The sequence below is a fragment of the Bactrocera dorsalis genome, chromosome 1 (assembly GCF_023373825.1).
Source record: "Bactrocera dorsalis isolate Fly_Bdor chromosome 1, ASM2337382v1, whole genome shotgun sequence".
Classification (NCBI taxonomy): Eukaryota; Metazoa; Arthropoda; class Insecta; order Diptera; family Tephritidae; genus Bactrocera; species Bactrocera dorsalis.
This window is the reverse complement of record NC_064303.1, coordinates 17,854,456-19,007,888: the sequence shown is the minus strand read 5'-3', so window position 1 is coordinate 19,007,888 and position 1,153,433 is coordinate 17,854,456. Positions and strand designations below refer to the sequence as shown.

The 1,153,433-nt window shown below is 36.7% G+C and overlaps 15 protein-coding genes and 3 non-coding genes across 52 annotated transcripts in view; 7 read left to right on the top strand and 11 right to left on the bottom strand.

Moving 5' to 3' along the window:
• The window catches only part of LOC105233378 (WD repeat domain phosphoinositide-interacting protein 2), a 194,669-nt gene extending 48,271 nt beyond the window's left edge, over window positions 1-146,398 (bottom strand). Inside the window, exon 1 of one of the 2 annotated variants that reach the window (XM_011215455.4) lies at window positions 145,849-146,398. In XM_011215455.4, coding sequence (XP_011213757.2) covers window positions 145,849-145,892 — 44 coding nt within the window. In that variant the 5' untranslated portion in view covers window positions 145,893-146,398. The remainder of the gene's footprint in view (window positions 1-145,848) is intronic. The other variant, XM_011215456.4, reaches the window with a different exon arrangement.
• LOC115066702 (small nucleolar RNA U3) lies at window positions 44,476-44,689 on the bottom strand. The gene has a single exon (XR_003846209.1). It is a non-coding gene; the product is annotated as a small nucleolar RNA U3 (small nucleolar RNA).
• LOC125775313 (rap guanine nucleotide exchange factor 2-like) lies at window positions 63,297-87,423 on the top strand. Of its 15 annotated transcripts, none has more exons than XM_049457447.1 (8): window positions 63,297-63,665; window positions 73,644-74,342; window positions 75,387-75,584; window positions 75,652-79,453; window positions 79,604-79,663; window positions 83,493-83,885; window positions 84,176-84,301; window positions 87,081-87,423. In XM_049457447.1, the coding sequence occupies exons 2-7, from the start codon at window positions 74,313-74,315 to the stop codon at window positions 84,256-84,258; spliced, it is 4,566 nt and encodes a 1,521-aa protein (XP_049313404.1). In that variant the 5' UTR covers window positions 63,297-63,665; window positions 73,644-74,312; the 3' UTR covers window positions 84,259-84,301; window positions 87,081-87,423. The 15 variants fall into 15 exon arrangements, 14 of the variants coding, with proteins under 14 accessions (XP_049313404.1, XP_049313375.1, XP_049313429.1 ...); XM_049457418.1 differs by having other exon boundaries at window positions 79,520-79,663; XM_049457440.1 differs by lacking the exon at window positions 63,297-63,665 and adding an exon at window positions 63,674-63,811 and having other exon boundaries at window positions 79,520-79,663.
• On the bottom strand, window positions 100,654-124,870 carry LOC105233377 (tyrosine-protein phosphatase non-receptor type 14). The gene is made up of 8 exons (XM_049457494.1): window positions 123,900-124,870; window positions 108,308-108,748; window positions 107,412-108,244; window positions 104,328-106,673; window positions 102,898-103,116; window positions 102,563-102,739; window positions 102,175-102,498; window positions 100,654-102,098 (listed from the first exon to the last, which is right to left on the bottom strand). The coding sequence occupies exons 1-8, from the start codon at window positions 123,988-123,990 to the stop codon at window positions 101,970-101,972; spliced, it is 4,560 nt and encodes a 1,519-aa protein (XP_049313451.1). The 5' UTR covers window positions 123,991-124,870; the 3' UTR covers window positions 100,654-101,969.
• LOC125776038 (small nucleolar RNA U3) lies at window positions 141,257-141,470 on the top strand. Its single transcript, XR_007421463.1, has one exon. It is a non-coding gene; the product is annotated as a small nucleolar RNA U3 (small nucleolar RNA).
• A 609-nt stretch (window positions 146,399-147,007) lies between the features above and the next one.
• LOC125775336 (tyrosine-protein phosphatase non-receptor type 14-like) lies at window positions 147,008-168,295 on the top strand. The gene is made up of 8 exons (XM_049457489.1): window positions 147,008-147,970; window positions 160,544-160,984; window positions 161,052-161,884; window positions 162,597-164,948; window positions 166,368-166,586; window positions 166,797-166,973; window positions 167,038-167,361; window positions 167,445-168,295. Exons 1-8 carry the CDS (start codon window positions 147,880-147,882, stop codon window positions 167,571-167,573), a joined length of 4,566 nt encoding a protein of 1,521 aa, XP_049313446.1. The 5' UTR covers window positions 147,008-147,879; the 3' UTR covers window positions 167,574-168,295.
• Window positions 168,296-178,677: 10,382 nt separating this feature from the next.
• LOC105233376 (rap guanine nucleotide exchange factor 2) lies at window positions 178,678-205,293 on the bottom strand. Of its 18 annotated transcripts, none has more exons than XM_029553449.2 (8): window positions 204,923-205,293; window positions 192,734-193,430; window positions 191,487-191,684; window positions 187,618-191,419; window positions 187,408-187,467; window positions 183,654-184,049; window positions 183,239-183,364; window positions 178,678-180,521 (listed from the first exon to the last, which is right to left on the bottom strand). In XM_029553449.2, the coding sequence occupies exons 2-7, from the start codon at window positions 192,761-192,763 to the stop codon at window positions 183,282-183,284; spliced, it is 4,569 nt and encodes a 1,522-aa protein (XP_029409309.2). In that variant the 5' UTR covers window positions 192,764-193,430; window positions 204,923-205,293; the 3' UTR covers window positions 178,678-180,521; window positions 183,239-183,281. The 18 variants fall into 18 exon arrangements, 17 of the variants coding, with proteins under 17 accessions (XP_029409309.2, XP_029409313.2, XP_019848429.2 ...); XM_019992870.3 differs by having other exon boundaries at window positions 178,679-180,521; window positions 187,408-187,551; XM_029553448.2 differs by lacking the exon at window positions 204,923-205,293 and adding an exon at window positions 204,777-204,907 and having other exon boundaries at window positions 178,679-180,521; window positions 187,408-187,551.
• A 13,575-nt stretch (window positions 205,294-218,868) lies between these two features.
• LOC125776039 (small nucleolar RNA U3) lies at window positions 218,869-219,082 on the top strand. Its single transcript, XR_007421464.1, has one exon. It is a non-coding gene; the product is annotated as a small nucleolar RNA U3 (small nucleolar RNA).
• Window positions 219,083-250,632: 31,550 nt separating this feature from the next.
• Window positions 250,633-736,841, bottom strand: LOC105233382 (discoidin domain-containing receptor 2). 3 transcript variants are annotated; one of them, XM_049457497.1, is made up of 18 exons: window positions 735,740-736,841; window positions 665,920-665,961; window positions 625,334-626,327; window positions 596,222-596,327; window positions 528,117-528,348; window positions 524,710-524,857; window positions 519,055-519,234; window positions 518,734-518,873; window positions 513,028-513,235; window positions 489,415-489,576; window positions 486,461-486,687; window positions 486,193-486,337; window positions 463,682-464,462; window positions 446,868-447,131; window positions 443,708-443,800; window positions 270,342-270,504; window positions 251,254-251,403; window positions 250,633-251,125 (listed from the first exon to the last, which is right to left on the bottom strand). In XM_049457497.1, exons 3-18 carry the CDS (start codon window positions 625,623-625,625, stop codon window positions 250,964-250,966), a joined length of 3,453 nt encoding a protein of 1,150 aa, XP_049313454.1. In that variant the 5' UTR covers window positions 625,626-626,327; window positions 665,920-665,961; window positions 735,740-736,841; the 3' UTR covers window positions 250,633-250,963. The 3 variants fall into 3 exon arrangements, with proteins under 3 accessions (XP_049313454.1, XP_049313469.1, XP_049313459.1); XM_049457512.1 differs by having other exon boundaries at window positions 486,461-486,666; XM_049457502.1 differs by lacking the exon at window positions 665,920-665,961.
• Window positions 499,831-500,989, top strand: LOC105224430 (fibrinogen alpha chain). The gene is made up of 2 exons (XM_011202509.2): window positions 499,831-500,739; window positions 500,825-500,989. The coding sequence occupies exons 1-2, from the start codon at window positions 499,850-499,852 to the stop codon at window positions 500,907-500,909; spliced, it is 975 nt and encodes a 324-aa protein (XP_011200811.2). The 5' UTR covers window positions 499,831-499,849; the 3' UTR covers window positions 500,910-500,989.
• Window positions 503,251-504,493, bottom strand: LOC105224420 (angiopoietin-1). Its single transcript, XM_011202498.2, has 4 exons — window positions 504,270-504,493; window positions 504,141-504,203; window positions 503,492-504,076; window positions 503,251-503,435 (listed from the first exon to the last, which is right to left on the bottom strand). The coding sequence occupies exons 1-4, from the start codon at window positions 504,452-504,454 to the stop codon at window positions 503,348-503,350; spliced, it is 921 nt and encodes a 306-aa protein (XP_011200800.2). The 5' UTR covers window positions 504,455-504,493; the 3' UTR covers window positions 503,251-503,347.
• Window positions 505,335-512,945, top strand: LOC125778660 (angiopoietin-related protein 3-like). Its single transcript, XM_049457537.1, has 8 exons — window positions 505,335-506,002; window positions 506,068-506,193; window positions 506,272-506,340; window positions 506,415-506,567; window positions 508,957-509,052; window positions 509,118-509,287; window positions 509,663-510,281; window positions 512,583-512,945. Exons 1-8 carry the CDS (start codon window positions 505,860-505,862, stop codon window positions 512,662-512,664), a joined length of 1,458 nt encoding a protein of 485 aa, XP_049313494.1. The 5' UTR covers window positions 505,335-505,859; the 3' UTR covers window positions 512,665-512,945.
• Window positions 736,842-835,107: 98,266 nt separating the features above from the next.
• Window positions 835,108-973,850, bottom strand: LOC125775854 (protein toll-like). Its single transcript, XM_049446887.1, has 2 exons — window positions 971,553-973,850; window positions 835,108-835,317 (listed from the first exon to the last, which is right to left on the bottom strand). Exon 1 carries the CDS (start codon window positions 973,848-973,850, stop codon window positions 971,571-971,573), a length of 2,280 nt encoding a protein of 759 aa, XP_049302844.1. The 3' UTR covers window positions 835,108-835,317; window positions 971,553-971,570.
• Window positions 835,406-838,299, bottom strand: LOC105232942 (protein toll). Its single transcript, XM_011214852.4, has 2 exons — window positions 838,193-838,299; window positions 835,406-838,133 (listed from the first exon to the last, which is right to left on the bottom strand). Exon 2 carries the CDS (start codon window positions 838,091-838,093, stop codon window positions 835,406-835,408), a length of 2,688 nt encoding a protein of 895 aa, XP_011213154.3. The 5' UTR covers window positions 838,094-838,133; window positions 838,193-838,299.
• On the top strand, window positions 962,909-965,239 carry LOC125775855 (protein toll-like). The gene has a single exon (XM_049446889.1). It carries the CDS (start codon window positions 962,909-962,911, stop codon window positions 965,237-965,239), a length of 2,331 nt encoding a protein of 776 aa, XP_049302846.1.
• A 4,726-nt stretch (window positions 973,851-978,576) lies between the features above and the next one.
• LOC125775846 (protein toll-like) lies at window positions 978,577-980,592 on the bottom strand. The gene is made up of 2 exons (XM_049446853.1): window positions 979,939-980,592; window positions 978,577-979,882 (listed from the first exon to the last, which is right to left on the bottom strand). The coding sequence occupies exons 1-2, from the start codon at window positions 980,590-980,592 to the stop codon at window positions 978,608-978,610; spliced, it is 1,929 nt and encodes a 642-aa protein (XP_049302810.1). The 3' UTR covers window positions 978,577-978,607.
• Window positions 980,593-1,066,761: 86,169 nt separating this feature from the next.
• LOC105233291 (myb-like protein AA) lies at window positions 1,066,762-1,073,947 on the bottom strand (the record flags this gene model as incomplete). Its single annotated transcript, XM_011215330.4, has 2 exons — window positions 1,066,762-1,071,245; window positions 1,072,796-1,073,947. A coding segment is annotated over one exon (1,131 nt), but the record flags the coding sequence as incomplete, so codon positions are not given.
• LOC105233292 (uncharacterized) overlaps window positions 1,073,809-1,153,433 on the bottom strand; it is a 152,847-nt gene continuing 73,222 nt past the window's right edge. Inside the window, exons 3-12 of the mRNA XM_049446292.1 lie at window positions 1,153,382-1,153,433; window positions 1,128,455-1,128,686; window positions 1,126,918-1,127,065; window positions 1,109,713-1,109,892; window positions 1,100,885-1,101,024; window positions 1,100,383-1,100,590; window positions 1,082,401-1,082,619; window positions 1,081,648-1,081,880; window positions 1,077,736-1,077,874; window positions 1,073,809-1,074,468 (exon numbers count right to left, since the gene is read on the bottom strand). The exon at window positions 1,153,382-1,153,433 is cut by the window's right edge and continues 54 nt beyond it. Coding sequence (XP_049302249.1) covers window positions 1,073,948-1,074,468; window positions 1,077,736-1,077,874; window positions 1,081,648-1,081,880; window positions 1,082,401-1,082,619; window positions 1,100,383-1,100,590; window positions 1,100,885-1,101,024; window positions 1,109,713-1,109,892; window positions 1,126,918-1,127,065; window positions 1,128,455-1,128,686; window positions 1,153,382-1,153,433 — 2,072 coding nt within the window. The 3' untranslated portion in view covers window positions 1,073,809-1,073,947. The remainder of the gene's footprint in view (window positions 1,074,469-1,077,735; window positions 1,077,875-1,081,647; window positions 1,081,881-1,082,400; window positions 1,082,620-1,100,382; window positions 1,100,591-1,100,884; window positions 1,101,025-1,109,712; window positions 1,109,893-1,126,917; window positions 1,127,066-1,128,454; window positions 1,128,687-1,153,381) is intronic.

Below are 1,153,433 nucleotides of genomic sequence, written 5' to 3'. Positions count from 1 at the left end.
TGTCAGCGCTTTTATGTGGCTGTCTACGCGTCGCCGTTTTTTGATAATAATTTTCTGTGAAAAGTACAAATTGGCCGTAAAAGTGCGGTTTAGGGGCCACAGTTTTTTTGCCACTCGCCTGCTCACTTTTTTATTATATTCCATTTCTCTGGCAAATATTTGTTCCTTTTTACCTTTTTACTCCTTTTGATGAGCTTTAGTGCAGCTCCAGCGCCGTCGCGGTGAGGGTAGCATAGCGCGTCTACTGTGGCTGACAGCAAACACTCATATCTCTTTCGTATAGCAAACTGATTGTGTGGCGCAAACTAAAATAGTAGAAGACTAAATAGACAAAAACAAAAACAATCAAAAAAGGCGGCAAGCCAAAAAAGCACGGGAGCAATGACTGAAATGAATGGAAAGCAATGACTGCGTGAATGGGCGCATGAATGAATGACTAACTAAATGGCTTGACTGTATGAGTCTGGCCGAAAGCGTCGGTTGGATTAAGTTGCCACAAACACACACACACACAACCAAACTCACCAAATGGCAATGAAATGACTCTGAAGTTTAGTTTAGAAATCCGAAAATTAAAATGGCATGTTGTAAGTCGGTAGAGACAAAATTATTTTCGGCCGCCACCCCAAGCCAAGCGAACGCTTTAAACTATGAATATTTTGATTGAGTGGGTAGTGTAATTAATTATGTGAATAAATAAATTACGACTTAAATATTCAGCCTTGATTTAGCTGCCTTTTACGATTTTATATGAATTAATCGTGCACTCGGTTTTATAATAGAGATAGCAAGATGTTAATGGAGCAAATTTGAAAATAAAAAAAAGGTATAGATTAGGTTCTTCTTCTTCTTTATTGACATAGACACCGGTTGAGCGGTTATAGCCGAGTTTACAACGGCAGATACTGCGTTGAATACTCTTAGAGCTGGAGGGTTTTCATTCATTCGGACGACATTATCTAGAGTCTCAAGAAGCACTTCTCTTGTGCAAACGGTACCTGCTCTCCGATTACGTAGCGACCTACAGATCCTGGATGTTAAATATATATACTTATGTATATACATGCGAATAGAAAATACATCTCCTCAACAACAAAATGCTGGAATTCATCAGATTATTGGACCTATGTGAGTTCGTTGGCAGAGGGCAGAGCCAAATTGATCTTAGGGCGCTTGCACACCACCAATAGTCTAAGAAGATTTTTCGTCCTTTATCATTCTTAATACCTTTCGCAGGTGTGTGCATCATCGTAACCTTATTTCATGCGCCAGCAGATTGTTTCTATGATCTCTATTGAAACAGCCCCTAAAAGAGATTTACGCCAATGGACTTAGCTATCTTAGAATGCTGTCATAAGATACGTTCCAGCCTCCTATATATTTACTATACGTAACTGTACGATGAAAACAGGCTTCCCCTAAACATTTGCAACGACGATGGTAAAATTTCGACATACTACATACAATAACTCAAAAATGTTGAGCGTTACGTTTGATCTTTAACAGGATACCCCAAATGGCTAGCCTCTCAGTAGCACCTGGTGCAAAAACGTAGTTGAAGAAGATCCCTAAAGTCGGAACAACGTACTCCGGACTACTAAAGAATGTCTTTAAGTCGCCTGTCGATCTTCCGCATAGTGAGGACCGCATTCTTCTTTCGGCTAAGAAACATCACCCACTCCTGTTGAAGCTGTTTCTGCTAGGGTGCTTTCAAAAACACTCTTTCTGTCATATGCTTGGAGCGAAACGAACCCTTAGCACATTAAGAGAACGTTGTTACAATACTACTATGAGAACAAAATAGTAAGACTTTGTCCATTATTTTATAATTCTTATTTTTTTCTTTATAACCCGTCAAAGTAATATTCCTTGGTCCCAATCCACGAAACAGTTGTTCGGAGAATTTTCGGAATAGCCTTCACGTACCGATTCACGTTTAATGTCTGTGATTAATTCAAAACCTTTTCCCCGGAGCTGGACAGCCAGAAGTCCCACGGAGCTAGAACAAGCGAATACGATGATTGCGGCACAATGTTGCTTGAAAACTTGGCCAAAAACTCACGAAAAATCTATGCAATATGTGTCGGTGCAATATCGTACGAGGGCTGCTATATATATTTCTGGCCTAATAATGAAAATAGGAATATTTATCAACGAAAATGGTTTTATTGTTTTTCAAAATATTCTCCATCAAGATTTATACACTTTTGCATGCGCTCAAACCAATTTTCGAAGCACTTTTTCCACTTCGATTGAGACACCTCCAAAACATGGTTTTTGAATGCTTCAACAGCATCTTCTGGCGACGAAAATCGTTTACCACGCATTATTTTCTTGATGTGTGGGAATAAAAAGAACTCATTGGGTGCCAAGTCAGGGCTGTACGGCGGATGACCCATCAATTCGACATTTCGGCCGGTCAAAAAGGCGCTGGTTTGAGCCGATGTGTGAGAGCTCGCATTGTCATGGTGCACAATGATTCGTCTTCTTTTGTTCGTTTTTCGAATTCCTCCGAAGACTTCAGGCAAACAAATGGTGGTGTACCACTCAGAATTGACCGTCCTACATTGCTCAAGCGGAACAGTCGCCACAAGTTTTGCCGAAGAAACAACGAACAACTTTCGTTGGATTTGGCTGGTCATGGAAGACCCACACGGTCGATTGCTGTTCTGTTTTGTTTCGGGCTCATAGGCATAGATCCATGATTCGTCACCTGTGACGATCTTATAAACGTCTTTTGAAGCACCGCGATCGTATTTTTTCAGCTTTTCTTTACACCAATCCACACGAGCCTTTTTTGAGCGATTGTGAAATTGAGCGGGATCCAACGGGAACAAACTTTTTTTTCGGCCAGGTGTTCACGCAATATGGAATGTATGCTGGTGGGAGAAATGCATGCAATGCCTCTATCTGAAGGTATGTTACATGACGGTCTTGCATTATCAGTTCACGTACGGCATCGATGTTTTCTGGCACAACGGCTGTTTTTGGACGACCTTCACGGAATTCGTCTTTGAGCGAGCGTCGGCCACGATTGAATTCGTTGTAACAGTTTTTCACAGTGCTATAGGATGGTGCTTCATAGCCATACAAAGATTTTAGTTCATCGATGCACTCTTGTCGTGATAATTCACGTCGAAAGTTGTGAAAAATGATCGCACGAAAATGTTCACGAGTTAATCCCATTTCTTGGCCGAGATGAATTTTTAGTTCCCTGTAAATAAAACAATTCACGATTAAATGACAAAACATTCTGAGTGTTGTTATGCTAAAAAATGTCAAACTTTCCAATGGAAATGTCAGATTGCACCTGGCAACACTTAGTGTTGCCTAGACTAGAAATATATATAGCCCCCTCGTAATACGTTTCATGATATCTAAGTACTCAGAAAGCATTGTTTCACAGAGATTAACCCAATGCTGTTTTTCGAAAAAATTTAATGATTTTGGAATCAACCGTGCTTTAACTTCCCTTAGCCCCAAATGATCTTTCAAAATGATTTTCACTGATCCTTCCGACAATCTAACGATGCCAGTAAGATTCTTGACTGTTAATCGTCGTTTCTCAACTCCAATTCGTTTTTTTTATTGAAGTATTGATCATCGGTAGATGACGGACGGCCATCGTCCTGGACGTGATTCCTCGTCAACGCGTTCTTGACCCTCTTTGAATAATTTATACCAATCGACAAGAAAGTTTTAATTGACTCCTTTCCAGTCAATGCCGTCTATGGAATCGAAATCATCGAAGATTCGAATTATTTTACCCAGAATAGGCCCCTCATGATACTAAGAATTTGAAATTTGCAATAGTACAGCAAAATTGCATATCTAAATAGTGTCATATCTTTATAAACACTTGAGTTATGAATAAAAGGATTTAAAAATCTTTACGTCCTTATTCCATGGAAAGTATTTAATGCTTAACATCAAAATGCTCCGCAACTCATGACTTATAAGTATCAAAATTATTCTCTAAAATATACCAAGCACCTATAGCGTTCTGAAATTACTTTTCTAGCGAAATTTGGAGCATTTTAAAAGAATTTGGACAATTAATAAATATTTTGTGGAGTGTATAGTAATTGACAGAAATTTCTATAAAGAATAAGAGAATATGGTTTCAACAAAACACTCAGCAATAACATCAACCTTTCAAAGCATCGTCAACAACTTTCACCAAACTCTCCCCTAGTGAAATCTTGAGCAGATCTGTGTGATTTGTCATTGACAAGTGTCAAGTCAATACGAAACACAACTGTGCGAAAATTTGTGCATTCGTGCGTTTAAGTGAAATTGCAGATGTTGTGGTTGTTAATGAAATTATATTAAATGAAAAATTATTTTCATTGAGAAAACTCGGTTAAAATATTTAGTTTTAATAATTGAACATGTTTCTTTTTATAGAAGTAGTAGAGGTACTTTTTTTGACGGTGATGCGGCTCATTGGGTATATTAACAAGCCAAATTTCCGCATTTGGGTCGAAGAGCAACCTTAAGAGCTTCAAGAGCTGCCATTTTGTCCAGAAAAATAATTGTTTGGTGAAATAATCGGTTCATATTACTTCAAAAATGATGCCACAGAAAAGGTAACCGTCAATGGCGACCGTTGTCGCACCGACTATTTGATGCTCGTGATCTCGGCGACATTTGGTTTCAACAAGACGGCGCCACTTCCCACACATCGCGTCAATCAATAGCTTTAATAAGAGACTACTTCGGTGAACAGGTAATTTCTCGTTTTGAGTCGTTCGCTTGGCCACAAATATCATGTGATATCACATCATTAGACTTTTTCCTGTGGGGAGTCTAAAGCCTATGCAAACAATCCCGCCTCGATTCAGGCCTTGGTGCAAAACATCACGTGTGGCATTCGCTAGCTACCAGTCGAAATGCTTGAGCGAGTCATCGAAAATTGGACTCAACGGATGTATTACCTTAGACGTAGCTGCGGCCAACATTTGAAAGAGATTATCCTGAAAAAAATAACTGTGAAAGAATGTACTTTCGAATGATAATAAACATTCCCCAACAGATATGAGGTTTATGTGTTTTTTCTTTAAAAAAGTAGGGATCATTTTTTATTAATTTTATTAAAATTGTAATCGATTTTCAAACCTATTATTTAAATTTTCTTCTCTTTATCTATTTTCAGGGCAAATTCACATCGAAATCGGATGTTTGGTCCTTTGCGGTAACGCTTTGGGAGATATTAACTTTTGCACGCGAACAACCCTACGAACATTTATCGGATGAGAAGGTGATCGAGAATATCGGACATATCTATGCGGATGATAAGCTGCATGTGAGTCATTAACAACTAACAATTATTATAAATATTATCTAAAGAACTAAATCTACCGCTATAAATATATCTATACTATTACAAATATATAATAAGTATATACCACTTCTCCCTCCTCTCACCACTAGGAGCTACTGCCGATGCCACTAAATTGTCCGCGTGAAATTTACGATTTAATGTGCGAGTGCTGGCAGCGTAACGAATCGAGTCGACCGAATTTCCGTGAGATTCATCTATTTCTACAGCGTAAAAATTTGGGCTTCAAGCCCAACAACACAATGCATTACTAAAGTGTTGTTGTGTTACAAAAAAAAAAAAATACAAAAACCAACGATTTATAAAACTGCTAGTGAACTTTCTAAAGTAAAAACGAAAAATACATGTAAAAAATTGTCTGCATAAAATCACAATGATTGGCGCCGCCTGCATGGCCGTAAATACTTAGTATTTAAATTAAAGATTATAAATTTAATTTATAAATAAAGCAAAACTCGGCGAATTTAACACTTAAAGGCATAGTTGTATGTAGCAAGAGCTACAGTGTGTGTGAAGAAACACAAAACTTTGGTTTAATAAGTAGATAAGTAACTAAATAATTAGGCGCATAGGGTATGCTGTCATTACAGAAATATAATTTATAAACAAACTTGTATTTATAGTTATGTAATTAATTATTTTACGCTCAACGGCGAATATTCATCGAAGAGACGAATAATGATTACGTGGTTATGTAATTTTATTGAAGATTTTATTATTTTTTTTTTTTTTTGCACAGTTTCATGGAAAATTAAGGTAACTTTATTTCATCGAATCGATGAAAATTAATTCCGCCTCTAAAGTGTTCATATTTTCTTTTCAGAAAACTAAAAAGTGTGCCATATTTTCATTCAAAGAAACTTTCTTTGGCTCTGGAATAAATATTTACTTCAATTCAAAAAGCTATACGTTTTAAGTACAGAAAATAAAAAAAAAAAACTAATTTCACATTCTACTAGGTTTCTAAAAAATCTATCCAAAGGGAGCGCATTCCGAAGAACCATTTGACAGGAGCGCAACATGCTTACTTTAAAGGCAAGTCAGTGGATCCTGCCCTGCATACTATCGTGTCATGTTTTGAGGAAGCCATTAAGGTTAAGGAATTCGCTGTTCAATAACTTTCTGTCAGAAGCAGTCGTCACTGCTCTGGACGGTCTTGGGGTTGAATCAAACCGCATCCACCTCATTTAAGGTGTTCTGTATAGCATAATGATTGAAACGGGAAACGCACGTGGTCGACGAAATATGAGTAGGGGAACCCCGTAAGGTGGAGTATTCTCTCCTCTTCTTTGGATCCTGATCGTTGACGACCTTCTTAAACGAATTAACGATAGTGAGTGCAGAGTGAATGCCATGCAGACAATGTAACACTTATGATCAAAGGAAAGTTCCTGTACCGTTTACGAATTGGCACAGGGGTATCTCAGCGTCATAACAAAGATGAATCGTAAACGGTCTCGCCATCAACCCAAATAAAACCAAGATGATTTTTTTTCACTAGAAGATATAAGATCCCGGCGACACCGCTGCCAGATATGGGAGACATCCGTCTGCAACTAGCGGCTACAGACTCATCCTGGATAGGAAGTTTTCATGGAAGCCGAATACCAAATAGAGAGCAAAAAAGACATCGGTTGCTTTGTACTGCTGTAGGGGAGCCATTTACCAAAGGTGGGATCTCTCACCAGAAGTGGTCCTCTGACGTTACGACACCATAGTCAAGTCCATTATGTTCTATGAAGCCTTTATGTGGTGGATGCCATGGCATTTAACGACCTATTGCACATATTGTCCGTGGAAGGTGTATGTCCGCGAAAGTTGCCATCAGACTCAGAGAGTCTGGGTTTCCAAAAGAAACATGCCTGAACGCTCGGAAATTCTCCTACACTCATAGAATCGCCAAACCGAGCTCTGGTGGCTCCTTCTCTACCCATATTCTGGCGAGGGAGTTGTGGGTGGGAAAAAGCAATGAGCTTCTTCACGGATGGGTCAAAGCTTGGGGGAAAGGTTGGTGGAGGTGTTTATTGCCAGAAGCTTTTCATCAACTCCAGTTTCAGACTTTCTGACTATTGCAGTGTCATTAACAGTGCGTTCAAGGCTTGTTAAAGAATTCCCAACCTCGCTATCAACAGCATCGAGTGCCATAGTGATAAGACTGGTATGGGCACCGGGCCACAGCGGAATCGCAGTAAAATGTAAAGCTTATGAGCTAACATAAAAAGGTACCCAAGAACCGCTATCTGAAGAATGGGAGCGGACTAGTGCTCCCGTATCCTCTTGTGTTCTTGTGTGTTCAGCGCTTGGCCAGCGCTGGGCCACCATCGGTATATGCGCTGCCGCAAAAGCCTTTTGGCCCAAGATCCATCGCAAGAGATTTGTGATCTTTTTGCCTTCATTAGGGCTAGCTTCTCCTTTGAACATACGTGATGACAGATACCGCAGACGATGGAACAATGAGCTGTACGAATTCTATGACGGTATTTCAGCGATTAAAAAGACACCAGCTATGCTGGCAAGGTCATGTCGTCCAAATGGACGAAAGCACTCCAGGTTTGAAGGTATTTTTAGTGAGTCAGTAAAAATTAAATTTTTATTATTCCAAATGACTATTACATACCTGTAATATATCAATGTATACTGCTGCATATAGATGAAATATTATTTTTGTTGGTTCGCTGAATATTAGTTTTAGCGTAAAAAAATAATATACTCTTACCAGTATAATAATGCTGGTTGGCAAGTTGATAGGTGTAAGCCAATATCTGCAAGTAATTTTAATTGAAGACAGAGTTAGGAACTTGTAAATTTCTCTCAAATGGCCATTTTGAGGCCTCAAAGCGAATACACATCACTAGCATTTCTAGCATATAGATTTAGGGGCTAAGATTAATATTAATTAATACTAAAATGTTTATGTATATACCGAAAACTGATACTAAAGCGATGTAATCTTAGCTGTAAGTTGGAATTTCTGTAGGTATAGGAAAAATAAGACATATTTTTTACGAAGGCTTTAGTTCAAAAAATTTGTAGGGCGCTAAAAATTATTAAAAATACAGACATTGATTTTTTTTAAGTAGATAAAATTGGCGTTTAAATATCTTTGTGTAACTTTTCTTAAAAATATTAATAATTTTTTTTCATAAAAATTGGTGTTTAAATGTTTTTGAGAAATTTTTGTTAAAAAAAAATAATTTTTTCATAAAAAAAATTTTTTCGGAAGAAAAATAAAGCAAATATATCTCAACGAAATTTTTTTCATAATAATGAATTTTTTAATAAAATTTTTCATAAAAAAAATTCGTTTAAATATTTTTTAGTCATTTTTCTTCTGAAAAAAAAGTTATTGATTAAAAAAGGTTTTAATTATTTTTTTTTAACAAATGATAATGATAAATTTTTAATGAAAAAAAGTTAAAAAAATATTTTTTTTATTAATAAAAAAAAATTTAAAAATCATTTTTAGTTTTTTTTATTATTTTAATAAATTTTAATGAAAAATAAAATTATTAAAAAACGTTTTATAAAAAGAAATTTATTAAAACAATTTTAATAAAAAAAAAACTTATTAGAAAAATTAAGAGAAAAAAACATTTTTTTTTTTACTTTTTTCATTTAAAATTTATTATTTTATATTTAAGAAAAAAATATTTTTTTATTAATTTTTTTATTAAATTTTTTATTCACTAAAATCGTTTTAATAATTTTTCTTCCATAATAATTTTTAGTTTTTTTTTTTTTAAAAAAAGTATTATATTTTAAAAATTTTTTTATGAAAAATAAAATTATTAAAAAAAATTTATAAAAAAATTTATTAAAACAGTTTTATGAAAAAAAATTTTATTAGAAAAATTAATAAAAAAAAACATACTTTTTTCATTAAAAATTTATTATTTTTTCATTTCAAAACTTGATTTTTATTTTTTCTCAAACTCATAAATAAATGAATAAATATGCATATGCTAGTAATAAGCTTACTAAATTCTAAGCTCACAAATACAAAAAAAATATACAATTTAAAGCATTGAAATGCAATAAGAAATAAGTTAGACGTATGTGTACCTATCTCCGCCGCCTGACCTGTCTACAAAGAATCCAATTCTCAGCAAAACAAATACGAAAATACTCTAAATGCTTCTATGAAATACGAGAAAACTATTTAACTGAAAAAATAATAATATTAACTACATATGTAGACACCAACACTATATCTTTTATGCATGTACACTGGTTACCAAAACTATACATATAATATACATTTAGCAAAGCAAACACAGCATAAAAATACTTGTTTTCAATCCGAAATTCTATATTAATACAAACTAAAAATGCTGTTAATTAATGAGAAAAATAAAATTTCTGAAAAAATAAAGTAACAGTAGGTTGAAAAACTATGTAGAACCTGCAGATATGTAAATGTTTTTGACAATAAGAAAAAACAAAAAAAATTAAAAAATATTTAATGATTTATTAGCAATCGGAAAGCTAAGACAATTAAGTTCAAAAAATTTGATTTATATTATTTTTGTAAATTTTTTAATTTTTTTTTTTTTGAACAATTAATAACAAATTACACATATGTATAATTAAACAAATTTTAGGTTGTTTTTATTTTAACTACTCGTATAAACATTTCTATAAATAAAAAAACATATACAATTATTTTCAATAAAAATTTATTATTAAAAAATTATATATAATATTGTACATATTTTTTTTTATTTTTCATAATTTTTTTTTTGTTAAAAATTTAAATATTTTTTTTAGAAAATTTTTTTATAGAAAAAAAGTATATACATATGTATGTACTTATATATTATTTTTATTTTTTTCTTATTATTAAAAAAATAACTTATTTTTTCTATTTACAGAAATATTTTTTTATAGTATACATTTTTAATTTTTCTTTAAAAAAAAATTTTATGATTAAAAAAGTATTTTAAAAAAATTATATAAAATGGTAAAACAATTTTTATTATTTATAATTTTTTTAGAATTATAGAGATTTTGTGTCAATTAATTGCATATCAATTAAACATTTAAGCTACTTTGCAATTTTGAGTTGTCTTCCCAACAGATTCGATGAGCTTAAAATTTATAAATATGATATCTTAATACTCTAAATCAATATTATTTATAATTCATATATCACTTTTGAAAATATTTTGCTGCATAATCACACATATTTGCCATATGTATGTATATATATTACATGAAATACTATTGGAAATATAATTCTAGAACAATACTATCTCAAGCAGAAAGAAACTAGACATCATACACATCAAATTTCCCTTGTGCCTTCTCTTGCTATAACTTTTGACTTTCATATTTAAAATTTATATTTTATATTTTATTTATTTTTTTTACCAACGAAATATACCATTTGTAGGCCGAAAGTAATATAATTACTAGTTATCCATATCGATTATCTTAATTAACGAAATGAGTTCCAATTCGACGAATGATACATAATGTTAGCTGTCTTCCTTACGTTCGAATTTAAGAGTTTACTAACATGGTATGTTTGGCGGAAAGAAGAATTTCTCCATGAAAGAAAGTACATCAGAAGATATCGCTCATTTGCTGCAAGACCGGCATAAGTCAAAAAAATCGATTCGCCAGAAAACGCGTTTAAAGTTTTCAACTTACTCCAACCTTACACGGAAAACAGGAAATATAGTCTCTTCTCAAGCGGAGCATACAAGAGGTATTCATATGAATTTTTCACTCAACATGAAGTATGATATAACGAACAATTCTGCAGCATTAACTCAAAAATCACGTTTTTTGATTTATGCCGGTCTTGCAGCAAATGAGCGATATGTTAGTGCAGAGTTGCAACACCAATGATGTCAGTTTGTTTGAACAATTGGTATAATTTATCCGATTTACTACTCTCAAACGCTTGACGGCAGATATTAGTTATAATTTTTCTGGGACCAGTTGATGCATCGTCTTTTAACTGAAAAATATGATATAAATATTATAAAGATTCTACTCTTTTATATCGACTTGAATAAGAGGATAAGCTTTTTATTTCTTTTGTTTTTGAGAGTTAAATTCTATTTACACGATTCTTCAATTCGCTTTCTAAATCAATGATTTCGGAGTAAAAAAATCTCAATAAACGAATTCTCTCACTATTTCGTAAGAGGTCGCAATAGAGAGAATAAAGACAAGAGGAAAATTCTCCACTTTCTAAGTTCAACAGAGGGCTTAAGAATGCACCAGAGAGAGTGAAAGAGGAAGAGAGGGGCAGCAGAAAAATTCTCACCTTTCTAAGCATCAGCATTAATTTGCTGACATCAAACTACTAAGCATTATAAAAAAATACTTCAGTAACACAGGCTTCTCCGCTTTAACAACAAAGTTAGAATGGCTTTTGTTTGTCCCGAAAACTTCTGTACACAAACGTAATGGATTTTTAGGCCTATACAAGTATTTCTTTCTTATAATCGGGCACTTTACTTAATAAATAAATAAAACTAACGTACTTTTTCAGAATTTAATGTACATTAAAAATCAGTGATATATTTTAAAAAATTGAGGATTGATTCTTAATTCCGTAGCCGATCTAGAGGAAGTTCTCCAAAAAAAGATGACTGGCGGTGAGGAATATTTTCAGCTTACAATTATCTCAAGTCTGAAATTCATAACAAAAAATATTATTTCATACAAGTAAGGACCTTAGACATAGTTAATATTTTAATTTTTCACAAAATTGCTGCTTACCACAAAAGACGATTCTATTTACATTTCAGGGTGACTTAAAACATCGAAATTATTTCAAAAAATCTTATTCTTTCGACTATTATCTCACAAATATATATGTGCGAAAGTCGCATGAGTATTTGAAGTCGTTTCTCCACCGATTTTGAAAACAGTGTTTCGAAAAAAGCTTTTACAGATTTGGGTTTCTTACTAATACGCTCAGATCTCCGAAACTATTCGCCGTCTCAACTTCAAATTTTCGAAGAATATTCTCAAATATATATACATTCGAGAAGTATATAACCTGTCATCAGAAAGTAGGTTTTTTTTATAAATTTTAACTAATTTAGTTTTTGTTCAAATCAATTTCATCCCTTTCAATGTAATCCCCACCCAATCAAATGCAGTTTCGCCACCTATTTTTCCCGTCCTCGAAACAATTGGAAAAGTATTTTCAGAATATAGCTTGCAAGCCCATCTTCTATTCTTTTTTTATCTCAATCGAGTTTTGAGCAAAAAAAGTCGCAAAGGACAAATGCAGTATTACATAGTTCATTATCGTGATAAAGAAACCAAGAGTTGTTCGCCAATAATTCCGGCCGTTTCAGACGAATAACTTGACACAAACGACATATTTCAAAAATGTCTTCGACTTCATCATGGAAGCTCTCATAGCTTATCAACTGATCAAATATGACACGGACTGATGATACAATTATGAGACAATACAAACTTGCCAATGCTTCACCAATTTTCAATGCACTTCCTTCAGTATAAATATCGGCTGGTATGGTCTTTAGTGCCTTTGGCGAATTTGGTTTTTTTGTTTCAGCGGATTTTGGAAGTGGAATTGTTGAACTATTTCGACGTCAAATTCATGTCTCTTGATATGAGCCCACTATTTTCACGTTTTATAATCAAAACAATAACTCAAATGGTTCGGTCAATCCAAAAGAGCTATTGATATCCTCCGCTATTTAGATGACGCCCACTTGACGATTTTTAAGCACTGTTTCATTAAGTTTTTCGATGTTACCGTCATTATCAGAGATCCTTCCACCATGAATCAAGTTATCGATGACTTCACGACCTTTACTGAATGCCTTGCGCTATCCGAATAGTTGTATTCGTGATATGTGGACTCATCAAAACACTTCTGTTTCTTTATGTACCAATCCGTTTCAAATGGCATATAACTGATGAATGGTCGAATTAGTATGGTAGCTCCGATTGAAAAGTCCATGATGCTACTTGCAATATCTTTCTTTCCTTTTAAAGGTATAAAAAATTGCTCTGATTTGAGGTTAGTTTACAATCGTGAATTTTACCTTAAACTAAAGTAAATGTATTACTATATTCGCCGGTTCCATATACGCATTTCTTCAATAGTCCAAAATAAGTATTTTAGAACCATTAAAAACAAGTGATATGTATCCATAGCTTCATAAAATATTTCAAGATTTGGAACTCATACTATACAACTCTGAAAAAGCTGCTTTAATAAAAGAAAACTTCTTTCATCAAAAAGCTATGGCATAAAAGCCGAGCTAATATTGAACAGCCCAAACAAGTGTATATTTCACGTATTTATTTTCATTATAATTTCTTAATTAATTTTAATACTATTTTCATCCACTATTGTACATATTTGACAACTATTTTCTCACACCTAAACCATCGAGCTTCTTCTCCCCTCTGTAGTGCGTATCTTCTGTTGCTTCCAAAAAGCTTTAAATATTAAAAAATAAAAGGTTTCGCTACAAATTACAAGTATTCAAAGGAAAATAATCATGATTTGTGCAATTTTTTAATAATAAGCATGTATTATATAAGTATATATATGTATGTCACGGAATTATAAATGTAGTTTTAATTAAGTGAAACTTCAATAATAATGAAAAATGGCGATTATGAATTAATGAAAACAAAAAGCTATTGTACGAAATTAGGTAAATGTGTAATTACAAAATACGCTTCAATGAAGTAGAAAGCAAACTCGATATGTATGTATGTGTGTAATTAACTATTTATATATGCAACAATGAATTCATAGCGTACGTAAGTTTGTATGTGTGTTTTTTTAAATAAAGCTTGCGCCAACTTTTTTGATGAGCAACACACAAAAAACACTTATTTGCTGAAATATTGTGCGCATTTAATGGAAAGAATTAAGAAAAAAGTAAAAAAAAAAATTAATAAAATTAAATATTGTAAATTTAATTAGGGGGTTTTGAAGAAAAAAATTGCATTTATTGTGTATTTCAAGGAATTGGTAAAGTAAATAAATGAATTGAGAGGGAACTAAGTAAATTTTAATAATTGAAAATTGTATTTAATTTCCGCTCAAGCCATATATGTGTATAAGTATATGTAAAACACACACACACACATGCAAAGCGTGTGCATACAGTTGACTAAAAACGGGTTTGATGCCATATTTTGGTGTAATTATGTATGTGTAATTAATTTTTTAATGGCACTAACACTTTTTTGCAAACTCAAAAGCTTAATTACTAATGAATTTAAAAAAAATTTAATTATTTATTTAAAAATTATTAATTATAAGTAAAAGACATGAAATGTTATTGTTTCGCTAACAACGAATAAACGCAAAAGCATGTGAGGTAGCTGAAGTGTACTACTGTAATACATAGTAGAGCTAAGGAATAAGTGAAGAAAACTCAATTAAATTTAAAAAAACATTAATTATGTATATATACGTGCAATCAGTGTGCAAATTTAGTAAGCACTCATCTTTTAAATTAAAGCGAATAAATATTTTTCACAATTTTTCAGAACTTTTAAGTGTGCAAATATGACTTTAATAAAAATTATAATTAATTAATTTCGTTTGATAATTGTTAATTAATTAAAAAAAAAACAAATTAATTAAAAAAAATTAAATAAAATGCGTATTAAAATGTAAATATTTAATTAATTTATTTTTTAATAAAATAATTTAAATTTAATTTAAAAACTAATTAATTAAAAGATTTAATTAACTAATTAATTATAATTAGTAAATGTAAAGTAAAGAAATGCATTCTTTAATTAAAAAAACTTAAATTTTATTGTATAAATTTTAAATGAATTTATTAAAAATTACAATTAATTAATTTTGTTTGATAATTAAAAAATTAAATTAATTTAAAAAATTAAATAAAATGCGTATTAAAAATGTAAATATTTAATTAATTTATGTTTTAATAAAATAATTTAAATTTAATTTAAAAATTGAATTAATTAATGAATTATAATTGGTTAACCTATATATTATTTTTTTAATTAAAAAACTTAAATTTTATTCTGTGAATATTAAATGGATTTATTAAAAATTATAATTAATTAGTTTCGTTTGTTAGTTGTTAACTAACTAAAAAAAAAAATTAAAGTAATTTAAAAAAATTAAAGAAAATGCGTTTTAAAAATGTAACTATTTAATTAATTTATATTTTAATAAATTAATTTAAAATTACTTTATGTTTTAATAAATTAATTTAAATTTAATTTAAAAACTAATTAATTAAAAAATTTAATTAATTATAATTGGTTAACAAATAAATTAATTTTTTAATTAAAAAACTTAATTAAAAAGCTTTATGTTTTAATAAATTAATTTAAATTTAATTTAAAAACTAATTAATTAAAAAATTTAATTAATTATAATTGGTTAATAAATAAATTAATTTTTTAAATAAAAAACTTAAATTTTATTCTATGAATATTAAATGGATTTATTGAAAATTACAATTAATTAAGTTCGTCGGATAATTGTTATTTAATTAACAAAAATTACATTAATTAATAAAACTAAAAAGTTAATAAAAGTATTAAAAATTTAATTGGTAAATCAATTTTTTTTTTTAAATAAATGATTTAAATTTTATTTGCAAAAATTAATAAAAATATTATATTAGGTCAATTGTTTAACAAATTCGTTAATGAACAAATTAATTTCTTAATTAAACCATTCAAAGTTGAACTTAAATGATTAAAAATTTGATTGTTGATTGTTAATTAATTTAATTTAAAAAAAATTTATATAATTTCTTTAATTAATTTATTTAAAAATTTAATTCATAAATAAAACAATTTTCGAACGGCATTGAATTTAGTTGGAAAACAAAATTAATTAATTTATCTAATTGTTTAAACAATAAATTATTTTTTTTATTATGTGAAAAATAAATGGATTTATTAAAAATTACAATTAATAAAATAAATAATTTAACTAATTGATTAATCTATAAATTTCTTTTTTAATGTAAATTGTAAATAATAATTTTTTTTTAATTAATAATTTATAAAATTAAATTATTGAATTAATTTATCTAATTGGTTAATCGACAAATTTCTTATTGAATGTAAATGTCATTCAAAAATTAAATGATCTAAAACTTAATAAATTTAAAATTTTATATAATTTATTTAATTTTTTAATTAATGAATTAATTATTTTTAAAATTGGTACTTAATTAAAACTATTTTCGAACGGAATTGAAGAATTAAAATAAAAATTATTTAAAAAAAATAATAATTTTAAAAACTATCAAACGGTATTGAATAATTAAAATTAATTTACTTAGTTTCATAATTAAAATAAATTATATAATCATAAAATTTAAAATATTCAAATTGTGTAAGGCGTTAATTAATTTAGAAACTATTTAAATTAATTATATTAATTAATTACAAAATAAACATTGCGTAAAGTATTAATTAATTTAAAAAATTATTTATATAATTTATAGATTAAAATAACATAATTAAAATTTTATTTATTTTTTTTGTATTATTGTTGAATTATTTTTTTACTTACTTAACAATTATCAAACGGAATTGAATAGTTGGATAATTGTAAATTACTTAAAATAATTTAAACTAATAAATAAAAAATTAAAAGTGTATGTACTTGTATGTATTAATTAATAAAAAAAAATTAGTTAGTTTAAATCCCTTAATTTAATATTTTTTTAATTATTGAACAATTTTCAAACGAAATTAATTGATCTTAATTAAATTAATGAATTAACATGTACAATAAAGTGTTAAATTATTAATTAAGAAAGGAAATTTAAAATAAACAATTCATATGTAAACTTCTTTAAACATATAATGTATTAATTGTTAATTAATTAAAAAAATTAAATTAATCGATTAAATAATTAAATTAAATAACAAACATGTAATATTTTTTTAAATAAAATAAAGTTAATAATTTTATCTAAATTAAATTTCTAAGATCACGTGTAAATTAAGAAAATATTAATTAATTAAAATTGTATATTTTTAAATGTAGTATTATTTAAAAAGGAATATTTTAATATTTTGGTAAAATTAAATTTACTTTTTAATTTAAAAAATGTAATTATTTAATTTATAACTAATATTAAAAAATAAAAATAATTTTATGTAAAAATATTTGAATAAAGAATTATACACATAAAAACATATTTTATAAACATATTGTAATTCTTTGCCATAAAAAATAAATACTTTTGTGAAATCTAAATTAATTAATCGAATTTTAAAATTTTTTTCGCCATAAAAAATTAATTAATTTCACGAAATATTTCAATTAATTAAATAAAAATATTAATATGTATAATATTTTTTGCATATATGTGTTTAAATAAATAATTCCATACAACAAAAAACACATTTCATAAATATATTAACAGAATTCGCCATAAAAATATTAAAAAAAAAAAGATTAATCACATTTTTTTCGCCACGAAAACATGCTTATAATACACTACAGAACCAAAAAATGCAGCAAATATTGAGCATGAACTAAACCCACACTTGAGATCACAAAAAACATTACTACGCAACCCGAGTATATGAGAATAAAATAAACGAAAAAATTAAAAACGCAAATGCGAAGGCAACTGAAATACAAAAATGTTGAGCACAATCATGTTTCAATCGACAACAAGTACAGTAAATACTATAAACAAGTTATAAACGAAGAAGTAAACACTACTTATTACTTAATGCAAATGAAAGTAAATAAATTTAATGAGTAAAGAATTCAAATAAAATATAAATTGACACACATTAGATTGTATTAAGCAAAGCATAGCTGTAAGTAAGTACTTAGAACTCTTTGGAGATGCAGGTGAATTACGAAAAATATGAATTGTCATTATGAAATGAAAAAAGAAAAAGAAAATTATATAAAAAATTGTGAGTAAAACTTATATACTATATATATATATATATTAAATAAAGAAACAAACAATTCAACTAATAATTAAATGGCAGTGCGTCTGATTTCAATAGTATTACACTAATTTACCAGAAATATAATGGAATTACTCTTTCAAATATATCTCTTAACGACTTAATGATTTCATAAGAGCTGAAATTATATAGTCGCACTAAAAAATTATATACTACGTTTTCCCCATAAAAATACAAAAAGTCTTCATTCTCTCACTTACCTGTAGTCTAAGAACGTAGTAAAGCATTTAACAAAACGAAGATAAACGATAGGAACAAAGAGTGATTAAGAGTATGCTGATATGTACCATATTTGAAAATTTTCACACAAAAATATCTACCAGAATCCACGCATCCGAGTCGAATCTATGCCAAATGTCACATCAAAATAATTATTAATGTTTACAGGGTCCGGCACTCAAAGTGTAACCAATTAAAATAGCCTTAATTTCGGTTTGGAAAATTATTTTTATTTATTTTAAAGTGCATAATGTGTGAAAATAATCGTAAATTCAGGGCCAATTCACTTTTGCTCGATATGATCATTTGCCTTAACTATGTCCTTGAGACGGTCAAAAAAACGAAACGCAAGCAGCCCAAATGTGGCTTGTCGGTATTTTGGCCCACTCACGGACAATGGCTTTCTTCACCATCTTGAGACTGGTGTATTTTTTACCTCGGACCTTGCTCTCCAAAATGGCCCAGAGAGAATAATCCATTGCATTCGCATCTGGTGAATTCGAACGCCATTGTGTGGTCATAATAAAGTTCGAAACGTTGTTTTTCAGCCATTCTTGGTTCACTCGCGCTTTGTGAGACGCTACTGAGTCTCGTTGAAACGGCCGTGGTTTGTGACCGAAATGTTTGTTTGCCCACGGCTTCAAAGCAGCATCCACAACACTTTCCCGATAATATGTCACATTTAATTTGACGCCAGGCTCGATGAAAACAATTGAAGAGCGCCCGTCTGCGGTGACAGCAGCCCAAGCCATTATTTGTGGCGGGTGCTGCCTCCTGGTGGTCAGCTGATGACTTAGATTCTCGTATGAACGGTCGGTCAAGTAAAACCTATCGTTTTGAGAATTTGGTTACCCTGTACTAGTATACGCTTGTATTTTTGAACTACATAAAATGCATTCGATTTTTACGATGAGTGAAATTACTTAGCAAACGTTCCATAAAATTTTGTGGGCGGAATTAAATAGAAAAGACCTTCGGCGATAACTATTTGTCACCAGCAGGTGTTTTTGATTGGTACCAATTGTTCAAAGAGGGTCGAGAATACGTTGACGACGAGCTTTACTGAGATCGTTTCGTATTGACAGTTTTCTTCGTAAAAAGAGGCCGCTAAGCAAAAGAGATCGCTACGCTCATTCTGGAAATTGTCTTTAACCACAGTTTCGAGGGAAAAACGTTGGCACAAGTTTATTGGAGGTAGTCGGAAAAGGTTATGTGTACGGGGAACAGTCGCTAAAGAAAAGACGCAGTTAAGCATAGTTTTAGGCAACCGGACTGTAGCGTTTTAAAGCAGAGCTGGCTACCATTAAGCACAGCAGAGGCGCAAATAACTTTGAGCTCGCAATTTTGGACTCAAAGTTAGTCAAAAATTGTCTATCCTCGCTATGAAAAGCGTTAAGCTACTTAATTATCAGACTCGTTTGGGTGCTTGATTATAGCGGAATCGTCAAAAACTGAAAGGTTGATAAGCCATAATCCCATTACATTAGAGTATGAATGAACTGAGTCCCATTGTCCTTCTGAATTCTATCACTCCGAGCAGGATTCATCGTAAGAGATTTTACTGAGCATTATCCAATAAGCATTTATGAAAATGAAATATCTTATCGAAAAGAACTTGTTGAAGTTGTGTGGAGAAAGGTGAGAGACATCCAAACACTTAATCTTCTATTATTTAATAAACGCTTTGCCGCATTATGAGGGCCTCATTAATCTCCTCATTAATCATTATCTGGGAGTTTTAGGTATATAACGGGTGATTTTTTTGAGGTTAGGATTTTCATGCATTAGTATTTGACAGATCACGTGGGATTTCAGACATGGTGTCAAAGAGAAAGATGCTCAGTATGCTTTGACATTTCATCATGAATAGACTTACCAACGAGCAACGCTTGCAAATCATTGAATTTTATTACCAAAATCAGTGTTCGGTTCGAAATGTTTTTTATCGACAAATTTTGTTCAGCGATGAGGCTCATTTCTGGTTGAATGGCTACGTAAATAAGCAAAATTGCCGCATTTGGGGTGAAGAGCAACCAGAAGCCGTTCAAGAACTGCCCATGCATCCCGAAAAATGCACTGTTTGGTGTGGTTTGTACGCTGGTGGAATCATTGGACCGTATTTTTTCAAAGATGCTGTTGGACGCAACGTTACGGTGAATGGCGATCGCTATCGTTCGATGCTAACAAACTTTTTGTTGCCAAAAATGGAAGAACTGAACTTGGTTGACATGTGGTTTCAACAAGATGGCGCTACATGCCACACAGCTCGCGATTCTATGGCCATTTTGAGGGAAAACTTCGGACAACAATTCATCTCAAGAAATGGACCCGTAAGTTGGCCACAAAGATCATGCGATTTAACGCCTTTAGACTATTTTTTGTGGGGCTACGTCAAGTCTAAAGTCTACAGAAATAAGCCAGCAACTATTCCAGCTTTGGAAGACAACATTTCCGAAGAAATTCGGGCTATTCCGGCCGAAATGCTCGAAAAAGTTGCCCAAAATTGGACTTTCCGAATGGACCACCTAAGACGCAGCCGCGGTCAACATTTAAATGAAATTATCTTCAAAAAGTAAATGTCATGAACCAATCTAACGTTTCAAATAAAGAACCGATGAGATTTTGCAAATTTTATGCGTTTTTTTTTTTAAAAAGTTATCAAGCTCTTAAAAAATCACTCTTACTTGTATTAACATCTGTATTAACATCTGTACATTGTTATTAGGTAACATAAGCTATAATATAATGTAAAAAAGTCGCAATATGTTTTACATTCGACTACTTCACTAAATTACCCAATTTACAGGTCGGTGCTCCCGTCTCATCACGGGTTCTACTACTAGATGGCTGGGTTTCGCGGGAACTTGGTCAGTGATGTGGCACCATCGGTAAAAGCACTGTCGCAAAATATTTTTGGCCCAAATTCGATCACTAGAGTTCTAATGCGCCCTTTGTCCTTAGCATAGTTGTGAGGTTCTAAAAGTTCATTGCTCTATCGGCATACATGCTCTAAAGTTAAGAATTTTACCGGTCGTCAGTTGGAGACGTTGTATGTGAGAAGATCAGGAAAATCTCAACACTTTTTTCTTGATTGTGCTGCATTTGGTAAATCAAGTGTGTACACGAAGACCGCGGAGAGTCGATTCGGCGTCGTTCCCAGCAACTCAAAATAACGTATGGCATATTTTACGTAGAGATCTTAAATTTAAAGACAGATTGTGCAGGACCTGAAGCCGCTCAATCTTCCCAAGCAACATCGCTTCCAAGAAGATCACACGTTCCCGAACCAAATTTTGTTCAGTGGTGAGGTCATTTTCTGTCTCAATTAGTATGTAAACAAGCATAATTGAGACGAAGAGCAACCTGAGCAGATTCAAGGGCTAACATTTCATCCAGAAAAACGACGGTTTGTGGTGGTTTGTGGGCCAATGGAATCATCTGTCCAAATTTCTTCAAAAATGATACCGCTAAGAACGTAACCGTCAATGACGACCTTTACCGCTCGCTGAGACTTGTGATCTTGGCCACAATTGATCTCAACAAGACAGCATTGCTTCCCACAAATCGCAGCAATCAATGGATTTATTGAGAGGTTATTTTAGGTGAACAGATAATTTAAAGTTTTGAGCCGTTCGATTGGCTACCAAGATCGTACGATATCACACCGGTAGACTTTTTCCCGTGAGGCTATGTAAAGTCTAAAGTCTATGCAGACAATCCCGCTTCGATTCAGACCCTGGAGCAAAACAGCCCGCATGTCATTCACCAGTTACGACTCAAAATGTTCGAACGAGTCCATTTTTAAGACCCAACGGATGGACCATTCTTTCCGCAGCCCTGCAGATGTTACTTTATACGGTCTTCGACGTTTCCTTATGGGTGTTACAAACTTTGTGACAAACTTGACAAGCTTTGTTCAGTGTAGAAAAGTGCTCCCATCCTGATGAACAAGGCTTGATGAAGTGTCCTTCAGATATCAAGAAAAGCGCTCAATTAAATAAAGTTAAATTTGTTTACGAATACGCTTATCCAAACCAACATTGAAGTCCAGCCATTTCATTAAATATTCCGTTTTGTATTTAAGTTGAGCAAAGAAATTTTAAATGCCTAAAATGTAATTACACACATTTAAGTACACAGCTCAGTGTTGAGTAATAATTTAAGCCACCAGCTGGGCCGTGGTGCTGATTGACCCTCTTTTATAGCCATAAAAACGACTCGTTGAACTACTTTGACAAATGTAAATATTTTGAAACTAATTTTATTTCCCTGCCGCCGCCACCGCCACTACCTCACCATCCACAGTACTGTTGACCATAATTACATTATGCAGTTCATAAAAGAAAATCCAAACCGGAATGAAATATGCATTTTATATCCAATTCATTACATAATTCATTATGGAAAGCTCGCTCTTACGACCGGCATCATAAAATTTTCCAATTCAAAAACAAACAAATGAAAAATTCAGAATTTTACCGAAGAATAAATGAGAAAAAAGTATATGTGAATTAAGGAGCTGAGTTTTATGGTGGCTAACAGAGCCACAGAGAGACTGCGTGATGAGTACAATCGCGTATGGCATGAGTGCGACAATGTTGCAGGTAGTTTCTGAGTGTATGTATGTATGTATGTGTGCTCAAAGGTAGTTATGTTTAGTAAATTCTAATTTCGTTACACACCAGCGCTGTGTGTGTGTGTGTGTGCTGGTAAGCCAAGCAAAGGAGCGCAAACAATGGCGAAATGAAGAAGGGAAAATGGAAAATGCGTTCGGTACACAGGTGAGGGAAAATATGTTGTACACAAAGCAGGCAGAGGAGGAAACCAACGCAGATAGCGCGTGAAATGGCAAATGAATGAAAATGCAGAGAGTCATAACAACGCGTACACACGCACCTATTGGCAACAACAAGAGATGGCAGGCAGCAGCCGGCAGACTTATCTTGGCGTGTTGCTTTGGCTGCAATTTCCAACGCCAACTCCGCCACCATTGCCACCACCAAGCGCAGCTGGGTACCATTTGATTAATTTTCAAATCCCTCGCATTCACAAAATATGCCTCGCGACAACAACACCAAAGGTAGCTACTGCAACAAAACCAAAAACAGCAACAACAATACAAACAGCCCCACAAACCAAGCAGTAATGGCAATAACAATGGCATAACTTACAAGAACCGTAGCTACGCACTCAGGGTACACATCTGCCTGACATAGTGCTTAAAGCAGACTTAAATTCTCGAGCAAGATTCCTGTGTCGCCTTGTAATTGTTGTGCTACTGTAGGACAAACGCCCTGCCAAAGGAATCAGGTGCGTCTTTTGAATTTTCTGGGTTAGTTCTAAGTGCAGCAGAGGAGGGTTATGAAGAGCATACGGTGATGCAATAGCAAGTAATGTTTAATAGAATATTAAAAATATTTTTTTGCAAACTTTTTTTCTAAATGTGGTTTTCACAAAGCCATCGTGCTGTCGAAGTATGAATGAATGGTTTTACCATAGTCCAAATTTTAATTTTATATGTACATATGTATGGATATGTATATATTGTGGAGATTCCAATACAGATCAATTCACAAATTGTATACCCTAACCTGAATTCCCTCTCTATATATATCTCTACGAACTCTACTTCTTTTTTTTATTAGCGTAGGTACCGCTTGCTCGGTTATAGCTGAGTTTACACAAGTTTGCCGTGGCCGTCATAAAAAGGGGGGTCTCTCATTGGAGACTGTTTTGATCCTTTCATTGGGGGTATTTTTACGTGGCGGGTACCAAACCCTGTGCGTAACCCTGGAAAGGGACGATTCATTTTCTCACACGGATGTTTTTCGGCTACCCAGAGGATACTTGGTCTGAATGGCGTTCAAAGAACTTTCCTCACTTTCGTGAACTTCTACACATAGCTCTATCCCCCTACTCTCCTTATTTTGCATTTATTTTAGAAACACGTTCGTGATAGTTAAAATTTAAAAGAAGAGAGAAAAAGAAAAAAATCTCTCTTTGTTACATAAGTCATTCTACGAACTGATCAAATTTGACTCGTCCATTTACACTTCACGAAAATCCGAATCTCAAAATATAGCTTTCCTCTATTGATACAACCTTTGTTTATATTCGTGTGAAGTTTGAGTATAAAGAAACTCTGCTTGAATATAATCTCATGTCAGCATCTTAGAAATAGCAGAGGGTCTCAACTTCCCTTAGGGATCTACTCAGCACATTTTAGTTAGTGTTTTGGGTATAGAGCGAGTCAATACTATACTCGTACCAAAAAACCAGAAGTCTACTTCATCAAACGCACCATTACTGGTCTAGCGAGTGGCGCTCCAAAATTAATGATATATGAATCCATTAAAAGTAATTTGTTGAAGGCTCTGAATTATTTCATAGCAGTGATGGATCCAGGGGGGGCGGCTGTTTGGCTTTTTGGTGTTAAAACACCCCCTAAACTCAGAGAAAAATATTTGTTTGTTGATATGGATTTGGAATGAGGTTATTGATCAAAAAAAATTACATCAAATTATAAGCAATTATAATAAGTTACAAGATTTTTGTTGTTATTCATATAATTCGAACTTTTTCTACATTTGTACAAGCAGTACCGCTGAAGCTCAGTGAATAATTGAGGATTACACGGGATCTCACATTCCATGTTATATTTTCCTTGGTTTTTGAAAGAATTGTTCTAGTAACGGGTGATTTTTTTGAGGTTAGGATTTTCATGCATTAGTATTTGACAGATCACGTGGGATTTCAGACATGGTGTCAAAGAGAAAGATGCTCAGTATGCTTTGACATTTCATCATGAATAGACTTACTAACGAGCAACGCTTGCAAATCATTGAATTTTATTGCCAAAATCAGTGTTCGGTTCGAAATGTGTTTTATCGACAAATTTTGTTCAGCGATGAGGCTCATTTCTGGTTGAATGGCTACGTAAATAAGCAAAATTGCCGCATTTGGGGTGAATAGCAACCAGAAGCCGTTCAAGAACTGCCCATGCATCCCGAAAAATGCACTGTTTGGTGTGGTTTGTACGCTGGTGGAATCATTGGACCGTATTTTTTCAAAGATGCTGTTGGACGCAACGTTACGGTGAATGGCGATCGCTATCGTTCGATGCTAACAAACTTTTTGTTGCCAAAAATGGAAGAACTGAACTTGGTTGACATGTGGTTTCAACAAGATGGCGCTACATGCCACACAGCTCGCGATTCTATGGCCATTTTGAGGGAAAACTTCGGACAACAATTCATCTCAAGAAATGGACCCGTAAGTTGGCCACCAAGATCATGCGATTTAACGCCTTTAGACTATTTTTTGTGGGGCTACGTCAAGTCTAAAGTCTACAGAAATAAGCCAGCAACTATTCCAGCTTTGGAAGACAACATTTCCGAAGAAATTCGGGCTATTCCGGCCGAAATGCTCGAAAAAGTTGCCCAAAATTGGACTTTCCGAATGGACCACCTAAGACGCAGCCGCGGTCAACATTTAAATGAAATTATCTTCAAAAAGTAAATGTCATGAACCAATCTAACGTTTCAAATAAAGAACCGATGAGATTTTGCAAATTTTATGCGTTTTTTTTTTTTTTAAAGTTATCAAGCTCTTAAAAAATCACCCTTTATTTCATTAACTGACCGATTAATATCGCTATGAATATTCATTGATGCTAGACCATTAAGCCTATCTTGACCTGTCGTATTTCGTAAATAGGTTTTAATTCTCCTTAAACTTGAAAAACTTCTTTCCGGTGATGCTATTGAAACAGGCAATAACGCCAATATGCGTAAAATCTTGAAAACATTCCCAAAAGACGTTTTGTTCACTGCTTCTAAAGCTTCGAGAGCATTCCGAAAATGATTGCCTGAAGTTCGCTGTTTCCACATTTTCAACTCCGCAAGAAAGTTTTGTTCTGAACAGTTGATCACCCTTTCATAAAAAGAAAATATTTCTCGAGCTTTTTTAGCGTCAAATTCGTACTTTGGGAAAAATACACAAACATTTTCTAACACTGATCTGTGGTCAAGAAAGCGGCTTTTCAAATGAGCAATGTAAGTATCAAGAGAGGGAATATAAAAAGCAATGCGATAGTATGCCTCAGCGTCGTTCGTTTTCAAATTGAAGCGATTCATTTGGCGACTACTGTAGCGTGGTACCTTTAGTTCTCTACCTAGCTCGGTGCATACTTCTTCAACGTTATTAAAAATCAAAAAAAAAAGTTTTTTTCGGCATTTGGTCGCATTTCTGTGAACGCTTTTAAAGCGTCGTCCGCTAATCTAATGGCTTCTGCAAGATCTTCATCAGGCGATTGTATTTTCGCCTGGGAACTGCTATATTAAAAATACGTTGAGTAATAAAACTTTTCGTAAACCAAAATCAAAATCAATCATCATCGGAATGGAGGAAAAAATGAGCGGAGACCAAAAAACCCACACAAAATCTGCTCAAAAATCAAAGCGATGCTCATTGTTTTATTCGATATTCGCGGTTAGGGGCATCATAAATTTATTTCGGAAACGGAGAGAGGGTCAGTAAAGAGTTATATTTGGCCACATTGAGGTGTTTACGGAGAACATCCGTCGAAAATGGCCGTGATTATAGAAGAGCAATTCATAGATTTTACACCATGATAATGAACCATCGCATCGAGCTACAATTATGACCGAATTTAAAGCCAAAAACGCATTACATATCATCGGTCAACCACTATATTCACCAGATTCCGTGTGACTTTTTCTTGTTCCCCAAACTGAAATTGTCGCTCCGTGGAACTCGTTTTCAGTCGATCGAAGAGACAAAACAAATTTCGCTGAAGGCCATCCCGAAAAGCTTATGGAAAGTGTTTCGAGGGCTGTAAAAATCGTTGGTATAAGTGTAATACATCTGGTGGGGAATACTTTGAAGACTACAAAATAAATATCGATGAATAATTAAATATTTTGCTTAAATTTTCGGGTATTTTTTTATCACAATTCCTTTTTGAAGTGTTCCAGATACTCCATTTGAGAGTGTTAATTCATTAAGATTGTAAACTAAAACTAATAGTTAACAGTTTGATCAAACCATTCTAGAAATAAATTGGAATCTGCCAATCATCTAAGTGGTTAATACATACCTAATTGCCGTATGATGAACAAGTTGGTTTTACGTACGAATTAAAGAGTATTTGATTGTTCGATGAATTTTTGAGGCAAACTCTGTGTTTGTTAAGTGTTTAAGGCTGAAAACTGTAATGATCAATAAACTGTTGTTTAAGCTGAGGTAAATAAATTTTTATTTTGGTAGACTCGCTGTTTAGGAGAAGTCTTTAATACTGAAACCTGAATTGTTCAAAAAGCTATTTTTAAGCTGAGTTTTTTTTACTTTTTTATTTTAGTAAAAGTTTAGTAAATATTTAAGGTGGTGTTTAAGTTGAGTTTAAGAAAAAATATTTTTGGTTAACTTCTTTAAGAAGTTTTTAGTGTTGTTTAATGCTCGTAGAATTTTTGTTTAAGCTGAGTTGAAAATTTATTTTAGTAAACTCCATGTCGGTAAAAAGACATTCCCTTAGCATCAGAACGCATGGCAGGTTCAATAAAAATATGGAGGGTCATAGAAGACTACAGCGATCGTCAGTATATACCCTCCATGTTCGACTATGGAACAAACGCCACACAGAAAAGGAAAAATACAGGAACACGAAAATGGAATAGGAAAAAACAGCAGTTTACTGGAGGAGAGAAAATATCACTCAACTTAAACGCGCCTGTCTTCATTCTCACAGAGCATACACTACATCTAGGTGCAGAAGAGCAGCACCCGAGAAGCCGTGCAATATCAAGTGGCGAAAAAGGAGCTTAAGCATTCCATCGAGGCAAGCAAAAAGGAAAAATGGGAGCAACCACGCGAAGATGTTAACAAAAATCCCGGGGAGTCGGGTAATAGTTATGAAGAAGGTCGGAGCTCGAACCAAGCCACCTGACTTAAACGCACTATTTTTCACGCACGAGAAAAGAATCTATGACCAAGAACAGGCAATAAGATTTTCGGTAATCCCTCCATTTACCCTCGAGGAACTGTAACTGACCGCTGGCAAGCTTAAAATTAACAAATCTCCCGGCCCGGAAGAGTTCTCATCCCACGATCGCCGCAGAACGAGCCTCAGTACTCTTAAACATGTACAACGCCTGAAATTTGTAGAAAACTCCGACTTGTCCTTGCTGCTTAGGAAAAGAGGATCCCAACTTGCCATCAGCATACCGCCCACTATGCATGCTCAATACAGCGAGAAAGATATATGAAAAACTATTTAAATCTAGACTGGAAGCGGCTATCAATGAAGCTGGCGGATTCTCTTCAAAATAGCACGGTTTTAGAACCGGGAAGTCAACTCTAGGCGCTATCCGAAGCGACATTGAGAGTGTAAAAGTCGCACAGCGTAGATGCCCTAAATACAAGTGAATAATTCTGTTTACTACGTTCGAAATCCTTACAATAACGCGAGTTGAGGGAACATGTTCCACGCTTTAGAAAAAAATTTTAGAATTCCCGATTAACCCATTGCTGTGATGAGGAGCTATTTTAGTAACAGAGAACTGCTGTACCAGACTGGAGAGGTATCACGATAAATAGAAGTTACGTCAGGAACTACACAAGGGTCCATTTTAGGTCCAGACCTGTGTAACATTATCTATGACGGAATACTAAAACTTGAAATGCCAGACGAATCATATTTGATCGGCTATGCGGACGACGTAGCAGCAGTAATCACAGCCAGAGATACAACAGAGGTCCGAAGAAAGCTGAATCAGGTCCTGATTCGGACGCAAATATGGCTTGACTCACATACCCTCCAGCTAGCTACAGAAAAACAGAGCTGCTACTGTTGACGAACAAACTCTCATAATAAGCATACAAACTACTATCCTTAGTCGTTATAAGGACACAAAAAGCTGTAAATTACCTAGGCGTAAGATTGGACCCAGATTAACCCCTACTGGGCACAGTGATTTAAGGTAAGCCTGTACAAAGCACTTTCTTTGCCCGATACCACTTTTTACTCAAAAACGTCACACTGTGTGGCAGCTACTGAGTTAGTTCCTCTATAAGACTACGGTTTCTGTTTTTGCCGTAAAAGTACAATTGTACTTATGTAATTACGTATGCGAGTAGGTGCAGTCGCAATAAAACCAACGTCAAATGAGCGAAATGAAATGTAAGTAATTTAGAAATAATAATGAGACTCATTCGCACAAACAAATACACGCACGCTACGGTACAATATGGTATATGGCAGATGAATGCAAAGCGACGCAGGCACGCATAGCGAGAATACAACACCGGAGGAGCAATGTATGCGCAGAGGTAAAAATAAAAGCTGTCGTTCGCACATGCAACAGTAGCAGGTGCCGGGCGGCATTTCCGCAGCAGACGACGCACTCGAGAAAAAGAAGAGTAATCTCACACACACACACACACAGAGACGCATGTACAAGCATATTACGCTTGAAAAAACACAAGGCAGCTACCACAGCAGCACTTTAACTACAGAGGTACAAAAACACATATATTTCTACACACACATACACATTTGCTCACACACATACACATTTACGCACACTTATAAACATTCATTGACACACACATAAAGCAACAGTCTCCAGCTACACAGTGACAGTGTCAGACTATTATACATTACGCTTTTGTAGCATACATTAAGGCGCACAACGCAAGCATATCCACAACCAAGCCGGCAGCCGGCAGCAAAGTGAACCTCATCTGTTTTGACAAACATTGCGGATATAAAAAGGATCAAATACTCATTTTGGTGTGTTAGCGCAAGCTCCAATTGCTTGGCATTTACCATTCGCACGCAGCCAACACTCCGCACCGCACCGCAGCACACCACACCCCACCTTATGGCTTCTACTCTAAGTGGCGCGTACACAGCTGTTTGATAAGGGAAGGACGCACGCAAGTGTAGCAAAAATCTGCTGCATGCCAGCAACAATACGCATACATGCTTATGTAATCTCCGGTTTGCTGTTTCGCTAGAAAGTTTTTAGCATGGGGTGTTGCCTGATAACTGTTGCATATTTGAATTGTTGCCAAGCATTTTGAGTTCACGATTACTTTCTCGTGATGCGTTTTAAAATTCTAAGAAATTGAATTTAATTTACCCAGTTTTTCCCCCACGGCGGCAAAACAATTTATTTCATGCAATTTTAAAGCAATGGAAAGACATTTATTCTGAAATGAAAGTGAACCATTGCAAAACGGAAACACCTACACATGCGGATGACTGAGAAAATGAAATTAAAGCTTTTCGCAGCAGAAACAGGAACAGAAACAGACATTTTAATCTGTTAAATACTACCTTTAATGTTGTAATTAAAAAAATATATTCCTTACAAGGACTTTAATCCTTTCGTTAAGTTTGTAATGCAGCTTTTTGCTTTAGTTGTCCGATGTATACAATTTCTTCGGAGGTTATGTCGTTGGAAAATAATCCGTCGTAAATTTCGAGAAGATATCTCATCATACAAAAAAGTTTCCCATACAAGGACGGAAAACGGTCGATCCAAAACTCACTTGAACAACTGAGAACACCGATCCAATGTGATACCTAAACATCCCAAAGTATTGATCGATAAGACTCTCAAAAATTTAAACACTTTTGAGCCTGCCACAAATTTGGAGCAGAAATTGCCTAGATGTTTTCACCTTACATCTAAATTGTCCTAAATATTGTCTTTAACATAAGCTGGACAATCTAAAAGGAAGCATTTAGACGTTTTCACCTCATCTTCCTTCATACAACTTTGACAGTTAACGTCCGACAAAGTTTTCACTTATGCACCACTATTTGGTAATAACCATTAAGTGGTCATACGGCAAACTGAACCTTACTGTGTGCAAGTAACTCTCTCATGCGTTGCACGCTAGATTAAAGGTATCTCGCAGTCGTAAAGTAAGTAATTGTTGACCAGTGCCTTCTAAGCTCAAACGAAGTCCAGAGATCCAACGCTAAAGCGCAGGAGAACAACGAGGACCCAACTTTTTCCCAATCCGATATAATAATAGGGTCCGTCGACCTCGCCTGAACTTTTGTTGTTGAACGGCTGAATCATCTGCCAGTTCATTTTCGGCTTTACCTCTGTTTAGCGGTAGATTGATAGTAACCTAAGATTAGAATTAGCCGGAGTGATACCGGTATAGCGTATCGGTTCCGGGCCGGCTACATTAAAAATAAGTACCAACATATATCTTGTCTGAAGTTGCGACGTTAAGACTTTATGAACAATAGTTACCCGTCGATCAAATTGAAAGGTGAATTTTGTCCATTTTATCATCCTCAAAGTAATCTCCTCCTGCTGCAATACACTTATGCCAAGAAATTTTTCAGTCATCATAGCACTTAGAAAAATTCTCCTTCGGGATAGCCATCAGAGCCTTCTTCGATTCAGCTTTTATATTCTCAGTTGAGTCAAATCGGTGTCCTCGGAGTGGTCATGTAAATATGCTGAATAGCCAGAAGTTACACGAAGATAAATCATTTGAATGTGGTGGTTGCGGTACGATATTAGTTGAAATAGTGGCAAAATGATAACCAATAACCAATGCGGTACGAGTTGGTGCATTATCGCACTTCTTAGTTCAATAAATTTAGACATAGTAAAAATCGAAAAATTCACTTTTAGAGCCTCAAAAACGAGGGGTTGGTATGGTGGAGTTGGTCTGTATTTTAAACGAGTGCATTTTTCTTTCCGGAGCTCTTCTTTAGTTTAGCTACCAATTCTGTAATTTTCTGAATAACAATTTGATCTCTGACGTTAGTGTGCTGACCACGCATTAATTAGAGGGGCAATTCCACTTTACGCTAGGTTTTATGGAAGGATCTTGGTTTGTGGACATACAAAATTAAACCATCCATGGTCACTGGGGAACGAAATTGAACCATAATTAATTACTCGAGCCTGAATTGAAGGATATTTATGTGGACGACCATTGGTTCCAACAAACGGCATAACATGTCATACATCCACAAAGCAATAAATTTGTTAGTAAGAGCATTATTTGGGGCGTCGGTCTGTAAAGGGAGCTCCAAGATTCGACTTTTTGTTTACTTTTTTTTCGTTTAGTTTTTATAGTGTCTAAATCACCCCCAAACCTTCCAATGGCCGACCATAAAGAAGTTCTAAAAGCAATTACCCGTCGATGCGCCTATGTCTGAGTTTGGTAACCCCGTAAAACTAATACGACGGTGTAAACTGACGTTGAGCCATACCAAAAGCTTCGACAGAATCGGGAAGGTCTTCTCCGAGCCGATCGGTACCAAACGAGGTTTTAGGAAAAGCGACTCCCTTTCGTTCGAATTCTTGAATCTACTCTTGTAGAAAATACTTCGAGCTGCAGAGCTAAATAGAGAAGGTACAATCTTATATAAGAGTGTACGGCTGCTGGTGCACGCCAATGACATTGATATCAGTGGCCTCAACAACCGCATCGTTAGTTCTGCTTTCTTCAGACTGGATTAAGAAGCGAAATAAATGGGTCTGTCATCAAACAAACAGTCGTCGCACTCGCGACTTGGCTCTCACGTCACTGTTGACGATCATACCGTAGGTAATTTCGTTTATCTTGGACCCAGTATTAACAGCAATAACAATGTCAGCTTCGAAATCCAACGCAGGGCAAGAGTTATAACTGGTACTACTTCGGACTGAGTAGAGAATCGAGAAAAAAAGTCCTCTCTCGAAGAACAAAAACCAAATTCTACAAGTCGTGGTATATGGTGCAGAGGCATGGACGATGACAATAACTGATGAGTCGACGTTGCGAATTTTCGAGAGAAAGCTACTGCGAAAGATTCATGGTTCTTTGCGTTTTGCCCACAGGGAATATCGTATTCGATGGAACGATGAGCTGTATGAGATATACGACGACATTGACATAGTTCAGCGCATTAAAAGACAGCGTCTACGTTGGCTAGGTCATGTCGTCCGAAGCAGTGCCCACTGGCGGGAGCAGAGGGAGAGGAAGACCTCCACTCAGTTGGAAAAACCAGGTGAGAAAGGACCTGGATTCGCTTGAAATCTCCAATTCGCGAAACATTGCGAAAAGGAGAAATGCCTGCCGTGTTGTTGTTAGCTCGGCTATAGCGGTGTGTACGCCAAAAAAAAAAAACAAAGGAATCAATCTCTTACCTGAAAGATTGTAGAAAGTACTGGATCAAAACGGATAATATATAATTTCATTAAATGTTTTACACAATAAAAAACTGGCACATGCAGCATATACTCCGTAACAAATTAACTAACCGCAAGACCCCATATTTCATACAAAAATAACTACGCGAACAAAGTGTAGCTTAGCAAATAAAAATCCTATCAAATTAGGTGAATTACAAAATTCAAGCCAACAAAACAAATTCGGTGTGCACGAATTGCAGTCTTCAGTGACTTTTACAAATCCCACAGTACATTGTTACACTGATCCGGTTGGGCTCGTAAATTGTAGCAATTCGGATTCTTGTAGAACAGCTACCACAGCTACTCTTTTGTGTCTTCCATTTCTCTTCTTCCTTTTTTTTTTTGTTGCCATCTTTCTACTCAACATCCGGTTGAATGTTATTGCAGTTGTTGCTTTTTTTCAATTAGCATCAATTCACAATTCTAATACTCGGAACACATTTAGCAAGTGAATGACACTAACCGCACCATAATTACGCATCTTCGCAAGAAATGTGAGCGCCCAGCACAGTTGGACGCCAACACAATGCCTGCCTTCGTTAATGCCAACGCCCAAGTAGTCAGTACAACTATTTACTTGCAAGTAGATAGCAGCAGCAACAACCACAGCAGCTGGCGCTGGAGCTAGAGCAAAGTTGCTGAGCTGTCTGGGGAGCCAGCTGACTGGTCGCTTGGCTGGCAGGAGACGGCTGGTTGGTACTTGGTAGTTGGCAGCGGCATTTGGCAGGCAACGCACAGTCAGTCTGTGGGGCTGTGACAGCAAATGTGGAATTTCCGTTGGGATTAAGCGCAAAGCGCGCAACAGCAGCGTGGTGTGAGGCGTGATGTGGCGTGGCGTGACGTGAGAGTAGCAACAAATTGACATACAAAACGCACCAGACGCAAATGACGACAGTGGGTGGCATTCACCCAATAGTTGGTTGTATGTAACGGGTGATTTTTTTGAGGTTAGGATTTTCATGCATTAGTATTTGACAGATCACGTGGGATTTCAGACATGGTGTCAAAGAGAAAGATGCTCAGTATGCTTTGACATTTCATCATGAATAGACTTACTAACGAGCAACGCTTGCAAATCATTGAATTTTATTACCAAAATCAGTGTTCGGTTCGAAATGTGAAAATCCGCTTTTTTATCGACAAATTTTGTTCAGCGATGAGGCTCATTTCTGGTTGAATGGCTACGTAAATAAGCAAAATTGCCGCATTTGGGGTGAAGAGCAACCAGAAGCCGTTCAAGAACTGCCCATGCATCCCGAAAAATGCACTGTTTGGTGTGGTTTGTACGCTGGTGGAATCATTGGACCGTATTTTTTCAAAGATGCTGTTGGACGCAACGTTACGGTGAATGGCGATCGCTATCGTTCGATGCTAACAAACTTTTTGTTGCCAAAAATGGAAGAACTGAACTTGGTTGACATGTGGTTTCAACAAGATGGCGCTACATGCCACACAGCTCGCGATTCTATGGCCATTTTGAGGGAAAACTTCGGACAACAATTCATCTCAAGAAATGGACCCGTAAGTTGGCCACCAAGATCATGCGATTTAACGCCTTTAGACTATTTTTTGTGGGGCTACGTCAAGTCTAAAGTCTACAGAAATAAGCCAGCAACTATTCCAGCTTTGGAAGACAACATTTCCGAATAAATTCGGGCTATTCCGGCCGAAATGCTCGAAAAAGTTGCCCAAAATTGGACTTTCCGAATGGACCACCTAAGACGCAGCCGCGGTCAACATTTAAATGAAATTATCTTCAAAAAGTAAATGTCATGAACCAATCTAACGTTTCAAATAAAGAACCGATGAGATTTTGCAAATTTTATGCGTTTTTTTTTAAAAAAAGTTATCAAGCTCTTAAAAAATCACCCTTTATGATAATGGCGTTGGTACGGGTAGCGCTGAGCGTTAAATACCCATAAGTACCGGCTCGGACAGTGGCGCAATGCTCATTGCGCTTTGTACACAGCTGTTTAAGGATTTAACGATGCGCCAAAGCCGCTCCTCGGGGACATCTTGCGTGCGACACGCGTTGTCATACGCTTGCATGCTAAATCCACAATTGTTGTTGCTGTTCTTGGTTGCATGTATTTTAATTTTTTGCTGCTTAATGTTTGTCTAATACAATCAAAAACAAGAAAAAAACTTAACTTAGATTGCAAGGAAGCTATAATACCCTTCACAAAAAAGGTTCCATTCAAAAACTCGATTTTGATCGGAGTTTGTATAACAACTATATCTTGATTAGATATCTGCAGCTCCAGCAAATGAACAGTTTTTAGGGAGAAAAATGGGGGGACAATTTCCAAATCGAAATTTTAAAGATAATATACTTTGTAAGGGGCGAGGTTGATAACCAAGCGGGAGGTAGTGTTGTGTGTTCAACAAAATTAGTTATCCAAACCGCCTTCCCAGATGCCAGCAGCTAAAGAAAGCCTTCTTGATTTAACAAGCAGTGTGCCCACAACAAAGAATATACCTACATACGCCAGCAGCTCTTATGAAAGATTGTGTCTTCTCGATTCAGCTCTGAAGCTCGAAATATTTTCCGTAGATTGAAGAAGTCGCACGTTAGGAATTCGCCTTGTCTGAAATCTCGATCCTCTTTTGACAAGTCCTCTCCAAGATTTGGCGCATGGTAAATATCTGAACAGTTGTTTATTTTCCAGGTTTAAAGCCACACTGATAATGCCAAATCCGTTTGATAACGGTGGGCTTTAATATTTCACACAATAATCTTAATATAACCTTATACATCCATGATGGTGAAGAGGCTTATCGCACGGTAGTTGGCGCAGATTGTGGGATCTCATATTTTGTGGATTGGACAGAACACACTTAAATTAAAATCGTCGACATGCTTTCGTCCGACCTTATTCTACAAAGAATCCGATACAAGCTCCTTATCAGTTCTTCGCAGCCGTATTTGTATAGCTCGACCGGCAATCCATTGGACCCCGCGGCTTTGTTGTTTTTCAGACGGGTAATCGGGTTCACCGTCTCCTGGTGTACTGCTTTCACTGTCATTCAGCAGACGGGAGACACTTCTTCCTCCATAATTTTAGTATGCTCTAGTCATCAGTCACTAGATCCTATATCTACAAGAGTATACTCCGTTCTTGAAAACGTCTGTTAGTTAGCGCATTTTTTCGTAGAATTTTCGAGTATTACCCCTGCCGGCCAGCTTGTCACGCATTTCGGCCTCTCTCTTTTTTTGTCTGCAAATGCGTCTCGCTCTCTGATTTCTCTTCACTGCTTCACGGCACTCCTCATCGTACCAGCTGTTGTTTTGTATTTTCCGAAAACCAATGGTTTCGTTTGCAACTGTAAGTAGAGAGCTTGAAATGCCGTCTCGCAGTTCCCTTATACCGAGTTGCTGACGAGTACTTTCAAAGAGCAGGAGTGCAAGTCGAGTAGAATATCGTTCGACAACCAGTGTAACCAGGAATCTAGTACTACAGATAACCAGAGGATACTTGGTCTAATACCGGAAATCGTGAGCTGCTTGAGACAAATTTAAAATAATCGTTTCTGGCCACTCCCAAGTGAATAACGCTCAGAGAACTTTCCTCACTTACGTGAACTTCTACAAATGACTCCGTCCTCTCTATGACTACTTATAAATATTTAATTGATAAGCATGTTATAAATATAGCAGAGTCTCGGTGAGTTAATCCCTAACCTGCTCAACAAGCAAACAAACGTGGCATAAATGGATTATTGGAGACGATCATACGGACTATTAAAATTTAAACGGTATTACAGAAGAACTCAAGTTGAAGTGCTAAAACATCACAACATTATTGGCAGACTTGCCAGTAGACTAGGAACGCCAATATAACGACTACTATAGAAGCTATCAGGAGGTAAAAGAGGAGGAGAGCATTACACATCTTCTATGCGACTGTAAAATTTCGGAAGTTACAGATAAAACTTTTTGTGCTGATAACCCCCTCGTGATCAAAAGAAAAGAAAATAGAGTGAGAGGACTTTACTCTCGGTGATTTCAAAATAGCCCTTTTTACGGCCTAGATATGTCGTCAGATAGTTATTTTACCAACTTACATATTTACTTTATGCGATATTCGTGATATCCTTCTGGATACCAGAAACTTCGTGACAAACTTAATATACTCTGTTGAGGGTATAAAAATGCAGCAGACTCTTCAAATATTAAATGTACTTTCTTCCTTGCCGCTATTACTAGTACGCATACTAATTATTTATAATAGTCTATGTTTATTGTGGTTGTTGTTGCAATTGTTTTTGTTTTATGCATCCCTTAATGCTGTCTACGAATTTTTGTATTGACATGCAACTCCACTTTTTCTCCCATTTGTTTTGTGTTTGCCGAGCATGCTTCACTTTCTGATTTCCTTTGTGTCTGTTGTCTATTTAGTTGTTGCCTTTGTTGGGTTTCATTCATTTACGACAGTTTTATGGCACTTTTTTGCTCATTAGTTGAAGTTAAAATAGTTTTTATTTGATAGCAATGCCAATATGAATTCAGAAAGGTAACTAGCGTTTCAATGTAGCTCCCAAAGGAACACAACACAAAACTAAAAAGAGAGGTAAGAAACTTCAGCTACATACATATCTTCAAATCTAAATATATGTAGGGAAATATATTATAATAGTTTTTAATATTAGTTATTATATTTAATCGAATATGGTGATCCCACTGGCATCCTTTTTTATTTCGATCCTCTAAGCTCCTCGGCTATAATCGCGTAAGCGGTGTCTACGCCAGTAAAGAAGAAGATTATTGGATAAAAAAATTAGATTCATGCCGAGTAAGAGTAACTTGAAGCTCTTGTAATGTCTACGTACCTCAACGCAATTTATCTTAAGATGAGACGACTCTGTTCTCTAGTAAAGTAATGAGAATTCGTTCGGCATATTGGATAAAGCTTAGAGATCAACACATGTATCCCCAGACATTCGAAGAAAAAATATTCCATTCAGGCTTGAAATATGTTGCCCTCTATGGCAGGGAGAAGTGGAACATTACAGCGAGTGTTTTACAAGCGCTACAATCTTTTCTTAACCGATGTCCTTGAAAGTTTATGCGTTTAGTCTGACCAAGCGTTATTAGCAATACTAAACTCTGAACGCCTTAAATTCAAATGTATCGACCATACTTTGCAAAATTTATATGACGACATTACCAGAACAGCGCTGGAGTGGATTACTCAAGGAAGTTTAAGAAACGAAAACGGTCCTTGTGATAGATTATAAATTTCGCTTTCACAGCTCAGCCTCCACTATCCGAAACCGACATCCTTTAAGGGGACTTTACGACATGGCTCACCTTTCGATACATGTTACAGCCTTGCATATCCATAAACTTTTTCACCCTACCTAGAAGACTTAAGGCGAAGCGACAAATATTGTCGACCAACATGGAAATATGAGAATTCACTTCTATTGAGTTTTTAAGATAACTCAGGTGACTCAAGAAACACATTTTAATCAATCTTCAGGCTGACACAAAAAGCTGGAACCAAATATTGATAAAATTGTGTAGTTCGAAATATCTCAACAAACTTTAGAAATCTTTGAATACGTTTAGATAGAGTAGATAATTCAACTGTAGCGACATATCGACATAGTAAAATTTCGACCGTTTCTTGATCCGCAAGAAGTTTTAAGGCTTCAGTAACACAACTGCTCCCACCCAGGTACAGTCAAAAGAGCAGACAAAAAATATATAACCTGGACCCTCAAATACCGCAAAAAATAGTAGTTTCACTTTTGCTCATCAAGACTCAGGACAAAAATTTGCAGAATCTTCAAAAAGTAACACCGATTGGAGAATGTGCCAAATTTCTCGCTATGGATACTAAATACGTGCTATTTCCGAAATCAAAAAATAAGGACTATAATTGCTTAGCCATATCGCATAGCTACAAGAACCGCATGACCAAATACTCGTATCGTAAATCTCACAAAAATTCAACCCTCGACCTGAATCCACTCCGGAAGGCTTAAGAGTCATTAGTTCGACCGCTGAAAATGCTTCAAGTACTCGGCCTTACAATGGTTCAGGTAGAACATAATGGCCAGCGATATTCTGCAAGAGCCCTCATTGATTCAGCAACGAGAGTCACATTTATAGCTCAAAGGCTTCAATGAAGTTTGGATGTGACTGCGCGCCCCGATAACACGACGATCTGTGCCTTGCTGTTTACTTATTATAGGTTGGAGTTTTCCAGAACTTGAAGTCGAAGTAATATGTCGAGACGCTACGAAGGCTGTATCGGTTTAATCAGCTTAATCGGCGCTAAATTCTGTTGCTTTGTGATCCGCAATTTAGACCTCTAATGAGGAATCTATATGGGGTATTCACAATTACGTACTAATAGGCAGTTATTCAAAATCCATAAAGGGTTTAATAAAAAAGTAATACTGCTTGACTATCACTAAGTGTGACGATGAGTTACTTATGAATATCAGATTACCGTATAAGACCTATGTCTATAATTCAGGCTGGAAAGAAATTTGCCGAGTGTGAAGCCTACTTGAAGGATAACACTACTGTGGGCAAAAAATAGTAAGGCCTTTTAATTTAAATTTGGCGTCAAAACCCATTTGTTGACGACCCACGTCCAGGACGGCAATCAACATCAACTGTTGACCGACACTTCAATAAAATAAAGGAATTGGTATTTTGGAATCGCTGATTAACTGTCAGAGATCTTACTGTCATCGTCGCAATAGCGGAAGGAACAGTAAAAAACATTTCGAAAAAGCATTTGGGACTAAGAAAAGTGAAAGCACGATTGGTAACAAAATAACTCATTTTTTCGTAAAACAGTGTCGCGCTAACGTCTGTGAAGCAATGCTTTCCGACTACCAAGATGTCATGAAAAATATTATTACTGACGATGGGTTTGGATCTATGTTTACGAACCGGAAACAGACGATCAGTCGGCCGAATATCGTGCCAAAGGTGAGCCGAAGACGAAAATACCACGTCAAAGTTCAAAAATCAAGGTTATGTTGACAGTTTTCTGCGATTATCGAAGTGTGGTGCACTCCTAATTCCTTCCTACCGACCAAACTGACAACAAGGAATATTATTAGAACTCATTAAAGTAGAGTCTTTAAGTTGAGTAACAAAATTGATTTTTCCAGAATTTTATTTTATGCTTTGCGTTACGAATTTTTCAGCCAAACTCCTTTTTAAATCTATTTGAAATCAAATATTCAAACACCCGTAAGCCACTTAACCCCAGCACGTGTAAGTAGTTGCCACATCAATTTATGCACCAAATTTATTAATAAGCTGAGCGACTGACAACTTTTGACTGACAGCGAGCCATTAAAAGTATCAAATTTACAATGCGGTTTCTTCAATAAAATATGCACAAAAGCTTATTGCACGCGGCTCATCTGCATTTCTAACGACATGTTATGCTTTTAAGCATCTTTCCTTTAGCCCATACGCAGATATCCCTTTCAGCTGGCATATAGCCCACATCAAACGCCGAAGCCAATAAGTAAGCAATAGTAAATTTCTGACATTTAATTGACATTTCGTGAAAGTGAAAAACCACCACGCACCCTAACGCATTGCTAATATACATACAAACATATACAAAAAGTCTGATTTTTTAAATTCCTTAATCCGATTTTGTGGTTTCACATACAATCTACCCGACGCCGAGCATATCCGGTGCATAAATTCAAATTCCGCTTCGAGCATGCCGACCAGAGTCACTTTAAGAAAATTGAATTTCGCCGTAGTGTTGACTTACACACCGTCAGCACGGAATCAGCGTCAGCTTTAAAGAAGATGCTGTGGTAAAAAAAGAGACCAAACTCCCCAAGACATGCACTTTCACCCTCATTTCCCTTTTTTTTGCTCGCTTATATTTGTATCTACTTAGCTTGTGTACGCAACTGCCTCTTTTTTGGACACAACCCCACGCAACCTCTCGCTCTCCCAATGGCTTTATTAACTCACCGCTGCGCAAACGGGCAACCAATATAGCCTAGTTATCAATTTCGACCATTAACCCCATTTCATGGGTGTATAATACGTATATGTGTGCGTGTGCTGCCAACTTAAAAGCAATCAAAATCATCGATATTGGACTTTGATAAGACGTCAGTGCGCACACAAGCACACGGGACACAAGACGAAGGCATTGATCTCGGACTTAAGCGACCGAGCTCATACCCAACTTACTTTCCCTTCTCATGCTCATGCGGGGTTATGCCGCCTTAATGCCGGTTAAAACCGCAAGTAGTTTGGATGTGCTGAACGAGATGCGAGAAACAGAGAGAGCGAGGTGCCTACGGCTATTGGGTACTGCCACTAAATCCCAGCACAATCTTTGATTTAGAAAAACTGCCAGACAGGAAAGAAAACAATTTCAATCCCACAGGATGTGAGACCGCTGTGTGCTTCATCGCAATATAGCAATCTCCAATAAATAGAATCAAATAGGAAAATAAAAACAAAAGCTAGTGAAATTAAAGAAGACAAAAACAAATGCACAGAAAACGATTGGTTTGCAAAAACAAAAGGAAACAGCAAAGAGCGACAAGCAAGAAAAGCGAAATGCACAGAAAGTCGGAAAAGTGCTTACTACAAAGACGTATCTATGAGTAGAAAAAGTCAATCCCCAAACGGCCTAGAAACGTACAATAAATGCAAACGGATGAGTTGTCTTAGAGCAATGTTGCCATCTGTCATCTGGCGTTGGATGAGTGAACGCTTTGGTTGACTGACTGTTCGGTTCGGTTTGGGTTGAGTTAAAGTCGCAATATGCAGTCAGTGTGGCATTGCATGTTTGTTACGGTAAACGGGGGAATATGGAGAAATCTTTAACACACATGAAAGACACAAAAAATGTCATTATCTGCAAAGCTTTAAGTGATTTGGTGAGACCTCGAACAGATTGCCATAAAAATTGGTGATTATGCTCAAATGAAATGAATGAATGAATGAAAGGTTGAAAATGGTGCCACAGTAGTTAATGCGTACGTAATGGGAATAAAAGTTGGGTTAAAAGAGGTAACTGAAGTTTCGTTTTGTTTTGATTTTATTGTCATTTCATATTGAGTCTATCCGTTGCTAGCCAGTTTATCCAAGTGAATTAAGTGCGTAACAATTATTCGACAGGCTATGGGTTCAAACTTTTTCCTTTATTGGCGTAGACATCGCTTACGTGGTTATAACCGAGTGTACAATAGTCACCCGTAGTCAGTCGTTCATCTTTATCGCTGTTTGGCGCCAATTAGATAGGTTCTTCTCCAGTTGGTCTTTCCAACGGAGTTGAGGTCTTCCTCTTCCTCTGCTTCCTCAACGGATACTTATCCAAAGTAGCACTGGTTGGCAAGAGATATTTTGCGTTCGATTTTGAGGCTGACTTTGTTGTTGGAGGTGATACTGGTTCCAACATAAAAGAGATTATCTGCGACTTCTGTTCAAAAGTTATGACTGTCAACAGTGACGTGCGAGCCAAATCGGAATTGCGATCATTGTTTGTTTGATAACAGGAAATATTTCGTCAGACCCATACGCTTCCTTTCTTATTGTACCTTCTCTACTCAGATCAGCTGCTTGAATTATTTTCTTTGTTTTTCACCAATCTTTTCCAAGATTTGGGGCATGTTGAATATCTAGTCAGTTGTTGATTTTTCAGGCCTAAAGACACACTGATAAAGTCCAATCAGTAGTTGTAGTTGTAGTTGGCGCAGATTGTCGGATGTCCCTTTTTGTGAATTGTCCAGTGTACCCTTAAATTCCAATGATGGTGTATGCTTTCGTCCGACCATAATGTACAAAGAATCTGATGTATGTTCCTTATCAGTTCTTAGCCACCGTGTTTGAATAGCTCACCTAGCAATCCATTGGCTCCTACCGCTTTGTTGTTCATCCAGCAGGTAAATGCTTTTCGAACTTCTTCGTGGTCGGGTAATGGAACGTCTGCTCCATCGTCATCAATTGGGGAATCGGATTCGCTTTATACTTTCACTGCCATTCAGCAGGCTGGAAAAGTGTTCCCACCATAATTTCAGTATACTCTGGGCATCGGTCACTAGATCACCTCTAGGTGTTCTACAAGAGTATGCTCCGGTCTTGAAACCTTCTGTTAGTCGCCACATTTTTTCATAAAATTTTCGAGCAATACCCCTGTCGGCCAGTTTGCCAAGCTCTTCATACTTACCCACTTCGGCCTCTTTGTTTTTATGTCTGCAAATGTGTCTCGCTTGCCTCTTCAACTCTCGGTATCTATCCCATCCCGCACGTGTTGGGGTCGATTGTAGCGTTCCGAGGTAGGCAGTCTGTTTTATCTCCGCTGCGACACGGCACTCCTCGTCGTACCATCTATTCTTTTGCATTTTCCGAAAACCAATGGTTTCAGCTGTAGGTGTGTTTTCGAGAGAAAGGTACTGCGGAAGATTGCGTATTGACGACGGAGAATATATCATTCGATGGAACAATGAGCTGTATGAGATATAGAACGGCATTGACATAGTTCAGCGATGTTTTTATTAAACCTAACCGCCGATCCAGTCAACTGTCAAAGGAGATTTGCTCTCTGATCTTAAATGACAGAAGTAGAGTTGGGTATCTTTTCATCTCCGTCTACGCTTGCATACATTTTCCCTGGGAAACAAATTACCACTAAATACCAGACCAAAACAATCTATGCCTTCATATAGTTTCCCAACACTCATGTATTTATTAGTTTAAAATTGGTTTAGACCACTCAGAAGTCGTTTTATCCGTTAAAACCGAGCGATCATCGAAGAAACATCATCTCAAACTTGTCAGAAGACAAATTTAGTGATGAAATTCATAAACCTCACGCTGTCAGATAAAACGATTTACCTCCTCATCGCGGGTGCTAATACTTTCGATTTGCAAAGAAAGTAAATGAAGACTGACTACAGAAATGATCCTGTGAAGTATAGTCTTAATTTCAACACACCAAACGGCAGATTCTTAACATGAACTGGTGATAAAATGGTTGAGAACTAAGGCAAGTGTTCTGAAAGCAAGAAAACATCTAAAATGTTGATAAACGAAAAAGGTCCTTTATGTTTAAATGAAACAACAACGAAACCTATGAGAGAACTATACACAAGCAGTTTACTAACGCTTCATTAAATTTAGTGGTGGCTGACGCACAACAGCTGAGTAAAACAATAGCGTATGTATGTTTGTACGTATGAATGTACCTACAGTGCCAAGGTGAGGTATGGATTCCAGGTAGGTAAGAAAGTAAGGCTGATACGTACTCGCTCCGTGATGAAATGAGGAATTTCTGTTTTCTAGCAAAGACGAAATTATTGTAAATTTTCAAAAATTAAAAAAAAAACTTCTTTAATGTTATAAATGTAAATATTAGACTGATGCTTTTGTTATTTAACGGTCGTAATCCATATTCCATATATGCATACATTTAGACGAGTGTTTAAAGACCTTTACACGAACATACAGATATGGTAACTGGCTTTTGGATTCAGTCTTAGTAAACGATACGAAACGAAAACCATATACTCGTATGTATCTAAATTAAGGGCGAAGTACAATCTTTCATTTTTCGATTTTAATTTATTTATTTATAATTTTGTGTCTAAATTTCAAGCCGATCCCATAAAAATTTATGAAGTTACGCGTATTTATTAACTGTCTTATGAGCGTTTTACATCTACTAATATCAAAACATGTTCCCAACAACTCACGTTGCGAAAGTCAAAGTCTCTTATGACTTCAAAACTACTGCACTGATGATCCACACCCGAGTTATGAGTAGGGTCACCATATCCCTGATTTGTCAGGGAATTCGCTGATTTTGACCTTCAGCACTGATTCCCTGGATTTTCGTGAAAAAAACAACTTTTACATAACTCTAGTTATGAGGGACACCATAAAGCGCATCAACACCAGAAATCATAGCCAAAATACAAGATATGGTTTTTGAAGATCGTCGATTGACTAAGATAGATTTAGTAAAAGTTCTACATCTTATTAGACAGTGTAAGCTATATTTTAAGTGAAATTTTGGGTTTTAGAAAGCTGTGTGCACAATGGGTGCCGCAAAAACACATTCGAATGCGACTTTCTCAGCAACATTTGGAGCGTTTTAAAAAGGATAAAGTGGATTTTATGCTTCAATTGATCAGTATGGATGAGACTTGGCTCTATCACCATGATCCTGAATCAAAACAAGAGACTAAAGAGTGGTGTGAACCTGTTTGTTCAGCTTCGTAACGAGTTCGTGTTATAAAATCGGCCAAAAAGTTTATGGTATCAGTTTTTTGGGATGCGAGAGAAATTTAGTTTGTGGAGTACTTCTAAACTGGTAAAAGAATTAATTTTTAATATTATTGAAACCTTTTGGACCAGTGGAAGGAAAAAAGACCCAGTTTGCAGAAGAAAGAAATCCTTTTTCATCAGGACAATGCATCGTGTCACAAGAGCGTTTTGACATTGGCTAAAATCCATGAATTAAAATTCGAATTGTTGGAGCATCCACTGTATTCGCCAGATTTGACTCCCAGCGACTTTCATTTGTTTTCAGAACTAAAAAAAATGTATGCGTGACAAACGTTTTTCATCAAATTAAAAGGTCATAACGGCTGTTGAAACGTATTTGCAGACCTTCCGGATTCGCATTTGAGGTAATGGATCCACAGATTGCTACAATAGCCGTATTTTTTAATATTTCTCCATGAAAGCTTTGCTAAATATTCAGTTTCTTGGGTATCAATTATAGCTGGTTGTATACAAGGACCTATCTTAGGCTGTCGTTGTATAAACTGACATATGATATATTCTAGTACATACAATTATATAATATCTAGTCTTGACCTAATTCTAAAAGGCATTTTTGCCCGACAAAAAAAGTTTTGTGCAGGAAGTAAAAAACCATTAACGGATTTTGTTCCAACATTGCATTACTTTTAATACTATCAAAGCTCCCTCAAAGTCCCGATATAAACCTTATAGACCATCTATGGGCTTATTTCGAAGATTAGTTGCGGAAAATATGAAGTATCACTGAAGTTCACCTACAGTTTTTCAAGGAAAAAGGAGGCAAAAAAATGTTGAAAATTTCTGAAATAAAGTGCTTGGTGTTTGAATATAGAAACGAGTTCTGTGCAGAAATATTAAAAGGTCTGTACATAAATTTAGAAAACACTAATTGTCAAACGCAAGATAATTTTAGAAGCAATAAATACCATATTTTCTCATGTTTTGTTATTATACCCTGAACAGGGTGCATAACGTTTGTCACGAAATTTGTACATATAATCCTGAAGGAATAGTCGGTGTCTTTATAACGAATTAGCATAAGAAGGTGAGTCGATTTAGCCAACCGTCTGTCTGTCCATTTTGCATACGTTCTTTTCTCCCTAAGAAACTACGGATTTCCGCAAGCACCGAAATCTAAATACTATAAATTGGGACAGCAAAAGCTCCCTGAAATTATAATTTAAATTCCTCGTGTAAATAGTACTTGTATTTCACAAAAATGTATTTTGCTCAGTTGGCAGGACTGTCCTTAATTACTATGCCGAATATGAGAGCGATCTGTCAAACAGTTTGCTTACAGCAGCTGCTCGGTACACCTCAATGGTGCGGTGTGTTTTTTAGAATGAATAAAAATATCGAAGAAAGAATTTGTCTCAAATTTTGTATTACTAAACAAATTTCGTGAGCGGAATCGATGCGAATGTTAGAGGCTTACGGTGATTCAGTTTCATCAAAAACACAAGTTTACGAGTACAAAGCCTTCAAACACGGTCGAGAGATCGTTGAAGACACTCCTCGTTCTGGAAGACCTTCGACCGCTTGAACTGATAAAAATGCTAAAAAAAATGAAGAATATCGTGCTAGAAAATCGTGTTAGAGAGATTGCAAAAGACATCGACATCTCTGGCGAGTTCGTTCGAATGCTTTTGGTGAATATTTTGGGTTTGAATTTTTTTTTTCAAAAACAGTACCGTGTACAGGTCTCTTTGGACATGTTTGATCGTACGTATTCCGAACCCAAACTCTTGGAGAGCATTATTACTGCAGATGAGATATGGGTTTATGAGTTTGACATGCAAATAAGTCAATAATCATCGGAATGGGGGGAAAAACAAGCCGAAATCAAAAAAAGCACTCCAAATTCGCTAAAAAATCATGGTGTAGCCCATTGTTTTTTCGATAGTCGTGGTTTGGTGCATCATATATTTGTTCCAGAGGTACAGATAGTCAATTGGGAGTGCTATTTGGCCGTATTGTGGCGTTTGCGTGAGAACATCCGTCGAAAACGGCCGGAATTATTGAAGAACAATTCGTAGATTTTACACCATGATAATACACCATCACATCGAGCCACGATTATGATCGAATTCAAAGCCAACAACGCAATGAATACCACCTATGATTATGAAAAGTGTTTCGAGGACTGGAAAAATCGTTGACATAAGTATATTGCAAGTGGGGATTTCTTTGAAGGCGACGAAATAAATATTGACTTCAATACTATTTCCGGGTACTCTTTTGTCAAAATGTAGTAACGACGAAAGTTTAATTTTAAATATCAATTATTTTATTTTTTCCATTGCCAAAAATACTCGAAATTCGGACTTCTAGACTATAATATCCCTTTAAAATAAACTCACAGTGTTTTTAGAGTCTTGAGCTCAAAGGTTATTAACATAAAGACTGCTTTAGCAATTGGTAATCCCAAAAACGTTTTTTTTTTTTTACCAGGGAAACACATTACTATATTCATATATCAAAAAAGTACTCGATCAAGTCTGACTAGTATTATTATAAATGATTTCAATTCTCTAAAATAATTTTTTATTTATGATTTTTCTTCTTTTTTCGGCACTACAAAGAGAATGAAAAATGATGATGGAAGCGGAAAGAAGAAAGAAAAGATTAATTGTTGCTTAAACGAAATAAGTCATTAGAAGCCCGAGCAAGCATTTCTCTTAAATAATTATTATATAAGTTTTCATTGCAGGCACATTTCAAAAAATATATTAACTAATCCCTTGCGCCACACCTGTAATCCGCACGCGTCCGCCTAACGCTCGCCACATGGGTACACCTGGCTTTTGGCTTTCGACGAGGCACACACACCTCTCACACTGCTCCTTGCATTATGCGCGCAACCCTCAAAGCAACTTGTCGCATTACGAACGCCCGGAGGTCATATTTCTTTTAACAACTACCAAATGCATTTCAATTTAATTCAATGTGCACACTGCACGACCCCCTTTTTTGCAACCACTTGCGCATATTGTTTGCATGTGTGTATGCATGGCTGCTTGGTTGTGGATATTACAGCAGTCAACCCACATTTGCACTCTTCAAACGACATCCGACAAGCTATGATTTTTTATGCCTTGTAAAAGAAACATTAACAAAACCAAACAACTGACAAAAAATCAACCAAAGACAACACCAAAATAATCGCAATGGTGTGGATGCGGAGGGGAAAATGAAATGTAAGTGAAATAAAGAAAGCTGAAGACGGTAGCATAAGTCGGTGAGGACGATAGCAGGCGGCAAGTAAAGCCTATCTTAAGGCTATGGGTGTAAGCGTGTAAAAAATCGGGTGCCGACGCAACTAAGCACAGTGGGCTGGTGTCGTAAGAAAATTAAATGAAATGTGTGTACCGATAGGACAGCAAACGACGTCATATTTTTGCCGCTCTTTTGACATTCATCTTTAGTAAGGTTTGCCATTTTATCATGGAAAGACTTACGATCCAAAAACGATTTGAAATTATTAAAATTTACTACCGAAATTCGGTGTCAGTTGCCTCAACTTTAAGTGTGCTACGTCCAATTTATGGTCGTCATAATCGTCCTGTCAGATCAACAATTGAGCGTGTAGTGGAAAAATTTTAATCCACAGGCACAGTAAAAAATGTGCCAGTGAGACAAAGAAGTGCCCGTAGTGTCGAGAATATTGCTGCCGCTAGCGCATCAATTGAGGAAGACCCAAATCAGTCTCTCACACGTCGTTCTCAAGCGTTGGACTATGACGTCGTTGTGGCGAATTTTGCCTTTCTTTCTTGGCCTACATCCCTGCATGATCAAATTGACGCATGAACTGAAGTTGCTTGATCACCAGAATCCTCGTATGTATATTCGTGACTTGTGCTTGAAAGTGGTCCGGATTTTCATCGAAAAATCATCTTCAGCGATGAGGCTCATTTCTGGATGAATGGCTTCGGCAGTAACCAAAATATGCGCCATTAGTCAGGCAGCAATCCACACATCCTCCATAAGTCACCATTGTATGCCGAAAAACCGATACGGTTTGGTGCGGTTTAAGGACCGGCTGCGTCATTGGGCCGTACTTCTTTCGTGATGGTCAAAACAAGCACCTTATTGCGAACGAGAATCGCTACCTCTCAATGATAACCGAATATTTTGAGCCCGAATTGGTTAATATGGACTTGGACAATATGTGATTCCAACCTGACGGCACTACAAGCCACACAGCAAATGTCACTATCGATTTATTGAAAACTAAGTTTGGTGAACGTGTAATCTCACTAAATGACCCAGTCAATTGGCCGGCGAACGTGCGATTTGACGCCATTAGACTATTTCTAGTGGGGCTCGGTCAAGTCTATGGTCTACGCCAACAAGTAATCGATAATTGATGAACTTCGTACGAATATCTAACGTGAAATTGCAGCAGTATCGGCCGATTTATACTTTCACAGGTCCAACTATTTACAATACAAACACCTGTTTCAGTATCTTAATCATAAACTATATTCTCATTTTAAGCTGCCTGGCTTACATTTTCGCTTGTACCGAATAAAAAATTAGATAAGACTGTAAGATACACTGGAATTTTCATTATAAAATCGTTCAAAAATTTCTGTAAAACTACTCTGAGGTCAAAAGATCTTTGAGTACTAATATCGTGCGAGTCATCCAAAGATATCTAGTATCGAAGATGACAGGACTTCCTGCTTCCAATTTAACAGGTGTTTTTGAAGCAACGCTATGAATTTTAGGTTAGGTTGGGTTGGTATACTGTAAATATTCTTGGGGAACATCCCACATGAACGGCTAGACTGTCCGTTGTGATGTTCAGAGCTCCAAAATATAGAACAATGAGTACATCGCATAGCGGACAAGCAGCTTGTGCCTGCCACAAATTCAGTATAGTTGGTTCAATGAGAAGTGTTAGGTTAGAAATCCTATCAATGCAGAGAGAGGAACTTTGTTAAGAGCAAGTAATTCAATAGACCTCATAGTTTTCACTCTAAGCCAGATATATTTCACAAACGCACTTGCTTTGATTGCAGACCAACGATTGCAAAGCTTGCGAAAGGTCATAGAGCCAACGCCAGAACGCAAGAGCACAATGGGATACTGGCTCGTTTTCATTCTGAATGTTCTTACAGCGGGTTTTGGATATGAGTTTCTTGTAGACTCTTCGACTTTACAGTTTGTACCGATTTCGCTGTAGCCAGGTACCCAACCGCGTCTAATATCGAAGGATTTTGATGATTATACGAGGTCATGCTCTCCTTACTAGCTATGAGCGCATTGCCAACGAGCTTTTATTAACACTATAACTGCCTAAGAGGGCTTAGAATTATCATCTTAGATAGACACCAGATTCTTGGCTAGTCGGCGTATCTTTAAAACCACACACGAGTCAAGACACTGGTCTAATCTCTTGGTGTTGCCCATATATGGAAGGAATATTTATACTGGAGTCCAAAATATTTGGTACCTAGATGCTTGAACAGTTTTGGTCGAATTTAAACAAGTTTTTGGTCATAAGGTGGAAAACCCTTAAGGCAAAATTTGTGCAAAGTTTTCTTCTTGATTTGTACACTGGAAAGGAAAGAGTGCGATGGCATTTAAAATTCAGTTATATGGAAAGTGGGCGTGCTTGCAGTCCAATGAAAGTGTTCCCACTGAATTTGGTTGAAATCGGTCGAGCAGGTCCTGAGATATGTGATTTTTCATCAAAATGGGCGGTTCCACCCACATCATTAAATTTTTATCTCAGCTTCATTAAAAACCACAATATTTACAGGGTTTGTCCGGAAATTAATAGAACTGAGTCGATTTAAAAAAATTTATTGGACCAATCGTTACAATTCTTTAAAACCTTTCAAAATAAGATCCTTCTGCGTATATGCAGTGCTGCCAGAGCGATTTCCAAGCATCGAAGGCGTCACGGAACGCATTCTCCGGAATAGCCTTGAGAGCCGAGGTGCATGCTGCTTGGATCCCCTTCCATCGGCCTTTTCAAGCAAGGAAACAAAAAAGTCGGAGGGACCACATCTGGGCTCTAGGGCGCTTGCGGAAGCGTTGGGATGCCGTCCTTAGTTAGGTAGCTGCTTAAGAAAGGCAATCGTGGGTCAACTGCCAATCGGCTGCGATGTCTTGTCGGACCCGGTTGACCTTTCTTTTGAGTCTCTTGGGGACTTCCACGTAAAACTTGGCGTTGACGGCTTATCCAGGAAGAACAAACGATACCTTTGAAGACAATGAGCATAGTTTTCACTTTGGATTTGCTCCGTCCTGGTGCTACCGACACACATCATTTCTTGCTAAGCAATATCTGAGTAAGCCTGTTTGAATTGTCTCTGATATTAATAGCGTACCTCTGCGAAAATGTTTGTCCACGAGCTCGGAGACAACTGAGCAGCCTCTACTGAATCCAGTCGGTGCGCGCATGTTCCGAAGGACAGTCGCGGCGGAAGAAAATCAGTCCGCACAAACCCTGTACGCTAGTAGAATTTAGTTGTTGTAGCTTTAGTGGAGTAGAAGATATATAATATTGAACCTATTAGAGAAGAACATCAAACCTAGAAGAGGGTACGAACAGACAGAAAGTCAAACGGATTTCAACTGATCTCTTCATTCTGATCATTAATATATAACGGGTGATTTTTTTGAGGTTAGGATTTTCATGCATTAGTATTTGACAGATCACGTGGGATTTCAGACATGGTGTCAAAGAGAAAGATGCTCAGTATGCTTTGACATTTCATCATGAATAGACTTACTAACGAGCAACGCTTGCAAATCATTGAATTTTATTACCAAAATCAGTGTTCGGTTTTTTTTTTTTTTTTCGGACAAATTTTGTTCAGCGATGAGGCTCATTTCTGGTTGAATGGCTACGTAAATAAGCAAAATTGCCGCATTTGGGGTGAAGAGCAACCAGAAGCCGTTCAAGAACTGCCCATGCATCCCGAAAAATGCACTGTTTGGTGTGGTTTGTACGCTGGTGGAATCATTGGACCGTATTTTTTCAAAGATGCTGTTGGACGCAACGTTACGGTGAATGGCGATCGCTATCGTTCGATGCTAACAAACTTTTTGTTGCCAAAAATGGAAGAACTGAACTTGGTTGACATGTGGTTTCAACAAGATGGCGCTACATGCCACACAGCTCGCGATTCTATGGCCATTTTGAGGGAAAACTTCGGACAACAATTCATCTCAAGAAATGGACCCGTAAGTTGGCCACCAAGATCATGCGATTTAACGCCTTTAGACTATTTTTTGTGGGGCTACGTCAAGTCTAAAGTCTACAGAAATAAGCCAGCAACTATTCCAGCTTTGGAAGACAACATTTCCGAAGAAATTCGGGCTATTCCGGCCGAAATGCTCGAAAAAGTTGCCCAAAATTGGACTTTCCGAATGGACCACCTAAGACGCAGCCGCGGTCAACATTTAAATGAAATTATCTTCAAAAAGTAAATGTCATGAATTTTATGCGTTTTTTTTTTTTAAAAAGTTATCAAGCTCTTAAAAAATCACCCTATATATAACCCGATATCAATCTCTTTTAGTTTAAGGTGGTACGTAGATAGTAGTTTTCGTGTTGTAGTCAAGGAGTGTTGGAGTTAAACCACCACCAGTACTAAAATGACAAAAATAGATGGACGTGACCCTCAAATACCCCACAGATCTCCTAGCACATTAGTCACAAAATTTTCCTTTAGTTTTGTTGTGAAATGTTATTAAAATAAACTTCATGAACGACTTCTTAAGTTTATTTTGCGGTAACTTTAATTCTTATGAGCTTTTTATACTCATTATTTAAAAAATATTTAGTATCTAACTCATTTCCCATTGAAGTCTCTCTTTTGGATTGAAAATCAGTAGTGTTCCTTGAAACCTCGTGTGCAATTCCACACTCCTAAAAGTATACACCTGAACAGTTCAGCCCCAACTGAACGTACTTTGTACTCCACCATTCCTTAAAAGAACCCATTAGCTTATTCACCACTTCACTTGCCGCACTCACCACACTGTGCCATTGTACCGCACAAACTCTGCGAGTTATTAAAGCTCGACCGCTTGGTCGTGCTTGTGGTGTATGCCATGCCATCTACATTTCAAGCTCACTCTGTCTGATTAAGACGCGGTGTCGAAACAAACCAGCCGTCATAAGCCAATGCAACAGCGTCGTAATACTATTTTAACACCTATGGGAATTTTACTACCCCCAAATGGTAATGGAAATGAAAGAAGAGATGCTGACTTGTGCCCTTCTTATGAACCATACATACATATGTGCAAATATAGAAGTGTAGATATGTGTGTAAGTGCCTCGCCTTTTGGCAGACGCTGGGGTACATTTGCACTTGGCCATGCCTGCATGCTTGTCGTGGTTTTGGCTTTCGTACACAACGAGGCTAAAGGTTAAATTTCACCTAAGTAGCGTATATCGACACACATTTACGAGTATTTAAGGTTATGTGGTGATGCCTTCAAATGGCATAGTCTTCGCATATGTTAAGTGCATAGTAAAAAGAATTGGATATGGTAGTTTTACACATGTCACATACACACAAACGCACGCAGTGGCATCCTCGCATAAGCACAGCCTTTAAGCTTAACGAGGCAGCACAGGACATGCAACAACCCCTGCTGCGCTGTGTCGCAGTGTGAACCACCCACACTCCCACATCTATTTGCACCACATGCTCGTTCCTTTTGCTATTACCCTCCCCATTACATGTTAGCCCAACGTAAAGCCTCATCAATAACACCCGCATATGCAGAGCTTAAAGTCAACGCCCTTCCTTCAGCAGCCTTCTTCCTCGACTACCTTCTTCCAACAACCGCTCCGAAATGCACTATTTGACCAGCAAAGCACTCCAGCGCCCTAACATTTTATTCAACTTTATTTTTGTTTGTTGTCTTGTTAGCTGCCATATTTGGAATTGGAACATATTTTTATCCTTTTGCTCTCTGGGGACTCACTATTTTCAATAAAAAATTTGTTTTCTTACCCCCAAATGCATTTCTTTTATTCGTTTGTTGCATTACATTGTTTTATTTTTATTTGAATGCTTATTTGTGTTTGCTACACAAATACATGCATGCATACAAATAGACTACCGGCTTTGGTGGCAGCTAGTAAAGCAGCCTTTTAGGCTTTGCGGCTGATTGGCAGCGTGTACCCTTGTTTGTATTTTGTTGTTGTTTATTTTTCTATTGAATGCAAACAAGTATTTATGTATTTCCATACTTAATGTGACTGCGGTTGCCATTTTGCTTTAACATCTTTAGCATCAAAAGCCTTGAAGTTGACAAGCTTCTATTGGATTAAGGGTATCACAATTGAAGGTGGCGCACTTCTCTAGACTCCTTAAAATATTTGAGAAGGGATGTGCCTTAAATTTTGGTTTTTCAGTTTCTTTAAGACTTCTTTTCCAATAAGAAAACTCAGAAAAACAGCAATAACCACTAAACTACTATATCGCCTAAAATTATGCAACAGTCAGATTTTTATCTGCATGTTTTACCATTTCTTGATCGCTTGATAGGTAAGAAATCTCGATGTCTCAAGCAAAATAAACAAAAACAAGTAAGGCTGAGCTTAGTTCGGGTATAACCTAATATTTCATACTCTCAAATTATGAAAAAAGGCGGGTAAAAAACAAGTGATTCAAGTAAAGAAACTTTTTTCAATAGCTCTTTTTTGACAGAACACGCGTAGGTCGTGTCTTGCAATTGGTTGGCACGTATCTTTGGGAATTGGATAGGGCTGGGTTACATCCCGGAGGCCTGGAGACGAGTCAGAGTCATGTTTATCCCGAAGGACTTCAGGCACATCAGCCTCTCCCCCTTCTTACTAAAAACTCTGGAGAGACTGATTGACTGGTATATATTGAGGCACATTCCGAGGGACTATTTATCCGGAGCGCAACATGCTTATTGTAAAGGCAAGATACTACTGGATACTGTCCTGAAAACTATCCTGTAATGGTATGAGGAAGCCATTAGGCTTAAGGAATTCGCTGTTGGACTTTCCTTGATATAGAGGGAGTTTTCAATAATGTCTTGCCAGAAGCAGTCTTAACTGCTATGTACGGTTTTGGGGTTGAATAAAACCTCAAACACTTCATTTTGCGACAGAGCGATCGAAACGGAGCATTAGTACGGCACCGTTGCCACGAATGGGAGACATCCGTCTGCAACCAGCGGACAGAGTGAAAGATCTAGTTCTCATCCTTGGATAGAAACCTTTTATGGAAGTTAAATATCCAAGAGAAAGCAAAAAAAGGCATCGATTGCCTTGTACTGCTATAGAGAAGCAATTGGCAAAAGGTGGGATCTCTTACCGAAAGTAGTCCTCTGGCTCTACGACACCATTGTTAAGACCATTATGTTCTATGGAGTCTTTATGTGGTGGAAGGTTTTAGAAAATACCACACTTACCTCACATTTGTTTGGAACGACTTACGCGTGAAGAACGTTTAGAAGTCGTTCAACTTAATTACGAACATTCACGTTCTGTATAGAATGTGTTTCGCGCGCATCGCTCTACTTAGGGTCAATATAATCGACCTACTGGGCGTACTATTCGTAACACTACTCCCCATCTTGAGACCCATCATTCTTTATTGGATAATATTCGATCGTCCAGAACGTAGTAAAGAAAACATAGCAGCCGTAGCTAAGTGTATACATACATGAACTTTTTATGACGAGATCTTAAATTGAAAGCGTACAAAATACAGCTTGTGCAAGAACTGAAACCGCTCGACCTTCCTAAGCGGCATAGCTTCGCTCTATGAGCTCTTGAAAAGTTCCAAAAAGATCTGACGTTTTCGACCCAAATTTTGTTCAGCAATGAAATCCATTTCTGGCTGGTAGGCAAACAAGCAAAATGTCGCATTTGGGACGAAGAGTATCATTAAGAGATTCAAGAGCTGCTATTTCCTTCAGAAAAAACAACGGTTTGGTGTAGATTGTGAGCCTGCGAAATCATCGGTCTATATTTCTTCAAAGATGGTGCCGCTGAGAAGGTAACCGTCAATGGCGACCGTTGCCGCGCCATGATAACCGATTTTTTGATACCTGAAATTGAAACACGTGATCTCTTCCCACATATTTCAACAATCAATGGATTTATTGAGAGAACACTTCGGTAAACAGATAGTTTCATGTTTTGGGCCAGCCGATTGGCTACCAAGATCATGTAATATCACACCTTTAGGTTTTTTCTATGGGAATGTGTAAAGTCTAAAGTCTATGCGGACAACCCCGCTTCGATTCAGGCCTTGAAACAAAACATAACGCGTGTTAACGTCAGTTACCTGTCGAAATGCTCAAAGGGGTCATCAAAATTAGACTCAACAGATGGACCAAATGAGACGTAGCCACGACCAACATTTGAAAGAGATAATCTTCAAGAAATAAAAGCCAAGAATGTTCTTTTTAATGTTAATAAACATTCCCATTAAATTTGAAGTTTCTGTGTTTTTTCTTTTAAAAAATTTGGTATCTTAGTAATTTATAGTATATTATGGGTCAACGACTCACTTATTTTCAATAATACATATTGCATGTCCAAATTTTTAAAATTAAGATCAACCTAATTAACTCAAATGAGGTATACCAGGTCAATTGAAATGTCCCTGGCCTACCATTGTAAAGCACATTCTTTTCTCAAAATTCGTTGGTTTTTTATTCAACATATGATCACAGCGACCCTTCAACTTTCCAATACCATTTCTGTAGTACGATTTGTCCATTGCTTCAAAATAGGTTTAGTTTCTGCGATCATCTCTTCATTCGATGAAAATTTCTTCCCCGCGAGAGTTCGATTGAGATCTGAGTACAGGAAATAGTCCCTGGGGCCAGATGTAGAGCAGATCGTCGAATTCAAGGATTTTCGCCAACGTTTTCACTGACTTGTGTCACGTTGTCTTGGTGATAGTAGCACTTCCTTCTACTTCAAAATTAGTTGTTTTTCTACGATTTCGTCTTTCAAACAGTCCAATAACGGTATATTGTAGTCGCCGCTTATAGTCCGTACACTTAATACACGTAGTCAATAAAAATTATTCCAAGCGCATCCGAAAATACAGAACTTCTTGGTTTTGGCTTACTTCTAAATACAACGTAAACACCTTATTGTTACAAAAAGTAGTATTAAGTTGTATTTGTATTACTATATGCATCCCTGATTATGAACAATAGCTGTAGGTATATGGAATAGCATTTGTCTTGTTGTAGACATCTGGCGCCACACTGTCTGCTCGTCTAGTTAAACAATTGCTGAGTCTGGCGCCGCGACTGTCTGTTTGCGTCTGGCGCCGTATAGCCGTATGTTCTGGTAATTTCCAGACGCGATATTCTAGAAGGACACGTCGGCATCAGCGAGAAGTGCGTGGCTATATAAGCCGTGGCAGCGCCAACGTAATCAGTCAGTGCTAAGAGTAAACTGCTATAGTGTAGACGAGTTGTGAAATAAAGAGTTGTTGAATTAAATTAAACAGTGTTGATTTTATTTGTCAATCCAGAGATACGAACCTAGCAAAGTAAACTAGCAAGAGTAAATTCGTAACAATTGGTGTCAGAAGTGGGATTGTCAAATAATCCAAAATCAAGATGGTTAAATTCGGAGAATTGAGAATTCAGCAATTAAAAAAGGAACTGGAGGAGCGTAATTTGCCGATAAGCGGGCAAAAGGCGGATCTGCAGGCACGATTGCGTGAAGCAATGGAAGCGGATGGAATTAATGTGGACGAGTTCGAATTTGTTGGGCCAGAAACTTCTACAAAGGTAGAAGAAAAAGTAGAAGAACAACGAACATCATCGAGTGTGGACATGAACATGCTGTTAGTGGCTATACAGAAAATAGCTGAAAATACAGAAAATGCAGTGCAAACAGGAAATCGTCTGGCACAGCAAATAGCTGAAAATGCAGAAAAGGCAGTGCAAACAGAAAATCGTCTGGCACAGCAAATAGCTGAAAATACATCACAAATAGCAGACAATGCAGTGCAAACCGAAAATCGTCTGGCACAGCAAATAGCTGAAAATACATCACAGTTAGAGTCTCGCCTTACACAACAACATCGTTTGGTACAACAGATTACGGAAAATACTACACAACTACAAAAAACAAGTGCAAGAGAAATTTTCAAAATTTGAAGACGAATTAAGCACTTTAAAAAATGACGAAGAAAATTTAAAAGCAGAAGTTCTTCAATTAAGTAATCGTGTGCGAGAACTGGAAGTGCATGGCCCTGCACCATCAACAAATAATCAAAGATTGAAGGCACCCACATTCGATGGAAGTATTCCATTTCAAATTTTCAAACTTCAGTTTGAAAAGACAGCAATGGCCAATAACTGGAATGCAGCGGACAAAGTAGCGTCCTTGTTTTTATCATTGAAAGGACCTGCGGCAGAAATCCTTCAGACTATTCCAGACTGTGAACGGGACAACTATGAGGCATTGATGAGTGCGATAGAAAGACGATATGGTAGTGAGCACCGGAAACAAATATACCAGATCGAACTGCAAAATAGGGGTCAGAAGATGAACGAGTCATTGCAAGAGTTCGCAACTGAAATAGAACGACTGGCTCATTTGGCAAATGCAGATGCACCTGTGGATTACATTGAGAGGGTAAAAATTCAAAGCTTCATAAATGGAATTCGTGATGTGGACACCAAACGCGCCACATATGCATTGCCAAAAAGAACGTTTGCTGAAACGGTTTCGCACGCCCTCACACAGGAAACAGCTTCCCTACTAAGTAAACCAGCACACAAAGAACAAAGAGTCGAAATGGAACAACCGGCGCTGATGGAAGAAATATTGAAGACTCTGAAGACAATTGCTGCACAGCGAGTAAATACAACAGGCAGATGTTTCAACTGTAGAAAAGCGGGTCACTTTGCCCGAAATTGCAAGATAAAAGTAAACCCATCAAAATGGAAACAACCAACAGAACACCGAAAGAGGATTCACCACAAAAATGCGGATGCATTATCACATCGCCCTTGTCCACTGGAATTTAAACATTGCTCCAAATCAGAAGGAAAAGAAGGTATAATCGACGTGCGATCACTGAATATAGAACCTGAAGATGATTGGACTCCTCACCGCATCAGAATCAATCAGCTGGAGGACCCTGATCTTGCAAAGCTGGTAATGGCCAAAGAAAATGGGGTACGACCACCAAAGGAACAAATAAGTAGCGAGAGTCCAACTGCAAAAGCATATTGGGCCCAATGGAACAGCATAAACCTCGTTAATGGATACCTTCATCGTACCTGGGAAAGCGAAGATGGCAAACATTCTCGTCTGCTGATCATAGTACCGAAGTCCATGATCCCAAAAGTATTGAAAGAATATCACAATGGACCTAGTGGAGGGCACCTTGGAATAACAAAAACTATAGAGAAGATTAAACAACGGTTCTACTGGATCGGTTGTCGAGATTCCATAGCAGAATGGATAAGTAATTGCGTAGAGTGCATGGCAGCTAAAGGTCCTAAAGCCAAAAGTCGCGGTAGGCTACAACAGTACAACGTGGGATCACCATTTGAACGAGTCGCAATGGATATTGCAGGTCCGTTCCCAACCAGTACGGCCGGAAACAAATTACCAAACCAGGAAGCGAAGACAGTAGCCGAAGCGTTTGTAGAAAATTGGATAACAAGGTTCGGAGTGCCCGTCGAATTACACTCAGATCAAGGCAGGAATTTCGAATCTTCCATTTTCCAAGAAGTCTGTACATTATTGGGCATCCACAAGACACGGACAACAGCGTTACACCCACAATCAGATGGGATGGTAGAGAGATTCAATCGAACGCTCGAAGAACATCTGCGGAAAATCGTCGATAAAGATCAACGGAATTGGGACAAGTGCATCCAGATGTTCCTGCTGGCGTATCGTTCAGCGAAGCACGAGACAACTGGTTACACGCCAGCAAAGATTATTTTCGGATCTGATCTGCGACTCCCTGCTGATCTTAAGTTTGGAACGAATCCTACAGCTGTAAGAAATGATGGAGATTATTGTTCTGCCTTAAAGGAAGAAATGAATGAATTGCATCTAATGGTAAGACAGCATACGCATCTGATGAGCAATAAGATGAAGGACCGGTTCGATCAAGCGGCAAATTCAAAAGGTTTTGAAGAAGGTGATCTGGTCCTGTTGTACAATCCACTTCGAAAGAAAGGCTTGTCCCCGAAATTGCAGACAGCCTGGGAAGGACCCTATATGGTGATGAAACGACTTAATGACGTGGTATACCGCATACAAAGAAATGGGAAAGCACGATGTAAAATGAAAGTAGTACATTTGGAGAGGCTTGCCCCATTTGGTTCAAGAGGATTTGTGCCTAATCGGGACGATTAGGCTTTAGTGGAGGGCAGTGTTACAAAAAGTAGTATTAAGTTGTATTTGTATTACTATATGCATCCCTGATTATGAACAATAGCTGTAGGTATATGGAATAGCATTTTGTCTTGTTGTAGACATCTGGCGCCACACTGTCTGCTCGTCTAGTTAAACAATTGCTGAGTCTGGCGCCGCGACTGTCTGTTTGCGTCTGGCGCCGTATAGCCGTATGTTCTGGTAATTTCCAGACGCGATATTCTAGAAGGACACGTCGGCATCAGCGAGAAGTGCGTGGCTATATAAGCCGTGGCAGCGCCAACGTAATCAGTCAGTGCTAAGAGTAAACTGCTATAGTGTAGACGAGTTGTGAAATAAAGAGTTGTTGAATTAAATTAAACAGTGTTGATTTTATTTGTCAATCCAGAGATACGAACCTAGCAAAGTAAACTAGCAAGAGTAAATTCGTAACATTATTAAAGAGAAATATTCCGCACCGTTTATTATATTGCAAAGAGTATATTGACTGAGGTAACGAATTGTGTGATTCTATAACTTTTACAGAAAGAAATCTTATAAAGAAGGTCTACTAAGCTAAGCTCAATTTAAATAGTGGAGTTTTGGCATTTTGCTTTAATAGTTAAAGAATGGTTGCTGTGAAACGTGAAACTTCAACTTCAATGGTGAATGTTTATTATCATTCGAAATAACATTCTTTGGCATTTATTTTTCGAAGATTATCTCATTCAAAGGTTTACCGCGGCTATGTCACAGAAGATCCATCCGTAGAGTCCAAATTTCGATGCCTCGAATGATACGCCTAATACTTTGCTCCAAGGCCTGAATCGAGCGGGTTGTCTGCATTAGACTCACAGGAAAAAGTCTAATACTGTGATATCAAACGATCTTGGTGGCCAATCGACCTACCCAAAACGTGAAATTATCTGCTGAACGAAGTGCTCTATCAAGAAATCCATTGATTGATGCGATGTGTGGAAACCAAATGTCGCTGAGATCACGAGCTTCATTTTAGGCATTTCCGGATAATTGGATGATGTCGACAACAACTAGCTAATCATTACCATCCTAACGGGGCTTAGGTACCCATTACATCAACAGTACAAGCAGAAAGTACAGGAAAGTATACATGAGAATACTAGAACACCTTCTATCCTTGTGTTCTGTCTTATCTAGAACTCGCCTTAGGAGTATTCCCAATTCAAGGGATCAGATGAGTAAGATATCACATCGCCTTAAAGTTCGCAAAAAGCATTGACGTCCTATATGACGAATATTTCAGCACGAATTAAATTGAAACACCATCTGGTATTACTAAGGATCAGTAGATCTCTCTTTGGCCTAACAGGTGGACAGTTTAATCTCACCTAACTACCGAGAAGTTTCAAACCCAGCCATTAATTCTAATTTAGGAAAAATACAGAAGAGCAATCTAAAGTATAATCTTAAAAAAACATAATCAGAAAAAAATTATAAAATATATATTTTAATTAGCAAGTATGACCTTAGTTTTTGTCAAATTGGAAGTTAACTACAATTTTATTTATTAACTTCAATTAACTTCAAAATTTGCTCTCACTTAATACTGGCAATACTCTCTGTTGTTTCACTTCTCAATTGAAAAGAGGGCGCCACTCGCGGTTTATCTTTAAACAACAATTAGTGCTGCCATACTTTTAAGCAACAACAGTCGTACTTAATTCAATTTGTATTTCAGACATTGCATTACTAAAAGTAAACTGATGGTTTTTATTTAAAATTATTTATTAATAATTATTCATTAATAATTTATTTTATGCTCATAGCATTGCATTTTTACAATTTGACACAATCAGATTGTTTCGCAAATTCGGTGCGTTCCTTACTACCAGTCGTTTTCTGGCAACACCACCAGTGCAGACAGCAGCAGTGAAAAGAAAACGAAAACGAAAACGTCGACGCGTACGGAAAGAATTTAGCTGCTCTTTTCGTTTTTTATTTATTTATTTGCTTTAAATGCATTTTAAAATAAACAAATTGGATGAGCATTGATGCATTTCGGCATAATGCAATACAATAAATTGTAGTGAAATTGTGCAAAATTGAGTGTATATATTTTAAAGTAAATTTTTACTTGCGTTTCCTTGCTCATTGTCTCGTCGCGTAGTCCGTCTCGTTCGGTTGATTGCAGTGGCAGCGAAGTAGCAGCGCAGCAGAGATAGAAACAAATTGTGCTCCGAAAATTGTAACTCCGCGTAGATATCAAATAAAATATGCAATTGAACAACGGTACGAGGAAACTCAAATAATAAATAGTTAAAATTATAAAATTTGTTTTAAAAAATGTATTAAATTTGCGCTTTGTATTATGTGCTGGCAAAGTTTTCGTTGCTTATTGGAGTGGGTACGACCAACAACAACAGCAACAACATAGGGTACATCTACCTGCGTACGGTGAAGTTTTCCGATTTTATTCGCTGCATGCCTTCGTCATTATTAACCCATTGTGCGTGAAACAAACTGTCACAAACACATTGCATTGCATAGACAAATATAGAGAAAACTCAAAATGTTTTAATAATTGTTTGGTGCTTTTGGTTTTCATTATTCGCATAAAGTTTAGTTATTTGTTGCTGTATTAGCTGCCTTATCTTTTGTGTACAATTAACAAAAAGACTATGAAAACAAAAACATGTGTTGTTGAAATTTACATTTGAATGGTAATTAATTTATGCACAGAGAAACTTAATTACTTCCGTTTTCTCTTCAAAAAAGTAAAAAGGTGCCTATTCACAAATCGTAAATTTTGTACGTATAAAGTAATTTCCTTTGGTGAGTTTATGTTTTGAGTTTCAAATGTTTTCGGAATTTTACGCCCATGCAGTTAAAGAAAAACACAAAAATAATTCAGTTAAAGCGGATGCAGTGACGCTATGGTTATAAAATCAGTTCTCAAACTTAACGCGGTCAATTGCAAAACGTGCAAAATTTTGTGTGAAAATGACAAACGTGCAAAAAAGTATTATCGTGATCTACTTAAACTTTATACCCTCTACAAATCTGTATATTTCATACTTATATTTAACTTAACATTATATCTAAATTTTATTTCACACGCACCCAGATACCCACTAAAATTGACACATTTATTATTATTTAACATTTATTATTATGTATCATACCTCTAAGTATGACATATGACATTTAAGCAATATAACATACACATATGGGGTACTCACAACCTGTCGTAAAGCATCGTAAAATCGTAAAAATCATAAATTTTTACACTTGGTATATAAACAAATTGTTACGGAATATAGTTTAAAGTAAATGTCAGTAGTTCGCCCACTTGTTTTCCCCGTCAAATAACGATATACATATGTACATACATAAATACTTACAACAGCACACGAGAGCATACAAACAACGCCCTCGTTCTGTTCCCCTTTGTACTTGTACAAGATTTTATAGCTATAGTGTTTGGATCCGCCGCCCGTACCGCACCGCATATCGTTCACATGTTGCGCAGTGCGCAAGCCAGTCATCCAAACAACCAACCATCGCCCCATTCCATTCATTCATACATTCGGTAGCGCAGCACCAACGCCAGTGTTGCTGCTGTACAATTTAACTCCCACTTCATCTCACACGCTACAAGTTGTTTCTGCTGCCGAGCAGCAGCTGTAACGAATTGCCTGTTGAAACTTTTTTTTTGTTCAATTGTGCTCATATTGTTCTCTGTTAGCAATAACGACGAAATAGTGCCACAAAAAAATTTCAAATGCATTAAATTGAAACCAAAACTTAATTGCACCAAAAGAAATATTTTATTGCGCGCACAATGTGACGTAGTCAGTAAATTGAAGTTGTGTAAGCAAAACAAGTCAACACATACATACATACATGCATATTTAAAAGTTTGGTCGAGTTGCCAATTTGGTAGTGGGTGTAATGACAAAGGTCAAATTTGTTAAATGCCAGCGTATTAATTTTTGAATGAAAATAATATGAGTATGTAAAAATATTTTTTTTTATAATAAAAAATCTTCATAAAATAGTAACTGTGAAATAGCGCGCCTTTATACCTATAATTTTCCCACAGCAAAAATGATTTTGAACTTTTTATAATAAACGACAATAAAATGACGATTATTACACAAACCTCTTCCTGATTTTTTGCGATTTCTATTAAAAAGTTGTACTATGTAAACTACTTAATAGGAAAACCAATAAGGAAGAAGGAAAAACTACAAAAGCTGGATTTCCTGGGAAAATTAAAGTGATAGTGAGGGGAAATGTAAAACGAATGTTTTTTGTTTTAGAAGATTTGTGTTTCTGATTAATTTTTTTTTGTTTTTTAAAAACCTTGATAGTAGCTACAATACATAAGTATATGGTAAAAGCAAACAAAAAATAAATTAGTAAACTCAATGGCAACACGAAAAAAATTTACTATAACAAACGCATATACTAAGTAAAATACAACACGAAATTGCAAATAAAAAACAACAAAGAAATATCACTTTCGCACTTAATATAACTAAAAAAAAATAGAAAGTATGTGTAATAATGGTTGTCAACTTATGACGTATATTGCTGGTACCATAGCTGTTTTTATAAGTATATGTATGTGACTGCCTACAATAATTAACGCTACCATCACCCCTTCCACATCAGGTGTGCTCTGGACGTCCTACTGTTGTCATTGCCACCACACTGGTACCACTTGATTATATTGCTTATTTGGTGTGGCATGCAGTCTCACTCTGCGCGCTAAGAGCGTTCAACTGGTACAACCTAGTGGAGGGTACCACCAATCGAACAGGCTAAACTTGAAAAAATATAGTGATTTTTTTTTTCTAATTTTCTCCGCTGCTTTACACTTACTCTGTTGTAGTTATGAGTTTGGTTAACTATTTGCCTATTTGGGCGGCAAGTCAAGTGGAATGCCTTGGAATATTGTTGATAAAAATGCAGTTTTTATAGCTCTAACGGAGAGAAAGATAGGGGCACTCATTTTTTGAGGCAATTGCAGTGTATGCTTTCAATAACTGCACTTTGAATATCCGATTCTTATTAATACACTATTAAAACTTATATGTGAAAATGCATATACAAACTATATAGATTTAATGTTATAAATGTATCATACGCATAATACGAGTATAATGTTACAGCAGCAATTTGAGTTACAAAATTGCGTTATATTTTAAAAACAATACTTGAAACTATTGCCTGAATACATTTCGTTTGTAATTGACTTAAATTTCATTTGGGAATTGATATCTCAAACGGTTTCCCGATTAAGCCGGCTTCGAATTTATTAATGTTATATAAAATGTTTTTGATACGATAATTTGCGGGTTAAACATAGCAATAATAAAGATAAGGTCTTCAGAATTTTTGCTGTGAAAAACATTTGAAGAGTAAATGTGCCATATTTGAAAAATGTCGATGTCGAAGGTTTGCAAATTCCACGATGACATTCATTATATTTTGTTAATGTGATATCTTGAACATAATTAATGCTTATTTTCTGGGAAATAAATATGTGTAATAAAGTCATATATTGAATTCCCTATTTAAAAGGGTTCCTATTATGATTTATATGACAAGAAAACACGTTAAACTATAATACCCTTTACAATTAATTTAAAAAAAAGTCTATATAGAAAAATTTAATTTATAATCCGGCAGCTTGTACAGCTAATCGCATACATATGTACACTTACATATGTATGTATGTTTACGATGTTGGTTATTTTAGTCTAAAAAATTTGTTCGGAGATTGTAATGCCTTGGAATATTGTTGATAAAAGTGCAGTTTGTATAGCTCTAACGGAGAGAAAGATAGGGGCACTCATTTTTTGAGGCAATTGCAGTGTATGCTTGAATAACTGCACTTTGAAAATCTGATTCTTGTTAATACATACACTATTAAAACTCACATGTGAAAATGCATATACAAACTATATAGATTTAATGTTATAAATGTATCATACGCATAATACGAGTATAATGTTACAGCAGCAATTTGAGTTACAAAATTGCGTTATATTTTAAAAACAATACTTGAAACTATTGCCTGAATACATTTCGTTTGTAATTGACTTAAATTTCATTTGGGAATTGATATCTCAAACGGTTTCCCGATTAAGCCGGCTTCGAATTTATTAATGTTATATAAAATGTTTTTGATACGTTAATTGCGGGTTAAACAGAGCAGTAATAAAGATAAGGTCTTCAGAATTTTTGCTGTGAAAATATTTGAAAAGTAACTTTCCCATATTTAAAAAATGTAGATGTGGAAGGGTTGCAAATTCCACGATGACGTTCCTCATATTTACTAATGTGATATATTCACCATAATAAATGTTTATTTCTCGGAAATAAATATGTGTAATAAGTCATACATTGAATTCCCTTAATTTAAAAGGGTTCCTATTATGATTTATATGACAAGAAAACACTTTAAATATAATACGCACTTTACAATTAAATAGAAAACAATTGTATAGACAGAAATTTAATTTAGATTCCGTCAGCTTGTATAGCAACCGCAATACATATATGTATACATAATTATGTTATGTCCATCGCATGATTGTTATGTTAGTCTAAACAATTTGTTCGGAGACTTGTAGCCTGGGACAACAAGGTAGCCCATTTTTTTGCGATCAGCTTCTTTGGGCAAAAGTAACCTAAGCAAAAGTTCAAGATCGGATCTCACTGATGGATCTAGTTTAAGTATATACAGACGGAACGAATCATGGTTTACTCAGCTTGTGCATGCCTAACCCATTTCGTAGTAACATACATATGCATGTGTATCATATACTAAGTAATACCTTTTAAGGGTAGCCAACGTTTCACTTTGAGGCTAGTTGTCAAGGAACTCTCGCTGATGTAACAATAATCATATACCTCTGTTCTCAGGGTATAAAAAGCTTAAATATACGTCAATGTGTTTATGACAAAATATTTAAAACTCATCACGTCGAAAAAATAAATCTTGTTATAACTGCGATCACCCAATCAGTTGTTTTATGCCAGTTAATCTATGTACGGAAATAACAATGAAAAACAAAATATTTAAATTGCTTGCCTATTGCTGGCTTGTTGAACTTCCCAAAATGTTTCATCCACATTTAATACATTATAATGTGCATACAAACACATTTTTTATATGACTAAGGGAACATTTCTAAACAGATTTTTATTTTTTTATATATTTTTTTCAATTCCATATTTTATCTCCCCCTTATTTTCCATACTAGTCCGACTAAATCGCCTTGCTTGTCAGTCTGTCAATGTAGTATAAAACTCAGTTGTACAAAGAATCCGATTGAATACAAGCGCGCGCGGTTATTTTTCGCGTGCTGATACATGTGATCCGATATAATATTGTACTAGTTAGTACTAGCGTAATATAAAGTGATTACTTTAAGTACATGCACATGTTGATAACCGTATATGAATGTATGTATAAACGATTATATATATATATAATTTTTGTATGTATGAATATAAAATAGTATTGCACAAGCTATCTAATAAGCTATGAAGCGCTCAAAGTTGAAGCTGGCTGTCAGTCAATGTACAATGACCGTTTTTAACATCTATAAGATATACTTATGTATATGAAAATACAAATGAATGTATGTGTATCAAATAATTTGTGTATCGCAATTTAGTCGTTGTGCTTAAAAATTCAAAAAGGAAAGAAAGAAAGCTGTCTAAATGTCTGTTGTTCGCAATTTTTTTATTTGGCGCTGCCTGTCCAAATATACAAAGTCCAGCTTATTAGCGCCCACTCGTATGTCATAATAAATAAAATGCGAAGAGTTGCGCTGTCGGATAGTCTTATTACATATTTTTTCATGTGATATGTTTAAAATTTTAAAACTTTTGTTATTATTTGTATGTTTGTATACACTCTTAAATTTATATTATATACATACATAATTATATAATTATAGATGTGCATACTCTAATAGAAATGTGTTTATGGGCGTTTTCATTGTGAAAATGAAGGTTAAATAGTGATTTGTGGGCAACAATTAAATGTTTAAGGAAGTTGAGGTTAGGCCAAATTTGTGTGGTTTATTTAATTGTGAAGTTTGTAACACTTTTTCTAATATGAACTTGCATTTTATTTAATAAAAAAAGAAATTAATTCAATTTTTTACACATTTTGTATTGAATTTTTCGGTCAAAGGGAGCTAGCGAGTATGGTGGCTGCCGCTATAGCCCGTTCGCACGACTGTCGAGTCTACGTAATCGGAGCGGTACCGGATTTTTTGTCCGGCTAAAGACTGTCAACTCGACATAATTCTTCCGCTACAACAACAACAATTGTTGCTATAACTTTTCTTATTTTTCGTTAACCAAATTTTCTTTTGCTACCTCTACTCGACCTTCTTTCTTTTAAAAGACTCTGTGATGCCGCGCTTTAAGCAGTAAACATGAATAAATAAAATTTTTTTCAATCTATAAAGGATCTGATCGTATGAAATCTTTCTAATGGTAACATGGTAGCTTACCATAATATAGCTTACCGATCCACAGCAAGGTCTTGTGTGTACCGTTCTCACGACAGTCGGATCTAAGTAACCGGAACGGACCCGGATTATTATCCGGCCAATAATTGTCAACTCGGCACCAATCCACGAAATTTCTTCGGAAATGTTTTCTGCCGCTACAACAACAACAACAACAACAAACTCTTATTTGTGAAGATATAATAGTTTCGGTGCAAACGAACTTGACATTTTTCTTGTTTTACATAATATTTATTAAAGTGCCAGTTTATTTCCAAGTTATGTTTAAATTTGGCACAGTTACGTATTAGTTTGCAGAAAATGTTACCTAAATCATTTGAACAGTTGAATCACTTCAAACTCAGACCACAAAACCGCAGCAAGAAATATACAAATATTTTTTTATCATCATTTTAATGTTTCTCATTTTTAAAATACTTATTCTTATGCACATATGTATGTATGTTTGTAAATATTTGCCTTATCAACGTTTGCATTTCTTACTAATAATTGCAAAATTGAATTTCCCACATATTACAATTATAATTATCAATACAAATGCATAACAACAATTAAAGGTAATTAATGCAACAATTATTTTACCAATATCTTATGTATTCTCTTTCTTGGCGGTTCCCACAAACGCGTTGCGCAATTTGAAGTTCAATAATCACGTGCGAATGATTACTTATTATAATTTAAAATTGTGCTCAATTGGATAATTAATTGGGCAATTCAAATTTCGATTTTTGTGAAGAATAAAATTTTATCGGTTTTTGTAAAGTAATAAAATTAGAATAAAATTTTATTGTGGTAAATTTTTAAACAAATTAAATAATTTCTTTTTTTTTAAATTAATATGCAATTTTTAGTATTTTGACACCGGAGACACTTTGAACCAAGCTTGCCACTTCTTCAGATGAGTTTAAAGAATACACTGCGAATTATGGCCTATTTTGCTCTCTACCATCATCACATTTTTTATTTAAACCCATTGCATCCAACAGACGTAGTAATGCTCCTGAGTTAATGGATGTGTTATGCTCGCTTATTGGATTCATTGTCCCAACAGCCTGACTGCTTGCGATTGAGTGGCATTCAAGGAATATATGTTTTGGTGTCTTTGCGGCATGTCCGCAGAACCGACACAGGTTTGCAGTACATGATCTGAAATTATTCATTTTATTATAATGTTGTTGTTGTTGCAGCGACAGAATTTTGCCGAATTGACAGTCCTTGGCCTGCCTAATAAACCGGGTCCGTTCCGGTTACCTAAACCCGACTCTTTGTTATATCCGTTATCAAGTCTCTGTTAGGGTGCTAAGGTTCAGATAAGTTGTCATCGAAGTGATCCAACTGTTGGTCCAGAAGACGTGTTGTTTCGACGCGGTCTGACCATAGGGTGAGAGGTGTCAGATGTATAGGGTTAGCTGGGCCATGCAATAGGTGGTTAGAGTCATGCGGGGACTCGTTGCAGTGCTGGACATATATTATTAAGATGTTTTGGGGGTCTATTCTGGATGAATAGGAGTTTAGTCTGCTACTGTATCCTAGAATGAAGCTGCGCAAGCTATCTATTTTTAGAACCGGACTGTCGTGGGAACGGGTGCATATTTTATCTAGTCTACAGTGACCTGCATAAAACCTAACTAGCTGTCTTAACTTTTCGCTGTACAGAACAATCAATTGCTTGTACCTTTTGTAGTGAACCCTCCCAAGCTAAATTTACTATCACTAGGAATGAATACGTTCACCATAATAATTTTTCCCTAAAATAATCTTTGCACACCTACTGATGGTTGTAGGACAGCAGTTTTGATCCGTTCTCACGACAGTCAGGTCTACGGGAGCGAGTTCAGATTTTTTATCCGGTCAAGGACTGTAAACTCGGTAGGATTTTGCGTGGTCCTAATATCCTAGGCCCATACTTCTTTATCACCAAAAATGCAGATCCGCGAACTCAAATCGTCAGCAGATTTTGTGAGAGAGCCGAAAATTTGTTTTTGACAATGGACAACCCAATCAGGTTGATCATGGATATCAGCAGAGGATCATCTACCACAAAAATATCTGAAGAAACATAGCAAACTTCTTTGAAACAGCATCGCCAATCAGGAACATTAACTTCCATTTATTACCTCCACAAGAAACCGGCAAACTTTCAAGAGCTGGTTAATATAATCCACCATTTTAGCCCAATCCCTTTAAAGCAGCTAGTTTCTGAGCATACCTTCTATTGCATGTGATGACAACTCATCGGGTTTCGTATATCATTATAACAACAACAACAACATTGAAGTAGATGTGATTCAATATTCAATTGAATTGACTCTGAGAAGCATTTTCAAAACTTCACAGTTCGTAAAGTTGTTGTTCGCCGCTATTTTGCTATGCCCTAATTGTCACTGACCGACTACAATACACACTTGGCAGCGTCGAGCTTCCTGTGATCTTATGCTCCAGTCAACTGCGTCTCATGCGGCGCATTTACATACTCATCTATGGATATGGTGCACTATATAGATATAAGTACATATTTAAATTTATACCCTGAAATATGCCATGTATTAAGTATGCCATGAAGTTTGTAACACCCGGACGATAACGTTGGAGACCCTGTAAAATATATAGTATATAATTGATTTACAGGATGAGTTGAGTAATTTTAGCCATGTCCCTCTGTCTAATCCGTCTGTCAGTCTGTAAATGCTTGAACTAGCCCCTCAGTTTATGAGATATCCATCTGATAGTTGACATACGTCCTCTTTTCTCTAACAAGTTGTTTATTTGTCGAAACCGTTGAACTGGGACCACTTTAGCTTACAACTGTCACGCAAACTGACAGATCCAACTCAAGTCCTTAACAATCTGAAACAATCTCCGAAGAAACTGTTATTGTTATTGCAAAAATCTGCCGATTTGACAGTCCTTGGCGGAATAAAAATCCGTTCCGTTTACCTAGACGCGAATGTCGTGTTCAGATCGGGTTTCTATATCATATAGTTGTCATATAAACTAACTGACCAAAAGTTCTTTTAAAGACAACTTATTTTTATTCGTGAAGGGTATTATAACTTCGTTCCAACCGCAATTAACGTTTTCTACTTGGTTTCTATTTTTTTTGCTCTTCGGTATTACAAGAATGTTGCTTTTGTGATAAAACGGAAAAATGCAAATCAATGTTGACGCTCAATGGAAGGTGGCCTCCTGATGTGTTGGAAGGGGAGATGAGTACATTCATTGCATGGCAACGCTGTGCAGGCAGTCAAGTGGCACCAGACAAATAAGCAATATAGGGCCTGACAAATTTGTGTTTGTATGTATGTGTATGTGTATGTAGTGATATGCTAAGCGTGTGTATCACAATGGAAACACCAGCTAGGCACTCACTATAGCACGCAAGTATGTATTTATGTCCTATAAACTTGAGTGTGGGTGGTACGGTTACGGCTGCAGCCACAAGTGGGCACACAATATTGGTTTATTTAAGCGCTCTATTATGATATTGCTCATCCCTATCGCACTGCTGCCTCAATGGTATTGTAAATTACGCCTCCCATCCACACGCTGCAATTTGTCGGTACTGTCTGTATCATGCGCCCAAATAAGTTTATTATACAATAATCATATTATATATTTATTTAGCTACTTAATGTGTTAATATGCAGTGTATGTATGTTTGTATGTGTTTATTAATTGAAAGCACTTTATTTCGTATTTTTCGCAGAGCTTCAAATCAACAGTCGACGGTCAGACTGATTGCTGACTGACTGCTGAATGCCGCCCTAGAAAGTAAACATTATAAACTAACAACAACTACAAAATAATAACAAAAACGGACTAAAGCAAAGCTATAAGTGGAAATTAAAACCGACAATGATGGCCATAACAGCAGCGGCAGCAGCGACAGCTTAGTATTCAACATATACACAAACATACATACTGGAAGAAGTGCAAAAATTGCTGAAGAAAGTCTCGAGTCTCCAATGCAGCCAAAGTCATCTGCATATTAACTGCAACCAACAAACACACATATAACGCATTCGCATACATACAAACATATGTACAAATATACATATGTATTAGTGTGTGTGAAAAGTGCGACGAAAGCGCTGTGCAAAGAATTTTCAAGCTTAACGCACTTGCAGCACAACTAGCCGTAGGTGTGTGATAAAGTGAAATACATATCAGACACAGTTTTAATGCATTCACGTTATCAACGTGGCCAACAACAACAGCGACAAGCACATCAGCAAAACATAATCATAATATATTTAACTGCATTAGAAAACTCATAAATTTAGAAGAAAAAAACAGTAAATATTTACATTAGTGGCACCGTAAGTGCCAAGTTTGCGACAATATTAACAGCTAAAGTGATATTTGTTGGCAACTAATGGATCCATATCATCATATTAGACATCATGTAAGTAGTTTTATTGACTATAAAGTAGAAGAAAAGTTAACTTTGGTTGCACCGAAGCTTTAAAAACCTACAAAAATAGTTATATTGTAAAATGAAAAAAAAAAATTCTATAAAAATCTGTTTTTTAACGTTCAGTTTGTACGGCAGCTGTATGCTATAGTGTTTCGATCTTAAGAATTTTTTCGAAAATTGTATCATTGCCTTAGATAATGTTCCATGCAAAATTTCGTATAAATATCTTTTCAAATAAAAAAGTGTTCCATACAAGATCGTGCTTTTAAGCGTTTAGTTTATATAGCAGCTATATGCTATAGTGATCCGATCTTAACAATTTTTTCGGAGTTTATAACCTTCCCTGAGACAATAATTCCTGCAAAGTTTCCTGTAAATATCTCGTCATGCAAAAAAGGGTTCCATACAAGACCTTACTTTTGATCAAACAGTTTGTCGGGCAGCTATATGCTATAGTGGTCCGATCTTAAAATTTTTTTCAAAACAGTATCATTGCCTTACACAATAATTCCTGCAAAATTTCGTGTAAATAGCTCGTCATACAAAAAAGTTTCCCATACAAGGACTTAATTTTGATCAAACAGTTTGTCCGGCAGCTTTATGCTATAGTGGTCCCATCTAAAATTTTTTTCGAAAATTGTATCATTGCCTTAGACAATACTCCCTGCCAAATTTCATGTAGATAACTCGTCAACTAAAGAAGTACTCCATATAAGAACATGATTTCGATCGTTCAGTTTGTATGGCAGCTATATGCTATGGAGGTCCAAAGTCAGTGGCTCCGACAAATAAGCAGCTTCTTTTGCAGAAAAGCAAGTATGCAAAATTTCAAAACGTTATCTCCAAAATTAAGGCACTAGCTCGCGCATAAATCGACAGTCTTGGCTAAACCGACTTAGCTCATCATGCTGATTATTTACATATACATACATTTATTTTATAGTGTCTCTGACGTTTTCTTCTAGGTATTATAAATTTTATAGCAAACTTAAACCTTTTCATAATTTTAACCTTACTTTTTCTCTACCGCAGTATCCACCCACGCGTCCTGAATTGCAACAAAAATGCAATCGCGGCTCACATTCGAGTGACACGAGCTCAGCGTACAGTGGCAGCGATACAATGGCGTCTGTGTACGGCTCCTCAATGGATGCGGAGGAGATCGATCTCTCCGGTTTGGTGGAGTCGGTGGTGGACTCCGATGAGGAGGACTTGGCGGAGAGTATGGATGTGAGTTGCATGTATTTATATACTACTTCACACTTACTTATAAATGCAAATCTTCATAATTTTTTAGAGTCTAAATGTACGCGATGCGGTGCGTGATTGCCTGGAGAAAGATCCCTCCGAACGCACAGAGGAAGATGTCGAAATACTGCTGGAATTCACACAAGGTTTGAAGGCCTTCACCAATATCACGTTAGCGGTGCGACGCGCACTCTGCGCCGTCATGGTGTTTGCTGTAGTCGACAAAGCCGGCACCGTGGTGATGTCCGATGGTGAAGAGCTCGATTCGTGGTCGGTGCTTATAAATGGCGCCGTAGAGATTGAGCATGCGAATGGCACGCGTGAAGAACTGCAAATGGGTGATTCCTTTGGCATACTACCCACCATGGATAAGCTATATCATCGTGGTGTAATGCGCACCAAATGTGACGACTGTCAGTTCGTTTGCATAACACAAACCGATTACTATCGCATACAGCATCAAGGTGAGGAGAATACACGACGACACGAAGATGAGGATGGACGCATAGTGATGGTCACTGAATTGCGGCAAATCGGCAGCAATGAACATGGTACAACGGGTAGTAATGCGAGCGCCGCCAGCGCCGCGGGCATGAAACGTGGTCATGTGGTGATACGCGGCACACCCGAACGTTTGTTGCAACAGTTGGTGGAGGAGAATTCAATGACTGATCCGACATATGTGGAGGATTTTTTGCTAACACAACGTATTTTCATCAAAAACCCACAAGAGGTAACGCAAAAGCTGCTCGCTTGGTTCGAGTGTGATGCCGAGCCGCCAAAGGGCAGTACAGCGTCACCACAAGAGATACGCGACCGTGTGACACGCGTCGTCTTGTTGTGGGTGAACAATCATTTTACCGATTTTGAGGCTGATCATGAAATGATGGAGTTCCTGGAGGTATTCGAGGCTGGTTTGGAGCACACGCGACTGCTGAGTCAGCTGCGTTTGTTGCATATAGCGTGTGCGGCCAAAGCGCGCATGCGTAGTTGTACATTGACACGTTCATCGCGTGATGAACCTTTAAACTTCAATATTATTGGCGGTTATGAGATGCGCGGCATTACCGCAGCAACTGGCGGTGGCGGTTGTGGCATATACATAGCACATGTAGTGCCCGGTTCGAAGGCGCAAGATGTGGGTCTCAAGCGTGGCGATCAAATACACGAGGTGAACGGTCAGTCCTTCGAACATGTGACGAGTAAACGTGCAATGGAAATACTAATGGGTAGCACACATCTGAGCATAACGGTAAAAAGCAATCTGCTCGGCTTCAAAGAGATGATGTTGGCAATTGAACAAGGTGGTAATGGTAGCAGTGGCAGCAATGGTGCCGGCACGCCTATCGGTAGTGGCAGCGGCAGCAGTGGCGGCTCACTAGGCAGCAAATCATTGCGTAGTCCACGTCGTATATGTGCCAATGACATTGCCAAGTTACATGGCCGCTGTATGTTGGACGATATGACCACCACAAATCGTTCGCATATGCTGCGACTCAGCTCAGTCGATATGTTATTGCCCACGGACCAAACAGACAGTTGTCCGCCAGCCACACCGCCACCGGTTATGCCGCAACAGCCGAGCAGCGGCGGTGGTAATATGGCCAGTAATTTTATGTCGAATCTTTTGCAAAGTGTTAGTAATGCATCAGCGCGCAAGGACTCGCAAGCCAATTGCAATGACGGCGGTGGCGGTTCCAAAGGTGGCGGTTTTATGACGCTTGCGCCGAGACGTCGCATACAAAAAGCGCTGGCGAAAATGAATTTGTTGCAGCACAAAAGCATCGGTGGCGCCGGTTTGAATGATTCTGTCGATATACCCACGCCCACGGAGACGATGTCACAAAAAGCCGGCAAACTGACCACTTCCTCTTCCAGTTCCTCATCTACCTGCGGCGGTGTTGGCGGCGGTAATCGCCTATACCAATCGCAATCCAATCCGGATTTGAGTTCATCACTGCTGTATGAAGACGCCACTTCTTTAACAACCAGCACTGCTACAGCGCCGACGCCAACACCCAACTATCTGACTGCCTCCATGCATCGGCCATCGGCAGTTTCCACAACAAGCTCCGCTATGCTGCCCGATTATCCCGAGCATGTGTTGAAAGTCTTCAAAGCCGATCAGTCCTGCAAGTATTTGCTCATCAATAAGGAGACGACGGCGCACGAAGTTGTTATGTTGGCGCTGCAAGAGTTCGGCATACATGACCCTAGCTCGAATTATTCGCTTTGTGAGGTTAGCGTCGGTGAGGGTGGCATGGTGAAACAACGTCGCTTGCCCGATCAACTACAGAACTTAGCCGAACGTATTGGTTTTGCAGCGCGCTACTATTTGAAAACAAACGGCAGTACCGAGACACTGGTGCCCGACGAATTGGCGCTCGAGTTGGTGCGTGAGTCGAGTGTGCATTTTCTGCAGCTGAACGCCTACGAGTTGGCCATACAATTGACACTGCAAGACTTCGCCATCTTTCGGCAAATCGAATCGACTGAGTATATCGATGATCTGTTCAATCTGAAGACGAAATACGGTGTGCCAATGTTAACGAAATTCGCCGAACTCGTTAATCGTGAAATGTTTTGGGTCGTCACCGAGATCTGCAGTGAACATAATATTGTGCGTCGCATGAAAATTGTCAAGCAATTCATAAAGATAGCGCGTCACTGCAAAGAGTGTCGCAACTTCAATTCCATGTTCGCCATCATATCCGGACTCGGACATGCGGCTGTGTCACGCTTGCGTCTTACCTGGGAAAAACTGCCGTCTAAATATCAACGGCTCTTCTCCGATTTGCAGGATCTCATGGACCCCTCACGCAACATGTCAAAATATCGCCAACTTGTCTCATCCGAGCTGCTCGCACAACACCCCATCATACCGTTCTATCCGATTGTGAAGAAGGATCTCACCTTCATTCACCTAGGCAATGACACGCGTATCGAAGGTCTCATTAACTTTGAAAAATTACGTATGCTCGCCAAAGAGGTGCGTCTACTAACGCATATGTGCTCATCGCCCTACGATCTGCTCGCCATACTCGAACTTAAAGGTCAATCACCCTCGAATGCGCTCTTCTCGCTCAATCAGCTCTCCACTTCACAAAATGCCGGTGGCACACACAGCACCGTTATCGCCGCTAATGCCGGCCAATCGACTATTAAGCGTCGCAAAAAGTCTACAGCGGCACCGAATCCAAAGAAAATGTTCGAAGAGGCACAAATGGTGCGTCGCGTCAAGGCATACCTGAATAATTTGAAAATCATCAGCGATGAGGATGCACTGCACAAATTCTCGCTTGAATGCGAACCGGCATCCAATTCACAAACACACGGCAGCAGCGGCGGTAGTACGCGTGGTGAAAGCGGTTTGGGTCGCGATGGCACCGGCAACTCATCGACACGCAGCGGTGATCAGCTGAGCATCTATTCGCACACGTCATCCTCATCGGCACCGAATTCATCGTTGTCGCTGCGCAAACGTCATCCCTCATCGCCCACACTCTCTACCACCAGCTCCACGTCGTCGACCAGCGATCATCATAATCGTCGCAATATGGCGCACAATAATAACTCAAAATTTGGCATCGCCTCACCGCAAGCCGTCAAAAAGATACTGGCGCTATCCGATCCGACGAAAGTGCGTCCACATCAGCCGTTTACAGCGCGTCATTCCGGCATGCCACCACCACCGCCACCACTGCTAGTTAATACGCCGCACCACATACTTGCGCATGCGTACAGCAACACCACAGCGGGCATGCCTTTAACTGCCGCTACTGGCACTTCCACAACGCCAAGTCCGTGTACGCATCGACGTCTGGCATCCGGCAGCAATTCAATGCCAACAGGTGAGTCTGCAATAATTCTCATTTCTTTTAACTTTTTATACTAATGTATGCGCAATTCACACACAGGTAATATGGTACCCGTGCGGGCCATACATGAACGTTCAAATTCGGACACGCCAACGCCACCATTACCATCTGTTGATCTCTCAGTTGAAAGCAGCAGCGTTACCACATTTCGAGACTTGCCTTTGCGCAAATCTGTGACTTCCGGTAAGCTACAGTTCTTTTGCTTTTTATTTATACAATATTTTCAATATTTTTTTGGTTTACCGGAATTTTATTATCACAACTCGTATTGCTTAACTTCCCCTCTTGCTTACTAACAACAATCTAGTATAGAAAGATATTAGTGATTTGAAATTTAAGTTGTCAGCAGTAGCTTGCTTGCATTGAGGTAAAGGGTCTGTTTCAGTGAAAGTAGTAAAAGTAATTACTTTTTTATACATAATATATTTAAAAAAATATTTATACAATACTTCATAATAATTTTGAAATGGGTTTATTTATGAGAAGGTTTAGTTTTTACATAAAAAGGTATATAAAATCCTCAAGAAATTTAAGCAACTTCTTTGATTTGCATGTTCTGGTGTTGGTACCTAATGAGCAATCAGTATTGCTGCGAGATATTCCCTTACAGATTCATAATTTTTGTTTTTTTAGTTTTCGAAATTCATGACAGCTGAACAGCTATTCAAAAATGACAGCTCTAATACTACTATGAGCAAAAAATAGTAAGACTTTATTCAATAAAAAATTAAAATTCTTAATTTATACTTCAAAATCTAGGTCGTCCCCCGCTCAAAGTAATCTCGCTTGGCCCCAATACATTTCTTCCAACTTTTCTTCAATTGACAATTTTCCCGGCGCGGACGTTTGAGTTTGATGATTGGCCAGAAGTCTCACTTTCTGCACGATATTGGTTGAAAATTTGGCGCAAAACTCACGAAGAATCAACGCACTATGCGACGGTGCATTCTCGTGATGCAAAAACCAAGAGTTGTCGACTCATAATTCCGGTTTAGGTAAAGCTTCGCGCAAACGATAGTATTCCTAGTTGACAGTTTGATCGATAATCGGATAAAACTGTCAACATTACCTTGATTTTTACTCTGCTTTGACGTGATTTTTCGACTTCGGCTCTCCGTCGCTACGATGCGAAAAAGTTGAGAGATTTTGAAACCAATGAAGCTTACACTTTTTTTATACCATGTTCAGACCGACACTTAATCACACGATTTCGGCTGTTGAGTGGTTTGTCCCACTAATCTTATAAATTTATTAAGATTTCGCCATACAAAAATGACTGTTTTCTAAATCACTTCATTGAAATGATTTGATACTGATCCACTCTAAATCTCTCTGTGCGTTTCTGAATTTGCGCCATCTACTTGTCAGCATTGGAAATCTGTTACATTATCACAGCTGATTTAGACACTACAAAGGGAAAAAATGTAAACAAACAAATTTTTTTTAAATCAATGAATCTAATTTCACCTGAAAATCGACTTAACAAATGAAAAAATTAATCCATTAATTCTATTATATGGAGAATATTTAAAAAAAGACAGCTTTTATTTCAAAATACTATATGACAATCTTTTCTTTTGATAAATTTAAGGGATGTGAATTCTTGAATGAAAATAACAGCTGTTTTTGATTCTTCTAATGCCAGTGAGAATGGACTGATTAGTCCCCTTTTATCCCTTTAAATTTTCGGTGTGAATATGGTATTACCTAAATGATCTCTCAAAATGGGTTTCATTGTTCCTTCCGATATTTCAACGATGTCAGTAAGATCTATCGCTGTTCATTGTCGATTCTCAAGCACTAATTCCTTTAGTTTATTGACGTGTTGATCATCAGTTGATGTTGATGAACGTCCTGGACGTGGTTCGTCTATTAGCAGGTGTTCTGGAGATTTTAGGCTCCTTGTCGCAGAACCGGCAATTTACGCAAGGAGCTTTTCGGCTTGCAGTGGCCGGTGGAGAATGCGACAAGTAATCTGAATTTGTCCCAAGGATGTTAATTACATATTAAAACCTAATAAAGTTGTAACCCCCATTAGCAACTTGTAGTAGATATGTACGTTACAACCAGCCAGATGCATTGGTTCAAAATTTTAATGAAGAAAATCTAAAATTATAGCTATAAATTTAATTTAAATTTATGCCACGCCCATCGTGCAATTTTGATCCCAGCTCCATTAAAGGCCTCCCATACCAACTCGGAGGCAAAATTTAATGTCTCTCACGTAATTAGTTATAGATTTATATGTTAACAGTACCCTTATATGTGGAGTATGCGGTGTTATCTTCCAATTTCATCCGTTGTGTCCAATATACGATGACTCGTTCGAGCATTTCATCGGGTAACTGGCGAATGACACGCCTGATAATTTGTTTCAAGGCGTGAATAGAAGCGGGGTTGTCCGTATAGACATTAGACATTACATATCCCCTCAGGAAAAAGGCTAAGGGTATGATATCACACGATCTTGATGGCCCAAAACGTGAAGTTATCTTTGCTCCGAAGTCTTATCTCAATAAATCTATTGATTGATTGGAAAGTAGTGCCGTGCCATCTTGTTGAAACTAAGTGTCGTTGAGATCACAAGCTTCAATTTCAGACATCCAAGCGTCGTCATTGTCAGTTACGTGCTTAGCGGCATCATTTTTGAAGAAATATTGAGCTATGATTCCACCGGCTCACAAACCACACCAAACCGTTGTTTTTTCTGGATGAGATGGCAGCTCTTGAACCACTTCAGTTTGCTCTTCGTCCCAAATGCGGCAATTTTGCTTATTTACATAACCATTGAGTCAGAAATGAGCTCATCTCATCGTTGAATACATTTTTTGCTCGAAAACGTCGGATCTTCTTAGAACTTATCAAGAGCCCATAGAGCAAAGCAATCTCTTTTGGGAAGGTCGAGCGGCTTCAGTTCTTGCACAAACTCTACACTTTTATTTTCAAATCTCGACAGAAAATGACGTTCCATACGTCAGTCCGAGTTGCTGCAAACGGCGTCGAATCGACTCTTTACGGTCTTCGTTTACACTCTCAGCTACGGCTGCTATATTTTCTTCACTGCGTGCTGGACGTGTTCTATTCGGTCGAATACTAACCAATAATGAGTGCGAATTTTTCAGGCATAAGTCTTTCCACGTTGAAATGCCAAACAAAACTGAACAAAAATAGCATGAAAGCTAGACACAACTCACGCGTGGCTATTGATAAAAGTACCTCCACTTGGATCACGCGTTAAATATGAAATATTGAAGATTCTTCAATTAGAAAATTATGTGCATATTTCAGATTTAAAATATTATATTAAATTTATCACAAATACTACTATTTAAGAGAGTTAGGTTAGGTCCGATGGCTGATTACTCATAAAAACGTGAAATCACAGTCAAATATTTAAGAAAGTTGCTTTAATATCTTAATTAATATGCTACTGTCGAATTTTGCATACTAACAACGCTACATACATACATACATATATATTTTACTACTTTAGGTGTGTGATTATAATTTGCTCTTATTTTTTATGATTTACTATTCTTTTGTTTATTTTGGCTTTTTCCCCCCTTCCATACCCGAAACGTATGTAGACGCTGATCATCTAATTTAATATGTATAACAGCGTGTCGGCTTACAAACACACAACCACTACGTAGATACGTAGACACGTAAACACGTTTACATACATTCATACACTGTAGTTTTGCAAAAATTGAGACGCAACTGTAGTTGGGTATTTGAACAATTTTTAACTTTTTTTAGTTTACAATACATAATTTTCTGTTGTCTCATCATTATTTCACACCGATCACACCAAAAAAAAAATCCAACCAAACGACGAAAAAACACCAAAAAAAACCATAACAAAAACAAATGCAACAAAAAATTGGATAAAATAACACGCTACAATTAAACACAATGCCGCTGACGTGCCAACAATGATAACAACAACAACACTACACATACACTGCACTTGCACATACATACATTATCACATCAACATCATCCATCATAGGCTCGGTGTCATCCAGCGACAGCGGACACGGCTCATATGCGCAACAACATGACACCAGTAGCTCGGTTTACACCGCCGCCGATTGCCGACTGCTCCAGCAAATCTCCAATACGGCGGCACGCAATTTGAGCGGAAGCGGCGTCGCTGGCAACAGCAGCAGCAGTAATAGTAGTAGCGGCAGCAATGGCAGCGCACCAACTACACCGGTACCACCACCGCCACCATATCACATGTTGCGCAGCGCTGCACACAATGCCGCCAATAGCTTGTATCACGCGAATGCAACAAGTGCGGCACCGTTGCCGCCACCGCCCTACACGCGCTTGCATTGTGGTGAGACCATGGTTGCGCCGCTGATGCATCCAGCACACACACGACATTCCAATATGCATGGTAAGTCGACACAAGTACGCGGGTGGGAGTGGGCATAAAGTGAAAGGAAAACCCGTAAAAAAAGTGCAATACATTTATGTGGGGGCAAGCAATGGCTAATGTAAACTATTACTAAAACAATACAACAACAAAATGTTAGTAAGCAAGTGCGCAAGTCAAGTCAATAGCAGTGAAGAAATTTATTTTTTTCTTTAAGAAACTTTGTTTTACTTCACATTACTTTGATTTATTTTCATTTGTGCTTTTTGTACTGTATTTATTAATGCATTTTTTTTTTCTTAATCTTGCAGGTGGCACTCCGAGTTTCGTTGATGGCAACAACAAATGCCCAATGTGTCCGACAATGTCGCCACCATCAAATATGAATCAGTAAAGTGTTTGAAAAACATGTCTTGAGATTATGTGTAATTTTTAGAGTAAGTACTGCGATCATAAATCAATATATTTATGTAATAATAACATAGCTCAGCTAATAATTTTGTATAGAGACATTCTCTAGGCTTAAGGAACAGAAGTATTTCTAGAAATCATTATTAACCGGGATTGCCAGTTTTCTATTAAAGAATCCGTATTTGGGATTACAAAATAATAAATAAGCAAGTAAGGAAGAGCTAAATTCGGGTGCAACCGAACATTTAATACTCTTGCAACTTGTAAGAATCTAAGCCAGGAGACAACTGTAAGGTGCAAACCGTCAATCGGAGGATAGAAATCAAAACAATTTTATATACACTTGAACTCGCCTCACAACCGCACTTTCGTTAACTTTGACAAAGCTAACTGGGTCGGCATCACAGAATTTACCGAGAGCACTTTCATCGCTTTACCCAATTCCGCAAGATGATCGCAGACATTACCGTTCGCTTCATCCCGGCTGGAATAATCGCGAAACTCCGCTCTAATTTCCAAGCCGAAGCAGCTGATTTAGGTAATGAGCGCGACACCTGCCGATCCTTGTGATCACCGAATAAGGGATCTCAATTTGGAGATTCGGCAAATGGTAAGCCAACACAAACGGACAAAATAGATAGAGCACCTGAAATTCTGCAACCTCTCCACCGGTGTGAGTAAGCTTTGGACTACTCTGTAGAGGCTTTGTCTAATCCGAAGAGACTTGATGACCGAATTGAAGAAGTGCGCGAACTATTTTAGCCGGCAATTTTCACTGCACTTCCAAGGGATGTTACCCGGCGGCTGCGCAAAATTCCAAAAGACTGCACACCACTCACTTTCACCCATGAGGAGATTCAAAGTATCATCAACAAGGCGAAATCATCCAAATCCATTGGCTGTGATGAAATTAACCTGCTGATGCTAGATGATAAAGCACTTAGGCTCGAGCTACCTCCCCATGGTCCTTAACCTGTCGCTGAGCTCTCTTCAAATCCCACCACTGAAACCTGAGAAACACGCCAGCAAAGTGGAGTCCTATAGCCCGATAACTCTCCTCTCCCCAGTAGTGAAGACACTTGAGACCATGCTACTACCGACCTTCACGCATCACCTGAGCCTGGCAAACCACCAGCATTGCTTCCGAAAAGTGCATAGTACCACCACGCATCACCTGAGCCTGGCAAACCACCAGCATTGCTTCCGAAAAGTGCATAGTACCACCACAACACTTAACGTCATAAACCCCCAGATAGTTCATGGCCTTAACCTAAAACTGGCCTCCGAAAGGACGAAGAGGATCGCCTTTGCCACAGTCAATTACAAAACGCTACTTGAGGACATCAAAAAATTTACGTTCCCTCTAGGGCTGAAGAGGTGGAGCATAAAGAGAGGAGCTTTCGTCAATCCTCCGTACTATTTCGAGATAAAAACTTCAAATTGAGAAGAATTAAACAGGGAATTCTGCGGGGTGGTGTCCTCTCCCAGGTTAGGATTCAACTTCTAAATCTCGAAACTCGTGCAACCACCAAAAGAAACTTCTGTCATCTCGTCGATGACATGTGTTCAGACGTAAACGGCTATCTTTTCGACCTTTCTCGTTTCCTCGCTGCACGGAATATAACACTCTTTTCCACTAAAACCATAGCTACCATATTCGCAAACTAGACGAAGGAGTACAGCCTTGACCTTGAAATTTCAGTCGATGGCGTTAAGATTCCGACTGTTAATAACCTTAAGATTTTAGGTGTGACTTTCGACACACTCCTCACACGACGAAGATTATTGTCAAAGTACAAGGTCGCAACAAAATCCTCAAGTCGCTAGCCGGCAGCACATGTGGAAAAGAAACGTTTTTGGCAACATATAAGGCGATCGGCCGGCCGGTCTTTAAATACGCCGCACCAATATGATCGCCTGGATGCAGTGAAACGTGGACTGGGAAGCTACAAATATGTCAGAACACTGCACTTCGGACTACGACAGGATGACTCTTGATGTCTCCCATCGAACACCTGTACAGTGAGCCCTTATACTCTTAGTTAAGGAGCATAATGACATCCTCTCCAAGCAGTTTCTGCTGGGGTGCTTTCGGAGAAATCATATATGGGAAGTAGGCGTGGATGCCACGCCCATCGTTCAATTTTTATACCGGCTCCTTTAAAGCCGTCTTATACCATCTCGGGAATAAAATTTAATACCTCTGACGTAGTTGGTCATAGATTTATCGTGCTTTAAGTAGTTTTTAACAGTACCGTTATAAGGAAAGTGGGCGGAGTTATCATCCGATTTCATCCATTTTGGTTTTCCTAAGAGAATTTGGCTATTGTAGTTGTAGTGGTCTAGGAGATATGTATATTTATCTTATTAGAGGTTATGGCCACGCCCACTGTTTTTAAATCTTCAGCCCACAGGCTATTCTTGCTACTGCAAACCTCTGTGCTAAATTACGGTTATATATCTTATTTTAGTGCTTAGTTATGGTACCTTATAATTTCCCTTTGTTGGCGTGGAAGTGGACCGATTACGCCCACTTTTTTTTTGCCAAGGAACCAGTGTATCAAGTTTCATTAAAATCTCATTTTTATAAATATTTTAATAAAATAAAATTTTGGTAGAAAATGCTTTTATAAAAAAATCGTTTTACAATAAAAGTTTTTTTATGTAGTAAAAAAAAACGTTCTAAAAAAACAATTAATTTTTTAACAATTTTTTTTGTGATATACATACATACATACATATGTACATATATTAAAAATGATTTTGAAATATTTTTACTCAATTACTTATTTCTTTTCTTTTCAGTTTAGTATAAAAAAAAAACCAAAAATGCCAAAACTACTTTTTGGTTGTGTTTGGAAATGCAAATAAGTGACAACCAAACTATTTTAGAACAACAACAAACAAAAACACACTGAAAACCAAATTGACTGCAAATTATTTATACCCACAAAATAAGCCAATCTGTTCTTCCTATTCGGTAATGAGATGCTAAATGAAACTTTGTCGTCCATTGAAAGTGAAAAATGCAAACAAAAAAGCCTACTCCGCAAGATGCCACCACCGTTTTTGAACGTAATATACACAAATATTTATTTTCGTATATATTTAACTGAGACTAAAGCAAAGTAGCCAAATGAGAGAAAGTAATACATACATACCTACACATATGTATATGCTGACAGCAAGAAGTGCAAAAAAAATTTAAAAAGTTAAAGAAAGCAAACTAAATGTTTTAAAATTAAAGAATTGCTTGTTAAAGTATATAAGACATGCGTATATATGTACATAAGTATATAGCTAAAGTAAGAAAATTTATTGAAAGGAAAGAAATTACTAAAAACTACACTGATACACACTTACACACTTACCTTTACAGACACACCCACATAATCAATGGCATTTGTGCGATCTTTTATATAATGTATACATAATATATTTACAAAAACAACTATTTTTTTCTTTTAAGTTTTATTGCTATGAAAAGTAATATATTTATACAATACTTTCTATTATAACTTTTTACCTTTTTGAAAGTAAATCCCAAAAAACACATAAAAAATATTTAATTAAAATAATAATAATTCCAAAATTATTTTAATGCTAATAAAAAATAGTTAGTTGTAAGTTAAGGTTTAATAAATCAAAGTGATTTTAATTTTTTGTTTCTTTTTTAGTTTTTGCTTATAATTAAAATGAAATACTGCGCTTTTAGCACGCTACTTTTAATATAATTAATCAACATTGTCTTTTTGTCGCATTGTATTTTAGGTATGTAAAGAAACAAAAAAATACAAAATAAATATAAATATTTAAAGTTGCTAAAAAACAAGTGCACATTGTGAAAAATATTAAATTATTAAAGTAAAAAATGATAAATATTAAATGTAGGCGAGTATTTACCGCCAAATCAAGCGCCAGTGCTACCGATGTGTGTGTGCGAAAAGCGCCATTGTAAGCGAGCACGCTGTTGATAGCTAATGCAGCAGCCTTTGAAAATAGTAAAACTGAAAAAAATTCATAGTAGTATAAAACCCATTGGAAATGAAAATTAGAGTAACAAAAATGTAAGAAACAATAATTTACGGGCGATTTGAGTTCGGGCCGAGGAAGAAAGCGTAGAAATTTGAACGATTTAAACTGGTTTATGCCGATTTCCGACAAAATTGCGACTTCTATAGAAAAACTTTATATGGCAAAGTTGCAGGTAATGAAAAGTTCTAAATTTTTTTACCTACAACTTTTTCACATAACCTCAAAATGTATGTAAAAAATTCAATTAACCATTCAAATCCAAATTTTCAACCTTTTATGCATTTTATTTGCGAAAAATTACCGCAGTTTTTATACTATCTCAAGACAGAGATTTCATTTAACCTAAAATTACTTTTGTACTAAGACATTTTTCACATAACCTCAAAAATTAATTGAAAAATTCGAATAAGCAATGTTGGCAAAATTCTATAGAAAAACTTTATATGGCAAAGTGTAGTTAATACAAGTTTCTAAATTTTTTTTACTAACACCTTTTTCACATAACCTCAAAATTGGTAGGAAAAATTCAAATAACCATTAAAATCCAAATTTTGCACACTTTATGAATTTTTTTGCTAAAGAATAGCGCAGTTTTTAAAACCGTCTCAAAATATATTTTCTAAAAGAAATCTGATATTTTGAAATGCCAATTTTAATGGATTTTTTTTTTTGTTATTTTTGATAGAAAATTTTTTTATTTGTATTTTTTTTTTAGTTATTAAGTCAAAGTAAAGATAAACATAAATATTTGAAATAAAAATTATTTTTATGAGACATAAGAAGGATGGCTTTATGCAAAGTTTTGTAAAAGTTGGTAATTCCAAGATTTCATACACGTTTCGTGATGAGTGAAAAAGGTGTGATATAAAGTTATATAAACTTTTTTCACGACCACTACTACTTTCTAAAAAATCTGATACTGTTAAGTGTAAATTTTTTTTTTTTTTTTTAGAAAATTTGCCTTTTTTTGGGGTTATTAAGTCAAAGTAAAGATAAAAATGAATATAAATTATTTTTTTGGGGCATAAGATGGGAAGCTTATACCAAATTTTGTAAAAAAAATTATTTTTGTTAAAGATCAAAGATCTTGGTAATTTCAAAATTTCACAAAAAATTTGAGGTTATGTAAAAAAGATGTGTTTTCAAAAGTTGTTGGCCTTTTTACTACCTCTAACTTTGCTTTATAAGTTTTTTCTACGAAGCTCTTTATTATTCTGTAAATCATGATAAATCGTTTTAACCTTTAAAAACTCCACCACGTCTCCCCCCTTCATCTTCCTGAACAAAGATCGACCGTAAATATTTATTCCTTTAATTTTCGTTATTTCTTTTATATTTCTTTTCCAATGTGTTTTATACTATCATTATTTTTTCGCTTTCAAAAATTATCTACGCTGGTCTCCTAAGCGAGTAATATACTTCCTTTGGACGCAGCTGCGTTTAAATAAAGTCACATAATGCCTAAATGTTGTTTAGCCCTCGAAACTCAATAATTAATCATGCTTTTATTTACGCAAAAGACAAAAAGTTGTCATTTTGCAACTAAGCTGACTGACAATTTACAACTATTTATAATCCCAAGCAAATAAGTAATCTCTGACGCGCACATTTTCATGTCGTAAACCATAAAACCGGCAACAAAAACCTTCATAGCATTTACAAATTTTCATCAATAATTTTATTACAAAATATATATTATATATTGCTAACTGACTAGCAGCGTTAAATGCAAACATTCAATATTTATAAAAAACAAAAACAAGAAATCATATATTTTATTAGCATTTAAGCATGCCAACATAAATGTGTCTCTGTGTGTGTGGATGAGCAAAAGCGAAAAGTAAACTGCCTACATATAGGCTATAAAGTACAAGTGTATAGCTTAATATTTAAGTGAAGTCAATCAAGCGAGGGCCAGGCCAGTAGTTGAGCGCATAGCACGCATGTGCGTTGCTAATTTTCGAAATGTAATCAAAATTGTAACTTTATTTTCTGCACTGCTTTTTAATATCAAAAAAATAAAGTAATGTTGAATTATCTTACTAAGCAGTTGTTGGCAGGCAGTTGGTTACACTACATAAATTAGCAGGGCACATGCCAGCTGGCGCTCTCATATCAAGCAAGCAAGGAAGAAGCTCTCAATAATACATACATATAATTTGCTACCTAGTATAATTGAATGTAAAGCCTGGAGAAGGAACATTGTTATTAAGTTTATTTTTCTTTTTAATATTTCATTTTAATTTATTTAAAAAAAAGGTTTTCGAATTTATTTTTGTTTTTCAAAACAGATTTCTTTTTTTTTGGTGCGTTTTTTTGCATTGTATGCAAAGTTTTGCACTTAAAATTAATATTTATTTTTCAAAAACCGTTTTCGAAATTTTGTTTTTTAATTTTTTGTTTCAAAAACGTTTTCAAATCAATTTTTTTTTTGTGTGTAAGAATTTTTGCTTTTATGTTTTAGAAAAGTTTTGCATTAAAAATTAATATTTATTTTTCAAAAACGTTTTCGAAATTTTGTTTTGAGTGAGTAAGAATTTTTGTTTTTTTTTTTTGCAAAATTTTGCACTAAAAATTATTATTTTTTTTTTTTCAAAAACGTTTTCAAATCAATTTTTTTTGTGTGTGAGTAAGAGTTTTTGCTTCTATTTTTTGAAAAGTTCTGCATTAAAAATTAATATTTAGTTTTTTAAAAAGGTTTTCGAATTTCGTTCTTGAATGAGTATGAGTTTTTGCTTTTATTTTTTGCAAAGTTTTGCATTAAAAATTAATATTTTTTTTTGCCACCGAAAAAAAATGCGAAATGCGAAAATGAAATTTCAAAAATGTTTTCGAAAAAAAAAAATGTTTACAATAATTTAATGTAAATAGTAAGAGTTTTTGCTTTTATTTTTTGCAAAGCTTTGCACTAAAAAATAATATTTTTTGCCATCAAATTGCCAAAATTTTCAAAATGTTTCGAAAAAAAATTTACAATTGTTTAATGAAGATTCTGCTTGATTTTTCATCACTGATGTTTAATTTTTTTTTAATTTCGTCGTCAAAAAACTTTTAGAAGTGTTTTGAAAAAACTTTGGGGAAAATATTTAATGCTCTTATTACTGCACAAGTTACTTTTGTATTTTGCATCATTGAAGAACATTAAAAAATATATATATTTTTTTTATTAATTTATTCTAATTTATATTTTTTAAATTATTATATAATATAAATTAATTTTTGCAAAGTTTTGAACTAAAAATTAATATTTATTTTTATTTTTCGAAAACGTTTTCGAATTTTTTTGAGTGAGTAAGAGTTTTCTTATAAATGTTTAAAGTAAGTTTTGCATTTCCTTGTATTTTCGATTAAAAATACATAGTCTAAAACTTTATCGTCAAAAAATGTACTATTTTATTTTTATTTCTGTTTTTATTCCATTCAATTCCTTAATTTCTTCAAAGCTATAAATAAATGATAAATAAAGCTTTACTTCATATATTACTGTAAGACTGTGTGAGAAGTTATTTTGACATAAAAAAACATTATATTTTTTAATCAAATAGTTCGCTTACAATATTTTCGAAATCTTCAAAACTATTGCATACCAGCATAAAACATAAAACTTTTTTTTATTATTATTATTTTTTTTTTTTTTGTTTTTACTCCGAAAATTGTAAGGATTTATTGTTTCAATTGTGCTTTCTGACTCAAGAAATTGAATTTAATGCGTATATTTGTTACTATAGTTTTCAAGTCGTAAAAATTTAATTAAATTTTTTTTTATTTAAATTAAAATTTAAAAAATTTTAAATAAAATTTGAAAAATATACTTTTTGGAATCGTAATTACAATTTTTAAAAATATATGTTTTTGGAATTTGGAAATTTATTTTAAAATTTTAAATTTTTGAAATTTTTTTTTTTGTAATTATTACATCATATTTTTTTATTTTTTTCCGAATCACAGTAATATTTTTTTCTCACAACTCCAAATATTCTAAAATTTAATTTTACATTTTTAATTTTATATATTTTTATTTTTCAAAAAAGATTTAGTTTTTTTTTGCATTGTAACTTGTGTTAACTAATGTTTAGATTCAAAAAAAAAAGCATTTATATATTTTATCAAAATTATTTATGTAAACAAGCCAAATTTATTTAAAAAAAATTCCGAATTTTTACTCAACAAATGAAATTTCTAAAATATTTAATACCCAAAATTTCAAAATCTTCTCATTTTTTAACAAATTTAGACATTTTAGAAGTTTTTCTTGACAAAAGAAATTCCTAAAATATGTTTGCTATCAAAAAATTATGAATTAAAAAATATTTAATAAAAATTTTGTTTTGGAATCATAAAAATATATTTTTTAGTATGATTTTTTTCTGTTAAACAAACAAATTTTTCTTTGATATAAAATTTTTTCAATGTGTTTTTTTATATTTTTTTTTTTAATTTTTATAATCTTTATAAAATTTTTTTTAATTTTTATAATTTTTTTTTTTTGATTTTTTTTTTTCGGCTTACAGAAATTTATGCTTATAATTATTATTTTTTTCTCATATTAATTTGTAAAACCGAGGATATGTGGATTCTTCTCGCTGGCTTTACATCCAATGTATACAAAAAAAAAAATATTAAAAAAAAAAATCATATTTAAATATGTTTAAAAAATCATCTTTAAGCATAAGCGTTAATATAAAACAAGCAGAAAAAAATGAAAAGTTATTGTGTCGTTCGAATTAAAAAAATGAAAATATTTAAGGAGTTTATTGAAATTCAATTTTCTTTCGAACAAATTTATACTTGTAAATATTTAAATGTAATGAATTTATTGTTCAGTTAGTTAAATGTCGCACAGCAAATACAAATAACGGAGCATAAAAAAATCAAATACATATACATATAATAATGTTGAAAAACGTTAAATCATGACTCAAATATTAGCAAGAATCTATATTTTACACATTTATGAAACTCTTAAAAAAATAAAATTTATTGAAAAAAAATAAAAAAAATGTAATTTAAAAAAAATAAAAAACAAGAAACAAACAAACAATTTAAAAATGAATGAAACATATTATTATGTTATATTATATATACTATATACATAAATATATTTATGAAGGTACATATGTAATTTATTAATATTAGTCGCATTTGCTGCACACATTTTTTGCCTTTCGCCACTACTATCACTACTTAAAAAATATTTTTCTTTGATAATTTTATTTTTATTTTTTTTTGTTTTAATAAAAAAAAAATATTTTTTTAAATTCTCTTTTTTAATATTATATTTTTTTTGTAATTTTATTTTTTATATTTTTTTGTTTTAATAAAAAAAAATTTATTTTTTTTATTCTCCTTTTAATATTATATTTTTTGTAATTTTATTTTTTATATTTTTTATTTATTTTGTTTTAATAAAAAATAAATTCTTTTTATTACAAAATTTATTATTATTATGATTTTTTTTAATATTATGTTTTTTTATAAAAGATGTTTTAAAAAAAAATATATGAGCATTTCCACAGAATCCTGAAACCTGAAAACTTAATTGTTTTTATTTTGAGCCATTCTAGAGGTATTTTTTCTCTTGAGTTATTTTATATGAATAACTTATGTTATGGTTATACTTTTCCACAAAATCTCTTTATGAATACCAAATAAGAAGAGAAAAATGCAAAGAGGCCAAACAAAAAACGAATAACGGTAAATTTTTATTTTGCTTATTATCTACGATCAAATCGTACGTTCGCGACTAAAAACGTCATTTATTGCTCTTACTTCACATTGAGTGCAAACAAGTGCCTAAAAAAACACGACTAAAGCAAGTTAAGCATCCGTAATCAGAAAACAAAATTACTTTAGGTAAACAGTGCATGAAACTTTTTATTTCGATTTTCAAAATTTCGTACGTTCGCGACCGTAAGTATTGATTTGTTTCTAAAAAAAAAATTACAGTAGACAAGGAGAAGAACATATTACTTATACTTGCAAACAAACATTAGGGAAAGCCCTAAAGAAAGCTGAAAATGCATTGCCAAGAGATTTGGCAAAGAAAGTAGAAGTCATTGCTGCACTGCATAAAAAGTATATCGAACCAACAAATTGTAAAGAAAATAATACTCGTACATTTGAAAGTGACTTAGAATTGGAGACAAAATTAAAATTGGCCAAAGAAATTTTTTGCGGGAAGATATGTATCAGCGTTCAGGCTGCAGGAAAAAGGGATACACTCATTGTTGATGGGAAAATGTCGCCCAAGAAAGGTTAAACTTTCGAGCAAAATGCCATACAACATGTGTGTATGCATGAATCACGCCAATTTCAGTTTTTTGTTAATTGGATGTGCGACAGTTATTGAATGTTTTTCCGAAGGCTTCGAAAGTTTCTTAAAATTAGTTTGTTGCAATATCGAAAATGAAAATTGTATGACAAACGATTGCGAAAAGTGTACAAAAGATGTAAAAGATATTGTGCCGCTAAAATACTTGTCAAAAATGGACGCAAATGTTAAATGACAGTACTGGAGGAAAGTGGGCGATCGTGTAATTTTGACTTGCACTGTTGCTGCGTAATCGGCCTTGCTCCATGAACTACAAGTTCAACTGCCAATTTTCAAGCAAAATTTCATTGAAAAGCAAGCACAACAAAATTATTTTGAAAACGTAAGGAAAAATATCATGCCTGGGGTACTTGTCCTACAAATAGATTTTGCGGAAAATTATAGGCTGGTGTGCCAAAATGAAATTCAAAGCGCACATTTCAACTATAAGCAAGTTGTTGAATGAAACTAAGTCGTTTGCAGTATTAGTGATAAGTTTATTGCTTGTAGTGGAACTATTTTGCAAAGTCACATGGTAAAGGTGCAGTCGATGGCGTTGGAGCAGTTGTGAAAAGAAAAATCTGGCAAATTACGAGAACAAAAAATGTCGTTTTAAACGATGCATTCTCTTTTCACAATTATGCACAAGAGCACATTACTGGAATTAAAATTTTATATATTGGAGCTGATACAATTTCCGAGATATCTCCAACTTTATATCGAAAATGGAAGGATATACCGAATTTTGTAGGTATCAGTTTGCTTTATTTATGAAAAGGTTTCCAAAATCCAAATAAAAACTTGATGGAAAAATCGTACGTTCGCGACCCGTACGTTCGCGACCGGTACTCAACCTTATAAATAAAAAACCAATGGAAAAATTTCAGCGTGCAATTAGTTAGGAGGAAGTTACTTTATTCCAATTTAATATAAATTAATCCTTTTAGAATATTTTGCTCCATTTCGCTATTTTTTGCGTTTTTCTAGTTGCACCCAAAAGCAACTTCCATTATTCGTACGTTCGCGACCGCATGTTTATCGCTAACATATTAAAAAATAAAAATCGAAAGATCCTACCTTTTGCACCAACGAAAGACCTAGCAAAATGCTATCGAAACATAAAAAAAAAATTAAGACAAATTTATGTTATCCTTGTTTTTTGAACTATAAATGCGTGCGAACGTACGGTTCGCGACCGTTGGAAATGCCCATATATATAATAATAATTTTTTACAACAAATTTTGTTTGTTTTAATAAAAATTATATTACATATATTGTGTTTAAATAAGAAATATATATTTTTTAATTCCTTTTTTTAATATAATTTTTTTTGTAAATTTTTTTTTTATTAAACATATTTTTTTTTAAAAAACTTTTACAATATGCGAATTTATTAAAAAAAATATTTTTATTTATTTTTCTTCCAATATTATTATTTTTTATTTTTTTTATTATTTTTTTTTTATTTTTTTTTAAATAATATTTTTTTAATTATATTATGTATTTTTTTACTTTTTTTTGTTTATATTTTTTTAACTAGACATTTTTACAATTTCCGAATTTATTTCATATTATTTGATTTAATATTATTTTCGTAGCCCTTCTTGGTTCCATGCATTATAGTCATTTTCTTTTCATGTGAAAATTCATTTTAAATTAGCTAATTTGTTTAAAGCAATTAATTACAATTTTTAATTATCTTAGTTTAATTTAATTTAGTGCTTTTAAGCATAAGTATAATAAAAAAAGACCTAATTATATGTACGTCGCCTGTAATATTTTGCTAAACGCGCTCTCTCGCCTTCAATCGCTAACCATTTCGTTTGTAGTAGTAATAAGTAAGTTAATCTTTTAAAATTGCTCTCGCTATTTAATTAATTATAACATTGAATAAATCAATAAAAACAATCAATATACAAATATCATAAATGTATTGGAATTGTGTTTTCCTTTTTATTATAATACTTCGTCTACTTCTTTACTGGCGTAGAAAACGCTTACGATGTTATAGCCGAGTTAACAACAGCGCGCCAGTTGTTTATTCTTTTCACAAGGTGACGCCAATTGGAGATTCCAAGTGTGGCCAGGTTCTTCTCCGCCTGATCTCTCCAACGAAGTGGAGATCTTCCTCTGTTTTCCTCTGAGGTTACAGCGGCGAAAACTCTCAGAGCTGGAGTGTTTTCATCTATTCGGACGATATAGCCTATCGTTCCATCGAATGCGGTATACGTCGTGGCCAACGGCCAAAAAATCATAAATATTTCGCAGAACTTTTCTCTCGAAGGCCGACTCATCAGAATCAGTTCCAAAATAGACGAAATTGTCTACGACAACGAAGCTTTGACTTTCAACAGTGTCGTGGAAGCCTAGTCGTTTGATGACAAGAGATATTTCGTCTTGTCCTAGTTCAGTACCAGACCCATTTGCTTCGCTTCCTTATTCATTCTGGGGAAAGCAGAACTAAGAGCGCATTTGTTGAGGCCAATGATAACAATATCATCGGCGTACGCCAGTAGCTGTACACTTTTATATCAAATTGCTCCTTCTCTATTTAGATCCGCAGCTCAATATATTTTCTCCAGGAGTAGATTTTCTGAAACCTCGTTTGGTGTCAAACGTTTTAGACAGCTCCTTCCCGATCCTGACGGAGCTTTTGGTATTGCTCAACGTCGGGGGGCCTATTCTGTATATTGATTCGAAAGTAAATTCTATTCGAATTTGATATTCGACTCGAATGTGTTTTAGCATTTTACAGTTTAGCAGTTTACACAGCCTTCTTAGTTTTGCGAGAATACCAAATTCAGACGTAGCGGATCCTTTTTGTGCTGTCGAAGGTGGCTTAAAAATAGACGAATAGAGGGTGTGTATCGATATTCTTTTCACGGGTGTTTTCCAAGATTTGGCGTATGGTGTATATGTGGTCAGAGGATTTTCCACGCCTGAAGCTGGAGGTGGGCTTCAGTCGTCCACACACTACGCTTGATAGAACCTTATCCGCGATGTTGAGGAAGCTTATCCCACTATAACTGACGCAGATTGTGGGGACTTCCATTTTGTGGATTGGGACCACACTTAAATTCCAATCATCGGGCATGCTTTCAACCGACCTTATCTTGGAAATAAGCTGATGTATGCACCTTGTCAGTTCTTCGCCGCCATATTGGAACAGCTCGGGCCGTAATACATCGTCCCCTGCCGCTTTGTTGTTCTTCTGGAGGTAATTGCTATTCAAATCTATTAATAGTCGGGCTATGGAAAATCTATTCCATCGTCATTGACTAGGGAATCGAGTTCACCATCGTCTGGTGTTACGCTTTCACTGCTATTCAACAGGCTGGATTGTTCCCTCCAAAGTTTCAGTATTTTCTGGGCATCAGTCACCAGATCAACTTTGGGCGTTCTACAAGGCTTTTAGCTCACTGTCGAGTCAACTTCACTTGCCCTTTTGGGTTTCTCAACCACTGAAGTACTGTCGGTAACGAAAACACAAACCAGGGGGTCTATTCTGTAACTCGATTCGAAAAAAAAAATTTACTCGAATTCGGATTTTGTATATTCTGTAACTCGATTTTCGGATTTCCAAGCCAATTTTCGGATAAAATATTCGAAAGCTTTTGAGTTGTAGAAAGCAAGAACGAAAATTGTACACATTTATTCTGGCACAGGGTAGTACAACTTTCGCATAATTATAAATTAGATCCGAATTTCGAATAAAATACATTTTCGAATCGAGTTACAGAATAGGCCCCCAGTTGTACAAACTACAAGCCTCTTTAGATGAATACGAAGCATGAGTTAATACATGTTCGCTGTGAATGATCAAAAGAGAGGTCTACGTAACCAGAACGGATCCGGACTTTTTATCTGGCCAAGGATTGTCAACTCGGCAGAATATTGCCGCTACAACAACAACATCAAAAGAGACTTTTATACTCACTTTGAATAAATAGCTGAGTACAAATGGAAATCAATAACCAAATGCAAGGTAACGAAGCAGATATGGCCCAAGTATGATAAGACTAGAAATAATTGTTTATTACGTACATAAGTCCGAGAATAGTATTTTCAGACTTACAGCAACTTTAACGGGGCTATATTCTTTTGGAGAGCAAGCGCTAAAGCTGCAAGCTAAAAGGCAGTAATCAATCACAAGGCCGACAGCGGACTATTGGAATTCATCAAGTGCCAAATCTTTAATAGCCAACTCTAAAAATCCTGCTGATCGATTAACGTCACTAAAAAGCCAGTATTTTCTGCTATTACAAATTTTATTTATATATATGTATGTATGTATGACGTATATGCAACACAATATTGCTTTCAATTACAAATACACTGACTGACTATAATGATATGTAACTTTAAAGTTAAAAAAACAAAAAAAAACAAAATTTTTCTAATCAGCTACGCCGAATTAGACAAAAAACGCCTTACTTAATAATAATAATAATTTTAAATTTCTTGTCTACGGATTTGTGCCGCCAATGCGGCTACAGGCACTTAATGCACTTAAACTAAACGCTAACTAAATACATGCATACGTGCATACATACATACACAGAATACGTCAATACGTCATACATAGAAAACTTCATAACTTTAACAATTACATAAATCATACAATTAAGTTAATTTTATGTTGATAAATGGGCTTTTTAAAAGCGCACAAGTAAACAGGCTATTAAATACATAACTTATGTTTATGTGTGTTTTGTGTTCAATAATGCAATGACATAATGGCTATAAAATGGTATGCCAATTTTCGTATAATTCTCGTATAATTTTGTATAATGTGTAAAGTGATTGCGTTTAATGCTATATAAATTTGTTTATCGATATAATTAGTGGTAAAATGGTGTGAAACTTGTATGAAAGGTCAGCAGTACAATAACAATAAGCTATAAATTCCAATTTAATTGATTTAGGACAGTGAAGGAGTTTTCGAAAATGCTAAAAGTGTAAAATAAATTTAAAAAAAATTAAAGTAGGTTGACATAAATTGGAAAAGGAAGATAAAACAACAAAAATGAAAGCAAAAATAATTTACGGCAGATATAAGTTCGTGAAGAGAGAGCTTAGAGGCGTGGTTGAATTTGGTTAAAAATGGTTTTTTCTATTGAAGACACCACTATGGGTCCTATAGAATAAAGTTACATGAAAATGTCGTTGGCAATGTTGAAATTTACTTTTGTCACATAACCTCAAAATCTTGAAAAATTCGAAAAGGCTTGGAATTTCTATTTTTGACAACACAACGGGTCCTATAGAATAAAGTTACATGAAAATGTCGTTGGCAATGTTGAAATTTACTTTTGTCACATAACCTCAAAATCTTGAAAAATTCGAAAAGGCTTGGAATTTCTATTTTTGACAACACTATGGGTTCTATAGCATAAAGTTACATGAAAATGTTGTTGGCAATGTTGAGATTTACTTTTGTCACATAACCTCAAAATACTGAAAAATTCGAAAAGGTTTGGAATTTATATTTTTAACTTAAACTTAAACATTTTTTTACTGAAAATAGTTTCGAAATTTTTATTTTTAACTTGAAATTTTAAATTTATTTTTTTAATTAAAATAATTTTTTTAATTAAATTTTTTTTTGGTTTTTTTTTACTTTCACTTTGTGTAAACTTCTTGTGTAACCTTTTTATTTATGTATTTTGACTTCATATCGGAAAAAAACGCCAAATTTCAATCAAGTGAAAAATTAAAAAAGTTTTAGGATTTCTATTTTTTACTTAAACTTTAAAAAATTATTTTTTAAACTAAAATAATTTTCAATTTTTTTATTTTTAACTTTATTTTGTGCAAACTTCTTGTAAAACCTTTTCATGTCTTTTATGTGTTTTGATATCGGAAAATACCGGAAGAAACCCTAAATTTTAATCAAAATATCTCACATCAAAAATTTGCTTTTTCAGAAACATCGTCTTTGAAATTTTTACTTCCTAACAGCATAAAAAATATTTGCACTACTAAGGTAAGTTTTCTCAAAAAAAGGAAAAAAATATCATATACCTACTTCATTGTGTTTTAAAATTTTCGCATAAATTTTGAGGTTATGTGTGAAAGTTGTTAATACAAAAGTCGTAGAGCTTCTCATTGACTACAACTTTGTCATATAACTTTTTGCTCTAGATCTCAGAGATTTGTACAAATTGGAGATAAACCGTTTTTAACCCTTAACGTTGGCTGACAGTGTATTACCGATGATCACGACAAAAATCTACTCTGTTCAACCATCCCTTTCTTTCCATTTCCGGACCTCAAATCGTACGTAAATTTTTTTTATTTTATTTTGCTTTTCAATGGAAAAAAATAGTTTTGGAGGTTATGTGAGCAAGGTGTTAATACAAAAGTCGTAGATCTCTTCATTAACTACCACTTTTGCATACAACTTTTTTCTATAGGACTCATAGTTCTGTCCGAAACCAAGATAAATCGTTTTTGAACCTTAAAAATTCAACCACGCCCCTCTTCTTCTACTTCCAGACCACAGATCATTCGTAATTTTTTTCCTTATTTTTGTTATTTTATCTTGCTTTTCCAATGGGTTTCATCCGACCAATTTTTTTACCATAATTTGTGTTGTTTTATCTTGCTTTCCAATAGGTTTTATTCTGCTATAAATTTGTTTTCCTATATTTTTTGTTATTTTATCTTGTTTTTTCAACTAATTTTTCCCCCCTACTAATTTTTTCCAATCCTTTTTGTTATTTTATCTTGCTTTCCAATGACTTTCATCATACTATAATTTTTTTCCACTTTTTAGCATTTTCAAAAGTATTTGGCCTAATAATTGATTTTCAAAATTGTCGATATTTTCCACAAAGGTTCGTTACCAACAGATTTTTACGTATTTTACAGGTGTATAGTGTCTTATCTACAAATTTTTTATGTGTTTTAGGGGTGTAGGGGTGTACAGTGTGTTATCGGTCAGTCACTTTTTCGATGGAAGCACCATATATATCATGTATGTAGGTTATAAAAAACTGTATTGTATACAATGTTGCTTAATCAATAGTTTATCGCATATTTTGAATTGTTCGTTCACATTGTGTTCTAAATTATTATTGTTTTTGTTTCGTTTCTCTTTTTTGCTTACTCATTTTGTTTTGTATAAATATAAATATCGTCACTTAAGCTAACTGTAAATTAAAATAAAAAAAACTGCGATACGCATATTATTTCGTTAGCGCGCTGTTTTAAAACTAATGCAATTTAGAATTGCTTAAATTTCGTAATAATGGCCACAAGTGTGGGGAGTGGGGAGTGAGGAGTTTGGGTTTTGGAGGGCTTGTTGTTTTTTTTTTTTTTTTGTTTATAAGGCACATTTTGGCGCTCAAATTAAACGCGTACGCTTTAAATATGTTATGAGTAGACTATAAATAAATTTATACTGCGCTAAGGACGGTATGATGCTATCGCGTTGATCACGTAGTTGACCTATAACGCGTGGTATATCCAAATCCTGAAAACACACACAGGAAAATTTTGCATTAAATTAATTGTCAAGTACCGTGTACTACAAACAAACAGCAACCCACCTCATTATGATCCAGCGTGTAGAGTAACAAATCAGCGGTCAACGTTACGCCCGAGCGTCCACCACCCTCGAGACAATGTATCAACACTGGCGGATTGGTATTATGTCCCGGTGGCACTTCGTTTGCCGACGCCATGCGCACGGAATTCAGTTCTTCGAGAAAGTCCAAAAAGTGATTCACCTCCAATGGACAATTCTGTTCACCCCAATTGGTGTAGTTCAAATGCCAAACGGAGCGATAACGACGCGATGGTATGTGAAAGAGACGCAGCTTGCTGGTAATGCAACGATCTGTGGTTTGTGAGAATTCCTGATACACTTGGAACTGTAATTAAGTGAATGTGGTGAGTAAATGAAAAGCAGTCGGAAAGTATTTAGGGCAAACTCACTTGATCAAACTCGAGCCGCTGGTTGCTATTCGGTGGCATGTAATTCAGGCCCTCCGATAGCTTTACAATCAAATAAACGTCTGCCTCCCAGACACACTGCCAGAAAATATTTGTGGTCAGCTTGTCCTGTGGCGATTGAGCAATTATGTAGAAGCGTTGATTTGTGCCAACTGTGGCCTGTAAGAAGACAATTAGTGAAATTGTTAAAGGACGGAGATCATAAAATGTGTATATAAAGATATTAATATTTTGTAAAAATGAACAAAAATTACTTATACTGAATATAACCGTATTTTATTTAAATTTTCAATATCACAATATTATTAGTTTCTTACCGAAATGCGCGACGCATTAACATAGCCCGTTTTATTCTCCCACGTCGGCGTTATGCTAACACGATTATAATCGTATGGCAAAAAGTTAGGATCGGAATTTTTCTTCGCGTTTTCTTCCATTAGCGCCCAGTCATAGCTGGCATTTTCGCAACGCTTCGGTATACTTTCAAATTCCATGAACAGTTGCGGATCATTCAGTTTCTCAGTGAGTATTGGGCACTGAAATTATGTGGATAACAGTTTTACATAAAATTCTTTATAGAGAAAGAGAATAGAGAAATATATTACAACGAGAATAAACGTTAACTTCGATTACACCGAAGCTATAATACCCTTCACCAATAACGGAGTCCCCATGCAAGAACATTATTTTAAACATTCAGTTTGTATGACAGCTATATGCTATAGTCGCCCGATCTGAACAATTTTTTCGGAGATTTTAATGTTGCCTTGGAAAATAAACTGTGTTAAATTTCGTGAAAATATTTCATCAAATAAAGAACTTTTCCATACAAGTACTTAATTTTCAATGTTCAGTTTGTATGGCAGCTATATGGTATAGTCGTCCGATCTGAACTATTTTTGCGAAGATTGTAGCGTTCTCTTGAACAATAAGCCAGGCCGATTTCGTGAAGATATCTGGTAAAATAAAAAAGTTTTCTCTAAAAAGGCTTGATTATGAACGTTCCATTTGTATGGCAGCTATATGTTATAGTGGTCCGATCTGGAAATTTTTTTCAAGTTTTGTAGCTTTATATTGGAAAATAAGCCATGTCAAATTTCGTGAAAATATTTCATCAAATAAAGAACTTTTCCATACAAGTACTTAATTTTCAATGTTCAGTTTGTATGGCAGCTATATGGTATAGTCGTCCGATCTGAACTATTTTTGCGAAGATTGTAGCGTTCTCTTGAACATTAATCGAATGCCGAATTTCGTGAAGATATCTTGAAAAATAAAAAAGTTTTCCCTACAAAAACTTGATTTTGTACGTTCGATTTGTATGGCAGCTATATGCTATAGTGGTCCGATCTGAAAAATTTCTTTAAGTTTTGTAGCTTTACAACGGAAAATAAGACAGACCGAATTTCGTGAAGATATCTTGTCAAAGGAAAAAGTTTTCCCTGCAAGGACTTGAGTTTGAGCGTTCAGTTTGTATGGCAGATATATGCTATAGTAGCCCGATATTGGCGGTTCCGACAAATAAGCGACGTATTGGAGATAAAACGAGGTGTGCAAAGTTTTAGATCGATATCTCAAGAAATAGTTCCTCAGTTCGTAAATATGTATATATAGACCGTCTGGCTGTCTATATGAACTAGTTTTTGGGATATCGATCAAAATCGACACAACTCGTCAATATAGAGTCTCTGAAGTTTTAATACTGTTCTGGGTATAATACTAGTTATACATACATAGAATTACTCACCAATTTGTCCTTTGAGTACTGTCCGGAAATGGGCTGTAGCCGCGACACACCGGTCGACCAGCGATGCATCAAGTTCAGATCGTCCTGTGCGAGTTTAACTTTCGCTGCTGTCTTGGCCGCATTCGATGACGACGCCTTCTCCCGTCCGAGCGTAGCGGATTTCTGTTTGTCCGGCGTCTTGCTACGCCCCAAAATATTCCAAATTTTCTTACGTTTACCCTCCTTGCCGGTGGTGTTTGACGAATTCGTTGTGTTCGAGCTGTGTGTTGTGTTGCTAGAGTTGGCAGTGCTGTCGAGTAGCGATGAGTTGTGTGAGCGATGATGATGATGATGCGACGCAGAGTGCTGCATGGTGGCGGCGGCCGAAACCGAGACATTAGATGAAATCGATGAGATATTCATGGCACTGAATTGTTGCTGCGCTGCATGCAGCATTGAGTCTGTGGAGTCGTCGTGCAGTGACGACGTTGTATGAGCGCGTGCGCCCACATTATTTGGCGATGTTGCAGCTGCAGCATCTGTGACGGAGGGGGAGCCGGATGCGGCGTTCTGCATTAGCTGCTGTGTCTTATGCGCGTGATGATGTTGCCTTGGCGGCGGTGTTTGCATCATTGATTGTTGTTGATGATTGCTGCCGCTATTATGCCCAACGGCCGGTGCTGCGGAGGCGGCACGCACAGCACGTTGCGGTGGCGTTGGCTCTAAGAATTGGAGTTCAGTACTAGCCGCGCGCTCAGCATACTTATGCATGTTGAGTGCCGCCGCGGCAGCTGCTTCCGCTTCGGCTTGTTGCTGCTGCGCTTGTGCTTGCGCGTGCGCCTGCGCCTGCTGCTGCTGCAGAAGCGCTTGTTGCTGTTGTTGAAGCGCTTGTTGTTGTTGCTGTTGCTGCTGTTGGTGTTGATGATGATGATGATGTCGCACTGCAGGCACTGGTGGCATTTGTTGCTGCGGCTGCGGCTGCGTATGCGTGCCACCCGGCGCCGATTGTATTGACGCTGTGCGATTACGCATCGCTTCGCTGGTTGCCGAAGAGCCCGAAGAGCGTTGCTCCATATTCCGCTGCACTACCGGCTCTGCAGCCACATAACGCGCATGTGGCACATTCTCATAAATCGGTTCGATAGAACCGTTTAAAGTGTTGCGTTGCAACGAAGCATTGGAGGCGTTCACTTGCAACTGCTGTTGTTGATGTGTTTGTGACTGCGGCACCTGTGGCAGTGGCTGCGCCTGCACGGATGGCGATGTTTGCCGGTAAATATTGTTGCTGTTGCTGGTGGCTGTGTTTGGTTCTGCATAGCTGGGTGGCAAAAAGAGATAGTCCTGCCGCAGCTGCGACAATATGGATGGTTGTTCCTCAATCATGTTTAAGTTTTCGAAAGTGCCATGCGGCAAATATGGCTGTGAATGACCGATATGCCCGGCGCCCATGTACGAGGAATGCGGTTGTATCAAGGCATGGTTGGTAGCAGTCACGCTTCCAACTGCTTGAGCTGCGCCGACGCTATTGCTATGCACATAGGGATACTGTGCATTGGGTAAATTACGATTTGACACCAGATCCGGCGAGGAGCCCGACACATATGAACGGTAACCCATTAGCGGTCGATGTGATGCGACCGCCAAGTCGGGTGTGGACGAAGAATTCAAACGGTTGACCGGATACGGTGGCGGCGGTTTGCTGCGCACCATTTGCAAGCGATGTCCCAAATCAATGTAAGCGCCACCACCACTCACACTATTACTATGACCACCAGGCGCCATTGTAACGCCCGCCGCTGTTAGATGATGATGCTGCGCATGCATAGCGGCTGCAGGTTGCGCCACATCAGGATAGCGGTGCGGCGCTAATTGACTTAGTAGCACACCATCACCGTAAATTGCGGCCGCATTGTGTACATCAGGCTGTGAGCCGGCGTAATAGATGGCGCCACTAGCGGCCGGCGTGCCAGCCATAGCGACGGCTGAGGCGCTTGACGCCAATTGCGGTTGATAGTTGGCGTAACTGTTCATTTGCGGATGATGCAATTCACTGGCGGGTGTATGATACTTCAGCTGTACTGCAGTTTCATAGTCGGGCGCTGGCCGATATGTAGGCAGCATGGCTTTCAGCCGCTCGCGCTCGTGTGCGTCCACGCCGTGCAATGCGACATTGCTGCCGTTGTTCGTTACGCTGCCACCCAAATGTCCGTGTACTATATTATTGCTACTACTGTGAAAAGCGGCAACGCCGCCGATATTATTGGCATTGTTATTGCTTAGATCCAAACAGGAGCTGCTTTGCTGCAAGCGTGTGTCCAACATGCTATTCGATAAATGCTGCGTCGAAGCGTACTCGTGGCCATATTCCTACAAAGAGAGTTAACAAATAAATAAATATTTATTTAACAAGAAAAAATGTCCACTTCGGTTGCGCTGAGGTTATAAATACCCTTTACAAATACAAACGATTTCATACAAAAAATTTGATTTTGAGCGGTTAGCTTCTACGACAGCTATAAGCCATAGTAATCCCATCGGTACTGTTTCTTCGAATGTTGTACCGTCGCCTAGGCCGATAATCTATAGAAAATTGAAGATATCTCGTGAACTGAAAGAGTTCTCCACACAAGGACTAGATTTTGATCGATCAGTTTGTATGACAGCTATATTCTATAGTGGTTCGATCTGAATGATTTTTTTCGAAGATTGTACAGTTATCTTGTACAATAATTCATGACAAATTTTGCGAAGATATTTCGTCAACTAAAAAAAATCTCCATACAAGGACTGGATTTTGATCGATCAGTTTGTATGACAGCTATATGCTATAGTGGTCCAATATCGGCTGTTCCGACAAACGGACAGTTTCTTGGAGAGAAAAGAGCGTGTGCGAAATTTCAGATCGATATTTCAAAACTGAGCGACCAGTTTGATTATATTACCAACAGACGGACAGGGTTAAATCGACTACGCTCGTCATGCTGATCATTTACCTACAGATATATTTTATAGAGTCTCCAACGTTTTCTTCTAACCGTTACAAACTTCGTGTTCAGGGCATAAAAAATACCCAGTTATATATACTCGTATTAATGTATGACTCACCTTTGCCAGCCAACTCGGCGCTATAGCACCCACACTATGTGAATGCATAGCGCCATTTGGACCGCCACCGCCGCCGCCAGACTGATGACTGGCCGCTAACGATATATTCGATGACATTAACGCATTGGACGCGTGTGTGGAAGCGAGCAAACCATGATGTAAAGCCGGCGCTGACATGAATTCTGGATTAACCGCTGACAGCGCGCCAACACCACCACCGCCAACGCCACCACTCGTTATCGCATTGGGATTGTAAATGGCACGTTGTTGTTGCTCAAGTAGCAAATCTTCACGTGAATCATTAAAGTCGCCATAAGCGTAAGCATCCATACCGCCCGCTAACACGCCACCACCACCACCAGTTACGCTCATCGAATTGCCATTCGCGCTCTCCGCATCACCCACCGACGACGCTGATTCTTCGTCTATGTAGCGTTTAAAGAATTTATGCTGTGTTACGCACAATTTCCAAAAGTAACGCGCCGTTTCGGCATCTGGAAATATGAATGAGCCCACAATCGAGCCATCCGTTTTGTTTTGTTCGATTTTAATGGTACGTTTGTCGATTGACACCGTTTGTGACTCTTTCCAGGGGAAATATTGACGCCCATTATCAGCCATCACAACCATGCCATTAATAGCTAGACCGAGCAACAGATCGTTGCCCAGAGTGTCTTTTGCAGGGAAGCGCTCCTCACCATAACCATCCAATTGCTGGCAACATTGTATGTACATTTCTTCGGCCTTGGATTGCTGCAGATGCTGAATGCCGGCGTTCTGCTGTAACACCTCCATAATGAGACTGTCGAGCAGATTGTCATCGTTGGCGAGACCTGCAAAGAAATCATATATGTATTTTCCAAAAAGTATGGACCAGTTTGTTTAATTCCTCCTACCTTGTAAATTCTTCGGCAACACCAGCGACTTCTTCAGATTATCCTTTGTCTGTTTGTCATTTTGATGACTATCATATTCGGCTTGTCGGCAGTAGAGCGCTAACAGTATGGCAGTGCGTATATCGCAAATAATTTTACCCTCATAAATATCACTTTTCAATTGCAGAAAATAATAGCAACGTGTCAAGTCATCACTGCGCAATGGATCGACATAATGACGCACGCGTAAATATATTTTCGTACTTGCTGCATATTTCTCTAGCTGTCTGCTTAAGGAGCGTTCCAAATCAACCCATTTCAATTCGTCCTCTTTACCCTTCACCACATAGCGTAGACCGAAAAATTCGGGTTTTTGTAGATTTAGTCGCTGACAGACATTGTCTAAACACTCTTGTCCCTTGCTTTCCGAACTAATTGTACAATCAACGGTCGTGGAGGTTTCTGTAAAGTGAAATTAAATGTTTTGTATTTAAATAAATTTTTAAAAGTAGTATTTTATGGATTCATATAAGAAAAAAAATAGACTGGTCAAGCCTGAGCTGGATCAAGTCAAGCCCATTAATGACTCCAATATAATATCCTACGACAGCCGGTTCTACGTCAGCGGAATCGACCCGGATGATCAAATTTGACCCGGACTGACAAAGAAAAAACAATAACATTGTTACGTATTTTAATACATATCTTTATTATCGACTTCAAAATAGGTTAATTTTGCACCAACACAAGCATGTCAATATTTAATCCATATTTTCATACTCTTGTTATAAGCCTCGGATGGGATGGCTTTCAGTGAATTTTAAGTTTTTCGGTCACTTTTCGAAAGCCATTTGCTAGATTGTTGGACAGATTCGAAGTCATCTTCAGAAACTCAAGACTCGTTGTTGCTGTTGTTGTAACGGTTATCTAGTCAACGTTGGGATCTTAAGGTTCAGATAAGTTGTCATTGAGGTCATCCAACGGTAGGCCCAGGATGTGTAGGGTTAGCTGGCCATACAAAGAGGTGGTTAGTGTCATGCGGGGACTCGTTGCATGCTGGACATATATTTGATATATCAGTGTCGATTCTGGATAAGTAGAAACCCAATTCCCACAACAGCCATTATCGGAATCGACCCAGATTTTATCCGCCAATGGCTATATTTTCGGAGATCTAACCTCGTTTGGATCAGTAAAAGCGTTGTCAAGCAACTATTTTGCCACCTCATTAACAGTAGAATCAAACTACTTACATAGTAAATTTGTCCGGCTGCCTGGCCATAGCGGAATCGTCTGTGACTGTAAAGTCGATGAGCTTGAAAGAAGTAATAACCTTACCCAATTCCATTACAATGGGAACTGGCTCGGAGAGAAACCTAAAAGTTGAATTACTAGCACTAAGCTTAATCAAATGTGTTGCTGGCTCTAGGCCCTTTGTTGATATGTGACCAACACGACAGATTTAGAGGATCCGACCTTTTCGAGCCAAATTTTGTTCAGCGATGAAGCCAATTGCTGGCTCAATTGGTAGGTAAACAAGGAAAATTGCCGCAATTGCTACGAAGAGCAACCTGAAGAGATGTAAGAGCTGCCATTTCATCAAGAAAAAATAACGATTTGGTGTGGTTTGTAGACCGGTGGAATCATCGGTCCACAATCACCAACCAACTATTTATTTGATACCTGAAATTGAAGCTCGTGATCTCGGCGACATTTGGTTTCAACAAGACGGTGCTACTATCCACACATCGCATCAATCAATGGATTTATTCAAATAACATTTAAGTTAGCAGATAATTTCACGTTTTGGGCTGGTCGATTGGCTACCAAGATCGTGTGATATCACACCGTTAGACTTTTTTCTGGGGGATTATGGGGAATGCCGCTTCGATTCGGGCCTTGGAGCAAAATCTGACGCTTGTCATTCGCCAGTTACCAGTCAAAATGCTCGAACGAGTCATCGAAAATTGAACTCAACGGATGGACCATCTGAGACGTAGCAGCGGCCAACATTTGAAAGAGATAATTAGATGATTTTTGACCTGGTAAGATTACATTTTTAATACGTAGCATGATACATTTCACACACAGATGGATTGATGAAAGTAATTTCGATTAACTTCCAGCTGACAACAACAACTATAGATTGCATTCTCAAGTAAAATAACGAATTTCGAGTTAGGAATTTTCAATAAGCCAATTAATTAGCCGCATATGATATACATATACATACATATTTTCAAATAAACTATATATATGGTTATATCGAGCGAAGTAGAAACATAGCTGACATTAACTTTAATGGCATATAATAAAAATTAAATTCAATTAAAAAAACAGTAGCACAAAAAAGTTTTCTTTTAACTGGAGTTGAAGATTGCAAGTAACCACAGTCATAGATGCACAGATATGTAATACTTTTATAGGTCGACCAAAGCACGACAGCTGTTGCGTGAATCCGTCTGTTATTCCCCGCTGTAGCTGCGGCACTGCCAATGTCACGCGTTTTGTTTATAATAATAATTGGCATAACCAAAATCGAAATAAAAAACCAACAAATGTTATTAGTATTTCATAATTATTATTAGCGGCAATATCACCTAGAGTTTCTATGCATATAAACAAACGTTTATACTGGTTGTAGACAAATGAATTTTTATATAAAAGAATGTTTGGGCAATAAAAAGTTGACGGCGAAATCATCTTTGCATACCAATGAGCAAAGTGCAGACGTAAAGAGGAATAATTTTAAACAAATTAAAAAAAAAAAATTATATATGAGCTCAATTTATTGAATGATCTATGACAAATTTAGAATTACATATAATTTATTTTTTATTGTATTTACTTCTAATATATTGCCAATTTAAGTAGAATAATAATGTTTAAATGGAGTATATCGTGGTGTTGCCAACACTAGTTCGATTAAGTGACAACAGCTCCATCTTTGACAATTGGGATCCCTAACCTTTTCTTGTCAAAAATAAACTTTTGGTTAATTATTCATAATTTTTCCTATACTTTCTCAACTTATCTGATCTACAGTGATCTTGTTGCCCTATATATAAGATCGCGTTTGGATATAACGGGTTTTTCAATAGGGACACTACAAAAGTAGACCGATAGGGGCAGCAAACGACGCCATAATTTTCCCCGCTCCTTTGGCATTTCTCTACAGTAAGGTTACCATTTCATCATGGAAAGATATGCGATCCAGCAACGAGTCGAAATTATTAAAATTTACAACGGAGTCAGTGCTCTCAACTTTAAGAGCGCAACGTTTAAGTTTTGGTCATCATATTCGTGCTGTCAGGTTAACAATTGAGCGCCTATTGGAAAAATTTGAATCCAAAGGCACAGTACAACATGTTTCCGTGCCCGTGAGACAAGAAAGTGGTGTCGAGAATATTACTGGCGGTAGCGCATCAATTGAGGAATACCCAAATCAGTCTCTCACACGTCGTTCTTAAGCGTTGGGCATCTCTGTGACGTCGTTGTGGCGAATGTTAGAAAAAGATCTTGGCCTACATCCTTAAAAGATCAAATTGACACAAGAACTGAAGCCACTTGACCACCAGAATCGTCGCACGTTCGTGTATTGGGCTGAGCAATAACTTGAAAATTTTATCAAAAAATCATCTTCAGTGATGAGGCTCATTTCTGGCTGAATGGCTTCATCAATAAGCAAAATATGTGTTATTGGTCAGGCAGCAATCCACACGTATTCCATGATGACCATTGCATACTGAAAAGATTACGGTTTGGTGCGGTTTATGGGTCGGCGGCGTCATTCTTCCGTGATGATCAAGACCGACACGTTACTGCGAATGAGAATCGCCACCGCTCAATGATATTCGAATATCTTTGGTCCGAATTGGATGATATGGACTTAGAAAATATTTGGTTCCAAAAGGACGGCACTACAAGCCACACGGCGAATATCATAATCGATTTATTGAAAACGAAGTTTGGTTAATGTGTTACCTCACGAAAACGCCGTCAATTGGCCGCCTCGGTCGTGCGATTTGACGCCGTTAGACTATTTCCTGTGGAGCTACATAAAGTCTACAGTCTACGCCATTGGCATTGGCAACTCAGTTGCGGTGACTAAGGCCTATTTTGAAGCAAAATATAAATCTAATTAAAATTTACAGGTTGACAGTTCTTAACTATATGTTGTAAATCGGGTATATTCTGGATATGATATATAATTCACCCGAGAACTGAGTTACTTTACTTATACTAATATGAAAAAAGCACAAAACACTCTAATGAATGAATAAGAAAAAAATAATAATATTAATAACTAATCGCCATTAAACTGTTGAACTGCGGTCTTTAAGAGCATAGCATCATAAAATAACGGTAATTTAGATTATAAGATAAAAATTATTAATCACGAAATTTAAACAGGACAAGAATAAACAAAATAAAAAACAAATCTGATGATAAAAAATGTGTGGCAGAATGAAAGAGATAAATTATGCATGCAAATAAACGTTAATAACACTCAACAACAAAAATATGGCAACGGGAAATGAGCACCAACTATGGCAATATAATTTGATGTCGATAAAAACACGTCAGAATACCTTTTTTGCAGTGAGAAATGATCATATAAAATTCTTAATATTTAATAGACAATTTGGGTAATTTTTGTCAGGAATGAGAATGCTTCTGTACATCCTAATCTTTCTATCAAAAAATCTGTAATTTAAATTATGCTCAAGAATTATAAAAATTGCTAGTTAGAAGGTAAGATAGCAGTTGCGATGCGACATAGTATATCACATTAGCGAGTTATAACCTTGACAGACGGCAGTATTAATCCGGATTAACTGCGGATTAACCGGAATAAATCAGGAGTTAGTGAAGTTAACTCCGTTGCATCGGTTAACTGCAAAATCCGAGTAATAGTTTTGGAGATACAGCCTTGAAAACTTGTGCGCTAGCGGCTAACTCGGCAAAGTCCATCGTCTTTAAGCGTGTTTTCCTCGAAACTGTGTTTTTGAAGTCGGATAGGAAGATTTCACGAGAACTATTCAACCGATCTTCATGAAATTTTACACAGGTCTTTGAGATACAATTCATAAATACTAGAGCTTTTTCTCGATTACAACTTTAAAAAAAAATGTCGCGAAATTTTCATTTTTTTTTTTTTGTAATAGATAATGTCTGCCAAAAATCCATTTTCAGTCTTTTTTTCTTTCATCCAAGTCGTAAGTTAAGATTTTAACCAAAACGCGTATTTTTTCACTTTATGAGCACCGATTTCTTCATCCGCTGTGATGAGATTACCTCACCTCTGCCACACCCTTCTGCTGTCATTTTGAGCAGTGTGCGTTTCGCTACCTGAGCGATAACTAAGTGAAGTGGTGAGAGCTCAAGCATGACTTCAAGTGCCGCCGTCGGGCGTGTGCGCAGTTGCATGTAAGTCCTTGCAGCCTCGTTAGTTGGAGCGCTGCCGAAGTCTTTGCGATGCTTTTGAGACCCAAGCCACGGCCTCATAGTGATTATCGGTCACACGATCATGGTGTACAACCACCTGACAATCGATTGCACACCATTACTGCTTTAGTCGCTTTGACCATGGTCAGGGCAACATGCTGCTTTCACCGAAAAGTTGAATACAGCGTTAGACCAAGATATTGGACCATGTAAGTCATCTCTACCTGTCTGCCAAAAGGGTGAGGTTCCTGAAGCCAGGCAGGGACCGAGAAGATCCAGCCCTTAGGAAGAAAACTTTTTTATTTGACGAGGTTTCTTCCTGAAGTTCGGCATGTATTACTGTCAAAGACCATGTTAAAATCTCTGAACATAACATAAAGGTATAGCTGGGAATGAACTGACTGATTGGCTCGCCCGCTCCGCAGCATCCAGAAACATGGTAGGAACTGAACGCTTCATCGTGGTTGGTCCTCATACCACGAAGGAACTGCTGCGCAAAGAAGAAGGAGTATGCAGAGACAGGTATTGGCAACAACTCCAAGGCCTGAAACAAGTTAAGTTGCTAATGGGTATAGGAATTTACCAATATACTGGGGGTAGATGGCTCTTTGTGACTTAGGAGAGAGCACAATAGACCTAAGGTCGCGGAGCAGTCCTAATCTATTCATCTTATGGCAAATACATCCTATATAGTGGTCCGACACCGACGGTTACAGAAAATTTGCAACTTCTTAGAGAGAAATTTTCAGATCGACATCATGAAACTGAGCTCCTCTTGTTCACGTATATACAGACAGGCGGACAATCAACTCTGCATATATATATTTTTTTATTGGGTTTCCGACCTTTCCTTTTGGCTGTTACAAAATTTAATAAACACTGTTCAGTAAGCTCAAAAACATCTAATGTTTTTTTCACTTAGCCTACTTTTGACGCACAGTGTAAGATAATTAAAATCAAAAAATAATTTCCAAGAGAATATCAACTGGAAACGCAAGATTTACAAATACATATATTTATGCATAAATAATGGCAAAACGCATTGCCAAAAGTGGCGACCAATGAATAAATTAAATTAGAAGCTAATAAGCCATAAATATTGGAATTTTTAATTGGACATATATAGTGATTTCCCAATGGTGCACAAAAATGTAGATTAGGAGAAAAATATTTTGCAAGATAAGAGCGTAAATTCTTAAGATAAGTTGAGGCACTTGTTTGCTTAAAAGGAAAAAGAATATAATAAACAACAGACTTAAGCACGGACCGGAAATGGCGGAAGGTAATCATAAAGTTAGGAAACAATAAACGATAAAGTTATTTGATTTTGTTTTTGTTATTAAATTGGTTACAAATATTGCTTAGAGATATTTAGCTTAGTCAACTATCAATATGCACACGCAAAAAGTTTTATATCTTTCTTATCAAGTGCTTTAAGCGAATGCCAAGTGTTTGCCAGATAACTAAAATATGCGTTAGAAAAGTTTAAAATAATTTCGCTTTAGTGAAAAAATTTGGAAAACAAGATATTTTACTTTGCAAAATAAAGTGTAAAGAAATTCAAAAAATTATTATTATTATTTTTTTTATTAAGGGGTTTCTTGAGTTTCTTCGCGTAATAAACAGTCTCTCTTTAACAGTATAAAAAATTAAATATTTTATTAGAATTTTTTTATTGTTAAAAACATATACTATTAACAAAGAAATTCTGAAATTTTTGGAAAAAAAATATTTTAAACTCAGTCATTGCGACGCCATTTCTAGTGACACCTCGTAAAAAAGATGCGCCCGCGTTGGCAGGATAACTAAAGGGTGATTTTTTAAGAGCTTGATAACTTTTTTTAAAAAAAAAAACGCATAAAATTTGCAAAATCTCATCGGTTCTTTATTTGAAACGTTAGATTGGTTCATGACATTTACTTTTTGAAGATAATTTCATTTAAATGTTGACCGCGGCTGCGTCTTAGGTGGTCCATTCGGAAAGTCCAATTTTGGGCAACTTTTTCGAGCATTTCGGCCGGAATAGCCCGAATTTCTTCGGAAATGTTGTCTTCCAAAGCTGGAATAGTTGCTGGTTTATTTCTGTAGACTTTAGACTTGACGTAGCCCCACAAAAAATAGTCTAAAGGCGTTAAATCGCATGATCTTGGTGGCCAACTTACGGGTCCATTTCTTGAGATGAATTGTTGTCCGAAGTTTTCCCTCAAAATGGCCATAGAATCGCGAGCTGTGTGGCATGTAGCGCCATCTTGTTGAAACCACATGTCAACCAAGTTCAGTTCTTCATTTTTTGGCAACAAAAAGTTTGTTAGCATCGAACGATAGCGATCGCCATTCACCGTAACGTTGCGTCCAACAGCATCTTTGAAAAAATACGGTCCCAATGATTCCACCAGCGTACAAATCACACCAAACAGTGCATTTTTCGGGATGCATGGGCAGTTCTTGAACGGCTTCTGGTTGCTCTTCACCCCAAATGCGGCAATTTTGCTTATTTACGTAGCCATTCAACCAGAAATGAGCCTCATCGCTGAACAAAATTTGTCGATAAAAAATTTTCGAACCGAACACTGATTTTGGTAATAAAATTTAATGATTTGCAAGCGTTGCTCGTTAGTAAGTCTATTCATGATGAAATGTCAAAGCATACTGAGCATCTTTCTCTTTGACACCATGTCTGAAATCCCACGTGATCTGTCAAATACTAATGCATGAAAATCCTAACCTCAAAAAAATCACCCGTTATTTAAAGGATCATCTAAAGTGTTTTAGTTGAAACCTTAACTTGGACGAAGGAAAAAAACTGAAAATTGGATTTTTGGCAGACTTTAAAAAAAATGAAAATTTCGCGATATTTTTTCTCAAACAGGTGGAATCGAAAAAAATCCTTCGTTCCAGGTTTTTTAAAGTTGTATCTCAAAGACCCGTGTAATATTTCATGAAGACCGGTTGAGTAGTTCTGTAAAAATCTTACCAACCGACTTCGAGAAAAACGCGTTTACAGACGGCGCACTTAGTCTAGCCTCGAGCGCACAAATTCTCATAGCTGTATCTACGAAACTGTTACTCGGATCAACTTGAAAATTTAAGGGGGTATTCTGATCTGGGATTTAGGCTTTCAAAAATATGACCTTGGAAGGATTTTTCAAAATCCGACATATTTTCGAATACCCCCTTAAGACAATATTCTAGAGGTGTTGTAGAATTTAAAAAGACAAATTCAATTTTCTGAAGTCCGTAAACCCATGTAACCCCTTGAAGCACACTAAATTCCAGAGTGGCAAACAATATATTAAAAACAAATAAAATTAACATTTCAAAAAAGAAATCCTAAAACAAAAAATTCAAAATTTTAAATAAAATTTATTAACTTAAAATACTTTGGAAAAATAAATTCAACCCCAATAACGGAATTAAAAATTTTTTAACCCCAAAAATCGCATTAAAGTTTTAATTTTTTTTATAAAATTAAAGCAATTTTTAAATAAGGCAATTTTAGTGGCCAATGTAGAATTTGTTAAATTTTATAATTTAAATATTGAAACGTTTTGTTCGTAAGAATCGTTTATTCTGAACTAAAAAGAATTTTCTTGAAAAACGTAATTTTACGAGCTGGTCCACTTGGCTGGTAGATCTCTTGTAATTTCCTCCAGGCCTCTAGTGAAGTAGTGCAGTGTCTAATATGATTTAACTGCGATGGCTTGACACAGAGCGTAATGCTCGCAAGCGCCTTCTCATCTTTTGCGTCGAACGCGGCTGATTCTTCTAGCGTTGCATTTTCGTTCTTCACATGCTTACCAGATACGATTCCCCATAAATCGGCATGAATAAGGACACTTTTCATGTGGACTGACCACGACGAATAATTTGCATCATCGAGCTTATCAATGGAAAACAACCCAGAAGTAGCCATTGTTAGTTGCAATAAAATAACGGATTTAATCGTGTAAAAATTTGTTTCGCTAAACGTTTGAATAGTTACGTATGTTGATTGTGCCTTTCTTAAGTCTCATAATCTGTTAAATTTTATCATTTAAATATTGAAACGTTTTGTTCGTAAGAATCGTTTATTCTGAACTAAAAAGAAATTTTTTTTTTAAGACAAATCACAAGAAGAATACAATGATTAGAATATAATAATTACAACAAGTAGATTGTGTTGCAAGTACTTTCAACAGAATTTTCAAATTAAATTTATCTATTTATATTTTTTTTTAATTAAAGCACACGTTAATGTCCTAAAAACATTATTCTATTCCAAATTTGCAAGTATTAAAAAAGTAAAAATTTTTTTTTGAAAAAAAATTTTTAAAGCAAATTAAAAATTCTTAAATAAACTTTTTTAACTAAAAAAAATTGTTGAATTTTTAATCTCTAATACCAAATGGAAAAAATAAATTTAACTCCATTATCGGAATTAAAAACTTTTAATCCCAAAAAATAAAAATTACAAAAAAAAATCTATTTTCAATCCCAAATATATAAGTTTGAAAATGTTTAATTAAAATATTCGCAATCTTGTTCAATCCTAATAAACTATGAACGATTTAATATTTTTCATTCCAGTTTCTTCTTTTTTGTAAACCCTTAAGCATAAAATTTGTCCTCACCATTTTATTCAAGCCACGTTTTGTAAAGATAGTTCGTTAAACAAAAAAATTTCCGCCCAAGGGCATGACGATCGTTCGGTTTGTATGGCAGCTACATACATATATGTCAAAGGGTCCGATATCGGTGGTTCCGACAAATGAACAGCCTCTTGGATAGAAAGGATGAGTATAAATTTTATAATGATATCTCCAAATCTAGACCAAGAGATATCGCATGTGCTTAGCAGACGATGGTCGACCGCCAGTTCCTGTGTGGCAGATCATGTATACACTTAATAGGTTCTCCGACGTTTCCTAATTTGTAATTTCTTTTTGTAAACCCTTTAAGCAGAAAAATTGTCCTGACCACCAAATACATTTTTTCGGAGATACTCCTGGAGATCCACTACAAAACCAAATGAGACCAAAATTTCTAAATATGTAGCACGTATAATTAAAGTACATTAAATTTTGTATATATACATATTTTTTATTTATTTGTGATATAAAAGGCCTCTTCAAAAAAACTCGAAAAAACGCGGATTTTCATACTTGCGAGTGGATATAACCCTTTAAGTGGCTAGTTCTAACGAGAATTTAAAAAAATATATAAATTATTAAAAACATTATATTACTCAATAATAACTAATAAACTACGAATGACATGCTCTTTTCAGCCAAAAAAGTAAACTCTTTCACTCTACGCAGACTGTCATTTTACTAAAAAATTCATTAACTTATTAACGTTTCAGACACTATTTTTCTTAGTTTGCTCTAATAATACAAATTCCTAGGACCAGCGTCACTTCCACTGCCTTTTTGAAAATGGTGCTTCCGAAGGCCCGCCCAATCGCCGATATTTTGTATAGAAATATCACCTTTGTATACTCTTAATACATACTAAGCCTGAAAGAAAAAATTGCTGTTATCTTTTCCTCCATAGTAAGATACCGAGAATATTTCAGTTATGTATGCAAAGCATATAAATTATTAGGGACTCGAATGCTAAAGAAAACATTAGAATCATAAACTTACTTAAAGAAACAACAATAATAATAAAACTCGAAACCTATAAAATCAGCAACGCAAAAAACATAACGTCAATTGCCAAACAAGCGGCGCTACGCACTAACGCGCTCATATAGTAACCGCATTCTTGCATAGATACAAACATATGTCCATACATATGTACGCACTTAACCACATACATAACAATTAAAACGATAAAGGAATTTTAGTTGCCTTATCAAAAATTATTAATGGAAAAAAAAAGCTTGTTATTAGCTAAGCACACTACAACCTCAATAACTGAATTAACCGTGTTCAAAAGTAAACTGTTAATAACTGAATATCAATTGCGTGCAGCCAACCTAAACGACGAATGTCAGCGTCACAGTTGACGTCAACATCCGCCGTTGACGGCGCCTACAATGGCGTTAATAATGAAGACAGAACACCTCAAGAATGAATAACGCTAATAATAAAACTCAACCGAAAGAGGGAGAATAAAACAATTTTTATCTTAAAATAATTAGCAAATAAAATGCATACAGCGTTAAATTAAACGTGCAAAACACAATCACAAAAACATGAATAGCAAAGTCAACTCATATAAATACAATTTCTATGGTGTATGAGTGTTATAAAGTAAATAGTATGGTATAAGATGCTAGGTTTATTATTCAAGCGTATATGGGTATGCTTAACTAGATGTGACGTTAAAATTATAAAACAAAGAATGGTTGGAGTGGAATGCGGTAGAAGAAATGTTGTTATAAAAAATTGGCGCACTAAGAGAGTAGAGAGCGTAGATCTTATAGTTGGAGAAACAATGTGGGTGGAGATAGAATAAAAACAAGAAAAGAATATAACTTCGGTTGCACTGAAGCTAGAATAGCCATCACAAATAAAAATAATTCCGTATTATGACAGTTCAGTTTATATGGCAGCTATATGCATAGCGGTTCGATCTGAATAATTTATTTGTAGATTGAACCGTTGTCTTTAACAAGCACGCAGTCACCGGCGAATCGTTGCATCTTCGATAGGTCAAGTCCTACCGATGTCTGCGATGATTTAGGGGCCCAAGCCACCGATCCATATGTAATAATCTGTTACACGATCATGGTGTACAACCATGTGACAATCCTTGACTTGAAGCCCTAGGATCTACCAGCTAGTCGATTGCTCATCATAAGTGCTTTCGTAGGTTTGACTAGTCAGATCATCATGCTGCTTCCACCGCAGAGTGGAATCCAGCGTGAGGCCAAGATATTTGACCATATTAATCATCTCTATCTTTCTGCCCCCGAGAGTTGAGTTCCTGAGGCCAGGTAGAGATCTGCGTCTCGAAAACGGGACGATGGCCAGGCCTAGTGCCCTTTGTACGACATCGCAAAGAGTGTCCCCAAATTTCTCTCTGGCTATAATAACAATGCCGTCCGCATACCATTGACAGCGAATTCCATTGTTAGTTAGCAACACGAGGAGTTCGCCCACGGCAGGGCTCTATAACAGGGAGATATGATCAAGTATTTGGCAGTTTCTACGTACCAAAAATGGACCGATGTTCTAAGCTGTCTAAGTGAGATCCTTCCTAAGACACTCGGACCTAGCTAAATCGATTCCGCTTCTCACGCTGTTCATATATATATGGATCATGTAAATACTTAATAGGTTCTCCGATATTCCCAAATGGGCAAATTTAATAAACCATTAGGATATAATCAATCATATTACTAATATAAAGAGAGAGAGCTAGAATCCAACGCAGAATAACTATTGCCAACAGATGCTACTTTGGACTAAGTAAGCAATTGAGAAGTAAGGTCCTCTCTCGACGAACAAAAACCACACTTTATAAATCACTCATTATTCCAGTCCTGCTATATACTTGTAGCGCAGAGGCATGGACGATAACAACATCTGATGAGTCGACGTTACGAGTTTTCGAAAGAAAAGTCCTGCGAAAGACTTATGGTCCTTTGCGCGTTAGCCACGGCCAATATGGCATCCGATGGAACAATGAGTTGTGTGAGATATACGACAGCATTGACATAGTTCAGCGAATTAAAAGACAGCGGCTACTCTGGATAGAACACGTCGTCCGAATGGACGAAAACACTCCAGCTTTGAAAGTACTCGACGCAGTACCCGCCAGGGGAAACACAGGATGACGAAGACCTTCACTCTGTTGGAATGAACCTGGTTTCGCTTGGAATCTTCAATTGGCGTCATATTGCGAAAAGAAGAAACGGCTGGCTCGCTGTTAAACCATTTTTATAGTAATCCAAAAGAAACGATAAGCCATTAACACGATAATTGGGGCATTGTCACCGGACTTGTGCAAACTGCCGATATGGAAATTCCCGAGCACCTCATTACTGCACAGCAGTTTGTAGAATCAAGGCTCTTGAATCTTTGTATATCTGAATAGGGATCTCATAACCACAATAACACCTAGCAAGATGGTGAAATTTATGAGAGTGCTGAGCTTAAATAATTATGAGCATATTGTTGAAATTTTACTGGGAAATGGCGCTGTATAATTTCCAATGTGTTTGTATGATATTATGTCTCACATTTTTCGTTAGGAGACAGATACAAGTACATACATACATATATATATCTATTCCGAAGTGTCCATTCCCGCGACAGTGGGCTCTACGTAACCAGAACGGACCCCCATTTTTATCCGTCCAAGGACTGTCACACGGACAGCATTCACCCAATATATTTCAAAAACTTTTTTGTCGTTACGGCAGAATTCTGTCGAGTTGACAGTCCTTGACCCGAAAAAATCGGGTCCGTTCCAATTACATAAAAATAATTGCTCTGAGCTTTTAAAAAACGAAATACAGGAATAATATGAACCAGTATTGCAGCTTGCATAATTCAAATAAATTAATTAAGAGGAGTATGACTAATGAGTTTAAGTTAATTTTATGGAAATGCATATAAAAAACGAATATACTTTTATTCCAAAGTATGTTGACGTTTAACGTTTTTAATTTTGAGGATTTTTGAGAAATCGACGTAAATAACTCAGAGTTTAATACATACCCGGTATTAAATTTAATGCTCATAATTACAAGGTTTTATATAATTACAGAGTTTTGACTTCTGGGTTAGTTGAGTTGTAATAGCTATTTAAAGGGTGATTTTTAAGAGCTTGATAACTTTTTAAAAAAAAAAAACGCATAAAATTTGCAAAATCTCATCGGTTCTTTATTTGAAACGTTAGATTGGTTCATGACATTTACTTTTTGAAGATAATTTCATTTAAATGTTGACCGCGGCTGCGTCTTAGGTGGTCCATTCGGAAAGTCCAATTTTGGGCAACTTTTTCGAGCATTTCGGCCGGAATAGCCCGAATTTCTTCGGAAATGTTGTCTTCCAAAGCTGGAATAGTTGCTGGCTTATTTCTGTAGACTTTAGACTTGACGTAGCCCCACAAAAAATAGTCTAAAGGCGTTAAATCGCATGATCTTGGTGGCCAACTTACGGGTCCATTTCTTGAGATGAATTGTTGTCCGAAGTTTTCCCTCAAAATGGCCATAGAATCGCGAGCTGTGTGGCATGTAGCGCCATCTTGTTGAAACCACATGTCAACCAAGTTCAGTTCTTCCATTTTTGGCAACAAAAAGTTTGTTAGCATCGAACGATAGCGATCGCCATTCACCGTAACGTTGCGTCCAACAGCATCTTTGAAAAAATACGGTCCAATGATTCCACCAGCGTACAAACCACACCAAACAGTGCATTTTTCGGGATGCATGGGCAGTTCTTGAACGGCTTCTGCTCTTCACCCCAAATGCGGCAATTTTGCTTATTTACGTAGCCATTCAACCAGAAATGAGCCTCATCGCTGAACAAAATTTGTCGATAAAACACATTTCGAACCGAACACTGATTTTGGTAATAAAATTCAGATTTGCAAGCGTGCTCGTTAGTAAATCTAATGTCATAATGTCAAGGTCTTTCTCTTTGACACCATTCTGAATTCTGGGTCAAATACTAATGCATGAAAATCCTAACCTCAAAAAATCACCCGTTATTATATGCACTCTAATCCATTCATTCCGTTTGCACACATTAGTTTGTATTTACTTTCCGTCAAGTGTCAATATTATGCACCGGCAGAATCAATACGTTACGTTGACAAAGCACTGACGTTAAACTACAAAAGGGGCGTATAGGTATTTATCATCCAATTGGAATATACGTACATACATATTGACGCATGCACACACAAATATACATTTTTATCGCACACCTTTCAATCAATTGTCAACACTTAAGCCACTTGCTTTCGCCAAATAAAGGCAAAGAATTTTTATATGATTATTACAAATTACGTGAAAATGTGTGTTTATCAGCAGTGAAATAACAAGAAAAAATCATTTATTCAAGCAAATCGCAACTTACACAACAGCTAATACATTTGTACATATGTATACACAGTAAAAATTATTTTTGAAACATTTATATGCTTGTTTAACACCCCCACAAAGTTTTATTGTGTAGCATTTACGTACGAGAACACAACAAACTATTGTTCAAAAATAAAAACTCACCTAATAAATGATGCACTGAGATGACAAACAAGCTCTTCGATGTCACGTTATATTGACGATACTTTTTCAAAAATTTCAGCGGCATTATCATCTACTAATTAGTATTGCTTTGCACGGGCACTTTGCTCAATGTTACTTCGCTGCGTCGAACGCGCAGTCACAGTCGCAGCTGGAGTTTGTTTATTGTCGCGTTGCTTTTACACACTGTAACGCAGTTGACGTTTTTCGTTTGCTATCGGTCGCCTTTCACGTTAGGCTACTAGGCACATTCAACCCACAATTGGACTTGTTGCGCTCTCGCACTCAGTCACCAACTAAGGTATAACGTTTCTGCCCGTTTGGAGCAGCATTAGCGCATACAATCACACGCACTTTTTTGTCGTTTCGTTAGCCATTTGCATATAAATTACACAATTTGTATTTTTTTCTTCGCTTGGTATTTCTATTGTCGTTGAATAGGTAGAATTTTACGTGGATAGAACTTAATATTAATAGGTGTACACGTACACTTATTAGACGCCTCACAAGAACTCAAAAGCCACAATTATTAATGCTTGCTTAATGGGCTTATTAGACACAGTATTACACTTTTTTATTTTATTTAAAAGATACAAACCAATTTAATAAGGTTGTATCTATAACCACATGCAATAAATTTAACGAAATCTTTACGCACTAATTAAAGCGGCTAACAAATATTTGTAAGCAACTATATTATAAGAAACTTTCGCAAATTTTCCACGCTTTCGCAGTTGCCCGTCTGTTCTCGTTTAGATGTTTATCGACTTTCACGTATTTTTTCGTAACAATATATATGCGGTTTCGTTAATTGAAAAATAAATAGACACATATAAAAAATATTAACAAGAAACTTAAATTAATTTTAAGAAAAGAAGAAAGAATTTCGTTGCGTGTTGTGTCGATGACTGTAACTTTGATAATTTTGACAGTCCACAAATTTTTTAAACGAACGTTTTTCATATCTACTTTATCACAAAGTTGCTTTTACTCGGTATTTCTATGTCCAATTGGATTGGTTGGCAAATCTAACTCGATAAACTGTTCCCAGTTGGAGAAGAAATTAAGCTGTACATCCATAGCATGCGAATTGTTTAACGAAAAACGCTTCTGCATATCTGCGTACTTAATTAACATTTAAATTTAATTAATTTCTTTTTATTATCTTTTCTATTAAAATTAAAGTTTAAACTGGAACGAAAGTTGCTCCAGTTATTTCATGAACAATGTTGAAATCAAGTTATATTTTGCGAGATATCAAATTGGAATCTTTAATTAAATTTATACATAACTATGTACCATTGCATATCAAAATAAAATTAATTTGTATATAATTTTTAATTTATTTAATAATCATTTATTAATAATATTAATTTATTTATTTATTAATTTATAAACATACAATTATTTATTGGGTCATGCAAAATAATACCAATATTTGGCAACGCGTACGCTGACATATTGTTGCCAACCACGTCTAAAATGTTTACATTTGCAAATACGTTTTCCAATAAGAATCAACAAAAAAACAACAACGAATTAGACCAAGAAGCAAGTGCAAAATATAAAAATATAAAATGTACACAAAAAGAAACGACGAATAATCGAACGCCAAACCAAAAGGGGATCTTCAGAAACAAAAGCGTTTGAATGCAAAGCGTTTTGTACATTCGCTGAGCAAAGTAGTAACTAATATTTCGTTGTATAAAACGCAATAGTGCAAAATAAAAACAAAACTAGCCAGACATTCCAAATAGCAATAACAAAGCAGCAACGAACTAAGACGAAATAGAAATACGATAGAAGTGAGCGAAGAAGCAGTAGCTGCAGAACACTCAAATACAGAAAAAAATTTATCTGTGCAAAGCATAAACAAATAGAGAATTACTAAAAAGGTCAATTGCATTCAATTCGCCAATATAAAAATAACTGTGTTACAAAGTGAAAGTGTATAATAATAATAATTTTATAAAACTAACGAAAACAACTGTATAACAGTAATTTTGTGGATTGTTACAGTTTTAAAGGAAGTGCCAGAAAAAGAATAATTATGGCTACCTCAGGATATCAACTAAATTTCAATCAGGATTTTACGTAAGTGCACGCAATATTCCAAAAATAAAAGTTACATTAATTTTCTAATTCCAAATCTACATTAAAATGCCTCAAAAAGTATTTGAATATGAACAGTTGACGCTTGCAAACGAAACCTTGAAAAAAGTAAATAATAAAAAAAAATTGCAAATAACAAGGTAAATAAGTTGTATAAAGAGCTTTAGAAATGAAATAGAAGCCTCGTAAGCTTCAGCAATGGTTTACTGAAAGTTTCTGCTTTATGGAGCTCTGTGCTGAAAACAAAATGCAGTGGTTCATTCTTGTTATATACACGGGCATTTAAGCAAAGAAGACCAAACATAAACTCCATGGTTTAACCTATACTATTCTAAAATACGATTGTTGTTAATTTGAAAGAAAAGTTTTCATCTGTTGTGCTTTGTGTGGTTATTTTTTATTTAAGTAATTATTCTTGTTATGCATCTTGTACGAGCAACAATTTCCAGCTCCCAAGTGTTTACGTCAAAGAAGCACACAACCAACCACACACCCTTATTTTGAAAGCATTTGCAAAATTGTATTGTTGTTGTTTCACAGCAGATGTCTTGCTTTGCTTGACTTATGTACATGGTATATGTATGTAAAACAAAAACTAATTGAGTCACCTTCGATCAAACAAATCGATGTAATTGTTGTACAGCTGATCATTAATTCCATCACATATGCATGTCTATATATTTGTGCTGATGTGTTGACAACTTATTAGGATTTGACCTTGATAAAAATTATCTGCAGCGGAAGGCGTGATGTTGAAAGGATTCACTTTTAATGAAGCAAAGTACGAAAGAATAGTAATAAATAGGAAAATTGTTAATGATTTTCATATAAAGTCGGCAAAGATGTTACCAATAATTGTGAAATTGTGCGAAAAAATATATTGAAACAAGAAAAAACGTTAACTTGAGTTGCACCAAAGCTATAATACCCTTCATAAACAGAAAAACATTTTACACAAAAACTTAATTTAGTCAGTCAGTTTGTATGGCAGCTACATACATATGTATATGTATGTATGGTATACTATAATGGTCCGATCTAAAGAATCTGTTGTGAAATTGTACCGTTGCCTTGGAAAATAGTTTATGACAAATTTCGTGAAGATATGTATGTTGTCAAATGAAAGAGTTTTCCATTCGTCTCCGATGAATTCGTGGCAAACTTAATACACACTGTCCGGGGTATAAAAAGCAGACGCGAAAAAAGTACAGTAATTAAAGTTGATTTAAATGTTTGCTGGAACAAGAAAGATTACTAATTTTGCATCAAAAAGAACAAACATTTTGTGTTTCATGTGAATATGTATATATGTATGTATATTTTATATTTGTATATACATACATACATATATTTGTTAATGTTAATAGGTTATTAACTAGGCAGTGTCATAAATAAAAAAAATCTAAAATTTGCCGTTCAGCTGACTGGCAGGCAAGCAATCACCTTTCTAAGGCGAATGCACTTCTGTAAATAGCATTGGAAAGTTCAAGGCTTGCTTTATCTCAAACATACCACAACCTGTTATTATTATTATTTTTTGGCTAAAAGTACACCTTTCTTGCTTTTTAGACTTCAGTATTTATCACTATTCTCCTTATCATTTGTTTGTTGTTAGATGACGGCATTTGAAATTAGAAATTAGTATAAAATTGCACCCAAAAAATAGATATAATATAATTTTGGAAGATATTCGTTTCTACATATGTAGTATATGTGCCGACAGGTGTTTTTTGGTTTCTGTTACTAAAGTGGATATGAAATCATTCTCAGAAAATTACGTTCCCATTCATTCAACGAATGACTTTTAACCACATTTGTATTCTATCGCATTTTTAGCATGATTGTATATTTTACATAATACATACATATTTACATATAATAATACATATTTAGTTTAAAAGTGCAATGTTCATTACGATCAGCATAATTTCTTTAGAAAAAATATTAATTATAATCAATTGCACGTGATTACCAACATGTTCTCTCCTGCGTTTTTCAAACGGGTAGGATTCATAGTGACCATAGTGACACATCTATTGCAAAATATCGCCTCAGCAGTTCTAAAAATTATACATATGTAAGTACATATATTTTCGTAGCACTCCACAGTTCTATATACATATGTATATAACTTTAATATTGGGATCAACGTCCTTTTACCTGCCAATGATTAACTTTTTGCGTATGTACAATCATAAATGTAATATGTTTAAATGTTTACGAACATATGTACATATGTATGTATGTATTTACGTATATGGATTTAATTAAAGCATGCATATGCAATTTTTCACTCGCAGCGCACTTTCTACAATCTTGATTTATTGCATTGAGTATTTTATTAAATGTTTATAAATACGATTTCATTTAATTGATAAAGCAGCTCCTATGAGTACTTGTTGTCACTTGGCACAGGGTGTCACTACCAAGATTTCGAATCTTTTAATTACATAAAAAAATTCAAACGTAATATCGGTATTAATAATTGGAAATTTAATACATTAAATTATTAAAAATTGGAAATTTGATTGTTGATAAACATTTTATTTATAAACTTGGTAATTAACATTTTTTTTCAATCCGGTATTTAGCATTATATGAAATTGGAAATTTGAGTTTTTATAATATTTTTAGTTATAAACTTGTAAATTAACATTTTTTTAAATTCTTAATACGATATTTAGAATTACAGGAAATTTAAAATTTAGTTTTTAGTAATATTTTTAATTAACATATTTCTTAAGTCCGGCATTTAGGATTAAAGTTTTTATTTTAATTTTTTTTTATGCGATTCCTGAATAAAAAAGTTGTAAATAAAATGGATTTGAAAGTAAGAATACATATAAAAATTGTAAATGGCAATTAAAAAAAAATATTTTAAATTAAGATTTCGGTGTAAAAAAAAAATAAATTAGAAGAAATAGATGTGATTTAGAAGTGAGAACATAAAAAATGTATTTAGAAATTGGAAAATTATTTTTAATAATCTTCAAGCTTAAAAATTTGAATTAGATATTTGAAAATTATTTTTAATTACGATTTTCGTCATAACAAAATAAAAAAAATTATTAAAAAATTAATTCAATTATACATATGTATGTATGTATGTATTTATGCATTATTTGCAATCCTGGTCACTCATTTCTTCTGGAGTTTGAAAAAGTTGAATTTTTTGCAAAACCAAAGTAACTAACTCATTCGTATTATGCTATTACGCACTTATTAAATAAATAAATAAATAAATTCAGAAATTAAAGTAATGGAAATTAAAACATGACAATTTTCTTAAAACAAATTACATAATAAGGAATATTAAAATACACAGTTTTCAACATTTTGTATGTATGTATGTATGTATGTAATACGAATTAGTTTATTTCCATTTCTTATTAGAACCTTTAGATTTTGGTTTTGTAGCTATTTTTGACCCTTCTCCGGGTCTTATAAATACGAAATTCATATGGGCACCGAAGCTGTAATACCCTTCACAGATACATTTCTTATAGCATAAAAGGTAAATAGACATATTTATATTCTTTTATGATCCGGTTTGAACAATTTCTTCGGAGATTGTACGCTTGCCTTTTAAAATAATTTTGGACGAAATATGTAAATATTTGTCCCATTGCTTTAGTAAGTCCATAAAATTTCATCCGAACTGGCGCCTACATGTCTCATTCCTACTGATAATCAAATATAAATAATGCTAAATTTCTTTTCACTGCACTCAATTGCATCACCTCCCTGCTTCACCTAAAGCTTTAAGCGTTTACCTGGTTATTCGTGGGCAAGTCATCACTCCAGCTGTATTTCGCTCTTTGTAGTTAAATTAATTGTATGTCATATTTAAAAATATATGTATGTATGTATGTATGTATGTGAGTTCACACTTATATTAGAAGAGACTGTGCAAACTTGGTAAATATTGCGAAATTAAATATTTGTCTGTATGTCTAGCTGTTTAACTTGTCTAACCACAATACTATTTCATTAGCTCTTGCAATCAGCTGATTGCTCGAGAACAAAAACTCGTATTGCATAAGATAAAGAATGCATGTGTACGCGTTCACACCTATCTACATACATATGTTTGTGTTAAAATGTATTTACGTATGTAAATAATGTTTTTTGTTTTTAAGATAATACAATATTTGTTTATTTTTCGCTTTTATTTTGTTATTTCTTTTAGCGACTGTATAATTTCAATTTCTTACTTCATCAGCAACATTTATTTTCTCATTACTGTTCTTATACCCTGTATAGAGTATACAAGCTATGAAGCTTTTAATACCCAGAAGGTAACGTCATAGACACTATATGCATAGTGCGAACTAGCCTTCAATTTTTGAGATATCAATCTGGAATTCTTCAATTGTACTTGTTTACTCAATAAGCTGCTCATTTGTCGAAATCGTTGATATCGGACCATTATATAATGTACCTGCCATACAAAATGACCGAATAAAATCAAGTTCTTATATGGAAAACTTTTTTAGTTTATTAGGTATCTTTACGAAATTTGGTATGGATTATTTTTCAAGGCAACGGCATAATTTCTGAAGAAATTGTTCCGATCGGACCACTATATAGTTGCCGTACAAACTGACCGAACAAAATCAAGTTCTTATATGAAAAACTTTTTTATTTGACAAGATATCTTCACGAAATTTGGCATGGATTATTGTTCAAGGAAACGGCATAATCTCTGAAGAAATTGTTCCGATCGGACCACTATAGCATATAGCTGCCATACAAAATGAACGTTCAAAACCAAAAGAATGATCTCTGTGTACCATTTTAGGATATAAGAAAGGCACCGGTAAAGCGTATTAGAGTTTTGGCGCAGGCGAAGTTAACTTTTTTCTTGTTTTTTGTTTGTTATTTTTCATTATTTGTTACCTACATTCGTATGTAGGCATATTTTATTATTATATTTTGCTCAAACTTTCTGTTATACGTAAACATATTTATATTTATTCGCGCTTCACTGTTTTTCTTTTTGTTGCATTTTCTATCTCTATGACACGCTGTTTTGATGTACTTTCTGATTATTTCAAGCATATTTGTTTTATTTTATCACACTATTTACTATTTATTTGGTCTATTTACAAATTTCTTTTCCATATACTTTAGTGCAGCCGAATAACGAACTGCGAAATTGATTAAACAATCAAAATACATATGTAAATGTACGTACATACATATGTACATATATTTGCACTTGTATATGTATGTTTGTATGTATGTATATAATTGTTGATGATTTCATTGCGTCTAGCAATAAAAGGGAGAGATCCACTTAATTAATACGGCGAGTGCCAAGTATTATTTGACTCTGGGAAGAGTCGGGTTATTATTAAAGCCCAGCGGGCCTTTCTTTTCCAACAAATAATCTGATCAAGCATATAATTGGGATTAAAATTAGTTATAAAGAATTATAATTATAAATACTTAAATCTAGCAATTACATTTTATGGAAAGCTCTCACAATATTTCACAAACTAAACAATATAAACTTTGAGCGCCACTGTTGTAAACTATTTATTTAAAACGTAGTCTGCTTTTATTTATTTTAAATTGTTGGGAAAACATATTTTGTCTTTCTCTAATGTAATTGTCGTCGTAGTAAACAATACGTTGCTGACTTACATTGAAAATTAGCTAAGTTTATTTTTAACAATTCTGAGATTTTGTTGTAAAACAAGAAAAAACGCTAATTTCGAGTTTACTGAAGCTATAATACCCTTTATAGATGCATTTCTTACAGCAAAAAAGGGTATACAGAGATCATTATCTCAGTTCTGAATGCCCAGTTTGTATGGCAGCTATATGCTATAGTGGTCCGATCTAAACAGTTTGTTTGGAGATTATACAGCTGCATTGGGCAATAATCTATGCCAAATTTCGTGAAGATATTTTGTCAAATAAAAAAATTTCCATATAAAAACTTGGGTTTGTTCGTTCAGTTTGTATGGCAGCTATATGCTATAGTAAGCTGATCTCAACAATTTGGCTCGAGATTGTAGTACTGCTTTGATCACTAATCCATACCAAATTTCGTAAAGATATCTTTTCAAATAAAAAAGTTTTCCATATAAGAACTTGATTTTCATCGTTCGGTTTATATGACAACTTTATGCAATAGTGGGCCGATCTGAACAATTTTATCAAAGATTGTAGCATTGCCATAGATAATAATCTTTGTCCAATTTTGTCAAGATATCTCGTCAAATAAAAATTTTTTCCATACAAAGGCTTAATTTTGATATATTTTTACAAAAAATGTACTTATAACACACTGTGTATGTATGTACATATACTTATGTGTATACATATGTACATACATATGTATGTATATGAATATGTAGTATGTATACCTATACATATTGTATGCTGATATGTACAGTAAATGAAAACAAGTCATAAATAGGTTATTGCATGCACGACTTTCCAAGCACGCAATAAAAAAAAACTATCACATTCATGAAAACATTCCATTGGAATTATCTCTAGCGCATTTTGAACCACAGTAAAGCAGCTAAAATGTGTGCTAATAACATTTTTCGAAAAAATATAATTATGTATGAATTTGTCATAACAGATAATAACGAAAGCTAGAATTATAAACCAATGGCAACTCTAATACTCCACAATAATCGAAAATGTCAATTTGGTCGCGCGTATAGCAGACACCTTTAATAGTTGCGTAAATGCATGAGGTCATTTCAAAAAATTAAAAAAAAAATTAAACAAAAATAAAAAATAAAATAAAAAACTATTTTGCCAAAAACACCACTTGTTTACCTCTATTGTTTATTTCTTTGCATATGTTTTTATCGTCTGTTTCTATCAGAAGCGCTTTTTTGCGAATAACAACTCGTATGAAATAGTAAATATAAACAAAGCGCAAAGGCCATTTCAAATGACACTATTATATACCCAATGGGCATATCAAAGCGACGAATATTAGTTGAGTCATGTCGGAGAAAAAAAAACATAAATAAATTAGTTGTTAATGGGCGTTGTAGTTAGCACTGGTTGAGGGCCAAGTGGTGAGTGCCGCAGTTGTGGGGCCACGCGTAAGCATTTGTGGATTTGAGCGGGGATATGGCGCATATCGTACATAGTATATGGAAAAAGCTTTTTGTGCGAAACTATAAAATTATATACTGCGAAAATACTTATTAGGGTGAACCCAAAAAGTTACGCTAAATTTTAATATTTTTTTTATAACTTGAATAGGGTATATGAGTTAGTTCAAAACATCCAGGAGGAAAGGTCGGACTTCCTATGAAAAGCTGAATAGATTATACGAGAACTTGTCCCACAGTTTCTATTCTACACAAGAAACTATTAATTTGTTAAAACCGCGGTTTTTAGAACCACTATAATATGCAGACTTCTTATCTTTACTGGCGTAGACACTGCTTACGCGGTTATAGCCGAGTTAACAACAGCGCGCCAGTCGTTTCTTCCTTTCACAATTTGGCGCCAATTTGAGAGACCAAGTGCAGCCGGTCCTCTCCACCTGACCTCTTTCCTTGATGGAGTGGAGGTCTTCCTCTGCTTCCTCGGCGGGTACTGCGTCGAATACTTTCAGAGCTGGAGTGTTTTCATCCATACGGACGACATAACCTACATAATATGATTGTTTTTGGAAATCACTAAATGTGAACCAATTAATCCCTAAATTTTTAAAAATTCACGTGATAAATTTCGTTACAAAAATCAAAAAAAAAAAAATCCGTATATTTTAGGCGATCACATTAGGTGTGCCACTTAACCCTTACGAACCAGATTGGATGCAGATTGTCACCATAAAAATTCACCTAAACGGCTTAAAATTATTTTTTGCTGCACTTTAAGTACCACCCTAATACACATACACTCATATGTACATACATATATACCTAAATCCCTATTTAGTATGGAAATTTTAACCAGTCTGCCAGCCATAATCTGTTTGCACTGCTAATATACTTTTTAAATATGCACAATTGTACAGCTGACGATTGGACTTGATCGAAACAGGGTCACGTGAGTTTAACATGCCCGCGCATTTTTAACTCACACGTTAAACACGTTTGACTTTGCCAGTTTTACAGGGTCAGTCGGTGCAAATTCTAAATACAATATTTAGCAGCTGGCTTATATAAATACATACATATTTATGTATATATGTACATACAATTGCATACACACCTATATGTACATATGTATGTATGTATGTAGTATAATATGGAAAACAAAACTAATACAGGGTTATTTGACACATAATATTGCACATGAAATCGATAGACAGCTGTGCTTATGTGCATATGTATGTACCGTGTTATCGCGTTCAAGTGCTGTGCTTTTTGGCTGGTTTCAGCTTTTTTAAATACTTGTACGTTTTGAGATGTGAAGCTATCATGCACAGCAGGAAGTAATATAATTATTTATATTCCGCTATATACATACATACATATGTACATAATTATATAAATGGGGGTACTCAAATTTCTCTGCCCTTCATGTCTCAACTTCTTTGTTGTGTCACTTGTACACTAATATGCAAAATAAATGCAGTACACAAAAATTTATTAACATTTAAGTTAAAATAAATTATTGAATTAACGCTAAAAATTAAATTAACTCATAATTAAATTTACAAATTAAGTTCGTTTATATACAGATGCGTGCAACTAATTAACATTACTTTTTTTTGAAAAATGCTTTTAATTCGATTTTAAAGTTAACATTTGGCTGCAAACCCAATACTGGCAATCATACTGGCTTGACATCTACGAGGCATTGACTCCACAAAATTTTGGAGATGTACTTTGGCTATGATTCCATTCTTGTTTAATCTTTTCGTATAATTCCTGAAAATTTCCAATTTTATGGGAACGAACTCTTTACTTCAAATGTGTCCAAAGATTTTCGATTGATTTTATGTCCGGGCCGCTTGAAGGCCAGTCTAATAGAGTTATCATGTTTTCCTGAAACCATTATTTTATACCACGCATAGTATGTTTCGGGTCGTTATCTTGCTGGTAAATCCATTTTACGGGCATACATACATATGTATACATATATTGTCATAGCATATGGTAACATTGCGTTGTCCATGATTGACATGTATTTGAACTGGTTCATGCTCTCATCGATTTTACACCTCGCAACGACTTCGCACCTTAAATCATTATACAGCGATCACCATGTTTTAAAGTCGGTCTAGTGTATTTGGGGTCCAACTTCTGGCATCCAGGCCCACGAACATAAGTTTTTCCTCATCTAAAGAAACCGTGTTTTTCTTGCGTTCATCAGAAAATAATACGCTTTTCCACTATTTTGCTGTCCAATTGAAGTTGTTCACACAATTAGTTTCGGTATGTGAGCTCATTTGTAAGAATTTTTTAATGTGATTTGTAATCGGCTTCTTAAACTTTAAAAGCATTTTACTCGAAACGCTATTTTCTCAGTTGGTGCCAAAAAACAGTTGGAACATTCGACTTGAAATTTCCACATGACCTTCTTAAATATCTTTGTCAGCTATTTATCGAAGGAATAAAACTTTTTACAATATTATAATTTTTAAGCTACTCCGAAGTGTAATTTTATAAAAAAATAAATTTTGGTTGGCATACCGCCATTTTGTAACAAATCAATCTAGTCCTGCGATCATCTAAAATAACATAGAAAACAATACTTTTTTGTTTGGTTTTTATTTGAGATAATTTTAAGCAGAAAAATCTTTCAAACTACCAAATAGACCCTTCGGATATCGGCTGTGGGATCAAGGGAAAGTTTCAAAAGAATCGCCAAATAATAAAGAACATAAAATTCTGTAAATCTACATTTTTTATTGACTTATTAGAAAAGAATGTCTCTTGGAAAAAACAAAAAAAATATTCTTTTCTGACTTACCAGTGGATAACCACTTAATTTATTACCAACGTTATAACCTCTTCGCACAGGAGTCAATTGATCAATTAACAGACCTTTGCTCGAATAGAGCGTTAATTTAGATCGATTTACAAGATACAACTTTTATTTTACTACATTAATTCTTCATCGAATTAAAATCGAGTCATAAATGGTATACAACTCTGCGGGTTGTTGTCCAGGTTGTAAATTTGGTTGTGTGCTTTGATAAAATACCAACTGTTGAATTTTTATCATCAGAAAAAGTACAAAATAAAGAACACAAGCAAATATAACAGCTAATCATTAATCGAGCCTTTCGTTGATCGAGTAGCCTGCTGTAAGAAAGGCAAAAAAATTAATCAATTATAGTCTAAATGTAATAAATTAATTTGGCTATGCCTAAAGGCTATTATTTTTGTTTTGCCCTTAACTGTATCTACTCCATATTTTTATGCAAATAATTCACTGTGCTCGTTCTACTTTATTGTTTGTTTACAATTTCGCTCACGTTTTGTTCACGATTTGATATAGGTGATGTACATCCATACATACAGACGTACATATGTATGTACACACTTATATATTTACATGCATACTAGGCATGAGTATAGATACATACATATATATGTATGTAGTTATGTATTCTAAGAAACGCGCCTTCAATGTTATTGCAATGAATTATTTTATTCTAAATTAGTTTAGCTAATTACTTGCAATCACGCTATGAGCATTTAATTATGTCTACCTTTGTGTGTATTATATAAGTATATGTACATATATGTATATACTTGTATGTAATGTATAAAAAAAATTGCTAATATAAAGGGTGATTTTTTAAGAGCTTGATAACTTTTTTTAAAAAAAAAAACGCATAAAATTTGCAAAATCTCATCGGTTCTTTATTTGAAACGTTAGATTGGTTCATGACATTTACTTTTTGAAGATAATTTCATTTAAATGTTGACCGCGGCTGCGTCTTAGGTGGTCCATTCGGAAAGTCCAATTTTTGGGCAACTTTTTTCGAGCATTTCGGCCGGAATAGCCCGAATTTCTTCGGAAATGTTGCCTTCCAAAGCTGGAATAGTTGCTGGCTTATTTCTGTAGACTTTAGACTTGACGTAGCCCCACAAAAAATAGTCTAAAGGCGTTAAATCGCATGATCTTGTGGCCAACTTACGGGTCCATTTCTTGAGATGAATTGTTGTCCGAAGTTTTCCCTCAAAATGGCCATAGAATCGCGAGCTGTGTGAAACCACATGTCAACCAAGTTCAGTTCTTCCATTTTTGGCAACAAAAAGTTTGTTAGCATCGAACGATAGCGATCGCCATTCACCGTAACGTTGCGTCCAACAGCATCTTTGAAAAAATACGGTCCAATGATTCCACCAGCGTACAAACCACACCAAACAGTGCATTTTTTCGGGATGCATGGGCAGTTCTTGAACGGCTTCTGGTTGCTCTTCACCCCAAATGCGGCAATTTTGCTTATTTACGTAGCCATTCAACCAGAAATGAGCCTCATCGCTGAACAAAAATTTGTCGATAAAAAAGCGGATTTTCACATTTCGAACCGAACACTGATTTTGGGTAATAAAATTCAATGATTTGCAAGCGTTGCTCGTTAGTAAGTCTATTCATGATGAAATGTCAAAGCATACTGAGCATCTTTCTCTCTTTGACACCATGTCTGAAATCCCACGTGATCTGTCAAATACTAATGCATGAAAATCCTAACCTCAAAAAAATCACCCGTTACTTGCATACTTACATATGTATATATGTATGTTAGTATATCTGTGGGCACACCGTCATATTGATGTATGTATGTATGTACAATTGTCAAAGGAAGTTATTTATAACGGGTGGGCCATATAAAATTTTAAATTTAAAAAGTCAATAAAAAAGCGGCTTGATATTTTTCAAAGGTCTAACATTTATTTAAAAGGTTGTTTTATGAAATTCATTTGTGGAAAACAATTTCGGACAAATGACCAACTCGGCTGAGTTTACTTTACTCGGAGTACTTTCTCGATGGTTTCAGGCCTTATGGCAGCTACAGCAGCTTGAATCTCGTACTTTAAATCTTGAATTGTTTCTGGATGGTTGGCGTAACATTTATCTTTAACAGCTCCCCACAGAAAATAGTCCAACGGAGTTAAATCGCAGCTTCTGGGAGGCCAATTCACATCACCTCTTTTGCTGAATATGCGATTTTCGAAGGTAGGGACTAAAAGATTGAGTGTAGCGTTTGCTGTATGGCATGTATTGTTGACTTAACCATCGAGGTGAAAATGAGCCTCGTCCGAAAAGATGATTTTCCGGTAAAATTGACCATTCTCGATCAAACGATCTTTTACCCAATATTTCCCAGTTTTCTTCTAGTGAATAGCGACCCATTTCATAAATTTTAGACTTTTTACTAAATATCTGTCCCTTTCCGAATGGTATTTGACGTTTGCAATGTCGAAATATAGATAATTCAAATTTAAAACGTTAGATGGCCCACCCTGTATAAATACATACGAGTATAAGCAAATATTCACATATATACAAGTATGTACATATTTTAAATTAGGTCAATAAATTTTAGATTAGCAGCGAAACATTAGCAGCCATACATATGTATGTATGTATGTAAGTAAGTAAGCTCAAATATTTTCAAATTTAGCACAGTTTATTTTGGAACGAACCATGTCTATATTCGCTCATGAAAATTTTCTCACATACAGTAGCTCACAAAAGTATACGGCCCAGTAAAAAATTCCATTATAAATAATTTTCGATGACTCAATAAATACTGGCAACTGTCGTATGACACGCGTGATTTTCTCCAAGGCCTGAATCGAAGCAGGACTGAATTTAGATTTTACATATGTACATATTCCTACAAGAAAAAGTCTTAACGGTGTGATATCCCACGATGGTCAGTCGATCGGCCCAAAACAAGAGGGTTTTGTCAATAAATCCATTGATTGATGCGATGTGCGGGAAGTGGGGCAGTCTTTTGAAACCAAATATCGCTGAGATCACGAGCTTCAATTTCAGGCTTTAAAAAGTCGGTTATCAGCGCGATAACGGTCACCATTGACGGTTATGTTCCCACTGGCGTCATTTTTGAAGAAATATGGACCAATGACTTCACCGTCGCACAAACCACACCAAACCGTTATTTTTGCTGAATGAAATGGCAGCTCTTGAATATCTTCAGGTTGCTCTTCGTCCCAAATGCAGCAATTTGCCTTGTTTACATACCCGCCCGAGCCAGAAATAGACCTCATGGCTGAACAAAATTTGGATCGAAACGTGGGGTCTTGTTGAAACAGTTCGAGATCCCCTAAAGCGAAGCGATGTCGCTTAAGATCTCGACGTAAAATGCGCCAAGTCGTTTCATACGTCAGTCCGAGGTGCTGCAAATGGCGCCGAATCGACTCTCTACTATCTAACAAACAAAAATAACATGATAGCTTGACACGGCTGAAGCGTGATCTGTCAAAGAAAGGATATTGAAAAAAGTACCTGTACTTGGATCATGCATTATTTCCAATAGATGGCTTCAGTATGGTGAAATTTTGCATTAAAAAAAAAGCTTAACTTCGTCTGCACCCTTCGTATTGTATAATGACCTTCACATGTGCATTTTTATAGCATAAAAGGATATACCATAAAGGATCTTTATGTTGACTTTATGAAGTCAATTTATATGCCTATATTCGTATGCTGTAGTGGGCCCATTTGAACAATAAGTTCGGAGATTGTAGTGTGGACTTCGAAAGTAATCTAATTTGGAGAAGATATCTTGTCAAATAAAAAAGTTTTTCGTACAAAAAATTTATTTTGATTTGTCATAGATCCGACAAATACGTAGTTTCTTAGGGAGAAAAGAATGTATGCAAAAAGGACAGACAGACGGTTGACTTAATCGACTCAGTTCTTTAAACTTATTAGTTATAGAGTTTCCGACGTTTCCTTTTGCAAAATACAAACTTCGTGACTCACGTTATGATATTGTTCAGGACGTAATAACAAAGTCTGAGAAAATATGATATTTACACAAATCTACTTACTATATACATATTTTTGTACATACCTTTTAATATTTCAGTACAGTATTCCTTTCGATATTTAAACACTATGTACTTTATTAAAAACAATTTAGAACTTATTTGCATCCATTCCTCTTGAAAAACTGTGGGTGAACTTCAGTCTTACTTCATATTTCCGCATCTAGAAAGCCCATATGATTGTCTGTGGGGTTTATATCGGAATTTTGCAAAAGCTTTGGCAGTATTGAAAACAATTCAAATTCTCTTGTTGAATAGTTTTTTATTTACTTATTTCACAAAACTTTTTTTTTAAGCAAGAATGCGCCCTTTAGAATTAGGTCAAGACCAGAATTCCTACAGCTGTCAAAAAGCATTGGGTTAAGCTGCAAATATGCCCAAGAAACTGTTTCCTCCAATATCAGATACTTCAATTATTTACCAAAGCTCCTTATTTTATATTCCACGTTTTTGAGAACTTCTTGGCTTCTTGTTTCAGTAGCGAAATGTTCTTTTTACCAAAGAGATATATAGTATTTAGTCTCCTCGGATCTTCTTTTGATAAGTTCAAACTCCGAGCCTGTAACATTTTGTAACTATAAAAAACCGGGCAATCGGAAAAGCATTATTTTCTTTGACTTTCAGAGGCGTGTAGTCGCGCGTCTTTAATTTAAGAGGGGAGTAGGGTTAATTCTTGTGAAACAAATTCGGTTTTTTATGAAACAAATGGAATATATTTCTTAAAAAACAATGGTATCTTATAGTTTGACATTTGAAGAATGTTCTGTTAAGCTTTCATGGAGAAATATTAAGAAATACGGATCCAAAAACCATTTACCATACATACATGTTTGTTCGTGTAAAGAAGTTTCTCAAAATTTACAATAATTTCGTCTTTGCAAGAAAACAGAAATTCCTCATTTCATCACGGACCGGGTACGTACCTACCTACCTTCCTGTCTACCTGGGTGCCATACCTCACCATGCCACTGTAGGTACATTCATACGTACAAACATACATACATACGCCTTTGTTTCGCTCAGCTGTTGTGGGTCAGCCAACACAAAATTTAATGAAGCGTTAGTAGAATGCTTGTATGTAGTTCCCTTTGTGGTTGACTTTCTCATAGGTTTTGTTGTTGTTTGATTCATTCATTTAGAACCTCTTTCGTTTATAAACGTTTTGCATATTTTCTTGCTTTCCGAACGCTTGTCTTAGTTCTCAACCAATTTATCACTAGTTCATGTTAAGAATTTGCCGTTTGGTGTGTTAAAGTTAAGACTATACTTCACAGGATCATTTCTGTAGTCAGTCTTCATTTACTTTCTTTGCAAATCGAAAGTATTAGCACCCGCGATGAGGAGGTACATCGTTTTATCCGACAGCGTGAGGTTTATGAACTTCATCACTAATTTTGTCATATGACATATTTGAGATGATGTTTCTTCGATGATCGCTCGGTTTTAACGGATAAAACGACTTCTGAGTGGTCTAAAAAAATTTTAAATGAATAAATTCAAAAGTGTTAAGAAAATGTATGGAGAAAGCATAGCGAATTTTGTTGTCAACCTCAACTTTTCAACATGTTTGTTTTTGTTGTTGACTAGATTGGAAAATATATCGCACTTGTTAAGTTAAGTAGTAGGCGCAGGTCAAAGGCCCTCGGATCCATGTTTCCGGATAGGGATCACACGGCCTCGCTAGCACCCAGTAGAATATTGGACTTCATCAATATACTGGGGCTAAGCGAGTCCCTGTGAGTTAGGTGAGGGCACAATAGACCATGGTCGCAGTGCATGCCTCTATTAATAATCTATCTATCTATCTAAAGTAAAATAACAACTCAAAATTTCCAAAGATACTACATAGATAGTATATACATGTGTACTTGCATAGGAGCTGTGGGTAGTACCGATTCATTTTTATCTACTTCATACATATCTATAATGATTTTCGATTTAAAGTGCCGAATATGTCGGTCAGTGCACGAGATATACATACATTTATATATACAGTGACTCACACGTCTAACCGGACGCGCGCATTTCCAATGATGGCACCCTCCAATCATATAGTGAACATCTTAAAAATGATACATATGATACATCAAATTAAAGGAAAAATCTTCTATTTTATTTTAAGAAACTTAAAAATGGTAATAAATTTATTCACTGCAAAAAATTTAGAGAAATAGCTCGCAACATATAAAATTCGTTCCACACAACTAACCGGATTTTTTAAAAAGCTAATGATTACTTATATTTCGTAGCATATCCTTTTGCAGATAAAACTGCTTCTAGTCGCCTTGGTATAGAGGCGACAAGTTTTTGACAAAATTCTGGTGGTATTGCGTTCCAAGCCTCCAAATTAGCCCTTTTGAGCCCAGGAACATTGGAATACTGTCTTTAGTACACTTTTCGACTGACTTCTTGTCATACGTGCTCAATAACGTTCAGATCTGGGGATTGGGCAGGTGTCCCCAGTACATGAGGGCAATTGTATATTAACCAAATACGAGCAATCTCCGATTTGTGCTTCGGATCGTTGTCTTGGTAAAATGTAAAATTGTCTTTAATTCCCAATGTGACACATGACTGCTTTAAAATTTCCTTTAAAATGTTGAAATATTGGAAACCATACATAATACCTTGCACAAAATGCAGGTTAACCCTTCCTTTAGCCGATATACATCCTAAAACCATTACTGACCCACCACCCTGCTTAAGTGTTGTCCTAGTATGTTTTGGCAAGTAAGCTTCGTTTCGACGCCGCCATACAAAACTTCAGCCATCAGATCCCTGCAAGTAAAACTTACTTTCGTGTGTGAAAAGAACCTTGAAAAAGAAGTAATAATACTGTTTTATGATTACTAAATCAAAATTATGCCATTTGCCCTTTGTCAAAACTCATCAAGCCTTTTTAAATGCAATTTCGCAAATTCTAGCCTATTCATTCTATTTTTTTTGTGTATGTACGGCTTTTTTACAACTGCTGTACCATGTAAATCGAAGCTTCTAAGTGTGCGGCGAATTGTTTCAGCTGAAACCTTCTTCCCTTTTTCATTATCCAATATGTTTCTTACATTTTCCGCCGAGGAAAATGGATTTTTTTCAACAATTTTCAGTGTAAACTCTTCTTCGGCTTGTGTTAGCTTCTTTCCTTGACCAATTCTACTAATATTATTGATCCTATTTTCCTTCTCAAATATTTTTATAATATCGAAGACAGTTGAATTAATTCTTTTCACAATCTCCGAAATATCTTTAATGGTTTTTCTTTCTTCCCGTAACTGAATAATTAGCTTCAGAATTTCGATACGTGGGGGTGTCATATTGTTGTGTGGCTAACTCACAGACTTACCGGTAACTCCTAATATGCAGAAAAGAATATTCAGTGTTTATTCCAGCGGAATTCCACAACGATCAGAAGTATCGTTACTTGTAGAAGGTTACTTCTTGTAATTTTCCGGTTAGTTGTGTGGAACATATTTTATATGTTGCGAGCTATTTCTCCAAATTTTACGCAGTGAATAAATTTATTACTATTTTTAAGTTTCTAAAAATAAAATAGAAGAGTTTTCCTTTAATTTGATGTATCATATGTATCATTTTTAAAATGTTCACTACATGATTGGAGGGTGCCATCATTGGCAATACACGCGTCCGGTTAGACGTGTGAGTCACTGTATGTACATATGTTCGTAAACATTTAAATATAATACATTTATGATTGTACATACGCAAAAAGTTAATCATTGGCAGGTAAAAGGACGTTGCTCCCAATATTAAAGTTATATACATATGTATGTATGTAGAACTGTGGAGTGCTACGAAAATATATGTACATATGTATGTATAATTTTTAGAACTGCTGCGGTGATAATTTGCAATTGATGTGTCACTATGGCCACTATGAATCCTATTCTTTTGAAAAACGCAGGAGACAACACGTTGGTAATCACGTGCAATTGATTAATTTGTGTAAACAAATTATGCTGATCGTAATGAACATTGCACTTTTAAACTAAATATGTATGTATTAACGTGAGTATTAACATACGATAATGCAAAAAAATACAAATATTTTAAAAATCATTCGTTGAATGAATGGGAACGTCACTTTTTGAGTATGATTTCATATCCACTTTAGTAACAGAAACCAAAAAACACCTGTCGGCACATATAGAAACGAATATCTTCCAAAAATATACTATATATCTATTTTTTTGGGTGCAATTTTATACTAATTTCTAATTTCAAATGCCGTCATCTAACAACAAACAAATGATAAGGAGAATAGTGATAAATACTGAAGTCTAAAAAGCAAGAAAGGTGTACATTTAGCCAAAAAATAATAATAATAACAGGTTGTGGTACGTTTGAGATAAAGCAAGCCTTGAACTTTCCAATGCTATTTACAGAAGTGCATTCGCCTTAGAAAGGTGATTGCTTGCCAGTCAGCTGAACGGCAAATTTTAGATTTTTTTTTATTTATGACACTGCCTAGTTATTAGCCTATTAACATTAACAAATATATGTATATACATACATATATACATATTCACATGAAACACAAAATGTTTGTTCTTTTCGATGCAAAATTAGTAATCTTTCTTGTTTCAGTAAACATTTAAATAAACTTTAATTACTGTACTTTTTTCGCGTCTGCTTTTTATATCCCAGGACAGGGTGTATTAAGTTTGCCGCGAATTTGTCGGAGACGAATGGAAAACTCTTTTATTTGACAACATACATATCTTCACGAAATTTGTCATAAACTATTTTCCAAGACAACGGTATAATTTCACAACTTATTCTTTAGATCGGATCACTATAGTACTTATACCATACATACATATACATATGTACATACAAACTGACTGGCTAAATCAAGCCTTTGTGTAAAATGTTTTTCTGTTTATGAAGGGTATTATAGCTTCGGTGCAATTGAAGTTAACGTTTTTTCTTGTTTCAATATATTTTTTCGCACAATTTCACAATTATTGGTAACATCTTCGCCGAAAGTTGAAAATCATTAACAATTTTCCTATTTATTGCTATTCTATTATACTTTTGTTTCACTAAAAGTGAATCCTTTCAATATCACGCCTTCCGCTGGAGATAATTTTTATCAAGGTCAAACCCTAATAAGTTGTCAACACATCAGCACAAATATATAGACATACTTATGTGATGGAATTAGTGATCAGCTGTACAACAATTACATCGATTTGTTTGATCGAAGGTGACTCAATTAGTTTTTGTTTTACATACATATACCATGTACATAAGTCAAGCAAAGCAAGACATCTGCTGTGAAACAACAACAATACAATTTTGCAAATGCTTTCAAAATAAGGGTGTGTGGTTGGTTGTGTGCTTCTTTGACGTAAACACTTGTGAGCTGGAAATTGTTGCTCGTACAAGATGCATAACAAGAATAATTACTTAAATAAAAAATAACCACACAAAGCACAACAGATGAAAACTTGTTCTTTCAAATTAACAACAATCGTTTTTTAGAATAGTATAGGTTAAACCATGGAGTTTCTGTTTGGTCTTCTTTGCTTAAATGCCCGTGTATATAACAAGAATGAACCACTGCATTTTGTTTTCAGCACAGAGCTCCATAAAGCAGCAACTTTAAGTAAACCATTGCTGAAGCTTACGAGGCTTCTATTTCATTTCTAAAGCTCTTTATACAACTTATTTACCTTGTTACTTGCAATTTTTTTATTATTTACGTTTTTCAAGGTTTCGTTTGCAAGCGTCAACTGTTCATATCCAAATACTTTTTGACGCATTTGAATGTAGATTTGGAATTAGAAAATTGATGTAACTTTTATTTTTGGAATAATGCGTGCACTTACGTAAAATCCTGATTGAAATTTAGTTGATATCCTGAGGTAGCCATAATTATTCTTTTTCTGGCACTTCCTTTAAAACTGTAACAATCCACAAAATTACTGTTATACAGTTGTTTTCGTTAGTTTTATAAAATTATTATTATTATACACTTTCACTTTGTAACACAGTTATTTTTATATTGGCGAATTGAATGCAATTGACCTTTTTAGTAATTCTCTATTTGTTTATGCTTTGCACAGATAAATTTTTTTCTGTATTTGAGTGTTCTGCAGCTACTGCTTCTTCGCCCACTTCTATCGTATTTCTATTTCGTCTTAGTTCGTTGCTGCTTTGTTATTGCTATTTGGAATGTCTGGCTAGTTTTGTTTTTATTTTGCACTATTGCGTTTTATACAACGAAATATTAGTTACTACTTTGCTCAGCGAATGTACAAAACGCTTTGCATTCAAACGCTTTTGTTTCTGAAGATCCCCTTTTGGTTTGGCGTTCGATTATTCGTCGTTTCTTTTTGTGTACATTTTATATTTTTATATTTTGCACTTGCTTCTTGGTCTAATTCGTTGTTGTTTTTTTGTTGATTCTTATTGGAAAACGTATTTGCAAATGTAAACATTTTAGACGTGGTTGGCAACAATATGTCAGCGTACGCGTTGCCAAATACTGGTACTATTTTGCATGACCCAATAAATAATTGTATGTTTATAAATTAATAAATAAATAAATTAATATTATTAATAAATGATTATTATATAAATTAAAAATTATATACAAATTAATTTTATTTTGATATGCAATGGTACATAGTTATGATGAGCAAGGCATAAATTTAATTAAAGATTCGAATTTGATATCTCGCAAAATATAACTTGATTTCAACATTGTTCATGAAATAACTGGAGCAACTTTCGTTCCAGTTTAAACTTTAATTTTAATAGAAAAGATAATAAAAAGAAATTAATTAAATTTAAATGTTAATTAAGTACGCAGATATGCAGAAGCGTTTTTCGTTAAACAATTCGCATGCTATGGATGTACAGCTTAATTTCTTCTCCAACTGGGAACAGTTTATCGAGTTAGATTTGCCAACCAATCCAATTGGACATAGAAATACCGAGTCAAAGCAACTTTGTGATAAAGTAGATATGAAAAACGTTCGTTTAAAAAATTTGTGGACTGTCAAAATTATCAAAGTTACAGTCATCGACACAACACGCAACGAAATTCTTTCTTCTTTTCTTAAAATTAATTTAAGTTTCTTGTTAATATTTTTTATATGTGTCTATTTATTTTTCAATTAACGAAACCGCATATATATTGTTACGAAAAAATACGTGAAAGTCGATAAACATCTAAACGAGAACAGACGGGCAACTGCGAAAGCGTGGAAAATTTGCGAAAGTTTCTTATAATATAGTTGCTTACAAATATTTGTTAGCCGCTTTAATTAGTGCGTAAAGATTTCGTTAAATTTATTGCATGTGGTTATAGATACAACCTTATTAAATTGGTTTGTATCTTTTAAATAAAATAAAAAAGTGTAATACTGTGTCTAATAAGCCCATTAAGCAAGCATTAATAATTGTGGCTTTTGAGTTCTTGTGAGGCGTCTAATAAGTGTACGTGTACACCTATTAATATTAAGTTCTATCCACGTAAAATTCTACCTATTCAACGACAATAGAAATACCAAGCGAAGAAAAAAATACAAATTGTGTAATTTATATGCAAATGGCTAACGAAACGACAAAAAAGTGCGTGTGATTGTATGCGCTAATGCTGCTCCAAACGGGCAGAAACGTTATACCTTAGTTGGTGACTGAGTGCGAGAGCGCAACAAGTCCAATTGTGGGTTGAATGTGCCTAGTAGCCTAACGTGAAAGGCGACCGATAGCAAACGAAAAACGTCAACTGCGTTACAGTGTGTAAAAGCAACGCGACAATAAACAAACTCCAGCTGCGACTGTGACTGCGCGTTCGACGCAGCGAAGTAACATTGAGCAAAGTGCCCGTGCAAAGCAATACTAATTAGTATATGATAATGCCGCTGAAATTTTTGAAAAAGTATCGTCAATATAACGTGACATCGAAGAGCTTGTTTGTCATCTCAGTGCATCATTTATTAGGTGAGTTTTTATTTTTGAACAATAGTTTGTTGTGTTCTCGTACGTAAATGCTACACAATAAATCTTTGTGGGGGTGTTAAACAAACATATAAATGTTTCAAAAATAATTTTTACTGTGTATACATATGTACAAATGTATTAGCTGTTGTGTAAGTTGCGATTTGCTTGAATAAATGACTTTTTCTTGTTATTTCACTGCTGATAAAACACATTTTCACATAACTTGTAAAAATCATATAAAAATTCTTTGCCTTTATTTGGCGAAAGCAAGTGGCTTAAGTGTTGACAATTGATTGAAAGGTGCGCGATAAAAATGTATATTTGTGTGTGCATGCGTCAATATGTATGTACGTATATTCCAATTGGATGATAAATACCTATACGCCCCTTTTGTAGTTTAACGTCAGTGCTTTGTCAACGTAACGTATTGATTCTGCCGGTGCATAATATTGACACTTGACGGAAAGTAAATACAAACTAATGTGTGCAAACGCGTGTATGGATTGAATGGATTAGAGTGCATATAATAAAAAGCTATTACAACTCAACTAACCCAGAAGTCAAAACTCTGTAATTATATAAAACCTTGTAATTATGAGCATTAAATTTAATACCGGGTATGTATTAAACTCTGAGTTATTTACGTCGATTTCTCAAAAATCCTCAAAATTAAAAACGTTAACTTTCTTAGGGAAAAGAGTATATTCGTTTTTTATATGCATTTCCATAAAATTAACTTAAATTCATTAGTCATACTCCTCTTAATTAATTTATTTGAATTATGCAAGCTGCAATACTGGTTCATATTATTCCTGTATTTCGTTTTTTAAAAGCTTAGAGCAATTATTTTTAGATTTCAGGCGTAATATTTACCATAATGCTTTTCCGTTCCCACGAAAGTCGGGTCTAAGTAACCGGAACGGACACGTTTTTTATCCGGCCAAGGCATGTCAACTCGACAGGAGATCGGACTCGGTCCCGTTCCGATGTGAGCAGGGTGATATCAATATAGAATTTGTAGGATAACCGCAGGGAGGAGTAGTATCCCCTTGTTATAGAGCCTTCTCGTGAACGAATTGCTCCTGTTGCTAATAAACAATGGAATTCGCTGTCAATGGTATGCGGACGGCATTGTTATTATAGCCAGAGGGTATTTGGGCACACTCTTTGTCGTGCAAAGGGGACTAGACCTGGCCAGCGTCCCGTTTTTGAGACGCAGATATCTACCTGGACTTAGGAACTTAACTCTCGGGGGCAGAAAGATAGAGATGATTAATATGGTCAAATATCTTGGCCTCACGCTGGATTCCACTCTGTGATGGAAGCAGCATATTGATTTGACTGGTCAAACCTACAAAAGCACTTATGATGTGCAATCGACTAGCTGGTAGATCCTAGGGCTTCAAGTCAAGGATGGTCAGATGGTTGTACACCATAATTGTGCCACAGATAATTACATATGGATCGGTGGCTTGGGCCTCTAAATCATTACAGACCACGGTAGGACTTGAGCTATCGAAGATGCAATGATTCGCCCGTGTCTGCGTGCTTGTTAAAGACAACGGTTCAATCTACAAATAAATTATTCAGATCGAACCGCTATGCATATAGCTGCCATATAAACTGAACTGTCATAATACGGAATTATTTTTATTTGTGATGGCTATTCTAGCTTCAGTGCAACCGAAGTTATATTTTTTTCTTGTTTTTATTCTATCTCCACCCACATTGTTTCTCCGGTCATAAAATCTACGCTCTCTGCTCTCTTAGTGCGCCAATTTTTTATAACATTTCTTCTACCGCATTCCACTCCAACCATTCTTTGTTTTATAACTTTAACGTCACATCTAGTTAAGCATACCCATATACGCATGAATAATAAACCTAGCATCTTATACCATACTACCTACTTTATAACACTCATACACCATAGAAATTGTATTTATTTGAGTTGACTTTGCTATTCGTGTTTTTGTGATTGTGTTTTGCACGTCTATTTAACGCTGTATGCATTTTATTTGCTAATTATTTTAAGATAAAAATTGTTTTATTCTCCCTCTTTCGGTTGAGTTTTATTGTTAGCGTTATTCATTCTTGAGGTGTTCTGCCTTCATTATTAACGCCATTGTAGGCGCCGTCAACGGCGGATGTTGACGTCAACTGTGACGCTGACATTCGTCGTTTAGGTCGGCTGCACGCAATTGATATTCAGTTATTAACAGTTCAGTTTACTTATGAGCACGGTTAATTCAGTTATTGAGGTGTGTAGTACGCTTAGCTAATAACAATGTTTGTATCTATGCAAGCATGCGGTTACTATATGAGTGCGTTAGTGCGTAGCGCCACTTGTTTGGCAATTGACGTTAGGTTTTTTGCCTTGCTGATTTTATAGGTTTCGAGTTTTATTATTATTGTTGTTTCTTTAAGTAAGTTTATGATTCTAATGTTTTCTTTAGCATTCGAGTCCCTAATAATTTATATGCTTTGCATACATAACTGAAATATTCTCGGATTTTTATGCCCTAGAGCCCTCAAATCTTACTATGGAGGAAAAGATAACAGCAATTTTTTCTTTCAGGCTTAGCATGTATTTAAGAGTATACAAAGGCTAAAATTGATATTTCTATACAAAATATCGGCAATTGGGCGGGCCTTCGGAAGCACCATTTTCAAGAAGGCAGTGGAAGTGACGCTGGTCCTAGGAATTTGTATTATTAGAGCAAACTAAGAAAAATAGTGTCTGAAACGTTAATACGATAATGCAAGAGTTTGAAATGAGCATGTCATTCGTAGTATATTAGATATTATTGAGTAATATATTAGGTCTACAACTTTGCTTCAGCCGTTTTCCAATAGATGTCTCTATGGTCAAGCACTAGTCGATTAAATCGTGTTTTTTTGAAGAGGCCTTTTATATCACAAATAAATAAAAAATATGTATATTTACAAAATGTAATGTACTTTAATTATACGTGATGCAATATTGAGAAATTTTGGTCTCACTTGGTTCTGTAGTCGGTCTCCAGGAGTATCTCCGAAAAAATTTGGTGGTCAGGACAATTTTTTTGCGTTTACAAAAAGAAATTACAAATTAGGAAACGTCGGAGAACCTATTAAGTGTATACATGATCTGCCACACAGGAACTGGCGGTCGACCATCGTCTGCTAAGCACATGCGAGATCCCTTGGTCCAGATTTGGAGATATCAATATAAAATTTATACTCATCCTTTCTTCCAAGAGGCTGTTTATTTGTCGGAAGCACCGATATCGGACCCTTTGGCATATACATACATACATATCTATGTAGATGCCATACAAACCGAACGATCGTCATGCTCTTGGATGGAAACTTTTTTGTTTAACGAGATATCTTTACGAAATTTGGCTCGAATAAAATGGTGAGGACAAATTTTAAGCTCAAAGGGTTTACAAAAAAAAAAAAAAACTGGAATGAAAAAAATTAAATCGTTCATAGTTTATTAGGATTGAACAAGATTGCGAATATTTTAATTAAAAATTTCAAAATATTTGCGATTGAAAATTAATTTTTTTTTTTAATTTTTAATTTTTGGGATTAAAAGTTTTTAATTCCGATAATGGAGTTAAATTTATTTTTTCAATTCGGTATTAGAGATTAAAAATTAAAAAATTATTTTTAGTTAAAAAAGTTTATTTAAGAATTTTTAATTTGTTCTTTTAAGAATTTTTTTTTTTAAATGTTAATTGAATTTTTACTTTTTTTAATACTTGCAAATTTGGAATGGAATAATGTTTTTAGGACATTAGTGTGCTTTAACTCTTTCAGTCGTGGTGGTTAGTGTCAATAACCACCTCTTTCCGATTTTTTATATTTAAATCCACGCCAACTACCGACAATCGCGTGAATTATCATGTATATTTGTACCTTTTTTGACAAGGTGCGATCGGTTAGCGGCATATTCGATGAGTAACAGTTCATTTGTTTTCATTTGAAAATTGCGCTAACGTACATTTTTTCTTGTGTTTGATAAAAAATATCTGTGAGGCGGGTAAGCAACGTTTTTTCTTTAATGTTTTGTATTCAACTTATTCTCCTATATCTATTTCCTATGTATGTGTATGAAACTATCATTAATTTTTTTATTTTCAATGTGTATTAACGACGAAAATATAGTGGTTAGTAAACTAACCACCGTGACTGTTGCAGGTTTATAGGTTTATTCTACATATGAGTTAGGCATGTAAGTATTCATGTATTTTTATATTTATTTCAGTATATCGCGCAAGCTAAATAATAGACAAATCGAGGAATACTTATTTGAAGATATTCCTTCAGATAGCGAGAGTATTTGTAGCAATGAGGATACAGAAGATCAGCCAAATCCGCTGGTGTTAGGCGATTCGATTGGAGAAGTTCAAATGACTGATTATGACAACTTTGATTCCGATGATGGCATCCCTCTGTCTAACTTAGTACTTCGGAATCCTCAATCTACAGAGTCTAACAATGTAAACTCAAACAGACCGGCTACAATGGCTCCAAAATGGAAGAATAATTATAGAATGGACATATCTGGTGAATTTACTGAAAGTGTGGGAATAACCGATCAAATTCTTAGCATGGAGAATGTGCAACCTCTTCTACTATTTCGCCTTTTTTGTACAGAGCATTTACAACATATTTTATGCTTTCAAACTAATCTTTACGCTACTCAATCAGGAAAGCTTTATACACCCACCACTACAGAAGAGCTTATTGATAGAAAATCCTACAAGTGGTGGCACAGGATTTTCTTTCATTTTTTTGATTGTAGTATTGTCAATGCTTTTTTTAATTTATAAAAAACTACAGTCCTCTTCACGCAGGGATCTATGCCCTTTGACTTTGAAAGCATTCAGACGAAGCGTATACCAGGGTCTACTGGCCCCAGCATATGTCAGAGACAAAAGAAGGCCCGAATCAGTGAACAACAACCGCAATTCTACTGCTTCTTCTACAGGCCCTGCATTTATAAAACGTCACAAGCCAACAGTCCCTTCAGAAATTCGTCTTGAATCCAGTCGCCATCAACCTGAAAGAAGCACATCAAGAAGATGCTGTCTAGCAGCACTAAAATATTTCCAGTCCGTACTGTATGGCAGTGTAGTACATGCAAAGTGCCTCTTTGTCTACGCAAGGGAAAAGTTTGTTTTCAGATTTTCATAAAAAAAAAATTTACCTTAGTTTTGTTCCGGAGAATTACATTATATCATATAATATTAATAAACAATATAAGTAACTCATAATGGTTTTGTTTCTATCAATAGTCACGGTGGTTAGTGCCACTAACCACCTCATACCTCGAAAACCTTGATACGTAGATTTTTTTTTCATACTTTCAGTGATATTTCAGCTGTAGATAATGCCAAAACAATAATCGAAACATTCAATATATTCTTAATCTAAAAGCGTGACTGAAAGAGTTAATAAAAAACATAAAAAAAATTTCTATTTGAAAATCCTACATTGGCCACTAAAATTATAAAAAAAAAATTTAATTTATTTATTATAATATTATTTATTTAATATATACATATTGCTTTAATTTTTTATTTTTAAATTAAAACTTTAATGCGATTTTTGGGGTTAAAAAATTTTTAATTCGGTTATTGGAGTTAAATTTATTTTTCCAATCCGGTATTTGGGATTAGAAATTCAAAAAGTATTTTTAGTTAAGAAATTTTATTTAAAATTTTGAATTTTTTGTTTTAAGATTTCTTTTTTGAAATGTTAATTTTATTTGTTTTTAATATATTGTTTGCCACTCTGGAATTTAGTGTGCTTCAAGGGGTTACATGGGTTTTACGGACTCCAGAAAATTGAATTTGTCTTATTAAATTCTACAACACCTCTAAAATATTGTCTTAAGGGGGTGTTCTGGTCAAGACGCATGAATTTTAGTCATTTTTTAAACTAAGTTAAAAAAAAATTTAAACATTTTTACTATCCATTTTTTCATATGTTTTTTATAGACATATTAATAATATAAAAAAATTGCAAGAAAAAAAACCAAAATTCGTCAAGATATGAGCCGGTGGAAAGGAGGCTTCAAAAAAAAAACGGTACGTCCTGGTTGAGGTGATTTCAACCCTTGTAGAGATCTAAAACACAAAAAAGAAGAAGATTATTCATTAGTAAGGATGTTGTTATCGGGTTGACCATTTTCAAAACAAAAAAAATAATCACCAAATGGCGTCGACTTAAAAAAAAATTTTTTTTTGCCCGATCTTTTCGACCTTTTCGAATATTTTAAAAATATTAAAAAATAAAAAAATTCCAAGGCGGACACGATAGAGCATTGTATAAAGAAGACATGTACCAAATTTCAAAGGAATCGGTTCAGTAGTACTTGAGATATCATGTCAAAAACGCGTTTAAAGTTTAGGAAACAATTCTAGTGAACACGGACGCCACGTCACAAAATCGGCTGTATCTCCGAAAATAAGTCGAATTTTGAAAAATCCTTCCAAGGTCATATTTTTGAAAGTCTAAATCCCAGACCAGAATACCCCCTTAAATTTTCAAGTTGATCCGAGTAACAGTTTCGGAGATACAGCTTTGGGAATTTGTGCGCTCGAGGCTAGACTAAGTGCGCCGTCTGTAAACGCGTTTTTCTCGAAGTCGGTTGGTAAGATTTTTACAGAACTACTCAACCGGTCTTCATGAAATATTACACGGGTCTTTGAGATACAACTTTAAAAAACCTGGAACGAAGGATTTTTTTCGATTCCACCTGTTTGAGAAAAAATATCGCGAAATTTTCATTTTTTTTTTCCTTCGTCCAAGTTAAGGTTTCAACTAAAACACTTATTTTTTCACTTTAGATGATCCTTTAAAGAGTTATCCTGCCAACGCGGGCTCATCTGTTTTCCGAGGTGTCACTGGAAATGGCGTCACAATGACTGAGTTTAAAATATTTTTTTCCAAAAATTTCAGAATTTCTTTGTTAACTGTGCAGCATGTTTGTAACAATAAAAAAAAATTCTAATAAAATATTTAATTTTTTATACTGTTAGAGACGAGACTGTTTATTAGGCGAAGAAAGCATGTAACCCTTAATAAAAAAAATAATAATAATAATTTTTTGAATTTCTTTACACTTTATTTTGCAAAGTAAAATATCTTGTTTTCCAAATTTTTTCACTAAAGCGAAATTATTTTCAACTTTTCTAACGCATATTTTAGTTATCTGGCAAACACTTGGCATTCGCGTAAAGCACTTGATAAGAAAGATATAAAACTTTTTGCGTGTGTATATTGATAGTTGACTAAGCTAAATATCTCTAAGCAATATTTGTAACCAATTTAATAACAAAAACAAAATCATCATCACTCGACTTTATCGTTTATTGTTTCCTAACTTTATGATTACCTTCCGCCATTTCCGGTCCGTGCTTAAGTCTGTTGTTTATTATGTTCTTTTTCCTTTTAAGCAAACAAGTGCCTTAACTTATCTTAAGAATTTACGCTCTTATCTTGCAAAATATTTTTCTTCTAATCTACATTTTTGTGCACCATTAGGAAATCACTATATATGTCCAATTAAAAATTCTAATATTTATGGCTTATTAGCTTCTAATTTAATTTATTCATTGTTCGCCACATTTGGCAATGCGTTTTGCCATCATTTATGCATAATTTTATGTATTTGTAAATCTTTCGTTTCCAGTTGATATTATCTTGGAAATTGTTGTTTTATTTTAATTATCTTACACTATGCGTCAAAAGTAGGCTAAGTGAAAAAAACATTAGAAGCCAAAAGGAAAGGTCGGCAACCCAATAAAAAAAATATATATATGCAGAGTTGATTGTCCGCCTGTCTGTATATACGTTAACAAGAGGAGCTCAGTTTTAAGATATCGATCTGAAAATTTCTCTCTAAAAAGTTGAAAATTTTCCGGAACCGCTGATATCGGACCACTATATAGGATATATCTGCCATAAGATAAATAGATGAGGACTGAATCGCAACCTTAGGTCTATTGTGTACTCTCCTAAGACACAACGACCCATCTAGCCCCAGCATATTGGTAAATTCCTATACCCATTAGCAACTTAGCTTGTTGCAGGCTTGTTGAGTTGTTGCCAAAACCTCTCTCTGCATACTCCTTCTTCCTTGCGGAGCAGCTCTTTTATGATATGAGGACCAACCGCAATGAATGGCTCAGGTCCTACCATGTTAGTGGATGCTGCGGAACGGACGAGCTCATCAACCAGTTCATTCCTCGCTATACCTTTGTGGTATGTTCAGATATTTTAATATGGTCTTCGACAGTAATACATCCCGAATTTCAGGAGGAAACCTAGTCAAATAAAAGAGTTTTCTTCCTAAGGGCTGGATCTTCTCGGTCCTTGCCCGGCTTCAGTAACCTAACCCTTGTTGCAGAGAGGTAGAGATGACTTACATGGTCCAATATCTTGGTCTAACGCTGAATTCCACACTGCGGTGGAAACAGTATGTTGACCTGACCATGGTCAAAGCGACTAAAGCAGTAATGATGTGCAATTCATTGTCAGGTGGTTGTGGACCACGATCGTGTGACCGATAATCACTATGAGGCCGTGGCTTGGGTCTCAAAAGCATCGCAAAGACTTCGGTAGCGCTCCAACTAACGAGGCTGCAAGGACTTACATGCAACTGCGCACATGCGCGACGGCGGCACTTGAAGTCATGCTTGAGCTCTCATGACTTCACCTAGTAATCGGTCAGGTAGCAAAACACACACTGCTCCAAATGACAGCAGAAAGGTGTGGCGGAGGTAAGGTAATCTCATCACAGCGGATGAAGAAATCGGTGCTCATAAAGTGAAAAATGCGTGTTTTAGTTAAAACCTTAACTTAGAACTTGGATGAAAGAAAAAAAACTGAAAATTTGATTTTTGGCAGACATTATCTATTACAAAAAATGAAAATTACTCGACATTTTTTTCAAGTAGTTGTAATCGAGAAAAAGTCCTAGTCTTTGTGAATTGTATCTCAAAGACCTGTGTAAAATTTCATGAAGATCGGTTGAATAGTTCTCGAGAAATCTTGCCAACCGACTTCAAAAACACAGTTTCGAAGAAAACGCGTTTAAAGACGGCGCACTTAGCCTAGCTAGCCTCTAGCGCACAAGTTCTCAAGGCTGTATCTCCAAAACTATTACTCGGATTTTGCAGTTAACCGGAGCAACGGAGTTAACTTCACTAACTCCTGAATTAATCCGGATAATCCGCAGTTAATCCGGATTAATACTGCCGCCTATCAAGGCTATAACTCCTTAATGTGATATACTATGTCGCATCGCAACTGCTATCTTACCTTCTAGCTAGCAATTTTTATAATTCTTGAGCATAATTTAAATTACAGATTTTTTGATAGAAAGATTAGGATATAGAGAAGCATTCTCATTCCTGATAAAAATTGCCCAAATTGTCTATCAAATATTAAGAATTTTATATGATCATTTCTCACTGCAAAAAAGGTATTCTGACGTGTTTTTATCGACATCAAATTATATTGCCATAGTTGGTGCTCATTTCCCGTTGCCATATTTTTGTTGTTGAGTGTTATTAACGTTTATTTGCATGCATAATTTATCTCTTTCATTCTGCCACACATTTTTTATCATCAGATTTGTTTTTTATTTTGTTTATTCTTGTCCTGTTTAAATTTCGTGATTAATAATTTTTATCTTATAATCTAAATTACCGTTATTTTATGGTGCTATGCTCTTAAAGACCGCAGTTTAATGGCGATTAGTTATTAATATTATTATTTTTTCATATTCAATCATTAGAGTGTTTTGTGCTTTTTTCATATTAGTATAAGTAAAGTAACTCAGTTCTCGGGTAAACTGAATCCGAATTTCGGTAGTCAATTTTAATAATTTCGACTCGTTGCTGGATCGCATATCTTTCCATGATGAAATGGTAACCTTACTGTAGAGAAATGTCAAAAGAGCGGGCAAAATTATGGCGTCATTTGCTGTCCTATCGGTCTACTTTTGTAGTGTCCCTATTGAAAAACTCGTTATATCCAAAAGCGATCTTATATCTAGGGCAACAAGAGAGTAGATCAGATAAGTTGAGAAAGTATAGGAAAAATTATGAATAATTAACCAAAAAATTTTTTTGACAAGAAAAGGTTAGGGATCCCAATGGTCAAAGATGGAGCTGTTGCCACTTAATCGAACTAGCGATGACAACACTACGATATCCTCCATATAAACATTATTATCCTACTGAAATAATAATATATTAGAAGTAAATAATATAAAAAATAAATTATACATAATTCTCAATTTGTCATAGATCATTCAGAAAATTGCGCTCATATATAATTTTTTTTTTTAACTTTGTTTAAAGTTATTTGTCTTTGCGTCGGCACTTTGCTCATTGGTATGCAAAGAGAATTTCGCCGTCAACTTTTTATTGCCCTAACATTATTTTATAAAAAAACTCTCATGTCTACATTCAGTATAAACGTTTGTTTATGTGCATAGAAACTCTAGGTGATATTGCCGCTAATAATAATTATGAAATACTAATAACATTTGTTGGTTTTTATTTTGATTTTGGTTATGCCAATTATTATTATAAACAAAACGCGTGACATTGGCAGTGCCGCAGCTACAGCGGGGAATAACAGACAGATTCACGCAACAGCTGTCGTGCTTTGGTCGACCTATAAAAGTATTACATATCTGTGCATCTATGACTGTGGTTACTTGCAATCTTCAACTCCAGTTAAAAGAAAAACTTTTTTGTACTGTTCCCTTTTAATTGAATTTAATTTTTATTATATGTCATTAAAATTAATGTTAGCTATGTTTCTACTTCGCTCGATATAACCATATCTATAGTTTATTTGAAAATATGTATGTATATGTCATATGCGGCTAATTAATTGGCTTATTGAAAATTCCTAACTCGAATTTCGTTATTTTACTTGAAAATGCAATCTACAGTTGTTGTTGTCAGCTGGAAGTTAATCGAAATTACCTTCATCAATCCATCTGTGTGTGAAATGTATCATCAGCTATTAGGCGTTTGTGATGCGTTGCGTTCAATTGTATTAAAAATATAAACTTAGCAGGTCAAAAATCATCTAAATGTTGGCCGCTGCTACCGTTGAGTCCAATTTTCGATGACTCGTTCGAGCATTTTGATTGGTAACTGGTGAATGACAAGCGTGAGATTTTGCTCCAAGGTTCGAATCGAAGCGGCATTCCCCATATCCCTATATCCCCACAGAAAAAAGTGAGAAAGTGGTGTGTATCATACGATCTTGGTAGCCAATCGACCAGCCCAAAACGTGAAATTATCTGCTAACTTAAATGTTATTTGAATAAATCCATTGATTGATGCGATGTGTAGATAGTAGCACCGTCTTGTTGAAACCAAATGTCTCCGAGATCACGAGCTTCAATTTCAGGTATCAAATAGTTGGTTGGTGGTTGTGGACCGATGATTCCACCGGTCTACAAACCACACCAAATCGTTGTTTTTTCTTGATGAAATGGCAGCTCTTACATCTCTTCAGGTTGCTCTTCGTAGCAATTGCGGCAATTTTCCTTGTTTACCTACCAATTGAGCCAGCAATTGGCTTCATCGCTGAACAAAATTTGGCTCGAAAAGGTCGGATCCTCTAAATCTGTCGTGTTGGTCACATATCAACAAAGGGCCTAGAGCCAGCAACACATTTGATTAAGCTTAGTGCTAGTAATTCAACTTTTAGGTTTCTCTCCGAGCCAGTTCCCATTGTAATGGAATTGGGTAAGGTTATTACTTCTTTCAAGCTCATCGACTTTACAGTCACAGACGATTCCGCTATGGCCAGGCAGCCGGACAAATTTACTATGTAAGTAGTTTGATATTACTGCTAGTGAGGTGGCAAAATAGTTGCTTGACAACGCTTTACTGATCCAAACGAGGTTAGATCTCCGAAAATATAGCGGATAAAATTCGGGTCAATTACGATAACAACAGCCGGTGTTGGAATTGGGTTTCTTATACAGAATCGACACTGATATATCAAATATATATGTGTCATGCAACGAGTCCCCGCATGACCCTAACCACCTCTTTGTATGCCCAGCTAACCCTACACATCCTGGGCCTACCGTTGGATGACCTTGATGACAACTTAACTGAACCTAAAGATCGCAACGGGGAATAGATAACAGTTACAACAACAATAGAAAACCTTGGGTTTCTGAAGATGACTTCGAAACTGTCCAACCATCTAGCAAATGGCGCTCGAAAATTGACCGAAAAACTTAAAATATATGGTGTAAAATTAACCTATTTTGAAATCGATAATAAAGATATGTATTAAAATACGTAAAAATGTTATTGTTTTTTTTTTGTCAGTCCGGGTCAAATTTGATCATACGGGCCAATTCCGGTAACGTAGAACCGGCTGTCGTGGGAATTGATATTGCAGTAATCAATGGGCTTGGCTTTATCTAACTCACTCTTGACCAGTCTATTTATTTTTTATTCTAAGAATCCATAAAATACTACTTTTAAAAATTTAATTAAATACAGAACATTTAATTTCACTTTACAGAAACCTCCACAACCGTTGATTGTACAATTAGTTCGGAAAGCAAGGGACAAGAGTGTTTAGACAATGTCTGCCAGCGATTAAATCTACAAAAACCCGAATTTTTCGGTCTACGCTATGTGGTGAAGGGAAAGGAGGACGAATTGAAATGGGTTGATTTGGAACGCTCCTTAAGCAGACAGCTAGAAAAATATGCAGCGAGTACGAAAATATATTTACGCGTGCGCCATTATGTCGATCCATTGCGCAGTGATGACTTGACACGTTGTTATTATTTTCTGCAATTGAAAAGTGATATTTATGAGGGTAAAATTATTTGCGATATACGCACTGCCATACTGTTAGCGCTCTACTGCCGACAAGCCGAATATGATAGTCATCAAAATGACAAACAGACAAAGGATAATCTGAAGAAGTCGCTCGTATTGCCGAAGAACTTACAAGGTAGGAGGAATTAAAAAAACTGGTCCATACTTTTTGGAAAATACATACATATATGATTTCTTTACAGGTCTCGCCAACGATGACAATCTGCTCGACAGTCTCATTATGGAGGTGTTACAGCAGAACGCCGGCATTCAGCATCTGCAGCAATCCAAGGCTGAAGAAATGTACATACAATGTTGCCAGCAATTGGATGGTTATGGTGAGGAGCGCTTCCCCGCAAAAGACACACTGGGCAACGATCTGTTGCTCGGTCTAGCTATTAACGGCATGGTTGTGATGGCTGACAATGGGCGTCAATATTTCCCCTGGAAAGAGTCACAAACGGTGTCGATCGACAAACGTACCATTAAAATCGAACAAAACAAAACGGATGGCTCGATTGTGGGCTCATTCATATTTCCAGATGCCGAAACGGCGCGTTACTTTTGGAAATTGTGCGTAACACAGCATAAATTCTTTAAACGCTACATAGACGAAGAATCAGCGTCGTCGGTGGGTGATGCGGAGAGCGCGAATGGCAATTCGATGAGCGTTACTGGTGGTGGTGGTGGCGTGTTAGCGGGCGGTATGGATGCTTACGCTTATGGCGATTTCAATGATTCACGTGAAGATTTGCTACTTGAGCAACAACAACGTGCCATTTACAATCCCAATGCGATTACGAGTGGTGGCGTTGGCGGTGGCGGTGTTGGCGCTCTGTCAGCGGTTAATCCAGAATTCATGTCAGCGCCGGCCTTACATCATGGTTTGCTCGCTTCCACACACGCGTCCAATGCGTTAATGTCATCGAATATATCGTTAGCGGCCAGTCATCAGTCTGGCGGCGGCGGTGGCGGTCCAAATGGCGCTATGCATTCACATAGTGTGGGTGCTATAGCGCCGAGTTGGCTGGCAAAGGTGAGTCATACATTAATATATAAAACTGGGTATTTTTATAGCCTGAACACGAAGTTTGTTACATTCGGTGGAAAACGTCGAAGACCCTAAGAAATTAGGTAAATGATAAGCATGACGAGGGTAGTCGATTTAACCCTGTCCGTCTGTTGGTAATATAATCAAACTGGTACCTCAGTTTTGAAATATCGATCTGAAATTTTGCACACGCTCTTTTCTCTTCAAGAAACTGCCCGTTTGTCGGAACAGCCGACATACAACAGCTGTCATACAAACTCATCGATCAAAATCTAGTCCTTGTATAGAGATTTTTTTTAGTTGACGAAATATCTTCGCGAAATGTGTCATGAATTATTGTACAAGATAACGGTACAATCTTCGAAAAAAAAACATTCAGATCGAACCACTATAGAATGTAGCTGACATACAAACTGATCGATCAAAATCTGGTCCTTTTATGGAAAACTCTTTTAGTTCACGAGATATCTTCAATTTGCTATGGATTATTGGCCTAGGCGACGGTACAATGTCCGAAGAAACAGTACCGATGGGATTACTATGGCTTATAGCTGTCGTAGAAGCTAACCACTCAAAATCAAATTTTTTGTATGAAATCGTTTGTATTTGTAAAGGGTATTTATAACCTCAGCGCAACCGAAGTTGACATTTTTTCTTGTTAAATAAATATATATTTATTTGTTAACTCTCTTTGTAGGAATATGGCCACGAGTACGCTTCGACGCAGCATTTATCGAATAGCATGTTGGATACACGCTTGCAGCAAAGTAGCTCCTGTTTGGATCTAAGCAATAACAATGCCAATAATATCGGCGGCGTCGCCGCTTTCCACAGTAGCAGCAATAATATAGTACACGGACATTTGGGTGGCAGCGTAACGAACAACGGCAGCAATGTCGCATTGCACGGCGTGGACGCACACGAACGCGAGCGGCTGAAAGCCATGCTGCCTACATATCGGCCAGCGCCCGACTATGAAACTGCAGTACAGCTGAAGTATCATACACCCGCCAGCGAATTGCATCATCCGCAAATGAACAGTTACGCCAACTATCAACCGCAATTGGCGTCAAGCGCCTCTGCCGTCGCTATGGCTGGCACGCCGGCTGCTAGTGGCGCCATCTATTATGCCGGCTCACAGCCCGATGTACACAATGCGGCCGCAATTTACGGTGATGGTGTGCTACTAAGTCAATTAGCGCCGCACCGCTACCCTGACGTAGCGCAACCCGCAGCCGCTATGCATGCGCAGCATCATCATCTAACAGCGGCGGGCGTTACAATGGCGCCTGGTGGCCATAGTAATAGTGTGAGTGGTGGTGGCGCTTACATTGATTTGGGACATCGCTTGCAAATGGTGCGCAGCAAACCGCCGCCACCATATCCGGTCAACCGTTTGAATTCTTCGTCCACACCCGACTTGGCGGTCGCGTCACATCGGCCGCTCATGGGTTACCGTTCATATGTGTCGGGTTCATCGCCGGATCTGGTGTCAAATCGTAATTTACCCAATGCACAGTATCCCTATGTGCACAGCAGTAGCGTCGGCGCAGCACAAGCAGTTGGTAGTGTGGCTGCTACCAACCATGCCTTGATGCAACCGCATTCCTCGTACATGGGCGCCGGGCATATCGGTCATTCACAGCCATATTTGCCGCATGGCACTTTCGAAAACTTAAATATGATTGAGGAACAACCATCCATATTGTCGCAACTGCGGCAGGACTATCTATTTTTGCCACCCAGCTATGCAGAACCAAACACAGCCACCAGCAACAGCAACAATATTTACCGGCAAACATCGCCATCCGTGCAGGCGCAGCCACTGCCACAGGTGCCGCAGTCACAAACACATCAACAACAGCAGTTGCAAGTGAACGCCTCCAATGCTTCGTTGCAACGCAACACTTTAAACGGTTCTATCGAACCGATTTATGAGAATGTGCCACATGCGCGTTATGTGGCTGCAGAGCCAGTAGTGCAGCGAAATATGGAGCAACGCTCGTCGGGCTCTTCGGCAACCAGCGAAGCGATGCGTAATCGCACAGCTTCAATACAATCGGCGCCGGGTGGCACGCATACGCAGCCGCAGCCGCAGCAACAAATGCCACCAGTGCCTGCAGTGCGACATCATCATCATCATCAACACCAACAGCAGCAACAGCAACAACAACAAGCGCTTCAACAACAGCAACAAGCGCTTCTGCAGCAGCAGCAGGCGCAGGCGCACGCGCAAGCACAAGCGCAGCAGCAACAAGCCGAAGCGGAAGCAGCTGCCGCGGCCGCACTCAACATGCATAAGTATGCTGAGCGCGCGGCTAGTACTGAACTCCAATTCTTAGAGCCAACGCCACCGCAACGTGCTGTGCGCGCCGCCTCCGCAGCACCGACCGTTGGTCATAATAGCGGCAGCAATCATCAACAACAATCAATGATGCAAACACCGCCGCCAAGGCAACATCATCACGCGCATAAGACACAGCAGTTAATGCAGAACGCCGCATCCGGTTCCCCCTCCGTCGTAGATGCTGCAGCTGCAACATCGCCGAATAATGTGGGTGCACGCGCTCATACAACTTCGTCGCTGCACGACGACTCCACAGACTCAATGCTGCATGCAGCGCAGCAACAATTCAGTGCCATGAACATCTCATCGATTTCATCTAATGTCTCGGTTTCGGCCGCCGCCACCATGCAACACTCTGCGTCGCATCATCAACATCATCATCATCGCTCACACAACTCATCGCTACTCGACAGCACTGCCAACTCTAGCAACACAACACACAGCTCGAACACAACGAATTCGTCAAACACCACCGGCAAGGAGGGTAAACGTAAGAAAATTTGGAATATTTTGGGGCGTAGCAAGACGCCGGACAAACAGAAATCCGCTACGCTCGGACGGGAGAAGGCGTCGTCATCGAATGCGGCCAAGACAGCGGCGAAAGTAAAACTCGCACAGGACGATCTGAATTTGATGCATCGCTGGTCGACCGGTGTGTCACGGCTACAGCCTATTTCCGGACAGTACTCAAAAGACAAATTGGTGAGTAATTCTATGTATGTATAACTAGTATTATACCCTGAATAGTGAAACGTCAGGAATCCTATAAAAATATTAATAAATGATCAATTTGAGAAGTTGTGTCGATTTAGAGCGATTAATAGATGAGAATTGCACTGCTAACTTCTATTGTGCCCTAGTCCATATAGACAGCCAGGCGTTCTATGCATACATATACATATATACGAACTGTGGTACTAGTTTTTGAGACATCAATCTAAAATGTTGCACACGTCGTTTTTTCTCCAAGTCTTCGCTTATTTGTCGGAACAGCCCATATCGGACTACTATAACATATAGCTGCCATACAAACTGAACGCTCAAACTCAAGTCCTTGTAGGAAATTTTTTTCTGTTGACAAGATATTTACACGAAATTTGGCATGGCTTTTCTTTTTCAAGGTAAAGCTACAATACTTGAAGAAATTTTTGAGATCAGACGACTATAGCATATAGCTGCCATACAAACTGAACGCTCAAACTCAAGTCCTTGTAGGAAAATTTTTTGTTTTGAGAAGATATTTACACGAAATTTGACATGGCTTATTTTCCAATATAAAGCTACAAAACTTGAAAAAAATTTCCAGATCGGACCACTATAACATATAGCTGCCATACAAATGGAACGTTCATAATCAACCTTTCGTAGGGTAAACTTTTTTATTTTACAAGATATCTTCACGAAATTCATCATGGATTAATGTTCAAGAGAACGCTACAATCTCCGCAAAAATTGTTCAGATCGGACGACTATAACATATAGCTGCCATACAAACTGAACAATGAAAATTAAGTACTTGTATGAAAAACTTTTTGTTTTGAGAAGATATTTACACGAAATTTGACATGGCTTATTTTCCAATATAAAGCTACAAAACTTGAAAAAAATTTCCAGATCGGACCACTATAACATATAGCTGCCATACAAATGGAACGTTCATAATCAAGCCTTTTTAGAGAAAACTTTTTTATTTTACAAGATATCTTCACGAAATTCATCATGGATTAATGTTCAAGAGAACGCTACAATCTCCGCAAAAATTGTTCAGATCGGACGACTATAACATATAGCTGCCATACAAACTGAACAATGAAAATTAAGTACTTGTATGGAAAAGTTCTTTATTTGATGAGATATTTTCACGAAATTTAACACAGTTTATTTTCCAAGGCAACATTAAAATCTCCGAAAAAATTGTTCAGATCGGACGACTATAGCATATAGCTGTCATACAAACTGAATGTTTAAAATAATGTTCTTGCATGGGAGCTGCTTTATTTGTGTAGGGTATTATAGCTTCGGTGTAATCGAAGTTAACGGTTTTTTCTTGTTTTAATGTATTTCTCTATTCTCTTTTTCTATAAAAAATTTTCTGTAAAACTGTTATCCACATAATTTCAGTGCCCAATACTCACTGAGAAACTGAATGATCCGCAACTGTTCATGGAATTTGAAAGTATACCGAAGCGTTGCGAAAATGCCAGCTATGACTGGGCGCTGATGGAAGAAAACGCGAAGAAAAATTCCGATCCAAACTTTTTGCCATACGATTATAATCGTGTTAGCATAACGCCGACGTGGGAGAATAAAACGGGCTATGTTAATGCGTCGCGCATTTCGGTAAGAAACTAATAGTATTGTGATATTAAAAATTTAAATAAAATACGGTTATATTTAATATAAATAATTTTTGTTCATTTTTACAAAATATTAATATCTTTATATATAAATAAAACAAAGTCCCCTTAGTATCAGCATTTTTAACTCAATAACAACTGGACACATTTTATGATCTCCGTCCTTTTAATTTCACTAATTGTCTTCGTACAGGCCACAGTTGGCACAAATCAACGCTTCTACATAATTGCTCAATCGCCACAGGACAAGCTGACCACAAATATTTTCTGGCAGTGTGTCTGGGAGGCAGACGTCTATTTGATTGTAAAGCTATCGGAGGGCCTGAATTACATGCCACCGAATAGCAACCAGCGGCTCGAGTTTGATCAAGTGAGTTTGAACAAAATACTTTCGGACAGCTTTTCATTTACTCACCACATTCACTTAATTACAGTTCCAAGTGTATCAGGAATTCTCACAAACCACAGATCGTTGCATTACCAGCAAGCTGCGTCTCTTTCACATACCATCGCGTCGCTATCGCTCCGTTTGGCATTTGAACTACACCAATTGGGGTGAACAGAATTGTCCATTGGAGGTGAATCACTTTTTGGACTTTCTCGAAGAACTGAATTCCGTGCGCATGGCTTCGGCCAACGAAGTGCCACCGGGACATAATACCAATCCGCCAGTGTTGATACATTGTCTTGAGGGTGGTGGACGCTCGGGCGTAACGTTGACCGCTGATTTGTTACTCTACACGCTGGATCATAATGAGGTGGGTTGCAGTGTATTTGCGGTACTTTGCAATTATTCTACTTAGCAATTATTTTAATACAAAATTTTCGTGTGTGTTTTCAGGATTTGGATATACCACGCGTTATAGGTCAACTACGTGATCAGCGCGATAGCATCATACCGTCCTTAGCGCAGTATAAATTTATTTATAGTCTACTCATAACATATTTAAAGCGTACGCGTTTAATTTGAGCGCCAAAATGTGCCTTAAAAACAAAAACAAAAAAAAAACAACAAGCCCTCCAACTCCCAAACTCCTCACTCCCCACTCCCCACACTTGTGGCCATTATTACGAAATTTAAGCAATTCTAAATTGCATTAGTTTTAAAACAGCGCGCTAACGAGATAATATGCGTATCGCAGTTTTTTTTATTTTAATTTACAGTTAGCTTAAGTGACGATATTTATATTTATACAAAACAAAATGAGTAAGCAAAAAAGAGAAACGAAACAAAAACAATAATAATTTAGAACACAATGTGAACGAACAATTCAAAATATGCGATAAACTATTGATTAAGCAACATTGTATACAATACATTTTTTTTATAACCTACATACATGATATATATGGTGCTTCCATCAAAAAAGTGACTGACCGATAACCCCCTAACACACATAAAAAATCTGTAGATAAGACACTATACACCCGTAAAATACGTAAAAATCTGTTGATAACGAACCTTTGTGGAAAATATCGACAATTTTGAAAATCAATTATTAGGCCAAATATTTTTGAAAATGCTAAAAAGTGGAAATGTTATAGTACGATGAAACCCATTGGAAAAGCAAAATAAAATAACAAAAATGATAGGAAAAAATTAGTAGGGGGGAAAAATTAGTTGAAAAAACAAGAAAAAATAACAAAAATTATAGGAAAACAAATTTATAGCAGAATGAAACCTATTGGAAAGCAAGATAAAACAACACAAATTATGGTAAAAACATTAGTCGGATGAAACCCATGGAAAAAAAGATAAAATAACAAAAATGAGGCAAAAAATTAACAATGATCTGTGGTCTGGAAGTAGAAGAAGAGGGCGTGATTGAATTTGTAAGGTTTAAAACGTTTAATCTCGATTTCGGACAGAACCCTATATCCTATAAAGAAAAGTTATATACAAAAGTTGTAGTTAATGAAGAGATCTACGACTTATGTATTAACAACTTTCACACATAACCTCAAAAATTATTTTTTTCAATTGGAAAAAGTAACAAAAAAATTTACGGACGATTCGAGGTCCGGAAATGGAAAGAAAGGGGCATGGTTGAGTTTTTTTTTTTTTTTTGCTTTTTTTGAGAAAACTTAGCATAGTAGTGCATATATGTTTCATGCCGTTAGGAAGTAAAAATTTCAAAGACGATGGTTTTGAAAGCAAGATTTTTTGCCGTGAGAATTTTTGTTTGAAAATTATGGCTTCTATCGATATCAAAATACATAAAAGACATGAAAAGGTTTTACAAGAAGCTTACACATAGTAAAGTCAAAAATAAAAAAATGCAAAATTATTTTAATTTAAAAAATAATTTTTTAAAGTTTAAGTTAAAATCAGAAATTCCAAAACTTTTCTAATTTTTCAATGATTGAAATTTGGGTTTTTTTCCGATATGAAGTCAAAGTACATAAAAAGATTACACAAAGTGAAGTTAAAAAAAAACCCAAAAAAATTTAATTAAAAAAATTATTTTAATTAAAAAAATAAATTTTAAAATTAAAGTTAAAAATAAAAATTTCAAAACAATTTTAATATGTTAAAAATAGAAATTTCAAACCTTTTCGAATTTTTCAGTATTTTGAGGTTATGTGACAAAAGTAAATCTCCACATTGCCAACAAAATTTTAATGTTACTTTATTCTATAGGACCCGTTGTATTGTCAAAAATATAAATTTCAAGCCTTTTCGAATTTTGAGTATTTTGAGGTTATGTGACAAAAGTAAATCTCAACTTTGCCAACAACATTTTCATGTAACTTTATTCTATAGAACCCATAGTGGTGTCTTCAATAGAAAAAACCATTTTTAACCAAATTCAAATACTCCCCTCAGCTCTCTCTTCACGACCTTAGGTCTGCCGTAAATTATTTTTGCTTTCATTTTTGTTGTTTTATCTTCCTTTTCCAATGGATGTCAACCTACTTTAATTTTTTTTAAATTTCTTTTACACTTTTTAGCATTTTCAGAAACGAATTCACTGTAATAAATCAAATAAATTGGAATTTATAGCTTGTTATTATTGTACTGCTGACCTTTCATACAAGTTTCACACCATTTTACCACTAATTATAACAATAAACAAATTTATATAGCATTAAACGCAATCACTTTACACATTATACAAAATTATACGAGAATTATACGAAAATTGGCATACCATTTTATAGCCATATTGTCATTGCATTATTGAACACAAAACACACATAAACATAAGTTATGTATTTAATAGCCTGTTTACTTGTGCGCTTTTAAAAAGCCCATTTATCAACATAAAATTAACTTAATTGTATGATTTATGTAATTGTTAAAGTTATGAAGTTTTCCATGTATGACGTATTGACGTATTCTATGTATGTATGTATGTACGTTTGCATGTATTTAGTTAGCGTTTAGTTTAAGTGCATTAAGTGCCTGTAGCCGCATTGGCGGCACAAATCCGTAGACAAGAAATTTAAAATTATTATTATTAAGTAAGGTGTTTTTTTTTTGCATCGTCATGCTAATTCGGCGTAGCTGATTAGAGAAATTTTGTTTTTTTTTGTTTTTTTAACTTTAAAGTTACATATTATTATAGTCAGTCAGTATCGTATTTGTAATTGAAAGCAATATTGTGTTGCATATACGTCATACATACATACATATATATAAATAAAAATTTGTAATAGCAGAAGATACTGGTTTTTTAGTGACGTTAATCGATCAGCAGAATTTTTAGAGTTGGCCATTAAAGATTTGGTAGCTGATGAATTCCAATAGTTCTCTGTCGGCCTTGTGATAGTGCCGTTTCGTTACTCTCTTCTAGTTTCCAACTTTAGCGCTTGTTCTCCAAGAGAATATAGCCCCGTTAAAGTTGCTGTAAGTCTGAAAATATTCCACTTATGTATGTAATAAGCCGTTGTTTCTAGTCTTATCATACTTGGGCCATATTTGCTTCGTTACCTTGCAGTTGGTTATTGATTTCCATTTGTACTCAGCTATTTATTCAAAGTGAGTATAAAAGTCTCTTTTGATGATGTTGTTGTTGTTGTAGCGGTAGTATTCTGCTGAATTGACAATCCTTGACCGGATAAAAAATCCGGATCCGTTCTGGTTACGTAGACCTCTCTTTTGATCATTCACAGCGAACATGTATTAACTCATGCTTCGTATTCATCTAAAGAGGCTTGTAGTTTGTACAACTGGTTTGTGTTTTCGTTACCGACAGTACTTCAGTGGTTGAGAAACCCAAAAGGGCAAGTGGAGTTGACTCTCCAGTGAAGCTTAAAGACTTGTAGAACCCCCGGAGGCGATCTAGTGCCTGATGCCTAGAGCATATTGAAATTATGGAGGGCTTCTCCAGGCTGCTGAATGGCAGTGAAAGCATAACATCAGGGGGTGGCGAATCCGATTCCCCAATCGATGACGATGGAATAGATGTTCCATTGCTCGACTATGATGAGGTTCGAATAGCAATTAACCGCCTGAAGAACAACAAATTGGCAGACGCCGACCTATTCAAACACGGCGGCGAAGAATTGATAAGGAGCATGCATCAGTTTCTTTGTAGAATATGATCGGACGAAAGCATGCCCGATAATTGGAATTTAAGTGTGGTCTGGCCAATTCACAAAAAGGAAGACCCCACAATCTGGGTCAATTACAGTGGGATAAGCCTCCTTAATATCGCATATAAAGTCTTATCGAGCGTAGTGAGAAGACTGAAGCCCACTGCCAGCTGCAGGCGTAGAAAATCTGACCAGATATTCACCATACGCTAAATCTTGGAACAGACCCTTATAAAGAGAATCGACACACCACCTCTTCGTCGATTTTAAAGCCGCATTCGACAGCACAAAGAGGAGTCGGATCTAGGAGGAGCTGTCTAAAACGTTTGACACCAAACGAGGTTTCAGAAAATCTACTCCTGGAGAAAATAATTCAAGATGCAGAATTAAATCGAGAAGGTACAATCTACAAGAGTGTACAGCTACTGGCGTACGCCGATGATATTGTTATCATTGGCCTCAACTCCAGACTGGATAAGGACGCGAAGCAAATGGCTCTGGTAGTGAACGAGGGCAAGACGAAATATCTCTTGCCATTAAACAAAGATTCGTCGCACTCGCGTCTTGGTTCCCACGTCACTGTTGACAGTCATAACTTCGAAGTCGTAGATAATTTCGTCTATTTTGGAACTGATTCTGATGAGTCGGCCTTTGAGAGAAAAGTTATGCGAAAGACTTATGGTCTTTTGGCCATTGACTACGACGAATACCGCATTCGATGGAACGATAAGTTATATGAGATATACGACGACATTGACATAGTTCAGCGAATTAAAAGACGGCGGACACGCATTGCTAGGTCATGTATTCCGAATAGACGAAAACACTCCAGCTCTGATAGTATTCCCTCCAGCTCTGAGAGTATTCGACGCAGCACCCCCCCGGGGAAAACAGAGGAAAATCTCCACTCTGTTGGAGAGATCAGGTAGAGAAGGACCTGGTTGCACTTAGAATCTTCAATCGACGCCAAATAGCGAAAAGAAGAAACGACTGGCGCGCTGTTGTTAACTCGGCAAAAACATCGTAAGCGATGTCTACGCCAGTAAAGAAGTAGAAGAAGTATTATAATAAAAAGGAAACACAATTCCAATACATTTATGATATTTGTATATTGATTGTTTTTATTGATTTATTCAATGTTATAATTAATTAAATAGCGAGAGCAAATTTATAAGATTAACTTACTTATTACTACTACAAACGAAATGGTTAGCGATTGAAGGCGAGAGAGCGCGTTTAGCAAAATATTACAGGCGACGTACATATAATTAGGTCTTTTTTTTATTATACTTATGCTTAAAAACACTAAATTAAATTAAACTAAGATAATTAAAAATTGTAATTAATTGCTTTAAACAAATTAGCTAATTTAAAATGAATTTTCACATGAAAAGAAAATGACTATAATGCATGGAACCAAGAAGGGCTACGAAAATAAAATTAAATCTAATAATAACAAATAAATTCGGAAATTGTAAAAATTTCTAATTAAAAAACTAGATTTTTTTAAACAAAAAAAAAGTAAAAAAAAAACATGATATAATTAAAAATTTTTTATTATTAAAAAAAAAATAAAAAATAATTAAAAAAAAATAAAAAATAATAATATTGGAAGAAAAAAAAGTAAAAATATTTTTTTTAAATAAATACGCATATTGTAAAAGTTTTTTGTAAAAAAATATGTTTAATAAAAAAAAAAATAATTTTACAAAAAAAAAATTATATTAAAAAAAGAAAAAAAAGGAATTAAAAAATATATATTTCTGATTTAAACACAATATATGTAATATAATTTTTATTAAAACAAACAAAATTTGTTGTAAAAAATTATTATTATATATATATTTTTTTTTAAAACATCTTTTATAAAAAAACATAATATTAAAAAAAATTATAATAATAATAAATTTTGTATTAAAAATAATTTATTTTTTATTAAAACAAAAAAAAATAAAAAATATAAAAAATAAAATTACAAAAAATATAATATTAAAAGGAGAATAAAAAAAATATATTTGTTTTATTAAAACAAAAAAATATAAAAAATAAAATTACAAAAAAAATATAATATTAAAAAGAGAATTAAAAAAAATATTTTTTAAGTAGCGATAGTAGTGGCGAAAGGCAAAAAATGTGTGCAGCAAATGCGACTAATATTAATAAATTACATATGTACCTTCATAAATATATTTATATAGTATATATAATATAACATAATAATATGTTTCATTCATTTTTAAATTGTTTGTTTGTTTCTTGTTTTTTAATTTTTCTTTTTTTTAATTAAATTTTTTTAATTTTTTTTCAATAATTTTTTTTTTTAATTTTTTTAAGAGTTTCATAAATGTGTAAAATATAGATTCTTGCTAATATTTGAGTCATGATTTAACGTTTTTCAACATTATTATATGTATATGTATTTGATTATTTTTATGCTGCGTTATTTGTATTTGCTGTGCGACAATTAACTAACTGAACAATAAATTCATTACATTTAAATATTTACAAGTATAAATTTGTTCGAAAGAAAATTGAATTTCAATACACTTTTTAAATATTTTCATTTTTTTAATTCGAACGACACAATAACTTTTCATTTTTTTGCTTGTTTTATATTAACGCTTATGCTTAAAGTTGATTTTTTAAACATGGTTAAATGGTTTTTTAAAAAATATTTTATTTTTTTGTATACATTGGATGTAAAGCCAGCGAGAAGAATCCACATATCCTCGGTTTTACAAATTAATATGAGAAAAAATAATAATTATAGGAATTAAATTTCTGTAAGATAAAAAAAAATCCAAAAAAAAAAAATATTAAACAAAATAATATTGAAATTTTCTATCAAAGAAAAATTAGTTTTCGAGTGTTTTTGTTTAGCAATAAGAATGAAACTTCATACATACATATATTTATATTTTTTTCGAACAATTATAATGAATTTTCTTTTTTTTTTTTTTGCATATTTTGCACAATTTTCTGTTTCCATTTGCTTTTAAAATAGTATGAGCGGAAAACTATAAATTTTTCAAAAATTTCATAACATTTTATATAGAGCTGCAAATTATTATTAAAATGTTAGTTTTGTTCGATTCGGTGATTCTCTACTCGTTAAATTTAAGTTTGGCTCTCTAATGCGAAATAATGGGAAACTAGAAATTAATTCAGTTGGATTTAATGAAATGGTGTAACCAGTTTCTTGACCTTTATTCCTAACGCTTGTTCGTTTCGCCCCTCTACGGGTTCGGTAAATCGAATAGTATTTTTAACCCCGCTTTTTAATTTTTTGGCAGCAAATATATTTTAGGAACTAATTTGTCGAGAAAAAACTCTAATTTCTAAACTGCTAAAAGGTTTAAACTTTTCTACTTTGTTTGGTGGGCCGGTAAATCGAATACTGCTAAAAAGATATTACTTTTGAATTTTTGGTAATAAATATTGTAGGAATTTAACTTGGTGAGTAAAAATTCAGAATTTTTTGTTAAACTTTGTTTAGTTACATATATAATTAATTCTGATATATTATATACATATATATAATTTTTTTTTTTTGGAATGTAAACATAAGTTAAATTAAAATTTAGCAGCGTTTTCGCAGAATTAACTTGTGGAATATTTGAGGTTATGAGAAAAAAAAAAAAATTGTCATTTGAAAAATTAAATTTTTATGATTCCAAAATAAAATATTTATTTTTTAATTCAATTTTTTGATAGCAAACATATTTTAGGAATTTCTTTTGTCGAGAAAAACTTCTAAAATGTCTAAATTTGTTAAAAAATGAGAAGATTTTGAAATTTTGGGTATTAAATATTTTAAAAATTTAATTTGTTGAGTAAAAATTCGGAATTTTTTTAAAATTCATTTGGCTAGTTTATATAAATAATTTTGATAAAATATATAAATGCTTTTTTTGAATATAAACATTAGTTAAAATAATATGTAGCATTAAATTAAGACTGTAAAATTAAATTTTAGAATGTTAAGGTTGTGAGAAAACAAAAAATATTACTGTGATTCGGAAAAAAATAAAAAAAAATATGTTTTAATAATTACAAAAAAAAATATTTTCAAAAATTTCCAAAAGAATTTTACAATAATTTAATGTAAATAGTAAGAGTTTTTGCTTTTATTTTTTGCAAAGTTTTGCACTAAAAATTAATATTTCCAAATATCAAAAACATATATTTTTAAAAATTGTAATAGGATTCCAAAAAATATTATTAATTTTTAAAATTTTATTTTAAATAAAAAAAAATATTATTTAATTAAATTTTTATGACTTGAAAACAATAGTATCAAATATACGCATTAAATTCAATTTCCTGAGTCAAGAAGCATAATTGAGGCAAAAAAATCCTTGCAATTTTCGGAGTAAAAATTTAATATACGCAAAACAAAAAAAAAATAATAATAATAATAAAATGGGTTATGTTTATGCTGGTATGCTATAGTTTTGAAGATTTCGAAAATATTGTAAGCTAACTATTTGATTAAAAAATATAATATTTTTTTAAGTATCTTCTCACACAGTTTTACAATAAATATATGTATGAAGTAACGCTTTATTTATCATTTATTTATAGCTTTGAAGAAATTAAGGAATTGAATGGAATAAAAACAGAAATAAAAATAAAATAGTACATTTTTTGACCATTAAATTTTAGACTGTGTATTTCTAATCGAAAATAGAACGAAATGCCAAAACTTACTTTAAACATTTATAAGGAAACTCTTACTCATTCAAAAAAAAATTCGAAAACGTTTTTGAAATATAAAATAAATATTAAGTTTTAGTTCAAAACTTTGCAAAATTAATTTATATTATATAATAATTTAAAAAATATAAATTAGAATAAATTAATCAAAAAATACATATATTTTTTAATGTTCTTCAATGATGCAAAACACAAAAGTAAATTGTGCAAGTAATAAGAGCATTAAATAATTTCCCCAAAGTTTTTTTGAAAACACTTTTAAAAGTTTTTTGACGACAAAATTAAAAAAAAATTAAACTTCAGTGATGAAAAATTAAACAGAAGCTTCATTAAACAATTCTAAATTTTTTTTTCGAAAACATTTTTGAAAATTTTTTCGATGGCAAAAAAAATATTAATTTTTAGCGCAAAGCTTTGCAAAAAATAAAAGCAAAAACTCTTACTCACTCAAAAATAAAATTTCGAAAACGTTTTTGAAAAATAAAAACAACAACTCTTACTCAAACAGAAAAAATTGATTTGAAAACCTTAACCTTAACCTTTTTAGTGCAAAGCTTTTCTAAATATAAAACCAAAAACTCTTACTCTAAAAAAAAAATTTCGAATACGTTTTTGGAAAATAAATTTTATTTTTTAGTGCAAAACTTTGCAAAAAATAAAAGCAAAAATTCTTACTCACTCAAAAACAAAATTTCGAAAACGAAATATTAATTTTTAGTGCAAAACTTTGCAAAAAAATAAGACCAAAAACTCTTACTCACACAAAAAAAAAATATTATTTGAAAACCTTTTTGAAAAATAAATATTAATTTTTAATGCAAAACTTTTCTAAAACATAAAAGAAAAAACTCTACTTTCTAAAAAAAAAAAATTTTGAAAACTTTTTTTGAAGAAATAAATATTAATTTTTAGTGCAAAACTTTGCAAAAAATATAAAATTTTGTATTTGTACATATTTGAAAACGTTTTTGAAAAAAAAAAAATAATAATAATAATTTTTAGAGCAAAACTTTGCAAAAAAATGCAAGCAAAAATTCTTACTCACTCAAAAACAAAATTTCGAAAACGGTTTTTGAAAAATAAATATTAATTTTAAGTGCAAAAAAACTCACTCAAAAAAAACGTAATCTTTTTTGAAAAACAAAAATAAATTCGAAAACTTTTTTTTTTAATAAATTAAAATGAAGTAGTAAAAAGAAAAATAAATTTAATTACAATGTTCCTCCTCCAGGATTTACATCCAATTATACTAGGTAGCAAATTATATGTATGTATTATTGAGAGCTTCTTCCTTGCTTGCTTGATATGAGAGCGCCAGCTGGCATGTGCCCTGCTAATTTATGTAGTGTAACCAACTGCCTGCCAACAACTGCTTAGTAAGATAATTCAACATTACTTTATTTTTTTGATATTAAAAAGCAGTGCAGAAAATAAAATCACAAATTTGATTACATTTCGAAAATTAGCAACGCAGATGCGTGCTATGCGCTCAACTACTGGCCTGGCCCTCGCTTGATTGACTTCACTTAAATATTAAGCTATACACTTGTACTTTATAGCCTATATGTAGGCAGTTTACTTTTCGCTTTTGCTCATCCACACACATACAGATACATTTATGTTGGCATGCTTAAATGCTAATAAAATATATGATTTCTTGTTTTTGTTTTTTATAAATATTGAATGTTTGCATTTAACGCTGCTAGTCAGTTAGCAATTTTGTGAAATATGTATATATAATATATATTTTGCAATAAAATTATTGATGAAAATTTGTAAATGCTATGAAGGTTTTTGTTGCCGGTTTTATGGTTTACGACGTGAAAATGTGCGCGTCAGAGATTACTTATTTGCTTGGGATTATAAATAGTTGTAAATTGTCAGTCAGCTTAGTTGCAAAATGACAACTTTTTGTCTTTTGCGTAAATAAAAGCATGATTAATTATTGAGTTTCGAGGGCTAAACAACATTTAGGCATTATGTGACTTTATTTAAACGCAGCTGCGTCCAAAGAAAGTATATTACTCGCTTACGAGACCAGCGTAGATAATTTTTGAAAGCGAAAAAATGATGATAGAATAAAATCCATTGGAAAAGAAATATAAAAGAAATTACGAAAATTAAAGGAATAAAAATTTACGTTCGATTTTTGTTCAGGAAGATGAAGGGGGGAGACGTGGTGGAGTTTTTAAAGGTTAAAACGATTTATCATGATTTACAGAATAATAAAGAGCTTCGTAGAAAAAACTTATAAAGCAAAGTTAGAGGTATTAAAAAGGCCTACAACTTTTGAAAACACATCTTTTTTACATAACCTCAAATTTTTTGTGAAATTTTGAATTTACAAATTTTCAGTGTTTTTATTTTGATCTTGAACAAAAACAATTATTTTTACAAAATTTGGTATAAGCTTCTCATCTTATGCCCCAAAAATCTAATTTATATTCATTTTTATCTTTACTTTGACTTAATAACCCCAAAAAAAGGCAAATTTTCTAAAAAAAAAAAAAAAAATTTACACTTAACAGTATCAGATTTTTTAGAAAGTAGTAGTGGTCGTGAAAAAAAGGTATATAACTTTGGAAAGCACGCCCTTTTCACTAACCACAAAATTTGTGTGAAATCTTGGAATTACCAACTTTTACAAAACTTTGCATAAAGCCATCCTTCTTATGTCTCATAAAAATAATTTTTATTTCAAATATTTATTTTTATCTTTTTTTGGACTTAATAACAAAAAAAAAAATACAAATAAAAAAATTTTCTATCAAAAATAACAAAAAAAAAAAATCCATTAAAATTAGCATTTCAAAATATCCGATTTTTTTTTTAGAAAATATATTTTGAGACGGTTTTAAAAAACTGCGCTAATTTTTCGCCAAAAAATTCATAAAATGTACAAAATTTTGGATTTTAATGGTTATTTGAATTTTTCATACCAATTTTGAGGTTATGTGAAAAAGCTGTTAGTAAAAAAGATTTAGAAATTTTTATTAACTGCACTTTGCCATATAAAGTTTTTCTATAGAATTTAGCCGAAATTGCTTATTCGAATTTTTCACTTAATTTTTGAGGTTATGTGAAAAATGTCTCAGTACAAAAGTAATTTTAGGTTAAATGAAATCTCTGTCTTGAGATAGTATAAAAAACTGCGGCAATTTTTCGCAAAAAAAATGCATAAAAGGTTGAAAATTTGGATTTTAATGGTTAATTGAATTTTTTACACACATTTTGAGGTTATGTGAAAAAGTTTTTAGTACAAAAAATTTAGAACTTTTCATTACCTGCAACTTTTCCATATAAATTTTTTCTATAGAACTCGCTGTTATGCCGGAAATCGGCATAAACCAGTTTAAACCGTTCAAATTTCTACGCTTTCTTCCTCGGCCTGACCTCAAATCGCCCGTAAATTATTGTTTCTTACATTTTTGTTACACTAACTTTCATTTCCAATGGGTTTTATACTACTATGAATTTTTTTCAGTTTTACCATTTTCAAAGGCTTCTCATTAGCCTAACAAAAGTGTGTTTGTTTTTCGCACAGAGCCATCGGTGGTACTGGCTCTTGATTTGGCGGTAAATACTTGCGTACATTTAATATTTGTCATTTTTTACTTTAATTATTTAATATTTTTCACAATGTGCACTTGTTTTTTAGCAACTTTAAATATTTATATTTATTTTTTATTTGTGTTTTCTTTACATACCTAAAATACAATGCGACAAAAAGACAATATTGATTAATTATATTAAAAGTAGCGTGCTAAAAGCGCAGTATTTCATTTTAATTATAAGCAAAAACTAAAAAATAAACAAAAAATTAAAATCACTTTGATTTATTAAACCTTAACTTACAACTAACTATTTTTTATTAGCAATAAAATAATTTTGGAATCATTATTATTTTAATTAAATATTTTTTGTGTTTTTTGGGATTTACTTTCAAAAAGGTAAAAAGTTATAGTAGAAAGTATAAATATATTACTTTTCATAGCAATAAAACTTAAAAGAAAAAAATAGTTGTTTTTGTAAATATATTATGTATACATTATATAAAAGATCGCACAAATGCCATTGATTATGTGGGTGTGTCTATAAAGGTAAGTGTGTAAGTGTGTATCAGTGTAGTTTTTAGTAATTTCTTTCCTTTCAATAAATTTTCTTACTTTAGCTATATACTTATGTACATATATACGCATGTCTTATATACTTTAACAAGCAATTCTTTAATTTTAAAACACTTAGTTTGCTTTCATCAACTTTTTAATTTTTTTTGCACTTCTTACTGTCAGCATATACATATGTGTATAGGTATGTTTTACTTTCTCTCATTTGGCTACTTTGCTTTAGTCTCAGTTAAATATATACGAAAATAAATATTTGTGTATATTACGTTCAAAAACGGTGGTGGCATCTTGCGGAGTAGGCTTTTTTGTTTGCATTTTTCACTTTCAATGGACGACAAAGTTTCATTTAGCATCTCATTACCGAATAGGAAGAACAGATTGGCTTATTTTGTGGGTATAAATAATTTGCAGTCAATTTGGTTTTCAGTGTGTTTTTGTTTGTTGTTGTTCTAAAATAGTTTGGTTGTCATTTATTTGTATTTTCAACACAACCAAAAAGTAGTTTTGGCATTTTTGTTTTTTTTTTTAATCCTAAACTGAAAAGAAAAGAAATAAGTAATTGAGTAAAAATGTTTCAAAAATATTTTTAATATACATATTTATGTATATCACAAAACAAAAATTTAAAAAAAATTAATTGTTTTTTTAGAACGTTTTTTTTTACTAAAAAAACTTTTTTGTAAAACGATTTTTTTTATAAAAGCATTTTCTACCAAAATTTTATTTTATTACAATATTTATAAAAAATGAGATCTTAATGAAATTTGATACACTGGTTCCTTGGCAAAAAAAAAGTGGGCGTAATCGGTCCACTTCCACGCCAACAAAGGAAAACTTATAAGGTACCATAACTAAACACTAAAATAAGATATAGAACTGTAATTTAGCACAGAGGATTGCAGTCGCAAGAGGAGCCTCTGGGATGAAAACCTCTAATAAGATAAATATACATATCTCCTAGACCACTACAACTACAATAGCCAAATTCTCTTAGGAAAACCAAAATTAATGAAATCGGATGATAACTCCGCCCACTTTCCTTATAACGGTACTGTTAAAAACTACTTAAAGCGCGATAAATCAATGACCAACTACGTCAGAGGTATTAAATTTTATCCCCGAGATGGTATAAGAGGGCTTTAAAGGATCCGGTATAAAAATTGAACGATGGGCGTGGCATCCACGACTACTTCCAATATATGATTTCTCCGAAAGCACCCCAGCAGAAACTGCTCAGAGTGTATTTCATTATGCTCCTTAATTGAGAGCATATGGGCTTCACTGTACAGGTGTTCGATCCCGTCGTAGTCTAGAGTGCAGCGTTCTGACATATTTGTAGCTTCCTCCTCTGCGTTTCACTGCATCCAGGTGACCATATTGGTGCAGCGTAGTTAAGGACCCACCAACCGATCGCCTTGTATGTTGCCAAAAACGTTTCTTTTTCTTTTCCCCATGTGCTGCCGGCTAGCGATTGGAGGATTTTGTGGCGACTCTGTACTTTGGCAATAATCGCCGTCGTGTGAGGAGTGAAGGAGCACAGGCTGTTGAAAGTCACACCTAAAATCTTAAGGTTCAACAGTAGGAATCTTAACGCCATCGACTGAAATTTCAACGTCAAGGCTGTACTCCTTCGTCTAGTTTGCGAATATGGTAGCTATGGATTTAGTGGGAAAGAGTGTTATATTCCGTGCAGCGAGGAAGCGAGAAAGGTCGGAAAGATAGCCATTTACGGTCATCGACGAGATGATAGAAGTTTCTTTTGGTGGTTGCCCTAGTTTCGAGATGTAGAAGTTAAACCGTAACGGGAGAGGACACCATCCTGCGGAACCCCCTGTTTATTTCTTATCAATTTGAAGTTTTTATCTCGAAATAGTACGGATGATTGACGAAAGCTCTGGTAGTTCATAGTCCACCTCTTTAGTCCTTGAGGGAGCGTAAATTTTTCGATGTCCTCAAGTAGCTTTGTGTGATTGACTGTGTCAAGGCGTAGTCTAACGCTACGAGGATCGTCCTCTCGCAGGGTAGTTTTTGGTTAAGGCTATGAACCATCTGGGGGTTTATGACGTTAAGTGCTGTGGTGGTACTGTGGACTTTTCGGAAGCCATGCTGGTGTTTTGCCAGGCTCAGGTGGTGCGTGGTGGTACTATGCACTTTTCGAAAGCCATGCTAGTGGATTGCCAGGCTCAGGTGGTGCGTGAAGGTCGGTAGTAGCATTGCCTCAAGTGTCTTCACTCCTGGGGAGAGGAGAGTTACCGAACGATAGGACTCCCGTTTGTTGGCGGGTTTCCCAGGTTTCAGTGGTGGGATTTGAAGAGTGATCAGCGACAGGTTAAGGACCATGGGGAGGTAGCTCGAGCCTAAGTGCTTTATCATCTAGCATCAGCATGTTAATTTCATCAGGGCCAATGGATTTGATTGATTTTGCCTTCTTGATTATATTATTTTGAACCTCCTCATCGGTGAAACTTAGTGGTGCGCAGTCTTTTGGCATTTTGCGCAGCCGCCGGGTAACATCCCTTGGAAGTGCAGTGAAAATTGCCGGCTAAAATAGTTCGCGCACTTCTTCAATTCGGTCACCAAGTCTCTACGGATTATACAAAACCCCTACACAGTAGTGAAAAGTTTACTCACACTGGAAGAGAGGTTGTCTGCTTGTGTTGGTTTACCATTTGCCGAATCTCCAAATTGAGATCCCTTATTCGGTAATCACAAGGATCGGCAGGTGTCGCGCTCATTACCTAAATGAGCTGCTTCGGCTTGGAAATTAGAGCGGAGTTCCGCGATTATTCCAGCCGGGATGAAGCGAACGGTAATGTCTGCGATAACCTTGCGGAATTGAGTAAAGCGATGAAAGTGCTCTCGGTAAATTCTGTGAAGCCGACCCAGTTAGCTTTTTCAAAGTTAACGAAAGTGCGGTTGTGAGGCGAGTTCAAGTGTATATAAAATTGTTTTGATTTCTATCCTCCGATTGACGGTTTGCACCTTACAGTTGTCTCCTGGCTTAGATTCTTACAAGTTGCAAGAGTATTAAATGTTCGGTTGCACTCGAATTTAGCCCTTCCTTACTGTTTTTTTTATCATTTTATAGCTCCAAATATGGAATTTTTATTAACTAGAAAACTCGTAATCTGGCTAATAATGATTTCTAGAAATACTTTTGTTCCTTAAGCCTAGAGAATGTTTCTATAATAGATTATTAGCTGAGCTATGTTATTATTACATAAATATATTGATTTATGATCGCAGTACTTACTCTAAAAATTACACATAATCTCAAAACATGTTTTTCAAACACTTTACTGATTCATATTTGATGGTGGCGACATTGTCGGACACATTGGGCATTTGTTGTTGCCATCAACGAAACTCGGAGTGCCACCTGTAAGATTAAGAAAAAAAATGCATTAATAAATACTGTATAAAAAGCACAAATGAGAATAAATCAAAGTAATGTGAAGTAAAACAAAGTTTCTTAAAGAAAAAAAGTAAATTTCTTCGCTGCCATTGACTTGACTTGCGCACTTGCTTACTAACATTTTGTTGTTGTATTGTTTTAGTAATAGTTTACATTAGCCATTGCTTGCCCCCACATAAATTTATTGCACTTTTTTTACGGGTTTTCCTTTCACTTTATGCCCACTCCCACCCGCGTACGTGTGTCGACTTACCATGCATATTGGAATGTCGTGTGTGTGCTGGATGCATCGGCGCAACCATGGTCTCACCACAATGCAAGCGCGTGTAGGGCGGTGGCGGCAACGGTGCCGCACTTGTTGCATTCGCGTGATACATGCTATTGGCGGCATTGTGTGCAGCGCTGCGCAACATGTGATACGGTGGCGGTGGTGGTACCGGTGTAGTTGGTGCGCTGCCATTGCTGCCGCTACTACTATTACTGCTGCTGCTGCTGCTGTTGCCAGCGACGCCGCTTCCGCTCAAATTGCGTGCCGCCGTATTGGAGATTTGCTGGAGCAGTCGGCAATCGGCGGCGGTGTAAACCGAGCTACTGGTGTCATGTTGTTGTGCATATGAGCCGTGTCCGCTGTCGCTGGATGACACCGAGCCTATGATGGATGATGTTGATGTGATAATGTATGTATGTGCAAGTGCAGTGTACGTGTAGTGTTGTTGTTGTTATCATTGTTGGCACGTCAGCGGCATTGTGTTTAATTGTAGCGTGTTATTTTATCCAATTTTTTGTTACATTTGATTTTGTTATGGTTTTTTTGGTGTTTTTTCGTCGTTTGGTTGGTTGGTTTTTTTGGTGTGATCGGTGTGAAATAATGATGAGACAACAGAAAATTATGTATTGTAAACTAAAAAAAGTTAAAAATTGTTCAAATACCCAACTACAGTTGCGTCTCAATTTTTGCAAAACTACAGTGTATGAATGTATGTAAACGTGTTTACGTGTCTACGTATCTACGTAGTGGTTGTGTGTTTGTAAGCCGACACGCTGTTATACATATTAAATTAGATGATCAGCGTCTACATACGTTTCGGGTATGGAAGGGGGAAAAAAGCCAAAATAAACAAAAGAATAGTAAATCATAAAAAATAAGAGCAAATTATAATCACACACCTATAGTAGTAAAATATATGTATGTATGTATGTAGCGTTTGTTAGTATGCAAAATTCGATAGTAGCATATTAATTAAGATGGGGTATTGAAATTTTATTAAAGCAACTTTCTTAAATGTTTGACTGTGATTCCACGTTTTTTGAGTAATCAACCATCTAACCTAACCTAACTCTCTTAAATAGTAGTATTTGTGATAAATTTAATATAATTTTTTAAATCTGAAATATGCACATAATTTTCTAATTGAAGAATCGCTGGAGAAATTTGTATCACAATTTCATATTTAACGGGTGATCCAAGTGGAGGTACTTTTATCAATAGCCACGCGTGAGTTGGGTCTAGCTTTCATGTTGTATTTGTTCAGTTTTGTTTGGCATTTCAACGTGGAAAGACTTATGCCTGAAAAATTCGCACTCATTATTGGTTAGTATTCGGCCGAATAGACCACGTTCAGCACACAGTGAAGAAAAAATAGCAGCCGTAGCTGAGAGTGTAAACGAAGACCGTGAAGAGTCGATTCGACGCCGTTTGCAGCAACTCGGACAGACTTATGTAAAGGCATGGCGCATTTTCCGTCGAGATTTTAAAATAAAAGTGTAGAGTTTGTGCAAGAACTGAAGCCGCTCGACCTTTCCAAATGAGATTGCTTCGCTCTATGGGCTCTTGAAAAGTTCTCAGAAGATCCAACGTTTTCGACCAAAAATTGTATTCAACGTTGAGGCCCATTTCTGGCACAATGGTTATGTAAACAAGCAAAATTACCGCATTTGGGACGAAGAGCAACCTGAAGAGGTTCAAGAGCTGCCATTTCATCCAGAAAAAACAACGGTTTGGTGTGGTTTGTGGGTCGGCATAGCTCAATATTTCTTCAAAAATTTGCACCTGGCTGGTTGTAACGTACATATCTACTACAAGTTGCTAATGGGGGTTACAACCTCAGGAAGTTTAAATATGCAATCAACATCCTTGGGGACAAATTCAGATTACTTGTCGCATTCTCCACCGGCCACTGCAAGCCGAAAAGCTCCTTGCGTAAATTGCCGGTTCTGCGACAAGGAGCCTAAAATCTCCAGAACACCTGCTAATAGACGAACCACGTCCAGGACGTCCACCAGCATCAACTGATGATCTACACGTCAATAAACTAAAGGAAAAGGAAAGGCTTAAGAATAAAAGAGAGAGATCGTTGAAATAACAGAAAGAACAATGCAAACCATTTTGAGAGATCATTTAGGTCTAATACCATATTCACACCGAAAATTTAAAGGGATAAAAGGAGACTAATCAGTCCGTTTTCACTGGCGTTAGAAGGATCAGCTATTATTGTCTTTCAAGAATTCACATCCCTTAATATTTATCAAAAGAAAAGATTGTCATATAGTATTTTGAAATAAAAGCCGTCTTTTTTTAAATATTCTCCATAAATTTGAAATAATGGATGCATTTTTTCATTTGTTAAGTCGATTTTCAGGTGAAATTAGATTCATTGCTTTAAACAAATTTGTTTACATTTTTTCCCTTTGTAGTGTCTAAATCAGCTGTGATAATGTAACAGATTTCCAATGCTGACAAGTAGATGGCGCAAATTCATTCAGAATCGCACAGAGAGATTTAGAGTGGAAATGATTCAATGAAATGATTTGGAAAACAGTCATTTTTGTATGACGAAATCTTGATAAATTTTGAAGATTAGTGGGATAAACCACTCAACAGCCGAAATCGTGTGATTAAGTGTCGGTCTGAACATGGTATAAGTGTAAGCATGATTGGTTTCAAAATCTCTCAACTTTTTCGCATCGTAGCGACGGAGATTCGATCCGAAAAAACACGTCAAAGCAGTGTAAAAATCAAGGTTATGTTGACAGTTTTATGTGATTATCGATCAAACTGTCAACTAGGAATACTATGCGTCGCTTTCGCGAAGCTATGCGTTAACCGGAATTATGAGCCGACAACTCTTGGTTTTTGCATCACGATAATGCACCGTCGCATAGTGCATTGATTCTTCGTGAGTTTTGCGTCAAATTTTCAACCAATATCGTGCAGAAAGTGTGACTTCTGGCTAATCATCAAACTCAAACGTCCGCGCCGGGAAAATTGTCAATTGAAGAAAAATTGGAAGAAATATATTGGGGCCAAGAGGGACTTTGAGGGGGACGACCTAGATTTTGAAGAATAAATTAAGAATTTTAAAATATGAATAAAGTCTTACTATTTTTTACTCATAGTAGTATTAGAGCAGCCATTTTTTTATCTTGGAATAGCTGTTCAGCTGTCATGAATTTCGAAAACTAAAAAACGAAAATTATAAATCTGTAAGGGGATATCTCGCAGCAATAGTGACTGCTCATTAGGTACCAACACCAGAACATGCAAATCAAAGAAGTTGATTAAATTTCTTGAGCATTTTATATAACTTTTTATGTAAAAGTTAAAAAACAAAACATAAAAAATTATAAGAAATATATTAATATTAAATAATTAGTTCAATACGTTGCTATTTTTGTAAAAACTAAACCTTCTCCTAAATAAACCCATTTCAAAATTACTATGAAGCTTTGTATACACTTTCTTTAAATATATTATAAAAAAAGTAACTACTTTTACTACTTTCACTAAAACAGTTATTACCTTAACCGGAGCTCAACCCTTTACCTCAATGCAAGCAAGCTACTGCTGACAACTTAAATTTCAAATCACTAATATCTTTCTATACTAGATTGTTGTTAGTAAGCAAGAAGGGAAGTTAAGCAATACGAGTTGTGATAATAAAATTCCGCTCAACCAAAAAAATATTGAAAATATTGTATAAATGAAAAGCCAAGGAACTGTTGCTTACCCGAAGTCACAGATTTGCGCAAAGGCAAGTCTCGAAATGTGGTAACGCTGCTGCTTTCAACTGAGAGATCAACAGATGGTAATGGTGGCGTTGGCGTATCCGAATTTGAACGTTCATGTATGGCCCGCACGGGTACCATATTACCTGTGTGTGAATTGCGCATACATTAGTATAAAAAGTTAAAAGAAATGAGAATTATTGCAGACTCACCTGTTGGCATTGAATTGCTGCCGGATGCCAGACGTCGATGCGTACACGGACTTGGCGTTGTGGAAGTGCCAGTAGCGGCAGTTAAAGGCATGCCCGCTGGGGTGTTGCTGTACGCATGCGCAAGCATATGATGCGGCGTATTAACTAGCAATGGTGGCGGTGGTGGTGGCATGCCGGAATGACGCGCTGTAAACGGCTGATGTGGACGCACTTTCGTCGGATCGGATAGCGCCAGTATCTTTTTGACGGCTTGCGGTGAGGCGATGCCAAATTTTGAGTTGTTATTGTGCGCCATATTGCGACGATTATGATGATCGCTGGTCGACGATGTGGAGCTGGTGGTGGAGAGTGTGGGCGATGAGGGATGACGTTTGCGCAGCGACAACGATGAATTCGGTGCCGATGAGGATGACGTGTGCGAATAGATGCTCAGCTGATCACCGCTACGTGTCGATGAGTTGCCGGTGCCATCGCGACCCAAACCGCTCTCACCACGCGTACTACCGCCGCTGCTGCCGTGTGTTTGTGAATTGGATGCCGGTTCGCATTCAAGCGAGAATTTGTGCAGTGCATCCTCATCGCTGATGATTTTCAAATTATTCAGGTATGCCTTGACGCGACGCACCATTTGTGCCTCTTCGAACATTTTCTTTGGATTCGGTGCCGCTGTAGACTTTTTGCGACGCTTTATAGTCGATTGGCCGGCATTAGCGGCGATAACGGTGCTGTGTGTGCCGCCGGCATTTTGTGAAGTGGACAGCTGATTGAGCGAGAAGAGCGCATTCGAGGGTGATTGACCTTTAAGTTCGAGTATGGCGAGCAGATCGTAGGGCGATGAGCACATATGCGTTAGTAGACGCACCTCTTTGGCGAGCATACGTAATTTTTCAAAGTTAATGAGACCTTCGATACGCGTGTCATTGCCTAGGTGAATGAAGGTGAGATCCTTCTTCACAATCGGATAGAACGGTATGATGGGGTGTTGTGCGAGCAGCTCGGAAGAGACAAGTTGGCGATATTTTGACATGTTGCGTGAGGGGTCCATGAGATCCTGCAAGTCGGAGAAGAGCCGTTGATATTTAGACGGCAGTTTTTCCCAGGTAAGACGCAAGCGTGACACAGCCGCATGTCCGAGTCCCGATATGATGGCGAACATGGAATTGAAGTTGCGACACTCTTTGCAGTGACGCGCAATCTTTATGAATTGCTTGACAATTTTCATGCGACGCACAATATTATGTTCACTGCAGATCTCGGTGACGACCCAAAACATTTCACGATTAACGAGTTCGGCGAATTTCGTTAACATTGGTACACCGTATTTCGTCTTCAGATTGAACAGATCATCGATATACTCAGTCGATTCGATTTGCCGAAAGATGGCGAAGTCTTGCAGTGTCAATTGTATGGCCAACTCGTAGGCGTTCAGCTGCAGAAAATGCACACTCGACTCACGCACCAACTCGAGCGCCAATTCGTCGGGCACCAGTGTCTCGGTACTGCCGTTTGTTTTCAAATAGTAGCGCGCTGCAAAACCAATACGCTCGGCTAAGTTCTGCAGTTGATCGGGTAGGCGACGTTGTTTCACCATGCCACCCTCACCGACGCTAACCTCACAAAGCGAATAATTCGAGCTGGGGTCATGTATGCCGAACTCTTGCAGCGCCAACATAACAACTTCGTGCGCCGTCGTCTCCTTATTGATGAGCAAATACTTGCATGACTGATCGGCTTTGAAGACTTTCAACACATGCTCGGGGTAATCGGGCAGCATAGCGGAGCTTGTTGTGGAAACGGCCGATGGCCGATGCATGGAGGCAGTCAGATAGTTGGGTGTTGGCGTCGGCGCTGTAGCAGTGCTGGTTGTTAAAGAAGTGGCGTCTTCATACAGCAGTGATGAACTCAAATCCGGATTGGATTGCGATTGGTATAGGCGATTACCGCCGCCAACACCGCCGCAGGTAGATGAGGAACTGGAAGAGGAAGTGGTCAGTTTGCCGGCTTTTTGTGACATCGTCTCCGTGGGCGTGGCTATATCGACAGAATCATTCAAACCGGCGCCACCGATGCTTTTGTGCTGCAACAAATTCATTTTCGCCAGCGCTTTTTGTATGCGACGTCTCGGCGCAAGCGTCATAAAACCGCCACCTTTGGAGCCGCCACCGCCGTCATTGCAATTGGCTTGCGAGTCCTTGCGCGCCGATGCATTACTAACACTTTGCAAAAGATTCGACATAAAATTACTGGCCATATTACCACCGCCGCTGCTCGGCTGTTGCGGCATAACCGGTGGCGGTGTGGCTGGCGGACAACAGTCTGTTTGGTCCGTGGGCAATAACATATCGACTGAGCTGAGTCGCAGCATATGCGAACGATTTGTGGTGGTCATATCGTCCAACATACAGCGGCCATGTAACTTGGCAATGTCGTTGGCGCATATACGACGTGGACTACGCAGGGATTTGCTGCCAAGTGAGCCGCCACTGCTGCCGCTGCCACTACCGATAGGCGTGCCGGCACCATTGCTGCCACTGCTACCATTACCACCTTGTTCAATTGCCAACATCATCTCTTTGAAGCCGAGCAGATTGCTTTTTACCGTTATGCTCAGATGTGTGCTACCCATTAGTATTTCCATTGCACGTTTACTCGTCACATGTTCGAAGGACTGACCGTTCACCTCGTGTATTTGATCGCCACGCTTGAGACCCACATCTTGCGCCTTCGAACCGGGCACTACATGTGCTATGTATATGCCACAACCGCCACCGCCAGTTGCTGCGGTAATACCGCGCATCTCATAACCGCCAATAATATTGAAGTTTAAAGGTTCATCACGTGACGAACGTGTCAATGTACAGCTGCGCATGCGCGCTTTGGCCGCACACGCTATATGCAGCAAACGCAGCTGACTCAGCAGTCGGGTGTGCTCCAAACCAGCCTCGAATACCTCCAGGAACTCCATCATTTCATGATCAGCCTCAAAATCGGTAAAATGATTGTTCACCCACAACAAGACGACGCGTGTGACACGGTCGCGTATCTCTTGTGGTGACGCTGTACTGCCCTTTGGCGGCTCGGCATCACTCTCGAACCAGGCGAGCAGCTTTTGCGTTACCTCTTGTGGGTTTTTGATGAAAATACGTTGTGTGAGCAAAAAATCCTCCACATATGTCGGATCAGTCATTGAATTCTCCTCCACCAACTGTTGCAGCAAACGTTCGGGTGTGCCGCGTATCACCACATGACCACGTTTCATGCCCGCGGCGCTAGCAGCGCTCGCATTACTACCCGTTGCACCATGTTCATTGCTGCCGATTTGACGCAATTCGGTGACCATTACTATGCGCCCATCCTCATCTTCGTGTCGTCGCGTATTCTCCTCACCCTGATGCTGTATGCGATAGTAATCGGTTTGTGTTATGCAAACGAACTGACAATCGTCACATTTGGTACGCATTACACCACGATGATATAGCTTATCCATGGTGGGTAGTATGCCAAAGGAATCACCCATTTGCAGTTCTTCACGCGTGCCATTCGCATGCTCAATCTCTACGGCGCCATTTATAAGCACCGACCACGAATCGAGCTCTTCACCATCGGACATCACCACGGTGCCTGCTTTGTCGACTACAGCAAACACCATGACGGCGCAGAGTGCGCGTCGCACCGCCAACGTTATATTGGTGAAGGCCTTCAAGCCTTGTGTGAATTCCAGCAGTATTTCGACATCTTCCTCTGTGCGTTCGGAGGGATCTTTCTCCAGGCAATCACGCACCGCATCGCGCACATTTAGACTCTAAAAAATTATGAAGATTTGCATTTATAAGTAAGTGTGAAGTAGTACATAAATACATGCAACTCACATCCATACTCTCCGCCAAGTCCTCCTCATCGGAGTCCACCACCGACTCCACCAAACCGGAGAGATCGATCTCCTCCGCATCCATTGAGGAGCCGTACACAGACGCCATTGTATCGCTGCCACTGTACGCTGAGCTCGTGTCACTCGAATGTGAGCCGCGATTGCATTTTTGTTGCAATTCGGGACGCGTGGGTGGATACTGCGGTATAGAAAAAGTAAGGTTAAAATTATGAAAAGGTTTAAGGTTGCTATAAAATTTATAATACCTAGAAGAAAACGTCAGAGACACTATAAAATATATGTATGTATATGTAAATTATTAGTCTGACGAGCCAAGTCGATTTAGCCAAGACTGCCGATTTATGCGCGAGCTAGTGCCTTAATTTTGGAGATATCGTTCTGAAATTTTGCATACTTCCTTTTCTCCAAAAGAAACTGCTCATTTGTCGGAGGGACTGCCTTTGGATCTCAATAGCATATAGATGCCATACAAACTGAACGATCGGAAGCATGTTCTTATATGAAGTACTTTTTTAGTTGGCGAGATATCTACATGAAATTTAGCAGGGAGTATTGCCTAAGGCAATGTTACTAATTTCGAAAAAAATTGTATGATCGGACCACTATAGCATATAGCTGCCGGACAAACTGTTTGATGAAAATTATGTCCTTGTATGGGAAACTTTTTTGTATGACGAGCTATTTACACGAAATTTTGCAGGAATTATTGTGTAAGGCAACGTAACAAATTTTGAAAAAAATTTTAAGATCGGACCACTTTAGCATATAGCTGCCATATAAACTGAACGTTCAAAAGCACGGTCTTGTATGGAACCCTTTTTTATTTGAGAAAATATTTATACGAAATTTTGCATGAAGCATTATCTAAGGCAATGATACAATTTCCGAAAAAATTGTTAAGATCGGATCACTATAGCATATAGCTGCTATATAAACTAAACGCTTAAAAGCACGGTCTTGTATGAAAAACTTTTTTATTTGAGAAAATATTTGCACGAAATATTGCATGGATCATTATCTAAGGCAATGATACAATTTTCGAAAAAATTCTTAAGATCGAAACACTATAGCATACAGCTGCCGTACAAACTGAACGTTAAAAAAAACAGATTTTTATAGAATTTTTTTTTTTCATTTTACAATATAACTATTTTTGTAGGTTTTTAAAGCTTCGGGTGCAACCAAAGTTAACATTTCTTCTACTTTATAGTCAATAAAACTACTTACATGATGTCTGATATGATGATATGGATCCATTAGTTGCCAACAAATATCACTTTAGCTGTTAATATTGTCGCAAACTTGGCACTTACGGTGCCACTAATGTAAATATTTACTGTTTTTTTCTTCTAAATTTATGAGTTTTCTAATGCAGTTAAATATATTATGATTATGTTTTGCTGATGTGCTTGTCGCTGTTGTTGTTGGCCACGTTGATAACGTGAATGCATTAAAACTGTGTCTGATATGTATTTCACTTTATCACACACCTACGGCTAGTTGTGCTGCAAGTGCGTTAAGCTTGAAAATTCTCTGCACAGCGCTTTCGTCGCACTTTTCACACACACTAATATGTATATTTGTACATATGTCTGTATGTATGCGAATGCGCTATATGTGTGTGTGTGTTTGTTGCAGTTAATATGCAGATGACTTTGGCTGCATTGGAGACTCGAGACTTTCTTCAACAGTACTTGCACTTCTTCCAGTACGTATGTTTGTGTATATGCTGAATACTAAGCTGTCGCTGCTGCCGCTGCTGTTATGGCCATCATTGTCGGTTTTAATTTCCACTTATAGCTTTGCTTTAGTCCGTTTTTGTTATTATTTTGTAGTTGTTGTTAGTTTATAATGTTTACTTTCTAGGGCGGCATTCAGCAGTCAGTCAGCAATCAGTCTGACCGTCGACTGTTGATTTGAAGCTCTGCGAAAAATACGAAATAAAGTGCTTTCAATTAATAAACACATACAAACATACATACACTGCATATTAACACATTAAGTAGCTAAATAAATATATAATATGATTATTGTATAATAAACTTATTTGGGCACATGATACAGACAGTACCGACAAATTGCAGCGTGTGGATGGGAGGCGTAATTTACAATGCCATTGAGGCAGCAGTACGATAGGGATGAGCAATATCATAATAGAGCGCTTAAATAAACCAATATTGTGTGCCCACTTGTGGCTGCAGCCGTAACCGTACCACCCACACTCAAGTTTATAGGACATAAATACATACTTGCGTGCTATAGTCAGTGCCTAGCTGGTGTTTCCACTGTGGTACACACGCTTAGCATATCACTACACAAACACAAATTTGTCAGGCCCTATATTGCTTATTTGTCTGGTGCCACTTGACTGCCTGCACAGCGTTGCCATGCAATGAATGTACTCATCTCCCCTTCCAACACATCAGGAGGCCACCTTCCATTGAGCGTCAACATTGATTTGCATTTTTCCGTTTTATCACAAAAGCAACATTCTTGTAATACCGAAGAGCAAAAAAATAGAAACCAAGTAGAAAACGTTAATTGCGGTTGGAACGAAGTTATAATACCCTTCACGAATAAAAATAAGTTGTCTTTAAAAGAACTTTTGGTCAGTTAGTTTATATGACAGCTATATGATATAGAAACCCGATCTGAACACGACAGTCGGGTTCGTGTCAGGTTCTAGGTAGAGTGAGTTCTTTGCTAGGATACATGGAGCCAAAGGCCTTGTTCCTGCGTCTACAGATTGCTACGAACTTTAAAAGCAGATGCTTCAGAGTTTCATGCTCTATTTTACAGAATCTATACATTGCAGCTTAGACTATGGTGTATTTTGAGACAAGGACAGTCAGGTCTACGTGATCGGAACGGATTTTTATCCGACCAAGGACTGTCAAATCGTCAGACTTCTGTCGGTACAAAAAAAAAACATTGTTTTCGGAGATTGTTTCAGATTCTTACAATGACTTGAGTTGGAACTGTCAGTTTGCATGACAGCTGTCCGAGTTCAACGGTTTCGACAAATAAGCTGCTTTTAGATCGATATTTCATAAACTATGGAACTGAGTTCGAGTATAAACAGACAGACAGATGGACAAAGCTAAACTCCTACAGAAAGAAGGACATATGTCAACTTTCAAATCGATATCTCATAAACTGAGGGACTAGTTCGAACATATACAGACTGACAGACGGATCAGACAGAGGGACATGGCTAAAATTACTCAACTCATCCTGTAAATCAATTATATACTATATATTTTAGAGGGTTTCCAACGTTTTCTTCCGGGTGTTACATACTTCATAGTAAACTTAATACATGGCATATTTCAGGGTATAAATTTAAATATGTACTTATATCTATATAGTGCACTATATCCATAGATGAGTATGTATATGCGCCGCATGAGACGCAGTTGACTGGAGCATAAGATCACAGGAAGCTCGACGCTGCCAAGTGTGTATTGTTGTCGGTCAGTGACAATTAGGGCATAGCAAAATAGCGGCGAACAACAACTTTACGAACTGTAAAGTTTTGAAAATGCTTCTCAGAGTCAATTCAATTGAATATTGAATCACATCTACTTCAATGTTGTTGTTGTTGTTGTTGTTGTTGTTATAATGATATACGAAACCCGATGAGTTGTCATCACATGCAATAGAAGGTATGCTCAGAAACTAGCTGCTTTAAAGGGATTGGGCTAAAATGGTGGATTATATTAACCAGCTCTTGAAAGTTTGCCGGTTTCTTGTGGAGGTAATAAATGGAATTTAATGTTCCTGATTGGCGATGCTGTTTCAAAGAAGTTCTGGAGTTTGCTATGTTTTCACAGGTATTTTTATGATGGCTGATTCTCTGCTGATATTCATTATCAACCTGATTGGGTTGTCCATTGTGAAAAACAAATTTTCGGCTCTCTCACAAAAGCTGCTGACGATTTGAGTTCGCGGATCTGCATTTTGGTAATAAAGAAATTGGGCTGAGTTTACAGTCCTTGACCGGATAAAAAATCCGGGTCCGCTCCCGTAGACCTGACTGTCGTGGGAACGGATCAAACTGCTGTTGTTGTTGTTGTTAACGGTTTGCTAATCCGGTTTGCATCCCGTCGTGGTCCGGAGTGCTGTATTCTGGAAGTTTCCTCATCTGCGTACCACTGCATCCAGGTGACTATATTGGTGCTGCGTAGTTGAGGACCGGCCGGCCGATTGCCTTGTAAGTTGCCAGCAACTTTTCTTTGTCTTTTCCCCATGTGCTGCCGGCTAAGGACTTGAGGATTTTGTTGCGGCTTTGTACCTTGGCGATAATCGCGGTCGTATGAGGAGAGAAGGAGCATAGACTATCGAAGGGTTACGCCTAAAATCTTAGGGTTATTGACAGTCGGAATTTTGACGCCATCGACTGCAATATTAAGTTCATGTCTATACTCCTTCGTCCAGTTTGTAAATATCGTCGCTGTGGATTTGGTGGGTGAAAGTTGGAGGTTTCGTGCAGTGAGGAAACGAGAAAGGTCGGAGAGGTAGCTGTTTACTTTCGAACACATGCCATCGATTCCATTGCCCGACGTCAATATCGTGCAGTCATCTGCGTACGAGGTTAAGGAAACCCCCTCTGGTCGTTGATGAAGTTTCGAGATATAGAAGTTAAACCCCCTGCGGAACCCCCTGTTTAATTCTTCTCAGTTTAGATGTTTCACCTCGAAATATTACGGATGACTGACTACCGTTCAGATAGTTCATGGTCCACCTCTTTAGCCCTGGAGGGAGAGTGGTTTTTTCGATGTCCTTCAGTAGCGTTGTGTGACTGACCGTGTCAAAAGCTTTTGACAGGTCCAACGCTACGAGGATCGTTCTTTCGCAGGGTGGTTTCTGGTTGAGGCCACGAACTACCTGGGCGTTTATGACGCTAAGTGCTGTGGTGGTGCTGTGCACTTTGCGGAATTCATGCTGGTGGCTGGCTAGGCTCAGGTGGTGAGTGAAGGTCGGGAGTAACAAGGCCTCAAGTGTCTTCACTACTCGGGAAAGGAGAGTTATCGGACGATAAGATTCCCCTTTGTTGGCGGGTTTCCCAGGTTTCAGTAGTGGGACCACTCTTCCGACTTTCCACACTGCTGTCTACATCATCAGTAGGTGTGCAAAGATTATTTTAGGGCAAAATTATTATGGTGAACGTATTGATTCCTAGTGATAGTAAATTTAGTTTGGGAGGGTTCACTACAAAAGGTACAAGCAATTGAGTTTTTATGCAGGCCACTGTAGACTTAGATAACATATGCACCCGTTCCCACGACAGTCGGGTCTAAAAATAGATAGCTTCATTCCAGATACAGTAGCAGACTAAACTCCTATTCATCCAGAACCGACCGCCAACATATTAAATATATCGCTCATTTGCTGCAAGACCGGCATAAGTCAAAAAAATCGATTTTCCAGAAAACGCGTTTAAAGTTTTCAACTGACTACAACCTTACACGGTGAGTCCAACCTTACACCTCTTCTCAAGCGGAGCATATAAGAGGTATTCATATGAATTTTTCACTCAACATGAAGTATGATATAACGAACAATTCTGCAGCATTAACTCAAAAATCACGTTTTCTGATTTATGCCGGTCTTGCAGCAAATGAGCGATATGTCCAGCATGCAGCGAGTCCCCGCATGACTCTAACCACCTATTGCATGCCCAGCTAACTCTACAGATCTGACACCCTTGTCCCTCTGGTCTGACCTCGTCGAAACAGCACGTTTTCTGAGCCTACCGTTGGATGACCTCGATGACGATCTGAACCTTAGCACCCTAACAGGGACTAGATAACGGATAATAACAAGAGTCGGGTTTAGGTAACCGGAACGGACCCGGTTTATTAGCAGGCCAAGGGCTGACAATTCGGCAGAATTCTGTCGCTGCAACAACAACAACATTATAATAAATGAATAATTTCAGATCATGTACTCCAAAACTATGCAGGTTCTGCCACCATGCCGCAAAGATACCAAAACATGTATTCCTTGAATGCCCCTCAATCGCGAGCAGGTAGGCTGCTGGGACAATGAATCCAATGAGCGAGCATAACACATCCATTAATCCAGGAGCATTACTACGTCTGTTGGATGCAATGGGTTTAAATAAAAATTGCGATGATGTTAGAGAGCAAAATCGGCCATAATTCGCAGTGTATTCTTTAAACTCATCTGAAGAAGTGGCAAATGTAAGACTGTTTTCAGCTTAATCACGATTGACCGTGCAATTGGTTCAAAATGTTTCATTGTCTTCAGTGGGTTAATCGTTATTTTACTTGAAGCAAACTGTGTCAAAGTATAGGGTGATTTTTTAAGAGCTTGATAACTTTAAAAAAAAAAAAAACGCATAAAATTTGCAAAATCTCATCGGTTCTTTATTTGAAACGTTAGATTGGTTCATGACATTTACTTTTTGAAGATAATTTCATTTAAATGTTGACCGCGGCTGCGTCTTAGGTGGTCCATTCGGAAAGTCCAATTTTGGGCAACTTTTTCGAGCATTTCGGCCGGAATAGCCCGAATTTCTTCGGAAATGTTGTCTTCCAAAGCTGGAATAGTTGCTGGCTTATTTCTGTAGACTTTAGACTTGACGTAGCCCCACAAAAAATAGTCTAAAGGCGTTAAATCGCATGATCTTGGTGGCCAACTTACGGGTCCATTTCTTGAGATGAATTGTTGTCCGAAGTTTTCCCTCAAAATGGCCATAGAATCGCGAGCTGTGTGGCATGTAGCGCCATCTTGTTGAAACCACATGTCAACCAAGTTCAGTTCTTCCATTTTTGGCAACAAAAAGTTTGTTAGCATCGAACGATAGCGATCGCCATTCACCGTAACGTTGCGTCCAACAGCATCTTTGAAAAAATACGGTCCAATGATTCCACCAGCGTACAAACCACACCAAACAGTGCATTTTTCGGGATGCATGGGCAGTTCTTGAACGGCTTCTGGTTGCTCTTCACCCCAAATGCGGCAATTTTGCTTATTTACGTAGCCATTCAACCAGAAATGAGCCTCATCGCTGAACAAAATTTGTCGATAAAAAAGCGGATTTTCACATTTCGAACCGAACACTGATTTTGGTAATAAAATTCAATGATTTGCAAGCGTTGCTCGTTAGTAAGTCTATTCATGATGAAATGTCAAAGCATACTGAGCATCTTTCTCTTTGACACCATGTCTGAAATCCCACGTGATCTGTCAAATACTAATGCATGAAAATCCTAACCTCAAAAAAATCACCCGTTACAAAAAATTGCAAATTAATAAAAAAAATTATTCCTAGTGTTTAAAAATTTACCACAATAAAATTTTATTCTAATTTTAAAAATAAATAAAATATTATTTTTCACAAAAATCGAAATTTGAATTGCCCAATTAATTATCCAATTGAGCACAATTTTAAATTATAATAAGTAATCATTCGCACGTGATTATTGAACTTCAAATTGCGCAACGCGTTTGTGGGAACCGCCAAGAAAGAGAATACATAAGATATTGAGTAAAATAATTGTTGCATTAATTACCTTTAATTGTTGTTATGCATTTGTATTGATAATTATAATTGTGATATGTGGGAAATTCAATTTTGCAATTATTAGTAAGAAATGCAAACGTTGATAAGGCAAATATTTACAAACATACATATGTGCATAAGAATAAGTATTTTAAAAATGAGAAACATTAAAATGACGATAAATATTATTAAATATTTGTATATTTCTTGCGGTTTTGTGGTTTGAGTTTAAAGCAATGCAACTGTTCAAATGATTTACATAACATTTTTGCAAACTAATACATCACTGTTCCAAATTTAAACATAAATTGGAAATAAACTGGCACTTTAATAAATATTATGTAAAACAAGAAAAATGTCAACTTCATCTGCACTGAAGCTATTATATCTTCACAAATAAAAGTTTCGTGTTGTTGTTGTAGCGGCAGAAAACATTTCTGAAGAAATTTCGTGGATTGGTGCCGAGTTGACAATCCTTGGCCGGATAATAATCCGGGTCCGTTCCGGTTACTTAGATCCGACTGTCGTGAGAACGGTACACACAAGACCTTGCTGTGGATCGGTAAGCTATTATGGTATGCTGCAATGCCAATGGTTGTCATGTTACCATTAGAAAGATTTCATATGATCTCAGATTCTTTATAGACTAAAAAAAATTATATTTCTTCATGTTTACTGCTTTAAGCGCGGCATCACATATCCTTTTGAAAGAAAGAAGGTTGAGTAGCGGTAGCAAAAGAGAATTTGGTTAACGAAAAATAAGAAAAGCTATAGAAACAGTTCTTGTTGTTGTAACGGCAGAATTCTGTCGAGTTAACAGTCCTTGGACAAAAAATCCGGTACCTTTCCGATTACGTAGACTCAACAGTCGTGGGAACGGGCTAGAGAGGCAGCCACCTTACTCGCTAGCTCCCTTTTATCACAAATTCAATATAACATATGTAAAAATTGGATTAATTTCATTTTTATTAATAATTACATATTAGAACGTGTTACAGACTTTACACTTAAATAAACGACAAAAATTTGGCCTAACTTCAACTTCCTTAAACATTTAATTATTGCCCACAAATCACTATTTAACCTTCATTTTCACAATGAAAACGCCCATAAACATATTTATATCAGAGTATGCACATCTATAATTATATAATTATGTATGTATATAATATAAATTTAAGAGTATATACAAACATACAAATAGTAACAAAAGTTTAAAATTTTAAACATATCACATGAAAAAATATGTAATAAGACTATCCGACAGCGCAACTCTTCGCATTTTATTTATTATGACATACGAGTGGGCGCTAATAAGCTGGACTTTGTATATTTGGACAGGCAGCGCCAAATAAAAAAATTGCGAACAACAGACATTTAGACAGCTTTCTTTCTTTCCTTTTTGAATTTTTAAGCACAATGACTAAATTGCGATATACAAATTATTTGATACACATACATTCATTTGTATTTTCATATACATAAGTATATCTTATAGATGTTAAAAACGGTCATTGTACATTGACTGACAGCCAGCTTCAACTTTGAGCGCTTCATAGCTTATTAGATAGCTTGTGCAATACATACAAAAAGTATATATATAATCGTTTATACATACATTCATATATGGTTATCAACATGTGCATGTACTTAAAGTAATCACTTTATATTACGCTAGTACTAACTAGTACAATATTATATCGGATCACATGTATCAGCACGCGAAAAATAACCGCGCGCGCTTGTATTCAATCGGATTCTTTGTACAACTGAGTTTTATACTACATTGACAGACTGACAAGCAAGGCGATTTAGTCGGACTAGTATGGAAAATAAGGGGGAGATAAAATATGGAATTGAAAAAAATATATACATAGTACATATAAAATAAAAATCTGTTTAGAAAAGTTCCCTTAGTCATATAAAAAATGTGTTTGTATGCACGTTATATGTATTAAATGTATAACATTTTGTAGTTCAACAAGCCAGCAATAGGCAAGCAATTTAAATATTTTGTTTTCCTTGTTATTCCGTACTGATAACGCACAACAACTGATTGGGTGTCGCAGTATAACAAGATTTTTTTTTTCGACGTGATGAGTTTAAATATTTTGCATAACCCATTGACGTATATTTACTTTTTATACCCTGAATAGGGTATATTATTTTTGTTACGAAGTTTGCAACAGCCTAAAGGAAACGTTGGATACCCTTAAAAGTATTACTTAGTAAATGATACATACATACATATGTATGACTACGAATGGTTAGCATGACAAGCTGAGTGGACTAAACCATGACTGTTCGTCTGTATATACGTAAACTAGTCCATCAGTGAGATATCGATTTGAAAATTTGCTCAGGTCACTTTTTCCTAAAGAGGCTGCTCGCAAAAATTGGAATACCTTGTTGTCCAAGGCTACAATCTCCGAACAAATTTTTTAGACTAAAATACAACATCGTAAACATACATACATATGTATGTACATATGTATGCGGTTGCTATACAAGCTGCCGGATCTAAATTAAATTTTCGTATATAGAACTTTTTTTTATTTAATTGTAAAGGGTATTATATTTAAAGTGTTTTCTTGTCATATAAATCATAATAGGAACCCTTTTAAATTAAGGGAATTCAATGTATGACTTATTACACATATTTATTTCCGAGAAATAAACATTTATTATGGTGAATATATCACATTAGTAAATATGAGGAACGTCATCGTGGAATTTGCAACCCTTCCACATCTACATTTTTAAAATATGGGAAAGTTACTTTTCAAATATTTTCACAGCAAAAATTCTGAAGACCTTATCTTTATTATTGCTATGTTTAACCCGCAATTATCGAATAAAAAACATTTTATATATGTAGCATTAATAAATTCGAAGCCGGCTTAATGGGAAAACCGTTTGAAATATGCATTCCCAAATGAAATCTAAGTCAATTACAAACGAAATATATTCAGCCAATAGTTTCAAGTATTGTTTTTAGAATATAATGCAATTTTGTAACTCAAATTGCTGCTGTAACTTTATATTATGCGTATGATACATTTATAATATTAAATCTATACAGTTTGTAAATGCATTTTCACATGTGAGTTTTAATAGTGTATGTATTAACAAGAATCAGATTTTCAAAGTGCAGTTATTCAAGCATACACTGCAATTGCCTCAAAAAATGAGTGCCCCTATCTTTCTCTCCGTTAGAGCTATACAAACTGCACTTTTATCAACAATATTCCAAGGCATTCCACTTGACTTGCCGCCCAAATAGGCAAATAGTTAACCAAACTCATAACTACAACAGAGTAAGTGTAAAGCAGCGGAGAAAATTAGAAAAAAAAAATCACTATATTTTTTCAAGTTTAGCCTGTTCGATTGGTGGTACCCTCCACTAGGTTGTACCAGTTGAACGCTCTTAGCGCGCAGTGTGAGACTGCATGCCACACCAAATAAGCAATATAATCAAGTGGTACCAGTGTGGTGGCAATGACAACAGTAGGACGTCCAGAGCACACCTGATGTTTAAAGCAAGCACAGATATGTGGAAGGGGTGATGGTAGCGTTAATTATTGTAGGCAGTCACATATACTTATAAAAACAGCTATGGTACCAGCAATATACGTCATAAGTTGACAACCATTATTACACATACTTTCTATTTTTTTTTAGTTATATTAAGTGCGAAAGTGATATTTCTTTGTTGTTTTTTATTTGCAATTTCGTGTTGTATTTTACTTAGTATATGCGTTTGTTATAGTAAATTTTTTTCGTGTTGCCATTGAGTTTACTTATTTCTTTTTTGTTTGCTTCTACCATATACTTATGTATTGTAGCTACTATCAAGGTTTTTGAAAAACAAAAAAAAAATTAATCAGAAACACAAATCTTCTAAAACAAAAAACATTGTTTTACATTTCCCATTAACTCGCTGTCACTTTCATTTCCCCAGGAAATCCAGCTTTTGTAGTTTTTCATTCTTCCTTATTGGTTTTCCTATTAAGTAGTTTACATAGTACAACTTTTTAATAGAAATCGCAAAAAATCTGGAAGAGGTTTGTGTAACAATCGTCATTTTATTGTCGTTTATTATAAAAAGTTCAAAATCATTTTTGCTGTGGGAAAATTATAGGTATGAAGGCGCCCTATTTCACAGTTGCTATTTTATGAAAGTTTTATATTATAAAAAAAAAAATATTTTAACAACTTATATCATTTTCATTCAAAAATTAATACGCTGGCATTTAACAAATTTGACCTTTGTCATTACACCCACTACCAAATTGGCAACTCGACCAAACTTTTAAATACGTATGTATGTATGTGTGTTTCTTGTTTTGCTTACACAACTTCAATTTACTGACTACGTCACATTGTGCGCGCAATAAAATATTTCTTTTGGTGCAATTAAGTTTTGGTTTCAATTTAATGCATTTGAAATTTTTTTGTGGCACTATTTCGTCGTTATTGCTAACAGAGAACAATATGAGCACAATGGAACAAAAAAAAGTTTCAACAGGCAATTCGTTACAGCTGCTGCTCGGCAGCAGAAACAACTTGTAGCGTGTGAGATGAAGTGGGAGTTAAATTGTACAGCAGCAACACTGGCGTTGGTGCTGCGCTACCGAATGTATGAATGAATGGAATGGGGCGATGGTTGGTTGTTTGGATGACTGGCTTGCGCACTGCGCAACATGTGAACGATATGCGGTGCGGTACGGGCGGCGGATCCAAACACTATAGCTATAAAATCTTGTACAAGTACAAAGGGGAACAGAACGAGGGCGTTGTTTGTATGCTCTCGTGTGCTGTTGTAAGTATTTATGTATGTACATATGTATATCGTTATTTGACGGGGAAAACAAGTGGGCGAACTACTGACATTTACTTTAAACTATATTCCGTAACAATTTGTTTATATACCTTTAAAATATTATGTGTATGTTATATTGCTTAAATGTCATATGTCATACTTAGAGGTATGATACATAATAATAAATGTTAAATAATAATAAATGTGTCAATTTTAGTGGGTATCTGGGTGCGTGGGAAATAAAATTTAAATATAATGTTACGTTAAATATAAGAATGACATATACAGATTTGTAGAGGGTATAAAGTTTAATTAGATCACGGTAGTACTTTTTTTGCACGTTTGTCATTTTCACACAAAAATTTTGCACGTTTTGCAATTGACCGCGTTAAGTTTGAGAACTGATTTTATAACCATAGCGTCACTGCATCCGCTTTAACTGAATTATTTTTGTGTTTTTCTTTAACTGCATGGGCGTAAAATTCCGAAAACATTTGAAACTCAAAACATAAACTCACCAAAGGAAATTACTTTATACGTACAAAATTTACGATTTGTGAATAGGCACCTTTTTACTTTTTTGAAGAGAAAACGGAAGTAATTAAGTTTCTCTGTGCATAAATTAATTACCATTCAAATGTAAATTTCAACAACACACATGTTTTTGTTTTCATAGTCTTTTTGTTAATTGTACACAAAAGATAAGGCAGCTAATACAGCAACAAATAACTAAACTTTATGCGAATAATGAAAACCAAAAGCACCAAACAATTATTAAAACATTTTGAGTTTTCTCTATATTTGTCTATGCAATGCAATGTGTTTGTGACAATTTGTTTCACGCACAATGGGTTAATAATGACGAAGGCATGCAGCGAATAAAATCGGAAAACTTCACCGTACGCAGGTAGATGTACCCTATGTTGTTGCTGTTGTTGTTGGTCGTACCCACTCCAATAAGCAACGAAAACTTTGCCAGCACACAATACAAAGCGCAAATTTAATACATTTTTTAAAACAAATTTTATAATTTTAACTATTTATTATTTGAGTTTCCTCGTACCGTTATTCAATTGCATATTTTATTTGATATCTACGCGGAGTTACAATTTTCGGAGCACAATTTGTGGCTATCTCTGCTGCGCTGCTACTTCGCTGCCACTGCAATCAACCGAACGAGACGGACTACGCGACGAGACAATGAGCAAGGAAACGCAAGTAAAAATTTACTTTAAAATATATACACTCAATTTTGCACAATTTCACTACAATTTATTGTATTGCATTATGCCGAAATGCATCAATGCTCATCCAATTTGTTTATTTTAAAATGCATTTAAAGCAAATAAATAAATAAAAAACGAAAAGAGCAGCTAAATTCTTTCCGTACGCGTCGACGTTTTCGTTTTCGTTTTCTTTTCACTGCTGCTGTCTGCACTGGTGGTGTTGCCAGAAAACGACTGGTAGTAAGGAACGCGCCGAATTTGCGAAACAATCTGATTGTGTCAAATTGTAAAAATGCAATGCTATGAGCATAAAATAGTGTAAAATATTGATAAATAATTTTAAATAAAACCCATCAGTTTACTTTTAGTATATGAAAGAAATGCAATGTCTGAAATACAAATTGAATTAAGTACGACTGTTGTTTCTTAAAAGTATGGCAGCACTAATTGTTGTTCAAAGATAAACCGCGAGTGGCGCCCTCTTTTCAATTGAGAAGTGAAACGAGATAGAGTATTGCCAGTATTAAGTGAGAGCAAATATTGAAGTTAATTGAAGTTAATGAATAAAAACAAAATAAAATTACAGTTAACTTGCAATTTGACAAAAACTAAGGTCATATTTGCTAATTAAAATATATATTTTTTAATTTTTTCTGATTATGTTTTTTTAAGATTATACTTTAGATTGCTCTTCTGTATTTTTCCTAAATTAGAATTAATGGCTGGGTTTGAAACTTCTGGGTAGTTAGGTGAGATTAAACTGTCCGCCTGTTAGGCCATAGAGAGATCTACTGAACCTTAGTAATACCAGATGGTGTTTCAATTTAATTCGTGCTGAAATATTCATCATACAGGACGTTAATGCTTTTTGCGCACTTTAAGAGCGATGTGATATCTTACTCATCTGATTCCTTGAATTGGAAATACTCCTAAGGCGAGTTCTAGATAAGACAGAACACAAGGATAGAAGGTGTTCTAGTACCCTCTCATGCATACTTTCCTGTACTTTCTGCTTGTACTGTTGATGTAACGGGTACCTAAGCCCCGTTAGGATGGTAATGATTAGCTAAGTTGTTGTCGACATCATCCAATTATCCGGAAATGCCTAAAATGAAGCTCGTGATCTCAGCGACATTTGGTTTCAACAAGACGGCGACTCTATCCACACATCGCATCAATCAATGGATTTCTTGATAGAGCACTTCGTTCAGCAGATAATTTCACGTTTTGGGCCGGTCGATTGGCCACCAAGATCGTTTGATATCACACTATTAGACTTTTTCCTGTGAGGATATACATATAAAGTCTACTGCAGACAAACCCGCTCGATTCAGGCCTTGGAGCAAAGCATCACGCGTATCATTCGAGGCATCGAAATTTGGACTCTACGGATGGATTTTCTGCGACATAGCCGCGGCAAACCTTTGAATGAGATAATCTTCAAAAAATAAATGCCAAAGAATGTTATTTCGAATGATAATAAACATTCACCATTGGAGTTGAAGTTTCACGTTTCACAGCAACCATTCCTTAACTACTAAAGCAAATTGCTTCGAGTCGTTATGCTGAATAAAGCTACTACTCCACTATTTAAATTGAGCTTAGCTTAGTATACCTTATAATTAAGCGATACCAAGAAGATCCGAATAGATTGAGAATGGACCTTTGCAATGTCCGATTCCTCCATCTCCTTGGCGTTAACGACAGCGAATATTTTGGGTGTTCCTAGACAATCCAAGTAACTTTACTTTCATTCTGGGGCGTACAATTTTTTATGTAGGACATTCCATTTAAGAGTGTCTAGGTAGGTTTTCACAAGTTTCCCAACGTGAGGCCAAGCTTTGTCATGCAGCAGAATCACTTTTTCGTGCCTCTGCTGGTAATGAACTCAAGTTCTTTGTTTCCGAATCATTTCCAGCATACATACATACCTGTGTCACACGCTGAAGCCAAGATTTGGCTTGATAACGAATTTCCGGATACTGTCTCAAGAAAATCAACCATCATGGATTGGTATGCTTAGTTCAAACGTGATGAAATGAGCACCCCCAAAAACGTGGAAAAACAGTCGGCTGGCAAAGTAATGGCGTCCGTATTTTGGGATGTGCTTGGAATAATTTTTATTGACTGCCTTGAAAGTGTAAGGACCATAAACGGTGATTACAATATACCGTTATTGGACTGTTTGAAAGACGAAATCGTAGAAAAACAACTGATTTTGAAGTAGAATTAAGTGCTACTATATATCACTAAGTCACTGTGTCTGAAGCCAGTGAAAACGTTGGCAGAAATCCTTGAATTGTGCTTCAAGGATCTGCTCTAGATCTGGCCCCAGCGACTATTTCAATTCTCAAATCTCAAAAGAATGTTCGCGGGGAAGAAATTTTCATCGAATGAAGAGGTGATCGCCGAAACTAAGACTTATTTTGAAGCAATGGATAAATCGCACTACAAAAATGGTATCGAAAAAGAGCTGGAGAGTCGCTATAATCAGCGTATCACCCTTGAGGAGAACTATGCTGAATAAAAAAACAAACGAATTTTGACAAAACAATGTGCTTTACAATGGTAGGCCAGGGACATTTCAATTGACCTGTTCTACCTCATTTGAGTAAATTAGGTTGATCTTAATTTTAAAAATTTGGACATGCAATATGTATTACTCGTATTGAAAATAAGTAAGTCGTTGACCCATACTATACTATAAATTACTAAGATACCAAATTTTTTAAAAGAAAAAACACAGAAACTTCAAATTTAAGTGGGAATGTATATTATCATTAAAAAGAACATTCTTGGCTTTTATTTCTTGAAGATTATCTCTTTCAAATGTTGGTCGTGGCTACGTCTCATTTGGTCCATCCGTTGAGTCTAATTTTGATGACCCCTTTGAGCATTTCGACAGGTAACTGACGAACGACACGCGTTATGTTTTGTTTCAAGGCCTGAATCGAAGCGGGGTTGTCCGCATAGACTTTAGACTTTACACATTCCCATAGAAAAAACCTAAAGGTGTGATATTACATGATCTTGGTAGCCAATCGGCTGGCCCAAAACATGAAAATATCTGTTTACCGAAGAGTTCTCTCAATAAATCCATTGATTGTTGAAATATGTGGGAAGAGATTACGTGTTTCAATTTTAGGTATCGAATAGCCAGATATCAGGGTGCGATAACGTCCATCATTCACGGTTACCTTCTCATCGGCATCATCTTTGAAGAAATATAGACCGATGATTTCGCAGGCTCACAATCTACACCAAACCGTTGTTTTTTTTTTGAAGGAAATGGTAGCTCTTGAACCTCTTAATGATACTCTTCGTCCCAAATGCGACATTTTGCTTGTTTGCCAGCCAGAAATGGACTTCATTGTTAAACAAAATTTGGCTCGAAAACGGCAGATCTTCTTGGAAGTTTTTAAGAGCCCATAGAGCAAAGCTATGCCGCTTGGGAAGGTCAAGCGGTTTCAGTTCTTGCACAGGCTGTATTTTGTACGCTTTCAATTTAAGATCTCGACATAAAAAGTTCATGTATACACTCAGCTACGGCTGCTATGTTTTCTTTACTACGTTCTGGACGTGGTCTATTCGGTCGAATATTATCCAATAAAGAATGATGGGTCTCAAGATGGGGAGTGGTGTTGTGAATAGTACGCCCAGCAGGTCGATTAAGTTGACTATAAGTAGAGCGAAGCGCGCGAAACACATTCTTTACAGAACATGAATTTTCGTAATAAAGTTGAACGATTTCTAAACGTTCTTCAGGCGTAAGTCCTTCCAAACAAATGTGAGGTAAGTGTGGTATTTTCTAAAACCTTCCACCACATAAAGACTCCATAGAACATAATGGGTTTAACAATGGTGTCGTAGAGCCAGAGGACTACTTTCGGTAAGAGATCCCACCTTTTGCCAATTGCTTCTCTATAGCAGTACAAGGCAATCGATGCCTTTTTTTGCTTTCTCTTGGATATGTAACTTCCATAAAAAGTTTCTATCCAAGGATGAGAACTAGATCTTTCACTCTGTCCGCTGGTTGCAGACGGATGTCTCTCATTCGTGGCAGCGGTGCCGCACTAACATTCTGTTTCGATCACTCTGTCGCAAAATGAAGTGTTTGAGGTTTTATTCAACCCCAAAACCGTCCATAGCAGTTAAGACTGCTTCTGGCAGGACATTATTGAAAACTCCCTCTATATCAAGGAAAGTCCAACAGCGAATTCCTTAAGCCTAATGGCTTCCTCATACCATTACAGGATAGTTTGCAGGGCAATATCCACTGACTTGCCTTTACAATAAGCATGTTGCGCTCCGAATAAAAAGTCCCTCGGAATGTGCCCCAATATATACCAGTCAATCAGTCTCTCCAGAGTTTTTAGTAAGAAGGAGGAGAGGCTGATGTGCCTGAAGTGCTTCTAGATAAACGTGACTCCGACTCGTCTCCAGGCCTCCGGGATGTAACCCAGTCTTGTCCAGTTCCCATAGATACGTGCCAACCAGTTGCATGACACGACTGACGCGTGATCTGTCAAAAAAAGGCCATTGAAAAAAGTTTCTTTACTTGAATCACCTGTTTTTTACCCGCCTTTTTTCATAATTTGGGAGTATGAAATATTAGGTTATACCCGAACTAAGCTCAGCCTTACTTGTTTTTGCTTATTTTGCTTATTTTGCTTGAGACATCGAGATTTCATACCTATCAAGCAATCAAGTAATGGTAAAACAAGCAGTTAAAAATCTGACTGTTGCATAATTTTAGGCGACATAGTTGTTTAGTGGTTATTACTGTTTTACTTACTTTATCTAGTAAATATTTTTATTGGAAAACAAGCTTTAAAGAAGCCGAAAATACAAAATTTAAGGCACATACCTTTACAAATATTTAATGGAGTCTAAAGAAGTGTGCCACCTTCAATTGTGATAACCTTAATCCAATAGAAGCTTGTCAACTTCAAGGCTTTTGATGCTCAAGATGTTAAAGCAAAATGGCAACCGCAGTCACATTAAGTATGGAAATACATAAATACTTGTTTGCATTCAATAGAAAAATAAACAACAACAAAATACAAACAAGGGTACACGCTGCCAATCAGCCGCAAAGCCTAAAAGGCTGCTTTACTAGCTGCCACCAAAGCCGGTAGTCTATTTGTATGCATGCATGTATTTGTGTAGCAAACACAAATAAGCATTCAAATAAAAATAAAACAATGTAATGCAACAAACGAATAAAAGAAATGCATTTGGGGGTAAGAAAACAAATTTTTTATTGAAAATAGTGAGTCCCCAGAGAGCAAAAGGATAAAAATATGTTCCAATTCCAAATATGGCAGCTAACAAGACAACAAACAAAAATAAAGTTGAATAAAATGTTAGGGCGCTGGAGTGCTTTGCTGGTCAAATAGTGCATTTCGGAGCGGTTGTTGGATGGAGGTAGTCGAGAAAGAAGGCTGCTGAAGGAAGGGCGTTGACTTTAAGCTCTGCATATGCGGGTGTTATTGATGAGGCTTTACGTTGGGCTAACATGTAATGGGGAGGGTAATAGCAAAAGGAACGAGCATGTGGTGCAAATAGATGTGGGAGTGTGGGTGGTTAACACTGCGACACAGCGCAGCAGGGGTGGTTGCATATCCTGTGCTGCCTCGTTAAGCTTAAAGGCTATGCTTATGCGACGATGCCACTGCGTGCGTTTGTGTGTATGTGCCATGTGTAAAACTACCATATCCAATTCTTTTTACTATGCACTCAACATATGCGAAGACTATGCCATTTGAAGACATCGCCACATAACCTTAAATACTCGTAAATGTGTGTCGATATACGCTACTTAGGTGAAATTTAACCTTTAGCCTCGTTGTGTACGAAAGCCAAAACCACGACAAGCATGCAGGCATGGCCAAGTGCAAATGTACCCCAGCGTCTGCCAAAAGGCGAGGCACTTACTCACATATCTACACTTCTACATTTGCACATTTGTATGTATGGTTCATAAGAAGGGCACAAGTCAGCATCTCTTCTTTCATTTCCATTACCATTTGGGGGTAGTAAAATTCCCATAGGTGTTAAAATAGTATTACGACGCTGTTGCATTGGCTTATGACGGCTGGTCTGTTTCGACACCGTGTCTTAATCAGACAGAGTGAGCTTGAAATGTAGATGGCATGGCATACACCACAAACATGGCCAAACGGTCGAGCTTTAATAACTCGCAGAGTTTGTGCGGTATAATGGCACAGTGTGGTGAGTGCGGCAAGTGAAGTGGTGAATAAAATAATGGGTTCTTTTATGAAATGGTGGAATACAAAGTACGTTCAGTAGGGGCTGAACGATTTTATACTTTTAGGAGTGTGGAATTGCACACGAGGTTTCAAAGAACACTACTGATTTTCAATCCAAAATAGAAGGTGCAATGATAAATCAGGTTAAGATAAAATATTTTCTAAATGAAGAGCATAAGAAGCTCATAAGAATTAAAGTTACCTCAAATTAAACTTAAGAAGCCTTTCATGAAGTTTATTTTAATAACATTACACAAATCTAAAAAAAAAATCTGTGACTAATATGCTAAGAGATCTGTGGGGTATTTGAGGGTCACGTCCATCTATTTTTGTGCTTTTAGTAAATGGTGGCGGTTTAACCCCAACACTCCTTGAATACAACACGAAAACTACTATCTACGTACCACCTTAAACTAAACGAGATAGATATGTTCTGTCAGTTCGTACCCTCTTCTCTATGTTTGATGTTCTTCTCTAATAGGTTCTATGTATATATCTCCTACTCCACTAAAGATACAACAACTAAATTCTACTTGCGCACAGGGTTTGTCGAGAAAGTATTAGGACTGACTTTCTTCCGCCACGACTGTACTTCGGAGCGCGTTTATAGCTAACCAACAAGAGGCTGGTCAGTTGCCTCCGAGCTCGTGGAGAGATAGAGCAAACATTTTCGCACGACGTGTTTCTGTGAGTGGTGCAAGCCGAAAATTCAGCGTTCGTTAGAGCAGAGATACGCGATTAAATTCAGAGACGTTTGATATGATTAAATAGGCTTACAAAAATGTTGCTTTAGCAATAAGTGATGTGTTTCGGTAGCACCAGGACTTTGTGGGGGTCCGGGAAGAGGTCGCTGATGAAGACCGAAGAAGGAGCAAATCCAAAGTGAAAAGGATGCTCATTGTCTTCAGAGGCATCGTCCATCATGAATTTGTTCTTCCTGGACAAGCCGTCAACGCCAAGTTTTACGTGGAAGTCCACAAGAGACTCAAACGAAGGGTCAGTCGGGTTCGACATGACATCGCAGCCGATTGGTAGTTGACCCACGATCGCCTTTCTTGAACAGCTACCTAACCACGGACGGCATCCCAACGCTTCCGCAGGCGCCCTACAGCCCAGATGTGGTCCCTCCGACTTTTTTGTTTCCTTGCTTGAAAAGGCCGATGGAAGGGGATCGAAGCAGCATGCACCTCGGATATTAAGGCTATCCCGGAGTATCCATCCGTGACGCCTTCAATGCATGGATATCGCGCTGGCATCGCTGCATCGACGCAGAAGGGACCTATTTTGAAAGTTTTTAAAGAATTGTAACGATTGCTTCAATAAATTTTTTAAATCGACTCAGTCCTATCAGTTTACAAACCCAGTAAATATTGTGGTTTTTAATGGACCTGGGGTCAAAAATGAAATTCCTTCCATATTAGACTCGGCTGGGTACCTGGCTACAGCGAAATCGGTACAAACTGTAAAGTCGAAGAGTCTACAAGAAACTCATATCCAAAACCCGCTGTAAGAACATTCTATCAGAATGAAAACGAGCCAGTATCCCATTGTGCTCTTGCGTTCTGGCGTTGGCTCTATGATCTTGCGCAAGCATAGCAAGTGTTGGTCAGCAATCATTTAGGAAATCGTTTAGGAAATCTTTCTGGCTAAGACTGAAAACTCTGAGATCTATAGAACTACTTGTTCTTAACAAAGTTCATCTCTCTGCATTGTTAGGATTTCTAACCTGACACCTCTTATTGAACCAACTATACTCAATTTGTGGCAAGCTCAAGATGCTTGTCCGCTATGCGACGGTCTCATTGATCTCTATTGGACCTCTAAACATCATAACGCACAGGCGTCTGTAGTCGTCCAAGTGGAATATTCCCCACGCATATTTACAGTTTCCCAACCCAACCTTACCTAAAGTTCAGATCATTTCTTCAAAAACATCTATTAAATTGGAAGCAGGAAGTCCTGTGATTTTCGATACTAGATTTTTTTGATTGACTCTTATGATATTAGTTCTCAAAGATCTCTTGACATCAGAATAGTTTTACAAAAATTGTTGAACGATATTATAATGAATATTCCAGTGTATCTTACAGTCTTCTTCCAATTTTTTATTCGGTACAAGCGAAAACGTAAGCCAGGCAGCTTAAAATGAGAATATAGTTTATGATCATGATACTGAAACAGGTGTTTGTATTGCAAATAGTTGGACCTGTGAAAGTATAAATCGGCCGATACTGCTGCAATTTCACGTTCGATATTCGTACGAAGTTCATCAATCATCGATTACTAGTTGGCATAGACCATAGACTTGACCGAGCCCCACTAGAAATAGTCTAACGGCGTCAAATCGCACGACTGGCGGCCAATTGACTGAGTCACTTGGTAAGATAACAGGTTCACCAAACTTGGTATTCAATATATCGATAGTGACATTTGCTGTGTGGCTTGTAGCGCCATCCGGTTGGAATCACATATTGTCCAAGTCCATATTATACAATTCGGGCTAAAAATATTCGGTTATTATTGAGAGGTAGCGATTCTCGTTCGCAATAAGGTGCTTGTTTTGACCATCACGAAAGAAGTACGGCCCATAAATCGCACCAAACCATATTTTTTTCGGAATTCGGAGGATGGAGTCATGTGTAGAAGTTCACGCAAGCGAGGAAAATTCTCTGATCGCCATTCACTTGGGAGTGGACAGAAACGATTCTTTGACATATGACTCAAACAGTTCACGACTTCCGATCTTTGACCAAGTATCCTCTGGGTAGCCTAAGAACATCCGTTTGAAGGCGAGCTAAAGTGAGAAGGTGAAACATCCCCTGCATAGGGCTGTGCGCTGGGTTTGGGACCCGCCACGTAAAAAAACACCCCCAATGAAAAATGAATAACAGCCTCGGATGAAAAGAAGAACCGACTGGCGCGCGGTTGTTAACTCGGCTATAATCGCGTTAGCGGTGTCTACGCCAATTAAGAAGAGAAGAATGATGACTCATGGACTACGTAGTGATGGCTTCCTGACCAATAACGCATATCTTGCTTCTTGACGAAGCCATTCATCCAGAAATGAGCCTCATCGCTGAAGATGATTTTTCGATGAAAATCCGGACCACTTTCAAGCACAATTCACGAATATACGAGGATTCTGGTGATCAAGCAACTTCAGTTCATGCGTCAATTTGATCATGCAAGGATGTAGGCTAAGATATTTTCGCAAAATTCGACACAACGACGTCATAGCCCAACGCTTGAGAACGAGGTGTAAGAGATATTGATCTGGGTCTTCCTGAATTGATGCGCTAGCGGCAGCAATATTCTCGACACTACGGGCACTTCCTTGTCTCACTGGCACGGAAACATTTTTTACTGTGCCTGTGAATTCAAATTTTTCCAATAGACTATAAATTTTTGGTCTGACAGGACGATTATGACGAGCATAAATTGGACGTAAAAGTTGAGGCCACTGACTCCGAATTTCGGTAGTAAATTTCAATAATTTCGACTCGTTGTTGAATCGTATATCTTACCATGATGAAATGGCAAACCTTACTAAAGATGAATGTCAAAAGAGCGGCAAAAATATGACGTCGTTTGCTGTCCTATCGGTACACACATTTCATTTAATTTTCTTATGACATCAGCCCACTGTGCTTAGTTGCGTCGGCACCCGATTTTTTACACGCTTACACCCGTAGCCTTAAGATATGTAGGCTTTACTTGCCGCCTGCTATCGTCCTCACCGACTTATGCAACCGTCTTCAGCTTTCTTTATTTCACTTACATTTCATTTCCTCCTCCTCCTTCACTTCCATACCATTGCGATTATTTTGGTGTTGTCTTTGGTTGATTTTTTGTCAGTTGTTTGGTTTTGTTAATGTTTCTTTTACAAGGCAGCATAAAAAATCATAGCTTGTCGGATGTCGTTTGAAGAGTGCAAATGTGGGTTGACTGCTGTAATATCCACAACCAAGCAGCCGCGCATACACACGTGCAAACAATATGCGCAAGTGGTTGCAAAAAAGGGGGTCGTGCAGTGTGCACATTGAATTAAATTGAAATGCATTTGGTAGTTGTTAAAAGAAATATGACCGTCGGGCGTTCGTAATGCGACAAGTTGCTTTGAGGGTTGCGCGCATAATGCAAGGAGCAGTGTGAGAGGTGTGTGTGCCTTGTCGAAAGCCAAAAGCCAGGTATACCCATGTGGCGAGCGTTAGGCGGACGCGTGCGGATTACAGGTGTGGCGCAAGGGATTAGTTAATATATTTTTTGAAATGTGCCTGCAATGAAAACTTATATAATAATTATTTAAGAGAAATGCTTGCTCGGGCTTCTAATGACTTATTTCGTTTAAGCAACAATTAATCTTTTCTTTTTTCTTTCCGTTTCCATCATCATTTTTCATTCCCTTTGTAGTGCCGCAAATTAAGAAAAATCATAAATAAAAAATTATTTTAGAGAATTGAAATCATTTATAATAATACTAGTCAGACTTGATCGAGTACTTTTTTGATATATGAATATAGTAATGTGTTTCCCTGGTAAAAAATAACGTTTTTGGGATTACCAATTGCTAAAGCAGTCTTTATGTTAATTAACTTTGAGCTCAAGACTCTAACAACACTGTGAGTATACTGTATTTTAAAGGGATATTATAGTCTAGAAGTCCGAATTTCGAGTATTTTTGGCAATGGAAAAAATAAAATAATTGATATTTAAAATTAAACTTTCGTCGTTACTACATTGTGGCAAAAGAGTACCCTGAAATGGTATTGAAATAGTATCAATATTTATTTTGTCGTCTTCAAAGAAATCCCCACTTGCAATACACTTATGTCAACGATTTTTTCAGTCCTCGAAACACTTTTCATAATCATAGGTGGTATTCAATGCCTTGTTGGCTTTGAATGCGGTCATAATCGTGGCTCGATGTGATGGTGCATTATCATCGTGAAGTGTTCTTCAACAATTTCGGCCGTTTTCGACGGATGTTCTCACGCAAACACCACAATACGGCCAAATAGCACTCCTAATTGACTATCTGTACCTCTGGAACAAATATATGATGCACCAAACCACGACGTTCGAAAAAAAAACAATGAGCATCACCATGATTTTTTAGCGACTTTGTAATGTTTTTTTGGTTTGAGCTTCTTTTTCCCCCTATTCAGATGATTATTGACTTATTTGCATGTCAAACTCATAAACCCATGTCTCATAGGTAGTTATAATGCTCTCCATGAATGCGGGATCAGAATTCGCAAATCAACCATGTCCAAAGAATCTGTACACGGTACTCTTTGAAAAAAAATTAGCTTAATCGAGAGGAGTCGAGTCGAACAAGATCTCCTTTCGAACCCAAAATATCCACCAAAAGCATTCGAATGGACTCGCCAGAGATGTCGAGCTCTCTTGTCATCTCTCTAACCTTTGCCTGACGATTTACAATCCTTATCCTTCACTTTTTTAGTATTTTTATCAGTTGAATAGGTGGAAGGTCGCCCAAAAATAAGGATTGTCTTCAACGATCTTTAACATTTGAAAAATATTTCGCAAAGCTTTCATGGAGAAATATTAAAAGATACGGCTTTGGCAGCAATTACCAGATTGTTTCAATAAGTTTTGTTGTTTTATAAGAAAGACATATCTTTATGATTCAAAGTACACTTTATTTTACAGTAGAATCTCCCTGAACATTAATACACTTGCTCCAACGATCATCCAATCTGTGGATCCATTACCTCAAATGAAAATCCGGAAGGTCTGCAAATACGTTTCAACAGCCGTTATGACCTCTTAATTTGATGAAAAACGTTTGCCACGCATACATTTTTTTTAGTTCTGGAAACAAATGGAGGCCAAATCTAGTGAATATAGTGGATGCTCCAACAATTCGAACTTTAATTCATGGATTTTAGCCATTGTCAAAACGCTCTTGTGACACGATGCATTGTCCTGATGAAAAAGGATTTCTTTCTTCTGCAAACTGGGTCTTTTTCACGATTTTTTTCCTTCAACTGGTCCAAAAGGTTGCAATAATATTCAGAATTAATTGTTTTACCAGTTTGGAACTATTCCACAAACAAAATTTCTCTCGCATCCCAAAAAACTGATACCATAGCCTTTTTGGCCGATTTCCGGACAAGAACTCGTTACGAAGCCGAACAACCAGGTTTACACCACTTTTTAGCCTCTTGTTTTCATTCAGGATCATGGTGATAGACCCAAGTCTCACCCATAGTGATGAATCGACGCGTAAAATCCACTTTATCCTTTTTAAAACGCTCTAATTGATGAGAGAAAGTCGCATTCGAATGTGTTTTTGTGCCATTGTTAGCGACTACGGCACCCATTGTGCACACACCTTTCTAAAACCCAAAATTTCACTTAAAATATGGCTTACCTACCTAATGAGATGTGTAGAGTCTCTACTAAATCGCTATCAGTCAATCGATGATCTTTCAAAACCATATCCTGTAATTTGGCTTTGGTTTCTAGTGTTGATGTGCTTTATGGTGTCCCTCATAACTAGAGTTATGCATCAGTGCTTTTTTCACGAAAATCCAGGGAATCAGTGTTGAAGGTCAAAGTCAGGGAATTACCTGACAAATCAGGGAATATGGTAACCCTTCTCATAACTCGGGTGTGGATCATCAGTGCAGTAGTTTTAAAGTCATAAGAGTCTTTGACTTTCAGAACATGAGTTGTAGGGAACATGTTTTGATATTAATAGATGTAAAACGTTCATAAGACAGTTAATTAAATACGCGTAACTTCATAACTTTTTATGGGATCGGCTTGAAATTTAGACACAAAATTATAAATAAATAAATTAAAATCGAAAAATGAAAGCTTGTACTTCTCCCTTAATTTAGATACATATGTATATGGTTTTCGTTTCGTATAGTTTACTAAGACTGAATCCAAAAGTCAGTTACCATATCTGTATGTTCGTGTAAAGATCTTTAAACCCTCGAATAAGTTGATCATTTCGTTATCACAGGACATATGAGCTGTAAAAGGACCCTTTAGAAAACAATGTATGTAAATGTATGCATGTATGGAATATGAATTACGACTATTAAATAAAAAAAGCATTAGCCTAATATTTACATTTATAACACGAAACAAGTTTTTTTTTTAATTTCTAAAATTTACAATAATTTCGTAAGAAAACAGAAATTCCTCATTTCATCACGGAGCGAGTACGTACTTCAGCTTTACCTTCCTGCCTACCTGGAATCGTGAGGTATGGAGTACTGTAGGTACATTCATACATACATACGCTTTTGTTCCGCTCGGCTGTGCGTCAGCCACCACTAAATTTAATGAAGCGTTAGTAAAATGCTTGTGTATAGTTCTCTCATAGGTTTTGTTGTTGTTTCATTTAAACATAAAGGACCTTTTTCGTTCATCAAGATTTTATATGTTTTCTTGCTTTCAGAACACTTGCCATAGTTCTCAACCAATTTATCACCAATTCATCTTAAGAATCTGCCGTTTGGTTTGATAAAGTTAAGACTATACTTCACAGGATCATTTCTGTAGTCAGTCTTCATTTACTTTCTTTGCAAATCGAAAGTATTAGCACCCGCGATGAGGAGGTATATCGTTTTATCTGACAGCGTGAGGTTTATGAACTTCATCACTAATTTTGTCTTATGACATATTTGAGATGATGTTTCTTCGATGATCGCTCGGTTTTAACGGATAAAATGACTTCTGAGTGGTCTAAACCAATTTTAAACTAATAAATACATGAGTGTTGGGAAATGTATGAAGGCATAGATTGTTTTGGTCTGGTAATTAGTGGTAATTTGTTTCCCATGGAAAATGTATGAAAGCGTAAACGGGGATGAAAAGATACCCAACTCTCCTTCTGTCATTTAAGATCAGAGAGCAAATCTCCTTTGACAGTTGACTGGATCGGCGATTAGGTTTAATAAAAACATCGCTGAACTATGTCAATGCCGTTCTATATCTCACACAGCTCATTGTTCCATCGAATGATATATTCGCCGTGGTCAATACGCAAAAGACCATAAATCTTCCGCTGTACCTTTCTCTCGAAAGCTGAAACCATTGGTTTTCGGAAAGTGTAAAAGAACAGCTGGTACGACGGGGAGTGCCGTGTCGCAGCGGAGATAAAACAGACTGCCTAGCTCGCAACGTTCCAATCGACCACAACACGTGCGGGATGGGATAGATACCGAGAGTTGAAGAGGCAAGCGAGACACATTTGCAGACAGAAAAAGAAAGATGCCGAAATGGGTAAGTATGAAGAGCTTGACAAACTAGCCGACAGGGGTATTGCTCGAAAATTCTATGAAAATATGAGGCGACTAAAAGAAGGTTTTAAGACCGGAGCATACTTTTTAGGTTATCTAATGACCGATGCCCAGAGCATACTGAAATTATGGTGGGAACACTTCTCCAGCCTGCTGAATGGCAGTGAAAGTATAAAGCGAACCCGATTCCCCAATTGATGACGATGAAGCAGACGTTCCATTACCCGACCACGAAGAAGTTCGAAAAGCATTTACCTGCTGGATGAACAACAAAGCGGTAGGAGCCAATAAATTGCCGGGCGAGCTATTCAAATACGGCGGCGAAGAACTGATAAGGAACATACATCAGCTTCTTTGTAGAATATGGTCGGACGAAAACATACACCATCATTGGAATTTAAGGGTACACTGGACAATTCACAAAAAGGGATATCCCACAATCTGCGCCAACTACAACTACAACTACTGATTGGACCTTATCAGTGTGTCTTTAGGCCTGAAAAATCAACAACTGACTAGATATTCAACATGCCCCAAATCTTGGAAACGATTCATGAAAAGCAAAGAAAATAATTCAAACAGCAGATCTGAGTAGAGAAGGTACAATCTTACCATTATACCGTTAGTTCTGCTTTCTCCATACTGGATAAGAAAAGGAAGCGTATGGGTCTGACGAAATATTTCCTGTTATCAAACAAACAATGATCGCAATTCCGATTTGGCTCGCACGTCATTGTTGGCAGTCATAACTTTAGAACAGAAGTCGTAGATAATCTCTTCTGTCTTGGAACCAGTATTACCCCCAACAACTAAGTCAGCCTCGAGATCGAACGCAAAATAACTCTTGTTAACCGGTGCTACTTTGGATAAGTATGCGTCGGGGAAGCAAAGGAAGAGGAAGACCTCAACTCCGTTGGAAATACCAGCTGGAGAAGAACCTGGCTACACTTATAATAACTAATTGGCGCCAAACAGCGAAAAAGATGAACGACTGACTCGCTATTGTACACTCGGTTATAACCACGTAAGCGATGTCTACGACAATAAAGGAGAAAGTTTGAACCCATAGCCTGTCGAATAATTGTTACGCTCTTAATTCACTTGAATAAACTGGCTAGCAACGGATAGACTCAATATGAAATGACAATAAAATCAAAACAAAACGAAACTTCAGTTACCTCTTTTAACCCAACTTTTATTCCCATTACGTACGCATTAACTACTGTGGCACCATTTTCAACCTTTCATTCATTCATTCATTCATTTCATTTGAGCATAATCACCAATTTTTATGGCAATCTGTTCGAGGTCTCACCAAATCACTTAAAGCTTTGCAGATAATGACATTTTTTGTGTCTTTCATGTGTGTTAAAGATTTCTCCATATTCCCCCGTTTACCGTAACAAACATGCAATGCCACACTGACTGCACATTGCGACTTTAACTCAACCCAAACCGAACCGAACAGTCAGTCAACCCAACCGTTCACTCATCCAACGCCAGATGACAGATGGCAACAACGCTCTAAGACAACTCATCCGTTTGCATTTATTGTACGTTTCTAGGCCGTTTGGGGATTGACTTTTTCTACTCATAGATAGGTCTTTGTAGTAAGCACTTTTCCGACTTTCTGTGCATTTCGCTTTTCTTGCCTTAAGTCTTCTAGTTAGGGTGAAAAAGTTTTTCAACATTACTTGGGTTATGGATATGGAAGGCTGTAACATGCACCGAAAGATGGGTCATGGAGTAAAGCCCCCTTAAAGGATGTCAATTTCGGATAGTGGAAGCTGAGCTGTGAAAGCGAAATTTATAATCTATCCTTGAGGATTCCACTCCAGCGCTATGTATGGTCGATACATTTAAATTTAAGGCGTTCAGAGTTTAATATTGCTAATACCGCTTTGTCATACTAAACGCATAATCTTTCAAGGACATCGGTTAAGAAAAGATTGCAGCATTGGCAAAACACTCGCTGTAATGTTCCACTTCTCCCTGCCATAGAGGGAAACATATTTCATGCCTGAGTGGAATATTTTTCATTCGAATGTCTGGGGATACATGTGTTGAACTCTAAGCTTTATCCAATATGTCGAACGAATTCTCATTACTTTACTAGAGAACAGAGTCGTCTCATCTTAAGATAAATTGCGTTGAGGTATTTAAACATTAAAAGAGCTTCAAGTTACTCTTTCTATGCAAGAATCTACATTTTTTATGCAATAATCTTAGAGAATCGAAATAAAAAAGGATGCCAGTGAATTTCACTACTTGCAGTGGGATCACCATATTCGATTAAATATAATAACTATTATTAATTTCTAATAAATAAGTAGCTGTATTTTCCTAAATATATTTAGTTTTGGAGATATGTAGGTAGCTGAAGTTTCTTAGCTCTCTTTTTAGTTTTGTGTTGTGTTCTCTTGTGAGTTACAGTTGAAACGTTAGTTACCTTTCTGAATTCTCTGGCATTGCTATCAAATAAAAACTATTTTAACTTCAACTAATGAGCAAAAAAGTGCCATAAAACTGTCGTAAATGAATAAAAACCAACAAAGGCAGCAACTAAATAGACAGCAGACACAAAGGAAATCAGAAAGTGAAGCATGCTCGGCAAACACAAAACAAATGGGAGAAAAAGTGGAATTGCATGTCAATACAAAAATTCGTAGACAGCATTAAGGAATGCATAAAACAAAAACAATTGCAACAACAAAAACAATAAACATAGACTATTATAAATAATTAGTATGCGTACTAGTAATAGCGGCAAGGAAGAAAGTACATTTAATATTTGAAGAGTTTGCTGCATTTTTATACCCTCAACAGAGTATGTTATGTACACGAAGTTTGTGGCACCAAGAAGGAAATTTCGGAAGTCCTATAAAGTAAATATGTAAATGGGTAAAGTAGCTATCTGACGACACACTTAGGGAGTCAAGTGTGTACCACCAAAACTTAAGTCCCCTCAGTCTATTGTCTCTTCTTCGAACTAATTATTAATCGCATAGAAGATCATTTTACCTCCTGATAGCTTCTACAGTAGTCGTTATATGACATTCCTAGTCTATGGGCAAATCTAACAATTAAATCGTGATGTGTCAGCACTTCTACTTGAGTTCATGTCATATTTTTTAAATTTTAATTGAGCCTGTTAAGGATTTACTCCAGCTTAAAATACATGCAACCAAGAACAGCAACAACAATTGTGGATTTAGCATGCAAGCGTATGACAACGCGTGCCGCACGCAAGATGTCCCCGAGGAGCGGCTTTGGCGCATCGTTAAATCCTTAAACAGCTGTGTACAAAGCGCAATGAGCATTGCGCCACTGTCCGAGCCGGTACTTATGGGTATTTAACGCTCAGCGCTACCCGTACCAACGCCATTATCATACAACCAACTATTGGGTGAATGCCACCCACTGTCGTCATTTGCGTCTGGTGCGTTTTGTATGTCAATTTGTTGCTACTCTCACGTCACGCCACGCCATGTCACGCCTCACACCACGCTGCTGTTGCGCGCTTTGCGCTTAATCCCAACGGAAATTCCACATTTGCTGTCACAGCCCCACAGACTGACTGTGCGTTGCCTGCCAAATGCCGCTGCCAACTACCAAGTACCAAACAGCCGTCTCCTGCCAGCCAAGCGACCAGTCAGCTGGCTCCCCAGACAGCTCAGCAACTTTGCTCTAGCTCCAGCGCCAGCTGCTGTGGTTGTTGCTGCTGCTATCTACTTGCAAGTAAATAGTTGTACTGACTACTTGGGCGTTGGCATTAACGAAGGCAGGCATTGTGTTGGCGTCCAACTGTGCTGGGCGCTCACATTTCTTGCGAAGATGCGTAATTATGGTGCGGTTAGTGTCATTCACTTGCTAAATGTGTTCCGAGTATTAGAATTGTGAATTGATGCTAATTGAAAAAAAGCAACAACTGCAATAACATTCAACCGGATGTTGAGTAGAAAGATGGCAACAAAAAAAAAGGAAGAAGAGAAATGGAAGACACAAAAGCGTAGCTGTGGTAGCTATTCTACAACAATCCGAATTGCTACAATTTACGAGCGCAACCGGATCAGTGTAACAATGTACTGTGGGATTTGTAAAAGTCACTGAAGACTGCAATTCGTGCACACCGAATTTGTTTTGTGGCTTGAATTTTGTAATTCACCTAATTTGATAGGATTTTTATTTGCTAAGCTACACTTTGTTCGCATAGTTATTTTTGTATGAAATATGGGGTCTTGCGGTTAGTTAATTTGACACGAAGTTTATGCAGCTTATGCTGCATTTAATGAAATTATATGTATACTATCTATTTCGATCCAATACCTTCTGCAATCTTTCGGCTCGACAAAATTTTTGACCGAAGTTATTTTTGAAGTCCTGATTTGAGGTGACCCCGGGTTAATGCGCTGGGTTTGGGATCCACCACGTTAAAAACACCTCTAATGAAAAGAAAATCTAAGGATGACGATTCAGGGGCATACCCTGGAATGTCCGGTCCCTTAATTGGGGCGGTCCAACTGGTTGAAGTTCTCGTATTATTAAAGGTTGACATCACCGCCGTCCAAGAAGTGGAATGGACGAGACAAGGACTGAGACGAGTAGCTCCTTGTGGAATTTACTACAATGGCCATATAAAGAAGAGGGATGCATGATGGGAGAGAGATTCCTCGCCGAGTCCTGACATTCACTTCTATGGACGAACGTCTAGCCACAATCCGCGTTGAGGCGAAGTTCTTCAACATATCGCTGATTTGTGAGATGGGATAGATACCGAGAGTTGAAGAAGAAGCGAAACGCATTTAGCCGATAGCTAGCCAATCGGGGTAATGTTCAAAAATTCTACGAAAAGATGCCGCGACAGAAGGTTTCAAAACGAAGATTAATCTTGCAAAACCACCAGAAGTGATCTAGTGACTGATGACCAGTGCATACTGCTATTATAGAGAGAACACTTCCTTATCCAGCTGAATGGGAGTGAAAGCATAACACCAGGAGATGGTGAACCCGATTCCCAAATCGATGACGATGGAGCGGCTGTCCCATTACAGGACTATGAAGAAATATAGATAGCAATTGCCCGTCTAAAGTAGCGGGGGCCGATGGATTGCCAGAACATGCATCACTTTCTTTGTGGAATTTAAGTGTGCTCTGCCCAATCTACAAAAGGGAGATCCCACAATCTGCGTCAGCTACTATGAGATAAGTCTCCTCAACATCATATATAAGGTTCTATCGAGCGTATTGTGTGAAAGAGTAATGCCCACCAACAAACAAACTGATTGAACCTTATCAGTGTGGCTTTAGGACTGGAGAATCAACAGCAGACCAGATATTGCCCATGCGTCCAATCATGGAAAAGAGGTTCGACTAACCACCTCTTCGTCTCTTCTTTTATTCTGCTATGTATGAATTTGGTATCCCCGCAAAATTAATATGCACAGCCGTATTAGAAGAAAGAAGAAGATTTGAGGTGAAGGTTCTCCCATCCAAAAAAATTTGCAGAGATCGCAACAAGTAATAATCCGAAGGTACCAAGACTAGAGAATATGATTGTTGTGTGGTGTGCACATCACATTCAAGCTGTAAAAACTTTTGTGGTGTCATCAAATTTTGATGAGTTCAGTCGGCATCCTGTAATATGGATGAAAAACTTCGGATAATCTGTTTCTTGGTTTCGTAGCATTAATAGAAGTAGCAATAAAATTCTCGGATACGTGAACCCCAACGATCCAGGACTGGCACCAAGTGAAATTCTTCAATTTATTAGATTAATGAGGCTGACGATGGAACAATAGAGCAATAGATCACAAGTCAAAGTCTTATTATTACATTCCTAAACAAGGTACCCAAAAAGGCACGTCGCAGACCCCGTTAATATACATATGTGTACTATATGATCGGCTAGACGAGCTAAGCCGATGTAGACATGTTCGTCTATCTATATATTTGCTCGTCTGTATACTAACTAAGTCTATCGGTTTTTGAAATATTGGTAAGTCTTTTCTCCTCAAGAAGCTATTAAATTGTCGAAAACGCCATTATTGGACTACTATACCATATGGCCATACATCTGATCGATAAAATCCAGTCTTTGTATGGGGAAACTTATTTGTGTGACAAGATATCTTAACGAAATTTAGCATCGATTGTTTTTCAAAGCAACGGTACAATTTCCAAAGAAATTGTTCAGATCAGCATAAAGCTGCCATACAAACTTAACGAAATGAATGATGTCCTTGTATGGAATTTTTTTAGATGCACTCGATTCTTCTTTTTAAACAATTTTTAATTACAACATTAAAGGTGGTATTTAACAGATTTAAATTTCTGTCTCTTTTCCTGCTTCTGCTGCTAAAAGCTTTAATTTCATTTTCTCAATCATCCGCATATGGAGGTATTTCCGTTTTGCAATGGTTCACTTTCATTTCAGAATAAATGTCTTTCCATTGCTTTAAAATTGCATGAAATAAATTGTTTTGCCGCCGTGGGGGAAAAACTGGGTAAATTAAATTCAATTTCTTAGAATTTTAAAACGCATCACGAGAAAGTAATCGTGAACTCAAAATGCTTGGCAACAATTCAAATATGCAACAGTTATCAGGCAACACCCCATGCTAAAAACTTTCCAGCGAAACAGCAAACCGGAGATTACATAAGCATGTATGCGTATTGTTGCTGGCATGCAGCAGATTTTTGCTACACTTGTGAGCGTCCTTCCCTTATCAAACAGCTGTGTACGCGCCACTTAGAGTAGAAGCCATAAGGTGGGGTGTGGTGTGCTGCGGTGCGGAGTGTTGGCTGCGTGCGAATGGTAAATGCCAAGCAATTGGAGCTTGCGCTAACACACCAAAATGAGTATTTGATCCTTTTTATATCCGCAATGTTTGTCAAAACAGATGAGGTTCACTTTGCTGCCGGCTGCCGGCTTGGTTGTGGATATGCTTGCGTTGTGCGCCTTAATGTATGCTACAAAAGCGTAATGTATAATAGTCTGACACTGGCTGGAGACTGTTGCTTTATGTGTGTGTGAATAAAAGTTTATATGTGTGCGTAAATGTATATTTAGGTGAGAAAATGTGTATGTGTGTGTGTAGAAATATATGTGTTTTTGTACCTCTGTAGTTAAAGTGCTGCTGTGGTAGCTGCCTTGTGTTTTTTCAAGCGTAATATGCTTGTACATGCGTCTCTGTGTGTGTGTGTGCGAGATTACTCTTCTTTTTCTCGAGTGCGTCGTCTGCTGCGGAAATGCCGCCCGGCACCTGCTACTGTTGCATGTGCGAACGACAGCTTTTATTTTTACCTTTGCGCATACATTGCTCCTCCGGTGTTGTATTCTCGCTTTGCGTGCCTGCGTCGCTTTGCATTCATCTGCCATATACCATATTGTACCGTAGCGTGCGTGTATTTGTTTGTGCGAATGAGTCTCATTATTATTTCTAAATTACTTACATTTCATTTCGCTCATTTGACGTTGGTTTTATTGCGACTGCACCTACTCGCATACATAATTACATAAGTACAATTGTACTTTTACGGCAAAAACAGCAAACGTAGTCTTATAGAAGAACTAACGCAGCAGCTGCCACACAGTGTGACGTTATTAAAGAAAAAGTGGCGTAGAGAAAATAAAGTGCTTTGTACAGGCTTACTTTAAATTACTGTACCCAGTAAGGGTTAATCTGGGTCCAATCTTACGCCTAGGTAATTTACAGCTTTTTGTGTCCTAAGGACGACTAAGGATAGTAGTTTGTATGCTTATTACGAGAATTACAGCGTTTTTTCTGTAGCGAGCTGGAGGTTATGTGAGTTAAGCCATATTTGCGTCCGAATCATGACCTGATTCAGCTTTCTTCGGACTTCCGCTGTATCTCTGGCTGTGATTACTGCTGCTACGTCATCCGCGCAAATATGGTTCGTCTGGCATTTTAAGTTTTAGTATTCCGTCATAGATACTTTTACACAGGTCTGGAACTAAAATCAACCCTTGTGTAGTTCCTGATGTAACTTCTATTTGTTGTGATACCTCTCTAGTCTGGTACAGCAGTTCTCTGTTACTAAAAAGCTCCTCATCACAGCAATGGGTTAATCGGGAATTCTAAAATTTTTTTCTAAAGCGTGGAACGTGTTCGCTCAACTCGCTTTATTGTAAGGATTTCGAACGTAGTAAACAGAATTATTCACTTGTATTTAGGGCATCTACACTGTGCGACTTTTACACTTTCAATGACATTTCGGATAGGGTCTAAAGTTGACTTTCCGGTTCTAAAACTGTGCTGTTTTGAAGAGAGTCCGCCAGCTTCATTGGTAGCCGCTTCCAGTCTAGGTTTAAATAGTCTTTCATATATCTTTCCCGCTGTATTGAGCATGCATATTGGGCGATATGTTGAAGGCAAGTCGGGATCACCTTTTCCTAAGCAGCAAGGACAAGTCGGAGTTTTCTACAAATTTCAGGCGTTGTACATGTTTAAGAGTACTGAGGCTCGTTCTGCGGCGATCGTGGGATGAGAACTCTTCCGGGCCGGGAGATTTGTTAATTTTAAGCTTGCCAGCGGTCAGTTACAGTTCCTCGAGGGTAAATGGAGGGATTACCGAAAATCTTATTGCCTGTTCTTGGTCATAGATTCTTTTCTCGTGCGTGAAAAATAGTGCGTTTAAGTCAGGTGGCTTGGTTTGAGCTCCGAGCTTCTTCATAACTATTTTCCATCCGACTCCCCGGGATTTTAGTTAACATCTTTGGGTAGTTGCGTTCATTTTTCCTTTTTGCTTGCCTCGATGTCATGCTAAGCTGCTTTTTCGCCACTTGATATTGCTCGGCTTCTTCGGGTGCTGCTCTTCTGCACCTAGATGTAGTGTATGCTCTGTGAGAATGAAGACAGGCGCGTTTAAGTTGAGTGATATTTTCTCTCCTCCAGTAAACTGCTGTTTTTTTCTATTCCATTTTCATATTCCTGTTTTTTCCTTTTCTGTGTGGCATTTGTTCCCTTGTCGATCATAAAGGATATATACTGATGATCGCTGCCATTATAGTGTTCTAGGACCCTTCATCTCTTTATTGAACTTGCCATGCATTCTGATGCTAAGTTAATGCCTTTTCCACCGACATGGAGTTTACTAAAATAAATTTTCAACTCAGCTTAAACAAAAATTCTACGAGCATTAAACAACACTAAAAACTTCTTAAAGAAGTTAACCAAAAATATTTTTTCTTAAACTCAACTTAAACACCACCTTAAATATTTACTAAACTTTTACTAAAATAAAAAAGTAAAAAAAACTCAGCTTAAAAATAGCTTTTTGAACAATTCAGGTTTCAGTATTAAAGACTTCTCCTAAACAGCGAGTCTACCAAAATAAAAATTTATTTACCTCAGCTTAAACAACAGTTTATTGATCATTACAGTTTTCAGCCTTAAACACTTATCAAAATCAGAGTTTGCCTCAAAAATTAATCGAACAATCAAATTCTCTTTAATTCGTACGTAAAACCAACTTGTTCATCATACGGCAATTAGGTATGTATTAACCACTTAGATGATTGGCAGATTCCAATTTATTTCTAGAATGGTTTGATCAAACTGTTAACTATTAGTTTTAGTTTACAATCTTAATGAATTAACACTCTCAAATGGAGTATCTGGAACACTTCAAAAAGGAATTGTGATAAAAAAATACCCGAAAATTTAAGCAAAATATTTAATTATTCATCGATATTTATTTTGTAGTCTTCAAAGTATTCCCCACCAGATGTATTACACTTATACCAACGATTTTTACAGCCCTCGAAACACTTTCCATAAGCTTTTCGGGATGGCCTTCAGCGAAATTTGTTTTGTCTCTTCGATCGACTGAAAACGAGTTGCACGGAGCGACAATTTCAGTTTGGGGAACAAGAAAAAGTCACACGGAATCTGGTGAATATAGTGGTTGACCGATGATATGTAATGCGTTTTTGGCTTTAAATTCGGTCATAATTGTAGCTCGATGGTGCTTTATCATCGTGCAAAATCCATGAATTCCTCTTCCACAATGACCGCCATTTTCGACGAATGTTCTCCGCAAATGCCTCAAGGCAGGCAAATATAACTCTTTACTGACCCTCTCTCCGTTTCCGAAATAAATTTATGATGCCCCAAACTACGAATCTCGAAAAAATAATGAGCATCACTTTGATTTTTGAGCAGATTTTGTGTGGGTTTTTTGGTCTCGGTTCATTTTTTTCCTCCATTCCGATGATGATTGATTTTGATTTTGGTTTACGAAAAGTTTTATTACTCAACGTATTTTTAATATAGCAGTTCCCAGGCGAAAATACAATCGCCTGATGAAGATCTTGCAGAAGCCATTAGATTAGCGGACGACGCTTTAAAAGCGTTCACAGAAATGCGACCAAATGCCGAAAAAAACTTTTTTTTTTGATTTTTAATAACGTTGAAGAAGTATGCACCGAGCTAGGTAGAGAACTAAAGGTACCACGCTACAGTAGTCGCCAAATGAATCGCTTCAATTTGAAAACGAACGACGCTGAGGCATACTATCGCATTGCTTTTTATATTCCCTCTCTTGATACTTACATTGCTCATTCGAAAAGCCGCTTTCTTGACAACAGTTCAGTGTTAGAAAAATTTTGTGTATTTTTCCCAAAGTACGAATTTGACGCTAAAAAGCTTGAGAAATATTTTCTTTCTATGAAAGGGTGATCAAGTGTTCAGAACGAAACTTTCTTGCGGAGATGAAAATGTGGAAACAGCGAACTTCAGGCAAGCATTTACGGAATGCTCTCGAAGCTTTAGAAGCAGTGAACAAAACGTCTTTTGGGAATGTTTTCAAGATTTTACGCATATTGGCGTTATTGCCTGTTTCAATAGCATCACCGGAAAGAAGTTTTTCAAGTTTAAGGAGAATTAAAACCTATTTACGAAATACGACAGGTCAAGATAGGCTTAATGGTCTAGCATCAATGAATATTCATAGCGATATTAATCGGTCAGTTAATGAAATACTAGAACAATTCTTTCAAAAACCAAGGAAAATATAACATGGAATGTGAGATCCCGTGTAATCCTCAATTATTCACTGAGCTTCAGCGGTACTGCTTGTACAAATGTAGAAAAAGTTCGAATTATATGAATAACAACAAAAATCTTGTAACTTATTATAATTGCTTATAATTTGATGTAATTTTTTTTGATCAATAACCTCATTCCAAATCCATATCAACAAACAAATATTTTTCTCTGAGTTTAGGGGGTGTTTTAACACCAAAAAGCCAAACAGCCGCCCCCCCTGGATCCATCACTGCTATGAAATAATTCAGAGCCTTCAACAAATGACTTTTAATGGATTCATATATCATTAATTTTGGAGCGCCACTCGCTAGATCAGTAATGGTGCGTCTGCTAAAAGGTTCAGGTTTTTTTTGGTACGAGTATAGTATTGACTCGCTTTATACCCAAAACACTAACTAAAATGTGCTGAGTAGCTCCCTAAGAGAAGTTGAGACCCTCTGCTATTTATAAGATGCTGACATGAGATTATATTCAAGCAGAGTTTCTTTATACTCAAACTTCACACGAATATAAACAAAGGTTGTATCAATAGAGGAAAGCTATATTTTGCGATTCGGATTTGCGTGAAGTGTAAATGGACGAGTCCGAGTCAAATTTGATCAGTTCGTAGAACGACTTATGTAACAAAGAGAGATTTTTTTTTCTTTTTCTCTCTTCTTTTAAATTTTAACTATCACGAACGTGTTTCTAAAATAAATGCAAAATAAGGAGAGTAGGGGGATAGAGCTATGTGTAGAAGTTCACGAAAGTGAGGAAAGTTCTTTGAACGCCATTCAGACCAAGTATCCTTTGGGTAGCCGAAAAATGTCCGTGTGAGAAGATGAATAGTCCCTCTCCAGGGTTGTGGGCTGGGTTTGGGACCCGCCACGTAAAAAACACCCTCAATGAAAGGATCAAAACAGTCTCCAATGAGAGACCCCCCTTTTTATGACGGCCACGGCAAACTTGTGTAAACTCAGCTATAACCGCGTGGACAGTGTCTACGCCTGTAAAAAAAGAAGAAGTAGATTTCGGAGAGATATAGAGAGAGGGAATTGGAATCTCCACAATATATACATATACATACATACATGATATAACCATTCATTCATACTTCGACAGCACGATGGCTTTGTGAAAACCACATTTAGAGAAAAAGCTTGCAAAAAAATATTTTTAATATTCTATTAAACATTACTTGCTTTTGCATCACCGTATGCTCTTCATAACCCTCCTCTGCTGCACTTAGAACTAACCCACAAAATTCAAGAGACGCACCTGACGCCTTTGGCATGGCGTTTGCCCTACAGTAGCACAACAATTACAAGGCGACACAGGAATCTTGCTCGAGAATTTAAGTCTGCTTTAAGCACTATGTCGGGCAGATGTGTACCCTGAGTGCGTAGCTACGGTTCTTGTAAGTTATGCCATTGTTATTGCCATTACTGCTTCGTTTGTGGGGCTGTTTGTATTGTTGTTGCTGTTTTTGGTTTTGTTGTAGTTGCTGATGTTGTTGTTGTTGTCGCGAGGCATATTTTGTGAATGCGAGGGATTTGAAAATTAATCAAATGGTGCCCAGCTGCGCTTGGTGGTGGCAATGGTGGCGGAGTTGGCGTTGGAAATTGCAGCCGAGGCAACACGCTAAGATAAGTCTGCCGGCTGCTGCCTGCCATCTCTCTTGTTGTTGCCAATAGGTGCGTGTGTACGCGTTGTTATGACTCTCTGCATTTTCATTCATTTGCCATTTCACGCGCTATCTGCGTTGGTCTCATCCTCTGCCTGCTTTGTGTACGACATATTTTCCCTCACCTGTGTACTGAACGCATTTTCCATTTTCCCTTCTTCATTCCGCCATTGTTTGCGCTCCTTTGCTTGGCTTACCAGCACACACACACACAGCGCTGGTGTGTAACGAAATTAGAATTTACTAAACATAACTACCTTTGAGCACACATACATACATACACTCAGAAACTACCTGCAACATTGTCGCACTCACGCCACACGCCATTGTACTCATCACGCAGTCTCTCTGTGTGGCTCCGTTAGCCACCATAAAACTCAGCTCCTTAATTCACATATACTTTTTTCTCATTTATTCTTCGGTAAAATTCTGAATTTTTCATTTGTTTGTTTTTGAATTGGAAAATTTTATGATGCCGGTCGTAAGAGCGAGCTTTCCATAATGAATTATGTAATGAATTGGATATAAAATGCATATTTCATTCCGGTTTGGATTTTCTTTTATGAACTGCATAATGTAATTATGGTCAGCAGCACTGTGGATGGTGAGGTGGTGGCGGCGGCAGGAAAAGTTGAAATAAAATTAGTTTCAAAATATTTACATTTGTCAAAGTAGTTCAACGAGTCGTTTTTATGGCTATAAAAGAGGGTCAATCAGGACCACGGCCCAGCTGGTGGCTTAAATTATTACTCAACACTGAGCTGTATACTTAAATGTGCGTAATTACATTTTAGGCATTTAAAATTTCTTTGCTAAACTTAAATACAAAATGGAATATTTAATGAAATAGCTGGGCTTCAATGTTGGTTTGGGGAAGCGTATTCGTAAACAAATTTAACTTTATTTAATAGAGCTTTTTTCTTGATAACTGAAGGACACTTCATCAAGCCTTGTTCATCAGGATGTGAGCACTTTTCTACACTGAACAAAGGTTGTCAAGTTTGTCACAAAGTTTGTAACACCCATAAGGAAACGTCGAAGACCGTATAAAGTACCATCTGCAGGGCTGCGGAAAGAATGGTCCATCCGTGGACTCGTTCGAACATTTTGAGTCGTAACTGGTGAATGACATGCGTGCTGTTTTGCTCCAAGGTCTGAATCGAAGCGGGATTGTCTACATAGACTTTAGACTTTACATAGCCTCACAGGAAAAAGTCTACCGGTGTGATATCGTACGATCTTGGTAGCCAATCGACCGGCCCAAAGCGTTTAATTATCTTTTCACCGAAAATAGTCTCTCAATAAATCCATTGATTGCTGCGATTTATGGGAAGCAATGCTGTCTTGTTGAAACCAAATGTCAGCGAGATCACCAGGCCCAGCGATCGCCATTGACTGTTACGTTCTTAGCGGCATCATTTTTGAAGAAATTTGTACAGATGATTCCATTGGCCCACAAACCACCAAAAACCGTCGTTTTTCTGGATGAAATGTTAGCTCTTGAATCTGCTCAGGTTGCTCTTCGTCTCAACTCTGATTGTTTACATACTAATTGAGACAGATAATGACCTCACCACTGAACAAAATTTGGTTCGGGAACGTCTGATCTTCTTGGAAGCGATGTTGCTTGGGAAGACTGAGCAGCTTCAGGTCCTGCACAATCTGTCTTTAAATTTAAGATCTCTACGTAAAATGTGCCATACGTTATTTCGAGTTGCTGGGAACGACGCCGAATCGACTCTCCGCGGCCTTCGTGTACACACTTGATTTACCAAACGCAGCACAATCAAGAAAAAAGTGTTGAGATTTTCCTGGTCTTCTCACATACAACGTCTCCACCTGACGACCGGTAAAATTCTTAACTTTAGAGCATGTATGCCGATAGGGCAATGAACTTTTAGAACCCCACAACTATGGAGAGACTAGCCCTGCTAAGGACAAAGGGCGCATTAGAACTCTAGTGATCGAACTTGGGCCAAAATTATTTTGCGACAGTGCTTTTACCGATGGTTGCACATCACTGACCAAGTTCCCGCGAAGCCCAGCCATCTAGTAGTAGAACCCGTGATGAGACGAGAGTACCGACCCGTAAATTGGGCAATTTAGTGAAGTAGTCGTATGTAAAACGTACTGCGGCTTTTTTACATTACATTATAGCTTATGTTATCTAATAACAATGTACAGATGTTAATACAAGTATATACCTAAAACTCCCAGATAATGATCATAGAGGCCCTCATAATGCGGCAAAGCGTTTATTAAATAATAGAAGATAAAGTGTTTGGATGTTTCTCACCTTTCTCCACACAACTTCAACAAGTTGTTTTTGACAAGATATTTTATTTGCATGGATGCTTATTGGATAATGCTCAGTAAAATCTTTTACAATGAATCCTGCTCGAAGTGCTAGAATTTAGAAGAACAATGGGACTCAGTTCACTCCTACCCTAATGTAATGGGATTAAGGTGGCACCTATTACGAGCTTATCAACCTTGCAGCTTTTGACGATTCCGCTATAACCAAGCACCCAAACGAGTCTGATAATTAAGTAGCTTAACGCTTTTCATAGCGAGGATAGACAATTTTTGACTAACTTTGAGTCCAAAATTGCGAGCTCAAAGTTATTTGCGCCTCTGCTGTGCTTAATGGTAGCCAGCTCTGCTTTAAAACGCTACAGTCCGGTTGCCTAAAACTATGCTTAACTGCGTCTTTTCTTTAGCGACTGTTCCCCGTACACATAACCCTTTCCGGCGTATCTAAGCAGTGAAGAGGTTGACTCATAGGGTAAAATATGTTATAGCAGCTTCTAGAACATTGAGAGTACTGCCTGATTCTTAAATCTGGAGCTTTGGTATTCCAAAGACATATATTATTTGAAATCGCAATTACTTGGAATTAGTTTCAATCCATAACTATGAGCAAAAAATAGTAGGACTTTGTTCATAATTTTAAATTTCTTAATTTATTCTTCTACCTCGAAGTAGTCTCCTTGGCTCCACTAAACTTGTGTCAGCGTTTTTCCAATCCTCGAAACAGTTGTTAAAGACAATTTCCAGAATGAGCGTAGCGCTCTCTTTTGCTTAGCGGCCTCTTATTACGAAGAAAACTGTCAATATGACCTTGATTTTTGGATTGCTGGCAACAAACAGTTCCGGGGTCCGGCACTCGAACCTGTAACCAAATTCTCAAAACGATAGGGTTTACTTGACCGACCGTTCATACGAGAATCTAAGTCATCGGTTGGCCACCAGGAGGCAGCACCCGCCACAAGTAATGGCTTGGGCCGCTGTCCCCGCAGATGGGCGCTCTTCAATTGTTTTCATCGAGCCTGGCGTCAAAGTAAATGCGACATATTATCGGGAAAGTGTTCTGGAGGCTGCTTTGAAGCCGTGGGCAAACAAACATTTCGGTCGCAAACCATGGAAGTTGAAAAACAACGTTCCGAACTTCATTACGACCACACAATGGCTCTCGAATTCACCAGATGCGAATCCAATGGATTATTCTCTCTGGGCCATTTTGGAGACCTAGGTCCGAAGTAAAAAATAAACCAGTCTCGAGATGCTGAAAAAAGCCATTGTCCGTGAGTGGGCCAAAATATCGGCAAGTCACATTCGGGCAGCTAGCAATTCGTTGTTTGACCGTCTCAAGGCCATAGTTAAGGCAAAAGGTGGTCATATCGAGCAAAAGTGAATTGGTCCTGAATTTATGATTATTTTCACACATTTTGGACTTTAAGACAAATAAAAATAATTTTCCAAATCGAAATTAAGGCTATTTTAATTGGTTACACTTCAAGTGCCAAACCCTGTAAACATTAATAATTATTTTGATGTGACATTTGGCATAACTTGGACTCGGATTCATGGATTCCGGTAGATATTTTTGTGTGAAAATTTTCAAATATGGTACAATTGTGATTCGTGCAGTTTGTTGCTTTGAACTTCGTTACAGCATACTCTTAATCACTCTTTGTTCCTATCGTTTATCTTCGTTTTGTTAAATGCTTTACTACGTTCTTAGACTACAGGTAAGTAAGAGAATGAAGACTTTTTGTATTCTTGTATATGGGGAAAACGTAATATATAATTTTTTAGTGCGAATTTATAATTTCAGCTCTTATTAAATCATACAGCCGTTGGGAGAAATTTTTGGAAGAGTAGTTCCATTCGATTTCTAGTAAATTAGTGTAATACCATTGAAATCAGACGCACTGCCATTTAATTATTAGTTGAATTGTTTGTTTCTTTATTTAATATATATATATAGTATATAAGTTTTACTCACAATTTTTATATAATTTTGTTTTACTTTTTTCATTTCTTAATGACAATTCATATTTTTTGTAATTCACCTGCATCTCCAAAGTGTTCTATGTACTTACTTACAGCTATGCTTTGCTTAATACAATCTAATGTGTGTCAATTTATATTATCTTTGAAATCTTTACTCATTAAATTTATTTACTTTCATTTGCATTTAGTTAATAAGTAGTGTTTACTTCTTCGTTTATAACTTGTTTATAGTATTTACTGTACTTGTTGTCGATTGAAACATGATTGTGCTCAACATTTTTGTATTTCAGTTGCCTTCGCATTTGCGTTTTTAATTTTTTCGTTTATTTTATTCTCATATACTCGGGTTGCGTAGTAATGTTTTTTGTGATCTCAAGTGTGGGTTTAGTTCATGCTCAATATTTGCTGCATTTTTTGGTTCTGTAGTGTATTATAAGCATGTTTTCGTGGCGAAAAAAAATGTGATTAATCTTTTTTTTAAATATTTTTATGGCGAATTCTGTTACTATATTTATGAAATGTGTTTTTTGTTGTATGGAATTTTTTATTTAAACACATATATGCAAAAAATATTATACATATTAATATTTTTATTTTTATTTATATAATTGAAATATTTCGTGAAATTAATTAATTTTTTATGGCGAAAAAAAATTTAAAATTCGATTAATTAATTTAGATTTCAAAAAAGTATTTATTTTTTATGGCAAAGAATTACAATATTTTTATAAAATGTTCTTTATTCAAATATTTTTACATAAAATTATTTTTATTTTTTAATATTAGTTATAAATTAAATAATTACATTTTTTAAATGAAAAAGTAAATTTAACCAAATACTAATACATTCTTTTTTAAATAATGTTACATTGAAAAATATAAAATTTTAATTAATTAATATTTTCTTAATTAACCCGTGATCTCACAAATTTAGATTAAATTATTAATTTTATTTTATTTAAAAAAATATTAAATGTTTGTTAATTAATTTAATTATTTAATCGATTAATTTAATTTTTTTAATTAATTAGCAATTAATAAATTATAAGTAGGTTTAAAGAAGTTTACATATGAATTGTTTAATTTAAGTGTGTTTTTTTAATTAATAATTTAACACTTTATTGTACATGTTAATTCATTAATTTAATTAAGATCAATTAATTTCGTTTGAAAATTGTTTAATAATTAAAAAAATATTTGATTAAAAGATTTAAACTAACTAATCTTTTTATTAATTAACACATATATACACTTTTTTATTTTTAATTTAATAATTTAAATAATTTTAAGTAATTTACAATTATTCAATTCCGTTTGATAATTGTTAAATAAGTAAAAAAATAATTAAACAATAATTCAAAAAAATGAAATAAAATTTAAATTATGTTTTTTAAATATATAAAATATATAAATAATTTTTTAATTTAATTAATACTTTACGCAATGTTTATTTTATAATTAATTGATATAATTTATTAAAATAATTTTTAAATTAAATTAAATTTTTTAATTAATTAACACTTTACACAATTTGAATATTTTAAATTTTATAATTATGTAATTTATTTTAATTATCAAACTAAGTAAATTAATTTTAATTATTCAATACCGTTTGATAGTTTTTAAAATTATTATTTTTAAATAATTTTTATTTTAATTTTTCAATTCCGTTCGAAAATAGTTTTAATTAAGTACCAATTTTAAAAATAATTAATTCATTAACTAAAAAATTAAATAAATTATATAAAATTTTAAATTTATTAAGTTTTAAATCATTTAATTTTTGAATAACATTTACATTAAATAAGAAATTTGACGATTAACCAATTAGATAAATTAATTAAATAATTTAATTTTATAAATTGTTAATTAAAAAAAATTAATTAATTTGAAATTAGTACATAATTAAAACAATTTTCGAACGGCATTGAATTTAGTTGGATAATTAAAACAACAAAAATTTATCTAATTGGTTAGTCAATAATTTTTTTTTGTTATATGAAGAATAAATGGATCTATTAAAAATTGCAATTAATAAAAAAATGAAATATAAAAAAAAATTATTGATTAACCAATTAGATAAATTAATTAATTTTGTTGTTTTAATTATCCAACAAAATTCAATGCCGTTTGAAAATTGTTTTAATTATGTACTAATTTTTAAATTAATTAATTAAAGAATTTATGTAAAATTTTATTTTTTTAAATTTAATTAATTAATTAAAGAAATTATATAAATTTTTTTTAAATTAAATTAATTAACAATCAACAATCAAATTTTTAATCATTTAATATTTTTTATTAATTTTTGCAAATAAAATTTAAATCATTTATTTAAAAAAAAAAATTGATTTACCAATTAAATTTTTAATACTTTTATTAACTTTTTAGTTTTATTAATTAATGTAATTTTTGTTAATTAAATAACAATTATCCGACGAACTTAATTAATTGTAATTTCAATAAATCCATTTATATTCAGTAGAATAAATTTAAGTTTTTTTTAAAAAATTAATTTATTTATTAACCAATTATAATTAATAAAATTTTTGAATTAATTAGTTTTAAATTAAATTTAAATTAATTTATTAAAACATAAAGCTTTTTAATTAAGTTTTTTAATTAAAAAATTTGTTAACCAATTATAATTAATTAATTAGTTTTTAAATTAAATTTAAATTAATTTATTAAAACATAAAGTAATTTTAAATTAATTTATTAAAATATAAATTAATTAAATGGTTACATTTTTAATACGCATTCTATTTAATTTTTTTTAATTACTTTAATTTTTTTTTAATTAGTTAACAACTAACAAACGAAACTAATTAATTATAATTTTTAATAAATCCATTTAATATTCACAGAATAAAATTTAAGTTTTTTAATTGATTAAAATAAGTCATTAATTAATTAATTTTTAATTAAATTAATTTTTAATTATTTAAATTATTTTATTAAACATAAATTAATTAAATATTTACATTTTTAATACGCATTTTATTTAATTTTTTAAATTAATTTAATTTTTTTTTATTTATCAAACAAAAATTAATTGTATTTTTTAATAAATCCATTTAATATTCATACAATAAAATTTAAGTTTTTTTAATTAAAAAGATGCATTTAACTAATTATAATTAATTAGTTAATTAAATCTTTTAATTAATTAGTTTTTAAATTAAATTTAAATTATTTTACTAAAACATAAATTAATCGTGTAATTACATTTTTAATACGCATTTTATTTTAGTTTTTTAATTAGTTAACAATTATCAAACGAAGTTAATTATTTATAATTTTTAATAAATTATTCATCAAATAAAATTTAAGTTTTTTAATTAAAAATGAATTTATTGGTGAAAGAATTACAATTAATTAATTTATTAAATCTTTTAATTAATTTGTTTTTAAATTAAATTTAAATTATTTTATTAAAACATAAATTAATTAAGTATTTACATTTTTAATACGCATTTTATTTAATTTTTTAATTTGTTTTAAATTAATTTAATTTTTTAATAAGTTAACAGTTGTCAAGCGAAATTAATTAATTATAATTTTTAATAAAGTCATATTTGCACACTTAAAAGTTTTTAAAAATTGTGAAAAATATTTAATCGATTTAATTTAAAAGATGAGTGCTTACTAAATTTGCACACTGATTGCACGTATATATACATAATTAATGTTTTTTTTTAATTTAATTGAGTTTTCTTCACTTATTCCTTAGCTCTACTATGTATTACAGTAGTATACTTCAGCTACATTCACATGCTTTTGCGTTTATTCGTTGTTAGCGAAACAATAACATTTCATGTCTTTTACTTATAATTATTATTTTTTAAATACATAATTAAATTTTTTTTTAAATTCATTAGTAATTAAGCATTTGAGTTTGCAAAAAAGTGTTAGTGCCATTAAAAAATTAATTACACATACATAATTACACCAAAATATGGCATCAAAACCGTTTTTAGTCAACTGTATGCACACGCTTTGCATGTGTGTGTGTGTGTTTTACATATACTTATACACATATATGGCTTGAGCGGAAATTAAATACAATTTTCAATTATTAAAATTTACTTAGTTCCCTTTCAATTCATTTATTTACTTTACCAATTCCTTGAAATACACAATAAATGCAATTTTTTTCTTCAAAAACCTCTAATTAAATTTACAATATTTAATTTTATTAATTTTTTTTACTTTTTTCTTAATTCTTTCCATTAAATGCGCACAATATTTCAGCAAATAAGTGTTTTTGTGTGTTGCTCATCAAAAAAGTTGGCGCAAGCTTTATTTAAAAAAACACACATACAAACATACATACGCTATGAATTCATTGTCGCATATATAAATAGTTAATTACACACATACATACATATCGAGTTTGCTTTCTACTTCATTGAAGCGTATTTTGTAATTACACATTTACCTAATTTCATACAATAGCTTTTTGTTTTCATTAATTCATAATCGCCATTTTTCATTATTATTGAAGTTTCACTTAATTAAAACTACATTTATAATTCCGTGACATATATATATATGCTTATATAATACATGCTTATTATTAAAAAATTGCACAAATCATGATTATTTTCCTTTGAATACTTGTAATTTGTAGCGAAACCTTTTATTTTTTAATATTTAAAGCTTTTTGGAAGCAACAGAAGATACGCACTACAGAGGGGAGAAGAAGCTCGATGGTTTAGGTATGGGAAAATAGTTGTCAAATATGTACAATAGTGGAAGAAAATAGTATTAAAATGAATTAAGAAATTAAAATACAAATAAATACGTGAAATATACACTTGTTTGGGCTGTTCAATATTAGTTCGGCCTTTATACCATAGCGTTTTGATGAAAGATGTTTTTTGTTAAATCCAGTTTTTTCTATTCACGATATGAGTTGTATATGAGTTCCAAATCTTGAAATATTTCATGAAGCTATGGATACATATTACTTGTTTTTAATGGTTCTAAAATACTTATTTTGGACTATTGAAGAAATGCGTATATGGAACCGGCGAATATAGTAATACATTTACTTTAGTTTAAGGTAAAATTCACGTTTGTAAACTAACCTCAAATCAGTGCAATTTTTTATACCTTTAAAAGGAAAGAAAGATATTGCAAGTAGCATCATGGAGTTTTCAATCGGAGCTACCATACTAATTCGACCATTCATCAGTTATATGCCATTTGAAACGGATTGGTACATAAAGAAACAGAAGTGTTTTGATGAGTCCACATATCACGAATACAACTATTCGGATAGCGCAAGGCATTCAGTAAAGGTCGTGAAGTCATCGATAACTTGATTCATGGTGGAAGGATCTCTGATAATGACGGTAACATCGAAAAACTTAATGAAACAGTGCTTAAAAATCGTCAAGTGGGCGTCATCTAAATAGCGGAGGATATCAATAGCTCTTTTGGATTTGGATTTTTGGAACGTGAAAATAGTGGGCTCATATCAAGAGACATGAATTTGACGTCGAAATAGTTCAACAATTCCACTTCCAAAATCCGCTGAAACAAAAAAACCAAATTCGCCAAAGGCACTAAAGACCATACCAGCCGATATTTATACTGAAGGAAGTGCATTGAAAATTGGTGAAGCATTGGCAAGTTTGTATTGTCTCATAATTGTATCATCAGTCCGTGTCATATTTGATCAGTTGATAAGCTATGAGAGCTTCCATGATGAAGTCGAAGACATTTTTGAAATATGTCGTTTGTGTCAAGTTATTCGTCTGAAACGGCCGGAATTATTGGCGAACAACTCTTGGTTTCTTTATCACGATAATGAACTATGTAATACTGCATTTGTCCTTTGCGACTTTTTTTTGCTCAAAACTCGATTGAGATCGTTTCGCAACCACCATGTTTACCTGGTTTGACACCGTGCAACTTCAGCAAAATGCGGCGAAATGTTTCGTCACGATTGAAGAGATAAAAAAAGAATAGTAGATGGTCTTGCAAGCTATATTCGGAAAATACTTTTCCAATTGTTTCGAGGACGGGAAAAATAGGTGGCGAAACTGCATTTGATTGGGTGGGGATTACATAGAAAGGGATGAAATTGATTTGAACAAAAACTAAATTAGTTAAAATTTATAAAAAAAACCTACTTTCTGATGACAGGTTATATACTTCTCGAATGTATATATATTTGAGAATATTCTTCGAAAATTTGAAGTTGAGACGGCGAATAGTTTCGGAGATCTGAGCGTATTAGTAAGAAACCCAAATCTGTAAAAGCTTTTTTCGAAACACTGTTTTCAAAATCGGTGGAGAAACGACTTCAAATACTCATGCGACTTTCGCACATATATATTTGTGAGATAATAGTCGAAAGAATAAGATTTTTTGAAATAATTTCGATGTTTTAAGTCACCCTGAAATGTAAATAGAATCGTCTTTTGTGGTAAGCAGCAATTTTGTGAAAAATTAAAATATTAACTATGTCTAAGGTCCTTACTTTGTATGAAATAATATTTTTTGTTATGAATTTCAGACTTGAGATAATTGTAAGCTGAAAATATTCCTCACCGCCAGTCATCTTTTTTTGGAGAACTTCCTCTAGATCGGCTACGGAATTAAGAATCAATCCTCAATTTTTTAAAATATATCACTGATTTTTAATGTACATTAAATTCTGAAAAAGTAACGTTAGTTTTATTTATTTATTAGTAAAGTGCCCGATTATAAGAAAGAAATACTTGTATAGGCCTAAAAATCCATTACGTTTGTGTACAGAAGTTTTCGGGACAAACAAAAGCCATTCTAACTTTGTTGTTAAAGCGGAGAAGCCTGTGTTACTGAAGTATTTTTTTTATAATGCTTAGTAGTTTGATGTCAGCAAATTAATGCTGATGCTTAGAAAGGTGAGAATTTTTCTGCTGCCCCTCTCTTCCTCTTTCACTCTCTCTGGTGCATTCTTAAGCCCTCTGTTGAACTTAGAAAGTGGAGAATTTTCCTCTTGTCTTTATTCTCTCTATTGCGACCTCTTACGAAATAGTGAGAGAATTCGTTTATTGAGATTTTTTTACTCCGAAATCATTGATTTAGAAAGCGAATTGAAGAATCGTGTAAATAGAATTTAACTCTCAAAAACAAAAGAAATAAAAAGCTTATCCTCTTATTCAAGTCGATATAAAAGAGTAGAATCTTTATAATATTTATATCATATTTTTCAGTAAAAAGCCGAGGCATCAACTGGTTCCAGAAAAATAACAACTAATATCTGCCGTCAAGCGTTTGAGAGTAGTAAATCGGATAAATTATACCAGTTGTTCAAACAAACTGACATCATTGGTGTTGCAACTCTGCACTAACATATCTTCTGATGTACTTTCTTTCATGGAGAAATTCTTCTTTCCGCCAAACATACCATATTAGTAAACTCTTAAATTCGAACGTAAGGAAAACAGCTAACATTATGTATCATTCGTTGAATTGGAACTCATTTCGTCAATTAAGATAATCGATATGGATAACTAGTAATTATATTACTTTCGGCCTACATATGGTATATTTCGTTTGTGAATAAAAAAAATAAATAAAATATAAATTTTAAATATGAAAGTCAAAAGTTATAGCAAGAGAAGGCACAAGGGAAATTTGATGTGTATGATGTCTAGTTTCTTTTTGCTTGAGATAGTATTGTTATAGAATTATATTTCCAATAGTATTTCATGTAATATATATACATACATATGGCAAATATGTGTGATTATGCAGCAAAATATTTTCAAAAGTGATATACATATATACGAATTATAAATGATATTGATTTTGCGTGTTGAGATATCAGAATAATAAATTTTAAGCTCAGCGAATATTTCTGGGAAGACAACTCAAAGTTGCAAAGTAGCTTAAATGTTTAATTGATATGCAATTAATTGACTCAAAATCTCTATAATTCTACTAATTACTAAAAATTTAAATATTTCTTTATTTTATAATATAAAATTAAAACATTATTTTATAATATAAAATAAAAACATTTCTATAAATAAAAAACATATGTAAAGTTTTATCTATATTTTTTTAGATAATATAAAAAAAGTAAAAAGAGGATATAAAAAACAAATACATTAGGGGTATTCAAAAAAAATATATTTTTTTTTCGTTTGGTACTCGAAAAAATAGTTTCCTAGGCACCTCTAAGAAAGCCTCTCCAAGCATGAGTTCTTAATTGTACCGGGAAGGTCCTCCTTCTTACAGTTTTCTATTTTTTCTTATTATCAGATAGAAAAATTTATATCTCGCTTCCAACTATTTGAAAAAATGTCTTGTTCCTTTGATTTTGTAGGAAATTGAATGCTCTACAAAAAAGGTTTCCAATGATTTTTTCGTAAACCCAACCGTTTAAAAGATATTAACAGTTAAAGTTTGATTATTTTTGGGAAATTTTTTTTATTTCTTATGAATTTTATAACTCAAAAAAAAAATTTGAATGATGAAACTCATAGGTTTTTGGAGAGGCTTTCTTAGAGGTGTTTAGGAACCTATTTTTCAGAGTACCAAACGGAAAAAAAATATTTTATATAAATATATAAAACATTTATTTCTATAAATAAAATGTCTAAAAAATTAAAAAATATTTAAGGTAAGGTGGGGATCCAACGTCAAGACGACATTTGACTTTGTGGTTTTTTCGACGAACATAACCTTAAATTTAAAAAATATCAAGTGTGAACATAGCCTCATTTGAGTTAGCGAAACGAAAGTGCGAAACAGCAACATCAGCCGCGGTTAGATATGGAATAAAGCGAAATATGTTATTGATGCGTTTGAAGAAGTTGAACCCAATTGTAGTATTGCCTCACTCCGGATATGAGGACAGCAGTGGCAATTAAACAATTTGCCAGTCCAAATATAAGAGCCAGCAAATATGTATATATAGAGAAGGAGGAAGAACAGCTTTTTGAATATTAAAAAAAATGTGCATTTTATTCCTACGGCATTTTCTGTGAAACACTTAAAAATTTTGCGTTCAAATTTGTTAAGAAGAAGCTAATAAGAAGCAATGCCCACCTAGCTGAGAATGCTAGGACAGCTGGAGAAGATTGGCTTTACGGTTTTTTGAAACGAAAATAAGTTCAGCTCGGCTTAGCGGCTTTACAAAAGAAGCCTTGAAGGTTTTTGTTTTTAAAACGTTAATGAGTTATATTCAAAACACTTCTTTGAGTCTAAGAACTTTTATGATCTAGATGGATCAGGCATAACAATTGTTATGGAAATAAGCTACCACCAGCATATGTGCTTCCTCGAAAACCACTAACGGATAGGATTTCTTACGGGTGTTATGCTGGATCACTTATTTTGAATTTCAAATCTGGCTGGAAGATATGTGAAACAGTAGTGTTTATATTGGAGAAATCTTAGCGTCTTTCCAGATTCAAAATAATTCGAAATACAAAGTAAGTATATGTACTATCTCTATAACCCTAATTTATTAATGTCATGAATTTTTTTTATTAAGTTTTGCACTTTATGAGTTAATCTTGAATATAAGTTTTATCAAAGTAATGTATTGTCTAAAAAAATACAAATGCCCTATCGGTCTTTGGAAAGTAAGTGTTAAATGTCAAAATTCAAGCAAGCGAAATTCTCTTTGGAAAGCTCAAAAGTCCATGAAACCACCAATCAACTTCAAAATGTCTATACGAGACTTGGGTGGAAATTGGGCACGAAGTAACTAGGAAAAGGTTAATTGTTTTGCAAATCTCCTAGAAAAAGTATTTCAATCTAATTGCCCAAAGAACAACTGTCAATCTTACTCAACACAGCTAGCGTGTCGCTCGAGTTTTTTAAGATTTCACCTTCTGATATTATTGGAATCATAAAAGAACTTAATCCAAAAAAGTCGGCAGGACAGTATAATATTCCCTCAAAACTGCTAATTGAGTTATCAAATATTGCTGTAGAGGTGCTCTCTTTGCTCTTCAATGCAGTTCTAAGTTTCGGATACTATTCAATTTCATGGAAAAAGTCGCAGATTATTTTGTTAGATAAACCCTGGAAAGACTTAACACAGCCGTCGTCATACAGATCAATGAGTCTTCTATCAAAGATGACTCCTTTTCTTCACGAAAATAATGTAATACCAATGTAAAATGTAGCACGATAGAGCACTTGAGCCCAGAGAGTACTGTTCAGCAATATTTTTGGACGTGGCTCAGGGGTTTGATAAGGTGCGACATGAAAGCCTTTTATACAATATAAGATTACAAAAAAATCCACCCTTAGAACTGTATACGAGTAAAACATTTCAGTCTTATTTAAAAAATAGACAATTTATGGTGAAAGTGGGAGATTTCATATCTGATGAACGACAGGTAAGAGCTGGTGTACCACAGGGTATATTTTAGGGCAAACTCGTAACATTATATATACAGCAGATCTTCCAACTGCTAATAATGTACCCCGCCTTACCCTACATCTTTAATAATATAGTAAAATAAAAATTATAAAAAATAATAAAAAATGTGTACAGTTTTATGAAAAAAAATTAAATAATTTTATATATTTTATATACATTTTTTATTTATACATTTTTTTAGTTTAAAGAAAAGCAATTTTAAATTTTTTCATTATACATGTAAATACATAATTTGTTAGTAATATGTATACTACTAAATTTTCATAAAAAATATTAAAAATTTTGCAAAAATAATGTAGATAAAATTTGTTATATTCTAACTCAATTGTCTTAGCTTTCAGATTGCTAATAAACCATTAAATATTTATAAATTTTTTTGTTTCTTCTTATTGTCAAAACCATTTATATATCTGCAGATTCTACATAGTTTTTTAACGTACTGTTCCTTTATTTTTTTCAGTAACTACATTTTTCTCAATAATTAACAGTATTTTTAGTTTGTATTAATATAGAATTTCGGATTGAAAACGAGTGTTTCATACGTTGTGTTTGCTCTGATAAATTTATATTGTATGTATAGTTTTGGTAACCAGTGTACATGCATAAAAGATATAGTGTTGGTGTCTACATACATATGTAGTTAATATTATTATTTTTTCTGTTAAATAGTTTTCTCGTATTTTATAGAAGCATTTAGAGTATTTTCGTATTTGTTTTGCTGAGAATTGGATTCTTTGTAGACAGGTCAGGCGGCGGAGATAGGTACACATACGTCTAACTTATTTCTTATTGCATTTCAATGCTTTAAATTGTATATTTTTTTGTATTTGTGAGCTTAGAATTTAGTAAGCTTATTACTAGCATATGCATTTTTTTTAAATATTTATTCATGAATTTACTGAGAAAAAATAAAAATAAATTTTTGAAATGATAAAATAATAAATTTTTAATGACAAAAAAAGTTAAAAAAAATGTTTTTTTTTTTTGATTTTTCTAATAAAATTTTTTTTCATAAAACTTTTTTTAATAAATTTTTTTTTTAATAATTTTATTTTTCATAAAAAATTTTTAAAATATAATATTTTTTTAATAAAAAAATTAAAAATTATTTTAATAAAAAAATTTGTATGGAAGAAAAATTATTAAAACAATTATGGCAAAAAAAAAAATTATTAAAAAAATATTTTTTTTTTAAATATAAAATAATAAATTTTAAATGAAAAAAAGTAAAAAAAAATATTATTTTTTCTTAATTTTTCTAATAAATTTTTTTTTCATTAAAATTGTTTTAATACATTTTTTTTCATAAAACTTTTTTTAATAATTTTATTTTTCATTAAAATGTATTAAAATAATAAAAAAACTAAAATATATATTTTTTTAACTTTTTTTCATTAAAAATTTATCATTATCATTTGTTAAAAAAAATAATTAAAAACTTTTTTAATCAATAATTTTCAGAAGAAAAATGACTAAAAAATATTTAAACGAATTTTTTTTATGAAAAATTTTATTAAAAAATTCATTATTATGAAAAAATTTCGTTTAAATATATTTGCTTAATTTTTCTTCCGAAAAAATTTTTTTTATGAAAAAATTATTTTTTTTTAACAAAAATTTCTCAAAAACATTTAAACACCAATTTTTATGAAAAAAATATTAATTTTTTTTAAGAAAAATTACACAAAAATATTTAAACGCCAATTTTATCTACTTAAAAAATCAATATCAAACTTTTAATAATTTTTAGCAGCCTACAAATTTTTTGAACTAAAGCCTTCGTAAAAAATATGTCTTATTTTTCCTATACCTAGAGAAATTCCAACTTACAGCTAAAATTACATCGCTTTAGTATCAGTTTTCGGTATATACATAAACACTTTAGTATTAATTAATATTAATCTTAGCCCCTAAATCTATATGCTAGAAATGCTAGTGATGTGTATTCGCTTTGAGGCCTCAAAATGGCCATTTGAGAGAAATTTACAAGTTCCTAATTCTATTTTCATTTAAAATTAGTTTCAGATATTGGCTAACACCTATCAACTTGCCAACCAACGTTATTATACTTGTACATTAAGGTTTTTTACGCTAAAACTAATACTCATCGAACCAACGAAAATAATATTTCACCTACATATATGCAGCAGTATACATTAGGGTGGGTCGATTCCGGACTTTTTTCGATTCGGTATTTCTAATAGTGCGGAAAAGTTGCCTTAGTACTTCCTGATTCCAATGCAACTTTTTGTTTTGAGATCGGATTGCATCTTCAACCCGAACCTCGGCCTTGAAATTTCGGAAATTCGCCTAAAATCGTGAAATTGTCTACCTAGCACCTGAAATACGCATCTCATGGCAAAATGTATAAAACAAAAGTTATTTGTCACGTCATTTGCTACCGAAATGGTATATGTGATCATGGCCGTAGGACGAACCGTTCCCGAGATACGAGCGAAAATGCGGCGCGCCACAGCGCAAGGTGAAAATTGGCTTGCCGCCACACTTCTTGACGTTGATTTCGCCGAGCGCTATCACTCACATTCATTCACCTACGCCAAAGGACACGTTCGGATAGGTCTCCACCCAAATATTTTTTCATCGAGTTCCTTCACTCTTGTCGTCCAGGAGTGAACGTTAGTGAACCACACATGCTGATGAGCGCGGCCCGTTTACACTCTCGTGTTTCTTGGCAAATGTAGTATTTTTTAGAACCATCCACCACATAAAGACACCATGGAACATAATGAGCTTGACTGTGGTGTTGTAGAGCCAAAGGACCACTTTTGGTGAGAGACCCCACCTTTTGCCAATGGTTCCTCTACAGAAGTACAAGTCATTCGATGCCTTTTTCGCTCTCTCTTCGATATTCGGCTTCCATGAAAGTTTCCTATCCAGGATGACCCCAGATATTTCACTGTATCCGCTAGTTGCAGACGGATGCCTCCCATTTCTGGCATCGATGCCGGGATCTAATATCTTCTAGTGAAAAAAAAACATCTTGGTTTTATTTGGGTTGATGGTGAGACCGTTTACCACCTGGCAACCAAGATCTTCAAGTTTTTTAAGCAGGTTGTTAACGATCAGGATCTATAGAAGAGGAGAGAGGTTTTCCTACTCACATTTCGTCGAGCGCGTGCGTTTCCCTATTCCGTTTCAATACTCTGTCGCATAGAAGATTGAAAATGAGGTGTTTGAGGTTTCATTCAATCCCAAGATGGTCCAGTGCAGTTAAGACCACCTGCGGTAGGACGTTAGAGGAGAGCTTCCTCAATTTCAAGGAAGGTGTAGCTATTCAATTTTTATGAAAATATGGCACACTTTTTAGTTTTCTGAAAAGAAAATATGAACACTTTAGAGGCGAAATTAATTTTCATCGATTCGACGAAGTGAAGTTACCTTAATTTTGTATGAAACTGTGGCAAAAAAAAAATAAAATCTTCAATAAAATTACATAACCTCGTTATCATTATTCGTCTTTTCGATGAATATTCGCCGTTGAGCGTAAAATAATTAATTACATAACTATAAATACATACAAGTTTGTTTATAAATTATATTTCTGTAATGACAGCATACCTTATGCGCCTACTTATTTAGTTACTTATCTACTGATTAAACCAAAGTTTTGTGTTTCTTCACACACACTGTAGCTCTTGCTACATACTACTATGCCTTTAAGTGTTAAATTCGCCGAGTTTTGCTTTACTTATAAATTAAATTTATAATCTTTAATTTAAATACTAAGTATTCACGGCCCTGCAGGCGACGCCAATCATTGTGATTTTATGCAGACAATTTTTTACATGTATTCTTCGTTTTTACTTTAGAAAGTTCACTAGCAGTTTTATAAATCGTTGGTTTTTGTTTTTTTTTTTGTAACACATCAACACTTTAGTAATGCATTGTGTTGTTGGGCTTGAAGCCCAAATTTTTACGCTGTAGAAATAGATGAATCTCACGGAAATTCGGTCGACTCGATTCGTTGCGCTGCCAGCACTCGCACATTAAATCGTAAATTTCACGCGGACAATTTAGTGGCATCGGCAGTAGTTCCTGGTGGTGAGAGAAGGGAGAATTGATGTATACTTATTATATATTCGAAATAGTATATATATATTTATAGCGCTAAATGTTGTTCTTTAGATAATATTTATAATAATTGTTAGTTGTTAATGACTCACATGCAGCTTATCATCCGCATAGATATGTCCGATATTCTCGATCACCTTCTCATCCGATAAATGTTCGTAGGGTTGTTCGCGTGCAAAAGTTAATATCTCCCAAAGCGTTACCGCAAAGGACCAAACATCCGATTTCGATGTGAATTTGCCCTGAAAATAGATAAAGAGAAGAAAATTTTAATAATCGGTTTAAAAATCGATTACAATTTTAATAAAACTAATAAAGAGTTATCCATTTCGAGGTATCTACTTAAAAAAAAAACACATAAACCTCAAATTTAATGGGGAATGTTTATTGTCATTCGAAAAATCATTCTTTGGCATTTATTTTTTCAGGATAATCTCTTTCAAATGTTGGCCGCGGTTACGTTTCATATAATCTATCCGTTGAGTCCAATTTTCGATGACTCGTTCGATTATTTCTAGTGGTAACTAGCGAATGGTCGTCATCAAAAGGGGGGTCACTCATCCGAGGCTTGTTGTTCCTTTTCATTGGGGGTGTTTTTTTACGTGGCGGGTCCCAAACCCAGCGCACAAACCCTATGCAGGGGATGTTTCGCCTTCTCACTTTAGCTCGCCTTCAAACGGATGTTCTTAGGCTACCCAGAGGATACTTGGCCAAAGACCGGAAGCCGTGAGCGGCTTGAGTCATATGTAAAAGAATCGTTTCTGGCCACTCCCAAGTGAATGACGATCATAAAACTTTCCTCACTTGCGTGAACTTCTACACATGACTCCATCCTCCGCATCGCATATAAGGTTCTATCGAGCGTATTGTGTGAAAGATTAAAGCCCACCGTCAACGAACTGATTGGACCTTATCAGTGTGGCTTTAGACCTGGCAAATCAACAACCGACCAGATATTCACCATGCGCCAAATCTTGGAAAAGACCCGTGAAAGGAGAATCGATACACACCACCTCTTCGTCGATTTCAAAGCTGCTTTCGACAGCACGAAAAGGAGCTGCCTTTATGCCGCGATGTCTGAATTTGGTATCCCCGCAAAACTGATACGGCTGTGTAAACTGACGTTGAGCGGCACCAAAAGCTCCGTCAGGATCGGGAAGAACCTCTCCGAGCCGTTCGATACCAAACGAGGTTTCAGACAAGGCGACTCCTATCGTGCGACTTTTTCAATCTGCTGCTGGAGAAAATAGTTCGAGCTGCAGAACTTAATCGAGCAGGTACAATCTTTTATAAGAGTGTACAGCTGCTGGCGTATGCCGATGATATTGATATCATCGGCCTCAACACCCGCGCCGTTAGTTCTGCTTTCTCCAGGCTGGACAAGGAAGCAAAACGAATGGGTCTGGCAGTGAACGAGGGCAAGACGAAATATCTCCTGTCATCAAACAAACAGTCGTCGCACTCGCGACTTGGCACTCACGTCACTGTTGACAGTCATAACTTTGAAGTTGTAGATAATTTCGTCTATCTTGGAACCAGCGTAAACACCACCAACAATGTCAGCCTAGAAATCCAACGCAGGATAACTCTTGCCAACAGGTGCTACTTCGGACTGAGTAGGCAATTGAGAAGCAAAGTCCTCTCTCGACAGACAAAAACCAAACTCTATAAGTCTCTCATAATTCCCGTCCTGCTATATGGTGCAGAGGCTTGGACGATGTCAACAGCGGCTGAGTCGACGTTGCGAGTTTTCGAGAGAAAAATTCTGCGAAAGATTTATGGTCCTTTGCGCACGATGAGCTGTACGAGATATATGACGACATTGACATAGTTCAGCGAATTAAAAGACAGCGGCTACGCTGGCTAGGTCATATTGTCCGGATGGATGAAAACACTCCAGCTCTGAAAGTATTCGACGCAGTACCCGCCGCGGTAAGCAGAGGAAGAGGAAAACCTCCACTCCGTTGGAAGGACCAAGTAGAGAAAGACCTGGCTTCGCTTGGAATGTCCAATTGGCGCCACGTAGCGAAAAAAAGCAACGACTGGCGCGCTGTTGTTAACTCGGCTATAATCTCGTAAGCGATGCCTACGCCAGTAAAGAAGAAGAACTAGCGAATGACAGACGTGATGTTTTTCTCCAAGGTCTAATTCGAAGCGGGATTGCTCGCATAGACTTAAGAATTTACATATTTCCTCAGAAAAAAGTCTAACGATGTGATACTCGTATGACATGATCTTAGTGGCCAATCGACCGACTCAAAATGTGAAATTATCTGCACACCGAAGTGTTCTCTCAACAAAGCCTTTGATTGATGCGATGTGTGGGAAGTGGCGCCGTCTTTTTGAAACCAAGTGTCGCTGAGATGACGAGCCTCAAATAGTCGGTGCGATAACGGTCACCATTGACGGTTATCTTTTCTCCGGCATCATTTTTGAAGAAATATGGATCGATTATTTCACCAAACAATTCTTTTTCTGGATAAAATGGCAGTTCTTGAAGCTCTTAAGGTTGCTCTTCGACCCAAATGCGGAAATTTGGCTTGTTAATATACCCAATGAGCCTCATCACCGTCAAAGAAAGTACCTCTACTACTTCTATAAAAAGAAATATTTTCGATTATTAAAACTATTCAATGTGTTAATAAATATTTTAAGTGAACTTTCTCAATGAAAATCATTTTTAATTTAATATAATTTCATTAACAACCACAACATCTGCATTTTCACTTATACGCACGAATGCACTAATTTTCGCACAGCTGTGTTTCGTATTGACTTGACACTTGTCAATGACAAATCACACAGGTCTGCTCAAGTTTTCACTAGGGGAGAGTTTGGTGAAAGTTGTTGACGACGCTTTGAAAAGTATTGTGTTGATGTTACTGCTGAGTGTGTTGTTGAAACCATATTCACTTATTCTTTATAGAAATTTCTGACATTTACTAAACACTCTACAAAATATTTATTAATTGTCGAGATTCTTTTAAAATGTTCCAAATTTCGCTAGAAAAGTAATTTCAGAACGCTATAGGTGCTTAGTATATTTTAGAGAATAATTTTGATACTTATAGGCAATGAGTTGCGGAAATTTTGCTGTTAAGAGTTTAAAACTGTTCATGAATAATAATATCACGTAAAGATTTTTAAATCCTTTTATTCATAACTCAAGTGTTTATAAAGATATGACACTATTTAGATATGCAATTTTGCTGTACTATTGCAAATTTCAATGGTAAAGTGGTTCTTAGTATCATGAGGGCCTATTCTGGGTAAAATAATTCGAATCTTCGATGATTTCGATTCCATAGACGGCATTGACTGGAAAGGAGTCAATTAAAACCTTCTTGTCGATTGATATAAGTTATTCAAAGAGGGTCAAGAACGCGTTGACGACGAACCACGTCCAGGACGATGGCCATCCGTCATCTACCGATGATCAATACTTCAATAAAATAAAGGAATTGGAGTTGGGAAACGACGATTAACAGTCAAGGATCTTACTGGCATTGTTAGAATATCGAAAGGATCAGCGAAAATCATTTTGAAAGATCATTTGGGCCTGATGGAAGTTAAAGCACGGTTGATTCCAAAATCATTAAATTTTTTCGAAAAACAGCATCGCGTTAACATCTGTGAAACAATGCTTTCCGACTACTGGGATGTTATGAAACGTATTGTTACTGGCGATGAATCCTGAGTCTATGTTTACGACCTGAAGACAGACGAATATCGTGTTAAAGGTGAGCCGAAAACGAAAATACCACGTCAAAGCAGGTCAAAAATCAAACTTATGTTGACAAACTTCGATTAACGAAGTGTAGTGCACTACGAATTCTTTACGCCTGACCAAACTGTCAACAAGGAATACTATTTGAGTGTCATGCGTCGTTTGCGCGAAGCAATTCATAAAAAGATACCGGAATTCTGAGCCCAAGACTCTTGGTTTTTGCACTATGATATTGCACCGTCACATACTGCTTTGATTTTTTGTGAGTTTTCGCCAAATTTTCAAGAATTATCGTGCCGAAATCACCGTATTCGCTTGTTTTAGCTCCGTGGAACTTCTGGCTGTCCAGCAAACTCAAACGACCACTCCGGGGAAACGGTTTTGAATCAATTAAAGACATTAAACGTGAATTGAAGGCTATTCCGGAAATTCTCGGAACAACTGCTTCGAGGATTGGAAAAAACGTTGGCACAAATGTATTGGGGCCAAGGAACATTACTTGACGGGTTATAAAAAATAAATTAAGTATTAAAAAATAATGGACAAAGCCTTACTATTTTGTTCTCATAGTAGTATTGTAACAACGTTCCCTTCATGTGCCAAGGGTCCGTTTCGCTTCAAGCATATGACAAAAAGGGGGTTTTCGAAAGCACCCTAGCAGAAACAGCTTCAACAGGAGTGCGTGATGTTTCTTAGCCGAAAGAAGAATGCGGTCCTCACTATGCGGAAGATCGACAGCCGATATAAAGACATTTTTTAATAGTCCGGAGTACGCTGTTCCGACTTTAGGGATCTTCTTCAACTACGTTTTTGCACCAGGTGCTACTGAGAGGCTAGCCATTTGGGGTATCCTGTTAAAGATCAAACGTAACGCTCAACATTTTTGAGTTATTGTATGTAGTATGTCGAAATTTTATCATCGTCGTTGCAAATGTTTAGGGGAAGCATGTTTCCATCGTCCGGTTACGTATAGTAAATATATAGCAGGATGGAACGTATCTTATGACAATATTCTAGGGTAGCTAAGTTCATTGGTGTAAATCTCTTTTAGGGGCTGTTTCAATAGAGATCATAGAAACAATCTGCTGGCGCATGAAATAAGGTTACGATGATGCACACACCTTCTGCGAAAGGTATTAAGAATGATAAAGGACGAAAAATCTTCTTAGACTATTGGTGGTGTGCAAGCGTCCTAAGATCAATTTGGCTCTGCCCTCTGCACACGAACTCACATAGGTCCAATAATCTGATGAATTCCAGCATTTTGTTGTTGAGGAGATGTATTTTCTATTCGCATGTATATACATAAGTATATATATTTAACATCCAGGATCTGTAGGTCGCTACGTAATCGGAGAGCAGGTACCGTTTGCACAAGAGAAGTGCTTCTTGAGACTCTAGATAATGTCGTCCGAATGAATGAAAACACTACAGCTCTGAGAGTATTCAACGCAGTATTTGCCGTTGTAAACTCGGCTATAACCGCTCAACCGGTGTCTATGTCAATAAAGAAGAAGAAGAACCTAATCTATACCTTTTTTTATTTTCAAATTTATAAAACCCAGTACACGATTAATTCATATAAATTCGTAAAAGGCAGCTAAATCAAGGCTGAATATTTAAGTCATAATTTATTTATTCACATAATTAATTACACTACCCACTCAATCAAAATATTCATAGTTTAAAGCGTTCGCTTGGCTTGGGGTGGCGGCCGAAAATAATTTGAATACTTTGCCTGCCATTAAGGATTCATTTCAATGACTCTCTACCGACTTACAACATGCCATTTTAATTTTCGGATTTCTAAACTAAACTTCAGAGTCATTTCATTGCCATTTGGTGAGTTAGGTTGTGTATGTGTGCTTGTGGCAACTTAATCCAACCGACGCTTTCGGCCAGACTCATACAGTCAAGCCATTTAGTTAGTCATTCATTCATGCGCCCATTCACGCAGTCATTGCTTTCTATTCATTTCAGTCATTGCTCCCGTGCTTTTTTGGCTTGCCGCCTTTTTTGATTGTTTTTGTTTTTGTCTATTTAGTCTATTTAGTCTTCTACTATTTTAGTTTGCGCCACACAATCAGTTTGCTATACGAAAGAGATATGAGTGTTTGCTGTCAGCCACAGTAGACGCTATGCTACCCTCACCGCGACAGCGCTGCAGCTGCACTAAAGCTCATCAAAAGGAGTAAAAAGGTAAAAAGGAACAAATATTTGCCAGAGAAATGGAATATAATAAAAAAGTGAGCAGGCGAGTGGCAAAAAAACTGTGGCCCCTAAACCGCACTTTTACGGCCAATTTGTACTTTTCACAGAAAATTATTATCAAAAAACGGCGACGCGTAGACAGCCACATAAAAGCGCTGACACACAAACCTGTTTGAGGACGGTTCGATAAGCACTTGGAACGACCAGCCGAAGGCGGCATTATCGCAAGAGAATTTCTCTATCGTGTAGTAGACGGTTTCCGTAAATGGTTTTTGTTAAAATTTCAGTCTAATTAGACTCAAGGTAAAGAAAGTGGGATTTCAGTGAAATCGAATAAAAGGAACATCGGTCGATGATTCGAATCTTTGACTCGGACGATATATAACAAAAGTCCTCAATCTATTCATGGTACACCGCCAATTGAAGTTGTACAGCTGGGGACAGTAGGCATCCCAAAAGACAGTGTGGTTCATGATCTAAGTATGTACATAAATTACATCCCAATACATGCATATTGTGGAATTTTATGGAATTCGAAAGAGATTATATTTTATATTGTAATTATCGCCATATCAGAACCAAACAACAATGGAAACCGTAGACTATGTATATATGGCGTACCTACTCCAGTGAAAGGAAAAATTGTCATACCAGCCGGAAAGGTGATGAACTTACTTTTGCTAGGATTCACGAAGTGTGAACTTCATCGAAGACGCACAACCATGATATCGAGCATAGTTTCAGGTCTTCCGAAAAAGATTATTTCTGACCAAGCCACATCAAAGACTAAAAAACAGACGAAACCGTGAACTTAACTTGATGAACTATGTAGCTCCGACTAAGGGTAAGACGATAATACCAGCCGAAAAGGTGATATCCTTTATCTGGAATTAACAAGATGTGATTGTGGTCGAAGAATATCAACTGTGAACTAAGTATGAAATCGAAGGAGATTCTGCTTTGGTTCGTGACCATCGCAGCATCAAAGGCCTATGAACAGTGGAAACAGTGGAATCCATCCGGCGTACCTGCTCAGAAGATGAAGAGGGATGGGATTCACAAAGTGGAATCTTTATCAAAGATTCGCAACTGAGATATCATCATACGGTTCTGCTTTGGCTCGTGATCATCGGCGCAACAAAGACCAAGGAACAATCGAAACAGTGGATTCCATTCGACGAACTTGCACCGAAGAGGACCGGCTTATCGGCCGAGAAGGTGATGGTCACCCTTATTTTGGGATTCACAAAGTGGAATCTTTATCAAAGATTCGCAACTGAGATATCATCATCAGGTTCTGCTTTGGCTCATGATCATCGGCGCAACAAAGACCAAGGAACAATCGAAACAGTGGATTCCATTCGACGAACTTGCACCGAAAAGGACCGGCTTATCGGCCGAGAAGGTGATGGTCACCCTTATTTTGGGATTCACAAATTGGGATCTTCATCAAAGATGCGAAACCGAGAGACCACTTCTCAGCAGACTTTCGAGCAGTCACATTGGCTGAAATTTGAGCGTCAACACTTTCTCGATTCAGAAAGTGAGATCTACATCGACTAGCTTTATGGCAAAAATGGCCGCAGGGTTTTTATGCCGAATTACAGAAAACCACCACTATTTTGGTGACTTTTTTTTGGAAACCAGAAGCCATCTTTTAAAAAGTCACTCGTCGAACAGAAAATTGTTAAGAAAATATAGCAGCCGTTGCTGAGAGTATACAAGAAGACCGTGGAGAGTCGATTCGGCGCCGTTCGCAGCAACTCAGAGTTACGTATGGAATAACTTGGTGCAATTTACGTCGAGATCTTAAATTGAAAGCGTAAAAAATACATTTTGTTCAAGAACTGAAGCCGCTCGACCTTCCCAAGCAATATCGCTTTGCTCTATGGGCTATTGAATAGTTCCAAGAAGATCCAACGTTTTCGAGCCAAATTTTGTTAAGCGATGAGGTCCATTTCTGGCTCAATGGGTATGTAAAGACACAAAGTTGCCGCATTTGGGACCAAGAACAAGCTGAAGATATTTAAGAGCTACGATTTCATACAGAAAAAAATCGTTTTGGTGGGGTTTGTGAGCCGGTGGAAGCTTCAAAAATTAGTGAGAACGTAACCATCAATGACGACCGTTATTCCGTCATGATAATTGACTATTTGATGCCCGATATTGAAGCTCATGATCTCGGCGGCATTTGGTTTCAACAAGTTGGCGACACTTTCCACACGTGGCAGCAATCAGTGGATTTATTGAGAGAACACTTTGGTGAAGAGATAATTTCACGTTTTGGTTCGGTCGATTGGCCATCAAGATCGTGAGATATCACACTGTAAGACTTTTTTCTGAGGGGATAAGTCTAAAGTCTATGCGGACAATCCCTTTTCGACTCAGGCCTTGGTGCAAAACATCAAGCGTGTTATTCGCCAGTCAACAGTCGAAATGCTGGAACGGGTCATCGAAAATTGGACTCAATGGAAAGACCATTTGATACGTAGCTGCGGTCAACATTTGAAAGAGGTAAGTTTCAAAAAATAAATGTCAAAGAATATGCTTTTTAATGAAAATAAACATTCCCCATTAAATATGAAATTTCTGTGTTTTTTCTTTAAAAAAGTGGGGAACCTCGAATTGTATTTTTTAGATGGACAGACCATGGATCAACTTAAAATGAACTGTGTCGCGAAATAATGGACATTTTTTCGAAAATCTACATTTTCTTTTTGAGACTACGTACTTATTGGACCGCCTTCGTACATACGCTGGCACAGCGTCACTGTCGGTAAGGCAGCTGCAAATTAAATGCCAACAGAATTGACTGGAAAAAGTACTTAAAAGCTTCACACAAAACTAACTGAAAATTTGCGCACAAAAGTATGGGCGAAATTAAAATGATAGTTGGCGGCAACAAACCCCAAAAAATAAAAAGCAAAAAAAAAAAACAATAATAAAAACTACAAATAAGACATCTGCAAAATTTTTACTGTACATAAAAAACGCTTGCAACACCAAAAAAATATACTGTCTGAGTGCAACACCGAAAATTTTCTAAATCCCATCCGTACGATTTCGTGTGGAAAATACGCGCTAAATGAAAATTTATACGCCTGGTGCGCGGATTACGCGCAAATGTGAAAATACGAGCTAGTGCGACTACAGCGCTTGCCTAGCCCCCGCACTAACCGCGCTCAAGGTGGCCAGAGCGCTCACACTTGCACTCAACGTTAGATACGTCTGTTGTTGTTGTTGTTGCTGTTGTAGTGGTAGTAAATTCACGCTAAAGTAATTCTCCTTAGCGCGGGTGGCTTACAGCAAGCTCTGCTCAACTCATTGCCACTCAGCCCGGCATAGCTCAGCTCTGCTCTGTGGCTGCTGTTCGGCTAGTTATTTGCACTTTTTATTCATTCGCGCTCATCTGCCTTTGGGCAAACATTTTATATAAGCGCAGCTTTCGCAAAAAAAAAGAAAGAAAGAGAAAAAACAGTAAAAACACATTTATCTGTCATTTTATTTGCTTTAGTTATTTCGTATACTTTATTTCGTGCTTTTGTTGTGCGGCATTGTGCGCCAACGCTCATAATGCTCGTATTCATAGTAGTTTTGCTTGTTATTAAAATTGGCGAAAAGGGTTAAGGCTTTAAGTGCTGTTGGCCTGGAGGCGTTTTGTGCCAGCGCACGAGCATTACTTGCATTATAAATGTGAGTTGGTTGGTTAATTGCGTAGCTTTCTATGCTTTGCCAACCGAGGTGAAAAGCTTTTCCAAAGTCACATTGCAGTGGGTAGTCGTAATCTTGGGAAGATTTGTGCATAATTGTTAAATTTTCTGCGAAAAGATGAGTAGAGTGGAGAAACATTTTTTGTTTGAAAAAATATCTAACTTCTCATAGTAGTAGTAAATAGCCAGACATTTGGTTTGAAAATTTAATGAAATAACACCAATTTATAATTGAACCATGGGATTAAGCATACGCTATGGCATCTCGACATAAAACTAAAATTGTTTTAAAACTTTATTTTTATTGAGATAGTTATAGATATATTTGTCAACCGATTTACTTCATATTTGGCTTACGACTTAACTTTGTGTAATAAATTATTTGGACCCAAAAGATATCTAAAACCATATACAAGGTGTGTTCCAAAGTAAACAGGACTTAAAAAAAACGGAAGAAATGCTTCTTTCGGCAAAATCAATTTATTTTAATCAAAATAGTTTCTTTCTGCTTCAATACAGCTTTTTGCACGGTCCAAAAGCATGTCGAAAGAGTGTTCTAGCTCGTTGGCCGGTATCGCCGCCAGTATTCCGGTGCAAGCCTTTTGAATGAGGCCTCTACGTCCTTTCATGGTCAAATGCATTTTCTCGAAAAGGAAGAAGTCGCACGGTGCCATATCAGGCGAATGCGGGGAGTGGTTAATGGTTAAAATGTGATTTTTGGTCAAATAATCGGTCACAAGCATCGAATTGAATGTTGGATTCTGAGCAATTTTTGGTCGTCAGTCAATTTGTGCGGAACAAACCGTGCACACACCTTTCGTAAAAAAAAAAATTTCCACAGGTGCCACTTGCTACAGCGATCCTTTGTGCCAAATATGAGTTTTGTATCTTAATTTAGTGCTTAGTTATGGCACTTTATAGGTTTTCGGTTAATGGCGGTTTGTGGGCGTGGCAGCGGTTTGATTACGCCCATTTACGAACTCGAAATACTAAGGAACGTATACTGTGCCCAAAAAATATGGTGACATTTGAATTTAAACTGCGCGCGTCGAAGGATTTGGAGAATTATTTTTTTTTTATGCCAAAAAATTTTCATGTCAAAATATTCATTCGTGTTTGAGATCGTTTTTTGCGATGTCGAAATTTGTTGAGCAAAGAATTTGCATTAAATTTGGTTTACGCAATCAATTTTCTGCGGCGGATACGTTGAGGATGGTGCAGAAAGCCTTTGGTGATGAGGCTATGTCTAAAAAAAATGTTTACAAGTGGTATAGTGAGTGCCAAGCCGGCCGTGAACGTGTCCAAGATGAAGAGCGTCCAGGTCGACCATCAACCTCAACCGACGAAGCTCACGTTCAACAAATCAAAGATTTGGTGTTGAAAAACCGTCGATTAACAATTAGAGACCTTGCTGATGAAGTTGGCATATCGAAAGGCTCAGCCAATACCATTTTGAAGGATGTTTTGGGCCTCAAGCGCGTCAAATCTCGACTGGTACCGAAAACATTGAATTTTTTGGAAAAAAAGCGTCGCGTTGAAGTGTGTGAAACGATGTTTTCCGACTACCAGGGTGTCATGAAATGCATTATAACTGGCGAGGAGAATTGGATCTATGCTTACGACCCCGAAACAACCGATCAATCGGGCGAATATCGTGCCAAAAGAGAGCCAAGATCAAAAAAATCGCGCCAAAGTCGCTCAAAAATCAAGGTCATGTTGACTGTTTTCTTCGATTATCGTGGTGTTGTACATAATGAATTCCTTCCAACCGGTCAAACAGTCAACAAGGAATATTATTTGAACGTTATGCGTCGTTTGCGTAACGCTATCCGCCTAAAAAGGCCGGAATTGTGGAAAGACAATTCTTGGTTTTTACACCACGATAATGCACCATCCCATACTGCCCTCCTAATTCGTGATCATTTCGCCAGAAACTCAACCTATGTCGTTCCGCAACCACCGTATTCACCTGATCTGGCGCCGTGTGACTTCTGGCTGTTCACCAAGCTCAAAAGACCGCTCCGGGGACATCGTTTTTATACGATAGAGGAGATTCAAGCCGCAGCGAAGACGGAACTGAAGGCCATCCCGGAAAGTGACTACATCCAGTGTTTCGAAGATTGAAAAATCCGTTGGTATAAGTGCATTGCATCGGGAGGGGATTACTTTGAAGGGGATGAAATTGATTTGGAAGAATAAATAAAAAATTTTCAAAATAAATACAATGTCACCTTATTTTTTGGGACACACAGACAGTCAACCTGATTTCAACTTTTCTCGTCACCCTGATCATTTATAGATATATATAACACTATATCTATCTCGATTAGTTTTAGGTGATGAGTACAACCGCTAGGTGAACAAATCTATAATACCATGTAGCAACTGGTTGCAAGAGTGTAAAAATTAACCAGAACGATCGCTTGGAGTGTTGTAGTAGAATTGAGACTAGGAGGTAGACACCTCAGCAATGGTGTTATCCATAGAATATCTTTAAAGGATCGCTATAAAACCTCTAAAGAGATAAGATGGGACTTAGAGAAGCCATATAATGTGACAATAAGTGCGAAAACAGTACAGAGGAGGTTGCAGTAGTATGGTTTGGAATGGGCGAAAACGCACCGTAGTTGGTCCTTGGAACAGTGAAAAACAATAATATGGTCGGATGAGAGCAGATTTAATTTGCACTGCAACGAGTATTTCCGTATGTTTGTCGATTTCCGGGGGAACGTTTCGCCGAAAATTGTGTGACGAGAACGGTTAAGCATCCTGCTTTTCTTTTTATATCCGCGATCCTTTACTGATGGGATGATTAATGCCCAGAAATATGGAGAAGTTGTAACCCATTTTATCGTGTTCGTCGTAGAAGAACAATATGGGCTTACTTCTGGCAGGGCCCAGGCCGACTCCGCACTGTGTCATCGGGGTAAATGGGTAAGTTGTATATGCTATTTATCACCGATATATCTCATGTTTACGCTTAAGAAAAATATCATCTGTTTACATTTGCTGTTTACAAAGCTTGATGTTTGAGTGCCACATAATTTGACGCAAAAAAACCTTCTGGACCGAATCAACGTCTGCGATATGCTGCTGAAACGGAACGAATTCGACCCATTTTTGAAGCGAATGGTGACTGGCGACGTAAAATGGATCACATACGATAATATCATGCAACAAGTAAGGAAGGGCTAAATTTAGTGTTTCTGACGTTTTTTGTTAGTCGGTTAACGCACTTTTAGTGATTTTCAACATAACCTTTGTATGGGAGGTGGGAGTGAATTTTATCCGATTTCTTCCATTTTTGAACTGTATATGGAAATACCTGAAGGAAACGACTCTATAGAGTTTAGTTGACATAGCTATAGTAGTTTCCGAGATATGTACAAAAAACCACGCCGGGGCCACGCCCACTTTTCCAAAAAAAAAAACATCCAAATATGCCCCTCCCTAATGCGATCCTTTGTGCCATATTTCACTTTAATATCTTTATTTATGGCTTAGTTATGATACTTTATAGGTTTTCAGTTTTCGCCATTTTGTGGGCGTGGCAGTTGGCCGATTTTGCCCATCTTCGAACTTAACATTCTTATGGAGCCAAGAAATACGTGTACCAAGTTTCATGATAGCTCAATTTTTACTCAAGTTACAGCTTGCACGGACGGACGGACAGACGGACGAACAGACAGACATCCGGATTTCAACTCTACTCGTCACCCTGATCACTTTGGTATATATAACCCTATATCTGACTCTTTTAGTTTTAGGACTTACAAACAACCGTTATGTGAACAAAACTATAATACTCTCCTTAGCAACTTTGTTGCGAGAGTGTAAAAACGGTCGTGGTCGAAGGCCGGTGAATCGCCCCAAACAGTGGTCAAGCCGGGATTGACGGCCAGAAAGGTTTTGCTGTGTGTTTGGTGGGATTGGAAAGGAATAATCCACTATGAACTGCTCCTATATGGCCAAACGCTTAATTCTACCATCTACTTCGAACAACTGGACCGCTTGAAGTAGGCAATCGACCAGAAGCGTCCAGCATTGGCCAATAGGAAGGGTGTAGTGTTCCACCAGGACAACGCCAGACACCTAATAATTCGTTTAAGACTCGTCAGAAGCTATGCGAGCTCGGATGGGAGGTTTTATCAGATCCACCATATAGCCCGGACATAGCGACAAGTGATTACCACCTGTTCCTGTCCATGGCGAACGCCCTTGTTGTTGTAAAGATGAACTCAACAGAGGCTTGTGAAAAGTGGTTGTCCGAGTTCTTCGCAAATAAGGAGGGGGTATTACGAAGTTACCGTCTAGATGGAAACAGATTATCGAACGAAACGGCGCATATTTGAACTAAATCCGATCACTGTAATCATATAAAACATTGAATAAAGAGCAAAAAAGCGGAAGGGAGATATTTTCCAACCGAATGCAAGTAACACTAAAAATTTTGTATTTTTAAATTTTCATATGTTTAAATTGCTTATTAAATAAATTGGAAATTGGGTATTATAAATCATATTTGTGCAATTCACAATGTATCGCTTCTATAATATTTCGAAAGCATCCAAACAAACTAACTGTCACTACACTGACTCGGATCCCTACAACGATTACTGCTATTACACAAAAATTATCAAACCATTAGCAGGAGCAGCGCATACATTTCAATTTAAAAATTAAAACTTTTACTAAAACTAGCTTGCCACATTTTCATTATTCGCTTAAAATTTATTTTTTAATGTGAAAGTTATGTGCTTTTTTAATCCCATGAAATTTATCGATATAAAATGTACGTAATGGAAAGTAATTAAAAAACATTAGCTTCACTGCTGTTGTTGCTGCTGTAAGTGTAGTTGGCAGCAGTGTTGTTGCTATCTTTCGCACTTGCTACAGTACGCACACGCATATACAAACCATACATATAATATTGTATACTATATACAGTATGTACAGTAATGTATATAGGTACGAACGAACTTCAGCAAACTGCTGTCATTACGAGCCAGCGATGGCAGAGATAGCTGAGTGCTGAGCGTATGCCACCAACAACAACATCATAACCATGGCAGTGTTGCGTTGTACTTATAGTGCAACACCGCCGCATATTGACAATTTCCTTCCTGCAGCCATAGCTGTGGCAGCCAATTATTTTTGTCCCAGTTTCGAAAATTATAAATTTCTTCATTAATTTTTAATTATGAACGAAATGAAAGTATGAAACTTTTTCACGTTTACGTTGTTGTCACAGCGCACGGAAGTGAGCTGCTAAGGAGCAGCGTGCCGTTATTCGCAGTGCGGGCATGTAATGCTTGGTAAGACGTCGGAGAGTCGGTGTTTGAACCAAAAATTAAAATTATTTTTTATTTTTGTGTGACTCTCACGAAGCGTCGTTTTGACAGAGGATTTTGGTTGGTTAAAAGGCATTAGGATTTTTGATGTTTGTTATCAAATATTAATAGAAAAATATTGTTAAAAGGATTAAGAAGTATAACGAAAGGGTTTGATCACGTTACCGGTTCACTTATGCATTGAGACTGTGTTTGACAGTGAAGAAAATATATATAAATATATATAGTGTACACGAAGTCCGAGGATAGTCGATTTGTTCGCAGCAACTCGGACCGACGAATGGAAAGACTTGCCGCATTTTACGTCGAAATCTTAATTTTAAAGCTTACAAAATACAACTTGTGCAAAGGCAATGCGCTCGGCCTTCCCAACCGAAATCGCTTCGCTCTATGGGCTCTTAAATAGTTCCAAGAAGATCCAACGTTTTCGAGCCAAATTTTGTTCAGCTATGAAGCCCATTTCTGTCTCAATGAGTATGTAAACAAACAAAAATGCCGCATTTGTGGCAAAGAGCAACCTGAAGAGATTCAAGAGCTGTCATTTTATTCAGAGAAAACAATGGTTTGGTGTGGTTTGTAGGCCGGTGAAATCATTGGTCCATAACCGTCATCAGGCGACGTCATGACGCTATATACATACTTTACGGGATCTTCGGACCCCCCAAGAACTTCGTACCCATGAGGAATATTTCCTAAACTTCCCCCCTTTTTCCACTTTAATGTGATATATGTAGTATAGTTCTGTGCTCGTATTTCTCTTCTCCAGTTAGTCAAGGCCCAAGGTTTTGACTGTTCCTGGGGTGTAACACTGCATCCAAGCTTCGTCGTCAATACATATCAACGTCGTCGTCAATACAGAAACTCTGTCGTAAAGTGGTTTCACGGCACTCATGGTAACGACAACTTTTTCATGACTAATATTTCATGGAATATATAACTCTCGTATATTTTTGAACGTAAGCAGTTCAAAACATAGTCTTCTTCTTGATACACTTGATCCAGCGGTGCCAAACCTTCTTAAACCTTAATTTTCAGTAGTTCCTGATCCATTGGATAAATCTGTCGTGGAGACGGCAAACATGTGAGTCGGTTATCATGTTCAAGAGCATTATTTTCTTCGCCAAATAAGACGGTTTTGTAATTCGACATCAAATCGGGCCAGAGTTTCTCTGAAGTTCTCTGAACATTTTGTACTTTTCGAGGTAGGTAGGTAGGTAGGAGTGCAGCCCTATCGGGCTCAATTAGCACTGATGTGCCATTTTGATACACTATTCGTAGAACCTCCTGTATCTGCTGTTACGTTCCACCCTCTCTCTCCAACCATTTTGAGGTTTCGATGAAACTACTTATGTCCGATATGCTTTTGGTGGAAATCCATTCAAGGTTTGGTGCTTGGTGGATTCCGAGTGTTTTGTGTCGTATCTGTGCCAGAGCCGGGCATTCGCAGAGAAAGTGGAGGATTGTTTCCTTGTTCCCTGCTACTCCGCAGCTTCGGCAGATGTCGTTGTAGGGCATACCCATTTTGGACGCATGTACCCCAAATGGCCAGTGCCCTGTTGTGGTAGCTGTTATTCTGTAAATACGTTTTCTTGACCTATTTAATAGGTCGTTGGTTCTTTTCCTATCGTATGTTAGCCATAATTGTTTAGTTATGACGCATTTTGTACTGTTTTTCCACCTGTTGTTTGCAATTTGTTGAAATTGTTTATTGATCTCTCCTTTGATCGATCCTAGCGGGCTCGGTATGAGCTCCGCCTCGGATTCATTGAGGAAAGCTCCTGCCTTTGCCAACTCATCTGCTTTTTCGTTACCGAAAATGTTCCTGTGGCCGGGAACCCAGATCAAGTTTAGCTGGAGCTTGTCTTTTATTGTGCTTAGTGATCTCTTGCAGTTGTGAACTATACTGGAATTTGTCATGGGTGAAGACAATGCCAGGAGGGCCGCCTGGCTATCCGTAAATATAGTTGCTTTATGTATATTCCCGTGATTTTCTAATAGAACTTCGCAGGCTTTTTCTATGCCTAGTACTTCTGCTTGGAAGATGCTAGCCGAGTTCGGTAGACGTATAGAGAGAGATATGCCCAGATCAGCGGAGAATACCCCCGTGCCCACTCCGCAGTCCATTTTGGACCCGTCGGTATAGACTGAGGTGGTACCCTCCTCTGCAATTGAGCCTCTTCTCTATTCTCGTCTAGATGGTATCCTCACCTGGAAGTGTCTATTGAAATCCAGCTTTGGGAGAATGTAGTCTGATTTATTAATAGTGAGCTTGTTCAGGATTACACTATGTCCGTAGTTCTGCTGATTCCAACCTCCCAATTCTTTTATTCTTATCGCCGCAATAGCTGCTGTTTTTTGAATAAAAATGTCCATTGGTAGTTGATGCAGGATCACATTGAGCGCATCAGTCGGACATGACCTGATTGCGCCCGTAACACCCGCACATGCTGCTCTTTGTATTCCATTTAATTTTCTAATGTTGTACTGTTTATTTAGCGCTGGCCACCATACCAGAGCTCCATATGTGAGTATGGGTCTTATGACCGCCGTGTACATCCACATGATTATACTTGGTTTGAGGCCCCAATTCCTGTTGACGATTTTCTTACAAGTATAGTAGGCCATGTATGCTTTGTTTATTCTTTTTTCTATATTTATTTTCCAGGACAGTTTGGCGTCAATCTCCACCCCCAAATACTTAGCTGTTGGGGATAGAGTGAGTGTTGTGCCGTTTAGTACCGGAAGTTGAAACTGAGGTATTTTGGTTCTGCTAGTGAATAGCATCAGTTCTGTTTTATTCGGGTTAACTCCTAGACCATTGCTTTTAGCCCATAGGTTTAACCTACGAAGTGCTCTTTCCATAATCTCGCTGACTGTTGAAGGAAACATTCCTGATACCAACAACACTATATCGTCTGCATATGCTACTGCTTTCACTCCTCCACCGTTTAATTGGAGGAGTATTTCGTTCAGCGCTACAACCCATAGAAGCGGAGAGAGGACCCCCTCTTGAGGCGTCCCTCTACTCACATAACTTGTTTGTGTTGCAGCGCCGTTTGAAGCTATAATCTTCCTATTCTCAAGCATCGATAGTATCCATCTGCACACAGTGTCATCTATGCCCCCATGCGCCAGAGAATTAATTATCGAATTTACTTCTATGTTATTGAAGGCGCCCTCTATGTCTAGAAAGGCAGCCATGGTGTATTGTTTGTGGTGTAGTGATTTTTCAATCACACTTATCACCTCGTGAAGGGCGGTTTCGGTTGATCGGCCCTTTATGTACGCATGTTGGGACTTCGATAACTTCTCCGCCATTATTGTTCTTACGTGTATATCTATTAGCCTTTCTAGTACCTTCAGCATAAATGAGGTAAGGCTAATAGTTCTAAAATCCTTGGCATTCTCGTGTGTGAGGTAGTCAATATGGATCACACTTTTCAAATCCCATAAAACACCGGCGATGGCGGATTCCACTTATAAGACAGTCGTAAGTCCAATGTTCCAAGAGTTCCTCCGGTTTGCAATACGAAATCCAAGTTTCGTGAACCATTACAAACCGATCCTGAAATCCCCACAGACTGCTTTTAAACAGAGTTAAAGACTGCCGTGGAGTGGTCTCACGGTTGCGCTTATTGTCCGTAGTGAGCTAATGTAGTGAGATCAAAGCATCGACAACTTTTTTATGACAAATATTTCTCGGAGTATGTTACCCACGATTTTTTTTGAGCTGTCCACAGCCTCATATATTTCGCGAGCCTTCAATCGGCGGCCAGAAATCAAAGATCATCAATTTTTCTCCATCGCGGTCCCTTTCGGAGCACCAGGTCTATTTTTACGGTGCAATATTTCGCTTAAAAATAAAAATCGAAACACCGATCGGTATTGTGTTCTTTAAGCAGCGACTTTCACGGAGTATATAACATAGGAGGTTTTTTGAGCTGTTTACAGTGTCATTTATTTCGCAAATCTTCAATCTACGATCTGTAAATATGCGAACGTGGGTTGTTTTCTTCCATGGTAGTCCTTTACAGGGTTGAGGTTCATAGAGCGAAATCGGCCTCAGTTTCGGCGAATCGGTGAAAATTTCTTTTTAGCGAGCATTATTAGCAAATAATCGAATATCGAATACAAAAAACATCGCAAAATTTATGTGAAGTACAGACATATGGTAGACTCACCAGCAGTACACTCTCCCAGGCCATCCAACGTATGGGCATCGGTTGCGTTTGACGTCCGGAAGTACCCTCCAGCTGACAGTAGTCGGCCGCGTAAGCGATGCGATTTATCACAGTGCCAATGGAGCAGACTTTTATCGTCAATTCCGGGCCAATAATGCAACTTCTGTAAATAAACAGAGCAAAGCAAAACAAATTGTAAATGAATATGCATGGCACTCGAAACCGCACTCGAAAAATTGAAAATTCAATTAAAAATTGACGATGAACGCCACAAACAACGTGAAACAACAAACAGTTATAATACAATTGAAAATAAAAGAATTATCAAAATCGAAAAATTAAGTAAACAATTAAACAACAAACGTCAAACAGCTGAGCGAAAGTGGTGGTTTACCGTTTGCTGCACTGACACATCCCTGCCTCTAGGCAATCAGCGTTTTTAACCCTCATTTGGTATGTCAGTCAGCTCACCGCCCTCCCACATAAACACAAGTTCTCCGTACAACATGTTCAGGGAGTTTCGCAGTTATGCCGGCAGTGATGTTGGTATTAGCACATCAAAGCATCGACTGTTCGTTGCAGCAGCCGGCTTTACGGTTGACAGCCGCAGCGACGGACTGCGTTGACAGACGTCGAGTTGAAGTGATGAAATAAGAAAACAACTCTGAGCAATCAACGCAAACATTTCAACAAACAGGCGCTTTATTACCATTGAACTCGTTGCATTCGGTTGTTTGTCTCGGTCTCGTCAAACACGCACACAGCCAAGTGGTCAGCGGGGTCGTTCGTTTGCACTGGGGAATGCTTGTAAATATACAATATATTCCCCACACAACACACAGAAGTTTGCTTCCTGCATACATACTACTTATCTGCTTATTAACCCACGGGCAATGTAGTAGCAAACCGAGAAATGGAAGCATTAAATCCTCCATGCAATCAACAACTCACAAATCAAACCAGTGAAGAGTAAATAAATGAAAGTGCTGGGGGGTGATGGCGTGTGCTGTGGACCAATGGGTTGAGGTTGACATGTGCTGCCAAAGTGTTGAGTGGGTGGGCAACGCAACGATTTTTGGTGTGGGGGGAATGGTCTTTTAAGTTCGGTTTGTCTTGGAGTTGTCGGAAATTGGAAATGACTTTTAAAGTGTTTCTAAAAATCTTAATAATTGAAGGAAATTTAAATTTCAGAAAAGGTATGAAAGATAAAACAACAATGAAGTTGTTCTGAAAGGTAATTTCTTATTTTCAATAATTGGTTCGTGGTTAAGATTCTTCTTCTTTACTGCCGTAGACTTCACTTACACGGTTATAGCCGAGTTAACAGCAGCGCGAGAGGTGCCAAGTGTAGCCAGGTCCTTCTCCACCTGATCTCTCTCTCTCCACATCTCTTCCCCTGCTTTAATCGGCGCGTACTGAATGGGATAGTTTCAAAGTTGAAGTGTTCTCTTCCTTCCGGACAACCTGACTTAGCCAGCTTAATCTCTGTCTCTTAATTCACTGAACTACTATATGTCAATGTCATCGTATATCTCGTTTAATCGACTGCGGTATTTTCCGTTGAATGATGAGGGACTTGTAGAGTTGGTCTTTGAACGTCGTACTTTTCAATAGCCTACTCAGTCCACGGTGGCTACTGTTGGCAAGAGCGATTCTGTGTTGGATTTCCAAGCTAACATTGTTGTTGTTCTTGAAGTTGGTTCCAAAATAGACGAAATTAACTAAGACTTCAAAGTTAAGACTGTCAACAGTGTCAAGTGAGCCAAGTCGCGAACGCGATGACTGTTTGTTTTATGACTCACAGTTCCCTTATACCGAGTTGCTGATGAGTGCTCTCAGAGAGCAGGAGTGCAAGGCGAGTAGAAAATCGTTTCGTTGCCGGTTGTGATGGTAGCGTCTCGATGTCGAACATTCCTTGTGTTTGTTGATGTGCGCACAGAGGCGGGTGCGTATCTTGGCTGCAACAAGATGGATCCGAGTCGATGATAGGACCTCGTAGTGTACGCACGTTAAGGACACTGGAGACGTGTCGTCCAACTATCACAACTTGATCGTTCTCGCTACGAACTTTCGAACCGGAGACAGCCCAGTAGCTTGATACATTTTTTGTGCTGGAATTTGGTACTACAGAAAACCATCTTCAATCCTTTGGAGAGGTTTAGCCATGGATGCTGTTGTAGCGAAGATGTCTTCCTGGCGTTAAAATCGTCAAGCACAATTTTTTTACCGTGGCAGGGACAGTTGTTATAAGTGCGCTTCAGCCGCTCAAAAAAGGAATATTTGGTCATACCGTCCCTTTCTTCCGTCAAGGCCTGTACATAAATCTGTGAAAAATGTTGAAAAATTTTTCTCTGATGGGATTGTTGCTAGACGATCATTTACCGGAATGGATGACTGACCAGGGCTTGATGACTGAGTCTCTTTCTCACCATGAATCCCACACCGCTCTTTAATATGGTCGCTGTGTAATATGTTACAAAGACCTACTCGTTTCTGCCCTTGTCCCGTCCATCGCATTTCTTGAACGGCGGTGATGTCAGCCTTTACTTTTACGGACATCAATCAGCTAGGCATCGGCATCGGCCCAATATAAGGATCGGGAATTCCAGGTACATATCCTTACTCATAGTCGTTATTACGTTTGCCATGGTCGTCATCAAAAGGGGGGTATTTTATACAAAGCTGTTGTTTCCTTTGCATTTCAACATCGCTAGGCGAGTAGTAAAAGTTTTATACACATGTATATAGCGCGCCGCCTGCGGACATAGCTCGGTGGGTAATGGCATTTGGGCTAACACGACTACATGACTCCACTTTTTAACTGGTAAAGAAGGTTCAAAGTAAACATAGGGAAAGGTGGCTGGCATACGCGCAACACTCTAATCATCTATATTGATGGCTCGAAAAAGGACGATGGAGTTGGTGCGGGAATATACTGTCCATAGGTAAGCAAAAGCAACTTTTTAAGTTGCCGGACCACTGCAGTATATTTCAAGCTGAGGTCTTTGTTATTACGAAAGCAACGGAGCTGGCCCCTAATGCATCTGCAGACAATTCCAAAGTCAACATTTACATAGACATCCAAGCAGCAGTCAAGGCAGTAACCTTGTATCGTAAATCTCCCATAAGTGTAGGGTTACCATATTCCCATATTCTTCGGCACTGATATGCAACGGGACTGTTTTGACTGAGACCGATATGGTAACCCTACCCTTCCTGGGGAAGCATCCCAGCAGTGGAACGTGTTGCTAGAAGTAAGCAACTTCACTTCTACTGGGTACCAGGCTACAAAGGCATTGAGAGAAATGAAATAATGGACGAGATTGCCAAGAATGGTGTACGACTAACATCCGAAAAGGTGATCAACATGGGAAATCCATGCATTGTCGATACGACGCTCTCGACAGAAGCATGGTAAAGAAAACCAAAATCTCGATAGAACGAACTACCTGGATACAAAACTGCAAAAGTGATGTGCAAAATGGTAGATCGGAAGTACACAAAATTTCCATTGGCACTCGGTAGGAAAGACTGTAGGAGCATGATGGGAATACTATCTCATGCCTGCAGGGTTGGGGACTAACAGATCGAGAAGACTAGAGTAAATGGCTAGAGCAGAGCACCAGGGAAACAATTACATAGGCTGCTATATATATTTCCGGCCTAGGCAACACTTCTGTTGCCAGGTGCAATCTGACATTTCATTGGAAAGTTTGACATTTTTTAGCATAACATCACTCAGAACATTTTGTCATTTAATCGTGAATTGTTTTATTTACAGTCAATTAAAAAATTCATCTCGGCCAAAAAATGGAATTAACTCGTAAACATTTTCGTGCGATCATTTTTCACAACTTTCGACGTGGATTATCACGACATCCTATAGCACTGTAAAAAAACTGGTACAACGAAGTCAATCGTGGCCGACGCTCGCTCAAAGACGAATTCCGTGAAGGTCGTCCAAAAACAGCTGTTGTGCCAGAAAACATCATTTGCCCTACGTGAACTGATAATGTAAGACCGTCATGTAACATAGCTTCAGATAGAGGCATGCCTATGCATTTCTCCCACCAGTATACATTCGATATTGCATGAACAGCTGGCCGTAAAAAAGGTTTGTTCTCGTTGGATCCCGCACAATTTGACAATCGCTCAAAAAAAGGCTCGTGTGGATTGGTGTAAAGAAATGCTGAAAAAATACGATCGCGGTGCTTCAAAAGACGTTTATAAGACCGTCACAGGTGACGAATCATGGATCTATGCGTATGAGCCCGAAACAAAACAGCAATCGACCGTGTGGGTCTTCCAAGACGAGCCAAATCCAACGAAAGTTTTTCGTGGAAGAAGCACTTCGAAGCAAATGGTCGCCTGTTTCTTCGGCAAAACTGGTCATGTGGCGACTGTTCCGCTTGAGCAACGTAGGATGGTCAATTCTGAGTGGTACACCACCATTTGTTTGCCTGAAGTCTTCGGAGAAATTCGAAAAACGAACAAGAGAAGACGAATCATTGTGCACCATGACAATGCGAGCTCTCACACATCGGCTCAAATCAGCGCCTTTTTGACCGGCCAAAACGTCGAATTGATGGGTCATCCGCCGTACAGCCCTGACTTGGCACCCAATGACTTTTTTTTATTCCCACACATCAAGAAAATAATGCGTGGTCAACGATTTTCGTCGCCAGAAGATGCAGTTGAAGCATTCAAAAGCCATGTTTTGGAGGTGTCTCAATCGGAGTGGAAAAAGTGCTTCGAAAATTGGTTTGAGCGCATGCAAAAGTGTATAAATCTTGATGGAGAATATTTTGAAAAACAATAAAACCATTTTCGTTGATAAATATTCATATTCCTATTTCATTATTAGGCCAGAGATATATATAGCAGCCGTACTCTACTTTGGTATAGTTAGTTTTTGAACACTTAAACGCTCTCAATTTCCTGCACGGTGCGTATTTCACGACTTTTCAATATTACGAGCGCTCGAGTGCCAAATTTCTGCGCATTTAATATTTTTCGCCTTCTCTGACAAGCATTGACAATGGCGCTGGCACGTGTCTTTTATATTATAACACGGGCATATCCCCCAAAATTTATGTCTCATGCACATATTGTATGTGTGTAAGGTGATATGTGCGAGCGCATTTTCACTTTCACTTTCACTCGAATCTTTGAATGGTTAAAGTGAGTGTGCTTTATATTTTTTGACATCACCATTTTGCACATACATACTTTATGAAACCTTTTACGAGAAATATCAAGTATAAAGTATATGGGTGTGAGCATTAAGTCGGCAGTGTGATTTGACATTCCCTTGTAATGGAGAATCATTGGCTTCACTTGAAATGGATTAACAGCACTAAAGTAATTCGGCTGACAGACAGCACATCACTTGACGTTACGATTATTGCCATATTTATTGATTTCTTTTATAAACTCAGCGCCATTGCGGCTTTAAGCCAATTGCTGTGAACAGCGGGTTATCCGATATGGTCGGCTGGCGTGCGCTTAAGCTGCTCAAATTTAATGCTTTGCCGTTTGAAGGCCAATGACTGAGATTAGAAATGTCTCACAGAGGGTTAATACACATAAAGCTTTGTTCAACTTTAATGAATTAATTTAGGAAAAGGAAAGAGTTTTTTCTATCAGAAATCTTCTACTCTTAGGGCTTATAAATTACATATCTTAAGTAATTAAATTTTGGATAATAATAGCTAATTTAAATTTTGAAAATATGTATGTAAGTATCTCAACATTAAATAAAAACAAACCAAAATTTCGACTGCACTGGTATCTTTCACAAAAAAGTATCCACACTACACCTTGGAGGGAAAATAATATGTGGATAATTTCATATTGTTATTTTACGAGCTGAGGGACCAGTTTGGATGATGGAGTCATGTGTGAAGGTCAGGCAAGTGAGAAAAGTTTTCCGAGTCATTCAGTTGGGAGTGGCCAGAAACGATCCCTTTAGCTCAAGTAGCTCAAGCAGCTCATGACTTCCGATATTAGATGATGTATCCTCTGGGCAGCCAAAGAACATCCGTTTGAAGGAGAGCTAAAATGAGAAGGCGAACAATCCCTACCCAGAGTTATGCGCTGGGCTCGGAACCCGCCACTTAAAACACGCCTCCAATGAAAAGAACACAACAGCCTCGGACAAGAGGCCCCTCTTTTGGTAATGACGACTGTAAACTCAAGGATTAAGGACCTGGAAAATCCGGTTCCATAATTGAAAAGGTGCCGCTGCCCAGCCGGTTGGCTAATAATCGACCATAATACGTGCGGAATGAGATAAATACTGAGAGTTCAAGAGAGAAGTGAGACGTATTTGCCGATAAAAAAAGAGACATCGTGGCCGACAGGTAATACTCGAAAAATCTACGAAAAAATGCGGCGACTAACAGAAGGTTTCAAGACCGAAGCATACTCTTCTAGAAGTGATTAATTCCCCAGTCTGCTGAATGGCAGTGAAAGCATAACATCTGGAAAAAGTAAACCCGATGGAGCGGGTACGACCATGAAGAAGTTCGAATAGTAATTACTCATCTGAAGAACAAAGCAGGGAGGGGACCAATAAGCTGTCGGTCGAGCTATTCAAATACGGCGGCGAAGATAAACCTCCTCAAAATGTCATTAGGTGTATTGTGTGAAAGAAAAGATCACTGCTGACAGTCAGACCTTCGAAGTCTAAGATAATTTCATCTATCTTGGAACCAGCGTTAACAACAATAACAATGTCAGCCTTGAAATCTAACGCTGAATATCTCTTGCCAATAGGTGTTACTTCTGACTGAGTAGGCAATTGAGAAGTAAAGTCCTCTCTCTACGAACAAAGACCAAAATCTACAACTCTCTCATTATTCTCGCCCTGCTATATAGTGCAGAGGCATGGACGATAATAATATCTGATTAGTCGGAGTTACGAGTTTTTGAGAGAAAGGTGAATACCACATGCGATGGAACGATAAGCTGTACCAGATAGACGACGAAAGTGTCATAGTTTAGCGGATTAAGAGACAGCGTCTTCGCTGGCTAGGTCATGTCGTGCGAATGGATGAAAACACTCCATCTCTGAAAATATTCGGCGCAGTAACCCCGGGACGAAGCAGAGGAAGAGGAACCCCTCCACTCTATTGGAGAGATCATGTGGAGAAGAGCTTGTTTGAACTTGGTATCACGAATTGGCCGCCCAAAAAGCATATTTTTGACAGCTGAGATAGTACCAGTGTTGATCAACGCTGTGAAAAAAGTTTATCCGAGTAGAGCGTTTTTTTGCCCGTCGTTTGTATTAAATAATGTATATTTTTAAATACTAGAAGTAATTTATTGCCATTTTCCTTTAAAATTTCCTCGCTATTTGCTTAAAAGCTGCTGTCCTTGTAGCACCCCACATTTCATTACGTTTTCCCACTAACTACATCAGTTTTATTGTACACAATTATGAGCGTATTAGCGTTATTTAAATACATGCGCTGGAAGTAATACACATTCTTATCTATTTATTATAACCCTTATTACATATACACAATAGTATAAAACCCCGAAGACATAAAGCATATATCCTTAGCTAACAACAAAAGCGAAAGTCCTTGTACTTGTTTAATATTCTTACATTTCCCACATTTTCTGTTATTATGTAGACTCTAGTGCAATATGAATATAAATATATATGTATATTAGGGTGGGTAAAAAAAAATAAATTATGGCTTAAAATTACCCTAGATACAGAGGAAAAATATTACAAGGCAAGATCGCTTAATTTTAAAGAATGGCGGTGAGCATTGATATTTTTTATTTTTGAAATCATTTTAATTTTCGATTAATTGATTTAAATAAAAATACCTCAGGGTATTTTTTTTTTATTCCAGGGTAATTTTTTTTTGATTTCATTTTTTTTTTTACTTTTTCAAGGATATAAGGTCTAAGAATAATTGAGTTGAAAAAAATCCCCAGAGGAATTTCATTTTGTGAGAAATTTTATACTCTACATTAAATGAGCATTCAAAAAATTGTAATTTTGATATTTGTTAGTTTTCAAATACTTTTAGTTGTCTTTTGATTTGATTAAAAAAATCCACAGGGGATATTTTTTATTTCAGGGTAATTTTTTTTTTGTTTTCGATTTAATTTTTTCTTTTGAACTTTTTCAAGGTTATTAGGCCTAATAATTATTGAAAAATAATTATTGAAAAAATCCCCAGAGGAATTTCATTTTGTGGGAAATTTTATATTCTTATTAAATAAGCATTAAAAATAGTAATTTTGATATTTGTTACTTTTCAAAGGTTGTTAGGCCTAATAATTATTGAGTTGAAAAAAAAAAAACCTGCAGAGGAATTTCATTTTGTGGGAAATTTTATATTCTTATGGTATTTATGAAAAATAGATATTTTTTACGTTTTAAAAGAATGCTCAACAACACCTTTCACAATCAAGTTAAAAATCTTAATTTTGGTGGGGATATTTTTTTCCATGCATTACTAAGTTAAAATTAACTTATTTTAACCCATAAATTCGAATTAATTTTTGTAAGGCTCACATTGATGTATACATAATTATATGGGAATAAAATCGTGTCTTGTCAGGATATTTGTTTTGTATTTAGATTAATTTTCCCCCTAAACTTCTAAACTCGAAAAAGTAAGTTTAAAATCATAATTTTGGGGGGATATTTTTTCCATGTGCATAATTTAATTTGAACCCTCAAATTCGAATTTAAATTTTAGGGCCCACCCTAATGTATACATATATTACACATACTCAAAATCGTGTAATTTTTCTATAAAAGTTAATTTTAATCTCTAAAACTCGATATAATTTTTTTTTGCCCACCCTAATGTGTATACTTCTTTTTTAAATTCTTTTAAAATTACTCAACAAACAATCTTAATTATAGGAAAACTTTTTTCATAGATATTGCTTAATGTTATACCTAAATTTGTATTAGTTTTAGGCACGCCCTAATACGTATATATTCATATATATGATAAGTACACATAAGCTCACAATCGTGCATTTTTTACGCGCGCCGTTTCTCTGTTTATTCTTAACCTCGCGTGCAAATACTGAATTCTAACTAATTTCGCCATTTTATTATGTAAGAACATGGCAGGCTTACACACACACACACACACACCAATACATGAACGAAATTAAATTTCTACATTTGTTTGCATTTTCATGCGCGAATACTAGCGTAAAAGCGAGAGCTTAAATAAAATTCTGCGCCAGTGCTGCTTTTAATTGGCGATAAGAAAGAGATTATTGCGGGATTTGTAAAGAGCGTAGACTGTGTGAAAGAGCTTAGTACTCATATGTCTGTATGCGTTAATTTTCCCAACGATTAAACACAAGTGACTTGAATTTTGCTGAAATTTATTGTGGGATATATGATTTAAATTAATATGAAAATTTGTTAAATATGTCTGGACGTAGCTAAGTCGCATAATGAGCTGTTTTATAGCGCACTTAAAGAGAACTAAAACAAAAATATTAAGTAATACAAATAAATATACTAAAAGCAATGAGAAATCAACACGATGGAATTATTATTTTCTTTTCATATAGTACAGTACATACTGTATATGATAGATTTGATCTAGAACTAAAAGAACCAAGCAAAACTGAAAAGGTAACTTAAAGATCGTTTTTGGGCTCAGCAGTAGGGGAGAATAGTATCCCAGTCTGCTAAATTTCAAACAGACCCTTTGAGCACTGAAGACATTGAACGATCTGATCTGAATAATTTGTTCGAAGTTTTCGTGATTTATAATCCATGCCAAGTTATGAGAAGATATACTATCAAAAGATAAAGCACTAGGTTCTGATTGTACAGTTTATACTCGTATGGCTGCTACATGCTATAGTAATCGGATATTGTTTCGAGAGAAACGAGGTCGTGCCAAATTATAGAACGATATCTCAACCGAGGTACTACAGAGTTCGCAGGCAGTCAGATGAACAGGCGGACATGACTAAATCGAGACTCAGCTCTGCACCATGATCATTTAGAAGTATATATATCGATTTTATAGAGTTTTCGATCCTTCTAAGCCTTGCGAATTGCGTGGCAAACATAATAAGTATATCCTGTTTTGGGTATATTGATGTTTAAATAGTATGAATTCGGCTTTGAATTGCTTACGCATTTACCAAATTCTATAGATATGATACCCTCTTTTTCTGCTACTCCGATCGAAGAAAATGCTCACTGGAAAGAAATTCGGCAACAATGTAAAAATAATCGCCGAGAATGACGCGAATTTTTTGCCTGCCTGCTACTTCAAGTAAAAGAAGAACTTCTCCTTAAGTTTTTCTCAACTTAAATTCTTCAAATATTGTTTCTATTAGTATCGCTCAGCCGACATTCTTGTGATAAAATTTCTATTGATACCATTATTTCATGATTACACATTAAGCTTGATTATCACGATGTGAACAACCAGGCCTTTGGCCGTCTCTTGAGTTCTCACGATAATTTTTAAATCGTGTAAACTATGCATAAACTTAAATACGAATCATACATGCAGTTAGATGCGACTTCTTTTCGCTATTTGGCGCCAACTCGAGATACCAACTGCAGCTAGGTCTTTCTCCACCTGATTTCTCCAACGGAGTGGAAGTCTTCCTTTTCCTCTGCTGCCATCGGCGGGTACTGAATCGAAAACCTTCAAAGCTAGAGTGTTCTCTTCTATCTTCTAGTCGCTGTCTCTTGATTCACTGAACTATGTCAATGTCTTTCCATATCTCGTACAGCTTTTCGTTCCATCGATTGCGGTATCGCCGCTGACAATTCGCTAAGGACCATAAATCTTCCGCCAAACTTTTCTCTCGAATACTCCTAAGGCCAACTCAACTGATGATGTATCGTCCCTGCCTTCGCACCATTTAGCAGGACGGGAATGATAGTGGACTTGTAGAACTTAGCCTATCTTCGTCGGGAGACGACCTTACTTCTCAATTGCTTATTCAGTCCAAAGTGGCACCTGTTGGCAAGAGTGATTCTGCGTTGGATTTCAAGGCTGATATTTTTGTTCAAAGTTATGACTGCCAACAGTGACGAACGAGCCAAGTCTCAAAGACGATAACTGTTTGTTTGATGAAGGTAGATATTTAATTTTGTTCATTTTAGACCCATACGCTTCGCTTCTTTACCTAGTCTGGAGAAAACTGAACTAACGGCGCGGATGTTGAGGCCAATGATATCAATATCATCGGCGTACGGCAGCAGCTGTACATTCTTGTAGAATATTGTACCTTCTCTATTTAGCTCTCTTATTTTTTCACACACACACGATAGGGAGTCTCCTTGTTTGAAACCTTGCTAGTTACCGAACGGCTCTGAGAGGCTCTTCCCAATTCTGACAGAGCTTTTGAAATTGCTCAACGTCAGTTTACACAGCCGTATTAACTTTGCGGGGATACCAAGTTCAGTCATAGCAGCTTAGAGTTAGTTCCTTTTAGTACTGTTGTAGTCGTCTTTAAAATGGACGAAGAGGTGGTGCATGCCGATCTTCCTTCCACGGGTCTTTTCTTAGATTTGGCGCTTAGTAAAAACCTGGTTGATAGTAGATTTCCAGGTCTAAAGCCACACTGATAAGGTCCAATCAGTTCGTTGACGGTAGGCCTTAACCTTTCACACAATACGCTCGTTAGAACCTTATATGTGATGTCGAGGAAGTGGATAACTGGCGCAGATTGTTGGGTCCTCCTTGGATTGGAACGAGCACACTTAGGTTCCAATTGTAGGGCATGCTTTCAGCCGACCATATTTTGAAAAGAAGCTGATGCACGTGTCAATTCTTTGTCGCCGTATTTGAATAGCTTGGCCGGTAGTCCATCAGTCCCCGCTTTATTATTCTTATTAGAATATTGGCTAAGGAGACTTAGTCGGGTAATGGAACATCAATTCCATCGTCATCAACTGCGGAATCAGGTTCGCCATTTCCAGATGTTACACTTTCACTGCCATTTAACAGGCTGGTGAAATGTTTCCTCCATAACTTCAGTATGCTCTGAACATCAACTAATAGATCACCACTTTGGGTCCTAACATACAAGAGTAGAGAGAGCCAATAGTCTCTAATATAATATACAAATGACTAAAATCGCCAATAAAATTACACCATCTCTGAAAAACTTTCATTTTCAACTACCGTTAGCAGCCAGCGTTGCATTTGGGATAATGCACGCTCGCTCTCCATAAATTTGAATATCGCACCCACCAATCCTTTTTTACTGTTCTCAATTGCTTTGACGTTAATTTATGTGCATTTTACTTTTGAATTTATTCTTTTTTACTAGCTTCAACACACTTTCGCTGTTTTTTATTGCTGTTACCGTTCCCTTTCTAGTTATTTTGTTTGCAGTTCGAAATATAAGGAAGCTATTGCAGTACATAATATAAGGGTGGTACTTAAAAAAATTAAAAGGAGATTTTACTGTGGTTCTGGCGGGCATTTGGTTCTGGTTGGAGATTTTTCAGTCTTCTCCAGCGGCGCTGAAATTTCAGGTTACCCTCCAAAAGCCTAAAACGTATTATATTCGTATTTTCTGATATGCAAAATATTTACGATCAGATCATTGCTCCATATGTACTTGTATATTACCATATATGGCTAACAATGGTAGTACCGATATAAGCAGTCGGTTTATCTTATGCAAAACCTTTCATGGTATATTTTAGTACCACTCTATTAACTAAGGAGAGGGTTGATAGTTCCATATAACATATGATTTCTTCAATAATGCTAGTATCGATTGGGTTGATGCAATGCAAAATCTTTCCTTCCACATTTTATAACCACCCTAGTGTTGATATTTACATATTTACTATTCCAATATACTTTCGTGCATTCATGCAGTGGTCGTCGTTGCTTGTCCAGTGAAAGCGAGCGAATTCGCGTTAAATTGCGCATTTAAATGACTTTCACTTTTTCCATATCCGGCTCTGGCCATGCACAAATACTTGCATACATACAGACATTACCAAGGACGCCCTGGGTTCACGACGTGAATAGTTTTGTGTTATATGTATGTATGTGCCAGTATATAAAGTACTTGTTGTTAGTCAGTTAGTCTTACATGTATTTGTTATGCGGTACTATACCGGAAGCTGTCGACTTACGGTGTTGTTAATTTTTTTAGTGATTATGAATGGCAATTAAAAGTAATTAAAAAGTTATAGCTCACAGTTTCGGCCGATTTACTTGAGTTTCATGGGAAAGTAAGGGTTATCGTAATATATTCACATTTGTAGTGCTAGGAGCTAGCGGATCAATCCCCGTTTATTCATCTCTGTCAGATACCTGTTGAAGCTTCTTCTCAAATTGGTGGTTTGTATCTAAACATTGTCCGAAACATGGTCCGAAACATGGTTTTAAAGCAATCCATTGATCGGAAGAGAAATAACATCTGGATAGTTTCGAGTGTAGGTGCGGCCACTATGTTTTCAGGGAGGATTGGATTTCTCTAAGTTAATAATAGAACTCGGAAGTTTAGAAGCCTGGGTGATGACAGATTTTAAAATGCTTTCTGACTTTCGGAATGCGCATCCATGACTATCTTCCCCCCAGGAATGTCTTCTCAATGGCACGTATGTATTGTTGATGAAACATCTCCGAGAAGTTCATCGAACAAAGCAGGGGTTGCTTTAGGGAGATTAGATATCTATAAATAAATAATATAATATAACTCGGAAGTTTAGAAGCCTGGATAATGACAGATTTTAAAATGCTTTCTGACTTTTGGAACGCGTATTCATGACTATCTTCTCTCCTGGAATGTCCAAGTGACCTATCAACGAGGTAATCGAATCCATTACTGCCTTAACCTCAGGAAGGTTCAAACGACATGTCTACTTTGATTAACTATTGGCTGATTTGATATCTGATATGATAAAGACCTTTATAATAAGAGGGGTTAAGTATTGGTAATCATGTTTTCGAAGAGGACTTATGAGTAAAAGGGGTATCTATATGCTCTATTACACCGATTCTACAGAAATGTTTTAACATTGTTAAATTCCGTTTAGTTTCCGGAGGAATGCTGGGATGCTGGGTTCTTATGCCCTTATGTCAGGTTGTTATTAACTGTTAAACGTTTGTTATTAACACATCTTGAGCTCAAGAGATCGATCACTTTATACCGTAACAGATCTAGAATATGATATTCGCAAAAAGTTTCCGCGGTGCTCTGCTCAAATTTATCTAAAATCCAAAATCCAAACGTAAATATTATCACAGTGATTCAGTTTTATCAAAACACATGCCTACGACTGGTACAAATCCTGCAAAGACAGTCTAAAGATCATTGAAGACATGCCTCGCTCAGGACGACGTACGACCTCTTTAACTGATGAAAATAATAATAAAAAAGTGAAGGAAATGGTGCTTGAAAATCATCAAGCAAGTGTTAGAGAGATGACAAGACAGCTCGACATCTCTGACGAGTCCGTTCGTATCCGCTCGTCCCGATAAAGCTGTCTTTTTTTTTCAAAAGGAGTACAGTATACACGCCTCTTTGGACCCTGATTCCACATTCATGAAAAACATTATTACATAGGACATGGGTTTGTGAGTTTGACATGTAAGCAAGTCAATTATCAGAATGGAGAGAAAAAAACGAGCGGAAACCAAAAAACCATAGCAACGTCACTCAAAAATCAAGGTGTTGCTTCGTAGTTTGATGCATGACGAATTCGTTCCGGAGAGACAGTCAGTCGATAAGGAGTTCTATTTGGCCGTGTTGAGACGTTTGCGTAAGAGCATCCGTCGAAAACGGCCGGAATTGTGGGAGAACAATTCATTGATTTTATACGATAAAAATGCACCATCACATCGAGCAACAATTAGTTAGGACCGATTTTGAAGCCAAAAACGTAATGAATACCATCGATCAACTACCATATTCACCAGGTTTAGTTTCGTGCGGTTTTTTATTTGTTCCAGGAAACATCCTGAAAGGTGATTACTCTTCATGGATTGCGAAATGGGACCGCACCTTGTATCGATAAAGACCAATACTAGACGAACCCTACCTAACCTTAGATGAGTAAGTCAATTGAAAGATCAATAATGGCCCAACGTATTAGTGGATAGAACCACCTTTAAGAGCCTTTAACCTTTAAGAACTAGAAATTCACAAAATTTTTAAAACTTGAGCTACCGTCAGCATTGCACCCAAAAAAAACTGCTGACGTAGTTGAGGACGTAATAAAATTTGAATATGCAAATAAATTATTGCGCGCCATCCTTCGCACTCAAGTGGGTCGGGAAGCGGTGCAGACGCACATAAATGCGCATAAAATACTCAGGCATGCGGTTAAATTAAATGCAAAATAGCATGAATTCTACGCAGAGCAAATAACTGTGAGTGCCAAAAAATAACGGTTACGAAATAAATTAATGGGCGTTAGCGGTTGGGCGGTCACATTAATTGCGCCAAGGCAGACAGCAGCAAGTTGCAAGTAGCAAGCGGCAAGTGGCAAGTGTCTGCGTGCAAAAGAAAGTGAAAGAAAAGTGCAAGCAACTTGCATAATGCGCCATTTTATCTTGCAACAAAAGGCGAAATTAAAAAGCTAAGGAATAAACGCTTGCAAAGTCAAATATTTAATTGAAATTAACAACGAAGAATGTGCTTAAGTGCACTAAAGTGGCAAATTATAGGGACGCTGAGTAAACTGGCATATTAAATTTGTAAGCCGGCGCAGCTCATTGCATTGGACCGTTGCAGCAGCTTGGTGCCACAGCCATTGCTGCTACTGCTGCTGCTGACATTTCCGTCCCGCCAGCAGCTAAGGGTCTCTTTGACCACTGCCATTAGTTCGATCTAATCGAATGTCAGCAGCAAATTCGATTGCTTCGCTGAGCAGACTTACACAGCATCACATTCGCGCGCTTACAATGACCGTCCTTTGCAAGTTGGCTCACTGCAGTACGCGCTCTTCGGCTGATGGTATTGCTGCCCAAACTGCGTACACTTTGATTCATTCATTATTGATCTCTTCATTGCATTTGTCTCGCTTGTTGCGCACGCCCCCTCCCATCATGTGGACATGTGTGTCCTTAGCCATTGTCCTTTCGTGCCCATTTGCTGTCATGTGCTGGCTCCAACTCCAACTTAATCGCTGCCAATATGTTTGTGTGTGCGTGCGTGTAGTGTTGCCGTGTTGACACGAACTCCTGCTGTTAGCGGCCACGCTGTGCTTTGCTTTGTGCCGTTTTGGCCTTTTGTGGTCGGTCTTTTAATGTTAGAATGCACGCTGTGCTGGACGCGCTCTGCTGTCATGTTGATATGGCCAACGGGTTATGTGTGTGCGGGCCAAGGCTGTGCTGGTGGTTTTAGTGCGTCCTTAAAGGAAGTGCGGCGAGCTTTGCTGATGTGGATTTAGATTTTCTGATTACCTCAAAAGTCGATATGAAGGAAAGGGTGAAAGATTTTTGAGTAGCTATTGGATTTTAAGCTCTTTAACTAAAGTCGGTAGATGAAGGTCTTAAGGCGTTATATCACCTTTTCTTTGAGGATACATTTTTTATGCGCGATCGAATAGATACCGAGTTCTGAAGAGAGAAGCGAGCGCATTTGCAGACAAAAACAGGGAGAGAGCGGCCGAAATGCGTGAGTATGAAGACGACTAACAGCAGGTTTTTAGATCGCATCATATTCATGAAGAAACCTCAGAGCTGAACTAGTGACTGATGCCCAGAGCTGAAATTATGGAGGGAACACTTTTTCAGTCTGCTGAATGGCAGTGAAAGCATAACCAGGAGATAGTGAACCCGATTCTCCAATTGATGACGAAAGTGCAGGGGTTCCTTTGCCCGACTAAGGAGAAGTTCCAATAGCAACTACCCGTCTGAAGAACAACAAAACGACAGGGGCCGATTCGTTATCGACGAAGCTATATAAGTACAGACTGTCCCTATGCGGTTATATCAGAGCTTGGTATTTCAACAAAAGCTCCATCAGAATCGGGAAGGACCTCTCCGAGTCGTTCGATATCTAGATTTCAGACAAGGAGACTCCCTATCATATGGCACCTTCAATCTATTGCTGGAGAAAATGATACGAGCAGCAGAGCTAAATAGAGTCTTAACACCCACGCCGTTAGTTCTGCTTTTTTCAAAATGGATAAGGAAGCGAAGCAATTGAGTCTGATAGTGAACAAGGGAAATACGGCATATCTCCTGTTATCAAACATACAGTTATCGCACTCGCGGCATAGATTCCACGTCACTGTTCGAATTCGTAGACAATTTCGTTTAGCTTGGAACCAGTAGTAACACTAACAAAAATGTCAGCCTCGGAATCAAACACAGAATAACTCTTGCCAACAGGTGCTAACTACTTCGGACTGAGTAAGTAAAGTCTTTTCTCAACGAACAAAGGCCAAACTCCATAATTTTCGTCTAAACTCAATATTTCCGTCCTGATAATTTGACATAATTCAGCGATTTAAGAGACAGCGGCTACGCATATAAATTGAAAAAGGTAGATATATTTTAACAACATCTCAGTCGTCTTATTCCCGATGTGTTGTTCTTTTTGTTTCGGAGGAGGAATCTTCCAAAGATACTGCCGAAAGGTAGCATGTTCGATATATATTACCGGCTAAGGATGTACTTCTTTCGGGATCACGCTCAGTTAGTATTATTTAAATTCATAGGACCTACGGAACAGTACGCCTACGTAGGAAACCCTTAACTGCGGTTTCTTTGGCATGGAGTTATTTGTAACTGCGGAACCGCCGTTAGGCCTTACTTCGCAATACCAAGGAGGTTCATGAAACAACCAAGGCCATCCAGTCAGGCACGTTCTTATTGGGTCTACTGTCCATCTTACTTTTTCTGCCGCATCCCATTGTCTTTGACACTCTTCGTGGCTCACCTTATTTCCTTTTTTCGCTCATCAGCCGTAAGACGCCTTTTCATAGCTTTTCATTTTTGATAGACTCTACTTAGCTCTGTGGCCATTAAGTCCGGCGGCATAAAACCATATATGATATTGGAGACTTTATGTGAGACCGTTCTATACACACAGGTCACTCTTATGGCGCACGTGCTGTCAATATCGCTCCAATTGTCGTGCTCTAACCCTACACATTATTTTTTCGGACGATTGCTGCCAAAACCGATTGCAGGAAGGCTTGATATAACCACTTTCTCCTCTACTACTCTGTGTTTTGACAGAATGACATGGTAAACACAGCTTCGTCGAACCCAGGGAAGTGTTGGGAATGCTATTTATTTCCGCCTTAACGAATTTGTGATAAACTCCAGACAATTATTCGATCAATGAAGTGATCCATTTTTAATAGTTTTTGGGTATCACAAAGAAAAACATTTTACAACTATTCAAGGCTCTTACTGTTGATTCGCTCTACCAAAATGAGATGCTAAATCAATATTCGAAGGTTCCAACCTTATTTCCAATCATTTTATATATTTTATTCCTCCATTATATTAATATCCTTAATCTATTTTATATAACGCCGTGTATAAAAAATCACATGCTGCAATTGCTCCACCATCACTCTACGACATTTCCTTTACTACTTTGATCTACGAACGACAATTTCCCACCTTTGGCCCTTACAGTGCAGGCCAAATAGTTCTATTAAGTTGTTAGCTTTTGATGACCGCTGGATGCAGCAGCAACACTCCCAGACTACATTATGCAAGCTTTTGCTCCTTTACTCCACTCACGGTGGCACACATAATTTTATACGAGCATAAAAAATATATATTAATTTTTATAACTTTGACAGCCTGACCGGCACTTGAAAACACATTACATATTTACGCACACACTCACAGACACACACACACACACACACACACATCGTTTGGCCATTCAAGTGCATATGTCCATGCCTATAACACACATAAATAAATTCAACTGACTGCCAAGGCAGTCAAAGGACACTCGAAGATATGCATCTACGACTATATTAGTATATTATGTCATTATATAAATTTGTATGCGTCCATTTTAGACACTTTGCCGCCGGAACGACCATAGCGACTAGTGTGTATATGTAAGTTGATAAAAATAATAAAAATCATGACTATAAAAAACTACTGCCAACGGCCAAAAGGCGTGAACTACACACTTACTCTGTACACATGAGTGAATGTACTTATATAGTACTCATGCGAGAGTGAGTGTGGAGCAGTGAGGTGAGTAGATAAGTGTGCGAGCATATACGAGTATACAGTGTTGGAAAAAGTAGTAGACACAACAGCCACTCTTGGTAAGAAATTATATCCATGCAACCGATATCACAAAGAGCACTAATAACGGTACTTAATAGTCGATCTGACCTATTTCTTTGGATTTCGAGAAAATATCTATATGCTATTTCAATCCGATATCGGCCATTCCGACAAATTAGCGGCTTTCTTGGGATAAAATGATGCATGAAAAATTTCAGATCGATATCTCAAACACTGAGGGACTAGTTCGCGTATACACAGACATATGGACAACGTCCGGTGTGTTTAACGTGGGTTCCTGCTGACGATAGTCTTTCCCCACGGCGCTCTGAAGCACAGCGGATCAAATCAATGCGTTGATCAGCGGCCTCAAAATGTCAGGCTAATCACTACCAATTGGCAGTGTGTGTTGGGGACACTAACCACTTTGGTAGAGTCAGTTCTTTCCGCATTCGGGTTTTAGCGACAACCATCACGATACTCCCCAAGGGGCCAGTCCGCATGAGCAGGTTTGAGCGAACTTTAGAACTCCTGTTATCCGTGGTACCACAATTAAGTCTTTAGTCAGACCTCGTAGCCGAAACTACTACCAGTTGAGTTTCCATACTACTCTGGACTGGTGGAACCTCATACGCATACACTATTCACACAGCAGCTAACTCTACTTCTCAGTTAAACACCTTCGCCGTCTAAACAATTCACGCGAAAACAACCATAACTGTTCGGCATTCCGACTAGTGGAGAACATCAATGCTAACATCATTGCTAAATGTCCATCATTCCAGCTAATTTACCACTCAGATCTCTAATGTATCGAGTACATCTGGACATTCTGTAATTACATGCACCCAGTCTTAGACTATACTCGGTCTTGCCACAAAAAAAACACGAATCCTATTAGATGATAACCTTCTTGATGCAAATGACTCAGACAGAATCTGGGTCCTTCAATATAGGAAATCCTTCCATGTTCTAAATGTACTCATAAGTTACTCGACCTGCTTAGAACTTACAGATGGCCAACAGATCTTGCTAGCTACATTGACATTATCTTCTAGAAGCCTTCTGCTCCCTAGATATCTTTCCCTCTCCACATTATCATCAGAAATCGTAGACATTCAAGCGTCACATACCTGATGCTGCTGGACAGACAGACGGACATCGAATACTTTTAGAACTGGAGAGTTTTCATGACATGACGATATAAGCTAGCCAGCGTCTCTTAATTCGCTGAACTATGTCATCGTATATCTCGTACGACTCATCGTTCCATCGACTGCGGTAATCGCAGTAGTCAATGCGTAAAGGGTAAAGAAAAAATATGTGCTCCAGATGCCATCAATACCCTGGAGAAAGTAATACTACCTTATGTCTATATATGTATATAGTTAGGTCTTCCCACAAATCATAACTTGTTAAAAAATGATTCTGGGTCCAATTGCTTGACCTTAATTCGTTCTTAATAATTGTGGGTTATAATAAAAAAAATTGTTACTTGACTGTATAGTCTGTACCACTAGATATTAAATAGCTATAACTGCTGCAACCAACTTGCTGCTATTATTTGTTCCAACACTGTATATATTTAGTTGTGCTTAGTAGTTCTTGCTTGACCGTAAAATCGTCAACCGGCACAGTTATGTTGTGGCTCTCAATGGTTGTTGTTGGCTTGCTATTTCCCTTGTTCTTGTGACCAGTTTCTTTTAGTGAATTTTGTGCTCACACTCGTAAGCTTTTCACGCCTTTCAATTGAGTGGAAAGTTGCTTCATTTTCCACAACATTCATTGTATGCTTCGCTCACTCTCTCTTTGCGTATACGAGGTGCGCTTTTTATGTTCGTGGTTCGAGTTAATGGAGCAAGTGAAAGTTTTGTAGACAGCTTTGTTAATTTTGGGAGCGAACTCTAGTATGCAGACAAGAGTCTAAAACTGAATTCACACACGAAGACTATTGTTGCTCAAACTAGTAGTCTGGCAGCGATGGGGCGACCACGTAAAGCGAAGGTCCCCAAGCTATTGAACGACAGAAGCATACTCTTGTTGGACCCAAAGTGGTGATCTAATGGCTGATGCGCAGAGCATACTGAAGCTATGGAGGGACACTTATCTATCCTGTTCAACGTATGGAACTTATGCAGGGAAAGTGTAACATCAACATTGATGACGATGGAATAGATGTTTCATTGTCCGACTATGATGAGGTTCCAAAAGCAATTACCGGCCGGAAGAACAACAGTTGCCGATGGACTACTGACCGAGCTTTTCAAATACGGCACTTTGTCATTCCATTCTTCAGCTTCTTTCCAAAGTATGAAATAGATGAAAGCATGCTCGACGATTGGAACCTAAGTGTGCTGTGTTATAAAAAGGAAGACCCCGAAATCCGCGAAAACTACCGTAGGATAAGCCTCCTCAACGTCGCATATACGGTTCTATCGAGCGTATTGGGTGAAAGATTAAAGTCCCCCGTCAACAAACTGATTGGACCTTATTATTGTAGCTTCAGGCCTGGAATATGAAGAACTGATCTGATATTCACCATGTGCCAAATATTGGAAAGGACCCGAGAAAAAAGAATCGACACACACCCCCTCTTCGTCGACTTCTTCCGACCTTTCCGAGCCGTTTGATACCAACCGAGGTTTCAGACAAGGTAACTCCCTATCGTGCGACTTCTTCAATCTACTGCTGGGACAAATAGTTGGAGCTGCAGAGCTTAACCGAGAAGGCACAATATTTTATAAGGGTGCACGGCTGTTGGCATATGCCGATGATATTGATATCATTGGCATCAACATCCGCGTTGTTACTTCTGCTTTCTCCAGACTGGGTAGGTAGGAAGCGAAGCAAATGGGTCTGGTAGTGAATGAGGGCAAAACAAAATATCTCCTGTCATCAAACAAACAGTCTTCGCACTCACGATTTGGCTCCCAAGTCACTGTTGACGGTCATAACACCAGTAACAATGTCAGCCTCGAAATCCAACACAGAATAACTCTTCCCTACAGGTGCTATTTCGAACTAAGTAAGTAAAGTCTTCTTTCGATGAATAAACACCAAATTCTTTTCCTATTATTCCCCTCCTGTTGTATGGTGCAGAGACATGGGTGAGGATAACATCTGTTCAGTCGACACCACAAGCTTACGAGAGAAAGGTTCTGCGGAAGATTTATGGTTTACGCATTAGCAACGGTGAGTACCACAGTCGATGGAACGATGAGCTGTATGAGATATACGACGACAATGTCATAGTTTAGCGAATTACAAGACAGCGGCCACGCTGGCTAGGTCATGTTGACCGATTGGACGAAAGCACTCCAGCTCTGAAAGTATTCGACGCAGTGCCCGCCGGGGGAAGCAAAGAAAGACCTCCACTCCATTGGAAGGAGCAAGTGGAGAAGGACCTGGCTTCGCCTGGAATCTCCAATTGGCGTTTAAGCTCAGAAACTTTTGTTTTTGGATGGCGTCAATTGACTGACTGAATTCTCTTAGCATTTTTCTTAGCCGGCGTACTTCACTGTTCTACCTCGTATAAATGTGCGAGCGCAACCAGCAGTTCATTTATACTTTATTTTAATTTTTTGTCTGCATATTTGTCCTTTTGCCTCTTACTCACATTTATTTGGCATACTCTTCCTTTCAGCCACCATGCGCGTTTTGCGTTTACTTTTCTAATTTCAACATCTTCAGATAGAAGTTTTCGGTTTGACCCAACTGCCGTTGCGTGGCATACGGTCGTGTTGGCCATCGTCGTGTTTATTATACTGTTGACGCAGCGGTGATGATGTCCTTTGACAATATGCTGGTAGTACATTCATTTTCACTGATGGCCAGCGCGCATACAAACACATACACAAAGTTCAGCTGCTGGTTGGTATTTTGTTGCCAATGTTTGGGTCATTTACTGTCCGACCGTAGACATTCTTTATTCATGCTTGCAAAGAACAGAAGAAGCGCACACACACAGATGTATGTATGTATATAAATGCATACAGGCTCCTTGCGCTCCTTGGGTCTTTGGTTGGGGTATACTTGTAGATTTGCCCATTCATACGCTGTGTTGATCTCTTGCAAATGATATGGTGAAAGTAATTTACGGGGATGTGTGCGTAAGACAAACACACATACAAACATACTCATATGCCGCTACTCACACTTTCACGCATTCATTCACTTTTCATTGACTCCGCCAGCGGCATGCGCTGCGACAAAGCAAAATGACAAAGGAGACACGAAAAAATTCTTACGACACACACACAAGCATACACTCATACCCAAACACACATACTTGCCTTTGCGTTGACATTACTTTTGTCCTTCAGGTCCTTTTGTGCCCTCTCTCACTTTCCCTTAACATACTTGCCTTCACATACACTCACTGTGTGTCTTCACATCCTTTCTATGTGTTCGTGTGCACATGTGTGTGTTTGTGTTTTGTTAAAATTACTTGTTTTGCCTTTGTTTAAATTTAATTTTAAAGTCAAATGCTTTTAAGCATATAAAAGTCATAAAAGGGTCTCTGAATGAAGGTCAGCGTGAAAGGGTATTTTCGCCTTTCTTAGTTCGAGATAATAAAGCCGGTTTTGTTGTTGTATTTTCCACTACTCGTAACTGTTGTGTGAATGAAATCGCTTGTAATAATGTTTTTGTTGTTGACATTAGCACAATATTTGCTTTGTTGTTGTTGGCTTCGCAGTGAATCAGTGGCGAATTTTATGGTTAAGAAATGGCGCTGTGATTGTCGGAACTAGTTACACACAACAAATGTGCGTGAATAGAGTGAAAAGTAATGAATTAAGATGAGCAAACTGAATAACGGTATTAACTGGTTTTGTATACAAGAAAAACAAGAAAAGAAGTTATAAAACACTTCCAAAAAAAAGTCTTCATACAAGTACTAGAGATATAGTTGTCGGCTACTGGCGGTTTCAACAAATGAGAAGCTTTCTGAAGAGCAAAGGACTAGTATAAAATTTCAGATCGATATCTTAAAGACTGAGAACCGAGCTCCCGTATGGACAAATAGAAGGACAATTGTTGTTATTTACGTGAGAACCGGCCGGCGGCGTCCTTACTTTACGGTGCTTTCTAGAAGCACATACATAAATCAATACAAGGCGTTGATCAGCGCTCCAAAGTATTTTTGGTTCCAATTTGTCTAGGTGGAAGGGACATCTTTTCCACCTTGGTTGGGTTCGATGCCCATCTAAACCATTTGCCGTACTTTGGGTCGGCTACCCGGCCACAGTGCGACTCCACACTGAATTTATTATTTCAACTTTGCCAGCCTTTAGGTTTCAACCACAGCTACCACGAATCTCCACAAAGGACCAAACCCAATGGACAGATTGGAGAAAACTCCAAGAGCTAACTGCTCCCTGTGGTACCAGGTTAAAGTCTCTGGTAAGACTTTGTAGCTTTTGCTACTACTAGTTGAACGCCCACAGCTCAATGACTGTTGACATTTGTCGCTTGAAATTCAAATGTCTTTTCATTGGAAGGAATCAGTCAAAGTCTATAATATTATTTCAAGTAGAGTATTATAGCACTATTTCTGACATAGACAATGCTGACATTTCAAGGCAAGCCAAAAATTAAGACACAGTGCATATAGATTTTAGTCGCCTCTTACGACAGGCATACCTTACCGTGGGCAAATTCGACCCCCTGCCTGCTGGGGAAGAACAGACAGCTAGATGGACATGACTTAACGAAAAAGCGATCCTGAGAGATAAGATAAATACAGTAGAATAGGTGTTAAAGTTTACCGTTTGGAGCGCTCACCTGAGGCACAACCAACCAATAGTGAACTTGAAGCAGCCAGCAGAGCTCTTGCTTCCCATTTCTCTATTCTCATTCTTTAGCTAGTGGAAATGAAGTACCTGACTTGGCAAGGTCATCAGTCTCATTATGAATGCTCCGGATGAGTGGATCTATTGCTACCTTCAAAGGAGTATCGACACACACCACCCTTCATCGATTTCAAAGCTTCTTTTGACAGCACGAAAAGGAGCTACCTTTAAGCCACTATGTCTGAATTTGGTATCCCCGTAAAACTAATCCGGCTGTCTAAACTGATGTTAAGCAATACCAAAAGGTCAGTCAGAGAAGGACCTCTCTGAGCCGTTCGAAACTAAACGAGGTTTCAGATAAAGCGACTCCCTATAGTGCGACTTCTTCAATCTACTGCTGGAGAAAAAATTCAAGCTGCATATATGAATCGAGAAGGAATAATCTTTTATAAGACAGTAGAGCTACAGTCTTACGTCGATGATAATGACATCATTGGCCTCAACAACTGGGCCGTTAGTTCTGCTTTCTCCAGACTGGATAAGGAAGCGAACAAATGGGTCTGGTAGTCAAGAAGGGCAAGGCGAAATATCTCCTGTTATCAAACAAACAGTCGTCGCACTCTCGACTTGGCCCCCACGTTGAGAGTCATAACTTCGAGATCGTAGGTAATTTCGTCTATCTGAGAACCAGCATTAACACCAATAACAACGACAGTCTCGAAGTTCAACGCAGAATAACTCTTGGCAACAGGTGCTACTCCGGATTGAGTAGGTAATTGAGAAGTAAAGTCCTCTCTAGAAGAACAAAGACTGAATTCTACAAGTCATTTATCCTCCTCGTCCTACTATATATGTTGTAGAGGTATGGACGATGGCAACATCTGATGAGTCAGCGTTACGTATTATTCTTATTAGAAAATCCTATTTTTCCGAGTATCTAGTTGAGATTCACATCAAGATTGGAGAGTTAGGAACCACAAGTTGATTGAAATTTATGTAATCTTTCACTTGCAAATCTCTAAATTTGCTTTAACTTCGAATACTACACTGGAGATACCCTCATTTCCCATACATTCTCGGCAGACTGTGCAACAACACTACAAATTACATATAAGAAATTCAGCTGCTTAAATTGGTTAATCTTCTTCCCTCAAAGGAAGTTAATTTAAGCGGATTTAAAGTGCCACATTAGATCAACACAAACAAATGCCCGAAACTGTAACTGGAGACTACAAGCAAGCAATAATGTCCGACGCATGTACAGTTAAGTGTCCAAAGACAAAAAACTTATGGAGAGAGAAAATCACTTACACAAGCCAAATCCACAGGCTTGATATGCGTGTGTGTCCATATGTGGCTCTAATTAGACGCTTGCAGAGGCTTAAACGACAGTGTATCTGTGTGAGTGTATATATTTCGTTGTATATGTCCGTCTGTTTGGCATGAAATTATTTACAAAGTAATTACCATTAATGCCACAAATGGCCAAGTTGCCAAAGCGTATGTATTGCTTGAGTGCTTATGGTTGGCTGTTGTTGTTGTTGTTGTTCATGGAAATCACACACAATTTAGACTTTCCGTGTGGATACAAATGCAAAAACACAAACAAAAACAAATGCCAACAAACATGCCACCAAATCGGTGCAATCATTGACTATGCAACAGCGCCGGCTGATGATAAAGATAAACACACACACATACATACATATGCATATATGTATATGTATTTATAGTATCTCCGCATGTATCACGCATTATTGGGACATACGCATAACGGTGAAACGGAGGAGAGGCGCAAACTTGCCGGCCAGTCAGTAGTTGGAGCGGCAAAAGCGCAGGATAATTACTTTCAAAATTGTGATCAATCACACAATTTAATGGCGTTGACGGCATTTACCGCAGTCCAACCGTTCGGCGGGGGTGGGTGTAATCAAGCGTAGACGCGTCAGGGCCGCACAGTATGGGGGCAAAGTTATTGAATTTCCTGTCGCATTTGGCGGTTGGTGGGAATAAATGCATTACGAAATCACTTTGTCAGCCGTTAGGGGGGAGGTGGTGTCCAGCAGTTCGAAATTTACACTGAAATAGTTAGTGGAGTGCAACGCGATGGGCGTAAAGCATTTGTCTATCAGGAAACATGCTGTTTCGACGTTCATACTTGCACAACTCGGAAGATCTGAGCGGCCGTTTAACTTGGTTTCTTGGACCGCAGGTATCGATACGCGTTCCCTGGAGTCCATTGCAGTTGAATTGTAGAATCCGAGTTTGTCGCGGGTGTTCGTGAGTGATCCTAGGGGTGAGGGAGTGGCATCTAGGTGGTGGTTGTTGCAGCTGTAGAACCCGCAGGGGCACTGTGATGTTGGTTGGCGACGCCACTGTTGAGTGTTGCGGGGCATACACCTGCAGCATAAGGCAACGTACGACTCACTCTACTTACGAGTGGTACCCGGCCCGAACACGTCGGGAAGTGAAACCGGTGTAATAATTGCATTTGACTGGTGTAACGTTCCGAAGTAAGATGGTCTGACACAAGAAGCAGACTGTGCAAGGAACTAGGAGTTGCTGAGTGGTTCTCCCACCAGGATTGGATCAGGATGAAGGTTTTGTATGATCTCCAACGTTTTCTTTTGATTGTTGGCAACTTTGTGCCAAACTTAATATACCCGGTTCAAGGTATAAATGGATAACTGTAAATCGTACCCCATTATAATGCAGATCTACGTAATTCGGTAACACCAGAGTTGGAGCAAATTTTTCAGTTTACTAACTCGCTTAACCAATGGGCTGGGTTAGGTTAGATTAAGCCACACATCCTTTGAAACGACTAATATTAACTCAGACTATTTCACCAAGATATGACGGCCGAAAAGTTTTAACGGTAGCCGTAAACTATGTTTGACTAAGAGTTTCTTACAGAAAACTTTCTCGCCATTCTTCCCTCTAAGCTCGGCTCATCCGTAAATAAATCTAACTGCGCCTCTTTTTCAGCCATTTCGCCCCATCAACATGTTCCTCAGTCAGTATAGTACAGAGAAAAGAAGACTCGTCGACGAAGGGATCTTAGTTTTCAGGGGTGCAGTCGAGGAAGGAATGCGCTAAAAGGTACATTGGAAGATGACGTGTGAGGTTTCGAGGCCTCAGTGTGAGCTCCTATCCATAGAGCGTCTAAAGAAATCAATCCATAGAAGTAGATACGTATATTCATTTCCACAACAGCCGGTACTACGTTATTGGGATTGACCTTTATTTTATCCGACCAAGGGCTGTACTTCCGCAGATGCAACCCCGCTTGGATCGGTAAGTTGTAGATTAAAATTGTCAACACTGGAGAAACGCCTTACAGCAGGGTTCCTCCGTGCTCTCCTGACACAGAGTAGAATTTAGTCCAACCCAGTCCCGGAGGAATTTTTCTGCTGCGTCTGCGCCAAAAGGTTTCAACCAAACTCCACCTTGGTTAGGAATAATACATGCAATCAATGGAGCTATCTTAAGACCTGTTCAAAACTTAAAACACACCGGGAGTAGACCACAAGTTACGTGGCCGATGCTACCTACGCACTCTGTGGCTTTAGCCTCTATGGCTGTGCAATCTGCAACAAGTTCTCGCACTGTGCCGCCACTCCAGCCGAGTGGCCAACAAGGGACCTCTACGGTCCATAGGAGCTCAAGCAAACAGCATGACTCCCATTCTTTTCAGTAATCCCGATGATGATCTGAGTCGATTTAGCCACGTCTGTCTGTTTGAGTGCGAGTTTGTCCCTCAGCTTTTGAGGTATCACTCTGGAATTATGCACATGTTCTTTTAACCAAGAATTTGATCATTTGTCGGAACCGATATTATCGAACTACTTTAAGATAAAGCTACTATCCAAGATGAAGGATAAACATTTTTGGCATAATTAATACTACTCAAGACAAAACTATTCAGATCGGACTACTATAACATAGTATAGCTGCCTTAAGAGTTGACCGATAAAAGATAAAGGATATTCAAAAAAAAAAAGATCTTTTTCTTTTTTAAGTAACTTAAAATGGTAATTATAATGGTTATATTTTGGTTATAAAATGGTAATTATAATGGTTACATTTTGGTTATAAAATGTTATTATAATGGTTATATTTTGGTTATAAATTGGTTATTATGATGGTTATATTTTGGTTATATATACCTACTAGCGAAAGCATAAAATTTTATGATATAGTGAACCGAAAATAATAAAAACTCAATTCTGATTACTTAATGATACATTGTTTTTGCATTTTAGGCGAGGATATAAACAAGTATAGTATACTATATGTAACCGGTTGCTTGAATATCCATAAATTACAACCAGCTGGGCGCTGTATGGCTACGCGCATGCAGTTTAAGATTTTTGAACACATACACACGCATAAGTATGTATGTATATTGATATGTTTGTATATGTAAGCTGTGTGCGTTACATTTTCCTTTGTTTCTCTATATTTGCAGATATCCTCCTGTAATATATTTAATCATATTGCTCGTTGCCATGACTGAGTTACTACTGCTACTTTGCCATGATTAGTCTGATTATTTGTAGTTTTTAGTTGTTATAATTACAAATCAATGAGCCACAATAATAACAGCAACTCGAAGCGTAGTGATTATAAATATATGTATACCATACATATATGTGTATGTGTGTTAAGGTGAGCGAAAACACTGACTTTATCGACAGGTTACAGGTACTCTCAAGTTTTCACTATTAAAAGCTTTTAAATATACGAATTTTTGAAAAAGAAATCTTATGAAGTAAAATTTTTAGGAAATTTTATGCTCTATATATAAAAAATATTACTCTAAACGCTACAAAAGTTATAGCATTTTCAATGAGAACCAATTTTTTTGCGTAATTTTTATGGGCAATTTTGTATGGTCACCGATAACTTTCAAAATAAAGCTAAAAATGCTACCGCAAAGGGATTTTTTTTTTATTTTTATATCTACATTTTAATACATAAATCCAATAGTTACGTTTTTTGGCTCGCCCTAATTTGTGTGTGTATAATTCGGCTTTTAAACTCAGTGTGTGTTCTATATTAGCGCTAAGTATCAAATTAAATGTTAGCAGGAGTTGTAGTCAGCGTTTGCCAAAGGTATTTATAGTATATATAAAAGCATCATATTGCATACCTATTATACTAAATTATACACATTTACATGGTATATTATATAGCTAAGCTTTAAATTTCATAAACAAATAAGGCTTAGAAGCTTTGCTGAAATAAGTATAACGAACTAATTTTGCCTGTAATTTGTATGAACGGCAAAATATCTCTGTGGCTTCAGCTTTGTGAAAAGGGGAACGATATTCAAGTATGATAATATATGACTCATCTTTGATATTATTATCTGAGCTTATAAAAAGCAAAAACAAAAGTAGTAAATTTCAGGTTATACTTGTAACTTGTATGGTATGTGCATATGTCTTATATATAAGTAAATAGTAAGATGTGAGGTTATTGCCGCCAAGTAATGGGCTTTTCAAAAGCAAACGACGTAATATTTTTTCCCGCTATTTTGACATTTCTCTTCAGTAAGGTTTGTCATTTAAACATGGAAAGATATACGATCCAACAACGAGTCGAAATTATTAAAATTTACTACTGAAATTCAGAGTCAGTTGCGAAAAATCTTGGCTTACATCTTTACAAGATCAAATTGACGCAAGAACTGAAGCCGCTTGACCACCAGAATCGTCGTATGTTCGTGAATTGGGCTCAGCAACAACTTGAAAGCTCAAAATTAGCTACGGCAATGAGGCTTATTTCTGGCTGAATGGCTTTGTTAATAAGCAAAATATACGTTATTGGTCAGACAGCAATCCATATACTCAATGAGTCACCATTCCGAAAAAATTACGGTTTGCTGCGGTTTATGGGCCGGTGGCGTCATTGGGTCGTACTTCTTCCGTGTTGATTAAGACCACGTTGTTGTGAGTGGGAATATCACTACCACTCAACGATAACCGAATATTTTTCGCCCGAATTGGATGATTTGGACTTGGAAAATATGTGGTTCCATCAGGATAGCGCCACAAACCACACAGCGAATCTCACAATCGATTTATTATTAACAAAATTTGGAGGACGCGTTATCTCACGGAATGTCATTAGATTTTTTTTCTGTGGGGCTACATCAAGTCTGTGGTTTATGCCAACAAGCCAGCGACGTTTGATGAACTTTGTGGTGGATATGCAAAAGAAATCGAGTTCCAACATAATGTCATTAAATATACTACCTTCACAGAAATGAAGAATTTCATTAATATCCCGCTATTTTGGAAAAGCCCGCTATTAGATTGGAAAATAAAACAAGTGGAAGCATTAATTTCGGTTGCTAACAGATTAATTGAAAAGTCCCCTACAGGCAATCATTTTGCTTAAAACAACTTTTATCAGTTTAAAAAAGATGTTCAAAAGGAATTTCATGCCTTAGTGAAGCATTGCCTTTTGGGGGAAAAAACTGTCAAACCAGCCAGAGTTTGAAGTGATCAATATTCTGTGAACTCTGCACCAGGAAAATCCACCGTTGAGAAGTGCTTTGCTAAGGTTAAGCGGGGCGAAATGCGCAGACAGGACGAAGAAAGTAGTGAATGCCCTAAAGAGGCTGTTAGCGACGGCAACATCAAGAAAGTTCGTAAAATAGTTTTGGATGACCGTAAAGTGCAGTTGTTCAAGATAGCAGGCTCTCCAAAGATATCAACTGAACGTGTTTATCATATCACTCACGAATACTTGAGTATTAAAAAGCTTTGTGCAAAGTGATTACCGCCAAAACCAACCAAAAAGAATTAATGATTCGGGGTAGTGTTTGGAGATGTTCAAATATGACAAACCCAAGCTTTACATCGATATGTGACAATGGATGAAACATAGCTCCATCAGTTCGAAGTACAATCGACGGTCATCCCAGTGGACTGCACTCGATGAGCACACTCCAAAGCGTGGAAAACGTAACAGTCGGTTAGAAAGGTTATAGCATCTGTATTTTGGGAGACACATGGAATAATTTGTATTAACTATCGTAAAAAAGAAAGGACCTTCAACAGACTATTACACATCGTTATTGGACCGTTTGAAGGACGAAATCGCCGATCACATTTGAAGCAAAAGAAAGTGCTGTTTCATCAAGACAATGCAGCGTGCCACAAGTCATGTAAAACGACCGAGGGTATCCTCCAGATCTGGTCCCCAGCGGATATTTCTTGCTCTCAGATCTCAAAAGAATGCTCGCTGGGAAGAAACGTTTGTCGAATGAAGAGGTGATTGCCAAAACTATAGCCTATTTCGAAGCAAAGGACAAATCAGACTACAAAAATTTTATGTAAAAGTTGGAGGGTCCCCATAATCAGCGTATCCAAGGTTGACTATGTTGAATTAAAAAAACGTATTCTGCGAAAAAACGGGATTTACTATGACAGGCCGAGGACTTTTCAATTCACCTGTTATAAATTATGGTGTATATGTAAATGGAAGATATATGTACAGTTTTCTGATTTTCTTGATTTTCTCTCTCATCTCATTTGTTGGAGATAAATTCAGCAGAGTTACTTGCCTTTAGCTTTTTTATTAAAGGCAGGATACCGGAAAGTATAAAACTATGAGTAGCCGGTTGTATTGGGGATATACGTTATAGTCGCTCGTTCCGGCCCATTCCAACAAATATTTCATTCGCATATCTCAAAAACTGCCGAAAAAAATTTTAATCCATAAAAGAAAAACTTTGCCTTAGAAAATCGCTGCCTCGAAACCGGTTTTAGAACCATATTCTCTCAGGCAAAGCTGTTCAAAATGTTTCGTAGAAAATTTTCGGTATAAGCGATTATTTTGGCTCCCTGTAAAGTAACCCGCTCTAATGTACATACATTCTTGTGCAGAAATAGTTCGCTTCACATCAGCACATATAGTCAATTTAAGGTGCAATTGACCATTTAATAATTCAAATTATTGAATACAAACATACTGACACACGTACATACATGTATATTTGTATAAACCAAGCTATAATCATCCACATTCTATGTATAATAGCGGATATATCAACATGCAAACTTCCACTTTGCGTAAATTATGCTTTGTTTGAATGAATAGGGTAGTGTAATCCGGTATATTTCAGTGAGTGTGTATGTATAGTATATGTATGTATATCGCTGTGTATGTGTTCAAAGCGCTTGCTGTAGAAAATCATTTAGAAAATTTTTAATTGATTGAATTCATAATAGATGACAAAGATTAATTTGGTCTGCTGCTAACGCCACCGCTGGCACCGCAACTGCCACCACCAATAAAGCTAACGCGCTCCTACAGCCGTTCGTTCATACCACTGGACTCTGCCGCCTTTGTTAGGCGAGTGCGCGAATATTAAATTGCCATGCAACTGTCAAATAGTGCAAGCGCGTTGGTCGAGGGGTGTCATCGTTTACCTTCGCATTTTCGCTTAGTTTGCCCGTCATTATGTGTGCTGCCGGGCAGGTGTCGGCGCCTCATGCATTTTCTATGAACCATACGCGGTACGTTGGCTTTGGGCGGTAGGCGTTTGTTAATTTGTTTACAATTTTCCGTGCAAATTACGCGCAGCTTAATGCATTGTCAATAGATTTTTTTGTTTTTTGCTTTGCCAGTGGCGCGTATTTATTTATTTATGCCTTGATGGGTGCGTGTGTGTCTGTGTGTGCGTTAGGCTTTTGTGTGGATATTAGCTGTACGCTAACTAGTCTGCAGTGTTTTTGTTGAGCCAAAGCTGGTTTATTAGCCAAAACTTTTGGAATTTGCAGAGACAAGTACTATTCTGTATATATGTGCATATATGTGTATTTGTGCTTATATATACATATGTGTATGTGTTCATATATATATATATGTTTGTGCATATATGTGTATGTGTTTATGTAGTAAAATTTCTGACATATTAGCGATTAATTTTGCAAATTGATAAATGATTTTTAAAAAGTATACAAAATCGAAATGGGCAATGCAAACTCTGTTCGGCGCTTACAACTAATTAGCTCTTTTAATGTGCAATTTTGTAATTTCGTTGCTCATTAAAAATTCATATTGAACAATCAATTAAGAAATATGTGTTTAATAAATTCTTCTTCTATTATGCAGGAATTATTTATTCGCGCCGTTTCATTAATCATTATTGTTTCAAACTTTCGGGTAACTAATGAATAAATAACAACAGTTATTTTATAAACTAAATAAATAATTGACGTATATTCTGACAAAAAGTACACGGAAATTGTAAATAAAACGCAAAATATTTAATCATTCATCAATATTTAATTTGTCGCCTTTAAAGTAATCCCCAACAGATGTAATACTTACTCTTATGCCAACGACTTTCCAGTCCTCGAAACACTTTTCATAAGCACTATTTGGGATGACCTTCAGCTCGTTCAGCGAATTTTGTTTCATCTCTTCGGTCGACCGAAAACAGCAAGAAAAAACGTTAACTTCAGTTGCACCGAAGCTAAATACCCTTCATAGGTGCATTTCTGTTAGTAACTATGTGTTCAGTTTGTATGGCAGCTATATGTTATAGTTAACCGATCTGAACAGTTTCTTCGGAGATTACATTGTTGTCTTAGAAAATAATCTATACCAAATTTCGTGAAGATACCACGTAAAATGCGAAAGTTTTCCATACAAAGCCTTGATTCCGATCGTTCGGTTTGTATGGCAGCTATATGCTATAGTGAGCCGATCTAAACAATTTCTTCGGAGATTACATTGCTGGCTTAGAAAATAATTTATACCAAATTTCGTGAATATATCTTGTCAAATGTGAAAGTTTTTCATACAAAAACTTTATTCCGATCGTTCAGTTTGTATGGCATCTACATGTTACAGTTGTCCGATATCGGCAGTTCCGACAAATAAGCAGCCTGTCGAAGAGAAAATGACGTTTGAAAAATTTCAACCCGATTTCTTAAAAACTGAGGGACTAGTTCGTATATATACAGACAGACGGACGGACGGACAGACGGACAGACAGACGGACATGGCCAAAATGACTCAGCTCGACATACTGAGCATTTATATATACACTTTATAGGGACCCTTCCTTCTGGGTGTTACAAACTTCGTGACAAACTTAATATACTCTGTTCAGGGTATAACAATACACGGATTAAACTCCATACTGATTTGGCTCCTTGTAAAGCATGATGCACTAAACTAAATATGAATATTGAATAAAACAATGAGCATCTCATTAATTTTTGAGCGGCTTTGGCTTGGTTTTTTTGGTTTCGTATCTTTTTTCCCCTCCATTCCGATCATTGTTGACTTGTTTCAAACTCATAAACCCATATCTTATCAACAGTTATAATGCTCTCCATTTATGCGGAATCGGAATTCGCATGATCGAGCATGGTTAAAGATACCTGTTCAGAGAACGCTTTTCGAAAAAAATTGAACTTTATCGGGGCGCGTCGAAAATATCCACTAAATATCATTCAAACGGACAAGCGGGAGATATCGAGCTCTCTTGCCATCTCTCTATCATTTGCTTAACGATTTTCAAGCACCATATCCTTCTTTTTTTAATATCTTCATCAAAAGTCGTCAGGAACCAGGCATGTTTTCAACGATCTCTCTACCGTCTGTAAAGGTTTTGAACTACTCATAAACTTAAATTTATTGATAAAACTGAATCCCCATAAGCCTCTTCCAGCATTTGCTTCGTTTTCGGTACGAAATTTGGATATAAATGCAAAATTTGAGATAAATTCTTTGTTCGATATTTTTATACATTGTGAAAATCGCAATGCACTACTGAGATGTACCGACTCAAGCAGCTCTTGTAAATAAACTGGTTGGCAGATCGGGCTCATATTTTGCATAGTAACTAAGGACAGCCCTATCAATTTAGCAAAACACATTTTTTTTTAAACATCATTTACCCGGGGAATTTATTTCCAATTTCCGAGTGCTTTTTTGTCACAATGTAGTTTACATACACCTTTCATTTTGAGGACTTTTTAATAAGGGACTATTTGGATGCAATCGATGGCGAAAGAATAAATCTTCCATTGTCCGACTGTTATGAGATTCGAATAATAATAACCCGCCTGATGAACAACAAAGCGGCATGGGTGCATGTGTTACAACCGAGCTATTCAAATACTGCGCGAAGAACTTATACGGAGCATGCATCAACTTCTTTGTAGAATATGATCGGACGAAAGCATGCCCAACGATTGGAACCGAAGTGTGCTCTGCCCAATCCACAAAACGGGGGACTATGCAATCTGTGCCAATTATCGTGCATAAGCCTCCCTACGGACTTCTGCGAGCCATTCGATAACAATTGAGGTTTTAGACAAGGCGACTCCCTATCGTGTGACTTCTTCATTCTACTGCTGGAGAAAATAGTTCGAGCTGAATAGAGAAGACACAATCTTCTACCAGAGTATGCAATTGCTGGCGTATATACCGATGATATTGATATAATTGGCCTCAACAATTGCGTCGTTGGTTCGCTTTTTTCAGACTGGATAACAAATTGAAACGTATGGGACTGGTTATGAACGAGGACAAGACAAAATAGCTCCTGCCAGCAAACAATCAGTCGTCGCACTCGCGATTAGGCTCCCACGTCACTGTTGACAGTCATACCTTCGAAGTCGTGGATATTTTCCTCTATCTCGGAATAAAGTCCTTTCCCGACGAACAACGACCAAACCCGTTCTACTATATGGTGCAGAGGGATGCACGATGACAATATCTGATGACTTGACGTTACGAGTTTTCGATAGAAAGGTTCTGCGGAAGATTTATGATCCTTTGCACATTGGCAACGGCGAATACAGCAGTCGATGGAACAATGAGCTGTACGAGATATACGACGATAATAAATCAACGAATTAAGAGACAGCGAGGTTTTGTTCTCCGAATGGATGCAAACACTCCAGCTCTGAGAGTATTTGACGCAGTACACGCTGTTAGAAAAAGAGGAAGAAAAAGACTTCCACTCAGTTGGAAATACCAGGTGGAGAAGGACCTTACTACACTTAGAATAATCAAGAAGAAGAATATATTCCAGATTGACGGAAACAATTTTCTGTACATTCTGCTACAAAAGTCAGCTAACCGAACTGGATTAAGTCTGCCAGGTAAAAAACATGATAATAAGTTTGTTGTGATGAGTATTACCACGGTCTCTTCAAATTAGATCAGTTAAGCTGTTCACGATATAAAAAGTTACGTTAAGTTTGGTTTATATAAAACTGACTATAATAATTGTCACAAGAGTAAGAGAGACAGAGAGTTATATATGTATGTAGGAGTGAAAGTTTATCCCACATATTTATGTGCTTTATGAAGCCGCTTGGTGACTATTCCGCCCAAAGTTCCGAAATATCAAGTCTTGTTGAAAGAAATTAATATTTTTCCCTACAGATTTCTCTAGTAGTCTCAAACCATAAGGATAAGTACATACATATGTAAGTATTATATGGCGCTGGTAAGACAAGATTATACCATACTAAAACAACTTCTTAGAAACTTTTGTGATTTCTAGACTAAGAATTGTTAGACCACGCGTCGAAGATTGACGTCAGCTAACAGGCAGACGATTCGCCTCGTAGTAAGGTATTGCAAATCGACAGTTCCATTCTATTTTTAAATGGAGACGAGCGGAGGGTTTGCTAGCTAAGAGTTTAGAACTATTGCTATTGCTATTTTTCTTTAATACAATCTTTATTTAGCTTTAAAATGTATAGCAGTATCGATTAGAGTTCAATTAACGGCTTACATGCCATATTTAATTAATGTGCTGAACACGTGATATATATAATGAAAATCAATTAAAGAATTTGTGGAAAATTTGTTCATAAATATAAAACTCATAACAATGATTAAACGATGATAATTTATCACAATAATAATTTTCAGCAAACAAAAGTCTAAACACAACACAATATTTTCATAAAATAAATTACAAAACATAAATATTAATAATGAAAATTTCAGCTTTTATTTAGAACAATCGAATATGGATCAGAAGAAATTTAATAAAATTTAAGTATAAAGGAGTGCAGTAAATCTTTCAAAACTCATTACTTTTAACAAAGACATTAGCACCGCAATTTAATTAAATTTCCAAGTCAAATGCAACCCATAAACGGCACACGTGCAACCCCTGTGGAGTATGTAGCCACAGCAACAACTACACACATAACAAAACCAACAACATAACAACAGCATGAGTAGCAATGCACTGAGTTAAATCAAATTTCGAAAAAAAGCAATCATCAACATATCAATCGTCGAAACTTGTCAACTTAACACCCTAAAATGCAAGCGGGGGACACAGCTAACTGTTTGAGTCCTGAATATAGAATATACATATGTATGTATGTTTGGGTAGCCCCCTGTAGGCAAGCGCACTGTCGTAGGCAATAAAATTTTAGTTATGCTTGATATTTGAGCAGTTGTCTGCGTGTGCTTAAGTGCAGCAGGATGCTGAGCCTGGATACAATAAGTAAATTGCAAGGATAACATAAAGGATATGCAGGCCAACAGGATATGGCTTATAATTGCCAATAAGCAAGAACAACAAACAAAATGTGAGTTGAAGGCAAATAAATGTGTTGATAAGGCAGCAGTAGCTACGGTGGGTAGGGGTGCAGTGAGTAACGCACTTAGCGGGAGAAGGTGGCAGGCTGCTATACACAGATGTGACTTTGTGTGTGTGTGTGTATATATGTATTTGTCGCAAGAAGTGCGTGTAATGTGATATGCGGTTGCTGATGATTGAGCGATTGCATCAACACACATACCTTTGTATTACATACATACACACATATGTACATTTGTATATGCATTGCTTGAAAAGCAGGGCGGCGCGCAACAGCTGGGGTGAGTTTCGACATGCCACATGATGCCTTCCTATAAGTTTATTTATTTTGCAAAATTAGAAAATTTTTCTTTCCTGGACAATCAACATATGGATTTGAAATTAGTGGGTTGTCTTCAGTGTAGGCAGACATACTGCACTTGCATACATATTCATTAGGGTAGGCCTCAAAACTGAAATTAGAGACAAAAGGAGTTCGACAGGGGCGTTTTTGAAAGCGTCTGGAATGCAGCAAGGGCATCAGACAAGGCGCCGTCCACTTAGTAAACGCGGTGCAGAAAGAACTAGTTGCAGCATGCGATGCAACTATGCGCAGAACGTGATATCTCAACAAGCGAAACCCCGTATACTAGTGGAACGAAGAAATTGCACCCTGAGAAAGCTCTGTCACTCAGTTAGATGTCGCCTACAGCGCAATTGGTATGGCGAGAACGAAGTCCGCCTTAGAGAAACTCTTAAACCCCAAAAAAGATCCTGAAAACAGTCATTGGTCGTAGCAAACGATCCTGCTTCGAAAAACTCTGTGAAGAAGCGAACATAGACCATTGGGGAACCGCTTACAAACATATTTCAATAATAAGTCTCCGCAGCCAAATTACTTATCGTTTATGAAGAAAGTCGTCGAAGCTTTATTTCTGACCCCTGAGCCCAATTCTGATGCTGAGCGAAATGAAATTTTTATAAATGCGAAATAAATCAAAAACAACAAGACGCCTGGAATTGATGGTATGCCAAATAGAGTACTCCAAGAAGCAGTGACTCTAAGACCTAGCTTATTCCCCTATCCGTGGAAGGTACAGCGTTGGGCTCTACTTCTAAAACCAAAAAAGCCACCTGAATAACCTTCATCTCATCGACCTTGGTGTATTATCAACACGATTGGTAAAGTGTACGAAAGCATAGTAAGAAACCGCTTGGAGTTATCGATCCAAAAATCTGGCGGAGCCGTTAAATAGGTAACGAATACGAACGGATATACAAGTTATCAGAGCTGTCAAAGGACGGTGGACCCACAGACTGATCAATTCGTGAAGAGGGAGACTAAATGGGAACCTGGCTTTCCACCTTTACCTAAGCCAAATACTAAGTGGACATGTGTGCTTTAGAAGCTACCTGTGCAGATTCCATCACGACATTAATCCGAATTGTCCGACGTGTTCAAGCTGCTTTGAAAACTCTGAGCTTGTAGTATTTTATTGCCCTCACTTTTTAATTACGAGGAAAAAACTTAAAACTACAATCGGTGGTAATTTTACGGTGGAAAATTTTACGACACTCAGTTCAGTTCAGTTGCCAGTTCCCTGGAAGCCTGGAGCACGACAAAAATGAGACATATAGAGCAGATTCTTTTCAAAACGATTTTTTAAACTTTAAAAACAATTTTCAAATATTTTTTTTTTTGTTTTTTTCAAAACTTTTATTTCAAAAATTTTATTTAAAAAATTGTATTTAAAAAATTTTTTTCGAAACTTTTTAAATTTTTTTTTTCAAAATTTTAATTTCTAAACTTTTTAAAAACAGTTTTCAAAACTTTTTAAAAAACAGTTTTTCAAAACTTTTTTTAAAAACAGTTTTCAATTTTTTTTTTGTTTTTTTTTCAAAACTTTTATTTGAAAACTTTTTTTCGAAATCCATCAGTCCGTGCCATTGAGGAGACTTAAATGTCTTATCATAAACTAATACTTAATCAGGGGGTTCCGTGGGAGAGTCTGTGAAGCGGTAGCTCAATCTTGAGAAAACTGAGACATACATACATATGTATAAAGAAGATTTTTTTGAAAACTTTTATTTACATTTTTTTTTTAAAGTTTTTGGAACTTTTATTTAAAAATAATTTTTTAAAACTTTTATTTAAAAAAATATTTCGAAATATTTTTTTAATTTTTTTTTCAAAACTTTAATTTCAAAACTATAAAAAAAAACACTTTTCAAAACTTTTTTAAAAACTTTTTTTAAACTGTTTTCAAAACTTTCTTTTCAAAACGTTTTTTTCAAATCTTGTTTTCAAAACTTATATTTCAAAACTTTTTTAAAATCCATCTGTCAGTGCCATAGAAGAGACTTAAATGCATTATCACTCCCACGAAGTAATACTCGTACTTAAAGGTGGTTGGCAGAGTCTGGAGTTAGGAGTAGGTTAAGCTTAATAGATTGAAATTCCGCACTCAGACCTTTGATGTTTCCACCTACTTTAAAAAAGGCCATAAAAACAAAACTTAAGTTTTTAATTTTTATTTAAGTTTTTAAATTTTTTTTTAAGTTTTTTAAAACTTTGTTCCTCAGCTGTCATGCAAATGGTTCAATATTACGAGTACAAAAAAGTTAACTTTGGTTGCGGTGAAGCTATAATACTCCTCACAGATGTAGTATATCCCACATCACAAATGGTTAAAAATAGCCGATATTTTATTGGTTAATTTATATGGCAGCTATATGTTATAGCTAACCGATTTGAACCTTTTGTTATAAGATTGTACCTTTATATTGGGCAATAATCCTTGCCAAATTTCGTGAAGATCCGATTTTGCAGTTTGTATGGCTACTATCTGCTATCGTAGTCCGATCTGAACAATTTTTTCAAAGATTATACAGTTGCATTGGACATTAATGCCAAATTTCGTGAAGATATCTCATCAAATGAATAAGTTTTCCATACAAGCACTTGATTCCGAACGTTCCGTTTCTATGGCAGCTATATGCTATAGTTATCCGATATCGACGTTTTAAACAAATGAACAGCTTCTTGGGAAGAAAAGGACGTTTGCTAAATTCCAGCTCGATATCTCAAAAACTGAGGGACTAGTTTGCGTGTATTTTTATTGTGATCCACCCTAATATACCTACTTACTCATTTTTCTTTATGCACAATGTAGTTATTTTACTCAAACGCTTGCAGGGTGGCTGACATTACTGTTAATCCAATTGTCAAGCGCTTGTCATGCTGTATCAACACTGAAAGGAGTAGAATGTCCTCAGCATGCCAACAAAAATGTCATAGCAATTCCAACTGCATCTCGAACACCTTCAATGTGACCACTAAGAAAACAATATTCCACCACCATCATCATCAACAGAGTCACTAAAGCAAGCACACATATGTATCTACGTGCAGTTTTATGAGCGTCTCACTTACATACACTGTATATATATATGTGTGTGTGCTGCAACAATTTCACACGTGTCCATGTCGAATGCCATTTGTTTTCGGTAATTTCGCTTTTCGTTTGGACATTTTTATTTGTTTCTCTTATTGTTGATTGCTCTCACATGCAATATACGCAATGTTCGCTCTAAGAGCACAATGCAATTACAGACAAAGAGTGAAATAAATCAAGTGTTTTTATACTGTTAGTTTAAAAATACCGCAATCAGGGTTGCTTTGGTGCAATAATTGTTGCTTTGATAATTATTTTTAACACAGTAGTGGTGGTTTTCTTCAGAAAATTTAAGTGAAACGATGTTTACTTAAATTATGGTCACTTGAAAGAAATCTGGGCGAGAGTACAGAACCTTCCTATAACAATCTCCCTTGGAGGACGACCAACGTAACTTTTTCATATTTTTATCCGCAAGATTATCGATTTGTATAGGAAAGCTCTAAACCAGGACCCCGGCTAAGCAGCAGTGATATCTTATGATTAAGGACAATGAGCCACACTGTCGACCAGTAATATAGGTAACACTAGAGCTTGTTGGCCAGAAATGAACTTTGTTTTACCTAATTTCAGCAACGAAAATGTCATCATGTTTGGCTAGAAGATAGTGTCGGTACGGTTTTGCCTTCGGATCTACTGAAGAGAGCTCAGGCAAAGGCCAGGCGAAGGAGAGCCGGCGTTTTAATGGACAACCAGTCAACTTTACTTGTAGGTACATCATCTGGGGAAGCCCGAACACACCTGTGATAGGTGAGTCACTTTTTGATTTTATATGCAGCGAAAACCTTTCTATTTACAATAGGGGAACTTCCACACTTTTGTGACTGCTAGCAAAGCGGAGGTCTTTAACTTTATTCTCTTAACTTCGAAATGGACAGTTCCAGATGGTTATTTTTTCTCTGATTCTAGATACATTAGTTTCAGTTTTGACGCTTTGTTTTTATAAAAGTTTCAAGAATACTAATTCGAAACCATATTGTAGAAACCTTCCATCAGCGCTTCCAACCGCGCCTGTCAGGGACTTGATCCAGACCGATCGATGAGCTCGTCGAAGTCTTCAGATCTGTGTAAAGGATTACTCTTGTAAGCTCCTATCCTCTGAAAACTCCGAAAGGTAAATACAATTGTTTTTGGAGGACAACGGATTTAACGGAGACCAAATCTTCGAACAGAAAGCCCAGTGAACCTCGTGCTAAGCCTTCCGCAGAAGTGTGGAAGATATGTCCTCATGGTTTTGGCAGATTCTCGCGGAAAATCCATTGGGTGAACTAAGAAATGTTGATGGTGGATGGACCAAGAGAAGAGAGGAATCCGTTCTCACGACAGTCGGGTATACGTAACCGGATCGGACCCGAATATTTACCCGGTCAAGAACTGTTAACTCGGCAGATTTCAACAATAGGAATTATTGAAGCTACTTTTTTATGTTCACTTTCCTTTAAATCTTCTGTTGATGTAGTAGCTTCGAGAGGATTTTACAGTCCTTCGGCAGATGAACGCGACCTCACTTGGGTGCTGAATTCATTAAAATCTTTCAAGTGGCTGGGTTGCTAGCTTCTTACCGGAACTGCAGCGAAAGATCAAGATACCATGCAGCTGACTGCTCCCTATCGCTCGAACTGCGTTATGTTAAGCCATATTCTTTATGTCTGGAGATTGGTTACAGTGGCAGTTTTACGGAAGGCCGACAAAAGGCTTTACGTCCATGCCAAAGATTCTCTTGGAAATGTTCGAGAGGCTCATGGACTTGTACATAAGGAGCAGAATACCGAGAGGTAAACTATTGAGGGTCCAGCATGCCTACATCAAAGACAGATTGGATACTGTTTTGAAAACTTTTTTATTTCACAAGACATCTTTACGAAACTTGATGTATGTATGTATATTACTATCCAAGGTTAAAATGTTCAGTTCGCACCACTATAACAAATAGCTTCCTGACCGACAAAAATAAAATAATATAAAACTCTTAAAGTAATCACTATTAAATTTTTAACTAATAAAACAAAAAAAAAATGATATCCAACCCACAAACGTAACTGCACGTCCGAAGCCCACAAACACGAAAGTTTTCAAAGTGAAATTTCTAAAAGTGAAAAAAGGTGCACCAACTGTGCACAGCTGGGTGCCGAAGCAGCAAAAGAAAAAAAACTATATTTGTTCTGTGTATACAAAGTATGCATATGTGTGCTTATACATACACACACACATCGTTGGCACGCGATGGCGCTGCAACAATGCAGCAACACGGTCGCTGTCTCAGCTGGATGAGCGTTTCAAATTGAGCGGATTAAATGAAATTACAATTTCTGACAAAAGTCCACAAAAGTGTGTGCGCACAAGCACAACTGAGCCGATGCATATGTGGAACACATACACACTCGTACATAAACACAAGCTAGCGAGCATATGCAGTAACAAAAGCATATGCATAGGCGCTTAAGCGCAATGTTACACAATAAAACGCGCTGGGCAAGGTGACACACGCACAAAAGCAAGCTAGCGGGCATGTGTGTATGTGTATGTATTATATATTACTGTTAGAGTCACAGATGTATGTGTGCATTTACAATATCAGCAGTGTGCTTGGCGTGGCCTTTACATTGAAAATGAAAATGCAACCGTGCCATGCGTTCCATGCTGTTGTCTGCAGTTTTTCTAGGCTTACCCAACGTGGGCTTGCCCGGCGGGCGGGCAACGTGTCGCTAAAGCCGCCGAACCATATGTTGTTTTCGCGTCAAAGCAAAAAGCAGCAACGCAGGCAGCTATTTGTGTGCTTCCTTTTGGCATAAAGCTTCAACGCTGTGGGTTTGTTTCTGTGTGTACTCTTTTTACGGCATATACATATATATATATATATATGTACATTGGTATTTGAATGGAAAACCACCATATATGAATTCGAATGTTAAAATTAGTTTAGTTATGGATTTTTTAAAATGGTCATACTTATATGAAACTTTTTGAGATTAATATGTAAACGGTGGTCAAACCAGCATTGTCGGTCAGGAAGATTTTACTATAAACTTGACGGGATTGTAGAAAATCACTAACTATGAGATGCTCCCATACAGCCAAACTCTTAATTCGGACCTACAATGTGACTAATTGCGCAATTTGAGGAAAACAATCGCCTAGAAGTGGAAAGCTTTGGTCAATAGGAGAGGAATTGTATACCATCCGGATCACCTTAGACCTTACACATTGATAGAGAGACCTCAGATGTTCCAGTAGTTTGGTTGGAAGACGCGTCCGGGCCTTGCAACAAGTGATTACTATTTGTTTCTGTATGGTTAAAAAATTCGACTCAAGAGAAGGTTGTGATAGTCGACCCAGTTGTTTATCTATAGAGGCAAGGGTTTCTATGAAAATGTCATTATGAAATTAATTAGAAGATTATACGAATTTATCAAACGAATATGTACCGTCTATTTGGCTTGAATAGGATGGTTCTAAGATTAACTGCATTCCTGGAAACTTGGATGACTGCGTCGCAGATACTACTCGAGGTGGCACACATGTCGAAGAGCGAGGTATGGATGGGGAGAAGTCGCTAGAGAAGAAGCGTAGTGAGCTTTTTCACGCATGTTTCAAAGCTAGGAGGAAAGGTTATATATTCAACAAATTCGTGACCGGATTAAAGCGCTTTGTCAATAAAGGGTTTTATGACCCAGTTTTTAGGAGTTAATATGTAACACAACAGACCAGCGCTCTAAGCTGTGCTAGTGAGATCCTTCTTCGACCTTTTAATCTAACCTAACCTAAGAAAGTTTTTATTTCTTAATCCAAAATAATACAATATTTTTACAAAACCTTTATGAGGTATTCTAATGAAATGAGGTAGAGAAAATTAAATAAGTAGGCGGTGTCAAGGCAAAAAATAGAAGAAGTGTCATAAAACCGATATCTGCGTACCGTGTAAAACTTTTGAGAGAAGTAAGTGTCAGGAATGGACTATGAATCTTGTGGTAATACTAATTTTCATATAAACCGCAGACAATTGTCAGAAAAAGACCTTAAACCAGTATTTAAATACTCTCTATATTTTGATCTTTCAGAACCCATTTGCACCGAAGTTGAAATCATCGTACCAGAATATTCATGAGTGAATTTTACTAATTGTTGTCGAAGAGCATGTTGTCTAAAGGTAAAGAAATAAGCAGCTCTAAAAAAGGAATAACAGTTGAACTCCATGAAGAAGGAAAACATACCCTGAAATCGGTCGGATTGCTGGAAGAACACATTCTTCCATACAAGGTGATTAAAAAGTACAAAGATACTAGCCGAGCGTAGAACACGTAACGTTTTGCAGAGTGTGAAGCAAAACCCCCAACTTACTGCATCCACAATAGTTGAAAGTTTAAAGAAAACTTTAAAAAGATCCTCTGCACTGACGCAATTCGTAAGATTTTAAATCATAGCCACGTCGCACGCAAGGCTAATGAATAGCCAAAATAGTATTGCTTTCGCAAAAGAGCGCCTGAGCAAGCCCCGTGAGTTGGCAGAACGTTATTTTTTTCAGATTAGAGCAAGTTTTGCGTCTTTGGAATCAAGAGGCGTTAGATTGTCTGGCGAAAAACGGGCACAGCATTGATAAAGAAACATTGATGCCTACTGTGAAGCATGGTGGTGGTCGAGCATTGATATTCAATATTTAAAAATAAATTTGAAGTTAAGAGCGAAAGAACTTGGTCTAGGAAGTGATTAATATTTCCAACAAGATAACGACCCGAAGCATAGTTAAGCTTTGGTTACGTCTACAACGTTCCCAAGCAGCTTCGAACGCCACCGCAATCGCCAGATTTAAATCCCATAGGGCATCTATGTGATTCACTTGAACGAAAAATCCGCCAACTCACAATTATCTCAAAAGCTATGGTCAAAGACGTATTGCAAGAAGAATGTGTTCAAATCTCTTCAACAGAAATCTCAAAGCTTGTTGATCCAATGCCAAAACAGTTAGTAGAAATATTAAAGTGTAGGGGATATTCAAATTTCTATTAAATTTTGAGAGCAACTCCGAAGAAGCATATCTTTAGTCGACTTTTCTGTGCATAACTAGACCTACTCTACAATTTTCACTGAATATTATTCCTTAAACTTACAGTATATACATAAATCAAGCATTAATGAACCATATCTTTTCAAGGCCGCATATATCATACAAGTGGAAACCACTGTATAGGTATAACCTTTTACCGAAAATTTCGGTCATCTTTAACATTTTTTAATTATTGAAATACAGAGAAAGTATTTTCCCTATGGAAAGTGTCTTTGCGTAAAAAATGGGTAAAATTGGGTCAATACTTTCCTTATCTCTCACATACTTAAACTAATGATTTTGGAATGAATCGAATCGGAAAACTGTTGACTTTATAACATATATATCTGTCAATATGTTAGTTATCTGAATGAGACAAGGTGACATATACCTTGTCAGTTACTGTACCTTGTAAGTTACTGTATGGCGTAGTGTTTGGTGATAAAATGGCTACCCATAGGCCTTATCTTGAAGAAGAATTTCAAACTTTGCTTTATTTCGTATACTATATATCGGCCAATATCAGATATGTCTTAGTAATATAAAGTGAATGTATAATACTGTTACTCTGTTTTGCTTCGCTGTCAACATATTTTCTATAATTAGAATTTTTTTAAGTTTATCTGAAACATAGTTTGTTGGTAGGAGTTGTGAACCAGAAATCAAACGAAAGCATTGTGTCAGAAAGTTTATGAAAAACTTCACAAAAATCGAAAAAAGTGCAGCATTCTTGTTTGGATCCAAAGAAATTCTTTCATTCGAAAAGTTGATTATTTATTAAACCATGTTCCGATTCTAGTTCTAGTATGTAGTTCTAGCAACATGGAACTTTTTAGAACAGTTCATTAAGCGGTAACCCCTGGGTTTACGCGTTTCAAAAATTCAATTTTTGATTATCTTATTAAACAACACCAACACCTCTAGAATCCTGTCCTTAATTTTCAAGTTAATCCGAGTAATAGTTTTGGAGATACAGCCTTGAGAACTTGTGAGCTCGAGGTAGCCAGGCTAATTGTGCCGTCTTTAAAAGCGTTTTTCTCGATACCGTGTTTTTGAAGTCGGTTGGCAAGATTTGTCGAGAATTACTAAACCGATCTTCATGAAATTTTACGTCGGTCTTTGAGATACAGTTCATAAATATTAGGTTGTATCTCACTTCCGCTTTTGTCTTTTGATTTTCACGGTTATGTATAAAGCTCTACGGCTTGTATCTGGCAATACTATACCTCTTTGAAAGGTGTATAGACGTGTAAACATAGAGTTCACTAACGCCGAAATTCGCGCTATTTTAAAGTTTTCCTTCGTTAAAGGCAAATTCACTAAAGAAACGTTCTGTGAGATTAATGGTGTTTTGGGGGATGGTACTCTATCACTTCGAACTGCGGAGGAATGGTTTCGACGATTCAAAGTGGGTGAAAACGACACCATGGATAACACAGCCAGCGGAAGACCTGTGACGACGAATACCGATAAAATCATGGAAAACATCGAGTTATACCGGTATGTGGCATCTCATGACATCGCCCAGAAAATGGTAGTTTGTTTCAAACAGTGGCCAAGCCGGGCTTGACGGCTAGGAAGGTTTTGCTGTGGGTTTGGCGGGACTGGGGAATCATTCACTATGAGCTGCTCCCAGATGGCCAGACGATTAGTTCTACCATCTACTTCGAACAACTGGACCGCTTGTAGTAGGCGATCGACCAGAAGTGTCCAAAATTTGGCGAACAGGAAGGGTGTAGTGTTCCACTAGGACAACGCCAGACCACACACTTCGTTGATGGCTCGTCAGAAATTACGGGAGCTCGGATGGGACGTTTTATTGCATCCACTATATAGTCCGGACATAGCGCCAAGTGATTACCACCTGTTCCTGTCTATGGCGAACGCCCTTGTTCGTGTAAAGTTGAAGTCAAAAGAGGCTTGTGAAAAGTGGCCGTCCGAGTTCTTCGCAAATAAGGAGGGGGCTTCTACGAGGGGGCTTCTACGAGGGGGGTATTACGAAGTTGTCGTCTAGATGGAAACAGATTTTCGAACGAAACGGCGCATATTTGAACTAAATCCGATCACTGCAACACTTTTTATAAAGCATTGAATAAACAGCAAAAAAGCGAAGGGGATATACGAGGGCTGTCCGATAAATAACCGACCTAACCATGATGCACGCGACTTTTTCAAAATTTTTTTTTTTTTGTTTTTCTACATAGTCTCCTTGTAACTCCACACACTTCTCCCAGCGATGCTCCCATCTCTGCAACCCTTCCAAATAGTACTTGGCGTCTTTGTCTGCAAAATACGAGTTCACGAAAGAAATTGCCTCCTCATTTGACGAAAATCTCTGGCCGCCGAGCGCAGTTTTAAGTTGAGGAAACAAAAAAAAGTCGCTTGGTGCTAGATCCGGTGAATAAGGTGGATGGTCAAGCAGTTCGAACCGCAATTCGTGGATTTTCGCCATGGCGACTGTTGAGGTGTGAGATGGTGCGTTGTCTTGGTGGAACAAGACTTTCTTTTTTTGCAAATGTGGCCGATTTTTCGAAATTTCTTCCTTTAGCTTGTCCAATAATGATGCGTAGTATGTTCCTGTTATAGTTTTTCCTTTTTCAAGATAGTCGATAAAAATAATTCCATGGCTGTCCCAAAAAACACTCGCCATCACTTTCCCAGCCGAATACACAGCTTTGGGTTTTTTTGGGGCTGGTTTCCCCTTTTCAATCCACTGTTTAGATTAGTTTTTTGTTTCGGGCGTATAATGATGAATCCAAGTTTCGTCTACAGTTATCAGACCGCCAAAACTCGGTCTTATTGCCTCTTGCGTAAGCAGCGTTTGTGGTCTAGCGTAAGCAAACGCGGCACCCAACGCGCGGACAGCTTTCTCATGCCCAAATCTTGGTTTAATATGTGACAAACAGTTTCTTTTGACATCTTCATAATCTCAGCTATTTCCCTAAATTTAATCCGGCGGTCGTCTAGTACCAATTGATGAACTTTAGCGATGTTATCGTTAGTGGTTACAGTTTTTGGACGCCCAGGACGTTCATCATCTTCCAAGCTCCTGCGACCACGTTTAAATTCAGCTGCCCAAAATTTTACGGTGGTAAACGATGGTGCAGAGTCACCATACACAGAGTCCAACTCATCTTTGATTTGTGAAGGCGTATTGCCTTTCAAAAATAAAAATTTAATTACAGCTCGATATTCAATTTTTTTCATTTTGGGGAAATCACCGAAATAGACTCACAAAAACGACTGTCAACAGATAATTGCGCAAGATAAATTTCTGAAATTTTGGCGAGTAGCTATTATAATATGCACAATTTGAAGTAGAAACTTTTTTTTCAGATGTGCCACTAGCTTCACGTTGAGGTCGGTTATTTATCGGACAGCCCTCGTATTTGACAGCCTAATATATTGATTAGACAGAGAGAGCTCAAGTACCGCTAAAACGAGATATTGGTTAAAACAGCTACAATGGCTATGGCACATAATATAATATTTTGTAGTTTCGAGAAAAAGGGTTGACCTATGAATGGTATTGTAAGGGTTAAATGGCATAAATGTATTTATTCATTTTTTTACGCAATGCAAAATACCGAATGTTTCAGTTACCATTAGCTACCCTTCACCGCGACTTTAAACACTTTTTGTTGTTTTCGATTAAAACAAAAAATTGTTGTTGCTTCATACAAATATTTTATTTATTTAGGCATTTTCTACACTTTGAGTTTGTATATAAATAGCAAGCGCTATATTTTCAATGTTATTGTAGTTTTTGTTGCAGCAATTAGCTTTATGCATTTTAATAAGGATTTGTTGTAAATTTTGCGCGCAACAAAAAAGGGGTCTGCCAGCAAATCGGTGATTTATGCGTAAAAAAGTTAATGAAGTGATTAAAAACCGCGCCCTTTGTTGTTGTTGTTTTTGGTGTTGCGCCACCCTTGACTGTTAAAAGTTATATGTATATTTGTGTGCTTTGTTGGTGACATTCGGTGCAAAGGGTGCTATCGCTCATTTGAATTTCAGCGTTTTATTGAATTTATAATTGCGTTTATTAATTTGGCGAAGCCATATTGGCGCTGAGAGTACACCCAAAAGCTTTAAGCTTTAGCTGCATAATATATTGGCTTATGAGGTATTTGTGTGTTGAACATATTGTACGCTTCGCGTTGGAAGGATTGGCGGATTTTTTTTATATTTGTTAATATTTGGTTGATAGTAAGATATAATACACTCGCATTAAGACAAAATTAATAATGAAAACGTAAATTTGTAGATTTTAACCGTTTTTTAAAAAGTCGATTTATTTCTAATTTTAAAAATCCATGATCCTGATCTCCTAGATGAGTAAATGACAGTTTATTTACAACTGAAAAAATTGGCATGGTGGACGTGTGGGTCGAAGTCTTTAGCTCGACGTGTAAAACTGCACTGGAGATCTCTTGTCCACTGCAGCCATCGAAGGGTAGAAGGAAGCCCTCTGGTGGATTATAGAACTCTCGGAAATCACAACGTCCTACAGACGTATATTCAACAAGGCGCGTAGGAGGAGGTCATCTGACGACTGGGCGTTGTGTAAAACGGGCCTTGCAATGTGCAAGTCTGAGTTAAGAAAGCAAAAAGGATCTCGTGGAAAAGCCTCTGCGAAAAAGTGGAGGGCTGTCATGAGTCCTCTATGTTCTGTCGTATTCTCACAAAGAACCCCATTCCATTGGGTTATCTTAAGGACGCAATTGGGAAGTGAGTCCAAAGCAGTGGAGGTACACTCCTGATGTTCCATGATGCTCATTTCCCGAGCAACACGTTCTCTAAGAGGATATCTCTCGGATGCTGCAAGAAGATTGCGCGAACTTTGACGACCTTCTGGATGAACGACACTTGATTTGGGACAAAGGCTGGTAGGGGCTCCAAAACTTTAGGCCAATCAGCCTCTCCTCCTACTTACTAAAAACTGTGGAGAGATTGATGGACTGGGATATAAAGAGCCGCATTCGGAGGGATTATCTATCAGGAGCGCTACGATACTGTCCATACTATCGTGTCATGACTTTAGAAAGCCATTACGGTTAAGGATTTCACTATTGGAACCTTCCTTGATATTGAGGGAGCTTTCAATAACGTTCTACCGGAAGCAGCCGTTACTACTTTGGACGGTCTAGGGCTTGACTAAAACCTCAAAAAGGGGCACTTCCTCCATGGATCTTGCTCGTTAATGACCTGATTAAAAAACTTGATGCAGACTATGTAGCACATATGGTCAAAGAAAAGTTCCTGAGTACCGTGAAGGAGCTGACACAAAGGTATCTCAGCGTTACAAGAAATTGGGCGGTCGGAAGTGGTCTCGCCATCAAACCTAGTAAAACCGAGGTGGTTTTATTTACTAGAAGGTATAAAATCTCATCGGTCTGCAACCGGCGAATACAGTGAAATTTGTAAGGATCATTCTGGATAGGAAGCTGTCATGACCGAATATCGAAGAGAGAGTATTCAGGGTTCGTCGATGATTACCTAACTTCGCTATCAATTCGTTTTCCTGATTATCTGAAAGACCACTAATGCCTCTAGTTGTCTTAATGCCACGATAGCTCACATGACGATCTGGCAATATCAGTTTGCGCACATCATCAGTAGTTTCTGGTAAAACAACTAATTTTGAGCGACCTTCACGAAATTCGTCTTCGATAAAGACTGACTATAATGTTCTCGATTTGATCCCATTTTTTGATCGAGGTGAATATTTTAACATACTGTAAATAATACAAATAGCTCGTAGGTATAACATCAAAAAAGTCAGTGCTTACGACAAAATTGTAAGATCCAAGATTACAGCATTTTGGTTGCCAAATTACGAAATATAGAAAACAACCTGCGAAAAAAGTTTTGATTCACTTTGATTTTAAAATATACTACTCAACACGGAAGTTAAATGTTGACTTCGAAACCACAGCTTTCAATTAATGAGTTAGTGGCAAAGAAGAAACAAAGAAGAAGGAAGAAAGTTAAGTAGGCTTCATAATGAGCGTGCGAGTTCCTACTAAGTTATTAGATGGCTGAAAGTTCAGTGCTCTCTTTTGAAAAGAACCTACTAAATACTAGCATACATTTAGGGGCGATAAATATACTTGAAAGCGTATTCGTATATATTCATGCCGGTAGGCATTATTGGGGTGAAAATTGCAACAATTGTATTCGAAGTAAGTAAGCAAATGCATATGAGTAAATGTAAAGATCCCATACGTCTGGTACATATATATGGTATATATTGATATATGTGCCGCGCCTAAGTGTATGCACATCATTACATGCATTTCAATACATATTAGACACACACCCATCACTATAAAATAATGCTTCAGGAATCTATATACATACATATATGCATACATAGGTCTCATGCGGTTACTCGGCTGAGGTGCTGACTTGAGTGTTGCTCGGTAGATAAAGGTGAGGACGTTTGAATTCACAGTAAATGCAGTGTTGCTTTGCTTTCAAGCGCTCCAATGAAGCACAAAACCTTAATGAATGCACCGTTAATACGTACTGAATAGAATATTATTTCCCTCGGCTGCTGTAAGCTTCAATAACCGAGTAACGCATACCTCGCTGTTTGGTATAGTAGCCTTTAGGAGGCCTAGCTGTGACTCTTACAATTTATGTGTAGCGGAATTATACATACATATACGTACAAGGTCTGTCGCAAAAGAAACAGGACTGTTAAAAAAAAACAACAAAAAATTAATATTTTTCAAAAGTTATATTTTTTTATTCAAAGTAGTTTCCTTGTGCTTCGATACAGCGCTTAGCGCGGTCAATTAACATTTCAAATGAGTGTTTATGGTCATTTTTCGGAATGCTCTTGAGAATATCGGTCGTCGCCTTTTGGATCGCTGAAATGTCCTGAAACCAGTGCCTTTTCAAGGCCAAATGAAGTTTTCCAAGGAAGGTAAAAATCCCAGGGTGCCAGATCAGGTGAGTAGGGTGAGTGATTAATGGTTAATATGGAGTTTTTTGTCAAAAAATCAGTGAGAAGCGTCGACCGATGACACGGCGCATAATCGTGCAACAGGCGCCAGGACCCTGCTTCACGGTATTGTGGTCGAGCACGACGAATGCGTGACAAAAGACGCTTCATAGCACCAAGGTAAAACACAGCATTATTCGTTTGGCCAGGTGGGACGAACTCCCGGTGTACAATACCCTCGGAATCGTAAAAACAAATCAGCATTGTCTTTATTTTTGACTTCTGAAGACGACTTTTTTTCGATGATGGCTCCTCACGACCTTTTTGGAATCGCTTAAACCACTCATGCACATTACTACGGGATAGGCACTGATCACCATAAACTTGTTTCTGTAAACGTTTTCCCAAGTTTAAAACAAAATTTAATATTTGCTCTTTGTTCAAAATGCATTTTACGACCGATGACCAAAAGCTGCTGTCACTGCTGATCGATAGCATCGATTGTAGTTATCCAATTGTCTTAAAATTTTTACGAAGTGTCAACAAGAGATCAAACATTTTACTTCATATACCCACCAATAGGTGGAGTATATACATATATATATACTATAATATACAAGGTTTGTCGTAAAAGAAACAGAACTTTTTAAATATAACTGTTTCTGGGGGCGCCACCTATTGGTATACTATAGTATATAACTACATATGTATATATGTGACCTGGTCTACGGAAAGGGGGCTTAGGTGTCAAAAAAATCAATTTTCACTTTTTAGTTGATTCGGATGGTTGTTGGATGTTGTTTATTTTTAACAGCCGTTTCCCAGAAAACTAGTTTTCGCACGTTAGCTCCCTTTTCGTAGACCAGGTCACATATATATAATTTTTCACATAGTGCATAGGTGGCATATAAGGCCTCATTTAAAGAAGTGATTTTGGTTCGACCCTAAATGAAACTTTAAAAAAATTTTCTCGAAACTGTTGTTTTTTTAAACGATACCCATAATTTCCTAGGTTTTTTTGTGAAAAAATCCCAACTTTTCCGTAGAACTAGATTGTAGATTAATAACTTTTTCTTAGGTTGTATATACAGTCTGTCAAGTAAGAGCGTGGTCGACTTTACCGACAGTTAATGAAAGATTTCGCTCTAATTACTTTGGGAGCCGATAGAGGGAAGCATTCTCCTTGATGCATTGTCAATAAAGGTTCAGTTGTCGTTGATATTTTGAAAGAGAATCACGTTAAACGCCAATTTAAATTGAGAGCTTACAGTATACAGTTTGTGAAAGAACTGAAACCGCTTGACCTTCCCACTCCACATCGCTTCGCTGTATGGGCTCTTGAAAAGTTTCAAGAAGATCAAATGTTTTCAGGCTAAATTTTCTTCAGCAATGAGTCCCATTTCTGGCTCAATGGATATGTGTACAAGTGAAATTGCCGCATTTGAGCAACAGTTTGGTTTAATTTATTGGCCGGTGGAATCGAAAGTCGAAGTGTCGAACCAATTGTTGAAAGATGGACCTTCTGAGATGTAGACTCGGCCAACAATTGAAAGAGTTAATCTTCAAAAAATTAATGCAAAGAGAGTTCCTTTCAATGATATTAAACTTTCACCATTAAATGTGAAGTTTCTGTGTTTTTTCTTTAAGAAAGTAGGGCACCTCGAAATGGATCACGCTTAATAATGCTCTTTTATAGTATATATTTTAAATTTTTGGTCATCTGAAAGCATTTTGATATTCGGACCAGAGCATATCAAGTTTATGACGAAGTTGTTAATACCCAGGAGAAAGCATCGATGTCCTATAAGATATGTATATGAATGATAAGTGGACGAGCTGAGTCGATTTAGCCAAACTAATGCTCTGTAAGTCACTTATAATACCCGCTCTGCTGTATGGTGTTGAGGTATAGACATTGACCAACAGCAATGTGTAGTATTTAGAAATGCTCGAGAGAAAAGTTCTGCGAAAAATATTTGGCCATCTACGCGAAGAAGAATACCGGATTCGATGGAATGATGAGCTGTATGAATTCCTACAGTGACTCCGCTGGCTTGGTCATGTTTTGATGGAAAATATTTCAGCACACAAAATGTACGATTCGGCGCCTCAAACTCAGATGAACGGATCAATTGGACAGACCTGGCGAAACTGAAAAACTCCAACTGGAGCCGTCGGTCGCAATGCAGATACGACTAGCGAAATAATATTGATATCTGTGAAGGAAATTATATATTAATGCAGACGAAGTTATCTCTTACTTTAATAATGGAAGAGGTTATATTATATAATAATATATATAATTATGTATAAAGAAAAGAATCGTTTGAATTAATTTCAGATATTTTGTGAATTTTCTGAGACTACTATGTATGTAAAAATTAAAACTCGAATACTGAAATAAATTTACAGACCTAAAAGAAGATTATCATTCAAAAGGTCTCTAACTTATCAAACTATCTTCCTATTCAGGGTTCAATCTCTAATGTCTATATTTCCTGACTTGCAATGTGATGAAATATCAATTAATTCCCTTCGCAGCTACCACGATTTGCCACTCACAGACTATGAAATCTCTTCAGTACCAAGCGGATGGCTTACAAACTGCATACAACAGCTGAGGTCTGCTTGACGAAGGTATGCTGAAAGACCGCATTTGCTGTGTGAAATTAAGTGTATATGATACTACTTATGTACATACGCACACATAGACCTATATAAATGCATATGCATATACGAGTATGTGTATTGAGAATCAGAGTTGCATTCACGTTTGAGTGTTTACTATGTGCAAGGTAGATAGCTAGTCAAGCCGTATACTAGTGAAGATCTCTGAATAATAAGTGAAAACAACAACATCAACAACTATTTAAAGGTGTTAGTAATAGTAGCAACAACAGTCATTGTGATTACACAGCCCACAATTGAAATCTATCAATGTATTGTAGCGCTTACTTATTGCATTGATGCTTGGTAAGTGCAGTTACCCTAGAAAAGGCATCTGTTTGGAATCGTTCATTGAAATTGTAAGTATATATGTAGTAATGATCCGATTAGAAGTATAGTATATACTATATACATATGTAATCAAGGTGGTGTAGGTTATTGTAGCCGTTTTCCTGAACTCATCCATAAAATGAGATTGGAGATGAGAATGATGGCTGGACACACACTTCTAAAATGGTCTAAGTATTTTCAATTAGTTATACCAAGGGAATAGGTTTGTACTCGTTATACAAAAGATATGATATCAGACATTTATAAACAACAAAATTAAATTTTTCGAAATCAATTCAATATGCCGCCTTTAATGGTTTATAAATATCTAACAATCTAGTGAACTGTGCTCCAAACACTGAAATCGAAAAAAAACCTTATCAAAGTCGGTCGAACCTAAACGTACTGATGTTTTATGTGTTCTATATTACCGTAATGTGTAGTTCACTGTGACTTCCTTCGACAGGGCTTCAAATGATAAATAATGAATACTTAGGTGGCCATTTAACGTTTTAAATTTGAATTATCTACTGAATAAATACCATTCGGAAAGTGACTGTAATCAGTAAAAAGTGACTGAATTTACGATAATGGGTAAAATTCGGTCTAGCTATTTTCAGTTCGCATATTGGGCAAAGAACGATCGTTTGAACCGAGGATGGTAATTTTACCGAAAAATCATCTTTTCGGAAGAGGCTCATTTCCACCTCGATGGTTACGTTAACAAGCAGAATTGCCGCATTTGGGGCACAGAATACCCACACGTAATCGTCGAGAAGCCAATGCACCCAGCTCGAATCACTGTATGGTGCGGATTTTGGTCTAGTGCAATCATCGGCCATTTTTCTTCGAAAATAAAGAAGGAACCACCGTAACCATCAATGGTGAGCGAAATCGCGAACCAAACCGAATTTTTCTTCAAGCAAATTGAAGAGAAAGACTTGGACAACATTTAGTTCCGGCAGGACGGCGCTACGTGCCATACACCAAACGCTACACTCAATCTGTTACGCCCTATCTTCGAAAATCGCATAATCAGCAAAAGAGGTGATGTGAATTTGCCTTCAAGAAGCTGTGATTAAACTCCGTTGGACTATTTTTAGTGGGGAGCTGTTAAAGATAAATGCTACGCCAACCATTCAGAAACAATTCAAGATCTAAAGTACGAGATTCAAGCTGCTGTAGCTGCCATAAAGCCTGAAACCATCGAGAAAGTACTCCAAAATTGGGTGGATCGGATAAGCTGCTGTAAACTCAGCCGTGGTAATCATTTGTCCGAAATTGTTTTTCTACAAATAAATAAATGTTAGACCTTTGAAAAATATCATGCCGTTTTTTTTATTGACTTTTTAAATTTAAAATTGTATATGGCCCACCGTTACCAGTTTCTTAAATAAATTTTATTTAAAATTATAAACCATAGTTGACGCGAGTAATAACACATCTAAAACAGATATAATCACAGGAGTTATCCTCCTTTCTTTAATTATGGATCAAAAGCGAAAAAAACAGATATTGGCGAAAGAAAATCCTTGTTGGTTTGTGGCGAAATGGCAAATACCTCTCTGGCCAAGTTAGAAATCGAGAAAACGTCAAAACTGTTGGGAGACAATACTTCTCAGTTCAGAGAGTAATAAACAATTAAAAGCGAACAAAATCTTATAAATACAAGGCATATTCTGGACGTCCAGAGAAATCAACTGTAAGAAAAGAGCGCAACATAATCAACAAATTACAGAAGATATAGAATTTAAATTCCAAAAGAAGTTATGTCCAAACACAGTACGAAAAATTCCAGAAAGTGCTGGATTTTGCGGCAAAGAAAGTTCTTCATATCGAGAGTAAATCAACTTAAGAGGATCGCTTTTACAAAATAATATTTAAACAAGCCTCCAAAGTCTTGGAAAAGCGTTATCTTTGCAGATGCGAGTAAGTTCTGCATCTTTGGTATAAAAGGTCGTAAGATTTTATAGGAGGAAAAAGTGGCTCAGCACTGGAAAAGAAAAATCTTGTACCTACGATAAAGCATGGTGTTGGTGGTGCTATGATGTGGGGATGTATGGTAAGTTCGGGCGTTGGAAATTTTCAATTTATAGATAATGAAACAATTGTAATTATATGGATGATTTAAAAACAAATTTAAAGGAAATGCAGTGAAGTTGGGACTAGGTGGACGATCCGAAGCACACAGCAAGCTGCGGTTGCTGTATAATATTTCAAAACAACTTCGTACATCCGCCTGACCACAACCCGATTGAATTTTTATGGCAGCTAGTACTAGAGAGAAAAATTAGTCAAACCAGTACCAGCAAGAAAATTCTTAAGGACGCGCTTAAAGAAGAATATGAAACTATAAGTCCAGAAACAACAGCCAAATTAGTTGGATCAATGCAAACCCTCCTATTAGAAAAAATCACTTTGAAATACCAACCGATTAACCAATAACGTGAAGTTTCTAATTTTGTATAACAGTTACTTTTTATTCAACTAAATAATATACTTTAAAAAATTGTAATGATATATTTTTTTAAATTTTTGATAGTGTAAAGAAAATTGGTACTTCTTCAACGTTCTCTTTGTTGTTGAGACTTTAGTGAATCTATTAGAAATGCTTATAAATTAAAAAATTTGTGCTATTCAGATTTCTATTTTTATTCATAGAAGATTCAAATACAGTAAAATGTTTTTTTAGAGAAGTTTTTCATACCCGAATATTTTAAAATCTTTGATCTAAGTATTAAGTTACAGTATGACAACCCATTTCGTCAACCCTACATTGTTTTATCAAAAAAATGTTCATCTGCGTTTAGAGCTCACTGTTAATAGCTATATATTTATACATATACACATACATATATCTCTCAGGAATGCCACTCCCTTACATCTCGCTTCATGACACCCACAGTTCGTCGTTCAAATTTCCAAACTCACCTCACTTTATTTATTAATTTATGCAGAGGCGTCTGCATGCAGCCACTGGCAACGCGCAACCGAAACGCCACACTTTCTTATCCCCAGGGTTGATTTTGTGCACGGAAAGTGTTAGCAACGCACGTCTAAAATTAATTTGCGATAATTCATCAATTCGATTTGGTAAATGGCAATGAAAGCTGGCGCTGCGGTAAAGGATGGCAAAAAGACGCAGCGTCGGTGGTGTGAGTGCGATATAAAAAGGGTTATTTTGCATAAAAAGCTCATCTTTATTCGTATATCGATCGATAATTTATTATAAGTACTTCAGCTGAGTAGGTTTCAATGAGTTTTAGTCTCACACACACAGACACACAGAGACACACTTAAGTGGTTTTATTGGCATGTGTATTTATGTATAAGTATCAGTTTGTATGCAGAGCAGACGCTGAACAATTTATTGACTCGTTGACTGACAAGTCAAACGACAGTTTGTAACTGTCATTTAAAAGTCGATAATATGCAAATCATGATGTAATTTACACCATTTCATTTCATTTCATTTCATTTACAATATGCTGCATTTTAAAGGTAACTGATTAAATTTTATCGCTTGTACAACGAAGTTAGGTTAGGTATTTGGCTGAGCCTATAAATGGTTTAAAATGATCTTTTCTGTGCTATATATGTACATTAATTTTTGTCTTTCATTAATAATTCCTGACAGCTCTCACTTCTCTGGGCAGCAAACTCTGAGCTCAAGCACCTTAATGTGAACAAAAACTTTGTTTATCGCACCATCACTCGTTACAATGATACTGGTAGCATCGCAAACCCCATGGAGGTGGTCATCAAAAGACTGCAACGTCACGTGGGATGGTTCGGAAAATTAAGAACGCAAGGTCAAGCCTTACAAGTTCTAAAAGGCCCATGATCTCACACTGAAGCAGCAACAAGTAAGACTAGAGAGAGCGAAGCAGTTGCTTCGCTTGGCCGAAAGCGGTCAAACTCCGAACATTCTCTCAAAACGATAGGGTTTACTTGAACGACCATTCATACAAGAATCTAAGTCGTCGCTGGGCCACCAGGAGGCAACAGCCGCCACAAATTATGGTTTGGGCCGCTGTCACCGCAGATGGGCGCTCTCCAATTGTTTTCATCGAGCCTGGCGTCAAAGTAAATGCGACATATTGTCGGGAAAGTATTCTGGAGGCTGCTTTGAAGCCGTGGGCAAACAAACATTTCGGTCGCAAGCCATGGACGTTTCAACGAGACTCAGCACCGTCTCACAAGGCGCGAGTGAACCAAGCATAGCTGAAAAACAACATTTCGAACTTCATTAAGACCACACAATGGTTCTCGAATTCACCAGATGCGAATCCAGTGGATTATTCCCTCTGGGCCATTTTGGAGAACAAGGTCTGAAGTAAAAAATAAACCAGTCTCGAGATGTCATTGATCTATGTGAAATAGAGACAAGTCATGAATGGGATCAGAATCAATTCAATATTCATGAACAATTGACTGTACAAAAAAAAATTGTTCATCTTGGACAACAATTTGTCAATCGCCCAAGAAAGGATGCTGTTTGTTGTTGTAGTGCAGAGTTCTGCCGAGTTGACAGTCTTCGGCAGAATAAAAAATCCGGGTCCGTTCTGGTTACGTAGACCCGACTGGCGTGGAAACGGTGGTTGATTGGTCGAGAAATGTTTAAAAAAAATACATTTTGTGCTTCGAAATACGTCTATGACGGCACGAAAGGTGATAAGACCTGGATTTATGCGTACGAGCTTGAAAGTAAATAGCAATTGACTGTATGAGTGTTTCCAGATGAGTCGAATCCAACAAAAGTTCTTTGCGCACGAAACAGTTCCAAGCAAATGGCTGCCTGTTTTTCGGAAAAATTGAACATGTCACCACCAAAACACTGGAACAACGTAGAAAGAAAGAATTCTGAGTGATACACAACCACCTGTTTGCGAGTTGTCTTTCAAGAAATCTGGAAAATCGGCCGCCGAAGACGGATTTCTCTTCAACCATGACAATTTGATCTCTCACACAGTGATAATGGATGAAACGTTATATAATCATTTTCATTTCGAATACCAATCGACAGTCATTTGAATGGATGCACATGATGAACACTCTCCAATGCGTGGAAAAACGCAACAGTCGATGTCAAGGTTATGGCGTCTGTAGAATGGGATGATGGAATAATTTTGGCTACCTTGAAAAAGGGAGGATCATTAAGAGCGACTCCATACATGGCGTTATTGGACCGTTTGAGGGACGTAATCACCAAAAAAGGATCGCTTTTGAGGAAAAAGAAGGTGCTTTTTCAACAAGATAATGCACCGTGTCGCAGGCCTGTGAAAATTATAGCAAAAATTCATGAATAGCGCTTTCCGTATCCATGTGGTTTCTCTAGCCGGCCTCCAGCGCCTATTTTCTGTTCTTAGATTCCAAAAGAATGCTCGCTGGGAAGAAATCTTTAACGAATGAAGAGATGATGGCCGAAATTGAAGTCTACTCGTATTTTGGGGCGAAGGACAGATTGTACTACAAAGATGGGACCGAAAAGTTGAAGGGTCGTAATAATCAGTGTATACCGATTCAGAGGAACTGTGTTGTAAAATAAATGAATTTTGGCAAAAAAGTGTTTTACTATGGCGGCTCGGAGAATTTTCACAAATATTAAAACGGCTGAAGAAATTATCTCAAAATATTTGAACAAAGGAATTTTAATATTATTTAATATTATATCATTTGTTTTTGAACCCAGTTCGAAAAAATCTATCTGATATTTAAATAAAATTAACTATTATTAAATAATGCTTTCCATATCCTTTCATTATCATTGCTCTATCTTCGCTTTCCATAACTCATTTAAAGTTCCTTTGAAAACGCTTTACAAACTGTATAAATATAATTTCTACTGACATTCATTGACATCTGAGTAACACCACGCGCTCAGACGTCAGCGAACTCTGTCAGCGGTTAAACAGTACTTTAAGCATTTCCCTAAAAACGTTGTCAACGCCTCTCACTCGCATCCAGCTAATATGGCTGAGTCAATAATTTATGTATTTCAATAACCTTCACGTAAACTCAACTTTTTCATACTTAATAGACGAAAAGCGAAAAACGACGTGACAGCGTGACCCGATCTCGGGGTGAAGAGGTGAGCAAAGCGACAACAAGTTTTGCTGGCGTTCAATACCCGCTAAATTGCCAACGTTTTGCTGCTTCCGCAAAAAGAGCATGCATAAATACGGGCAAACTCTCAAAGCGCATAAACACACACGCACAACTGCCTGCCCGTACTCACACAAATACGCAAAAACAAATAAATACGAAACAGTAACCCTTGCTGAGCACAGCAATTCAGCGGAAATAGAAAAAAAATGCCGCTGGCGGGCATGCGGCACAAAAAACCAAATGAAAAATGTGGCAATGTGCTCTGCTGGCGTTCGTGGGTGCAAAAAGTTGTTGGCTGCTGCGGGAGTAGTGCGAGTGTTAGCCAAAAAACGTGAAACTGTAGCAAATGCAAAAGCCGTTAGTTGAAAATGGAAGAAAAATCGTTAACTTCGACTGCAGCCATACTATAATACCCTTCACAAGTGCATTTTTATAGCATAAATTGGTATAGCATAAATTTTTATTTATTTTGATCGGTTAGTTTGTATGGCAGCTATATGCTATAGTTGACCGATCTCAAAGATTTCTTCAGAGATTGAAGCGATGTTTTGAATACTTATCTTATCCGATTTTCGTGAAGAATTTTTGGACAAATAAAGAAGTTTTCCATACGAGGACTTGAGTTTGATCGGTCAGTTTGTATGGCAGCTATATGCTATAGGTATCCGATATAAAAAATTTTATCAGATATAGTGGCATTGCTTTAGAAAATTTTCTATAACAAATTTCGTGAATATACCTACTCAAATAAAAAAGTTTTCTTTAGAAGGACATGATTTCGACAGGTTAGTTTGTATGGTAGCTAACGGGTGATTTTTTTGGAGGTTAGGATTTTCATGCATTAGTATTTGACAGATCACGTGGGATTTCAGACTTGGTGTCAAAGAGAAAGATGCTCAGTATGCTTTGACATTCATCATGAATATACTTACTAACGAGCAACGCTTGCAAATCATTGAATTTTATTACCAAAATCAGTGTTCGGTTCGAAATGTGTGTTTCGCTTTTTTATCGACAAATTTTGTTCAGCGATGAGGCTCATTTCTGGTTGAATGGCTACGTAATTAAGCAAAATTGCCGCATTTGGGGTGAAGAGCAACCAGAAGCCGTTCAAGAACTGCCCATGCATCCCGAAAAATGCACTGTTTGGTGTGGTTTGTACGCTGGTGGAATCATTGGACCGTATTTTTTCAAAGATGCTGTTGGACGCAACGTTACGGTGAATGGCGATCGCTATCGTTCGATGCTAACAAACTTTTTGTTGCCAAAAATGGAAGAACTGAACTTGGTTGACATGTGGTTTCAACAAGATGGCGCTACATGCCACACAGCTCGCGATTCTATGGCCATTTTGAGGGAAAACTTCGGACAACAATTCATCTCAAGAAATGGACCCGTAAGTTGGCCACCAAGATCATGCGATTTAACGCCTTTAGACTATTTTTTGTGGGGCTACGTCAAGTCTAAAGTCTACAGAAATAAGCCAGCAACTATTCCAGCTTTGGAAGACAACATTTCCGAAGAAATTCGGGCTATTTCCGGCCGAAATGCTCGAAAAAGTTGCCCAAAATTGGACTTTCGAATGGACCACCTAAGACGCAGCCGCGGTCAACATTTAAATGAAATTATCTTCAAAAAGTAAATGTCATGAACCAATCTAACGTTTCAAATAAAGAACCGATGAGATTTTGCAAATTTTATGCGTTTTTTAAAAAAAATTTATCAAGCCCTTAAAAAATCATATATATATGATTTAGTTGTCCGATCTGAAAGATTTTGTGGAAGATTGTAGCTGTATCTTGAACAATAACTTTTGCCGGATTTCATAAAGATATCTCGTCAAATAAAAAAGTTTTCCATACAAAAACTTGAGTTTGATCGGTCAGTTTACATGACAGTTATATTTTACAGCAGCCCGATATCGGCTGTTTCGGCGAGCGAGAAGTATCTTGAGAAGAAAAATACGTATACGAAATTTTGGATTGATATCCTGAAAACTGAGGAAACTAAGATATATACACGTTATATACTTTTCAGGATTTTTCACGTTTCCTTTAGGTGTAACAGATATCCTGACAAACTTAATATACCCTATTCGGGGTATAAAACAACAGTACTAACAACAACAGCAACAACAACTATGCCGTGTAGCCATAGTTTATTTATTTTGCTGCACAGGGCCGAGCCGTGTGGCTGCGCGTTGTCAGCGGAAAAGCTTTTTTGCCATACTTCTTTTCATTGTTGTTGTTGGCGTTTTGTTGCTTCTCGTTTTCGTTACGTTTTCCGCTCGTTCGTTGGCTATCATTTTCACACGCGCACACAAAATTATAGTGAATAATTAACAGTTATTAATAATGACAAAAGCAGCTGCTACCGAATGTGCGCGAAGGCAAAGTAGTACATTGGGGAACTCGCTCTCTTCGCCGCAAGCAATGAGCCTGGATCCGTAGTGAGGTACTGCCTTGAGCTTTATTCCTCATGCAAGTATGTGAAGGAGTACGAAATGCTAACGCGGGCGGAGGTGTGGGGCGTGGAAAAATTATGAAACAAAAATACAAAATAGCGACAAGCTGTGAGCAATGAGCGGCGAGCAGCGAGAGACTTTGGCGTTGAGCAAAACTTTACGATGCTTAAAAGGCGAATGACACAGAGGTGATGTAGTTGGTGGCTCAGCAGCGGCTGACGGGTTGCGTGAGCGTGGCAAATGGTTGCCGCGTCGGCAAAAACGCTTAAAACGGTAACAAATCACTGAAATACACTGACTTAAGTGAGGCGCCTTTGTAAATGAAACTTTTAGCACACGACTACATGAAATAATACTTAGTATGAATGCTGTTTTGCCGCGAGTTCGCTTGGTTCGTGAAGTTTGTGTATGAGCTGCTTTCCGATGAATGCCGTTGGTAATGGTATAATAATTATTTGACCCTTTAAGTGGTTGAGTGCGTAGGCAGAGTTAGTTGTTAGCATTCATTAAGGGTTCCTAAAATGTTTAGATATGGCATACTATATCCGTTTTTTGGTGTCTAAATTATTGACGAAGTATTTTTAGTATTTTAGTTATTAAAAAAATTAAAATTTTAATACTAATATTTTTCCCCAAAAAGATTTGCTAAATTCAAATTATTTTTAAAGTTATAGCCGTGTCAGTGTCGGATCAACTATTTTGCTTTCGGTCTTTATGGCTCATACGATATTGACATTTACAGTAATAAGGAATCCGTCATAGTTTTATTTTTGTTATGATCTCAAAAATAGGTATCGGGAAGACAAAAAGCGTGCCTGATTTTCCACTAGTACGGCTTCCAGCCAACCCTCTACACCCAATCACGACAGAAGTGTGATTTGACTCGAGAGAATCGATGATACTCTTTGTCAACCGCTGATACTCTCAAATAAGAAGTCCATCGGTCCTTATAGGAACACAAAAGTGGTTATTAGCTTCAGCTTCGATCGCTTTAAGATCCTCCAAAGGGCCTCTAAGCAAAATTCGTCATTAAGGCTTCGAAAAGGTAATTTTTAGGATCCTCCATCAGCCCTCCCAACAACGCTAAAGTGATCATTAGCTATGGCTTCAAAAAGTTGGTTACCAAAGCCAACACGGATGTCGCACAGCCTGCAGGAGTAATGGGAGAAAAGTACATTGAAGTCTAGACGGGCATGAAGGTCGATGTAGTGAGTGTCAGAGTGCGGATGCGACTAGCATCGAGTCGGTAATGTTGCTGATGCGGAACCCGCATTAGTTTGTGGTAAGAACTGACAACGGTCCTGAAGTACAATTGAATCGGACATACGAGTAGCTGCTACTGGGTAATTAACGTATGTATATTTCTACACTTTAGGGAAGGAACTGAGAAATTTAGACCATAAATTTTGCAGACGAAATATGCGTCAAATCAACATGAAGTAAGCGTATATTATATTTAGGATCGCAGAGCTTGTTTTATATCGACAAACAAAATTTTATTGATAAACATGATACTAAAGCCTAGAAGTGTGTGTTAAGTAAACTGAGAGATTAGTTATCCAAGTGATTTCTGAATAGACTTAACAGACTCTTGAAAGTTGGTTTAGAAACCCTGTCTTAAAGTGGAATGGTTGGTTTTCGAAAGCTTATCTGGAGTTCAATTTTACACAAGCCAAATCATTTGTTATAGACCGAAACAGGTGACAATCACTTGGATCAAGCTTCGGACAACTTCTTTATCGGCGTCAACAGCGCTTACGCGGTTATAGCTCCGGACAATATAATAGATATAACTATAAGAGTCTCCCAAAGAAGCTCACGGAGTCTCTGGCGTGTCACTATCGATGTGTGTGTAACCTTGCATTGTTCTGAGGGAGCTTTATTTCTCTTATATTGGCTAAACCTGCATGCTTTTGAGCGATTGCTTTTTTCATACGCTCCACTAGTTATAGTAGATGATTCCCGACTATTTCCTGACCCATATCTTATCGGCTTTATAGGCATTATTTTGTCCCTTCTTCCCACGTACTCTAAAATTATATCCTTGGAACAGTTTACATTTACATTTGCGGTTCCAAAACCTCGCATCAATTATAATTACGTATAATCAACGCAAATCAAAATGGCAAACAAAGTATAAAATATGCGGAGGTGAGGCCGTACGCCACTTGCCATTACCAACCTGGCCGATTTGTGGCACAGACAGACGAGAAATTGCGACTTAAAATATTTTGGCCACTTCAAATTGTCAAATTGTGGAATTTCGTTGCTGTTGGGCGAATGAAAAGAACCCGCTACGAGGGAGGGACGCAAGGCAGTTGAAATGAATGCTTTGTATTATTAAATCGGCTGTTGAAAAGGTGCAAAAATATGTACGCACAAAAGGGTTGGGTTGTTGCCTTGGAAGAGAAGGCGTATGAAAAGCAGAGAGTGACAATTAGTCAGTGGACGGAGAGGAGAAGCAAAGTGAGCGAGGAAGAGAGAGAGAAGAACGAGTAAATAGTGGGAAAGCAAAGCGTGGAAGAAAGAGAGAGAGGTAGCAGTAAATAGGCGAGTGAATAACGGTGATTTAGTGTATGCGTAGTTGCTGTTGTTGGCGGCTCGTTTGCCAATTGTTGCTTCTCTTGGCTCAAGCGCTGCCATTTGTTGTAACTTTTTTGTGCGTGTGCTCTCACTTTGTTGGATTTGTAATTTAATTATAAGAAATTTTCAACAATTTAAAATTTCTGTTATTCCGCCTGAAGTGGCGTGTCGAGGGGCTGTGTGGGCCAAAAATGCCGGTTCGGTTCGGTTGGCTTTGTTCGGTCGCTTATGTAGTGAAAGGTTTTGAATGCGTAATTAGTTTTAATGAAAAAGTGGCTAACAATTTAATTTGTTTGTTTGTGACAGATGATGCTGCCAGGCCAATCTGTGTGTTTTACTGCCACTTTTCCTATCGTACTCCTCCTTCCCCACCTGAAAATCAAAGTTATTGCGCGCATATTTAGTTTTTCAGACAACAACAAAAGGCTGTAAAATGAGCCTCGTTGGCTTTCACAAATGTCGGTTTTGTTGTTGTTGCTTTGTATAGCATTTAGTGAGTGTCTTCGGTGCGTTGGCATTTATTTGTCAGACTGTGAGTGACAGCGGTCGTTTTTGCTAAGTGAATTTCATAGATTTCGAATTTAATTTTTGTTTTCGTTTTCTTCGTTTAATGCCAGATCAACACGTGGCAAGTCCTTTCGCTACGAAATCATAAACCTTGAATTTGAAAAATATATAGAGCAACTTCCTCACCACATCTTGCCGTTATTTGCTAATTTCTTTGATTGCCATAAGACCTTGATGGGTCACTAGGCGTGCAGATAACCGCTTCAGTGTGGTCAACATCAAAAGGGAAAAGATGAGGAAGGAAAATAAGCGACCGAAAACTAAGAAGAAGAAAAAGTAGAAGATAGATAAGTTAGGTTAATGCTTACGCACATTTATCAGTCACTTAGTATCTTACTTTCATTTAGAGCGCTGTCAATTAAAGCTGCTGCATGAACCCACATCAATTTCGTTGCCACAAATGGTGGTGGTAGTGGTGTTGGCAGGATGAAATGAAATGTGGAATTCATAAACTTTCACTTGACTTACTTTCTAAACGCAATCAGCGGGCGTAAAAAGCGCAAGAAAGTGATTTAATTTCGAAAAATGTAAAAAGAGATTAATATTTGTAGCAAATTTATCGCCTTCGCACTTAGTAAGCATTAAAACAAACAATAGAAAATGAAATTCATACAGCTAAAATGTGGAGCGGATTATAAATCGCGGCTTAAAAGGGTAAGCAGTGAGATTATTGTGTTAAGAAACGTTTTAGTAGGGAAAATATTTATTCATTAACTTCAGAGAATTAATATTAATCATATTTTTAAATCAGGAGCAAGCAAAAGGAAAGGGCAGATAAGCAAAAAATTTGGGAAAAACTTTTTGGTATGATAACTGAGTTTGTCATCAGTCAGGAGGATTTAGTTTACAAATGAATAAAATGAAGAAAGTGTCTCAGTTTCAAACAAACTAGAAAAACCGTTAACTTTGGTTGCATTGAAGCTAGAATATGCCTCAAAAATAAAAAAAACATCCATAAAATATCTTGATTTTCATCTGTCTGTTTGTATGTCTTATCTCATCTCATCTCACCTCATTTCATTTCATCTCATCTCATTTCATTTCATCTCATTTCATTTCATCTCACCTCATTTCACCTCATCTCTTCTGATCTAATTTCATCTTATCTTATCTCATCTCATTTCATCTTATCTCATTTTATCTCATTTCATTTCATCTCATCTCATTTCATCTCATCTCATTTCATCTCATCTCATCTGATCTCATTTCATCTTATCTCATCTCATCTCATCTCATTTCATCTTATCTCATCTCATCTCATCTCATTTTATCTCATTTCATCTCATCTCATTTCATCTCATCTCATTTCATCTCATTTTATTTCATTTCATTTCATCTCATCTCATCTCATCTTATTACATCTCATTTCATCTCATCTCATCTCATCTCATTTCATCTCATCTCATCTCCCACCACCTCATCTTAACTCTGCTTATCTAAAACCTTCTGATCTCATCTCAATTCATCTCATCAATCTCATTCGATCTCTGAATCAAAACATAAACCGAAATAGTTGAATCACATATACATATACCAGATATTTGAGGCCCCCACGTAGATTGGGGAAACTATAGAATTTCCATGCCGGAATTCATTCATTTCAATTTGACAAACTTTGAAACTATTATTCATGGTGGATCGACTAAAACATGCCTGCCTTTGTCTGGTTTTCAAATTAGGTATCTAAGGACTCAAGAACAGCTGATTCAAACGGTTCATCTACGTGTCCGAAATAAACTTGATTTTAACAGAATTGAAGGACTTCTTTAATCAGATATGATATTTTTATCAAAGTGATACGTTTCTGGTTGATGACATTTAGTACCGACTGTAGTGCGGTCATTTAGCGGGTTGTTGCTCTCAAAACTTCATAAGTTCTAGTCAAAAGATATCCATTATTTTTCCGATACATAATTTTCCGTATCTCGTATTGTATAACTGCTTTCGATTTACGCTATATGACGTTAGAGAGATAAGATCAGGCTACAAAAAAACTTCTCGGACAGTTTTGTGATGCTTGATTGTATATCGTTGGAGCACACATCGAAGATGTCGAAAACACAAGCTAAGCGGTTAAAAATGTCAATAGAGTTCATGGTCCTGAACTCCAAGCTCCAACTAGATTTGAGCTGGGTTCCCGGTCACAGTAATATTTTTGGTAACGAAAAAGCTGACGAGTAGGCAAAGGCTCCTGCCTTAACGAATTCGAGGCAGAGCTAATACCAAGTCCGCTAGGATCGATAAATAGAGAGATCAATAGACAATTTCAACAAGTTGCAAATAACAGATGAAAAAACATTACAAAATGTATCATAACTAAACAATTATGGTCAACATGTGATAGGAAAAGAACCAACGACTTACTAAATAGGTCAAGGAAAAGTATTTATAGAGTAACAGCTACTACGACAGAGCACTGACCATTTGGGGTACATGCGTCCAAAATGGGTATGCCCTACAACAACATCTGCCGAGGCTGCGGAATGGCAGGGTACAATGAAATAATTTTCCACTTTATCAGTGAATGCTCAGTCGTAGCACAGATACGACACAAAACACTTGGAATCCATCAAGCACCAAACCTTGAATGGATTTCTACTGAAAGCATATCAGACATAAGTAGCTTCATCGAAATCTCAAAATGGTTTGATAGAGAAGATGAATCGTGATAGCAGATAGAAAAGGTTCTACGAATAGAGTATCAAAATGGCACATCCAATGCTAAATGAGCCCGATAGACAACAGGGCTGCACTCCTACCTACCTACCTACCTACCTACCTTATGGTCCTGATACTGTAACATTCAGTCATGACTAATTTTGGTTTGATGGATTCCGTTTTCTAACTTTGGAAGACCTATTGAAAAGGAAATCATTGATAAAATCACCGAAATTATTTCGAACTAAATATTTAAACAAGGCTCGAAACAAACTGAAGATCGATGAATGCCACACAAGTTAATGTGGACAAAAAATTCCATCGGCGGTTCGCTGAATACCTATGGCGAACTAAGACTGACGATCAAGAAGGTTTCGTTAGGTGCTTGGTGGGATTGGCAATAAATTACCTACTATTACCAGCTTCCGTATGGTTAAACCCTTAATGTGGACTTGTACTGTCAAGAATGGGACTATTTGATCGTCTGGAGAAAGAAATCGTCCCGAAGCGGCTAGATTTGGCTAATAGTAGAGGACTTGTATATCAGAGCGACCACAGACACATTGATAATGACCTGCCAGAAGCTATAGGAGCTTGGTTGGTAGGTGCCCTTGCTTTCAACTTTTATTATCCGGTCCTAGCACCAAGTGATTACTAACTGTACCTGACTGAAGCTCTGGCAATTTGATTGGGTGGTTCTCATGACCTGGAATCTAGGTGGTACCTTTCTAGTTAAGGTGAATGATTTTCAAATAAAAGAGCTATTCTTGCTTCCACAGAATGCCAAGTTCCCTTTTTTTTTATCAAATTTCGTATTTGTATATATACAATTGCTAACTGCCATTATAGAAAGCTCAAATATTTTTCATGCTTCGTTGCACATTTTTGACATTTTACAATGACGCCTACATTCGCTTAAAGCAAATAATGAAATATTGTAACCGAGTACAATTCAAAGAACCGCTTAAAAGTAATGCGCAACAGAAGTGGGAGAGTGCCGCCACACAGGTGGCGCGTTCGCGTTTATAGCTCGTTAAGTAGGCAGGAAAAACTTTGACAGCATTGCTGGGCATTTCAAAAACACGTTCGTCAAACAAAAGGCTCATTGTCAGTGCGAAGCGGACCGACCAACACCGAGCCCACACCACCGCCCAACAGCTAACTGCCAGCACACGCCGTTAAGCGACTCGGTGACAGTTGGCAGCCACTTGACGTGCGACGCGCATTTACGCTTCACGCTTTGCTGAATTTGAGAATTCGAAATTAGCAAACAAAAAGAGGTGAAAATGCGCATTCGATATGCAAAGAATTTCTGCGCCAACACAATAAATCAACTTTGTGTGTCTAAGAGTTATTTGGTCACAAAGCGTTTGGGAGAGTTCGGTATATATAATATAATATAATATATGTACATACATATATATGTATTTGAGTAATGGCTTTGCGTAGTTTTGTTTTCATTTGCAAATATTACAAATACTTTAAGTAATGCTTTTCGAAGTCATCTCTATGCCGCAGGTAACCTCAATAACTCTCAATGGTCTCCGTTTGGGTATCTGTCAAAAACGTGCACTGTCAAGTGTCACACTCAATGCTTCGGGGAATATCGAACAAAGCATTCTTGTAGTTTGTCTGTATATGTGTTTGAACTTTCGCTTAATTATAGTGGCTGTCGTAAATAACTGTGAAGGTTATGAGACATGAGGTTAGTTGGATAAGTTAGAGACTCTTCCGCGAACTTTCTATTTAATGCACTATAGAGGTATACATTTATACCACTGGTATCAAACTTGACAACTTCTTATTCCAACTGTGGTCCATAAATATACTATTGCGATCCAATGTGACTACGAAACTCATTCAAAATCAGAGAGACATTTTTATTTGGAACAGGAATCAATCATTCGGATTAACGACCTGCGTAAGATTGATAGTCAAATGCCTAGTTGCGATTAGTCTTAATTCAACCTGGTATATTTTTCTTCAATACTGTTACTAATTCTTCAAGGACATGGATTCTACTGTTGGGAGCTCTCTATCATCTCTAGTTTCAGGCTACCAGACCACTGTATGGTCTTTCAAGCGGAGTTGGCTGGCTGCAATCAAGATATACTGCTCCGAAGTTCAATCTCTTTCAGAGAGGTGTATACTCACTCCGATAGCCAAGATGTTATACTAGCTTTGAGCTTCCTGACTGTAAGCTTAGAACTAAGCTCAGAACCTGTGCGACTGTGAATTATTTCTGGGTCAAAGGGAATCGGTGGCCAAGAGATTATACTAGCTTTGAGCTTCCTGACTGTAAGCTTGGGTTCTGAGTTTAGGCCTGTGCGACTGTGAGATCTTTCTGGGGCAATGTAACCCACATACAAACTTTGAGCTTCCTGACTATAAGCTTAGAATTGAACTCAGAACCTGTGCGACTACGAGATCCTTCTGGAGCAAAATTAATCGATTTTTGATTAACACTACGACCTATTCTAACTTAACCTAATGTCGAATCGGATTCCTGTTGATCTCTTGGCTTCTGGCAGGGAACGCTGTCCAGCAACGCCTTTGACTACATACAGTTGTAGTGTTATCGATATATGAGAGTCCTTCAATCAATGGTGCAGTTTCTTTGGCATTAAAGGATCCCGTGTCTTCACTCCGATAGCCGAGAGGTTATACTAGCTTTGAGCTTACCACTGTAAGCTTACTTATTGCATCTTGATCTTAATAATTACCACGCTCTCTTGAAAGCCAAAAAAGTTTTAAACACATTCGGATTTCTACGCCCAATATATCTATTGGCATATGCAAGCTTTGGAGAATGATCAAGCTTGTCTATTCCTGGGATCACACATGCAAAATAAAGTGATTGTTTATGACTATTTGGTCTTTGCCTCTGCTTAATCCAGTCTGTCACATAGCCTCCACGGCATCTTTTGGCATTCAATAAGTAAAGAGCTAGACATGTGTACAGCGCCGTTCAATCCCCTGGACAATAAATTTGGTTTGTGGTAGGATCCTTGAAAAGCAAGCTTCAATAAAAGTTAGATTAAGTTTGATAGAGTGGTTGTCTTAAGGCACAGCTAGGCCTTTAGGAGAGGTATTGTGTTACCTCCGGGACTAGAGTCCTCTAACTCTATTGTTTCCTCTCTGAACCAGGTCGTATGTACTTCTGATAAATTTTATCAAATTCATTAGTTAAATGAGTAATCTTCGAGACGTCGTCGAAAAACCATCGACCTCGAGAAACCCTCGACCGATAGTTGCGATTATTTTGCTATATAGAGCCTTAAGTCGCATAGAATACGTTTAATGTATGTTGTTGTTTTATTAGGTCCAGACATTTCGACGGGTCGAACCATAGGTAGAGGGGTGTCAGATGTGTAGGGATAGTTGGACATGCAAAAACGTGGTTAGAGTTATGCGGAAACTCCTTGCATGCTGAACATATATTTGGTATGTTTGGTCGATTCTTGATAAGTAGGAGTTTAACGTGTTACACTATTCCGAACGTAGCTCCAAGAGGGTTACTCTCGATTCTCGTGGCTCCAAGTACGCCATTCACTGAGAGGGAGTCGGTGAGGGTGCTTATAGCTCTACAGTGAATGACAGTAAGTGCATGTCTGAAGTTAGTTGCATCCGAAGTCTGATCGGCTCATTGTCTGATAAGGTCGGCGTAGTTGAGGAAGGACCTCTTGATGTTCCTAGAAGTCCGTTCGGCTTCAAGCAGATGATGATTTTGACGAAAACACGCCTGCAGAAACTGCGTGTAGAGGAGTTCAGTATGCTCCTTAACTGGGAGCATGCAGGCTTCACTGTGCAGATGTTAGATAGGAGACATCAAGAGGCATCCTGTTATAGACCGGAGTGTTCTGACTTGTCTGAAGCTTCCTCATCTTTGCTTCACTGTATTCCGGCGATCATATTGGTGCGGCGTAGACCATCTGACCTCTTTAGTGAAGGTTTCCAATAATAGTAATGCTGACTTTGATGGGGACGGCATATTATGTTATAACTAGCAACTTAGTAAGTGGTTTAGTGAACCTTCAACAGTATTTCTTGACAGTTCATATGAAAGTGATATTTTTAATTTAAAATTATTTTTTTTTTTTTAACATTCACTGTTCAAACTCACCTCGTATATGTGACGATACCTTGGTGGGCGCCTTACCTCAGCATTCTATTAGCTAAATGAACTTCCCAAGAATCAAATACATACATTTTTCTTCCATTTTCTTTCATTTAAATGTAGCAAAGTGACAACTTTTCTAACTTGTGTTGGTATCTTTTGATCTAAATTGTCACTTTAATAATTTCACTTTTTGACATTTGCTCCATTAACATGATTATCTTTTCGGTCGCCTTTTTTTGCTTTTGTTTCGAAGGACAGCCAAGCTTACTTTTGTTAAGTAATTTAATTTTATGCTTTGACATTGAGTCGAAATGAAATTATTTGCTTAATCCGTGTACATAAATATAGGTATGTGTATATATCGCAGTATGAGTGTGTATGCGTGTATGTACCGTTAAGGCTAAGCTCTAGCTAATTAATGCTTTTTCACAATTATACCACTTACACGAGTGGTAATTGTGTTATCCTCAAAGCTGTCATATTCTTAAGTGAAATACATTAGCTTTTCATAGAAATGAAAATTTGATTAGCTGCAAAAATATAGATTTCTCAGAAAGTGTACGAAATTCTTAATTTCTAAGCTAGGAATTTCAAGAAATAAGTGCGTAATTAGAGAAGCGTAAATGATTTAAATGTGGGAGGTGTATATACATACATAGATGTGTATATAATAGATGTACTAAGAGCAATTAAAAGTGGAAGTTGTACCAAAGACTTTACAGCATATGAAAGTAAAAGTATAGGCTCCATTTAGCTTTTGGTATTAAAAGATTTTCAATATTTATGTCATGTTAAGGTTCGCTAAAAATATATCCATTATTATACTCTTGCAACCGGTTGTATGTATCACATAAAACAAAACGAAATAGATGTAGGGTTATATTTATTAGGTTGTCAAATATCTCCCTTCCGCCATGAAGTTCACTAACGCCGAAATTCGCGCTATTTTAAAGTTTTCCTTCGTTAAAGGCGAATCCGCCACAGAAATGTTCTGTGGGATTAATTGTTTTCGGGGGATGGTACTATATCACTTCGAACTGCGGACGAATGTTTTCGTCGATTCAATGCGGGTGAAAACGACACTATGGATAAGCCAGCCGGCGGAAGACCTGTGACGACGAATACCGATCAAATCATGGAAAACATCGAGTTAGACCGGCATGTGGCATCTCATGACATCGCCCAGAAGATGGGAGTTAGTCACCAAACCATTTTAAACCTTCTGCAGAAGGCTAAATACACAAAAAAGCTTGTTGTTTGGGTGCCGCACGACGTTTGACGCAAACAAGCCTTCTGGACCGAATCAACGCATGCGATATGCTGCTGAAATGAAACAAACTCGACCTATTTTTGAAGCGTGTAGTGACTGGTGACGGAAAATGGATCACATACGACAATATCAAGTGAAAACGGTCGTGGTCGAAGGCCGCTGAATCGTTCAAAACAGTGGCCAAGCCGGGATTGACGGCCAGGAAGGTTTTTCTGTGATTTTGGCGGGATTGGAAAGGAATCATGAACTATGAGCTGCTCCCATATGCTGAGACGCTTAATTCTACCATCTACTGCAAACAACTCAATCTCTTGATGCAGGCGATCGACCAGAAGCGTCCAGAATTGGCGAACAGGAAGGGTGTAGTGTTCCACCAGGACAACGCCAGACCACACACTTTGTTGATGACTTGTCAGAAGCTACGGGAGCTCAGATGGGAGGCTTTATCGCATCCACCATATAGCCCGGACATAGCGCCAAGTGATTACCACCTGTTCCTGTCATGGCGATCACCCTTCTTGAAGTAAAGTTGAACTCAAAAGAGTCTTGTGAAAAGTGGCTGTCCGAGTTCTTCACAAATAAGGAGAGCGGCTTCTACGAGGGGGATATTATGAAGTTGCCATCTAGATGGAAACAGATTATCGAACGAAAAGGCTCATATTTGAACTAAATTTGATCATTGTAACACTTCTTATAAAGCCTTGAATAAAGAGCAAAAAGACGGAAGGGAGATATTTGACAACCTAATATTTAGCGGTTCTGTGAAAGTATACTGAACATTAATGTCATACCCATATACTAATTCTGACAGCTGGTTTCACAGCTATCCCTGTTGGAAATTCTTCACCTCAAAGACCTTGTATTAGTCATATCTGCTTATATCGTACTATTTTATTAGCAAACCATATTCCCTTCCAAACTTTTTTCTCTAATTTCGATTAAACGCAGAGACTCATTGTAAGGTATTACAGTCTTGTCTATCTGTATCTTTTTGGAATGACAATTCTTAAGGGGTCAAATGGACTTACAAGTTTAAAAAAATCGATTTTATATTGTCTGATTAAATTCTACAACACCTAGTCCTGTATTTTTGAAGTCGGTTGACAAGATTTCTTGAGAACTGCTCAACCGATTTTCATAAAATTTTACACAGGTCTTTGAGATGCAATTCCTAAAAACTTGAACGAAGGATTTTTTTTTTGATTGCAACTACTTGGAAAAATATGTCGCGAAATTTTTCCGAAATTTTATTATACCCTGAACAGGGTATATTAGGTTTGTCACGAAGTTTGTAACACCCAGAAGGAAGCGTCGGAGACCCTATAAAGTGTATATATAAATGATGAGTATGTTGAGCTGAGTCGATTTAGTCATGACTGTTTGTCTGTCTATAGCATATATATACAAACTGAACTGAAGTTCTTGTATGGAAAACTTTTGCATTTGAAATATCTTCACAACGTTGGCACATTTTTTCTTCAAGAATCTGCTCATTTGTCGGATCGAAGAATCTGCAAACTGAACGATCGGAATCAAGTTCTTGTATGGAAAACTTTTGCATTTGACAAGATATATTCACGAAATTTGGTATAGATTATTTTCTAAGGCAACAATGTAATCTCCGAAGAAATTGTTCAGATCGGCTCATTATAGCATATAGCTGTCATACAAACCGAACGATCGGAATCAAGTTCTTGTATGGAAAACTTTCGCATTTGACGTGATATCTTCACGAAATTTGACATGGATTACTGCTTAAGGTAATAATATAATCTCCGAAATAATTGTTCAGATCGGATTACTATATTTTTTTCTATTTTTTATTGTTAATAATTTCTTTCGTTAAGAGTTTTTTTATTTTTTTTTATTAATAAAAAGTTTAATAAATAGAAAACTCATACATTTTATTTTATTTATTTGTACATTTATATAGTTTTACTTTGACTCCCATTTACCATTACGACTGTTTTCAGTCTGCTAAAATGTTACGTATACGCCATGTGGGCCAAATAGTACTAATAAACGCGCTGTGATTAATTGCTCTACATTTCATTGCTCAAATCAATTGCGATATATTTCAATAAAACGTTAATGTTAAAAACACATTTCACTTAAAGTAGCAAAACATAAAGCGCGCATTATTTAATAAAACTTAGTTGAAAAGCGCGTGTGCCAGCGAATGACAAATGACCGCACGCACACAAGCGAATATCAAACTCAAATTAAAGTACGCCTTCAACAGTGATCAATAATCGCTAATAGCAAATAAACTTTATTTGTAATTTTTCGCGCTGCCGCAGCAAACTTTATCGCGCCAACTACAACTACAACAGCAACAAATGTGTGTAACAACAACACTACACAATCTTTACTAATTTCTTGTGCTTCCTGCGCATTTGTTGTTTTCTTTCGTTAGAAAACTTCACTACTTTGCCGTTATAATCCCCACAGAATATTTTTAATCTCTACAAACACGGTCGAGGCATTCACATAGCGCTTACACGTTAGCGCGCTATCACGCCAACCCGCTGTCCCTCTTCCCCTAATCACAAATTATAACAACGAAGGCAACAACAGAAAAATTGAAGCTCTTAGCGCATTTCATACTTCTCATTTGTTGTTGTTGTAATATAATCTAGGAAATTTTTCAACTTAGTCCAGCACTCGCACACACACACATCTGGATCACATATAAAAATTATTACTTTGTGCCCGCTTTGCTGTGCTTTATGTGCTAGTAATTGTCTATGTATGTATGTGTGTGTGTGTGTGTGCTGGGCCCATTCATGTATTTATTAGTCCGTCGCTTACAAAGACAGCAAATCCCTAAAGTTTTCGCCTACTTTGCTGTTAATCCTGAAAGTGTCTCAAAACTTTTCTGCTCGTTTACTTACTTATTTCACTTATTTGTCGAGTTTCGGGCGAAGAGCATGTGAGTTGTGGTGCGGGGGAGGGATGCGGACATTAAATGATGATGTACGGAAAGATAGTGGAAAAGGTAAGTGTAGATAGAGATCTAAGGAAAGTATGTTTTTTTGTATTACAGTTATGTGTTGTAGAAATATAGAAAACTTTGTACTTGTAATAGTTATAGGAACAAAAAACAAAGAAGAAACGAAAAATCGACATTCGTATAAAGCTCCATGAGCAAACATATTTTTACTTATCAATTACGGCAAATAGATAATTAATGTAGAGAAATCCAACTGAAGTATGAGGCAATACTAACGGCCAGTCGGTTTTAGGCCATTGGAGCTAGGCGCAGAGACATTGCGGGCATGGTAGTATACACCAACTTGTTACTGAATTCACACTGGATTGGTAAGTAATGCGTCCGAAAAGAAGAAGATACAGTGGAAGGAAGGAACACAAGATATTTGTTTTCATAATAAAGAAAAATTAGGCAATGGTTCTGTGATTAACACTTCTGGTGATAACTATGTATTCATAGATAGATCAAAGGCTGAATTAAGAACGGAAGAATAGATCAATGGTTCTGTTATGAACAGCTCCAAATGCTAATAATATTTACTGACCCACGAATCAAGGTATGGTTGAGGAATTTTTCTTCAAACTATATACAGAAGATAGCTTCAAAGTAAATTACTACAATACAGTCTTTCAGGCATTACAGAAGGCGATAAGTGGGCTTCTATTCCAACCAACAAGTCCCTTAACTTTCTATTGGATAGCGGATAGCCAAGTCATAAGTAAGGCTATTCAAAACGCTTACACTAAACTTCATTGCGTTAGCTCATGCAAGGAGCAAAAACTAGATTTTTAGTGGAAAAATCATCTAAGGTTAGAAAGCAATGGAAACACAGACGAGTTGGCTCAGGGGAGGATGAAACAGTCGGCAATACAGTTCCGTCAACATGTTCTAAATATTGAACGAAAAACGTATACTCTTAGCTAAGAGGACAAAGAAACATTGTAGACGTCATTACAAGATAGCAGAGCAGGCTTGTAGAATAATGTCGGAGTCCACTTTATAAACTAAAATAAAAAAAAACAAAGGCAAATGATTAAGATAGACCATGCAGCTTTAAGGAGTCGTAAGAATTATGGCGACTTGATTTTAAGCTCAAGTCATCTGATGGCATGAAGAAACCCATTATAAAGAAGCGAAGAAGTTCAACCCAAGCAGTGTTCCGCGTGGCGGTGTGGGGTACATAGTACATATGAAATGGAGATCTAAAAACTAAGAGGAAAATAAGAAAATATATATAAATGCCTCTTTCCGAAGTTCTAAAAACAAGTTTTCGAACGATTAAAGACAGCAAACCAAGGTATATCTAAAATTAAAAAATTAAAAGAACCCCCTTAAATTTTTTTTTCTAAAAAGGAAAACCCTTTCGTGAATACTTTAGATATTCAGTACAGGAATTTGAGACTTAAATATAAAGAAGAGTCTTCATTTATAACTCAAAAAGAGAGCTGAACTTAAATGGTATGTTTTTTGATAGGAAATGTCAATAGATAGAGTTCATAAAATAATATTGAAGCGCGCTGATCTTTGAGCAAATATACTTACGCTATTGAATGCGGTGACTGCACAACTACTGTCCTGTCTTGGCCAAGGGAAACAGTTCACCCCCTTTGGTAGGTGTGGTGTAAGATCTTCAGCCAAGGCCTGATTATGTAGTCTGGTGTTCGTTCCTCCTCAATAACACAGAATTCAAGTACTAAGATACAAAAAGGTTTGGATCAAATTGTTATCCTAGCTGTGCTGACGATAAATCTGGCTGGGTGCTTTTTAACTAGTCCAGTTTCGAATGGAGTTTACGGTAACTTGGAGCCCTTCGTAATAAGATATCTTTTTTTACTGGGCGGCGAGTATGCATGATTTCCCGTACAGAGATATGAGGCAAATCAGAAATAACAAAACACCAGACTAGTCAGGTTCTCTTGAAAGAAAGTCGGAAAGAACTATTTTTCCCGTAAAGAAGGCAGCGTTGTCAACGAGATCTAACACAGCCGGTACAAAGAAATGAGCTAAGCTTGGTCTAGGTGCAAAAGCTAGCACTATCACTGAACTCAGTGAAAGACGGAATATATTTGGTTGTGACATTATCTGCAATTATGGAGATATTTATTCGACAAACATGTTGTAGATACAGGGTCTTGGTGGAAAAAAATCTTTGACTTGTCGCACAAGCAAAAAAACGTGGCATGAATGGAAAATTGGCCGCAAATGCCGATTATGAGGAATGACATACTAACTAACTATATTAGGAGTGCTAACTGGTAACTGTCTTATTGGAAGGTATGACAACAGACTTCTTCTATACTGATGCAACCAACGTTAAGAGTTTTCTTGACAATGCTTTGAAGTTGCTCATATAAAACTTTTCGAACTTATGAACTTCATAAGAAATACAGAATGGTTCAGAGAAGATATAATACAGTGAAGAGGATTTAGTCTCGGTGGTTTTACAAAGAGTCTGTTATGGTGCTTAGAGCGCCGTCAGACTACCTACCAAACTAGCTTTAGAAAGATCATATTTAAGTAAAATATGCAGCGTTTAATTCGGTAATCATCTGTCGTTTTAAAGGTAATTTCACTATGCGACTTTCATAGAAACCCACGTCCATAATGGCAAAAAGTTATACAGTCGATTTTCATAAGCTTCTCTTGACTTTTATTTTTTTTTCCAAGCAGAGTCATTCACAGTAGGAATAAAACAAATTTTTACTTGGTCCGGATGTGGATGCCTGAGAGTTTCTCAACTAAACTTTTGGAGCTTCATCAAATCGAATTACTCTCAGTTAAACTTTTTCCCGAACTAATGTCATTGCATTAAATTCATAGTTATGTATCAGAGTGCTGCAACGAGTATGATTAAATCAGTTAAAATACTCGTGCCGAAAACACAATCACATCAACTGCTTAGCTGATCATACACAACATTGTTGGCGGAAAATGGTCGCAAAGTCAGGAATGACGCCTCAAAAGGTTATACTGAGTGCTTGGTGGGGTTGGAATGAAATTATCTACTACGAGCTGCTCCAGCCTGGTCGAACGATTGTTTCTACATTTTACTCTCAATAACTGGTGATATGGAATCAACAGAAAGAGCTTCGTCTTCCATCAGGACACACTCATCTTTGATGACTTGAAAAAACTGGGAGAGCTTGGCTGGGAAGTTTTGATGCATCCACCATATAGCCTTGATCTTGCACCATCGGACTACCATTTGTTTCGGTCAATGTAGAACCCTCTTAATGGAGTAAAGTTGGCTTCAAGAGATATTTGGTTCATTATAAATATAAAAAAATAAATTGAAGTTTGGCTAGAAATACGAAAAGACTTTTTCGACTACCCTATAGATATCTTAATAGAGGTTAGATAGACAGTTTAGATTTAATTTCCACATTTTTTTAATCATCTATGTAAGTAAAGTGACAAAAAAAAAATATTTAAAAAACTGTTGCACTTAATTTTTTCTTAATTAAACATAATTAAACACCCTCAAGTGGTGATGGGATTAAATGCGCCACTTTTTCCCCCTACACTTTCTTTTATTTGTCTTCATATTTCTTCAACACTGTTTTGCACCGCAAATTTATTTACATAAAATGAAAGCATACTTAATAATTATAAAGACAAAATATAACTTTTGTTTTTGACTAATGAAAGCCTTCTGCAGACAATGTACTTATGAAAGTCCACCTTTTTTGGTAGAAAGTAAAGCAGTCTGCGGCATCATCCATCTTACAAGCAACGCGCTACACTTGACGATTCATTTGTCTGTTGCTATTGCGCTTTGTCGTCCACAACAAGCGCGGCAACTTCGTCATTACTCAAAATAAAAGTTGAAGATTTTGTGAACAAAAGGCAACTGCAAAGCTGCTGCTTGAGAGTGGATATAAAACGACTATAAAATAGAAAACGTTAATAGTCTGCTGCATGGATGGCATTAGTTCAAATAGCAAGCCAACAACACAGGTGAATGGTGGGGTATAGAAACAAAGCGGTGCTTACATATATTTTTGGTCATACAGTTTGCGCTATGCAATTTATATAAAGTCTTCTTCAAGCAGCATATCTACACACACCCTGTAGAGCCGTTTCATACCTGTCTCTATATCTAGTTGCCACCTCTCTATTGAGTTTTGACGCGCCCACCTGGCTACTTTAACGCCAAAGTACATAATTGTCAAGTTATGTCACTTTTGTATTCTATCAGCCGCCATCTTTTTCACTTGGCCCGTCATTGTGCCACAACTGAAAGGGTTCTTAATGATGTGCCTGATGAGACAGCATTATTTGTGGCGCTTCAGCGTCAGCGCTGTCGAGTGTTTTGGGCCTTTCGTTTATCATACTTTTTCCCCCACACTTTGTCTACACTTTCCAACGCTTCTACACTTATCTGCCTTCTGTTCCTTCATATATTCTCATTATAAGCGCAGTTTGGTCTACTGTGTTTTTAATTTCTTTGCTTTGCTGTGCGATTTTTGATAATAGTATTATCAGTCATTCGTTTGGCCAAAGGCCGCAAAGTAGTCATCAACGGTTTGCTTGTTTGTTTGGCTATTTTTTTATTTGTTTGTCAGCCCCAGCGTTGCATTAAGTAAATGTTATTAATTTTGTTGCCTTTCTTGTTGTCATTGCTGCTGTTGTTGTTGTCGTTAATTATATTTGCGAATTGTGCGCCCGAATATCTTTTTCGCTTACACATCTTCTTCCTGGGCTGTGTAAATTCAGTTGTGGCTGTCATTTTGGTGCGGTCATCAGTGACAGTTTAAAATGTCACTGTCAGAAATGTAGTTTGTACTCGTGGCAGATAAGCGTGATGTGACAGTTTTGCACTCAAAGTGTATGCTGGTCGCGCTCAAAAGTGACAAAGGTGTTTATTGGGTGCTCAAATTAATGAGATTTTTCAATGAAATTGAAAAGTCTTGTTTTTCTTCAATTGCGCTTTTGTTGTTGTTTCTCATTATGCTGTACTTAATAATTAATCACTTAAAAATTATGGCTCTATAAAGATACGTTATTTTATTGAGAATAAGCTGTGAAGTCTAATAGAAATAGATAAAGGATTATATACTATATATAGTATATAAATAGAGCGATGGAGCCATGCGTAGAAGTTCACGCAAGTATAGAGGCTGCCGGGGTAGAGAGCTGCACTAGATGTTAAAATCGTGCTTGGCGTTTCTTTAATCTAAATAAAATAAGGTATCTTTGGTACAACGGTCGGTAAATTCAGGCTCCATCCCTGAAACATAATCAAATGGATTGAGGCTGAGCGACTTCGCCGAAGTCCGAAATATGGTTATTGTAGTACTAGATCCCAGCATAGGAAAATTCATCAAGTTGCCAGATCGATCATGTTATTATAGATGGAAGACTCGTCCCCTTTGTTTTAGACGTGCTTTACGATTCGCACCCACCTCTGCGCAATAAAAAATCCTCGTCAACAAACACAAGGAAGGTTCGAGAAACTGTAAACAATAAATACACCCGAACGGTTTTCTACTCGACTTGCACTCCTACCCTCTGAGAGCACTCATTAACAATTTGGTATATGGTAAACGAAACCACTGACTTTCGAAGAAGGCAACAGAACAGCTGGTACGATGAGGAGTGCCAGATTGCTTACCTCGCAACGTTAAAATCGACCAAAATACGTGCGAGGTGGGATAGATACCGAGAGCTGAAGAAGGAAGCGAGACGAGCGGGATAAGAAGATCTTGAGAAGCTGGCTGACAGAAGTAGTGCTTGAAAATTTTACGAAAAGATGGGGCGACTAATGAAAGGTTTCAAGACTGAAGCATATTTCGTAGGACCCAAAGTGGTGATCTAGAGACTGATGTTTAGGGCATACATATTCTTCCACACGACAGTGAAGGTATAACATCTTTAGATAACGAACCCGATTCAAACGATGGTGATGAAAGTTCCACTGATTCTTGGTTCTAATAGAATATACCCGTCTTAAGGACAACAAAGCGGAGAGACTCCACAATCTGTGTGAACTATTGTGGGATAAGCCTCCTGAACATCGCATATAAGGTTCTATCGAGTGTACAGTGTGAAGGATTAAAGCCCACCACTAACAAACCGATTGCATTGGAAAATCCATTGCAGAATGGATGAAAACGCTCCAGCTCTGAAAATATTCTGCGCAGTATCCGCCAGGGGAAGCAGAGGAAGAGGAAAACCTCCACTCCGTAGGAGGGACTAGGTGGAGAAGAACCTGTACATTGTTGCTTTTCCACATTTTTGCAGAGCAACATTTCTTTGCAATTTACCTAAAAGCTCAATCAATCAATTTGGTCACCATGACATACTGAAATGGACACATACAGGTATACATACGCATATAACCAAATGTAGCGTTGTTGCAAAGGTATCGATAACGCCGCATGCTCATTCGATTCATTCGTCAAATGTTGCAGGTGGCTTTGCCAGCAGCACGAATACTGTGCGTGGTAATCATGATGAAACTTATGTGATAATAATGATGATTATGATAATAATGATGATATATGATAATAATGATGCATATGATAATAATGATGATTATGATAACGATGATTATGAGGTATAAGCTGGAGTGTTGTACTTAAAACATAATCGCAATGAAGTGCGAGAAGATGATTGAATCGCAATAATGGTGACATTAATGATGTCGTTGGCAAGAACTACTGTTAGCTGACAATGTAGTTGTTGTTGCAGACATTACAACGATCCCCTCCAGCTGCGCGCGACAATCTTTGCACACTAAGCGCTTTATCTGTCTATTGGTTGCCACATTGTGTGCGGTTGCGTAGTTAAGCATCGTAATGAGCTTATTTCATTGTCCGGCGACTTTACCACAACACAACACACACACACATATACACACTTATACCGTTACATAGCGACATATACTACAAATAAAGACAGTTGCTGGCAAATTGTTGCAACATTTGCTTACTGCTACTTGTTACTCTTGCCGTTTGGTTTTAAACTCTGATGCTGGCATTGGCACTATGTTTGTAAGTATTAAGACGTCAGCGTTTTGGCAAGTGCTTACTAGCAAGTACATATTTCTGTATGTGTATAGGTTTTGCTAACTTCATTTAACCGTAAATGTGTCTCTGTTCGGTGAAATTTGTAACTGTGTATGTGTGGTTAGATGTGTTTGAATTTGGCAAAAGTAGTCCTAAGCGGTTTATATGCGTCTTAAGCGACAGCAAATGTTGTAGATTATAACGGTAGTCATAATATTTTCTTCTTGGAATGAGTTTAAATGCCTTCGAATACATACATACTCAGGTATGTGAGGATTACAGTTTGGTAAAGTTATTTCAATGTGAATATCTTAAATTTTATTTTTAGATTTTTAGTTTTGATTTGAGTTGCAGGTTTAATTTTAGTCTGATTTTGATTTTAATTTAATCTAAAATTTAATTTTAATTCTAATTTTAATTTAAATTTGCATATTAATTCTAATTTTAATTTCTATTTTAATTTCAATTTTAATTTGGTTTTGATTTAATTTAATTTTGTTTTAATTATTTTAATTTTAATTTAATTTTGATTTTAATTTTAATTAATTTTGATTTTATTTAATTTTAATTTAATTTGTTTTTAATTTGAATTTATTAATTTTAGTTTTAATTTGAATTTTAATTTTTAATTTTAATTTAATTTTTAATTTTAATTTAATTTTAATTTAATTTTTAATTTTAATTTAATTTTGATTATTAATTTTAATTTAATTTTGATTTTGATTTTAATTTTAATTTTATTTTAATTTTAATTTTAATTTTAATTTAATTTTGTTTTTAATTTTAATTTTATTTTATTTTAATTTTGATTATTAATTTTAATTTAATTTTGATTTTGATTTTAATTTTAATTTAAATTTAATTTTTATTTTAATTTTAATTATTAATTTTATTTTAATTTTAATTTCAATTTTAATTCTAAATTTAATTTCAATTTTAATTTTAATTTCAATTCTATTTTAATATTAATTTTAGCATAAATTTTAACTGTCATTAATTTTAATTTTAATTGAGTTTTAATTTAAGTTAAAATTTTAGGTTGCAATTTAAATAAATTTGATTTTGATATTAATTAATATGATTAATAATTAAATTTTATTTTACTTCTATAGTTGATTTTAATTAAGAAAAATTAATTTTATTTTTTCGAAATTTTAATTTAAATTGTAATTGTGTGTTAATTTTAATTTTAATTAATTTAAATTCTAATGTAACTTTATTCTCAATTATATGTTTAATTATAATTTTAATTTCAAAATTAATTTTAATTTTAATTAGATTTTTACTTTTTTTATTTAAATATTAATTTAATTTTAATTTAACTATTAATCAATATTTTAAATATAATTAAATTTTTATTTATTTCTTGCAATTTTAATTAATTTCAAGTGCAATTTGGACTTTGATATTAATTAAAATGTTATTTTATTATTCTTTTTAATCATAATTTAATTCTATTTTACTTTGACATTTTTTTAATTAAGAGTAATTCATTTTAATATTGATCGAAATTTTATTTTAAATTGTAATTGTAAGTTAATTTTAATTTTTTTAATATAAATTCTAATTTTAATTTTTCTCAATTTAAGTTTTAAGTTTAAGTATGTTGATATTTGTTTTAAGTTAAGTTTTAATTTAAGTTTTAAGTTTTAAGTTTTAAGTTTTAATTTTTAAGTTTTAAGTTTAAGTTTTAAGTTTTAAGTTTTAAGTTTAAGTTTAAGTTTTAAGTTTTAAGTTTTAAGTTTTAAGTTTAAGTTTTAAGTTTTAAGTTTTAAGTTTTAAGTTTTAAGTTTTAAGTTTAAGTTTTAAGTTTAAGTTTTAAGTTTTAAGTTTAAGTTTTAAGTTTTAAGTTTTAAGTTTTAAGTTTTAAGTCTTAAGTTTTAAGTTTTAAGTTTTAAGTTTTAAGGTTTAAGTTTTAAGTTTTAAGTTTTAAGTTTTAAGTTTTAAGTTTTAAGTTTTAAGTTTTAAGTTTTAAGTTTTAAGTTTTAAGTTTTAAGTTTTAAGTTTTAAGTTTTAAGTTTTAAGTTTTAAGTTTTAAGTTTAATGTTTTAAGTTTTAAGTTTTAAGTTTTTAGTTTTATGTTTTAAGTTTAAGTTTTAAGTTTTAAGTTTTAAGTTTTAAGTTTTAAATTTTAAGTTTTAAGTTTTAAGTTTTAAGTTTTAAGTTTTAAGTTTTAAGTTTTAAGTTTTAAGTTTTAAGTTTTAAGTTTTAAGTTTTAAGTTTTAAGTTTTAAGTTTTAAGTTTTAAGTTTTAAGTTTTAAGTTTTAAGTTTTAAGTTTTAAGTTTCAAGTTTCAAGTTTTAAGTTGTAAGTTTTAAGTTTTAAGTAAAATTTTAATTTTAATTTCTTTTAAATTATTATTTTTGGATACTTACTTACCGACTTTCTTGGTTACTAATTAGAATATTACACAATTTGAAAATCAAGTATTACGCACCTGCAAAGAAAAAATATGTATGTACACTTACTAAAACACATTTACTAAGTAAATAAAGTACACGATATTTTATGTAGATACGGTCATTGAATATAGTCCCGGTAAGTAATAAGAATAATGACAGCTTGACACGACTCACGCGTGATCTTTCAAAAAAGGGCTATTGAGAAAAGTACCTCTATTTGGATCGCCGTTATTTATCAAAGAACCCCCACCAAGTTCCACCACTTACATATAACTTAAGTTCTTACAGCATAAATTAAAAATAAATCTTTAGAAGAAAATTAGTTTCGTCCCTATTGGAAAACCCCGTAAAATCCTCATGTCATCATATTTTTCATCTTCACACAATAAAATTTAAACTGTATTTTTTCACACCCGCCACCGAATTGCGCAGCCGTGCGCTGAGATTTTTATAACTTCATTCTTCTACAAATGAGCGAGCATTTCTGTTGCCACTTCAACGGCGACAATGTTGCATTTATGATACTTTTGCTGCTTAGATGTTGCAAACGCTTTGTTCTTTGCTTGCATTTTACGAGTATCGCTGTATTGGCAAAGGAGTTGAGAGCGTTGCTGTTATTCACACAACTGCTTCTGTTACTGACGATATTTTTAAAGTGCGCGCATAACGGTAATAAGTGCTAAGCAAGCGAAAATCAATATAAATGTTGGCAATTTAAGAAAGTCGTCATGTGTTGTGGTGCAAACTTTGTGATTTTTGTTTTTAGTAGGAAATGTAGTTTTCGAAGCTACTGTGAGAACAGAACTGTAGTCTGATTGAGTCTTATTTGTAATTCTTTGGTATCTTAAGCCAGTTTTTGGCATCAGGTTAACTAACACTTATGCAAGTTTGTAGACGTTTTGTCCTTTTATGAGATTCAACTGCAGAAGTTTCCTGGCTTCCTGACCGTCTTCAGTGACAGTGTTGAAAGATCGTCGAAATTTTCCGGAATGTATGGATTTTCCGAACTGGTCCTGAATTTATATCCAAGTTTTATGATTTACATAGAATCTATTGTTTTTATTCCTAATCATCCCATTATGTTGGACTGCTTTATACGCGTCCTCATAAGTAGGTAAGTGGGTAATACAACGGCCATTGCTAATGAGGTACCCGGAGGCAGGTATAAAACGTTAAGTGTGGAGACCTCCGAATCAAAACCTTAAAATGGAGGACAATAAAGGAACGAAGCAGACTGGGATATCAGTCTAAACTTCGACGGGTGACCAGGCTGCTACCACCGGCGAGCACAGCAATCGTATGATCGCCAGCGGCCACACCTCCACTGCAACGAGAGCAGGTTGAGGTGATTGTAGTACTACCACAAAACCAGTTTTACAGTGCCTAGGATCCCACAGTTCATGAAGTCTCGGACCAAGAAAGCGCTGTAAGCATAAGCGCGGAAAAGGAAGAAAACTTCTCCGCTCTCCTGTGCAGGCGACCGAGGGTTCCAACTCTGGCGGTAAGAGAGGTCCCGAAAGAAGCCAAACAGGAAGGGATTGAAAGCAAAAGCCTTGTACCTCACTTTTGCCATGAAATTTGCAACCGCCTCGAATGCAAGTCCATCCAGAAGAAAGAAGAGGTGAAACCGCTGGCTTCGACTGGAGAGGAGGTGAAGAATAGCCGAGCACACTCCGCCACTTCAAATTGATGAATGCCTTGGAACAAATGTCACATGAAAGGTGAAAAATAGTGGAATAGAAGCTATTGGAAGCCCTCTTTTAGAGAATGGACACCAAACCGAGCGCACGCATGCCGTTATTTCAAAGAGCATGATGGTTTAGCGGAGTCAAAATCTTGAAATACAACGACGATACGACGCTATCATGGTTAAGGGAAGCGGCAAGAAAACTTTTAAACCTGTGGGAAGGAGCGAAGTGGTGGACCGCAGCAGCATTACATCGGTGACCAAAATAAAGTTAAACATACTTTGCATGGAGGACCGGAATATGCTCTGCGGCTGCTACAAAGACAGAATCCGGGCGCTCCAAAGTAACGAATAGAGGGTGTTAAGCGTGGCGAAATCCATCAACAAAGGTGGTGGCGAAAGCTACATTCTCTGTACGCGAGGTTCGGGAAGATGGAGTGGGGCTTGAGAAGCGTGTTCCTTCGCCTCAAGAAGCGTAGAAAAGGATCTCAGCATAGAAAATATCATGGCTATTTCACTTGCCCTAAAAAAGGACAATTAGTTCCTGAGTTCAGCATGTATTCAATAGGAACGTTGCAATGTATTGAGAGATGGCGTATTAGTATGTTCGTGGTTGCTGTATTCTAAGGACTTACATTGGCTTGTTGTTAACCACTCTTCTAATAGAACTGCTTAACTCCCAATGTGAATCCCATTCGTGAGCTCCTTTCGCAAATCATCCATAAAGTAGAATCTTCCACAGCGCCATTTGTTTCCCGCGTTGGCGGATGGATTCATTCGGGTCTTCTTCGATACTCTGCTTTACAGCCGCCATAGCGTCTTCGGTGTATTGAGCTGGATTTGAAGAATGCGTTCAACTCCGTAAAGTAGGCAAATGTTATAAAAGCTTTATACGAAAAGGAGATTGTTATTAGATACGGCCGAGGGCACTCAGAGCTCCACTAAGTATCTCCGGTGGAGTACTGTAAGGATCGGTTTTAGGTCTACTGTATGATTTGGTGCTAAAAATACATCAACCAAAAACTTTGAAAACAATCGCATATATGGATAGCTTTATAGTGGTAGCAGTGGATAAACATCTATATGACCTCCGGACCAAATGCAATGACTGCAAAAATGGTTTGTGCCAATGGGTTGCAACCACGAGCCTATAGCTGGCTGAGCAGAAAATAGTAGTCTTTCTCATAAGCTCTTGGAAAATTGTAGAAAAGATATCGCTCACCATTGGAGGTGATAAGATCAGTTATACAGTATGGGGTTCCATAATAGATAAAGGTGCTAGATATAAAATCATATGCTATTTAGACCAATTATCGCATTTCTGCAATACGAGTGATAAGTACTTTCCGAACCATAACAAAGGACGGTGGCTAAATTCACTCACTCCGTAAAGAGTCAACTGAAAAAATGGGATTGTCTCATTGAAAACCTTACGTCGAAAACATAACAGCCGTTACCGCTAAGGACTACCAGTCACGTCAATATATTGCGAGATGGCCGTATGCTGAAAAGTTTATGGAAGGACCCTTACACTAAAAATCACAGTCTGTCAAGTAAGAGCGTGGTCGTGACGGCCAATCCAATGTAACGATGCTAGTTGTAGTTTTCCACTGAGTACAGAGCTTGCTGAGCCGTTTAGGATCGTTGTCCTCCTGCAGAATAAAATCTTCATTTTTTCTGATAAACCATCGTTTGGCAGGTAGCAGAAAAGGCTTTTTGTAGATTTTTATCATTTTCTCGGCATTTAGATTGTCAGTAAAGAGGTACAAAGTGCCAAATCCCTGCTTTGAGAAGCAGCCCCAAAGATGCACCTCTATTCCATGTTTTACGGTCCGCTGAACAAGCCTATTGGTGGAAGTTGACCAGGCTCGCGTGAGGATAAAACGTGCCCATATAGAACATTCACCGGTAAAAATGACATTTTCAAAATCTCTATCAATATTCTCATGCGCCCAAGCGAGACGCTTTGTCACAAGTTTTTCAGTCAACAGAGGCTTCTTCATTGTGTTGCGCCATTTCAGATCATGAGTATGAAGAAGGGCTCGGATAGTTTCGTAGGATATATGTAAACCTTTTGCCATTCATTTTGCTTGTCCTTGCTACAGTATATACAGCAGTATTGCGCGAAAACAGATTCACTATTATTTTTTCATCTTTTTTGTTCACTTTTCCTATCGAAACACGTTCTGGTAAAACATCAACATTTTTGCCATTTTATATAGCTGTATCCACTTCTGTACAAATGCCTTGGACTTTCTCATCTATTTAGCAGCCGCTGATTGCGACATTTTGGGACCTTTCGGGTGGATGCAAAGAAACACAGCCTCGTAGCGCGACGCGTACTTAGCACTCATGGCGTTTAATGTGATTCTCTTTCAAAAGATCAACGACAACTGAACCTTTGTTGACAATGCATCAAGAACAAAGTTTCGTTCTATCGACTCGCGAAGGGGTTAGAGTGAAATCTTTCATTAACTGTCGTTAAAGTTGACCACGTTCTTACTTGACAGACTGTAAATAGATTTTCACTAAACGGCGTTGAGAGTGACTGTAATTCTTATCAAATAATTTGAGCTTAAGATTATAAAGAACTGTACCTCATATTTAGAGATATGCTGAGCTACCTAAATATATTGGTAGTTTCTCCTTGATGTTGAGGATAGTGTTACATGATCCGAAGCTGCTAATAAAAGAAACATTATAGCTAGGCTCTACTGATTGATTAAAGCTCGGTGCTTACCTTTTGGTATAACTTTAAAAATTCGGCGATCTTTAAATTAATATATTCATAAGGCATGTATGAGTTATTGAAATAATTTGACAATGTTTACTGCATATGAACCACTCTACGCAAGCTTTATTCCTTAAACCAAGGCAGGTGTGTTGTGAAAGAACTACTCATTTATATTGCCAACCATTTTTATGGCATATTTAAATTCTTGCCGACGGTGAAAGTAAAACACAGGCTAAAGGAAAACGCAATTCACGGCAAAATGAAATAACACGCCGCACACATATCGTCATAAGCACACATATACTTTAACAAGTACATATACAGCTACGTATACTCATGTATAATATTTAGTATACACATACATGCATCGTACATCGTCTAAAAACTGTAACACGACCTTCGAAATTGATGGAAATTTTTAATAAAGTCGCTTGCGGATATTTTTACAACCCACGCCCCAAAAACAGCGGCACACATGAAAAAAATGTTGCTAAAAAACGAGCGAAATATTTTTTTGCCGCGTTTATATGGCGCCCATGAAGAAAGGTGAATCAGCGCAGTGGCAAATTGAATACATTGCGGTTTATTAAATATTACATGCCGTTGGCAAGATGGCTGAAACGAAGAACAAAAACCGAAAAACAAAAAACAAGGGCAGCTATAGCAATTTTTTGAGTAACGCTGGCAGGGAAATGCGGCAGATTAAATTTATTACGTGGAGGTCAGTCAATATGAGGTGAGTGAGAAGAAGTAAAGTGACGGAAGGGCATAAGCAAAGTGACTGGGCGGAAGCACCACCGAGCAAGTGCGAGAGGGAAGAAGCAAGTCAAAGTGTATGCGGTAGCGCGAAATGAAGTTGTGTGTTGCGAAAAGGTGGCAGCACTGTTACATTATCGCTGACACTTAAATGCGTTGCATGCAGCAAGTAGTTGGTGGAGATTTCAGGGTGAAGTGCATGCATGTGACTATGTGTGTGTATTCATATGTGTTCGTTATGAGGGTGAGAAATAAAGTTAACGGTTGTTGCGACAGGTGAAAATACGCGGTGTTTGCTGCAACTTTGTGAGCGTATGTAATACATTTTGCGACACACACATACAAGCAGAGTCATATAAGTATGAGTATATGTACATGTAGGCACCCATGCATTAAGCATAACCAGCAAAATCGAGCGCAAATGGCAGCGGCAACACGTGCAACTGACTGCTGCTGTGGCGCGAGACTTATGAGTGCCACATGAAGCGCTGGCAGCGCGGTATTAAGTAAAATAAAGAAGTTACATTGAAATTAAAAGGTATTGATTTACTTGAGTTGAAGGCTTTGGGGTTGCCGTCAAACGTTTGGTGTGGCTTATGCACGGCAGCTACCTTTTTAAGTACCGTTAATCCGACTATGGGCTACAGCGGTGCGTCAAGATTTTTAAGTCGCTTAAGATGTCGACCACTAAAAGGCACTCGAGACGCTTTTAATGTGATTTTTTTTTTGGAGTATGAGCGGTAGGTAGACAATTTCATGTAAGTGAAAAAATTACGTATACGCCAAGTAGGCGGCAAAAGCGCATCAAGTGGAGTCATAGATGAGTTGTTGATTGCTCGCTACAGCGTAAAATATGTAAAAATAATGCAGAAAAAATAGAAAATAAAATAAAAAAATATTAAAAATTAATATCGAAGACAATAAAAAAAGGTCACCGCTGCATGGAAGAGAGTGCAAAAGATATAAACTGAACTTTATTTTGATTTTTATATACCAGTCTGTATGCTATACTGGTCAGATCTGAAATACTGGTCCGAACTGAAATATTTGTTCGAAGAATGTAACGTTAACTTGGACAATAATTCTTGTCAAATTTTGTGAAGGTTATTTGACAAATACAAAAGTTTTCCGTATAAGAAATTGATATTGAGCGGTTAGTTTGTATGGCAGCTATATGATATAGTGAACCGATTTGAAAACTATTTTCCGGGGTTATAGCGTTGGCTCGAAAAATAATTTCTGCAAAATTTTGTGAAGATATCTTGTAAAATAAGAAAGCTTTCCATACAAGAACTGAATTTTTATCCGTCAGTTTATATGACAGCCATATGCTATAGTCGTGCGATGCAAACAATACATCACCATATTATAGCGTTACCTTGTGGAATAACGTACACCAAATTTCGTGAGAATTCTTAGGCAAATACAAAACTTTGCCATATAAGGACTTGATTTTTACCGATTAGTTTGTATGGCAGCTATATGTTATAGTGAGCCGATCTGAAAATATTATTTGTGGAATATAGCATTGCCTTGGGCAATAACTCTTGCAAAATTTCGTGCAGATATCTCGTAAAATAAGAAAGCTTTCCATTTGAGAACTGGTTTTTGAACGATCAGTTTATATGCCAGCTATGTGCTATAGACGTCCGATGCAAGGAATATATGAGCACGTTATTGCGTTACCTTGATTTACAATGTGTACCAAATATCATGAAGATTCTTTGAAAAATACAATAGTTTTACATACAACGACTTGAGTTTGATCGAGCAGTTTGTATGGCAGCTATATTATATATTGGTTCGATCTGAACAATTTATTCAGAGGTTATTGCAATGCTTGTGGAAATAAACCGTGTGAAGTTTAAAGAAGATTCTTTGACAAATACAAAAGTTGTCCACACAACAGCTTGAGTTTGATCGTTCAGTTTGTATGGCAGCTATATGCTATAATGATGTTATCTGAAATTTTTTTACAAATATATATGGCAATGCTTTGGATTATAAACCGTGCTGAATTTTGGGAGGATTCTTAGACAAATAAAAAAGTTTTCAGTACAAGGACACTGTAGCTAACCAATATCGGCTGTTTCACCAAATGTGCATTCACTTGAAGAGAAAAGAATACGTGCAAATTTTGAGGACGATTTCTCCAAAACTTAGGTAGTAATTCCTATATAAAAAGATATAGAGATTGATAGGGTTAAATCGACTCCGCTCTTGCTGCTCATTTATGAAGGAACTATACACACTTTATGGGATCTCTGACGTTTCCTGGGCTTGGAGCAAACTTAATATACTCTGTTCAATGTAAAAATATTAAAATTAAAAAACTTAAAATATGAAGCCCCAACAAATGCCACTCACAATACATTACAATACCCCCCAAAACTACTTTTGCCTGCCACAAAATAGTCGCTGAGCGCATTACCTTGTATTGCCATTGTATACTTTCCACCACTTATGTATGTTCGTATATTTTCACGCCATTAACAAAATTTACTTGCCACTTCATTTTAATTTTATTTTTTTGCTTCCTTCGTGCGTACTTACGCGCTCTAAATACTCCACAAAATAGCTGCTGTGAGAAAATCAAGCGCAAATACTACTTAATTTGTACAGAAAATTTTCCTATTTTGGGTTCAGCGTACAGCGCCTGTCCGGCAACCCATTTCAAACCCTATTAGCAGCCTAATTTCATAAAATAAAATCAAATAAGAAATTTACAATACCCAAATGTACAACATTATGCTATTTTGAAGTATGAGTTGTGAGCACGGAGAGTGTGTGAGGTGGCAATGATGCCAATAGGAAATCAATTTTGTTAAAAAAGGAATAAGGCTGCAAAGTAATATAAAAAATAAATATAAATATAAAGTTTGCGCCATTTTGGCTTTAATATTGTCTTTTCAATTCTCTAGAATATTGTCCTAAATTTTCAAGTTGATCGGAAATACAGCCTTGAGAATTTGTGCGCTCGAGGCTAGCTAGGCTAAGTCCGCCGTCTTTAAACTCATTTTTCTCAAAACTGTGTTTTTGAAGTCGGTTGGCAAGATTTCTGGAGAACTACAGAACTGATCTGCATGAAATTTTACAAAGGTCTTTGAACAACAATTTGAGACAAACTGTCAGCAGAAGCTTGATTGAGTTTATGCAGACAAGAAACCAGACTTCCATAGCAGGTTTTAGAAGTCATTTTTTTTTAAATCAAGTAGTACTTTAAATTCCTTAGAACCACCTGAAAAATGGAATTTAACTATCTTTTGAGGTATTTTGGCATTTAAATCTGCTTTAGGCTAATGCCAGAGTGGAAGAGAGAAGCTTATATTATAAGATGGTGCTCCTTCTAATTATACTATAAGTCACGGCATGAGTTTTCTAATGTAAATCGCATACAGTTGTCAGAGTGAGAACGATCACCAAACTGACTTTGGCGACTTCAAGAGGGCAAAGCGACAAAGCTGGTTGTATAATGGTTTCTCGTTTGAACCATTTTTGGAATTATTAGTGTTTGTATTTTTGTCTTAACGGCATTGTATTTTTTTGTTATTTTTACTTTATCACACAGTGCATTTAATAAGGAATATGGTCGAATTCTATTCTTGTGTAGTTATAAAGTTTTTTTGTATATTGGCGCAGTTAAAAAGTTAAGATGTTCAATTTATTATTCCTTTATTCAATAATTGGATGTATTCCAAGACCACAAGACAAGACAGATTAACCGCACATTTCGAAATATAGTACTCTTAATCTCAAAATGCCATGCAATATCCTAAGCACGGTATTCGCATGAACTAGTATCGCTTCCGTTTCCGAATCGCTTCTAGCTTGCAATCTGATATCAACCTTAGACCGGTACCATGTTCATATAAATTATATATACATATGAAAATATGCACTCGAAGTGTAACCAATTAATAAAACCATAAATTCGGTTTGGAAAATTATTTTTATTTACTTGAAAGCACAAAATGTGTGAAAATAATCATAAATTTAGAACCAATTCCCTTTTGCTCGATATGACCACCTTTTGCCTTAACTATGGGACAGTCAAAAAACGAATCCCAAGCTGCCCGAATATGACTTGCCGGTATTTTGGCCCACTCACCAATGGCTTTCTTCAGCATCTCGAGACTGGTGTATTTTTTACTTCGGACCTAGCTCTCCATCTCCGATGGAGAATAATCCATTGGATTCGAATCTGGTGAATTCGAGAGCCACTGTGTGGTCGTAATGAAGTTCGGAAGTTTAGTTCTTTATCACTAATACAAGTATTTGAGTGGCACAAAGGAGTCAGTCGTGAAGGTCGTGAAGTCGTCGAAAGCTTACCTCATGCGAGTCATCCAATAAATTCTGTTAATGATGATAATGTCGAAAAACTTAAATAAACAGTGCCTGAAAAGTTTTGCTTTAGCTTCAGAGATTAAGTATTTGATCTCAAGATCTCTTAAAGATCGACTCAACATATTGTGGTTAATACTTCGAGTTAGAAACGACTTGAATCTGCATTCAGAAAACAGGACGTCAAGTAGAGGTCTAAAAGAGTTGCATGAAAACAAATCTGGAACAAATCGTGCCTTCACTGTTCTTAGGCCCAAATGATCTATCGAAATGGTTTTCACTGATCCTTTCGATAAGCCAAGGATGACAGTAAGATATCAGGTTGTTAAGAGCCGATGCTCAAGTACCAATTTCTTTACGTTATTGACATATTATTGATCGTCGTCAACGCCTTCTCTACCTTCTTTGAATGATTAGTACCAGTCAAAAAACTTGCTGCCGACAAATAATGAATTTATCATTTTCCAATAGTATTAACGCTTCGGCGTCGGAAATTTGATTACGCACAACAAAATTGAATGGAACTGTTTTGTTGAATCGCGGGTGCACAGAAAGACAATCATATACTAAACACTAATGCTTATTTTGAAAAGATATTTGGCACAGATGTTACTAACAGTTATAGTAACCTAACAGGTGGGCCATCTAACGTTTTAAATTTGAATTATCTATATTTCGACATTATAGAAAAAAATATTTCGACGAATGGGTTTTCGTGCGAAATTTAACTTAAGTTAAGGTTCAGTAGGGTAATCTTTAATAAAATATTTTTTTTTTGCATTTTCTGTTCCCTTATACCCTTAGAATTAATGTAGAAACTCACACTTTACCATTGGCAGGTTTCGAAAAAGGCTCACAAATAATAATACCGCTCGACGTTCGGAGCGCTCGGAGTGCACACCTCAAAATTTAAAGGCGTTTTTCTCGAATCACACTTTTTTTAAACTAACGGACATGATTCCGGTGTAACTACTTAACCGATTTGCTTCATTTTTGTAAATGTTCACAAAACGCCTTGTTATGGTCCCTACTAAATTTATAATTTTTTATAATTTATTGACAATGTTATGACAAAATTTATGTAAAAAACATCGGGAACTATTAAAAAAAACGTTAATTATTTTTTATTTACAAACATTTTTTCATGATTCTAGCGTTTTTGTGTTTCAGATGATCCAAATATGAGAAATTGTGTCCGCCAGTGAAAAAACGCATCTCATTCACCCAGCCATTCTCCGACAGATGTTATAAAAAAATTCCGAATAAATTTGTTTATACACTCCGCGTATACCTCATGATATGTGGGAAAAGTTCTATTGTATAATAGAATAAAAATTTCTATGAAAAAAAAATGTCAAAAAACAGGCCAGATTACTCTACTAACCCCTAAAAAAGTCCTACTATTTTTAGCCCACAGTTTATTAGTTATGGAGCTCTTTTTTAAGGCATTGATCTCTCAAGTGAATCCACTTCGAATATACTACATTTATTTAAAATGGTTCGAACACTTGTATAAAAATTATAATTCTCTACTTTTCGAGTTCTTATATCTTTAGAGCGCTAACTTGTTGACTTGCCTTTATAGCAATGAGGAGCAATGCGGCCACCTAATACCATAAATAAATGCCATAAATATAAAATATATATAATTTAGTAGGCATTTTATTTCCTCGTTTAAAAAAATTTTCAAGACGATAAATTCCTGCAAGGCTCTCCTTGCAACGTAACCACCAATTGTGCCGCATACTCATTCAACTGCTGCCGATTGTCATCTCCTTGTAGCGCAAAGCTAGAAATGCGCAGAAATCCTTTCTTTTCGCACACTATTATTGTTGAAAATTAAATTTGAAAGTACATGAGAATCTTAGAAAAATACGCCGAAAAGCATGCTAAACAAGTTTGCAGCTGAAACTTTGCCAAAGCAACAATAAAATAACATCCCGCAGACAAGAGTGCGTACAGTGCTTTAAGAGCAACAAAAACACACAAAAAATACAATAATTTGAAAGCAAAGAAAAGAAAAAAGAAAAAATAAAGAAAAAGAAAGAATGAAAGCAAGCAAAGTATGTAAATGAAAGAATGAAAATTGAAAATTAGTTTAACGAGCATGCAAAACATCCATGCAGCTGACAATAAAGGCAAAAAAAGGGTAAAGAAAGCGGTGGACGATGGTGTGGTGTAATAAGCGGTGTGTGGTTATGTAAAGGACCGTGTAGGGGTACACCACAAATTTGCTACCTTCAAGAGTTGTTCACTACTGCGCAGCTAACAGGTAAACCGCCGGCAGTGGTAGCATACACCATTCTTGGAATATAAATATCCACATAATTGTGTGCCTAACAATAGCTTTTCGCAGGCTTGTTACTCCTTTACAATTGGTTTACCTAATTTCAGCCGCATTCTATGCCCAAAATAACTGCATTCCTTAGCAACTGTAAGAACCTTACAGTGTATAGTGTAGCTTATGCGTAGCATACCTTTTGGCGCATAGCAGCTTAATGTGGTTTCAGCTAAGGCAACAATGCCATTGCAGATATTAAAGCAAGCCATTATAACAATAACAATTGTGTGGCAGTCAGTAGCCGGTCGTTGTCTCGCCTACAACATAATCTTATAAATATGCTTTCTTTTGTGTAGCAACTCGGCAAGCAACTATTTCAAATTGTTTGACTTTTGTTAGCAGCTGGCACATTTTGCCATTGAAAGCAGTAAGCAAAGCGTTTTATGCTCTTTCGATTTAATTCTATTTTCTATTTTTAAGATTTTGTGCCTGGCAGGGCTGCCACTAATTCAATGGCTTTGTTGTTCAATAAAGTTGGCAGCCAAGCGCTTGGTGGACGGAGAAAGCATGGTGGACAGCTGCTGCAGTAAAATCACAAAGGATAAGGCTTGAATTTCAGTAGATTTTTATTAAATTTGTAATATTATATAAATTTGTAATATTTTACTTCACTCTTGACTTTTGCATATTCAAATTTCTAAATCTGCAAATGCTTCTGTTAGAAGTGGCATTGATTATTTGTAAACTGAGTGGAGACAAAAGTAATTTTTTTTAAATACTTTCTTCCACAAATAAACCAAATTTCTGTAGCCATATTTCTATTATAAAAAAAATCATATTTTTTAAAACATATTTTCCTCAAAAGCGAACGAAATTTCTGTAGGCACATTTCAATTACACAGAAGTAATCGGATAGTTTCAAATAAAATCAGAAATGTCAAAATGTGCCACTTGTTTCAAAACTTTGGCACAAGACGATAGATTACATAAACTGAACATTTTCTGTAATTAAAATATTTTTATTGTTAAAAATGTCTTTTGAGGCAATTTAACAAGTTTACAAATTTCACAAACACAAAACTGTTTTAAGATAAACGAATAATTGGATATCAAATTTAAGTTGTTTAGAAGGTTTGTAGTTGAAATTAATTGAGTGCATGGTTATCAGAGGAATTTTTGCACATCTAACGATTGTTTGTGGCATCTAAAACTCAAGCAGATTGAGTTACATAAAATACTAATAAAACTAAATCCCTCCGAATTTTTCAATACAATTTTTGTACAGGGTGGGCCATATAAAATTTTAAATTTAAAAAGTCAATAAAAAAACGGCTTGATATTTTTCAAAGGTCTAACATTTATTTAAAAGGTTGTTTTATGAAATTTATTTGTGGAAAACAATTTCGGACAAATGACCACCACGGCTGAGTTTACAGTAGCTTATCCGATCCACCCAATTTTGGAGTACTTTCTCGATGGTTTCAGGCCTTATGGCAGCTACAGCAGCTTGAATCTCGTACTTTAGATCTTGAATTGTTTCTGGATGGTTGGCGTAACATTTATCTTTAACAGCTCCCCACAGAAAATAGTCCAACGGAGTTAAATCGCAGCTTCTGGGAGGCCAATTCACCCCACCTCTTTTGCTGATTATGCGATTTTCGAAGATAGGGCGTAAAAGATTGAGTGTAGCGTTTGGTGTATGGTACGTAGCGCCGTCCTGTGCCCCAAATGCGACAATTCTGCTTGTTAACGTAACCATCGAGGTGGAAATGAGCCTCGTCCGAAAAGATGATTTTTCGGTAAAATTGAGCATCCTCGGTCAAACGATCTTCTGCCCAATCTGCGAACTGTAGAATAATGAATAGCGACCCATTTCGTAAATTTTACTGAATATCTGTCACCTTCCGAATGGTATTTGACGTTTCCAAGGTCGAAATATAGATAATTCAAATTTAAAACATTAGATGGCCCACCCGTTAGTATGTTAGTGATTTGTTTCAAAGTAGGCCTCAGTTTCGACGATCATCTCTTCATTCAACGAAACTTTCTTAACTGCGAGCATTCTTTTGTGATTTAAGAACAGAAAATAGTCGGCTAACGTCAGAACTGTAGAATACAGTGGATGCGAAAGCAATTCGAAGCCCATTTGATGGATTTTTGCCATCGTTTTCACAAAATTGTGACACGCTGCATTGTCTTGGTAAAACAACATCTTTTTTTTCTTAAAATGTGACTTTTTTTTTGGCGAATTCGACTTTCAAGCGCTCCACTATGATATCAAAGATTCAATTTTTTGATCAAAAGTCTTTTTTTTCGTTTCAAAGAAAAAAGTCCTTTTTATATAGCTATACTCCATATACGCCATACTCCAAAGTATAATAACCTTCATATGGATATATAAAGAAGAAGGTAAGCTTCGCAATTATTCCACGAAAAACAGCATGAATCGTCGTTCATGGTTCAAGCTGCCAGCATGGCTGCACGGCAACAAGGAAAGCATGATTTGGCAGTCGTGTTGATAGAAATAAATAAAAGTCCAACTCAACCAGCTAAAGTAAGAAAGTTGCTGTTAGATCCGAAGGAAGCTACTTTAAAGTGTACGCTTGACCAAGCCTTGGTGCTGATTTCAGATTCTGATTTTAGTAATTTTAACATAATGTAGTCAAATAATAGAAAATACAACACTGCCCCTGGAATATTTCGAGGAAGAAGGATCTTAAACAAGAAATAAACTGCATAAATATGATCTACTATTTCACGCAAGGAAAAGCAGCCGAAAAAATAAACTGGAAGACGTTTTTTAAGAGCTTTAAACACCTAAGATCCCGTAACCAACCGACCTTATATACTAATATCGGTATTCTGCTTGTTACGATTGCCTCATGTCTCTAATTGTCACAATCGTAATTTAGTGACTCTGTTAGTCAGGATGGCAGATACAGTATAGTATAATAGTATACTGCATATTAGTATAGATATAAGTCTTCTACCTGAAGTTACAAAAATGCTCTTAGACGAAGAGACTGTTTTTGAAGAAATGCTGCCTCAACATTGCGACATGATTAAATTATATACAAAAATATATTTTTTTTTAAATAATAAATATATTTTGTAATAAAACGCTTTTTTTTATTTATCATATCTTTTTAAATGGCTCCAGGCTGTTTTAAAATGTTAATATACTTAATAAACAACAGTTGGCCATAAGTCATAGTTAAAAAAATGTTATAGTGACTTTTGGCCAAACAATTGGGTTCTAGAAACCGTAATGCGGTCCAATAACGCTATGTAATAGTCACTGTTGATTATCCTACATTTTTCAAGGTAGTCATTAACACCGGATATTATACCATGCGCATCGCAAAATACAGACGCTATAATCTTACCAGCCGACTTTTGCCTTTTTCTTTGAAGCGGCTTGATCGTTCATCGTAGTCCACTCAGATGACTGTCGATTGAAATTCGCAATGAAATGATGGAGCCATATTTCAATCATTGTCACATATTTATGAAAAAACTAAGGTTTATTATGCTTCAGCATCTCCAAACACTACTCCGAATCATCAACTAGGCGCTCAAAAATTAGTTCGCACGGCACCCACTTTCCACAGAGCTTTATCAAATAAAACTATTCGTGAATGATATGATGTACACGTTCAGTCTTTAGAGTATCTGTCATTCAAAATTATTTTGTGAACCTTTTTGATGTTTTGGTCGCTATTATTTACCACCAAGGCGCCAAATTTAGTACATAAAATTCCTCTGACATTTTTGTGTTATTGTGTGAAAATGGGCGGGACTACATTCACGCCTATTTCCCATATAGCACAATTTTAAATGACATCTGATTAATTTCTTTCGAGTGAATAAATCAAGAGTCAACAAAAGTCTGCATCTTTGAGGTGTGTCACCTTATGACTAAACATTGTTCAATCCCCTTGGTACCGAATATGTGGACTCCAGAGCCTATAGTAGACTTTTTACCGAAAATACCGCTCAATGTGTGAGATATACAAGATGTATAATGAAATTCAGGGATAAACTTCCCCTGACTATGGTATGTCAGTATTTCTAAAATGGTTTGAATAGGGCTAATATTTTCCTTAGAGTGTAAAGATTTTCGAACTTCCGGGTAACTTTATACCGCACATGTCGGCAATATGTGAGTTATCTTAATAACATTGAGAGATAGTATTTTTTGTGTAACAGTGCACATTTGTGCTTAGAAAGAATAAAATCGGGTGAAGACTCGCCCTAGACCCCTTATAACTAACATGCCTTATGTACCTGAGGGTACTTCCCTCTCTTTATTCCTTGCAAGCTACAAGTGTATGAAATCTTCCTTATTTCGGTTTTAGTGCGATGTTTAGCTTTTAAAAAGAGATGACAAAAGAGTTTGATATCTCTTGTGAGTCCATTCGAATGATTTTGGTGGATATTTTGGGTATGAAACGTGTTCTTGCTTGACTCGTCCCGATAAAGCTGAATTTTCTTCAAAAATAGTGCCAAAAACAGGTCTCTTTGGATATACTTGAACGTACGAATTCCGATCCCCCATTCAAGGAGAGCATTATAAGTGCCGATGAAACATGAGTTTATGAGTTTGAAATGCAAACAAATCGACAATTCTCGGTATGGAAAAGGAAAAAAGGAGCCGATACTAGAAAAACCATGCCAATGCCGCTAAAAAGTCAAGGCGATGGTCATTGTTATGAACGACATTCGTGGATTGATGCATCACGACTTTGTTTTGGAGGGGATAGACGGTCAATAAGGAGTTTTATTTGGATGTATTGAGGCATTTGTGTAGGAACATCCGTCGAAAACCATCAGAATTATGGAAGAAAAATTCATGAATTTTATAAGATGACAATGTATCATCGCATTGAGCCACGATTGTGACAGAATTTAATGCAAAAACCGTAATAAATACCGTCTATCAGCCACCGTATTCACCTTCTTCGTCAAAGTGGACTTGCCGTTTCATGGAATCCGTTTCCAATCGTTAGAAGAGATAAACGAAATACGCTGAAGGGCTGCAGGACAACCCAAAAAGTGCTTATGAAAAGTTTTTCGAGGACTGTAAAATCGTTGGCATAAGTGTAATACATCTGGTGAGGATTACTTTGAAGGCAACAAAATAAATATTCATGATTTTTTTTATCGCAATGTATAGCATAGAAAGTTCAGGCTTTGCACTGCGACCTATACGAGCTCGTAAAGTATTGTGTTCCATAGCGTGTAGCAACTTCACCTTTGAGTGTTATTATAGCTCTGGTGTAGCCGAAGTGATGGTTATTTTCTTAGTTTTAAGCGCTTTCTACAACTCTAACATCTTACTAAAGCATTCTTTTGGCTACTTCGATCTTTATTCATAAATCCTCACTATAAATGCACTGTGAAAACTGCTTGCAATATTCAAATCCATTTTTATATACGTATATGTGTAACCATGCAGCGCTGCATATTTAATATTTTTCACTTTCTCACTACTTGCCTGTCCCAGCTTATTTATTACGCGCCAACACCCACCAGCTAGCGAAGTGTGCGCACAACTTCTTCGCAAACGCCTGCCATTTGCCTACTTTCAGGCTAATGTGCTCATTTACAAGAAAAGACAAAGGCCAACAACAGTAAACTGCGAGGAAGACAAGCACAAAAAAGCGAAGAAAGCAAAATCTGTTGTAAGAAAATTTGCCATTATTGTTGTCGCCGTTCGCTTGTAGCACGTAGTTGTTGCTTTGGCGCTTGTTGCAACCTGCCAGCTTGCAGAAAGCTATTTGTTTACGCACACACAGACACACACACAGAGCCAAGCATGCGGCTGTTTGCCTTCTTACATTTTTCAACGTCGCTGCTGTGCTTTTTCCAACGCTGTGTTACTTATTAAGCTCTTTGTCATTGTTTGCATTGTTTTTTGTTGTTTTTGCTGTATTTTATTTATTCATTCAACATTTGCACAACTGCAACAGCTTGTCTTTATAATGGAAATAATTGTAAAGCAGACATAATTATGTATGTATGCCATATAATCAGGCTGTGAGGCAGGCGGGCAGTCAAATAGCTGTGCCACATATACATATATATAGGAATAGGTATATAATATACATATGTATATGTATATATATATTTATATACATATATACATTTTCTATATATTACACAGGCACCTAACAGCCAACACTTACGGCAAAACCAACAACAGCGCAAGCATAAGTTGCAGCTACGGCGGCTAGCTTTAACTACTTAACAGCATACGCCTTTTATGGCTTACGTTGAATAACGGTGGTTTTTGCGCACTTTTGGCTTTGTAATTTCTATATATATATAAACTGTTTTGCTCTCTCTCTGCACAGCCAAAGTAATTTTGTACATACTTTTAGGCGTCCAGCACATGTTTGCTGCTCGATGAGTTGGGCGTGTGCCACGCTCATGCTTATGGCCGCCTTTATGCTTAGCAATATCATTATAATTTCTTGCTTTTCTCATCGTGCGCACAGCTTGATGAAGTTGACCCGTTGTGTGACTTTAAAGTGCACATGAAATTATAGAAATTATTGTTGCCGGAGATTTGCGTGGCAGATTTTTAGGCGCAAAAAGTGGAAAATTAAATTTTCGCTTGACTTTTGGGCCGGCAAGCGGCAAAGGATAATGCGGCGCATTTTGAAAGTTGCTATCTGTTGAGAAAGCATATAAATAATTGTTGGCGTTGAAATTTTGTAGCATACCTCAAGGGGTTAAGTTCATTTCAATAAATTAAAAGTGCAAACTTATATGAAATGTGTGGAAAACTTTGGGGTTTCTTTACATCTTGTGTCACCGTGTTAGGTTTATTCTTTAATATGAATATTAAGTCGTACGAGGCCCGTAAATAGCTGTGGAATTTTGTTGGGTTAGTAGTTTCTTTATGATTTTAGCTTTTGCTATTGGTATCTAGCCGTTAGTTTGGTCAAACGAATGCGAAAGTCGTGATTCTTGTGAAGCCATTGAAAAGAAGAACTTCTGTGTTCGATCTTATAAATTAGCAAAACGCTTAGTAGCCAATACAAATTTGCGCAGGCGTTTAATCAGTGGCGTAGCTAGGGGGGTAAAGGGGGCCGTCGCCCCGTTTGCAACGTCTTGGGGCGGCAAAACGGTCTTCGCGTTGTCACTTTCACAGTTACCCTATGTTTTGAATGTAACAAATACTTTTATTTCTCCAAATTTTCAAAAATGGTATTTAAAAACTCCAATTCGGGCAAAAATTCCTGCAAATTGTGTCAAAAGTGTACAAGATATAGGACGAAAATGGGTTTTTTTTATGGCTTTTAATAAGATGTCTTGTAAATTTACTATCAATTTCTTCAAAAACCGTATTGTGAGAATTTTGGAATTTCAGAATTTGCGTGGTACTTAATATCGAAGATATTTTGTAAAAATTCACTTTAGTTCGAACCACCTCATGAAACTTGTAGGTAGGTAGATAAAGGGGGGCGGCAGAACAACCTTGACCCCGGGCACTCGAAGTTGTAGCTACGCCACTGCGTTCAATTTCCATTCACGCCAGTTCGGTGGGATGTCTGAAGGTATGCTTTCTTAAGTGCTTAAGTCTTGACCTTCCAAACGCGGGACAGTCAAGAAGTAAGTGATAAGTTGTTTCCACTTTGCCTTCTACTGGTCTGCTATTCGAGTGGATGGTCACTTCTCTGAAGGGGCTGCATTGCGGAGCAGGAAATCTACTGCTACCTTAATGGCTGCAATCTCGGCTTGGGAAACCCTGCAATAGTAGGGAAGACTAAAGATGGAGTTTATGGAGAGCTTCTGATAGAATTCCCCTCCCCAACCTTTCCCCAAACTTTGGTTCATCCTTAAAGCAACTCACTTTCCCTTTCCTTCAACGGCTTCTTCCTACTCATAACTCCCATGTCGATATATGGGCAGAGAAGGGTCCGCCAGTGTTCGGATTGGCGACTCCATGATTCAAGGGATTCGGTATGAAGGCAAAGTGTGTGAGAATTTCCGAGTGTTCTCCGAGTCTGATAGCAACTTTCCCAGCCATACATCTTTCTACGATGCCTACGGACACCTACTATATGCAAAATGGCGTTAAGTGTCATTGTTGGAGTGGACCTTAGTGCACCACATATGCTGATGACCGCCATCCGTTGAACGCTCTCGAGTTTCTTCGCAAGTATGATCTTTTCTAGAGCTCTCCACCAAATTAAGACTCCATAGAACATAATTAGTTTGAATACGATGTCGTATAGCCAGCAGACCACTTTCGGTGAGGGCCCCACCTTTTGCCAATGGTCCTCTATAGCAGGACAAAGCAATCGATGCCGTTTTTATTTGGGTTAATGGCGACACCACTTCCGACTGTCTAATTTGTTAAGATGCTGAGATACCCTTAAGTCAACTCGTATACGGTACCAAGGAACTTTCCTTTGCCCATAAGTGCTACATCGTCTGTTCCGGCAGTCACCCGGCACCCATGATCGTCAAGTTTTTTAAGAGAGCCGTTAATGATCTACTACTACTACACACATTTCGTGAAAAACGTGCGTTGCCTCATTCCGTTTCAATCACTCTGTCATACAGAGACATATGACACGATAGTATGCATGGCAGTATCAACTAAACTAACTTTACAATAAGCATCTTCTGATAAATGGGCTTCCGTAATACGCCTTCTGATGTACTAGTCCAGAGTTTTTAAAAAGAAAGAGAAAAGGCTGATGGACCTGAAATCTTTGGCCGTAACGTGGGAGGTTTTTTCAGCATTCGAGATGAACGTAACTCTTATTCGCCTCCAGCCCTGGTGTTTTAAATGAGTTACACGTCCACCCCCTCTACTCGGTAAGACTGGCGCATCCTAATGTAACAGCACAACTCACCACACTTCTACATCCATCAACCTACTCAACAAAAAGGATGGGAAAAAGGATAGCGGGCTCAATTCGTTAAAAACAAATCGTGCTAAACATTCGAACCAACACATTCGTTTACCACACAGCGCCGCGTCGACACCGTTCGCCAGCACCTCCCACTCAATTCGATCTACATGTACGGCCGCACATTTACATTCGCTTGGATACTGCGCCGCGTCAACACTTCTACTTGACTCCGATCGACAGCCTTCCGCCCGCACCGATTTGCGGCGATCCTTTGGACATTAAAGCGCTTCGTTGCACACGGTTTATCAAACACAGTGGAACATTAAATTTGTTAAAACATTTAATTTATAATTTAACCTTAAAATAACATTGTAGTAGGTTGGATACTTTAACAATAAATTGCGTGGTCATTATAAACTTGAGTGAAAACGGATGTTTTTATTACGTGTGTTATGCCCATCTGAACTAAGTATCTTACATGTGCATAGTGCTACGAAGCTAAAGATAAAGATATAGTGGTTACAAAAACTTAACACCTGGGATGTATCTCAATCTTATGCAGTTTGCGTAGATGGGTGCTAACCACTTTAACAGGTTGCTGCAGACCCACTGGAATGGTGTCATCTGGTCACAAGGACTTAAAAAGTTTGAACGAATATCGCCCAAGTTAACACCCGTTCATTCAGAAGAGCGACAAAAGCTCGGCAAGTGGCATCAAGGACCATCCGAAGTGTGCCTTCACTGCTTAGGGCCCTTTTTCCATTTGCATCTTTAAGATAACCCACGCGGATATGTCTGAGCCTAGAGGACACACTACAGTCCTTCACTCTTTCAAAATGTCTTAGCCTTGTCAGCCAACTGTTGCGTTTTGACGCCCAATGTTGCATCCATTGTCACACATCAAGGGAAAAGGTCGCGCAGGACACACCTTGCACAGAGCATTCCCATACCAAAATCTAAATTCGCAAATGATGTGGTGAAAATGTTTAGTTGCCTTCTTTAGAGCACCTGCTATGTGGAAAAACTTCAGGTTATGATCATCCAAAACTATTTTTTGGACTTTTTTGATATTTTTTCGGTATAAACCTCTTCTGAGCGTCCACTGCGATCACCATCTTCGGTGCTCATTTCCCTTCTTCTAAACTTAGCATACCAATCCTTGATGGTTCATTTTTCTAGACAAATGTCCGTAAACTCGTCATCAAGCCACAAACTACACTTGGATGTAGTCTCACGGTGGAAAATTTGACTGCTTTTATTTGCGAGTGCTCTGTAAAATGAAAAGCTGTCAGCGACCGAATACATGAAAAAAAAGAAAAAAGTCTGAGAAAAAATTAAAATAAATTTCCAATTGTGGCCAGCAAAAGAAGAATAGCAAATAAAATTCAAGGCATTCTTTTTTACTTTTACTACTTTCCTGGCATCACCTTGCCCGTTAAAATGTGAGAAAGTGGTCAGGAAAAAAACTGCATACAGTTATTTGCCCAAAAAATTAAGTGAAGACTTCAGCACGAATTCACTTAAGTGGCATTTGTTACATTATAGTGTTTACATGGGCACTCATACATGGGTAAATAACCAAACACACACACATTCATATATATAAGTACATAAGTACAACTCAGCTGAAATGAACTAGCAAAGGCACAAGGCTGTATGTATGTGAGCATAAGCATACATATACATATGTGTGAATTAGTAATCACTGTTAGGTTCTCAGTCCACACACTTACATTTCGAATGTTTGACTTGGCACTCATCTGTGTTCTGCTGGTGTTGGTGTAGTGCATCTTTGACACATTATCCTGCTCGAGTAGAGAAAGTGCCTGATATGTGGGCGACAGGTTTAAAACTACTTACATACATACTATTATATACTATGTGTATATGTATAAGTGGACGTATCGGAAACCACAGAGAAATATCCTCTCGGCCTAGCAGAGTGAAAAGCTTTTCACATTTCGTTTGTCGGCAACCACAAAACTGGTTGAGTGTTTTGCGGCCGAAACTGGTTGCCTAAGTTCCATAGAAAATTCTATTTCGGTGCTAGCTGCCTCAACATACCATACAAGCTTATGTTGGTGATTGGAATATTAAAAATGTTGCAGCAAATTTTTGTGGAAAACCTATTTTTCATTTCTTCATTTCGTTGCAAGCTGAGTAGAGGTAGCATAAGGTGTAGTTAGTATAAGGAACGTAACACAATTGCCAAAGAATAATTATGCAAAATTTGTTACTTAGTGACATAGATATAAGCGGAAACGGATGTGAAATGGGAAATATTGGGATGCTGGAAGCCTTAAGAACCATTCACTAGTGTATAGGAAGTATGAGATAGTTTTTAGTTTTTTTTTTCTTGGCAAATTTCCCTGACTGTTCGATAATTGATCTAGAGAAACGTGGACTGTAGTCCTTCGTGAAATTCTAGATATGAAGACGAGGGTTCGAATTTATAATTTAGCAAAACGGTAAGTGGACAATACAGATTTGCACAGGCGTTTAATTTCCATTGGCGCTGGTTCGGTGGGATGCCCTAAGGTATGCGCTCCCCAGTGTTTAAGTTTTGATCTCCCTAAATGCGGAACAGTCAAGAAGGAGTAGTGAGTTGTTTCCATCTCATCTTCTTCTAGTCAGCTTCTACAGATGGCGTCTGGTAGGATTTCCAGCCTTACAGCAAGACGCCAGCATGGCAAGGGCCGGTTTAAAGCCGCACAACTAGGGAGAGACAAACCTAGCTGAGGGACCTTGACACTAAATAATTTTACTTTTTCTGAGCTAAGAGCTTTTTAATGAAAACTCTTCCTCTAACCTTCTCTCCTAATACCTTATCAACATATTGACGCCCTGACTTTTTAAAAGAAATTTTCCTTTAACCTTACAACAACGTCATCAGCGTAGGCTGACACCCGGTTTTCTTTCTTGAGCGCTTTAAGTACATAGGTCGTTAACCACTAAAATCCAAACATCCCACCCTTTTGCGTAGTGTCTGTGTTAACCTTTCGGGATACCTTTGCGCTACCCCACTTTGCTACGCTCCGTTCTGTCCCGATATATTATATTAATAATTTGAAACTTATGAGTAAATGTCCAAAATCGGTCGAGGCTTAAAAGAAAAGCTGGACACTTGGGACAAATGCTACGACAATGAGCGCGGTTTATTAATTATGGGCGATTATAATCTTTCCAGATGCTTTGTCTTAATTTCAAGTGGTGACTAATTGATTTCTATGGAGTGTTTTTTATATTGGAAGCTTTTAATGAGTTAAGCGAACGTGGTTTCTGAGTAGTTCCTCGACACTTTTACAGTAATCTGTTCAGGAAAAATATATTTTGATTTCACTTCAAGTGGCAGCCGAGAAAAGGTTAGAAATCTTTACAGTAAAATCAAGTTTTGTGAAAAGTGAAATTGCTTTATAGGTCTAAGCTCACTGAAAGTGCCATGGATATTGTTGTGCCTGGCACCACTTCGCTGGTATTGGCAATTTCATGATAAGCTTGTATATACGATGGATAGCAGAATCAATGCTTGTAAAGCTGTTGAGTAGAGAAATGAAAATTTTGTCAAGGAAGAAAACAAGTACGAGTTCCACTGTCTTCTTGTCATGGGCGGGCGACACAACTGTCAGCGTAGTCTTGAAGCCAAAGAGGTTGGTTGTAGTGAACGAAAGCAAGCAAAGTATCTGGAAGCTACACAAAGATTTCTTACACTATTTCTGGAAGCAGCATAAAAACCGTTACCAAATTCTGGAAAGCAATTAAAGATCTGGATGATTTTTTAAGACTCTTAACATTCTCGTCTTATTACACGGCAAAGAAACGTGGACTATGACGAACCTGGATGAGAAAGTACTTGAAGATTTAGACAGAACTATTGTCCGAAAGGTCTTTGGAGCCAGCTACGTGAGCGATGAGTTTGGATCAAGGTGAAACTACAAATTGTATGAGCTCTGCGGCGGCAGTGATATAGTTATGACGATGCTCCAGTGGAAGACTCCTTTATTTAAGACCATGAGTAAGAATGGAACGGAAGGTTGTTTAGGATGTCCTCGCAGAGAATAGAGGCAATTGGCGAAGTTTCATGTAGTGCCAAAGAAGACAAAGAAAAGGACGCTGTATTCTACGAGAGCTTTGAAAGCCCACAACATTTGAACTATGTCAATGTCCGAGTTCTAGCATAAGCTAAACTGAAAGAAGTCCTTGCCGTCAGCAAAAATCCAATGCAGAATAACTCTTACCAAGAGTGACTACTTCGGGCTGAATAGGAAATTGGGAAGTAAAGTTCTCTCTCGATGAACAAAAATCAAACTCTATAAGTCACTCATCATCTCCGTTCTGATATGGTGCAGAAGCATGAACGACGAAAACATCTGATGAGTTGGTGTTACGAGTTTTCAAGAGAAAAGATCTGCGAAAGATCTACGGTTATTTGCGCATTGGCCACGGTGAATACCGCGTTCGATAGAAAGATGGGCTGTAGGAGATATACGACGACATTACATACTTCAGCGGATTAAGAGACAGAGCGTCATGTTGTCCGAATTTATAAAATCACTCGAGCTCTGAGATTTTTCTAAGCAGTACTCGCCGGTGGAAGTAGCCGTAGGAAGAGGAAGACCTTCACTCCGTTGGAAAGACTAGATGGAGAAAGACCTGGCTACACTTGGAACCTCCAATTGGCGTTAAACAGCAAAAAGGAAGAACAACTGGCGGGCTACTAGATTAAAGAAGAAGAAGATCTTCCTCCACCAAATCGAAATAGAAGGACTAAGCAGATTGGATATGTTATTAAGTCATATTGTGGATACAAAAAGTCTGTTACAAGAAATTTCTTGCACCACAAGACACTCACCTCCAAATATTCGAATGTGGTTTCGGCCTCAATAATTAGTCTTCGAACTTAACCTAATTTTATTAGAAAAAAGTTAGGTTAGTTTGATTTCGCTATGACCTATAGGGCCGTAGAACTAACTTCGAATCTCCATTGATGATTTTGAAGGACATATTTGGAGAGTTCTAGAATTCAGAATCTTTTCGCAATCCAACGAAAGATCTTCGGCTTTAGTTGTGATGAACTTCATTAGTTGTGCTGGCTACGGTAAGAGCCTTTCTGCAATCAGCCTTCTACCAACCTAATTTCTTTACTACTCTTAGTGGCACCGCAAGTTTATTGATTCAAAAAATTGTGTATTTCATGTCAAGGCCCATGTATGGCTATTTACCAACAACTTTACAGCTTAAATTGAAACCGCAACAGTACAAAGCTTGCTAAAAGTTCAGAACTAAACTTTCGTACGCTATGCACACATGTACAAATGTACAGTTACTGGGTGAAAAGTGTATGCACACAACTACACAAAACCATAAAACAGCTTATCCCACGCACAAACACACACACACATACAAACAAAAGCATAGTAGTTGCCACACATGCCAACTTGCCAACTGCCAGTTAGTGGATACTTTGTGTGCTACAGTTCCTTCTACAAATTGCATTGTTTTGTGCCCGCCAGCATTTTGGTTATTTACATGTTAAGTTGTGCACACACACACAAAAATGTCCAAAAACAGAGGACATGAAAAATGTACGAAAAATGCAACTCAGTTGGTAAGTGTGTCCTGTGCATGTATTGTAGTTGCGTGTGTGCGCTTGTGTGCTTCACTTTGTTTGGCTAAACTCTTCTTAGTTGTCTGCTTTGTTCCTTGATTGTGCATATTTGCTTGCCCGCATTGCTCACCGCTTAAGGCTGATTTACTTGTAAATTCGTTTATGCCAAGCACTGTTGCCAGTTTATACTCGTATTTACTCGCATTTGTGCTGTGTCGGTTGCTGCAATGTAACCTTGTTTGAAAGCATTGAATGCTAGTTCGAATCTGTTTCTGAGGTTAAGTGAAATAAACAATTAGGAAAAATTAAAATTTGTCAACCTAATTGCACTTGTTTATCTGCCGGAATAATTCAGGTTTATACATGTTTCAAAAAAATATGTTATTTCATTTTAGTAAACGAAACTTTTATGGGAGGATGGAGTCATGTGTAGAAGTTCACGCAAGTTAGGAAAGTTCTCTGATCGCCATTCACTTGGGAGTTGCCAGAAACGATTCTTTTACATATGACTCAAGCAGCTCACGACTTCCGGTCTTCGACCAAGTATCCTCTGGGTAGCCTAAGAACATCCGTTTGAAGGCGAGCTAAAGTGAAAAGGCGAAATATCCCCTACAAAGGGTTGTACGCTGGGTTTAGGACCCGCTACGTAGAAAAACACCCCCAATGAAAATTAACAACCAGCCTCGAGTGAGAGACCCCCCTTTTGATGACGACCATGAAAAATGAAATAAGGACTGTGATTTGAAGGCATGCACCTGGAATGTCCGCTCCCTTAATTGGGAAGGTGCCGCTGCCCAGCTGGTTGATGTCCTCGTGAAAACAAAGGCAGACATCACCGCCGTCCAAGAAATGCGATGGACGGGGCAAAGACAGAGACGAGTAGGTTCTTGTAGCATATACTCGTACTACAGTGGCCATATAAAGGAGCACAAGTTTGTTGTGGGATTCGTGGTGGGAGAGAGACTCCACCGCCGAGCACTATCGTTCACTCCGGTGAATGAACGTCTAGCCACAATCCGCATCAAAGCGAGGTTCTTCAACATATCGCTGATTTACGCCCACGCCCCGACGGAAGAGAAGAACGATGTGACCAAAGCTGCCTTCTATGAGCGCTTGGAGCGCATCTATGAGACCTGGCCCCGCCACGTTGTTAAAATCGTGCTTGTCGACTTTGATGCCAGGGTGGGCAAAGAAGGTCTTTGGTACAACAGTCGGTAAATTCAACCTGACTGATAAAACACCTCCAAATGGGTTGAGGCTAATCGACTTCATCGGCGTCCGAAATATAGTTATCTGTAGTACTAGATTCCAGCCCATGAAAATTCATCAAGCTACTTGGCTGTCTCCGAATCGGAAAACCACCAACCAGATTGATCATGTTGTGATAGATGGAAGGCAAGCCATGCGTACGTTTCGAAGTCCTAAAATCTTGTTCCAGCCAAGATACGCACCCGCTTTTGAGCAGAAAACACATGTCAATAAACATAAGAAAAGTTTGACGTCGAGAAGCTGCAATCACAACAGACAGCCGAATGATTTTTTACTCGAGTTGTACTGCTGCTCTCTGAGAGCACTCATCAGCAACTCGGTATAAGGGAACTCTGAGACGGTATTTCAAGCTCCTTACAGCGGCAAACGAAATCATTGGTTTTCGGAAAGTGCAAAAGAATAGCTGGTACGATGAGAAGTGCCATGTCGCAGCGGAGAATAAGCAGACTGCCTACCTCGCAACGTTACAATCGACCACAACACGTGCGGGATGGGATAGATACCGAGAGTTGAAGAGGGAAGCGAGACGCATTTGCAGACAGAAAAAGAAAGAGGCCGAAATGCGTGAGTATGAAGAGCTTGACAAGCTGGCCGACAGGGGTAATGCTCGAAAATTCTACGAAAAAATGCGACGACTAATAGAAGGTTTAAAGACCGGAGCATACTGATGTAGAACCCAAAGTGGTGATCTAGTAGCCGATGCCCAGAGCATACTGAAATAATGGAGGGAACACTTCTCTAGCCTGCTGAATGGCAGTGAACGTACAACGCCAGGAGAAGGCGAATACTATTCCCCAATCGATAATTGAATCAATGGAGCAGACGTTACATTGCCCGACCATGAAGAAGTTCGAATAGCAATCACCCGTCTGAACATCAACAAAGCGGCGGGGGCCGATGGATTGCCGGCCGAGAAATTCAAACACGGCGGCGAAGTACTGATAATGGCAAGCATCTGCTTCTTTGTAAAATATGGTCGGATAAAAGCATGTCCAACGATTGGAATTTTGGTGTACTCTGCCCAATCCACAAAAAGGGAGACCCCACAATCTGCGCAAATTAAAGCACACCGTCAACAAACTGATATAACCTTATCAGTGTGACTTGAGACTCTTGCCAACAGGTGCTACACCAGACTGAGTAGGCAGTTGAAGTAAAGTCCTCTCTGGATGAAAAACCAAACTCTATAAGTCGATGGATCGTCTGATGAGTCGACGTTACGAGTTTCGAGAAAAAGGTTTTATGGAAGATATATGCAGCTTTGTTTCTTAAATCACTAAATTTTTTCGAAAAACAGCATCGCGTTAACGTCTCTAATACAATGCTTTCCGACTACCGGGATGTAAGGAAACGTATTATTACTGGTGATGACTTTTAGATCTGTGATTGCGGTCTGGAAACCGATGACTAATGGCGGAATGTCGTCGTAGAGGTGAACCTAAGCCGAAAAAATCACTTAAAAGGAGGTCAAAAATCAAGGCTATGTTGACAGTTTTCTCCGATTCTCGAGCTGTGATGGCAAAATAAAAAGAATTAAGTGTAAATTTTTACTATTTTTTGTTCATAATAGTATTTGGCAACAAATTTCTGCTAAATATTTAGTCGGCTTCTTTTTATCATTTGTGGTGTAGTCCAGATGTTGTTAAACAGATGGAGACTCTGGATATAGACACCTTTGAACGACTACTGAGTTTTATAGGTAGCTCTTTAATGCCACTAAATATGTTTTTTGATAAACAAGGGCCATTCGGATTTAGGTAACAAGTATTCTTTCTATTGATTGGAGTGTGAACGAAGCCTTTGTGTATTTTGTCCCTCATTGTTATACAGTGGTGACCAGGTTATGTCTATGAGCATAAAATACTTTTGTCGACTGTTAAGCCGATGACTTACACTTACACTGTTCTGTTGAAAAACGATGTAATAAGGATAAGGTTTTGCAATTGTGAACTTGACTAAAAACTCCTTCCGTGGTTAGAAACTAGTAGAAGAAAGGTCTTTGGTGTCTAGAGTCTTACTAAATAAGCTTCAGTCACTTGACAGATTCCATTATAAGATTGTTAAAAATTAAATTCTTAGATGAATTTTTTTTTTAATCCGTATATTAACGAAATTTAGCTAGGATTATTGTGCTAAGCAACGCTACAATCTCCGAAAAAAAAATTGACTTAGGTTGAACCACTAAAACAATTAGCTGTCATACAAAGTAATGCATCACAATCAAGATAATAATACTTTTATACATTTTTATGCTATCTAAGAAAAAATGAGCGCTTCGCTGAAGCTGAAATTGACATTTTGTTATTATTTTGAATTTATTTATTAATAAGATAAAACTTCCCATAATACTAAATTTATTTATGAACGGTTTTCGAAAATAAGTCGCAAACATTTAGCAACATAATCTTCTCGCTAAATTCCCATTTGCTTAGAAAAAATATGCTCACCTTTAACATTTTAGCTTTTTTTATTACAAAATGCCATGAAAAAGTTTCCTCTGTACTTTTTGGCGTAAATATGTGTTAAGTGTCGCATTTAAATCGCAGTTGCCTTTTATGATCAACTTAGCTTTTACGACCGTCATTAGGAATGAGATGCAGATGATCATATTAGTTTGACACTATATTAAATAGCACTTTAGCAGCATATTAAAAGCACACATGCAGTTGAGAGGGAGCAAAAATACACACACACACACACACTCACAAAGAAGGCGCCTAAAACCATACTGCGCTCTTTGGAAAAAAAGCACTAAACTCAACGCGCAGCTTAGAGCAATCTAATGGCGGTAACGGCAAATGCCAAATTGTCGCTGTTAGCGCTTATTTGTAACGGGATTTCAAGCTAAAATATGCAGAGGGCAAAAAACCGAAAATAAATCGTTGCTGTGGGCAAAACAGTAAAACACTTTAGTGAACTGTGTGCAAAAGGTGCAACTTTTTGCTAAACTCCGCCACACACACATACAGAAATATGGTGGAGTAGTGTAATATTCTCGCCCCTTCAGCTAAACTGCCTGCAAACGCCATTAACACACATGCAACACGCTGTTGCACTTGCCACACACTATTCATGCGAATTTGTTGCCACTAAAAAGGCTGCCGGCGCGCTAAAGGGTGTTGCGCGCGGGAGCGTGTCACGAATATATTATGTGACAACATAGTAAAAGTGAAATATGCAGCCGAAAATTACATGTGCCACACAGAGCGTTATTTTTTTTGTGCCGTTGCCTGGCTTGAGTTGACAAAAATGTTAATGCTGCAAGTGCAAAAAAGCGCAGCAACACACACACACGCACATATATACAAACATATTTATGAGTGTAAAGAAATAAACGCTCACTACCCACTACTCGTAAAGTGGCAAGTTGGCAACACTGGCAGGCGATGATAAAGCAAATAGCGCCACTGTGTCATACACATTGTGCCACAATGTGCACAAACTCACTTAGGTTTATGCGCATGTGTATGTGTGTGTGCTTAGAGTCGTTTGAGCATTTTTGCGCACTTAGTCACGTTTCTAATCATTTTTGTTTGAAAATTGTGGCTCGTTAAAAAAATATTTGCAAAGTGTAAAATTTTGTTTGCATCTCCTTTTGCCACTACACACACACATACATACGTATTTTTGGGTGTATTCCCGTGGCGCTCAGCATTTAGCGCTACCTTGGTATTTTTATACCCTGAACAAGGTATATTGAGTTTGTCACGAAGCTTATAGTATATATTTATATATAAATGAACAGTCCGACAGTTCAAAAAGTCTTTTTCACCACAAGAAGCTGTTTATTTGTCAGAAGCGCCGACATAAAACCACCATATCATATAGCTGCCATACAAACTGGCGATCAAACTTAAGTCTTTGTATGGAGAAAAAGTTAACTTGACATGGTATCTTCTCCAAATTTAGCACAGATCGTTCTTTAAAGATTTTCTCTAATCTCCCAAGAAATTATTTACATCGGACTACTATAGCATATAGCTGTCATATAAACTGATTAATAAAAATTCAGTCCTTGTATGGAAAACTTTTTTTCTCGGCAAGATATATTCACAAAATTAGACGCATATATTTCTTTGACTTATTTCTATAATTTCCGAAGAAATTAATTAGATTGGACGACTTTAACATATGGCTGCCATACAAACTGAACGATAATACTCAAGCCTTTGTATGGAGAACTTCCTAATTTGACATGTTATCTTCACAAGATTTGGCATACATCTTTTCTTGACGCATTGCCATAATCTCTGAAGAAATTGTTTAGATCGAACTACTATAGCATATAGCTGCCATACAAACTGAACGATCAAAATCTAGTCCTTGTATAGAAAACTTTTTAATTTGACAAGATATCTTCCCGAAATTTGGCACATTTTATAAAGCATTGCTATAATCTCCGAAAAAATTGTTCAGATCGAGCAGCTATAGCCTATAGCTGCCATACAAATTGACATCTCAAACCTAAGAAAAACACCTTTTCATACCCCTTTCTGCTTTAAGAAGTACACCTGTAAAGGACATTATAGCTTTGGTGCAGTCGAAGTTAATGTTTGTTCTTGCTTTTGCCTGTGTGCACCCAAAACATGTGAGTAGCAAAATATGAGCAGCACACCGCTTTTTGTCTCATTTATTTTCTTTGCTCGTGCAAATGTGTCCTCTCAGCAGCATTACACTTACAAAAATGTGAACTCTTACCTACTTTCATATATACGATTATTTATATATGAAATTGCTCTGCTCGACGCTGTATCTCATTTACCTACAGCTCGTTTACGTTTGTTTACATTTGGTTATGGCAATTTTCTTTCTTACAATCACTTCAATGTGTTGGAGAGGCAAGCAAAATATGCAAAGTAAGGCATACCTGGCGTTTTTTTTTTGTATTATATGTAAGTGTATATATTAGGGTGGGTAAAAGAAATCTTTTGATATTTTACACTTCATGTTCCCAAAAATTTGCTGGTGGACAACTGAAAAATTTTTCCTTAAAGTATATAATTTTTTTAATTTTTTCGGAAGCAAAGAATCATACCTTAGTATCTAATAAATGAAAAAAAAGCAATTATAATTATTGGAATTTAATTTTTTTACAAAAACTTATGTAATACAACTTTTTCATAAGCCTCATGAAATTCAAAAAAATTTAAGACTTGGTTATTATTATTCGGGTCGAATAATCGCTTTTTTTTCTTACTAATAACTTTTTAAAAAACATTTATAATTTTTGCAAATTGAATTCTGTAAAAAAATGGCCTAATATAATTTTTTCATAAACCAGATTTTTCGTTGAAAACATTGGTTCAAGACTTGGCTATTATTATTCGGTTGAATAGTCGCATTTTTTGCTCTTCATATTCTGCAAAATTGGTCGGTAGGCTCTCTAAAAAATTCTCTGCAAGTAAATGCTCTTAGTAGTAATAAGAAAATCTTCCACTTTTCTGTTTCCCACTTTTGCCTTATTCTTGAGAAGAAAAATTCATAACTTAGTATCTGATGATTGAAAAAAATATATTTTCCCTTTTATTTGTAGGAAATTTAATTTGCTACCAAACCCAACCTTTCAAAATTACGAACTTTTGAACAGTGAGGCTTATGAAAAAATTGCATAAGACATTTGTTTAGAGAATTCAATTTCCTACAAACGTAGGAGACGAGAAATCTTTTTCAAGTAGAAGACACTGATCTATGAATATTCTTTTTAATAATAACGAAAAAATATTATAATATTATATCTTGATATTAAGAGCTCATAATTGGAGAGATTTTTTAGGTGTCTACAAATCAAGTTTACATGCATTGGCTTCTCGACGATTACGTGCGGGTTTTCTGTGCCCCAAATGCGATAATTCTGCTTGTTAACTTAACCATCGTGGTGGAAATGAGCCTCGTCCGAAAAGATGATTTTTCGGTAAAATTGACCATCCTCGGTCAAACGATCTTCTGCCCAATCTGCGAATTGTAGAATAGTGATTAGCGACCCATTTCGTAAATTTTAGACTTTTTACTGAATATCTGTCACTTTCCGAATGGTATTTGACGTTTCCAATGTCGAAATATAGATAATTCAAATTTAAAACGTTAGATGGCCCACCAAAAAAAAATTAAAAATTTTTTTCACCCACCCTAGTATGTTAAACATTATGCATATATGTATATTTATATCTATACAGTTATCTGTATTAATATAATAACACACATCATTTATTTGAAGTATTTCTAGAATAAATATTGAGTTTTAGCACTTATTTTCAAATTAAGCAGGTTTTCTCTGGGTTGGTTTAAGACAAATTCTTAAGACAATAACGAAATAATATTTTCGTTATAATAAAAAAAATGAATTGGATGTCGAAAGAAATGTAAATTCAGTTAGTATTTTGGTGCGCTTGTGCCACTTTATGGTCTTAATAATAGTCCAACTGCTCGCTTTTCGTCGAGTCGTTGGACATTTTAAGCTAGTTAAAGAGCCTATAACTCATTATATTATCTCAAAAATTATTAAAAGCAAATTAGCGTACATTTTCTTCACATAATCTTCAAGTGCCAATAAGATAAATAATCGCTCGAAGTAATGAAAATATTGCTGGCGCTCAGGCAAGTGTGGCTGAAGATCGCAATTTGTCGTTTCCAAGATGCTCTCAAGAATTGGGGATGTCTCAAACCACAACCTGGCATATATTGAGAAAAGATTTTGGCTTGCATTCATATAACTTTGTTCCCACTCAAGAACTGAAGCCATTGGATCACCGTTAACGTCGTGAATTTGCTGATTTTGCCTTGCAACAACTTGAAGGCTATAACGATTTTTTAAGAAAATCATCTTCTCCGATGAGGCTTACTTTCATTTGAGTGTTGCGGCAAATAAACAAAACTGTCGATTCTGCTGTGAAGAAAATCCACAATTTATTCATGAACAACAAGTCATTGCATTCACCTAAATTGATAGTTTGGTGTAGGTTTTGATCTAGTGGAATCATCGGTCTGTACTTTTTTCGAAATGAAGCTGGTGGCACCAGTTATTGTCAATGGAAAGGGGTATAGACTGATGATAACCAAGTTTTTATGGTCGTAAGTGGAATAAGTTGATCCTAACAATATCTGGTTCCAACAAGACGGGGATACCTGCCACACAGCACGTACTATAACCGAATTATCGCGAAACAAGTTAGAAAATTTGATTATTTCAGGAAATTGTGACACTGAATGGCCTCCAAGAAGTTGTGATTTAACACTATTAGATAACTTCCTGTGAAGCTATTTGAAGTCATTTGTCTTTTGAAATAAACCAGGCTCTCTTCAAGACTAAGAAGTCAATAATGAATGTGCTATTCATGTCATACGACTTAGTTTAGTGAAAAAGTACGCGAAATTTCGTTCCTGCAAAAGATGTAAGGGAGCCATTTGAATCATGTTATGTTCAGAGCTTAATAGTGTCGATTGTGATTTAGGTTGAATAAAAAAAACATTAGAATTTCCTTAACAATTTGTTATTTTTTTAAATTTTTTTAAAGAAATCATACTCGTATTACTCTTAATGAAAACCCTTTAGTTGCTATAGGGAATACACTTGTGAAAGGTATTTTAGCTTCGCTGCAACAGAAATTAACGTTCCTTCTTCTTTTATTAATTCACTAGAGGTCTCTTTCACGCTTTACTGTGGCTGACACATATGTAGATAATACTTTTACTACCATCCTAACGATTTCCCTTAGTTAGATTATAACTATTAGTTAATCAGATATTGCATTTTTGCGAAGCAACTTGTGTTAGTTTACAAAAAATGGATCACAAAGCATTTGGTGTGTTAATAGAATATTGCTTTTTGGGCTCAGCACCAGGGAAATTCACCGAATTTTTGCTTCGGTGTATGATTATAGAAACATGGCTCCATCATTTCACACTGGAGTGCAAACGGCTGTGATTCTTGTGGACTTCAGATGATGAACCGGTTCTCAAGTGTGGAAAGATGAAAAAGTCGGTTGGCAAGTATATGATATCAGTCTTTTGGGTTGTACGTGATATAATGTTTATCGACTGATTACTGAGCTAGTTCTAACTCATTGCTCTGCGTATTTGGTTGCAGTTCTATTCTTCCATTCCAAATATCTAGCAATTATATTATAATTTATAATTATAATTTGAGGAAGGATCAGTTTGAAATTGTACGCAAATACTTCATCGTTTTCGTTTAAATATTTCACGCTAGAGAGCTCCGATAATAAACGCGTCTGATCGCTGTTAAATTCTTCTTCTTCTATCAGCCTTTCTGTTATCAAAAAGCTTTTTGAGACAGCAACTTGTCCCTTGATCTTACAGCTAGATTTTAAGAGTAATGACTATACTTGTCACCAAGGGAGCTACCTATTTTAAAAGGTTATTATGATAGTAGCCTTATAGCTCTGCACAAGCTTAAAACCAGTCTAGAGAAAAACATATATATGGGCAATGAAAAGAGAACGGCTTGAGTAAAAAGCGTCACATATAATATAACTCTGTTATTTTTTAAAGGCAAAGACCCCACAAACCATTAATAATTTCAGCTCCTAAAAAGACAAAGACATTATATTAAAAATTTCCACCAGATCGGAGATCATCTACTCGCCTGAAATCTCACGGAAAAATTATTATAGCAAAATTTAAAAGGAGGCATTCTCTTTCACTTTCTTAAAGTGGAAAGAAACCATTTTTAGCCAGCGCCCGTATTTTTAATGGCTCTCCACACAAACTTCCCGATTACCAGCATTTATTGCGTTTTTGTTGTTTTAGACATGCTATTTTTCAACACCGAAGTGGCTTGTTAAACACTTGAAAATCTGAAGAAATGTTAGAACACGAAATTTGCCATAACCAGATGTGGGTGAAAGCGCATGCAATGGCAAAGAGGACAACAAGAAAAAACATACGCAAACAAAAACAATGCAACAACAACAAAGAGAGTGTGTGTTGCCGCAAAGTCATAGAAAATATCGCATTGTTATTGCTATTGTTGCTATACACATGTTTTTTTTGGTTTTATTTGTTATTGCTTGTGACTTTCTATTGTTGTTGTTGTGAGCAACTGAAAGTGAAGAAAAATGTAAAAATGCTTGTAAACTGCATTAAGTGTTGCAGGAGACTTAGCAACAAAAGCAACAACAAATAGCAGAAAAACGCATTGCAGTCGAAGCAGTTCAAAATAGAAGACAAAAAGACAAAAAAAAAAATTACAACAACAATAGAAAAGTCAAGTAGAAAAACAACAACAACAATAATAACAGCGAACCGCATCAGTTGCGATAGCGGCGGCCAGTAGAAAACGCTAAAAATTAGAAACAACAACAACAACTAAAAACAAGCAGAAAAACAACATCAATAATAATGCTGCAAGTCGCAGAAGTTCCATGTGCGGCTGCAAGTAGAAAAACAAAAAAAAAAATTAGAAAGAAAAAAAATGCAAAAACAACAACAACAACAGCAGCAACAGCAAAGTGGCCTCAGGCAATTTCGTGCGTCTGCCATTTTCTTTGACTTTCCGCACGCATTGTTGCTGTTGTTGTTGCCGCTGCACGCTAGTTGAGTTGTTGCTTTCAAGTGCTTGAATTGCTGCTGCTAAGTTCTTTGTCGAGTTGTGCCGAGTGAGTTTCACATGCCTTATGCATCCCTACCAACTATGTTTGTTTGTGTGTGTGTGCGTGTGGGCTGTTTTCCTTTTGCGGATCTGGCGAAGGATAAGTGAACTGCAACAGCGCGCTGAAGCACGCATGTAATAAGAACAAGAACAATGCCAACAACAAGAAACAAGCAGCTCAAGCCAAGCTGGGGGAAATATGCGCCATAAAAATGTGGCAGCGCGACCAACTTTAAGTCAAATAACGGTGAAAATGATGACAACTAAAAATAACAACTGGCTCAAAAACGCAACAATAATAAAAACAACATGTAAGATATTGTGAAAGTTTCTGTTGCCACAGCAGAAATGTTGTCAACGTCACTGGCGCCCAGTAAAAAGTGGGTGAAGGAAATTTTACTTGACATTTTGAGTATTTATATATTGTATATGTATGTTTGTAGGAGCGAAAATATAGAAACCCAAGTTATTTGGTACAACTTGAGAGTAACAAAAATAAGCGCATATATAAATTTCTGTTTTGAAACTGATTTGTACGTGCCTCAACTTGATCGCCAATGGGAAGGTAAACACTTGCCCTCAATAACTGGTTATGCAAAGTGTTGTTGTCACAAAATATATTTCTTGGTGTTTACTAAGATTTGGTGGACTGGCATTCAATGGGAAAAATTTTAGTCCTGCGTCTATGTAGAAAGGCAAGTCATTTCATTCGGTCACTTTATAACATATTTTCTTAAACATTTGAATAATTTCAGGGTTTTGTTTTTCGACATCTCTAAAGATAACCCTTTAGGGTTTTGAAACTTTGAATGTTTGAAATTTTTTTGAATTATTTTTAGTGTCTCAAATAGTCACTGAAGAATACGTTTTAAATGAGAACACATATCTATATTCAGCATTCACTTTGGAACTTAATATCCAATTGAGCGCCACAAGGATGTCCTTTCTCTTTGATTTGCAAAACATTAATGGGATATTATCTTCAACTGAAGATATGATGCACACATTCAAATTTAAGGCAAAGCATGTCTTAGATTTACCTTTCACATTTTAAATTTAATGTCAATCTTAATTATGGCCCTTGGAATATGAAATCTCTTCTCACTGGAGTTCAGCTATTTCTGTTAAAATATTAAAAATTTTAACAATTTGCTCACTTTCGTACTGTTAGTTTGCAAATATGTAAAAAACAAACAAAAAAATAACAAAAAACGCATTCCAAAGCTTTATTTTACTCTTAACTTTACTGCACCGGTTTCTCACATAAAGGACTACATGACGTATACGTAATATTTTACCTATTCATCTCAGTCATATTTTTGGAAAAATTTAACTTTTTCTCATAGTTATTTCGATAGTCAAGATATTCAGAGCTAGAAAAACTTTAACTTCGATTGCACCGAAACCAAAATACCCTTCACGCATAATAAATTTCCCATACAAGGACTTGATTTTGATGGGTCGCTTTATATGGCAGCTATATACAACAGTAATGCAATCTGAACAATTTGCTCAGATATTGTAGTATTGCCTCGGACAATTATGCAATCAAAATTTGGCGAAAATAATAATTTTTAGTATTTTTCAATACAAGCACTTGATTTTGAATGGTCGCTTTATATGGCAGCTTTATGATATTGTGATCTGATCTGAATAATTTTTTCGGATATTGCAATGCTGCTTTGGGCGATAACTCATGCCATATTTCGTCATAATATCTCGTAAAATGGAGAAACTTTCCATACAAGCACTTGATTACGATCATTCAGTTTGTATGGTAGCTATATGCTATAGTGGTCCGATATTTCCTGTTCTAAGTAAAGAGCAGCTTCTTGGGGAGAAAAGGATGTGTGCCTAATTTCAGATCGATAACTGAACAGCTTTAATAAAATTTTTTTTAGCAATTAGTTTTGAGTACTCTTGAAATATAAATACGCAAACAATTAAATATAATTTGTTGTTGCCCTTCTATTGCCAAAAAATTATTCAAAACTTTTGACTCTATGCTATACTGCATATTAAACCGTTAGTTTTCTTTAATTTTTAATATATTTTCAATACCTTGAATTCAAATTCTCCATTTGAATACCTCATACATTCTAAAAACTTCTCACAATATCACTTAAATTTATCGTTACAAAGCCTCAAAGAATCTCAGCGTTTTATCATATATCTTAAATTAGTAATGGTTACAAAATGTTCATCTCATAAGATCTATAGTAAGCTTTAAAACTAGCAGCCATGTTTACTCCAACACCAATTATCACAATCCTCCGTAATGGACTTGGTCTACAACTTTGTTTCCACCGTTTTTTGTAAATTTAAGGCTTTATTGTATAAAAACCTCAGTAAAGCATAGTCGGGTTCTCAGCCGCACTTTTCTTGGTATTAAAAGAGAAAAGCAAAATTTCCCGCAAATGTCGAGAATTCGGCTCAAAAAGTGACATTTTCAGTTGAGAATAAGTTTGGGTTGCAAACAGATCTCTACAAAGACTTTGTTGGGTTAATGTTGACACAAATGACCAAGATCGATATAAAACGATTTAATCGACCAGTGCTTGACCCTAGAGACATCTATTGGAAAACGGCGGAAGCAAAGTTGAAATACATGTATGCTCCATGACGTATACGCAACATTTCAAATATTGAATTTTCCGGCAATATAACAAAAAATACCTACTATAATAATAGTTACAAATTGACAGCTTCGCTGGTTGTTTGCTAGATCTTTCCTTTATATTTTCCGTTAAAAATCTTCGATTTCTAGCTTTTCGAAAAACGCTTTCATCATAAGGTAATTGGTTAATGGGGTAATATTTGTTTACAAATTTTCAAGGGTTCTTTTTATTCAATATTACTAATATAAACTATATTCACAATATCCAACCAAAAATTGAATCTTTTTTATCTAAAACTCTTTATAGCTTTAATTTTTAATATTACGGCAGCTCATTTATGGTTAAGTGAACCATGTCGTATACGTAATATTATTCCTATATTATTACTCCTACATCCTAAATGCTTTTAAAGATTGGAAAAATACTTTGTAGCCATTGTATACTATATAGTACAAATTTATAAGTATGAAAGTAGGTTTTATATATCGAAATGTAGCAACACCAATATTGTGGAAATTCGCAATTATATCGTAAATTTGTTTGACATTTTTGATGGTATGTATACACAGATGGTTTTGACACACGAGTTTTTTCCGGTTACTTAAAATATTCATCTCAGCCAAAAAAATGGCGTTAAACGAAAATAATTTTCTTACGATTTCAACGTGGATTAGCTAATAAAAAGTGCATAGATGAAGGTAATCAAATTTTGACGACGAAGCTCATTCGAGGACCAGTAGTAGGAAGAATTCAATAGATGTAGCAGATAACTCCTAGACGAATTTTGTGAAGGTCGTCCGAAATCAGTTATTGTTCCGGAAACTGGCGGCGCTAACTGATATTGCCAGAACATTATGTGACCATGTGAGGTTGAGACATGAGGTATGAGTGGTAAAAAAATTTAGTGTAAAAATTATTTTCACTTTGGATCCCACACAAGTTGTTAATTGCTCAAAAATAGGATTGTGTTGATTGGTCAAGATAAATGTAAAAAAAAGTGCGATGACGGTGCCTCAAAACACGTCTATGACATCCTGGCAGGCGATGAATCATGAATTTACACGTTTGAGCCCGAAAGTAAACAGCAGTCGACTGTATGAGTGTTTCCCGATGAGCCAAATCCAAAAAAGTTGTTCGCTTACTAAGCACTTCCAAGTAAATAATTGCCTGTGTTTTTGAAAAACCTGGACATGTAGCAACCATACAACTGGAACAAAGCAGAACTGTAAATTCTGAGAGGTAAGCAACCATTTGTTTTTCAATTGTCTCTCAAGATCGATCAGAACGGCTTTTCTTACTCCACCCTCAAAATAATAAGGGCAGCGCGAAAAGTTCATTATACGCCATGGACACTATTTTGAGACTTTCATACCAACAAAAGCTGATTGAAATGATTTTGCTATGAATTCTATTAATCCTAACGCAGGAATATAAAATTGGTCATAAGGTAACTCATACGCCATGGGGACTTTTTTGTGCTTTGAATGATAGCAAAGATTTATTTAAAGCACTTTGCACTGAATAATAATTAATAGCTTAGAAGAAACAAATGGACCTTTAAATATTAAACTAGAGACTTTGTAAATTTTTATCATTTTGCATATTCCGCAATGGTATTTATCATCATGTCAAAGTGTTCCACAAGTTCAGTGAACTCTCGCATAAGCGCACATTAATAATAGACTTACATGGCTTTACTAAACACCGCATTAATTCGTATTTTTGTTTTTTGAAAAAAAAAATATATAACAATTTGCAATTTAAAACCATTTATTATCGTCATCGACAACGTCAACAACGTTCATGTCAATAGCAAGAATTATGAACATGAACTATGCCATGACAAAGAGTCATTATGTTTAGAAATAACAAATTTAGTTGACTTTCTTAATTTTATTTTTATTTTACCTGTCGTTGACTGCCCCTAACGATTTGTTAGTTATTATTATTGCTATTTTTTCTTCGTTTTTTTTTTAGCCAGCAAATTGCTTTGCATGCAACCGCAAATGTAAATTGTTGTGCACACCGACACTAACACATAGTTCCTTGGCGTTTGTGTTGTGCATGTTGAACTGAAGTTGACTTGGAATTCGTGCGCTTGAACTGCCCCCAAGGGACTCATAGACTTGTGTGCAGCAGAAATGTCATTTGTTCTTGATGACAACTAAGCTAAGTTAGCTTAGTTTGCTTTGCTAAATTATTCGTTATATTTACTGTGTCATCACGAATTGAGTGACTGTGTGTATGTGTGCTGCGCATATGTGTTGGATGAATTGTTAAGTTGTCTGCTAAATTACTTATTTTGTTGGATCGAAGGCAGGTGAAAAAGTTAAAGGATTAGGCAAGGTAAATGAAGGATGAAGATATTTTAGTCACTTAACCCGCTTTTTTTGTCTCCTCCTACAATATGTTTTTACAATGAATATATGTATATTTAGCAGCGAAAGGCCTTGCTCGGTATTCTTAATGGAATTTAGGTATTTTCGAATTGGCTAACCGACACTTTTGAGATATTTCTGAAATCCATTAAATTCACGTAGTGACTAACCATTAACTAATTAATACATTTTTTGATATTCCTAAAGCCCATTTGCGATTTTGTATTATGTAGCCTCTTAAATGATTGATGACTGATTTTTAAAAGTTTTTATTGAATTGGAATGATGTGTGGAAATTAGTGAAAGTATTTATAGAATTTTCACATATTTTTGTACGTAAAAGGGAACGAAAGTAATCTTTGTTTTTGTTGATAGTATACCAAAATTTGAACTTTTTACTGCCGCCCTGCTTCCCAAGACACTTCTGCCTTTATTGCGGATCGGCTGTCTACATAGATGTTGACTCTGGAATTCCAGAAGCTGAATGCCTGCAGGTGCATTAGAGGTCAGCTGCGGGGCTTTCGAAATAGCAAAGATCTCGGTTTGAAATATATTGCAGTGGTCCGGCATATAAAAAATTGCCTTATGCCTAACTCTGGACAGTACATTCCCGCACCAACTTCATCGGCCATATTTGAGCCATCCGTATAGATGATTGGAGTGTTGCGTTTAGCTAAAAAATGTATATACCTTTACGCCAGTCAACTGGTTTTATATTTATTTGGAACTGTTTTTCCCAGCTGAAAAGTGGGAACATGTAGTCGATGTTTGCCATTACCCACCGAGCTAATCCCGAAGGTTTTACATACATATATGTAAATTTTCCAGCGAAGAGGTCTATAGGTGGCACGTTTAGTACCAGTTCAAGGCCGCCGTTGGAGTTGTTCATAACGCTCTCGTTATGCACAGTACTACGAGCCTCTGAACCCTTTCCATTGGCTTTCGGTAGGTGGATTTACGTATGCCTGTTCACCATACTACTGCACCGTAGAGGGAGAGAGCCCCCAGATTGTGCCGAGCTTAATGACCAACGCCTTTCGAAAACGACGATTATTGTCTTTTTTGATAGCCATGGAATCGTCCAAAAAGAATTCGTTCCACCGGGGAAAACTGTGAATCAAGTCTACTATTGCCAAGTACTTGAAAGATTGCGAAAACGACTCAACAAGGTGCGCCCAGACATCGCTCGTAACTGGATCCTTCATCACGACAACGCGCCGTGCCACACCGCCCTCAGCGTGTCCCAGTATTTGGCCTCTAAAGGGATCGCCGTGTTGCAACAGACGCCTTATTCGCCCGACATGTCACCCGGTGACGTTTTTTTGTTTCCTAAAACAAAATCGGTGGTCAAAGGAACACATTTTGAGCCGATTACGGACATCCAGGCGGCCGTGACGAGGGTACTCGCGGACATCCCAGTCGAAGCGTTCCAGAAATGTTACGAAGCATGGAAAACGCGCTGGAATCGCTGTATAGCTGCCCAAGGGGACTACTTTGAAGGGGATGACAGAGTTGTAGAATAATTTTGAAATATACGGTTTTTATGGAATCAGTCTCATTACTTAATTGTCACACCTCGTATATTTAAAGTAAGAGATCAACTACTTTCGAAGGTTTCACCAGAAGGTATAATATTTTCTACACAGTTCTTTTTTGATGTAGATTTTTTATCGGCTGATTTATTAGACCACATACATTTTTAGGACATTTAATAACTATTTCAATAAACTTTTTCCAGCTAAGAGATAATGATTTTGGTTTCGATGTCACCAGGCCCACTAAAACGATAGACTCCCTTTGTGAGAGGAATTGCGGTGAAAGCTGCTATTAGACTTAGAGAAGCTGAGTACATGAGGGGTTCCAAGCGGGAACATACTGAAATTTTCCGCTGCATCGAATGAATTCTTGAAAATCTAAACCACTACATTGCGGTTCCTTCTGCTGGTAATTTCTTCTTGTCTTACATACTTGAGCGGAGTTAGCAGGCGGAGCGAAACCGCTGGAGGAAAGATGTAGACTTTTCACGAATTGTTCGAATGTTAGAAGAAAAGAGGGGGACAGAGTCCTAAGCTCTCCATCAACTATAGCTTCAGACGGTCAGACTATCGTATATCCTTTCCAGCGGAGATGGTTATCGGCAAGTTATGACTATCTGTACTGCTCCGAAGTGAGTTTTCTTCCGAAAGAGAAGGATATATCTATTATATTGGTTTTGAGCTCGCCCACTATATGCTCAAAGCTAGTTAAGGAGTGGATGACCTCATTGGCAATAGTAGTAGGCTTCTTCCGTATTAGATCTGTTTAGATGACCGGTCCCAGCGCAATCAATGGAAACTGTAAAGCCGATGATTTTGGTAGAGATGGTATCCAACTTCATTAGATCTTAAACAAATAGGTACTCCACTTCATGTGTTCTATTGCTGGATCTATGGACCTCCCATGTGCTCGGCAAGGGCTGATCAACAATCATAAATTATGTGGCTACGATCCCCTTATGATTTACTTGCTCTTAGTAAAGTCTATCTCTCGGCATTTGTAGGTGTCCTGCGGGGAAACTGTTCAATAAGCTTACTCGTGGTGCGACAAAATATTTCGTCGGACACTTTTTGCCAATGCTGTATGGAAAAAGGCGAGATGAAATCATCGTGGTACTTTTTCCTATACTGACCAGCTGTGCTGACAGACTAAGATTCAAATATCTAAGTAGACAGATTTTTGCCGAACGTAGCGACGTAGCTGGGATTAACCTCCTTAACAAACAAACTCAAAATACTTCATCGTTATATGTGGATCTAGTAGGCAGTATTTATTGTTGTAGATATCACAAATGACCAATGTTCACAGCTATCGAAGAGCGATCCAGCGGTACCTCACCGGAACAGACCTAGAAAGCTCCTTTTCAGTGTGTCGCTTAAGGTAGTCGATATATACTCGTACTAAGAATATTTAAACTAAACCAATCATATCTCTAACTCAATTAAATCTTTTCATGGACCTTGAAATAGAGGAAAGAGAAAATATTTCGTTCAAACCCCGGATAAAGCCTTTTACCATAACCAAAAATAAATTCCACAAGATTCTAATTAACAGCTAACCAAAAATATTACATATTGTCATTTAATTTGTTAACGAAGAAAAGTAATAAAACGACTAAATATATGTAAATAGAGGGAAACTAGCAACAGGCGTATAATTACCAAAAATTTAGCATGCCAAAAAATACAAAAAAAATTTTAATACTTTCAAATCTAATCTAAATAAACACTTGATGTACATATATGTAGACGAGTGAATCAAACACGGCTTGATGAGTAACTCGGCAGCTTATCAGCAAAATGCAGACTGACAAGCTAACGGCTCAGGCACAAATACTAAGCCGAAAGCTATTAAACGTCAACCAACAGTACTTGCCGCACATTACTACTCCACTCTGATATGCAGTGCTACTATATATGTATATATGCTGTATGTATCTATGTATGCTTTGAGTATCTGTGTATGTGTGCAAATTGGTGTGTGCGTGTGCGTTGAAGTTTTGGAAATGCAGTGACAGCTTTAGCTCGTCACTTTGTTAGTTCGTCAGCTCATCAGTGCTGTGGTGTCTGAGCTGCGCCTGCAAAGCTAGTTAGTTTAGTGGGCGTGTAGGTAGTGAGTTTTTGTTGTTGTATTTTATAAAACGTATTAACAGCCAACGAGCTCAGTGCTTAAGTACTCAATGTGCCTAAGCGGTGGGTTTTCGAGCGCCATAAAATGGCGTAGACAGGTTACTATTTGCTAGCCGCCCAGTAGGAGCTGGATCACTGTAGTGAAAGGTATTAGGTTTTAGTTATATAAGCTTGTCCGTCAGAAATAGTATCTCAATGTTTGAGGTATCGATTTGAATTATTTGAAACAATCTTCGCTCCGCAAATTACTGCCTATTTGTGGGCATTGTCGATATCGAACCACTTTAGCATGAAATTATCATACAAACCGAAACACCATAATCAACTTGCTGTATGGAAAACTTTTTTATTTGGTGAGTTATCTTCACGAAATTTGACACGACCTATTGACCAAACAACGGAATAATCTGCGAACAAAATGTTTTAAACAGATCTTTCTGAAGATCCACCAATCAACTTGAAATGATGATTTAATTGCTCGCTCGTCTGAACATATCATAACGTGGACAGGTTATGCGGTGCGTATGAGTAACTTCCTGCAGCAGAATGCGTTTTTAAAATTCACCAAAGCACTAGCGATTCGCATGAGGTTCGAAGAAGTCTAGGTAACCAAAAAATATTTATTTAATATTCGTTAAATTCGTTGGAGTTATGTGTCGTGCAAATATAAGATGCCTACTTAGTTCGCGTTCATGTTTCAACAAAGTTTAGCTTATCTTTTGCCATTAGTGTTCGAATTTTTCGAGAATGATTATGAAATTGTCTGATGTTGCAAGCCATAGATGATCATAAAAATGTTATCCCTTTTTAAATATGACTCTGCTCAAGCACACCAAGAATCATTTTCTCGTTTCTTTAGGAATTTGTGTTCGTGAAGTAATTGTATTATGACAAATTCTGTTCTAGAGCAAGCTTGAAAAGCCGTAGTAACTGTTTTATTTTCAACTGAGAGGTTTCTTTAAAATATAAAAAAAAATGAAATTACTGAAGCAAAGCAGAAGAGAAAGTATGAATCAGTACTATTTAGTTAGAAATTTCAATCTTTAGTCTGAATAAAGCAAGACTGGTGTCTTAGATCACCATGTGGAATGAAAAGCTCAGTGATTCGAACCATGATTTAAGCAAACACGTCTCTGAATGTTTATATCATGAACAGAGTATATTAAGTTTGCCATGAAGCTTGTAAGACCCAAAGAGAAAGATCTAAAACCTTGTAATTTGTATTATAACCGATCAGTGTGATAAGTTGAGTCGATAAAATGATTTGAATTTGCTACGTTCTATCTTTTTACCTTCAAATTAGTGTCTCATTTTAAGAAATATCGATTTGAAACTTTCCATACGAGCTTTGCTCCTCAAGAAACCACTTTTTCGTCGGAACGGCAGACATCGAACAACTGTATATAGCACACAGCTGCCATACAAACTTGGCGATAAAATTTAGTTCTCGTACGAAAAACTTTTTTATTTTACGAGGTATTTTCACGAAATGTGACAAGAATTATATGTACTTAAGAACAACACTACAATCTCCGAATTTGTTTTTACATCGGGTCACTGTAGCATATAGCTGCTATAAAAATTGCTATGCCAACTAAGTGTACCATAGCGTTAAAAGGCTATGCGGTGCGTATGAGTAATGTTCAGCAACAGTCCGTGTTTTCAAACTACATTAAAGTACCGGCGATTTGAAGTTGGACAGAAGAAGTCTAGGTGACTGAAAAATATTTATTAAATATTAATTGGTTAGACTTGTGTGTTGCACAAATATTAGTTGTCTACAGAGTTGTCGCGTTTTGGTTTCGAGTTTCTAGTGCATCAGTTGTAATTTGTGTCCGAATTTATCGTGAATGATTATGAAATCGTTTGATGTTGCAAGTCATAAATGATAACAAAAATTGGATTCTAGGTCAAATACGACTTCGTTAATGCCCACGAAGAACCATTTTCTCTTTTCTTTTGCTATTTTTGTTAGCATAATGATTTTTTTTTGTGAGAACCTCAGTTCTACAACAAGCCCGCAAAGCTGTTGTGTACTAAGATTGTGGCTTTCAAACCGATGCTGACTTTTTACCTTTGCGAGAGGTCTTCTCACCTTGCTTTAACAGATTTGGCTTTAAGAGAGCTCGTTTTGGGAGAAAGTACTTCTTTTGAAGGAACTTTATGTTGATTGTTTTTAGATTGGTTGTCTTATTGCCTGAAAATTCTTGTTTGTTTTCTAGCGTATTCTGCTAGGTTGGGAGAAAGTACTTCTAGAAGGAATCCTATATCGTTTGTTTTTAAATTGTTTGTCTTAAGGTGTGTTCTCTTAGCTTGAGGGAAAATTCTTTTTTTTTTAAGATTTTTCTGTAATTGTTTCTATATGGTATTTTCTGACCTTCGCTAAGGATTCGTCAAGCGATCTCGTTTTAATTAGTTTGTTTCCTTAACGTTTTTATTTATATTACAGTAGGTAGGTAATGATACATAGATGTAAGATACATTGGATCATCAGCCTCATTCCAATGACAGTCGGTTCTAAGTAACGGGAAGGGACCCGGATTTTTATCCTCCTTGAAACTCCTCAGGATGTTTTCTGCCGCTACAGCAACAACAACAATAACCAGGTTTATCTGTCGATCATTTTTAATTTGTTCTTCATGTCTTCGGTCAACGTTGACTGGATCATTAACAGCTACTCTCTATCGGGTTTGGAACTCTGCTCTCGTTAGCAACAAATTTCGAAAAAAATATTAAAATTAAATATATAAAAATTCATGCATATCATTCACCATTTATTTATTGTACGAGTATTATTCGCAAAAGATCTGCAAAATTTTTTCCTTTAAATATCATCTCTGTTGCAAAAGTTTAAAATTTCTCCGCAGGACATTATTAAGTATATGTATGAAAGCAACGGGATTTTGTTACCATTTTTGTTGTTTGAATTTTTGTTTGTTGCTATCCGAGCTGTGGTTATAACATGCATGTTGGTGTTGTTGTTTTCAACTTGTTGGTGTTGTCATTACTTTTAATGCTGCTGCTGTGGCATTTGTGTAGGCCAACGTTGATGAGTTAAAAGTGCATGTTTGCAAGAGTATACACCTACGCACACACACATACACCGATAAATGAGTGTAGTGGCAAAGTAAACCCAGTACCCAACCAGCAAGGTTTATAAATTCAGCTGTCACTATGTTTTGACAAAAGCAACAAATATTAGGATATATAGGAATTTTTCAAAATTTCCAGCTAAGCAAGCAAAGGCAGAAGCATACACATGCATGTTAGCACAACACCAACAGAAATTTTGTAATTTTTGGCTTTTGCCATATTTTCGCCTATGCGCTCCTGTAGATCCTGCACTCACACTCTAGCACAAGTGGTCGTCGTAGTTAGTGTCAGTATGACTCAAGTGTCAACATGTCACTCACAATGAAAATTAATAATCATAAATATGTGAGCATGTGTGGTCGAGCCACACAAACACATATAGATAGATATGTATATAGCTACCTACAGCTCATAACAGTTAGTTGTGGTTGAGTGTTATGAGTGGAGTTGTTGTTGCGCGTCACTGCATGAGGTGTCCTGTCCTGGTATGGTAGAGCGTTAGAGCAAAGTAAATAATGTGGCTTAGCAGGAGCAGCTTTGAAAGCGCATAGATTTAGCTGGGATAACTTCACAAGGCTTAGGTTACTTAGGTGGCTTCTTCAGAAGAGTAGCGATTAGCTTAGTAGTTAAATTGAGTGAATTTTTGTAAACCAATTTGTAATTTTTGTAAGGACAGAGCACAATGTAGGCATATATGAAAAGTGATAACTGAAAAGTAAATCTTTTCGGGACATTTTTCGTACTATAAATATTCTTGTAATACATAGTACTTTAGGTTTTTAAATCCTTCGATTAGCACAAAAAAAGAACCTGAAAATTTAATTTGCCTCAAATTTCGTATTTCTAACCAAATTTCGTATGCGGAATCGTAGCAAATGTTGAAAAAGGCATACTGTGATTCAGTTTTATCAAAACCGGAAATCTACGTGTGGTACAAAGCCTTCAAAGACGGTCGAGAGATCATTGTTCTGAATCTTCGTCCTCCTTAACTCACGAAAATATTAAAAAAGTGAAAGATACGGTGCTTAAAAATTGTCAGGCATGGGTTAGAGAAATGGTAAGAGAACTCGCTATTACTCGCGAGTCCGTTCGAATGATTTTGGTAGATATTTTGGGTAAGAAACGCGTTTTTGTCGACTCGTCCCGATAAAGCTGAATTTTTTTTCGAAAACAGTACCGTAAAAAACCCCCTCTAGGCATACTTGATTGTGTGATTTCCGATCCCGATTCATGGAGAGTATTATAACAGCCGATGAGACATGGATTTATGAGTTTGACACGCAAACAAATCAAAAATCATCAGTATGGAGGGAATAAAAGGGAAACGTTTTCTGAGTATTCAAAGTTTGACCTAAAGCATATTCAAACTATTTTATATTTTCGAATACTCAGCAGTTACTTTTCTTGTAATCTAACTTTTTGAAACATTTTGATAACATTATTTTTATAAATCGGCCATAGCTATTGTAGAGTAGTTAATGTCATAGGTACACCAGTGCGTATGTGTGCTGTGGGCACGACCAATGCAGAATATATTTAAAAATTCTTAATATTTGTAGTTTAATGTATACAATACATGCACTCAGTTTATTGTACACATTTTAAGTGTCTATTGAAATATACTTGAACGATTTCTGGATATTATTGTTCAAACACTCAATATGTTCTACGTGGCGTATGAGCCACTTCGACGGCAACAATTGCATAAGAGTTTGATTTTGAAAACAAAAACTTGTTTTTAATAGAGAAGACATTCTAGTCACCTCTTCCAGAAGAGGTCACAGAATTAGGGGGCTGTTGAAATTTTTAGTTTTTAATCAGTTTTTGCAAAGAGACCTAATTCAGCAGGCAAAGGCTACTCATATTAACCGAATTCGCTTTAGTTTTTATCTAAGAGAAGATATTTTTACCTTTAAAAAATCTAATATTGGCCTCCAGTTCTACTAAAATTGCTCTATTTTCCCACAAATATTTTAAATACAAAAAATTTTGTATCTCTTTCTTTAGATTGAGGGGTTATAACCAATTGCAAGTCATTACAGTTTTGGGAACCGAATACACTAAGAAGAAAAAAACTATACAAACACTCTATTTATTCAAAAATATGGACCAGTCATGCGCTTTGCACATACAGCACACCAAACAAGTGTTTTGAGGATAAAAAAGACGTCTCAAGATGTCTTATGGATTATTATCACTCTGAATGCGACCATTGTTTTATTAACATACCAAATTAAAAGTAAATTTTTTCGCTGAGCAAAATTGTATTTTGAAAGTTGGAACCGATGATATCTCGTTTTGGACCCATTCTCCGAGTGTTCGTCACGCTTGTTGGTTGTACGGCTTCAATTTTGCCACGAGTTGGAATTTTTAAGCTCACAAACTAAGATCTCATCGGAAAATCTACCACCAAATTTCATCTCACCATTTATTGTACTAGCAATGACTCGAATTCACCAAACAGGTTAAAATAACTCCATCGAACTAAATTTTAATATTAATAAAAATCCATTCTACCCATATTTTTTATGTAAGGATATTATTTTGACAGCTGTTACGCGCAATGGCGAATGGACTCTTTCGGGGTTTATTCGATACTTTGCTTCATAGCGGTAATAATGTTTCCGGCGCGCACTGTATGGCGTCTCGGGGGACGCATTTTTCCACTTGAGTGAATCTGATGCGAAACCGATCCGCTGTTGTTGGAATTACAGACTCTGCTGGGCAATTATAGCGATCAAATATTGTTTTCAATTCCCACGATAGCGGGTTCTACGCACCGAAATGGATTTTATCTGCCCAAGAGCTGTTTTTTGGTGATCTAATCCCACATGATAATGATCTCGATTTTCATCGAAAAGTCATCTTCAACGATGAGGCTCATGTCTGACTGAATGGATTTTGGAAAATTTTGGTTTGGGGTCAGTCTGTCTGTATATATGTATACGACCTAGTCCCTCAGTTTTCAAGATATTGTTTTGAAATTTTTTAAACGTCAGTTTTTCTTCAAGAAGCTGCTCATTTTTCATAACTGCCGATATCGGACCACTATAACATATAGCTGCCATACAAACCGAACGATCGGAGTCAAGGGCTTGTATGGAAAACTTTCACATTTGCCAATATATCTTCACAAAAGCTGGCACAGATTATTTTTTAAGGCAACAATGTAATCTCCGAAAAAATTGTTCAGATCGGTTAACTATAGCATATAGTTGTCATACAAACTGAATGGACGGAATCTGCTGTTGGTATGAAAACTTTCGCATTTGACAAGATATATTCACGAAATTTGGTACATATTATTTTCTAAGCCAACAACGTAATCTCCAACAAAATTGTTCAGATCGGCTAACTATAGCGTATAGCTGCCATACAAATTTAACGATCGGAATTTAGTGCTTGTATCGAAAACTTTTGCGTTTGACAAGATATATTAACGAACTTTGGTATAGAATATTTTCTAAGGCAACAATTTAATCTGCGAAAAAATTATTCAGATCGGACTATTATAACATATAGCTGCCATACAAATTGAACGATCGGAATCAAGTTTTTGTATGGAAAACTTTCGCATTTGACGTGTTATCTTCACGAAATTGGACAAGCTTGCTAAGGTCTTCAACAAATCTAAGTCATAGTTTAGTACTATATAAAGAAAATATTCCAAGCATTGCAATACACAGACATTACAATTTATACATGAACCTCTAAATTAATATATGTGAATTGGTAAAGTTTGGCTGCATACGAAAGAAGTCTCGGAATTTATTTTGATAACGCAAATGCATTCAACACATGATATATGTACGTATGTTTAGTATATACAAAACCAGTTAATATTTTCACATTAACACAACTTGAACGTAGCTGCACGCTTTCGACACCAAAGCTAGATTTACATAGCGTTGCGCAAATTTGATGGTTGAGCTTAATTTTTGCCGGTAAAGCAACAAATATTACGAAAAACGCACATAAACAGCAACAACAAGTGTATGTGTGCAAGTTTACATGAAATATTGCACTTGTGTGTATGTGCCAAATTTGTCGACTGTTGACATGCAACTAATGTCGTTACATAATTCTGGGCGATAACAGTCGTGTGTGGGTTGGCAAAAATATGCGCGCTTGTATATGTATGTGTATATATACTTGTTTATGTACATATCGACCATAACATACCTCTGTTGCATGTGTATGCACTGAACCGTTATTTTTGGCACACTTGCTGTCACTGCCTTGCCTCTGGAACTATTTTATTTCGGCTATAAACTCCAATGTTGCATACTTGCAGGCGCACGAGTAAATATTTACTAGCACGCACATACACCACACCAGCTCCGCATAAAATGCCGTTAAATATTGTTTGCGCCTCGCAAAGTGTTAAATGTCAATGAACGCCCTTTTCATTTGCCCTCACGTCTCAATGCGAAAATTAACTTGCCGCCTTGCAGTCGCTCCTAGTTTGATTTGCCGGCAGTAGTTGTGGTGCTGACGCCTGCTGCTGCTGTTGTTTCCTGTTATTGTTGTTGTAGTTGCATTTGTTATTTCCTGTCAGGCTAATTTCCTTTGGGGCGTCAAACACCTATGAACCCTCGCCAATGAAAGATTTTCAATGCATATGCCTGTCAGTTAGCAACTCTTGACTGAAGGTAGACACAACAACAACAAAAACCAGAGAAACAAAAACAAGACCCGCAACAACAACATAGACAATCATCAGTCCCCAGCCTCAATCACTTCAGCGCCAACGCGCCAGACAAGTTGTCGTTGATTGAGGTTCCTCTCTGCATGTTACGTAAGTGTGTGTGCCCACATATGCATATGTATGTGTGTATGTGCATTTGCTTAGCATGTTTATTTACTGTACGACCATTGTGTAATATGCAAAATATGCAATCATTGCATATTTCATAGTATATTGACTGCAGTCAGTCAGTGGTTCCCTGGAAATGCGCTGTGTGCGCCTGCAAGTATGCAACATTGAAGTTGATTCTGTATGCCCTTTGGCTAGTGATGACGTGTGGTTTGAGAATATTTGTTAGTTGCGTCGCACTTTATGTACATTTGTCTCAAGGGTCGCTGCTGCTAGCAGTGTGTGATTAGTTCATTGGGAACGAGGTAATAGAGCAGAGATTATAAAAATTCTGTAAAGGGATGTGTGCTTGCATTTAAAGTGGTTTGTTGGTACGGAAAGTTCAACTTTTACTTACAGATAGACAACAACAATGTAGAAATGTCTAAAGAAAGTTTCAGTAAGAAATATTAAAGGGACTTTTTCAAGTGTTTTCTAGAAGTTAGATCATGTTTGTTGCAAGCTATGAGACCAAGCACCTTGAAATCAAAGAAATTATTAATTTTTTTAAAGAAAAATATCAAGCAGACTATAGTACTTAAATGCCACATAGACAAAGTAAGCTTTGTTAATTAGGAAACACAGAGGTCTAGTAGTTATAAAGATATGTTGGTAATACTAAGTGGTACCAAATTATCAATAGGAGAGTAGCAATTACTTTTTAGACAAGAAGTATTCATGGAAACTAGACTAATGTCGGTATTCTGCGTGAGACGATTGTCTCATGTCTCTAATAGTGACTATAGTAATTTAGTGATTCTGTTAGTCAGGAGTCTCATTTTGGTATTCTGACAGTTACAGTATAGTAGTATACTGTAAAGTAGTATACTCTATTTGCCAGAATACCAAAATGAGACTCCTGACTAACAGAATCGCTAAATTACTATAGTCACTATTAGAGACATGAGACAATCGTCTCACGCAGAATACCGATATAAGACTTCAGGGAAAAGAAACTAGCTCGACGGAAGTTCTCACGCAAACGGCAAATAACGGCCAAATTTAACTCCTTATTGACCGTCCGTTCATTAGGGAACAAATTCATGATGCACCAAACCCTGAATCGTCACCTTGTTTTTTGTGCGGCTTTGGTGTATATTTTTTTAATTTCGACTTTTTCCGTGTTGAACTCATAAACCCATGTCTCATCAGCAGTTAGATTACTATCCATGTACGTATGCGTTTCATACCCAAAATTTCCACCAAAATCATTCGAACGGACTCGCTAGAGATGTCGAGCTCTCTTGTCATCTTTATATTTATAACCAATATAAATTTGGTTCCCAATATTTCCTTCCCTTTCAAAACGGAGTGGGATAGGAGTAGAGTAGACTGGAACACAGAGAAAAGTAACAATATAGATGGATTCGAATTAGATAATGGAGTGGAACCACCATAGGTACCAGAATCGCCTTGTGTTTACCAGACCACCACAGTGTCTTTGAAGCGGATATTACAGCAATCAAAGTAAGTCTTCTTGTTCTGACAAGGAGTGTGTTCACAACAAGGAATATACAAGGTGCGTTGCAAAGTAAACAGGACTTTTTGAATCTGGCGCCTCCTGGTGGCGTCATTTATTTGTCGACTGTTGCGTTAGAATCTGCTTTCTTTATCGATTGTCTAGTAAGACATTTCATCTATTGAAAGTGAAGTTATTGCGTTTTAAGTGCCAGTATGTTTGTGTTATCGGTGCGATAATGAGCTTCGAACAAAGAGCCAACAATAAATTTTGTTTTAAAATTTGTGAAACTTTTACCGAAACGTTTCAATTGATGAAATAAGTTAATAGCGATGAGTGCCTATCCCGTGGCAGCGAGCACGAGTGGTTTCAATGTTTTCAAAGTGACGTTGAGGACATAATTGACGATCAACATGTGGGCCAATCATAATCCGTGATCACCAAAAATTCCATCAAAACTGTGCGTGAATTCATTAAAACTCAGCCGAAATCATCATTGAAATTTATGGAAATGGAATTTAAAATCTCCAAAATATCAATTTATCGCATTTTGACCAAACATTAGGGCTTACGAAAAGTGTGTGCATGATTTGTTCCGCACAAATTAACTGACGAGCCAAAATTGATCTCATCGATCGACACTTGTGACCGATTATTTAACCGAAAATCACATTTTAACCATTAATCACCCCCTGTATTCACCTGGTATAGCACCGTGCGACTTCTTCCTTTTCGGAAATATGCATTTGCCCATGATAGAAAAGCGTTATGCAGATGTAGAGTCCATTATAAAGGCTTGCACCGGCATACTGGCGCCCATACTGGCCAACGAGCCAAAACACTCGTTATACATGCTTTTGGACTAGGAAAAAAGCTGTATTGAAGCAGAAAGAGACTATTTTGAATAAAATGAATTTATTTCGCCGAAAAACCATTTATTTGTTTTTTGTTCTGTTTACTTTGGAACGCACCTTGTATTCAGTATTTTAGACATTATTTCCTCTACCAAAATCAGATTATTGCTTCTGGAGACTATTTGAAGACTTTTAGTGCTTTAAATGTTCAATTATGCATTGATTTTTCTTCGTTCAGGATGGAAAAAACATACGCCGCGTAATTATTGTAGGAACACATTACCCGGTTCTTCATACAGCACCCCAAATACCGTTTATGTGATCTTTCATAAGCTTTAAAGACTAAACTGATATTTGTCACTTCTTTCTGAATTTTTTTTTTAACTATTAAAAGTCATAGCGGGTGAGTAACGCAGACTGACACCATTTATGCCAATAAGTCAAGTGACTGTCAATAGGTATTATATTGAAGCACTACACATTCATATTTATAAGCACAAAACCTGCTCAGTTTCATGTAGCAAACGACATATTCGCAAACACTGTTGGACTGTTTGAACTTTTAAAATCAAAAATCATCGTTTGTCATGCGAAATGAAATGAAAAGAGGAGTAGATACCGCCATGCAGCATAGAAAATTGGTACAAACTTGCATAACTGTGATTTGCCATATTGTGGCAGTTATATTTATTTACATACATATGTATGTGTGAGTATATTATATAGTTGCTTGCACGGCAACTAAATATATGCTCATGAAGGCTTGGTGGCAATAGAAAATAAAACAAAAGTGGCAAAACAAAATAAAAATGCATGTATGTGTGTATTAGGGTGGCCGATCTTTCCCTAGATGATTTTTATATCTTAACAAAGTATATAAAGTTTGCCACAAAGTTTGAAACACGTCGAAAGGAAATGTTGAAGGCGCTTTAAAATATATATACATACATATATGAATGATTATTACGATGTGCTGATTCGATTTAGCCATTATTCGTTTGCTTGTTCCTATGTCTGTATATACGCGATTAGCTCCTCAGTTTTTGACTTTTATAAACTTGACAGTTTGCTTATGTGCTATTCTCTAAATGAAGCTACTCATTGGTCGTAACCGCCGATATCGGCCTCTTATGTCATATAGCTGCCACAGAAACTAGGCGATCAAAATCAAATATTTATATGGAAAACTCTTTTATTTGCCGAGATATCTTTACGAAATTCAGTTCGAATTATTACATAAGTCAACAGTACAATTTTCCAAGAAATTGTTCAAATCGGATCATTTTTACATATAGCTGCCATACAAACTGATCGATCAAACTAAAGTTCTTGTGCAGAAAACTTTTGTATCGGACTGGATATCTTCACGAAGTTTGGCAGCGATAATTTTTCAAAGCAACTCTATAATCTGCGAAGAAATTATTTCGATCAATTCAATAAAGCATATAGCTGTCATACAAACTGAGCGAGCAAAATCAAGTGCTTGTATGGAAAACTCTTTTATTTGATATCGTATCTTCACGAAATTGTGCGTATGTAATTTTTCAAAGTATATATATAATCCCCAATCTAATTGTTCAGATCGGATTGCTGTAGCATATAGCTGCCATACAAACAGTTCCAGCCTTTGTATTTGTATTTGAGGAGATATCTTCATAAAATTCCAAACGAATTATTATTTAAGGTAACGGAGCAATCTCCGAAGAAATTGTTCAGATCGGACTACTATAGCATATAGCTGTCATACAAAGTGACCGATCGAAATCATTATAAAGGTCTATTTATGCTATAAGTAATACACCTATGAAGGGTATTGGAGCTTCAATGTAGTAAAAGTTAACGTTATTTCATGATTTTTTTGGTTTTTATGTTTTTACGGGGGGGTTTGCAAAAAAGCTTCAGTGTTTGTCTTAAAACATTATCCAATGCTCTTTATTTTGAATTTAACCCGCTTTTCCTAAGTATTCCACATCAGATTATTTGATCTTTTACAAAAATATTTCCATATCCAAATTAAATAAACCTACAACCTTTAAAAAATTATATTTTAATACAAAATATCTCCTACTGAGTACTGAGTACGAGTATAAGTACCTCACAAATTCTGTATTGCTCATACGACATGGTGTATTCTATGAAGATTGTACAGTACATTTGATGTTTAAGTGGGTCTAACTTTTAAAGGAGTGGCTTTCTGCAAAAATTTATTAAGATTTTTTTGTAATGTAATGATTGATATTGGAATAAATTTTTTTCGAAATTGTACGTTTAGTTGTTTAGTACAAAGTATTACGAAACTTCTTGTTATATAGTATACATGGGAAAGGAAATATGACTTGAGGCACGATTTAAATTGAAAATAAAGAACTTGCTTCCATTAAATAATTTTAAAGGGTTAAACCTGAAACTTAAAGGAAGCGATTGCAAAAGAAAAATCACCAACTTGGAGAAAAAGGAACACCCTTATACATACTTACTTATACTTATATAAAACCATGCAGATATTTATTCATTTATATTTTATATAGTATATAATATGTAAGCACTTCTCAGCGCACTTTGCCAAAGCGCTGTCCCTACATAAGCTTAGAAAATAAAAAAAAACAAAATTATAAGGAACACAGAAAACGTATTAGCAAATACTTATTTCTTTATTTGTAGGTATGATATATGGCACATTTATATGCACTTCTATTGATTATCAATGCAACACAAATACAAATACATTTCGAGAGACCGTTGCAGGTGTTTAGAATATATTTTTAATAGTTGCTTTATTTTTATTTCCTGTAATTCTTATTTTTATTCTGGATTTCGGTCCCTGGTGTACACATTGCCATGAGCAACTAAATGCATGCTTATACGTAAGTACATATATCGCTTGTTCCCTGAGTGCGTTGCGTTTTCCGCTTTGCTGCAAGCACGCTATTCTCGTTGAGACTCACAATAATATACTTAAATAAATATTCTGTGTGAAGGTTTTTATGAACCGAATATCTATATAAATGTAGTTTAACAGAGATAAATATTGAAAATTAAATCATTTTGTAGCTGAAGATAAAGATATAAATATAACATGTTATAACAGAGGCAAAACTGTTGGATAATATTTTTGACTTCTGTTTGTTGGGCAAGATTATGAAGCTGATCCAAAAAGGAGGTCGTACTTGCACTGATTATGATTATAATAAATAAATAATAAAATAAATAAATAAATAAATAATTATTTTTGTTGGGAAGCCAAAAGAACACTACTCGTATTGTCGGCGTCTTATATCCATTAAAATCTGTGAAGGCATTTAATGTCTAGTGACGTTAGCTCAGCTAATAAGTGTAATGATCTGAGACCCGAAATGTTCTAGCTTTACTCTCATTTATCTAAAAGCGATTGCAACTTTGTTGCCCAACAGATGTCAAGCGAACGCGAGGAAGCAAATGACAGCAACGAAAAGAGCACAGTGAGTAAACGATCGTCAACAAGACAATGCACCTCCGCATTTTCCTTCAAAAAGCGGACAAAAGTGAGAATTAAAAACTACAGCGATGCTACTCAAAATTGATTTTTTTTGGAACGAAGTTCCTTACGGCAGGCTTGCAGAAGATAGGATTTTGCTGCGGGAGCTAATTGAAAAAAAAGTGATAGTAAAAACCGTAAGAAATAACCCGTAAGAAATATCCGTAAGAAATAACCTGTAAGATCGCTAGTTATAGCCTACTTTTAGGTCTTGCAAAATAATTAGGCATGAAAATCTGTAACATTATTGTGTATGCAAATTATGCATAGAGCGCAACAGACTGCAAACTACATCTGCCAAATATTAAAATACAGACGTTCTTATGGACACTGTTATTTTGACAGCTACACGACTACACGACTGCAGGCCGACAGTTGTCGTTCCCGCTAACTTGAATATTTCCTATATTTGCCAACGGCAGTAGGACGACAGTAGAGTTGATAGTAGAATGGAAGAAAGAAAAAGAAGGTAGAGTGGTGATGCCACTAATACATATGTAAAATTATTCACAGCTCTAACAAACTTGACGTTATTTTACAAATAAAAGCATAAAATAGCTCTATTATAGCTCTATTACGGGTATATCATTTGTAATAACAATTGATAATTTAAAACAAAAAAAATATTTACCAATTTTTACTAATTTTTTGCATAAAAAAATTTCACTTTGAACAAAATATTAAAATTTCATTGAAGTGAAAGGTATTAGTATGGCCACAACGATATTGTGTACATGCAAAATGGACAGCTGTGTTGTCTTGTGTACATGCCGGCCATTGTTATGTTGCTGCCTTCTTACGAATGTTCATGTATTATCATGTGGTATTTTTTTTGCAAATTAAATCGATTCTACATTATCCGAAGGAACTTCGTTCCTGCCTGGTGTCCCACGACAGCGCATTTCTTGTTTAATATCTAAGTAACAGTACTACAATAAACCGATTAAATGATTGACCTTCAGCCCTCTATATTGCCAAACAAATAGTCTATTATTCCCGAAATTACAACTGGTGTTTTGTGCTGCGTGAAGTGAGTTCTGGAAAATATTTATTATGGATTCTGAGCAACATAGCATATATTTAATTTAAAAATATAAAGATAAATTTAACCGTAGCTCCGGTTAAAATACGTTTACATATATTATTTTTAATATATTAATTTGAATACAATATTTCTAATAAAGTTTTTATATACATACTTGTATAAAATATCGAAAATTGTATACGAGTTCACATATGCCAACCAATCAAGAAGAAAGTGTTGACATGTTTCTGTCCTGTATTTTTCCAAGCAGCGGAAAGCCTGAGCTTTACATTTCTACGACAGTGAAGCTGAGGTGCCTTTCCTTGCCAACTCATAAGCTTTACAAGTGCCTTCGTATTTGATTTGGCCTGATGACAAACCTAATCGTATTCAGAAATAACCCGATGACGTTGCTGTACACCTTAACTATACGGTCCGTGAGTTCAAGGCTAGTATTAGAATTACCGCTATCTTTTGAAGTGCATAATCACTTCCCTGAAAGAGGCTGGGCATCGAAGCAGTGGATCGAATTTATTATTGGTGCATAGTTCTCATTAATATAATTATCTGCTAACTTTCCTATCAAGATGTATATATAAAGAAAATCACTGCCTTTCTCTTCTAACGGCTTTTTCCTACCCACATCTGCTTCGATCACATACAGACAGAAGCAGGAAAATAACTCCAAAAAAATAGTTTTTTTTGTAGAAATTAATATAACGTGTGATCCAAGCAGGTTTCTATAGTCCTTTTTTTTGACAGATCACACGTGCTACCGATCAAGTTGCCATGTTATTCTTGTTCAGTATTGTTTGGCATTTCATGATGGAAAATTTAGGTTCTTTAAAAAACTCGGTCTGACTTATGGAACGACTTGACGCATTTAACGTCGATATCTTATATTAAAAACGTCCAAAATTTATCCTGTACAAGAACAGAAGTCACTCAACCTAACCAAGCGACATAGCTTCACTATAAGGGCTCTTGAAAAGTTCCAAGAAGATCCGATATTTTCGAGCAAAATTTTGGTCAGCGATGAGGCCTATTTCTGGCTCCAAGGGTATCTAAACAAGCGAAATTCCCACATTTAGGGCGAAAAACAACCTGAAGAGATTCAAAAGCTGCCATTTCATCCAGAAAAAATAACGGTTTGGCGTGTCTTGTGGGCCGGTGGAATCATCCGTCCATATTGAGAACGCAACCGTCAATGGCGACCGTTATCGCGCCTTGATAATCGGCTTTTTGCTGCCTGGATTCAACAAGACAGAAGCTTCACTTCGGTGAAAAAATAATTTCATGTTTTTGGCGGGTCGATTGGATATCGCACCGTTAGACATTTTCCTGAGGGCTTATGGAAAATTTAAAGTTTGTGCGGACAATCCTGTTTCGATTCAGCCCTTGGAGCAAAACATCTCGTTTGTCATTCGTCAGTTACCAGTCTAAATGCTCGAACGAGTCATCAAAAATTGAACGCAATGTACGGACAATCTGAGACGTAGACGCAGCCAACATTTGAAAGAGATAATCTTCAAAAAATAAATGCCAAAGAATATTATCTCATATGATAATTACCCATTCCACTTGAAGCTTCTATAATTTTCCTCAAAAAAGTAGGGAATCTCGAAATGGATCACAATTCATTACATGTTAACAATTGGAAGTCAGGCATTTCACTACGTACCTTCTTCAGAATATCATACCTTGCAAGTTTATCTGAAAAACAGCTATCAGAACATATACCTATTGCCCGGAAATCTGCGGTCTTTCGAATTCGGTCGGATTTTCCGGAAGTCTAAGGGAGGCTGTGGTTTAACTCCTGCATATGGGATAGGGTTGGCCTTTAGTCACTCGCTGTAGAGTCGCGTGTAATACCTAGAGTATAGCTGAAACCAGATGGTCTTCAATGAAGATGGAAGAGGCATCTATTTCTCCTTACCCGTTGGTAAAAATCTTCATCTTCATGAAATTTGGCGTCCGTTATTTTCTAAACAAACGAACAAGGTCTACAGAACGGGTCACAATGGCATATAGCTGCCTGACAAATTGACCCATTAAGGTAAGGATTTTTAATCTGATAATCTTTAAGGCTATAGAAAATAAAACTATTAATTATATCTAGCTTCGATGTAGTCGGAGTTAACGTTTTTCTTGTTTTTTTTTAACATTAATCAACATTTGTTGCAAAGCACCCACACCCAACTAAAATTCTTTAATATCTTCCCATTCCTTCCATTAAACAAGTAAATGCATACTTGTGTGTAATATCTCATCTACCGTTCAACCGCATTCGCAACTAACGCGAAAATATTCATAAAGTTTTTATATTTATTTCTTCAATTGAAGTTTGCAAATTTTTATTGCATATTTATAGGAGTGGCGACGTCGTGCATGTGCATGATTTGTTTCGAAGTATTTATTTGCGATTTATTGCATGGCACTGAGCACTTACACACATAAATACAAGAGCACATGCATAGATACGGTTATGTATAGAAACTCGCATACATATACACACATATACATAAGCAAATGTTCGCTTCAGCAAGCAACAAGATTGCACGGCGTTACGGTGATAGCATGCTATAAGGTGCTCCTACATTTTCGCATTCCGCTTTATTTGCTTTTTTTTGTATTTTTTTCGCTTTTGGCAAAATATAGAAACAGTTGAAGTAATCAAAGTTGTGCTCATCGTAGCGTAACGGTATTCAGTTGAAGTGTCCTACGTAGTAGTAGCGCTCCGTATTGATGAGTGCATTGACAAGCGAATTGCTGCAATCACATGCACACTCACACATACATACATGCAAATAAATAAATACATCTAAATATGTGTGTGAAAATGTTTCTGCAATTCCTTGCTGTGGAACTTTTTAATGCTATGTTTGTATATGTGTGTGTGCAAATAAAGATAGTTTGCTTGCAAGGGGTCTCTATAGAAATCATCTGCGTACATGTATATGTGTATATGCAGCGTTACTGCATTTCTCCCTGATTTGTTTTATGTTGCAAATCTTGATTTTGATTTGTTACAGATTTTGATTTCGTTGTCATTGGGAAAATATTTCTGCGCTCACATGTTTTATAACTGCAATTTACATATAGATTTAGCGCAAATTGTTATTGAATTTGTATGCAGTTGTCGCACCCATACACCCGCATATACACACATACATAAGTGCATTTAAAATTGTCTTCGTAATGCGCATAATGCCTGATTTGATTTATTGCACAGCAGCTCTATGCATATTCACTTCATTTGATCGCCTAATTAATTGAGTTAGCGCTGATATTAAGTAGTGCAAATACAAATATGAATGTGTTGGAAGCACGTTGATTTCTTGCCTTGTTAAAGGTAGTAAGTGTGTGAACATCATTAAAAATAATTTGTGGAAGCTACGAATGGATAAATATACTTTAGTTTTCAACTGTGCATAGAATACATTCGGGAAATCTTAAAAAAAATTATCACACTTAGTTTGTTTACTATGAGATTTTATGGTTTTATGCTGGAATTTTGCCTAAAAAGGCGGTTAGGAACGCTTCCATAAGTAGTTGTCATATCTTAGAAGATATAGACATATTTCTTGCTACTTGTTTATCCCGAATATGCAGCTCATAGAAAAGGTCTGAAGAATTTAGTAGAAGTTAGAAGCAGTTTGATTAGATGTGAGTCCTGGCGGGCAACAAAAAGTAATACTTTTATTTAAGTTTCGAAATATTTGTTTTCTAGGTTGGTATGACTGACATCTGTGCCAAATATCACAGCGAAATAACCATAAATGTTATGTGTACGCTTGACTTTCTGAGGTACATAAAGTGCATTCGGCGATTTTTACGATGAGTGAAATTATTCAACAAAGAAGTTCCATTCAATTTTGTGTGTGGCATCAAATTTCCGGCGTTAAAACGTTCAGAATGCTGAAAAAAGCTTTTAGTGATTACTTTCCGACTCTCAGGATGTCATGAAACGTTGCTACTGGCGATGAGTCTTGAATCTATGAAAGAAACGATCAACTGACCGAATATTGTTGCAAAGATAAGCCGAAGCCCAAAAACCAACGCCCAAAGCAGGTCAAAATTCAGGGCTGACAATTATTGTTCTTTCTACCACGATAATGCACCGTAGCATACTGTATTGATTCTTCCTGATTTTTCGCCAAATTTTTAACGAATAACTAGCCGTGTCCAAAGTATTTGCTCATATGACCGCTCCAAGGATACGTTTTGAGTCAACTGAAGACATTAAACGTTGAAGGTTTTCCGGAAATTTACTTTAAGAACTGTTTCGAGGATTAAAAAAATGTTGGCACAAGCGTGTTGGGGCTAAAAGGTATCAGTTTGAGGGGAAAATCGGAGATTTTGAATAAATTAAGGACTTTAAAATTATAAAGAAAGATTTATGCACAGTTTCCGTTGTAGCTAAGAAAGCAGGAATAATGCTCTTAAGTCATTGCTGGGTCGTTATTGCCCTGTGAGACTAAGCAGAATCTTACTTGAAGATACAATATATTCCACTGTGCCACTTTTGCCCCAGTTTTAACTCTTTTTTCACCGAAATGAAGAGCTGTAACAGGAGACTCCCCACCAAACTATTACAGCTGCTATGTTTGGAATACAATTTTTTGTATTTTCCAAGGTTTTGCATCGATTTGGCGTTTTAAAAACTGCTAAATAGTGACAATTTTTTTCATCTCTAAAAAAGATACCTACCCATCCGTTGGCCGACTGCGGATAAAAATGCTTCTCGGTTCAACCTAATTTGGGTGTTGCGAGAAGTTGACCGACGGTAGATTTACATGTGTAGATCATCTCGAATAAGTCTTGACATTGATATATCTTATTTCCGAAATAATGTGAAGAATGAGAAATCAGACGAGGAAAGTTCCGTGACATCTGGTTTGATAAATACACGACGCTGTTAAATTGAAAACTCAATGGTGAGAACATTCTTATTTCTAGCATTCCGATTCCAACCGCTTTGCCGTTTAAATGAAACGAATTTGGTTGAGTCTATATTTAGAAACTGTCTAAGCGATACTAAATTTTCCGGTGCATGTAGTTTATAAGTAATTATGAACTTATTTATTTATCGTAAACGCTCTTCTACTTTTCAATCAACCAGTCCACTAGATAATATTGATCGAATATTGAACGCCATCATGGCGCGAAATAAACGAAGAGAAAGTAGTTCAGCGGGCATCTTACATTCCATTTTGAGCTAGAAGGACCAGCGCCAAAGTTCATAGAAGGTTAATCAATCCAGCTCTATAGCGCAAGCAGACAGCGGAGCACCGAATTGTTGACAATCGGATGGAATAAGGATAGCATGTACTTTCTGGCAAGCTGATCGGTTTTACAGTTTCCGCCGACTCCGCTTTAACCTGGCACCCAAAGAAGTCTGACTAGTTTTACTTAACTGCCAGTGAGCTCAAGACCTGGTTAGCGACTTTGCCATCAAAGTGAATGCAGCTTATTCAGAGGCAAAATCTACTGCGAATCAGTACATCCACTACTACAGTGGCTCACAGTGAAAATGGTCCACATGTAAACAAGTGCTTTTAACTGCAAGCAAATATGAAAAATCATTATAAATACAAAAAATTTTGCTGAATTTGATAAATTCAATTTATTCCAATTATAAATATAACAAAACATTTTTTAATTCAATTACATTTTTCATAAAAATAAGAATTTAACAAAATTGGAGAAAAATTCATGTCACAGTGAAAATGGTCCATTACAACAACTATTAAATAAAGTGCTATTAAACTTATTACTAATATTTTGTTGGATATCCTTTTTGACGAATAATAGACTTCAAACGATTTGGGATAGATTCCACTAGCTTTTTCGTATATTCCGGACTTATTTTATCCCATTCTTCTAAAAGGGCTTTTTTTAAATCATTTTTGCTCGATATACTGTGTTTCCTTATTTCAATTTCCAATTTATGCCACAAATTTTCGATTATGTTTATATCTGGTGATTGTGGAGGCGTTTTGAACACTCTGGGGCAATGATATAATAGCCATTCTTTAACGATTCCAGCCGTATGTTTGGGATCATTGTCTTGGTAGAAATGATATGTGTCCTTTATACCAAGTTTTTCGGCACTTTGTACAAGATTATTTTTCAAAATATTTAAATATTGATATTTGTCCATATTCCCTTCGACAAAATGCAGTTTACCAACACCAGAAGCTGAACAAGCACCCCATACCATCACATGGCCGCCACCGTGCTTAACCGTCGGCCGCAAATATCTAGGATCCATCTCTTGATTTGGTTTTCTCCACACGTTCACTCTGCCATCTGATCCAAAAATGTTGTATTTGCTTTCATCCGTGAAAATGACGTTCTTCCAGAATGAAAAATCTTTCCCAATGTAATTGTGAGCAAACTGCAATCGCAAGTTTTTATTTTTCTTACTAACAAAGGGTTTATTTCGTGCAATTCTGCCATTTCTACCATCCCTTCGAAGGACTCTTCTAATAGTCTCGGCGTTACAATTTATTTTAAATTGTTTCTCTACCATGTCACGCAATTTTGGTGCACTCAGCCGAGGATCAATCTGGCTTTGTTTGACAATCCACCTCTCTTGACGGTCGCTAAATAACTTTCTTGGGTTAACTTTCGGCTTATTTATCACACGATTTTCCTTTTTAAACCGAAAAATGATGTTTTCAACTGTTGTTCGGGGTTTTTTAACAATTTTGGCAATTTCTCTTTGAGACTTTCCATTCTTATAATGTTCAATAATTAATTTTCGCAACTCAATTGTAGTTTGGCGGCCCATCTTGAATTTAAGAGCTAAATAACTTTATTAATATACTAAGCACGTGTTCATTTCACCGCAAGAATGTAAATGAAGTAAACAGACCAAAATAACATAAGATAAAGAAAAAGTTCCGTTATTTATCGCAGCTCTGCTAGGGTGGACCATTTTCACTGTGACATGAATTTTTATCCTATTTTGTTAAAAGCTTATTTTAATAAAAATAGTTATTGAAATAACAAAATGTTTTTTTGAATTTGTAATTTGAATAAACTGAACTGATCCAATTCGCAAGAACTTTTGGTATATGTATTAATTTGTTAGATTTGTTTACAGTTAAAGGGGTTTTGTTACAGGTGGACCATTTTCACTGTGAGCCACTGTACCTTGAAAGCAGCCACAGTATAAAAGATAAGCTATTGAAACAAATTTTTCTAGTAATAGCCGCAGATCATACAATATCAATCCCTATTATAATACGTAATAGGTTCCATTAGGAGAACTCATATGAGAAAAAGGTTCACTGAAAAAGGTTCTTAAATTGGCAGTCTTAGCTTGTCGGGCAATATTAAGATCTATTAGGCAATGAGAAATTCATTTATAAGAGTCCTACCGCAGAGGTGGCTTAAGGAATTCAGGAACTATCATTAGTCGATTTGAAAGAGTTATCTATAAAAGTCCTACCTCAGTGCTGATTTTCGTGTCAAGCTGTCATATTATTTTTCTTCATTATTGTTTAGCATTTCATCATGGAATGACTTACGCTGGGGCAACATTTACAAATCGGATTACTTTATTACGAAAATTCAAGTTCTGTAAAGAATGTGTTTCGCGTGCTTCGTTAAATTTATAATCAACATAATCGGCCTACTGAGCGTACTTTTCCCAACATCATTTTCCATTTTCAGACCGAGCATTCATTAATGGATAATGTTTGGCCGAATAGACCACATGCATAGCATGCAGTGATGAAAATTCAGCAGACGTAACTGAAAGTGTACACGAAAGACTATGGAGAGTTGATTCTACGCAACTCGGACTGACGTACGGAACGACATGGCGCTTTTTACGTCGAGATCTTAAATGTAATGATGTGTACAAAATACACCATCCCAAGCGACATCGCTTCGAATAGTGGGGTTTGGAAAAGTACCAAAAAAATCCAATGTTTTCGAGCCAAATTTTGTTCAGCGATGAGGTAGATTCCTGACCCAATGGGTATGTAAAGAAGCAAAACGGCCGCGAGAGATTCAAGAGCTGTCATTTCATCCAGAAAAAATAGCGGTTTGGTGTGGTTTGTGTGCCTGTATGTGTGGAATTATCGGTCCGTATTTCTTCAGATATGATGCCGGTAAGAACGTTGCCTTCAAGGGTGGCCGTTATCGTGACATGACAACCGACTATTTGATGTATGAAATGTAGGTCGTGATCTCAGCGATATTTGGTTTCAACAAGATTGCGCCACTTCCCACACATCGCATCAAACAATGGATTTATTGAGAGAACACTTCATTGAGAATTAATTTCACGTTTTGGGCGGTCCATTGATCACCAAGATCATGTTATATCACATCGTTAGACTTTTTCCTGTGGGGTTATGTAAAGTCTATAATCTATGCAACAATCCCGCTTCGATTCAGTCCATGGATCAAAACATCACGCGTGTCATTCGCCAGTTACTAGTCGAAATGCTCGAACGAGTCATCGAAAATTGCACTCAACGGATGAACAATCTGAGACGTATCCGCGGCCAACATTTGAAAGAGATAATCTTCAAAAAATAAATGTCAAAGAATGCTCTTTCGAATGATAATAAACATTTCCCAGTAAATTTGAAGTTTTTGTGTTTTTTCTTCAAAAAAGTAGGGAACCACGAAGTGGATCTCTCTTTATGTTATTAAGTTTGGTAAAGACCAATCACCATACTAGCGATCGAGAGACCGTTATAAAATCAATAATGTAATAGTAGTCAGTGAAGGATTTATCATTCAAATCCCAGCAGTCAGCAGTTGATAGATCTCGCCGTAGACGAACCAACACCAAAAATAGTTGTGAGTATTGATACAAAATTCGTTCAATATTGGTTTTAATATTGCCTGTTTTCTAGCTATTTATAAAAATCAATAAATTTAAACTGCTTTCGTTTTAAATTCCTGCTCAACAGCAATATTTTACACTTTAACTGCTCATGTGCATAAGCCAGCTAATAGCGTCAAGTTAAAGGTTAATGTCTATAAGTTATGGCGTTCGACACGAAACCAGTAGACGCCGGATGGCAGCGCTCCAACCGCGTAGGATAACCTTGTAATAATGGCAAATACTTTAAAACGAAGTTAGACTCAACCGAAAAATGAAAGAAGCAGCTATTGCAATGTTTTAATTTCCCTAAGGGCCAAAAGGCGAACGCACACGAGGCGTCTGACGCGGCTGAAACGGCAACTAAAACTACTTACCACGAGAAACTATGAAGAAGAAACTAAAATAAATTCACCCAAAGGACACAATTTTGCCAACGAAATGCTGAAGACCAGCAGTAGAAAGCGCACGCGGTGGATTGAGCATTGCGAAAGCGCGCAGTCTAGTCGCGTTCTCTAGTGAGCGTGGGTGTGTGTTGGTGACTACCGCATAGTTTATTAGTTGGCGCGGTGCTACTGTGAGTTGTGGTGCTAGGAATTGCGTGTGTAGAACAAAATGTAGAATTCAAAAAGTAAAATTGTAGAAGTAGAATTAGAAGTAGAAGAAGACCGTGGACCAAAGCGTTGACTGTGGCAAGCAAAGCGCTTACTTCGCTGCTTTTGAGCGCTGCCTTTAGCGGGTGTGTGTGTGTTGCGTGCGCGCGTAATGGCATTGAAGCAGCAACGAAGCGCTTGCGGCGGTACAATTTAGAAGTCTATAAACAAAACAGCTATATTACACATACATACATACATACTGTGAAATAGCTATATATATTTGTATATGTGTATATATGTCTAAGTACTATATGAAGTCTATTCGCATTGTCAGCGCGTTTGCTTTCATTTTATTTTATTGCTGTCTTTTTTGCAGACTTTGCCATCAGAGTTTGTCAGCCAGCTGGGAAAAGCAAAACCAGCAAGTAAGGTAGTGCTAAGTCTTAGTGCAACCGAAATTTTTAATTTATATGATGAAAAATCTGAGGCTGCTGTTTCCTTTTCATTCGTTTTTACGTGGCGGGTCACAATTCCAGCGTACAGCTCTGGGGTGGTATGGCTCGCCTTCAAATGGATAATCTTTGGCTACGCAGAGTATATCTGGTCTAAGACCGTAAGTGGTGAGCTTCTTGAGCCATATGCAAAATTATCATTTCTGGCCACTCCCAACATGATTCCATCCTCTTCCGAGAGCCAAAGAGGGAAGCCAGACGTATTGAAGACAAACAAAGAGTGAGGCCGCTTGAGCTGGCTTACATGAGTAATGCTCGAAATTTCTACGAAAAGATGCGGCGACTAACAGAAGGTTTCACATCCGGAGCATTCTCTTGAATAACCCCCAGAGGCTTATAAGCTTCTATCGAGCGTACCGTGTGAAAGACTGAAGCCCACCGTCCACAAACTAATTGGATCATATAAGTGTGACCACAGGCCTGGCAAATCGACAACTGACTAGATATTCACCACGCGTGAATTTTTAGAATAGACCCGTGAAAAGAGGATCGCCACACATCACCTCTTCGCCGCTTTTAAAGCTGCTTTTGACAGCACGGAAAGGAGCTGCTCCTATACCTCCACGTCAGAACTTGGTATTTTTAGACTTGAGACAGAAGACTTAAAAGGAATACTTAATTGTATTCCGACATTGATACCCGATTTTTATACAGGAGAGTGGAAGAATCAGATAAAAGTTAATGTTGTTTTATATGGGGAGTAGTCCAATTTCGCGTTTTTCGCTTTGTACAATCGTTGGGTTAGGATAATGTTATCTACTTCGTTGAAATTGACTAAGTTCGGAGATATGTGATTTCACCTAAATATTGGCGGCCGCATAAATCCCTCTTATACCATCTCGGAGAAAGTGCTGGACATCACCTTGAGTAACGAACTCATGATGGAACTGATTTCACACTGGATGTTGTCAGGAACCTTTTAATATTGGATTATAGGATCATGAGATTCGGGCTAAGGCTAGAAGTCATGTAACTCCCCTAAAACGTATTCCTAAAAACACCAATTGGGCCAAATATCGAGACAGGTTAGAGAGAAATGTTTGAGGGGGTTCGGGGTAAACTAGACAGAGGTGCAAACGGCGCTGGGTCTGAAGAAGAGGCTGCCTGCTCTTAACCAGGACATCATACGCGCATTTCACTGCAGCGACCCTCTAAAGGCGTTCAGGACGCAATTGCCCTTGGTGGTCAAGTAGACTCTCAGTTTTCAAGTCAAAGTTAAACTCTCTAACAAGGGAAAATGTGCTGGAAACTGGGAGGAGTATAGATACAGCTCGAATGCCTTTAGTAAGGAGATTGGTTCTGCAAAGCAGACAAATTTCAGGAATCTCTGTGAAAATGTCTCCTCGATAACAGAGGCAGCAAGGCTGCACATGGCTCTGGCTAAGGGAAAGACTGAAACAGTATTAGCCATTAAAATATCTTATGGGCCCTATACAACCAGTGAGTACGGCACTTCTGCGTAAGCATTTCCCGGAGATAATTAAGGATGCTAATGGGTGGTTACAACCTTAAAAGGTTTACATTTGCATCAACTTCCCAAAGTAAAAACTCAGGCTAGTTGTCGCCTTGGCCAGTGTGGATCATTGTAAGCTCAAGAAGCACTTACTTAACATGAGCCTAGCTTCATGTGCGAACTCTCTTAGTTATCGATTAAAGGCCGAATTCATCTTCAGTGCCAACCAAGGAACATGTGTACCAAACTTTCCCACGATATCTTAATATTATTCGAGTTATCGACGAAAGCTGGACAGACAAACACACACGAAATTCAGCTCCTCCCGTCTGGCTAGTTTTAGATCTTATAAACATTAAATAAACAAAACTCTTATACTCTATAGCAACATGTTGCGTGGGCATAAAAATAGCAACAACTCTACCCACACACGAACAATACCGGCAGCGAGAGCAACCAACGAAGTGAAATTGGTAGCAAAAATAAATTTTATTTTCTTACAAAATTGCGTGACAAAACGGCAATAGCGAAAATGCGACGACAACGCAACAATAACAATAACAATAAAAAACGCAAGAAATAAATGGCTTGAAATAAATATCAGCGCGTTTGGTAGAAGTGTTGCGGTGGCAAAAACAATGTCAAGTGTTGAGAGTAAAGCGCGTGTTGTGCAGAAACGTTAGAATTGTATGAAAATTGTTGTTGTAGTAGTAATTGTAGTTGTTTTAGCAGTAGTGGCAGCACTGTTTGCTTCTAAAGCGCCACGGTGCGCAAGTTGCTGCGCTCCACTGGCAGCTGATGCACTGTTGCCGCCGCGTCATAGCCGCAAGACAAATGAAGTAAAATACATTTTGAAAATGCATTTGCAGCGCATTTCGCGACGTCTATTTCATTTCAAACAAAAACTAATAATAATAAATAATGTAACGTGAAAAGCGTGCAAAAATATGTGATATATTGTGTACAGGCTTGTGGCTATTTTGGAAAGTTAAGTTGTGTGAGGAAGGGTGGCGAGAAAGTTATATTTTGTCAACTCGCGGGCATGTTGAACTTTAAGGGGTATTCTAGTCTAAAATTTCGGAAACGTTGATTTCGCTAAACATTAGCTTAAACATATTGCGAAAGTACCCGAAAATTGTCATTAAATTTCTCGACTAAATTATATTAAAAGGGAATGTATTTTGCTAAGATCCTTAGTTGTTAAGCCAAATATGACCCTTCAAAGACCGTCGAGAGATTGTTGAAGGCATGCTTCGTTCTGGACGACTTTCGACCTCTTCTACTGATGAAAATTTAAAAAAAGTGAAGAAAATGGTGCTTGAAAATCATTATCGGAGGCACAGACGGTCAATAAGGAGTTCTACATATTTGTATTGCGGAAGAAAAATTGATGGATTTTACACGATGATAATCGAGCCACAAATTTAAAACCAAGAACGCTATGAGTATCATCAATCAACCATCGTATTCACCAAATTTGGCTCCGTGTGATTTTTTCTTGTTCCTCAAACTGAAATTGTCGCTCCATGAAACTCTTTTTCAGCCGATCGAAGATCTACTTTCGACCAGGAATTGCAGAAGCATTTGATATGGGGGATGTTCGAGCAAGCAAATAACTGCAGCAATATTGCGACAGTGTTGTTTTTCTGCAGATACTCAGCTGATACTTATATTGCAACATTTTTGTGCGAATATGATGCATTGCAATACTGCCGCAGTGATTGAGACTCGAACATTCCCATGATTTGATGATTGAGATATTTTTTTCATTTTCTTAGAGTACATTGTACATGAATACATGAAAAAAGATATATTTCTTCTAAAATTCTGCTCTTGATGTGTTCTTTAATGCAGCACTGCTGGCGCGAATAAGTCGACTTCTTTTTGGTCTATTTCTGCTTCAGAACCCTAAAACCAAGCACAACTTTTTTAAGAATATAAATAGTACCAGTTGTGACTAGACACAAGCTTTTGTGAATACTTGAAGATTGGACAAAATAGGTAAGAGAAGAATATCAATCAAATCATGCTGGAAAAATTAAGCAGGATATATGAATGGATATAAGTGGGGCATTTGCGAGATGTAAGGAACCATTTCATCATTCAAATTTAGCAAACCTTAATCCATAAGGTATCGGTAAAAATGCGCAACCTAGATGTGGTAACAACGAAAGAAAGTTTAGTAAATGCAATTCGATCACAAATTAATGAGCTAAGCTCCCTCAGCGAAAGTTCGATTAAAAGCATAAGACATGCATACGCATGTACGCAGACGGCGGTGATCAGAATTCCGGCCATGGACGCAAGAAGACTGATTGCTGTACACAAGATCAAGATTGGATGGATGATTTTCAGAATGAGAGAAAAGCCGAATTTTAGGAAGTGTTTCAGTTGCTTGAAATATGGGCATCTGGCGAGGGCGTATACCAGCGAGAATGATAGAAGCAAATATTGTGCAAAATGTGGTGAAAATAGGTACTTCGCAAAAGAATGCGACGAAAAATCATCCTGTGCGGCATGCAAAGCCAACTGAAAAAGAGATATGGATCTTAGAATCGGAAGTTGAAAGTGCCTCCTCTATCAAGTGGCATGTAAAATGGCGAAATGAGAATTGTACAGATCAAACTATATCACTGCGAAGCTGCTCAATAATAACTGAAACAGACAATATACCAGCAGAAGATAGATGTGATAAAAACATAAGTGCTGGTAACTGGATTTCCAACAAAGAAATCAAAGCTGCCAAATAGGCCTATGGGGAAAACGCTTTCCAGAACAAGCCACTATACGCCGGCTCAAAGTAGGCGAATCTGTTTCTACAGCTGCTACCTCCCCGTAAGTGTACTTCAAATGATTATGAACGGAACGTCGATGAATTAGTCCATGATGCGCTTACCCCAAATGTGGTGACTTCTATGCGCGTCAATTCATGGGCGAGGTAATGTTCTAGTCAAAGCGTTCGTTTTACTATTCGCTATCGCTATTTCTAAACATCTATTATATTTTCCATAAATTTCAAATTTTATTAGTTTTTAATTGATTGTGACTACACTTCTTCACAAGAATACTTTGTCTTGGAGTATAAGGACTCAACTTTTAGTTCATGAAAGGTTGTTTCTTTTTATACCCTGAAGCTTCGGAGACCCTATAAAGTATATATGTACGTATATATACAAGTATAAATGATCGGTATGTTGAGTTGAGTCGATTTAGCCATGTCCGTCTGTCTGTATATATACGAACTAGTCACTCAGTTTTTAAGATATCGTTTTCAAATTTTGTAACATCATTTTCTATTCAAGAAGCTGCTCATTTGTTGGAACTGTCGATGTCGACTGTAACATATAGCTGCCATACAAACTGAACGGTCGGAATTAAGTTCTTGTATGGAAAACTTTTGCATTTGACAAGATCTATTAACGAAATTTGGTTTAGATTATTTTCTCAAGCAACAATATAATCTCCGAAGAAATTGTTCAGATCGCCTCACTATAACATATAGCTGCCATACTTGTATGGAAAACTTTCGCATTTGACGCGGTATCCTCACGAAATTTGACATGGATTACTTCTAAAGGTAATAACATCATATCCGAAAAAATTGTTCAGATCGGATTACTATAGCATATAGCTTCCATACAAACTGGACACATAGTTACTAAAAGAAATACACCTGGTATATTAGCTTCGGTGCAGGCGAAGTTAACGTTTTTTCTTGTTTTAACTGTGACGTTATTTCTAATGTAAAAATAATTTCTTCCATATGAATTAAATGATAAACTTAAATAAAAATAGCGATCAGTCTGAGCTGATACTGCGAAAGGACTCATGTATGCTGAGGATTCTTTTTAAGCAAATATTAACGTTTGAGCGGGTAATGGTTGGAAAAATTAAAAAGTTTTTGAGTTTCCTAATATATTTCTATATCAATGTGCTTTCAAAAGTCATAGAAAATTTAACGTTTATTAATTTTCCTTTATATTTTTCTAAAAAGTTGCTTTGTTTTGCCTGTGACATCTGTCCCGCGCTTTCACTTAAACTTTTTACTTATAATTTTAATTTGGGTATAACCAAATTTGTCTACTCATATGTACACATTAAATTTGCGTGAAATTCATTGTGGCAACAGTTTGCTAACACAGCCGCTACACGCAGCTGCACCAATGTATAACTTAATATGTTTTTCTTTCGAATTTTGCGCCCACGCTCTTTGCTATTGCAACTTATTATTTTATTGTTTTTACTTTTGCTTGCCTTTTGTTATACTCGGTTTGCCGCAGATTGTTATTTTTTCCGCCAACTTTTCTACTCATTCAACCCAAAAGCACGCAGCTTGCGTAAAAAACCAAATACTTCGGGCGAAGTGTGCTTGTGCGCCTAAAAGACGGCTGCGTTAAATTTACAGTTCATTGATTTTTGCGCAAATTTGCAGAGCTTTTTTATTTTACACCGAAGGGTGGCAATGAGAAATCAAAAAAAAAACAAATCAACGCAGACATGCAAATGAAGTGTATGAAATTGAACTTATGTGGTTTTTGTTGTGAATTGCCTTTGAGCAGTTGGGCGTTGTTATGCCTTTTTAGAGTTTTATTTTTTGTTCTTGGAGTTTTATTTTTTGTTTTTGAATTGTTTTTTTTTATTTGCAATTTTTTTTTATTTAATTTTCTTCTGAAGTGGGTTATGAACTTTTGAGGCGGAAATAATTTGTGTAGAAATATATAGTTGCATGTGAATGTGTTTGGTTTTGTGCTTATATGCATACTTTGGCAGAGAAATATGAGTGATGTGTTTTGTGAAATAATGATGCTGCTATAAATTGATTTTCATCTCCATTGATGCGTATATACATATAAATATATATGTATATATATATGTGCTGGTATATAAGCGTAACTCAAATTGGGTTTATTTGAGTTTTATCAGCAACATTTTGTTTATTTTTTTGTATAATATTTTTATACGCATTAAAATGTTATAATGAAGGAAGTTCTTGGACTTTATGGAAAAATTCAATATTAGAAAAGTCTTAATTGGGATATGCGCATAGCAAAATTAATTAGAATTAAAGCTTATATGCAGAAATCAGCTACCCTTACGCTGTGAAATAGCAGCGAACGCAGAGATATTTTTTCTCCGAAATTTCTGGGTCATTGTGAGACTCTGTTATGCACATACATACATACGATTTTGACTAGAAAATTTACGGAAAATAGTCAGAGAATGAAAGCTATTAATTGAAACAGATTTGGCAACTTGTTAGAACTCTTAATTCCATCCTAACATCAGCTTGATATTACTTGAGCAATTGATTTACCATATACTGGTAGAGAAATGTTGTAGTCGTATATGTCCCGTCAAAGTGACTAAAAATATATTGTGTATTATGTGAATCGGCTTAGTTGAGACCTACTGAGGGACTTTTTAAGTTCTATAAGTATGAATATAGTAGATAGTAATATATATATATGTATATCGTATTACAGCAGACTGAGGTACTGGAATCTAGTGCTACCAGTAATAGTTGATTTAAGCACAAGAATACTAGATTCCAGCATAAACAAAATCCATAAATATACTAGGTGGCCTCCGGACCGAAAAGTTCGATAATGTTTTTGGTAGATGGACGACATGTCTTTCAGTGTACTGGACGTGTGTACGCTCCGAGGACCTCACCTAACATCGACTGGGACCATTATCTTGTATAGCAGCGAACATACGCGCCCACATTTGCAAAACATAACATGGCCGTCAACAAACACATGAAAGGTTTTTGGATAGATACCGAGAGTTGAGAGGGAAGCGACATGCATAAGCAGACAAAAACAGAAATGATTCGGAAATGCGTGAGTATCAACAGCTTGAGAAGCCGGCTGACAGTGATAATGCCTGAGCTGATGTGATTGATGTTCAGAAACATACTGAAGTTGTAAAGAGTAACAGTACTTTGCAGTCTACTGATCGCCAGTGAATGTGTACTACCTGAAGATGCCAAGGCGGTTCCCCAATCGATGACTATGGAGTTTCCAACTGCCCAAATATGATGAGTTCTAATAGCAAATACCTGCCTGAAGAACAATAAAGTGGCAAGGATCGATGGATTACCGGCTGAGCTATTGCAATACGGTAGCGAAGAACTGGCAAAGCGCATGCATCAACAACTGTTTGGACATTATCAGTGGGGCTTAAATCCTGGAAAATTAACAATGACTGACCAGATATTCACCATGCGCAAATCTTGGAAAAACCCGTGAAAAGAGGATCGCGAACCCACCCCCTCTTTATAACATTTAATGCCGCCTTCGACAGCATGAAAGAAATTGCCTCTAGGCCGCTATCGGAAGAAACCTCTCCGCCAAGCGAGGTTTCAGACAAGGGCTACTCCCTGAAGTGCGACTTCCTTAATGAGCGATGGTATGTACGAGATGTACGACGACGTTGACAATAGTTCAACGATTCGAGAGAAAAGGGCTATGCTGGCTAAAGTCATTTCGACCGGATGAAAGAGAACACTCCCAGCGGTGAGGTTTTTACATTCAATACTCACTGGTGGAAGCAAAAAAAAGATGATGACCTACACTCCGCTGGAGAAATCAGGTGGTGAAAGACCCTCGCTTCACTTGGTATCTCTGAATTGGCACCAATAGCGAAGAGAAGAAACGTTTGGTCGCGCTGTTGTTAACTCGGCTATAACCACGTAAGTCGTGTCTACGCCAGTAGAGAAAAATGCATGAGACTAATTTTTCAAATAACGTTGCAGCGGAATATAATGTGTAGATAGCTACACTTTTATAAAAGGAGCATAATTATTATTAGAAAAAATGTTAAGTCAGCATATCATCTAAGTTAGTGTTCAGAAAAAAAGGTCAAAATTTTAGTTACCTAAAGAACTCTTGTGCTGGTATGGAAAAATCGTTACGGGTATGGAACTTCAGAAAACCCAAAAATTGCTGCTAGGCTAATAATGAATGTTTATGAAACTTTGAAGGAATATCATTCAAATAAAAACCATCTTATTTTGATATTGGAAAAATAAGATTCTTTCAATATTTAATTACATCGATTACTCTTGGGTAAAATCGTAATTGTTTGTTACCAGTTTAAACCACTACATTTTCGAAATATGTAATCCTTAAATTGACATCCATTATTTAGTAGTACCAGATGGTAGAGAGCAGGTATTCAATGTATGTATTGTAAAGTACTAAAGCTAATTATATTTTTGAAATATTTTTTTTATTAAAAATATACTTATTTTAATTAATAATGACTATCTTACAGCAAGAAAAGAATAAATCTTCGAGCCAGTGAGAGTCTAAAAAAACTACAACTAAGCCACTACATGAGAACTACATAAAATATTTTTGAATAACAGATTGGCGCGATGAACGTTCTATCGGTTTTAGAACTGATCACAATCATAATTGTTTAATCAAGCCAAGGCAGTATATAGCCCAATAATAATTAGCACACACCAAAAGTCTTAAGCAGAATGCTTTCAAAGTTATATTTTTTCAATCAGTAAACATTTTTTTTTTGATTACTTTTCAACAATTTCTAAAAGTGAAATAGAAAAATTTAAAACTACGAAATTTCATGTGAAATCATTGGGAAAGGAAAAGATAATGTAACAATGAATCACATGCAATTTTGGCTTCGTTAATTCCGGTTTCGGTAATTTTGATTTTTTTTAAAGGAAAAATATTTTTCGTAAAAGTAAAAATTTAAAATCCTCAACTTGGTTATTTGAATTTTTTTTATTACAGAACATTTCAGGTTATATGAGAAAAACATGTCACAATAATTAAATTAAAAAAAAAAAAGCGCTTGAAACGTTTTTATATAAACCGTTTGTATTTAAGAAGAGAATTTGTTGTATGGGTGCGGGTTATAGGTAAAAAAGTCATATCCCGAATTTCTATCTATGACTTTTTATTGAATCGCAATAACATTGATTCATTGCTGAAGCGGATGGACCTGATAATGAAGAGTGTGACATTTACGATAATGTCTAACCAAAATGGTGGTGTTCGAATAACCAGTAAGGTTGCTAAACAATTTTCGGGAGGATTCGTAGAAAATATGTAAAAGGAGCTGGTGCGTCAGGGCTAAACTCTTGATTCAGGCCTGTATTGTTAGTATTTGCAATTTTTTAGAAAAAATCGGCAGGAAAGCCGTCACTGGATCTTGGTTTAAGAGGTACCGAAGCATTTAAGTTTCTTGCTGTACCTAAACCGATCTATGTAGCTATTTTTTTGCCAGCTCCTAGCTTACAACTAGCGAGCCAAAACTTTTTATAATATTCTTTTAAATATAAACCACAGCAACATTTACCTACTTTTAATCAAAATTATCTTCATATTTTTTTAAAAGTTCGCTGAGACCACAAAACTAATATATTTATATATATTGTGTACAAGTTTCCTGTATTCTTAAAGTTTTGCGAAACCTTCAAAAATTCATTCGAAAATTTTAGCAATAATTTTTGAAAAGAAAAACAACAACAACAAAAAGTTAAATGACACGAAACAAAAAAGAAGCACATTTGCTGCATCATCTCGGTTATCAGCGCTTTTAGTACGAATTTAATTTCCGCACAAACACCGGTGAGCACACAGCCTCACTCACCTATATACATATATGTATATAGTGGCAGCTTAGCGATTGAGATTCACAAAGTGCAAATACTTTGCTTGTAGTTCGCTCCAAACGATTTTACACCACAAAAATTAAGTTTTCACACAAAGTTTCTGGAAGCCGTCGACGCCGCCACTGATGACAGCATTTCCTCTGTCTCTATTTTAAAGTCATGCGCTTGTAAGTGGGTGTACGTGTATGTATGTGTACGTGTGTTAGTGTTGCTGTTTTACTTTTTTTGTGAAATTGCAAATTTGAAAAGTTTTCAATGTAAGTGCGATTTTGAAATGTCGAAACTCAAAACATTCAACCACAAAATGGTTTTTGCTGAATGGAATCGAGTTGCCAACTTCAACATTTTCCTTTCGGCTTCATTGGCTTGGAGATTGGGCGAAAAGATTTCGGCGCGCTTGTTTTTAGGGTGAGCGCACACTTCTGCTAGAAAAGGGCGTTGGGTGAATATGTAGGTATATGTTTATATGTATATTAGGGAGAGTCAAAAAGGCATTATTTTGTGAAAAAATATAAAAAATTGTAAAAAATAGCGTTTACGATTATAGTCTGGGCTTTGACCTGGAATGATTTTGGAAAATCAAATTCGAACTTTTTTGGAGCCCTTTAATTCTGTATAAAATTGGGTTAATTATTCTTGTATATAGGAATTATAAAATCAGATGCGCCAGCTGTTAATATCAATATTAAGAGTACACTATACCAGAATCCAGTCGCACTAAACGATGATAGATGGCGCATGAGTATGCGACTTACCAGAGGAACTTACATCCAATATCAGACGAATGAAAAATATAGAATGGAGTGGGCGCTGGCATCTATTGCTCGGATCTCAGGCAATTCGTCAATCTTTTAGAATACAGCAGCATCTTCCAAGTAGAAGTCCTTGTGGTCAGAAACGTGGCAGAGATAACTAACAACGCAGGAAACAACAAAAGAAGATGAATACATACGACAATAGCCAAGCGACAAATAAGACAATAATTTCCCATAACACTACGTCAGTGAATATTCCTAGAAGCAGGGAGACAGTCGATGGCTGCTGGAAAGCGATTGCCTATTTAATGTGTTCCAAGTCGCAAAAAAATTCCGTGAAAAGAAATATCTGAGAAGGTTGCTAAAGTACCACTCGTCTGACCACCCAACCAGTGGAAGCAATACTTAAGACACTAAAAACGATACATGAGGAAATTTCCGAAAGGACTGACAAACGGATCAGGATGAGATGAAATGCTTTAAGAGCTTTAAGGGCATGTAGGATCGCCAAGATAATGTGCAAAAGTATAGAAGAAAAAAACTCATTCTTTTTCCTACACGGTACCGAAAAGATTGCTGTGTGGTTGTTGATCTAATGATAGGGCACAACTTACTGGCATCACCTGAGAGCCGTATGTGCATTAGTAAGGACGATAGAAGCAGAACATGTAGGACAGTAGGCGTAAGAGGGACGCTTGTTTGAAACTCGTCTTAGTTATCTAGGAGCTTAACTGTTCAAATGACTAGATAACGTATCAAACTTATATTGATGAAGTTACTCTTAAAGTACGCAAGAATACTTCAGCTCAAATTGAAATGAACCTTTATATGAATTCACTTACTAAAGACCAGTAGGCTTATGTATGGTGTAACAGCCGGTTAGTATAATCTAACCTCAGAAAAAATCAATGGATGGATCAGTAAGAATCTGCAATATTACAGAGCAGATATGTCCCTTGGGCTACTTGATGACAGGAATAGAACCAAGGACGTATTAAATATGTCCAGAAATAGTAGACGCAGTCGTACAGCTACTATAAAGGGACGCTGGCCTTTTGAAGAGTAAATAGTGTACTAAAGTGGGTCTGCTCTGTAACAATATTTGCCGCAGCTTCAAGCTTGAAGTGAATTCGGAAACTATTTTCCACTTTCTCTGTGAGCGCACAGCTCTATCATAAACCCAACATATAATATATCGAACCCATAAGGCATCACAGCTTGAATAGTTGGCCAAAAATAGCATAACCAGTATAAGTAGTCTCATTGAGAGCACCAATGGTTTGAGCGTAATGGGGAGGTTAGATCTCCTCACCGCATGGCATGTGTTCAAAAATAAGCGGCTATTTCTCTGACCTTTCTCGCTTCCTCGCTGCACGGAACCTAACACTCTCCTCCATTAAATCCACAGCGACAATATTCACTAACTGAACGAAGGAGTACAGACTTGACCTTAATACTCGTATTTCAGACGATAGTGTTAAAATACCGATTGTCAACTAAGATTTAAAGTTGACACTCGACAGCTTGTGCTACTTCATTCTACACACGACTGCGATTATTTCCAAAGTACAGGGTCGCAAAAAAAACCTAGTCGGTAGCCAGCAGCATATGGAAAAAGACAAAGAAACGTTGTTGATAAAGTACAAGACAATCAGCCGGCCGGTCCGTAACTATGCCGCACCAATATGGTTGCATGGGTGCAGTGAATCACAGACGAGTAAGCTACCGGCAGTAATAGCACTACACTCTGGACTACAGCGGAATGCCTCTTAAAGTCTACCATCGAACATTGACACAGTGAGGCCCGCATTCCCCCTGTTAAGAAGCATAACAAACTTCTCTTCAAGCAGTTTCTGTTGAGGTGTTTACGTAGAAATCATCCCTGCAGTCACCCACTTGAAGCGGAACCGCCTCCTACGAGTATCAAAATATCTTTTCCTCAACTACGTCGACGACATTAATGGCCCACCAGACTTCGAACGCAACAAACTTCAGTCATGCACTGACCACCATTCACAGTGGAGCCATAAACACCGATTCTAGTTCAGTGAATGGCGTACTTGGAGTCAAACCACCACCTATTGCAGACGAAGAGCTTGAGTTGCGGTAAGAATCGAGAATGAACCTTGCTCAGCTTCGTTTTGGATACTACAGTATCCAAGTTAAACTCCTACTGATCCAGAATCGATCTCGACGTATCAAACATATGCCTAGCGTCCAACGAGTCATCGCGTGCCACTAAATACCTTTTTGCATGCCCAGTTAACCCTATACATCTGCCATCACTCTCCTTACAATCCGACCCCGTTGAAACAGCACGTTTCCTGGGCGTACCATTGGATGACCTCGTTGACAAGTCATCTGAACCTTACCAACCTAACGGCGCCCCGATAACCGTTACAACAACAATAGTGCAACAGTCAAATGAGATAGGAAAATTATGAGGTGCCGCGATAGTAATTATATCAAAATGGTGCATTCAGCGCTTATTGATCCATGAAGGCCGCACTCCTACTTACCTATATCTCAACCTAACCAATTGTCTAAGTCAACAGTATAATCTCGGAATACATTTCTTGCACTTTAAGGTTTTTTCTTGTTCATATTTTAACTCGAGCTACAGTTTCACGGCATCTAAAGAAAAAAATTGAAAGGCCCACCCTATATATTGAAATATAAACATGTATATACATATATATATCCATGTGTATAATTGTTGCCACTTACCTTGTTGCCAGATCGCGATGCACGAAATTCATTTGCTCCAAATGCTTCATGCCCGATGCAATTTGCGTAGCTATGTACACCAAGCTGCCATAACTGTATATACATATACATATAACATATACATAAATATCCGTTTGTATGTGTTGCAATAATCAACGGTATTATTATCCCCCAATTTTTAGTTGGATTTCACCATGCCACGCATAGCCAGGTGGGCAGTGGGGAGACATACAAGTTGTGTATGTGTGTATTTATGTTTTTATTCGAGCATGGAAAAAGTTTGGCGCCATCAATCCAACACACACACACGCACATATAAAAAGCAGATAAGACCATGCAACACCAACAACATAAACGTACGTTGTCCAACAAAGCAACAACAAAGTTGAGACGAAGAAAAATGCCGGCAAACGGTGGCGGCGGTGGAGTTTAAGATGATGATGATGTTGTTGTTGGTATGATGTTGTGACATTGTTGTGGGTCGTTTTGTTGTATGTTATGGCGCATGCATTTGTTTGGTGAAAATTATCGACACGAGACCGGAAGCGTGGCAGGACAAGTCAGGAAAATTAATAATAATGTGAATGATCATTATTGCGTTTGCCGACGTTTGTTGGTAGTTATGGTGTTTGTTGTTTGAGGGTTTTTTCGGCGAGCAGTGGCGGTGGTGACCAAAAATGTTTTCAACATTTGTTGTGTTATTTATGGTGTTGTTGTTGTTGTTATATTTGTAGACGCCGCACGGTGTTTAAGTCGTTGTCGTATACGCAAGTATTGTTTTTGTTGTAGTCGTTGTTGTTGGTGTCGTCATCATCAGCCAAACGGAAGTCGGAAACAAGATAAAGCGCAAAGGATGTGAAAAGAGAAATGAAATGAAAAGTTTGTTAAATATTTTGTTGAGGTTATGTTGGTTATGTTTAAATTGCCTGCGTGTGGAGACATTTACAGTGAGTTTGGTGGGTTTACAGCTTAAGATTTTTTTGATGCTACAGTTTTGAGTTGTTGTTTGATATATTTCACATGTTAACCTGGGACATATTCGGTAATGTTTCCTTTATTTATACTCTGAACAGGTTTACCACGAAATAGTCCCTCAGTTGTGGAGGTACCAATCTGAAATATTTAATAACCGATTTTTCTGGAAACCTAACAACGAGCAAAGAGCAAGGCAGCCAATGGTTGACCTGTACTGCTGCTGTGGAGCACTTGATAAAAGGTGGGAACTCTTACCAAAGTTTGTTCTTTGGTTCTATGAAAGCATTGTCAAGCCCATAATCTCGCTAAAGGTGATCTATAGAGGATGCTTGAAGTTAAGTTATGTGCCCATGTGCTCATGGAGAGAGGCTAGGGTAGTTTTCATACCGAAGACAAACTCAAAAGAGTTTAAGCCAATAAGCTTAACTTCCTTCTTGCTGAAAACACTAGAGAAAATCTTGTACGCGCACATTAGGGCCGCAGCGCCTCTTAGAAACTCGTCCAAGACGCAGCACGCATATGCGAAGGGCAGATAAGTAAAGACTGTACTTCATGCACTGGTACTTAATATCGAAATAGCTCTTGAATGTAAAGAATATGCTCTTGGAGCATTCCTGGACATTTTTGAAGCGTTCAACAACGTTTCTACGGAATCTGTTCTGAGCAATATCCAGTCAATAATTGTTGATCTTGCAATACTATTTTGTTTTGTATGGTGGAAGACGCTAGAAAAGACCGTATTCGCCAATAAATTAGCGAGTGTTCAACGGACGGCTCTCCTCAGTACGTGCGGTGGTCTACTTACTTCGACTACAGCGCTCATTTATTTGCTGCATTTATTACCGATGGATATACATACATAGCCGAAAGCTGTATGGCCGCGAAAGCTGCTGCCAGACTCAGAGAAGCTGGATACTTAGATAAGATAAAGACTCTCTGGAGGAGAAGGGCGGTGATCGTTTTTACGTATGGACGCACATAGTGGGAAACCAACTATCAGCTTAAGTTTTGGACTTCCTGGCCACTACAGCAGATGTTCACGCAAGTGAGGAAAATTCTCTGAGCGCCATTCACTTATGGTGTGCCGAGAAACGATTCTGGTACATATGGCTCAAGCAACTCACGACTTCCTGCCTTATACCAAGCATCCTCTGGGTATCCAAAAAACATCCGTTTGAAGATGTACTACAGTGAGAAGATAACATCCCTCTCCAGGGTTTTGCGCTGGGTTTCGGACCAGTCACGTAAAAAAAACCCAATGAAGAGAACAAAACAGCCTCTGATGAAAGACCCCTCCGCTGCCTACGCTAATAAAGAAGAAGAAAACCACTACAGCAACTTCCAATTGGAAATGTGTAATAAAAGTAGCAGTACATCTACTGTCCGGACCGCAGACTACTTCAGAGTGGTAAATATTCATGCTGTTAGACTCTTTCTCCCTAGCATCGAGTTACTACAAGTTTAGACTGGTTTCGGTGCCTGGTCACAGCGGTATTGCAGGAAACTGTAAGGCTGATGAACTTGGACATATATTTGAGGATCACTAACAGCAGAACGGGAACAGGTAAGAGCTCCGTTGGCTCCAGTTCGCTACTGGTTTATTTAACCTCAGGCCAGTTCAGCAGGTGTTGGTCAACTACTAGACATAAGGTCCCTCGGGACCATGGTAAATCGTAAGAAGTTAAGGGAGCACTACGCTATTAGCAATGACCATCTTTCCATGGTTGTATGAACGGTAACCATACACTGTCCGTTCGGGATTCATGCGGTAAGATTGAACATTTTACCGGATCGAGGCCAAACCTTTTCGGTTCGCACTCTTTTAGACTTTGTGATAGGTATAGGACGCTTTACCTCTAGCTCAACTCTCATTATTGCACAGTAAAGGTTAAGCATTCTTGAACACTTTCAGCCTCTGCGGCGAATAAAGTGCAACTGAAATTGGCTTTGGTGAATTCGTAATGGATTCAATACATTTCGTTGTATTATGAGAGTTTAATCTATCTATAAAATCTCTTGAAATTTATGAATTTTTTTCTTTAACTTTATACCAAATCAGTATTATTATGTAATCTATCTTACGCATTCGTCATTCGTCAGCAGATATGTTAACATACAATCTTAAACTCGTGTTTCTGTCATTCCATTGACTCACTTAATACCACTTCATAGTAGACTCACTCACCTTAAGCTCTTGTTCGTCATAATACCCGCTTGCAGACTATGCGTCGTTTCGGCTACATGCTCCTGCAGAAATTGATTTAAGTCACCCAGACATTCCGAGTAATCGAACACCATGCAAATGGGCTCGTCTCGCAGACAGGCGCCAAGTAAATGCGCCACATTCGGATCGTTGAGGCGGGCGAGCTGTTTCGCCTTGTTGCGAAACTCTTTACGCATATGATCAGGCGCGCCGGGTCGGAGTGTGGCGACTGCTACCAAATTGGCGCTGTGGAAGAAAAATAAGGTAAGGAAAATTTGAGAAAAATATATATAAAATATTTTAACGATAAGTAATATGGCGTATAATATAGCTATATATGGCATCAATCTATTACTTCTATTGTCAAATAACTGTCAAGTAATCACAATATAAAATTAGTTTTATAATAAGAATTGCACATTTATTGGTTTTAATAACTTAAAGCCTTCATTCAGAATAATTTTATATAGACGACTGGTTGTTAAAAATGTTATTTGGAGCGGAAAGATTTCTGTACCAAAGACGCTGAGATCTTAGCGCAAGGTTACCATAAGCACTGCTACTTTTTTGTTTGCCGTATCGAATTAAACTTTTATATTCTACGGATTTATTATAAATTATTGATTATACGGGGCTTAGTATCGTTACTTCCATATTAAATCCTCAAAGTATAGGAAACTCAAGAAATGCAGAGTTTCAGGTATTTTTAGCTTCGGTGCAAATGAATATACATCTTCTTTCTGCTTGTATTATTTCAGTGGCTTAAAACATTCTACAAATTGTTTTGGAGTATACTGCCGAGTTCATAGTTCTTGACAGTACTACTATTACTAATGCGTGTCGATCATGAACGAGCGACAGTTACGAGAATGAAAATATTATTCGGTCTATAATATCAGTAGCGGATTCAGAGGAGGAAAATGGTGGAAATTGTAGCTTTCGACTTATATAATTCGTAGTTTCCTTCGCATATTCTGCACACGTCCTGTGACAAATGGGAGATCTGAACTCTTTTTCGACACTTTGTCGCATGAAAATGTGGCTGAGGACGAACATGTTTCATGGTATTGAAGTCACTTCAGATGAAGTTATCGAAACATTCTCAAAGCTTGGACAAATTGTTTTGTTTTATGTTGGTTCTTACCAAATAAAAAAAGAGCTCATCGAAACATTCAAGCAACCATTTCAAGAATTTTCACAGCAAGCGGATACACTGAAAAGCAAAGAAATTGGATGCCACACGAATTGATAACAAGAGACGATTTTTCATGTCAAAAATACTGCATGAGCGCTACAAAAATAAGTTGTTTTAGCATCGGATTGCGACTGAACATAAAAAAATAGATATATTAAGGCAACACATAACGCCAAAAATAATTTGCGAAATCCGGCCAAACAAACTACGGACATGTGTAATCCTAAACAAGCTCACCATTAATAAATCAGACAACATTCTCCCAAAGCAGGATTTCAATAGACACTTCCAGATGAGGATACCATCTCGACGAGAATGGAGAAAAGGTTCAATAATAGGAGAATACCATCTCACTCTATACCGCCGGATCTCTCTCTATACGTCTGCAGAACTCGGCTAGCATCTTCCAAGCAGAAGTACTAGGCACAGAAAAAGCCTGCGAAATTCTATTAGAAAACCACGAGAATGTTCATAAAGCAACTAGCTTTACAGATAGCCAGGCAGCGCTCCTGGTCTTGTCTTCACCCATGACAAATTCCAGCATAGTTCACAACTACAAGAAAGCACTAAACTCAATAAAAGACAAGCTCGAACTAAACTTCATCTGGGTTTCCAGCCACAGGAACATTTTCGGTAACGAAAAAGCAGACGAGTTGGCAAAGGCTGCAGCTTTCCTCAACCAATCTGCGGTGGAGCTAATAACAAGCCCGCTAGGATCGATCAAAGGAGAGATCAATAGACAATTTCGACAAGTTGTAAATAACAGGTCGAAAAACATTACAAAATGCGTCATAACTAAACAATTATGGCCAACATATGACAGGAAAAGAACCAACGACTTATTAAATAGGTCAAGAAAAAGTATCTACAGAGAAACAGCTAGCACAGGGCACTGGCCATTTGAGGAACATGCATCCAAAACGGGTATGCCCTACAACGACATCTGCCGAGGCTGCAGAGTAGCAGGGAACAAGGAAACAATTTTCCATTTTCTCTGCGAATACCCAGCTCTAGCACAGATCTGACACAAAACACTTGAAATCCATCAAGCACCAAACCTTGAATGGATTTCCACTAAAAACATATCAGACATAAGTAGTTTCATCGAAACTTCAAAATGGTTTGAGAGAGAAGGTGAAACGTAATAGCAGATACAGGAGGTTCTACGAATAGTGTATCAAAATGGCACATCAAGTGCTAATTGAGCCCGATAAATAATAGGGCTGCACTCCTACCTACCTTCCTACCTACAGAAGGGCGTGCTGTATTATGAGTTTTTAAAACCGGCTGAAACTTTTTCTGGGAATGCTACCGCAAATAACCCATCAAGTTGAAGTGAGCGATTGCTAAAAAATGTTCAGAGTTTCAGACAAGAAAAAATTAAAAAAATTCTGTTGTGACAACGATCGGTTTCCCATTGCAAGACTTATAGCCCAGAGGTTGTCCCTTTTAATTGCTGTTTGTTTCGGTCGACACAGAACGCTCTCACTGGAATATTGTTTACATCTCTGACGTTTTCTTTTGTGTGTTACCCACTTCAAGGCAAATTGAATACACCCTGATTCAGGGTATAGCTATTTAAGTCAAAAGCCCTCAATACTAAAATTAAGATCAAAACTAAGACTAACATCACAGCAAAGCAGAAAAGCTTGCGCAACCCGTCCGCTAATAATTTTTATAATTTAATACTCATTTAAAGCCACTTCACTTAACTACTTTTCTGCTGAAATAAAATATTTATATTATTTGCAGTTTTTATGAGCACAGATTTGTCAACTGTCCGCTGCATTAAAATGATTAAATTGTCAAGTATTTTTGTAATTTTTCTACAAATTTCATAACAATAATGAAAATGCATTTCACAAAATTTTTGTGATGATGATTTAATACCAAATGTTGTATATATGAAACCGACATGTCATAATGTGAAATAAAATATGAACGCACACATACCCAAGCACACAAATACATACACACACATACATGAAAGCAATCAGAAATGCAATACCGACAAGTGAGAGATAGAGAGCGAGTGGTAGTGTTGGAAGAGACAGCGGTTCGATGTATGTGTGTAAAGGACATTTGTGGAATGATAGCAATTTTCCAGCTGCCAAATGACCTGCAATATCATAGGTACACAAGCAGCAGCAGCAGCCGACTTGGCTTAATACGTATATCTTTATATATGTGAGTGTGTGTACATTGAAATCGCCTAACTACTGCTGGCCTGGTCGGTAGGTCGCACGCTCGTATGCAAGTTCGTCTGTTGCTGCGCTGCCTATGGTCGTTGTGTGTCACATTGCGGCAGCATATAAAATTGTGTTGCGGTCATAAAACCTCAAAGTGCATTATGAACGTTATCCTTGTTGCGACAAAACAGGATATGTGAAATAATTAACATGCTCATAGTTGCACTAAAATGACCAGAACACATACACACATGCATTTATATACATATATGAGGATGTTTGGTATATATATGCACGCCAACTTATTACACGAGCAATATGTCGGACTGTCAGCTATATATAAGCAACTAGCTACACATATACATGCGAGTATTGAGTTGCATTTGCATTCCATTTTCAGTTATGTTTTTTTTTTGGTTCGTTTTGGCTCTCTGTTTTGTCACATCCTGTGCGCTTCAAATACAAAATCGAGTTGAGTCGGTTGCGGTTAGCCGGCTGCATATTGCATATATGGTTGAGTGCGGTGTGTGTGGCATGTTGCTGTCGTCCTTATCGAGGCTCTTGAGTGGCTTTATTGAAATTGTAATATTTGACAGAAGTCAAATGTGTGGTTCAAATACATTGCCAAGCACTCGCACCAGCGCCTAACTACACATACATTCATATAGCAGTACTGCACAGCGCTATATTAAGAGAGGCCTCCACAAAGCCACCGCAAAATGTTATGAGTGAGCAACGTAATTTAAATATATTAATTTTGGTGCCTATTGCACATATGTTTTAGCTTATTGAATTATGTTCGTTAAAGTTAGGTTAGGTGTATGGCAAATCAATTATTGAATTTCCTTATGATTCTTATGCGAACCAGTTAGGAGGTTTTGTTAAGGTTTTATAGCAATAATAACATAGCGAGTGCGGAGCCTTTCTTTGAAATACTTATCTAGTGAAGCGAAGAGAGGGCTGTTCGGGATATATTCCTACCGGGCCCGGAGTTATCACGGTGATCCAGGTTGTTTATCCCACACCACCTCAGTTGAGTCAGTCAGTGAGTTAAACAAATTTTTTCAGCTTATGTGGAACCTATTTCTTTTTTATGTAATATAACAGCTCATTTAAAAAGCGGCTGCGCTGGGTAGGTTATGTTATATGGATGGAAGAGAGCACTTCAGCTTTGAAGCTGTTCAATTCAGTACCCGCTGGTGAAAGCAGAGGAAGAAGAAGACTCCGCTCCATTGGAGAGATCAGGTGGAGAAAGCTGACTGGTATCTTGAATTGGTGCCAAGTAGAGAAAAAAAAAGAACGACTGGCGGGTTGTTGTTAACTCCGCTATAACCGTGTGGGTGGTGATCTATGCCAGTAAAGAGGAAGAATAATTAATAATTCCCCGGATTTGGCCCCCAGCAAAGTAAAGTACCAATTTTTGGCAAAATTCGTTCTTTTATTCAACATAGTTCAAGGGTGATAGATTGAATATAGCGACTCTCCTAGTTTTTAATACCATATTTGCCTCATAAAAAATATTAGTTTCGGCGGTCTGCTTTTATTCGACGAAAACTTCTTCCCAGCTAGCTTGATAACAAGAAATAGTCAATAAAAATTGTTTCATGCACATCCCAAAACATAGACTCCATAACCCTGTCAGGTAACTAGTGCATTTTTCAACGATTTTGAGTCTGTTCATTGTGAGCAGTCCATTCGGATACTGTGGATTGCACTTCGGAATTGAAATTATGGAGCCCTTTTTCATCCCTTATCACATATCGCAAAAACTTGGGTTTGTTTTTGGTCAATAGTGAACACGCGCGGTATTCACTTTACACAGAGATTTCCCATACCCAAATATTGGTGAATGATACGATCTATACGTTCAGTTGATATCTTTAAAGTGCCTGCTTTTTCAAACAACTTCACTTTACGGTCATTTTGAAATATTATGTGGGCGTTTTTGGATGTTTTCTTCGGTAAAATTCTGTTTTGTGTGTCCATTACGTTCACCTTTTTCGGTGCTCATTTCACCTTGCCTAAACTTAGCTTACCAATTCTTGATGGCTGATTTTCCTGAAGTAGTGTTCGGAAACTCGTCATTAAGCCAAGTTTCCAAGTTCAACTGTAGTATTCTTCTTTTAAAAAGCAATATTTTATCAACACGCGAAATTTCTTTTTATCCATTTCTTCACAATAACAAAGTTTCCTTCATTCGAAATTCTGTAATTCACAAACTAATGATCCAATAGCAGCGAAATTTACGAAAACAACTAACGCAGCAGAAAAAGTCATTGCGTATTAGCAGAAGCAATTAATGAATGGACTTGATGTCGAACTGCAGCAGAAATGTAAACTGTATGTAATATTGGGCAAGAGGAAGCCGTTCAAAGGAGTTTCGCCGCCAGTTTGTGAACGTAGATGAAAAAGATTTCACTACTGCACACCGGAGACCAAGATATAGTCAAAAGAGAGGACTTCTCTTGGGGAACTCGCTTTGACAGATCACCCGGAACCTACTTATCGACAGAACATAGTTGTCCAGTGTTTTCTCGGATGCACATAGAGTGTTCTAAATTCCTAAAGGATTACCTGGAGAAAAACACAACCGTTACAGGGCACTACTACCATATGACGAATTATTGAGCTTAGGCCTCCGCCAACCGTCATGACCAACTTAAGCGAGCTATCTTATGAACTGCTGTCCAGCATTTCTTTTTGCTTACAAATGTCAAAAATCACTTGCCGGTAGAAATTATAGTCGAATGTGGAATCACGCCATTGCAGTCTACTTTGAAAACCTTCAGAAAACGTATTTTAGAGACTGGTCAAATAAATTAAAAAGTCGCTGGATCCAGAGTCTTTAGCTAAAAAAAGAACACAATTTTTATTTTGGCTAAAAACTATAATATCACCGCCGTGTAGGTTCTTTTTCTTTATTGGCGAAGACACGTAGGTTTTTGTTCATGCTCACAAACTTGTATGAAGTTCCTCTCCTCATGAATCACGTCGTCTTAACAAGTTTCATCTCGCCGCAAAGATGGGAGCTCTAATTGGACATTGTATTATTGGCACTCATGAGGTTAGAGAAACGATTTTTGAGAACGGAATTTGTCAAAGTGCAGCAGGAAAAGCTGAAATAGCTAGATACCTACTTCTTCACTGTAAAACTTTCTTCAGACTAAGGTTGAAGCATTTCGGTTGTCATACTTCCAACGAGTCGGCTGGTTTTTATGTATATTAGCCGGCTCTATAAATTCGAGGTATGCTCAAAGTTTTATGTCAATAAGCGAAGGGTTCTGGGTACTACAATGAACAGGAGTTGAGTTCAAATTATATGGCATTATTCATGACTTCGAGATTATCAGCTTGCATAAATAACCTAACCTAAAATTCTCTGTGCTTATCGACTTCATTCGAAGAAAATAGAGCGTAAGGAAGTTACTGGTTATATCTTCTTGCAGATAGTGATAGTTTCTTTGATTTACGTGGGTTAAAAATACATTTTTCAGTATTCGAGAGCAATACTAGCATAATTCTACAATCTAGGTCACGTGAGAGACGAATTCCACGTCAAGTGAAATGGTCTCCTGCCTAAAATTGGTCATTTTCCAAACAAAACATTTCAACAATACCATGAGTTTTATTGCAAATTAATTTCCCCCACCAAAATATACTTAATTGAATGCTGAAATTTAATTAAAGTCACCAGTTTGCCTGTCGTCCAACCATTTCGAGCTGTGCGTCCTCGCTGATTAATTCATTTCATATCCATAAGAATATTAACAACCACAAGGTAAAGAGTAAATTAAAATATGCCAATTCACATTGCTGCTGTTGTTGGGCGCTGTTGTTGTACCGTACAGGTAAAATTGAATATGAGCAAATACCGACATTTGTGGTTATGAAGCCACAAAATTCGTAATAACACCATCATACGAAGCAGCTCATACTGATACTCTTAGCACACCAACAATAACAACAACAAAAACTGTGTTTGTGTGTGTGTGTGTGTCGTAGGTAAAAAGAGCAAAAAGTCAGTTATGATGTGTGGCAGACTGATAAAATATTGATGGACATTCGGATAGACAGTTAGCAGACATACAATGGACACAAACGATGGACAAAATAAGGTGTAGAGCATAAAGCAATTCACTTGCATGCTAACGGTATATATGGATGTATGTATGTGTAAGATTAGGGTGAGCTAAATATAACTTACTATTGAATTTATTAATTATTAAAAATTAGCCTATATATGAAGAATAAAAATATCCCTCAAAAGAAAAAAATTCTAACTAGATTTTAAATGATTTTGATGAGCAGTCAAGGTTTTCATTCAAAGTTTCGTATAAAAATACGTAAAATTTTATGCAAAATACTAAAAAGCGCAAAATTTCCCAAAAAAATAACCTTTATTTGATGAAAAAAATATCCCTAAAAAGAAAAATGTTTATCTTGATTTTCAATAGTTTCGATAAGCATTCGAAGTTTCCTATTTTATGAGTTTTCGATGAGCAGTCAAGGTTTTCTATAAAAACATGTAAAATTTATAAAAAATACCAAAAAGCGCAAAACTTCCCAAAAAATTAACCTTTATATGATGAAAAATATCCCTCAAAAGAAAAATGTTTATCTTGATTTTAAGTGGTTTGGATGAGCAACGAAGTTTCCTAAAAAAAATTTAAAATTTTATAAAAAATACCAAAAAGCGCAAAAATTCCTAAAAAAATTAACCTTTATATGAAGAAAAATATATCCCTCAAAAGGAAAATGTTTACCTTAATTTTAAATGATTTTGATGAGCAATCAAGTTTCCTATAAAACATATAAAATTTTATGAGAAATACTAAAAACGCAAATTTCCCAAAAAATTAACCTTTGTATGAAGAAAAAAATATTCCTCAAAAGGAAAATTTTTAGCTTGATTTTAAATAGTTTCGAACAGCATTAAAAAATTCGTAAACAATTTATTTTTATTAGATATACCCAAAAGCATAACGTTTCCTAAAAAAAATTACCCCAGGGAGATTTTTTCATTTGAAGAATTTATTGAATTAAATATTAAAAAATCACTAAATCTGCATATTTCGACTTGTTACTTTTGAAAGCTTTTTAATATACGAATTTTTAATGAAAAAATACCCTTGAAGTAGATTTGTTAAGAAATTTCATGCTCTAAAAGAATCCGCATTACACAAGTTTTGTCCCAAACAGTTCAAACGTTAGGGTAGTTTTAATGACAACAGAATTTTACGTGTCATATGTGTGGAAAATTTTGAAAGCTCACCGGTAGCTTTGAAGAAAATAACCTAATATTTTTCCTTCCAAGAATATTTTTTGCTCTGCGTATATATGTAGTTACATTTAAACCCACAAATTCTTAAACTTACTTTGTGGCTCACCCTAATAAGTATGTACCGATACAGTGTGTGCTTATTGGAAAGCTGTTTGGAGAAGGCAGGCACAGATGGTGACTTTATTATTGTTGCCCAGATGAATGATAAAAATGGAAAATTAACATAGACACATTGCAGAGACACGTAAATATGAATGGACAAGTTGGAGTGCGAGTCAAGCTCTATGGATAGATAGGCTAGTACACTGCGTAGGATACAGTACGACAGGATAAGACTGGTGAGAATATAAGTGAATGGCATATAACTTGACAGGTTAGGATGTGCGATAGAGTGTTGTCATAATGCTAGGTGGATTGAGTTAGAAGCAGGATATACACATTTAGGTGTGTCAGGTGGGTAGTAAATTTTTATAGTCAGGATATCACAGGTGATATGAGAATAGGCAGTTAAGGGCTCAGTAGTAGCTGAGCTGAAAATTCATTTGACTAAAGTAGTATGGTTGGTAGTTATCTGTTACTGTTTGTGGCATGTTGCAAGTGTTGGAGTTTTAATAAAAAACTGGAAATGCTTCATGTGTTGGTTCGTTGGTTAAGACAGATAAGGTGACTTGATTATTATATAGGTTAGAGATTAGTGTTGAAGTTCAGTCATAGTTTGAGGAATGTAATTTCCTGAATTGAGACTTAGAACTGAAACTCTAGCATAAAAAATAGTCAAACATCTTTCAAAGTTTGCTTCCGTTCTGGAAATTTTGATACATGGTCCAAGCGCGGTGAAGCTCAACAAATGGTCGAAAAGCAAGGATTGACGCCTCGAAAGGTTATGCTGAGAATGCTGGAATCATCCCCTATGAGCTACGAACGATTGATTCTACATTTTACTGACAACAACTGATGAGGTTGAAGCAAGCAATCGAATAAAAATGGCCAAAACTGATCAACAGAAAGGGCTTCGTGTTCCATCAGAGCAACGCTAGATAACACACATCTTTGATGACTCGGGAAATCTGTCGACAAATCTATTCTTCTCCTTCCAATATGATTTTAGCAGATATTCCTTGAGATAAAAATGTATCCTTTAAAACAAATCAATACTGCTGTTAAGCTGTCTCAAAAATATTGGGGTCTTGAAGTGCCATAAGACTCTACTCTTAGGTACCAAGTGCATTTTTACATTATATATACTATATGTTTACATATAAAAATCATTAAGAGGCCAAGAAAAATACAGGTAGGCAGTTTCCAGTTTTATCCAATAAATATTTCAAGAAATCATAAATTTTTCATTATTTCCTTTTTGTATTTCACATCTTTGCAAAAACTCCAACAAAACTAAGTTCTGTGCTCTCCGAAAATGTGCACATGTCACAAGTATAATAATGCATATAAAACATCCTTTATCCTGCACGTCAGTTGCATTGTCGTGCATTGCACAAATTTGTTACTCATACTATGCTTGCAGCTATTATTGTTGTTGTTTTTGGAGCTATACTCAACAATGTCATAATAAAAGCTTCAATTAAAACTTGCACGAAATCAAAGGTAGACAAATGGCGTTGCGGTCGCCCGAACAGACGACGAAACAATAAAGGCGCACACGCTTGCATGAGAGGAAGCAATCGCAGACGAAGGAAGGAACTGCATATCGAAGGTTGTGAGTGTACAAGTATGAAAGTGTGTGTGCGTATTTGCAGCTGTATAACGGTTTTATTAACTGTCGTTGGTGATGGCATAGTGCCAATGGCTTTGCGGACGCAACTATAATGGAATTTGTGATGAGCTTACGCTGTTGGCAGTTGAGAGATGGAGGCTTAAGAATGCCGAGTATGTGGGGACAAGAGCGGAAATAAAATAAAGAGAAATACTGAATGAAAGGTTATGATGGGAATACAACAAAGTGGAATTAAATAACATAGAATAAAGTGAAATGAAATAAAATGAAATAAAATAAAACCAAATTGATTAAAGTAAAATAAATTAAATTAATTAAAATAAAAATAAATTAAATTAAATCAAATAAAATAAAATAAAATAAAATAAAATGAAATAAAATAAAATAAAATAAAATAAAATAAAATAAAATAAAATAAAATAAAATAAAATAAAATAAAATAAAATAAAATAAAATAAAATAAAATAAAATAAAAAAAAATAAAATAAAATAAAATAAAAAAATAAAAATAAAATAAAATAAAAAATAAATAAAATAAAATAAAACAAATAAAAATAAAATAAAATAAAAAAAATAAAAAATAAATAAAAATAAATAAAAATTAAATTAAATTAAATTAAATAATAGAAAATAAAATAAAATAAAATAAAATAAATTAAAATAAAATAAAACAAAATCAAATAAAAAAATGAAATAAAATAAAATTAATTAAAATAAAATAAAATAAAATAAAATAAAATAAAATAAAATAAAATAAAATAAAATAAAATAAAATAAATTAAATAAAATAAAATAAAATAAAATAAAATAAAATAAAATAAAATAAAATAAAATAAAATAAAATAAAATAAAATAAAATAAAATAAAATAAAATAAAATAAAATAAATTAAAATAAAGTAAAATTAAATAAAATGAAATAAAATAGCATAAAAAAATAATAAAAAAATTAAATAAAATTTAAAAAAAATAAAAATAAAACAAAACAAAATTAAATTAAAATAAATAAAGTAAAATAAAATAAAATAAAATAAAATAAAATTAAATAAAATTAAATTAAATTAAATAAATTAAATTAGAATAAATTAAATTAAATATACTATGAAAATTGAAATTAAAATTAAAACAAAACTTAAAACTAAAATTTAAATTTAAGTAAAACTTAGAAATTTGAATTTAAATAAAAATTAAAAATAAGTTTAAACTAAGGTTAAAATTTAAATTAAAGTTAAAACTAAAATTAATATTAAAATTAAAATTAAAGCTAAAATTAAAATAAAATTTAAATTAAAATTAAAACTAAAACAAAAATTTAAAATAAAATTAGACTGAGGTTAATGTTTAAATAAAAATTAAATCTAATATGAAATATAAAAAAGATTAAGATTAAAATCAAATTCAAAATTAATATTTAAATCAAACTAAATAAACTACTAAAAAAAACTAAAATTAAAAATAAAATTGAAATTTAATTATTATTTCAATTTAGTTTACTTATATTTATTAATAATTAATTAATTAATTAATTAGAAATCAAAATAAATTAAATTAAAATTAAATTAAAATAAAATTAAAATTAAATATAATAAATTAAATTAAGTTTAAATCATAGTTAAATAAAGGAAAAAATATATGTAAATATAAATTAGCTAATCTTAAATAGAAAAAAAAATTAACTTAGAATAACATAAAATAAATTAAATAAAATTCAAACTGAAACGAAAAGAAAAATTTAAATTTATTATATTAAAATGGGATGAAAAATTAAATTGAATTTTTCCGCCTAATAAATTAATTAACACATATTAAATTAAAGTAATCTGAATTTTATCAAATTTGCATTTCCTAAGAAGAATTTATTTTTTGATATATTGACACTAAAAGGCAAAACCACTCTTCATAATCCAGTCAACTTTAATGGATTGTGGTTAATCACCAAATTTCTAACGAATTTTCCAAACAAAAAATGCAAAAATTAGTTTATGTAATTTATGGAAATGAATTTCTAACCAAGTCAAATGAAAATCAATAAACAAAAATGGCAAAATAGTTAAGTGCGTGCTCTTTATTCTTCCCATTGGCCTTTTTTGCAGTAAAAATACTTTAATTTTTATTTTTGAACTCACTACGTTTGCCATATTCATTTTGAAAACTTTGCGGTTTTACGGTGTATTTCTCTATATTGGCATTCCGATTGTGCTGCTTTTTTTGTATGTGGCAATGTAATCACAACTTTTGCACCTTTTTTCTAACTACACTCTCAATATTATGCAATATTTTACATTTTCCTCGTTTTTAATGCTACTCTATTGGTTTTGTGTTTGAAATTTTTCGGTTTAGTTCTATTTAATTTGTTGCTTTGTGGTCAATGTGGTTGGAATTTGCAATTTTATCGATCACTCATTTACATACATATGTATATGTATATATATGTATATATATAGATGTGTGTGTGTTCATTCTAATACATTTTTATATTACAACCACAGTTAGGAGCACATATGTATATTTACATTAGGGTGTCGGTTATTTTTAAGTTGATTTTGTTTTACAAATAATTGCTGAAGTTCCAGTTTTGACCCTAAAAATGAGGAGTCAATGTAAATGAGCTCTTTATTTTCAGTTTAAACAGATAATAAATTATATATCACTTGTCATGTATATAATGTGACAGTTTTTAATATTTTTCATAAAGCTAGTAAATCCACAACTTTGAGAAAGTGATCTTTCATAAAAATTTTTCGCTCTAAAAAAAGGTTTCAAATATATTTTTCATAGAAATATTCCTTTAAAAGTTATAAGCAGTTAAATTTATATATCGTCACCTAAAATGCAAGTCAGCGTATCATAAAAAACAAATCGAAAATCGCTGTCAGATAAAATAACCAATATATAACCATTTTATAACTCTAATTTTGTATTAATATGAGCGTGTGATAACCAATATATAACCATTTTGTAACCACAACTCTAATTTTTTTTCGATATGGGTGGTTTTTATTATATCGGTTTTACGTTACGTTATTTTGCATTTTAGGCGACGATTTGAAATAACCTGAGCATTCATACAAGTGATTTAAGCATTCTGTGTTACTCATACGACATGGTGTACTATATGAATACAGTACATGTGATGCATCATTTTAACTGCGTATAACTTTTAAATTGATCATTTTAAGAAAAAAAGTATTAAGACCTTTTTTGTAGACTGGAAAATTTTGTATTAAATTATCACTTCGCAAAAATTATAAACTGCTCTCTTTTGAAGAAAAATTTTTTTTACAAAATATTAAAAAATCGCAAGTAAATTCTATGGGGAAAGTAAACATAAGACACAGTTTCAATTGAAAATAAAGAGCTTGCTTACGTTGGATACCTGAAACTTCATTAACCGCTTATAAAAAAACTTACTTTAACAATAACGCACACCTTAATACATACACATACACAAATGAATATATATGTTAACGTATTTATGTGCTTTTACATGAAATATTTTATCTGTGAGTAGTTTTTATTTTGTTTGGCAATGCAACTGAGCAGAAAACATATCCGAATATATTCGAAATGAAATTAATTTAATTGCTGTTGGTATTTATTTCCATGAGCTTGTTGTTTAGATTTTGTGAGGATTTAAAATCGATTTAGTTTAAAAATTAAAAAAAAAAATTTTAAATATTAAGATCCAAAATTTTTGGTGATTAATTCGTTTACATAGTCTTGCATTCCAAAACAGCTGCAAGATAAACCATAATGAGCAGCAGTTTTCTGGTGGATAGAAAATATTGCTCAACTTAGACGCACATGTCTTCGTTTGCGCAGATCATACACGAAATCTAGGCGCGGAGGAGTACTATCCAGAGAAGACGAGTAATATTAAACTGCAAAAAAGAGGCATAAACATGCCACAGTGACAAACAAAAGGGAAAAATGGGAGCAACTACGCGACGAAGTTAACAAAAACCTCTGGGGACTCAGGTATAATATAGTTGTGAAGAAACTCGGACCTCGAACCAAGCCACCTGTTTTAAACGCTGCCAAAATGGATAGCATGTTTAACGCAGTCTTTTTCACGCCCGAAAAAAAGAGTCAGTGAACCAGAACAGGCTATAAGAATTTCGGAAATCTCCCAGTTCACCTTCGACGAACTACAACTGACCACTGGCAAGCTCAAAACTAACAAACCACCCGGCCCGGATGGAATCCCAGTAGAAATACTCAAAACAATCGCCGAAGAACGGCCCGTAGTACTTTTTAATATGTAAAACGCCTGCCACAAAGCTGGAATATTTCCTGAAATTTGGGGCAAACAACGATTTTCTAATTAGTAAGGGAAAAGAGGATCCCAGTTTGCCATCAGCATACCATTCCTCTATGAAAAACTACTTCAACTTAGACTGGAAGCGACTATAAATGAGCTCTACTGTAGATGGTACGGTTTTAGACTCGTAGGGTCAGCTCTAGGCTCCGAAACATCATTGAAAGCGTATAAGTCGCGAAGAAAATACCCCGAATGCAAACGATTAGTTTTGTTTGATACTTTAGATATTTGAAACGCCTTCAATAGCGCGAGATGGGCGGACACCATTGACGACGCATAAAAAAATTAGAATCCTATCCTATTTTAGCTATTTTAGTAACAGAAAACAGCTTTACCAGACTAGAGAGAAACCGTGACAAATGGAAGTTACATCAAGAGCAGCACAAGGGTCCATTTTAGGCTCAGACCTGTGGAACATTAGTTATGAGGATATACCAAAGTTTGAAATGCCAGACAAATCATATTTTATTGGCTACGGTGGCAGAAGTAATGACAGCCTGATGCATAGAGGAAGCGGGAAGAAAGCTGAATCAGGTCATAATTCCGACGCAAGCATGTCTTGCCTCACATAACCTTCAGCTCGTTACATAAAAAACAGAGTTACTACTGATGACGAACTATCAAATTTCTCTCGTAATAACCATTCAACCGACTAAGGATATTCTTTTTGACCGAATATAGAAAGACACAATACTCGCATGGCAACAAAGACGGGAGAATGAGAGTCACGGCAGATGGACGCCCAGATTTATATGAGATTTGTACTTATGGACAAGTCGCAAATTTGGAGAGGTCGACTATTACATTGTTTTAAGCTGGGAAGAGAGCCAGGCCAGTGGTTTTATAATAGTTTCATGGAGGCAAAATATTGAGAAGAGAGCAAGGACGGCATCCTATATGTATTCGTCGGCTTTTTCTCTGTTCACATACCGACGAGGAGAAAATCGTTGGAAAAAAGTCGTGGTTTTCACGTATGTTTGGAGGCTAAGAACGACGACGAGTTTTCTGTAAAGAGCTCTTCGTCAATCTTAACTTTAGGTTACCGTATCAGTGTAGTGTTTTTTTTTCAGAAAAAAATGGCTGCATTCAAGGTGGCCGTAGGCGTACAGCAACGAAGCGCAGCTTCTTTCAAGAAAGTGAGCATTCATTCTGACAGCCGAGCAGCTATACTAGCTTACTATTTAGCTCACAGCTAATAAAGTAGTGTCTGTCATCTTTGGAAATAGCATCAAACTACTTTATCATCTGACTAGTTTGGGTGCCTGGTCACAGCGGAATCGCTGGCAACTGCAAAGCCGAGGAACTAGCCGGAGAGGACACGCTTGCCCCGCTCACATCGGAATGAGAATGAGTTGGATCTCCAATGGTATCTTGCGTTCTACCACTGAACCAGTAGACCATGCATGCGCTTAGCAGGCGCTGGTTGCCTACACGACGGCGAGATTCTGGTTTGGCGTAGAGCAGAATGGTAGAGATCTACTGAACCACTTGAATCGAGCAAAGTTAATCTTACCGAAATCGTAAAAGTTCTTACTGGACACTGTCCAACAGGAATCTGTTGTAAGATTAAAAATCTTGTCTAGCGCAAGTTGCCAAAGTTGTATGGACATGGGTGAGGTGGAAACATCTAGGCACTTTCTCCTCCATCGTCTAGTCTTTGCACGACTGATGCTGAAACACCTCGGAAGTCTAACCTTCGGCAAACCAGAAGTCGAAACTGACTTTAGCTATCTCAACAAACTTTGTGGGAGGCTCATACAAGCGCTTTATCGATTGGTCTTATGATCCATTATATATGATTTCTTAGCGGATCGGCGTTCTTAGCTGTCCAAGTGAGATCTTTATTAGGATTGACCTCTCAACCAAATCTAATTTAATGATTTCCTGAATAATAAAGCATTTTGCAGATTTCGAATCTGACTATACGGATCATCATATCAAACTAGGAGTGTCGATAATTTTTTGTTTTTTCCTAAGATTTTAAAGCAGTATTTATCAACTGCTCATATCAACTTGTGTCTTAGTCTAATTATTGTCACATTTCATCTTTAAGAGTCGATTTAATTTCATTCTCACTCACCTCATCCCCTTCGTTTCGCACAAGTGTAGCTCGCCGAAAACGCCACAGCCCAATTTCTCCACTATCACCAAGGATTGTCGCGGAAACTCTTGCACTTGAAAATTAGCCAACTCTTCGTTAACATCGACGATGGTGTGGCCACCCAGGCCATTTCCACTCATGTCCAGATTGTAATGATGCGGTTTAACAGCAGCCAAAGTAGCGGCAGAGCTCGCATAACCATAACCGCCGCCCGTTGGCGTTGTCGAGCTCGATGCCAGACTGGCCGTTGTAGAGGCGAGACTGCCGCTACCGCCACCAATGCTGCCATTGGGTAATGTATTGCAAGCACCAGCATTTGTGCCCACACCACCGACCGCACCACCGCCAATGCCATGCGAGGCATTTGTGGCGGCATTTGCTTTGCAAATCGCTGTGGTTGCATAGTATTTCTCATTACTGCTGGCGTTGCCCAATAATGGCGGTAGGGGCGGTATTGGTGGCGGGCAGTGTGTGCTGGCTGTGGCCGTGGTGGGTGCCGGCGGCGGTGGTGGTGGTGGCGTCAGTTGTGACTGATATGAATGTTGATGTTGTAGTTGTTGTAATTTTTGACTAGCGGTCGACAGTTTCGACTGAAACATGCTGTTGAGTGTGTTGCGTGCGCTGGTGCTATAGTTGCTGCTACTGCCACCACCAGCGCCCATGCTGGCGCCGTACAAGGAATTGGATTTCTGTGTACTCGTGGGCAGTAGGTCCTGCATATGTGGTACGGCGTACTCCTGGCAGACAATGTCGGGGACGTCTGGAAGTACAGAAAAAGTTATGCAAATAAGAAAGGTTAATTACAAAAGGGTGTGCTGAAAGAGACGTTGGAGAAGAATAGTTTTCCCATTAAGCTAAGTTCAATGAAGGTATTGTGATTGAGATGAAAAATCCAACGAATAATATTATTGAAAGGAATGGCCTCAAATAGTTCGCGTCAATATTTTAAGTATGTAGTAAAGTTGAGTCATATAGTTTGATATGTCTTTAGTTTATTCAATCTATGACAATAACAGGTCAATTGACAAGCCCCTGGCCTAACATAGTTAAATACATTTTTTCGCAAAATTCGTTTTTTTTTACCTATAGCTAGGGAAAATTCCATGGATTGGGCCTGGAATTGCTTTCGCACCTACCGTATTTTCCAGATCAGGTCCCCAATTAGAATTATAAGAAAGCATTAGCAAGCTTACACCGATAATAAACGCTTGCTTTAACTGCAGATACCTCCAGTTGTCATGGAAGGTATCTGAAATCATTATAGTACAACAATCTGGGAAAAGCGCACATGAGATCCCGTCGTATCATCCACTCTTACTGTTGCTAATTTCGTCAAAGCTACTTGAAATTTTAGTTATAAGAAGGCGCCCGAACATAATTGAAGAAAAATCATTTCATCAATTTGGATTTAAATCTCAACATTCCACAATCGTTCAAATTCAACGTATAACAAGCAGAATAGAAAATACAATGGAAGAAAAGTACATTTTCATAGCTGTTTTTCGATAGAGTATGGCACCATGGCTTCCTTAATAAATTAAGACTTCTTTTTCCACAGCATCTAACAAATCTAGTTATCTCTTACCTGACCAACCGCTACTTCAGAATAAAGCAGGGACAATCGTATAGTCAGTTACAGCCAGTAAAAACAGGTGTATGCCAAGAAAGTGTTCTGGGACCACTATGACGACCAAAAATTGCTCAGAATCCAACATTCGATCGACGATTATTTGACCAAAAATCACATTTTAACCATTAACCACTACACGTATTCACCTAATATGGCACCGTGCGACTTCTTCCTTTTCGAAAAAATGCATTTGTCTAAGAAAGAAAAGCATTATGCAGCCGTAGAGGCCATTGAAAAGACTTGCACCGGCTTACTGGCAGCCGTACCGGCCAACGAGCTAAAACACTCGTTCGACATGTTTTTGGACCGTGCTGAAAGCTATATTGAAGCAGAAGGAGACTATTTTGAATAAAATAAATTGATTTTGCTGAAGAAAACATTTGTTCTTTATTTTTTTTAAAGTCCTGTTTACTTTGAAAGGCACCTTGTATATACAATTTATGAGTCGCCAAATATTCCTCTCAGCTGTATCCTCCGTGGGTGGGTCCACTAGGCAATGGGTCTTAAAAGCTGGTTCCTATCAGAGTCATTACATTGCCAGCAGGCGACTCCTAGCGAAGGCTAGGTATTTTCTCAATCGTCCCCTTATGTTAGACTGCTTTGTACGCATCCTTAGTAGATGAATGGATAAAACAACGACCATTACGAATACGATACCTGGCGGTAGATGTAAAAAGCCAGAGATAGAGACCCCCGAATTTAAAACTCAACATGAAGTACTATAAAGGAACGAAGCGAAACTGGGATATCAGTCCAAACGAAGCTGTTACACCTCCACTGCAACGGCAGCACGTTGCGATGGTTATAGCCGAGCAAGCAAGCGGTTCTGGGGGTTGAATCCGGAAAAACGGATCTGCTTAAGTTCACAAGAAAGCAAACAATTTTTCTATGGATGTTCCGTTCAATAAATCGAATCAAGCTCTCTCTGAAAGACCGCACCAAGTTCCTTAGAGTAGTCTTCGTCTGAAAATTGCTATGGAAACACAAAATGGAAGAAAGAGCTCTGTGCATAACGGGAGCTTTGAGGACAACTCCAATGGCGGCTCTGGAATTGGTACTAAGCCTACCACCTATAGAACCTTTCGCTGAAAACTGCGCAACAAAATCGGGGGGGGCGATTACTGGCTGTAGGAGAATTTACATATAGAATCTGCGGACATAGCTTGGTGGGTAATGGCGGTTGAGCAAACTCCACTTTTCAACTGGGAAAAAAGGTTCAAAGTAAACATAGGAAAAGGTGGTTGGCGTAAAGTAATGCTGACGCGCAACACTATAAACATCGATATTGATGTTGGTGCAGGAACATACTGTCCAGAGTTAATGGGGTATTCTGGTCTAGACGCATGAATTTTAGGCATTTTTTAAACTAAGATAAAAAAATGAAAAACATTCTTACTATCCATTTTTTTATATGTTTTTTATTAACATTTTAATAATAAAAAAATTGCAAAAAAAAAACCAAAATTCGGGGCGGCTTCCAAAAAAAATGGTGCGTCCTGATTGACGTGATTTCAACCCTTGTACAGATCTAGAACGCAAAAAAAATTATATTCTTCATTAGTAAGGATGTCGTTATCGGGTTGACCATTTTCAAAAAAAAAAAAACATTTTCGAATTTTTTAAAAATACTTCAAATCAAAATTTTTGAAGATCCAAGGCAGACACGATAGAGCATTGTATGAAGAAGATATATCTTCTTCTTTTTTACTGGCGTATACACCGCTTACGCGATTAGAGCTGAGTCAATAACAGCGCGCCCGTCGTTTCTTCTCTTCGCTACGTGGCGCCAATTAGATATTCCAAGCGAAGCCAGGTCCTTCTCCACTTGGTCCTTCCAATGGAGTGGAGGTCTTCCTCTTCCTCTGCTTCCCGCGGCGGGTACTGCGTTGAATACTTTCAGAGCTGGAGTGTTTTCATCCATCCGGTCGCGTAGCCGCTGTCTTTCAATGTCGTACAGCTCATCGTTCCATCGAATGCGATATTCGCCGTGGCCAAGCCAACGCGCAAAGGACCATAAATCTTTCGCAAAACCTTTCTCATCCGCTGTTGACATCGTCCAAGCCTCTGCACCATATAGCAGGACGGGAATTATGAGCAACTTATAGAGTTTGGCGAAGAAGATATATAGCAAGTTTTAAAGGAATCGGTTCAGTAGAACTTGAGATATGTCAATCACCTCAAAAAAAAAGTAGTTAGGAGACAATTCTAGTGAACATGGACGCCACGTCACAAAATCGGCTGTATCTCCGAAAATAGGTTGAATTTTGAAAAATCCCTCCAAGGTCATATTTTTGAAAATCTAAGCCTTTCAAAATCCTAGACCAGAATACCCCCTTAAGCATAATGCAACATTTTAAGTTGACGAACCATTGTAGTTTATTCAAACTGAGGTTTTTGCTATTGTGAAAGTCGTGGAGCTGGCCTCTAATGCACCTGCAGGTATTTCTATTCTATTCAACATCTACGTAGACAGCCAAGCCAAGCAGCAATCAAAGATCAAAGCTGTAACCTCCCATCGCATATTGATCAGAATTGCCTTGGAAAGCAGGGTGAAGGTGGAAAGTGTTGCCAGAAGTAAGCAACTTAGCTTCTATTGGGTACCAGGCCAAACAGGCAATGAAATAGTGGCCAAGAATGATGGAGGGCTAAAATACGAATACGTGATTAACATGCGGAAACCTATACATTGTCATTGACAGAAGCATACTAAAGCTATCTCGGTGCAAAACTGCAAAAATCACGAGCAAAACGGTAGATCGGAACAAAAAATTCTTCTTGGTATCCACGTAATAATAAACTATAGGAGGTATCGATAGTGAGAGAGTTTGTTGAAATTTGCGTCAAGCCCAGGAATCCTGAAGGATGATTATTATTTTTGGACTTTGGAACTGAACTCCAACTGGTATCGCAAGGAATCAAAACTAGTGTATGCGTGGCTTATTGGTAGGCCAATGGTAGATAGGTTTAACCTAACCGAACCTACATAAAATTGATCCTAAACATCGTCATATAGTGCAGTCAAAAGTTTTTATATCACCAGAGTGCATAATAATATGGCAGAAATAAAAATCTTTGAATTATATTTAATTCCTTAAATAAATTTATTTGTTTATTATTTACTTACATCCAAAACTTCGTTTTGTCTTTTGGATTTACCAAGAAAACAAAAATGCTTTGGTAAATTTATGGAAAATCTATTATATATAAACATGAATTTATGCATTAGCTTTGAAAAAATAAACGACTTCAATTTTTTGCGTACGAAAGCGTTTGCCACACTATCCATTTTAAATTTTCATTTTCAGCTAAGCCGCCGAAATCTATTTTGCACGCGTATTTTTTGAAAAAAAAAGCAAATAGTTTATGTATATTTATATAGAGAAAATATGTAAACTACTCAAAACAAGTTGCATGTAAGCTATGAAAATATATCCCTGCCACATGTTGTTGGCCAATAGAGTTTAGAGTGCAATTTAAATTCCATTTCAGCTGACATTTTCAGGATTTGCATGTGTGCACGCGAACGTAAACAAGCAATCGCACGAATATAAGCAAGCATAAATGCGAAGAGAAAGATGTCGAAGCATGTACACACTTGTGTGCATATATTTGTTTGCATATAAATTCATGCCACACACGCACGCACGTGCGCACTTCGAAAACAAATCAACACGCAAACATAAAAATCAAAACTTTCCACAACAACAGGCATTCGCTTGCATTTACAAGCGCCTTACTGCATGCATCAGACGTGTTTGTGTGTCTGTGTGTGTGTTGTGTATCTGGTACACATATCAATACACGCTGTTTGTGTATCTGCATGTAGTGTGGGAAAATTTTGGGCGCGTGAGCGCTACAAAATCCTTAAATTCAATTACCATTCAAAACTTGGCGCCACAAAAACATGCATTGGTGCAAAATAAAATCGCTTGCATTTATATGGAGCACGTTGGCAAGAACAACAACCGGCAAACTGCAATAATCACAGGCAACAACAACAACAATAACAACAGCAATAATTTTCTCACTTTCTGTGAAAATGCAATTTCTTGGTGGAGCGACACAAACCCCACTAACAGACTGCTTCAGCTTGTTTTCGCACTATCCCATATACATAACATATACACATGTGCCTTGGAGTACTTGTTTGTTGCTCATACGACATGGCGCACCACTGCATACAGAGTGGAAGGTGGTATTGAAACTTGACTGGTGCTGTTGTAGGGTTTTTAAACAGAAATGTGGTCCCATTTCTGGCTAGAGGTAATGATGATATGTGTATACAGTATACATATATACATTTTTAAAATATTTTTTTTTTTAATAAAAAGTCCGAATTTTTGGTCAAAAATCGATTTTTTTTGGAAACCGCCATTTTTTTTTCAAGAAAAAGATTATTGTGCTTATACTTCCAAATAATTACCAGACCATTATTTTAACAAAATCTGTTTCTTTTTTTGAACTTCAGTTCAGTTCAGTGATATAGTGGTCATCGCAAAATATCTTTTTTGAGCGGAGTTTAGGGGGATCAGCTGTAGTTCCTTTCCAAATAAATATTTTTGATATAACTAAAATTTAAAATATAGTTAGACGGCATTATAATGTGTATGCAAATTTTTGTATCAATAAATTTAAAAGTTTTCTGAGAAAAAATCTGGAAAATTTGCTTTTTTCGGCATTTTGACTGTATAAAACCTCTTAAGAGGTGAAGTACTCAGAAATTCCGGAAAAAAATTTTATTTTGGCGATTTACTTTTGGGAAAATGAAAATGTTGCATATAACACATATAATGCAGATATTGAGAAAAATTGTTGAAAAAAATATATATATTCTTATGAAAAATAAACACAGCTGACACTAAGTTTGATTAGCTCTCATCTTCCTTATTTAGCTATATAATTAGTAAAAGTCATGTCTTATCTCGGCAACGTCGGACCAGTTACAAAACGTCCATTTGAAGTCACAAGTACGCACGTCAAGAAGTTTCACTCTTCTTATACCCAACATTCTATTCTAATTCAATACTCGCTAAAGGCAAAAAACAACGGTTAAATCAGCTGTTAGCTGTTGACCGCCAATCACGTCTAACATACGCTCAAGCCATCCTTAACCAGCACCAAGAGAAAGATGATTTTTCATCAAAAATAAACATTAGTGGTGATTTACGCTTTTGGGGCACTAAAGATTCTAATGTAACCCGTGAAGAGCCATTACACCCGCTCAAAGTCATTGTATGGTGTGCTGTTTTCGCTGGAGGAGTCATGGGACCTTGTTTTTGAAAGACGTCTCTCGTTTGGGCGTTTTGCACTGGCCAGCAAGATCGCCTGATTTGACCGCTCCAGACTTCTTTTTGTGAGATTTTTTGAAGCCGCGGGCTTATGTCAACAAGCCTCAGATTCTTGCAGCTTTTAAAAACAATATCCGTCAAGAATGTGAGGACTTATCGCCGGAAGTTCTGGCCAAAGAGATGGAAAATGCCATAAAAAGAGCTCAAATGACAATCAACTGTGGCGGCGGCCATTTACATGATATCATATTCTCGCCTTGGTGTAAAAAAATTTAAAAGACCAAATAAAAATAATCCACAAGCAGAATCAAAGTTTTTCATTTTTTCATTACAGCCAAAAAACTTGGAAAGGCTAGTTTTTCGCCACCTTGTGTAACTAGGTGGGTCGTACGAACTATGTAATTGATTTACTGAGCCATTTCAAAGAAATTAGTATCACCAACATTGTAAACAGTGTTTCTACAAAAAAGAAAAAAAGGCTAAGTTCAAGATTATCACAAATATGATTATCCTATATTTCAAACTAGCGAATGAACTTAGGCTTTCAGAGAATGTTCTTAATATATGCATATGTATATATTCGATATACTACTGTGATCAAATTGAAAGGTGAATTTTGTCCATGTCATTTCCTTCAAAGTAATCCCCTCTCGCTGCAATATACTTATGCCAACGAATTGTCGAGTCATCATAGCACTTGGAAAAATCCGTTGTGATAGCCATCAGAGTCTTCTTCGATTCAGCTTCTTCATCCTGAATTGAGTAAAAACGGTGTCCTCGGAGTAAAAAAAATCGAATTTTTGAATTTCACTAAAACTAATATAACTTAATAAGAATTTCCTAATATGCGACTAATATTTTCATTTGCGAAATTTGCTATAACTACTCCAAAGAGCTTTTTCTGAATAATTGGTTAAAATACACCTGCAAAAATTTTGTTATGTAAATGAAAGGATAGTTACTGAAAGCTCAAACGAGAAGATAATGAATGAAAATGTGCATAAAGCAAGAAAATATGTTAACTGCGGTTGAACCAAGTTTTTAATAATCTCACAAGTAAAAAGAAATATTTCCGTACAAGAACTTTGATTTTGAACGGTCAGTTTGTAGGACTGCTATAGGAAAGAGTGGTTCGACCTGAACAATTTCTTCGAAGTTTGTGTGCTGCCTCAGACAATGAGCTGAAGTAGCCAAATTCCGCGAAAATCACCTTTCAAATAAAGCTAATTTCCATACATGAGCTTGGTTTTGATCGTTCAGTTTGTATGGCAGCTATATGCTGTAATGGTTTGATCTATAAAATTTCTTCAGCAATTGCACTGTTATCTTGATCATCATCCTTGCTAAATATTGTTAAGATATCTTGACAAATAAACAAGTTTTCCATTCAATGATTAATTTTTTTCCTTCACTTTGCACGACAAAAACAATATAATGAAAGAAAGTAGGTTTGCAATGAATAATGCTTCGCAACAAATTTCATGAGGATATATTTTCATATGAAAGAGTTTTCTATACAAGAATTTTATTTTTATTGGTCTGCTTGTATTGCAGCTATATGCTATAGTGGTTCGAGTTCGGCGGTTCCATTTCGGATTGATATTTCAAAGTCTAAGGCTGCGACTTCCCTGCTTATGTACAGACAGATAGACGAATAACGTCAGAATGGTCAGTTATGTATATACAAGAGGGTGTGGTAGAGTCTCCGACGTTTCTTTGTTGGTGTTAAAAACTTCGTAGAAAACTTAATATATTCTGAAGTTATTATTTTACAGAAAAAGTTCTCCGAAAAAAATGAAGTCTTACACAGGCTTTCAAGGGTTGAAAATTACAAATGTGGAAACGTTTTGCAACTTTCGATCCTCCTTTACTTCAACCCGTTTAATGAGGTATCAGTAGTTATATGGAAAAAAAAATAGTGAATTCTGATCGTCAATCCAAAACGACGTTAATTTGGATCCTGGGATACTGAAGAGGAGAGTATGTTAACAAAAGAGTAAAAAAATTGAAGATGTTTCTCTGAATCCAATACTTGGAGTTGTGGTTCTACAGCGCTACATCCCAGTGGTGCTAAAGAAAAGGAGGCCTACTCAACCTACATATGATCGAAGGGACAAATTGAGTTGAATGCACTTTGTGATTCGAATATGCGAGCCCTTCGGGGGGAAAGTAGAACATATGCGTGCTCCGTTGTGAGATCGGCTCAATTAAATTAGTTAACTATAGAGCAAATGAAAGAGTACTAAAATTTCTATGATTTTTTTTTTTTAAATGTCTCCTTTAACTTTATTTCTTTATATGACCGATCTCAAAAATTCGTTTTCATTGTGACTTTAAATATAATCTTTCATTTTATTTAGTTCTTGCAGACTTTTCTATTATACCTTCTCGTTAAACAAATTTGTTCCATATTACACCTACTGGGTTCATGGGTCATCATAGCTGTATTAGTTTGCATGCACATATTGGTGCTAAAAATTTGCATACATTTGTTCGACAGTAACAGGAAAACTCCAAGTTATACGTTGCTTTTCTCTTTAATACTCTCGTTTTTCTCCAACTTCTCTTATTATTCTTCTAGCTGGTGTTGTGAGCTTTTGCTGACGGAAAAACTTTTCCCATTTACTTAGTTTTCGCAACTAAAAGAAATGAAATTAATTGCAGCGCAGAAACCTAAATGCATACAAACACACTTACACACATATGCATACACACATATACATACACATACATAGCTATGTAACTGCGACTGTTGTCTTCACAAATATGTTCGCTCACCTTTGCAATGACTTTATAAGCATAGCTGTTTACACACACAAGCACACATACATATATGCATATATAGCTGTATATGTGTCAACGGTTATGTTTTCCGATTTGCGCGTCGGTAAGTGTCTGCTTTCATTGCATTAAATTCGCCCAAAACACAATCTGCATTTTCTTATGCCGTTTCAGCTGCCGCCTCGCATTCGCCAACTGCAGTCGCTTCGGTTTTTGGTCAGGAAGTGGTGAAAAGTTTTCGCTGCTTACAAATTTGGTTTTAAGCCTTTAAACTTTTTAATTTTCAGCTGAAACTTATGCCGCGTCGCTCAAGATTGTTACTCTGGCTTCTCACGTATTTTGCGTCAAAGTTATTTCTTTGCACTTTTTGGTGTTGCTGCGTAGAGTCTTCGTCTTCTCGTTGAGATTGTCAGATGGTATAAAATCTCTTCTTCTTCTTCTTTGTTGCGCATTGGGGGTGTTTTCTACGTAGCGGGTCCGAAAATACGCGCACAACTCTGGGGAGGGATGGTTCGGCTTCTCACTTTAGCACGCCTTCAAACGGATATTTTTTGCCTACCAAGAGAATACTTGCTCTAAAACTTGAAGCCGTGAGCTGATTAAGCCAAATGTAAAACAATCGTTTCTGCCCAATCCCAAGTGAATGGTGTCAGAGACTTTTTCTGAACTAGTATGGAGGTAGTACGAGTACTGATGGAAAAAACTTCATACAGTAGTTGCCGTTCCACGCAATCATTCTAATCTGTTTTTATTTAGCAGCTGACAACTTCTGGGCGATTACTTTATTAAAACGGTACACTTACAGATAGTAAAAGAGTTTGCTGATATATTTTAGAGCGGCTCATAGCAGATGACTTATTGTCAAGTCCATAAAACTTCATATGTGTTATGTATGTTCATATATGACTTAGCTGACCAACAATCCTGACTTAAACGTTTCTGTTGATCTCTTTTGGCTCGGCGCGATTGTATTCGTTTTCTTAAAATACAGTATCTTTGAAATATATTCTGATAGTTTGAAGTAAGTTCGATAAATACTTTAAGAATTATGCGATAATGAGTAAATGGTTCTCGATCAAACTGATACGTTCCAAAACAAGTGGGTAGAAGCAGCTATAACCTTAAATGAATACTTCTCAAAACTATCTTCTTTGAAATGAAAAACCAATCTTGAAATCAGCTCCATAGATTTCAAGAATCAAAGCTAGGGAAATACTTTAAGGTGTAGAACCAATCATATAGAGTAAAGTCAACCGGATGTTCGAAAATTCTGATATAAGTTATATAGAAGCTAGGCTAAATTTTCGCTCAAATTGATCTATTTTAGGCACAAAGATAAACTGTTATGAGTGAAACACTCTCTCTTATTATTATTGCAATAACTCACATATTTGTTGAAATATCCGGGTACAAAGTCCCGCCGATATTCGAAAATCTTTCTACGTAGGCTGCTATATATATTTCTGGCCTAAGCAACACTAAGTATTGCCAGGTGCAATCTGACATTTCCAATGGAAAGTTTGACATTTTTTAGCATAACATCACTCAGAACGTTTTGTCATTTAATCGTGAATTGTTTTATTTACAGGGAATTAAAAAATTCATCTCGGCAAAAAATGGAATGAATCATTTTCGTGCCATCATTTTTCACAACTTTCGACGTGGATTATCACGACAAGAGTGCATCGATGAACTAAATCTTTGTATGGCTATGAAGCACCATCCTATAGCACTGTGAAAAACTGGTACAACGAATTCAATCGTGGCCGACGCTCGCTCAAAGACGAATTCCGTGAAGGTCGTCCAAAAAAAGCCGTTGTGCCAGAAAACATCAATGCCGTACGTGAACTGATAATGCAAGACCGTCATGTAACATACCTTCAGATAGAGGCATGCCTAAGCATTTCTCCCACCAGCATCCATTCGATATTGCATGAACACCTGGCCGTAAAAAGGGTTTATTCTCGTTGGATCCCGCACAATTTGACAATCGCTCAAAAAAAGGCTCGTGTGGATTGGTGTAAAGAAATGCTGAAAAAATACGATCGCGGTGCTTCAAAAGACGTTTATAAGATCGTCACAGGTGACGAATCATGGATCTATGCGTATGAGCCCGAAACAAAACAGCAATCGACCGTGTGGGTCTTCCAAGACGAGCCAAATCCAAATTAAAAAAAAAACCATTATCGTTGATAAATATGCCTATTTTCATTATTAGGCCAGAAATATATATAGCAGACCTCGTATTAAGTAAGTAGGGGCTAAGGAAAGTATTAGTCACACCGGCTCCCATATAGCTCTCTCATACTATCTCCTGAGGAGAAATGCAGACTAATCTAATCTGGTTGCTGGTGGGGTGAAGTAAGGCAAATTTGAGCCAAATTTAAGAGTTGATGAAAGTTGATGAATTTTTCGGAGAAAATCTTAAGCAAAATATCGAGGCATTGATCGGTGGTAGTTTCGTAAGCATATGCCTCATAAGGTTCAGTTTGCTTTCAGGGTTTTTAGAACGACAACTATATATGCAAAATCTAATGACCGTATTAATGGTTGAGACATACCATACATCCAGCAGACTTTTATTTGCTTGCTTGGTTGCTTTAAATCGTCAAAATAATATTATTTATTATCTATTGATCAATTTCTGATTTAATTTTCTTTTCACATTAAAAGCCCCCAAATTATTTTTCTGTGCCTTAAGTTACTGTTCGACCAAGTTTAAGAGAATTATAGCTGCAAGCCGTCTTAGGTGGAAAGTAAATCAGTGTCATTTTAATCTTGCTTTATTCTACACTCGGTTTTGCCCTTACAATCTGCCATTAATACGAGCAGTGTAATGAACGATAATGACAAAACTTTGACATTCGCTAAGCATTCAATTTGTATTTGTCACAAGTTTTGGGCCGAACGTACGCATATACTCGGCTTTCTAAATGCATACATATGTAGGCAAATTCTTAGAAGAAAGTTCACATTGACGAGCGAGAGTGCTATTCATTTTCATTCATACACATACATACAATCGCATTTGTGTGTGCATATAAATTTCTAACTGCAACTCAGTCTTAGTGTAGTTGCATTGTAATATTGCAACTTATTTGTCATAAAAGAGAACCAGAGTCTTGTGCGCCTAAAACTAGGCAATGCTTTGTATATATGTGAGGATGTGAAAAAGATTTGTGATGGAATTAGTGTTTGGCAGTGTGTGTAAATGCGGCTATTCAATAACTTTAAGAAGTTATTGGCATATATATACATACACACATATATGTATATGTATGTACATGTATGGAATTATATGTAGTAGAGAAATATATATATAAAAGCCAGGCAGGCTTTACTATATACTTCATGGCATGTGTGAGTAAATACATATTTCTCCAAACTTAATTTAGCACTTTCTTTGAATTTATTGTTTAAATTAATTGTTCACTCATTTTGAAGGATAATATTTTTTTTGTTTTTCGATTGGATTTGACAAAAAATAAATATGGATTTTGATAAGAATTATTAATACATTTACTTTTATAGTATAAGATAATCAAGTTAGCTTATGAAAATGCATAAACTAGTGCATTGTGATTTATTTTCTTGAGATAAGTGAGTACTTATATACTCGAGCTAGCAGTTAGCTTAAATACCTACTCTATTATTGCATTTTCCCAAGCGTTAAAACTGGTTATATTAGAAGTTTGGACATAAGGCAGTTATAATATGTAAAGTCCGTAAGTTGAGGTTCTGTTATTATAAATAAGACGAAATGTGTTCCTTACCAAACTGACATATCTTTTATGCCTTTTATATCAATGGACTAGACTTTAGGGAGACGCAAAGGCAGCGTAGGCTTGATTGAAGTAGCTTTCTTCACTGACACTGATTTGGATCGGTCAGCTTGTATGACAACTATATGTTATAAAAGCTCGATCTAAACAACTTTCTCGGAAATTTTGACGTGGCCTTGGAAAATAATAGAAATTAACTTTCGTGTTGATATCTTCTCAAATGCGAGTGTTTTTCATATAACGACATGATTTTCATTGTTCGGTTTATAAGGCAGCTTTGTGCTTTAGCCTTCAAATAATGGCGGTTCCGACAAATAAAGGTCGGTACTTTTAAGTGTGGACACTTAGTACAGCTTGTTTACGCTATGGAGCCTAGTATTAGATGAGCTCCTTGAGTTGGCCACTAAGAATGGGATTCGGTGACAGGGGTACGCCGGTGACATTGTCATAACGACACGAGGTAAATTTGAGAATATTCTCTACGACACAGTCCAAGGACGCTTAAGTCTAGCAAATGGATGGTGCAATACGGTAGCTGTAAATATAAGCCCGTCAAAAACAGCCGCTGTCTCTTTTACAAAGCGAAGACCTATTCTGGCTTTGAGGCCCCTAACAATCGATGGCAGGAAGTTGAAGGTGTCTAAAGAGGTCAAATTACTTATCCTCACATTAGACACAACATTACTGTGGAATAGGCACGTGGAATTAACACTGTCCAAAACCAACAAGGCCCACACGATATGCAGACGCCTAGACAGTAGATCCTGGGGCCAGGTATCATTAGATGGCTGTACACCATGTTTGTACGGCCTATTGTCACTTATGGTTTCTTGGGAGTCAAAGGAGTCTTCGGTATGCTTTCAACTATCGAAGATTCCAAATCTAAACACTTGCATTCATGCTGGAGCTCACACCGCTGCATCTAGTGATCAAACAGGTAGCAAAAACATACTCATGGCAGCCCAAAATGGAGCTAATGTCGTCTCAACAATAAGGGCCCTAGGCGAGACACACCACTGTTTTCTTCCAAGGCAATCAATGAGGGTAACCTTTACCAAAGATAATGTCGTCTTCGACCTACTAAATAACGGCACTATCCAGTGATACACTAACGGCTCGAAAACCCCGGAAGGTATTGAAGCAGACATTGCGAAACCGCATATCAAACTATCCATACCAATGGGATATTTCCCGAACATATTTCAAGCAAATGTTGTTGCTATAAGTCAGTGTGCAGAAATCAATCTCCACCACAACTATCGCAACCAGCGTATCGCTATACTTAGCGGCACTAAAGGCGATCTCAGTCTATGAAGTTCAAACGCTTTTAGTGGTGGAGGAGTGTATAGAAAGGCTGAACCGGTTATCAATTTGGAACTGTGCACACCGAGACACACTGGAGGCTCAGGAAGTATTTGTCCAACATGAGCATAGTCTCTTGCCTAAACTGTCAGTTTTGCGACATGGAACAGGAAACTTCAGAACACCTGAGGCTATACGAGTATACATTGATCTAAGAAAGTATCAATCATGAAAGGTATAAAACTGTATTTAAATGAAAGAACAATCGCTGCATGATGACTTCGGTCCAAAATGTTTAGAAAGTTCTTAAAATTTTGTATTGGTCCTTTGTTTCCCAGAGAGTACACATTGAAGCTACTGATTAATAGTAGAGTAGTACTCAGTGGTATACCTGCGTCTCGGAAATGTTAAAAGTCATTTGGCGGGAATACTGGGTTAATGCATTAGGTACTCCGTACACATTAACAGTTACTGAGCGTCTTTCAATCAGAATTTTTTGCAATAAGTTGTAAGTGTTAAAGTTGAATGGCGAATTAGTTCGTGATCGGTTTCCTCTAAACAAGGCTGAAACCGAGAATGAATGACTGCCGCTCATATCAGAACTCTACTTGGCAATGGGATACCATACCATAAAGGTGGCATTCCAGAATGGGAAAAGAGTGAACAGAAGCGGATACTGACGCGAAGCTAAATCGTTGTTAGGATAATATAATCTCCAAAGGTTGAAATTCAAGCGACAAATGTCGTATTGAGTTGTTCGATAGGCAACTGGCGGTAGCCGAACCTACAAGACGACCGGAGACTTTAATCTAAAATCTCGGGCAGCAGTTAGAACTTGGAGTTACCACCAATCTGCTCATTGGGATTGGCCCTTTGTGAAGATTCGTGGTGGCTGTGGTTTAAACCTAAATGCTGTAAAAATTCAATCCAGTGTGGAGTCGCACTGTGGCCGGATGCCGGACCTTCAGCACGGCAGAGAACTTAGATCGGCCTCGAACCCGACCAAGGTGAAGAAGGCGTCCCTTCCACCTAGAATTGGAATAGAATTGGAACCAAAATACGTGCAAAAAGCATTGAAGTGAGGCCGTCACCGGCAGGTACTCACGTAAACCACAACGATTGTTGTGCGCTCAAGTCTAGGGAAATGATGTCTATTTAGACATCTTCTCGTTTGCATCGGGTTATTTTATTTATCAGACTGATTTGGGCTGGCTACAGGATCATTGCAGGAAACTTTAAGGCTGATGAGCTTGTCAGCACAAGTAATTCAGCCTCAAAAACTGCAGAGGGGACGGGTAGAAGCTTCGTTGACTTCTTGTCGTTTCTTACTAGAACTGTTGACGCTCAGCAAGCTTTGATCGACTACCTGCAGCAGTGAAGTTCCAAGGACCTTCGGGCCTAGTGGAAATTGGTTTAATGAGCTCTTCGCTCCCGGTTATGTCCACCTTTCGATTATTGTATGAGTTCTAACTGGACACTATCCGATCAGGATTCATGAGGTAAATTCGAACATTTGCCCGACGCAGGCTTTATTAGCTATTTGAAAGAATATGAGGCCGAATCAGCTCCACACTTTTTCCTCGAATGCTCCGCTTTTGATAGATCAAAACAAAAACATCTTGGAGATCATACTTTTAGGCATCCAAGTAAAATAGTAGAAATATAAATAAAATACTTAAGCAGATTTGTGGTAGATGCCCGCGTGCATATGATTTTTGTATGGGCGAGGACGGTACATAACAGTTTTAGTGTAATCCCAAGTCTTGCTGAGGCATTAGAAATCCAACCGTAATTTAACGAAAATTAAAAGATGAATTTATTTTAGGGTGGCCTTGCTATTAAGTACCACGAACCAGTTGCTCAACCCACATTTCGGTAAGACTAGTTTCCTATTTGTGATAAAGAAATTTTCGAAATTCCGCTTTTGCATAGTGCCAGCATACATAGTATATCCGTTGAAAATTAAGAAAATTAAATAATAACAAAGCCACTGTGAACAAAACCAAATAAAACGAAAAAGAGAGTCTTCCATTATCACTGGCGCCAACAACAATCAGTCACTGGAGACCGCATACAAGTGAATAAAACGGTTAATTGAGCAGAACATGAACATGTCCAGTTGGGTACTGCCAGCGCATGCATACATGCGCGCTTAATGAATGAAAAACTGCAACAAACACAACAACAATAGGCGAATGCAGCAACTTTTATGCAAACGGACAACAATGCATTCAAAAGCGACTGCCAAAGCCATTTTCGGAATATGATTTTTGTGCGCATTTCAGCTGTCACACACAAACAGCATGAGAGGGGGGGTTTATGGCATGCGCCCCAAGAGAAATGCTGAAGCGAACGAGCAGGCAAACAACGGTTAGCAGGATAGCAGGTTACAAAAGGAAGACGGAAAATGTGGCCACTGCGATAAGAGTTCGAACATTAGAATTCATTAACGCCAGCAAGGTAAGTGACAATGCGAATAAAAACGCGGAGATAGTGAGAGAGAGAGAGCGAGAGGCAATGTTGATATTCGCGGAAAATTACTGCGGGCGCGCTGTAGTGCGGAGGCCATGGAATTGGTTTACGGGATGGAGATGGAGTATGGGTTGGAGCTTCAGTTCGAGTTTGAGCTCGCAATGCGAGCTTTCAATGGAATTATGACGGAAAGGTGAAGGCGAGCGCAAAAAAAAAAACATTGCAATAATGGCTGTTGTTGGGCAAGCGACGCTAACGCGCAGTTGACAGTAGCAAGTTGTTCAATTAAGCGCGTACATGTTGCATGTCGCATGTCGTATGTTGTTGCAAATGCAAACTGCAAACTACATACAACTACAATAAAAGTGTCAACAACCTGCTGAATTTTTTCCCCCCCGACCGCACGCGCTTGTTTGCTAGTTTAGCACACATTGCTGTGGCGCTCGCTGGTTTTTGCTCCCTTACGCGCGCTTTGCTCACCTGCTGTTTAGCGTCGGTTATGCCCTGCGCTTTCGATGATGTTAACCGTTGATGACGGAAATGACAGCGCTAATGTTTTTGGATGATATTCTTTTTGTTGGTTTTCAGCTGTTGTTGTTGTTGTTTTACTGTTGTTGTTGTTTTCAAGTTGTTGTTGTTGTTTTACTGTGACAATGTTGTTTTTACTGTTGTTGCTATGCTGCTTTTTGTGGCATATGTATGTTTGTATGCTTGTGAAAATGCAAAAATGTCCCAAATGTAGCGCTGACCGAAGGGGGGCAGCAGCACGTTGCATGTTGCCTCAAATTACAACGTACATAAAATTGCTCCCGTGTGACCGCCACTACAGGCTGTTCGCTGGCAATAAGTGAATATGTTTGCAAGTATGTGTGATTGTATTTGTTTGTGTGTTCATGCCTTACATGTCCTGTCAGCGGCACTGGTGTCATGTGATGACAGATGAAATTCACCGAAAAACTACATGCAATGATGATGACAATAAAAACAACAAAAACAATTATAACATCGACACTTTTTCGGCAAATTTTAGTAACTCTATCGGTTTTTAGCTTTTAGTTGTTGACGTCATATTACGTTTGTATAGCTACTATATAGGCAACACTCACACATAAGAATATACACTAATTGTATGCTTCTTCTTCTTAACTGGCGTAGTCACCGCTTATGCGATTATAGCCGAGTCAACAACAGCGCGCCAGTCGTTTCTTCTTCGCTACGTGGCGCCATTGGATATTCAAGCGAAGCCAGATCCTTCTCCACTTGGTCCTTCCAACGGAGTGGAGGTCTTCCTCTTCCTCTGCTTCCGCGGCGGGTACTGCGTCGAATACTTTCAGAGCCTAGCCAACGTAGCCGCTGTCTTTTAATTCGCTGAACTATGTCAATGTCGTCGTATATCTCGTACAGCTCATCGGCCCATCGAATGCGATATTCGCCGTGGCCAACGCGCAAAGGACCATAAATCTTTCGCAGAACTTTTCTCTCGAAAACTCGCAACGTCGACTCATCTGTTGTTGACATCATCCAGGCCTCTGCACCATATAGCAGACGGGAATTATGAGTGACTATAGAGTTTAGTTTTTGTTTGTCGAGAGAGGACTTTGCTTCTCAATTGCCTACTTAGTCCCGAAGTAGCACCTGTTGGCAAGAGTTATCCTGCGTGGATTTCTAGGACTGACGTTGTTGGTGGTGTTTACGCTGGTTCCAAGATAGACGAATCTGTATGCACACATACTAATATATACACTTATACCAATTTATATATACACATACTAATGCATACATATTCACCTATACAAAGAAACACTCACAAATTCATACACAGAAACTATCAACACATGTTGAGCTCTCCACTCGGCCACATATGCACCTGGCTTACATGTTGCAAATTGAAAAGCTAGTTTGTCCTAACAACAAAAATGCGCATTATGAAATAATATTTTATTCCTATTTGTTCTATTATTTATTGTCTATGCTGACAAATGACTTGTCAGTTGTTGAATTTCTAATGCATTGCATTTGAATATGGCTTTCAGTCAATTGATTAGTTGCCCACTGCTCCATAATGTCTTTGATGGTGTTCTTTCTAAGTCATGTGACCTCAATAACTGCGGTTTTTGTATAACTACCTATTTTTCTTTTTATGAGTTGGAAAGGAAAGAACCTCTGATTTCAAGCTAAAACAAGACAAAATATTTACTTTGAACCGAAGCTTTAGTACCTTTGAAGGTTGGAAACACGGACAATATTCCAGTAGTAATTACAGCAAGAGGCACAGAAGTAGCGCGAAGAAAGCTTAATCAGGTCATGATACGGACTCAAGCATGGCTCGACACACATAACCTCCAGCTCGCTACGGAAAAAACAGAGGCTACTAACTACTGTTAACAAATAAGCACATACACCTCAAAGTAAGTGCGCAAACGATCACGGATATGCTTAGGACTCAAAAAGCAGCAAACACTAAGGCATAAGGCTGGATCCCAGACTAACCTTTTGGGTACAAACCCAGCACGCCGCAGGAAAGGCTGCGAAAATCACCTCCCAAGTTAGCAGACCAACATAGGGGGCTCCAGCCAAGGAAAGAGAAAGCACCTAATGTCGACAACAATCAGCGTTCTATTATACGGAGCTGAGATCAAGGCAGACGTGGTTAAAAAGTAAAACTGACGTAACATAGTGGCCAGAGTGCGCCACACTACAGAACTCAAAGTTACATTAGCCTACCGAAAGGAGGAAAAAGAAAAAGCTGTGGGAGCTGAAGAAAACATCCGAAAACAAGGAGAGCGCTAATTACCGAATAAAGAAAGACACCATACTCGCATGGCAATGAATATTGCAGAATGAGAGACGCGACAGATGGACAGCCAGACTAGTAAAAGACTACCCACCCAACTATGGATAAGCAGTAAATTCGAAGAAGTCAACTTTATACAACTCAGCTGTTATCTAGTCACTTCTTACTTCACTTCATACTTCAAAAAGTACCTCAACAGTGTGGGAAAAGACGAAGAGCCGACGAGCCGACGAGCACTTGTTACTGATATTGATCCGATATGGGCGGTTCCGACAAATGTTATCTAATAAACTGAAAAGTTTCCTATACAAACAGTTAATTCTGATCATTCAGTTTGCTACACAGCTAAAAGCTATAGAGGTCCGATATAAACTTGATATCTTCGAAGATTACATGATTGCGTTAGGCAATATTCTTTGGCGACTCTTGTGAAAACATTTCTTCAAATAAAAAGGTTTTCCTTAGAAGAACTTTACTCCGATCGAACACTTTGTATGACAGCTATAAGTTATAGCAGTCAGATATCGATGGCTTCTACACATGAGTAACGACTAGTGACTTGTTCAGAATTTCAGATCGATATCTCAAAAATCAGTCTAACAATTTGGCATAAACAGACGGACAGATGAAGAGATGGACAGATGGTCTGACGAACATGACTAAATTGGCTTCACTCATCACATTGATCCTGATAGTAGGTGTTAGTTTTAAGACAGATATATTTCATAAACATAAATACTACTTCTAGATCTACCTTTAGAAAATGCTTTTGACTCGTTCGAAGTTTGACAAAGACCAGGTACGACATAATGTCTTATATGTAATTTTCTTTCTTAGCCTATTTTGTTGATTGAGAAGAAAACAATTTCACGTTTGTTTCAGTATGCTATTGGAACCCTAACAGAGGTTATTTGTCATATGGACTCAAGCATAGAAATTAATGATGAAAGCATTTTTAATACTTATTAGAAGTTAATACTTGTACCCAAGTTAGACAGGACTCAGTTGGTTTTCAGCGATAATGTTTAACTGCAACACTCAGCTAAAACCAAAGAACGGTAGAAAGTCTTAAACACTTAGGAATTTATATTGAAAAAAATTACGTTTAAATTATTAAAAAAAACTTTGAGCAGACTCTTTTTTCGAAACGGCAAATAAACTTTGTCTTGAAGACAGTTTTTCTATTGGAAGAATACCAACTTTCTGATTCTTAATTTCTTAATATCACTACGCTAAGTTAAAAATATATATATACTCGTAATGGGGAAAAAATTGTAAGATATTTTTCATAATTCGAAAATTCTTACTTCATTCTTAAAAATTTATGACCTCTCTCCGAAAGTAATCGCCTTGGCCAACGTTTCCGGATAAGCCTTCAAGGCGCATAGCGATTTACGTTTGATGTATCAATTGACTCAAAACGGTTCCCCCGAAGCGTTTGAGTTTGCTGAATAGCCGAAAGTCGTAAGGGCTAAATCAGGTGAATATGGTGCCTGCGGCGCGATACTGGTTGAATAAATCATGGAAAACTCCCGAAGAAACAATGCAGTGTGCGAGGATGGTGGTGCAAAAATAAACAGTTGTTGGCCCATAATTACCGCCACTTTTAACGAACAGCTTCGCGAAAATGACGCATAACACTTAAATAGTATTCCTAGTCGACAGTTTCATCGATCGGAAGGAATTCGGAGTGCACCACACCTCGATAATCGAAGAAAACTGTCAACGTAGCTTTGATTTTTGATAGGCTTTGACGCAGTTTTTTCTGTTTCAGCTCACTTTTGACACGATATTCGACCGATTGATCGTCTGTTTCCGAGTCGTAAGCATATATGCAAGCCTCATCGCCAATAATAACATGTTTTATGACATCCCGGTAGTCGAAAAGCATTGTTTCAGGGACGTGTTTACACTTTTTTTAGGCCCAAATGCCGTCTTGTCTATGGATGCCTTTATTTACTTTACATTTTTTTATTAAAATATTATAACTTTATTTTAAAAAATCGTCCTTCACTGCGGCAGTAATAACAGACTTCTCAGTGGATATAACCTAACCAAAATTCTCGACTAGTATACATCCGTAGGTCTTTGTACTTGAGCTGATGAATTTTGAAATTTAAATTTTTTATGCGGTTTAATAGTAAAATTTAGAAGGATGTGAAGCCAAAACGACCGTCGTCCTTCCATAAGTACCTCTATAAAATAGATTCGTGGTTTTGCAGATCGAAAGAAAGACATTAATTTGACCTAACAGAAAAGCCAACTTGTCATAAGCTTTTAGAAAAATATATTTAATACTTTTTGCCTTGACGACCCAACCAATTACATTCACCGAAAAACTTGTTCATCAACGTTTTAACCATTTCTTTTAACATGCCCATAGACATTTGCCAATATGTAGTATGGGCATAACATAAAAACATAATAAGCAATTTGCATACCTGTGTAGTCCGGTGTGACATGTTGCCGTTGCATGTCATTCATGGAGCAACCGCTCGCTGCACTCGTGTACATATTCACATTGAACGGTTCATGGTAGAGGCTGCTCTTGTCAATCGACTCCGTGTCATTGTCCATAGTGACGGCCTGCGAAAGCATAATAAATACGTTGAGGGAATGTGTTGGTCATGTAAAAATTGTTTTAAAAATAACACCAAAAACAAAGAGAATATGCAAAAATATTTGCTGAAAATTACAACAGCAACTCACCTTCATGCCATTGCAATTGAGCCGCTTGTCGGCGCCGCCAAGCGTATCCGGGTTGAAGTTGTGTTGGAATGCATCGAGCACATTGCCGCCACGACCGCGTTTATTACGTATGACGATCAAGAGTATGACCACAACGAGCACCAATATGATGGCCACCAATACGGCGAAAATGAAGCCAATCAAACTGTTCTCCGGTTCGGGATGGTCTATGGGTTTGGGTGAAATCACTAATGAGTAAAGGCAAATATGGAAAACCGACTATTAGATAGTAAAGAATTTGGAAAATAAAGTGAAATTTTGTAAAATAAAAATTGTTGAGCTGCATTTGGTAACAAACTACAAAAATTTGTACTGTGTTTATAGCAAAAATTATAACTGTCGTTTGAAATTATTACTCTCTCGGTCTGTGGCAAGCCACAACTTCAGCGTATTTTATTTTTAAACCCTAAAAATTATTTTTTATATTCGAAAATCTTTTCGCCTGCTTGCAAACTATTTTTCCTCTAACTTCACATTTCCAAAAGCATATCAACTATACTTAACATTTCCATATAGTTCTCAAGCAAAGTGTGAAATGCTCATAATATTTCTTCCGTATAATCCTTGTATCCTTAGCAGCGTAGCTATGTTAAATATGTAGCGGCATGTTTCCGGTCTTCAGTTGTAGTGCCCGCTAGTTGTAAATGCAATTTAATATGAATGAAAATGGATATGACGCGGCGGAAAAGTGTGAAGTAGGGATTCGAAAAGAAACGCTAAGCTCACAGAATGATTTGTACATTTTTAATATGCCAGTGGTTTATATAAAAATGTTGATTTCGTTTGGCTTAAAGAAGTCAAGAATTTATTATAATATGTATAAATGCAATGCAGGCGCTTGGAGGGTTTGTTAGAAGTTGAGATTTCTGTGGACACTACAAGTAGTCATTAGTTTGGAGTTTTTGGTTTAATAAAAACACTGCTTTCGCACTAAACAGATATTTAACTCGAGTTTATTGATTTTTAGCCTAAACTCTACTTTCAAACACAGAGTTAAAAATTTAAAAACTAAAATTTGTCAGTTAATATAGGAAAATTTTTCCCTAAAAAATCTTTTTTTCCTAAAAAAAATGTTTAACTCGAGTTTATTAGATATTTTGGTGTTTAGCATAAATTCTACTCCCAAACATAGGGTTTATGATTTCCAATTAACATTTGTTTTTACTAAGAGGGTTTTCCTGAAAAATTCTCTAACTCGAGTTAACTGGTCATTCTGATGTTAAGCATTAAACCCTACTATCAAATGCTGTTTATCATTTAATAAGTAAAATTAGTTCGTTATTGATACAAACGTCTTCTCCCCAAAAAGTTCTTTAACTTGACTTTATTTGTAACTTTGGTGTTTAGCATTAAACTCTACTCTCAAACAAAGGGTTTATCATTTTATTTAATAATAAACAAATAATAAATAAGTAAAATTAGTTCTAAAAAAATCGTTAACTCGAGTTTATTAGACATTTTGGTGTTTAGCTTAAACTCTACCCTCAAACATAGAGTTTATCATTTTACATGTAAAATTTGATTCGTAATAAACAAAGACTTCTCCCTCAAAAATTCTTTAACTCGAGTTATTTTGGTGTTTAGCAGTAAACACCACTCTCAAACATAGAACTTATTCTTTTGCAAGTAAAATGCGTTATTTGTTAACCACAACCATCACGATACTCCCCGGGGGACAGTTCGCATGAGCAGGTCGATATGAACTCCAAGGGTTCCTGCTTCTCGCAGGTCTAGAATTGAGTCTTTGGTCAGACCTCGTAGCCGAAACTACTGCCAGTTCAGCTTCTATACTGCTCTGGACTGGTAAACATACGCACAAACCATTCACACAAGATGCTAACCCTAATTCACAATTAAATGCCTTCGCCGCCTAAAAAATTCACGCGCAAACGACCCTAACTGTTCGGCATTCGGACTAGTGGAGATCACAATGCTAACATCTAAACGTCCATCAGTCCAGCTAATCCCCATATCACCCAGATCCGTAATGTCCGAGTACATCGGGTATTGTTATCAAAAAGTCAGGTTATTTGACTAACTTGATGTGGTGCACCATTTCCGTCGGACCAAACTGTCAAGAAAGAATATTATTTGAGTGTCTTGAGCTGTTTGCGTTAAGCGCCGGAAACCGCCGTTATTATGAGCGAACAACTGTTGGGTACTTCAACACGAATATTCACTATGTTATACTGGATTGCTTCTTCCCGACCTTCATGACAAAAATTCGATTAATGTCATTTCGCAACCGTCGTATTCACCTGATTTTACTCCGTGTGGGTAATGGAGTTAGAGAGCAGATCTTTGAAAAATCTAGTCTCTCACAGAGAAATCATTTGCGAGTATATGAAAAATAAAATATAGGACTTGGAAAAGGGAGAAGATAATGAAGGATAAAAAAAGTAGTATTTTCAGGGAAAATTTAATCTCTTGAAGATCGAGTCAAATATTAAGTTCACGAATGAAAGTCCAGTCTTTAGCTGAGTGGGTCTAGTAAAGGGAAAGTTTCTACCTCTGCCAAAGTCTGCCAGCCATTCCTTTTCGGTTTAAAGGTGTTAAAAACCCCTAAATTCCAATAGTCGTACGATGCCTATGACCAACGCAAATCCTCTCATCGCTGCTGGAAAATTTTATTTAATATACGTGCACATTTTATGTGCCACAAGAATAGAAATGTCTATTGCTGCCACACGCAAAATAAGAGAGAGATTTCAAAACTGCAAGTGCTCGCTTAAGTGTAATTCACATCAAAACGTCTAAATGTGGCAGTGATTTTCATTTCGAAATCATTTTTATGCGCACAAAATGTTCCACTGAATGAAGTTGCATTTTCTGACAGCCAGCTAGTTCTAAGTGTTAGCGTGTTGTGTTAAGAAAAAATAAATTTAAGTAACGGAGTTTGAAGAAAAATCACTTACCCAATGGTGTTTGCGGTTGACTGCGCTCACCAAATTTTCCGTTAATGACGCGCTCCACTTCATCACGCTGAAACGGATACTCGGCATTATCTTGCGGGGTTGCACCCGCAGCTAACGTGCCACCAGCGAAATCTTCGTCTGTGAAATTGCCAACAATAGGTGCTGGAAGTAGAAGAGAAATACGAATGAAAGGAAAGGAAAAATGTTAAAAAAGGAAGACGAAATGTGGCGGATTCGCCGAAGAAGAGAGAGATTGTTTTGAGCGTTATATTATTTTTTTCCATATACATATATGTATTTATTTTCACTGTAAAACAGGATGCTTTTTTTGCTCAATGTGCTTTTTCGATAATTAGTCTTTCTCGTCAATATTTCGAAGACTCCATGAATTTCAGGCTGATTATCTAACTTAACCCAAAAAAATAAGGTTTTTTATAAGCACTGATGATTTGATGAAATAATAACTGTTATATAAAGGTATCAATGACACTATAGTTAAGTTCATTATATTCTACAGAGACTTTGTGTGGTGAAAAACATTGGAAAATATTCACACTTGCCAAAAAACTTGAAAGTGTTCCACGAGCCGTGCTTATTAGTATGTGTCGTGCAGTAAAGATCGCAAAAGTTGCTATTCGACTCAGAAAGCTTGGTATCTGCATGTTTCTGAACACTCTAAAATCCTCTTACATTTTAATTTCATACCAGAATATTTGCACCATAGAGTCAACGAACCAGTGTTCGTAATTATGGCTGCTTGTGCCGTCAAAAAATTCTTCTCAGCCTAAGATAAAGGTAAGATAACCAGCAAGCTTCTTGACCACATCAAAGTTACTCTTTCCCTAATTGTAAGTGTTACAACTAATCATTGTTCTATTGGTGTGGTAAAAATCTCTAAGTTAGTTGTAGAAGCTGCCTGGAGGCAGACGAGGTAAAAACATCTCGCCACTTTCTTTTACAAAAAGTGCTTATCTTTAACTTAAAGCGTTTATCTAGGATCAAGAGAGCCTGAAGAGTTTCCACCGTGCCTTCAACCACTGTTTGGATTTCCCAGGAGCTCAACATAATACTAAAATTATGGAGAAGCTACCTTGAATAAAAGCAACGTTTATGGATGGTACAAAATGTGCTCGGAGTGTCGAGAAGGTGCCGCACGCTCGAGAACGTCAAGCAAGGACGAAAACATTAATAAGGTGAGGAAAATAGAATGGGCTAATGGTCGAATCACCGTTAGAGAAATTACTGTGGAACTAAACTTATTGATTACTCAGGAGACATTGGATTCCTTCTGCGATGACCCCTATCTACACCAGAGTGTCACAAATGGGACGGATGATGGGTTTATGGTTTTGATGTGGAAAGCAAAGCTCAATCCTTCCAATGGAAGCTGCCATGAAGCAAGACCGAAAAAATTACGCCTCTGACTTTTTTGTTCCCAAAGCTAAAAGGGCCCCTGAAAGTACGACGCTACGCTACGATTGAGGAGATAAAAACTGCAGCGAAGGATAAGCTAAACAAGATCACAAAGAAAAAATACTTTTTTAAGTGATATCTGGTGGTGATTACTTTGCAGGGGATAAAATAAATATTCATGAATACGTAAACACTTTCTTATGGGCTTAGACTTTTTTATGGGTTTATTGCCCTAAATCTTCAAGTTGATCCGAGTAATATTTTTCGAATACTACAGTCTGTCAAGTAAGAGGGTGGTCGACTTTACCGACAGTTAATGAAAGGTTTCGCTCTAATTCCTTTGTCCTTGATGCGTTGTCAACAAAGTTTCAGTTGTCGTCTTTTGAAAGAGAACTACGTTAAACGCCATGAGTGCTAAGTACGCGTCGTGCTACAAAGCTGTGTTCCTTTGCATCCACCCGAAAGGTCCCAAAATTTCGCAATCAGAGGCTGCTGAATGTATTGGAAAGTCGAAGGCATTTGTACAGAAGTGGATACAGCGATATATAGTGGCTAAAAATTTCGATGATTTTCCAGAACGTGGTTCGATAGGAAAAGTGAACAAAAAAGATGAAACAACGATAGTGAATCTTCCTTCGCGGAATCCTGCTTTGACACTGCGGCAAGGGCAAGCAAAATTAATGGCAAAAGATCTAGATATACCCTACGAAATTATCCGAACCCTTCTTCATAATCATGATCTGAAATGGCGCAACGCAATGAAGAAGGCTCTGTTGACTGAAAAACTTGTGATAAATGCTTGGGCGCATGAGAATATTGATAGAGATACATTGGATTGGCCGTCGAAGTCGTCCGATGCAAACCCTATTAAAAATGTGGAGGCATATATTAAACAGAAGCTTCGTGGAAGACGCAATACATTTTGAAGCAGTTATCTTAGGAAATTCGTCGGATCTGGAGATCCTTGCCACTAGAATACGCCGTAAAATTAGTAGAAAGCATGCCTCGGAGATGTCAGGTGCAAAACTTTTCGAGAACTACTCAACCGATCTTCATGCAATTTAACAAAGATCTTTGAGATAAAATTTTTAAAGATTTGGATAAAGGATTTTTTTACGTTTACAACTAGTTAATTGAAAAAAAGTGGCGATATTTTCACTGAAATTTTATTTTTTTTGTAAAAATATTTGCTAAAAATTAAATTTTTTGTTTTTTTTTCTTCGTCCAAGTTTTAAGATAAGGTAACACGTATTTTTTAACTTTAGGTGATCCTATAAGGTGCCAACGTGGGCACCTCTATGTTCCGAGAGGTCACCGGAAATGGTGTCGCAATGGCCGCGTTTACAATATTTTTTTCCAAAAATTTCAGAATTTCTCTGTTAATAGTATATGTTTGCAACAATAAAAAAATCCTAATAAAATATTTAATTTTTTTTTTATGAGAATAAAATAGTTGAAAAAAGGCTGTTTTTCATCATGTAACCCCTTAAGACATACAAAAATTCGCGATACTTCTTGAAGAAACCTCATGTGTGTTTGGTGAGTATGGCAGGAAATCCTCTTTTATGAATTGTAACGTTAATTTGTATAGTTAATTTGGTCGGAGGAATTCTGTCTATGTCCAAAAATTTTGCTGAAGAAAAATTAGTCTTAGAAGAGCTTGTGAAATATGAATATGGAAATATTGCTTTCTACCATTAAAAAGTGGCACGATGAGATTACCATCAAAGTGGCAACAGCTTACTGAATGAGTCTGTGCTTTTCTGATTCAAATCAAATAATTTTAACTATGCTAAATAAAACCTTTAGTTTAATACAATAATAATGAACCTTTTTTACTGGTGTACTAAAACTTATACCCTCATAAAATAAGCAGGCTTATCATATTTCAAATCAACATGGACAAATTCATATGTTGACCCATTATTATGACATCATTGTAACCTGTGAAAATTTTCATATATGAACAAATAATATATTCGGTGTATGTGTTATAAAATTATTTGATATCCAAAATCAATTTTAATCGAGCTAACCACAACTCCTGACGCTACCAAACAACACAGACTAAAGATGAAATTTCTGAAAATGGAAAGCAATAGGAAGTTTCGTTTCATTGTATCGGAGTAAAAACTAGCACGAAGAATTTCCTAGCCAACTATTCAGCAAAATGCTCTTTCGAGATTGAATTCCTATTATTTGTTGATTTTTCATATTTTGTGCAGTACTTTGCATTCTGCAGTGAATTCGGCATTTGTAAAACTTTCTATTCGACTCGGTGTATACATATGTATGTATGTATGTATGTATGTGCGCAAATACAATGCACATTCGCTTTTAAGCCTCACTTAATCCCTTCTAATTGAAATGCAGTCTTTCTTCGCTGTGTACTAACACACACATACACAACTGCAAGCATATTCAATTTCGTTTTATTAACAAAAATCTTTGCTTTCCTCTTTTTGCTGTACTTTCGCTCACTTTATTACAGATTTCATTACTTTCTATGCTAGCAATTGCATGCCGTGCGCATACTAAATACAACTGTTTATGTGTGTGTGTATAATATTTGTAAGTATTATATATGTATATTTATGATTACATATATGGTTTATTAGGGCGAGACAAAAAAATTGTATAAAATTTATATGCTAAACTGAACTTATGTACATAGAAAAAAATGTATATCCCTTCAGAGGCAGGATCTCTTCGATTTTTGTAGAATATTACATTTTCCAAAGTTTTCCTAAGGGGAATTTTTCTTTCAACTCCAGCATTCTTATAACGGTAGTTCTTGACGTGTGCTTTTTAAGAAGAGATAAAAGATGCATAATTGAATGCTATGGCCAAGAATTTGGTTTTATTATAAAAACAATTATTCGTCATTACGTTTTTAAACCTATTTCGGGCTGGCTCGGATAAATTCAAGCCGAGTGGCCCAAATTTCAAACACTCTTTACAGCAATTAAGGCCGTGGCAGTAATGCGCCGAATACTTGCTTCCAAGACGTCATTCGTCCCGGAAATATATGCGTAGACAAGCGACTACACATATCGCCACAACAAACCGTCCAACGGTGTTAAAGCGCTCGAATTTAAAGGCCAGACCACAGGCACATGACGCGAGATAATGCAAGACCCGAAAGTTGCCATCAATAAATTTATTGTTCTGTTATCTGTATGACATGCGGCGCCATGCTGTTGGAACCATAGGCCGTCCACATCAATATCTTCCGATACAGGTACCAAGAAATCATTAGTCTGGGTTCTACAGCGATCCGCCATTGACTGTGACATTAAGACCGGCACGAACTTTGAAAAAATATGCAACAATGATTCTTTCCATGCCCATCGACCAAACCATACAGTAACATTTCGCGGATTTAGCTGGAGCTCAATAATGACTTTTGATGATTACCATCACTCCGAATACAAATTTTGTTTGTTAACGTACCCATTCAACCAAAAGTGAGTCTCATCGCTGCACAAAAGTTTTTTGGTGAAAATCGCGATTTTTTAATTTTTGCACGAGTTGGATCTTTCAAGCTCGGAAACCAAGATAGCTCCGACAAATCTTCCAACAAGTGAATGGGAACAGCTCCAATTATTACTCGCGATAGCGGATGGCGTACTCAGTGTTGATGCGTAATGTACGGCATGTCTGAGTATGCGCAGTATCCACAGGAGTAATTGTGGTGCGGAATCGATCCACAGTTGCTCGAATTATCGACTCTGCTGGGTGATTATGTCAACTGAATACTATTATTCAAACGGAATGTAAAGAACTCTTAAGAAGACCAACTGCGTCAAAAGTATCTTCTTCTGTTTTAATGGTGTAGAAAACGCTTAATCGGTTACCGAGTTTAAAACAGTGCGCCAGTCGTTTTTCCTTTTCCCTGTTTGATACGAACTGGAGGTTATATGTGCAGCCAGGTCCTTCTCCATCTGGTCTTTTCGACGAAGTGGTGATATTCTTTTCCTCTGCTGCCCCCGGCGGGTACTGCGTCAAATATTCTTAGAGCTGGAAAGTTTTCATCTGACATGACTTAGCCAGCATACCTCGTACAGCTCGTTGTTTCATCGATTCGGGTATTCGCCGTTGCAAATGCGAAAAGGAACATAAATCTTCCGCAGAATCTTTCTCTCGAAAACTCGTAACGACAACTCATCAGATGTAGTCCGAAAAAAATATTAACTCACTGAGGGCCTTACGTATTATAAAGTAATTTTTGTTTTTGGCACACCCTAATAATATATATACATATACGCCAGACATTGGTACGTCTTTGTGAGAGGCGTAAATTTTGCAATTAAAATCAGATCAATCGAAATGAGCACAATGCTATGCAACAATAACAAAAACATGAAGGAGTAATAAAAAAAAGCAGAAAACACAATTCCAAATAGCACATAATGCAGGAGGTGCTTGCGCAAATAGAGAAAGTGCATAAAAAGAGAAAACGGTTTTTGTATGCGCTCTTTGTACAGAGTTGTATTCGCATTGCATATTGGCAGCCTTGAGCTTTTAATGCCCAACGAAGCACTTTCGCATTGTGTTGTAATTTAATGCCAATGTGCACTTGCAGAATTGCTAAATTTTGCACTCGTCAGTAAAGTGGTGCATTACAATTGCAATTCAACTCATTAACCCGTTATAAAGGTACACTTACAACAACAAAGAGTGTTAGGGTTGTTAGAGCGATAAATTTATTGTGACTGTTGAATGTTTATAAGAGAATAGGGTTGAAATTTTTATATTTTTATATAAATACTAACTATGTACTTTCTGACAAAAGGGAACCCGAAAATTGTGAATAAACCGCAAAATAATTAAATATTCATCCATTTTTATTTTGTCGCCTTCAAATTAATTCCCACCAAGTGATATACACATATGCTAACGACTTTCCCAGTCCTCAAAATACTTTCCATAAGCACTTTTTGAGTTGGCCTTCAGCTTCTTCAGCGAATTTTGTTTTATTTCTTCGAACGACTGAAAACGGATTCCATGGAGCGTCGATTTCAGTTTGAAGAACAAGAAAAAATTACACGTAGTCAAATCTGGTGAATACGGTGGTTGATCAATGGTACTACTGCGTTTTTGGCTTTTAATTCAGTCACAATTGTGGCTCGATGCGATGGTGGATTACTATCGTGTAAAATCCGTTTTCGATGGATGTTCTCACGCAAACGTCTCAATACGGCCAAATAGAATTTCTTATTGGCTGTTTATATATGTATATAATAAAATAAGTTTCTCTTTCTAGCATTTCCTTAGTCAGAATTTCGATTAAATTTAATTAGGAGTTAATAACTAATATTGCCTTTCCCTCCAGAAAGGAGTTAGTTGAACAAAGACACAGAGACAAATATCTTTACTAACGGGTTCAAAATGTATAAACGATTGGGAGATGGCGCCTCTTCAGCAAAACCAGATACCAGAATCGACTACCAGATTACTGCAGTGTCTTCCAGGCAAAGATCACAGCAACTAAAGAAAGCCTTCTTGTTCTGACCGAAAGCGTGCATACAAAAAATAAATATATTTATATTCACAAATAGCTAGATTTTGAAATCACTAAAACCTCTTAGGGATTCATCAAAGATAGTGAACTAATGTCTTGATCCAGTAGTGGATCCAACATGCTCTTTCGAGTGCTCTTTCGCGATACACCTGCCATGATTTCGAGTGCTCCGTGATACCATATTGGTACATGTAAGGTAAATAAACTGATCTACAATCAGCCTGCGATAAAAAGAGAATATATCTCTGGGTACTTATATACATATATGTTGAATCCACAAATATGTTATAGATATCGTTGGAAAAATATTTCACTTCTTCCACAAGCCGACAAATAACATGAAAGGAAAGGAAGATGTGCCACAAATGCCGACTATTAAAATTCAAAAGCAATGACAGAAGAATTCTAATGCAAATGATAACAGGCCGCTGTCTAGTGGCAGACATGCCAACAGACTTGGAAAGGCATGCATTGACTATTCTAAAAGCTGTAAGAGGTACAAGAAGAGATGATCATACGAGTAGAATATCTTCAAGATTTTGCATAGGAAAAGAATTACGACTAAGGGTTGCGGGTTTCTTGGCGATGTCTCGGAAGTAAAACTGATAAAATGATTGGAATAAATGTTTCAAACATGTAAATGTGTGGCTCAAAGAGGAGATGAAAGAGTGAGGTGTGTTTTGTTCTGGTGGTTTCATAACCAATCCTAAAGGTCTAGGTTCACCCCACCCTTGGTATCTCACTTTCATTTTGGAACTATGTTTGTACCTGTATTATTTCCTAAATACTTCATAGCCGATCTCATCGTTAAAAACTATATTATAATTCTTTCGATTCTCCTATTCCGTCTTTTCCTCATTTTTATACTGCTTTTGGTTTATGTCAGGAAAGCAAGATACGTTTGGCTAACTTTTTTTTAGCTTTAATATCTCTTAGGTTTTAGGTTTTTAGAGTCCCCAAGCTAGTAAGCAGAATAACCTCCACCTCGGCGAACCTAACTACTATACTTCGGCCTCTGGTTTCTCATGGAGGATAATTGCAAATAAATTCTACAAATAGGTCATTTAAGCGCTCATAGCAGAGAACTTGCCAAGCTCATGCTTTTCCATTCTACAAATACCGTTACCGCACAGCATTCCGTCCGATTAATATGTAATGTAATTTGAGATTACGTTTTCATTTAATGAATCACAGCAATCACTTACAAGTGTAATCGACTTTTTTACAATTTCCAGAATATGGAATTAAAACACTATGTAACAGGTTTTCGAAATCAGTCAGAACCCGAGAAAGTATGTAAAGAAACACATGATTTCTCAGTAGACGAGACATTCTTATACGGCAGTAAACAACTTCTATTTGTATTACTTACATTACATAATTTCCTGGTATATATTGACTCAAAATATTTTACTAGTTATGTGTGTATGATAACCTAAGCTTGTAATTGGAGATCGACATCATTAGGAAATATATTTCAAAAAGTTACTATACAATTATCTTAGAATGCATTTTCATTTGACTTCGGCTGCTGAAGAAAACGAACTTTGTAGAATAAACTTCATTTAGAGCTCAATTTTGTTCAGCAATGAGGATTTTAGAGCTGCCATTTCTTATAGAAAAAACAACAGTTTGGTGTGGTTTGTGGGCTGGTAGAATCATCGGTCCATATTTCTTCAAACATGATGTCGGTGATAACCGTCAATGCCAACCGCTATCACGCCTCATAACAGACCGTTTGATGTCACTTTCCTTAAATCGCATCAATCAATGGATTTATTGAAAGAACATATCGCTGAGCAGATAATTTCACGATTTCGCCCAGTCGATCGGCTACCAAGATCGTGTGATATCACAGTGTGAAACTTTTTTCTGTGGGATTATCTAAAGTTTGTAGTCTATGTGGACATTCCCGCTTCGATTCAGGCCGTGGAGTTCGCCAGTTATCAGTCCAAATGCTCGAACGAGTCATCGAAAATTAAACTCAACGGGTGGACCATATGAGACGTGGTCACGGACAATATTTGAAAGAGATAATCTCCAAATAATGTTCTTTCGAGTGATTGGCTTAAATATTACACAGCTTCGCGAGCTTTGGGATATTTCGAATAAAATAGGTGTGCCGTGAAACTTTTTCTACACCGAATATGGGGAATATCAAAATTGTTTTGCAGATCTTAAGTTCTATTTCAGAGTAACCAAATTTCGATTTTGACCTAAGCACAGTTGGAGCAGCGCATATGCGCAAGTGGACCTGTTTTGCTCTACACTCGTTGGTCCAAAATATGAACCAGGGTAATGAAAATGAAAAAGGGGGCAGCGTTTCCCACAAGCTCGAATGTAGCAACGACAAAAAGAAGGGCTGAGCTTTGTTTAGGTGCAAGAACTGGCACTAATTTCGGAGCTAAGCCTGGTTCCGGTAAGGCAACAAAACCAGCGGCAAGCGGAACCAAATCTTGTAACCAAAGTATGGCTATACAGCAGGGAGGGAAAGGATATCTCAAAAATTAGGTTGCTAGTAGTACCTCTGCCAGAGAAATGACCTATACATTTTAAGGTCTGTGATCCAGTTAAAGCAAGGTATGCTTGCTCAGAAAGCTACAATCGTAACCACTAATCAATGAGGAGATTACAAAGGAACTCCAGGAGTTCATTGATTGTGTGTGAACGATTCAACTCAATTTCCAGTTTGACTGCTAGCAGCGGCCGCTAGAAAACATAGCTCAACTGAAGCGGCCAAGCCGTCAGCCAAAAGGCCGAAGAAAAAGGGTGTGGCACCCGCCAAATCGTCTGCTGTTGTGGCCAGGAACCGCATTATCATTGTCGAGTTGGATGCGAGTAATCCCGAATTAAAAATTCCCAAAGCTCAATGGAAGTGAGAGGAATTGGAAGGGCAATTAAAGATTTCAACCTCATGTACCGTTCTGGTCAGAGCTTGTGGACCGAATGTCAAAAATATATATTTAGAGAGAGAAAGAGAGAGAACCTCTAATCACGACGATGTATGTCTTGCTGATTTAAGAAACGAATTCAACGAACTGCTGGCGAAGGGTGGCGGGAAGATCAATTATGGAAGCGCAAAGGTCAAGATCATGATCTACAAGTATGACGCCAATGCCATCTGATAACGAAATGGAAGAAATTGAGGAAGATGTCATGCAAGTTTTGACATTCAAAGGGTGTTGGCAAAGTAATTAATATTAGGTTGTTTTTTTTAACTAATCTGTGTTATAGCAAATTAGCTTCTTTAGCTCTAATTGACGGCATGAAAACGGAACAGCCTGACTCCTTTCTCATTCAATAAATAAGTCAAGAAGTTTGAAATTGTAGCAGAGTGTAATTTATCGAACTGAAAACTCCGAAACAGCTGGGAATTCTTTTCATATATTATAAACTCTTATCATGAGTAACCGTTAAAGTTTTCCGGCATCTACTATATACATATATTCGTTTTCGTTCGCCAACTTTTCACAAACTCTTCTGAGACGTGCGAACGAAATGTCTACGCGTGGTCATCGACTGCCGATCGCCTTAGCAATTTTAATATTTTACAACTATATTTTTGGTTGTGAAACACAAAATATGAGGCAATTCACTAACATAACTAACGTGACCGTGGAAAAGACAACAAATGATGGCAAAACTATAACAATTACCAGTACCGTGGAAGAATCACACAGCGGAGATACAATTGGTGAAAAAAGTTTACAAAATAGATTTAGAGATACACTCAAAAAGCATAGGGGTTCAGTTGAACCCGCTGTCATTGAGAGTAGTCAAACGGAGGTACGAAGCTCTAATGTAGAAGAAGTACATACAGACACGGATTCATACATACCAATAATTTTACCAAAAACAACTCGCAGAACCTTTGATACAGAAAGGAATCATTGTCAAAGGACGATAAGTGACACAGTACAGACGCTAACGTTACGCGGTGGGCCATCATTTAATGTACGGTGCTTAGTTGATGAGAATGGTAAATGTCCGTGGGCAGTTATTTTGGAGCGTAAATCTCAAAGAGATAATTTCGATTTGGGCTGGCTGAATTATCGTACAGGTTTCGGTGATCCAGCCGAAGGGAATGGCTACTTTGTGGGTCTCCAGAACTTGTACGCACTTACACAGCATCAAATGCAAGAATTATATATTTCCAAGCGCTTCGAAGGCGAAGACTTAGTTAAGGAAGTCTATGGGAATTTTCGTATTGGCGATGAGAGCGTCGATTATGCGGTGTTAAGCTTGAGCGTGAATACCAACAACACGATGATTAGACACCTGCAAATCGCTTCGAAATTCATCACAAAAGATCGACACTTCGATGAGCGATTAGCCGTATGTGCGACGACTTTGGGCATGGGTTGGTGGTATTCGGAGAAATGTTTGCAGTAAGCTTATTTAATTTGTATAATTTAAATTTGTTCATATATATAATTTTTTTTATATATAAACATTTATTTTAAATCTTCTTAGGTCTATGATGCTGCGTAGCGTACGGGCATATGTAAAAGCTCCAACCGTTATTGCTGTGAGACCAATTAATTGCGAATTTTTTTAGTGAAAGCATGGTAGAAAAATAAAACATGTTAATATAAAAGTTAGAAAATAAATATTTATTTATATCCTTTTCACCTCAGTTGTTATGGTTTATCAAATTGTAATCTTGAATATATACTAGAAGTATGCACCTTACCAGAATGCAGCTGTATTATACTGGTTTCAGGCCTCCGTAATATATAGAGCAGAGTAGTAAACGAGGCTAGAATCTCGGAGGAGAATGGAGTCATGTGTAGAAGTTCATGCAAGTGAGGAAAGTTCTCTGATTTCCATTCACTTGGAAGTGGCCGACGTTCACGACTTCCAGTCTTAGACCAAGTATCCTCTGGGATAGCCAAAAACGTCCGCTTGAAGGCAAGTTAAAGTGAAAAGGAAACAACAGCCTCGGATGACAAACCTCCCTTTTGATGACGGCCAGAATCTCGATTGAAGAAAAATCTGACATATCAGTAAACTTTTTGACAATAGTGACCTCAGTATACGTTGTGTATGAAAAAGGGTGGTCGAAAAATTCATAGAACTTATAAGAACCCAGTCGCTTGTTCGGATTTGGTAGAGTTTGGGAGTCAAAAGTCAGAGGAAGGGTTAAAGTAGAACCACTCATAAAGTATTATTTTCTAACTGAACATTTATAAAATTTATGGGTGTTTTTTAGACGTGTGGTTTTCAATGAGGCATTAGCCCTTTGACAGCTATTACTTGACTAACATGCAGTTTGGTCTGCAATTTCGTAATGTACACGATGCATCGCGCGCTGCGCCGAACATTCGGTTGCCATAATTTCCTAGCAGAGTCGGTAATTGGAGCCACAATAGATCGGTTTCACATCAAGTTTACTTTAGTGGTTAATGTGCAATTTCAGAGATATCGTATAGTGTACATAAAAGACGCTATTGTTGCTGAGGAGTAGGGTATCGAGGAAAATTCGAATGAGTCCACTCACCGTTTCGAGCGCGCCAGCTTTTTATTTGAGCCAGCTTAGGCAGTCGCAAATCACTTTCCATCTGTCAATGACTTTAATCGTAATTCAGAGTACATCTACTAAAAAGCTTAGACAAAATGAAAGAAAGAGCGCAAACTCATTATCCTGCGCTATACTATACGAAAGTTTCTCTTTTTATATTTTTTAAATGAGGCCAAAAAAAGGTTCCTTTGAGAACAACCAAGAAGGCATAGCTTATTCTGAATTTACAAAGATTACTCAATCAAGACAAGCCACAGCGACATTATAGGTAACTGAAAAGCTGACGAGCTGGTAAGAAAATTCATCCCAACTTAGCTATCAGTAGCATGGGAATGGGTAGGGTTCCGTCCTTCTCGTGTGCCCAACTACTGGGTAGCAGGGAGCTTCGTACAAGTTTCGCAAGCACTGACTGCCATTGATTTTGTGCTAATAAGATCCTTTCACCAAAAGATGATCGCAAGAGATCTGGCAGTAAGGCCAGCTTCCCCTAACTGTGTGAATATTAACAGGTAATTGCTCTATCGGCATCCACGAAGTAAAGTCGAGAATCTTATCGGATGCTAGCTGCAGAAACTGTATGTAAGAAGACGGGATGGAAACATCTGAAGACTACGACTACTGTATATGGCGAATACAGCGTTGCCAATGCGCAAAGAACCATAAGTTTTCCGCGAAACTTTTCTCTCGAACACTAATAAGGCCGACTAATCAGATGATGTTATTGTAAATGCCTCCACACCATATAAAATGATGAGGGACTTGTCGAACTTCGTCTTTGTTCATTGAGACTTCTTACTTGCCTACTCAGACCGAAAGAGCACCTACTGGTAAGAGTGAACCTCAGTATTGGTATTAAGTGGTTTGAAGCTTTTGGTGTGGCTCAACAACAGCCGTATTAGTTTTGAGGGGATACCAAGTTTAGACATAGCGGCATAGAGGCAGTTCCGTTTCGTGCTGTCGAAGGCGGATTTAAAATCGACGAAGATATGGTGTGTGCTGAACTTCCTTTTGTCCTCTTTTCACTATTTAGGAACTTAAAAATAGGTTCATGAAATAGGTTCATGAATAGAATAAAGAAAGCGGTATGAAAAATGCTTTCTAAGGCCTGAACAATTTAGTTTAGATGTCGGACAACTAGAGCCTGAGTAGCTTTAATCAAAAGCTCAACGATCGGAATCAAATGCTTGTATGGAAAATTTTATTATACAAAACATCGCTACAATCTCCGAACAAATCGTGCATTGCGTTGAGCTGTCATGCAAACTGAACGAATGAAATGAAATTTGGCATATCTTATTACCAAAAACGTTGCAATAATTTCTATATTGTCCAGAACGAGAAACTATTGTTTATATAATTACAATTTCTAGGTGTTTTTTTATTAAAATTTATATCTGCCATTCAAACTAAAGACTTTTCTTGTTTCTAATTATTCATTATTATTAATTTGTAGTATTTTATTTATTCTGCGTACGTCAGCCTTTATTATCACAGCTTTTCGGACGAATAACCATATAAGTCGGCGAATTTATATACATGTAATAAGGACGAGACTTCAAATAACTAAAAAGAGTTCAAATATTGTCAATGGAAATTCAAACGAAAGTGTTGTTGCTTACGTTTTGCAGTCATCGCTGTACCACCAACCCACACCCATTACTTTTGCACACTCCTCATTCCCCCAAGAGCTTTCCAAATCTTTAGTAAAGAAACGGGCACGCCTGCCCAAACGTTGAAAAATGCTGCTTTTGTTGTTTCCACTCTTGACGAACACCTCGTATTGTGTACGTACACTGCCGATTGCGAATTCTTCAAAAATTTCAAACTCCCAATTATTCTCACCGTATTTAGTGCCGATGCGTAACTGCTGTGCCTCGGCATTGGTCAACACGTATAACTTGTCCAAGCCAATAAAAAAATTATCCGTTAATGCACCGAAACCGTTTTGGTATTCCTCCCATGTGCGATTGAATTCAGTGTTCATTGCATTACGTCGCCAAACAAGCGTCCAACCACAACCACCGAGGGGATCCGCTAGACAGTACACCTCGAATGGGGTCACATTCAGCGGCGTTATACTGTAGATGCCGTCATCGCCGGAAAATCTATCCGGTAAAATATCCGCACAACTGCGTGACGGTACATAACTATCGCTGATTTCGTCGTTTGTAAGGAGACTAGGTTTTCCGGTGGTTGAAGCATGTCTACGGTGAATAAATATATAAGTTATGGTTTTGTATACGTAACATTAAGAGTAACTGTTCTCACTCATTTATTTTTCGTTCCAATTCAGCCTGCTTTTGGAGCACTAGATTTATTCTTTGCTCATTCCTACAGACAATAGATTTTTTATAGTGAAAATTAAAGGTCAAAAAATAAAAATTAAATATATATTACTTCGTGATACGTGTATTCACTTCCGTCCTGCGATTCAGCACATATTCCGTGAGCACGCTGAGCAAAATATTTAGCGTATCGGTCTGACTATCGGCAGTTCGCTTGTTGTCGACGAAAAACGCGTTGGTGAAAATAAAAATTGAGAACAACACAGCTGTCACGAAAGCGCGTTGCAGTTTGACCATTTTGAGATGATGGCTTTAGGAATACTGATAGAAGAAGGCTGAAGTAATGGACTTATATCACAAAAAAACGTAGGTCGGACTCACAAATCAGCTGTACATACCATATTTGCATATAATTATGGATTTTTAATGACTAATTAATATAAGAGTATTATATTACAGAGAATATTAATAAAAGTAGCAATAGTATTTTATATTGTATTGTTCGACTAATTGCTAAACTGGCTATATAATATACTGTACTAATGATCCTAGTCAAACTTTCATAAGCTCACACAGAACATAATGAATAGTATGATTGATTCCGAGAAAAATTCATGACAAGGTCACTATAAAAGATTCTCTATAAAAGAATTCTTAGAAAGACCGCTGCGCCTAAGCACGATCGCTGAAAAAATTACTTTTGCTCAAGAATTGAAAAAAAGAAGAATGTTAAGTTCACTTTTAGATTTTGAAGTTACAGATATGTTCTGAAATTGATGGCAATAGCTTCGAAGTTTTTTCATGAGAGTTTTATTCTATGTTAAAAGAAATTCGTCAACATAGTCTTTTAGGCAGGGACGACACTTTTTCGCTAGCGTGTCCAAGAATTTATATCGAGAATATGTTTCTTAATAATATTGGTCCCTAAGGCATCACTAAAAAACATTAAACATTCCTCTGCAACCTGAAGATACAGTGGAGTATTTAAGGCTCGTCGTAGATAAGAAGCTTTCATGGCAGCATAATATCGGGGAGAGATCAATGAAGGGATTGATTGCCTTGTACTATTATAGAAGAGCCATTGACAAAAGGGGGAGTCTCTCACCGAAAGTTGTCCTCGGGCTCTATGACACTATGGTCAAGCCCACATTGAGCATGTTCTACGAGCGGTGCTGTGGCATGTGCGGTGTAGGCCCACTCGAACTATGACATTTAATATGATTCTGTATATAATGACCATGAGTATGTATAAGACATTCGGAAATTCCTGTACACTATGACTTCATACCGAATCTTTTGGTCCATAGAGTGAACAAACCAAGCTCTGAAGGCTATTAAGGTTGTTGAAAAAGAGCGGCATTAAGCTTCTTTGTGGACGGGTCATAGCTATGGGGAGGGCTGGTAGAGAAGTATATTGTCAAGAACCCTCCATGAATTTCAGACTTCCTGACATTGCAATGGTCCAAGGAGTGACTTTATATCGTAATTTTTGATTAGAAGTAATTTGTATAGCTCTCTGTACATATGTAAGTATTGTATGTGTGCACGGAGAGCTTGTAAAAACAGTTGTATGGTATGTCGATTATAATTGATGGATTGATCTTGAAATCGATGTGAAATCAGAAAACACTTGCGAATATATTTTTTGCATTTAAATTTGACTGCCGCGTTTCAGTTGAGCTTTAGGAGCCACACTGAAAGCATGAAGCCTTCTGCAACTGTCAAAAACTTGGTTCTACATATCGTATTGTATATGCTTATGAACGCGGCGACGGCAAAAAGAACTAATACTAGTAATAATTCAACAGATAATCGGAGCGTCTTGAAGAACAGACTTTTAACGAGGTACCACTCAGCATTATATTTTTTTTTATTTCTTGTTACTCAAATATATTATTTCATACTTTTAGGAAGAATCCAAAATATGTTGCGAGATTGGACACACAGTCCCTTAATGAAGCAAGTCTAGTGCCTAATATAGACAGCAATAAGACAGATGATATTTTGGACAATTTCGTACAAAAAGTTTCGGCAAGGTAATTGCTTTAGCGAAATTGAACTGAAAGCTATTTTATTAAATGAAAATTAAGTAACTTTTTGTCAAACCTTAATAGCACAAAAACGATTTCAAATTTGACCAAATTAATCGATAATTCAACTGAATTCGAGGATGAAAGCGAAGAGTAAGTTTCAATAAATGCTTCATGAAAAATTATAAATTAAACGAACACTAACATTTTGTCCTTAAAACGTTTAGATCATCGGTAACTGAAGGTGATATACTTGTAGATCGCATGGAAGACGACGCTAGTATTGAGAAAAGCGAAATCGAAAACAAAACCGAAGATGATGATGGAAGTAATCGAATGGGCGAGTTGAAGAACAAATTTACACGTAGACCATCAACCGGGTAATTATTTATAAGTGATTTTTTTTTCTTTAAGACGTATGGTTCTCAATGAGACAAAACTATTTTCGGAGCTGGTCTTTTTGACAGCTGTTACTAAAAGTAGATTTAAACGCAATTTGGTTCACCATTTCATCATGAACAGACTTACTGCGAAACAACGCTTGAAAAAAGTAAAAATTTATAACCAAAATAATGGTTTGTGACTTATCACGCGCTTCGTTCAATATTTGGGCGACATAAACGTCCCCGATAAGGAAGCGAAGCAAATGGTTTTGGTAGTGAACGAGGGCAAGACGAAATATCCATGTCAATAGTCGTCGCACTCGCTTCCACTTAACTGTTGACAGTCAGAACTTTGATGTCGTAGATATTTTCGTCCATCTTGGAACCACCTTTAACGCCAATATCAAAATCAGCCTCGAAGTCCAACGCAGCATAACTTTTGTCAACAGATATTACTTCGGATTGAGTAGGCAACTGAAGAGTAAAGTTCCTCCCGACGAACAAAGACCAAATTCTATACGTCACTTATCATTTCCGTCCTTCTATATGGTGCAGATGCATGGACGATGACAACAGCTGATGGGTAAGGGTTACAAGTTTCCGAAGAAAAAATTTGCTTTGCGCATTGTCAACGGCGCATTGTCAACGGCGAATATCGCATTCGATGGAACGATGAGCTATACGACGACATTGACATATTTCAGCGAATTAAGAGGCAGCGGCTGCGCCTGCCAGGTCATGTCGTAACTATGGACGAAAACACTCCAGCTCTGAGAATATTCGACGCAAAATCAGCCGGGGGAAACAGAGGAAGTGGAAGACCTCCATTCTGCAAAAACCAGGTGGAGAAGAACTTGGCTGCATTTGGAATCTTGCTTCACTGTTGTTAACTCGACTAAAACCGCGTAAGATGTGTCTACGCCAATAAAGAAGGGGAAGAATCATAAAGCAAAGTCGGCAGTACGAGCCACGATGGATAAGGCACATGCTCACAGGTGCTGTACAGTGCACACCGAAGGTGCTATTACGGCTGTGGAGCAAAGAAACAAAGAAGATCGTACGCAACTATTGAAGCTATGTCCATCCACTTTATTGAAGATTTTGTGAAAGAATTTTGGTGCGCGGGCTTACAAAATCCAACACGTTATGAAGTGGAAGCCGAACGAAAGCAGGTTCGACGGCCGGACCCAAAACGTGATGGATATCGATCTCAATTTAACAGACAAAACTGGGTTCAAGGATGAAGATCCTTTTCGTTGACAGCATACGTTAATAAACAAAATTGTGGCATTTGCAGTGACGATAATTCATTAGCCGTTGTTGGAGGACACTATTTGGTTTGCACTAAGAGCAAAGGGAATCATTCTTCCATATATCTTCCCAATAATACAGGTCATAATGTTACAATAAATGAGGAACGCTATAGAGCCATGATTAATAACTCTTTCGTGCCCGAATTGGAAAATGTTGATGCGGATGACCTCAGGTTCCAACATGACGGCACTGTATGCTGCGCTCCACAGGGCTCTAGTCAGGCCAGACTGATATAGTACTAGCCATTAAAAGATGTGACGGGACCTGTGCGAAAAGTAAGAGAAAGAGCTACGGCACTTCTGCCGGCGCATTTCCCTGATTTTCCCTGAGACAATTCTGGAAGACCAGTGTCAACCTGCGGTCGAACATAAGCTATCTCGCTCGGATTGGGTAGTCACAAAGTAGCTGCTGTTTACTGCGGACTCAATAAAGTAAGCTATGGCTTCGTTCGGAAAATTCAAATCTCCGAGAGCGGAAGTTATCTTTCCAGCTCTTTTGCAACAGGGAGATTAACTTTTACTTCCCTATCTTGTCGTACTGAAAGGAGGAGGAGGTGAGGTGGGTATAAACCCAAGAAAGGAAATACTATTCAGTGGCTGAATCTTTTAGGCTAATTAGTCCAATTTTTTTTATTAAAGAATATGGAAAAGATCTTTGATTATGAAATAAGGTCGAAGGCGCTGAAGGCGAGTGGATCAAACGCATGATCTCGCGACGTGGCCGTCATGATCGTGCGATTGAACACCGCTGGACTGTTTTTTGTGGAGTTATGTAAAATCGCTTTTCTACTCAGATGAGCCTGGGGCGATTGACAATACTGGTAGAGAATATTCGGTGCTTTATTATTGACATGTGACCCCAATCGTTTTGAAAAGTGATTGAAAAGTGGACCTCTCGGCCGAAATTACAACCCTTTATCGTTATGATTAATCAAAATTCTTGACCATTAAATATTAAAGCATTAAATTTTATTATTTTTATTTCTCTTTGAAAACCATTTGACCAGAAAAAATACGCTTAACTTTTTCCAAGAATTTGTGCAATCAAACTAACATTTTTTGTACATTTAAAGAAAACCAATTAACACGAATTCATCTAATGATACAACAATTGTCATTGGGGCTAATGAGCTTGGCGACTTTAAGAGAAATTTCAACAAATTATTACGGTAAATTTGCTTAGAATTAACTTCATTTAATATTAACTTATATTATCTTTTTTTCGCGCCAAAAGTGGGTCACTCGCTGAACCCGTATTGACAACGGTAATAAAAACCAAATCTGTATTGAAAGACGATAAGTGGATAACAGTTACAGAGAAGAGCTTCCTATATTATCGTGATCAAACAAAGCAACCGGAAATTTCAAAAACTACCACCGATAGCCAACAAGTTAGAAGTGAAGGTATGCAAATAAGATAAATCTATATGGGACTAAATTCTAATGAATTAAGGTAGTAGTCTGGTAACTTATGCCTATTTTCATGACTTCTTTGGAGGGTGGTTTTTTATAGGAAAATAAAAGGAATTATCTTGAATATTAAGAGTATTTGAAAAATTTTAATACTACGCGTTTAAAGTTCAACAACTCCGAGAGAGAGGACTCCGAGGCGCTCTAGGAAACTCGTTATAACTCCCGAAATATTTCGAATTTCTGTCTGAAATTTTCACAGTATATTCTCAAGACATTGTACTTTCAAATTAAGCAAAAAAAATTTTCGATTTTTTGAACCCAAGTTACCAGACTACTAAATACTTAATCTACTTAATCTATTCACAGAAGGCCCAGAGAAAACGTTCAACATATACCCCGATCCACATAAATTAGATTATGTACAAGTAAATCCCGGTATGCGTAGTGTTGACGATGACACTTTACCCAGTAGCTGTGCTGAGGTTATGAAGCAAAATATTGGCGCCCTTAATGGAGTACATACAATAAACGTTTTTGGTTATGGACCGACCGAAGTTTACTGCTTTGCCGATCCTGTGGATACGGGTTGTGCATGGACTGTCTTTATGCGTCGCGTAAATACTGGTGATTCATTTGATCGAAATTTTGAGGAATACAAATTTGGTTTCGGCGAGCCACATGAAAGTTTCTTCCTCGGCCTGGAACATATTTATGCGCTAACAACCGAAATAAAACAGGAATTGGGTATATTTACGAAATTTGAAACAAACGATGTCGAAGTGGAAAAGTATACATACTTTGTATTGGGCGATGAAGAAACCGACTATAGAGTGGAAGAGTTGGGCGCATTTTCGAGAACATCTGCAATAAGTCGTCTAACGCGATTTGCGAAATTCTCTACACGTGATAGGGATAGTGGCGTTCAGTATAATAAATGTGCACAGGTGCTCGGTATGGGCTGGTGGTATTCGGAAAAATGTAAGAGGTGAGTAGATAAAAACAAAGAAGAAAAAAATTAAAAAAGTAAATAAGTAATGGTGGATATAACTGAAAATTTAATGCTCTCGAAATTTTCGAAGGTCAAAGCTTCAGATATTGACTAAACTTTATATTAGAAAATGTTTCGAAAAAGTTCAACATTCAATGTTTCATGAAATTTTTGAGGGGTATGACCATTGCAGAGTTTTAAAAAAAATCTTATATAACCATATAATCCCATATACTGATATTAAGTAATATACACTTTAAAATCTACTGGAAGATTGAAAACGACTATATTTTTTGGGAGGTTGTAGAACTATTTACACGATTATAATCATTTTTAGCACATGTAGATAACTGTCATAAAGGGATGGTGCCTAAATTCACATATTGACGGATAAATGCAGTAGAAATAAATGGAAAATCGATTATGCAGGAAAGCTTCTATGGATCATTTTGTTCAGAATAATCCAGAAAACATTTGCAGCATACAAAAAAATCGACCCGCCTTAATGTAGAATCGAAAGTCAACCTGAAGTTTCGAAAATTCTTCTATTAGATATAAATCAGGTAGAGGATTGATCGTTTTCATCCATATTTGACACAATATGCTCCCTTAACTTCAGTTATATATTTCAAAGATTGTCCCAGAATCTTTGTATGAAATCAAATTTAGTCATAGGGGTATGTATATTCGAAACTGGCGGACTGAAAAGTTATGGCTCCTGCAAACCTATCAGATAGCAATGTCAAAATAATAATATACACCAAATTTCGGTCAAATCGTTTGTCTAGTTCCCGAGATTTAGTATTTCATCTAAAGGCAGGCGGTGACACGCCCATTTTTACCGGTTCCTACGAGACTTTTTGTGTCATGTACGATTTAATATTTATTGAATTACTTGGTGAGTTAGTGTGATTTTAGTAGTCTCGAACATAATCTTTTTATGGGAAGTAGACGAGGTTATTAACCGATTTCCCCCGTTCTGACACAGTCTGACAAGAAGACAAGAATATTTACCCGGAGAAAATTGAGTTGATCTAGCTTTAGTAGCTTATAAAATACAAGGTTGTTCAATAAGTTTTGTCGTTTGATAAGAAAACACACAATTTTAAGATCAAAATACACTTTGTTATTCAGTGTAATCTCCCTGAACATTAATACACTCGCTCCAACGATCCGCCATCTATGGATCCCATCCCTGATGTTAGAAACCGAAAGGTCTGTAAAATACGCTTCAACAGTCCTTAGGACCTCTTCATTTGATGTAAAACGCTTACCACGCATAATTTTTTGAGGTCTGGAAACAACTGGAAGTCGCTGGGATCAATAATTCGAACTTGAATTCAAGGATTTTAGCCATTGTCAAAATGCTCTTGTGAAACAGTGAAACCTGATAAAAACGATTTTTTCTTCTGCAAACCGGGACCTTTTTTACGAATTTTTTCCTTCAACTGGTTTAAAAGGTTGCAATAATATTCAGAATTAATTGTTTTATCAGTTTGCAAGTAATTCACAAACAAAATTCCTCTCGCATCCCAAAAAACTGATACCATAACCTTTTTGGCCGATTTCCGGACACGAACTCGTTACGAAGCCGAACAACCAGGTTTACGCCACGCTTTAGCCTTTTGTTTTAATTCAGGATCATGGTGATAGACCCAAGTCTCATCCAAAGTAATGAATCAATGCTCAAAATCCACCTTGTCCTTTTTAAAATGCTCCAAATCTTGCTGAGAAAGTCGCATCCGAAAGTGTTTTTGTTCCATTGTTAGCGAAGGCGACACCCATTGTACATACGCCTTTCAAAAACTCAACATTTCACTTAAACTATGGCTCACACTGCCTAATGAGATGTGTAAAGCCTGTACTAAATCCCTCTCAGTCAATTAACGATCTTCCAAACCCATATCCTGTATTTTGGCTAAGATTTTTGGTGTTGATGCGCCTTTTGGACTTTCTTCATGTGGATCGTCTTCAAGGTTTGTACGACCACGTTTACATTCAGCAACCCATCTTTATACTGTTCTAATTGTAGGTGAACAATCATTACATATTTTTAACAATCGTTCGTGATTTTCTGTTGGTGCTATACCTTGCAAAAATAAGAATTTTATCACTGCTCGATATTTAAATTTTTCCATTGTAAAAAAATACTGTCACACACAGTGTATATATATATATTTTCAAGATATTAAAGATTTTTAGATTATATATTTCGATTCAATTTTGTATAAATTTTATATGGCATTAAATAAAAATTTACTGTTTAAATATTTTTTCTTTCCATTGATCCAATTACAGCGCTATTAAACTAAGTGGAGCACGTGCGTACCTAAATGCCCCTACTATAATGGGCCTACGACCAATAAACTGTCGCATTTAGTAAGAGTGTGAGCGATTCTATCAACGTATAATGATATTATTTGTCGGTGATAGTTAAGAAAATATAACAATACTGTAATACAAGAAAAATCTATATAAAACTAAGTTCTAGAAAGTAAGTGATGAGAGAATCATTTTAATTAAAACTTTTTCGCAATCAAGAAACAATTTGTAGTTTTTTATAAAGGTTTTCCAACTTATTGCAGAAATCAATATTGTATATTGGTTAATCTGAATATTCGTTAATCTAACGGTGGATTGCTTTCAAACTTCGTTGCTGTTATCTTTAGTCATAAATAAACTTCGAAATTTCGAATGTCGTATAATTTACATTGGCCACTTCGGAAAAAAGGCTTATACTTACTGGAGATAAATGTGATTTCACTTAGCATTATCCAACGTGCCGCGAAGTACAAATGCAATTGTAAATATTTGCCAAGGCGATGATGAAGTTTGATTGTCACATCACGTGCATGATCCAGAATGGTATCAGGCATGTAAGAGAATTGTACAGGTTCACCGGCATATTGGCGACCGCCAATGCTGAAGAAGACTTTTGCGTGGACAAAAACCTGGAAACGATAAAAGGAAGGAAGAAAGATTTTATTATTGAGTTACATTATTATTTGCAAGCCTTGTTGTGTAATTAATATTTTAACGGTATTTATAAACCATCTATCAGGGTTGTAAGGTAATCTTATTATAAAGATATTCACCGTGTGATATTACTGATATCAATTTTTATATTACTTGCAAGCATATATCGACTTTACCAAGATTACTCGGATTAATAGTTCACAAAAAATTTGGTTATGGTTATCAACCTTTTAGAAACTATATAAATGAAGCTAAGTCCTGTTAGAAACTACCAACATAACTCTGAAATATTGATTGAATTTTTAGATCTCTGATTTATTCAAGTCGGCTCTGCTTCCATTAGTAATTAACATCAAAAAATTCACCTATTAACATAAGTGAAATATTGGGAAAATATCAGAATCCATATGTATTAGATACACAAAAAATAGTAAATTGAAAACAAAAAATTGCAAATTCAGTATTAGGTTAAGTAAGGACGCAGATTTGATCCACCAAAGCTTAAAACTATATTTGACGAAGAGTTTTTTTTACAGACAACTTTACCCCCATGCTTCTGTCTAGGTTTGACTCAAAAAACCGTAAAAAAAATTTAATCTTGTCCAGCAATTTCGTCCCATCCACATATACCGCATCGGTATGGAACAGAAAAAATTACTCTTCGACGCAGTGATCTTAGTTTTCAGTGGTGCACTAGTACATATAGACTAAAAGTAACAATGGGAGTCAAAGTATACCACATGAGCTTCAGATTGACCTCCTCTGTTCTAGAGGGTGATCACAGGTACTGTTTTCAATATCCTTTTTTTTTTGACAGATCACGCCTGAGTAGAGTCAAGCTGTCATGTTATTTTTGTGCAGTATTTTTTGGGATTTCATCATGGAACGATTTACGCCTGAGCAACGTTTATAAATCATTCAACTTTATTACGAAAATTCACGTTTTGTGAAGAATGGGTTCATTACATGCGGTCTACTAAGCGTACTATTTGCACCATCATCACCCATCTTGAGGCTCATCATTAATATTCGATCGAATAGACCACATCCAGCGGACAGTGAAGAAACTAAAGTAACCATATTGCGTCAATCAATGTGAACAGACGTTTTTGGCTTGTCGATTGGTCACCTAAATCATTTGATATCACATCGTTAGAATTTTTCCTGTAGGGATATGTAAAGTCTAAGGTCTATGAGTACAATCCGCCTTCGAGTCAGGCCTTGGAGCAAACCATCAAGCAAGTCATTCACCAGTTACTAGTCGAAATATTCGAACGAGTCACAAAAAATTGGATTCAACGGATGAACAATCTAAAACGTAACCGCGGCCAACATTTCAAAGAGATAATCTTCAAAAAATAAATGTCAAAAATGTTTTTTTCGATGGTATAAAAATTCCCATTAAATTTGAAGTTTCTCTGCTTTTCTTTTAAAAGGTACATAAACCTCCCAACGGGATCACCGTTGCTCATGAGCAAGTTAAGAACGATGCATCCACTTTGATTTAACGAATAGCAATAAGTTTTAAGTTTGTTGTACCAAAATCTTAAGAAACCGAAATTTATGTTCCAAAATTTTAATGACCTATTGACAAGTAATACATATTATACTCTTTAAATAGCTTTATTTGCAGAAAATTGCTGTGAACTTTGCTGTCCCATCTTATGTGGAAACTATGTTATAAGGAGTAGAAGAAGTTCCCAATATGATTAGATTGATGGGTCGTGAATAAAATTGTAGGTATGAAGTGATTAGCACATTTTCGATAGGAAAAATATTTCTCAGAATTTGTTTTAGTTGTTTGCAAGCAAATTGAGTCACGTGAGACCATAATTTTTACTATGTGATTTATAAATTTCCTTTATTAATTAAAAGCGATTAATATATTATAATTTATTTATATACCATAAATATATTTAATACGTAGTGTACATTATGTCACCTCCAAACGATATTTATAGTTTTCAAAAAACGTGAAAATAACGTGTTAAACAGCAATTGGACACCCTATTGGACTTAAGCATTTATCGCTTATTATTCGATATTTACTTTACTGAAGTGCGTATAAATAACGATGCAACGTCGAGTCGTATATCAATTAGGTAGACACGAGCAGGGCGACAGTTGATCGTCACAAATCAATCAGTGCTCTTGTGGGTTATAGCTTGCTACTGTATACATATAGCGGCTATCCGTAGATTGGGGTTGTGGCATGAGCACTTCAAATTAAAACGGTGAGAGAGAAGTGAGGAGGTTGATAATAAATAACTGCACTTTGATTTATAACGGGTGATTTTTTTGAGGTTAGGATTTCATTGCAAATTAGTATTTGACAGATCACCTGGATTTCAGACCATGGTGTCAAAGAGAAACGATGCTATGCTTTTACATTTCATCAAATAGACTTACTAACAGCAACGCTTGCAAACAGCAATTGAATTTTACTTACCAAAATCAGTGTTCGGTTCGAAATGTGTTTACGACAAATTTTGTTCAACGATGAGGCTCATTTCTGGTTGAATGGCTACGTAATAAGCAAAATGCTGCATTTGGGGTGAAGAGCAACCAGAAGCCGTTCAAGAACTGCCCATGCATCCCGAAAAATGCACTGTTTTGTGTGGTTTTGAGCTACAAGCTGGTGAATCATGGACCGTATTTTTTCAAAGATGCTGTTGGACGCAACGCTTACGGTGAATGAGCGATCGCTATCGTCGATGCTAACAACTTTTTGTTAAACAAAATGGAAGAACTGAACTGTAAATGTGGTTTCAACAAGATGGCGCTACATGCCACACAGCTCGCGATTCTATGGCCAAGTTTCAAAAAACTTCGGACAACAATTTCATCCAAGAAATGGACCCGTAGTTGGCCACCAAGCTCATGCGATTTAACGCCTTTAACTATTTTTTTGTGGGCTACGTCAAGTCTAAGTCTAATAAATAAGCCAGCAACTATTATCCAGCTTTGGAAGAAACATTTCCGAAGAAATTCGGGCTATTCCGGCCGAAATGCTGAAAAAGTTGCCCCAAAATTGGACTTTTGAATGGAACACCTAAGACGCAGCCGCGTCAACATTTAGATGAAATTAATCGTTCAAAGTATGTCATGAACCATCTACGTTTTCAAATAAAGAACCGATGAGAATTTTTGCAATTTTATGCGTTTTTTTTGAAAAAAAAGTTATCAAGCTCTTAAAATAATCACCACTATACATATGTGATTGTTATCAAGGTATACTGAAGCGACTTACTTACTATCTATAGATTCTAGGACAGTTTGATTGCTTATAAATAATATAAACTACTTATAAATACAATGCTTACTATGTGTAATAATATACTAATGTAGGAGTATACCGTATATGTACATTTATTTAACTTTGCATAGATTCCCCTATTTCCTCACATACTTTTCCTTATTGACATTTCACAAAAAAAAAACAACTGTAATGAATATTGAAATTGTTCAAAGTAGAAAAAAATAACAAATAATTGCTTTGAGATTCAACTTGATAAGCATACAAGTGCAACATGCGTTTGTTTATGGAATTTAGGTCGCGCTCATACAAATACCGTTAAGTGCAAAGCGGTCGGAAAAAATCAATATGCGCTCACTGTTTGGCTGTTTGTTATAGCTTGCTGACAACAGAACTTGTTGGATTAAGGTATGTGCTTATGCTTATATGTTTGCCTGTGCACTTGCTTTTGCACCTTTATTTTTTCGAATTTTGTTCTTTTCATTTATTGCTTTACCTGCAGAGTGAGTAAATATACTATAAGAGAATTATTTCGGAAAGAACTAAACTGTTACTAGAAAGATCCCCCTCAATAAGTTCAAATAAAAAATTAACCAAACTCGAGATAAGTTTAGGCTTCCCTCCTGTGGAGTCTTAAAAGATACCTATTTAATATTGTCATAGTCTGAAGAAGAGCTTTAGGCTTTGGTTAGTACGAATCATCGTCACCACTGATTTAAGATTGAATTTGAGGTTTAAGGTAGAGGTTTTGAGGCTGCAGAGGTTTTTCAAATATAACATAACTGATCAAAATTAACTCTGACTGCGCCATTTAAACTGCGTGCGCAAACTGATTCAAAAAAATTTGTATGGTTTATTTTGGTTTTGGTATAATCCTTTTTATATTCTCATGAAGTTAATCTTCATATGTGAATTAGTGTGGGTTTACCAGTCATTTATTTCAGGCGCGAAATGTTTGTCTGGCGATTTTTTCAATGGCTAAAATTTAACAACGAGTTTGCTTGAAATTTTGTGTTTGCAATGTAGTCACAGCAACAAAATAGTTGAAAATGTTGTAGAAGTGTTTTGATGAGTCTACTTTGTCAGCAACCCTAGTGCTTGAGAGACAAAAAGGATTCAATAAAGGTCGTGAAGTCAGCACAAACTCGGAGGATTTCAACATTTGCTGTATCTATACTGATCGACTAAACACAATTTGGTTAAATATTTGGGTAGAAAACGAGTCAATGTTAGACTCGTGTCAAAAGATTTGAATCTGTTGCAAAAAAGCGTAGACTAGAGATCCCAAAAGAGTTGCTTGAGAACGTAGCTGAGGACCATACATTCGCCAAAGGCATATTCGACTGTTGTTGTGAAAAGACGTCGATACTGCACACTTAGTGATGCGATTCAAAGCGAACAGACATGGAAAAAATCCTGAATGCTGAGTGCATTGCCCTCCCAGCCGAGGCTTCAATAACAAAGTTTGGAAAATCTAAGTAATCGTTTTCATTCATCTATGTATCAGGTAGCCGAATTTGAAGGCAGTAATTTATTGCGATACTTATGATATGTAAAAATGTTGGAGTTTTTGTCAGTCCGTGTAAAATGCAGTAGATCACCCAGATTAAAAAACGCACCAGAACTTTTTTTGAATTTATTACATGAAATCCAAGGTTATTTGAAGCCCAAAGACCTGTATGTATGAAAGAAGTTCGGTATGGCTTTTCATTTCCTACGACTTTGCCGTATAACATTTTTTCTATAGGACAAAGTAGTTTTGCCGGTATCGACATAACATGTTTTAACCTTTCGAAATTCAACCACACGCTTCAGCTTCCCCTACTCGACCTCAGTTCGCACGTAGATTATTTTTTCTTTCATTTTTGTTGTATTATCTTTCGTTTTCAAACAGTTTCAATCTACTATGAATTATTAATAATGAACGATTGTAATGTTTGCAAAGACGTGCTTCTGCACTGATCTGTTCGCTTTTAGAGAATATTCAAAGACTTTAGAGAGTAGACAACTGCGGTCTTGACCTTATCCCATAATAACTTGTATCCCATTCCAACACAATTAAGTTGCAGCTCAATATTAGATGGTGGATTTAAATCGTAAAGCAGTGAATACATAAATAAGTCTGAGTAAAATTAAATACCTTGAGTGAATGAGTAGAGTGTGATAAGAGAGAATTCCATATATTTGTATAACGTTATTTAACCAATTAAGTCTTACCTGCACATCTTTGGAGAACATATTATTTGTATGCAATATAACTGCACTAAAATTGCGTACGCTTTCGAACTCAAACGTAATCTCGACTGGATGACCCAATAAATTTGGTGTGTCATTACGCCAGCCAATCCATTCATAGCCTGAGAATTATAAAAAAAATATTTATAATAATATATGGATTAAAGAAAGGATCGAGATATGCATACATATATGTAAAATATTAAATATTGTAACTTAATTGTCAATATTTTTGAGTTCCTTTTTTTGATCTATAATACACTATATTATATATATTTTATAATTAAGTATTACACAACTTACCTTTTCCAAAGCCATGAATATCAGTGCGAAAGTTATCCTTGCCCTTTTGGCCATCGACTAATTGCCCCAACCCATTTACATATCGATCGCCTTCTTCATGCCCGTCATAAGTCTTATCTGATAGATCGATTTCCATACCACGTTGTACGCCTTTGGGTATGCTATATGAAACGATGCCGTCTGTTGGAAGTGTAAATGAAAAGGAAATGTAAAATTAGTTATATTTTCTTATATTATTTGACATATACTATATTATTTATAGTCAGCAATAATAATATTATATTCTAACTAAAATTTTTTGTTATTTGCAAACTACAAAGCTGTGAACAACATACACTGACATATGGAGTTCAAACTGCACAAAATCGCAGGAAGGGTTGTGCCAATCTAGAAAAAAATATTTCACTGAATATCGGCTACACGCGAAAGTTAGTCCTTGCCCTTATTTGGCCAGTCTGGGTCAATTGATCCCCCCCAGAAGTTTACATACTAGCTGTGTTCGTTACGCAACGTTGGAGAGTATCTCAATATCTGATACCAGTTTTCCTGCATACTTGCATTGCAACCCTGCGCTACCATGTGGTCTGATGTATGTGAAATAGTCTGCCGGTCTCCTGTTGAATATTTGTATTCTCATTTTTAAAGTCATTTGTTTCATGAGTTGATTTAAAATGTAATCAACTAGGGGCTGCAAGCCAAAGATTGTCAGGTGGTTGTGCACCATAACGTGCGATCGATAACCACGTATGGGACGGTGGCTTGGGCCTCAAAAGCATCGTAGACTTCGGTAGGGCTCCAACTATCGCAAATGCAACGACTTGCATGTAACTGAATGATGGGTGCCATGCGCACATACCCGACGACGGGACTTGAAATCATGCTTGAGCTCACACCATTTCAACTAGTAATCGGTTAGGTAGCCAAACTCTTACTAATCCAAATGTCAGCAAAAGGGTGTGGCAGAGGTAAGGGAATCTCATCCCAACAGATGAAGGAATGAAGAGGTGTAATAACATTGGTTCTTCTCCAGAGGGATAGCATTACTAAAATGATAAACTTCACTTAGAACTTCAAACACTCCATACTTATATAAATGAGTCTAGCTTCTTGCGCAAATTATCTGTTTTGGGACAGGGAGCCTGAAACTCCAGAACACTTGTCAAGTTAATTGACTGCATAGCTGTCTGCAACCGCAGGATAAAGACCCTAGGATCAATTTTTCCAAACAGGGACCCCATCGCCTCACTGGAACCTAGCAGTATGTTGGATTCATAAAGTAAAGTATACTGGGCCTGGGTAAGTCTTTGTGATCTAGTAGGGGGCTCAATAGACTTAAGGTCGCAGTACAATACTTGTATATTTATCTTGTCTTATCTTATCTGGTCTAATACATAAAAAAAATAATCTGGTGGAACTGAAGATAGCGGTGGTACAACTTTAATGATACTTGTATATCCGCATACTCTCTTGCATCAATTCAATTTGAGCACGCGAGTATATCGAGCAGCGAAATCACAAATCTAAAGCCACTACTATTTAAAACTCTACACAACTAATCTTATTTTATAATTAGCTTCAGAAATAATAAGCTTCTTACACTGATATTATTTCCATTTTACTTCTCTCACTTTCTATCAAAAAAGTCTCCAAAGATCCAAAGAGTGCTCCCTTGCAGCAGTGCTGTCTATATATTCTCAAAACAGCGTTTCTTTTAATCACAACTAATAGATAAGAATTGGATATTCACACTCACATAAGAAAAAATTTACATAGACATACAGACATAACATACTCTCACAAGCAAACAAACTGCCGGAATCGCACACTTAGGACGCTAATCAATAATTCATTTATTCAAAAGTCAAATGTGTGACAGCGTAAGCGATTCAGTGCCAAGCGAGTGGTACTCTTCATTGCTCCCCAGTCACCATTTGCCATTTACATCAAATATGTATTGACAGCAAAATGTTGCATTTGCATGCGATTGCTTTGACAAGGTTGAAAGCAAAATAGATTTTTGTTTTTGTTGTTGCTTTTGGTTTCCATGCTGCAGAAGTGTTGTTTTATGCACCGATTGATTTACAGTTGCAAAATTCATGTGTCAAAATGGATAACAAACTACCTGCATGTTTTTGTGCATGTGTGAGTAAATGGTTGCATGTGTTGCAAGTTTAAGATATTTCGTTTCGAATGCGCAGAACGACAAGTTGATGTGTTTTTATGGAAATCGTGCGATTGCACAACTGAACACACATATTAAGGTTATTTGCTTATATTTGTCAGCTTTGGAGATTTGAATAGATAATTTGTTGGAAGTAGTATGTGGCTAGAGGATGGAGCCATATGTAGAAGTTCACGTAAGTGAGGAAAGTTCCCTGAGCGCCTTGCACTTGGGAATGGCCAGAAACGATTCTCAAGCAGCTGACGAGTTCCGGTCTTAAGACTTGAGTGAGAAATCCCTCCCCTGGGTTGTAACTGAAAAATAACTTCGTGAACACAAGTACGTTGGTTGCCTTTTATATTTCGGGATTTTACAACTCTAGAATTGCAAGTTCATTGTTCAACTTCTCTTAGCTGTATCTTTCACTCAGGTATCGACTGGAAAATGGCTGTAGCTGCTTAAAATGTCATGATTCCACGCAGGTTCCTGTCAGAGTCATTACATTGTAGGCAGGATGTGCTGACTAGCGATTGGGGGATCTAAGACTAAGCGTGGCGAATTCGGTCAACGAAGATGGAGGCTAAAGCTACTTCCTCCAGATCAATAAGGCGGCAGAGTCTGTACGCGAGGTTCGGGGAGATGGCGTAAGGCGTTGGTAGCGTGTTCCTTCGCCTCAAGAAGCGCCACCCCACGGACGGCAACAAAAACACTTTGGCGAAGCGTGAAGGGAAAAAGGATCTCAGCATGGAAGACATCATAGCGACTTCACTTGTCCTACAGAAGGTGGTCTATATTTCCATATTGGCATCAGTCTGTCCACAGTTTACAGTTTACCTAACGGTTGTGGCAGTAAAGGATGCCAAGGAATGCGTTTTTACTCATTTCATCCTGCTTTGTGCCATACGATTGCCAAGTGCCAACGGCCGAGCTCTTAAGGATGGCGGCTACATCCAGCAGGAGGATGTTGATGATGGATGGTAACGCTAACGCCTATTATACGATGTGAGGCAGCACCGACATCAATCAGCGAACTGAATCCCTACTCAATTATATTTTACAAAGTAGACTAGTAGTGGCTAATCGCGGTGAGGAACATATCTGCATAGGATCCACTTCCAGAAAAGTACTCGACATAATACTATACACAAGTACCGGTTGATGCTGTACAAGAGGTAAATGTGGTTAAAACCCAAATCGCGGGAAGAACTGACTTTGTCAGTTCGAATGTGGAGTTGCATTGCAACCTGGTGCCGTGCACATAGTACGGTAGAGGTTTAAGATGGGCCTCGAACCCTACCAAGGTGTTTAGTGTGTCCAAGCCACACTGCCAACTGGTACTGAAAATGTTTACCCAGTTTTCAGGGCGCTGATCAACGCATTGTATTGATCCGTTCTGCTTCTGAGCACTGTAGATTTAAGCTGTTCGACAGTAGGAACCTACTTTAAACACAGTTGTACAAGAGGCTGTTGCTGCATTCTGAACACATGTTTTGGAGATAGTTGAGAGATCTTGTTGGATACAGTGTATAGACCTTAATGAAGAATATTTTGAAGAACAATACTCGTAAATCGATTTTTAATTATTAAAATTAGTTTTTGTTTCTTGATCCCGAAATGTAATAGGCAATTTTCGTATTACTCATTTTCTAGTTTCTGTGTTTCTGTAAATGGCTGGGATGACGAAAATCTGATGGCAATTCCCTCCTTATCATTCTTTAAAGTATAAAGCGTGTCAAAGCAGGATTCATAGAAAGGACCAGAATCATTTGCAAAACTGACGTAAAGTAGAAGTCGCAAAAGTGATGCAAGGAGTCTATGAATGCGACGTCAAAAATGCTCCAACAAACTAGCAGGTGATACCCCCAATATGAGTTAAAATCACACTACCACGTTATCGGTGTCTAACCTAAGCATCTAACATCAGCATTTTATCTGGATTTATTGCTATTTCTATTTTTTCACGGACTATCGATATGGAGGAAACACTTCTCCAGGCTGCTGAAAGGTAGTGAAAGTATAACATGCGCCCGAGGTTTTATGGCGGCGAAGAACTGGTGCTCTGCCCAATCTACAAAAAGGGGACCGCACGTTCTGCGACCCTAAGCCTTCTTAATATCGGACACATGGTCTTATCGAGCGTAGTGTGTGAAAGACTGAAGCCCACCGTCAACAAATTGATTGGACCATATCAGTGTGTCCTTGGACCTGGAAAATCTGCAATCGACCAAATTTTCAGCATGCAACAAATCTTGAAAAAGATACATAAAAAGAAGATCAACACATAACACCTCTTCACTGATTTTAAAGGTATTTTTGACAGCCCAACAAGGAGCTGCCTTTTTGCAGCCGGCTGTGTAAGCTGACGTTGAGCAACACCAAAAGCTCCATCAGGATCGGGACCCGTTCAATACCGGGCGAGGTTTCAGCCAAGGAGACTCCCTATTGTGTGCCTTCTTCAACCAAATGCTGCAGAAAATAATAAGATCTGCTGAGGAAGTACAATCTTTTATAAGAGTATACATCTTTTGGCGCACGCCGATGATATGGTTATCATTAGCCTCAATAACTGCGACGTTTGTTCTGCTTTCTCCGGACTGGTTAAAGACGCGTAGGGTATGCGTCTGGTTGTGAACGCGGACAAGACGAAAGGTCTCTTGTCATTAAACAAACAGTCATCGCATACGCGACTTGGCTGGCAAGTCACTGTTGACAGTCATAAATCTGAAGTCGTAAGAACCAGTATCAACATAAACATCAATGCCAGTTTCGAAATCCAACGCGGAATAACTCTTGCCATTGCCAACAGGACTTTAGACTAAGTAGGCAATTTAAAAGTAAAGTCATCTTCCTCATCATTCCCGTTTTGCCATACGGTGAGGAGGCATAGATAATGACAACTTCTGATGAGTCAGCCTTAGTAGTATATAGTTTTCTGCGCATTGGCAACGGCGAGTACCACAGTCGATGGAACGGTGAGCTATACGAGATATTGAAGGTTTTCGATTCAGCATCCGCCAGAGGAACAGTTTCAAAATTTATATTGGTATCAAACTCAAGGATTTCGTAAAATTGATCTGTAACTTCGAGATCTCTACGGTATGATTGACGTGTCTAGCGAAGTTTGGATTGCTGTCTTTGATTAAAGAAAGTTCAAAAAAGAAAACACTTTCCTACACAATTCACAGGCGAATTGCTTATACTATAACGATACAAAAAGACGTTTATCTTGATTTTGATGCGCCATTTTCAATTGGAAATTTACGCTATAGTAGTTTGGACTGAATAATTTGTTTGGAAATTGTATCTCTGAATTGGATAGCTTCTTAGCAAGTAAAGAACAGGTACCAAATTTCGAACGGTATCTTGAAAGCGGTAGGTCCAGTTCACTTATGTATACACGAACATACGGACTTGACAAAAATGATATACTCTGATCAGTGCCTATACACTGTATAGGTTGGATGTATTCGAAAAAATGTTATAATTTTACTCACCTTCCCATAGACAACCGACCACTTCAGCGCGCAAGCAGACAGTACGATCATATTGGCTATATGGATAGATCCGCACCTTCGAGGCGAAAATGATCGGCTGTAAAATGTTTTCCACTTCACTATAAGTGTTAATGTTGCCTGTTAGTATCTGAAAGGGCAAAAATAAAAATAGCAATTATTAGTCGGGGGCGTTACTGGTAGATAATTACAAAGGTTGAAATATATTGTATATTTACTTATATATAAAACAATTATATTAATAAGTAAATATTTATGCAAGAATGAATATACGAGTGCTTAAAGCATATTTGGACGTTAAAAATATAATTAAAATCTCCGCATTCTTTTTGGTTGCTCTTTTTTCACTCTTTAAGCCGCCTCTTGCTCACCCGTCATTTTTCGTACCATAAAATATTACTAGGTGTAACATTCATAATTTTTGTGCCGCGACACCTACGCAGTTTCTGCTACACGCACGCAAAATTTACACAAACCACAGACAACAGGCGGCGGCCTGCAACAAGGTAAAGAGCGAAATATAATAATCGAAAAATAGTTGTTGCGGGCGGAACGAAATCTCACTAGCGCAAAGCGAAAAATTAAAGAAAGGCGTGCTCTAGGCTAGCAAACGACGCTTGCACACAGTCCAGACGCAAGCTTGCGCCAACAACGAAGATACTTGTAGTTTTGGCATGCGATTGTTATCGCTTTGATTAATGTGTGAATATATGGGCGAGTGAACGGACGTTTGTCGAAGTTTCGAATTTCATGGCCCAAAGCTAAGACAATAATAAGAGGCGTGTAAGGTATAAGGTTAAAGTAAATATACACCTGGAAATATACATTTCAACATGTGGATAGGTATTAATAGGACAAGATGCAGGCAGTTTGTAAATGTTTTTTTTTTGTACGTAAAATTGTTGGAGGAGGAAAACAATTGTGGGAGACAATGAAATTGCAGACATTAACCAAGTGGCTATTGTATACCTATATATTAGATATATGGTCTAAATATACTCGTATGGCGTGCGATATTAGGTATATGCTTTTGTCTAGAAGGTATTTATAAATTTGTAATATTTTTAGCTCCTAATTTGTCAAATAGAAAAATAGTATATGCAGGTTTTATTGGCTCTGTAATTAACTAGAACTAACAGGTGATCCAAGTAGAAGCCTTTTTATAGACTTTATTGTCAGATCACGCATGAGTCCTGTCAAGCTGTCATGTTAATTTGTTTCAGTATTGCTTGGCATTTAATCATAGAAAGACTTACGCCTGAATAGCTCAACTTCTTTACTAAAATACACTTTCTGTAAAGAAGAGTGAAATGCGAGAACTGAATCATTCACTACTTGACCGTCTCAAGCGATATCGCTTCGATCTAAGGGCTCTTGAAAAGTTTCAAGAAGATCCGACATTTTCGAGCCAAAAATTGTTTAGCGAAGAGTCCCTTTTCTGGCTCAACTAGTATGTAAAAAAGCAGAATTTACGCATTTGGGACGAATAAAAACCAGAAGGGATTCAAGAGCTGCAATTTCATCCAGAAAAAAATAACAGTTTAGTAAAGGATATAGGTCGGTGGTATCATCGGTCCATCGGACAATTTGATGTCTGAAATTGAAGTGCGTGATCTCGGAGACATTTAGTTTCAACAAGACGGCACCACTTCTCACATATCGCATCAATCAATGTATCAATTGAGCGATCACTTCGGTGAACAGATAATTTCACGTTTTGCGCCGATCGATTGGCCACAAAGATCGGGATATATGTAAAGTCTATACGGTAATCCCGCTACGATTTAGACCCTGGAGCAAAACATCACGCATTTCATACGCTAGTTACCAGGCGAAATTCTCAAACGAGTCACTGAAAATTTGACTCAACGCATGGACCAACTGAGACGTAGCCGCGGTCAACATTTGAGGTCATTACAAATCTGCTTAGGTGTTTCATTTCTAATCCTACCAGCTCAGCTGGATGTCTGAAAGTATGAACTACCAAATTTTTAAGATTTGATCTTTTAACGGATTTTCAATCAAGAAGGCAATCAATTCATTCTTTGATCTTTACTCGATATTAAGTTTCTTATCTACGATCAGCCCCAAATATTATTCCATATCCGCAGTCTACCATTATATTAACTCGTATGCGGAACTTAAGAACTTTTTCTTAACCATGAGAATATCTTGAAATTTTACGGTTATGATTCATAATTAATAATAAGCGTAGAGCAAGACTTTGTATTGCATTCTTAGTGAAGCTCCTGAATTGATCAGCTTGCAGTAAGATACTCTTCTCTGGAGTTAAATTTAATATCCGGGCTCACTTATAGAGTCAATTTAGACCTCTTTTATATATGCGGAGTCTGCACCTTCTTCTTCTTTACAGGCATAGACATCGGTTGAGCGGTTATTGAATTGTAGAATTTGGTTTTTGTTCGTCGCGAGAAGACTTTACTTCTCAATTGCCTACTCAGTCCGAAGTAGTATCTGTTGACAAGAGTTATTCTGGGTTAGATTTCGTGGCTGACGTCCCATGCATTTCGCTTTCTTATCCAATCCGGAGAAATCAGAACTAACGGCACGGTTGTTGAAGGCAACAACTTTATAGAAGAGTGTACCTTCTCTATTCAGACATAACGGCATAAAAGCAGCTCCTTTTCGTACTGTTGAAGACGGCTTTAAAATCGATCGATCGACGTGGTGTATCGATCTTCCTTTCACGGGTATTTTACAAGATTTGGCGATGGTGAAAATCGAGTCTATAGTAGATTGTCGCGGTCCGTCCTTAGAGTAGATTTATTGGGCATATGGTTATCTCTGGGTAATCATTATTGTATGAACAATTCCGAACGTTGTATAAATTTGGCGATTTTTCGAGAAGCTAGTCAAGAGATTAATAAGAATCATACCTAAGATTTTGGAGTATTGAGAAAATTAAAAATATTTCATGCCACGTAATCCGATAGAAACCGCTTTTAATGTTTTTTTTTTTTGCAAAAATCCTTAAAATAATAATAAAGCGTTCTGTCACGCCGATATTTGGAACAGCAGTGATCGCAGAACAGCTAACTTTGTACACTGGTGAACATCATAAGTAGGGGTGTTCCAATTCGAGGTGCCCTCCTTGTTTAAAGGAAAAACAGGGACACTTCAAATTTAATGGAGAATGTGTATTATCATTTGAAAGAACCTTCATTGGCATTTATTTTTGAAGATTATCTCTTTAAGATGTAGGCCGAGGCTACGTCTCAGATGGTCCATCCATTAAATCCAATTGTGAGCTTGAAATGGGGATCATCATTGAACAGGATTTGTCTATTTTTTTCAAAATTCTGAATTCTTATCTGTCTTTTAACGATTTTGAAATTTTTTTTTAATACATTTCAACAATTCTTACTCACCTCTTTGCCTTGTATTGTTTTCCAGCGCAACCACTTTTCTAAACCGGGCCGCCAATACTCGAGCACATACGCTTCGGTATACTCCTGACCTTGCCCTTTGCCGAAGCGACCCTGCGTACGTATCGCCGTGATGACATGCACTTGCAGCAAGTCGATTTGCAGATACTCCTTGAGACCACGCGAAACCATATGCTTCGGACACCAAGCGCCGCCATTATTATCCACCTTCAGTCTGCAAGCAAAAACCAAAAAAAAGCAGCGATTAATTTTAAAGCGAAAGTAAGTGAAAGCAAAATGAAACTTTAATGCTCATGGTTACAAAAAAGCAGAGAGAAAAAGCGATTTGTATATCCTGCTTATGCGTTCGAGTGATTAAAAAGTGGATTTAAAGCATATGCAAGTTTAATTAAAAACACTTTATGCTTCAGCGGCGCCGACGTGGCGCACACCTGCAATTATGTAATTTATGCGCTACTGCAATTAATCTATTTTTTATGCATTCATTATTAAGGTAATTCATTTATAATTGATACCCGACTATAATTACTATTAATTTTAATAATAAAAATAAATATTTTTATTTTGTGGCGCTTTTTTTTTGCTCGCTTTCTTTTCCAACCTGCCGATTGAGGTTTGCACAAATAGCTTATCGATTGCCGCTGCTGTAATTAATACTTTTATGCATTCGCTTTTTACCTTTTCTGAGTTGAAAAACAGGGTGTATTAAAATGGTGTGTATAAAAAATTGTGCGCGAATCCAAACAACTAATTGCAAAAAGCATTTAATTTAAGCGGTCATTAAAGTGCGATTATCGACGTTGATAATTTAGCTTTTGTGGCGCTTGTGGAGCGGCAGGCTGTGCGGCAACAACAATAATCGGTACCAAATTAACAAAACCAACAAACGGCTATTTGGCGCGTATTGTGCGTGTTAACGGTAATTACTGGCATTACATATGCATTAATTAATGTACGTACTTGTTGCTATACATACATATGTATGCTCTTATTGTTTATTTGTGTTGATAAGTAAGCCGCGTTTCGCGAGATAAAACTATTTTCGTGAAAATTATTTTACATGTTCGAAAAATATGGTGGATTTCAAGGCACAGTAGTTAACTGCATGAAATTATAAATAATTAAACATTTGAAAAATGAATATTGTAAGTATTTGTTGCAAAAATAAGACGGAGAGTAACAGACAAAACAAGTACGAGTATATAAGTGTGTCTCAAGAAGAAGTGATATACTTCAAGTAGGTAAATGAAACCAGTAAGTAATATGAGTTGTAAAAATAATTATAGAAAATCCAATCGCTCTTCCTGCGGTCCTAGCATTGGCTCGAACCACAATCATGTTGTAGCAAAGTACTCGCCTCTGTGCAGCAAAAGCGCGTCAAAAACCACAAGGAAGTTTCGACGTCGAGTAGCTGCAACCACAACAGAGTGCCGAACGATTTTCTACTTGACTTGTACTCCTGCTCACTAAGAGCACTCATCAGCAACTCGGTAAAAGGAAACTATGGGATGGCATTTCAAGCTCCTTACATACAGCTGCAAACGAAACCATTGGTCTTTGGACAAGGTAGTACGTTGCGGTGTGCCACGTCGCAGTAGAGAGAAAACAGACTGCTTACCTCGCAACGTTACACTCGACCACAACATGTGCGGGATGAGATAGGTACCAAGAGTTGAAGAGGAAAGCGAGACGCATTCGCAGACAAAAAACGAGAGAGGCCGAAATGTGTGAGTACGAAGAGTTTGAGAAGCTGGCCGACAAAGGTAATGCTCGAAAAATCTACAAAATATGCGGTGACTAGCAGAAAGTTCCAAGACCAGAGCATACTCTTGTAGAACAGACAGATCTAGTGATTGATATCCAGAGCATACTGAAATTATGGAGGGAACACATTTCCAGCCTGTTGAAAGGCAGTGACGGCATAACAACAGAAGATGGTGAACCCGATTCCCCAATCGATGACGATGGAGTAGACGTTCCATTGCCCGACCATAAAGAAGTTCGAAAGCAATTATCTGTCTGAAGAACAACAAAGCGGAGGGGGCCGATGAATTGCCGGCCGAGCTATAAAAACACGGCGGAGAAGAACTGATAAAGAGCATATATCAGCTTCTTTGTAGAATAAGGTCAGACAAAATCATGTCCGACCATTGGAATAAAAGTCTGTCCTGCCCAATCCACAAATAGGGAGACCACACAACCTGAGCCAGCTACCGTGGGATAAGCCACCTCAACATTGCATATAAGGTTTTATCGAAAGTTCTTTGTTAGAGATTACAGCGCATCGTCGAAAAACTAATTTGACCTATCAGTGTGGCTTTAGGCCTGGAAATTCAGTAACTGACCAGATATTCATCATGCGACACTTCTTGGAAAAGACCAGTGAAAAGAGAATCGACACTCACCACCTCTTGGTCGATTTCAAAGCTGCTTTTGACAGCACGAAAAGGAGCTGCCACTATACCTCCACGTCAGAACTTGGTATCCCCGCAATGTTAATACGGCTGTATATGTTGAAGTTGAGCAACACAAAAAGATCAGTCAAAATCGGGAAGGACCTCTCCGAGTCGTTCGATACCAAATGAAGCTGAAGAAAAGTATTCGAGTTAAAGATCTGAATGGAGACTATACAGAAATCCAACGCAGAATAACTCTTGCTAACAGGTGCTACTTCGGATTGAGTAGGCAATAGAAGAGTTTAGACGAACAAAGACCAAAATCTACAATTCACTAATCATCCCCGTCCCACTATATGGGGCTGGGCATGGCCAATAACATCATCTGATAAGTCGGTATTACGAATTTTCGAGAGAAAAGTTCTGCGTAAGATTTGTGGTCCTTTGCGAATTAGCAACGGTGAGTTCCGCAGTCGACGGAAAGATGAGCTGTACGAGGCATATGACGACATTGACATAGGTAATTTATCGAATTAAGGGATAGCGCCAACGCTGGCTCGGATGAATGGAAACACTTCAGTTCTGGGAGTATTCGATGCAATTCTCGCCATGGGAAGCAGAGGGAGAAAGACTTCTACTCCGTTGGAAAGACCAAGTGGAGAAAAACCTGTCCACACTTGGAAACTACTGGCGGGTTGTTGTAAATTCGGCTACGCGGTTATAGCCGAGTCTATGCCAATATAGAAGAAGAAGAATTATTTTTTAATATTTATAGAAAATTCAAGATCTCTATTTTCGAACACTTGCCGTTTTATAAAATTTTTTATTCATCTTGTCCATCATGGCTGTATTTTTCGGATGACCACAATAGTAGAAATTTCGAAATCGACTTTATTTCTTCCATGTCATATAATATGTCCATGCTCAAATAAGAACACTGACTGAAAGAACTTAATAAAGTTCACGGTCAGCTTAAATGCGGAGAAAGAAAATGAAATTTTTGTTGCGAATTCCAATGCTTAACACATCCAGTGGCAGTCTTGCATTTGACAAACTCGACTTAGTTAAAGATATTACTTTCAAATTCCTCAGCATATTTCTCAAAAACTAAAAGCTGATATGAATTTCATCAAAATCTTGCCAAAGATACTTTAAAGTTCAACGCTTAAATTCTTTTACTCAAGTACGAAAATGTATAGACATAAATACATATGTACACTACATATGTGGAACATGCATATATGTACATCTAGTAGTTTGTTTACTTAGCATTTTGCTTACCATGTCAACGCATTTTTCACAATTTCCCAGCAAACTCACATGAAGAATTTTCACATTTTTTTCATTCAAGTTTTTGCACTCTCCATTTTAGTTACGCACACACATACACGCCGGCTGGCCAGGACTTTTACGCCCCCAGGCGACCCATATTTCAACATTTATAATAAAAAAAGAAAGAAAAAAAGATGCGGAGAGAGAAAGCAGTAAAAGTCACATACGGAGCTGTCAAATGGCCGCCATGACATGTGAGTGCGAAAGCGCTTGCACATGTGTGTGTATGGGTGTGCAAACAATCATTTGTCCATATATGTATATGTTGTGTGTATGCAAATGCAAATAGAAATAGCAGAAGATAGGAATTTGGTACAAATGTGTGTCTCATTGGATTTATGACAGCAAAAATTGATATTAATGCTCGGCGACAGGCGAAGGACACAAATAGGTAGTTGGCAATGTGTGGCGATATACATATATACAAATGTACATAAAATATACATATATGCACATATACAAAAAAATGTATATGTATAATCGTATATATATATATAATTGTATGAGTACTTATGTGTTTTTATGGGTACAAATACATAAGAGATATGTCCTCCCATGCAGCTGCCATCGTAGGCGTCTAACACTATGCTCCGTTGCCCTCGGCTGCAAGCTTATTTTACACTGGCAGATTTTTGCTGGAAAAACATACATTCCTACACTCACAGGTATGTATTCATATATACATATATAACTGTCTAGATGTACATACACATAAACATATTAACATTTACGATATATATTTTTTCACTTTTTAACTTGTTTGCTTATAAATTTTCAATCTCTCTGATTCAACCTCTGACCAAGTTGGCATTTGCTTCACCTAAATTTATTTATTCATATTAGTTGTGGTTTGACTTGCATACGCAGTTATGTGAGGCGACAAAATCGGCATTTGAAAAAAACTTAAATAAAAGTAAGGAAATATATATGAAAATAAAAAAATAGTGTATATAATACAATCAAAAAATTAAAAAAGAGATAAAAAACATGAACTTCTTTCCAATGGTTTACCAAAGCTAGAATAGCTATATGATATAGTGATCCGATCTAGATTAAAACTCCTTCAAATATTGTAAAGTCGCGCTAGAAATAATCGATGCCAAATTACGTAAAGATATCTTGTTCCAGAAAATAAGTTTTCCATATACTTAATTTTGATCCTCCTTCGTGAAGTTATTTTGTCAATTGAAAATTATTTCCATACAATAACTCTGTATGTAACTACATACATGCTATAATAATCCGATCTGAACAATTTTTGCGGAGATTATATCTTGGACCTTACCTTGCCTTGTACAAAATCTGTGCCAAATTCTGGAAAGATATATTATCCAACAAAAAATTTTCCATACAAGAGCTTGAATTTGATCGGTCCGTTTTAATATACCATAGTGATCCAAGTGGAGAAGGACCTGGTTTCGCTTGGAATATCCAATTGGCGCTACGTAGCGAAGAGAAGAAACGACTGGCGCGCTGTTGTTGACTCGGCTGTAAACGCGTAAGCGGTATCTACGCCAGTAAAGAAAAAGAAGTGGTCCGATAGCGGCGTTTCGAACCAATGAGTATCTTATTCGTAAGCAAAGGACGTGCCCAAACATTGCCACAAAAAAGTAAAAGAAAATTGCAATTTAAATTCTATGTTGGCAGGACTGTCCTTAATGACTATGACAAATATGAGCACGATCTGTCTACCAGTTTGTTTATAACAGCTGCTTAAGTCGGCACACCTCAGTAGCGTTATGATTTTTAATTGTACAATGGATAAAAATATCGAACAAATAATTTGTTTCAAGTTTTGTATTTCTAACCAAAATTCATATGCGGAATCGTTTCGAATATTGGAAAAGGCTTACGGTGATTCAGTTTTATCAAAACCACAAGTAAACGAGTAGTACAAAGCCTTTGAAGACGGTCGAGACATCGTTGAAGACATTCCTCGTATATGGTGCTTGAAAATCGTCAGGCAATTGCTAAAGAGATGGCAAGAGCGATCGGCATCTTTCGCAAGTTCATTAGCATGATTTTAAACAACACTTTGGATATGAAACGCCTTTTTGCTCGACTCGTCCCTATAAAGCCGAATTTAATCGAAAAGAGTACCGTAAACAGGTCTTTTGATGCGTGGGAATTCTAATTTCACATTCATGATGAGCATTACAACTGCCGATGAGACATCCATTTATGGGTTTGACATGCAAAAAAGTCAACAACAAACGAGCCGAGGCAAAAAGCTCATTATTGTTTTCGGTGTTCGTGGTTTGGGACATCATTTGTTCCAGCGGGACATACGGTCAATAAGGAGTGATATCTGACAGTATTGAGACGTTTGCGTTAGAACATCTGTTGAATACTGCCGGAATTGTAGAAGAACAATTGATCATTGATTTTACAAGATGATAATGCAACATCAATCAACCACCGTATTCATTGTGTGACTTATTCGTGTTCTTGTGTTCTTTTCTTGTGATTTATTTGTGTGCAAAATTATTGAAATTCAAGTATATATAGTAAGTTTGGAATTGAAAAAAGACCATCAAGAAAATAGCCGAACTTTTAATACTGTGGTTCCATGAGAAGAAGAATGGATAAGTGGGTTTGTGGTTGACAATATTCAGCGATGGATCAATGATTTTTGTTCACAGGCCGAATTTGTTGACAAAGCAGAAGACACCAAGAAAGCTGCTGTTCTAACCCGCAAGTCCATTAACTTTCTAATGAATAGTACAGCGGCAATAAAGTTTAAAGGGCCAACACTAAGACACACTGACTTAGGTTACGCATGATATGCCACCTTTTACATAGTGGAAAACTCGATCAAAATCATCAATTTACTCAGTCAAAAGAGGTTAGAAGGAAGGTAAAAGATAAACGAGCTAAACTGCGCGGAGATAGTCGTGAAAACAATTCGCCTAAGCTTCCCTTGACTATTTCGCTCCTTGAAGAGAACAGAGGAATCGCTTGAAGCAATAAGTACTAGAGCAACACCTCAGCTTTTGGAACACTAGCAACACAGGGCATACCACAAAAGTGTTTTTGGATAGTGATTATGTCGGATATAAGAAAAGTCTTCTACCTTTAGGCAAGCATATTGTTAGAGAGCTCACAACCAGCCATTTACATCTTAGATCTGATCTACAGTAACTTGATAAGGTGCGATCGGTAAAATGCAGAGCATGTACGGGGGATGATACGACGCAGGAACATTTTTTTTTGTAAATACCCAACCTTCAGCCGGTTGAGACAAGATATCTCCACGACTTAAATGTTCGGGTTTAAAAGCTATTGGGCGGCTGTGGTGGAAAAAATCAGGTAGTGTACATAACCCACTAAGTTGGTGTTAGTTAATAATTAGTTATCATTTGTGAGGAAAATGGGCCTAATGATGATGTTCGCCGTCCGCATCCCGGATCTCCTGTGTCTCCTTTTTCAATCAACCAACCATATGTTTGGGATATTAATCAGATACATTCCATGTCCTAACTCCGGGAAGGTTCAAAATCAAAAATTAATATATAGTATAACGAAAGCATAAAATTTCAATTAAGCTTTGATCAGCACAAAAGCTCTATGAGATACTAAGATGATATATAATCTATATATGATTCTTGAATAGTTTTTATTAAAAGAAATCAAGTATGTTTGAAGAGACTTGCCTATATCCCGAGAAAGAAATTTTTTGCCCCTCAATAACAACGATCCTACTAACCACTCCACACACATAAAAATAAAAAAAAGTATCAAAATGCTTCTGCTTGCCAAACACACACACCCCCACACATATGTATGTGTGCATAAACAAATGCTTGTGTACAAAACTGAGCGCGTTAGCATGTAGGTCATGGTACCGGCGTGGCGCTTGGCGAGGCGTGAAAATTTACATAAAAAAGAATGCAAACAAATAGAAAAAACTAATAATTTACACTTGCAACAACATACAATTACATAAAAACACTTTCATACACACATACACGAAAAATGCGTTAGAAGGAAAAAATGGCATGTGAGCAGTCATATTGTTGGCAATGCTTGCGTTCATACATACTTATTAGTCCCACAAAAGTGCAACTCAGCACTAGATGACTTGACTTAATGACGCAGAGGAATAAATATATGTTGCACATATTTCTATTAAAGTAATTGGTTTGAGTTGAAAAAAACGAAAACAAGAAGCGCAAATAAATATAATTACCATATTAGCTGGCGATAAGTAATTATATGTTAATTGTGAATATTTACGGTTATTAAAGTATATTTCTGTTATATTGATCGTGGCTGTTGGAAATACTTATTAAGATTTGCCATTGAGATGCCTCATTTAATACAAATAATCCCTGTAAGACTAACTAACTAGACATAAAACCATACAATCATATGGAAATATGAACTTTTGTAAACATAAGTTATATCTAAAAAAAACTCTCCATAGAATTTTCTTTTCTCTAAGAGTACTTTGACGATGCTGGCTTCACTAGAAGATATTCTTGGTATGGTTTTTGGCAAGTTCAACGTTCCATTTTTATTGAGAGATCTGTTTTTTCTTATAATACGAGTATATACAAACGGTCTCACATTTTCACAAACTTCGTTGGTTCAGAAGAAAAACATAGTTTCTTCCTTTTCCCACCGCAGTTCGTTTAAAATTACACTAGTTTTTTTTCGACTGTGATGTTAGAAGCTGTTTCTTGCCAATTTTGATTTTGGGTTGCTAGAACCGAAAATAATAGCAAAAACTTCATAACAAGTAAGATCTTTTATGTTGCAGTCAAGGGAGTAGGGTTCAAATCACTACCATTTACTATAAAAATAAAAATAGCTGATTAGTGATGGAAAATTTTTGCACTAAGATTCGTAATCAGGACGCATACTTGTTAACATTTTAGTCGCGAATTTTTACTTTGGAGGAGGACTGCTTTTTTCCCTTAATATTTGTTATCTTATCTTTCGATTCCGATGAGCTTTATCCAACTATGACTTGCCAGCTGTCGGGACATTAGTTCATGCGTTATATCATTTTGAGTGAAGCTACTTTTACTATTGTAAACAAAAATAGATCAAAAGAAATTTCGCGTGTTGATAAAATATTTCTCCTTGAAGGGAAAAAATACAGTTGAACCAAAACTTTGCTTGATAAGGAGTTTCCCGATACGCCACCAGGAAAATAAACCATCATTCAACCATTGCTATGATAAGTTTAGACGTGGTGAAATGAGCACCGAAGACGATGGACGCCCAAAAGAAATGCAAATGGGGGATACAAAATAAAAGACTGTCTCCATATTGGAATATAAATAATGCTAAGATACCAATGAAGTTACAAAGCAATGTACACTAGGTTGATTCAAAATTTTTTTTTTTTTTTCGTTTGGTACTCGGAAAGATAGGTTCCTAGACACCTCTAAGAAAGACTTACCCCATTATTTATAGTTTTATTCGCATATTCTGCACACTTCTTGCGAAGAATTCGAACTCGGAATGCTATTTTTCGACACTTCGCCACATGAAAACGTGGCTGAGAATGAACATAACTTGAAGTCACTGCAGAAGCTTTCGAAAGATTCTCAATACTTGGCCCACATGGTTTTACATGCCGTTTAAACAAGACAATACACCATATTCTCCAGATTTAACCTTTAGTGACTTTTTGCTTTTCTCAGATGTTAATGTTCATCAAATGAAGAGGTGATCGCCGAAACTGAGGCCTATTTTGAAGTAAAGTATAAATCATACTACAAAAATGGTATCAAAAATTTGGAGAGTCGCTATAATCGGAGAACTAAGTTGAATAAAACACGAATTTTGCCTCATTTTGCAAGGACTTTTCATTTTGTTTATATAAATATATCAGCTAACTGATATTCGGTCGTGTACGTCAATAATTTTGCTGCTTGGTACTGAATAAAGAATTGACGAAAACACATACGGTTTAAATTGCATCTAGCACTAGTGTAGCAAATTCAAAATCAGATCTTTCAAAAAGTTGAGAGAAAGGAATGATCGAAAAAGAAAATGTTTAAGCTAATAATCGGATCACGACAGTTCAATACGAAGATTTTGAGTTCCTCTTCCCACAGGAGCTATTGGTTTTTTCTTCCAGTTAATTTGGAATTGAGGTTGAGAATAGTCAATAAAATGTGATATACTAAAGCATAGACTTTCACCACATATATTCTACTATTTCGATAGCATATTATCTATTCCTTTACCTATGGGTTGTCAATATACCAAGAATTCGAAGATAAAAATATAGAACTCCATTAAGCACATTCATCATTTTCTTTTTAATTTCTAAGGAAAAATTTTTTACAATTTTAACACCTTAATACACATTTTGTAATTATCCTTCAAAACAAGGTCTCATTTCCACACAGTTTCTTTGCTCTTTCAACAGAATGCTATCGGAAAGGTAAAAAAGAATGGCACATTCCTTTACGTCTAAAAACCTTGCCTGAAATGAGGGGCGAAAATGAAAACTGAGACTGCCAAATCGCAGCTCGTTTGTTGCCACTACTATTACACGTGTTTTACACTACTTTTGCTTGCATACATTTAGGAGCGGTGCCATTAAAATGCTGCCACTTTACTCGGAAACTGCAAGGCATTAGCATGTCAGTTACTGTTGTCCATGATAGCGAATGTGATGATAATGATGTGTATATATTTTTGCGCATATTTACATTAACAACTGTATGTACATATGTGTGTGCGGTGTATACAAGTGCTGCTGCGCCCTAAAATTAGCTTCGTTTTCCAGTGACGCATATGCAATTGCAAATAATAAGCACAGCAGCGAGTAAAAAGATAGCAAAATGGCTACAAAACTTTTTTGGGGGTGTCGCCGTGTGTGCGATGTTATTGTTGTTGGTGTTGTAGGTGAATGTGGTGAAGTAAAGCAAATTAGAGGGACTGTTCTGCTTCTGTTCTGTTTATACTATATGTGTGTGCGTTCGTTGTAGGAGAAATGAGCAATAGTTATAAGAAGGGAGAACGGAGAGAATACTAAAAAGCATGGAAGAGCTCAAAGCAGGTATAGAAAAGCTGAAATAATGGCAACACTATCAACCCGATGCTATAATCTAAGCATATTTAGGTAGACTTTTGAGTGAAGATTTTGCCAGGTTTCACATCTCTCATTATTAAAATAATTTAGAGGAACTTTGCAATGACACTCTTCAGGAGTATCGAGAGGATCGAAGTGAATAGAGAGATAGACAGCCAGAGGCAAAAATAGATCTACAGAGTTTGAAGTTAAAATTAAAGGTAAAGTTAAAGTTGAAGTAAAAGTAAATAATGATAATGATAATGATAATGATAATGATAATGATAATGATAATGATAATGATAATGATAATGATAATGATAATGATAATGATAATGATAATGATAATGATAATGATAATGATAATGATAATGATAATGATAATGATAATGATAATGATAATGATAATGATAATGATAATGATAATGATAATGATAATGATAATGATAATGATAATGATAATGATAATGATGATGATAATGATAATGATAATGATAAAGATAAAGATAAAGATAAAGGTAAAGATGGAAACCGAGACACAGATAGCACTAGAGAGAAACAACTGGAAATTGATAGAGGCGAAACGGAGTTATGCTGGAGTTAATGACTGCGATTGCAATGGAAAAAAGATATAATTTAAATAAAATTCAAATAAATAATTTAATAAAATATGAAATTCGACCACCCAGCGCTAACTTGCCTACTAATCTATTTTTCTACCCGAAAATTGCATTCAATCTACGCGCTAACTTAAAAAATCTCGAAAGGTATAAATGGTAAAGCAAATATTACAGCTTTTACTTTTGCTTTTACTGCATACTTTTTGGCGCACTAACGACGTAAAATTGTGCCAGTGCTTTGTAATAGGAACATAAAAGTATAGATATGGCCAAGTGGCATACATACAGCACATGTCCCTACACAAACACGTTATAATTTTTTCTGAGGCACACTTTCAGGCGTTTCGCATGTATTCATGGGTTGCATGCACTCCAGTAGGGGACTAGCTATAGTTCTGCGGTAGCTCTCATATCTGAACTGCAATGTATTTTTATAGCAACGAGCTCGTGAAAGTGAAAACAGCTGGCGGTCGTTAGGTATATAAATATTCGCAAATAAAATATTTTTTAATGATATTGCATAGCTTTAGGGTGCCAGCAGTTAATTTTTTTATACTTTTACGTTTTGAATAAATGTGCATTTTTAGCACTAACTCCATGCAGTAGCATAAAAAGCGCGAAAAAGAATAGCGAATTTCGCGGAAAACAGCAGCAGCTGCGATGCCCTACGGCATTGCGCCTAAAACTATACATAATTGGAGAAGGAATCGCATGTGCACATGCATTATTCCGCCATTACCGCTTATAATGCATATTTAATGATTTCTAAATAAAATTAACATACTACTATTTGCATGTATAAGTTATTTCTATAATTTATTTCTTGCTTATTTTCGCTCGCTTCTCCTCTGCGCTTTCTTTCATGTCGCCCGAGGCGGTGGCAGCCTTTTCATGCTCGCAGCACATTTGTAGGCTTTAACAGCTGGCATAAATTATTACTAAATGTGACTGCAACAGCCTTCAAGTATGTTGGCCCTTATATTTGTTGGATTTTTTACTGCGCCTAAAGTTGTATATGTGTGTGTATGTATTGGTAGTGTAAGTAGTTTTATCCTGAAGTTATGCTGTTTTATGTGCTTGTGTGTGTGTTGTTGTGCCGCCGTTGTGTGGTAAAAGGTGAACTATTTATTTGCGAAACGCGGAAGTGTGTCAGCACAAAGATTACCGCTACACGGAATGCTACGCCGCAAAGTAGGCTACGTGAAAATGAGAGTTTGGCGAGTGGCATTTTGTAAAAGAAAAACATGAGTTTACAAAAACGAAAGGAAAAAAGACCGCATTTAATTAGAAAATGTTATTTGCTTACATGCGGTGAAATTTTGCATGCAAGCAATAAATTTGTCAAAAGAATTGGGGAAACATAAAAAGTCGAACTATATGCTTTCGTGTTCCGAAATCGCTCTATAATTGCGAGAGTGTGTGTCGAAGGATTTAAGTATACGTACAGCATGGCTCAGGTGAAAAAAGTAAAAGTGTATGAAATTGCACGACGCTAAGCTAAGTTTGCTGAAGCTTTAGTGAGAACTTTTTAGAGTTATAGAATTTCTCGAGGGTTCTGAAATTAGCTGTCAAGATATGACAAAATATCAATATACATATATTTTGTAATTAATTGAATTTCCTAGAGGGATAGCTGTCAAATTAACTGTCAAAGTATGACAAAACTTTGACACTTGTTATCAGTAGACTTGTTACAAGGCCCACTTCGAAGCGATGTCTAAAGGCGGTTGTGCAAGTAGCTGTCAAGAAATGACAAAATGTCGACATTTATAGACAGAAGAATTTCCTAGAGGTGTAGCTGTCAAGGTATGACAAAAAGTTGACACTTGTTATCAGTAGACTTGAAAACTTACATACAATGCTCACTAATCAACTAATGATGCATAAAAATCCTACATTCTGAATATCGTAAATGGAAATTACTACAGTAAAGTTACTTTTGGGAATACAGTTTTGTTTCCTCTATTAATATCTATCTCAAATATGTGGTGAATGATTCCATTCTGGTAATAATTGTAGTAGATGAACCGTTTTATAAGGTTTTTAGAGCACTTTTCAGATTCATTGAATTTCCTAGTCAAGTTATGACAAAATGTTGACATTTATGGTAAATATAAATTGACTTTAAGAATCAGTAGATTTTGTGTAATTATCATTTAAGGCTCTCTTCGAAGCGGTATTAAGGTTTTAACATTTAAGGTTGGTACAAATTAGGTAAATTTTAGAATTCATGCCTTTTCCTATAGAGATGTATGCCGAACAAGCTGTCAAATTTTGACAAATAATATAATTTTGCAAGACTATCCTAAAAACGACTTAAAGTAAGTAAGCTCTGTTCAAGCATAGTAGCGTAACAAGTCATTCAGAGCGTGAAGTCATTGCTTTATTGAAACGAATTTTTGGTCATTGCAATGTGTACAAAGATACGGAGTAGGTAATTAACCAGTTAGGTCATGTGGCTTGACTCTATTAGACCACTTTTTACAAGCAAATGTTTACGCAATGATTTCTCTCCATAGAAAAGCGACTTGTTGGAAAACAAAATTTGACATGATAAGATGGATTCTTTTAGAAAAAGTGGTGTCAAATTGGAAATTGGTAAATTGGTGAAAAATTATTTTGATATTCTAGATAATGGTATACTTATGGTGTTCTTACCTTGAAAAGCTGTGATAAGTACTCCTTTTGTTCTAATACTATGGATGTATCAATATTTCTAGTAATTTTCTTGGTGGCGCTATTTATATGTAGACTGGTGCGTTAGAATCTGCTATCTTTATCGATTGTCCAGTGACATTTCATAGATTGGAAGTGAAGTTATTGCGTCTTAAGTGTCAGTATGTTTGTGTTATCGGTGTGAAAATGAGCTTCGAACAAAGCCAACATTAAGTTTTGTTTTAAAATTGGTAAGACTTTTACCGAAACGTTCCAATTGATAAAACAAGTTTATGGCGATGATTGCCTATCCCGTGGTTGAGTGCACGAGTGGTTTTGTGGGCCAAACAAAATCCGTGATCACCGGAAATTCGATCGAAACTGTGCGTGAATTCATCTAAAATCAGCCGAAATAATCATTGAAATTCATGGAAACGGAATTGAACATCTCCAAAACATCGATTAATCGCATTTTGACCGAACATTTGAGCTCACCAAAAATTACTCAGAATCCAACATTAGAAGGACGATTATTTGACCAAAAATCACATTTTAACCATTAGCCACTCCCCGTTCAAGGACATTTTCTTTCCAAAAATTTTAAATTTGGAAGAGAAGTTAGTACGTAGCATCAGATGTCACAACCTAGTTTCATATCAAATCGTTCAAATAAAAAACTCACTAATAATATAATCTTTCATTAAATCAAGTCAGGAGATACAATATAAGTTAGCACTCCACACATTTAAAAACTATCATATAAAGCATTAACATCATAAGATAAAAAGTAATACAATACGATATTTTAACTTATACTATATTTAAAACCTTTAAAGATTATATGTCATTATCATTCCTATCTACCTTATATTAGTATAACATTGCCATGTATGACATTCATTTATGATCCCTCACATCACGTAATACTTGAATGCGTTTGCTTTTCTTATGTCATATCGTATTTAGTTACGACATTTCCCATCACCTTCTTAAGTTATCACATCACATATGATTACACATCACATCATTTCGCTTTGTATAACCTCGTTTAACAAATAATATAACATCACGTGCACATTTTGATACATTATGTATATCACTTCATTTCAAAACCACCAATAAATAACATCTCATCTCGCATAGTATTTCATAACATCAAATCGTGCATATCATGATATCACATTCTCATCACATTAGATATCTCTTGCTATTTCAACACATCATATTAGAGATACTACATCAGCTTAGGGAATATTTTGTCACATACCACATCACATTATATAACATCATATTAGTATAAATGGTCACACACGCTATCTTTTCAAGTAATATCTCATTATTTATGTCAATACATCCCATCATATCTCATACAAAACATCCAAATAGACAATATCATACCCCATATTCAGAACATATATTAATAAATAATATCAAATCATATTAAATCGATCTCATAATATACATATCACGCCATTTCAAATGAAATCACATCACACAACAATATAAAAAAACCTAACACATGACATACCCATATATAACACAAGCAAAATTTTATATGCACGTCATATCATTTAGACCACGGAGTCGGACATATTATCTCATTAAATCATATCCCAAATATTAATACATCACTTCCTATGCCACACACCCTTAACATGCCATCATATCCATGTTCCATTTGTAGAATATCATATTTAGATCATAATATATCATATCAAATCATGTTAAATTATATCAAACATTAGATTACACTCACATCGTACGTATATTAGTCGCGCATAGGGTCCCTACTTCTATATCATCAAACCATAGCATATGTTTTATCACAATCATTGGGCATACTCGGAAGATCATATCAATCATTCTTTCAATCACAACCACATCACATTGTGTCATCAAATCATGTCTTATATTGTGACATCACATAAACTTTCTTAAAATCATACCTCGAACTCATCATAAAAAAAAGCAAATCATAATTTGTATATCAAAAACTGACAAAATTATATCACACGTATCATTAAACGACATCACATCATAGTCCTGGAAACGGTACCTAATTCTATATCATGAAATCTTATCATATGTGTCATCACATCATAATACCACAAAAAACATGTAATGTACGAACTAGCCCCTCAGTTTTTAAGATATCCTTTTGAAATTTTGAAAAGCTCATTTTCTCTTCAATAAGCTGCTCATTTGTCAGAACTACCGATATCGGACCACTATAACATATAGCTGCCATACAAACTGAACGATCGGAATCAAGTTCTTGTATGGAAAACTTCCGCATTTGACAAGATATATTCACGAAAATTGGTATAGAATATTTTTTAAAGCAACAATGTAATCTCCGAAGAAATTGTTCAGATCGGTTGACTATAGCATATAGCTGCCATACAAACTGAACACATAGTTACTAACATAAAATTATTTCAAAACCATTTACATTGCTACAATATTTAACCCATTTTTTTTACTAAAGAACTTTCCTAACGACAAAAAATTAATAAACCGCTTATATAAATACTTTTTAATTTTTGCACACACCAATAAAGCCAACTTTTCTACACTTTAACGTCATCTCCAGCTCGCTTACGAACTCTCTGCGCACATTGTGCTTCGTAGAGTCATCATTTACCCTTTAATTGTTTAATATTTTCCGTTCATTCAACCTGCCTCAGCCACTCTCCGACGACTACCTTTAACGCTGTTGAGTGACTTTAACCAGCAACTTCCTAGAGGCGGCTTAGAAGGCCAAAATTTCCTGCTAACATTTTCTTTGCCACTTACACATGGCGGTAAGTAAGCTTTCATTGTTATTGTTGGCTTTGTTGGTATTGTTTTAATTTCAAGCCACTTTTCATCTTCCACTTCTGCTATTTTGTAAGCATACAGCACCTACGCGTGCAAATAAGAAAGAAATACGTGAAAATAATAAACGAAAAATTTACAAAACGAGTAGCTGCTGTCGTCAGTTAAATGCTGGCGGGATTTTTTAATTAAAATTTTCAGTTTGTATGCTTAGGGTTTTCATATTCTATATGTATATTGGTGTACACGTGTGTGTGCGTATTGGTGCATGTTTTTATTGATTCTCTATACGCGTGTGTGTGTGTGTTTGGATGTGCGCGTGTGGCAAGCCAACGAGGTGCTCCTTTCATTGGCATTGGTGGCTGCTTTCAGTCCGCATCCTGACGTTATTGAAAATTTTGTGGCGCCATTTGGCATCAATGGCTTCTTTACCCTTTACGTTTCGGCGCTAAGTATCAATTCTTTTACACATTTCGCGCACTTAAAGGGTTCAGATGGCAGACATAGCTCGTTTGTTTTACGCACAGCTGCTTAAGATGTCAAATTTTGTGTTTTAATGCGCGAGTAAAATATTGCAACAAATGTAGCAGTGTATGTATGTATGCGCCATAATTTGATTTTAAGCTTTTTTACTTTTTTTATTAATACTCTTGCTTTAAAAAGGAAGAGAGCGTCAAGAAAGAGGTTTACTCCGATGTATAAACAGCCTAAATGGCTCCATTTATCGTTTTTAGCATATTATATAACTACTAGAGTTTTGTATAAGAGTCGCAGACTCTTCGATTTGTTAAGTCGTCTGAACACGACATGAATAAAAAGGCGAAGAAAAAAAGGAAACCAGAGAAAAACGTTAAATTCAGTTGTCCTTCACAAATACAAAAGGTTCAGTGTTTGAACTTGGATTTTTTTGACGGCTATATGCTATATTGATCCGATATAAACAATTTCTTGTGAGATTGTACCTTTGCCTAAGTAGTATTCCATGCCAAATTTCAAGAAAATATCTCGTTAAATGAAAAGACTTTCCATACAAACACTTGAGTGGTTCGATGTCGGCAGCTCTGATAAATATGCAGCTTCTTGGCAAAAAAAAGGAAGTATGCAAAATTTCAGATCGATATCTCAAAAAACTAAGTGACTAGTTCACTTATGTCGCGCCGGTCTCTTAAGCATAGAACGAATGTGAAGAACTTCGAAGTATAAAGTACAAATTTTACAGTTCTAAGCTCAGCAATATAGACAGAAAATACGTATGAAGTTTCATAACTGGCATTTTAGAGGTTTAGAACCCAGCGAGGGCCTTTAAAAAGAATTTAAATCCAATTCCATGAAAGAACTAACTGAAATTATCCCTATTGGTGGTAAGAAGCCTATGGTGGATGACAAAAGGAGCTTACTAGATTGAAGTATGAAAAAACGCAGACATGAGTATTCATTGGACAAATGAAAAAATCGCTAGTGTACTGTAAGATTTTTACAGAACGTTGTTCGAACAACATTGTTTTTGGACAGAAGATTTAATGATCTTTTCATGATAAGCTATACAAGGCGATAGGTCAGGTAACAATTTGATAAAGAATTATATAAAAATATCATTTTTAAGTCAAATCCTTATATTAAATGAATAGAATTCTGCTAATTATATTCTCCTATAACCGAGACGATAGCCTTTTTTTACAACAATTACTTTCTTGCTCAATGAATTGTTACTGAATATACATTATCTATATAAATACATAGTATATTATTAACCTTAAAAATATTAGTAATCGTGATAGAAATCAGTTGTTACCCAACTAAGTGCAAGCTTATCTTAAAATTTTTCTGTTAACAATTATAATATCGAACAAGTTATAGAAGCATGTTGGCATTAGAGAGAGAGGCAGGAGATCTCACACACTCTTTTGAATTCAAAAACAAGCTGAAAATATCGCCGAACCGTGCCGAAGTTTATAACAAGTTGAAGAAAATTAAGGGTTAGCATGCCGCATTGTCTCCTTGGCTTACTTTGAAGGCGATAATAGTGATTTGTATAAAAAAATGATTAAAAAGTATAGTAGTACTATGTTTTTCTAAATTGTAAAGAGAGCTTACTTTTAAGTTGTAAAAGATATAAGAGTTTTGCGATTCAATATACATAAATTTCATAATAATAAAACAAACTCAATTAGAACTGACCTTAACCAAAACATGGATCGACGATCGATCGAGAGGTTGTTGTAGCTGATAGGGTATAATTGATTGATTGAAAATTGTTAGAGAATAACAGTCGGCATGTGAGTGAGTTCAGCATCTGCTAACACATCATTTTCCATCTACATACTCTGTTCTAGATGCTTAAAATTTATCAATTTCCAAGGAAATTTCTTATCCAGTATACGTATTACCCTCAATTATCATGGATTCTTTATTTAATGCCATCATCATCAATATCAGAGTACCTGAACCTATGCATCGACTAAGAATAAAAGTCTATGTGCTCGCTTAAGAGAAGTGATAAATATACTTCCTGGACCCTGTGAATAGTAATGGTAAGATGTAAACTCAAAATAAGAAAAAAATAAGTATCGTGGTTATCACTACCCTAAACTGTTGAAAAAGTTCTAATAAGCTCTAAAAAATAGTTTTCTTCATTATTTTAGAAATGTATAGAGAAAAGCAACTGAGCATACAATTTACTGAGATTTTATTGAGCCTATATATAGGGCGTTTTTTCAGTAGTCATTTGTTTGAAGCAAAAACAACAATCATCTTTTCACTTACTCAAATACCTGCATATAAGTATGTATGTTTATATATTTATGTGCATGAAAAATGGCTTTTGAGCAGATTCCTCTTTACCACCATAATGTGAAGAAAGCCTCAGCCGAAAGTCATCATATTTTGACGGAAGTTTACGGTGCTCTAGCTGAATGAATGTGTCAAAAATAGTGTGTATGATTCAAAAGAGGTGATTTGGAAGGCCAGGAACGTCCTGGTGTATTAACGTGGACTGGAAGCATTGACCGTTGAAAATTGTTGCCAAATACAAAAAAGCTCGTACAACCTTTGGGAATCATTCAAGTAACTCTTTCGAAACATTTAAAAGCTTACGGATACAATCTAAAGCAAGACAATTGGTTACCATATAAAATTTAATGACGATTTTGTATGTTAGAAATACTGCTGGCAAAAATTTATCTAATATGATGACTCAAAATCAAAAAAATCATATGGGAAACCTCGCCAACCAGCCAAACTAACAAAGAAGTGGAGTACTCGTATTATTGACGCCATACCGTGCATTTGGGCGTGTTGTATGGTATTGTCAGCTTCTAAAGCCGAGTGAAACCATTAATGTGGAACTTTATTGCCGAAAAATGCATGGAATTTACAACGGGACGCACAGCAATATTTTCAATCATGATGATGCTCAGCTTCATGTTGCTAGACAGGTTAAAACCGATTTGGACAGGGAAGTTTTGCCTCATCTCCTTTTTAGTCTAGACCTTGCCTTTTCAGACTACTATTTATTCGAGTCATTGCAGAGCACTCTCACTCGATTAAGGTTCACATCGTAATAGAACATCAATGTATTGATTCATTCTTGGCTGCAACGTCGGCCCATTTATTTTGGAATGAGATTCGCAAATTACCAGAAATAAGGGAAAATTTAAGGGCTTACATAGGTTTACGGATTTAAAAAAGTCGAATTTTTTTATAGTCTTATTAAATTTTATAGATACCTCTTATACCTCTAGAATATTGTCCTAAACTTACATGTTAATCCCAGTAATAGTTTCGGAGATACATTCTTGAGAACTTGTGCGCTCGAGGTTACCTAGGCTAAGTGCGCCGTCTTTAAACGCCTTTTTCTCGAAACTGTGTGTTTTCAAGTCGATTGACAAAATTTCAGAATTTCTTTTTTAATAGTGTATGTTTCTAAAAATAAAAAGTTCTTATAAAATATTTCATTTCTTTATGACAAAGAAAGTTTTTGAAAAAAAACCCATAAAACCCATGTAACTCCTTAAAAGCTTCAGATGAGCAATACATTGAATAATATTATTTTGTTCAACTGCTGCTTAAACAACTGTTCAATGACTTGCTATGTAGCAGTCATGTCGATAGTAAAAAGTATCAGATTAAGCAATGATGTTTAATTTGCAAGAAAAGCAACTTAAAGAGATATTGTTCATCGTTTGCAATTCATGAAATATAAGAGCAGATTTATAATAGTATCTGTAAAATTAAATGAATTGGTAATCTTTTCATAGCTACGGAATATTATGAAAAGCCTTAACTTGGTCCAATTGGGTTGCTGCCATGGTTTGAGTATTATAACTGATTCCTTTTATGCCTTTTCAAAATTTAATAAGCTCATATTTTATCCTGCTATTTAAAGGTTAAAAATCAAAGTTGAATACGCCGTTAGACCAATTAGTTGAACAAAATCGCTTGAAATGTTATTAAAGCATATTTTCAGGCGCTTAAACGTATAATTAGTAACAACAGATCTGCGCTGGCTTTGAATACACACAATATGACGACTGCTTAATGTGAAATTGAACAAAAACAATGAGACGAGGCAAATGCTGGGGTGCTACGAGAAAGATGGCATGAAAAACACTTTGAAGTATGGCGCTGGCTGAGCGCTGTTGGCGGTCCACAAATGCGGCGCAGTGAAAGCTACAAAATATTAAATCAATTCTTCGTTTCTGAGCGGATATTATTTTAAAATAAATTCTATGCTTTTGTCTCAGTGCTGTGCCACTTCAAAACAAAGAAAGAAAAAAAAAACAAAAACAAAAATAATAATAATAAGTAAAATAAAATTGGGTGGAAGAGACAAAACAGAATTAAGATGCCAAATAAAGACAAGAGAGTTAAGCACAGACTTATTTGTAAACATGCCACATACTGGCAGGCACACATACATACATATATGAATACATATAGACATCTTTTTGTATATATTAATACGTTTGAGACAATATAAGTAAGTATAGAACAATTTAATCCGCTTAAAATGCAGACAAACATGTCGACAAGAAATGAAAAGCGAAAGAAGAAATGAAAAAAATAAGAGAAAACAACATAACTGTAAGCCAACGAACGTATGAAAGTGCTCGAGTGAGTTGAATGAGTTTTTAAAAGAAAATAGAACGGATGGGGAAAATCCTAAAATCATCGCATGAAGTATGGGTGTATGGATTTTGAAGCATGACAGCGTGTGTGAGTGTCTGTCTGTGTGTGTTTACCATTTCGCCAAGCATAACTGTTGCTCCACATTTTATTCCGCGTTGTCGGCGCTAAGCTGTAAGATGTGGAGCAAATATGCCGCGACGCATAAATGCTCAGCGCACCGCCCTCTGTCAGTCGTGCCCTCGCCAATGGCATGTCGGTTGCCGCTGTTCAGTCAAACGATTGCAACGCAGCAGCTGTGCAGTCGCAGCCGCAGCTTGAAGTCTTGCACTGTCTGTCGGACTGTCTGTCAGTCAGTTTGCGCGTTTGACTCCAGTGTTACTGCTGAGACTGATTTGGCAGCGTGTGTGTGATGAGCAAAGCGAATAGAGATATTTTATATGCATTAGGGTGGTTCTCATAGAATTAAATTACATTACTTTTTAAAATTTCACTGCTGTAGGCATAACTATCACATATAAAAATTTATTTTGTTCGGCTTGAGTTAGGGTGTGTACTATTTCTTGTTACGTTGTTAGATTAAAAATAACTGAATCAGTACTAATTGATATCATGTATGTATGTATATTTTCAATATCCGCTAGTATCGTCTTCGTGAAAGATTTTTTAAAACTTTTTTCACAATTTTTAACTACCCTAATGTTAATAGTTAAAAAAATGTAACGGTACCAAAATTTGTGTACAATTATATAAGTTGTTTACATTGGTATCATCGTGGATTTTAGAATTTTTTCTTTGAACTACCCTAATGCATGTACATATTTAAGCAAAAGTTTCAGGTCCAATTTCTATATATCAGAAACTAGCCTGTATGTATAAGTATAAGAACATTGGTAGTTTTGAACATTTATTGTATACTTTTTCGAGATTTAAAAACCACCCTAATATGCTTTTTTTGGAAAAAACATGGATTGGTTTATATATTTTTATATTGTACAATTGCCTTTAAACATTAATATCGATGGCAGTTGATTATCGCACATTTTGAAAACGTTTTTGCACCACCCTAATACCATATACTTAATTAGAAAACAGGTATTGGTCTTCAAATTTATTTTTACTATATATTTGTATAGCAGTAAACTACCCATTTTGTGTTTGCTTTTTTTGAAATTGTAAACTATTTATTTTTCAGTAAATTTAGGAACTACCCTAATATACATGGTTTGAAAAAGCGTTTCGGAATCCATATTTATCAAATACTCATATGATGTATACCATTAACATGCTTGTTGCTCTTTCGAAACAATTTAATTTTTTTTTAGTAAATTTAGGAACCACCCTAACCCACCCACATGGTGAGAAAACACATTTTATGGAATAAATTTTTATCAAATACTGATATAGTATACTTTTAACACGATTTTTCGAAACAATTTAATTATTTTTTCGAAAATTTAAGAACTACCCTAATATACATATAAATAGAAACCATATTTTGGGATTCATGTTTATCAAATACTTATATAGTGGTATACAAGCCAAAGGAGTTGTAATCTTTCGAAATTGTTTGTAAAATTTTTTCCTTAATTTTGGCGCCACCCTAATATAGACGTATAAAAAATCAAGTTTTAGTGTCTATATTTATTTATCGTATACTTACTTACATATATAGCAATACATAGAACTATCGACTTGGCTCTTTCAATTTAAAAATATTCTCTAAAAAATTTACAAAAATAAGTACCACCCTAATATATGCTTATCTAATACATAAGCAGATGTGAGTGCCGCTGACAGCTTACATTTTATATTTACTGGAAGAATTGGGGCACACATGCTTATCTGCACGCATACACAAGCACTTAAATGCGGCAACCACGCACACATACACACACACACATATTATTCACATATTTCCACAAGTCTAACACTTAAAAAATAAAATATGATATATGCTATGCTACAACCAACAAATATAGGTTAGTTGAGCCGCGTTTTGCGTCTTTGCAATTGCCGCAGATATAGTTGAATTTCATTTTTGTGTTTTTGTAAATACCGTTTGTGCGTGCGTGTTTGCGTGTATGACTTTTTCGCTCCACTTACATTTTCATAAGCATACTCTCAGGGGTTTCTTAAAATATTCTAATACCGCGTCGAGTTCATTGCGTGGAAAAAATCCGGTATTGACTGCGATTGAGGTGAAGCAAAGCTGAGCTGTTGAACGCTGCTGAATGCGAATCGCGCGTGTGTGTGTGTGTGTGTGCGAAAGTAAGTATGCGTATGAGCTGGAATTAAGTCGTAGTTGTGGTAAGGATGATGAAAAATGGAAGCTATTGAAGTAATGATAGGAAAAAGTACTTTTTGGTTGGAGCAGCTGTAACTCCATGCGTAATTAAAGGATAATTGCTGCTCTAGGAATTAAAGGCTATAGAATACTTTTGATCTCTCTGAGATCTCTTACATATTTTATAGACAAAATCTTAAGTCAGATATCTGGACTATATCTAATATTTGTACAGAAGAGATATATAAATATACATATAATCCACATAAAATGACATGAGTAATCGATTTATATTAGTTTCTGCTCGTACACTTACCCTCCCTACAGAGCTAAACCTAAACTCGGTACCTTCCTTTACCTTCCTTTCGAGAGAAGAGTGGGAAGGTGGAGAGGTAGGCATAGACGTAGGGATTACCATCTTTTTGGATCAATGAAATCACCTCAGACCACTGCAGTGTTTTCCAAGCGTAGATCACAGGAAGCAAAGAAAGTATTATTGTTCTGACAAGGAGTGTTCTCCCAACAAGGAATATATTATATTTATATATACAGATGGCCAGGCGGCTTTGAGATCACTAAAATCTTTTAAGCTTTCGTCTAAGTTAGTGAAATAATGCCTTGAGTTTTTAATGTATCTAACATCCTATTCCATGACAAACCTGAAATGGGTTCAAGCGAACTGTGAAGCAGATGAACTAGCCAGAAAAGGCAGCAGCCTACAATTAGACTTCGGTCACGAGGGAATTTATATGCTTCTGGCTACTTATAAATATTAAGTCGACAAATATGTTATAAACATAGCTGAGCCTTGGTGGAAACAATCCCTGACTTGCCCAACAGGCAAGCAAGCAAATATGCATAAATTCATTTTCGTACTGATGAACTTCATTAACAACGAGGTGGTTCAGCGAAGAGTCCATTGAGGGAGGAAGCTTTAGCTCCAGTGCTATCACAATGACTAATGGATTTCGGTATAAACCTTTTCATATCGGAACTACTACAGAACGTTTCCCAAATTAATAAAACTGCATAAAGCCTTAAGAATAAGAAAAATATAAAATATCGAGGAAATATTGCTGTCTCCTCAAGCTTCTATGGAATAGATATCTCGTGAGCAAGATCCTAGAACTGCTGATAACTCGTAAATGTTGTAGGAACAAGTACTTGGTTTTCCCTGTTAGGGGGAGAAGAATAAGATTTACTGTCATCAAAGCCTCTCAGCAGTAGCTCCACAAAGCGGACTGTTTCGATACGGTTCAAACATAAGGAAAAGGGAGCTAAGTGAAGGGGTTTGAGGGGCTAAAAAGGTGGTTAGTATTTATTTATTGTATGTGGGACATACATAGTTTTAAGATCTTGGAGCTGATACTATATATGAACGATTTAACTTGTTATAGTATTCAGAACGAAGCTACGCAAGGGTCACTCTGATTTCAAGTGGTAAGGCGACCTCACGATTGGCGTTCAGTACATGTCTAAAGTTGCTTCCGAAATTACTTCAGTGTATTGTTCTAGATCGTTGGCGTTAAGTATTTAGGAACCTTCTTTGGATGTTCCCGGAAGATGATTCTATTTGAAACAGTTGGCTGGAAAGATAATTTCTGCGAAAACATCACAGCAAAAAATTCTTAAAGAGGATGTTCCTTAACTGAATGCAAGCGGCCTTTGCTACATATGTAGATGTTCGATAGGGAATATCAAAAGATAACTTGTAATACAATATTGTTCGAAGTGTGGTATTTTGGCAGGTATATATCTCCTTCAACTACATTCCGATACATCAAGGTGACCATATTTAAGCTGCATACTTTACTATTGCCTTGTAATGGAGAATCAAAGTTTCTTTGTCCTTGTCCCAAGTACTGCTGGCTAGAGACGTGGGTATCATCTTGAATCTTTGTACTATGCTACTGATTGGCGTACGTGTACTATGTGAGGGACTACATACTATCAAACGTCTACCCAAGAAGTTGACGTTTTTGACCATCGGAAATCGTACATAATCAGTAAAATGTTGTAGACCTCAATACCTACGTACTTTTGCGAAATATGGTTACTGTGGATTTAGAAAGTTAGAGTTTTATGGATTAATGAATCCTCCAGAGTTAAATTTCCATTAGTTAGTACGCAAAATTAGTTTCAAAATTTTTCTGCTACCCAACACTGTAGTTTAGTATAAATAATATAATGTCTGCCCTGCTTTTTTACATTGTAGAACAGAAGGGCAAAATTCAATATAAGGAGTAGGCTTCAATACAAAAAACGAAATATTTGAAAGCCTTGGATGGCGCCCAAACCAAAAGAGTAGTATAAGAAGCAAAAGATTTGTCTATACCTTGGGTAAATAACTGTTATATGAGCGAGAAAGGAAAGAGGCTAATTACGACGGCTACAAAAAGCAAGGATCCGACTTATCGCCTGAAGTTTAGGGTAGAATATAGCTGAAAATAATCAATAATAATAATAATCAAAACATAATTTTATTCACTTAACAAACACATCAACAAATTACTTTTTCGAATACTGAATAGCCACGAAGGTGCTGGTCTTTGATAGGCTCGATCTTTTTAGGAAGTGTTCTCATTCAAGCTCCATAAGCGAACTGCGATTTATAGCACTGATTTCCAATTTAAAATAATCCTGAGGATATTATAAGTGCCTGTTCTAAAGAACAGTTTGAACATAAACCAAAAATACCTTAAAAATTCTCGAAATACCTGTAACACCGCTTTTATGGACAAAGCATCCCTTTAAAGTCGCAAACTATCCACAAAGCTATGACAATATTGATTAGAAAGTATGCCATAAACGATTCGAGAAGTGCTAAGTGATGTTTATGGATTTATGTAGATGCCTAAACGAAGAGCAAGCAAACGACCGTACATAACCTCAAAAGCACAGAAGAGATACGAGTTGAAAAAAAAAATGTACACAGAACAACAAAAACTGACTGTTGCGCATAGCTGTGAGGGCGAAAAAATCACAACAAATTATAATCACAATGGCGCAGTGTGAAAGGCGATAAAGCAAGAGTGAGTAGTGTTGCTGCAGGATAATAGGAGAAAAGCTGGAAGAATGAAGCACGATAATAAATAAAAAATGGAAGAGTGATAGGAAAAAAGTCAGCAAAGTGCTGGATTTTAAGGCAAACGGGTTAAAAAGCGGAGAAGCAAGTAGTGAAGTAAGCAAAGTAGTGAAGTAGTATGTATGTATGCATGATGACGGATGAATGCGATGCATGTTGTTAAGTGCGACGCCTTGCCTTTGCCTTGCCGCTGGCGTCTCCTAATCTTGTAGCGTTTATGCGTTCGCGCCGAGCCATTGTTAGCATAAAATCGAATATGACATGCAAAGGACATTTGTACAGCTCAGGTTCGAATTTTTGTTGCGTCACCTTTTTTATCCTGCGCAGTTGTTGTTTGCGTTTTATTTTTGTTCCTTGCATATCATTGTTGTTGTTGCTTTTTGTTTGTGTTATGTTGGCGTTAGTTTATTGACTTTTCTGGATTTGCACTGCATTTATGTGCCATTGTGTCAAGTGGGTGGCTATGCAACGAGGTTATAAATGTTGGCGAAAGATTGGCAACGTAAACGCGGCAAAGAAAGCGTTTATACACATTCCCACACATATGTACAAATTTCATGTGTATACTTTGAGAATGTTGATGTTTGCAAATCGAGTGACAGGAAGAAAAAAGTGTCTCGAAGGCATAAACTTTAATGTGCAAACTTGCAGCTAGCAGCTAAAAAAGCGATTAGAGCGGCAAATAAGAGAGCGCTGGAACGCATCGGCAGCGGTGATGTAGAAAAATGCTGCGGAGCTTGTGATGACAGTGAAACGTGAGTGCCTATTTTTATATATGTATATACATCATATTTATATACCATTTATGGTATTAAAAACGGACCTCCCGCAAAGGAATTTTTCTTTCTATCAGAGACATAACTATTTCCAACATTACAACATTACGAGGATTCCTACCAGAGTGAGAACTATCCCTGGGGTCAGGTCTGTATGATCTGTCGGGTCATAAGAGAGATGATGTAACCTCTCTTCGCGTCGGTGATACTCTGTTATCGTCGTGGAGAGAGTATGCGGGGGCTCTGTTCTTTCGCGTTCTTTCCCAGGTCGGAGGTCCACGTTCGTCAAGCATAAGGCGTACCTGTTCCCTTAAGTGATGGGGAGTTGGAATACGCCTTTGGCCTGGTTAGGTCTAAACTAAGTTCATACCGGACTACCTGGAGGTCATTTATAATATTTATAATATGTGCGTCTGGGAGAGATACTTTCCACACGAGTGGAAAGGTGCTAGGGTTGTTCCCCTTCTGAAGTTCTCTAATAAGATTAGGAGAATCCTCGTTCTTATTGGAGCATCAGTCTCCTTCCAGTACTTGGAAAAGTGCTGAAAAGAGTTATGACGGTATGTCAACAAGAGCTAACAAGAGGGTCCAGAATGTCATTAGGGAGAATGTCCTTGACATATTTGTTGACTTCAAGGGGATCTTTGACTACCTAAGCTGGGATCGAGTGGTGCAATAGTCTTAGGAGCTTAGCTGTGTGGAAATTACTCTTTGGCGGAGTTACTTTTAGAACATAAAGGCCTCTCTAGTCGGAATGAATGGGAATGTGGAGATTGGAGTGGTTCGTGTCTGCCTGCAGGGTTCCATCTGTGGTTCATACATTTCGAACTTAATGATGGACTCTCTGCTTGGGCAGCTCGAGTTATTCTGTACCTATTTTGGGTATGCGGATGACCTTCTTCTTCTTCTGGTCGAAGGTTGCTCGCGGTCTGAGCTAGTGCGGGCGGGAGAACGTCTCTTACAGATTGTAAATACTTGGGGCTTAGGTGAGGAGGTGGGCATATCGGTGGAAGAAACGGTGATAATGCTGCTTAAGGTCAGATTGTCTCCGGTTCGTTCACCGATTATTTGGGTGAACGGGGTCAGCAACAGGTATGTGAAGCAAGTCATATCCGTGAGTGAGAATGTGTTTTACACCGTACTTGGCGAATGTGAAGGAAAATAATATAAGACGCAGGAGTGCTTGGGGTCCGGAACGTTGTGTTGTGCCGCACCAGATATCGTGGCTTGTTTGTAGCCTGTGTCACTTATGGAGCCGCTGTATGGTGGGAAGCAGCGACAGTCTTGGGGACCCAAAAACTTCTCTCAATACAGTGCTGTATGATACTTGCCTGTTTGCTTGTATGGCGCACTGTCTCAATGACTGCTTTGCAGGTTCTGTTAGGTGCACCCCCTTTGGACCAGATTGTCAAGTCGTACCCGTGCTGTTGCATTCAAGTTAAGAAGGGCTTGAGTGTCCGTTGTACTTTTGAGCGCCGTCGGGTAAGGCTGTCAGAAAGAACTTACGTTAAACATACCGGACGTTGATCGATCAAACAAATCAATACATACTTTTACAGAAAGCTGCTTTAATATTCATAGTCAAAAAACATGCAGATGGAATGAATATATTCAAGAAGGTCGCTGATATTGTCTTTGGACTTTTCCAGAAATATGTAGTGACATTAAACTCTTTAACTCTCTTGATACGGGGAGATTATGGTGAAAAACTCTTTTAGCTCAAAACATATCACTATTTAACAATTTAAAGGTTATGAGCTCAGTATATTGCCAACATACTAGGACTGCATTACTTATGGCAACAGTATCCACAACCAACACCAACGAAAGCGAGTAGCTACCCTGTTGCCTACAACAACCAAAGCAAACAATCTAAATAAATAGCGAAAGTGCTGTATGAATAATTTAGTTTTTCACATTTTCATGGCCACAACAATACACAATAACATATTGCTGCAGCAGCCAAAGCAGCAACAACAAACAGAGCTTGGTTAGCATTTTGCTGCAATGCCGCTGTCATAGACTATCTATCACTCTTGGTTTGTTTGCTATATTGCGGTTTGTCAACCAGCCTGTCAACAATGCAGCGAGATCTGGTACATTTATATATACACCATATATGTATATAAAGGGTGATTTTTTAAGAGCTTGATAACTTTTTTTTAAAAAAAACGCATAAAATTTGCAAAATCTCATCGGTTCTTTATTTGAAACGTTAGATTGGTTCATGACATTTACTTTTTGAAGATAATTTCATTTAAATGTTGACCGCGGCTGCGTCTTAGGTGGTCCATTCGGAAAGTCCAATTTTGGGCAACTTTTTCGAGCATTTCGGCCGGAATAGCCCGAATTTCTTCGGAAATGTTGTCTTCCAAAGCTGGAATAGTTGCTGGCTTATTTCTGTAGACTTTAGACTTGACGTAGCCCCACAAAAAATAGTCTAAAGGCGTTAAATCGCATGATCTTGGTGGCCAACTTACGGGTCCATTTCTTGAGATGAATTGTTGTCCGAAGTTTTCCCTCAAAATGGCCATAGAATCGCGAGCTGTGTGGCATGTAGCGCCATCTTGTTGAAACCACATGTCAACCAAGTTCAGTTCTTCCATTTTTGGCAACAAAAAGTTTGTTAGCATCGAACGATAGCGATCGCCATTCACCGTAACGTTGCGTCCAACAGCATCTTTGAAAAAATACGGTCCAATGATTCCACCAGCGTACAAACCACACCAAACAGTGCATTTTTCGGGATGCATGGGCAGTTCTTGAACGGCTTCTGGTTGCTCTTCACCCCAAATGCGGCAATTTTGCTTATTTACGTAGCCATTCAACCAGAAATGAGCCTCACCGCTGAACAAAATTTGTCGATAAAAAAGCGCGAAACACATTTCGAACCGAACACTGATTTTGGTAATAAAATTCAATGATTTGCAAGCGTTGCTCGTTAGTAAGTCTATTCATGATGAAATGTCAAAGCATACTGAGCATCTTTCTCTTTGACACCATGTCTGAAATCCCACGTGATCTGTCAAATACTAATGCATGAAAATCCTAACCTCAAAAAAATCACCCGTTAGATATGTATGTATATGCAACTATTGCAGAAATATACTATATACATATATACTATACGTAAGTAATGCTACCAACAAAGCAATAATAACAGCAAGGGCGTATGAGCTGTCGCTTTTCTACTGTTTACTATGATTGCTGGTTACAATACTACCACATATACATAGAAATGTACTTTGTACTATATTCACACACACACATACATATATTCAACTGAGTACAACATATTGTTGCTGCGTCTGCTGTTGCAGTTGCAGTTGCATTTGCCGCCACTTCAACGTGTTGTTTACCTTTCAATTATGCTGCGCAAACAATGGCGGTAATGGTAACGGTAGCTGCAGCAGCAGCGGTATCATCAGCATCAAAATTCACATATTTCATTACACGCCGGCCTCGTCGTTGTTGCAGTGGGATATTGGCGCAGTCTTGCATTTGCACTTTCAATTTGAAAAATTCACTTAGCAAACAACAAATAAAATTTCATAAAAATTCAAAACAAGCTGGCGTTTTTTGTTAAAAATTAAAAACAATAAAATTGTATGGGATAGCGCTATTAAATCGGTTATTCGCTTGAGCAAACTTTGTTCAATAATCTCCAGCAGCGATAAGGGTTCTCATTCGTTCAGCTGTCCATTTGTTGAATAATTTCATGCCTTTAGGAGATAATTGCAATAATTTCATAATGTCACTCTCATAGAAACCCATATCCCCCATAACCCATCCATTTCTATATTACATACATACTTTTTAAAGAAAAAAACACAGACACAAATTTAATGGGGGAACGTTTATTATCGGTCGAAGAACGTTCTTTCCCATTTATTAAAGGTTAGCTACGTCTCAGATGATCCATCCGTTGAGTCCAGTTTTCTACGACTCGTTCGAGCATTTCGACATTTCGACTGTTTCGACTGACACGCGTGATGTTTTGCTCCGAGACTTAAATCGAAGCGGGATTGTCCGCATATACTGTAGACTGTATATATAATATTACCACAGGAAAAACTCTAACGGTGTGATATCACACGATCTTAGTGACCACTCGACCAGCCCAAACCATAAAGATATCTGCTCAGCGTAGTGTTCTCTCAATAAATCATTTGATTGGAAAGTGAAAGCCTTCAAATTGAAAGAAAATTTGGAAATAGTGAGACGTTGCACTAGATTTAGAAACATTAACTAAACTGTGACTGTTTGGGCCTATAACAATGTTATACGAGCTGGCAGCAACTTCAGTGAAATATCTTTATACATATTTCTTCTGTTCATGTGTATGTAACTAAACTCCTCCTAAACGGCCCGATTTTGATGAAATTTTTTGTGTGTGTTCAAGGGAATTCGAGAGTGGTTTAGATTTACAATTTGGTCCACTAGAATACATTATCCGCCGATTGTTCATCAACTTTTATATTCTATCGTTTTTTATGCACACTTAAAAACTCTTCGAATTAGCACACGCCTTGAAAGAACAGAAAAATAACACAAAATTACGAAATATTTTTCTCAAGCTACACAAATATGTACATTATCCGCCGAGTGTTCTTCAACTGTTCTATTCAATTGACGATCATGCACCAATTGCGAGCTCTGAGTACATCGACAAATATTTTTTGCTCTTGCGAAGACGTGGAACAATTAAAAGTTTGGTATCACCAGAAGTATAAAGGAAGTACTGAAGCGATTCTGTATTTAGTAATATTCAAAAGAGTGCAACCGTAGGTGCTGTGATTTTTAAAAAGTTCGAGAAAATGTATGCTATCTTAAGGAAAGAATCATACTAGAAAGCAAATGTCTTGAATGCAGTGGTTGTCACGTTACTAAAGTCTCGAATCATGCACTCTTTTATAATGAATTTGAATAACTGCTTAAGTTTCTGCTGTCAATTTAGATTAGATTCGCAGATGCCTCCAATCTGTGAAATATATATGTATGTTGTCCACTACAAATTTCTCAATTGCGAAAGTTGACAATTTCGGAGCATGAAAAAGTGGATTTCAGGGTTGCCAGCTGATTTATATGTTGATGTTATATACATGTGGAATATGTGTAAGAGCTTTTAGTAAGAGATACACATACTTTAATTAACTCAGAAGCCATAATTCAGCTTATTCACAAACCCTAGAGAAGACAAGAGTCACTTACATTTATGAGTATTCTTAAAACTTTCTCATGTTTGAGGTCTAGGACGGTTTAAGTAAAGTTTTCTAGCAAAAATCTGAATAAAGAATGCCGAATTTAATTAATGTCAGACATACTCGAAAATATCGTGTGGTTGTCTCACTTCTTCGGAGGAGCGACCAAACGACGTAGTTGTAGATGGTCTACCAAAGTTGTGAATAGAGGCAGTTATTTGACGGATATTCGATAAATTCATATATGTTTAAAAAGATTCTTATGCACGATGAACCCACCCCAAAGGCGTGGAACAACTCAATGGTCGGCTGGCAAGGTTATGGCTTCTGTATTTTGGGATGCGCGTGGAATAGTTTTTATTGACTACCTTGAAAAAGAAAGGACCACCAAGAGTGTTTAACATTTGAAGAACGAAATCACCGAAAAACGACCACAGTTGAAGAAAACGGAAATTCTGCTTTAACAAGACAATCTACAGTATCACAAATCAGTGAAAACGATGGAAGAAATCCATAAATTGAGCTTCAAACTGCTTTCACATCCCCCATATGCTTCAGATCTGGATTTCAGCGACTATTTACTGTCGTAAAATCTGAAAAGAATGTTGTCTGGAAAGAATTTGTCATCGAATGAAGAAGTGATCGCCGAAATCGAGACCTACAAGTATTTTGAGGTAAGGGACAAATCGTACTACAAAAATGATATTGAAAAGTTGGAGGGTCGCTAGAAGAAGTGCATCACGCTTGAGGGGAACTACAAGTATGTTGAATGAAAGAAACGAATTTTGCAAAAAACAAGAAAATGTGTTCTGATAGCTTGCCGGAGACTTTTCAATTGACCTATTATATATATCTCGATAATTTTTAGGTGATACAAAAACCCTTAGACGAATAAAACTATAAAAAACTGTAGCAATATGTTGCAAGAGTATAAAAAGTGAGGCTATTAAACATGAAAACCGAAAACAATCTAAGATACTTGAATTTCGAAAGACAATAAACTAACACTTTAACATACTAAATTTATTTACTCTTTCAATAAAAGTATTTTTTTTAAATAAATGTTTTAATTTCCACATAATTGCAGAAAATATTTTCATAATTCCAAAGTTTCGCTTTACATTAGAATGCGTGCACTCACATACAACAAGCATTAATGTAATGTAATATTATAAATATTATATAAACATTACTTCGTACTCATGAATTATGAAATTACAGCTCATATGCCACATGCACACACATATGTAGATACACAATTAGATACATACATCTCCATGCCCGCATGCGTGCTTAATCGTACAAAAGTGTGCTGCTGGTGCTCGAAGAAAGAAATGCACTCGACTGCTGTGAATTTTTTATTGTACTCTACTTAATCTAATAAAATTCCCAACTTTATTTAATAAAATTCACTTCAGTCAGACATAAATGTGGAGATTCATTGCATTGTTGCTGTTGCTGCTTGTGTACCACGTGTTCTTTTTTCATATGCATAAAGTACTTTGCTTAGTCGTTTATCACGTGCATGTGTGTTTGTATGTGTGTCATCACTTTATATGTACATTTGTGTGTGTGTGTGGAGTAATATGCTTTATTAATTCTATTTATTAAAAGGCATAGCAAGCATGTATGGCTACAGGTAAAAAGGCAGTGAGCGGATCTTTAAAGAACGATAGAAATACTTATAAGTATCAACACACTCTTCATATGTATGTATGTGCAGGAGAGGCAGTTGTGTTGGAAATTAAAGCTACCAAAGAGATGTCTAGAAATACAGTCTTAAATGTGTTATATCTCGTCGGTCTGTAACATATTCAATTTTTAACAACATGCTGTGTTAATAATGAATATAGAAATATGGCTATTTTAGGTCTAGCGTGGGAAAAGGTAATATTTCACTTCAATTGAGGTTATTTAAGATCTTCCAAAATGTGTTTAAAATAACTTCTAAAAGGCTCGATGACACCAAAATGGTTAGTGAAATTCTATATGAAAACCCTCGATAAAGCATTTGAGGTAGGGATCTTAACTTTATGTTGGTGAACTTTGCTATACTATATATTGTGCATGACGTGATCTCTGCGAAACTAAGTAGATATTCTTACCAAAAAAGCAGACTTTGTCAAATATCTCCCTTCCGCTTTTTTGCTCTTTATTCAATGCTTCATAAAAAGTGTTACAGTGATCGGATCGGAGTTCAAATATGCGCCGTTTTGTTCGATAATCTGTTTCCGTCTAGACGACAACTTCATATTTTCCCTCTCGTAGAAGCCCACCTCCTACGAAGCGAAAAACTCGGACAGCCACTCTTCACAAGCCTCTTTTGAGTTCAACTTTACACCTACAAGGGCGTTCGCAATGGACAGGCACAGGTGGTAATCACTTGGTGCTACGTCCGGGCTATATGGTGGATGTGACAAAACCTCCCATCTGAGCTCCCGTAGCTTCTGACGAGTCATCAACGAAGTGAGTGGTCTGGCGTTATCCTGGTGGAACACTTCACCCTTCCTTTTGGCCAATTCTGGACGCTTCTGGCCGATCGCCTGCTTCAAGCGGTCCAGTTGTTTGCAGTAGATGGTAGAATTAAGCGTCTCGCCATATGGGAGCAGCTCAAAGTGGATGATTCCCTTCCAATGAGACCAAACACTTAGCAAAACCTTCCTGGCCGTCAATCCCGGCTTGGTCACTGTTTGGAATGATTCACTGGCCTTCGACCACGACCGTTTTCGCCTGATATTGACGTATATGATCCATCTTTCGTCGGCAGTCACCATCCGCTTCAAAAGTGGGTCGAGTTCGTTCGGTCCAGAAGGTTTTTTTGCGTCAAATCATGCGGCACCCAAACATCAAGATATTTTGTGTATCCAGTCTTTTGCAGATGGTTTAAAATGGCTTGGTGACTAACTCTCATCTTCTGTGCGATGCCACGAGATGCCACATGCCGGTCTAACTCGTATGTAATAAAAAATCTATGAAAATTCCATACAGCCTTACTAAAAAGCCGAATATCTCGAGAAGTATAAATGATAGCGATTTTGACCTTGGATCCTTTTTGTAGCAAATGCAATTTCCTACAAGTTTTTCATGTGCATTTTTTCGATAACTCGTGTCATTTACGAGATATGTACAAAAAAAATGAGAATTTCGTGGAAAAATCAGGTTTAGAGCCACGTACTACCTCGCCGGTGTGAGTTTCGCCTTTGTCGCACTGGGCACATTTGTAGAGTGTTCAATTCTGAGGAATATGTGTTTAAAGTCAAAGCGATGCCTTAAAATGCCTGTAAGCTATAGAAATTTAAAGATACAAAATCATGATTCCCGTGTATTTTCAATGGCAAATTTTTACAAGCCTTGGTCCAGTCCTTAATGTTAATATTAAAGGCTGAAATTTTCATGTAATTTTTTTAGGATATTTCCACGGTAACTTCATGATGGGATTGAAAAAAATTAATGCTTAAAAAAAAACATCCTAATATATATATGTATATATATATTTCTATGTAGGTATATCTTAACTTACTAATTTCCCAGAATACAGCGCACCCTTTTTTGCTTCTTAGACGCTCCTTCGTACTACACGGGTTACGAAGACGAGCGCCGTTCCGCTGTCGCGCCATATTTTCCACGCAAGCATATCGAAATTAAATTGCGTAGGTGCAATTTCTCTCAGCAATATGCTCCCTCCAATACTTCCTCACAACCACACCTACACCCACACTCCAGCAGCCGCACATACACACACACAAAAGCAGTGTACATTGAACTTATGCCTTCTATCTGCGTTTCCACATCCTTTTGTTTGCTTTTCATATGCTCGGTTGCGCATGCATACGCGCGTGTGTCTGTGTGTGCCTGTGTGTGCGTGCGTTGACAGCAATTTGCCGGAAAATTCACTTGAATGGGAATTAAAATCAACTTGCTTCTCGCTTTTCTTTGTTTGGCATTTGCTGCGCTTGCTTATGGAGTGTAAGTGCTGGTTGTTGGCTTTATTAAAGGGTGATTTTTTAAGAGCTTGATAACTTTTTTAAAAAAAAAACGCATAAAATTTGCAAAATCTCATCGGTTCTTTATTTGAAACGTTAGATTGGTTCATGACATTTACTTTTTGAAGATAATTTCATTTAAATGTTGACCGCGGCTGCGTCTTAGGTGGTCCATTCGGAAAGTCCAATTTTGGGCAACTTTTTCGAGCATTTCGGCCGGAATAGCCCGAATTTCTTCGGAAATGTTGTCTTCCAAAGCTGGAATAGTTGCTGGCTTATTTCTGTAGACGTAGCCCCACAAAAAATAGTCTAAAGGCGTTAAATCGCATGATCTTGGTGGCCAACTTACGGGTCCATTTCTTGAGATGAATTGTTGTCCGAAGTTTTCCCTCAAAATGACCATAGAATCGCGAGCTGTGTGGCATGTAGCGCCATCTTGTTGAAACCACATGTCAACCAAGTTCAGTTCTTCCATTTTTGGCAACAAAAAGTTTGTTAGCATCGAACGATAGCGATCGCCATTCACCGTAACGTTGCGTCCAACAGCATCTTTGAAAAAATACGGTCCAATGATTCCACCAGCGTACAAACCACACCAAACAGTGCATTTTTCGGGATGCATGGGCAGTTCTTGAACGGCTTCTGGTTGCTCTTCACCCCAAATGCGGCAATTTTGCTTATTTACGTAGCCATTCAACCAGAAATGAGCCTCATCGCTGAACAAAATTTGTCGATAAAACACATTTCGAGCCGAACACTGATTTTGGTAATAAAATTCAATGATTTGCAAGCGTTGCTCGTTAGTAAGTCTATTCATGATGAAATGTCAAAGCATACTGAGCATCTTTCTCTTTGACACCATGTCTGAAATCCCACGTGATCTGTCAAATACTAATGCATGAAAATCCTAACCTCAAAAAAATCACCCGTTATTATCGGCATTCTTATTGTTACGACTGATTTTGCATTGTGTCTTAATGGCTGATTGCCTGCATGTTTGCGTAAACTCTGTACAATAATTTCATTTCTTTGAATTTCCATTTCATTTATAAAATTCTTTTTGCCTTCATATTTTCCTTCTGGATTTTCTTTTTAAATGCCATAAAGTGTTTAGTCGATCGTGAATCGGGTTAAGGTAGTATTAATAATCATGAATATTTCCTCGATTTCATCGCACTTGTATTGCGAATTGTTATGCTTCATTATTGTAAATAAAACGCACAAAATATTGGCTTTGTTATCGGTTTACGAGTCAGTGGAGCAGATTTTCTAAGTATATGTAAATACACAAATTTTTAAGAAGTTTGATTTTTGATTTAATAACGCAGCTTTTGCTTCTTGAAATATTTGTACTTGACGGTCAAATTTGAACCAGACTGGTCGATTTAAACTGCGTGCTGAAACCAATTCAATAAAAAGCTTCCTTCCAAGATTGATACAACCTTTTTTATGTCAAAATGAGATTAACCCACATGTGGATTAGTATCATTTTGGCAACTGTTTGCTTAAAAAGCGAAAGGTTTGCTTGGCGTTTGATGGCAGAAATTGATTAATTGGTTAGAATTTTGTATCTCCAATAGAAGCAGAAATCGTTGAAAGTATATAAGAATCTTATTTCTGACGAACACAAGTAATTGCGTGGCACAAAGTATTCAGTGAAGATCTCGAAGTCAACACTATCTTATGCACTACCTTTGCTAATGACAATAACTTCGAAAACCTTAACGAATCAGTGCTTGAAAATAATTTTATTGAAACCTGAGAGATAGCGGAGGGTTTCCACAACTCTTATGGCTTGACTCCTCACAATTTGACTATTAAACATGTCTATATCTAAAATACCAGAATTTTTTCAAAAACGACGTCGCAAAAGACATCAAATGCATTACAACTGGTGTACTCATCATGGATTAAGTCATATATGCGCAATAGCCGATGTGTTCTTGTTGTCGATGAGGTGTCTTTCGATTCATTCATTGCGTCTTGGGGAGTGCCACAAGGTAGCGTCTTAGGTCATCTTCTCTTTTTGCTGTTTATCAATGAAATTTTCTGTTGTTTCTCTTTTGCTAGCTTTTTGCTGTATGCAGATGACTTAAAAACTTTCACAATAAACAAAAACTCCGAAGATGTAACTCAATTTCAATGTGTTATTCATAATTTTTATGAGTGGTGGCTGAAATCGAAGTTTTTTCTGAATCTAGGTAATGTTCTCAAATCTCGTATGGTAGGGGCCGTAGCATCTTCTTCTATTTTCAATATTTCAATTAGCGTCCTAAAATGCGTAACTGAAATCAAAGATCTTGGGGTAATCTTTGAAAATAGATTTTCTTTCATTAGTCACATCAACTATATCACATAATTCTCTGTGCTTGGCTTTGTCCGTCGAAATGCTTCTAATTTTTCCGACCCCTATACTACATACGTTAAAATTATTGCACACATCTTTTGTTCGATCTATCTTGGAGTATGCTGTATAATAAATCGTCTTCCGAAAGTTGAATTCTGAGCAATTTTTGGTCGTCAGTCAATTTGTGTGCAACAAACCGTGCACACAGCTTTCGTAAGCTCAAATGTTCGATCAAGATGCGATAAATCGATGTTTTGAAGATGTTCAATTCCATTTCCATGAATTTCAATGATGATTTCGGCTGATTTTTGATGAATTCACGCACAGTTTCGATGGCATTTCCGGAGGCATGGATTTTGATTGGCCCACATGCTGATCCTCATTTATGTCCTCAGGATCACTTTAAAAACGTTGAAACCAGATAGGGATAGTCAATCATCGCCATAAACATGTTGCATCAATAGAAACGTTTCAGTCAAAATTTTACCAATTTTAAAAATGCTGGCTCTTTGTTCGTAGCTCATTTTCACACCGATAACACAAACATACTGACACTTAAAACGCAATAACTTTACTTTCAATCAATGAAATGTCATGAAATTCTCACTGGACAATCGATAAAAAGAACAGATTCTAACACATCAGTCGATATATAGATGGCGCCTCCAGGGGGCGTTAGATTCAAAAAGATTCGTGTTTACTTCAGAACGCTTTTTGTATACCACTCTCCATTTACAGTACCAGTGTCACCAGCTTCATTTCGAAAGACCGAACTGTCATTTTAGGTGAATTTAATGGTGAATCTTGAATAATTTGTGGATTTTCTTTGCTCTTTGTTTTTATTTACCACAACACTCAGATGGAAGTGAGCTGCTTGGTAGAAGATGATTTTCTCTGTAGAATTGTTATCGTTTTCAACTTGCTCCACCATATTGGAAGATATTGCCCAAATCGGACAACTATAGGTTTCTGTTGTCATACAAACTGATCGATCGAAATCATCATGAACAACTTTTTTAGCCTTTTATGCTATACAAAAGATGAGTCTGATGTGAATTATAACTGCGGTGTAGACGAAGTTAAATTTTTTCCTGTTCAAGCAATCTTTACTATTGTAAATATCTCCTTTGTCTAATATAAGTCGAAAGCTTGAGTATTAACTGATTTTAATTGTTAAATAAATGAAATAATTTTTTTGCACACCTAAGGCATAGACGCTGCTACTTAAATATCCTCGTCTAAAGAAAAAATTATCCACCAAAGAGAGAAGCTCTATGAATCTAAGACTACGTGTTTAAGATCATGTTAGCGGAAGGTTGCATAATAACAGCTTATTTCACAATTTATTCATGTACGTTAATATATAAACACATTAGAGCTTAATGTCAAATGTCTCAAATATAAACGTTTTTTACCACTTAAAGCATTACCTTTCGTTTTCCGAACCATTATGCAAACAAATATGCTTGCACTGATTAACACGAATACCAGCCATACTTATATTAAACATGTAGATTGGGATTTACATGCAGAGTTATGCATGAGTATACATATATAAATCTGTGTGTTTTTGTGCGCATAGAACGCTCTGCGCATTTCGTAAAGCACGTGCGCCCAAGAACCATAATAAATTCAACTCTGCGGTGGAGAACGAATTAAATATATCTCGATTTGTAGTTATTGCTGCTGCTAGCGGCGTATCAAACATATATAATCATATATATATATATACATTTATATATATAAATATATATAATATATGTAATACGTGTATTTGTGTGCTGCGGCAGTTATGCTGCAACTGATTGCCTCTAATCGAAACTAATCACTGCAAGGACACACATAAACAGGATAGCAGTCAGACGCTCACATAAAACTTGTTATATAAGCCAGCAAAACATATGCTTATGCTATAGTTATATGTATGTATGCATGTAATTGTGTGCGCATACATCTCCCATCACGATAATCGCAAATGGTTGCCACATTAAGGCCACAGCACACAGCGGCAACGATGCGCCCAGCCAATTGACCCATTTGCCAGTCGGAGTGGAAAGAGTCAGCAGTCAGACTAAATAGGTATGCCGCCATTGACCAAATCGACTTGATTTGTTGTACGAGTAGTAATGAAATTGCGCTCAGCTGAGAAAATCGAATAAAGAACAAACAAGCAAAAAAAGAAAACAAAAAAGCAAACAACAAACAAACCAAATTAATTGCAAATCGAAGCGTCTGAAATGCGAAAGAGAGAAAAAATTGTGCAAATAAATATAATAAAATTGCGATAGTCGCAAGGTTAATGGCGAAATAATGCTAGGCATGCTTGCAAGTAGCTGGGGCGACCTACCCGATAGCCAATATTTAGTCATTATATCAACAAGAGGCGAGTAGACACGTTGCTCAGGTCATAGGCGGCCAATAGTGTTGTTATTTGGAGTGGTGAGGCAGATAAATACTACATCAATTACTCACAGACACACACTTACATATACATATATAAATATATACTATATAAATGTCTGCTGCTTTCGATCGTAATCGCGGCAATAATGGTTGAAATCATTGAGTCACAAATAATTTGTGGCAAAGGTGTTTGTGCTTAACTGGAAGGGAGTTGCTGGGAGCATGTGGTGCAGATAAAGCTAGCCTTTGATGGCGCTGAGAAAAATTGCGGCTGACAAAAGGACCTTTAGTTGAATAGACTCTTTCTGCCAGAGTTGTAGAAGGTCGATCTAGTTCGCTAATATCTAATGACTCCACTCTTTGAGCTACAGCTTAGGGATAGTACAATCAAGTGGTACACCGACGGTTCGAAAACATAGGAGGGAATTGGTGCCGAAGTCGGAAAAGCACGCACCAAACCCTCCATACGTATGAGAGGTTTTCCGAACATTTTTCAAACAGAAGTCTTTGCCCTAAGTCGGCGCTTAGAGACAATTCTCCAACACAACTATCGCAATGAACATATAACATACGTTCTACATACTTAGATAGTCAAGCGGCACTTAAAGTAATCTCTGCCTCGCCCGCTCCGCAGCATCCATTAACATGGTAAGACCTGAACCCTTCTTCGTGGTCGGGTCCTCATACCATAAAGGAGCTGCTCCGCAAGGGAGAAGGAGTAGGCAGAGAGAGGTGAGGGTTCAAGGCATGTGCCACGCCAAGTGGGCAGTTATAACCTCACCTTGTCCTTAGGGACCACTTCAGAGCTTCTTGCCGCATTCTACACTGGCCTTAGACCACGTTAGACTTCAGTAGATCACGAAAGCGAACATAAAATTTGCCTCTCTCCCAGTTATGATCCAGAGCTTGGCATGTGTTAATTGCTAAAGTGTTGCCAACATTGTGGGGATGGGGCGAAGAACCTGGAGAAGAGAAGCGAATTGAACTTCTTCACGAATGGGTCGAAACGTTCTTTGGAATGAATATTGGACTTTTAGCCGAGAGAATAATACTCTATGAACTGGTGGGACACACAGTTAGAGCAGCGCTTAATAATAATTAATAAGCTTTAGTGGGAGAAATCAAAGTTAGGTTAGGTTCAAAGAGCAATCCCAATACGAAGTAAGTGGGACGAGGGTGCCCCCTATTGTGAACTTATTGAGTTTACTGTTTTCAGCGATTCTGTTATATCCAGGCACCGATGCGAGTTCGATAATGAAGGAGCTTGATGATAATGATAGTGAGCACAGACGGTAGTTGACTAATTTTGGCGCACAGTGATCGAGCTCTACGCAGATATTTTCACTCTGCTGTCGGAATTAATGCTCACCATCCTGAAAGAGCTGCTGCCTGTTGCTTTAAGCCAATGATCCTATTGTTTAAGTTTGATATAGAACCTCTTACTGAAATTTTTCTCTCCAATCTTTCTTTTTAGCTTCGACCCAAGCGTGAAAAAGCCCCAATCCACATAGCAGGCAGGTGCATCACTGCTAGGATCGCTCTGTACTCAATATCATGCCATACATAGCATTCATGTATATATGTAGCAGGCCTGCCTTCTTTTGCTAGTTTTGATGACAAGTTCCATCCAAACTACCGTAGCTGAAGAGAGCAGAACTTTAGTTGACCTTTATAAATCAATCAGAATTAGTAATTAGTTTTTCGTGTCATGGTAATTAAGGTCAATTAAATTGTATGACTTTGTCTATTAGATTTCTATCCAGTCTACAGCTGTGTAGCAGCCTTCGACTTATAGTTTTCTGAATGCCTCATTTTAGTTCTTGAACTGCTTGCCTCTTTCGCAGCTAATAATTAAAGTTAAAGAGAGCCACCTGTCAGTTTTTGAATATAACGAAAATAATCTTTCACCCCAGTTAATTAAAGCTTTGAGTTTCCTTAGGTTATACTTATACGTAAATATACACTAAAGACCATATATACAAGGTGAGTCGTATTATATAAAATAAATTTTAACTGCAAGTTAATCTGTACTATGAAAATATGTATTCTACCTAAGCATAAAGAAACTAGAAAATAATTTCAAGGCGCTTGTTCCATCGCTATGTATAAAAAAGTTGGCGTGTTCTTTGAGCATGCAGAAACCGATTGTTGAAATTTTCAAACGTTTTCGATGCCTTTTCGCTGCATTAGATTATAAGCTCCGTGAAAATGTTTAAGAAGCTATGTTCGGATTTTTCTTCGAAGCATCGAACCATCTTGGTATTGTAAATTATTTAACGTTGGAACGAAGAGCACAAACCATAAGTCGCAGTGAATTCATCAACCTTTAATCTATAATGTACAAAGTTGAAAGTTTCAATCGTTAGCTGATAGCCAACGAAAAAATTGAAAGCCACTTTGAGATTGTATTCGCGCTCTCATTGAAGCAACTGACTCAGCCAATTTTATGAATCGGTCATGTTTTTTCATAAGCATTTTTTACTGAACTTTGCTACTGCCTTACTTGAACAGCTGTAGTTTGGTTATACTAGATGTTTTAATTGCACAGTTCAGCCATTCTTTAAGCCACACCCTATAGGGCAAATTGCCCTCAGGGTCATCAGATAAAAGGCGCAACCACAAACAGAAAAAGCAAATAAGAAACACGAAACCAAAGCGCACAAAATAAACAAAGTAAGTAAGTATATATGCCAGTATATGTGTAAAGAGGTGTATGTGAAACTTTATATAGCTGTGTGAATATATATTTGAGGCATGCTAATCGATAAAATCACGCAAATGCAACATAGTCATCAGCAATCAAATGTCAATGTCAGCGGTCAGCGTTTAGTAACGAGGAATTTCTAAGTTATATACTATGTAGATACCATATATTCTATATCTATATATAGATATATATACCTATATGTGTATGTATGTATTTATAGTGTATGTATGTATCTAAAAAAAATAAATAACATATCACGAAGCTGCCAATTTTGAACACAAGCCAGCAAAGTAAACAGTTTGCTGAGAAATATATTGCCTACTTTGCGGCGTCCAAACATTAAGTAATGCATGTTAAAGCCGGCGCATGTGTTAGTGTATATGCTAGTATGTAAAAAATTACAAAAACTAATCGAAATACAGTTTTCATGTATTTAGCACAATTTTTGTGGAAAGCGAAAGCATTGGCGCGCGCGAAAAAAGAATTTCACAAAATATCCTTGAGCTTAACGGACTTCAGCAAGTATTTAGAAAACCACTTAAACTTAGCAAGCGCTGAGATTTTGGCGGAATTTCTAACAGCTGTGTGAATGCAATGTTGTTAAAATTCTTACTTCACTTGTTTTTCGAACTTTCTCAGAAACTTTGCCGGCCATGTAGTTAAGTGAAAGTGTTTGTGGTGTTGAAGTTTTTTTTTTTTGAAATTTTCGATTTCCTTTCATTAACTACTTTTTAATACCCTGAAGAGGATGTTTTTAACACACTTAAAGAAATGTCGGAAAGGTTATAACTATACATACTAATATATATAAATAATCAGCTTCACGAGCAGAGTTGATTTAGCCAGTCCATCTGTTGGTCTGTATATATATACGCGAACAGGTCTCTAAGTTTTTGAGTTATAGCACTGAAATTTTGCATACATCTTTTTTTCTTTAAGAGGCCGCTCACTTGTCGAAACTACCGATTTCGGACTACTATAGCATATAGCTGCCGAACAAACTGATCGATTGGAATCAAGTACTTGTATGGAGAGATAGTTATTTTACTTTGGAGAGATATTTTATTTGGCAAGATATCTTTACGAAATTCAGTATGTATTATTGCCTTAACCAACAGTATAATATCCGAAGAAATTGTTCAGATCGGTTCATTTTTGCGTATAGTTGCCATACAAACTGAACGATTAAACTTAAGTTCTTATATGGAAAACTTTTTTATTTGGCGAGATAACTTAACGAAATTTGGCATGAATAATTGGTTAAAGCAATTTTATAATCTCAGAAGAAACTGTTCAGATCGGATCACTTTAACATATAGCTGTCATACAAACTGACCGATCAAACTCAAGTCCTTGTACGGAATAATCCTGTATTTGACGAGATATCTTAATGAAATTTGGCAGAAATAATTTTTTAAAGTAACTTTAAAATCTCTGAAGAAAATATTGTTATCCAATCAATATAGCATATAGCTGTCATACAAACTGACCGATAAAACTCAAGTCCTTATATGGAAAACTTTTTTACATGGTGAGATATGAAGTGATTATACACGTCCTTGTACGTCTTGTATTTGACGAGATATCTTAACGAAATTTGGCAGGAATAATAACTCAAAGCAACTCTATAATATCCGAAGAAATTGTTCCAATCAAATCAACATAGTATATAGCTGTCATACAAACTGACCGATCAAACTCAAATCCTTATATGAACAAACTTTTTATTTGATGAGATATTCTCATAAAATATTTGAAGTAATTATACACCAAGGCAAATCTACAAATTCTGAGAAAATTTTTATTATTGGAGTACTATATCACATAGCTGCCATACAAACTGAGTGTCCGAACTCAATTGCTCGTCTAAAAACTTTTCATTCGTGAATGGCATTTTAGCTTCAGTGCAACCAAAATCATCGTTTTTTCTTGTTATTTTTTATCAAAATTTCGATTTCCTTACGTTAACTACTTTTTCTAATACAATTTCATGCTGCTTGAGTTAATTCGTGTAACCGTGTAGAAAGTTTATATTTGATTCGCCATGATTTTGGGCATTTTTCGTTTTCATTCTGTGTTCTCACTGTTACGCGCTTCAACTCCCGCTCAATTTATTTATCGCCTACCGCGCCTTTTCACTAGCAAATTCACACTCCAATCACTTGTGGAATTGTGTTAATGCGTTTACCATTTTATTGCATTAATGTTTGATTTTTTGCTTTACTATTACTTCGTTCGGCAAGTGTGCGTTTCGCAATCCTTGCGCTACGGCATAGCCTGAATGTACCAAATATACACATATACATACATACATATAGCACTCTCTCCATTTACTATATATTTTCTTAACTCGCGGCAATATTTTCACAACTTTCGGCTTTTAGTCTGGCATTCCGACAACGCTTTGCGGCTGTACGTGTGTGTATGTGTTGTGAAAAGGTCGTTCTGTGTGCTGGCACTTTCATTCCTTATTTCATCCAATTCCGTTTCCTTTCTATATCTATATATATATATATTTCTGTATCATTTGCGTGTGTGTTTGTGTGCGCATAAGCGAAATTCTTCCGTCGTCCTTTGATTTGGCGTAATGTGTTAATGCGCTTTCTATGTTACAAATGAGTCAATTTTTATGATTTAATGTTTTCACTTTGCCCTCTCTGCACCCCCACTTAGTGCGCTAAATTCATTGCCATTTCGTTTGCGAATTTTATTAGTTGTTTGTGGCATATTTTTTGGTGATTTCTTTTTTTCTCCAATATTTCTCAAATTTGTTAGGCGCGCGTCATAATATTGCGTCTTTACTTGTGTGAAAATAATATTATTCCTGCGAAACCAAACAAAAAGAATAACAAAACAAAAAAACATCAACAAAACAATTTTTAGACTTATTTCCGTGATTTGTTTGGCCGTTATTGAATTTGCTTGGCTTGTGTTTGCTGGTTGATTGCATTTTGGGCGGTAGGAAACCTTGTAGGAAATATGATTCCTATGAATTAATGACCGTCAAATTTAGTAGTCAAGCACTGATACTGCTTTTGACACTTTATAGCGTTGTCTTGCCCAGTAATCCATACTAAGTTTCTTAAAGATATCGTCAACTTAGAAATTTTCCATGCAAGCGCTTGATTCCGATCGTTTAGTTTATATTGTAGCTATAGCTATGGTGGTCTGATACCAGCGGTTACACCAAAGCTCGTTGGGAAGAAAATTACGTGAGAAAATTTTCAGAGCGGCAGCTTAAAAATTCAGGGACATCCGGTCTTATACCAAGTATTCTCTGAGTAGCCAAAAAACATCCATTTAAAGTGAGAGAGTGAATAATCCCTCCTGGGGGTTGTGTGCTGGGTTTGGAACCCGTAAAAAACACACTTCAAATGAAAAGGACACAGCAGACTTGGATGAGAGATCCCCGCCAAACTAATACGTCTGCCTAAGGTGACGTAGAGCTATACCAAAAGCTCTGTCAATATTGGGGAGTACCTCTTCGAGCCGTTCGACAGACGCTAGATAATTATCTGATAGTCGAAGATTATGGGTTTTGGAAAATCAATTCAAACTCCTTCATGTGTTCTCTCTCCACAGCGTATAAAATTTGTCTAATATTTACTACTTTTTGGCAATCCCATTCATTGTTTTGTATATCGAGGGATCTTTGAGTTTCTGTAGTTAAGAATTTAGAGTTAAAGTTGACCTTATTCGAAAGACCTATTTTCAAGTGCTTCAATTATTGCAAAAACTCAGTAGTCAGCGTATTACAACTAACTCTATAAGAGACCGCCTGAAATAAATTCGGTGCATTCTAAAATCGTCACTTCTTTACAAGATCAGCTATAGGAGAAAATTGATAGAGGCGAAACAGAACCGACCGCCAATTGGTACACATATTTTCTCTCACAAAGTAATTTTGCTTTATGTGCATTACCATTTCGTTGGAATTTGGTTTATTCAAAAAAATAATAAATTATTTCCACCAATATTTGTATTCTATTGAAGAATTATTTCAAATTTCTGAATTCTTGAGAAAATGAGAGGTACAAAATGGAAAAAGGTTGGCTCAAAACTCATAGCGTTTTTCACAGTATGAAGAAAGGCTTGGTAAAAAATTTAGAAAGGGTGGAAATGCAATCCCTACAATTATGCAAGTTTGTATGTGTATCGGACTGAAAGTGACTAAAACTCTTTGACAAGCAATGTCAATCTTCTTGCAAATGCTTTAGATATTTACTGACGGCCTATTGCTGTAGATCACATAGTTTCTCATATATTTCAACACAACATAAGCTGTGTCGTGCACCAAGTCCAGTTTTATTTAAGCAATAATCTTCCACTTCTTCTTTTAGCACTCTAAAAGTTTCTTTTTATCAAAAATTAATAGTATAGGAGCAATTAGATCCACTTGAATGTGCTTCATTTCATTGATTTGTACTGATATCTTTGGTTGGTTGGTTGGTTGGTGGCAGGAGTATATTTCTGCGGGCATTCGCACTTAGGAGTGTGAGGCTCATTGTGATCCCGGCTGGTAAGCAATTTGAGCTTTATGTAGCAACTTGGTAGATTTGCTAAAATAAACTGATACCTTTCCACCCCAGCTTGCCAAGATCTCTTAAGTTGGAGCATTGGGTGCCGTGGAATATACCTCATCTCATAAGGGAGAAGGTTGGGCATTCACATAGTTAATGGTTGAAAACTATAAGTTTCCCACGGCTATAGCTATATGTATATATTCTGGATATGGAGAACCTACGCTATCCCACCATACCCATTTTATTCCCAAAATTATGGAACGGTATTCGAAAGCCAATCCAAATAACCCTTTTCGTTCCAACACCGGGGTGTTCCGAGTTCTTTCACGTCGTACTATTTGCTGCATTGATTTTCTGAAGTTGAACTCAGAAGGGTAGGTGCCCAGTGATGTCGCCTTCTATACTATTAAGTTATATAATTGCGCTTATATTTATTTTTATTATTATATTTATTATTATTATTATTATTTGTTTTTATTCTAATAATGTTATACAAGTAGTGTATTAAACTACTAAATTTTTGCTTCAAAGTAACAATCTAGAAGACTGAAATTATTTGCTCCAAGCATAAAGAGCAAGCAAGACTTGGTATAAGTTCTGATCGGTAGTTCGGAAAAGTCCGTAACACTGCTAATATAAACGTCAAAATTGGACCGTTTGCCGACACGCTTTTGAACATGGAAAGGAAATTCTTTCTGGTGGCTAAGGGAGTTTCGAGAGGGCCATCGCATCTTCTAGAAAATTCTATAGTATACGAAAATAAGCTCTCCGATTCGGTGGCATTATACATTTATTCTAGTATTGTTTAATTTCATTGATTTGTTAACTTAAAAAATTTTAAAAATCTATGTCTAAATCTAAATTTGCTGAAGCTGTAGATTCCTCAACCACAAAAGCCATCACCTTTTCAAATAATATCAAATATTTATTGGATATTGACATATAATTCTGGTAACAGCAATACATCTACATGTTTCTAGTGATCTTCTATTAACATGAATGCAAAGCATTTAAAGTTAGGCAAGTAGGATCCCTATGGTATTTATAAGTCTTTGTAGTAATTGGATCTATCAATATGGTACTTCAAGGTGGTTTGACTTGTTTCGAGGGGAGCAATAAAATATGTAAGACCAAAGTTATTTAGTGAAAGGTTTCTAATGGGTGAATTTGTGCGGCTTCGAAAGAAGCAACACCTTTTTCGAGGTAGGTCGTTTTCAAAGAGCTGTTATTTTATCTATACTCAACTTGATTTGCCATTTCATATTGCACAGACCTACTTTGGTATAACTCTTGCAAATCGTGTAGACTTATTGCCGAAATAATTGTTCAGTTCATACGAGCGTCGAATATACGCTCGACATAATTGCCTAACAGAGTCGGTTATTTCAGCAACCATGAATCGGTTTCCCACCACGTTTGCTCTATTGGACAATGTTCATCCTCTCACACGCCGTTCAGTGGGCAATGAAGATGATACTGCTGTGGAGCAGAGTATCGTAGAAGAACCGAATGAGTTCATGCGCCATCGCACGCAGCAATTGGGTTTTGTTGGAAGGATCTTGGTTTGCGGGCTTACAAATCCCAACTCGTGAAAAACTGAAAGCGCTTCCCACGTTCGGTGAATAAGTCGAAAAAGCGAGCCATTATCTGGACTTTCAGAGGAAAATGTTGTTCAGCGATGAAGCTCAATTCAGGTTTAATGTGTACATCCTTAAGAAGTCACTGGTTGGTGTTCTCTATAGGCAAAAGGAATCAATGTCTCCTATATCTTCAAAAATTAAGCCCACCAATGTCTGTGAGAATATTTATTTTTATGAAACCTAAAATTTAGTTTCACAGAAAGCTCTACCCACTTGGTACGATCTCTTAAAGTGATTATACTCGTGCTACGTAAGTCCGCTCTGGGTGGCAGTTTGTCTTACAATTAAAATCGGAAAATCAAATCAGTCTGGCAGCACTGTTTTTATCATAAAAAAATTAGTCTACAGGGTTGCTTATATATATATATATACTCATACATATATACCAACATTCGCTTCATTTGTTATGTGCTCACATTTATCACTATTCAAATTCTAAGCTTCCATGTTACTCTCTCCGTTTGTGTGTGTGTGTGTGCGTTTGCGCGCCTTCTGGCAATATTTCATTTCTCGCATAAATTGCCTGTTATTGAATTATTTATTTGTGTATTTGATTGCTACGAGTATATTTCGTTTTTGCTTAATTTTTTTGAGCTTAGTCCACGCCATGCACCAGCACTCGAACGTACGCTTTTATTGAAGAAAAAAACACAACAACAACAACAGCAACAAATCTGGCACGCTCATGTTTCATTTTGATTTGTTCGTTCCCAGTTTACTGTATAGCGTTGTTGATGTTGTTGTTATATTTATTTCATTTGTGGTCACTTGTTCTGATTATTAAATATGGTTTACAATAATTGGTTGCTATTTTCGTTTTTATTTCGTGCTTCGTACGCTATGGAGTGAGGAAACGAATAATAATAAATTAGTCATGTTAATCTCGTATTTTATTGCGACGTGCTTTAAAGGTTTAAGATCGTACTGGGTTCGATGGAAAAGGTAAATTTCTTTTTAGATTTAAGTACTTAGTAGCGTCTTCTACAAGTTATTGCTTTAGAGATTGCCCCGTTTAACAAAAAGATATATCTTCACTGAGAAAGCATGCATTACTCAACATATAACTATTTTTTCGATCGAATAATGTATACATTGTGACAAAGAAGTAATCATTTATCAATATTTATTTTGCCGGCTGAAAACGGGTTCCACGGAGGGGCATTTTTAGATTGGGTAAAAGAAGAAATCACACGGAGCAAACGCCTCAATGCAGCTAAATAGAACCCCTTATTGACCGTCTATCCCTCCGACGAGTATCGAAAGCAACAATCAGCTCCTTCATTTTCGAGCAGGTTTGGCGTGTTTTTGTGGTTTCGGTTCGTTTTTTCCCTCCATTCCGAAAATTGTTGACTTGTTTGCATGTCAAACTCATACACCCATATCTCATTGGCAGTTATAACGTCTCTATGAATGTGGGATCGGATTCAAGTATGTCCAAACGGTACTCTTTTTGAAAAAAAAATCAACCTTATTGGGATGATTAAATTGTTGTCATTTTAGCGGATGTCTAGGTCCTATTTGATTTTCTAGTATTTGTTCGAAATGCGGTGTTCTGGCAAGTCTTGCTGATCTCCTTACTTATAAGCAAAATGTTTTGCTCTGTCCTAGGAGCTGCCGGCTAGCGGCTTAACAATCTTGTTGTGGCTTTTTACCTCGGTAATATGCGCAGATCAGCGGAGAGGACACTACTCTGAGGAATCCTCTGTTTAATTCCTTGAAACCTTGAATGTCGACTTCAAAATCTCTAGATACCTGATATTTCTCTGGAATTCTCATCATTTTATCGTCATTATTCGTCCGAATGGAGCTGACTAATTTTCAATTGCCGAATAATAATCATCGAATAAGTAACGTTTTTCATACTAATCCACAATAACTTATTCAGGCCAATGAAAAGAATGAAGCATGTAAATTGAATGAAATTAAAATTTCAGAATTGGAAAAACCATCAGCATTGACAAAAGTCATCTACAGTTAAGTAGATAATTAAAGAGAGTTCATGGAAACCTTCAATAGATGACTACTTAAGCGCCAGTTAATGTATAGGTGATGCCATTTATTTTTCATCACAAAACCTCCATAAAATTTTTTATGAAAATAGTAATGGTGGCTAGTTAAGTTAAATTTTCTCTCAACGCACGACACTGAACGCCAATACACTACACCAACGCGATCCACTCATGAAGACACCATAAGCTAATACACTAAAATATAATCCACACACTCAGGTATCACACACTTCTACACAAAGGAGACTACACATCGTAATTGTGCATGAAGAAGTCGTCGAGGCATTATTTCCCGACGCACGCCCTGATTTCTGTATCACTGTATCACGCATTTTTGTATCACTGGACTCTGCAGCAGCGCTTCCAAAAGCTCTTCTGAATCATCATTATTATCATTAGGAACTCCTGAGTGAAGTAGAACTTTTTGGTCAGAAGTCTAAAAGTTTTAACGAAAATTCCTTTATAGGTATCTGAGATAAATCATTCTCCCAAGACTTGTTGTGCAAATTTGCACCAAGCATCATCCTTCCAAAACTTGTTGTGTAAAGTCCCACCAGGCATCCTCAAATTAAACCAAATGGAATGAGATATATAATTTGGGTAAACCTTAGTATTTTATATACTGAAATTTCTTTGATCTCCTCACTTTAAGGTTATCATGATGAAGTATCGGGATTAAGGTGTATATAGAAGAATCCGAAGAACTTCAATAATAAAATCCTGAAAACTACTGATATAATGTTACTTTAAGCGAGTTCACTATAGCTTTTTTCGACTAAGTGTTAATAAGGCTATAAAAAGTGAGTTCGATAAACCCATTGAGAATTGCAGAGATGTCACTAAAGCATGAGAGAAATGAAATACGTTTACTCTACTCTTAACATTAAATTTATATTTTGCTTGATTTATTTTCAACTTTTAGGCACATTTACCGCTCCAGTCACTCGTTCTCCACTGTCTCTCAATTAATTTAATATTCGCGTAATTAAGATAATTAATATCGCGCCACAAAGTTGGCAAACAACTTTTATTACGCGCGCACAAGCGAGCGCCGGAAAGAGAGAGGCAATCAGAGGGATTACGGAATATTTATTCTCGGAACATCATCATATTTTATGGGGTCATCATAAAAGCCCACGTAAATAAAAGTACATAACAAAAGGTCGTATATAAAGTAGATGCGTGTACTCGTGTGCCTTATATAACAGCAAGTGGAAGTAAGTAAAATCTAACGTGGAATCAGCTACAAACTTCTGCTGCTTTTATTTACGATTATTTATTTACGACCTGTACACACAAAGGCCGTTGTCATTTCGGCAAAGGATATTTGGAAACTTTGAGGAAGAAGGAAAAGCGTTTTTTGCTGGCGTTTGCAAAGTTTTATAAGACTTTGAAGGGCACTTGTGTGTCTATGCATGTGTGTGTATATCATTTTATTGGCATAATAATATATTTATTATATTGTTCCCGTATTTTTATATACATACGTATGTACATGTGTATAGATCTAATCCCCAGCGTATTAACTACACAAAAAATCCCAAATAGCCATCATTAAAATATGAAAGGATGCAGCAAGTATGCGAGGACGAGTTGTTTTGACACGGAAAAGCAAAGTAAAACTTGGGTATGGTAATAAAGACCTTTTATGGCAGTACATGGTAAGCGTACGCCTTATATGCTTCTACCAGTATGCTCTTGAAATCATATATAAGCGAAGTGAACCACACAGTAAAGTGAAAGTTTAGAAGCCCAATTTGCTGAACTACTGTCTATATGGCAACAATTTCGGAACTAGTTCTAGAATGTTGCTTTTCAGGAGAACTGGATGCCTGTTTGCATGAATAGCTCTTATCAATCCATACATTATTGCAGATTGAAATCAACAGTGATTCGTGATTGGCATCAAAATGTTATACTTTTGACAATGAGACTAAAGAAATTAGAGATTCCAAGCGAAGCCATGTTCTTGGTTGGTCTTTACAACGGAGTGAAGTTCTTAATCTTCCTTTGCTTTCCCCGGGCGGGTACTGCGGCGAGTACTTTCAGAGCTGCAGTGTTTTCATCCATTCGGACAACATGACCTAGAAGGGCCGCTGGCTTTTAATTCGCTGAACTATGTCAATGTCGTCATATATCTCTGATATGATGCATGCTTTTTATCAGTCCTTCCCCGCCGTGTTTGAATTGCTCGGCCGGCAATCCAACGGCCGCCTCCGCTTTGTTGTTCTTCACATGAGTAATTGCTATTCGAACTACTTCATGTTCGGACAATGGAACGTCTGTTCCATCGTCATCGATGGGGGAATCGGGTTCGCCTTCTCCCGGTGTTAATCTTTCACTGCTATTCAGTAGGCTGGAAGAGTGTTCCCTTCATAGTTTTAGTATGCTCTGGGATCACCTTGGGGGGTTCTACAGGAGTATGCTCCGGTCTTGAAACTTCTGTTAGTCGCCGCATTTTTTCGTGGACTTTTCGAGCATTACCCCTGTCGACCACCTTGTCAACTTCTTCATACTCACACATTTCTCTTTTCAGCTCTCGGTATCTACCCCATCCCGCAAGCGTTGTGGTCGATCGTAACGTTGCAAACACTAGAGATATGTCTTCCGTCTATCACAACATGATCGATCTGGTTGGTAGTTTTTCGATCCGGAGACAGCCAGGTAGCTTGATGTATTTTCTTGTACTGGAATCTAGTACTTCAGATAACCATATTTCGGACCCCGGCGAAGTCGATCAGCCTCAACCCATTTGGGGATGTTTCGTCGTGGAGGCTGAATTTACCGATCGTAGTGCCAATAATATCTTCTTTGCTTACCCTTGTGTTAAAGTCGCAAAGCACGATTTTTACATCACGGCGGGGGCAGCTCTCATAAGTGTGTTTCAAGCGCTCATTGAAGGCATCTTTGGTCACATCGTTCTTCTCTTCCGTCGGGGCAAATATACGATAAGTTGAAGACCTTCGCTCAGTCCTTGTCCCGTCCATCGCATTTTTTGGACGGCAGTGATGTCAACCTTCACTCTAACGAGGACATTAATCAGCTGTGCAACGGCACCTTCTCAATTAAGGGACCGAACATACCAGGTGCATGCCCTCAAATCCTAAGCCTTAATGCGTTTGCTATGGGCATCATTAAAAAGGGGGGTCTCTCATCGGAGGCTGTTTAAACTTTTTCATTGGGGATGTTTTTTTTACGTGGCGGGTCCCAAACCCAGCGCACAGCCCTATGCAGGGGATGTTTCGCCTTCTCTCTTTAGCTCGCCTTCAAACGGATGTTCTTAGGCTACCTATAGGAGAAACTTGATCAAAGACCGAACGTCGATATGCTTGAGCCATATGTAAAAGAATCGTTTCTGGCCACTTCCAAGTGAATGGCGATCAGAGAACTTTCCTCACTTGAGTGAACTTTTAAACATGACTACATACTGCTTATTGGTCCCCGAAAAGTTGTCGGTATCTTGCTTGCATCCACTCTGAGATTGTTTATTCCTTGTCTTACATATGTATGTATATGAAGAGTTAATAGTAAAAATCTTTGAATTTAAATCCATACTTTATAATACTTTCCCGTCCAAATATCGATTTCGAAGATTTTCGTTACAACTGTTTTGTTACTTGCTTGAAGGCGTACTACAGTAAGTCCGTAGGTGTCTCTTTTACTATCCTTAACCGTAAAGCGGCCTACCGTGTTTACATTGTTCAGAAATTCTATAAAGTATACACTTTTAAAATGAAAAAAAAAGAAATTCCAACCCTACCACGCCCATTATGCTTTAGCCGCCGTGCGACACGCGTCCTGCATACCATTAACATTCTTTTATGCGACTTCTTTTATAATATTATGACATTTGCGCCATTCCAATGCGAGCAAATACATATGTGTCGCCAAAATGTTTGAACATTTATATGGCCTTCGCCGTCAACAGCAACAGCATCAATAACATTCAAAGTAACAGCATAATATCCACATAAAAATAAACATTCGGCTTTACGGCCATCAAGCGACGCCTGCACCGAAATCCCTATACTTTAAAGAAAAAATTACTGAAATTGGTGGCGTTGTTCCAAATTCGGTATTTGCCGGCAGCAATGGCAACATCAACTTTGACATCAAAATCAATAAGCGACTGTCATTTAGAATTTGTCGCCACCGCCGCCGTCGCCTCAGCCCTAATGTGTTGCCTGTCTGACTGTCTGCCAGTTTATTTATTTGTATTTGTGTTTACCCAGCCCAACTGTCCGTCTGATTGTCTGTCCGCCTGTCTCTTTGCTATTGCTTTGCATTTGTTTGCCTGCCCATCTGTCTGTTTGCTTGTTTATTTATTTGAACTCACTATTCTATTTGGCCTACGGCTTCCTTGTCTCACACACATTGTGCTGGCGTCGTCTTTCGTACTCAGCTTTGGCGGCTTTATGCTTTGAATTCTCTTACCTATATTGTATTTCCTGCCCGACACCACCTCCTTTAATGTATTATTTTCACGCCCACTTCCTGCCCACGTTGCGTCGCACACAGTTCAACTGTCATTTAGATTGTCTGCCTGTGATTTCCGTGCCGTTCCGGGTCTCTGCAGCCTTACGGCGTGTAACCCCGGGCCCGCCCTGTCGTTGTCGTGTTGACCTTTTCCTCAATTGGTCACTTGTGTGGTCATTCATCTGGCTGACGCTTTTTCTTTCACTTTTTACCATCTTTAACTTTTTCGTGTCCGTTTTTGTATGTTTGTCATTTTTTTATGACCCGCTCTCTGTCGCTCTCTTTTTACCTCCACTTGTAAATGAAATATTACATTTGGGTCCAAGTAGCGTATTCGAAATTACTCTAAACGCATATTTTATTAGTTTGCTACGTTTTATTATGCATTTTGCTATTTTATGTGCCTTTTTATTTGCATTTCTGCTTTGGCAAAAAAAGGGTTCGTGTCCCCGATCGCTGACCTCATTATGTCATAAAATATTTGTTTGCTTTCAAATTCAAATAACTTTTCTATTGGGACTGCATTGGGGAATGCTATTTGGAATTTAATTATATGCCTTGAATAATTCACTTACTTACCATATGTATTTGGTGGAGATAGAACGGATTAATTATTTATAGATTTTATGGGTTGATTGATAGATAGATATTGAAGGAAGGGCTGAAATGGGAATGCTAAGTCTCATAGATTTAACATTTCAAAAAACTTTTAGTGAAATTTTCCACACTATACATCTATCTAAAGTAAAATTATAAGGTTACAAGAAATACTTAATGTGGTTTCGTACTTTATAACTGAAAAAAATCAGTCGAGCTTTAATTATAATACTTTCAGAGGTGGAGTATTTTTATCCATTTGTATGAAGGACTTAGCCAGCGTAACCGCTGTCCTTTGAGACGACTGCGGTACTGGCCGTTGTCAATGCGTAAAGAACCATAAGTCTTCCTTTCTCTCGAAAACTCGTTACGCCAGCTCATCAGATGTTGTCATCGTTCATGCCTCTGCACCATAGAGCAGGTGCAAATAGAGTTTGTTTGGTCTTTGTTTGTCGATAGAGAACTTTATTTCTCAATTAACTACTCAGTTCGAAGTAGCACCTGTTGGTAAGAGTTATTCTACGTTTGTATTCGAGACTGACATTGTTGTTGGTGTTAATACTGTTTCAAAGATTAATGAAATTATCTACGTTTTCGAAGTTACGACCGTCAACAGTGACGTGAGAGCCTAGTCGAGAGTTCGCCGACTGTTTGTTTGACAACAGGAGATATTTCATTTTCATTTCAGACTCATTTGCTTCGCTTCCTTATGCACCCTTACGGAGCTTATGGTATTGCTCAAGGTCAGTTTATTTTAGTCCTTTGCACAGCACGTTCGATAGAACTTTATGTGTGATGTTGTGGGGGCTTACCCCACGGCAGATTGTGGGTCTCCCTTTGTGTAGATTAAGCAGAGCACACTTAAATTCCATCGTCCGGCCATATTCTACAAAGAACTGATGCATGCTCTTTATCAGTTCTTCGCCGCCGTATTTAAATAACTCGGTGGGCAAACATTCAGCCCCGCCGCTTTGTTGTTCTTCAGACGGATAATTGTTATTCGATTGGGGAATCGGATTCACTATCTCCTGGTGCTATACTTTCACGGCCATTCAGTAGGCAGAAGAAGTGCTCCCTCCATAATTGTAGTATGCTCTGGGCATCAATCACTTGTTCGCTTCTGGGGGTTCTACAAAAGTATGCTCCGGACTTGAATACTTATGTTAGTCGCCGGATCTTTTCGTTGAATTTTTGAGCTTTACCCCTATTGCCAGCTCAAGCTCTTTGTGCTCACGCATATCAGCCTCTCTTTCGTTTTGTATTAGGTTTATATCGATTAGAGGCTTATAGAACTCTGAATTTAACTGAATACATATATAATTTTGTTCAACGTACTTTTTGTAATATTGTAGAAAAGCGATCGGCTTAGGCTAATTGACGTTAGAAAGATAATTATGCATAGTAAAAAGAAGTTGACAGACATTTTTGTGACTGTGTGGCTTAGAATTCATAGTCAAAGGTGGACGTTTTTCTTTGAGAAATGGTCATTGTTTCGATTGCCCATGAATTAAATATTGCACAAAGCAAATTTAGAGCCATTTATATAAGGTTGGATACAACATCAAGCCAAAAGCGTTCGTGCCACACGCGTTAACCCTAAAAACCTCGCGGACCGAGTTTTCATCGCGAATCGCAAAGCCAGGATTGACGCCACAAAAGGTTATGCTGAGAATGCTAGGGATTGGAAAGGAATCATCCACTATGATTTGTTCCAGCCTGGTCGAACGATTGATTCTACATTTTACTGTCAACATGCTGATGAGATTAAAGCAAGCAATCGAAAAAAACGGTCAGAACTGTTCAACAAAAAGGGCTTCGTCTTCCATCAAGACAACGCTAGACCACATACATCTTTGATGACTCGGCAAAACTGGGAGAGCTTGGCTGGGAAGTTTTAATGCATCCACGACATAGCCCTGACCTTCCACCACATAGCTCTGAGCTTGTCGCAGTTTTTCGCCAAGAAACTAAACAAGTTTTACCCTGATGGAATAATGTCTCTAGCGGAAAGATGGCAAAAAGTGGTCGACCAAAATTATACATATTTGGTTCACTTAATTTCATTATAAATATAAAAAATAAGTTGTACTCGTAGTTTGATTAGAAATACGAAAAGAATCATATACTTACCTATGTTAACATAAGTTAAAAGAAGCCAGAAAAGCACTGCCTAATAGCTACGAATATTCGATCAAATTTCACTACGGAAAAGTTAAATATACGAAATGCTGCTTGCTAAGGGAATCGAAAAGTACTATAGTTGAAGATAGCGCATATTAAACCAAACATCTCAAAAGGAAAATCTTGCAAATTTATATTTTATAATTTTTTAATAAAAATTACGAGCCAAATTGTACTGGTAGAGATCTTTTCATGCTCCAATAGAGTTTAAAATTGGAATTAGAAAAAGAAAATTTATTTTTTTTTTGGTAAAATAATTAACATAATAAAATATATGTTTCTTTAGTCGTTTAAAACATTTTCATATTTCAATCCTTTCATTCCGAATACTCTCAAAGCCATTTGTGGTGCACTGCGTATACGTAACACAACATACCGCCTATACATTGTAGGTACACACATAAGAACGGTATGTATGATTATACTCGTGTTCTGTGATATGAATTAGGCTATAAAATACTCGAATATATCCAGCTGAACACACACAAAGTACGAGCACAAGAGTTGGTGTTACGCGCAAATGAAAACGAAAATACTTTTTTACAGGACAAAAAGGTCACCAGTTGCCTAATTCATCAGAGAATACAGAAAACCAGCTAAATGCGTGAAAATGTGCACAAGCACATGACAGCAAAAGCAAAAAATAATAAAACATGGAAAGTAAAAGACTAGAAAAACACGAAAAGTCCATAGTCATGCGTAAATTTTGATGAATGTGGCAGAAAATTAAGTGACATGCTGCCAGCGAATATTTGTTTGAACTAATATAATATACCTCTACAAGAATTTATGTATATACATATATTCACATGTTATATTTTCGTCTGCTTTGTAGGTACACATAATCCATTTTGCATATAAGGATACATATTTGTATGAATATATGTATGTATGTATGTAAAATGGTTTTATTTATAGGCCTATGAGTTCTAATAGCAGTATATGTGCTGATGTATGTTAGTATTTGATCAATAATAATACTGATGGATGGATTTATATGTGCATATATGTCGTCATATACGTTTGACACACTTTATTACAGGCAAATCGGTTGGCGCATTTCTTTGGGAGGTCACAATTACAGTACCATAAAAATGGTTTCGCATAATCCTCTATGTAGAAAACTGCAGAGTGGTTCTGTGATGTCTAAGAATTTTATATAATATTTTTATAAATTTTTTCGAACACTTTTTTTTAGTAAAATTTGAACAAAATTAAAAAAATTATAACGGGTGATTTTTTTGAGGTTAGGATTTTCATGCATTAGTATTTGACAGATCACGTGGGATTTCAGACATGGTGTCAAAGAGAAAGATGCTCAGTATGCTTTGACATTTCATCATCAATAGACTTACTAACGAGCAACGCTTGCAAATCATTGAATTTTATTACCAAAATCAGTGTTCGGTTCGAAATGCTTTTTTATCGACAAATTTTGTTCAGCGATGAGGCTCATTTCTGGTTGAATGGCTACGTAAATAAGCAAAATTGCCGCATTTGGGGTGAAGAGCAACCAGAAGCCGTTCAAGAACTGCCCATGCATCCCGAAAAATGCACTGTTTGGTGTGGTTTGTACGCTGGTGGAATCATTGGACCGTATTTTTTCAAAGATGCTGTTGGACGCAACGTTACCGTGAATGGCGATCGCTATCGTTCGATGCTAACAAACTTTCTGTTGCCAAAAATGGAAGAACTGAACTTGGTTGACATGTGGTTTCAACAAGATGGCGCTACATGCCACACAGCTCGCGATTCTATGGCCATTTTGAGGGAAAACTTCGGACAACAATTCATCTCAAGAAATGGACCCGTAAGTTGGCCACCAAGATCATGCGATTTAACGCCTTTAGACTATTTTTTGTGGGGCTACGTCAAGTCTAAAGTCTACAGAAATAAGCCAGCAACTATTCCAGCTTTGGAAGACAACATTTCCGAAGAAATTCGGGCTATTCCGGCCGAAATGCTCGAAAAAGTTGCCCAAAATTCGACTTTCCGAATGGACCACCTAAGACGCAGCCGCGGTCAACATTTAAATGAAATTATCTTCAAAAAGTAAATGTCATGAACCAATCTAACGTTTCAAATAAAGAACCGATGAGATTTTGCAAATTTTATGCGTTTTTTTTTAAAAAAAGTTATCAAGCTCTTAAAAAATCACCCTTTATATGGTATATTCACCTTAAATGGAAAATAACGTATCACAAAAAAAAAAATGAAAATCTTTATCAGATATAATAACCAATATATAACCATTTTATAACCGAAACAATTTTTTTTGCAATATGAGTCTATGATAACCAATACGATAACCAATATATAACCACTTTATAACCAAAACTAATTTTTTTCATTATGAGGGTATAGTAACCCATATATAACCATTTTATAACCAATTTTTTTTCAATATGAGTGTATGGTAACCAATATATAACCATATTATAACCTAAGCTCAAATTTTTTTTGAACATGAGTTTTTATAACCAAAATCTTGCAATATGAGTGTATGGTAACCAATACATAACCATTTTATAACCAAAACCATTTTTTTCGATATGAGTGTATGTTAATCAATATATAACCATTTCATAATCAAAATTAAAATTTTCTTTGAATATGAGTTTTTATAACCAAAACCCTTTTTTTCCAATATGAGTTTATAGTAACTTATATATAACCATTTTATAACCAATTTTTTTTTCAATATGAGTGTATGGTAACCAATACATAACCATTTTATAACCAATACTAAAATTTTCTTTGAATATGAGTTTTTATAACCAAAACCATTTCTTTTAATATGAGTGTATGGTAACCAATACATAACCATTTTGTAATCAAAACTAAAATTTTCTTTGAATATGAGTTTTTTAACCAAAACCATTTCTTGCAATATGAGTGTATGGTAACCAATACATAACCATTTTATAACCAAAACTAAAATTTTCTTTGAATATGTAAACACTCAAGAAAATAAATACCGAAATCATTTCTTGCAATATGAGTGTATGGTAACCAATACATAACCATTTCATAACCAAAACTAAAATTTTCTTTGAATATGAGTTTTTTAACCAAAACTATTTCTTGCAAAATGAGTGTATGGTAACCAATATATAACCATTTTATAACCAAAACTAAAATTTTCTTTGAATATGAGTTTTTATAGCCAAACCAGTTCTTGCAATATGAGTGTATGGTAACCAATACATAACCATTTCATAACCAAAACTAAAATTTTCTTTGAATATGAGTTTTTTTAACCAAAACGATTTTTTTCAATATGAGTGCATGGTAACCAATACATAACCATTTTATAACCAAAACTCAAATTTTTCTTTGAATATGAGTGGTTACTATTATATCGTTTTACCTCGCCTGTGAACTTATGAATGAAGGGAAGTGATGTTACTTTAATAATTATTATTGGTTATCTTACCTTACTTAAGTGGCAGTAAAGTTGAGGCATTACATCTAAAAATATACTTATGAATTTGTTATACGCAGAACTCTGATTAATACCTTCAATACTTTGTAGAAAATGCAATAAAATGTCTTTCCTTTACATCACAGGCGGTCACACGCCTATCATGCGCCTCAAAGCATACTTCCCATATACTACTCATTGTGCGCTTAAACGAGTATAGGTTCCTATATCCATCACATAAATATGTCCCACATATGAGCCCAACAACAGCTCACCCGCTGTGCCACTAAACGGTTCAAATAACTGGTGCCATTAGACAGAAACATGCCTCACACAATTGTAATTTTGTTTTTGCTTGTCCCAGAACTTTCGCTACACGCCGACTGTCGACTGCCAACATGCCGCGTGTACCATTTTATGACCTTTTGATTTACACGCACTGACATTTTATGTTGTAAAAATGTCACTGCTTTCTAAATAATTACAATTTTATTTTTGAAATACACTCGTCGTTACACAGTTTGACTTTCATTTCTTTGTTTTTTTTTTGCATACTTTTATGCGCGCACGATAAATCAGTGGAATGCGAACGAGAAATAACAGACGCAGCGTTGTTGCTGGTTAGCAAGTGACGCACGAATGCGAAGATAGCTGGAAATAAAATACTGTTTGCTTTGTTTTTGTTTTTGCAAAGGAAATGCGAACGCGAAAAAAGCATAATAAATAAATGAAAGTGTCAAAGGTTTAAGGCTCGCGGCTCTGTCGAAGCTGGCATTGCACGGTACGCGCTTTGTCATTTCACTTTCAGCCTAGTGACATGCCAGCTTTCGATTGTCAACATTTGACTTTTAGTGTCGCCTCGCTCCTTTCGCTTGATTGCGAAATTTTAGCTGCGTCGATGTACGCCGATGATGACGATGTATATGGCTTGGGCGAATTTTAAATTTAATTTTCACGATATGTGTTGAGTTGGAAGAGATGAGATATGGGTTTAAGAAGCAGGTAATGTACGAATATGGTTATATATTTCTTTGGTATTTCATTGAAAATTAATATTCTTAAGCACTACAACTTGAATGCCTTTCACAAATACAAAGATTCCTTAAAAGAACTTGCATCCGATCGTTCAATTTCTATGACAGCTACTATACATGCTATGGTGATACGATCCGAACAATTTCTTTGGTAAGAAACTTTGTCAAGATTAATAAGTTTTCCCTACAGCCACTTGATTCTTCACTGTTTACCTTATATCAGCTGTTCCGACAAAAGAGTAGCTTCTTGGACAGAAAAAGCAAGGGACAAATTTCATATTGACATCTCTTAAACTGAAGAATTCGCGATATATCCTGAATAACGCCAAATAATTTTCATGGATTTTTGGAACTTCTATGAACCATTCACCTCTGACCGACTCCGATTATGCTTAGAATGACTTCTTTGAATTTGGTTGAACCGTGGGCTGAGGGCCAAGGTATTCCGCCACCTGAGCACGTATGAGTGAGACTCTGCAGAAACTGCTAATGGATAAATTTCATGTCATCACATTCGTACTTTTATGAGTTCCAACTGGATACTATGCTAAAATTTTTGGAAGACAGTACCAAAACTGTAGGGAGAATTTCTCCTCCACTATCAAGTTCTCGGTAGACCATAGTTTAAGTATCACGGTAGTCATACTTTCTACAAACCCTACAAATTGGCTGGAATTGATATTAGCTGCCTCAATAAGTTTGTGGAGCGCTCGAAGCGCTTTGTCGATTTATGATAGTATCTTCACTCTCTCATAAAATGACATTCTAGAGCTGAAAAGAGATAGTACATAGAAAAAGAGACATAGATACTACTGGGAAATTTCAATGCAAGGAAATAATATAAAATAATCGCAACTTTCACTGGAGTTTCTCGACGATATCTCAGAAGTTGCACATATGAAACCTTGTGTATAGATGCACTTCAACAGTAAGATAACGTTGTGCTGTTGGGACATAATAGAGTGAGACGATTTTTGTACCGATTGGTTTACAATGAGCCCTTTAAAGACCTTAGTACATGTACTTTTTTCAATGTACTTTTTTTAATGGCCTTTTTTGACAGATCACGCGTAAGTCGTTTCATGTTATTAGGGAACACGTCGAGGGATCATGTCAAGATCTTAATTGAAAAGCATACAAAATACAGATTGTGCAAAAACTGAACCCAAGCGGCATCTCTTTACTAATGGACTCTTGAAAAGTTTCAACAAGATATTCGAGCCCAATTTTGTTCAGCGATGTGGTCCATTTCCGGCTCAAAAGGTATGTAAATGAATGAAATTGCCACATTTAGGACAAAGATTCAAGAGCTGTCATTTTATTCAGAAAACAACAGTTTGGTGTAGTTTGTGGACCGGTGGAATCGTCGGTCCACATTTATTCAAAAATAATTATTTGATGCCTGAAATTGAAGCCGATGATCCCGGCGACATCTGGTTTCAACAAGACGGCGCCACTTCCCACACATCGCATAATTCAATGATTTATTGAGAGAACCCTTCGATGTGCAGATAATTTCACGTTTTGGACTGGTTAGTTCGTCACCAAGATCGTGTGAAAATATTGTATGTAAAGTTTGTGCTAACAATCCTGCTTCAACTCAGGCTATGAAGCAAAACATCGCGGGTAACATTAACCAATTACCAGTCGAAATGCTGGATCGAATCATCGAAAATTGGACTCATTTGAGGGACCATCTGAGACTTAGCCGCGGCCAAGATTTGCAAGTTAATCTTAAAAAACTAATTGCCAAGTAATCATCTTCGGAATGATCATAAACATTTCTCATTAAATTTCAAGTATTTTGAGCATGTTTTTTCTTTAAAAAAAAAGTAGGGAACCTTGAAGTGGATCAATCTTTATAGCTACGTTCCAAAAATGTTTCAAATGAGATCGTAAATTATTCAGTTATTTTACTCAATAAAGAAGTAATATTTAGAAAAAGAAAAAACAGGCACGCCAAACCTAGAGCTGACCTCGGTTTCGAAAATTTTCGACTTTTCAAGAAGAAGTTTTCTATTTATCCGAGAAATCTTTTAAGCATAAGAATGAAGTACGAATTCCATCTCTCTTAAAATAACTCATTTAGTCATTAGAAACTTTTGAAATAGTCAAAACAAAAATCATTCATAAAAAGACATTAAAGGGGTGGATAGTTATTACACCTGATTTATCTACGTGTAACTTCTGGCTATTCAGGAAATTCACATGACAACTCAAAGGAGAATTGAGGATATAAAAGTTGAATCGAAAAAGGCTTTGATGGCCATTATGACGGACGATTTTTCCAAGTGCTATACTATAATGACTGGAAAATTCGTTGTCATACATGTATGGCAGCGGGAGAGGATTACTTTGAAGTAGATAAAATGGGAAAAAATCACCTTTAAATTTGATCACAGTAGTATGTGTTGGAGATTACTTGTGCCTATAGTACTAGGTTTCGAGCGTGTTAGTTATGTAAGTAGGAAGAAGATGAATATACATAGGACGTGGAAAGCAACATCCAAAAATATACTGGATTTTGCTTGACCTAGGTTTTTATAGTCACATTAGCAATATTGTCGAGAGTGAATTAAGAGTTGTGTTCTAGTCCCACAAAATGCCGAAGCCCGCTAATTTAAAATTTTTAAAGATTCTTGTGAGCTATGACTGTGTGATTATTTATAGCATAAAATATTTGAGTTTCAAACCCATGACTTGACCATGCAGGAGTCACGCACTTAGCCAATTTCTATCTCTTTTTTTCTCTTCTTGTATCATTATTGTTTTTCTCTCATCAGTTTTTTTATTTATCGTTTCATTTTACATTTCGCTTGAGCACCACACGCGATGTACGGTACGGTGGGGAATACCGGCAAATGACATACATGAAAAAGCATTTGAACATGCCATAAAATAATTCATATTAATTTCAACTGTCTCATATCATTTAATGTGTTTATGTGCCTTTTATGTTGTTGTAATTGCTGCTTTGTCTACTGTGTGTACCACTTGTTGTTGTTGCAAATGTGCACAGCTAGCACAACAAAAAACCCACGCAGACACATAAGCATTCGCATGCAGGCAAGGAATTTGTCAAAGGCACAGAAGAACAAACAAACAAGTTGCAACAACAAAGCGGCAGCGGAATGAGCATGTGAATATTTGTTTGCCTTCCTGCGCCTATGATGATGCTTCCTGTTGCGAAAAAGGAAGCGCGTAGGGACGCGCATTTCAAATTACCTTTAATGTGTGTGTATATGTAATTATGTGGGTGTGAGTGCTCGCATTTTTGTCATTTCACCTTGTATGTGCTGTCACAATGGCTCAGCGGTTTTGTTTACTTTCTTGTATTATTTTTTGCTTTTGTCAATACACTTATATGTAAATGTGTGTGTGTGCGCGAAACAATTTGAAGTAAGAATTGACTTTTCATGTCCTTTGTTACTCACCTGGCATGTTGTGGGCCCACATTGCCCATGTCGTGCGCCGAGCTAGCGGTAATTTGCGTATCAGCAATGGCACCGGATTCCATGCCGAGCGGCTGCTTGCAAGTGCCTGTAAGTATGCAATGGTACACAGAGTTAAAAAAGCAGACAGTGGAGGGAAATAAGCGTTTGTGTGTTGGTTTTCTTTTTCTATTTTATTCTTATTCTTACAGTAATATTTACATATGCTGTTTGATAGCATTGTTTGCAGTTTACTTTTGTGCTCTTTTGTTGGTTTCTTCACTTTTTGGTGTCATTAAAAGACTGAACAGTAAATAAAACGTTAAAGCGCCTGAAAGTAGGCTTTATAATTAGAATTTACTATAATTTGACAAGCTGAGCATACAATGATGCCGTGATAAGGATTTTAGGTGACTCTAAATTGGCTTATTTGATATTATAAAAATATTGGCTTTGAAAAAATGAACTGCTAACCAAATTGGAATTATAACAAGAAAAAACGTGTTCAGTTTGTATGGAAGCTATATGCTATAGTAATCCGATCTGAACAATTTTTTCAGAAATTGTATTATTAGCTTAAGCAGTAATCCATGTAAAAATTTGTGATGATACCAGGTCAAATGCAGAAATTTTCCATACAAGAACTTGATTCCGATCGTTCAGTTTGTATGGCAGCTATGTATATGCTATAGCAAGCCGATCTGAAGAATTTCTTCGGAGGTTACATTGTTGCCTTAGAAAATAATCTATACCAAATTTTGTGAATATATCTTGTCAAATGCAGAAATTTTCCATACAAGAACTTGATTCCGATCGTTCAGTTTGTATGGCAGCTATATGTTACAGTGGTCCTATATCAGCAGTTCCAACAAATGAGCAGCCTCTTGAAGAGAAAATGAAGTTTGCGAAATTTCAAAACGATATCACTAAGAAAGCATTATTTGTTAAGGAGGTTTAATGTGAATTGCACGAAAAACGTATCTAAGATACCGTTCAACCTTAGCACACTTAGTGGTGTGTCATTTGGAACAGTCACATTGCAAACACCAATGCCAATAAAATCTCCAACGATGCCACTAAGATCTCTGACTGTCAATCGTCCATTCTCAAACACCAATTATTTTATTTTATTGATGTGCTAATCATCAGTTGATGGCCGTTCTGTACTTGGTTCGTCGTCAATGCGTTATGGTCGAGAATAATTTATTCCAATCAAGAACACGGATGAGGTACATTTCTGGCTCAATAGCTATCTAAACAAGCAAAATTGCCGCATTTATGACGAACATTAGCCTTAGAGATTCAAGAGCTGCACTTTCAATCTAAAAAAAAAAAACGGTTTGGTGTGGTTGGAGGGCCGGCGGATTTATTTAAAAGTGATACTGGTGAGACTATTTGATGCCTTAAATTGAATCTTGAGATCTCGGCGACATTTGGTTTGGTGTTTTTTCTTTAAAAAAGTAGTAAACCTCGAAATGGATCACCCTTTATATAAACGTTTTCCACTTACGTTGGCTGCTATGTATATTTCTGAACATTTTCGTGCGATCATTTTTCACAACTTTCGACGTGGATTATCAGGACAAGAGTGCGTCGATGAACTAAACTCTTTGTATGGCTATGAAGCACCATCCTATAGTACTGGCCGTAAACAAGGTTTGTTCTCGTTGGATCCCGCACAATTTGACAATCGCTCAAAAAAGGCTCGTGTGGATTGGTGTAAAGAAATGCTGAAAAAATACGATTGCGGTGCTTCAAAAGACGTTTATAAGATCGTCACAGGTGACGAATCATGGATCTATGCCTATGAGCCCGAAACAAAACAGAACAGCAATCGACCGTGTGGGTCTTCCATGACCAGCCAAATCCAACGAAAGTTGTTCGTGGAAGAAGCACTTCGAAGCAAATGGTCGCCTGTTTCTTCGGTAAAACTGGTCATGTGGCGACTGTTCCGCTTGAGCAACGTAGGACCGTCACTTCTGAGTCGTACACCACCATTTGTTTGCCTGAAGTCTTCGGAGAAATTCGAAAAACGAACAAGAGAGGACGAATCATTGTGCACAATGACAATGCGAGCTCTCACACATCGGCTCAAACCAGCGCCTTTTTGACGGGCCAAAACTTCGAATTGATGGGTCATCCGCCGTGTAGCCCTGACTTGGCACCCAATGACTTCTTTTTATTCCCACACATCAAGAAAATAATGCGTGGTCAACGATTTTCGTCGCCAGAAGATGTTGTTGAAGCATTCAAAAACCATGTTTTGGAGGTGTCTCAATCGGAGTGGAAAAAGTGCTTCGAAAATTGGTTTGAGCGCATGCAAAAGTGTATAAATCTTGATGGAGAATATTTTGAAAAACAATAAAACCATTTTCGTTGATAAATATTCCTATTTTCATTATTAGGCCAGAAATATATGTATATAGCAGCCTACGTATTCACTCATAAAATGTGAGCATATATTATTTTCAAAATCAATCAATCGAAAATACGCTCACGTTGCTTTCTGAAGCTTATATAAAAGTGTGTATGTTTTTTTTTGGTTTCATTAAGCCACATCAATTTCTAATATTGTACACTGTTTAGTTACCTAATCCAGCAACTTCAATTTGCTATCAATTACAATTTTTTCCAAATATCGTAATCCATATAATTCAAGGACTTGAAATTGTTGAATAGTCATTCAATGGCAGAGCATTTATTGTAAGCCGCTGCAATGAAGCAATACAAAAATGGAAAGGCTTCGAATGAAAAGCGCTGTTCAAGTGCAACTATGCGATTTGAACTTTATAATTCACTAAATTGTTAGTTTTTATATCGTGTATAAAACATATTTTTTATTTGTGTATATTTTTTGCACTGCACTCAGAATGGCAATTCATCAAATTGCTTTTAGCAATGAAAATGCATTGAAATGTTATTGCGAAAAAACGGAGATAATAACGGTAAGAGCAAAATAGAAAATACTGCGAGTGAAGAGTAATATGCGCATTGTATGGGCGATTGGAAAAAAAGACTGAAAAATATTTATATAAAAATGAAATCGTTATATGAATTTGGAGTCGAGTTTTTAATAGAAAAAACTGGAAAATATTTTCTTTTCACACCTTTGTAACGTGTTGCAGCAGAGAAGAGCAGTTTTATGCAGCAAAATTTTTTGAAAATCTTTAAAGCGTAGGCAGAGGCCTGCTTATATTATTATATAATAAGGAATCGGTGTAAAAATTGTATAAGAGGTTATTACGTTGATATCTCATATCTCGGGACCCGACAGACCGATTTCGACTAAACTTATTGTAGACATTTTTCTCATATGCCTTTGTCACAATGGGAAAATGGGCGAAATCGGACCACAACCACGCCTACTTTCCATATAACACAATTTAAAATTCCATTTGATTCTTTTACTATCCAGTACACAAATCAAGAAGTAATTAATATAACAGAATACAATTTCGGACTAAGAATGCCTTTAAAGTATGCCACCTTATGACAAAAATTATTAAATCCAAGCAAAATTGTTCCAGCCCCTGGTACCGAATATGTGGCCACAGTATTTAAACCTTAAGACCGAAAGTAATGGTCAATGTATAGGAAATCCTCTTCTGATAATACTATCTCTGTGTATCAAAAATGGTTTGAATCTGATCAATGCTTCCTGCGTGCTCATTAGGGTGTTTTTTTTTAACTATTAATTTTTTTCAATCACATCATGAAATTTCCTTGGAAATACCCTAAAACAAATCCCCCGAAAATTTTAGCTCTTAATATTAACATTAAGGACTGGACCAAATCATGTAAAAATTTTCCATTGAAACTACAGGACAATCGTGATTTTTATTTTTATATTGGCATAGCTCAGAGGCATTTTATGGCATCGCTTCGACTTTAGACACATATTCCTCAGATTTGAACACTCTACAAAAGTGCCCATTGCCACAAAGTCGAAACTCACACCGGCGAGGTAGTACGGAGCCTGACTTTTCCACGAAATTGTGCCCAAAAAATAAGGTGATATTGTATTTATTTTCAAAATTCTTTATTTCTTCTTCCAAATCAATTTCATCCCCTTCAAAGTAATCCCTTTCCGATGCAATGCACTTATGCCAACGGATTTTCCAATCTTCGAAACACTGGTTGTAGTCACTTTCCGGGATGGCTTTCAGTTCCGCCTTCGCCGTGGCTTGAATCTCCTTTGACGTATAAAAACGGTGTCCCCGGAGCGGTCTTTTGAGCTTGGTGAACAGTCAGATGTCGCACGGCGCCAGATCAGGTGAATACGGTGGTTGTGGAACGATATGGGCTGAGTTTTTGGTGAAATGATCACGAATTTTTTCCAAAAAATTCAATGTTTTCGGTACCAGTCGAGATTTGACGCGCTTGAAGCCCAAAACATCCTTCAAAATGGTATATTGTTAATCGAAGGTTTTTCAATACCAAATCTTTGATTTGTTGAACGTGAGCTCGTCGGTTTAGGTTGATGGTCGCCCTGGACGCTCTTCGTCTTCGACACGTTCACGGCCGGCTTGAAACTCACTATACCACTTGTAAACATTTTTTTTAGACAAAGCCTCATCAGCAAAGGCTCTCGGCACCATCCTCAACGTATTCGCAGCAGAAAATTGATAAACTACCAACCTAAAAAAAATAATTCTCCAAATCCTTCGACGCGCGCAGCTTAAATTCAAATGTCCTTATTTTTTGGACACAGTAGTATCTCGTAAATGACAAGAGCTATAGAAAAACTGTACTTGACAAACTTGTAGGAAATTTTATTTACTACAAAAAAGGTCCAAGGTCAAAACCGCTATCATTAATACCTCTTGAGATATTCGTCTTTTTAAGTAAGGCTGTATGGAATTTTCATAGATTTTTTAATACATACCAACTATGCAATGGTATGCCACCTGCCTTTGAGCCTAACATGAATAAAACTGGAAGAAAATTTAACCTAGACTCCATATAACAAATATTAGGATTTTCGAAAATTCGGCCAACTTTACTCCATATGATTGGTGATTGTACGAGAAGTACTTTGTGAAAGCCTGTGAGCATTTTATAAGTATGTGGCATGATAATATGTAGTTAATAGAAAAAATCGTATCGATACTACAACTTCCATATACAACATATAATGGTTTTCGTTTTTCTAACACAGCTTATGTCTGTCAGTGTATGAGTTATATGTAGTACATGTACTATATACATAAAATTGTGTGGATTCAGATCTTCTGGTTGTCATTTTACATCTTAAATTATTTTCCTGTCTTTCATCCTTGGAATTTGCAAGAGTATAAAGTATGTCAGTTATTTTGGTATAATATGTTCGGTTATACTCGCACTTAGCACTTCCTTACTTGCTTCATATTTTATTTTATTTTTTCATAATAAATACAAAATATTATTTCTAAAAAATTCCGAATTGCATTTCACTCTTGAGTGCGCGCATTGTCAGCTACAAAGCTTTGCTGTGTTCATATTTATCATTTTTTCCATAAAAAAAAAATTATTTTTTTGAGTGTGCACTGTAATCTAAAACAAAAAATGTATATGGTTTAACTGTTTGTTGTTTTCGAAATCCATTAATGCGAATTGCTAGTTCACAGTTCAGTGCGCATTCAAATGCCGCGTCTAATACAGCTACTCTTTCCATGACCTTTTTACTTTTTATGAATTTTACACTTTTTTTATTGTGAAGCTACTTTTTCACAGCACGAATTTACGTGTGAATTCAAATACTGCGTTTATAAATTTTAAAAATTAAATTTAGAAAGCTGCATAAAAACTAACCATTTAGCAAGTCAACAGCCAACTAACTACATATGAGTTGTAACAAAAACCTCTATTAATCCCTTTACAATTACTAAAATGCAATAAATATTTATCTCACTGTAGCCATTATTCGACGTTTAAATTTTTTTTCAAGTTAAAAGTGCTTGTTGAGCTTAAATAGTTTAGCCAAAGTTATGTTTGGTATTTAGCAAAATTTTAAAATACAATTTTGCGCTCATGTTCACTTAGGTCCACTCCCTAATCGGTGTGTTTACATGCAAGCGCTCACAAATAGTTTGTGTTAGTATTAGCTTTATCTCTGGCTGACAAGTCTCACTAATTGGTCTTTTTAGTATGATGAAGCGTTGCCAAGTTTTTTTTTTTTCAAAATTATTTTATTTATTGAATCTGCTTTTTCTTAAAGCCTAACAATAAGTTATAAATCTTAAATCTATTTAAAAACAGGCTCAAGCAAGTGATTGAGCTGTGTTGGTAATACGTCGCTCTTTTATATGCAGACATATCTCTTATTTTAAGTCGTGTTTGATCGCAGGGCATTAGCCAAAGGGTTTGGGTGATCTCGGAGTTTAGATATATATTTTATTCTGCTGTCTTCTACTTCTTTCTGGACCACGATTTTCAATTTCGGGCATCAAAATGTCGTGTATTATGGCTCAATAACGATCGCCATTGACTGTTACGTTCTCAACGGCATTACTTTTGGATTTTATTTAATTCCACCGACCCACAAACTACACAAAATTTTTTTTCTGAATGAAATGGTAACTCTTAAATCTCTACAGGTTGCTCTTTGTTCCAAATGCGGTAATTTAGCTTGTTTTGCTGAATAAAATTTGGCTCCAAACGTGGAATAATCTTGCAACGTTTTAAGAAACAATAGAGCTAAGCGATGTGGTTTGGAAAGATCGAGCGGCTTCAGTTCTTACATAAGCTGTAATTTATAAGCATTGACTTTTAGATCTCCATGTAAAAAGCGCCCAGTTGGTTCACATGTCAAGCCGAGTTTCTGCGAACGATGCCGAATCTTCGCAGTCTTCACGGTTTTCACTGTGTATTGACCGATGAATCAAAGATTTACGTGAGCAGCCTTCTTCTGCAGTGATCCATACTCAGGAGATAGCATTAAACTTAATGACTTCAGTCTTTCTCACCTAAGTTGTTGAAATAAGAGAAGGCGCGAAGTGGGCAGTAAAGTCTATAAAGGAGTCTCAATGCGTTAGATTGCGTAAGGAGGCAATAATAAGACTTGCAGTAAAAAAACTCTGTGAATATCGTCTCGGTATCCAGTCCTTCAACGGTTGTTTGAAGCAATTCTGAAGGAACGCCTCATGTCTGGGAACACAAGCAGCACAAGCATAGCACAAAAGTATTTTGACGAAGTGTTGATAGAATATATACTAAGCAATTTAAATTTTTCGATACGATTTTGTATAAGAGAGTCATCACAGAGCATCTAACTCTAAGATCCCATCTTCAGAAACTGGACAAAGTGGGTCCTGCAGAAGGCAGAGAATAAGCGGAGCACGATGTGTCATTAGAACATTTACCTGAGGTGAATGCCCAGCCCTCAGTAGGTGGAAACGGGATATATTTCACATCTCCCAGTGTTCCAACTAAATCGATATTGGACAGGCAGGTTAAAAAAATCAAATATCTCGTTAAGTCCCACAGTTGCTTAACAAGGCTGGTTACAATTTGGGCCTAATGTTGGCCTAGTTACGGTCGCCTGCGGTCGAGCGCTGCTGTGCCGTCCTTTTCAAGCAACCAACCAACTGTTAATCTATATTGGAAGTATATAAGAATTAGAAGGATATCGGTTTCAACATCTTTTGTGAGTATTTCACTGTTAGCAATATTTGATACTATGATTATGAATTCTCATATGGTAGAATCTATATGAGGACTCCTCGGTTCAAAATATGCTAAGACTCTCATAAGGTCTCGGGTTTGGCGGTGGCATTAAGAGTGTTAAAAATACAAATTTCTTTGATTTCGTTCACTTTGTGGATTAGTATAGGTTACTTTTTCGGTTACCTTTTCTGATCTGTGGATTTACATAAAATATTTGTTACACAGAAAATATATCTTGCGCGCTTAAATAATTGTTATGATTTGCATTGCAAAACGTGGCATAAATTATGTCCTGTTTTACTACTCTTTATCATAATTGACGGCACCATTTAAGGAGCTTTAATAAAGTTGCTCAAGAAAGAAATCAACTTTGCACAACTGAGACCACACGCAAGGCAAAGAAAGAAGAGGCCAAGCGGAGTATACAGCATACTCCATCATACTGACTGATTAACTGGCCGACAAACGCATTGATTGACTAAAGTTATTGCTTTTATTGATTGACTACAGCGACAACAACAACAAACGGAGTGACTTAAATGGCCTGATTGGTTGGGCTAGTGATGACCAAAAACAGCTGAATTACTTAGCTCATACACACAACGGCCTAACGAGTGACACAAACGAGTGTCAGGGTGGCCGACTGATTGGTTGACTGACTGACTGACTGCAGGCAGCATCGACCGAGTGGCACGGTAGTGATGGTTACAGCGGTGGATTGACTGTTTGACTGCCACAATTTACTGCCGCTACGCCTAAACGGACTGATTAAATGCCTTTTGGAGATATTCAAGTGAACTTGCAGAAATTATGGGTGTGTATATGTGTGTCACAGAGTTTGACCGAAATTCGAAAGCTGGCCTCGAAAGAGAACGCTGGAGTACGGATAAACTAAAGCGTTCTTAACACGCAGACGCTTCATCATATGGAGGCCACGAAATCCTTCACAAACAACTTTAAGGCTCTGGCAATGGACAAAGTCTCATAAGCTACAACAACAATGCGTTAACGTTCTGCAGGCAATTGTTGTATATGAATAACAGCAGTCGTAACTTGGCCCTACAACCTCACATACCAACACACACACACAAATTTGCAGCGGACCACAGAAGATTTAGACCTTTTGCGCTCATGTTTATTAATGAACGCGTTCCGAACCAAAAGGATGTCAGTCGGCTGGACTACTGTTGCTGCCACATTGGCTAAATTTGCGGCTGCTACCGAGCGTGTATGTGTATGTTTGTGTGTCTGTATATATTTACATTGGCCACTTCTCTACCTCCCAACATTATCAACACTATCAGCAACATCATCTTGGTCAAAGTCATTTGATATTCTATTTGGCAGCGTCCAAACCAAGTGCGCGCTGTATGGCTAGTGGCACAACTAAGTAGCATTGTTGTTGTAGTTGCTTTCCACAGCTACTATAAATGCCGCTGTCGCCTTTATTATGAATGCTTGCTGCTGTTGCGGCAATTGACCGCGGTCGAGTGGCTGCGCTGCCACAAACGCAGATAGACTTTTGGAAGCATACACATTCCCATTTATATATACACTCACGTATCTTTACTGGCACACACACATACCTATATATGTACACAAAACATGCATTTATTCGTCAATTTACTCGTGGCAGCCACTCAGTGGTTCTCATTGCTGCCACACATTGTTCAATAGCCGCCAATCGCCTCTGCGGCCGTTCACTGGTGCGCGTCCACCATGTGGCCAGGATGTTGCTAATGGTTGTGAGTTGATGAGTTGGCGGTCGTTTAGTTGCGGCTGATTGATTTGTTCGCTAATTTATTATGAGAATATTAAATGAAGGAGTGTATAAGTTGGATAAGTTTAAGTAAGCAAATATTGTTGATTGTTCTTTTCTTCGCCCTGTTGGTGTGACTAATTTATAGGTTGAAAAAAATGCGGAAGTAAATTTCGTGTGAATATTTGAGAGTAAATTGTTTGGCATTGCTTTGACTTCTTCAACCATAAAATAGGGGACTTTGATCAGTAGGCTGACCTTCAACACCGCAGCATTATACCTGATCGATTTTAAGGAATATGACCTTTGAATTATTCTTCCCCTCTTCATCTGCAAACTGGAGGAAGTAGTTTCTTTCCAACTTGCCAAAAGATTATCACAAAACAGCTATCTCATTACTAGGTACTAAATCAAATCTGAGAGCACTTGGAGGAATCCAGAGAATATCAATACCACTTTGATACCTCGGCTATCATTGCAGAGATGATGCGCTAATAGAAGGGCAATCGTATTCCATCAGGCCAGCGCTAGGCCACACACATTACTGGAACCTCCTTGACTTTTTTTCGGAGGTTCTTACACATACAACTTTCTATATAGGAACAGGCATCAAGTGTTTACTACCTGTGCGTGCCTATGGTGCCTTATTTTGCAGGTGGAAAATTCGCCTCAAGAAAAGATTGTCAAAAATGACTGTCGACTATGTTTGGGAAGCTGTATGCATAAGTGGTTCCGAGCAGAGATATTCCGAAAACCCTCATTACCTCGATTGCACCTGAACCACTGCATCGCGTGACCAACTCCTAGTGGTTTCTTATCTGCGCTTTTAAATATGAGAAAAAATTAGGTGGGATCAAGTCGGTGGTGAAAACGTGTAGTGAGCTTGTTTACGACTCAGGAGCTTTTCTAAAAGTCTCACTTCAGACTACAATGCCATTGCAGTGTCTTTGAGACGGAAGTGACTACCAGAGAAAGTAGTAGATGTACTACTCCGAAATGTAGCGATTTTTAGAAAGGCGTTCATTTCGAAAGTACAAAACTGGCTTTGAAAACGCTGACAAGTGTTCAATACTAACCAAGGCGTGTCTAACCAATTTATCGATAGCATTAAGCTATCCTACAAGTCACTCATCATCTCCGTTCTGTCATATAGGGCAAAGGCACGGACAATGACAACATTTGATGAGTTGACGTTACGAGTTTTCGAGAGAAAGGTGTTTGCCGAATACCGAAGTCAATGGAAAGATGAGCTTTACGAGATATACGATATTAATATAGTTCCGTGAATTAAGAGACAGCGCCTACGCTGAGGAGATCATGTAGTCCGGAGAGAAGAGACCACTGCAGCTTTGAAAGTATTCGACGCAGTACCCGCCAGGGGAAGCAGAGGAAGAGAAAGATCTCTACTGCGTCAGAAAGACTAGGTGAAGAAGAACCTGGCTACACTTTGCGCCAAACGGCGACAATGAAGAACGACTGTGCGCTGTTGTGATCGCGGCTATAACGGCGGAAGCCGTTCAAAGCCAATAAAGAGAGAGTTAACCTACTTAGTTATTCACCGTTTTGGGTGCCTAGCTACAACGGAATCGCCGGAAGCTGCAAGAAGACCGAAAAGCTTGAGAGAGAGAGAGAGAGCAGTCTTAACCCAATTTCATTAGATTAGGAACGAGTTGATATCCCGTGGTCCGTTTGGGTTTTAGCGTTAAAGTCGACAAACTTTTGTCAATAACTTGTTCGGCTGCGAGAAAACTCTGGCCCAGACTGAAACATAATAAGTCTTCTGAGTTACTTCCTCTTACTTCCCCACAACCGCAATTGTAGATGTTCTGACTGCCCACTATCCAATAGAGTCATACGAGGTGAGACTTATCGGATGCAAATTGATAAAGTTGTATAGAGGAAGGCGAGTAGGTGGGATTAATATCAGCCTGCTTAAGAAATTGGTAGGCTCAGAGTGCTTCGTCGATTTATAAAGGCCTAGGGATCCATGTCTAGGAATTTTTGGAATCACAAGGGTTCAGTCATGAGGACTTCAGTAATTCTCGGGCGATCACTCGATACGGATCTAGCAGAAAGTTAATAATGGTGCACTTTGATGACCGACAGTTCGATGAACAAAAAAGTAAGGTAGTGGAAACGTCATGGGAGACATGATATTGAGTTATTATGTGCACAAGTGACGACTGAGACAATTATTTCACGTAATCCACTAGGTCCACTGATCCTTTTGTGACAAGAACTTGCGATGCGGATATGGCATACTCAGAAAGGCCACTTAAGAGTGCTTATTCCTGAATAAACTTGTATATAGTTGAAGATCTATGAATTGTTGGACCTTGTGCAGTCAAGGGGTGTAGGTGTCAAACCACTACCATTTACTAAAATGACAATAGAAGATGGACGTGATGGAAACTTTTTGAACTCAAATTCGTAGTCAGCACACCTTAGATATACCACAGACCTTTTAGCCCATCGGTCGCAAATTTTTTCTTCAGATAGGCTGAGTGGTGTTATCAACTTAAATTAGTCCTATTGCCAGTGCCATAAATTTAGAAAATGGTACTGGCAAGCAATTGCATTCAAACTCAAAATATTTTCGCGTCCATTAACTAGCTAATAAAAATCAAAAACCAGTCTCTAAAATTTGTTCTTTCTAAATCGAAAATTCTCATTCCAAATTTTAAATTTGCCAATGTTTCAATCCCCCGACCAATGACAACAACTACCCTCTAACTCCTCAACGGTTGCAACAGCATTTTTCAGTACCAACTGTTGCTGGCTGACTGCCTTGTTGCCCATTGTTGTTGTTGCATGCATAAAGCCAATGAGCCGTGCAACATGCTGGCGCTTTATATATGCTGCAATACCAACAACAATTACAAACATAATAGCAACAAAAATAAGCATCAACAGTAGCGCTAATAAACGAAATTTGAAGGGAGAGCGCCGAAAGCAATAACAAACAACAACGGACAGCAACAAAAATATCCACTAGCGTTGCTAAGTATTTACTGAGAGAAATGGCAGCGCCAACAACAAATAGTAAAGCAAATTGCGGCGGCAACAGCGGCAGCATCATGCGCAGCCAACTTCATTAGCAGCTGTGTTGTTATTAGTGCTTCGCGTTTTGTTGCCACGCTGGTGCCTTTGCAGTCATAAAGTACGCGTTGTTAACTTTGGCTGTTATTTGGCTGTTGCCATTTATGTTGCCACGCGTCATTGCATCACACAGCTCCGTCATAATTCACATCATTTAAACTTTGGCGCTGTGCTATACGCGAATTAGTTGCTGTATTTGTAGAGAACTTCGCATTTGCAGCCATTATTATATAGATTTATATTAATTGTATAAAAACTTGTAATGCTTTAAGAAATGGGAATCGCTCTGATGCTCTGACAAGAGATTACTGCGGATTCATTCCTACGGATTTATTTTTTTCTGGTTGGTTTTTCTTGTAATTCGAGTATGAATCATTTCAATTTACCTGCACGAATTTTTTTTGTTGAGAACATTCTTAGACCTTGTTAAAAGAATTTTTAATAATATGAACAAAAAAGACATCGATTGCCTGGTACTGTTGCAGAGAACGATTGGCTAAAAGTGGGGTCTCTCACCGAAAGTAGTTCTCTGGACTGGGACTTTACGTAGTGTAGCGCTCTAGAAAATTCCACACTTGCAAAGCAACTAGAGAGTGTTCAACAAGCGCTAGTCCACTCCAACCAAGACACTTAACGCCATCTTGCACATGGCTGCAGAAGTTGTCGTCAGACTCAGAGAATCTGGGTTCTGAAAGAACACCTGTCTGAACACTCGGAAATCCAAACCGGATCACTTGAATCATGTAGACGCCAAACAGAGCTCTGGCTGCTCTTTCTCTACCCATATACCGGCGAGGGATTTGGCTGGTAGTCCTACCAGACGCCATTCAACACTTCCTTCCTGACTGTTCCGTATTTGGAAAGTCAAGACTTACATACTCGGTAGCACATACTTTTAGACATCCCACCGAGCTGGCGGCTACGGAAATTAAACGGCTGCGCAGGTTTGTATTGGCTACTAGGTGTTTTGCTAATTTTTAAGTTCAAACACAGGGGCCTTCTAACCTAACCTAATATCAACCTTTGGTTCAGCAGTCTTCAGGTTGCAAACTACCGAAACTCAGCCGAACTCATGGTCATGCTTTGTGATCTAAACCCTTTCTGTTTCAAAATTACGTCAACTGCTTCAAGCTAATGAAGCTTTTCTATATTAGAAGAATACTCTATGAAGTCACCACGATGAATTAAACTTGCTTCAATCATAATCGATATAATTGATCGAATAATGATTCAGTAATTATACAAAAATATCTTTTGAAAAGTAACAAACACTGTTTTAGACTAAGAAAAGCTGGACATGAGGGGACCCAAGCTAGGACATTCTGAAATCCCCCTTTACATTACTTGCATCCCTGAAAATTTGAATCACTGCACCACGATACCGTATGTTTGCAAGTCCTTCTTTTCGAACATGTACCTGAAGTAGATAAGTTGGCGAAGTCAATGTAAAATTGGTGAAGTGAGCTTTATCACCAATGGATCGAAACTAAGAAGAAAGGTGTACAAAGAAGTCTTCTGTAGAGAGTTCTCCATAAACTCTACCTTAAGGCAACGATATCACTGTAGTGCCTTTCGACCATCAAAGTCGTATCAGATATAGTGTTCCGAAGTATAGATTCCTTCAGAATGGTACGGACCTACTTCGATAGCAGAGAGGCAATATTGGCCTTTAGTCCACTGGTAGGTCGCTGACTCAAAGACAAGCTTTGATCAGTTCGGATGAAAACGAGATCGGCGGAAACCGCAAAGTCGATAAACTTGCTAGAGGTGGCACTTATATACAATTTCATCAGATTGAGGACATGTCGACACTTCCTATCCTTTCTTCCGGATTATAGACCACACGTGAAAATGACAAACACTGTTCAACAGCCATAACTTGTGCAGCTGCAACCTTCTTTCGCAGAATGGAACGCAAAAGGTCTTCTGAATAACTTGATTTTATCATTTTTTATCTGCAAGGTTAGGTGTTCTAACTATATACTGGATAAGCTTAAATATCTTGTCGGATGCAAATAACCAAAGCTTTATGTAGAAAAATGACGTGGAATCATCTAGGCACTTTCTTCACAACTGTCCAGCTTTTGTCAGCCCAAGGTGAAAACCTCTCTGCAGAGATACCTATGTCGAGTCTGATGAGCTGGCTGCAATTGTTATTAGCTGTCATACCAAATTTGTGGAAAACTCAGGATGCTTCATCCACCTTTAAATGCCGGGTGATTTATATCAGGATCAATGTTCACTGCTGCTGAACTGTCATCCTGCCTTAATTTCAGTGCGAGGATCAGCCTTTCGACCTAACCTAACTCCATACTTTTTTTCTAGTCAATTTCATTTCAGATCCGATGACTTGCCTCTACATGGATACCTTAGATGTAACGCCTAAGGGTAGTTGAGTCTTATATGAGCATTTCTTTCCAATAATTTGAAACTCTAAATACATAACCTTCTGGAAGAAAAGAGCGCTAAGAAATACCAAACGTGGGCAAGTGTGTTACTTCTTTTATATATTTGAATACCGTATTGAGTCACGATGGTAATAAAAATAATAAAGTAAGTTGAGCTATCTTAAGAAATTCTGTGTGAAAGGCAGGAATCGGCAGGCGGATTTTAAAAAAGTTTTCCTTTTGTTTGAGATCAACACAAGTTGGCTTAAAATGAAGTCTTCTCATAATAGATATGATACATATATACTGCAGGGTCATGCGGCCTAGTATTGCGATCCACAAAATATCGCTAAAACTTTGAACCAAGCAACTTCCCAAATTTGTCTTAATTAAAGAAAATTCAGCCAAACAGTTATATTTTCATTAGAACATGTTGCATATGAAAACTCCACATGCAAATATTATCCTCAACGGCACATATTACACCATATGAACAAAAAATTTGGCAGTATCAATTAACGCCAAATAATTACAAAGCAGAGCAACTGGGTACCAAACGAAAATTTATTGTGCAAATGTGGACAAAAATACCAAAAAACAACTAACTCCGCCAGCTTCCATTCCGGTAATGAATATTAAGAGCAAAGCAACTGCTAATAACAGCAAAAATAATACGCGAGACACAACTAATAGAGAGCAAACTCAATAATGAGCGTTTCATGGCCCACACCAGACACCAGCATACCAGATTACATTGGGTTTAATTAATATTTCGAGTTACCAAAAGCTCTGCAGCAAGTGCAAAATGCCAAAAGCGGCGAACAGCGATTACACACATCACTGGCATGAAACAACAACAAATAAGAAACAACCGAACCGAAAAAGCAACAACCACAACAGCAACAAATTGAAAACAATAAGTAACCTGGAGCAGCAAAGGCAACACCGGTGTAAATTCACGTCAATTAGAAATGAAAATGGAGATTTAGCCGCAAGAGTCGAGGTAAGGAAGCGAATGGCAGCGCAAAAGGACTGCAACGCGATGGGGACGAGCGAGTTGTGCGGAAAGCGCTTGGGAGTAATTGGAGAGAAGGACCAAGCGGCCAAAACAACGGAAATGTAGCGGATCCAGTTACACTTTTGGGAGGTAAAAGATACAAAAAATTCACGTATAAACAACAACAAAAGCAAAAAGTGGCGGAAAATGAAAACTCGCCATAAGGTAACTTTACCTTATTATTCTTGTTGCTTTCGCCTTCCCGCTGTTGTAACTGGATCGGCAACAGCAACGGAGCTCATACATCAATTAGGCAACTTTGTTTTGAACAAGTTGGTGGGTAGTGGGCGTGCGCGCCCGCGCCCCCTCGCCAACGTAAGCTCGCGCCAGTTCGCGCTAAAGCTTGCCTGCTCGTTTGCTGACTTTTTCATTTGCTGCGAATATGCGCAAATCGAATTGGCAAGCAACAGTGGAATTGCAAACCAAAAGCACAGACGAACAACAACAACAATAATAACAACAACTGGCAGGAATGCAAATTTGTTGAAGCACACACACACACACGTACCATGTATATGGTACACACAACTGCATAAAGTATTGAACGTTATTGAACAATGCCAAAACACAATACAAAGTAAGCTAACTGAAGGCGCGGGGGTGGAGCGGGGGCGAAAAAGTTTGCGTAAAAATACCGAAAAACGAAACAATTCAATTTGAAATGGCAAAACAACACAGCTTGCACAACAAAACACAACAACAAGAAAGCAGCGCTAGCACCTACGACTACAGAAACACACACACATACATACAAACGAAATATTGGCAAAATCGTTAATTTAATTAACTGCACAAACACGCGGAAAAGTATTTTCATTTCGAGCATATGGCCGATTTGTGTGTATTTTCGTTTGTGGAGGTGGCTTGCTTTCGATTTAGCCGCGGCCGCCGGCTGCGGAAAATCAAGCGTATCGGTGCTGCGCGCATCGCTGATTATAAGGAAAACGAATTAAAAAGAACAAACAACAACAAAATCATTAAAAGCGCTTTAATAAATAAAGTTTGAAAAGCGCTGAAATTAATGCGAAAATATGGCAGCACTACTTTTTTGCTATGCACTCCTCAAGGATATGAAAAAACGCACATGCGGTGAAGTTTTAAATTGGAAGTGCGTTTTTGTACTTATTGTATATGTACATACATATGTATATTTGAAGGTCAAACACTTTAAGCGATTTAATAACTTGATGGAATTTAAAACCGCCTTCGTCATTGCTTACACCCAACATAAGTCTGTGCTAAAGTGGTGTTAAAGGCTTGTATTTCAAAGACTAGTGACTTGTTTTGCCATTGTCGAAAAGCTATTATAACGATCAGTACGCAGTGAAAAAACTATAGAAATCATAGCTGAGAGTATACACGAAGACCGTGGATAGTCGATTAGGCGCCGTTCGCAGGAAGTCGGACTGACGTACGAAACGATTTGGCGCATCTTACGTCGAGATCTTAAATTGAGAGCGACAACTTGAGAGAATACAACTTGTGCGAGAACTAAAGCCGCTAGACCTTTCCCAAGCGAAATCGCTTCGCTCTATGGGCTCTTGAAAAGCTCCAAGAAGGTCCAATGTTTTCGAGCGAAATTTTGTTCAGCTATGTAGCCCATTTCTGGCTCAATCGGTAAATAAACAAGCAAAATTGCCACATTTGGGATAAAGAACAGCCGGAAAAGATTCAAGAGCTGCCATTTCATCCAGAAGAAACAACGGTTTGGTGTGGTGTGTCGTCCTGTGGAAAAATTGGTTTATATATCTCATGATCTCGTCGACATTTTATATCAACAGGATGGTACGAATTCCTACGCATCGCATCAAGCAATAGATTTATTAAGACAACACTTCGATGAGCAGATAATTTCCCATTTTGGGCCGGTCGATTGGCCAATAAGATCGTGTGACATCACACCGCTAAACTCGAAATGTATTACCCTTTATTTATCAGGTTTAGTAAGCTTCTTTTCAATATATACCTCAGGATTCTAAATTTTGCGTTGCATATATGCTATCAGGGTTTTCCTTTTGAAGTAGCAAATACACGTTTGCGTTCTAACTAGCTCTTGTAGAACCTCCAGAGGTGATTTAGTGACCCTTGCCCAGAGCATACTAAAATTATGGAGGGAAAACCATAATAACGCCAGAAGAAGGCGAACTCGATTCCCCAATCGAAGATGATAAAGCAGACGTTCCACTTCCCGACCATGAAGAAGTTCGAATAGCAATTACCCGTCTGAAGAACAACAAAGTGGCGGGGGCCGATGGATTGCCGGCCGAGCTATTCAAACACGGCGGCGAAGAACTGGTAAGAAGCATGCATTAGATTCGTAGTTTTTATCGTGAAAACACTTACGTTGGTCAAGATCAAGGTCCAAACCTCATATTTTTAATACACAAGTAGAACTCCACTGTTTTTTCTTTTAAGTCCTGTTTACGTTGGAACACACCTTGTAATGTAATGTAATGGCATCCATTTATAGGATTAAGGCTACTATACAACTTTATGGCTTCACTTATCCTACAATTGAAAACTCTAAAGCGATTGAAATATCTACTTAATGTTGAATTGAAATTACTTACATAAATGAACATTAACATAGTCCAAAGCAACTTTATTAGCGACAACTACAGTAAACTAAATCGCGGCTAAATAAATCAAAACGAACGACACTAAGCGCAAAATCCACAGCATAAAACAAAAATAAATAATAAAATATAAAGGCTGCAAGTAAAAGCCGCAATAATGTCAATATATTATGCCAGGAAATGCCATTAATTTGCGTGCGAAGTCCGTAAACCCCAAAACCCACTGGTTGCGATTTGTATCTTAAATGCATGTCAGCAACAACATGCTGCCACAATCGCACACTAACGGCACATATGCTCATAAATATCTTTATGCGATTGTGCGCATGTGAAATAGCGCGCAGAGCCATGCCAGCTGTCAAATGCCAACTGGCGGCTAAGCGTTATCAGCGAATCGCGCATATGAAATTTATCGCTTACATTACGCTACACACACACACATACACACATTGTAGACCAAAAAGCAACAACCGCAACAGTAACAACAGCAATCGCAGCAGAATAGCGCTCGTATTTTCTAAATTAATAGCGCGCGCATGCGCAATGCGATTTTCTGCTACAACAACTATTAATTGTTATTTAATTTTTTCAACACTTTGTCGAGCAACGATCGCAAGCGCGGCGTGTATGGCCTGGCAAAGCCTTACATGGCGCACACTCGCGCATTTTGATATGTGTTCGCTTTGAGCGACGCGAAAAAGCTTGAGAAATTTATTAACACTGATTTGTTGATATCGGTGAATGGCATCTTAGAGGAAAAATTGCACGCGGATTAATAGAGAAACTTGTTTGGCTGTTGGTTGCGGCAGCGACTAACCTATTGCGGTGGACGACGCATATTCGCTATTACGTATAGTACTTACAGGGTGCATGGTGGTCCGCAAGCTTAATTCTTAGCTCACTCTCCATTATCTTCGGTTCAATTTGAACGTATTGAAAAAGGAAACGTGTTCGGCTTTAGAGTTTATGATCGTACTAGAGCTTAATTCTTAGCTCTCTCGAGATTGATACGGACGATTGTAAAAAGAAATTGGTATACAAGTATGACACAGCAGTCAGATTATGTGGAGAGCCTTACAAAGGTTATAACTATTGGCCGCAAACAACGCACTAGGTGAGAACCTCCACTTAGCGAAACTCAATCTATACCGACAGATCCAAAACGAACTGCGAAGTAGGAACAGACGTATGCACCAGTGATGTTATAACATCCATATCTCCATCCATCTACCAAACTCAGCTAGCATCTTCCAAGTAGAAGTTCAAATCATATAAAACGCCTGTGGAGTGGAGTTCCATTAAATAACTAAAGACGTGTACAGGTAAATTTGCCTTGTTGTCACTAAAGCTTAAATCCAGCGTAGTTAACAAATGGTGGAAGGCTTTAAGCTCACTGGCAGGTTAACTTCACTTATCCATAATCTGGGTTCGCAGTCTCACAAACATTTTCGGTAACGAAAAAGCAGACCAGTTGGCTCAATGAATAGCTTCTCCAGACGAAACCGAAACAGAGATAATGCTATGCCAGAGGAACGATCAAGAGGCAGCTTAATACACACTTTAATAAAAAGGCTCAGAGCAGATGGAAATCTATAACCGTACTCGTATTCAAATCAAGAACTAAAAACTGATTAAAAAGGTACAGAAAATGTTTATACAGTCTTACAGCTACCATAACGGAACATTTTCCATTTGGAGAATATGCGTTAATAATACAAATGCCTTATAACTATATTTTTGTCGCAGCTGCGAACTCGAAGGAATTAGACAACCGTTCTACACTTTCTCTGTGAGTACCCGGCTATATCGCAAGCCCAACATTGAACATTTGGAAACCATCAAATACCACACCTTGAATGATTGTCCACAAAAAGCATGCCGGATATAAATGGTTTCTAAGAGCATTGATCCAAACGACGAAATGAGACAACAAAACTATTTTAGTCGTCCATGATGAGGATAAGCATCCTCAACATTTCATATATCGTTCTGTCGGGCGTATAAGAAAGATTAAAGCTCACCGTCAACAAACTGATTGAGCCAAATGGGTCTGGTAATGAATGAGGGCAAGACGAAATATCTTCTGTCATCAAACGAACAGTCGTCGTACTCGCGACTAGGCACCCACGTCACTGTTGGCAGTCATAACTTCGAAGTCGTAGATAACTTCGTTTATCTTGGAACTAGTCTTAACAGCAACAATAATGTCAGCCTCGAAATCCAACGCAGAATAACGCTTGCCAAGAGGTGTTACTTCGGACTGAGTAGGCAGTCGACGTTACGAGTTTTCGAGAAAAAGATTCTGCTTCTCATATTTGTAACGACGAATACCGCAGTAGATGGAGGAGGAAGACCTTCACTTCGTCGAAACGACCAAGTAAAGAAAGACCTGGCTACACTTGGAATCTCCAATTCGCGCCAAATAGCGAAAAGGAAGAAAGACTGTCGTCATGTTTTCTAATGAAATTCACGAATCTGTAGCGAAGGGTCTGTTGAAGAACCCCGTGAAGTATGATTGACCAATTTACTTCAGAAACTCAATATTTTGTTCTGAGCAAGCAAAAAATCTAGCATATTTAATCCGAATATCATTCATGAACCACCACAAAGAATTCCTGAGAAATATCTAATGAAGTTTTATAGATTGAGTCTGATCTAAAATCACTTATGTATTCTATCCTGAACAAACAAAAAGCATAGCTAATGAATCTATAAAGTAGAAGTCGATGAGATCTCAAATAAAAATCGTACATTTTTGCTCTGGACTCTGAACTCAGCGGAAAACTATCGTATATTAGTTTTGGATTTTGACTTGCAGAGAGAGTAACGATTTAGCGTCCCAGCAGCTGTGTTAAAAGAAGTGGAACTAACCTAAAAATCTAGACATTAAATGGACCTTCCATTCAGCAACAATATATTAAGTATGAAGGAAGACCTTTTGGGATGCTGCATTCATTACAACTTATGGAATAGGAAAGTCTTAGATTTCCGCTTTGGACTGACAAATTTGAAGAAATACCCCTCCATCAGCAGGGGGAGTCAATCTAAACGAATCCATATACTAAGCGTCTTGCAAAGCAAAAGCTTCAGATTCAATAGAATAAGAGCATGTATGAACCATGAGAAACCAAAAATGGCAATCCGAGAACTACAAGTTTGTGGAATTCATTGCGAAAGCACTAACTTTCTAGAAACATTTTTCAACTTCTTTCAAATTATAAGAAACTAAAGCAAAATTGTATTAAAATTCATGCCACTTATCAGATTTTTTAAGTCTAACTCAAATACGTTCTTGTTTTTGTATCACCCGTTACAAATACATATCCATATGTGGCATGTGACCGGCGATACATTGCAATCACGATAAACTCATTTAAATAACGTCACTTGAATGGGGCGTAAATATATGATATGGCCAATATCTCATGTGACTATATGGTTATATGTTCGTTACATATTCCTCCGCTGCGGCACACACAACTTTTGCTCTTGGCCAACTGTCAATTCTGTCCGTCAGTCAACGACCGCCACTCTATTATTTGACAGCCGCGCGCGCCACTGCACTTTTTACACCTCAACACCTTTGTTGCCGTGGTACTTCACGCTTTTTTCTTCCGCTATTAATCCGCGCTTCTCCTACTTCTATTAACCTCACTTTTCCTCAACGCTCCAAGGCCTGATTGTTGGACATTTACGCGGCTGCCACTGTGGCGTGGTTACGCCGCGTACAACTGAGTTCATATGTGTACTCTCGCCTGGCCTAAATAGTGGCCGCTTAGTCGGAATGTCGTGCATATGTTGTTGCATTAGCCAATCACTACAGCTTGTGTGCCTAAAGGCTATTTTAATCTATCATTTACCAGTTGCCTGAGTTTAATATGCTGTTGTGATCGTTTTAAGTTGGCCATAAATTCTTACAAATCCCGGTAAGCTGATTTGATTAAAGCAATCAATGTAGCGGCGCGGAGAGATTTAGTTGGTAATTATTGTTGTTGTAGAGATACGCTTACAGAGTTGCTATATCCGTTCACATAACTTAATCATAACTTAATTGTGGTCTGTTATGTAATGGTAGATGGTGTGGATGGGGTTTTGTGGAATGTGGAATGAATAAAGCAGTGAAGTAGAGATCAATAGATAGTGGTGCATACAGTAATGTAGAGAGAAAACCGGGGCTCAGAGGTGATTTTGGAGAATTTTTGGAGAACAAATTAGCAAAAAACTGTTGCAGGGTATCAGGCTCTCGGCTCTTCGGCCCTCCCTTCGGCAAAAACTGGCAGAGCTTGGCTGAGAAGTTTCAATGCGCTCACCACATAGCCTTGACCTTGCACCATCGGACTACCATTTGTTTCGGTCAATGCAGAACTCTCTTTATGGAGTAAAGTTGGTTTCAAGAGAAGTCTATGAAAATTACTTGTTGAAGTTTTTCACCGAGAAACCAGAAAAGTTTAACACAGATGGAATAATGTCTCCAACGGAAAAATGGCAAAACTTTTTCGACTTCCCTGAATGAGAGTGCGTCGAAAACTGCCGAAGAGCTGAGTAGAAATTGATATAAGTCAAACATTTGAAGTGATTCCCGCTGATTTCGTCGCTTTTAATATATCTCTGATTTACTTTAGTTATTTTCTTTAAATATTAAATTTAGAAGAGCTGCCAGAGTCTTCAAACTAAGAGAAGCGTTCATAAAGTACTCACAAGTCTCTGTTCTTATGTCTCAGCTTACTTAAGTTTTATTTTTTTATCTTAATTGCCCTTTTTATTGCTTTCGGCTCGCACATCAACGAGCGAAAATATTATCATTAAGTGAATAATTATAAGCAATCATTCAGTGTTTAAGCGCCATAAGTCAAAGCATAAAATGCGAGACCGCCAACAGAAAAAAGTGAAACGGAAATACTCGTAATGAATATGCTGAGGAATATAAATGAACACGAGAAAAGATTGTGGAGTGAAGGCACAACTTTAGTGTGATAAATAGAGCGGGGTGGTGAGCGGCGGGTTAAGGGCAGTGGCACTTGCAGTGCAAGAGAATGCGTGAAATGAAACTGAAAATCAACTAAAATACTACAGCTCACAAATTATTTGGCGCGCTCAGCTGAGCTGCCAAGTATATTCGCGCAACATGTGGCACAAGCTGTGGCAGCAATATGCCGTTAAGAGAGGAAGACGAGGAAAAAAGTTACCGAAGTTCAAATACCCTTCATAGGTGCAATTCATTTAGAGCAAAGGGGTATAAAAAGATCTGAAACTTAATTTTAATTAGTCAGCTTATATGGCAGCTGTATGTTATAGTGGTCCGATCCAAGCAATTTATTTATGGGGTTGTAGTATTGTTTTGGGAACTAACCTGTGCCAAATTTCGTGCAGATATCTCGTAAAATAAGAAAGTTGTCTTTGGAACGACTGGATTTTGAGGGATCCATTTGTATGACAGCTATATGTTGTAGTAGTTCAATCGGAATAATTTCTTCAGAGATTGTACTGTTACCTCAGAAAATAGTTCGAGCCAAATTTCGTGCAGATATCTTGTCAAACAAAAAAGGTTTCCATACAACAACTGTATTTAACCCGATAATTTTGTATGGTAGCTATATGTTATAGTGGTCCGATATCAGCAATTCCGACATATAAGCATTATTTTCAGGAAAGAGGGCCGTGTGCAAAATTTCAGATCGATACCTCAAAAACTGAGACTCTAGTTTCAGTATATACAAATCCACGGACTGACGATAGCTGGAAGGATATGGCTAAATCAACTCAGGAATTAACGCTGATTATAAATATATATAGAAAGATCTATGTATACAAGTATATATAGCGTCCCTGACGTTTTCTTCGCGGTTTTATATACTTCTAGGCAAACTTAAATCATGTTCAGGGTATAAAAGCGACGCACCCTCTTAGTGGTCATGCCGCGTAGTGTTGAAAATAATTTTTGTTTTTGAAATAAAAAATACTAAAGAACGAAAATTGAAATAAGAAAATCTGCTGGCCGTCAGCGGCCCACTTAATCAGCATCCTCACGTCTGACTGGGGGGCCAAGGCGAGCCCCAACTCAGCACATAAAATCATAAATACAAAATAAACAAGTTTAGTGAAAGGCCGCAAGAAGCTATGTGCATGTTTGTATGTGTGTTTGTCTTGATGTACAAGCCGAAAAACTCATTTACAAAACGCAATTACTTAATTATATGCTTTATAGCACACAAACAAACAAATAATTAGATAAATACGGACACACACTCTCGTATATATAAACAAATAAATATAATTATTGCAATCACTCACTCATACACTTACAAAGCAACATACATACAAGTATAGTATTTGGTTGGTTTCCAACTTTTCATCATTCATTTGGCCCCAACTCAACAAACTGTTGTCCGCGCGTTGCTTTCAAATCACACGCGCATACAAATATGCATTCAAATATACATACAAATATATATATCAACATACAAATGCACATCTGTCTGTTTGGTACAGTTCCCAGCTGTATTGCATATTGATGAACGCTGTGCATGACAGATTGCTGGTAATGAATTATATTTAATTATGAAAATCAATTTAGTCTTTTTCGGCCGCTGTGCGTCCTCTTTTTCCTCCTCTTTGATGTCATTGGGCGGTCTGCTTGTGTGCCTTGGAGATTTATGTGGGAAGTGGGTCAGCGAGTTTGCGGCTAATGCTTGTGTAATACTTAGGGAATATCAGCACTTTCTCTTCGAATGTGCATACAATTGAATTTGTGTTATTGTTATTGTGTACAAGACTTTCATAAGTATGTTATACATAATCCATTTAAAGATTTCAAATATTTTATTTTTTATAAACTTATTTTCGCTCAAATTTTCATACACTTTTTTTTTTAATATACATTATCTAAGGAAAATAGGTTTTTTTAATGTAGAGGAAAGCATCGAAAGCTGGCTTGCGGAACTTTAATTCGCTAAACCTAACCTACTCCCTACTCAAGACTCCTCCCACGGAATCACCAGCTAAGGTATTACTACATGGGAGTGACAAGACATTTTACGTATCCTCTTTAGCTCGAACGGACTGACGCCTATTCTGCTATAACTGTCTTAATCTAGGCATGATGGAAGTTACAACTTCGCGAACAGCTTTCCACTTAACAGAAGACTGTCACATAAATGTAGTCAAGTTTTCCACCGTTAAACTACCTCTTAGTGCAGTGTTTAAATTTTCCTTTATGTTTCGAAACCGAGGACAATCAAAAACACGTGTTTAGAGTCTACTATGGACTCATCGAACAATAAAGACATTTTGAAATTTGTAAAGGTAGCCTCTGAAACACCCATACCCGCTAAATATTTGTCTAGTTATCGACGTATGGATGCCAGGTATATGTAAGTCTGTGGGTCCACCGTCCTTTGGTTGAGGTTTGCCAACGTTGCTGCCATATAATTATACTTTTCTTTCTTTGATTTCTGTAATTAGCGCTCATATAATTTCGTAAATTCTTCACCCTGGATGGCTATGGGCGGCATACTAGCTAGTACTTCAGCTGCTATATATGTAGTTCGAAAATCACTTGTTACACTTATTGCCGTGAGTCTATGCACCGCATTTATTGGGTCTGGCATAGGCTTTTATGTCTAGTGTCAATATCCTAACTGAAAACGGGTTCCATTTCGGTGATTCTTGAGTTGTTTGCACGGAAAACTCATAAACCCATGTCTCATCGGCAATCATAATGCTCTCCATGAATGTGCGATCGGAAATCGCGCGATCAAGAATGGCTAAGGAGACCTATTTACGGTACAAAAACGCGTTTCATGACCAAAATATCCTAAAAAAATCATTCGAACTCTAGAGAGATTTCAGGCTCTCTTGTCATCTCTCTCATCCTTGTTTGACGATTTTCAAGCATATATCCTTCATATTTTAAATATTTTCATGAGTGGAAAAGTTCGAAGGCCGTCGAGAACGAAGCATGTCTTTAACGATTTCTCGACCAGCTTTGAGGGCTTTGTAGAACTCGTAGGCTTGTGTTTTTGAATCACCGTAAACCTTTTACAAGGTTCGCACCAGCTCCGCACACGAAATTTTATTTAAAATGCAAAATTTGAAACAAATTCTTTGTTCGAAATTTGTATCCATTGTAAAAATTGAACTTCGATAAGTGTGGCAATTTGGAAGAGGTATGTAAGTTTCAAACCCAATGATGATTTTTAGCACTGAACCAATGCAAACTTTGTGCAGCCAGGGTAAATAAATGAACGTCTTGTCTGGATATCTAAAATTCCTTTTGAAGGTTTCAGTTATAAGCAATGAAACGCAGCTTTTTTCAGGGACGTATATGTTCCCATAGTACGAGTAAAGGCGGAATGCAGGTCTTGCATCCGCTGACAGTGTGTTCAAAGCTAGTCAAAGTATGTATGACCTCGTTATACTTCCATATTATATTTCTGTGGAAACCTAGTCACACGATGGAAACGATGAACCAAAAGTCTTCAAATTGTAAATACTTACTATGAGTATGCAGGAAAGAACACCCTTTCTCACAACACTTTAGTATGGGAACAATCTTAAGTATCCCTGTCGTTTTCCTTCCTAAATTACTTGCTTTAGCAACATTCATCTTTTCGCAATGATGAGAGTTCTTTACAGACGCTGGTTGAAGATTTTGAAAGACGAAAATTGCGAAAGTAGCATGAAGAACGGTAAGCTGGAAACATTTGGACACTTTTTTCTCTACTATTTAACTTCAACTTGACAACGATTGAGGCACTAGGTTGTTCTACGAAGCTCTCAAATCAGACAGAATTAATATTAGTCGTCGGAAAAAATATGTAGCTCAATAAATTTGCGTTTTGCCACCGTCTTTTTGACCCATACGTAAGAGTCCTACTCATCAGAACGAACTCATGCTTATAGCTTTGCAAGTGGTATTTTTCGTAGCAAGACCATTATCGGTCTGAGATTCTGCGACAAGTAGCTCGTGAGATGTTGCATTTTGACTGTTGCATGCCTTGGGTACTATGGACGAATTCGATGCGCAAGTTTGTTTTTGGTAGAAAAATTTTGCTGTTGCATTAAAATGCCAAGAGAATGTCTCTAACTGAGGAGAAGTAATTATCCGTAAGTGATGTGAGAGGTTCCGCACAGGTCAGTTAATCATTGAAGACAAGAAACCTTATGTCTGATACGGACAAACCTTTTCTATAATAATTTTGAATTACTAATAGAGTTTAAGAAAAGACAATCCTTTTTTTCATAAAGGGAGAAGCTTTTCACCATATTTTATGTCCAGTATCAACGACTAGTATTTGCCGAGGCAAGAGGCGATGTGAACTAGAACCATCGTTAATTTTTCGAAATTTGATTTTAAAGGCATAAAAGACTCTTTTAAATATATTGACTTAATTCCATGCAGAACAAAATCTGGTTCAAACTCTGACATTTCCAGCTCCACTTGCATTTGCACTAAAATATTTATATACACACTTGTTCAAACTTTCCTGCTGCCTCTATCACACCACCTAGCACATTTTATACGCCAATTGAGATCATCACACATCATTCACTTCCAATTACCAGGTAATTGATTATGTAATTAAATAAACACAAAACAGCTACAAAACTTCAACATAAACTTGCAGCTATAAGCGCCGAAAGTATCGAAATTATTATACGCAATTTGAATACAATTTGTTGGCAATTGAAATGTTGCATAAAATGTTGCCGTCATTGTGTGTGGAGTATGCACCTGATGGCTCTAAAAATTGCTACAAAATAGCGGCAGCAGCAATAAAATTGCGCACAAAAAGGGTGTTGAAAACGGCGGCAGCAGCAATTAAACGCAAATTTTGCAGAGTCAAAAGGGGATTAGCAGATGAGGGGAGTCGAGGCTATTGGTATGTATTTTTATACCCTGCATAGATTGCAACGAAGTTTATAGCACACACAAAGAAACTGAACGATCGGAATCAGGTACATTTAAAGATAAATCCTAATGAAAATTGGCCTGGATTATTGTATTAGGTCGAACTAGGATATAGCTGCTGACCCTTCAAAGTCAAATTCGTGTATGGAAAACTTCTGTACTTGACGAGATATCTTCACGAAATTTTACATAGATTATTGCCTAGCGCAATAATGTAATCGCCTAGGAAATTGTTTAGATTGGATCCCAATAACATATAGCTGCCATACAAACTGAACGATCATAATAAAGTGCTTGTATGGAAAACTTTTTCATTCAACGAGATATCTTCACGAACTTTGACAAAAACTATTTTCAAAGGCATTGCTACAATCTCTCAAGAAATTGTTCAGATAGAAGGACTATAGCATATAGCTGTCATACAAACTAACACATCAAAAACAAATTCTTGTATGGAAAACTTTTTCATTCAACGAGATATCTTCACGAAATTTGGCATGGGTTATTGCCGAAGTCAATACTATAATCCCCCAAGAAATTGTTCAGATCGAAGCACTATAGCATATAGCTGCCATACAAACTGACCGATCGAAATCAAGTAATCGTAAGAAATATTTCGTATTAATCGTGAAGGGTATTTCAGTATGTTTGTGTGTATTTATGTAAATTTTGTTAGCACTTACCGATATCGAGCGCATAACAGAACGCACCGCCGCCACCACGTCCGCCGCGCCGTCCATGCCAACTGCTGCAGCTCAATAAAATCAAAGTCAATGTCAGCCAACATAAAGTTTTATTTTTATTAACACCATGACGCTTAATGCGGCAATAACTTTTCAAATAATTTGTTGCGCAATACGAACAACGGCTAAACAGCAAAGCGAATGCGCCGCGGCAGTTGGCTTTCGGCAACTCCTCCTGCTGCTGCTGTTGCAATTTAAATGAATTCAATTGTCGAATTTTTATTGCAGCCATTTTATGATATTTTCCGTTTTCGTTTGACTTTCCGCATTCACTGTTCGCTGAACTTTAGTTTTTTTTTTGGTTTTTGTTTTTGCGCCACCTTCTCTATTTGGCGTTTTTATGCGCGCACACTTTGTAGTTAGTTGTCCAGCAAAAGGTTGCCACCCAATTGTTTTTGTATATTGAATGTGGCATGAACGAATGCAAAAGGTTGATTGCTTAGTTGTTGTTGTTATTGTTTTTTGCTGATTTTATGATTATTATTATTATTGTTGTTATTTTTGTTTACTGTTGTTGTTTTTATTTTTGCTGATTTTGTTGTTGTTGTTGTTGTTATTTTTGTAGTTGCTGTCCCCGCTGTCCGAGGCCAATGTCAATGTTGCGTATATTTTTGTTACGGCTACCACAGCTGCTTCTGTTGCTGTTGTTGTCCCAGCCCTGCACGTAGTTTTCGCTTGAACGGTTGCAGTAACATTTAAAATAACGGCACGCTAGCGGCATAACGCTGGCAACTAGTAAGTATGCTATGGCAATTCGTTCGTCGATTTTCAGCGTGAACTTTGCACAAATGTCGAATTAATTTAATTAGATTGTGTATTGGTACATTAAGGTGGGCGGGTGGTATGCAAAACGCTTAACACAAGTAGCTTATTTTAATCTAAAGCGCTACGAATTGTTGTTATGTGATTACTGCGGCATGTTGCATGCGAATGTCTGAAAGTAAAGAGAAAGAGAGACAATGTTTATTTTCGAATATTATAATCAACTGAGACTTTTGCACATATAATTGTATAAGCAATCGATAATAAAAGGTTAGGTTAGGAGAGATTAAATGGTCTCATTTGAACAATTTATAATAATAATGTTAACTAACAAAACCTGTACTTAATTATAAAGTTTGAAATAATATTTCGAGAATAGTAATCAGTTCCAAAAACTCAACTTTCCTGGGATTTCTGTAGTTATAGTTCTTTTCGACCATACTCTCAAAAATCTACGAAGCTCTTTGATTTTGCCACTAACTCGTTGAGGTGCCTAATATCAATTCTGACCATTTCCCCAGGCTTCGCCGAATATATGTACTTATGTACACATGACTGCCGTCAGATTTCAAACTCGCTCTGACTAAAGCTTGATAATTGCCTGTATGTTCCCATCAACTTTGATGTTAAGCATCCGATTAGACTCCTTACGGCATGTTATTCTATTGGACAACGACCAGTAATAACTGCCTCGATTGCATCAAGATAGATCATATTTTAGCCAAGTAGTTCAGTGGATCTCTTGCGTTTTACACTAACCAGAAGTATCTCGCAGTTGCACAGGATGTCGTTGTTAACCAACACCTGTTAAAATCTATTCTATCTAAATGGCAGTCACCTCTGATAGAAAAAAATCTACATTGATCCAGTTCCTTGAGCAGCGAGTTTCGCAATTATACACCTGCTTCTATAAAATATTACTGGCTTGTATATGGTTTCATGTAGCCAATCTTAAAGGGTATTTAAACTTGCTCTGAATTCAAGAAAACACAGAAAATTATTTTCATTGGAATATCTTACAAATTGGCCGATGCATTTCATATACCAAGTGCACCGGTATGCGTTTTTAAAATGAAATACTGATTTTTAACGGGAAAGTATAAAAAAAAATAAAATATTCAAAGTGTTGACCATTGTTTTCGTTTTACACATTGAGACCACCTTTCTGGCAATTTGTGGATACCATGGCAATAAAAATATTGGTCTTTTGAAGCAAACCACCCAGTTTTCGACTTCTGCGTAGGAATCGAGGTGCTGCTCTGCCAATGTTTGCCCCATCGATGATAACAAATGGTAATCGAAAGCAGTCAAGTCTGCTAAAAAAAGGCGGGTGGGGTAGCAGCAGCCAAGTATTTTGATTATATCCTGAAAAGATCTTTTGCTTTGTCTGCAGGTGCATTGTCATGTAACAAAATTACTTTGCCGTGTCTTCGTCGTTTTTCGATCAATTGATAATTTGTTGTCTGTACCGATTAGTATTAACAGTTTCACCAACTTTTAGATGCCCATGAGATACCACATCCTTCTGATCCCACCAAGCACAGAGCTTTGCCTTCTTAGCGAATCGTTCTGTTTTTGCAGTCGATATTGATGTTGTACCGGATTAACCCATGATTTTTTCCGTTTAGGATTCAGTTGGTTCTTTTCCTGTCATATGTTGACCATAATTGTTTCGTTATGAAGCATTTTCGTAATGTTTTTGCAACTCTTATTTGCAACTTGTTGAAATTGTCTTTTGATCTCTCTTTTGATCGATCCGTGCTTGGTATTAGCTCCGCCTCGGATTCGTTGAGGAAAGCTCCTGCCTTTGCCAACTCGTCTGCTTTTTCGTTACCGAAAATGTTCCTGTGAGCGGGAACCCAGATCATGTCTAGTTGGAGCTTGTCTTTTATTGAGCTTAGTGCTTTCTTGCAGTTATGAACTATACTGGAATTTGTCATGGGTGAGGACAAGGCCAGGAGCGCCGCCTGGCTATCCGTAAATATAGTTGCTTTATTTATATTCCCGCGGCTTTCTAATAGAGCTTCGCAGGCCTTTTCTATACCTAGTACTTCTGCTTGGAAGATGCAGATATTGATATAGTATATAACTCTGTATTATTTAAAAGATTTAAGGAGAGGTGCACATATATTTTCTGTTTAGACAATTTCACTTCAGTAAATATGTAACATCGATACAAAAAAGCAACTACCCATTACCATACCATACACTCTTTAATATATATGAATATACATACATACATATGTAAAACAAGCAATCATACTTTCTTGTAAAACATCCAAAGTGACCCCTTCTACCAGCATTTTTGCATAGTGTTGATTAAATTCCACAACTGGCCGGCCACATGGCCTATGTTAAGACTTTTCATATTGTGCCATTACGGCGTTGAGTGTGGCGTCCGAAGTGTGTAATCCACACCGCCCAACAAGCGACAGCCGGCTAATAGCAGCCATTCATTGCGCCATTCATACAGTCATTCATACGCTTTCCTAATTTATAAAAATGCGCCTACACCAAGCAGCCCGTTTGTGGCTAGCGTTAGAGCCTCGTCTTTGCAGTGCTATCAGCGGTTAAATTACAAGCGGAAATGAAAAAAAGTATTTTCCAAAAATAACAAAAATCATATGAAAAGCAAGTAGCATTGAAAAGTAGACGCTTTGAAAAAAAAGAATATTAAAAGCGTCTATGAAAAAAATGGGCCACAAGAAATTTCGGAATGAAAAGAAAACAGTTGGCGGCTCTAGCCATTTTTGCCGAGTGCATAGAAAATATGAGACTTCAAAAGGCGTTTGGTTTCTACAACTTTTTGTGCTGCAATTACACCAATGCCATTGCCACTATCAATAACATGACATGGAAATATGACAGTACTAGTGGCGAGTTAAAACGCACAGTTGTCGACAGTGTTTGCAGTTGGGTGAAATAAGGTACAGAAATCAAGCTCTTGAAGATCTTCCAAGAAGATCCAACGTTTTTGAGCCAAATTTTTTCAGCGATGAGGCTCGTTTTTGTTCTAATGGGTATGTAAAGACGAAGAGCAACCTTAAGAAATTCAAGAGCTGCCATTTCATACAGAAAATCCAACGGTTGGTGTGGTGCGTGGGTCGATGGAGTCATTGGTCCATATTTCTTCAAAAATGATGTCGGTGAGCACGTATCGCACCATTACAACCAACTATTTGATGCCTGAAATTGAAGCTTGTGACCTCGGCGATATTTGGTTTCAACAAGACGGCGCCACTTTCCACAGGTGAGTAGATAATTTCAGGTTTAGCGCCCATAAATTTGCCACTAAGTGCATATCACACTCTTATATTCTTTCCTGTGGAGATATGTAAAGTCTAAAGTCTATGCGGACAATCCCGCTTCGATTCAGGCCTTGGAGCAAATCATCACGCTTTTCATTCACCAGTTACCAATCTCGAACGAGTCATCGAAAATTGGACTCAGCGGATGGGCCATCTGAAGCGTAGCCGCGGACAATATTTGAAAGAGATAAGCTTCAAAAAATAAATGCCGAATAGAAATACTTTCAGAAATCACTTATAAGAATTTCAGAGTACCAGAGAGTGTGAGAGAGAGGGAGAGAGAGAGACAAATATTGAAGCTTTTTTAGATACGAGTAGTTATGATTTCAAATTATTACTTTAAGCAGTTTGAGGACCAATCAGAAACCACGTCTCAATAAGTAATACGATGCAGTCATGGATATCTAGTATATATTTAATTTTCTTTAATAAGTAATAATTTTATGTGAGACTGTACTGTAAACAGAAAGTTTTGAACGCGAACCTGACTTCTTTAGACTCAAGATAGACAACTGAAATGGTCTGGGTATAATAACAGCTCCTTATAAACTTTCTTTCCTACCTAACCTCACTTAACTATCATCTAACAAATAGCTTGCTTCTTTTGCCTAAGTGCGATCCGCTGCAGTACGACCATCACAAACTCAATCTAATAATATAAATCACGAATATCAAGTATGAGTTAACCTCAAAATAAATGACACACCGTACTGCCGGTTCCACAAAACTGTAAAAAAATTCAATATGAATATTTGCCGTGCCAAAAAATGAACATCTGTACTTTACCGCTAAAATTGGCTAAATGAATGGAGGAGTAGAAATATTTTGCTGTTTGTGCCCACAAATAGACAATCAACAAAGCCGTTGCCACAAGCGCGAAATTCATGTGTATGCTTGTTTGTATGTTTGTGCGGGCAAGTAGACAGTCAAGCCGACTTCTGAGCAAATAATTGTATGCATATTCACTTGCAACAGCATATGCTTGCGGACATGCACAATTTATAAAAGGCGACAATAGACAGAGGCAGATCCTGGTCAATGCATGAATGTACAGACATATGTTTGCTTGTTTGTATATGTGTTTGTGTAGTTGTATGGTTATGGGCTGTGGATTGTGCGGCGCGCAAATTAATATTATGCCATTTGGCTGAATAGCGGACCCAAGGCGGCTTTTACGCCGGCAAAAGCACAAAAACAAACTAACATTGCCGCACAAAAAAGTAGAAACCGCGCAAAAAAGTGGCAGACAAGCCGCCTACATTGCCACCTTTGTGCCGCGTTGGCACTTTCTTTGCCGAAAAAAAGAGAGTAATAATTGCACTACGGGACTTTGTTTCATTTTTGGTGGTACAGAGTCATATTTGCTATATTTTTTAAAGCATTTTTATTATTACTTAAAATTTTTTATTTTTGTTGGATTTTTGGGTTTTTATACCAGGAGCAGGTTGATTTAACAAAAAGTTTTAACTCATATAAAAACCTAATTTATCATAAAATCAACTACGAAAAAAAACTTTGAGGAACACATATTAGACCCCATAAGGAATACGCTCTTCGAGCATTCCTGGACATTTCTGGGGTGGTCAACAAGATCTCTACGGAATAGTATCCAGTCAATAGATGTTGATCTTGCTATACAATGATTAATCAGACGCCTTTTTTAACCTTTAGACAGATAAGAACAGAAAGTAACGATGCTAAAAAGAGCAAAAAAGTTTGTAGAGGTACTCCTCAAAATGGAGTGCTATCTCCGCTTCTGTGTTGAATAAAATGCTAAGGAACTTAGAAGACAAGGCCCCTAAGATAATGGTATATGCATGTATACAAACCATTAGCAGTATTATGACCACCACTCTCAATAAAGTTCGGAACTGAGCACCGCATGCGGATGTGGGGTTGAACCCGAAGAAAACTGTTTTCACAAGAAAAGAAAAAATTTCTGTACGGAGATTCCCTTCGATAAATGGGACACAACTCTCTCCCAAGGATCGCATCAATACCTTGAGGCAGTTTTGAAAAGCAAACTGCTGTGGAAGCACAAATTGAAAGAAAGAGTGCGAAAAGCTAGCAATGCGTTATTTGCGTGTAGGCAGTCGATCGGCACAACCTCGGTGCTCTCTCCCTCTCTCTTGCACTGGTGCTGCACAGCTATTTATAAATCAATTCTCCTTTACGGTGCAGTAGATGTGGAGCTTTACGAACAACTCTAACGGCGACATTTGAACTGGTACTAACCCTGCGACCTTTGGACTTCTCCGCTGAAAACTGCATAGAAAAATCGACAGACGGACTACTGGTTGCAAAAGAATGTACATAAAGAACATTCGGGCATAGCTCGGCGGGTAAAGGCAGTGATGCAAACACGTACTACATGACCACACTTTTCAACTGGGAAAATAGAAAAAGATGGCTGGCTTAAAGGTACCTTATCTATGCGCAACACTCTAAACAACTACAACGTGAAGTTTTTGCTATTCGCGGAGCTGGCCTACAATGCATGTGCAGGCAATTCCAAACAGTAACTTCGTATCGCATATCGGTCAGAAGTATCTTGGGAGAAGTATCAGGGCAACAGTGGAAGTGTTGTCACTTCTACTGGGTACCAGGCCACAACGGCATCGAGGGCAATGAAATAGTGGACGAGATTATCAAGAATGGTGTACGGCTAACATCCTGATAACATTGGGAAATGCATGCATTGTTTATACGACGATCTTGACAGAAGCATGATAAGAAAAATCAAAACACGATGGAACGAGCTTCCTGCTTACAAAATTGCAAAGCAGTAGATCGGAAGTATACAAAATTCCTATTAGCACTTAATAGAGAAGACTGTAAGAAAATCATCGGAATACTAACTGGTTACTGTCAGGTGTTGGCACACGCCCGCAGAATGGGACTGACAGATCGAGAAGACTGTAAAAAATGTTTAGATCAGGGCACCAGGGAAATAAATGGGCATCTCTTATGCACTTGTTCCGTATTGGCAACACTACGATGGAGTCCCCACGGTTTGATGTACTGGAGGAGGTATCAATAGTCAGACCGCAGAGTGTGTTCAAATTCACGTCAAACGAAGGCATCCTAAAGGTTGACTACTCCTTTTGGGCTTTGCAACTGAATTCCATTTGGTATCGCAAAGCACCAAAAGTGGTGTTTGCGTGGCTTATTGATTCACCCGATTAATCTAATCTAACCTATAATAGACCCCAATATATATACAAATGATCTACGTGGTGTGCTTAGTCGATTTCGCTATCTCCATCTGCTCTGCACATATCGATCAATATTTAATTCTTATATGAAAAGCTTTTTTATTTGACAATATATCTTCACGAAAACTGGAACTGGTATTACCCAAGGCAGAGTTCCAATATCTGAATATATCATTTAGATCGAGCCGCGATAGCTTATAGCTGTCCTACCAATTGAATATTTTTCGTTCAGTTCAGAAATCTTCACGGAATATGGTATGGATTTTTGCCTAAGGCAATAACATCATTTCTGAGCAAATTGTTTTGATCCTACAATATAACAGGATACAACCTGACCGATCAGACTCAAATCCTTGTCGGTATGTCTTCGTCAAATTTGGCACTACAATTCCGAACATATAATTCAGATCGGACCACGATAGCCTATAGCTGCCATACAAACTGACCGATCTTAATCGAGATAAAAAAAACATAAAGACCTTTTTATGACATGAGAAACTCTTCTGTGAAGGGTGCTATAGCTTCGAAGCAGACCGAGCTAAATTTTTTTGTTTTTTTTTTTAATTTTTAGTTTCTCCAACACCAATTTGTTCCCTTTGCAATAACGGCTGCGCGCCTGTGTTTTGTCTGTCAAATTGCATGTTGCCTTTTTTGTTATTATTGTTATTACTGTTGCTTGCGCTGATGTCTGTCACGTGTCTTCTTCTTATTCTGTTTACTTTCAGTTAGCCACATGCAGCCTACAAATTAGTATTCTTTCTCTAGCGCGCTTGTTGCACATTGCCTACAAACGCGTCTGTCATTTAATATTTCTACATGCCCATTTACGTATATACATGTAATACATGTATGTATGTATACACAAATGTAACTGCAAATGTGCATACTCTCGTATAAAATCATATGCAACGTCTGCTGCATTACTTTCGCCGTAATAGGCGCGCACTTGCAACACTTTGCCTCTTCGTTTGCTTTTCTAATTAGTTATATACAAACAAACACACATTCATACACACACAGTGTATATGCACTTCGACATCCATTGTTGTTGTTGTTCCGCTTCCTTTACTTTGTCGCTAAAACTGACAGGCCACACAGCGTCTGGCGCGTTTCCTTCAATTAATTTATGCTACGCATTCCAGGAATGACGGCGGCGGCTGCGGCTGTGGCTGTTGCTCCCACTGCGACTGCGGCTTCAGTAGCGACAATTGATTGGTGGCACGTTGCGAAGGTGTCGGCACGACGTTTATGAAGTTATTCGTGAAACTTGCGTAAAATTAGCCGCCTGTGATTTGCATGCTTCGTTTGCGAAGCGCAGACATTGCAGAGCTACATATGTACTTAACATATATTGGTTTAGAGAAAACAGTTTATACATTCCATTGACTGAAGCTTTGTGTGATCTTTATACTAAACTAATATATTCACCGTGGTTCTATTGAACGACGTCTCAGATCCGTTGAATCCAAATTTTCGATGACTCGTTCGAACATTTGGACTGCTAACCGACGAATGACGTGCATGCTGTTTTGCTCCAAGGCCAGAATAGAAGCGGGATTGTCCGCATAGACTTTGTATAATCTCGTAGGAAAGGGTCAAACGGTGTGATATCACATGATCTTGGTGGTCAATTGACCAGCCCAAAACGTGAAATTATCTGCTAACCGAAGTAGTCTATCAATAAATCTATTGATTGATGTGATGTGTAGAAAGTGGCGCCGTCTTGTTCATATCAAATGTCGCTTAGACCACGAGCTTCAATTTCAGGCAACAAATAGTTGGTTATTATGGCGCTACAGTTTCTCACCGGCATCATTTTTGAAGAAATATGGACCGATAATGCCATCAACACCCGAACCACTTCAAACCGTTATTTTTTCTGTCTGAAATGGCAGCTCTTGAATCTCTTCAGATTTCTCTTCTTCTCAAATGCGGCAAATGTGTTTGTTTACATACTCACTGAGAGAGAAATGGACCTCCTCGCTGAACTAAATTTGGCTCGAAAACGTTGGATCTAATTAAGATATGATCCAAGTCGTTTCATACGTCAGTCCGAGTTTTCGTCTACACTCTCAGGTACGGCTGCTTTATTTTATTTTCTTCACTGCGTACTAGGCATGATATGCATATTTGTCCGAGTACGGTCGAATGTTATGCAATCATGAATGCTGGACCTAAAGATGGGTGATGTTGTTGCCAATAGTATACTCAGTAGGCCGATTATGCTGACCATTAGTTGAGCGAAGTGCGCCAAACATATTCTTTATATAACGTAAGTTTTTGTAAGTAATTGAGTTGAACGAAGGCTACGTTTGGGTGCATCCGAACATTGTATACTCATACAAATTACAAAAATCAAATGCAGGAAAATGCCTTACGGTTCAAAATGTTTGTAAAAGTATAAAATGTTGGGTGATTGTGGTCGTATGTTAGCAATAAAGCGCCGAATATTATATTCCAAGGCGTCAATCGCCTCGGTTTTAGTTGTGTAGTGAAGCGACTTCTCATAGCCTCACAAAACATAGGCCAGCGCTGTCTCATTCTCTTGTCACAAGCCTACGCCGCGTGATTATCCACGAAATCATCATATGGACCGTTGATTCCCTCTACTTATAGGTCCCATCAAACAGTGACTTTTCGAGGTTGTAACGACGTTACTTCGTCTTTGTTGTTGAAAAAATTCTTATTTTTTCCGGTCCACTATTTTCGTAATAAATTCGCATAATTCGCTAATCTTGTTCCGAAGTAAGGCTGTTCATTATAAAATGGCAAACTAAATGCAGTAAAATGAAGCAACAGTCATCAAAAAGATCAACTTCGTAAATTGTATTGTCTCATTGAAAACAACACGTCTAAAACAACACCCGTTAGAAGGAAGAATATTCTAAGCTATTCGAATTCGCCAATTTGCAAAGCTAAGCAGTCTGGGGCGAAGTATCTGCCATTGGTAACATAACGATCAACACCGATATGTTAAAATTTCAAGAATGAGCAGGAACAACATTAATCAACTTTCAAATTGGAAAAAATCATATAAGGATTGACACAACTTTAGGTCTGAGCGACTTCTTCAGAATAATAATGAGAGAAACCAAAAGATTGTCTCTTATAAATCACTTAGAATAAAATAGAGGAATGGACTGTAACTTATAGTCTACGTAGGTAGGTAGGTGGGAGTGCTTACACTTTGGACTCAATTACCGCTGGATGCATCGACTCGATGTACTATCGTATGACCTTCACTTGGTCACTTGGCGATGAAAATACAACAACTTAGATCGGCTATTCTTTTTTTTTTTTTGAGTTCACAATGTGGACAGCCATTCAAAGTTGGTGATTGACGGCTTCCAAGTATTCTGTTTCTGATTGCATATACGGTGAAAGTGCAAGTGAAATCTTACAGCTGCGGCAAATATGCATTGTTAAAGGACATTCCCATTATCAGCGTGTGTTCTTTGGAAATGCTGAGCACGTTATAGTAGCTGTAAGCTAGCAAATTCCTGGATTTATGCACCAAGTTTTGAGCTCTAGTCGAACTTAGGTTATATCATCTGTTCGGAACTATTTCTTCAAAGTGAGTGCAAAACACTCTTTTAATCGCTCCTGGTGGACATGGTATTAACTCTTCACCGGATTCGTCTAAAAGGCAACTAGTTTTACCAACCAAGCTGCAGCCGTCGAAGCCATCACGACTTGGCTTCCACGTCGCTGTTTACAGTCATAACTTCGAAGTCGTAGATGATTTCGTCTTTTTTGGAACCAGCATTAACTCCAACAATAATGCCACACTCGAAATTGAGAAGTAAAATTGTCTCTCGACGAAGAAAGACCGAAATTTATAAGTCACTCATCCCCCGTCCACAGATCAGAGAGTGTTCGATCCAACACCCGCCGGCGGAAGCAGAGGAAAAGGAAGACCATCAGTCCGTTGGTAAGACCAAGTGGAGAAGGACCCGGCTTCGCTTGGAATCTCCAATTGGCGCCACGTTGCGAAAAGAAGAAACGACTGACGCGCTGATGTAAACTCGGCTATAATCGTAAGCGAAGTCTACGCTAATAAAGGAGTTAACTTGCCAGTGAGCTTTAAGCTCTCCTGCAATATTTGACTAAGCTGGTAAGATCACCTACGTTCCGCGTATGAAGTTGCTTACAGTATCCTTCGAAGTTATTCAATGGAACTCCATAAGTTTTCTCTATACCCAGTAGTTCCGCTTGGAAGATGCAGTCAGAGTATAGTAGCCGGATAGAGAGAGATTTCAAGATCATTCGTGGACATAACTGCCCCTACTTCTCTGTTCATTTTCGACCTTTTGATATAGATAGAGGTTATATCATCCACTTCTACAAAATCTCTTCTCCCTTCACCTCGAAATCTATCAAGCTAAACTAGATTTTCTCAAACCTCGTTTGCAATCAAGGTTAAAAACTGAAAAAGTTTTTTTGGTTTTTTAGGATTTTTTTATGGCATACCTGCATAATTTCTATACAGTCGCCCCTAACCTAGAAAATCTTGCAATCTGTAGTAAAACATTGTTTTATGCAAACAAATATAGCTCAACAATGGAAATATTTCCATATTGTTTATTTCAACAAACAACAACAACTACAAACAGCAATTGATGTGTTAGAATAAGCAAATCCATTGAAAAAATTAAAATGGAAATAGACAAAAACAATCAAACAGAAAAGTAGAAAAACTGTAAATTGCTAAGTGGTGGTGAGGGGAATGCGCTGTCAGCACTCTAGGTTTAACCACGAGAAAATAGAATGTCCAACATAGAGCGGTAAGCAACAACACCACTGTAAATTGCTTGCCAGCCAACACAGACAGTGTCTTTGGATTTGTTAATTGGATACTTTGCGGCAATGGCGGGAAAACTTTTCAACAACTCAAATAAATACGAACAAAAACTAAACAATGGTTAGTTGAATAAATGTGGGTGTGTTGTGCGCGTTGGCGGGGAAAGCGCACGGCGAGTGGCAGTGCGGCAGGCACTCAGCTGAGCTCATTGTATAAATGCCAGCACATTCACTCATTTATTCATACCCATTCAGTCAATCCTGCCGGCCGGTCAGCTGGTGCGCCAGCAAACTGCACTTCAACTCATGCAGCGGGTGGCGGGGTGAGCAACTACTTGCTATTGTACGGCGACTGCTATTGATGGCGTAAACTGACCGACAGTTAGTTGTACGGCGACTGGCCACTATCAGTCAGCGAGGTAGTTGCTTGCAAGAAACTAGCATAAAAAGTAATGAAAAAGAATGCAGCAGCGAGACAAACGCAATGGCAGAAACGGAAGAAAAAAGAGCGTCGCCAGACTGTCGGCGCAATTTTCGCGTGGCAGCTACCGGAAAATGTCCAGGCGAAAAAAAAAACAAGTTCTAACAATAAGAGGCACCGAAGCGGTTGCACCGAAGCTGCAATACCTTTCACAAATGAAGGTGTTTTAGTACAATAATTTGATTTCACCGGTCAGATTGTATGACAGCTATATGCTATATTGATTCGATAATAATTTCTTCAGATGTTGTAGCGTTGCTTTGGATAATACTTCATGTCAAATTTCGTGAAGATATCTTGTAAAATATGAAAGTTTTCCATACAGGTACTTGAGTTTGATCTTACGGTCTATATGGTAGCTATAGGATATAAGTATCCGATCTCAATGATTTCTTCACAGATTATACCTTTGCTTTGGTCTATAAACTGTATTCAATTTCATTAAGATATTTTTAAAAATGAAAAAGTTTTCCTTACAGGAACTTGAGCTTGATCTTTCAGTTTGTATGGTAGCTATAAGATATAACGATCCGATCTGTACGATTTCTTCAGAGATTGTACCGCTGTTTTCCATACAGGGACTTGAGTTTGATCATTCCGTTTGTATGGTAGCTATTGGATAGAGTTATCCAATCTAAACGATTTCTTCAGAGATTGTACCGTTGCTTTGGTCTATTAAATATATGTAATTTCGTTAAGATATTTTTAAAACTGAAAAAGTTTTCCTTATAAGAACTAAATTTTTTTATTCAGTTTGTATGACAGCTATATACTATATAGATTCGATCTGAATGATTTCTTCGGAGATCATACCATTATCTTGGAAAATAATCTCTGTCAAATTTTGTGAAGATATCTTTTCAAATGAAAAAGTTTTCCATACAAAAACTTAATTTTTTTCGTTCAGCTTGTATGACAGCTATATGCTATAGTGGCCCGATAACGGCGGTTCCAACAAATTAGCAACTTCTTTTGGAGAAAATTACGTCTGCAAAATTTCAGCTCGATATAACAAAAGCTCGAACTCAAACTTCGGTGGCAATGTTAATTTAACCCGTTCAGGGTATAACAAGTTCCGAAAAGCATTCACTATTTTGAAGTAGTTTTTTTCTTTGCTGCTATTATTGTGTTAGTTGTTGCTGTTATTGTTGCAGTTGTAAAATAGTTTTTTCAAAGTGCAATTTTTTTTCCGCGCCGTCTGCCACTCAGCACATTCTCCACACACCGCTTTTACTACCGCATTTTCTGCCATGCAATTTCATGATTTGCTCCCACCTTCGCATGCGCGTCGCCTCCACCCGCTAGCATAACGTGTTTTTTCATTGTTTGCAAATACGTTTTGGTTTACGTGAAATTGTGTTGCGGCCGCATGAAGGTGAAGGTTCGTCGGTTTGTTGTCGCCTACAAAAGCCTTCAGCCGTTTTTCGCCTTCTTGTCGCTCCACCACTCCGCCATACATTTAGTTACTGTCCACTGTTGGCCCACATGCGAATTATCCAGACACTTTTTTCCGCATATATAGTAGATTCGCACGCATATGCTTTTTCTGTTTATTCACCGTTTTGTTTGTTCGTGCCTTCGCATTTGCCACGTCGATCCACGCTGCTTGCGACGCTGCCTTCGAAAGTGGCCCTGGCGTGTACGCCGTCGACGAAAAAATATTCTTGGTGAAAAAATATATGATTTGCGACACTGTAATTATGCGGCGTGGGATTTGTTAATGGAAATTATAGCCGAGTGTGTAATTGGTGGATTAGAGAAAGTGTAGGGCACATATACCCATATCCCGGTTCTTATACTCATCGTAAGTTCAGCGGTTGTAACGCATACTCATTCCTCTCATTTTATTATATGTATGCCTTTTGGATTATTATACGCAGACAAGGACATCAATTTGAGTTAGAGTAAACGAGCGTGATGGCATGGATGACGAAATGAATTTAGTATTACTCGGCAACTTTTCAGGAAAATGCTTTAATCATAGTGGTGTGGAGCGATTAATTTAACGATTTAAGTACAATTCTTCTACGAACACGAGAGGTTAGTTTAAGTTAGAATGTTGATGCAAAAGAGGATCCCAATTGAACAGCTCAGAATGGCGCTTCGTTGTGATACCTAAATACTTTTAAGTATGGATCAAAAAGACACTAATAAGTCAACAAAGCGTTTTGAGCCTGTAACAAAAATGTTGAGACGGCTGATATGAATTCTGGCTACGAAATTCATCCAAAGTATATCTACCGAGATGTTTCATTCAACAAATGAAGGATAAGGTCTATGGATATGAATTCTGGCTATTTTACGAGATTCGTCAAAAGTTTGTCTACCGAGATGTTTCAACTTCAGTCTTACAAAAGATGCTTAATGGAAGAGAAAGTGTTCGTATTTTTCCATCTCAACTTCCATCCATACAATTGTGTGAGTTATCGCTCAATATTTTCAGTGTTACCGCATGCACGTCTATTGGACAATATCCAGTAAGAAATGCAATGATTGTGGCATGATGAACCTTGATTAGAGTTTAATAAATTTACTTTCTACTATAGTCCAGAAGGATCTCATGCTAAGCTAACGTGAAATCCAAAGATAATGTGCTGCAATGCAAGAGCCAGAGAGTCAGCTCGTATTCAATTACTCACTGATCATGATCTTATGTAATACCCGATATTTTCTCAATTTTTTTCTTTTGTCAATATTGAATCTACTCTCGATAGCACAGAAATCAGTTTAATGTATTATTCCTATGTCTAAGTATAGTAAACGATGACTGAGGAAAAATATAAGCTTTCTCAAGCTTAGGATGACTGTCTACTAGCCGTTTGTTCCCAGACGACGTTACAGGCAGAAGGCTGAATGTAGATATACCACAAAAGTGATAGCGTAATGAACTGGAGAGCATTTTACCAGCAAAGTGTTAGACTATTGGTGAGAAAAGGTGGTAGAATGAACCAATTTTCATATCTCAACATTTTCAAAAATACTATGGAACTATTTGGGTTCAAATCGATGCCTGCGAATTAGATTTTTATGCATGACAATTTAAGATCCATTGTTGGATCTTAAATAGCTTCAAATGTAAAAATTGGCTCACTGCAGAACGTATTGACTCTTTGAGTTGGCCCACGTAAAGTACCGATTCAAACCCCAATTAAAATTTATGGAGCGATGTTAAGATCCAAATTGTTAAGAATAAATTCCCACTAGTGCTTATAAATGCCTCTTTCTCACAATAGGTCACACGATAATCTGGCGATATTAGTTTGTGCACAGCATCAATAGTTTTCGGAACAACAATTCATATTGGACGACCTTCACGTAATCCGTCTTGGAGTGATCTACGATTTCGATTGAATTCACTATAACATAGATAAACATTGGCCTTTGATGGATCCTCTTCGTCAAAAATTTAATTAAGTTCATCTATACACTCGTGTTGAGTAAATCCACTTCGGAAATTGAAAAATAAAATCTCACGAAAATGTTCGCGATTTAAATCCATTTTTTGGCCGATATGAATATTATAAGTTACTATAAATAGCAAAAATAGCGATTGTTTTGACATACAACATACGTGGTGAGTATGTTTCATCATCGAAAATGTTAAACTTTACGTTAAAGTTGTGAATTTCCATATTTCAGCATTAGGGTTGTCAAGTCCCGAAATATAAAAAGTCACATAAAATATATGCATCAAATACTAAGAAAAGTGAAATTATTTAAAAAATCTGTCGAGGTTGTTATTGGTGGTCTAGATATTCTAACACTAGAAGAAATGTTTGCCATTTAATATTATTAAAATAACTTTTGAACCTTTAAAGGCGATTACCTCTCGGGTAAAGGACGGTGGCTTCTAATCTAGATCCTTTTTTGATATTATTTACTCGTATAGTAAATGTAAATGCATGAGTTATCCATCCTCTGTTAAGTGGAAAGTCTCACAGAAGCGGAATCTTTACATGATAAAAAGCTAAAAACATGAGTTTCAACAACATTTAACGAAATAGCGAAACTTTCCGGCATCATAGAATTAGGAATGTGAGACCAGAGTATGTATTTAGAATAAGTATAATGTTGTAGATAAAGTACGAATTATAGAAAAGAGTTAATCATGTCTCGGTATAGTCTCCTATATGAAGAAATACTGGTAATATGGGACTCATACAGAAAAATTAACAAGAAACTGATCCTTAAGCTAGTGAAATATTCAATGCGGTGTAAGCTTGTGGTAGCCGGAAAAGTCGGCGGACTATACACAGTCGAAAAACTAAGTGCTGAAAGACTTATTGATATGATTGTAGTTTCAAGAATTAAGAGTTTCGAATATTATAACACCTTAAGCGTAGAAGCAAAAAGCTCAAAGGCGGCATACGGGAGTATGAAGAGCTCGAGAAGCTGGCCGATAAGGGAAATGACTGAAAATTAAACGAAAAGATGGGCCGACTAACAAAAGGTTTCAAAACCGGAGTATACGGACATTCCACTGCCGAAGAACAACAATGCGGCAAGTCTGTCGTTCCATACTGAATAAGGAAGCAAAGTGTATGGGTCTGGTTGTGAACCAGGACAAGACGAAATATCTCCTGTCACCATAAAAACATTCATCGCATTCGCGACTTGGATCCTATGTCACTGTTGACAGTCAAAACTTTGAAGTTGTCGATAATTTCGTCTATCTTGGAACCAGCAACAACACCAATAACAGCCTTTTATATGAAGATGCTTTTATATTAAAGGCATACAACGCAGAATCTTTCTTGACAACAGCTGATACTTTGGACTGAGTAGGCAATAGAAAAGTAAAGTCCTCTCTCGACGAATAAAGACCAAACTCTACAAGTCGCTCATCATTCCCGTCTTGGTGTACATATTTTGTTTGTAATCTTAGACTTAGTAACACCACGGTCTACCGACGAATGCTCTTGCTTAGAACACATTCAAATAAAACGACACGTTGTATCTGATGCCATAAATACTTTAAATTTCCTGCTACAAATCTCAAGAGTATCAACATTTGGCATAAATTGAAATATATTGCGCGCTTTTAGGCGCATTATCCCGCAAACAGCATATTTTAAGCAAACACCGGTGTGACTTTCATCATTTGCCATTTCGCGCATACCATTTTTCATTTGTCACCACACTTTGCGAAATTTCTATTTTCATTCGCACATATTTCATGTGATTTTATTTCGTCATATTTCACAAAATGTTTTTTATTTGTTTATTTTATTTCATTTTTTTGTTTGTTGTTGGGAAACTGACTATTGTAGTGGCGAAACATTTTCGTTTATGGACTTGAATTTACAACAGACGACATCCTTGAAAAGTTGCTAAAGTTGCTGCCAGTGTGCGGTTCGCTGCGCATATATGTATGTGTGTGTGTGTTGCCATTTTTTCGTGAAGGTATTTTTTCAACTTTTTTATGTTTTTTCTTGATTTTATTTTTTTGTTGCTTGCTGCTATCACCGAAATCATAATATTTTGTTGGCTTGCTTTCATTTTTGATTATTTATATTTTTTGCTGTTTGCTGGCTGACAATGCGCGCCACTGTCTGTGCCGGTTTTTTACACACATACACACACAGATGCACATGAGGAATTTGTGTGTGAAAGGAGAAAGATGAATTTATGTGCACGCTTATGTGCCGCGAAGTGCGATAAACTTTTGCTGTGCTGTAGTTTCCGCCAACGACACGCCAAATATCGTAATGCCACTTCACCTCCCTCAGAGCTCTCTCATGCTCTTACCAACAACAGGCTTGGCGGCAAAATTGTGGAAAAATATGAAAATTTCATAGCGGAAATGCATGCAGTGTAGCCAACAGCGTTGAATGTTGCAGTGGCAGAGGCAACAACAACAACAATGTAAGAAATTACAAAAACAAAAAAGTTTGAAATGGCAAATAGAAAGATTTTCATAAAAGAACTTGGTTTTGATCGGTTAGTTTGTATGAAAGCTATGTGATATAGTGTCTCGATCCGAACAATTTCTTCAGATATTGTAAAGCTGAATTGGGAAATACTCTACACCAAATTTTCTGAAAATATGTTGCCATATAAAAAAGTTTCCTATACAAAGACGAGGTTTTCAACGGTTAGTTTGTATGGTAGCTATATGCTATAGTTGCCCGATCTGAGCAATTTATTTGTAGTTCATAAGGCTTCTTGGGAAAATTCTTCACGCTGAATTTCAGGACGATAACTTCTCAAATAAAAAAGTTTTCCATACAAAAATTTGATTGTGAATGTTCACTTTGTATGGCAGCTATACGCTATTATTGTCTGATTTGAATGTTTTCTTCGGAGATAGTAGCGTTGTCTTTCAAAATAATCTGTGCCAAATTTCGTGAAGATATCTCTTCAAATAAAAAAGTGTTCCATACAAAAACTGAATTTTTAACGACCAGTTTATATGGCAGCTATATGCTATAGTTGTCAGATATTGGTGATTCCGACAAATGAGCTACTTCTTTAGTAGAAAATTGTATGCGCAAAATTTCAGATCGACATCTCTAAAACTGAGCGATTATTACGCGTATACTTCATAGGATCTCCGCAGTTTCCTTCCGTGTCTAGCAAACTCCGTTCCAAATATAATAAACCCTGTTCAGGCTATACCCCACGACAGCCACTATAACTATGCAAAATAAACATTAACGAAACATAAGTGAAAACTATTTTGCACCATCACCAACACCACCACTAACATTACCGGCAATAACAACAGCAGACCAGCAATGGCAGTTTTGATTCAAGTTCCTCGCAGTTTCGGCATTTTTTCCACTGCGCGCATACTCGTTTTTTGGTCAATGCCATTTGGGTGCATTGTTTCCCATTTTGTTGCCTCGTCCGACCATTATTGCGGCCATCTAAACACTTCATCATCATTGTTGCAACAACAACCAGCCATTACGGCTATCATATAGTAGCGGCAACGGCAACGCCAACGACAGTAATAAAAGTCTAACACCATCGTCTATGCTCATATAGGCATGTATGCGTGTACACTATGCATCTATGTGTATGTGTGTGATTGTGCATGTATTTGTATGAGGAAATGTTTTGCTGAGGTTTCAACACCATTCTCCACATCCATGCGTCTTTTTAGTGCTGGTGTATTTTTTAAGTGTTATTGCTGGCGCGAATTAAAAGTCCTGTGACCATTTGCCATATTTGTTCTTTTTTCAACATTTTTGCAATGTTTTTTTTTCCACCGCCAACTTTATCTGTCCACAATGAATAGCCACGCGACCAGCCCACGAAATGGGCCGACAAACGTCAACAGATGTGCGGCGGAAAAATGAAATGAAATTCGTTCGGTGAAAAATGGGTATTTGGCAAGTTTGGCAGTGGCAGGATTTCCATCACCCCCACTTTTTTTTGGTTGGTAGTGGTGTGAATATTACTTTTAGCGTAGGCGATGCGGTGACCAAGTGGTGGTGCTAAAATTTGAGGTTAACGCTCGCTTTTCGATATAGCGTGAGAACACATTCCCTTGAAATACTGCATCTAAACCTGGACTCTTTTTTTAGTTTTAAAAGTAAATTTGTACTTATAAATTTTCGTATTTAGATATACTATATATAGATATAATCGCTCGAACCAGAAGTACTTTTATCCTCATAATATTTTATTTTTTTTTTGATATTCTATAAATTTCTAGTCTTCCTCTTAAATATCAACCCTGGGATGAAGAGTTTCAAGTCTTTCGCTTAAATACCAACCTTAGAACGGAGGTATGTCTAATGTTCGGCCTTAGCCTCAAAAAGTTGAATGTGTGACGTTACCTGAGAACAGCTCGGAAGGTGAAGCTCCTCTAGTAGGCGATTTGCGCTAATCTTTTGCTTCATATATTACGTAAGGGCGTTCGAAACATAAGATCTTATACTGAGAAAAACTTTCGTAGGTTTGGTCCAGTATTGTTTGAATACGCGTCAATTTAAACAGAAAGAAAAAAAACAACAAACAGAAAATATGTACGTCATATTTAAAATTTTTTGATAAAAGTGGAATCTTTAGCCAAGCGACTGAAGCTGTGCATCATGTTTATGGTCCGGCAGACGAGCTTGCTAGTACAGGTCCTTCACTGTCAATAGCTGCGAAATGAGAACACCCAGGATCTCCGTTTGCTACTTATAATTTGCAATTGGACTTTTGGACTTCAGCCTAGCAAAATAAGCGCTGGTCAACTACTGTGATGCGCGATCGCAAGGTTTTTCTGCATAGCCCAATGTAATATTTGGAACAACATGAATCTCCCATATTAGAGAAGTCACGAACGTATTACCATAAACGAATCACTGCCAGAATTGTGATGTGTTTAGCGGGACTGGCAGGAGATTATCTACTATTAGCTTAGACTAACCTCCTAATTTGAATTCGTATTAATTGACCTTCAGACCTTCCATTCTTCAGATGGATCAATTCTTGACATAACGAGTCCAAATTAAGAGGAAGCAGAGGAGGATTGAGTCATGTGTAGAAGTTCACGCAAGTTAGGAATGTTCTCTGAATACAATTAACTCGGGAATTGGAACAACAGCCTCGGATGAGGGACTTTCTTTTTGCTGACGACCATGGCAAACGCATTAAGGATTACGATGTAAGGGCATGCAAGTGAAATCGGTTGATGTCCTCATAAAAATAAAGATTGACATCACCACCATCCGAAAAGTGCGAAGGACGGGATAAGGACTGAGGCGAGTAGATCCTTGTGGCATTTACTACAGTGGGCATATAAAAGACCGCAAGTTTGGTGTGGGATTCGTGGTGGAAGAGAGACTCCGTCGCCGAGTACTGTCATTCACCCTGGTGGATTAACGTCTAGCTGTAATCCGCATTAAAGCAATTTGCGCCCACGCCCTGACGGAAACGATGAACGATGTAACCGAAGGATTCTTCTATGAGTGCTTGGAGCGTACCTATGAAAACTGCCACCTCCACGATGTCAAAATCGTGCTTGGCGACTTTAACACCAGGGTGGGCAAGGAAGTATCTTTGGCACCACAGTCGGTAAATTCAGCATCCATGAGGAAACATCTCCAAATGGGTTGAGGCTGATCGACCTCGCCGGGGCGCGAAATATGGTTATCTGTAGTACAAGATTTCAGCAAAGAAAATCTTATGAAGCTACCTGGCTGTCTCAGGATCGAAAAGTCATCAACCAGATCGATCATGCTGTGATAGACGAAAGACACGTCTCTAGTGTTTTAGACGTGCTTACGCTTCGAGGTCCTTCGCGCGGACCACTATCTTGTTGCAATCAAGATACGCACCCGCCTCTGTGCACTAAAAAATGTACATCAACAAACACAAGGTAGGTTCGACATCGAGAAGCTGCAATAACAACAGAGAGCCGAACGATTTTCTACTCGACTTACACTCCTGCTTTCTGAGAGCACTCATCAGCAGCTCCGTATAAAGGATCTGTATTTTCAAGCGGTTGTGTCCAATAAAGAACAAAAATAAGAGGAATTTTATTTCGTCAGAAGAACCTTATAACATACACTTTGAAAAGCAACTCGCTCCAGGAGGATGTTCTTAGGGATGCACTTTTTATTCTAGAGCTGACACCGTTTAGTAACTATTCATGTTTGTAGTGAATGATATTGACGGTGGAAAATTCGCCTTGAAAAAACCTTGTCAAAAGCGATAGTCCCAGTTTTTTTTGCTAATAGGCACAAGGGTTTCTATATAAGCATTATGAAATAACCTCCAATATTGCAACAATTTATCGAATAATGGCAATAAGATTGGACTTAAATCGTATAATTTTAATAATTCTTGATAAAACTTTCAATGTGATGCAAAAATAGTGGATTTCCTTTTACTAGCCCCTTTTAGTACAAAAAATAGTAGATGTTGTCAGCTCCAGCTAGAACTAAGAAATATACACTATTGGCTACCTACAATGGCGAACCAATTTGGCATTGTTGGCTGAAGTACTATGAATCAACAGTGCTTTTATTCAATTTCAGCTTTGAAGATAATGTCATAAGTCTGTTGATGTCAAGTTAGAATCCTTACTGGTACTGTCGGCAGATGACAAATGAAGATGAACCCACGAGTTTTGGCATTAAACCGAAAAAGCTCAGTTAACAATTCTACAGTTTGCTGTGCTCAGTAGTAAAAGTCTCACTGTAGTTAAAGCTGTTCTAACAGGCCGCTGTTGGAGTTGACAGCCTAACTTTTGCATGAATTACGCTCTCGAAGATATTTAGTTGATGACGAAGAGGAATAATCTTAGCACTAACTACTAATTATCTAAATTTGTGGGCCTAAGGCTTAACAGCTTGATTACTAGTGCTAAGCGGTCCGAATTATCATAAGCTTTTGTTTTCGAATCGGGTCGTGTAATATTATTGGCTGAGTTTATATTGTATTAAAATGGAATTTAAGGTTGGCATTGGAATTGTCATAGAATTATAATATGTGAAGTACGTAGACCAATAGGTATTACAAGCAGGACTATGCTAAGTCTAAATTAGTGAAAACGTGTTGAGTAAAACTTCGTCCGCCAGCAGAGCCAGTAACAGTCTCTCAGGGAGGAATATAAGCTATAAAATCGCCATTTTGGATATCTTTGATGACTGACATGATTTCTCTGAGAAAATGCTCATACAAGGGCTTAGAACCTATTGAAAAGGAATTGATTTGAATTTAAATAATAATTATTTACTAAATGCTATTCAGTCGCTAATTACTTCTTGCTTTTCAATAGGCTCACAAATTTGATTTTCAGCATAAGTGCGCCTAAATTTACTCTTCAAATGCTATACACAAGCCAAGTATCTAACTGGGAAAAATCACTAGTTCATATTGCACTCTATTCAAACACTTGCATGACCTTCTACAACATTTACCTTCGCCCACTTTTTTTTTTAGAGATTTTTGAGCACACTTTTATGTCAAGCCACCAACAATGCCAACAACTTTTAACAACCAATTTTTCAATGCTTGACGCTATGCGTTTACATACAGCGCACACCGCGCCAGCGCTCATATTTTGAGCCTACGGCAACTCAAACACACATACAAGCGCACACAGACTTTATGTTCGGCCATTCATCTAATCTTCACACCTCGCACGCCATTTTGTACGAGGCTAAGTAGCTAATAAATTTTCAAGCACTGCTATTGCAGCATACACTTAGGCGCTTACGAGTGCCTAAGCGGGCAATCAACTGGCAGCTGTGTGCGAATGCGGCGAGCTAGGCGGAAATATGAAGAGTGGCCGGGGCGTAGAAGATGTGCGGGAAAATAAAGCAAATTATTGGTTAGGCAAGTCTATTCAATGCCAAAGTTTTCACGCGCTGGCTGGATGACATTTTTATTTTCAGCGCCAGCATTGTCAGCGCAAATTTTCCTGCTAAACGTTTTCGTTATGCGTTCGAGCTTCCTCTTTGCGTTGAAGGCTGCAGTTCGTTGTTGGTGTTTTTTTTTTCAATTCTGCTTTAGTGTACTCATTTTTTGTGACTTCCTCAATGTGCTTAAAGTTTGCTATTTTTCTCAACGCTGGGTTACCTACCGTTATTGGCGTTGACAACGCCACTCTGTACATTTAATGAGCTCTCTGGGGCGAACCGCCCACTCGTGTACACCCATCAAGACTGAAAAAAAAACACAGTTGCACAAATTGCCCATAAAAGTGTCGCTTAATGTATACATGTGCTTGCGGCTGAAGGTGTGTGTGAACGTTCTTCCTCACGAGGGTGGCCTAGTAAGTATTTCGTCCCACCAACCGATGGCACCGGTTTTGAATGCGTACGAGAGCTTTAGACTATAGAAAAGTCTTCACTTTGATAGGGAAATCTTCTTTATGAGTTACACCATAGTCGTTCGCCCGTCTTTGAAGAACAACGCGCAGGTTACCATATAGTAGTTACCACAAAGTGGATTCCTTGGAGGAAAACGTGGGTAATACCCAAGATCTTGTATTAGCAGAGCGCTGATTGAAGCTATGCTAGACAGCTGACTAAGCAGATCGCAGAAGACTGGATATCGACACGAAGTCTGACCTGTTTAGTTATTTCGGATGACAAGTGAAACCATGAGACCACTTCTCAGCTGTATTTGACGCTATTTAGGCAAAGTCCGAAGAAGTTTCTGTAACACTTTCGCCATCGACGAACTTTTGGGTACCCGATTTAATGCCGAAGTACCGAGCTTCACCCCGCGAACTCGGCCCGAGGCAAGCGAGACTGTCGTACCAAATGTATTCAACATTCTCTTGGATTCAAAATGTGAAATTTACATAGTCTGCGTTTTCTGGGACTCAAAATGTGTAACTAACAGCCGAATTAAACTATGAACTTCCGCTCCAGATGTGGATTCATAACACTTCTTTTAGTTTCCAAACATGAAAAAGGTAACTCATCACACTGAAATATAAGTTGCATTAAAAGCTTATCGCCACTACGGAGACCTAATTCGCAAACCCTCAGAAAACCGGTTATAGCAACTCCTTCTCCACCCGGTCTTTCCTACGGAGCGGAGGTCTTTCTCTTCCTCTGCTTTCCGCAGTGGGTACTGCGTCGAGTACTCTCAGAGCTGAAGTGGTGTCATCAAGTCAGTTGACATGACTTAGCCGCTGTCTGAGTCACTATAAGGACTTTTCATGTTCCAACATTTTCGTTCTTATTTTGTGGACTAATACTTATTGTACCGCCCTCGTATTTAAGTGTGTTGCACGTATATGTGGTTTTCCGTCTGTTATTTTGCGATGCTAGACGCGTCGCGTCTTCATCAACAGCCTCATATATGTTGACAACGTCTCGGCTCACTGTCAGCTCTGTGACCATAGCGCCATCTAGACGTTGTTTCGACTGCCTGCTTGCCATTCAAAGCCTGTCAGCCGGGTTGCGCCTGAGGCTGTACGAGGCGTCGTATGCTGCTGGCACGCCTTCGTAATCATTTTTGGCGTTGACACTTGACACTCTCGGGACGCGCACATGCCGACACACGCTGTGCACTTCTACATAAGTATATGTATATATGTGTGTGTGTGATTTGTATATGTGTGATACATTTATTTGGTCATGTTTCCGTCGGCTTGCGTCTGCTTATCGAAATTTGTTGCACGAATTTGTGTTGACTCGCATTCTCATGATTCCTCTTCAATTTGCTGGATCACACTTTAGACGCCAGAGTTGTGCAATTTTCTTGGAGTTCCAACAGTATTTTTTTTTGGCTTATTTTTATTTTCTTTTTCGTACGAGTTTTCTCATGCTCTACAACGCGCCAGCCTTCTATGTTGTTGGCTTTGTTTGGGTTTTCTTTTTATTTCTTTTATTTCCATTCGCCTTATTGCCGTTGTTGTGGGTGTGTTTCTTGACTTTGAACGATTTCGTTCGCCTTAAACTAACGCGGGTGGCATGGGTTATCCAGACTTTGTCATTTTTCACTCTCACCCACTCTCTCAGCTATTATGACGTTACTTACCTTGTTTGCCCCACGTTATAGTCACTCTAGCCCCTAGCTCACCAACTTTCTAGCGTCTAGTGTCACCTCCTCTTCCTCTCACCTGTCAATCGCATATCGATATGCTTCTTGCGGCTGTGTTGCTTCCGCCTTCTTCTCGTTTGCCGCAACACGTGCGACCGTCGTCGTTTGCTTTAGCTAACTTTAGATTTTCTCATTCTTGCCACGCTTGCTGCAACAATTTTTCTTAACATCTCGTCTGCCATTTTTACTTTTCAACCGCTTTCTTGTTATTGTTGCTCTATTGCTTGAGTTGTTTGCTGTTTGCTAGCTTTAGCCTGCCCACTTCGAGCGTAATTGATTTGTGTGCGTTTAATGGCGCCGCATTTTGTTGCAATAAATTATGTTGTTTAATTCTTTTTTTCTTTTGATTGTACGACCTGCAGTTGCTGTGTTGTTGCACGACATTTGTGGTAATTTTTATAATGAAAATGTTGAAAAATGTTGGTGAAAATTGCCAAAGCTGCGCTTCAAGCGGTCGGCCAGCAATACTTTTTCATAATACTGCGTTCTGACAATCTTTACTTTTGCTGTATTTTTCTTCTTCCTTTTTCTACTTTCTTTCTTCTACATTGTGTCTTCTCTCCGCCTCTGCCTTGTGCTCGCCACAAATGTTATGAAAATCATTATTAAAGTGGTAATAATCATAACCGTTGCTTCGGGATTGCTGGTAATTTATTAAAAGTCACCAGTCTGCCGCAGCAGTCGGCGAAAATGTCTCAGCGTCTTAATTCTTGATATTGCAAAATTTATGATAGCCAACATGGCAAATAAGTTAAAGTGGTATGTGGTACATAGAAATTATATATAGCACTTTTGCTACAAATTGCCGACTTAAGGGATGACTATTACACTTGAGGCGAAAATGATTAGTAATTGTGAAGATACTTGTAGGAAGCTGGAGTTAAGTTAGGAAGATTGCCAGAAATCATAAACTCATCCCTAATGCAGAGTAATAACTGTTAGATGTTTTTCAATAGGTTCCTTTTTGTGAGAACGTTGCATATGACCTTTATCAAGAACGACTACGTTTGAGGAAGGTAGTGTGGGGAATTTATAAGATGTGTGACCGAGGGTTACTTATCCGAGGCTGTTTTCTTCTTTTCATTGGTAAAGTTTTTACGTGGCGGGTCCAAAAGCCAGCGCGCAACCCTGCGGAGGGGATGTTTCGCCTTCTCACTTTAAAAGGTAGTTTTTTGACTACAACTAAGGATACTTGGTGTAATACCAGAAATCGTGAGCTGCTTGAGGCATATGTAAAATAATAGTTTTTGGCCACTCCCAAGTGAATGACACTCAGAGAACTTTCCTCACTTACTTGAACTTCTATGGTATATATGGCACCATCTTCTTAGTAGAAGAAAAAGTATGGGTGACTGGTCATAGCGGAAGTACAGAAAAGCAGACGAACTAGCAAACAAAAAAGCATCCCAGGCGCGCTATTGGTAAAATGAGACTGGGTCGATAGTCTGCTCTCTCCGTGCGTTCTACTACTGGTCTGGAAACTTGGACAGCGCACGGTTATCATTAGCTTTTGGTCCGAGTTGCAAAAGTTCAGAAGGGACGCTACAAAATAGATCAATAGGGACCGCAAACGACGCCATATTTTTTTTCCTCCATTTCAACATTTTTCATCAGTAAGATATGTTATTTCATCATGGAAAGATATACGATCCAACAACGAATTGAAAGGATTGAAATTTACAACCGAAATTCGGAGTCAGTGGCCTCAACTTTAAGAGCACTACGTCCTATCAGATCAACAAATGAGCGTCTGGTGGAGAAATTTGAATTCACAGTCACAGTACAAAATGATCCCGTGCCAGTGAGATAAATGAGTGCCCGTAGTGTCGATAATATATCTGCCGCTGGCACATCAATTGAGGTAGACCCAAATCAGTCTCTCTCACGTCGTTCTCAAGCGTTGGGCATCTGCCCATTCATTTAGCGAAAAGATTTTGTTCTACACCCCTTCAAGATCAGATTTTCCTAAAAACTGATGCTTGAATTGATCACTAGAATCGTCGTATGTTCTTGAAATGGGCTGAGCAACAACTTGAAAATGATCGGGATTTTCATCGAAAAATCATTTTCTGCGATGTGGCTCATTTCAAGCTGAATGGCCATGAGCCACCATTGCATCCTGAAAAAATCACGGTTTGACGCGGTTTTTGGGTTGGCCGTACTTCTTCAGTGATGATAATGACCGGCACGTTACAGTGAATGAGAATCGCTACTGCTGATTTATAACCGAATATTTTTGGCCCGAATTGGATGATATGAACTTGAACAATATGTAGTTCCAACAGGCGCCATAAGCCACGCAGTGAAAACCAAGTTTGGTGAACGTGTTATCTCACGAAATGGCGCAGTCAATAGGCCGCTTCGATCGTGCGATTGAACTCGTTTGATTGTTTCCTGTGGGGCCACATCAAGTTTATGATCTATGCAAGCTAGCCACCCACTTTTGAAGAACTTCGTACAAATATCGACCGTGAAATTGCAGAAGTATTTAGGCTTGAAAACCGTCGAAAATTTGGTTGGTGGTCTGGGCTTCTATAAGCGTGCCAGGGGTGACCATGCAAAAGAAGTCGAGTTCCATACATCGAATGGAAACAGAATTTTATTGATATCCAAACCGTTTTTTATAAAAACTCTCTCAATCTGTTCAAGATATAGAAATTAGAGTAAGATGATGAAAACCATACAGAAGAGTTCCTCTTCATTAGTGTACCAAACTTTGAACAGTTCATACAGTACTTGAGATTATTATAACACAATTTAGATCATTCGAAACATAATAAAGCATAAAAAGAAGTGATTCTTATTTGGGCTCGTTAGTCAAGGAGTGTCCGTCTTCACTCTCGATAGCATCATGCTTTTTCATTATCAAAATTATTTGGGTGCTTGGGCATAACGTAATCGCTGGAAACTACAAAGCTGATGAACTATAAGGGAAACCTTTGCCGTAGAAATGGGAATGAGATCGGTCTCCGTTGTTCTCCTGTATTGTAGAGTTGGACTTTTTGCACTTCGCGCTAGATTACTGGACTAACAGATAGCTCCTGTGCAACTACGGTCGATCGGATCGATCTTTTAACCTATAGGACCACAGAGTCTAGAAACTCGGGTCAATCGCAGGCAACGTAAACAATGAGTACTCCTCGTCGACTTCATAACGGAAATGCATAAGGTATCTCAAAGAACCGAAACTGGTCTATGCTTGGTTCATAAGTCTGTCAAACTAATCTAATCTAACTTGGTTCCCGTCACGATTCTCTCGACTCAGTTTGTGTTAGAAAATATGTAGAACCGCTGGCATTAAGGATTATGTCTCAAGTGCTGATGGTGCGATATATCATTCATTGCCAAACCAGTGAATCGAACACAACAGGAGAGCTTCACTACACATTTTTAAGCTCGGTTAGGAAAGAGAATTTCGTATCTACCGCTTGGTGTTCTCAAATTACGAAAAGCGAAATGCCGCGGAATAGCAGTAAAGCGGCAAAGTCATAATTTATGAACGCATAAAAATTTAAATTTAAACATTTTTACAAAGCAATGACATTCGGTCCTGCCCACATTTGCTACTCCGCCCACGCCATCGACTGGAATGTGTTTTGCCAGTAATCATCACTTTGTCAGCCTATTTTCCTGTCGGTCTGTCTGTCTGTCTTACTGTCCGTTGGAATATTTGCTTTTCAACTTGTTTGTAATTTTATAGTTATGCTTCGTTTATTTTCTAACATCCCATTAAAATGGCAACTATTTTATTACACATTTTCGCATGTGCGGCATGTTGCATGTGTGGCAAATACAGCCGACATTTTTTGTGGCATGCTTCGTTTGATATTTCTTTTCGTTGTCGTTTGATATTTCTCCTCGTTTTGTGCTTTTTTTCGTACACTTTTAAGTGTTTATTGTGGATACTTCGTTTTGCTAAAATTTTATGTCTTAATTTTTACTCGACGTGGCAAGTGAAAGGCGTTGCTGCCTGTACATGCTGCTGTTGTTGATGGTGTGTTGAACATTTGCAGGAAATGTTGCACGATTGTAGTGTGATGTGTGCAACAAGCGGCACCTGCATGGAGTGTTGGTTGCATGTTTACAAATATATTTGTGAAGTAGACATTTCTAGTAAATATGTATGTATATACACATATTAAGTTGTAATTTGGTTGTTGTTCTCCTTAAGTCAAAGTAAGGAGTGCTGGCAGTCTTGTAGTTGACAGCGTTAATGTTGCTTTTGCTGGTTTGCTCTAGGTGTTGACACTCATGCCTTACTTGGTGTTGCACATGCCACATGTCGCACTGTTGCGCTTGTTAGCGGCACTTTTCTGCGAATTCCTTCATTGTAGCGCCTATAAACACCTCCCACAATTTCAAAGCACAAGTAATGTTAAAATGTTTTAATGCTTTGTTGATTACAGTCCGGCGCATATAAATATTTTATTGATGTGCTTTACGCGCATGAATTCTTAACAGGTTTATGTTGCAAGTGACAAGTGTATCCGGAACAACAAAAACTTGGAAAAGTTGGATATGTCTCAATTAACAAAGGAACTCAAGACTACTGCTTCTGGACAATGAAACGAAGCCACATGTTTGATATCGACTACATCTAGAGGTACATGCCGATAAGGCGGTTATAGCACACTTAACAAGGAGGTATAAAATCTCGACATCGAAATCCCTGAAGCTCAACGGGGTTCAGTTATTATCGCATTTGGGGCAAAGAGCAACCAAAATAGGTTCAAGAGCTGCCATTTCATCCAGAAAAATCAACGGTTTTTTTGTTGGTTTGTGGACTGGTCGAATCATCCGCCTATATTTCTTCAAAAATTATGCCAGTGAGAACTATGGCGACCATGTTAACAGACTATTTGATGCCAGAATTTGAAGCTCCTGGTCTCGGCGGCACTTGGTTTCAACAAGACGGCGCCACTTTCTACACATGGTACCCATTTTGCATGTGGAAGAAGCTGCTCAGCCCACCGAGTAAACTTTTCAGTGCAGGAGTTACAGTTCTTCTTCGCGCTGGTTTTCTGTATTAGATTTTGCTGACAGCGGCTCAGCAGACTGTAGCGCCGTAAAGTAAGATTGGCTTGACTGCCGCTGTATAATACCAATGTCTGACAATATAGGTACCACTAGGGTACTACTGGTCTTTTTCACTCTTTCATCCATATTGAACTCTCTCTTCCGACCAACTACAATTCTCCTTTTGTTTGCCAAGAAAGGACTTTACTTTTCATTTGCCCATTCAGTCCGAAGTAGTACCTGTTGGCAAGAGTTATAGCAGTAGCAAAATGCACAAAAGCAAAGAGTTCGTAGACAAAATAGTGAAGTCACAATAAAAGAGGGCAGATAGCGCAGCAGTATGCGAATCGTGAGCGGAACTTGGAACATCTATACATGATATAGCTGACAACGTAGGAAGTAACTTAAAGAAGATCGGTAAGGTAATCGGCAATTAAGGCAATAATCTCACATCATATTATTCTGAAGGAAGCAAAAAGACGGTGTATATATCGGCGGAAAGGTATATATATGTATGTATATAGAGTCCCAGGTCGGAATTGAAATGAAATTGCTGATGAGATCACCAAAAGTGTCATACATCTAGCTACAGAAGCTGTACAGGAAATACATAAGTTACTAATCAAAGTCATAAGTCGCAGTGAAACCTTCGGATAGACTGAAAGGCGGATCAGGTTATAAGAGAAGGACTTAAGGACATACAGGATCGCTAGAGCATGTGCAAGGGCCACGAAGAAAACTAAGCATGCTTTTGGCTCATAGGGTTTGAAAAGTGGGCATGACAGTTATTGCTCTAATGACATGTTAAGACCAACTAACATCACATGAAAGCCGAATGGGCATTAGTAACGACGATACATGCACAGTGCATTGAAGTAGGCATAAGAGATAAGCTGATACACCTCCTTTCCTTCTGTTTAGCCTTGTCGGGAAATAATCTTAGATAACCAGGAGATTCTAAGTTCATTTAGGTATATGAAGTATTAAAATTATATATCAAGTCCTTCTTAAAGTTCTCAAAAACTGTTATTTCCTATATGACAATTTTTTAGTTTTAAAAAAGACCCTTAACAGTTCAAGTATAATTCAATCCTAGGGATCAGACATATAATATAACTTAAACTAGTTGCAATCAGCATAGATTAGGTTAAGTTAAGTTGTTCTGGTAAGCCAATGAGCCATGCATGGATCAGTTTTGGTCCTTTTCGACACAAGATGGAGTTCAGTTACTATTAGGTCCATGAGGAGTAACTATCATTTAGGATGCATCTCTTTGTTCTCGCTATATATACATCTTCAAGTGTAACGTACTGTGGGGACCGCAGATTATTATAGCTTAGTCTTGCCAATGCAGGTCATGTGCACAAGGGATGATCCATTGTTTCCCTGCTGCCTCGCTCGACATTTTCTGCAGGCTTGTCGATCTGTCAGCCCTATTATATGGGCGGGTGTCGCCACCAGACACTGACCAGTTGGTTAGTATTCCGATAATGTTCTTCTTCTTCTATCGAGAGCCATTAGAAATTTTGAGAACTTCCTAACGGCAATAACAGGAGCTCAAGAAGACGCAATAAAATATAGTTTAAAGATAAACTAGTTTCACTTTCATTCATGTATAGTCCTGTTCCCTTCTCGAGCGAGACGAAGTCTTAACTTATAGCGATTTTCGAGAATATTTGCATAAGTTGGAAGCTTTCAAAATTATTCCCTCTTCCTAATAATGTATTTTTGTGTAAGAAAGTGAATACATTACTCAAATTTAAAGCCAAGAATTTTTCCCCCCAAAAATTATTTCAAATTCAAATTTGTATAAGCACCTTCCTCAACTCCAAAACTGCATATTTTAAAAAATGTTACACCCTTAAGCAATTCAATAAATCTTCTAATCCCCGTTACGTATGATAAATTGAGAGCAACCAAACATATGAGCCGACATTGTCAAGCAGTATTGGTATTAAGTAAGAAGAAGCAGACAAATCCATTCAAAAGTAATAAAAGATTGGCAGAGAAATCATTGGAATACAAATCACGTAGATGTCCACAAAATTACCGACAATCAATGTTACCTTAGCCGCAAACAGAGCAAAACTCTGTATGCATGTGAGTCCGATGCTTGAAGGGGATTCGAGTACAGTCAAGCAAAAATTTGAAGGCAAACGTAATGGAGGAAAAAGAAACTGTCATGTCATTGGATTTAACAGATTTAAAATCTATTTTCGACCAATACAAATATCATAGAAGCTTACACTCTTATATAGTATACATACATACATATGGAAAAAAGATAAATGTGTATAAATAGTGCAAATACCAAGACAAACTGTCAGTTACGTTCTTTGGCTGCCTCCACAGCGCACAGCTGTCTGAGAGAAAGGCAACTTGAAAACAGAAGGAAATGTAAAATTCTATTATCAAACATTTCGATATTTCAATGTTACAAATAAACAATGAAAACAAAAAAACAATATCCATACAAAACTTGACTAAGCTGAACGGCCAGTTGCAGTGCCTCATCCTTGTAGAGTACACCCGACATTACTACGAACGCACACGCCGCTGAGAGAGCTTTTTTCGGTCACACTTTTAGTTACAGGGCGTAGCAGCTGCTTCGACATTCAACCACTTAGCCTCCGTAGCGCACACTTGGACTTGAGTGGACATGCGATGGAGGTGAGCGTACAGGGAAGCTGTGCAGAGCGGGTGCTGTGCAAATATTTATCGATTGTCAGTGACAAGACGCAATTTGCAGTATGACCGGCCATTGAAAGAGGAACAAATAAAATTCATACAGGCAATAAAATTAGATGCGCAAACAAGTGAGGGAAACGTATGCATAAAATAGGCAGAGAAGAAGATATTTTTTATGCCCAACAAACATTTTCACGTTTATAACATTTTCCTACTGAGCTGACACCTTATTTGAGGCGCAACATAACCTAAAAATATTCGAGGTTATGAAATATGCTTCGGGCCTGTTATAAACAGTTGAAAGGTCTGTAGGTTCAGAAATAAATTCCTTGTAAGATTCTTCCTTTTTATCGGAGCGGAGGTTATGTCCGAAGAATTTTCCTTTTTTTAAATTGAAGTCTAACCTAACCTAAAAATATTCGGAGTTCCGAAACATGAGTCGGGTTTGTTATACACGACTATCCAGTAACATCTAACTTAGGAACAGATGATAGGTCTGATACTTTTGACTCTCTCCTACAAATGCTTGACCGAAATTTTGATAAAGCAGTGCCATTCACATAATTCCTCTCAATGCGAGCTCAGTGCAGACGCTGGGTATAAAACAGACAACAATCCAGTGGTCAAAATGACATGAGGACAATGCCAAAAGGTCGTTGAGGCAAATTTATTTATTATAGCAGTTGTTCGGGCCGGGCGATTAGAATCATTGTTATCGCAAGGTGAGTTTGAAATACAACTATAATAAATGACTTTGAGGTAACCACGTATTCATACGACGTCCCTACGTATTTGTCTTTCATTGCAACGAAGAAATAGTTTATTTATAGAAATAAGGATACCTAAATGAAGAAGCATATGTGGTCCAAAGTAATATTACCTCAAACGTCAGCTCTCAGCTGTCAATAAAATTATACCGTAATACTTAAAGTTTGTTAGTTTGAAGGTTAGATTAAGTTACTAAGGTAGGCTCGTGAGCCACTTATAGACCAGTTTCGATACTTAGCGATGCCAGAAGGAGTGCTGTTAAGTAGCAAAGTAGTCATCTTCGGGATGTCAGTGCTTGACGCAATTCTCAATAAGTTCTGTGGCCTCACTATCGATACGTGTTCTAGTGTCTCATACCTGTTTCAATGTCTCATACCCGATCTAGTGTCTCATACATCCTCCAGTGTCTCATAGTTCTTCACGTCTATCATACTGTGGGGCCACCAAACGTCTTAAACTTTGCCATGCTATTACGGTACAAGTGCACGAGAGATGCTTCATTATTTTCCTGGTCATCTCGACCTATCAGCCTCATTCTGTAAGCGTGTGCCGCCACCATACTGCAACAAGTGAGTATTCTAAACATCTTCCTACAGTATCTTCTATCAAGAGAGTGAGTAGGCACTGTGTGTACTTTTGATCTACCGCTTTGCATATGATTTTTGCATTCCATCGAATTGTAACCTTCCTTGTCATGCTCTTGTCTAGATCTTTGTAAAGACATTACATGGGTTTACCAATGTCGGTGACGTTATCGGTTAGCAGCCGTACACTCTTTAAAATCCACTCCACCATCTCATTGTCATCGATGATTTTTTGACTACGTCTGGTTGCAGAACTAGAAGTTTTCAGAAGAAATTAGTCCCATATTAAATAAGTACTGCTTGAGCTTACAATGGCCAGTGTAGAAGACGACAAATAGCCTGAGTTTTTCACTTGGGAAGAATATTATATATTTAGACCTTTTAAGGTTTTATCCACTCATTCGCACCTCGGCATGGTGCATGTCTATGAGTTGTTGCAAATGCTTCTCCCTACCCACTGCTTCATCCTTGCGGAGCAGCTCCTTTATGGTGTGGGGACCAATCGCAATGAATGGTTCCAATCCTATCATGTTGGTGGACGCTGCGGAGCTTGCAAGCTCATGAGCCAGGTTTTTCCTGGCTATACCTTTGTGACCTGGCCCAAATAAGTTACACTTGGTTACTGGATCTGAGAGACTAATCAGTCGTTCTATACACTTCTACACCAGTAGCGGTGTGATCTCTTTCGCAGGGATCGCTGCGGTTAGAGGTTTAACTCTACAAATCTCTGCTTAGAGTATTCTCGGTAAACTACCTATAGGTATGGAGAGTTTTGTGCATGATCCTGCGACCCTTGCGCCAATTCCCTCCCACGTTTTCGAGCCATCGGTGTACCATTGATTGTACAGTCCCTAAACGGTAGCTAGAGAGCGGAATCGTTCCATTCGACCTTACTGTTGGAGGTAACTTTAAATTTCCTAGGTAGTTAACCTTTTTGGGAATGCTATCCCTTGGGAGAAGAAGGACTTAAGAGAACACTAAGTAGTGAGACGGAGATTATAAAGGTGAGTTAAAATATTCGGAAGAGTTACACTTCGTAAAGTATGGAGTCCTCAGCTATTTCGACGACTGTTTTTATATACCGAAAGCTGACTTTCTCCACCCTTTCTCAGCACTGCCAACAAAATATTGCGGAATTTTTTAATTCAGGAAAGTATCGGGTTAAGCCGTATAAAATCTTTTTCCCCCACGAGCACGTTAAAATTTTCCACTTAAGCCAACATTTCTGCTCCTTTTGCTTCGGCTGTTTCTTGTTTTTTTTTTGTTTTTTTGCGACGCTCAATCAGGTCAAGTGGATAAAAGGGTGAACAAGTAGAGCCACCTAGAAAGTAGTTGTAACGGCTAATGCGCAGTTACAAACGCTCAGCTGTCTGGCGCTGGATAAAGTGTTGAGCTGACCAATTCACTGAAGCGGCCGAAGCAGTAAGTGGAACTAACACCCCCAACTATTTGGGAAGCGGCAGCGCGCTTCTTTGCTTTATTTGCACACGAACGGCTAACAGGCAACTAGCGTGTGTGTATGTGTGTGTGTGTATATGGGTATTGCCGGCTTAATTCTTTTTGCTGTTCGACGCTATTTGCGCAAGCATCGTAGATCAATAAGGATTTCCGGTTCAATTCGTGTGCCGTCCGTTTACATTTTCGTTTACTTTTCGGCGTTTTTGCACAATTTTGCCTTTAAACGAACTTGGTGGGAGACAAAATAGCACAGTTGTTTCCTGTGCTTTTTCTAAATGCCTTGTCCTTGCTGTTCCGTAAGTGTATAGCTTTGTTTGGGGACATGCTTGTGTGTATAGCTTGCTTTTAGGCGTAAGCGCCTGTGTTACAGTTTTTAACAAATTTTAGCACTTTTTCCACCACTTTCGACAGCTACGCATTCTTTTTTTCTCATTTTTTCATAGTTGTCGCTGTTCTTTACTTTTACTCTCTTACACTCGCTGCATGCAGTCTTCGGCCGTCTTCAATGTTATGCTTATGTCATTGTTCATTTTTATACCATGTACAGGGTATATTAAGTTTATCACGAAGTTTGTTAAGTCTAGTAGGGAACGTCGAAGACTTTATAATATATACATATAAATATAAATCAATAGCATGACGAGTTGAGTTGATATAGTCATGCCCGTCTTTTTGTTCGACTATCCACCAGTCTGTATGTACTATGCTAACTAGGTCCTCAGTGTTCGTCATATCGATCTGAAATTTGGCATACGTCTTTTTCTCTCAAAGAAGCTGCTGATTTGTTAGCGTCATCGATATTCGACCACTATAGCATATAACTGCCATACAAACTGAACAATCGGCATTAAGCACTCGTATGGAAAACTTTTGTATTTGACGAGATATCTTCACAAAATTTAACATGGGTCATTAACCTAAGATAATAGTGCAATCTGCGAAGAATTTGTTCGGATCGAACTACTATAGCATATAGCTGTCATACAAACTGACGCATCCAAATAAAACTTTTGTATGGAAAACTTTTCCATTTAACGAGATATCGTGAAGAAGTTTGGCACGAATTGTTGCCTAAAGCAATAGTGTAATCTCCAAAAAAATTATTGAGATCGGACTACTATAACATATAGCTGCCATACAAACTGGACGCTCAAAATCAAGAAAAGGATATTTGAATATAATTTTCTGCGATAAAACGTGCACCTGTGAAGGGTATAACATTTAAGTTAACATTTGTTTTTGTCCCTTGCTTTGTTTTTACCAGCCTGTCCACTTGTCAGTTGTATTGCCGGATTTAGTATGCCATTTGATTTTTGTTTCAACCGCATTTACACACTTTTGCTTTTTACCCATCTTACGTCTTTTTTATTTTTGTTATTGTATTATTTGTATTTGATTTCTTATTCCGTATACTTAGTTGTCTACATATCTTTATATGTAGTGCACTTTTCTTACTGGCGTTTTGCTTAAGGCCACTTCAGCCGTCGCGCTACTCTCTTATTTTCTTGATTTTCCTGCTTGATTTCTTTTCCAATTTTCGAAGTGTCACTTTATTCGCAATGCCATTAATCAAAAATTGCTTAAACAAGCGTGATTGCGTAAATGCGTATGGAGTAAAAGGATTCGCTTTTAAGCTTGTCTGTGTGTAGCGTTGTGAATGTGTGCGAAAGTGATACACAAGGACAAGACCTAATGTGCTACGTTTAAAGTGCTTTTATATGAATTAAATATGAGCTTTTAAAACAAATATTCTGACACAAGGGAAAGAAATTGATTTCCAAATATTTATGTATGTGGACGCATACATATATATTTAGGCACACTGACATGCATACGTTTTTCATACAAAAAAGGTTAAAGATTTTTATTGAAGCGCATCTACTTACGGTTCAGAAATGCTTAGCTATTGCGTCCTGGGAACTATGTCTTTGTCAGCAGCTATAAATTTGCGCAGTGACGGACCTTGTTCACCTCGGAACTAGTATAAATTTCAACAAAAATCTATGCCTTAACGGAATAATCTTTACCGATAGGTGATACTTTGGAATCGGTGGGCAATTGTGAAGCAGACCCGTCTCGACGAACACAAATTACGCTCCATAAGTCTCTTATCATTTCGGTCACAGCAGAATCCCATATAACTATAAAGTTGATGATATGGCGAGGCCTATTAGTTGAATGGGAACTGTAGTAGTAGAACGCATAAGGCGAGGGGAGTACCAACCTTAGCCCGGCTATCAGCAGAATGGGACCAGATCGGTGCCTCTTGTGTTCTACTACTGGCTTTGCGGGAATGTGGCCTGCGCTGGTCTACCATCGGTTCATGCGTTATTGATTCAAGATCAATGATAAGAGATACAGTGATCTCTGCCCTCAGTAAGGTTAGCCTCTCCGTAGTGGTCGGGGTAGGTCTTTAGGGTACGTGTAAGGCAATGGCCTGTACTATCGGCGCTCATGCTGTGTGGTTGAGCATCTTACAGGACGCCAGCTGTAGAAGCTGGATGGAAGAAGACGAGGTAGAAATATTTCAATACTTCATCATTGATTGACTTGGGAGCTCACGCTTTTAGATATCCCAGCAAACTGGTGGCAATATCAAATGAAACGCCTCAGCAAATTTGAATTGGCCACAAGCCATTATTCTGACTTATGAAATGGAATACAGAAATTCTATATTTAAGGCTTCACAAAGGTCTGCATACAGTAGTCAAAGTGCGTTCTCTGGATCAGGCATCAAAAATAAAGCAACCTTGACATTACAGTCCTGCTTAGCAAGGCAGAAAAATGGTCGATGACGAACCGAGATGAGAAAGCACTTGGAGCATTCGACAGAACTGTTCTTCGCAAGGTCTTTGGGACCGTGAAAAAAGATGGAACGCAGAACTGTATGAGCTCTATGGCGGCATGGTTCAGTGCATAAAATTCCAACGCTTACACTAGAAAGGCCATGTCGTATGACTGAAAAATTATGCTCGAGTGAAAAGCTTTTCGTTAGAAGACCCATGTGGGGAATAACGGAAGCATTTGGGATGTACGACTGGCATGGCCTCGCAAAGGATGGAAGCAACTGACTAAATTTTATGTTATTGACCCAGTCCGCCCCAGAGTTGTAATGTCCCAAAAGAAAAATATAATAACTGTTGGAATGGTTCTGTAATGGTACTCGTACTTGCTTTAGTAATGGTGTTTTTAATAGTAATTTTCGTGATATAATTTTAGTTACGGTAATGAGATTTTCAATGGTAACTGATAATAATTATTAGTAAGATTTGGTAATGGTACTTATAATGGTAATGGTATTTGGTAATACCTCAACCTCAATACCTCAAATAGTAAATGTAGATGGCATTAAATGGTACGCCATCTCCATTTAATACTATTTGGTAATGGTAATTGTATTTGGTAATACTTCCAATGATAATGGTATCAGTAATGTTATGATAATGCCATCTGCAATAGTGATATTAATTGTAGTAGTAATTAGAAAAGATTCTGTAATAATTATTATAATGGCGATAGAATCTATAATGGCAATTTTCGTGACAAGTAATAATGAATGAAATACAATTAGTACTGGTAATGTAATGGGTAGGGCATTTGTTATGATAATGTTTGTGGTATAGATATTTTTTAAAAGGCGTTAACAAAATTGGAAAATGATATTAATAATGATAATGAATAAAATACAGATAGTGGTAATGGTAATGGTAATAGTAATGGTAATGATAATAATATTGAAAGTGATAATAATTACCAATTTATGCTTTCTTGAGCTAATACAAGTAGCTAAAGTGATTAATTTTACCTAACGAGATATTAGTAATGATTATGGTTAAAATACAGATAATGGTAATGATAATAACACTGAGAGTTATTACTAATTTATACATAATACCTAAAATTATTATTTTTCCCTAAAAACAGTAATTAATTACTTACTTACCTAAGCCAAAAATGCTAGTGATTCAATTAGTTCTTCAGTTGCCTGCAAGAAAAAGAATTACCATTATTTCAATTTATTTAGAAAAATTACTATAATGACCAATTAGTGCAATAATAATACTTCTATTATTTCAGCCAAAGACATTAGTGTAATCACAAACACTTTAAGCTACAAATGTCTTCACATAACAATTTAAATAAATACATTCAAATGCTAACGATCTCATAAGATAATTTAAGAATATCTCAATTTCCTATGTAACTGTGTCAGCGAGCTAATCAGCTGTTGCTAATAAACCAATCTGGTTTCAACTAGATTGAAAAAAAAGTAATGAATAATAAACAGAAATGTAATAAACTGCGAATTTTTTAATGTCTCGCACAAATCGTTTACGATCTGCTCGCATCAAGTATGCTGCTTCGTGTCCGTAAGCGAGCGTGCGATCAAGTAACAGCAGAAGATCGAAATTATGGGTGTAATAAAAAAGCAGCGATCGTTAAAATGAGTGTGTAAAAGTAGAGCAAGAAAAATGCGCGCAAAATAAAAAAAGAGCCAATGCACAAAATGAAGAGTGTGTATTGCTTGGAGGGTGGTACAAAAGTAATTAATTTTAATTAGTAAATACTAAAATACTTAAAAGAAATGTGATTATTGGAGACTTTATTTTTTCCACAAAGAAGATTAAGGCTTTCTATTAAAGCACTTATTTTTTGGTTTGTATTATACTGGAAGAGATTTCGTAATAACCGTAATTATAATTGTAATTGTAATGGTAATGGTATTTGTAATAATAATAGAATAGTAAATGAAATTATAATGGTAATGATAATAATTGTCATGGTAGTAGATTAAATAAAGGTGTTATATTTCTAAAGGTAATATTAGTAGGATTGTAGGGGTAATGGTGTTTGTAATTCTACTTATCATGGTAACATACTAGGTAATGGGATTCCATTTTGATGGAAGTAATAGTTGTTTAGTTAGTAATGGTAACTATGGTAATGATAATGATATTTGTAATGTTAATTGGCAACGTAACATATTAGATAAAGGTATCGTTATTTTATAGGTGGTAATAATAGAGTTGTAATGGTAATTCTAATTGTATTGATTTTTGTAATTCTAATTATGATGGTACCAGACTGGGTTATAGAATTACATTTTGATGAAAATAAAGATAGTAATGATAATTATAATGGTAATGGTAATTATAGTTGTAATGGTATTTGTAATGGTAATGGAAATTATATTGGTAATGGTATTTGTAATGGTAATGATAATTATATTGGTAATGGTATTTATACGATATTTGTAATGCTAATTGGCAACGTAAAAGATTAGATAAAGGTGTCATTATTTGAAAGGCGGTAATAGTAGAGTTGAAATGGTAATTCTAATGGTATTTGTTTTTGTAATTCGACTTATCATGGTACCAGTCGGGGTTATGGAATTACATTTTGATGAAAATAGTAGTAGATTAGGTAGTAATTGTAATGGTGTTTGCTAATCTGCAAAATGCAAGTACTAAATTGACTCTGCTCTTGACGCCGATTATCTGCATATATACCATATTTTTTAGAGTCACCTACGATTCCCTCGGAGTGCTAAAAATATTGAAGAAACTTGCATCTGAACAACCCAATACATGCTATTACTAAGCAGTCTTCTATATTAGTGCAAGTATAGAGTTATATAGCGCGAGTGCTAGAATTTTTAACTACCCACAAAGTCTTCATTAGCTGTAATTAAAATACAGCGACCACCAAGTAAATAGCAGCCATAAAACTAGCAAAGAAGAGATGAGCAGCAGCGAAAAATCCAACAAAAGTTGTGATACGAATCGAAATTCGTACTTTTATGGCTGGTCATAAAGTGCAAATTTTTTTAAATAGCCACAGATAATATTCTGCCGTGAGATTTATTGCGCTCAGCAGCAACACAAAGCAACAGCAATGTGCATAGAAATATATTATCAACATTCTTACAACAACTTTTTGTAGATAGTTCAACGTTTTTGTGTTAAAAAATTGCTACTAAACTTAACATACTTTCCAATCTGATGTAGCAAACTTTCTTTGAAGTTCTTTATATATTTAAATGCTTAAAGCACAGTTAGAAAATAACTGTTTAGCGAATTTTGAAACTAATTTGTTGCACCAGAAATTTGAATATAAAAACCTAAACATCAAACACTGACAACTCAATAGACGCCGAGTAAAACGAGATGAAGTTTGTGCTGACGCTAATCGCTCTATGCGCCCTGCTCAATGGGCTGGCAGCTGAAGATGTGAAGGAGTCGCGTTACATTGATGAAAATGGTAATAATTTATTCACTATAAATTCAAATAATTCAATATTTACTAAAAAATTCTTAACTTGCAGCACTTAAGGCTATTTTGGATTTCACACGCCAAACGAAGACCACAAATCCCGCGGTTGGACCAAAGTCTCAATATCCCTACCTCTCGCAGAAGGAGAAGTTAACGCTGCAAGGCGAAAGACAAACGCACTATCCATTGCAACCGCTAAACGTTGAGTTTTCATTGCTGCCACAAACAGTCGTGACGCAACAACCGCGTCCCATTACGCATAGCAAAGATAAACTCGTCGATGTGAAACCCATCTATATACCATATGCCTTGAAAAACCAACCAGCATTTACGCAAGCCGCCTTGGAAGCGTTGGCTGGTGGCTTGCAAGCCCACGCCGAACCACCGAAACCGAACTATGTGACGAGCTATCCGTTAGGCCATTCCTCGGCCGAACAAACAAAAGTGGCCGCATTTTATGCCGCTTATCCAACAATTCAAGAACACAAGCCGACTTCGTTGCAAAGCAGTATTGCTTTAGAGCCTAAGCAGCCCGCCTACCAGACGTTCCCTAATCTCTTCGCATACGCTAGTCAAGCGCCCAGTCAGTTTGCATATCAGCAACCCTATCAACGTTATGCCGCCCCCGCCAACTCGCCTTCCTTCATCATTATCAATCCAACGAATTATCCGAGCTATCATTATTACACCGCTTCCAATTATACCTTCCCACGTGATGAAGCAATGGAGCTCGTAGAGACTGAAGAGAATGCGCCAGATTTCATCAAAGATTTACGCTTGGAAAATGTACATCATGTCCAGCCATCCAGCGACGGTTCGTCTGCTGAAACTGAAGCCGTTATGAACAATTTGCCACACACGCTTACCAATGACGAACGCCTTTTGGCGCAGGCTCTGTTGGAGCAGTCGCGTCAACCTGACAACTCGAATGCTTTGTTGGAGTTGCTGAAACGTGAGCAACTGAAGCGTCGCATGCAGGAACAGGTGGCAGCTTTTTATTTCAGAAACTATAATCTTAATAAAAAGTAAGAATATTCAGAAGTCATGCAAAGAGTAATAAAAAATATTGAACACAAATCGCAAGTCTTGTACGTTTTGTGAAATTTGGTGCTGAAAGGTTGGTTCAGTCTTCTGTCAAAGTTCTGAGTGAACAAAATGTGTTATGTATGAGAATCTTTTCTATACAATGAGAAATAGAACTCCGAAGGTTACTTCTGAAAATTTATTCACTCCTTCTACACGATGTTCCGAGGTACGAAAATGTGGAAGAGTTGATGGTATATTGTGTTAGAAAACATTACATCTGTGATTGTCAAATAAAATTATACTAGGACTTAATGTCAGATCAGAAGGTACCTTCCTTGAGGTATATGAATTTCTTTAGGCTTGGGAGCTTGGGTATTCTTGAAAGCCTTTCTGTTCAGTTGGAACAGATATTCTCATTGGAGTTTTTACGAAGATATAAAATATTGAGATTTTCTTTCCTTTAAACATTCCCTTAAATGTTGTCGATAACTTGCAAAAAACTTAAATAGCATCTTTTCGGAACTTCGTTCATATTCCACGGACTGAGACGTTCAAAAGATTTTGTCTTGTTTGTTCTGGTCTTCGAAACTGAAACGTTCTGAACTTTAATCCGGTTAAGGACTGTGATCTTGGTAGCAAAATGAAAGGTTGAAGTCATTATCATCCACTATTTATTCTGCGGATTCAAACCATGGGCGCACCCGGATTTATTTAGGATCAATGGTTCAATCCGACAACATTACCAAAGCTCTAAGTCATTATCTTTTTTTATTGTACCTGGAAGACGGGATTCATTTAGACCATGCAACCAGCAGTATTTCTAACCTTTAATTGCATGCTGCATTGAATTGGGGCTGAAAAATCTTTTTATTTTCATTGAAAGATAAATTTTCAACAAATAGAAAACGGGCGAACGGATAATACTTAGGCTGTTGGATCTGTCTATATATGATCTCCTGTAATGGAATACCAGGAACATTATTTATACTTTCTCTATCATGGATGCCTAAAACTGAAAAGGCCGAGTTTTTTTTTAATCGGACCGTGTCCAGTTAGGACTCCTGCAGGTGGACGTTGCTGAGAGCGATGACCTCGGAATACCGCGGAAATTTCTTACAACTTACCCAGGCTCAGAAGGATTTAGCGACGGCACGGATGCTGGTAGTTCATCAACGGTGGCTGAGGTCTACAATTCAGTACTGAACCACAAGGTTCCAACAGAGCTCCTACCCGTTCCCATTCCGCAGTTATTGAGACTGAAGTATCTCTCTAATTAAGCTCATTCCTGCAACACCACTGTAGCCAGACGCGCTAACCAAACTAAACGAGTAGTAACTCGGTAGGGTGTAAATGGATAGAAACTCTATCAGTTCCTATGACAGTTGAGTATACGTAACTCGAACGAACTCGGATTTTTATCCGGCCAAGGACTTTCAACTCGGCAGAATTCTTTCGCTGCGACAACAACAATAGCAACTCGTTGCTAGAAATAAAAAATTCCAGATATCCCCTCACAATTCTTCAGCGATCCACTCACTACTGTGAAGAAGGCTGCGATCCGAAACACTAGGTAAACTGCTGAATTTATGGTAGCCACTTCCTCTAAGAAGACGCTGCAGCGGTCAGAAAGCCTAAAGTCCAGTCAAGAGGCGTACCTTGTTTCAATATTCTGCCAGAGATTATATTCCTTCATCCCTGTTAATTAAAATAGCAGAAGTTGGTGTTATATTAACATGATTTTGATTCATCTCGGAACATAAAGGAAGATAACCTTTATATGATTTTGTATGGATAGAGTTTTTTCTACAGAGTTCCTTGGCTATACATGGTATATAATGCTTTTGATGATCTAAAGCTATAAGTGGTTTGCATCAGGCTTCATCCGGAATTTTTTTTTTGGTTAAATGAGGCTGCATTTGGAGTTTATTGAACGGACTCCGCTCCCCATAAGCATATCTGCACCTGGCTCACGCGGTACTTTTTTGTACAAATGAGGCTCCAAATATGCGAACGAAACCCGTGACCCTTTCGAATAAGAGTTTGATGATCGCATCATACTCCCCATAAGCGCATTTTTTTGGTAAAAGGACTGTCCAAATAAGTGAGTGAGACGTGCGACGCTTTCGAACGTTAGTTTTACCCTGGTGGTGGTCTTCATAACCTAGAAACGGCAGATCTCGAAAGAAGCACCAACTATATAGTTCAGTCAAGAGTACCTGACTTTTTCGCTTTCAATTGCTTTAAAAGCGAACGCCATAGATTTAGTTTTATTATCAGTGGACCAAAAATGTAGTATTTGCATTAAAACCAACTTCTAAATAAATGGCTTCTGATATTTCAGCATTCAACATTAATATTCGAGTATTATTATTACTCTATGCATTGGCCGCGGTATGCAGTTGGCTATAGCTACCAGCTTAAATACACAGGTATTGTTTGTAATATATGTTAGAGTAGTTAAAAATATGTCTGATTTCAGTCGACGACCCAGCGGAAACGCGAAAAGTTGCACACAAGTAATACGAATCCAACTCACTGGGACCGCGTTGGCTGGCAACGGTGGAATGTGCAGAGCGTTGTACGTACAACGCAGAGCTGGCGTTGTTTTACAGCTGTTGCTGTGCTGCTTGCTTTCAAGTCCCGTGAGAAATTTACTGTAATATTTGCTGCTCCAAACGGCAAACGAATATGTGTAGGTTGTATTTAGTTGTAGCCGCTCATGCAATCACACTCCACTTGGCCATTTATCCTGTTGCATTTTTCTGCTAATTTTCTGCTGGTTATTTTTCCTTTTTTTAATTCCACTCTTCTTCCACTTCTGTTGCATACAGCATATAATAATCTACAACTGCAGATGAAATATTTATTTGCAATTCCCTAAACTAATGTGCGCAAAGCATGAAACTATATGCGCCGGCTCTAACATGCCACACCAACGCAGCGCCAACACCATACACTCTGCGAGCTTCCTTCAGCGACATGAACGCCCGCACAGCTTCATTGTTCCAGCAGTAATGTGTGAACGCCTGTAAACCTGGTGAGTTGGTTGTTGTTGTTGCTGTTGTTAAAACAACTAGCCAGGCAGGCAGCTAGCTAGTCAACCAAGCTGGCAACCACCAAGACCGCCCACCCATTCATCTTACTAGTTGGACGTGTTACATTGCGAGCTTGCCGACAGACTGGGCTTATAACCGGGCAGACAGCCGGGCAGCTAGGCAAGCATGCAGCCTAGACTCGTAGAGTCAACCAGTCAGTCATTCATTCAGCCTCTGTTAGCTAAGTGTTGTATGCACTGGCTGGTGCTTGAAGACTAACTGGTCGGCTATAGTGGTAGACTATGCTGGAAATCGTACGAAATGAAATGAAACACCTGCTGCTGTGTATGTTTTTCTCATTTTTGTTTTTAATTTGCCATTCTTTATCACAAGAGCGCCACAATAGCGGAGCCTGCTGACATACCATACATGAGTACAGTGTTGGTTTGGTTCAAGAACAAGTTTGGTACAGTGGAACAAGTTGTGTTAAAATTCGGATGTTACCCGAGTTCGCTATGCTGCGAGTTTCTTGATTTATTTAGTACGAAACTCAGAGCTTTTCAATGTTTGATTTAATTGCTTCTAGGTAATACCATACTTAAATTACCTCCGTCTTTTTTTTTTTGTTGATGTCGCAGTCTTAACATCATATCAAAGTCTTTAAGGTCCACCTGCTATCTGTGTGGCGAAATGTGTTTTTTTTATTGAAAATATGAATCCATTCCGACATTCGTTAACATGTTGATCGTGAGCTCAAAGCTAATAATGGTGTACATGACCTCACTAGCTGTAGCATCCAGCTACTTTCATATCAAAATTCTCTCTATACGAGTACCTCAGCGGAACCGCCTGAGACTATAAAGCTGCTGATCTTACAAGACATTACACCCTAACCTAAGTCCCATTAGAATACGAACGAGCAGTTGCTCTACTGTCCTCGTGCATTCAGCCGTCAGATATGTATATGGACCTCGCATGAGCTCAGTAAGTGTTCATCAGCAAGCAGCACTTGTGGGGTTGCGAAATCTTTTAAGCCAGAATGGAACATAAATGTCCACAGAACTACAAGCTCTTAGCAAGGACCACATGGTGGAATGATAGGTGTCCTAACTGGACACTTTTTGAAGGTAGAAGCATCTAGATTCTCCTTCACCGTCCAGCTTTCGCTTGGCTAAGGTTGAAGTTTGTCATTTGCCCTACTTTTAACGTACACAGGGAATGGGTTGGAATAGAAGTCAGCCGCCTCAATGAATTTTTTGCTGGCTCTAGGCGCTCTTCGATATGCGACGGTCTTCAAATCAATACCTGGGAGTCACAACGCACTGGCGTTTCTAGCTGTCCTTTTGGAAGTATTCTTGGTCTCACGAGAAATCAATCTTTTTATTCGACCTATCTTAACCAGAGGTCCATCGGAGCAATATTTTACATATCGTGATTTTTCCATATTCTGAATAAATTCCGAAGCGGAAACGAAAGTCAACAATCTTTGGAATGTAAAGCATCCAATAATTTTTTACGATTAATTAAGTTCCGAACGTCTTTTAAGGACTACTACTGGCATTCTAAATTCATGATCCAAAAATGCTATAAAGCACTTTGGATTTGATTTTTATCCTTATTTCACCCTATGAGCAAGACTTTCTCAGATACCCTAGCCAAAGTAGGGTTACAATTCCAAATCGCTGTTGCATTGACCATCAGGTCATTCTTTTGATTATACTGGGCTAATCAATGGCTTTATTCTTCTGAGATATGTCAATATCGAGATTGATTGAAGATATTCCAGTTAAACCTCTTCGTACTGCATACACTGTTCTATACTTCTGAGAGGAAAATGCATTGCATGCGTCGAATACTCTCGGAGCTGGTGTGTTTTCATCTATTCGGACGACATGACCTAGTCAGTGTAGCCGCTGTCTTTTAATTCGCTGAACTATGTATGTGCCATCTTTTATCTCGTACAGCTCATCGTTTCATCGACTGCGGTATTTGTCGTTGCCATAAGTCTGCCGCAGAACCTTTCTCTCGAAATCTCGTAACGTCAATTCATCAAGCCATCGTCCATACCTCTGCATCATACAAGTATAGTAGGACGAGGAATGGGGTCTTTGTTCGTCGAGGGAGGACTATACTTCTCAATTGCCTAGTTGCCTGGGAGCCAAGATGCGAGTATGACGACTGTTTGTTTGGTGACAGGAGATATTTCTTATTGTCCTCGTTCACTACCAGATTACTTATATACACTCCAACTTACTTTGGGACCTTGTTACTAGTGGCGACATTTTGGCAAGATTCTAGTTGATAGTTTGACTCGGAAAATAAAACTCGACTTATCCTGCATTCTTTACCTTCGTTAGACCACTGTTCAGAGTTATTTCCTTACATCTGCACCTTCCACCAGTTCCTAGAGCCACGGAGCTTCAGCCACCACACAAATATCTGTAGCTGGGCATTGTTAAATGAAACTGTATGACTGTTATTATTGTGCAGCAATTGAAGTATGTATGTGCCACATGTGTAGATATGTATGTAGTTTGCAGCTAAGGTTCTTTTACAAAACGGCAGTAATTTCAGTGTTTAGTTTTGTGTTTTGTTAAGGATGTCGGTGAATTTGATTCGATGCCTTCGCAGCACACCAAGAGTTTCAGAGTGCACGAGCGAAACTATGGACACTGCTTGGACATGATAAACTATGTTCCTATGTAGGTATGCTAGTGCCACATATGCCACAAAATATGTATGAGTATGTGTGGTAATGTTTGCACATAATTTGTTTGTAATGAAGTTCACCTGCCCCGAGTTGATGAGTAGTCGTCTGCAATGTAACTTAACTCACCGCACTCAATCACTCATTCCCATGTACTAGACACAGAGTATATGGTGTATGCGAACTCCTACAACTCACTACGGTGTTGTTAGTAAGATTTTATGTGGCAAGCAGCGGTTGCTTTTGTTCAACCTCTGGACGCTGGATTTTAATTTGCTGTTGCTGTGCATTCTTTTAGTTACCTTATTGCGATATATTTCATAATTTCTTTGGTTTTAATTAAAGCTTTTCCGAGAAGGTGGAAACATGCTGTGGAATATTGTTTACGTAAACATAATTATAAGGAATATTTAACTAAAATTTAGTAAATATTTCTTTCGCATTCCAAATGTGTTTAAAATCGAAACGTCTGCAGTATTTCCGCTTTAAATTCCACATGCTTTCGGTTAGCGGTACGGCTTAAGGTTTATTACCAAAACATCTCGTACAGGCTGAGCTTTTGAAATTGAAAGAAGTATAAAAATTAAAATCCTGTTTTCTTTGCAGTGTTACGAACTCAATCCTAAGAATTCTTTATATATGTTTAGTTGAGTTTAATGGTTGTATGCGGCCACGGTATAGGATTTAATAGTTTCAAAAAACTCTTTGCTCTTGCAAGCAAAAACTTCAATCAAACTTTGGACGATCGGATATTGTTATCTCACAACCAAAATTTATGTTATGTTCTATAGTAGTACTTGTATAAAATTATGGTCAAAATTGAGAAAAACTGGTTAGGACTTTTATCTTCACTCCACCTAGTTTCCAGAGGCGTCTAAAGACGTGAGGAATCTGAAAACGTTTCAGCTTTGACCATGCAAAAGAAGGATAGTCCTTAAGTAGCTTCGAGATAATTCTACTTTGTTATTTCCAAAACAACATCAATGACTGGTACTCAGTAAGATTTTTTACCTCACTCTATGGCAATGTTTAAACTTGAGTGAAAAAGTTTGCAAGTCGTGCGATTTACCTCTGGTTAGAAGTATATTGTCACTACGTAAATACTTGCACTTACCCAGTTCTCGTCAAGTTCTCGTGAAGATCAAACTTCTAACAAAAAACCACAAGTAAAGTGTGGTGCTTCTCATCTTGAAAGCTATTATCCCTAAAATGTTTTTTTTTCAAAATCGGTATCGAAATTGATTAATGTCTAGGCATTATCTCCTTATCTTGAGGATGACCAGTAAAGTCCAGACTAATATTGACGTCTTTTTCTTAAATTTTTTCAGTGAATGTCGTGAAATTATGGAAAAATTTGCCTGATAGACGACTCGCATCAGAACAATTTTCATGACTAACTAATAATCTTCGTGTTGACAGCAGGATCCTCTGAAATATCTCAAAACATCACCTGCATTGATTAGATGCCTGACAATGTGGCACCATGCATTCATCATTCGCTAGGAAAATCAACTGAAAAGAAAGGAAAGTGCTTTGTTAAGTCTGAACGAGGAGAAATGAGCACCGTGGACGATGAAGGCAGTGGATCACCATGGATGAAGCTTCGCACATCATTTCACACCGGAGTGCAATCGACCACAAAGCGTGGAAAACCTAAAAGTAGGCTGGCAAGGTTAGAGGCGTCAGTATTTTGAGCTTTACGTGGTATAATATGCATCGCTTATACTTAAAATGGCAAACCATTCACATTCAACTATTAAATTGTATTGATGGAGTGTTGGAAGCACGAAATCGCAAACATTTGCGAAGAAACATTTGAAGAAGAAAAGCAATGTTCTGTGCCATCAAGACAACGCACAGTTACAAAAAAATAAATACGAAGTAAAAATTTTATGAATTGGGGCTTCGAGTTGCTTCCGCATCCACTGTATTATCCAAAACTGTCTCACAGTGACTATTTTCTTTCCCTCAGACCTCAAGAGAATTCTCGCGGAAAAAAATTCAGCTAATATAAAGAGATAGTCGCAGAAACTGAGATCATTAAGGTATTTAAAAATTTTTTTACTATTTTTTTTAAACATTGTATCGCCTCGAAAGATAACTGCAATTGAATAATAAGTTCAAATTTTTGTCTAAATTTTTTTTCTATGCTAGTTGATGAACTTTTCAACCCACCTGTTACGTGAAAATCATTAAGAAACCTGACACATAGGCCCAATATGTATGTTATGAAGTCCGGAAGTTTCACATTATGAATATAGGGGGTAAGGGAAGTGTTTAAGCAAGTCATTTTTGACACAAGAACACATCATTATCAGTAAAGAATTTTCTCCGAAATTCCATATTTACATATTACATATTTAAACTTTTAGGGTTTTAGCCACCCATTAGCAACTTGGCATGTCGCATGCCTTGGAGTTATTGCCAATACCCGCTCTCTGTTACACTCCTTCATCATTATTGAGCAGCTCTCTTATGGTATGGGAACCAAAACGCACTGAAAGGTTCGGGTCCTACCATGCATTAAGTGTCGCTTGATGTCGCTGAGTATAACTATACTTTCAGTCCGATAGTTGCGTTAGAGACCTCTATGGACGACACAATAGCAAAGACCTGTACTTGGAATATGTGCAACAATGTTCCCATAGGTATTGATAGTTTGGTACGTGGTCCTGCGACTCCTGCTCCAATTCCCTTCGACGTTTTCGAGTCGGCGGTGTTCCACTTGAGAGCGGAATCAATTCCATTTATCCTCAATGCTAAGGGTAAAGTTGAACTTCTTAATGTAGTTTACACTATGACAATGCTGTCCCTTGTGAGAAAACCCAGTGGTATTTCTACGTATAAGTCCTTCATGCGCTTATGAAGAGACCACCTTACCTCTGCCACACCTCCTGCTATCATTTGGAGTAGTAGTGTTGGGTACCTGACCGATTACTAGTTGAAGCGGTGGCAGTTCCAGCATGACTTGAAGTGCCGCCGTCGGATAAATTCACATGGCTCCGACCACGCTTGTTAAAAACAATAAAATCTTTCTGAAAGAAAGGAAGAGTGCCTAAAAGCTACAGCATTAGAGAATATGGCTGGGAAACTGTAAAAAAATTGAGTACTGATTAAATAAATGTATTTAAGAAGCTCTTTTTGAAAAACTGAACTTGAATTCCTAAACTAGAACTCATAAGCTTTTAAAGAATTTTTAACTTGGCAAATCCTTTCCAACTTTTACCTACCGGAAACTGCACATAAATTCACATACATACATATTGAAAGACTAGCATATATTTTTTAGACAACCGAATACAAATTTAGTAATATATGCACTTGAATGTATGTATGTGTACTACATATGCGAAATTTCAAAAACAATCTGAATTTCCTCAACCACAAATCCCATAAAAGTCTTTTAACAAAACCGCAGCTTGGAAGTTTTGAGTGCCACAAACAAAACAAAACGCAAAAGTCATGACACATACAAGCAGCGGCGTGTCAAAGGACACATACAAACACCACAATGAGCATGCCACACAGCCACACACAAATGCATACGCACCCGTATATTAGCGAAGGCAAAGTGAAATGAAAATTCAAGACAAATAGACAAACTGAAGTAGAGAGAAAATGAGAAAAAGCTGTAAATGCGGCTGCACTGAAGCTATAATACCCTGCACAGGTGCATTTTTATACATATGCATATGTACTACAAACATATAAAACAAATCTTGAAAGCCAAGTAACGAGTTCATAGGTCTTCTAGCCACGTCGTTTAACACAACCTTCACGTCGAATTAAGGTTACTTCGTGTAGAAAAAATAATTTTATGAAGATTTACATATATGGCAGATATATCATTTAGTGGTCCGATCTGACCAATTTCTTATAAGATTATACTCTTGTCTTGGACCATAATCTATGCCAAATTTAATATTGTAGCTAGGCTTTGATTGATCGGTTGCTATGGCAGCTATATCTTATAGTCGTTGGAATGGTTCCCTTCGATAAATGGGACACAAGTCTCTATCAAGGACCACACCAAGTACCTTGGGATCTTGAGCAGCAAACTGCTGTGGACACACAACGTGGAAGAAGGAGTGAGAAATGCTAGCAATACTTTATATGCGTGTAGGCAGATACTCAGCACAACTTGGAGGCTCTCTTGCTTTCTCATGTTCTGCTGCCCGTATGGTGAACAGGCGTACGGAAATCACCCAATCGTAAGCCAACAGAAAGTTTTCAGAGGCTCGATGCGCTGTGCATAAAGGGAGCTTTAAGAATAACTCCAACGGCGGCTCTTGAACTAGTGCTAAACCTGTCACCCATAGACCTCTTTGCTGAAAACTTATCAGCAAAATCGTTTGACGACTACTGGTTGCATGAAAATGTTTCATATAGAACCTTCGGATTGGGCAAACTCCGACCACATGACCTCACCTTTCAAACTGGGAAAGAAGATTCAAAGTAAACATAGAAAAAGATGACTGGCATATGATAGCTTACGAGCAACTGCAGAGTCAACATCTACGAAGACAACCAAGCCGCAATCAAAGTAGGAACCTCGTATCGCATATCGGCCAGAAGTACCTTGGAAGCAGAACAGCAGGGGAAAGTGTTGCCAGAAGCGAACAACTTCATTCCACTGGGTGCCAGGCCGCAAAAGACATCGAAGGCAATGAAATTGCGGACGGACGATTTTGCCAAAGAATGGTGTTCGGCAAACATGCGAAATACTAAACTGGTCACTCTCTGGTGGAAACACATGCCAAGATGGGGCTGACAGATCGAGCAAAAACTACAGGAAAGGTCTAGAACAGGGCACCTGGGAAACAATGAAGCATCTGTTGAGTACTTGTCCCACATTGCCAAGACTATGCTGTAAACATCTGGAGTCCGCGCGGTATGATATACTAGAGGAGGTATGTATCGACAGTGAGGTTTGGTCGTCTCACAAAGGACCAAAACTGGTCAATGTGTGGCTATTGGCTTATCTGATTAATCTAACCTAACCTATTGTCGTTGAACTTAAACTATATTTTCTGAGATTGTGGCGCATACTTTTGACTATATTCTTTGCTGAATTCCGTTAAGATATTTTGCCTAATAAAAAAGTTTTACATACAAGCACTTGACTTGAATAAATGCTATAGTGGTCGATAGAGACGATTCTGGGAAAAGAGCAGCTTCTTAGATAGAAAGAGACGTATCAATATCAAAAAACTGAGAGACTAGCTTACATGTTGTATATACCGACAGATGGATATTTTTAAAGCTCAGCTCATCATTTCAAATAATACTATGTATATAACTTTATAGGCTTACCCATCCTTTTTCTGAAAAAATGTATTGTTTAGGGTATAAAAAGCCAGACAAAGTGCAGCGAAAAAGGAGTAAAGGGATAAGCGAGTTGCCAAGTGGAGTTAGCCGGGTTTGGCGGCATACATTTCAAAAATATTTTCATAACTGCGCTTTGTCTCACACTAACAAACATTGTGGGTGCTTGAATGCGTGTGTATTTGTATGTAATAGAATGCATATATATGTATATATACATATACATAATGTATATATACATTATATGTATTTCTAGTTATACATATGTATATATATTACATATGAAGGCGTTAGCTTCTACATTAGCGTATGTGTGGTTGATGACATGTGCAGGCACAAACTGGAAAAGTTTGTGAGCACGAATATATATGTATATACAGTTATATTGTTACTGAAAAAATACAATTTGTTGTTGTTGTATACAGGCACACAACTGACTGTTGCTTCGTTTGGCGGAAACATCTCGCTGGATATACGCTGAGCATGAAGCAAAAGCATCAGGTGCGCTGTGCGCTGACGTGCAAATGAAGGCGTACAAACGGGAGATTTTCTGCACTTGCACACACAAACAAACATATACATATGTATATACAAATGGAGCAGCAAACACACATATGCTGTAGGGGGTCTTATAGCACCCTCGCACCCACAAAATAGTTACACAGCCACACAGCTCTGCCTTGGTGCGCATTTTCATCAACAAATCCTGCAATTCTGTCGGTATATATGTATGTTTGTATATGTGTTTGTGCCTGACGAGTTTTATTACTACAAATCCATTTGTTAAATTACAAGCACACACGCGTTGCCAGCGTTTGCTGGTGTGAGTTGTTGCCTGTGGGAGGTCAGCGTTTGCTTTTCTGGCACTGGCGCTTCTCTTACTGGCATGCGCAATTTTCTGCTTTGCCTTTGCATTTCGGTTTCGTTTTTTGGCAGTTGTACCTGTTGGAAAATGAAAATTCGTTATGTTGCGCTATTGCTGTCATAAATCTTTATGCACATAAAAATAAACACACGTGTGCCTGTGTTCATGTGCATGTGTTTTTTAACCCATTGCAATTCATAAACCGAAATGTCTGCTCACTGGCTGCTCACAAACATTTGTCTTTACCGCATTGACGCGATTGCGGTTCTGCTTCAGATGCGTCCGACTGACAGTTCGTCGTTCATCTTTTAACTAGCACCGCCTGGCTTGGTTTTATTATGGTTTTTTTGTAGTGAAATGGAAATGGCGGCGCTTTCACACAACTTTCGCAAAATGAAAATATATTTTAGTTTGTGTAAAGTGTGTGTGAATCAGATATATGTACATATATATGAATAAAATACATATGTAAGCAAAAAAATAATGTATAATATATTCGAAAACAATAGGGAACTATGGCTGTATATTTATTTATGCATCGATATTTATTTCTACGCCTTCAAAGTAGTCCCCACCAGATGTAATACACTTATGCCAACGATTTTTCCAGTCCTCGAAACACTTTTCATAAGCATTCTTTGGGAGGGCCTTCAGCTCCTTACCGAATTTTATTTTTTTTTCTTTTCAATCGACAGAAAACGGGTTCCATTCCGACGATTGTAGACTTATTTTCATGGCAAACTCTCTGTCTCATCGGCTATGCTATCCATGAATATGGGATCGGAGTTCGCATCATCAAACATGTTCAAAGAGACCTGTTTACACATTGAAAAAAGTCAGTTTTAGCGGGACGAGTCGAACCAGAAAGTATTCTATACCCAAAATATCCACCAACATCATTCGCATGGACTTGCGAGATATGCCGAGCTATTTTGCCATCTCTCTAACACCTGACTGATGACTTTCAAGCACCATATCCTTCGAAGGGAAGGGAAAAAAGACAAAAAAAAAAAACATTATTTTTGCATTTCACTTCCCTATACAATTCTTCCCAGATCGTATCCAACTCCTCCCGGATCTTCAAATTGACTATATTTCTAAGACCTCGCAATTTACCGCTTAAATCTCATGGGTATAGCAACCATAGCATATATGAAAGGTAAATGTGAAGCTGTGAAGCCTCCTCAGTCCAGAACAATAAAACTGTCAGGTAAAATTTCAAGAAACTGCTACAGTAGAAATTTGAACTTAGAAATGATTTATGTAAACCCAAAAAATAAAAAGTATATTATTTTGGAAAAGATGGTTAGTAAACGTTTATCGGGTTTATATAAAGTGCTTTGTCAAAGATAAACCACATTCTGTGAAGCCAATTGTCGAAAACATCAACAAAAAATGGAATTCGTCGAGTCTGACGGTTGTACTAATTTGAAATCATGGAGTGAGGACTATATGAAAAGAAGCTCGACAGAATATAGAAATAACTCAGCAACCGAATTTCTGCGAAAATCTGCCAATCGCTGCCGGAACAAAATTGATCTATTTCTTACGAGAACGTTAAAACGCAAATAGTCGCGGTCGAAACGCGGGGGAGACAGCGCAAACGAATACAAAATAATATTGACGGACAGGAAGATTTTGCAAGAGTGTGTTCCAAATACAACTGAACTACAAAATATATATAGAATATGCAAAAGTTTATACCTAGCTTACACAGTTTTAAAAATTGGTGGTCAGGATTTAAATGACGGGCCACAAGCCAGGTTATTCAGAAGCTAGAAATCATGCTGAATTTTTGGAATAAGTCCGTGAAATTATTGTGATTAATACAACTTTTTCTATGAGAATGTTGACTGAGGGATTAGATATGAGAAAAAAATACTTTTTGGAGAATTTTAACTAAAGATTTGGATAAAAGAAAGACCTGTACCTGTAATGAGGACAAAAAAAGTCAACAAGTTTTTGGTGAAAAAACCGGATTTCTCGTATAAAACAAACTCTGTATTCATCTGATCTATCATCATGTGACTATTTTCTATTTCCGATAATATCCCAGCCACAGCGGCAGCCGTAACCGAGATGATCATTCGGTATTGAGTCTAATGGAAGCTATCTAAAGTTTTTTTAAAAAAAATATTTATTCATTTATCTACTTAATGCTGTCCTCTTTAGAATAGTCCCCATTCGATATTATGCAATGATGCCAGCGCTTCTTCCAATCGTCGACCACTTCTCAAACTCGATATTTGGAATAGCCTTTCGATATTTCAGCAATTTTCACAAATCTTGTAAAACCGCGCGATAATAAACAACTATTTGATGCCTGAAATTGCAGCTCGTGATCTCGGCGACATTTGGTTTCAACAAGACGGTGCCACATTGCATCAATCAAAAGATTTATTCAGAGAATACTTCGATCTACAGATAACTTCACGTTTTGCGCCGGTCGATTGGCCACCAAGATCATGTGATTTCACACCGTTATAAATACATTCTTTTGTGAGGATATGTAAAATATAAAGTTTTTGCGGAATTCAGAAATTCAATTCAGGCCTTGGAGAAAAACGTCACGCATATCGCGTCAGTTACTAGTCAAAATGCGGGAAGGAGTCATCGCAAATTTTACTCAATCGATGGACCATCTGAGACGCAGCCACGGCTAACATTTGAAAGAGATATTCTTCAAAAAATAAATGCCAAAGAAGGTTCTTTCTAGTGATAGAAAACATTTTCCATTAAATTTGAAGTTTCTGTATTTTTTCTTTAAAAAATTGGGGAAGCTCGAAATGAATATACTTTTATTTATATAACATATCAATTTTAATATAATTTGTATTTCCAACATTTTCAGTTAGAAATTTCTTAGCAGCTTTGTATGTATACAGCACTGCAAACATTTTGAAATATTTAATTGGATTTTGCATTTAGAGAACCATTTCCGTGAGTTAATTATTAATTTAATACCATTTTCAACATACTATATGTACATATACAAGTATATGCTTCTAGTTCAACGCGTTTCAGATAACTTCTAATTCAACACATATAATTACTGTAAACAAATACTTCAAACTAAAGCTTTATTATTTCCATTATAACGGTACAATTTCTAATTTTCTGCTCACTTGTAATTACACGCATTCGATTTGCCTAATTTAATAATGAAATTGAACTCAATAGCTCTTGGTTATTGTATCCACATTGTTTATGGACGAGCGTGAGCTTTAATTAAAATTTACAAAATTATAGCTATTTTAATACATTGGTGTGCATTTCCGGTGGCAGCATACATATATTTATTTGCATAGATTATAGCATATGTGGTTTTGAATATTTGCTGGCTTAAAATATATTGAACAAGTTTGAACTTCTTCACCCAAGCCGCTTTATTATATGTATATGTATGTATTAAGTGTATTGTTGTTGATTAACTGTTGTTTTGTAGGCCAACGAGTATTACGCGTGGCCATAATTATTTAGTTTATAATAACACAACCTACTATAACTGCTTTAGAATTAATTGCACATGAACAGGTCCATAAACAATTATTAAAATATCTTTAACGGTTTTGTAATGAACTTTAAGCTGAAATTAGTTATGGAAAGTAGAGATTTACTTATTAGTGAATTTTGAGGTGTAATTTCAATTTGTAGCCATATGTGTTGGTTTGCACTATTTCGTTCTATGTGCTATGAAAGCTTTTTATAAATAAAAGCTTTTTTCAGTACAAAGCTTTTTAAAATAAAAATTTACACTTGTTTTCTTGATGAGTGAATTGGTTATCATACTTATGAAAGCTCATACAAAAATGATTTTCGAATGAAAGCTTTTAAATTTCAAGCTTTTTTCCTTAGAAAAAGAACGGTGATAGGTCAAAATGAAGACTACGAGTGAATTACGTAGATGAGTAAATAAAAATGTTACTATTTAAAGCTCCATAAATCCATTTGGAGTGAAAGTTTTAAGGTACTAATAATAAGAATGAAGGTACATGTTCTAAATTAATGTTTTGTCTGAAGTACAAAACAGAGGTGATTTAAAGTTTACCTTTTGAAAACTCATCTAGGAATACTTTACAGAAGAAAGCTTGTGAGCTTCGAGATATTTCCACTAAGAATAAGCTTTAATTGCAAGATCGAAATAAAGACTACGAACACAGTACAAAACCCTAAAAAAGCTTCTTGGATAAAAACTGGTGAACTTTGAGGTATTCCGCTTTCGAGTAATCTGCAGTTGCAGGAATGAAAGTTATGAATGAAATAGGGGAAACGAAAATCATACTAACAACGCTTTTAGTGTGAAAGCTTATGCAGTTAAGATATTTCCGCTAAAAATATCGAAATGGTCAGGTTGAATAAAGACTATGAATTAAGTAAGAAAATGAGGAAGTCGAAAATCGTAGTAATGAAAGATCACCTAAAAAGACTTTGAGCGAAAGCTTCAAAGTAATTTCGTTATGTATGAGACAGAAGTTACGAAATCGAAATGAAGGCTACGAATAAAGTTCGAAAATGAACGAGTTGAAAATTATACTAATGAACGCTCATCTAAAAATTATTTTCTGGTTAAAGCTTATGAGCTTTCATGTATTTCCGCATGAAAGGTTGAAATGGCCAAAATGAATAAAGGATATGACTGAAGTAAGAAAATTAGTCGAAAATTAAATTATGGAAGCTCATCTAAAAGCGCTCTTGGTGAAAGCTTCAAAGTCTTATCGTTTTGTGTAAGGCAGAAGTTGAAAAATTTAAAAGAAAGCTGTGAATAAGGAACGAAAATGAAGGTGAAAGCTTGAACTCCGAAGTTTTACATTAAGAATAACCGTACAGTTGCAAGTTCAAAATGAATGTTGAGTATGACGTTAGACTGGAACTACTTTATAAGTGGTTTGGAGACTTCTGTATGAATGAAAGCTCGGCTAAATAATAAAGGATGGCGAAATGCAGAAATTATTAACTGAGTGAAATACGGTCATCTTTTAGGCAGTGAAATTTGGGTAGATTTTGGGTTCCAATGATGTACGATGTAGTCGAAAAAGTATAGTAAAAAGGGTATCTTAGTCCCGGGTATCTTAAGTAATTCAGTCTAACTTAGACTTTATTAATAGTTGTAGCTTGATAATTTAAATTAACATACACGATCTCAAGCTGATTGATGATGCTGTCATGATCATTTTATTTGGACTCAACTTAAGTCAAGTATTCATGACAAGCGGATCTGTGTATGAAAGAGCTTGCTAGGGTTATTAATTCATACTCTTAGCCTTCAACTGGGTGTCAAAGCACAAAATTGGGTACTTTAAGTACTCAAGTAGATTTTGTTGAGTAAAAAGCAATATTCTAACATATATTTTTTAGTCTGAGTAGCAAAATCTACGATACTGTCATTAAGCTTACTGAAAAATGTCGATTGAACCTGTTCTAGTTTGGGTCATTATCAGAAGTAGTGAAGCCATTATACTTAGGCTTTTTTCCACCATATGCTTCTGTACGAACTACCATTCCCTTGGCAGCTTACCACATTTATATATTAATATGAGCATATGTACCATTCTGAATTCGCTCTGACTGTTGTAGGCCGCTTGTGAAAACTAAAAGTAAGTACGAGGAGGTTTAACAATCCTGCTAAAACGACAAAATGAGCAATAGCAATGAAAGAAAAAAATTAGCAAAGCAACAAACGAAAATCGTTGAGGCAAACTAGCATACAAAAATGCATATGACTATTGGCTTTGAAGTACATTCATATATATGTATATGTATATATATATTTATGTATATATATGTATATGTATATGTGAAGCTTGTTTTCGCAGTTCGAGCAATCCATCACTTTTGTAAAATTTTTCTACTTTTCCAAAAGAAAAAAGTGGAAAAAAGTAAATAGCAGAGCGGAGAACAACATAATAATAAAAGCTTCCTGCCGGCCAGCAATGGCCCAAGGCGCCGTCTCATGCATGTTAGAAGCCCTCAGCAACTATTCGACTAAGCAACAATTTGCGAAACAACAAAATATACAACAAACAACTGAAGGTGCGAGTAGGGGGCAGCATATTTTGGCGAGATTTCAGTGGAGAAAAAGCATAAAATCGAAATTCAGTAACAGCAACAAGATGAGCGTATAACGTTTGAGGGATAACGCCGGACTGTAACATGTCAAATTTCCAACTTCCTGTGAAAAAAATCGCTAAAGTGGTGATGGAAAAAGGCCAGCAAAAATACGCGCCGAAAAACTGAAACCAGCGAGCCAAGGCACAAGCGCATAAAACAGCAATGAAGTATGACGAACGAAAAAAAAAAAAAAAACAAAATAAAAACAAGAGCACACACACATTCACATACTAAGCAACCAGGTTTGAGGAAAAAATTCAAGCAAAGCGGAAATCCATTTTTGCCGTTGGTATTGAAAATTCTACAATCTGCACGCCAGAGACTTGCAAGGATGCTGCAGCCATGGCATGCAATGAGCGGAAAGGAAATGTCGAAAAACAAGATAGTTGGTAGCTGCTGCTACATGACCGCTGGCGTTAAGGGACGCAACGCAAAGCAACAAAAAACAAATCGAAAAAAACATGCTATAGAAAAGCGAGTAGAAGAACTAAGCTGCGTTGGTAGTAAAACAAGTAAAATGCCCAGGTAATACAAAACTTGCCAAGAACAGGTGCTTGCTGCAGCAATAGCAATAGCAATAGCGAGCGCACACAGCCAAAAAGGAAGCCCATAATACAATACACTACACAATAGCCGCACTAGCGTGTAGTTGAAAGTTACTCATACGCCCGGGTGTGCACCACGCACATCGACCAACAGCACATGCACATTCCAAGGCTTCGGCTTGCGTTGGCAATGGCATTCGTGCCAGCAAAGTAGTATAAGTAAAAGTGCTGTGAGCTGACATGTAGGGAAAACTGGAATTAATGCAATTTTTAATAATAAAATTAATAAAGTTATAAAATATAAGCTAAAGCTCTCACTTCGATACCTTAAATATAATATATTGTTAGAAGTATGTGTGAGTGTTCATGAATTATTCTGAGTTATCCAAATTATGATGATGACTTGATAAAGATATAAAAGCGGTGATTAACGAACAATGGGACACAATTTCAGAGTATATTTATAGAACCAATAATAGGTGAAGGATGAAAAAATTTTCATTTATCCAATGATTTTAGCAAATGTTAGTGACTCAAGTCGTTAATTAAGTAATATCGGAATCATAAACTTAGAAATCATGACAGAAACAACTGCTAAAGTATTTTACGTTATCACAGTGTTTCGAGTTATGAGTGATGACTTTTGAATAAGGAGTGGGTTTGATAAAATCTAAATTAAAAATTTAATTAAAAAAATATTTTCTTTTGAAAAAAATATATTAATAATTTTGATTTCTTCGAACTTCTATAGTTCACTTATTTAAAGATATCCCCCTAAAATTTTAACCAGATGATTGACATTAAATTTAACACTAATATTTATTAAAAAATCTATCCGGTAATTAGCAAAATCTGAAATTGTCTAATTTTAAATATCAAAAACAATTAAAACAGTTAAACATTTTGTAAAATTTTACCTTAACTATTAAAACTAAAGCAACGAAAGCTTTTATATCAGCTTTTCAGGTGAAAGCTCGTGAACTTCAAGTTACCAGAATTAAGTACACAAATGAGAAAATCGAATCGAAATCGAAAAATCGACCTTAACTATTAAAAAAAAAAAACTTATGAAGGCTTTTGTTTCAGCTTTTTGGGTGAAAGCTCGTGAACTTTAAGTTATCAGATTGAAGTACAAAAATGAAAATCGAATCTATATATTGAAAGCTTTTATACCAGCTTTTCAGGTGAAGGCTCGTGAAATTTAAGTATCATAAATAAAAGCTCACCTAAAAATGCTTTTCGAGTGAAAGCTTATGATCTTCAAGGTGTTCAAGTTAAAAGGATCGAAATTTCATGGTTGAAATAAAAAATGTGAATGAGTATGAAATCAGGCTGGGAAAGCTCGAATTGCTTTATAAGTGGTTTGAGGACTAACTGAGTGAGTAAAAGCTCATCAAAAAATCAACGGATGGTGTAAAGCCCAACTTTATTAACATAACAAAGTACCTTGATGTTGAAAGTCCTAATACATAGACTTTGGTTCTTAGGGAGATGTGGTCGAGTAAAACGTGTATATGTTACGTGATATGCTGATCAATTTAGTTAAAATGGTCAAAAATTTAGATTTTTTTGGAGTAGCCGAAAATCGTAGTAATGAAAGCTCACCTTCAAATGCTTTCCGAGTGAAAGCTTATAACTTTCAAGTTATTTCCCCTAAAAAGTTTAAAATTTCATGATTGAAATAAATCATGAATGAAATCAAGAGTCCTTCATTCAGTTGTTTTTGTAATAAAAATAAGAAAATACGATAACTTCGGCTGCACAAAGCTAATATACCCTCCACAGGTGCACTTCTTTTAGTAACTTTGTGTCCAGTTTGTATGGCAACTACATGATATAGTGAGCTGATGTGAACTATTCCTTCCGATATTACATTATTTCTATGAACAATAACTCATACCAAATTTCGTGAAGATATATCGTCAAATGAGGAAGTTTCCCATGCAAGCAATTGATTCCGATCATTCAGTTTTTATGGCAGCTATATGATATAGTTAACCGATCTGAACAATTTCTTCGGAGCTTACATTGTTGCCTTAGAAAATAACCTGTGCCAACTTTTGTTTCCATAAAAGAACTAGACATTTTCTAACTTCTGGTGATGAAGTTCTTTACGTCTCAGAATTCACCACTTTCTCTGAACAATAGAGATCTGATCATCCTTTACAAATAAATAATACGAATCCATATACCAGCTTTGAAGTCATTTCCACGACATTCGGGTCTACGTAACCGGAACGGACCTGAGTTTTTTATCCGTCAAAGGACTGTTAACTCGGCAGAACTCTGCCGATTTTGGTAGCGGCTCAAATTATTTTTTTTAACGTCACTGCCCAGGAGTAATGTTAAAAATGATTGAAGAGCTTTTTTCTTCTTACCTACCGATATTCTTGAAACATTTCCTAATCATGAAGCAATATTTCCTACGCTGTACTAAATTTGAAACGCACACTTATGTATGTTCCAACTACAACTACCATAAGCACAATTACTCAGACAAAGCTACGCGTGTAGGATTCTTTGCTCGATGCCTTTGGTGATTTAAGTTAGCTACATGTTCCCTCTAATTTGTCGTTCCAATTCTGCAACCTCTGCTGCTGCTGGTGGTGCATGATGGTCAGCAACTAGATTGGATTACACTTAGCAAAATGCTGGCAGGCAACTGCGGGTATGCTGTTGGAGGGACGATGCAAAGGCATGTGTGTTGGGTAGAAATCTTTAAAGATTTCAAGAAGAAGTTGTAGTATTAAATAATTTTTGAGTAGAAGATGCAGGAATATACGTAAATTAATGTTATTTGCTATCTTGATGAGATGAGAGTTAATATATCCACTTGCTGTTTTAGAGTATATGTAATATTCTTTTCTTAATTCCAAAATTGATGTGACGATTGAGTTATCTAATTGATAACGCATTAAATGATCCACATTTTTATTTAGTTTTCTAGTATCCAGAAGAATACAATAATAATGCCGTTATCTTCCCCTGGTGGCCTTTATAGATGGAATTGTCGATTCATTTTGAGTAAGTTTTGATCACATATTTCAAATCGAACACTAATTTTGTATCGTCAAAAAAGCGATATTACTGGTCCTTGCGGAACATCATAAGGTTAGATTATATGGCTTATCCAAAGAGAGAAGCACTCTTGGACTATTCAGTTCTTTGTGAAGCCAGGAAAATAAATTCAGTATTTAAATTTTGAATGCACACAAAACGCCTTGTACTCAAATCAAATCGGCTCAGGGTTTTAAATTCTATCCTCATTTTGGTAACTTTTTTAAGCTTACCGAGTGGACACCACTGGGACAATGACCAGTTGTGCTGTACAGTAGTAACCCGACACATTCCCAATCCAACCACTGTGAGGCTGATGTGCGCTTTCTTGCCAACTTATCAACTTTGCGGTTGATTGCGATTTCCTTATGACCTGTTCCCCAAACTAGTGACATCCAGAAGTAACTGGATGTCGGTGAAAGTAAGGTTAGACATTATCTAACAAATATCAAGGGTGGATCTTAAGGCTAAGCCATTGGAGCCAACATATGTATATGAAAGAAAATTTCATAAAAGTTTTTTAAGAATTACGGGTTGTTCATAGCACTTTAGCTCTTCTCTTCTTTATGAATTAACTGACTTGGCTTGCTTTGAATTACTGCCAAGGCTTTGTCTAATCCAAAGAGACATGATGAACCGAGTTGAAATCCAATTCAATGCCCATGCCTATGCGCGAGCTTTTTTTTTTAGCCACCGGTGGACAAAGCCAATTGATGAGTTGCCCCACGGCTGAGCAAAATGAGTGGTGTCCTCACCCCGTTGCTTTTTAACTTCTACATCTTGAAACTCAACCGCCAGAGGGAATTTCTATTCTTATGACGTCATGCAATGGAATCGATGGCATATGCTCACAAGTAAACGGATATCTCTCCGAACTTTCTCGCTTCCTCGCTGCATGACACCTAACACTCTCTCCCACTAACTCCAAAGCGACTATATTCACTAACTGGACGAAGGAGTACAGACTTGACCTTAGTATTACAATCGATGGCTTTAAAATTCCGACTGCCGATAACACTAAAATTTTAGAAGTAACATTCGACAACCTGTGCTCCTCTACTCCCCAATCGACCGTGATTATTGTCAAAGTGCAGAACCGCAACAAAATCGTCAAGTTGCTAGCCGGCAGCACATGGCAAAAGGACAAGGAACGTTGTTGGCAACTTATAAGGCAATCGGTCGGCCGGCCTTTAACTTCGCCGTACAAATATGGTGGCTTGAATGCAGTCGGAGCGCTGCACTGCGGACTGCATTGCAAACGAAGAGCTCGAGTTGCCACGAGAATCGAGAGTGACACTAGCGCAGCTTTGTTCTGGATACTGCAGCAGGTTAAACTCCTACTTATCCAGAATCGACTTTGACATATTAAACATATGTCCAGCGTGCAACGAGTACCCGCGTGAGACTAAACATGTCCTGCTAACCCGACACATCTGGCATCCCTCTCCCTATGGTCCGACGCCGTTGAAATAGAACGTTTCCTGGCTTACCTTTGGATGATCTCGAGACAACTTATCTCTTCCTTACCATCCTAACGGCGACTAGGTAACCGTTACAGCAACAACATCATCAAGAGATTATTCTTTAATACCATCTTTATGCTTATACAGGCATAACTGGTCGGCTGGTAGTTATTATGTTCACTAGGAAGTGGCAGTGGGAGACATTCAACTTCAGCCTGGCAATAAGGTTAAGTATGTGTGGTACCTTACTGACGGAATTTATATTGGTATTTATGATGGCGCTCATCCAGATCGCTCTTTGGAAAAATGATGAGTGATAGTTGTTGTTACAAAACCTAGATTTTATAATTAGCAACCTTCTTCGCCTAGGTGGCTGGAGTCGATATTAATTTCTTTGACAGATTTCTGCTATGCTTACGGCGCTACGCAAATAAATGAGGGTTTTTTTCTAACCCTATAAGGATACTGTTGGATAAATTACCAATTTTTGGTGCAAATTTCCAAATCCGCTCTGCAGTGTAGTCTCAAATCTTCAAAAAGAACAACATTTTTAAAATATTACAAAAATTTTGAGTTGCAAATTGTGAACTGACACAGCAAAGTCGACAACACTCTTTCTTTGTTTGTCGCCGACAACACGAAAACATGAAAAACACAACTAAAGAATACGTAAATAACGGTACACGGTACACATGTGATTTTAAATTATGCAAACTGACAAAAATCAGAATGTTTATTTTTCTAAGCCTGCGAGCGAAATCAAGTGAAGTGAAGAGAGCATTGAAGGGCGCTGAAGGCGACAAGCAGACTAAGAATGGAAGGTACTGAGCAACGTGGAGGTGTGAATGGGGAAAATTCGAAAAAATATTGATAGGCATAATAAACAACTAAGCCCTGGAAATAACAGCAACAACAACAATAACAACATATACATTGGCGAACTGCCGTCGAACCGGTGAAGCGCACTGCCTCACAGGTCAAATGTCGGCAACAATATTTGGACGGGTCCGACAAGTGTACAACTGGTCGGTGTCACTGGCCCAGACCTTGCCAGACACATACACACATGCATACTTGTACACTTACACAGCTAACTAAATGCAACTGATTCGGCAAACGAGCTAAAAGTAGCCTAAAACAAGGCGTTCGAAGCAGAAACAAACATACAAACATGGATATATGTATATACATACATATATATAAATACATGCAAACAATAACGCTGTAGCTTTGTAGAACAAGTTTTCATTTCCGTACAAGCAATGCTGTTTCCAGCATTTAGACAAGAATATGGGCAGGATGCTTACGGTGTCTCAAGCAATCACACACACACACACACACACACTCAAAATCGCCCTTCTGATCCAGCCAGCCAGCTACTTAGGAATATTGACTGCCAGTTGAATGCTTGCCGTTGTTGTTGTTGTACATTTGTTTTACTTGATGATGTCTGTACAGCAGGCATATGCAATTGCATACAAATACCGGCAACCAGACAAGCATGTTACTTTTCCCCTTATTTGTTTATTTATGTTTATCACATACACACACATACACACATGTGCGCTGTCAGTTAGCTTGCAGTCAGCAGTTGTGCAGGATTTCACTTGTCGTTTTGCGTATGCATGTAAATTATGTTAAAGCTGTTGTTTGTTGTTGTTGTTATTGCTGTCGCTAGCTTGGCATTAAGTCGACTTTTCGACCAGACTTTCGAAAATTTTGCATAAACAATGAGCTTTTGTGGAGTTGCTTGCGCCGGGCAGCATTGCCTGGCAGTCTGGAGGCTTAGTCGAAGTCGAAATAAATGTCTTCGTATTTTTCGGTTTAATATTTTATTTAATGCGCAGCTGGTGTGTGTGAGGTGTTGCACAGCATTGCTGTTTGGTTTTTATGTTTTTTCCACTTGTTAAGTTTTGGTAAAACACAATTTACAGATATTTAAATTTTTTTCTGTTAGGTAAGGGGTGGAATAAGGGTGTGTGGGAGGTTAAATTTTCCAAATTGCAGACAAAAGATTTTTATGTGTTGTTTAAAATCCGTAGATGCAGCAAAACATGCCAATTGAAAAGTCACCAACATACCATGATAAGACACCTTTCTTTGACAAAGTGCAATTTTTTATTCAAAATAGTTCCCTTCAATGGTGGTACACTGTTTATAGCGACCCAATTTGGTAGTTCCCATTGTCCTTCTCTTTAAAATAGGCCTCAGTTTAAGCGATCATCTTTTTATTCAATGAACACTTCTTCCCCCCGAGCATTCTTTTGAGATCTGAGAACAGCATATAGTCACAGGGGCCCAGATCAGGAGAATACGGTAGAGGCGGAAGCAATTCGTGTCCTAATTCAAGGGGTGTATGAAATACGAGTAAAACGAATATGCGAGTACAATGCTCTTCTAGTTATATGTAAATACCTAAAAGTACTTTCGCCAACAACATTTTCTATAAACAACCCACTGCCTTAAAACTAACTATATCATTTGGTTTCAATTATTGGATTACACTAAACACCATTCCATTCACCAATATCAATTGGTCTAGTATACATTTATACCCCTACATCATTCAAAACATTTTTTTCCAGCGTAACCAACACGTCTCAATTTTCCAACTACGCTGCTAGACTTCAAAGCATTTCCGTTCCATTAAACCAAATCCGCGCATCTTTTGTGCAATAAGTTAATTTTCTAAATACGAAACTCTTTACATTTGTACGCGTTCTTTGTACTTCTCCAGTGATTCCTCGATTCGCTCATTGGCTATTCTCGCACAGTGATTAATGCAATTTTTATTCGCAATCTTTTATTTTTGTGCTCAGCTGCTTAGTGCTATAATGTAAAATGTGCAGTGGCGGAGTGAGCAAAGTTTATGGGAGGAGTATCACAATTTTAGAATAATAAATTTGTAATTAAGGAAGCTTATATAGATATGCACATCTTCTTTAAGTCATGTTTTGTAAAAGTCCCAAATTTGGGTCTATATGACTTACATGATTGTTTCAGTATAGTATGGACATATAAGTATCATCAAAAAGAAGAAAATATAGTTTCCTTCTTTTGTGGATGCTGTATTAATTACGGATTGCACTAAGTACTTTATAAGATAGTTTAAATAAAATTTTGACAAGACCAGTGGCTTTAAAGCCATGTTTGTTTCAGAAATACTTTCATCAGGAATATCAGCTTTTGTCAAAGGTTCTAAAAGTTGTATTGTAAATTCAGCAATAGCATTGTAAGAAGACCGCTTTTTATCTAACTTTACTATGAAGGTTTCATTTAACTTGGGTAAAAATTAGAATATCAAGTGCTTCTTTGAAAACTCATTTGAATCTTTAGAAACTAAAATAAAACAATTTTCGGTACTACATATTTTGCCAATATAAATCTGCTGGTTCACTCTCATTAAGTTTTTTTAAGGCGTACAGAGACCAACTGGCTGATAATTAATGTATTCATTGGAGTCTTATACCGTACTTGCTAAGATCCTAACTATCTGCAAAACGATTCAAGAATTTCATCTCGACCAACCAAAACCAATTAGATTAAAGTTGTACGAAAGGTTTTCGACTATAGAAGGTGCCAAGTTATGTATAAGAATATGATGTTTTTATGGTATTTTTCCAGTCCCTCTTCGATGTACCTCGTGCATTTTTATATTAAACATTTAATATATTGAAAACTGGAAGTACATTTCTACTGTTTTATCATTTTACCATTGCTTCAAATAATAACACATGCCAAATTTCTTAAAGAAACCTCATAAAGGTAAGAGTTTTCCATATTAGATTTTAATACCGATCGTTCTATTTAGCAGCTTCTTAGTGGGTAAAAGACGGGTGCACATTTCTACGCAGACATCTTAAAAACTGTGAGACTTATTCCTATGTATGCAGAAAGACAGACGGACGGGCAGATGGATAGATAAACAGACTGACACACGGACAGACGAACATGCTTAAGTCGTCTCATCTCATCGAGCTGATCATTTATATTCAAGTACATATTTTATAAGGCTTCGGAGGTTTCGTTTTGGGTGTTACAAACATCATAGCAACTTAATATAAGAGATCGCTTACTATTTATAATTAGCATATAATCATTAAGCAAAATGTATATTTATTTTATTATCGTCAACTAAAATGTAAAAAAACTTATCATCAAAAAAATCAAAAGTGAGTTTTTTATTGCTTACGATTCACTACATCATTTTATATATATAAAGGTAGCATAAAATTTTCAGCTTCCATTTTCAAATATAACCATTATATCCATTTTATAATCAAAACTTAAATTTTGTTTCAATATGAGTGGTTTCTACTACATATTATCGCTTTTCCTCGCCTGTAGTTTTATGGAAACTTTTTCTTAGGTGACGATATGGATAATAGGAATATTAAGGGGCACGCCTAATCTCCTAATCCTAAATTTTTAAATCGATATCTCAAATGATTTTTGAGTTAATACTTTTTAGAGTGTAATCCCTAAGTACAATCAGCTCCATAAAGCTATCGTTAAATGTGTTTTTCTCAAAACATCACTTTTAAAATTTGTTGTAGACAAATGTTCCCATAACTATCTGCAAGATCTGTATATAATAGTTCACCATACTATGACTTAGCAGTTTTTGATGACACAAAATCGAATAGAAAATCAGTGTGGAGGAAGTTTTTTTGCGTCATTTGGGATTCGATATTTGAAAAATTTTTATTTATGTAGTAGTATGTAGTATATATGCATTTAAAAAATTTGATGAAGCAGTTTTTTTTCAAATCGAAAAATATCGAATTTTTTCTAGTTGCCACGAAACTAAGCATCAAAGGTTGGTATGCTAAGTTTAGATGTAGAAATGACCACCGACGTTGCTCAACGTCCAGTGTGTTGCCCAAAAAAGTTTTTACCGCCGATAACATCAAAAAAGTCCCCAAAATAATTTTGAATTATCATAACTATTCGAGATAGCAGGCACTCTAAAGGAATCTACTGAATATAGACATCATCACATACGCGAATATTTGGGTATGAAAAAGTTCTGCGTAAAGTGCGTGCCGTGCGACCTCACTTTTGACCAAAAACACCGACGAGTTGATGATTCGGAGCAGTGTTTGGAGATGTTCACACCTAAGAAACACGAATTTTTGTATCGATATAAGTATGACAATGGATGAAACGTTCCTCCACCATTTCACTTCGAATTCCAACTGACAGTCATCTGAGTGGAGTGCACACGATCAACTCATTCCAAAATGTGGAAAAACGCAACAGCGACTATTTAAAAGAGTTATTGAACTGGTTGAAGGACGAAATCGCTGAAAAACCCTGATTCAAAGAAAGTGACAGGAAGTGAACAAACTGCACCGTCTCACAAGTCAGAACAAATCCATGAACAGTGCTTCGAACTGCTTTCGCACTATTGTATTCTCAAGACTTGGCCCCAGCGAATATTTTCTATTGTCAGATATCAAAAGAATGTTCGATGTTCGATCACCGAAATAGAGGCCTATTTTAAAGCAAAGAACAAAGCGTACTATGGAAATGGTATCGGAAAGTTGAAGGTTCGGTATAATCAATGTTTCAGCCTTGAAGCGAACTATGTTAAATAAATAAGAAAAAAACGAATTATGCCGAAAATATGTGTTTTGCTGTGGAAGACCGTTGACTTTTCAATGGAAGTATTATTAGAGTGAATATCTTGTTCAAAATTTTGCGTCTTCAGTCGAGAAATATTTTCAAAGAAACTAATGTAAGGCTATTTGAGATGATCTGAAAATATTAATCTTGCGTAGTTATGGAAACGCATTGTAAATAAAGTCTTCAAATTGTCGGCGAGAGATCAGACTTCGTATAAATTATTTTTGTACAAGTTTATTCGGGTTATTTAGGTCATACTAATGTGAGTTGACTTTAGTTATTATTTGCAATAATTACTTTAATTTCAAATAATTTAATTTATTATATACAATTTAAATTGCATTAAATTTTGAGCTTAAACTCAGCCATGTTGAGAGCGCGTAGTAACTTAAGTAATTAATTTATTACTATTTTGGAAAGCCCCTCTTGGTTTAAATTTCAGCTACTTCCTTGTGCATTTCTCTTCAACCCTACATCTACATCTGTAAGTTTGTACACTAAAATGACTTACTTCCCGAGTTAGTCAAGCAACAACTTCGCGCTCGTTTTACGTCCATTGGCTTCTATTAATTCAATTCAATTCAGCTCAATTGCAATTCAACTCAATTTCGAGAAGAGATTTCTCCTTTTACTATCGAACAATATATTGTGCTAACTAAAAATGTGCGAATGCCTGCATGCGCATGTTACAGTGAGTGTGTGTGTGTGTTCAAGCAGAAGAGTAGAAGAGCATCACTTAGCGCAAATGAATGCTGAATGCGTCGAATGTTGTTTGCTAGCAATCAGACATGATTTAAGCGCCTATTTAGATTAATTGAGTGCTGCAAAGTAGCAATGTTTAGCGCTTGGGCGGGCGGTGGGCGGTGTGTTGCAAGCATATTATTTGCAACAAATTGACAACTTTATGTTTATTGGTGTGCGCTGTAATGCGTTGGGTTACTGTGGAATTTGTGGAGAAAAAAATCATATTGTTGCATTTAAATGGAAATCACAATACTGTGTTACGCGGCTCGTCATGCTCGTCATTCTGTGGCGTGCATAATTCACTCAATTTATCTGCTTCAAATTATGCAATATCACACAAAGCAAGCGCCCTCACACGATTGGCGGTTGATTGGGCAATATTTGTTGTTGTTGTTGTTATTTTGGTTGTTTGTTGGTAGTCATGTGTGACCACTGGCGCTGAAGTGCGAATTTAGGACAGTGCTGTCGCAGAAAAATGTGCGTACACACAAATACTTATATACTCATATATGTTTATTTACATATGTATGTGTCTGTGCGTGTTTGTGAGTGTCGCACAAATGCCACAAACATTGGCGCGCCAGCTGTCGCCCATATTTGCTATGACATGCATAAATTTAATTGCCTAACCACGCAGCAACGCCTGGCAGTGTATGAATTATTTCGGTGTTGCATACTTTTTGGCGCGTAAGCGTGAATTTATTATCAACAATGCTGACGTATGTCGCCGCCACAATTTACCGATTGCTAAAAGCGCTTCCACATACACCCACACACGCAAATAGATGTGTGTGCGCATTACTGTCGCCATGCGTAGGCGTCGCTCGCTGTTGTTATCGTTGTTGTTGTTTTTGTGCTCGCTTTTATTCTGTACACTTTGTTTTCTATACAAATATTTAGTCCACAACATTCTAGGCTGTTTAGCTGTGCACCAAATATGCGCGGCAAATATTCTCAGTGTATTACAGTATGAAGGAATGTGTGTGTACCTGTGTATGTGAGCATAACCATCGCAATAAAATACGAGTTGCCAACTAAAATTATTGTTGCAGATTTTAGTTAGTAAAGATAATGCTTTGATATGCAGAAATGAGAAACAGTTTTAAATAGAATTTCTTGAGCTCAGGACTGTTTAATAACCCGGTGATCCAAGTAGAGGCACTTTTTTCAATAGACTTTTTGTGACAGATCACGTGAGTGTCGTGTCAAGCTGTCATGTTATTTTTGTTCTGAATTGTTTGGCATTTCATTATGGAAAGACTTTCGCCTGAGCAACATTTTGTTCAACTTTATTATAATGAAAATTCACGTTCTGTAAAGAAAATGTTTCTTGGGCTTCGCTCAACTTATGCACCATCATGCATCTTGAGGCCCGGCATAATGGATAATATTCGACCCAATAGGTCACGTCCAGCAACCAGTGAAGAAAATAAAGCCGTCGTAGCTAAGAGTGTATATAAAGACCGTGGTCTAGTCTTCACTCTTTTCTGCTCTATTTATCTAGACCAGCATTTATATTGCATGATATAAAAGTTTTGTTATATTTACTTGAACTGCCTACCTAAGATTCCTAAAAATGGCTGGATATTTAAATTTTATTGTCAATGTCAAGGAGCCCAGCAAGTTTGTTCTGCTGCTGCTGCCTCTGCTCCAGCTACTGGTGCTGGCGCTGCTGCCGAAAAGAAGGAAGAAGCCAAAAAGGAGGAGTCGGTGTCCGAGGAAGACGACGACATGAGTTCTGTCTCTTCGACTAAACAACTCAACGCTAAAGTAATGAATATAAGTCTTATTTACTATAACAATTAAGGATATTGGCGGTTGGAACAGAAAGAGTTATTAATAGAACAATATTGTACGGATAAATAAATCAGGCTACATATATAATCTCAAGTTGGGATTTCAGTAGCTCCTTCGGTGAGAACACTATCTAAAGTGAATGTGTTTTAGTAAGGGAGGAGAATACTACCTCAACATATACCAACGGATCGAAATGGACTCAGCTATAGAAAAGGGAATATACTCCGAGAATCTTGACATCTCTCTCTTTCATTTCGTCTAGCAAACTCAGCGAGTATCTTCCAAGCGAAAGTTCTAGGTAGAGAAGGCTTGTGGGGTTCTTTTGAATAACAATGGGATGATACAGAAAGCGACCACTTATAGAGATATATGAATATATTCAGAAAATATCATTTCTTGAGAAAAACTTAGACTTCAGACGGCTTGTCTCTTACTGGGAGAAATATCACAATGCGTTTGTGAAAGTACCAACATATTTTTATATGGAAAGAAACACAGTTCACATACTAGAGCAATGTTAGAAGTATTCGAAGGATAATGGAGTCTAATGTTCGGAAGGACAATAAGCTGATTTTTTCCGCTCTAATATGCGGGATTTCGTACTCTTAGACATGTTTTCTTGTTAAGTGTCAAAAAAGCGAATATTTAATTTAATTTTGTATTATTAAGCAAAGCCGTGTAGCTATATTTTATTAATGAGTATAACGAGCAGAATTCGGCAAATTTGATGATAACAGTTTCAATTTGAAGATTTGACTGAAACCTTAATTATAGTGCGAATAGTGCTGGAAGCTTTTAAAGTACCCGCTAGCTCTCGCGGATGGCTTAATATTTCGAGATGTTTCTAAGTGGTTGCAAAGTATTACCCCAACGTGATCAAATCTTTCAATATTTGTCAATTTTATGTAGGGTTTCATTGTCTCGAGATATTTCAAGTTGGTTAGTATGCTATTTTAATACTGCTGATTAGTATGTCAGCCCTTCAGTATACTGATAGTACCATTGATATAATTAGTGTAATTCATTGCGCTGTTGGACTCCGTATTAAAAGTCCAATATTGTTTTATAATCCCGTTTTAAAGACCAGTTGCGGGCTGTCTTTCAAAACTAATATTTCGCTAAGGATAATAACATTATCAATACGCCTTATGTTACTTTTTATTTTTCTCCTAAATTGATAAATTATTATCGGCTTGTGAATGAAGAAATATGAAATCGAGTTTTAAGTTTCTATGTTTAAGCTCACGGAGTAATATTTTTGGGTGCAGAAAGGAAAGTAAAATGCGATTTTCTGGAACTAAAAATAAAGATCCTTCACTGCTGCACTGATCCGGCTGATCTCCGGTTGATCTCAACTGAAAGAAGTTGCCCGTACAATGACCTACGGTTGAATAAAATCAAAAAAATTTGGCCGTTTTTGACCAGATAAAAATAAACTAATCAGTCATTGTATAGAAAACTAAGTATATACAGAACACGTAGACAATTTTGGGTTATGTTTTCTTAGAAAAGTTTTTGTAAGTATTTGAGTATGATATCTAATCACGTGCTGTGTTCTTAAACAAAAATAATACTTATTTTTTACAATTTTTTTTTATTTTTTTTTAATTTTCTAAGCCAAACATTTTCCTAGTTTTAAGGAAGTCCCACATAGAAACTTTCTCGTACAAATCCAATTCTCTATAATTGCATACGGCATACTGAGCTCGTTGAGCAAAACAGGAAAATAATTAAATGAAAATCAAAAGACCACACATGCTGTGACCTAAACTATGCACTTTGAATTTTCAACAGGTTCAAAGTTGGTACTTAATTAGCAGCATTTGAGGCATTCCAATGCTTACGGGTGGTAAGATATTACAACAACCAAAAATATTTGTTGCTTCATTAAAATTAGATAAACGTACAAGCATTCGTAGATATACACAAGTAAGTATACACACATGTGCGAGTATATATTTTATATATGTGCGTATTAGGGTGGTAACAAGATTGTTATTTTCACTTTATATTCCAAAAAATTGCTAGGTAAGTAGCTTAAAACAATTCTCTGCCAGTATGGGCTCTTAATATTAAGAGAAGTATACTGTTCATTTTAGCTTTCTATATTTTCCTTATTAAAATATAAGATAATTTATGCCTTAGTATCTACTATTTAAAAAAATATCGCGTCTCTCATCTTTGTCGGAAATCGAATTCTTTACACAAATAGTAAATTATTCCTTTTTTCGTAAGCCTCACCGATTTCTTGATATTTTCTGTTAGTGTCTTATCGAATTCATGAAAAAAGTAAAAAACTTCTTCAAACCACCCTAGTGTGTATATATACATAAATATATCATACATTACTTTCCGAGAAAAGGTAGCAATTTTACAATGAAAAATATGCCCATTTTTTTAACACAGTAAAATAAAAATAATTATTTCCCATTGCAGCGCATTTTCTCACTGTCTCCAGCCTGCTGGCGCTTACTTGATTGCATAATAATCATTTAAGCCAGACTTACGCTGTTTGTTGTAGGGGTGAGCGAGGCACTGAGCACTGAAGCGGTGAGTTCTTAAGTTTTTTTATACAGCGACATCTATACATATGTACAAACATATGTATAAGTACGTGTGTGATGACGCGGTAGGTAGGCATTTTGAGGCGTGTACGACGATATGTGCCACAATAACTCATAACTTCATCAACCGAAAACGTATAGAGAACAACAACAACTGCACTGGTGAGTAGAAGAGGTAATTAAGAAAATTAAGAAAAATAAAAAATAAACGAAAAAGGAAACCATAAATAAAGAGGTAGAGAAAATGTAAAGCCATAAAACTAACAACAAAAAGGCGTTGCTGAGAAAAGCAACAATTTACCGTAATCAATGGATTTCGTCCACTGGTCATTAAGACAAATTATGGTTTACATATGAACACAGCTACATAAACATAAATGTATATTAATTTGTAAGCCGGCATGAGATGTGTCTTATCCTAACAGCGTAGCTATAAAGCGATCGTAAAAGAAAATAACACAATGATCGTGTGTGGTTAAACACAGTTTAGGTTGGAGGTATTAGTATAAGATATATGAGAATCTTTCAACAACTCAGCAGAAGTGCATACTTTCAAGAGACTGTCAGGTAAGGTAATGAGTCGCATTACTGTGATAAATTCTTTGTGTTTTAGCTTAATATTCTACTAATGAAGATTAATTTAAAATTAAAACGATGTAACGCATGTGAGCTGGTTTCATATATATTAATGCCAGCAGCCCGCCCTGGCTTCACACGGGATTTAAACAATCATTTAAAAAGTTATAATTTTGTACATAATGTAATTTGTTTTATGGCAGCAATATAAATTGATTTTCAGGACCTATGGCCTGCGATGGACCAACATACAATTGGTCGGGAATAAAACATTCTTTTCGTAGGTCAATCCCTTAAGGTAGTAGTCTGGTAACTTGGGCTCAAAAAATCGGATTCTTTTTTTTGCTTACTTTGAAAGCACAATGTCTGGAGAATATACTGTGAAAATTTCAGACAGAAATTCGAAATATTTCGGGAGTTATAACCAGTGCCTCGGAGTCCTCTCTCTTGGAGTTGTTGAACTTTTTCTGAAAACATTGTTTTTCTGGTCGGCCCAGTTCCTTTTCTACTGAACCGATTACTTTCAAATTTTAACAGGCTGTTCTACCACCCTCCAAAGAAGCCATTAAAATAGGCATAAGTTACCAACCTTAACCTTGGCCTGGCCCTGGGACTTGTTTATAATTAGAAGAATCATCGGAATCCTCGCGCTGCGTCTTCGATGTTAGTCACGGTGTCTATCGATTTGAATTTTTTTATGTCGTCGGGAACTTTTTGAATAATTACATCGTTATCGATGACACTATTGCCCTAGCACACAATCAATGAAATTCCTTTTCGTCCAAATTCCCGATGTCAGGTTGTACTGCATCTATTAAAATTTCTAAACTATGGACTATTTAGAATAGAGACTCATCCAGTGGAAGTGGAGTGGAAAAAATTCCTTCCACAAATTTAAGAAGTTACTGTGGAATATCACCATCTGTTATTCTGTTAAATTTTATATTTTCAATCGAAATTCATAAGAGCGACGATGTAAGGTATGCTTTAATGTTATCTGCTCGCATACCTCTGTTAATGACATGAAGCGTCTGTCGATAATCTACAGCAAATACAAAAGCTATCCCGCCCTTGAGGGCAGAGGAGCTTCTAAGGTCTTTTAATAGTCTGTCCACGGCCTCTATATGAGTTTTGTGGCTCATGGTGTATTCATCCCACATAATCAATGAGGCTAAGTCTAAGTGTCTAAGTTTAACAATTATGTAATTGAGATAGTGTTCCGCCAATGTAAAGATAAGACTTCCCACGAAAAAGTCTTCAAGGATAATTATGCGATTGTTTGAGCCTGTATTGTTTCAGCACGTGAAATTGAAAACACGGACAGTACTTATGATCCAACTACCGTTACAATAACTCACGGGCTCTGTTGGTTTCGCCACGGTAATATTGGAGTCAAACCACAATTCTCGAAAATATAGTTAAAATGATGAAAACAAACTGACGAATCCGATCTTGATGTAAGCACTATTTCGTTTGTCTCGCAGATAAAAAATTGCACAAAAAACCCTTTGGAACCAACTAAATAAGGCTGGCTACAAAAAAAAAAAAACTCCCTGTATATTGAGTCTCAAAAAGTCGCCACATTTCTGAAGCACTAGCTTGTCGGTGATGGAAAGTGATCGCGGTCGAATTATGGTGTTATGTGTTTGGTGGGATTGCCAGTAAACGACGAAAACTTCTTCACAGTGAGCATTCTTTTTAGATCTGAGAACAGGAAATAGTCGCTGGCGGCCAGATTTGAAGAATACGATGGATGCGGAGGCACTTCGAAGAACAATTATTGATTTTTTGCCATTGGTTTCATTGACTTGTAAAACTGTGCATTGTTTTGATTAAACATTACTTTGTATTTCTTAAACTCGGTCCACGGGAAATAATAGTTACTGTCGATGGTCCTTTCTTTTTCAAGAAAGTCACCTTATCAGTCGACTTTTTCAGCTTTTTGCAGCTGAGTTTTTCCTTGCTTTGGACGGAGTTCATCGTGGTCAGTCCACTCGAATAACTGTCGTTTGGATTTTAGAGCAAAATGATAGAGCCACGTTTCATCCATTGTTATATACAACCCTTGAACTCATTTACAGTGCATTCAGAAGTGCCCAACCTCGCCCTCAATAGCTTCGAGTGTCTTTATGATAAGACTAGTATGGCTGCCGGGCCATCGCGGAATCGCAGAAAATTTAAAAGCTAGCTAGCTGCTGCCTTATCCCGTATCCCCTTGTATTCTACTATTAGTTAGATGGGTTTTCGCGGAAGCTTGGCCAGCGCTGGGTCACCGTTGGTATAAGCACTGCCGCTAAAGCCTTTTGGACCAAGATTAATCGTAGGAGATCTCTTCGCCCTCAATAAGGCTACTCTCTCCCTAGTTGGTGTCCACGCTCTAAGGTGTGGAATCTTTCCAGACGCCATTTGCAGGTGCAGCATGGAAGAAGATGACATGGAAACAATTCACGCTTCCTTCTTGACTGTCTCGCGTTTGGGAGGTCAAGACTCAGACACTTGGGAGCGCATACTTTCAGATATTTCACCGAGCTGGCGGGAAAGAAAATTAAACGCCTGTGAAAATTTGTAATAGCTTCTTCTTTTCTATGGCTTCGCAAAGGACTACATATAGGAGTCCACGTGCGGTTTTTGGTCGGTGTCAAAATTGGACAATGGGTGTGGCAACACTCAACTTTGTATGACATCAATTCATAAAGTTCCACTGCGCACACCACAGTTTCATCAAAAACACAATCCTACGAGTGGTACAAAGCCTTCAAAAACGTCCGAGAGACATGTCTCATTCAGAGCAACCTTCGACCTCTTCAACTGATGAAAATATTAAAAAAAAAGTAAAAAATATAGTGCCGGAAAATCATCCGGCAAGTGCAAGAGAGATGGAAAGAGAGTTCGGCATCTCTCGTGAGTGTTACCGAAATTAAAGCCAGAAATGCAATGAATACCGTCGATTAACCGCCGTATTCACCCGCTCCATTTGGCTCCGTGTGATTTTTTCTTGTACCCCTAACTGAAATTGCTGCCCCGTGGAACCCATTTTCAGTCGATCGAAGAGATAAAACAATATTCGCTGATGGTGCTGAAAGGCATTCCAAAACGTGCGTATTTCGAGGACTGGAAAAATCGTTGGCATAAGTGTATTACGGCTGGTGGGGATTACTTTGAAGGCGAAAAAATAAATATTGATGAATAATTAAGAATTTTGCATTTTATTTACTATTTCCGAGTACTTTTTTGTCAGAATGTATGTTTCATGCTTTCGCAGTATTTACTAATATAAAGTTTTACCAACATATGAAGGTATTCGACCGGCTTTGATGCTTGCAACTTGCGAGAGTATGAAATTTTCGGCTACACGTGAGCTTGACCCTTCATTACTTGCTTTATTTTACTTTGTGGTCACAAATAATATTTATATTATAATTATAATTTTTATTTTAAAATTGTGGGCTTCATATAATTTACAACAACTTGTGAGTCTCAATGTGCTTATTCATAGAGGAAACACATTTTCCAAAAAAAAATTGTAAACAAATTGTAAATATTAAGTTCACATATTTAATTTAAATTGAAAATTTTGAAATATAACAAATCTGGTTTTCATTATTAATTCGTTAGTAAATATGACCATAACTTGAAATTGATATTTTGAGTTTAATTTGAACTTCGTATTTCGATTTATGAAATCATTTATTACGAATTCAAAAATTCTACCAACGCACTGGAGCGTTAACTCTCACGCCAATAATTCATAAAAATTTCAAAAAATATACATTTCCATAAACACACATGTGTATGTGAGTGTATGTGTAGCAGTAACATTTTTATGCACACCCATATAATATTTCAGGTATTTACACAGCAAAACCAGGTAGCCGTGGCTACTAGGAAATTAGGAAAGATATTAAAAATGCAAACTACCACGCACAGCAGTGGGCATAAGCAAGCGTAAATATGCATGAGAACATATGTATTTTCCCATACCGCCAGCATTAATTTACTACACAAACACACGCACATGTAAACATATATATATTTTTCAAATCAACGTTGCTTTGTTTATGTATTCGTTACGCTTTTGGCGTAGGCTGTATCCGCCTACCGATACAGCAGCTAAATCATTTTTTAATATATGCAAATTTAAAATGTTTCAACGCATCTTGTGAGCATTAGCCAACGCTTCGACGACAGCTAGAGGCTCCTTTTAAAGTGCTGGAACACTGAAACTTGTTTTTTGCTTTAATTTATTGTTATTGTTTTAGTTTTGAATATAATGAGGCGCGGCAAGGAATAACGCAGCACTTGAAATAAACGCTTTTTTCCAAAAAAAAAGACAATAAAAATACACAAAACCTCAATGAACTTCACACAACAAATCGAACGCCATAAAAAATAATTTAAATTTCCAAAAAAAAAAACAACAACAAATCAATTGTGCCACATAAAAGCGCACAACAGCTCAGCATTACGCTCTCTTTGCTGTTCGAACCAATACAAAACTCGGCGTCCATACGAAATTAATTAATTAACTAATTAATTACTTGTGTATGTCTGTACTCGCAGCAGAGTGTGTGTGTGTGTGTCAGTGGAGCAGGTTTTTTTATTGAAGATGTATATATGCACCTATGTATATGTCTCTCGTGGATACGAAGGAGCAGCATAAAGCAAAAAAGCAACAATCAACAGTAAACAACAATTAACGAGCAATCAACAACATTCGATCGAATTCAATTTCAATTCTAAAGCAATTTTTCACTCACCGAGATCGTTTCATGCGATATGATTATGATTTAATTAACAGGCCAAATAAAGATTTAATTAAACTGACAATGAAGAGAGTGAGCAATATAAAATTATTTCCTCTGTCATCGTAAGGAGGCAACAAGTGCATATTTTGGCAGGTTGTTAAAAGATAAAAAACAAGAAAAAAACGTTAACTTTGAGTGCATCGAAGTTGTAATAGGCACCCTTTCACAGCTTCATTTTTTGCACTATCTTCAAAGAGTAAAAAAAATGCTTTAATCTAAGGGGTTATATACAGTTAGAATTTTCAAAAAATCGTTCATTTTTATTTTATTTTCTTAATAAAAATATATTTAAGAATACACACAGAAAATTTCATATTGTTCCGGTGAACATTTTCGAAGTTACATGCAAATTTGAAGAGACGTTTCAGAGCGCTTGGAAGTACAATTTTAGTCAAAACTCGATTTTTTTTAAGAACACGACATTTTGTCAAAAAAAAATATTTTGCTTTTTTCTTCAATTTGCCGTAGATTTAGCATCACGTGCTGTTTGTTTTTTCATTTTCCAGTTCAGAGATGTAGTGGCCACCGCAAAACGCCTTTTTAGAGAGGAGCTCCCAAAGATCAAATAAATATATTTACTAATAATAAGTTTTAAAATGCAATTATACAATATACATATATACACAATTTTGAATCAATAAATATAAAATTTTCTCAGAAAAATGTCTACAAAACTCGCCTTTTTCGGCCTTCTAACAACATATAACCCCATCGTTTAGTTCGAATGGCATCTATGTACATATATAGTACACTATAGCAGTCCGCTCAGAGCAATATGTAGGGTTACCATAGATAATAATCCATGTCAAATTTCGTGAGGAACTCTTGTCGAAAAAACAACGTTCTCCTTGCAAGAACTGAGGTTTGATCGGCCAGTTTGTATGACAGAAATATCTAATAGTGGTCCAGTTCCAACAAATTAGCCGCTTTTTGGGAAGAAGAGCAGATCTTCAAAACTTCTGATCGATATTTCTAAAATTGAGGAACTAGTAACGCAGACAAACGGATAAAGTGACAGAAGGGCATGATTAGATCAGCTAAGTTCGACACGGCAGTTATTTATGTCTTATCATAGTACCGGCCAGTTTCTAATGAGGATTTTATGACTTCTAAGTATCGTTTCGGCCATTTTTTTTAAGTCTGTAATTGTTTTCGCTGTCTTCAGTAATTTGTAGACTATTTATCGTGGAAAGATTTACGCAAGATTTTACAAATTATAATTTTATTTTTTTCAAAATAATCGTTTCCCAATTGCAACTTTTTATGGTCGTACTAATCGCCCACCTGTGCTCGTCAAATTGTTGAAAACTTTGAATGTACACTTCTCTTACATAATATTCAAGTGCCAATCAGACAAATAATCGCTTGCTCAATACCAGGAACCCAATGGCGATAGCATATCTATAAATAATATAATCATGGGGCAGTCCGACTTCTTTCTTCTTTCTGGTAACTTTTCAGTTTCGATGGTGACTGTAAAAAAATATTATAGTGAGTTTCAGCATGGTCGTAAATCGGGTGCCCCGAAAACGAAGTGCCTCGAAGGAAAACGGAACGATAAGTTATGACTTCGACTGCGCGATAGGATAACGGAACAACAACCTTTTGTTAGCAGTAACTCATGAAGCTGTTTAAACAAGATCCGCATGTGTTTCTGCAACATTTAGTGATTGCAATGAAACTTATGGTAGATCAAGTGATATACAACAATCCAAAAGAACAGGCGAAACTTCAAAATTGACTGGCGAATTCTAAGTTGAACCGCGTGTTGAAAGAAAGAAGTCTAGAACTCTCCTATTGACCTAAAACGTAATATTTAATGGATATACTACATATATTAGATACCAAAAATAGTCGAAATATCGAAATTTACCAGAAAAACCTTCTTTGAAGAAGGTGAAAGCTATCTTAACTTTCGGAAAGATAACGGTTTCGTCTTCTGGATTTCTCAAGATGGAATCTTCATAAACTACCTGCAGAAAGACAAAGTACTATATGTACATACATCGAGATGTGTTGAAATATATATAAAAAGAACCACTACTCCTTCCATTTCCAGGACGCTTACTTCCAGCACCAGTTTTTTAAGAGGTTGGACTATTTTTTTTTCATTCTTTCCTGATTATAACTATTATTACATAAAACAATACTAACAAGTCTGTCTGCTGATATGACCACAGTCAAGGTCACGAAAACAAGAGACACATAAGCAAGTATATGTGGGAATAATAATTTCTTATTAAGAAGTAGCATATCTATAAATAAGACAAAAAACTCACACAAGAGCCATTTAGTTAACCACGCCACTAAAGATAGCAGCCGCTACCCGTCCTTGCCGCCGTCGCATTGTTGACAGCACCGCTGTCGCGGCCACTTGAGCTGGTCAATAAATCACCATTTGTCATGCCAAGCGACAAACACTCGACGATGGACTCAAGATGTACACAGTGGGTGTGCACATACACAGACCCGCGTTCGTTACAAGACAATGGCTCATAAGAATGAGAAAATTGATGGTCAAGCGAAAGAAAATTGGCTTCTTAAAGCCGCATAATATGTGAGAAGCAAGCGTGTAGATATGTATGTACGCACACATACTTTTGCCTTCTATACCTTTTAATGGTTTGTTGAACGAGATCTTCAATTTACTGCTTATGTTGCAATTTGCGCTGCACCCTCTCTTCAACCTCGCTCGTGCATCTCTCATATAATTTAGCAGCGTGTGCAGACGGCGTAATACCTGTTGCGGCAGAACTTACAACATCTACACAGATGGATTCAAAATGGCCAATGGAGTGGGATCCAGAATCTATTGCTCGGAGTTGGATCTCAGACGACCCTTGAAGCTTTCGAATTACTGCAGTATCTTTGAGGCGAAAGTATTTGTACTTGGCAAAGAGAAAAATTGCTAACAACGGAGGAAAAAGCCGATAAATAGATACGCGGTTGGCCAGGCAACCTTTAAGACAGTAATCTCATATCGCATTCCGTCAGAGAATGTCCTTTGAAACAAGGAAGTAGTAAATGTTGCGGCTAACGGATAGCGGATATTAATAGTTTCGGGAAACGAAGCAGCTGATAAGATTGCCAAAAGTGTCATCCGTCTGGCTAACGAACAAGTACATGAAATACGGAAGTTGCTAAGAACGATATACAACGAAATTTACGAAAGGGATAGAATGCCTTATATGCAGAATCGAAAAATTCATGTGCAAGAGTCTCTTAGGAAAGCTTGTTTCTTACTCACATGATCTTTAGAGAAATGTCGGACAGCTGTTGCCTCTTAACAGGTCACAACTTACTGTTATCACATGCGAGCATAAGTGATAACGATACATGCATAATGTGCAGAAAAGATAACATGAGGGGACGCTGGAACACTTCCTATACCTTTGTCCAGCACGATCTAGAGCTTGTTTCAAGTACCAAGGAGCTTCGAACTTCAAAGAACTGGACAAAAACGTTGACGACCTATGTGACGAACATCAAATTAAACTGAACCTCTATCTGACATTCGGTTGAGCTAGGAAATCGAAACAAATACAACATATTTAGACTAATCTTGACCTGAAACACGAAAATATTTGACCTGAAGAATAAATGTAGAGGAAAAGGTTGTTATACTTGATCCCTACATACTTATGTACATATATCGAGAAGCAACACAATGTTTTATAAAATTATTCAGTAATAAGTTTTTAGAGTAGTTCAGAAATTCCTTTCATTTTCTTAATGGAACTATTAAAATTAGGATCCAAAAATAATAAAGGATCTCTATTTTTAAGTCAAAATTAAAAAATATCAGTGAAATTGAAAAGAGAACCCACCTCACTAGCAACAACCAACCCAGTATACGAAAGCCGGGCCGAACACTAAGCGATGCTACTACATATATCGCACGATTTAATTGCTCTTAAATGTTTGAAAGGTACGGTCATGGTCGCTTGATATATACATATGCATGTATGCATGTGTGTATGTACTTGGTGATGACAATTGAACGTGACCCGCTTAACACGTTGTCGCGTGTAAAGGCCAACTCTGCAGGACATAAAAAACGAAAAAGTACGACATCCCTCCAGCTAGAAGCGGACGGTAGTTACTGGTACTTTACTACATAACGGTTTTTCACTTGCCGCTTCTATTTGTTTCCCCACAAAACACACTCCAACAATTTTTATGTCACCTAACATTTCAACTTCGCTGCCAAATAAAATAGTAGCACGCCCACCTACCAATGAACGCCTTGGCACAAAACATTTATTGATCTCATTCTTCGTGGTTTTTTTGCAGCAGAAAAATGTCAGTGGTCGAAAACTTTCGCACCGGAAATACGTGCAATGTCCCTGAAATTAAATTAGTGCGTGTGCTATCTAACGAAAGGATGTGGTGAATGGCGAAAACTTTAGGGATAAAACAAAAATAACGATAAAAACCGAAATTATTTGTATGTCGGCGATAGCCAGCGGGTAAACTATTTACTGTTAGGGTCATCGTTGTGGACAATTTGCTATAAATTTGGTGCATTTACCAATTTTATTTGGCACTTTGGACAATAGAAATCAAAATAAAGATAACAAAAGTTTTACTACAGTTTTTTTTTTGTTGTTTATGATAGTAAAGAGGCGTGTGGACTGTATAGGGTGATTTTTTAAGAGCTTGATAACTTTTTTTAAAAAAAAAAACGCATAAAATTTGCAAAATCTCATCGGTTCTTTATTTGAAACGTTAGATTGGTTCATGACATTTACTTTTTGAAGATAATTTCATTTAAATGTTGATCGCGGCTGCGTCTTAGGTGGTCCATTCGGAAAGTCCAATTTTGGGCAACTTTTTCGAGCATTTCGGCCGGAATAGCCCGAATTTCTTCGGAAATGTTGTCTTCCAAAGCTGGAATAGTTGCTGGCTTATTTCTGTAGACTTTAGACTTGACGTAGCCCCACAAAAAATAGTCTAAAGGCGTTAAATCGCATGATCTTGGTGGCCAACTTACGGGTCCATTTCTTGAGATGAATTGTTGTCCGAAGTTTTCCCTCAAAATGGCCATAGAATCGCGAGCTGTGTGGCATGTAGCGCCATCTTGTTGAAACCACATGTCAACCAAGTTCAGTTCTTCCATTTTTGGCAACAAAAAGTTTGTTAGCATCGAACGATAGCGATCGCCATTCACCGTAACGTTGCGTCCAACAGCATCTTTGAAAAAATACGGTCCAATGATTCCACCAGCGTACAAACCACACCAAACAGTGCATTTTTCGGGATGCATGGGCAGTTCTTGAACGGCTTCTGGTTGCTCTTCACCCCAAATGCGGCAATTTTGCTTATTTACGTAGCCATTCAACCAGAAATGAGCCTCATCGCTGAACAAAACACGCGCGCGAAACACATTTCGAACCGAACACTGATTTTGGTAATAAAATTCAATGATTTGCAAGCGTTGCTCGTTAGTAAGTCTATTCATGATGAAATGTCAAAGCATACTGAGCATCTTTCTCTTTGACACCATGTCTGAAATCCCACGTGATCTGTCAAATACTAATGCATGAAAATCCTAACCTCAAAAAAATCACCCGTTATAAAGTCAGTAGTAATTCTGAATATTTTCAAAGATATCCAAACGGTATGCATATAAATAAACTTTCACTGTAATAAAAAAAAATATTTCTGTTTTAAAAACTTCTTCTAAAAAACTAACTCTGCGTCATGTGACCCCAGTTGATTTCACATATTTCCTGCTTCGCTTTAAAATTTATTGCTTATAAACAAAAATTATTTCAAAATTTTTTTACCCTCATTACGCGCTCTGGGACACACCCCTTCTGTTGCAATTAATTTATGAGGCGCTGTTACGCGAGTTTGATGTGTCGGGAGTTTGTTGGTTTTGTTTTTAAAACACATTCTTATCGTATTTGTGCATTGCTTCTTTCGTGTAGTAGTCGTTATTCCGCTTCTGTTTTCGAAATTCTCTTTACTTCGACATTTTTTCATACGAAAATCGTCACGCCCATTTGCACACGATATACAAATTGTTGATCATACTTCCGCGTGTGTGGTTTTCTGTTGTTGTTTTTTTATCTCTTATCATATATTTACTATCTTATTTACAGGTTATGGTTCACTTATATAAATATTTATTTGCTTCCTCTAATCATCAAATCGTGAGAGAAAATCAATCATACGTGAAAAGTTTGATATCAATAATTCTGTGTTTAGTATTTTTAATGGAATTTTAACCCTTCAAAGCGACAGTATGGTTGTTGTTCTCATACTAAGAAATTATTCCTCATATATACATACATACGAGTACATACATAGTATCCAACGCAGAATAACTCTTGCCAACAGGTGGTACGTCGGAATGAGAAAGCAATTGAGAAGTAAAGTCCCCTCTTGACGAACAAAGACTATACTCCTCATTATTCCGGTCCTTCATTATAGTGCAGTGGCCTAGGCGAAGACAACATCTGAGGAGTCGGCGTTACGAGTTTTCGAGAGAAAGGTTTTGGGGAAGATTTATGGTCTTTTGTGGATTGGCCACGGTGAATATTGCATTCAGTGGAACGATGAGCTGTTGACATTGAGAAAGTTCAGAGAATTCAGAGACATCGGCTGCGCTGGATAGGCAGCTCTGAAAGTATTCGACGCAGTACCCGCGGAGGGAAGCAGAGTAAGACCTGCACTCCGTTGAAAAGATCAGGTGGAGAAGGACCTTGCAATACTTGGGATATCTTATTGGCGCAACACAGTGAAAAGTAAGAACGACTGGCGCGCTGTTGTAAACTCAGCTATAATCACATAAGCGATATCTGCACCAAAAAAAAGAAGAAGAAAGCACATCACAAACAATAAATTCTGCAATTCTTTTCTTTTTAGACCATTTATATTGTTTTGCTACGAATTTTAAGGGTACTGACTAGCCTAAGAAACCGTTTTCTAGATTTTCAATAATTTTTACATAAAAGTTTGAAGCTCTTTGAAGTAGTAATTCTTCCTTCTAATAAAACCTCCAGCTCATCTGCGGCAACCTTGTTCCAAACTCTCACGGTGAAGTACCGCAAGGCTTGGTTTTTGGCTCACTACTATGAAACCTGATATACGACGGGGTGATAAGTATTCATCAACCAAAAAATATGATAGCAATCGCATATGCAGATGACCTCATAGTGGTAGCAGTGGCCAAACATTTGGATGACCTCCGGATCAAATATAATAATTGCATAAATGGTTTGCGCCAATGGTTCGCTTCTATGAGTCTACTGTCTGAGCAGAAAACAGAAGTCTAGCGCATAAGCACCAGGAAATTTTTAGAAAAGATATCGCTCACCACAGGAGAATGTGATATCACTTCAAAGTCACAGTTGAAGTACCTTGGAGTATTCGTGGACTCAAGACTTAAATTCAAGAAGCACTTGGATAATGAGACATGTAAAGCAAATAAAATCTGTAATTCTTTATCTAGAATGATAGTAAATGGAGACTGTGTGCTTTCCAGCCGACGATTTTCAATAGCTAAGTTAATGAGATCAGTTATGTATGCGATTCCAATATGGGTACAGGCGCTAGAATAATATCTTATGTTAGACCAATTAAACAGTGCAATGACTTTCTGCAATACTGATAAGTGCTTTCCGAACCATATTAAACAACGCTGCTGAGGTATAAGCCAGTATGGCGCCGATTGACATCCAGGGAGACGAAGCCGCGCTAATATACAACTTATCAGTGACGTCTATAGCAGCAGAAAGAAGAGAGAATCAAAAGCATCACAATGTGGCAGCAATGGTGGCAAACTTCATACAAAGGATGGTGGGCGCACAGACTGGCTCCGAACATATATTTGCGGATATATAGAAAACATGTGGACCTGGATTTCCACCTTCTACAAATATCCAGTGACCATGGGAGCTATAGAAGCTACCTATACAAGTATCGTCATGACTTTAGTCTACATTGTCCGACATGTACAGAATATATAGAAGTCTCTGAAGTAGTACTTTATCATTGCTCTCATTGTTCAAGTATAAGGAAAAAGTTGAAGACCACATTTGGAGGTAGTCTCACAGTGGAAAATTTGACTGCTTTTATGTGGGAGTCTTCTTTAAAATAAAAAGCTCTCAGTGAAGCGTCAGATCTACTTGTAATTATGAAAAGATTGAGACATTTACAGCAGATTAGGTGTCAGTCAGACCGTACAATAGAGGAGACTTCCATAAAAGTCTTCTTCTCTCCCATGAAGTAATACTTAGCACAGTGGTCCCGTGAGAGAGACATGAGTTGGGAGTATGTTAAGATTAAAGTTCCGCACTGCGTTTTTCGATGTGGAGGAACATAAAACTATTGGGCAGTTTGAAACATTTTTAAGCTTTTCCCCAAGTAACGTAGTAAGAATACTTTCTTCACTAAACTTTCTCTATATTTTTCTTTCTCTCTCTCCCTTCCTCTCTCTTGGCTTCTCAATTCTAAAACGCCGAATTTTAAGGTAACTACTATAAAGATCACTTAGACTATGATTAGACGAGCACTCGTTTTGTCGCCCAAACTGGTTTGCGTGAGCGAAAAAATGACAAGGAAAAACGAAGCGATTGTGTCGCTCGTGCATGTTCAGATAAATGCATCTACGGATCAAATCAATGCCAAGACTTATTCGAGATGATGAAGAGATGCAAGCGGCTGTTTCGGTGGCACATGGTAAATGGCCGTGAAAATATGATAAGTAGTTTTTAATAACAAAAATGAAAAAATCTACGCAAAACCCAAACCAAAGACGCAAAATATGATATTTTAAGGGTTCAGCGTGGTCACCAGCCAGCTGTTCTAACGATTAAGTGGAGAATTTCCTGTAAAAGCGGTACATCGTTTCATTTTTGTGAAAGAAAATTTAAAACCAGGGCAAAAGTGAACCAGCACGATGTTTCAGAAGGCCTTTAGAAGAAAGAGGTAAGCCATAATCGCTTGATAGAGAGCATAGGATCTTCCAGCTAGATTTTGCTCCAGCACACGAGGCAAACGCTGCTCTGCAGCGGCTTAAAAGCAATATTCCTGCTTTCATAGCTGCAGCAGATAGATCGCTTGGAATTCCAGATTTGAATCCATTGGACTAAAATTTGTGCTTAAAGTTGAAATAGTTCACAGAAAAAAACTTAAAGTTGGATAGTCGGAAAAAAAAACTTTGGCTCGAGCAGCGTCAGTGAATCTTCTTGCCGAAAAATCGAGAAATCTGTCGCATTCTAAAAAATTTCAAAGGCTTAAAAGAGGGAAATTATTTCCATTGGTATTTATTTCTTACATAAGTAATTATAATTCTTATGCATCCTGGGGTAAAAACTGTATGATTTAATATTTATATATATTGTTCATACACCTTAAATTTCGATAGCACACCAAACCGCCAAAGGCTGGCCACAGCTTTCCATTGTCAAACTGCCACTTTCACATTTTATAGCAAATCGATTTCAATAAACTACAATTTTTGCGCGCTCACGCACGCCCGCACACAAATATTGTTAAAGCATTGTAAACGTAATTTTCCGCACAAAACTACAAATAAAAGGTAAGGAAAATGAGAAAAATTACGAAAAAGAAATGAGCAAAAGGAAAATATTGTAAAATACCGCTAGACTAGGTTTTGGGCGAAGTGACATTTCGACAGAGGGACACGAAAATACAGCAGCAATATAAAATCGGAACAACACACAGAGAAAATAACTGTAGATATACATTCGTACACATACAAGCAACAGCATATGTGTATGCGAGAAAGTAAAAAAAATGTTTGTCTATAAAAGCCAACTAGCGCAACATAGTTGTACATAAACCCTTGTAATAAAGCAAAAGAAGCAATTGGAGAGTAAGAAGAAGCAGAAAGCAAATCGTGAAAATGCCAAAGAGGAAAATTTGCTGCAAGCACGCAAGGACATTGTTATTAAACACACACATACACACAAACCAGTATATTGTATGTAGGGGCAGCAGAAGGCAGGGGTGTCAAAGGCATTTTACTACTTGAAAGTACATTCGTGTTGGTGTGTGTGTTTGTGTATTTGCAGCATTTGAATGTGTGCCATACAGGTCATTAGTTGTTGCTTGATGCTTTTGTAGGTCGTTTTTTAAGCTTGGCACATACTACTAGTATAATTTTATGTATGGGTGAATGTGTGCTTAAATAAGAAAAAATGTTAACTTTGAGTGCACCGAAGCTAGAATACCCTTTATAGGAAAATATTCCATGCAAAGGCTTGATTTCGATCGTTCAGTTTGTATGGCAGCTATATGCAAGAGTCGTCCGATCTGAAAAATTTTTCCAGAGATTGTTTCGTTGAGTAAGGCAATAAGCTATACCAAATATCATGAAGATACCTTGTAAAATAAAAACGTTTTTCATACATGGACTTGATTCCAATCGTTTAGTTTGTATGACAGCTATATGCTTTTGTGGTCCGATCTGATCAATTTGGAGATTATATATTTGATATAGAAAATAGGTCGCGTAAATTTTCATGAAGATACCTCGTCAAATAAGAAAGTTTCCCATACAAGGAATTGATAAAACTCGTTTAGTATGTATGACAGCTATATGTTATAGTGGTCCGATATCAACCATTTCTTTGGTGATTATACTGTTGTTTTGGAGAATAAGTCATGCCAAATTTCATACAGATATCTTTTCAATTACATAAGTTTCCCATACAAAGACTTGATTCCGATCGTTCAGTTTGTATGGGAGTTATAAGCTATAGTAGCCCGATCTCGACCATTCTTTCGGAGATTATGTCGTTGACAATAGGTCACGCAGAATTTCATGCAGATATCTCTTAAATTACAAAACTTTCCCATACAAAGACTTGATTCCGATCATTCAATTTAAATGACAGCTATATGCTATAGTGGATAGATATCGCTGGTTCCGACATATGAGCATCCTTTTGAGGAAGAGTGAACATATGCAAAATTTCTGATCAATATCTCAGAAACGAGGGTCTAATTCGCGTATATTCGGGAGGTAACTCACAGACGGATATGGCTAAATTGAATCAGCTCGTCACGAATAGTTTTGCTACGAATAAGCTACAGAGACCCTATAAAAAATATATTGATCATTTATATATTTCGTATAAAATATCCATCACTTCTGTGTGGCAAACTTAATCTACCCTGTTCAAGGTATAAAAATCCATTCTACTCCTCACTAGCCTGCCATGATGCCAACACACACCCATATACCTACCATATATGTATAAATACATAGGTATGTATAAGCGCAAGCACACACTCAAACTCAGCTTAGTTGATGCCAGCTGAATTATCCGCTTGATTTGTCGATTGCTCTAATTCCTTCTTAAACTCAATCAACAGTCGGAAGGCCAAATCATTTGTGTCAGGGTGATGGATGTGCGAGCGATTTTCTCATTCTCATTCTCCCTCGCATTTATTATTTGCTTTCTATGCGCCTCCTTAAAGCATTTAAAGGCGCATTGCGTGTGTGTTTTTATAAATTTAAAATTGTCATTTTATTGCAGTTTAATTGCATTAAAAAACCATAAAAATTTAACTTTTCAAACATCGATCTTTAATTTCGTTTGATATTTCAAATTTATTTCGGGTTATCCGCGCCGCAATTGTGTTGGGTTAATTTTTATCACCATTTGATTTACTCAATAAAGTTTAATTAGCCACTGTGGTGCATTTAATTGAAAACAGAATGCAATGTGGTTAACGTAGTTGCTTGGAGTGTTTGCGCGTGCGTGTGTGTAGTTGTTTTATGAAAATTTGTTAAGGTCAAGGTTTATGGACTCAAGAAAACTTTAGTGTTTGAGGGGTTAATTTTATGACTTCTGTGGTATTTACTCATAGCTTTTCTGGTTTAGTAGTTGAAAGTACTTTGATTACATGAGGCTAGTTAAAGAAAAGCAATTGAATTATTTGAGAACAGTATTGATATGAATGCTTTTAAATTTGAGTAAAATAAATCCCTTCTATATTCTATAGTAAAATTTTTATTCTCTCCGAACATGTTTGTTCATTTAATGGTTCTTGGTAACACTAAAAACTAGTCGAATGGCTTGAAAGTTTTATATACATATATTAATGAGAAGCATCGAGTTAAGTTTCGTTTATCCGTCTATCTTTGTTGGCTATAACTTGAAAAACCTTGATACACATATTTTCTGGTACACTATTCCAGAAAACGTCATCGAAAACCGCGAAACTGTTATCTGTTACCGTGAATAGAAATAGAGGGTATCATCATATCACTCATACTACTAAAGTCAAAGTGACCAAACTTAACAAAAATAAGTTTCTAGAAGTTCCTCATTATGTGCGAAAATCGTTAATATCGGATGTTAATTACGCCCTTTCGCAAATAACGCTAAGTTGAAGACTAATATAAGTGTAATGACACAGCCAACATGGAACAGAAAGCTTTCATAGAAATCGGTATAATTTGGTGAAGGAAAGTGACATTTCTCACTTTTAGTTGAAATCCAGTATCTCGAAACAAAAAAATACTCAACCAATTTCCGAAAATGTTCGGCTTACAGGATGATGAGGTTAGAACCATGCATTGTGATGGGGCCCCACGCCATAAATGAGTTGTCCACATGGAGGAGAGAGTGGAGAGAGCGTCACTGGCAGCAAGCAATCGGAACCTCTCCCGAGACAAATTCCGTCTCCTTGTCACCCTCTATACTGGGCACTACAAGCTCAAGAAACACTTGTCCAACATGGGCATAGTCTCTTGCGCAAACTGACGGTTTTACGACATGGAACCGGAAACTTCAGAACACCTTATTTTATATTGCTATCGGTCAACACTTCGGTCAACACTTTAGGTGTATTATTGAAATCCAAGATACTTTTACTGATAATAATGCGGCCCTGTGTCAGAAACTGATCAAATAGGGTAATATTTTCTCTACCTCTATATACTTGTTGACTTAATACCGTATATATTATATATGTACATATATCGGTCTCCAGTCTCCAGGCATTTCGGAGAGCGTATGTTCTGTTAATAATATGTTGTGATGACTAAAAATTGATAAAATTGGGGGTTCTTTCAAGTTTTTCAAGAGCATCGAAAAGGGTAGATTGTACAGATAATTCAACTTCTATATTTAGGTTAGGTTAGACTATGCTAAAAGGTCAATCATGTGGCAAAGGAAGATATGAATCCCACATTAAATACTGAATGCCGTGGTACCTAAATATGGAACAACTTAGAGCAAGTAGTTCAGTGGATCTTTTGCCTTTTACTATAATTCTAATTGTTGACCAGAGCTTGCTAAGCTCACACGAAGTAGTTTGATGCTATCAGCAGTGAGAATAGACACTCCCGGACGAACTATGATCGCACAGTGAGCAACATCAACGCTAGTATTGCTACTCTGCTATGGAGCGACGGTTCAACACTCTAACAGACGCTAATCTTCGGGGCAAACAACTATTGCGCCTGCTACCTTAATGGTAGATACCTCTGGTTGAAGAACACTACAGTGATCCGATTGTGAAACTATGCTTGACGAAGAGATCCTTTCAGCAAACTCCGCCTGCAACCGTTCCACTAAGTTTCAATCCATCCGTGAAAAACCTCATTATGTCACTTCTCCAGCGACTTTGTCTTACTAACATATCTGTCCTCGGCATGTGAGCAAAAGAAACGCTGTGAGGCAATGATTTCAAGAGCTTCGCGACAATACACCTTCAGACTATATAGTTATAAAGCAAGATTTTTACAATAAAGCCATAATAAACAGTTATATGTATAATGTTATCTGAGCAAATAATATTCTCCTAGTCTAAAAGTTATCTTGATTACTACAAATCTTTCATTACTACAATTCTTTCATACAGGTGGTACACTCTCAAAGTTCTTTCTATTGAAACTAAGCAACTAATAATCAGAGTTTTTTGAAAGCGAAATGTTAACAGTTGACAATTATTCATACCCAGAAAACTTTGACTACATATAAGGGATCACGGCATCGCCGATAGCTGACTAATTTTGTTGGGTGTTTCTGAAGTAACATATTTCTCTGGACTACGATAGGTTTTAGCTGTACTACGGCTTCCCATAATCGACAATAACTTCTGGACTGTGCGACATTGTAAGCTTTATGGATTATCTTTATTACCACAAAAATCAACAGGTGAAAAGGGTATACCTCTACTTCGGTGTGCAAGGAAGATCAAAGTAAGTTGTCTGAGATGTCGTTCAACTTCACGACCTTTATTAAGGAACCTCTGAACTTTTATTCAACTAAAAGAATCATTGAATATGTTAAATACCTTATACATGAATATTTATTAAACTTTTTGAAGCATTCTGAAATTTGAACTAGGTGTTCCACAAGTTCACAACCTATGTCAGCACTTTTCAAATGGTAAAAATTGTTGTCAGTTTAGAAAAAGCAAAAGAATTTATCGCTTTTACGAAAGGTTGCCTAGAAAATGTTCAAACAATTAAAATAATGTTATAATTATATTATATATAATGTGGAGGATTGGCAAGTGGAACACCTAACACACGATCACATCGCTCAGCCTACTGATGTGAACGCGACAAATTATATTTTTAAACAGCCCCTTTGTGAGGGCTAATCATTAAGCTTAGTCAGCCGGAATGATTTGGTTGAGATTCAAAACACAACAGGTTTGGTTCATGTATGCTCTGAATCCGTCCTTTATTGAAAATATAAGGGTATTTATACATTTTGGTGTAACTGACTCTTCCATGACTCCGCCCCGTGTATTTCCAGTCAAAACCCGGAAAAGTATAAAGGCAGCCAATCAAAGTGATTGCTGACCTTGCAGAATGCATTACAATGCGACTATACTGTTTACTCATTAGGTTGCAACACTTGTTATTTTTAGAGTGCATTGACCGTGTTGTTTGCACATATTGATTGCAACATAGAAAATATTATTATTGAATTTCGTCTCGTTTGTAATGCGAAACTCTTTTGTGTATGTCGCTTTGCTTATGTATTCTTGTGTGATCTTTACAAATGTGACTAATTCATGAATTTGCTTATTATAATTTATGAGTGCTTGGTAAGTGGCATTTAGGTAGGACCACTACACCCTTGCCCTTGAGAAAAATTTATTACGTGAAAAGAATGAACGGAATGATTTTTTTTTTTGGTGAAGTCATGGAGTCGCTTTACATTGTTATGTATTTTTTTTTTTTTTTTGCTTTTGTTTGCATTTTATGTGTTGTGTGTTTACAGAATATGACACTTAATTTTTGAGTGTTGTTATTTTTATAATGTGGGTTTGTTGTTAAAATTTTTTTTTTTTTTTTTTTTTTTTTTTTTTTTTTTTTTACTTATGGTAACGTGAGTGTATGTACATAAATATAAGTGTGTTTATTTTGGTTATCTTCTTAGCGTATCTTATTTGTAACATATGATTAGAAAGTGTGAGTAAAATATTTGTATTTATTAATAGCTAATGTTTGCATATGCCTAATTTATATTCAATTTTGTTTTTGTTCTACATATGTGCCTAAGTATTTTTTTAATTGGTTATTGTGGAACTCTTTACATTTATTTTTTATTTTAACAATTGAATTTGTTCCATTTGTATTTACAATGTTGTATGGCCCGTGGTATGGACTCTGGGGTTTTAGTTTATTTTCATTTTTTATGTACACCATGTCTCCGATTTCAAAATTTGATTTGTTTGTGTTTTTGTCATATTCTTGTTTTCTTTTAATTTTTACCGCGTTTATTAGTTTTCTGGCATTTGTAATTGAGTTTTTTAGACGACTATGCAATTCGTTCGCATAATTGTCAATGTCATAACATTTATTTTCTTTATTTATTTTGTCGCTTGGTAGTGACGGCAATTTTCCATACACCAATTCATAGGGTGAATAACCAGTGTCTGTGTGTGGTGTTGTGTTAAATGCAAATGTATAATATGGTATCCACTTATGCCATTCGTAATCGTCAGCAAAGGTGAGTAAATATTCGTTTAATTTTCTGTGGTTTCGTTCTAGTGACCCAATTGTTTGATGGTGATACGGAGCTGAGAATATTTGCTTCGTATTCAATAATGTGCACACGTTGTGCATTAATTCATTAACAAATTCTGTGCCTCTGTCTGATTTCAATGTTTGTATGAAGCCATGCTTCAGAATAAGTTGTTCGACTAGTGTTGTTGCAATTGTTTTTGCGTCTTTTGTTTCAATGGGATGAGCTATGACGAATTTCGATAAATCGCATTGCATCGTTAATATGTATCTGTAGCCGTTTGAGATACGAAGTGGGCCTATTGTGTCGATTGAGACTGTACTGAAGGTTGATGTCGGCGTGTCTGTCACTACGAGCGGTTCTTTAATGTGTTTTGTTGTTTTATTCTGTGCACATTTCGTGCAGTTGTTTATAAATTCTTTTACCATTTGCCGCATGTTTTTCCATGTGTATCTTTGTTTCAATTTTAAAATTGTCTTCCTAACGCCTAAATGACCTGATATGTTGGAAGTATGGAATTCATCTATTAATTTGTATTTTAATATTGTACTTTTTATTTCTTCTGGAGCTCTATATAATATTATGTTTAGTGGCGCGCTTTTCTTGTTTTCGATTTTATTAAATTTTTCTTTGAATGCATTCATATCTATATTCTTTAATATATATTCCTGTTCACAAATGGCTAGCTCCTTTATATGTGAATTGTGCATAGCACTATGTAGTTTCTCCAACATTGAATCTAGTTTCAAAGGGTCATCGCTACATGTAACTTGCACTTCTTTATTAATTATTTCAATCGTAACGTTACTTTCTTTATCAATTTTAAATTTCAATTTTTTCAAATTCTTTACGTCATTAAAAGATGTACATTCCCATATGTGAAGTTGATCAGACTTCTTAGGAGATGTATCTTTAATGCGTTTCCCGGGTATATGTTCATGCGCTTTATATTCTATATTTCTTTGCGCTTTTATATTTTCATTATTGCATGCATGCTTAATTTCTTCATTTTTATTAATTTTTGCGGCCTTGCTCCTTGTTAATATGTTAATTTTTATATCTTCCACGTCATTTTCTGTAGTGGGTATCATTGCTTTAAGTGTGTCGCTATCTATTTTGATGCGTGACAGTGCATCTGCGTTCGTGTTTATTTTGCCTTGTTTGTAAATAATTTCGAAGTCATATTCAGATAAATCTATTCTGATTCTTGTCATTTTTGATGACGGATTTTTATGTGTAAATAGTGAAACTAACGGCCTGTGGTCGGTTACGACTATAAATTTTCTGCCGTAAAGGTATGTCCTGAATTGGGTGATGCCCCAATGAATTGCTAATAACTCTTTTTCAATTATGGGCTTGTTGATGTCGTGTTTTTGTAAGACTTTGCTTGCATACGCGATTGGCAAATCATGACCTATTTCGCCTTGCGATAGTATCGCTCCTAGGGCAAAGTCAGATGCGTCAGTTGTTAATATAAATAGTTTGTCGAAATCTGGGTATTGAAGAATAGGTGGGTTTATTAATTTGTCTTTTAATGTGTTAAATGCTTTTTCGCATTCTTCTGACCAAATGAATGGTTGTCCCTTTTTTAACAGTGTGTTTAAACATTTTGCTGTTAGTGCAAAGTCGGGTATGAATCGTCTATAGTAATTGCAAAATGCAATGAATCTTCGTGTTTCATCTGCATTCGTTGGTGTGGGGTACTTGCGTACAGTATCGCATTTGGCAGGGTCAGTTTTGACACCTTTATCAGTGATTAAATGTCCGAGGTAGAGGACTTCTGGTTTCAAAAATTGACATTTACTGGCATTTAGTTTTAGGTTATATTTCTTTAATCTTTCAAATACTTCTATTAAATTTTTGTTATGGTGTTTGATTGAACATCCAAATACGATAATGTCGTCTACATAGAGAAAAGCTTCTGATTTTAATCCTGATAGCGCTATTGTCAACATGCGTTGGAAGCTATTTGATGAAATCTTTAATCCAAAAGGTAGTCGTTTGAACTGATAGTGGCCATCTTGTGTGGAGAATGCTGTTGGTGGTCTAGAGTCGGTGTCTAGTGGGATTTGGTGAAAAGAACTGGTCATATCTAAAGTTGTGAAATATTTTGCTCTTCCAAGCGTGTCCAAGATGTCTTCTAGTCTTGTTAATGGGAATTTGTCGTTGACGATTTTGTCGTTTAGTTTTCTATAGTCTACTACTAGTCGCCATTTTTGGTTGCCATTTTCGTCATTCTTTTTTGGTACTAGGAGTAATGGGGAATTATAGGGGCTAACTGATGGTTCGATAATATCGTCTTCAATTAAATTTTCTATTTGTTTTTGAATTTCTTCCTGCTGCGAATACGGTAGTCTATAATTTTTTATGTAAACTGGTGAATTGTCTATGAGATTTAGCTTTTGTGTATAAAAAGAGTTTGTGGAAAGACTTTCGCCTTCGAGATGGAATATTGATTGATACTTTTGGAGTATTTCGTGTAGCTCGTTTTCTGTTTGTTTGTCTACGTTACCTAATTTTAATTCTTTTATTAATTTATTGAAGCGGTTGCTGTTGTAAATATTCGGTTTTTGATATGCTGTCATAATATTGTAATCTGATAAATTCTCTGTTATACATTTTATTTGTTTAATTTTAGCTGTATGATTATTGACATTTATGATTTTTATGTGGCAATTGCCTTTTGCAGGTGCTATTGAATTGGCTAGGAATACTCCCTGTTCTATTTCCTGATTTAAAATTATGCTATCTTCGTTTATATTTAGATCTATTGGTACTATAACCTCTGTTCTGGGCGGTACTTCTAAGATTCTATTTGACTGTATTTGTGTATCTATTATTAACGTGTGTTCATAGTTGTTAATTGTTGCAGTTAGAGTGAATGTTTCGTAGTCAATTTTGCATAAATGTGTGACTAAAAAATCTCTGCCTAAAATTCCATCGGTTGTGGTGGGGAATTCGTCTGTGACTAAATGAAAATCAATGCTAGTGCTATCTTTTCCTACTTGAAAAGCTAGCTTAGCTGTGCCTAATGAAGTGATTTTTGTCTTTTGTGATTCCCGTTAAATTGCTTTTATTGTTACTATCGTAATCGAATTCATTGTTGAAAGGGTTTTTGCATATGGATATGTCAGCTCCTGTGTCGATTAGAAATGTCATGGGTTTGTTGAATTGTGTATTAAAAATTGTAATGAAATTTGTTAAATTCTGAGTGATGACATATATTTTATTTATATTTGTATCTTGCGAATACCCGGAGGAGGTTAATTGTCGTCCTCCGGGTCGCCTACGTTTCCCTGGAATTGCAGGAAATTTACGTGGCGACCGTTTCTGTTGAATTGAGCACCTTGTCTATTATTATTGGGCCTGTTGTTGTAGTTATTACTATTGGTCGGTCTAAAATTGTTGCGGTTGTTGTTGTTATAATTGTTTTGTCTTTGTACACTATTATTATTATGAAAAGTGTTATTGTTGTTATTATTCCTAAGATAATTGTCATTTCTGAAATTATTGTTAGTATATCTGTTGAAATTGTTGTTGCTTGAATTGTTGTTGTTTCTAAAATTGTTGTTATTGGGGTATCTCCTTTGGTCATTGGTGCGATTATTGTATCGTTTATTATTTGAGATAATCATAACTCTTGAATTGTTGTTTTCAATAACCTGTTCAAGTTCTAGGGCTAGGTCCACCGCTATGTCTAGCGATTTTGGAAGTGCGGAGAAAAACAGTTTGTTTGAATTGGTCGTTTTAAAAACCATTTTTAAATACAGTTAAGCTGTATTGCTCATTTAGTTGGGTGACGAGTGCTTTTTGTTCAGTAGTGGCATTAGGGCCAATTTGTGATATTTGAAGTTTATTTAGTTCAGATATTAAATAGAGAATTTTATTTTTGTAATTAGTTATATTTAGGTTTCTTTGTGTTAAGCTGGCTAGTTGATTTTGTAGTTTTGGTATAGTTGTCGTGCTTTTATATTTATTTGTCAATAAGTTTTTTAGGTCTTCTAGTGTTGTGGGCGGTTGTATTGCAGTTATGTTCGTTTCGTACTATTTGTGATAGTTTTACATAAATAATAAAGTCAATCAGTGCTATTTTGCCTGTAGGTGTTAATCCATTGTAGACTATTTCTACAATTTTTAGAAATGATTCTAACTCTTTATGATTTCCCGAAAAGTTGGGAATAGCTTTTGTAGCCATTTCTAAATTGAATTCAGACATGGTTCTTGTTGTGGTATGGGATTCAGTGTTTGAATTTTCAGAATTCGAAGTGATTGGTGTGGATATTGAGTGTGGTATTGACATATCAATGTTGTAATGCGCTAGAATTTTTATTAATTTGTCTCGCAAATGCCAGAAAATTTCTAAACATATATCTTTGTGTTCTTTTGATAATTTCTCTTTGTATACATTTAGTATACTTCGTATTGATTCGAGTGTTACGAATAGTGTTTGCAGACGCTTTTGCACTGTGTCTTCTTTTATTTTTATAGTTTTATTTAAGCATTTATATGCTCTATTGAAATTTTCTTTCTCAATTAAAATATGCTGATAAATTTTTTGCCATGTGGCCATTATATATTTTTATTCATATTTATATTTGTGCCTGTTGTCTAACAAGGCTACGCTTTAGTTTGTTGAAAATTTGCTTTATGATAAATGATAATATGATAATTGTGACAATTATTGTTAGAAAAATTTCTAAATAGCTTGTGCTTGTAATGTTGTCTTTTAAAATATTGTTATTATTATTATTATTATTGAAGTTGGAAGTTTCTTTATTTTTTTTATCAATTGCATTGTTCACTTCGTATCCTGTGAATACGAGTGTGATTGAGGTAAGTATTTTACTCCAAACTCCCATTTTAAAAACGTAATATGTATTTGATAAAGTATTAATTAATATATTTTTAAAGTTTTTTTAAATTAATAAGCTGCTTCTGTACCTCCCTCTTTGTGTCTGTGCTGGTTGACAGGTTGAGCTGATGGTATAAGATCGCCTTGGCTCTGCGTTGTTGGAATCTTCTGCCGGCGCGTTTCCTTTTTTCCCTTGGTGGTGGTGTAAGAGGGCGTTTTATCGCCTGCTGTCGACGCGTATACTCTTCGATTGTTATAGGTTTGGGGCCCGCGTCTTTTGGGGTCGGCACGTATGCTGGTTGTTGGGTGCTATCGTCCGTCGTGGTGGCTGCTGGTGTGTATTGTTGTGCTCTCAATAGCCTTTCGTACTTCAGTTTGAGGGCGTCAAATGCTGCTTTTGGTACGAATTCGGTGTGTTGGTCCTCTGGTGCCATGTAGATGATTGAAGTAATTTGCAGTAGTGGGCTGATGAAATGTTGTTGCTGCAGGATTTGAAATTATGTCCTTCGTTCAATTGGACAGTTTGATGTGTGTACCAGTAAATTTGGTTCGAGACTGCAGTAATAAAATTTAATGAAAATAGGATCAGCAGACAGGATCAAAAGTTTTGGTTCGCAGGATCGCCATGTGGAGGATTGGCAAGTGGAACACCTAACACACGATCACATCGCTCAGCCTACTGATGTGAACGCGACAAATTATATTTTTAAACAGCCCCTTTGTGAGGGCTAATCATTAAGCTTAGTCAGCCGGAATGATTTGGTTGAGATTCAAAACACAACAGGTTTGGTTCATGTATGCTCTGAATCCGTCCTTTATTGAAAATATAAGGGTATTTATACATTTTGGTGTAACTGACTCTTCCATGACTCCGCCCCGTGTATTTCCAGTCAAAACCCGGAAAAGTATAAAGGCAGCCAATCAAAGTGATTGCTGACCTTGCAGAATGCATTACAATGCGACTATACTGTTTACTCATTAGGTTGCAACACTTGTTATTTTTAGAGTGCATTGACCGTGTTGTTTGCACATATTGATTGCAACATAGAAAATATTATTATTGAATTTCGTCTCGTTTGTAATGCGAAACTCTTTTGTGTATGTCGCTTTGCTTATGTATTCTTGTGTGATCTTTACAAATGTGACTAATTCATGAATTTGCTTATTATAATTTATGAGTGCTTGGTAAGTGGCATTTAGGTAGGACCACTACAATAATTTTAAAATTGATTTTAAAGATAGTATTCTTTGGAGCATAAGTATGTATATTGTACTTACAGCTTTATTAACCTCATGAAATTTTCCTAAGTGTTGACGAGATGTTTCATATACAGGTTTATTAGCTTAAGAAAGTATTCCTAAATTTTTACAAGGTGTTTCACAAGTTCAAATCTTCGATTTTAAGAAAGACTGAAGAAAAGTGGAAAAATTTAAACGGACGTTTGTATTAATGAACGTAAATCTCAAGTTATTACTGCAAGAAGCAGGTTACATATCTCTTAACCAGGTATTTCACAAGTTCAAAAATTTATTTCAATGGCGTTTCACAAGTTCACTTCCGTTTCTAAGAAATTCTTCGAAGAAAAAGTTGAAAGTATTAAAAGTAAAGTTTGTATTAACTCTACAAATAAATATATTTATACTAACATCGAAAATATTCCATGAAGTACATACATTTAAAGTACTGTGCATACAAGTTCCGTTATTATCGATTGCCTTTTGACGAATTCGACTATTTCCCCCGTGGTTTAAGAGTACATAATTACATTGGAACAAATTTGGGCAATCAAATCGATAAATAAATAAGCAGATGAACAAACGACAACAAACGTCAATTACAGAGAAGAAAAAAAAGTACAAAAACAACAATAACGTAGAGATGTATGAACGAGGTGTTATGTTGGTGGTGTGGGACGGGCACGAAATTGCTATTTGTAGACGATTTTCTGCTAAACACACACACATAAGTGGGCATGTTTAGACATCCTCGCCGCATGGGAAACGGATACACAGTAGAAGTTCACATAATTAAATTGACATTAGATGCCGTTAACTTATCTAATGTCGTTAACGCGAAACGTATGTGCAGATTGTACACGAGGGTCACAACGAAAGAAGGTGGCCAGAATCAGAGAGTGAGAGAGAGTGAGTACATATATTTACGTATGTTTGTAGCGCTTCGAGTAGCGTAAACAAAAAACAGAATTTAGATAAACTTTTGCCCCCAATTGCCTTATAAAGCACACACACACACACTTACACTTATAAATATGAAGTACACTGCGGCGCATACGAAAGCGCAGTGTGTACACATTTAACTATTTGAAGCACCCAAGCAGTTGAATGGGAAATATTTTGCAGCGCTCACTTTCCCTGCAACCGGCGACGGAACGCCAACAGCGTTTATCTAGCGACCAAAAAGTAAATTAAAAACACATTAAACACATGCGTGGAAATTAAATGAAATTTCAAGCAGAAAGTAGACAACAAGGACACTGGCGCAATAACTGTATACATATATCTACTCACAGTACCCACACACACACTCTAACACACTCTAGCACACCCACTCTCCCACTTAAGTAGTTAGCCAAGTAAAGTGGAAGATGTTGAACAAATTGCTGGATTAGAGAGACAGGCAGAAAAGTGCCGTTGTTGTTGTTGTTGTCGTCGTTGTTGTAGCGCTTGTCTGTTGGCAGCACTAGTGGGTAGAACAGCAACTTACTCGACTTTCAAAGTTTTGTAGGTGTAAGCAAACACGCACACACACGCGAGCAGTAAAGAGTGTGCTGAGCACACACATATATACACATGTATATATGTACATATATCTATATACTGGTATATGCACATATACAAGTGCGCTTAAGCTTAAGCTCGCAAGCATGCATACATTTACTTAAGTGTGTGAGTGGGTGTATGTGTGTGTGTGGTTAAGTGCCTCTGGTGTTAACAAGGCTGTAAAAGCATTTAAACAAATTCAATACAGCTGTGGGTGTTATAACTATAACGGGTTGATAGGTTGCTTTCAATTTTTAATTATTTCTAAGAGTTCTGCAAGTGGCCGCAGAAAAGTATTCAAAGTTTACAGTGCTCAAACTTATGTAATAGGTGGTGGGATGTACATATACTCTATAGAAGATGAGACTATTGAGATTACGCTTAGTTCGGTCCACCTACCAAGTGTGTTAGTTGAATATTATTGAAAAATCGTCTGTGCTTGGTTTAGAATGAAGTGTTTGCGACTTTTTCTCTGAAATTATCTATGGTGCTATGAAATATTGTATTATACTTTTAGGGTTTACAACTATAGTACAGATCTAGAGTTAGTATAGGTTTGAAAATCACTGCAGCTTTGTTTCGAATGAAGTATTTCGGACCAGAGACGGAGTTTCTCGCAAAATCTTATGGTACTAAGAAATATTATAGTATACTTTTAGGATTCACAACTTTAGCAGAGCCCTAGAGGTGGTATAAACCTGAATATCACTTCAACGTGGTGTCGGATGAAGTATTTTAGACCTTAGACGTACTTTCTTTCAATATCCTACTATGCTACAAAATATTGTAGTATACTTTTAGGGTTCACAAATTTGATCTGAGATATAGAGTTAGTATAAATCTGAAAACCATTACAACTTGAAAACTTGGTTTCGGATGAAGTATTTTGCACCTGAGACGTGCTTTCTCCCAAAATCCTATTATGCTGCAAAATATTGTAGTCTACTTTTAAGGTTAATAACTCTTATTCTGAAATCTAGAATTAGTATAGATCTGAAAATTACTGCAATGCTTGGTTTCGAATGAAGTATATCGGGCCGGGGACGGATTTTCTCTCAAAATCCTTTGATCCTACTAAAACTTGAGTAGAGATGAAGTGTTTGCATATGTTAAAAGATTATGGAAGCCTGATCTCAGATACAGCGTTTTCACCTTGAAGTGGATATTTCTTAAATGGTTTCATGGGGCCCTGATGTTCAGTTGCATACTTTTAGGATTCACAACCTAAATAAAAGTAGATCTAAAAGCAATTCTGTATTACAGTGCAATATTTGGAGACATATTTCAAAGAAAACACGGATAAAATGAAAAACTCGACCATAAGATATTCTATTCGTCGGCGACACTCTTTTATCATCTTGGAGAGAGTGTGCGGTGGTTCTGCTAGGTGTGCTCTTTCTCAGGTCTGATGTATAAACACCTCAAGCCCAAGAGGTACCTGTCCCTTCATTAGATAATGGGGAGTTGGAGTACACCTTTGGCCTGGTTAGGTCTAAAAGTCCCCAGGTTTGAACGGAGAGAAGTGCAAATGCTTGTGGACGATCATTCTGGAATAAGTGCATCTAGGAGCGATGCTTTCACGCAAGTGGAAAAGTGCTTAAGTTTTTTCTCTCCTGAAGTGATCTTTGCTCTATCGGGGCATCAGTTTCCTTCCAGTGTATGGAAAAGTGCTGGAGTTACATTAGTTACGTTGGAACGGCTTCAGGAGCACGGGGTATGAGGTCGAATAGGCAGTATGGGTTCAGGTAAGAACACAGTAGAGAAGATGCCTGGTTTTATGTTCTGAATGTTGTTAGGAGAATATCAACCAATATGTCCTTGGCCTTCGAGGGGGAATCCGACTACCTAAGCTGGGAGCGAGTGCTGTAACGACTGGAAGAGCTTGACTGTCCGGAAATAACTCTTTGGAGTTCCTTTTCGGACGGAAAATTCGAATGGTTCGTGGCCCGCAGAGTACCATCTGTGATCCATATATTTGGAATTTCTTGATGGACTCTCTGTTTGTGCAATTTTTAGGAATTGTAAATACTTGATGGAAAAACGGTTACAATGGTGCTTAAGGTCAGAAAGCATTTTTGCAAAAAAGGTAAGTGTGTCCCTTCCACGCTGCCAATTGACACCGAAAATGCCTGACATTTTTAGGGCGCTGGTCAACAAATTGATTTGATCAGCTTAAATATTGATTTCTATATAAATCAATAATGATTGAAAGGCCTTCAGATCGGCTAGATTAGGTTAATCTGGTAGGCTTGTGAGCCACGCATAGGCCAGTTTTGGTCCGTAGCGTTGCCAGATGGGGTGTCGTTACGTTTGGCAGACTGATAAGATCAATCCATAGTACTCTAACCTTCCTTGCCTTGCTCTCGTTTAGATCGTCGTAAAGACAATATATGGGTTTATCAATGTCGGTTACGTTACCGGTATCATCACTCTTGGAATCAGCATAAGCTAACTTAACTTCTTGCTTCCTTAAAATCAATTGGGCTGTTCACGATAAGGTGGTTATCGGGTTATGTGGTTATGTGATTAAGTAAACAACAACAAAATGCGTTATGACAAAATAACCAAAGTTGACCAACCTAGGCCCTTGTTTACAGATTATGTGGTTATTTGGTTATTTCCAGTGTTAGAAAGTCGTTGGAATTTTACTAAATGGCAGCACAAAAAATAAATAAAACTAAGCGAATGGCATTTCCATTTTGATTTTCTTATTGGAAAATCTGCTATTAACAGCTGTTTTTTGTTTACAATCAGCAAATTATGCAAGATGTCTGCAAATTTTATACAAAGCATTTTTTGAACCCTTAAAATTCGGATTATTTAATAAGCACATATGTACCTTCAATAAAGTCCATTTCCTGAATAGCAGAACTTATTTTAAATTCGATTCTTTTGCTTTTTAAACTTTGTTTAGGCATTTTATAAGTTGGAATTTCATTGAACTAAAATTGTAAACAATGAACAGCTGTTTGTGTAAAAATAAGCAGATAACCATACAACATAGGGTGCTCACGGAGCATTGAGGTTATTTTTAATCTAATAATCACATAACCCGATAACCACCTTACCGTGAGCAGCCTAAATATAACTTTCTTTATCACAAAATCGACTAGTTATGAACTAGATCTTAGTTACCAGTAACGGCAGCAAACCACCGACATCTGCAATGTTCGCGCGTGTGCGCTTAGCGCCAATAAAAGTTTTAATGCGGTAACAGTAAATCCATTTTGCCTACTTTACCGCCAACAACTGATAAATTACTATTACTTCAACTACTCGAGCTTGCTCTTCATCAACTTTTACTTACACGCTTACTATATAAATAGATAGTTATATACATATATACTCAAGTATATATCCACAGCTGATCTACAATGTGCAGCATACGGAACTTGGCATTAGTTATCACGCTGTACTTATTGTTTTTGCAAGGCAAACTTAATAATAATGAGCAAATCAAAGTTTTATTGCGCCCCTTTCACTTTTCTCCGCACACAAACACACACACATACATACTTCCTAGTTTATACTTGTATAATATATGTACATATAACGGCAAACTCGGGAAATCCTTCGTATGTTTCCTACAACTAATTGTTGTTGTGGCATAAGTTGCTTGCTTTTGTTGTTTTACTTACTTTGACTCACACAAAAATCGATAGACTCGCGTTTTTTCGTCTCGTCGACTGCTGAGGCGCGGCAGCGCTTAAGTGACTGCTCAGTTCGCGTACAGAATTTTAGCCATTTATTTGCGCGTTGCGCGGCCATTGCCATTAGCTGTCACGTCAGCCAAGTAGCTTAGCCAACTTTGTAGCCACACTTTGGCCGCTTTTGTTGTTGTTGTTCTTGCTTTTTGTTTTTATTGTTGTGGATTCTCTATTATTTGCTTATTTTGTTGTTGGTAGCATATTTTCGTCCTTTTTTTGGTATGCTTCGCTTATTGTTGTTGTTGTTTATTAAATTGATTTTCTTGTACAAATTTTTATTTTACCGCTGCGTAAGCGCATCTCCATTGGGGCAAAGTTTCGCACGCATTTTTTCACTTTGCGCCACTTTTTGTGGTGTTTAAGCTTTTTTCTAAATTTATTTTTGTGTTTTCAGTTTTTGCCGCTGCAAGTTGCTTGCGCGGCAATCTTGCTTGTGCTCCTGCTGCTTCTTCTAGCTAGTCTCCTGGCCACAACTGTGGCGGCGTTATTTTCATAAGCGGTTTATGTTTAATTTGCTGCCGCTTATTTTATCAACTTATTATTATATGCGTGTTGTTGTTGTTATTGTTTTTTCTACACTTTCGCCCGCAACAACACGTTCTGTTAATTTTTATTTCTCTCACTAACCACTAATTGTTGTTGTGTGCGTTTAGTGAATTTGTCCGTTTTATTTCGCAAAGTTTGTCTGCTCCGTCATTTTAAGCGGCGTTACTCAATGCTTTCATGTTTTTGTTGCGCCACACTAATTTCCATAATTTCAAATTTTCTTAGCTTTTCCGTATATTTGCTTATCACAACTTTTTTCCTTAACAACGGTACTTGTTGTTGTTTTTTATTCGGCTGTACTTTAAATGTTTGAAATAAAAGTTCGCGTTTTTAGCATTTTTGACGCGTAATTAATTGTATCTCCAGTTTTCGCGTTACTTTTCCTGTTTGTAGGTTTTCAGTACCTACAAAATTTCGCCGATTTGCATTTTTTTCTTCTCGAAAAGCTTACAAAGTAAAGTGTTCTACGAATTAATCTGCACTCGTTGTAAGCTGCAATTAAAAACAAGAGAGAATGCCAATTAAGTGTTGTGCATAAATATTGCATGTAATAAAAATTAGGTATAGCCGAAATTCAACAGTGGGACTTCGTGTCAAAATATTTAAAAAGTTGCAGCAAATTTGGTTCTATGTTTACCAAAGATATTAAAACAGGGGTTAATGATTTGAAGTTTCACAAAAAAAAAACACAGAGAACAACAAAAACCGTTCACCGAAACATAGGTTCCCATACGCGCCTGCGAATCCTCTCAATTTCCAACCAGGATGGGTCGAAAGCTGGAGGATGAAGGCAGGTGTAGAAATTCTCTGAGAGCTATTCACTTGGGAGTGCTCATAAACATAAACCGGTCTTAAACGAAGTATCTTCTGGATAGTCACCACTTGAGTGAGAAAGCGAATCATTCGGGGACTGTGTCGAGCTGGAGTGTTTTCATCCATCCGGACAACATGACCTAGCCAGCGTAGCCGCTGTCTTTTAATTCGCTGAACTATGTCAATGTCGTCGTATATCTCGTACAGCTCATCGTTGCATCGAATGCGATATTCGCCGTGGCCAACGCGCAAAGGACCATAAATCTTTTGCAGAACTTTTCTCTCGAAAACTCGCAACGTCGACTCATCGGTTGTTGTCATCGTTCAAGCCTCTGCACCATATAGCAGGACGGGAATTATGAGCGACTTATAGAGTTTGGTTTTTGTTCGTCGAGAGAGGACTTTACTTTTCAATTGCCTACTCAGTCCGAAGTAGCACCTGTTGGCAATAGCAATCGTGCGTTGGATTTCCAGGCTGACATTGTTGGTGGTGTTTATACTGGTTAATGATAATGATAACTACTACAACTTCAAAGTTGTGACTGTCAACAGTGACGTTCGTTCACTTTCGGACCCATTTGCTTTGCTTCCGTGCGTTTAATATCGAGAAAGCGGAACTAACGGCGCGAGTGATGAGGCCGATGATATCAATATCATCGGCATACGCCAGCAGCTGTACACTCTTATAAAAGATTGTACCTGCTCGATTAAGTTCTGCAGCTCTAATTATTTTCTACAGCAGAAGATTGAAGAAGTCGCACGATAGGGAGTCGCATTGTCTGAAACCTCGTTTGGTATCGAACGGCCCGGATAGGTCCTTCCTTCTGACGGAGCTTTTGGTGTTGCTCAACATCAGTTAACACAGCCGTATTAGTTTTGCGGGATACGAAATTCACGCATCGCGGCATAAAGGCAGATCCTTTTCGTGCTGTCGAAATCAGCATTGAAATTGACGAAGAGGTGGTGTGTGTCGATTCTACTTTAACGGGTTTTTTCCAAAATTTGGCGCATGGTGAATATCTGGTCGGTTGTTGATTTGCCAGGTCTAAAGCCACACTGATAAGGTCCAATCAGTTCGTTGACGGTGGGCTTTAATCTTTCACACAATACGCTTGATAGAACCTTATACGCGATGTTGAGGAGGCTTATCCTACGGTAGTTGGCGCAGATTGTGGGATCTGCAGAGAGAACTACTGGTCCATATATTTTCAATAACGAAGCTGCCCAAAAAGTTTCAGTCAAGCGGAAATGCTATATATCGATGATGAATAACTTTTTTATGCCTGAACTAGAAGATGCTGATGTGTTTAACTTTTGGTTCCAAAAAGAACCTGCTATATGTCATAGAATGAAAAAACAATACATTTATTGAAGAAAACATTTATTAAGTGCTTTATCTTCCGTCGTGGGGTTGTGGCGTGGTATCCGAGATTATGTGGATTAACTCCGCTGGACAATATTTTGTGGAAAGTAATGACGTTTATATCTGGGGATTGGGCACGCGTTATGTTCACCCTTAGGCAATGATATAGCAGCCACGTTTCGATGTTTAGAATCATCATATTGGTAGACATGATAGGGTTTCGGACCTTTAAATAAGATTACTTTTCAATCTATTTAAACATTGGTATTTGCCCATAATCTCTCCGATAAAATGCAATATACCAGCATCAGCATCTGAACAAGCACCCGAGACCATCATATGGCCCCTACCGTGCTTAACTGTCAGCTTCAATCTCTAGGATCTATCTCTGATGGGTCTGCAGTTGAATTTATTAAATTCGTTCATTGAAATACGTATAATACAGATAACTTAATAAAAGTGACTTTTAAAACAAGATAATTTAAACAAATAAAAAACCACATTGAAATTTAGAGCTCTCAAAATGCCGGTAACAAAAATCAAAACAAACCCTTAGCACAAACATCGCGTATAATGAGCGACAGCAACAGGAGGGAAGGTCAAAAGTCGAGAGAAGCGGAAACAAAGCAAGTACGCGAACGTTGACAGAAAAAACAGTGAGAACATAAAAGCGGCGTGAATGAAGAGAGCGAAAAAAAGTCTCATGTACATAAATATATAAATTACAGCATTTATGCCGAAGAGAAACTGCAACGAAATTTGCAAAATATTTAGAGTAGAAGAGTTAAAAATTAAATAAGAGTTAGACATAATAATAAGTTTCAAGGTTAAATATTAAAACCGGTTTATTTTCATACAGAAGTGTCTTCTCTATAGCAAAGCAATTTTTCAGGCAATAAGAGAAAGAAATTTAAATAAAAATTGCCAAAAGTAAAACTATAAAAAAAGTACCTCAAAAGTCTTGGCAAGCCAGGTAGACGCACCTGCTACATACGGCTAAGGCACCAAGTAACTGTAATACAATAACAGATGTCTTTTCCTATAATAATATTGGCAATGCTTACTCAGACTTGCAACGTAAGTGGCAAATGCCGCCAAGAAAATAAAACAAAAACAGAAAGTGAAAATAAAGTGTTGCATTTGGCATTTGGCTGTTGGCGGAAATAATGTGGCTGCTAACGAAAGTGGCAGACGGCTGCCTAGGCAGGATAAGAGAAGAGCGTGAGTGTAAGCACTCGCGTATAAAGAGGTGGTGCAGGTGTGCTTATATACATACATATATATACATATATTAGCTTCGAGTACCAGTTGGAGTTGTAATTGAATCGCACGCGAAGTGGAAGGAGTTTATATATAAGTATGTGATATTAGAGGGTGAAATGTGGGGGATCAATATTTTATTCATGATATACATATACATACGGTGTAGTCAGCAATTCGCTTGCCAACAAATCTTTCTTAAAATAAGAAACATAGAACAAGAGGTGTTGCTACATAGTCGCTTCTATAAATGGCGCATTAAAAAAATCTAAAATAACATGTATATTTTCTTAGTATGACAAGTACTCACGGGTTTCGACGATTTTGTTCTAAAGGGTGATTTTTTTGAGGTTAGGATTTTCATGCATTAGTATTTGACAGATCACGTGGGATTTCAGACATGGTGTCAAAGAGAAAGATGCTCAGTATGCTTTGACATTTCATCATGAATAGACTTACTAACGAGCAACGCTTGCAAATCATTGAATTTTATTACCAAAATCAGTGTTCGGTTCGAAAATTTTTTATCGACAAATTTTGTTCAGCGATGAGGCTCATTTCTGGTTGAATGGCTACGTAAATAAGCAAAATTGCCGCATTTGGGGTGAAGAGCAACCAGAAGCCGTTCAAGAACTGCCCATGCATCCCGAAAAATGCACTGTTTGGTGTGGTTTGTACGCTGGTGGAATCATTGGACCGTATTTTTTCAAAGATGCTGTTGGACGCAACGTTACGGTGAATGGCGATCGCTATCGTTCGATGCTAACAAACTTTTTGTTGCCAAAAATGGAAGAAACTGAACTTGGTTGACATGTGGTTTTCAACAAGATGGCGCTACATGCCCAACAGCTCGCGATTCTATGGCCATTTTGAGGGAAAACTTCGGACAACAATTCATCTCAAGAAATGGACCCGTAAGTTGGCCACCAAGATCATGCGATTTAACGCCTTTAGACTATTTTTTGTGGGGCTACGTCAAGTCTAAAGTCTACAGAAATAAGCCAGCAACTATTCCAGCTTTGGAAGACAACATTTCCGAAGAAATTCGGGCTATTCCGGCCGAAATGCTCGAAAAAGTTGCCCAAAATTGGACTTTCCGAATGGACCACCTAAGACGCAGCCGCGGTCAACATTTAAATGAAATTATCTTCAAAAAGTAAATGTCATGAACCAATCTAACGTTTCAAATAAAGAACCGATGAGATTTTGCAAATTTTATGCGTTTTTTTTTAAAAAAGTTATCAAGCTCTTAAAAAATCACCCTATATATTACAGAGCTAGTTTTATACCTGGAAGCACTTCCCATGAAGTTTGTAACACCCAGAAGAAAACGTCAGGACGTTAGATTTTATATATACATACACTATATATAACTCATACACTGACCGACATATTCGGCATAAGGTTTCTTTGAAAAATAATCATTATACTACATATGGGAGTTAGAGTAGTATCGACTCGATTAATAGTTATATGGGCGATAGGTCAAGTTTTCACCCAATTACATCTATCTTAGGCGTAAAGATATACTGTTATGAGTGCAACACGTTCTGTAATTTTCATTGAGATAAATATCAAATATTGGCTGATATATCCAGTATAGAGTCACCTAGAAGTTAAAAAAGCTTTTTATTAGGCATATGGGGGTTCAGAAAATAATTGAACCGAATCAACCCATTTTTTATACACAGAGTTACTATTGTCAGAAAAGAGTTCTCTCTGAATTTCAATTGTAGGGGAAGGTGGGGAATGTTGGAATCCCGGGCCAGCGCGATATTTTTTGCCCTAGTATAGGTTGACAGCTGCAACCAACTGTCATCGGCTCGTCTCATACTAAGCTCAGTTTCTATATAGCACTCGAGCTGTGAACACGTGTTATAACCTCTCTGCGACAACAAAGAGAAATTTGACACTCCGAAAGTTTTTTTTTCAACTCTGTGTACAGTTGATTTTTTTCACATTTTCCAATAAATTCATCCAGGTAAATATGTTTATAATATTAGTTGAGCCTTTAGCCTTCGACACACAAAAGAAATTTTGCACGAATTTACATTGTGTTCATTATCCACCGCCATTTTGCAAATATGAGCGTTTGGGGAATCTCCCACTTATTACGGGGAATGTCGGGCCACATAGTTTTTTACATTTGACATGCTAACTTCATATATTTGACGTGTATAAGTGATTTTTCGTGCAGAATTTCAACAACACAATAGTTTTTCAACATTTCCTGATAGTTTCGTGCTCCGAAAATTTTTTTTAGTCATTATGCCGCGGTACTATCCCAAACAAGAGAAAATTGTTGATTTCGACAACATTTTGGAGGCGATCAAGTCGGTGAAAATACATCACAACAGCGTTCGACAATCTGCGACGGCACACAAAATTCCGAGGACCAACCTGATGCGTTATATTGCAGTATTTGATGGTGCGAGCATCGACATTACTACTGCCAATGCCGATGTAATGAAAAATTTGCTGGCTGAAAGCACGACGATGGGCACAAAAACAGTGAGTTCTGCTGGTTTCTTTCTTTTTCTTTCATCGAATAAAAAATAATTTCTTTTTTATTTCAGATCTTCAACATCGAACAAGAGAAGGCGCTGATAAGCTACATTCTCCAGGCCAGCGACATCAACTATGGAATTAGTTTGATGGAGCTTCGTAAGCTCGCGTATGAATTTGCTCGGAAAGTTGGCGCGTCGTATCCGAATCCATGGAACGACAATAAAAGGCGAGTAACGATTGGCCGTTTAAACCTCACCGAATATGGAACATGGATGAAACCGGGTGCCCGATCGTGCCAACCAGACCTGTCAAAACCATCGCGCGCAAAGGACAAAAGCAGGTCGGCTCATCAACATCTGCCGAAAAGGGCACCAATGTGTCTTTGGCTTTGGCCGTCAGCGCTACTGGTCAGTCTATACCGCCATTATTCCTCTTTCCTCGAGTCAACATGAAAGAGATTTTTATGACTCATGCGAGTCATGGCGCTGTTGGTGTTGCGAACGGTTCTGGTTACATGAACTCTGACGTATTCCCTCAATTCATGCGTCATTTCATCAAGCACACCGGTGCTAATGCCGATTCGCCAACCATGTTGCTGCTGGACAACCACGGTTCGCATTTATCGCTCGAGGCGATAGATTTTGCGTTGGATCATGGCATCACGTTGCTGTCTTTTCCGCCGAAATGCACGCACAAAATGCAGCCGCCAGATGTTGCGGTATTTGCATACATACCAAATTTAGTCGAAATATATAATTTATAATTATATATAAATATTAAAAACAATAATTTCACTTTGATTCAGCGTTTTCTTCAGTCTAGTGGGTACCACAAGCAATCAAACAGGCGTCTTGTTTATCTTAAATTTCGTATAAAATATGTTTAAACCATGCCATTTCTACCATAAATACCAATAATTGAAAAGAAGAGAAAGAGTAAGTTAAATCCAAAAACATCATTGAAGTCGTAATCGTCGAATTTATCAAAAAATTTGTATTATATATACATATGCATCAGGCAAATTTCCACCATAAATACCGCGAAATGGCGATACGAGCAGAATACTATTTAAAGGTTAGAATTAAACAAATTTAATAAAAAAAAATGAATGAAGTTCTTTGGAGTTACATTATTGAAGTCTAAACTATTGCATTTAACGTCATTATGTTTTTAGAAATAAAAAACCTTTTAAAGTCTGCCTTCAATCGTTGATTAATGGTCGTTGTGAACCTAAATCTTTATTTACCACAAAATCAAAAAAGTCTATAAAGAGATTCATATACACAGATGTATATACATACATATATACTACATATACAGGCGAAATTCTCTAACTCGAATCCCCATATTCCACAAACAAACTTCGAGTTAGAGAGGAAATTTGTATGAAATTGGACTTCTATTGTCAATCCAAGAGTTCAAGTTATGGAGAACTTCGAGTTATAGAAGTTCATCTCAAAATGTTCATAATTTCCTTTGCCAATAATAATAGTAATACTTTTATAGCAATGAACATTTGAACTTAATTTTCACATAATATTTTTATTATTATTTACGATACAGAAATCGCTGGCGAAATGATTAATGGAATCTTACTTAAAAAAGTAACTAACGTGATATTTTCACAACACAAGCACTGAACTGTCATTTTCGTGCCAGAAGGTATTCAAAACTTACCCCAACATGAGTCACTTTCACTACTCGCTAGCACCGCTTGCTTCCAATGTAGTTGCCGTCCAAAGTTTTGCACATTTATCAAAGAAGTTTACCAAATTTATTGATTACTTTGAGCAAACGAAAAACTAATATTTGTAAACATATATATATACATACATATATATTTGTTATATTTTGGATTTATATACAAATTTCACAACAAACTTTAGCCCACTATACTTTTACACCTTCGAAATTATTTCTCACCTAGTCGGTGGGGTCAACAATTAAAGGTACAACACATTTTTGCTTAGAACCACACAAAGCACCACAATTTTTATGCAAATTTCTTGTAATATATCCCAAGAGCAGCCGAAAATTTCCATTAGCGTGGGTAACGTCTAGACGCCACTTTGTACGCGTGGCCGACAAGCACACGCACGTATGTACCTAGGTTAAGGCGGCACGCCACACACACGACCGGTATATAACGCGGCTACGCGAACGAACGAACGCGACTTTTGCCACCCGAAAAGAACTAAAAAACGCAAAAATGTACCGCAACCGACGACAAAACGCACTCCGACGGCCACAAACATAAAACGCGTTCAACTTTGTCAAGAGTTTCGCTTCGACTGGCTTTTTTGGCGTGCAATTTCCGTTTCCTTGGAGCAACAACAATGTCTGTGTGAATTCCGTATGGCCTAACTGTAAAAACGATGTGCTCCCATGTTAACGCAATAACGACGAAACGAGCAACCAAGCTGTGTATGTACATATGTATGTGCGCTGTAACGGTGAACTTTTGGCAGTGGCGAGCGCCAAAAAATGGCACATTGTACTCCTGCTGGTAAGAATCTCCTTGTTAAACTACTACTGTTTGTTGATTGGGAAAAAGGGCAGCTGAGCGAATTCAACGAAACGATGACGAAATTGCGAGCGCAAATATTTGTTTTTGCAATTTACTTTTATTCGCCAAACACAAAAGCAGTAAAAGTAAATCGCATAAGCCTTGTGGCTGTGTATGTGTCTGCATTGTATGCTTGTGAGAGAGCATACTGTGGCAGAGCAGGTGAAAAATTGTACCTGTCGTGTATTTGGGTTCGTGCTTGTTGCTAAAAGCAATAACAGTAAAGCTTAATAACAAGAGCGTAAACGATGATGAAAACGCTACCGATTTCTTGTTGTTGCATTTGCTTTTTTGTACACCAACAATATTTAATCCTGTAATGTTTCGAGCATTGCCGACCACGCAAAGGTGTAAGTTGTTGAGCAAATCCAAACTCATTCGGTTGTTGCTCTGAGAGGCTCTCACAAACGTACATACATATGTATTTACTGTGCTTCCATACAATTCACAAAAATTACTCTCGCCGGCGCGCTCAGCAGCAGCAAAGCTGTATTGTGGGTGTTTACATTTACTTGGGGCCGGTGTAAACAAGCTGCACATTGCTGTAAGCATTATAAATAGAGAGCACTCAAATGCAATGAGCGCAACAAAAGATAAACTTAACGAAACATTCAGTTAGCACATATTGAGATAACATTCGTATAAGAGTATTAACAGTAGTTGCTGTAGTGTTTCTCCTCGTGTTTTCATTTATCTTAAGATGTTAGCAACAGCGGTGAAGGTTGGGATATGTTAATCATATTTTTATTAACATGTTTCTTAGCAGTTGTGATGCCGCTGTTATTAACAGCAAACTTGTTAAAAATATAACAGCTGTCTTTCATGAGCCAAGCATTGGAAAGTAGCGAATCGAATAAGCTAAGCCGATTTTGAGGCAAACGTTGCAAACCTGCAACAATATGTTCATTGATTCATGCGAAATTGCGTTTCGCTTCTTTCTTTGATAGAGAAACTCCACTTTCTATGAAAGGAAACACATCTTGCAAAAATTTCTTCATGTGAGTCCTCCATCCACGATTACATCGAAAATGTTAAAGAGACAGTGCCTCAAAATCATCGTATTGGCAATAGATAGATATTAGGGAAACTCAATATCTCTTATGGATCGACCCAACACATTTTGGTTATTGGTTTGAGTCATAATCAAGTAAATGCCACATTATTACCAAAAGATCTGATTCTTTTGCAAAAAGACGTCGAGAAGAGGTCCGGGAATATATGCCTGACAACGTAGCTGAGGATTTTATATTACTAAACGAATCATTAAAGGGTGTCGTGACTTGGTTGTATAAATATGATATCGAAACTATCAAACACTCCAACGATTAACTCGCAAAAAATATTCTGAAACCGAAAAAACTAGAATTCGCCGAAGGCACTGAAGAACATCCATACCAAAAGTCATAATAAGTGGAGTAATATATTGGATTATTAGCTGAGGAACTTACTTAAAGTCCATAAATATTATAGTAAGAATTAGTTATAAAATATGTGAGAATGTAGTTCTCTGTCCGGGTAAAATTTGATGTGGAGGTGGTATTTTCATTTTTGAGATTAATTTGGCATATGAGACAAGCACAATAGCAAAACTGGTCTAAAATGTGATAACCAAACCTGGATAGAATTTCGATAACATTATTTAGGAATGTTGCCATATTTCTCTAACATTATGCGCCACAATCTTCGATGTTATGAAAAGTTGCTTGTTTTAACAGACAAATTAGTAAAGCAGAGAATGTTAAAGATTGCAAACTAAAGAAAGATAAATAGAGAATTTTAACAGATAATGTCATTTTACAGGTTTCTTCGCTGTTTTCAATAATGAAGTTAACATTTGCATTAACAGTTACTGACATGTAAATCCGCTCAATGTTAATTTAGCTTAAGTTTGGTAATTTATTGCAATTTTAAATGAAAATATAAATTTTTAAAATTGTTTAAGGAAAATCGAACTCAATGTACGTATTGTGAAAATTGTCAGGAATATGTAATAGTACCAAAAATGTCATAAGCTAAGCGCTGGTTGTTAAGTTTAGAAAATGCAATTTTCCCCAGAGAAAATGATTCGATGTAAGAGATACGGTTTATTTGTTAAAGGTAGAGAAGAAAACGAAAAGAAAAACCGGCTAATGAGTCGCACATAGACCAGTTTTGGTCCCTTCCGATACCAGAATGAATTCCGTTACGGTGTTCATGAGGAGTATTCATCCTTAAGGAGGCTTGCACTTGACTTGAACTGCTACAGACTTTATGATACCTCTTCCAGTGTCTCATGCAGTGGCGCCCTCAAATGCTTGAAGCGCCTTGCTAATGCGGAACAAGTGCACAAGAGATGCTCTATTCTTTCCCAGATGCCTTGCTCTTAACATTTTCTGCCGTCTGCTCGATCTATCAGCCCCATTCTGCATGTGTGCCGCTCCATGCTGTGGCCTGTGAGTATTCTAATCGTATTATTAAAGTTCCTTTTATGAAGTGCCCGTACTGTAGGTTTGTGTATTACCGATCTACCACATAACTTTTGCAATTTCGTATCCAGGATCCATCGCGTTTTGATTTGTGCTACCATGCGCCTGGCCAGATCATCGTACAGACAATGCATAAGTTTAGAATGTTGATCACTGTGAAAGCCGTACACAACTTTTGACAATCTCGTCCACTTTCTCATTGTCCTCGTTGCCTTTGTGTCCTCGTTGTCAAGTGTCAAGTAACACTTAGTAGAATTGAAGTCGCTTGGTTCTGGCAACACTGTCACAAGCAACACGCTTGTGTGTCGTTAAAATAAAAAAAAATACTTTAAAAGTGTTTATATAACCTGAACTGGGTTGGAAATGAGAAGAATAGGTCCGAGTCTATGACCATTGATGTAAAAAAATATATAGGAGTACGCGAGGTAATCTTCCGGTAACACAGGGAGACAGTAGTTCAATTTAGTTCAGTCAACAATTGTTCAACTTTGACCAAACTCAGGTTTTCCGTCGACCCGACCAATTCACATACACTGATAAAAAAAAAATTGGAATAGACAAGTTCTGGCAGTTCTACCTTAGCGTAGTAATTTCTGCCAGAAATTTCCGTCGATGATCTAGAAAACTTTCTGTTTCAATGGAGTCGGACCATAGGGAGAGTGGTGTCAGATGTGTAGGGTTACCAGGGCATGCATTAGAGTTAGTGCCGTGCGGGGACCTGTTACTCGCTGAACACATATTTGTTATGTCGGGATCGCTTCTGGCTAAGTAAGAGTTTAACCAGCTACAGTATCCAGAACGAAACTGAGCAAGAATCACTCTCGATTCTCGCGGCAATTCGAGTTCTTCGTCTGCATTTGTGGTGATTTGACTCCAAGTACGCCATTCACTGAGAGGGACTCGGTGCAGGTGTTCATGGCTTCACTGTAAATGATTTTTGGTCGATAGCCGTGCTCCTGTTGCCTATTTCATGGAAATCTATGCCTTGATTTTGATTGATTAATTTGAGTAGCAGCTGTGCTAATGTCTTGTGTCGTAATCTGGGTAAAATTTCCGGCAGATATGGCATCAAATATAAAACTTTTCTTTGCAAAAACTTAATTTTGATCAGTCTGCTTGCACTTACGAGTTCCTGCTCCCTCTGTTATATGGATATATATCTTGATTTTGAGTTTGATTGGCAGCTATATGTCATAGTGAACTGATCTGAGCAACATTTTCGAATGTTACGGCAATGTCTTGTATCCGGGTTAAGTTTCGTGAAGATATCCTGTCAAATAGAAATGATTTCAATACTATGGCTTCATTTTGATCAAACAGTTTGTATGACAGCTACATCATATAGTGGTCTGCTATCGGCGTTTCCGTCATATGAACAACTTCTTGGGGAGAAATCTGCAGTTTTTCAGCTTGAAGCCAGATCATGGTCAGTGTCATATAGTGTGTGAGCTTATGAAGATCCGCTCGACATTCGTTTTTTCTGCTGCTTGCCGTAATAAACATTAATTTTCAGAGACGCTAGTGTACTTTACATAACCTAATATATAAAATCATGCAACCCAGCTAGAGATTTCAACAATTTCAACTGCTGAATTATTCCTTTCGTGCAATGCATATTTTTTATGCGTCCATCAACGAAACGAACTCGCAACCTACTTAAGCGTCTTAAAAAAGGAAATCACTTTAGTTTTATATCTCACTTATTTCACATAAAAATATGCTCGCCATATAAATCTCATTTCCCTTAATCTACTACATACTTCACTGTCAAATCTACGTGGAAAAAAATGTTTGTATGTGAAACTTCTTACTTCACCGGTGAACCCCTGAATGCCAGGTGAAGAGAAACATTTCAATTTCCATTTCGTTTCACCTGCACATTAAATATTTAAAATTATTGATTACATTTTGCTACTTTTTTCTCACCTTTGCAACACGGGAGGTGCCTACAAAAAGCGCACACATACACCAACACACACACACACGAAAGAGCGGTAATCGTTAAGTAGCACACCCACACACCGGGCGAAAGGAGTAATGCGCAACTTTGTTGCTACAGCAGTGAAAAATAAAACGACAAAAAATAACGAAAATAAATAACGGAAATTATACTCAGCAGTAGTAACTTCGTAAGCATATCCTTCGGCAACTTCATTGCCGCTATTGTCGTTGCTGCTGCTGCTGCTGTTGCTGCTTACTTCATTCACCTTTATTACAGGTTAGGCGCCATTAAGCAGCGACAAAAAGGTATACAAAAGCACGAAGAGCGCACAAGTGAGAGCGTGGCCTATAAACTGCGCTCACTAAACGAATAATTGTTGCTTCTTACGTAGGAACGCTGGGAAACGGCACAGTGAGCGAACCTATATCCTTAAAATGTTCACATATCCTTATTATACAGTTGCTCTCACATTTTTAACTCATTCTATGCCAGCTGCAATTGTATTTGCTCACTCTCGACATTTATCTGTGCCGCTCTGCGCTCTCTCGTTAGACAGTTCTTTCACATTTTCAATGCCGCCTGTTGATAAGCGTTAATGTAATTACGGAGTTAGGTTACGCATGAAGTGGTAGGTTGAAAAGTTTATGAGCTTATTTTCACTACCGAAAGCAAGTCCCTGGCAGCCAGCGTGCCACCACATCTCATGTACGCCGCTACTCTGTTAGCCTGGGCGTATGTGCTGTCCTATGTGCAGTTGGGTTGCATTGCTGCAGCGAAAGTAGCAAAAAAGGTGCGGGGAACGCACGAACCCAACTTATCCAGGCATATGCGAGATTGATGCAAGCAAGGACATTTACAAATGCTGGAATAACGGTAAATGTGTAGATGTGTCGTTTAATGTGTATGCATTCGTAGAAACATAACGGCAAACTTGAAATATGCGGAGAAATATTTCATATATTTTGTGACAGTTTATGAAGTATTTTACATGTGTGGTGTAACGTAGCCAACCACAAATGAGCTGGAACTTTCTCGGCATGAAAAATAAAATTTTTGTTGAAATATTCCACGCAAAGAAATTTAATAGTTAACGCCGTAGGTTATTGCACTTTCAGTGCTATTGTTTTTGAGTGAAAGGAGAGGAAAGGGTAGCAAGATTGTAGAAATGCGTATCCTTGCATTCTTCAATATGGAAAATTAGATGTTTCTTAAAGGTCTCTGTTTTCAGCTGAAACCTGAGGTAGTGGCATATGCGGGCTGTTGCCGACGAGGACGCAAAGTCTGTGCTCGAAGACCGCTGAAAAGTACCAAAGCCACGCGAATTCTCTTTCTGAAAAGTCTTTCTTCGAAGTCAGCAGAAGACTCTTAAAGCCATGTGATTCCTCTACCAACAAAGTCTGTTCTCGAAGTACCAAAAGAATACTAAAGCAATATGAATCCTCTTTCTGCAAAGTCTGTGCTCGAAATCTACAGAAGAATACTAAAGGGCTGTGATTCCCCTTCCTATAAAGTCTGCTTTGGATGTCCGAAAACTATTACTAAAGCCACGCGAACTCTCTTTCTGAAACTTTCTGAAAGTCCACCTATCTGTACTAAGGGTATTTGTATCTTCAGTAAAATCGGAAATCTAACGAAGAACAGTGTTCAGTTATCAAGAAAAAAAAGATAATATGAGAGTTCTATTTGAGTTTTAAATCTTTTCGTCACAAATTTTATTCCAATAACCAATTTCGAAACAGTAGAGGTGATGCACAGGAAGATGTTTTACTTACCATCAAAAGAATGTCGAAGTGCATGGTTAGACACATTTGCTAAGGAGATTTTAACCTCCTACAGTTAGAGCACATTTAAAAGGGAAGTCACTTGAAGTCATATTCCTTATTCGAGATAATACGGCAAAATTTTAAGGGACATCACTTGATGTTTAACAAGGTTGCCTAAGAAAAAAATGTCCCCAATAATTTTAAACAAATGATGTCTTGTAGTTCTTGGAGATATAAATATTCCGGTATGTTGCGGTTAGGTAGATCAGTCTAACACGGAACCGTAGTTTACGTTCAAAAACCTAAACGATGACAAGACCCGAAGAAATTGTGTATAGAGTGTTTGAGAGAAAGAATTTGTGAGAGGCGAAGGAAAGGAAAAATAAATGAATATCTTGGTCGGTTCAAATAACAAAGGCCCGATTGTTTTTCTAACAGTAATTACTGGTTGCTGGTATTGTTGCTGTTGTAAGGGTAATCTAGTTTCCGTTAGAGTGGTAAGGTTCATGGAGGTCGTCCAACGGTAGTCCCAGGAAACGTGCTGTTTCGTTGGAGTCGGCCCTTAGGGAGAGGGATGTCAAATGTATAGGGCTAGATGGTTAGAAGTCCATACGCCTTCGTCCAGTTAATGAATATGGTCGCTGTGAATTTTTTTTAGGGAGAATGTTAGGTTCCATGCAGCGAGGAAACGAGAAGGGTCAGAGCCGTTTTCTTTTGACCACATCCATTGTCTGACGTCATTATCATGCAATAATCAGCGTACGAGGTGATAGAAATTCCCTTTGGTGTATGAGAGAGTTTCGAGATGTAGAAGTTAAACCGCAACGGTGAGAGAACACCACCTTGTGAAACTCCCTGCTCATTTCATTTCAATTTAGAGTTTTTACCTCGTTAAAGTGCGTAGGATTGTCGACCACTGAGGTAGTTCATCCTCTGTAACCCTGAGGAGAGCGTAGAATTTTCGATGTGCTCAATTAAGTATCTAACCTCGTTTGGGTCGATAAGTTTTAGTAAGTATTCGTGTTTCATAATGCCTGTTATAAAGCATACATTGTTCAGAAGTGTGGACGAAGGCAGCAATTTATGAGCTGCTGTATGGAATATCTAAGAAAAAAAATTTGCCAAAAATCAGGAAAACGGAAAACATGATAATGATTATTTTTCTTCATCCAAAGATACAATATATGCGCCCCTAAGTTTTATAGCAAGGACTTCCATAACAATTGAACTGGTTATCTGAACATATGGTTCAAGGATGAAGATTCGGCGATTTAAATGACTGAGACTACGGAAATCAAATAATAGTTCGAGACTGAAAAGAAAAAGAAGATTTAACGGTTTAATAGCACAGTGACTACGAAAATCAAATAATAGTTCGAGACAGATAATAGAAGAAAAATAAAATTTTGCGTTTTAAAATATAGGCTTAAGACAAAATTCGTATTAGCGAAGTAAGTATGTTGTATTTTTCCACAGCTCGGGATTTTTTTTTCTATATTAATATATCCCATCTGAAACCCCGGCAAATAGACTTTATATGTAGATAGTATTTTTTCGAGTAAATAGTATATCAGTATAAAAATAGTGTTTTTAAGGATCCTGAAGACGTCTGATCGTAAGTGGAAATAAAGATAATAGGAAGCCTCAAAGTAAAGTGCCATAGACTAACAAGCAAAGTGGAAACTGGGTACTCCACTTTTATTACTGGTACTACTTGTTCCAAGGAGTTCTTATAGTTTTAAATATTTTATATTTAGGAAGCGTAAATGAGTTTTTCAACAACTAATCTTGAATCAGTTTTCTCAATTTCGGATTGAACATATTTTTATCTGGATTTGTTGGCTTTTTAGCTGAAGGGCTGGTTTGGTCTCCATATGCCGCCTTAAAAAAACTTTTTCTTCGTATTATTTTATAAAAGCAGAAAGTTTTTAACTCGTTGAATCCAACTATTGACTTTTAATAGGGCTCAACTCTGTTCAAAATACTATCGGACTTGTCAGATGATGGAAATGACTCTATATAGAAGCCTTTACCTACATTAGTCTATCGATTTATAATGGATACATAGGGTTAACGTCGAAAAATGCTGCGGCCAATCACAAAAAGGATCTTAATCCAGTCCTTACTTCGGCTTGTGGTTCATTGGAATGGATGGAAGCATTAACAGTGGAGTTAAGCGTTGTCGGCTCTGCATTCCTGATATCATTTTTTACCCAGGAGGTCTTTTTCTTCTTCCCTCTAGAATTATTAATAGTTCATTTGAAGAAGGAATTTCTTTTGCTTTTATTGTGATATCCAAGCTCCTTCCCATAAACTGAGCACATAATATGGACTTTTGTTTAAGTGTCGATCACCAGCTTTTGAGGAACTTGCGAGGCATTGTCATTGCCAGTCATACCAACCAAGAAAAACAACTTTCTCAACCGAGCTCCTCTAGATACTGGCGAACAACCATCAAGTTATGCGAATTGGTGCTGTCATCATTCCTCTCTTATTGACCACAGCTGATCACTCTGAGCATTTGATCTCTTCAGTAGGTTCAATTGTTGATAGTACATGTCAGAATAAAGAGTTCTATAGTGGGGTAGTAGGGTATAGTAGCGGACTCCCTTCCATACATACTAAACACACCTCAAAACCAACTTGACCGTCAATCCTGGCTATGGCAACAGCTTTCGCTGGTTAACCCTTAGTTTTCATCACCTGTACATATATAAAAAGTAGTAATTTCTTCTGCTTTTATTGGGTACCCCCTAAACACTATCTTCTCTGTAAACTGAGCATATGATATCAACTTCATCTTTTCAGGAGCTCACGGTTTGAAGTATCGTAAACCAACCTTCCATGTATTCTTGGGAGCTCTAAAGTCTAGCTAAGTCGACGTATAGAATTATTTGTTTTCTATCTGCGACAACAAAAGAAACAATATCTCGGGTATTTAGGAATATGTCTCCTCAACCTTTACTATTTCTTTCTCATAAAACGCTTCAATATACTCACATATAACAACAACTAAACATTTCAAATCTAACAAGTCAAACTTAAGTGCAAAGTATCCTTTTATATGTCTGCCATGCTAAATTATTCATAACACACACACACAATCAAACATCGCGTCTAATATGAACTCGTGCGAGATCGATGCGAAATGTACCCGCACATAGTAACACCTAAAAGTATGTATGTATATACAAACCTGTGTGTGCTCGCCTGTAACGAATGGCGCACCTTTTTGGCACTTTTCAAGCACATAACATTTCGCAAATTAAATAATGCAAGATGGAAAATAAAATAAAAGGCAAATGTAGGAGAAAAAAAAAATTGCGAAAAAAAAATTGTAAATAGAAAATACAATTTCGAATTATTGATACGCATTCAAAGAAAATGGTGCAAATGCACAACAAATTGATAAAAGTTCGCAATTTTACAACAACGGCAACAACAATTGAACAAAACATACAAAAACAAATGGTGAAGATGAGGAGCAAAATAGGAATAATAAATGTATTGATGCGTGAAAACTTTGCAGACAAGAATGTGAAGACACCAATGGAGCTGAAGGTGTGAGGAGACGGTGCGTGTGTGTGCGACACACACATACATATACACACATATTTATATTTGCACAAATTTGCGCAAAAAGATGCTAGAGTTCTAAAGTGTAGCATAAACAAGTAGGTCGCCTATCTGCCCCCACCCTTCGCACCTGATGTGCGTGTTATTGTCTTTGAAAGCGAAAATTGATTAAGATGGAGACACTTAACGCAGGTAAAGTGCGTTTACTTCTACGATACACCGTATAGCATATACAAACACACACATCTGCATACATGTGCTATCATTCAATAATAATAAAATATGGACGAGCACTTGGCGTGAGATTGTTGCCAAACTTATAGACAAGCGGTGGATGTCAGTGAAAGTGTCACAAGAACAAAAATAATAAAATGTGAAATATTTCAAAGTGTTTGTGCATACGTTAATGGTCTAACGCGCAAGTTAAATGCTAACTCATACTGCTAAATGTTTGTCAACAAAGTGCTTTTGAGCAATATGTCACAAGAGTTTTTCAAAAGTTTTTTTTTTGTTTTGCGAAGCATATGTACAGGCGGCGATGCAATATAATTCTCAAATATACTGTAAGCAAGAAAAAAAGTGGACTGTAACGAAGCTTCAATGCCTTTCACAAGTGTATTTCTTATAACATATGGTATATTGGTATTAACAGTTTTTATTTCGATTTGGAGCGTTCGGTTTGTATGGCAGCTTTATGTTATAATAGTCCGAACTGAGTCGCTTCTGCAAAGCTTATACCTTGTTAAATAAAAAATTATCCATAACGGGATTTTAGTTGGATCGGTCAGTTCATATGGCAGTTATATACTATAGTGGTCCGCTATCGACAGTTCACAGCAATGAGCAGCGTCTTGGAGAGAAATTTCAGGTCGATATCCTGAAAACTGGTGTACTAGTTTGAATATACATATACAGAAGAAAGACGGACAGATAGATGAATAAAGCCCAAACGACTTAGCTCGTATCGCTGAACATTTATATATACCAAGCACAACATTTATATACTTGTAAATAAGACTTTGACCATAATAAAAATGTCTTTATTTTTTCTTCAAAATCTATGTCGTCCTCTTCAAAGAAGTCAACCATGCCCCAATAGACTTATGCCAACGAGTTTTCCAATTCTCGAAACAGTTGTTAAAGTCAATTTTCGAAATAGCCTTCAATGCGAGTAACGATTCACATTTAATGTCTTCAATTGACTCAAAAAGGTTTCCCCGGAGCGGTCGTATGAGTTTGCTGAAGAGCCAGAATTCACTCGGAGCTAAATCAAGTGAGTACGGCGGTTACGGCACGATATTGGTTGAAGATTTGGCGAAAAGTTCCAGAAGAATTAATGACGACGAATAACACTTAAATAGTATTGCTATATAGTTCCACAGACGTTAACGTGTCACGTCGTCCCAATCGTGCGTTCACTTTTTTTAGGTTCAAATGATCTTTCCAAATAGATCTCACTGATCCTTCCGATGTTTCAACGAGTCCAGTAAGATCTCTGACTGTTAATCGTCGATTTTCAAGTGCAAATTACGTTATTTTATTGATCATCAGTAGATGTTGATGGCCGGTCTGGATGTGGTTCATCGTCAACGCCGTTTTCCTATGGGATCGATTTTAACAAGTGTTTCTCGAGGCCATGTTTTCACCACAAAACTAATTTCAAATAGACATAGATAGAAATCAACTTGTAACAGCACAAAACTGTAAGATGGACGATTAAGAACTTCTCAACCGATCCCCCAGATATTCTGGCTAGCCTGGTGGAACACCATGCCTCTCTTATTGACCAAAGCTAGTCGCTGTAACCGATTACTTCCTTCAGTAGGTTCAACCGTTGACAGCGAAGTAGGTTAAAGTAGGAGATTACCTTCCACACACACTAAATATATTTCAGAACTTTCCTGACCGTCAATCCTGACTCTGGAAATCGTTTTCAGCGGATAACCGTAATTTGTCTACGTCCATTTTCGTTAAATTTACTTGTCATCACCAGTAATCAGCCGCATCAGAAATGGGCAGATTTTATAACGATTCAAAAACGATTTGCATTTTTTGCGCTAACGAAACATACATTGAGCTACTTTTTGTATCCAGCTATTTTTTCAACGGTGAGTGATTGGCACAACATAGCCACGGTACCCATTTGTGATACATACTTGTCGAGCCTTGGTTCACCGCTAAGTTGGACGACACGTTTACGGAGGTAATTTAGATGGTTCGCTATGTACTGATGCGTACCAGCTAAGAGCTTCGGAAGGTTAATAGTGCAGTAGTATATTTTTTTGGTTTTAAGTTAATAAGGCAACCGAGTTTTGGAGCCACTATTTATTCTACCAACATATTACTTGCATAACCCATTGAAACATATACAACTTAAAAGGACCCCAACCGCGAACTTTTGGTATTTTGAATTTTATGGTACCTATATACCACGATCCAGAACCCTAAAAATCATGTTCGGATAGAAGGATAATACGCTTTTTTCTAAACGTTGAAGTAGCCTGGTAATACAATAAAACATTGGCATCGAAAAATCACTCAATCTGACTTTTTTATAGACCACATGAGGAGTTATCAAGTGTAATTCTTGAAATTTACGCATGGATAGGTTAATTTATTAAAAACTGCATGCAGTTGTATTTCACTGAGAGTTTCCTCTTACAAGCCTGGAGAAAATACTAATTACATAACTTATACACCAAATATCATGCATAAGTTTGCATTTACTCCAACTCAATCGAACCGAATTCTTCTGACACAGAAACGTCTCACTAAACTCAGCATAACAATGAGAGCTTGTGCTACGTGGCGCCGTAGATATTATTCAAGATATATCCATGGAGAACAATTGAAAGACGAACATGCTACAATATCAAGAATTTGTAAAATAATATGAAAATGTTGCATAATAATTTCCCATTCAGACACTTGAAATGTTTCAAGCTCGAAATCGTGATATAAAAATTGATATAGAAACTTGTTAAGTCATTGGGAATGTTTTTATAGGACGATACACATAAGTATCCAACGTAAGTCGCCGGTAAGAAATTCGTGTGGTCTGCTGATTCTATAGCTAAACCTTATTGTAGAATATATAGAGTCATTTTAAAAATATAAAGCAATTAAAATATGTGTGTATATGGTTACTTAAATCTACTTGTACATATACAAAATTTACGTAAAATGTCATATGTAGGGTGACCAGACGACCCTAAATCACTTGGTTGTTTTAGAAAGCAAGCATCTTAAATTGAAAGCGTGCAAGAACTGAAGCCGATCGACCTTCTCAGCGACATCGCTTACTCTATTAGCTCTTGGAAAGTTCCAAGAAGAGCCGAAATTTTCGATCCTTTTGTAGCTCAATGTGTATGTAAACAAGCAAAATTTCCACATATAGGACGAAGACCAACCTGAAGAAATGCAAGAGCTACCATTTTATCCAGAAAAAACAACACTTTGGTGTGGTTGGTGATCGCACCAATCAATGTATTTATTAAGAGAACACTTCGGTGTTTAGGAAGTTTCACGTTTTGAGGCGATCTATTGTGCATCAATATCGTGTGATATCACTCCGCTAGACTTTTTCCCGTGGGGATATCTAAAGTCCAAAGTCTGTGCGAACAATCTCGCATGGAAATGCTTGAAAGAGGATGGACGTTCTGATTCGTAGCCGCGGCCAACATTTGAAAAAAAAGAATCATCAAAAATCATATCCCAAAGGATGTTCTTTCGAATGATAAAAAACATTTCTTGTTCAAACTTTACAAGAAACTCTACGAGAAATGTCCAGTAGTTTTTCTTTAAAAAAGAAGGAGGGAACCTCGAAGTAGATCGCTTTTTAGTCATAGTCATATTCAAGTCTAAGTTAACCAGTCGTTTTGAGCTTTTGGAATTAGAGCTTAAGTTATATAAGACTTGGTAGATGAAAAACTAAGCCCAAAAGAAGATTATTAACGCTACAAGATCGCTGTTTATTTTGTAGAAGGAGACCAAAGCAGCTTTCGCTAGAATCATTACCTTAAAACTTAAGAAATATTATCAATATTCGATTTATATAATTCTAATTTTTCAATGTAACTTCGAAAAATTTATTTTTGATGATTAAATAAGGGTACAGGATTTACTATTGTCAGAGATCTTCGCCTAGAGTCATTAAAGGACTGGCTGACTAACTAAGTGACGTCCTCAACATGATGTCATTTTTGGTCCGGAGGACATGACAGAATTATGGTAAATAAATTTGACTCTTGATACATTCCATATTAGCAGGAGTTACTCAAAGTTGGACTATTCTTCAAAATCTTTTTCCGATTGTCTCTCTGTATCTCTTATCGCTTAGTTGCTGCATTTCTATCCAGTTTTTTTTCAATTTTTTTCTGGTCACCCTCCAAGTTGCATTTGTATCTCTTTTATTTTCGAAATGATGCTGCGAATTTTCCTTACCTTTCAATTAAAACAGAAGACAGCTAAAGTAAGAAAAAGAAAGAAAACAGAATACACACGCTGTGCGCCGATCAAAGTCATGTGGCGCGCATGACAAATTGTGGGAAAATCAAGAGAATCTACTCTAGACGCTCGGCCCAAGCAAAGGTATGCGGTAAGCAGATCATCAAACAAATACAATTATAAAGCAGAAAATCAAATGCCACAAAAATAGAGAAGCCAAAGATAGTTAAAAAAAAGAACGCCCACCTCAGAGACCGCTTTTACGAAGTAAAAATTGTGGGTGTATTAGAAAAAGACTGCGGAAAAGGCGCTTAAGTGCGCATAAAAATTGAAATTTCAGTTTTATGGCGGCCACAAAAATGACCGGTGAAGGATATGAATAACTAAAAAGGAAGAGAGAATAAGAATGCAACAATGGATATTTCAAAAGTGTTAAAGTGCTAAATATAACAGACATTTGATGTTCAAAATTGAACATGTTCGTTGCTGCCAAAGGACGGACAACAACATTATATTTACAAACTTTTATATATTTCACAATTATTAAATCTTACTATTGATACAGTCCACTAATATTAGATATTTATGTTCAAATATATTGAACATATACACATATACATAAACATACTTAAAATGCATTGTCATGCAAAACAATAGCATTCAATAGACAATAACACAAACATTACTAAGAATAAGATGTTTACATATGATAACCCATGGGTTCTTAGAATACATTTTAGCAACTGCTTGTAAATGTACTCACATTAAAACAACCCAAGGTCACACAAAACATACACTTGAAAACAATACCATATCATGTAGCACAAACAATATGCTACATACATATGAACATACACACATACACATATATTTAGTTATTTAGGATATTTTGAAAAATAGTATATAAGGTTTCCAAATTACTAAATAAAACTAGAATGAAATATTCTCAGCTCGACTAAAGACGTTTTTTAATTCCCCCCACCAGTGGTAAGGATTACTAAAATCTTTGTTGAGTTTAAGTTTGATCTTACAAATCAAACAGTTTGATATATAATTTCAAACATTTGGTCCTTCGAGCCGGATAAGTAGCTCGAGCCAAAATTGTAAGACCTGTATGAAAGAAAATACAGGCAATATATTGTAAAAGTCCATATATATATGAATATATATAGGCAATATAAAAGCCCTGCTATTTATTTAAAAAATACAGGCAAAATAAAAAAATATATAATTTCAAACATTTGGTCCTTCGAGCCGGATTGTTGGCTCAGCCAAAGAAAAGACCTGTATAAGGAAAATACAGGCAAGTAAGACCTGTATGAAAAAAAATACAGACAATATATGTATTTATGTAAAAGTCCTATTATATATGAATATATATAGGCAATGTAAAAGCCCTGTTATTTACACAGGCAAATTAATACAGAAATTGTAAGACGGGTTCATATTCCCGCATATTTATATGATCACATAAGCCGTTTAGTACGAAACTAGACGCTGTGTAAAACTGTTTATTTAAAAAAAAAATTATATATTCAGCGGCTGTGAATCGAGGCACAGCAAGGTCAACCAGGCGACCAAAACAAACTCCTCCAACGATTTTTTTAAAGAATAAGAACAGTTTAGTAAAAAATATTAATTAAAAATGTCGAACACTGCGGACATGATAAAAAGGAAAGGCGATCTACGCGTAGAAGACGCAGATACAATGATAGGCGTTATAGAGCAGGCAATTGAAAGAAGATCGAAAAGAATTCGATCTACAATTGCAGAGGCAAAGCTAAAAATAAGAGACGAAATTGACTTCGAATATTACGAACACCGTCTCAAGGACTATTGGAGCCTCATGGAGGGGGATATCGCCAAATTGGCGATGAAGTACAAAAAGCCACGTAATGTTTTAGGATTAGAAGAACTTTTTGTTGAAATCACCAATACTTTACGTGTATTAAAAAAACAAAAGGAAATCAACTTAATAAAAATGAAAATATTGGAATTACCAAAAATAGAATTGCAAAAATTCTCAGGGGAGTTCCGAGAATGGCAATCATTCAAAGAGCTCTTCGAGGAGTATGTCCATAATAATAAGGACATTAGTAACTCCAAAAAGATGAGCTATTTAAAATCTTGTCTTCAAGGAGATGCTAGACTAATGGTTAGTCACCTGATAACGGAATCAGGTGCAAATTACAACACTGCTTGGGAATTACTGGCACGCAGATATGATAACGTGCGCAAACAATTTAACGAACAGCTCAAAATGGAAATGGAGAAGGCACAAACAAGTCTCTCCGATTACCAAGCTTTTGCTCAAGAAAAATTCGCAGCACTCGAGTCACAACTGGAAGCACAAGATGTGGAACATAAGCGTACACTCGATTCGTATCGCTTAGAAATTGATAACAAACTCTCACAAAAGCAACAACAACTCGATGAAGCCGAACAACGCGAACTCAAATTAAAAGAGCGTTTCAATTTATTGGCGATTTCCGAGCAAGAGTTGTGTGAAAAATTGACTAGCACTGAAAATGCCTACGCCGCCCGCTTCCAGGCGGCCACAGAACGCGAACATAACTTGAATGAACGAGTGCAAGCGCTAACAAAGGAACTCAATGGGCTTAGAGCTTCCAATGAGAATAGGGAACGCGAGTTGCGTGACCAGTTAAATCTGTCACAGGATGAGATTTCGGTTTTACGATACTCTCAGCGCAGCTTTAACGAGAGCCTGGATCGCAGCAGTGGCATTAGTTCACCACGCAAATCCAGTATGTCGGAACTGGCGCGTCTGAAAAGTGAAGCGGATAGTTTGCATTGTGTGTTGGAGTTAAAGCTGCAGGAAATTACTTTTGAGGAGCAACGCACATTTAATGATGTGAACAATAAAATGTCTCCTCTTAAAATTGAGGAGAATGCAAAAGATGAGACGAAATATCTTGCAGAAAGAGATGTTGAAGTTGATGAGACAACAGAAGAGCACGACTTAATGGTAGCTAACAAGAAGTCGACAACTAATCAAAAACCATGGATCCGGGCAGAAACGAAGAAAACTAAAGAGGGGGTTAAAGCAAGCACCTCCTCAATGAACGAAAGTAAAATCAATGACAAAACAAAAGAGCAAAAGGAATCTTGGAGAGCTACAACTGGAAGACAAGACGTTAACAGGTATTTTATTCCCCGGGAGAGTCCTCACTTCGGAGGAAGTAGGGAAGAGGGTTATTTTTTTACAGATGCAACAATGGATCTTGACCCGCCTGATGAAGAGCCAAATGAAGACAAGACAATTAAAGTCGCTGACGATTGGGGTATGACAATGGAAAATGCAGGCGAATCGAATGAGGAATCGATAAATGTAACTATTGGTGAAGACGAACAAAAACTTTGGCATGATAAGGCACCTGATGAAAAGGAAAAATGCACCGATGTAGAAGGTGATACTACCGACAAGAATTCAGCGCAAAAGAATACAAAAACGGTTGCAGCTTTGGATGACACAAGAACATCCAAAAGTGGATCCAGCATCAGTAAATGCAGCAAGTCTGATGACGATAAACCAAAGAAAACAGATGAGAAGTCCGGCGACAAAAAGGAGAAAAACCATAAAAAAAAAGACGTAAAAGTAAATGAAACTATTGAAATAGCCGAAATAGATCCAGTTGGAAAAGCGGATGTAGTAACAACCATTTGGGAGTTACTAATACCATGGCAACTTGCGTTAAAACAAACGGACAAGCTAAAAACCAAACGACGACTACAAGCTGCAATCATTTTCCCAGCAGTCACTTTTGCCGCCCGGGAGAATGTTCAAAATTGAACATGTTCGTTGCTGCCAAAGGACGGACAACAACATTATATTTAAACCATTTTATATATTATGTTAAATAAGATAAGAAATAATCTTACTATTGATACAGTCCACTAATATTAGATCATCAAATCGAATTAGCAGAAATAGTGATGAACAAACTAATTCAACATAGAAAGGCTCGTAGTTATCGTGAACGTCATTTAGTTGGCGAACATGACACGATTAAAATTTTTAGTTACTTTTGTCGCCCGGGAGAATGTTCAAAATTGAACATGTTCGTTGCTGCCAAAGGACGGACAACAACATTATATTTACAAACTTTTATATATTTCACAATTATTAAATCTTACTATTGATACAGTCCACTAATATTAGATATTTATGTTCAAATATATTGAACATATACACATATACATAAACATACTTAAAATGCATTGTCATGCAAAACAATAGCATTCAATAGACAATAACACAAATATTACTAAGGATATGATGTTTACATATGATAACCCATGGGTTCTTAGAATACATTTTAGCAACTGCTTGTAAATGTACTCACATTAAAACAAACCCAAGGTCACACAACATGAAGCATAAACAATATGCTACATACATATGAACATACACACATACATATATATTTAGTTATTTAGGATATTTTGAAAAATAGTATATAAGGTTTCCAAATTACTAAATAAAACCAGAATGAAATATTCTCAGCTCGACTAAAGACGTTTTTTAATTCCCCCCACCAGTGGTAAGGATTACTAAAATCTTTGTTGAGTTTAAGTTTGATCTTACAAATCAAACAGTTTGATATATAATTTCAAACATTTGACTTCCACAATTGTTTGCGTGAGTGTGTGGGCGCTTATGAAAAAAATATGAAGCAAATTTCTTATAGGAAAATATTGGATATGCCAGGCAGGTAACCATAAATCTGACAGCTGCATACTGAAGGCGAACAGCACAAATCAGTGAGCTGTCTTTACAAGCTGACTTACCATGCTTGTGGCATGCAACATGCCGATTTGTTTGTATGCATTTGTGAGCCGGTCAGTGCGTGCGTCCTTTAGTGGCCATGCAACATGTCCGGAAGCCGGCTAGAGAGTTCAGAATTGTAAAAGCATTATGTGCTAGCAAGGCCAGTGAATGAAGACATTTGCGTCGAAATAAATGAAAGCAAATTATGACATGAAGAATTGGAGAAAAAGTGTTGAAAAATGTGTAGCAAGTTATGACATGAAGAATTGTAGAAAAAGCGTTAAAAATATGTAGCAAGCGTGTGCGCCTGAAAAATCAAAAAAATCATACGAAAAGTCTTACATTTTATTTGCTTTTACGAGAAAACAACAAAATGATTTCGTTAAAACTAAGAAATCACTCAAAAATCGTCAATAAATCGTATTTACACAGGTCGGCTTAGATTGCATTACTCTGCATTGAATTGGATTTACAGCACAACGAAACCGACATGCATACCGTTGCACCTACACAGCTACATACTTAAGTATATGTGTGCAATGCATGTATTGTTTTGGCAGTTGCGTGCTGTTGCATGTCACTTATTCTTTCAATAATCCAGTAATTCACTTGCCACACCATGCTCCGCTTCTATCTAGCTACCAGCTAAGCACCATCATTGCTTGCAAAGAAATACCTCTATTGAGCTGTCAGAAATATGTACATGTCGATAATGCTTGGTAATGCGTTTGATGTCGGAAATACCGAAATTCATTTTGCTCGAATTACCGGGCACATTAACAACTTGTTACACTCTATTTTACACTCTACTTTAATTTTGGTTTTCTTGCGCACTCGTCGCCTGCCCAAAGCATTATTGGCATGTTGCACGTCCAAGTGCACCTAAGATACTTATGCGCCGTTGCCCGTTCTGTTGATGGACAGGTTAAGTGTTATTAAGCTTGTATTGTTTGTAAGCTTATTGCATTTATGCCCCTTTCCCAACAGGTGTAGGATTAATTGTTGGATTTGTTTGAGTAAATGCTGCATTGGAAAAATTCTACAAGTAAACGACACTCAGCGTTGCTTATAAGCTGATGTGGGTGTTGATTGGTTGAATTGTGTTGCATGTGGTATTGTTTGTAAATGTGATACACCTTGTACTTTCACATAACATGAAAATAATTTTAATTTGATTTTCTATTGTATGGTTAAAAATAAAAATCCAAAAATCCAAAATCATTTGCTTTCCTTCAAGCAAATTTGGTAGCATTTTTGATGGCATTCATTACAACATACGGATCACATTTCTCTCTCTAGTTTCTGGCTTATATTATTCACTGCATAGATTCCTGCGTACTCGTGTATACAACTTAAGCTCAAACCTTTTCCAAAGCACATATTTAAATTGTTGAAGGCCACAACACCTTTCTCTGAATTCATTCGCAACGGTTATATACGAACTTCTGACTTCATCTCTATGTGCCACAACTTTTCCAAACATTCTTAATAACTCGCCTTTCGTTTATTCCAATAGTTTTTGGCTAATTGTTCACATTTAGGTTAGTATACCTGATCTAATCAGCCTTAACCAGCAGACTTGAATCTTTTTCAAAAACGACGTTGAGATGCTTGATGTAACTAAGGACCTCACGTTTATCAAAGGCTCATGAATACTATATCAAAACTGTCCAACAATCTAGCAAATGACGTTTCAAAAATGAGACGAAACAGAAAAAATCGCTTACATATAGCAAGTGTATGGACAATTAGACAAAGATGCGGCTACTAACAAAAGGTTTCAAGGCCGGAGAATACTCCTGTGGAGCTCACAGAGGTAATCTAGTGGCTGATGCCCAGATCGTACTGAAATTATGGAGAGAACACTCCTTCAGCCTGCTTAATGACAGTGAAAACATGGCACCGGTAGATGGTTCAATTGATTTCCCATTCGATATCACAATGCGTTAAAGCTTGGAAAAGACCCACCTCTTCAGCCGACTTCAAAGCTGTTTTTATAGCACAAAGATGAGATATTTTTATACCACGATGCCTGAATTTGGTATTCCCGAAAAACTAATGCGGCAGTGTAAACTGACATCGAGCAATGCCAAAAGCTTCGTCAGGATAAGGAAGGGCCTCTCCGAGCCGTTCGTTACCACTGCTGGAGAATATAATTCGAGTTGCAGAGCTGAATGGAAAATGTACAATCTTCTACAATAGTATACAACTGCTGACGTACGCCTATGACATCGATATCATTGGCCATAAAAAACACGCCATTAGTTCTGCTTTCTACAGGTTGTTCAAAAAAGCGAAGCATGTGGGTCTGGTAGTGACGTGGGCAAGACGAAATATTTCGTGCCAGCCAACAAACAGTCGTCGCATTCTCGACTCGGCTGCCACGTCACAGTTGACAGTCATTACTTCGATTACGTCAGACTTGAAATACAATGCAAAATAATTCTTTCCCAAAGGTACTACTTCGGATTGAGTAGACAAATGAGAAGTCGACGACCAAAGACCAAATTATACAAGTCCCTAATTGTATACATGCAGAGGCATAGACGATGACAACTTTTGACGAGTCGGCGTTTCGAGTTTTCGAGACAAAGGTCCTTTGGAAGATATATGGTCCTTTGCGCATCGGCAACGGCGTATGTCGCATTCGATGGAACTATGAGCTGTACGGGATATATCAGTTAAGTAAGGTTCAAAAGTCGATCCAAAATCGGATCTTACTTGGAGAGCTGAGAGCGCCGGTCCCTTATAATGCCTAAATACACCAAGATATTATCGAAAATACTCTCAAAAATCGTCAAAGTAATTTGAATCTGTCATAAATTTGTTGGAGTAGTTGATATCAATTTTAGCAATTTCGAAAGGTTTGCCAAAAGTATGACTGCCCATTTGTTTCAACCTCATTTTTCAAAATCTTTTTTTTTTTCTTCAAAATCTGTACTAACATATGGAGCAGCAAATGACTGGGTGTTTCCACCTCACCGCGTTTCATCCAACTTTGGTTGTCAGCGTCCGACAAAATTTGCCTTGGGTCATTATAAGAACTTTCACATTCGCGGCAAGATAAACCTAACTGAGAGCGAGAAGTTCAGTGGATCACCGGCGTTTCACACTAGGCCAGAAGGATCTCGCAGTCGCACAGGAGTCAGTTCTTGACCAGCGTCCGTTAACACACGTGGAGTTCAGAGCGCTAGATGACAGTGGACACCCAACTCGTTTTCAGTCCTATGCAATCAGGACAAAGGTACCATCTCTTGCTCGCTTATCTGTTTTGCAGTTTCCAGCATTTCCGCTTTGACTAGGCACCTAGATAGTGAGACCAAACACTCCTTAACTAAGTAACAGCGCTCAGTCAGCAAGCTCAAAGCTATTATTGCCGCTCTGCTGTAAAAGTGAGCTTCCCTGAGTTTCAATTCATCCGGAAAAAGTTCACTGCACCTCTCTTCCAGTGGTTTCGCCTTAATCACATATCCTCAATACTAAAGAATTTGTATTATCCAATACGACAATAGAATATGAAGACTCAGTTATACAATTACTGTATATATGTTCAATTTTTCAATGGCAATGCCGACGAAAATTACTGAGACGATAAACCACGTGATTCAAACTACTGGGCGCCATAATATATTCTCGTAGGTATTTATAATGTCAAAACTTCGGAATATCGGTCGATAGTAGTTTTAGTTTGTCCAGAAAGCTGATAAACGTTATCGGGGAGATGCTCTTGTGGTGATTTACTTCCGCTACCTACAGATAGATAGATATTAAAATTGATATAGTCCATTGCCCTCCCGTAAATCACATATGGTCACAAAGGTCCAGCATGTTATAAATATGATCCCTGGCAACGTAGATGTTTCTGCAAATTGCTGGGGAATCCAGTATCAGGCGTTTGGGAGTTTCCTGTTCCTGAGCCAGAAGTTCTCGCAAGAGATTATGCCCATGTTAGACAAGTGCTTCCTCAGCCTGCAGTGTCCTGTACAAAACGTGAGATGGAGGCTGCACTTGTCTCGGGGGAGGTTGATCTTTTCCTTAAACCGTGCAAGGCGGTAATCTCCCAGAACTAGTTTGCCTGTTGCACTTTCTCCTCCATGCGGAGCAGCTCCTTTGTAGTGCCCACTGCAATGCATGGTTCTGGCTCTGCTGCCGCGGGCTAGTTCGTCGGCCAACTCATTGCCGGTTACCCCTTTATGCCTCAACATTCAGATTAGGTGTACAAGTTTCACGCTAATAGGTGGTTCAGACTTCCTATACATTCCTACATACATCAAAAACGAATTATCCGCATACGCTGAGATCGCTTTTAGTGTCGCTTGACTATCGCTAAGTTCAGCGATACGCTGGTTTCGGTGGAGATTGATTTCTGCACACTGACTTATAGCAAAGACTTCTGCTTGAACGATCCTTGAAAATGGCCCCAATGCCTTCCGATATTTTCGAGCCGTCAGTGTACCACTGGATAATGCTGCTACTCAGTAGTATGTCGAGCGTGGCATCATACCACTTCGCCTTACTGCCAAGAGTAATTGAGTAACTCTGAACTTATTTGTAAAGTTAGTTCTCTTCGTAACGCCGCCTTTTGGAGAAGAGCCAGTGGTGTGTCTTCCCCTAGGGACTTCATTTGTTGATACGACATTATCTTTCTTTTTCTTAAACCCTCAGCTGCTATTCTGTTATATTTCGCTGCTTGTTTGATCACTAGATGCAGCGAGCTAGCGAGTCTTTGCAGCTTCGATAGTTGAAGACTTACCGAAGACACCGTTTTCTTAGATGCCCAAGCAACCGCTCTATAAGTGACATTAGGTCTTACGACTGTGGTATACAGCTATCTTATGATATCTGGCTTGCAGCCCAGCGATCCGTCGGCTAGGCGTCTTCATAAAATGAGTGCCTTGCTGGCAACTGACTTATATCTTAACCGTCAACATACGTCTTGAGAGGCAGTTGTGTCAAAAAGGCTGCACTATACCTCTTAATAAAGTATTTTGAAAATACCGTTTGTTTTTGTGGAATATGTAACAATATTTAAGAGAAACTCTTGATAATTCCAATCCAGCTCCAACCCTTTTACTTTATGATATCAAAAATCAATGAAAAGACGCAAACGTCTCCTAAATTCAACAAATCAATGTGATATTGTGGTGAATAAAATTCCAAATAAATACATAAATTGCCACTCAAAGATTTAATAAAATTCTATTTTGGTCAATATTGAGATGTCAAAGTGTTTCTGTATCATTTTGACATGTCAAGAAAGCAACCGTAAATGTCCCCAACAATACAAATTTATATGTATGTGTATGTGAGAAAGCCCAACCGAAATGAGCGTTTAAACAATTTAATAGCAGCAACAAGGTATGCATGACAGCTACAATAATAACAACAATAATGATGGCAACAACAATAAATTGATAGAGCAGTCAAGTGCAATATGCTTAATGGCATAACAAATAGGAGTACAAATATACATACATGCGGACAAACATAAGCATAACGCAAGATTAATAATAACACATGAATGTTGTTGAAGGTGGAGAGAAAGAGTAAGAAGAAGAAGCGGTACAGGAAGGTGGTAACTTAACAAGAGGAGTGGCAGCTAGTTAAGAGTAGTAGTAGCTGGGAAGAAGGTGGCAATAAAAAATATAACAACACATGTCCACTGAACAGCTATGTAAATACATATACACAAATACATGTGTGTGTGTGTGCGTATTTATATATATGTATGTTTGTTTGAGTATATGAGTGCATACAAAGACAACAAGTAAATAAACACCCACTTACCGGCACCTGAGTGCACATAGACAGAGTGAGAGCGGAGCTTTCACTTCCATTGAAGTATGTGTGTGTATATATGTGCTGACACACATGCATGTCCGTACGTTTGGTGGCATTTAAGGTGCACAAAGCACACAATTGCAATAAAACAACAAGAATAGCAACGGTAAACACTTGACGCTTTTGCACAGCAGAGCAGCTAGAGCAACACTTGAGGCGCACTTGAAGCGCCACTACAAATCCAATTCACTCTAATCCGGGCAGCGGGCGCGCAGCAACAACAACAGCAGTCGAAACAATGGCGCTATAACGAACAACAACAACAACAACAACGGCAGTCATCAAACTGAAGCACGCACTACAGCTACTAAGCAAACAACAACTTGAACGCCAGCTACAGTGCCACCACTGCCGCCAAGCAGGTGCAACAGCAACAAAAATAGCAGGAGCAACAAAAAAGTTTGTTGAAAAAACCAAAGTCAGCAAATACGAAATTCAATAACACGATTAAGCTTTGGCAGTGCAGCAGCACTAACAACAACAACAACAAAACAACGTGTCGTGCAACACCTGCACTGAGGAAAGTAAATTGACGTCCAAATAAAGGTGGCGTAAGGTGTGTGCCCCAAAGTCGGGGCGTCTTAGTTGTGAACGCTCTTAGCTAAACTGCTGGCATGTTGAGTATTTGGCAGCGCCTAACGGTTATTCGTCCGTCCGCTCGTTGTTTTGAGCAGCTGTCAACAGCATTGGTGTTATGCATGTGACATTTGATTGGCTTTTAATAATAAACAACAACAACATAAACAGAGAATTACTAGAGAATTATCAAATATTGTTCTTGTGTTATTGTTTTCTTGCAACAAAGCAAACACTTGCAGCACAACAATAAAAACGAGTAGCATATGAAGAAATATTGAACTTTATAACTATTTGCACATACAATTATATATTTTGCATTTCCTTGTACTATGTACATACATACATATGGGAGGACCAAGTTAAAGAGATTGTCATGGAGCTTGTAGATGTCTAAACTCGGCTATAATCACGTAAGTGGTGTCTTCGCCAAAGAAGAAGAAGAAGATGCCAAAACTCCTTCCATGCAATCTGAACTCGGCGGGCGATGCTTTAAAATTTGTTCAGCTAGTTCAAGGTCACTCACCGAAAATATTCGTATTTATTCAAAAGAAGCCAAGGCACTTCATTCCTTATCAACCGCTTTAAACTATTTTTTAGTTAGTTACTTGTTCAGGTCTTGGAACACAGGCATTATAGAGCATAATACCAAAAAGTTACTCTGGAGTAGTGTAGATAGTTAACATACCACAAAGCTGCCAATTCTATAAAAAAGGGAGCTCGGTAAAACTGTTGTGATTATCCCAGGCCACCTACCCTGAATCTGGTGGAATGCAGAGCAAGGGCTTAAGATGATGAGACCCTAGAACATTATCTATATGAATGCCCAGTATTTATCCGGATGAGAAGGGAGATATTTCACGGTTTCCAATTATGCAACTTAAGAGACATTGGCCACTTGAGATGAACAAGAATCAGAGTTTTTACCAAATCCACTAAGATCTTGGATAAGGCTTGAATTTGTTACCACCAGGCAGCACGATGGGCTTAATGATGGCATAAGTGTGGCCGCAAGCGGTTCCAATGCTCATGAGCCTTCCTTTTCAACCTACCAACTCATACAGCAAAATAACAAAGTGCTTTTGGAGTCCAGCTAAGAATTGATATTTGGTTAGTCTGGAGAGTAAGACTTCCGCATGCTGGTCTTATCGATTTTACTGGTATGTTTTAGATATACAGTGATCTCAACTTCTTTTTTTGAATCGACTCAAAACAATTTGGTTAATGTACCAAAAGATCTGAATGTTTTGCAAAAGTTAAGTTGAGTAGAGGGCGCAATATAGATGGTTGACAACGTTACTTAGGGTGAAACTTTCAGCAAATGCATCAATACTCGTCATAAGATGTGAATTTATGAATATAACGTCGAAACTGTCCAACATCCAACATCCTCAAGTGAAAGGCTTTCCTGCCAAGACCTATGTCAAGCCCTTTAATTAAGCATTGGTATGCTTATATTGACACAGGAACCTATTTTGAAGACGTTGCTGAACACTTGTTTACGATAGTAAAGTTAAATTTGATCCGTGTACATATATCATATCACATTCCTGCTGACTTTGAGGTCATACAAGAACGATTTATTTACTTCATACCTTTATTTGCGTGATATTAGGTGCAATGGTAACTACTTTTAGTTCTTTGTGAAGTTAGAAAACGGATCTTAGTTAGACTTTTTATTCCCACCCACTCACCGGCATGTCTGAAAGTATGACAATTTGGGTAATTAAGCCTTGATTTCGCAAAGGCGGGTCAGAAGGTACCGTTGAGTTGTTTCTACTTCTGGGTAGCCAAAGAACATGCGTTTGAAGGCGAGCGAAAGTGAGACCACGAATCATCTCCCGAGGGTTGTGCGCTGGGTTTGGGATACGCCAAAAAACATCTGCAATGAAAAGGACATAATAGTCTCTACGCCCGATGGAAAAGAATGACGTTGTTTTCTAGTGTTTTAGATGTCCATCTATTCCGAGGTTCTAGCATAGCCTTGGACCACTATCTATCCGGCCGATGTAAAAAAGCATACTCAACGATTGAAACTTATGTGTGCTCTGCCCAATCCATAAACAGGTAGATCTCAAAATCCAAATACCGTGGGATACGCCTCCTTAACATCGCATATAAGGTTCTATGAAGCGTAATGTGTGAAAAATTGAAGCCCACCGTCAACAAACTGATTGGACCTTATCAACAACTGACCAGATTTCAGTCGAAACCTCTATCGGGTGACTTGTTCATCTACTCCTGGAGAAAGTAATTGGAGCTGTCGAGCTGAAAAGAAAAGGTACAATCTTCTACAAGAGTATATGTACAACTGCTGGTGTATGCCAATGACTATTATACTATATCATTATCCATACTGGATAAGGAAACGAAGCAAATGGGTCTGATAGTGAATGAGGGCAAGACGAAATATCTCCTGTCATAAAAAAACAGTCGTCGAACTCACCACTTGGCTCCCACGTCTGTCTTGGAACCAGTATTAACACCAACAACAACGTCAGCCTCGAAATCCAACGCAGAATAACTCTTGTCAACAGGTGTTATTTCGGACTGAGCAGGCAATCAAGAAGTAAAGTCGAACAAAGACCAAAATCTACAAATCTCTCGTCATTCCCATCCTGTTATATTGCACAGAAGTATGGACGATGTAACAATTGTTGAGTCTGCGTTACGAGTTTTCTAGAGAAAAGTTCTTCTTTATGGTCATTTGCGCATTGGCAACGGCGAATAACGCAGTCTATGAAACGATGAGCTGCACGAGGCATCCGACGATATTAACATGGTTCAGCTACTCTACCTAAGCCAAGTCGCCTGAATGGATGAGATATTCTTTTATGGATTTTTTCTATTTATGAAGGGTATTATAGCTTCAGTGCAGCTTAAGATAATGTTTGAATGAGATTCGCGAAAAATTACTATTTTTAATACTGCTGCATTGAGAGTAATGTGCGCTCGGAGTTAAGACAAAAATCTTCAAATTGGCGGGTTCCGTTGGGCACATACATACTATAATAAATTTAAGGAACAACCAAAACAATGTTCCTAGAATTTTTCAGTGGTGTGATTGAGTTTGGCGGATTGATTGATTAAACACGTAATTCATTTGGAAATCGCACACCTTTCTTTAAAAAATGAAATTCAAGGAATAACATAAAGAATTAGTATTTAATAAATCATTAAAGAGCAATGCACTCCACCCTTAGGATACAAAAAAAAAATAATTCCACCGCTAACTCGCACCTCAAGCGTAAAGTTTCTTCCATTACAATAATAGATAGTTTACACGCTGCCAAATGATATGCAGATGCTAATAGCAAACATTTTCCCTTGCAATTTGTTTACATTAAATATTTTCCATTATCTGCTGTGAAGCAGGCATTGCAAAGTAACGGAAAAGTAACCAAATCCAAAGGGGATGGCTTAACGCTTGGGATGGTGGGATAAAAAGCTGAGGCGGACCTGGGTAGATGGATGATGGTGAATTGAAAGTTGTTGGGATGGGCGGCGCACAGAAGACTGGCGTACACCCAAATGCAATGCAATCAAAATAAAAGCGTGCGTGCAACAATAACAAAAACAACCGCTGTAGTGACAACAAATGGGAAAATGAATAATAAAAACAACAACAACCACACATAAGGGCACAAATGTTTTTTACATAATCGTATGTATGTGTGTTTTCATGGCTTTGCGCTCACGCAAACTTATGCGCAACTGCATATAATCACACGCACACACATTCACACTCACAAATTTATACACGCACTTATTTATTATCAATCCATTTGCAATGCGAACGCACGAAAGTGCACGCAAACGCGTTGCAAACACACTCATCCGCACATACACACACAGCCACACACTTGTGTGCGCAATCGAATGCGTGAAACTCAAATTTATTTTGCAATTTATCATTGAAAACAAAGAAAGCAAGCAAGTTTGAAGTGCGGAGAAAAATATAGGAAGCGGTATCGCTAAAAAGGTGGCAAACAAAATTTTTCTGTTGAGCGGAGCGAAGCCTGTGTGTGTGTGAGCAAACAAATGCGTGTGCGCTTGCATAGTGTTAGGTTAGGAAAACTCAAGTGGATTGAAAGTATGCAGGGCCAGGGAATGCTTCTTACAAATTCATACGATTGTTCGATTGTATGGTATGTGTAAGCATGTTTGTATATAAACATATGTAAATGTAAGTACGTTTATAGGTACTGTTCATGCTAAGCATACATACCTTTGTAAATAAGTGAGAAGTGTCCCCCGAAAATATCTAGATTTCCCCCCTCGAACACCTTCAGAGCACTGCCTATATGCTTCCAGTTAAGTACCTGCAAAACTTCGCTTCCGAAGCTCTGCTGGAATGTTTTTGCAAAAATCATTCCTGTAGCCATCTGCTGAGAGGATTCCTAGGAACATCAACATTACCTCGATGGCAGATAAAATCTTATCGAGCAGAATACAGACTCACTCAAAAAATCACTGACGGCTATTCACAGTGGAGTTAACTCCCTCTCATTGCAGAGGTAGAGCTCGAACTACATCTATCTCACGAAACTAGAAAGAATCTCGCTCATATAAGTTCTGAATCGCTTTCTACTGAATGACATACTTGGAGTCCATCCACCACCCATTGCAGAAGAAGAGCTCGAATTGCTTCGGGAATCTAGAATTAACTCGGGTTACCTTGTTCTCGATATTGTAGCTGGTTAAACTCTTACCTAAACAGAATTGACGCCGATTAGACGAACTTGAGTTCTGTCTACAATGAGTCCACGCATAATTCTTATCACCTCTTTCAAACACCATGATGTTCACCTATGGTCTGACCACATTAAAATAGAATGTGTCTTCGGGGTTCCTTTCGATAGCAATTAACTTGAGCCTTTTTATCCAGAAAAGGTCTAGATATCTCGTACAACAACGAAAATAAGCAAGAATCAGTCAACTGTTCCATCAAAGACCAGTCTTTATCGATGGTACTGTGAGCACTCAATAGAGGTCATAAATCACCCCAAAACCAATTTCGGAAAAGTCGCCTAAAATCAGTTTTTGTTTCGGAAACTGGTCAGATCGATATATGACCCATCGTGAGATAGTGGGACCAGATTGCATTCAATATTTATCGGTGGTACCGTGAGCACTCAATCGAGGTCGTAGATCACCCCAAAACGAATTTCGGAAAAGTCGCCTAAAATCAGTTTTTGTTCCGGAAACTAACATTCGTCATCGTCATATGACCTATCGTGAGGTATAGGAAACTAAAGGCATTGGTGGAACCAGCATACATCATTGTACAGACGTTTGAATGTAAACATTTTTTTCACGTTGGTTCCCACCCAAAAGAGGCCCGCACAGATTAGTTGAGAGATACATATGTTAACAAAATACAATAACGATGCTTCGAAACATGACTGTGACATCGTGACTATTATTGAATCGGAACTTTATGTGTATGAGCCCTAAAGTAAATAGCAGTCTACTGTATGGATGTTTCAAGAGGAGCCGAATCCAACAAAATTTTTTTCGCCCAGGAAGCCCTTCGATGAAAACAGTTGCCTGTTTTTTGGAAAAACTCGACCATCCTATTGGAACAACGTAGAACAGTACATTATGAGTGATACACAACCGTTTGTTTGCCTGCTGATTTAAGAAATCAGAAAAACCAACCATCGAAAGCGGATCATTCTCTACCACGACATTGCGAGCTCTCAGACATCGACTGCATTTTCGAGCAATCAAAAGTATAGTCCTGACTTGTTACCGTTCGTAAAAAAATAAACTAAGAGATTAACGTTTTTGACACCAAAAGAGACTGTTGATCTTTAAAGGGCATGTTTTGAATATACCTCGATCAGACTGGCAAAAGTGCTTCGAAAATTAATTCAAACCTATGCGAAAAAACTTACTTTTATTTTTAAAAACAATAACATTTGAAAGCGATTAGTTTTTTATGATTCCATCCCAATAAAAGTTTCTTTAATTTTGATCTCTTATGCAGTCACTTCTGTTATTATCAATTTCGATATTTTCGAGAATTTTGTTCAGTCACGGTAACTAGTAAAGTTTTAGGAAAAAGAGTAAGGAGGTATAGAAATGATACCGAATTGCTCTGCTCGTTGGTACAAATTTTCAGTTCATTTTATTTTGAATTTCTTTCAATGTTTGCAGTTGTGCCGTGTATCTTTAAAACATTAAGCAATATAAAATATTGTAGGCCTGAAATTTTTGCGAAATAAGTTGCTTTGTCTGAACGTAAAGGCCAGCAAAAGAAGATTAATTAGCGACTACAGCCAACAAAAGTTTTCATTTGAAAACACAGCTCAGGATACTATGTTAAGCGTGTTACATTTCTTGCTTTTACTATTATTGATATTTAGTAAAGAATTTTTGTTGATTTTAAATTTAATAATTTAATTTTAAATTGGTTTTTAAGTGGTTTTAAATAAATAAATACTTAGAACAAGTTGGAACATATGTTTTCCAGTTGAATTTTCTTCCAACCATTTATTCATTAAATATGTATTTATCAGCAAGTATTTAGAAAATTTGGTATACATTTTTTATACTTGTATTTGTATGTTTCTATGTAAAAGTAAAATAAATTTAATTGGTTCTCACTTATCCAGCCGCTGTCAAAGTGAATATCTATAATAAGTTGCCTAGACGTCAACACTTTAGCGTGCTTAGGTCAGATCTATTTACGAGTAATCATACACTGATTTGCATATACTCGTAAAAGTACAATAAAAGTTTAAACATTAAGCTGGGTCGCTGAACTAGGGTTCCAATAATAATGCGTATATACATATGGTTATATTTTCCATACATACTTCAAGATCTTATAATACTTATATAGTATAATATGCAGAATGTTAGTGACATGATTTCTTTAAAAAAAAACATACTAATTGTTAAGAAAATTCAATTGTTTTTATTCAATGTAAAATACCATCGATATCAGTATCGACAGTTTTGGTTATTAGCCGCCCCACTCAGATGAAACGTGTACGATTATTAAGCCACAAAATGGTAAAAGCGCACGTGAAGTTGCAAATAAAAAACGATTATTTTGGTAATAGAGTTAAATAATTTGTTAACATATTTATAAAATATTGGCGCTGAAAGCGCGTAGTTCTAGTTTTATTCGTCGCATCGGGTCATACTATACCTTTTTGGAAAGCTCATTTCATGCGCTAACACGTGTTTGATTGATTATCGTTTTTTTTAAGTCATTCGTGAGTTATAGCGTCGCAAACATGGAGCAAAATAAAGAGAAAATATGGCATATTTTACAGTACTACTACGATAAAGGCAAAAATGCATCTCAAGCCGCCAATAAAATTTGTGCAGTTTATGGACCCGATACAGTTTCCATTTCCACCGCACAACGATGGTTTCAACGTTTTCGTTCTGGTGTAGAGGTGGTCGAAGATGCGCCACACTCCGGAAGGCCTGTCGTCGAAAATTGCGATAAAATCACTGAATTGGTCGAAAGAGACCGGCATAGTAGAAAAAAAAAATAAATAAAATTCAATAAAAATACCGCAAGACTTTTTTGACAACCCAATATTAAAAATGGCCGAAACGAGACTTAGAAATCATATCATCTCTTTTGGACAACCCAATATAAATATCCTGTAGTTAATTTTGAAGTAAATTTTAATTTCTCTACTACTGGTACTGTAAGAAAGAATGCATGGTTCGGGTCCGAGTTCGCTCATTTTCGAACTGTTACATCTATATTTACAGTGTCGATAGAGGTGGTTAAGAGTTTTGTCTTGAACGAGTTGTGAATTTAAGGTAAAATTCACGTATTTCATGTTAGTTAAAATTAGATGAATGAGATTAATCGAAAGCATTTTAACCAAGAAATGCACTCAGAAGTCTGAATTTGACCTAAGTATAGATTCCACAGTACTCACCAATTGTAATTGGTATTTAATCCTACTAGTATGCTTCAATGGGTCCGCTTTAGATATTTTAAACAAAAAGTGATTTTTTACCTTATACATATATGTTTATTCAGAGCCACTAAATACAATCAAATTTGATCCGGACCAACAACCAAATAGGTTTCTTTTCAGCCAATTCAAGCATACCAATGCTTAATACATTCTTCTATACGCATATTTTAAAGGGGGTGTTCTGCTCTAGAAATCAAATTTTGGGCATTTTTTTGAATTTCATTTAAAAAAAGTCCAAAAATATTTTTACTATCCCTTTTTTTCTGGTGTTTTTTATTGATATCTTAAGAATACAGAAAAAAAAATTTACAAAAAAATATTAAAAACTAAACCAATTAGAGGGGGGAGAGACAGGTGTAAAAAAAATTGCACATCCTGGTGACATTGATCCTCACTCTCCTGGTGGTCTGAAAAAAAAAATCAAAAGAAATTCTTAATCAGTAAAGATGCTGTTATAGTCCCTACCTCAGGGAACAGGAAAACAATTTTTTGAAAAATGGCGACTGCCTGAAAATAAAAATAATTTTTTACGCTTTTTTTGAAATTCCTGAATTTTTTTTTAAGTATTAAAAACATAAGATTAAGGATTATATAAAGACAAAGGATTATATAAAGAAGGTTCACACAAAATTTCCAGTAAATCGGTTGTATAGAACTTGAGATAATGCCGGTACCGTGTGGAAAAAAGTTGTTTCGAGAAAAACGCATTTAAAAAAGTGAGTCTACCTACCTACCGGGGTAGGTACTGCGTCACTAAAGTAACTGTAGCTCTTAAAATAATTTTAATTTTTAAAAATCCTTTGGAGGATATGTTCTTAAGGGTCTACACTTTAAATATATAAAAAAATCGAATTTTTCAAAATTCTAAAGTAAAATACCCCCCTTAACCTTTATGTGCTCGGTAGTCTACGTTTGTAGCATTCTTGCAGAAAAAGTTGATTTAAAAAAATTTTTCCATAACAACATGGTCCGAAATTTTCAGTAGCTTCCCAAAAATCAATTCTAAGCAGCTTTGGCTACTAAGACTTTAAAAAAATAGTTTACAGCACTCCCCAGACCCTACTTTTCAAAATGACCATCTCCTGGAGGTTAGTCTACAAATGTAGACACCATGTAAAATGTGTGAAAATTCCCATCACTCTTCCACTCAACTCTAATTTTTTAAATGCGATTTTTAAATAAGGAGGCTCTGCTTGCGTTACAGACTTTTTAGAGTGTTTCGCAGTAGCAATAATTGTTTTTGCAGTGATTTATATTTAATATTTATATTGTGGTGATCAGTTTTGCATTGCTTCTCAAACATTTCTTGGTGCATAATAATTTTAAGTATTTGGAGAAACAACAATAAATGTGTCTGGACATGCCTCAAACCGTCCGAAATTAGTCTTTAAACCGTAAGTCTATCTTTTTCCATGATATGGATTATATACAAGAAAATTGTAAACACAGGCTAGGGTACGAAGAGCTTCAAAACCATATTGAGAATTTATTGAGTGAGGTTGATGAAGAAGCAGAAGAGGACCTAGATTTTGATGATTCTACTGATGATTACGTACCACCTGGTATAAATCCCGAAGAATCTGATGCTGAAAACGAAATGATACTTGAAGAAGACGATATTCGATCCGATGAGCAGATAGAAGGCGTATTGGTTGAAGCTGATTACGAGGAAGAGATGGATTTCGAGGTGGAGGCAGATGAAGAGCGTCTTGGTTCGCTGCTTTCAAAAGACAAAAAAATGGGAAAAACTGATATACAAATTTTCAGTACGCCCTTGACAAATGCTATTGTACATGGGAAGTACGAGTAAAACAAGCCACAGTATATTCTTGACTACAACGCTACCAAAGGAGGCGTCGATGCAATGGATAAAATGCTTTCTGCATACTCTACTAAACGGAAAATTTTACGTTGGCCTTTAGCAATGTCGGATTCAGTATATGCATATTCGGAAAACAACGACCATAACCACAAACAGACAAACGATGAAAGTTCCTGCGATGCCTTGAAAAACAGCTTTTCATGCCAGCAATTGAACAGCGCTCTGAAAATCCAAGGGTATTAGACCATGCTCCAACACGCCTGGCTATTGAAATGGCAATGGGTAGTTCTCCTGTTTCCGGCACTATTGCGAACCACTTGCCTGATATTTCTAACGGCTTTCAACCTATGCACCCTGTTCGTTGTAAAAATAATAAAGCTGGAAAGCGTAAAACCACACCAAGATTTGCAGTTGGCGTAAAAAACCTGTATGTGACACACATGCCCCAACATATACTTTGGTTAAATGTTGTACCACGAATGATATTTAAACATTTTCAACACAACTATGTATCTAAAAATCATATATTACATAATAAATATGCATTCAAGTACAAAACTGTTCGTGCCAGTGCTTTTCTTCATATGTTGACATAGTTTTCCATACAAATACATAATTGCTACAAATGTAGACTTCCGACCGCCAACGTAAGTTTACAATCCCGAGCACATAAAGGTTAAGCCAATCTAGCCCTTCCGAGGTCTCAGCAATTTTTTGTTTTTTTTTTTTTCGATTTCAGCTAATTTTTGAGGTACAATTACATTTTGGAACAGTTTCGACGCCATTTTCATCATATTTATAAATCCGCAACTCGTAGCCTATAATGATGCAATTTAAGACTGTAGGATACCCAGCTACGCTAACCAGAGTCCCTTTTTGCGACCTTTACTCGACGTGATTTTTAAAAAATATGCAGGAATTTATCAATGACGCACTTCACACCAAATGCGTTAACCAATCTCTGTTGAGTGGATGCATAAACATCTTTTTGATATCTGTATGATTTTATCGTGATTAACAGAAGTGAGTGGGCGACTCGGATGAGGCAAGTTGACGACGATTTCACGAACTTCAGCGAGTGCTTTGTGCCGGTCAAATGATTCAGTTCTTGTGGTACAAGCCTAGCATTGACAAGCTTTATACCCAAAACTCTAAACAAAATGTTATCATACCCAAAACTTTAACCAAAGTCGATTTTGAGATCTGTTACTATCTGTACAAAACCAACAGGACGATTTTATGTTTCTTTAGGGATCAGTCGGGTAATCTGGCCTGTTCTTTTTTGTCCATTTTTTTTCATAGAAATTTTTATTCTATAATAGAACTTTTTTCACATATCTGAGGTACTTATATAGTGGAGTGTATAAGCAAAATTTTTCGTAATATTTCGACGACATTTGTCGGAGAAATGGCTGCGTGAATGAGATGCTTTTTTCACTGGCGGACACGATTTCTCGTGTTTGGATCATTTGAAACACAAAAACCCAATTTATTCTTAAAAAGAACGAGAATGGTTATCGTCCCTACTAGAATCATGAAAAAATGTTGATAAATAAAAAAGTAATTAACTTTTTTTTTTAATTTTTCCTCATGTTTTTTTACATAAATTTGGTCGTTCCATTGTCAATAAATTATAAAAAATGTTTAATCTAGTAGAGACGATAGCCAGACGCTTTATCAACATTAAAAAAAAAATTAAGTAAATCGGTTAAGTAGTTCGACCGGAATCATGTCCGCCAGTTAAAAAAAGTGTGTTTTGAGAAAAACGCGTTTAAAGTTTGAGGTGTGCATCCCGAGCACTCCGAATGTTGAGCGGTATTATTATTTTTGGGCCTTTTTCGAAACCTTCCAATAGTAAAGTGGGTTCCTACATTAATTTTAAGGGTATAGAGGAACAGAAAATGCAAAAAAAAATATTTGAAAAAGATTACCCTACTGACCCCTTAAATATTTTTTGATGTTATCATCAGTCAGTTAATTGACGACTCGTACGAAGCAAGTTTGTTATGTCGCGACCTTCTTTGAATGCTTTATGCCACTTTAATATATGTATGTAGGTCTGGTTTGATTTTGATCAGATGGTTTGCACTTGAATATCAGTCCGGGTCGGATTTGATCAGATGCTTTATTTGTAATAGAATTTTTAAAAGGAAAAAATAAGCTTTTACAATGCGTAGTTGAAGTAAATCGCGTCCAAATAAAGATATTTACAATAAACGATTTGCTTGTAAATATTTACCTATGTATGTATGTATACTTTATAGGTATTTATAAAATTACAAAAATTCCTTGTAAAATATTTTACCAGGAAAGCGGCGTTTCAAGTTCCTCCCTATTCGTGATTCTTCGAAGAAAATTAATAAAATTTCAAATTTCACACGAAACTTTGAAAACAAAGCACTCAGATGCGCTTTATACCATACATTCATATGAATATGGTATGTATGTATGTATGTGCATATGTATATATGAATAAAATTATTTATTTGTGCTTTTTCTACTTCACCATATTCCAGCTTATTGCTGCATAAACAAATAATTGACAATAAACGCTTATTCACAAACGCCTCCTTCCAATTTGTGTGCTTGCGTGTGTGTGTGTGTGTGAGTTGTATTTTAACTCAAAATCACATAGAACAATTGAGAAGTTTTTTGAATTCTAAAGAAATTAAATACCTCAGCATTAAATAATTTATATGTGAAAATGTCCGTTGGGACAGCAAACAAATGTCATTGTTAAATGATGGAGCTGTTGTTGTTGTTGTCGTCACTGATGTTGTTTTTATTGTTGTTGCTAGGCGCTTTATACTTTGCAAGGCATTGTTGAGTGGGCAAGGCTTATTCTGAAGCTGATTGTCGTTATTGTTGTTGTAGTTTTTGTTGTTGCTGCCGCCTCTGATCCATTTAGTTGCTGTTATTATTGTTATTACTCATGATTGCTTTTGTTGTTCGCGCAGGCCTTTGTTTGTCAAATGTTGACAGTAAATCACAGAGACGAACAGCAGCAAAAACAACAACAAAAACATTTAGCGTACTACATGCTGGAACATACTTACATACATATGTATATATGTAGTACATATGTACATATTTATGTGTCAGCGCATTTAACTAGCGCATTATTGATGACAGACAGCTGGACGTGCATGTGTGCAGCAAAAATTAAAGGCGAAAACAAAACACATTTTAAATTCGATCTCATGTAATTCGAAACCAAATTTTTTGAATATTTTTTTTGAATTTTTTTTTTGCTCTTTACTTTTTCAGTGACTTAGCCCCCGCGCAAGCGCGTTTAAGAAAGTGTGTGTTATTAAAATTTAATGAGTGTAATACAAGACGTTAATGATACTTCAAGTAGGAGCAATAAATGCCATAACAACAACAATTATAACAACATCTGCGTCGAAAACCAAACTTCAACTCAAACTTCGAAGAAAAGCGATTGCTGTCAATGACAGCGTTGGAAAACAATAGTAGCGCACTTCGATAATTAGTAGTTGGGCAATATTAACAGCAACTGCAACAACCAAATTTCAAATATGTACAAACACTAACTAACATGATTAATAGAAGAGTAACATAGCAAGACTTTGTATATAAATTTTATGTCGTCTCTCCTAAAGTAATCCCCCTTGGCTCAAATATACTTGCGCCAACGTTTTTCCCAATCCTCGAAAAAGTGGGGACTTGTTCCATGTTGGACATATATTTAGTATGTCGGGGTAGATTCCGGATAAGTAAGAGCTTAGCCTGCTATAGTATCCAGAACGAAGCTACGCAATGATCACTCTGGACTCTCGCGGCAACTTGAGCTCGTCGCCTGCAATGGCTTGTAGTTCGGCTCCAACTACGCCTTTTACTAAGAGCGAGTCGGTGAAGGTGTTTATGGCTCCACTGAGAATGGCGATCAGTGCAAATCTAAAGTTAGTTGATTATGAAGACTGGTCGGTGTATTGTCTTATATCGTAGTACGTAAATGAAGAAGGACCTGATGCTCCTAGAAGGCTCCGCTTCAAGCAGGTGATTGCAGGGAGGGTGGTCGTTTGAGTTTTCTGAATAGCTAAGCGCCACATAGAAATATATCATATATATTGCGGCACGATATTGGTTGAAAATGTGACGAAAAACTCAGGAAGGACCAATGCAGTATGCGAAGGTGCAAAAACCAAGATTTGTCCACCTAAATTTGCGGCCTTTTTTTTATAAAACGCTCCTCGGAAACTACGCGTAATACTCAAATATTCCTTGTTGACGGTTTGGCTGATCGAAAGGAATTCGGAGTGCACCACACCTCCATAATCGAAGAAAACTATCAACATAATCTTGATTCTTGACCTGCTTTGACGTGTTTTTTTCGGCTTCCGCTTACTTACAATATTCGGCAGATTGTTCGTCTGTGTCAGGGTCGTAAGCATAAATCCAAGACTCATCACCAATAATAATACAATTAATGACATACTGACAGGCGGAAAGCATTACGTTAACGCGACGCTGTTTTTCGAAAAAGTTTAGTGATTTTGGAAGCAATCCAGCTTTCATTTCTTTGAGGCCCAAATGATCTTTCAAAATGGTTTTCACTGATTCTTCCGGTATTACAACGACGCCAGTAAGATCCTTGACTCTTAATCGTTGATTCTCAAGCACTAACTCCTTTACTTTATTGACGTGTTCATCATCAGTTATTGTCGATGGCGACTTCACTAATCATAAAAATCGCTGAATACACTTTATGCATTTCAGACAGACAAGCTTATACTAAAAACTAATGATTATTTTGATTCGACATTTGGCACAGAAGTCACTGACAGTCATATCAACCTAACAGAATAACTATTTCGACTAGGGTTCGAAATTTAAACAAAACCAAGCGGCTTTCAAAGGTTTTAAATGCGAAAAATTATAATTAAGAATGAATACATGTTCAAATTCATATATATATACAATACCATTTATGTACATATGTATATGTAAAGTTACAAATATTTATATTCACAAACTTGTATGTACATATAACGGGTGATTTTTTTGAGGTTAGGATTTTCATGCATTAGTATTTGACAGATCACGTGGGATTTCAGACATGGTGTCAAAGAGAAAGATGCTCAGTATGCTTTGACATTTCATCATGAATAGACTTACTAACGAGCAACGCTTGCAAATCATTGAATTTTATTACCAAAATCAGTGTTCGGTTCGAAATGTGAAAATCCGCTTTTTTATCGACAAATTTTGTTCAGCGATGAGGCTCATTTCTGGTTGAATGGCTACGTAAATAAGCAAATTGCCGCATTTGGGGTGAAGAGCAACCAGAAGCCGTTCAAGAACTGCCCATGCATCCCGAAAAATGCACTGTTTGGTGTGGTTTGTACGCTGGTGGAATCATTGGACCGTATTTTTTCAAAGATGCTGTTGGACGCAACGTTACGGTGAATGGCGATCGCTATCGTTCGATGCTAACAAACTTTTTGTTGCCAAAAATGGAAGAACTGAACTTGGTTGACATGTGGTTTCAACAAGATGGCGCTACATGCCACACAGCTCGCGATTCTATGGCCATTTTGAGGGAAAACTTCGGACAACAATTCATCTCAAGAAATGGACCCGTAAGTTGGCCACCAAGATCATGCGATTTAACGCCTTTAGACTATTTTTTGTGGGGCTACGTCAAGTCTAAAGTCTACAGAAATAAGCCAGCAACTATTCCAGCTTTGGAAGACAACATTTCCGAAGAAATTCGGGCTATTCCGGCCGAAATGCTCGAAAAAGTTGCCCAAAATTGGACTTTCCGAATGGACCACCTAAGACGCAGCCGCGGTCAACATTTAAATGAAATTATCTTCAAAAAGTAAATGTCATGAACCAATCTAACGTTTCAAATAAAGAACCGATGAGATTTTGCAAATTTTATGCGTTTTTTTTTTTTAAAAAGTTATCAAGCTCTTAAAAAATCACCCTTTACATACGAGTATAATAACTTGATGGACTTACACATACTTAGGTGAGTGCTTTCTCATTTTCTTCAAACTTTTTTTATGCACAATCGTTTGAGTGATAATTAAGTCCTTTAAAATGTTCTGAAATTCCCTCGGGTATACCGTAAATGTCCTCAGAGATGGCAATTAAAGATAAATAATCGTGCTCTGTCTTAAGTGGCCCCTAATATATCACGAAATCACTTAAATTAACAATAGGGCACTTAATAATTTGCTAGGCATGATGATAATGCCAAGCTGTCTTCTTCACTAAACACTGTAAACGACTGTGGAGAGTCGATTCGGTGCTGTTCGCAGCAACTCGGACTGACGTATGGAACAACTTAGCGTATTTTATGTCGAGATCTTAAACTGAAAACGTACAAAATACAGACTGAACCAGAACTGAGCCGCTCGACTTTCTTTCGCTTAGCTCGGTGGGCTCTTGAAAAGTTCCAAAAAGATTCGACGCTTTCGAGCCAATTTTTCTTCTGTGATGAGACAACTTGAAGAGATTCAAGTGCTATCATTTCTTCCAGAAATTTATTAACCATCAAGATTGTGTGATATCAACTTTTTCTTAAACTTTTTCCTGTGGGGATATGTAAAGTCTGAAATCTATGCGACAATCTCTGTTCGATTTAGACCTTGGAGAAAAACAACACGCGTGTCATTCGCCAGTTAACAATCGAAATTCTCGAATGAGTCATCAAAAATATGTAGCCGCGGCAACATTTGAAAGAGATAATCTTCACGAAATAAATGCCAAGAAATGTTCTTTCGAATGATAATGAACATTCCCCAAAAAGTTTGAAATTTCTATGATTTTTCTTTGAAAAATTAGGGAACCTCGAAATGGATCACCGTTTAGTATATGTTAGAGTTCGATTTTTGATTTATCTGTGCTTTATTAAAATGATCTGTACAATTCCTACTACGGCCATTTAACCTCAGTTATGGAGCTTCTTATAAATGAACTGCACATCAATAGTCGGATTTCACTTGAGTCTTTCGTGAATAGGATAACAAGATCGTACGAAGATGTCCAATTTTTATGGTAATCTGTTTAGATCGTATTATTTTACTTATCAAATCACTTGTGAAGCCAACGGTCGACATAAACATTTTCATAAATAGCTTCCAACCTTTACTTCCGAGGCAGACTATTTATTATTACTATCTATCGCCCGAAAAGTTGTGAATTCATAAATATATGTACATAATATAGTATATAGTTATTTATTTCAACATTTACTTATACGTCTATAAATATGTGCATAATATGTACATATGTATGTATGTTTCTAGTCAATTCATCATTGCCCCTTTTTGACTGTCGTGCAGCCAGTGCTTTCAGTTCCGCCCACTTACTTCTTTTTTCGAAATTTCTTTCCACAACTTTTTTCATGTTCTTAATTCGTTTCCTTTCTTTACTTTACTTTAGGCGACTGCCAGTGCTTTTATGGTCACATTGCGTGACAGTAATTACAAAATAAATGCAAACATCTGTGCAAGATCACACAAAGGCGACCGGAGTCATCATCAGCCATGGCACCAAAGTCTCTTTTATTTTGCCAATGCGACGCTGGCGCTGCGGTTGACGTTGACGCAGGCGCTGTCGAAGCCGCAGTCAACGTAGAGATCGCAAACAAAAGTGTCGGCGACGACGACCCTTTCTACTGTTGAGTATGTGTGTGTGCGTGCATAAGTATGTGTATATGTGTTTAGGTATGTACGAGTGTATGTGAGCAGCCATACAAATATGATAGTTGTTGTTATTGTTACTATTGCAATTTGCGCCTTTAGAGGTGGCAACTAAATAAATTGAATGTTGAATGCAAAAAAATAGAAAAATGAAAAGGAAAATACTATGCAGATAAAAAAATTAGATGAAAGTGCATAAACATATATACATATAAAGAGTGGCATAAAATAAAAATGGCATAAAAGGCGAGAAAGGAATTCAAAATGAAATGAATTGAAAAGGAAAGGAAGTGAAAATTGCATATGCAAAGGAAGTGTATGTGTATGCGACGGAGCATATGCTTGAGCTTACATACATACATATGTACATATATGTGAGTGTCTGTGAGACCAAACGCTGTGAAGCATAAAGAAAACTTTGCACGCCTCAAAGGAGGTCGCTAATCTAATAATTATAATTTATGGTTTATGCGTTGGGCTAACTATGTTAGTGATGAGAAAGTAGACAAAAAAGTGGGACAGGTGAGATCAAAGCAAAACTGGATAAGTAAGTAACAGAACTTTATAGACGGATGAAGTATAGACATACCTATATACATACATATATATTTATATGCATTAATTGCATTCAATTTAATTAGAATTAAACTAGAGTAAAAATTGCAATAGAGTACATAAGTAATGATGCGAGCTTATTTCTGTCTATGCAGACACACTGGCAGTATAAAGAAGAAAAAAGTTAACCTAGACTACACCGAAGTTATAATGTCTATAAAAATATCTTTTTCTGGATTTTGATGGACATGTTTGTATGGCAGCTATGTTGTTCGATCTGAACAATATTTGGAAAGCGAAGCGTTGCCTTTGACTCTGTGTGAAGGTGCCTTGTCAAATAAAAAATTATTCCATAGAAAGACTTTAGTTTGGTCGATAAGTTTTGTCAGTTATAGGCTATAGTAATTCGATATCGGCGATTCCGACAATGTCTTGACTTTTTAAGGAGTACAGACAGCAGTATAGATCTTAGGATTTATTATGTCAATGATTTTACCGTTAGATACGCCTAAACATAACTGATGTCCCTCGCGTTCTCTGCCATAATCATGCGTCTCTTACAAACAGTTGTTTAAATTAAGCCAAAGTGGTATGACGTTCCCTTTCATTGGTAAGGTTTTTTTACGTGGCTGGTCCCAAACCCAGCGCCCAACCTTGCGGAGCGGATGTTTCGCCTTCTCACTTTAGCTCGCTTTTAAACGGATGTTCTTTGTCTATCCAGAGCACACTTAGTTCCAGACCGGAAGTCGTGAGCTGCTTTATCCATATGTAAAATAATCGTTTCTGGCCACTCCTAAGCGAATGACAAACAGAGAACTTTCCTCACTTCCATGATTTTCTACACATGACCTCATTCTCCAACACCAACAGCAATGTCAGCTTCGATATCCAACGCAGAATAACTCTTGCCAACAGGTGCTACTTCGGACTGAGTAGGCAATTGAGAAGTAAAGTCCTTTCTACACGAACAAAAACCAAGCTCTCTAAGTCACTCATCATTCCCGTCTTGCTGTATGGTGCAGAGGCATGGACGATGACAACATCAGATGAGTCGACGATACTAGTTTTCGAGAGAAAGATTTATGGTCCTTTGCGTATTGGCCACGGCGAATATCGAATTCGATGCAACGATGAGCTGTATAAGATTTATGATGGCATTAACATAGCTCAGCGAGTTAAGAGACAGAGGCTACACTTGCTAGGTCATGTCGTCCCAATGGACGAAAAGACTCCAGTTCTGAAAGTAGTCGACGCAGTACCCGGCGGATGAAGCAGAGGAAGGAAAAGACCTCCACTCCGTTGGAAAGATCAGGTAGAGAAGTACCAGTCTTCGATTGTAGTCTCAAATTGGCGCCTTGCAGCGAAAACGAAGAACAACTGGCGGTCTACAACATTACTGGCGTTGTCTACACTAGTAAAGAAGAAAAATGTATGACGTTCTTTTTATGTGAAGATTGCTACTTATAATGGGTTAACCATTTAGATTTGATTGTATCTAAAGTATGTTCTTAGTTATGTTGACCGTATAAATGCTCTGATGATATTTGTTCTTATCTCCTAATCTTCGGTTTGTCTAGTAATTTTTACCATGGAAAAAAAGTGCAATAATGACTTAACTCATTAAAAATGTTGCAGAAATGTTTGGGGTAGTCACGAACATAAGTATTTGAGTGGAGGTAAGTATTCCGTGAAGATCCTGAAGACAAGGGAAAACTACCTTATACAAGTTGAGTGAGTCAACGCACAGCTTCTTCTTTCTGTATTCCGAGTTGAGTTAAAAAAAGCTTTTCGCTGAAGGCACTGAAAGTCGTCCCAGCCGAAGTGTGAAGTGTACGGAAAATTAGATTAAGCATTGGCGTTCTTGTATTAGTTTAAAAGAAGTCTATTTTGGAGGCGATATTGATATACATGTCAATACAGTACTTTGGTACTTAAAGTATCTCCGGTTCGGTTTATTTAACGTGGGCACCTGCAGACGGCAGCTCTACCCCACGACACTAACCATCTTGGTAGGGTTCGAGGCCCATCTAAAACCTCTGCCGTATTTTGGGCCCGGCACCCGGTTGCAATGCAATTTCATATTCAACTGACGAAGTCCCAGTTCTTCTTGCATTCGGGTTTTAACCACAATTACCACGATACTCCACGAGGGACCAGTCAGCATGAGCAGGTTGGAGCGAATTCCAAAGGGACCTTGCTCCCCTTGGTACAGGAGACAGGTCTCTCCTCAGACCTCGTAGCCTAAAGTTATAGCAGTTGAGTTTCCATTCTGCTCTGAACTGGTGACTAGAGGTTGATCCCATACGCACATTACATGCACACACCATTTACACAGAAGCCTTCGCCGCCTAAACAATTTACGCACAAACGACCCTAACTGTTCCTACAAGTGGAGATCGCACCGCTAATATCTTAAAGTTCATCAGTCCAGCTTATCCCCATGCCATCCAGATCTCTAAGGTCTGAGTACATCATGATGCAAAAATGCATTCAGAGACCACTCGTGTTCCGTATGTAGAAAACCTAGACTCAGACACAAACTGAACAATCTTGTATTACAATCGTTTTGGTTTACGTGAGTATCTGCAGCGATGGCCTAACCTCACGGTGCTTTGAAACCACATTGAGCAATACAATGCGTTGAGCAGCGCCCCAAATAAGAAATGTTTTTTGCACGTATTTTTTGGTTCCCATTGAAGTAGGTGGAAGGGACACCTGTTCTATCGTGATCGGGTTCCAGGTCGACCTAAAACCTCTGCCGTGCTGTGGGTCCGGCACCAGGCCGCAGTGCGATTCCACACTGGTTTGAATTTTTCAATCCTACCTTTTTTTAGGTTTAAACCACAGCCACAACGAATCTCCACAAGGGGCCAAACTGCTTCCCGTGGTACCAGCTCAGATCTTGTAGCTTTTATTACTACCAGTTGAGTACCCAACAACTCAATGATTGGTGACATTTGTCGCTTGAACTTCAAATGTCTTTTCATTGGAAGGAATCTCATTCAAAGTCTATAAAATTATTTCAAGCTGAGTATTATAGTACTATTTCTGACAAAGACTATGCTGAAATTTCTATGCAAGCCCAAAATACAGACACAGTGCATATGGGCTTTAGTGCCTCTTACGACACGCATACCTTACTGCGCATACCTGCATGCTGGGGGAAATCTTGTATTAAATGTTGGTGTCCAAAGGTATGCCTCATTATCGTTTTTGGTAGTGGTTACCGAATACTCTGGACTTCGTAGTCGGAAGAGTAGAGAGATACTCTCTACGCAATATGTTGTCAGAGCAAAAAAAAAAATATATATGTAATGTAGAATCAAGTACTTCCAACAGCACACATGCAACAGATCCCCCTTAAATTGTAGCACATACTGAATGTTCCACATAATATTTGGTTACATAAGCCTATGCAAATGCATATAGACCCGGTGAAGCAGCACTTGAGGAAAGGGACCCAGCCAGAGTATGCAATGTGCGCACTAACCTAAGTAAATATATACATATGTATGTATGCCTGTAAGTACGTACATTTAAACACATTCTGTCAAATGTTTCGTTAATTGCTCACATCCGTGCTCTGTGCGTACTTTACTTTGTTCCTTCGGTAGCGAAATTACACACCTCGTTCCTGGAAGGCACATCACTTGAACGTATCATTTCACGCTGTCTTTGTCGCATTGGCGCCACATTATTTCATTTCAAAGCTAAAAATAAACACGTACAGGAGCCAAATAAGTGAACTGCATACCACTTAGATTGTATAGTTCAAAGTTCGAATTTTGAGGCAGAGAAAAAAGACAAGCGCATAGTAAACAATTTTAACCTTGAAGACACTGCAATTAGTGGTTATAATTTATTGTAACACATTTAGACTCTGATATAATATTTTATAGAAAAAGTGTATCTTGTTCAAGCGCCACTTTTTATGAATCCAGAAAAAATACGTGGTCTTTATACTGCTTTACGGATGTGCAACACATTACTGGAAAGATTCAGAGCTTTGATAACAGATTCCTGCGCCAGGGTGAGATAACTAGTTTAGCGTCATCAGCAATGATGACGCATATAAAAAATCTGGACTTCATTACCAACTATAGAAAATTGCGAAAGTGGAGATGAGTAGGTCACGCATTGCGAAAAGATGCTACAGAAGTTTGCAAGCAAGCTCTGGATGGAAACCCCTAAGTAAGTCGTGAAAGAGGCCGCCTTAAAAACATGTGGAAGAGATTCCAAAAATTCGATGAATGCGGATAATCGCGAAACGAACTAAAAACGCTAGCAAACAACAAGAGTAGATGGAGATGCTTTATTGAGGTTCTATACTCCAGTAACAGGAATTGATGATGATTGTGATGATTCCTCGAAGCAAGAGAGGGAAATGTATGGCAACGTATAGTCTCTACGCACAGAGTTATCCGTCAAATCAAAGAGAAAATTTAACATTTTTAGAGTGACATAAATTAATGCGTACTCCAGGCTTTAGCTTTAGCTTGATTGCCTCACAATCGGCATAGTAGGTGCTCTCTTACACTACGCAAAGTTCTGTTTTCCACAAAACTTGTATCTATAACAAATCAAAGACAACAGAAACATGTTCCGTTACATGTTTCTTTTGGTTTCAGCTGACTTTCGATGATACTCAAGGAAATTGATGACTCTCAAATACTTGTATAAGCTCAGAAAGAGCATTAAATCATGTTCCTCTAAAGATCATTGGGCTACCAAGAGTATGTGTATCAATTATTTCAGATCTTCTTGGGACAGTATAAACTACTTAGAGGAATAAAATGGTTATAAATTGTACTCTTGAGTAGTCTTTGTGTTGGTAGATACATGTAATAAATTGTACTCTTTAGTTGTTTTTGTATTGATAGATACATGAAAGACCAAAGGAAATAATTTTTTTCGACGCTGAATAGTGTTGAACGCAGTTATCTTTAATTAACTAATAAGTAAATTTAACAACTGGACCTGGTATGGTAATCTTCCTCGATTACTCAGGATCTGAAATAGCGATCGATAGTAATCGTACGTATTTAGAAAAGATTTTACTTCGCTCAAATTACGTTCAATACAATGGACCTACTGAGAGTACTATTCGCAATTTCACCACTCATCTTGAGACCCGGCTTTCTTTAATGAATACTATTCGACCGAACAGACCACGTCCATCAAGCAGTGAAAATATAGTAGCCGTAGTCGATCCGGTTTGGCGCATATTACATTGAGATCTTAAATTGAGAGCGTACACAATAGAGTTTGTGCAAGAGCTGAAACCGCTCGATCTTCCTAAGCGACATCACTTTGCTCTATGGGTTTTGGAAAAGTTCTATATGAGTCTGTTCTATGGAGTCTTGAAAAGTTCAAAGATGATCCAACGTTTTGAAGGAATTCAAGAGCTACCATTTCATCCAGAAAAACCAACAATTTTGTGTTGTTTGTGGGTCGGTAGAATCATCGGTCCATACTGAACAGATAGAACAGTTGAGGCCGCGGGCAATATTTGAAAGTGATAATCTTCAAAAAATAAAATTAAATTTGAAGCTTCTTTGTTTTTGCTTCGAAAGTAGGGAACTTCGAAATAGATCACCCTTTAGTTATAAATCATTAAAAAAAGATTTCAGTTTGTATGACAGCTATAATGGTCCGATATTGGTAATTTCAGATCGAAATCTCAGAAATTGGGGGAGTAGTTCGTGTGTACTCGTATGCAGACAGATCGACAACGATCTTTATAATTGTATGTATGTATATACTTACGTACTTATGTACGAGTATATATGTACATACTTTATAAAGTCTCTGTTGTTTAATTTTGTTTGCTGCAAAATATGTTGCAAACTTTGTACACTTTGCTCTGGGTATAAAAAATATATGCAAGGACATGTGTGTGATCGCGTTTGTACGTCAGCCAAGTAAATGTGATGGATTATGCCGCAGGAACCGCTTATTATAACAGTATAACCTTGTGGTAATTGTGGCAGCTACACATTTACTATCTCCACGCGCGGCAAGGCCACAAAATAATGTGTAGCTACTTGCAAGAAATAGCTAAGGGTAATGTTATAGCGTTTCTTTTTGCATATTAAGAGCAACAATAAAGTGAATACGACTACTACTAAAAAGGCAACGAAAAACAAGCAAGGCAAATGCTAAAGGAACAGGAAGATCACAAGAAGAAGCCAAAAGGCAGCCGCCACTAGTTCCTACACATACTTACCTTCATATACATATGAATTCCTGCTGCTACAGCGCCTTGAGTATAAATACTGTTGTTGCTATTTGCTTTATGTATTTATTGTTGTTGTTGTCATTGCAAAACAGTCGCTTAAAGCGCATAATTTACGCGTTGTGCCGCTGACGTCCGCGCCTTTGACTGCCGGTTTGTATAGCTGGCTCCTGTTAAAATACGCCAACAACTATTTCTATTGTTTTTGTTGTACAATGTTTATGTTGTTCTTGTTGTCGCTGAAAATTGCTTTGTGCCACTTGAGATTATGAATTTTTAATGTGCGGCGGCATGACGCCAAAAATACCAACATACTACATCACAACTACACAACAACAACAGTAACAAAAAACCAACAACTGCTATAACAACTCCACACCAGCGCCTAACGCAAATACCACCAAGCAGGAGTAGCAGCGGCAGACTTTAAGTGTTGTTCGCCGGCTAACAGGATGCGGAGACGAGAACTATAAAGACGATGATTAGCGATTAAACGTTTACGGTTTTCCACCGCCTCCCTTTTAGTTGGTCGCATAAATACGTTGCTGTTTTCATATTTACTATATACATGTACGAGTAAGTATGTATTCGCATGCAAATACTCGTGCTTGTTCGTGTGGAGTTCGCGACGCAGCGCCATGAAACCGCTTTAATAGTTTTCACTCATGTCTGCTGAGTATTTATTGCTTATAGCGCTCGAGGAGTTTTTTGTTGTTTCGGTTGACACAATTTTATTATTGCAAGGATATGTGTCAGCTACCATGCATATGCATGCAGCTGTTTTAGACCCAGTGGTGGATAGAACTGTGTTTTTATTTTTAGGAGTAGACTAGAGATTTAAGCGATCTAAAATTTACCGATCCAAACGAGGTTAGATCTCCGAAAGTACAGCTTTTGACCGTATAAAATTCGTCAATTCCGATAACGTAGAACCGGCTGTTGTGGGAATTAAACGTAAACGGCAATCTCTCCGACCTTTCTCGCTTCCTCCCTGCACGGAACCTAACACTCTTCCTCACTAAATCCACAGCGACCATATTCACTAAATGGACGACGGAGTACAGACTTGACCTTTATATTGAAGTTGATGGCGTTAAGATTTCGACTGTCAATATCACTAAGATCTTCTCCGCAAGTCGCTAGCCATCAGCACATGAGGAAGAGACAAAGAAATGTTGTTTCCAACGTAGAAAGTAAACCGCCGTCCGGTCTTTAACTATGCCACAACAATATGGTCGCCTGGATGCAGTGAAACGCAGACAAGGAAGCTATAGACTTATGAGAACATTTCACTCTGGACTTACTGTTGAACTCTTGATGCCTCCCACCGAAAATTTACACAGTAAGATCCCTATGCTTCCGGTGAAGGAGCATAATGAACTCCTCTCCATGCAGTTCTGTTGGGGTGCTTTCGTAGAAATCATCCCTGCAGTCACCTGCTTGTAGCGGAACCCCTAGGAGCTTCAGAAGGTCCTTCCTCAACCACACCTATGGCATAAAATAATACCCCGACCAGACTTCGAACACAACTTGTTCAGAAGAGACCCTTATATATCAAACAGACGTTCAGCTGGCACTTCTCTTCCTATGGTCCGACTCCATCGAAACAGAACATTTTCTGGGTCTACCGATGGATGCCCTCGATGACAACTTATTTATTCCTTCACATCGTAGCGGGGATTAGGTTCCCAGTACAACAACAACATACTGGTCACCGTAGCCGTGGAATATATCTCGTCTCAATCGGCTAAAAGGAAATACATTCTTTCGTGCGTGTTTTACATTTTGCCGACTTCATCTTATCACGTTCTATTGATGGTATCTTAGATTTTGGTACTACCGGATAACTTCTATAATATTTCTCAATCTCTTTTACCTAGGTATATCATACATATATTAGACCTAATGGTCTTTGGTAATACAAGATGAGGTTTCGTTTAATTTAAAGCGACTTGGTATGTAATTTTAATACTTAAACTAAACCCTTTAACTGCTGTTCCCCGAGTTTTAAATAAGAAACACAGAAGGTGTTCGAGTGTCTCTCTCATGTTTTCTTCCCTACATATTTTGCATGTATCATCTCTAATAATGCTCATCCGGCTAGAACACAGCATATATGCAGCCGTTTTCCGACACCCACCACATCTACTGCCTCTCTGCTTCTACGGACATTGAATGGATAAGGATGTGAAACTATTGCCTCAACTACTGCCTAGCTATTGACGTATGTATATAATGATTCCCTTTGTATTGTTACTTGCGCTGTTTGCTATCTCAGCCGATTTCCTGTTCACAAAGACTTTCAGTTGGAAGATTCTGCAGTAGTACGGACGATTGAATGTCGCCTAAGATCCAACTCCGAGGAATAGATTCCGAAGTACATTCCGAATTTCACCCATCCATCCTCTTCTGGTGTGACTTGAACTATGCTCGAAGATCCTTCTTATCTTCAAAAATATCGTTTTTTATATCCACTATCATTACCCAAAAATGAACTTTTGTGGTATGCCCTGTGTTGCTGGTATTTCGAGAGTTGAAGTCTATTCTATAGTCCATTGTTTTAAGCAACCTTGAGATGACGCGAATGCTTACACTAATTGCATTCCTTTCGATCCCAGAGCTGCCCAATTTGTCTGTCGTTTGATTTCTTTTTATTCTTATACGTCCAGAGGATTTTTTTCGAGTTTCCCACTGATAGTCTAGTTCTTGCCGCTTCGCTAGCCCTAATGGTGCTTGCCTATCCTATAGAAAGTTAATGGACTTGCTGAATAGAACAGAAAGAAACCCCACCCCAAGCTCAAGTTCAGTAAAAAACCCGAATACAGTACCACAACCGTAGTGAAGCTGAGCCTGTCTAAAAAGTCCTAAAATATTAAGCCGACTAGCTATAAACACAGCATTATACTCCACTTGTATACATACTTATGTATTGACCAGATATGGAGGGTGATGTCCGGAGCCTTTTATGAGGTCGTTTTCATTGCGCACTTGGTTTTTATGTGATTTTTGTTTGTTGGTACCACCGATTGAACCATTGTATTATGCCTTAGTCTGAGACTGAGAATGATACTTGTGTTTAGCTTATAACCATGTATGGTACTGGTTTTACGAGGGTCCAAATATCAACCAATCAGTAATTGTGTGGAGATTTGTGAGTATTATGTAAACATGGGAGGTCTTCGTTTAATTTTAAGGAAATCACAATCCGCGAGACAACGAGAAATGGGAAAGAGCTGGATCCCCGTTGCCCTCCAGTGTTCTAGCACTGATCTTATGGACCATCTCCTAAGCGACTGTGAGATTATTCTAGTTCAGAGTAGAATACCAGAAATTCACTGGCTACTTACTCTGAGTAAGGTTTATCGTAGGAGTTCATGCAGGACTGATAGGCTTTTATTCGGTAAGGATAAAAATTTTGTCGGGCACATACATGTTGTCAAAGATGGAGATTGAAATATCCCGATAGGCTTATCTTCGGCGATCGATAGGGAGGTCGCAGAGCCTGTTAGAATTCACGTCAAGCGCAGGCGTCCTAACAACTGAACTCCATCTGGTATCGCAAATGACCAAAACTGGTCTAAGCGTGGCTTTTTGCCCTACGAGATATCTTTAAAAAAAAAAAAAAAAAAAAAAAAAAAAAACAAAAAAAAAAAAAAACAAAAAAAAAAAAAAAAAAAAAAAAAAAAAAAAAAAAAAAAAAAAAAAAAACAAAAAAAAAAAAAAAAAAAAAAAAAAAAAAAAAAAAAACAAAAAAAAAAAAAAAAAAAAAAAAAAAAAAAAAAAAAAAAAAAAAAAAAAAAAAAAAAAACACAAAAAAAAAAAAAAACAACAAAAAAAAAAAAAAAAAAAAAAACAAATATCGTTTTTGGTATTATCCACTATACATTAGCCAAAAATGAACTTTTGTGGTTATGCCACCCGTGTTGACTGGTATTTCGAGCCTTTAAGGTTATTCTATAGTTCATTGCCTCTCAAGGCAACTTTAAGTAGATGACACGAAGCTTACAATAATTTGCCATTATGGCGATACCCAGAGAGTCTAAAAATTTCCCTTTTATTCCCTATAGTCCACGAGGATTTGTGGCTCTTGTCTTGTGTTCTTGCACGCTGGTGCCTAGCCCTAATTCAGGCGCCTGCCTATCCTATAGAAAGTTAACATTGCTGGATAGAATAGAAACGAAACCCCAACCCATCCCAGCTGAAGTTCAAAAAACAAAACCGAATACAGTACCACAATCGAAGTCAAGGGAGCCTTGTGTGGTCTAAAAGGACGTATAAAAAACAAATATTAAGTCGGCTAGGCTATAAACCCCAGCATTACTACTCCACTTGTATTGATATGTATTGGCAGATATGGGAGGGTGATGTTCAAGCGCATTTTATGAGGTCGTTTATTGCGCCCTTGGATTTTATGCCAATTTTTGTTTGTTGGTTGAAATCGATTTTGAAACCATGTATTATTCTTAGGTCTGAAGAACGCATGATACTTGTGTTATAACCACTATGGTACTGGTTTTATTAGGGTCCCAAATTTTAACCAATCAAAATTAAGTGTGTGGAGATTATGTGAATATTATTAGTAAACATGGGAGGTCTGTTACGTTTTAATTTTAAGGGAAATCACAATACGCGGAGGACAACAGAAACGGGAAGTGTGGATCCCCGTTGCCATCCAGTGTTCTAGCACTGAACTTATGGACCATTCTCCTAAGAAACAAAAGATTATTTATGTTAGTTTAGAGTAGAATTATCAGAAATCCCTGGCTATTAGCTCTAGTAAAAAAAAAAAATAGGTAAAGGCTAAAAATTTTGTCGGGCACATGTTGATCAAAAGGATGGAGAATTGAAAATTGATTCCCGATAGGCTTGTATCTTCGGCCGATCGATGGGAGGTCAGCAGAGCCTGTTGAAATTCGGTCTAGCGGCAGGCCAGTCCTAGCTACTGAACTCCATCTGGTATCGCAAATGACCAAAACTGGTCTAAGCGTGGCTTTTTGCCCTACGAGATTAACCTAATCTAAAAAAGTCAGAAGAATAAGCATGAGTTTCTTCTCCTCCAATTAGTATACCTTACTTTGTGCCTAGTCTACAACTAGGTTTTCAGCAGTCTGTTAAATTCCGACTACAGGCTTTGCAGGAATATCCATGTACGCCATCATGTGCTATGACACTCCACATATTTTACTCGTAAATTTTCCGCTGATGATGTGCTCGGCTGAACTGATAAGCGATGCATTTATGTGGCATAGTCACATAAATATGCTGCGTAGCCACTACATATGTACCATCCAAGCCTTCCACTACCATGTTAACATTAGGGTGTTCAAACATGAACTTTTTTTTGCTGACTATAGTTTTTGTTTCATATGGACTCGCCACAACAACATAATGACAGAATTACTGAGGCACACTCCATAATTGCTGCCAAGGAGCTCTCTCCAGACATTAAATCATATGAAACAAACACATTGTGATTGCGGCTATGTACATGTTGAACGGGAAGGTCCTCCGACCTAACGGTGTGCTTATGTGATTTTCTTATTATCAGATAGAAAATTTAATATCTCGCTTCCCAAACTACTTGTAATGAAAAAATATCTTGTGAATTAGGTTTTGTAGGAAATGGAATGCTCTAAAATATGTCTCTTATGATTTTTTCCCCGTAAACCCAACCGTTTAAAAGATCACATTAACGGTGGAAATATTTGACTATTTTTGGGAAATAATTCTTTATTTCTGAGTCACGTTATGTAATTTCTCGAATCAATGACACCAAAAATTACTGTAGAATATGATGAAAACTCATAGTTTTGTAGGAAAGTTTACTGCTCTACTTAAAAATGTCTACTGTGAACTTTTTTCGATAAAGTTAAGCGTTTACGAGATCCTCACTTCAGCCGTCAAAAATCAGTGTATATTAGGGTGGGATTTTCGAAAAAAAATGAAATCCTTTTTATTCGTGTGGTACTCTGAAAAAATAGGTTTCACCTTAAGCACCTATAAGTTAGCCTCTCCAACAAAAACCTATTCGTATATAATATACTTTTATGCAATTGAGTTATAAAAATTATTAAGAAGGTAAAATAAAAATTTTTCATCTGGCAAATAAAAAAAATTTTAACTGCTTAATTCTTTTTTAAAGAACGGTTGGTTTGTAACAAAAAAAACATAAGAGACCATGTATTTTAGAAGCATTCAACTTTCCTACAAAACCTAATTAACACTAAATTCATTTTTCAAAGTACGTGAAGGCGAGAATACAACGACTATAGTTTGCAAACTTCTATCTGATAATAAGTAAAAAAATCTTTAGAAAACCAATGTTAGGCGGAAGACCCCTTCCAGGTATTACCGATCCATAATAAAATCTCATAATTTGGAGAGGCTTTCTTAGAGGTGTTCATAGGAACCTAATTTTTGCGTAGAATCAGCCCACAATGGAAAAAAATAAAAAAAAATTTTTGAATCACCCTAATGTACACACTACACAGCGTATGCCTGCATGCACATGAACTTTAGAAGCTGACTATAGTGTGTATGTGTGTGTGTATATGTATACAACAATATGCAGAATGTTCATTGTGCGCCCGAGTGTCCTAATTGCTGCAAGGACATAAGTGCGACATATCATATGAACAAACACATTGTGATTGCGGCCATGTACATTTGAGAATGCTCACTAATACACCCGCACGGGCAGATGTGCGTGATGTATTGCATTTCCTTTAAATTTTATTACGGTTACGGGCGTCAAACTTATCGCTGCACTAAAATTTAATTTTTATTTTACCGTGACATTGGTCGTTGTGTTGAACTATTTAAAAAATAATATAAATAGTCACGGATTTAAGAGATAGGTGATATTGCTAGATGCACTTATAAGTTCCAATCCCTACCGGGAGATTAGAAAAAGGACTCTCTGACCAAACAGTTACTGTTGAGTAGTGATCTCATAGCTTTTAGCAAGCGTTAACTTTGGTACTTAACCCTACTGGTTTTTCAGCAGACCCTTTTGCGTTGTTCACAAGCATATCAGATTAATCTAACCTAACCTAACCAATCTATTTTATGATAAAGGAAGTAAATGTTTGTTCTCTGGAAATTGAAAAAAAATCTTCTGTACTTTAAAGAATATATTGGTACATGAAAATTTTGTATTCTTCTCTATTCTGACAGAATCGTGACATTTCATTCAAGCACATATCACGCTTGAATGAAATGTCACGTACTTTCCAATACATTCTCTTAAGGTGCTCTGGTTTATATGTAAACCTCAGAAGGATGCGAATGGGTGTATACAACAGCCATTTCTAATGTGGTACCTAGCGCTAGATATGAAACGATAAGCTTAAAGGTATCCGAATCCAAAACTCAATATAGAAGTCTAGGAAGAGAAGCTACATATTTCGTGATATCAACCCAAACGTGGATGGAAGAGGATGCTGCTACTAACGGCCAGTACAACGATTCTTAAGCGTCAGCGCAGTTGAGGTGGTTGAAGTACCATTGTTAAATCAGCTCAGTGTATGCAGTGTCCAAGAAAACTAGAATCAATAAGCATTGTGACCGTGAAAAATGCTTCAGTTCAAGGAAATTAGGATCAAGAAGCATTGTGAGCGTAAACATAGAAATGTAAGAAAAAATTTGTTCGCTTCACTGAGTAAGAGACCGTGGATTCCAATTCTGGCAAAAAGGGAAGTCCTCGAAAGAAGCCAAGAAAAGAGTGTTGAAAGCAATAGCGCGGTACAAGATGGCGGTCGGGATATATAATCGACTCGAGGACATATCAAACCTGAATGAGTAGAGCAGGTGAAAAACGGCAAGTAAATTTCCCTATTCGCAACTGAGGACGACAAGCCGACAAGGTTTAAAGTAATGTCGGCAGCCACAGGTGCGGTAGAAAATATTGAAAATGAAGCTGTTGGATGTCTCCTTCACAAAGATGGACATTGAGCCAAAAGCACTTTATTTGATGGAGCAGAATGGTTAAGCAGATTCAAATCCTTGAAATGCTTCATTGATCCATCGTTGATATGAGTGAAGGAAACTCTCTGAACGCTTCCGAACCTGTGCCAAAACTAGATTCTGGAGGTAGTAGACTGTAGCAATGTTGCGTGAATGCATAAGTTGAGGATCCTATCATACTTTACTTGGCAGATCCGGAACAAGCGCTGCGGCTACTATTACGTCATGTAAGCTTATTTTTGTAGTATTTTGGTAGTTTATGCCGTTAAGTAAAAGACTGTCGCAGAAGTTTTATCAAGCTCATTTAACATTACTGATACGTTTATTTTATCATGAAAAGACTTACGCCTGAACAACGTTTACAAATCCTTCAACATTATTACGAAAATTCACATTTATTTCATTCTGTAAAGAATATGTTTCGCTCGCTAATTTGTAGTTTACATAATCTACTGAAGATACCAGTATTTATTACGAGATCCAGCATACATTATTGGATAATTCTCAACCGAGAGGACCACGTCCAGCACGCGGTGAGAAATTTACAGTAGCCGTAGCAGAGAGTGTAAAAGAAGACAGTGGAGAGTTGATTCGGTGCCGTTCGCAGCAACTCGGACTGATGGAACGAGTCGGCACTTTTAACCTCGAGATCTTAAATCGAAAGCGTACAAAATACAGCTTGTGCAGGAACTGAAATCGGTGGACCTTCCCAAACAACATCGCTTAATACTGTGTCCTCTTGAAAAGTCCCAAGAAGATCTGACGTTTTCGAGACAAACATTCTTCAGCGATGAGGCCCATTTTTGATCCAATGGGTATGCAAATAAGCAAAATTTGTTTCATTTGGAACGAAGAGCAAGCTGTACATTCAAGAGCTGCCATTTGATCTAGAAAAAACAACAGTTTGGTGTGATTGGTGGGCCGGTGGAATCATCAATGCATTTTTCACAAATGATGTTGGTGAAAACGCTGTCGTGCAATATTAAAGGACGGTTTGGTGCCTAAAATTGAAGCTCCTGATCTCGGTGACATTTGGAGCCTGTCTGATATTGGTAAGACTTTTCCCATAGACTTCAGATCCTGAAATCTTAATGAAGAGAGAACTAGTAACTAAGTTATAGTATATATTCCCAACTGATTACCCTGCCAGTTTACATCTAATATATATATATGTATATGTATATATATTTTTAAAGCAATTTAATTTATTCTGCTCAATTATTCTACACACCAGAAGGAGATTATTATGCTTGCCATTTTTCCGTAAAAATTAAAAAAAGTACTTACTCGAATAATTAAATACATACACAAGTGTAGCTGTAAGACATTTCAGTGCAATTAACTCCTGCAGCAACTTGAAATGTTTGTCATATTCTTTTTTGCACTCTTTCACTTTTGCATAGCATACCAACACCAACAACAGCAACTGTTCAACATTTCCTTATCCTCTCGATAGCAACTCAGCAGACACGCCCTCAAGTGGCTGTTGTCACCTTCCGTTATATCAGATTCTTAACCAATTCAACTACTTACTATATACAGATATCTATACATGTGCTTATACACAGTTATCAAAGATATACATATGCATATGTGAGGGCGAACATACACAGTTGCAAAAATATTGACGTTGACTGGCACATTCCCAGCCATTCCGCCTTTTTTCGCAAAGCCGCGCCAGCACTTACTTTATCCTTGCATATCCCGCCACATCCTTATCATAACGAAAGGCACTGAACGAGGGACAACAATGTGGTTACTGAGCACGCTGGTTGTTGGTGGAAAAATGTTGCCATAGCATGAGGACAACATTTAAAGGACATAAAAGCATGCATACTTGCCAATATACATATTACAACAACAACACATACACTCGTAAGCTTACAGTTGCATCCTTTCGCCGGCGATCGGTTCACTATCGTTGATGTTGCTGCTCAAACACGTTGAATTGCCAGATACAAAGGCGGCAGCAGCAGCAGCAGCGGCAGCTCTCCGCCACAGCTGTTGTCATTTTAAGAGCTATATTTGGTTTGTTGTTATTGTTGCAGCAGTTGCCGCGCCTCAAGTGCAATTTTCAATCATGCAATTTTCCCTCAAAACACACGCTTCGGTAAGGGCGGCAGCAGACACAACAGCTGATGCTGCAAACGTCGCAGTGGCCACAGCGGCTTCCTATCCTGTGTAGGGTTCGTCGCCAATTCCAGTTACTTTTTTTATTTTTTTTTTTTTGTTCTTTCTATATGCCTTTTGCCATTTTGTTGCGCCTCTTGTTTGGCTCGACCGGCCTGCCAGCCGTCTGTCGTTGCTTTTCATTAAAAATCATTTAATCCACGCTGCCAAAGGCGCCGCCCGAGGTCCTTGCACTGGTCTCACACTGGTTTTACTTCCTTTCTTTGTGGTTTTCACTGATGGTTTTCCTTTTGTCGCCTCTTCGAACATCCGAACATCAATCAATAGTGATAGTACGTACGTAGGTATGTCTGGCAGACCGTATTTCATATTCCGTCTACTGCGGTCACAGGACCTAAGTTAATGAAGATAGACAAAGGGGTGCAAAAAAGAAGTGCGGTTATTAAAAAGCTGATTACCGATTCGACAAAGGAAGGATAATCGATACAGTTGGGGATGTCTAAATTAAGTTTAAATTTTTAATGTACTGTCAGATATGTTTTTGAAAATCATAATCATAAAGAATGCGATGTTTATGTGTCTATACTTGATAGAAGATGTAGAGAAAGCCTGTACAGTTCTACTGGATAACGATGGGAGGAAACCGTACCCCGTCGACTCCACAAATTAACTCCAGCGTAGTCAACAATTGCATCAAGGCTTTCAGCTCACTGGTAGGTCAACTTACCTTCTCCATAATTTGAGTTCCCGGTCACAAGAAAAATCAGACAAGTTAAGAGCCTCTTTAGACGAATCCGACCCGAGATAATACCATTCCCGCCGGAAACAATTAAAATATCTTTATACGCATTTTGAGCTAACACCTCAGAATGAATGGAAATCAGAAACGAGCTGCCAGATAACGAGGCAGATATAGTCCAATTCTAAAAAGACTAAACCAAGGACTTATGTCGACCAATAACAATATTTACACAGCTGCTAGCTCAAAACGGAAATCGTTTTCCACTTTCCCTCCGAACCTTCCACTTTCCAGCCGGCACAGGATAGAAACCCATTAGTCGTCAAGTCTTGAATATCTGTCTACAAGAAGCATTACGGATACAAGTAGTTTCATTAAGAGCACCATTACGAATAGTGTGTCAGACTGATGCTTTAGCACTAATTAAGGCCGAAGGGGTTACAATATTTGTATAAGCTTTTTCTTGATTTTGGAGAGACAGTGATATTTTTTTTATTCTATCTGAGTCATAGTAAGAGTCTTCACTACTACCTGCCGCTTCAAACAGGTTAAGATCGCCAAAATAACAGTCCATGGTTGTATAAAATCAAGGCCTCAAAGAACTTGGTATTTTGGAGATTAAGCTTACAAATTATCGATCCAAAAAAGCTGGATAAAATCATAGTAAGTTGCGGTATCGCAGAACTTTAAATACTGAAGGGAGATATTAACAAACTGAAAAACCATCGTGAAAACATTTTACATGAAAAGAACTACCCTTTCTCTAAGGATTAAGCGCTGTCTTCAGCATGCTCATAATGTGTAAGTAAAACTAATTGCTCAATCCAGTTTGCAATTGAGATACGTGGAGCACCTCAGTGATATCAAAATCTTTCCTTTCTTTTCCTTTTTACTTGAAAGGTCTTAATGTTTAAAGTGGTTAAGTTAGGATAAGAAATCAAAATTCCTTCCGAATAATAGAAAGTAAGTAGTTATAATCATGATTTATGTTACAGGCTTCCTAGGTAGGCAGAAATGTACGTCGTCTTTTCACTAGTTTCTGCAGCAGGTCTTGGAGGCGCGTCCAGCTAAGGCAGAGTTATGTATCCATTATCCTCTTTCTAGTGTTGTGATTTTCATACGATCCTGGATATCTGCTTCTTCCTTTGCTAATGAGATATCTATCAGTACTTATAAAGGTAGAAGAGAGGTTCCCTGAAAACAAAACTCAACATGGAGGTCAATAAGGAAGAAAGCGGGCTGGGTTATCGCTGGAAAAGAGACTGCTACTTCCTGTGTCGACAGCGTCCGTACCTCTGCTGTTAAGGGGACAGTTTATAGCGTGTATAGTGCTAATGCCACACCCAATTAGGAACGTAGAGGTGCTACAGTTAATGAATAATGAGACCTCGAAAATGTTGAAAGCGTCAACACTATAGAAGAGTAAGCTTTGCTACGATCTCTGGGTGGTCTCGATTGAGTTCGATATATAGTGCTAGAACGATAATATTTCGTACTAAAAACGGGCTTTTCAGATTTCTTGACTATTGTTGAGCACCCCCAAAGATGGATATCAACAAAGTGTAAATGAGCAATATTTTATATTTTTTTATATCGATAAAGGGAGAAACGCCAACCAAGCGACTGAAAATGTGAATAGAAGTTACTGTACCGGTACTGTAACACTAAGTGTATATCATGGGCAATTTTGGTTTCTCAAACCCGTTCCGACAACGACAACGCTCTGGAATGCTAACGAAATTATCGATCAAATATATGGAATCGTCCGACCGCTCCATTTTTATTACTTTAGAGCTAAATATTGCTGCTGAATCGCAGGCAAATCGATAAATTTTTGAAGCAGTTGATGACTAGTGATGAAAGTGGGCAACCTTATTGGTGGCCAATAGAAGAGCAATTGAGCTCCAACAGGGCAATTGCAGGCCATAAGGAATCCCCAGGAGCTTTGTAAGGTAGAATAGGAGATTCCTATAACGATTTAAATAAAACAAAAAAGGCTTGGAATATCAATAAAATTCTTTATTTCTGTGAAAACACATTCGATGCCATTATGTATGAAACTCGATTTCTTTTGCATGGCCACCAATTCAGCTAGAAATGAGCCTCATCGCTAAAGATGATTTTTCGATGTAAATCCGGATCATTTTCAAGGTGTTGCTCAGCCCAATTCACGAACATACGACGATTCCAGTGGTCAGGTGGCTTCAGTACTTGAGACAAAGGTCTTTTCGCGAAATTCCCAACGCCTGAGAACGATGTGTGAGAGACTTATTTGGGTCTTCTTCAGTTAATGTGCCAGGGGCAGCAATATTCTCTACACTACGGGCATTATGGGAATACGTTCGAAATTGCAACAATTTATCGAACAAAACTATGCCTTCGTGAGCTTAAATAGATCATGCCAACCGTGTTACTTATGTAAAATCTTCAATTAAAAGCAAAAGTAATGAGTTTATCTTTACTAGAACTTTACATGGCCTTCAACCATGTAAAGCATTAAGCAAATAAATGCTTGACTCGGCGAGAAAGCTGCATATAAAAGACACAAAATCAAAAAAAGAATATTTTCGTATAATAAAACTTTTTATAGTAATTTTTAATTATAAACCGCCTTAGCAACTGTAAACTATGGGAACGGCATTAAAAAGTTTGAAATAAAACACGAAATTTTTTATTTGCCCGTACGACGATCTCATTATTTACCTTCGACAAGTGCACGCCCACCGCGCACGTTTGGCATGTCAACCCCACAAAATATGCAAAACTTAATTAAATTACAAGTTATTACACGCTTGACATGCATCCAAGCAAATATTTAATTTAATAATTCATCAGATTGTAAGATAATATTTGCCTAGCATATTAAGCGTAGAGCGATGCGATCGAACACCGGCCGTGGCACCAACAGCAACCGGCGCGCCATCTCACCCACGTCGCAGTCATGAGGGAGTAATCGAGCTCATCAGGCGGCCAATGGCTCAAATAAGCATATATGCATTGGTGTGCGTGTGTGTGTGTGTGAGTGCAAAGGAAGCCGAGCCGCACGCCAAAGCACGCGCTCAACACGCGACTCGACGCGCGGCCAAGGAAAGTGGGATGTGCGCAAAAAAAATGTGCGGCTTTTTTACGCTTGCAATGCAAAGTAAAGAAGCTCTATCGCGGCGCTGTAAATGAACCAGAAGAAATGGATTTTCCGCATGTCAAAATGCATTTTAAAGATTTTTCTTTTGTTTGCTTTGTGCTAATTGACAAACGCTATGATTTTCCGTGCTCTGCCGTTTACTTGTTATTGGCATGGAACAGGTTTTGTAAAACCCACAAACAAGTTTTAGAAATTAGCTACTGGTATAACCACTCCATCCCTTTGTGGTGTTTAGTACGTGCCGTGTAGGAAATTTTTATTAACTTTTCATCAGGTTGAGATTTGAATACAATTTTAAAGAGTTTTATAATTAAATTATTTCGTTCGATAACTCGTTGATATTTTGAGGACATTTTTCTATTGCCGTCGCTATTAGAGGGCGCCTAGTGCAATAAATTTTCACATGCTGAGACGATGTCTTCATCAGCAAAATCATAAGCCATATGAAGTTTTAACAAACATGTCAAGTCCGTATCTATCTGTCTCTTTCATATGATAATACATATGCGGTGAAGCTCCATTTTTTGTCGGCTGCAAATTGCTTTAGCTATATGGAAGAAGGTGATATGGAACTCGAACTGGAGCCGGACTAAGGTTGAAACATCTCGATGAATTCACTTTCGTTGAACCTGGAGAAGAAGCTGGGACTATTATTAGCAGGCTTAAAAATTTTTGGTGAGCTCAAAAGGGTTCGTCGATCTATAAAAGTTTGTTGATCTATATCTAGAAGTTTTGAAATCACTAAGGATCAGCGTTCACAGTGGCCCAAGTGGGTGTCTGCATTGAAATTGGTGCAGGAGTCTAATCTAATCACTACTCGTATCGATGTATGTGGCCTAGCATAGTCCTGTTTGGATGTCCACAGTTGGCTGCTTCTGGTCGATTGCTTATTTCAGAAGGTCAGCTCATAGTAGATGTCATTCTTGAGAATCCACCTAAACACTTAAAAAAAGTTTCTGGCATTCAATCCTGACTTCGTTTGCGCTGGGTAATCCTGTTCCGACCACGACTGTTTTCGATCAATATTGTGAGACTCCCATAGAGAGCTTCTTTTTGATTCCAGAATAGTTCGAATGGATTTTAGTTCAATGCTTTGTTTCTGGCAGCATGAGGCCGGACTTGTTAATTTCCATTACTTTCTCGATATGAAGAGGCGAGGTCGGACTTGCTGATTTCCATTATTTTCTCAATGTTTTCGACATTGACCTTCCAGAACCTGGTGCATCTTTTAAGTACACAAAAACTACCAAAATTATATCAACGAAAGCAATAATTACGGACATCGACTGTTACTGTATTGGAACAATTTATTTTTCCAGTCGACTTGGCTTGTGTTTTCTCCTTTCGCCTGTATCAAAGATGAACTGTAAACTATGGATATTTTTTCGTTACTGATTCTTGGTATAAAATTTATCTTTAAGGCTGTATTGATTGAAGAGGCTATTGAGCTGTAGTATTGAAATATGTTCTAGGAGAGGTCCGCAGATACGAAAACTGGAGAATTAAAACCAATCTTAAGGGAGATGTGAGGTCTGAATGTAACTACGATTAGTTAATCAAGAAAAGGTCTTATAAGGCAGTTTAAGGATCTGAGACAAGATTATAAGAGACAATATTGGAACCTTAACATGTCTTACATCAAGGTGGGTTCTAGAACTCAGGTGAAGTACATCCTTTGAGTTCTTTTAATTTACATAAAGGGTTATGATAATTAACATTGCAGAAGAAATAGGAAAAAAATATGACGTAGCCTATCCACTTATCATAAATAGCTGTTCTTTACCTCGAATAACATTAGTTTATGGTTATTTAAATTTCCTACAGGCTCACAATTTATACATTAAGTATTTTTTTATTGTACCACGTCATCTTGTCATATTCAATCATATTTCACCAGCACAGAAGCCACCCCTTCTTCCCACAGTACACTGCAGTCCTACGAACAGACACACCAACAGCTTTGCACTTTGCCGCAGGTATTCGCACCAGCACGAGTCTTTATGGCCATCTCTTAGGGCGACGCCTTTGCGCTTGGCAAAACTATTAAAATGCGCATGTTGCACGCACTTTTCACCACTGAAACTGTGGCAACCACGCCAGGGAGTCGGCAGCCGTGTGCGCGGCCGTAATATAGTTGTTCTTTGAATGCAATGGGCGCGCTGGGACAATGAGGTGATGTGGCAGAAACGTGCGTGTTTCCAAAAAAAATGCGGGCAAGGTGCTGCGGGGCGGAGAAAGCGTACAAGATCAGCGTGAATAGATAAACGTTATTAGGAATGATAAATGCAGTGAGTTGAAATTTTTACGATATTTTTAATTGAAATGCAAAAAATTTGGAAAATAAATAATTGTTGGGAAGCGCGTGTGAGCAGAGCGCGGAAAATTTGTTGCAGTTCAGGGATATATATTTTTTTTATAAGGTACAGTAAAAAATGGAAAGTAGAATGATGTAAGCGTACATAATAAGATATTAAGTTATTTTGTGCAAAAGTAATAAAGTCGGCATTCATCGGAAGTGCATTAACCCGGCACGCGTCGCGAGGTCAAACTTAGTGTTCGGAAAAGCAAAATAAAAATAAAAAGAAACTCAACTAAAGCCATTTCCCTCTTGATATACAATATATGTATATATACATTTTTCGAATTTATTTTCACGCAGCGTGTAACACTTTTCCACCTCCCTTCCCTGCCATTGTTGCTGCAGAGCAATTGATTTCCAATCTTTATCTACTTTCATTATTGCACAATTTTCACAGTTTTCCTCCAAATTATCATCTTCAACGCATACACACTTACACACTATATGTTTATATACCAATACATACAAACCGTGATATTTTGCCTGAATGAAGATCTGAGTCCTGCCTTGAGAGTTACAGTTCATGGCAACACGCTGAAATTGCATAGAAATCGACACACTGCAGATACTTGAGTTCGATAACAATTACCAGTTGAGTTCGAAAATTAATTTAAACCAATTACACACAAAACAATGGGAAAAGTAACTTGGTGTACGGGCATTACATAGCCAGAGATAGCGCTAAATTTTAAGAAAAAACTGGAAATTAGTGAAAAAACAAGCAGAAAGTAAGCAGTGCCAACAAATTGGCGCTAAAATTGGTAGTAAATAAAAAATAAAATAAGGAAGAGGGAATGCAGTGTGGTAGGTGAGAAAAAGTTTTGGAGGGGGTGATGAGGAGATGTTTGAAGAAGAGAATTTTTAAATGTGAAGAAAATAAAAACCTCAACGCGGCATACATAAAATGCACAACATTTTGGGGGCTTCTTATACCATATACAATTATAGCAGAGTTATGAGAGAGGTAGTATGGTGAAGTTTTGTTCGGGGACTTCAACGGTCTCTTTATGTCTATAGTTACGGCCAACTTGAAATTGTATATAAAAATATATCCGTCTATTGATCCGTTCCCTACATTTTTAAGGAAAAACACAGAAACTTTAAATTTAGTGGAGATTGTTTATTATCATTTGAATCATTCAGACTTTAGACTTCACATATCCCCACTGGAAAATGTGTGATATCATACGATCTTGGTGGCCAATCTACCGACCCAAAACGAATTATTTGCTCACATCGAAGTTTTCTCTCAATTAACCCATTGATTGATGCGATGTATGGAAAGTGGCGCCGTCATATTGAAACCAAATGTCACCGAGATCACGAGCTTCAATTTCAGATATCAAATAGTCGGTTAGCATGGTTATCATGGTTATCTATAGTTGAAAAGTATATCCTTTTATGGCTAACTCTAAGTTGTATATAAGGGATATACATATGATCTAATTGCAGTCAAAATAAATCAAAGTCAGTAGGGTTTTAGACAACAAGTTCAGAAAACACCGTCGATATTTTTGATTTATCGAACTCATAAAATGCCATCAGACTTACTTTGCAAGTCGAGCTCTATAGGGCAGCTATTGTCACCTCATTAGGTTGGGTTTTGTTAGAAGGTCGATTCCATTAGAATTTCACTGAAATCTAAATGCTTTTAAGTTAAGTTAGGTTGGATCTAGAGAGATCGCACGTGGACTGGTATATGTAGTCCTTTGTGAAGTCATAGAAAAAAAGAACTCCTGTGGTCGAATTAAATACTGCTAAGAACTGATCGAAAATACTGGCAAAAGTCGGAAAAGTGCTTTGAGCTTTACAGAAAATGGTTGAGGCGGCTAATAAAGAATGTGTTTTTTAGATACATGATTTTCAAGAAGAAAAAAGAAAAATATAATTTAATGCTGATTACAAAGATAAAGGTTTGTTTTAAATATGATTTCGGGAAAAATTACGACAGCATGCGGCAGATCCAGTTGTTAGCAATTCCACCATGTTAGTAACGACGCGCCGAATATTTTCTTCCTTGGGTATGTAGATAAGCGACTTGACATAACCCAACAAAAAATAGTCGTGCGACGTTAAATCAGAAGATGCCGTCCACATCATCATACTCCAATTCAGACGAAAAAGTTAGATTATAGCCGACTTAATTTTTGATGAAATATGAACCAAATTTTCCCTCTGCCCATATGTAGGTCACCAAACCGTGACTTTTCGAAGATGACACACCCAATTCGATAATTTTGTTCATTAAAGTACCCATTCCAGCTTAATCGCTGAACAAAAAGTTCTTGCGTACATCGGATTTCCGCGTTTAGCCTAAGTGCAACGAGCTTGTGGTTCCTTAGGCTTCAGTTCTTGCAAGCTCGCAACCCAATATCCTTCCATAAAATCTTCCATAAAGTGGATAGGCACGGCTCCAATTCTTGTACGTGAGAGCGGATGTACTCATGTATTCTGCAAAGGCAAAGCGTGTTCGGTGCGCACTGTACAGCAAATCTGAAGATGCGCATTATATAGTAGAGTAAACGTTCTGTGAAAGCGATCCTTAGTTACTCACAATACTGGCTCTATTGGGAGATTATAACGACCGAGTATTAGACGCACCCGATTAGTCGCTCTAACCAAGCCATTACTTTGCTAATATTAAGAGTACGGGTACGAGTATCTGCCCTCAGTCCTTCAATATCCCGAGAGTTCCTGGTATGTTACTTTGCTTTTCAAATTATCTCACAGAAATTAGTCAGAGGAACTTATATCCAGAGATCTGGGTGTTCAAATGTCTCTGAGTTTCGGTATGTTAAAACTCGTAACCGTCAAAATCTTTATCATGAATATAACGGGTGATTTTTTTGAGGTTAGGATTTTCATGCATTAGTATTTGACAGATCACGTGGGATTTCAGACATGGTGTCAAAGAGAAAGATGCTCAGTATGCTTTGACATTTCATCATGAATAGACTTACTAACGAGCAACGCTTGCAAATCATTGAATTTTATTACCAAAATCAGTGTTCGGTTCGAAATGTGTTTATCGACAAATTTTGTTCAGCGATGAGGCTCATTTCTGGTTGAATGGCTACGTAAATAAGCAAAATTGCCGCATTTGGGGTGAAGAGCAAACCAGAAGCCGTTCAAGAACTGCCCATGCATCCCGAAAAATGCACTGTTTGGTGTGGTTTGTACGCTGGTGGAATCATTGGACCGTATTTTTTCAAAGATGCTGTTGGACGCAACGTTACGGTGAATGGCGATCGCTATCGTTCGATGCTAACAAACTTTTTGTTGCCAAAAATGGAAGAACTGAACTTGGTTGACATGTGGTTTCAACAAGATGGCGCTACATGCCACACAGCTCGCGATTCTATGGCCATTTTGAGGGAAAACTTCGGACAACAATTCATCTCAAGAAATGGACCCGTAAGTTGGCCACCAAGATCATGCGATTTAACGCCTTTAGACTATTTTTAGTGGGGCTACGTCAAGTCTAAAGTCTACAGAAATAAGCCAGCAACTATTCCAGCTTTGGAAGACAACATTTCCGAAGAAATTCGGGCTATTCCGGCCGAAATGCTCGAAAAAGTTGCCCAAAATTGGACTTTCCGAATGGACCACCTAAGACGCAGCCGCGGTCAACATTTAAATGAAATTATCTTCAAAAAGTAAATGTCATGAACCAATCTAACGTTTCAAATAAAGAACCGATGAGATTTTGCAAATTTTATGCGTTTTTTTTTTTAAAAAAAAGTTATCAAGCTCTTAAAAAATCACCCTTTATAAGCAGACTTAATGGCGATAAAAAGTTGAGGTACCATCTTTGCCGTGAACGTCATGTTAATGATCTCTTTCTTTTCCGAGCACTACAGAAATCGAAATTGCTTTGGTGTGAAACGATTCAGGAATAGTATTGATTGAGAGTTATTAAATCAATAAAGATGAAACCTCCTTCCCTTAAATAAAATATAATCTCGTTACCATGAAGATTGATTTGGCTCAGGCGCAGTGAGCCTGCGGCTTTATTTTGACGTAACGAAATTTACTTTCCGGAAAAGATTGATTTGCAAATTCCAAACTAACATTAGTCGAGTTTTAAAAGTGTTCCACAAATTCAGTGAACTCTTATAACAACATACATACATTACATGCAATTCAAGGAGTTTCCAACCGTTGAACTTGTGGAAGATTGTACTCATTGCAGTCATAAACAAATATGTGGCGCGATTTCTAACTTGAAAGGTACTGCACTAAAGGGAATTGGATTCTCATTGACCCCGTAACCGAAAGTAATACCAATCTTGCAAGTTTATTTAGCAGGTAGTTGTTTTAAAGTTTTTTAAACTTTGACTGCCGAACGCCTAAGTGATCAATAAATAAAAATAATTTAATCATTAAGCGAAATTTTTTATCATAGTTCCCCCTTGATCAAATTGTTCTGATATAGTAAATCATTCTATGTTCTACATTTTGTTCACGCTTATTTCAGTCCCCTTTCTCGACGCCACTGTCAAATTCCAAACTGTGCGGTGATGCGCTTTGCTTTTGCTAAATGAGAATTTTCACAGGGCAAATGGCAAAGCAGAGATTCGAGAAATAAACGACAGGAAATAAAATAAAGGAGATGCTTCTCTAGAATGTAAAGAAATAAAAATTAGCAAATAGAAGTAGAGCATGAAAAAATGAAGATAACAAACTAATGCTGACAATGGTGCCCAGCTTCGCCAGCGCGAACAATTTTCACCCACTTCTACACAAGTTGACCCAATTGAAGCGGTTTGCCGCCGACCTTCCCTCAGCTGTTCTCCAATTTGCCACCTTCGAGTGTAGGCAATGGCTTCAACAGGCTACTCGTAGACGCCAGCGCATGGAAACTGTTGAATGCGCACATTTTATATATAGAAAGATTGGCGATAAAGAGTCGGGCGCATCATATGAAACGCGTGCGAAGAAAACGTACCGTCGAAAGTTCGTGAGTGATTTGAGCTGCAAACGGAGGCTCCGAGCTACTAGTGACTGGCGGCGGCTGCTGAGTGGTAGCTAGTGGCTGGTGGCTGTCAATGCGTTTTAGCACAGCTGCAAAATCAAATCAATTAGCTCGAAAATCAATTATATCACAAGTTCTGATGAGCAATGAAATGAAGAAGGTGAGCAAAAAATCTCTGTACGGTATATTTACACACACACTGATTTACGGTTGTATGTAAAGTGAGCTATGACAGCAAGCAGTCGCTTGGGAATCGAAAAATAGGGTATGCTGTGGCAAGCAAGCGACGTCGGGAGCTAGAAAAAAAAGCGAAATAAAAGTTATTGACCAAATGGGAGTTTACGATAATGGCCGATGACACTGCGTGAACTGCGACTGAATACCATTGAAGTTGGTTGCTATTGATTGTGCTACGAATGGCTAGGGAGCTTGCGTTGAAGGAAGTTAATGTTGATTGCTTTAATATTGAGTAAATCCTTTCACGAGTTGTGCGCCATGCCTTCGGATTGGAAAAAGTAATACCGTAAATGTATTAGTGGTTCAATCATGCAGATGCAGGATTCCATTTCAGTGCAATTAAATGCAAATGGTGATTTGAAAGTGTTGGCCGTGTTGGGAAATTTTGTAGAGTTCCTCTTACTACAGTTTGTTGCAACTGTTATTCTGTTCAAAAATATAGCCAATATAAGATTTTGCATTTCATTTCCGCACAACAAATTCGGGAATAATTTTAAAAGCCAAACACTTAGTGTGACAGGTCGGAAAATTTTTACTAAAAAATTGTTCCAGGAGGATTTTCGCTTTCGGCGTTGAAATGTGCTCCCAAATATCTTTTCATTTTTAGGCAAATCTCGGTTTCATATATACCTGACAAGGCGCCCACTTTATTTAAGTTCTCTTCCCTTTGAATATACTCCATTCAGCCAAATTTCAGTTTGCAACTAACTGGTATCCAATTTTATTGATTTTCAATATAATCTTAAAATTTATTCAAAAAAAGTTCTGATATCGTTCGAGGGGTTTTAGAGTTCGTAAAGGTTTTGGTCCCAAATCGCTTGATCTTCCAATAATTGCCAATTGATTTTCTAAGTGAAGTCTTACAACGACTTCAGAGCCCCAAATTAATTTTTTTTTTGTGAAAACAATGATAATAAATCGAATGATAATAAGCCCAACCAAATAAGTTTTATTTGGATTTCATATCCTCGCCATAGTAATTCGTTGAGGGATTACCGAGTCTGCAAAGTTTTCTGGTTCAAATCTTTCGATCCAAATGTTTAAATTTAGTTTGCAACTAATTGGTATCTAAATGTTTTGATTTGCGTGATAAGTGTCAAATTTTTTCAAAAATAGTTTTGATATCGCTCGAGGGATTACCGAGTTTGCATAGTCTTTTGTTCCAAATCTTTCGTTCTCAAACTGATTTTCTATCGATTTTCCCAATACAGTACTTTAAATTCAGCTTTTTTTGAAGAAACGTAACTATATTTGATGATCGCTAGTTTTACCGTATAAAAAAATGTTAGGAATTGAAGGATCGTTAGTTTTACCGAATAATGATTTTTAGCATTTGATACTCTTTTAGTTTCTTGCTTCAGTAATGATCAATATCTGCCAACTGAATTAAGTTTTTAGGGAAACGAAAATTTTTGTCGCTTAGTTAAATTCATGTTGATGTTCCTAAATACCTTTCTAAATGATACCCCAGTCAATCTTATGGTCTTTAGTTAGTGAAGTTAAAAATTTACTTTTTTCGTAACTAATATTTATAGACAGTTCTGTAAGGTCCTTTTAACAGAAAGACCTAACTATGAGCAAAAAATAGTAATACTTTCCTAATAATTTTAAAATTTTTTCTTTACTCTTCAAAATCCATGTCATCCCCCTCAAAGAAATCCTCCTAGGATTCAATAGACTTTTGCCAACGTTTTTTTTTTCAATCCCTGAAACAGCTGTTAAAGTCAATTTCCGGAATAGCCTTCAATGCGCATATCGATTCACGTTTAATGTCTTAAATTGACTCAAATCGGTTTCCCCCGAACGATCATTTGAGTTTGCTGTAAAGCCAGAAGTCCAACGAAGCTAAATCTGGTAAATACGGTGGTTGCGACACACAAGACTCAACGCTAGGAATAATAATATGTTTCATGACATCCTGGTAGTCGGAAAGCATTGTTTCATTGGCGTTAACGCGACGCTGGTTTTTTTGAAAAAATTTTGTGATTTTAGAACCAATCGTGCTTTCACTTTTGTGAGGACAAATGTTCTTTCGAAATGGTTTTCACTGACCCTTCCGATATTTCAACAATGCCACTAAGATCTCTGACTATTAATCGTCGATTCTCAAGCACAAATTACTCTATTTTATTAAGGTGTTGATGGCCGTCTTGGACGTGGTTCGTTGTCAACTAGTTCTCGACCCTCTTTGAATAATTTGTACCAGTCAAAAAATCTTGCTCGCCTCAAACAATTATCACTGAAGGTCTTTTTCAACATTTTGAAATTTGTTTCCACACGCAAGATCTAATTGAATTCCTTTGTGGAATAATTTCACTAATCGTAAAAAACGCCGAATGCACTTTTTGCACTTCAGAAAGACAAGCGTATACTAAACACGAATGATTATTTTGATGTGAAATTTGGCACAGATTGCACTGAGAGCCTTACAGACCTAGAAATAAGAGTGTTTCGACCGATGGGTTTCGAGATTTAATTTGAAAGGTTTTACTATATTTTGCCTCTTCAATTATACTCTACGAGCATTCAAAATGATTTGTGCGATAGATTTCAACGATAGTTCGAATTTGCGTTTTATATTTCACTGACATCATTTGGGTATGATTGGGTTTGAGTCCAGATTATCTTATAATTATATACAGAAATATAGTATATATGTTTTTGGCATCATAGCTGGGCTAAAAAGAACATTGGATACCGTAGTTCGTAGTTTAATTAAGAAATACTTAGAGACAAAAATAGAGAAGGAACCAGAAATACCTTAACACCTTTTGTCAAAACCTATACGCCTTTTCACTTTCTCAACAAGGTAAGATATCTAGTAAGAAATAATTACTATTCTCTTCAGTGATAGAGTTCTTAAGACATTCAAAGGGAAGAAGTTCACCAAAGTGCAATGTAGTCTGTCGGCATCCAAATCATAGAGAAATTTAAAAAAGGAAAGGAGGTTCTAAGGAATTATTGCATACAACCAGCGCAGAAATTCCAAATCAACAGGCTTTCCAGCAATACAGGTACAACGGCATTACGCGATTTGTTGTTTCTAGCGACAACAACAATTACAACAAATCGCACTCAACTTGTTAATCTACATAGCGTACTCTATGTGTGTTTCTTTGCTAGTCTGTTGGCGCGCTGCGCCATCATCTTTACGCTTATTGAGCTTGGATTAAATCTTGCATACTTTGGATTCGATTACATTTCGCTGGACGTGACCGGCATATACGCGCACCGATATCAATGTGCCAACGCACAGTGCTTTTAAACTCAAATTGCAAGGGAAATAAGCGACAAAGCAATGAGACGTTTTTTCTCGTGCCAGCAATGAGAGTAAGCGGTTGGGGGAGAAACGTAGCAAGTGGCGTGCGCTTGGCTACTGACCGCCTACGTGACTTTGTCGAAAGCGCGCAATTTTCGCGATATTTGTCTACTAACACTATCTGCGATTTTAGCGAAAAGTTTCTAGTTGAGTTTTTGGCGCAATGCAAATTTTCTCCCAAAGCTCGTAGCGCTTTATGGGCGAGAAGAAGTTAAATGCGCTCGTTCGAAATTTAGAAGCGTGAAAATTCAATTAATTTTTCAAATTTGATGCAAATTTCTAATCAATATGCTCGACGGCAGCCTCCACGATGCCATCGCGCGTTTCACCTATTTTCTAAAACTTGCAGGTTGCAGGCGCCTCCTTCGCGTTGTCTACAGTCTCGCGCTGAAGTATAATTATTTTATCTTTTTTTTTCACATTGTTCTTATTTTTATTTTATTAGCTGTGCTCTGCTTGTCTTCCTCTTTTACTTACTTGCGACTTGTGTCCACCCGCAAATGGCGCGCTCAGTTGTCACGCCTCTCCATCAACACCCCACTTTCACGTGCGCTTTTTCAATTCATTTCAATTAGTTGTCATTCTCTTGAAATTTTAGTTCAGTTGTAAATTGTCATTTAATGTTCAAATTTGCTCATAAATTGGCGTAAATTAATGCAGCTATGAGTTGTTGTAGCGTTGGAGTGTGAAGGCGCCAAGGACGCGCATTTCAAAAGATTTTCGCTGGAGTCAAGCACTCCTACAATCATGGGAGCCATGCTGTGCGCTGCTCATCTCAGGCGTAAAAACTCTTAAATCTTTGCTTTGGCGCCAACTTCGTCCGCTTGGGGAGTGCGCCTGGATTTGTGGCAGTGGCGTATAGGACGTTCATTCATCAACACATTCAAATGAATTCAAATGAGCTTGGCGCGTTGTCTCCACGACTACGGCGAGCGACGCTGCTTGTGCTTAGAACATGGCTGCGGAGTGGCTGTATTCATATCTGTATTAATTTTGAACCCTGCAGAGAAACGCGCTATTTCAGAAGCGACTTAACTTAATGACAAATTCCGATTGTCCGGCTATCTTAAATCGCAAGATCTTGGAAACCACGCCGCAGGTCCATGACGAGAGGCAATGCACTCACCAAAAGTATCTTTCAATAAATAGATTGTTTCGTAGGCCATATGTTAAGTAGTGGGGTCTGGAATCAAAAGCTGTCCACAACGTCGTCCAGTTTAGGCACGAAAACGGCAGTAATCATGGCTTGATGACGTTCTTCATTGACTGTAATAATACGAGGTTTGACAGTTAAGTAATGAGACTGATTTTATTGCCGCGTTTGTGGTAAGCTTGTGACCTTGAAATTACCTTTCTTTTGAAAGAATCAAGTCTACTATTGCCAAGTACTCGAAAGAAGAGAAAACGAGTCAACAAGGAGTGCCCAGGCATCGCTCGCAACTGGATCACGACAACGCGCCGTGCCACACCGCCCTCAGCGCGTCCCAGTATTTGGCCTCTAAAGGACTGTGACTTCTTTTTGTTTCCTAAAACAAAATCGGTGGTCAAAGGAACCCATTTTGAGTCGATTACGGACTTTAATTTTGAAAATCGGGATCGGTAGCCATATGGTTTTGAACTCGGTAGAATTCTGCCGAAACTGAAAATCTTGAAAATGGACTACATAGATGATTAGATCCGCCAAAAACTTTCAACCTTTAAGAATGACTTATCAGTCCGCAATTCTTCACTCCACAGAAAATCTCGGTCACATCAAAGACAAAAGGAATCGAGCCACCCTTCGAGAAACAAAAAGGGCTGAAACTACCAACTTAGTAATTCTTAAGCATTATCTTCTCAATATTTTTTGTAAAATACCATTGTCACAGAAAAAAGCTGGTTGAAACTTATCTTTTCATATTATAAAACCCTTAAAAAAATGAGCATTCCTTGGATCTATAAATACTTAGATGACTTCGCGAAAAATATTTAAAGAATTGGAAGAGGTTAAGCAACTGTCAAAATCTCAATTGTTGTCCTGTGCAACCAATCTCCATAATTCCGAACAATCAACATATTCCTATGTATATTTTTTCCTGTATGCATTCTTAGTTAACCACGAACTGATCCAAAATTAGTAAGTGCTTAATTTTTTGAAAGGAAATTTTACAGTAACCTTGTAAGTAAGCAATTCCCTACAGGGTATGTACTCCTATTTAGCAGTAGCTGTGCAAAAAATTAGCAATTCTTACGAGTTCCACCAGCATAGTGTATTTATAACTTTTGTAGTCAGCATTATAACTGGGTCATTGTATGATTATCATTATGCTACTTAATAAATGGATAAGTGTGACTTTTATATCCTTCATGAGCGGCACAATGCGCTTTACAATTATAAAGTTAAAGATTCAAACTTTAGTGGAATAATTCGTTAAAATATTGCTTAAGATTTAGATAGTAGATATCTATTAATAAAGTTTCTGTAAGCCTTAATGAATTGGATTCCTATCAGCGCCACATTGGAAACACTCATATAAGTTTATTGGCACTATTCATTGTAGGATTCATTGAAGGAGCTAAGTTCGCCGGAAAATTCAAACGGCTATAAAAAATGTAAAGAGGAGGAGAAATCCATCTTTCAAATACTATTACAAATTGATTGAAAATCTATTAATCTGTCAAATACTATTACAAAGTGATTATGAAGATGAACAAAGTCTATAATTTTAGTTTACCTAAAGTTGTCGGTCTATTAGCGATACATAATCAAAAGGATTTATTCTTATTTCTTATCCTTATTTTATAGATAAGTTGATCTTCCGATATCAGCTGATATAAAAATCGAAATTTATACAACCTAGTGGTCAATGAATACACTGTGGTTCAGACGCTAGAGGAATGAGAGAAACTACTAATATAACTAGCGCACTTAGGACTGTTTTCTCAATGTCTGGTTAGCAACCATCTGTCAGTTAAGTTCTGGTTAACTTATCCAATACTCTTTCTAACCGTAAAGAACCTTTCGTTTTAACCAGAACTGAACTGACATATGGTTTTAAATTAGACATAGAGGAAATGGTCCTTAGTCACTTACTGCTGATCAGTTATTAATCTACATTTACAACTCCCTCAAAACTTCGGATTGAGACTAATCTTCACAGAACTTAGTTTTTTCTAAAAATATAAAGATGTATCAAATGAACATGAATGCTTTAAAATAAAAATTTATTCAAATTGACTAATGTGTCAGATGTTAATTAATAGATACGATAAAGTTTCAGAACCAAATCTGGGTGTACTAGATTTTCAACAAAGCTACTCTTGAGAGTCAAATTCTTAGCAGCAAGATCATTCGCTATAGACAGTGTCTGGTACTACCTGGTCACTGGGTGCCAGATCCAGTCTATAAGGTGGATGTTTAGTATTAAAAACCTCCCAACCTAATACATGGTAAAATCTTCCTAACCGTCAATCGTTGCTTGACCATTTTTACTTCGCACCACTGAAATTCTACCACGATAGTTTTCGCTTGAAGTGCTCGTAAGTGATCCAGTATTCAGCATCAGCAATTATTCGCTTCAGAAATAAAAATTGGTTCCATGATGACTGACATCCCTACATGGAGTTTCATTTTGTATCCAACCTTTTCTAGATGATTACAAACGGTTGTTGTTATTGTAGCGGCAGAATTTTACTGTGACAGTCATTGGCCGGATAAAAATTCGGGTCCGTTCCGGTTACGTAGACCCGACCGTTGTGGGAACGGTTATAAACGATTGTATGGAATGCCTAGCTTCTAAGTAATCGAAACAGTGCTTACATGATGGTTGAACCCGACGATTTCCATTATTTCGATAATGACCTTCCAGAGCTTGGTGCAACTTTGACATCCAAATTGCTGGAATGAAATCGACAAAACTACAATAGCGAGTAATGGGCTCAAGAACCAGAACCATAGATACCAAGGCCAATAGACTTAAAGTATGGATATGGCTTATTCTCTCTTTGCTGGTGTTCTTTTTTAACAACTCCCTAAAAAATACTGAAAAAAGCAATCAAGAAACTGTCAGAATGATTTCTAGTACAAAATCTTGTTAAAACTGTATAATCTAACCCGAAATCGAGAGAAGTGAGAGATGCGTTTATTTAATTGTCGGAAGAAGTATATTTACCTTGGGTTATCTTCCAGCAAAAATCATATTCTAGATTGTGGCAGATGTTGTATCTCAACTCTCTCAAAACTCTCGATATAATTGTGCCCTTTTCATTTTATCAACATAAAATTTACAATTTTTTTCCCCCGTAAAGTATCTCCACTACATATTTTGCTTCACGTCTATTTGCCACTATAAGCGATTATTACTTCATTCCCATACAGTTGATGCATGCCCTTTACGATTTTAATGCCGCTTACCATATCTGATAAGCTTTGTGGCTCACACCAATTAATTAATTCATTTCATTTATCTGTCAAATTAATTTATCGATTTCTCTGCTAAATAATAGCATTCATAGTTTTGCTAATTTTAGTTGACGATTGCTGTTCGGGGTTGGTTTTCGAATAATTAGTAATGATTGCAAAATGTTGGAGGTGGAACTTCATGGATGTATTACATATGTATGTGTTGGAAATAAATTACAGTAAACGAATTTTTGATTCGCGAAACTTTTTGAATCAGGCACTTAATTAAAAGTTATCTTTAGAAACTTAGTGAATATAACTTTTTCTTTCTTATATTAAGTTCATATCAGCTTATTTTTAATACTACATGCCTTTTTATTAATATTTTCCAAGTTACAAAAGTAAAATCTTTTTCAATAGTCTAAATACGATCATATTATTTATTGTCAAAATCTGACCTAAGTAAGAAATCGCTTATTTTTCTACAAACAAACAGTTATCGACAATCCACGTTCAACTTATTAAGTTACAATTTTTTTCGAATGAAACTTTTTTATCCATGTGCTGCCACCAGGTCTTGTGTACTTGTGATCTTGTGAGCATTCCAATAATTTTCCTACAGTCCTCTTCTAACGGGTGATTTTTTTTTGAGCTTACGATTTTCATGCAGTAGTATTTGACAGATCACGTGGGATTTCCCAAGGGGGGGGGACATGGTGTCAAAGAGAAAGATGCTCAGTATGCTTTGACATTTCATCATGAATAGGACTTACTAACGAGCAAACGCTTGCAAATCATTGAATTTTATTTACCAAAATCAGTGTTCGGTGCGAAAAGTTTTTTATCGACAAATTTTGTTCAGCGATGAGGCTCATTCTGGTTGAATGGCTACGTAAATAAGCAAAATTGGCCGCATTTGGGGGTGAAGAGCAACCAGAAGCCGTTCAAGAACTGCCCATAGCATCCCGAAAAATGCACTTTTGGTGTGTTTTGTACGCTGGTGGAATCAATGGACCGTATTTTTTCAAAGATGCTGTTGGACGCAACGTTACGGTGAATGGCGATCGCTATCGTTCGATGCTAACAAACTTTTTGTTGTCAAAAATGGAAGAACTGAGAACTTGGTTGACATGGGTTTTGTTTCACAAGATGGCGCTACATGCCAACACAGCTCGCGATTCTATGGCCATTTTGAGGGAAAAACTTCGGACAACAATTCATCTCAATGAAATGGACCCGTAAGTTGGCCACCAAGATCATGCGATTAACGCCTTTTAGACTATTTTTTGTAGGGCTAATCGTCAAGTCTAAAGTCTACAGAAATAAGCCAGCAACTATTCCAGCTTTGTTTTTTTTGGGGAAGACAACATTTCCGAAGAAATTCGTTCGGGCTATTCCGGCCGAAATGCTCGAAAATAGTTGCCCAAAATTGGACTTTCCGAATGGACCACCTAAGACGCAGCCGCCCACCGGTCACATTTAAATGAAATTATCTTCAAAAAGTAAATGTCATGAACCAACTAACGTTTTCAAATAAAGAAACCGATGAGATTTTGCAAATTTTATCAAACGTTATCAAGCTCTTAAAAAATCACCCCTTTATTACGATTAAGTAGGGACTTTGTGTATACCTGATCTACCGCTTTGCACATGACTTTTGCAACTTTGTAGCCCGGTAGATTATTTTATCGCGTTTTAATCTTCCTTTCCATGCTATTGTTCAGATCGTCATAGAGACAATGCATCACGTTTTCGGATGACAGCCGTATACACCATATAGCATTCTCGTCAACTATCTTATTACCATCGATACCTTTGTTTCCAGACACCCAATAAAAGTGAAGCCGATTGTTCCTGGTGATACTTTTCACTGCTACCCTGCTGCCTAAAGCATTTCCTGCCGATATGCGAAACGAGGCTAGAGCCTTGAACATGATTATGTAGTCGGTGCTAGACAAACTGTCATAACTCACCGAGCTTTGCCCTGTTCCCACGATATTCCGGTCTACATTAGCGATACGGACCCTGATTTTTTTTCGGTCAAAGACTGTCAACTCGGCAGAATTCTGCTTTTACAAAATAATTTGAATTTCGAAAAACATAATTTTAGGGAGATATTTTTGAATAACTACGTTAGGTAAAGTAATACTAGCCGATGGTAACGTCATAGACCCACTGGCCCTTGGTAATTATGTAACTCTCATCAGGTTTTTTTTTTTACAAGGCGGCTCCCAAACCCAGTGCTCAACCTTGAGGAGGAGGGATGATTCGTCTTCTCGTTTTAGCTCGCCCTCAAATGGATGTTTTTTGGCTACGCAGAGGATTCTTGGTCTAAGACCTGAAGTGGTGAGCTGCTTCAGCCATATGTAAGAAATCTTTTCTAGTCGCTCCCAAGTGAATGGCGCTCAGAGAACTTTCCATCTGGTTCTTAGTAATGCCAGGAGGAGGTTCAGTTTAATTTAAGCTGAAGTACCTACTCATCATGTAACACGTAAATGCTTAACAGCGACTTCATATCTAATTACTATACGTCATCTAGCTCGTAGAAAAGCGAAATTCTTAAATATGCAGGACAAGTTCTAGATAATCCTGGACAGAAAAATTGGAGATTTTCCAGAGTCTTTCCTGCCCATTTTCTTACACTTTCTGCATTTAACTTTGCTTCGAATGATTAAACTATCAAAAGAAATTTAAATTTTGTCAAATTTCAATATTAGAATATCCCTTCATTAAACAACTGAGTTTACAAGTATAACTTGTTAATGTTTCTCCAACGTTTGTGTTGCTATACAAGCTGGTTTTAGAACACACTTGCTGTTGTTGATTTAGTGGCGGAAAAGATATGCGAAGCAGTTGAGTTGTCAATCCGTGGTCGCCTAAAATCCGAGTCCGTTCCAGTTGCGAAGTCCCCACTGTCTTGGGATCGGCTAGAATAAACCTCTTTGTTATCTCTGTTTAAGTGGTGAAGCGTTTCTATGGTCTTTCTTAGACATACTTGACACAGAAAATACCGCTGGCGAGGGCTCTATTGATCGGGTGTTTGTTCGAAAAGAGAATTTACGAAAAATCTTGTGTGTGGCTGGAACTTACGTAAGCCTAATGGTCAGTGCAAAATTGATTTGGTTTTAGATCCAGAAATTTCATCTCATATTCTCTCGAGCTTCCTATGTGAATTTCCAATAATAAACTAAATTCTTCTACACATTAAAATATTTTAAATATTTATTTTTATTATCAAGGCTTGGATATATGTTATAGAAACTGCTTATATTAACAAAATATATAAATATGTAGATGGAATCCGCCAGAGATCACAACAAAGTATTGAAAAATTATGTAAATTAAATTGAAAATGTGAAAACCCCTTTTACAACAATGTGAAAACGTAGTGGCAAAATCCAAATGGGACAAAGTAACTCCCAATAGGGCGGATTCTACAAAATATACACATACACACACTTACAAACATACATATGTATGTGTATGTGCCGCTTACATTGGAAAATGCATATTAAAATCTAAAAAAAATTTAGAGATGCGAATGTTAATGCAACTCTGTGTGTGTATGAGTGTGTGGCGTGTGGCGAGTGCCTGCCTCAATACTTCAAATTACCATCGAGTGTTAAATTGATTCGATATGCGCAGCTGTGTCCTTGCATAGATAAGTAATGCGAAACAGCAATACAACAATAACAACAAAATTAACGCTGATAATGCTGATGCTGAGCGGTGCCACCGCCAATGCCATTTCCGCCTAATGGTGGTTGGTGGCGGCATCGGTGGTCACTGGTAATGGTAATCGTTTGCGGGGCACTGCTGGCTGTTGCCACTATCATCATTGTTTTCTTTTTTCGTTTTGGTGATTTTGATTTTTCATGCCGATCGGTTTTATCTATATCTATAGGCATACAAGTATATCACTACCTGCTCGCCGTTACCAGTATTCAATAAACGTTTTTGTCTCCGGCATATTAACTAAAATGTCCTGCAAACGCCACACAATCAATAAAAACATACATATGTATGTTGCATGCGTGTTCGCATCGTCAATTTGACATGTGTGTCACTAATTGTTTGGTCAGCATTCAAAAACATGTTCGCCTTCATCACCCAGGCGCGCTGTAAATAAATAAATTTCATGCTAATGTTGTTGTTGCACGGGGTTTATAGGTGCCCTCGTGTTCAATGTGTGTGTGTGTGGGTCCTACTTCGTGGCTACGCATTGTGTATGTATGGTCTTTAATGTGATTTTCGTTGTGGCTGCAGTGGCATTTGATTTATTGTTGTGATGTGGCGCTAAACGCTTTTGTTGTAGTTTGCTGTTGTAGTTTTTTGGAATATACAAAGCCTTGTAGGAAATATTTGTGTTAATTTGTTAATATTATAAAAGCATGCAGATCTAACTGAATCAATAAATTAATTTCATTAATTTTCGGTTGTTAAGAAATTTTTAAACTTATTTAGGATTACACATATGTTTGGTTAGAATAGGTTCAATGGCCGATCCGCCAGATTGGAATTGTACTTGGTCTACCCTGTACAGTCCGTTGTGAAGCCAGAATATCAAACTACTGTAATCAGATCTTATGAGTCAACAACGGGACTTGAAGCCACTACAACCTTTCTTTATTTCTTTTCCCACCAGTTCAATGTGATATCTGAAAGTACGAGTTCCGAGGTATTGAACATATAAACATGACGTCGAAACTGTCCAAACCAGCGTATGACGCTCTAAAAATTAACCCAAAGCGAATAACCAAAATTCAGGGAAAGCACTAAAGGCCAACCAAGTCGAGCCTTACAAAATGTTTTTGAAAAATTGTTTGAAGCATTGGTATGCTTGTATTGACTCAGTAGCCTATTTTGATGACTTTGATATAGACTTGTATCGTACGAGAGTACGGATAAAACTTGATCAGAGTTCATATTATATTACAGCGCATTCCGTCGACTTCGAGGTCAGTAAAGAATGATATATTTGCTTCGTATCTTAATTTAAAGTAAAATCAGTTCTTCAGAAGGCCTAAAAATATCTGCGAGACAATTTTCACTATATACAGTTCTTTTTGAAGTCAGAAAATAGCGCTTGTTTAGAGTTTTTCGTTTCTATTCAGACCAACTCATCGGGATGCCTTCAAGGTATTTAAACCTAGATTTCAGAAAGGGGCGATAAAAGCAACTGTTGAGTTGTTTCTACTTCATCTTTTTCCAAACAAATTCAATAACTGGTACCTGGTAAAATTCTCAATCTTACCGCGTGGCCATTAGGAACCCATAGAACTAAAGAAAAGCTAACCTTACTCATGATGTAGAACTGATTAAGCTTCTATCAAGGAGTCATTGGGCCAAAAGCTTCTTCCGACAGAGCAAGAAGATCGAAGAGCGGAACCCCGACGCGTTAGATTCAATTGATAGCGCGGTTATCTAAGCTGCCTGTTCAGTTGTTGATAACGCCGCTCCACTATCAAAGTAAATAGCAAAAGAGTTATTTCTCTCAAGGAGGCTCTATTCCGGAGCAGTTGATCTATTGCTACCTTATTTGTAACAAGTCTGGCTTGAATACTTACTTATTAGGACTAAAATAAGAGGCTTATTAACCTCCTTATGGCATCTGGCATATAAGCTTGATCAAAAAATGATATTCGCCACTGAAATAAGAGGAAACCATTTTGGAGAGCAAGGCCCGAAGTAAAAAATACACCAGTCTCGAGATGCTGAAGAAAGCCATTGTCCGTGAGTGGGCCAAAATACCGGCAAGTCACATTCGGGCAGCTTGCGATTCGTATTTTGAGCGTCTCAAGGCCGTAGTTTAGACAAAAGGTGGTCATATCGAACAAAAGTGAAATGAACCTCAATTTATGCTGCTGTTCACAGACTTTGTATTTTAAAATGAATAAAAATAATTTTCCAAACCGAATTTATTGCTTTTTTAATTGGTTCGCTTCGAGTGCCGGACTTAATAATAATAATTTTCGCAATAAGTTAGAAGTTCCTAGTCAATTATTTAGTTTCGAAAAGCGGTGGCAATTCCTTTTATTTTTGATTATAATTGTAAATAAAATTTTTGGATTCCTTCAACATCCAGAAAATAGGCAATTTTGTCGTACAACGTTATGCCAACTCGCTCCAATATTATCGGTTTTGGAATGAGTCGATGCTTCATTGACCTTCGACGGTTTATTACTAACATAATTGATCGCGCTTGAGTTTCATGAAGCCTGATTAACTACAGACGGTTTTAAAATCTTTTTGTTTTAGAATAGATCGCAAAACATCTCCGGAGAGAACTGCTTTCGCTCAGCAAGGTTCATATAGTTATACGAGGGCTGCTATATATATTTCTGGACTAGGCAACACTAAGTGTTGCCAGGTGCAATCTGACATTTCCATTGGAAAGTTTGACATTTTTTAGCATAACATCACTCAGAACGTTTTGTCATTTAATCGTGAATTGTTTTATTTACAGGGAATTAAAAAATTCATCTCGGCCAAAAAATGGAATTAACTCGTGAACATTTTCGTGCGATCATTTTTCACAACTTTCGACGTGGATTATCACGACAAGACTGCATCGATGAACAAAAATCTTTGTATGGCAATGCAGCACCATCCTATAGCACTATGAAAAACTGTTACAACGAATTCAATCGTGGCCGACGCTTGCTCAAAGACGAATTCCGTGTAGGTCGTCCAAAAACAGCCGTTGTGCCAGAAAACATCGATGCCGTACGTGAACTGATAATGCAAGACCGCCATGTAATATACCTTCAGATAGAGGCATGCCTATGCATTTCTCCCACCAGCATACATTCGATATTGCATGAACACCTGGCCGTAAAAAAGGTTTGTTCTCGTTGGATCCCGCACAATTTGATAATCGCTCAAAAAAAGGCTAGTGTGGATTGGTGTAAAGAAATGCTGAAAAAATACGATCGCGGTGCTTCAAAAGACGTTTATAAGATCGTCACAGGTGACGAATCATGGATCTATGCGTATGAGCCCGAAACAAAACAGCAATCGACCGTGTGGGTCTTCCAAGACGAGCCAAATCCAACGAAAGTTGTTCGTGGAAGAAGCACTTCGAAGCAAATGGTCGCCTGTTTCTTCGGAAAAACTGGTCATGTGGCGACTGTTCCGCTTGAGCAACGTAGGACGGTCAATTCTGAGTGGTACACCACCATTTGTTTGTTTATTTAGACTGAAGTAATACTGGACTCCTGAAATCATGAAAGTGGTGAGACTTGGAATCGGTGGATTTGTACGACAGTTATAGGGCTTCAGCAGCCCCAAAGTTGTATTCCATAAGATGAAATACTATAAATGTTGTCGGGTATTGCTTATGAACTCCCTTTAGTTGTTTTTGTAAATTTAAGGCGCTTATTACAGCCAGCTAACAATTAGCAATTAGTTTTTCGTAGCCACTGTTAAATTGAATTGTCGCTGACAATTCTGTAAGTAAATGATTAACAAGTGAATCACATGCAGACATAACGAAAAATACTGCAGATTGATGTCGGCACTTAATCGGTTGTATATATTATAAGTAAGTGAGAATCAGACATAAAATGAAATATTAAAATAGAAGAGGCATTTCTTAAATATTTTATTTTTTCTATAGTGATATCTGAAGTCATTTATATCCAGAATTTAAAATAGCCAGCTACACAAGAAATATGTAAGTTAAAACTATAAGTTTCCGGCTGACAGAATGCCTTAAGGACATGCAGGATCACCAAAGTCATGTGTAAGATATCCGTAGAAAAAGGCGCATACTTTTTACTCACACGATCTCTTAAGGCCTGCAGAACGGCTGTTGCTCTAATGACAGGTCACAACTTATTGGTGTTAGATGTGCTTTGGATAAGAATTAAATTACGAACGCATGCTTTTTTAACACATTGAGTGCCATGGCTACACGTTTTCGTGCGACAGGCATTGTCTGGCCTTAGGTATTGTCATGTGTTTTTGGTTGACGCTACAGGGTTTTTTAAATGTATTTCTAGTAGCCTAATGTTTGCCCTAAATTTTGGTCTGAGTTTCATAGAGATATCTTCATTTTTGCGGTTTTTATAATAAAAACTCGGAGGTTCTTTTTAATTTTGAAAATTTATTGGAATTCATTCGATATTTCGGAAAAAAAGTATAAAAGAGATATTGGAAAATTAAAATTAGGATATGATAACTCCAATTACATGGATTTTTTACATTAATTTTTTAGATGTGTATATTTTGGAAAGCAATCAATGCACAATTGGGGAGTGTTGGGGCATTGCGGACAGTACGAAGTTGTCCTTTTGATATTCTTTCTTGCTTCCTTTCGACTAAATTTTCTTTTTGCTTCAGCGTAGCATAAAACACAAGCACGTCGGATGGTTTTATTATTTTCATCTACTCTTTTTGTGATAATATGATTTGATTGCGATATAGGCTGCGGGGATGTGAGATCTATGTATAGTAGGCCCGTATATTAATATTTCTATTCGTAGCTGCTTTATACACAGTATAGGTATTTACCGCGGAAAGTCCAAGTAAAAGTTCAATTCCCAGCTTTCGGTACCATTTTAACCCTTTGCGAAGGGTATTTTCGTATGAAGCCATTTGGTCGGAAAGATCAATGCCTGATTTCCCCTTATTATATTCTACCACAGCCAGTGGCTTTTCTGTTGCTCGTCTTTTACGTCTCGCTCCTTGACTAGTTAAAGGCTCCGCAGGATTATGTGCTCCATCTGTTATGGATACCATTATCGGGGCATGTAAATGTAAAGGAAAATGCGTAAAACGAAAAAAAATAAGAAATAGCAAAAAAATTACGTAGCACATTTTCGTATGACATCGATTTTTACGATTGCAATTCCGTCGTGCAGTGCCATGTCGTAAGGAAACGTGCGACAAAAAAAAAACCGTTATAAAATCCAAAATAAACCACAAAATCATCCGGGATTGGCGCAGAACTGAATATTTTCTACTTTTACACCAGCTTATAGCAAAAAATGTGCTTGGCACCCGGGGAAGGTTTTCGTCAAAACCCCTTGGCACTCAATGTGTTAATAGTCAAAAATAAACTTTCGCTCCAATTATGCGGTTTTCCGACTAGTTCAATATCAAGCAGAGATTTCGTATTGAATACTGGTACATTCTGCTAGGTACAGGCACAACTAGTCGTAATATGATATGCATAGTACATATTAGATATTTAAAGTACATATATGTAGTATTATATATGTTTGGTACATTTTAGATATGTATATAATATAAGTATATAGTATCATATATTGCCAACGGTGCATTTCAGCATTAAGCATAACTAACGGTCATGTGTATTGCTTTGCTCAGTATTTACTATAGGCGGCAACAAATCATCTGTGACCCCAATTATATTCGTAGATAGCATTATATCAAATTTAATTAAATCGTATTTAGTGGACGTTTATTGGTGCACTATGTTCAGACACTTAAAATGATAAGTGTGTGTTAAATGTTTAGGTAGTGCTAAATTATGTCTGGTAAGTGTAGTGTTGTAAAATATGCTCATTGTAACAGAGTTATTTTAAGTTGCAGATAGATTTTGAGCGGACTTAGATAACTAAGATATTTTAATTCTCAACAATTCAATTTATCGTTTTGAGCAATGTTGATCTTCCGGAAATCGTAGAAGTTGTTACTGGATACTGGCTAATAGGCGTATATGCGGTATGTCAAAAATTTGGTGGGATGCTAATTGTTGAAATCATATTGTGAAAAGTGAAGTGAAAACATTCTTTCTCCCATACTTAGGATTCTTAAAATAGCACTATGAAACTGCGTTTTCTGCTGTCTAAGTGGGATTCTTATTGGCTTTGGTCACGGGATCGACCTTTTATCTAATAACAATTATGGAAAAGGCAAATCAGATTTACAAGTAATCTAATAAGAAGTCATTTGGCTGATCTTAAATAACTCAACACCATTAATGCCCCCGATGAGAAATAGAGCGCAGCCAGGAAGATTCTCCAATGGTAGTTTAATTGGTGAATTTACCTTACTCGAGGCCTTGCGTCTCATTACCTCCTACTCCCTCAAAACTGATTATATAAAATCGGTCTAACTCTGTCACAATCGCTTGTTGAATAGACCTAAGCCTAGATTACATATGTATCATCTAAGTACTCATGCGGTTATGCTAATGATTACGAAGTGCGCAAACTGTGAAAGTTGCATGAATGAAAGCAAGATGAAAACATCTAGACATCCACTGCCTAGCTGAAGTAGACTCCGGTTAGAAAATCTCGGTAGACATATCTTCTATAAATCAGGGAAATCGGCTAAAATTTGTATTAGCCACCTCAATCTAATCAACAAATCTATCGCAGGTTCAAGGCCCTTTTTGCGCAAATAATTAATAACTAAATACGCCAGAGACATTAAATTTTACCTTTGAGAGGATATAAGAAGGCTTTATAGGAGCCCGAGTGAAAATTGGAAGATGGGGGTGGCACCGCCCACTTTTTGGTGAAACCCCATATCTCGGGACCTAACCAAAGGATTTCGTTAAAATTTTGCACGTAATATTTCTTTCTGCAACTATTCTATCCGCCGTTAATTTTGTAAATTTAAGGCTTTATTGTATAAAAACGGTTAGAAAAATGTTATTCAAACTATTGGCCGTCGCTAGCTACTACTTTTGACTATCTATCTGGTAGCATGCGTATTCCGTGACGAAAGAACTCCTCATCTTTCGAGTCGATCCAAGTATCAATCCAATTTTTGACTTCTTCATAAGAACTGAAGTGCTCGTTAGCTATACCGTGTGCCACCGATCGGAACAAGTAGTAGTCAGATGGAGTAACGTCTGGAGAATACGGCGGGTGGGGTAAGATCTCCCACTTCAGCGTCTCCAAATTTTTTTTGACCACCTTTGCGACGTGAGGCCGAGCATTCTTATGCTGAAGAATGACTTTATCGTGTCTTTCCTCGTCCTGTGGCCGTTTTTCTTTTAGTGCTCGGCTGAAACGTATCAATTGCGTTCGGTATCGATCTCCTGTGATGATTTCACTTGGCTTTAGCAGCTCATAATATATCACCCCCAGCTGGTGGTTCGCATAGGATTATTGTAGTGGACAATGCGATGTAAAAATCCCTTTCGGTTCTGCCTTTGAAGCAGTTGTTCACATGCAAAGAAATGCATCTCTTGGTTTCAAGTCGTAGGTACCCTCATTACTTGTTTAACTTAAATTTTGGTCAGCACCTGACATCACCTTTCCTCATTGCATTTAAGCATTGCATCTTTCGAGAATATTGATAAAATATTCCACTGCACTCGAGCTTACGCTTTCTTTATTGTTGAAATATTTTTTGTATATATGTATACACAGATATGATTGTGCGCTTTCTAATTAATTATACAGGAAAATTTATTAAATAGTTACTTGATATATAATATAATGGGTTTGAAGAGTGTATGCGATCATTACTGTTTGGAAAGCAGGTTGGCCAAGATTACCTCAATCTTCAATTTCTCTCTTAACAGCAACATTTGGAACAACTCTTTGTGTCTCAGAAGAATCGGAAGATTTCAAATAATAACTGCAAATAAAGGTAGTATATTTGTATTTTCATAAATATATGTATATGGATTTCTCATAACTCTTACCAACCTGCAACTGTGACAAATTTAAACAATTTCTTCACGCAACCGATTCATCTCAACTTGTCCCATAACATACATTCTGCCGTTAGTTTTTAGCATATCGGAACTCTTTTTTCCACGCCTTTTATGTGGCATGGCGTAGCGTAACTTGTCCCAAAATCTGACGTCTTGCCAATCTAGATAAGTATTCATATCCAAATATGCCCTTAGCTCTTTATCCAATAAGTCAGTTTTCGTGATTTCGCCATATTTAATCATTATTATGCGCGCACGACCCTCGTTCAACGAGCACTGATGCGCTGTGCGAAACTCCATGCGCGCCCAATCCGACTCGATAAAGTGCTGCGAAAGCACAATGATCGTCCGACGCGACTGATCCACCGATTCGATGATTTGTTCAGGTATATAAGCGCCAGCCAGCCAATTGCGTTCGTGTGTGCATACACGAAATGGTGGTTCGCACTGTTCGAGTTGCGGCAGTAATGTATGGTTGACGAAGTCTGCATCCTGGTGTGCATATGAAATAAACGCATCGAATGTTTTATGCTTATCCAGCTCACATTCGCTAATGCAAAATCTCAATATGTTGTGGCTATATAACCAGACTTCCACTTCTAATTTATATTTATAAAAGAGTGCGATAATGCAAAGTAAAACAATAATGGTTAACGCTACACTAATCACAGTTGCATTCAAGTTTTGATAATATTCAACTTTAAGAGGAGTTGGACACATTTCTCTCACATTGTCTATTAGGCGTGTATCGTTCAGCAGATTAGCACAGAGTAACTGGTCGGCATCGGGTATGCGTGTCCGATGTGTACGTATGGTGTACACCAATTGTTGTGTGGAACAGTTACAAAACCAATCATTTTTACTTAGATAGAGACATTGTATTTTTGTGCTGTCATTAAGGTATGTACGCAAAAATTCTTCACTCAAAGATTTTAAGTTATTATTTCGTACATCCAAAACCGTCAAATTAGTTGGCAGTTGACTGATATTAATGCTCGTGATTTTATTGTGCGACGCGTTGAGTTGCGAAACAATACCATAGCCGAAGGTGGTGTTTAACGGCAATACAGTAAAATTGTTATTGCTTATATCGAGTACCGAACTCTTGAGCCCAACTTGCTCGGGGCGTGGGAGCTGTTCGATGTGCTGCACACCCACGCAATTGATGTGCAGAAATTCAAATTGTGTGTAACAATTGCATTCGCTGGGGCACATTACTGGTTCACACAGTTCTTTACGTTCCAGCTGCTCGAAATTTGTTGACGTCTGAACGCACTGTGAACCATTGAACAACGAACGATAGTTTTCACTGTAAAGCCAAGCCAATTTACAATCGCACGCGATCGGATTACCAGTTAGACTGATTTTGGCCCCACAATCAGCAGTTGTACTGGAGAAATTTTGTGAAGAGAAAATGTTTTCAATCAGATTGTGTTCTAAATTTATTTCAAAAGGGCATGTAAGCCAATCCAAAGTGAATTCGCGCAAACGATTGCCACTTAAATTGATTACTGTTGAGTTAACCTTGTCACTTTCGTAATTTTCTGGCTGCAACTTCGTAATATAATTTAGACTGTCTTCTAAAACCGAACTCATGCTGTTTCGAAATTTTGTCAGTAATCTCGGTATTTTATTGACGGAAGTCTTGGTGCTCCAAATAGTTTGCAGTTGGTTCTGGCTTATGTCTAGCCTATGTAGATAATTCAGCGGTATCAGATTTTCCATAAGATTTGTGATGTCGTGCAGGTGATTGCCAGCAAGTTTCAACTGCCATAGCCAAGGTGTATGTTCGAAAATGTGTGGCGTTAAATATTCCAATAAATTGTGACTCAGATCCAGTACTAAAAGTTGACGCTGATATGCAAATAGACTTTCGGGCAATTCCCTGATTTCATTACGGCTCAAGATCAGACAATTCAATTGCGTTAGCGGTGCAAAGATGTTGGCGTCCAACATTCTCATATTATTACCGGATAAGTCAAGCTGTTTTAGCGCAGTGAAGTTCTTAAAGTATGTTTGCGTCAAGTTTTGCAGCGATAAGTACTGGTTACTTAGACCTTGTACGCTAAGCGTAAGCGTTTCCACTTTATTCGGCCTATAAAGTCTGCTAGTTGGTATGCTTATAATATTTGCTTCCCGAATTTCATTTCGATTTGATTTAGTAATCAATTGCAGGTGAGTCACTTCCGTGGTTGGACCATAATATACCGTTGATTCTGCAGCAAGGTCAGTGTTATGTACTACTGTTACTTTATTCAGCTCAGTCATTTCTATTAGAATTTCCCACACTTTGTCATTCATACAGATTTCGTGTGTAAAATTCATGCAATCTTTCACTCCGATATAACGTGTTTTAAGTAAAATTGACTGAAATTTGTGTTTGAGTAGGTAATCGATATTAGTTTCTGTTACTTCAGAGTAACACTCTACCCACAGATACCGACGGTTTTCCGAAAAGTCGATGTAAATAGTATGTCCGTCGTACATTTTACACGAAAGATCCCCACTGCTAAGGCAATCACAAGCAGTCTTCTCATCGCCAAAGCAATCGGGGGGCCAAGTGGAGAATGGTTCAACAGTAGTTTCGATTAACTGCATTTCGGTAGTGTGCGCCAACAGAAATTTGTTGTTAATGATCAGTTGACTTAGTATGCAGGCGAGTATTACATACAAATTGCGCTCTTTTAGTTTGTTCATCTATATATTATTCTAAGACAAGGCGCTTATTTCCAGAGATCTACAAAACGTACAGAGACAAATAATACATCAAATTAAAGTGTGCGATCTGAAACTTACACGAATTTTACAGATTTTAAATTCATTAAACCACTTTTGATATATTTGCGTTTAAAGTTTTTCAATTTTTACATTAAGCTAATATAAGCAGCGCTTCTATAGAAAAGAGCATATACATACATATATGTAAGAGAACGAATAATTACAAATGTTTCTGTCATTTGCTTTCGTTAAAAATTAGCAAATTCATAGATAACTTGATGCGAGACTCTTTGATTCAAGAGAGAGCTGGCAAAACTCGCATTTTTTATAAAATTTGCCAATGATGCCACTGCTGAAAAATATTATATTGGCTATTTAATAAATTTTACAAAACACTAAAATAAACACTTTGAAAATGCATACATATATAAATGCTAAAAAGCAAAATCATTAATTATTTTACATAAACATTTGTTTTGCCAAAATATGTTCGCACAGTTCAATGAAATTTCATTTCGCACTAATTTCGTCAAGTAATTATAGCGGTTTACTTCTGGCATCCCGCCTTTTTGACAGGGTTTGCCGCCAGCTGACTATCGAGAGAGCAAGAAAAGAGATTCTGATCAAGTTATCTATAAGCAAAATCAAAGTGTATTCAACAAAGTGAACTAAGTATTTGACTTACGCTTATTTGACAATAAAATAGTAAACAATTCATGTATTTGTTTATATTAACCCGTGTGTTTTTTTTTTGATCTTGAACAATATGAAGCCACTTGCTTTACATACATACGAGTATATATGATAAATATAAACGTAATAGAAATAGAGACAACCAATTTATTTGTTTTCAACGTTATAATGAATTCATATTTATTTTACAAACAATTACATACGTGTAAAAAACCAAAACTATAGCACAGCATGTATAGCTTCCGATCAGTTGTTAAAATTTTCGCGCAAACAAGTTTGTCTTGAGACCTAATCAGTAGTAAAAACGTAAAATTTCTAGTTATCAAAATATGAGGGTTTATTACTTTTTTTCTTGAAGATTGGAAAGTAAGTTTAATGAGGGTACTGCATCGGGGCTTAGTCGTCTTCTTTTAAGGGGAGATTCTTTTATTTCCTCCGCCTTAAAATGTAGCCCACATATTCTCGATGACAAACTGAGTTGTACGCCACATACTTTTTCCCATTCCTTCCGTTGCGATTTGTCAGTTGGAGCACAAAACATTGGTAAGTTGCTTCCATGAGTTGTTTTGCATAGGCAACAAGTATTCGGCATTTTATTCAGTTATTTAAAAAAATATTGTTTTTCGTTTTGAAATTTGCTTACTTTTGAATTTCCGAATTTGAATTTTTGAATAAATGTAAGGGTTAAGTCAATGACAACATTCATGTCAAATAAGCGTAAAGAAAAATTAAATGTCATATACTTAGTTCACTTTGTTGAATACACTTTGAGCAAAATGACAATAAGAGAATGACGAATATTACAAATTACAAATTTTTGTTTTGGCATGTGCACTGCGTAGTTGTATGAATTCGTCCCCTCAATATAACAATAGCGTATAATTTTTTTTGGGTTTTGAGAAAATCGAGTTTAAAGTTTTTGTCAAATCAGATGTCTATACACTTATTGAAGGAAATTTTTGAACATGAAATTATACACCATTTTTTCTAATGACATTTTGACCCACTTTGTGGAAGTAGAATTTGACGAAATTTTGACCAGACATAGAATCAATGATGGAGATTCTAAATATGCAATAAAAAAATAATGGCGTATCAGCACATACGCTATTGTTATATTGAGGGGACGAATTGTACATACATATGGTAAATACATACATATGCATGCGCTAAGGCGCTATCTACGATTTGACATGCGCTCTCTTCTATGTTATAGTTATATTCGTACGTATATGTATGTACGAGCTAAGGAACACTGCGCTTTGACATGCGCACTCAATTTTGTTTTATATTCACACATACATACTTACAAACATATGCATATATGGGCGACGACGCAAGTGCAAGTGTTGTCGGCGTTATTTTTATTAGAAGTGTTATTGCGTTAAGCTTAGTACGCAGCTCTCAAGAAACGTAAAAACTTCATATAAAAAAACGCTTAAGAAACGGTCCAGAAACGTTCTGCGATAAAGTTACTTGTGCTAGTACGCAGCTCTTAAGAAAGCTAGTACTAATTTTTAATACTTTTTTTCAATAAAATGTGAATATGGCAAACCTGGTTTTGCGAAGAAACATCAAATCAACAATTGTTTCTTGCAGGAAATTCGAAGTAATCGTCAAATTCATCCTAAATTAGTTGAAATCATTATTATAAAGTATGTTCCATTTTGAAATGTTGTATAAAACCAACCAATCGTCAACAACAGTCCTTAACACTCCAGTAGTCGCGCGTACTACAATAGTAGACCACTTGTGTATATACTTTTACGTTTTACGAATAACTATTCGCAAGAAGTCTGATTTTAAGTTCCTAATATGTTTAAAATGAATATTTTTTGGTTGATTTGGTTTTATAATAAACTGTTACTTATTATTATTAAAACAAATTTTTATACTCTCGCAACAAAGTTGCTAAAGAGAGTATTATAGTTTTGTTCACATAACGGTTGTTTGTAAGTCCTAAAACTAAAAGAGTCAGATATAGGGTTATATATACCAAAGTGATCAGGGTGACGAGTAGAGTTGAAATCCGGATGTCTGTCTGTCCGTCCGTCCGTCTGTCCGTCCGTCCGTCCGTCCGTCTGTCCGTCCGTCCGTCCGTCCGTGCAAGCTGTAACTTGAGTAAAAATTGAGATATCGTGATGAAACTTGGTACACGTATTTCTTGGCTCCATAAGAAGGTTAAGTTCGAAGATGGGCAAAATCGGTCCACTGCCACGCCCACAAAATGGCGGAAACCGAAAACCTATAAAGTGTCATAACTAAGCCATAAATAAAGATATTAAAGTGAAATTTGGCACAAAGGATCGCATTAGGGAGGGACATATTTGGACGTAATTTTTTTGGAAAAGTGGGCGTGGCCCCGCCCCCTACTAAGTTTTTTGTACATATCTCGGAAACTACTATAGCTATGTCAACCAAACTCTACAGAATCGTTTTCTTCAGGCATTTCCATATACAGTTCAAAAATGGAAGAAATCGGATAATAACCACGCCCACCTCCCATACAAAGGTTATGTTGAAAATCACTTAAAGTGCGTCAACCGACTAACAAAAAACGTCAGAAACACAAAATTTTACGGAAGAAATAGCAGAAGGAAGCTGCATCCAGGCTTTTTTTAAAAATTGAAAATGGGCGTGGCGTCGCCCACTTATGGACCAAAAACCATATCTCAGGAACTACTCCACCGATTTCAATGAAATTCGGTATATAATATTTTCTTAACACCCTGACGACATGTACGAAATATGGGTGAAATCGGTTCACAACCACGCCTTTTTCCAATATAACACTATTTTGTATTCCATCTGCTGCCTTCTCTGTATAATATATACATTAGAAACCAATGTTTATAGCGGAATAAAACTTTACACGAATACGGTATTTGAGCTGAGGTATCCCTTGTGGAAAAATTGTCGTGATCGGACTATAACTTTTCAAGGTCCCTGATATCGAACACGAAGAACTCAGTGCCTAACCTAACCTAACCTAATTTTTCACCGAAAATATCGGTAAATCTCTTAGAATTTAATTCTAATTAATTTTACAGCAAAATAAAAAAATATGTAAATGACGGATAATGAAATCTCGATTATCACTTTGTCATGCGAGAGTATAAAATGTTCGGTGACACCCGAACTTAGCCCTTCCTTACTTGTTTTATTTGCAAATATTTCGTTTCAAACCCTTATGTCTAAAATGTTCTACACATGTAGTACGCGCGACTACTAACGACACAAAAAGGGGCGCGACCACTGGAGTGTTAAATCTCAATGAAAATATTTGTGTTACCATACACATACATACATACATACATACGCACAAAGTTTGTTTACTTTGTTTATTCTCTCTTACTCTTCTAATGTGGATCATTCACAATGCGTAACCAGCTGTCAAAATTACTTGAGAAATAATGTATTTTTGTTCTTGAGCAATTACTTGAGAGCTGCGTACCAACCTTTAGGTAAGCTTTGAGTCAGTTCAGTTTTCTTCCAAAAGTCAAGGCGGCTATTACCAGCGAATACATACATACAGTGGGCCAATAAAGTTTACATACACCTAGTTCTATTAATATACGACGCGTTTATTTGTTTTAAAATGAATAGATTTTGTGATTTTTTTCTATCCATATCCAGATATGTATATTTAACATTAAATATAACATATCAAAATTTTTTTTTTTATGCACAAATAAAAAAAATTAATGCTAAAGCTTAAAATGCGCCTAATTCATATCAAGAAAGTTTACGTACACCAATGATTATTTATATAAGTAAAGAGAAACTACAATAGTTTTAGTGGTTTTTGGCTTACAATTTGTTGCTATTATTGTCCCTAGACATCGATGTTTGCTCCCCACCCAATTTCTAGTATTGTTTCCGGATATTTTGACCCACTAAGTCCACGATCCGGCTTTTTGGCCTTATTTTGATGAAATTCGATGTTTTCGAATACGATTTTCCAAAAAGGTCCAGATATTTTGAATAGGATTAATGTCTGGTGATTACCGGTCCTATGGAGTTATTTTTAATTCCATAACAACCCTGCACGTTCAAGATAAGACGGGTGTTTTGGGTCATTATCGTGTTATAACTAGAACTGGCCGCTATTAACAACTGATTTAAGCACAGGAGTTCTATCTTCTCAAGATATCAAAGTTAAGACTTGCGACCAAAATAAAACCACTACGAATGTAGTTTTCCATGAAGTACTTGAATAAATTGAGTAAAAAAAATATTTACTTTTTTCATTTTAAATAACGGAGTCCCCCGATTATCGGGGGTTATTACTAGTATTGATTAATTTTCTGTTATTGTTTTTATATTTCCTCCACAATAAATCGGGTTTGCAGACCAACTCGCTCTTACTGAAATACTGAAATATATTGAAAGAATTGGTACGCTTTAAGAAGCTTAAATCGTGGGTTAATTCCTTATCAAGAAAAATATTTTCGCAAACCGCAAACTCTCTTAGCACACGTACTTGTGCGATAATTTGTTTGCTGTTCTATATAATACAAGGAAAGCAAACTTTTTCTAAAAGAATTTACTTCTCTGTAGGCTGACTAAATCTATAGCAACGCCACTGAAAGTCGTAAGCGAAGTCATACCGACGTAGTGTATCACAATAACTTGGAATTTTGTGGTTAAAAACTTTTTAAAAAGTTGCGTGACCGTGTTGAAGCTGCATTAACCACAGGTCAAATTGCTTAAAATTAAGATAAGCGGTTTAATCGGAATGATTTTAACATAATACAAATAAGTATGTCAGATATAAAGCAAGCATTTTATGAGTAAACTGTCAAACGTTGTTTTAAAATAAATGTTTTTTCAGAACTTTTTTTTATCAAAATTTAGCAAGGGCAAAGAGTTTTTAAAAAGTGGTTTTGGTCGAAAATTGAATTTTGTCCATTTCAACTCCCTCAAAGTAATCTTCTTCCGCAGCAATACACTTATGCCAACGAATTTTCCAATCGTCATAGCACTTGGAAAACGCTCCGTCATAGTGGCCAACAGAGCTTTCTTCGATCTTTCGAGCTTTTATATCCTCATTTGTATCAAAAAGGTGTCTTCGGAGTGGTCATGAGAATTTGCTGAATAGCCAGAAGTTACGCGAAGGTAAATTAAGGCAAGCGAGCGAAAATTTGACTTACCCCTTATTTCAATATTATCGGAATTTGCGAACATCCGGCTGACTTTACTCTATACGATTGATTTTTTAGGATGTGGCACGTTAGTGGTACGTGGTATTGGGAAAAATAGATAATGCATATAACGATTTTCGTTTTTTAATAAACCTTATACACATATAGGAGTTATATAAAAAATTGCTTGGATTTCGATACTCTGGTTGAAGTTTTATAACCTTGAAATATTTCTCGGGCTTTCATTCTTGTAAGTCGCAAGAGTATAAAATGTTCGGTTGCATACGAACATGGATCTTCCTTACTTTTTGCGAATAGCTTTGCGCGCATAACACTATGATAATATTTTTTGTTGACAATTGGACGTGTCGGAAGGAATTCGGAATGCACCACACCTCGATAATCGAGGAAAACTGTCACATAGCCTTGATTTTTGACCTACTTTGTCGTGTTTATTTCGGCTTTGGATCCCCTTTTTCACGATATTCGGCCGATACATCATCAGTTTCCATTTCGTAAACGCAGATCCAAGACTCATCGCCAGTAATAATATGTTTCGTGATATTCTCGTCGTCGGAAATCATTCTTTTACAGACGTTAATGCTACGCTGTTTTTCGAAATAATTTAGTGCTTTTGGAACCAATCGTGATTTCACTTTTCTTAAGCCCAAATGGTCTTCCAAAATAGTGCGATATTCCAAAAATTCCTGTAAGATCTCTGCTTGTTAATCGGCAATTCTCATGCTATTTTCTTTTACTGACAAGTTGACCATCGGATGTGATTGATGTTGTTGGCCGTTCTGAACGTGGTTCGTCGTTTTTTATCTTACAAGATATCATCACGAAATTTCGCACTGAATGTTTTCTAAAGATGAGCTTTAATTCAAAAGAAAATGGTTCAGATCGGTGCACTAAAGCATATGGTTTTTGTAAAAACTGTTAAAGCAGCATAAAGTTCTCGAGTGCAAATCTTTTTATACCCTGAACAGGGTATATTAAGTTTGTCACGATGTTTGTAACACCCAGAAGGAAGCGTCGGAGAACCTATAAAGTATATAACGGGTGATTTTTTTGAGGTTAGGATTTTCATGCATTAGTATTTGACAGATCACGTGGGATTTCAGACATGGTGTCAAAGAGAAAGATGCTCAGTATGCTTTGACATTTCATCATGAATAGACTTACTAACGAGCAACGCTTGCAAATCATTGAATTTTATTACCAAAATCAGTGTTCGGTTCGAAATGTGTTTCGCGCGCGTGTTTTGTTCAGCGATGAGGCTCATTTCTGGTTGAATGGCTACGTAAATAAGCAAAATTGCCGCATTTGGGGTGAAGAGCAACCAGAAGCCGTTCAAGAACTGCCCATGCATCCCGAAAAATGCACTGTTTGGTGTGGTTTGTACGCTGGTGGAATCATTGGACCGTATTTTTTCAAAGATGCTGTTGGACGCAACGTTACGGTGAATGGCGATCGCTATCGTTCGATGCTAACAAACTTTTTGTTGCCAAAAATGGAAGAACTGAACTTGGTTGACATGTGGTTTCAACAAGATGGCGCTACATGCCACACAGCTCGCGATTCTATGGCCATTTTGAGGGAAAACTTCGGACAACAATTCATCTCAAGAAATGGACCCGTAAGTTGGCCACCAAGATCATGCGATTTAACGCCTTTAGACTATTTTTTGTGGGGCTACGTCAAGTCTAAAGTCTACAGAAATAAGCCAGCAACTATTCCAGCTTTGGAAGACAACATTTCCGAAGAAATTCGGGCTATTCCGGCCGAAATGCTCGAAAAAGTTGCCCAAAATTGGACTTTCCGAATGGACCACCTAAGACGCAGCCGCGGTCAACATTTAAATGAAATTATCTTCAAAAAGTAAATGTCATGAACCAATCTAACGTTTCAAATAAAGAACCGATGAGATTTTGCAAATTTTATGCGTTTTTTTTTTTTTAAAAGTTATCAAGCTCTTAAAAAATCACCCTTTATATAAATGATCAGTACGTCAAGATGAGTCGATTTAGCCATGTCCGTCTGTCTATCCGTCTGTCTGTCTGTATATATACGAACTAGTCCCTCAATTTTTAAGATATCGTTTTGAAATTTTGCAAACGTCATTTTCTCTTCAAGAAGCTGCTCATTTGTCGGAACGGCCGATATCGGATCACTTTAACATATAGCTGCTATACAAACTGAACGATCGGAATCAAGTTCTTGAATAGAAAACTTTCACATTTGACAATGTATCTTCCCCAAATTTGGTATAGATTATTTTCTAGGGCAAAAATGTAATCTCCGAGGAAATTGTTCAGATCGGATAACTATAGCATATAGCTTCCATACAAACCGAACACATAGTTACTAACAGAAATGCACCTGTGAAGGGTATTTAGCTTCGGTGCAACCGAAGTTAACGTTTTTTCTTGTTTATTTTACTAGTTATCTATACATGATTTGGCATATGTTATCTTTCAAGCTATTGGTACAATTTTCGAATATATTGTTTAGATCTGACTACTATTGTACTATATAGAGCTGCCATATGAACTGATCGACCAATATGAGATTCTTATACGGGAAAGTTAAAAATATATAAAACAAAAGTTACATAATGACGTATAAACATATCGCCATCTACTTTACTGTACACTCATACCTATGTTCGGTTATAAACCCTCTTGAGCGATCGCAACAGTGATTTACTAGCCAGCATCTTCAGCTCAACTATGTACTTGACCCCAACACTCAGAAATTTCACTAGTGAATATACTTGTAGAAATTGCGAAAACTATAATATGAAGTCGCTTGTCTACGCAGATTAGCCTAAGACGCTAGACATGTTGTAGGAGAATATTCGATGCGTTATTGCTGACATATGGCCATAATTGTTGCGAAAAGTAATTGAAAATTGCGCCCCAGCCTGCACACCCTTTTTAATACCGGGTATAAGATATACTTAAATTTCTACTGCATAAGTAACAAAAATCAAAGAAGAGAAGTGATAGGAGAAGGAAGAAAATTTACAAATAAATAATACGGATGTTCTTATTATCCTCATATCTCTGCTGTAGTCAACTTGAAGTGGTAACACGCCGCTAAAATTGAAAATTCCACTTTCTAAAGGCTACAAAGCAGTTTTAGCGCGAGGTAACGAAGATGTCCATATGTAAGGCTCTAAAAATTTTATCATCAAAGGTGTTTCCACATTTGTATAATATATAACGAATGACAGAAAAATTTCGGGATAAAATAGTAAAAAAATTGCATGATCACTCTCGTTTCTCATTATTTTTTATAAATATTGTCTCCGGCTCTGTATTTAATTTTTGACCGCTAATAGTTCATTCGAAAAAGAAAAATTTACATAAATACCTTATAAGTTTATTAATGCATAAGTACGTACTTTTGTAAAAATTAAAAAAAAAAACATTTTAAAACCTTTTCTCACACACTTTCCTACGTTGGCTGACATTTTGATAGATGAATGAAACTGTCAATGCGATGATGTTGACGAAAAACTGACGATGATGTTGAGGAGAAAGGGCCCGATGAGAATGACCCTTCACTAACTTCACCACTTAAGAGCAACCACAAATGATTGCGTTGAGTTACGATGGAAGGCAGGGAGGAATAAGAAGTTTTCAAAAGAATTTCATAATATAAGAATGGTAGTGTAGTGGGGGTATCTACGAAGCAAGTTAATATAAACAAACTCAAAGGTAATGTGATAGTTGCTTTCCGCTTTTTCCTCTTTTTTGACTTGTCATGCTGCTGAAATATGTAAATACCCACGAACAAACAAGACAACAAATACTGCAATCATGCAGCAAATATGCAACATGCCACAAAAAGGCAAAAACAATTAATAGTTTATACAATATATAAGTACCCACACTTGCCGCAAACACTTTTCACGCTTATTATGCTGTGAGACATACCGTGCGCCCCCGCGTTAAATGCCGCCTTCGGTTGCTGTCACGCCGCTGCCGCCGCCGCCGCTAGTGTGGCTGCTGCTCTTGCAGTGCGTTAATTACGCGTTAAGCTGTCAAATGACATGGGTACGTGCGGCAGGCAGGCAGTAATTTTTATCGCAGCAACGCATCTACCAAGGCATAAACGGGCAACAAAAACAACATAAATGACAACACGCCGCATATGCTTGACAAGCGTAAGCGTCTTGAGAATGTCAAAGTTGCGTGAGATGGTGGCGATGTGGGAGACAATCGCATACACATACGTATATACTTGACAGCAGCAGCAGCAACGTCAACTCTTTACATAAAGAGTACAAAATAATCCACACTAAATAGCAGCAACCAGCGCATAGACGCAGTTGCATGCAACACTTATCAACCTACCTGTGCAGAGGTTTATTTATATTTGTGTATCAAGTATATACAAGCTTATATATGCGTGTAGATATGTCTACTTTGACAGTTGAGTGAAAACACACGCTTCCACCGCACACTCACACACGCTTCGCACCACCCTGCACCGCTCACCCATACTAGTCATTTGCATAGTTTCCATTCTGTCAATTTGTTGCATTTTTAATCGGCTGTCAACGTTGTAGGAAAGTGTGATGTACATAAATCTTGTTGGCAATGCCGTTGTAGTACGTCCGGAAAAAAGGGGCGCAAATTATTGACAGTTGATTTACAAGTCAAATTTGACAAACTCCGAACTCATTTCCTGTTTTCCGTTTTTTTTCTACGATTTCACTGCATTTTCACTTTCTGTCGTTTACTTTTCTGATCGCTTACGTTTGTCTTTTAATTATGGAAATTTGAGTACATGAATGAATGCACTTTGTGTATTTGGGGGTAAAATGCGTTCAGTAACCCTTGCCCAGTATTTATGGGTGTGGTGCATGTGGGAATTTCAAACAGTTTTCTAAAATTCTCCGCTTGTATGAACTGACTAGTTTTTCACACCTTGAATAAATATTTGTGTCAGTTTGTTATCCCTTGTATGAAGGAGGCAATTGAACGCTGAACCTACAAGTTTAAAATATAGTGAATGTGAAGTCCGATTTAAACAAGAAACAAACAGTATTGTACAAATTAAAATAGCATACCAATTTCTCTTTGGTAATTTTATCTTAAATTAACCGACATACGAGGTTCGTAAATGGTGATCCATTTCGAGGTTCCCCAACTTTTTTTTAAAGGAAATACACAGAAACCACAGAAACTTCAAATTTAATGCGAAATGTTTATTATCATTTGAAAGAAAATTCTTTGCCATTTAGTTTTTGAAGATTACCTCTTTCATATGTTGGCTGCAATCCAGTTGGTCCATCCATTGAGTCCAATTTACGATCTCGGGGGAATGACATACGCAATATTTTACTCCAAGGCCTGAATAAAAGCGGGATTGTCCGCATAGACTTTGCACTTTACATATCCAAACAGGAAAACGTCTAACGGTTTGATATCATACGATCTTTGTGACCAACCGACCGGCCCAAAACGTGAATTTATCTGCTCACCGACGTGTTCTCTAAATAAGTCTATGGGTTTATTGGTTATGTGAGAAGTGACGCTGTCTTATTGGAACCAAATGTCGCTGAGATCACGAGCTTCAATTTCAGACACCAATTATTTTCTCCCAAGACATAAAATGACAAATTTGCTTTGCTTTCAACAAATCGAGGCTTTATGCAATACAGCCAACGAAATAATCTATTTATAGCAGGAAACGGTGAGCGCATTATTTCACGTCCTGGACCTATGGCGTCGCCTGCAAAACCTTGCGATTTAACCTCTGGACTAGTTATGTGGGGTTATGTGTGGTCGCCTGTCAAAGCAGATAAGCCCAAGGCGGTAAACGCTTTGAAAGAAAATATTCGGCGTGTCATTGCTGACATGCGTTTTGATCCTCTATGAAAACCATGTGTCTAAAAAACAACCTTCATTAGTAAGAGATCTTGCTCTCATATTCGAAACCAAACTTATTGCCTTTGCTTCTGGTTATATAAGGTCAATTAAAAATACTCTGCCGAAACGTAGTAAACCTAATTATTTTGGAAAATTTCGTGCTTTTTTACTCAACATAGCTCCCTCCAAGGGTAACACATTGATAATATCAACCCCCCCATTTTTCGAAACCATTATTGTAGAACGATTTGTTCATTGCTTCAAAATAAGTCTCAGTTTCGGCGATCACCTCTTCATTCGACGAAAAACTTTTTCCAGACAGCGTTCTTTTGAGATCTGAGAACAGAAAATAGTGCTGTGGGTCAGATCTGAAGAATTCGGTGGATATGAAAGCAATTTGAAGCTCAATTAATTTTTGTCATCGTTTTCACTGACTTGTGAGACGGCGTATTGTCTTGGTGAAACGGCGCTTCCTTTTTCTATTGTGCTTTCTTCGAATCACAAAGACTCACCTAGACCCAGCATGTTGATAAAGTCCAATACTCGTATACTGCCAGGTGCCAGGTGAGGCAATGTGATCCCTATTTGGAAACATGGTTCCAAGGGCCTTTAACCTGCGTCTGCAGACTGATATGCAGTCAACTAGCAGGTGTTCTGAAGTTTCAGGCTCCCTGTCACAGAGTCGGCAATTTTCCCATGTAGCTAGGCCCATATTATATATGTAAGTGCTTCTTGAGCTTGCAGTGGCCAATGTAGTAGCCTGAGGTTGTCCCTAGGGAGGTTAATTACATATTTAAATCTGCTGAGTTTATAACCCTCCATTAGCAACTTGGCATGGCGCATGCTATAGAGTTGTTCCCAATACCTTTTTCTGCTTCCAACTTCTTTATTGTGGAGCAACTCCTTAATGGTATGAGGATCCATTGCGATGAATATAGTTAAGGTCTTACGATGTTAGTGAATGCTGCAGACCGATCGAGCTTATCAGTCCATTCATTCCCGGTTATAGCCTTGTGACCGAGCACCCAGATGAGGTGCACCTGATTACGAACCGCTAGACTATTTAGCCGTTCTCTGCACTTCGGCACCAGTAGCGATTTGATATCATAGGCAGAGATTGCTTTGAGTTCCGCTTGTCTGCCGCTAAGTATGGTTATACGTTCGTTGCGATAGTTATAATGGAGGTTTATCTCTAAGCACCTATTTATGAAAGACTTCTGTCTAAAAAATGCTAGGAAAAATCTCCGTGGATATGGAGAGTTTAGTGAATGGTCCTGCGACTCCTGTACCAATTTCCTTTGACGATTTCGAGCCGTCGGTGTACCACTTGATTGTACTATCCCTAAGCAGTATTAGAATCATTCCTTTCAGCATTACTACTAAGGGTAACCATGAACTTCTTGGTGAGGTTTACCCTTTTGGTAATGCTGTCCCTTAGGTAATCTGGATAGAGATTTCTTACTGGGATTTCCCATACTTGAGACACCGCGGTATTTTTTTCATAACAAAAACAGGCTCCAAAAGTACTTGACAACTTTGAGAAATTCTTTCACCATTGGGAAGCTACATTCTCCCCGGTGAGCATAGCCAATATTATATTTTCATAAAACATTCCATTCGAAAGATATCACGAACTTAAAAGGGTAGGTATTAAAAAAAAATGTTGCCTGGTATGCACTCACTCGGCTGGGCTGCAACATAATATGATTTGTAGGCGTCTTTGTGCTACAAAGTCTTGAAATAAATCGCGACTCACTCGTCCAGTTTTTTTCTCTACGAAGCGGCCTTGTGTAGAAAAATATTAGAAGTTCTGAACATCTCATCGTCTATATGAGGCCTTTTTTCCCAAGAAGGAGGGCAATTGTAGTATATAATTAGGTTCAAAGTCGGTTTTCCTGTGTTTTTTCTAAGGAGTTGAGTTTCTCGGTTTTAAGGTTTTGACTGATTTACAAAACTTCGGAGGTTAAGAACTCAGAACATACTGAAATAATGAGATTCATATGTTCCAAAATAATCAATCATAAAATGTCTACATGGTTAGTAAGCCACTTCTAAATCGACTGTTAACATATCTACCCGAAGACCAACTAAACTTCTTCTCATTTATTATTACAATGGGTGAGAGTTAACCAAAAAGCGAGGTACAGAATTATAAAATACTTATTACAAGTTTAAGTGGAATATGAGCCCGCTTCATATATACAAATATGGTTATAAAATTTGTAAATAAACTGTAAAATAATAAAAAGACAGTCATAAAGTTCGACCACCCATAAAGTGTGAAAAATTCCAAGCCTAACTCATTGTCTTTTAATTCACAAATTAAAACGAAAACGGGCCAAGCAATATTTTTCATCAATACCTAGATAAACTATAAATGTCACTTTAACGACGCTTGTAACAAGAAAACACATAAACTATTGAATATAAAATGAAAATTTCAGCCTAGAAAAATGACGCAGTGAAAGCTAAGGCCACAGCCATGTGAAGAATCGAAGAAAAGTGAGCTAAACAGTGCAATGCGAAGATTTAAAAGCGGAAACTGAGCCACCTGCAACATGCCGACGGCAATCAATAGCAGAGAAATATTGATGGGCAGTTGAAGAAATCCACAAACAGACATACACACATACACATATCTTTGAAATTTAATTTGTGAAATTACACAGGTTGCCTAGAAGACGATGCGCACACCGGCAGCGGTGGCAAAGCGGAGCCGGTGGCAACAGTCGGCAACATAATCGTAACTTAACGTGAAGTAATGGTGCCGAAACGGTGGTGTACCAAAGGGAATAAAAAATAGTACCGTAACATTTCGACAAACACACACACACATACACACCTAGAGATGACAGTTGTAAAGGGCTGGGCGGCGTCAGTGTTCTGTGGAAAGAAATGCATCTGTTGCAACGTGTCGTTGACAGCGTCCCCTAACGCCTAGTTGCTCACTAATATTGGCAGCTGATTGCTGATGACTTTTTAGCTGTCGTTGTTGTTGTTGTTGGTTTTGTTATTTTTTTATTGTCGTTGTTGTATCGGGTTGTTGTTGTAATTTAGTATTGTTGCTGTTTTTGTTGCTGCTGCTGTTGTTTTTGTTGGCTTTGTTGTTGTTATTGTTTTTGTAGTAATTTTATTGTAGCGCGGGTTGTTGTTTTTGTTATTTTTTATTGTTGTAGCTATTTTATTGTTGTTTTTGTAATTCAGTATTGTTGTTGTTGCTGTTGTTGGTGTTGTTATTTTTGTTGGTGTTATTGTTTTTGTTGTTGTAGTCATTTTATTGTAGCACGGGTAGTTGTTGTAATTCGACATTGTTGTTATTGTTGTTGCTGTCGTTTTTGTTGTTGCATTTGTTAGTACCTCACATCGAGGCGCTTTAGTCGTTTTGCTGTTGCAATAAAATTTTATGACAATCACCAATGAGTGCAACGTAGCAAATCGAATGTTGCCGGTGGCAGCACCGTACACTAACTACAACAGCAGCAACGGCAGGCGTTGTGCCTCTAAGTGACTGGGCGCGTCACTACGTTATATGCCCCACACATACATATGTATACAGAAGCATACACATACAACAACAACAGCACGTATGTTTGCATACATAGGTGCAATGTGGCATATCGCCGCCTGGAGGCATCACTTTGAAGTCTCGCCTCCGTGCCATCTATATCTAAGTGTTTTTACACGATGCGCAGGTGAAATTGTTTGATGCTATGTGCAGACATGTTTATTGTGCTCGCCTGATTGTGCCTGGCATGGGTGAATAGTAGTATAAATATTATTGGTATGGCAAACAAATTTATTATTGCAAGCAGCTGGGGTGGTGCTCGTAGATTTAAGGGCAATTGAATGGGTCAACAAATGTTTGCAGCAGCGCTTTGTTTTATTTGACGAAAATACAGGGTCATAAAGCATAGCGTCTATTTATGAGTAGGCTATAAAAAGTGTTGCAAGTTGCTGTAAAAAAAAATTGGTTTCCAAAAAATACCAATAACTATTTGGAGTTAAAATATGAGTATTGCTTTGTTGTGCAGGTAACGACTCGTAACATTTTAGTTTATCACTGGAAAGTTTGAAATAAAAATTTTCTGTAATTGCTGCAAGTTATGAGCTATTTTGAAAGGAGCTACAGGCTAAGTGCATAAGAGACAGGTGGCTGCTGAACTCAAATCGCTGCTCATGGCTTAAAATTGATTTAAAAAGTGGAAAAATTATCTCTAGTTCTTCTCCTTTATTGGCGCAGATGCCGCTTACACGGTTATTGTCGAATTCCCAGTTCAATTTTCATTTAATTTAGTCTAATAACTGCTAGTACTAACTAAAGTTTTCAAGAAAGCCCGTCAAGTAAAGGAATTTTATCATCCGATAACTCTGCTTTTCCCAATTGTGGAGATAATTAAGGTTTTGTTACTCTAGGCGTTCACTCACCGCCTTAGCCAGCATAGCTCCCGAAAAGTACACAGTACTTAGTGTCATAAACGCCCATATATAGGGTGGGCCATATAAAATTATAAAATTTTAAATTTCGAAGATAGGGCGTAAAAGATTGAGTGTAACGTTTGCTGTATGGCACGTTCTGCTGAAACCAAATATTGTTCAAGTCTTCCTCTTCAATTTGCTTGAAGAAAAATTCGGTTAACATTGCGCGATATCTCTCACCATTGATGGTTACGGTTCCTTCTTCATTTTCGAAGAAAAATGGGCCGATGATTCCGCCAGATCAAAATCCGCACCATACAATGATTCGTTCTGGGTGTATTAGCTTTTCGACGATTAGGTGCGGGTTTTCTGTGCCCCAAATGCGACAATTCTGCTTGTTAACGTAACCATCGAGGTGGGAATGCCTCGTCTGAAAACATGATTTTTCGGTAAAATTGACCATCTTCGGTCAAACGATCTGCGAACTGTAGAATAGTGAATATCGACCAATGTTGACGTTTCCAAATTTAATTCGTTAGATGGCCCACCCGTTAGTTCGAGGACGAAATAAAAAAACCGCTATGTGAGGGATGACCACTATGTGACCCTAGATATGATGAACTTGTCCAAAGCCTTGTTCAAAGGCAACGCTACCAGCGGAAATCGTATAATCTACGCTCTCTTCAGAATACAAGAGGTGCACCATGAGTAATCTGGGTGATCGGAAATCATCCATACTGTTTCGAGAAAAAACTTAGATATCACAAGAAAACGTATTAACTTCGATTGCACCAAACTATAATACCATTCACAACAATACAAAATATTCCTTACAAGCTCTTCGTTCTGATCATTCGGTTTGTACGGGCGCTGGGCTGCTTAGCTGAATGCTGTCCGATCTGACCAATTTCTTCAAAAATTGCCTTATTGCCTTAGACACTGATCCATGTCAAATTTCGTGAAGATATCTCATTTCAGTGCCGACAAATGAACGTCGCCTTACTGACAAAATAACTGGTGTAAAATTTCGGATCGATATCTCAAAAACTGAGGGACTATATACAGACAGTCGGGAAGACAGACAAACCTGACAAAACCGATTTAGCTCATCAGGCTGATCATTTATGTACATAAGTTATAAAGTCTCCGATCTTCCCTTCTCAATGTTATACACTTCGTGGAAAACTTAATACCTATACTCTTTTCAATGTACCAAAAGCATTAAAGGTTTCCGCAACACGACGATCGCTGTCCATTACTAAAATTTAACTTCTACATTTCGAAACTCCGTTAACCAGCAAAGGGAATTTTCATCTCCTTATACGCAGATAAGAGTTTAGTCTTGACTTCAGGTGATGGAATCAATGGCATGTGTTAGAAAGTAAACAGCTATCTTTCTGATCCTTCTCGCTTTTTTGTTGCAAGAAGCTTAACACTCTCCCCAACCAAACTCACTAACTGGACGAAGGAGTAAAGTGTGGATCGGAATATCACAGTCGATGGCGTTAACATTCCAACTATCAAACAACCCTAAGATTTTAGGTGTGCCTGGATGTATCGAAATGTAAACGAAAAAGCTTCAGACGATTTGGAATACTGTGCTCCTAACGAATGTAGTTCTTTCTGAGCAGTTTCTGCTGAAATGTCTTTTTTCAATTACGTCGATCACATCGAAGAGTACATCGACTAGATTTCGCGCGCAACACACTTCAGACACGCGTTGACCGTAATGTACAGTGGAACAATCAATACATTCACTGACTCCCACTCAGTTATTCGCTTATTTCGAATCAAGCCACCACCACCCATAGCAGACGAAGAGCTTCAGTTGTCCGGAAAATCCCATGCTTTCGATAGTATAACAAGTTTAACTCCAGCTTATCTAGAATCGATTGCGATATTCCTGTCGAAACAGCACGTTTCCTGGGCCTACCGTTTGATGATTTCGATGAAAACCAACTTGAACCTTAACAGACAAGCGAGGACTAGATAACCGCAGTAACAACAAGATCGGTTTCAAGCATGATATCAATACATTTTTCAATAATGATTTGATGTCTAGACGGAGTCACAACTACCACCGAGCAACGTTGAAATTTCTGTGTGATTATGTTAAAGAATGGTAAACAGTTTTGGTTGGATATTTGCCAGCGATTCTTTTGTTTTGCTGTACTAAGTTGCGATGCTGTTGAACTTCAGCTGCAATATTTATTGGTTTTGAGAAAGTTGACATGATACAACGTTTGGTCAATCCGAAAACATGTTCAACCGTGAGACCACTCCACCACCATCGATGAAACATTGTTTGAATTGAATAGTCGAAACAGGTAGCTTTACTCAGCGAGCTTACTCCGTAGGAAACAAAAACGGCCCAATCGGTCGAAAAATTGATGGGACCGCTTACTGTAATTTTGTAGGTGTGTTCTTTATCGAGACCTGGCGAACAGCAAATTCTCAGTTAACTCTACTACTCGTAAATTCAATTATGGGATCAGTCTGACGCCAAATTGTAGAAAAGTGATTGCATTTGGTAAAGAAAAACGTAGTCTTCTACAAGTATCATACCAACACATCGGCTTACATCCTCGCCATCGCTCCAACTAAATTGGTCACAATGGGCTATACTGCTGTGTCATGCACTGTGTTGTTTAGATTTGGCCTCGTCCGACTATTTTGTTTCCAGATTTGAAAAATTCACTCGCGTGACAGAAACTAGAGTATAATTAGGAAGTTATTGCCACCACAGAGCCTACTTTACAAGTGAGGTAAAAGGAAAATTTCCGTTCATTTTTGTATTAAGATAAGTAAGGGAGAACTAAATCCGCTCACTATATTATGCACTCTCTGAACCATCGTGTGCTCCTAGTTCATCAGTACAATAAGTTTTATATGCGATATCGTCAAGATATCATCGATCGGTAATCGCAATTATTTTCTCATACAAAGCTTTGTAAGGTTCATAATTTAATCATCTTCTGCCTCATTAAAACTTTCTACTATAGTCATTATATGGTGTTTCTAACGGGTGATTTTTTTGAGGTTAGGATTTTCATGCATTAGTATTTGACAGATCACGTGGGATTTCAGACATGGTGTCAAAGAGAAAGATGCTCAGTATGCTTTGACATTTCATCATGAATAGACTTACTAACGAGCAACGCTTGCAAATCATTGAATTTTATTACCAAAATCAGTGTTCGGTTCGAAAATTTTTTATCGACAAATTTTGTTCAGCGATGAGGCTCATTTCTGGTTGAATGGCTACGTAAATAAGCAAAATTTCCGCATTTGGGGTGAAGAGCAACCAGAAGCCGTTCAAGAACTGCCCATGCATCCCGAAAAATGCACTGTTTGGTGTGGTTTGTACGCTGGTGGAATCATTGGACCGTATTTTTTCAAAGATGCTGTTGGACGCAACGTTACGGTGAATGGCGATCGCCAGCAACTATTCCAGCTTTGGAAGACAACATTTCCGAAGAAATTCGGGCTATTCCGGCCGAAATGCTCGAAAAAGTTGCCCAAAATTGGACTTTCCGAATGGACCACCTAAGACGCAGCCGCGGTCAACATTTAAATGAAATTATCTTCAAAAAGTAAATGTCATGAACCAATCTAACGTTTCAAATAAAGAACCGATGAGATTTTGCAAATTTTATGCGTTTTTTTTTTTAAAAAAGTTATCAAGCTCTTAAAAAATCACCCTTTAGTCAGCTGTCACGTTAGACAGTGACCTGTTAACACACCTACTAGAGTTCTTTGAATTATACTAATCGGCATCTGCGGCCCATATTCCATTTATGCAATGCCTGCCTGCTGGTTGAGCAAGTTAGGGATTAGTCCAACGAGACTCAGCTTTATCTATAATATGTTTATCGATTAAAAATCTAACGGAGTCTAATGGTGTCTCTTCTGGATAGTCCATCTACTTCATAGTTAACAGGAATATCACTGTATTCTGGAACCCATTGCAGGTTTGTCGCCAAATAATATACCTACTAAAAGATCAAAATTTTTTTTGTAACTATTTCCAATGAAACCGTAACAGACTTTAGTGATTTCAAGACCCCTTGACTCAGTGTACATATATTTATTGAAATGAGCACACACTTTGTGAGTATAAGAAGACTTTCTTTAATTGCTGTGATCTCCACTTTGAAGAGACTGGATTGATCAGGTAGTCGGAAAGCGATCTCGTATTTAATTTTCTTGAAAAGACAGCACTTCCACCCAATTATCTAGGTTAAACCTATCCGTGCACTTACTTATCCGCGTGACCCTGTTCACACTTATACCACTCTTATCTGGAAGGGAATGGGGGCCGAATTTAAGAACCATTCAAAATATCCGTGGTATTGGGTAGAAGCGGAATCTTATAATGCCTCACATTACATAGATAGATGGATTCACTGGAGAGGATTCACTCAGCCTCAAAGCTGACATCACTGGCAGTTGCTTTCTGAACAATTATTTTATACCGTTTGGAAACTTAGTACTTTTCAAAACTCCCACTTAATATTACGAGGAGAGATCACTTTTATACTTACAAAAAAAGCGATTGCGGTGGAGCTTTCCTGCACCCTGCTTAACGCATAAAAATTTCTATTAAGGCAGAATATTTTTATAACCCAAGAAATAACACGCAAGCCTTTTCACAATCTTCCACAACTTCAAACTAAAAGAAAACAATACAATCGCACTAAATATGTAGATTTGATAGTTTATGGTTCACTAACAAGCCATTACATTTAATCAGCATGAGAATCAAACAAAACCCCTGATAAAACACATCACTTCCGTACATACAGTACATAATCAATGAAAAGAAATCAGAGAATGTTAAGCAATAGAAAGCGTAAATATCAAGCGAGTGTGGTGAGCGTGCAGTCGTGAAAATGAAATCAATAACGAAGTGCTTTGAACGGCTTAAACGCTATTAAAACGAACGATTACGCCTGGTGCAATCGCGGTCATTACAAACAGATGAAGAAGAAACAGTGTTTTTAATGGACCCATATATGGTATACACACACATGTACTTGAGACTGTATGGGTGGATAACTGAAAATGCACCGTAGCGTAGCATAGACACGTGTGTGGGTTGCAACCGAAAAACCATTCATGCTGCTGGAATAGTCATCAAATACCGAGGCATAAACGACTAGGCGAGACCGCGACCAATATTGATAATCGTGTGTGTTTGTGTATTAGTGGATGGGTGATATGTTTTAAACTAGACTAAACTGTGAGGCATTCAAGTGTCGAAGAGGCAGTCCGCTATACAAACAATGAGATAGGCAAATGCAGAGGCAGACGAACGTGAGCAGTCGCCCAGCAGCAATAGTAACAGCAGCGGCGGCAACACCAGCACAATTCTATAGCCGACAGGTTAGACAGACTACAGAGTTTATGTGACGCTACCGAGACGCATTCCATAAAATTTATTACCTCATTAGGCATTTTAAATGAGACGCGTTTTCACGGCATGGACCACAAAAGTAAAACCCGTAGCAGGCATTCATACATATGAATGCATAGAGAACAAGAAAAGCAGCAAACATAGCAATTGAGAAAGAGAAAACTTATGTTGTTACGAAAGAAAAGGAAAATATGTTATTGGTTATGCCATTTTTTATTATTCTGCTATTTTCCCTTATTGGTTTCTCACAGAGATCAACATCTATGGGTTTATTTTTTAGGAGAATTCTTTTTCGAAAAGTTAGGAGGTTATCAATGCTTAGTAAAAGCAAATCTATAATGAAGATATGTGGTAAGTTTCTAAGTGCCCACTTTGAGCACCATTTTGTATGAATTTTATATTTTTTGTTGAGTCAGTGGTATAGAGTGGGTTCCAGAACCCATTAAATGACTGGAACTGGGCCATGCAGTGGTTCCATAAATGTTTGAAGGTATTACAATCATGGAATGACTTCCAAGTTCCCATCAGTGTTTCCACAAATGTTTGAAGGTACTGTGTCCAAATTTCTATCTTCATTCAAGAAACTTAAACTGTCGAAATCTCCAGCTTCTTTAGAGAACTGCGAAACACCATGTTATTATTTTACATTTTTAACTTTCTTCGAAGTTTACAATACCAATTTATATGGAAAGGCCAAATAACCTAAATCTTACTTTCAGATTTCCCCTTTTTCGTTCACCCAGAAGACCACTTATTTGAAAACATAGTATTCTAAGGTCATAATCAATGGTGTGTTTTCATGTTTAGGAATATAACAACTAGATTTTGAGGTAGAATTCCAATCGACTTTAAGCTAATAAAGGTTGTTTTTTTAGAGATGTAGTTTGTAAGAAGAAATAAATCGCGAATTATGCTCTATTATAAAGATAGGTATAACCATTATGTTTTAAAAGTGATTTTGGGTAAGTGACTGCCCCGGCTGGATCGAATGAATTCGCATGAGAGACTAAATTTTCAACTGAACATTCTTTTCCAAGACGTCAATCGTTTCTAACGGGTGATTTTTTTGAGGTTAGGATTTTCATGCATTAGTATTTGACAGATCACGTGGGATTTCAGACATGGTGTCAAAGAGAAAGATGCTCAGTATGCTTTGACATTTCATCATGAATAGACTTACTAACGAGCAACGCTTGCAAATCATTGAATTTTATTACCAAAATCAGTGTTCGGTTCGAAATGTGTTTCGCGCTTTAATTTTGTTCAGCGATGAGGCTCATTTCTGGTTGAATGGCTACGTAAATAAGCAAAATTGCCGCATTTGGGGTGAAGAGCAACCAGAAGCCGTTCAAGAACTGCCCATGCATCCCGAAAAATGCACTGTTTGGTGTGGTTTGTACGCTGGTGGAATCATTGGACCGTATTTTTTCAAAGATGCTGTTGGACGCAACGTTACGGTGAATGGCGATCGCTATCGTTCGATGCTAACAAACTTTTTGTTGCCAAAAATGGAAGAACTGAACTTGGTTGACATGTGGTTTCAACAAGATGGCGCTACATGCCACACAGCTCGCGATTCTATGGCCATTTTGAGGGAAAACTTCGGACAACAATTCATCTCAAGAAATGGACCCGTAAGTTGGCCACCAAGATCATGCGATTTAACGCCTTTAGACTATTTTTTGTGGGGCTACGTCAAGTCTAAAGTCTACAGAAATAAGCCAGCAACTATTCCAGCTTTGGAAGACAACATTTCCGAAGAAATTCGGGCTATTCCGGCCGAAATGCTCAAAAAAGTTGCCCAAAATTGGACTTTCCGAATGGACCACCTAAGACGCAGCCGCGGTCAACATTTAAAAGAAATTATCTTCAAAAAGTAAATGTCATGAACCAATCTAACGTTTCAAATAAAGAACCGATGAGATTTTGCAAATTTTATGCGTTTTTTTTTTTTAAAAAGTTATCAAGCTCTTAAAAAATCACCCTTTAGCTTATCTACGTAGGCAAGTGACTTCACATAACTCTACTAAATTGGTTCATCGGTATAGAATCACACGATCTTGCGCGAAGCACAGATTGTTTCATTTGCTGTATGGCATACATATAGTGCCGTCTTTCTCGAACCAAAGATCTTGTAGATCGACGTCCTTTAAATCAGGCACGACAAACACACTCAACGTGATTGTATAGCATTCCCCACTGACTTCAACATTATTTGCGGCTTCATTTTTAAAGAGGTATGGATCAATGATATCATCTGTCCATAAAGCACAACAGGATGTAACGACGTCTCAACAATGGCTTGTGGCTTATCATTACTCCAAATGCGACATCCATTCAATCAAAACTGAGCTTCAAATTTTCTTGCTAAAACTGGATCGATGGGCATTTCGTTTTGGTCCATTCATCGAACGTTCGACATGCTTAGATAATAGTTCGGCTGCAATCCTTGCATAAGTTAGATTTTGTAACATCGCAAACCAAAATCCTTTTGCAAAAGCTTCCTAAAGTAGACGCAAAGTAGAATGGACTCAATCAGATCTTCTTCGATACTTCGTAGCAGCAATAGTGCGCTCTACAATCCCAGCGGAGGGTCACCGTTCCTAAGGAAGTAAACAAATATTTTAGACACTCAACGCTAGCTGCGACTGATTGTCACTTCAGTGATTCTGTACTCGTAGAGAACCTAAAATAAACCTAACGGGTGATTTTTTTGAGGTTAGGATTTTCATGCATTAGTATTTGACAGATCACGTGGGATTTCAGACATGGTGTCAAAGAGAAAGATGCTCAGTATGCTTTGACATTTCATCATGAATAGACTTACTAACGAGCAACGCTTGCAAATCATTGAATTTTATTACCAAAATCAGTGTTCGGTTCGAAATGTGTTTCGCGCTTTACGTCCGATTTATGGTCTACATATCATTTCTCATTTCTGGTTGAATGGCTACGTAAATAAGCAAAATTGCCGCATTTGGGGTGAAGAGCAACCAGAAGCCGTTCAAGAACTGCCCATGCATCCCGAAAAATGCACTGTTTGGTGTGGTTTGTACGCTGGTGGAATCATTGGACCGTATTTTTTCAAAGATGCTGTTGGACGCAACGTTACGGTGAATGGCGATCGCTATCGTTCGATGCTAACAAACTTTTTGTTGCCAAAAATGGAAGAACTGAACTTGGTTGACATGTGGTTTCAACAAGATGGCGCTACATGCCACACAGCTCGCGATTCTATGGCCATTTTGAGGGAAAACTTCGGACAACAATTCATCTCAAGAAATGGACCCGTAAGTTGGCCACCAAGATCATGCGATTTAACGCCTTTAGACTATTTTTTGTGGGGCTACGTCAAGTCTAAAGTCTACAGAAATAAGCCAGCAACTATTCCAGCTTTGGAAGACAACATTTCCGAAGAAATTCGGGCTATTCCGGCCGAAATGCTCAAAAAAGTTGCCCAAAATTGGACTTTCCGAATGGACCACCTAAGACGCAGCCGCGGTCAACATTTAAAAGAAATTATCTTCAAAAAGTAAATGTCATGAACCAATCTAACGTTTCAAATAAAGAACCGATGAGATTTTGCAAATTTTATGCGTTTTTTTTTTTTAAAAAGTTATCAAGCTCTTAAAAAATCACCCTTTAGCTTATCTACGTAGGCAAGTGACTTCACATAACTCTACTAAATAAGTTCTTCGGTATTGAATCACACGATCTTGTCCGAAGCATAGGACCAAAAGTTTCCTTCAAGAAATTGATTGTTTCGTTTTCTGTATGACATACATATTGCGCCATCTTTCTCGAACCAAAGGTCTTGCAGATCGACGTCCTTTAAATCAGGTAAGACAAACACACTAATCGTGATTCTATGGCATTCCCCACTGACTTTAACATTAATTTCGGTTTCACTCTTAAACTGATATGGATCAATGATCGTCTCAACAATGGCTTGTGGCTTAACATTACTCCAAATACGGCATCCATTCAATTAAAACTGAGCTTCATCGCTGAACAAATTTTTCTTGCTAAAACTGGATCGATGGACATTTCGTTTTGGTCCATTCATCGAACGTTCGACATGCTTAGATAATAGTTCGGCTGCAATCCTTGCATAAGTTAGATTTTGTAACATCGCAAACCAAAATCCTTTTGCAAAAGCTTCCTAAAGTAGACGCAAAGTAGAATGGACTCAATCAGATCTTCTTCGATACTTCCTAGCAGCAATAGTGCGCTCTACAATCCCAGCGGAGGGTCACCGTTCCTAAGGAAGTAAACAAATATTTTAGACACTCAACGCTAGCTGCGACTGATTTTCACTTCAGTGATTCTGTACTCGTAGAGAACCTAAAATAAACCTAACGGGTGATTTTTTTGAGGTTAGGATTTTCATGCATTAGTATTTGACAGATCACGTGGGATTTCAGACATGGTGTCAAAGAGAAAGATGCTCAGTATGCTTTGACATTTCATCATGAATAGACTTACTAACGAGCAACGCTTGCAAATCATTGAATTTTATTACCAAAATCAGTGTTCGGTTCGAAATGTGTTTCGCGCTTTACGTCCGATTTATGGTCTACATATCATTTCTCATTTCTGGTTGAATGGCTACGTAAATAAGCAAAATTGCCGCATTTGGGGTGAAGAGCAACCAGAAGCCGTTCAAGAACTGCCCATGCATCCCGAAAAATGCACTGTTTGGTGTGGTTTGTACGCTGGTGGAATCATTGGACCGTATTTTTTCAAAGATGCTGTTGGACGCAACGTTACGGTGAATGGCGATCGCTATCGTTCGATGCTAACAAACTTTTTTGTTGCCAAAAATGGAAGAACTGAACTTGGTTGACATGTGGTTTCAACAAGATGGCGCTACATGCCACACAGCTCGCGATTCTATGGCCATTTTGAGGGAAAACTTCGGACAACAATTCATCTCAAGAAATGGACACGTAAGTTGGCCACCAAGATCATGCGATTTAACGCCTTTAGACTATTTTTTGTGGGGCTACGTCAAGTCTAAAGTCTACAGAAATAAGCCAGCAACTATTCCAGCTTTGGAAGACAACATTTCCGAAGAAATTCGGGCTATTCCGGCCGAAATGCTCGAAAAAGTTGCCCAAAATTGGACTTTCCGAATGGACCACCTAAGACGCAGCCGCGGTCAACATTTAAATGAAATTATCTTCAAAAAGTAAATGTCATGAACCAATCTAACGTTTCAAATAAAGAACCGATGAGATTTTGCAAATTTTATGCGTTTTTTTTTTTTAAAAAAGTTATCAAGCTCTTAAAAAATCACTCTGACATTAAATTCCCACCTGCAACGTCTACAGGTTTTGTTCGAAGTCTACAGTGCAACCACATCCATTTGGGTAAGCATCTTTCAAAAAATTTCCCTTTCTCACTCGAAATCAAAGCGGCCTAGTTCACCATTAAAAAGGGTTTTTCATTTCTACCAAAAATGAATTAAAATATCACAAGCAACAAGAAAAACTAAAACTTACAACACACAGAATCCACTTGTAAAACCCTAGACTGATTGTGAAAAGCGCAACAAAACAGAAAAAATTGAAAACCATAAGTACGATTGCGTCTTGAAGTGTGTGGTAAGAATTTTAGTACCGAGAATAACACGGACATGCACTTGAAAGATCTAAGAATAAAAATAACAATAATCTTTTATTTAGACTGCTCAACACAGCTCAGCACTAAATGGGGTAAACAAAAGGAGTAAAAAATGTTGCTGGTATAAAACATGAAAATATCACAAAAAAGAAACAATAAAAACAACTAAAAATAGAAATATTATAACGTATTTTAAAAAAGAATCAGCGCTACATAACAATATCAAAAGAATATGAAAGAAAATGCATAACAAGCAGCAACACGATAAACAAAATTTTACAAGTCGAGCGAGTGGAATATGAAAGGCCGCCTCAGCATCTTCTGCCATTAGTTTTTATCATCATTGTAGTAACACAAGTACTTTGTAAATGAGATCTATGTGTGTGACTGTATGTATACTCTGAGATATATGTATCTTTTCCACACTCTTTTGTCTAAATGACTGGTAGTTAACCGCATTTTGAAAGCAATAAATTGTACTTAACTCTTTCGGTTATTGGTTTTTAATTGTGTTGACTGAAAATTCTCCTACTCGTGCCGTTGCAGTGTATACAAATCTAGAAAAGAACATAAATTTAATGTGCTCTTTTGATATCGTTAAGATTTATTAAGTTATACAACTATTAACTATAGAGGATTTGTATTTTGCAGATGATATTTGCCAACCAACAGACAAATTCTCTGATCTGGAGAAAACGATAAATAACCGAGACGAGTTAGAACGCACTGTCGAATTTGAGATAAACTTGGCAAAAACAAAAACGATGAGAATCAATCATACCAGCAGAAAGCAAAGAAAGTCTGACAATCATAAAATCGAGTTCGCCGACAGCTTTAGCTACCTCGAAGGCGTTCTAACAACTGACGTAGGAGCAGAAGCGGATGCCAATTGTGGGATAAGCAAACAAAAGTGGCTTGTGGACAGTATTGTAAGAAGCTCTCCATCAATTTAAGCTTTAGACGACCGAAATATTGTAGTATTTTTCAAGAAAAAATGGCTTCTCCTAAGGTCGCAATAGAAGTACTGATACAGCCTAGGTAAGAATTCACTACAACTTCAGAGCGGCAATAACAGCGCTGAGCTCGTTAACTATGCGCATAAAGCTAGTCGAAAACACTAGAAATGACATCAAGGTACTTCATCATCAGACTCACGCCACGCCCCATTGAAATGGGAATGAGCTGGATGTCCATTGTTATCATTGTTCGTCGACGAACCGCTCTTGTGTGACTGCGAGATCCGTTTGTCCTAAAGTAGAACACAATATATGTACTGAACTACTTGCCATTGCCAAAGTTCATATCGTCGCAATTGTTGGAGTTTTTAATGGAGATTGTCCAATATCCATTCTTGATGTAAGGCTTTTTGAACGCAAGCTGTCGAAGTTGAGGTGGAAAAGCACAAAGCTCAAAATATATAGCTGACGCTGTTGTATGGAAACGAAACATGGTTGGCCTAGAACTCTATCACTCAGAGAATCCAGTCAATCAAAAAGTGCTTCTGAATCATCTGAGATTATTTTTGCAAAAAACTATACACAATCTAGCGCCAAAGAGTTCAACGAAAAACTAACCTTTACTGAAGCAAATACAGGTCAGAAAACGCCGTTGGTTAGCCTATACTCTGAGTAAGACTTCCGCTTGACTGAAATTCTTCTCCTCTGATCTTAAGCGAACGAGTTCTGGAGAGAAACTTCCATAAGCAAAATTTCAAATAGAATGCTTCGAATTACTTCGGTTCCCACAAGTAGCTTCGGTTTTGGTCATGAGCTACTTTTTCATATATTTAGAGTTCAAGAAAATAGACACTGCAATGGAATCGCCCAGACTGAGGACGATATGTTGTAAAATCGTTAACAGGTACACCACTTTTGATAGTAACTGAATATAATATTACAGTGTTTTTATTCAAGACATAATGAATTTCCAGACCCAGCTTTAGAGCCATTGTAGGTGTTTTAGTTGGATTGAAACTCGGCGTAGTTATAGTCCGAAACTATATATTTATAAACTATGTAACGGACATGTCGGCTGGACACTACGCTAGCGCTAGCGTCCTCTGATAGCTAACTATTGGATAGTTGGGCTTGCCGGAGCTGGGGCTTAGCAACTATCAGTACCTGCGCGGTCGCGGAATTCATATGGCCCAAGCTCAATCGGAAGAGAACCAGCGCCTTTCCTTTTCAGTGAGATTTTTCCGAATAATAAGATTTATAACTGAGCATTATCTTAATGGCGTAAACGCGATTAGACGCTTTGTCGATCTAATTACTGGAATTTTTATGATACCCTCAACAGGGACTTTAAATAGGCAACGATGTTTATATCACCTCATAAAAAAAGGCCGTCCAAGAAGTGCGATGAGCAACTCACGTACTGAGTCTAGTAGATCCTTGTGGCATTTACTACTGTGGCCATATAAAGGAGCGCAAATTTGGTGTGGGATTTGTGGTGGGAGAGAGACTCCGTCGCCGAGTACTTTAATTCATTTGCGCCTACGCCCCGCCGAAAGAGAAGGACGATGTGACCAAAGATGCCTTTCGTGAGCGTTGGAGCGCATCTTTGAAAGCTATCCCTGCTTCGACGTCAAAATCGTGCTTGGAGATTTTAACGCCAGGATGGGCAAGGAAGGTATCTTTGCCACCACGGTCGGTAAATTCAGATCGACTTCACTGGGGCGCGAAAAATAGTTATCTGTAGTACTAGATTCCAACATAGGAAACTTCAACAAAGTACCTGGCTGTCTCCGGATCGAAAAGCCGCTAACCAGATCGACCATGTTGTGATAGATGGATGACGCTCCGAGGTCCTAACATGGACTCGGAACATTATCTTGTTCAAGCGAGGATACGCACTCAAGGAATATTCGACATCGAGAAGAACGATGTTCTGCTTGACTTGCACTCCTGCTCTCTGAGAGCACTCGGTATAAGGGAACAGTGGACGGCATTTCAAGCTCCTTACATACAGCTGCAACCGAAACCATTGGCTTTCCGAAAAGGCAAAAAACAGCTAGTACGATGAGGAACGCCGTGTACCAGTGGACAGAAACAGACTGTCTACCTCGCAACGTTTGAATTGACCACAACACGAGCGGGATGAGTTGAAGAGGGAGGCGAAACGCATTTTCAGACAAAAAAGAGGCCGAAATGCGTTAGTACGAAGAGTTTGACTAACAAACGACTAAGAGAAGATTTCAAGCAGGGGAAGCAGAGTAAGAGAAATACCTCCACTCTGCTAGAAAACCATGGGAAGAAGACCTGGCTACACTCGGAATCTCCAATTGCCGCCAAACAGTGAAAAGGAAGAACGACTGGTACGCTGTTGTAAGCTCGGTTATAACCGCGTAAGCGTCGTCTTCGCCTATAAAGAAGAAAAAAGGTAACGGTGGAGCCAGCGCTGAGCCGAAATGTTTTTTTTCTGGCTTTACATAAGACAGATCGTACTCAGTCCAAGTGCCGTCGTCTAATGGGACTGACCGCATTACCTAACATACATATGCTTTGAACAGGTGATGAGAAGAAGTCGATAGTCAACTATAAAGCTACTATGCATATTACAGACGCTAGAACCATTTTCTTTCTTACCTTGTTTAATTAAAGGATCAGGGAATATCTCATATTTTATGCAGCACATTTATTGGTACAATGAACTCTCTAAAGCGATATATGTATAATTATATTGACTTATATATGCGATAATTATTGGCCAATATATTGTATCTTGCCACATTTGCCATGCGTGAGAATTCGCCATTTGTGCTCGAGATTTAAAGCGATTAAAATTTTACAAAACATTTACCCAATTTCGCGACGACATCGATTTTAGTGGATACATAAGGATGACAACACGTATGTACATATGTATGTATGTTCCTAAAGGTGCTTGTGAATAACAGTAAATACATATGTTGATGTGTATGGGCTTTATGTGAGCCACGTCTTCTTTGGACTACCATTGGCTGGCACTTGGACTGAAAATGATTGACAGCGCTGTCAATAACAGGCAAGTAGCGATTAACAGCTCTATAGCACACAAACACATACTATATATACATACATATGTATGGTACACACATGCTTGTATGAACGTCATATACGCATATACTGGCTGCAAAGTATGAATGTGTGCGGTTGAATACTGCTATGAATTGTCAGCGGATGACAAGTAAATTGCAAGCTGCCAAAACAAAAGCCGACAGCGGCATATATGCAAGTGTGAGTGCGTGTGCATGTATGCTTTTGCGTGCGTGTGACGCTCTGCAGCAGCAAGGCGGAAGGCAAATTGTGAAAAATAAGTAAAATGGCAATCAACAAGAAGTAGTCCATTTCGGGCGCACATCCAGTGAACCTTCACCGAATTCACCTTGTCATTGTTATTGGCGCTGTTGAAAGTGACAAGACCGTTTACAAAGTCATTTTTGGTTGTCAGGGCGCTATGCCGAGTAGCTGCTGCCGAGCGGCATTGTTTTGTGTGCCATTTCGTTTCGAGAACACACGTGTTCTTTTTTTGCTTTTCGCACATTTTTGCAGAAGCTGAAGGCAGCGCTAAAGGTGTTTGTACGCTTGTGATGCGATTGATGCATAAATTCATATACATATGTGCGTCGCATGCCAGAAAACGGCCCTGTGCGTAAGCGCTGCGTAATCCTATAGCCTGTCACATGCACCACTGAAACACATAGTCAAATGTGTAAGAGTGTGTTCGTGTCCTTGTAACCACTTTCGTTTACGCAGACATCAGGGATGTCCTTAAATGAACGTAGACAAATTTTAAGCAGATTTTTTTTTAAATTATCGGCATATCTGTGTGGGCACATATAAGGCTTTAGTTTGAATAAATTTTTGAAGAGTTAGGTCAGTCTTAGATTTTCAAAAATCAATTTCGAGTTCTAAACGCTTCAGTCTTTTGGTAGAATGGAGCCAAAATATATTTTCTCTTGTCTAAGTCCGGTTGGCTGGTTTCAGAACCTGCAACTTTCAATAAATTTCTCTCGGAACTGTATTTTTAGTATCGAGCGACGATGATCGCGGCACTATTCTACGTTCCCGCATAATATATTAATTTTAGCTTGATATTTACATTCTCTAAACATTTTTCATATTGTTCAACATATTTTACACACTTAACACGGTATATTAAGTTACCAACGAACTTGTAAGACCCAAAAAGGAACGACGTTGGCTCTACAACGGTGTGTCGATCTGGGCCGAAAATACAAAACTTCGCCTCTATCCTTTGCGAGGTCAGGACAGTAATACATCCTAACTGCAAATGTAGTTCCTACTTATGTATGCTTGGATTTCACTATCTACCCACGGGTCTCGAACCGAAAGAGCTTTTCGCTGAAGCATCCCCTTTCTTGCGAACGGCATGGCCTAACCAGCTCAATCGTTGAACTTTTATGTGGTTAACTATATACGTGTAGCCGTATAGTTATTCAGTTCGTAGTTCCATCTTCTTCAATACTCGCCGCTTCCCGTTTCTGCGGCGCATATTAACATGGGACTAATGAGATCTGCTTCTCAATTGCGCAATTTCCAAGCAATTAAGACGTCACGGAAGAATTATCCAGAATTATCCTTGTGAGCCGTGGAACATGCTGCTTGGACCCCCTCTGTCGTCTCAAAATGATTGCCTCTTTGTCTCAGTATCAGACTGAAAGATCGATGACTCGTCACCTGTGATTACGTCAATCAAAAATTGGTGGTCACTTTCTCACATGTTCAAATTTCTTGGCACACTTACACTCGGCGCAATTTCTGGTTGTCAGTGAGCACTTTTGGGACCATCTTCGCGCACACCTTGCGCATGTTCAAGTGCTTCGTTACAATGATATGAATCACAGATCTGGATAAACTTAACATCTGGGCAATTAAACGAATACTTAGTCGACGATCTGAGTTCCAAACTTTGCGCACACGAGTCACATTGTCGGTGTTTGTCGAAATCCCAGGTCGCCCAGCACTGTCTTCATCAGCGACCTTTTCCCGGCCTTCAAAAAAGGCCTGGTGCCACCGAATCACACCAATTCTTGCTGAAGCAACACCTGGATAGCCCTGCTTGATCATATCAAACGTCTCTGTCGCAGATTTACCAAGTTTCACACAGAATTTAATCGCGTACCTCTGCTCTAACGAACGCTGCATTTTCGGCTTGCACCACTCACAGAAACACGTCGCGCGAAAATGTTTGTCCTGACTCTCCAGGTGCTCGGAGACAACTGACCAGCCGCTCGTTCATTAGCTAGGAACGTCCTCTACCGAATACAGTCGGTGCGCGCACCCTCCGAAGTCGCGGTGGAATAAAATCAGTTCTATTACTTTCCGGACAAACCTTGTATGTACACATATGGTGAAAACTGGACTAGATAAACGGAGTCAATTTAGAAATCTCCGTTTGTCCGTCTGTCTATTTGCCGAACTCGTACCTGAGCTTTAAGGACTTCGATTTGAAATCATCTCCCCAAGAGGTTGCTGGAATCATCAAAATCGAACTACTATACAAATATGTTGCCGAAGGAAATACTAAAACAACTTTCGCTAAACATTTTATTAGTTACCACCCTAATACGCACGCACTACTGCCCTATCACAGTCAACTTGCCACACGTCATGTTGACACATTTTCTACTGTCAAACGTAAATTGGCTTCCTAGCGGATTAGTCGTTTCGCACTATTGTTGTTGTGCATGTTTTATTTGCTCATTTTTCGTTTGTCAGTCAGTCAGTTTTTCGTTTGCTCTTGCTATTGTTGTTGTATTTAATTTAACAGATTTTTGGATTTTCAGCAAAATCTTCTAACCTTTTACTTATTTCTAATTCTTTGTTGCTGTTTTTTACTTTAATGTTTTTTTGTTATTGCGAGCTGCCATTGACAACCGTGCAAAAGGTCTCTTTGACAATTTCATTTCTAATTATGATCGCTTGTTCGACTGATTAGTTACATACATAGTCATTGTTGGGCTTATTTATAAGTGTATGTCTGTATGTATATGGAAGCTGCAAATGAGCACTGAAATCGGATAATGAGCTCAATGCCAGTTTTTGACTTTTTACGTTTTGAAAATGCTAATTAAGTATGGTGGATTAGTCGTGGTGGAAGTACAGTTAGTGTATATTTCTTTGTTTTATATACCCTGAACGGGTATATACGAACTAGTCCCTCAGTTGTTTAGATATCGTTTTGAAATTTTGCAAATATCATTTTCTCTTCAAGAAGCTGCTCATTTGTTGGAACAGCCGATATCGCCCCACTGTAACATATAGCTGCCATACAAACTAACTTTCAAACGTTCGCATTTGACGTGGTACCTTCACAAAATTTGACATGGATTACTCCAAAAAAATTGTTCAGATCGGTTTACTATTGCATATTCCCTCCATATAAACTGAACACATACTAAAATAAATGCACCTGTGAAGGGTATATTAGCTTCGGTGCAGCCGAATTTAACGGTTTTTCTGTTTTTTTTTTTTTTAATAGACCCTCATATAGTCATATAGTCCGAGGCTTTGGCTACTCAGTTTTACTCGTAATATCAGAAATTTAAAGAAAGTATTTTATTTTGAAAACTGAGAGGTTCTTCAAGATTTTGAAATCCTCCGAAATGATAAGAAATTTATTTAAACCTGGACTAGCTGGACCAGGAGTCAGATGTGGGACCCAGTTGGTTAGAGAACCAATTTGTCATAAGCACTTGTGGGAAAAGATCCTTATTAGAGAAGTCCACAAGAACGAACTATCGCTCATCTGATAACTGAAAAAATCAGGTATTGTTTTGTATCATAATATATATTAACTAAATAAATTTAAAATTCGAATGGATGACTTTGTATAAAGGATGAAATATTTTTGAAAAGAGTAGGCACTGATACATATACATTTCCGGATCACTAATCTTAATTTTAAATACCCTTAATTATTAATTTTTTTCTAGAGTCGAGCAGTAACTGTGGCTTCTACTGAACACCACTTAAATAATTCGAACTAAAAAGTATTGTGGAAGATGATGGACCAGCTTGTCAGAAAGACTTATCGTACTAGTACCTTATCTAGAAAGTTCCCCCAAGCAGTTTTTTGCTTATTGGATAAAGCAAAGAGGTCAACACTTAGAAATACACATCGCATATAATAGTGAAAATATCTTTCGAGGTTCAAATTTTTTAATGCAGATATTATAATTTATTATATAATCGCAAAACCTTATTTAAGTAAAAAAATATCATTTCAAGACAATACAGGTTTGTTGAGCTTTAACAGTTAAACATTTTTTTTAATATTTACAGACCCTATGTTTCACCTAGGAACTACGGGAAAATATATATACATACATATGTATATACCCGAAAGCTTGGCGCCCTAGAATGATTCAAACCAATTTTCGATAACTTGTTCTGGTGTGAACCATAATCTTGTACCAAAATGCCCTTTCTGCGTCGACCAGAACAAATGGCGATAAGAAGAGTGAGCCAAACTACTTATATAAACAAAAGTTTTTACCGGGCTTCCAACCTAAGACTGAGCGTTGTGACGATTGAGTAGACATTAAGATATCTTGATTGAGATGGGACTACTCCTATGCCCACAAAATGCTTTCAAATGAAAACTTATAAAGTGCTACAGCAAAGCACTAAAATAAGATGTAGCACTGAAATTTGGCATAGCGTATTCCAATGGCAAGTGGCACCCATGGGTTGAAAATGATGAAAAAGTGTGCGTGGCCCCGCCCTCTATTTGGTTTAATGTACATATCTCTTAAGCCACAAAAGCTACAAAAACCAAATTCGCTTACAACAAAGCTATTAGCACCACTATCGATACTTGGAAAATGAATGAAATCGAATGATAACCCTCTCCAGTCTCCATATAACGATACTTCTAAAATCATGGTATGAGAGGGCTATATATTATATATAGGAGTAGGAGTAAAAATTTAACGATGGCCGTGGCAACGCCCTCTTCTAGGATAAATCACATATCTCAGGACGAGCCCAACCGATTTCGACTAATTCTAGTTTGTGGCTTTCCTCTCTCATCCCTTGTCTCAGTGCTAAAATGGGCGGAATCTGACTACAATCACGACTACTTCCCATAAAGCGAAATTAATTAAATTCCATTTGATTCTCTCACTTTCCAGTATACTAATCAAGAAGAAATTAATATAACAGGATTAAAAACGTTCAAACCAAAAATTTCAATATCCTATCTACTTATCTACTTTTGGCCAAAAATATCGGTCAATGTATGGGGTATACAATTAAAATGCAGGGAGAGTCATTCCTTGATAATAGTATTTCTATGTATCAAAAATGTATTGAATCAGGTCTATATTTCCCTGAGCCCTCTTATACGTAATATAGAGATTTTCGAACTTCTGGGTTCAGCCAATATATGAGTTATCTCAGTGAAAATGTGAGCGCGTGTTTTACTTAGAACAGTATATCTTTATGCTTAAAATTAATAAAATAAGGCGAAAACTTGACCTATCCCCCATATAACTAATTCAAGAATTTTCCAACATCCGGCTGACTTTACTCCATATGATTAGTGAGGTTTGAGGTACCCACTTTATGAAACCCATTTTGCCAGCACCTCAAAGAATTTATCGGTACTTGAACTTTATAAGTACCAAGAGTATAAAATGAGCTCTTCCTTACTTGTTTCGACTTAAAATAGTTCAGATCGTCTATATGAAGTATAGCATTAAGACTCTTACTACAGCTGAAAGAAGGGACTTAAAAAACTTGGAATGAAATTGGATTCTGGGTGAGGTGAAGAAAAATTCAGAGACAGCTTTCGATTTCTAATTTATTAAGCATGTTTTATTAGAGATTCTCCAACATTAAAACACCACAACCTTTCATAAAAATGTTTCGTAAGCGGAAAAGAATGCGGTTTAATTTTGAAATAACTAAAACAGTTGATTTGACCGTGTGATCCGTGATCCGGTTATGATACCCAAATTTACAATTTTTTTATTGATACATTTTTACTATAACAATATTTTGATTATCTATAAATGAGTTCTTCTAGAAAGCTTGATTGAATTAAGGACAAAAATACAGATATACAATTATTAAAATATCTTTTTCGTCTGACTATTTAAGTATGCTGGTATACCTGCCCGAGAATCTAAATGTCGTTTAAAACACCATACCTTTTACTTCTTATTAACACTCCAAAATGTCTTGCCTTTCAAATAAAGAAACTTTATTCCATTGGCAGTGTCCATCTATTGCGGACAAGCAGGTATTCGGATGACAGACGTCAACTGATACCGCGAAGTCTGCAAGCTGTTCAATGAAATCAGCTTAACTTATACCTTGCCGCTCTTGTAAAAGCCCGTTACACTTTAGCTATCGAACGCATCTTTACAAAAATGTATAATGCCGGAACGTTGATGGCACTTCGATGACGCGGACAAGAGCCACAGTACTTCCGCGCCAACTCCGCCATTTTCGGTTGCAAACTTAAACGTTAAAGAGCAACATGCGCTGCATATCATTGAATAATAGAGAGTCTATCAAAGTCACTACAGCAATTGCAGTGATATTGGTAGTTGGTACGGGGGCTCGCGTCTGACTGGTTAGCCAGCTGCAAAGTTAGCAATGACATTCGCCAGTCAACTCCGCACTGACTTTTGGGGCTGACATCAGCCACTGATAATTAATATTTTATGCACACGTCTGCGTTGATTTTTATCTACTTTATTGTATATTTGCTGCTTCGGTCCTTTCACTGAGTACCGGCTGCTTCTGTGTGTGTGTGTGTGTATATATATGTATGTGTGGGCATGCCGTTGGAGCAGCAACCCTCCAACAAAATGCTGTGCTCTCATTGATTGTCAAGTATCGTAGACACTTTGTTGCTAATAGCAAAAAATAACAACAGCAACAACAAATAATGTGAAAAGTGTTTAAAAAGTATTTGCAGTGCAAAAAACCCATTCTCATACTTGCCCTGTTATATATACCGGTTTTTTTTGCAAGGTGGTAGTGGTAGTGAAGGGTATTAAAATGACAATCCTGATAGCTGGCAGGCTTCTAAAGTGTGCGTGTGTAGTGGTGGCAAACACGTCAATACCTTTCAATGCAATACCTCGGGCTAAATGCCATTCAATTTTCGTATTGTGGTTGTCGGTTGGCGAAGAGGCGTAGACAAGCGTAAAATGCAGAGGGGTTAGGATATAGAGATGGAGAGATCTAAGCTAAAATAGGCACAAACTTTAATTTTTTTTGATAGCAGGAGACTTCTATAATTTTAATCGTTTTTTCTGGCTTTACTTGAGCCCCAGGAGTTTCCAAAGTATAGCCGACAACTCTTCAACTGAGACCTTCGAAACTTTCTGGAATAAATTTCGAAAGATAGTTTTCTCATAAATAATATTGCGTCACTGGAGTTGTTTGAGGTCATATTTATAAAAGAAAACTGCCTCTTTTATGCTAGCTAAGTTAGATGACTTAGGTTAGGTTAGATGAAAAGTTCGAACCTCACGACCAGAGGCAATAGGATTCCACTGAAACAACTGAGATCGCTGGCCTTTTAACTATTGAATAACCTTATTAATCGACAAAGCGTCTGTAGCCTGTTCCAAATTTATTGAGGTAGCTAATGTCAGTTTCTGCTAATTCACCAGATTCGCTGAAGGTATCACTGCCGAGAAGTTTCAGCCTCAGTCTTGTAAAACCTGAATAATAGAAACTCAGCTTCTTCCATGCAACGATTATAATTAGAGCCCGGCAAGGTTGTAAACTTTGCCGCATTTAACCCCATACGGAAAGAACTGCCACTTATGATGTAAGATAAATGTTGTTGAGTGCAAGTAGTTCAGTAGATCTTCAGCATTCTACCCTATACCAGAAAGATCTCGCTGTTGCAAGTGGCTAGTTGTTAATCAAGCCTTGGTAAGGTGAAGCGAAGTCTAGAGGTCCTGCGCTAGATCGCAGAAGGATAATTCAGCTCGTTCATACTCCGACGTAAGTGGGACAAAGTTGTCGCCCCCTTGCGTGCGTATCTGCTTTACCGTTTCCAGCAATGTGCTTATGACCAGACACCAAACGAATTTGATAATTAATTTACCTAATGCTAATGATAATGAGGATACTCCTGGACTAACTTTGACCGCACAGTAATCTACTTCAATGCAAGTATTGCTGCTTTGTTAGAGAGAATGCTCATCTCCCTCAAAAAGATTGAATTCGCAATGGATCTACGTTAAAAAAAAGCGAATGTGATCCGGTAGCTGGAAACTATGCTCGACTTAGAACTTTAGACTCCTTCTAAGCTTTGGCTCGATGAGGCACATTTCTGGCTAAATGGATATGTTCAACAAGACAGTACCACTTCCCACACATCGCATCAGTCAATGGATTTATTGAGGGAACACCTCGGTGAACAGATAGTTCTACGTTTTAGGTCGGCCGATTGGCCACCAAGAACAGGCAATATCGCACCGTCGGACCTTTTCCTGTGGCGATCTGTAAATTCTGAAGTTTATGTGAACAATCCCGCTTCAATTCAGGTCTTGGAACAATAGCCTGTCATTCGGCAGTTACCCGTCGAAATGCTTGGACGATTCATCAAAAATTTGACTCAACGGATGGACTATCTGACACGTAGCCGCGGACAACATTTGAAAAAGTAATATTTAGAAAATTAATTCAAAAGATCTTCTTTCGAATGATAATGAAGATTCCCCATTAAATTTGAAGTTTCTGTGTTGTAGATAATATCCAAATGGATCACCGTTTAGATTGGATAGATAAATAGAAGATAAATAGATAGGAATTCTGTGAATATACCTACCGTAGTATCTTAGTACTCTTAGATAGAACTTAGTACTGCTTCGTTTGGTTTTTGCCCTCTTAAAATGTGCTTGAAGGGGTTTAAAAATCAGAGCATATTTTAAGAGTCATATAACTATTATCGGTTATTTTCACACCTCTAGCCATCATACCTACACCACCATTAGTTGGTAACGCGTTATTTTCTTTCTTAGCTTTGAAGTTTGAATTCACGTAGATTAAGATGTACGCCAACAACGTTCGTATTTGTTTATGGTTCTAAAGCCAGTTAAAACAGTTAACATATAAGCCAAGGATTTTAAGGAATTCGAATCATAATCTGGTGAGTAGACTTTTCGTTGTTTTTTATTTAAGAAAGCTGTTTGCATCCATATATTCTTGAAGTCAAATTTTCCACCGCGTTCCACTTACTTTTAATTTGACTTAAGCCAAGGTTCAAAGAAGGTTATGTGAGACACTTAAATGCTAAAAAAGTTGATCTTTAGTTTAATGATATATTTTAATTTATTATTTCTATTGACTTTAAGCTGCGTTAATTTCTTAAATTCATAAGATATTTGCAAACTATCGCCGACGGCCGTTTAATTGATGAATCAGCACCCAATTTTCTTAAAACTATGATTCAAAAATCTTATACTAACCCCTCTCAACTACGCCACTGCCCACAACCGCCATTATTGTTATAATCTTTTTCTAAAGCATCTGTTGTTGCCATTGTTTGCGGTGGCATTTGCAATTTTACATGTAACGACAGCTACAAAATTCTATGCCTCTTCATTGTTTGCCTATTACAAGGCATCAAAAATGCGCTGCCAATGGCCGCCTCCAGCGAAGTGCAAAACTCCAATCCGACACCGAACTGCACTTTGCTCCAAAGCAAACTTCAAATTTTTTCTTTACACACACACACATACATAACAAGTAATTTCAAACGCCCCCACACTTCCGCTGTTTCATCTTATCGCATGTGGCATGCAACGCCGTGCCAGGCGTTGAGTGTACATCAAACTCCACTTTGCAGCGAAGCATAAAAGAAGAAAAAATAGATATTTTATCGATGCGCTGGAGTCACTGAGGCATGGCGCTGGAGTTCAGCCGGCTTGTGGTGGTTGTTTGTAGGCACAGCTTCCGGCGGTAGTGGCGATGCGATTGACGGTGTTGTCGTGTGGTTGACTGTGATTTCCGCACTTGTCGATTTTGCACCTTCTCCGCTGCATTTCTGATTAGAATCTGTGAAGACTTTATTTTTTTTTCTACGTATGAAGGTGTGCTTTCTTAATTATTTTTTTCTACTTTGTTGTAGTACATACTACATAATTCACTGTATACAGCTTTCTCCAGTTAATTGCTGTTGTGGCATTTTCTATATGACTGCTTCGCCCACCGCATTCATAATTTGATTTTGATTTTATGTTCTCATAAATTATGCGTAAAATTCTATATGTTTTCCTTTATCTTAATGTGCGCCACACGTCGCCGTATTGAAAAAGACAAAAAAAAGAACTTTGCATATGCCAAGGCGCTGATAAGGTGCGTAGTGGCGCTTAAACATCTGTGTGTGTGTGTTCACACGCCCACATTATGAACTGCTAACTCGCCGCGAGCGTCACCGTTTGCACTTTCCGCTTATTTTGGCTACTTTTCACCCCATACATACACACACACGGCAACTTAAAGTTTCCTCGAGTAATATTTGCTTTTAAACTTAAGTGTTGCAGCAGCGCTACTTGGCGCGTGCGTGGCGCAGATAACTTTAACCGTATATGCAAACTGTTTACAGCCCAGTGGCTGCTTGCTTCGCGCTTTTAGGGCGCATTGATTGATTAGCGGCAAAATGTTAGGAATTCATGCGTGGTTAAGCATTTAGTTCAGGTATTAATAAGTAGTTGTGTTACTTAGATTCCTCCAAATAAATCTTTCAGCAGATATATTTGTTGGAGTTTGCTTAAGACCTTTAAATATTAAATATTATATTATTTGGCTATTTGACTAATTAGTTTATCTTAAGCAATATTTGACGAGGAAAGCGGAATTCAAAGTTATCCCACGCGCAACCTTTTAAATATTACTGGAAAGCTAGATAAGTAGGCAAGTGTACAGGCTCTTCGAGCTCCACTGGCGCTAGTTGCGCCATTTTGATACACTATGGTAAGGCCTTTATATCTTGATGTCACGTTTCAATGTCAACGTATAAAAGTACTTTTTTTTTCTTATATAAAAAATAAAATATTTTATTAGATCATAATATTCTTCCAAACATGTACTATTAACAAAAAAATTCCTAGTTTTTCGGAAACAAATATTTTAAACTCGGCCATTGCGACGGGATTTCCGGTGACCTCCCATAAAAAAGATACGACGGCGTTGGTAGGACAACTAAAGTAAAAAAGAAACGTGTTTTAGTTAAAACCCTATCTTAGAACTTTGACGACGGAAAAAAACTGTTGAGTAATTTTAGAGAAATCTTGCCAACCTAATTCCAAAACACAGTTTCGGCAAAAGCGCGTTTAAAGATGGCGCGCTTAGCCTAGCTAGCCTCGAGTGCACAAGTTCTCAAGGCTGTATCTCCGCAACTATTACTCGGTGCAACTTGAAAATATAGGACATTATTCTAGAGGTGTTGTAGAATTTAATAATCATTTCTTTGAAACCCTATGTTCCTGTGACCTCTGAATCTCCCTCTTGACTTATACTTATTTGGATTTGCTATTTCATAAAGAAGAAATATACTCAGGAACAATGTTTCTAAATCGTGCAAATTTAACACTAAAATAATGGTGCCGATCGTGCCAGGCATTTTTCGCAATTTTTGGTTTTCTTTTATGAAGCTCATTTTGGTTGGGTGGGTACTAGGGTTTATCATTCTGAGGCAACCTTTTTTTTCAACTGAAAAACAGGCTCAAAACTTTCGAAAATGTTTAAAAAAAAAGTCACTCAAAAGATGAGCTCCTAATATTAATATTAAGAGGTGCCTATTTCAAATTTTCTGTTTCCATATAAATTACATAGAAAAAAATCTTTTTTTTTTGTGGTGGTTATTGTGCGGAGGTTTTATATGTGCCCCGATGGCTGCCAGTAGGGATGGTAAACTCGATCCCGATTCTACTCGAGAATCGAGTTTTCTCGTAAAATAATCGATTATATAGGGTGTATATAAATTCAATCCGAACTTCGAAGTTCTTACATTAGATGGGGTAGTATTAAGGTTAGATGGTACGAGGGCTGCTATATTTATTTCTGGCCTAATAATGAAAATAGGCATATTTATCAACGAAAATAGTCTGTTTTTTGTTTTTTTTTTTCGTTGGATTTGGCTCGTCTTAGAAGACCCACACGGTCGATTGCTGTTTTGTTTCGGGCTCATATGCATAGATCAATGATTCGTCACCTGTGACGATCTTATAAACGTCTTTTGAAGCACCGAGATCGTATGTTTTCAGCATTTCTTTACACCAATCCACACGAGCCTTTTTTTGAGCGATTGTCAAATTGTGCGGGATCCAACGAGAACAAACCTTTTTTATGGCCAGGTGTTCATGCAATATCGAATGTATGCTAGTGGGAGAAATGCAGAGGCCCACCTCTATCTGAAGGTATGTTACATGGCGGTCTTGCATTATCAGTTCACGTACGGCATCGATGTTTTCTGGCACAACGGCTGTTTTTGGACGACCTTCACGGAATTCGTCTTTGAGCGAGCGTTGGCCACGATTGAATTCGTTGTAACGGTTTTTCACAGTGCTATAGGATGGTGCTTCATAGCCATACAAAGATTTTTGTTCATCGATGCACTCTTGTCAGATAATCCACGCCGAAAGTTGTGAAAAATGATCGCACGAAAATGTTCACGAGTTAATTCCATTTTTTGGCCGAGATGATTTTTTTAATTCCCTGTAAATAAAACAATTCACGATTAAATGACAAAACGTTCTGAGTGATGTTATGCTAAAAAATGTCAAACTTTCCAATGGAAATGTCAGATTGCACCTGGCAACACTTAGCGTTGCCTAGTCCAGAAATATATATAGCAACCTACGTATTAGAGAGAGTTTTTCCAGACGGTATCTGGTAGGATTACAGCGTGGACGTTTTTTGCGACAGCGTATGTACCAATTGTGGCCCAGCGCTGGCCAAGCTTCCGCGCAGCCCAGCTGTCTAGTACCTAATGTAGCACAATAAAATACGGGTACACCGACCCGTTTCCATTCTACTGACAGCAGTTCTAGGATGCCTTTCCTTGCTAACTCATTCGCTTTGCAGTTTTCTGCGATTCCGCTGAGGCCTGACACCAATATCAGTCTCATCTCAAAGACACTCGTTGCTATTGATAAGCACTCTTTGACCAGGCCTGAACGCACTGTTAATGTGTTGAAGGCTAGTATCGCCGCTCTGCTATCTGACTGAATGGTCACTTTTCTGAAGGAGACTGCACTCCAGAGCAGTAAATCCATTGCTACCTTAATGGCTGCAACTTCGACCTGGAAGACACTGCAATAGTCAGCAGAGAATAAAAGAGGAGACGCCAAAGTTCCTATCGGTTCTTTTAGAAAAAAGATAAGTATGTAATACATAGAAATAATCGGAATATCATTGTAAACGCCGATATCAGATCACTATAGCCTAGAGCAGCTAAGAAATCTGAATGAACGGAATAATGGGCTAGTGTGAGAAACTTTTTAACTTACGAGATCTCCTCACGAAATTTGGTAGGGATTTGTGTCTAAGGCAATGGTAATATCTCCGAAAAAATTTTTTAGATACGGCTGCCATACAAAGTGAACAATCAGGATCTAGTGCTTACAAGAAAACTCCATTCTTTGTGAAGGGTGTTACAGCTACGGTGAAATCAGAGTTAAAAGTTTTTTCTTGTTGTTATGTACTTTAAATCTGTCAATCGAAATTATAAATACTAAATATTAAAGAAACGCTTGTATCTTATAAAAATGATACCTCAATACTTAAACACTGGCTTCTACTTTGCTATTAAATCTGCTGCTTACCTTACACCATACCTAATATTCTCACCATATCCCACTCATCTCGCATACTCCCAGGCACCTAGAAACACTTTTCTAAAGCTTAGAACATAAAGTGTATTACTCATACGCCCCCGCTGGTCCACTACAAATCAAATAAAAATTTGTAGATACTAAATTCATTGTCATGGCCGTTGTAACAAATACAGCTACAAAAGCATGTGACAATAAAAATACGTATTTTAGCGCACACACACACACACACACTTAAACATGCATCCATACAAGCAAACAAATATATGGGAAGTTAAAATGTACGTGTCAACGCATACGCCACGTCTGACAACAACTGCCGCCATATTTGTCACATGCGCACGCACACACACACATGCCTGCAGAAAAGCCTGAATATAAAAGCCAACACATAGCATTGTCTATGTACGCATATGTGTGCGTGTTGGCCAACAGACAGCGCTTCATCACCGATGCTCCGGTTGATTTGCGTTGAGCGAGCGCATGAATGAATGAATGGAACGAAACGAATTGCCGCGCGCTGGTGAATGACAGCGACGCGCATTGCGAAAATTCACAGCGCAACACGCAGCCATCGTGTCACGTTTGAGTTTTGTATGAGCAGCTTACCGCACACCGCCACACCACACCGATATATGTGTATGGATATGTATATATATAGAATGTGATAAAATGCGATTGAAACACTTCGAGTAAACATTGGCTTTATAGCAGTCACCAGCTATCGGCCAGCTGTCTACCCCAAACCATGGCAAGCGCGGTGGCGCGCTTGAACTTGTGCGAGTTGTGGAGGTTTATCTAAAAGTCGTCGCTGCTTTGGTTATCTCACGTATCGAAAGCCGCACAGACAAAACAAATTGCATGGCGGCGTGTCAATTTCAACGTTTCAGACGTTTAACAGTAATGGCCGGGGGAATTAGCGACACAGCGATGATAAGTGTGAGACTATTACTGTTCGTTGAATGGCAGCAAAGTAGTAGCGCTTTGTAGGGAATATGCCGGAGAAGCGCTGTAGACGCTGTGGTGTGATGCCGACAAGCACTTGGCTACTACTTAAAACCTCACACTGATTGCTTCGTGGTGTACTTGTGTAAGTAGCGACTGCTTTAAATGCAACGCCAGTAAAATGCTTTTGTCAATTGAAATACATATACATATATATTATGCATATTTGTATGGTATATAAATATTGCAAAAGTGCATTTCGAATTGTGTTTGTGTGAGTGTGTAGAATAAGTAAGTGAAGTAAGATTATATACTTGTATGTATGAATTTGAAAGTAATGTAAGGAAATCTGCCTACAAAGGTTACTAAACGAAGATCTATTCATGGGGAAGTTCTATATAACTAATCATCATTATTTTTTATACAAACTAATCAAGTCTGACACGAACTTTAAACAAAAAAAAATATTCACCGAAGCTATAATATAGTTTTCCGATCTGAACATTTTGCTTGAAGATCTTGCCATTTCCTCGGACAATATGTCAAATAGATTCGTGAAGATATCTCGAAAAAAAGAGTTTCCAATACAGAGACTCGATTTTAATCGTTCAGTTTGTATGAAAGGTAATTGATATGGTGGATTGATCTGAATATGTATACCATCCTAAAAATTTTGGCGTAGCTTTGGACAATATTCTGCGCCAAATTTTTAGGAGGATTCATACAAGTAGTGGTTCGATCATTTATATTTGTATATACATATGTATAGTATATAAGGTCTTCGCCGTTTGTTAAAAATTTCGCGGCAAACTTTATATACTCTGGTAAGGATATAACAAGTTTTTCTTGCTTTTTATTACAAATCTTTATTATCGCTTTCAATATAGGCTCCTGAGCCCATATAAGGATGCCAGCGCTTCAATAAATTTTCCATCACCTTGTAATAAGATTCCATGAGGATGAGATTTAGTGAATTCAACAAGATTGTTTTTTTCATCCATTTTTAGGGCGCCATTTCCTAGATTGTTAAACGCTTTCTTTGTCGTATTCATAAAAAAATGAATATCCAAAACTTTTGCCAAAATGTGTACATAATGCCAACACTACATTCTACGTAGCGCAGTTTTTTTAACATTCCTTAGTGTCATTCTCAACAGAGGAGAATGTAACATTCGAATGAGGCATGCGTTGATGATTTTACGACCTTCACTGAATGCTTTGTTCTACTCAAATGCTTGTATTCGTGATTAAGTAGAGTATCCAACATTTTTAATTATTTCGTGGCCGTGATTCATTTTTTTTTCGAAAAATTTTTATCAATTCGGTTTATATCAGATGATATAAATTTTTCTTCATTATTAACGGAAACGATTTGAAAGTTTAAGCTTTGGCCTTGGCAGTTCAAGACCGTAAGTCTTGGCAGTTCAAGACCGTAAGTAGTTTATTCAAATAGTTCAGTTACAATCGTATTGTGCTTCTGCAATGGCTTTTTGCATTATTTTTTTAAAGCACCTGAAATATACAATTATTAGATCCACTGAAAACCTAATTCTCTAAAATCAATTAGAAATCAAAAACTCAAAGTCCAACCTCTAAGTATTCATTTAAAATTCTCACGTAACTTTCAGCATTTTTCCAAGATTTCTGGCATATGGGTACTTGAGGAAAAAAGAACTATATGGTATACACAAGTATGTACCTAATGGGGCTGCTGCTTCGTTTATGGCAAATTGTTGCTATAGAATTGTTAAAGCAAGTATAAAGTTATATTTGTCGATCTCATCATCGCATTTATCATAGAGTCTGAATTTCACTCGATACCCACAAAATTTATGAGACCGAAATTTTGCTTCTAGAGTTTTAGGTAAAATATAATAATATATATAACTTTGAAATCTATTAGGTTTTTACAAACATTTAAGATTTATATCATGAAAATATTGAGATCAATAGTTCTGAATAGAAATTGGCTTTCCATAAACGAAGCTCCGAGAGTTTGGTTGGGAGATCATTCAACTTATAACCCAGACCTGACACTAAATGATCACTACCTGTTTCTGTTTATCGGATATAAATTTGCTGGTTAAAAACTCACCCAAAGAGAAGGTTGTTAAACTTGTCTGCTGCACTTTTTTACCAACAGACACGAGGGTTTTTATGGGAGCAACATTATGAAATTGCCATCAATGGCGAAAAGTTATCGAAAAAATAGGATTATCCTAACCATGTTGAAGAAAACCACAAAGGGTTTGTCCGGAGAGTAATAGGACTGAGTGGAGTTAAATAAATTTATTGAATCAATCGTTACAATTCTTTAAAAACTTTCAAAATAGGTTCCTTCTACGTCGATGCAGTGCTGCCAGCGCGATTATGAAACATTAAAGGCGTCACGGAAGGCGTTCTTTTATCGACTTTTTCAGGCAAGGAAACTGTAGGGCGCCTGCGAAAGCGTTGAGATTCCGGTCTTGGTTAGGTAGCTGCTCCAAGAAAGGCGTTGTGAGCTGGGACGATTGACCATTCATTTGAGTCTCTTGAGGATTTTCACGTAAATCTTGGCGTGACGTGTTCGGGAGTAACAAATTCATGGTGGACGTTGCATTTGATGTCCAAAAAGACAATGAGCATCGTTTTCACTTTCGATTTGCTCATTCTTACGGTCTTCATTAGCGACCTCTTCCCGACCCCACAAAAGGACCTGGTGCCACCAAAACACAACAACAAACATTTTTACTAGATCTAATATTAACAGCTCTAGAATGAAGATAGATCTTATCAAAGAGTTTTGAGATTCTAGATAACTGTAGACCTTCACTATTTGAGATGTGTGACAGATTGTCGTGTTTTCGAAAAATCAGGAGGCTTGAGGTATACTACTCATACACGCAAAATTATGAAAAGATTTGGGTGAAAGATTCTGTAGTTTTCTCGCACCCTCGTAGGGATAGCAGTACATCAATATCCGTTTATGAAGATGTGTGTATGGTTGTCTATAAGTGAGTGCTGTTTAAGTGGGATTATTGATAAAAATGCGTATGTTGTTTGCTATATTTTGTACATATGTATATTTACTCCTTCCATCATTTATACATCAAATACCTGTGTACACTATATTTGTACTTATGAGCATGTCTGCAAGTGATGGAAGGAATTATGTATGTATGTATACGAGTGCTCATATATTTTGAGGATATTGTTGCAAACATGGCCGTTTCCATTGTTTTCTTTTGTCGTATTGTTGTGTCTGTTGTTTCCGGTGTAAGAGGAAATAAACATATATGCGTTGGTGGCTTTTGTTTCATATATTATTAATGTCAGTGATCTCTCGGGAAATAATAATAACGTAAGTACAATGTTAAAGCAAGATTAAAGGTCATATTGAAAGAAAATGACGGGGATTACTATAAAATGATTAAATTTTTATGAGCTTGATTTTATGTGTTGGACTAGTAACAATATTGTACTAGTATACGTTTAATAATGGTGTGGGGCATTTAATAATTTTATGTCCTAAGCTAAAGACTTCATGACCTTATTCTTTAGTGTCCACCAACACAAATACTAAATCTGTTTATATGTTTAGTAGGGGGTCTTATACTATTATTCATATAATGAACTATTCAATACAGTGACATTTTTTTACGAATGAAGGCGAAAACGTTTTTGTCGGTATAAAAATCCAAGCGATTGTACTTAAGGTTTAATTTTGACTATGTTCATACAAATAAATTTCATTGGAAACTATAATGAATTTAAGGCTGCATTTTCAATGTCTGGTTACCAGACTTTCTGTCCAGTTAATAGAGTTTTCCGATTAAGATTTATCTTTATAAGCATTAAGAATTTGCATCGTTAATGGAGATGTCCGCTTAATAGGGCGTTCATTTAAGAGAGCTGTATTATTTATTTATGAATTGTTTTTACTATCCTTTCTTCTAAATTGGCTCAAACTGGACACGGTGTGCTAAATTTTACTAAAATCGGTTTAGTAATTTAGGAGTCCATCGCGGACAAACAATGTGACACGTACGTTTTATAAGTAAAGATATGGATTTTTTTCAGAATCAAATCCTGAGCACTTACTAATTTTCAGAACCTTGTTAAATCTTGAAATTTCTATTTAATTTGCAGCTTAACTTTGAATAGCTCAAAGCGATGTTGAAAGATGGCTGAAATCTAAAACACCAAAACTCAATAACTCAAAGGTTATTTTGAATCTCAGTCTATTTAAAAAATTGTATGGGTAGTGAGAATAAACCTTCAAATACTCGCCTAGGAGTACATCAGCCGTTCAAAGCTGCCATGGTGTTTTGAAATGACAGAATGTTTAACTCCCTTGCACCGCTATTTGGCCCATCATCCTATCACTAGTCCATCAGCCGTTGGGAACCACTATGTTTTAATTTACGTCATCATCTTAGGATCACGTTATAAATATATACGTTACATGCATAAAGGTACAATGTTATTCTTGAAAGCTAGGAGATATGTCACATCAGGGACTGCTAACATTCACCTTTGCGCCTTATATTATACTAGGAACGGGCAAAAGCCTTATAGCGAAGAGCAAATTTAGTTCGTTCGCAGAGAAATTAAAATTTTAGTTGCCTTCCTAGCCTAAAGTAGATCCTAGTGGCAAGCCTGTTTTAATGATAATATTTTAAAAAAAGTCATGGCTTCATTCAAAGTAAACATAGAAAAATATGCCCGGCGTTAGCTACGCGCAACACTCACGAAAACGGACGATTGAAGCAAAGCAACAGTGGAAGGTGTTGCCAGAAGTAAGCAACTTCGAAAGATGGGGCTAACAGATTACGAAGACTGCAGGAAATGCCTAAAAGAGCTACAGAAACAATGGAGCATCTTTATGCTCTAGCCTCGCTTGGACAAGACTACATTGTAAGCATCTGGGATCCACACAGTTTGATACAGTGAAGGAGATATCGATAGCGAAAGCTGCAGAGTCTGTTAAAATTCGCATGAAGCGAAGACATGCTAAAGGACGACTACTCCTCTTGGACGTAGCAAAGGACCAAAATTGGCTACTAGATTAACCAAACCTATCTTAATTACCTTCAAAGATTGACCCGCTAACTCTTCGATAACCATTTTTGTAGTACGGCTTGTCCTTTGCTTCAAAATAGGTTTCAGTTTCAGTTCGAAAAATTTCTTCAACGCGAGCATTTTTCAGATCTGAGAACAAGACAGTAGTTGGCCCCCAGATCTGGAGAATATGGTGGATGCGGAAGCAATTTTATAACGACCAATTCATGGATTTTTTGCCCCCCATTTTACTGATTTGTGACACGCTGCATTGTCTTCGTGAAACGGCACTTTCTTTTTCTTCAAATGCGACCGTTTTCTCCGTAATTTCGTTCCCTTAAAACGATCCAATAATGCTGCGTAATAGCCGCGGTCGGTGTTCCTTCCTTTTTCAACGTAGCCAATAGGAAATTATTTCATGCTATAGCATGATAAATATAGACGCCATATCCTTGTCATCCGCTTTTCACGCTTTGGAGCGGGCTCAGTCCACTCGGATGTCTGTCGATTGCACTTCGAAGTAAAATGATGGATAAATGTTTCTACCGTTGTCACATATCGAGACATGAAACATCTCTAACCGCTTTTTCGAAACATAATATCGTTGTTGTTCTTGTACAAAAGTTAGCTGCGCGGAACGCACTTTTAAACAAAGATTTCTCATATTCAAATATTCGTGAATGATATGAAGTACACATTCACTCTACGGTCATTCAAAATAAAGTTTGTAGACTTTTTTGATGTTTCTCGTCGGAATAACTTCCTTTGTGCGTTCACGGTCTTCGGTGATCATTTCACCATTTCTAAACTTAGCATACCAATCCTTGTTGGTTGATTTTCCTGAGACAGAATCCGGAAATTCGTTATTAAGCCAAGTTTTCAGCTTTATTTTGCTTCAGCTGTATTTTTTCTCTTCAAAAAGCTATATTTTATGAACATTTTAAACAAATATTTATATAAGTATATTTACATATGTATGTAAGTATGTTTTCACATTCTTCACTCCTTCATATCTGTGATAGGAAGATTATGAAAAGTTTTTCTTCTTCTTTTATTTGACATTTCGTAAAGAACTCCCACGCTGTAGAATTTTTTTTTTATCAATTAGTGAAGAATCGCCACATGTTTACATTCCTCAAATTATCGCTGCATGTCCGCTATAAGCTTACTGATAACTATTATTTGTAAACATACATATATGTATCTACATATACATACATATACCGGCCATAGCCGGAAAAAATTAAAAAGCAGCAAAGCGCCTGGATAGTAGATGGCATTCCAAACAGAGCCCTAAAAGAAGCCATGACTTCTGAACCCTAAATTATTCGTGAAAAATGTACAATGCGTGTTTGCAATAAGGGATATTTCCCGACCCATGGAAAGTCCAGCGATTGGTTCTACTTCCTAACCACCAAAAAAGCCTCCGGAGGAACCATCTTCATATCGACTTCTGTGCATGCTTGGCACAATTGGCAAAGTGTATGAAAGCATAGTCAGAAACGGCTTGGAGTTAGCAATCCAGAAGCCGGCGGATATCAGAAAGACAGTTACGGCTTTATGAAAAAAGAGATCCACTATTGACGGACTATATGCTCTCGTTGACACTGTGAAATGCGCAGTAAGTAGCAAGCGGAGGAAAGGCGGAACAAAAAAATATTGCGCGCTGATCACCCCGAATGTGAAGAATGCCTTTAACTCAGCCAAGTGGGCAAACAACATAATTAAAGCTCTACTATGAAATACGTGCTCCTCAATATCTTATGGAAAATTGTCATAAGTTATTTTGAAAACAGGCAACTTTTATACGATACAGATGAAGGCACAAAGAGCTACTCAATTTCGAGTGGAGTACCGCAGGGCTCGGTACTAGGCCCCTTCTTCTATGGAAACATAATGTATGATGGGGTGCTAAGGAGACACCAACCGAAAGCTATTAAAATTGGTGGCTTACGCAGACGACCTTATTGTGGTAGAAGTGGCTAAACATCTCGACGACCTCCGGAGCAAAATGCAATGAGTGCTAAACGGTCTGCGCCCAATGGTTCTCCTCAATGAGTTTGGAAACTGCTGAGCAAAAGACAGAAGTCTTGCTTATAAGTACTAGAAAAATAGAGGAAAGTATATATCTCACCATAGGGGGAGTGCGAGATCATTCACAGTCACGCCTAAAATATCTGGGAGTAATAGTAGGCTCAAGGCTCAAATTTAAGGATCACCTAGAGTACACTGCAGGGTAAAGCGAATAAGATCCTGAAATGCCTTATCAAGAATGATGGCAAATAAAGGCTGCGTGCGTTCCAACCGGCGTTTTTTACTCGCAAAGATAATGAGATCGGTTATATGTATATGCGGCTCCAATATGGATCCAGGCGCTAGGCATCAAAAGCATATGCCAGACAAATAAACACAGTGCACAGGCTGTCGGGCACTAAGAGTTATCAGTGCATTTTCGAACAATTTCAAGTGAAGGAGCTGAAGTAATAGCCAGTATGATGCCCATTGACATCCAGGGTGACGAATACGAACGAGTTTACAAATTACCAGAGCCATCTATAGGAGCCAAAAGAGAAGAGAGGTTGAAAAGCTTAACGATATGGGCAGCAGCGGTGGCAAACCTCACTTAAAGGACGGTGGACCTACAGACTAATACCGGACATCCCATTCCTGGATCAACAGACGACATGGGGACCTGGATTTCCACCTAACCCAAGTACTAAGTGGGCATGGGTGCTTTAGAAGCTACCTGTACAGAATCCAGCACGACATAGTCCGAATTGTCCGACGTGTTCAGAGTGTTTAGAAGACTCCGAGCATGGTATTCTTTTATTGCCCTCGCTTTTTAAGTACAAGGGAGAAAGAAACTTAAACTACACTCGGTGGTAGTTTTACGGTGGAAAATTTGACGACACTTATGTACCAGTCCACTGAGAACTGGAATGCTGTCAGCGAAGCGGCAGCGTCAATCATGACAAAACTTAGACATATAGAGCATAATAGGCGTCCGTCAGTCCGTGCTATAGAGGAGATTTAATTGTCTTATCACTCCCACGAAGTAATAACCTAATCAGGTGGTTCCGTGGGAGAGTCTGAGTTGGGAGTAGGTTAGGTTTAGCGGATTTAAAGTTCCGCACTTCGGCTTTTGATGCTTCCTCCTACTTAAAAAAAAAAAAAAAAAAAAAATATAACATACATATATGAAATTATTTGTCCAAGCACACATATACAGAGATGTACATATATAGTATGTAGACTAGCTATAATCAGCTTGCTCAGACTTTAGCCGAAAAAAGCTATTCAAGAGCATATGTTCTGGATACATCACCAGCTCCAAGATACATATGTACATTAGGCATATAACAAATTTTGACGAAAAATTTGGCATACCACCACGTGGTGGCAAATATTGTTCAAGTAATGAATATCACTTTTTTAGGTGATTTCGGTTCAAAAACGTTCCGCGCAAAAATGGATTTCTAAAAAAAGTCAAAAGTTTTTTTTTTGGTGTTATTATTATATTGAATCAGAATTTTCTGAAGAAAAATTAGTTTGGGGTGGGTGGGGCACATCCCTTAGGTCCATTAAAAGGCGTTTGGAATAATAGGAAGATTATTAGTTAAATAAATATCTATTATTATGAAGAAAACGTGTACAGTGTACAAAACTTTTTTTGTTTTTTTCAGCAGTTCTGATAAAAAAATAATTTCGTTTTGCGCGGAAACTTTTTTTGCAATTTCGCAAAAACAAAAAAATAATGGGGTTCATACTTTTTTATTCCCTATTCGACTATGGTATGCCGTTTTTTCGTATTTGCAAAAATTGTAAAAAAGTTTATATGCCTAATTACATACATATTCACATACAAAAGTATAGTTTCTGTTTTACATACTATACGAGTACGCACTCAGTGTTTTAAAAGCGATAATCACTGCACCGTCTCGACCTTCCCAAACACTACAACTCTGCAATTGTGTGCGTGAATTTGTCAATTGATTTATTGTGATGTGTGAACAGTTTTAGGATGTTTAACACTTTCAAGCACATACAGGGTGCACTATCATTTTTGTTGATAAAAAAAAACGTATGACTTAGAAAAGAAGTATATTCGCCTTGTATAGGGGTATCTGATATTATTACCTTCAACAGGTCACGAAATTTGCAACCCGCGGAACGAAACCTCGGTTACCTTATAACGGATACATACATCAATAGATATGTACATGTAAATGATCAGCCTGAAGAGCTGGGTCGATTTAATCCCATTCGTCTGTCCGCATGTACTCTATACATATACGCGAATTAGTCTCTCACCTTTTTAAGATATACATATGTACATATAATATACATATATGAAATTTTGTGTGCTTCCTTTTCTCCTCAAGAAGGTGTCATTTGTCGTAATCCCCATGTCGAACCACTATAGCATATAGCAATCATACAAACTGACTGATCAAACTCAAGTTATTGTTTGGAAACTTTCTTATTTGTCAGCTTTAGGATCCAAATTGCGCACTTTTCTTATATTTTATGTCGGGGTTACAGCCATGAGATATGCACTAATGTTTCTAACCTCAATGCATACTTAAAATGTGACGAAAACTGTTCAAGGTAGGTAGGTAGAGCGGATGTCTGCGACGCTGCTATGCCTTAAGAAAATGGACCTTTTTAAAACCACTAGGACTGAAATCCCCTCACCAAATTATGTCCTCGGCACCACTCAGTGTTCCTGATGAAGTTCATCAATACAAAAAGTTTTTTTTTGTGCACCCTCCGAGACACCGTCAGCAAACCCTCAACTCATAGTTATGATTCTTCTTCTAAACAAAGCTTTGCATTCGCATAAAAGATGTTTTATAGTATCTCCTCCTTCTACCTCTTGACAGCTTCTCGAATAGTCGTTTTTATGTCCCTACATTTGAATTTTTTTAGTCTATAAAATATATATCGATTAAATATCTACAAGTAGCAAGAGCCACACAAAGTCCCTTTTTTGTGGAATCTAATTGTAGGCTGCTGCCGGCTCTGGCGAATTCTATTGCTTCACAGTTACCAGAAATATCACATTTTCCTGGAACTTATTGCAGGCTCATCGATAATTAGGAATCATTAAGAGATCAACTCTTCTGGCACTGCCTTGATCTGGTAGTCGTTTCTGATATCCAGTTTTGCTGAAAAGACACCACCTTCCTCTTGATTATCGAGTTTGGACCTGTCGTATAGATACTTATCTTTCTGACTTTGTCCTCCTAATCCACTGTACTCTAGAGACGTCTTTAAGTGAAAGTTTTGAAGTTTTAAAAGGATTACGATAATTCATGGTACTGGGTAGAAAGGGAACTTGCTTAATATATACGAGGTGTGTTCAAAAAGTATCGCGAATCGTAACATGAGTTCTTGCCACAGGGAAGAACGGTCAATAAGAAATATTACCTGCTAGTTATGCGCAATTTGCGCGAAGGAATCCGCCAGAAACGCCCGGATTTGTGGAAGAACAAATAATGGCTTTTGCACCACGATAACGCCCCTGCTCACACACATCGTTGCTTGTGCGCGACTTTTTGGCCAAAACCAACACACTAATGATGCCGCAGCCACCGTATTCCCCAGATCTGGCCCCCTGTGACTTTTTCTTGTTCCCTAAACTGAAGAGGCCCATGAAAGGACGACGTTACGCTTCTCTTGACGAGATAAAGACGGCATCGAAGGAGGAGCTGAAGAAGATAAAAAAAAATGATTTTTTGAAGTGCTTCGAAGATTGGAAAAACCGTTGGCACAAGTGTATAATATCTCATGGGGATTACTTTGAAGGAGACAATATAGATATTCATGAATAAATAAATATTTTTGAAAAAAACACAAAATTCGCTTACAGAACAAGTCTGAGGGCAGGAAATAAAGTTTAGAGCCTGACTTGGCTTTACCCTAAGAGCTCCACTGCATGTAGAACCCTATTTTTAAATAAGAGACCCTAAAGAGCTGAGACAATTTATGACACGAGCCTAATAGATTCTGTGTAACACTACTTCAAACAACTTTGATAAGTTCTTTCGAGTTTCTTGCTCGGGGATGAATTACTTATTTAGTTAGCAATGCGCTCTCGTGCACCCTGTACATATGTATGTATGTACAATATACTTATAATAATTGTGTATGAAGACTATATGTCACACAAGAGGCTAAATGATTATAAAATTTTAAAGTTTGTCCATCCGAGGTGATAAGTGTTGAAAAATTGTGTCCCTATCGTCGCCGCGCACTGACTACCAATGCACACATTTTCCTCAATATTTGTTTTACAGCTTTTTCCTGCTGCTTGTTTACACATTTTCTTCGCGCCCGCCTTAAACGCTTTCTTGCGTGCTGCGATTAGAATCTTGTGCCGCGCTGGCTTGTTCGCTTGCACTCTGCCTAACAAATTAATTTTCTTGGTATTTCAACGACATTTAGCGGCTATTAAAAATGCGATTATTCGTTTACTGATTAAAATCGATTAATGTCATTCCACTCTGTAAAGGCAAACGCGTTTGAGCATTTATTAAATATACACACACATATGTATACATACACACATTTATTTATAAGTTCGAATTTTTATTTACGATTTTTAATTTGTAGTCGCATGCCGCCACGCCAGCAATCGCTATCAATAATCTCCAAATGCAATTTAATAAAGGGTGACATCGGTAAAAGGGCGCTGAAACATAATGCAATTAAAAAAGGTGCGTGCCCGTCACCTCACCGTTGTAGATAAGTCGCTTAGTAGCGTTTATCGCTTGTCTTTTTTTCCTCTACGTAATTGGATATATTAATAACTTGTATAAATCAAAATGCGCTGTCCTAAATCATAGATATGAAAGTGTTTTATAATATTGTCACGAAGTGACTTTTTATTTACTTATTGAAGTCATAAATAAATCTTGTGTTAATCGAAAAGGGTGAACAGGCAATTCAGTTTTTCTCACGTAATTTGATGTTTTGAGCTTTTCTCTTACTTAGTATCTATGGATTCCGTGGAAAATTTAATTTAATAGAAGTGATAATAGATGAGCAAATAAATATATTTTGTTATGTCATTAAATGTATTCAGATTTATAGCATAATTTGAAGAATTTATTGCAGACGATTAAGCAAATGCAAGTTGATATTATCTCATTATGGACATTTGATGAGGAATCCTAGATTTCACCGTGTAAAACGAACTCAAACCCCTTAAAATATATTGTTAATCTATTCAATAAACTTCAATTATATATATTTACTTCTGACTGGAAATAGTTTTTATAAATTAGTTTTTCTTACTTCCATAAACCATTTCAATCTTCCCTCGAATCGAAAACGTCTATTATTTGCAGCGAGAAAGAAAACTTACGAAAGAAGGTTGTGATGATTGTGAATAGTTATAATAAAATCATCTGCAGTAGAATCTACTAACTGAAATCCAATAAGATATAAGAGAAAAAACGCCAAATGATTTTATCATCATGTTGCCTTCAAATTGTAAAAAGAAATAATAAAATACGAGGTTTGACAATTAAGTAATGAGACTGAAAAGCAACGCGTCACCATAAAATTTTGCGACAGATTGGGTGAAGCAGCTTCGGAAACGTACGCTAAAATTGTAAGAGTATATGATGATAGTGCTCTTAGTCGTTCTTAGCTCACAATGGTTGTCTCCGCGCGGTCCCCGCCCGAAAAAAGCTCGCATGAGCAAGTCGAAGGTGAAAGCGATGATTATTGCCTTTTTTGATAGCCGTGGAATCGTCCACAAAGAATTCGTTCCACCGGGGAAAACTGTGCATCAAGTCTACTATTGCCAAGTACTCGAAAGATTGCGAAAACGAGTCAACAGGGTGCGCCAAGACATCGCTCGTAACTGGATCCTTCATCACGACAACGCACCGTGTCTCACCACCCTCAGCGTGTCAGTATTTGGCCTCTAAAGAGATCGCCGTGTTGCAACAGCCGCCTTATTCGCCCGACATGTCACCCTGTGACTTTTTTTGTTTCGTAAAACAAAATCAGTGGTCGAAGGAACCCATTTTGACTGAATTACGGACATCCAGGCGGCCGTGACGAAGGTACTTGTGGACATCCTAGTCGAAGCGTTCCAGAAATGTTACGAAGCATGGAAAACGCGCTGGAATCGCTGTATAGCTGCCCAAGGGGACTCCTTTTAAGAGGAGGATAGAGTTTCAAATATACGGTATGGAAATATATTGTATGGAATCAGTCTCATTACTTAATTGTCATATCTCGTATTGCGAAAATACAGTTTCACTTCCGTATTGCTTAATATTGAGGTATAACATTTTTGTTTTGGCAAGCGAAGTAATGATCGATCAGCTCCAGACCGCTTTGAGGCGGCCGAGAGTTTGCTTGGCTTTTTATATGGTAAGTAATGTGTCCCTTTGATCCTCTCTTTACTGCACAAGTAACAAAATAATTTCTCATTTTACAAATCCCAAACACAGAGTGAAAGTTCTGCGTTTATTTATGTGGTGTTGATACGAATCTTTTAGGTCAATCCTTAGACCTTACTTTGCTCCAGTTTCCTAGCTACTTTTTTGCCATGTCAGCAAAGCTGTGTTTCATTGAACATACATATATAAGTATGTACGTATGTAAGTCGTTTCAAAGTCTAAGTCTTTGAGCCGTCGCTAGTCTCATAATTTGTTCATCGAATTTATACATATACATACATAAGTATCATATTGCTTACCCAAGTCGAGCATTAAAATTTGGCCAAATTAAAAGGGATGAACCCATATTTTAAAGACAATTCAGCTGCTAAAATATATACCGGATATATTTTGACAGATCACGTGTGAGTCGTGTAAAGCTGTCATGTTATTTTTGCTCAGTATTTTTAAGCATTTCATCATGGAAAGAAGACTAATATTTTATTCCAGAAAATTTGATGTTCTCAGAAGGCTTATAAAATTTCTTTATCAAGAAGCAAGCATTTTTCATTAGGAGAGATCCTTATGAGAAGAAGCAATACAGAGAATTCAATGTAACACTCATACTCCTATAGCACATCATAACAGTGCTAAGTACTCGCCTTAGCTTAGCTTAGAAGAAGTCTTTCGACCTAATAAGAGAAAATGTACATACATATATCTTAATACTAAGCTTTTAATATTTTTCCTAATTAATTAGAATAGAATTGTTTGTTAGTATTTTATCTTTATATACTAGATACAATTATAAAATCATAAACCAAAAAAATAACTCTATGGCAGCAGATTGCCATTTACTTATTTTTTAACCGCACCCCGTCTTTAACTTAACTGAGTAATGTTTAGTGAACTAATGGCTGCAGAACTAACACTGCAGCAATAATCCATCACGGACTATTCTAAATAGGCACCTAGACTGACAGCCTGAAAAAAGGACTTTAGGGAAATACTAAACAAAAAAAGAATTTTATTTTTTTTTTTTTTAATTTTAAGTGTTTATTTATGCCTATTTTTATAATAACCAGTAAATAATTTTATCTCCTACAGCGCCAAAAAACGGTCCTCCACTTCAGTCATTCTCGGTTTCTCCGTAGCTGAAAACCTAAAAAACACTAGAAGATATTAGATGTATGAAAACAAAAATTAAGAAAAGTAAAATTGGATATTATTGAAAACTTTGGGCGATTTTTGTCTACAAAATGCAGTTTTTAATCATATAAAAAAAATAAGTCATTACATTGAGAACTACATTATCAATTGTCTCCGAGTAATTATGAGCGATAACAAAAGCTCCATCAGAATCGAAAAAGGCCACTCTGAGCCGTTCGACGAGGTTTCAGACAAGGCGACTATCTCCCTATTGTGCGAATTTTTCAATAAAGTCCTAGAGAAAACTATTCGAGTTGTAGAATTGAATAGAAAAGGTATAATCTTCTATAACCGTGTACAGCTGCTGGCATACGCTGATGATATTGATATCATTGATCTCAATACCCGCAAAGTTAGTACTGCTTTCTCCATGTTTAACTAAAAAGCGAGGAAAAATGGGACTGGTAGTCAACGAGGGCACGACGAAATATCTCCCGCCATCAAACAAACTGTCGTTGAATTCGCGACTTGTCTCTCACATCACTGTTTATACAGTCATAGTTTCGAAGTTGTAGATAATTTCGTCTGTCTCGGACCAGCATTAACAAAAAAAACAACGTCAGCTTCGAAATCCAACACAGAAAAACTCTTGCCAACAAGTGCTACTTCGGACTCAGAAGGCAATTGAGAAGTAAACTCATCTCTCGAAGAACAAAGACCAAATTCAACAAGTCACTGTCCTGCTATATGATGCAGTCGACGTTACGAATTTTTAGAAAAAAGGTTCTGCTGAAGATTTATGGTTCATTGCGCATTGGCAGTGCGAATACTGCAGTCGAGACAGCGGATATGCTGGCAAGGTTATGTCGCGGCTCTCAGATTGTTTGACGCATTACCTGCGGGGGGAAGCCGAAGAAAAAGAAGACATCTACTCCGTTGGAAAGACCAGGTGGAAAGGACCTAGTTATTTGGAATCTCCGATTGACGCCAACGACTGGAGCGCTGTGGTAAACTCGGCTACAACCGCTTAAGTGGTGCCTACGCCAATACAGAAGAAAAAGAGCCACACAATCATATCTCAAAAATGTAGTTTACAGAAAAACGCGTTTAAAACTTACATGTCACAGCTGATTTAACTGAGCCAATATATAAAAAAAAATATTTAAAATATCGGCTCAAAAATTTTAGTTAATGGAATTTCACTCTAGGTGTGCTGCTTTAGTTACCTATACTTATGTATGTATATACATACATATGTACATATATGTGTATAACAGATATAAACCTTAATATTTAAGTAGTTTGCTAAAAAAAAAGCTACATATGCTTATAACAGTATTTGGTGTAAAAGTTTAAGCATTTGACTCTACTGACACACTTGCCAGAAAGTCATCTTTAAACGCCTCCAATTTCCTCAGCTCACTGAATAGGAAATAAATTGAAGTGATCAGAGAGTATCAGATTTGATAGTTTGTGACAGAAATACACAATTATTACCCGAATTTATGTGCATACATATAATAATATGTCTGTGTGTTTGTCTCTGCGGCCGCCTTACAATCGATGGAGATGAGCAATGCTTGTGACAGTTCTAGTGAAAATTGTTGATAAACACATGTGAACAAAACAAGCGCTGATAAATGTAGATTATAGACAATAATGAAGCGAAATTGCGACAACAACAGTAAATGCGCGACTCAAGCACACATGAACGTAGTGTTGCATGCAGCAGTGCAGTGTAAATTGAATTCCATGAATATCGAAGACACAAGCATGCAGCTGGAGCTGGGCACAGCCAATGGGCAACATGCAACATTACCGAACTGCTCCAATATGCCTGCCGGCGAACACACACACACACACATGCGTGCATGGCGACAAGCGTGCAAGCAGCGATGAAAGTGATTGTCAGGCATGCACACGAGCGTGTGTGTGTGTGCGTATGTATGACTCCCTTATTCAAAAATTCAATAAGTTTATTGACATATTACTAATTAGACAGAACATGACAGCGTATCAAGATTTATTGCGCCCGATAAGAGAATGCGGCAACAATGCGTGCAATGAGCGTGTGGCCAAGTGCAACGGCAGACACACAGCACACACACACATACCATATGTGAATACATACAATCGCACTATAGTGTATTTATGTGCTCGCGTCAGTCCGGAAAATTATATATGGCTTTAGCTTCGGCAAGTTTTGGCGGCCGCCCATTATTCGATTTTCGTGGCAAGGAGGGTGGGTAGGGGGAAATGTCAAATGAGTGGCCGGCAAAAGCTTAAATACATATGGACATACTTATATGTATGTGGAATGACTCTTTCTACCGCCAGATGTACTTATGGATGCCACTATGAATATATGTATACTATATGTATATATAAAAATATGTATGTGTGAGAGTATATGTGTGTATTTAGCAGTCATGCGTGAGTTATATTTTTCTCTAACCCGGTTGAAACCCGACGTTCAGAGTTATATTTATTTTAACTTAAGGCCAGTAAAACCCGCCAAAGTACAAAACACTTTTATATTAATTAATATTTAATAATGTCTATTTAAGTTTAACACGAAGCGTCAAACCGCTCGCTAAAGTAATTCTTTTTTTTTAATTAATGCTTAGTTTATCGTAACATCATTATTTATACCCTAGCTTAACATACGATATTAATAAGATTCTTAGTAGAGTGGGTATTATATGTTAAGTACATTAACATTGTGGATCTCTATATATAGATAAATAAATTTAACATAATAGTAGCTATGTAAAGAGATTGAGATCCACATATATGTAACTCGCTTACCCTTATAAGATTCGAGTCCCTTCGAATCTTTTAAATCATATATTAATGTATAAGATAGTTTTATAAATTTATTTTTTCAACAGTTGTACTTAATTCTTACTAAACAATTATAATTAGTTAATATTAATTTTGTTTTTGTTTGCGTATAGTTTTCCATATTTTTAGCATATACATATTGATGCTATTTTATGAATTGTTTAATGTGTTTAATTCAATGTTTAATGTATTGAATTCAGAGGTCTTCGAAATTGGGCAACGTCCATTTTATTGGGGTTACTATAATGGTATTTGTTGAATCTTTTAGCTGTTTTATGTCTAATAGCAGCTGGATTTTTTGTATATAAGTTGGGATTAGTTAATTCTAAAGATATATTCTCTCTTTTAAGATTTTCCCTGGTAATAGTCTTTCTTTTCTTTGTTTCAGTTTTCTTTCTAATATGATTAAAATCGATATTTAGGTTATTTAAAAAGTCTACGGGTTTTACTTTAGTTGTGCTATGTATTGAGTTGTTATAAAAGTGGATAGCTTTTAGAACGAGCTCTTCTGCATCGTTAAGATGGCCAGAATTTTTGAGAATTCGTATATGTTCAAGAAGCGTGGAATGCAGACGCTCTATGTCTGAGTTACCAGTGTGAGAATTGGGGGTAGTAAAATGCACCTCAATACTATTCTCTTGGCAATATAATTTTATTAATGCGTTGTTAAATTCATTATCCATTACTAGTTTATTAGGTTTACCTAAAAATGCAAATCTTTCTTCTAGTTTAACCTTAACTGTTATCATATTTTTATCATTCAATTTATGGGCGGTTCCCAATTTTGTAAATTTGTCTAATGTAGTTAGAAAATAGGTTTTTTGAATTTGAAAAATATCGACATGCACAATTTCGTTTGGCTTTTCTGGCGTATACGTGAACAGGAACCGTTTTCTAATCGGCTTTCTATCGTATTTATTTTCGATACAAACTCTGCAACTGTTGCAGTATCTATTTATATATTTTAATAATTTTGGGTTGAAATATAAATCTTTCAACTCTTCGAAATTTTCCTGAATGCCTCTATGATTGCCATTTATATGAGTTTCGTTAATAAGGTTCAGTAGCGATTCTTCAGATTCTACATCGCTTGCTAATTTTGTGCATCTTATAAATTTCAGATGAATATTATTAGAGAAAAGTTCTATTAGCTTTGTTTGAATTTGGTTATATTTATTGTCCGGGAGTTCGGAGTATATTCCTACTGTGCCTTTTGTTAATTCTCTTCTGAATATATCATTTAGGTAATGAGTGTTACCAATATCATTTTCGCAAATGTAAATTATTTTGTATTTTCTAAAAAGTTTTTCAGTTGCTTTTTCTTTATGTTTTAGTATACGTATTTGAGTTTTATACTTATTAACAATTTTATCAGTTGTGTAGAAATGATTGTTTGCATCTTCTGAAGAGCTGTGGATACTATTTAATGAATTTTGATACAGTTGAATTCGACTTAAATAGTCAGCCACTTTATTCTCTTTCCCTTTAAGGTATTCTATATCGAATTGAAACTCGTCTAGCATTATTTTCCACCTAATTATTTTCGAATTTGGGTCTTTTAATGAATATAACCATTTTAACGGACGATGATCAGTTTGTACCGTAAATTTTCTGCCATAAAGATATGGACGAAAATATTTTACTGCCCAAACAATAGCTAGCAATTCCTTCTCTATTGTTGAATAATTTTTCTCGTGACCATTGAGTGTTCTGCTAGCGAAACAAACTGGTTTTCCTTCTTGGCTCAGAACGGCTCCAATGGCTATGTTGCTAGCATCTGTAGTCAGGATAAATTTTTTATTGAAATTTGGATAACATAATAAAGGCGGATTTATCAAAATGCTTTTTAATTTGTGAAAAGAATCAACATAAGATTGATCATCGAGATTTATTTTTGTGTCTTTTTTCAGGTATTTTATCATTGGACTTGCCACCAAGGAATAATTTTTTATGAATTTACGGTAATACCCGGTTAATCCAAGAAAGGATTTTATAGCTTTTACAGTTTTGGGAAGGTTAATATTCTGTATTGTGGCTATTTTGTCTGGGTTAGGCTTTATGCCTTTATTAGTTATAATATGACCTAAAAAGTTTGTTTCCTTTGATAAGAATTTACACTTATCAAATTGTATTTTTAAATTGTAATTATTAAGCTTATTAAATATTTTTTGTAAACTTTCGATATGTTCAGTTAGAGACGTCGAGAAAACTAAAATGTCATCCATATATAAAATGCAAATGTTGTTTATAAAATCTGCCAACACATGATTCATCATTCGCTGAAATGTTGATGGTGCGTTTTTCAGGCCGAAAGGCATTCTTACGAACTCAAAATGACCTCTGGATGTAGAGAATGCTGTTTTTTCAATATCATTTTCATCCATTAGTATCTGATGAAAACCCTTTGCAAGGTCTAATGAAGAAAAATATTGAGCTTTACCCAATTTATCAAAAAGTGCCTCAATATTCGGCAGTGGAAATTTGTCATCTATTGTAATTTCATTCAGTTTTCTAAAATCAATTACTAGACGCCATTTTTGAGTATTTGAGTTATCTGATTTCTTTTTTACAATCCATAATGGAAAATTATATGGAGATTTGCTATGCCTAATTATATTTTGCTTAAGCATGTCGTTTATTTGTGTTTCTATTTCATCTTCTAAGATTTGAGGGTGTCGATAATTTTTGCAATAAATCGGTCTATCAGATTTTGTTATAATTTTATGTTTAATACAATTAGTAGTAGTTAAATTTTGACCTTCAATGTAAAATGTATTTTTATTTTTATGTAGAAAGTTTTGTAATCGTTTACTTTCTTCAGTATTAAGTTCTAAGGGCATTAAATTTTTAAATTCAGTTAATTCAACTTTTTCTAGACAATGAACTTCCTCGTAGTTAATTTCGAAATTATTATTAGGAAACCTAATTTCGCTACCATTAACTATCATTGAATTTGTTTGGAAATTAATTATAGCTCCAATGGGACCTAAAATGTTGACACCTATTATACAGTCAAATGCTGTCTCTGTGAAATTAGTAAGTTTAACAGACATGGTTTCATTTTTTGCGTTAAATTCGTTTGGTACGTTAACTATTACTTCTTCATTTATAATGTTATTTCCTATTAAAGTATTTAGCCGAATCGGTTTAGCTAACTTTCTCCTAATACCTATATGTGAAAAGAAAAGATAATTTCCCAATGTGGTGGCAGCTCCGCTATCGATTAAGCACCTTGTCTTAATGTTATTTATTGTTAGTACAATTATTGGTAGCTCGGCTCTGGAGGCTGTAAATGAAAATTTTGTGTTGCATGTTGTTCATCAACTTCCACAAAAGTAGGGAAATGGTTAACATTTCTATTCGGATATCTATAATTCATTGCGTTATGCCTAAAATTTCCAGTTTGACTTTGAATGGGTAAGTTCCCATTATAACCTTGAGTAGGTAATTTATGGTTTTGTAGGCTTCTACGATTACTAGTATTACGAAAATTTACGTTGCCAAATGCCAAAGTCCCACTCGTGTCATTGTTTACATTTTGGGAATTTTTGCTTTGAAAATTATTTCGGAAATTAGGAAAATTATTCGCAAATTTTGTATTCATGTTTATTAATTTAATATCTTTTATTAAATTGTTTTCAATATAAAAGGTATATGCTTTATCAATAGTGTTAATATGATTTTGTAATAACAAAGACTTGATATTAATAGGTAAAAAATTTATATATATATCAAAAATCATTTGGTCGTTGTTATTAGGTGTATATAACATATCTGGTTCTAAACTAAATTTAGTGTTCATCAGACTTAAAATTTTTCTTAACTTATGATGCAATTCTTCAATATTTTTTGCATCTACATTTAAGGCATCGCTTCTTAAATTAAAAAATGTTCTTTTAACGCCAAATTCTTCTTTTAGTTTTCTTAATATATTCTTCCAACTAGGACTAACTAAAGTTTGTATTACCTTTAATGCTTTGCCTTGAAGGCGGTTACCCAGCACTGTTTGTAGAGTTTCATGATGTTCTGTCGCAGTCAGCTGTAGTACGGTGGAGACATCTTGCAAGTAGTTGCTGAGCGTATATTCGTCTTCTCCAGTAAATGCAGGTAAGCTTCGTGCTTCTCGCAGACTCTCCGCTAACGTTAATGCCATGTTGAAATGTTAGCTCTCTCACTCTCTGATCTGATGAGCGCAGTAAGCCGTGCTTGGCGAGTTTTTTGTGATGTGGATGATGTGGGTGGCGTGATAATACAATAAATCTCAGCTCTCTCACTCTCTAGATTGGCGCAGTAAGCCGTGCTTGGCGGGTCGATGATCTGGGTGGCGTGATTTAACAGTAACCTCAGATGTTAAATTTTTTATTTTACTTGTCCTTTCTTTTAATTTTCGTGAACTTTGTTGAACTTTGCCGTTAAGTGTTAATATGTGTATTTTGTTTTTTTTTTTTTTTTTTTTCGGAACTGTAGAAAATATTTTTTTAAACGTACACTTAATGTTCACTAGCGAAGTTGGGGATTTTATTTTGTATGTAATTTTGGTTTAGTACCTTTGTTATTTTTGCAATGTTAATCATTAACAGCGGTGTTAATGTTCTGTTTTGTGTAATATATAGTCACTTTGCACAATAAAGTCCCCTTTTTTTGATTTTACAGCAGTTTTATTTTAACGTTTCACAATTTGTTGTAATGAAGTTAATATAAGTATGAATGTTCGTTTTACACAAAATTAGTTTAGCACTTCTAGTATAGTTTTTATTCTATTTGTATATTTATTTTCACATTTATTAATCAATTTTACTGAAATGGGTATCGGTTCGTTTTACCAAAAATTTGTTTGATCGGCGTTTTAAGGTATGATAACCTTTAATGTAGGAATTAAAAGTTTATGCGTTCGTATAGCACAGTAAATTTTTTGTTTTTTTTTTTTGGTTAAAGTTTTTTTTTTCTTTTGGTTAAAGTTTACAGTTTTAATGAGAAATAATTTATAACGTAGAAATTAAAATTGCGGTCGGATAGCACAGTTAACGTCTTAAATTTTTGATTTTTTTGTTTGTTCTTTTCACTTTTTTTTCACTTATTTACTTATATGTACGAACGTTATATTTAGTAGGTAATATTAAAAAAATTCGTTTGCGAAAAATCCGTAATCACTGGATGTGGAACTTTTTTATCCACATCCCATCCTCGTCGCCAGTTATATTTTTCTCTAACCCGGTTGAAACCCGACGTTCAGAGTTATATTTATTTTAACTTAAGGCCAGTAAAACCCGCCAAAGTACAAAACACTTTTATATTAATTAATATTTAATAATGTTTATTTAATTTTAACACGAAGCGTCAAACCGCTCGCTAAAGTAATTCCTTTCTTAATTAATGCTTAGTTTAACTTAACATCATTATTTATACCCTAGCTTAACATACGATATTAATAAGATTCTTAGTAGAGTGGGTATTATATGTTAAGTACATTAACATTGTGGATCTCTATATATAGATAAATAAATTTAACATAATAGTAGCTATGTAAAGAGATTGAGATCCACATATATGTAACTCGTGTATTTCATTGTATGTGTTCGAGACTCAAGATCAATGAACGCATTCATTTTAATTTGAGACAAGCGCAACGGAACACACCTACAAATAAACATACATACATACACATATACAATTATACTGATTCACGCCTTTGTATACACAAACAACCATACAGCAACATACATATATACTAAATGCAAGTCAATAAACGAGAGACAAATAAAATACAGCAATAATACTAAAACAAAAGCAACAGCGTATCAACAATAAACAATAAATTCAAATACAACAACAACAACAACAAAATTCAATGTTACATTTTGGAATTTTTTTTCAAGAAATCAAAAAAAAAAAATCGTTTTGTTCTTGTGTTGTATTGTTGTTGTTGCAGTCAGTTAGGGGCCAAGCAAAGCTGTCGCATTTTGTTTACAAAACATTTAACAGTTTTTGATTCTTTTTTCGGCACTTCTTATAAGTCGCTATTTAGTCTTGCTGCATTTGTTGCAAGCGTTGCACTATCAGCTCATTATTTACTCATAACTTTTTCTCGTTGGCGTTTTTGTTGTTTTCCAACACAATTTTTTTTACTTTTTTTGTGATATTTCCTAGTAAATACTCAACATTCATAGAATACAAATTGTAAACAATGAATTGTGGCGAAGAAAAAAATTGTTGCAGCAGTCAATGGCAATGTTGTTTACACTTGCCGCACAGCTAAAGGACTGGAAATATTGTTTTGTTGTTGTTAGTTGTTGACGCGCTGTCACGCGGAGTGTTGAATTGTTGTCGGTTCACAGCTAAATAGTCGCGGTGACCAACTGTGTGCATGAGTGGTGTTGATAAGTTGGAAGTGTTGATTGGGTTGGTGATTTTATAGAGTAGAATCATGCTGAACATAAGTAGTATAGGTTTTTATAGCCTGAAGAGGGTATATTAAGTTTGCCACGATGTTAGTAACAACCAAACGGAAACAGCGGAGACCGTGTCAAATTTATAAATTAAAGATTAGCTTTATAAGCTGTCTATACACACTCGAACCAGTCCCTCAGTTTTAGAGATATGGACCTGAAATTGGTAAGCGCTGCTAATTTGTCGGTATTGCCGACAAAGCTTTCTTAACGAAATTTGGCATAGATTATAATCAAAAACATCTCTACAATCTTCGATTAAATTGTTCAGATCGGATGACTAAAGCATATAACTACCATATATAGTGACCGAACAATATTTTTTACCCTTTTATGTCATAAGAAATGCACCTATTAAGGGTATTATCGCTTCGGTGGTAAGTCTAATTGGAAGCTTTTGTCATTCTACAAATAACTGATCGAACAGATTCATTACAGAATCGAAAATCTTCTTTTTTTTAATTTTAAGCTACTTTGCAGTTTTCTTACTAATATAAATAAACTTGATATGAACTGCTGCATCTCTTTTCTATCGCTTTATTTATTCGGAGATCGTCTAGAATAAGTATATCATACTGTCTGAGCTGTTTGAAGTAGGAATCTCTTCGAGCTGTGCTTATATCCTATTTTGGAAAGCTTAATCTACGCATATACTATATGGCAGCGACAAGACATGACTGCACGACAGTAAACTGTAAATGGCGTCGTGAAGCTTACTACATGAACATTTGTAAGAAAGTATCGACATAACAATGTCCCGCATTACATACATACATAAAAAATACAGCTCCCTATTTTGTATGTAAACAATTTCGTTATTGCCATACTAATACCTTTCACTTCAATGAAATTTTAATATTTTGTTAAAAGTGAATTTTTTTATGCAAAAAAAATAAGTAAATTTATTTATTTTAAATTAACAATTGTTTTTACAAATGATATAACAGAGCTATTTTATACTTATATTTGTAAAATAATGTCAGGCTTGTTAGAGCTTTGAATAATTTTACATATTAGTGGCATCTTCTCTTCTCTATAGTCGTCGGTAAGTTTAAAAACATTTTTAAGTAAGCGAGAGCGACAACTGAGAGCCTGCTGCCGTCTAGCATAAGAACGTGAGTATTTTAGTATTTGAGAGATGTCGGTTGAAGTCTGCCGCTCTCTATGTGTAATTCATATCTCCATACTTTCTTTCCACTTACACAAATTTTGACATCTTTAATTAAATGGTACGCACAAGATTCTTTTGTTGTTGCATCTTGTTGATCCTGCTATTCGTTTCGACTATTTGGCCTTTCTTCAACGACTCTGGTTGTAGTTCACGTCGCTTGGAGATAAGGCCCTTCAGGATTTTCATAGTCTTCCAACAGTTTTCTACTGACTGTAATAGTTTTGTTCAACTAACGGTCGTTTGCATCATCTGAAACTAATCGAAATAGATATAGGGTTGTTTATATCGTCGCCTAACATGCAAAATATCGTAACATACTTACATACATATATTGGTTATATCGAAATGTTGAAGCAGAAAATTTTATGTTACATTTAAATGATATGATGCAGTGAAGTGTAAAGGAAACATTGTTTTACATTTTAGGTGAAGATATGTACGAGGTGTGCCAAAGTAAACACGACTAAAAAAAAAACAGAACAAATGGTTTTTTCGGAAAAATCAATTTATTTTAATCAAAATAGTCTCTTTCTGCTTCAACACTATATCAAAACAGCTTTTTGCACGGTCCAAAAGCATGCCGAACGAGTGTTTTAGCTCGTTGGCCGGTATGGCCGCCAGTATGCCGATGCAAGCCTTTTGAATGGCTTCTACGTCTGCATAACGCTTTCCTTTCATGGGCAAATGCATTTTTTCGAAAAGGAAGAAGTCGCACGGTGCCTTATCAGGTGAATACGGGGAGTGGTTAATGGTTAAAATGTGATTTTTGGTCATCCCCATCCTTCGAATGTTTAATTATGAGTCAATTTATGTGGAACAAACCGAGCACACACCTTTCGTAAGTTCAAATGCTCAGTCAAGATGCAATAAATCGATGTTTTGGAGATGTCCAATTCCATTTCCATGGCGCAACAGGCGCCAGGACCCTGCTTCACGGTATTGTGGGCGAGCACGACGAATGCGTGACAAAAGACGCTTCGTAACACCAAGGTAAAACACAGCATTCATCGTCTGGCTAGGTGGGACGAACTCTGGGTGTACAATACCCTCGGAATCGTAAAAACAAATCAGCATTGTCTTTATTTTTGACTTCTGAAGACGACTTTGCCGGCCCGACTTCTGATCGTCACAGAGGTCCTCACGACCTTCTTGGAATCGCTTAAACCACTCACACACATTACTACGGGATAGGCACTAATCACAATAAACTTTTTTCATCATTTGAAATGTTTCAGTAAAAGTTCTACCAATTTTGAAACAAAATTTAATGTTGGCGCTTTGTTCGAAACGCTTTTTACGACCGATGACCAAAACTGCTGTCACTTTTTGATCGATAACATCGATTGTAGTTATCCAATTATCTTAAAATTTTTACGAAATGTCAACAAGAGATCAAACTTTTTTTTTCATATACCCGCCAATAGGTGGCGCCACCAAAAACAGTTATTTTTAAAAAGTTCTGTTTCTTTTGCGACAGACCTGGTATATTAAATCTAGTCAATTCTACCCCTATCTCCTCGTATAAATACCGTAGATTACATATTGTTCTTATTTTTGGATTTTCATTACTTTTGCAAAATAAACTTAACGTTTAATAATGTAAATTGGATATATGTATGTACATATACTTGTATACTATAGTTTAATGACGAAAATATGTGAAAGTAGTCCAGAAATGAGCCAAACTCCCCTATACCACACATAATGACCTTCGTTATTCTAACAAACTGGCTTTGTCCCTTGCCAGTTGCAATAGTAAAAATGTTTCGGTTACATACCAACTTAGCTATTCCTTATTTTTAATCATAGCTGTTAAAATGTTTGTTTTCGTAGCTGAACCATGTTGGATCTCGTTGCTTAAAAAACTTTCCTACTTTCATGACTCAGTAAATTGCGGATACGGACAGCGCCCCTCGCCGTGGTTAAGCAGTTGAAGGCGTTAAAAAGTGATAATATTTGACTTAGCATAAAGAGATTCCATACCGTCAGTCTTTAAACTTCCAAATAATAATTAAATTAAAGTTTTGGAATCAACTTATATCAGACAAAGTTGCAAAAACGATCACATGCCTTTAATTCGTACAAATTGTGGATTTGTATAGTATATATGTACATACATATGTAAAAGTATATACATATGTATGTACAATGTTCGACTGCGTCTGATTTTACCACTTACGAATTATTTAATTTAATATACATAAGTCTAAGCGGATAAGCCAGATCTTGCTTGTTCTAAGTATCAATAACACTACGCAACACTCGGTACTATATTAAGCCAAATCAACTTTTTTCGAAAAATTCGTTGTAGTAAGTATAAAAATAATCTTTCCGTTTTAAACCTGTCAAGTCAAAATATTTAATTGCATTTTTAAAAGTAGCTGGAAAATAGAAAAGCGTAATTAAAAAATGTTTAATTTTGAGAAGCTACCATTTTTTGACAATTTTTCTTCTCACTTTTGTTGATTCATATGAACGATAAGGGCAAATGTAGTCGCCCCTATTATATTTTTCAAACTATTAAACGGATAGAACGCGGCATTTTTTAACTGAAGGACGCATAACTTTACCAAAATTATTATATCTGCCGAAATTCTGGCATCTAGACTAGAATTTCACTATAATAATGCCAAGCATTCAGATCTGCAATAAGAATTTTTATATCCTTTGTATTCAAAAGTAACTCATTTTCTTTCTCAATTGGAGTTTTAAAATTTTTCTATATTATTTTGATGGCATTTTTGGTAGCATGATACATCGAAATTAAAATATTTTAAGTATTGCCACATTTATCTTTATTTATGGGAAATTAATATTATCTTTAGGTTAAACAATTAAGTGTATGCCACATTTCTTACTTTATGATGCGCATTCTAAAGCACTTACAAATAATATCCTGGAGAATAAAGACTAAAAAACAAACAGTCATATTCCTTATCTTAGCAGCTTTATGACTCTGCACACTCACTTCTGCATTTACATACATATATGTGTGTGTGTATATGCGCATATGTCAACGCATGCAAAGACTCAACGGGAGAAAACCACAACGTCAAGCACTTCCTAAGTCAATCTAACGAGTACGGCCATAAATAATCCTGTTTGCACATAAAAGTCAGTGGCCAAGCAGAAAATTATCAAAAAATGCAACTAATGCACTCCAACTACGCTCACCTCAAACCACAACACCAGTAAACTACAAATATGTATATGTGTGGGTGCTTGTGTTTATATGTGTCTTTGTGGACTCACTCCCTATTGGCCTATATTTCGGCGAGTTCTTTACGATTTGTTTATTTGCGGTGGCATATTGTATACCGGCAATGCGGCTCCCCTTCGAATTGCCTTACTCACTGACGCTTTGGTCGATCGCCTGACTTTCACAAATTTACATTTTATATTTCTTTGTAAACAAATTTATATTTGTTTGTGTGTATATGTGTATTGTTTTGTTTTTCAAGTCTATTGAGGAGCACTTTTCACTCATTCGTATGGTTTGCCTCACACAAACGCTGGCATTTGGTGGCACGCTGTTAAGTTGGTGTTTTTATTTACTTTGGCTGAGCTTTATTTTAGCATATCGTGACAATTTTCCGTCGCTACGTGACGCCACATATAAAATTTGCATTAAAATGACTTTGATTACAAATTGGCAGCAAGGCAACAGCAGGGATGCGATTTTATGTGCGGGTGAATATAGCACAATCATACAAACTTGTATATGGTATATGTAAATATACATATATACGCGTATATATTTATATATAAATATATTATATATCCATTTGATTTGTAGAACAGTATTTTCATTTACAGCTGGCGGCAATTTTCTGCGGTTTCCACGCTTTTTCCAAAGTACTTGCAACATTTAGCACCGAGGCTCAGTCGTCAGCAATAAAAATGAAGGGGAGCAATTTTCACTCCAAATATAGAGCGTAAATGAGTTCTTATGCAAGAACAACATAAAAGGGAGCGGTATGAATATATGCGGTATATCTCATAAGTATAAACGCTTGCGAAAACACCGTTGATGTTTGACGATTTTCAATAACCTTTCTTAGGTGTTTGCTAATGGGTATTGGAATCAAAGGGTTATATAGGTTTACGGATTTCAAAAAATCAAATTTTTTTTGGTCCCATTAAATTCTATAACACTTATCAAATATTGTCCTTCCGGACATTGGGGTCTTCAAGTTGAGAGTTTCGGAGATACAACCTTAAGAACTTATGTGTTCGAGGCTAGCTAGGCTAAGTGCACCGTCTTTAAACGCATTTTTCTCGAAACTGTGTTTTTGAAATCGGTTGGCAAAATTTCTTGAGAACTACTCAACCGATCTTCATGGAATTTTACATATGTAGCTCTTTAAGACACAATTCTTAAAGACTTGGAAGAAGGTTTTTTTTTCGATTACAACTATTTGAAAAAAAAATGTCGCGAAATTTTCACTGAAGTTTTCATTCTAAGTTCTGAGATTTTAGCTTAGACACTTTGTTTGTTTTTCACTTTAGTTGATGCCGTAAAGAGTTATCTGCCAACGCGGGCGCATATTTTTTTCGAGAGGTTACCGGAAATTGTGTCCCATTTGCTGAGTATAAATTATTTTTTCCAAAAATTTCAGAAGTCCTTTGTTAATAGTGTATGTTTGCAATAGAATATTTAATTTTTTGTAAGAGAAAATCTGTTGAAAATTGGCTTATAAATATTATTTATAAAACGGATATGTCAACGCAATATCAACCAAATGAGCTCAGGTCAAATCTTTTACTCCGGTACAGTGAAAATGTCTGAAATAGGGTTATAATGCCCCACCCTCCATATACTTGTGTGTCTATTATGTTGAAAGCTACTAAAGGATAATTCACTAAGTCATTACCGCAAAGGAAATCGATTTCGAAGTTACGATGCTGCGGGAGACCTTTTCAGGAGCTTCAATTGTACAACGGTGTGGCACCTGCCACTTTTAGCTGAAATACAATATATCAAGAACAACTTTACTCAGTTTGATATTATCCTCACATTTATATTATATTTTAAATATTACGGTATGAAAATGGACGGAATCGAGCAATAACTATGACTGCTTCTCATACAACACAATCTTAAATTCCATTTGATTCACTTCAGAGTATAAAAACTTAGCTATAGTGATTATACCAGGAAAGGAATTTTGCAGAAAAGGTATCTCGAAAGTATGCCATCTCCAGTCTTAAAACTTGTCAAAATCAGATCATGCCGTTTTAAATCGCTAAGTGCTGAATATGTGGACCCTGTGTTGGCATACTATTAACTGAAAATATCGGTCAATCTCTGAAATTCATTATTGAAATTCGAAGATACCTTTTTTGATAATAATTTACCCTTCGGTTAAAAATGAATGAAATTGGGTCAATATTTTTTCTCGCTTCATTTACCTAATATAAAGATTTCCTGATTCCCGGTTGACTTCGAACTTTATATACTTATTATTCAATAGATGGGTTAAATAAATAAGAGTGTCCCTTCCTAATAATAAAGTGTAATTAAGCCTAAAGTGGATAGGCTCGATATAACCTTATATGCGATCTTGAGGGGGCTTATCCCCCGTTAGTTGGCGCAAATTGTCGAATTGTGTGGTCCCCCTCTTTGTGGATTGAGCCTGAGTACAGCAAGTTAGAAAAGTGCTCACTAGATAATTTAGTATACTATGGGTCACTAGATTACCTCTGGGGGCTATACTTATAACCTTCCCTTAGTTGCCGCAACTTATCGTAGAACGTTCGGGCACTACCCCTGTCGGCCAGCTTGTTAAGCTCTTCGTACTCACGTCTCTTCGTACCAGCATTTCTTTTGCATTTTTCAAAAACCAATGGTTTCGTCTGTACATAAGAAGCTTAAAATGTCGTCCCACAATTATTTTATAGCAAGTTACTGAGAGAAAGCAGGAGTGTAAGTCGAGTAAAGAATCATTCGGCTATCTGTTGTGATTGCAGCTTCTCGATGTCGAAGCTTCCTTGTATTTGTTGATGTTCGTTTTTTGCTGCAACAAGATAGTGATCTGAGCCAATGCTAACTCCTCCGAGCTTATGGTTATATGGTTGGTGGCTTATCTATCCGAAGACAGCCAGGTAGCTTAATCAATTTTCATATGCTTGAACCTAGTACTACAGATAACTATCTTCCAGACCACGGTGAAATCGATCAGCCTCAACCCATTTGGAGGTGTTTCATCATGGAGGTTGAATTTCTTCACCCACCCTGGCGTAAAAGACACCAAGCACGAGTTTGACATCGTGCAGCTCTCATAGGTGCTCTCATCGAAGACATCTTTGTTTACATTGCTTATCCACCGGGGTGAATGTCAGAACTCGGCGATGCAGTCTCACCCCCACGACGAATCCTTCACCGCATTCGCGCTCTTTTATATGGCCAATTTAGTAAATGCCACAAAGACCTCTCTCAATAGTTGTCCCATCCAACGCATTTCTTGAACGGCGGTGATGTCAGCCATTACTCTTACATATAAGCATCAACCAACTTGGTACCGGTACCTTCCTAATTAAGGAACCAGACATTATAGGAGCACACCCTAAAATCGTAATGCTTAATACGTTTGCAGTGGTCGTCATCAAAAGGGTGGTCCCTTGTCCGATGTTGTTTTCTTATTTTCATTGGGAGTATTTTTTACGTATCGGGTCCTAAACCCAGTGAGTAACCAGGATAGGAATCTTTTGCCTTCTCACTTTAGCTCGCCTTCAAATGGAAGTTTTCCGGCTACCCAGAGCGTACTTGGTCTAAGACCGGAAGAACCGATGCTGGGCACTCCCAAGTTAATGGCGATCCGAGAACTTTACTCACTTGCGTGAACTTCTACACATGTCTCCACCAACTTCAAAAACTATATGGTCTTATAAAATTCGAAGCGTAAATGATGAGTATGAATGTTTTGTGTGCTATTTGAAACGCACGTAAACTTCACATGAATATCTATTTGCTCAATAGAGTTCATTGGCATAGTATTTATTGTTAATTTTTTTTTTGTATTTAAGAGGCCAAGAGTTTTTTGTTCTATAGAACAACATTTGTTTACTAGATATTGACCCTCTCTTCAAACACTTGAAAAAACCTCCATATAAGTGAGGGATCTAGAGTATATAGCATATATCTATATACATATATACATTTACACATAATTCAAATAACTTATATTGCGAAGAAATTCAGCACGCTGCAAGCTTACCTTCAATTCCCTCCGGTGCACTTGAAAATTAACGGCTGAACTTTACAAAACCACCAAACATAAAATTCAACCACACCAACGCTTAATGGATCAAGCATACAAGATAAAGTATATGAATTTGTATGGAGGCACAGGATAAACGTTGCATTTCCCACGCTTACCACACAACGCCGGCAACCGCTTATTTAAAATTTTCTTTGCAATTAAGGATACCGCAGGACCTTATGCTGTAATGCACACACAAACACACCGCATACTTATATGCTGATAAACAACCGTGTAAGTGCATGTTATAGGCAGCCTAGATAATCGTGAGCAACACGTGCGCAAGCGAAGGGTAGCAATAGCCTGCCGCTGCCCATGAGCACAGCGCCCATTGTTCGAGACGCGTAATTGCGGTGAGTAATTGCGAACAAATCATTTGCACAAAACCCAGAAAACAAAAAAAAATGTCCGAAAATGGCAGACAGTGTGGTTTAAATGACTTAATCCACGTGAAGAGCGTGAGAAAGTGCTAGGCTATACTCGTAGGTTGATTTCAATAGAAGGTGGATTGTATTAAGCAAATTGAGGGACAGTGTTAAATGAGTTGTATACTGTAAATGGAGGAGGGATGTGGGTTGCGAAAATTTGCAAGTAGGGTGGTGGATTAAACATAAATTCGTACATACTTACATATGTACAAAAAACATAATCGTGCGGTGACCGTGCGCTGGGCACAGTATTGAGGAAACATTAATGAATTGTAGGAAATAAAAGGAATTATTGTCAAAAAACCATATCCAATCGGCTTCTACAGTATTTACGATATTAAGAATTCATGTTTCTTGACACTCTTGATCAACTGTGAAATATCTATTGAATTCCTAATGTGATTAACTATTGTGTTATACTTTCAGAAAGCTGTTTCCTTCATCAAATCGGGCCGTTATTTCATCAAATTGGCCTAAAAATTGACCAAAGTGGTAGAAAGAGAGCTTTTTGCCCAGTTAGTCGATATGTATCACACCTTGATAATTCCAGAAAATGCTAGTCATCACTTTTTCGGTCGATACGATAGTCTACGTCTTCTTCAAAGCAGGTTCGCCGGGTAAAATCTACTGTTTTGGATCGTGTATACTCAGAAAATCCTTTCAAATATCAGCTAAAACAATTTCAAGTATTGATGCAGAGTAACCTGTCAGATATTCCATTTCTTCAGCAGAAAGTTCAAATCCGACAACCATTGCACCGACAACTTTTCCTATTGACTTATCTCACACACCTTCAATCAGCAGTCTTCTAATATAATATTGCACCAAATTTCTCGATAAATCATCTAATTTGGAACTCACTCTTGTGTTCGATCGCTCCGATTCGATTGCTACTCAACGTTTTACTATTCACTATACGAAATAACAACTTTTTTACATCTCATTTGCAGTCATCGGCAGTACTCCAACTAGAACTCTGTATCTGTGGCACAATCCAGCAGCCTTATAATTAGATCGTTAACAAAACTACACCAGTCGAACATTCTGACGAATAGGAGGCAGAGCTAATACCAAGCCGGCTAGGATCGATCAAGAGAGAGCTCAAGCAACAACATCTGACGAGGCTGCGAAATAGTAGGGAATAAGGAAACTATATTCCACTTTCTCTGTGAATGCCCCGCCCTATCGCAGATCCGACACTTGGAATCCATCAATCACCAAACCTTGAATGGATGTTTACAAACCCACTGGCATTCAACGCGTGATGTTTTGCGTCAAGGCCTGAATTAAAACGGGTTTGTCCGCATAGGCTTTAGACTTCATATATCCCCACAGGAAAAAGTCTAAACCCCAAAACGCAAAATTCTCTGTTCACGTTATTGCTCTCTCAATAAATCCATTGATTGCACCGATGTTTGGGAAATAGCTCCGTTTTGTTGAAACTAAATGTCGCCGAAATCACGAACTTCAATTTCTGGCATCAAATAGTCGGTCGCGATGACGGTGGCATTGACGGTTACTTTCTCACCCTTACCATTTTTCAAGAAATATGGACAGATGGTTCCACCGACCTACAAAACACACCAAGCCGTTGAGTTTTCTAACTGAAATGGCAGGTCTTGAATTTTTTCAAGTTGTTCCCCGTTCCAACAGCGTAAATTTTGCTTGTTTAGGTACGCATTGAGCCAAAAATGGATATCATGGCTGAACAAAATTTGGTTCGAAAATTTTGGATCTTCTTGGACCTTTTCAAGAGCCCATAGAGCGAAGCAATGTCGTTTAGGAAAGTCAAGCGGCTTCAATTTAAAATATCGACACAATGCATATGCGAGTTGGGGTACTATCGACCCGATTTTATCTATAACTTATTATCATACCACATATTAAGAAAATGTCCCTAGGTTTCATTAAGATACCTCACATACAATCAGCAATCATATGGAGTAAAGTTATCTGCATGTTCGAAAACCCTGGTAATAGTTATATGGGGGCCAAGTCAAATTTTCGCAATTGACCGCTATTTTCGGTCAAAAGTCACCTAGAGATACCGGGATTCACATATTCGGTAAATAGGGGCTTGAACAGTTTTGGTTGTATTTAGACAATTTTTGGCCGTAAGATGGCATCTACTAAAAACATTATTCGTGCAAAATTGTATCCCGTTATAATATTTACTTGCTTACTGGAAAGTAAAAGAATCCAGTGGAATTTAAAATTGTGTTATATATGAAGTAGGAGTGGCAATTATGTTCATCTACGAACTCGGCATGTTTTTTTATCTAAAAACCCAAATACGTAGCTTCATCGAGATATCTCAATTTGTATTGAAGTTACAGCTTGCACGGACGGACGGATGGACAGACAAACAGTCACCCAGATTTCAGCTCGTCTCGTCCTGATAATTTTTATATATATAACCCTACATATATCTATGTCGAATAGTTTGAAGTAATACGGACAGTTAGGTGAACAAAACTATTATACTCTGTAGTAAAATATTGCAAAAGTATAAAAATATTTCTTACAACCGATTTCATTGTAAAAACTTGAGTTAATAACGACACATATCGCTTAAATTGTCTACGATTACATCGATGATTGTATGATTTTTGCGAAATGTCAATTCTCTGCTGACATTTATTTATCTTCAATTGCTCTTCCACAACCATTTCTTATTTAATGCGCCAAAAGTACACACAAAAATGCTTTGCTAAACAGAAGATATCTTCAGCAATTCCATGGCTTTCATTTTCTATATTTTGCATACCACTGTGGCGATTTTTTGCGATTACAATTTGTTGTTAACATTTTCATTTCCATCTGATTTAATCACAGATAACGACACGTGCGCAAGCACGAAGTAACTGCGCGTACTCAAGGCGAAACCCACACTGACGGCAATGCCTGGGGTTTGCTAATGTTGGCGCTCACAACTGCGCACCTATCAGCAACCTTTTACCTATCACCCAGTGCTTTCGCGTTTTTAATTCATCGCAACGCTACGCCATGCTTCCGTCTAACATTCCGCACCCTCTTCACCCATACTCTCCTTTCACTCACTGCGCTATGAACATCCGCATAATCATAAACATAATCAGTGTGACTGCTCTTGGCTGGCAGACTCGCCGCTTGACTGCTCGCCTGCGAGCCTGGTTGACTGATTTTCATCTGCCGGTCGCGCAGCGAATTTCCGCCATTATTATCAAGCCGTCGCACAACAAAAAAAAACACAGCAACAACAAATTATAATAATAACAAAAGCAACCGCGGGGGGGCGCAAAAAAAGTTTTTCAAATGAAGAAAAGTGCCAATATGCCACAACAGCAGTCAATAAGCAGTTAAATACACACACACAGCGGTAAATGCATGCCTATGCGCCGCAAAGCATGCTTTGATTTTTCAACAACAGCGACTGCTTGCGCTCAAGAGCCGGAGAAATGATAACACAAGCGTGCAATGTGCTGGCGTGTGAAGTCAATGACACTAAATTTCCGCCTTTTCTGCATATTTATCGTGGCTACACACACAAACAAACACATATATATACATATTTGTATATAAAAACATATCCGGCATCAAAGCCACACCTGTGCGTTTATTTTTAGCGGCAGTTATCGTGCTTATAGCCAACAGCAACAACAGCCTGGCAGCGCCTTTGACTATCTCCGAGTTGATTATTTTCTCGCAGTGTTTGTTGTTGTGACAATTTAGTTGTTGCTGCTTTCCATGTAATTTCTCGCGAAACTTTGCCACAAACTCGAGATTTACCCAGACTCGTTATTGCTATTTGATATCTATTGCGCTTTATCAATGCTTCTGTGTTGTGTTGTTTTTTTTCAAAAAGATTAGATTTTTACGCACACATGCGTGTATGTACTGTACTCTTACATATATTCACTTACTTTTATCGACAACTTGTACATTTACATTTATGATTAGCTGATGAAAGTAGGCGTGAAATGGCTTAAGTACATCTCTATGTGTGCGTGTGTATGTGTCTGGTGATGACATGCTTTCGCATGTTTCACACATCATTTCCTGCATTATCCTTTGAAATGTGTTCTTTGACATATTTTTTTGAATTTGATTTTAAGTGTTCAAGTCAGGTAAAATTTTCTTTTTGCCTTTCACATTTGTGTAGCACATGTTTTTGTAATTATCAGAAAACTTGTCAAATATTGTAATTTAAAGCTTCAAATTATGTGCGTTTAAAAAAATTTTCTGATAAATATGGAGAAGGTTATAACACTTATTGCCAAGAAATAGCTTCCATCTCTGTATTCCAACTAAACACTTGTTTGTGAACCACTTTTGCCACTCTGGTGGAGATCTCTACAGAACATGCGTTCTGAACGCAATATTAGTTTGCATCAATACTTTTGGGAATAACAACTGATTTTGGACGACCTTTACAAAAGTTGTCTTGAAGTGATCTACGACATCGATTGAATTCACTATACTATTGATAAACACTGGCCCTAGATAGAGCTTTAACGCTAAAAACTGAATTAGGTTCATCGATGCGTTGTTGCTGGGTAAATCTGTGTCGAAAGTTGTAAAAAAAGTTCTTTCAAAAATGTTCGAGGTTTAATTATACAAACATAATTTGAAGCCTTTGGTGGATAATTTAGGGCTCGGTTCCGGTTGGTTATTACGACAAGATAACGATCCGATACATGCGGCGCAAATTGTTAAGGACTGGTTGCTTTATTATACTCCAAGGCAATTAAATACACCACCTCAAAGTCTAAATATGGATATTATTGAACATGTCTGGGAGATTTTGGAGCATAGAATTAGAAAGAACCAAATTTCTAGCTCTGCTATACTCTAAGAACGCATATTGGAACCTTGGAACAGCATTACATCTGCAGCGTTGACAAATTTAGCAGAATCAATGCCACGGCGTCTTCAAGCAGTTATAGATACCAATGGGGACCCAACTAAATACTAAAACGTCTTAATAACTAGCATTTTGTGCAGTTTTTCGCACTGAACACACAACACAATATTTGAGTTTTTATTCCATAAATTTTAAGTTTTATATTAATTAATGGATTTTTTAAGTTTGTTGTTATTAGAAAGAAAATTAGAATAAAACTGTATCAACACATTTTTCTAAAAAGTTTTTGTACTCTCACATCGAAGAAAACAAGGGGTGTATGTAGACTTTTGTATTACATATTTCAAGTATCTACTATAAGCAACACAAATAGCGGACGTATGTCAAAACGTTCTGAGTATGTACTATATACCATCAAAAATGTCATAACAAGGCACCAGGATATCCCAATTCTTCTCGGACTAAACATTAAGTACAAAAGGCAAAAAATGGATAAGATTCGAGAGATTTTGGAAAACTTACCATAGTTGCTTAAAGGTTCTCGCTTCAGGCAGGCTGAATGAATAAATTTTATGAATGGACTCAAAATACGATATAATAGTACATTGCCTGAATATGAGCAAAAAGTATTTACTTCTTTACCTTCAAATTTTCCCAAATCTCAAAATATAAAAAGCAACATAAGTGGTAAACAGTATCTCCTGTGGCATAAAAGAGATCAGACAGTTTTATCGTGCGTTAGTATTGTTTGAGCACACGTCAAAGATGGACATCAGCATAAAGAAGATTTTATAGTTGTTTTCAATAATAACGAAAACATGCAGGCGGTCAAGTCCTGCTACTGTAAATCCAAATCATAAGCAATTTTAGTTTCGTTGAAGTTGTAGCATAATTGATGTTAAAGCTGCACCGCGCTGAGGAAGTCGCGAAAATTTATAATGTCAGTTTTGGTGTCATCTACTGTGAGCTGCTTGTCTACGGCTAAATGCTTAGTTCAGACTTGAACTATGAACAATTGGATCGCCTGAAGAAAGCAATCAGCCAGAGGCGGCAAGCTTCGGCCTATTGAAAGTTATTGTGTTCTATGAGGACAATGTCATTCAACACATATCAATAGTGAATAGCCAAAAGCTTCGGAAGCTTGGTGGGGGATTCTTATGCATCGGGTTAAAAAAGTGACGTTATAATAGCATCTGTAGAATGACAGGAAGTTAAACTGGTGCACATTTGACTTAAATTGGAATATATAAAAATGGAATAAGACCAGTAATTAAATGAAAAAAAAATTAATGGGTTTATTTTTATCTTACATGACATTATATCTGATTTCTATTACTAACCTCTGCTTTGCATGAAAAACCACTCAATATTTCTTTAAATATTAAATAAATTTTTTTCAGTCCTAAAAGGAATCTCACTTGGGCAGCTTATAGCGCCGCTTCTTTATGGGATTTAGAACTAATTGAGCATAAGACCCTCACAAATGGACAAAAAGGTTCGAGTGCATCATAAATTTATTGAGACGGCTATGTCGCCTGAATTGCCGAAAGTAAGACTGCCGAGATGTTTCGAGATTTAGTCTTGTAAAGGCTGGATAATGGAATAGGAAGTGTCTGAGTATTTCCACCTCATTTGTGTATGTACAAGAAATTTCATGTGTTAAAAATTCTATTGATTGACCGAGATATCAAATAATTTGTATATAATATATAAATAATATATAAACAAAGTCAGTAATTTGGAAACGGAGTTTCTTTTCAAATGTCGTGGTTAAGTTTATGACGTGTAGGATATATATGAAAATCGATCACCACCAACTGTTGGAGCCATCTATTGACAAACTGAGGGAATTTAGTTGGGCACCAATATTGGTACATATATATTTCCACTTTTTAACCCATTATTCTAGATGCTATGCAATAACTGGGAAAATATCTTCGCAGAAAGTGCTAACAACATTTTCTTTAGTCAAACTCTCTTAAAAAAAATAAATTTACTTAAAAAACCTTTTTAAAGCAATACTTTACGAAAGTAGAACGTAAAAGAAAACATATAATTCACAAAGAACAGCAAATTCATTAAAAGAAAACCGCAGCACCTGTTACCACCAAACCGGTCAATAATCAGTAGTACCAAAAATGACAACAAAAACAACATAAAACACTGGCACAACCGTCACTTGACAAATTCACTCCGGTGCACAAGCACATATACACACATACGGCGGAGCACCGCAGGTGGGTTGCCATTAATGACAGACTGACGCAGATCTAGTCCAAGCAACAGCGGCAACACAATGAAAGTAGCAAAAGTAAAGCAACAACGTTAGAACCCCTGGCGTGAGCATAGAAAAAGGAAAGGAATCCAAGGAAAATACGTAAAAAAGAAATGAAATTAGCCGACAAATTTTTAAACAACCGCAACCGAAATTGAGGTATCGCAGCGGGCAGCACGAGTAGCCGAACAACTAGCGGAGGGACTACAAAGACGGTGGAGAATATACAACCGGCTGCGCATCTTGAAATGTGAAGCTGGCTTAGCTGGTCGAATTAGTTAAAGTTGGACGTTAGCTGCCTTGGTTGCTTAGTAGCTCCTCAGCTACAGACCCATGCCACAGCGGTGGTAGCCACTGTTGGACGCGAGTCATAAATTTGCTGTACGAGCAAAAAACAAAAAGGCCAAGAAAAAAAACACGCATACACGAAGCGTGGCTAAGTGATGAGGAAAGGAAAATGTGTTGAACAGTAAATACTCGCAGGTAAGAAGAACATTGAAAAAACGTCACATTAGTCTCCATTAATGAAAGATTATTATGAAGAACATTGAGCCGTGACAGCTGCGCGGCGGCGAACATGGCAAGGTAGTCGGTTTATATGTATGTATGTATGGACGGTAGAAAAGTTGTTGGAATACGGTGCGTGTGTTGGTGTGTGGATTTTTGGTAGTGGCTTGTCGGCATGGTCGCCACACACTTAGGTGAGTTTGCTACTCGCTTACGGTTGCTTACGGTTGGGGCGGTAGCCTTTGCGCAGCTCAAATGGCTTGTAGATAATTAGAATTGGTTGGGGTTGCTGGAAAATTCCGAGAAAAAATCTATAAAATTGTTGGATTTTCACAAAATTAAAGACAAGTAATTTCAACGGTATATTGAAGCGAATGAATTGGATAATTTGAAATCTCCTTGTGAACTGCTGCTTTTTTAGAAGGTATGGTTGAAAGCACTACTATAAACTGCGATTATGTTTGGAGCAGTTAAATTTTTGATTATCATAAATGAAGTAGCACTGCTACAGTTCGAGTGCTTTAATCATTAAAGCTGTCACTTGTTTTCGAAAACTTGTTAATATTATTTTTAGGGGAAGATGCTTCGTTAATCTCATCGCCAAAATGCTTTTATTACTGAATTATTAGTTTAAGTCTTTTACAGTAATAATTTAAGAAAAATTTTCCGCTACTAGGCAGCTCTTTTTGACGTCCGAAAATTGTATGGAAATCTCGCCGTCAGAGAACACCTATTCGAATCTCGAAAGTGACCGCTAGAAAAATTATTTGGAGATCACGAAACATGTTAATTTTAATTATTTACAATTGAATCACAAAAACCACTTAAAGCATATCTTTGACTGTAGCAGGCGACCGCTACTGGGCAGCTCTTTTTGACGTCCGAAAATTGGATGGGAATCTCGCCGTCAGTGCAGCATTTTCCTGTCTATAAAAGTTAGCGGAAGAGGTTGGTGCTGTGGTTAAAGAAGCTAAGACAAAGATTTCTCTCGTCTTGGGAACCGCGCTGTTGTTGGAAACTGTACATTTGAAAAATCTGTACTATGTATATCTCGGAAACAGAACAAACTCCAGCAACAGACTTTTACTGGAGATCAAGCGCAGGGTAATGCTTGCCAACAGGTGCTATATTGGGATCGGTAGGTAATTGAGAAGTAGATCTCCCTCTCTCACTCTCCACGAATAAAAATAACGTTATTTAAGAATCTCATCTTTAATATTGAGAAAGATGGAACCACTATCAGTTTGAACTCTACCGCGTCATGAATGTAGTGAAGCACGTAAAAATCCAACGATTGCGCCGCTTTTTGGCAAAGTTGATGCTTCAGCGAAAAGCTTTTTGGATTCGACAGTGATGAGTGGAAGATGGAAGCAAGAGCATCTCAAAGTATAGATGTAGAAGCAACTGGCGATATTGTGTGTTCTCGCCTCCGATCGACGCACGGTTGTAGTGTCAAAGAAGAAGAAGAATAAGACATCAAAACATATGTCTAGTCATCCCTCAGAGAAGTTCGCCAACCCCTTTCACAGAGAAAGTCACTTCAATATTTGTCTGATCTTGCGGAGCTCTCTGGTAGATAAAAACTGATTTCATCGAAACAATGCCTCGTCTTTTTCACATACTCTAAATCGAGAAAGGGGAAAGTTTGTATATATATGTATAAATATAATTTGTCTTTCGTAAAGGGTATTCTGCAAAGCAGGTATATTGGATGCATGCCTAGGTTGTTATAAAAATCGTGAAGTTACTTGAGCCGAACTACTTCCAATTCTATAGATACCATATCGACCTTGACTGCTATTATGTCACTCAGCATCAGAAACTGCTTTAAACTGCGTAGTCCGAACGAAATTTAGAAATTTTCCTATTTCTTTTTTTAAGAAAGGAGTACCGAAAACTCAGCAATTCCTCAGCAAGTGGAGTGTGGAAGTTCTTGCCATTTCTAACCGATCTTGAATAACTAATGTTCCTATAATAATCTAAGTAATTTTAGCAGTATGTATGCCATTGGGTTATAGTTATTTCAAAATCGACCATAAACGCTTCAAAGGCTGACGAAACGTGTTCTAATTAGATTAGATTAGATCTCAGGATCAATACAAAATCGATAGATCTCGTTTGGACAGGTCTTCGTCCTTTGTGTTACCCATAGACTCCTAAAATTAGATCACCAGTCTTAGATTGACGAAGCGTTCTAAATTTATTAAGGTGGTTCCTATCGATCCCAACCATTTCGCTAGGTTCGCCAAATGTTTGTCTCCTCAGATATCAATCTTAGCCGGACAAAAGTCGGACAATATACGAAAAAGAGACAATATAATTCCATCCCACCTTCTTCCACGCTACTTTAGGAAAGGTTAGGTTAGGTTAGTCTGGTAGACCAATGAGCTGCGCATAGACAACGTTTGTCCCTTTGCTATACCAGATGGAGTTCAGTTCCTTTCATGAGCAAAAAGCGTCTGAAAAAATATTTAGTCGCACCCCAAGTGAACTATTGAACAGGGTCCAACTGAACACATATGATTGCGGCAAGATTGACCTTTTGAAGAGCAAGTAGTTCGAAGGACCACTTACGGCTCACTTTGGTCCAGTTGTTGGTTGTTGACCAGCGCTTGCTAAGTTCACTGGAGGTTTATATGTTCAATACCAGAAAACACAAGAGGACATCATAAAACCAACTCGTTTCCAATGGGATGAAAATAAGGAAGGAGTATCCACCCTGCAAGCTGATGGGCTTTGCAGTAGCCCAAGATTCTGCTGTAATTGGTAACCCATACAAGTTAAAAATAGAGCAAGATATTGTTGAAACTATGATGTCAAGTACTTCTAGTCTAGTTTTGAGCGCACAGCCAGCTTCCCCCAAGTGAATGTACACCATTCTGAAATAAGCTGCACTTCGGGGCTGTTATATACCTTGTACCTTGATGGCAGTCACCTTCACTTGAAAACGATGCACTGAACTGGAAGCCTGGAACTTATGGAAAGGTCACGATAGACGACTCTACCTCCTACTTTCCCTTTTAACTTCGAACCATTCTTCAAAACGCTTATTGTATTCCTTCTCCAACGACTTCGCCCCTCCCACAAATACCTCGCAAGTGTGTGAGCCGGTAAGAAACCGCCAAAAGAAAGTTCTAATTGCTTTTCGCATATTTTATCACAAAAATTTCTTAAGATAGTTCGTAAAGGTTTCCCACTTCGGTTATGAATATGCATATGTACATATATCTTCCTTCCGATTTTGGAAGCTTGAAGCTCTTGAACGTGTGGCATTCAATAGAAGAACGAATAAAATTATTGTATTTCAAGGTCCAATCATAACGCGCAATGTCCGCACGTCCCAAGCCCATTCCTTGAATTTGAATAGTGTGTCGGGTGTAGTCAAAATATTGTGAAGAGGGATGGAATGGAATATAACTCAGATCTGAAGACATGCCTTCATCTCCTATTGTAGCCATATTTTTAACAAAAATCGAAGCTTTTGCCATACTTCGACATTTTTCTGTACCTGCAAGTGGCACTTCAATTTCTCTACTATGAAAATAAAGTTAAGATCGTTGGCACATTAGACTCATATGTCCTTAAAAAAAAGGTCGTCATTGCAGTTAAAGGCCTAAGCAAACTGTGCAATACCTTCAAAGTCACATTTTTTTGTTTTTTTTTTGCCAAAAAGCACACCTGCCTTGCTTTTGAACTTGTGCAGACTTTTTAGAAAAACCTGTCACTCCTCTCTTACCCCTGGGTCTGCGATAATGTGATTATTTAATTGACTTTACGCGTCGTGTTGCGTCGCTTAAATCTAGCAACGCATATACTCACTCACTCAGAATAAAATGAGCAACAAAATAATGTTCTTTAACAGAGAAATGTAATTTCTGCTCCTTATGTTACAAATTAACCTCGACTGCCTCCGTTTCACTTTGTACACGCTTGCGTGTGTGTGTGTGTACGCATCAAGGCCTTTGTCAGCTTCCTTTTGAGTCGCAGGCATCAAAGCGGTACATGGCGCTGAACTGAGCTGAGCAGTCCCTTCCTGCTGATTTGGCTGTGTATTTGTGCGTACGTGTGTTTGTGTTGCTTTTGCTCGGCAGTCCTTTGGCGTTAATGTAATTTTTCTTCATTTAGGCTGCCATATTAAGGCGAAATTTATGTTAAAAAACTCGATTATCCGCTTCCGGTTGAAGGGCACATTAACGCTGCGGTGCGTCTTGTGCTCTTGGCTCTTTGTGTGTCTTAGGCGCCATTGGCTCACTTCAGCTGGCTATAGATTTTTCGGTGTAGCTCCTTTTTTGGTGTCAGGTGTCAAAATTAGAAATTCTGTTTAAAAATAGAGTGTGAGTGAAGGAAGTCTGTTCCAGTTTTGGTGGTACACCATTAATGTTCATTAGACTTTTCAATTTAATAATTATTTATGGACACACGTCTAGTCGGGATATCGACTGGAAGTTCGCGTTTTGAATAAATTGACAGAAGTCTGCATTTCGAGTTTATTTTTTTAATGTTTACTTACACTTTTTTCGAATAAAAAATGAGAAGAGCGTGATTTCTACATCATCTTATTGTTTAACAAAGACGGTCAACTGCTGCGAGGAGTTTTATTTGTACAATCTTCTCTAGAGTCAAACATTTCATCAGTAAACAAGACTGAACTCTGACAGGAACAGGTAATAATCAGAAACTGGCACCAGGTCCGGAATAAAATGTGGATGCAAAGAATCTCTTGGAGCTTCTGGCGATGTGTTAGAACACAATTGCTTTCTTAATGGTCAACGCTGGGCGATAACTTCCTTTATATGGTCCAATTGTTGGCAATACATCACCGAGTTAAGACTTTTTACGTAGGACAGCAGCTTACAGTAGATTATTCCTGACAATAACAATAAACACATAGCAAAAAATTGCTGGCCATCAATTCTGACTTGTTCACAGTTTGCACTGTCTCACCGCGATTCACGACTGCTTTTGCTTGAAGATATAGGAAAAAGCCTCTTGTTAGTAACCGAATAATTCCCAAATGACAATTCGATCTATCGGATCCAAGAGATGCCTTTGCGTTACCCCATATGTCGTTAGGTACAATTCTTGACTCCTGAGTCTTCAACACAATGCGTACACGATGGTCGGAGTCAACGATTTCCATTATTTAATCGATATTTGCGACAATTGGCTTGCCAGGGATTACCAGAATGGAATAAAAATTGCAGACGATTGGATATTACAGTTAGGGGACCATAAAGAATATTCACATTTTCAGCCACCTGCCTTTTGTAACGCCTTCACTGAAGAAAAATTGTAATATATGGCGCACGTTCTATTTGCTGGTACTAACGGTCATTTGCTAAAATATCGATCAATGTGTGAGATATATAATTGAAATTGATGAATAATCCTTTCCTGATAATCGTATGTATGTGTGTTGCAAATGGTTTGAATCGGGTAAATATTTCTAATATAACGACGAAACTGTGCAACAAACGCGCCGAAGGAAAAACCCAAATTTCCCAACCAATGAGTACATGGAAAATAGATTTATTCGTTAGTTTGATTTATGGGCTTAAAAGCCTAATTTGAAGGCGATGATAAAGTATTAAATTAAAGTTGTGTTATTATAAGGAAAATGTAGAATTTTATTTGTTCAAAGTAAAGTAAATCTTTATAAATTACTCGTCTGAAGAACAACAAAGCAACGGATTGCCGTTCGAGATATTCAAATACAGCCGCTAAGCACTGATAAAGAGAATGCTTCATATCCTCTGTAAATATAGTCGGACAAGAGAATGCCCAACGATTGGAAGTTAAGTGTGCTCTGTCTTGGAAAATCTTGGAAAATGTCCGTAAAAAGAGAATCGATATATACCACCACACCACGAAAAGGAGCTGCCTTTATGCCAATGTCTAAATTTGGTATCCTGTAAAACTAATACGGCTCTGTAAACTTTGAGCAATACAAAAGCTTCGTGAGGATCTTAACGGATCTCCGTTGGAAAGACCAGGTGGCGGAGGACGTGGCTACACATGGGATCTCCAAACGACGCCACACATCGAAAAGACAGAACGACTGGCGAACTGTTGTAGACTCGGCTATAACCGCGTAAGCGGTATCTAAGCTAATTAAGAAGGAGAAGCAGAAATCTGTAGAAAAAGTTATTTTATGCAAATGTGATAATGAAAGATTTCTTTTATAAAGCGGGCGTAAATAAGGAATTATTTAATAGTCTCTGTAAAAAAGAGTATTGATTCTAGTGGGCTTGTCATTATTATTATGATAATATTTCCGTGATACAAAACTTGTATCACTTGGTATGGAAGCACATGAATTATGCACACAATTAAAATACTTTAATTACAGGTATTTGAACAAAACCTCTGCTCGAAGTGAAGAGACCCCAACCGCTTACATGAACCACTCGACAATAGACGAACATAATATCTATATATAATATGTACATGTAAACCATATGCCACAGACAGCAAATTGGCATTTTCGACCAAAACAATTGAAGTTGAGAGATTCTTGAAATTTTTTTCCTGCACAGTTGTTTTATATTCGCTAACTTCACGGCATTACATTACAATGTTATATGAGATTGTTTTACATATACATACTTACATATGTATATACATATACCTTATGTGCATTTGTGGCATTGTATATATGTGAAATATGTATCTATTATGCATACGCTTGAGTTTGTTGTTGTAGTGCACTGCACATTCGGAATGTTTTCGGGTTATTTCAATTGAAATTGCTTATTTAGTGAACGAGACGACCCATCCCAATTAAGGTAAGGCACCAAGGGTAGCGAAATATTTCGATAGATAGATGGTTGTTGGCATGCAAAATGGATGTAGCACACATTTATACACATATAAACATACATAAATGTAGGTGTGCTTGTGTGGTGTGTGTGTGACCACTGTGCTACAGAGAGTAAGTTAATATGAATCGGTGCAACCACATGACTGAGTGTACGGATTGTAAGCGGCTTGCCGGAAGCTGGGCAAACTGCTTCGACGCAGTGTAAGGTTGTGACTAAAATTGGGTGGGCAGAGAGTGCGGGTAGCCTGCTGCTTTTGCCGAACAATGCAATTGTGCAAATGCCATTGCTCTCCTGGCAAGGAATTTGGTGAATTTTGTAATATACCGAAATTTTTGCAAGACAGCCCCCAATTGCTTACTCGAGAGCGTAGTGTATTCTCACACACCAACATTTGGTCAATAAAAAGTGCTATAGGTGTAGTATTGATTATGTTTGAACTGTTACTAAAGTTCATACGCATGCATATATGCTTATTCTTCTTCTTTTAATATGCATATTTATATTCTAGTAGGAGTTCGAAAAACACAAGACTAAGGAAAGCAAAAGCTGGTGCGTAGTTAGTTGGGTTAGCTACCGAAATTTGGTTGAGATTATGTTGTGAAAATAAAGTTCCGCATTGATTTTATTCCCATCGCATTGAAATTGGTTCGGAAAAATAATTATTTGATAATTTTAAACTTCTCTGAAATGAACTGTAGTCGAAAAAAATATTATTTTTCTTCCGAATACCGGATTACTTGAATCATGGAGTTGCCAAACTAATATCTGGCTGCTCCTTCTTTGCCCATATACCGGCCAGGGTTGTTGGTGGGAAGAAACAGTCGGAGAAAAGAGGCAGTGGGCTTCTTTACGGATGGATCATAGCTAGCAAAGAAAGTTGGTGGAGGTATTTACTGTGAGGGGCTCTCTATCATCTGAAGCTTTAGACTTCCATATTATTGCAGTGTTTTCCAAGTTGAGGTTGTAGCCATTAAGATTTACTGCTTCTTCAGAGAAGTGAACATCGACGCAGAATATACTAGCCTTGAACCCATTAACAGTGCGTTCAGGGTTGGTCCGGGAGTACCTAACCTCATTAATAATAGCAACGAGTCTCTTTGTGATAAAACAGGTACGGGTGTCAGGTCACAGAGGACTCGCAGGTAATTGTATCCTTGAACCGCTATCATTGGAATGGAAGCGGTTCGGTGCTCCTGTATCCTCTTCTGCTCTACTCACAGATATGTAATTGTGCTTATAAATTTATCTCACACATTGAACAACAGTTTTTGCAAAAAGACATTTATAAGCACTGGGGTCGGCACATTCGGTACATAGCGGCTGGAGCAGGTTTATCTCGATTTGGACAATCGAGATAATAACGTGGCACACTTCAAAGTTACCATTTGGGAAGAATGTTAAACTATTATATGAATTGGTGCTCTGTTTGTACACTGAAAAGTGAAAAGATCAAATATACGATATAGGCGTGGTTGTGATCCGGTTTTCGCAATGTAATATAGGCATGGAAGAAGAATGTTACTTATCGAATTTGATTGAAATCGGTCGAGTGGATCCCGAGATATATGATTTCACCTAAAAGTGGAAGTGCCACGGCCATCGTCCAAATTTAGCACTGGCTCCAATAAAACCCTTTTATGCCATCCTGGATGTAAATCCGCCATTGGTTATTGCTTTATCGTTTCATAGTTATTAACAAAATCATTGTGTGGGTAGTGGGAACGTTTATCACCCGATTTCATCAATTTCAACACCATCGTAAGAAGGTGCGTAGCCGTTGGAGAAGACATACAGTGAGCTTTTTTACGGATGGATCGAAGTTAAGAGGTAGGTGGAGTCCGCTGTCGGGATCTCTATTTCCGCTTTAGTTTCAGGCTACCAGACCACTGTAACGTTTTTCTGCCAAGGTTGTTGTCATCAAGGTGGCAGTAGATGTTGAGCTCCGTACGCATTTATTAGGATAGCCGAGCACATATGCTGGCTTTGTGCTCGAAATGTATGATTTATTTAGCAATGGCTAGAAGCTTATTATATTTATAAGGATTTCCGGTCACAGCGGAATCGTAGGAAACCACAAAGAGTTGCTTCCTATTGGAAGCGACTCGATTTTTCGAGGTCCTCTTAGAGACATGGATCTACAGAGACTTCGGCTAACGTTGGTCTACAACCAAAAATTGAGCGACTGCGATATTATTTTGGCTCAATGTAAACCGTAAGGGGTTCTCTGAACTACTTGCCCTTAGCAAAGTCACTCGCACTGCTGTGTCCGATCAGGCACTGTCCAATAAGTTAACATGCGGTATGTCTAAATGTTTTGCTGAACGCTCTTTGCCAAAGATGTATGGCGGAAAGCTAGGTGGAGTCATCTGGTCACCTTTTTCTCTATTGCGCTGAAATTACCTTACTTATTATTACTATTACCTCAGTAGACATACCTTTGGCGAACCTAGCGATATATAGGGTTGGCCATATAAAATTTTAAATTTCGAAGATAGGGCATAAAAGATTGAGTGTAGCGTTTGCTGTATGGCACGTTGAGTCGTCCTGCTGTAACCAAATGTGGTCCAAGTCTTCCTCTTCAATTTGCTTGAAGAAAAACTCGGTTAACATTGCGGGATATCGCTCATTTTCGAAGAAAAATGGGCCGATGATTCCACCAGACCAAAATCCGCACCATACAGTGATTCGTGTTGGGTGCATTGGCTTCTCGACGATCACGTGCGGGTTTTCTGTGCCCCAAATGCGACAATTCTGCTTGTTAAAGTAACCATCGAGGTGGAAATGAGCCTCGTCCGAAAAGATGATTTTTCGGTAAAATTGACCATCCTCGGTCAAACGATCTTCTGCCCCATCTGCGAACTGTAGAATAGTGAATATTGACTTGTTTCGTAAATCTAAGACTTTTTACTGCATATCTGTCACTTTCCGAATGGTATTTGACGTTTCCAATGCCGAAATATAGATAATTCAAATTTAAAACGTTAGATGACCCACCCTATATGTCCAAGTGAGATCCCTAACCAAACCTCACACTTTTTTTTATAGTTAATCTGCTTCTACAGTATCTTGCTTAAAGTATTTCAATTACTAACTAGAAAGTTTAAAATATTTTGAGAACTAACATTGCAATGAACTATTCGTAAAAAGTGGAGAAACTAAAGGGTGATCCATTTCGAGGCCCAATTCTTTTTTAAAGAAATAACAAAACAATTTCAAATTCAATGGAGAATGTTTATTATGATTCGAAAGAACAATTTTTGGATTTTATTTTTTTGAGGATTTCCTTTTTCAAATGTTGGCCGCGGCCAGGGCTAAGAAGATACATCTGTTGAATCCATTTTTCAATGACAGTTCGAGCATTTCGTCTGATAACTGTCGAATGAGAAGCGTAATGTTTGCTCCAGGGCTGGAGTCGAAACGGGATTGCCCGCATAGTCTTTATACTTTACATATCCCCACAGGAAAAAGTCTAACGATGATATCACACGATCTTGGTGGCCAATCGACCGCCCAAAACGTCACATTATCGACTTACCGAAGTGTACTCTCAATATATCAATAGATTGATGCGATGCGTGGAAAGTGGCATTGTCTTGTTGAAATCGAATATCGCCGAGATCACGAGTTTCAATTTGCGGTATCAAATAATCGGTTATCATGGCGTAGTAACTGTCGCCACTGATAATAACGTTCTCACCGGCATCATTTTTAAGGAAATATGGACCGATGATTTCACAGACAAGAACTTTGCATACAACAAAAAATTGTCTAAAAGTCTTTGTAACCTAAAACTATCGTTTAACAAACAATTTTATTAGAACTTAGCAAGAATTTAATTTCTCCACCATCAAGGCTCACTTGTCTTTTGGTCGATATTTCACTATATGCTTGTGATTTACTACGAACGGCAACAATTTTCCAAACATACAAGTATTTTCATATACAGCCGTAGACATCTACCGTTCTCTTTCAAATTTCCCGCTAAAAATTCCATTATTATGAGTCCTTCCGCTTTTTGTGCATGTTTCGTATTTTTGCCATTTTGCATCTGTATATGTATGTATGTACATGCAACCTGACGCAGAGGTATTTAATTACACATTTCATCATTTCACCGCTCAAATGCCTGTAGCTGTGCTACGAAATATTTCTTTTAACCGAAACGAAAACTTCAAATAAACAACTATAATAACAAATAAGAGCAGCTACCCTTTGCCGAAGCTGAGCGCATTGTCGTATGTTATTACCTTTTTCTACACCTCTCACAGGCATACTAACTATCGGCAGCTGGTGGCTGGCGAAACCAACAATCTTTTTTTTGTATTTTTTTATCCTTTCGCAAAGCTTGGCGGCAGCGCACATAACGGCCACAAAATGTCAAGTCAATATGCCGAAATCGAAAAATAACGGTGCATACGAGTACTAAAGATTTCACGTATACATAGAACACACTATGGCATGCAGCAAGCGGCACCTAGCAGGTATATTGAAATATTGTTATGACTGCTCCTCACTTCTTGTGTGAAATTGTCAAATTCGTTAGAGTTCGGCAGTGGTGTAAGGGTTAATATTCGATTCGTGAGCGCACAATGAAGGATTTATGACACAAATACACGTAAAATTTACAATCACCATCAATGTAGTCGTAATGTAAACATGCAACATGTAACACATGCAACGACTGTAATGCCACCTTATTTCTTTGTGTTGGCATTTGATTACTTATATGTTTCACTTCCGTGTTACATTTATATTTCACTTTTTAATAGCATTCAGAAGTTTTATTTTGGCGCAAATGCATTTTTTTATTATACCCTCACTTTTCAGTAGTCTGACCCACATTTTTGCCAATTAGTCTTGTTTATGATGAGCATCAATCTTGTGGGCAGTTATGAGGTGGTTTTGTAGGCTCTCAAAGATTTTTACAGAGCATAATAATATTGTTTAACTAACAGTTGCTTTTATTATCCAAAAGTATGCTTAAAACAAGGTTTGTCCGGAAAGTAATAGGAAAAAATTATTGAAGCAATCTTTACAATTCTTTAAAAACTTTTAAAATAGACTACTTCGGCGTTGATGCAGCGCTGCCAGCGCGATTTCCAAGCATTGAAGGCGTCACGGAAAGCATTCACCGCGATAGCCTTGACAGCCGAGGTCCATGCTGCTTGGATCCCTTCTGTAGACTCAAAATGCTTGTTTTTCATCGGTCTTTTCAGGCAGGGAAACAAAAAGTTTCCGGATCCTACTCTATTTGAAAATTATTCTATAACTCTGTCATCCCCTTCAAAGTAGTTCTCTTGCGCAGCTATACAGCGATGCCAGCGCGTTTTCCATGCTTCGCAACATTTCTGGAACGCTTTGACTGGGATGTCCGCGAGTACCCTCGTCACGGCGGCCTTGATGTTCCTTTGACCACCGATTTTCTTTTAGTAAACAAAAAAAGTCACACGGTGACATGTCGGGTGAATAAGGTGGCTGCTGCAATACGGCGATAACTTTAGAGGCCAAATTCTGGGACACGCTGAGGACGGTGTGGCACTGCGCATTGTCGTGATGAAGGATCCAGTTACGAGCGATGTCTGGGCGCATCTTGTTGACTCATTTTCGCAATCTTTCGATTACTTGGCAATAGTAGACTTGATTCACAGAGACAACCATTGTGAGCTTTGGCTTGACTAAGAGCACTATCACCATACACTCTTACAATTTTAGCGTACGTTTTCGAAGCTGTTTCGCCCAATCTGCCACAAAATTTTATCGCGACGCGTTTGATTTCGTTTTTCCATTTTCGTGACGAACGCTACAAACACACGTCTACTCAACTTGACGCAGCAGGTGAACTAAACAAGCTAGAGCGATGGTACATATATCAATAGAGAGGGAAGGAATGCCGGTAAAAGGGAATTTCAAGGTCACAGGATTACCACAAGCGCGGCAATAAAATCCGTCTCATTACTTAATTGTCAAACCTCGTATATAGATACTTATATAGATTTATCAACTATGGTATAAAAGTGATCAGGAGAACGAGATGTTCACCAAACTAATGACAGCTGTCAATTTTATGCACGCAGCGATGGAATTCAAACGTAATAGTGTGATTGCTTTATATTTAACTGGAAAATCATAGTCAGCAATTGTTCGTGAGCTCAAACACCTTAGTGTGAATAAAATTTTTATTTATCGCACCATTACTCGTTACAATGATACTGGTAGAATCGCAAAACGCCATTGAGGTGGTCATCAAAAGACTGCAACGTCACGTGAGATGGTTCGGAAAGTGAAGAAGCGACTTGAGCGAAATCTACGACGAAGTGCCAATCAAATGGCTAAAGAACTGAAAATATCCGACCGCAGCATCCACGCATATTGAAAAACGAGCTTAAGGATCAAATCCTACAAGTTCAAAAAGGCCCATGATCTCACACCGAAGCAGCAACAAGTAAGACTTGAGATAGCGAAGCAGTTGCTTCGAAAGTGGTCAAATTCCGAACATTGTGTTTTCTGACGAAAAAATTTTACCAATTGAGCAATTCATAAACGCTCAAAACGATAGGGTTTACTTGAACGACCGTTCATACGAGAATCTAAGTCATCGGTTGGCCACCAGGAGGCAGCACCGGCCACAAATAATGGTTTGGGTCGTTGTCACCGTATATGAGCGCGCTCCAATTGTTTTCATCGAGCCTGGCGTCAAAGTAAATGCGACATATTATCGGGAAAGTGTTCTGGAGGCTGCTTTGAAGCCGTACGCAAAGAAACATTTCGGTCGCAAACCTTGGACATTTCAACAAGATTCAGCATCGTCTCACAAAGCGCGAGTGAACCAAGAATGGCTGAAAAGCAACGTTCTGAACTTCATTACGACCACACAATAGCTCTCGAATTGACCAGATGCGAATCCAATGGATTATTCTCTCTGAGCCATTTTGAAGAGCAAGGTCCAAAGTGAAAAAATACACCAGTCTCGAGATGCTGAAGAAAGCCATTGTCCGTGAGTGGGCCAAAATACCGGCAAGTCACATTCGGGCAGCTTGCGATTTGATTCTGTCCGTCTCAAGGCCATAGTTAAAGCAAAAGCTTTGTCATATCGAGCAAAAGTGAATTAGTTCTTAATTTATGATTACTTTTAAACATTCTTTACTTCAAAATAAATAAAAATAATTTTCCAACCGGAATTTATGGCTTTTTTAATACAATTTGAGTGCCGCGCCCTGTAGTACCCGGTCAGGGTCTGAGGCCCCACTACCATAAAGCTTCTATGTTCTTAGTCAGATTCAATGACTTCACAAGAGGTTTTCCAAAACCATTTTACGAAATTGGATATTAAGGTCCTATTTCGTATATTTAGACTTATGTATATTTAAACAGGTCGCAGCTCTACGGATCATTCTGAGAAAATTTGCATTAAAGACAATGGGACTTCGAGCCATTCTTAAGCGAGTTTAAAAAAATCAGTATAATCGGTTATATTGGAGATTTGTGACATGGTTGTCCCACCTGACCGATTTTAATAAAAGTTCAATATGATACCAAAATGTACCTTCGTATTAGTTTCAAGTATCTCATAAACTGACGAAAACATTTCATGATCCGTTTTTAACTTCACCTTAAAAATCGCAGTTGCGAAACTGGCTTTAAAGACGTAGTATCTTAGGCAGAGTTGTTTAGTATGATCCGTAGGACGTTTCCCGCATACACAAGTCTTTCGTTTTTGTTTTTGGACTCATTGGAAATCTAATATACATACTACAGTGCAACCAAAAAGATAATTCGAATTTAATTAATAATGATCAAAATTGACCCGGACTAACCGAATCCATAAAACATTTTTCCAGACAATGTTATAACCGATTTTATGTTCGTGTGAAATTTGAACTCAAAAAATATTTCAGTGACGCAAGGAATGCAATGAAGACGACATCGCGGAGAGATGAGCTGACAATATAGTTTTTTGTCAATTCAGGTCAAATTGCATCAGATGTTTTTATTATACCTGCTATCTTCAATATATTCGCCACTCATAACACCACACTCACTCTTTCCCTTTCGATCAACATTCAGTTTTCACATAAGCTTTCACATGATTCTCATGACCCCATTCAAATTAACCTCATTCGCTGACATTAAGTTTTACTCTTGCCATTCCCAGCACCCATTTAAAGTACATTAAAAACTAGTATGATAACCAAAACCAAATTTCGTAATTTGACAGCTTGCACCTATTAAATTTTTATAAGACAACCATAATGTCGGCAACACCCTTTCATGTCAGCGGCGATCCACTCTAAAGGTGACATTAACATTTTGTGTAATATTTACAGTTTGACTTTCAATTATTTCAGCATTCTCGTTAACGGCAGGTTACCGATGAATTTTCACCAACTCTGCCACGCACACATGCACCCACATCTATACACATATACGAGCATGTTTGTGTACCGAGCGAGTGAGCGAGCACCGTTAAAAGTAAGTACCGCACTAGTGGCGACAGTGTTGCCCATTGAAGCATACCGGCATGCAATGTAATACCTTTGACGCAGCACACCACCAATACAACATGTTGCAGTGGCATCAAACGGCACCAATGTCGTTGAGCCATTCAGGCAGTCAGCTTTTGGGCGCATAAACGAAATGGGAACGCAAAAAAAAAATCATAAAAATTCGTCCAGGTGGAATCTGTTCCTGGCACGGAAATACCTTCATGGCCGAACGTGAGAGGGAGGTTTCGGTGTATATATATGCATGAAAATCTAGTATGTATGTATTTATGGTAGCGTAATATTACAGCAGGCGAGCAGCTCAACTTACTGCTGCTGGTGACTTTCTCTACTTGCAAGCATACATTTGGGAGCGCAAAAATATTGTTTTTTTTTATATGCCACCACAAAGCGGTATTAACTCGTTGTGCTTGTAATATGACGTTGATTTTTCTTCTTCTTCTCAAGAAGAATGTATGGTATATGTAGTGTACTGTGTTTTGTTAGCAAAACCCCCATCCAAGCCTGTGTGAAATGTGTACTAATACTAGTATATATGCATACAAGTATACCATACACAACATGCTTATGCACTCTCATACTTTTTTTATATCCTTAAATATACAAACACATACCATTTATTGTATATTACTCATATTAAATACCTTGACGTTGTACTTGCCTCCGCTAACTGCCACCTGACGGCGTGGCTGCTTACTGCCGGCTGCCGGTTGCCGGTTGCCTACTGTGATCGATCGATAAATATTTCATGTGTTTCGCTACCTTGTCGGCTATATGGACTCTTTTTGGTGTTTTGCTTTGTTTTTGTATTTTTTGTTTATTCTCCTTTCGCGAACTACTTTTTACGTTTGGCTTGAGACTTAGTACAGAAAAGCCTTCTGCCGATGGCAATAGTATCGTGTATCGAAATGTTAGTGGAGCAAAGCAGATAAAAATGGAAACAAAATTGTTATAGAAGGAATTGCAATTCACAGGCATATCTTGACCTCCGAAAAAAGTATTTGAGAAGGTGTTGTAATAAAATTCTTCTTCTTCTTAATTAGTGTATACAAAATTAGTAGCCGAGAAAGACTACATCTTTTACTTCCAACAAGATTTATATCGACCTTATATTAATAGATTCTTGCTTCATTGTAGCTGGTTGCTACAAGTGCTGCATTTAATGGACCCTTAAACCAGATACGTGGGAATAACTCCACTAAAGCTCCCTTCTTTTAACTGTCACCGAGGCTCCACAATGGGGTGCTCATGTTTCCGGCAGAGCGGAAAGAGTCAGATTAAGTATACTTCTGTGACTGTAACTACATACTTAAAAGGATAATTGCAACTCATGGAAAATAATTTAAATTTCTCCATGAAAATTATCTAACCTAAGACCTTTTAGTGTGAGAAACAAACGGTATAACCCACATATATATCTAGGAATATCGTTTAATTAGTCCGATATTGTGATAAAAAAATACGCAGAAATATTTAATTGTTCATCAATATTTATTTTGTCGCCTTCAAAGTATTCCCCACCAGATGTAATATACTTATGCCAACGTTTTTTCCAGTCCTCGAAACACTTTTCATAAGCACTCCCTGGAATGATTTTTCGATCGCTTCATACCCAAAATATTCACCAAAATCATTCGAACGGACTTGCAAAAGATGTGGAGCTCTCTTAACATCCCCTAACACTTGCCTGATGATTTTCAAGCACCATATCTTTTAATCTTTAATAAAGGCGTTTTCAATAGCGACGCTACAAAAATAGATTGATAGGGACAGAAAACGACGTTAAATTTTTTCCGCGTTCTTGACATTTCTCTTCAGAAAGGTTTGTCATTTCATCGGCGAAAGATATACGTTCCAACAATGAGACAAAATTATTAAAATTTACTTCCGAAATTCGAAGTTAGGGCCTCAACTTTAAGGGCGGGTTTTTCAATAAGAACGCTACAAAAGTTTTTTTAAATACAACAAAATATCGATGAAATTCTTATTCCTGTAAACATTCCTACGTACTCCATCAGTCACCATTGCATTCCGGAAAAATTACGGTTTGGTGCGGTTTATGCGTCGACGGCATGATTGGACTGTACTTCTTCTAGGGTGATCATGACCGGCACGTTATTGTGAGTAGGAATCGCTACCGCTCATTGATAACCAAATATTTCTGGCTCCATTTGGATGATATGGACTTGGACAATATGTGGTTCCAACATGACGGTGCCACGAGCCACACAGCGAATGTCATAATATATTTATTGAAAACCAAGTTTGCTGAAAGTATTATCTCACGGAAAGGCCCAGTCCTCAGTCAAGCGATTTGACGCCGTTATACTATCCTGTGATGCTACGTCAAGTTTATGGCCAGCGACGATTGATGAACTTTGTACGAATATCGAACGTGAAATTGCAGCAGTATCGGCCGATTTAGGCCGAAATAAGGTTAGGCGAAAATAAGGTTTAGCGTCTGGACTTCTGTAAACGTGTCCGTGGTGCAAAAAAAATCGAGTTCCATACATAAATAATAAAAACTTTTCGCAAAACCTCTCTTTTAATTATGAGCATAAGTAAAACATAAAAAAGTGTGCCACGATTATGCGAGTAATCTCGTATGACGTGACGTTTAACTACATACTTGTGATGCGCTTATTTCACGCCTTTTACCGAACACAGCAAACACATACACACACTCTCCTACAAATACACCTTAATAATTCCGAGAATGTGCCGCCATTAACATATCCGTTTCAATATGCGTCCGTACGCCTGTAGGTATGCCTTTATGGTCAGTTACAAAAAAAAAATTGCGTAAGCTTCACGCACTCATTGTAAATATCGGTGCGTGTAAGCATGTGTGTGTGCTAGCACGCGCATGTATCACTTGCGTGGCATTTTAATCATTCATTGGCCATACTCCTTTTATTATCTCTGGTACATTGGCTCGGAACGTCAAAAGTTCACCGTCCACTCATCCGCCGCCGTTTGTACTTCCGGCTGTTGTGGCGTCTCCAACACACTCATGCTCGACGTCGTCATTGTCAGTAATACCGCCGGATTATGGCAACCAGCCGCCGGTCAGTCGAGGTGGCCTGGACCTTTGTTTTAACCGGCGGTAGGCATAAACATATGCACACATACCAGCGCTTGCAACGCTGCTGTGATGGCGGCGACTTCGTGGTATCGCGTTTGCGAAATTATTTCATTCTTTTCTGTTGCGATCATTAATTTAATCGATTATATTTCCGGTTGGCTGAAGTATGCTGTGCAACACAAGAGCCGAGTATGTATTAAGGTATAAGGCGGCAAGCAAATTGAGGTGGACTGTTGCGTGCTGGTGTGGTAAATACACATACAGATGTGTTGGTATGGAAGAGGTTAAAGTAAAAGTATGCAAAGAAAAGAACACACTGTAAATAAAAGTAAAAAACTCGTTTGGTATCGAATAAGAAATCCTTCCAATCCTGAAGGAGCTTTTGGTGTTGCACTTGAACGAGACTTATTTGCATATTTGGGTAATCTAATGGAGATATAGATGGTATTTGTCATAAAATCACCGAAAATATCAATAAATGTAGTGTTCAGACTTGTATCACGGTTTCAATAAGCGCCACTGTGCATTTATTTTAACCATATCAATAAATGAAACAACAATGAAGTAACAATTTTAGTCAGCAACGAAGATAAACCTCATTAAAAAGAAGATGGACTCAAATACCGCTACCGAACATCCTTAATGAATGATCAACAACATTATGAACTGTGAAAGCTACCTGTATGGGCCGATCCCAATATCAATTTGAAAATCCGTTTTGTTCTACCTGCATTTCAAGCATGAAATTAAATATAAAGATACATAAAGACCATAACTTCAGAAAAATTTATGACGGTTGCTTGTCAATTTTCTGTCAAGTTGGACGTTTAGGAAGAGTTTGCTATATGTGTGATGGAGTTGGCAGGAGTCGTCTACTATGCATTGATCACCCATGCTAACACCCTTTGTTAACCATGCTTTCAACAATTGAAGCATGTGAAACAGTAGGAGAGGAACGTGACATTCTTATTTATCCACTTTGTAGTCCAAACCAAGCAGCAAGTGCTGACTACTAGCTCTTATCTATGGCAAAACTATTTTGATGGTGAAAAAAAGTCTCAGTAAAAGCTTGTGTAAATCGACTGTACCAATTTTTGATATTAAGGATAAGGGGTTTTATGAGAGTGGCATTATAAAATTAACTTCAAAGTAGCAAGAAGTTATCGGAAATAATTTGCATACTTGACCTAAATGGGATCATTAAAATTATATTAAACAAAATTAACAACTAAAATTTTTGTCTCTACGAATACCTTATTTTTCATAATTTATAATGCAGGTTTCCTTACGAACGAATTAACAAAAAAAAGCGGGACTTCAAACAAAAAATTTAAATTTTTTGGAAAATAATAACTTGTTTTTAAATAAATTCGATATTTTTTTTAAACTGTAAAATTAAGAATTTCTTTTGAATCAAAAAAATCAAAAATTTCTTTTCATTTTGAATTTGTTTGTTACAGTGTATAATTATTTCGCCAACTGCTTGGCGAAATTCGTGTAAGCTCTTGAAAGACTCTGTACAAATTATACTTACATACAATACTGATACAAGATTTAAACCATATATTTATATAAACATATACATATATAATTATAGATAACAAATATGTATGTACATGCTACATTTTGGACTTAACCTTTGATTGTAAGTATTAAAGGCCTGAAGGTACATACTCATTTAGCAGCGGTCCCACAGTGAGTGGTGATGTTGAGTGTCTGCTCTATTTAACTTCATTTTTTTTGGGTTGAGCCTGAGCCTGATGAGTGTATATATGTTTTTTGCAGAGGTTATATAGTACATAGAAATATATATATATGTATATGTATATATCATACAATGTAAAATTTTTTTATATGCAAGTCCTTATATAATTTTGTTCACGAAAAAACTTTCCACCTCTGACCAACTGGAAATGAAAGACCATATCCAGCATAATATTCGGAACTCACAGCTTCACAGCGTTGCAGATAGCCAAATATTTACAAATATTCATTTCCTGCGCATATCCTGTGCATTTGTCCTTTTTAAATGATGTTGCGTATTTTATTTCATTTTTCGTTTTTAACATTTTCAATTTTTATTTTCGATTTTTCATGCGTGCAAATACTTAATTAACACACATGTAATGCATTACAGGGTATTCCTTCAACATGGATTGATCAGCGTAGTCACCCATTCACACACATGTAGAAGCTGGCTCGCACGCATACAAACAAGAACGTGTATCAGCGATAATATTTGGGTATGAATATTCCGCCGCAGAGCGTACATGGTAGCGTGAAGCCCAAAATAATATTTGTTTGTAAAATGGCAGTTGGTCTCTCATTTGCCATGGCCATGTGCAGGCCTGTGCGTATGATATCACTACAACCATGCCGTTGCTAGCCTCTCCTTGCTTATTATCCTTGCGAGTCGTCATACAATTTTCGGTTTTTATATGCATTCATATGCCGTGTATAATGCCTTTGAGTTACCACATTTATATCACTTCACTCATATGCGCACACACACACACATGCAAATACAAATACTGTTGTCTATTTGTCAGTTTGGCTTCGGTTTTGTCTTTCCGGTTGCTCTGTTGATTGACAAGTGTTCATTTTAATTAAAATTTTACATTAAATTCGTTTTTGGCATTTTGGAAATTCTTCGCACATTTGCTTGCTGTTGTTGTTGTTCTGTAATTTCCACAATGCCCTTCGGCTTGGCAGTACTGTACTCGTCGTGTGAAGGTAGTAAGCAGCAAGTTTTGCACTGTGAAATGAGCGCTGGTGTCGTTTAGTGGGTAATGTTTCTGTGCATGTGTGTGTGTGTGTGACAAAGGGTTAAATTGAACTGTCTCCTTAATTAAATTCAAATTAATTTTCATATTAACTAATTAAATATTCATTTGAAAGTTTTCGGTTCATCATGCATTTATTATTCACATGCCTCCTTCACTATATTCTCTTTACTTTCGTTTGCATATTTGCATAAATTTATATGTACCCTCTGTTTATTTAAACTTATAGGCGGTAGAGCTCGGAATTTCCTTTATGTTTTCGTATTGGCAATTATTCGAGTGATCGTTTACAGAGTTGTTAAAATATGGTTGAAAGTTGAGTTTAAATATGAATAATGATTCGCTTTCTCACTTTATACCGCCTTTAAATGGAGAACCCAGAGGATATCTGATCTAAGACCGGAAGTCGGGAGGTACTTGAGCCATATGTACATAAATGAAGATACAATCTTCTACAAAAATGTACAACTGCTGCCGTACACCTATGACACCGATATCATTGGCCATAACAACCGCGCCGATAGTTTAGCTTTCTTCAGACTGGATTAGGAAACGAAGCAAATGGCCCTGGTAGTGAACGAGGGCAACGAAATATCTCGTGGCATCAAACAAACAGTCATAGCACTCGCGATTTGGAACCAGTATTAACAGCAATGTCAATGTCAGATTTGAAATCCAAAGCAGAATAAGTCTTGCTACTTTGCATTGATCTTTTTCAATTGAAAGTCCTCTCTCGACAAACAAAGACCAAACTCTACAAGTCACTTACACCCCGCCTCTAAGTTTGCTAGATCTCTTCTCAAAGTTGTTGAAATCGGATCATAACTTTTTTAGTCCCCATTTACGTTTGTAGCTGGGAAACATAAATTAGGTTTAAGGGTTGAGGTTCCATAAACTTCTTACAGTGGATCACCAGATCCTCATAAATCAACGAATGGTTTTGAGTTTACTACAAAATGTATTATGGCGGTTAATAACAATCCCAGCCAGTTCTCTATATTCGTCAAAGGTGTGTCTAACGAGATATTTCAAGCTTGGTCTTGAAAAAGCCGGCGATAGAGGAGGAGGTAACAAGTTGCTTCCACCTCGCTTTCCTTCACATAGCTTTGAAACAGGGCATCCAGAATATGTAGTCGGACCGCGTGAAAGCTTATAAGACAGTGTCTATAATTGAACCGAGATAGACTTTGCTAGCAGTTCGAAGGACTTCTTAATGTTTACTCTGGGCCATAGGGATCACACAGTCGCACAAGTTCTGATTACTCACCTGCGACTGCTAAGCTCAAAAGGCGTCCTCCAGAAGGTGCTCTCCAAGGTGTGCTTTTACCAATAGGTTTAGTGGAAAGTGAAACTCCAGAAGTAGTCAATGCGTAGGCTAATCGAGAGAATTCGTGAAAAACCTGGCCTAATCTCTGTTTTATATATTGGGTTGTCAAAAAAGTCTTGCGGTATTTTTATTGAACTTTCAATTTTTTTTTTTTTTTTGGATGGCTCATGCCCAGCTCTTGACCGATGCTACGGCTGCTACTATGCCGGTCTCTTTCGACCAATTCAGCGATTTTATCGCAATTTTCGACGACAGGCCTTCTGGAGCGTGGCGCATCTTCGACCACCTCTACACCAGAACGAAAACGTTGAAACCATCGTTGTGCGGTAGAAATGGAAACTGCATCGGGTCCATAAACTGCACAAATTTTATTGGCGACTTGAGATGCATTTTTTGCCTTTATCGTAGTAGTACTGTAAAATATGCCGCATTTTCTCTTTACTTTGCTCCATGTTTGCAACGCTATAACTCACGAACGACTTAAAAGAAAGGACAATGAATCAAACACTTGTTAGCGCGTGAAATGAGCTTTCCAAAAGGGTATAGCATGCGGCGAATAAAACTAGAACTACGCGCTTTCACCGCCAACTAGCGAAAATACCGCAAGACTTTTTTGATAAACCAATATACTTATCAAAATCCTTCGGCTCGAAGATCTGATGTTCGACAACTCTGTTGTTCACCAAGGAGTCTTTCCCTTTCTGTTCTTTTCAGAGGAAAAGTGATATACCTAAATACAGAACTGAAAACTTCGACGTACTCATCGATCGCGCTGGCAGGTATCACTAAGTTTTACCTAGCGCAACCGGAAGAGCTGATCGAAACTTCTTGCGATGAAGGTCCGATTCAGTGCTTCTAAAATTTATATAGAATTCTCTGACCAGACCTGCTCTGTTCAGGTTAAAACTAATATACCCATAATCAGAGAAGGAATGGTCACTAAGAAGCCTTAATTCACAGATTATAAGAGCTTTTTTCCTGGATGCCAAAGTGAGTTCAAGGACTGCTTTCCTGTCTGTAGTTACAAAATATTAGTTTCTCCTCTTATTAATATAGAAATCTTCACTTTTATATGAAATCATAAAGCACCTCACCTTCGCAGTTCTCCGACATCCTAGCCTATCCCAGCAGTCACAACAACCTCGTTGCTGAAACTCTTGTTAAATAAACTCGTTTTGTAGAAAATAGACTAGATCGGTTCTTTTAGCTATTATAAATATACGGATTTTAAAACTTTCGTTTGACTTAAAGCCACTTATCATAAGTTTTCTCTGACAAAACATCACAAGCAAATAAATTTTATGTGGTTGGAGCTATCGGTCGCTACCTTTTACCAGAAATGATGTTTGTCTTAAGCTACGGGTTATACTGAAAGGGAAGAAACTTATCCATCGATATTTTTTAATTTTTTTATATTATTTGTAATAGGTGGGTAACTTTTTCATAATAACTCAGCTTATAAATAATGAACCGACGACTTTTTCATGTTAAGTAAATTACCAAATCCAAAAAGATTACAAATTTACTTACCATTGCTCACAGGATTCGTATAAGTATATAAAATCCACAATTTTAACTCATACATACAAAGTTTTGTAATGTTAAATATATATATACAACACAATGTAGCCAAAATGCAAGTAAAGTCATTGCAAAAGTGCCATAAATTAGTGAAGTATAGAAGGTGTGGAAACTGAAATGAATAAAATTATGGACTTGTGCTTTATTATTTGCTGCGCCATATTTTCGCTCATATGACCTTTTTGTAAAGTCATTTTGTGGTAAAGAAGAGAAAATTGGTCTGGCGCCTGCAAGTATGCAACATACATATTTTGTTATTACAAATAAAAGTTGCTTATGGCGTGAACAAAATTGGCCAGACATCACTTTAATGAAGCTAATCAAATATTTGACGTTACCTTTCTTGCGTCGTAAATCCGACAGTAATTTTCGGACGAGAGAAAAAAAGAGAAAACAACCAAATTTTGAAATGAAAGTTTCTAATGGAGTAAAGAGTGAAAGTGGTTTAATGTGTCTGATTATTTTTATATGATAAGCATATTAACTAGGATACATATATATGTATATATAAACATGTATATGCTCTTCTAGGTGAGTAGAAAAAATATTAAAATTATATATGAAAGAGCTGTTATGCTTACTTGAAATATACGCGTGCACATGTCTAAGGAAATAACCGTAAATAGTTGCATTTACTTACAGATATGAGGGTATAGTATTTATTGCACCACATACATTCTTATATACGGAATTGTGTACGCGTATAAATAATAACGACAACATTTGCCTACAAAGCTACAATTTCTTCAGCTATGACAGCAAACGTAAGAAGTTTTAATGACAGTTCAGTATGTAGAAAAATCAATGTGATATGTAATGGTGTAATGATAGAGGAGTAAAGTAAATATTTGGCACCGTTGTATGCAGTCGGCGCTTTCTTCCAATTAAGGCATGACAAACTATTTGCTTACTTTTTGTACAATTTTTCCATGTTTAATTACAGGTAATTTCTTCTACGTTGACACAGTTCGGTTTTTAATTAATAATCAACTTATATGATTACAAAAGGGTTGAAATGTAAATGTAAGTCATTCTCGTAAGAGATTGATTGATTGATTATTACTTTAACTAAAATAATGACTGGCTGTGTATTGGCTTAATAATAAAGCATGACCAGATAAGTTTATGTCAAATACGTTCTCTTGTCGCTAAGACCTAATTGAACGAAGGGAACGCACTTGACGTAAACTTATCTGGTTATGCTTTATTATTTTGAATCCGTACCAATTACTGGTTGAAGGTGTCTCGCTTTTATACAGTTTTTATTCGAAATTCAATAGGTTTTGTAGATTGCAGAAACAATCTCCTCAACTCAAATAGTTGCCTATGCGGTCATAATCGAATTCAAGCAACTTCATTCACTTTTATTGTACAGATTTTTTATTCATAAATATTTGCCTAATTTTGTGTTGTCAAATTATTATTATGATTTTCAGAAGTTGGTTGTCATTCCTGTAAATGGTATTACATCGTAGTTATTTTGTTTACACCTGGGCGTATGAGTAACTTTTACACATATGTAGAAATAATGGGCATTGAAGTGAATTTGTAACTATTATGAGGAAATCCGTCATATAGATATATAGAGCTGTTTAGTCAAGGACGTATACCGATAAGTTCCTTAAATGGATTTACATATATTCTAAGGATATCTGTATATCTCGTATGAAGCTACCAATAATTTCTTTGAGAGACCAACTAGAATTAAATGCATTTATCTAATAGTTCGAACTAATGTCCCAGAGTCGAATTAAGCAACCACTCATTCGATTCCGAATTCCATGTAGATCATTTAAGACACAAGTGAATGCCCAGAAAAGGATTTAGCCGTATAAAACACCAAAAATATATATTAAATAATTTTGGATGACCGTAAAATGCAATTGGACGATTTAGAAGTCATTCTAAAGCTAATAGAAAAAGTAGATTATATTGGGTGACACTCGCGCTCACAATGGAGAAAATGTTTATCCGAACGCCCTTAACAGGTATAACCTTAAGAGACTGTCCAACGAAAATCAATTCACCATTGTTGAAAAGGGAATCAACACTTAGGCATATTTTCAAAAAGAGATCAAACGTGTGAAAATCTTCTATGGAAACGTCTAGTTATGAAAATTTGGTACTTTTATGTAACGAAAAGCAAGTCTGATTTACCAAAAATGGATTTCCTTTGAGGCGATATAACTTTTTTAAACTGTTGTTAAAGAATTCCTGAGGTAAAATCGTAAGAGATTTTTCTTAGCTATGACTGAGGATATTTTCTAAGTAAAGATTTTGTGGTAATACTAGCTGCGGAAGTATAAGTAAGACGCCCACTTCTCACCATTTTGTATACCATATGACTCCTTCTTTGCCAGGAAAATAGAAATATATTTTACTTGTCTGTGCCTTTTCGAAAGCTTGACCTAGCACCCGTATAACAAACATATAACATCCGCGTGACTTTACCCCATGTGATTGGCGATGCTATGTGAGGTACATTAATGAATCTCAGGGAAAATTTTATTAGTATGTGGCATGTTAATAGTATGTACTGCAATTGGCAAAAATCTATAAGATCGGGAGGAAAACACACCAACTTCCATATATGTTTACAATAATTTTCGTTTTTCTAACAAACCTTTTGAAAGAAAGTATAAGGAATTTATAAATAAGACGAAAATTTTTCAATCAACATCCAAATTTCTTTTTATCGCCTTCAAAGTAACATCCATTTGAAGCGATGCGCATGTGCCAAAGCTTTTTCCAATCGTTAAAACATTTTTTATAGGCACTTTACGGGATGGCCTTCAGCTCTCGCGTCGAATTTCTCTTGATGTCTTCAATTAAGTCGAAGCGTGTTTCCCGAAGTGGATATTTCAGTGTGAAGAATAAGAAAAAGTCACAGGAGGCCACATCAGGTGAATACGGCGCTTGCTCAATGATATTTGTTGAGTGTTTGGACAAAAATTCATTCATAATGATGGCTTTGTGCGATGGTGCGTTATCATGATGAAGAATCCACGAATTGTTGGCCCACATACTTGGACGTTTACGACGGATAGCGTCTCGCAAGCGCCTCATAACACTAAGATAATACTTTTTGTTGACGGTTTGACCAGTTGGAACGTATTCATAGTAGACGACACCACGAATATCGAAGAAAACAATGTGCATTACCTTCACTTTCGATCAGCTTTGGCGTGGTTTTTTCGGCTTTGGCGCGCCTTTGGGCCGCCATTCGGATGATTGCTAGTTCGTAAGTGTGTCATATTCGTAGACCCCAGTCTCGTAACCAGGAATTATGCGTTTCATGAAGTTGAGATCCGAATTGTTTCGATCCAGCACGTGTGCAGATACCTGCTTTCGATACCTTTTTTGAAGGAAATTCAGCTCTATCGGAACAAGTCTTGCAGCAACGCGTTGCATGCCCATTTTTTCATGCATAATCGTACGTACCCTCTCTTGTGACATCTCCAATTTATGGGTAATCTCTCTCACGCTCACATGGCTATTTTGGCAAAAATTTCTTTCAATCTTTCAACGTTGTCATTGGTCACACCCGTTGAAGGCCGTCTAGAAGGAGGCATGTCTTCGACGGTCTCCCGACCCTCCTTGAATACTCTGTACCACTCGTAAGTGCGCTTTTTTGATAAGAGCAGATTCATCAAAAGCGTTCTGCAACATTTTTAATGTATCGGTAAACGAAAATTCGTTCGCAACACAAATGAACAGTACACTGTATGCTGTGTCTAGGCAATAGACAATATTGAAACAGATTATTTGTGGAAAATGTAAATTTAGAGACCTGTGTACTGAGCGAATTTATTTACTTTAGATGGAAAAGCTAATCGTTCCCTGTGCCAGAATGTGTTCACCCTCTGCTCTGGTTGATCCGATACGAAAATATAATTTTTGTGTAGGGTTTGGGTTATAAGTGTTGTTCTTCTGAGCATTACACTGTAGAATATAGCGTGATTCGATCATATGGGAATATAAAAAAAGATAATGTGATGATTTCATTCATGTCAATTTTGACTGAGACACTCTTGAAGATAGCAGCATCTATATGTGTTACATACATATCATTTAACGGAATGCAGTTATTTCACCTGAAAGCATTTCAATAGTCGCGCCATTATCGCTTTGCTCGTATGCAGCTGCTTCCATTTGTTAAAATTACAGTTAACGAACATGCGCCGTTAACACACAATTTTTAAATCACATAAATGAATATCTGCATGCAGAAAATATCACTAACATATACATATGTAATATATGAATGGTACAGTGGTGGCACATATAATAGAGTGATATAAATGGCAAATTTATCATGTCACAAAACTTGTTGAGTATATGTTGCAGAAAACTTTAAATTATTTTTTTATGTTTAGTAAAAAATACTTTTTCTTTTATCAACTAAAATTTCGACTACAAAAATTAGGTGCCTCATTTCTATGTAAGCCACTGTTCGCTTATGGAAAATAAATAAACTTACACTCCCACTTATTAAGTTAATTTCCTTTTACATGCCGTTTTTGTGTGCTTTTGTGGTCGCACATACACACATGCATATATTGCACACATATACACTTAACGCTTACAACGCCATTGTTATTGCTGGCGTTGTTCACAAACGCTTCACTTTCAAGCACACACGCGCACTTCTGCATTTTTAATGTAATTTCTCTGCAAAATACCTTTGCGTGCATATTTAATTTAATGTTAAATATCAGCAGTTTTTTTCTGCCGTTTTTTGCTTGCTTGTTTTTCCTTTTTTTGTGATATCAGCGGTTAAGTTTCGTATAATTTTTGCCATTTGTAGGTGGCAACGCCATTCATTGGCGTTGCAGCCCACTTATTTATTAACGGTATTGCATGTGTGCTTTGCGTATATTTAATTTATTATTTATACAGTAAATGGTTATGAATATATATGCCGCATATATGTGAACGTTCATATATATTCACATGAAAATTTATAAATTGAATAAAGCCAGTTATCAAGAAGTTCTGTACGCTCCATTGCAATTGTTGCATATTTATAATATAATATTTATATCCTTAAGCAATTATATTTTCCATTAACTAAGAAAATATGGTATACATATATGTATTTTATAAATGTGTACCAAGGTGCCATTCTTTATACTAAAAATTGGAATGTTAGGTTGTCAAATATCTCCCATCCGCTTGTTTGTATTTTGAATTTCGCGGCCATGTATAAAGCGCTAGAGAGCTCGTATCTGGCAATACTATACTTCCTTGAAAACGAAGCTATGCATGATTACTTTGGATATTGCGTTCAACGATTATAGACGTGTAAACATTGAGTTCACTAACGCCGAAATTCGCGCTAAATTTTTCCTTCGTTAAAGGCAAATCCGCTAAAGAAGCGATCCGTGAGATTAATGTTGTTTTGGGGAATGGTACTCTATTACTTCGAACTGCGGACGAATTCGGTTTCGACGATTCAGAGCGGGTGAAAACGACATCTTGGATAAGCTATCCGGCGGAAGACCTGTGGCGACGAAAACATCGACTTAGACCGGCATGTGGCTTATCGTGACATCGCCCAGAAGATGGGAGTTGTTCACCAAACAATTTTGAACCATCCGCAGAAGGATGGATACAAAAAAAAAGCTTGATGTTTGGGTGCAGCATGATTTGACCTTCTGGACCGAATTAACGCCGGCGATGTGTTGCTGAAACGAACGAACTCGACCCATTTTTGAAGCGGATGGTGACTGGTGATGAAAAATGTATCACATACGACAATATCAAGCGAAAACGGTCGTGGTCGATGGCCGGTGAATCGTTTCAAACAGTGGCCAAGCCGGGATTGACGGCCAGGATTGGTGGGATTGGAAGGGAATAATCCACTATGAGCTGATCCCATATGGACAGACACTTAATTCTACCATTGACTGCGTACAACTGAACCGCTTTAAGCAGGCGATCGACCAGAAGCACCCAGAATAGGCCAACAGGAAGGGTGTAAAGGGTGATTTTTTAAGAGCTTGATAACTTTTTTTAAAAAAAAACGCATAAAATTTGCAAAATCTCATCGGTTCTTTATTTGAAACGTTAGATTGGTTCATGACATTTACTTTTTGAAGATAATTTCATTTAAATGTTGACCGCGGCTGCGTCTTAGGTGGTCCATTCGGAAAGTCCAATTTTGGGCAACTTTTTCGAGCATTTCGGCCGGAATAGCCCGAATTTCTTCGGAAATGTTGTCTTCCAAAGCTGGAATAGTTGCTGGCTTATTTCTGTAGACTTTAGACTTGACGTAGCCCCACAAAAAATAGTCTAAAGGCGTTAAATCGCATGATCTTGGTGGCCAACTTACGGGTCCATTTCTTGAGATGAATTGTTGTCCGAAGTTTTCCCTCAAAATGGCCATAGAATCGCGAGCTGTGTGGCATGTAGCGCCATCTTGTTGAAACCACATGTCAACCAAGTTCAGTTCTTCCATTTTTGGCAACAAAAAGTTTGTTAGCATCGAACGATAGCGATCGCCATTCACCGTAACGTTGCGTCCAACAGCATCTTTGAAAAAATACGGTCCAATGATTCCACCAGCGTACAAACCACACCAAACAGTGCATTTTTCGGGATGCGTGGGCAGTTCTTGAACGGCTTCTGGTTGCTCTTCACCCCAAATGCGGCAATTTTGCTTATTTACGTAGCCATTCAACCAGAAATGAGCCTCATCGCTGAACAAAATTTGTCGATAAACACATTTCGAACCGAACACTGATTTTGGTAATAAAATTCAATGATTTGCAAGCGTTGCTCGTTAGTAAGTCTATTCATGATGAAATGTCAAAGCATACTGAGCATCTTTCTCTTTGACACCATGTCTGAAATCCCACGTGATCTGTCAAATACTAATGCATGAAAATCCTAACCTCAAAAAAATCACCCGTTAGTACTCCACCAGCTCAACGCCAGACCACACACTTCGTTTATGACTCGTCAGAAACTACGGGAGCTCGAATGGAACATGAACATAGCGCCAAGTGATTACCACCTGTTCCTGTCCATGGCGAATGCCCTTGTTGGTGTAAAGTTGAACTCAAAAGAGGCTTGTGAAAAGTGGCTGTCCGAGTTCTTCGCAAATAAGGAGGGGGGCTTCTACGAGGGGGGTATTATGAAGTTGCCGTCTAGATGGAAACAGATTATTGAACGAAACGGCGCATATTTGAACTAAATCCGATCACTGTAACACTTTTTATAGAGCATTGAATAAAGAGCAAAAAAGCGGAAGGGAGATATTTGACAACCTAATATAAACATTCTCCGGATCATATTCCGTCAGAGATTAAATGTCATAACCATTGTGATAAAAGTGAAAAACACGAAAAGTGATTTTCGAAATATTAGGCTAGGTTATACTGGCCGGCCATCGCGCCACATATAGAACTACTGGTCCTTAGTTATGCCAGATGGAGGTTCAGTTTAATTTGTGGTGAAGAATTCGTCTCACTGGACGTTTTTGCAAAGTTTAAAAGCGACTTGCTGTCTAAGTTTGATACTTCGTCCAGTCCTTTGAAACCCGAAGCTTCTAGATACTTGAGTACAGATCTAGATAGTGCTGAACAAAAGAATTAGTTCCACCGTCTTTGTCATTTTAACTTCTCTGCACTTTCAGCATATATCACTTGTACTCATCCGGCTCGCAGTGATACCAGTAGATTATGACCTGTAAAGAGACCAACCGTCCAGCAGTCCTTTCGAGACCATATAAGTAAGAAGTAAGCGAGTTATTCTAAGCATCTCTGCACATGGTATTGACGATTCTGCATATACTTAGGGCATTCATTTCATCTCGTGGTCCTCTACTCGTTCGGTAGGCAGACGAATGACACTTTTGTCAATCTAATCAGCTGCTCGTTTTGCGGAACTTCTTTGTGGCATGAAATTCAGTACGTATGCAGCCACTTACCGGCAGCTGCTACATCTACTACTTCCCTGCTTCTGAGGATACAATGTGAAATTATTGCCTTAATTGCTGCTTTGCTATGGGCGTTTCTATTTTTTATTTTTGTGATATTTTCTGTGATGTTAGCTATCTCGGCTATGGATGATACTACAGTAATCCGAAAGCTTAAAGGGTCGTATAAGATCCAGTTTCGGACTTTATTTTTCAATTGCATACTCAGTCCAAAGTAGAACCTGTTGGCAAGAGTGGCTCTTCGTTGTATTTCCAGGCTGACAACAATAACGTGCGAGCCAAGTCGGGAATGAGATGACTGTTTGTTTGCTGACGGCTGCTGACGCTATCTCCAAATGGTGCACTTTCATTGTCGTTCAACAGGCTGGAAAAGTCTTCCCTCTATAACTTTGGTATGCTCTGAACATCAGCCTCTAGATCACCACTTTGGGTCCTACAAGAGAATGCACGGGTTTTGAGACCTTCCGTTGGTGGCCGCATCTTTTCGCAGAAACACTTCAGTCTCTTTCTCTTTTTCTTCATATGTGTCTCGCTTACCTCTTCAACTCACGGAATCTATCCTATCCCGCTCGATCGCGCCATTGCGAGGTAGGCTGTTCGCTTAGCTGACGGTTGTGATAGGAGCTTCTCAAGGTCGTACCTTCCCTGTTTTTACTGACGGGTATGCTATGCGCGTATCCTCTCTGAAACAAGATAGTGGTCCGAGTCCGTGTTAGGCCCTCGTCAAGAACACTGTAGACATGCCGTCCATCTATCACAACATAATTGATCTAGTTTTGAACTTTTCGATTCGGAGACAACCAAGAAGCTTGAAGAATTTTTCTACGCTGGAATCTAATACTACATACAACCATGGAGACTGAATTTTCCAGCTATTGTTCATTGCCCACCCTAGCGTTAAACCGCCTATCACACTTTTTACATCGTGGCGGAGGCAGTCGTCTCGGTTCTTGTCCCGGCTATCACATTTCTTGGAGGACTGTGATATTAGCCGCACCTTCCCAATTAGGTGACCTGGTTTCTACTTGATCGCTAAGCGAATTCAGACTTATACGCATTTATATAGTGAGCCGCTTCTTTCAAGACCGACACCCACTCACAGTCGTATCTCTGGTGAACAGACACTGCAATTAAAATGCGGATTACAACAAAGCCTACTTCCCATATATCATCCATTTTAAATTTATTTTTATTATTTCACTTGCCAGCATACAAATCTAAAATCAATTTATATAACGAGACAAAACTTTGCACGAATAGTGCCTGTAAAGCATGCCAGCTTATGACCAAAAATTAATCAATTCGGACCAAAACTGTTCAGTCCCCTGGGTACCGAATATGTAGACCACTGTACCTATTTATTTCAAATTTGCAGAGAATACTTTACTGATAATGGTGTTTGAAGATAAAACATTGGTTGGATTGGGTCCATGTTTCCTTTAGCTCCCATATACCAAATTTATATATATTTTATAACTTCCAGATGATGTTATACCGCATATATCGGCAATATATAAATAAGTTAACTCAATGAAAGTGAGATAGCTTGATTTACTTATAACAGTGTACCTTTGTGCCTAGAATAGGTTCCATCCAGATTCAGGACAGTTCTGACAAACTCTAGCCCTAATGTCATAGGTCCCAATATATCCGAGTGACTGCAGTTAATTTCAGGAATTGGATATAAAGTAGTAAGTATTTTAACTAGGATCCGGCAAAGTAATTATCCACTATTAAAAGATTTCTTAACATTTACTGTGGAACTTAAACTTTTATATTCCATAAGATTAATACTTAAATGGTTATTAAACGTAGGACAGGGTGGACAAATTTTGCCACGAAGTTTGTTACATCCAGAAAGAACCGTCCGATACCATATAAAGTATATATGTATGTATATTATAGCGGGTCGGTTTACAGGGCGCCAGAAAGAAGGAAAATCGCATATGCGTAAAATGTTCTGCGGATCATTCTGAATAACTTTCCCTTAGAAACTATGGGTCTAAAACCGATTTTCAGCCAGCGAGTGGGAAGGCGAGGCTGATTTGGAAAGGTGTTGGTTTCCGTGCCGCCGTAGCTGACGTTTTTCCTTGTTTTTTTTTTATTATTTAATTTGCAAGCAACTTTATTAAGCATATTTCATGCAGTTTACATGCACCGCATTAGTTTCGCATCATTTATTAACTACTTAAAAATATACTTACAGCTGCCGCTTAACCACTTTTATTTTGCCTTCACATTTTTTGAGCACTTTTCAGTTCCAAATTATACTTTTTCCTAAATACAAACATACACATATATATTTTTTTTTTTTGTATTTTAGCAAACGCATAAAAACGCAACGCTTGTTGAATGAATCTGGGGAAAAACCAAATATACAAACTAACCGCAGTACCTGCGCTACCAGCACATTACAACTCCTCCCACCCAACTAGTTACATAGGTATTCCACTCCACTGGGGCATTCATAGTCGTAAAGTGGCGCTACTTATGCGGTGCGCTGACCTTTTCCACTGAAGCAATATTTTATTTTAGCTCGCTACGCACACCAACACACACACACTAACCAGCTTTGCTGCATACACTCACACCAACTCGTTGTACGAGATTTGGTTGTTTTATGGCGCTGCCATTGCCACTGTGGCATGTGTTTGTTGGATTTAATCACGTGAGACGTAATAATTTGCTTTTAACTGCTTTTTGCTTGCATACAACACTCGTCGACCACTCGAGCGGTCAGCAGAGCTTAGCAACATACAAATTTGCGAACATAGTGGAATGAAGTGACCAAAAAACCAAAAAAAAAGGAGAAAATAAAAGGAAAAAGCAAACACCAGAAGAAATGGTTTGAAAGTAATGAGTGCAGAGCAAATGAAAGGAGGAGAAGAAATTAAAGAGAAAATTGCAAAAATATTATTAATGCCCTATGCAAGGACGGTAGAGCACCTTCAACCAACGTCGCAACTGCTTGCCGGGCTGCCTTGTAGTTTTGCTGAGGTTGCTCATACGCCATGGGTAGCTTACTTAAAGGGTTAGGCGGTTGGTAAAAATACATATATATTTATATATATGCAAAAAATTGCTAATTTATATACATAAAAATTTGTATATATATACAAATTTGAGCTATATATACATATATACATACATACATATATCTTATGTTGCTTATAGTATACTCTTAGTCCAGCTATTGTCCACTCGGCCGCTTACACTCTAGGTTAGAACATTGGCCAGCTGTGTTGGCAGTGAAAGGTAATTTCCTTGCTTGTTTCTTTTGTTGGTTGGTGCGCTGGTTAGCAGCTTGCTGTGGTGGTTTAACTGCTGCCGGGCGGGCACAAAGTTTGCGGTATAAACAAGCGCGTTGCCTCATTTTTCATTTATAAATTTATTATTAAGTAACTAGAAGTGGGAACAAAAACTAAACATAGCAGACAACTACATACAAATGTATTTTCATAGAAATTCGGCAAAACAAAAAATATGTTCTACATATATATTATATTTTCAATACCGAAATTTCTAGTTATGGGCTTCATGTAGTTCGACTGAAGCTGCTTGCTAGAAAATCAACGTGGCAGTCGACTTGGGTATGAGTATATAAAAAAAGAGAAGGTCTTTCTTCTTTTCTGGCCTTTGTTTAATCGTTTTAAGTTCTTGAAGTAACAATTTAATATTGATCGTTCAGTTCATAAGGCAACTCTATATGGTACTATTGTAGTGTGATATGAACAATATATTCGAAAATTGTACCATTGTCTCAAAAAATAATATGTGCCAAATCTTGTATAGATAACTCATAAAATTTAAAATATTTGCACTCAAGAACTTTATGCTGCATTAACAGCCTATATTGCGGACATAAGCTTCAATGAACCGATCTGAACCATTTACTGTGGAATTAAAGCTTAACGTTAGAAAACATTCCGTGCGAAATTTTGACATGATATCTTGTAAAATTAAAAACGACGAACAACATGCAGAAAGACCAACAACATCAATCACATCTGATGGTCAACTTGTCAGTAAAAGAAAATAGCATGAGAATCGCCGATTAGCAATCAGAGTTTTGACAGGAAATTTTTGGAATATCGTACTATTTTAAAAGACCACTTGGGCCCTAGAAAAGTGAAATCACGTTTGGTACCAAAAGCACCAAATTTTTACGAAAAACGGACCCGCATTAACGTCTGCAGAGGTATGATTTCCGACTACGGGGGTGCCATGAAATATATTATTACCGGCGATGAGTCTTGGATTTGTGTTCACAAACCGAAAACAGACGATGTATCGACCGAATATCGTGAAAAAAAGGATCCAAAGCCGAAAAAAACACGACAAAGTAGCTCAAAAATCAAGGCTATGTGACAGTTTTCCTCGATTCGAGGTCCGAATTCCTTCCGATACGTCAAATTGTCAACAAGGAATATTATCAGAGTGTTATGCGACGTTTGTGCGAAGCTATTCGTAAGAAGTAAGGAAGAGCCAAGCTCGGGTCCAACTGAACATTTTATACTCTTGCAACTTACAAAAATCAAAGCCCGAGAAATATTTCAAGGTGTAAAACTTCAACCATAGGATCGAAATCCAAGCTATTTTATCTAAAACTTCTATATTGACAAACACATAAGGTTTATTAAGAAACGAAAATCGTTATACGTATTATCTGTTTTTCCAAATACCGCGTACCACTAACATGCTACATACTAAAAAACCAATCGTATAGAGTAAAGTCAGACGGATGTTTAAAAATCCTGATATTGGTAACGGCGGGTAAGTCAAGTTTTCGCTCATTTGCCTGATTTAACTTCGCGTAACTTCTGGCTATTCAACAAATTCTCATGACCACTCCGAAGACACCGCTTTGACACAATTGAGGATTTTAAAGCTCGAAAGATCGAAGAAGGCCATCACGACGGAGGATTTTTCCAAGTGATATGATGATTGGAAAATTCGTTGGCATACGTGTATTGCAGCGGAAGAAGACTACTTTGAGGGAGTTGAAATGTACAAAATTCACCTTTCAATTAAACCCATTTTTTTCAAAACTTTTTGCCCACAGGTGCCCTGCGATGCTCTGTGTCAAATTTCAGTTTAATATTTCAATTCAGTGCTAAGTTGTGGCACTTTATAGGTGTTCGGTTAATGTCGATTTGTGGGCGTGGCAGTGGTCCGATTACGCTAATCTACGAACATGTAATTTCTTTGTACTTAGAAACCTGTTTACCTAGTTTCATCGAGATATCTCAATTTTTACTCAAGTTACAGATTGCATGGACAAACGGACGGACAGACAGACAGCCAGACCGACTTCAATTTTTCTCGTCATCATGATCATTTGATAATATATAATCCTATATTTATCACGCTTAGTTTAAAGTGATACGTACTTACTTTCCGTTAGGTGAACTCTGTAGCAACTGGTCGCAAGAGTATACTCGTACAAACGAAGAAATTGTGTAAACAAATCGCATTAGTACATATGGCTGGTCTTCTGAAATTTGGATTTAAAAAAAAAAATCTAAAAAAATTTATTGCAAAACAACGTTTGTTAGTTAACTCATAACATGCTTGTTTTATATCTTAAATATTTGTATTATGTTAAAAGTATTCCGACTAAACCGCTTATTATAACTTTTAGCGATTTGACCTGTGCTACATTAGCCAGCTTTAACACGGTCACGGCAACTTTTTAAAAACTTTTTAACCACAAATATCGTAAGTTATTGTGGTACACTACGTCGCTTTGACTTCGCTTACGACTTTTAGTAGCGTTGCCATTAAATTAGTCATAAATTTAGAAGAGTAAATTATTTTAGAAAAAGTTTGTTTTTCTTATATTGTATAGAACAGCAAACAAATTTTCGCACAAGGGCGAGTGCTATGCGAATTTGCGGTTTTCACAAATATTTTTCTTGATAAGGAATTAAAATACGATTTATGTTTCTTAAAGCGTACCAACTCGATATTATATTTTAGTATTTCAGTAAGTGTTAGAGAGTTGGTTTGCAAGCCAGATTTATTGTGGAGGAAATATAAAAACAATAACGGCTAATTAGTCAATATGAACAAACTAAAAGTGCGCAATTTGTATGTAATACTCGCCTACATACTAAGTCAACTGATCATAAACAACAAATTTCTGTTGGCGCACACTACCGAATTGAAGTCAATCAAAACTGCTGTTGCACTATTCTCCACTTGGCCCCCCGATTGCTATAAGGATAAGAATACTACTTGTGTTTGCAGTGAGAATCTTCAGTGTCATATTGTCGACGGACTCAATTCTATTTTTATCAACTTTTTTTCAAACACGCGGAAACTCGTCGTAATGTGTAAAACTATAGTCACAGAAACTTATATCGATTTCCTACTCAAACGCAAATTTCAGTCAACTTTACTTAAAACACGTCATATTGGAGTGATAAATTGCATAAATTTCACACACGAAATGTATATGAATAACATAGAGTGGGTATTGCTAAAAAATTTGAATGAGGCGAATAAATTAACACTAGTCTTTAACATTGACCTTGCGCCCAACTCAAGGGTCAATTTTAGTACAGAATGGAAAGAAACTAACCTGCAATTGATTTTTAAATCAAATCGAAATGAAATCAGGGAAGCAGATATTATAAGCATATTCACTGACATACTTTATGAGGATAATCAAGTGGAAACGCTAACGTTTAGCGTACAAGGTCTAAGAAACCAGTACATATCGCTGCCACACTTGACGCAAACATTCTTTATGCTTAGACATTCCTATGCGCTCAAACAGCTGAACTTAGCCAGAAATAATATACGAATTTTGGACGCATATACGTTTGTAGGAGTAACGCTATTGAATTATCTGAATTTGAGCCGTAATGAAATCAAGGAATTGCCCGAAAGTCTATTTGCATGTCAGCGTCAACTTTTAGTACTGGATCTGAGTCACAATTTATTGACATATTTAAAGCCACACCTTTTTGATCACACTCCTTGGCTATGGCAGTTGAAACTTGCTGGCAATCACCTGCACGACATCACAAATCTTATGGAAAATCTGAAACCGTTGCTTTATCTACATAGACTAGACGTAAGCCAGAACAAACTGCAAACAATTTGGGGCACCGAGACGTCCATCAATAGAACGTCAATGTTACTGACAAAATTTCGATACAGCATGAGTTGGGATTTTGGCGAGGGTCTTTATTATATTACCAAGTTGAAACCAGAGAATCACGAAGGTGGCGAGATTAACTCAACAGTAATCAATTTAAGTGGCAATAGTTTGCGCGAATTCACGTTGGATTGGCTTGTATTTGCGAACATTACATGCCCTTTTGAAATAAACCTAGAGCACAATTTGATTGAAAATATTTTTGCTTTACAAAAGACTGACGATTGTGCACTCGAACTCAAACTTACTGGTAATCCGATCGTGTGCGATTGTAAATTGGCTTGGATTTACAGTGAAAACTATCGTTCGTTGCTCAATGGTTTACAGTGCGTTCAGACGTCAACCAAATTAGTAAAAGATCTCGCGCAGCTGGAACGTAATGAACTGTGTGCTTGGGAACCTGTAATGTGCCCCAGAAAATGCAATTGTTACACACAATTTGAATTCTTGCACATCAATTGCAAGGGTGCGCAACATATCGAACAGCTCCCACGCCCCGAGCAAGTTGGGCTCAAGACTTCGGTACTCGATATTAGCAATAACAATTTCATTGAATTGCCGCTAAACACCACCTTCGGCTATGGTAACGTTTCGAAACTCAACGCGTCGCACAATCAAATCACGAGCATTAATATCAGTCAACTACCAACCAATTTGACGGTTTTGGATCTACGAAATAATCACTTAAAATCTTTAGATGATGAATTTTTGCGTACATACCTCAATGACAGCACAAAACTACAATATCTCTATCTAAGTGGTAATCATTGGATTTGCGACTGTTCCACACAAAAATTGGTGTACACCATACGTACACATCGGACACGCATATCCGATGCCGACCAGTTACTCTGTTACTCTACTACTCTTCTGAATGATACACTCCTAATAGACAATGTTAGAGAATTGTGTCCAACTCCTGTTAATGTTGAATATTATCAAAACATGAATACAACTGTGATTAGTGTAGGGTTAACCATTATTGTTTTACTTTGCATTATCGCACTCTTCTATAAATATAAATTAGAAGTGGAAGTCTGGTTATATAGCCACAACATGTTGAGATTTTGCATTAGCGAATGTGAGTTGGATAAGCATAAAACATTCGATGCATTTATTTCATATGCACACCAGGATGCAGACTTCGTCAACCATACATTACTGCCGCAACTCGAACAGTGCGAACCACCATTTCGTGTATGCACACACGAACGCAATTGGCTGGCTGGCGCTTATATACCTGAACAAATCATCGAATCGGTGGATCAGTCGCGTCGGACGATCATTGTGCTTTCGCAGCACTTCATCGAGTCGGATTGGGCACGCATGGAGTTTCGCACAGCACATCAGTGCTCGTTGAACGAGGGTCGTGCCCGTATAATAATGATTAAATATGGCGAAATCACGAAAACTGACTTATTGGATAGAGAACTAAGAGCATATTTGGATATGAATACTTATCTGGATTGGCAAGACGTCGGATTTTGGGACAAGTTACGCTACGCCATGCCACATAAAAGGCGTGGAGAGAGGAGTTCTGATATGTTAAAAACTAACGGCAGAATGTATGTTATGAGACAAGTTGAGGTGAATCGGTTGCGTGAGGAAATTGTTTAAATTTGTCACAATTCGTTTGCGGTAAAGAAAATTGGTTGCAGGATGGTAAGACTTATCAGAAAAACATACAAGTATATTTATGAAATATATTACATTTAATTGCAGTTACTTTTTGAGATCTTCCGATTCTTCTGTTACACAAATAGTACTTCAAAGTGTTGCTACTAAGAGAAAGATTGAAGATTGATGTAGTCTTGGCCAACGTGCTTACCAACCAGTGGTCATCGCATACACTCTTCCATCCCTTTATATTATATATCAAGTAAATATTTAATAAATTTTCGTGTATAATTAATTAAAAAGCGCACAATTATATCTGTTTATATATACAAAAATTATTTACCAAACTATTTCAACAAGAAAGAGAGCGTAAGTTCGAGTGCAAGGGAATATTTCATGAGTAGTATGGAAAGGTGCAATGCTTAAATGCAATGAGGTAAGGTACTGTCAGTTGCTGACCAAAATTTAAGTCAAACAAGTAATGAGGGTACCTAATATTCCGCCAAATCCAACTTAATACAGACGATTGTGAAAAGTTACGATTGGATTTGAATTTTGATTTTTTGTTCATAAGGTGTCATACAGTAAAGGCATTTTTGGTGTAAAGTTTCATCCCGTTATATTAAACGCTTCTTCATTTGTGTACTGGAAAATTAAAGAATCAAATGGAAGTTCAAATTGTGGTATATGGGAAGTAGGCATGGTTGCAATCCGATTACGGCCACTGCACTGTGATATCCTAATATGATAGAGATATTTGTCGAAATGGGTTGGTCAAGTCCCGAGAGAAAGGGTTTCACCAAAAAGTTGGCGGTGCTACGCCCATCATCCAATTTTTACTCGGGCTCCTATAAAGCCTTCTTATATCCTCTCAAAGGTAGAATTTAATGTCTCTGGTCTATTCAGACATTGACTTATCGCGCTTTTAATAGTTAACAGTACCCTTATATGGGGAGTGAGCGGGGTCATCCTCCGATTTCATCCATTTTCACACTATGGATAGAAATTTCTACAGGATTTGTGCTTAGGTTGTAGTAGCTCAGGTGATTTAGAAGACATACACATGAAACTTATTAGAGGGCGGGGCCACGCCTACTTTTTCACGAGTTTTTGCCCACAGATGTTCTTTGCTCTTGCTATCCTCTGTACCAAATTACAGCTTTATGGGGGTACTCTCATTTGAACGCATACATTTTACCAGTTTTAGGACAATTTTTTTTTATGCGACAACAAAATTCAATCATTTTAAATTTTTAATATATTTTTATTTGCATTTTGAAATGTACAAAAAAAAGATTTTTTCGTTTTTTACATTTTTAATATTTTTTTTTTTTAAATCAAAAAAAGTAGTTCAGTGGTAATGGTGATGGCTGTTCATGTTGTCTGAAATAAAAAAATTGAATGTATTATTATTCAGTAGTTCTGCGGCTATCATCCCTACCAAATATAATCAATTTCTTAAAAAAAAATATCGAACTTCCAAAAAAAGTCACGAAAATCTTGTTTTTTTTCGTTAAAAACCGTTTAAAAAAATATGAAAATATTTTCGAAAATAAAAAATTCTGGTAGGGACGATAACTATAAATGAGTAGAAGCACATATGTAAATTTTAAAGCAAACGGTTGAATACTTTTTTTTTAGGACCGTGACAGTTTCAGAAACCGACGATTCGAGAAAAATGCGTTTAGAAACGTAGCAGCTGCAGACTTGTCATGGCGCCTGATAGCAGTCGCTTACGACACGTCGGCGACTATGAGCTGTAACTTATCGAATACTATGAATTTTGGTCTGCATATATATAAAATATAAAAAAATCGATGTTTCGAGGCGATTACATGAGAATATCCCCTTATAGTTTAATTTTGTCTTAGTTATGGCAGTTTATGTGTTTTCGGTTAATGGCGATTTGTAGGCGTGGCAGTGGTCCGATTACGCCTATCTAAGGAATCGAAATTTTTTTTGTATGAAGAACACATACCAAGTTTCATCGAGGTATCTCAGTTTTTACTGAAGTTACAGCTTGCACGAACGGACAGACGGACACATATACAATCAACCGGATTTCAATTTTTCTCGTCATTCCGATCATTTATATATAACCCTATATTTATCTCCGAATTCCAATGGACATTCTTCTGAGTGCACACAATAAAACCGCTCCAAAGCGTGGAAGAACGCCACATAACCCTGGTGGGGGTTATGACGTTTGAATTTTGGAATGCGCATGGAATAAATTTTATTGCATATCTTAAAAAAAAGAACCATCAATAACGGCTAATGCCCAGCATTATTGAACTGATGCAAGTACGAAATCGCCGAAAAACGGTCGCCTTTGAAGAAAAAAAATGCGGTTACACTAGACAATATACCGTCTGACAAGTCAGTGAAAACGATGGCAAAAATCAATTAATTGGACTTCGAATTGTTTCTGCGTCCACCGTATTCTCCAAATCTGGGCCCGAACGACTATTTTCTGCTCTCAAATTTTAAAAGAATGCTTATTGGGAAGAAATTTTCGTCATATGAGTGGATCACCAAAACTTAGGCCTATTTTGAATTAAAATATAAATCGTACTACAGTACAAAAATATTATCAAAAGTTGTTGAAAAAAAAAACGATGTACGTGACCTAGCCGACCTTACTCCACCATTTTTGAATCAGTATTGGCACATGCGATGAAGGTACTGCATCATCCCTGTATTCTAATAGTACACACATAGATAAAAATGTTGGAGAGCTCCTCTTGGTCCCAACTCCAGACTATATGGTGGATGATTGATAGATCCAAATGCTAAAAATTACTTAGAAATTGAAATGGATGTTAGCTATAAAGATTGAAATCTATTAATAAAATTCTGTCTTCATAATTGTAAGTGTGACTTTTCCATGTTTTGAAGTTTTCAAAAATTAATTGGTGTTAATGGGTATATCTTGTATATTTATCCAAATATATATTTAGTCTAACTCATATCCAGCCTGCGCTCCGGTGAAATGAAAATAGGCGGACAGTAATCGCAATAAAAATAATATGCTGACAGCAAATTTATTTATCGCCAGGAAATGAAAAAATCCGAAATCCGTTCGACTGTCAGTCCGTCCGTCCGTGCAAGCTGTAACTTGAGTAAAAAGATTTCTCGATGATACTTGGTATGTGCTCCTCGTACAAAAGAATTTCGAGTACTTATATTGGCGTAATCGGACCACTGCCACGCCCACAAATCGCCATTAGCCGAAAACACATAAACTGCCATAACTAAGACAAAGTTAAGCTATAAGAGGGTATTCTCATGTAATCACTTCGAAAAATCGATTTTTTTTTATATTTTGACAGCAGAACCTATGAAAACATGCTGTGAAAAATGAAGACCGAAAGTCATAGTATTTGATAAGTTACAGCTCATAGTTGCCGACGTGTCGTAAGCAACTGTTTATCAGACGCGAAGTCTACAGCTGCTACGTTTCTAAACGCATTTTTCTCGAATCATCATTTTCTAAAACTGTCATGGTCCTAAAAAAAAAGTATTCAACTGTTTGCTTTAAAATTTACATATGTTCTTCTACTCATTTATAGTTATCATCCCTACCAGAATTGTTTATTTTCGAAAATATTTTCATATTTTTTAAACGATTTTTAACGGAAAAAAACAAGATTTTCGTGCCTTTTTTTGAAGTTCGATATTTTTTTTTTTGAAGAAATTGATAATATTTGGTAGGGACGATAGCCGCAGAACTACTGAATAATAATCCATTCGATTTTTTTATTTCAGACAACGTGTACAGCCGCTATCACCATTACCAGTGAACTCCATTTTTGTGTTTGGGGACTACTTTCATTAAAAAAATATATTAAAAATGTAAAAAACGAAAAAAAAATTTTTTGTACATTTCAAAATACAAATAAAAATATATTAAAAATATATAGAGGATATAAGAAGGCTTTATAGGAGCCCGAGCAAAAATTGAATGATGGGCGTAGCACCGCCAACTTTTTGGTGAAACCCCTTCTCTCGGGACTTGACCAACCGATTTCGACAAATATTTCAATCATATTCCGATACCGCGGTGTGAAAATGGGCGAAATCGCACTGAAACCACGCCAACTTCCCATATGACAAAATTTTAAAATCCATTTGATTACTTAATTTTCCAGTACACAAATCAAGAAGCGTTTAATATAACGGGATGAAACTTTACACGAATAATGCCTTTACTGTATGACACCTTACGAACAAAAAATGTTCAATTCCAACCATAACACCGGCCGACAAATTAAAATTTTTTGAACGTTGTTAGTATTTCAGCCACAAATATCACCAATTTTTATTATTTTAAACACGAAAACACCTACATATTTGCCCTATCACATCAGATTTTTTTAAAAGAAGGAAAAAGCATTTTTTTCAAAATGTAAAGAAAAAATAAATAATCATATTACAAAAACATAAAAAATTACGTCTGGGTGTAGTCTTTTTGTGAGTATGTTCAGTAATATCACGTGTCAGTGATCAGCAGTAATCAGTCATCATGTTCACATTCCATCGACCTTGGTACCTTGTCTCCATAGTTTTTATGTCCTGGTGGAACCTTTTCCCTGCTCTTCACTGCAATCACCAAGATTATCAAGAAAAAAGTCCACATGTGAATCTAGAAAGTGGAGTTTTATGCTCATATTACACCCCAATTTCCGATACTTATCTAATAGAATTGCAACCTCATTTTTATAGTCGGGGTGTTTATTATTTCCTAGAATATTGTTGACAACATCTTTGAACGCCAGCCAAGATTCTGATTCAGTATTATTCATTGTAGCATCAAATTTTTCATCACCCATCAAAGATCTGATTTGCTGTCCATCGAACACTCCTTCTTTAATTTTGGCATCAGATAATCTTGGAAATTTTTAAACAGATATTTATAACTAGCATTGCTTTTATATAATGCTCTAACGAACTGTTTCATCATACCGAGTTTGATATGAAGCGGATGTAGTAAAATTCTTTCAGGATTAATTAAATTTTTTTCAATAACGTTTTTTGTTCCTACTTTGAGATTTTTACGAGGATTCCATTGTTTTTGTACGTCGTGCTTGTCTCGTGCTCTTCTAAGCCACTTGCACAAGAAGCATGGAAATTTTGCATATCCGACTGCTGGCCCAATATATAGTTATAATTTTTAGAACTCCACAAAGCTGCCAACCGTGTTTCCAATTTTATTTAACAATGTTTCTAAATTTTCATAAGTCTCTTTCAAATGAACAGAATGGGTGACTGGAACAGAAGCTCCGCTTTTAGACTCCGCTTCGAAGAATCTATAAAAAGTCTCCAATCTCCAGAATTATATTTTACTTCTAACTTTTCAATAAGATCGGGAATATTCTTACAATAAACTAATAATTCTTCCTGACTAATGAAAGGTACAAATTCTGCTTCACGTTTTCTATACCATGCAAAATATGTATTTGGAGCTAACAGATGTTCTGCATGAAGTCTAGATCCAAGAGGTTTATTTAGAAAGATTTAGTTGTCTAACTAAATCATTTAATTCACCTTGAGTAAATTTCTGTGGTTGATTTAAAATTGGTTCATAAACTTCCGTCGACTCTTGACGCTGTAAATTTTGTACTGATGATGTTGAACTAAGATCAGATATTGAGCTTGGAAAGGGCACTGGCATATCTGAACCATGTGGAATCGGCCGTGTAACTGAAGATACATTTGCGTAGACAATTTTATTTTTATTTTTAGCATTAAAACCTTTCACATTTGTACATCAAAAATAACAATCATCAATATGATTTGTTGTCTGCTCTCATATCTTAGGTCTACCGAAAGGTAGAGATTTTTATTTTTTGTTTATTAAACCTGGTATCAGGTATAATTCGTGATCAGCACTACCAAATTAGTGCAAAAAAATAATCAGAACTTGAACAAGGAAAATGATGTCGGCCGGTGGCCTATTGATAAAATATTACATTGCACTCGAACTTGCGATTTCTTTCTTGTTGAAATAGTTTAGTAAATAATTTTTGTATATATAAAAAGATGTAACACACACAAACAACACGAAAATTTATTAAATATTTACTTGAGATATAATAAAATTAGATTGACGAGTAAATGCGATCATCACTGTTTGGTGAGCACGTTGGCCAAGATTATCTCAATCTTCAATCTTTTTCTCAGTAGCAACATTTTGAAGAACCCTTTGTGTCACAGAAGAATCGGAAGATTTCATTAAGTAACTGCAAATAAATGTAATATATTTGTATTTTCATAAATATATGTATTTAGATTTCTTATAACTCTTACCAACCTGCAACTGTGGCAAATTTTAAACAATTTCATCACGCAACCGATTCATCTCAACTTGTCCCATAACATACATTCTGCCGTTAGTTTTTAGCATATCGGAACTCCTCTCTCCACGCACTTCATGTGGCATGGCATAGCGTAATTTGTCCCAAAATCCGACGTCTTGCCAATCCAGATAAGTATTCATATCCAAATATGCCCTTAGTTCTCTATCCAGTAAGTCAGTTTTCGTGATTTCGCCATATTTAATCATTATGATGCGCGCACGACCCTCGTTCAACGAGCACTGATGCGCTGTGCGAAACTCCATGCGCGCCCAATCCGACTCGATAAAGTGCTGCGAGAGCACAATGATCGTCCGACGCGACTGATCCACCGATTCTATGATTTGTTCAGGTATATAAGCGCCAGCCAGCCAATTGCGTTCGTGCGTGCATACACGAAATGGTGGTTCGCACTGTTCGAGTTGCGGCAGTAATGTATGGTTGACGAAGTCTGCATCCTGGTGTGCATATGAAATAAACGCATCGAATGTTTTGTGTTTATCCAGCTCACATTCGCGAATGCAAAATCTCAATATGTTGTGGCTATATAACCAGACTTCCACTTCTAATTTATATTTATAAAAGAGTGCGATAATGCAAAGTAAAACAATAATAGTTAACGCTACACTAATCACCGTTGCATTCAAGTTTCGATAATATTCAACATTAACAAGAGTTGGACACAATTCTCTCACATTGTCTATAAGGCGTGTATCGTTCAGCAGATTAACACAGAGTAACTGGTCGGCATCGGGTATGCGTGTCCGATGTGTACGTATAGTGTACAGCAATTGCTGCGTGGAACAGTCGCAAATCCAATAATTATCACTTAGATAGAGATATTGTAGTTTTGTGCTGTCATTGAGGTATGTCCGCAAAAATTCATCATTTAAGGATTTTAAATTATTATTTCGCAGATCCAAAACCGTCAAATTAGTTGGCAGTTGACTGAGATTTATGCTCGTGATTTGATTGTGCGACGCGTTGAGTTGCGAAACGTTACCATAGCCGAAGGTGTTGTTTAGCGGCAATTCAATGAAATTGTTATTGCTAATATCGAGTACCGAACTCTTGAGCCCAACTTGCTCGGGGCGTGGGAGCTGTTCGATATGTTGCGCACCCTTGCAACTGATGTACAGGAATTCCAATTGTGTGTAACAATGGCAGTTTCTGGGGCACATTACAGGTTCCCAAGCACACAGTTCATTACGTTCCAGCTGCGCGAGATCTTTTACTAGTTTGGTTGACGTCTGAACGCACTGTAAACCATTGAACAGCGAACGATAGTTTTCACTGTAAATCCAAGCCAATTTACAATCGCACACGATCGGGTTACCAGTTATTTTGATTTTGGGTGCACAATCGTCAGTCGTTTGTAAAGCAAAAATATTTTCAATCAAATTAAGCTCTAGGTTTATTTCAAAAGGGCATGTAATATTCGCAACTACAAGCCAATCCAACGTGAATTCGCGCAAACGATTGCCACTTAGATTTATTACCGTTGAGTTAATCTTGCCTCCTTCGTAGTTCTCTGGTTTCAACTTGGTAATATAATTAAGAACGTCGGCTAAAGCCGAACTCATGTTGTATCGAAAAATTGTCAGTAATTTCGGGACTCTATTGACGGACGTCTCGGTGCTCCAAATAGTTTGCAGTTGGTTCTGGCTTACGTCTAGCCTATGTAGATAATTCAGCGGCTTCAGATTTTCCAAAAGATTTGTGGTATCGTGCAGGTGATTGCCACCAAGTTTCAACTGCCATAACCAAGGTGTGTGATCGAAAAGGTGTGGCGTTAAATATGTCAATAAATTGTGACTCAGATCCAGTATTAAAAGTTGACTCTGATATGAAAATAGACTTTCGGGCAATTCCCGGATTGCATTACGGCTCAAATTCAGACAATTCAAATACCTTAGCGCTTTAAAGATGTTTGCGTCCAAAATTTTCATATTATTTCCGGCTAAGTCAAGCAGTCTGAGCGCAGAGAAGTTTATAATGAATGTGTGCGCCAAGTTTTGCAGCGATAAGTACTGGTTTTTTCGACCTTGTACGCTAAGCGTAAGCGTTTCCAGTTGATTCGGCATATAATGTGTGCCAGTTGGTATGCTTATAATATCAGCTTCCCGGATTTCGGTTCGATTTGATTTAATAATCAATTGCAGGTGAGTCTCTTTCGTAGTTAGACCATAAGATAACGTTGGTTCTGCAACAAGGTCGATGTTATAGACTAGTGTTAATTTATTCAGCTCATTCATATTTCTTAGTATTACCCACACAAAGTCATTCATATAGATTCCGTGTGTAAAATTCTTGCAATTTACCACTTGGAAATAACGTGTTTTAAGTAAAATTGATTGAAATTTGCGTTTGAGTATGAAATCGATATTAGTTTCTGTATCTTTAGAGTAACACTTTACCAACAGATACCGACGTCTTCCAGAAAAGGTGATGTAAATAGAATTGGGTCCGTCGACAATTTTACACTTAAGATGCTCACGGCTATAGCAATCACATGTAGTCTTCTCATCGCTATAGCAATCGGGGGGCCAAGTGGAGAACGGTTCAACATTAGTTTCGATTAACTTCATTTCGGTAGTGTGCGCCAACAGAAATTTGTTGTTTATGATCAGTTGACTTAGTATGTAGGCGAGTATTACATACAAATTGCGCACTTTTAGTTTATTCATATTTAATAATTTGCTTTAATTGTTTTTATATTTCCTCCACTATAATTCGGACTTGCAGACCAACTCACTTACACTTACTGAAATACTAAAATATAATATTGATCTGGTACGCTTTTAGTAACTTAGATCGTATTTTAATTTTTTATCAACAAAAATATTTGTGAAAACCGCAAATTCGCTTCACACTCGCCCTTGTGCGATAATTTGTTTGCTGTTTTATATAATATAAAAGACGCAAACTTTTTCTAAAGGAATTTACTCTTCTGTGGGCTGACTAAATCTATAGCAATGCCACTGAAATTCGTAAGAGAACTCACTATAGTGTAGCACAATAATTTGCGATATTTGTGGTTAAAAACTTTTTAAAAAGTTGCCGTGACCGTGTGAAAGCTACATTAACCACAGGTCAAATCGCTAAAAATTAAAATAAACGGTTTAATCAGAATGATTTTAACATAATACAATTATTTGAGATATAAAACATGCATGTTATGAGTTAGCTAGCAAACGTTGTTTTGCCATAAATGTTTTTTTTAGATTTTTTTTTAAACCAAACTTCAGAAGACCAGCTATATGCGCGTTTGCTATTTGTTTACTCACTTTCTTCGTTTGTATACTCTTGCATCCAGTTGCTGCAGAGTTCACCTAACAGAAAGTACGTATCACTTTAAACTAAGCGAGATAAATATATGGTTATTAGAGGACCCGTCCACGCTTTATTGTGGCTACTACTACTCCATCTATTTGATTTCTATTGGTTGAATTATATCTGATATTTAATGAAATATAGCATTTTTGTGAAGCAGTCTGTGTTAATTTACAAAAAACTGAATCATTAAGCAATTCGTGTGTTAAGAAAGCATTGCTTTTTGGGGTAAAATACTGTTGAATTTGGGCTCTGCACCAGAGAAGGCAACCGTTGAAAAGAGATTTGCTAAGTTGGAATAAGATGAAATGAGTACCGAGAACAGTTAGCAATTCGTTGTTTATTCGTTTAGATAATGAACTTGTGAGGCACCCACTTTGCACAGAGCCTTCGCCTCATTACTGCCTGTGGCCGGCATGCGTTAAATTTGGAGTAAAACAATTCATTTTTCCCTATGCCATGACGTCTTTGGAATATCTAAATTCATACAAAACATTCTTACCTATTTTTTATTTTTACAACAATTAATATATAACAGAATGTTCTTATATACAATGTTCGCAGCCTTCATTACACAATACAAAAATTTTTACTGTAGAGGTTACTCTTGAACGAGCGACATACAGTCGGCCATGTGAAAAACGGTCAGCGCTCAAATGTAGGCCTGCAACTTTAAGATTTGACCCTGCGATTTATTAAAGGTGATTGCAAAATATGTCTTTACGGGAAACTGTTTAAATTGAAAGGGTAAATCCGATGGTATCAGAGGGATTCGGGGAATCAATACATCTTCTCCGGTACCACATACTGTGAGTATTGTGCACTCTATCATGAAAGTTTTCAGTGATTTTACCAGCAAACAACCTAGTTTCAACACCATTTTGTGAGGAGGGAGTCCAGACAGGGTTAGAAATTTTTTATAAAAATTAATAGTTTCTTCCAAATCGAGAACAGTATCTACCGAGTAGTACACAAGGTGCGTTTCAAAGGACTTAAAGAAAACATAACAAATGGTTTTTCGGCAAAATCAATTTATTTTATTCAAAATAGTCTCCTTTTGCTTCAATACAGCTTTCTGCATGGTCCAATAGCATGTCGAACAAGTGTTTTAGCGCGTTGGCCGGTATGGTCGCGCACCAAACGCTTCAAAACTCCAAGGTAGAATACCGCGTTAAGGTTTTGACCGGGTGAAACAAATTTTTTATGGACAATACCCTTGGTATATATCATAAAAATAAATCAGCATTGTCTTCACTTTTGACTTCTCCATGCGCAATTTTTTGGGTTTCGGCTCGTCCGTTGCCTTCCATTCAGCACTCTGGCGTTTCGTTACGGCATCATTTTGGAAACACCACGTTTCATCACCAGTCACCACAAAGTAAAGAAAGTTTTTGTCCTTTTTGACCTCTTTAATGATGTCCTTCGGATGATGGATTCTGAGCAATTTTTGGTCGTCAGTCAATTTGTGTGGAATGAACCTTTTGTGAGCCCAATGATCGACAGTAAATTGATGTTTTGGAGATGCTCAATTCCATTTCCCTGAATTTCAATGATGATTACGTCTGATTTTTATGAATTCACGCACGGTTTCGATGGAATTGCCGGTGATCACGCATTTTGATTGGCCCACATGTTGATCGTCATTTGTGTCGTTGAAACCACTCGTGCACTCTGCTACGGGACAGGCAATCATCGCCATAAACTTGCTTCATCAATTGAAACGTTTCAGCAAAAGTTTTCCCAATTTTAAAACAAAATTTAATGTTGGATTTTTGTTCAAAGCTCATTTTCGGACGGATAACACAAACATACTGACACTTAAAACGCAATAACTTTACTTCCAATCGATGAAAAAAAAGCTTTCAGGGACATATGTCATGAAATTCTCACTGGACAATCGATAAAGAGAGCAGATTCTAACGCACTAGTCGACATATAGATGGCGCCACCAGGGGGCACTAGATTGAAAAATTCCTGTTTACTTTGGAACGCACCTTGTGTGACGAACCGCTCGAATGCAAACTTTGGTTATACAAAATTTTCATATTTTAACGCATTATACACGGTTTTATTATATGAATTTGGTTGTTTGAATGCAATTCGTTTATAGGCAAATTTCGCATTTATGCAAAAAAAATCAGCGAAACTAAATCGTTACCCAGAAATTTTAATCTGTTTTAAGCAAATTTTCCAACACTGAAACACTGAATTTATTCTATTGATTTATCGATCGTCAAACATATGATTTTGTGTTATGCTTGTAACAATGTTGAGTCGTGTTCTAATAGCGAAACAAAAAATTGCAGTTTTAAATGATTTAAGAACTTCGAAAGAACAAAAGCGGACCTGTCTTGCTTTCTAAAATACAGGAATTTGCGCTAAAATTAAATGAAGGTTAAGTGCTAGACCGTAGTTGGTTGCAGCGTTGATGCCAGCGAAATGCTCTTAACCTCTTTAAGATTTACGGGGAAGCTTGCGAAAATAACGGAACAAGTACAGCACCTTCATCTCCAACCCTTGACAAATTTTATCCCGATTTCATATTTAGTGTCATTCCAAATGGAAGCTACAAAGGCAAGTATCAGAATCCAAAGGGTTTCAAAACTCAAAAGCAACGCATCATTTTTCTGTTTCTATGCAATGCAACCGGTACGTATAAGCCTGCATATTCCATTGAAAAGTCGGCTAAGTCACGGTCCTTTAAAGGACAACTGCTACCGCTGTTATATTATAAAAATAGAAGTGATTGGATGATGAGTGTTATTGGGAAAAAATTCGAATAAATCTGAATCGAGATCTAGATAACCAGCAGCTATGTTTGATTGTTGATAATGCTCCTTGCCACAATATAGATGCGAAATTCTCAAACGTTACATTTGCATTTTTGAATAACAGAGCAGTAAATTGGGCTATAAAGCTGTAATTTGGTACAGAGGATGATAATAGCAAAGGGCACTTGTGCGCAAAAATTTTTGAAAAAGTGGGCTTCGCCCCGCCCTCTATTAAGTTTAAGGTATATGTCTCCTAAACCCCATATCTCGGGTCTTGACCAAGCGATTTCAACAGTATTTGGCAATATGAAAATGGGTGAAATCGGACTACAACCACACAATCATAACTCTTCACAATCGTCTGTATCCTCGTTGCTTATTTTGGATTTGGCGGAATTTTAGGTACCCTCATTACTTGTTTAACCCTAGTCAGCACCTGACAGTACCTTTCCTCATTGCATTTAAGCATTGTGCCTTTCAAGACTATGGATAAAATATTCCACTGCACTCGAGCTCACGCTTTTTTCTAGTGAAATTTAATACCTATAATTAAAATATTTAAGTCAATTATTTTTGTATACTATATATTAACAGATATAATTGTGCGCTTTTTAACTAATTATACAGAAATTTATAAAATATTTACTTGAAGTATAATAAAATGGATGTGAAGAGTTTATGCGATGACCACTGGTTGGTAAGCAGGTTGGTGAAGAATATCTCAATCTTCAATCTTTCTCTCAGTAGCAACATTTTGAAGAACTCTTTGTGTCACAGAAGAATCGGAAGATTTCAAAAAGTAACTGCAATTAAATGTAATATATTTCATAAATATATTTATATGTATTTTTGATAACTCTTACCATCCTGCAAATAATTTATTTTACCACAAAGGAAGTGAGACAAATTTAAACAATTTCTTCACGCAAACGATTCATCTCGACTTGTCTCATAACATACATTCTGCCGTTAGTTTTTAACATATCAGAACTCCTCTCTCCACGCACTTTATGTGGCATGGCGTAGCGTAACTTGTCCCAAAATCTGACATCTTGCCAAACCAGATAAGTATTCATATCCAAATATGCTCTTAGTTCTCTATCCAATAAGTCAGTTTTCGTGATTTCGCCATATTTAATCATTATGATGCGCGCACGACCCTCGTTCAACGAGCACTGATGCGCTGTGCGAAACTCCATGCGCGCCCAATCCGACTCGATAAAGTGCTGCGAGAGCACAATGATCGTCCGACGCGACTGATCCACCGATTCTATGATTTGTTCAGGTATATAAGCGCCAGCCAGCCAATTGCGTTCGTGTGTGCATACACGAAATGGTGGTTCGCAATGTTCGAGTTGCGGCAGTAATGTATGGTTGACGAAGTCTGCATCCTGGTGTGCATATGAAATAAACGCATCGAATGTTTTATGCTTATCCAACTCACATTCGCTAATGAAAAATCTCAATATGTTGTGGCTATATAACCAGACTTCCACTTCTAATTTATATTTATAGAAGAGTGCGATAATGCAAAGTAAAATAATAATAGTTAACGCTACACTAATCACCGTTGCATTCAAGTTTCGATAATATTCAACATTAACAAGAGTTGGACACAATTCTCTCACATTGTCTATAAGGCGTGTATCGTTCAGCAGATTAACACAGAGTAACTGGTCGGCATCGGGTATGCGTGTCCGATGTGTACGTATGGTGTACAGCAATTGCTGCGTGGAACAGTCGCAAATCCAATAATTATCACTTAGATAGAGATATTGTAGTTTTGTGCTGTCATTGAGGTATGTCCGCAAAAATTCATCATTTAAGGATTTTAAATTATTATTTCGCAGATCCAAAACCGTCAAATTAGTTGGCAGTTGACTGAGATTTATGCTCGTGATTTGATTGTGCGACGCGTTGAGTTGCGAAACGTTACCATAGCCGAAGGTGTTGTTTAGCGGCAATTCAATGAAATTGTTATTGCTAATATCGAGTACCGAACTCTTGAGCCCAACTTGCTCGGGGCGTGGGAGCTGTTCGATATGTTGCGCACCCTTGCAACTGATGTGCAGGAATTCCAATTGTGTGTAACAATGGCAGTTTTTGGGGCACATTACAGGTTCCCAAGCACACAGTTCATTACGTTCCAGCTGCGCGAGATCTTTTACTAGTTTGGTTGACGTCTGAACGCACTGTAAACTATTAAACAACGAACGATAGTTTTCACTGTAAATCCAACCAATTTACAATCGCACACGATCGGATTACCAGTTAATTTGATTTCGAGCGCACAATTAACAGTCGCACTGGAGAAGTTTTGTAAAGCAAAAAAGTTTTCAATCAAATTGTGCTCTAGGTTTATTTCAAATGGGCATGTAATATTCGCAGCTACAAGCCAATCCAACGTGAATTCGCGCAAACGATTGCCACTTAGATTTATTACCGTTGAGTTAATCTTGCCACCTTTGAAGTTTTCTGGTTGCAATTTTTTAATATATTTAAGACCCTCGACTAAAGCCGAACTCATGTTGTATCGAAAAGTTGTCAGTAACTTTGGTATTCTATTGAAGGACGTCTCGGTGCTCCAAATAGTTTGCAGTTGGTTCTGACTTACGTCTAGCCTATGTAGATAATTCAGCGGCTTTAGATTTTCCAAAAGATTTGTGGTGTCGTGCAGGTGATTGCCACCAAGTTTCAACTGCCATAGCCAAGGTGTGTGATCGAAAAGGTGTGGCGTTAAATATTCCAATAAATTGTGACTCAGATGTAGTATCAAAAGTTGGCGCTGATATGCAAATATATCCTTGGACAATTCCCGGATATCATTACGGCTCAAATTCAGACAATTCAGTTGCGTTAGCGTTGCAAAGATTTTTGCATCCAATATTTTCATATTATTTCCGGCTATGTCAAGATATCTGAGCGCAGTGAAGTTTTTAAAGTATGTTTGCGTCAAGTTTTGCAGCGATAAGTACTGGTCTCTTAGACCTTGTACGCTAAGCGTAAGCGTTTCTAGTTTATTTGGCCAATAAAGTATGTCAGTGAGTATGTATATAATATCTGCTTCCCCGATTTCATTTCGATTTGATTTAATAATCAATTGCAGGTTAGTCCCTATCCATTTTGTACTAGAATTTACCGTTGGCTTGGGAGCAAGGTCTATGTTATAGACTAGTGTTAATTTATTCAGATCGTTCACATTTTTTAGAGTTATCCACACTATGTCATTCATATAGATTTCGTGTGAGAAATGTATGCAATTTATCACTTTGATATAACGTGTTTTAAGTAAAATTGATTGAAATTTGCCTTTAAGTAGGAAATCGATATTAGTTTCTGTGACTATAGTATCACACTCTACCTCCAGAAGTCTTTCAAAAAAACTGATGTAAATAGAATTGAGTCCGTCGACAATTTTACATTTAAATTTCTCGCGACCGCAAACACAAGTAGTCTTCTCATCCCTGTGGCAATCGGGGGGCCAAGTGGAGAATGGTTCAACAGTAGTTTCGATTAACTGCATTTCGGTAGTGTGCGCCAACAGAAATTTGTTGTTTATGATCAGTTGACTTAGTATGTAGGCGAGTATTACATACAAATTGCGTATTTTTAATTTGTTCATATTGATTAATTTGCTGTTATTGTTTTTATATTTCCTCTACAATAAATCGGGCTTGCAGACCAACTCACTTACACTTACTGAAATACTAAAATATAATATCGGATTGGTACCCCTTAAGAAACTTAAATCCTATTTTAATTCCTTATCAAGAAAAATATTTGTGAAAACCGCAAACTCGCTAATTTGTTTATTGTTTTAGTAATATTAGAAAAACAAAATTTTTCTAAAATAATTTACTCTTCTGTAGGTTGACTAAATTTATAGCAACGCCACTGAAAGTCGTAAGCGAAGTCATAGCGACGTAGTGTATCACAATAACTTGCGAGATTTGTGGTTAAAAACTTTTTAAAAAATTGCTATGGCCGCGTAAAGGCTATATTAACCACAGGTCAAATCGCTAAAAGTTAAGATAAGCGATTTAATCGGAATGATTTTAACATAATACAAATGTTTAAGATATAAAACAAGCATGTTATGAGTTAACTAGCAAACGTTGTTTTGCAATAAATATTTTTTTTTTAGAAAATGTTTTTTTTTTTAATCAAAATTTCAGTAAATCAGCCATATGCGCTTTTGCGATTTCTTTACACGATTTCTTCGTTTGTATACTCTTGAAACCAGTTGCTACAGAGTTCACCTAACGGAAAGTATGTGATACGACATATGCAACGGGGCAGATTTTGACTGACACCACTATGGTAATCCTATCCAAAGAACAAAAAATCATTGCTGCGAAGAACAAAGTACTTCATATCAAGACGATGCACATTTGCATCTTCAAAATGTCAAAACATTTTTTATAAGCACTTTACAAGATGGCCTTCAGCTCTCGCGTCGAATTTCTTTTTTATGTCTTCAATTGAGTCGAATCGTGTTTCCCGCAGTGAATATTTCAGTGTGGAGAATAATAAAAAGTCACAGGGGACCATATCAGATGAATACGGTGCTTACTCAATGATATTTGTTGAGTGTTTTACCAAAGATTCATTCATAATGATGGTTTTGAGCGATGCATCGCGATGGTGCGTTATCATGATGAAGAATCCACGAACTGTTGGCCCACAAACTCGGACGTTTATGACGGATAGAGTCTCGTAAGCGCCTAATAACACCAAAATAATACTCTTTGTAGACAGTTGAAACGTATTCATAGTGGACGACACCACGAATATCGAAGTAAAAAATGTGCATTACTTTCACTTTCGATCGGCTATGGCATGTATTTTCAGCTTTGGCGCGCCTTTGGGCCGCCATTCGGTTGATTGTTGGTTCGTAAGTGTGTCATATTCGTAGACCCATGTCTCGTCAGCAGTAATTATGCGTTCCATGAAGGTGGAATCCGAATTGGTTCGATCTAGCATGTCTGCAGCTCCTGCTTTCGATACCTTTTTTGAAGGAAATTCAGCTCTGTCGGAATAAGTATTGCTGCTGCTATTTTTCATGCATAATCGTACGTTCACTCTCATGTGACATCTCCAATTTGTAAGCAATCTCTCTCAAGCTCACATAGCTATTATCGGCAGCAATTTCTTTCGATTTTTCAACGTTGTCATCGGTCACACTCTTTGAAGTCCGTCCAGAACGAGGCATGCCTTCGACGGTCTCCCGACCCTCCTTGAATACTCTGTGTCCAATTTCAGCACGCGCCGTTTGAAGGTTGTGCTAACTATAAATCCCATAGATTTAATACTGGTTTCGCAATCTATGTCTCAAGCTTTCAAATGATGCTTTATGAATTTTTTTTTCAACATTTTTTTCATTCATTATATATTCAAAATTTTATAAAAACTTAGTTTCTAAGTTTTGCAAATAATCAGGAATATTCCAAGCATTTACTTTTAAAAATTACGAGATTTTGTGTTGTTGCGCTGCAGCCCAGCTTCACACTTCCTTACTTGTACTTTCTCTCGAACATCAAAAGATGAAGGCAGAAATATTCATATTTGCTAGATGTAAAACTGGAACTAAATAAGTAAACAAATAAAATATAAGGATATATGCATTACTATACTTAGCGACAAGCCACCAACAGCGGCGCCGAGAACTGAACTGAGTGAAGTTAGAAGAAATATAACTTAAAATGGCAGTAACTGGCACTTTAACTATGAGGTATCTAGGTGTACCATTCTAGCGCAATCAACTGGGTACCTGTTTACGCTGCAGCATTATTTCAAGCTACAATAATAAGAATAAGAACAGCAGGAATAAAGAGGGGCGCCAGCGAAGAACAATAACAATTGTTGTTGCAACCGCCGTGAAAAAGGCGGCAAAAGCATTTCAACAGCAGCAGTAGAAGCAGCAGTCGTTTGACCCAGTTTTTGGCGTCGACGAAAGGACCTCTTTCAGGCGCGCTCAACTATGTATGTGCCAAGCATATGTACTTTCGTCCGCAGAGGATCAACAACAACAACAACAAAACTAACAACAAATACTGCCGGTAAGAGTAAGAACAGCGGCAAGCTTTTAAAGCAAATATGCGCCGAAGACATTAAGCCAGGTGGCTGGTTGAAGGTGATTGCGTTGTGCGAAGGACTTCGAGAGCACTGCATTTGTCGCGGAAAGAGAATATGCGTGCCACTCGTGAGTGCTGTATACCATATGTATGTGTATGTATTATTAAGTAGTTGTGTGCTTGTGCATATACAGCTGCACTTGCTACTTTCATATATGCATTTAGGTAAGTTTCTATGGCCATTATGACAACTAATGTGGCGTGTGGCACATATAAGCGTGTATATACATGCATTTATGTCTGGTACTTGTACATATTTATATCTGCACGTTGTTAAAGAATTTACGGTTACGTTGCTGCATTCTACGTGTGCAAAACAATAATAACAAACGCCATTATAACCGACTATGTCTAACCAAATGAGCAACAACAAGCCACAAAACAAACCGCACGTACACAAATACAATAACAACTAAGCAGGCAGATGCATTTGTATATTTATGCATGTGTGCAGATATTTACATGCATAACTGCATTTGAAAAATTTGCGTATGTAGGCTGCTAAGGCAAAACGCTGTAATAAAAGCTTGCCACAAAACGTAAACAAATGCACATGCCAACTGGCATATGTTTGTACAGGTACATATGAGCATTAAACACCAGCAATAAACGATTAAGAGGTCACTTGGTTTTCCTCGCGTAAAAACAGTCTTTTTTGCAATTTTTTCTCATATAAAAATTGAAGTATATTATAAAAAAGAAATTCTGAAATTTTTGGAAAAAAATTTTTTTTTTTTTTTTTGTGACACCATTTCCGGTGACTCCTCGCAAGAACGATGCGCCCGCGTTCTCAAGATAACTCTTTACAGGATCATTTAAAGTGAAAAATAACTGTTTTAGTTAAAACCTTAGCTTAGAACTTAGATGAAGCGAAAAAAATTTAAAAATGTATTTTTGGCAGACATTTTTACAAAAAAGTGTAAATTTCAGTGAAAATTTTGCGACATTTTTTTCAGATAGTTGTAATCGAAAAACAAAATCGTTCTTCTAAGTCTTTAAGAATTGTATCTCAAGGATCTGTGTAAAATTTTATGAAGATTGGTTGCGTAGTTCTCGAGAAATCTTGCAAACGGACTTCAAACAGTCGGACAGTTTCGAAAAAAACGCGCTTAAAGACGGCGCACTTAACCTAGCTAGCCTCGAGCGCACAACTTCTCAAAGCTGTATCTGCGAAACTATTACTAGGATTAACTTGGGACACCAACGTCAAATTTTGTGATCCTTTCTAATAATTCTTCCATTGAATGGCCTCTATGTCTGCATAACCCTTTCCTTTCATGGGCAAAGTCGCACATGCCACATCAGGTGAATACAGAGAGTGGTTAATGGTTAAAATGTGATTTTTGGTCAAATAATCGTCCGTCGAATGTTGGATTCTGAGCAATTCTTGATGGTACAGCGGAACAAATCGTTCACACAACTTTCGTAAGCCCAAATGTTCGGTCAAAATGCGATAAATCGATGTTTTTGAGATGTTCAATTTCATTTCCATGAATTTCAATGATGGTTTCAGCTAATTTTTGATGAATTCACGCACAGTTTTGATGAAATTTCCGGTGATTACAGATTTTGATTGGCCCACATGTTGATCGTCATTTATGTCTTGACGACATCTTGTATATAGGAGTTTAACTTTTAAATTCCATCTCTAAACCTTTTCGTGGTCTTATTTTCCTACTGGGTCTTCAACTATGAAAGTGAATACCATCACACACACACATATATATATACAAACACATGAACTTAGTAACAAATGTGTTTCATTTAAAGCCATTTAGTTGTTGTAGTTTTGCAGTTGTTATTGTTTCACCTCTTTCACAAATATATAGTTATTTTGCATATGAAATTATGAGACGAGAAATGAGGTTATGTTTACCAGCGCTAAATAAAACAGTGGAATACATTCCTACATATTATGCTATGCGAGTTTCGCTACATGCATATGTACATTCCCGCATACTTTTGCTTGTTTCAGTGCAAGGATATTGACAAGTTGGAACTGACGTTAATGCTAGAGACTTTAAGTAAGCCCGGTATATCTTTAATTATGAAAACTAACAGAAAATCAATTACTCAAGTGAGTTATATTTGATTTTACTTTTAATATAAACACATTGGATTGCATGAATACAGACTATAGACTATAGAGATTGACGATTGACGATTGAGATGTATTTTCTAAAATTTTAAATATGGCTTGAAAGAACTTTAATTTAATGTGATTCATAATCAAAGTGTTTTACATGCATGTAAAACCAAATACATAATCAGTCTTCATTTTTCTACTTCGTTAAGGAATTTTTATATTTTTTTTTGAAACAGTTTTGTACATTTTGGGTCTCTCATTTTGAAATTCTGTAGACTTACTGCATTTTCTAATAATTCATCATTCAATCAGTCCCAACTCGAGCCAGTTCGAATGAGCTGAACATTATATATTACGAATGCTCTAAGTATAGATACTTTCTTCAATAGCCTTTTTTTGACAGATAACGTTCATAATTGTTTGGAATTTTATTATGGAAAGACCTACGACTGAACAACTTTTACAAATCGTTCAACTTTAATATGAAAATTCACGTTCTGTAAAGAATATGTTTCGCGTACTTCGCTCAACTTATGGTCAATATAATCGGTCTACTGAGCGATACTATTCGCAATACCCAACTTGAGATCCAACACTCATTATTGGATAATATTTGACCGAATAGACCACCTCCAGCACGCAATGGAGAAAATAAAGAAGGCGTAGCTGAAACCGCTCGACTTTCCCAAGCGATATCGCTTCGCTCTATGAGTTCATGAAACGGTTCAAGAAGATCCGACGTTTTCGAGTTAACAATTTTGTTCAGGGATAAGGCCCATTCCTGGCTCTATGGGTATGCCAAGAAACAAAATTGCCGCATTTAGCATGAAGAAAAACCTTAAGAAACTCAATACCTGTCTTCATCCAGAAAAACAACAGTTTGATGTAGAATCCGGTGGAACCAGCTGAAGCTCGTGATTTCGGCGACATTTGGTTTCAACAAGACGGCGACACTTCCCACTTAACGCATCAATTAATGGATTTATTGACAGAATATTTGGGTGAGCAATAATTTCATGCTCGATTAGCCACCAAGAAAAAGCCTAAAATCTATGCGGTCTATACGGACTATCCCGCTTCGATTCAGGCCAGTAATGTCACTCTCATAGAAATCTTTATCCCTACTGCTAAACGCAGGGCAGTCGATTACCATGCTTCTAAGTATTGCGGAAAATGTTTCACCATTCGCCAGTAGAAGGAGCAAGTAGTAATCAATTGGTGATAGGTTCGGACTATACCCACCCACCTATCGAAGCTCCTGGCCAGTCACTGTCGATGTGTATAGTTGTCCTGAAGGAACACACACCCACTCCTTTGGACCAAACTTAGCTGCTTCTGGGCTTCCCTCAGAGGGTTCAATTGTTGACAGTAGATCTACGAATTAACAGCTTGACCGTAGGAGGGCAGCTGTTCGCAAATTGTTTCCGTCCAATATTATCAAATAAATGGCAACACTTTAGTGACCGTCACTACTGAATTTCGTTTTCGCTTGATGTAGTCATAAATGACCGATAACTTTTTATCATCAGTAATCGTCCGCTTTAGAAATAGGTATATTTTTTAGTAGCGAGGGAAATTCGGTACATGATGTTGAACTTCCAAATGATTTCTTGTGCAATGTTTAGCTTCTGAACAATCAACAAAGTGCTAACATAATGACATGACTCGATGATTTCCATTAATTTATCGCTATTTTCAGCACAAAAAATTGCGCGTGATTAGTCACTACAGTGTTGGAACCATAACCATTATTCTCATTGCATCGACGCGTGTTTTTTCTTTTTGCTGACGCTTCCTCAAATAATAATTAGTCAGATATTCGCAAAACTATTTGACAAGTGTTTCTTAGTACGAAATTGTATCTGGTTATGTCGTATAGTCGTAGTTATGCGAGTACAACGTGAGATGCAGTTCACAAAAGCCATCAGTTTGAAATTTATTGCACTATCTTTTATTAGGCTCTTGAACCACCATAACATTCACATAAATTGACAATTTGGTGCGGTTTTTGGTCTGGTGGAATCATCGGTCTGTACTTATTTCGGAATAAAGCGAGTGCTTACTGTGAATGGAGAGCGGCATAGATCGATGATGACCAACTTTTTATGGCAGCAATCGGAAGAAATTGATCTTGACAACAACTGGTTTCAAAAAAAACCGGGCTACAAGCCACACAGCAAGTGTAACAACCGAATTATTGCATGAAAAGTGTGGAGATTCGATTATTTCAAGAAATTCTTGCAAAAAGTTCTGATTTAACATCATTGAACTATTTATTGTGGGCTTATTTGAAGTCATTGGTCTTTAATAATAAACTAGACTCTCTTTAAGCTTTAGAAACCATATTGAACATGGTATTCATGATATATGTATGACTTGGTTTAGTGGAAAAAGTAGTCGAAAATTGGGTTCTTTGAATTCGTTCCTGCAAAAGAAGTCGTAGAGGCCATTTGAATGATGTTATATTCGGAACTTAATTGTATGAATTGTGCTTCACGTTAGATGGAAAACATTTGAATATCAACACCTTAAGAATTAGTGTTTTTTATAATAGGAAGAAGCATCGAAGGTCGGAGTGCCGAACTTTAATCCGCTAAACCTAATCAACTCCCAACTCATATCACTCCCACGAACCAGCGGATTAAGTATTACAGTATACTCTCGAAAAGTAAATTCTCAGAAAGTAAATAATCGCGGAAAAGTAAATCACCTTTAAGATTACACATACACCTCGAAAAAGTAAATTTTTTAATTTACTTTTCAGAGAATGTGATAAAAAATTCGAAACGAAGCAAGCAGCGTTTTTTACGATGTTACAAAAACACTTACTCTCTTGTTTATCGCGTCTGTTTAGTAAATAAACTTTGAGATATGTACATATGTAAATGGTCAGAAAATATATTGCAAAAGAAAAAAAACAAAATAATATTCAAAATTTTTTCTCTTCATAATAAATACATATGTTTTTCATGTAAATCCATATGTTTTATTGAAGCAAATAAATGAATGAATTTTTTAAGTTTAAAAATGCATTTAATATTATAAAAACAGATAATTTATGTATATATTTGGAAAAGTAAATTATTCGAAAAAGTAAATTACCCAAAATACCAATCGATTTACTTTTCGAGAGTATACTGTACTTCATGGCAGAGAGAAAGACTTTAAGTCTCATCTATCATACGTATTGATTGATGCCTGATATACCGTATATGGCTTAGTTTTGTCGCATTTAGAGCTGACACTTCGCTGACAGCTTTCCATTTATCAAAACTGACACATCAGTGTTGTCAAATTTTACACCGAAAAACTACCGTCATGTGAAGTTTTAACTTTTTCCTTACATTTGAAAAATAAAGGCATTGAAGAAACATTTGAGCACAAATTTTTTATTAGACTTCTATACACTATAACACGTCGGATTGTATACACCTTATAAGGACTAAGTTCGTTATGGAATCGGAACATATAGTATAACTTCGAAAGTAACCATGTCTACTCAGTATTTGGGCTAGGTGGAAGTCTAGGTCCCCATTTTGTCTATCTATCCACGAATGGGTGCCCGGAATTAGTCTATTATCCACAGTCGTTTAGTTGAGGTTTGCCACTTTTGCTGGCACTTTGTGATGCTTTTGGTCCTCTTGTCTTTTTTACGCCTATAGACGGCTCTGACAGCTGGTCCAATCGCCTGAATTCGTCTTTTTATTCCTGGATGTTATGGACGGCATACTAGCTAAAACTTCATAAGGGTCGCTTGATATCATTCGGAAAGCACTTGATAATCATATAGCAGTGATTCTGTGTACAGCATTTATTTGTTAATCATATGCTTTTATTACTAGTGCCTATTCCCATATTCCCATACAATATTATGGAACTCATTGCTTCTGTTATGAAAGCTCGCCAGCACGGTACGTGTATTGGCCATTATTCTCGATTGAACGTTATATATTTTGTTTGTTTTACCCGAAGTATACGCCAGGTGTTCCTTAAATTTTAATTTGAAGTCTAATATTGCTCCCAGATACTTCAGCAGCCGCTTTGAAATAATGTCGCGTTCCCCGTTGATGTGTGATACCCTTTCATCTACCATCCTTGCGCTTAAGATTTCCTCTACCTTCCTTGTGCTTATGACGAAGACTTCCGTTTTCTGCTCAGCCAACTCTATATTCATGGTAGCAAACCATTGACGCAGACCATTTATGCTATCGTTGCCTCTGAGCCGGAGATCACCCAGATGTTTAGCCACTGCTACCACCTTGAGATCATCCGCATATGCGGTTTTTTCACGGTTTTTGGTTGATGTATTTGTATTCTTAACACCCCGTCGTACATCAAGTTCCATAGTTGAGAGCCTATGATCGAGGCTTGCCAATGATAGTGTTTTTTTATGTACGAAATCATAACACTCTTATGGGAAACCCCGCTAGCCGAACTATTTATATAAAAATTTTGCGAGGACTTTGTACAATTTCTCCCACAATTGTATCTTAAACTCACACCTTGCCACACAAGGTTTAAACTTGTTGTCTAACTTTCCTTGGTATTTTTGGCGAAAAGGAATTTTCATCTCTAATTTAATTTTTGTCATCAACGTCGTCAAGTTTTCTTTCTGTGAATGCAACAAATGTGTGCGAAATTCTGCGCTCGCTCCCCACCGCTCTACTTCCTTTTTGCGTTTTAGTTTCTTTTTCTCTATTCGCCTGCAGAGTCTTACGCAACATCTTCTGCCTTTTATTCGTCGCTTTTCGTTGGCCTTCGCATTTTCCGCGCGCGCACACGACTTACATTCAAAGATTTATGTGCCACACAATTAATCAGCGTGTGTGCAACATGCGAACTCGTGTACGGCAGTGCTGCTAACAACATCAAGTGCAACAACAACAATGAAGGCAACAGCAGCAAGCATGAGCGGCATGTCACTGGGTTTGTCGTGAATTGCTCCAACGGCGTCTCCCTATTCGCAATGTTGATATTAAGTTGATTCTTGTTGCTGTTGTTGTCAACAGTACTAGTCGCAACCGTAATGTTGCTGCAACGTAATTAGAATGCAACGCTGCAAGAAGTCAGCCAGTCAGCCTGCCTTGCCACAGTTATTGCGCCGCTACGCCATACATGTGCCACAACGCTACACACACACATATAGACAAGCGTTCAAGCTCAAGCCATTTGTATTCATATGCGTTGCATACGCAATGCACCGTTGTTTTTTTTTTGTTTTTTTTTTTGCTTAGAGCATTCTTCATAAAATATCTGGCGTTAAATTTTCCAGCATTTAATTAAAAACATGTCACTTAATGGCTCTTTCATGTTTGTTGCGCGTTGCAAGGTACGTAGTATTGTTGTTGTTGTAGTTACATGTAAATGCATATGTACCTACAACACTTATAATCTTGTCTTCTTACAAAAATAGCTAGGCCACTGCCAGCAGGCAGCTCGTAGGTGCGCGGCCCGCAGGCGACAACTCATTAGTACGGCAGGCGGCAGACAACAGCCGCCACAACCGCCGCGCCGCCAGTCTGTGTACGGCAAGTGGCTGCGGCTGTATGCATGTGGCATTGTTTGCTCTGATATTTACGAGCATGTTGCACAAAGTGTGGCAACAATGCAGCAGTAGGCAGCAGCCGACTAAATATTGCTTGTTGCTGCAGCGGCATGAAATTAATGGCTTCCGTTCGCCGTTGCAGCGTAAGTGAAGCGTTAAACGCCTGGAAGTAGGCAATGCTGTGCTATTTAAAAGTGTAAGTTTTATATATATTAGTGTCGCTTTGTGTTGCAGCGCAATGAATAATACTCTCGCTTTTTAATTGGCTTTGTGGCAATTTGTTGGCTGTACGTTTGTGGGCCTCGTGTATTAATTAAAGTTTTTATGCATTAGTCAAAAGTTTTTATTCAAGTTTTTGGCGTTTTGTTAAGGTATTTTTAAAACGAAGGTAATATATGAAAGTGTATCATACAAAAAAACAGCACAAAAATATATGTGTTCCTGAAAGCAACAATAGAAGTTTTTATGTTACATTAAACCCTATGATCAAAATTGAATCGGACTGGTTCATTTGAAGTGCACATTCAAAGCGAATCGATATACAAAAATATATGTCTAGTTTAAATCCGTAATAGAAGTTTATTTATTGTACTTAAACCTTATGATCAAATTTGACTCAGACTGGTCCTTTTAAAATGCGCACGCATCGATATAATTGTAATTTCTTATATTGGTGCAAATGACTTGTACATGAAATAGGAAATGGCACAATGAGTTTGATAAAAAAGTTTGTTTTCAGTGAAATCACGGCTTCGTAATCGCTGATGAAATTTTGTAGAATTATTATGGAGCCTCTACCTTATCACGAACCTAAAACTTGCTATATTCGAGTCGTCCGCCCATGCAGCATTAATGACGATAACATGAAATAGTAAGAGAAATAGTGATTGAAAGGGCATGGCATCAGAAGATAGCAAATGATCTCAACATAGCTTTTTCATTTAGGTACGAAAAGTGTTAATACTAAGCTTGTATTATGTAAATAACCCGATTCTTTTACAAAAAACGGTGACGAATAGATAACGAAACGTAGATGCTTGACAATGAAGCGGAGGACCTTTCATGCACAAAACGCATCACTTTTTTGTAGCGCGACGTGGGTTTATGAATACGAGTATGACATCGAAACTATCCGTAAATCTAGTGAATAGTGTGCCAAAAATGAGCCCAAAAAACCCAAATGCGCTGAAAGCATTAAAGGTCATTCCAACCGAGGCTTGCACCAATAAAAATTGGAGTCAGTGCTGATACGCTGTGCTTTGTTCGAAACGAACCCATTTATGAGACGATAATAAAAATGTTTATTCAAATACGTGAAGAAATTATTTTCTGTTTGTTAGTCCGGGGCAAATTTAAACAGAGTGAAGATTTTTAAAGCTGTGTTCCGCTGCCTAAGGTCGGATGGAAACTATTGGTAGAGGAACCTCTTTGGAGTAGGCTAATCGGTACACTGTGATTATAGCATAAATTTACATGAATAAAAACTCGTCACTTCTAAAGTCTTCTTCTTTCTCTTTATGGTCGTAGAAACGCTTAAGCGGTTATAGTCGAGTTCCTAAAGTCTATCAGCATTAAAAAGAACGTAAGTTTGAAATCGTTCTTCACCTAAAACCAAACAATCAACACATAGCGTTTATATACCCCAAACTATCCACTGCTTTTTAATGCTGATCAGTCAAAGATTGTCATATCATACTTTTTATTTCTATAAATGCGAAAAAGGAGTTTGGTTGCTGGTAACATAAAAGGTGTTTTGTTCCTGGTAATGTGACATCCAACCACATACAATGCCTGTAATTCCGTTCTGTTAATTTTGATGTTAAAATAGTACCTCTACTCTGAAAGGTCAATAATTGAATATAACGATACATAAATGGAAATCTACGATTGCCCAGGAGCTAAAAATTTCAGGAAAACCGTCTGGAACCATTAAATAACGCTGGATATAGAAAGAAACTCGTTGTCGCGAGATAACGTTAAAAAATATCATACACAGGATTGCCATCTCCGAAAATCTGGTTTGGAACTGAGATATTCGCCTCAACTGAACACCGATTATCCCAGTTTTATAACAAGAGGGACGAGAATTTGTATACGAGGGTATTATGAAATTTTAAAAACAAGTTCTGTAACATAACGGTGTATATTTGACGTAAATCGGATCATGTATGCCAAGAAACATTCAATTTAACGCAAAAGTAATGGGTTTTATTTTTATTAAAATCATTATTTTATGGCCAAGGGCTACAAATGTAAAGTTTGAATTTCTGAATTTTCGTCATCATACCTGTAATTGGAGAATGTAATTAGGATTGTTGAAGCTTGGAAAATGTTACATAGAGAACAATGTCTGGAGAATGCATGCTCGAAATGTGAAGCTCTGATACGTGTCGTGGATCTTGTAACTAGCTGCATCTCTCTTTCGCGACTTAAACGTTAAGTTTACTTTAAAATTGAAGAGTATATTTGGGTTTCTTCCGCAAGCGCGAGATAATGAATGAATATCGACTGGAAAACTAGCTTCAAACGAAAAAAGGATCACTGAAATTTTTAGCTAAGCTTAAATCTTTACTACATGGATTGATATCAGAATGTATAACCTTTTCGAAACAAGTTTAAATACTTGCATGACTGTTATCTGTTACATAACTTGCACTGATTCTCCACTTTTCAATATGTAACGGGTAATCCAAGTAGAGACGCTCTTTTCAAGAGTCTTTTTTTGACAGATCATGAGTAGTGTCAAGCTGTCAAATTATGTTCAGCCTTGTTTGGGATTTCATCATGGAAAAACTTACGGCTGAACACAGTTTACAAACTGTTCAGCTGTATTTCGAAAATTCACAATTCTGTAAAGAATGTGTTTCACGCGCTTCGCTCAACTTATGGTCAACATAATCGACCTACTGTGTAAACAATTAGCAACACCATCGTCCATCTTCATTCTTGCATAATATTCGACCGGATAATATTCGACCGAATAGACCATATCCAGCAAGGAGTGAAAAAAAATACAGCAGCAGTCACTGAGGGTATACGCGAAGACTTTAGAAAGTCGATTCGGCGCCGTTTGCTGCAACTCGAACTGAGGTATGGAATGCTATTTTATATCTAAATCTTAAATTTAAAGCATACAAAATTGAGCTTGTGCAAGAATTGAAGCCGTTCGACCTTCCCAAGCGACATCACTTTGTTCTATGGGCTCTTGAAAAGCAATGACTCCCATTTCTGGATCAATGGGTAAGTAAAAAAGCAAATTTGCCGCATTTTGAACGAAGAGCACCCTGAAAAGTTTCACGATCTGCCATTTCATCCAGAAAAAACGCTTTGGTATGGTTTATGGGCCAGTGTAATCATCGGCCCATATTTCTTCAAAAATAATACCGGTGAAAATGATGTAATCGGCAATGACGAACGTTATTGCGTCTTGATAACCGATTATTTAATACCTGACATTGAAGATGGAGTCACCTCCCACACATCGCATCCATCAATGTATTCCGGTGAGCAGATAATTTCACGATTTGGGCCAGTCGATTGGTAACCAAGATCGTGCGATATCACACCATTAAGTCTTTCCTGAGAAGATGTGTGAAGTCTTAGGCTTATGCGGATAATCTCTCTTTAATTCAGGCCTTGGAGCAACACATCACGTTCTAGCGATTCAACGAAAATTGGACTCAACGGGTGGACCATCAGGAAGGTAACCACGGCCAATATTTGAAAGAGATAGTCTTCAAGAAATAAATGCCAAAGAAGGTTTTTTCAATGATAATAAACATTCCCCATTACATTTGAATTTTCTGCGTTTTTTCTTTAAAAAAGTAGGGAAGCTCAAAAAGGGCACCCGAACAAACTGATCGATTTGTGCTTACAGCAGAGCTACAAAACATATTTTTCAGATCAAACCACTTTAGCATAAAACCGTCAGTTTAATTCACCGATCGAAATAAAAATAAATATCTGCCTGAAAACTTTCAAAAAAAAGTTTGAGAAAGGCAAATCTGTTGGAGTTGTAATTCAGTCAATGCCAACATACCTCACTTCTGTGAAATTTTTTGTAAGTGAAACTGATAAAATGGTGCTTACACTATACTTTTGGATCGCTATTGCAACTACTATTTAAAGTACAATATTTAAATTACGCTAGATGTATCAAAAGTTTTTGTTTTTAAGTCGTATATGCTCATATCTCTGAAATAAAGAAATCTCTCTTATACGATAGCTTCGGTTCTTAAACTTAGTTCATTTAAAATTGCTTCATATTCCTTGCTAGTATTTCACAAATTATTTCTACCTCTTTAGTTTATGCCTGTCACATATATTCACATAATTTCGTGAACACTAACAACATATCAATATATTTATATAGAAAAGTCTTACCCCATCCCAACAACCCCACTAGAAAACACTAATTCCCAACGGTGCGTTGTTGGTTAATGCTAAAAAATGATTTCCCAAAAATCACATTCACGCATTTCCGCTGAGATTGGTAATGGATTGGTGGTAGCGGTAGCTGTGGTGGTGGTGGCTTCCCTACGTGCTCAAAAATCGATCAAGGTGATTAATGAAAAACCTCATAAAAATCTCTCACGTGTGAAGTGACAAGAAGCATGTTCCTCCCTGCTTGTGTGTGTGTGTAATATAAATATAAATTAGTATAAGTGTTCGTGAGTGGAGGTGAAAGTGAAAGTTGGTGGCAATATGATTGGGAAAATTTTTCAAAATCACATAATGCGCAGAAAAGTAAAAAACAGAAGCAAAGAAATTAAATAAGCGAAAAGTTGAAAATAATGCGTAGACGAGGTTAACGGAGGTAAAGTAAAGCATAATATACTTTATATGGTTAGAGAAGTGATTAAATATTATTTTCTCACATATGTAAGTTAAAATTTTTTTTACTTGTGATCATGATCCAGAGACTTTGCGCTTATTCTTGATAGTATAGGCTATTGCTTTTCAGTACTGAAGATGTTTTTAGTTAAAATTTTAAGTGATTACTAACGAGAATAACGGGTGATTTTTTTGAGGTTAGGATTTTCATGCATTAGTATTTGACAGATCACGTGGGATTTCAGACATGGTGTCAAAGAGAAAGATGCTCAGTATGCTTTGACATTTCATCATGAATAGACTTACTAACGAGCAACGCTTGCAAATCATTGAATTTTATTACCAAAATCAGTGTTCGGTTCGAAATGTGTTTCGCGCGCGTGTTTTGTTCAGCGATGAGGCTCATTTCTGGTTGAATGACTACGTAAATAAGCAAAATTGCCGCATTTGGGGTGAAGAGCAACCAGAAGCCGTTCAAGAACTGCCCATGCATCCCGAAAAATGCACTGTTTGGTGTGGTTTGTACGCTGGTGGAATCATTGGACCGTATTTTTTCAAAGATGCTGTTGGACGCAACGTTTTACGGTGAATGGCGATCGCTATCGTTCGATGCTAACAAAACTTTTTGTTGCCAAAAATGGAAGAATGAACTTGGTTGGCATGTGGTTTCAACAAGATGGCGCTACATGCCACACAGCTCGCGAGTCTATGGCCATTTTGAGGGAAAACTTCGGACAAACAATTCATCTCAAGAAATGGACCCGTAAGTTGGCCACCAAGATCATGCGATTTAACGCCTTAGACTATTTTTTGTGGGGCTACGTCAAGTCTAAAGTCTACAGAAATAAGCCAGCAACAACTATTCCAGCTTTGGAAGACAACATTCCGGAAGAAATTCGGGCTTATTCCGGCCGAAATGCTCGAAAAAGTTGCCCAAAATTGGACTTTCCGAATGGACCACCTAAGACGCAGCCGCGGTCAACATTTAAATGAAATTATCTTCAAAAAGTAAATGTCATGAACCAATCTAACGTTTCAAATAAAGAACCGATGAGATTTTGCAAATTTTATGCGTTTTTTTTTTAAAAAAAGTTATCAAGCTCTTAAAAAATCACCCTATATAAAAAGTGGTGGAAAAGATCCTACTTCTTGTTGCCGTTCACTCTTAAGCTACTTAAGCTGTTTATTGAGTTAATGTTGGATACCAAATTGTTTGATATGGCTCCCATAACAAATTTGTGTTGTCAAAGTATAACCTTCGTATTCTCCATAGTTGCGCAAAAGTGGTTGGTGTCTCATAATAATTTTCATAAGATATTGAGGAGCGAGTATGTTATACAGTGCCTTGATTATGTTTGCCCACTTTGCTGAGTTGAAGACAATCGTCACATCCAGAAGAACCATGCATGCAATACTTTTTTTATTCCGCCTGTCCATCGCTTGCCACTTCCTGCGCATTTCGAATGGTGGACCACTTTTTCATAGAGCCGAATTTTCTTTCTGAGAATCCGCCGGCTTTCAGGATTCTAACTTCAGGCGGGGTCTTACTATGCTTTCGGATACTTCGCCAATTGTGTCAAGCACGCACAAAGGTTACTATGATGAAGGTTCTTACTGAAGATTGATTACATTGTAGACGGCTGGAGACTAGCTGAATTGCAGAGCTTTCTGAGTTCAGCTATTTCATTGAACCAACACGCTGGCTTCCGGTTGTTGTGGTGTCCTGTCCTACGCATAGTTGTGTTGCAAGCTGTGAACAGTTCCTCTAGCACTACGAATGTCAAGTGAATGGCGTCTTCGCCTTGCCTATTTACTGAACTTCAAACTATCGCAAAAAGGTGGGCATCAAATCCTTTTGTATCCAGATTCGTTTTTGGCATGTTTTCTTGCGAAAGCGTTCCGTGTATCCGGAATACAAGACTACAGCAATAATAGTCATGTTACTATTGTAAATATGTCCGACACTGCAAACTTAATGTGCCTGCTAAGAGCGTCGTTGGCAAACATGAGGTCGATTATTGAGCCTTTTGAAAAGTATTTTGCCTCCCGCTATTCAGGATCGTAGGATTCGTTTGGCCGAGGAATTCTAGTATCAGCAGGTTTGTGCGCCTGCTACCTCAAGTGGTCGACCAAGCATTGAAGTCGCCTGGATTATTTATAGATAGATGATTTGCCTCTGGCAAGTCCCAGGAGGAAGTATTCAAAATCATTAATTGAGGCGCTGGCAGGAGCATAACAGCCAAAGTATATGTCAAGTATATTTGCCCATTTTACCAATTATGATTGCCAATTATGACCTTTGGGGCGATATGTAAATTGTTGTCCTTTACATTATCACATTGCAGCCTTGCCAGAAATGTTTGTACGTAGTCCAAGTGCTTTGCGAACGCTGAGAGTATTCCTCGCTTAATAAGGCGATATCAATATTTTGTTCAAACACTGGCTGTTTTAGCAGATCTAGTGCTGCTGCGCAATGATTTCAATTTCATTGTATTATCCTCATTTTTCTAAAGATTTCGCCATCTACAGATACTTGGGACAAGTAGTACTCAAGGCTGAGTGTGCTCCCTAAGCATAGCAAACAGCTTGGATCGTTAGTGCATGACTTCGCTACATATCCACCGTGTACATATAACGACATGTCTACGGTAGTTAGATCTAATATTTATAAACTTTGAATTCAAAGTGAATGTGTAAAAGTAATTTAATGTTCCATGTTCCTAAGTTAGGCTCCCTTAATCGCTTCTTTTTCAAAACTCAAGCGTTGCAATGAAATAACTCCAAAGCTTCTTGATCGATTTCAATAGTTTGGAAACATAAATTATTCTTTTCTTCCATGAATGCATACACACTAATTTTTTTTCTAAGCCTTCTAGTTTCTGATGTTCATTAGTAGTATACCTATGAATAAGGGATCTGTCAAACTGAGTGGATATGCCTTTCTAGAAAATAATGCTTATATTTTTGTCTTGTTTGTCACATTATTTATTTGGTAGGAAATACATGAATGAAAACAATTTCTAAACTAAAGAGGTTCGTATTACTATAGTAACTATTTCTTACCGCCAAAAGCCTCAAGAACAAGAAAAGATCTTTAGTAAAAAATCAAATAGTAAAAAGAACAACTTAATTATAGTCTTTTAGAAAAAACCAGCATACTTTTCTAGCTCCAAAACTCAGGAAAAACTTTCTTGTCTAAATAAATACATTTTATTTCCAGCCTAGTGTTTATGACGAATGAAAAGCCCAACTGTTAAATTCTTTTCTTTTGCATAGAAAGAACACCAAGCTATCCTGGCTAAATTTTCATAAATCTCCTGAGCTGAACTGTTAAATCTAACTATTCAAATCAGAGATGATGGAGAAGCGTGAAATTTCACACAAATTAGCCGCTTAATAATACAAAGGATAAGTTCATTGACACTAACGCGATTATTTACGCAAAGGACATTAATATGCAGTTCGGCAACGTAACCAAAAAATCCTTTCAAAAAATTTTCTAAGTATGACACATGAGCCACAAAGTGTAAATGACCGTACAAACAATGAGCAGAACGAGAAAATAATACGCGCTCATCACGCGACGCGCCGAAAAATTTGAATGCCGCAACGCGAATGAAATAATTAAGAATCTTTATAAAAGATTTAAAAAGCAAAAAATATCTTAGAGCGCCTCAACTTCCACATGTATGCTGTATATATGTTTCCAGCTTAGAGCCCTGATGCTGACGCAGCGAAACCCTGCCTGCCTTTCACCAAACTAAACCACTGTCAATTCAAGTGTGAGCACGTACCGAAATCCAAACGAAGAATAGAAATTCAAAAAGCAAAAAAAATTCCTTTCAAATGCCTCGTTTGTTACCAGCTATCATACATACTGTTGCAACAACGCACGAGCAACAGCCATTCACCCTGAGCAAATTAAGGATCAATTTCGGGATTATATGGAGACACACCGCCGAACATTCGCTTCGTTGGGCTCGTGTATTTCGCTTACACCATGCATTTCAAAACAATAGCAGTCCGTTTTCGCCTCTGTTGAATGTTTGAATGTGTGTGTGCGTCGCGTCTATGGGTGCATTTAAAACCACTAGACTGCATAACGGTTCATCGATGCTTTGGTTCATATGCGCGGGCGCGTCCTTCTTTCTTTGTACACTTGAATTTGAGCTCGGGATATGATACAACAAGAACACCAAACTATGACAACAGCACTAATGTATGGTGATGGTGGAAAATCTGTGGTATTAATTGCACTGCAATGGTGTATTTTTCCAAGATCTTATAACCTTCATGACACTGCTAGATACAATGTTTCGTATAAATGACGATAACACATTTTTGTTGGGGATTTTGGTTTCACTAAAATTTACTGGTAATCAAACTTTTCTTACTCCTTCAAAGGCGTTAATAAATAAGATTAGTTGTAAAAGAGTTTCTAGATGATAATTCCAAAAAATTATACTTTGTTCAGTGCCCTTTCGTAGTACCCAGTGTTTATTCTAGTAATAGTAGCTTTACGGTTTCCCCGAAAATCCGTCTAAGGGCGATGGAATTCCTTCAGAATCGGTTTCCTCACAAATATAGTCAAAGGCGATTTAGTTCCTTCGCTACGGTGCATTAAATTTTTCACAGACAATTCATGTGGTATTAAAACACCGAGCTTTTTTTTTTTGTAGACAGCCTTTTTTAAATAGTTCAAACCGTTTGATGATGAATGTTATATTTCTTAGCGATGTTATGTATGCTTATGTGACGGTTCTGGTCAATCTTTTCCATAATGTCAGCGACTTTTCCAACGATAAGTCGACCAAACTGGCAGACATGTAATGACAAAATACGAAAAGACTTTTTCCACTACCCAATATTAGCGATCTATAAGTATTTCTGACGCCAGAACTACGTAAGTTTATAATGATAGCAAAACTTTCAATTCCTAACAATTTTAATCTCTAGAAATCATATCAGTTCAAATGAAAAAGAAAACTAATTGCAAAACATTGTTGCAGTACATTGGACACCTCTGTGAACTCAAGGCCCGGAAGAAATTGTCCGCGATCTCACCCATTTTCTCACTTCACTTTTTAAACAACGTAAGTTTGACCGCGATATTGTCATGAACCGAGAAAAGTATACTAAAAAGTGGGCAGAAAATCAGTACTTCTACTAATCTGATAAAAATCACTGTTAAAAATGTCTTTCTTTGTCTTGTATACGGCTAAGCCAAGTTCAAAATCCAGAAAAATCTGAAATTGTGAAAAAACTGTTTTGAGTAATGATCACCTTTTCATAGAAAATAGGAAAATATCACGTACACTCGTAGTTGTCAAAATTTTCACTGAAAATCTCTTAACGAAGCAAAATTCGCATTAAATTAAGATGTAAACACAAATAGAATAGGTAACTTGACCAAACAGCTAGGGGTTCAATTTCCGGAAGAATCCGAAATTATAAGAAAACTATTACGAATAATGGTCATCACTCGTTAAATAATAGATAAACACCAAGAATACATGTGGTAAGAAGAAAATTATCTTAAAATCCCTCAGCAAAAGAAACTCTTTCATGAAACATAATTGAGATGTAAAGTACAAATAGAAAAGGAAGCACGTGAGGAGTTCTGCTGTCAGGGGCGTTTGACTTTCAGTTCTCGCATGATAAATAGGATTTAAGGGTCTATTTGTATAAATTATCAGCAGTGTATATTTACCAAGAGATGAGACAAAAGTTTACCTTGGTCATCCGCAGTAAGAAGATCTCGTTAAAAACACACAAAATGAAATGTTCACATGTTAAATGAAAAATAATAAGAGTTTGTTCATAACTTGTCATCCACCTCAAAGTAATCACCCATGGACACCAAGCACTTGTGCAAAGTTTTTTCTTCGAAACAGTTATTAAAATCAATTTCCGGAATAGCCTCCAATGCCGTAGCGTTGTACGTTTAATGTCTTCAATTAAAACGACGCATAATAATCAAAAAATATTCATTGTTGACAGTTTGGCCAGTTAGAAGGAAATCTAGGTGCACCACACCTCGATAATCGAAGAAAACTTTGATTTTTGACCTAATTTTAGTGGCCTTTTCGTCTGCGGCTTACCTTTGTCACGATATTCGGTTGATTGATCGTCTGTTTCCGGGTCTTAAGTATTGATCCAAGACTCATCGCCAGTAATAATAAGTTTGATGATCTCCTGGTAGTCGGGCAGTATTGTTTCACAGACGTTAACGTAACGCTGTTTTTCGAAAAAATATAGTGATTTCTGAATCAGCCCAAACTCAACGAATAGGTTTTCAAGGAAATTTAAAAAGTCTTACTATTTTTTGCTGACAGTAGTAAATATACTGATAGTCAGTATTTTAGTCTCTAAGAAAACTTTTCTATCTCTACAAAAAATGATGATTCGTACTATCGTGAAGGGTATACAATTTCACTAACTTCAAATACACCTTAACGCGCTCACTTGTTTTTTGGGTTATGGTTATGCCACATTCAACGATTTTATCCTTGCGCTTACACTTGCAACTGTGCAGGGATGGGCTTTGTTGTTGTTGCTGTTTGTGACTGCCGCTATTGTAACTAACTGTTCCTGTTACATATTGTTCGCATTTAATGTGTATACGCGAGGGCATCGGATTACGCATATGCTTGCCACACTTTTTTTTTGCTGTGATGGTGCTCAAATCTTGCAGCTTCGCTGCAATAAACGCTTACCATTCACCACCCCAACGCCACTGAGGATATTCGCTGCTGACGCAGTCAGCCTTGTATTGCGTCGTTTGGTAGAGTTGCTTTGGTTGTGCTTGTTGCCACAACAACAACTGACATCAACACGGCAATGTGCGCTGTTTGTGTTTGTGCTTTGAGTAGGGTTGCTGCAACATTGCAACGAGTTAGCAAAGGTACAAAGCACTGTAGCTAGGTAGGTTATACACCATTGTACCCCCTTACTTCCCGTTTCTGGATTTAATTTGATTTTGCTCTTGTTGCTTGCAGTTCACTGCTTTTTCGAAAACAAATTTTTATTAATGATTGCAATTGCATTTAGTGGGTTAAATGTTTGCAGCAATAACAACAACAACAAAAGAATGCACAACAACTGATCCCTTCACATAAAAAACACTCGACTTCAATCCCTTCGAATCCCCTGCGCATCAATAACAAAGTATGATGGCATATCCGCTAACAAAGTAACTTCCGCAGGACTTTGTATGTGATCGTTTAGTTTCGTAATTCATAAATAAATACGATGAAAAATTGCAAAACGTTAAAAAGGTATTAGGTTGTAGTGAAATGTACCCAGCTGCAGGCGCTCAAGTGCCGGCTTAACTTTTCTCGTCGCAAAATGGTTTTAGGTTTTGAGCTCCTTTACTTGCTGAGTGTGTGTACTCACCCTGAGCAGATTAGATGCATCCTCTTTTTCGAAATGTTTATACAAAGTATGTTTTTTATTGATTTCTAATACATTTGTTTGCTGAAGGTTTTATAAGAATTGCCCAAAAGGATTCTATTAATACAATAAATCCACGAACTGATCTCTACAAGATCATTAATTTTCATTTCGTTGAAGAAAGGAAGGATTAGCTGCGCAGATGATATTGCTACATACATATGTATGTATATAATCTATATTCTCGTATATTACAGAAATGTTTCTGTACGAAACAATACAGATGGGATAAGAATATTAGAAATCCTACATCAGTTCCGGAAATAGAAATTTTTTATTATGTTTGTTATAACATCTACTTAATTGTCAAACCTCGTATATAACCTATTATTAAATAAAATAAGATAAAGTATACCGGGTTAGAATGCTATGACAACTACTTTAATCCACGACTAATTTTAGGAATAGTCTAATATAACTGAATGCGGTCTCTTTTCTTCACTCTAAGGGCAAATAGCTTATCTAGCGTCCGAGCCAATTGCTCTGGGCAACTTAGAACGCCTCGCCCTTTTGATACCTATAAAATCCTGAATACTGTATCATAAGATGCTTACAGAACGACAAAGCGCTTAGAGCCTGTCACAAATTTGTTAAGAAGGCTAATATTAGTTTCGGCTGGTTCCCCGAAGATAAGATTAGTTGCAAAGGCTGAACAATGGAGGAAAAAATGTCTGGATGTTTCCGACTCACCCTGTTTCATGAAATCTTGACCACTAACGTTCGACAAGATTTAAGTCTTACTGCATGAATGCCTAGTGTCTAGCAAGAACTTATGCAATTGCGGTAAGATGACATTTGCTCAGGTTAAGTAGTTCAGTAGATGGTCGTCGACCAACGCCTACTAAGCGCATGCGAGTTCCATCGGTCTAGTGCTAGAACGCAAGTCGCCGACAGAGATCCAATTTGGACCGATGTGCGCGGGGCAAGGGTGCCTCTTCTGGCTAGCTCATCGATTTTACAGCTGCCAGCGATTCTGCTGTGGCACACCTACTGGCAATGTCTACGATTGCTTTGTTTAAAATGACATTAAGTGCTATCGTTGTTGTAGTCCGTTGTGCACCGATGAGAGCCGATCTTCGGACTCGCTCAAGTGTAGCCTTTTCGAGCGCTCTCCACCAGATGAATATAACAGAGAACATAATTGGTTTGACCACGATTTCCTTATCTCTACTCAATATTTGGCCTCCAGGAGAACTTTCTATCAATGATCAGCTATAGAATTTCACCTTATCTACAGGTTAAAACGTAAACCCTCGAAAGATAGGAGAGGCACTTTAGGGATCATATACCTCCTAGTAAATAAAATCATTTCAGTTTAACTTGAGTTTACGGCTAAGCCGCTTCTATCCGCCAAGTTGGATACCATACTGAGGTACCCTTTGGTTAACTCATAGATAATAAGGAAATTTCCTTTAACCATAAAACCACAACGTCAACGTAGCCAAGTCTTTTAAGTAGGTCGAAAACTACCAAGACCCAAAGCAGTGGAAAAAGCATCCCACTGTAAGGGGTATACCTTACCGTAAGGGGTATAATTACCAAAAAATTTTATTGGTGACAATAAGGCAATCCTCCTGTTCAGGTTTAAGTCTAAGCTTTGTTGTAGATAGCGGCTGCAGCAAAAACAGTTTCCAGTAGTAACAAATAGTACAAACATAAAATCAGGCAGATCTAGAAATATACAACCTACAGTTTACATACATACATTAAAAGTTTTCGCTTAATCCAGCAAATTATAGTTATAAGTCCTCAAATAAACAACAAAGCCTTTGCAACAAGCACCATCATGCATAATGCTTATAGCAATTACAAGAATCATGAGAATGTTTAAGCTTTGCAACAATACCGATAAACACGAAAAATTAAAATGATTTGAGTAAACAAACTGGATAAAGAAGGTGATCGAAAAAAGAAAAAAATCGATTCATATGTATAAGAGTTTGAATAGGGAGGAAATCAGAATTTGTTTGAAAGGGAAAGTTTACGTAAAAAACCCTGTTTTGAAAAACTAAAAGTTGAATTTGTAAATACTTGAGAAATGTTCATGTAATTTTTATGAAAAAAACAAAAAAGGTTATCTTCGGTTGTACCGAAGTTATAATACTCTTCACAAATACAAAAGAATGCTTAGAAGAGTTTTTATCGGTTAATTTGTATGGTATAAGTTCTATCTAAATTATTTCTTTGGATATTCCATCATTGCTTTAAACAATAAATTTTGTAAAATTTTTTAAAGAGATCTAAAGGCTCAAATGAAAAAGCTTTCCATATAAGCAATTCTCATTTAATCTCATCCTTTAGCTTGTATGGGAACCATATATAGTACTATAGCGGTCTGAGAGAGGTCGAGATGGTCCTGATATATGAGCTGCTTCTTGGTGAGAAACGAAAGGGTTCAAAATTTCAGATCTATATCTCAAAACCTACTTATTACAATCTGTTAAGTGTATAAAAAATTTCCAGTGTGAATATTTTATACACTATGCACTACACTGTAATATGAAATTTTTATCTTCACTATCAATATTATCAAACTACACCATTATCAGACACATTTATGTAGGTGACTGCTCATATCGGAAACGCTGCAAACTGCAATACAGATGAGGTCGCAAGAAAAAGCACCTGTCTTACTACTATTCTACTGAAGTACGCTTTCTTACTAAGGTTCATCTTGCTACTATCGCAAGACTTCTCTGTGGACCTTGTCTAATAGGCGTCCCCGCGGTTGGATTCAATAGAGGAAGATGAGGTTGGAACATCCAGGTAAATCCTTTAAATGTTATTTCCACACAAAAGTGGTGTCAAGATTACCGCAATATTCAAGCAAACTTTAACTTGTTATAGTCTCTGGCTTATGGTAAAACTGTTCTTTCGTGATGCTATTCAATAATGAAATCATTTTTCGATGTAGTCTTGTAGATGGAACTGCTTTGGAACCAGACCATGTGCCATCGAACGGAACAAATTATAATCGGACAATGCAATATATGGGGAATATAGCCGTTTGGTTAGGACTTTCCATTTAAGCGTTTTTAGATAAGTTTTAACGGGTTTGACACCCTAAGAACGAGCATTGCCATGTTGCAGAATCACTTTTTCGTGCCTGCCCTAATATTGTAGTCTGAAGAACCCAAGTTCCTCATTTCTGACTTATTCCCATTGTAGTCGACGTTTGACTCGCAATGCTGAAGCGAGCTTTTCTTGCGTTTGATACGAAGGCTCATCGAGCAACGTCTGCAATTTACTGTCTTCGAAGGTTATTGGACTACCTTTAAATGGACGACCGTTAATATCGAAATTGCCATCTTTGAAGCAACGAACATAATCACGGCACTTTGTTTCACTTGAGTAAAAACATCCATAAACTTTCCGTATTCCCCGATGTGCTTCAGCCGCAAATTTCTTACACTAAAACCTATCTATTGACAAACAGAGGGAACTTAGTTGTGCACCTAATAGCGAGTGATCCAATTAGAGGTACATTTTTAAAAGCTGGTTTTTGACAGATCGCGAAGCGATGCCAAATAGTGTCAAGCAATCATGCTAGTTTTGTTCAAAAAAAGACTTACGCTTCGTTGGCAGCAATTCGGATTGACGTATGAAACGATTTGGCCCATTTTACGTGGAGATCTTAAATTGAGAACGTAAAAAATCTAGCTTTTGCAAGAACTGACCTTTCAAGCGACATAGCATCGCTCGATGGGCTCATTAAAAGTTTCAAGAAGATGGGACGTTTTCGACCCAAATTTGATCTGCGATGAAGCCCATTTCTGGCTCAATGGTAATGTAAAAAAGCAAAATTACCGTATTTGGGACGAAGCGCAAGCTGAGGAGATCCAAAAGCTGTCAGTTCATTTGGAAAACACAACGATTTTTTGTTGCCCGTTGGAATCATAGGTCCATATTTCAGCAAAAATGATGCCAGTGAGAATATTACCGTTAATGGCGACCGTTACCGCGCTATGACAATCGACTATTTGATGTCTGAAATTGAAGTTCGTAACCTCAACGACATTTGGCGTCAACAAGATGGCGCCGCTTCCCAAACATCGCATCATTTTTTAAATTTATTAAAAGAAGTCTTCGGTGAGTCAATAATTTCATGTTTTGAGTCGGTCGATTTGCTACCAAGATCGTACGATATAACCGACTAGACTTTTTTCTGTGGGGTTTGTAAAGTCTAAAGTTGGAACAAAACATGACGCGTATCATTCGCCAGTTAGCAATCAAAATATTTGAACGAGTCATGGATAGTTCGACTCTTCGACCATCAGAGACGTAGCCGCGACCAACATTTGAAAGAGATAATCTTCAAAGAGTATATGCCAAACAACGTCCTGTCGAATCATAATAAAGATTCATTATATTTGAATTTTCTGTGGAAATATAATACATTCGTGCTCAGGTTAAAACAATTTTGGAAAGGGTTACATGAAAAAGCAATGAACGAAAGCTACCAAAGATATACAAAAGCTCTGAAATATGTTCCGACTTCTGCGTTTATTTCTGGTTTACTTAAAGATTAGCAGAATTACAATGACCTTGAGAGTAGATTTTGAATATTCGATATCACTAAGGTATGCTAAACCTCCTCACGCTGTAAACTCTCCTTAGCTACCAGTAACTAAAAACACTAATAGTAGTAACAACAACATATCGCATGCGCAATTAGAAAGGATAATGCGACATAGCCGCTCCATTGTGCTTTGATGATAGACGTGGCGGCAGCAGGACGCTGAAACATACAGCAATTTGCGCAAATGTTTATTTATTTTTATGATTATGACTTTTAATAAAAACGAAAAGGATGCGCACAGAGCAGAGAAGCATGTCAGAGGGGCAGAGGGACAGAAACGAGCAAATAAATTTGAACAAAACGCACAGCAAAGCGAAAAAATCAAAGGCAAAGGTAGGAAATATATATGTGCATATATTTGTATGAGCAGGGAAGCTGGTGTCCGCACAAAACAAGCCAAACACATTTACAAATAAAAATTTTCAATTGCATATGTAGGAGATAACTGCGTGTACGTGTGAGCTAGGGTAATTTTCACAAAACAAAAAGTGCGCTGAAGCAAACAAATAGGCGAAGTAGAAGTCAAAAGGGAAAGGTAACAAAGTGAGGAGGATAAGGGTAGGAGGCAGGGAGGATGTAGCTAAGGTTAGCGAGGGAAGTAGTTAGGGTTGCATGCATATACAAGTGAATGTGTGTATATGTGTGTGGCGGGCGCAAATTATGAATAGCGCAGCAAAGCAAGGTTTTGTGTGAAATCGTTTATAGCTGAAGGGGGATCCTCGCCAGCATGAATATAAAGCATGAGGATCAGTGTAAATGATAGGCAAACGCAGCCATGAATGTGAGTGCAGTCAGTTGTATACAAGTGCATGTGTGTGTGTGTGTGTGTGCATGCCACAAAAACGCTTTAATCGCTTAAGCCGCCAGACAAATTTGTGTCAAGCAGCGCAGCAAGCTCCGGTTATGGCTATGCATTGCCAGCTGAGACTGTGATTCGCCTATGATTTTATTGTAAAGAGGATTTTTTTTGTTATTGCACACATACAAATGCATATATAATATAACATACAACTGCTGCTTTGTGCTGTTGTGTATGTTTGCTTGTGTGTTTGTGTGTATGTCAGTGATTTCCTCCCTCCTATTGCGCGCTAATAAAGTTGTTTGCCGCAGCGATTTTTATTGCGTATATTTTTCAAACAACTTTTCATACACACAAACACAAATAAACACATACATACATATATACACACATTTTTTCTCTTCACAATTTACACATGAATTCATTCATTTTTACCAAAACTGATCTCTATAAAAATTAAGCAATGAAAGCATGCATATTATATGTATAGCAGTGTGAGTAAATATCCTTTGAAATACATAGCCACACATGCACAGAGGATAGGCTTTCGAACGTTAATGATAATGACGCGTCGTTATAGATATATGTATTTACTTTTTTATTCATTTTTGTTTTTTTTTGTTTGCTTTAAAGGTATGTATGTACCTAATGCAGAGTTGAATGACTGCCACACAGCATAGAATCACACACACACACACATAAATATTTAATTACCATAAATGCAATGAAATATCTGGGGAGCAAAATCATTCCCTCAGGTGCCATAAATCGCCGTAAATGCCAAACAAATGCGCTAATTGTAATGCAAATAAATGCATTTAAGCATACGAATGGAAAGCCGAAAAAAATTAAACATATAATTATGCGATTTTTAATCAAAAAGTAAGTCTTGCATTACCATATAGAAAAAACTGTCACTTAAATAAGTTCGAAAGCAGCGCTTGGGAGTTTATTTAACTCTCTAGGGGAAAAGAGAAATATATCTAAAGGTATTATAAAGTCTTGTAAAGCGTAATCTAATTCTTTCTTAAATTACAGGGTCTACTTAGAATAGTTACAATGACTGAATGTTAGGTCAAGCAAATATGCTTGCTGCGATTTTGAAAGTAATACAAAATGCCACTCTTATAACCGGCCAACTGAGCCGGCATATATTATATAGTATTTTGAGTAAAGCATCATTTGTTATTGCGAAAAAAGTGGATAAAAAGAAATTTTCCGTCTTGTCAAAATATTGATTTTTGTAGAAAAAAATACAGCTGAAGAAAAAACTTGAATTGATGACGAGTTTCCGGACACTTCTCCAGAAAATAAACTTAAAGGATTTGGTATGCTTTGTGGTGAAATGAGAACCGAAAACGGTGAACGCAGTGGGCGACCTAAAGAAGTTGTTACCGACGAAAACATCCAAAAAGTGCAAAAAATAATTTTAGAAGACCGTAAAGCAAAGTTATTTAAGGGGAGGGTAAGGTATTTTCGTTTTTTTTTTGCATTTTTTATTTTTTTATTGTATATTAATGTACAATATCTTAAGATTATTCTTGTAAGTCTCCGCCCTCCGATTTGATTGTGAGCGTCTGTGAAACTTTAAACGTGTTTTTCCCACATTTCACGTTTTCAAAGTCGGTGCCTCATAACTTCAAAACTACTGCACCGATCCTTTTGAAATTTTAAACTCTATTTCTGTACATACGAGGTAACGCTGTCAAATTTTTTTTTTTTTGTTCATAATTTTGATTTTACAATGACAAATTAGCCGATTTTGATTTGAAATTAAAACAAAAAACTCGACAGCGTTACCTGGGGCAAACTATTATCTAACGAATGAACTTAGGTTTTTTGATTTCAGATGATCCAGCACCGCGTTATGAGGGCACCGCAATTCAACTTTTTTGCGAGACACGTCTGAACAATTGCTACCATAGGCATAGCACGCACTCTAAAGATATCAACTAAACGTGTGCATCATACCATTCACGAATGTTTGGATATGAGAAAGCTCTGTGTCAGGTGGGGGCCGCGCGAGCACACTTTTGACCAGAAACAAACACGGGTTGATGATTCGCAGTAGTGTTTGGAGATGTTAAAGAGTAATAAACCCGATTTTTGCACCGGTTTTTGGCAATGGATGAAACATGGCTCAATAATTTCACTCCAAAGTTCAATCGACAGTCATCCGAGTAAACTAGTTCAATGAACCCGCTTCAAAGCGTGGAAAAAGCCACAGTCCGCTGGCAAGGTTATGGCGTCTGTATTTTGGGATATTTGGGGACATCGTGCCAGAGGAAGAACCGTCAATAGCGACTATTATATAGCATTACTGGGCTATTTAAAGGACGAAATCGAGGAAAAACGGCCGCATTTGTAGAAAAAAGAAGTGTTGTTTCATCAAGATAATGCACCGTGTCACAAATCAGTGAAAATAATGACAAACATATAAAAACTGGTCTTCGAGTTACTTCCGTATCCACCGTATTCTCCAAATCTCAAAGAAGAGACGAAATTTTCGCCGAATTAAGAGGTGATTGCCAAAACTGAGGCCTTTTTTGAAGTAATGGACAAATTGTACAACAACAAGTAAAGAAGGCTAAGTTCGAACCAGATTTTTTAAACTTTTGCAACTAGCAGGAATTAAAGCTAGGGAAATTCTTTCAGATGTAATCGGAATATAAGCAATTTAATATCCACATACACTATATGCTATATAACTAATACACAGTCCGACATGTTCGTCATATGGTTTGTTAGAAAAACGAAAATCATTATAGCTATGTAGTATATGGTAGTTCGGGGTAGTATCGACCCAATTTTATATATTTTTGGCAATACCACATACTATTCAAATTGTTCCCTGTGATTCATTAAGGCACCTCACAACATCATTAATCATATGAAGTAAAGTCAGCCGTAACTTTGATGTTTGAAAATCTTGATATTAGTTAAATGGCGGCAAGGTGAATTTTTCGCCCGATTTTATTCATTTTAGGCACAAAACTACACTGTTAGGAGTAAAACACGCTCCCTCATTTTCATTTACATAACTCACTTATTGGTCTAATATGCGGGATAAAGTCACCGGAAGTTCGAAAATCTTTATAATAGGTATATGGGAGCCCAGAGAAGCATTGACCCAACTTTACCTATTTTTGATACACAGAGATGCTGTTATCATAAAAGGATTCTCTCTAAATTTCAATTGTATATCCCATATATTAACCGATATTTTCGGTAAAAACTCAACTATAGATTCTAGGGTCAACATATCTGATACCTAGGGGCTGGAACAGTATTGGTTGAATTTGGACAATTTTTGATCAAAATGTGGCGCAATTTAAATGATTTATTGGTGCAAAATTCTATCCTGTTATATTAATCGCTTCTTGAGTTGTGTACTGGAAAGAATCAAATGGGATTTAAAATGGTGTTATATGGAAAGTAAGCATGGTTATTGTCCGGGTGTAAAATTATATGCCTCTAGCATATACAGTCATTGATTTATCGCACTTTGAGTAGTTTTTAACAGTACCATGGGTGGGGTTATTTATTTGTCCTGCGAGAATTTTTTTATCATAGCTTGTGTGGTTTATAGCCCTGACAGACGAGCAAAATTAATGCGCCTTAAGCAACGCTAATGCGAATTGAAATTTTATGGGGACAGACGGCAGGCTTGTGCATTTAGACAGCTGATAGTGAAATTTGTTTATTTATTAAAAAAAATGAAATAAACATGAATAAGAAAAATTTTGGTAATTTTGAAAATCAATATATATTTAACGAAAAAAATCGTTTTTTATTGTTATCTACGTTAAAAGATAATAAAGTGAAATTAATAGCAATAATTGATTGTAATGCGGAAAAAGTGTGCAAAAAAGTTAAGAATATTGGAAAAATGGATAGCAAAAGTGCGACATCTGTCAATAAATAGCAAAAATCGGCCATTTTTGAGCAGTGTTGCCTACTCAAATTTAGTAAATTCAACCAAATGCACGGAATTCTTGTGCATTACAAACTTGCATTAACATGGGTCAAATGCGCAAATAAATGTAAATTAAGCCCGCTAATGCATATTAGCGCTGTCGTCTGTCAGGGCTATTAGGATATAAGAATATGAAATCAATTAGAGGCGAGGCCAAGCCTGTATCAATCTGTGGGGGGCATGACGTGGTCCGATTACGCCCATATACGAACTTATTTCTAAATTTTAACTTAGGTTATACCTTGCATGGGTGGACGGACAGACCGACAGTCGACAGCAAGATTATTTACCATAAATCACTATAAATCACCATAAATCACTAATCTCCCAGAACTTCTGGTGAGTCACTATCTTTGTATGTGGCGCGGTTATGTCGTGATGATTGTCTTACTAAATTTCCGTTCTCAATTTATAGGCCTATAGGTGCGCGTTGATACATTGTTATTGTGACTGAAACTAATCAGCGGGAGCCGAATGGCTTGCCGAAGCATATAAAACTGCAGCAAAGTAATCTATTTCAAGCGCTTCGCTATTGATTATTTACCAGTAATTTGGTTAATATGACATACTTGGCCGCAACTAAAATGTTTTTTTTTTTTTTCGTTGGATTTGGCTCGTATTTTTTCAGCATTTCTTTACACCAATCAACACGAGCCTCTTTTTGAGCGTTTGTCAAATTGTGGGGGATCCAACGAGAACAAACCCTTTTTACGGCCAGGTGTTAATGCAATATCGAATGTACGCTGGTAGGAGAAATGCATACGCATGCCTCTATATGAAGGTATGTTACATGACGGTCTTGCATTATCAGTTCACGTACGGCATCCATATTTTCTGGCACAACGGCTGTTTTGGGACGACCTTCACGGAATTCGTCTTTGAGCGAGCGTCGGCCACGATTGAATTCGTTGTAATGGTTTTTCACAGTGCTATAGGATGGTGTTTCATAGCCATGCAAAGATTTTAGTTCATCGATGCACTCTTGTGATAATCCACGTCGAAAGTTGTGAAAAATGATCGCACGAAAATGTTCACGAGTTAATTCCATTTTTTGGCCGAGATGAATTTTTTAATTCCCTGTAAATTAAACAATTCACGATTAATTGACAAAACGTTTTGAGTGATGTTATGCTAAAAAATGTCAAACTTTCCAATGGAAATGTCAGATTGCACCTGACAACACTTAGTGTTGCCTAGTCTAGAAATATATATAGCAACCTACGTAACCCGAGTTCAGTGTTTTTTTCTCCAACCATTGATTCTATAATTTAGCTTAACAAATTTCTACTGAATGCTAGTTGGTTTGTGCCGTATACATCAGACCAACACTATAGTTCCAAACTTTCATTCCATACACATAGTGAGGAAAAAATGCAGGGGAAAGTATTTGAGTGTGACAAGGATTCAACAATTCCAGATTTGATCTTCTTGCCAATTAGGTATGATTCACTTATACTGCTCCAAATTATATTTTTATTTAATATGATTTATTAAAATTTAGTATATATAAGTAACGTAATGCTTACCAATTGTTAAATTAAATATTATTTACATTTTATCACCATACAAACCCTCAAGGGATTTGGGATTGCATCTGTATGCCAGCAAATTACTGTATAATCTACATACGTCAAGAAGTGTTAACAGTTTATCTGTAGTTCAATACCAACACCACGCACAGCGAATACAGTTAAACTTAGCTACGTCCACACTAACTTTCACTTAGGCAAAATAGCGAATATACTCTGAGTCCCTAGCTTGGTTTACTATTCCTGCTGGATTCCACTACTGTTTTGTGTGGTTCAGCGATGGAGGCATACAAGTTCTGCACTCTGCCGTCACCGTCGATACCAAGTAAACCAACACACCTATTGCTGCTGTGGTGTCTCGACTGTATACATATACACACATATGCAAATGCATCTTCATATGTTTATCTATTATTCAGCACAAATTTACACCTTCACTTTTGGTGTTGCTTGCACTAAACTTTTGACTTTACTCTCCAACCTGTGTTCCTTACGCTGCACTGAGCGTTAGAGCTAACATACGCTATTGCATTTAATGCAATTTTCTTATCTCCTTCTTCTCATTGATTTTCTAGCAAACAACTTTATTTGCAATGCTGAGATGCCTAAAATATTTCCAGTTTGATTTCGTGTTATACTCGAAATGGAGAGCGTCTAGTCGCTATAAATAAAATACTGCATTATTTCAGTTTTTGCAGACAAAATGGAAATAGAATTTAACGACAGTAGAAATGATCAATGATTTGAAGACTTTAAAATAAAATTCCCCTTGAAATAATAATACTATGATTAATGATTATTATCAGTTGTTTGTGAAAATAGATTTTCAGTATCGAAAAAAACCTGTACCCCTCACAAATATGCTTAAATAATTTTTACTTTCGACAACTTCTTCAAATTCTGAAATTGACATCCTGTAAGGTTTTAAACTTACCGCGTACACATAAAGAGCAAAAAAGACAAGTCATTAACTCAACAACTATTGAAATACAAACCTTTTTACTGACGAAAAGCTTGCTGCTTCTCTTCCTATATACATAAGACCAAAAGGATCTTGCGACCGCACAAGTACCGAGAGTTGCACTTTGCTCCTACGCTTACGTGAGTCCAAGATGTCTAATAGCAACTAGTAAGAACACAACGGCGCTCTGCCACTTTCCCTCTTCAACGACGGCGAGGCTAAGGTATTCTTCCTTGTGAGCTCATCGTCTTATGCAGCAGAAACCCGGTTAATAACTTAAACGAAAAGCGTCAGCCATTGTTCTTTGTATAGGGTTATTTTTTAAGAGATTTATAAATTTTTAAAAAAAAAAAAAACGCATAAAATTTGCAAAATCTCATCGGTTCTTTATTTGAAACGTTAGATTGGTTCATGACATTTACTTTTTGAAGATAATTTCATTTAAATGTTGACCGCGGCTGCGTCTTAGGTGGTCCATTCGGAAAGTCCAATTTTGGGCAACTTTTTCGAGCATTTCGGCCGGAATAGCCCGAATTTCTTCGGAAATGTTGTCTTCCAAAGCTGGAATAGTTGCTGGCTTATTTCTGTAGACTTTAGACTTGACGTAGCCCCACAAAAAATAGTCTAAAGGCGTTAAATCGCATGATCTTGGTGGCCAACTTACGGGTCCATTTCTTGAGATGAATTGTTGTCCGAAGTTTTCCCTCAAAATGGCCATAGAATCGCGAGCTGTGTGGCATGTAGCGCCATCTTGTTGAAACCACATGTCAACCAAGTTCAGTTCTTCCATTTTTGGCAACAAAAAGTTTGTTAGCATCGAACGATAGCGATCGCCATTCACCGTAACGTTGCGTCCAACAGCATCTTTGAAAAAATACGGTCCAATGATTCCACCAGCGTACAAACCACACCAAACAGTGCATTTTTCGGGATGCATGGGCAGTTCTTGAACGGCTTCTGGTTGCTCTTCACCCCAAATGCGGCAATTTTGCTTATTTACGTAGCCATTCAACCAGAAATGAGCCTCATCGCTGAACAAAATAAAGCGCGAAACACATTTCGAACCGAACACTGATTTTGGTAATAAAATTCAATGATTTGCAAGCGTTGCTCGTTAGTAAGTCTATTCATGATAAAATGTCAAAGCATACTGAGCATCTTTCTCTTTGACACCATGTCTGAAATCCCACGTGATCTGTCAAATACTAATGCATGAAAATCCTAACCTCAAAAAAATAACCCGTTATTATGCTCTATTTTTGTAGCGAAGATACGCCACCACCTCTTTACAGCAAAGCAGGCCCGTCAACAAACACAGGAAAGGAACGATGTCGAGGAGCTACTATCACAACCTAAAACGAAACGGTTTTCTAGCCGAATTGCATTCCTACTCTCTGAGAGCACTCATCAGGGAGTCGGGAACTGTGGGACGGCTCTTTACGTGCAGCTGCAAACAAAACCTTTGGTTTTCGGAAAAGACAAAAAAACAGCTAGTACGATGAGGACTGTCGTGTCACAGTGGACAAAAAGCAAACAATCTACTTCCTAATTTTGTGATCGACCACAACACAAGCGGTGTGGAATAGACACCAAGAGTTTAAGAGAAAAACGAGACGCACATGCAGACCAAAAAGAGTCCGAAATGCGTGAGTATAATATATGGAGGTTGAGAAGCTGGCAAACAGAGACCCATATTCATACCGATATTCAGAGTACACTGAAGTTATGGAAGGAACATTTCTCCAGCCTGCTGAATAGCAGTGAAAGTGTATCATCTGGAGATGCGCCAAATCTTGGGATAAACCCGTGAATGGAAAATCGATCCACACCATCTCTTCGTCGATTTCAAAGCCGAGTTGTCTGTACTTGGTGTCCCCCAAAGCTTATACGACTGTGTTAGTTGACGTTGGGCAACACTCATGACTTCTTCAACCTACCATCCAAGCAGAGGAAGGCCTCCAAACAGCGAAAATAGAACGTCAGGCGCGATGTGGCAAACTCGGCTTTACTAGCGTTATGGGGGACTGCGCAAGTAAAGAAGCGATCCGCTCTGGACAATATTTTCGGAGATTATGAAATTATAATCAGGAAATTTTATTAAGACACTTTGTCAAATAATCAAGTTTTACATTAAAGATCATAATCAGCTTATACTTGTGTATCTCTTTCTCAGTTTAAGAACGATATCTCGAAAATGGAGGGGGTTGTTTTCGTATTTCGTTTTCGTTCAGCTGGTCATACTGATCATTTATAAGTGCATATGTAGTTTACAGACTTTGATGAGCCTCCGACATTTACTTCTGGGTATTAACTACTCAAGAAAACTTAAAATACCTTAAGTATAACAATTATATCTTGAATTTAGTGCTTCCTCCTACAACAATTCATAAATGAGGTCATCGTTTAATAATGTCCACCCCAAGAACCTATAACTGCAGATCACCAGGTTTCGTCTCCACGAAAAGTATACTTCACCTGCCCTAACTCACTTCAGGCGCCTCGCCGTCTGCGCCTTCTTAATATTATACGGAAATATATATGTATATAAATTACCACTGCCGATTGAATTTATTGAAATAAACAAACAAACAACAGGCAATTGAAAAGCAATTGATTTATGCAAATGCGAAATTGTGCGCTTCCTTAAGGGCAGATTTTTAACAGACGCGCTGTGGACTTTTTTAAAGCTAAAAAGCAAAGGAAAATATCCGCATCGAAGAAACCCCTAAAAATCCCGCATAAAAAATTCCGACCGCAAACCACTTGAGGTCATTTCCGTTTCCGTTGTATTGTTGTAGGTGGTCACTGTTGCCACAGAGCAAAAAGCGGCAGCGTCAGATAAGATGCCTATGGCAGCATAACCTGGCAATGTATATTCGATTTATATATATGTATTTATGTGTATGTGCTGTTGCTATTTATTGACAATGCATACTCTTATTGCCTTCATCTCGCCTGCTTATTCCACTCATTTGATGATCCTTCAATTTACGAGTATGCTTCCGGAAGACAAGAGAACACCACACACCGATAAATATAAATGCGCGTTAATGCCAACGCACGCGGCTTATAGAACGCCTGCACACACATTGCTATTTGCATATGTTTGTATATATGTGTGTCGGCAGGCGGACAAGCACGCGCCTCAACTTGCTAGGAAGTCCTTGTAGTCGCCGCTGAAGTAACCAAATGGCTAAGAGTACACAAGTATACATATATATAAGTGACATTGCTACACTCACTCAAACAATAAATTAATATCAATACGCTCTTATACGTCTTATACGTTAGAAGTAAAATAATCGAGATGACCTTCTGTAGCAGTTATTAAGCAAGGATGAGTTAGTCATTAAGCAAACATTGAAATGTGACGTATTAATTAAATATTGTAATATTTAAATTTGTTAATAGATTAAAATTAAATCCAATAAACTAATATTAAAATTTCACTGGCGCAGTCGGTAGGATCTACGAAAAAGATCCTTAAACGAACCTACAATTAAAAAATTAATAATAATCATAATAATAAAAATAAAGTTAATAAAAATAAAAATAAATACACGCGCTGAATAAAAAAAGGCATATTCTATTGTCATGCCGTTGGATGTCAATGTCAAAGTAAAGCAGTTCAATGTCAAATAAAGATCAGTGTAGTGTCTTTCAATATCATGCCAATGTCAATGTAAATTAAGGACAAATTAATGTCAAAGGAAAGACATCTACAATACAAAAAAAAAAAATTATTAAGACCGGTTCCAGTGACAGTGACAGTTTACACGAAAGAACGAGAACTAAAATACAAAAAAAAATTAATCAAATCGGCTTCAGTGATTTACACGAATATTAACTAGTTAAGAGACTCAAAAAACTCACAGTGTATGAAAATTAATACTCTTGACAATAAAGAATTCGTGTATAAAAAGAGAGCTTTAGAACAAATACTACTAAAGTAAAGAAAAATTTTACCGATATCTATTACTTAATTTTGTTAAGATAATTTGATAAAAAAAAGAACTATATAAAAAACAATTGATCTTAATCTATATACTGCTCTTATCAATGCGCGTTGAAGAAGAGTTAGAAACTATAGACAAAAAGTTGAGCTCTCTTAGTATAAATAAAGAAATAACAATGACCGAAGGAAGAGAAAAGCGTGATCTCGTTATGCAAACCATTAAGCTGATTCAACCGTTTGACGGCAACAAAAACTACTTAGCGATGTATGTCGTCAGCATGGATAGCGTTGTACCTCGGTACACAACTATCTCTTCAGAAGAGGCTGCATTTTATTTCAACTGTGTTACCTGCACTCTAAGAGGTTCTGCTCTTGATATTGTAAGACGGGAGCAACCGTGTGATTGGACAACACTACGACAATTGCTTATCGATGAATTTGGCGAACATACACCTGTATCTACTCTTATTTTGGAAATCAGTAATATAAAATTTAAGAATAGTGTAAAATTATTGTGCGAAGAAATTAACATCGAAGTATGTAGAGTAAAAGATTGCATTAAATTAAAAAATGAAAATATATCCACTAAAACATTTTTGTACAAAGAGCTAGATCAGATTAGTTTAAAGACGTTGAAAAGGGAATTGCCAAATTATTTAACAGCATTAATAAACGCAAATTTAGTAACTGACCTTAAGTCCGCAGTTAAAATTTTGAAAGAAAATAATGTTTTTGAAGATGATAGAAGATTGAGCAAAACCAAACAAAATCATAATCAGAGAAACATCCCATTTCCCAGAGTTCCTAACCTTTCTCACATAAATTCAAATAGAGAAAATGGTAACGAGTTTCAACATTTTTGTCCGTCTAATGTAAATCGATTTTTTGACTATTCTCATGACAATAACTATCAGGGATATGCATTGCCACCTAATAACGCAAATCATTTTTATCATTCAAATCCAAATGGATGGATTTATCACCCACAAATGAATACAACTTTGAATTGTCCTAATATTTATACTAATAGAAATAATTTTAACGCGCATAATGACAATAATGTACCTAAAATAAATTCGCAACAAACAAGAAGGCAAAATGAAAGTAATTCGAATCAATCTAGAATAAGGCGATACGGCGCTCCTCAACCAATGGAATTTGAGTCATCAAATTTTCAATTAGAAGCCTCGGAGGATTACCAACAATAGAATTAAAGATTGAACATAAATTTATAAGGCTTTTGATAGATACGGGGTCTTCTGTTAGTTTAATTAAGCCCCAAGTTCTTAGTAGTAGAATCGTTGAAGTTGAACCAATATTATTAAAAACAGTTACAGGAAAGGTATTACTTAAACAAATTCAAGAAGTTTTCGACAATTACCATAACCACAAATTGACGTTTTACGTTTATAATTTTTCCGATAATTACGACGGATTATTAGGCTACAATACACTTCGTCAGCTCAACTCTAAAATCGATTTAAAAAATAATACGATTAGTTTACAAGGACATATATACAAATTTTTCAACACTGTTAAAAATTATACACACACAAACTTACTAACCGAGTTGAAAGTCAATGATGGTCAATTTACTAACACATTCAGACTCAACCATTTAAATAATGAAGAATCGGAAAAATTGAATAAATTACTGAAGAAACACAAAACTTTATTTTACAAGGAAGGTGAGAAGCTTACATTCACCCACAGAATTAAACACAAAATAAAAACTATTCATGAAGATCCCATCTACGTTAAATCCTATAGGTACCCAGAAGTACATAAAGCGGAAGTAAACAAACAAATAAAAGATATGTTAGAACAAAAAATAATTTGCCACAGTACTTCTCCATATTCTGCACCGATTTGGGTGGTACCTAAAAAGCTAGATGCTTCAGGTAAAGACAAGTGGAGAATCGTTGTAGATTACCGTAAGTTAAATAATATTACTGTGGATGACAAGTACCCCATTCCAAACATGGACGAGATACTGGACAAGTTAGGTAGATGTTTATACTTCACGACAATTGATTTGGCGCAAGGATTCCATCAAATCGAAATGGATCCAATAGATAGACAAAAAACAGCTTTTTCTACACAAAATGGCCACTTCGAATTTTTGAGAATGCCATTCGGTTTAAAAAATGCGCCAGCCACCTTCCAACGGCTGATGAATACAGTCTTGGACGGTCTAATTGGGAAAGATTGCATGGTGTATTTAGATGATATAGTAGTTTTCAATACATCTCTGCAGGAGCACATCGAATCTCTCGATAAAGTGTTTCAAAGATTAGCTGAAGCGAATCTAAAAGTGCAGCCGAACAAAAGTGAATTTTTAAAACAAGAAACCGAGTTTCTTGGCCATGTTATTACCCCTTCCGGCATAAAACCAAATCCTAATAAAGTCGTAGCAATTTTAAATTATCCGATTCCCAAAACGGAAAAGGAAATAAAACAATTTTTGGGTTTAGCGGGATTTTACCGCAAATTTATACAAAATTTTTCAAAAATAACAAAACCCTTAACAAATTGTTTAAAAAAAGGCAATATAGTGAATAATTCAGATAAAGAATTTATCAGAGCCGTAGAAACTATCAAGTTATTAATAACAAAAGAGCCGATCTTGGCGTATCCAAATTACGAGAAATTATTTACGTTAACGACAGACGCCTCTAATGTAGCATTAGGAGCAGTATTAAGCCAAAATGGACATCCGATCTGTTTCGCCAGCCGTACACTCAATGAACATGAGTTGAATTATTCGGCAACAGAAAAAGAGCTCTTGGCAATGGTATGGGCTACGAAATACTTCAGACCGTATTTATATGGCAGAAGGTTCTTAATAAATAGTGATCATCGCCCTCTGCAATGGTTACATAATTTAAAAGAGCCAAATGCAAAACTGCAACGGTGGAAGATTAGGTTGAATGAATACGATTTTGATATCAAATACATTCCTGGTAAAGAAAATCATGTTGCCGATGCGCTATCTCGCGTTAAAATTGAAGAATGTAACGTTAATGAAGTAACTGCTTCGAATGTAGCCACAATCCATTCCGCTGACGAAGACTCCGGTGAGTTTATTAGAATTGCCGAAAGGCCATTAAACGTATTCAGAAACCAACTTAAACTAATAAGATCTAACCAAAATTGTACAAACACATGCAAAATATTTTCTAACAATCTTACTACTATAACTTATACGACACTAACAACTGAGTTTATAAAGGACATAATTAAAACTTATTTATTAAACAAAAATACAACAATACTTATGACAAATGACGACGACTTTATACAATTGCAAAACATTTATAATAGACTGATCACTTCAAACAGATTTAAAATTTACCGAACCATGAAGGAATTAGAAAATATTGAAGATTATTCGGACTTCAAATCAAAAGTAATAGAAATTCACCTCGAAGGATTGCATCAGGGAATTGAAAAAGTTGCAAATTGCTTCAAGCAAAAATATTACCACCCTAATTACGTTAAGGAGATAACTAAAATAATTAATGAATGTGAGTTATGCAACCATTGCAAAAACGACCATATTTCGAACAAATTACCATTTAAAGTTACGCCTCCTGTGTATGAGACTCGAGAAAAGTTTGTAGTAGACTTTTGGAAATGGGATGATGAAAATTATTTAACATGTATTGATTTATTTTCCAAATTTGCTGCAGCTGAAAAAGTATCAGCTTTAAATTGGTTAGAAACTAAGAAAGCTCTCCTAAAGATTTTTAATTTTATGGGACCTCCGAAAACATTAAAAATAGATCAGGACCAAGGTATCAATAATGTTAGCATAAAGCAGTGGTGTCAACAATTGAATATAGCAGTCGAAGTCACAACTGGGAAAACTGGTATTGGTGACATTGAACGGTTTCATAAAACGATGAATGAAAAACTGCGAATTATTTGTAGCTCTGGGGATAAAGAGTTGAAATACCTTCAAATTGAGCAAGCATTATTTACCTACAATCATGTTATTTCTCATTCCACTACAGGTGAAAGTCCGTACAACATATTTTTTAATCGAAAACACCCAAAAACAAATCCCCAATTAATTAAAGAGCGAAGAATAAATAACATAAATCAAAACCGTCAAGAAAAAGAAATAGATACGAATTTTGTTAGCGCCGAAACCTCTAGGAAAAGATTAGATAAAATTAGTAACCCTTATAAAAGAGTAAGACTTGTTCAAACCGAGTCTGATGGGGAACATCATGTAGTAAAGTTTAAAAACAGAAAAGTAAGAAAATACAAAAGCCAATTTAAAAGAAGAAAAAAATATGTCTAACTGATTTATGTTTACAATTTAGTTTTAGTCTTTAAATATTTAATATTTTGTACAAAACAAAAAACAATCCAAATGGGTTAAAGCATTTACTAATATTATTAAGCATCCCATGAACCTGTTAACATTTTAGTTCTACTTATTTTGTAAATAATAAAAACCAAAAACGCAATGAGGACATTGCAATATTTTAAGATGGGAGGAGTGACATTGCTACACTCACTCAAACAATAAATTAATATCAATACGCTCTTATACGTCTTATACGTTAGAAGTAAATAATCGAGATGACCTTCTGTAGCAGTTATTAAGCAAGGATGAGTTAGTCATTAAGCAAACATTGAAATGTGACGTATTAATTAAATATTGTAATATTTAAATTTGTTAATAGATTAAAATTAAATCCAATAAACTAATATTAAAATTTCACTTATACATATATATATATAAGCATTTCCATATATACATGTAAATATATATCAGCTCTGGCACAAGTCAATTTATCTGTCATGCATCACAAATACTTCATTCACTCACACACACACATTCACAAACACAACCCAACAGACACGAATTAGTATTGTGTTTGCCATATGATAAGGCGATAGGACAGACCTCCATTTAGCCGATTGGCATTGAAAAAGTTGCGGGCGACGGGGGAAAGGTTGCCATAGCCGGGTGTATATTGAGCATTCGAGACGTGACATGAATTGTGTTTAAGTGATTTTAATGGTTCACGTGCTGTGCTGGCGCAGCGGCGGCGCTGATAGTGGCAACGTGCATTTTCAATACCGAAATAAAACTGAAACAAAATACAAAAATAAATTTTCCGCTGCCGAAAAATAGAAAAGTATAGTGTAAAGTGCAAATTGCAAAAAAGTGGAAAGGAAAATTTTGCGAAATTTTGTGGCAACATTGTTGGACTTTATAATGGCTCTACAAATATATCAATCTATGTGCTTAGGATATGTATGTATGTATATATATACAACTGTTTAGTTTCATTGCATCAAAATTTGAGTTTTTGGGACAGTGTGTATGATTCCATTCAACAGATGGTTCCAAAATCAGTCTCAGTCTAAGGCGAAATACAGCGTAACTATTGCGAATACTAAGAGTATCAGAAAATCTACCTTAGTATCCGACATAAGTTCACAACATCTCTACTTTATATTCTACTTATACTTTCCGTATAGGTGCATATAACCTATCTCTGGTCCCTCGCTAAGAATACAGCAAAATAGCCGAGAAATGCTAATACCAAATTTATTCAACTCACTCCAGCTATTCAGGAGCGAAATATATTTATACACCCTGTCCAGTGAAAATACACATCCAAATTCTTCTAAATATGATCATTATCTCGAAGAAATTGATCTATACGATTGTGAGTATCGCAATCCCACAAATAAAAATTTACAAAGCCTTCAAAGTAAAATCGGGCTAATCTGTCCACAGTAAGTAATGACACCTAGAAGGTGACAAAGCGATTTTCGAAAAGCACACAACAGAGTCCAATTGAGTGAACGTCGTGACTTTGAAATGGCAGCTGACAAGACTGGTGCCACTTATAATCTGCAAAAAGTAATAATGGCTTCAAGAAAAATCAAAGGTCGACTTTAATATTTCAGGTAGAGGCATTCAAAGCATATTTTTAATACGCTTTTATTAGCTTCACTTGTATGTATGTATGTATGTATGTATGTATGTATGTATGTATGTATGTATGTATGTATGCTTGTAACTTTTTTAAATGTTACTGAAACGTAGAATATTTGAGCGACACTGTAGGAAGGCGACAGTAAGTTTAAGCAGCTCACCAAAAATATGCAATATCTATATAAAACTAGTTTTGGCGATATTTGAGTAGCATATGTATATACTGAAATATACATATGTATATCCTTAAAGAAAGTATACTTTATATAGATACATATACTTACATATGTACATATATAAGTATAACCGCGCACCAGAAGAAATAATATCAAATTAATAATGCAAAACATGTGACTTTTAGGTAATAAAAAAATTAATACTTATAATAAAATTTTTGTAGTACAAAAAAATTCAGATACTAGTTTTCAAAATGCCTCCGAGAAGCAACTGTAGTAGAAAACTCCTTTTTTTAACTTCGGCTGTCACGTCGATGTGAGCTTTTTAAAAATTGTCACCGAATCTAATGGCGGAGAATACGATTTAAGTTATATTCGTTTATATTTCACAATATTGGCAAATCTCATAGAAGAAAAACTAAAAAATTAAAAATAAATATAGTTTAAAAAAACTAAAAAACACGCTTTTAAAGCATATCAAACTAAAAAGTGAAAAATAATTCTTTGTATAAACTAACAATAATAATGAAGGAAAAATTCCTGCAATATTGTGAGAAAAGCGTGGGGTGCTTTGTGACATATTTTTCATATATCGAGCATGCCACGCTTTTCTCACAATAATGCAGGAATTTTTCCTTCATTATTATTGTTAGTTTATACAAAGAATTATTTTTCACTTTTTAGTTTGATATGCTTTAAAAGCGTGTTTTTTAGTTTTTTTAAACTATATTTTTATTATGGTATACTTGGGAACATGAGAAAATGATAGAGGTTTCAACAGTAACTTAACTTTTTCAGCTTTCACGGTGCAAATTGCCTTTATTTTAAGAAGACTGCTAAAGTGTTCCGGATTTTTGATAACAAGCTTTCTACATATGATAAGGGTCTTCAGTTGTTCCTTTTGAAACGATTAAGTTCTGTTAAAGCATGATGAACTCACCGACACCTCTAATGTCGCCGTTTTGTTGGCAATTTACTCCTGTAAATTCACAACAATTTGTGAAAGTAGTCAAAAATTTCAAAACATGGATAATCTTTATCATATAGGTAGAGATACAAATCGAATAAAATTAATGCCGAACTTCCTATCGGTCACCAATAAAAGCGGTAAAAATTTAGTTGGTTCTTGTGGGATTATTTGACATCGTTAAACGTCCCTTTACTTATCGCTAATTTGTTTATCAACTGACTTCTAAGCTATTCTTCTATATCTAAAACATATAATATTAATCTGATTTTGGTTGGTAGGGGATTTACTAACTATCTAACTATTAAAATAGTCAAAGTGATGTGGAAACATGACTTATGCCACCCAAACGTCAACCATTTCTTCCTACAGTACCGTCTACTCGTTCACGTTTATTATTCTGACGACCGAGCATAGGTGGTTCCTCAGAATGGCGGAAGCGTCACAATAAGTCTATTAAGTACAGTCCTTTGTAAGACCAGACGAAGAAAAAACGACTGTTTTTGATTATAAGCAATCGCCCTCTAGCCCATCTGATTAGGTATCTGATATATACATATTTCTGTTATTTCATATGGATGACTAAAAGTTTGATATTCCAAGTGATTTTGCTTACATCTGGCACAAAACTGACACTCGAATAAGAAGTGTTGAGATTCATTTTATTTCAAACAGCCGCAGCAACTGGATGATTAATCTCGTCGCATGAACCCCGATTGGGCCGTGTCCGCTTAAAATTCTTAAACCATTGACCGATTTTCCCTTGATCAGAAGAAATTTCCGACTGCAAAGTTGCTTGCTGAGGTTGTATAAGATTCAACAGTCCACTAGTGAATCACAAGAAGCCAATGGAGTTCCTACCCGTTTCCATCTCGCAGATAATAGGACTAAATTACTTGTCCCAATAAGCTCATCGGCCTTAAAGTTTTGTGCACCACCACTGTTGCCAGGCATCCAAACTGGCTTAATCACAAAATAATGCGACGATGGTCAGGAAGCCTTAAGCAGGAGCTGATGGAGAGGACATTACCAAGACAGAAATTTACAATAAAATCGTAGACGCGGGATACCAACCAACACATAGATTCAAAAAGTTGAAGTACAAGCGCAGAAACGTGCTCCAACGACCAAATCCATATTATCCAATTCGGACCAAAAATATTTGGTTATCATTGAGCTGTAGCGAATCCCATTCACAGCAATGTACCGGTCTTGATTATCACGGAAGAAGTATGACCCAATAACGCCGCCGGCCCATAAACCGCACCAAACCGTATTTTTTTCGGGATGACTGATGACTCATGGAGTATGTGTGAATTACTCTCTGATCGATAAGGCATATCCATTCCCATTCACAGCAATGTACCGGTCTTGATCATCACGGAAGAAGTACGACCCAATAACGCCGCCGGCCCATAACCCGCACCAAACCATATTTTTTCGGGATGGACTGGTGACTCATGGAGTACGTGTGAATTACTCCCTGACCGATAAGGCATATTTTGCTTATTGAAGAAGCCATTCAGTTAGAGATGAGCTTCATCTCTGAAAATGATTTTTCGATGAAAATCCGGATCATTTTCAAGTTGTTGCTCAGCCAAATTCACGAACACGACGCTTCTGGTGGTCAAGCGGCTTCAGTTATTGCAGTACTTGCGTCAATTTGATCTTGCAGGGATGTAGACCAAAATCTTCTCGCCAAATTCGTCACAGCGACGTCACAGAGATGCCCACCGCTTGAGAATGACGCGTTTGAGACTGATTTGGGTCAGCTGTTGCGCTAGGGGAAGCATTATTCTCGACACAGCGGGCAATTCTTTTGAGTCACTGCCGCGGGAACATTTTGTACTGTGCCTGTGATTTCAAATTTTTGCACTAGACGCTCAATTGTTGATCTGACAGGACGATCATGGGGACCATAAATTGAACGTGGCGCTCTTAAAATTGAAGCCACTGACTCCGAATTTCCTTAGTAAATTTTAATAATTTTGACTTGTTGTTGGATCGTATATCTTTCCATGAAATGGAATTAGCAAATCTTACTGAAGACAAATGTCAATCTATGTATCTATATCTATCGGTCCACTTTTGTAGCGTACCTATTGAAATACCCATTATGTGTATATACTTAGAACATGCTTAGACAGAATAACAACAAACAGAAAACTGAACTTTGGCTGCACCGAAGCTGTTATAACCTTCACAGCTACATCATATAGCATAAAATGGTCTAAAAAAATCTTTGTTCTGATTTTGATCGGTCAGTTTGTATGACAGTTTTATACTATAGTGATCCGATCTGAACAGTTTTGTACCTTGATAACACATCACTGCTAAGCAGCTGCACTTTCTACAGGGTTTTAATGTCCTCTGCGCCCTAACAATATCCAAATATAGGTATTTACATGCATCCCATGCAAGTCGACACACGTATTCGTATTTATAACTGACGCCAGCGCGTCTTCCAAAACTGCCGGTCGTATGTAGTAGCTGTCAATGCATGTGGTGGTATTAGAATAGCCAGCTGTTTTAGCCACTTTTCGCTGTGGTATGGTGAACCTTTGAATACTGATGGATATGGTGGTGGTGTTAGCGTTGGCGGCATGCTTTGTGGCTATGAAGACAATAGACCGCAACTTTTGGGTTACCAACTTTGAATGTTTTTATAGCAGTGTATTTATACGCTCGCATATTTAGCTAAGCGAATGCATACAAACACACATCTATGCATGTATGTATATGTTATGTACGTGCTGCTATTTGCATATGTGTGCATAGCATTTATGCCTCATTTAGCCACACTTTGCAAGCACTGCCAAATACAATAACGTCACTCCTCTTTGTACTCACATTTGTTAAATGCTTTTTATTTACTTTTATTGTGGTTTTGTTTTGTTTTGCATCACGCAGGCGCAGGTGCGTAAAACAGTTTATTAGTTCTTCTGTTCGCTACTTTTCATTCATGCCGATGCCCCTTTGGGATTTTCTTTTAATGTTGGGTAAGCAAAGTATTGGCTTAACATTTCCTTATATTTCGAATACTACTCTCCATTTGTTTATTTTGTACTTGGACTCGGTCAATTGTTTTATTGTTCCGCCACTGAAAAGGTAAGCTATTCTAGGAAATGCTACTAAATATTCACGGCAAACATTCTTAAGCATTTGGTAAATAAAGAAGGTAGTGGTTTTGATTGTTTTCATGCGCTATATTAAGAAGTGCTAAAAATAAAAGTTTATATACCAAGATACATATGTATGAATATGTATGTACGTACTTACGTGACTGATGCAAATAGTATAAAAAAATTAAAGATGGAACACTTCACCAAAATGCTGAATGGCAGTGAAAGCATAACACCGGGAGATGGGTAACTCGATTCCACAATTAATCACAATCGAACAGGTGTTCCATTGCCCGATCATGAAGAAGTTTGCAAAGTAATTACTCGTCTAAAGAACAAAGCGTCGGCGGGCGATGGATTATTATTCAAATACTGCGGCGAAAAACTGTTAAAAAGCATGCATCAACTTCTTTGTAAAATATGGTCGAACGAAAGCATATCCGACGATTGGAATTTGGAATTTAAGCGTGCTATGGCCAATCCACAAAAAGGGATATCCCACAATCTGCGCTAACTACCGTGGGATAAGTCTCCTCAACATCGCATATAAGATTCTATCGAGCGTCAACAAACTGATTTGACCTTCTCAGTGTGGCTTTAGACCTGATAAACCAACAACCGACCAGTTATTCACCATGCGTCAAATATTGGAAAAAACTCATGAAAAAGAATCGACACGTACCAGCTCTTCGTCGATTTCGAAGCTGTTTGACTCAGACGCGGACCGTTTGTGCTAGACGTTGTGGTAAATGATCCACTTTCCCATCAGTAGTAACCATCAATTTCAGCAGTGCATTGATACAGCAATTTGTTGCGCTCCAACAGTTATTTTCACATAAAAATTTGGTTCTTGAATTTATAGAGCTTTGTTTGATATTCAGCCTGTACTGTGCAATATTTAGCTCCTTTGAAATCGAAACAGTGCTTAGATGACGGTTGGACTCAACGATTTCTATATTATATTCATATTTTCAATAACTGAACTCTTCCAGAGTGTTGTTCTTATTTGGCTCAAAATTAAAGGAACTGAGTCGAAGGATGGAGTGATGTGTAGAAGTTCACGCAACTGAGGAAAGTTCTCTGATCACCATTCACTTGGGAGTGGCCAGAAACGATTCTTTTACATGTGACTCAAGCATATGACCGGAGTTGTGGTCTTTGACCAAGTATCCTCTGGTAGCCAATGAAAACCCACCAACAGCCTGCTGTTGTTGACTCGGCTATAATCGCGTAAGCGGTGTCTACGCCAGTAAAGAAGAAGAGTGGAAAAAAACGACAATGCGTAAGATTACGTATATCTGTTACAGAGTAATGTTTAGTACATATGTAGTATCATGTTCACATTTTCAGCAGCCTGGCTTACGATTTCACCTTAGTCAAAGAAAACCCGTAAAATATGGCTTACTCTCTATTCACTGTTGTCCATCTTGACGTGCTTGAGCAATACTAAATAAAGTAATGACAAACCTGTCTGAGAAGTAAGTTGGTTCGGAATCCTATATTTTTGACGTTAAAACCACTTTCCGAAAACGTAATGAACTCTCTTTTACTAAACCTTATATTACGAATATTCGGTTTAATCGAAAAAACATTAATTAATCAGACCAATAAGGTAAATATAACGCAAACTATTAGTGAGATAAAAACAGGAGTTCGGTTAGGTTAGGAGGAGACTATGTAGATCCTAACAGCTACCTCATTTGAACAGTTCATGTCGCCGGCCATTTATGAGCTCCGATATAATTGATCAAAAGACCGTCATAAACAAATTTGTTAAGAATGCAATTGTTGGTTCCACCTATGTCTCCTCATTCGCTGAAGGTGTGACTGTCGAGATGTTTCAATCCTAATCTTGCAAATGCTGGATAATGAAGGAGAAAATGTCTGAATGTCTCCACTTCACCTTGACAACTTGCGTTCGACTGGATTTTTAGCCTTATCGCATGAAAGACTATCGGACAATATCCATCAAAAGCTCGTACGATAACGGCAAGATGAACTTTTCTAAAGGGAAGAAAGTTCAGTAGTTCAGCTGCGTTCCACTCTAGGCCGAAAGGATATTGCTGTCACACAGAATCTGGTCATCAATCAACTCTGCTAAGCGCACGCTAGGTAGAATTGGGACTGAGAAAATAAATCGTAGAAGAAAGGAAATGCAATGTGGTCCATATGACATTTTTATAAGGTAAGTGCTAAATTTTTTTTTACTTTCATATGTCCAGAAGAGCTGGAGAACAGAAAAGGGTATAAAAGTACAAAATATTTGTATAACAAGTAAGGAAGGGCTAAGTTCGGGTGTCACCGATCATTTTATACTCTCGCAAGATAAAGTGGTAATCGAGATTTCATTATCCTTCATTTACATATTTTTTTTATTTTGGTTCCTAATGTATGTAGGAAATAAAAGACTTGGTGTTTTATTATATGTATAATAAATAGATGCGTCTTTATTAACGTTCCAAATGCAAATGCCCCGTTTGTCTGTTGTTGGGTACGCGTCTAGTATATTCGTCAAGTTGGTATTGACTATTGCTTCTATAGCATGGTTGCATTCTTTCGTATTATACAGTTTAAGTTAAAATGTAAGTAATAGTTGTTTAGTTAGAAAAATGTAGGTAAGTAATAATATATATAATGATATATTAATATGTCTGTCCACTTCGAGTCGTCCGTCCGTGTACGTCTCCTACATCCATGCTTACTGGCATCAGTATGGATCTCCGTTTCAGCCTTTGGATTATATAATTTCAAAATCGGTGCTTTGGTCAGTGCTGAATTTAGTTGTTGGAATGCTAGCTGTTGTTCTTGATCGAATCGAAATGCTTCGTCTTTTCTAAGCAGATTGCTTAATGGTCTTGCGATTACAGCGCAACCTTCTATAAACCGTCTAAAGTATGACGTGAGGCCTAAGAATCTTTGAAGAGACTTCTTATCCCGAGGTATTGGAAACATTTTTACAGCTTTTACTTTATCTTCGGAAGGCTTAATACCTCCTCCTTCTATTACATACCCAAGAAATGTAATCTTTTTCATTAAAAATTGACATTTTTGCCACCTAACTTTAAGTCCATAATTCTCTGCTCTGGATAAAACTATCTTTAGTTTATCTATTCCTTCCTTTTCATCTTGTGCTGGTATAATTATATCGTCCATATAGACTACAATAATTCCCTTTTGAACCAGATCTCTAAAAATTGCTGAAATGTATCGACAAAACACGGCAGGAGAATTTGAAATACCAAAAGGTACGAAATTAAATTCATACTGCCCACTATATGTAACAAATGATGTATACTTTTTGGAATTTGACTCCACCGGAACATGAAAGAAACCGTTCATCAAATCCAATGTTGTGAAAACTGCTGAACCCTGCAGTCTTTCCAAAACGTCGTCGATAAGTGGCATAGGGAAATTATCACGTGTAATTTTTTCATTAAGTTTTCTAAAATCACAACACAAACGCTTCGTGCCATCTTTCTTTGAGACAAGAACTACTGGCGATGCATATTCAGAATTACTCTGACGAATTATACCATCTTTCAACCAACTGGAAATCTGTTCATCTATAACACGTTGGTCAGCATATGAAACTCTACGAGGGGATTGATATACGGGGATATCATCTGACAAAATAATTTTCATTTCTACCGGAGATTGGAAGTTTTTAACTGGAGAATATTGGTTGACCATTGCGGTTACAATCGCATTTTTCTCCACAGATAAATGAGACAAATTTAAATCAATGTCAGACTTTTCAACAGTTAAGACATTTTGAAGACAAAGCGAAGTAAATTCCTTAAATAGAATACTATCCTCTTCATTTAAAACTTCCTCTTTCATTGTATTTTGCTCATCATTAGTTTTTTGTTTTTTCTTAAACGTAGCCGAACCGTCTGAAACCTCTAAGTCTACTACTTTCAAAATATCATTTCCTAAAACGGCTTGGTAACGCAAATCATTACTCCTAACTATGTGGAACGTTGCTTCTACTTTGAGACTATCAATATTTATTTCTCTAGTTATGCTACCTAATGTAGTTAATTCAGTATCTTTGATTCCTATTAATCTTTTTTTCACTCCACTCAATTGTGGATAATTTAACTTTGCAAACGTATCGTATCTTAGTAAACTCAAATCAGCTCCCGTGTCAACCATAGCGTTAACACTGATGTCGCCTATCAAAATTTGTTTATAAATTAAACCGCTATCTATGTACCATGGTACATCGGACATGCTGTTGAAAGAATTATTTTCTACCTTTATGTGTTTCCTAGCACCTTCTTTACACTCAAAACTCTTGTGACCTATTTTCCCGCATTTGAAACACTTAAACTGTTTGTCAGTATTACCACAATCTTTTGCGAGATGTGTGGTAGCTGAGCATTTGTGACATTTTTTTACGTTGTTGTTGTTTTGAAAACTTGAATTCTGTGCATAGTTTGGCTTGTTTAAAGACTGCCGTGAACCATGCACCTTTTCATAAATTTTAAGGTTTTCTTTCAAATCTTTAATAGTTTTTGCCTGATACAAGATTGTTTTGTTAGCTTTCGAGTCAGGAATTCCCTCTATAAAATATCCTATTAAACTAGCATCATCTAGATTAATGGGTTTGGCGATCTCCATCACAGTATAAAAGTACTCTTTAAACGACTCATTACATGTACTTTTTACGTCGATTATGTAACATTTTGTGGATGTCTAGCGAAGATAATTTGATACCGAATTCATCTGTAATAGCTAATTTTAAAGAATTCCAATCTTTAATCCCTGACTGACTGCGTACGAAAAGTTTGGCGGCTCCTTTTAGCAATTGTTTAGCATATATATACTTTTGTAGCTCATTCCTCCCTAATGTAATGGTATTATCTTCAAACTCTTGAACCCAATCATTGAAATTTAACGCGTCTGTACCGGTAAACGAAGGTAAACTGTCTTGAATGTCTCTAAGCGTGAAGTTGCTACTGTTTGCAACAGCTCGTTGTCTAACTGCTTCCTCATACGCGGATTCTACCTCACTATCTTCTTCATCGCTCTGTACGAGATTATGATGTCTTAGAAGTCTCTCTCTAAGTACAATTTTCCGTCCTTGAATGCTTAATCCAACCCTTCTTAGATGTTCCTTCAACGTCTCTACTGTCATACCTAAAATCGTTTGTACGTCCATGGTCTTACAATATTTTACAAATATGAATATTATCAATATTAAAAATTAGGTATAATGTAATTAAATGTATATATAGTATATTAATATAATTTATACGTGATACAAAAAGTAAGTATTTAAAAATTAATTAATATTTTATACAAAAAAAGAAGTAAATGTAGGTTTACTTCAATTTTACAATGTATATAGTATTATGTAAAATGTTTGTTAACAATTGAAGTATCTGTTACAAAAATGCTTTTATTGGTTTGCGGCTTAAACGTTACTTATAATAATAAATAGTTGCAATTTTATTATGCATTACTTATTTGCGTTCTCGTTTACATTTATAAATCAGTTTTCAATTCTTTAATTTACTATTATAATTTTTAGTTTTGTTTTGTCTTCTGTATTATATGTTTAATGTAGTTACTTTACTTCTTCAAATTCATTTACTTATATTTTTTCTCACTTAGTTAGTTATAAAATTTTCTTATGAAATTGTATTTTTATGTGGTGTAAGCTACTATTGCTGCTCTTTTTCTATATTATTTACCTTATTATTACCGAATTGTGTTGTCAATAACTACTCTTCTCCAACAATGGTTGTTGCCTCTCTTTCTTGCTTCTTCTATATAGACTTGTATTTGGCTGTTGATTGTAGTGTTTGGTTCTTTTACTTAACATATGATGTTATGATGACTTATTGTTGGCACACACTTTTTGTTGTTCGCTGATTTATCTTCTCTGTTTGTACTGCTTCACCGTGTATGTCATTACACTTCACTTCTGTTGCAGAATACAGCTTGATGGCTTTTGCTGCTCTTCACTCGCGTTTCTAGTTCTAGTTTCTAGCACTTCTTGTTCATCAATAGCGTAACTCTTTGAACTTCGTTCTACCAACTGTGTATTATTTCTTCTACACTTTACCGACGATGCAGCTTCTCTGCTTGTCCTGCTTTACTTTATATTTCGTTACACTTCGCACTTATTTTAACCTTCTGTTGCAGAATACAGCTTGATGGCATTTACTGCTCTCGATCACGCGACTCTTTGCGCTTCGTTCTACCGACTGTGTATTACTTCTTCTACACTTTACCGACAATGCAGCTTCTCTGCTTGTCCTGCTTTACCTTATACGAGTATTTCTTTACACTTTACTTCTGTTGCAGAATACGGCTTAATGGCTTTTACTGCTCTTCGCTCGCGTTACCGATTGCTTTTCGGGTTTTCAAATTCTAAATGTAACGTACAGTTCAAAAAATTCCCATGTTCGTGGAAATGCTTTGAAGCCTCTGGTTTTCATAACCAATCTTTCGCTTGATTCACACAATAATATGAACAATCGCATAACAGTTTTAACCCTTTTTTGATCCAAATATTCACCGAGAAATGTTTGTCAATGTTTTAAACGCATTCGGGTTGGCGTATCATAAGTATTTTAAGTTTTTCTGCTACACGTATAAATATATTCGCCAGTCACACTCAACACACTCCAAGTTGCTATTTATTTATTATCACGAAATTTGCTTAAACGCAGCACAAACATATACAAATATTTTCGCTTTTAACTACACTCAACTTATTGGCTCAAATGTTCATCCGCGGTTGAGTCCCCAAAATTTGTAGGAAATAAAAGACTTGGTGTTTTATTATATGTATAATAAATAGATGCGTCTTTATTAACGTTCCAAATGCAACTGTCACGTTTGTCTGTTGTCGGGTACGCGTCTAGTATATTCGTCAAGTTGGTATTATTGACTATTGCTTCTATAGCATGGTTGCATTCTTTCGTATTATACAGTTTAAGTTAAAATGTAAGTAATAGTTGTTTAGTTAGAAAAATGTAGGTAAGTAATAATATATATAATGATATATTAATATTAATATGTCTGTCCACTTCGAGTCGTCCGTCCGTGTACGTCTCCTACATATATATATTGTATTATACAGAGAAGGCATCAGATGGAATTCAAAATAGCGTTATATTGGAAGAAGGCGTGGTTGTGAACCGATTTCACTCATATTTCGTACATGTCATCAGAGTGCTAAGAAAATATTAGATATCGATTTTCATTGAAATCGGTCGTGTAGTTCCTGAGATATGGTTTTTGATCCATAAGTGGGCGACGCCACGCCCATTTTCAATTTTTAAACAATCCTGGGTGCAGCTTCCTTCTGCCATTTCTTCCGTAAAATTTTGTGTTTCTGACGTTTTTTGTTAGTCGGTTAACGCACTTTTAGTGATTTTTAACATAACCTTTGTATGGGAGGTGGGCGTGGTTATTATCCGATTTTTTCAATTTTTGGAACTGTATGTGGAAATGTCTGAAGGAAACGATTCTATAGAGTTTGGTTGACATAGATATAGTAGTTTCCGAGATATGTACAAAAAACTTAGTACGGGGCGGGGCCACGCCCACTTTTCCAAAAAAATTACGTCCAAATATGCTCCTCCCTAATACGATCCTTTGTGCCAAATTTCACTTTAATATCTTTATTTATGGCTTAGTTATGACACTTTATAGGATTTCGGTTTCCGCCATTTTGTGGGCGTGGCAGTGGGCCGATTTTGCCCATCTTCGAACTTAACCTTCTTATGGAGCCAAGAAATACGTGTACCAAGTTTCATCATGATATCTCAATTTTTACTCAAGTTACAGCTTGCACGGACAGACGGACGGACGGACGGACAGACAGACATCCGGATTTCAAATCTACTCGTCACCCTGATCACTTTGGTATACATAACCCTATATCTGACTCTTTTAGTTTTAGGACTTACAAACAACCGTTATGTGAACAAAACTATAATACTCTCTTTAGCAACTTTGTTGCGAGAGTATAAAAAACCCTTTCAGGGCATGATATTATAGGCTGCCTGTTGAATAATGGTGAATAGTAACCAAACAATTTCAAGTTCTCCTGAATTGATACGCAGATTATTTATTTTCTTTGGTTCAACAAATAACCACCGAGCAAAAGAGAAAGTATCTCTAAATATATTAAAAATCGACCACAAAAAATAAATTAAAATAGATAGCATGTAATTTTTCTACTCCCATTCTGAAATCCCATCACGCACTTGAAGTGCAGTAAATTATTTTCTAACCACCCAACTAAGTGAGTGAGTTTTGCCAAGTTTTCGCATACAATCAACCAAAAACCACCACAATTACATAGCTAAGTATGCAAGGGGATATGTAAATGAGCACACAGTGCTTGCGAATAGTCAGTGTCACAAATTCAACTTCCTTTTACAGCCTATTTTAACTGTATTTACAGCGTTTTTAGGCGGAATGAATTTTTTATGCGTCGAATTTTCTACGTGTACGGAATTTTTAAATTTCTACAAACGCTGGAGCGCAGCACGCTAACATGGTGGGTGGAGCAAGAGGTGGAGGAGGGCAAAAAATTGGTGAAAAAAGTATAGAACTGGAAAAAAATTGCAATATTGAAATACATTTTTTTCATTTTTTTTTTGAGCGCACATAAAGCAAGTGACGGCGAGGGTTGAGGAGGCTGAGAGCAAAACTGGAAATGATTAGCGCTAGTGCGAATGGGTGGACACACAAACATACATATGCGTTATATGAGTTTATAGCTCACCTGTTGGCTGTTGGTGGGCGTGCATGTTGCATGTAAATGGTGTTGTTGCTGCCAAAATGGAGCAATATGTGGGTGTTGGAGTGTGTGCCACTGATTTTTTTCTGCTTATTTTGATTATACTCTATGCCATTTGTTAGCGCGCTTTTGTGCACACACACAGGCATATATGTATATAAAAATACACACATATTTGTGCGTACGTGTGGCATGCAAAACATTTTAGCAAATTGAGTTGCCACCAAATGTGGCAACAGTGGCAGTGAAAAAGCGGCACAGCAGCTACAAATGGCAGCAAAAAGTGCCGTTAACCGGGTATTGCGAAAATAGCAAAAAAAAAATCAGAAAAAAACAACAAAAATACAACAAACGCCAGCGCACAAATGTAGGCTAATACAATTTTATTGGCGTACGTGAGTGTATTGCTCGGTTGTTGTTGTTGTTTTTTTGTTGTTGTTAGTTTTGCCAACGCTAGCGGTTGCTTTTTTCGTTTTTGAATTTTCGATTTTTTTGCGCGTTGCACACTTTTTGTGCGTCAACTGCCGTTTGTTGCAAATATCGAAATGTGCCAAACCAACGCATTTCGCATTGCAACATATGGCAGCATTTATGCAATTGCAAAAACAACAATTAACACATTTTCCAGCTACCATTATTGTTGGTGTATATGTGTTGCCTGACGCTTTGTTGTGCTGGGGCAACAAGCGAATTTATTGCATTTGCCACATTTTTTGACGCCTTCAACCGCCATTTCATGCGCTTCCGCCATTCCGCAAATTAATTATTTTGTTTAACACTGCGCATTTATTTAATTTTGTATTCATGCCAGCGCTTATTGCTGCTTTTACTGCTGTTATTGTTGTTTTTGCCGCTGTTATTGTTGTTGTTATTGCCTCCATTGTTGTTGTTTTTCGCACAATCGTTGCTGCTGCTGTTTGCGTTAGCACTTTTAGCTATTTGTTTGTTGTTCTTGCAATTACTGTTATTTGTACGGCGCGTGCATGCACAGCTGTTGCTTGTTGTTGCAAGTTAATTTTGCATTTAAATACCAAAAAGCGACCTCGCCGACCGCCGCCACTGCACACATTCGAACGTAATGAAAAAAATGTTGCCACATCCACGGCGTTGGGGAATGCGTTCAGTTGGCATGCACGCAGTCGCTTAATTTGTGCACAAAATCGTCAAAGAATCGCATAACTTATATACCAACTCACACTCGCAATCTGTGGCACATACAACGCGCTTTACATACCTAGTCACCTACGCACTTCCAAATATGCGTTGTGTATTTACAAATATTCATTAGTTTCACTGCAACACCTGCTGCCATTGTCAATCGCACCTACAGTGGAGCATTTTGATGTCATATACATCATAAATTATATTCTTTAGAATTGAAGAACTTGATGTGAAACGATAAGTTTCGTCCGATTTGAGATGATGGTGTATGGACTTTGTGAGACTAATGGAGGTTGTAGACGGTCAAGTCATTAGGGCGAGCCAAAATATGAACCTAACTGACTTGTACTTTATTTAATTTAATACTTTTATGTTTTACAAGAAAACGCTATGGAAAAAATATACCTTTAACCGTTTATAAGTTAAGTTTTGTCTCACCATATTGCTCATTCTACTGTGAGCAAAAAATAGTAAGACTTTGTTGATAATTTTAAAATTCTTAATTTATTCTTCAAAATCTATGTCGTTCACCACAAAGTAATCACCCGTGGCCCTAATAAACTTATGGCAACGTTTTTTCCAAACCAATTGTTGTTAAGGTCAACTGCTGGAAGAGCCGTAACGATACATGTTTAAAGCCTTCATTTGACTCAAAACGATTTCCCGGAGCGGTCATTTGAGTCTTCTGTTTGGCCAAAAGTCACACGGAGCTAAATAAGGCGGAGACGGTGGTTGCGGCATGATATTGGTTGAAAATTTGGCGAAAAACTCGCGAAGAAACAATGGAGTATGCAACGGTGCATTCTGGTGGTGCAAAAACCAAAAGTTGTCGGCCCATAACTTCGACCTCATTTTACGAATAGCTTAACGCAAATGACGCATAACACTCAAATAGTATTCTTTGTTGACAGTTTGGGCGGTGGAAAGGAACTCGGAGTGGACCACACTTTAATAACACAAGAAAACTGTCAACATAACCTTGATTTTTGACCTGCTTTGTCGTGGTTTTTTCGGCTCACCTATTCCACGATATTCGGACGATTAATCGCCTGTTTCCAACCAATTAAAACACCCATAAATCCGGTTTGGAAAATTATTTTTATTTACATATTTTAAAGTACAAAATGTGTGAAAATAATCATAAATTCAGGACCAATTCACTTTTGCTCGATATGACCACCTTTTGCCTTAACTATGGCCTTGAGACGGTCAAAAAACGAATCGCAAGCTGCCCGAATGTGACTTGCCGGTATTTTGGCCCACTCACGGACAATGGCTTTCTTCAGCATCTCGAGACTGGTGTATTTTTTACTTCGGACCTTGCTCTCCAAAATGGCTCAGAGAGAATAATCCATTGGATTCGCATCTGGTGAATTCGAGAGCCATTGTGTGGTCGTAATGAAGTTCGGAACGTTGTTTTTCAGCCATTCTTGGTTCACTCCATGATTTGCGTCCATGGTTTGCAACCGAAATGTTTGTTTGCCTACGGCTTCAAAGCAGCCTCCAGAACACTTTCCCGATAATATGTCGCATTTACTTAGACGCCAGGCTCGATGACAACAATTGGAGAGCGCCCATCTGCGATGACAGCGGCCCAAACCATTATTTGTGGCGGGTGCTGCCTCCTGGTGGCCAACTGATGACTAAGATTCTTGTCTCAAAAAAAAAGATATATAAGAATACTTGTTATGTCAAACGTGTTGCTTGTGACTGGCCACATATTAACAGTGATCCATTAACTTTACCAAGCAGAATCAGTGTTTCATTTTTTCCAAAAGTTTGAAAATTTTTTAATAGCTTCGGCAAGCGATACTGAGTATTTCAAAAGGAGTGGTATTTGTAGGTCTAGCATAATATGCTCCTGCATCAACTGCTCACAGACGTTTTAATTCGGAAAATAGTAGCATGTTCTACCATAAGAAGCAAGTGGTTGGGGGAATGAAAACGAAAGGAATATAAACTTAGCGATAACCTGAATAAGGTTAGATTTTAATAGTAACTTTCAGGGATGAGTGGTTTAGTAAGGGAAAAATATACTACCATAATCTATACTGACGGGTCCAAATGAATATAGGTTTTAAAGCAGGGGGTATAACCCTTTCTACCTATTTACTAAACTCAGCCAACATCTATCAAGGTTAACCAGGCGCCATTGCTGGCTTTGTCAACGCCAAAACTTAGTTCAAGTATTGTCAAAAATAACAGGAAATCTTACAGATCACTGGCAGGTCAACTCCACTTGTCTTTAATTTGGGTTCTCGATCACAGGAACATTTTGGGAAATGAAATCAGCAAAATGTTTGTCAATTTAGGGACCTCTATAGACGAATACGGTTTGAAGTCAAAAACATGCCCCAGAGAGTTTTATACTCAATTCGTCAAAATAGCTCCAAACAGAGAGAAATTTAATTGAGCAGTCCTATCTAGATTCATTTTATTTGAAATGGCAAAAAAATATATTTAGAAGGAGCTTATCTGTAGTGTGTGTCCTTTAGTCTAACTGAAGCTAAAACTAAAATAATTGAGTTATATTTTTGATTTTAAGTTGTGTGAAAAGAAGAGAATTATTGCAATGAACCTAATTAGCATATACTGACACCTCCATATGGTTCTTGATGCAAAGATATATTATTTATTTTTAACTGAAATCTCGTTCTCTGAAAGTACTCACACCCGGCTCGGCTTAGTCTTGAAACCATTAAGGGAATCAACTGTATTCACCGACTTTCAATTAACACATTCATAGGCAAATTTATTAACAAATTGGCCAAACTCGCTGCACAGTCCTCCAACGCCCGCATATATAGACATGAAAGTATATAGACAGCAACCGGTCGGTTGCACGTTGCCTTTTCCCAATCGTCGCTTTGCTGCTTGACGTTGCGCTTACAGCTCCCAATTGGCATTTGATAATTTATTTTCATTTGCGGTGCGCTTTTTGTTCTTGTTACTTTTGTTGTCATTTTTGCAATTAAATTTAAGTTTGTTGTTATTGCAATTACCATGGTTGCCAGCAACACATAGTATGGCAAACATGTTGGAATGTCAGTTGTAAAGTTTATTTTTGCTAAATTTGCATTTCATTGCCGATTGAAAAAGGAAAGAAACAACAACAACAAATATGTATAAAAAGGCTTTGATAAAGTGACCATACTCACATACACAGACAGCGGAATGTCGGTATGAGCGCTGGCACACACCTGGCGCATACACTCATTCGCACCTTTGCGTTAGATTTCGTGCGCGTGCGTACCACAACTGTTTTGCCTGGTTGTCCGAATGGTCCCCTGACGTTAAACCGCCTACACCGCAGCATTTGTTGCCAGCTATGTGGCGAGTGAACGCATTTAATTGATCGCTTTATTTATAATTACACTTTTGTCGGCACGATTTCCGTAATTTTTTAGCGGCATGAAAAAGTGTGGAGGTTAATAATGCAGTTAACTATATTTTTGGCCATATTAATTTTGTATTCATCCTCAAAACGAGTTTTTGTGCCAATTTTTGAGAATAAATGTAACTTGGATATATCATTATGCACCCGGGACCAACATACACTAGGTAGAATGATTGGTTCCCGTTGAAAATTATCAACCACCTCGAACATGGTTCTCCGCGGGATTCTGCGGTTTCCGAATTTTTTGTCCTCAGCACTGAATTATTTAGGCCGCTAGCCCAGGTTTTTGCCTTTAGAACTGTAGCCGATCTGGGTCAAAAACACAATAATTGCCAGTTGTCTCTATCCTTGGCGAAGTCATGCCAGTGCTATATATGGTCCAGCCATTGTAAACGTGGACGCACTTGCTTCTATGGTCTACCCATGGACCTCGCGAAGCTTTTCGCTGGAGCAATATCTTCTATTCCAATGACGGGCCCTAACCGCCTAATCAGCGCATTTGAATGATTTTATCGATTCGTCGTAGCCTAAGTTTCTACGCCGTATAATAGGACGAAAATGACCGAAATATGCTAAAGTAGCAATTCTCAAGTAGTAAAAGAAAAAAATTACACTTATTAAATCGATTTTCTACATTTTCAGATACAATCTTTTGGATTTACTAGAAAATGGTTGATATGTGACTACAGGAATCGCTATGAAAAAGTCTTTTCTAGTAGATCCACAATTTAAATATACCTTAAAGTCAATACAACATTAAAAATTAGCTATCGTTGGTTTTAGCCAGCTGGATAAATACAGAACCTTTGTGGTTGCGATTTCATTCTCATTTTTTTAAATGATACATTACATATTTAATGACAGATAACGTCCAAAAAAAGAAGCTAAGAAGTCGGAGTACGTATTTTTAAGTAATCACTCTCAACCTGGTCTTTCCAATGGAGTGCAAATCTTCCTCTTCCTCTGCTTCCAACGGCGGGTACTATTTACGTCGAATACTTTCAGAACTGCAGTGTTTTCATCAATTCGGACGACATGACCTAGCCAGAGTAGCCACTGTCTCTTCATTCGCTGAACTAAGTCAATATCATCGTATAACTCGTATAGCTCATCGTTCCATCGATCATCTTTTTCTCTAAAATCGTAACGTCGACTCATCTGTTGTTGTCATCGTCCATGGCTCTGCACCATATATCAGGATGGGAGTAATGAGTGGCTTTTAGAGTTTGGTCTTTGTTCGTCTAGAAAGGACTTTACTCAGTCCGAAATAGCACCTGTTAGTAAACGTTAGTCTGCGTTGGAATTTGAGGCAGACATTATTGTTGCACTGGTTCCAAGATAAACTAACTTATCCACGGCTTCGAAGTTAAGACTGTCAACATTGCCGAGGAAGCGAAGACGCGAGTGCGACGACTATTTGTTTGGTGACAGGAGATATTTCATCTATAGTATATTAAATTACTTAGTTTTAAAATGACTCAGATGATGGTACAGAGGATCGGATCTTGTAAGTCTTGATTCAAAAACATTTCAATTGACCGAAATCTATTGTTTCCTGTAGCGATTAATTGCCATAAAAATGGGGGTGACTAATAGTATAGTGGATATCTAAAAGTATGAGCTCCGAGGTGTTTTCGCCTTGATCTGGCAAATGCGGGATATTCGAGTAGAAACAAGGTGAGAAACATTCAACTGATTTATCTCATCTACATTGAAACAAATAGCTGATGCAGCAACAGCTCAATAGTAAACCACAAGAAGCTAACGGAGCTCCTACTCTTTCACATTCCGTAATTATTGAAACTGAGATAACTGTCCTAGCGAGCTGATCAACCTTACAGATATCTGCAATACTGCATTGGGGAGGCACTTAGGTAGAAGATAACCCTTCACTAGTTTCACCGTCAGTGCACTTCCACCAATCTTCCTTGCAAGCCTTGATTCACCTATAAGCAAGCTGATCGCTCTCTCCTACAGCGAGTCTTCCCTCTCAAGCCTCTTTCATAGGTAGGTTAGCAGAGAAACGATAGCCAGTGCTAGATTCAACAACCTGGTAGTCCTAGCAATTCGGAATGAACTTAAAGTGTGCTAGGATTTCAGAGTGTCCAGGCTCGCAACGCATATGCAGTTGTTGTTCCACATATTTTCCGAAGAGGGTACCAAAATATTTTTCTCTCTTTTTTCAGATTTCACTATTATTGGAATGTATTTGAACATTGTGTTCATGGCTAACGCGTTGATGTTGGAGCGCGCTCTTTGCTTTGCGGGCGTTCGCTTTGTCAATGTGTTGACGTTCGCACAAGTGTATGTATGAGTGAATTCGTATATATATGCACGCATGTGTGTGTGCGTAATGCTTTGCTGTTATTTTTAATGCGGTGCTGTAATTGATTTGCACTTTAATTATTGCAAATACCCGAAATGTTTGTTTATTTTTCACCAGCCCTGCCACCTGCATTTAGCCATAATTACACACACACACGCATACAATAATATTTGAGCTTGTTAGTACGCACACAAACATACACATTTATATTTCAGTATCCACACATACATTCACATCTACATTTCCATATATACTTGACATGCATTAAGCCACTTGCCACCGCCGGTTGCTGCTACTTTTGCTGATTGTTTATTGGCATTTAAGCCCATCAACACAAAATTTGTTGCTCTACCACACATACACAGATACAAATATGTACAAAATATTCATACTCTGTATATTTTATGCCTACAAATACATACATTAAATGCAAATATGCTGGTTGCAACTGTAAAGTATGTGTTTTGGTGTGGTCATTTTCAATTGTGTGAGTAAATTAAAATCTTCTGATTTATTAACGGAAAATTTAAAATTTATGTCATTAACTAATTTGGTTAAGTTTAGACAGCATAAGCATAAAATGGCATTACATAACATATGGCATAATAAATTACTTTATTTTGTAGAATTTGACAAAAATGTTGCAATGCAAAATTGACCTGAGTAAAAAGTGATATATTTTTATGATATATGTATTTATGTATATTTTATATTTTTTTAAATGAAATGCTAACCTCAGCACTCATTTAAGGTAAACGAATGAACAAAAAATTGTATAACATAGGAAATAGAGAGCCTTTTCTAGTGTTGCACTAGATCACTAAGTCAGATAGAGAGTTTAGAGAATCATAACTAATCTTTCTAAAAATCGAGACTGAAGCTCTTTTTGAACTTGAACACTTTTCTAGCAATATAAAAGTTTGACTTTTCCGGACTCTATCTGCCACGGCGACGCTTCTATCTTGTACGAAGCTCTAATGCAGTGATAAGAAAGGGAAAGATATTTGAACTTCAGAGGAGAATATATTTATTGAAAACTAGAATCAGAATAGAGGTGCGAGATCGTGACTTTCCAAACACCCTGCTTTTGACAGGACTTTCCGAGTCGTTGGAGGACTTTTGAAAAGTTATTCAACGTCATCTATTCTTAAGGGGTTATTTATTTACTTATTTTCGGAACAAAAATTGTTGTTTAAAATTTTTCTAAATTCATAACACCCATAAGGAAACGTTGGAGATCCTATAAAGTGTATATACGAGGTTTGACAATTAAGTAATGAGACTGATTTTATTGCCGCGCTTGTGGTAAACCTGTGACCTTTCCCATTTTTCGGAATCCCTCCCCTCTCCATTGATATATGTACCATCGCTCTAGCTAGTTTAGTTCGCCTACTGCGTCAAGTTGAGTAGACGTGTGTTTGTAGTGCTCGTCACCCACAGATTGGGCAAAACAGCTTCGGAAACGTACGCTAAAATTGTAAGAGTGCATGGTCATAGTGCTCTTAGAAACGAAAACCAAACGCCCAAGCTTACAATGTTTGTCACCGCGCGCCCCCCGTCCAAAAATAGGTCGCATGAGCAAGTCGAAGGTGAAAACGATGATTATTGTCTTTTTTGATAGCCGTGAAATCGTCCACAAAGAATTCGCTCCACCGGGGAAAACTGTAAATCAAGCTACTACAACGCGCCGTGCCACACCGCCCTCAGCGTGTCCCAGTATTTGGCCTCTAAAGGGGTCGCCGTGTTGCAACAGCCGCCTTATTCGCCCGACATGTCACCCTGTGACTTTTTTTGTTTCCTAAAACAAAATCGGTGGTCAAAGGTACCCATTTTGAGTCGATTACGGACATCCAGGCGGCCGTGACGAGGGTACTCGCGGACATCCCAATCGAAGCGTTCCAGAAATGTTACGAAGCATGGAAAACGCTGTATAGCTGCCCAAGGGACTACTTTGAAGGGGATGGCAGAGTTGTGGAATAATTTTCAAATATACGGTTTTTATGGAATCAGTCTCATTACTTAATTGTCATACCGTCTGAATGATCATCGTGACGAGCAGGCTCGATTTAGACGTATCCGTCAATTGCCGCAAACTAGGCCCTTCTCTTACTCCCCATTTTTACAGTACTGCAAATATATTATTGCCCTTTGACAAACTTCGAAAGTAGTCTTTAAAATTTCTTCGACTTCTATCACTCTTTTCAGAGTTTTATTTATTTATTTATTTTTTTTTTTTTTGTTTTTTAGCGACCCAAACAATCCTCGTTGACTGCATCTCCTTCGTTATATATTATTAAGCTGCTTGAAAATAACACATAACAACAACAGGTATTGAAAAGTAAATATCGTAAACATCTGGGAAATAAGTACATCGAAATTATTTATCTTCTTCTTAGCGGAGGAGTGCCGGAACACAGGCCGCACTAAAGCCATTATTAGACTCATTTACTATTAATTGGTAAATTGATTACAATTAAATCTAATTCAGAAATTCATTTCTTTCGATATCATACCTGTTTTATGACCACAGCTGTTCTATGTCTTTAAAGTTTTGACAAAGGGAGCCGTGGAAAATATCCTGTCTCAACTGGCTGAAGGCTTGGTAACTAGTTATTTGCATAGGTAATGTTCCAACATCTCATCATCCGTGCATGCTCTGCATTTCATCGATTCCTCTTTACTAATGAAGGTGAGAGATAGGTGCATTATGATGGCTCCAACGAAGTTCTTTCTTGCTTAAAAGTTAAAAGCGGTTTGGTCTATCCACTATCATTACTACCCCAAAATATTTTTGTGGTATGGCCTGTGTTGCTAGTGTGCCAAAACCTGTAATTCTCTACAGTCCATTGATTCAAGCAACCCTTGGAGTAGGTAAATGGTTTAGGGCAGCTTATCGGGCCCAATCAGGACATCTCGTCTACCTTTCCGTTTTCTTCTATTCCTTTATGACTTCATACTAAGATCACTTTTACCGCCCCACTGAGAGTCTAGTTGGTATCTTCTTGCATAAACAAATGCATTGGAACTTAGTATAGACTTTACGGATAGCACTAATTGCTGCTTGGCTTCATTGAAGGAAGCTTATGGACTTCCTGGTTAAAATAGAAGATCACTTGGCTGCTTCTATTATATTATGTATGCCTCAAAGACTGAATTGCAGTCACTTAGTTTAAAGCTTTTTTTTCTTGTTTGGAAGCCCAATATCTTTTTTACCATTTTATTCAACATGAATAAATAGATTTCGCCACAGGAACAATCGGGATAGAACCATTGGTCCATCCATCTCTACTGAGAAAATTAAACTATGTGTTAAGTTACCGATGAATCTCCTTATAACGCGGTCTTATACAGCACTATATGTATGTATGAGACGGATGACACTTATGTAGAGCCAATAAACCAAATTGGGTCGTAGACGCAACTTTGAGGCAATGCCTTTTCTGCAGAATTTTCATTTTCGAATACCTACATGAGGTTCCTCCACTGTGCGGCCATTCAATAAATCATTAGTCCTGATTTAATAATTAGTGAAACTGAGAAAGCTTCTAAATAAAGGAGAGTTAGAAATTTTCGTTCTAGAAACCCCTGCGATGTGAAAAACTAAACAAACTTCCTTTACCAACCGTGCAACCAACCAACTCCCTTTAATATACTGACCACCCTAACTAACTCGACATCCCCTTGCACTTATTAAAAATGAAAATAAACAAGTGATTTCACCGAAATTTGCTGCCCAAAAATTTTATGACATTTGAGACCACAATTTTATAAATTGCAATGTGAGTAGCCAACCACAGAAAATGAAAAAAAAAAACGAACGAAGTAATTCATACACGCCTGATGCATTTGTAGTACAATCAGTCACTGAGTGAGTCACTTAGTGGTTGCAGGACACACAACAAAAACATGCTGTGTAGTATATTTTGTTTCAATTATACGAATGTTTGCTGGCGCTGCTGTGTTGCAAGGCAAGCAAATATTTGTAAGGCACTACATGAAATGGCAATGTAAACAAAGCCAAACAGACAAACGTCATGTGAAAGTTGTGTGAAGTGGGTGGCTATGTATATCTAACACTATGTGTGTGTGTGCTTTCGTATGACAGTTGTGCTTTACAAATACATTCTTATATGCATGTGTGTGTGATTAACATTGAAATCATATGTGTGGCTTTGGCCGCCGGTGCAAGTGGAATGCCCCTAAGAATTACTTGCAGTGCGGTGTGGCAAGTAAACACGCAACAACAACAACAAACAGCATCCAACGAAATATTTAATCTAATGAATGAATATAAAATTTCCGCCTCAACTATTTTTATTTGTAGCTGTTTAATGTGCTTCTGATTTTCAACATCTGTTTTCATTTTTCCAAACGCGCCTCCTGCTACGGCCACTGCGCATACACATACAAACATATATTAATATCAGGAGAAAATAAAAGAAGAAAAAATGTTAACTTCGTTTCCACCGGTGTTAGAATACCCTTCACAAATACAAAGATTCCACATAAGAGCTTGATTTTGATTGGTCAGCTTGTATGGCCACTATATGCTATATTCGTCCGATCTGAACAATTTCTTCATATAATATACCGTTACTTTAGAAAATAATTTGTGCTGAATTTTGTGAGAATATCTTGTCAAATAAAAAAGTTTTCCATACAAGGACTGGATTTTGATCAATCAGTTTGTATGACAGCTATATGCTATAATGATCCGATCAAAACAATTTCTTCGAAAAATATACCGTTGTTCTACCTAATATTACACGCCGAATTTCGTGAAGATCGCTCAACAAATAAACAAGTTTTCATACAAGGACAGGATTTGGATCGGTGTGTTTGTATGGCAGCCATATGCTATAGTGATCTGATATAAAAAATTTTTTCGAAAACCGTACCATTACTCCAAATAATGATACACGTCTAATTTCGCGAAGATATTTCGACAAATAAAAAAGTTTTCCATACAAGGATAGGATTTGGACTGGTCAGTTTGTATGGCTGCCATATGCTATAGTGAACCGATTTCGGTTATTCCGGCAAATAAGTAGTTTCTTGGAGAAAAAAGAACGTCTGCAAGATTTCAGAACGATATCTCAAAAACTGAGGTAGTTCGCATATAAAGAGTCAGTCGAACAGACGGACGGACATGGAAAATCGACTCAGCTCGTCACGCTGAGGGTCTTCGACGTTTTCTTCTGGCTGTTGCAAGCATCGTGGCAAACTTAATACACCGTGTGCAGGGTATAAAAATCATGAGGTCTTTATATGGCGTATAATTTCCTACCTTTTCGTGTAATTGTAATGACTGCATTGGTGGCTGCTATGTTTGTTGTTGTAATTGCTATTGTTCCTCTTGGCTGCGGGCGAGATTTCCTTTCCTACGATATCAGGCGAAAATTGCCTGTGGATGTTGCATGTAAAGAAAATTGGACATATCCACCATTGTTGTTGTTGTTGTTTCTGTCATTGTTTTTGTTCTTATTATTGCCATTACATTTGTTGTTATTATTATTATTAATATAGTGTTGGTAATAGGATTGATAACACAACACAACACAACAACGCCTCGCTGTAAGAAGGGTGAGTGTGCCTCAGCACACTTGGTTGCACGAATGGATGCTGCGCCTTTAGAAGCTGCATATGCCAAATGCTACATACTTATAAACACATGAATGAGTAGTTATATGCATGCACATCTTCACTTACATAATCACCGATAAGTAGTTGTGCTCATATGTATTTTTGTGGCATGTGCTTTACGTGCAACACGCAATCAACAAGATGCGCGACACGCAAAAGTGTCAGAAAAATAATTTTTCTTCGCCGAAAATTTTCCAAACTAAAAGAATTATGGACACTTTCTTTTCGACGGCAAGTTGTGGTGAGTGCCCCCAATGCATGTGGCAAGTGAAAGGAAAGTGAATGAATGTAGTGAAGTACAGCATGTGGCATGAGACGATTTATAGTTGCAGCAAAAGTAGCACGTGTATTATAGAGCGCGCTATTATGCACGCAAACACACACAAACACTCAAACAGAGGGGCACACGAACCATTTGCCTGTCAGCCACAAGCTGTCTGCTGGCCTTGGATGCTGCATGACGACCACGACGTCGTTGTTGAGCGTGCTGCTGATGCGGTGATGGCATTGCTGGCAGTGGTGGCGGTGGTGGTGACGACGACGTTGTCGACAACGCGCAACCGCAACCGAATTAGTGTATTGGATCCACTTCATCAGCTTTGAATTATTTGCCAGCCAAGCGTTCGAAGATCCCCCCCTTAATATCACTTCTCACATCTTCACTTGTGTCGCAAGCCACAAGCGTCACCGCCACATATGCTCGTAGGTATTATGCTCATTTACGAGTTGGCTAAAGAGTTACTTGCACGCTGCTTGTGACTCACGTACATTTACATATGCGAGCATGCTACGGAAGTTTGCATGACACAGTGACTTGGAGAATTGATCTATAAATTATTTACTTATTCAGTAAATTTTTTGACAAATATCGGAGCAAAAGGCATATAGGGAAAATGGATTGAGCATTGGAATACTTTTCAATTGGCTCAAAATAAGTTTAGTTAGAAGTTTGTGGTAAGAGTTGTATTAAACTAGGATTAACTGCACTTTTTTACTTTTTTGACAATTAGCTTCACCTTCTTCAGCTCGTCTGAAAATATACGTTTTCGGGTGGTCTGAAACCATAGGCCTCCGAGGCGGCGATAAATCCTCATTATACTCAAGTTTTGGTCCAGCCAGTAACTTTTTGTAATTTAAAAAAACAAAACCAATTTTACACAGAATCAAATTAAATGGATGGTGTAGATTTGACCAACACGTTGACAGAGAAGTAAGCCGGTGTATTCTTAAATAAGGCTGTTTTCCACCATTTCGAGTTGAATCGATGCAATAATTATAACAGCGCATACGTAATAGAGCCATGTGAGCAACCAAGGCTGTAATAGAACCAGGCTTGGGGATGACTCCAGTGAATTGTATCAAGTATATCAATATCGATCCCCTTCTGGGGCCTGGATGAATTTTTTCCGATCTTCTTTTTTCCGTCCTTCAATATACTGCATTAAAAAATGTTATTCGCGATAGGAGAATTTTCGCATTCAGAGCAGATTTCGCAAATAAAATCCACTGTTTCATCTGTTCCTTCATCTCTTATTTTTCCAGGTTGCCAATGCTTCATCAACGGTCTCGAAATTACTCAAAAACTCCTTCTGATTGAGCTTAAACTGCGGTGCACACAAAATCGAAATATCGATCGATATTGATCACTATAATTTCAGTCAGTTCAATCATATGTATAGTGATCCGAATTGGCAGTTTCCAAACGTGTGCAAGATTTAAGATGAAAATTTCAAAAGCTGAGGAACCAGCTCCCTCAAGTAAGAAAGAGGAGACGGACAGATAAAAGAAATACATATGCACCTGGCTCATTCGGCCCCGTTCTTCAAGCTCAATCATTAACATATATACAATGTATATTATACTCGTACATACATATCTTTCAGGGTCTCCGTCGTTTCCTTCTGAGTATTACAAAATCATTCTCATAGTGTGCTTTAGTCCTTTACAACAAAACACAAAATCAGAAGAATTTTCCAAAGCACTGTATATGCGGCATTTTACTTGCGAAATATACATACACTTCCGAAGAGTGGTGTGTGTACGAACATGAATTTAAACATGTAAGTACACATGTTGTCTGCCGTTGAGGAGACAGTAAGCAGCTCTTAGTATGCGGCGTTAATTAGCCGTAAGTGTTGCCATTTGCTGCCACTGCAACAACAAATGCATACATGTACAATTTACGAGCGCCGTACCAAGAATGTGTCCCCCTCATTAAGTGTGACAGATGCAGAGCTCTGCGCAGCCCCCTCATCAATGCGCCAGAATACTTGAGCAACACGGCCTACCTTGCACTCATCTCGTGCGTCTGGAATTTAATTCTTAATGCGTTTAAGGCCATGTGAGTAATTCTCTGTGTATGCTCGTATATTTCTAATAGTGTATGTGTGTATGCTTACTTACATGTGTATGGCATTGTGGCGTAATAAAATTCCAATTTTAATTCCACTGAAATTGTTAATTGCATACCGTAAAAGTCAACTGCCACCGCAAGCCGTTCGAAATGCACACAAACAAACAAATGCTCCTTTGCCTTCGCTTTCGCCCCAAGGTCTGTCATATTTACACACATGCGCGCTTACCCTTCCGTACTCGCTCCAGCAATATGTTCCAATTTTAACTAATTTCTTGCACTCCTTCTGCGCTAATCCACTGCGTCATTTAATGTCGAGCATTTCCAAATCCTATTTACGATATTCCAACTGTCGGCTGTGTGCAAATGAGTGAGTGACTGCGGTGAATGACGCGTCACGTGGTGTGTCTGCAAGGAATACCTTACTAATTACAATATGGAGTCGAAATAAAAGTGTGTTTGGTTTAGCAATTTATTTGAGCTAAAAAGGTTATTTATATTTTCTGGTAAAATTTGAAGATTTGAAAAATACTATACTCGTATACATATAGCTCAAATTAATTTCCGAATAATATTAGACTTTCTAGTCTAAATTACGATGATATCAGAATCTTTGACCTGGTTGAGAGATTGCGCCAAAATCAATAATAAATCGTATGTGAATTATCTTCTTCTTTATTGGCGTAGAACACTGCTTACGCGGTTATAGTCGAGTTTACAACGGCATGCCAATCGTTCTTTCTCTTCGCTGTTTGGCGCCAGGTTCTTCTCAACCGGAGTGGAGATCTTCCTCTTCCTATGCTTGCTTCCCACGTCAGGTACTGCATCGAATACTTTAGGAGCTGGAGTGTTTTCGTCCATTCGGACAACATGACCTAGCCAGCGTAGCCGCTGTCTTTTAATTCTCTGAACTTTGTCAATGTCGTCGTATATCTCGTACAGCTCATCGTTCCATCGAATACGATATTCACCGTGGCCAATGCGCAAAGGACCATAAGTCTTTCGCAGAACCTTTCTCTCGACAACTCGCAACCACGACTCATCTGTTGTTGTCTTCGTCCAAGCCTCTATACCATATAGCAGAACGGGAATTGTGAGTGACTTATAGAGTTTGGTTTTTGTTTGTCGAGAGAGGACTTTGCTTCTCAATTGCCTACTCAGTCCGAAGTAGCACCTGTTGGCAAGAGTTATCCTGCGTTGGATTTCTAGGCTGACATTGTTGGTGGTGTTTACGCTGGTTCCAAGATATTCGAAATTATCTACGACTTTTGAAGTTATGACAGTCAACAGTGACATGGGAGCCAAGTCGCGAGTGCAACGACTGTTTGTTTGATGACAGGAGATATTTATTGAACTATATTGTCCCTTAAAAAAGAAGCGAACCTTTTTTTTTTAACTCCCTTCATAAAAGACCCAAAAAGAGTGGATACTTTAGGTAATGTTATACTAACGTTTTGGTTTTATTATGACAGAGGAAGTTCAGCTTAATACGAGTTGAAGCTTACATCGTGCGGAATAAAAGAGAAGTCTTTTGGACAGTTTACAAAAATGCACCGTGAAAATGAAAGAAATTTAGATGAAACTAAGTATAGTCATTGACAATAATCCACTAACGCTTATAAACAACTCCTTCGCACGGCGATTAAACAGTTTCAAAATCTGTTGATAAATAGCTTGGCGCAACCCATCATGCCGACAGATTTCTTAAGCGCAATATTGCATACATGATATGTCCGGCAGACTTAGGTTAGCTTATACTGGCTGCCTCCCGTCGAGTACTTCTTCAATATCTTTGTAATGTCAAATGAAGGTTGAATTTAATTCTAGGTGAAGTAGTCGTTGTACAGGACCACGAAGATTTTTGTAAAGTTTAGAGACTTGATATCTCATATAAATACTTCAACTATTCCCTTGACTTGCGATGCTTCTTAATACAGAAGTCGATTTCTAGGCTAGGCCGGACAGAAGAAAATAAGTTGTTTGAGTGTCCGTCTCATGCTCATCCAGCTCTCATGTGATAGCAGTAAGTTTTAACCTCTGACTAGGCCGACAACCGTTCTGCAGTCTTTTCGAAACGAAAACACCAAAATTTCCTGAAAGCTTAGAAGGCCATTACAACCGAGTATTATAAGAAGTGTATGAAAAATTATCCTCTCTCAGCCTACTTAAAACTTGTAAAGATTTCTTATATCGAACCCCATCGGTTATATATGATATATAGGCATATACTACATATATGAGAAATAATATAGGTATTATTTGGCTGGAAGAAATACTTATCTGAAAAAAGACCTATAAACGTGTAAACCTGTTAAATAAAGTACTCAAATTAATCAAGAAACTGATAAAACGGAGTATTACAAAAACGGTTTAAAACCTGTTACCCCCAAAAAAAGAGAAAAGCGTGAACTACAACAATAAATGCAGCTTAAAATAAAATAAATACCGCATGGAAAAACATTAAATGGCACAAAGAAGCGAATAAATAACAACAACAACAACGATGGGCGAAAACTACAATTACAAAAAGCATTTTCACATTCTCTGCCTGTTGTTTTTGTTTTTTTTTTTTTTGTTCGCCCTCAATCGCATTTTCCATTTCAATGCAACTTTCAATTTTCTCACAAATGCGAGTATTTAAATGCACCTGAGCGCCGACAACGAGCTGACGATCCGATAGCTAGTGATGCGAAGAGTGTACAAAATGCTGTGCTGGACGGAGATTAAAAGCGATAAGCGTAGGCAGGCGGACGGAGACTGAATGATGGGTGTTGCAAGCAGCCTGCCGTGGTGGCAAGGAAAGTTGGTGGTTGAATGTTGTAAAAGCGTTATCGCTGCCGCTGAATTGTTGTTGTGCCAAACACTAAGTGGCAAGAGCAAAATGAGTACCCGTACACGCATATACATTCGTTAGTTGCAGATGATGAGGTCACCTGATGCCCGGCACTGAGTGCAACAACTGAGCCAACAGCAGGAGCGTGAAATGAAATTCGATGCAAGCAACGCGACGAAGAGTGAAACGTGGTGTGAATAGACGCAGCGCGCATTTCAAGGATCATTGACCGCAACCTGACATCTGCTTTCATTCACGTTGCTGCCTGACACACAATGCCGTCGTGGTGGCCGTTCGCGACAACGCGGTGCTACGCGCGATGCCGTGTGCCACAGCGCGTTGCAATACGTTGTTTCGCTCATTTTCAATGCGCCAGGGATGAGCTTAGCTCTCACTGTTGACTGCGCGGTGTTTACGTTCGCGTTAAGGTAGTCGATAAATTAAGAGTGACGTGCGTGGCGGAAAAACTTCTGCCTAACTCTGCAGCCAGCCGCAAAACACACAGCCGTCCACCAACACAACGCGGAATTTGTGCGAATCCAGGCTGTATTGAAACAATAATTTCCCAGCAAGAGCGACAGCTTTCACAGCGCTCCACATCAACAACTCATTCACCCACAATCCATTGCGCACACACAGCCTCCACCTCCGCTGCTCAGTGCTGTTGGCTTCTGCGTGTTGATTTTTTCCGTAATTTCACTGCTTGCCTGCCACATTGTCACTGTCACTGCCACTGTCACTATCAGATCCACTGCTGCATGTTCGCTGCCCTCTCTCCGGCTATCTTTATCTCACTTTGTTCCTGCCAACTACACTTGCAACGTCAATTGACGTTGCCACAATGGCGTTTATTTATTTAATTTACTTATTGTTGCCGCCGGCTGTGTGTAGTTGCAGTTTTCTGTTGTGTTGCGGTGCTCTCTTTGTTGTTTGTCAATACGCCGGCCTGAGGTTATAACATTTCACATTGACCTGTGGGGAATTTTAAAATCACTTGCACATTTACTATTTTTTTACATTTAACATTGATGGTGATTGGTTTTACCGGTGAGATCTCAAAAATCTTGAGCCTTCCGGGAAATGCTCTTTTTTACGAGAAATATACCTCGCGATTCGCCAACGGTTTCCAAGAGAGCGGTTGCTACCCAAACAATACTAAATTTTGTAAGTTTCTTGTTGGAGCTCTCCGCAGCATTTTTTCCCCGAGCGAAAACGAAGATAAAAGTCAAAGTCCTAAGATAATCAGGACTTTCAGAATAACTCTTTTTCAATAATGTATCGATATGATTCAATCGTCCACTATTTACCCCGACGTCGGTATTTTCAGTACGAAAAGTTTACCTGCCAATTTTGCAAGATTTTGTAAGGGTTTTTTGTTTTCATCCATTATATCAGCTCCACTTTCTAACTCAGTTGATTTACCAAAATTACTGGCTTGAATTATTCTTATTATTCAAAAGTCGTAATCCTAAGAAACTAGGACTTCCAGAAAAACGAAGCTACTACTCACTCTTAATAGAAGTGACTATAGAAATATGCATTCTGCTTCAAATGACCACAGAAGGGTTTGGCAGAGGTAACATAATCTTACCCCAGCGTATGAAAGACTTAAGTCACGAAATACCATTAGCTTTTCTCCTCCCAAGCGACGCCATTACTAAAATAATAAACTTCATGATAAAGTTCAAGATTACCCTTAGCAGTAAGGCTGCATGTAATGATTTCGCTCTCGAGCTACTGCTTAGGGATAGTACAATTAAGTGGTATACCGACGGCACGAAAACGTCGGAGAGAATTTTCGCAGGAGTCGCAGGACCACGCACCTCTCTGTACCTACGGGAAGTTTTCTGAGCATCAGCCAAGCAGAGGTCTTTGCTATAAGTCGGTGCGTAGAGATAAACCTCCAACGCAACTATCTTAACGAAGGTATAGTCATACTCGGCAACAGTCAAGCGGCACTTAAAGCGATCTCTGTGTACGTGATCAAATCGTTAATGGTGCAGGAGTGTATAGAACGGCTGAGCAGTCTATTTGATCGTAACCAAGTGCACCTTAACTGAATGTATGGTTACATGGGTATAGCCGAGAATGAACGGGCTGATGAGCTCGTCTACTCCGCAGCATCCACCAACATGTTGGAATCTGAACTTTTTTTTGCGGTTGGCTAGTATACCATAAAGGAGCTGCTCCACAAGGTTGAAAGAGTGGGCAGAAAGAGTTATTCGCAAAAACTCCAAGGCATGCGCCATGCCAAATTGCTAATAGGTGGTTACAATCTTAGCAGTTTTAAATATATAATCAATCTCCCAAGAGACAAACTCCGGCTACTTGTCGCTTTCTACACTGGCCATTAAAAGCTCTAGAAGCACTTATATAACATGAACAAATTGCCGGTTCTTGTCATGGAGTCTGAAACTTCAGAACACATGCTAATTAACTTCACAACATACTGAAGACGCAGGATAAAGGCTCTTGGATCCAACCATCTTTATCAATAAGTGAGTCGTTGTGACTTAGGAGAGGGTCAATAGATTTTAGATCGTGGTGCACTTCTCATTTATTTTTATGTATAATATGAGTGGTATGCTTACTAGTCCCAGCGTGCTAGTGGCATAGGCCTGCACAATGGAACTAACAGTTCGAGAAGACTGCACGAAGTCTCATTAGCATGGCACCAGAGAAAAAATGGAGCACCTTATGTGCGCTTGTTCCGCATTGGCAAGGCAACAATTTAAGAATTTGAGACTGGAAAAGGTATTGTGGCTGTAAGACCTCTTAGCATCAAGCGCTGTTATCCTACCATGCATACCATCTGGTATCGCCAAGAACCAAAACTGGTTTATGCGTGGCTTTTTCGTCTATCAGACTAACCTAACCTATAGTTACTCATGAATGTAGTGTTAGTTGCCGAGAGTACTTCTAGTGTCTGTACTAAATGCATTCGCCTCATAAAAGAAGTATTAGTACTCAAAGATTTTCTAGTCTCCGTAGTAGATAAAGATCTTCGCTATTAACTTTTGTTAAAGTCGAGAAAAGTCGCTTGTCCTCCAGGCGCAAAGTGGCAGAGGGAATCATTGGTTAATTTTTCCTCAAAAATGAACCCAACAATAATGTTATGGTCAATGGGGAACACTATAAAGGTATTATTAATGACTTTTACTCTCTGTTGAAGGATGTTGGTGTGGGCGACCTTTGGTTCCAGCAAGACCCCGGTACATACTATAGAGGCAAAGAAGCATTTCATTTTATTCAAGCAAACTTCTGGTGAGGGCATTTTCTCACATCGCAGGGCAGTGGCGTGGCCTCCACGATTTTTTGTGGGGTTGCGCTAAGCCCAAGACGACTACCGAATAGAAAGAGAATATTCGGCGTATTATTCCCAAAATCAGTCCCAAATAACACCTTTCTGTTATGCACATACCCTCAATCACTCACTCTTCATAACGCGAATTTTTCTTTTCAAATTTTGGAAATCTACAATTTCTACACTTATCATATAAATTATAAAGACTTCTGACGTTAGTAAAAACCCATTCCAATTAATGAAATTTGCGAAAATAAATACTCTTGCAGATATATATTTAATACCTTCGAATTAATTGAGGCAACATTTCAATTCAGTAAATGAATTGCAAATAAAATCGCATATCGAATTTCCACGCATAAAAGCAAACAAAAATGTAGAAAACGAAAAAAAGTAAATAAAGCACCGTTACACATATCTATTAGGGTCAATACAGAGAGAGGGCGAGTGGCAAAAAGCATAAAACAAACACACTTGAACTGCAAAAAGGGGTCAGCAACTATAAATTAAAGCGTGAAGTGTATAAAAATGATACATAGTATTTGCAACAACCCATAAAAAAGTTGCAACAACGAAAAAAAGAAGCAACAACAAAAAAAAAGAGCCAAGCGATCAACTGTCAGTAAAGAATTTTAATGGTCCACAAAATGGATACGCTTAAATATGGCAAAACCGATATTGAATATTGAAAGTTTACGCTCGACACACACTAAGCCTGCCGAATGCGTTTCAACCCTTTCAGCCAAAACGCAAAAATACGAAAATCCACAAAACAACTCCACAAATTCCACGCAAAAAACGCACAAATAACGACTACAATAACAAGTGCATTAACGCGTACACGGAATTATATGGGCGAGTGTGTCTTTAAATCAACAAATGGCATATATACTTACTACTTTTTGCTACAATAATAATAATAACATCAACAGCTCAAAATCATCATCAATTGAAAGCGTCAATTAAACGCATCATCAATGCAACAAAAAAAGTAATACAACAAAAAAGCAATACAGCAAAAAATATATGTATGTTGCAGTGTTGCATGAGGGCGTTTGAGGCGAAAGGTTGCGCCGCTGCCGCTCTCCATAGAGTTGTAGAAAAAGTATTATTTAATGGTTGACAGATGCTGCCACATTCAAGCGAAATTATTTACAATTGAATGGAGTGTCAAACGGCTGTCAAGCACTTTAACATGTGACAATACGCGCGCACGAAAGTGATGAACTTGTTCGTCAGGGGAGTTGAAATTCTCGGTGCAAAAAAAAAAAAACGTTGAAATAAAATAACAACATATTGTGTGGGGAAACCATATATGATAACAGTGCCATGAAATGAATTGTAATCAACGAGTGATAACAACTCAGCAACCGAAAAAGGAAAGCATTAAATTAATTAGATTTTATCGATTATTGGTGAATGAAGCTTTAGTGGATTAAGTTAAATTGCTTGGCACTGCTTACAGAATATCTTTAGTTATTAACCATTACAAAGAGAAAATACCATAGATTCTGGAAGATATTATCGGTATAAATCAGTTCAATTTCGCAGAGTTTCGAAGAGTATAGCAATCGATTAGGCACGAAGGTACACTGTCTTGCAGTTCTCTCAAGCAGAAAATCATTATTTTGGCATTAAATTGAAGAAGCTCAGCCATATTATTGTTTTTATTGTAGCGGTTATCTAGTCTCCGTTTGGGTGATAGCATTCAAGTTTGTTATCAACAAAATAATTTAACCGTATACCCAGGACATTCGTTGTTTGGACGAGCTAGGACCATAGGGAGTGGGGTGTTAGATGACTGGAGTTCGCTGGATATGCATGAGGTAATTAATGCGGGGGACTCATTGCATGCTGAACATATTTTTGGGTTGTCGATATTGATTTTGGATAAGTAGGAGTTTAATCTGCTACAGTTTATAGTTGTGGTAGGAAGTTTGACAAGTAACACCATTTACTGAGAGGAAGTCAAAGAAGGTGTTGATTGTCCCATTGTAAATGACAGCCAAGACGTGTCTAAAGTTCATTGCGTCCGAAGTCTGGTTGGAGTATTGTTCGATATCGTCGACTTAATCAAGGAAACACCTCTTGGTGTTCTTAGGAGATGGTTCCGCTTCAAACAGACGACTGCGTGGATGGATTCTGACTGTCATTAATAAATTTTTACCAATTAAAACTCTGGAAGTGATCTGTTTACGCCCATCTATAAACTCGTTCTCACTTTTTGGAACATATTCAAGGAACATATAAACAAAGTTGAATTAAGGTATCTTAAATTTTACTCAAGTTACAGCTGGCATCGATAGACACAAGAAATTCGGATTTCAACTAGTCTCGTCATCCTGTTCATTTATGTACAGGGTGTTGCACGAACCGTGTTACAAAAGCAAACCGTTTTTTGTAATTTTTTATTGTTTAGCAAATTTTATTTTATTTTATATAATTAATAAATTTTAAAAATTAGATGACCTTCATGCTGTTATCCATACACGTCACCTAATTAAAAAATTATTCATTGCGGCCTGAAGGGTTGATGTCGAACCTCAAATATCGACTTTATGGACCGCTTAAATTCTGGCAGACTTCAGTTTTATTTTGTAGACTTCGTGCTTGACATAATCCCATTAAAAAAGTCTGATACAGTTAGGTCGAGTAACCTTGGGGACCAACAGAAAGTGGTGTTGCTTGATATTAAGTTGTTTCAAACCGCCGTTGCTATGTACGCAGTTGCTTCATCTTGCTGAAACCAAACGCTATTGAACGGGATACGTTTTCGGCGCAGTTCTTGGTAAAAAAAACTCGTTCAACATCTTTAAATAACGATGTACATTGACACTTACTGTTACACCGTTTTCTTAGAAGTGTTCAAATTCTGGCTCGAATATTATTTGGAGGGAATTGATCAAGTCATTGTCTACTTCGGCCATTACAATCATTTTCTGGCAACATTCCAGGCGAGTAAACAAATGTAGATTACAAACAGTGAAATTCTGAGAAGAGTGAACCGCAAGAGAGAGCTGCTAAGGACTATAAAACAAAACAAGTAAGGAAGGGCTAAGTTCGGGTGTCACCGAATATTTTATACTCTCGCATGATAAAGTGATAATCGAGATTTCATTATCCGTCATTTACATATTTTTTTATTTTGCTGTAAAATTAATTAGAATTAAATTTTGAGAGATTTACCGATATTTTCGGTGAAAAATTAGGTTAGGTTAGGTTAGGCACTGAGTTCTTCGTGTTCGATATAAGGGACCTTGAAAAGTTATAGTCCGATCACGACAATTTTTCCACAAGGGATACCTCAGCTCGAATACCGTATTTGTGTAAAGTTTTACTCCGCAATCATCATTGGTTCCTAATGTATATATTATACAGAGAAGGCATCAGATGGAATTCAAAATAGCGTTACATTGGAAGAAGGCGTGTTTGTGAACCGATTTCGCCCATATTTCGTACATGTCATCAAGGTGTTAAGAAAATATTATATACCGAATTTCATTGAAATCGGTTTAGTAGTTCCTGAGATATGGTTTTTGGTCCATAAGTGGGCGACGCCACACCCATTTTTAACTTTTAAAAAAGCCTGGGTGCAGCTTCCTTTCGCCATTTTTTCCGTAAAATTTTGTGTTTCTGACGTTTTTTGTTAGCCGGTTAACGCACTTTTAGTGATTTTCAACATAACCTTTGTATGGGAGGTGGGCGTGGTTATTATCCGATTTCTTCCATTTTTGAACTGTGTATGGAAATTCCTGAAGGAAACGACTCTATAGAGTTTGGTTGACATAGCTATAGTAGTTTCCGAGATATGTATAAAAATCTTAGTAGGGGCGGGGCCACGCGCACTTTCCCAAAAAAATTACTTCCAAATATGCCCCTCCCTAATGCGATCCTTTGTGCCAAATTTTACCTTAATTTCTTTATTTATGGCTTAGTTATGACACTTTATAGGTTTTCGGTTTCCGCCATTTTGTGGGCGTGGCAGTGGACCGATTTTGCCCATCTTCGAACTTAACCTTCTTATGGAGCCAAGGAATACCTGTACCAAGTTTCATAATGATATCTCAATTTTTACTCAAGTTACAGCTTGCACGGACGGACGGACGGACGGACGCGGACGGACAGACGGACGGACAGACGGACGGACGGACAGACAGACATCCGGATTTCAACTCTACTCGTCACCCTGATCCGGATTTCAACTCTACTCGTCACCCTGATAACTTTGGTACATATAACCCTACATCTGACTCTTTTAGTTTTAGGACTTACAAACAACCGTTATGTGAACAAAACTATAATACTCTCCTTAGCAACTTTGTTGCGAGAATATAAAAATAATTGAAAGCGTACTAAATACAGCTTGTGCAAAAGAACTGAACCGTTCGACCCTTCTAAGCGACATCGCTTCGCTCTTTGGGCTCTTGAAAAGTTCCAGGAATATGCGACGTTTTCGTGCCAAATTTGGTTCAACGATGAGGCTCATCGGACAATCCCGCTTCGATTCAGATCTTTCACGCGGTAATTCGCCAGTTACCAGTCGAAATGCTAGAACGAGTATTAGAAAATTGGGCTCAACGAATGGACCATCTGAGACGTAGCCGCGGCCAACATTTGAAAGAGAAAATCTCCTAGAAATAAATGCCAAATAATGTTCTTTCGAATGATAGTAAGCATTGCCTAATAAATTTTAAGTTTATGAGTTTTTTCTTCAGAAAGGTAGGGAATCTCGAATTGGATCACTTTTTATATTACACCCACAAATGATCAAGAACAAGTACTTACCGCACTTCATATGCTATATATTCAGTTATGTATTATACTAGGTAAGTATGTATATACGTCTAATACTCCTCTCTACCTATTACCCCCCTCTATTCAAACAAAAGTCAGTTTTTATTAAATTTTATATATTTTTTTTAGTTTTATTTGCATTTCTTATTACTCACATGAGTCTTTATATTTCGTGTGTGTATATGTATTGGTGTGTGTATGTGTTTGTATGGTGGTTTTGCTTGTTTATGTTTTTACGCAACTCTTCGTTATTTAAACATTCATAAGTGTTTCCATCATTTTAATTAAATTACTTTTCATTACATTATGCATAAGTTTACTCATTACTTTTTCATATATTTTTTGTGTTTTTTCTTCATTATTACATATGTGTGGGTGTGTATATCGTATTTAGTTAGCTTAAACAATACAATATTAAATTAATTATTATTAATTGTAATTATTACATTTTATCCATTAATTTTATTCTACTAGTATATAATAGTAATAGTAATAATAATTTATTATGCTTACTCTCACTTTGCGCTAAATCGATTGTTTTTTGCAATAAATTTTCAATTCACTTAGTTCGTATTGTTTTTGTTTTAATTTTTTTTTTTTAATTTTTGTATTTTTTTCTCATCTTTGTTTACTATTCACTTACATATACTTATTTATATTTATGTATGTGTGTGTGTGCAAACGCATGCCACACTTCCGCTGTGTTCTACAGTTATTTATTTATTCAGTATTTTTTTTCATTTTTCTTTGTTTTGCTTTTGCTTTGCTTCATGTTTGCTGTCAATTAAATATTAAATGTGTAATTAATAGTAAAATTTATACTCTGCTAAAGTTTAAACAGGTGACGTAATATATCTTCATTAATTGAATGCATAAATGCAAGTAAGAAAAAAAAAACAAAAATAAAATAAATATATTTTTATCGCTTAAAATATTTTCTGTAATTAATTTGATTAAAAATTAACTACTAGTTTAATATACAATATTAGGATATTTGATTTTTCTACGTTTAAATATGAGAAGCGGGCAAAGCGAAGGTACTACAGGGTTTATAATTACAACGAAGCAAGGAGTGTAGAGAACAAAAAAAAAATTTCAAAAAAAGACTAACTTAAAAAATTATTCACCCAAAGTGATTTTTGCTTCAAGTTATTTTGTGAAAAAAATAAAAAAAAATTTTTAGTTAAAAAAATTTAGAAAAACTTAATCTTAAAAATTCTCAAAGTATAAATTCTTAAAAAATATAAAATATTTTTTGTTCCTTTTTTATAATTTTATAAGCTTGCTATACAATATGGTTTTTTATTATCTTAATTTTTAGTAGTTTCTTTGAAATATACAAATTTTTACAGTGTACACAGTGTGTGAAAACTCTAAAATAGAGATACATATAAATATAATTAAATACGCAATTTTCTTATAATGACTTTTTACAGTTTACAAATACAACTTAATGGCTAATTTTTACAAGTCTTGTGAGTTGGTTGAATTTTATATATAATATATAGGTATGTTTATACGCGTATATATAAACTATTACTAAATTATTATCAAGTGATAGGCATTAGTTTTGAAATAAAAATGTAAAAAGAAATCATACAAACAGGATTTTTTTCTAAAAATCATTAAGATTGTGCAAAAGTGGAAAAAAATTTGAGAATTAAAACAGAAAATATTAATTTAAATAATATTATTAATATTATTATTTCTTAAAATAAAATTTTTAAATAAAAAATTTTCATTTTAATTTTTAAGCACGAAAAACAATAATTTTATTTATAAGAATAGTTAAAAACAGTGGTTTTTAATAAACCTTTTTTCGTTTATTAAAGTTTGCAGAGTTTCATCTTTACTGCATATAAGCGTGGAGAGTTTAGGCGAGCGCGTTTGATGGTTGTTTCAAATAAAAAAATGTCATGAGCAAGAGTAGACACATGGACACGTTTAATACAATTTTTATACTTTCAAAAGTGTTGTAGAGTATTTTTTTGTAACGTTTTCTGGAGATATGAAAGAAAAGTTGTAGCGTTTCAAAATTTAATACGATTTATTTCGATTTTTTTTTTTGAAAATATGACACAAAATTTGCGAAGTGTCATATTCGAATTCGACTTATTTCGATAATTGGAGAGTTGAAAAAAAATTTGTAGACTTTGGATTTTATTCATTGAGAGATACAAAACAAACTTTTCGGGGTGCTAAAATCGATTTCGAGTTATTTCGTTAATCGGAAAGTTAAAAAAAATTTGTAAAGTTTCGATTTATTGAATTTGGAGATATAAAACAAATTTTTCGGAGTGCCCAATTAGATTTAGACCTATAACTGTAGTTCCAAATCCAGTTCAGAGTTAATTGGAGAGTTGAAAAATTTTTGTAGAGTTTAGATTTTCTGAATTTGGAGATACTTTTCGGTGTGTCGTATTCTATTTCGGCTTATTTCGTTAATTGGAGAGTTCAAAAAATTTTGTAGAGTTACAATTTTTTGAATTCAATTATCATTTCAACTAGTGCTGTAACTAATTTTTTTTAAATGCTTGCAATTTTTTAAGAAAAAAGTTGTGTAGAGTTTCAAATTTATATAGAAACAAAAAAAAAATTTGTTTTGTATAAAAAATTGATATCTTTAATAGTTTTCTATAAAGAAAAACAAAGTTAAAAATTAAAGAAATTAAAAATGATTTCCAGTTTGGTTTGAAAAATCTTCGAAAAATTTCTCTCACATTAAATAAATTTAAAATGTTAAACTCCCGCATTGCTAAACATGCTGCAAACCATGTTGCCACATTGTAAATATTTCTATTGTTATTTAAAATTACTTACGTACGCCTGTTAAAAATCTACACTTACAACTGATTTTCTAATTGCTTATTTACCGATTTTGTTCTACTGTAAGCCTAAGCCTACGTCTTTTCTAGCATACTGTATTACTGCTTCTGCGTGTTTATGTGTGAAAACTCTCCGTGAACTGTTTCATTTTAGTCTATGATGTACAGTTGTCAGCTTTTTGCAAGCACTCAGTTCATATTTTTAAACCTATTACTTTTACTATTTCAGCGTTAAAATATTTCATGACTTTCACTTAAATCAAATCTATTGTTTTTGCTACTTTCCTTTTGTCTATAATTATGTAAAAATTCACTTAATATTAAGCTTGTCGCTACGCTTAAATGCTCAAACTACAGATGCTTTTTTACAAAGCGCATTTAAATTCAGTGGTGTTGCCACATTATTCGAAAATTTGCGCAATATTTTTTATCTTTTTTCCTGCTGTTGAAAGCAAAGGAACATGCTCAATTTTTATACTCGCGAAACACGCTCAACTTAAAACTCATACTTACTGCTTATTTATTAATTATATAAGTTTCATAAAAAGTAACAATAAAAAATATTTAATAAAAAGTATGTCAGACCAAAGGTAAAAAACTTAAACGCCAATAACTATGTTACAAATACAGTTCTAAACAAAATATTGATTTAAATTAATAATTTCAGTTTTAATTTTTCAAATATTTTTTTTTTATTTTTTTATAATTTTTTAATCACAAATCATTGATGAAAACATAACCTGGGTACTTTTCGTACGCACTGTATGCTTAATAATTTTTTTCTCGTTTCTAACAATAGCTGAAGCGTCTTATTCTCTTAACTTTACTTTACGGCGCTTATTCTTTAATTATGTACAGTGTGTGTCAAATGTATACGGAAAGGAAACTTTGCAAATTTTCTCAGTGTGTGCGAATTTTTTAGTCTTTTGTTATTTTGCAACTTCTGTATACTTGCGTTTACAGTTATATATAGTTTATATGTATGTATGTACGTTAAGGGGCTCTAATGCAGCAAGGACACTCTCAAAGGTATTTTCAGACAGTTTAGCATGCGTTTTCTAAGTAGTTTGTAAGTGCTAATTTTCTTCAGTGTAGTCAGATGTACAAATGTATGTATATATGTTAGGTCTATATACAGTGCAAGAGATCGTTTTATATAAAAAGTGACTTGTAAATACAGGAAATATACAACCTTATCTACTAATTTTCGCGTATAATCTTTTTCAACGAACGATTTTGAATATTTTAAGGTGATTTTTTATTTCGAACAACTGACCGGGTTTGAAGATTGGGTATTAAACATTTATATATGCACTGTGTACGCATTTTATTCAAACACCAAATAGAAAAATTTTTGCCTCTAATAACCTATAATTTTCTGGTGAATGATGTACGATTTTCGAAAACGTGTTTCGACGAACAAAATTTTTGTAGACCTTTTGGCTATTTTTGCGATTTTAAGCTTTAAGGTTTCAAAAAAATCTGAACATTTTGAAAAGAATTCACTAAAATAAATTTTGAAAATTTTGAAAAAGTTTTTGTAGAGTTTGAAAACATTTGACAACCATTCTGAAATTCAAAACCAATATCTGCAATTTCGAATACTATATAACTTGCTGAAACTAGTTTTTAAATCACAGCTTCTGATAAACAGTTTTGAATTGGAGACTTTTTGTGAAGAGTTTCAAAATTTTGTTTCCAATTTTAAAAATTTGTCTTCAATTTTGAATACAGTATAACTTTCTAAAAGCAGTTTTAGTTTCGCAGCTCCATGCCCAGTTTGTTAATAATATTAACAAAAAATGGAGACTTTTTTGGAGAATTTCAAAATTTGTGATTTTTGTTTTCAGCAAAAACTGAGATAGAAAATTTAAAAATTTTAAATTGGTAGACATATTAAAATGAGTACAATATTGTTAGTTAAATTCGAGGAAGAAAATGCTTAGCTAAAATTTTGAATCTAATTATCTTTTTAGATTTTTGTTTTGGAGCTTTATGTTAAGCTTGCTAACAATGTAAAAAATATTTGGAGACTTTTTTGGAGAGTTTCAAAATTTCATATTTAAATTTTTCAGTGAAAAATAAGATAAGTCTGAATAAGTATTGAAAGATTGGAAATTTTTAGTCAAATTCCAAGAACCAAATACTATACTTTATTCGAAAACTTTTAATCTTATTTTCTTTTTAGTTTTTTGTTTCGGAGCTTAATGCTAAGCTTGCTAACAATGTAAAAAACATTTGGAGACTTTTTTGTAGAGTTTCAAAATTTCAGATTTAAAATTTTCAGCGAAAAATGAGATAAGCCTGAATAAGATTTGAAAAATTGGAAACTTTTAGTTAAATTCCAAGAACCAGACACTAAAGTTTATTCGAAAATTTGGAATTTGTATTTTAAATTACTAGATAAAGGGTAAGAAAAACATAATTTCGCACTTCAATAAATAATTTGAAAACCAAATTTTAGAAAATTTTTAAATCCTGAAAATTTATTGGTAATTTTAGAAAATTTGTTTTTTTTTTGACTTTGTGAATATTTTTTTTTTTTTTCAGTTCAAAAATGTTTAAAACTTTTTTTTATATTTTTTAATTTTTGGTAAAATTTTTTTTGCTTTATGGACATATATTTTTTGAGTTTTTGAAGAAAAAATGCAGTTGAAGCTTCAGAATTCGACAGAAACTTACAGTATTACATGATCACGGAGCAGGTCTAGTACGTCAGTAGCTGAGTAGAGTTGCCAATTCTTCAAAAAATACATATTTAAGTAAATGAAAATGAGTTTGAGTGGGTCAAAATGATATCAATGCGTACAATTTCAAGAATAATTTCGGTTTTAAGTCGGTTCTCAGTTGTTGTCGCGGTGTAGGTAATTTCTCGTTTTTTGAAAGTATTTTTATTCATTATTATTTTTTTTTTGTTGGGAATTTCTTACAATTTTCAGTTTCAATCGTTTAAAATTGCTTTTAATGCCTTTTCTATTAACTTTCAACATTGCTGCTTTTATTACGCGCTTCAGTGTATATACGTATATTTCTTTATGTATGCCGTTTGGTGTATAGTATTATCTAAAATCTTACCTGTAATAGTGTTTGAGTGCGCTAAATCACTTGGTTTTCATTTTTGCTTTTATTTTTTTCAATTACTGCATCTTAAATACTTTTACTTTACTGATTACTTGCATTAATTATTTATGCTTAACATGTTTTTACTCATTTACTGCTCTTAAATTCGGTAGTATCTTATGCTCGTTAAAATTTAGCTAAAACGAAATCAGTTTGTAACAAAAAGTGTGCAACCAAAAAGCGAGCGAGTCGTTCAAATATTGCTAATATTTTCATTTTACATTTTCAAATATTTTCTTCTTCTTTTTTTTTAATCTACAAATTACTCACGACTCTGTTTGCTACTAAATATTTACAAGTAAATTTTTCGTTTGCCATTTCGTTTTCGTACAGCTTTCGCTATACGCTCTCATGTTCTCATGCACTTTTGTGATTGCTTTTGCAATTTCTCTCAGTGCATCACTTACTTATTTGCTTTGCTGGCTACTTTCTAGGCGTAATTCTTCAATTTCGTTGGCATTTCAGTTTTAATTCACTTTTGCGCTTCTAACCGTACTTTTTCGTTTTCGTGCTATTTTTTCTTCTGCTGATTTTTGGTTTCTAACGGTTTTGAGCTACGTTACATATTTGCTTGTGTGTTGTTTTGGTTTCTTTTTTGTTCAGTGGGCGTTTGTTCTCTACAGAATTTGCTTCTCCGCTTTTCGCACGCATTTTCTTTATTTGTTGCTTTGTTGTTGTACGTACTTTTTTCTTGCTGCAGTTCGTTTAGTTTTTTGTTTTTTGTCGGTGTCTTCAAGTATTCTATTCGTTTCGGCTTATAACTTACATGTTTTTTGCTTTTGTAGCCATTTTTTCTGTGTATCCTTTGCCTACACTGCCGCGTTTTTTGATCTATGGTATGTGATGTTTTAAAAGAACTGTCTATGTGTGCTATGTACTAATCGTAGAATTCACTGGCGTATTGCTTTCAATCTGCTGCCTTTGCTTAGAAAGAGAGATAAGCGCTGAAAATAGAGAGATAAGAAAACAAGTCGTTTAAATTCTTAAGTTCTATAGAAATTTCAGAGAAAGCAGGAGGATAAAGGTATTTTAAGTTTTGAGTTACAGCAAAGTTTATCGATTTTAGACTAGGTCCTTGTAGGATTACTTCTGTTTCAATATTTTGGTGTCTATAAGACTTGTCGGACTGTACCGAATGTTTTTCTAATAGATATCATGACCAAAATATTTCAGAAGAACGTTTTTTCATAATTTGAAAATAAATTTACAAGAAGGGTAGGACATAGTGTTTTAGGTTCAATGGTCATGATATTATTTTCTTTACCGACAAACAATTTTCAATGAGAAAAAATTTAAGCAAAAACTTTCAAAGACATGAAAACTATTATTCCAAAATTTCGAAGTGGTCACCAAACCACAAATGGTTTTGTGGCGAATCATTTGTAAAGTCGTTGTACAGGTAACTCTTAACTTTTGGAAAAAATCAAAACTGGGACAAACCTGTACCAACAGCATGCCTTAGAAAGCGTGATAAGGTGATATTCTCTTCGATGAAAAGCATTGGTTCTTTCAGTCAGGTTTTGGCCCAGCACACAACTCAAAAATCACCCAACAGTGGTTTAAAGGAAATACTTCTGGTTTCATAGCTGCAGATGATTGCCTATCTGGAAGTCCAGACTTGAATCCGTCTTTTGGACTACAGTTTATGGTTAGAGTTGAAAAAAATGGTCTGTGGAATACATCATAGAAATTCGAAAACTAAAAGCGTCGTCAACACCAATTCTATTGATGAATGACGAAAAGGTTTCTAGGCTTGTGTGAAGCAAGAAATGGACTTTTCGAATAAAGTTTTATGCAACGCCGATTTTTAAAATGTAGTATGAAATACTATTTTTATTAAAAATGTATTATAGTGTCATTTTTATAACGGCCGGAATTTGTAAGAGAACTTATGGGGGACTCAACATTAAGCTATATTGTTTTAGATGTATAATAAGATTATAATCGTGGGATACTCTACAAGAACTATTTCCTAAAACCTCTCACTGCTTTCTGAATAGATTATATGTTAGACGTCATATACATATCCGTAATCTATTCAGAAAACAGTGTGGGGTTCTAGGAAATGTGTCTTTCAGATATGAGGTTCAGAACACTCGCCAAAGAATATTTTCAAAAATTCTGTCTTATTTTATGTAGAACCATGATTTCAAGATTTTGAGTAACTTTTAGTTCAGTTCTGATAATTTTAAATATTTCAGATTACTATAACAAAATTAATCCAGTTTCAGGAAGTATTTTGGAAGATGGTTTTGGAATAAATGTTACTGGAACTTGCGATATTCTTCACGCCAACCCAAAATGGCTTGTGGAGGGCAATTTGGTTAAAGGAAACACCAAAAGTTCATACAAAAAAACTTTACAAAACTAAGAAAAAAATTTAAAATACCAAAATTCCCACATTCTTATAAATTACCTAACCTATAAAATAATCATAAGTTATTTGGAACCAACTCTAGAACTCAACTAACATATATGTATGTATGAAACTTACCTCAAATCTATTGGTTTTTCATCAATGATACCACAGCCTATTTGCTTTTTGTTGTTGTAATTGTAATAATTGTTGTTGTTGCTCTTTTCCGCCATGTAAAACATTTGACATTGCGCCCGCGGTCGGTGTTTCGCCTACTGGCGTTGTTGCTCTTGTTGTTGTTGCTGTTTTTGCTGTTAATGTGACGGCAGCTGCATCTCTTACCGGTGTTGCCGATGTATCATCACTGCTATTATCATCACACGCCACTGAGTTTGTGCCAACCAAATGTTTATTACAATCGTTGGTATTTGTTGTTGTTGTTGTTGCAGCAGTGGGCGTGGTGGGTGTCAACGCCAGCGACTGCTCTAAGTGTGTAGAGTTGCGTGTTGTGAATTCACCGCTACTTCTATCACCAGCACCGCCTGCACTAGCAGAAACGCCGCCATCGCCACGTCGTGCTGCAGCATTTGCTGTTGCTTTTGTTGATGTTGTGACTTCGGGCGCGCCCGTGGGTGCCGACGATAGCCGCAAAACACGTAACTGATGACGTGGCGGCGGTGGCGGGTGATAGTATGATTGCGACAATTGTTGCCGCTGCTGTTCGCGTTTGCTTTGTGGTAAGTGCTGATGTTGCAGCAACTGTTGTTGTTGTTGTTGCTGCTGTTGCTGCTGTTGTTGGTAGTAAGCGTATTGTGGCTGAAGATGCGGATGTGGTGATTTGCGGTGCGGATGCAACTGACAGTTGCCAACAGCGCTACCCATGCTGCCGTTGTGGTTGTTGTTATTGTTATTATTAATATTGCTGCTATTATTGTTATTGTGTTGATGATTTTTCACATTCAGCAGCGTTAAGCTGTACTTGGGCTTCGTTGTTGCCAACATTGTGCCGCCGATGCCAAGGTGCTGTTGTTGCTTTTGTTGCTGCTGCAACTGTTGTTTCTTCGGCATTGTGCTGATCAAACCCGTACGCATATATTTCTGACCACCACCAGCAATACTACCGCTCACGCATTCCAAACGGTTACCCGCATTCAATATGCCCACACCACCATTAATGCCTCCGACTTCAGCATCAACGTCAACGCTGTCCACATTCACGCCACCGCCACCGCCAACGCTGCCGTTGTCGCCTTCGCCGTTCACACCGCCGCGCAACGTCAATGTTTCAAACTAAAGATTGTCTGGATAACTGCGGAAGTTATAGGTTCTAGCGCGCTGGAATTGCATTGAGTCAATGCCAACACCTACTCCACCATTACCGCCGCCGCCACCGCCACCGTTGTAGGCATTCAACATCGGCGCGGTCGATTGTGAATTCATGGTGCCCATACCGTCATCGTAGTTATTGTGTTCACTACTGCTGCTGATGCCGCTATTGCTGCCACACTTGCCCACACTGCTGCCGGATTTGTGTGTGCTGCTGCCACCGCCACTATTGCTGCCCACTGTGCCGCAGTTGCTGCCGCCCGAGGGGCCCTTGATTGGCTTGAATATCGCTGTGGTGGCGTAGTACTTCTCCATCGGTGGTGGCGGCACAGACGGTGGCCGGGGGAAAATCGCGCTCAACGGCGGTGGTGGTGTGCGTCGCACATTCACATAACCGCCGACAACACCGCCACCGGCCATAGACATCTTTGTGGCGGGCATGTAATCCTGCATGTGTGGCACGGCATAGCCGCCTTCGGGTACATCTGGAAAATAAAGACGCCAGGTGGCATGAGTTTATTGAAGGTGCGAAGAAAGGTGAAGTTAATTGAATGATAGTGGTTGAGAAGGTTGCAATGAGCACAAAATGTAGATGAGTAAATAGTCGACAAATTAAGTAAATACACGGCAAGGCAGGGGCGCAGTGATGGGTAAAAACTTATGCTTAATCATTTGCCTTTAAGTAACCAGTGTTGTCTTAAAGGCTATTTCCGTACATATAGCTTACTTTGATTCATATGGAAGCCCACCGCCTCTAACTGCCACAATTAGTGCGAAGGGGTTGCCAAAGTGTTTGAAAAATCAGAGAAATTGTAGATTTTGAGTAATTTAAGTAGCTGCCACCGAAAAAACATTTCAGACACCCTGACATTCTAAGACAAAATCCGTTCGTGTACAGCTTTCTGGCTTTCGAGAGTATGGAAAAGGGTTAAAAGTGAAATAACTCATTCATCCTTGGAACAGTTGATTTTAAAAGGCTAGAGAGTCTAGCAGAAGTGATAAAATGAGTAATAATAGTTAATCATCTAAAACTATGTGCCACATAGGAATAAAATAAAGCACTTCAGAGTTTAAATCCCATTGCAAGTTGAATTTTTTCAACATCAGCTATTTCCAACAGAAGTATGAATGAGAACTCCAGAGGAATATTTATGAACTCCGTAATTTTTTCTGAGTAGGAGAGACCATAAGTAACCCATGTATATTATCCTCTCTTCTACTCAAGAAAAAATATTTTATACTCCATAATTTTTTCTTGAGTAAAGAGAATAATTTCTTCATGTTACTTACAGGTTACTTAGTCTCTCTTCTAATTAAGAAAAAATTATGGAGTATACAAATATTCCCCTGGAGTTCTCTTCTTATTTATTTGTTCTTGAGTAGAAGAGAGAATAATAGAAACGAATGAAGGCTTACACTGAGGTCTAAGACCTATTTTGCCTTCCCTTTTATCGCACGCTTTCACAAGAGCTAAGCACTCTGATATTGAGGTGATGTGAATCGGATATATAGAAGCAAGAATAGGCTCAAAACACTCCTTCGATTACCATAGAACGAAATTTCAGCGGTCTTAATGGGATCCTCTTGAGCTTTGTCCGGGATATCAGCCCAGTGCATTCCCCTCTATCTCATATATTCACAAGAGCCGAGCACTTTGATGAATTCCAAGAACCTACTGAGCGTAATTGGGGTGATGTGAACGAAATTTAAGTGGTCTATGTGGGATTTTCTAGAGCTTTATTAGAGAGATCGGTCCCATATCCCGACTTATACCTGATTTTCTTATCAATTTAATATGTACTCCAGCTTATAACACAGTGTCTAATTAAGACTTGTGGCTTTAGAGCTTATGAACTTGGAGAGAGATTGAAAAGCATTACTCGACTACTCTCGACTCAAACCCCAAAAATTTTAGTTTCAATCGACAATCGTCTAAATTATTAAAAGAAAATTTTTATAAAATATATTATCAGAAATTAAGAATATGGGAATTACAGAAAGGTTGCCTTATCAGTTTTTCGATGTCAGTGATATATTTAAATTTAAGAGAATATGAGACTGTCAATTAAAGGAATTATAAACTTAAAAAACAATGGACCTCGAAGCCAAAAAAATTTTATTTCAATTGCTAACAGTTTTCGAAATTGTTAAAGATGTATATTTCATAAGGTAAGTTATCTGAAATAAAGTGTTTGGGTTTCATAAAGGGTTGCTAATTAGTTTCTGAGCATCAGCGGATATTTTTTAAGGATTATGGGGCATAAGATGATATTATAATGTCAATAAAAATTACTAAAATCATAATAAATTTAATCGTTTTTGACATTTAAAGTATTAAAATTATATTCAATACAGTTTGATGGCAACCCTAAAACTAACGGGTGATTTTTTTGAGGTTAGGATTTTCATGCATTAGTATTTGACAGATCACGTGGGATTTCAGACATGGTGTCAAAGAGAAAGATGCTCAGTATGCTTTGACATTTCATCATGAATAGACTTACTAACGAGCAACGCTTGCAAATCATTGAATTTAATTACCAAAATCAGTGTTCGGTTCGAAATGTGAAAATCCGCTTTTTTATCGACAAATTTTGTTCAGCGATGAGGCTCATTTCTGGTTGAATGGCTACGTAAATAAGCAAAATTGCCGCATTTGGGGTGAAGAGCAACCAGAAGCCGTTCAAGAACTGCCCATGCATCCCGAAAAATGCACTGTTTGGTGTGGTTTGTACGCTGGTGGAATCATTGGACCGTATTTTTTCAAAGATGCTGTTGGACGCAACGTTACGGTGAATGGCGATCGCTATCGTTCGATGCTAACAAACTTTTTGTTGCCAAAAATGGAAGAACTTGGTTGACATGTGGTTTCAACAAGATGGCGCTACATGCCACACAGCTCGCGATTCTATGGCCATTTTGAGGGAAAACTTCGGACAACAATTCATCTCAAGAAATGGACCCGTAAGTTGGCCACCAAGATCATGCGATTTAACGCCTTTAGACTATTTTTTGTGGGGCTACGTCAAGTCTAAAGTCTACAGAAATAAGCCAGCAACTATTCCAGCTTTGGAAGACAACATTTCCGAAGAAATTCGGGCTATTCCGGCCGAAATGCTCGAAAAAGTTGCCCAAAATTGGACTTTCCGAATGGACCACCTAAGACGCAGCCGCGGTCAACATTTAAATGAAATTATCTTCAAAAAGTAAATGTCATGAACCAATCTAACGTTTCAAATAAAGAACCGATGAGATTTTGCAAATTTTATGCGTTTTTTTTTTTTAAAAAGTTATCAAGCTCTTAAAAAATCATCCTTTACAAATTCCCTCTAAATGTCTAAACCCAAATGCCAAAGCACCCAACACCTTATTAACGCACTTTGCGGCTTCCCCAGCTGAAGCGTGCTGGCATTACTGCCATTACTGCTACTTTTGCCTTCTATAAGTTACCATTTCCATTTAGTTATTTGCCGCACTTTACTCCACACTTTACCTTCAATATTTCCACCCTTTTACGAAATGTGTCAGCACTAACATTGCGAAATGCCCCCATCACTTGTCTTGACCACTTATTACTCCACCAAAGTAACCGACCAAGCAACCCAATTGTGGTGCCTGCGGTTATACGATTTTCCTGCTGTTTACACTATACTTTTGCCTTTTACTTTATATTGTACTTTATTACATTTGTAGTTGTTGTACTGTTTATGTGCTAGAAGTTTTATATGATTGTTTGTATTAGCTGTACATACCTGTATAGTCGGGCGTCATATTGCATTGTAAATCATTTACGGCCGCGTATCCGTTAACGCCGCTGGTATACATATTCACATTGAAAGGTTCATGATAGAGACTATTCTTGCCAATCGAGTCATTATCATCAACGCTGGCCTATGTAGAAGAAGAAAGAAGGTAAGGAAGTTGATATTAGGAAGGTTAGTAATGAAAATTGTTTTATAAATTAATGGAAGAATATTATTCAGGAACTTAAGACTAAATTGGAGTGTAGAGATCTATAAAGTACGGAAAAAATATTCTAAAATATTTTAAACAAAATAAAAAAATATATATCAGAAGCTGTGAAGGCTGCATAAAAATATTGCACTCCATTTCCAATAAGTCAGCTGAGGTTTAAGTATTTTGCGTAATAGCCAGTTTTGACATCTCTCTACTCAGGCTCAAAGCGGTTTGTCGGTTTTGAAAGTCTTTTTGAACATTATTAAGAGTATTATGGTATCTCGATGGACCCGGGTTCGTAGCTATCCGACTGGTTTCCGTTTTAGGATCGACCTTTTCACATGCCCTCACTTCTCTCTATCGTTGAGTATAGTTCAAGTAATTAGTTTAACATTCCAACAGTTTTAATGAAAAGAACATTTTCATTTTAGAATTAGCACAAGAATGCAGTCAATCAATGCGCCAGCAGCTAATCTCTCCAACAATTTCTATCCGTCATAAAAATGCTCAAACGTTGCTCTAACATTACACACTTTTTTGTTGTCATTTTTCACTTCTTCCACAATATTGTCATTAGCTAACTTTGGACGCTGAAGCTAATGCAGTGCTTAATCCTGCGAACTTAACTTAAGTAGTGCAACGTGGAGCATAAGGAATGAAAAAAAAATTACCGCTATAAAGCCACTAAAATGCATTAAAGTAAAGTATACGCTTTGCAGCGAAGCGCTAAACTGTGTAAGGGTAGAAAGCGCTGGTCATATACGAGCCATCACGAGTGTTCACAACTAAAAGCGCTACTTAATAACTAGCGCAACAAGAGTGGTAATAAAGAAAATAGAATATGGAAATAAAATGGGGCAGGAAACCGTATGAAGTACAGCGTAGAAAAAGTAGATACAATAATGCAAGAAATGGTATGAAATTAAATGGAACAAAATAGAATTATTTGTATGTATTATAGATGCAAATAGTTTACTTAAATGCAAGTATTGAAATAAATTTCAAAAAATTTAAAAAATTTGAAAAAATAAAATATAAATTCAATGATTATCTTCAATTGCAAAGCAGCTTTAGTAACCTTTACAGGTGCATTGTTTTTAGCATAAAGCAGGTATAAAAAGATTTCTCTCTTGATTTTGAACAGCCGAGTTGTATGACAGCGATATGCTATATTGGTCCGATTTGAATGTTATACACAGAGGATGTAGCACAGTCTAAGGTAATAATCAGTACCAAATTTTGGTACGATAACTCGTTAAATAAAAAAGTCTTACGTACAAGTACTTGTTACAGAAGGCTAAGTTTGTATGGCAGCTATATTATTTAGTAGTTCAATCTGCACAATTCCTTCAAAAATTGTACCGTTGCCTTAATAAATGATTCGAGCGAAATTTGGTGTGGATATCTTGTGAAATAAAACAGTTTTCCATACAAGAACTTGATTCTGACCGCTCAGTTTACATGACAGCTCTATGCAAAAGTAGTACCATATAGGCGGTTTCGACAAAAGAGCAACTTCTTAGGGACAAAAGGAAAATTTCGGAACGATATCTCAACGATGGGACTAGTTTGTATGTGTGCAAACAGACAGATGGACCTGGCTAAATAAAGTACGCCCAGCTAGTTACGGTAGTTCTTTATAAACAATATATAATTTATGAATTTTTGTGGTCTAAGATATTTCAGTTAAAAAAAAGTATAGTTAAGAGCTAAATAATAAAATGAGAAAATAAATACATATAAATTAGAAAATAGCCATATTAGGTTTGGTTGTAAAAAAAGGGTGAAAAAGATATCTATCTGATCTAACCTAACTAAATTACTAATTTATATTAATTTTATTCAAATTTATAAAACTTTGCTTAACTTAATTAAAAGTTTATAATTTAAAACATATAATTTAATTTCGTTGAATTTTATTTCATAAAATTTATTTTAATTAAAGTCGATTAATTTACTTTAATTTCACTTAATTCGTTTTATATAATTTCATCTTATACAATTTCATCTCATATAATTTAATTTAGTAGCTGTTTACTCTATAAAATTTATTTTATTTTTATAAAATTTTTGAAAATTAATTTAATTAATTCAACTCAATTTAATTTATTGGCTAATTATTTTAAAGTTTTTAATTGGATTTATTCTCATTAATTCAAATTAAAAAAAAATAATTAATTAAAACGTTAATTAAACTTAATTAAATTTAATTTATTTTAATTCATAATAATTAATTTATTTATTTTGATTCATGTCAATTACATGTAACTAAATTGTATGTAAGTCAACAAAATTTAAATAGTTTCTTGTAACCCATATCAATTTAATAAATCTAAATTAACTGAATTTCTTTAAAATTTAAATAATTTAATTTAATTAAAACTTTATAATTAAATTTACAGTTGAATTTAGTTGAAATTAGTTAAATTCAATGCGATTAAATTTTATTTTACTTATATTAATTAAAAAATAATAATTAAGCTTAATTTAATTTATATAAAATTATTAAAATTAATTTAACTAATTTTTTACAACCTATTTTAATTTAAAAAAAAATTAATTAAGCTTAATTTAATTTATAGAAAATTATTAAAATTAATTTAATCAATTTTTTATAACATATGTTGGTTATTTAAATTTGGTTAAATCAAAGACACTTCAATTAAAACTAATTAAGTTATGAAATGCAATTCAATTTAATTTAAATTAACAGTTACAATAATATTTAATTAACTGAATTCAGTTTAAATTGGATTTGTTCACATATTTTAATTCATTTAACTTAAAATTCAATTCCATGTTATATAATTTACATAGTCTAAGTAATTTTAATTCATTGTTATTTTTTTTAAGTTTAAGTAATTTTAATTAATTATAATTTTTTTAATTTTTTTTTGTTTAAATTTAAGCCATTTCAATTAATTCAATTATGTTTTTGATGCGCTTAAATTTAATTTAAAAAAGATTTAAATTAAAATTTAATTTAAATAAATAATTAATTTAATTTAATTAAACTAATTAAATTAAATAAACTAATTAATTAAATAAAATACTAATTAATTAATTTCATTTAGTGTAGTGTATTTAAGTCAAATTGATTTTAATTCAAATCAATTTTTGTTTTTAAGCTATTTTAATTAAATTTAATTCAAATTGACGCAATTAAATTTATTTAAAATTATTTAATTAAAAAAATTGATTAAGCTAAATTCAGTTTAAATTAGTTCAATTTAATTTTTTTTTTTAATTTTTTATTTTGATGTGAATTATTTTATATCAATTTAATGTAATTTTATCTTAGTTAATTTTCAAGTAATTAAATTAAATTAAATTTCGTAATGGTATTACTTTGATAATAACTTGTTTAATTTAAATTAGTCACGGATTAATTATTATGCTAAATTTTTTTAATATAAATTAGTCTAATTTAATTATTTTAATTTAAATTTTATAAAATTGAAGAATTGAATTAAACGAAATCAAATGAAATGAACGCATTTCTATGAAGCAAACACTATACAACCGAAGCCAGCAAAGTCAACAGAGCTGCAATAAAACTATCGAGTCACCTATACGAATATATTCATATGTATGTAGCGTTATACATACATACATATATACGTATAAACAGGTAGTTCATATATAGTATGGACGGAATACCCGCATGTTAATAGTGTCTATATAAATGTGCATACGTGAGCACTTACCTTAATGCCACCGCCATTGGGCCGATGTTTATCCACATTGCCGCCCAGCGTATTCGGATTGAAGCTATATTGGAATGCATCCAGGACATTGCTGCCGCGTGCACGCTTCGTACGCGTCACAATGCAGAATATGGCGCCAACGAGGAAAATAATTATCACCGTTAGAATAACAATAACAATACCAATTGAGAATTTCTCCGATGGTTCCTGATCGATGGGACGTGGGGCAATTACTGTGGCAAATAAATGAAAGGATATACAATGTAGATAGATGTATGTATGTATGAATATGTGGATATATAATATATATGTATGTATATGTATGTATGTATGTGTAGTAAATGAAAGCAGCAGTTAGTTGGTGCGGAGCTGGCGGAAAATAAGCAGGCAAATATACGGTATGTATAAAGTGCAGAGTTCATATGAAAATATATATTTATATATGTGTGTGCGTGTTTGCATGTAGTCGTTTGCAATTTGCGCCACCCTTTCGTGTCATTAAATTAAAGATAAATATTTAAAGGGAAAATAATGTTTTCAATTATTTGCCAAGCGCGCACTTAATTGTTATATGAAAATGCTTTTTAACGCTGGCAACTAACTGCAGCTTTTTTGTATTTATTTAATCTTTTATTCCCCTCCCCCCTTTTATTTGCACTTTACTTTATCATTAACTACTGTAACTGCCTGCTGCTAATTTTTACACTTTTCTCGCCCACTACTTGTTGTTTTTATAATTTCAGTGTCACTTACATTGCGGTCCATTGTTGTAGCCGAGGCCAGCGCCTGCCGCTGCACCCATGCTGCCATCATTCATGCCGCTGCCGCCGCCGCCATTCATGGTGCCCATCTTGCCCAGGCCGTTCTTCTGGCCATGATGATAGTCATTACTTTGTAATGGATATTCGCGTGTGTCCTGTGGCAGCGTGGCACGTTGCTCGGACTCATCTGTGAAATTTCCCACGGCCGGTACTGCAAGTGAATAAATGTATGGAAAGCGTTAAAATGGTTAAATTGCTGTGGTGTAAGTGCGAAAATGCGCGTGTAATGATTACTTGTATGGCGATAATAAACATGTAATTATTATTTATGTGGTAATTAATAATTTTTTGGGCTTACTTAAATTATTTTTGATATTATTTAATTTTTTAATATTTTTTCGTAATTTTTAATATTATTTAAATTTTTGTGATTTTTCTAGAATTAAAAAAAAATATTTCCATAAGTTACTTCATTTTCTCACCCCCTCGTCGACCTAGCCAATAATTTTTAATATATTTCCACAGCCTGTATACCGTTAAGCGTGCTACCTTGATGCAGCAAACTTCTCACAAACAAACTTCTCGCAAACAACATCCGCTTTGCACCTGGTCAAACAGTCACTCTCTCACTCTTCGTTCTTTCCTCTCAAACATACATCAATAACTTACTTTTCTTTTATGAAATTAAATATTATAGCGTTACAGCGTGACATCTCAGCACACCCCACCTTTGCGCCTCAAATACACGGTAGACCAACAAATAATAATATACACTTCCCGCCCGGCAGCTGTCACTTTAAGATACTTTCTTTGACAGTTGCGTCTCTTTTAATTTTCGACTGTGTTCGACTGTTTGTTCAACCATTTGCCATATTTCAGCATTTAGTTCCGCAACGAATCATATTCGTTTCACTTTCATTTTCATTTTTTAATTTCCCCCATTTTTTAGCGCATACATTTTCATCTTTTTTGAAGGCGACGGAATTATTATGTCTTCGAGCGTTATGTTGTGCGTATTTCCTGGAAGGAACAGTGCTGCCTTCGAGGGCTGAATTCAATTTTCTACACTTCGAGGACCTGACAGCAGACTTCAAGGTACGTTTGTTTGTATATATATGTGCATTATAACGGCAGTTGAAGCGTTGCGAAAGATGTCCATACATCAACTGTCGCTTTGTCACGCATCTTGAATTAATTTCATACTTATAGGTATCTGTATATATAAAATATTAAATACATATGGCTACATATATATGCATATTGCTATCGTAAATACATATACATACATATATATCTACATACGTATGTTGATATTTGTTCCTGTTCACGCTCACCACTGGGTGGCATAATTTCCTGTTTATAATGAAGCATTTCGCGCACTCTTGATGTGGTTAATAAAAGGATATTGTGGTCAACCCTTAAGTTTGTTGTATTTCCACGAAACCCGCTATGGAAATTAAATTTTAAATTGTACTTGCATATGAGTTTATAACGACAGCGCTGCGAAGCGATCAAATGTCACGAAGATTTCAAGAATTTACTGCACATTTGTTTAAGCTGTAGCGCTAACTTATCCAGAAATAATATTATATTTGTACGATTTACTGGCTGAAATCTCAGCACAAGTTCACTGTTGGCCTTATTACTTAAGTTTGAACGACAGTAGTTAGTCAAACGAAAAGCTACGAAAGCTGTAAGCTCTACTATGAAAAAGTAGGAATCAAGCCAGTGAGGAATCAAAAAGTCGTCAACTGTCTTCAACAACTTCAGCAAGATAAATGATGAATGACTGCTTTTCTGACTATTTTGGGTGTCTGACCACAGCGGATTTACAGTAATCTGGAGAGTTTCGCTGGCTTCTTGAAGTTCGCTGCTGGAGGCTTAGAGTCTCAGTTGAGCTCCGTAAGCGCTGGTGAGATTCTAACAACTGTGCGGTCGCAAAGTCAAAGGTTAGAGCTCTGATGAGCTTTTCTCCCCAGCACAGTTCGACTTTCAATAATTGTTGGAGTGCTAACTGTTGCATTAGCTGCTTGGAAAAAGTTGAGATAGAATCATCTCAACATTTTCTTCTCGAATATCTCATATTTGTCAGGTAAAAAAATACAACAGAACCATCCTATTAGACATTCAGTTCCCAGTCGGGTCTAAGTAACCAAAACAGACCCATCTTTTATCCGACCAAGGACTTTCAACCCACCCAGGACTTACAACAACAACAACATTCAGTTAAATATCGATAATATAAGGAAACCATCTTAGTATTCTTTGTGGTAGATTCAAGTCGCTTTATCGACAGTTAATATCCGACTACAGGAATTTTATCTGGCTTCTCAAAGCATTGCATAGATATACTATATAGCAGTTTCAGTGTGATCTCTGCACCATCTTGGTTTCTTGAAGAAGCCATTACATATCACCATTTTACTAAAACAATTTAGAAGAATTCTTGAGTATAAACCACTGAGTACCAAACCAGTATACATTTGACTTATCACCATTATAACTTGAGTCCTGCAGACTTTTTGGTATCCTAAATGTTGGCTTTCGCCATTGAAGTGTGGATGCTAACCAGATTGAAACCATAGAGTTAATAACAATACTGAAGGCTTTTATTTGATTCACGAAAGCTACAGCTGTAAGGGTAGAAGTCTACTGGTCTCCGGTCTGCTTCCCGATATAATTATAGACCTATGTAGCTTTTAGCATAATTTAGGTTATTCTTTCGCAGCTTTTCATAGGTATTACTAGAAATCAAAGCCTGTTCCTAGCTTTTAGACTTGCCTATCATAGCTTTTCATGGGTTTTACTAGAAATCAAATCATGCTCTGTAGGGATTAATATTCCTTAATTGCTAATTAAGTATCAAAAGCTTTTTCTAAGCTTCTATTGAAAGACTGGTAAGTACTCTCGTGAAAAAACTTCGGCATCATCCAGGACTGCATCATCCATCATCTAATATAAAATGACGTTTTATGATCTTGCTTCAATTAAGTTATGGGGAACTCTTAGAACTGGTTTTGAAATAAGGCTAAATCAGGTACTTTCAGAGCAAAAATGTCCCGACATTTCTCTAAAATAAGTTAGGAATAAAAAAGTCAATTGTTTTGTTTTCTAATACAGAAGATAAAGCTTTTCGAAAGCTTTTTCAGTGCTTTTAAACAGATTTTAGCGGTAAGAAAATTTACACTCTAGTACATTAATGCTATATCTATATTTTTATTACAAAAAATATTGTCAGTCGAAGATACTTTCAGAGTAAGAAATACTCCATATTTTTTAACCGAGTTAACGGTAAGAAAATCTGGTCTCTTGTAATCAAATGCAGTATCTCTTGCTTTTTTTCGATCTTTTCAAAGCTTCTAAGTGGCTGTTGGAGGCAAGAAATGTTTGTGTTTAGTACTCTAATATAATATCTAAATACTTTCTAGAGCTTTTAAGTAGCTATATAGTATATCTACTTATGGAGCTTCTTAAAACTTTTAAGTGGTTACTGACGGTAAGAAATTTTAGTGTCTAGTACTCAAATATAATATCTAAACATTTTCTGGAGCTTTTTCAGAGCTTTCAAGTGGCTATTTTTAGAGCTTTTAAGTACCTGTATGAGCATTAATAAATTAACTATAAAATTTAAGCTCTCAGTAAAGAAGCTAACAACTTTGAGCTGAATTAAAACATTTGTCAAAACCCTGAGATATGAATATCAATGCGTCTATACAAACTCTAAAACTTCACAGTGGAAACTGACGTCTCATTCAACGCACTAAACGCATTAGCAGACAAATAGACTCAAAAGTAAATGCAGAGTGATTTTTTCGTTTGTATACCAAAGCATAGCTTTGTTTAGGCCCGCAACAAAGGCGGGACAGGGTAAAGCCTTCAATTGCGTTTTCATGAAGGGCGCCCCGCACTACAGCGAAGTAAATGGCGTAATTATGATTTTTGATGTCGACGCGAAGATATGATTTCCTACGCTTAACGCAGACGCACGCCCAAACTACACACAACCGCTTTCGTGTCACAGCTTTTATGTGACATTCAGTTGTGCATGTGTGTAAGTTGTTGTGTATTTTCTTGTGCCTCATTTCCGGCCGCAAACGCCTGTTAAAAGGACTTCACTCAATACGCACGCATACAACTAAATTTAGCACTCAAAAGCTTTTGTCTTTTACTATAGCATTAAATCTTTGTTTGCAACGCAGTAGATTGATGTGCGGTGTGCCTCTATTTGTGTGTGTGTTTTGGGTACTCCATTGTGTGTGCGACACTATCTTGGCACTTTTGTCTCGTCGTCACAAATGCAGCCAGCAGTTCCTTGCCTGTCATTTTTACAACTTCTACTCCTTTTGTTTGCACTATTAAATAGGCATGTCATAAACTAAGTTTTTATTTATATAGGTATGTGTGTGTGTGTTTCGAGCTATTCTTTGCCGCTATTAAACGTTTAAAATAATTAAAATGTTTCGTGCCACATTTAACTCATTCAATGCGCGTACAAATGGGTATGAATAAATGCTGCATCATGCGCAGGCAACTTGGTGGAAGATGGTGCAACTTTTTTATACCCTCAACAACAAGTTTGTAATATCCAGAAGGAATATTTGGAGGTTCTATATCTTTAAATATATATTTCGTGGGTACATGTGTATGTCACTGAACTCCTCCTAAACGGCTGCATTGATTTTATTGAAATTTTTTGGGAGTGTTCAAGGATTCACAATGTGGCCCACTGGAAAATGCTTTTTTAATTACTTTTTAATTTCTAACTAGTTGTTAATTTTGGAATTTTTTACGTTGACTCCGGTAGACGTAACGAACTAAATCGATTTAGCCGTTTCCGTCAGTCAGTCAGTATAATGTATATAGGAACGACTTCAATAGTTTGTGAGATATTGATCTGAAATTTTGCACACGTCTTTTTCTCTTCAAGAAGCTTCTCATTTGTGATAACCGCCCATATCGAACCACTATAACATATAGCTGCCATACAAACTGAGCGACCAACATTTAGTGCTTGTATTGAAAACTTTTAAGTTTAAGGAGATATCTTCACGAAATTCTGCATAGGTTATTTTCCAAGCCACAGCTATTATCTCCTCACATAATATTCTGATCAGACTATTATAGCATATAGCTGCCATACAAACTGCGCGCTGAAAATCTCGTTATTATATGAAAAACTTTTTTAATTTACGAGATATTTTCACGAAATTTTGCAAAAATTACTATTCCAAAAATTACCATATGCCACAAAAATATTGTTCAAATCGGACCACTATAGCATAAAGCTGTCATACAAACTGTTCGATTAAAATCAATTTAAAGATCACTTTATACCCTTTTATGGTATAAGAAACGCACCAATATAGGGTATTATAGCTTTGGTGCTGCCGTAGTTAACGCTTCTTTTTTCACAACTGTAGTTGTTCTGGCATATCCTTGCATTTATGCTGCTGCCAAACCACAACAAAGGCGCTGTGATTTGCTGTCCGCTCTTATCCTTGCAGCATACGCATTTGCTGCTTTTTGCGTTGTGGTTGCACTCGTTTTATTTGCTGCTTTTTGCTTACAGCGTTTTTGCTTTTCTTTGTCACAGTGCGTGCGACGATTTTACGTACACAATTTTTTTATCACAAGTTTTTAATTTTTTTATTTTTTAAGGTTTCTTTATTTCATTCTTTGTGCTCCTGTGCTCATAGCTACTAATTTGCTTTGCTCTTTGCCTTTTGTATTCGCAAATGCTGCGGTTTTGCCCCCTACCAACATGTGACAGCATAGTTAAGTGTCCTGTGTTCACAGTCAACTGTGCGTACCGCCTTTAAATCCTTTATTTCATGCGTGGCCGTAGATTTAGTGGTAAACGTATTGATCGATTCATGTATTTTTATTTTCATGCATTTTTTTTTTGGTTATTTTGAATTCACATATCCTTATTTTCCCATTGAACCCATTGAAAAAAACTTAAACGTCTCACTGCCCTAACAATTGACGCACTCAAGCCCTTAAATTGTGGCTGAAAGCACTTTTATATCACACATGCCACAATAGTCTGCTACCTTTATGCCGCAGCATTGTCATTTTTCCACCTTTGCAAGCAACCACTTGAACACTCCATTTACCTTAGCGCTTTATTTATTTTGTGATTTTCGTATTTCGCTGTGATTTTGTTGCGATTTTTTCCACTCCATTTTTGTTGTTTATCTCTTTTATTTACCTTTTATTAATTCTATTTTATTTATTGTTTTCTTTTCACGACTCGGCAATTCTCAAGTGTTTATTTTTTGGCAATTGCGTCGTAGCGCTCATTATTTTATTTAAAAGCAAACGCTCCTCCTCACCAGAATAGCATATAACCTATAAAGCGTAGAGTCCAACAAAAGAATTGCCTCTATACCCAGCTACTGCATACACATCCTTTCGCCATCCTTTTGTTATTATGCAGCACAATGCGTTCAAGCAATGTTTAGATGTAACCCGCAGCGGCAAAGACCAGCAGCTGCTCTTCCCTCTATTATGTTTAGTTACTGCATATAGTATGCGTATAACTTCTAGCAATTTGCTGGTATCCTTGCTGGCTGCTGTTGCGGTGCATGACGATTTGTTGAGCGGTAATTGCCTCAAGTGTTGTCTCAAATTGTCCCAAATGGTTTTGTCTATTTCATTTTGACAATTTCATTCATAGACAGCAGCATAAAGGGCTGGTTTCCTGGGCCTCAAGGGAGACTGGCTGTGTTTTTTTTGATATTATTTAATTGTTTATATTGGTATATTTTCACAGCTACTGTTATTAGAATTACGATGCGATTTTAATAAGAACAGTGATATTTCAAAGCGTACGTAACTATCCTTCAGAAAATGCCTGTCAAACTTGCTTCAGAACAGGTAAGCATATGTATGTCTCTCAGAGTTCTTTGTTCTCAAAAAAGCAAAGAAGGTTTCTAAAATAGTTTATGGTGCTTACTCTTCAAAGCTAAAAGTTTCTCGTTATCCAGACATAATGTAATCAGATTTAAATAAATCATAAGAAACAACACTTTTAGGTAGCTGCGTCACTAACACTGATCTGTAACCCATGCTAACCAAGACCCATATAAAACATCCCATAAATATTAGAAATGGCATAAGCTGCTTTACGAAGTCTAGTAAGGACAGTTTTATTAACAGATCTCAGATGTAACATGTGATTTTTGGGACAAATATGAGTTCGAGAGATTAAGTCAAGTTCTTACTTTAAATCAGTATAGTATCAGTCTGGCATTTCACTCACTTCGTGGGCTTTCGAAACTGCGCTCTCAAGTATTTTGAGGTACGTATGCGATAAAGTATTGAAAGCTTCGTAAGTACTATAAGGTAATGACAAAAATGCATACAATATATTATCTAATTATTTTCACATTTTAATAAGCACCTTTATGTACTTTCAAATACCCCAGCAATATAACCTGTTGCTCTGAAAATAGTAGTATTCCAGAGCAATAGGTTCTATTTGACCGAAATTTAACCGTATTTTATCCATCTGAGTACTGTTATTTCGAACAAATAACCCTGCCTTGATTGATAAGTAAAAAAACTACTAGATTGCAGTGGAAAAGGTGAGCGATAGTAAATTAGAATGCATGCAACATGTTAGGATCCTCTTTGATATTTTCTCAACATATTAAAATCTATAGATCCGCGCTGGAACAGTTTATAAATTTTGCCAATCTCTGAATCCCAGAGAAAAAATATTCCTAGACTTCTACTCGCATACCTATACCTAGATGAGTCCTTATTCCAAACATAATTTTTGCCAATTTAAGGAAAGAGATCCAATTTTATGATAATAATCAGGGATCTGAGCTAACGAAGGAGATTTATATAAAAAATTGTACGTTTCAGGGGTTTCCAGAAATAATCGATTCAGTGTAGGACCTATCTAAAACAACGGTGTGGTGTTGGGCCAATTTGTTCAAGGAAATCTAAGCCAGTTATTTAATTACGAATTTTTCAAATAAATAGTTATAAAACCTCATCGTATAAGGATTGGTTTCAAGTAAAGGTCACTATCGTTAGCTCTAACCTCAAATATAATGATAAAATGTTTTGGGAAAGCAAAAGACCTGAAAATTCAAGTTATACTTGAATTGAAGGAGATCCAAATGCCTGTAAAATTACTAACTTATGGAACAAGATATTCAAATTATAGATCGGGGAAACTAATAAGATTTTAGAGAAACGTTTACAGACTATTTTAGACATTTTGAGGGAAGTATTGCAGGATAAAGTGATGAGCAGATAACATTTTCTGATTTATATTTGAGAACAGGCTAACTGAGGAGGCATAGGAAGGCAATTATCATATAGTCTGTATGACTTTAAGTTTGCGATATACGTTTGCTTGTTTAGGCACTCTGCAGAACCTTATAATGTTGGAGAAGCTGAATTTCAACTCCATTGGTTGAAAAACTTAACCTCCAAAGAAACAGAACAATACTTAATGATTTAACTGCCGTAAATATATGAAATGGAGTGCCATAATCTAGTACCAATCCATTTTAAAGACAAAACTGTTATAATTACCCACTTATAATTATATCCGTCTTATAACCGGTAACATATGATCTTACTGAAGAGTGCAGAAGTTTTTTGTCGAGCAAATTTTGAGCTAATTTTATAAAAAATAATTTTTTTTCAAAAACTTTTCAATTTTTACTTGATTTTATTCAATTTTTCTTTCAATCATTTTCTTAATATTTATTTTTTTAATGTGTGAACAAAAACTCACCGACTTTAACGAGCGCATAAAATGCGTATTAGGCATAAAAAGAGAACGGCACACACGTTGATTGTTCTGCACTATCTCTAGTACTAACTCCTTCAGAACAACAGTCCCTCACCGCACCACACGCCATAATGGGTATACCCAGAATATCTACATCTATCTACATCGTGATAATGCACACAGCAACCACAAAGAGGCAGGCCGAGCCACAAAAGCGTATCTTCTATCAACACTTCAATAGCTCATTCAGCAGCGGCAAGCTTGCACTAAAGCCAGCGCTTCAACACAAGCAACAACAACAACGGTAGATGCTAGATTTGCAAATACAAAATAAATTGTTGGAGAAGGAGCGAGCGAGAGAAAAAAGCACATAATCTGAGAATTCCAGATCAAAAGAAAATGTGTGCACGCATTTTCACACACACACACGCGCACGCAAGCGATGTCGCTGCTACATACTTAAGTTTATTTTTGCGCCGCTCCAGCTGCCGCAATCTTTTCATAGATGTGGTACTTTTGCTTTTTACCTTTTCACTTTTCTTCGACTAATTTGTTGTACATAAAGGATTAGTAGGTGGATAAAAGTGTGCATAAAAGGCAGGAAGTAGTGAGCATAAAGACAGGCGTCGATGTTCACAGGCAGATAGTGCTGGCAGGACAATGCCAGCAGTTGCAGCAGAGGACGCTTGTACGAGTCTGTGGTTTTTGCTTGTTTAGGCTGCCTTTGGACACTAGCTCAAATGACTCAGCATGTGGTTGGATAACTTTTAAATACTAAAATACTAAATGCTGTGACAAAGTGGTAGACTCTTGCTAATGCTTACGGGATGAAAGGCGCTAAGTGCTTGAGTAAGTTTCGGTAGGAGTTGTTGTCTTTCATGTGGTTTGGGGAAAAGCTTAAAGCCTTTTTCGTCGGCAACTAGCATTTGAGAGGTTTTCTATGAATTTCTTGCAACAGGTAACTATTGGAAGATATTTATATAATTCTTTTATGCATTTTAGAAGTATTTGTTAGTATTCAATTTTTTGTATGATTGGCTCTGGACAGAAATTGATAACTAAACTGAAGGCTAAGAGACAGTTTTAATGAACAAAATTTTGCACAAAATATTTTTAAAATGGAAAATAAGATAAGAGTCTTGACTTCAAATATAATCTTTTGACTAAAGACTGTAAAGGAAATAAACTAAAATTATGAACTTTTGGAACACCGACTATTTCGATTTCACAACTGCCTTAATAATAATTATTGGCCACATAAACGTTAGAGATACAAAGACAAACTCTGATTTTTTTGGAAAAAATTTTAAAACTAAAAAAAAAGTTTTTAAATTTTGAAAGAAATTTTTTTTTTAATGTGACAAAAATATAAGTGTTAGAGATTCAAAGACAAGATTTTGATTTCTTTTTGATAAAAATATTTTGAAATTCGGAAAATAAAATTTTGATATTTTGACAATTTTTTTTTTATAATTTCAAACTTTTTTTCATATATTTTGAAATTCGGAATATAAAATTCTGATATTTTGAAAAAAAAAATATTTTTTTTTATAATTTTAAATTTTTTTTCATATACTGGCTTGAAAAATTTGCCAAAATTTATAAAAAATTTTGTAATTATACATTTTTTCGCACAATATTACAAAATTTTCGGATAAATCTTAAAAACTTTTAAATTATAATTAATTATTTTAATTAAAAAAATTATGTACATATGCAAGTGATAAAATTTTTTGAATATTGGTTTTTTTAATTATAGAACCTGGAGTTGTTTTATAAATTTTTATACATTTTATAAATTATTATCTGAAAAGTCAAATATACATTTTCTAAAAAAACGCTGAATAAAAATACATATTTCCAAACTAAAAAAATAAAAATAATTTGTTAAAAAAATTAGCTTTTGTTTATTCAAAAATCAAATAAATTCAAAGCATTTTCCACTAGCAAGCCAGATTTTGATTTTTTTTTTTTTGTAAAATTTGAACTATGAAAAATATAAATATTTCTCTTGACTCTTTATGAAATTGAAATATTTTTTGAAGTTTTTTTTAACAATTTTTGAACATAAAATTGAAATCTTGAAGTTTTGCTTAATTATTTCTAGTATTTTATATATTAGCTCCATCAAAAGTTTTAAAAAGATATTTTCAAAATAGAATTTTTTTTGAAATCTGTTTTAAAACAATTTTTAATATCTGAATCTTAAATCTGTCACTTGTTTTTTTTTTTAGTTTTTTGAAATCCATATTTTAATTTTTTCCATAATTTTCGAAGTATTATTTGTCAATCTTAGCTCTATCTTACCTATGGACTTGAGGTTTTGTTGCTCAGTCATTTGTAGCTCTATGACTTTACTGCAAAGCCTCTATTTATTTAACTTCATATTTATCAAAACTAATATTTTCAGCCTTTAAGCTACAAACGCAGCTGCCTTTAAATATTTACCCAACGCTGCACTTTATTATTCTAAATAAGCCAAGTGTAGAATTAGCATTTTTGTTGCTTTCACGCAACTAGTGGTTTTTGTTGCAAGTAATGTTGTTGTAACTGTCGTTACCTTGATGTGCCCTTCAACTTTCTTGTTTAACTGCATTTGCTAATTTGCATATGGCGTCGTGCACAGTTGTAAAATGCATATAAATATTTACATATACTATATGTATATATATACAATATATTACATACAACTACACATCACCTAAAGTAAGTGCTTGCTTTTAGCTTAGCTGTACCTTAGCGAAAACTGTAACTTAGCTGACTTGCTTACACATACATACATGCATACATTTGCATACCACTAGGCGCCATGGCAGTTTGCATTGTTTTTGCATTTAGCTAGTTATGTGCAGATGTAATTAAGTAGTTGGAGAGCAGACTTGTTTTTGTTGGGCGCAGAGCGCAAAGTCACAGTCGGTAGCTGACTTTTATTAACAAACACACAAATACTCATACAAACAAATACAGCCACCAATCAGCACACATTTGCTGACTGTAAATAAATGCAAGCTGGTATGTGTGTATACCTCTCTTCGTTGTTGCATATGCGTTAACATGCGAAATTTTCAAGTATTTACATTTTTTCAAGTTTTCAATTGTAAATGCGCATTAAATTAATATGTGCATGTATGCAAATGCGTAGTGCTGCATGACCGTTAGGTAAGAAAATCTTATACGCACGCACAGGTATGCATGAATTAGCATTTAATCATGCACTTAGTGGTGCAGTTGTAGACGAGACATGTGTGTGATTGCAAACATAAAGCTGCGTTTGTTAGAAAAACTACTAAATTTTTAATGTCAAGCAGTAAGTTTTTATGACGAGTTTGTGAATTAATGAAATTCAAATTTATTTTTGAGAGAAACTCAATGTATTCTTATATGTTTTTGATATAATAACTTGCTAGCTTGAACTCACATTACTCTCCTAATATTAAATTGAAAAAAAAAATATATATATATTTCCACTTCAAAACCCTTACATAATCTCTTTCTTTTATTTTAGAAGCATGTGTGTTGCTTTTTATGTGAAAAAACAATTTTCCATTGAATTTGAACTTTATTCTGATCGGTCACTTTGTGAGGCAGCTATATGGTATATTGATCTGATCTGAACAATTTGGCCAAAGATTTTACCTTTGCCTTAGAAAATAATAATAAAAATTCAAGCCAAAATTTCATAAAGACTTCTCGCCAAATAAAAAAGTTTTCCCATACAAGGTTTGGAATTTTTCGTTCATTTGTTTGCCAGCTATTTGCTGAGCTATATGCTGTAGTGGTACTACATCGGCGGTTTTTTACAAATAGGCAGCTTTCCAGAGCAGCATTCTGCAAAATCTCAGACAGGAACTGAAGAGCAAGGCTTAAATATACTAGGACTTTGCTTTCTTATCAAATCAATAGAATAGTTGAATGGTGTCTGGAGGGGACTTTCTTGGGAGTACAATGAATTTATTCATGGTTTAAGCGACCAATTCGCGGTCAAACAGTCTTCTGATCTTTCCTTACAATCAATGATCGAAATGTAACATAAGGGTTATTTTAACATCGGGACTTGATTAGAAGAGTCTTTTTTGACTAACAAAATTGCTCTTAAATTTTAACACGGTAAAACAAATACTGAGTTGATGGCCGGTGTCTTCAAAATTTTCAGCATCAACAGAGCTGGTAAGAGTAATCAATAAGTAATGTTCGACTTATGATAATAAGTAATGCTCAGCAGCATTTCATTTCGACGAAAATAGTTTAATTTTAACGAACACAATCGGATCTTTTAAATGGCAATAGCGGAACCAACTGTTGGGTGAAGAATCAATTTTAACAACATTTTTATATAGAGGAGGAACTTTTAGCATTTTCTTTACAGATTTTTATTAATATTTGTTCTAAAAATGATAAAATTTACCATTTTTGTTTTCTCAGAAATTAACTTTATAATCTTATCAATAAATATAGAAGAAAGTGAGGAAGGCATTGGTCGCCTTATCCTGTTGCAGAGGAGCCATTGGGAAGTGATGGAGTCTCTCACTAAAAACAGTGATCTGGCTTTGTGAAACCGTACTTAAGCCAATAATATTTAATAGGATTGAAGCGTATTCAATTCTCCTGCATTTGTGGTGCATTAATGACAACAGCAACAACGGCGCTCAAAGGCTGCTGGTATACTAAAACTGTTATTAGACTTCGGGAAGTTTTATAAATGAGAAGTCTTGGGCATGGACAGCATATTTAAAGCAGAGCTGGCTGCCATCAAGGTACCGGTAGATTTATTGCCCCCAAAACGCAGAGAAAGGGATTGGATTGTCTGGTGTCCTGGTGAGTTCCAACACAGAACCTAAGAACACAACCTGCGAGGGATTGGTACGAAAAAACGAAACCGTTGAAAAAGGAATAGAGTTATCTACTTCACAGATGAACAGTACAGAGGTACAGAGTAACCTCGATCAATTACCTATTCTTTTTAGTTTCAGCGCTGAACCGAAGAACCTACAGTCAATTCGACAAACGCTGGTTAACAACCAGAACTTGTGTGAGACCTGCTGACCTAATGTAAACCGTAAGTCGGACTTCGGATTACTTGCATTTAGCTAGGTTGGTCTCACCAATATGTTCACAGGCGTTGTGACTTAGTATTTTGTCGAATGCTCTTTATCAAAGCTGCATGACAGAAGGCGAGACGGAATAAACTTGTAATTTTCTCCTCTGTTGTGGATTATGCTTTATTTGGCGAACCTAGAGAAGTGGTTGGGATGGATATTAACTGCCATAACAAGCTTGTGATAAGCTCAAAACGTTTAGTTCCCGATATGAGGTGATAGGTAGATAGATAGATAAAATAAGGATTGCACCGCGACCTAGTGTCTATTGTGTCCTCTCCTAACTCACATCGACTCAACTAGTCCCAGCAAATTGACGAGTTCCAATACACTGCTAGGTGCTATTGAGGCGATGTGATCCCTATTTGGAAACATAGATCCAAGGGCCTTTATCCTGCGTCTTCAGGATGATGTGCAGTTAATTAGCAGGATTTCTGGAGTTTCAGACTCCAAGTCGCAAAACCGACTATTTGCGTAAGAAGCTAGGCCCATGTTAAATAAGTGCTTATGACATGATGCACTTTAGGTAGTTTTTTAGATATCACATAGGACAAATATCTGTCTAAGTAAGGTCCATCGATTTTGAATCAACCCTATGACCTAACTTATTCTAATAAACAGACTTTATCTTTAACTTCATTTTAGTTTTGTATGGTTTGGTTGAGAAATTAAAAATATTTTCTTAAGTTCGCCAAGGTTTATATAAGTAATCGGACCGCAATAGCATTATTATTTATCATGTGATAATGTTTTATTTATTTTGTATATTATTTTGAAAAATAAATGTTTTTTAAAGGATTTTTTACCAGAAAACCTAACAGTTTCACCATAAAAATTGTATTTCAAGTAATTTCACACAATTCTCCCAAAGAACACAAGAGCACCCACTCGCTTTCACAATATTTACGCCCAAATAAATATGCATTCATTTCTCGACAATTTATTATTGACTTTCTACTACGTGATTTTGCCTACAATAGGCGCAGTATATTATACCGGCTACACTTTCGAGTTATTTCCTCTAACTTTCTTGTTACTGACTTTCCTGCATTTCCGCCGAACAACCGGACATGCAGTAATATCCTAGAAAGTATTTGCACGAGTAAATCTATAAGTGGTAAGTACAACTGCACACGTACAGAGAGAGCGTCACCACCACCTACGAGCTTTAAATATACTTGTAGTAGCACGTGTGATGACGACATTCATTGTTGCCGGCCAAAACGTTGGAAAAATATATGCGCAATTTTATTTCAACGACAAATGAATATGAATTCGATTGTGATTGCTGGCCGACAATGGACACTGGAACACACATATACATATGTATGTATGTATGTATACTGGAAGTTGAACTCGAAACTTTGGCTTTTAACTGCAAATGCATGCCTCTGTAAATGTGTGAGTGTGTGTGCAAGCGTGCGATAGCGCATACAAAAGCAATCGCATTAACACTAACAAATATACATTGCATGCAAATATAGTGCTTACGTGCAACAACACACACAAACACAAATATATTTAGATGTATGCGGGTTGTGTGCATGTGTGATTTGTGAACGTGCGCTCGTACTTATGCCATCACTTGAAAGTGAAATGAAGCTGAAAATGATTTTCCATTCGAAATGCATTTGAAAGCGCACTCTACTTGCCATGCACTCAGCCACACACGAGCACGCAGCAGTCGCACACAAACACACATGTGCACACAAACACAAATACAAATACAAAGTGAGAGCAACCATATTTACTGCAGCATACACCTATGCCATGTATGTATGCCAAAAAAAAAAATCCAAATACGTGCTAGCGTTTTTTTGCTGTTGTTGTTGTTGCGCACTTTTACCTCAATCTTTGGGTGGGCGGAAATTTCAGAGGAAAAATGTTGCCAGCAGAAATGCCCCTTCATATGCTTTTACTCACACTAATAATCCAACTAATGTATGGCGTTTCATGCAAGTACATACTTATATGTATATGTGTATGTGTATAGAATTTCCACAAGCATATGTATGTATGTATGTATGTGTTTATGTAGCGGTACACTCGTGCGTGCGCCATTTGGCTTTTGTAGTCTCCATCAGGCGTCGACTTATTGAGTTTTACTCTTTGTTGCTGCATAAGTTGCATGTAGCAAGCAAAAATCGTATGTTGCATGCATGCCAAATTTCGACCAAAGCAGATTTCAATTGCAGTAACACAAAGGCGCTTAACGGTGAGTGTACATACTACCAAGCGTCCGAGAGTGAGTGTGGCATAGCAGCATTTGTATTTATATGGATGGAGGTGTGCGTGTAAATGTTTGTGTGTGTGTATGTAAATATTGGTATGTTTGTGTAGTGCTTGCAAAAAGCATTCGTTATTTCCATGCACAACGCTTACGGGAAATTGTGGTATACTTTATTGTAGGCGATTGCAAAAATTTATTAGTCACCTTTGGGTGTGTGGATGCAACAAGCTGCACTAGGATTTTGTAGGTAATTTTTCTAACGGCTTATAAAGTTTTTGGCTAGTTGGAATTTTTTGGTTGCGGCTTCGCATTTGACTGCTTGCAATATAAATTGGGGTTTTAAGTAAATCTTATGCATTTTGTGTTTCTGACGAAATTTTGTGAAGATAACTAGTACTCTTTAGATAGATGTGTTATGTTATGTTAAGTTATGTTCTGATATGATTTGTGTTTTTTGTGAGTTATTGAGGTATGTTATGTTATGTTATGATGGTTATAGTATGCGTACGCTATGTTGTCTAAAATTGCTATTTAATTAACTTTGGTTTTTGTTTATAGTTATTTATTATGGCGTGTTATGTTGTGTTACGTAACGATATGTTATGTTACGTTTAGTTAAGTTATGATATGTTATGCTATATAATTTTTTTTTTTAAATTTAACTTTGTGTTGGTTTTACCATATTAATCAACGTTAAGTTATGTTACGTTGCGTTAAGTTAAGTTAAAATTTCTATTAATTTAAATTTGTGTAATTTTTATCATATTTCTCATAGCTACACTATGTTATCTTAAGTTAAGCTAAGTTAAGTTACGTTACTTTAAGTTACGGTACGTAAAGAAATGTCATCTTAATTTTTTATTTTTTTATTTAAATTGTGTAGCTTACAACTTTTGTATTTAAGTTGCCTATGGTACATTTTGTTATGTTAAGTTAAGTCAGGTAATGTAATGTTATGCTACGTCGTCTGAACTTTCGACAATTTCTCACTATTATATTTATATGATTCTTAGTTAATTTTACCATGCAGAATTTTATAAAATTGATTCTGGTTCTCTTTTATTGCTTCACAAATTATTTTTTTACATTAACAGACTTTAACATACATACATACATACATATGTTATGTAGCTGAGGTTTGAAGTATTCTTAAGCCACATTTAATTGATGTTACTTTGCTTTATTATGACATTTCATATTAGATTTTATTTTTATTTTTTTTTTTTTGTGTATTAATTAATTTAGTTTAATTAAATTTTATTTTATTTTATGCCTTTTTTGTATTAAATAATATAGTTTAAGTTTATATTTTTATTTAATTTTATTTTAATTTTTTTTATTACATTTTTTTAAATTTATTTTATTTACTTTAGTTTAATATTATTTCATTTAACTTAATTTCATTTCATTTAATTTTATTTTATTTTAATTTATTTAATTAATTTTAATTTATTTCATTTTTATGTATTAATTAATTTAATTATTTTGAATTAAATAAAATTTATTTATTTTTTGTTGAATTTGTTTAAAATTAATTTATTTACTTTACTTTAATTTCATCTAATTTAATTTTAATTTATTTAATTAATTTTAGTTTAATTTTTTTATTAAATTTATTAATTTTAGTTTAAATTAATTTACTTTAGTTTAATTTTTTTTATTTATTTTTTATTTTTTTTTTAATTAATTTTTATTTTATTTCATTATATTTATACTTATATTTTTTATCGCCTTTTAAATATTCATCTTTTAGTTTCTAATAATCTATACTTTTTTTCTTATTTTTTGTACTTTATATTTCACTAAGTGTCATTCATTGTTGCCACTTGGTTTTTCGCTTTTTCGTTTCATTTTCTTTACGCTTAGCTATAAATATGCGCAACAACTCACCCGATATAAATGAAATTTCCGACAGCATAATCCATTTCACAGCAAAATATAAATTGATTTTCAAATATCTACCAACGCGATGATGTAATTTGATAGTGACATCGCGCGCGTGATCCATTACAGTGTCTGGCATATAAGAGAATTGCACCGGTTCGCCAGAGAAGTGCCGTCCGCCAATACTAAAGAAGACCTTAGCACGCACGAATACCTACGATGGCGTTTGGAAGAGAGTAGAAATGAGATGAAATATTTTTTATATTTATTTTTTTTTTGATTATACTGAAATAATTGTATTTAATTTTAAGCAATTTAATAAATGTTGCTAATAAAATCTTTAATTTTATATAAATCTCTAGTTGAAGGTATTTTGTATTAAACTATAATGTTAAGTCAAATAATATTGATTTATATAATTTATAACCTTAAATTAAATAATTTTATATTAATCTATAAGACTTAAATTAGTCAAATAATACGTAGCTACTCCGCTTAAGTTCCTTACCTGCACATCCTTGGTGAACATGTTATTCGTATGTAATATTATCGCACTGAAATTTCGCACGGTGTCAAATTCGAAAATGATTTCAACTGGTTTGCCATTCAAATCGGGTGTATCATTGCGCCAGCCGATCCATTCGTAGCCTGAAATTGGAGGAGAATGTGTAAAACATTAGTAATTAGTAATAATAGTGCAATAATCATATATAATAAGTTAATATAAATCTTCTAGCCTTTTATCATTGCTATACATGAAAAGATTGCTTTCGGGTGAAGTTTTCGCTTCTCGAGCTTTCAGTATAGCATTAAGTGGATGAGAATTGCAGCGGCATGTTGCAGAGGTACGAAATAAAGGTTAAATACAAACATTTCTTCTAGTTTTCCATCTTTGCTATACATAAACATTTTCTTTCGGGTGAAAACCTCAGAGCTTAAGCTTTCACTATAGCATTAAGTGGATGAGAATTGCAATCTGCAACATATGTATGGAATAATGATTAAATAAACATAAACGCTAGAAAATACTCATTATTCATTGAAAAGTAGCACTGAGAGCGGCAAGCATTACGATTAAAAGGAAGGAGCTTACGATTAACATTTACAGTTGATGAGCTTTCATTAGCAAAATAGATACAAAATAATTATATAAAATTTGAAACAATTTTTGATACTGAACTAACCGAAGAGCATCAAATGTAGCTTGAATTTGAAAAGGTTTTATTTCACTGGTAAGATACAAGCATTTTAATTTTGTTTTGGAAAATAAAAATATTAAAAACTGACAAAAAGCTTTTATTTTATAAATTTTTTAAATTTTTTAAATTTTATAAATTTTTTAAATTTTATATATTTTTTAAATTTTTTCGACATCAAGTTTTGGCTATATTGGCAATATCTTCCAGATTTTGTTTAGGTGCATCGTCATTTTTTTTTTGTTTTCCAAAATTCCATTCAAATTTCTTCATTTAAAGAATTTTAGATTTCTTTCGACCAGAGCTCATTGTACGGACTATAATTTCTAGAATTTTTTTTAAGTTTCATCCACGAAAAATATAATTTTTTCATCAAATATTTTACCTAGTATTCCTAAAAATTCTTATGTCTACATGTATGTATATGACCTTAAATTTTAAAAAAATTAAAAAAAAAATTTCTTAAATACCCAAAATCGCCTTTATAAGCTGCCAAACTGATTGTGACTCTTAAATACCCGAAACTCAGCAATTCTGTGTTCTATAATTTACAATTAACTTTCTTGAAACCACTCTGACAATTCCTTAAAGCCAATTTCGAGCTAAAATTATTGTTTAATACTCAACTCTCCTTCCTCACAAAGGATTTCGTGCATGAAATCTGCTAGCCTCCAAGAATTATTACACAAGAAACTTATTATTGCTTTGCTGCTTCGTGTTTTCATAGAGCAAGAAAGGAGGTTAAATATTTTTACAAGAAACGGCACAATGTACCAACCACCCGCTGGCGGCAATGACTTTCAATGAAATCATAAATTCCAGCACATGTTAAATATTATGGGTTAAATGCCATTGCAGCACTCACCCACCCCTGTCCGTTAGCACCCCCCCAAACACGGTGAACGCTGTCAGTTAGCTCACCTGTGTTACGCACCGTTGCTTACTCGCTCATTAGACGCATCGTAAAATTCAAAACAAAAACAAATATGCATAGGTAAAAGCAAAGTGGAGCGTTAGTAGGGGCTGAGCAGCAGCTGAAAATAATTTGCCTTCCGCCAAGTTAACGCCGGCAGCAGGGGAACCTTAAATAACTGGAGCAAACAATGGCTATGGCAACAAACTGTCAAACGAAAATAAATGAAGTTTTTGTTAGCCCAACCGGTTGGCAGGGGTACCTTGGGCGGTTGCACACGAAAATAGCTTGCACACGCCTGCCAGTAAACGACGAGTGCGTCACGACATTTAAACCTTTCTTACTGGCTTGTTTACACACAGAGGGGTGGTGTAACGACGAGCTTTATTTAACTAGGCGGAGGCAGCAACTTAAATTTCGGACGACAAAAGTGTGTTGTTGCAATGAGCAGACCTTACCTGTGCTACTGTTAGGGCTTACCTTAAGAGTCAACAGTGGAGAAATCACTGAAGACTCGAGCCACGCACAAGGCAAGCAGGCTGTATACCGAAACAGTTTTGGGGACGGGATAAAATTTTCGAAAAATGTGGCTTAACAAATACGTAATAAAAACGTTGCATACTTTTACACGCCAAGGCATAAATAAAACGAGCGCACAGCGTTGCATTCGCCATAAAGTAAACGAGACGACGAAGGGACGCTGATGGATTTGTTTGCTCGAAAATGCTCAGCACTGCCGCTACTTGCCACTGAGCGCATAAAAATTAAAGCGGGACTGCAGCTATACACAAAATTCTCCACTCGCAAGTCTCACAGAGCAGAGCACACGCCTCGAAATCAGCACACCCTCAAACCCGTCGCAAAGTATAAATAAATATACTATTCGTCTGCTTGCATGAAACAATAATAACTTTCGAGCCGCTGCACAACTTTGCGCGTAAGAAACTGGGCATAACTAGGAAATATTTTTTATGAAGCCCCCCAGAAGTGCGCGCACACCAAAATACTGACAGAGAGTCTCACCAGCGCGTCGCAAAGTCAGAGAAAAGAAATAAAAATTTTCGGCGAACCTCATTGGGGAAATGCCGCGTATTTGCTAATAAAAAGGGGAGCAAAAAAAACGAGAAAACAAACAATCACGCCACAACAACAATAAAGCCGTAAGCTTTTCCGTCTACTACACATTCACTACATCCAATACATATAACAGTAAAAATAGTCGCCTTCGAATTATTGATAAACGCGTCTTGGCTTGCAGTTCGACGCGACAAATAAAGCAGAAACAAAAATTGTAAAGAAAACAATAATAATAATAACAACGACTCGGCGTCTCATTGAAAATCAATAGTGGAGCATTCAATATTCAGCCACAGAATGCATGCCATGCGGCTTACTACAGCCACAGCTTTTGCTTAAGCGTCTTTTGTTCAATTCATATTGGCCGGACTGTGCCTGTGGTTTGCGGCAGTCGGGGCGCATAGCTGAATTGGCATTTAGCTTTCCGGTAGCGGTGGTCGTGGTGCAGCCGTCTCTCATTGATTGTTGTCGCATAAAATGGACAAATTATGCGAGCATACAGCCACGTCTTCAGTGCTCCCCCTCTCTCTGACATTGTGGTGCTGTATTGACGCAAGAATGCTTGTTCGCCAAAAATTCTTAACTTCATTGTGTTCATTGAAGCCAACACTGCTGTCAGTGCTGCATACCAGTTGTGGGTACGTAGAGGCTATGCTCTTAAACTTAAAGTTGGAATCGATTGGATTTAATTTTTGCTAGAAATCGAGCAGTTGTAGTGAGTTTTGTAGGACTTTGTATTTAGAGTTTTATTTACCATACTCGTATAAGAGAAATCATAATAAGTACGCTGATTTTACTCCCTGGGAAAGTCCAGCAATACACTAATAAAAGAATTCCTGTTTTGTATAGAACTCTTCGTTTTTTCTTCATCTCAGCAAGTAGTTTTTGAGTCTTTGGAGCAGCATGCCATTAAGAATACATTTTAGTACAACAGCCGCAACACTCTGCCTTCTCTATCGCACTTTAGGAGATGATCAGTCCTCTTGACTCATGCTCATGTCCTGACATCCTTCCAACCTGACCTTAAGTTACATTAAACCACCATAAGAGTCACTCAATAGAGAGATCTTTCTGTTGTCCTACCAAGATTTAGGAGATGAATACTTCTTCTAACTCATAATCGTGATCTATATCCTTCCCAACATATCATAAGCTACATTTGATGAGCATGAAAGCTTTTGAATAGAGAAGTCTCTCTGCTCTGCCTAGCCTTAGGATAGGACCATTACCTCCTGTGACCGTGAAGTGATATTCTTCTCACGGTTCCTTAAGCTACTTTTGATGACCATAACAGCCCTTCTATAGAGGGGTCTCTCTTTAGAAGGTGACCTACCAACTCATGATCGTTTTCGGATATGCTTCAATAGAGAGTTCAAAGTCTTTAGTACAGACGACCTCATCTCTCTGACGCATTTTGACTAGCGAGTTTATTAGAGAACTTATAAACTTTTCGCAGAAGACGAAAGATTAGCTGGTGCCTCCAGTATTTCTCATCAACTCTGAGGGACCGGATATGTCTGTTTTCATAAGAACATCTAATTTTTAGGAATCCGACACCTCATACTGGTATCCTGAGATGTGGACTTTTAGTTGGAAACCGGAGAATAATGTTCTCATAGAATCTATTCTTTTTAATGTTTTCATAAGAACCTGTAATTTATAGGTATCCATAGGCCTCATTCCAGTATCATAAACTGCAGACGTTTAGTTGGGAACCGCATAAGAAGCTCTCCTTTAAGGTAATCCTTTCTAGTGGTTTAGGTGATGCTTTGTGGTATTCTAAAGTGAGATATTTTTGGTAAAGAGACCGATTTTAGACTTCTTCAAGCGAATAAAGTTCTTAAGCAGAAAATTTTTGAAAAATAGTATTCGTATCTTCATAGCATCAGCAATTCAGTGCAATATTTTGCAAACGATATTATCACCGGCGCCAAAATAGTTAAAGTATGTCTGCAGCTTCCGCTCTGGAACACATACCTACACACAAAATCCACCAAAAAATCTTTCGTTGCAACTTTCCGTTTAATTTTCGCAAACTTTAAACAACTTTATTTGCATTAAAGTTAGCAAAGGAAACAAGGAAGTTTATTTAAGCTTTTACTCACTCACTCTCACCGCTCACGGCAGCGCGCGGCAAATCGCCTTAGCAATCAAATGAGCAGAGTTTATGAGTTCCTTTTTTGGCACGACGAAGTAGTACCTAACTGTATTTGGTCTACCAGTCGTCGTCTCAATTTGTACAGACAGCTGTAAGTAAGTATTATTGTCTGTCTGCTGTTGTGGCTTTGTATGTGTGTGTGTTTGTCAGACAGTCTGCACGGTAAACTAACAGTCGGTGGCACACAACTCTCTACATTATTATTGCCAATAAGTAGTAGCGTTGCGTTGAAGCCAACGACCACGAAGCGACAACGCATTCTATAAATGCTTATGGTTGTATTTATGTGTGTGTGCATGTGGCAAGGCAAAATGGCTGGCCCCAACCGCTGCCGGATCCTGCAGTAATGAGAAACTTTTCTACTTAAAATGTAAAGTTTTCAATAATTTCGATTATTGGCGTCTGGCCAAGGGAATTTATTTATTTGCATGCGGATGTGAACAGAGCGATATACATACATATATATGTATGTAATACATATAAATGAATATTTTCTATACAAATATATATAAGCTAAGTTTATTTTCAAATAGTTTGCTTATTTCTGCTGTTTTTCATATGATTTCGGCGACGATTGTGTTTGTGTGTTTATCTGTGGACACACGACATGTAAACAACGAGCCTTTGGTTGACTCTACGTCGGGTGAAGGCGCCTGGGTACACGCATTGACGGAAGCGAAGTAGTTTTGGCGGCAGAAAGTGAGTAGAGAGCGCTTTAAATGTGGCGTTGTGGAGAAAGTGGTAGTTTTATTCGTATGCTTGTGTGAGTATGTGGCATTTGTACGCTTGCAATTGAATGCCAGTGTTGCCATAAATTATCAAATATGCATGTTATGTACATTTTACAGCATTTTTTTTTATTACTTTTATTGCCGCTTAACTACTATTGACTCCTTTCGAATTATCTTTTCGCACAAATATTGTTCTAAATGTAGCTGTGTATGAGTATTAGGGTGTCCATAATTTAAATTTTTTTTGATGAAGTTTCAGCTTTTCGCCTTAGAAACAAACAGCTCTTTATTTTTAATTTATTCCGTGCTTAAATCATGTTTCTCCGATGAACAATATATTCTCAAATATGGTAATTTTTGTTATTGAACCCCTCTGAAGTTTCAGTTTCCAGCATATCAAATTAATGTTCAACTTAAAAATAACCTCTAAGGAAATTTTTCTATAGACGTAGTTATCATAATTTGGAGATTCGGAATATATTGTAGGCGTAAGAAATAAGAAATATAAAAATAACCCTTAAGGAAATTTTCAATCGACTTATGTAATTATGGTACTAACTAAATAACGCGGACGCACAAAAAATACAAAGATGTTAAATGAAAAATTTCCCTGATGAGGGATTTTTTTTATTTTGATGTTATATCAAGTAATCATTATAATGAACCGGCAGCATATCAATTTAACGTTCAACTTAAAAATAACCCCTAGGGAAATTTTTCTATTGACGTAGTTATCATAATTTGGAGGTTCGGAAGATATAGTAGACGTAGAAAAACTACGAAATGAAAAAGTACTCTCTAGGGAAATTTTCTATCGACTTAATAATCAAAACAGTGAGCTTTACTAGCATTATTTTTGAACGATTTTTCACGGTATTTAAAAAAACATTAAAAAACAAATATTTAAAAAAATTTATAAAAAGTTTTTTCATCCACCCTAATATATGTATGTATTATTGCATGGGTGTTCATATATTTCCCTTGGCACGCGTTTGTTATGCTTCGCATTTTATTTTGTTCATTGATGAGGAAATTATTTATTTGTTTGCCGAAAGTTTTTAATTTAGCCAACAATTCATTGTCTATGCTGGGTGCACGCGCCTACTCCGAAATGCCAAAGGATGAAGTATGAATGCCAAGCTGCTGCTTTACTCTTTTGCATTGCACATAAGTTTGGTAGTAATGCATTCTAAATGTGCCTTAACAAAACAAATGGCAATCAGTGGCGGGTTAAATGTCACAATATACATATAGTTTGAATATACATATTTACATCATATCCGGCGCAAATGCCATTACAGCAAGCGATTGAGCGATAGTGAACGCGCTTGTGTATATTATCGTTCGCAATTTAGCCCTTGCTTAGCGCTCAATACTATTACACTCACACTGCTACGTAAGTGAGTTTGTCAAAGGGCAGGCAGAAGAATTGCAAATGGACACGAAAAAGTTCCATTAAACTTATGCTAAACTTTTGTAATTATTTGATACTAATCAGTTTTAATGAAGTATTTCTATATGTTTGTATGAGTGTGTCTGTATGCGAGCTTTTCATAACTGTTAAACGTCTGCGCTCCCCAAAACCGTTTGCATTTAACTGCTTTTGGCTACAATGGTTATCCTTTCAATTTTCTTCAACCTTCAGAGTTGCTTACAACAAACATATACATACCTAAGCCTCTATGCAGACACACAAATACAGGCTTAGATACCTAAGCACACACATACCATAACTACTAGTACCGAAATTGATGAATTTGTGCGCTAAAAGTGAAATGTGCGCAAAACGCCGGCAACATTTTCGCAAGCCAAGAAGAAAGCTACGAAGAAATATGCAATGCATCAGCAGTTTTTCGTCGTACTTGCGCACACACACACATACAAATATCAAGGTATTATATACATGTATATCACCCATTTATTTAATGTAAGTCGCATAGTAGTTGCTTATTTAGCATTTGTGCGCTTTAGTTTGCTGGTGTTGCTTTTATTATTACATTTGGGTTAAGGTAAGCAGTTTCCATCAAACTTTGTTCAATTTCATTTATTCAAGTATTTCAGCTTTTATGCACTTGAATTAAGTTAATTTGAGTTTTGTGTGCTAACTTTGCGGCGAGGTGCGGGGAAATTTGCAGATTAAACTGAGAAAGTGAGATTGCTTACAATTTCTTGAATAAAAGTTTGGTGTATATGTATATACATACATATGTATGTATGTATGTAAACAGCTACGTAAAAGTTTCAATATTTCATATATTGGAATTGTAGCTATACAAGTAAGATTAAAAATCTTTCAAAAATACTAAAACTGTAAAAAAAATTCTTAAGGGAAATTTTTGTTAATCTTATAATATAGAAAGTTTTAAATTGTATGCAAGTATGCAATAGCGACATCCTTTGGAATATCAAAATCAAAATTTCCTAAAGAGAGAAATTTGCATTTAAGTACCCAGTTAAGGAAATTTTAAATATTGAAACTGTAGCCATAAAAGTTAGATTAAAGACCTTTTAAAAATACAAAAAACTGGAAAAATAACCTTAAGGGAAATTTGTGTAAATAGTGTAATATATAAAATTTTAAATTGTATATAGTTGTGATATTCTCTGGAATATCAAAATCAAAATTTCCTGAAGAGGGATATTTTTTAACTACAAAGTTTGCCCAAAACTTATTTTTTAGAAACATCATATTATTAAATGTAGAACGACAGAAAAAGCGAGGATAAAATATGCAGAAACTGCCAAAATTATATTACATATGCCCAAAAATTCTTCTCAAAAATTAAATCAAAGTTGCCCACTACTTTAAAATTAATGGGCACACCTGGTTGCAGAATTTGCATATGTTCAATGTAGATTAGCCCTCTATCAAATATTTAATGAAAAATGAAATTTCCTCAAAAGGGATATTTTCTAAAGGTACGCTTTTTAGGCAATTAATATACTATAAAATCTAAAACAGAACAATCGCTAATATTGAATGGCAAACACAATTTCCCCAAAAAGGGATATTTTCTAAAGGTACTCTGCTTAGGCAATTTATATGCTAAAAAGTGGAAAAAAAGCAATCGACTTAAAACAATTCCCAGACATGTAAAAAAATATCCCAGAAAGGTATTTTTTTAAAAGTATTGCTTTTAAGTAAGTTTTAAGCAAATTAATATGTATGTACAAGCAAATCGTTGTAAAACTACAAAAATTCACCCAAATTCTCATTTCTTATTTCTTACACAAAACTTATTTCCAAATATACCAACTCACCTTTACCAAATCCATGTATATCAGTGCGAAAATTATCCTTGCCCTTTTGACCATCAACCAGTTGGCCCAATCCATCAACAAAACGATCACCTTGCTCATAACCATCATAAGTCTTGTCTGACAGATCGACTTCCATGCCACGTTGTACGCCTTTCGGTATGCTATACGATACGATACCCTCTGCAAAACATATAGAAACAAAACATACCAAATTTTAGCACAAGCGTTCACATAAATTTAAGTTTAAATGAAAGACATGTGGGTATTTAGCTTTAAGAGAAGCAAATACTTTTATATATAGTGTGGTAACTAAAGTAAGAAATGAGGCGCACGTGCAAGTCAACCAAGCAAACCAGTCGTGTTACCACATTTTCGGTCATACTAGTTTATGTTGCTGTTTTTGGTGGTACCAGTGTGGCATGAGACAAGCGCGTAATGGTAGTATTGGGACATGTGTTTAACACAAACATGCACACACGCATGTTTGAGTGGGCGACGCGTTGCTGACGAAGACAAACGACTGATGAGATATTGCTTCCCTTGGTAGAGGATACAGCTTTCCTCACTAAGTATGTGGGTATATTTACACGAACTTGCCGATGTGCCTCTTTGTATACATTTACAGCTGGGGATCTCTTTACATAAACCATATTAAATTACAAAAATTTCTGCGTATTTAAAATTGATAGTTTAGCGGCTATTTTCGTGGAAACACTACTATGGTTGCGGCAGACATACAGTGAAGTATGCTTTATTTGTTTGGAGAAAGTTTTGAAGGGCATGATTTAAAGAAAAATTTAAGAATATTAAAATGGAAAATGGAAGATAAAATACTATTGTTTGCTTTAATGTAGAGTAAAGGATTTCAAAAACAAATATATTTCAGCAATACATGCATACTTTGAGCTAAAATATTTCGAGAAAATCTCTTATCATTATTTTGTTCAGCCAGCATATCACATTAATGTTCAATCTAAAAATAACCCCTAAGGAATTTTTTTTTATCGACGTAGTTATCATATATTGGACATTCAGAAGATACTGTAGACGCAAAAAATTACAAAATCAAAAATACTCTTTAGGGAAATTTTTTAATGGACTTCATTGTCATAATTTATCTATTGAAGAGATGACGAATATACCGAAAACATTACAAAGAAGTTACATGAAAAATTTCCCAACTTAGGGAAATTTTTAATTTTGATATTATTTTAAGTAATCGTTATTATTTACGTAAAAAAATACGAAATCAGAAAATACCCTTTGGGGAAATTTTGAATCGACTTAGTAATCATAATTTCGATAAATGAGTAGTGACGTAGACGCAAAAGAAAATTATAAAGATGTCAAAGAAAAATTTCCCACATCAGGGAATTTTTTTTATTTGTTGTTTAATTATGCTAACTTAACTACTTTGTGCAGTTTATATAAAAATATGTATATATTTTTACCTTTATCATTTAAGTATAATTTTATATCCGGAAATCGTATAATATTTTAGTAAAATAAATCCTATTTATTTAACATAGCGAAAATTGTACAATTTTTTGTTTCTGAACCGTCAACAGCAACATGAATTTCCATTTTGTTCATTTCCTTTATGTGCGCTGGCGGAAAGCACACACGCCACAATAAGGCAATGTGGCATGTCATGTTACACCCACAAACAGCAGTGAAATGTGGGCACTTATACACACACACAAGGCTATGTATGTGTTGGTATATTTACAGTTATACTTTTGTACGGATTCTTAACGCTGACATTTTTCACTTTTTGTCGGTTGACAGTCTTTTGTTGCATAACCGAAAAATATAGCATTCACGCAAGTTACAAGGGGTTAAATGGCGTTAAAGTATGAAGAAGCGGCAACAACTACAACGACCAGCAATGAAATGCCACCAACAGTGTTAACAGTCAAAAGACAATAACAATTTCATAGAAATGTTTGTATGTATGTAACATATGTATATGTTTGTATGTACCTACAAACACCCAACAACCATAACATTGTTGATGATGACGATGGCATTGCCGACAGGAACAACAAAAGCCGCTCATTTGTTTCGCTGCAGCGCGTCCGCCAACAGCGACAGCAAAGATTCGTGGCAGGACAGACATGACAGTGCGCCACCACAACAACAAAAACAAGTATTAACAGCTGATAGTGGCGCTAGTTGAGTCGCCAACAACAACAACCAGCCTGCGAATATTAAAAGAAATCGACAAAAAAGTTGAAAAAAAATACTTGGTTTTAAAGGGAGTAGGAAAAATAATGCTGCCATTCTGCATGTTGACACGCAATAAAATCGCATGCTAACATGAAAATGACAGAGCGCGCGCTGAAACAACAGCAATGACCATGGCAGTGCGCTCACGGCAACAATGACAACCAGTAATAATAACTACAATGCAGCTACTACAACAAATGTGTATTTGTAAAGACAGTAGACATGCTGTAAGCGCAAAGTCGAACGCGTGTTGCCAACTATGCATAAGGATACATGTGGTGTTTGTATGTCTATCTGAGCAAATACAGCTGTGCTGACAATATAATATGGAAAGTGAATTTTCGCTAACTACTCGTATAACGAATGTAGCGACTACTGTGTGATTAAATATGTATGTATATGCATATAGTACGTACACACATATACATACACATATGTATGTATGTACACAGATTTGTTTGTATGTATTAATTGTGAAGCTAAATTCTTAAACTGATTGGAGTTGTATTGAATGAATATGAAAGTTTCTATGGAAGGAAAATATTTTATTATACATACATACATACATGAATACAATATTTTGTTTCAGCAGTTCTAAAAATAATTAGAAAACCTGTTTACAAACATTTTCTGAATTAAAAACTTTATTCAGTTTCGAAAGCTAAAAAAAAATATAACTTCAAAAATTACCCTCCGGGGATATTTATTTTTTATGCTTTAATATAGCACAATTATTTAAAGATATGACAAAAATTCACCAAATAGCAACAAACTCAAAATATCCCCTGTAGGGAAATTAATGTTTTATGCTTTAGTATAACATAATTGCTTATAAGGGTGTCATAAAACCACCAAAAGCAACAAACTCAAAATATCCCTTGCATGGAAATTTTATTTTTTGCTTAAAAGTTATAGCAGTTGACTTAGTTGTGCACTTCAAAGTACCCCTTTTAAGGAAATTTTAGTTTTCGCTTAAAAATCATAGCAGTTGACTTCATTGTGTATTTGGTGTCGTTTAAAGTTTAATTCATGCAATAAAAACTAAACAAGATTTGAGATAATGGATTTATTTAATTTTTTTTTACATGTTAACATACATATTTGTCTACATACTATGTGCATATTTACATACATATGTGTTTGGATTTTGCATATTATTCAAATAATCAATAGCGCCACATAAGTACATATATCACAGCTTTTACTTATTTTATTGGTTGTATTTAAAACCCAGTCACTTTAATTTAAGACCAACACGCGCAAAGCTTTCGCTTTCTGCCACATTCAAAATATCCCTCATGTGCATTTGCTGGCTTGCAGCGCAATTGAAATAAATAATATATAAAATATATTATATCCTTGAATATCCTCTGCTTTCAATAACACAGGATATGTTTACAAGCTGCCAGCCTCAATGCTCATCAGCACTGATGCCGGATTGTAGGAAGTAATGCGTAATGCCGACGCATGCAGTTTAATTTATAAGTACATGCATATGTATTAACATACATATATGGGTGGGTGCATATGTTTATTTCTGTATGAATATATTATCAATGCAACAAAAAGCATTTAATATTTCAGAACATTTTAATCCTCCATACGTTTTAGCTGGTTAATGTTGCTGCATGTGGGCTTTCATGCATACAGTCGTACATTTACATATACACATATGCATTTATGTATATACTTCCGCATGTTTTAAAGCTATGTTGTACTATGTATGCTTTTAATTCTCGCGGTCAAGTACAGTATGTTTGCAATTTTCATAAATAATTTCCACAGGAAAATCACATAAATAATTCTGACTTCCGTTCATTTAGCATGAATGCCCAATATGCATATTTATGGTTACAAACACATACATAAGTATAAATATTGCATATATAAATAAGCATAAATATATATATATGTACATATGTGCTACATAAATTCATAAGTAAGTGCGGCAGCTTGCAACACACACAATTGTCCGTGAAGGGATTGCTGATTATAATTTATTTATGCCACACATTTGCTGCTGATTTTATGACAATGCTTGCAATAATATTTGTGGAATTAATACGCGAGCATATGTATGTGTAATAAGCACATAAATATATGCTTTTTCGGTTAAATTTATTTTATTGCATGTGCAATAAAATTTTAAAATTTGTGAAATACTTATGAAAATTTTATGAATAACTTTTGAAAGCGGTTGAAAATATATTATCAGCAGGATAATAAAAGTTTACGGCTCTGATTACAACTAACGTAAAGTCATTTGGTATTATAATGTATTTTTAAAACAGTGGAGCAAAAGAAAAAATAAGAAAATGAAAAAGTTTTTTTGGAAAACCTCAAAAACCACAATACTCATAGACGCCGAATCAAAAAAAAGCCATTTTAATATAAATTTCCCTTTATAGCTAAGATAGAAAATTTAAAGTTCGTATGCATTTGTTGTTTTCTTCAATAAAAAAATGTTTAATTGTACAAATATTTTACTTATACCGGTCTGTTTAAAAATATCCCTAGAAGGGATTTTTTTACAATATGTTTGAAGTTTTTTTTAAATATCTGTGTATCCAAAAACCAATAATTTTTAGGCTACAAGAACTGAAAATTGTATTGCTTCCAAAAAAAACCCTTAACAACCCCTTCAACATAAATTTCCCTTCTATACCAAATATAAAAAATTGTAGTATTTGCTTGGATTATTTATTTTCTTTAATAAAAAATTTTTGGAAGTACATACATACATACATAAATATATGTACATATTTCATGTATATCGGTTGCTTTAAAATATCCCTGAGGAGGGACTTTTTAATCTATATTTGAAGTTTTCTGTTAAAAAAATATGTGTGCAAAACGAATAATTTTAGGCTACAAGAGTTGAGTTGTTAGTATTTTAATACTTTTCGCCAAAAGCACTTAAGAACCATTTCAGCACAAATTTCCCTTTATTAACTTAATTAGAAAATTTAATATTCGATTTCGAATTGTAGTTTTTTTTTCAATAAGAATTGTCGGATATATTACATATATTTAGACTGCTTAAAAATATCCTATAGGAAGGATTTTTTTTACTCTATATATGAAGTTTTTTTTGCAATTGTAGTTTTTTTAATAAAATATAAGCAGGGATACATATGTATGTTTTATTCGTATGCTCAGTTTAAAAATATCCCTAACGGGGATTTTTTTTTACTCTACATATATTGTCTGTTTAAAAGAAATATGTGAAAGTTAAAGTTACTACATTTCATTCATGTTGTTTGTTCAAAAATTTACCTTTAATTCGAAGGAAATTAATAAATACATTCAAAATTTAATACTAAAACTAAGACGCAATACAGCCAAGTGAGGTATTTTTGAAAAACCTACAATCTTTGTCTAAATTTGTCCTTAATTAAAGTATCAGTGACCTCCTGGCTGCGACTACAAGTTCACAAGCAAAGGTGATACATTTGAGTCCTTGCTGTAAGCTGCCGAGTTCAGTAATGTCAGTCTGACATACTCCCTCCATACGTACTTACTTGAACTTTAATGTATTTACATGCCCACCACCCAACTGTTTGTGTCAAAACACGCACACTTACCGCGTATCATTAAGTGTAATTATGTGATTTTTGGTAATTACACGAAATTTCATATAAACGACCAGCAAGTACAATGTACAGTGCCAATAGCATTAATGATAAAAAGTACAAATGCACAAATAGGAACAACAACAAAGTATGCATTTTGATGAAGCTTCATGGATAATAATGCCCGTTTGCGCTGGCGCGATTAGTAATTTTAGCCCTCAGTGTGCTTTAGCTGCTCACACACGCGTGCATGCTTGTGCATGATTAAAAATGTAGATATGTTTTAGGCGCGTGGACACGTGTGCGATTATATTTCGACGTATTGGGATTTTCGTAAATTTCCTGTGTTCATTGAAATTGAGTGAAATTTTCTCCTGCTCGCATATGCAAACATAAGTATGTAATGTGTATTAATGTGTAATAGTAAGCGCTCATATGTTATCCCCTACGGCAAAGGATATTATAAATGGCGCTCATTAGGTGCGCTAGCATATTTGTGCGTTAGGATAATTACGCAGTTCCAAATTATATGACGCATTGTTGTAATTGTGCAGGTTTTTCGCTTTTGTGTAACGTGAAAATATTTGCTGCATTTTCAATAATTTCACATTGAGTACGGTTAATATGGCACATGTATTAGGTCATAATGTCATTAAGCCACCACATTGACTATATCTATTATTTACGTTTTTAATTAACACACAGGTGACTAAAATATGTATGAATTTTTGTTTAATTGCTTGTATGCGAGCGTATTCGCAGTTATTATAACGGATTAATATTGTGGGAGATAATATGTGCGGTATGAGCAATTTTAACACCTAGCAACGTTAAATTCTAAGCGTCAGGGATTATTTTGAGTTGTAATAAAAACGTGCGGGAATTTTTGTGGAATAATAAAACTTATATTAATGATATCTTCAATTATTAGAAATTAAATAATATTTAATTCAAGTTATTATATATAAAATATATGTATATTAATTTCACATAATAACATATTAAAATATATGCGGCATTTTCTTTAATTTGTAGCATGATTGATATTATTTTCTAATAAGTTACCAAAATTACACATAAAATAAAAATTACCCAAAAAGGGAAATTTCGATTTCATTTAAAATAATATTATAACAACGTTATATAATAAAAGCTAGTTATAATTTTCGAAAGTTTCGTACTTTTTCAAAATTACCCTAGAAAGGGAAATTTTAATTTAGTTTAAAAAATACTAAAATAACAATAATACATACATTTATTATGTGTGTATTAAGTTTTTATCATAATATTAGCTAATATTTGTGAATTCCACAGGCATTTTTATTGTAAAATGTTGGTGGTGACTGCTAATAAAAATGTGTGAAATATATAATATATGTACATGTGTATAATTATCATGTAGAATAATTCTAAAATGAGAAACTGAATAAATGATTTTAGTTCTGGTGCAAGTACTGTTAATGAAATCGTTGTGCCTCTGAAAATAACTATAAGAATAGAAATATCACTTTATACAATTTCTTAAATCGTAGCGAATTGAAGACATTTTTATTTCAAAATTTTATTAATCAAAGGGTATACTTTAATAATATGTATTAAATAAATTATTATTGTCGGAATTTTAAATCTTAAGTTACTAAAATGACTGATGATTTGCGAAACGATTTACATTACATACCTTTAACAATATGCGCAATATGGATGAACAATATTTATTTGAAATATTATTGTTTTGGCGGAATAAGGATGTATTGTGCAAAAATACAATAATTTAACAAATGTATATCCTTCAAAGTGCAAATTTATGAAAAGAATATTTACAATTTATACACTTTCACCGAAACGCACTAAATTTGTAAAAAATATTTTTTTCGACACACATATGTACAGTATCGGACAAAACATTTGCAACTAAACCGACGTTCTACATTTTTTTTGTCTTACAATGCTACTTTTCTTTCGAATTCCTTTTGGTTTCTTGTTTTTAAATTTACAGCATTATAGTGACATATTTGGCAACGTTTATCGCAATCTTTTTTTTATTTTGTTGGTTATATTTGAAAACAATTTCAAATGTACGCCAATCCACCGCGACAAAACAATTGCAACTCTGTATTGTTCATTTCTTTTCTCCTTTATTTGTTTTTTTTCTAACGGTATTGAGTTTCAATTAATTAGAACATTTACTGAGCATACTTTCTGCTCTGAATTTTTGCGAAAATATGTTTTTATTTTAAATTTTTTTACAAAAAAAGGATTGGCTCTAAATAAATTCGGTGAAGCACTCCGATCACGTTTTATTAGTGAGTATAATAACGGAACTTCTCAAAAAGAAATTTCTGTAAAGTACACAATTCACAAGTCATAGATCTCACGAATAATTTGGAACTTTATTAGGAACAAAACTGTCGAAGTAGTGCATCGTGGTCACCGACCAAGAAAAACTGATGAAAAAACTGACAGCTCAACTGTAAGGGAGATAAAAAAATTTCCATTTTAAAGCGCTCCGCAATTGGTAAAGGAGCTTGGATTACCAATCTACTCAAGAACGGTCGCTCATCGCCTAAATAACGCTGATTTACACAGTTACCGACCAGCGAAGAAACCGCTTATTAGTAAACGTAACCAGCTAAAACGATTGTGTTCGCTAAAAATCATCTAGAATGGCCAACAAGCAAGAGGAAAACTGTTCTTTTTAGTGATTAGTCCAAATTTAATTTGGTAGGAAGTGATGGTGTGAGTTTCGTTCGACGCGCACGAAATAAGCGTCTTAAAAATTTCTATTGCCTACAAATAGTCAAGCATAGTTGTTATGTTATGGTCTGGGAATGCTTTTCTGCTTCTGGTTTGGGGCCGCTTCATCGTATTAATGGTACCATGGATCGGTTCGTTTACAAAGACATTCTGGAAACCGTAATGTTGCCACATGGTGAATGGGAAATGCCACTTAAGTGAGTCTTCCACCAGAACAACGACCCGAAGCATATGACATAGGCCCTAAAATCGTGATTACAGAGGAATAAAGTGGATGTAATGCAGTGGCCTCCACAGTCCCCAGGCCTTAATCTCAAAGAAAATTTAAGGAAAATTGTAAAAAAAAAATTTATCGCAGTAATGTGTCAAATACTGATCAGTTTTTCCAAAGGGCCCTGGAGGCATGGAGAAATATACCCCAAACCTTAGTGGATGACCTTACAGCTTCAATGCCGCTGCGATGCAAAGCAATTATTGAGAGTAATGAGTTTGCTACAAAATACTAAGTTTTTCTTTTATTTTATTACAAATAGTGAACCCTTTTCTTTGAGTTGCAATTGTTTTGTCTTATTGAATATAGATGTTATATCGTTTTCTTATATACATTAAACAAATGAACTGAAAAATATTATTAAATTTGCTTTGTTTACCTTAATTAATATCCAATATTTAAAATAAAATTAAAAGAATAGGTTTCCGGCAATTATTTTCTGTGTAATCGACATTATTTTCAACACCATATTTCAGTTGCAAATGTTTTGTCCGATACTGTATGTTCACAAACAAAAAAATCCCTTGTGAGAATAAAGAACATTTTTAGTCAGTTTGACCATTTTTTAGAAAAAATACATATTACACATATTTTTTTACAAATTTCCTTTCTTTGGAAAATATCCCTAGCTAAGGAAATTTAATAATTGCTTGTATTTGTTGCTTTCTTTAATAGAAAATTTGTTGTGATGCTCACATTTTGTTTGTAAGCCTTATTAAAAAATATCCCTCAAAAGAAAAATTTTTGTTTTACCTTAGATTTAAGTTTCTCTATTTAAAAAAGTGCTTTTAAATGAAAATAGCCCTTATTTGCAGCTTTATTAAAAATATCCCTTAAAAGGGAATTTTTTTTTTACCTCATATTTAAGTTTTCAGCTAAAAAAAAGGTACGAATAAATGGAAACATATGAGTTTAGTTCATCTCACAATATTTAACATCAAACAACGAGTAGATGATTAAGTTTTTAGTAGCCTACATAATATCTGGCATTTATTTAATTCCTACAAAACCTTGCTGCGAACAAATTGCAAAAATCAACGGTAAACATTTTGTATACATTTAATGAAAAATACTAGCGAATGATGGCTAACAAGCGCAAATGCATTAAAGTGCATACGCGGCTGATTTTCTGAGCAGGTATTTTTGTGGGCGTGTGCGTATTCATGTGTGCGCATTCATCACTGCATCAATTGAATGGAAAAGTGTTGTATTAAATCAAACGAATTTAATTACGGCTCATAAATCTATGTTCAAATGTCAGCGCGCGGTTCAGGCAAACCCATTTCGGACGTGAGTGGTGGTGTACATGTTTTTATATGTGTGCGTAGTTAAGTACATTTAAATAGGCAGGGGTTTTATGGAAAAGTGCATTAAGAGAAATAACAACTAGCGTAATTACATGCAACCACTGTGAGGCATTACTAATCGTTAACAAATTGTAATCATAAATTATTGGAAAAAGTGAAATGGAAACCCACGCAACTTTTGGATGAGCGGAAAACTTTGAGGCGCTTTGTTGCATTATTGTAAGTATTTTTTGTTGTTGCATAAAGAATTTAAACACTAAAGGGAAAGTGTGAGAAACGTGTGACTTGAGTGGCAACAATGAGGGTGAGTTCGTAATTAATGTGGGTTGTTGGAGCAGGCTGTTGCACTTAGTGTGTGGAAGACATGTTTGGAGGAGGAAAAAGAAAAATTATAGAACTAATATGCAGAAGTGCACGTGAAAAATAATGAGGCATTGAAAATTTTAAGAAACCACCAACCAAACACGCACGCAAAAATTCTTAAGAAATCTCGCTGCCACACCTCACACCGCAAGCGCTGCATTAAAGTTTATGAAAACATTAAAGCCATGAAAAAAATATATATGCAATAAGGCAGCGAAAAGCTATAGCTAATATGTTTTGAGGGTTACAATAAATAACGCTAAGGTCAACATGCAAAGCCACTTGAGCGCCTTGTGGCATGCAATTGCAGCGCAAAAAGACAAGGAAAATATTTCGCTTGAGTGGAGGGCAAAAGTGCGCCAAAGGCAAAACAACACGGCAAAAAATATTAATGTGAGAATTGAGTAAGCTATGCAAAGTGGGCGGCGCGCAAAGGGAAAAAGCAGAAAAATGATAAAAATACGAAAATTGTAGGTAAGTGGCTCCATCTGGCGCTGTCTGCGAAGCTAAAGCATGGCGCACCCAAGCGCACAGGCAAGCTCAAATGGACACATTAGTCTTGCCTAGCTTGCGTAGTTTTTGTTGTTGTTACTTTTTTTTACATTTTTATATGCCACGATAAGCGATATTTCTGTATTTTTAATTTTTTCCGACTCTTTAACATATTAAAAGCTTTTTCACGCTTCGACTTTATGCCGCTTCATTGTGGTTGGCAAGCAATGGTCAATAAACAAATAAGCAAATATAATAACAACGCGCTGAAATAGTAAAACATCATCATAATCACAGTCGTCTGGAGCGCATAAGACGCATTGGTGGCGATAAGCCAAACGTTAAATGTGGCCAGCACTCAACAATAATGCAAGCGCCACAAGAAATGTGTGTGCATGTCAGAGGGAGCCACATGCTATAGACGTGTGTGGAAAATTAGCAGAGTGTTGAAAAAAACTTGCACATTTCAATAAATTTGCTTAAGGAGTCACGAAATTTTATACTCCTGGGTGAAAAATTACGGTTGAGAGATCGTTGAAGACATGCCTCGTTCTGCGCTACCTTCGACCTCTTCAACTGATGAAAACATTAAAAAAGTGAGGGATTTTTGTTTTCTTTTTTTTTTTTTTGGTGAAAATTAGTGCGTTTTGCGCAAAAAAACAGTATTGTACAAATATCCCTTTTATAAAAAATATCCCCAGATATGGAAATTTATCATTAATTTTAATTTATTTTTAATATCGATAAAATAGTTTATTAAGATACACATATTTCTATTCTACAGCCTGCTAAAAAATATCCCCAAAAAGGGAAATTTTTTAAATTCCATTCCATATAAGTAAATGTCCAAAAAGTTTTCAGAAAGGATAACTGGCTTTGCCCTACGCCGAGTAAATAATATAATATTGTCGGAAACTTATCGAAATTAGTACCTGCATCCTGTAGCCCTTGACTTTAACGTTTTTATCATCTCCACTCTCATATGCAGGAAACGATTTCTGAATAAACACTAAAATTTGCTAAAAATTTGTTTTACTTATATGCTATTTTACTGCTCACAACTGCAGTTTTACTCATAATCACATGTACATACATGTGTATTTATGGCCAACTGCATGTATCTCTGAACACATCTTCGCATTGCTTAGTGGCGTTCAGCTAAGCTGCACTTTATGTCGCTTTAATGTTGTTTACAACTGTTGTTAATGTAGCAAACTGTTGTTGTTGTGTTTGCATTTGTCATGCAACACTAGCATTGCCCCGTCTTTATTATTGTTTTTGTAGTCAAGTTACATAAACGTGGCTTAAAATGTGAACTGATAGTGAATGTGATTGATGATTGCATTTTGAAAGATTTTAATTTTTTTCCGCTTGAACATTTTTTTGATTGTTTTTGGATTTAATGCTTCCTAGATAAAGCTGTTATGCAAATGTTGCGTTAAAGGTGGTTTATGGGAAATATGTAAAAGGAAGCGGATGAAAATTTCCATTCAAATTGGTATTATCTATATATTTCTTTATATCTAAAGATTAGTTTCAAAACTTTTTTATTTTTAATTTTTATTTACTAATTTACTTTTGTAAATTTAAAATTTTTTTTTTTCATATTTTTTTAAATTAAAATTAAATTTTATTTTCATTACTTTTCATTCGAAATACCGATAATTCTCCATATAAGCTTACAAAAACTTATACAGTAGGTATGTATGTACATATATGTAAATCTATCTATGAATCAACTTAAATTTATCTAGCATTTAGAATTCGACAATAAAATAAATTAAAATAATTCCCAAACGAAATTTGCATATTTCCCACCTTCGCTTATCCATTAGTTCGTTTATTCATTTTAATTGTCTGACATTTAGCTATGAGAGGTTAATTGATTGCGCAAATGATAATCGAATGTGCTTTATTGTGTCTATTTCATAGCAAGTTAAGTAGAAATAAATATTTTTCGTTTTGGCTGAACTTTAACATCCATATACAATTGATTGTATTGCCAAATACTGAATTCTTGGTTTTTTTCGTGATTCATTGTAACATTTTGAAGCTAAATTGTGACATTATGCATGCCCATATGTATATGTATGTATATTATACAATATTTCAAGTATTCAAAAACATAGTTTTCAATTAGAAGATTTTGTGCATTTAAGTCAATATCATAGAACAGATAATACCAGCAGTTTCTAATATTACAACAATATATATTTTTATAGTTAAATTAATAAAATACTAAACAAGACCACAACACAAATAACAATACTAAAACTTTTTTGAAAACATACTTTTAATATTTGAAATTAAACTCTTTGTTAAAAAAAATATAAGCTGTTATGTAAATGGTGATTTTGTTAATAGATTTTTGCTTTATTCTGGCAGAAGGAAGTTCATTTTGTGTAAATAGGTCATTATTTTAAAAATATCCCTTTTATAAAAAATATCCCTTTTTAAAAGAATTTAATATTCGCTTTAATTTATTGTATACCTCGACAAAAATTTGCTAAGCTGCCTAAGCTTCATTCCTACGGTCTGCTAAAAAATATCCCTAAAAGGGGAAATTTTTTTACACTTCCTTTTTGATTTTTTAAAATTGAAATTACTAATTTTAGTTAGTATAAAGTATTTTTGGACAATATTAGTTTATTCTTCACATAATTTAACTTAATATAACAAGCAGATGAATTACTTTTTAATACAATGCACAATACCTGTATATGCTGGCATCATTATTACCTGCCAATTCTAATTGCCAAATTGTAATATGCTCCACTTTAGGAATGCTTAGAAATTAAAAAGAAAATGTAAACCAAAATTTTTCCTTAACTTATTACCTCCAACTTATAAAAATAAATAAATTTTCAATTATATTTTCCAGTTCCACTACCGTTTTATTATTACTTAGTCCTCAGCAAACACTGTTTCCACTCCCATTATGAAAAAAATCAACATTTAATATGAAATGCTGAAATGAATTTTTCCACGCTTTAATTAACTTTATGACAAATGAACACTAAAATATGCATACACTCAATTTTAACCCTTCAAGCTACATATTTACATACATCCGTCTATAAAACTCGTAAATTTTTGAGTGACTTAATGAAAAATTCATAAGAAAAGCCACAAAGACTTAAGTGGAAATAAGCTTAAATGGGGACGAATTTTTTGTTGTTGTTATTTGCATCAAATATATGCTAGGGTTATACAGTCTGCTTTAAGGTGGCTAAAATGTGATTATTAAATTCTAATGGGTTTGGTTGTGGGGTGTCTTATAATCCCTGCTGAGGTGCGGATGGGTTAGGAGCAGGATATGTGGGAACTTTGTGACTGGAGATATTCGCCGGCATATTATTTATTAAAAAAATGTTTCAGAGTAGAGGAGAAATCTAATTGCAGTCAGAAGCAAAGTGGCCTGTAGGAATATTCTAATTTTTATCAGTAGCATTGTAAAGGAAGCAAAGGAAATTGTCCTATATGGTTGCGTGAAAATATCTGAAGGGAATAGACATATGCCAGAAGTATTAGAAATAATATTCTAAAATGCTTTTAATTACATTTGAATAAGTAAATAATGCCTCTAAAATAATTCAAATGTATTACTAACAGGTTTAGCAGCTCATCCTGCGCCTGTGTCGTAGTTACTTTCCAAGCGGGTCTCTTTATGCGCCTATTCGAGTTAGTAGTTAAAATTAACTCGTCATTTCCTGTGCTAACATTTGTTTGTAATGAAAACAAAACTCAAAATAATGATTTTTCATATATGAAATTCATACATATTTAATACAAATGAAGGTCCCCACCTAGCTACATAAAGTATATGCAATACTTTTGTATGAAAGTCCAGCTGAAAAGTAAGTAGAAATGCCTATGCGCATATGAGTATGTTATGAAAAAGCACCAAATCATTTTATGTTGATTAATTTGCATATGAAATGTTGCACACCCAAATATAATTTCCGGACTCAACATAAGTTCACCCACTCCAATGCGAATAAAAGGGAAAATGTTTAATGGTGGCTTACAGAGTAACATATACACACATATGCACATATGCTGGATATTTTTGACTGTCAGAAAATGGGTAGCTGTATAAATTCCTATAAATATATATCACATATAATCATATGCTTATATTCAGTGATGACGGTAAAGCACAAGTAAGGGTAGTAACCACACCAAAAACTGGAGTGCTCATAAAAAACTTAAAAAAAATTACAAAAATATCAAAACAAAGTACAACAAATGCCGACACACAGCGCGCTAATAACGCGAAGAAGAAAAAAAAATTACAATGCTTTACCCTTCACGCGCATTACTGCTGATTGCTGACATATGCGCCGCTTTGTAGCATACTTTTATGCGCTAATGCATAAAATGGAGTGCCTTACGGCCCAACCCCATGAATGTAAAGACATTTTACGCCGCTTGTTAAATGCTTTTTCCGTGTCATCACTACGGAAACAAGTTACGCCTACTTTTACACCAGCGCCGAGCACCTTTCGAGTCCCAGCTTGATGATATTTTGTCCTTACATAAACTCTACTAATATTATTTCAACCCTTTGTTGTTGATGTTTTTGCGCAACTTGCACACTTTGCTCACTTTTTCGCTGTGCAATCATTATATTGCAATGATTTTTCAAAATAAGCATAAATATACACAGAAACACAGTATGATTAAGCCACTACGCCCTAAAGCATGCTAGACATTAGCAAATTTGCGCACGCTTGACAGCGACAAGCACGCAAGTATGTACTTTTCGGTAGCAAGTGCACAGTTGCCTATTGTTTGTCAGCAATTTGTGTTGCAGTCGCATTTTGAGGCAATTCGGCTTGGCATTGCTTGACTTTCGCCATTGAGACTAACTTATTATTATATATTTTTTTGATTGCCAATACTTTTTTCCCAAAAATTGCATGCAACAATCACATGATGGCGTCGTTAGTCTGCTGGCAGTCAGCAACAACAGCAAAGGGGTATCCACAACACAACAACAGTAAACAAATAAATATAGAAATTGACATATGCTGGCAAAAAATAGAAAAAAAATAACTACAGCGGTACATACATTCACATTTGGGCGTCGTCGTTAACTGTCTGCACGCGATTTGCGAGTGCGTTGCACGTCTACGAGTGTCTGCCCCGTACACGTGGAACACAACAAATATGCACGGTTGCCCCACACCCTCACCGCTGCTGCACAAGGCAATCAGCCTAACCTTTGCCTTTGTTGGCTCAAGTACTTTGGTTGCTTTTGTTTTTTGTTCGCTATTTGCTTTTACTGCCCCTTTAACGACTTAAATTACAATTTTATTAAGCACACGAAAGGCGCTCTGATAGCGTTTAATGTCTCGAATTCGCATTATTGGCGCCATTTGGGCGCATTGCTGACAGCGAGGGAGTTAAATAATACAGTGTGTGGAAGATAGTTAAGGTAAAACCGTAATGAAGTCATGAAAATATAGTGAAGAGTGCGCAGAGTTCCCATAAGGGAACTTTCCTCGTTATAAATGAGGGAAGAAGGCTTCTAGGAAATATGCAAGTAGATATCCAGAAAAAAATTTAGCAAAATTACTATACAACTGAGAAACAACTTCTAGAATTATTGGAAACAAATTATGAATTATCTACTTATGACCGAAAAACCGTCACAACCCAAGACGCAAACCTGTATAACAGCTTATCAGTGTTTCGGCACAGCCAAGACACAAACCTGTGTTCTTATTAGTGTTTCACACCTTTTCCCATCCAACCGTTTTTAAAGAGACTTAATACTAGGCCATTTGTGCCTTCATAAGATAAAATGAAGTGATTTTTTGCGAAAAACATTGCAAAAGAAAATAAATATTATGCAAAAGGTTTCGACAAACTCTTAAAAACGAGAGTCTTGTATATAATGCTGACTTAAATCTAACGAACAAAAAAATAATACGGAGAAAAATTGCTAGATACAAATTAGCACCACAATATCTATATATTCACTTCCGAAAAAACGTAATCGAGCTCAAGGAATTATCCATTGTGTCAAACAAAAATAGTAAGTCGTCGACTTATAACGCTAAGCTTCAATAAGAAGTCCTTAGAAATTCTTAGGGCAATCGTAGTTTAAAAATTAGTTGAGGAAACTATGAATGTTATATTATGCAACATGAAATCGATTTAGAATTCACATATTACTAATTAAATAATTAAATTTTCAAAGTTGACTCACCTTCCCACGGACAACCGACAATTTCGGCACGTAGACACACCGTTCGATCATATTGTCCATATGGATAAATACGAATTTTCGACGCAAAAATTATCGGTTGCAATAAGTTCTCCACCTCACTGTATGTGTTGATGTTACCGGATAGAATCTGGATATGAAAACAAGAGAAAAGAAAATATATTTAATAAAATTGAAATTATTATTATGTCAAGAAGAGAGAAACTGGTTATTATATAGGTTATATTGGCTGCCTCCACAATACCACAATAGATCGTCACATAGCGCTTTGTCGACTTATGAGGGACTTTATAATCAATTTTTAGGAGCTCTACGTACCACAATGGACCGGCTTTATAAGCTATTCGGACACAATAGACCTTAGGTCGTGGTGTAATCCTCATATATTTATCTCAGAAACTATCTAAGTGAGCTCCTTATACGGATCGACCAGTTTACATAAACTAACCTGACCTTGGTTTTATAGATGGGATTCAGGAAACGAAACTTTTCGAAAATTCTCTACCACAATTAAAGAGCTTTTTAAAAATAAATAAATAGAGATGTAGCAGGCATAGAAACGTTACAATAAAACAAATGTTTTTTCTTCAAGAATAAGAAATCAAGCTTGACTTATAAAGTATAAAAATTGTCCGAAAAATAAATTCCCACGGTGTTGGTCGGTTCACACCAAATAAATTCGATGTAAATGTCAATCGATATGATGGAATGGTAAATCTTGGATAAATGTGACAAGGTATTTAAGACAGACATACTATCTTATTTCGATGATCGTAGACTTTTCTGAAATCTTCTATAGAGATGTATTTGGGGTATAATATCTGGAATATTGACGTTCACTCCAATGATGTTTACAATCTTATGGTTTTAAGGAATGATAGCTTAGGTAAGATTAACTTGGTAACCAATAAGCCACCTGTAGACCAGTTTGGTCCTTTGCGATACCAGTTCAGGAGTTCAGTTGCTAGGTCAAAGAGGAGTAATCGTGCTTTAGAATGCCTGCGCTTGACGCGGATTTTAAAAGGCTCTACGCTCTCACTCTCGATACCTTCTACAGTGTATCATACCATGGGGACCTCAGATGCTTACAGCGTAGTCTTGCCACTTTGTTTTTTTTACGGATTGTTTTATATAATTTGGGCTTTCGAATCATGAAGTCATTGTTGAAATGGTAAAGCAGAAGCATTCTATTACATCGATGGAATTTGTTTTTAGGGAAAGTGAACCTTTGACCAACAAGATCACTTGTTTGAATCTGTAGAAGGTTTAGAATGCATTGAGTTGCAGCTCTCAAATCCTTCAAGCCTTAGAAGTCAACTATTTTTGGTACCATTTACTCTGTAATTCAAAATGTCTCTAGTAGAGGTGGATTTAAATATTTCCCGAACAAGAATAATTTCACCTGTATTTTCAAATTTTCTTTTAGTTCCTTAAACCATAGTCAACCACAATTGTATCCCCAAATATCATTACTTTTTCCATGAAATTAAATATACCACATCTCATAATCACCACTCACCTCTTTTCCTTGCGTATTCTTCCAGCGTTGCCATTTAGTGAAACCCGGTCGCCAATACTCCAGCACATAGGCCTCCGTATACTCTTGACCTTGACCCTTACCATAGCGACCCTGCGTACGTATCGCCGTAATGACATGCGTTTGTAGCAAGTCGACCTGCAGGTAATCTTTCAACGCATTCGAGACCATATGTTTGGGGCACCAAGCGCCGCCATTATTATCGGTTTTCAGTCTAAAAAGAGAAGAGCAAAAGAAATCATTTATAAATTAAGCGCTTGAAATGGAATGAGTAAAAAAGGTGTAGCAAACAAAAAAATGTTGCAAAGAGGCAGCCAAAAAAGGCGGAAAAAGTTGTTGAAATAAAATCTGTGCGTTAATTAAAATTTGCGCAAGCCGCACCAAAGTGTAGATATCTCCACCAATGTCAGCGAGTATATGCACCAAATCCTGTGTATATCTCCACCTAACCCGGTGTGTGTTTGTTGTTGCAAGGTAAGCAGCGGCCACGGTTTGGCTGTCGGCTGATTGTTGGCCGTTGATAAGCATCCGTTGTGGTTGGCTACCGTTGCCGCTGCTATAAAATATGCGCACAGTAGCAATTGCCGAGCGACTAGCTACCGCAGCCGCTACCGCCGGCGGATCGCCCGCCCCTACCATTTTTTACTGTTGATTGCTTCGGCGGAGGCTGCTTGTAGCTTTGGTTGCAAGTAGCGGCAGCAATAGTAGCCGCACTAGTAGTTAGGCTGTAATGAACAGCTACGCTATAACAGCTACAGCAACAACAACAGCAGCAAGTAGGTAAATGTTGCAAAATATCATAATCGAAGTCTTAAGAGCAGCAATGGTTGTGCATGCGTTGCTGTTGTCGTCGTAAAATTTGTGGCATGCAGCACATTGTTCTGACATTTTAATACGCGCACAACGTGCAACGTGCAACATGCTACAACGCCGACAGCGACAGCAATAGTTATGTAGTTGCAGTTGATTGCTTACTGTAAACCAAACGCGGCGATAATAAAGAATATCTTTATGTTTGTATGTATGTATGTGTTTATATATATGTATGTATGCGTGCATATATAAATTAATCGACTTTAAATGACGGCACCACACAGAGTTTGACATTTGCCGCTTTCGGGCGTAAAACGCATGCGACTAGAACAATAACAACAACAACAACAAGAGGATTGTGAACTCGCGAATGTTTCAATTTCAAGTGGCATGGCTTAACTAAATGCGGTTAACGCGGTTTTCGCAGCAAATTGCGCTTCGGCTACATACATATACGTGTGTTTGTAGCCGCCTCTTCTGCTGGCCTAGGCCGTCTCTACACCTTTTTGATAAGTTCGTTAAGCCAACATCGGCACTGAGACAAGCGACCAGCAAGTAGCAGCAGGATGTTGTCTACGTAATTAAGGATTAATTTAAATTACGCGCTGCTGCCATGGCGCTTTGGCTCCAACACGGCGTTATTGATATTCTAGAAAAACCGCAGTTTGGTTTAAGGGATAAGCGTGACATGAAAAGTAGTTAAACTAGTGAAAGGTGATCGGATATGCAAAGAATTTTTTTCTTTTGTTTTTTTGGAATCTTGTTAACGATGCTTCAAGTAATGAATACAGGCCGTTAGTAATACTTTGCAATCAATACTTATTGTCATAAGTTATGATTACAACTAAAATTACCACTGTTATTGCTGATTTCAGTACCTATACAATATAAGTATAATTACAATTGACATTATTATTCACATTACTAACCGTTTAGTAGTATATTTATAAGTAAAACCAAAATCACCAATATTTTTAACACTATTATTCCACAACTGTAAAGAATTTATCAATACTGCAAGTAGTCAAAGGCCTTTTTCCATTACAGATATCATTACCTTGCGAGAACTACGAATTAATAAACCACTGCTTAATTGATCGTGAATACGAATTAGTATATTTGATTACCATGTAATGATTACCATTACAATTACAAGTACCATTACAAATTACCAATAGTATTGGTACGAATTAGTATATTTGATTACCATGTAATGGTTACCATTACTCTTACAAGTACCATTACAAATTACCAATACTATTGCTATTTGCATTGCTATGGCTATTCAGCTTATAACAATATGCATAATTGTATATATCATTATTATTGCAACAATTTAGATATATGCATTACTTTTCCCATTACTAAGTCTATATTTTCAATACTCCAACTTTTACCAATATCCCTATATACATATATCACAAATACCTTACACAAATACCATTACCATTATTATTGAAATTATCGGCGTTTATGCTATTGGCATTACTCTTGCCATAACTAGTGTCTATACTTTTACCATTCCATATCAATATCATTATCTCTATCACAAATACCTTTCTACCATTCAATACCATTCATAACCATTACTATTGCCATTAGTAAGTAATGCCTACGTTTTTATCATTCTCAACCACTGTCTTATCATGCTATTAATATTGCCCTTGTCACTGCTGATGTTTATATTTTCATTATTTCTAACCATTACTATTACGATTTCTAAAATAGTTACCACCTCAATTACCAATACTACTACCAATATGATTTCTATTAATATTACCTCTGTGATTACCAATAACAATTCTACTGCGATTACACATATCATTCGCACTGTGATTACCAATACCATCCTCACTGCGATTACAAATATTATTACCACTACGATTACCAATATCATTACCACTGTGATTACAGAAACCATTACCAATAGTATTGTCAATACCACTACCAATGTGATTACATAACCCATTACAGCAGTAATTACCAATATCATTACCACTGCGATTACAAATACCATTACCACTATGACTACCAACGCCATTACAAACTATTACCTATAAAAATATTCAAAATTCCAGTACTGTAATCAAATATTATTAAACATATTTAGTTTATCTGGCAACTCCAAATGTGAACCAATAACTAACGTAGTGACTCCTCGTATTTAAATACAGTACCAATAACATTACAACTGCGATGATTACCAATATCATTACCACTACGATTACCACTACGAAAACAATACCATTACCAATGGGATTACATAACCCATTACAACAGTAATTACCAATACCATTACCACTGCGATTACAAATACCAATTCCACTATGATTAGATATACCATTACGTGTAAAAATTTTCAATATATCAATAATGTAATCAAATTTAATTAAATATTTTTTGTGCATCTGGCAACTCCAAAAGTTAACCTAGAACGAAGATATTGCCTCCTCGTATTTGAACACAGTGGTTTTACAAATCCGGCAGCTCCCTGTGCGTGTTCGCTTAATTGCAAACATTTGTGGCTACAACGCGTTTGCCTATACTAGTAGTAAGTCGATTGGCGGTTTTTATGCTCATTTCGAACTAACACCATACTGGCCGCCACCTTTTCGTTGCTAACCTGTGTGCCTTTTATTGATGTTACAAATTTCCATTTTCATTAGTGCAGTTGTTGTTATATGTAACAGCTACCACGGTCATTTGTTGTAGTTGCGCCTGTGGCAAGGGGTATCTTAATATGGTATATATTTGTTGCCAACAACAGTTTAATCATTAACCAAAGTTGTGGGTGTTCGATTGTTCAAATTTATACTAATAATATCGTAAACACTTTAAAGGATAATATAATTTCAGTATAAATAAATAAGTGGGAATGAAGAAATTAATTACATATAAATTCGTGGTAGTTTCAAAATCGACTTAAGCTCGCTAATCAGCTTCAAAAATCCTGGATTTTTTTTAAGTAAAATAATACATAATTCACTACGGCTGAAAAATTCGGTGGACATCATTGCATATTCACCCCAATTTTTCGATTAATCCTCTTATCTCTATTGGAATATTTCTCTTTATCATTATCTACAAGCAAATCAATATTTACTAATGCTTGTGTGTAGTATGCATTGTATATATACTAGACATATAGTTTATAACATAAAATTATTTATCAATTTATTAACATTTTCGTATACAACATTATATCAATGAGTCTCTTAGTAACTTCCTGCCGCTTTGATATGTACTGATTGACAACTTATCTTTTTATTTATCATTATTTTTCCATCATTGTGAATACGTTACGTAAATTGAACTAGGGGAGCGCAGTATTTGCTAATTACTTTTTAAGTTCACAAATATTTGTTGACGATAAATACCGATATATTCATGGGTAAAATAAATATTTCATAAAGCATTCTCTTGTTCGGCGACTAGCCGGAAATGTGTAAGATTAACCTTGGCAATAAGAGGTTTCCTTTATTCTAAAAAGCAAAAAACCTTATGTGGTAGTAATTTATGACAGCTGAAGTGACTATTTACATTTGCTGTATGACTTTTTAACTCATAATTCCATTTCTACTATCATTCCATATCAAATATTTTAAACTATTGATAAATATACTCTATCAATCTTCAAATCACTTACCAGTAAAGCCACTCTGGCAGTCTTCGAAATAAATCAAAGTTAAAACTTATTCTTTCTATCTTCGAACCGTACTTCGAATTTTTAACTTTTCTATCAGTCTTCTTACTAACAAAACTACTAATAAGTTATTCTGATTTCTTTGCAGCAATTAAAGTCGAACTTCTATATTAAGAAAAAGATAAGATGACGAAACAGCATGTAGTCGATATTGTTTTCCAATTGTCTGTTCGTTGCTTGAAGCAAGAACTGGAATAATGAATTCGATTTGCGTAAGTGACAGCTAAAAATAAAGTTTTGGAGACGTTCATTGAAATTTGTCTTAGGATTTAAGTTGAGAAATATCGTTTAATAAAAAATTGCTAAAATGTTCGAATAATTATATAGAATACTTGTGTTTTATACTAATAATACATCGACTCTGATATAACATAAACATTATGAGAATTGGTGGCTTGCGGGCAATCTCACGAACGAATTTCGTAGAAAATGCTGAGGTATGAGTAATACTGAATACATTTACTCACTACACTCATAAAATTTGTGCACACAAAGATATTCTGCATTAACTTTCATAATTTTATAGGTATATCGACTTATGAGCTTTTCTCAAGTAATTTTCATAGCTAATTGTTACTTTGTTTTTCAAATCCATTAACATTTTCACAGGATGAGTCTACCGCACACTTAGCTAATAGATGTGCTGGCTTAAAAGCCTCATTTGCAATACTTAAAAATCCTCCACCTTATCGGCGCAAGCCTTATAAGGCTTCTCAACTGTCAGGCCAAGATGTTCAATGCCAAACCAAGAAATTAGCAGCGAGTGCAAATAGCGTTTATTACAAACAGCAAAAGAAATGCAAACACACTCTGCACACATACACATATTATAAAGGGTGATTTTTTAAGAGCTTGATAACTTTTTTTTAAAAAAAAAAACGCATAAAATTTGCAAAATCTCATCGGTTCTTTATTTGAAACGTTAGATTGGTTCATGACATTTACTTTTTGAAGATAATTTCATTTAAATGTTGACCGCGGCTGCGTCTTAGGTGGTCCATTCGGAAAGTCCAATTTTGGGCAACTTTTTCGAGCATTTCGGCCGGAATAGCCCGAATTTCTTCGGAAATGTTGTCTTCCAAAGCTGGAATAGTTGCTGGCTTATTTCTGTAGACTTTAGACTTGACGTAGCCCCACAAAAAATAGTCTAAAGGCGTTAAATCGCATGATCTTGGTGGCCAACTTACGGGTCCATTTCTTGAGATGAATTGTTGTCCGAAGTTTTCCCTCAAAATGGCCATAGAATCGCGAGCTGTGTGGCATGTAGCGCCATCTTGTTGAAACCACATGTCAACCAAGTTCAGTTCTTCCATTTTTGGCAACAAAAAGTTTGTTAGCATCGAACGATAGCGATCGCCATTCACCGTAACGTTGCGTCCAACAGCATCTTTGAAAAAATACGGTCCAATGATTCCACCAGCGTACAAACCACACCAAACAGTGCATTTTTCGGGATGCATGGGCAGTTCTTGAACGGCTTCTGGTTGCTCTTCACCCCAAATGCGGCAATTTTGCTTATTTACGTAGCCATTCAACCAGAAATGAGCCTCATCGCTGAACAAAATTTGTCGATAAAACACATTTCGAACCGAACACTGATTTTGGTAATAAAATTCATTGATTTGCAAGCGTTGCTCGTTAGTAAGTCTATTCATGATGAAATGTCAAAGCATACTGAGCATCTTTCTCTTTGACACCATGTCTGAAATCCCACGTGATCTGTCAAATACTAATGCATGAAAATCCTAACCTCAAAAAAATCACCCGTTATATGTAAATAGAATATAAATGGAAGTGGAGTGGACTGTGGTCGGAGTTTGGCTAATCGTTAGCGGTTGGACGGAGTTAAACGACACTAAAGCCGAACTTCCGTGGCTGCCAGTGAAAACATATGTATTTCCATATACATATTGACGACGTCTGCCAGCTAAGCAGACTAGCAAGTTCATTACAATATTACTGCCATAAAAATTAAAATGCAAAAAATGCGAAGACGGAGACAAAGCAAACTACATGAACAAAAACGAAGAGTTAGAGAAGAGAGCAGAAGGAACTTGCATTTCACCGCAGGTATCCCGTAAATGAATGTCGGAAAACGAATACCGACTGCTGTTATCGAATTACCCGAGATTAGCTTAATGACAGTTGATGTTGCTGCTGTTGTTGTTGTTGGTGGTATTTTATATTAACTGACTAGTTGCTTGTTTGTTGTGCAGATGCAACGCATAGACGTGATGTGAGCAAAGTAGTAGTCAAGTTGAGTGCTTCACGAGATAGTACTCGGAGGCTACTTCAAATTACTGCATACTTAAAATATTTAAAAGCAACAATGACAACAACAACACAGCGGTAGTTTGTGCGCTGCACATTGACAGTACATTAAATTTTGCGCCACTGCCAAATGGCATGGCGTATACTCGTAAAAATGGAGTAAAATCAGTGAGGCAAGTAGCAGCATTACGACGGATGTGGCATGCAAGTAGTTGGATATTGGTTGAGATGGCAGACGAAGCGAGCAAGGGCATGCACGCAAAGGATACACGGTAGCGCTTGCAGCGTGTGCATAAAGAAGTGACTACATAAAGAAAAGAAAAGTAAATAAATAAAAAATTAAAAATAAAATGAAATACAGGAAAAAGCCTTAACTTTGCTTGCACCGAAGCTTTAATACCGTTCACATATAAAAATATGGAAAAATTCACAAATAAACATGGAAGAATTTGATTCTTATAGGTAAGTTTGTATGGCAGCTATATGCTATAGTCAGCCGATCTGAATAATTTGTTTGTGGATTTCAGGGCTGCTCTAGAAAATAATCTACGCCAAATTTCGGGAAGATATCGCGTCAAATGAAAAAGTTTTCCATACAAGGACTTGATTTTGATCGTATAGTTTGTATGGCATCTATATGCTATAGTTATCCGGTCTTAACAATTTGCTTGGAGATTATAGCCCTGCTTTGAAAAATGATCCACACCAAATTTGGTGGAGATATCTCGTCAAATAAAAAAGTTTTCCCAACCAGGACTCCATTGATCGATTAGGCAATCAAAAACTGAGGAGCTATTTCGCGTATATATAAACCGACGGACCCGGCTACATCGAAATACATATTTTAAAGCATCTAGTTTCTTTCTTGACACTACAAACTTCCATCAAACCTAACTTACCTTGTTCAGGGTATAAAAATTTAAACAAAATCAAAAAAACACACAAAATGAGATGTAAAAGCAACAAAAAGGCTTACAACAAAAGCTACTTGCAACCGAAAAATATATGCAGACATTTATTCAACTAGTTGATGCTTGATTTTGTTGTGGTTTCTGCATGTTGCAGCAACATCAATTGTGTCATTGTCAATGTTGCGGCCACATTAACTCGTGACATTATTTGTTCGCTGTGGAGTTGCTGACAGTTGAAGTTGAAGTTGCCGTAGTAAAGGGCAGCATTCATTGCGCAGCAGCCAAAAACAAAAGAAACTACAAACAGTAGCTGAATTTTTCCGGTTTGTTGACTTGAGCAATAATAATAATTAAAATGAAGTAGCCAAACAACCAACGCCAGGAGGGGAGCAAGCACAATTTATAAACATCTCTAGTGATTTTTATGTGAGTAGAGTCCTTAAAATGCGCAGCTTCATGCATAGGCAGCGCACCAAATTACTAACTAAAGATTGTTTTCGCCCAGTGATGGACCAAAAGTCACCAATTACTGTTGGTGAGCACAATATCAACAATAAAAACCATGCCAAGCAGCTGCCAATAGTGGCTGTGACTGATATATGCATAAATAAATATATATGTTTATATATACTTCTATAAAACATCCAGCTGCCTGCGGTTGCATGCCACAGCACATCGTCAAATTCAGTTGCAGGCATTTGCAATAACGCAAAGTGGTCGCCAGTAAAGCAGCATAATAATGAATGGCTATAAAATTATAAAAAAATGAAATATATACGCTGCCACTCAGGCGCAGCAACAACAAAAAAACAACATTTTGTCGCTGTCTATGCTGTTTCCTAAACTTTTATTGATTTCGAGTTTCGCAAATGAAAAGTAGAAAACAGTAAATGTTGCCTGACTGTTGGTTGCCAATTTTATGCAGATTATGTTGCAGAGTTGTAAAAAAGTCAGATTTTTATGGCTTAACTTAATTGAAAAAGTTTTTTATATACCCTTTGGTTATAAAAATGTTTATATTTAAAATAAAAGTGATTAAAAATTAAATAATAAAAACAGTTTAGTACGAGCAGGAGAAACTTAAAAAATTTGTGTTGCTTAGGAAAGAAAGTTGGAGTTTGAATATGTATATTTTTATAATGTCTTCAAGTAATACTCTCCTTTCATATATTCTTGTGTTTGTGTTGGAGTTAGAAAACTAGAGTTGTTTTATGAAATAGGTTAAATTTAAACTATCATTATTGCCTTTAGAATTTTATTACAGCAGCCATTATAGCGATCAACAAAAAAAATTTTCTTTGGTTTTTATTTTCATGCTCAAATTCTGATTGTTGACGCTGAAAAATGCTGGAATTTTTATGTTTAGCTCATAATCCTTATAAATAGAACCTGTTTTGTAGGATGATTCGATCAGCTCTTCCAGCCGCGCCGACAAAGGATTTCTACTATCCGCAGGTGTGCTTGCTGAGCTCGTTGAGGTCTTTAGCTCTGTGTGAGGAACTTCTCTTGAAGGCATCTGTGCTCTAAAAACTCAGAAAGGTATAGGGAAATCACTTTGAAAGACATCGGAGCTAACGGAGATCAGATCTTCACACTGAACACTCTAGTGACCATTAAGCCCTGTATAAAGAAGGACTGGCTGCATACAATATCAAGTTAAGGAAAGAAAAGGGAGCTTAGTGGAGAACTTTCTGAAAATGTAGAAGGCTGTCATCAGTTTTAGTGAAATATTCAACTTGTCTGGCGTATCTAAAAAATTGTGGTTACACCGTGAGCAACACGAGATTGTTGAAACTACATGTACACCAGTATATTCACTTTACGATCATCCATTTGGATTAAAAAATGTGACTAGGGCAACTTCGAGGAGGCTGTACAGCTGTTGCTGTTGTAGCAATCGAATTCTGCCCAGTTGACAGTCCTTGACCGGATCTGTTCCGGTTACGTAGACCCGACTGTCGTTGGAACGGAAAGCTGTACAGTCTTCATAGATCTTTTGGATGAATGTCACTTTATATGGGCGCTGAACTCATTCAAACTTTTAAGTCCAAGAGCCCTAATAGCATCATGTCGGCGCAATTGCAATGGACGGTCAAGGTGTCATGCAACTGAGTGGTACTTATGTATATACATAAACTGTGTTAGATTAGGCCAAGTTCCGATGGCCTGGAGACTAGCAAAGATGGAATTTATACCGTAGGCTGGAAAGAGGTTTACACTCATTAGCCAATCTTCGTTTCTGTTGAAATCGTTGAAGAGACCCATGGATCTGTACATTAGGAGCAGCATACTAAGGCGTAAACTGTTCCAGAATGCCTACATCAAAGGCAGGTCAACCGACACTGCTTTACACGATGTACTGTTTTGGCTGGAGACAGCCCTTACGCACAAGAAATTTTTAAGGAAAATTTGATATGCTTAATTTTAGAACAAATTGAGGGCATAGCTAGTATGACTGTCGAAAAACATAGGACTTTCGGGAACTAAAAATCTATTGAGGTATAAATTGTTTACAAAGTTTTAAAGAATATTTACAAAGTAGAATTTTTGAAGAAAAATGTTGGATATTTTTCTTTTTTTTGAGTTTTACCGAAAATTTTGGTAAGGTTTTTTGTGTGGGAAATCAAAAATTGGGTTCGAAAATTAGTTAAAAGATCAGATTGAATTGTTCTTCTGAAATAATAATAAAATTAAAAAAAAAAACTTTTATTGAAAAAAAATAAGAAAAATATAGTGTTATGAAAAATATAAAAATATTTTTAATAAAAAAAAAAATTTTTTTAGGAAAAAAAAATTTTATATAAATTTAACAATTTATTTTTGAAAAATAAAAATAAAAAAATATTTTTTTCTATTACATTTTTTTTATTAAAAATATTTTTATTTATTAAAAAAATTTTTATTGAAAAAAATTTTATAAATTTAACAATTTATTTTTGAAAAATAAAAATAAAAAAATATTTTTTTCTATTACATTTTTTTTATTAAAAATATTTTTATTTTTCATAACATAATTTTTTTCTTTATTTTTTTTTTTCAATGAAAATATTTTATTTTAATTATTTATTTAAAAAATTAAAAACTGTTTTTGTTTTAATTCGGTCACTCTTGGATTATTTATCATTTTTAAAATCCACTGTAATTTCATACGTATGTATATAGGGCATTAGAAGTCTAAAACCAAATTGAGTATAAGAAAAAACTCTTTAAAACTTATTTTTTTATTTACATAATATTTAAAAAAAAATTTATTAAAATATTATGAAAATTATTACAATCTTAGTTGTGAAATTGTTACTAGATATTCAAAAGAGCACATTAAGAGCACCATGTATATGGGAACTTAAATAATTTCCTCCGCTTTATGAAAAAATTTTTTGAAATTATTCATATTTAATTATTCGTTTAAACCCAGCGATGACAATATCTAACAACAAAGCCTACCAAACACAATACAAGTCAATTATCTAAGTATTTTGCCAACAGCAATCAGTCGCATTGTTGAACCGCTGTACACACTTTGTACCAAACTATGTAATTAAATCACAATAAAAAAATAAAAACAAAAAATGCACAGCATAGTAATAATAAATAAGTAATAATACACACAAGTCTTAAGTCTTGAGGCGCAAATTAAAAAACTATTATTCTTTAACACTAGCTAGCTTAGCAGCTCATCAGCATTTAATTATAGACAGAAATGCTATTGTGCATACGTAATAACAAAATTATGTGAATTTTAAATATAATTTGGCTTAATGAATATACATATGTACATATACAATATATAACCACATTTATGTACATATATATGTATATATGTGTGACTCTTTGTGCTCAATTATTGTTTATTATATTTGCTGCCAGTCTCGGTTGAGCCGAAAGGTGTAAAGCCAGTGGTAGAAGCTTTGAAGCAGCCAAAAAAAATATTATTTTTTCCATTTTCTCCTTATAATTACATCAACCATACATAATTATTATTTAATCAATTTATTTGTTTGCATATATCAATGCATAATTATGCGTTTTATTTACACGCAGGCGTAGAGAGATTAAAATTTCGCTTTTCAGGCCATTGACAAGTAAATGAAGAAGATGAAGACGGGAATTAGTTTTTGGAAGTTGTATGTCAGACTTAATTCATTTATAATTGCTTTATTATGCTGGACAGTATGAACAAAAATTGTTGCTCAAGGGTTTTATTAAGCCATAACAAATTTTCTCAAAATTAGATGTTATTAAATAAATTTAAATTATGTAGATGACTTTCAGAAATTATTTTCTGCTTTCGCTAAAAATAAATATTTAAATTTTTATCTGAAACTGTAATATTAAAAAAAGGTCAAAGGCCTTAGCAATTATTTAGAAATACGAAATAAATGCATTTAAAAAAAATTGAAATTTAAAACAAAAATGGAAAAATATTTTTAAAAATTAAAAACAAAATGTAGAAAAAAAAAATTTAATTTAAAAAAATAGAATTTGAAAAATATTCAATTTATGAAAAAAATTGATAAAGGAAATATTTTAAAATTATAAAAAAATAGTTTTCATGATTTGAAAAAATACAAATTTTGTAATAAAATTTTGAAAAAATTAAATTTATTAAAACAATGTGTCAATTAAATTTTTTTCGTTTAATTTTCCGATAATTAATTTTAAAAAGGGTGTTTCAATTGAAAATATATATGAAATTCACCTGAAAAAAATTTTTTCGACCATAGGCCTTAGGAATTTATTTTTGAAATATGCTTTTAAATATCAGATATTATAGTAATATTATTCCGTTATGCATTTTCAAACTAATATATTTAAAAATAAGTGAAAAAGAAGATAAAAGTATTTTTAAAAATTAAAAGAATTTTTGAAAAAAATTCAAATTTTGAAAAAAAAAGTGTTGAGAAAACTAAATTTATAAAGAAAAAAATAAATTAAATTTTTAAAAATTAAAAAAATAAGAAATTTAGACAAAAATATTATTTTTGTAATTTGAAAAATTGATATTTTGAAAACGTTTTAAAAAAATTAAATTTACGGAAAAAATTATGAATAAAATTTTGGAATTTCGAAAAAAAATGTTAACTTAAGAAAAAATAAATAAAAATGTATTTTTAATATTAAAAAAAAATTTCTTAAAAAAAAAAAATAATTTTTATAATTTCAAAAGATACGAATTTTGAAAAAAATTTAATTATGAAAAAAAAAGATAAATTAAGCAATGATATATTACTTTTTTTTAATATTTATATATATTTTTTAATTAAAGAAAAAATTTAAAAGACTATTGATGTAGTATTTTTTAAACCAAACTTGAGTCAATACAAAAATTTATTTTTGAAAAAAAATCGAAATCTTTTTGTACGATATTGAAGTTCATGTTTATGATTACAAAATATTTTGAAATCATATCCACCCTTATATAATTTTTATGCCTTTACCTCACAAAAAAGATACCACTTACTCCAAATTTGTAAATCAAAACTAAATTTTCCTACAAATTATACTTCATGCAACACCCTTTACAAATGTATTTACCGCCAAATTACGCATTCATGCCTCATTAGCGCCCAGCAATTCAAATGTCAACAACAACTTGACCAGATGCACTTGCATAGCTATCGCTGCGGAAGCATAAAGCAAATTCGAATCTAAAAGCTCTCAAAACGCCTTCGAAATAGTGAAGAAATACGCGTGTGGTGCACAAACAGCAGCAGCAAAGAAAACCACGTGTAATTGCTGGCGACTACAAAGGCAACCGCCTAAGGCGGCAAACAGCAGACATAACACATAACATAAATAACTGTTTATGAAATACAGCAGAGTAAAAATTAAAGTCGAAGAAAGCCAAAGACAGCGTGGCGAAATAAACATGGAGCAAGTCTCTTAAAAGCCCAGGGCATCTGTTGCTTACACTTATAGCCTGTTGCAAGAGCGCTAAATGCAGTTTCGGCGTATTTTCATACCTGAACTGCAATTGCCAGTGAAGAAACAATGCTGCTGTGGCGCCGATCCGAAGCGATCTGCGCATTTATGGGCAATTCTCAGTGCCTTGCGGCGATTTGCTTTTGTAAATAACTGTAGCATTTCTGCACATTAAAATATTGCCTATGCTGCAAGGAAATTTAGATTTTTTATTATTTATCTGCAGGTATTTCAAAGGGAGCGTTTATCTTTTTTATAGGCTGAGGACAGCTATGAAACAGCAGGCCGCTAACTATAGTGAGAAGTATGTATGTATGTAAGTTTACAGTACGAGTTAATAAATTATAAGCAGAAGGATGTTATTTTCTAATATTAAAATTGTTTTCTCATCCACATTGCTTATTGTTTCTTATAGCAATCTGGTCAAGCTTCGTCAAAACAAATATGTATGCCTACCACCTTACAAGACTATTTGCATTGCATTCTCTTTACTTACATTCTTGCTCTGTCTTTGGCTTTTCTCTGTTGCTTGCAGTTCATAATTACACACCACTATTAATTACTATGGTTTTCTTATACTGAAGCAAGGGGAATTAAACGAAAAAAATTGAAGAAAAGAAGCTCTCTTTTCATTTTTTTCAAATCCCCCAACAATTGTTCTAATGAACGCTGCTTCAGTTAGCAATTGTATGCTGTTACTTAAGATGTTTTGTAAATTACTTTTTGAATTTCAATAAATACATGTATTTTATAGCAGCTCCTTGGCCTAGTTCTGCTGTCTTTTGTCTCATTTCATGACCTTTTCATTTCTTATCTTAATCTGAAAGCTTTTTCTGTGATAAAATGCATGCGGTACTTTCTGTGCTTTCTTTGTACAAATCTCAAATTAAAAATGAAATTTGTGTAAAAAGTGGAGTGAGCGAATGGAAAGAAAGAACTTCTCTCTTATGAAATATTTCTTAAAAACTTTCAGCTTCTCACTTTTTAACTATTTTTTAAGCAGTAATAGGCCGAACAAAAGGCTTTAAAGCTATTACGAGCGTAATTATTTTCGACAAAGCTTTTGAAATTCAGAGCTTTTATGGTGATAAAGCTTTTCATTATTAAATTTTTATTACTTCAACCTTCAGCTACCTACAAATGTAGCACGATAGCATGTTTAGTGTAAATAGAGTGCGCAAGTAGCTTTAAGCTTAATATTTATTCTTGAGCGTTTCAACAATATGATTCTCGAACAGATTATCTATGATTCTTGTATAAATTCAAAAATAGCTCAAAACTTCGACCAAATTGTGAAGAATGTTGAACTAAAGATGTAGTGAACGCTTTGAAGCGAGTAAAGAGAAAGAAACCATGTAAATCATATTTTTATCACCTTTGAAATATTACCCAAGAAGCTTTCACAAATTCGTCGGAATATGTAAATTTAAAGCTGCTACGAGTGCAGTTTTTTCGATTAAATTTTCTGGAATGAAAGCTTTTACAAATGCTGAGCTTTTAAAAGCCTGTAAGCCTTTTCTTGTTTTAGTTTAAACACAATAAGTTCAAATTAAGTACGACAGCGTATTTTCGAATATAAAAGCTTTTAAAAAATGCTGAGATTTTAATCTCTGAATATCCTTTTTTGTTTAAGTTTAAATACCTCCAAATTTTGCATGATTGCGTATTAAGTAGCGTAACCTAGCAACTTTGAGGCTCAGTAGCTTTAAGCTTAACCTTTGATTGCTTTGGTATTCCAATAAAACTCTCAAAAATATTGATTTTACCAATAGGCTTCCCGAGCAGATTGGGAGGTATTACTGAAGAAATACTGTAAGCCAAATCAGTGTCCAGAAATCATTCATATATTTCTAGTTATATGATCCTTGTAGCTTAAAGTTTAAAGCTCCATCCGACTAAATATAAAGTACAATTTAGTAAAGAAATTAAAAATAATTTTTAGATATCGAGAGTATGAAACACTAAAATTCTTAAATGGAAATTACTGACACTTTTTAGAGACCGAGCATATGAAACTGAAAGTGTTTAGACACTGAGTATACTCGTATAAAACCCGAAAAAGCGGAATAGAAACACTACGGCATTGATTTATTCTATTCCACAAACGAATGCTGCTATAGTTCTTTAGTTATATTTTCCTTGAAGCTTAAAGCTCGAAGCTCGATTCAGTTGATTTTGAATATAAAGATAATGTAATGTGAGAATTAACATAATTCATCTAACAAAGCAAATGGGAGTGATTTAGAGACATTTGTGCTCGATAAGCCGATATTAAAGGGTTTGGATTTACAGAGTGGAGAAACGAACGACCAACTCGCCAAAATGTAATAGATTGATATGAGTTGATGTGAGCAGATGAGAAGAAAATTCTGGATTTACATATGTAAGGAATAGTAGGAAGCAAATATTACAGAAAACGTTTTTAAAAGTCTTCCAGTTTGACTGAGCTTGGAAAATAGTTTTTCTGCTGCTGGTAACTACTTCTTCTTTTTTACAATTCCTATACGACTCATAACAAGAACATCTTTTTCTCTAATCTAAAATGATATTTCCATTCTTAATTACCACTCAAACAACTTCCGATTACATGTAGTAATCATAGTGTAATGCAAAAGTGTAGGTACAAAAAACTGTAGCCCGGATGTCTCCACATCGTGAACATTAAACAAAACCAATAATTCATAGTAACCAAACTCGTTTTTTAACTACGCAATACTTCAAGTTATTTTATGCTTCACATAAATTCCGAAAACTCAAAAATTTCAAACCATTTAAGTACCACCGATTATCCCCAACGTTTGCGCGACGCCACGAAGGTCATAAAAAAACTTATTCCCAAATTCGTGGTAATTGCAGTTTAAGCATAAAATTTAATTGCAAATCTCAAAAACCGAAGTCATAAAAACTAAGAACATTTTTATTACGCGCACATAGACAGCCGACAGCCGAGTGGTGACAGCGACCGCGAGATTATAAATGAAAATTGAAAATGCGTTTACTGGCAAAGTAAGCAAAAACAACAACAAAGGGAGCAAGCGTGATTGAAGCAACACAAAAGGTAGTTAGTAATAATAAAGTGGCATAAAAATTGCAGCCGACGAACTGTTGAAGTGATTTTTCGCCACCGAAATGCCACAAGCACGCAGACATGCATAAATTACTGAAAAGCAGTGTGATTTTTTTGAGGTTTTTGTCGAAATTACTAGTATAATACCATAGACAGTCAATGTATATTGTTGCTGTTTTTATGCTATATTTTGTATTTTTATACCCTGTATAAAGCTTGTTACGAAGTTTTTAAAACCAGAAGGAAACGTTGCGGACTCTAAATATGATTCAATATGATTAAAGCTGTCTGTAGTCACTTACTTTTTGAGATATTGAACTGAAACTTTGCACATATTTTTTATTCTCCAGCACGCTGATCATATGTTGGAATCGGCGGAATCCGATCAATATAAGATATAGCTGCCATACAATCTGAACAACTAAAATCAATCGCTTATATGGAAATGGTTTTTATTTCTGAAGATATCTTTACGAAATTTGGCACAGATTATTATGAACAACTCTGCTATATTATCTAGAGAAATTGTTCAGATCGGACAACTATAGCATATAGCTGGCATACAAACTGATTGCTCTAAATCTACTCTTTGTATGGAAAACTTTCTTTCGAAATTTGGCACGAATTATTTCCTCATACATCTCATTAACCTTGCAAGATTTTATTCATATCGGACTACTATAGCATATAGCTGCCATACAAAATGTCCGCTCAAAATCAAGTTCTTGTTTGGCAAACTTTTTTATTTAAGATGATATCTTGCCGAAATTTGGCACAGCTGATTGTCCATGATAACACTATAATCTCTGTTAATATTGTTTAGATCGGATCACTATATCATATAGCTGCCATAGAATCTGGTTGATTAAAATCAAGAGAAAGATATTTTTAAACCATTTAATGCTATAAGAAATACACCTATGAAGGGTATTATAACTGCGTTGCAGACGAAGTTAACATTTTTCGTGTTTTGGGTTCATTAAAGCGTCTATTCATACATGCAATTAGCGTAGAGTAGTGCATTTTTTCTTCACATACACTCGCTGCTTTGTCTGCAAGCATGCACAATTATGCCTGTAGTGGTGCACCACAAAATATTTAATTGCCAACATAATTTTTGTCAACGAAAAATCACGTTTGAAATGTAGCTAATAAAAATATGCATACATATAAACATAAATACAACCATACATAAATATAAACATACATCCAAACATATATACATCCATAAGCTATATTAAACAATATTCCAGCTGGGTGTGGATCACGTTTGCATGTGATATTTGTGCTTATGTGTCTCTATGCCCGCATGTCTGGCAGATGATACTAACCAGCCAGACAGCAAACTGGCTAGTCCACTATCCACAATCACGCTGTACGCTTTATAGCGGTGCATGCCGATAAATAACGTGCAAGTATTTAAGTAAGCAGACAAGTATGGTTATGGCTGTCTGTGTGTGTAGTGTTTATGTTTATCACAATTTTTGATTTGCTATGCTATCTTTTCCTGTCGAGCAATTTCGGTGATGAGTATTTGCATTTTTGTCTCGTTTTTTTTCTGGCGCTCAAGCAGCGTTGCGTGTTGTCGACGCTGATTTTAATATGCAGCGCAGCTTTAAGTAATTTTTAATAGCGAAACTTACTCTATTTTGACTTCGAATAGTTTTAATGGTAATTTATGGGATATTTTTGGAAATTAGATGGTTTAAAAAATTTTTGCAATAATTTTTGTTTAAAAAATTTCTGCTGACAGTGAATGAATTCACGATTACTTGCTGTAGAAATACATTCACACTGCGACGTATTTTTTCAGGAGATTGTTTCAGTTTTTTTAATTTCAGGGTTGTTTTTATATGTTCCGTGTTTCTGATCCCTTCTACATAAGAAAAGTAATAACCAGAGCGATAATTTCAGTTTGGGGAACAAGACAAAATCACGCAGAGCCTAATGTGGTGAATACGAGTTTCATACCCAAAGTAACCATCAACATCATTCAAGCCGACTCGCGTGAGATGTCGAGCTCTCTTGCCATCTTTGTAACATTTGCCTGACGATTTGCAAGCACCATATCGTTCACTTTTGAATATTTTTATTAGTTGAAGAGGTCGTATGGCCTCCAGAACGTGGCGTGTCTTCAAACATCTCTCTTTAAAGAATTTGCACCCTTAGTAAGTTTGTGTTATTGATAAACTGAAACACCGTAAGCCTTTTCTAAAATTCATAACGATTCCGCACACGAAATTTGGTTAAAAATATAAAAATTTCACATCTTCTGGGATGCTAAATGAGTCTCAGACCCCTCACCGTACAACACCTCCACACCACATCTTACATTCCACATCACACACAAGCACATGAGGACGCCCTATTGGACACCATACCAAATGGAAATAATGGGACCGACGAACCAGCTCGTTTCCTTTTGTTTTTCATAAGAATACCAATACGGACGAATCAGCACGCCTTCATCCGGGTTACTTTTTTAGATTTTCGCAACCTATATTTTTCTTCGCATGTTGGCATGTTTTTTATATGGTCGTTCGACCCTGTTGTGATCTTGAAACTAAAAACAATTACACCAATTTGCAAAAATTTTCCTATTCAGAAAGACTTTTCCAGCCGCCTATTAGAAGCTAAAATAATTTTTTTGGAGCTTTTAAACCTAGTAAATATAGATAACACTAGGAACAATGGAACTTTCTTCTCTGACGAATTTTCGATTATGCTCCGATCGTCAGGCTGTAGAGTTTGAAAGTGAACTTGGTCTTAATTTTCAGTTAAAAACAGCAAACAAAGAAAATGTATATTTGGAGTAAGAGATCGGATCAACAAAGCGCTTAGCGATTCTGGAAATATTTAGACACGAGATGGGATCAACAAAACACTCTTAGATATTCTGGAAATATTTAGAGTAAGTCAAGAGATCAGATCAACAAAGCGCTTAAAGATTCTGGAAATATTTGGAGTAAGACATGAAATCTGATCAATAAAGTAATCTTAGAGATTTTGCGAATATTTCGAGTAAGACAAGGGATCGGATCAACAAAGCGCTTAGAGATTCTGTGAATATTTGGAGTAAAGCAAGAAATTGGATCAACAAAAGGCCCTTAGATATTTTGGGAATAATCGGCAATAGATCGGATCAACAAAGTACTCTTAGAAATTCTGGAAATATTTGGAGTAGGGCAAGAAATGGGATCAATAAAACACTCTTATAGATTCTGGGAATATCTGGAGAAAGACAAGAATCGGATCAACAAAGCACTCTTTCTAGATTTCGTCATAAGCTTCTTCAAATGGTCAATATTTCAGAGTGAAATCTTGTTACACTAACTCCGCTACGCCGAATGCTCTGCAATAAGCGGAATATATATTAATTATTTAAACTTAAAGTTAACACTGCCGCTTTCAGTTTCCTATTTTCGAAAACCATTATTATGTTTATTAATTTCTTTTCTGTTGTAATCTCGCTTTTTTACTTTCCTTTCAGTTTTCTTTTATTATCTATGAACATTTTTATTAGGCGAAAATTTATTGATAAATTAGTGCACAAATATGTACAAAGCTTTTTATAGAAATTTCAACAAGCCCATAAATTTCAGTAGTTAAATGAGTTTTGCTTTCAAATTGACTATTTTGTATAATATGTATTGCATTAGTTCGAAAAAATATGGAAATTTTATACCTCAATAAATTTGAATATTTTTTTGGTTTTTAGTTAGGGAGACAAAATACACACGATATACGAGTATGTACATAGCAAAGCTGGGGAGAAATAAGTGAGGGGAATGCATACAAAAATAAAACAAATATGTGCCTTTGGTTTTAACTCGATTTATATAATAATAACATTTCCCTAGAAAAACGTTTCAGGTCTTTGAAATTAAATACAATTTTAGACTGAAAATATTTAATATTTTCGAATCTTTTTTTTTTTTAATGTTATTTTGGGTATACTCGCATTGTTTTAAAGATATTAAAAAAACTTGTGAAATGTAATACTTTGGTTTGCAATGGGTTTTTAATCTAGTTGTTTCAAGTAATAGCATCTTTTATTTAAAAGTATATGGTTGAAGCTTTTTTAGAACTAGTTGTAATATGTATTTGATATTAATTATAATTTTCGGCAGAAAATTTTTGAATTTTTTATTGGAATTTTTTCGAGTTTTCAGATTTTTTTAGAGTTTGTTTGTTGTCTTTTAGTATTATAACAATATATTTTTAGTTTTAGCTATCAACTGTATTTTAAGTAATCATATCTTGTAAATAAAATTCTATTTTTTTTTTGAATTTAGTTAATTAAAATTATAATAGAGGGAATTTTTTTTTAATTTTTACGTTTTTGGATTGCTATAATATAATGTATTTTTATTCTTGAATAATAATGTAAATAAAAAAAAAATCTTTGAAAGATTTTTTGAATTTTTTTTTGAGTTGTTACCATTTTTGGTTTGTTTGAAAAATATACTTTTTCTAGTTTCTTAAAAACAGGTCATATTTTTGATATACTATATATAGTTCATATTTGTGATAAATAGAATTGTGTTTTTAACTAAACACATATTTTTTCACTTTACCCGATCCTGTAAGGAGTTATCAAATGGCAGAGTTTAAAATATTTTTTTCCCAGACTTTTCAGAATTTTTTAGTTAATAGTGTAAAAAAATTGTTGGAAAAAGGCTGTTTTTTTACCAGAGGAAATCCATGTAACCCTTTAGTTCCTGCTAAATTTCCACCAAAACGAATAACATTTTGTCTCTGCTTGAGTAAAAGTGGTGTGTGTCTTCGCTATAACTGAGTGACATAAACTGTCATTCATATTGAAGCAACTAGTTGTTGAAGTATTATTAAATTACTTTTACTATTTTTGTACTCTGATTAGAATATAATAAGTTAACCTGAAAGTTGGTGTCACACAGAGGGAAACTTCGACCAGAACTGACGGTTCAAAATCAAGATTTTGTACGAAAAACTTTTTCATTTCATAAAATATGGCCACGAAACCCTACACACATCATATGTTTGTGCAAGGCAACGCTATAATCGCCAAAAATATTTTCTATATCGGACAATTGTAGAATATAAAGCTGCCGTATAAACTGACCCATCCAAGCCAAATCTTTGTATGGAAAGGTTTTATATTTGACAGGATATCTTTATGGAAATTGGCATAACTTATTATTCAAAGTATCGTTCCTAGCTAATATCGAACAAGCATATTATTCCGAGGTTGGACAAACATTTTCACGCGATGTTTCTGTGAGTGGTGCATACCGAAAAGTGCTCACTGACAAAATCGTGGAAGGGTACTATAGCTTTGTTGTAGCTGAAGGAGGCAATCTTTCTATTTGTAGATATAAAGTACATACAGGTTTTATGGAAGAAACTCCTCAAGAGACTCAAACGAAGGGTCAATTGGGTCCGGCAAGACATCGCAGCCTATAGGAAGTTGCACCTTGCTTGAAAAGGCCGATGAAAGGCAGGCATTTTGAGGCGACAGACAGCATCCAAGCAGCATGCACCTCGGCTCTCAAGGCTATTCCATAGAATGCCTTCCGTGACGCCTTCAATGTTCGAAAATCGCGTTGGCAGTGCTGCATCGACGCAGAAGGAGCCAATTTCAAAAGTTTTTTAAGAATTGTAACGATTGGTTCAATAAATTTTTTTAAATAGACTCAGTCCTATTACTTTCCGGATAAACCCTGTATCTTATTTTGCATTTTAGGTGACCTATGATAGGTGATTTTCGAAACCCACTACTTTTAAATTCAATTTCATTTTTCACCCATCAACTGCACCCAAACGCTACTCTCATTTAAATTAGCTGCCTATCGGTCCAAATAAATATTATATTTAATTTGCCGTCCACATTTGTTTTTATATCAGCATTTTTTTCTTTTCTTTTTTCATTTCACTTTTTGTTTTTGTTACATTTTCGTTTTGCGCTCCACAAAAGTGTTGCTTTTCTTAATGTTGTGTAAATTTACACCCATCGAAACAACAACAATAACAATGGGAATATTGTAACTTGCCGACCGCAATGTATACCGTAATGAACTTGGGTGGTTGCCACAGTCGGGCACTTCAACTGAAATTAGCAATTAAATTACTTTTCCACTTTTCTTCTTTGCCGCCACTTTCCACTACCCTTTTTCTTTAAGTATGTACTTGGCTGCTTCTTACTTACTTTTTAATTTCAATTTCATTATTTTTTTTTCTCCTCTTCTCATTTAATTTTCTTAGTGTTGTCTGCGCATATTGTTGCCGCGTGCCTTATTCATTGACACTTCCGGTTTTTTGTTTTTGTTTTACCGCAAACTCACCTTTGCTGTGGTTATTCTATGTGTGTATGTGTGTTTGCGTGTAACACGTAGCGTCTACAACCCTATTACCTGGCCTTTATCTTGTTCTTCCTGTTTCGCTGTCAGGTGTTAATACTTTACAATATTAAAGAGTTTCTGCTGTCTTTTTGTAGCCAATATCGTTTGGCTTCTTTCGCTTTTTTTTTTTTGTATGCTTTGCGCTCCTTTTGCGCTTCCTTTTGTGTAAGAGAGCTGCTCTTCAATGGGTTTATTTACATTTTCCTTGCTTTGTAACTACATTTCCCAGGTCGTTTAATGATTTTAATTAGTCTAGTATAACTTTGTAAAAGCTGCTATGGTAAATTATACAAAGCAGCTGCTTAATTACTAAGTGCGGCAAGCGGCGAAAATTGTTTACAGCTATTTTTTCCAATTATCTCCTTTTTGCAATTTGAGATGAGTTCAAAGAGAGCTTTCTTGAAGTTTGTATAATGTTTCAGGTGTTGTTGAAATAATTTGCAAAAAAAAAATCAATAAATGAGGCTAAAAGTTTTAAGGGTTACAAGGCATATATTGTTTCAGTCGGTCTTTATGTTGTTGTAGTGAAAGAGACGTTTAATGAATTCAAATTTCGTAGAATGCTGCTGAGCTCGAGGTCAGTTTCCTTATCCTTTCAGTATACGCGGATCTGAATCTTGTGAAAATAGATAATCACTTGCATGGCGGTTCTTGGCCTAATGACAAGTCGCAACCTATTGGCATCACATACGCCCTGAATGGCCATTAGAAACAACGCTTCATGCAGAAAGTACAAGGAAGTAGACATGAGAGAGACGCTAATACACCTTCTGTTTTCCTATCTAGCCTTATCTGAATCTCGTGTGAGATATCTAAGAGCGTCGCAGTTCAAGGGACAAGATAAAATATCAAAATTGGATATCAAATATCTTTTAAACTTCGCATAAAGCGTTGGGGATTCCTTTTTTTTATCAGAATTCGCACGCGAAAGCATGTCCAAAGAAACCTATTTACGGTACTCTTTTTGAAAAAAATTTGGGACAAGTCGAACATGAACGTGTTTGATACCCAAAGTATCTACCAAAAATCATTCGAACAAACTCGCGAGAGATTTATCTCTTGTCTGACGATTTTCAAGCACCATAACCTTCACTTTTTTCATATTTTCATCAGCTGAAGAGCCCGAAGGTCGAACGAAGAACGAGGTAAGTCTCTCCAACCGTGTTTATAGGCTTTGTACTACTATAGGCTTGTGGTTTTGATAAAACTGAATCACCGTAAGTCTCTTTCAGCATTCGTAATGATTCCTCACTCAAAATTTGGTTAGGAGTACAGAATTTGAGACAAATCATTTCTTCAATATTTTTATCCATTACAAAAATCTGAGGTGTGCCGACTTAAGTAGCTGTTGTAAACAAACTGGTTTGACAGATCAAGTATTTGGCATATTAATTAAGGACGGTCCTACCAACTTAGCAAAATCCAAAATACATATATAAAATATATATCTAATTATACACCTATAGTAAGTTCTTTTGATCAACATCATAAGCTCATTAAAAGTCGATATTGTAGGTGTGTGTCTTAGATGATCTTAAATTGCTACAATTGATCACAAACGGTATGTGTCTTGGGTAAATTTCTTAGTCATTTGAATCAAGGAAATGACAGTTGGATTATGATTACTTCTAAAACGAGGACAGTCGGAGCATTTAAAGTAGAAGAGTATAACATATGTAAATATGGACTTTTATTTGATAAACAACATATATTTCTACAACCAATGTTACTGAAAAATTATGAAAAATATATTTCTAGCCCAAAATATAACTTTAAGTTCAAAAAGTAAGAAGTGAAGAGTATTAACTTAAATTTGCTTCCAATAGTATTCATATTTTTTACCTTGCATGTTGCGGCCCAACGAAGCCTGTGTCATGCGCCGAGCTGGCAGTGA

What these genes read in the sequence shown, in the direction of transcription:
- LOC125775846 (XM_049446853.1), bottom strand. Translation starts at nt 980,592, where the DNA reads ATGAAAATATTGGATGCAAAAATCTTTGCAACGCTAACGCAACTGAAT. An exon ending in TCGTGTGCGATTGTAAATTG is followed by an intron (nt 979,883 to 979,938) that starts GTTGGATTTACA and finishes CAGTGCGTTCAG; the next exon opens with ACGTCAACCAAACTAGTAAA.
- LOC125775854 (XM_049446887.1), bottom strand. Translation starts at nt 973,850, where the DNA reads ATGAATGAGCTGAATAAATTAACACTAGTCTATAACATCGACCTTGTT.
- LOC125775855 (XM_049446889.1), top strand. Translation starts at nt 962,909, where the DNA reads ATGTATATGAATAACATAGAGTGGGTATTGCTAAAAAATTTGAATGAG.
- LOC105233382 (XM_049457497.1), bottom strand. Translation starts at nt 625,625, where the DNA reads ATGGCTGCAATAAAAATTCGACAATTGAATTCATTTAAATTGCAACAG. An exon ending in TATTCATGGCTTTGGAAAAG is followed by an intron (nt 518,874 to 519,054) that starts GTAAGTTGTGTA and finishes TATAATTCTCAG; the next exon opens with GCTATGAATGGATTGGCTGG. An exon ending in TGTCACACCGGACTACACAG is followed by an intron (nt 464,463 to 486,192) that starts GTATGCAAATTG and finishes CTGTACTTCCAG; the next exon opens with ACGTCCCCGACATTGTCTGC.
- LOC105224420 (XM_011202498.2), bottom strand. Translation starts at nt 504,454, where the DNA reads ATGGTCAAACTGCAACGCGCTTTCGTGACAGCTGTGTTGTTCTCAATT. An exon ending in GTGAATACACGTATCACGAA is followed by an intron (nt 504,204 to 504,269) that starts GTAATATATATT and finishes TATTGTCTGTAG; the next exon opens with GAATGAGCAAAGAATAAATC. An exon ending in TACAGCGATGACTGCAAAAC is followed by an intron (nt 503,436 to 503,491) that starts GTAAGCAACAAC and finishes AACTCTTTTTAG; the next exon opens with TTATTTGAAGTCTCGTCCTT.
- LOC105233377 (XM_049457494.1), bottom strand. Translation starts at nt 123,990, where the DNA reads ATGATAATGCCGCTGAAATTTTTGAAAAAGTATCGTCAATATAACGTG. An exon ending in GTTGCCGAAGAATTTACAAG is followed by an intron (nt 108,245 to 108,307) that starts GTAGGAGGAATT and finishes ATTTCTTTGCAG; the next exon opens with GTCTCGCCAACGATGACAAT. An exon ending in TTAATGCGTCGCGCATTTCG is followed by an intron (nt 102,740 to 102,897) that starts GTAAGAAACTAA and finishes GTCTTCTTACAG; the next exon opens with GCCACAGTTGGCACAAATCA.
- LOC105233376 (XM_019992870.3), bottom strand. Translation starts at nt 192,763, where the DNA reads ATGGATCCATATCATCATATCAGACATCAT. An exon ending in ATCATCATATCAGACATCAT is followed by an intron (nt 191,685 to 192,733) that starts GTAAGTAGTTTT and finishes TCTATACCGCAG; the next exon opens with TATCCACCCACGCGTCCCGA. An exon ending in ACGACATTCCAATATGCATG is followed by an intron (nt 183,365 to 183,653) that starts GTAAGTCGACAC and finishes TTAATCTTACAG; the next exon opens with GTGGCACTCCGAGTTTCGTT.
- LOC125778660 (XM_049457537.1), top strand. Translation starts at nt 505,860, where the DNA reads ATGAAGCCTTCTGCAACTGTCAAAAACTTGGTTCTACATATCGTATTG. An exon ending in AATTTCAACAAATTATTACG is followed by an intron (nt 509,053 to 509,117) that starts GTAAATTTGCTT and finishes TCGCGCCAAAAG; the next exon opens with TGGGTCACTCGCTGAACCCG. An exon ending in TATTCGGAAAAATGTAAGAG is followed by an intron (nt 510,282 to 512,582) that starts GTGAGTAGATAA and finishes ATCCAATTACAG; the next exon opens with CGCTATTAAACTAAGTGGAG.
- LOC105232942 (XM_011214852.4), bottom strand. Translation starts at nt 838,093, where the DNA reads ATGAACAAACTAAAAGAGCGCAATTTGTATGTAATACTCGCCTGCATA.
- LOC125775313 (XM_049457418.1), top strand. Translation starts at nt 74,313, where the DNA reads ATGGATCCATATCATCATATTAGACATCAT. An exon ending in ATCATCATATTAGACATCAT is followed by an intron (nt 74,343 to 75,386) that starts GTAAGTAGTTTT and finishes TCTCTACCGCAG; the next exon opens with TATCCACCCACGCGTCCTGA. An exon ending in ACGACATTCCAATATGCATG is followed by an intron (nt 83,886 to 84,175) that starts GTAAGTCGACAC and finishes TTAATCTTGCAG; the next exon opens with GTGGCACTCCGAGTTTCGTT.
- LOC105224430 (XM_011202509.2), top strand. Translation starts at nt 499,850, where the DNA reads ATGTCTACGCGTGGTCATCGACTGCCGATCGCCTTAGCAATTTTAATA. An exon ending in TATTCGGAGAAATGTTTGCA is followed by an intron (nt 500,740 to 500,824) that starts GTAAGCTTATTT and finishes AAATCTTCTTAG; the next exon opens with GTCTATGATGCTGCGTAGCG.
- LOC125775336 (XM_049457489.1), top strand. Translation starts at nt 147,880, where the DNA reads ATGATAATGCCGCTGAAATTTTTGAAAAAGTATCGTCAATATAACGTG. An exon ending in ATTGCCGAAGAACTTACAAG is followed by an intron (nt 160,985 to 161,051) that starts GTAGGAGGAATT and finishes ATTTCTTTACAG; the next exon opens with GTCTCGCCAACGATGACAAT. An exon ending in AGCGGCTCGAGTTTGATCAA is followed by an intron (nt 166,974 to 167,037) that starts GTGAGTTTGAAC and finishes ACTTAATTACAG; the next exon opens with TTCCAAGTGTATCAGGAATT.